Source organism: Heterodontus francisci, chromosome 27, assembly GCF_036365525.1.
Source record: "Heterodontus francisci isolate sHetFra1 chromosome 27, sHetFra1.hap1, whole genome shotgun sequence".
Lineage (NCBI taxonomy): Eukaryota > Metazoa > Chordata > Chondrichthyes > Heterodontiformes > Heterodontidae > Heterodontus > Heterodontus francisci.
The window spans coordinates 45,495,782-46,422,789 of NC_090397.1; the positions used below are offsets into that span (position 1 = coordinate 45,495,782).

The 927,008-nt window shown below is 42.4% G+C and overlaps 5 protein-coding genes across 8 annotated transcripts in view; 2 read left to right on the top strand and 3 right to left on the bottom strand.

Annotated features, from left to right (window-relative positions):
* Positions 1–40,670: 40,670 nt before the first annotated feature.
* On the bottom strand, positions 40,671–124,588 carry slc26a5 (solute carrier family 26 member 5). The gene is made up of 19 exons (XM_068059262.1): positions 124,482–124,588; positions 98,961–99,171; positions 94,870–95,009; positions 94,180–94,290; positions 90,351–90,526; positions 89,866–90,030; positions 89,321–89,473; positions 87,691–87,773; positions 81,696–81,843; positions 80,899–81,012; positions 76,591–76,668; positions 72,982–73,077; positions 62,561–62,667; positions 55,021–55,090; positions 54,803–54,895; positions 54,564–54,674; positions 52,901–53,176; positions 43,820–43,874; positions 40,671–41,731 (listed from the first exon to the last, which is right to left on the bottom strand). Exons 2-19 carry the CDS (start codon positions 99,095–99,097, stop codon positions 41,595–41,597), a joined length of 2,250 nt encoding a protein of 749 aa, XP_067915363.1. The 5' UTR covers positions 99,098–99,171; positions 124,482–124,588; the 3' UTR covers positions 40,671–41,594.
* A 4,935-nt stretch (positions 124,589–129,523) lies between these two features.
* Positions 129,524–172,215, top strand: LOC137384790 (kininogen-1-like). The gene is made up of 10 exons (XM_068059266.1): positions 129,524–129,901; positions 152,109–152,219; positions 155,255–155,357; positions 157,132–157,292; positions 159,399–159,509; positions 162,892–162,997; positions 164,795–164,952; positions 167,319–167,429; positions 167,590–167,703; positions 171,806–172,215. Exons 1-10 carry the CDS (start codon positions 129,689–129,691, stop codon positions 172,007–172,009), a joined length of 1,392 nt encoding a protein of 463 aa, XP_067915367.1. The 5' UTR covers positions 129,524–129,688; the 3' UTR covers positions 172,010–172,215.
* A 1,257-nt stretch (positions 172,216–173,472) lies between these two features.
* Positions 173,473–573,165, bottom strand: reln (reelin). 2 transcript variants are annotated; one of them, XM_068059265.1, is made up of 64 exons: positions 572,470–573,165; positions 525,660–525,770; positions 481,994–482,129; positions 459,114–459,184; positions 442,243–442,275; positions 437,145–437,223; positions 433,585–433,681; positions 420,892–420,943; positions 412,294–412,390; positions 409,101–409,341; positions 389,982–390,127; positions 387,078–387,229; positions 386,126–386,238; positions 382,651–382,859; positions 379,799–379,927; positions 376,609–376,718; positions 375,209–375,275; positions 371,820–372,053; positions 360,127–360,288; positions 343,517–343,753; positions 328,490–328,682; positions 326,514–326,626; positions 324,567–324,704; positions 323,878–324,064; positions 322,996–323,201; positions 317,052–317,223; positions 306,102–306,296; positions 301,188–301,423; positions 292,957–293,114; positions 290,146–290,353; positions 288,827–288,903; positions 286,190–286,348; positions 283,617–283,805; positions 283,063–283,336; positions 268,541–268,681; positions 262,613–262,790; positions 257,720–257,804; positions 255,088–255,270; positions 253,690–253,861; positions 252,652–252,754; positions 251,621–251,847; positions 249,069–249,289; positions 245,567–245,714; positions 242,916–243,174; positions 238,798–239,047; positions 233,417–233,585; positions 227,241–227,381; positions 221,540–221,717; positions 219,309–219,502; positions 215,096–215,349; positions 212,829–212,992; positions 210,337–210,551; positions 202,867–203,044; positions 200,774–200,949; positions 196,679–196,785; positions 194,552–194,794; positions 191,350–191,522; positions 188,427–188,500; positions 186,369–186,530; positions 183,154–183,311; positions 179,472–179,691; positions 178,307–178,504; positions 175,033–175,131; positions 173,473–174,793 (listed from the first exon to the last, which is right to left on the bottom strand). In XM_068059265.1, exons 1-64 carry the CDS (start codon positions 572,696–572,698, stop codon positions 174,697–174,699), a joined length of 10,377 nt encoding a protein of 3,458 aa, XP_067915366.1. In that variant the 5' UTR covers positions 572,699–573,165; the 3' UTR covers positions 173,473–174,696. The 2 variants fall into 2 exon arrangements, with proteins under 2 accessions (XP_067915366.1, XP_067915365.1); XM_068059264.1 differs by having other exon boundaries at positions 191,350–191,525.
* A 20,131-nt stretch (positions 573,166–593,296) lies between these two features.
* Positions 593,297–725,943, bottom strand: orc5 (origin recognition complex, subunit 5). 3 transcript variants are annotated; one of them, XM_068059740.1, is made up of 15 exons: positions 725,830–725,943; positions 716,116–716,255; positions 714,953–715,045; positions 709,930–710,133; positions 704,602–704,676; positions 678,612–678,723; positions 675,303–675,433; positions 669,167–669,215; positions 666,148–666,238; positions 660,765–660,817; positions 658,015–658,127; positions 646,693–646,740; positions 628,052–628,162; positions 596,969–597,081; positions 593,297–593,812 (listed from the first exon to the last, which is right to left on the bottom strand). In XM_068059740.1, the coding sequence occupies exons 2-15, from the start codon at positions 716,224–716,226 to the stop codon at positions 593,767–593,769; spliced, it is 1,350 nt and encodes a 449-aa protein (XP_067915841.1). In that variant the 5' UTR covers positions 716,227–716,255; positions 725,830–725,943; the 3' UTR covers positions 593,297–593,766. The 3 variants fall into 3 exon arrangements, with proteins under 3 accessions (XP_067915841.1, XP_067915842.1, XP_067915843.1); XM_068059741.1 differs by having other exon boundaries at positions 725,824–725,943; XM_068059742.1 differs by lacking the exons at positions 716,116–716,255; positions 725,830–725,943 and adding an exon at positions 715,465–715,595.
* Positions 725,944–753,494: 27,551 nt separating this feature from the next.
* lhfpl3 (LHFPL tetraspan subfamily member 3) overlaps positions 753,495–927,008 on the top strand; it is a 331,053-nt gene continuing 157,539 nt past the window's right edge. Inside the window, exon 1 of the mRNA XM_068059281.1 lies at positions 753,495–754,019. Coding sequence (XP_067915382.1) covers positions 753,617–754,019 — 403 coding nt within the window. The 5' untranslated portion in view covers positions 753,495–753,616. The remainder of the gene's footprint in view (positions 754,020–927,008) is intronic.

Here is a 927,008-nt window from a genome sequence, read left to right on the forward strand (position 1 = left end):
AGAACTGGCAAAGGCTAGAAAAGAATTTAGGTTTTAAGCAAGTGAAGGGTACTGAGGAAGAGAACAAAAGGGAAGGTGGGTGAGAGCATGAAGGCCAGGAGAGATTAAATAACAAAGCTGGCCTGGGACAAAAGCAAAGAGTGTGTTAATACTTGTGGTGAAAGACAAAGCATTAATCCAGAGAGTGTGTGAATAGCAGAATAATGAGTAGCTCTGTCTACATGAAAAACAGGCACGTGGTTAAAAAATAAAATAAAAAATGCAGAATATATTTTTAAAAAGGCCAGTCATGCTCTGAAGTTATTGAATTCAATATTCAGTCTGCAAGCCTGTAGAGTGCCTAAGTGAAAGATTAGGTGCTACTCCTTGAGCTTGCATTGATGTTCGCTGGAGCAGGCCAAAGACAGAACTGCTGGCATAAAACCGGGGTGGTGGTGGTTGTTGAAATGGCAAGCAACTGGCAGCTCGGGGTTATGCATTTGGACTGAGCAGAGGTGTTCCGCAAAGTGGTTACCTAATCTGCGTTAGGTCTCCCCAATATAGAGGCGACCACGTTGTGAGCAGCAAATATAGTATTCTAAATTGAAGGAAGTGCAGGTAAATCGCTGCTTCACCTGGAAGGAGTGTTTGGAGTCTTGGATGGTGAGGAGAGAGGAGGTAAAAGGGCAGGTATTACACCTCCAGCGATTGCATGTGAAGGGGACGAGGTGTCTGGATTGATGGAGGAGTGGACCAGGGTGTCACAGAGGGAACGATCCCTTTGGAATGCTGACATGGGGGGGAAGAGAAGATCTGTTTGGTGGTGGCGTCCTGCTGGAGATGGCAGAAATGGAGTAGGGTAAATCCTTTGGCTGTGGAGGCTGGTGGGTGAAAATGAGGACAAAGGGAGCCCTGTCACGGTTCTGGGAAGGGGTGAGGGCAGAAGTGCAGGAAATGTGTCGTACATAGTTGAGGACCCTGTTAACCGCAGTTGGGGGGGGATCCGTGGTTGAGGAAAAAGGAAGACATGTCAGAAGCGCTGTTGTGGAAGGTTGCAGCAGAACAGATGTGTCGGAGATGGAGAAACTGGGAGAATGGGATGGAGTCCTTACAGGAAACAGGGTGTGAGGAAATGCAGTCAAGGTAGCAGTGGGAGTCGATGGGCTTATAATGAACATAAGTAGGCAGCCGAGCCCCAGAGATGGAGACAGAGAAATCGAGGAAGGGAAGTGTCAGAAAAACACCATGCAAAGGTGAGAGAAGGGTGGAAACTGGAAACAAATTTGAAGATGTTTTCCTGTTTGGGGCAAGAGCAGAAAGTGACAACCAATACAGTCATCAATGAGGGAGGTGTTTAGTTTAGAGATACAGCACTGAAACAGGCCCTTCGGCCCACTGAGTCTGTGCCGACCATCCACCACCCATTTATACTAATCCTATATTCCTACCACATCCACACCTGTGCCTATATTTTCCTACCACCTACCTATACTGGGGGCAATTTATAATGGCCAATTTACCTATCAACCTGCAAGTCTTTTGGCATGTGGGAGGAAACCACAGCACCCGGAGGAAACCCACACAGACACAGGGAGAACTTGCAAACTCCACACAGGCAGTACCCAGAATCGAACCCGGGTTGCTGGAGCTGTGAGGCTGCGGTGCTAACCACTGTGCTGCCCATGGTGAAGTAAGGAAAAAGACGTGGGGGAGGGGGCCTAAGTAGAATTGGAACAAGGAATGTTCAACATAATCCACAAAAAGATGGGCATAACGAGGACTTTGCTCCAGGAGGGAGTCACGCCCCTTAGAGTAGGGAGAACATTCGAGATGGTCAGGGAAAGGAGGGTGTGACTGCAAGTGAGGCAGGTAGGGGGAATCAGCATGTAGTGATGGAGCCCCTGACCTTGTCCAAAAGATACGATGTCCTTGCTATCTGAGTGGATGAATAGAAGGAATGCAAGGTGGATGAGTGGACTGACCATGGCACCATGGTGACAGATGCCATTCCAGTGGGGGCAGTGAAGAGGAATGTGGTAGTAATAAGAGTATAGTCAGGGGGATAGATACTGTTCTCTGCAGCCGCGACCAGGAGCTCCGACGGCTGTGTTGCCTGCCTGGTGCCAGGATTAATGACATCTCCTCGTGGCTAGAGAGGAACCTGAAGTGGGAAAGGGAGGATCCAGTTGTCATCTTCCATGTGGGAACCAATGACATATGTAGAACCAGAAATGATGTTGTGCTTTGAGGAGTTAGGGTCCAAACTAAAACGCAGAACATCAAATGTGATCATCTACAGATTGTTACTTGAGCCACATGCAAATTGGCACAGGGTCAAACAGATTAGAGAACTAAACGTGTGGCTCAAAAGTGTGGTATGGGAAGAAGGGGGTTTAAATTCTTGGGGCACTGACATCAGTACTCAAGGAAGAGGGAGCTATTCTGTTGGGATGGGCTTCACTTGAACTGGGCAGGGGAGGAACCATGATTGGTGGCCTTTGATCCTGTTCCAGGTAGGTTTTTGAGTAAAATGGCTGTAACCAATTCTAAAGTTTCAGGCCAGGGAGAGTAAAATACTGTCCGGGAGGTGGTGAAGGATAATGAAGGAGATGCACCAGTTGACCGTACCTTCGTCATTAGGAAAATCCTTATTGTTTGCTGTGGATTCCATGCTGCGGACATCTTCTGCCTACAGGACGTCTCCAGCAGTGGGTATTTCGACGTGACTTTCAAGAATGTGGTGGATGCATCAAGTTCCTGAAGGTGTTCAAGGAGAAGGGAAACCAGGCGCTGCTGTCCATCCTCACAGTGGAGCTGCTCTTCACACTGTTGTCACAACATGACCGGGTGGTGATAATTCACCTCTATAACCCCCATGTTCCTGTCGTAGATGTACTCATCTTCCTCACCAGGTACGTCGAGGTGGCCGGCAGCAGCACTGATGTCAAGGACCCATTTGGGATTCGGACCAGCAAGCAGCAAGTCAAGGTGACCTTGAAGGTCGATGCCAACAGAGCCATCATCCCCCCCCCCCCCCCCCCCCCCGCTCCAGATTCGCTATCGGGGGGGGGAAGTCGAGGCTTCTTGGTAAATGCAGGGCAGCCCAGAGTTTGTTGCACCTGTGGCAAATCTGGTCACGTGGCAGCTAACTGCAGCACAATCGTCTGCAAGGACTGCAAGAAGGAAGGCCATCAGACCAAGGACTGTAAACAGAGTAAGTGCTACATCCTGTGCAGTGAGCCAGGCCACCTCTGCAAAACCTGCCCCAAACGCTGCCTCAGTTACGCTCTGGCGGCAAGTTCCAGGAAAAACCAGGAGAAGGAACCGTGAACGCGTCTGGTGCTGGAAAGGAGACAAGCAACCCTCTCCACAGCGCGGAAAGTCTACCTGAGAAGGAGGAGAAAGGGGAAGCAGCTGCACCCAGCAATCCAACACCTACCCTGTGCCTGAAAACCCCTCTACAGACAGAATCAATTTGGAGGAGGCAGCAGATGGATAAACTGGTCAGTAGCAAGTAGTACAAAGGAAAACCACAAAAAAACCTCCAAAAAAGGAACAGGCCACCACCCAAACCAGTGGCAAGAGGAGGCTACCATCTAAGACATACTACAGCAGCTCCTCCTCATTGGACGAGGAAGGGCCAGAACGATGGCACCTGAAAAAGAAGCGGCAGAACTCAAAGGAGCTGGAAGATAAAGCCCCCCAGCTCCGGGGCACTGGAAGCTGTGATGGGCCCAGCGCCCCCCAAACCCAAAGCGCCGAAACTAGCGACATGCCCAGCGCATCCCAGCTCCGGGACACCGAGAGCAACGAAGCGTCTGGCGCACTCCAGCTCTGGGAAGCCGGATCAGTGATGTTTTCGAGGAGGAAGAGACGGGAAAGACACAAACAGCAGAGGACAGCCCAAATCTTGCTGCCTTCAAGACCCCCCCCCCCCCCCCCCCACCAACCGATGTTACCCCAGCGGAACAAACCCCCCATGAGTAACCAGGAGGGGTTTCTGAGCCCAACAAATGTGAGACAGCTTGCGCACACTATGGGTATGCAGGAACATATCGAAGGACTGGGACTAGCAAGGACACCTGGTGTGGGAAGCAACACCCAACTTTAAAATGAGTTAAAGATTGCTTCGATTAATATGTGTAGCGTTATATCCACTACGCGATGTGTTTCGACCTTGGACTACCTTGCCAAGGTCAAAGCTGACCGTTCCTGCAGGAGTGTGGAATACCACACCTCAGCACCTACAGGCAATGGTCGCAGTGGTGGTCCCACAGGCCATCAATCTGGTCAGGGGGTAATGATTCCCATTCCTCCAGGCTGGGTATTCTGCTGCGGGGAGGTAACTTCTTCATCTCTGAAGTTAAGGAGTGGTGGGCGGTCGCCTCCTCGTAGCAGATGTAATGCCCCGCTCCAGTTGATCAACATGTACGCCCTGGTTCAATGCAGCGAGCGGCTGTCTGTTTTCCAGCAGCTCCCACTGCTGCTGGCAACATTCAGACCTGTCATTCTAGCCGGTGATTTCAACTGCATCATTAACACAGCTGGATGATCCGGCAGGGACAACAGCAACCTGGACGCTATGTCCAGAATTCTAATGGAAACAGTAAAAGATTTCAAGCTGCTTGACGTCTTCCTCAAACCTGAAGAAGGAGCGCAGCGTAGATACACATAGTCAAGACCGGACGGGTCTGCCTGTTCCAGGATTGACTTCCTGTTTGCGTCCCGTGCTTTCACAGTCAGATCCACCGACGTCAAGCCGGTGTTCTTCTCTGACCACTGCCTCTTACTGGCCGACTGACACTTACAGGATGACCAGCGGGTTGGCAGGAGAACATGGAAGCTCAATATTACACTGCTAACCCCAGAGAACGTTGAGGAACTCAAAAGAGATTACAAAGGTTGGAGAACCGTGAAACCCCTCTTTGAGTCTCCGGTGCACTGGTGGGGGGCGATCAAGGAGAACATCAAGAGGTTCTTTATCTTCCAAGGTGTTCAGAGGGTGAGAGAGTGACAGAGGGAAATGTCCCGACTCCAGAAAAGAATGCAAAATCTGCTCCGGTTGCAGTCGATGGAGGTCGAGGTCAAGAAGGATCTCCAAGAGGTTAAGAGCTAGCAGGCCTCGCTCTTTGCCACGGAGGCCTCCAAGATCATCTTCTGGTCCAGAGTCCGCTTCATTGAGCAGGATGAGATGTGCTCGCGTTTCTCCTTCCAAAAGGTACACACAGAGAGCTCTGTGATCAGTAGCCTGAAGAAAGAGGATCGCTCGGTAAAGTCTTCGCAGTCCGACATACTAAGGATTAGCAAATCATTTTATGCTGAGCTGTACGACGTGAAGCTCACGGACAGCATGGCTTCCCAGTCCGTCCTGTCATCTATCACAGCGGTCTTAGATGACAGCATGCGGGAGAGACTGGACAAACTGCTAATTCTGTATAAGCTGACAAAGGCCGTTAGGTCCTCCTAGACGAATAAAACTCCTGGAAGCAATGGCTTACTGGTTGAGTTGTATTCGGCTCTGTGGGACTGGGTCGGCCCAGACCTGTTGGAAGTATACGAGAGTATACTTCTGGCCGGCAGCATGTCAGAATCCATAAGGAAAGGCATCATCACCCTCATCTACAAGCGGAAGGGGGAGAGGGCGGAAATCAGAAATTGGTGGCCCATCTCACTGCTTAATGTTGACTACAAGATTCTGTCCAAAGTCATCGCCAGTCAGGTCAAGTCTGCTCTGGAGTTGGTGATTCACCCTGACCAGACCTATACTTTATCAGGCAGGAAGATCTCTGATAGTCTTGCGTACTCAGGGATACGATCGCTTATGTACGGGACAGGAGGGTGGACACCCGCCTCATCAACTTGGACCAGGAGAAGGCTTTTGACTGGATATCGCACACATACATGATGGATATGCTTTCCAAAATGGGGTTTGGGGAGGGAATCCGCAATTGGCTCAAACTGCTCTACACAAACATCAGTAGCGCAGTCTCAATAAATGGGTGGGAACCAGAAAGTTTCCCCATCCAATCTGGAGTCAGACAGGGCTTTCCTCTCTCCCCTGCCTTGTTTGTTTGCTGTATAGAACCTTTTGCTGAGTCCATTAGGAAGGATGCAGGCATTAGAGGAGTGACAATCCCAGGCAGTGGAGGCACTCAGGTCAAAGCTTCCCTGTACATGGACGATGTTGCCATCTTCTGCTCGGATCCACTGTCCATTCGCAGATTGATGAGCACCTGTGACCAGTTCAATCTGGCCTCGGACGCCAAAGTCAACCACGGCAAGAGTGAGGCCATGTTCTTTGGGAACTGGGCCAACTGATCCTTTGACCCCTTCACTGTCAGGTCAGACTACCTGAAGGTGCTGGGGATATGGTTCGGAAGGGCCGGGGCATGCGCCAAAACCTGGAAGGAGCAAGTTGCCAGGGTACACCATAAACTGAGCATGTGGGAGCAGCGATCTCTCTCCATTGTGGGCAAGAACCTGGTCATCAGGGGCGAGGCGCTCACGTTGTTGCTGTGTGTGGCTGTTTACCTACTACCTTCCCTCAGTTTCCCTCTTCCATGTGAGGGGTAGGTCTTGCCTCACAAGCCTGATTGAATTCTTTGAGCAGGTGACCAAGCAAGTGGATGAGGGTAAACCAGTGGATGTGGTGTACATGGATTTTAGTAAGGCATTTGATAAGGTCCCCCATGGTAGACTTATGGAGAAAGTCAGGAGGCATGGGATAGTGGGGAATGTGGCCAGTTGGATTAAGAATTGGCTAACTGATAGAAGGCAGAGAGTGGTCTTAGATGGTAAATACTCAGCCTGGAGCCCAGTTACCAGTGGCGTGCCGCAGGGATCAGTTCTGGGTCCTCTCCTGTTTGTGATTTTTATTAACGACTTGGATGAGGAAGTCGAAGGGTGGGTCAGTAAATTTGCAGATGATACAAAGGTTGGTGGAGTTGTGGATACCGAGGAGGGCTATTGTCGTCTGCAAAGGGACTTGGATAGGTTGCAGTGCTGGGCTGAAAAGTGGCAGATGGAGTTTAACCCTGAAAAGTGTGAGGTCGTCCATTTTGGAAGGACAAACATGAATGCAAAATACTGGGTTAACGGTAGGGTTCTTGGGCATGTGGAGGAGCAGAGAGACCTTGGGATCTATGTGCATAGATCATTGAAAGTTGCAACTCAAGTGGATAGGGCTGTGAAGAAGGCATATGGGGTGTTAGCGTTCATTAGCAGAGGGATTGAATTTAAGAGCCGTGAGGTGATGATGCAGCTGTACAGGACCTTGGTAAGGCCTCATTTGGAGTACTGTGTGCAGTTCTGGTCGCCTCATTTTAGGAAGGATGTGGAAGCCTTGGAGAGGGTGCAGAGGAGATTTACCAGGATGTTGCCTGGAATGGAGAATAAGTCTTACGAGGAAAGGCTGAACATTCTAGGCCTCTTCTCATTAGAAAGGAGAAGGATGAGGGGTGACATGATAGAGGTTTATAAGATGATCAGGGGAATAGATAGGGTAGACAGTCAGAAACTTTTTCCCCGGGTGGAGCAAAGCGTTACAAGGGGTCATAAATTTAAGGTGAAGGGTGGGAGATATAAGGGGGATGTCAGGGGAAGGTTCTTTACCCAGAGAGTGGTCGAGGCATGGAATGCCTTGCCCGGGGAAGTTGTTGAGTCAGAAACTTTAGGGACTTTCAAAAGGCTTTTGGATAGGTATATGGATAAAGGAGAATGATGGGGTATAGATTAAATTGTCCTTGACAGAGGACAAAGGATCGGCACAACATTGTGGGCCGAAGGGCCTGTTCTGTGCTGTATGTTCTATGTTCTATGTTGAACACCACTTGGAGGAAGCACTGAGGGTGGCAAGGGTGCAGAATGTACTCTGGGTGGGGGACTTCAATGTCCATCACCAAGAGTGGCTCGGTAGCACCACGACTGACCGAGTTGGCCTCATTGGGGGGGGGGGGGGGTTAATAGATGGTACAATTTGGTGGGTCTTTCTTTAATTTGGAAAATTTTAAATGCTATTTTAGCCAATCTGTGGAACGACGGGATTAAATTAACAGTGTGTTGGTCCCACCACAATCAGAATTGTATATTTTGACTGAGGGCTTTGACAGGAGTGGTCGGTCGTAACATATTTATTGGGGGCGCGTCCGGGATTTGAATAACGTATTAATTGGGGGCTCACTCAAGATTTGAATCACATATTAATTGGGTTTCTCATCTGTGGATTTGAATTACATCTTAACTTGGGGGTTCCCTCACAGTTGAATCATATTTAATTCGGTGGCTCGCATCTGGGATTAGAATCAGACTAATTTGGAGGGCTCACATTTGGAATCATAGTAATTACTTGTCTCTGAGATAATATATTTAAATTGGGGTCTTGCGTTTGGCATCAGATTAATTGCTCTCGAGTCTGGCATCTTATCAATTGGAAACTTGATTGTTAGGATCTAAATCTGACACCAATTACAAAGAAATTAAAGAACCAGGTCTCTTGTATAATAAGGTACAGTCTATACCATTGTTATGGCATTAGTGGTTGTAGCAGAGTTTTTGGGAAAGCAGAATGTTTCCCTGAGTGACTTGATAACTTTAGCTAAGAACAACTTAAAAGAATTGGCAGCAAAATTGGGGTAGGAATTGAAATCAGGTGCCAAAAAAGCAGAGATCATTGCCTAACATCTGGAATTAGTAGAAGATGATGAGGAGGATAATACAGATGAAGGGCAATACGAGGAACAAGAAAGGGAATATGAGAGACATGAAGGTAATAAGTCCAAGACTGACGCAGTGGAATTGGCTAGGATTCAGTTTGAAATGAAAAAACTAGAGCTTCAGCAGGAGTTAGAAATGAAAAGCTTGAGACAGAAAAAGAATTAAGAAAACTTGAATTGGAGGAAAGGGAGAAAGAGAGAGCATTTTGGACAGAAAGTGAAAGAGAAGAGAGGGAATTTAGGCTAAAAGAGATGGAACTAAGACAAAGGGGTAGTCTTAAATCCAGGGAAAATTCGGGTCAGGAAGAATCTGAATTTAGATCAGGACCCAGCGAGAAGTTGTTTAAATTTATATAGGCTCTTCCTAAGTTCAAGGAAAGGGATGTAGAGGCATTTTTCATATCTTTTGAAAAAATAGCCAAACAGATGAAATGGCCGAAAGAAAGCTGGACATTGCTCATGCAGGGCAGGCTAGTAGGCAGAGCTCATGAAGCTTATGCCATGCTTTCTGAAGAGGCTTCTGCAGATTATGAGATGGCAAAAATGGCTATTCTCTCTGCGTATGAGTTAGTCCCTGAAGCTTACCGTCAGAAGTTTAGGAACTTACGGAGATGGACTGGGCAGACATATTTAGAATTTGAGAGGGTGAAGCAAATGAATTTTGACCGTTGGATACGGACATTAAAGATAGAAACCACATATGAGAACCTTTGAGAATTAATTCTCTTAGAAGAGTTTAAAAATTTCATTCCTTCAGGAGTGAGGACTGATCAATAACCTGAAAGTTTTGAAAGCTAGACAAGCAGCAGAGATTGCTGATGATTTTGAGCTTGTGAATAAGCCAACCTATTTTGTCTGTCACCCCCATAAACCCAAGAAGGATAGAAAGTGGGAGAGTGAAAGGAAGGCAAAGTAGCCAGGGACAAGAAGAAACAGCTGGGAATGCCTCGGGTCAGAAAGGAAGGTACTGAGGATAGAAGTGAGGTTCACAAGCCAAAGTGTTATCATTGCAACAAAACAGGTCATCTTCGTTCAAAGTGCTGGAAATTGCAAGGTAAACAGATAGGACTTGTTGGGGTACACAAAGTTAGTGCAGAGGAAAAGACTCTGACTGAGATTATAGCAGACCAGGCTATAGCTTTAACGACAGCTGTGAATGTGAAGCAAGATACTAAAGCTAAGAGGAGTGTAGAGGTTAAGAATAAAATACCTGAGAGTTACAATGATTTTTTTGTCAAAGGGGGAGAGTAACTCTGTATCCTGTAAGTGAAGCAGGAAAATCTATCATTACACTCAGGGATGCAGGAGCGACCCAAACACTCTTGCTGGGGAAGGATATGAGGTTTCCACCAGAGAGCGCCTTGAACGATAAAGTTTTAGTTAATGTAATTGGCGGGGTGTGTATACCCATACCTTTGTATAAAGCACACCTAGAGAGTGACTTAATAACTGGGGTAGTAACTGTAGGTGTTGTTCCCAGTTTACCAGTAAAGGGAATTGATCTACTCCTAGGAAATGATTTGGCAGGATCAAAAATATCAGTTTCTGCTATGGTTACAGAGGAACCATGTGAAATTAAGGAAACAGAGCAATTACAGGAGCAAGTCCCGGGAATATTTTTTGCATGTGTAGTTACCCAAGCAATGGCTAAACAGGATCCATTGTTGGAGGTAAAAGTGGCACCACAAATAGATAATCAGGCATCTTATTCGGGGATTTAGATAATCCAAATGAGATGTTTAACAGATCGTCTATCATTGCAGCACAGCAAGCTGATCCAGAGATCTACCAAATAGCACAGATGGCTCTGTCAGAAGCTGAGGTGAAAGGAGTTCTGTAAAGGCTATTATATGGCAAACGGGGTTTTGAGGAGAAAATGGAGATCGCCTCATAGACCAACTGACGAAGATTGGACAGTTGTTGGTACCACCTAAATATCGCCAAGGATTATTAAGGTTAGCACACAACATTCCCTTTTCAGATCATAGGGGAATTCAGAAGACCAAATCACACATAAGCAAACATTATTACTGCCCAGGCCTTTAAAAGGATGAGAGACAATTTTGTAGGGCATGCCACACCTGTCAAATGGTGGGAAAACCACAACCTACCATAAAACCAGGGGATGAAGTATTAGTGTTGTTACCATCACAGGGAGAACCAGTGAAAGCATGGTTCAGTGGCCCATGTAGAGTGATCAAAAGAGTGGGTAAGGTAGATTACTTGATTGACATCCCTGATCACCGAATGAAGAACCGGTTGAGTCACATTAATTTGCTCAAACCATATTACCGCAGGGAGGAAGATAAGCCAGTGCAGGAGGTATGTCAGGTAATCAGGACAGTGGAGAAGGAAAAGGATAGTGAGGATGAGGCAGAATCAAGCCTAGGAAATTCTCAGATTGAACCTCCAACTATCCAATCAGCGAATGCAGAATGGCTAGGAAAATTAAACAATAGGCTTTTACACTTAGAGGCAGAACAGCGTGAAGTCCTAACCAGGGTTTTCACAATGTTTCAAAAAGTTTGTAGGGATAAGCCAGGATGTACAACCTTAGCCACACATGATGTGGGTATAGGGGGAGCCATTCCTTTAAAACAACATCCTTGTCGCTTAGGTCCAAGCAGACAGGCCCAAGTGGAAGCAGAAGTGCAATGCATGCTGAAGGGTAGCTTAGATGAACTTAGTCAGGACAGCTGGAATTCACAGATGGTCTTGATGACTAATTCTGGTGGGACGGCTCAAACTTGCATAGACTCTAGAAAAGTCACTGTGGTAAAGAAGGCAGACTCTTACCCAAATTCTCATTTAAAGAACTGTATGGACAGAGTGGGCAACACAATGTGTCTTAAAGAGACAGATGTGTTGGAAGGATACTGTCAAATTCATTTGACACTCAGGGTAAGAATAAATCAGCTTCTGTTACACCGGACAGGGTTTTCCAGTGTCAAGTGATGCTACATAGGTTAAGGGGTACTCAAGAAACTTCTCAGAGAATAGTGAACCCAGTAGTGGTCAGTGCTCCTAGCGGTGCAGTTCACCTGGCTGAGGTGATGGACAATAGGGACAACTTGGAAGGAAAACATGAAACAATTGGAAGACTATGCTTGTAAATTTGAAATGGGTTAATTGGAACAACCTTTTGAAAATTTAAAGCCGAAATCTTCTGTTGGAACTTGTTGCTGTAGTCTAAACATTTTTTTTGAAATGTGTATATCTGTAAATGCGTGGAAAAAAATGTGATAGCGTTTTTTTCCATTTGTGTTTTTTTACCCATTGTAATGAAACGCATTTCAGGAATGTTGTTTCATTCCACTAGGGGCAGAGGTGTCATGGTCCTGTAGTTTTTAATCGGAATACGCTGTTGGCCTTTAAGGCTTGCAAGGGATCAATATTGTTTTAAGAGCCGGCAAGCCTTAGGAGTTATAGGAAGGTGCATTTTCGTTGCCTTAGAAACAGCCATTTGGAGACTGCAATTCAAAGGGTGCATTCTCGATACCATGGGAGCAGCCACTGGGAGTGAGCCTGATGCAATACATTTGTTACAATTCAGTTTGGAAATGGCAGTTGAAGACAGTTTGTCCGAACAGAACACAGACAGAAGCCACAGACAGCTGTGGTGTCAGCGCTGTAAAAGAGCTCGCAATCATTTAAACTGAAGGAAATAGGATTTTTGTCTGTTTAACTATTATCTCTTGAAATTCTAAAAAGTCAAGCCAAGACAGAGATCTCTGGTAATTTAAATTGAAGAAAGGGAAGTGAGACTGTGACAATCTTTTATCGCTCAAAAACTCTAAAGTCAGATTGATTCTATCGAAAGTGTATGCAAGTTGTTAACTGTTGAAATTCGCTGGACTTCGAACAATATCCTGCGGGGATTTTGAACAACATTGGACTGTAAATTTGCAAGGACTCTAATTCTTTTATTTTTAAATGTTCATAGTGTTAATTTTTTGATTTAAGGCACCTGGTTTGGTTAGCCTCATTCGGGGGGTTCATACAATTTGGTGGGTCCTTCTTTAATTTGGAAAGTTTTAAATGATATGTTAGCCAATCTGTGGAACGACGGGATTGAATTAATAGTGCGTTGGTCCCACCACAATCAGAATCATATATTTTTATACAGGAGTGGTCCGTCATAACAATGGGAATCAGGGAGAAAACTCTCTGCTGGTTGGAGTCATACCTAACGCAAAGGAAGATGGTTGTGGTTGTTGGAGGGCAATCATCTGAGCTCCAGCACATCACTGCAGGAGTTCCTCAGGGTAGTGTCCTAGGCCCAACTATCTTCAGCTGCTTCATCAACGACCTTCCTTCCATCATAAGGTCAGAAGTGGGGATATACACTGATGATTGCACAATGTTCAGCACCATTCACGACCCCTTAGATACTGAAAAAGTCCATGTAGGAATGCAGCAAGACCTGGACAATATCCAGGCTTGGGCTGATAAGTGGCAGGTAACATTTGCGTCACACAAGTGTGCCAGGCTGACCATCTGCCACAAGAGAGAATCTAACCATCTCCCCTTGACATTCAATGGCATTACCATTGTTGAATCCCCCAGCATCAACATCCTAGGGACTACCATTGACCAGAAACTGAACTGGAGTAGCCATATAAATGTACTTTAGATGGGTCAGTTTTTGTCCAGTGTGTGCAGGAAGGTTTTCTGACACAGTATGTAGACAGGCCAACCAGGGGCGATGCCATATTGGATTTGGTACTGGGAAATGAACCCGGCCAGGTGTTAGATTTAGATGTAGGTGAGCACTTTGGTGATAGTGATCACAATTCGGTTAGGTTTACCTTAGCGATGGGAAGGGACAGGTATATACCGCAGGGCAAAAATTATAGCTGGGGGAAAGGAAATTATGATGCGGTTAGGCAAGATTTAGGATGCGTAGGATGGGGAAGGAAACTGCAGGGGATGGGAACAATCGAAATGTGGAGCTTATTCAAGGAGCAGCTACTGTGTTTCCTTGATAAGTATGTACCTGTGAGGCAGGGAGGAAGTTGTCGAGCGAGGGAGCCGTGGTTTACTAAAGAAGTTGAAGCGCTTGTCAAGAGGAAGAAGAAGGCTTATGTTAGAATGAGACGTGAAGGCTCAGTTAGGGCGCTTGAGAGTTACAAGCTAGCCAGGAAGGATCTAAAGGGAGAGCTAAGAAGAGCAAGGAGAGGACACGAGAAGTCATTGGCGGATAGGATCAGAGAAAACCCTAAGGCTTTCTATAGGTATATCAGGAATAAAAGAATGACTAGAGTTAGATTCGGGCCAATCAAGGATTGTAGTGGGAAGTTGTGTGTGGAATCAGAGGAGATAGGGGAAGTGTTAAATGAATATTTTGCGTCAGTATTTACAGTAGAGAAAGAAAATGTTGTCGAGGAGAATACTGAGATTGAGGCTACTAGGCTAGATGGGATTGAGGTTCACAAGGAGGAGGTGTTATCAATTTTGGAAAGTGTGAAAATAGATAAGTCCCCTGGGCCAGATGGGATTTATCCTAGGATTCTCTGGGAAGCTAGGGAGGAGATTGCAGAGCCTTTGTCCTTGATCTTTATGTCGTCATTGTCGACAGGAATAGTGCCGGAAGACTGGAGGATAGCAAATGTTGTCCCCTTGTTCAAGAAGGGGAGTAGAGACAGCCCTGGTAATTATAGACCTGTGAGCCTTACTTCGGTTGTGGGTAAAATGTTGGAAAAGGTTATAAGAGACAGGATTTATAATCATCTTGAAAAGAATAAGTTCATTAGAGATAGTCAGCAGGGTTTTGTGACGGGTAGGTCGTGCCTCACAAACCTTATTGAGTTTTTCGAGAAGGTGACCAAACAGGTGGATGAGGGTAAAGCAGTGGATGTGGTGTATATGGATTTCAGTAAGGCGTTTGATAAGGTTCCCCACGGTAGGCTATTGCAGAAAATATGGAAGTATGGGGTTGAAGGTGATTTAGAGCTTTGGATCAGAAATTGGCTAGCTGAAAGAAGACAGAGGGTGGTGGTTGATGGCAAATGTTCATCCTGGAGTTTAGTTACTAGTGGTGTACCGCAAGGATCTGTTTTGGGGCCACTGATATTTGTCATTTTTATAAATGACCTGGAAGAGGGTGTAGAAGGGTGGGTTAGTAAATTTGCAGATGACACTAAGGTCGGTGGAGTTGTGGATAGTGCCGAAGGATGTTGTAGGGTACAGAGGGACATAGATAGGCTGCAGAGCTGGGCTGAGAGATGGCAAATGGAGTTTAATGCGGAAAGGTGTGAGGTGATTCACTTTGGAAGGGGTAACAGGAATGCAGAGTACTGGGCTAATGGGAAGATTCTTGGTAGTGTAGATGAACAGAGAGATCTTGGTGTCCAGGTGCATAAATCCCTGAAAGTTGCTACCCAGGTTAATAGGGCTGTTAAGAAGGCATATGGTGTGTTAGCTTTTATTAGTAGGGGGATCGAGTTTCGGAGCCACGAGGTCATGCTGCAGCTGTACAAAACTCTGGTGAGACCGCACCTGGAGTATTGCGTGCAGTTCTGGTCACCGCATTATAGGAAGGATGTGGAAGCTATGGAAAGGGTGCAGAGGAGATTTACTAGGATGTTGCCTGGTATGGAGGGAAGGTCTTCCGAGGAAAGGCTGAGGGACTTGAGGTTGTTTTCGTTGGAGAGAAGGAGGAGGAGAGGTGACTTATTAGAGACATATAAGATAATCAGAGGGTTAGATAGGGTGGATAGTGAGCGTCTTTTTCCTCGGATGGTGATGGCAAACACGAGGGGACATAGCTTCAAGTTGAGGGGTGATAGATATAGGACAGATGTGAGAGGTAGTTTCTTTACTCAGAGAGTAGTAAGGGCGTGGAACGCCCTGCCTGCAGCAGTAGTAGATTCGCCAACTTTAAGGGCATTTAAGTGGTCATTGGATAGACATATGGATGAAAATGGAATAGTGTAGGTCAGATGGTTTCACAGGTCGGCGCAACATCGAGGGCTGAAGGGCCTGTACTGCGCTGTAATGTTCTAATTCTAAATACCATGGCTACAAGAGCAGGTCAGAGGCTAGGAATCCTGCGGCGATTAACTATCTCCTAACTCCCCAAAGCTTGTCTAATATCTACAAGGTACAAGTCAGGAGTGTGATGGAATACTCTCCACTTGCCTGGATGGGTGCAGCTCCAACAATACTCAAGAAGCTTGACATCATCCAGGACAAAGCAGCCCGCATGATTGGCACACCATCCACAAACATTCACTCCATCCACCACCGAAACACAGTGGCAGCAGTGGTACCATTGGGAGGTGGTGGCATAGTGGTAATGTCACTGGACTAGTAATCCAGAGGCCCCAGCTAATGCTCTGGGAACAAGGGTTCAAATCCCACCATGGCAGATGGTGAAATTTGAATTCAATTAATAAATCTGGAATTAAAAGCTAGTCTAATGGTGACCATGAAACCATTGTCAATTGTTGTAAAAACCCATCTGGTTCACTAATGTCCTTTAGGAAAGGAAATCTACCATCCTTATCTGGTCTGGCCTACCTGTGACTCCAGACCCACAGCAATGTGGTTACTCTTAACTGCCCTCTTAAATGGCCTAGCAAGCCACTCAGTTCAAGGGCAATTAGGGATGGGTAATAAGTGCTAGCCTAGCCAGCGACACCCACATCCCATGAACGAATTTTAAAAAAATCTACAAGATGCACTGCAGCAACGCACCAAGGCTCCATAGAAAGCACCTTCCAAACCCGCAACCTCTACCACCTAGAAGGGCAAGGGCAGCAAATGCATAGGAACACCACCACCTGCAAGTTCCCCTCCAAGACACACACCATTCTGACTTGGAACTATATCGCTGTTCCTTCACTGTCACTGGGTCAAAATCCTGGAACTCCCTTCCTAACAGCACTGTGGGTATACCTACCCCACATGGACTGAAGCAGTTCAAGGAGGCAGCTCACCACGACCTTCTTAAGGGCAATTAGGGATGGGCAATAAATGTTGGCCGAGCTAGAGACACCCACATCCCATGAATGAATAATTAAAATAAAGGTCTGGCCCATACCCAACTCCTGCGGTCACTTGAGCCATTTTCCGCTTTATCTGGAGATGCAAAATGAATTGGGTCCAGAGGGACACGATGTTCAAACCTCTGGAAAGGGGCGGATAAACATACCCAATGTCGCCCTCATCCTGATGACCACTTTCGTGTGCGGCTGCATCAAGCTGTGTTGAGAGCCCCAGTATGCAAAGACCAAGTGTCACTACGTGCTGAGGTTCTATCTGTCCCCGGTGTTACGAATGATGAGTCTGGTCACATTGCCATGGAACACTCCATCCAGTTGGACCGTGCCCTACCACCTATCCTTCGTGGAAAAGGTTTCACTGAAAAACACCTTTGACCACCAATCCATCAGGCAGTGGTCTGCACGGAATGTCCTCAAAACCCTACAAGATAAGGAGATGGTGGATCCTGTCGGATGGTTCCCCGAGCAGACTGCCAAAGTCATTTGGCAGAATGCCTCATCACCAGAACTTTCAAACAAGCACCAAGACATAGCTTGGCTGGTGGTGAGAAGGGCTCTCCCCAACAGATCCTTCCTGCATGCCCAGAGTCTCACCCCCTCCACATGCTGCCCTTGAGGTGACAGTGGTGGGGAAGAGACTGTTGCCCACCTCCTTCTGGAATGTGCCTTTGCAAAGCAGGTGTGGAAAGAGATGCAGTGGTATTTGTCGAGGTTCATCCCAAGCAGCTCTGTAACACAGGAGTCTGTGCTCTATGGGCTGTTCTGAGGGATGCACACCGAGATAAACATCAACTGCTGCTGGAGGACCATCAATTCGGTGAAAGATGCTTTTTGGTCTGCCTGAAACTTGCTGGTCTTCAAGCGCAAAGAGTTGTCCACGACTGAGTGTTGCAGACTGGCACATTCCAAGGTCCAGGACTACGTGCTGAGGGCCGCACTAAAGCTTGGGGCAGCCACCGCAAAGGCTCAATGGGGAAAGACCATTGTGTAAGGTCCTCCCGCCAAAGTGAACTGAGGGGATGTATACATCGAATATGGTTTAGCTGTAAAACGTACATGGCTTGGAAAATGGAATGGAAGGGTTGTGAGGCAACTCACATCTATATTGAAGAAAACTAATTTCCTTTGCACTTGTTGGAATGTCAACTTGGTGCTGTTTTGAACTCTTTTGTAATTTTTTTTTTTATACAGATTTTTATGAATAAAGGATATTTTTTTGGGGGGAAAAAATCACTTGCAGGTTGGAACCAGTGTCCTGGCCAATCGCATAACTAGGGCTGTAGACAGGGCTGTAAAATAACAGAGTGGGGAGGGTTTGTGTAAAGGGAAATTTAGAAATTCAAAGGGAGTATTCAAGGCATCGGAGCAGGATAATGATGTTGGTAACTCCCAACAGAATGGGACAGGAAGGGACAGAGAGTTTAACAAAAATTGTACATTGGCAAATAAGGTCATTGTAGGGAATAGAGATAAAAAAATTAAATTAAAGTTCCTTTATCTGAATGCACAAAGCATCTGTAATAAGATAGATAACTGGTGGCAAGAATAGAGGGAAATGATCTAGATCTAATTGCCATTACTGAGACATGGTTACAAGGTTGGGAAATAAATATTCCAGGGGACACAATATTTCAGACAGACAGAATGACTAAGAAGGAGGGGGAGTCCTGATAGTAAAGGATGACAATAAGGACATTAATATCTGGCCTCAGAAGATCATGAAGCAGAATCAGTTTGGGTGGAAATTAGGAATAGCAGGAATCAGAAAACACTGGGAGAGTAATTTACAGGCCCCCGAACAGTTATTATTGGACAGAACATTAAATGTGAAATTATTGGAGCATGTAAAAAATATAATGTATTAATTGCGGGGGAATTTATTCTGCATATAGACTGGGACAATCAAATTGGCAAGAGTGGTCCAGAAGATGAATTTGTAGAATGCTTTCATGAGATTTTCATGGAGCAATATGTTATAGAACTGACCTGGAATAAAGCTATCTTAGATCTCATATTGTGTAATGAAGCAGGGTTAATAAGCAATGTCATAGTAAAAGATCCACTGGGAAATTAGTCTTCTTAGTCTTTGGCCTCCTTGTCTCGAGAGACAATGGGTAAGCGCCTGGAGGTGGTCAGTGGTTTGTGGAGCAGCATCTGGAGTGGCTATAAAGGCCAATTCTAGAGTGACAGACTCTTCCACAGATGCTACAGATAAAATTGGTTGTCGGGGCTGTTACACAGTTGGCTCTCTCCTTGCGCTTCTGTCTTTTTTCCTGCCAACAGCTAAGTCTCTTCGACTCGCCACACTTTAGCCCCGTCTTTATGCCTGCCCGCCAGCTCTGGCGATCACTGGCAACTGACTCCCACGACTTGTGATCAATGTCACAGGACTTCATTTTGCGTTTGCAGACGTCTTTAAAGCGGAGACATGGACGGCCGGTGGGTCTGATACCAGTGACGAGCTCGCTGTACAATGTGTCCTTGGGGATCCTGCCATCTTCCATGCGGCTCACATGGCCAAGCCATCTCAGGCACCGCTGGCTCAGTAGGGTGTATATGCTGGGGATGTTGGCCACCTCGAGGACTTCTGTGTTGGAGATACGGTCCTGCCACCTGATGCCAAGGATTCTCCGGAGGCAGCGAAGATGGAATGAATTGAGACGTCGCTCTTGGCTGACGTACATTGTCCAGGCCTCACTGCCGTAGAGCAAGGTACTGAGGACACAGGCTTGATACACTTGGACTTTTGTGTTCTGTGTCAGTGTGCCATTTTCCCACACTCTCTTGGCCAGTCTGGACATAGCAGAGGAAGCCTTTCCGATGCGCTTGTTGAATTCTGCATCGAGAGACAGGTTACTGGTGATAGTTGAGCCTAGGTAGGTGAACTCTTGAACCACCTCCAGAGCGTGGTCGCCGATATTTATGGATGGGGCATTTCTGACATCCTGTCCCATGATGTTCGTTGTCTTCAGGCTGATGGTTAGACCAAATTCGGTGCAGGCAGCCGCAATCCTGTCGATGAGTCTCTGCAGACACTCTTCAGTGTGAGATGTTAATGCAGCATCGTCAGCAAAGAGGAGTTCCCTGATGAGGACTTTCCGTACTTTGGTCTTCGCTCTTAGACAGGCAAGGTTCAACAACCTGCCACCTGATCTTGTGTGGAAGAAAATTCCTTCTTCTGAAGACTTGAACGCATGTGAGAGCAGCAGGGAGAAGAAGATCCCAAACAGTGTAGGTGCGAGAACACAGCCCTGTTTCACGCCACTCAGGATAGGAAAGGGGTCTGATGAGGCGTCACTATGCTGAATTGTGCCTTTCATATTGTCATGGAATGAGGTGATGATACTTGGTAGCTTTGGTGGGCATCCAATCTTTTCTAGTAGTCTGAAGAGACCACATCTGCTGACGAGATCAAAGGCTTTGGTGAGATCAATGAAAGCAACGTAGAGGGGCATCTGTTGTTCACGGCATTTCTCCTGTAGCTGGCGAAGGGAGAACAGCATGTCAATGGTGGATCTCTCTGCTCGAAAGCCACACTGTGCCTCAGGGTAGACACACTCAGCCAGCTTCTGGAGCCTGTTTAAAGCGACTCAAGCGAAGACTTTCCCCACTATGCTGAGCAGGGAGATTCCACGGTAGTTGTGCAGTCACCGCGGTCACCCTTGTTCTTATAGAGGGTGATGATATTGGCATCACGCATGTCCTGTGGTACTGCTCCCTCGTCCCAGCACAAGCAAAGCAGTTCGTAGAGTGCTGAAAGTATAGCAGGCTTAGCACTCTTGATTTCAGGGGTAATGCCGTCCTTCCCAGGGACTTTTCCGCTGGCTAGAGAATCAATGGCATCACTGAGTTCCGATTTTGTTGGCTGTATGTCCAGCTCATCCATGACTGGCAGAGACTGGGCAGTATTGAGGGCGGTCTCAGTGACAACATTTTCCCTGGAGTACAGTTCTAGGTAGTGTTCCACCCAGCGGTCCATTTGCTTGCGTTGGTCAGTGATTGCCCCCCTCAAATCTAAATCAGGGGACACAATCTTCTTGATGGTTGGCCCAAAAGCTCTCTTAATGCCATCATACATTCCTCTGATATTTCCGGCGTCAGCGGCCAGCTGAATATGACTGCATAGGTTTTGCCAGTAGTCATTTGCGCAGCGCCTGGCTGTTCTTTGTGCAGCGCTTCTGGCTGCTTTAAGTGCTATGGATGTTAACTCGCTGGGGGCTTTCTTGTAGTTCAGCAGTGCAATGCGCTTAGCAGCTATGACAGGTTCCAGCTCTTCAATGTGAGATTGAAACCAGTCTGCATTCCGCTTCACACGTTTGCCATAGGTGGTCATTGCTGAGTCATAGATGGCGTCTCTGATGTGGACCCACTTGGTCTCTGCATCCCCTGTGGGAATGTTTTGAAGGGCTTTTTCAAGTGAATTTAGAAACTCACGTAACAGCTGTGGATGAGAAATTCTGCTAGCGTTGATGCGTGGGCGGCCCTTCTGCTTGGAGTGATGCAGCTTCTTTGGTTTGAGGCTAACCTTTCTGCACACCAGGGAGTGGTCGGTGTCGCAGTCCGCACTGTGGAAGCTGCGTGTGATTTGAATGCTGTTTAAAGAGGCTCGCCTTGTGACGATGAGGTCCAGCTGGTGCCAACGACTTGATCTTGGGTGCCTCCAAGAAACTTGGTGACAGGGTTTAGTGTGAAAGAATGAGTTGGTGATGCAGAGGTTATGATAGGTACACAACTCAAGCAGTCTCTGTTCATTCTCATTCATCCTACCAATGCCATAGCACCCAAGGCAGGAGGGCCATGAGTCATGGTCAGCCCCAACACTGGCATTATAATTCTTTTGGGCCTCCTTATCTCGAGAGACAATGGATACGCGCCTGGAGGTGGTCAGTGGTTTGTGAAGCAGCGCCTGGAGTGGCTATAAAGGCCAATTCTGGAGTGACAGGCTCTTCCACAGGTGCTGCAGAGAAATTTGTTTGTTGGGGCTGTTGCACAGTTGGCTCTCCCCTTGCGCCTCTGTCTTTTTTCCTGCCAACTACTAAGTCTCTTCGACTCGCCACAATTTAGCCCTGTCTTTATGGCTGCCCGCCAGCTCTGGCGAATGCTGGCAACTGACTCCCACGACTTGTGATCAATGTCACACGATTTCATGTCGCGTTTGCAGACGTCTTTATAACGGAGACATGGACGGCCGGTGGGTCTGATACCAGTGGCGAGCTCGCTGTACAATGTGTCTTTGGGGATCCTGCCATCTTCCATGCGGCTCACATGGCCAAGCCATCTCAAGCGCCGCTGACTCAGTAGTGTGTATAAGCTGGGGGTGTTGGCCGCTTCAAGGACTTCTGTGTTGGAGATATAGTCCTGCCACCTGATGCCAAGTATTCTCCGAAGGCAGCGAAGATGGAATGAATTGAGACGTCGCTCTTGGCTGGCATACGTTGTCCAGGCCTCGCTGCCGTAGAGCAAGGTACTGAGGACACAGGCCTGATACACTCGGACTTTTGTGTTCCGTGTCAGTGCGCCATTTTCCCACACTCTCTTGGCCAGTCTGGACATAGCAGTGGAAGCCTTACCCATGCGCTTGTTGATTTCTGCATCTAGAGACAGGTTACTGGTGATAGTTGAGCCTAGGTAGGTGAACTCTTGAACCACTTCCAGAGCGTGGTCGCCAATATTGATGGATGGAGCATTTCTGACATCCTGCCCCATGATGTTCGTTTTCTTGAGGCTGATGGTTAGGCCAAATTCATTGCAGGCAGACGCAAACCTGTCGATGAGACTCTGCAGGCATTCTTCAGTGTGAGATGTTAAAGCAGCATAGTCAGCAAAGAGGAGTTCTCTGATGAGGACTTTCCGTACTTTGGACTTCGCTCTTAGACGGGCAAGGTTGAACAACCTGCCCCCTGATCTTGTGTGGAGGAAAATTCCTTCTTCAGAGGATTTGAACGCATGTGAAAGCAGCAGGGAGAAGAAAATCCCAAAAAGTGTGGGTGCGAGAACACAGCCCTGTTTCACACCACTCAGGATAGGAAAGGGCTCTGATGAGGAGCCACCATGTTGAATTGTGCCTTTCATATTGTCATGGAATGAGGTGATGATACTTAGTAGCTTTGGTGGACATCCGATCTTTTCTAGTAGTCTGAAGAGACCACGTCTGCTGACGAGGTCAAAGGCTTTGGTGAGATCAATGAAAGCAATGTAGAGGGGCATCTGTTGTTCACGGCATTTCTCCTGTATCTGACGAAGGGAGAACAGCATGTCAATAGTCGATCTCTCTGCACGAAAGCCACACTGTGCCTCAGGGTAGACGCGCTCGGCCAGCTTCTGGAGCCTGTTCAGAGCGACTCGAGCAAAGACTTTCCCCACTATGCTGAGCAGGGAGATTCCACGGTAGTTGTTGCAGTCACCGCGGTCACCTTTGTTTTTATAGAGGGTGATGATGTTGGCATCGCGCATGTCCTGGGGTACTGCTCCCTCGTCCCAGCACAGGCATAGCAGTTCATGTAGTGCTGAGAGTATAGCAGGCTTGGCACTCTTGATTATTTCAGGGGTAATGTTGTCCTTCCCAGGGGCTTTTCCGCTGGCTAGGGAATCAATGGCATCACTGAGTTCCGATTTGGTTGGCTGTATGTCCAGCTCATCCATGACTGGTAGAGGCTGGGCTGCATTGAGGGCAGTCTCAGTGACAGCATTCTCCCTGGAGTACAGTTCTAGGTAGTGCTCAACCCAGCGGTCCATCTGTTTGCGTTGGTCAGTGATTATGTCCCCCGATTTAGATTTGAGGGGGGTGATCTTCTTGATGGTTGGCCCAAGAGCTCTCTTCATGCCATCATACATTCCTCTGATGTTTCCGGTGTCTGAGGCCAGCTGAATATGACTGCATAGGTGTTGCCAGTAGTCGTTTGCGCAACGCTTAGCTGTTCTTTGTGCAGTACTTCTGGCTGCTTTAAGTGCTGCGGATGTTAAATCGCTGGGGGCTTTCTTGTAGTTCAAAAGTGCAATGCGCTTAGCGGCTATGACAGGTTCCAGCTCTTCATTATGAGATTGAAACCAGTCTGCATTTCTCTTCGCACTTTTGCCGTAGGTGGTCAAAGCTGACTCATAGATGGCGTCTCTGATGTGGGCCCACTTGGTCTCAGCATCCCCTGTGGGAGTACCATCATGTTAAATTTGAAAGTGACATATTTCAACAAACAAGAATCTTAAACTTAAAACAAGTCCAATTATGAATGTATGAGGGGACAACTGGCTAAGGTTAATTGGGTAAATAGACTGGAAGGTATGGCGGTAAATGAACAGTGGGAAACATTTAAAGGAACAATTCAAAGGGTTCACCAAAAGTCCATTCTGTTCAAAAACAAAAACTCATCCAGAAAGACCCATCAGTGGCTCACTGAGGAAGTTAAGGAGAGTATTAGCCGAAAAGAAAAGATTTAGAATGTTGCAAAAAACAGTAGTAAGTCTGAGGATTGGGAGTGTTTTAGAAACCAGCAAAGGGCCACCAAAACGTTGATAAAAAGGGAAAAAATAGAATGAGAGTAAACTAGCCAGCAATATAAAAACAGATTGTAAGAGCTTTTATAAGTACATAAAAAGGAAGAGTATCTAAAGTAGACATTGGTCCTTTTTAAAAAATTCATTCATGGGACGTGGGCGTCGCTGGCCAGGCCAGCATTTATTGTCCATCCCTAATTGCCCTTGAGAAGGTGGTGGTGAGCTGCCTTCTTGAACCGCTGCAGTCCATTTGGGGTAGGTACACCCACAGTGCTGTTAGGAAGGGAGTTCCAGGATTTTGACCTAGCGACAGTGCAGGAACGGCGATATAGTTCCAAGTCAGGATGGTGTGTGACTTGGAGGGGAACTTGCAGGTGGTGGTGTTCTTATGTTTGTTTAGTTTAGAGATACAGCACTGAAACAGGCCCTTCGGCCCACCGAGTCTGTGCCGACCATCAACCAACAATTTATACTAATCCTACACGAATCCCATATTCCAATAACATCCCCACCGGTCCCTATATGTTTCCCGACCACCTACCTATACTAGGGGCAATTTATCATGGCCAATTAACCTACCAACCTGCAAGTCTTTGGCATGTGGGAGGAAACCGGAGCACCCGGAGGAAACCCACGCAGACACAGGGAGAACTTGCAAACTCCGCACAGGCAGTACCCAGAATCGAACCCGGGTCGCTGGAGCTGTGAGGCTGCAGTGCTAACCACTGTGCCGCCCTTGTCCTTCTAGTTGGTAGAGGTCGCGGGTTTGGTGCTGTCTAAGGAGCCTTGGTGCATTGCTGCAGTGCATCTTGTAGATAGTACACACTGCTACCACTGTGCGTCGGTGGTGGAGGGAGTGAATGTTTGTGGATGGGGTGCCAATCAAGTGGGCTGCTTTGTCCTGGATGGTGTTGAGCTTCTTGAGTGTTGTTGGGAGTTGCACCCATCCAGGCAAGTGGAGAGTATTCCATCACACTCCTGACTTGTGCCTTGTAGATGGTAGACAGGCTTTGGGGAGTCAGGTGGTGAGTTACTCCTAATATCTGACCTGCTCCTGTAGCCACGGTATTTATATAGCTACTCCAGTTCAGTTTCTGGTCAATGGTAGCCCCTCGGATGTCGATCGTGGGGGATTCGTCGATGGTAATGCCATTGAATGTCAAGGGGAGAGGGTTAGATTCTCTCTTGTTGGAGATGGTCATTGCCTGGCACTTGTGTGGCACGAATGGTACTTGCCACTTATCAGCCCAAGCCTGGATAGTGTTCAGGTCTTGCTGCATTTCTACACGGACTGCTTCAGTATCTGAGGAGTCACGACTGGTGCTGAACATTGTGCAAAATATATTAACATGGATAGAGGATTGGTGACAGGAAACAGAGAGTGAGCATAAATGGGGCATTTTCAAGTTGGCAGGCAGTGACTAGTGGGGTGCTGCAAGGATCAGTGCTGGGGTTTCAGCCATTTACACTCTATATTAAAGACATGGATGAAGAGACAGAGTAACGTATCTAAGTTTGCTAATGACACAAAGCTCGGTGGAAAAGTAAGCTGCGGGGAGGACATAGCGAGGCTGCAAAGAGATATAGACAGGTTAAGTGAGTGGGCAACAAGATGGCAAATGGAGTATAATGTAAGGAAGTGTGAAGTTGTTCACTTTGGTTGTAAAAATAGAAAAGCAGAATAGTTTTTAAAAGGTATGAAACTGGTAAATGTTGATGCTCAGAGACTTGGGTGCACTTGTACAAGGAAAGCACAAAGTTAACATGCAGGCACAGCAGGCTATTAGGAAGGCAAATGCCATGTTGGTTTTTATGGCAAGGGGATTGGAGTACAGGAATAAAGAAGTATTTCTAAAATTGTACAGGGCTTTGGTGAGACTATACTTGGAATACTGTGTGCGGTTTTGGTCTCCACATTTAAGAAAGGATATACTTTGTTACGACCAGGTGAGAAAGGTGTCTAGGCATCTTTTACTGTCTTCACCTGGTCTTATTGTAACAGGGTTTCATTTTTAAACACACTGTGTTTTGAGCTCCCCCTTTGTGAATCCTTGTTCACAGCTTTCCAATTATAAGGCAAAGAAATGAGCATAAACAGGCTTTCTTAGGTTTAAAGAAGAAAAGTGAAATTTATCAAACCTTAAACTCTAATACGGTTAACGCCTACAGATATATGACACGCCCACGCTAACATGCACACGTGATACACAAATGCAAATAGGGACAGAAAAGAGAAGAAAAATAAAATGGAGAGGTTTGAGGCAGTTTCTCAAGGGGGTTTCTCGTTACTCTTTCTGTGTTTCCAGCTCGCCATTGAGTCCTTGATTGTAGACAGCTCTTACCTTTCGTTGGGGCCCAGTATTCTTCTTTAGTCTTGTTCACTGTAGAAGACTTTTCTCTCTTGGGGTTCGTATGTTTTCAATGGTTTCCGAAGCTAATGAGAGCGAGATGAGAGCAGACAGGAAAGAGGTGTTCTCAGTCCAGGAGAAAACAGCCTTCTGATTTCAAAATCCCTGTTGGAAGTTCAAATTAAAAAAAAACTCCAACAGTCAGCCAGTCATGTGATCAAACTGGCCCAACCACATCTGTTTGTGTATTTGGCCATCTTAACAGTTAGCCTGGAATGCTAGACTGCCCACCTTCAATGTCTGGTAATCAAAAGTCCATTCCGGATTAAAGTGGAGCAGGGAAAAGCTTCTTTGTCCTTTGAAGTACTTGTCTGTTGTTATGCTAATGTCTCTCTCCAGCCAAAGTCTCCAATTGCTTTTTAAAGCAAGTTCTTTCTTCACCAACAATAGTTTAAAATCAATGTCCATGTGGCAAAATTAATTTTACCTCATTCTTGGCAGGTGGAGTCCTGTCTGACCACTTGCACTGGAGGTAATACAGCGAAGATTTACTAAATTGATCCCTGGGATGAGGGGGTTGTCGTATGATGAGAGGCTGTGTAAATTGGGTCTACATTCTCTGGAGTTTAGAAGAATGAGAGCTGATCTAATTGAGACATACAAGATTCTGAAAGGGCTTGATAGGGTAGACACAGAGATTGTTCCCACTGGTCAGGGAATCTAGAACACGGGGACACAGTCTCAGGATAAGGGGTCAATCATTCAGGGCTGAGATGACAAGAGATTACTACTCTCAACTTGCTGTGAATCTTTGGAATTCACTACCCCAGAAGGTTGTGGATGCTCCGGCATTGAATACATTTAAAGCTGGGATAGATAGATTTTTGGTCTCGCAGAGAATCAAGGGATTTGGGGAACAGGCAGGAAAGTGGAATTGAAGCCCAAGATCAGCCATGATTGTTTTGAATGGCAGAGAGGGCTCGATGGGTCATATGGCCTACTTCTGCTTCTATTTCATGTGGTCTTGTGCCCCATGCAGGTACCTATAACAACACCTTTTATTTGAAGAAAGTGAGTGGCATTGAAGGAGAAGTTGTTCAATGTAAGAACAAGTTCAGCCAGGCGGAGGAGAGTGGTGGTGGATGGGCACTGGTTGGGCCTCTGTTCAAGGAAGAATCGGAGTGCCCTCAGAACGTCCTGGTGGGGGATGGAGGTGTAGAGAGGTTGGACGTCCATAGTGAAGAGGAGGCGGTTATGGCCAGGAAACTGGAAATTGTCAAAATGACGCCGGATGTCTGAAGAGTCAAGAAGTGGGAAGAAACTGGACCGGGGAGAAATGATAGAGTCAAGATAGGAAGAAATAAGTTTAGTGGGGCAGGAACAGGCTGAAATGATGGGTCCACCAGGTCAGTCCTGTTAGTGGATTTTGGGAAGGTGGTAGAAGCAGGCTGTCCGGGGTTGTGAAACTAGGAGGTTGGAAGCTGTAGAGGGAAGATCTCTGGAAGAGATGAGGTCAGTGACAGTCCTGTAGACAGTAGCTTGATGTTCAGTGGTGCTATCATGCTCCAGCGTGAGGTAGGAAGAAGTGTCTGAGAGTTAGTGCTCAACCTCTGCAAGGTAGAGGTCAGTACACCAGACAACAACCACCCTTGTCAGCGGGTTTGATCACAATGTTGGGATTAGACCTGAGAGAAAAGAGTGTAGCAAGTTTGGAGGGAGACAGGTTAGAGCGAGCAAGGGGAGTGGAGAAATTGAGACGGCCCATGGCATGCCAACAGTTCTCAATGAAAAGATCAAGAGTGGGTAACAGAGCAGAGGGAGGTGTCCAGGTGGATGGAAAGTACTGGAGGTGGGTGAAAGGGTCCACTGGTCAGGGGGGCGGGGTGAGGGTGGAGGACTCCTGGTCAAAAAAGTGAGTTCGGAGGCGAAGATGACGGAAGAAGAGCTCAACGTCACGCAAAGAGCAAAATTCATTGAAGTGGGGACACAAGAGGATAAAATTGAGTCCTTTGTTAGGTACAGATTGTTCAGCATTAGAGGTGGGAAGGTCAGAGGGAAGATCTCTGGAAGAGATGAGGTCAGTGACATGGCAAGGGGTCACATTAGGAGAAGGGATGGGGGTCAGAGGCAGGTGAAGAAGGATCTGGAGGGGCATTGGTACCCATGAGCTGTGTTATGACCGACCGCTCCTGTCAAAGCTGCCAATCAAAATATACGATTCTGATTGTGGTGGGACCAACGCACTGTTAATTCAATCCCGTCGCTCCACAGATCACCTAACATTTGAGTTAAAACTTTCCAAATTAAAGAAAAACCCAGCCAAATTGTACCATCTATTAACCCCCGAATGAGGCTAACCAAACCAGGTGTCTTTAAATCAATAAATTAACTCTTTAATTAGAAGAACTAAATTCTTCAACACTCTTTTTTTTCTTTTTCTTTCTTTTGAAGATATAAACCACATTTAAAATAGAAAAAATTAGAGTCCTTGCAAATTTACAGTCCAATGTTGCTTGAAGCCCTCACAGACGTTGTTTGAAATCCTCACAGCCGTTGCTTGAAGTCCTCACAGCCGTTGCTTGAAGTCCTCACAGCCGTCCGATGTAAAAAAAAGTTCTTCCACAGTAGAACGGTTCATACTCTAGCAGTAGGTGATGCTTTCCTTCTTCCTCGATGGGCTTCAACAATTAACAACTTGTGAACCCTTTCCATAAAATCAATCTGACTTTAGAGTTTTTGAGGGATAAAAGATGGTTAGAGTTTAACTCCCTTCCTTCAGTTCAAATTACCAGAGATCTGTGTTTTTGGCTTGACTTTTTTTTTAGAATTTTGAGAGTTAATAATTAAACAAACTAAAATCCTATTCCTTCAGTTTAAATGGTTGAGAGCTCTTTTTCAGGTGCTAAACACCACAGCTGTCTGTCTGTGTCCTCTGCATCTGTGTTCAGTTAGAACAAACTGTCTTCAACTAAAAAGCCGTTTCAAAATTGAATTGTAACAAATATATCACTTGATACTCCCAGCGGCTGTATCTATGGTAACTAGAATGCACCCTTTGAATCGCAGTCTCCAAATGATTGTTTCTAAGGCGACGAAAGTGCACCTTCCTATAACTCCTGGTGCTTAAAGCAATATTGATCCTTTGCAAGCTTTAAAAACAACCCACATATTCCCGGAAAAAACTACACGACAACAGGACACCTACCGAAGGTTTTTGCTACACATTGTGAGGAAATTAAGTCTCAGATCAAACCTTGAGGCTTTTGGAATTATTTGTAATGAGTCCACCAATGAGCAAGACAACTATGTGCTGAATATTTTGTTTGATTTTATGTCCGGTAAGGCCGAAGTAGTTTAGTCAGGAAAGCTAACAGCTTGCATCCACTTAAGATATTGTTAATTACACCACAGTTTCCCAAGCAATAATCAGAACTGTACATGACAAAACATCAGGCCTCCAAGAAAAATGTCTTTATTGTTTTGCAGAATGATCTCAAGTTTCAAAATAAATGTTTCCACATCCGGAAATTAGTAATGATCAATTAGTAATACCATAAGTGGAAACAGACCCTTTGAAATCAAGAATTGTCCTGCAAAGCAATAAATGAGTACCTATTGAGCAAAAACATTTTAAACATACCCCACTGTTGGGTTGATATTTCTGACTTTAAATGTTTTAAAGAAAATACTAAATGTTTTGTGGCCGAGGTTTAGAAATGAAAACCTTAATTTTGTATGACTGATCATACACACTGATTTTTAAAATCCTCAAGCAAGCAGACTCTGGCGTTTCTCAGGTTATGGCTATTGAATAGGAAGAAAAAATTGAATAGGAATAGGAATTCTGTGCTAGGAATTAAAAAATTATGATTTGAAGGTCTTTAAAATGTTTTGGCAGTGTAGATAATAGTATTACTTATATTTAATCTGGGTTTATATGCCTAAATCTATTTTTTTTGGTTTATTTTAAGAAATCCACACTTGGGGCTAGATTTTGTAGTCCTATCACTGGGAGTGGCAGTGAGCACAGGACAAATGCCGCCGCTTTACATATCAACAGTGGCCGCCTCCCCAATCACATGGCAGCGGGGGTGGTCTTGGCAACGCCATTCACGGCGTCATCTGTTGAGGGAGCAGCTGCTGGCGTCATTTTTAAAAGGCTGCCAGGCCTGCAAACACCACGCCCTAACGCAGAGTTCACCCCTTCCCCACCTCAGTTCTGTATGTCATATGTGCTGAAGGTTCTCCAGATTTTGTATCCAATAGCTGTTGGGTTTATTTTATTACACACTGTTTCTTTGCTTCTGGGAATGCTGAAAGAGCTAGTTATTTAAATCTCTATATAATGGCTCTCGAAAGCACAGAGGTAGGCTTGCAGAAATTGGGCGTCTCTTTCCAGAAATTGATAATGCTTTCACCATCCCCTCAGATAGAATATTGCCATATTCCAAACACCTCTCCCCATCTGGGATTTCTCTGAAGTCTCTGAAGTTTAGTTTCTCAACATAGGAATTTGATTCGGATTGGATGGAATTTGGCACATATTTACATACCATGGACTTCAAGAGGACACTCAGGGTAATGGAATGGGCAGGCACATAGCAGATGAAATTTAATGCAGGGAAGTGTGAAATGATATATTTTAGTAAGAACGAGGAAAGGAGACATAAAATAAAGGATACATTTCTAAAGAAGGTGCAGGAGCAGAGGAACCTGTGGGTATACGTACCCAAATTGTTGAAGATGGCAGGACAAGTTGAGAAAGTGGTTAATAAGACATACGAGATCTTGGCTTTATAAATAGAGGCATAGAGCACAAAAGGAAAGAGGGTATGGTGAATCTTTAAAAGAAAAACTCTGATTCGGCCTCAATTGGAGTATTATATCCAATTCTCAGCACCATAAGTTTAGGAAGGATGTGACAGCATTGGAGAGTGCGCAGAAAAGATTTACAAGAATGATTCCAGGGATGGAGTACTTCAGTGACAAGAATAGACTGGAAAAGCTGGGGTTGTTCTCCTTAAAGAGCACATAGAGAAGAGATTTGATAGAGGTGTTCAAAATCATGAGGGTTCTGGACAGAGTAAAGAAGAAACCAGAGGACACCAATTTAAAGTGATTGGCGAAAGTACCAGAGGGGACATGAGGAAAAACTTTTTTTTAATGCAGTGAATGATTAGAATCTGGAATGCACTGCCTGAGAGCGTGGTGGAGATAGATTCAATTGCAGCTTTCAAAAGGGAAATGCATAATTATCTTGAGAAAAGATCTGCAGGGCTACAGGGAAAACGCAGAGGAGTGGGACTAGCAGAGTTGCTCTCGCAGACAGCTGGTATGAACATAATGCATCGAATGACTTCCTGTATTGCAACCATTCTATGATTCTATGGTATCAGCAATAAGTCAAAAGGAAAAAAAAGGAGAAAATAGGCAAGGAATAAAAGGTTAGTTCTCAAAATACTAATTTTAGTGGGAACTACTCCAGCTGTTTAGGACATTTTTGTGTTTTCGGTTGTAGTTTAAAGGTTTTTACATTGCTTGAGAAGTGCTTGTTTGTAAAATATGATAGAGCCCTTGGAGACGTTAGGACAGATTACCAAACACTTAGTCAAAGAGGGTAGGCTTAAAGACAAAAGTGAGATGGAGAAGTTCAGGTAATGCATTTGGGGAAGGCAAACAAAGCAAGGGAATACACAATAAACGGGAGGATATTGAGAGACCTTGAAGTGCACGTCCACAGGTCCCTGAAGGTGGCAGGACAGGTAAATAAAGTGAAGGCAGCATATGGATTGCTTTTCTTTATTGGCCGAGGTATAGAATACAAAAGTGGAGATGTAATGCTGTAACTATATAAAACGCTGGTTAGGGTACAGCTGAAGTCACTATATTACAGGAAGGACATAATTGCTCTGGAGATTTACAAGATGTTGCCAGAGCTTGAAAATTGCAGAAATGAGGAAAGATTGGATAGGCTAAGGTTGTTTTCCTTAGCCTCCTCTGCTCTGAGGGGTGACTTAATTGAGATGTACAAAATTATGAGGTACCGAGATGAGTACACAGGAAGCACCTGTTTCCCTTAGCAGAGAAGTCAATTACCAGAGGGCACAAATTTAAGGTGATTGGTAGAAGGATTAGATGGGACATGAGGAAAAACCTTTTCACTCAGGAGGGTGGTGAGTGTCTGGAATTCACTGCCCGGATTGTTGGAGGAGGCAGAAACCCTCAACTCATTGAAAAGGTACCTGGACCTGCACCCAAAGTGCTGTAACCTGCAAGGCTACTGACCAGGTGTTGGAAGGTGAGTTTAGATTGGGCAGCTAGTTTTTTTTTCAGCTGGTGTAAACATGATGAGTTGAATGGCATCTTTCTGTGCTGTAACATTTCTATGATTCTATGGAGGGAATTGCAGAGCTTAGGGCCCAGGCAGCTAAAGGTATGGCCACCAATAGTGGAGTAATTAAAATTGGGGATGCTTAAGAGACCAGAATTAGGGGAGTGCAGATATCTGAGGGTTGTGATGTTGCGGGAGATTTCAGAGATAGGGAAGAATGAGGCCAGGGAGGGATTTCAAAACAAGGATGAGAATTATAAAATCGAGACATTGCTGAACCAGGCGCCAGTGTAGGTCATAAGCACAGAATGGGATTTGGCGTCATTTAGAACACTGGTGTCAGTTTTGGATGGCCTCAGGTTTAGAGGGTAGAACGTGGGAGACTGGCCAGGAGTACATTAGAGTAGTCAAGTCTGGAGGTAACAAAGGCATGGATAAGGGTTACAGCAGATGAGCTGAGGTGGGTTGAGTCAGATGGCGTTAGAGTTGGAAATGGGTGCTCTTCGTGATGTCACAGATCTGTGGTTGGAAGTTGATAGAGGTCAAACGTGACACCAAGATTGTGAACACTCTGGTTCGGCCTCAGACAATTGCCACGGAAAGGGTTGGAGTTGGTGGCTAGGGATCAGAATTTGTAGCAGGGACCAAAGACAATGGCTTCAGTCTTCCCAATATGTAATTGGAGGAAATCTTTGCTCATCCCATACTGGACATTGGACAAACAGTCTGATAATTTAGAGATAGCAGAGGGGTCGAGAAAGATGATGGTAGGGTACAGCTGGGTATCATCAGTGTACATATGGAAACTAACATTATGGTTGGATCTTGTTCTCCTCCCAATGGCAGGTTTTGTGGTGGCAGGGAGGGGCCGGAGAATCAGAGTGGCAGTAGCCACCACAGAACCCGATGCTGGGATTGCCTGTTCCAATTTTCCCAGTTTTGTGTTTTCGGATAATGTCATCAAGGGGAATAGGAGAAATAGGTCAAGAATTTGATCCTTCGGGGAAACAAGAGGGTGATGTTCAGGAGTGGGAAGAGAAGCCATTGCAAGTGATTCTTTGGCTATGATTAGATAGACAAAAATGGAAACAGGCAAGTACAGTCCTCATCCAGCTGGATGAAGGAGAGGCACTGGAGGAGGATGGTGTGATCAACCATTTCAGAGGCTGCAAACAGGTTGAGAAGGATGAGGAAGGATAGATTATCTTTTGTCAGTCATGTCAAATGATTGACAGCCACTTTGGTACTATGAAAGGGGCAAAAACCTTCGAGGAGGGATTCAAATATGGAGTTCTGGAAAAACTGGTATGAATTTGGGCCTGGTTAAGTGCTTGAGGAAAGGAAGGTTGGAGATAGGACGGTAGCTTGCAAGGACCAAGGGGTCAAGGGTTGCTTCTTTTGAGGAGCAGGGTGATGACGGCAGATTTGAAATAGAGGACAGTACCCGAGGAGAAAGAACTGATGACTTGGGAGCAAAGGAAGGAAGCTGGGTGCTCAGTAGGTTAGGGGGAATGGGGCCTCATGGACAAGAATTCAGAGGCAGCATGAGGGTAGATGAAAGAGAAACATACAAGTTCAGGTGGAAGCCTTGAGGTTTGGCCTGGTGGGCTAGGGGAAGGGAGGCAAGTGAAGTTTTGCTTTAATTCAATTTAAATGCAGGATGAACTTTGCTCTTATTCTGAAGAAAAAGCAATGACAGTAATTACATCAAGGATAATAATGAACATAATAATGCTGGTAAAAGCAGTGAAGAATTTGATGAGCCAAGTATTGAAGTTAAATCAAAGGAAGAGAATCAAACAGTTGAATGTTTCCAGGGCATTAGAGTTATAAATGTTGAAGACAGTCCACAATACTGATAAAATTCATGAGAGGTACAGAAGGCTTTGCCAGCCTGCTTTATTGACAAAATGCATCAAATTGAACTCAACTACCACCCCCCATCCCCCAGAATGTCCCACTTTTTGGTCTGCATTGCATTCTGAGAACCTACATTCTAGCTTTCAGTGTTATTACACTATAACATCGAAAGTCTGAGGTTTGGCTTATAATAAGTGTCAAAACCACTTAATGGCAATAATTTTGAGGAATTTGTTTTATATATTTGTTATACTGTGTTGTAGGAGGCTACCACTATACTGTTGCCAGTTAGCCAGAACCTGCAAATTAATCTTAGCAAAGCATTATAAAGTGTTTTGAGGAAATATGCATGAACATTAATCAAAACTGGCAGTGGAAATGGATACTTAACTAAATTCTTACCAGCTGACACAGCATACACAATGAGTTTTTTTTTAAACTAAGCATTTTAAAAGAATAAAATATAATTCAGAAGCTTACAAATATAACTTAAAGCTAGAAATTTATACCAAAAAATTTGTGGCTCAGAATTTTAGGGTGGTACAGCTTTGACACAGAAGAATGTATCTTTTATAGGAAAGCATGAAGGAAAAAAACAAGGTAACAAGTCAATATAAAACGACTCCATTGGTTTGGCATTATTTTAAAAAACAGATCATGGTGTTCTCAGTCTCCTGGCCAATATTCTTCCCTTGTTCAAGATCACTATAAACAGATTAACTGGTTCTGCATTTTGTCTGTTTTGCATGGAATCGTGCTGGATGCAAATTGACTGTTGCAGTTGTTTGAATAATGTAACTGAGTAGAAATTAATTCACTGGTTGTTAGGCTGCTCAACATCCTAGTGCTGCTCCTGACTTTAAAGAGAAATAATTTCTAACACCCAGCAACTGCTCTCTGTTCATCCCATCCAAGGAGGAATTGATATTTTAGCCAAAAACCTGTATCAGCATTCTGAGCAGTCAAGAGTAATGCAAAGACTGGTATAATAGCCCTTCCCATGACTGGCTGCAGTGCAGCTGCCATTTGTTCCAAGGCCATGCATGGCCTAGAAAGTATACAGAGAACCATACACATGTAGATTATTGGACTCCAATTATTTCTTACCTTTAAAAAGCTGTGTCCCAAAGATCAGGATCCCTACCTTCATTGATTGGAGGGTACCTTCTAATTAGAAGCTTTCCACTCCCCTGGCCCACCTCCACCTGTTCACTTCTGTGCTATGAATCATTGAGAAACACCATTGCCTAACAATTGATAAGATACTGCATAGATTATGACGATTAGAATTCAGCTAAGCATCTGTGCGGAGTGCTTGAGATAAGAGGTTTGTTTGCTGAAAATGCAACCAGTAGGTGGCGCAGTAATGGCACATGCACAAATGCAGCCTCACGGACTGAAACATCAGAGTGTGACGTCTCCGGAAGCTGCCAGTATTAAAAATGGTGCTGCTCAATCTGACTAACGAATTAAACCCAAACCCCCTCAATGGCTGCAATCGCCGCCTCCATCCAACCCCCAAACAGTACCCCGCTCCCTCCCACCATCTCCACTTCTCTTCACCACTCCCTCTGGCAACAGTTTGCTCGCGCCTCGCCCAGAGAAGCGGTGGGGGCGGGAGCGAGGGGCTCCGGGTAGGGGGATGGGTGGTGGCAAGGCAGGGGAAGCGGCAAGGCGGGATGGAGCAGCAAATTGAAAACTGTGATTCTGGCAGGGATGGCAGGAGGGAGCAAGATACTGTTAGGGGAAATGGAGGGGGCGATCGCTGCCAATGAGGGGTGAGTACATCATTGCATGGTGATGTCAGCGCACGCATTCATACTGGCAAGCTGGCAAATGTTCACACACACTGATGACATCTGCAATCACTCTGTACATGCTCTACATTGTCAGGAGTCACTCTGTTTTTAAAAATATCCCAGTAAACATACATTTATTGGGGTTGGAATGCATAATCCATTTGGCTCAGAAGGAATTTGAGGTTGTTTGCTGGTTTGATTGGTAATTAGATTGGCCAAATCGCTGGTGAGTGAGCTGGAGAAAGATCATAAATTAATCCCCTTTGCCGCCTCTCCAGGTAGGACACAGAAGCAAATAGTCTGAGTGAGACTGGAAGATCAGCTAAGGTAGCCAGACACTGGCAATTAGTGCATTCTCACAGTTGTGTGGATCATGTTCAGAAGAATTACTGATCAGAAGTTTTATTCAGCACAACAGGAACACTGGATTAGGGTTTTCCATTACACAGACTGAGATATAATCAATAACAATAATATGCAGTTCTTGTCTGTCCGTACTTTTCTGATTGGTCATTAGGTTGGTTTGGTAGAGAGAGACTGGCGCACACCAGGAACAAAGATGAAATACAGTAATGTTTAAAAACCAAGATTATAATTTTATGTCAAACATTCACGTCAACTTTATTTATTTCTTTACCAGTTCAAGTATTTTTACATTAAGCTTTTGGATAGAGAGAACTTGATCCTCACTGGAACAATTAAATCTGATAAAGCGGATATGGTATCCAGGATTAGATTCATTCTTATAAAACTTGGCTGACAGTAACAAGGTGACATTGATATCTATGGGACAGAATCCAACCTTCCACCAGAAATAGGTTCCACAGGGGCAAGCATAGAATACTATAAATGTATATAATGAAAAGTATTTATTTTAAAAACAAAACTTACATTCTTTCTGTGCTGTGTATGAAAAGTCCTTTCCTTTCTAGTTCTGGCAATTGTTTTACCACTTGCTTTATTGCATAGAACAAATTGAGTCATTAAGTTATTGAAAATTGCTGGACTTGAAGTACAGTACGAAATGTGCTATGGTTTGTGTAGCTGCTGACAGGTGCCTACTTATTTGGTAAATCTACAAGGACTTTTCAACCAGGATTTTAGAAAAGTCTGCTAAGATCAGAAATAACCCTGAATGATTCAAATTGGTGTACAGGCGAAAATCTCAATGCAAGCTGCGAGCCTGGAGTCCAGTAATGGTTCAGGAAAATCAGTCTCCATTACTAATAACCTTCCCTGCATCAGAAAGCTTATTTTTAGAACTACATTGAATATTGAGCACAGAAATAGACCATCCAGCCCAACCAGTCCATGCAGGCCATTATGCTCCACTTGAGCCTCCTCCCATCCTTTCCTATCGATCAGCAAAACCCTCTATTCCCTTCTCCCTATGCTGGTGGCCATCTCTTAAATGCATCTACTATTTGCCTAAAGCTGGGTTAAGTCATGTTTTGTCATTCTCCACTCAGTCTGGTGCTTTCTTAAGGATTAGCTAGGAGGATGATTTAGAGGCACTAAGATATTACACATGTTAAAGTCTTCCCAGCAGTCTGGAAGAATAGAGAATTAGATTTTTTAATTAAAGAAACTAATTAAAGCTTAGCCAGATGTATGTATGTGTGGAGAACCGAAGCAGTTGCTACTTCTGGCAATCCTTAATTTAAAATTAATAATAGAAGTAGCAACTACAAAAATAAATTTAACCTTTATAAAAACTGCAGAAACAAAGTTACACAGAAGCACAGCTTGTGATACTAATCCCTTTCTTTATACTTAAGACAAAAATATCTTTCAAAAACATTACATTGCATGTTTAAACCATACAATTGCAAATTATATTACACATCCTTGAGGAATTTGTTTGAAACAATAAATAACCAATACAAATATAACTACAGAGTTTAATTAATACTCTTGTATGGCCATGTTTTGTATTTTATACTGTTCTATGTCCCGATGTCAGAACACATTAAGGCTACATACAGTTCCAGGATTGTTAAAATGGAGAATCAATTGATAACATGGAAGTCACCAACTCTCATAACTGAAGGAATTTGGACTTCAGTATGGATTTTGATACCAGCTTTTAAGACAGACTAAGATCGGACTTCATAAATGAGAATTTAGTTAAAAGTAGGATAGTAAATAAAGGATAACTTGCTCCAGTTAATACAATTGAGCCAAAATTACAGGTAGATTAACTTGTGTTCGATAGCCTACTGAAGAATACATTCATTGAATCAAACCAGTACTACAGCAAAGATTTATGCTAAACCTGGTCAAAAGTCAGAGTGTATGATAGTCTTTGCTTACTATCTAGGAATTGTTCCAGAGAAAGACTGTGCTTTTGAAGGAAACTTACATCTAACAATGATAGATAGACAAGGTTAAAGAACAAGACAACTGTCTGCTGGACCTTGGGAATTAGGAAAAACACCAAACTGTTCTGCCATGTAATACATTTGGAAAAGATATAAAAACACAGGCTTAATGATTTTTAAAAAATGAGAACAAGCAACATTGGAACAAGGCAATGGAGAGGAATCCTATCTCCCAAGAAAAGGAACTTAATCATTCCTTCATTCTTGAGTTGCGCTTGCTAGAAAGGTTGTAGAAACTACTACTTTCTTTTGGGTAAAAACTGTGCCTTAATGTCAAATCAATTTTTTTAAAGTTAGAAAATAACCAGTGTCTCGCTTGATCCTGGACATTTCCTAGACTGAGCAAGAGACACCGACATTACATTGGTTATATTTAAATACTAGTTTTGAACACTCAACATTTCTCAATTTGAGACATCTTCACAGTTACTTTAAGAAGGATATTGTTACTGAAAATAAACTTTTTTCTGTAATGCTTTCAAATCATCATCATCAAGGCAGTGCATCCAGTACAATTTATTCTCTGAAGAAAAAAGGAAGCCTTGCCAACCCTCAGACCATACTAGTATCCAGGATCAGTTGAATATATATTGTGTGCAAGAAAATGTTTTGCCCATTAAGGTGCAATAAGTGACAATAGAACAGAAACCAACAAAAAAAGTGTGAAGCAGTTTGCTCAAGATGTTTTTGCATCGTTTGCAGGTACTGACTACAAATCAGTTCGAGCAACATAACCGGTTTTGGATCACCTGCCCATCACTGCTGAAAATGTGAATATACAATTCTTTTCCACCACCATTCTTACTGATTCTTGGTTGTATCTGCATTTTATATAATTCCAGTGGTTTGTACCATTATACCAATAACCTTCAAATATTAAAAAACTATTGGCCAGTTCTGAAATCCTGAGGGACGAAAAATAACAATTGATTTAAACAAAAAGATCAAAGCACAATTCAGAGATTTGGATGAGGTTTCAAAGCTTTAAAAAGATCAACAAAATTCAGAACAAGACCAATTCTATTTACACTATTTCAATGAAAGCAAAAGCATTACTGCACTCAAGATGGCACCTAGGAAATGAGAAGTGCAGCACTGTTGCTTTTCATCACCTAAATGAAAAGCAGGATAGACATGAGCATAGGAACAAGGACTTTGCTTATTCTGATAGAGAAAGGGATGTAATATACAAAGCTGCCTAAAATATAACAAAAAAAAAAATCAGAATTAGGGGAGAGTAAATAATCCCATATTTTGATCAGTACCACAATTCCATGAATATAAACCATGACATATTACAATGTATTTGACATAAACACTGCAAAAAGGCGCAAACCAGCCAGAATTCTGTCTGTCAACTATTTTGCAGAATGCAGATTTCCTAGATAAAATTTAATTTTTACAGAATGTAGATAGTCATGTCTATGTGGGTGCAGCAGGGAGAGAGAATTAGTAGGACTACAAATCTGTATTGTGCATACATCATAATTACAAATGGGTTCTAATGGCATGTGACATTGAGTGGTGGAGGAAGTTGAGCTGAAGAGGCAGAGTCACCTATTCAAAGTCTACAAGACTAAGCTGATGACGTGTCTATTTAACAGCAAGAGCAGTAATATTTACTGGAATAAAAACAAGAAATGCTGGAAATACTCAGCAGGTCTGGCAGCATCTGTGGAGAGAAGCAGAGTTAACGTTTCAGGTCAGCGACCCTTCATCAGTTCTGATGAAGGGTCACTGACCTGAAACGTTAACTCTGCTTCTCTCTCCACAGATGCTGCCAGACCTGAGTATTTCCAGCATTTCTTATTTTTATTTCAGATTTCCAGCATCTGTAGTATTTTGCTTTTATGTTAATATTTACTGGACTTAATTTTGAAATACAAATGGCACTTCCAACTGGATTCTCACCAAGATATCAAAGAAAAACACACTAACCGTAACCAAATTCATCAATCAAATGCTTAAAATGTATACATTTATGTTTTTACTGTACTTTTGATGCTATATTTATGAAAAAGGGCAATCAGCATTAATAGGTTCAAACTACATTTCAAAAAGTAAAATCTGGCCATTGGTAGGCTATGTACAAGTGATAGAATGACAGTTCCACTTGAGTCTGCACATCAACAGAAGCAGGGATGGTGGTGGGAGCAGTACATTTGTTTTATAAGGCAAGGCTAGTTATCCATTCAGCTCAGATTCTATGAAGGTATTTCTCAAACAAAGGTAAAGACCTAGCAGCAGATTGGGCAGTGATGGGGAAGGCTTATGTATGAGAAAAACAAAAAAGCAGCAACAGAGAAAAGCATAATTTCAGTGAGACAAACTTTACACACATGGATACAAAGTTTATACAAATAGACACATGTGGAAGTAACTTTAGAAAACAGTTCAGAAAAAAATGGTTACTCACAGCTACCAGACACTATAGAAGTTTCTCAAGTCTCAATAAACTCTTATTCTGAATAAAAGTCAACATCCATAAATCTGGCACAAATGCTTACATTAGTCTGATGGATTAATTTTCCTCTGGCATAATATACTTGAAACAGCTACCATTCTTGAAAATACTGAGATATTTTCTGCAGTGACAATTTTTCTAGTTTTCAGATGTCTACTTCAATACCAAGTACTGCAATGAAATGATTTTATTTCAACAAGGCAGCCAGTTCAAGAGGAAGGCATTTATAAGGAGGAGCCTTCTCCAGCAGATGCTTTATTCTGACAATGAAGCACAGCATCATGTACAGAATGAAACAGAAGATCTATTGTAATCGACTTGTCAAAAAATTCCATTTTAATCAGATCTGCCACAACGGACTCTGCCAATAAAACAAAATACATTGGAACAGATATTTTTATAAAGCCTTATATTTTAGAGATTCTAGAGGGTTCTAAACATAAAAGACAATTTGTAAGCAGAATAAGATTGGTGACAGATAATATTCTATGATTCAAATTTCAAGTTGTTTGACATGGGCAACAACCTTGAACAGGCACGGCAGTTCCGTGGAAAACAAAGTTTTCGATGACATCAGATGCTGTTTTCATTAATACTCAAATTCTGCACAGAAACACCAGTCAATTTGCAGCCTAATTCTATCACCCATTTTATTGCTACATTAACTTGGAGATGAAAGTACATTGGGGGAGGGCATGGGGTGGGGGGGGGGGAAAGAGAAAGAGGAATGGGCAAAAAATGAAGTTATTGATTTAATTTGTCTCTTACCACAACATTTAGGTATTTGGATGTTAAAACTACAAAACCATGCAAATTCAACACAAACAGTATTACATTAAGTAATAAAACTTTAGTGATTTGGTAGTACAGAGTATTGCTGAAAATAGAGAGATGTTGTCGAAGCTTTTCGTCTTGCACTTGTTAGGACAACTCGCAAGAATACCAATGTAAAGGAAAACAACTTTATACTGTATGAGAAGACAGTGTTGATTGGTTGGCAAGTGGACTCTGATTGGTAGAGGTATTGCCATGGAGAATGCACCAGTTTATGGTGACTGACAGTTAACTGCTTTGCTTGAAATTTAAACCAAGCAGCTTGACTGATTCCTCAGGGCAATGCCTTGACCAATGAACCAGCGAATGGCTGTCACTTATTTTGTTTAGCTGAAACAGGTGCAATGCGTGTACATGTTCTTTCTGTCTGCAAAGAACAGGGCCCTGTGTATTAATGTATGTAGTTTCCAGTATGCACAAATGCACCAGACCCAGACTGACTATCTTCAATTGGTTGTCAACGTAATTCTTAGCACACTGAGGATTATTTAGCAAATGTTGTCCAATTGCGGAATCACATCTAATGTTGGACACTGTGTTTTGAATTTTGCAAGCACTGGCTGGCTGGGTGCGGCCTGTACCTTGCCCGTTGTGAACAGCGGAAGGGACATGTGTTTGATACGATCCGCCAGTCTTTGGGGTGTATGGCCTAGCATCACAATGGCATTGAAATTCATACATCACATTACTTATTTGTGTGATAGGCAGAACGTCTTTTTGGCTTGATGGCAGCATCCTGTTAGCGGCGAACACCATACGAGTTGCTACTGCATAGTAGCAGCGTGAAACAGCGAGCTTCACCTGTTGCTCAAATATTTGGGATACATTACCCTTCCAGGGTATTTGGAAGTAGACTGGGCACTTTTCAGGGCCGAATACGACGGCCTTAGGTCCGTTCACAAAGCTTGGCAGTTAACTTTCAGTCACCATAAACTGGTGCATTCTCCATGGCAATGCTTCTACCAATCAGAGTCCACTTGCCAACCAATCAGCACTCTCTTCTCATACAGTATAAATGTATTGCTTCCCTTACATTGGGGCAATTCACAAGAATACCAATGAGTGCAAGCTTCAACAAAATGTCTATTTTCAGCAATAGCAAAACCTTGTTGAAATTAGCTTGGATTCTTCCAATAAAAGGAAAAATAGTATATTTGTGATGTCTACATACTTTCCAAAGTGGTTGTTACAAATGCAAAATCTATTATTGGCCCTGTGGTGGAGTGGGTTATTTTCTGGAACATTATATCTTCTCCTCAGGATCTTCAGTTTGAATTTAACCTAGACTGATGGAATCAAAGTCTCCAACTCTCACCTAGACATTTAAGCCTAAACTGAAAGTTACTTTCAAGACCAATTCTCAACAGGAATGGTCCTGAACACAAAATATCTACAAGGTGTAGGAAATGTATGCATACAGGTGCAGTAGGGCACACTCATCTGGAGTAGGGATTAAGGAACATTGCTGAGGTTAAAGTAGCAATCTGAATCTGGCCACAGTACGCTTGATGTGAATGATTGCTACGCAAACCAAATTCCCAGAACGAAAATGTATTGCATATCCTAGCATAAGGATGACATTCCAACTTCTCTTTCTAGAGAGCATTTCACTTACCATTGCACCCAGCTATGATGACATTAATTCCAATTTCTTGATATTTCTTTATTAACTGAAAAAGAAACATTAAAATGAAAAAAAGTCAATCAAGGTCAAATATTTGCTTGAGTTTTAAGATCGGATCCATTAAACAGAATTTCAAAAACTCCAAGTCTGGGCTCTTACAGTGGCTCATTAAGTTTGTCTACTAAGCACCTTAGCAGACAGAACAAGATCCCAGGTCCTGTTCTTGGCCTTTGCACTTAATTCAACTCAACAATAGGTGCACCCTTAAATTAGAGGGACAAAAATGAGCAGGATTTTGATAACTGTGCACAACAGGAGTTACTGGACAATCAGCTCAACTGTGATGCTGCTTGTGGTAAAACAGCCATTCTCTATCAAGGTTCCCTCATGATAAATGGCCCTCTGAGCTAAATACTAGAGATCATCCAGTGCCTATGCAAACAATAAAAGAGATATATGGACTGTGCAAGAAGAAATGATGGGTACCATCTTTCAGGTTCTTGAAAATCCTGAAGATTTTGCTAAGTTGGAGAACATAAGAACAAACTACTGAAATATAGTGAACCATAAAGTTTCTCATAGCTTTCTCCAATGGCTTGTCAAGTAAATCCACTGCATCCACTTTATATCATGTTAAGCTTTACTGCATGGTAGCACGCTTGTATTTTAGTCTAAAGAATGTGGGTTTCAGCCCCATTGCTCTATCTGAGCACAGGATCAAAGAATTACTCTACAAATTACAGCATGGAAACAGGCCTTTCTGCCCACTTTGTATTGCTATTTATCCTTCACATGAGCAGTAACCTCAAATTTATGCAACAGTCCTGTTCCTATATCCCATTTCCTTCAACCATCTATCAAATCTATTCTTAAGTGCTGACATGGTCTCTTCGTTAACTCCAACAGTGCATTCATAGCCTCAGAACCCCATGTAAAAATTTGTTTGTAAAATCCACCAGCAATCTGCGCTGTTCCATCAAAAACAGACTATTTTTCAAGATATTCATATTCCATCACACAAGGCAGCATCCTAGTAAATATGCACTGTACCCTCTCTAATGCTTGGTATCCTATCTACAGTATGAGCCCAAAACTGCAGCTACACCCATTGTGGACTTAGTTTTTAAAAAAAGATTCCCCGTTACAATTCCACTTGTATATTTCACACCTCACCATAAGCCCAGTATTCCATTTTAGTATTGTCTACAAATCCAGGAGTGTACCACATGGGACAGGGATATCCACTTCCATTCATTTAAGTAACTGCTCTCAACTCTTACTGCTTCCTCCTTTGGCAGTTTCGAATCCAACTTGCTACACTTCCCCCAAGTTTCCTACATGGTATCTTATCAAAAAGCTTTCTGAAATTTCATGTAAAGCCCATCCGCAATAGCCCCCACCCACCATATTTGTCACCTCCTGTTATGAATGCTGGACTTTGTAGCATGGCTACTTTTTAAAAAAATGTGATCTTCAATGCAGTGTAAAATGGACATTTGGAGAAAACATGTGACATTGTACAAATTCAGCCCAGAAACAAGCCAGGTATCTTTGTTACTGTGAGAATAAGGAATCCAGATCAAACACCCTTTTGAAAGCAGGGTGCAAGGCTGCAACACCGAAAGGACAATGGGTTTCGCTCTCCCAGACACTCAGATTGTAAACGGAGCTAAAAACTCTAAAATGCAAATCTGAGTTGCAACTTTTAACACCTGGAAACAAAGACAGGCCCAGGTGGTTTTGCTATGGTCAGACTTTTGGTCTGAGAATTGTCAAAGGCAAACGACATTGACTTTTGATTGGATAAATTCAGGAGGCTTTCCTATGTCTGGAGGCTGAAAGGAAGAAACGAAGACCAGTAGAGTTTCGCATCCTAGAGAGGGAGGGGCCAGTGGGCTATTTCTGGGGAGACTGCTGCTTTCAGATCACCGATACAGCAAAAGACTTGTAAGATTTGAACTCAATTCAAAGTTTCAAGGTTTGCAGCAGAAAACAGACCAACAGCATCACCAGAGATTGCCTTATTAACAGAAGTCCAGTCAAATTTGCTCGGAAGAAGTGAGCGAAGAGAATGTTGGCTTTGAGAAGGGCACTGGGAGATCCAATCCATTGCAGCTGGGAGGTGTTTGGGACTGTTAACTGCAAGGATACCTTTTCAATGAGAACACTATGTAATGTATAAACATGTGGGGTTTGAGTGTATTAATAAGTTAATGGAAAATATCCATAATTTAGTGTAGCAGCTAGCTATTAATCACAGAATCGTTACAGCACAGAAGGCGGCCATTCGGTCCACCTTTTTTTGCACTGCTCTCCAAATGATCAGTTCACCTAGTGCTATTCCCTGTCTTCTCACCATAATCCTGCACATTCTTCCTTTACAGATAACAGTCTAGTTCCCTTTTGAATGCCTCGATTGGATCTGCTTGCATCACACTCTCAGGCAGTACATTCCAGACCTTAACCACTCGCTCCGTTAAGAAGTTTTTCCTCATGCCACTTTTGCTAATTACTTTAAATCTGTGCTCTCTTGTTCTCGATCCTTTCACGAGTTTCTCCCTATCTACTCTGTCCAGACCCATGATTTTGAATACCTCTATTAAATCTCCTCTCGGCCTTCTCTTGTCAAAGGAAAACAACCCTAACTTCTTCAAATCTATCTTCTTAACTGAAGTTCCTCATCCCGGAAACCATTCTCGTGAATCTTTTCTGTACTCTCTCCAATGCTTTCACATCTTTCCTAAAGTGTTGTGCCTACAACTGGATGCAATATTCCAGCTGAGGCCGAACTAGTGTCTTATACAAGTTCAACATAACTTCCTTGCCCTTGTATTCTATGTCTCTCTTAATGAGGCCTAAGATGTTGCACACTCTAAACTGCACTCTCAACCTGTCCTGCCAGCTTCAATGAATTATGCACATGTACACCTAGGTTCCTCTGCTCCTGCACTCCCTTTAGACTTGTACCCTTGATTTTATATTGTCTCTCCATGTTCTTCCTACCAAAATGAATGACTTCACATTTCTCCATATTGAACTTCATTTGCCACTTGTCTGCCTATTCCACCAACTTGTCCATGTCCTGAAATTAAGTATTGTTTAATTAATGTTGATTTTTAGTTTAGTTGTTACAGCAAGTCTTAAAATATGAAATCTTGTCTTTTTTTTTTAAATTGGCCTGGGAAGCTCATATCTCTTGTTTTAAAGTTAGCAATCTCTACTGAGGACATAACACCTCCTCAAAAATCTGTCTCGTTGAGCACTATCTTTCAAATTCCATGTTGCCTGTTTACAAATATTTTTTTTTCACCTAGACATTCAATAATTTCATTACTAGATATTTAGTAATTTCATTAGATTCCAAAATTTTCCCTACTGCATGGGCCCATAATTACCAAGGTTAGCTCCACCTCCCTCTCTGAAAATGGGCATTACATTGGTCACTCTCCATCCTACGACATGTCCACACTCAACAGATCCTGGAAATATAGTTTCTATTTAGCTGCAATTTTTTCCTGCCCTCAGGATTTTTGGATGTACCTGACAATTTGTCCTCCTTTAGCTTAACTAACTCTTTTGTGCTTGGGACATTGGCTACACTGGCAAGGCTGCACCGGTTCCCTATGCCTAGTTGCCAACAAGGTAGTGTTGGCCTTCCCTTTGAACTACTGCAGTAATTATGACGGAGCTCTCAATGGTTTTAGATAGGGAATGCCAACATACTGGCCTAGTAAAGAAGGAATTACTAAATGAGTCCAAATCAAGATAATATGCGACTTGGAAGGGCACTTGGAGATGGTGGTGTTCCCACATTACTGCTCCTCATCAGTCATTTATGGCACAGGAGGCGGCCCCGAGTCCATGCCAGTGCTCCAGGGAGCTATCCGGTTAGTCCCACTTCCCCCTCGATCCTCGTAGCCCTGCAAGTTTATTTCCTTCAAGTGGCCATCCAATTTCCTTTTGAAGTCATTGATTGTCTCCGCTTCCACCACCCTTGTGGGCAGCGAGTTCCAGGTCATTGCCACTCGCTGTGTAAAAAAGTTCTTCCTCATATTCCCCCTGCATCTGTTGCCCAAAACCTTTAATCTGTGTCCCCTATTCCTTGTACCATTAGTGAATGGGAACAGTTTTTCCTTATCTAATTTATCCAAGCCTGTCATAATCTTGAACTTCTGTCAAATCTCTCCTCAATCTCCTTTTCTCCAAGGAGAATATCCCTAGTTTTTCCAACCTAACCTTGTAACTAAAATCCCCCATCCCTGGAATGATTCTGGTAAATCTCTCTACTCCCTCGCAAGGGCCCTCACATCCTTCCTTAAAATGTGACGACCAGAACTGGACACAATAACCTAGTTGGGGTCTAACCAGAGCTATACAAGGTTCAGCATAACTTCCCTGCTTTTGCACACAATGCTTCTATTTACGAAGCCCAAGATCTCATATGCTTTACTAACCACTCTCCCAACATGTCCTGCCACCTTCAAAGATCGGTGCACATGCACCCCAAGGTCCCACTGTTCCTGTACACTCTTTAGACTGTGCAATTAAGTATATAATCGCCTCTCCCTATTCCTTCTGCCAAAATGCATCACCTCACACTTGTCAGTATTAAATTCAGAGGTAAAAGTCACAGGTGAAGGCGTTGCTGGCAAACTAATCTTAGTGAGTTGTAGTGTATCCTGTAGGTCAAACAGTGCAGCCACAGTGTGCCAATGAATATTGAACCTTGTGACATGGCTCTCTGGAGGGCATTAAGTTTCTTGAAAATAGTTGCAACTACATCCATCCAGACACATTGCAACATGGTACATCTTCCACTCCTACCAGTCGCAGTCAAGTTTCTGTTGGTACTATTAAATCTATATGTTGCTCTGACATAATTGCTTCTAATTTCCCCAGTTTATTTCCTACACTTAAAGCATTACAATACATGCACTTTTTCTCTCATTTTAACACTACTTTTCCCCCGATTCTCTTCAATTCAAGCCAATACACCGTGGTCATTTAGGTCTTTTTGCTGCTTATATTGGATTCATTTTTATGCTGTAATTATTTCTTCTGTATATTACTATTGCTAAAAAATTTTGATTTGAATATTAATCTCCTATTACTATCATCTGTATTTGGCTGATACTTCAGTGTAGGAAAATTAACAAAATTAACAAAAATTAGATGTAAATGAATTTACCTGCTGGCAGCAACCATCCCACACCAATTTTACGGCCGCCAATTGCACCTCACTCGCCTTTGGAACTCTATACAGAGTTCCGAGGCGAGAACCTGGTGGGGAGGGGGGGAGGAATAAAATTTTCAGGGCGGGAAGGGTGAGGGAGTGAGGAAAACAATTTTTATTGGCTGCGGGGATGGCGGGAAGGGGTTGAGGGTCAAAGGGAACAAATTTTGGGGGGGGGGGGGGGGGGAGGGGAGGGTGGAAGTTTGGGATACCAATAAAAGGTTGTTATGGGGGAAAGGGCAATTTATAAATTACCCATTGGGGTTGGGAGACGGGATTTAGAGTTGAAATAAAATGTTATTTTTATTTTCTGGAGATGGGACCTTGAAATATTAAAATGTTACTGAAGGGCTTGAAGCCCTTTAAAAATGGCACTGGCGCACCGGATGCCATTGCCGGGGATGCGGCGGCTGCCCCCTCTACGTCATCAGGGGCAGCTGCTCCACCCCCTCTATTTAAACGAGCCCACGTGGCTCGGCGGCGGCACTTGCGAGTCGGAAGGCGGAAGTTCAAAGTGCGCCGCCACACAGTGCTAATAAAATTCAGCCCATAGTCACTGTTGTAATGTAGGAATTAACCTGCAATATGCATCAGGCAAATGAAAATGGGTGGAAGTCATCATACTGGACAACTTACTATGGCCATTTTTCTTACTTTAAAATTTATAAATTATCAAATTATAATTTGATATAGGAACATCGGAAATAGGAGCAGGAATAGGCCACTCAGCCCCTCAAGCCTGCTCTGTCATTTAACTAGATCATCCTTTGATAGCTTTAACATCTCGAAATCTATCTCTGTCTTGAATATACTCAATGACTGAGCCTCCACAGCCCTCTGGGGTGGAAAATTCCAAAAGTTCACCACCCTCTGAATGAAGAAATTCCTCATTTCAGTCCTAAATGGCCTACCTCTTATTCTTAGATTGTGTCCCGATACAGGCTTTAACAAGATTTGAAAAATAAAGTCTAAAACCATGAGTAGTTAAAAGTTTAACATCGTGATAATTAAAAACTTTGTACAAACGGCAGTAAGTAAAGCATTCCAGTGTTGTCTGCCCCCCCTTCTGCGATTAACCCAACTTTAAATGAACTGAAAATTACTTTTTAAAAAACTATATAGAGCCAATTAGTTATATTGGTGTACAACAGTCAGTTTCAGTAAGTTTAAAAAATTATATTCAAAAGCTTTCAAAATGTCCCTATTAGTGTCCTTGCACCAAAAAGTTCAATTTTTAGAGTGTCCTACAAGGCCCACAAACAAGTGCAATTAGCAGAAACTTACAAGGTAATTAATTTTATCTGGGGGTATGGCCATTTTTGTGAGTGGGACTAGCTTCTAGCACAAAGTTTTTTTTAAAAACTAGTGCAAAAGACTGCAGTAACTTGATTTATATGATCATTTGTGCTTAAAATCCCATGATCTTCTGTGCAGGTTTGGGGCAAATTGCACCAAAAAAAACCAGTGCAACTTAGCAGAAATTCCTGCCCAAGATATGTAAATACTGTTCATTTGTAAGACCTTAAGATCTAAGACCTGAAACATCAACTTCTGAATTTCTCTCAGATGCTGTTTGACCAGCTGAATATTTCTAGTTTCTCAGTTTTCATTTCCAGCATCTGCAATACTTGGGAAAGGTTTGCTGTCCTAATGACTCACAGGGTAGCCTCAATGTTGAGACATAAAAATTATTTGAAGTTTAATTGTTGGTACATACTAAGTTAGCTGATCTTCACTGGAGCAGCAACAGCCACATTAACAGATTCCATGCAATGCACAATGATGTAAAATAGATATAGGTATCAGGGAATCTGATGCTGACTTTTACAAGAGCTAGAAACTGTCAGTCTGCAACAAATAGCATAGTATCTATTGAGAAAGGAAAAAGAGAAACAACTGAAAGACAATAGGAGGAGGTGTTAGCAATTTTGGAAAGTGTGAAAATAGATAAGTCCCCTGGGCCAGATGGGATTTATCCTAGGATTCTCTGGGAAGCTAGGGAGGAGATTGCAGAGCCTTTGTCCTTGATCTTTATGTCGTCATTGTAGACAGGAATAGTGCCGGAAGACTGGAGGATAGCAAATGTTGTCCCCTTGTTCAAGAAGGGGAGCAGAGACAGCCCTGGCAATTATAGACCTGTGAGCCTTACTTCAGTTGTGGGTAAAATGTTGGAAAAGGTTATAAGAGACAGGATTTATAATCATCTTGAAAAGAATAAGTTCATTTGCGATAGTCAGTGCCTCACAAACCTTATTGAGTTTTTCGAGAAGGTGACCAAACAGGTGGATGAGGGTAAAGCAGTGGATGTGGTGTATATGGATTTCAGTAAGGTGTTTGATAAGGTTCCCCATGGTAGGCTATTGCAGAAAATACGGAAGTATGGGGTTGAAGGTGATTTAGAGCTTTGGATCATAAATTGGCTAGCTGAAAGAAGACAGAGGGTGGTGGTTGATGGCAAATGTTCATCCTGGAGTTTAGTTACTAGTGGTGTACCGCAAGGATCTGTTTTGGGGCCGCTGCTGTTTGTCATTTTTATAAATGACCTGGAAGAGGGTGTAGAAGGGTGGGTTAGTAAATTTGCGGATGACACCAAGGTCGGTGGAGTTGTGGATAGTGCCGAAGGATGTTGTAGGGTACAGAGGGACATAGATAGGCTGCAGAGCTGGGCTGAGAGATGGCAAATGGAGTTTAATGCGGAAAAGTGCAAGGTGATTCACTTTGGAAGGAGTAACAGGAATGCAGAGTACCGGGCTAATGGGAAGATTCTTGGTAGTGTAGATGAACAGAGAGATCTTGGTGTCCAGGTGCATAAATCCCTGAAGGTTGCTACCCAGGTTAATAGGGCTGTTAAGAAGGCATATGGTGTGTTAGCTTTTATTAGTAGGGGGAATCGAGTTTCGGAGCCACGAGGTCATGCTGCAGCTGTACAAAACTCTGGTGAGACCGCACCTGGAGTATTGCGTGCAGCTCTGGTCACCGCATTATAGGAAGGATGTGGAAGCTATGGAAAGGGTGCAGAGGAGATTTACTAGGATGTTGCCTGGTATGGAGGGAAGGTCTTCCGAGGAAAGGCTGAGGGACTTGAGGTTGTTTTCGTTGGAGAGAAGGAGGAGGAGAGGTGACTTAATAGAGACATATAAGATAATCAGAGGGTTAGATAGGGTGGATAGTGAGAGTCTTTTTCCTCGGATGGTGATGGCAAACACGAGGGGACATAGCTTTAAGTTGAGGGGTGATAGATATAGGACAGATGTCAGAGGTAGTTTCTTTACTCAGAGAGTAGTAGGGGCGTGGAACGCCCTGCCTGCAACAGTAGTAGACTCACCAACTTTAAGGGCATTTAAGTGGTCATTGGATAGACATATGGATGAAAATGGAATAGTGTAGGTCAGATGGTTTCACAGGTCGGCGCAACATCGAGGGCCGAAGGGCCTGTACTGCGCTGTAATGTTCTAATTCTAATTCTTCCTCAGTCTAACGAAGAAAAGCTGCAGATGATTCACTAAAGGAAACATATATTTTCTGCATATCAGGATTTCCATTATATTTTATGTGCATATCGCACATATAGTTAGCAGAGATCACATGACATTTCTCACCTGTTATTAATGTCAGAGGTTACTAATGCACAATTTCAATGTTTAGGAAAATCTATGCTTAGTTTTAAGTATTGATTTTGAAGACAATGTGGACCAACTATTATTATTGATGATTTAATCACTGAAATGTATGTTGTGATATCCAGCTTATCACTGGAAAATATCAGATTCAGCATAAATTTTAAAATTCTTCAAAGTCAGGGACTAACAGCCACAAGTCCCATCAAAATTAACGCTTACCGTTTTAAGTGCTCTTGCTCCAACAGAGTCTACAAAATTGACTGGAGTGAAATCCAGAATTAAAGAATGCGTGCCAACTGCTGATTTGATAAGCACTGATATTTCTTCATTATTTGCAACATTTGCATCATTGTTTGCAACATTTGCATCATTTGCATCATCGTTTGCAACATTTTCCATAGGATCTGGAACACTCGAAACTGCATTCTGAATCTCTTCATTTGGAACTTCTTCAGACACAACCTCTTGTTTTGCAACTGCGCTTGTACCTTTTCTCTGCAGAGTAAACAAAAAAAATCCTGAGAAACTATGCCAATATAGAGTGTCTATTGACAGCCCTTGAAGTGCCGTAACCTACAAAGCTACAGACCAAGAGCTGGAAAGTGGGTTTAGGCTGGACGGTTACACGTCAGCCAGCATGGACATGAGCCAAATGGCCTCCTTCCTTGCTATAAACTTCTGTGAATTTATGCGATTCACTGTGTCAGCCAATGAGTTGTATACAAAATAGGGTTAATCACTTCCTGGAACTACTTACAATGCAGAAAAGGCTCAGCAAAATCAATTTTTTTTTTAAGGCTGGATGAATATCCGTTAAGAATTAAAGATTACAAGGATAATGGAATAAGGTGGTCATCCAGTCACACAGCCACTGCAGAGAGAGCAATGATTTGATCCCTGGTAGTAGACCAAAGAGTTATGAGGCACAACTGGATAGGCTAGGGGCCTTCAGTCTGAAAGACTCTTTAAAGTGGATCATTATAGAGGCAGTCAAGATATTTTACAGGAGGATGAATGTAAATGCAAATTATTATTTTAAATTACTATGTTTACATCAGGGTAGCATCAAGATGATATGTCCAGAAAGAATCTCTTTCCTGAGCAAGGCAATCAATAACTGGAAGTGTTGGAAATACGCAGCAGGTCTGGCAGCATCAGTGGAGAGAGAAACAGAGTTAACGTTTCAGGTCGATGACCTTTCATCTGATGTGTTTCATCAGAAACATCTCCATTACAACACACAATGCACTATTGCACAACTGGTAAAAGTAGCCCACTAAATGTACTCGCCAGAGCATGCATCAATCGACACAAGGTCCAGGATATTGTATACACCTGCAATCAAAATTACAGTTCAGCGATGCAAACAGAATACAAAACATTACCAATTCTCTCAAATTTCTTCAGCTCTCATCCATGCTCCCAAAAAATGTAAAGATCTCCTCAGTAGCAACCTCTTTAAAAGTAATACGATCAAGACAGATGCTCCAATAAATCATGACATGGCTGCAGATTTCCAAAGATCTAGATCTCAGCTGCACGATCAGATATGGCAGTAAATGGAAACAAACCACTTCTTCACAGAAGGGGAAACAAATTGTGCATGTCAGCTACAACTACTCCCCTTAGCAGCTACATTATGATTGAAAGAGAAACATAAATAGATCTTGAAAACAAAGATAAATGATAAATGCAACATGAATTCATACCCTGTCATGAGTGGAGCAAAATGGCATCCCCTTTCAAATACACTGGTCAGTAGGACTGGGCAGCATTTGGAACAGAGGCAAAGGTACTGCAAATTTATAGCTCTTACTTTCTTCCTTTCCAAATCTAACTAGTTGAAATAGATGAAAGGTCATAACTAGATATTTATATTTACCAATTTTAGCATAAAATTCTTTTTCTTTCCTCCCGTCAACCGAGCTGCTTTCTTTTGTTTGGCTTCAAGACTTTTCTTTGCTGATATTATTGCAGCTGGATCTATTTCAGTCTGCAAGAGTGCAGAAGAGTTTAGGATTTTTTTTCTTTTAAAGAAAAACATTAACCACTTGCAAAATATTGAAAGATACTCATTTATGATTCTCAGAACGACATCATTGTAAACTTCTCAATGCTCACCTTTTTCTTTAAAGCACTCACATACATGTCAATGTTTGCAAAGTAAAGAGAGGCATTTGATCGAAATATCTTTATTCCAGGGATTTCCTGTACCTAGAATATAAACATTTTCCACCACATTAAAGACCATTAAACAGCTGCTCGCTAATCAAATCCATAACTCAAATCTACTTTACAATTCACCCAAAAGCAAACTACCAGATGCACTGGATTCTCACCTCCTCATAATCCTCTACGTTGCTGTAGATATCTGTATTAGGTATCGGACCAAGAATTCCGGATTTAGCACTGCAAAAAAAAAAATGGATTTACTATTATATTAGTTTTAAAAAATTAACATGGTCAGGATAATTTAGAACTAAAAGATGTAGTTCAAACTTTTAATTTCTAAAACCTATAAGATACACAGAAAAATAAAATTTGTCACAACTTGCATTTACATAGTCCATTTGACATAGTAAAACCTCCCAAAGTGCATCACAGGAGCTACATAAGGAGACATTAGAACAGGTGACCAAAAGATAAGTCAGAGAGGTAGGTTTTAAGGATCCTTTTAAAGGAGGAGAGGGGTAGAGTGGTGGAGGAAATCCAGAGCTTAGGATCTAGGCAGCTGGAGGCATGGCTACCCAATAGTGGAGCGAAGAAAGTCAGAATGTGCCAAGAGTCCAAAATTGGAGGAGCACAAAGAAATAAGGCAAAAGAAAAAAAAAGCGCAATAAATGGCAGGATTCTGAAAAGCCTCGGTGTGTTGTCCTAGAAGGACAAGGGTAGGAGGTGTATGGGAACACCACCTGCAGGTTCCCCTCCAAGCCACACACCCTGAGGAACTACTTCAGTGATGTCCTGGGACTGAGATGGTTGACCTCCAACAACCGCAACCATCTTTCTTTGTGCTAGGTATTACTCCAACCAGTGGAAAGTTTCCCCCCCGATTCCCATTGACTCCAATGGGAATTAAACTTGGGGTTTAAATACTCTTTACAACACACTAAGATCTTCTGGCAGTTGTTTAGTCTCCTCCACAGACCTAACATCACAAATCTTTTGTGTCATCCACAAACTTGCAGATCATTTCCCCCAACACCTTAATCTAGATCATTAACATAGGTAGTAAAAGAGCAAAGGCCCTAACACCAATCCACATGGGATGCCACTAATGGGTTATTCACAAGTCCATCCATTACTAAACTGGGCAGTGCTGTAGTGGATGACAGCATAATTTGAGAACTGTTGTAATGTTCGAAAAAAAAGTGAACCAAATATTTTTTAAAATCACTTTCAACGCGAGCACTAAATTGTTATGGCCCTTTCAAGATACAGCTGTTTTAACAGTGGAAAAACTGTGAGATTCATTCACCCAACTTCTATTTCTGGCCTCCATATTTAGTTAATAGTGCCCTCTGGTAGAGTACAGCTCCCCTTCTATTCAGCTGTCTTCACCCTCTCCATTTAAAAAAAAATAAAAAATCACCCTTGATCCCTCTGTTCTTGCAAATTACCACTACATCTCCAACCTCCTTTGAAGGTTGCCTTCCAAATCCTGACTTGGAACTATATTGCCATTCTTTTACTGCTGCTGTGTCAAAATCCTGGAACTTTCTTCCCAACAGCATTACTGGTGTACCTACACCCTGCAACAGTTCAAGAAGGCAGTTCACCACCACCTTCAAGGGCAATTAGGGATAAGCAATAAATGCTGACCTAGCCAGTGACGCCCACATCCCATGAACGAATAAAAAAAAAAAGAGTGCGGTGTTGTGAATGTGGTCAGGACCAGTACTAAACACACTTAAACTGTACAAAGAACAGAACTGTGGTGAAAGAAAAGTTCTCATCATCGTTCATAACTCTAAAGGTTCACAATTACCAAAGAGAAGCTTTAGCTAAAGCTAAAAAAAAGGATACTGGGCTGGATTCACAGGACCATCCTTTACAAAACAAAACACAGCATTCTGTCTTTGTATAAGACCTTGGGTATGCCTTATTCACAAAAATGACTCAAAGTCTAAACACTTTAAGCTACCCAGATAGGCTTAAGGAGCTGGACCTACATACTTCATAGAAGACTAGGCTCAACTGTGATTTAATTTAAATTTATAAAATAATGGAGACTCAACTGTGTGCATTCTCAAATTTGGGGTAGTTTGGGAGGACCAGGGGTCATGTGTAGAAATTACACAATTGAAGAAATAGATTAGGTGTTAGGCAGTTCATCTTTTCCCACACAATAGTAGACCTGTGGAACAGGTTGTTGGCTTATGCTAAAATAAAAGCAAAATACTGCGGATGCTGGAAATCTGAAATAAAAACAAGAAATGCTGGAACCACTCAGCAGGTCTGGCAGCATCTGCGGAAAGAGAAGCAGAGTTAATGTTTCGGGTCAGTGACCCTTCTTCGGAACTAGTAAATATTAGAAATGTCAAAGGTTATAAGTAAGTGAGCCGGGGGTGGGGCAAGAGATAACAAAGGAGAAGGTGTAGATTGGACAAGGCCACATAGCTGACCAAGAAGTCATGGAGCAAAGGCAAACAATATGTTAATGGTGTGTTGTAAGACAAAGCATTAGTACAGATAGGGTGTTAACGGACTGAAGATTGAACAGCAGCAAGTACAAACATGAAAAAAAAGTGGGTAAGCAAACTGAACAAACTACGATGAAATGAAATAAACAAAAGAAAACAAAATTGTAAAAATGTAAGAAAAAAAAAAGAAAAATTAACTAAAAATAAAAGTAAAATGGGGGGCCCGTCATGCTCTGAAATTATTGAACTCAATGTTCAGTCCGGCAGGCTGTAGTGTGCCTAATCGGACAATGAGATGCTGTTCCTCGAGCTTGCGTTGATGTTCACTGGAACACTGCAGCAAGCCCAGGATAGAGATGTGAGCATGAGAGCAGGGGGGAAGAGTGTTGAAATGGCAAGCAACCGGAAGCTCAGGGTCCTGCTTGCGGACTGAGCGGAGGTGTTCCGCAAAGCGGTCACCCAGTCTGCGTTTGGTCTCCCCAATGTAGAGATGACCACATTGTGAGCAGCGAATACAGTACACTACATTGAAAGTACAAGTAAATCGCTGCTTCACCTGAAAGGATAATTTCATAATAATGGAACAACTTCTCCTTCAACTCCACTCACTTCCTTCAAGTAAAAGGTGTTGCTATCGGTACCCGCATGGGTCCTAGTTATGCCTGTCTTTTTGTGGGATATGTCGAGCATTCTTTGTTCCAGTGCTACTCAGGCCCCCTCCCCCAACTCTTTTTCCGATACATTGATGACTGTATCAGTGCCGTTTCCTGCTCCTGCCCCGAACTGGAAAACTATCAACTTTGCTTCCAATTTCCACCCTTCTCTCACCTTTACATGGTCCATCTCGGACACTTCCCTTCCCTTCCTCGACTTCTCTGTCTCCATCTCTGGGGATAGGTTGTCTACTAATATTCATTATAAGCCCACCGACTCCCACAGCTACCTGGACTACATTTCTTCACACCCTACCTCTTGTGAGGGCTCCATTCCATTCTCCCAGTTTCTCCGTCTCAGACGCATCTGCTCTGATGATGCTACCTTCCATGATGGTGCTTCTGATAGGACCTCCTTTTTCCTCAACCGAGGATTCCCCCCCACACTGTTGATGGCAGGACCCTCAACCATGTCAGGCCCATTTCCCGCATCTCTACCCTCACCCCTTCCCCTCCCTCCCAGAACCGTGATAGGGTTCCCCTTGTCCTCACTTTCCACCCCATCAGCCTCCATATCCAAAGGATCATCCTCCGCCATCTCCAGCGTGATGCCACTACCAAACGCATCTTCCCCTCCCTTAATTCCGAAGAGATCGTTCCCTCCGCGACACCTTGGTCTAATCCTCCATTACCCCCACCACCTCGTCCCCGTCCCATGGCACCTTCCCCTGCAATCGCAGGAGGTGTAATACCTGCCCATTTACCTCCTCTCTCCTCACTACCCCAGGCCCCAAACACTCCTTTCAGGTGAAGCAGCGATTTACTTGTACTTCTTTCAATGTAGTGTACTGTATTCGCTGCTCACAATGTGGTCGTCTCTACATTGGGGAGACCAAACGCAGACTGGGTGACCGCTTTGCGGAACACCTCCGCTCAGTCCGCAAGCAGGACCCTGAGCTTCCGGTTGCTTGCCATTTCAACACTCCCCCCTGCTCTCATGCTCACATCTCTATCCTGGGCTTGCTGCAGTGTTCCACTGAACATCAACGCAAGCTCGAGGAACAGCATCTCATTTTCCGATTAGGCACACTACAGCCTGCCGGACTGAACATTGAGTTCAATAATTTCAGAGAATGATGGGCCCCCCATTTTACTTTTAGTTATTTTTTCTTTTTTTCTTTTTTACATTTTTTACAATTTTTTTTTCTTTTGCTTATTTCATTTCATCGTAGTTTGTTCAGTTTGCTTACCCACTGTTTTTTTTTCATGTTTGTACTTGCTGCTGTTCAATCTTCAGTCCGTTAATACCCTATCTGTACTAATGCTTTGTCTTTCAACACACCATTAACATATTGTTTGCCTTTGCTCCCATGACTTCTTGGTCATCTATGTGGCCTTGTCCAATCTACAGTTTCTCCTTTGTTATCTCTTGCCCCATCCCTGGCTCACTTGCTTATAACCTTTAACATTTCTAATATTTGCTAGTTCCGAAGAAGGGCCACTGACCCGAAACGTTAACTCTGCTTCTCTTTCCACAGATGCTGCCAGACCTGAGTGGTTCCAGCATTTCTTGTTTTTATTGTTGGCTTTTGCGCTGAATTCTAATTCACTCTGTACTTTCAAGAGAACTTTGCCTTCGCCTCAGTGCTCAGTTCTTTGACCAGGGGTCCTCCCCTCAACCAGCAGACCTATTCACTCACCTCCAGTATTCTCCCTCTACCTGGACCCCTCCCTCTGGCCTCTTACCCGCTCTTGATCTTTTCAATGAAAACTGCAAGTGAGACATCGACCGTCTTAATTTCTCTGTCCCCCGCACTCACTCTAACCTGCGCCGCCCACCACCCCCCACCGAACTTGCCGCACTCTGTTCTCTCAGGTCTAACCCCGCCATAGTCATCAAACCTGCAGACAGGGATGGTGCTGTGGTTGTCTGGCATACCAACCTCTACCTTGCAGAGGCTCAGCGCCAAAGCTCAGACACTATTTTCTACTTCCCCCTGGACTGTGACCCCACCACCGAACATCAAGCTACTACCCACAGGACTGTCACTGACCTCATCTCCTCTAGAGATCTTCCCTCGACAGCTTCCAACCTCAGTCCCGCAACACTGGACAGCCCGCTTCTACCTCCTTCCCCTTTCCCAAAATCCACAAACAGGACAGTCCCGGCAGACCCATCGTTTCAGCCTGTTCCTGCCCCATTGAACTTATTTCTTCCTGTCTTGATTTTATTTTTTCTCATTTTGACAATTTCCAGCTTCCTGGCCCTAACTGCCTCCTCTTCACTATGGACGTGCAATCTCTCTGCACCTCCATCCCCCCACCAGGACGGTTTGAGAGCTCTCCTCTTCGTCCTTGAACAGAGGCCCAACCACATCCACCAGCCCCCTCCTCCGCCTTGCTGAACATGTTCTTACAATGAACAACTTCTCCTTCAACTCCACTCACTTCCTTCAAGTAAAAGGTATTCACATGGGTCCTAGTTATGCCTGCCTTTTTGTGGGATATGTTGACCATTCTTTGTTCCAGTGCTACTCAGGCCCCCTCCCCCAACTTTTCAAAGTTGGGTACATTGATGACTGCATCGGTGCTGTTTCCTGCTCCCACCCTGAACTAGAAAACTTTATTAACTTTGCTTCTAACTTCCACCCTTCTCACCTTCACATGGTCCATCGCTGACACTTCCCTTCCTTGACTTCTCTGTCTCCATCTCTGGGGATAGGCTGTCTACTAATATTCATTATAAGTCCACCGACTCCCACAGCTACCTCGACTACACTTCTTCACTGCCTCCTGTAAGGACTCCGTTCCATTCTCCCAGTTTCTCCATCTCCGACGCATCTGCTCTGATGATGCGACCTTCCACAACAGTGCTTCTGATAGGTCTTCCTTTTTCCTCAACTGAGGATTCCTCCCCATTGTAGTTGACAGGCCCTCAACTGTGTCTGGCCCATTTCTCGCACCTCTACCCTCACTCCTTCCCCTCCCTCCCAGAACCGCGACAGGCTTTCCCTTCTCCTCACTTTCCACCCCAGCAGCCTCCACATCCAAAAGATCATCCTTTGCCATTTCTGCATAATGCCACTATCAAACGCATCTTCCCTTTCCCTCCAGTCAGCATTTTGAAGGGATCGTTCCCTCCGTGACACCCTCGTCCACTTCACCATTACCCCCACCACCTCGTCTCCTTCCCATGGCACCTTCCCCTGCAATCACAGGAGGTGTAATCTTTGCCCATTTATCTCCTCTCTCCAAGGCCCCAATCACTCCTTACAGGTGAAGCAGCGATTTACTTGCACTCCTTTCAATTTAGTATACTGTATTTGCTGCTCACAATGTGGTCTCCTCTACATTGAGACGACCAAACGCAGATTGGGTGACCGCTTTGTGGAACGCCTCCACTCAGTCCGTAAGCATGACCCCGAGCTTCTGGTTGCTCGCCATTTCAACATCCCCGCACGCCCCCCGCTCTCATCTGTGTCCTGGGATTGCTGCAGTGTTCCAGCAAACATCAACGCAAACTCCAGGAACAGCACCTCGCTTACTGATCAGGCACACTACAGCCTGCCGGACTGAATATGCAGTTCAATAATTTCAGAGCATGACGCCCCCCCACCCCCACTTTTTATTTTGAGTTATTTTTTCTTTTTCTTTTTTTGTTTATTTTATTTTAGTTTGTTTCTACTGTGCCTACCCACTGTTTTTTTTAATGTTTGTGCTTGGAGCCAGGGCTGTTCATTTTACAGTCAACTGACACCCTATCTGTACTAATGCTTTGTCTTTTACCACACCATTAACATACCATTTGCCTTTGTTCCATGACCTTCTGGTCAGTTATTCTCTGTGACCTTGTCCTATCAACACCTTCTCTTTTGTCATCTCTTGCTCCACCCCCGCTTTACTTGCTTAAAATCTTTTACATTTCTAATATTTGTCAGTTCTGATGAAGGTCACTGACCTGAAACGTTAACTCTGCTTCTCTTTCTACAGATGTTACCAGACCTGCTGAATATTTCCAGCATCTGCAGTATTTTGCTTTTGTGAACCAGATCCTGGCTGGGGCAGAGATCACATCATACTAATGATAGGTACCAATTAAGAAGTCAGTGTCCGTATGGCCTCCTGGACTAGTTTGATCGCCAGATATGAGAGAGGAGTTTCCAGATCTGTTCCCCCTAATTAATAATCAGTTTATGATCTGGTTTCACACCATCAGGAGACTCAGTGGCACCTAGGGGGTATGCAGTCTTTTGATCTGATGCATAAGGAATCACAACTGAGAGCGACAGGCTTTATTGGACCACCCAGTCTTTTCCTATCCAACATTTTATGGTCGCAATGTACCTCTTGATGGATATTCCAGACACTCCTACTGCAAAAGCATTGTCAAAAATCCAGCTGAATTATCGCAATATGTTTGCTACAAAAATTTCAAGTAAGAAATTAAAACTGGGTTTTAATTAGATAACCATGCATTATCAAAAATGGAAACTGCACCAAAGGATGCACTACTAAAATTACACATTTCAAAATATTAACATTTATCAGCCATCAAGCGAAAAGAACATTTTTTTGTATCTAACCTTTGTGATCGGTAAACAACTGAAATAATTGCAAATACCACTGCAATCATTAATCCATAGTCCAATCCCAAAAGAAGAGAGGCTATAAATGCTGCAGTCCACGATGCCTATGTCAGGGAAAAAAAAGTAATCAGTATAAAAAAAACTTCATACCCTGAAAAAAGAAATGGAAAGGGGGCAAAGTACATTGGTGCACCAATATACTGCACCAGGCATGAAAGGTTTACATACACAATGCGACCCTAATGCCAACCATTTTGTTGGAGGAGTTGTACACTAACAGCTGGACATCATCCAGAAAGCAATGGACACCCAGGTTGTTTATAGACACCTGCTTGCAGTCAATACACAAGCACATTGACAGGCCTGGCAAAAGGGCATACGTAACGCTGACAAAGAACAAAACCAACATACCAGAATTACATGTTAAAAACATCCTAGAAGAGTTATCTAAACTGGCACACTAGAACATTTGGGTATGTTATTTTAATTGCTTTGCAAACTAAATTATACAAAATATACTTACAATATGCGTGATCATTGACTTATTGCTCTGTCTGAACTATCTGTGCAAGGTTTTAAAAAAATTCTACCCTAGCATTACAGCGTGAAAAGCACTTGTAATGATAAGCCATATGCCATACCAAGACATAATTTATATGCACGGTTTTGTTCAAAACACTATACTGTACATCAACCAATTGATTACACTCCTTGGTAGTCATGTCCACATGGAACTGAAAATTTCCCAGTACAGTAGATTCTTCAACAAAGTAACTCCTGACAACGCAGCGCCTGGCGTCATCAGAATGCTCCAAGCTGTGCAAGCGGTCTCCTGCGCTCAGTGAGATGCTGCGCATGCACAGCATAAGTCTTGCCAGGACTAATTGCTCCCCCCTACTCAGCTACTCTCCGGCTGCTCGTTCCCCGCTTTCCCCCACCCCGCTCTCCAGCCGCTCATTCCCTGCTTCCACCCACCCATCCTGCCCTCCAGCCGCTCGCTCCCCACTTCCCACCCCAATCCCGTTCTCCGGCCGCTCACTCCCCGCTTCCCCACCCCTCCTCCAGACGCTAGCTGTAGCCCACGCTGCTTCTCCCCTCTCAGCCACACACTCCCACGTTCGATCGTTCCTCACCGCGCTGCCCAAAGCAAGGCGGGCATGAGGGGTGACGGGGTGACATAGGAGCGAGAGGCCAAGTGGAGGGAAGCGTCGCGGCCTGGAGCTAGTGTCTGGAGGGAGGGCAGTGGGCAAGCGGGGAATGGGGAACAAACGGAGAGGCTGTAGCGAGTGCAGATTGGGAGAGTGTGGAATGGAGGGAGGGAGGTGGGGCAGAAATTCAGTTCTTTCCTCCATAAACTTCGCCATGTAAATGTCTAATTTCCAAACCATAGAAAGTTGATTTACATTCCAAATTTCAATGGTAGTGTCACACCGGAGTTGTCTTGTTTTTCTGTGATAAATTGAGCAGCGCCATCTTTAATCCTGGCAGCTGCCTGAACATCACAGTGATATTTCAGTGGAAGAGGCTGCATTTGCACATGTGCTAGTACTGCACCACCTAGTGGTTGTGTTGTCAGCAAACCCAGCCTAAAAAAAAAGCATATGGGATCTTCACCTTTATAGACAGAGGTACAAGAGTACAAAAACAAGGAAGTTATGCTAAACCTTTATAAATCACTGATTAGGCCTCAACTGGACTACTGCATCCAATTATGGATGCAGTAGTCCAGTTGAGGCCTAATCAGTGATTTATAAAGGTTTAGCATAACTTCCTTGTTTTTGGATGCACTTTAGGAAGGAAAAGATTATTACTGGGGTAAAGGACCTCAGTTATGTGGGAGGACTAGAGAACTTGGGATTGTTCTCTTTAGAGCAGAGAAAGTTAGAGAGAGATTTATGAGGGCTATTCAATAATGGTTTTGCTAAGAGTAGAGCGGGGTAAACTGTTGCTACTGGCAGGAGGGTCAATAACCAGAGGACACAGATTTATGATTGGCAAAAGAACCAGGGATGGAATGAGGAGAAATGTTTTTGCGCAACTAGTTATTATCTGGAATGTAGGGAATAGTAAGTTTTTAGGTGGGATCAGAGTAAGGGAGGAAGTAATAATCAGGGTTAATGTGCATGTATGTGAATGCACACAGTGTAGTTAATAAGACTGGTGAGTTACAGGTGCAGACTGACATGTGGAAATATGATGTGGCTATAACAGAGACCTGACTCAAAAGAAGGGCAGGACTGAGTATTAAATATTCCTGGATACAAGGTGTTCAGGAAAGGAAGAAAAGGAGGAGTGGCAGTATTGATTAAGGAGAGCATTAGAGTGCTGGAGAAGGGATATCCCAAAGGGGTCAAGGACAGAATTTATTTGGCTAGAGCAAAGGAACAAAAAAAGGTGCAATTACATTCCTCGGTGTAGTCTATAGTGGAAAGGATTCAGAGGTACAAACTTGCAAGGAAATTACAGAATGGTGCAAGAACTGTAGAGTAGTTAGAATGAGGGACTTTAATTATCCTAATATAGACTGGGATAGTAATAGTATAAAGGGCAGAGAGGGGCAAGAGTTCCTAGAGCGTGTTCAGGAAAATTTTCTACAGCAGTTATGTTTCTAGTCCAGAGAGGGGAGGCACCACTGCTGGACAAGGTTCTTGGGAATGAGGTAGGCCAAGTGGATCAAATATCAGTAGAACATTTAGGGGACAGTGATCATTGTATCATAAGGTTTAGGTTGGCTATGTAAAAAGACAAAGAACAATCCAGAGTAAGAATAATTAACTGGGGAAAGCCAACTTCAACGGGGTAAGAATGGAAATGGACCAAATAAATTGGCAAAGGTTGGCTGAGCAATGTGCTACCTTCAAAAAAAGAGATAGTTCGGCAGAGTCAAGATATATTCCCTCAAAGGGGAAAGGTCGGGCAAATACATCCAGATCTCCCTGGATGACAAGAGAGATAGAGATGAGGATGAAGAAAAAGTGTGCCTGTGACAGAAGTCAGGTGGATAATACAATGGAGAACCAGTTGAACATAGAAGGTTCAGAGGGGAAGTTAAAAAGCAAATAAAAGCAGAGGGCATATGAAAAGTGACTGGCAGCTAGCATAAAAGGGAATCACAAAGACTTCTATTGGCATGTAAATAGTAAAAAGACAATAGAAGGAGTAGGGCCGTTTAGGACCCGAAAAGGGGTTTTACACATGGAGACAAAGGGACTAGCTGAGGTGCTAAATGAATACTTTGCAACTGTCTATATTATGATGATGTTACCAGGCCACAGTGAAAAAGGTGGTAATTAATATGCTAGAAGGATTTAAAATTAATAGGAGGTATTAAATAGGCTGTTTGTACTTAAAATTGATAAGGCGCCATGACTGGATGAGATGCATCCAAGGATATGGAGGAAAGTGAGTGTGGAAATTGCAGAGGCACTGGCCCTAATTTTCCTGTCTTTAGACTCAGGGGTGGTGCCAGAGGACTGGAGAATTGCAAATGTTACACCCTTGTTCAAGCAAGGATGTAAAGATAAGCCCAGCAGCTACAGGCCAATCAGTAAATTCGGTGGTGGGAAAACTTCTAGAAACAGTAATTCGGAACAAAATTAAGTCACATGGACAAATGCAGGTTAATTAAGGAAAGCCAGCAGGAATTTATCAAAGAAAATAGTGGTTAACTAACTTGCTGGAATATTTGTTTTGTAGAAGTCACAGAGAGGTTTAATGAGGGCAATGCTGTTGCTGTGGTGCACATGGACATCCAGAAGGCATATGATACAGTGAATTAGAACATTACAGCGCAGTACAGGCCCTTCGGCCCTCGATGTTGCGCCGACCTGTGAAACCATCTGACCTACATTATTCCATTTTCATCCATATGTCTATCCAATGACCACTTAAATGCCCTTAAAGTTGGCGAGTCTACTACTGTTGCAGGCAGGGCATTCCACGCCCCTACTACTCTCTGAGTAAAGAAACTACCTCTGACATCTGTCCTATATCTATCACCCCTCAACTTAAAGCTATGTCCCCTCGTGTTTGCCATCACCATCCAAGGAAAAAGACTCTCACTATCCACCCTATCTAACCCACTGATTATCTTATATGTCTCTATTAAGTCACCTCTCCTCCTCCTTCTCTCCAACGAAAACAACCTCAAGTCCCTCAGCCTTTCCTCGGAAGACCTTCCCTCCATACCAGGCAACATCTTAGTAAATCTCCTCTGTACCCTTTCCAAAGCTTCCACATCCTTCCTATAATGCGGTGACCAGAACTGCACGCAATACTCCAGGTGCGGTCTCACCAGAGTTTTGTACAGCTGCATGACCTCGTGGCTCCGAAACTCGATCCCCCTACTAATAAAAGCTAACACACCAATATGCCTTCTTAACAGCCTTATTAACCTGGGTAGCAACTTTCAGGGATCAGCAACTTTCAGTGCCGCACAGACTTGTGAGCAAAGTTATTGCTCATGGAATAACAGGGACAGTAGCAACATGGATACGAAACTGGTACCAGTAGCAATGCTACCAGACCTACTGAGTATTTTCAGCACTTTCTTCAGATATCCAGCATTCGCAGTATTTTGCTTTTATTTTAGAGGTTATGCTGAACTTGTATTTGATAATAGTTCAGCTTCAACTGGAGTACGGTGTCCTGTTCTGGGTGCTGCACTTTAGAAAGATGTGAAAGCATTGGAGAGAGTACAGAAAAGACTCATGAGAATGGTTCTAGGGATGAGAAACTTCAGTTAGGAAGATAGATTGGAGAAGTTGGGACAGTTTTCCTTAGAGGAGAGAATGTTGAGAGGTGATTTGATAGAGGTAATCAAAATAATGATGGGTCTGGACAGAGTATATAGGGAGAAACTGTTCCTACTTGTCAAAGGATCGTGAACAAGGGGGCACAGATTTAAAGTAATTGGCAAAAGAAGCAAAAGTGGCATGAGGAAAAACGTCCTCACGCAGAGAGTGGTTAAGGTCTGGAATGCACTGTCTGAGAGTGTGGTGCAGGCAGGTTCAATCGATGCATTGAAAAGGGAAATAGACTGCTATCTGAAAAGGAAGAATGTGCAGGGTTACTAGGAAAAGGCAGAATGGCAGTAGGTGAATTGCTCATTCGGAGAGCGAGTGCAAACACGATGGGCTGAGTGGCCTCCTTATGTGCTCTAATAATTCTGTGATTCTCTGCCTGAAATAGTGGTGAAAGCAGATTCAATAGTAATTTCCCAAAGAGGATCCGAGATATGTTTCAGAAGGAATACATGAGCAGGGCTAAGGAGAAAGAGCAGGGGAGTGGGACTAACTATAGCTGTTTTATACAGCTAACACAGATACGATGGGTTGAATGGCCTCCTTCTGTACTGTAAAATTGTATGATCAATACTGTCATAGAATAATGAAATACACATATCAGCATGGGAGCAGGTTCAAAAGACAGGAAAAATTTTATTGGCCAGATGATGTCCTGATTAACAGGATGCTTCAACATTTTCACTGGCCAATGCTGCATTACAAAATACCCAGTTTCTGGAACAGACCATAATACCCCCAAAATACACATTATACCATTTGCTATATACATGCAGTTTTTAACATTTAAATGAATTCAATTAAAGTTGATATGAAATTTGTGCACTATGGGTGTTCTAAGCGAACAGCATTGCAAAGCATTGTGGAAGGACAAAAGGTGCAGCTTGAGTAGCATTGCAGTAGTGTGGAATCAGATAAGAGTTCATACTGGTATCTCTGAAATCACAAAGTAAGTCTGATGAATACTGTAGTCATAGGGGACAGTATAGTTCAGGGAATAGATACATTTTTCTGCAGCCAAGAGCGCAAGTCCCGAAGGCGGTGTTGCCTGCCTGGTACCAAGGACATCTCCTTGGAGATGGAGGGGAACTTGGAGTGGGAGGGAAGGATTCAGTTATTGTGGTCCACATAGGTGCCAACAACTTAGGTAGGACTAAGAAAGAGGATATGTGAAGGGAGTATGAGTGACTAGGGGCTAACTTTAAAAGCAAACCCACCAAGATAATAATCGTTGGATTACTATGTGAGCCACAAGCAAATTGGCATAGGTAAATAAGATTGGAGAGTTGAATGCGTGGCTGAAAGATTGGTGTGGGAGAAATGGGTTTAGAGTCTTGGGGCACTAGCATTAATACTGGGGAAAGAGGGAGCTGTACTTTTGGGACAGGCTTCATTTGAACAGCGCTGGGACCAGTGTCCTGGCAAAACATATAACTCGGGTTGCAGGAAGGACTTTGAGCAAAATAGTGGAGGGATGATTTAGAGTGTTAACAAGAAAGGATAAGGCAATAGTGCAGGGTAACAATATGGGTAATGATACCCATAGTTTGACAGGAAGGGACAGAGCGTACAAATATAACAGTGCACCAGCAAAAAGGATTAGACGAGGGAAAAATGGCAAAAAAAGAGAATTAAAGGCTTTGTTATGAACGCTGCATCCATTCAGACAAGATGAATGAATTGATAGCACAATAGAAATAAAAGGATAGGATATGATAGCCATTAGAGACATGGTTATGGACTTACCAAGGCTGGGACCTGAATATTCAAGGGTATTTGACATTACCGAAGGATAGGAAGAAAAAAAAAAAAGGTGGTGGGGTGGCTCTGTTAATCATGGATGAGATCTGTACAGTAGTGAGAAATGATCTTGCCTCGGAAGATCAAGATATAGAATCAGTTTGGGTGGCGATAAATAGCAAGGGAAAGTAGTCACTGGTGGGAGTAGTTTATAGACCACCTCACAGTAACCATACTGTAGGACAGAGTATAAATCAAGAAATAATGGGGACTATATATTAGCACGGAAAGAGGATTGGTGAATCAAAAGGAAACAGTTGTCATTTTCAGATTGGCAAACTAACTTGGAGTGTCACAGGGATCAGTGCTAGGGACTCAACTATTTATAATCTATATTAATGACTAGGATGGATAGACCAAGTGTATTATAGTCAAATTTGCTGACGATACAAAAGGTAGGTAGGAAAGCAAATTGTGAGGGGGAAAAGAAAAGGGAATAGATAGGTTAAGGGAGTGGGCAAAGATTTGGCAGATGGAGTATAATGTGGGAAAATGTGAGGTTGTCCACTTTGGTGGGAAGAATACAAAAGCAGATCATTTAAATGGAAAGAAACTGAAGAATGCAGCGGTACAGAGGGATCTGGGTGTCCTTGTGCATGAATCACAAAAGGTAGCATGCAGGTACGGCAAAAAATTAGGAAAGCAAATGGAATGGTGGCTTTTATTGCAATAGGATGCAATGTAAAAGTAGGGAAGTCTTGCTACAACTGTACAAAGCATTGGTCAGACCACACCTAGAGTAACTGTGTACAGTTCTGGTCTCCATATTTAAAGGAGGGATTATACTTGCATTGGAGGCAGATCAGAGAAGGTTCACTACATGATTCCTGCGATGAGGGGTTGTCTTAAGGGAAAAGGTTGAGCAGGTTGGGCCTATACTCACTGGAGTTTAGAAAAATGAGCGGTGATCTTATTGAAACACAAGATTCTGTGAGGGCTCGACAAGGTAGATGCTGAGAGGATGTTTCCCCTCATAGGGGAATCTACAGCCACGGGGCACAGTTTCAAAATAAAGGGTCTCCCATTTGAGAGAGACGAGGAGGAATTTCTTCTCAGTGGGTCGTTAATCTTTGGAATTCTCTACCCGAGCGAGCAATGGAGGCTGGGTCATTGAATATATTCAAGGCTGCGCTAGACAGATTTTTGATCTAATAAGGGATTAAAGCGTTATGGGGGCAGACAGGAAAGTGGAGCTGAGGCCACTTTCAGAGCAGCCGTGATCTTATTGAATGGTACAGCAGGCTCTAGGGGCATAATGGTCCACTCCTGCTCCTATTTATGTTCTTAACAGCATAAATAAGGTGATTGGAGGGTGGCAAATGTTGTGCCCCTGTTCAAGAAAGGGAATAGGAACAACCCTGGGAATTACAGGCCAGTTAGTCTTACTTCGGTGGTAGGCAAGTTGATGGAAAAGGTGCTGAGGGATAGGATTTCTGAGCATCTGGAAAGACACTGCTTGATTCGGGACAGTCAGCACGGTTTTGTGAGGGGTAGGTCTTGCCTCACAAGCCTGATTGAATTCTTTGAGCAGGTGACCAAGCAAGTGGATGAGGGTAAACCAGTGGATGTGGTGTACATGGATTTTAGTAAGGCATTTGATAAGGTCCCCCATGGTAGACTTATGGAGAAAGTCAGGAGGCATGGGATAGTGGGGAATGTGGCCAGTTGGATTAAGAATTGGCTAACTGATAGAAGGCAGAGAGTGGTCTTAGATGGTAAATACTCAGCCTGGAGCCCAGTTACCAGTGGCGTGCCGCAGGGATCAGTTCTGGGTCCTCTCCTGTTTGTGATTTTTATTAACGACTTGGATGAGGAAGTCGAAGGGTGGGTCAGTAAATTTGCAGATGATACAAAGGTTGGTGGAGTTGTGGATACCGAGGAGGGCTATTGTCGTCTGCAAAGGGACTTGGATAGGTTGCAGTGCTGGGCTGAAAAGTGGCAGATGGAGTTTAACCCTGAAAAGTGTGAGGTCGTCCATTTTGGAAGGACAAACATGAATGCAAAATACTGGGTTAACGGTAGGGTTCTTGGGCATGTGGAGGAGCAGAGAGACCTTGGGGTCTATGTGCATAGATCATTGAAAGTTGCAACTCAAGTGGATAGGGCTGTGAAGAAGGCATATGGGGTGTTAGCGTTCATTAGCAGAGGGATTGAATTTAAGAGCCGTGAGGTGATGATGCAGCTGTACAGGACCTTGGTAAGGCCTCATTTGGAGTACTGTGTGCAGTTCTGGTCGCCTCATTTTAGGAAGGATGTGGAAGCCTTGGAGAGGGTGCAGAGGAGATTTACCAGGATGTTGCCTGGAATGGAGAATAAGTCTTACGAGGAAAGGCTGAACATTCTAGGCCTCTTCTCATTAGAAAGGAGAAGGATGAGGGGTGACATGATAGAGGTTTATAAGATGATCAGGGGAATAGATAGGGTAGACAGTCAGAAACTTTTTCCCCGGGTGGAGCAAAGCGTTACAAGGGGTCATAAATTTAAGGTGAAGGGTGGGAGATATAAGGGGGATGTCAGGGGAAGGTTCTTTACCCAGAGAGTGGTCGAGGCATGGAATGCCTTGCCCGGGGAAGTTGTTGAGTCAGAAACTTTAGGGACTTTCAAAAGGCTTTTGGATAGGTATATGGATAAAGGAGAATGATGGGGTATAGATTAAATTGTCCTTGACAGAGGACAAAGGATCGGCACAACATTGTGGGCCGAAGGGCCTGTTCTGTGCTGTATGTTCTATGTTCTATGTTCTATGTTAACCTAGTTCTTATGCTTCAGGCAGTAATCTTTCAGGCTTATGGTGCATGGACAGAATGGATAGATTACTGTAATTGTTTTATGATCTTGCAGCATCCTGGAAATATGCAACTACAATTATTTCAATATTTTTCAAGATTAAAAAAAAAATCGAGGGCTACTTTTATGCCACATTATTCCCACATTCACAAAGTAGTTTTAGGGAAAAAAATCAGATTAGAAAATGTCCAAAAATAAATTAGAATTTACAGTATATGTCTATAAAATCAGTATCAAAAATATATTATTTTTTCAATAAAAGAATGAGTTATCTTTGGTTATAGGCTAGATTGCAATATTGGTCAGTAGGTGATACTGTGGATATATCCAGTCATCCAGTCCCAAGAAAATTACAATGAGAAATTTTACTGAGACATTATGTTGACAACCTTTCTTTCCTAAAATTCCACCAAGTATGGCAGTCAACAAATTCAAAGAAATAGGGTTTGCTGATTGGTATATATAATTTGTACATTCTCCTTCACCACATGTAACTCTGGTATATATAATTTGTATATTCTCCTTCACCACATGTAACTAGATAGGACAGTATCTCCTCTCTCGAAAGGTTGACCGAGTACTAAATTAAACTAGTTTGGGCACAAAACTAAACTGCCAATAACATAATACAAAATGGCAAGGTTGCTATAAGATGCTGTAGAACTTCTGGCATTGGAGCACTGTGTCTACACCATTTGTTCCTGGGTTTGGGAATTTACAGGCATTTATTTTGCTTCTATCCCCAGGCTAACTACAACTGGGAAAGGCTAATTGCAAGAGATGAAATAAAATTTCACTAACTCATTTGTTCAGGTCACCTCTGAACCACGCAATTTAATCATTGTTTCTTGATTTGCTAGATTGTCTTTACCCTTTTCAATATTGATGTCCTGCAGTGCAGGTCTTGGCCCTTCACCTATGTTCTTCAGCATCTTAAAACAAAACCCCCAATACTGACATCCCTCACTTTGTTAACAAAAAAAAAACACGACACACTTTCTACAGATTTTACATATTTGGAGTACTTACAAGTTCATACTTGCTGATTCGCCACAGAAAAGGTATATCCCGGAACTGCTTAAATATTCCCTTCAGGTTCACCATCACAATCGCAGCTAGCACAGTCTACAAGAAATTATTTTGAGTTCTGAATCAACAAGTTTAAGAATGCTACAAGTTGGTTTTATATTAAGCAAGAATCCACCATCTGCAATATCAAAGCTTTCTAAATAACTTTTCATACATTGAGACAATTTAGATTATATAAACCAATTATAAAATACTACAGTTTAGTAGCATGTTTAGCCAAAATTCAACAGAAACCTCGGTGTGTAAAATTATACTTTAAATTCATGTATAGCCAAAGCTTTGCTGCCCATATCCTAATTTGCACCAAGTCTTGCTCATCCACCATCCCTCTGCTCACTGACCTATAGTGGCTCCTGGTCCAGAATGCCTCGATTTTAAAATTCTCATTCTTGTTTTAAAAAATCCCTCCATGGCCTCACCCCTCACCATCTCTATAGCCTCCCACAGTCCTACAATCCATCAGGATCTCTACACTCCTCCAATTCTAGCCTCTTGTGCATCTCAGATTTTAAATCGGTCTGCAAGTGGCAGCCATGCCTTCAGCTGCCTAGGTCCCAAGGTCTGGTATTCCCTTCCTAAACTTCACATCTCTACCTCTCTCTCCTCCTTTAAGATGCTGCTTAAAACATAACGTTTTGGTCAATTTTTTTGTCAACTGTTGTAATATCTCCTCATGCAGCAGTGTTAAATTCTGTTTGATGTTCCTGTGAAGCACTTTGGAATGTTTTACTACATTAAAGGCACTATATAAATGCAAGTTGTTGTTGTTGACATTGTTAGTTGATCATGTTCCTCCTCTCCCCCTCTTCACCCCACTCCACACAAACATTTAGCAGCTATGTAGGTTTCCAGTACTCTTACTTGCCATAGAGGGAATGCAAAAGAGGTTCAGAAGCCTAATCCCTGGGGATTACGAGGAGAGATTGCAGAAACTGGGCCTGCATTCTCGAGTTTCGAAGAATGAGGTGATCTCATTGAAACTTACAAAATTCTTACAGGGCGTGACAGAGTAGATGTGGACAGGATACTTCCTCTGGCTGGTGATCTAGAACCAAAGGACACAGTCGCAGAATAAGGGGCACACCATTTAAGACCGAGATGAGGATCAATTTCTTTACTCAGAGGAGGGTGAATCTGTGGAATTCTCTACTCCAGAGGGCTGTGGAAGCTCAATCATCGAGCATGTTCAAGACAGAAATCGATAGATTTCTGGATACTAATGACATCAAAGGATATTGAGATCGTGGGGAAAAAATAGCATGGCGGTAGATGATCAGCCATGACCTCTGAATGGCGGAGCAGGCTCGACGGGCTGAATGGCCTACTCCTGTTCCTGTGTTCCTACCCCCACACGCAGTTTAATTTTTAATAAATCAACACATTTGCGCATGTAATGACATTTTTTGTTTACGATGGATCATTGAACTTTGCTAGCTGAGGATCACGGTACAAAATTACTAATTTTTTTTTTTGCCTGGTCCAGGATTTGCATTCCAAAACACAACTGACATTATGGGGTCAAATTTAATAGGAGGCGAAATTGGTGAATGGGAGAGCTGAAGTGGGTAATGCACCTGGAAGTTGGGGATAAAAGGTGCGGATATTAAAATGAGTTCATTTGCTTCCCCTCTGAATCCGCTACCTGACTGGCACGCAGAAGCAGGATTTCTGGCAGCAGGTCATCACTGCCAGGGACCCACGAGAACTGAACAGTCCAGTGGGGTGGCCAGGTCAGTGTAAGTCCAAGGTCTCTGTGTGCAGCATTCTTGCAGCCCCTAGTCCACAAAGGAAACAAAAATATTGAAAGCAAGTTATCTTGCTGGGTCTGTTCTGGCCCTTGATCAAGCTCCTACAGGGAAGACACCACCACCCCTCCATTCAGGCCATAGACTAATACTGCAGTCAGACCCAGATAATCCCACTGCAGCACAAGCTCCATGTTTAAAGGAGGACCTTGCCAGCTTTGGGTAAATGCCCTTGCTGCCTGCAATTTTAAACTACAGGCAGCCAGAAAGTCAATGGTTAGTGGGATGTGGGCGTCGCTGGCCAGGCCAGCATTTATTGCCCATCCCTAATTGCACTTGAGAAGGTGGTGGTGAGCTGCCTTCTTGAACCGCTGCAGTCCATGTGGGGTAGGTACACCCACAGTGCGGTTTTTATTGACTTCGTAGCGGTTAGATACAACTGAGTAGCTTGCTAGGCCATTTGAGAGGGCATGTAAGAGTCAACCACATTGCTGTGGGTCTGGAGTCACATGTAGACCAGACCAGGTAAGGACAGCAGATTTCCTTCCCTAAAGGACATTAGTGAACCAGATGGATTTTTACAACAATCGACAATGGTTTCATGGCCATCATTAGACTAACTTTTTTTAATTCCAGATTTATTAATTGAGTTCAAATTCCACCTTCTGCTGTGGTGGGATTTGAACCCATGTCCCCAGAGCAATACCCTGGGGTCTCTGGGTTACTAGTCCAGTGACAATACCACTACGCCACCGCCTCCCCATGTAGTTTCTGCCAGGTGGATAGGATTCAAATTCCCCCCAAATGTCATGTAGACGGTTATAAAATGCCATCACATCAAAGCATGCATTGGGATATCAAATAGATGTAGATCGAACATTGATGATTTAGCATTTTCAAGCTTCTGAACATCTGTCATGAACTGACATAAAAAGACAAATTTTAGCGAGACATCAGAAAGCTATTCCCAAATGGGATGCACTTCTGGGTAAAGAAATGGAAGGCAAAAATTCAGGCCATTTAACAATTGGATCCTGTGCTTAAGGGGAATGGGGTGGCAGGGAAAACACTGCGTTTTTCGAAGATGAAGCTATGATCAGCTACATGACCTCCTTTATTCTATCTTGTGATCTTTCAGTGAAGTGGAGTGCAGATTGGAATAGGCCAGATGGAATTAGAAAGATAAGGGAAAGCTATACAAACACATTTACTTGCGAGTCACTATGGGCTCCATTAAACTGGATACATGGATACTAGCACTACAGGACAGAATAATCCCTCAGTATGTCTAGCAAACGTTAATCTCATTTTCATTGTGATTACAGCTACTATAAGCAACAAAATGCTAGTCCTAAGAAAGTCCGGTAATGCCGCAAGTTGTTTTTGCTAAAAGGAAAGGAAACCTACATCTGCACATGTAAGTCCTTCTGAATTATTTGAAGTCAGCACCATTGGATTAAGGAGGAGGAAATTAGGCAAGGCTCCTGCTCCAGATCATTAAACCTCACCAAAGCTGCATATGAAAATATTGGGGAAACACAGGATCAGACTCAGCAGTGACGCTGGTAGCAGTCAAATAGCCTGCCAATATTCATTACTAAGGCTTACACATGAAGTGTGACTATGCAGGTAAGGTACTGGAGAGCAACAAGTACCTGTGCAGCCAAACTGTAAAATCAAGGCATTCAGGAGAGGGGAAGAACATTTGAAGGTGGGGAAAGGAGAAATGGATTTTTAAAAAATGGATATTTTAACAGTTACAAATTAAACAAGGATTTAAAAAAAACACTAATCTCAGACGTACCTGAGGTAAAGGTTCAAAGAGATAACCAAATGAAAGAATGACCAACAACACAAATATGGCAGATAATCCTCCAGCAATCTACAAAAACAAATAAAGCAAATTTACCAACAGCACAGAAAATAAAGGGTTTTTCCCCCCTCTTCCTTTACTCTCTCCCCTCCCATCACCAATTGGAGTTCACATGCAATCATATGATTAGCTTTTATGGCTCAATAATGACCCCACTGCAATGGCTACTACAAAGCATAAAAGAATAGTCTCAAGTAGCTCCCTTTCATAGGGTAATGAAGAAATCAGAAAAAGAAAATAAATAGAAAAGGTTATTGAGAAGTACAAACAGGTCAGGATTTCACTGTTCATATGTGAATTTACAAAGCATTTAAAATAAAATTGGAGATCAGAAGGACTAATTAGAATAAAGGGCCATAATGATATAGCCTAAATGAAATGTGCGTGACTGAGAACTAAATATTTCTGACTACAAAATTTCCAGGAGATAAAGAGGAGGGATATCCTTGTTATTAGACAGTGATGCTCAGACACAAGTCTGACAGGGTTAAGAAGACATATACTACCATAACGGAAGCACTGAATCTTGGGAAAGAATGAAGGAGGATAAGATTTGTAGCCAATTTTTTTTTTAATTCTTTCATGGGATCTGGGCATCACTGGCAAAGCCAGTATTTATTGCCCATCCCTAGTTGCTCTCAAAAAAGTGGTGATGAGTCGCCTACTTGAACCACTGCAGGCCATATGATGTAGGTACATCCACAATGCTGGTAGGGTGCAAATTCCGGGATTTTGACCCAGTGACAGTGAAAGAATTATGATATATTTCCAAGCCAGGATGGTATGTGACTTGGAGGGGAACTTGCAGATGTACCTGCTGCCCTTGTTCTTCTAGGTGGTAGAGGTCAATTCTGAAAGGTTTTGTCGAAGGAAACTTGACAAATTACTGCAGTGCATCTTCTAGATGGTACACACTGCAGCCATGGCGCATCTGTGGTGGTGGGAGCCCTGAACAAGTGGGCTGCTTTCTCTTGGATTGTGTCCAGCTTCTCGAGTGTTGTTGGAGTTCCACTCACCCAGGCAAGTGGAGAGTATTCCATCACACCCCTGGCTTGTGCCTTATAGATGGTGCACAGGATTTGGGCATCAGGAGGTGAGATACTCACCACAGAATTCCCAACCTCTGACCTGCTGGTCCAGTTAAGTTTCCAGTCAATGGTGACCACCCCCCACCCCAAGAATGGTGAGGGATTATGGTGATGCTGTTGGAAGTCGAAGGGAAATAGGTTCTTTTTTCTTGGAGATGGTCATTGCTCTGCACTTGTGTCGTGCCAGTTTAGAGGTTTGCAGTTATAATTGGAGTTTAACTATCTTAACAGTAGACTGGGATAAAATACAGAGTCAATATGAAGATCAATTCTTAGAATGCATGGGGGACTCTTATTGAAGAGTGTGTTGTATTTCCAACAAGGAAGGCAATAGTGCCAGCTCTGTATCTAGATTAACAAAGCAGGACAAATGAAGACTCTGAGGGTAGGAGAATATTTGGAAAAGTAGTGAGCATAGTGAACATAGGTGAGGCTGATTGAAAATAAAGAAAAATGGAAGTTGTTGATAAAGATCGTGGACTGGAAATTTCCATTTGGAGGAAGAGAGCCCGAACTCAGATTAAATGGTTGAACAATTTTTTTTTTTTTTTTAAATTTGTTTGTGCAACGGAAGCCTCGCTGGCAAGACCACCATTTATCACCTGTCCCTAATTGCCCTTGAAAAAGGTGGTGAGCTGCCTTCTTGAACCTCGCATTTCATATGGTGAAGGTGAGTCTATAGTGCTGGAGGCAGGGAGTTCCAGGATTTTGACCCAGTGACTATGGAGGAATAGTGATACATTTCCAAATGAGAATGGTGAGATTTGGAGGGGAACCTGCAGGTGGTGGCATTCCCATGCGTCTGCTGCCCTTGTTCTTCCAGGCAGCAGAGGTCACAGGTTTAGAAGATGCTGTTGAAGCCGTGGCGAATATGATTAAACTGTCAGATATATTTAAATAAAAGATGCAAGCGGTACAGCCTAAACACCAGGAGTTAAATATCAGGAGTTAAAATGGTTCGGTAATACTGGAGTTCTAGAAAAATTAGAGTGAAAACGAGGATTAAAGGAAGGGGAATAATGCAGACATATCAAAAGTAATGGAAACAGAAAAGATGAGGAAGGCAAATAAGCAGTCTGAAGGTGGTCAACCGTCAAGCAGGCCCCCACCTGCCAAAAATGAGGCACATTAATTTCACCACATGGACATTAAACTTCAAATTGTTGCTGGGAAGAGGAGAAGGCCTGATACAAGGAATTGCCAGGCCCCTGACCAGAAGGACATTTTTGCATAGTAACAGACACTGCTTGGAACAAAAGGACCAGTTCCTGCTCCCATTACACAGTACAGACGTGGTCAAACCAGTTTAGTCACATTACTAACTGGCTGTTGCAGAGTTTGAACTGAGTTTTAAATTGGAGAAACAGTGTTTGAAGACAGAAAGCTCTTGGCTCCTGGACTGAAGCAGATCTCCTCTCCTCCTGTCTGCTCCATCTCTCTCTCACCAGCTTCAGAATCCACTGAAGATACATGAACCCCAAGAGAGAAAAGTCTCCTACAGCAAACAAGGTTGAAGAATACTGGGCCCCAACAAAAAGCAAGCTCTACCTACAAGCAAGGACTCTACAGCGAGTGCGAAGAACCTTAACAACTCTTCAGATATTGCCTCAAAGCTTACCACTTTACTTTTTCTTCTGCTGTTTCCTGTCCCTATCTGCATGTGTGTATCATGTATGCGTGCCAGGGTGGGCGCGGCCTGTATCCGTAGGTGCTCACCAAATTAGAGTTTAAATTTAATAAATTTCACCTTCCTTCTTTAAACCCAAGAAAGCCTGTTTGTTCTCATTTTTTTACCTTATAATTGGAAAGCGGTGAACAAGGATTCACCAAGGGGGAGCTCAAAACATAGTGTGTTTGAAAATAAAACTCTGTTACAGTAAGACCAGGTGAAGGCTGAGAGAGACCCTTAGATACCTTTCTAACCTGGTCTTAACATCAACAAAAAGAATAATGGCTAGGGCACATGAGAGAATACTCAAAGTAGCGAAGGGATTATTGCCAATTAAGGAGGCATCTTGTAATTGAGTGGCATTGATACTTAGTATTTTCCTGCAGCTTTTAAGAGGATGAAAATGGGACTAAGAATACCTGAAGGAGATATGGAATAACTACTGGTAATATCTAAATTGGAATTATATATTCAAAAACAAACCTGTTAAAGTTATTGGGACTAAAAGTGGAAAGTCATTAGGCCCACATCAAATGCATCCCAGAGGAAAGTTGGGGAGCAGAGGCACTAACCATATTTTGAAAATAGCACGGAAATGGCAATTATGCCGAAGCACATTACACCCCTAACCAAGAGAAAAGGGATAACCCAGTAATTATTTGCCAGTTAATCGCACCTCATTTGTGGGTAATCTTTTACAGTATACTGGGACAATCAACAAAGATTTGTTAAGTGCAGGTTATGCTTAACTAGTTGAACTAAATTTGCAGTGGATACTGTACATATGGATTTTCAGGTGTTTGATAAGATACATGAAAAATATATATGAAAAATTCTTTACTAAAGTTAAAACTATGTTAAGAAAATTGGAACGTAGCCACATGGACAGCAAGATGGCTGGGGACTGAAAACAAAAGCAAAAGTAGTTAGGCTACTGGAGTGCGCATTAAGGTGACAGATGCAGTTCACAGAAATGTGCAGTAGTTTATCTTAACTTGTAACATTCTTAGAGTGGAGGAAGAGAGAGATATAGGAGTACAGTTACTTAGATCTTTAAAACTCCAACCTGAAGACCGCCTTTGGCTTAGTGGTTGCATTTCCACCTTTGAGTCAGAAGACACAGGGTATGAACTCCATTTCAGGCAATCTCGTCAAGTGAAGACCTGAGTGCAGACTATGAATTCTAAGTTGACATCCAGCAGGTTACTTGCATCCAGTGGGTGTTGGTGAACAACCATCATCACAAGGGTTGCAGAAGCCCATAAAACCCTCCCACCATATGGGAATAATCAATATCAGCTAGTATAAAGATGGTTACGACCATAAAAGCAGTATTCACATCGCATACCATCAGACTGTTAAACAACCTGCGAATCCTTCCACAATTCACATTATTCTGCAGTGTGTAAAGACAAGTAAAAAAAAGCAAACTAAAAATTACTTAAAGCTTGCCATAAAATAGAAGAGCCTACAAAGTTATACCTGAGTTTTGCCTCCTGTACTCTCTTGCACAAGACTTCGAGACATCGAGCAGGTGGCAGGAAATGTTTGGAAAAAGGATCCAACAGAATTGCAAATACCTAATGCAATAAATTCCTAGTGAGAGAGAAAAAGAATATATTTCTGTTCCAAATGGCTAGACAATAAGTTACAGTGCTTTCTGATGTACAAATGAACCAGAGATACTAAGAAACACACAATGGGAAAAAGTCTCACTCTTGCAATTTCACACAAAATTAAATTGAATCTATGTTTTAAGCAAAGTGAACAAACATTTCTATAGACTAAATGTACAAGACAACAACTTAACAAAAATGAAGTTCTAAGATCAGGATGATGGACTGGAATATATCTACTTCAATGCTAGGGTTAGAAAAGTACCCCAACTGTACAATTACCAATTCCTAGAACAGCACAAAAACAAAAGTATTTTTTCTCTTGTATCTTTTACCCCACTCATCATCCAACTGTACCTGTAAGAGGATGGATGCACAACCAGTAAACTATTGTCTTGTCATTATCAGTCAACTGACCTATGATGATTCAATCACAATAAATGTATGGAAAATACAAGTTTTTGCAATTCTGAAATTAGGATTTCTTCCCGCCGCCCCCCATATATAACATTTACAATACATGAAGATTTCCCCACCAATTTCTTTACACTGAGGTCTCAGATGTCATTACCAGCAAATCCTCTGAGAGTTAGGCTTGCCACAGCATTGGTTATAAAATGGGTGAGATCTATAAAATTGCAAACATAAAATTGCACTTGTTACCTGATTGCCATCCACACTGTAATCATGTTTCAGAGCAAATATTTTCGCCATTGATACACCTATTGAGAATCCAACTATTGCAATTGCAACAGAATCTGCAAATATTGCAGAAAGTAGACTGAAGTCAGGTAGAACTGGAGCACTCAATCTGAAATAGTGACAAAGATACTAAAATTAGCTGTTCAGCACTTAAAACTCTGGAAGCAATATGTTTTTGTAGTTACACATGCTAAAAACAAACTAATAATATGGTTTGTGGCCATGAAGACTGTCAACAGGCAGATACAGGAGGTAATTATGTAATTCCTAGATCTATGAAAATTAAAATATCTAGATGGATCAGGTTGCAAAAATGTGATAAAAAAAACTAATTTCAATAAAATCAGGAGAACATTCATTTAGTATGTCTGAGATGTGGAACAGATCTACCCAACTAGTCAGGAGTTGTTAGCTTGTTGAAGACAGTGTGTAATAACAGAATTATTGGCCAATGATTCAGCAAATAAAACTGCATGTTTCTTATTCCAATACATGCGTATCTATACAGAAAACTGTTACAAGTCTACAGGGAAGGGTCACAGTCTTTGATCACATATCAGGAAAACAAGCATTGGTGTTAGTAAAAGAGAAAAAGGACTGATTCCCAGTGTTAAATGTATGAGAAAGTACTGGAGAAGGGCAATCAAGATGACGGTATAGAAAAGGCAAATAAGTGTTAGCAGTGGCTCAGTTGATAGCATTCTCAACTCCAAGAAGGTTGTGGATTCAAATCCCACTCCTGAGACTTAAGCGCAAAAATCTAGGCTGGCACTCCAGTGCAGTACTAAGGGAGTGCTGCACTGTGGGAGGTGACATCTTTCTGATGAGACATTAAACCAAGGCCCTGCCTGTCTACTCAGATGGATATAAAAAATCCTATGGCATTATTTTGAAGAGCAGCAGGGAGTTTAGCCTGTGTCCTGGTCAGTATCTATCTCTCAAACAATACCACAAAAACAGATTATCTGCTCATTATCACATTGCTGTTTGAGAGCACTTGCTGGACACAAATTGGCACATTACAACCTACATTACAACAGTGACTATGCTTCAAAAGTACTTTAAATGGCTATAAAGTGCTTTGGGACATCCTAAGGTTTTAAATGGTTCTATATAAATGCAAGTTTTTAAAAGAACATTTATTGGTCATTCCTATACAACTGAATGGCGGTCAGTTAACAGTCAACCAAATTGCTGTGGGTCTGGAGTCGCAGGTAGGCCAGACTAGGTCAGGATAGCAGATTCATTCTACATAAAAGGACAATAGTGAACCAGAGGGGTTTTTTTTTTAAAACTACAATCTGGTAGTTTTGGTCTGAAACTAGTTTCCATTACTGAAACTAGCTCTATTTTAAAAAAAAATTCAGATTATATAATACAGTTTCTGTCTGTCCACACTTTTCTGATTGGTCAGTGGGTTGAATTGGTGGGCGAAGCCAGCACTCAGAAGTATTATCAGTCGCATTTTGCACTATGCAAGTAAAAACTTTTTTTTGGCATTAAGATTTGTCTCTAAATGAGATCAAGTCTACGGTGGATCTGTTCAAGGTTTTCACAGGTACATTGAGAGGCAAGTTTCATATGCACTTGATACTATAATTTAAAATTAAGGCTGACTGAAGTAAAGTAAACCAATGTGACATAGGGATAGCAGAAGGAAACCCGCTCTAAAAATAGGACAATTTCTGTTGGGTTTGTAGGTCTTGGTTTGTGGAATGTTTTGTAAGGCCCAACGAAGCTTTGTACCTGAGGGCTGACAGTTGATTAGATATTGTAACATTTTGTTGTAACATAAAAGTACATTATGTGTTGAGTTACAGTTTTTTGATCAATCTAATACAAGGCACTTGTGAATGGGGAGACGCACCTTTGTTGAGCAGCAGCTGGCGTGTGCAGGGAGGAGACTATGGAAAAAAAAAAGTAAAGGGAACTCTGAAATGAGAACACAAAGTGCTGGAGATACTCAGCAGGTCTGGCAGCTTCTGTGCGGAGAGAAACAGAGTTAACGTTTCAGGTCAGTGACCTTTCATCAGAATTGATGTTAACTCTGTTTCTCTCTACACAGAGCAGACTAAGATGATTGGTAACGGAGAGATTTGGAGACCGATTGCGGTGTGAGGGATGTGAGGTTTGACATTAGAGAATTGAAAGAAAAAAAAAGACTGAAGTAAAATATAATCAGTATCACAGGAAATTGAGACCAAGGTAAAATATAATTAATGTTTTCCAAAAGAGAGACTGAGGTAAAAATGTATACAATAATAGTTTCTATCTACCTGCATTTTCCAATTGGAGCCTGGTGCACATGCTTTGGTTACTGGCCCCCCAGCTCTTGCCGTTCCCTGGCCTCGGATCTGAATTGTATAGAACCCTTGACGCCGGGATCTGTGGCTTGGGGGAGGTGGGGGGGGGGTGCGGAGAGGCAGGGAAGAAATGAAGATTGGCCCGGATGAGGCCCGCCACAGACCTAAACGCTGGCAGAGCCTGTCCCAATCTTGCCAGCAGCAGCGAGGCCTCATGTTGGCTACCCCGCTGATCAGTGACGGGCCCGGATTTAAATATTCAAAAGGACACTTACCATCATTTAATACGCAGGTCACAGTGATTATGACATCAGATTGAGATGTTCATTCTGGCAGCCGGCAATGCCACGCCTTCGATGTGTAATGCCATTTGGGGAGGGCGGGGGGGGGGGGGGGGAAGCGGGGGAGAAGAGGACATGGAATGATTTCAATCATTTTAATAAACTTTACAGTCACTGTCTTTAAAAATTTAAATAGTCATTGAGGGCTATAAACCCTTTAAAAAATGGGACCAGCGCATTGGCGCCAGACACCATAGCCAGGGACGGCTCAACAGCCCCCTCCACATCATCGGGGGGCAGCCACCCCAGGCATGTTAAAGAGCTGCCGCATATAAGATAGCGGTGGCTCCGTGGCGTGAACTTGGTGCGTGGGGGCCACCATCTTTTACGGCCACTGCCGCCACACTCGGCGGCAGCCACATAGAATCCAGGCCTCAGTTACTGGGTTGACACCCTAAGAGGAAAGTTGAAGGAGTGAACTTCAAAGGGTTATAACGTATAAAATAGGTAAGGGGGGCCGAGAATGCTAATCTAATGTTAGTCAGGCAGAAGACGAGATGCAAATATTGGCCTCAGTTACTGGCTCTCACTGCTCCCCAGTCTCCCTTGCTGGCCCTGGCACAATCCCAGGAGAGAGGAGGGAAGTAGGAAAGTAGTCTGGGAGGGAGAGAGATGGCATGGGAGGGGAAATGGCATGGGAAGGAGGGGCAGAGGTGGGTTGGCATGAGAGGGGAGGGTCAGCATGAGGGTGGAGACAAAAATCAGCATGGCAGGGAGCCTGGGAGGTGCGGAATGGGGGATGGGGATGTTTATTAAAAGATACTAATTTCACCGCAAATGTTTTGCAGGTCTCTTCAGATTATTTAATTAACTGAATTTAAATTCCTCAGCTGCCATGTTGTAATTTGAACTCTTGTCTCCAGCTCATTAGTCTGGGCCTCTGGATTACTAATAACATAACTATTATGTTACCTACACCCTATGTTGGAGATACATCTTAGGGTACATTATACATCTGACAAAGAAAGACGGACCAAATTATGATTTTTGTTCGACAACCAAGTGGCCAAGATGCCCAGTGTGACAGAGATGGTCGGGTCTGGGAACAGGTATATTAGTGACTTCTGTTAGTACAGCTGAAGCTGCACAGGATCCTTTCTTTAAGAGATTCTTATTCCAAAGTACAAGAGTCATGGCCAAAAATGGCTACGCAGATATAGATAACAGATATAAGTAACTTCGGATGATTGGAAGTAATCATAGTGCTGAACACAGAGCTAATCATTTAATAGATTTGATTTTATCAGAATCAAAATGTTCCATTCCTCTTAACAGTGGCATTTACTAAGTGTGTCATGCAAGTTTGTAATTCATTGTAAAACACTACCACTACTAGATTATTTCATACAGCAGGGGAGGCAGCTATTTTAGCCTGTCACACCTGTTCACTTTGAAAGAACTATCCAGTTAGTCCCATTCCCCTGCTCTTTCCCCAGAATAGCTCTGCAAATTTTTCCAATTTCCTTTGAAAGTTACTACTGAGTCCACTTGCACCACCCTTTCAAGCAGTGCATTCTAGATCATAACTCAATGTGTAAAATAAAAACTTCACCTCCCCTCAGAGTATGAGGGGGGCTTTATTAAAAGATACATAGTCATTAGTGATACTTCATTTCTATACATATCTTAATATATTGAAAATGGTGAGTGGTTTTAAAATTTTAGTGGTAGTGCGCCTCTATAGAGCACTGAGTGTAACATTGTGATGGGCTGTTGTACTTCACTTTCTTTTTCTAGACATTTATAAATGGAATTCCCTTTATTATTTTCAGTAAACTCTGAAGCCCAGCCAAAGCTTCATTCAACTTGCAAAAAATTAAAGCCTCAGATATCCCCAAACCTTTTGGGTGAAAAGCAGCCTCAACAGACTACATTAAAATATTCACAAAATGAAACAAATTCATTGTAAAAAAGATTGTTTATGACCAAGATTCTTAAATGAACATGTCCCAATTTTATTTCCATAAATTACATTTTCTCCAAATAGCTGGTTCTGTCCTGCCAACCCACACACCCCCACAACTGACATTTGCCAAAAACATTAACTCATGACCCTACAGAGGAGGAGAGACAGCATAATTTATGGTGAGGTAAGCATGCATGTTCCAAATACCCTCAAGCACTCAGAAACCCATAAGCAGAACACGATACTAGCAACTTTCGCAATTGGGATCTACAACCATCAATGGATTCTATATCTGGAGCTAACCGCCAAACTGGGAATCAACTCTGCCCCACACACCCCAAGAAAAACAAACTACATCCTCTTCTGTCTCTTCCGTCACCATTAGGTAGCAACTTCGTCCACCCCACACCGAGAGAATTTTGTTCTGCCCTCGGAGGTGGGCATGGCAACAGGAGGAAATAAAATGGGAGGAAACGGTGTTCCCGACGTTGCCCGGGCCTGCTGCCATTTTGTTCAGGCTCCAGGCCAATTAAGTGGACAATTAATGGCCATTTAAGGGCCTCTTCCCACCTCCATCTCAATTTTGTGGCAGGCGGAGGGACCTGCCACCAGGTTAAACCTGGTAGCCTTCTAGTGGGGCTGGAGGGGGGTCCCTCCAGAGCCCCTGGAGGCAAACATCCACCCGCACCCTCACTAAGCCTGCATCCCCACTCCTGCACCTGCCTGACTGGACCCACAATCCTGACCCTACTCACCTGTGCTGAGGTCTTCTCCAGTCTTCGGTGCTGCAGAACCTCCTACAGTACTGAGTCGCCACTGCTCCCAATGGCACTGCTGGTACTGAAAAGCTGCTGGCCCTCCGATTGGCCAACCGCTCGACAGGTGGCAGCTGATCCTTTAAAGGGATGGCTTGGGGGAATCTGACATAGGGCAGAGGCTGAGTCTCTCTCCACCGGGACCCCTGTCGCCGGAGTAAAATGCATCCCTAAGATTCTCCCGACAACTTCACGTTGGGCAAAACCTTGAATAACCCCCTACTCCCAAAAGAAACCACTCTAACCTCTAATGTCCGAACTGAGAAGCAGCTCAGTGTGCCCCCATCCACTCAGGAAAGCCTCATATGGCGCCATTTTCACACCCTTTCTGCTACAAACCTTGTGTAGCACCAATGTCCCACTAGAGCCAAAAATCTAACCAATGCCACTTACCTGCACCCATCCACTTCCTCCTGCCCACTCCTGATCACCTCTCCCCATCAAGGTCCGGTTATTCCCATGCCTTCCAACACTGTTGGACAAAAGCTAGAAGTGGTGCTGACGGTGTATGAAACCTAATAGAATATTAGTATTATGGAATTCTAAAACTGATGAATAGTTTGGCTAATTAGCCCAGTGTGCTTTTCCTACCCAGTGGGTATGTGTCCAACAACAGCCACATTATAATTCGCAGTCAGGTTTATCCCAGCAGAAACAGCGGTGCTGACAGCCACCTAAGAAAAAAAACCAAGGTTACAGCCAATATTTTAATTGGAAAAGATTTAGCTTTTTTTTCTATGCAGTAAAAATAGAGTGACAACCACCATAACAACCATCTGCTAGAGAAACAGCTACTTATGCCAGAAAAACAAATCAAACATGGGTTGCTTCATTGATCTCCCATGTCAGAGCTTTTGATTGGACTCTTACAGAATGAAGAGGTGGGGCAGGGGGTGCAGAAGAAACCAGGAGTAAGTTATTGCTGTGCTGCACTAATGCACCGTTAACTAGGAAGTTCAGATTGCCATTACCGGTCACCTGAGGCTCAGAGGTACCACTCTCGTCTCAGAGTCAGAAGGTTATGGGTTGAAATCCCACTCTAAAGATTTCATACAGTTATAGAATGATACAGCACAGGAGCTCATTCAGTCCATTTTTCCTGCGCTGTCTCCTTTGAAAGAGCTGTCCAGTTAGTCCCATTCCTCCGTCCTTCCCCCCACAGCCCTGCAAAGTTTTCCTCTTCATAAACATATCCAATACCTTTCAGGAAGTTTGACTGAATGAGTCTGCTTCCACCACCCATTCAAGCAATGCCTCCCACATCATCACAACTCACTGCAAAAATAAAACTCTTCTCAACTCTGGTTCTTTTGGCAATTATCTGAAATCAATGTCCTCTGGATACTGACCCTTCTGCCACTGCTAACAGTTTCTCATTTATTCAATCAAAATCTTCATGATTTTGTACACCCTTATTAAATCCGCCTTAACCTTCTGTGCTCCAAGGAGAACAACCCAAACTTCTCCAGTTTCCCCACATAACTGAAGATTCATATCCCTAGCACAAAATCTATTCGGACACTCCTGTGAAGTACTGAGCAACGCCTGCACTGTCCAAGGTGCCATCTTTCAGCTGAGATGTTAAACCAAGGCCTCATCTGTCCTCGAAATTAACATAAAAGATCACATGGCACTATGATCTGTAACAACAGAGCAGGCGTTCTCCCCAGCATCCTGGTCAATATTTATCCCTCAGCCAATATCATTAAACAAATTATCTGCCCATTATCTCATTACTGTTTGTGGGACCTTGCTGTGTGCACAATGGTTACTGCATTTCTTACATTACAACAGTGACTGCATTTCAAAGTACTGCTTTTAGATGTCCTGAGGTCATGAAAGGTTCTATATAAATGCAAGTAATTTATTGGTAGAAAATTGCCCAATTCTACAGTTGAGTCACTTATTGGGGGATGGGTAGAGAACGGGGAAGAGTGAAAATGTATGCTGCGGGGTGGGGGGGTGGTAGCAGAGAAGGGAAAGAAATGCACACAGACAAGGCATAGCCCATCAAGAGGCAATATATCTTCCCTAATTTCAGCTAGTCAGATGATGGGGAAATATATTCAAGCAATCACATGCAAATAACTTGAATCAGGATATGAAAACTGGTGGGCTGCTGTCACAAAAATGAACCAATTTTTATACATTTGGCAGAGCTGCCAATGTGCAAGGTAAAAATCATCAGCTTCAGAAAGGAGAAAAAAAAACTTCTACTTACCACAATAAGTTCCACAGGAATGGGAGCAGGCAATTTACTTTTGAAACGGACATTTACTTCTTTCACTGCCAACAGGACGACAATACAAATTGCCCCAACAATTAGTGTTACAATATTAGTTTCTTGAATATTGTAACACACGGCTAAAAAAGACTAAAACAAAACAGAATTAGCCAACAAAAGTGCATGTGAAAAGCTGCAATGTGAAATTAACTAATTCCAATGACTTTTACCTTCAGTAGGCAAATGAATTACCAAGTCACTGCTTTACCACAGCCTCACAACTTTTTTCCAGAGAAAATGAATACCCAGGAAAAATAAGATTCGGCTTTGGCATAGTGAAAAAGCTGATTATTGGGGATTTGAAAAGCTGTAGCATAAGAAAATAACAAGAACTAAAGACAGATAAGTAAATAAGCAGACAAGTTAGTCCCATTTTTCCTCTTTGCCAAAATTGGATTTGAACAAACATGAAAAATCACATTCTTGAAGGTTTGTAAAATTATATCTGGATAACTGCATTTTTTTTTTAAAAAGCTACTTACCTTAACCACTGACAGTGGTCCACAGAATCTTTGAGTTTTGATTCCTAGAAGGTACTTTAACTGAGACACAAAGACGTGGAAAGCTGCAGCAGTGGTGAAACCTCGTACCAAAGGTTCTGCCAGGTAAACGACCACAAACCCAAAATGTAGAAGCCCAAGAGAAAACTGTTTAAGAAGAAATCAAATTAATCTGATAGAAATAAACTAGACATTATTGAAGTAGAATAGATTTTACTTTGTGTTCATCCCTCTGTCTGCAGGCATCTCTTACCTGCAGCAGTCTCCTTTAACCAGGAGAACGTGACAATCAGGGCCATGGATTCAAGAAAGAACTTTATCCATTGCAGCCACACAAGTTCTAGTCAATGTTTAGTGATCAAGGATAAGAGAATCTCAGTGCAGACAAGTACCAGCAATCCACAATAACGCATGGTAATAAAGTTTACATTGTGTTTCTCTTTTGACTTTTCTATGCTACCAATTACCTGCATAATTCCTGAAAAGAAAGCCGTAGCTGCTGCTACTTGAATTCTCACTGCATCTCTTTCCTCATACGAATGAGAGCTATTAGTTGCATTTGTGGAAGAACCATCATACATTTCATCAGGTGCATGTTTTATAACAACTCCACCAACCATCAAACTGACTACTGCAAAGGTACCTAGGATAAGGAACAAAAAACTTCAAATTGTCATCAAGACCATAAATGGCTCCTTCTATTTATGCTAGACATTGTACTCTAGTGGAGTGTTTTTTTTTGGCTTGTCTGTACTTGGATTAGAACTCTCAAAATATCAGTGCAACCATCCCCCACACACAATGCTCATGGGGAAAAAAGGTTTAGCTTTGAGTGTTGTGTTGAAAACAACCAATACTAAATGTCAAACTGAACTGATTATCTGATCTAGGTGTTAAAATTGGAACTTTTCAAGCAAGAGACTGAATAACTCAAGCACTGGCTATGCAACGCTTAAACCAAGGAACACAGATAGCATTTCAAAAAAAGTCAATTTTTCATACATTTGAAATGGGACTATTAATTCCACACTATGTGAGAGGTGACAATATAAAAATAGAACATTTTCAACATTACATTCTTGACAGCATTTCCCAAATTTAACAATTGCTGAGGCTGGCAAAGTTTTTGTATAATTACAGCCCCAATTAATTATGGAGTTGAAATTTTAAACTAAAGGTGATGCCACCCCAACTGGAATTTACAAGGTCTAATCTAAATGAGGCAGAAATTTGGCTCCCAGCCCACTTCTGCAAACATCCCAAGCCCCAGAAACTTTAGAGCTAGGGAGCCTCTAATAAGCTTTAGCATCTTGCACTGGTTAACTGAAGCAGCTCCATTACTGGCCTGAAGGAAGGCTGCACACTCTTCTTGAGGTAAGGGATCAACAACCCAAGATGCATTAGTAAGACGAGAAAACAAATAATACTGAATATAGAAACAAAATTCATGACTTGGAGAAAACTACAAAGGAAATCATAAAAAGAGAAATTTGTCTACAAATTAGAATTGAGTACAAGCACTTAGGAAGCTCACTAATGGATTCATTCACCCAATTTATTTATAAAGGTAGCCTCAACCATAACATCTCCCATGGCACCTCTATTCCCACAGTCTCCATTACAGACAAGACCATCTCAGACGACTTCCTTGTACCCTCATATCCACATCTCCCTACTCTGTCCCAACCCCACTTCCTACTGCATTCACCTCTGGAATGAACCTCCAAGTCACTTACAATACATTTTCAAACAGTTGAGCCTTTGGCCCCCAATTTGACAACTGCAGAATCATTATGACAATCTGCTCAACAACTCCCTCACCTCCATTTTTGATACCCCTTTCCTCCAGTACAATCCTTGCTCTATTCAACCCATTCTCAATCATAGGAACATAGAAGCAGGAGTAGGCCATTCAGCCCATTGAGCCTGCCCCACCATTCAATAGGAACATGGCTGATCATCCACTTCAACACCTTTTTCCCACACTACCCTCATATCCCCTCATGTCATTTGTATTTATAAATCTGTCAATCTTTGCTTTAACTGACTTAACTTCTACAGAACTCTGGGGTAGAGAGTTCCAAAGATTCACAACCCTCTGAGTCAAGAAATTTCTCCTGATCTCAGTCCTAAGTGGCTTCCCCCTTATTTTGAAATTGTGTCCCCTGGTTCTGGACTCCCCAACCAGGGGAAACATCTTAGCTGCATCTACCCTGTCTATCCCTTTAAATATTTTGTAGGTTTCAATGAGATCACTCATTCTTCGAAACTCTGGAGAATACAGGTCCAGTTTCCCCAACATCACTTCATAGGTCAGTCCCACCATCCTGGGAAAAAGTCTGGTGAACCTTTGTTGCACTCCCTCTGTGGCAATAATATCCTTCCTAAGGTAAGGGGACCAAAACTGCACACAGTACTCCAGGTGTGGTCTAACCAAGGTTCTATACACTCCCCTGGCATGGCCCATCCGTGCTTCAAGTTCAAGGGGCGCAGACATGAGTACTTTTAGCACACAAATGGTTGAACCATCCCTCACCATGTCTGGCTGGACCATGCTACTGGGACTCCCTTTTTACTCCAGGAGCATCCTGGAGAACAAAGATAAACCCCAGTTTCTTTTCTCCATGATCATGATGTTAAGTTCTTCTCCCTTGCCCCTTCCAACAAGTACAAGAACCTCATGGACTCTGTAACTAAGATTGCGACCATTCTACTGCCTCTGCCAAATCTCACCCTTACCCTTCCCACCAAGCCAAACCTCCATAAAGGCTTCCTTTTGCCTTCGTCCTGGAACCTGTCGTCTTGAGTTTCTTTATCACCCCCTCATGACCACTCAAGCTATTTTTAACTATCAATCCCACCATCCACCCCCTTGAACTCACCAAAATCACTTCTTGCCTTCATGAAGCCTGACATTGTAAAAGCATTCCAGTCCTTAGGTAGTGTCCTCCTCCCATTCAAAACCCCTGTTACTAGCCTCCTCAAAAAAAACTACCCTTAACCACTTATCTATGTAAGTGACTGCACTCTCACTACTTTTCCCCTCAAGTCTTTAACCATGTTATCACCTCTCAAATTCATGCCCATCTTTCCTGTAATCTTTCCAAACCAGATTTCCGTCCAGCCACACCACTGAAATAGCCCTAACCGAAGTTACAAACAACATCCTCAGATTGTGGTACGCTATTCCTCCTTGATTTCACTGCAGCCTTTGACATCTTTACACCAGCATCCAGATTAGTGGGACTGCCCTCAATCGATTCCAATCTTACCTATCCAATCATAGCCAGACAACCTCTAAAAATGGCTTCTTTTCCCACCACCAGTGGATTTATCCATGGCCTCCACCTTCTTGCATGGTGATATAACCCAAAGTACGAGATCAGGTTCACCATTTATGCTGATGACATCTAGCTATAACTTGCCACCAGCTCTATCACTTGGTGTTGTCAGACTGCTTGTCCAACATCCAGTCCAGGCACTAACTTCATACCTTCATCATTAATTCCACCCCACCCTTCTGGCCACTGCCTCCAGTTGAACCAGACTGTTCTATTTTACTCCAAGCTGAGGTCAGCTTTCCAACTCTATATCCTCTTCACTACAAAGACAGCCAGCTTCTATCTCTAACGTTTCCCATCTAGCTCATTATCTGCTACTGAAACCCTCATATAAAACTTTGCCACTTTGAAATTTGGCTATTCCAATGCTCTTCTGTTTGGTCTCCCATACGAACTTCAGCTCAGCCATATTCTATCCTGCACAAAGTCTCTATACTCACTGATCTACAATGGCTCCCTGTACCACAACCCACCCCCCCACACCCACAAGCTTCCAATTTATAATTCTCATCCTTGTGTTTAAATCCTTTCATGGTCTCCCCAACTACCCTCTGCCCCCATTGCCATCTTTAACTTCCACCAGCCCTACAACCCTCTAAGAACTCTACATTCCACTGACTGGCATCTTGTGCACCCTTTCACTCCTCTTGTACCACAACGGGTGGCCAAATCTTCAATGGTCTAGGCCCTGAAATCTCCCTCCTAAATCCACCCGCTTCTCCACCTCCTTAAAATCCACCTATAATGAACCCTTTAAGGCATATAATCTCATAACATTGCATTCTTTTGCTCAGCAAACATTTTTGATTGAATATACTTGTGAAGTACTTTGGCTTATTTTAATGTTCAAGGAGCCATATTTGTGTATTAAAACAAAGCAGAAGGAATTAGATGTGTCATTTTAGTCGTGAAATTGACTGAGTAGAAAAATTTATTAAACTGAAATACAGCATACCTATTGATATATGTCTTGACGTCCCAAAGAACATGTATAACAGGACAGGAAAAACTGAAGTATAGAGCCCAATCACAGGGGGCACAGCTGCCAATAAGGAATATGCTAAACCTAGAAAGAAAAAAAGGATACAAATACAGCTGGTTATTTAATAACAGAACAAAGAATACCACTAAATAATGGAGGAGCTAGGTGGAAAGCAAAATTAAGAAAATGTTGGTCATAATTCATGGGTCTGTCAATTTATTTACACACAAAATAAAAGATATTGCCCAGTCAACTTTAAAAGTGCCAAAATCAATTACTTTGATTTTCAGGTGAATTCTTCAACTTGATAACTAAATATTCTATGCAAGTCATTCCATAGATCTTTCCGAGAATCTGCTACAAGGAGTAAACTTTTTTGCAATATTGTGGGCTAGATTTTTTGAATGCAGTATCACATTCTTTGAAACAACTGACAAGAGGCCAGTGGGATTGGAACTTATTTGCTCCTATTAACACAAAATGCATGTTGCACAATATATCTTGGAGGGTGTGGGTAGAATAGAGAAAGTGAAGTAGGCCTTTTGTCATGCAATCCAACTGAGCAAGGGCAAGACCATTGATTATTCCTAAAATACCATCAAAAATAAAATATGATTCCCAAATATATTCTTCCTTGAAAGAAAAAATAATTTTCATACTTACTTTGAGGTAGCTGCATCACTCCAGTGCTCAAACCAGAAACTAGGTCTCCTAATAAATACTCCTTTACTGGATATTTGGGTAGCCATACCAGAATGGGAACAAAGTTGAAGAGTATTGACTTGGCCTTCTTGGTTGAGCAGCTACAGAAAACAAAATAAATAAGCAGTATTGCAGTTAAGTAAATAGAGCGCTCAGCGAAAATAAAAAATTGGCAGGGGTAGGAGGTAGGTGCTCCCACTCAATACCCTAAGCCTTGGACCAGCTGCTTGAAATTATTTCTAATGGATGATGAAATGGTGGATTTTGTTTTGAGTGTTGTCAGATTATGGTAGTTGGCAAGCAGATTGACTTTTGAAGGTGGGAAAGGTGGAAGGGAATTTCAGAGTGGGGGGCCACGTCGCTAAAGACTCTCGCACTGAAAGTGGCGCTAAGGGTGGGGTGCCACACCCAGCAAGAAAGAGTGAAATATCAGAGTAGAGTCTGGGACATGGGATTGAAAGAAAGTAGAAGTGAGGTCGGGGGTGGTGAGGCAATGGATGATTTGAGTCTACTTTGAAATTAACGCCCTGGAGATGGGGAGCTTATATCTCCTGTCAAAAGGTCAGGAGATAAAAGTAAGCAGCACTTTAGAATAAGATATGATGCATTTGGTGGAACTTTAGACAATGCCAATGAGGAGATAATTTAATAAGTCAAGCCGAGAGGTAATGAAGCCAAAGTTGACTATTTTAGTGGCAGTAGTTTGGCATTTAGGCAAAGACAACCAAATATGTTCAGAAACAGAAATAGGTGGCATTGGTAAGAGATAAAATTATGGGATTTGAAGCTCAGCTCAGCGTCAAGCAGATACAAATGTTTTACACTAGAGAGTTTAGCATAAGCAAGCAGCTATGGAGGACAACAGAATTAAGGGCTAAGGTGCAAAAACTCCACTAAAGGCCAAATAGGATGGCTTTGGTCTTACCAATGTTCAAGTTGGAGAAAATTGTGACTCATTTATAACTTGATGCGAGACAGTCAGACAGCAGGAATCAACCTGATGGCGTGCAATGTTCCCTTTAAGATGTGCACGCGTGCAACTGTGCATCAATCTTAAAGGGACCATGTAGTGCAAAAGCCAGCCACGCACAGCAAACAGAAGTCTAAGGGAATATTGGTGGAGAGGTAGAACTGAGTTTATGCACATTACGGGAAGCAGGCACCATGCTTTAAGATCAATATCCAAAGAGGGGCATAGAAAAGAGGAAAAAGGAGGGCAAGAATGGAACTCTGGGGTACCATGGGCATGATTGTGCAGACACAAGAAAAGAAGACATTGGAGAGGGTGTGTTGGTTATGTTGTGACAGGTAGGATTAGAACCATAAGAACACAATTCAAACAGGTTCTATGTATTCAAGGTTTCAAACCTGTTGGGAAGGATACAACCATGGCATATAACTTTAAAACTGAATTCATTGTTTATAAAGCAATAAAGAACTGCTCTACTTTGTACAGTACTAAGATATATCAGTCAGAAGGTCCAAGATTAGATTCCTTTTCTGCATTAAGTTAGTGCTCAGTTTTTACGTACAACCTACAGTGCTGCAGCTCAACTCAAAAAGAGCATATCATTGAGTAAAAGCACTGGAGGGTTAATAAATTGGAAGAAAAAACAAACATCCCCTAGACTTAATACTATGTAAAACTCAACAAATTTGTGTAACTTTTGCAAATAATCACAATAAATGCCAGAACTGATCCATCCTATAAAATGGGTGTTTCTACTCAAATGCAACTTGCTAAGAAAACAAGTAATGTTGTGACATGAACTGTAATTATTTCAAATATTTCATTCATGTTACATTCCATCTACTCATATTTGCACGTTTTGTGCTGCATTTCAGAATTATGCGTCAAACCCAATGAAATTCTGATCCAAGATTTTGCGTAAAGTCTGTACAGAGATTGAGGGCATCACAATACAATTATCTAGTATGAAAATGAGTCTAAACAGATTTAGAAAAGTTAGGTTTTTAAATTGTTTAAAAGCAGTTACTAAACTCTGCATTGCCATATGGTACTTAGCTGTTTACCAAAATATACGCCATTTGGCAGCAGTGTCTTACCTGAATTTTCATTTAACCAAGTGAGACAACTTACTGCAATATAGTAGCAGACATCAGGAGGACATATACTGGTGAAATGGACAGATGTAATTTAATGCTGATTAAGTGCGAAAATGATGCATGTTGGAAGGAACAATGTGGAGGCGCAGTATAACCTAAAGGTTATTCTGAAGTGGGGGGGGGGCGCGGTGGAGACCTGGGGGTACTTGTTCACAAATCTTTGAAGGTGGCAGGGAAAGTTAATAAGGCAGTAGAGAAAGTGTATGGGATACCTGGCTTTGTAAATAGGAGCATTGAATACAAAAACAAGGAAGCCATGCTGAACTTATACAAATCATTCAGCAGGCCTCAGTTGGAATAATGCATACCTTTCTAAAATGTGTCCAGAAATGATGTCAAAGTTTACCAGGATGATATCAGGGATGAGATTCTAGAAGCTGAGATTGCTCATCTTTCAGCAGAGAAGGTCAAGTAAGGGAAGACCTAACAGATATTCAATACGATGAGGAGTTTTGATAGTTTCTCCCTACTTTTGTTTCCTCTGGCAAGTGAGTTGGTAACCAGAGATGATAGGTTTAAAATAAATTGGTAGAACTAGAGGGAAAATGAGAATTTTTCCCCCCCCCACTGAGAGGGTTTTTTAAATCTGGAACACACGGGTGATGGAATCAAATTTCATAAGCTTTCAAAAGGCATCTGGACACATACTTAAAGAGGACTAATTTGCAAAGTTATGGGGACAAAGCTGGGGCATGCACCAAAAGGCCTCCTTCTGTGCTGTAAGATTCTACAATTCTATGCTAAGTTGTAGGTAACTTAATAGCCATACACAAATCCCTTCCTATAGGGATCACTGTAAAGTAATCAGGAGTTTCATTTATCCTCCGCACTAATCAGGGTTACTGAAACCAAATATAATGTCCTTGTGCTGGCCTGGCTGAAATCAATTCAACTCAGTGTAGTCAAACCTAGGATCTTCCTGTTTATGATTCATTATCACAAAACTAACCAATTAGCCATTAGGGGGAAGTGAAAGTGTGAGAACTTTTGAGCTCACTCCCAAAGAAAAAACATATTGCCATAAAAAGTCTAACTTTCCTTTTTTTTAAAAAAAAAAATTATGGAAAGTAAGCAGTCAGCAGATTCTCTTTCTGAAATGGCACTTGGTTAATTTAGGATGTCATGGATAGTGAAACTAGTTACTGGAGGCAACACCTGAACACAGTTGAGGGAAATGTACAACAGCTAAACAGGGGACATTAAGCATGCACAGAACCATTTCACCTTATTGCTTCACAATGGAAGAATTTGAACAAGTCTAATATTCCTGGAGCAGGAAGTTGAGGCACAGTGGCGCAGTGGTTAGCACCGCAGCCTCACAGTTCCAGTGACCCAGGTTCAATTCTGGGTACTGCCTGTGTGAAGTTTGCAAGTTCTCCCTGTGTCTGTGTGGGTTTCCTCCGGGTGCTCCGGTTTCCTCCCACAGCCAAAAGACTTGCAGGTTGATAGGTAAATTGGCAATTATAAATTGCCCCTAGTAGAGGTAGGTGGTAGGGGAATGTTGGGACAGGTGAGGATGTGATAGGAATATGGGATTAGTGTAGGATTAGTATAAATGGGTGGTTAATGGTCGGCACAGACTCGGTGGGCCGAAGGGCCTGTTTCAGTGCTGTATCTCTAAATCTAAAATCTAAATCTAATCATATCAGAGTACCCTAAACGGCAAGCTTCCGACTTACACTTCCCTCCTGTGGAAGGGTTGGGAGGAAGAAATAGAATAAAATAAAGGCAAATCAACTACTTTGGTTTCTAGTGGCTAATTACGAGGTCACTCGTTTCGACAGTGATGAGAGTGGCTTCAAGGAGGAGGGTTGGAGATTACTATTCTTCAAAAAGATTAAATGAAATCAGTAAGACAAACGACCATTTCAAGTAGTCTTGCTCCACTTCAGTTTATAACTCATTATAAATCTTACAAAACATACCGAAAATACTGCAGTAACTTCGCTCTTCTCGATGGCTCCTGTTTTTCTCTCCTATGTAGATGGGCTTGTAAAGATTCCTGATTAAAAACTGGACGGCTGATATTGTAGCTTGGCATATTTGCTTCAGAAACATCCATACCGGAAATGAAGTTTTCATCAAATGCTCAAAGTATTGTGGAAGCAATTTCAAGTGTATCTTTTAATTAATCCACTATAAGAGAACAGGCAATGGAATTAATTTATTTTTCTCTCATGTACTTGTTGCTGACAAAACAGAATTACATACTACAGCACCAATAAATTGCCGACACCGAGGATTTGACAAATTGAAATCAGTATATTAGCATTTTAACCAGCTCTAAATCGGACAGGTTTTCTCCATAACAGTGATAACCTATAATCCACATAAAACAGGAGAACGAAAACACTTCATTTACATTTTAATGCCAAATGCATATTATTTGTTTCAAAATTTTAGGTATCACAGAATAAGAGAAAATGCTAACCCATATACCATCTTATACATTTGTAAAGAAAGCTGTGACTGGCTCAGGATCTCCTGATCACAAAAAAAACTTTCAAAAGCCAGATTAGTGAAACTACATGTATTTACATAAAACGAAACAAAATGTTGCAAACACTTAGCAGGTCAGCCAGCACCTGTGGAGAGAGAAGAACAGGCAATGTTTCAACTGAACTGGAAAGAGAGATTTAACAGTTGATAAAACAAGTACAGAGCCAGGAAAAAAAGTATGAGTGGGAAAGAACAAAGGGAAAGGTTGAGATAGGGTGGAGGGCAGGAGTGATTAAATTACAAAATGGATAATGGAGAAAATTTTGGTTTCAATTTCCAACATTCACAATATTTTGCTTTTGTTTTGTGCATTTTCATAATGCCTTTAACATACAAAAATGTCCCACAGTATCCGAGGCACCAGGGGTAAAGAAACAGACATCAAGCAAAAGGGGCTGGTAACAGGAGGGCTAACTCCTGGATCATAACCCCGCACTTCTCCCCACTACAAACCATCTTAAAAATCCGTCACCTTGCCTCCTCAACTTTCAACTCCAACAAACGCAAGGAGCTCACAGAATTCTTTGTCACTAAGATTGAGATCATCTGTTCAGCTGTCTCTGCTGGTTCCCACAGCCCACTGAGCCAAGCTTCCACTAAAGTGCCCACCGCCTTAGCCCTGAATTCGCATCATTCTCTAGTTTCTCTCCTATCTCCCCACAATCCCTCTCCAAGCTCATCATCCATAAGACCCACCTGCTGCTCCACCAACCCTACTTCCATCATGTTGCTGACCATCCAAATTTCCTTCCTGGTCCCCACGTTAGCTGATATTGATAATAGTTTCCTTTTCTCAGGTATTGTCTCCCTCCTCAAAAAACCCACCTTTGATCACACCATCCTTGCAAATTATCACCCCATCGCCAACCTCCCTTTCTACTCCTGAGTCCTTCAACATGCTGTAGCCTTCCAAATCCCTGGTAATCTTCTCCAGAACTGCATTTGAATCCCTCCAATCTGCCCCTACCACAACATGGAAATGGTTCTCAAAGTCACAAACGATATCATACGTGACTATGACCAATGTAAAAGATTCCTCTGCATTCTTCTCAATCTTTCTGCAGCCTTTGACACTGCTGGCCACACTAAAGCCTGGCTCGGGTATAAAATTAAAGCCCGACCAGACAACAGCCAACCCGAACCTGACCCAGACCCGAATCCTTTAATTTCTTTTCATGCCTGACCCGAAATATATTACTGAAACAGAAAAAAATATAGATTAAAAAGAAAACAGTACCACCAGCTAATGGGAATAGCAATTAGTAGTGCAATTGGGAAATCTACATCAGTAGTACTGTGTTAGAGTTCCCAAACTCTGCTAGGGTGCCTAAGGTAGACAAGATAAGTCAACAAGTGTGAGTATGAGCCACCCACATTAATCTTGCATTAGCAGACAGTTCAGGAACCCAGACATGGTGCTGTCAGAGAGCATAACCAACTTTTGTCCGTTTTAGATCCTCTGCTACTCACCTCCTTTGTCTACAATATTGAGGAAGGAGGTACTTGTAGAATTTGTTGCATTCAGGTCCCTATACAATTTGAGTAGACATAGAGGGAAATTTTTAGCTTACAAACTTATGGAAATGACAGAGGAAGACTAGCTGATCTATCAAGACTGCCCCACACCAAGATAGCTGGACCATCATGGCTAAATATTTCTTCCCTCTCTCTAACTCGCATCTAAATCTACTAGGAGTGGCAAAAAAACAAAGAAACCAATGTGGGGGAAAAACTCAGTAACTTTCCTCTCCAATGCCCTGCTGCCCTGGCAGTCGAAAACCTGTCCAGGTGATTACAGAAGTCATGTGTTACCTATAAAGAAACCTACCTTCTATATGATATAATCTTTCTCAGTCAGGAACTGATCAAACTCCCTCTTGAAGCCACTGAGAAAGTCAGCACCCACCACACCAGCTGACAATGTATTCCAGAGGCTCTACATTCTCTGGGAAAAGAACCACCTAACATCATGTCCCATTTTCCAGCACTTGGCCCTTAGTCTTGTATGCTTTGGTGTTTCAAGTGCTCATCTAAATACTTCTTAAATGTTGTGATGATTCCTGCCTCTACCACCTCCCCAGGCAGTGTGTTCCAGAGTCCAACCACCCTCAGGGTGAAAAATATTGTCCTCAAAACCCCTCTAAACCTCCTGCCCCTTCCCTTAAATCTATGCCCCCGGTTATTGACCCCTCCGCTAAGGGAAAAAGTTTCTTCCTATCTAACCTATCAATGCCCCTCATAATTTTGTATACCTCAATCAGGTCCCCCATCAGCCTTCTCTGCATAGTTAGGTGCTTGATGGTCAGCTGGGCCTGTTTCTGTGCTGTATAACTCTATGCCTACGCATATGTAGTTTGATTATACTTTCTTTTTAAGTTCAGCTCATAGATGGTTTTCTCTCTGCAAGGTTATTTGTCTGCTACTGTGAAACAATCAGTTGGCAACTAATGGGGCAAAAGCCTGCTTTTGAAAAATCAACATTACTTCTACAGACATTATAGCTTGTTTGAAATTATCTACATTTGATGGGAAAATATTGCATTAATAATGCGACACTGTTTAATGTCTTCAAAATGGTTTTGATATGAACTGAAGTTTGTAGGGATAGCCAACTCTCTATTCACTCCCATGGAACAAAATATCAGCCCTTTGGGATCAGAGGAATACTTCATTCAAGGAACACAAGCTATTAGATTAATATAGACTGTAATGGCAGATTAATATGCCAGGGTGTTTTAATTCATTACTGTGAAAGATTTAGAATTTATACTTGGATGGCCAGTGGTGATTATTCAAACCCCCTCTCCCCCACCCCATATATGCGAAAAGTGCGCCCAATGCCAATTAACGTCTCGACTAGATACAATAAATATTGGTTCTATGCATTTTCATTTTTAATACTTGCATTTGAAACACTGGATTATCAAAACTAAGATAATTTGAATATAAGTTAGTCTCTCACCCATGCAGAAATGAGAATCAAGTACGTTGGATTCTGTGTTTTGACTCATCTCATAATTCCTAGTGGATTTTATCCACAAGATCCATTGATGTGGTCAATGGCACTCACTTTCAATCATAATATAGAAGCTTCCCAGATGTACATCACACAACATGACAGCTACAGCATGACTGTCTACATAAACAATCCCATCATGGAATTCCACGGTAAACATTTTTTGTCCTCTTTCAATGACCGGTAGACCTAATTCTTGAAAAATTTTTTTTTTGTTAAGACAAATCATCAACATGCTTACAGCCAGGGTTATCTGGGCAGGGCATTACAGCTATTTTTCCAAGTCTGCACTTGTAATGTTAAAACAAACAAGTTCATAAATTATATTTTAAGCAAGCGTTATGTATAAAATGAGACATTAGTATTCCTTTAGAGGCTAATTTCAACTCACATGACTGTTGCTCAAATTATCTAGTAAATTTCATACAATTTTGGCAGCCACTATAACTGAAAAATGAATGGACCTTAAAATCTACACTTGGGTTTCCTTTGGGTGGAGAAGGCAGCCTCTAATTTGTGTTATTGAATTTCATACTCTAAAGTCATTTTAAATACAATTGTCTTAGAAATGCAATTCACAGAAATTTCCAGACTTACAACCAGTCTGGAAAAATAAAACGTGTTCCCACATTTTTAAATGTTTTTTTAAAATCATAAAAATGAAAAGTTTGGTTTAAAAATGTCACACTTAAGTTTTGATACATGATATGTATTTATATTGGGGCTTTCACATAAGCGGACATGACTGCCAAAGCTAAATAGTACAATCCAGTCCGCCCTGACTTGAGCCCGAATGCTAGACACACAATATAGACCCGACCCTGACAAATGTAGTCGGGTTTGGTCAGGTTCGGGTCGGGTAGCCAGGTTTTAGGCCTCACCATCCTCCTACATTGCCTCTCCACTGTTGTCCAGGCTGGGTGGAACTGTACTCAGCTGGTTCCATTCTCATCTATCCAGTTATATCCAGAGAATCACCTTCAATGACTTCTCTTTCCACTCCTGTCTCTTTACTTCTGGAGTCCCTCAAGGATCTATCCTTGGTCCCTCCTACTTTGCATCTACATGCTGCCCTTTGGCAACATCATCTGAAGACACAAATGCCAAGTTCCACAAGCACACCAATGACACCCAGCTCTACCTCATCAGCACCTCTCTCAACTCCTATTCTCTCAGATTTGTCACACTGTCCCACATCCAGTACTGGATGAGCAGTAATTTCCCCCAAACTAAACATCGGGAAGACAGAAGTCACCGTCTTTGCTTCCCCACGACACTGACTCCATTCCTCTCCCTGGCCACCAAGGCTGAACCAGACCATTAGCAACTTTTGCATTATATTTGACCTTAAGCTAAGCTTCCAACCACATACGCGTACCATCAAGAGTGTCTACTTCCACCTCCATAATCAGACTCAGCCCCGCCCAATTCATCTGCTGCTGAAAACCTAATCCATGCTCTTTTTACCTTTTGTTACAAGAGTTTCCTTTTTTTCGGTTAAAACTTGAGTATCCATTTTTTTTTTAAACCGAAAAGGATTGCATGGACATTGAATCATCTGGAGATTGCTGAACGTTGTGGGTGTTTTTTTTAAAAAAGGAAGGTCAACAAAAGGGTTGACCAGTAAACAAGCACTGGAAAACATGTGATTTCAAGTAAACACAGTAGGTGTTCTAACCTGAAGGAACAGATGTTTATAAGAAAATGACAGACCACGATGTATAGCTGTCACAGGATTGTTGCTGAATTATTTTTAGTTTCATTTTGAAATGTTAAAAGCCAGCTGGTTGTTGGACTAAAAAAGGCAGTTGGTGATCTGCATATTGACCGGCCAGGAGGTCAGAAAAAAAATCCAGACCACTGCTACCTCTCTTTGAAGAATCCCCGCTCTTGAAAAGAATTTTGCATCGAAAATGTGAGAACTGAAACCGTTGTTGCTGCACACTTGATGGAAGACCTATGTGAAGCCTTCTGTAGTTGAATTTCTTTGAACGCCTACCCAAAACATCGCCTGGAAAGATTCCTAGTGGCAGCCACCTATTCGACTTTGTGACACCTCGCCAAAACAAAGGACTTCCATCTCCTCTTCAGTATAAGTTTTTTTTTAATTCCTTTTATTTCTTTGTAACAGTTGTAAACAAAAATCCATTTTTCCCCCCCCCGTTAACCGGTTGTGTATGTGAGTGCGTGTATGAGGGCTAGCATAGACAATAAGGGGCTTTAATATTTAAATTCACATATATATTTACTTCATTATTGGTTAAGACTTGCTTTATAATAAATGGATAGTTTCGTTGGTTGGTGCGCTTTATTCTAGGGACAAAGAGTATTCAACTGACTGTTTCAGTAAATGTGAAAATTTGATATGTTGTTACCTGCGGAGAAGGGGAACTAAATTGACAGTGCACTCCTCCCGCCTCGGTTGTAACACATTAAACTTGACTATTTGACTTGTCGATTTTATTGATACTCCTAGCTGACCTCCCATCTTCCACCCTCCATAAACCTGAGCTCATCATAAACTCTACAGCCCATAATTTAACGTACACCAAGTCCCATTCACCCATCATCCCTGTGCTCGCTGAACTACATTGGCTCCTGGTCCGGCAACATCTCACGTTTAACATTTTCATTCTCATTTTAAAATCCCTCCATGGCTTGGTCACACCCTATATCTCTAACCTCCTCCAACCCCACAATCCTTCCTCACAATCTCTGTACTCCTCCAATTTCAGTCTCTTGCACATTTCATATTTTAAAATTGCTCCACAATTGGCAGCTGTGCTTTCAGCTACCTAGACCCTAACCCCTCTGCCTCTCTCTCCTTTAAGATGCTCCTTAAAACCTACCTCTGACCAAACTTTTGGTCATATGTCCTAATATCTCCTTATGTGACTCAGCGTCAAATTTTGTTTTATAAAGCTGCTGCAAAGCACCTTAGGACATTTATCTACATTTAATGGTGCTATATAGATGCAAATTTTTGTTGTTAAAGCTTAATCAAAGAGGTGTGCTTTAAGAGGAGTTTTAAAGAAGGAAAGAGAAGTTGGCAGGCAGACTTATGAAGGGATGTTCATTGTATGACATCTAGGGGGCCAAAGATTCAGCTGCCAATGGTGAGGTGGAGGACAGGGAGTGCACAAGAGGCCAGAGTTACAGGAATATATCATAGGAAGATTTTAAATTTAAAATTCTCATCCTTGTTTTTAAGTGTTACTACCAAGTAATCGGACAGAAAAAAGACGCTGTGAAGTGGCGTAACTAAAAAAGTTAGACTGGAGATAGGTTTTGAGGACCATAAAAGGAGAAAAGGGAGGTAGAGGCAGAGGATTAGAGCATAGCACCTAGAAGGCTGAAGAGACAGCCAGCAACGAAAAAGAAAAAAATTGCTATAGTGCCTTTTCATAAACTCAGGATGGCCCAAATTGCTTTACAGCCAAATTGCACACAGCAAAGTTCTATAAACCACAGTGACATAATCAGATAACATATTTCAGTAGTGTTGATTGAGGGATAAATCATGGTCAAGACAATGATGGGTCCAAGGGAAGGGGAATACAAAGTAGATTAGAGTCAGAGGAAAGACAACGTTCTTGGCATAGGGAGTAGTGTGTTGCGCAGAAAAAGCATTGTAGAAGAGATAGGGAGGGACAAGGCCATGAAAAGAATTGAAGACAAGGACAAGAATTTTAATTTGGAGGCATTTGGAGACAAGTAAATTGAAGGAGAGGTGCTAGATGAATGGGACAGGTTAGAGGCCACGCAGTTTGGATAAGCTGATGTTTACTGAGGATGGCAGATGAAAGGCTGGTCAGGACAACATTCATTGTTAAGTATGGAGGGGACAAAGGTGAGGGTTTCAGAGGTAAATGGGCTAAGCAGGCGCGGGTGGGCAAATTTACAGCCAAAGGAATAGGTAGCCTTTACGACGAAGATGATTTAGGGTTTGGGGTGTAAGTTTGGCTCAGGGTTGAATGGGATATGCAAAAGACCCAAACAGTCAATTCAACCAGAGACCGTAGCTGGGGAGGGAGAGGAGATGAATTGGCAGTAATGGTTTGTGGGGGGAAATAAAGAAACAATGGCTTCATTCTCCCCAGTGTTCAACTGGAGGAAACTGCATCTTGTCTTGAATAATAGACAATTATGGATGCAATGGCAGTCAAGAAAGGTGGCAAAGTGATAGATCTGGCAGTCATCAACATATGTCTAGAAGTTTACCCCATGTCAGTGCATGATGTTGCCAAGGGGCAGCGTACAGTGCATGTAGAACAGATCCTTGGGGAATTTCAGAGATAACAGAGCAGGGCTGGGGAATAAAACATTGTTGGAGATGGCTCTGGATACCTCGGCTAGGCGAGAATGTAACCAAAGGCCATCCCAAAGTGCTTTACTGCCAATGAAGTACTTTCTTTTGACATGTAGTCACTATTGCGATTTAGAGAACACGACTGCCAATTTGCACAGAGCAAGGTCTCAGAAACAGTAATGAAATAAATGACTAGGCCACATTTTAGGTGTTGATTGAGAGATACTGGGAGAACTCCATAGCTTTCCTTAAAATACTGGCTTGCTATCTCTTCCATCCAGCCAAGAGGGCAGATGGGGTCTAAGTTTGTTGTCCCATCCAAAAGTATAATACTCCCTATATTCTGCACTGAAGAGCCAGCCTAGATCATGTACTCAAGGTTCTAGATTAGGGTTTGAACCCGCAAACTTCTGACTCAGAGATAAATATTAAAACCTGACCCAGGCCCGACCCAACAGCCAACCCAAACCCAACCTAGGCCAGAGTATTTTAATTTTTTTTAAATGCCCAACCCGACTCGAAAACAACATTATTGGAACAGAAAAAAAATCATAGATTGAAACAAAAATATGAAACAAAACAGTACAGTTCAGCCCGACCCGACCCCGAATGCTGGACGCAGAATACGGACCCGACCCTGACACGTAGTCGGGTTTGGGTCGGTTAACCAGTTTAAACTGAACTACCTTCCCACTCAGCAAAAATCAATTCTGCAGGATGACCACTCTGCAGCTCCCTATGGCTCAGAAGAGCAGCACATCTAGCAAATTTTGGAATCCAAAGGCCATCAAGCTCACAGAATAGCTACAGCACAGGAGGCCATTTGGCCCATTGCATCTGTGTCAGCTCTCTGCAAGAGCACCTCATCTTGTCCCACTCCCCAGCCTTTTCTCTGTAGCCCTGCAATTTTGTTCTCTTCAGATAGTTCTCTTTTGAAGGCCTTGATTCAATCCTCCTCCACCACACTAAGGCAATGCACTCCAGATCGTAAAAAAGTTTTCCCTCAGGTCACTGTTGCTTCTTTTGCTAATCACCTTAAATCGATGTCCTCCAGTTCAGATCCTTCAGCCAATGGGAACAGTTTCTCCTCACTACTCTGTCCAGACCAAAAAAGATTTTCAGTACCTCTATCAAATTTCCTCTTAATCTTCTCTTCTCCAAGGAGAAGAGACCCCAGATTCTCCAACCTATCTGCGTAACTGAAGTCCTTCATCCCTGGAACCATTCTCGTGAATCTTTTCTACACCCTCTCTAATGCCTTAATATTCTTTTTAAGGTGTGGTGCCAGAATTGGTCACAATTACAATACTCCAGCTGAATCCAAACCAGTGCTTTATACATATTTATCGTAATTCCTTGCTTTTACACTCAATGCCACTATTTATAAAGCCGAGGATTCCATGCTTTAACAAAAATTTTCTCAACCTGCCCTGCAATCTGGTTCCTCTGCTCCTGCACCCCCTTTAGAATTGTACCCTTTATATTGCCTCTCCTCGTTCTTCCTACCAAAATGAATGACTTCAGACTTTTCTGCATTAAATTTCATCTGCCACTTGTCTGTCCATTCCACCAGTCTATCCATGTCCTCTTGAAGTTTATCACTATCCTCACAGTTCACAATATTTCAAAGTTTTGAGTCATCCCCAAATTTTGAAATTGTGTCCTTTACACCCACGTCTAGGTCATGAATATACATCAGGAAAAGCAGGGGTCCCAACTGTAGTATAGGGTCTGAATGTAAGGAATATCGCCCACCATGATGATATGAGAGATCATATGAGAGACTTGACAACAGATACAGCGTGGCTTTTGAAGGAGTCACACAAACTAGTGTAGAGTGTATACAGTTATGAAATAAATATTCATGTTTAAATACTACTGTCTAAGAACCTCACTGGCTAGACTCAATACGGTGGCAGCATACAAAACCAAATATATAACACTAATACTGACCACTGGGGAACCCCACTATATACTTTCTTCCAGTCCAAAAAACCATGACGTTTAAGGAAAAAAAAGTAATTCCCTCTTCCATTTGCTACTGCAACATTTTCCTACAAATATGCAGTGATAGCTTTTTATATAGATCCTGTCTTTTTATGGGATACGCGGAACATTCTTTGTTCCTGTCCTACTCAGGTCCCCTCATCTTTTTTTTCCCCAGTACACTGATGACTAGATCGGTACCATTTTATTCGCCAGCCTCAAACTAGAAAATTTCATCAACTTTGCTTCAAACTTCCACCTCTCTATCACCTTCACATAGTCTAAGGATACGGGGTAAACCTTTCAGGACTGAGATGAGGAGAAATTTCTTCACCCAGAGTGTGGTGAGCCTGTGGAATTCACTACCACAGAAAGCAGTTGAGAGCAAAACATTGTATGTTTTCAAGAAGGAGTTAGATATATCTCTTGGGGCGAAAGGGATCAAAGGATATGGGGCGAAAGCGGGAACAGGTTACTGAGTTGGATGATCAGCCATGATCATAATGAATGGCGGAGCAGGCTCAAAGGGCTGAATGGCCTACTCCTGCTCTTATTTTCTATGTTTCTATCCATCTCCAACTCTTCCCTCCCTCAAATTCTCTATCTCCATTTCTGGAGATAGGCTGTCAACTAATTTCTACTGTAAGTCCATTAATTCCCACAGCTACTTTGATTACACTTCCATGTCCCACAAGGAGACGATTACATTCTCTCAGTTTCATATGTTCCCAATGTCAGCTTGCACACTAGTGCTTCAAATATGTCTTCCTTTGTCCTCAACCAAGGATTCCCACCCCCACAGCTGACAGGATGCTGATCTTCTCTGTTCCATTTCCCACACTTGTGTCCTCACTCCTTCCCCTCCCTCCCAGGACAATAGGATTTGCCCTGTCCTCAATTTCCACCTTCAGCAGATCATCCTCTGCCAGTTCTGTTACCTCCAGCGCAATGCCACCAAACACATCTGCCCCTCCTCTCCCAGCTTTCCGAAGCGACTGTTCCCTCAGTGACACCTGGTCCACTCTTCCACCTATCCAAAACCCTTCCCAAAAGAGACGCAAAACCTACCCTTTAACCTCCTCCCTTTCAAGGCCCATACTCCTTCCAGGTGATACAGCGATTTACTTGTGCTTTCAATTTAATATACTGTATTCATTGTTCATGATGCAGCATCCTCTACATTGTTGAGTCCAGAACACATTTGCACCATTGTTCTGTTAATCACCCCTGCCAACGACCCTATCACAGACCTTTCATTTGTTTGTTCTTTCTCTGCTCTCTCAACCCAAGCCACTGCTTTCCCAGCGTGTGAACTTGCTTAAAACTAACACCTGTAAACATTTCTAGTTCTTACAAACGGACACTGACCTGAAATGTTAATGTTTCTCTCTCCACAGAGACTGTCTCACTTGCTGAGTATCTTTAGCATTTTCTGTTCCTATTCTAATTTGCATCATTCACAGTTTGCCTTTGCACTATATAAATGCAAATATTTGTCTCAAGTACGACAGCTTGAAACACAAGCCACTAAGTAATAGTGATATTATCTGCCAGAATCGACCAAAGGAAACAATGTGTGCTTACTGCACCTTATAAACACAAAGCTTTTTACTGACAGCAATCACAAAAGCCTTACATAAGAAACTTCTCACTGGTGGAATAGAGCAGAGGTTCTCAAACTGGGTCCACGGGAAGGTTTCGGGGGATTGCCACCGCACCGTGGCTTCCCCCATCACTATCAATCTAGGCCCCTGGATCAGCTCAACTTTTAATGACTGATCAGCAGCCATCAAAGTTACCTTCATACCAGTCATGTGACCCACCTGACCTCTCACCTCATGTGCCAAGTTACTTACAAAGTTCAACATTAAAATTAAACTGCTGACAATATTGTGATAAATTTTCTCCATTTATATCCAATAATAAAATGCTAATTTTATGGCAGAGAGATGTTTGATTTATTACCATTGTCTCCCAATGCATCCCCACCACCCCACCCCATGCATCTGGATGGCATGGCCCGAACTTTCCATTTGAATTATCGACACGTGCGCAGATAGAAGCTTTGCTAGAGGTCAGATCGCTGAACACCAAAATCGCAAAGCAACAAACCCAGAGCCGGTAGCTGAACCACTCAGGTACCCAGTCAGAGACAACAGGTCGTCCTGGTGGTACCATGGAGCTGTAAGGCTATTTGAATAGTTACGCTGTAAGCATAGGTATGGGGATCTGCAGCTTATGGCGTTCCAACTGGTGATAGGTGACAGGTAGCTTCATAATGCCTGATGGGGTTGTGGAAACAGATTTCAAAATAGAATTGGATAAATATTTGAAAGAATAAATTGCATGGATGTGAGAAGAGAGTGGAGAAGTGGGACCAGCTGGATTGCTCTTCAAAAGAGCTGGCACATGGCTGAATGGCCTCCTTCTGTGCTGTACTATTCTATTGGAAACAGCAAGGGCCCCAGACACAAAGGGTCTGATGAATATAGCACTGCTCCTTCTGTAGCACTGAAAAGGGTTGGTCCTATTTAGTACAACCTACTTACGCAAAGCTGGATTTTCAGCACTGTCAGATGAACATGCACATGTGCTTGTTGATAATACCTCCACAGCTTGACAGAATTGTTGCTCAGCACCAGCAACAAGTTTTGCATTAATCAAAACTAAATGTTTAATTGTGTAATTATACAGAAAAAAATTAATGTTGCGTTACTGGGGGTCTGTAGAATTTTTATAACAAGGGAGGGGGGGGGGGGGGGGCATCAGAAGCAAAAAGGTTGAGAAATCCTGGAAGAGGACTGAAAGCAAATTTGATTATGATCCAGCATAGGCAGCTAGCAACCTGATCCATCTGACCAGCTGAATTCTCAATCATTGATTCATTGCCAAGTGCACTGGTTATTATCCAGCTACTGTTTAACAAACAACTGTTAATATCAAATCCCACTAGCATGAACTTAAGCGAAATTGGACTAAACATTTTTCCCCATTAGTAGTTAAGCAGAATACTGTGAAAATAACTTTAGCAAAAATGCAAAAGCACTTCTCCAATTAGTTCCTGTCCTGTTTTGAATTGAACTCAGACACTGAAATATTAAGAACCTTGCAAAGTTCAGGGCTACATAGAATCACTCATAGATCAGTCAGATGGAATGGCTAATGCTTTACATCCCACTAACTTAGATCTGAGCTGCATGCATCTTTCATTTAATAGACGAAAGTCACCACACAAGTACTTTAGCCAATATGGCATAAAATGTTTTCAGCATACAGAAAGGAGAAAATACTACCTATAAAATATGTACATTGTGTAAAGTCTGAAATGTTCAAACATTTGTGTTACAATCACATTTAGGATAATGTTCATGGTACACATTTGCTTTTAACTGGTACTGGTAATTTTCCCTGGCACTTTAAGTACAGTTCTACAGGCAATGCCATCTTCTGGTACCTAACAAATGGCCATGTTTATTTGCATTCCTAAGCAAGGTGATTAGTAGAATATTGTCCATGAGTAGATCACACTCTTATCATCACACTCTAGCAAAAGTGATTTGGAGCAGAACTAATTATCTTTTTCTTCCTAGCCCTAAGAGATCCAGGGATAAGATTGTGGCTTCCCTACTACTATCCAAGCTCAGATCAGCTAATTTAAGAATCATATCTAAGACTTTAATCTCCAAGGTTTAGTGCTACCAGACAGTACTTATTATCCAAGATTTTGTTTTAAAAAAAGGATAATTGGAAGAAAACTCAACAATGGAAAAAGATTTCAAAGTAGCTCATAATATGCATTTGGATTTTACAATGGCCAGCAAAAATTTTAATTTTAGGGGACAGCAGCATAGTGGTAATGCTACTGGATTACTAGTCCAGAGGCCTGAACTAATGCTCTGGAGACATGAGTTCAAATCCCACCTTGGTAGCAAGACGAATTTAAATTCAATAAATTAATAAATCTGGAATGAAATGCTAGTCTCATTAACAATGAACTTCAAACCACCAGATTGTTGTTAAAAACCCATCTGGTTCACTAATATCCTTCAGAGGAGGAAATCTGCTGTCCATACCCGGTCTGGCCTAAGTATGACTCCAGACTCAACAACGTAGTTGACTCATAACTGCCCTCTGAAATGGCCTAGTAAGCCACTCTGTTTCAAGGGCAATTAGGGATGGCAATAAATGCTGGCCTTGCTCACATCCTGAGAGCAATTTTTTTTAAAAATTCATTTAAGGCACAATAAATTAATCTTTACAAAGTGACACATTGCAGATACAGTGAAGATAAAGTTGGGGTGGGGCAAAAGAAAATACTACATCAGATCAGATAAAGAAAGGGAAAGAAACTATGCTAGAAGTTTATTCAAACCATTGCAACCCAAGTCCCAACATGTAACCCCATAAATCCTTTGCTCCTCCCATTAACTTGTCCTTGTTCTCTGCTCCTTCCACTTCAGGCACAATGTCCTTGCCCTATGGAACTCTCATCCCTAGCACTTCTGCCCCATCACCTCCTTCCCTTTCTTCAAATGTCTCCTCTAAACCATCAACACAGGAGATGCTAAAAATGCTCTACTTTACACACGTTTATCTGTGGAATACTAACCTCTTCATTAAACACTTGTAGATGCACATGTTAACTGACCAGTTACGCTTTTCAATACCAAACTGATTAAAAATAAGTAGGAATTGCTCTGCAGATTTTGTTTCTGCTATTTGTGTTAACTAAAGTTTGTAGTTGGCAGGAAAAAAGACAGAAGCGCAAGGGGAGAGCCAACTGCGAAACAGCCCTGACAACTAATTTTATCTGCAGCACCTGTGGAAGAGTCTGTCACTCTAGTATTGGCCTTTATAGCCACTCCAGGCGCTGCTCCACAAACCACTGACCACCTCCAGGCGCTTACCCATTGTCTCCCGAGACAAGGAGGCCAAAGAAGAAGAAGGTGGTTTGTATTGTTACATCTGGGGAACAGAACATATTTCAACTTTTAAAGAGAGAAACAAAGACAGAAGAAAAAAAAGACACACACAGTGAAAGAGAAAAACAAAAACTGGTTCACAATTTTGTGATGTGGATTTATGCTGAATAGTTTTCAAACCTTTCTGTGGGAGGACCCTTGCAAATATATTGTCAGCTACTCATAAGGAAACCAATGCAATCATTGAAGAATAAAGTATGTCGCAACAAAAGTAATTTTAGCAAGTGAACCAATACAGAAGCTTGATGACTCTAGACTTTCAAAGTAGGGCCCATGATACCAAGGAAACACACCACTTCAATGTGAGGTGGATTTAAACTCAATGTCTTGATCCATAAAACAAGCCAGTACATTTACTTTTTTTTGATAAACTGTATGACAAGTTGAATAGGAATAGGCACTCATCCAGACAGAGGAATGCAAAATTGACAAGAAATAAAAATGTACCTTTTTGCCAAAGGAACCCTGAGTCCCATCAGTGACCAGTTAAGATAGCCCTGCAGTTTGGTGTGTAATTATGGATAATATAAAGAGACCTGAAAATCAGAGACTTGTGCGACACATACATTTAGGCAATGTAATTCTGTAATATAGAGCATCCCAACAAGGGCACTTGAATTATGTAAATTATTGGATGCATTTTTTCTTCTTCATAATCAGCACTAAAAGTTCCCGAAAAACAATCTGACTCCTGCATAACCCACCACCACCACCACACCACCAGACAGAGAATTAACATGTTAAAGCTGGAAAGACTCACCAGTTAGGCTTAATTTCCCTTATTCTGCAGATTATTCACTCTTCGTTTCAAGACCAGTGTAAAGGTCAACAAAAAACAATGCACCAGTCTTGTCAATTTGCCTAATCATTATTCAAGGCAGTAGCAATTACACATCTTCAAGCTATTACCAATTTAATTAACCTACTGGATTCACTTTTTTTTTCTGTTCCCCAGCCAAAAGCTGTTTAATAAAGCTGCACAATGTTTCTTTTTAAGAGCACAAGCAAATTCTGGTGTTTTTAAAATCAAGATACTGTCTTAGGTTCCTGCTTCCAATAGAGTTGGAAAGCAGGAGGATTTTTTCTTTGCACTATTTTATAGATTCTGGAATTTGTGTTAATTAAAACACTTGGACTTTTGAAAACATAAAACAGTAAAAATGGGTATGAAATCAGATAAAGAGAATGAAAACCTTTTTCTCTACTTAGTCTTACCCAGCAAAAAGTATTTTCTACAAGTGGCACCTTTCTTCTTGTACAGTTGTCTCCAGTTTTTCTGGCTTGAAAATATAGACGCCAGATTCTAACTAAATGCTATCATTGATATAAAGCATCAGACATTTCACAACATACCATACAGCAATCAGGTAGATCACCTGGACAGAGGCGTTGACTGTATTCAACTTGAAATACCATAACTGATTGGTACATCACTGCACAGCACATTTGGCAGATTTACCAACTTAGATAGTTTCTTTACATTACCTTAGCTGACTTCATTCATTTTAAAACTATTGATACAGAAAGGGCTCTTCTAGATGGACTTCCTGGATTTAAAGGGAATTATCCACAATAGCCAGGAACCATATTACTGTTGTGAAAACTATGTAGCTATGACCTTTGACATACCTTTTTAAACAAATTATATAAATTAAAAAATTTACATATTAACCTGTTCCAGGATTCTCTGCAACTTGTGTGTAAATAGTAAATCATTCAATTTCTTTCTCACCTAAACAGTGACTCCTGCAAGAACCAACCTTTGTTTTAATCACTTCTGAGTGAAATAGTAGTCTATCCATTGAATACTGAAAGAGTATTAAACAAGCAGGGAATGGCACACAGTCCCTCAACCCCATCCAACGTCCACACACATGCATTTTACATAGGAAATGGGGGGCAGGAGTAGGCCATTCAGCCCTCGAGCCTGCTCCACCATTCAACTAGATCATGGCTGATCTTCTACCTCAACACCATTTTCCTGCACTATCCCTATATCCCTTGATATCTTTAATATCTAGAAATAGCTAGTTTCAAACTAGCTGATCTAGTACAATCTTAAACATAGTTTTAATGCTGACTGGGAAGCAAGCTTAAAATGCAGACCATCTGCTGGGAGCAACATATTATGATGATACACTGAAACACAGGGTTGTCTTGTTTTCATATTCCCAAGGTATACCAATCCTTTGACAATGCATTGTAAGTATCATATGCCAATGAATCCAGTTGACACCCGAAACTTCCTACTGCGTTTTCTCTAACACTTGTCAAATTGCAAAACTACCACAGCTAAGTTGCGAGTTCCTAACTTTTCCTTTTAGAAATATCTTGTGTAATTCTTGTTCTTTTACCCCTCAGACCTATTTAGACTTAAAGTACATATTTAACAGATCAAAAAACTACTGCTGTCACATCTTTCAAGTTTTATTAATGCCAGAGATTTTCCTCATCAACTAAAAGTGAATAATTTCAGAATCAACACATATAATTTTTATGCGGTGTGGCAATTAAAGGTTACAAAACCAAGGCTTGAGGGGCTGAATGGCAGCAGCAATCAGAAGCAGGAACATGACACAGACACACAGATACACCCCATCATCCCCACAACTGAGGAGTGCCAACCTCCCACAATCACTACATACCCACTAACCACCACTCATCCTCAAGATACTATTATGCATTTTCCTCGAAGTACTACACAGATTAGGGAAGTGTACACTTTCCACAGAGTTACTCATGCTAATCCATTGCAAAAATAGATTATAAGGGTGGGAAAAGAGAGGTATTTAATAAGATGCCACATAGGAGATGTGCTGAAATTAAAGAAAATTAAGTATAGTGGTAAAAGGAGTATGGAATCATGGATAGGTAGTTGGTTAAAGGACCGAAGACAGAGTATCAGTTAATTGATGCTTTTCAGATTGTAGGGATGTTAAACAATGAAGTCCCCTCAGGGGTAGTCAGAATCATTACAGGACAGAAGGAGGCTCAGTTCACCCATCGAGTCCATGGTGGCTCTCTGAACAGCAATCCAGTCAGTCCCATTGTTATGCAAGCGCTTCTAATTTTTTAATATTTGTGAGGACTTGTGTTTTAGAATTGTGGAGATGGATTCATTGGAGGACTGAAGTGATCCCATAGATGCTGGGATAAAAACAAGAAATACTGGAAATACTCAGCAAGTCTGGCAGCATCTGTGGAGAGAGAAGCAGAGTTAACGTTTCAGGTCAGTGACCCTTCATCAGAACTGATGTTGGGCTTTGTTTTATAAAAGGTCACTGGAAGGGCTGTTTAAAAACATTTACTGGATATCACATGTCTTCAGCTAAGTAAACAATGGAAAGGGCTTGATATGGTAGAATCTGAGAAATTGTTTCCGCTGGTCGGGGATTCTAGAATGCGGGGACACAGTCTCAGGATAAGGGGTCGATCATTCAGGACTGAGAGGAAGAAAAATTACTACACTCAGTCAGCCGTGAATCTTTGGAATTCTCGACCCCAGAGGGGTATGGAGGTGCTAAATTGGGGGAAGGCTAATTATAACAATATTAGGCAAGAACTGAAAAATTTAGATTGGGGGCGGCTGTTTGAGGGTAAATCGACATCTGACATGTGGGAGTCTTTCAAACGTCAGCTGATTAGAATCCAGGACCAGCATGTTCCTGTGAGGAAGAAAGACAAGTTTGGCAAGTTTCGGGAAGCTTGGATAACACGGGATATTGTGAGCCTAGTCAAAAAGAAAAAGGAAGCATTTGTAAGGGCTGGAAGGCTAGGAACAGATGAAGCACTTGAGGAATATAAAGACAGTAGGAAGGAACTTAAGCAAGGAGTTAGGAGGGCTGAAAGGGGTCATGAAAAGTCATTGGCAAACAGGATTAAGGAAAATCCCAAGGCCTTTTACACATATATAAAGAGCAAGAGGGTAACCAGGGAAAGGGTTGGCCCACTCAAGGACAGAGATGGGAATCTATGTGTGGAGCCAGAGGAAATGGGTGAGGTGCTAAATGAGTACTTTGCATCAGTATTCACCAAGGAGAAGGACGAGGTGGAAGATGAGCCTAGCGAAGGGAGTGCAGATAGTCTCAGTCATCTCGTTATCAAAAAGGAGGTGGTGTTGGGTGTCTTGCAAAGCATTAAGGTAGATAAGTCCCCAGGGCCTGATGGGATCTACCCTAGAATACTGAGGCAGGCAAGGGAAGAAATTGCTGGGGCCTTGACAGAAATCTTTGCATCCTCATTGGCTACAGGTGAGGTCCCAGAGGACTGGAGAATAGCCAATGTTGTTCCTTTGTTTAAGAAGGGTGGTAGGATAATCCAGGAAATTATAGGCCGGTGAGTCTTACGTCAGTGGTAGGGAAATTATTAGAGGATTCTTCGGGACAGGATTTATTCCCATTTGGAAACAAACAAACTTATTAGCGAGAGACAGCATGGTTTTGTGAAGGGGAGGTCGTGTCTTAGTGGAGCTAGAGAAACACAGTGCACTCCTCCCATCTTGGTGGTATCACCATACCCCACTCCATTCCTGTAACCCTGCAAGTTTATTTTCAAGTGCCAACCAATTTTCTTTTGCTCGTCTCCGCTTCCACCACCCTCGTAGGCATCGAGTTCCAAGCCATTACCACTCACTGCGTTAAAAAGTTCATCCTCACATCTCCCCTGAATCTCGTCTAAAACCTTAGATCTGTGCCCCCTAGACCTTGCACCATCAGCGAAAGGGAACAGCTTTTCATCTACCTTATCTGTCACCTCTATTAAATCTCCCCTCGATCGCCTTTGCTCCGAGAACAACCCCAGCTTCTCCAACCTAATCTTGCAGCTAAGATCCCTCATCCCTGGTAAATCTCCTCTCCACCTTCTCTAGGACCCTCACATCCTTCCTAAAGTGTGACCACCAGTCTGGCACAATGCTCTAGTACTGGCCTAACCAGTGCTTTATAAAGGTTCAGTACAACTTCCCTGCTGTTGAACTTAGTGCTTCTATTTATGAAACCAGAGATGCCATATGCTTTGCTAATTACTCTCTCAATACATCCTGCTGCTTTCAAAGATCTATCCAATGAACTCCCAGTTCCCTCTGTCCCTGCACACGCTTTAGAACTCTTGACTATGTCGAAGAAATAATCTGAAAACTTGGTATAGAACGCATGGTCAAAATATGCATTTAACAAAAATAGGAAGTGTGATTAATTGCAAAGAGGACTGCAAGCAACAATTGTAGGGCACAGACAAGTTTTTAGATTGGCAGATGGATGCCAAATTAAGTTTCATGTAGAAAAATGAGAAGCAATGCATATTGGGAGATTTTGAAAGGAGTAAAGATGCACAGAGACTGAGGGATTCAGATACAAAAGACAAGTTTATAAGTCTGTTTTAAAAAAAAAAAGCATATTGGATCCTATATTTTATAAATGGAAAGAGAGAATACAAAAGCAAAGACGTAATGCTAAACGTATGCAACAATTAGTCAGGCCAATTAGAATACTGTGCCCAGTTTTAGATGTTGCACTTTAGGAAGGATGAGGAAGAGATTTCCTATGATACTAAGGATGAGAGGATTTAGTAAGAGACTGAAGGAGAGAGGGGTTCTTTTCACTAAAACAAACTAGGTTAAAAGGAGATTTGACATAGGTCTTCAAAATTATGAGGGGTTTTAATATGTTTACTGTCCACATCAAGCCAAACAAGATGCGAAAGAAGAAGGAACGTACAATACAGGAATCTTAATTGCATCTTAAATGCAAAACTTATAATGTTAGATATAGAACCGATGGCTGGCAGTTGTTCTGCCAAATGGTTTGGGCCATATCGTCGAATACAGACTGAACTGCTCCCTTGTGAATCCATTGACAAATTTGCTTTTTAACCATTCTGTTGCGACACTGAAGTACAAAGTCATCATAAATGAAAAACTAATAAAGACTAACATTATAGCAAGGCTTTTTCCAGCAGATAATAAAGAAGCCAGCAAACAGCAATTGGAACAAATGCAAATACAAGAATAAAATTGAGGGACAGCAAACACGTGCTGTGTGCTTTATTTGTAACAGTGAGACATACGAACAATACCTTTGAACCATCAGTCAAGTATCCATAAATTGACAGTCCTAACTAGAAATCGATTTTTCTTACTGGAAGCACAGAAAGCATGCATCACTGGTAAACCTAATCAGAATAAAAATCCAAATCAGACCTGTGAAGAGATAGAATTAGTAACAGCTTAAATGTCTCTTGATGTACAAAGAACAGTACAGCACAGGAACAGGCCATTCGGCCCTCCAAGCCTGCGCCGATCTTGATGCCTGCCGAACCTAACACCTTCTGCACTTCCGGGGTCCATATCCCTCTATTCCCTTCCTATTCATATATTTGTCAAGATGTCTCTTAAACGTCGCTATCGTATCTGCTTCCACCACTTCCCCTGGCAGCAAGTTCCAGGCACTCACCACCCTCTGTGTAAAAAAAACTTGCCCCGCACATCCCCTCTAAACTTTGCCCCTCGCACCTTAAACCTATGTCCCCTAGTAACTGACTCTTCCACCCGGGGAAAAAGCTTCTGACTATCCACTCTGTCCATGCCGCTCATAACTTTGTAAACCTCTATCATGTCGCCCCTCCACCTCCGTCGTTCCAGTGAAAACAATACGAGTTTTTCCAACCTCTCCTCAAAGCTAATGCCCTCCAAACCTGGCAACATTCTGGTAAACCTCCTCTGTACCCTCTCCAAAGCCTCCACATCCTTCTGGTAGTGTGGCAACCAGAATTGCACGCAATATTCTAAATGTGGCCTAACTAAGGTTCTGTACAGCTGCAACATGACTTGCCAATTTCTATACTCTATGCCCCGACCGATGAAGGCAAGCATGCCAAATGCCTTCTTGACTACCTTATCCACCTGCGTTGCCACTTTCAGTGACCTGTGGACCTGTACGCCCAGATCTCTCTGCCTGTCAATACTCCTAAGGGTTCTGCCATTTACTGTATACTTCCCACCTGCATTAGACCTTCCAAAATGCATTACCTCACATTTGTCCGGATTAAACTCCATCTGCCATTTCTCCGCCCAAGTCTCCAACCGATCTATATCCTGCTGTATCCTCTGACAATCTTCATCATCATCCGCAACTCCACCAACCTTTGTGTCATCCGCAAACTTACTAATCAGACCAGCTACATTTTCCTCCAAATCATTTATATATGCTACAAACAGCAAAGGTCCCAGCACTGATCCCTGCGGAACACCACTAGTCACATCCCTCCATTCATTAAAACACCCATCCACTGTTACCCTCTGTCTTCTGTGACCGAGTCAGCTCTGTATCCATCTTGCCAGCTTACCTCTGATCCTGTGTGACTTCACCTTTTGCACCAGTCTGCCATGCGGGACCTTGTCAAAGGCTTTACCAAAGTCCATATAGACAACATCCACCGCCCTTCCCTCATCAATCATCTTCGTCACTTCCTCAAAAAACTCAATCAAATTAGTAAGACACGACCTCCCCTTCACAAAACCATGCTGTCTCTCGCTACTAAGTTCGTTTGTTTCCAAATGGGAGTAAATCCTGTCCCGAAGAATCCTCTCTAATAGTTTCCCTACCACTGAAGTAAGGCTCACCGGCCTATAATTACCTGGATTATCCTTGCTACCCTTCTTAAACAAAGGAACAACATTGGCTATTCTCCAATCCTCTGGGACCTCACCTGTAGCCAATGAGGATGCAAAGATTTCTGTCAAGGCCCCAGCAATTTCTTCCCTTGCCTCCCTCAGTATTCTAGGGTAGATCCCATCAGGCCCTGGGGACTTATCTACCTTAATGCTTTGCAAGACACCCAACACCTCCTCCTTTTTGATAATGAGATGACTGAGACTATCTGCACTCCCTTCCCTAGGCTCATCATCCACCAAGTCCTTCTCCTTGGTGAATACTGATGCAAAGTACTCATTTAGCACCTCGCCCATTTCCTCTGGCTCCACGCATAGATTCCCATCTCTGTCCTTGTGGGCCAACCCTTTCCCTAGTTACCCCCTTGCTCTTTATCTATGTATAAAAAGCCTTGGGATTTTCCTTAATCCTATTTGCCAATGACTTTTCATGACCCCTTTTAGCCCTCCTAAATCCTTGCTTAAGTTCCTTCCTACTGTCTTTATATTCCTCAAGTGCTTCATCTGTTCCCAGCCTTCCAGCCCTTACAAATGCTTCCTTTTTCTTTTTGACTAGGCTCGCAATATCCAGTGTTATCCAAGCTTCCCGAAACTTGCCTTTCTTCCTCACAAAACATGCTGGTCCTGGATTCTAATCAGCTGACTTTTGAAAGACTCCCACATGTCAGATGTTGATTTACCCTCAAACAGCCGGCCCCAATCTAAATTCTTCACTTCCTGCCTAATATTGTCATAATTAGCCTTCCCCCAATTTAGCACCTTCACCCGAGGACTACTCTTATCCTTATCCACAAGTACCTTAAAACTTATGGAATTATGGTCACTGTAGAGGGAATCTAGGTCAGCGGTACATAAACACCAATACACCAAAGGTACAAAATGATTACATTTACATCAGATCCTGAGAGTCAGCTCTTAGCTGGGATTCTATTTCAGAAACAATTCACATCTCAAAAACACATTCATTTAATCTCAAAAAACATTAACCAAAGTTCATTTATTTGACTAGCATAAATATCATAATACTTACTCAGCAGTTACCTATTTTGATCCAGATAATATCTCCTAGTCGGTAACCGTTCTGCCAGTGAGAAACTCCCTGTATTACATCTAAAATGGTTTTTATTACAAGTTATGGACTTTTATCTTCCTCTCCCCACAGATGCTGTCTGACCTGTGATATGTTTCCAGCATTTTCAGTTTTTATTTCAAATTTCCAGAATTTGCAAAATTCAGCTTTTTGTTCCCTGGATCAGAATGTAAATTCCCTTTGGGTGATCCAGTAGCTAGTGGCATCAGGCAGGTTACTACTTCCACTTCAGTCCAAAGTCACTCATTCATTGATTTCAGTTAGTTTCACACATTTCTTATGTCCCATGCACTGATAATCTTCTCATCCAGATAGGCATTATCTACTCTTCACTTTCCGTGAGATTTAGTTTCACCCAGCCATTTGAAAAGATTTGTCTCCCTTCCTTGTTACCTACTTAAAGGTTGCTTTATTTATATTTATGGTGTTTCAAGGTAAGCTGGATGTTTTCTTATAGGCTGTTTTGTAAAAGCAACTTCCTTTCCAGTTAGGGCTACCAATTTATAGCTCCTTGTCTGATCGTTGAATAACGTACTTTTTTTAAAAAAGCATGAAAAAGTCATCCTTGTAAGAATGATAAAGCACACAGCAAAAGTATTTGTTCTCATTTATTCTTGCAATTTGTAACTGAATATGATTAAGCAAACACCAAAGCAATTATATACTGGAAATAGGTCATCGAGCTGAAATATTACCCATTTCTCTTACTATAGATTTGCTGACTATTCCCAGCATTTTCTGTTTATGTTTCAAATTTCCAGCATCTGCAATATTTTGCTTTAACTGTACAGTTACACATCACCACAGTTTACTATGCACTACAATGGACCAAATATTGCATTCCATGCCCTTATATTACTTCATGCTTTAGGCTACATCGCATCTCTTCTAGGCAGCTCACAGCACATGCTTGTAATGGCCATTTTCTCGAGTCACATGATTGCCTTCCAATGTTCAGCATTATGTTGCAATGTGTTTGGAAAGTAGACATTTTCACATCTTTCAATACAGTTTCCCTTGCTTTTGATACACATAACAAAAGTCAGTTAAAATATTCCACATTGTAATTAAAAACTTTCAGTTGTCCAAGTACAGATAGGCAGCCAAGTTGCAAGTTGTCAAGAGTACTTTAGCAAAACACTTCCAAGATCTAAAAAAAAACTAAGTGTCCTTTCCAACTCCATTCCCAATCTGTAATTACAATAGATTGCTTGCTGTTGCCATTAAAGTCATTAATTGTGATCTTCCAGTAGTAGTAATCAGTACTTTATTTCAGCTTCAGTAAGGATTTTGCTCCCCAACCATCAAAAAGAAAAAGCTTTCTTCTCCATCTGCTTGAGTGCTTCTTGCTCTACTGGAGGCTCAAAAGTGAACAAACTTTCCATCCAAATTAGTTGCTAAATATAAAAGATAAAAAAACTATATGCACCCTTACAAATTAAGATAATATAAATTTTGATTTCCAAATAAGTATAGTACTGACTAATATTAAATCCCTATTTATAAGAGACTAAAAAAATGGCATCACCTCAGCTCCACTCTGAACAAATACTCAATGGTGTCCAGGTTGGGGGACAGGGGTTATTTACAGAGCTTTTAAAATGTTAAATTTGATATTCTCTTTTATCCACCCTGTCCCTTTTACCCAGCATAAGAGTTTATATTACCTAAAGGAGAGGAACTGTCTTACTCGTACAGCGTTATCTTTCCAATAACTGGGCAATAAATAGCGACAGCAATTAGGATAAAGCATATGATTGCTGTTAAAGTTCAGTGCTATCAGAAAGAGATAAGTAACCAATTCCGCCTGTAGTGATGTGAAGCAGCAATTACCGTGCGGTAACCATTCCATGATTCTATTTACTGCTCCTAGACACGACCCAGCAGCACCAACTCACCTGACCCCTTCGCTCTCTCTTCACCACACAACCAACGCAACGGTCAGACCTCCATCTTCTAAACAACAAACCGGCTCCCGCTCGAGACTTCCCTGTTTGGAAATCGTAGACGTCACTGACACGTACCGCCATCCCCCGCCGCCATCTTGCTAAAGGAACCACCCATTGCTGGTGTGCGCCTGCGCGAATCCTTCACTCACCCTGGTGGGGCCGAAGCTGGAAAGTCAATGACAGATCGACTGTTTTTGACAAGACCCTTGAGGGGTGGCACAGGGCAAGACCCAGTGCTCCCATAAAACTTACACCCCATCTGAATGGAGGAACCTGCTAATATAACGAAGTCTATATGTTCAAACTAAATCAGAGCCAAAGACGGTTGCTTAGGAAAGTGATGAAAGAAAGGCTTGTATTTACACATCACTTTTCACAACTTCGGGACCTCCCAAACTGCTTTGCAGGCAACAAAGTACTTTTTGAAGTGTAGTCACTGTTGGAATGTAGGAAACGCGGCAGACAAGTTGCACACAGCAATCTTCCACAAACATCAATGAGATAAATGACCAGATCATTTTTTTTAGTGATGTTGCTTGGGGGATAAATATTGGCCAGGACACTTGGGGAACTCCCCTGCTGTACTTTGCAGACTGCCATGGGATCTTTTACATTCACCTGAGAGGGCAGGTTGGTTTGGTTTAAGGGCTTACCTGTGAAAGAAAATCTGTCAAAGCAAACTTTAGCAGACAGGTAATCAAATATGAGAAGGGAAAGGAGGAATGAAGATTAAAAGAGAGAAACAGAAATCCCTTTGAGAGAAAAACTCTGCATGCTGGCAAATTGCTAGAGTTTATAATTAAGTATAGGGCGACTTGGAAATGTTCAGCTGATCAAAGAAAGCCAGCATGGATTTGTAAAGTGTAAATCATACCTGATGAAATGGATTGAATTTTATTAAAAAATGACTGGACAGTGGAATATCTAAGAATACTATTTATATGACTTCCAAAAGGCATTTGATAAAGTCCCTCATAACAGACTAATACAAAAACAAAATGCTGTAGATGCTGAAAATCGGAAATAAAAACAGAAAATAGTGGAAATACTGAGCAGGTCTGGCAGCACCTGTGGAGACAGAAACAGTTAACATTTCAGATTGATAACTTGGTGATGAAGGGCCTGATGCTGTTGCCCGTCTTAGTACTCCTATGCACAGTTATCCCAGAGGCTGCAACATGCCTAGTGGAAGGCTGCTGACTTTCACTGGATGAGTCTGCATGTGGCCTTGCAGGACACTTTCGAGCAGTTCTAGGTGTTGAAGGCCTGGCTTTGGGCTGCACCATCTCAGCATGGGTAGCAGCAGTCTGGGATGGCTGGCTAACAGGCAACAGCAGGGGCACTGGTGTAATGGCAGTGGTGGGAGGACAAATGCTGTCTTCCTGAGAGAGAGGACAGCAGATTCATGCTCCACGCAGCTACTGCTACTCCCATGGTGTGGCACGTCAGCAATCCGAGCAATATGTTGGAGACCCTTCATCAGCACGTCATTGATCTGAAACGTTTATTTTTTATTTATTTAGAGATACAGCACTGAAACAGGCCCTTCGGCCCACCGAGTCTGTGCCGACCATCAACTCATTTATGCTAATCCAACATTAATCCTATTACTCTCTCACATCCCCACCTTCCCCCTACCATCTACCAATATTAGGGGTAATTTATAATGGCCAATTTACCTATCAACCTGCAAGTCTTTGGCTGTGGGAGGAAACCGGAGCATCCGGCGAAAACCCACGCAGTTACAGGGAGAACTTGCAAACTCCGCACAGGCAGTACCCAGAATCGAACCTGGGTCGCTGGAGCTGTGAGACTGCGGTGCTAACCACATTAACTCTGTTTCTCACCCCACAGATGCTGCCAGACCTGCTGAGCATTTCCAGCATTTTCTGTTTTTATTTCAGATTTTCAGCATCTGCAGTATTTTGCTTTTTGTTCTAGTCTCTTATGAGGGACTTTATCAAAAGCCTTTTGGAAGATTGTCAGATTGCTGTGAGAAACTGCAAGCCCTTTGCACACTAGTATCTGCAATAATGACGGCAGCAGTCTGGGCTTGTGTGGCAGCAAGCTGAGCTTGCGTGACAAGTCTGAGCTTTCACTGCAGCAGCTAGAGGTTAGGTGGCTTCTGCTTGTGCTCCAATGGAAGCTGAGACATCTGCCATCAAATGTCACATCATGGTTGGGTCTGCGAGTGTTTTCATGGAGTTGGCTATCACTTCCATGCTAGAAAGGATGGCTCAAATCCCTATGCCATGTTGGTGCCAGACTCCTGCATGCTCCCGGACATTGACTGCAAGCTTTCTGGTAGGCCTGCCAATTGCCCCAAGTATTTCAATGTGCATAGCCGTTGATTTTTTTCTGTAGGCTGCCCCATCAAAGTCCTCATTTGAGTTCCCTCTAGCAGAACTTGTGTGTGACCTTGCCCTATGGCGAGCTGACATCTGCACTACCCTTGTCCCCAGCTCTGGCTGCAGGCCACTTGTGCCCAGTGCCTCACCTTGTACAGATCCCATCTCTAAGTTACCCTCTAAAGTACAAGCAGAGTCTGTATCTGAGCAGATGGCTGCGAGTGTGAGATCGAGTGACGGTGTTTTTTCATCATCAGTCTCTTGTTGCTCTTCCACCTCTTTTACACCACTCCCTGGCCAGGTGATAATTCTTGGGTATTTGAAAGGAGAAAGGCACAAGGGAATGGTTATGAAGGGAAGGGGGGGAATACAAGTGGTATATGTTTATACCAACTGCAGTTTACATATCAGAAGAGATGTTTTAGGATGTTGGGGAAGTAGGATGAGAGAAGGTTAATTAGGTATGACCATACCTCATCACTTTAATGGTTTCATAACATAGGAAAGCAGGGTGGGGGGCAGTGGGGTAAGGATGGCCATCCTTTTTTTATTCGTTCATGCGATGTGAGCATTGCTGGCTAGGCCAGCATTTGTTGCCCATCCCTAATTACCCTTAAACTGAGTGGCTTACTAGGCCATTTCAGAGGGCAGTTAAGAGTCAAGCACATGTAGGCGAGATCAGGTAAGGAGAGCAGATTTCCTTCCCTGAAGGACATTAATGGCATCATTACTGATGACTGGCTTTCAATTCAAGATTTTTTATTAATTGAATTGCTATGGTGGGATTTGAACCTGTGTCCCTAGGGCATTAGCCTGGGCCTCTAGATTCTAGTCCAATGACATTACCACGACACCACTGTCTCCCCATTCGTGCCAGTCCCCTGTAAATTATGCATCACTTGTCCTGCAAGAAAGAGGGAAGTGTGTTGAATGTAGTGCAATGTATTTGAGTGATGTGGCTGTGCAGGATGGTGTGTGACTTGGAGGGGAACTTGCAGGTGGTGGTGTTCCCATGCATTTGCTGCCCTTGGCCTTCCAGTTGGTAGAGATCGCGGGTTTGGAAGATGCTGTCTAAGGACCCTTGGTGCGTTGCTGCAGTGCATCTTGTAGATGGTACACACTGCTGCCACTGTGCATCGGTGGTAGAGGGAGTGAATGTTTGTGGATGGGGTGCCAATCAAGCCGGCTGCTTTGTCCTGGATGGCATCAAGCTTCTTAAGTGTTGTTCGAGCTGTACCCATCCAGGCAAGTGGACTGTCTTCCATCACACTCCTGACTTGTGCCTTGTAGATGGTGGACAGGCTTTAGGGAGTCAGGAGGTGAGTTACCCGCCGCAGGATTCCTAGCCTCTGACCTGCTCTTGTAGCCACGGTATTTATATGGCTACTCCAGTTCAGTTTTCGGTTAATGGTAGCCCCTAGGATGTTGATAGTGGGGGATTCAGCGATGGTAATGCCATTGAATGTCAAGGGGAGATGGTTAGATTTTCTCTTGTTGGAGATGGTCATTGCCTGGCACTTGTGTAGCGCGAATGTTACTTGCCACTTATCAGCCCAAGCCTGGATATTGTTCAGGTCTTGCTGCATTTCTACACGGACTGCTTCAATATCTGAGGAGTTGCGAATGGTGCTGAACATTGTGCAATCATCAGCGAACATCCCCACTCCTGACCTTATGATTGAAGGAAGGTCATTGATGAAGCAGCTGAAGGTGGCTGGGCCTAGGACAATTGAGCAGCATTTGAGGCTAATGGTACAGTTGTAAGGAAATTATATTTGAAGATGAATTCACTGACCTTGATCACTTCTGTGAGGTCATTAAACTTATGCAGCACTACATCCAGGTCCTTGGGGCCAGAATGCTTGCATCAACTATGATGGCTCTCTGGTCCCACTGCCTTCACAATGTCTTCTGGAGGGCCTCTTGGCTTTAAGTGGTGCTAGTCTTGCATGAGCTTGGGTCCCCTGCCAAGGCGTACAGCCTAATGCAGTTAGCTGCGGGCTGCATGCAGCTATCATGTGAATGAGCTGCCTGATCGGAAGGCTCGGAAACAGGTTAATCACACATCATGATCTTCCTGCCCATTTTCGGGAGTTATCCAATTTTGCCCCCAATGACTATCTTTCTGATTGTCTTTTTCCCTGCAACAAAGTGGAAAACACTGGTTCTTCAACCGATTTCACCCCGTCACCCCTCCAGCATCTCAAAATGGGGAAGGAGCAATTCTCCCTCTGATTCTGGGTAATGATCTTGATACTTTCTTTGAGTATCCGAAGATACAATCCCCCCTTCATTATTTTCTTTTCTAACTTTTTTTTTCTGTTCTAACTGTTCAAAAGTATTGTCTGATTCTTTCAGAAGATCTATTAATATGCAATAAAAAGATTGAATAAAATTTGTAATCGCGAGATTAATTGCAAATAATGTTTTTAATTGCTTGACAGCCCGAATAAAATTTTATTTTATTTTTGAAAAAGCAGGCAACTTCAGCTAAAGGCTGTGAACGTTTTTGATCCCATGTCAAATCTTGCAAAGTCAGCTTCCCTGCATGTCTTTCGATTTGACCCATTACCAAAGTGCCCTTGTATTGTCCTAGTAAACAGAGGCTATATACTTTTGTCGACCTAATGTCAGGATGTTAGTTTACGTACCAAAGAACATATGAACTCAACAAACCCATGTGCAAAAATCCCACAGAAAACGCAGTCCGAGACTCGATCTGGAGTTCCACATTGAAAGCGTTCTACATTGAAAATTTCTTTTAATGATTTTATAATTTCTTTCTATAAATAGAATTCATCCTTGGTAATGGCTCGTGACATTTTTGTATATGTCTTGTTTTGTTTTTGTCTTGTGCTTTCAGCCACAGTTTCTGTTAAGTCTGCAGAAGTGCTTATCCGGGTTCCAGTATCTGATCGGGAGGCGAATCTGGCTGTAGATTATGCAATGAATGCTTACAACAGAAAGTCGAACAATCCTTACCTTTTCAAGCAGAGCCATCTTAAAAGTGCCAAGTATAAGGTAAGTAATAATTACTCATGTAACTAATAGTTTCGCAGGTAATTGCTAATTATATGAACAAACAATTATTTGTGTAACTAATAATTACTGTTTAATATATTTTTGAACCACATGAAAGCGTAATTTAACAGAGTAACTATTAACTAAAGAGAGTAAATGGTCTAGAAGATTTCAGGTTGTGGAGAACAAAGCAATGTTTTTTTTCTTTGTTGTTTACATGTGTCCAGATTATTATTTAGGTATATTAAATTAGCAACCATTTAAATTTGAATGGAAATGCCTGATGAGTGACAATTTTTGATTCAATTTACTGGATTGGATCGAATTTATAGTAATGTTCTTAGAACAGCAGTCTGTTTTTACCACTGTGAAACCCATCCTGTCTATTATACTAAGTTATCCTGGGTGGGAAATTCATTTGCATACTGCCGCTTCGAGTGGTCCACGTGTCCTAACTCAACATGCAGGTGCGTCCCCTGAGTGTGTCTAAATGTGCACAATGTGTGCCACTGGCATCAATGGGTGAAAACACTGTGGTGAGTTGCTGCAGGAGTTTGGAGGTTTCTGCTGACAGAGAGAAAATAACATTGCTTTGCACAGGTATGGCAGCAGTGGTTGCAGTGCCACTTGCTCTGCAACAAGGATATGCAGAGGAGCAGACAGAGAGGGGAACCCCTACGAGGAGGGGACCTGAAGCCTCAAACCAGTTGAGGACGGCCTTCCCAGTGGCTGTGAAGAATACCGTCACCCTTTCTTTTGACTCAACGGGTTCTTTCCAGGCGGGAACAGGCAACATCAGGAACATGTTGCAGTTCACTGTGTACAGAAGCATCAGAGAGGTGACAGAGGCACTGTACACAGGAAGTGGGGACTTCATCCTCTTTTCCCTAAGGTGGGAACACCAAGATGAAAGGACACATGGGTTTGCCAGGTTAGTGGGCTTCCCGATGGTACAGGGCACCATCAACTGCAAGCACGCGGCTCTGCAGACCCGCCTCATAAATGGAGAGTGACATCGCAACCTTAAGGACTACCACTCAGTCAATATGCAGGTGGTATGCGACCACACCAAGAAGCTCATCTCAGTGAATGTCCGCTACCCTGGCAGCATCCATAGTGCTTTTATCCTGCATCAGTTAGCAATACCCACTATCTTTGGGCCTCCAAGACCCATCAGAGGCTGGCTGCTGGGTGACATGACCCCCTCTCCCATCCCACCACACGAGGTCAGAGGGCCTTCAATGAAAGCCATGGAGCCACCCCCAACATGGTGGAGCAAGCCATCGGTCTCCTGAAGCAAAGCTTTCACTGCTTAGTTTGCTCGGAGAATCTCTGCAGTACATGCCCAAGAAGGTCTCCATGTTTCTGATGGTGTGTTGCATCCTCCACAACCCAGTCATTATGCGGGCCCAGCCACTACCACCTGGGATCTGGAGGCCACCTCAGGAGGAGCAGGAGGAGGAAGAAGTGAAAAAGGATGAGGAAGATAGGACCCCTCATCCATGGACAGGAAGGACACATGCAACTGGATGAGCAACAGGGACCACATGATGAGGTTTTGCTTCAGTTGAAATGAATTTCTTCACCCCAATATGGACCCACCATTTCCTTAGAGTGCATTCATTTCAGATTCCCGACCACAAAGTCTCCTTGGCCTATATCATTCAATAAAGATCAACAACAAAACCTTCATTCAACAACTTCATTCAGCAAGATATCAATTATACGAAAAAACTAATCAGCCTTGTGCATTCCCTTAGTACCTGTCTTGCAGGTTCCCTTGCCTGTCCTAGTGTTCCTTCACAGTGCTAACCCAGTGGCTGCAGCATAGCTGTTGGAAGACTGATAACTTTCACTGGGGGGAGACTGCAGGTGGCCTTGTAGGACGCCCTTGAACAGCTCTGGACCTCGAGGGCCCAGCTTCAGACTGCACCACCTCAGCATGGGTGGGAGTAGTCTGAGCTGGCTGGCTGAGAGGCATCAGTAAGGGCACTGCTGGAGCGGCAGTGGTGGGAGCACGAAAGTAGGCATCCTGAGAGAGGACAGCATGTTCATGCTCCAAAATGCCTCTGCCACTCCCCAGGGCAGCGCCTCAGCAATCCTTGTAATCTGCTGGGGCACAGAATGCTGGACTGCTGTGAGAGCCTGCATGCCCTATCAAGCACTGAGATCTGATGGCAGCTGTCTGTGCCTGGATGGCGGCAGTCTGAGCCTGGGTGGCAACAGCCAGGGATCTCATGACGTCTGAGCTTCCACAGCACACTGAGACATCGGGAGGCCTCTGCTTGTGTTGCAATGGAAGCTGAGACAGCGACCATCAGATGGTCCATCAGGGGTCGGTCTGGCAGTGCTGCAATACAGGTACCCACCACTTCAACAGTGGAAAGGATGGGATCCAAGCACTGCACAATGCACTGTGGCACAGTAGAGGAAGACTTCTCCACGCTCCTAACCAGTGACTGGGAACTATCTGGCAGGCCTGCCAATGCACTAAGCATCTCAGTATGCACACTAATCAGCATTTTCCTATAGTCCGCCCAACGAGGTCCTCACCTAAGGTCTCTGCAGCAGAACTCGTCTGCAACTGCGGCCTCCAGGGTGTTCGCATACGAGCTGACCTATCCAACTGTCCTGGCCCACAATGCCCAGTGATTCGCCACATGCTGATCTCGACTCTAAACTAGTCCCTAAGGTACATGCCGAGCCAATATCTGAGCTGGTGGCTGCAAGTGTAAGGTTAAGTGATGGTGCTTCTTCCTTAGAGGTGTGCTCTTCCTCTCACCCACCTGAAGCTGCAGTGGCTGAGCAGCCAGGAGTTCCTGACTATCTGAAAGCACAAATGCATAAGGGGAGGGTAGTAGTGAGGAAAGTGGGGGTGGGGAAACAGGCAGAAGATCGTTTATTCATTCATTTTAATTTATTTACATATTCAAATGGGGGTCCATTGCTGAGCGGTGGGGACGGGCCGCCACAAGGCCTCGCTGCCGCCACTAATATTGGGCCGGGCCCTCCTGGCATCGGGGTGCGTGGCCGGCAACCATCCCCCCCAGCACCACCACCGCCACGGACCCCGATGCCTGGGGGAGAACAAAATCCAGTTCGAGGTGTGTAAACTGATCTTATGTGATGCCCATCTCATTTCCAACAAGGGTCAGCACATTGCAAATCATGGCCCATGCCCAAAAATTGGAGCAGATGAAGTTCATGTCCATTAAGTCTGTGAATCAGCCAAACCTAAAACAAAACATCATGTGACTTTTTCCACTTTCCAACAATAAGGAACTGTGATATTACAGGTTTATTGCAGGTATCTCATTTGAAGTGCATTTAATTTCTATAATGAAAATAAGAATGTAATGTAAAAATATTTAAATTTTTGTTTTACCTTTTGGGAGAATTTGTACATTTATCTTTCTAGTTCTGGTTTCGAAAGCTGAAGGGGTGGAGTTGCTCTGCTCTTTATGTGCAGTGCCAACATAAATGTCGTCAAAGGCAAGTTATTTATTGTGTTGGAATACATAGGGCTGAATTTTATGGAGAGGACAGGAGTCCTGCCGCCAAGGCCAAAAGCAGGAGGTGATCCTGCTTTGACAGGCGGCAGAACCTGGGTGGTATTTTGTCATTGGCAGCCAATTAAGTGGCTGACACGAGAGCCGCTGTCCAATTAAGGACAGCAGCCTACCCCCAGGAGCTGCCAGCCCAATCAAAGGACGACCAGTGCTGACACTGCAGCTGCAAGGTGAGGAGGTAAGTACTGTTGGGGAAGCCAGGGCCAAGCATGGAGGCTCTGGCAATTGGGGCAAGGGGGGGGGTGCAGAAACAGGCACAGTGGCGGCTATTTCTACCAGGGGTTCCACCCTGGGCCATGGAGTGCCCATAAAGAAGGGCATCCCCTGCCCCAGAGCCTGCTAGAAGGCCACCAGGTTTCACTGGACGGTCTCCCCACGTGACCCTCCCAATGCGAGCAAAATGCCCGAGGTGAGAACTGACCCTTTCCAACTTTTCCTGCCGCTGGCAATATGGTTCCCCTCCCAAAGCCTTCCCCATCATTTTGCCAATCCATCTTGCCTCCCAAAGCCTTCCCCATCATTTTGCCAATCCATCTTGCCTCCCAAAGCCTTCCCCATCATTTTGCCAATCCATCTCGCCTCCCAGCCCGTCCTCAAAGGGCCCAGAAAATTCCAGCCATAATGATCAGCGTAATTCTTTGCTCAAATCTGCCATTAAATAGAATGTTTTTGAATTCCACTGAAGAAGATCATTGTTGTAACATTATTTCTTGCACAAATACTGCCTGGATAACATTTTCTGAGTCATTGCAAGAACTGTAGGTACTTTAATGGTAATGGTACAGGGTGTGTAATCCAGAGACATGGACTAATAAACCAGAGAATCTTGAGTTCAAACCTTATCATGGCAGCTGGAGAATTTACATTCAGTTTCAAAACATCTGGTATCACTAAAAATGACCATGAAGCTATTCGATTTTTGCAAAACTCCACCTGGTTCAGTCGTATACTTTCAGGAAGAAATATGTGACCCATAACTCTGAAATGAATTAGTAAGCCATTCAACTGTATCAGACAACTGGGGAAGTAGAGGTGTAATAAAGACCAACCTTGACATACTGACAATAAAAATAAACAGGCTGTTGTAAAACATGTGAACCTTCTTCCGGAGAACTGAGTGATGATATGCTGTACATAAAAATTACACAGGATAATGCACATCTTTTGTCAGTAATACTGTAAAGCACAAGCGAGACAATGGAATTTTTTTTGGGAAGGTGCTTCCAAAGGTCAGTTGCAGTATCTCTACTGACAATCCAACTGAGATCAGCTAATTCAACATACAGTGGAATTGGACTCTGGGACCACTCTCGTCTCTATGGCTTAGTTACGCACTGGGTAAACTCACTGAAATATCAAGGACCTGCCAGAAACAAAATTCCAGAATAACTACACTGCTTTTGGCATTGCTGCAGACAGGTTGACTCCATCTATCATTCCTACTCTTTTACTTTAAACTTGTCGAATGAAATAAAATTGAAATGGGTCACAGGGTCAGGGCAGTTTGTTTTGCAGCTGTGCTGTGGGATAAATAATAGGACATGGTTCAGATCTGTATTTTCCGACACTGATAGGGACAATGTTTGGTCCTAGGCAGGAGCACAGTCTAACAGTGGTATCAAGCCTCAATAGCATGCCGCTTGCCAATTTCCCGTGCAAAATAGCCTTGAAATTGGCAGGAACTGGCTGCCCAGACCAAATCTGCCAGGGATCAGCAGGAATGGTCTTTGCCACAAGGTAAATGGATCAGAAGGGCTCGGCCAGTGGAAGGAGGAGAAATCTGACCCAGGAAGGACCAAGGTTTCCTTGTAGGTCTCGGAAGGACATTCCTGCTACTGATGACCCACAAGGAAACGACCCTGGTGGGGAATCCGCGCCACTGCCCTGCTCATGCCTCAGGTAAAAATAGTAGTCAGGTTTCCATGATGTAATTGGAGACCAATCCACATATTGAAAGAAGCAAAATAAAAACAGAAAGTGCTGGAAATACTCAGCAGGTCTGGCAGCACCTGTGGAGAGAGAGGCAGAGTTAACGTTTCAGGTCCGTGACCTTTCATCAGATTTACTGAAAGAAGCAGCCTGCTGGCAACCAACGGGCATCCTTATCACCTGCAATTTAAAATTGCAGTCGGCCAGATCGGGCTGGGATTGGAGTGGGTAACTTCCCAATCCACTTTAACAGCTCCCATGCCTGGTTTTCGCTGGGTTGTTTAAGGGGGTTGGGTGGGCGGGTAGCTCAAATTGTCCCCTGGATGATTTCTACTTTGGATTAGATCAAAGCTCTACAGTCCCACCACATCCAGGTGTAAATAGTGGTGGACAATTAAATAGCAGAAGGCTCCAAATATGTTCACATCCTCAATGACAGGGTAACCCAGCACGTCATTGCAAAAGACAAGGCTGAAACATTTGCAACTGCCTTCAGTAAGAAGTGTCGAGTGAATGATTCATCTCAGCCTCCTCCTGTGGTCTCCAGCATCACAGATGCTAGTCTTCAGCCAATTCCATGTGGTATCAAGAAATGGCTGAAGGTACTGGATACAGCAAAGGCTCTGGGTCCTGACAACATCCTGTATGGAGTATTGAAAACTTGTGCACCAGAACTAGCCATGCCGCTAACCAAGCTGTTCCAGTACAGCTACAACACTGACATCTACCCAACAATGTAGAAAATCACCTAGCGGAAGGGCTTGCCATAATCTTCTAATCTTCCCTAGATGTGGGGGAAATGCCAGAGGATTGGAGCATGGCAAATGTGGCATCCTTATTCAAGAAAGGATGTATGGACAGTCCTAGTAATTATGGACCAATCAGTTTAGTCAATTTAACATCAGTGGTGGGTAAGGTTTTAGAAACAATAATCAGGGAAAAAAATCAACAAGGCACTTGGAGAGGTTTGAGATAATTAAGGATAGTCAGCATGGATTTGTAAAGGCAGTTCATGCTTGACTAATCTAACTGAATTTTTTGATTAAAAAACAGAAAAGATTAATGAAGAGAATGCATTGGATATTGTTTATATGGATTTTAAGAAAGCGTTTGACAAAGTATCACATAAAAGGTTGATTAACAAAATTGAGGCTCACGGAATAGGAGGGTCAGTGTCAGCTTGGATAAAAATAGGCTTAAGGATAGAAAACAACTAGTTCACAGAATCACAGAATAATACAGTGCAGAAGAGGCCCTTTGGCCCATCGAGTCTGCACCGATGCATTAAAGACACCTGACCTGTCTACCTAATCCCATTTGTCAGCACTTGGCTCATCCAGGTACTTTTTAAAGGATGTGAGGCACAGTGGCACAGTGGTTAGCACCGCAGCCTCACAGCTCCAGCGACCCGGGTTCAATTCTGGGTACTGCCTGTGTGGAGTTTGCAAGTTCTCCCTGTGTCTGCGTGGGTTTCCTCCGGGTGCTCCGGTTTCCTCCCACATGCCAAAGACTTGCAGGTTGATAGGTTAATTGGCCATTATAAATTGCCCCTAGTATAGGTGGGAAATATAGGGACAGGTGGGGATGTGGTAGGAATGTGGAATTAGTGTAGGATTAGTATAAATGGGTGGTTGATGGTCAGCACAGACTCGGTGGGCCGAAGGGCCTGTTTCAGTGCTGTAACTCTAAACTAAACTAAACCTGCCTCTACCACCCTTCCAGGCAGGGCATTCCAGACCATCACCACCCTCTGGGTAAAAAGTTCTTCCTCAAATCCCCCTTAAACCTCCCACCCCTCACCTTAAACTTGTGACCCCTTGTAACTGACCCTTCAACTAAGGGGAACAGCTGCTCCCTATCCACCCTGTCCATACCCCTCATAATCTTGTAGTTGTTGTAAATGGTTATTTTTCAGACTGGAGGATGGTAGACAGTGGTGTTCCCCAAGAGTCGGTGGTGGACCACTGCCTTTTTGATATGTACAGATGACTTGGATATTGAAATACTAAGTAAAATTTCAAAATTTGCCAAAGATACCTAACTTGGAGGAGTGGCAAATAGTCAGAAGGATACACATTGACTGCAACAGGACATTAATAGGCTAACAGAATGAGCAGAAGGAATTTAATACAGAGAAGTGTAAGGTGATGCATTTTGGCTGAAGGGAAAAAGAAAGGCAATATAGACTAAATCACACAGTTCTAAAGAGTGTGCAGGAACAGAGGGACCTTGGGGGTGCATGTGCATAGATCTTTGAAGATGGCAGGACAGATTGGAGTGTAGTTAGCAGCATATGGGATCTTAGACTTCATACATAGAGGTATTGAGTACAAAAGCAGTAAGTTATGCTGAACCTTTATAAAGCTCTGGTGAGGCCACAACTAGAGTTTTGCATCCAGTTCTGGTCACCATACTTTAGGAAGGATGTGAAGGTCCTTGAGAGAGTGCAGAGGATGAAGGATTTTAGTTACAAGGTTAGATTAGAGAAGCTGGGGTTGTTTCCGTTGGAGCAAAGGAGATTGAGGGGAGATTTGATAAAGGTATACAAAATTCTGGCAAGTCTAGATAAGGTAGACAAGGAAAAACTGTTCCCATTAGCTGTTGGTACAAGGACTAGGGGATAGATTTAAGGTTTTGGGCAAGTGATGCAGGGGGGAATATGAGGAAGAACCTTTTTACGCAGTGAATAGTAATGACCTGGAACTCACTGTCTATGAGGGTGGTGGAAGTGGGGATGATGAATGATTTCAAAAGGAAACTGGATGGACACTTGAAGGAAATAAACTTGCAGGGCTACAGACATAGAGCGGGGGAATGGGACTGACTGGATTGCTCTATGGAGAGCCAGCATTGACTTGATGGACTGAATGGCCTCCCTCTGTGCCATAATGATTGTATGACTCTATGAAGTATGTCATGTCCATAGAAAGCCAGAGAAATCTGGTTTGGCCAATTACCACCCCATTAGTCCACTTTCAATCATCAGGACAGTGATGAAAGGTGCCGTTAAAAGTGTTATCAAGTGGCACTTACATAGCAATAACGTGCTCACTGTTGCTACATTTGAGTTCCGCCAGGGGCATTCGGCTCCAGACCTCATTACAGCCTTGGTCCAAACAGGAACAAAAGAGTTGAATTCCAGAGGTCAGGTGAGAGTGACTGCCCTTGACATCAAGGCAGCATTTGACTGAGTGTGGCATCAAGGAGTCCTAGCAAAATTGAAGTCAATGGGAATCAGGGGTAAACTCTCCATTAGTTGGAGTCATACCTATCACAAAGGAAGATGGTTATGGTTGTGGTTGTTGGAGGCCAATCATCTCAGGCCAAACATCGCTACATGAGTCTCTTGGGGTAATATAGAGTCATAGACTCATAGAGAGATACTGCACTGAAACAGGCCCTTCGGCCCACCGAGTCTGTGCCGACCATCAACCGCCCATTTATACTAATCCTCTTCATAAGAACATAAGAACATAAGAAATAGGAGCAGGAGTAGGCCATTCAGCCCCTCAAGCCTGCCCCGCCATTCAATAAGATCATGGTCCCAGTCCTCAACTTCTCTTTCAGGCCTGCTCTGTCTAACCCTTGACTCTTCAAGAGTTCAAAAATCTATCTACCTCCTCCTTAAATACGTTTAGTGTCCTAGCTTCCACAACTCTCTGAGGCAGAGAATTCCAGAGATTCACCACCCTCTGAGAGAAGAAATTCCTTTGCATCTCAGTTTTAAATGTGTGCTCCCTTATTCTGTAATTATGTCCTCTAGTTCGAGATTCCCCCACTAGTGGAAAGGGGTCATGAAAAGTCATTGGCAAACAGGATTAAGGATAATCCCAAGGCTTTTTATACGTATATAAAGAGCAAGAGGGTAACTAGGGAAAGGGTTGGCCCACTCAAGGACAGAGAAGGAATCTATGTGTGAAGCCTGAGGAAATGGACGAGGTACTAAATGAATAATTTGCATCAGTATTCACCAAAGAGAAGGACTTGGTGGATGATGAGCCTAGGGAAGGGAGTGTAGATAGTCTCAGTCATCTCATTATCAAAAAGGAGGTGGTGTTGGGTGTCTTGCAAAGCATTAAGGTAGATAAGTCCCCAGGGCCTGATGGGATCTACCCCAGAATACTGAGGGAGGCAAGGGAAGAAATTGCTGGGGCCTTGACAGAAATCTTTGCATCCTCATTGGCTACAGGTGAGGTCCCAGAGGACTGGAGAATAGCCAATGTTGTTCCTTTGTTTAAGAAGGGTAGCAAGGATAATCCAGGTAATTATAGGCCGGTGAGCCTTACGCCAGTGGTAGGGAAATTATTAGAGAGGATTCTTTGGGACAGGATTTACTCCCATTTGGAAACAAACAAACTTTTTAGCAAGAGGCAGCATGGTTTTGTGAAGGGGAGGTTGTGTCTCACTAATTTAGTTTAGTTTAGTTTAGAGATACAGCACTGAAACAGGCCCGTCGGCCCACCGAGTCTGTGCCGAACATCAACCACCCATTTATACTAATCCTACACTAATTCCATATTCCTACCACATCTCCACCTGTCCCTATATTCCCCTACCACCTACCTATACTGGGGGCAATTGCTAATGGCCAATTTACCTACCAACCTGCAAGTCTTTGGCATGTGGGAGGAAACCGGAGCACCCGGAGGAAACCCACGCAGACACTGTTCTTTGTTCTTTGTTGTCTTCTCAACATCTACCCTGTCGAGCCCCCTTAAAATCTTATATGTTTCTATAAGATCACCTCTCATTCTTCTAAACTCCAATGAATGAAGGTCTAACCTGTTTAGCTGTTCTTGATAAGACAGCCCCTTCATCCCAGGAATCAGCCTAGTGAACCTTTTCTGAACTGCCTCCAATGCTAGTATATCCTTCTTTAAATATGGGGACCAAAACTGTATCCAGTACTCCAGGAACAAAAACAAGAAATGCTGGATTCACTCAGCAGGTCTGGCAGCATCTGTGGAAAGAGAAGCAGAGTTAACGTTTCGGGTCAGTGACCCTTCTTCGGAACTGACAAATATTAGAAAAGTCACAGATTATAAACAAGTGAGGTGGGGGTTGGGCAAGAGATAACAAAGGAGAAGGTGCAGATTGGACCAGGCCACATAGCTGACCAAAAGGTCACGGAGCAAAGGCAAACAATATGTTAATGGTGTGTTGAAAGACAAAGCATTCCAGTACTCCAGGTGTGGCCTCACCAACACCCTGTACAGTTGTAATTAGACTTCCCTATTTTTAAACTCTAACCCCCTAGCAATAAAAGCCAAAATTCCATTTGCCTTCCTAATTACTTGCTGCACCTGCAAGATAACCTTTTGTGTTTCATGCACAAGAACACGCAGATCCCTCTGTACTGCAGTATTTTGTAGTCTTTCTCCATCTAAATAATAATCTGCCTTTTTATTCTTCCTACCAAAATGGATTATCTCACACTTTCCCACATTGAACACCATCTGCCAAATTTTTGCCCGCTCACTTAACCTATCTATATCCCTTTGCAGATTCTTTGTGTCCTCATCACAACATGCCTTCCCACCTATTTTTGTATCGTCAGCAAATTTGGATACTCTACACTCTGTCCCTTCCTCCAAGTCATTAATGTAGATAATAAATAGCTGAGGCTCTAGGACCGATCCTTGTGGCACCCCACTAGTTACAGCTTTCCAACCTGAAAAAGACCCATTGATCCTGACTCTCAGCCTTCTGTGTGTTAGCCAATCCTCAATCCATGCCAACATATTACGCCCAATACCCTGAACTCCTATTTTGTGCAATAACCTTTTATGTGGCACCTTATCAAACGCCTTCTGAAAATCCAAATACACTACATCTACCGGTTCCCCTTTATCCACTCTGTTTGTTATATCCTCAAAGAACTCTTTAACAAATTTGTCAAACATGATTTCCCTTTCATAAAACCATGTTGACTCTGTTTGATTGCATTATGTTTTTCTAAATGTCCTGCTATTTCTTCCTTAATAATCGACTCAAGCATTTTCCCAATGACTGATGTTAAGCTAACTGGTCTATAGTTTCCTGATTTCTGTCTCCCTCCTTTCTTGAATAAGGATGTCACATTAGCGGTTTTCCAATCCTCTGCTACCCTACCGAAATCCAGTGAGTTTTGGTATATTAGGACCAATGCCTCCACTATCTCTGCAGCCACTTCTTTTAAAACCCTTGGTTGCAGGCCATCAGGTCCTGGCGACTTGTCTGCCTTTAGTCCCATCAGTTTGTCCTTCATGATAGAGATTGTTACAAGTTCCTCCCTCCCATTTACACCTTGTTCATCTATTATTGTTGGGATGTTTATAATGTCCTCCACCGTGAAGACTGATGCAAAATATTGGTTTAAATTATCTGCCGTTTCCCCGTTCCCTGTTATTAATTCCCCATTCTCATCCTCTAAGGGCCCCACACTTACTTTAACTACTCTCTTCCTTTTAATATACCCATAGAAGCTCTTACTGTTTGTTTTTATATTTCTTGCCAATTTACTCTCATAATCAATTTTCTCCCTCTTTATTAATTTTTTAGTCATCTGCTGCTGGTTTCTAAAAAATTCCCAATTCTCTGGCCTACCACTCATTTTCACCGCATTGTATGCCTTTGATTTTGATTTGATACTCTCCTTAACTACCTTTGTTATCCACAAGTGGTTCATCGTTCTCTTAGAGTCCTTCCTTCTGACTGGAATAAATGTTTGCTGCATGTTATGAAATATCTGCTTAAAAGTCTGCCACTGCTCATTTACTGACTTCCCCTGTCGTCCATCTTCCTAACCCACTTTAGACAACTCTTTCTTCATACCTCTGTAATTGTCCTTGTTTAAGTTGAAGACACTGGTTTGAGACCCGAGTTGCTCACCCTCAAACTGAATTTGAAATTCTACCATGTTATGATCGCTTCCCCCTAAAGGATCATTAACTATGAGATCTCTTATTAATTCTACCTCATTACACATTACCAAATCTAAAATAACCTGTTCCCTGGTAGGTTCTGCAACATATTGCTCTAAGTAACAATCGCTGAGGCACTCTACGAATTCATCTTCCCTGCTACCCATGCCAATTTGATTTGTCCAGTCTACATGCAGATTAAAATCACCCATGATAATTGCAGTGCCCTTCTGACACGCCTCCATTATTTCCTGATTAATATCTTGTCCGTCAGTGAGGCAACTTTTCGGGGGCTTATCGACCACTCCCACCCGTGATTTGTTTCCCTTGCTATTCCTTATTTCCACCCAAACTGATTCTACATCATGATCTATTACACCTATATCATTACTCACAACTGCGCTGATCCCTTCCTTTAATAGCAAAACTACCCCACCTCCTTTTCCTTTCTGCCAATTCTTCTGGAACGAATATCCTTGAACATTTAGATTCCAGTCCTGGTCATCCTGCAACCACGTCTCTGTGATAGCTATCAAATCATATTTATTTATTTCTATCTGTGTTGTCAGCTCATCTATCTTGTTACAAATGCTATGTGCATTCAGATAAAGAGCCTTAAGCTTTGACTTTTTACCATTTTTACCTACTCTGGTTCGAATTTCTGCTGTACTCTTGTGCTTATATTCTCTGTCCCTTCCTGTCATTCTCTGATTAATGTATGTTCCTTCACTACCCTGCAACTCTGCTCTCTCGTTACTATTCGACTTTTTAAATTTCCCTTCAATTGAACCCTCCTCCCCACTATTTAGTTTAAAGCCTTATCTACAACCCTAGTTATACAATTCACCAGGACACTTGTCCCAGCATGGTTCAAGTGAAGCCCATTCCAATGGAACAGCTGTCTCTTTCTCCATTACAGGTGCCAGTGTCCCATGAATCGGAACCCATTTCTCCCACACCAATTTTTGAGCCACACATTAACCTCTGTAATCTTATTTACCCTCAGCCAATTTGCATGTGGCTCAGGTAGTAATCCGGAGATTATTACCTTTGTGGTTCTGCTTTTTAATTTGGCCCCGAGCTGCTCACAGTCCCTCAGCAGAACCTCTTTCCTAGTTCTACCTATGTTGTTGGTACCTACGTGGACCACGACAACTGTATCTTTTGCCTCCCACTCCAAGTTGCTTTCTAGCCCGGAAGAGATGTCCTTAACCTTGGCACCAGGTAGACAACGCAGCCTTCAGGACTCTCTATCTTTGCTGCAGAGTACAGTATCTATTCTCTTAACTATGCTATCCCCTATTACAACCACATTTCTCTTTTCTTTCCCCACTTGAATGGTGCTCTGAACCACAGTGCTGTCAGTTTGCTCACCCACCCTGCAGCCTGTGCCCTCGTCCACACTGGGAGCAAGAACCTTGTACCTATTGGATCAGGGCACTGGCTGAGGCTCCCCCAAAGCTAAATTCTGGATCCCCATACCTGCCTCACTCGCAGTCACACCCTCCTGTCCCTGACCACGGTCCAGATTGGATGTAATTAATCTAAGGGGTGTGACTGTCTCTTGAAACGCAGTGTCCAGGTAACTCTCCCCCTCCCTGATGTGTCGCAGTGTCCGCAGCTCAGACTCCAGCTCATCAACTCTGAGCCAAAGTTCCTCGAGCAGCCAACACGCTGCAGATGTGGTCACCGTGCATTGCACCGGCGTCCACCAGCTCCCACATACTACAGCTGGAACACATCGCCTGCCCAGCCATCACTATTCAAGTTAATTAATTAATTTGGATCACAGTATTTAAGAAAAATAACTATTTAAGTGTACTCTTAACCTGTAATGCCGTCGCCTGATTTAAATTACTTGGCCAAGACCAAAAAAAACCAAGAAAAAACAACACAAGAAGAAATAAAGAAATACCCACCAATCACTTACCAGCCCTCCTGTGATGTCACACTTTGATTTTTGCTGGTCAAGTAGTTCCACTGAACAGAACAAAGCTGCCGCCTCTGCTTCTGGTGTTGGGCCTCGCTCTCCGCTCCTTTTATACCCCGGCTCCTCTCACTGCCGCCGCCTCTGCTTCTGGTGTTGGGCCTCGCTCTCCGCTCCTTTTATACCCCGGCTCCTCTCACCGCTGCCGCCTCTGCTTCTGGTGTTGGGCCTCGCTCTCCGCTCCTTTTATACCCCGGCTCCTCTCACTACCGCCGCCTCTGCTTCTGGTGTTGGGCCTCGCTCTCCGCTCCTTTTATACCCCGGCTCCTCTCACCGCCGCCGCCTCTGCTTCTGGGTGTCGGGCCTCGCTCTCCGCTCCTTTTATACCCCGGCTCCTCTCACCGCCGCCGCCTCTGCTTCTGGGTGTCGGGCCTCGCTCTCCGCTCCTTTTATACCCCGGCTCCTCTCACCGCCGCCGCCTCTGCTTCTGGGTGTCGGGCCTCGCTCTCCGCTCCTTTTATACCCCGGCTCCTCTCACCGCCTCTGCTTCTGGGTGTTGGGCCTCGCTCTCCGCTCCTTTTATACCCTGGCTCCTCTCACCGCTGCCGCCTCTGCTTCTGGTGTTGGGCCTCGCTCTCCGCTCCTTTTATACCCCGGCTCCTCTCACCGCCGCCGCCTTTGCTTCTGGTGTTGGGCCTCGCTCTCCGCTCCTTTTATACCCCGGCTCCTCTCACCGCCGCCGCCGCTGCTTCTGGTGTCGGGCCTCGCTCTCTGCTACTTTTATACCCCGGCTCCTCTCACCACCGCCGCTGCTGCTTCTGGTCGCAACCATCTTCAGCTGCTTCATAATGACCTTCCCTCCTACATAAAGTGAGCAGTGGGGATATTCACTGATGATTGCACAGTGTTCAGCACTATTCACAACTTCTCAGACACTAAAGCATTTCATGCCCACATGCAGCAAGCCCAGGACAACATTCAGTCTTGGGCTGATAAGTAGCAAGTAACATTCATGCCACACAAGTACTAGGCAATGGCCATCTTCAACAAGGGAGAATTTAACCATCTCCTTTTGACATTCAATGGCATTACCATCTCTAAATCACCCACCATCAACCTTCTGGAGGTTACCAATGACCAGAAACTTGACTGGACCAGCCAGATAAATACTGTGACTCCAAGAGCAAGGCTGGGAATTCTGCGGCAAGTAACTCAGTTCCTGACTCCCCAAAGCCTGTCCACCATCTACAAGGCAGACGTCAGGAGTGTGATGGAATACACTCCACTTGTCTGGATGAGTACAGCTCCAACAACACTCAAGAAGCTCAACACCATCCAGGTCAAAGCAGCCCACATGATTGGCCCCTCATCTGCCACCTTAAGCATTCACTGCCTCCACCACTGACGCACAGTGGCAGCTGTGTGTACAATCTGCAAGATGCCCTGCAGCAACTTACCGAGGCTCCTTTGACAGCACCTTCCAAACCCATGATCTCTGCCACCTATAAGGACAAGGGCAGCAGATGCACAGGAACACCACCATCTGCAAGTTCCCTTCCAAGCCACACACCATCCTGACTTAGAACTATATCATCATTCCTTCATTGTTGCTGGGTCAAAAACCTGGAACTCCCTTCCTAACAGCACTTATACCAAACAGACTACAGCGGTTCAAGAAGGTATCTCACCACCACCTTCCTGAGGGCAAATAGGGATGGTGCCAGTGATGGTCACATCCCAAGAACGAATAAAGAAAAGCACTGTCAGGACCTAGCTCCCAGTATAAACCAGATATATCACCATACTAAGAGTGGGAAAACTGAAGGACCTGTCATCTCTTGGACCCTCACTGTAAACTGAGTGCGGAAACTGGACTGCCCATCCCTCTCAGCTCGGAAATGTTGCGGATTGATGAAGAAATCTAAATAAGTAGAGGAAGTAAAATATTGGCCGAGATTTTATCTGGGTGATGGGGGTCTCGACCTCTGGCAAAAGCGATGCCGAGAACCCCGCGTTGCCCCCTCTGTGAGAGGCCTGCTGAATCAAGTGCCAGTTAGGCACTTAACTGGACAGTGGCAGGCCTTCCACGGGATCAAGGACCCCCATGATGGAAGGCCTGCCCTCTGAGAGTTGTCAGCCAATCAGAGGCCGACAGTTCTTTAACTGAGCAGAACCACTGTGGAAGCAATGGCTGCTGTCAGTGGAGCACCCACCTGAGGTCTCGGAGTGGCGCTGGACCCAGGCCACAGATAGGTCAGCGTGGGAGGCATCTCACTGGACGGGGGACGCGGGGGATGGCAATGTAGGGGGATGGCGATGTAGGGGGATCAGCAGTAAGGGCAAGGAGGTGGCTGTCAGTGGCCACCCCCTTCCCGATGCCGGGTACCTCATTCAGGCACTAAGTGCCTTTTAACTAGTGAAACCTGCCTGACCCCAAGCCGGAGTCAGCAAGCAACCCACACAGTTTTTCTTGCCGTGCTTCCCGTACAACTACCCGCCCGCCCGCCACTGGGCTAATTGCCGGTGGCAGCGAGATGTGGCCCTTAATTGGGCATTAATTTTGGCGGAAGCGGGACAGTAGCGGGGTCCTGCCACCATCCCACTCAATTATATGCTCTCCCCACCTCTAAACCCGCCACAGGGGAGTGCATAAAATTCCCCCCATGGGGTAAAGAAAAAGAACAACAGATTAAATTAAAATAGCGAAGGTACTGTATAAACCTATAGTTTGTGAAATAGTTTCAATCCGATGGAAATCATGTTTTTCTTGGTGTTGGCTGTTTGTGTTTTTTTATACTTGGTCAGGTTCAAGCCTGCAGAACAAAGTAGGGCACTGAAATGGAAAGTCATTGCGCAACAAATAACATTGCAACATAAATTCTTTCTTTTATCTGTGGGACTGGTTTTGTAGGATAGCAGTAGTATTAGGTATGATGTTTATGGACTCAGAAATTTATCTGCACAGTGGAAATCTGTAGAGTGTAAAGTTAAGATTATTTTTGTAGGCCATTTGTGCTGTTTAAGATTTGGATGTATGCTATAACTATGGCTTGAATTCCTAAGCAGGAATTCTCCAATGAGGACTGGCATTTGCAAAGAAAGCTGGTCAAGAAATCGCATGGTTGTGGCGCATTCATTTTCAGTTGATTTAAAAGAATAGTTGGAAAATTAGGCAGTGTAGGTCCATGATTTCCCTCGAGCACCACTCCTAGCTGGGATTGCCTGATCGGTGAGTCAGTCCTCTAGTATGAGGCAACATAGTAGAGCAATGTGTTGGCGCTCATACAGAGTAGGTATACATGCTTTGATCTCAGGGTGTTGTTAAGCAAAAACCAAGTCATCCTCATAGGAATGGAAGGAAATTCTGAGATATGCGAGAAAGTCATTTATCATGCATGTACCTCGATGAGGTGTGATACAGTAATATTGACATGCCTGATACTCAGTCTTGAATCTATCTTTTTAGCAGGGGAAGGTCTACACAGGAACATTATAAGGAAAGATGATATTTTATCTAATCTCAGTATTACAGATCTTTGCTCTCCAGAACTACATCCAATTGTCTTTTATCATCTACATCAGTGGTCTTTTTTGATAATTTATTCCACAATCTATAGCCCCTAAAGCTAGCTTTGTTTATTGGAAAACATGCTGTTTGATGATCATTTGCTGAAAGTGTCACATGTCAAATGAATAAATCAGACCAGATTCACTTCACTTGCAGAAACAATGGAGACAGGCTGAGGAGGCAGGAAATCTCGTAAAATGACGGGATAAGGTGTCAGGAGGGGAGCACTGCCATGGGAAATTCCCAACGGAGGGAACGGCAGTGGCAGAGGCGTGTGGCCAATTTAACTATTAAGTGGCCAGTTTAATGGCCAGTTCCTGGCCCCGACACAGCAAAAAAATAAACGTACTTGGCTTTCAAGGGCGCCTCAATGTGGGGACACCCTCTTCTTTCTGCAGCCTCAGCAGCGGGCTCCTCCATTGGTGGTGTTGTTCAGTCTGCCAAGCTGCCGGTGGCCCTCTGATTGGGCCGGCAGTCTGAGAGGCGGGCTGCTGACCTCAATTGGATGGCAGTCCCAGCCAGGGTTCCACCGCCCATCTGCATGGGCTAGGGACCAGCTTTTGATCCCGGCAGCGGGACAACCTTGGATTTGAGAAAATTCCAGTCAGCATTCTTCTGACGCCCTATGTCATTTTGACAATTTGCACTTTCCTGGCCCCAACCGCCGCCTCTTCACTATGGACGTCCAATTTCTCTACACCTCCATCCCCCACCAGGACGGTCTGAGGGCTCTCCACTTCTTCCTTGAACAGAGGTCCAACCAGTCCCTGTCCACCACCACCCTCCTCCGCCTGGCTGAACTTGTTCTCACATTGAACAACTTCTCCTTCAACTCCACTCACTTCCTTCAAGTAAAAGGTGTTGCTATGGGTACCTGCATGGGTTCTAGTTATGCCTGTCTTTTTGTGGGATATGTTGAACATTCCTTGTTCCAGTCCTACTCAGGCCTCCTCCTCCAACTGTTTTTCTGGTACATTGATGACTGTATCGGTGCTGTTTGCTGCTCCCGCCCGGAACTAGAAAACTTTATTAACTTTGCTTCTAATTTTCACTCTTCTCTCACCTTTACATGGTCTATCTCCAACACTTCCCTTTCCTTCCTCAACTTCTCTGTCTCCATCTCTGGGCATAGACTGTCTACTAATATTCATTATAAACCCACCAACTCCCACAGCTACCTCGACTACACTTCTTCACACCCTGCCTCCTGTAAGGACTCCATTCCACTCTCCCAGCTTCTCCGTCTCCGACGCATCTGCTCTGATGATGCAACCTTCCATGACAGTGCTTTTGATATAGCTTCCCTTTTCCTCAACCAAGGATTCCTCCCCACTATGGTTGACAGGGCCCTCAACCGTGTCCGGCCCATTTCCCGCACCTCTACCTTCACCCCTTCCCCTCCCTCCCAGAACCACGACAGGATTCCCCTTGTCCTCACTTTCCACCCCACCAGCCTCCACATCCAAAGGATCATCCTCCGCCATTTCCGCCACATTCAGCATGATGCCACTAGCAAACGCATCTTCCCCTCCCCTCCTCTGTCAGCATTCCGAAGGGATTGTTCCCTCCGCGACATCCTGGTCCACTCCTTCATTACCTCCACCACCTTGCCCCCTTCCCACAGCACCTTCCCCTGCAATCGCAGGAGATGTAATACCTGCCCATTTACCTCCTCTCCTCACTATCCAAGGCCCCAAACACTCCTTTCAGGTGAAGCAGCAATTTACTTGTACTTCTTTCAATGTAGTATACTGTATTCGCTGCTCACAATGTGGTCTCCTCTACATTGGGGAGACCAAATGCAGATTGGGTGACCGCTTTGCGGAACACCTCTGCTCATTCCGAAGCATGACCCCGAGCTTCCGGTTGCTGGCAATTTCAACACCCCACCCCCTGCTCTCATGCTCACATCTCTGTCCTGGGATTGCTGCAGTGTTCCAGTGAACATCAACGCAAACTCGAGGAACAGCATCTCATTTACTGATTAGGCACGCTACAGCCTGCCGACTGAATATGCAGTTCAATAATTTCAGAGCATGACGCCCCCCCCACCCCCACTTTTTATTTTGAGTTATTTTTTCTTTTTCTTTTTTTGTTTATTTTATTTTAGTTTGTTTCTACTGTGCCTACAATAATTTCAGAGCATGATGGGTCCCCCTTTTTTATTTTTATTTTCCGTTCTTTTTTCTTTGTTTATTTTTATTTGTTTGTTTTATTTTAGTTTGTTTAGTTTGTTTTTACTGTGCCTACCCACTTTTTTCTTCATGTTTGTGCTTTGGGCTAGGGCTGTTCATTTTTTTGTCAATTAACACCATCTCTGTACTAACGCTTTGTCTTTCAACACACCATTAACATACCGTTTGCCTTTGCTCCATGATCTTCTGGTCAGTTATTCTCTGTGACCTTGTCCTATCAACACCTCTTTTGCATCTTTTGCCCCACCCCCACTATACTTGCTTAAAACCTATTACATTTCTAATATTTGCCAGTTCTGATGAAGGGTCACTGACCTGAAACGTTAACTCTGCTTCTCTCTCCACAGATGCTGCCAGACTGCTGAGTATTTCCAGAATTTCTTGTTTTTATTCCAGTCAGTACCTTGTTCAGTTACACATTATGTGGAAATCTGAAGCAAAGAATAGTGGTTCTAATATGTAAATGCACATCCAGCATTTTTAATCTTAGTATTGTCAGTAGTGTGGCAAGAAGAGGAGGCAGCAGTGCTTTTGTTGAACTATGGCTCCAAAAAAGGCTTAGAAGCAGCTTAGCTGCCTGTCCTCTCAGTACCAAGTGGTACATGGTGTATGAACCTAGATAGCAGGAAGGTAATATAAATTTGAAGGTGAAGATTTAATTTAAATAGGCATAAATGTTGATTATATATTAGATATACTTAACAACATGAATACAGCCTCACAAAAGTCTATTTTTAAATAGGTAATTCCCTAAAAATACAAATGCAGATAGAATAAGCCATATATAAGGCCAAATGTTTTGGGGATTTTAGATATGAGGTTTAGAATTTAAGTGTAAGTAAGTAACAATGAATTTATAAAATACATTGGACAGGCTACAATTAGAATAGTCTGTGCAGTTTATGGTGCTTATTATAGAAAGAACATGGGAGCCATAGAAACCATGCAACAATAGATCAACTGGGATAGTACCAGGTATGGGAAACTATAGTTATGAGGGGAGACAAGATCCTGTAACTATTTCTAGTGGAGTAGAGAAAGGCAAGAGAAGATTTCATTGAGCTTTATAAAATTATGGAGGGTTTTGATAGTGAACAGAGGAAAGCTATTTCTTTTGATTGGGAGGAAATTTCTTCATGTAGAGTATTATAGGAGCATGCAATGTCTTGCCACAGGGAATAGTTGAGGTAGAGAAATTGCTTCTTTTAGGGAGAACTTGGAAAGATATTTGAAGTAGAGGAAGCTGCAGGTTTCTAGGGAGAGCATGGCGCACTGGGTTCAGTTTTGAATTATTCTAGCAAAGATTGGGCATAGGTACAATGGGCTAAAAGGCCTCCTTTATGCTGTCAATTTGTATGGTTTATTAGAAATTGTGGAGGAAGCCTTTGGTTTAGTGATAGCTTTCACACCTCACAGCCAAAAAAGTGTAGAGTCTGAACCTTGCTCCAGGCAATCCGTGTGAATGGAGACCCAGACCTCCGGCTCTGTATTCTGGGTTGACGTTCAGAGGAATACTCACGCCCAGTAGGCGTGGGTGACCCACCCTCATAATATGGCTTGTCGAAGCTCGTACAACCCTCCTGTTATATAGGACCAACCATCCCTAATTAATGGTATGAAGATGGTTATGGTTACAAAAGGAGTTTTTCATGCCATGGCCTGTTAATCATCCTGTGAATCCTTCCATGACTATTCTCCAAGGGAAGAGTGACAGGAAGTTAATAAAAATACAAATTGTGAAAAATATGTATTGATTGTTTCATCTTCCCTTTCTATCATTCAATTGTTCAGGAACAGGTTCTTCATGAGGGAAAGAAGAACATGCTGAAGAAGAATTGCCTTGCATTTTGTTTTTATAATTGTTGCATGTTATACTACTTAGGTTGTTGTCTCCCATAAAAATAGAACATTGAGGATAGTAGACAATTGAATGTGTGTATGTGGTGATGTCAAAGATAGGGCAAATCTCTTGATTTACCCTTCATTTCTCAGTGATAATGAAAAATATGAAAACATTTGTGCACGGTGAAGCTATGTTCAATTTATTTCCATTACATAGATCCAGGTGAATGCTAAAGGAAGAAAAAAATTGTTTTGTGTTGTGTGTGTCTTAACAGATAACTTCTCCAGGAGTGAAGGCATACACAGTGATGTTTGACATCAAGGAAACCGCTTGCCGAGAGCAGGTGGAGCTGCGAGCCTGCCCATTCAAATCTGACAGTGATGCTGTAAGCGCTTTTATCTTCATCATTCCTTCAGGAAAAGTCCAAAACTAATTTAAAAATGATCTATAACTTCTGAATTTATAATTGACATACACAATAAAGGCTTGTCCTAGTACTAACTTTAAACATGGACAGTATTCAGCATAGAAATATCTGGAACGCAATTTTCTTTTGAAATGAACCACAACGGACATTAAACTGCTGCATAAGATCAGTGACGAGGGTCAGGTGACGTTTGTAATTTCGGCCCAGACTCAGAAGTATCTCAAGCATCCAGAAAGTTCCGAATTGAATGATCATGGGTGGACCCTTGAAAACCAAGACAAAACCATTTGTGGAATTCACACCTCCTATTGTCTGTGGTCTGACGCAAAATTCAATATCTATAGACTCTTAGACTCACTGTCTCCAAGCTTGAAACTTTACAAAGAGAGCTGTAAGAAAACAGTTAAATCATAAAAAAGTGCGACTGGCCACCATCCATCCCCCAATGTGTAGCAATGGCTTCAACCTTCAGATCATTCTGGGTGATAAATAGAAGTATTGATCAGGTGGCCACCTGACCAAAATTCATCACAGATAACTAATCTTATTACTCCAAGCACCAGGGAGAAACTTGTTAGTCTGCAAACAACAGCTGGAGAGACAGCAGAAAAGACAGAACACCTGTGCCTTAAAACTGGAGACTACAACATTGTAAGGTCTCCAAGCCTGTTCCTTTTCAAGTCCAGCAGTACAGAAAAGCGACCTCATAGTGCTAAGACTACGGGCAACTAACTTTGTGACTGGCTGAAAATCCACCTCTTCGATAGAATCCTGCAACGGCTTTGGTATACAACTCTGGCTATTGAACCCACCTAACTATCCTTCAGGAGTGAAAGCACTTTCTTCGCTGGGCCCACAAAACATGCCTTTTCCCCAGGATTAGCCAAATCATGTGATTTATGAACTAATACTTTGTTTGTAATTGGTAAAAGTGCACTATCCTCTTTAACGGTTTTCTTTCTTGAGTGTTTGTGTGTATGTGTGTGTCTGTCTGTGTGTATGTGAGAGTAGTGAGTGAATGTATGACGTAGCATCAGACTTTCAGGGTGAATGTGTGAATAAAAATAATCCTCTTTATTTCAACCCATGAAAAGTGTGCTGCTGGTTATTCAAATTGGCCACACATTCAGGGGTTAAGAAACACACACATCATCCTTTTCAAAAACTACATTGATTTTGGACAGAAACAAAGAGAACTGGAACAGAAAGTATCATCTAATTTAAACACAGTGAATAAGGGCCCAAATTTTAATCGTGCGCAGCATTCCTCGGCGGCACGATTTCAACTCAGCCGCCTTCCAACACAGAAGGGCCGCCGAGGAGCCGCCACGATATTTCGCCGGGGACTCATTTAAATAGCGGGGACGAAGTGCCCGCCCTCAATGACGTGTCGGGGTAGCCTCTGCATCCTCGATAATGGTGTCCGGTGCCACTGCACAGGTGCCGGCGCCATTTTTAAAGAGCTTTAAGCCCTTAGATTTTTAAACGGGCAGCAATGTTAAATTTTCATTAAACAATAAGAAATATGTGGATGGCCCTTCCCCAACCCCCCCCAATGGTCATTTCAATGCCTGAATGACCAATACATGCCTTTTTCCCTACCTGAACTTTGCACTCGAAACTTCTAACGTTTGGCCTATAACCCCTTCCCACCATCCCCACATCCAATAAAAATTGATTTCCCCACTCCTCCAGCCCTTCCACCCTGAAATTTTTATTACTCCCCCCTCCCCACCAGGTCCTCACCTCAGAACTTGGTGCAGAGTTCCAAAGGCGGGCGAAGGCCTTCAAAACCAATTTAAGGTTGCCAGTAGGTCTCGCAGTGTGGCGCATTTGCGTACTGGAAGCTACATATATTAATAAACAGGACCCTGTCCTTTGCAGACAGAAAGAATATGTACAAATATTACGCCTGTTTCAGCTGAACAAAATAAGTGACAGCCATTTGCTGGTTCATTCCTCAGGGCAATGCCTTGACCAATCAGAGTCAAGCTGCCTGGTTTAAATTTTAAACAAGCTTGGCGGCTAACTGTCAGTCACCGTAAACTGGTGCATTCTCCATGGCAGCGCCTCTATTAATCAGAGTTCACTTGCCAACCAATCAGCACTCTCTTCTCATGCCGGATAAGTTGTTTGTTTTCCCTTATATTGGTTATTCTTGCGATTGTCCTGATGAGTGCAAGACGAAAAGCACAGTGGCGCAGTGGTTAGCACCGCAGCCTCACAGCTCCAGGGACCCGGGTTCGATTCCGGGTACTGCCTGTGTGGAGTTTGCAAGTTCTCCCTGTGTCTGCGTGGGTTTTCTCCGGGTGCTCCGGTTTCCTCCCACAAGCCAAAAAGACTTGCAGGTTGATAGGTAAATTGGCCATTATAAATTGTCACTAGTATAGGTAGGTGGTAGGGAAATATAGGGACATGTGGGGATGTTTGTTGGGAATATGGGATTAGTATAGTAGTGTAGGATTAGTATAAAAAATGGGTGGTTGATGTTCGGCACAGACTCGGTGGGCCGAAGGGCCTGTTTCAGTGCTGTATCTCTAATCATAATCATAATCAACATGTCACTATTTTCAGCAATACTCAAGTATAGAATTCTTGGGAATTAGGTAAATACAAAGTTAACAGAATAAAAATTGGAGACAGAATGAATAAAATTGGAATACAAGTTGAGCAGGTGCAAAGTGATTAACATTTTTATATATTTGTTCATTGCTCAATTTGTATATATATGTTAATATTACAGTATTAAAGTCACAGCTTTATTACTGTAATATTCAGATATATTCCTACATTTATTCTAGCTGTAAACTTTAAAAAGGCCTTTGCAGGAGTCTGGAATTTCCTTAGACCTACTGGCAGATTATGGAAAATAACATCTTTCTAGATTGAGCCAGATCGACTGCTATAATAAAATATTAGCTTAATTTTTGAAACAGCAATATATCGATAATGAAACTGAGCAGTATTTAAATTAAATGATTTGTGTGCTCCAGGCCGTGGGTACGTGCGAAGCAGAAGTCCTCATTGAATTTGGGTTCCAAATTAAAGTACCTGAAGCACCTTCGTGTAATCTTCTAAAACCTGTGAAAAGAGTGGGTGAGTAAGAGATTTGTGAATATATTACTTTGGAAGTATAGCCAGCTTTGATGATATCATTGATTGCACACTGGGGAAAGTTGGAGAATTCTGTTGAAATCAATAGAATGAAAATTGGGTGAGTTCTACAACAGATGGGTGCTCCACTCTGCCAGATTACCACTCAGGTGGTGAACACAAAAATTTACCCCAGAACATTTTAGAAGAACAGTTTAGTGTACTCTAAATGGTAGAAGTACAGCTACATAGGTGTAAAATTTCTGTGACAGTTCTTCTAATTTCCCATGTACCCTCTAATTTTATTTTGTGGAGTGCGTGGGCGATTTATTTAAGTCCGTTGCTCCTTTATATTTCTTTGCACAGCTGAGTATGTGCCGTAACTTAAAGGGATCGACTTGCATGAGGCCTGTGTGGGGACTTATAGGTTGCTCAGAGGGAACATTGCTGGAAGCCCCAGGCAGATGGCGTATACAGTATACAATGCTGTATCTTAGGGCTTTCTGCCCCTCTTCTGCCAAAATTACAGCAGGAGATTGAGAGAACCCCCACAAGATTCTACCTTTTTTTATTCATTCATGGGAATGTGGGCGTTGCTGGCTAGGCCAGCATTTATTGCCCAGCCCTAATTGCCCTTGAGAAGGTGGTGGTGAGCTGCCTTCTTGAACTGCTGCAGTCCATGTGGGGTAGGTACACCAACAGTGCTTCTCTTTAAAGGTGGGAGCGCAGATAGAAGAGGCAATTTTGAGAGAGGCGAATGGTTTTGTATATGGCGGCATCAAGTACAAAATCAAAAAGTGATATTGAATTTATACAGTACATTGATTTGGCTACAGTTGAAGTATTATGTGCAGCTTTGAACACTCCATTATAGGAGGGCAATTAGGGCTGTAGAAAAGGTGCATTGAAAATTAAAAGAATGATTACAGGAATGAGTGAATGAATTGTTATAGTTCTGAAGATAGGTTAGAAGCCTGCAACAGTAGTAGACTCACCAACTTTAAGGGCATTTAAGTGGTCATTGGATAGACATATGGATGAAAATGGAATAGTGTAGGTCAGATGGTTTCACAGGTCGGCGCAACATCGAGGGCCGAAGGGCCTGTACTGTGCTGTAATATTCTAATTCTAATTCTAAAAAAATGCAGGGATTTCTCACTGGAAACAAGAAGGTTAAAAGGGGATTTAATCGAAATTTATAAATGGTTTTCAGAGGGTAAATAATGAAGGACTGTTGCTATTGGTTGGTGAATCAATAACAAAGGGGCATAAACTCAGGGTTATCATTGGAAAACAAAAGCAACGATAGAAGAAATCTGTTCATGCAATGTGTTATCGGAACATGGAATGCTTTATCACAGTGGCTATTGATGCAGAAACTATTCTGTTATTTGAAAAGGAAGAATATAAAGTGATGTGTATGATGGCCCAAATGGTACTTTATTGGGCTATATCTCTGATTCTATAATTGTATAATTTGTTTTGTGGATAAAATTCCAAACCTCTTTAAAAGGCTGCAGCTCTTTAATAACTACTGCTGCACAGGAGATCCCTGAAACCTACATGTGTATAAACCCCAAGTTCAATAAGGTTCAAAACAAGGTACATCCAAAAAAGATGCATGTGGTACAGATAATGTTTGCCCAGGTATCAATATAAATGTGATGTAACAATTCTGTCATTCAGTAAGGCTTCGATGGGAGATCTCTTTAATTTTGAACAATTCATGCAACTTGCCTTTCATATTTGTAATAAATTGTATCACTTGTTTTGCCAGTGGAGACTGTTGCTGTTCCTTGTGAAGGTTGCCCAGTATCTGTAAGCCTTGACGACCCCTTGGTGAAAGCATCTGTGGAATTAGCAGTTAAAGTCTTCAATGGTGAAAATAAAAAGAAGAGGACATTCACACTTAGCAAGATTATATATGCCATAAAAGAGGTACTGAATGATCCAACATGAAATAACCAATATATACTTGAAAAAGAAAAATTTGCGGTGTTATTGGGAAAGAGGAAGGAGTGGGACTAATTGGATAGCTTTTTCAAAGAGCTGGCACAGGCGTGCTGTCAGATTCTATAAGACAATAAATAAAGTGCAGGGATATAATGACATGACAGTGCCTTGATCTACAGAAGACTGTGCCATGCAATTGTAGGATCCAGATTTATGGCCATAATTTTCTACATCTTTGATAATTGGTCTGGATAAAATAATAAATGCAGACTTCACATTTCTCTACAGAGGGGTAGGAAAAACAGAAGGTGAGTTACCCTGCGATGCTTCCATGTTTTTCTTGATAATGAGTATGAGAGTAGCATTGGCAGATTCTTAACTGACTTCTCAACATGGAACAGCATGTGAGAAAAAAACCTTAGATTTCATGTATTTACTATTGTGATTATTTGCTTCGTCGAGCACAATATTTTGCCAGTTAACACAATGCATTTCAGATGATTCAATTTTTTTGCTGTACTTGCCCTGTCTTGGCTTGGCCATGTGAGCCGCATGGAAGATGGCAGGATCCCCAAAGACACATTGTACAGCGAGCTCGCCACTGGTATCAGACCGTCCATGTCTCCGTTATAAAGACGTCTGCAAACGTGACATGAAATCGTGTGACATTGATCACAAGTCGTGGGAGTCAGTTGCCAGCATTCGCCAGAGCTGGCGGGCAGCCATAAAGACAGGGCTAAATTGTGGCGAGTCGAAGAGACTTAGTAGTTGGCAGGAAAAAAGACAGAGGCGCAAGGGGAGAGCCAACTGTGCAACAGCCCCAACAAACAAATTTCTCTGCAGCACCTGTGGAAGAGCCTGTCACTCCAGAATTGGCCTTTATAGCCACTCCAGGCGCTGCTTCACAAACCACTGACCACCTCCAGGCGCATATCCATTGTCTCTCGAGATAAGGAGGCCCAAAAGAAAAAAAAAAGAAGAGAACTTGCCCTGTCTACTTGAAATGCACCAGTATACGGGAGTACTATTGAATAAACTGTCGAGACATTCCAGTGATTTTCTTTGGAAGGAATCTGAAATTATGTCAAATGTGAGATTATTTTTGTCCATAGTCTGGATGATAAATAATAATATTAAAAATATATGGGGAAATTTTCAGGTTGGTGATTTGCTTAATGGCCTGTTTTAAATAATCAAGCTCCTTGGCCCAATATTCACTCCATACCAGAGCTAGAAACTCACCAGCTACTCCAGAAATGTTAGTGCAATAGAGGGGAAAATCAGCTCGGGATTCCGCTATTATGCAGTGACTCCTGCTAGAACTCCTGCTTTGTAGTGATGTCACTCAACAAGAAGAACTTTCATATATATGTATATATATATATATATATATAGAGAGAGAGAGAGAGAGAGAGAGAGAGAGAGAGAGCCTTTAGCATAGAAGCATATCCCAAGGTGCTTCAGAAAAATGTAATCAGACAAAAATTGACATTTTAAGGAGAGTCTTAAAGGAGGAGAGAGAGGTGAAGAGGCAGAAAGGTTTAAGCAGGGAATTCTAAAGGCTAGGGCCTAGAAGACTGAAGGCACGACTGCCAATAGTACAACAAAGGGAGTGGGGGCTGCACAGGCCACCAAGGTTGGTGGAATGCAGACTTCTCAGAGGGTTTTGGAGCTAGAAGGTGGTTAGGGAGACAGGAAGAGGTGAGGCCACAAGTGCATGTGAAAATGAGGATGAGAATTTTAAATTGGGGGCCTTGGGGGAAGCCAGTGAAGGTCAGAGAGCACAGGGTGATGGGTGATCAGGGCTTGATGCAGGTAAGGATAGGGATAGCAGAGTTTTATTTTGATTTATGCATACTATCCAGCACAGCATGAAAATAGTTGAGCCTTGAGGTGATTCATGTTGAAACTAAATGCTGACGCTAAGGGCTAAACTTTTGTGATCCACCCAAAGGTGGGGTTTTTGATGCATTGTTTGCAATCCCTGCTGGTCGTGAGAGGGACCTCATGGTTGGTGCTCAAATTCAATTGCTTATTTTTGACTTCACAGGAGATAAAAGCAGCTGATGTCTCTTTCATTTGCTTCATCAGATGGTAATAGGAGAGAGATACTGGGTGCATTTTCAAATTCAGGAGACAGAGTGTCGAGGGGATAAAAACGAGCTTTGGTCTGATTGTCCACTTAAAGCCAAGGATGAAGCAGTAAGTTCACATGTATTTAACACACACAATGCTGCTGAAGATGAGTGGGAAATTATATTGAAACAGCTGTGAATAAGTAATAAGGGAGGAATTTTATGCTGTCGAGAAAAAACGATGCATGATCCCTGCGTCGCCTCTTTTCTGGAAGGCTCACTAAATTTATTGCCAATCAGGCATTTAAGTGGACAGCGGCGGGTCTCCCATAGGATTTAGGACCCAGTTGCCAGAAGTCCCACCCTTGGAGAGCTGCTGGCCAATCAGAGGCTGGCAGCTGCAGCACCATGGATGCTGCTGGAGGTGACTGCCCTGGAGGCCGAGGAGCATCGCTGGAGCCAGACCTCAGGTAGGTCAGGGCAGGAGGGGTCTCGCGGGGTGGGGTTCACAGGAGAGGGGGGAGGGGAGTTGGCAGCAAGGGCAGGGGGTGGCCCTCAGCGGATCCCTCATTCAGGCACAAAGTGCCTTTGGATGTGGATCCCCCTTGAACCCCCCACCCGTCTAGAGCTGGGAAGCAGCCCGCACAGTTTTTCCTACTGTGCTTCCTGTGCGCGACAGGGCTGCCCGCTGCATGGGTAATTGTGGCAGGAAGAAGCTTTTAATTGGGGTTAATTGCCCAGTTAAGAGCCTCAATTGGTGGCAGAACAGGAAGGCTGTTCTCAGGCCTTCCCGCCTGGACTAAATTTTAGAGGAGGTGGGATGGTGGCGGCAAACCCCACCCACCCGCCATCATCCCACCCGATTTTATGCTCTCCCCGCCTCCAAACCCGCTGCAGGGGAGAGCATAAAATTCCACCCAAGAAGTGCACCATGGAAGTAGAAATAAATTAGGCTGGGGTGGCCAGCATTATGGATGTCACCAGCAAACATGTGAATGCTGAATGATTCCTCAAATGTCACTGCAAGCATCAGAGAATTAAGAATGTGCCAGTCCAAATTTGATTCACCAGGAAGGCAAGGAAAGGGATTGCCTTTGACAACACAGTAGAAGTGTGCAGCATTCATGCAAATAATTACTAGGAACCAGTCAGTCCAGGTTTTCCCAGACTATTATCACTTTGAACTTTTCAACACACATACTGAAAGAAGTCCCATATTTCAGTAATGAAGCTGCTCAAGTATTGGGAGTAGCATTGTTACTAGAATATTAAACCAATACAAACATCTAAAATAACAATCATTGGCACTGAATATTAGATGCATGCTGAAACATGTCATGTAACACTGCACTCACAAGGAACCTCCAACATTGACTTTGGCAAACATTCTGGGATCAAAAGGGAGGTTCTCTAATTTGGGCGGCACAGTGGCACAGTGGTTAGCCCCACAGCCTCACAGCTCCAGCGACCCGGGTTCAGTTCTGGGTACTGCCTGTGCGGAGTTTGCAAGTTCTCCCTGTGACCGCGTGGGTTTTCGTCGGGTGCTCTGGTTTCCTCCCACAGCCAAAGACTTGCAGGTTGATAGGTAAATTGGCCATTGTAAATTTCCCCTAGTGTAGGTAGGTGTAGGAGAATGGTAGGGAATATGGGGTTCATGTAGGATTAGTATAAATGGGTGGTTGTTAGTCAGCACAGACTCGGTGGTCCGAAGGGCCTGTTTCAGTGCTGTATCTCTAAATAATAATAAATAAAATAATAATTACCCTTCCAATGACAGGTGTCAACAACACCAGGGGCATATTGAGGATGCCTGCCCACCATAGAGGCCATAAAGTCTGGCTGAAGCTGCCTTGGTCCAGTGGCAGTAACCCCAATAATCACACCCCCAAAAAGGAGATTTGTAAAGGATCCAAAATAAAACTAAAAAAAAAACTTCTTACCTTTGACTATTCATGGATCCAAACCATGATCACCACCCCAACCCTGATGTGGTCCTCACATGCGTCTTTTGGCATATAGGTACACTGGTATGAGCAGGCATACCTCCACTGGCTGTCAGTGATAGGGCAGGAATTCTCAGTGTAGGGAGACCACGTCCCCTCAGTCTTGGTCCTGCCCTCATCATGCCAAGAGGGCAGGTGGAGCTTCTGCCCCGAACAGGCTATTCCAACAACCCAATGCAACATGCTCCTGACCTAATTTCTGACCCTTCCACAGACTCCTGCCAAACTTCTGATGGAAGTACGCACATTCTTCTTACCCATTCTCTCTGTTCTATTTTTACCTCCACCTTAGTCTCAGTTTACTCCTAATGTACCTTGTTCTTTCTATTCAATACATTTTCCCTTAAACTAACTTCAGATAGTCTTATTTATCTGTTTCTTCTGTCTCCAATGCCCCCACCATCCACTTTGGATTAAAACAAAAAAATAACCTCTGACTGGCTGAAAGCTATCACCAAAGGTTTTCTCCAGCTGGACAGGAGTAACGTTTCCAAATTGTCATTGTTGTGCCATTTTTGAAGTGTGATTTAATTAGAAATGTTACTGATGGTTGAGTTAACTTGTCTGTTGTGCTGGCAGCTCATTCATGCCCATGCAAGAAAATTTGTCTTTGTACACTGTAGGTTAGGACACAATGAGGCTGATTTGGGTCATTTAAGCATAGAAAAAGAGACAGAGCCCTGTAATGTTTGGTCTCCATCTTTTTAACACAGGGTGCAGAGGCAGGGGCAGGAGGCACTCACCTGAAAAACTCAAATAACACTTCCCATCTCTTTTTCCAGCCTTTACGCCAGGCCCTGATGCTCCCAGAACACAGCTGTATAAATAGGTGTCCAGAGTTGCTACCTGTCATGTTGTAACTAGAAGTAAGTTCAAAGGATCAGTAAGAAGATTCCCTAAATATTTTTGGGGTTACAGTACTTCTGCTTCATTTTTCTTAATTATTTTTCTGCTGGCACAGAGGTTTTCATGAGCCTTTGTGTCAATTATTTTTATTTTTTTTGCCCCCTTCACCACTCCTGGAACCAGTTAGTTTGCCAGTGGGAATTCCCCTATCTGAGGAGCAAATCGATTGGATGCCTGGCAGGTTAGGCTGCACAAGAGTTGCTCTGTGCCCACTTGCTGATGCCTGTACAACCATAATCTGCAGAAGAGGTGAAAATACCTCACTTTCACAGATGATCGGCCTCTCAAGATAGGTTGTCATAACAGCTCCAACAACACAGATATACGTGAAGGGCTGACCAACCATTATATGACAGCTGGTTCTTCAGAAGCATCCCCATCACAGAATGGGGGTGGTAGATTTTCTATACAGTTTCACAAAATTTTGCCTACAGATGATTTTTTAAAAAGATATGTTATTTTTCTGACAAAATGAGTATGCTGCAGTTTCCAAAAAGGTACATTGCTTGTGCACAGGATAACTAACACAGTCTGGTTGAGATGAGCATCCTGTTTTCATGTTGTAATTTCCATGTATTCCTGTGTTCTGTACAACCCAAGGTGCTAGGACACTGCCTTGCAGAAGTTCTGTTTCCAATTGATGAAACTAAAGGCCAGATGAGAGGATTACCCAAATGTCAGCTATTCCAGCTGATTGTGGATGAAGGTAACACAGTTATAAAATATTTTGGACAGATAGTTTTACGTTTGCACAAACTTTGAAAATGTTTAAATCACTTAATTTATGATTAGAAAACTAGAAAATTCAGCCGTCATCACCCCTCCTCCCCCACAGCCTTCTCGCAGGTTCAGCTGTTCAAGGAGATTTCTGAGTGACAAAAATGGCACTGAAATCACTAGTAATGTTTGATGATACCTCATAAAGTAAATATAATCTGTGCCCTGGCACATCCATCACACCTCAAAGTATCTTATTTGCAAGCATCATATATACAAAATACATACCATACTTGCATCTGATTGGCTAACATCACATTAGTAAAATAGTAGCAAATTATAGTAACAAATGAAAATGACAGATAGAAAAGACCAACTGGCCTATCTAGCTTGTCCCATAATGTAGTGCTTCATGTGTCATGATACAGACTCTCCCCATACCCTCGGAGCCATGCAATCTCCTAGGAGAGATGAGAAACTAGATAAAAATCCAGGCAATTAGGTGAAAAAAATCTCAAATTCTTCTCCAATCTCTTTAGGCAATCAAAACTAGTCCAAGAGATCACAAAGACCCTGATTTATGTTACAGGATACCAACCTCCAGGCAAAACCCCAGCCAGACAGGTCTGTCTCTTGAAGGAAAATAGCGAATAGCATGAAATGCCGGGTTGACTATTCTCTGGGAAAGGAAGAACTACCTAATATCTAACAAGTTTTGCCCATTCATAACTTGTAAGCCTGCCCCCTGGTCCTACCAAACCTATTCAGTTGAAATAATTTGTTTACATAAACGTAATATAGTCTCTTCCTTATTTTAATAAATTTCCCTGGAGTCTACACTTTTCTAAAGTATACATACCCAGCTCTTTGAGGCTATTTGGGTAACTATGGTGTTTTAAACCAGTTATTAATCTTGTCATCCTCCACTGCACCTTTTCCAGGGGGAGACCAAAACGGAACATAAATCACAAATGAACAATGTTAAAAAGTATTTAAAAAAGAAATTCAGTTATTTCCTGCTGACTTTTGCTTATCTTAATAACCTCGCATCACCCCAAGGGGCTGACAAGTTAGCAATCGAGATTCAATGAAGTATTCCCTTTTATTTAGGCTCAGGTACAAATTTCCGTAGCAACAGTAGTTAACCTCCATTTGAATCCAGGTTGTGCCTATTTAGAGCACTTAAACATAGATAGTTGTTAAACAGGTTGAAGATTAGATTACTATTCTGGTCCAGTCACTCTTTGTGGCCTTAAAAGGACAGCATAGATTAAACAGAGCTGTGCTTTGAGCAACAGTCAACTTTCTTCAGAGTAGTCTATATCTGTTAAGGAAATGACCATCACAATGTGAACACCTTTTATATGAGACATGTATATAATTTGATATACAGCCATTGTTATTATTAAACAGCATATCCCTGACTTACCATGAGCAATGTCATGGGAGTTCTCGTAATATAACATAATAGTATGTAAACAGGTACTCAATCAAATGAATAAAACATTCGAATGGAAAGCATTCCTACATATAATTTAGTTTACTTTCATATGTCTGAGGAGAAATATAATGCACTTATCAGTTCATTTGCCCTCTTGATCTCTTAGAAAAATGGTATTCAAACAATGGATACAGTAAATCTGCCTGAGTACGGCTCTTTTTAGTATGAATGTAGGGACACCGACAAAGCTGAATTCTTAAAATCACTATTCTCCTTTAAGGAGTAAAGAATGATAACATTTTTTAAACATTATCGATAACCTTCTAATAAGAGTTTTTTTTCTAGATGTTGATGTGCTATCATGCGTTGGCTGCCTACTGCCGTTGAAGACTAATGACCCCAGAGTACACAGGACTGTACAGCATGCTATTTCTAAATTCAATGACAACAGCGGGCAGCTTTTCAAATTTGCTTTGGCTCGGATTCTTTCAGCAGAACATAAGGTAAAGCAGGTGGCTGTGTGTTTGAACTTAACTTTATCATTCGCTTACAAATCATTGAACCCAAATCTGACTGTGTAAATAAACTTCAAAATACGCAGTGCAGTTCCCCAACAAGATCATTCGATTAAAGCAAAACACTGCAGATGCTGGAAATCTGAAATAAAAACAGCGTTGGAAATACTCAGCAGGTCTGGCAGCATCTGTGGAGAAGCAGAGTTAACGTTTTCAGTTGTGATGAAAGGTCACAGACCTGAAACGTTAACTCTGTTTCTCTCTCCACAGTTGCTGCCAGACCTGCTGAGTATTTCCAACATCATTAGATTGATCTTTTAGCAATAAGGCCCTCTGATGTAAAGACACTTACTGTTTTACATTTTACTTGCTATCTACATGGTTTGTTTTATATAAAAATTCACAAATATTCAGAAAGCTTTAATAATCAGAGCGTACTAATTAACTAATCAATAGTTAATCACACTTTAAAGGAAGTTGTTCATATTACATAGGATTTATTGGGCTGGATTTTAAAGCCCCTCTGCCATCGGGAACAGTGGCGGGGGGACATGAAGATTGGTATTGCAGAGGCCCGCCACCGACCCCGAAGGAGGCAGGCCCCTGTACTGTTCTTGGCGGTGAGGCCTCGTGGCAGCTGCCCTGCTGCTCAGTGACAGGACCCCCATTTCAATATGTAAACTAATTTACATACCTGATTTAATGAGGGTCCGGTTGCCTCCTTAATCGCCGCACCGATCTTCATTCGGGCGGCTGACAATGCCGTGCCTTCGATTCCCCATTCAGGGAAATGTGGCGCGACACCTGTGGGGAGGGCGAGGAAGATTTTTTTGTCTGTGCGGAGGGGGGAGTGGGGTGACAACGCTGAATTTGGTCGGTGGAGGGGGGTGCGGGTGGTATGGGAAGGGGTAAAGGGCAAAGGTGCCGAACTTTGAGGTGGGGGGAGGTCAAATTTTCAATATACGAATTCCGGTGGTGGGGGAGGGGGAAAGGGCAGGAATGTTTTGAAATGCCATGGTGTGGGGGGAGGGGGGAATACATGGAAAGGTAATGTAATTGTTTTTTGCGAAACGTTTACTTACCTGGTCCTTTAAATATTAAATGTCCCACCAAGGGTTGTAAGCCCTTTAAAAATGGCGCCAGTGCCCGCGTATTGGTGCCGGATGCCGTTGCCTGCGGCAGCTCTCCTGCCCCCCTCCATGTCATCGCAGGGGGCAGGCGCCACGGCCATGCAAATGAGCTGCTGGGTTTGAAATCGCGGCAGTTCCATGACGTGGTGCCTGTGCGGGCGGGCCACATTTTTTTTACGTTCACCGCCTACTTTGGTGGCGGTCTGTTAAAATGCAGTCCATTGTCTTTATCGTTTTTAATGCTAATGGTTAGCTGTATCTATAAAAATGTTGTCTTTACATCTATTAGGGAATGGCCATCACAATGTAAACACACTTCTCATTATATAAAACATGTATATTATTTGATATATAGCACTTTTTATTAGTAAACAACATTTCCCTGACTTACCATGAGCAATGTCATGTGAGATCATGTAATATAACTTACACTAATCCACTTCATAGAATATCACAAGAACTTTAGGAACAGCAGTAAACATCTATAAAACTACAGAGTGGAACAGAAGCGGAGAAACAATTACAGGAAAAGAAAAAGAATTTATTTAGTGTTTCAGTAAAGTCATTGCACATCTCCTGAATGCATTACATGGATAAGGCTCCACAGACGTCAGATGTCCTCCCAGAATCTCACCACTATTCATCCATGAACCTTGTCTCTATGCATTGGTAGCCTCTTCAATCATGTGGCGCATCAAAGCTAAGCCTGCTCCTGTCTCCTGTCTCCATCAGATGTCCACCTGCAAACATTAGCATCAGCAGCTCTTCAATCAGGAACAAGAACCATAGCGATTTACCCCTTCACTATCACATGGTCGCACCCCAGCTGAGTTCTGTTAACACAGTGCAGAGTAAGGATTGACTCTGAACTTTCAGAGTTTGCATGGCTCAGTACTAAACCACACAGTGTATTTAATCACTAAAACAGAGGGCGCGGCTATCTAGTTTTATTTATACTGTCGAATTCAGAACTGTGTAGACAGTTGATTTCAAATAACAATATATTCAAATCTATAACTTCTTCTAACTAATTGCTTATCTGACAATATAATGCAACAATACAGTCTAATACTCAAACAAGAAGCAAACAAAATGTAAGGTACTTGTAAAATGTTCATGCAATAATGAGAAAACAATCACATGAAAAGGTATTAAACTACAGTGACTGATACCTCAATAATAATTTTTGAAACATTTTTCACTCCTGCACTCTTGTATTTATAGACTTTTGCAGGGGAGGAAATTACTCTGAATTTCAGCCTTATTGAAACCACCTGTCCCAACAATAATGACACAGCACCAGACACATGTGGACCAAAGATCCCTGCAACTGCAGTAAGTAGCTTACCCTGTAAGTTCTATTGCTGTTTACTGCATTTTGTATGAGATAACATGGATCGCTATTTTAAAGAGAATTTGGCCACACCTAGTAACAGTTTACTTTAAGACCTCCTTTCAGCAGAAAATTTTGATCTGACATATTTATTCTGTGTAGGGTTCTGCTGTCTGTTTAACCAAGCAAAACTATGACATCTTTGGAAATCTATTATACCACCGATTAAGATGCAATGTGACACAAGACTGGACAGTTCGTGCACTTGATGTCACGGTAAGTACCAATCTATTAAATGAAATACATAATTGTTATGTATTTACCTTAAGAAAGTTTCATCAATGGCTCAGCTGGTTAAGATGATCAAAACCGTGTGGACCTGGAGAATCCTAAGTTTGATACCCAGTTTGTGCTCAGTTAGCTGATCTCAACAGGGTGATGGTTGGGATTCTACGGTTGGATTTCGCAATCCTTGGTTTGAGAGGGCAGTTGGCTCGGGTTTCCTCTCCTGATCATTGTAAGAAATAGGATCAGGCTCGGCTATGATATACAGCACATCCCCTTGGCTAATCCTGAAGCCTCTTCTCCACTATATTCAGCAGCAAGCAATTTAGAAGAATTCAACTCAGAATCTTGTCAGTTATAGATAGAAATGAGATGCCCCAATAGTTTCTACAGTCAGATTTCTTTCTGTTATTCTAGTATATCTCAATAATGATTGAATCCTTCTCTCTGCAAATTAGGCAGGTGCAGGTGCTCAGCAAGACCTCTACATCCAGTCCTGTAAATCTTTCCAGGAATTCCATCAGGCCCCAGTGTGTTGCCATTCTTCTTAAACCTCATGGAGGTCTCTTTTTCCCCATCAGTCAGTAGATCATCCACGATGTTATAATTGGCCTCTTGCAGGATATGGTTCAACGCTTCATAATATAATAGAGAACCACTATTGCTGTCATACTACTTGGTGATTGATATTAAGTACTTTTAATAGCCGACATGGGCAGCACTGTGAAATGGTAATGGAAGAAATGAGCACGTTTGTGCCTTTACAAAGGTCAATAGTTGGCAAAGTTCTTTGCATTTTCTCTGTGTGGGGCTGTACCAAGTTTACAAGGAGCAGCAATGAAGAAGCATCGAAAGACAAACTATTAAGATGTTGTCACAATTTTTCACTTACTTTGGCAACCTTGTGCAGACTTAAAAACTTGATCCTCACCTGCTGCCAGGTTCAGAACAGGTTCCACCACCTCCAATTATATTCTTCTGGTCATTCTTTTTGTTAGAGTCATATTCACCACAGAACTTCTGAAGCTTGTTTATTGAATGGAGTTGTTTTGTCCCCAGCCATTTTTTGCAAGATAAAGTGCATCTTAATGGCCACCCAGAAGCTTTATAAGATATGCTGATGCTGAAACTCTCACTATTGTCACTCATCTAGTGAATCGGGCGCAATGCCAAAACATGCAACTGAGCGCAGGTGTGGCTAGCACCCAACGTACTGTGATACCAGTGCTGCTACACTGGCTGCCATGTAATTTACCATTGGGGTAGTTAGATGGAGAGGGGAGCAGGGAAAATATATAGGAGGAAGAATCATTTTCAAGTTGCTGTTGAATCTGCTGGCAGGAGCTTGGGAGTAACTGTTTGCATCTTTTAACATAGAGTCATACAGTTATACAGCACAGAAACAGGCCCTTCAGCCCATCGTGTCTGTGCCAGCCATCAAGCACCTATCTAAGCTCATGGACGTCTTTGTCACTAAGATTGATACCATCTATTTAGCTACCTTTGCTACTTCTCTGCCACCACCTCGCATTCCCTTGCTCACCAATCTAAACCTCCTTGCAGGTTCCTTCCTGCCCAAACTCTGAATCAGTATTTTTCTCTTCCTCCTCATGTATGTGAATTCTCATGATCTAGGTCAGGTATACAATAGCTCGATAATAGACGTGTTCAGTGAATAGTTTGCACCCTTACAGTGCAATTACCTCATATACTTAATCATCTCCAACTGGTGTTGGGTTACAACTTACACTACTCAGCATTGACTGCCATGACAAACTAAATAGCACTTTTTTAAAGTCCAAAGTACAGATTAGCTGGCAGATAATCTTTCTTCTCTTGTAGTATGCCTTCCACTGCCTATCCTTATAACTGTACTTCACTCATTTGGCATTGGTGGGATGCTAGGTATATAGGCCATATGCCCCAAAGACTGGCGGATCGTATCAAACAACATGTCCCTTCCGCTGTTTGCAATGGGCAAGGTACAGGCCGTACCCAACTGTGCTTGCAAAACTCAAAACACAGTGTCCAACATTAGATGTGATTCCACGATTGGACAACATTTGCTAAATAATCCTCATTGCACTAAGAATTACGTTGACAACCAATTTAAGATTGTTAGTCGGGCTCGCAGTGTGGCGCATTTGCGCGTACTAGAAGCTACATATATTAATACACGGGGATCTGTTCTTTGCAGACAGAAAGAACATGTACACACATAGTGCCTGTTTCAGCTAAACAAAATAAGTGACAGCCATTCACTGGTTCATTCCTCATGGCAATGCCTTGACTAATCAGATTCAAGCCGCCTGGTTTAAATTTCAAATAAAGCTTGACAGTTAACTGTCAGTCACCATAAATTGGTGCATTCTCCATAGCATTGCCTCTACCAGGGTCCACTTGCCAACAAATCAGCACTCTCTTCTCCTACAGTATAAAGTTGTTGCTTTCCCTTACATTGGTATTCTGGCGAATTGTCCTGATGAGTGCAAGACGAAAAGCTTCGTCAACATGTCTCTATTTTCAGCAATACTCAAGTTCTATACTACCAAATGATTAGTTGAATAGCTGAATCTTGATAAATAATTTTCTTTACACATATCTGTTGACATTTTAGCACTGAATCAATTTCAAAGGGACATTAGGAATAGGAATAGATTATTCAGTCCCTTGGGCCTGCTTTACCATTCAATTAGATCATGGCTGATCTGCACGTCAACTCTATTTTCTTGTCTTTGCTCTATATCGCTTGATATCAACGAAAATCTATCAATCTTAATCGTTAAAGCTTTAGTGACCCAGTATCCACAACTTCTTGGGGGACAGTGTTCCAAATTCCTACTACCTTTTGTGTGCAAAGTCCCTTCTGATGTCAATCCTGAACAGTCTAGCTCTATTTTTAAGATTGTGTCCTCTTGGTCTTGAGAAAATAATTTATCTGCATCTACCTATCAAATCCTTTTAACATTTAAAAAGAATCACAACATGTTTTGCAGCTGGTGAGGATAAACCACTCAACATGTTTAGCAGTCAAATTGGGTTTGCACAACACACAACTTGTATTTATATAGTGCTTTTACTGTAATAAAATGCCCCAAGAGACTTTACAGGAGCGTTATAAAGTAAAATTTGACACCAAGCCACATAGGTGACATTGGGGCAAATGGCCAAAAGCTTAGTCATAGAGGTAGGTTTTAGAGAGCGTTTTAAAGGAGGAAAGCGAGGTGGAGAGGTTTAGGGAGGGAATTCCAGAGCTAAGGGTCTAGACAGCTGAAGGTACACTATAAGTAGTGGAGATTATACTTATATTGTAAAAATATCATTTGTAACAATGTTTCATGATATTTACATGCTTGATAATTCAAGATTATCTGCTGGCTAATTTGTACTTTGGACCTTAAAGAGGTGCTATTTACTTTGTTATTGCAATCAGTGCTGAGTTATTTGCATTGTAATGGTGAAAACTATTCACTGAACACTTTTATTACCCAACAATAGTATTCCTGATCTAGATCATGAGCCTGTATCTATAATCAGTGTTCATCCTTCAAACATAATGCAAGGGATTCCATTTAAGTAGTAGATTGATAAAAATAGCAGTTCATTTCTTACTGGTTTCCACTGACCTGGAACTGGTAATTTACAAGCATCTGTCAGCTTTCAAGCTTTTCTCACTAACACCAATTAACCTCCAATTGACATCAGGACGTCCCATTTTAGCAATTTGACTTTCTGGCCTGAAAGGTCAGCCTGCTTAAATAAAGCTGGAGTATTTTAAAAAAGCAGAATAATACATTATGCATTAGATGGTATAGTGTACTTGTTGTTATGAAACAATGCATCATCTGCCTTAACATGAACAATGCCACAGGAGATCCAGTAGTTATTGTATAGCTAAACCAGCATTGTTATTAAATAAGTCAGGAATTTCACATTACACTTCATGGCTACTCCTCTAAAGTGTACATTTCTTTCTTGATATCAAGATGCAAGCTATTGAGCACCAGTACTGCACTCCAGTAAAAAAATCTTCCAAATTGTTATTTGTCTACATGCTATAGTTATAGAGAGCACTTAAATTTTGTGTCTTCAGGAAGTGTCCAGAAATGGAACAGATTCCTTAGAACTTGAGCCTGAGGAGCCAGTAACGTCTGAAACAACAACGAAATTCCCTGTTGAACCTACAACTGAACACCCAACTGAGCCTCCTGCTGAGCCTCAGAACTCAGAAGAACCAGTGACCTTGGTGGAAGAGGCTAAGCCCACTGTATCAATTGAAATTGATTCTGATCTGTAGATGAGTAAGAAAGGAAAAATTGATTGACAGTAGCTTCTGTTTCATGTATATTTTCCAAACAAATCTTTTAGTCTGATTGTGGAAATGGCCATATATACCAAAAAAATGATGAGAGACTGTGACCTGAATGCCATCGTGTACGCTTATAGTTTTCTGACCTGATAATGTACAAAGAATGAAATAAAATAAAAATTGCTGGAAATACACAGCAAGTCTTTAACATTTGAAAAGAGGAAAGATAGGTTAACATTTTCTATGTAGACCCTTTAAAAATCTAAAATCTCTTAGTAAAACCAGTAAATACAACGAGAAAACAACCTATTCGAAGTGTTTGTCTGTCCCTATAGTATGGAAATAAGCATTGCTAATGCAATCAACTATAATGTAACTGTGGATTGTAATACTGGAGAGTAAATGTATGTCGCATGCAATGACATAGTGACTGTTAAGCCTTACACCAGGAAACTGAAATGTTTAAAATCCGGTACAATGCCTCAGTTCAATTTTAAAACCAAAACACTGACTGATAACATCGGAAGATACTCTTCCTTAAACATACTGGGATAGAATTTGGGGTTCTGGGAGCTTCATACTGGGGGTTCTCCAAATCTTTTGCAGTAACTTTGGAAAAAGATTGGCGGAACCTGGCGAAATGGAGTAATTGGCCGTTATACCATTTCCTCGGGTTTCTGCTGAACCTTTGCCAAAGAGATGGTCGGAGCCAAGGGGTAACCTCTGCAGAAATTCGACCCTCTTATATTTCAATGTAGGTGCAACATAACATATACCAAACAACGCTTCATTGTAGAACAAATGGACATAGTGTGGAACAATAAACTGCCATATTTCAAGAGCCACGAAGAATCAGGTATATATACATTGAACTGAGAACTTATCAACACCTTCAACAAAGCCAGTACTTCTCAGCTAATTGCAAGTCACTAATTCCAATCTCTCCCCCACCCTGGCTCAATTACAATCAACCAAAAAATACCAATTTGCCAGATTTGTTTTGAGGATCCTTTTTCTATCTCTAAGACAGTTTTTTTTTAAAGAGTCAATAGGAGGTAGCACAGCAAAGGCAACATGGTAAACAGTGAGTGTCATTATACCTAATGAGACAGACACATGAGGGATAATTCTAACCTAACGTGTCTGGTAGGAAACTCATTCTGATTGCAATGACAGTGACAGTGATATTTTCATAATTCAGTGACCTGTTCTGACATGATTTACTGTTTTTCCCATACAAATAAATTAAAGACAGTGCCCTTTTAAATTGCCTACAAAAAATTACATAGAAAATCACAAAGAAGAAAAGAGCCTGCATTTACATAATACCTTTCACAACCTCACCACATCCCAAAGCACTTTACAACCAAAGAAGTACTTTTGAAGTATAGTCACTGTTGTAATGGTACGAAAAAAATTAACTGCAAGAAGATAATCTCAAAGCATTATAGTAATATTGTGATAGTTTATTGAAAGTAAGCCTGGATCTATCTCAGTAAATAACATTGTGATATATTAACCCACTCTATCTAGCTTTAGATAACATTACACTGCAGTTATAGCTATGCTGGACAAGTACAACACGCTTACTCAAAAGTTACAAACATGACCCAGCTTTTAATCAGTAGAAACAAATTCAAAATAAATCACAATTAACACCAACCTGTCATATCGAATAAGCATCATCACCAAAGAATTACTGCAAAAGGACACAAATGGCAGCTAGTGTAAGGATTTACATCAACATTAGTGTTTAACCAGAAAAATGCACATTTAAATTGTAACACAATGTTAGCTATAATGCTGTCAGCTGTTGAAGGTTTTAAATGGCAAACTATTAAGATTCACAAAAATCACCATCTACTGCATTCTCCAAACTCTGAAGCTGTCATTCTTTGTTGAACGTAAGAAATTAAATACAATTTTTTTTTTTTACTGACAATAGAAAGCAAAGACAACCATTGTTTGGCATTTAGGAATATACAGAGCATTCACCTCATGAAATTTGCTTTGCAATTTTGTTAACTATGTCAACTCTACCTCTTTAATACCAATTTCTTCAGATTCCCTAAGATCCTTACTTCTCTCAAGTAAAAACCCAATTTGGTTTTAAGCACTTCAATTGATTATGCGTCTATGGTCATCTGGAGCAGTGCATTCCACATTGTTACACCTTTTATGTGTAAACAACTTTTTCTCAGTTCACTTATAACTGGCTCAGTTTGAATTTTAAGATGATGTACCTTTGTTCTAGATTTTCCTATTAGAGGAATACATTATTCCCCATCTAACCTGTCAATTCCTTACTTATTTTAAACATATTTAACATACACACAGTTGTATGTGATGAGCACCGTTTGATATTGTTTGTGTTATTGTGTCACTAGCCTATAAGGACCGATACATCGCAAAGTAAATTGTGCTTTTACATTTACTTACAATACTCACAGTAAGTGACATTTCAACACATCACATAGTACATAGTCACATAAAGAATAAACAACAATACATTTCAGAATGTAAGCCACTTCATTTATTAATTCACAGTGTGTTAATAGATGCTGTATCCTTGTAGTCTTCATACTAATTTATTTCATTATATTCCTATATCTGATATTGGCCCCTTATTAGAAACAGTGCTTTGAGACTTGATGGAGACCTATGCTTGTAATTCTTTAAAGATTTCGTCTGAGGGACCTTCGTCTTCTGTTATAGTAATGCCTGAGCATATGTTGCCTCGAGAAGTTCATCATGTAGTTCTGCTTACGAGTCCTACAATTAAAGAATAAAAGAATGAAGCTGAATAAAACACAAAAAATACAAAAGGTGCTCAGATAAACCAACTTCCCATCTTTCATATGTAGTCTTTAAGTTTTTCAGTAAAATCTGTCTGATGCCTTTTCTTGAAGCTGCTCAGAATTTTCAGAAACAATCTTAGATTGTGACTATAGTAGGAGACAAATGAAAAACAATAAATAATCCCTTTCACTGCACGGCACTCAGATACTTACAGGACTACTTCTACGTGATCCAAAGCCCACTGGTCATGGCCTGTTCCATTATGACGTGGCTGCCACCACCGTAGCTGTACACCTTTAACTCGTGCCTCCCTGTAGTAACAAAGATTAAGATGTTAGCTGTTGATCAGAATAGTTTTCTAATATTTGAGGACATTTCATTTGTTAAGCTTTTAGGAAAAGTGATTTCCTTTGTAGCTAATATATATTCTGTAAAATGTACAACTGACTGTGATAGTTAGCTACTGTCTCCACTAAAGAAAATGAACATCTGTGGATAACTGTGAATATAAGGGCATTTATCCCTTTGTCTCAGGTGAGATGGCATCTAAGTGCAAGATTGGAGATCTCTATTTCATAAGGAAGCAAGTATTTTCCAGTAACATCAGACGGAGTGCCCATGAACGGCTTCCCAGGATTTATATAAATTGATGTTACTTTTTTAGTGTGATCACATCTTTTTTTTAAAATTTACTTGAAGCTGATTTTGTTGGATTTAGAAAAAGGTTTCTCCACAAATGCAAGTATTGTTACAGGTTATGCAGTACTATTTCTCTATCACTGGGTGGTGCAAATGCACTTTGTGCAGTTCCTGAGTTGATGATTGAACTACTTTTGATGGTATTTAGTCAAACGCAATTGTACATCAAAGCAGCAGGATCCACCTCATATGGACCCAAAAATGTTATCAGCACTAATCACATCAAATTCACATTACACATTGTTCCTGCACATTCAACATGCATGGAAAGTCCGGTTTCATCTCATTTTTATTTATGTACATAAATATATCTGTGCAAACCACAAAGATGGAGCAATACATAGCAGTAATTTCTCGTATTAACACATAATCAAACATAAATTCCAAAACAAATCAGGTGATATACATTAGATAGAAAGAGAGATTAGGGGATGATATGAAGACCTATTAATGATTCTGTAATTAGCAGTACAATCATTCTAATGTCTAGTTATTCATTCAATGGGCTGGATTTTATGGGCCCTCTTCAGGCAATGTCGAAGGTTGGGGGACCCATAGAATCATGACAGGTGGTGGAAGGCCCATCGCCAAGCGATCTTGCCGGGGCAGGATAGGCTGACGGCGGCCTACCTTCCTAGAGGCCCTTAAATGACTTGTTAACGGCCACTGAAGGGCCTCGTCCTGCTGCCTCTGGGATCTAACCAGCGGCGGGGGTGCCTCCGCAAGGTGGTGGTGGTGGGGGGGGGGGGGGGGGGGGTGGGGGGGGTGGGGTGCGGAGTGTGCTTTGTAAAATGAGGCGTCCTCACTGCGAGCTTGTGGGGGGAGGGGTCCCTCCTCTGTGGGCAATCTGAGGCCCACAGAGAGCCCCAGCCAGGAAACAATGTACCTCCCAGGACCCCACTTCCCCTGGGCTTTATAAACATCCCCCAACACCCCTCGCCGGGGCCTTCTGGACTGGACCCGGTGACCCTGCCTCACTTACCTGAGGTGCGGGGTCCTAGTGCTGGGCCTGGGTCCAAAGCCTCTGCAATACTGGCAGTGACCACTGCTGCCGAAACTGCTGAGCTGCCGGCCCTGTGATTGGCCAGCAGCTCTTGGAGACGTGATCCCCATCCCTCAAAACACCGGAAGGTTGCTCTGGGAGGTGGGCATGAAAAGGCCAAGGTGGGATTTTTCCCTGCCCTTTGGGCCTGGCACTGGGAGCCCTGCCTCCTCCACAAAATTCAGAGCAAAATGTCAATCAAAAAGCAAAGTTAGGATTAGATTAGATTAGATTAGAGATACAGCACTGAAACAGGCCCTTCGGCCCACCGAGTCTGTGCCGAACATCAACCACCCATTTATACTAATCCTACACCAATCCCACATTCCTACCAAACATCCCCACCCGTCCCTACACTTCCCTACCACCTACCTATACTAGTGACAATTTATAATGGCCAATTTACCTATCAACCTGCAAGTCTTTTGGCTTGTGGGAGGAAACCGGAGCACCCGGAGAAAACCCACGCAAACACAGGGAGAACTTGCAAACTCCACACAGGCAGTACCCGGAATCGTACCCGGGTCCCTGGAGCTGTGAGGCTGCGGTGCTAACCACTGATTCAATTAAGGAACAAAGAAGTTTTGTTCATTCGGATCTGACTGTAGAGATACCATGCCCTTTGTTATCTGTGGGCAGATTCTGGATGCTGATATAGCAGCACTTCTAGCAATGGGTGAAACCGATCGCAATTTTATATTAAATATTACTTTGATTAAAATAAATGGCTATCTCATCCATCCAAAAAGATTATTGTTAAAAGAGTGCAGTAAAGAGAAAAAGTTCAAGATGGAACAGAGTTGTGGAGTTTTAAACTAGATAAGGTCTCAGGGCTTCAAATGTACAGATGGTAGAAAATATAGATACCATTCTCTATTCTCGCCATTAACACAGCATGCCAATGAAGAACTCACCTCAATACATCTCTTTTCCAGCAGGACAGTAAATCAATGTAGTCTAGAGTTCTCTATAACTTCCCACCCCAACATTACTATGGCCATTATGTACAGGCAGGCCTGTAAATGGGAGAGCATCCCGTCTGTCTGAATCAGCTTGAATATGCAAGTCAGGATGGTATGCCAGTTATAGAAACCTGATTTCAATTTTCAGGTACAAAGGGGTGGAATGTGCACCCTGCCTGCCCTGTCTACTTCAACCAGGCATTGAGAGGCCCAATCAGAAGCTCTTGGTCATCCAGCATATTCCCTGATGTGTCAAATTTTGTTTAACGCTTCAGGGCAGCACCTTGGTACATTTTACTACCCTGAAGACACAAATACAAGTTATTGTTGTTGTTGGTACAGAGGAAGAGCCAATAGATTGAAAAGACTACAATTATATCTTTTCAATTGGACAAGATAAGCTTAATTTCCAGATCAGTGGCATTTTACTGTGGTATAACAATAAATTGTATATTGAGGTTTAAAATATATGATACACTGACATTTGTTAATGAAACAATTTCTTTTCACACAAAGGACATGCTTTAACTCAGTTCATAGCACCACCAACTCCCATTCGACTGATAGTTACAGTGTGGTAAGAGTTCTGTTGCTTATTTCTGAAAGAATACATTTATAACTTTGCTAGAAATACCTAACTAGGGATCTTCATAACTGCATTTATAATTTTGCCAATAGAGGAATTCTGAGTCCAGTATACCTGACATTACAGAAGTGGATCTTACCTTCTTACCGATGTTAGACTTGTGAGAGATTTCTGAGCTTTGAAGATTAGATACTTACAGCGGGACATTGTAAGATATCCTCTGGGCGTGTACGAAATCCTTTGGTTGGTGCTGAGCAATAACATGCCATGTAATTCCTGCATTCAGACTGTACTGTAGCAGGATGGCCTTGTCTGTGATGTCAGGGTCTGTGAGGTCGGTATTGCAGCTTGCTGTCTGTGATTTGCTGCCAATCTGCAGCACAAACATGATTTTGCTGAGGAGAAAAGAAAACATGTTTTTCTGTTAAGCCCTTACAGCGTTAAAAATATTCAATATAGAACCCAAAGCTCAGAAAAATAGCCAAGCACCAAGCAGTTAACATTCTCACTCAAGGGAATCTTAACAATCTCAGGAAATATTCAAGCAACTTTATATAAATGAAACTTTATAAAGAGGAAGGAAAGTCTGTAGGGATTACTTTTTATTAAGAGTTCTCCCATTGACTGTGTTAAAAGAGAAAGTTATACAGATTTTACATTGCGTTTTAAATAACATTTTTGAATCTCTTGCCCAGACATTTTGGGTCTCTTTCACATCAGGCTGTTCCGGTGATGTTGCTGCCTAAAAGATGCAAATTACTTCCTGGAGCAGTTCCCTTCACTTTAGTGGGATTTGCAAACTTGGACCAGCTTGGGAGATAATCTGGAGCCAGGTGACTGGGGAAAATACCTTCTGGACTGCAGTAGGATGATTTACCAAGGACAGGAATCCAGATCCCAGGCTGGTGTAATGTCATACCTCCAGTCAAAAATGAAAGGAGCCAGTCTGGGATGCAGATTATTGCTCCCTGTCAGTGAGTATCCTGGAGGAAATTAGATCTTACATTAGTTCTCTGCTGGGGCAGGAAATTTGCAGTGCATTTCCAACCAGTTCACTGTATCCTCATGTTGATCGATCTTAGGCATCCTAATTTAAAATTTCCATCTCACAATTTAGCATTCAGTGATTCAAAGTTTACTTTGCTCTATCATTTTGCAGTTTAGTTAAGCTTTATCTGGCACTATTCTTCCTCCCATATAATATGAAAGTATTTTTTTTTATTTTCTTAAACCATAGGCCATTAACCATCGGAAATGTAGTGTAGAAAGGTCTCAGTGGTATCTTCTGAAGAACACATAGGCTTTTACCCTTTCAGCAGCGCAAAGCTCAACTCTCATAGTAATTTCGTAAAGAAAGTATACCTGGCCCTGGTCAGATCCAGAAGTTTGGTTACAGCCTGCCTCATCTGACAGCCATTGAAGTACAGTGACTCCCCATGGGCATAGGGTGCTAGCTGACCACATCCACTGCCAATAGCTCCTCCTTGAATCACCTGCCAATTTATTTCTGTAACACGCGGTGACTCAAAGTTGTCTTTGATGTAACTGGGCAGGTCATTGATTGGAACAGAACAGTCATCTCCTGCATATTGAAGATAAACAGCTTTTAGGTAAAGTTGAAAAAAATTAAGGAATTATATTTTTCAAAGAGCATTTCTTTTAAAAGATTATTTTTAATTTTTAAGTTGGTAATTCATACATAGGCTATGATTCTAATTTTCCTATCTGTAGCAATGGCTAAAGTTCAAATGTTACTTGATCTTTGTGCCCTGGAAATTTTTGTAACTTTCAGGAACATAGGAATTTGTAGATGAAACTATACCAAGGTCCATCCTGGTAACTGCAAGATACAACAATAATGGAGTTTTTAACTAATTACAGCAATCTTTATAAATTTTTGCAGTAATTACCCAGACATGAGGTAAGGAAACCTCCAGTTATGAAAAACTTTGGAAACTGTGACCGGGATTTGGTTGAGGTCCCGGCATCGGGCTCCATGATGGCGGAGGGCCGGAAAATCGCACTGGCAGTGGCCCGCCACAGAGCCCAACGCTGGGATTGCTGGGCCTGATCTTCCTGGTGGCGGCAAGGCTCTGTGGCGGCCCACCTGCCACTCGGCATTGGGATCCAACTTTACATATTTGAACAAAGGAAATGCATATATTTACATACCTTTCACCGCACTCTTGCCAGCTGTCTGTGATCCTCCGTGTGACAGCCGCCACCTTCGCACCTTCACTTGCCCGTCCAGGGAAAGCTGGCGCTACTAAGGCGGGGAAGGGTGGAACTCTGCACTGTAGTAAAGTGAGGGAGGTGAGAAGGGGTCTTCTCTGCATTTTCAGTGTAGTGGGGTGGGGGGATTGAAGGGTTGAATTCTGTTCTTCAGTTGAGGGGAGGGGTGAAAGGGGTCAACTCTGCACTTAGTGCAGTTGGAATGGAAAAGGGTTAATCTGGGCTTTTCTGGTGTAGTTGGGGGGTGGGGGCGGGGGGGGTTGCTGGTAGGTGGGCAAATGTTATTTTTTGTTGCAGTTGAGGGTGGGGGAGAACGGGGACAACTTTCATCTGTCACCGCAGGCCTGGCGTCCCTCTAAAAATGGCGCCACAGCCTATGCAGAGGCAGCTGGCACTGTTGCCAGTGTCACAGAAACCACCCCCGTCATGTGATGGGGGTGGGGGGGCTGCCCAGCGTATGCAGATGGGCCACTGTGCGCTAGATCGCAGCAGCATGGCGGTGCCATTTTTTTTGCCTGCCGTCAGAATAAAATTCAGCCCTGTCTGTCCACAACACCTGTTGCTTCAAATCATGCTACGCTGACCACGTCATCCCTCAAATTACTCATATATTGTAACCCAAAATATTATTTTCTGAAAGATATCAATCTAATTTGCATTTGAATGCATCAGTACTATCTGCACCCACTGTTTCCCTAGGGACCCTGTTCCATAGACTTACCACTTGCTCACTGAAGTAATGGGGATAATTTTAACTTCCAAAAATGGGTGGGTTTGGGTCAGGTGGGAAATTAAAACGTTCAAAATATGAAACTGAGGGCTGCATTTTAAAAGCTCGCTGTTCAAAGATGGCGGCCTGCACGGGTGGGCTTTACTCTGCTGAGCCACATCGATATTAAATCACTAGTCAGAGATCGGAGGGCCTGGGAGTGCCGGCCACTGACCACAATATCGGAGCAGGATGGCCGGCGGGAACAGGTAAGTCATTAAGTCATTATTAATTTAATTTAATTTAATTAACATATTGAAATGACGGTCTTGCCGCCGCCAGCAATATGGGGCCGGGCCTTTCTGGCGTCGAGGCCTGTGGCGGGCCTCTCCTGGAGGTATTTCCCGGCCCCCCCCCCCACCGCGACCCCAACGTGGGGGGGGGGGGGGGGGGGCGGTAAAATACAGCCCTGAAAGTCAACCCACCTTGGGCCTGCCTACTGCCAGTTTTAACAGAGGCGGGACGAAGGACTGGTGACCAATCTGTTTTCAGGAGGCGGGTTGGTTGCTGAAACCTTTTAAGGAGGCTGCATGCTTTTACTTTAAAAAAGGGTTTCTATTTTTAATTGACCTTGCTGACCCAGTTACTTGGGCCTTGGGAAACTCAGCAGGTATAGGAAGCAAGCAGGGCTGGATTCATCTAGTAAGTGCCTTGACAGAACTGCTTATAGGTCAGGAGAAGCAGGACTATTTCCTCCAGGCCCAGCAAGTTAACCTGCATATACGCTCACGCCTCCATGCTCTCACCCTGGCACCACACCCCAGCAATCTGTTCAAACCCCCATCTCCACAATGTTCCCCCAAACAACATCCCCCGCCCCCCCCCAGCGATCTGTCTGATTCCCCCATCTTCACGATTTTCCCCGAAAGCCCCATCACCAACATCCGATCACCTCTCCCTCTACCCCATCTCTCCTCCTGATCTCTGACCTCCCCCATCCCACCCTGACATCCCAATCCTCCACAGACTTATTTCTTTTATTTAGAGATACAGCTCTGAAACAGGCCCTTCGGCCCACCAAGTCTGTGCTGACCAAGAACCACCCATTTATACTAACCCTACAGTAATCCCATATTCCCTACCACCTACCTACACTAGGGGCAATTTACAACAGCCAATTTACCTATCACCTGCAAGTCTTTGGCTGTGGGAGGAAACCGGAGCACCTGGCAAAAACCCACGCGGTCACAGGGAGAACTTGCAAACTCCGCACAGGCAGTACCCAGAATTGAACCCGGGTCCCTGGAGCTGTGAGGCTGCGGTGCTAACCACTGCGCCACTGTGCCGCCCCCTATAATCTTTCCCTGTCTCCCCAATCACCCTCTAATTTCTCCCTGACCCCTCCCAATCTCTAAACCACCTCAGTTTCTCCCTGATCCACCAATCTGACCCCTCTCTGATCTCTTCTCTCCCTCCAATCTCTCCCCAACCCCACCCCTGATCTCCGCCCACCCCCAATCTCTCCTCAACCTCTGATCACCCCAATTTCCAACACCTACCATCCCCGATCTCCCCATGATCCCCAAGTCCTCTGAACTACCTCCATTTTCTCCCAAACAACCCACCCTAATCACCCCTGATCCCCCAAAAACCATGCTTTACCCCCTCACCCCCGACTGTCTGCATCCCCAATAACCACAAAACCTGCCTGATCTTCAGCTGTGACCTTTTCTGGAGAAATCAGGCTAGCTTCCAGGTTGGGATACAATTAAAAAAAAAAAATGCCTGTTGTGGAAAACTCCACACTGTTCGATAACTCCTCCTCCCAACATGCTCCAAACCCCGCTCCAGCAAATATCAGGGCCAATGTTTCCTTTGACCTGCTGCCTCCCCATTTCCTATTGTGCAGCTCCTACATCTTCTCCAAGAACTTAGACTCTTTCACTGCCTCTGCCGCTAATTACAGAAGTCCTCAGTCTTCTTCCAGAGTCTTGTGGAGAACAGAGAATAGTAGTGAATTTGCCACCTAGCATGTCAGGTACTTCCTCCCTTTGCAGCAATATTTAATTGGTTTATTTTAAAAAGAAAAATTAGAGCTAGTACCATGATAACCTTCATCACAAATACAGATAGTTCCAGTTCTACAGTATCCATGTCCACTGCAGAGCTTGGCACAGGACTCCCCAATGTATACACTGTCAATTCCCCAGCTTTGTTTTTCTGTGATGCCCTCTTTCTGAATCCATCGGAACTGAGTCGCGCTGAAAACAGAATCACAAACTGGTTAAAAGGCTGCTGCTTCAACAAGGAACTACAATTGGATTTGGCTCTGGGGAATGAAGCAGAGCAAGTTGGAAAGTTAAATTTATGGAAATATTTGGGGACCAGTGTAAGAAACAGTAGAAGAAAAAGAAAACAAAAGTTTAGCAGAAGTATCAGATTGGAAAAAAAACAAATTACAGTGAAATAAAAAGGGATCTTTTCCAGATTAAATGGAAGGTTAAAAGCAGAGACAGGGATAAGCCAGGAAATCATAGGCAATCAATCTTATTTCAGTTGCTGGAAATATACTAGAATCTATAATGAAAGATTCAATTATTAAAGCACTAGGGAGAAAGATGAGTTAACCAGGACCATTCAGCGCATTCATACTTGACCTACCTTATAGAAGCCTTTGAAGAAACAATAGAAAGAGTAAGCAGGAGAAATGCAGTGGATGAAGTTTAAATGAATTTTTGAAACACATTTGATAAGTTGCCTTGTAACGGACTATTAACAAAGATGGAATTAAGGAAAATGTAGTCAAGTGGATTGAAGGGCAGAAAGCAAAGTATAGCATTAAATGGGTTCTGTGCTGGGACTTCTGTTACTTACAATATTCATAAATGATCTAAATATAGAAATTGGAGATAATATTGAAATTTGCTAATGACACTAAATTGGGGAATGTAACAAATTGTAATGAGGGTTGTAACATTGTAGGAGGATGCAGACAGGCTAGTGGGTTGAGCAGAAAGGTGGTGGGAAGAAAAGGAAGGGAAGGGGAAAGGGAAGGGGAAAGAGAGAGTAGAGAGAGGGAGAAGGGAAGGGGAGAGAGGGAGGGTTGAGTAGAATTAGCCTATATCCTCTAGAATTTAGGAGTATGAAAGGTGATCTCATTGAAAAATATAAAACTCTTAGAAAGTGCCTTGCTTTGACAGACAATTCTGATGGAAGCTTCTCTTCCCTAATGAGGTTGTGGTAGCAGGCCCCCAATGGCATCATGGAGACATATGAATGCCTAACTAGTGGTAATGTCTGATCTTTCCTCAGAGGCTCCTTAACCAAAGTATATCTGATATCAGTGGCACTGTATCAATGATGGCATACCAGTGTAACCTAATTGATTTGTCCCAGCATGATTCCATCAAGCATTTCTACAGGCTGTGGTCCACCTACCTGGTAATGACCATGGGGCACCATTTCTTAGAGGTTTGGATCAGCATGAAGCAGATTCGGTGCCATCTTCTGCAAGGATACCTGTAACTACTATGCAGTGTAGGACTGGCAGATGCAGTGATAGTAACGGTCAGCTGTGACCTGAAACCCTGCAGGAGTACTACAATGCTGATCTATGGGATGGTGCTAGGGTGTGACAGAGGGCAATCCTACTTGCAACTATCAGACAGAAATTTGAGTCACAAACAAGAAATGCTGGAAATACTCAGCAGGTCTGGCAGCATCTATGGAGAGAGAAGCAGAGTTAACATTTCAGGTCAGTGACCCTTCATCAGAACGGGCAGATATTAGAAATGTAAAAGGTTTTAAGCAAGTAAAGCAGGGGTGGGGCAAGAGATAACAAAAGAGAAGACAAGGTCACAGAGAATAACTGACCAGATCATGGAGCAAAGGCAAACAGTTTGTTAATGGTGTGCTGAAAGACAAAGCATTAGTTCAGAGAGGATGTTAATGGACAGAAAACTGAGCAGCCTGGCCCCAAGCACAAACTTGAAAAGAACGGTGGGTAGGCACAGTAGAAACAAACTAAACAAACGAAAATAAAATAAACACAAAAAAAGAAAAAAAGAAAAAATAACTAAAAATAAAAATTTGAGTGCTGGGCTGCTCCATCATTTGCCTGCAGACTCATGCTGGCAGTCTGGATTTCCTCTTGATTACTGCCTGACTCTTCTTAGCTTCCTGCCCTTTCAGCTTTGGAGAAGCCTACTAATGGGTGGAGATGCCTTTTGAGGCTTTCAGCACTTTTTGTTTCCCATTGTGACAGTCTCTTTTAATTATCTATATCCCTTTATATTAGTCAACACACACTTTTCCTTTCCCATTACTACTTTACTTATACCAACTACATGTATTTACAAGATTCTAAGCCACTTCACAGGAGCGTTATTAGACAAAAACTGACACTGATCCAACAAAGGAGGTATTAGGATATTAAGGTGGGTGATTAAAATCTTAGTCAAAGAGGCAGGTTTGAAGGAGGGTCTTTAAGAAGAAAGCGGTGGAGAGGCAGAGAGGTTTAGGGAGGGAATTCCGGAGCTTAGGGCCTAGATTACTGAAGGCACAGCTGCCAAATGAGGCAAAGGAAGTGGAAAATGCACAAGAGGCCAGACGCAGAGGAACATGGACGGTTGTGGAGCTGGCAAAAAGTTACAGATAGGGATGGTGAGGCCATGGAGGGATTTAAATACAAGATTATGAATTTTAAAATTGAGGCGATGGTGGACTGTGAATCAATGTAAGTCAGCGAGCATGGGGTGTTGGGTTTGGGATTTGGTGCAAGGTAGAATATGGGCAGCGGAGCTTTTGATGAGTTGAAGTTTATGGACTGTGGAAAATGATAGGCCAGCCAGGAGAGCATTGGAACAGTTGAGTCTGGAGGTAACAAATGCATGGTTGGGAAGCAAGAGGCCTGAGGATGTTGGGGATGGGCAATGTTTTTGAGGTTGAAGTAGACGGCCTTGGTGATGGAGAAGACATATTGTTGATAGATCAGCTCAGGGTTAAATAAGACCCGAAGGTCGAGAACAGTCTGGTTTATTCTGAGACAGTGGCCAGAGAGGAGGATGAAATTGCTGGCTTTGATCTTTCCAGTGTTTAATTTGGGGAAATTGCAGGGTTAGATGTCAGACAAGCAGTCTGACAACACAATGGAAGGGTCAAGAGTGATGGTAGTGAAAGTGAAATGTCTACGATTCCCCAGTGCTAACAGTTCTTATCTTTTTAGTATCTAAAAAATTAGAAGAAAAGTGAAAAGAAACTGTAACAAACAGTAAGTAACTAAAATGCTGAGGAGCAACCCGTCCCCTTCTGAACAGTACCTGGATGCAACGTATTCAGGTAGTTGGATGGTGACCCTGTTCCAGCTGGAGCAGTTGACGGAACTGTAAATACTGGCCTCATGGAACTGGAACGGTGAGCAGCCAACATTGCTGCTTGTTGAAGGAAGACACTCCGCTTGCACAAGTGACCAGGAGTCTTTCCTGCAAGGATAAAGAGAGTGCTTCACTGACAAAAGACTATGGTCACAAATTGATCAGAAATGCTTAGAATCCTGGTCTTTGATGTTAAGCTGTCAAATTAAAGGAGTGCTGCTGCCATGTTTTACAGGGAAATGATGGGATCCACCATCAAATGAAGCAAAAACAACTTGATTGATTATGCTTTAAAATAACTTTATATGTAGCAGCCCATAGTGCCTCAGTGTACAAATAAAAATGAGACATTTACAACGGGTCAGTGAGACCATTGATGGAGGCCAGGCTCTGGTAGTCATTTGGAGAATGGATTGGGGAACAAAGGAAGCTATCAACTTTCATCCTCTGTTCTCATGTCCTACCCATTTATCCCATCATTACAGGAAGTGTGTGCAATGCAAAACTTAATAATTCTATCCTGCCCTCCTAGAAGGAAGCCATGCTCAAAGGGAACATGGGGCAGAGATAGGGCTATAATATTGTAGCCTTAATTCTCTGATTTGCATGCCCTGTGATTGTGACTTGACTGTGGAAGCCTGGGATAGCTGAATTACCCTTTAATATAATTCACGTTTGAGATTCTCCACATCTGCTATTCCTAGCCCATGATTTTCTACCAATTAAAATGAATGGATGGAAAAACTGAGCTGAAAGCATAGAAATAGAAAATAATTGTTTGGTAGTACAGAACTTGAGTATTGCTAAAAATAGAGCCATGTTGTCCAAGCTTTTCATCTTGCACTCATCAGGACAATCACAAGAGTACCAATGTAAGGGAAAATAACAACTTTATACTGTATGAGAAGAGAGTGCTGATTGGTTGGCAATCCTCAATGTGCTAAGAATTACGCTGACAACCAATTTAAGATTGTCAGTAGGGCTCGCAGTGTGGCGCATTTGCACGTACTAGAAGCTACATATATTAATATGCAGAGCCCTGTTCTTTGCAGACAGAGAGAACATGTACAAACATTGCACTTGTTTCAGCTAAACAAAATTAATGACGGCCATAAGATACTGACAATCTTTTCCCTTACATTGGTATTCTTGCGGATTGTTCTGATGATTGCAAGACGAAAAGCTTTGATAACATGTCTCTAATTTCAGCAATACTCAAATAGAAAATCCTGGCCAATATGTCTATGGTGACTCTCTCATTCTGTTGCAAGGAGGATACACTGTTTTCTAACAGAAGTGTTAAACCATGCAACACACAATTTATTCATATATAATGTAATTGATCTACTGTGACTTGCTGATAGACGCAATGTACATGAAGGTGTATTTACTGTTTGAACTTTTAAACTTTATTGATGAAAAAAACTTAAACATCTTGCAACGTCTTGATGTTTATAAAGAAAAATGAAAGTTCTCATGCAGTTGAATATATTAGTGAAGATTTTGTGATAACTTTGCTTAAGCAGTTCTCTGAAGTTCTGCTATGAACTGTACAATAAAGGTGCAACAGAAGGAGCAGGTATGTTTTTTTTCCCCCAAGGGTGTGATTGGTTCCTTTTTTTTGGGAATCAGAGGATGGACATACAGTCACAATACATCATTCTGTAAGGCCAACATTGCAGGCACCATGCATCTTAGTATCACACACACTGCACACACAGTGAAGATACTATAAAATAAAATGTTGTTTAGTTTTTAAAGTAAAGAGGGAAGGAGTATCAGGTTACCGGAATAACACGCCTGTATTCTGAATACTTGAAATCACAGCATGCGATTTTGGCAGCAATATGGAGAGGCCTTATATCATAAGCTGCTGAGTTGGCAGGCCTGCTCCTGTTTACAAAGTTTATTATCAAATTGAATTCACAGAAGCTAATTATAAAGTTCTTTGTAGCAGACATATCCAGCTGTCAGTCACAAACCTTTCTTGGGATTACCACTTACCTCGGATTCTTACTGTACTCCAGCATTACAGGCTGGAGATCCCCACAGGAATCAGCTTCACAGCCAACTACAATCTGGAAACATATTACAGAAGATAAACTCCAAGAAAAGGTCCATTTAATAAATGTACAGGTATAACAAGGCACATTTCATGCTTCCTACCCACTTTAAAAATATGACAATATTGTTTATTTGTCTCTATAAGTTTTTTTTAAAAACATGCAGCAGTTTGATGATCTAGTTGATTGTTAGAATGAATAGGGTTCAGGATAGTGTTGAGAGAAGATGGGACTGATCCAGGGATGGGATAGATTCAATGTGGTGAAGAAGCTCCTTGTGCAACACACATTGTCAAATATGCAACAGTAGAAGAAAGATGAGAGACTTAAGAATTTCTAAATCACAAAAGAACATATAGTTCATCTAGCTGATTCTGTCATGTGTCAAAGCGCAGAGCAGACACAATTTGATGTGGAGAAATATTCAGTTCCAGCTCAGAGTGTTTTTCTATAACAGTAAAATGTTCACCAGTGGAACCCCCGGAGGAACGATCTAAGTAGCTAAAAATTGTTGTTGCTGCTGTTTCTCTGGGGGCTCCCCTGCTCTCCCGCCAAAGTTCTGGCAGGAAACTTGAAGAACCCTGTGCCAATGTAGGCTCTACTACTTTAAGATACCTGTGCTACAATGGCAAAATGGCAACTGAATACTGGCATACCATAAACATAAGGGAGTGCTGTGACCCAAATAATGCATTTCAAAGCCATCCTTTAAGCCCATTGCCCTACCTTCCAACAGTCTCCCACCAATTCTAGTCAAGGGTCTCACCTCTTGCAGATTCTCAGCTGTCTCCTCTCTTGTCTTCTTTAAGCTTACCTTGTTCATAAGATGCATTTCCTGTTCCCTTGATCTCCATCTCATTCAACTGCTTACTGCTCAACTCCCCCCCAGTTCCCATGCTAGCTGACATTGCATGTGGCTTCCTTTCCTCACGCACTGTTCTTTGAAGGCAGTTCCCTCTACAACTGTTGTGAATACCCCCACCCCACCCTCTCACTTCTCATTACCCTCCTTTTCAAAAATCCACCTTTGACCCACCTGTCATCTCCAATTACTGCCCCATTTCCAACCCGTCAAAGTGCATCCTTGTTCTGTATTCCCCCAAAACAGCCTCTGCTCTTCTCACAGCACCAAACCAACTGAAGCTAAAGTCATAAATGACAACTTCTGTGGCTGTGACAGTCTTGTAGTTTCCCTCTTCCTCAACCTATCTGCAATGTTTGACATGGCTGACCATACCACATGCTTCCTCTCATGCTTCACCTCCATTGTCCAGATCTAAGGGACTGCCCTTGCATGGTTCCATTCATACATATCTGAAGGGAACTACTGCATCTCCACCAATGGCTTCTCTTCCCTCCCATCCCTTGCACCATTTGTTCCAGGAAATCTGAAGATGCTACCTCAGTGGCAGCCAACTAATTCAAATCTACGTAGAAAAGCCAGTGTGTTCCAGATCCTTTCATCTGCTGCTTTCCTCCACATCACTTGCCACTTAGCTCTCCAGTCCAAGTGCCAAAACATCCTAAATCAAAATAGAAAAAGGAATTCTGCCTATGTATGCACACAGTTGTGTGCTCATTCATATACAACTGAAGGAACCAATACATGATCCCATCCATGGTTCTTTGGAGAAACTGCTGTCACAGTAGAAGAGCGGTTAGATGGTTATAAGAAGATTAGATGCTCGTAAAACAACTATACTGTCCAGACGATACGCACCCATCAATCTTGAAGAAAATGGCAATGACATTTAGTGCCTTTGCATGTTTGTGAGAATTGGAACAGAGTACTGAGGGTTGGAAAATGACTAACATAACTCTATTACTTAAAATTGTCAAAAGACAGACCTGGAAACCAAACACATGCAAGTTTAACAACAGTTGCAGGGAAAATCTTTTAAACACATTTTAAGGGATCTGGTGGGTGCTCATTTGGAAAAGCAAGTCTTGTTAAGGAGAATCACCATGGATTCAAATATGGAGGCTAGGTTTAACTAATCTGCTTGAGTTTCTAAGGTGCAAATTAAACATTAGAATTAAGTAGGGAAGTCAGACAGAACTTTTCTTTATACAAAGAGTAATAGACATCACTGATGATAAGGAATTATGACAGTAATTCCTCTGGCGTAAGTAATTCTCTGGTGTTTCAAAGAATGAGAGGAAGTCTCATTGAAACATGCAAAATTCTTAGAGGCCTTAACCCAGTGGATGGTGAGAGGTTATTTTCCTTGGTTGGAGAGTCTAGAACTAGGGGTCATAGTCTCAGGATAAGAGTTGGCTATTTACATTGAGATGAGGAGAAATGTCTTCACTCAGAGGGTTGTGAATCTTTGGAATTCTCTACAGAGGGCAGTGGTTACTCAGTTGTTGAGTGTATTCAAATCTGAAATCAATAGATTCTTGGATACAAAGAATTGGGTGGGAAAGCGGAGTTGATGAGAAAGTTCAGCTATGATATTGAATGGTGGAGCAGAATCAAGTGGCCTACTCCTGCGCCATATATTAAGTTATGTGAAGACTACATATAGTAAATGAATTCCATAGAAAATTACATGCGTTTCAAGAGAGAAAGACAGAGTTCAGAGGGGTGGGGGGGGGGGGGGGGGGGCGGGGGCGGTGGGTGTGGAGAGAGATTAAGAGGGATTCAAGGATAGAGTAGAAGATGGGCAGATAGGTTTGAGATCAATGGAAAAGGGATAGAGCAGAAGTGCTTAATGGTCTTTTCACGTCCCAAATAATATTTACATTCCAGATAAACAGGGCATAATTATTTTGTGTTGTTCTGATTACGGAGCCTGATTTACAGTGCTGCCTTAGTATAACTGAGATATAAGAAGTATTAAGTGACCCGAATAAAATCTTACTCTGAACTGCAGTATGTATCCTGGTGCTACAATAAGTTCCCGTGAAGCCAGGAAATTGTGCGTCTTATCTTTCTTCTTATTAGGCCAATACAGATGAAATGAGGGATTACCACAGAAGCCTGCTGTACGAACTGCATTAGGGTAGAAAATCCAGTTTTCATCATGGTTAACACCTTCTGTAGGGAAAAAAATGTTCTTTAGGGACAGAATAATAAAGTTGCTATCTATATTTTACAGTTTTATAGCACAACTATGGGGAAATTATGTGATCAAGGCTCAGTTTAAATTTTTTCTGCCAGCACAAAGGAAGCCCATGGTGCAGTGAGTTGATTGCCTGCAATTTTGCAGATTAGCTCACTTGAATAATTATTCATAGCTGTCTGTTCAACTTTGGCATTTTGCAGGATGCCAGCCTGATGGGAATGTGCAAAATCTTCTCAAATTTAAAGAGAAACTGGATATTTAAAGATAAGTGCTTACATAGGGATGAATATTGTTTTAGCTTTTATAAAGCATCAAAATACATTTTAAATATTTGTCAATCTTTGTTGAGGCTAGGTGGGTGGAAAAGTGGCAGGCAGAAATGGAGTTAAATGAAACCTAGCACTGAATTTTACTAGCCCCATGACGTCAGGGGTCGTGGTGGGGGGCCCGGAAAATGCCTCTGGGAGAGGCCTGCCATGGACCTCAATGCCAGGAAGGCCCTTCCCCATATTACTGCTGGTGATGAGGCTTCGTGGTGGTGCCCCGCTCCCCACCACCGCACCTCTCCCCACCACCACCCCCCCCCGCCGCTTGACAACAGGAGCCATATTTAAATATGTTAATGTATGTAAATAAAGAAATTAATTACTTATCTTGTTGCGCTGGCCATCCCGCTCTGATTTTACAGTTGGTGGCTGGCACTCCCGCACCGTACGATCTCCGACCAGTGAAGTATGGTGGAACACTGGTAGGGAAGGGGGAGGAAGTACGTATATCAGTGCGGGAGTAGGGGACTGGGGCCAAACTTACCTGATTCATCTCGGGGGTGATGGGAAGGGGTAAAGTTAAAAGTTTGTGAACTTTGGGGGGGTTGCAGTGGAAGGTCAGGTACACAAGGTAAGCATTTTGGGGGTGGCAGAGGGCAAGAAATGAGGGTATTGCTATTGTGGTGGGGGGGGGGGGGGTGCGAGAGGGGCTGGAAACATGAATGTAAAGTTTTTAAATAAATTTTATTTAACTTTCCCTTTAACACTTTAATTTGTAATGATGGGGCTTGAAGCCCTTTAAAATGGCGCTGGCACCGGACGCCACTGCCGGGGACGGAGTGCCCACCCCCTCCACCATCAGCAGGGGGGGGGGCCTGCCCGCCCTGACCACGTACATGAGCTGCCACATTTAATATCGTGGTGGCTCTGCGGAGCAAATCCCACGCGTGCACCCCGCCATCTTTGAAGCTTGCCGCCGAGATCAGCAGCAAGCTGGTAAAACTCAGCCCCTAATGTGAAGGGACAAAACAGTATCTGTGAGCAAGTATCAGAGTGATGCAACAACTTGACCCATGGCTAAGTGGATAGTACTGCTGTTTACATGGCCATAGGACTTGGGATACAATGCAGAAGATGATCACTTTGAAGAATCAGGCAAGGTAAAATTACCAATCAGTACAATGTAACAGATACATGGTCCAGGAATGCATGCTACAACCTGTTCCACATTTACTGCGCTCACCCATGTCAAGTCCTCACAAACTTATAGCTCATTCATTGTTTTAGTTTTAGTTTTAGAGATACAGCACTGAAACAGGCCCTTCGGCCCACCGAGTCTGTGCCGACCATCAACCACCCAATTATACTAATCCTATACTAATTTCATATTCCTACCACATCCCCACCTGTCCCTATATTTCCCTACCACCTACTGATACTAGGGGCAATTTATAATGGCCAATTAACCTATCAACCAGCAAGTCTTTGGCATGTGGGAGGAAACCGGAGCACCCGGAGGAAACCCATGCAGACACAGGGAGAACTTGCAAACTCCACACAGGCAGTACCCAGAATTGAACCCGGGTCGCTGGAGCTGTGAGGCTGCGGTGCTAACCACTGCGCCACTGTGCCGCCCTAATACATCTAATAATGTATCTAATACATATCCATACCTGAGGTAAGGCATACATTCATGATATAAAATACAATTAAAAGTCTTGCCACATTCACATCTTCCCAGGGTATCACACCTGAAGTCATTTTAATACAACCTAGTTGCATGATGCACTTATGACATCCAGGTTAGTTTGTAGGTTGAATGCATGTCTGTCATTGTGCTTTTGCTGCTTTAACTTCCAATATTTCAAGGCTACTTTTTTGCTTATGCAACAACATGGAATATCAAGGGCATGACTCTGACTTGGAGAAAGGTTTCCCTATTGAAGGATTGCCGGAGAAAACACATCTCTGACATGATCAAGTTGCTCGGCAGGATCTATGGACGCACACACTTGGCTACTGTCTGCTCAGGCTGGAGCACCTCAACTGCAGGTAGGCCCGCCTCTGCATATTCCTGTGGAACCCTCCCCTCATCCTCCTGCTCCCTGAGGGCAACAGGAGTTCCCAAGGAAATGCTGAAGTTTCGAGTTTCAGGTGGTGAATAGAAAGTTAATCTCCTTATAATGGTAGGAGGTATGAAAGGGAAGAAACCAAGAATAAAAAAGCCTGAAAAATAACAGCACTAGATTGACACGTAATGCAAAACATCAAAATCACTCCCAAAACAAATCAACGCACCTTTAGGAAAATTCTTTGTGTAAGTTCAGAAAGTGAGAATTGAAATCCTTTTAATTTACAAAATGATAATGCTGCTTGTCTGGGGCAAGCCATGTACAATAAAGGGTAGGGAAATCCTGCCCTCAGCTGCATAATGTTTGAGCCTGTAAGGAGCTTGTGCTCTGCCACCAGTTGGAGCATTGAGTGACAGCCATGCTCTCCCATTGTATACAGACACCTGTACTCTGCAATCCCAGTACTGAGGAGGCATAAAGGCTAATTCTGGGATTTTTCAACTGTCCTTTGCCAGGTTGCTCACATATGTGACTGGCATTGGGCACTGCAAAACTTTCCCTGCACAGTTTTGATCATCTATCAAGTCATAACCAAACACATCCTTTCACAATCCTTAACTGCCATCAGTGCCCTTCACCAGTCTAACATTTCCATCTTACCATCATCAAAAGAATCCATTAGCTGACTTGGGTTGATCTCAGATCCTGCAATCAGGATGTTGTCCAGCGCCCATTGAGCACGCTCTGTACTTGCTACCATCTGACCTTTCACAACAACAAAGGGCTGCCACCACCGCAGGCGAGTCGTATTGGTATGGGCCTCCTCTGGGAGCAGGACATAATCTTGGCGCACAGAGATGTATTTCTGGTAATCCATTTCATGCAGCAGGCGCCAGGTGATTCCTGTAATATGTTATGAGAAATTAGTTAGCATCAGAACTTATTTCAATAGAAATGTAATTGAAAGGTTTTTCAATAAAGTTCACTATGAGTAGCTTTAATCAATGTCTTTTCCGAATGATGACCAAGGTTGGAATCTTTACATAGAATCTTATAGCACAGGAACAGGCCATTTGGCCCAAAAGGTTATCCACTTTGGTTGTAAAAACAGAAAGGCAGATTATCTGAATGGTGATAGATTGGGAAAGGGGGAGGTGCAACGAGACCCGGGTGTCCTTGTACACCAGTCACTGAAAGCAAGCATTCAGGTGCAGCAAGCAGTTAGGAAGGCAAATGGTAAGTTGGCCTTCATTGCAAGAGGATTTGAGTACAGGAGCAAGGATGTCTTACTGCAGTTATACAGGGCCTTGGTGAGACCACATCTGTAGTATTGTGTGCAGTTTTGATCTCCTTATCTGAGGAAGGATGTTCTTGCCCTGGAGGGAGTGCAAAGAAGATTTACTCGGCTGATTCCTGGGATGGCAGGATTGACATATGAGGAGAGATTGGGTTGATTAGGCCTATATTCACTAGAGTTTAGAAGAATGAGAGGGGATCTCATGGAAACATATAAAATTCTAACAGGACTAGACAGGCTAGATGCAGGGAGAATGTTCCCAATGGCTGGGGAGTCCAGAACCAGGGGTCACAGTCTCAGGTTATGGGGTAAGCCATTTAGAACTGAGATGAGGAGAAATTTTCTTCACTCAGAGGGTGGCGAACCTGTGGAATTCTCTACCACAGAAGGCAGTGGAGGCCAGGTCATTAAATATATTCAAGAAGGAGATAGATATATTTCTGAATGCCAAAGGGATCAAGGGATTTGGGGAGAAAGCGGGAACATGGTACTGAATTAGACGATCAGCCATGATCCTTTTTGAATGGCGGAGCAGGCCCGAATGGCCTACTCCTGCTCCTATTTTCTATGTTCTATGTTTTCTAACAGCTCTATGCTGATGTTTATGCTCCACACGAGCCTCCTCCCATCTTACTTCATCTCAACCCATTGACAAATCTTTCTATTTCTTTCTCCCTCATGTACTTATCTAATGCAAAGGTATGAGTTGAGTCTCCGTAAATCCACATGCTGATAGATAATGACAGTCAAAAAACTCTCATTCCTGGTGTGTCCAAGTGCTTCAGAAAAATGTTACAAATTTGACAGTATTCAGCAGTTGTATCAGTGAGAAAGTCAGCAGTGATGTGTGAAGGAAATAACAGTTATTCAGGGAAGAGGGATAAAGGTTAAGATTGGGGACGATTCAGGGAAGATATTGCAAAGTGTTGAGATTGAAATGAACTGTGACACTTTTTAAATCTGGGATCAATTCATATTTTTGCGATTAAAAATAAGAAAAATACCTTGGGGTGTTTAAAAGATAGCTCCATTTTTTACAAATTCCCCAATAGATAGTTACAGTTTTCCAACCCGTGTTACAACTTTTACAGTCAGAATTTTCTCAGAATAAAGATCCAGCAGCCAGGTTGCTGACTGAACCTTTTCAGGACTCTTTAGACTAGTTAGAATAAATATTTTCTATGATATTTTGTCTTAAAGAAATTGATATGGAACATGATTGAAATAGAGTTCAATGTACAGGCCGTTGGTGACAGTGTAAAGTGGGAAGTAGCCAGAGGGGAAGGGAATGCCTCTGTCAAGGTCAACGCTCCCGAACCAGAATCCTAGCCATTAGTTACAGGGAAATTACTGAGTACCACACTCGGTCAGCCTCTCCCTCTCCTTCTAAAAGCTTTGTCTCTGCTTGTCATTAGTCTGATTCAAAATATCATTTTGACACAGTTAAGAAGCAGATAATTATAGTTATAAAAACAGAGAATAAGCCTTACCTCCATCAGTAGAGTAGTCCAACAAAACCCCTTCTTTCCTACAAGTAGGCTGATGACATGTGGTCATGTTATTCTCACTGCCTATTCTGGCCCAATATTGCACAAATCTAGATACAAAAGAGCAGCATTAATTTTGTATACCTGAAATTATTAAGCAACGCCTTGATTTTAAAATTCTCACCTTTGTTTTCAAATCCCTCTATGGCCTCACCCCTCCTATCTCTCTAATCTGCTCAGCCACACAACCTTCCAAGATATCTGTGGTCCTCTAATTCTGGCCTCTTGCGCCTCCCTGATTTTAATTGGTGTCATATTTTGTTTTATATTGCTCCTGTAAAGCACCTTGGGACATTTTATAACATTAAAGGTGCTGTATAAATATAAGTTGTTGTTGTAGTAATCACTAACATATTTTGAAATAGTAGTGAAATGTCTACTGGTACAAACCAGAAACTCTTTACGAGGTGAGAAGACTTTACAGCTGCTTATGTTATACAGATGAGGCACAAAGTTTTTCCAGGAATCGTCCAACCCAGCTCCTGGAGATTAATTGCTCACAATCACAGCACTACACCTCGAATAGCTCATTAACAGGATATTAATTTGACTTTTCGGAAATGCTCCACCCATTTGTGGCTTTGTCTGTCAGGGCCCAACATGTTGTAAGTGCAGCAGAGCTGGAAGGTTGTTTCACAGCTGATCTATAATCCCACTTTGCTGGTGACCCTCTCTCCTGCCTCTGATACAGTACATGGGATCAGGGTCGTCCAATTTACACATTTTTTGGCAGGTGTCTGTGCCAATGAAGGTGTCCATGGAGGGGGTGCAAAATGCACCATCAGATGGCTGCATGGAGATGCTTTTGGTGGGCTCCCCGTGTGAAGGTGTAGTTATACCAGTGATTGAACCCATTTGTAAGGGGATCATTAAAATAAATTGCCAGAGTCAGTTCTGGTGTCTTCTGATCTGCAACCCTACCCTGCAGGCCCCTGTGTGCTCAACTTCTGCCCGAGAAACGACCTGATCTCGTTGCCTGATTTTAAACTATGTTCTCTGCCCTGATGATTATTTCTTTCTGCTGTTCAAATTGCTGGGCAGAAAGGAGGTCAGAGCTTCAGAATTCTAGTGAGGGTAGCAGTCTCACCAGCCCTGCCTCCTTGTCATGACACAGGCTACATACGGGGCAGATGAAAGTTCCAATCCCTTCATGAACCATCGGAAACTCTCGCTGGTTCCTCCTTTGAGCAGACATTTGATCTTTCTGGGTCCTGCTCAAATTTCTGCCCTCACCAGGCCTTTTTGCACCTACTTTATCTCCCTCACACCCCTATTCTGCTTCAGGCAGGGGCAATCAATTCAAAGCAGATGTGTGGCACCTCTAAAGTGGTGCTTCTCTTCAGTATAAGGTTGATGAACTGCCTCCTCTCTTCTCTTTTGATTTGGTCATTCTTTTATTTCCATCTCTTAAATGGTTTATGACTTATTTTGTGCTCCAAGTGAGTGAAGTTCTTACTGAGAATTTGAACACCTGGACACAGAATTACAGAATTGTTACAGCACAGAAGGCGGTCATTCGGTCCATCGTGTCTGCACCAGCTCTCCTAATAAACATTTCACCTCGTGCCACTCCCCTGCCTTCTCCCGTAACCCTGCACATTCTTCCTTTTCAGATAACAGTCTAATTCCCTTTTGAATGTCTCTATTGAACCTGCCTCCACCACACTCTCAGGCAGTGCATTCCAGACCCTAACCACTTGCTGCATGAAAATGATTTTCCTCATATCACTTTTGCTTCTTTTACCAATCACTTTAAATCTGTGCCCTCTTGTCCTCAATTCTTTCACGAGTGGGAACAGTTTTTCCCTATTCACTCTCCAGACCCCTCATGATTTTGAATACCTCTATCAAATCTCCTCTCAGCCTTCTCTTCTCCAAGGAAAATAGTCCTAACTTCTCCAATCTATCTTCATAACTGAAGTTCCACATCCCTGGAATCACTCTCATGAATCTTTTTTGCACTCTCTCTAATGCCTTCACATCCTTCCTAAAGCACGGCGCCCAGAACTGGATGCAGTACTCCAGTTGACGCCGAACTAGTTTCTTATACAAGTTTAATATAACCCTCCTTGCTCTTGTACTCTATGTCCCTATTAATAAAGCCCAGGATACTGTCTGCTTTATTAACCACTTTCTCAACATGTCCTGCCTCTTCAATGATTTATGCACATATACACCCAGGTCCCTCTGCTCCTGCACCCCCTTTAGAATTATCCCCTTTGTTTTATATTGTCTCTCCATGTTCTTCCTACCAAAATGTATCACTTCACATTTCTCCGCATTGAACTTCATCTGCCACATATCCGCCCATTCCACCAACTTGTCTATGTCCTTTTGGAGTTCTACACTATCCTCCTCACAGTTCACAATGTTTCCAAGTTCTGTATCATCTGTAAACTTTGAAATTGTGCCCTGTACAGCTAGATCATTAATATATATCAGGAACAGAAAGAGTCCCAACACTGACCCCTTGATCTCCACTACTAACCCTCATCCAGCCCGAAAAACATCCACTAACCGCTACTCTTTGTTTCCTGTCACTCAGACAATTCTGTATCCATGTTGCTACTGTCCCATTTATTCCATGAGCTATAACTTTGCTCACCAGTTTGTTGTGCGGCACTGTATCAAATGCCTTTTGGAAGTCCATGTATACCATATCAACCGTATTGCCCTCATCAACCCTCTCTGTTACCTCTTCAAAAAACTGCAGCAAGTCAGTTAAACATGATTTCCCCTTAAGAAATCCATGCTGGCTTTCTTTAATTAACCTGCATTTGTCCATGTGACTATTAATTTTGTCCCAAGTTATTCTTTCTATACGTTTTCCCACCACCGAAGTTAAACTGACTGGCTTATAGTTGCTGGGCTTATCTTTAAACCCTTTTTTGAATAGGGTGTAATGTTTGCAATTCTCCAGTCCTTTGACACCACCCCCAAGTCTAAGGAAGACTGAAAAATTATGGCCAGTGCCTCTGCAATTTCTACTCTCACTTCCCTCAGTATCCTTGGATGCATCCCATCTGGTCCTGGTGCCTTATCCACTTTAAGTACAGGCTGCCTATCCAATACCTCCTCCTTATCAATTTTAAACACTTCTAGTGTCTGAATTACCTCCTCTTTCACCATTGCCTGGGTTGCATCTTCTTCCTTGGTAAAGACAGATGCGAAGTATTTATTTAATACCTCAGGTGCCCTCTGCTTCCATGCGCAAATCCCCTTTTTGGTCCCCAATCGGCCCCATTCCTCCTTTTACCATCCTTTTACTATTTATATGTCTATCGAAAACTTTGGGATTTCCTTTTATCTTAACTGCCAGTCTCTTTTAATACTCTGTCTTTGCTTCTGTTATTTGCTTTTTCACTTCCCCTCTGAACCTTCTATATTCAGCTTGGTTCTTAATAGTATTTTCTATCTGGCATCTGTCACAAGGACACCTTTTCTTCTTTACCTTAATCTCTATCTCTTTGGTCATCCAGGGGGCTCTGGATTTGTTTATCCTACCATTCCCCTTCAAGGGAACATACCTTGACTGTGCCTGAACCATCTCTTTCAGACACCTGAGGGTAGGTTTCCCTTATCTGTGCTTGGGTGTAAATAATCATCTGAACAGAGAGCATAGAAGAGAAACAGGCAGGCCCCCATCGTGGGCATGCAATCTTCCTCACCTGATTCTACACCAAGTACACTGCTCAGGTGTTCATTTATGCCCAAATGTAGGAGAGGAAAATCATTCATTGCCAGTGTCAAGTATTCCTAGGTCAGGAACAGTAAATATAAATGGAGAACAAACCTTCCTTTAACCTCTATCTAATCTCTAATACAGTAGTGGGACATTTTTCCATTTCTGAAACCATTTTGTGACCTCCTGAAACAAGATTGCTAGTTAAGTAGCAATTAGTGTCAAATTCGGGCCTGTTTTTGCTCCCATAGGTGAAAGCCGATGTCTAACTGATTGAACCAAAGAACTTAACACTTTTTTCTAGCTTGACCTATATGAAACAGAGCTTTACATAAAACTAGCTAAACAAAACTCACTTTGTACCCCGGAGATCAAGGTCCCCAGTTATTGCCTGCCTCATGCCTGCTCCACTGAAATAGAGGGGCAAATCTTCCACCAGGACACCACAGTCTGTACAAGCTTTTCCACCTTCCAGAGAAATCCACATGCCTGATTTCATGTCATCAGTCTCAAAACGTTCCTTCAATGAAGTCTGTAACACATTAGACTAACAATTACTAAATGGGTCAAAGGCAGTTGCCATTTTCCCATTTTCAACTGGGGCAAATATCCAACTAAGTAAAAAAAAACATTTAAGCTGTTTTTATTTCTCGAGATTTCATGCGCTATATAGCACTGTGAGATGAGAGAGGTGAACTGCTCTCAGGCCTTAGCCTATGCTGCTCTGTGACTGGCTGCTAGAAACTGTGTGACAGCAGTTACTGGTAACTCTCTCCTCTTTGGAAGTGTCTGGCTTTTGCTTGCCATCTCCCCACAATGATATGGTTCAGATTGGTAGCCTATTGTGGAGGACTCAAGGACACAAATCTCTGTTGAACTACTCACATTGCAGCATATTGGAGCACCATGTTCTGCCATTTTACTGTTTCTCTTCTGGTTACAGCTTTGCCTTCTATTCCTCAAATGTGACTATCCAAAAATGTATTACACTCAATTGTTTCATTGTGAATTTGATATTGGTGCACTAAGACCTTATAACGAAAGCCAACTTGAGAGAAAATACACTAAATGTATTTCAGGATTTGATATTTAAATAAATAGTCATTTGATAGTACAGAACTTGAGTATTGCTGAAAATAGAGACATGTTGTCGAAGCTTTTTGTCTTGCACTCATCAGGACAATCTGCAAGAGTACCAATGTAAGGGAAAACAACGACTTTATACCGTATGAGAAGAGAGTGCTGATTGGTTGGCAAGTGAACTCTGATTGCTAGAGGCGTTGCCATGGCGAAAGCACCAGTTTACGGTGACTGACAGTTAACTGCCAAGCTTTGTTTGAAATTTAAAGCAGGCAGCTTGACTCTGATTGGTCAAGGCATTGCCCTGAGGAATGAACCAGCAAATGGCTGTCACTTAATTTGTTTAGCTGAAACAGGCACAATGTTTGTACCTGTTCTTTCTGTCTGCAAAGAACAGGGCCCCGTGTATTAATATGTGTAGCTTCCAGTATGCACAAATGCACCACACTGTGAGCCCGACTGTCAATCCTAAATTGGTTGTCAACATAATTCTTAGCACACTTAGCACAAAATGTCTCTATTTGATATTTACTTGTACCTGAGTGACAAACTGATTGTGGCTATTATGCATTCATTACTGCTAAACAAACAACCAGCACGATAAACTGTGACAATAGATATCATGGTTTATTAGCCCAATTCCATTGAAGTTCCATGGGGATTGGCAGCACTCCAGTATCTTCACATTCCCCTTGTGTGAGCTTCAACAGTCAGTCCCTGACAGCCCTTCCTACACTTTTCAGCGGAGCTTAATGGTCAGTGATCAAGAGTGGGAAGGTTAAGCCAGGCATTACTGATGCCCATTACTTCAAATGCTGCCTTGATTGAGATCAGCTACTTCAGCAGAGATAAGAAATTTAACTTAAAACCTTCTGGTTTGTACAGCTTGATACTACACCAGTCAGTGCCTTTATCAATAATAAATCCTTTATCTATGAGTTCATTAAAGGAGTTATGTTGAAATATTTTTAGCAGATAATGTCCAAATCTTTCACTGCATTGTGGCCAAGGGTTAACATCTAGAAAAGGTCACAGTTATTAGATCCATTTTTGGGCAGGTGCAAAACTGAGCATTGTTCACTGAAAAAGTAATTGTTCTGTACATTTTTTGCTAACAGCCAAGAAGTTTTGTATGCTTAATTTATTGTGAATCTAAATAATAAGAATTACCCATAATGAGCTGCATTCATTATTAATAAAAAAACAAATGAAAATCATGTTTAGCTGGGCTGTGTGAGTGATCAGGTTATACAGCTCCACTGCGTTACTCATGACTCATGCAAGCCTGAATTCAAGATGCCTGTGAATTTTCAAATGAATACTCTTCACGTCTTGAAATTTTAGGAAATCTCTCATAATCCAATAATACCTTTAGAGGCCGACTCAAGTAACAATTTGACCCAGTGAAGCCAGGGTCACAGAAGCACTGTTTGTTCAGGCAGTCGCCATGTCCTCCACAATTATCTGGGCAAGCAGGCCCCACATAGAAATTATCAATCGCCCACTGGATATCTGAATACTTCTGATAGAATCGGAATCTCACAGGACTGGAATAAAACAATAAGTGTTAGTTTTAATTCACTTGGAATTTGCACAAGAGTCCCCACATCTCAGAATTTTGTGAAAACACCACACGTGAAGAAAACTGATCAAAGACTTGATACAAAGGTATCACGTCATCTAAGGAAGGATCTACTTGCCACAGAGGGAGTGCAACGGAGGTTCACCAGACTAATCCCTGGGATGGCGGCATTGTTTTATGAGGAGAGATTGAGGAAACTGGGCCTGTATTCTCTAGAGTTTCAAAGAATGAGAGGTGATCTCACTAAAACTTACAAAATTCTTGCAGGGCGTGATAGGGTGGATGTAGATAGGATGTTTCCCCCGGCTGGTGATTCTAGAACCAGGGGACATAGTGTCAGAATAAGGGGTAGGCCATTTAAAACTGAGATGAGGAAGAATTTTTTCAGAGGGTGGTGAATCTTTGAAAATCTCTACCCCAGAGAGGACTGTGGAAGCTCAATCATTGAGCATGTTCAAGACAGAAATCAATAGATATCTGGATACTAACGACATCGAGGATATGGGGATAGTGTGGGAAAATAGCATTGAGGTAGATGATCAGCCATGATCTAATTGAATAGCAGAGCAGGATCGATGGGCTGAATGGCCTACTCCTGTTCCTATGTTACTATGACACAAGGCCCTTGTCTTTCCAGTCAAATTGATAGTGTTTCTCCTTCTTCATTCTTTCTCAGCTGCACAAATGCTCTAGCCATTCTTCTTCTTTCTCTTCTTCTTCTTTGGCCTCCTTGTCTCGGGAGACAATGGGTAAGCGCCTGGAGGTGGTCAGTGGTTTGTGGAGCAGCGTCTGGAGTGGCTATAAAGGCCAATACTAGAGTGATAGACTCTTCCACAGGTGCTGCAGAAAACATTGGTTGTTGGGGCTGTTACACAGTTGGCTCTCCCCTTGCGCTTCTGTCTTTTTTCCTGCCAACTGCTAAGTTTCACCACACTTTAGCCCCGCCTTTATGGCTGCCCGCCAGCTCTGGCGATCGCTGGCAACTGACTCCCACGACTTGTGACCAATGTTACAGGACTTCATGTCGCGTTTGCAGACGTCTTCAAAAGGGGGGACATGGACTGTGGGTAGGTCTGATACCAGTGGCGAGCTCGCTGTACAATGTGTCCTTGGGGATCCTGCCATCTTTCATGTGGCTCACATGGCCAAGTCATCTCAAGCGCCGCTGACTCAGTAGTGTGTATAAGCTGAGGATGTTGACCGCCTCGAGGACTTCTGTGTTGGAGATGCGGTCCTGGCACCTGATGCCAAGGATTCTCCGGAGGCAGCGAAGATGGAATGAATTGAGACGTCGCTCTTGGCTGACATACCTTGTCCAGGGCTCGCTGCCGTAGAGCAAGGTACTGAGGACACAGGCTTGATACACTCGGACTTTTGTGTTCTGTGTCAGTGCTCCATTTTCCCACACTCTCTTGGCCAGTCTGGACATAGCAGTGGAAGCCTTTCCCATGCGCTTGTTGATTTCTGCATCGAGGGACAGGTTACTGGTGATAGTTGAGCCTAGGTAGGTGAACTCTTGAACCACCTCCAGAGCGTGGTCGCCGATATTTATGGATGGAGCATTTCTGACGTCCTGTCCCATGATGTTCGTTTTCTTGAGGCTGATGGTTAGGCCAAATTCGTTGCAGGCAGCCGCAAACCTGTCAATGAGACTCTGCAGACACTCTTCAGTGTGAGATGTTAATGCGGCATCATCAGCAAAGAGGAGTTCCCTGATGAGGACTTTCCGTACTTTAGTCTTCAACCTTGCCCGCCTAAGAGCGAACAACCTGCCCCCTGATCTTGTGTGGAGGGAAATTCCTTCTTCTGCAGACTTGAACGGCGTGTGAGAGCAGCAGGGAGAAGAAAATCCCAAACAGTGTAGGTGCGAGAACACAGCCCTGTTTCACGCCACTCAGGATAGGAAAGGGATCTGATGAGGCGCCGCTATGCTGAATTGTGCCTTTCATATTGTCATGGAATGAGGTGATGATACTTAGTAGCTTTGGTGGACATCCGATCTTTTCCAGTAGTCTGAAGAGACCACGTCTGCTGATGAGGTCAAAGGCTTTGGTGAGATCAATGAAAGCAATGTAGAGGGGCATCTGTTTTTTGCGGCATTTCTCCTGTAGCTGACGAAGGGAGAACAGCATGTCAATGGTGGATCTCTCTGCTCGAAAGCCACACTGTGCCTCAGGGTAGACACGCTCAGCCAGCTTCTGGAGCCTGTTTAAAGCGACTCGAGCGAAGACTTTCCCCACTATGCTGAGCAGGGAGATTCCACGGTAGTTGTTGCAGTCACCGCGGTCACCTTTGTTTTTATAGAGGGTGATGTTATTGGCATCGCGCATGTCCTGTGGTACTGCTCCCACGTCCCAGCACAGACAAAGCAGTTCGTAGAGTGCTGAGAGTATGGCAGGCTTAGCACTCTTGATGATTTCATGCGTAATGCCGTCCTTCCCTGGGGCTTTTCCGCTGGCTAGAGAATCAAAGGCATCACTGAGTTCCGATTTTGTTGGCTGTACGTCCAGCTCATCCATGACTGGCAGAGACTAGGCTGCATTGAGGGCAGTCTCAGTGACAACATTCTCCCTGGAGTACAGTTTTAGGTCGTGCTCAACCCAGCAGTCCATTTGCTTGCGTTGGTCAGTGATTGTGTCCCCTGATTTAGATTTGAGGGGGGCGATCTTCTTGATGGTTGGCCCAAAAGCTCTCTTAATGCCATCATACATTCCTCTGATGTTTCCGGTGTCTGAGGCCAGCTGAAGCGCATTGCACTGCTGAACTACAAAAAAGCCCCCAGCGAGTTAACATCCGTAGCACTTAAAACAGCCAGAAGCGCTGCACAAAGAACAGCCAGGCGCTGCGCAAATGACTACTGGCAACACCTATGCAGTCATATTCAGCTGGCCTCCGAATAATGATGACATTAAGAGAGCTTTTGGGCCAACCATCTAGCCATTAAGGAAATTAAAATATACAACAGGCCCTCCTCTCCTGCTTGCAGGGCCAATTTCTTTCTTGTTCAGATGGAAGTGACACTGTTCCATAGCTTAGAGCAATATGGAGTCAGTTTTACTGCTACAGAAACATTATTCACTCATTCACTTAGCTGAGGAATGATGAAAGGTGCCATACATTGGTAATTTCCAGCACTGCCTCAGGCCAGCGATGTTAAGCAACCACCTTAACTGAACCAAGGACTAAGTTCTGACCATTTCACACTGACTTCAAAAGCTATAGCGAATGCCACAACATGCAAGTTCCCCTCCAAGCCACACACCATCCTGATTTGAAACTACATCTCTGTTCCTTCACTGTCGAATGGTCAAAAATCTGGAAGTTCCACCATTGCCCACCCACCCTCCCCTCACCACATCCAGCAGCACTGTGGGTGTACCTACACCACATAGACCTACACCGCTGATTAATGCCATATCCATCTAATATTGTTTAGATTCATGTTGGAACAGTATGTTACTTCTAAGCATCCAACAGATATTGCAGATATTTAATGTCCTTCATGATGACTGAATAATAATATCAAAGATAGTTCATATTAAACTTTGACTTTTCATTTTTTCATTTCTATTTCTGGACTTTGGTTTCAAATAATGCTGTTTAGTCTCCTACAGGTACATGTTGGGTTTCGATCACACATAGAATCAAAAGAGGCACTGTATGTCTATAAGCTGACCTGCCATTGCATTGCAGAGGGAGTTAAGACCAACTGTCATCTTCAGGTTAAGCAGGGTCATTTGGACCAGGGCAGCAGACATAATTCAGCCCCCATTTTAAAGTCATACATTCAGCCTTTATGTTTGTATTTCCATTATAAATATCTATGTCCACATTTATAATGGAAATTGCTTATGTAAACTTGTCATGCTGTAATTAAACCATTCTGCTAGTGGTAACATTGCAGTGGTTCAAGTGGGGTGGTGGAGGATGTAATTACAATATTATAAACGTGGGCATAGGAATTTATAAAGGAAAATGTTGACAGGAAGTGCAGGCAGGTGAAAGCTTTTGAATTTTACTCATTGGTCTCCTGCCATGCAACACATAGGAGGGGGTCAAAACTACGTTTTTTCAAATTAATTCCTGGGACGTGAGCATCGCTGGGAGGCCATTGCCCATCTTTAATTGCCCTTGAGAAGGTGGTGGTGAGCCGCCTTCTTGAACCATTGCAGTCCATGTGGTGTAGGTTCGCCCACATTGCTGCTGGGTGGGGTGGGGTGGGGGGGTGGCAGTGGTGGAACCTCCAGATTTTTGATCATTCCACAGTGAAGGAACAGAGATGTAGTTTCAAATCAGGATGGTGCATGGCTTGGAGGGGAACTTGCATGTTGCGGTGCTCCCATGCATCTGCTGCCCTTGTCCTTCTAGGTGGTAGAGGTTGCAGGTTTGGAAGGTGCTGTCGAAGGTGGCTTGGCGAGTTGCTGCAGTGCATCTAGTAGATGCCACTGTGCGCCAGAGCTGGAGGGAATGAATGTTTAAGGATGTGGATGGGATGCCAATCAAGCGGGCTGCTTTGTCCTGGATGTTGTCAAGCTTTTTGAGTGTTGTTGGAGCTGCACCCATCCAGGCAAGTGGAGAGAATTCCATCACATTCCTGATTTGTGCCTTGTAGATGGTGGACAGGCATTGGGGAGTCAGGAGGTGAGTTACTTGCCACAGAATTCCCAGCCTCTGACCTGTTCTTGTAGCCACAGTACTTATATAGCTGGTCTAGTTAGGTTTCTGGTCAATGGTGACCCCGGAATGTTGATAGTGGGGGATTCAGCAATGTTAATGCCATTGAACGTTGAGGGGAGCTGGTTAGATACTTTTTTGTTGATGATCGTCATTGCCTGGAACTTGTGTGGCATGATTGTTACTTGCCATTTATCAGTCCCAGCCTGAATGTTGTCCAGTTCTTGCTGCATGCTGGCACAGACTGCTTTAGTACCTGAGGAGTTGAGAATGGTACTGAACATCGTACAATCATCAGTGAAGATCTCTACTTCTGACCTTATGATGGAGGGAAGGTCATTGATGAAGCAGCTGAAGACAGTTGGGCCTGGGACACTACACTGAGGAACTCCTGCAGTGATGTCCTGTGGCTGCGATGATTGACCTCCAACAACCACAACCATCTTCCTTCATGCTAAGTGTGAGTCCAACCAGTGGAGTGTGTTCCCCCAATTCCCACTGACTTCAATTTTGCTAGGACTCTTTGATGCCACACTCAGTCCAGAAGGCATTTGATAAGGTGCCATATCAAAGGTTATTGTGGAAAATAAAAACTCATGGTGTAGGGGGTAACATATTGGCATGGATAGAAGATTAGCAAGATATAACAAGTGGTATGCCCAAGGGATCCGTGGGGCCTCAACTTTTTACAATTTGTATAAATGACTTGGATGAAGGGACTGAAGGTATGGTTGCTAAATTTACAGTTGACACAAAGATATGTAGGAAAATAAGTTGTGAAGAGGACATAAGGAGGCTACAAAGGGTTATAGATGGGTTAAGTGAGTGGGCAAAGATCTGGCAAATGGAGTACAATGTGGGAAAATGTGAAATTGTCCAATTTGGCAGGAAGAATAAAAAAGCATATTAGCTAAGTGGTGAAAGATTGCAGGGCTCTGAGATGCTGAGGGATCTGGGTGTTCTAGTGCATGAATCGCAAAAGGTTAGTATGCAGGTACGGCATGTAATTAGGAAAGCGAATATAATGTTATTGTTTATTGCAAGGGGAATCAAATACCAAAGTATGGAGGGTATACTTCAGTTATACAGGACATTGGTGAGACCACATTTGGAGTACTGTGTACAGCATTGGTCTCCTTATTTAAGGAAGGATGTAAATGCATTGGAAGCAATTCAAAGAAGGTTTACTAGACTAATACCCAGAATGAGCAGGTTGTCTTATGAGGAAAGGTTGTACAGGCTATGCTTGTATCTGCTGGAGTTTAGAAGTGCAAGAGGCAACTTGATTGAAACATATAAGATTCTAAGGGGTCTTGACAGGGTGGATGTGGAAAGGCTGTTTCCCCTTATGGGGTCACTTTAAAAATAAGGGGTTTCCCATTTAAGACAGAGATGAGGAGAATTTTTTTTCTCTCAGAGGGTTATGAGTCTTTGGAACTCTCTTCCTCAAAAGGCAGTGGAAGCAGAGTCTTTGAATATTTTTAAGGTAGAGGTAGATAGATACTTGATAAGCAAGGGGGTGAAAGGTTATTGCGGGTAGGTGGGAAAGTGGAGTCGAGGTTACAATCAGATCAGTCATGATCTTATTGAATGGCGGAGCAGGCTCGAGTGGCCTACTCCTGCTCCTAATTCCTATGCTCATATGTTTGGTTAAATGCCGCCTTGATGTCAAGGGCAGTTACTCTCACCGCACCCCTGGACTTCAGCTCTTTTGCCCATGTTTGGACCAAGGCTCCAATGAGGTCTGGAGCCGTGTGGCCCTTGTGGAACCCAAATGCAGCATTCAGGACAATCAAGGTCAAAGGTGAGTTTGTCAATTGGAAGATAACTGACCCAGGTGAAGGAGGAGGAAGGGGGAGAGAGAGAGAGGGGGAGGAAGGGATGAGGAGATGAGTAGGGACCTGAGAAGGAAGAGGAGGATTGGGGTAAGCAGGATGAGGAACAGGAGAGGACAAGGGGAGCAGGTGGAGGGAGCTGTATTTCTGCCACTTGGCTGAGATTTTACCTGGAAAGGGGTTGGGAGGGCTGCACTACCTTTTGTCTCACCATTCACATAACAGGAGAGTTGGGAGATGCCCATGACTCCACACAGGCAGGGATTACTGCTGGGTTGGGGGTGGAGTGGGGTCAGAGACATGGGCTCTTGTGATTACCATGTCCAAACTGACCTCAGAGCTAGGCAGTTTCCCTTTGCTCCACTAAACTTACAATTTGGGTTCGGTGGGGGAGCAGTTATGTGAACAGATCAAGATAATACTCTCATTTGGGGACAGTGGTCAGGTGAGGGGGGTGGGAGGGGGCACCGAGGAGGTGGGTTGGGGCAATTTGGACCTTCAATCACCAAAGCTTAAATGGGAGGGAGTAGGGAGCGTTGCACTATCAGGTTTGAATTTGAATATTTAACAAAGGTAAGAGGACCCATTTGGGAAGAGCTGGAATTGCAGTTAACATTAGTGGTATTCAACAGGGAAGAAACATATCTTTGAAAACCCCAGATTTCCACTGAGTGCTTTGTAAGATAGAAAGCGTCAAAGAGAAGCCATTGAGCAGGGTCACTTCACTACAAAAGCTCCTTTTACTCACTTGCCCAGCAGATTTTCTGGCAGTGGATAAATGACTCTTTTCCACTCCTTGGCAGGGAAGAACACAGATGGCTGCGTGATGTCACCAGAGCACTGTGGGTCGGCTGGTAGACACTGTGGCACCAGGTAATGCCAGTTAACTCCGAAGTCTGTGGAATACTGAACATGAACTTGATTCTGAATGACTTTTTCTGTAGTTCTGCAGCCCACTGAAATCTGAAAAATATTGAATGAGTTCTTTCAGCAAGGATCATTGACCTTTTCCACTTATTACTATGTTTGCCATAATTGAAATGACATTTCAATTACTTTGTAAAGTGAAGAACCGGCTTTGGAAAGGTTCCAGACCATTGCTGGACATCGATTATCTTGATTCTGCAGGGACAATGACTCAATGTGAGTTGATGATTTAAAAAAGAAATTGGGCCCATCACTAATTTGAAAGGGCCTTGGGGCTCTTCAGCAGAACTGCTGTGGCCACTCTCCTTCCATGGTTATATCAGGACAGATGCTGTGGAAGAATCCTTGCAGGTCTGGAGCACTTGCCCCGGCATGCATCTAGGAGGAGTTCTGCTCCACCAAGCTCACACAGCAATTTTTCTTGTACAAGAAACTCTGGTTCATGAGTGGCAGCTTCCCTCAGTTGATTGCATTTGAGTCAGAAGATTGTGTTAAAGCCCCATGCTAGGATCCAAGGATTCAATCTAGACTGACACTTCAGTGCAATACTAAGGGACAGTAGAACCATCTTTCAGTTGAGATGTTAAACTGAGTGCCCAGCTTTTACTGATATAAAATATCTTATGTTACTCTTCAAAGAAGAGTTGGGTGTTCTCCCAGTGTGTTGGTCAATATTTCTCCCTCAATCAACACCATCAAAAAAAAATCATTGAACATTCATCTTGTTTGCTATGTGGCAAGTGATTGCTGCGTTTACCTACACAACAACGGTGACAGCATTTCAGATTAAAACAGTTTGGGATGTCCTGAGGACATGATAAGGTTTTACATAGGTGCAAGTCCTGCCTCCTGTCTATCACCCAAGGAAACAGTTTCATAACATTGTTTTTACAAGTAAAATGATTTTCAGCTGATAATGTTTTACACAGTGCATTTTTAAATTCTATTAAGTTACTGTTACTGAAAAGTTCAGGGTGGGCTCATGTTCCCTGTTTAAGTTTTTTAAAATTTTATTTAGAGATACAGCACTGAAACAGGCCCTTCAGCCCACCAAGTCTGTGCCAACCAACAACCACCCATTTATACTAATCCTACATTAATCCCATATTCCCTACCACATCCCTACAAATTTACAATGGCCAATTTACCTATCAACCTGCAAGTCTTTGGCTGTGGGAGGAAACCGGAGCACCCGACGGAAACCCACGCAGTCACAGGGAGAACTTGCAAACTCCCCACAGGCAGTAGCCAGAATCGAACCCGGGTCACTGGAGCTGTGAGGCAGCGGTGCTATCCACTGTGCCACCCAAGTTGTTCTAAGTTGCTACTGTAAACAAGATCATTTCTGACCTTTCCTGTGCTCAAGTGTATCCTTTAGCAATTTCCAAAACAAGGAAAAGGGAATAATTTAGATTTTGTTTCCAAATCCTTTAGTGTGGTTGTTTTGATCTTTTGGCTGAATTTCTCTAAATCCCAGAACTATCGTTATTTTTCACTGAATGAGGTTGGTCCTTTGTAATTACATTAACCTATTTGTTCATGTGAAGTTCAGCCTTTTCTAATGAAAAAAATTTAGCCCAAAAACCACAAAGACCACTATATCAGCAAAAAGATGAAAAATCAAAACTACATCAAAGCACTTGTCCCTTTTAAGCCTAATGCCATTGGAGCTATTTTCAACTGTAAAACAGAAAATCCCAAATAGTCCAATGTAATGATTACAACTAAATATCAATATTAATTTGTATGCATGTCAAGATGCCCAGCCTGTTAACAATTCTATGTTCATATTGAGACAGTTTCAGCTGTCCTTGACAGGAGAGTGGAAAAGAGAAACCACAAATGGCGGAAACCTGAAATAAAAAGAGAGGATGCTGGCAATACTTTACTGATCTGTCAACTTCTGAATGAGGAGTGCAAGTTAACAGTGGTCATGAGACTATCATTTGATGAAGGGCCCACCAAAAATACTAACTGCCAGGCATTGCCGAACAGCTGCTTTTGTTGCGTTTTGTTTTATTTTATTCCAAAATGTTGTGCAAACTGAAGGAGAATCACAAACATCCAAAAGACTGACAATTCAGCTCTCCCTTAGCATTGCACTGAAGTGTCAGCCTAGATTACATTAGTTGAGGAGCATAGTTTTACAGCTTTATCAACCAATCCTTCAAATTTATTTAGGTATTTGAACCTCTTCAGTCTTTGCTTCTCTATTCCTTTTAAAGTTTTACCATTTAGCCTATCCATATTTCTTTCAATGCATACAATAATTATATTCATTTTTATTTCATAAGATGCAATGAAAGGCTTCACCTTGAACTGGACAATCCAGTCATCGCTAGGTGTGAGGTCATGCGTTGTTGTATCAACTTCCCGACCATCATGGCTGCCGCAGAGCATCACTCCATCAGGGGAGTCACAGAATCTTTCCACAGAGCACTCATCATGGAACATCCAGTACATGTTTAGTTTGTAAGCTGCAAATATATTCTCACAGTTTCCATCAGTTTTCAAGATAAAATCACATTTTAGTGAAACATTACTAGTTGCAAACATTTTACACAGGAATACATCCTGCTTACATCCCAGTAATAAATCCTTAATTTGCTATCACATCTCAAATAACAATGGGATAACTTTTGTATACCAATGCACCTATAGATTCTTAATGTTAAATCTCTTCTTATTTACTAATGAGAGAATGGTAATTATACCATTTATCATTTTGGTTTAGTCAGATCTGCAGTGCCTTTGTAGTGTGATAGTAAAGATAAAATGTTGTATAGTTACTCAAGTATTTGAATATTTGGCTGTAATCCAGATACTATTGAGTCTGGGTCTCACAACTGTAATTAGAAGCTTGTGTCTGGGTTACAGGATTGTAATAAGAAGCTTGTGAAAGTGTGATAGGTCTGTAACTGGGAGCTTGTGTCTGGGTTACAGGACTGTAATTAGGAGCTCGTGTCTGGGTCACAGGACTGTAACTGAAGCTTGTGTCTAAATCAGGGGGTTGTCCAACATATGGCCCGTGGGCCAGGATCCGCCTCTCCAAAGGTTTCCAAACGGCCCGTGGATGTATTTCAGAGATTAGAAATTTTCCATTATCATCTTCTTCCAGAATGAAAAAATAATTGCAAGTCAGTTTCACAGCTGACAGGTCCTGGGAGCAGCAACAGTGGTTTTGCAACTTTGGACAGATTCGGGTTTTCTGGTGGGTTCCAGCTTTATTTTGAAAGGCCGCCGGAAAACGCTGAATCTGTGAAACTGACAGTGCAATTTTTAAAAAACCAAACCAACCACAAACCCGCTGTGCTGAGCGCTCCTGCTCTCTACAACTGTCAGAGAGAGAGAGAGAGAGCAAGAGAAGGGTGGGGGAGAGAGTGTGGGGGAACAGAGAAAGGGGGGGACAGAGACAGAAAGGGGGAGAGGGGGGGGAAAAGAGAGGGGGGAGAGAGAGATAGAGAGAAAGGGGGGACAGAGAGAGGGAGGATGACACAGAGGTGGGGAACAACAGAGAGGGGGGAACAACAGAGAGGGGGGGAAACAACAGAGAGAGAGAGAGCGAGAGGAGGAAAGAGGGTCAAGATCACTCCTGACAGATGGACATCTATCCGGAATACTCTGCATCGCTACAAATTTGTGAGCAAACATTGACTACTTGTGCAAGCAAAAAATTGCCAGGTATCTCACTAAATCAGTGTCCAACATAGTGATGAGAAAGTAAGTCAATAAATTAATCTTTTCATTTAAAGCTTCTTCAAAAAAAATACATATTTGTTGTTGTTTTGATTAATAGTAAGATTAATTTTTAATGCCTTTATCTTCCTGAAATTGTCTCATCGGCCCCCTAACTAAGACCAGAATTGTAATGTGCCCCTCCCCCCCACCACGTGAAAAGGTTGGACAACTCTGGTCTAAATCAAAGGACTGTAATTAGAAGCTTGTGTCTGGATCAGAGGACTGTAATTAGAACAGAAGCAAAATACTGCAGATGCTGGAAATCTGAAACAAAAATAGGAAATGCTGGAAATACTCAGCAGATCAGGCAGCATCTGTGGAGAGAAAAACAGAGTTAACATTACAGGTTGATGATCTTTCATCAGAACCAGCAAGGGTTAGAAATGTAACAGGTTTTGAGCAAGTGAAAGGGGAAGGGGGGGTGGAAAAAGAACAAAAGGGAAGCTTTGTGAGAAGGCGGAGGGCAAGAGAGATTAAATGACAAAAGATTTTGTGGTACAAATCCAAGTAAAGAAACAAAAGATGTGTCTGTAATTAGAAGTATGTGGCTGAATCAGAGGACTGTATTAGAAGCTTGCATATGGGCCACAGAACTGTAATTAGCTTGAGTCTATTTTGAGACTGTAACTGGAAGCTTAATTCTGCAAACAAGTGGTCTTTAAGGCCAGTTTCAATGTATTTCTGTTTCTAGTTGAATATGACCACATTGATTTAGGACCACGAGCAGGCATGCTGCCCCAGAGCAGAACATTCTGTGGAGCTTTCTAATTAAACACTGGACTCTAAGAGCAGACTGACATTTCAGCATTTCAGTGACTATTGGTGACTGGAATATCACTTACCTGTGGGTCTTTCTTCAAACAGGTCAAAGCTGATCCTGCCAACAGGTCCACTGTCAGCGGGGCTTCGGTCATGTGATGGGACAGGAGTACTGCTGAATGTATCTAGCATGAAGGTTCTCTCACCAGCCGTACCAGCTATCAATACATTGTCAATAGCCCAGTCACTCTGCTCATGTCCATCATGGGTGGGCTGCCACCAACGGAAACGAGTGCCAACTACTTTGGCCTCAGGTGGTAGAAGAATGCTCACAAAGCTACAATTGAACCACAAGTAGATTAATAATATTCAGTTTGAAATTGTTCAAAATTATATTGCACACACACCTAAGTTTAAAATTACTAATATTTATGAACCAGCAGCCGTGGACAAATTTGGTTAAATGTCAGTCAAAATCAGCCAAATGGATCACTATTCACTTTAAACCGGCTGCTAAGGAGTTAATTTCCCCTCTTTCACACTAAACACGTTTCCCCTTAACGGCTATTATCTGAGATTCACCAGACCATCAACTCTTAGGGGCAGATAAAGAGCAGTTAAGCAGAGGCCAGTTACTCCTTCCAGGGAGTGAGGGAAGGAGATCTGGAAGCTGTTTTACTCTCACATGCCCCTAACACATTGGTTTAATTGATGAATGGAAATGCTCTGGGAATTCAGAGAAAGTTATAACCAAAACATGGGACAAACAGTTGAATTTACCGATTATTTGGGGGGCTAGTTTTTTCGGCCGGCGCAGACACAATGGGCTGAATAGCCTCCTTCTGTGCCATAATTTGTCTATGGTTCTATTTGAAAAAAAGTGTACAGTATGAGCTAATGAGGGTGCTCTGCAAAAACTGCAGCAGAAAAGTTTATGCCTGGTGCATGTTACATTCAATACTGAACTGGGCCTCAAGAGCTAGCTGTAGTAGACACTGAGCTGGACTCCAAAATACTCAGAAGGTGCTGTACCCTTTGAACTACCTAAAATGAAACAGACTCAACAACATTGGCAGTCATATTACATTTAGAAATTTCTAAGAAAGTTGGTATTTCTTTTACGAATTTAAATAAAGGAGAATTATAACAAAAAACTTCCAGATTGTTCGCCTTAGAGCAGAGAAGGCTAAGAGAACATTTGATAGAGGTGTTTAAAATCGTGAAGGATTTAGACAGAGTAAATAAAGAGAAACTGTTTCCAATAGCTGAAGGATCAATAAATAACCAGAAGACACAGATTTAAGGTGATTGGCAAAAGAACCAGAGGGGACATGAGGAAAAACTTATTGACCTAATGAGTGGTTAGGATTTGGAATGCGGTGGTGAAAACAGATTCAATAGTAGCCTTCAAAAAGGAATTGGATAAATACTTGAAAGAGAAAAAATTGCAGGGACTTGGGGAAAGAGTAGGGGAGCGGGACTAACTAGATTGCTCTTTGCAAGAGCGGTGCAGACTTGATGGGCCAAATGACCTCCTGCTGAGCTGTACTGCTCTACGATTGCTGTTTGAAAAATTCTCACCTTGAAAAGTTACAAAATCTTAACATTAATTTGATATTTCTATTCTAGGTGCTGTAGTGTTTGACTGATCAGTTTGATTGCTTAAACCACCAGGTCGAGTTAGAGAGCAGAAGTGGAATTGTGGGAGATTTCTGGAAGCTTCCGAGAGACATTTTGAATCCGTCTCAAAGACACAGGCTGCTGTTAAGACATCAAATCCGATCTGTAAGCTCTTTTACAGTTAATGTTATTGTGCTTTAAATAAACCAATTGGTTATTTAACACCGTGTGATATCTGCATTGCTCAGAGTTAAATTGGATATCGAAATTAAACCCAGCGTAAACATAAAAACTTGGCATTGAGGATGGGTTTGTCATCATAGATTGGTTTCACTGCAACGCTGAAATATAGCTCGACATTCTTTTCAATCAGGCCAGTATCAAAAGGACACAGATGGCCTTTCCGATCATAAATTCTGAAAGAGGTAACTTTATGTTGAGTCAGGTCATCATAACTCTCAGACCCTTCATCATTTGTTCCTTCAAACAGTGACAAATGCTCATTAGTCAACATCTCGGGCTCTTCCAATGCATCGCCAGGATCGTCCTGGAAGTACTTGAGATCTGGGTCATCCAAGAACTGTTTGCAGTCTGTGCATATGGGAAGTTTGTTCAGCTTTGGGTTTGCAGTCAGATGTAGCCTCAGTCCCAACAGACAGCTTTTGTTCAGATTCCACTTTAATTCTCTTCTCATCCTGCTCCCCCTGCTCATCACATTCCTCTTCCTTAACATTTGTTGCTTCCAGTTCATTTAGGTCCTCCGACTTGTGTTTGTTTGCTACTTTAGCAAACATGGAAATGATTGTAGCTTGCTGCTTTGCCGAATTCCTGGTGACCTTTGGACTTCCTGCCAGCCATTTGTTACCTTCATTGCTTTTACTTAGCCACTTCCCTCAGCTCTTTGCTGTAGGAAAACCACTGCTTCAGTCTCCATATTGTTCTCGCTTGGCTGTTTGGCTCATCAGCCTCTCCATTGGTCTTATTTTTATCGTTGTCCGTAGCTCCATTTTCAGAGCTACCATTTGAGTTAACATCAAGCTCAGAATCTCCATCCCCTTTGGAAACCTCCGGACTTAGCAGCACTTTCACTTTCGCCAGGTAACCCTCCTTGGAGAGCTCTTCCTTTTGAAATTTCATTTCCAGCTCACTGAGGTCATTTTGGGCTTTTGCTTTTAAGAAGCCATACAGCAAACTTTGCTTTTCTTTTACACATTCCTTCTTTTTGAGACCAGGTTTATCCTCAAGTACTTGAAGTTTCTTTATCTGCTCGGGCAGGGACATGGAGGCGGCAGTGCTGCCAGTCCGGGCTGGCATGGTAGGCAGCCAGTGGCTTCACCAGCTCCGGGTCCAGGCAGGGTGATAAAGGAAAGCCTGAAAGCTAGTATGGTGGAGGGGAGAACATTGAAACAGTCTGTTCACATACTCCACACATGCAGATCCACCCCACACTCTCTGACCGGCAAGACTCCAGCCAAACTTATGATAGGTCGTAACTTTCGCATGCCACTGACCATTCTCAAGCCACCACTACCAGTTAACAAGGTCAGAGCAAAAGCAGATGAAATCGCATGACGACAAGAGAAAACAAAAACATACTTTTACAAACATACAGGCGCTAGGGAACCACAGTTTAAAGTTGGAGATTGGGTTCGAATCAAACAGCCAAATCACAACCACAAACTTGCTTCATCAGTATCAGGTCCAAAGCAGATTAAATGTTTGCTCGTTACAAATGCTTATCTGTAGGCTGACAACAGCAGGTGGAATGCAAAATGTTTAATCGGGAGCAGACCAGGATAATCTGAGGACAGTGGTTATGAGGATACATTTTCTTTTCCTCTGTATGATATTGATAATCCGTCTCATCAAGCCAGTCAAACAGATCAACAACCTCAAATTCATAGATCTAATCGAAGACCTAAGAAACCTGCCTATCTCAAAGACTATCTCTGTACCTAAAGCAAACCAAAAAGTTGAATGCTAAGAAATAACCTAATGTATATATGTTTGTTGTTTAGAATACATTAATGTAAAAATAATGTCTTTAGTTAAAAGGGGGAAAAATGTAGTGTTTGACTGATCAGTTTGATTGCTTAAACTACCGGGTGGAGTTAGAGAGCAGAAGTGGAATTGTTGGAGATTTCTGGAAGCTTCCGAGAGTCATTTTGAATCTGTCTCAGAGACACAGGCTGCTGTTAAGACGTGTGCTCCAATCTGTAAGATCTTTTATAGTTAATGTTATTGTGCTTTAAATAAACCAGTTGGCTATTTAACAGTGTGATATATGCATTGCTCAGAGTTAAATGGGATATCGAAATTAAACCCAATGTAAACACAACAGGTGCCTTAATCTTTTGAAAAGACTAACAAGAACTAATATGAACGAAGGCCAACTTCATCTTCATTGCTCTCTCTGCAACACTAAACTTGGAGTGTAAATCAGCTGTAAAGGCCCAAACTGATTCCAAAATGAAGCAGAGTGAGAGAGTCCATTCAAATGCCTCTGGTGTCAGGTGAATTCCCACTGCCAGATTCTGGCTCCATTTACACTGCTTGTGTAGCACAGCAGTTAAAAGTGTACATGCAGCCTCTGTTATTGTTGTTACTTTATAAAAGTTAACAATTATTTGGCCATTAAGGAAGTTAACCTGGTGTATGAGCACTTGAGTTACTCACCAAGGCTTATTGTACTGATCGAAGAATATTTCCATCAAGATGTTCCATGTGATGCCTCCATTAACAGAATAATCCAGGAAGACTCCCTGATTGCGGTTGTTAGGGGGAACAAGGCAGCCATACATGAAGTAAAACTGGATAAAATCAGCATCTGTCAGGTCCAGATCCACTGTCACCAACTGACGACTGCAACCCTAAAGCCAAGGAAAAATTCAATCAGAAGCAAATTTTACTGGTTTTTCGGGCATTTTGGATGCCAGTTTGTCTCAGCATCATATATGTTCAAAACTTAATGGAAAATAAAATGATTGTGTTGATTTGTCTAAGAGCCTGGAAACAAAGGTTAACTCTACAGCACTCTCATCCTTTGGAGAATTTATGGGTCATTTATGGTTTTCAAGTTCTCTTTTCTGGAACAACCAACATGATCTTATTAATATATATTAACTAGCGGTGTTTCGTGCCATACTGAATTGGTTGCGAGAGAGAGGCTGGTAAACTGATCATTCTGCATCAGACTTTGAGTTCCTAAGTATGGAACTCTGCCTTTCCATCTTCATCATGGATATGAGTGGGCCGTGTAATGGCCGTGGCTGAAGTACTGTTAAAATGGCATTGGCACAACTCCAATAGGAACAGCACAGTGGCGCAGTGGTTATCACCGCAGCCTCACAGCTCCAGCGACCTGGGTTCAATTCTGGGGACTGCCTGTGTGGAGTTTGCAAGTTCTCCCTGTGTCTGCGTGGGTTTTCTCCGGGTGCTCCGGTTTCCTCCCACATGCCAAAGACTTGCTGGTTAATAGGTTAATTGCCCCTAGTATAGGTAGGTGGTAGGGAAATATAGAGACAGGTGGGGATGTGGTAGTAATGTGGAATTAGTGTAGGATTAGTATAAAATGGGTGGTTGATGGTCGGCACAGACTCGGTGGGCCGAAGGGCCTGTTTCAGTGCTGTATCTCTAAACTAAACAGCACAAAGATAACAAAAACTAAATTAAAAAGAAAAGCCCACCATCTGTGCTTTATTGTCAGGATGCACTCATGCTTTAAGATGAGGTTTGGAACACATGTAAAGTACATGTGCACATTACATGCTGCTAACAGTGACTTGCACTGTGCAGGTGTCAGATGGAATTAGAATCGAGCAACGAATTATTCATTTACATGAGCTGAATTCCAAACTGGTACCAGGAACAGTCTTGGGTCAGAATCAAACTTGCAGTGCGATACAAATTTCCCATTGATCCACAACATATCCATTCATTTTAATTCTGAATAGCTGCTCATTTAGGCAACTTCTGAATTTATTTCACTGCTACACAAACAAGCTGAGGATGATAATTAAAGTACAAATTCACAATGGAAAGAAAAGCCAAAAGTCAGGTAATTAAATTCAGACCTCAGCCAATCCAGGAAACAACTTTGACTCTCATTCCTTCCTCTTTCAGTGTGACACAGAATTGTTCTGATAATATTTATTCGAATGACCCTGATACAAAAGCAGACTCACTATAATGTCATTTCTCTACATTTCATTCATCTCAGGCGGTTTCATAAAAAACCCTGAAAACAATAATACCCGAGTCTGTAAGTAGTGCTACACTGACAAAATATTGACTCTTAAATTACTGAGTTGTGAATAGAGGCTTGGAGGTAAATCAAACCTGTTTATGGGTGGTGAGGGGGAGGAGTTAGGCGAAGCATAATCCCAGCTATCAGTCTCTTATATCGAATTGGTGATGTGCCATGGAAAGATTCATGAGTAAGCAACAGAAGAGAACAAGAAAATCAATTCATCTTCTGTCCAACAAGCATCTGACTCCCGCACAGCCAAGATGGTATGTAAGCCGAGCATTACCTGAGCATGACCTGATGTCGAAAGGTGCCCATTTCCAGGAAGCATCATTGGATAGTGATAAAGAATGGGAACTTTGTCTGATGTTTTTTTCCCATTCCCTATCCCTGGGACTGAAGTAATTATAGTGCATCAGATAATTCAGCACCAAGCAGAGGCTGTGTAGTGTAGGTGAAAGGATATGCAGAGGATATGAAGTTAAAGTTGAAGGTATGTAACGACACATTATTGGGACTCCAGTAACACCAGGTCTTTTTCTCTAGCAGAATTGAAGCAAATCTCTCAGTATCACAGACCACTGATCTACTTACACCAAGTGAAAACACACTGACATAGTCAGTGGCTTGACAGCAATTGAATCTGAAACATCATACTTACTCCACTGAAGTGCAGAGCCATTCCAGAGGCCACAACTCCGCAGACGGTGCTGAGTTTGCCGCCGTTAACCATCAGCCAATTGTTGCTGGAGGGGGATCTGTTAAAATTGTCTTTTAGCTGCCGAGGTAGACTTGTCTCTGGTTCATCGCAGTATACCCCACCCCAGTGCTCGTCACAGCTGAATTCAAGGGAAAAGCATTAGATATAGCACAATCATAAAGACAGCGAGAGGGAATGCAGAAAGAATTACAGTCTTGCAGAAAAAAAGTTATACAAAGAAAGAGAAACTGTGTATCTTTTAAACTTTTTCTCTGAACAGGGGCATAAAAGGCCAACTAGCATATTCTGAAAGTGAATGCTGCTTGTATCCAGTAAAATGTCACTCACCAAAAATCAAGCCTCTTACTATCAGTAAACTCTGGAATAGTGAGAGTTAGTGAGAACTACTGGGTATATGGTGTTGGGTTACTGGCATCAGTAAGTCTTTTATTTTAGCTTTGACAGCAAATGATCATTACTTCTGGCACCAACTAAATGCCCTTTCCTGGTTTACCTTGTCTCCTCTCCTATGCTTTTCAACCTTGGTGGTTTGTGCACTATGGCCTAGGTTCTTCATTAATAGAAACATGAATACGTAAATGTATGAGTGGATATACAGCCTGTGGTGCAGTGTGGAGAAGGCAGAGCGAGTAAGAGCAAACTGGGACACGGCAATAAAAATACTTTCATACTTACTCTCCCTGCTTCCCCAAAATATGCTTAAACACGGAGTTCTATTATTCTGTATAAACTCCAGCCATGTCAGACATTACAGGTGGCTTAAAAATAATGTAGAACCTGACTAATTTTCAGATGGACTTATTTCTACCAGTGTGGACAAAATGAAATACTTTGTGCTGAGATGTGCAGCGGAAATCCCACTTACACACCTACACTGGATTCCAGTTTGCAAAGTACTGAACTCGAGTGGGATTAGTGTTGTCAATTCTTGTTGGACGTATTGCAGGAGGTTTCATCACATGACCTCTCACCTCCAACCTCCTCACCCTCACGTTGCCACTATATGGTTGCGCGATGTGTCCTTATTTATGGTGTACGTTCTTCCAAAGCCAATTGGAAAATGATTAAACGCTTCATTATCCAATCTGCTAAACGCTGACTATCAGTCAAACAGCCTTTATCCCCATCTCCAGTATTTTTATAACTAATAAACAAATGTGTTTAATGAAAGTTTAAAATAAAACTATTTATTTTAACGTCCCTATGAATTTTCTCCTGAGTGACTAGCAGCAGTGTCCTGGAGATTAAACTTTAATTCCTGGAAACTCCAGGACAATCCCTGAGGATTAGCAACCCTAAGTGGGACCAGCTCCATGGAAAATCCTGGCTATTGTTTTAGCACTCTATTTGGTACTTGCACTGATAGCCACATTACTTTTCAGGCACAGAGAGGCTTGGCACAATGATACTGCCTCCAGTCAGTTGGGAGAAAACAGTGCCATGACTTGTTAAGTTAAAAAAGTCCAAAAGTCCCTGACAAAGACACAATCTCTGTCATCATCTATTGAAAATTTTTAAAGACTCAAAATTGCTCTCACCCTACCGTTCCAGTGATTGCCAAATACGTTAATTAGGACCATAATATTTTATAGCACAGGAGGCTATTCATCCCATCGTCCCTGTGCTAGCTCTCTGATGGAGCTATCCATAGTGATATTCCCCTTTCTACAAACCTTTTTAAATGCTTTTATAATATCCCAGTGCCACCAGCTCTCAGTGCTTGGGTCTTACATTGCCAGCACCAAAATAAACAGAATAACATAGGAATTGCTTGACAGTGAAAGTCCAAGATCCACCTAGTTCATCTTCTGCAATCCTAGTTGTTGCATGATGCATTGCTAATGGAGTTTTTAACTAATCATAGCAAGCAATCTCTATCAATTGGTCTAGAAAGGACTCATCCTTGATGCGAGGAAGACCCAGTGGTGGAGATCTTTATGAACCACAAGTCCAAAGGCACCTGTTCCTCCCAGGCACGCTACACTTATCATACATCATTTCTCAAATACTGTATCTCAAAATAATAATTTCTGAGAGAAATCTATCTAATTTGCATGGATCAATATTAACTACTTGCACAGTCTCCCGAGACAGGCTAATCTATAGATTGACCACATTTTCACTGAAGTAATTTTTCTGCAGCCTAGTTTTGAATTTACTCCTCTTAAAGTGCAGGTTGTGTCCTCTGGTTCTCCTGTTCTGGACAAGAGCTGGTCATGGTCAACATTATCCAGTCCCTTTAGAATCCTAACAATGGCAATCATCACTTCTCAACCTTCACTTTATCAATGAGAAAATGCCTAATTTACATAGTGATTCCTCATAATTCAAATGCTCCATTCCCTCAATCACTGTGGTTGCTCTCTACATATCCTTTCGGTGGAAACCAGAACTGTACAGAAAGGATATTCTAAGTGTGGTTGTACCAATGGTTTATAAAAGTGACAGGAGATTACCTCACTTTTTTACCTCAATACTGACCTTTTAATACTTCTCAATACCTGATTTGCTTTACTCACTGCTGCTGAGCATTGTTACAATAGATTCAATTTACCATCAATCAGGATCCTCAGATCTCTTTTATTTTCTATACACATTATTTTCTTTCCATTTGAGCAGTGGTTCCTTTCCAGACTTTTTGTTCCCATATGAAGTACTTTGCACTTCTCTACATTAAATTTAATCTGCCACTTGTCTACCCAATTTCCAAGTATATTTATTTAAAGCATCCTGTAGCTTATCCTATTCAGCTTTGCAGTCTACCACCTTTCAATAGTATTGTATCATCTGTAAATTTAGCCACTGTGCTTGTGATTCCTACCTCCAGGTCATTTATGAAGATATTAAATAAAAGAGATCCCAAAACAGAGCCCTGGGAGATCCCACTGGTAGTGTCCTCGCAGGCTGATGACAATCCTGTACTACTACTATCTACCTCTACTGGTTAACCAATTACCGATCTGTTGTAAAATATTTCCACTGATTCCTGCTTTCTTTATTTTCAAGACAAGCTTTTTCAGAGGAACTGTATCAAAGGCCTTACTGAAATCCAAGTACAGCACATGGACTGCATTACCCCGATCAAACACTTTTCTTACACCACCAAAGTAAACCAACAAGTTGTATTGACAACATCTCCCCTTCATGAACCCATGTTGGATATCTTTTATGATTTTGTTTCCATCCAGAAGCTCCATGACCTTCAGGGTTTCCACAACTTTATGGATGTCACACTCACTGGTCTGTCGTTTCCTGGGCCACTTTTGCTACAAATAGGAGTAACATCAGCCTTTCTCCAATGCCCAGATACCTCTCAGGGATTTCTGGAAGATTTGTGCCAGAGTTCCTGCACCTTCCTCCCGGATTTCCTTCAGGATCTTCAGATGCATCTTATCCGGCCCCTGAGATTTATTTATTCTCAGGTTGTACATTTGTCTGGCAACCATGCTTCCAGACTACCACTCCAGCTAGCAGGATGTGGAGGACAATTCTGATTTGATCACATTCACCTTAAAAGAGTAATTAGGAGAGTGAAAAGGGGGTATGAAAAATCACTGGCAGACAAGATAAAGGAAAATCCCAAGGTGTTTTATAAGTATGTTAGGGGCAAGAGGATAACCAGGGAAAAAGTGGGGCCAATTAGGGATCAAAGAGGCAATGTGTGTGTGGAGCCGGAGGACATAGGTGAGGTTTTGAACGATTACTTTTTATCTGTGTTCACTATGGAGAGGAACGATGTAGGTGTAGAGATCAGGGAAGGGGATTGTGATATACTTGATCAAATTAGTATTGAAAGGGAGGAAGTATTAGCTGTATTAGCGGGCTTAAAAGTGGATAAATCCCCAGGCCCAGATGAGATGTATCCCAGGCTGCTATGTGAGGCAAGGGAGGAGATAGCGAGGGCTCTGACACAAATTTTCAAATCCTCTCTAGCCACAAGAGAGGTACCAGAGGATTGGAGGACAGCGAATGTGGTACCATTATTCAAGAAGGGTAGGAGGGATAAATCAGGTAATTACAGGCCGGTGAGTCGAACATCAGTGGTAGGGAAATAATTGGAAAAACTTCTGAGAGGCAGGATCAATCTCCACTTGGAGAGGCAGGGATTAATCAGGGATAGTCAGCATGGCTTTGTCAGGGAGAGATCGTGTCTAACAAATTTGATTGAATTTTTCGAGGAGGTGACTAGCTGTGTAGATGAGGGTCAAGCAGTTGATGTAGTCATGGACTTCAGTAAGACTTTTGATAAGGTCCCACATGGGAGATTGGTTAAGAAGGTAAAAGCCCATGGGATCCAGGGTAATTTGGCAAATTGGATTCAAAATTGGCTTAGTGGAAGGAGGCAGAGGGTGAAGGTAGAGGATTGTTTTTGTGAATGGAGGCCTATGACCAGTGGGGTACCGCAGGGATCGGCGCTGGGACCCTTACAGTTTGTAGTGTACATTGATGATTTAGATGTGAATATAGGAGATATGATCAGTAAGTTTGCAGACGACACGAAAATTGGTGGTGTCATAAATAGTGAGGAGGAAGGCCTTAGACTACAGGACGATATAGACGGGCTGGTAAGATGGACGGAGCAGTGGCAAATGGAGTTTAATCCTGAGAAGTATGAGTTGATGCACTTTGGGAGGTCTAACAAGGCAATGGAATATACAATGGATGGTAGCACTCTAGGGAGTACAGAGGGTCAGAGGGACCTTGGGGTGCTTGTCCATAGATCACTGAAGGCAGCAGCACAGATAGATAAGGTGGTTAGGAAGGCATATGGGATACTTGCCTTTATTAGCCCAGGCATAGAATATAAGAGCAGGGAGGTTATGATGGAGCTGTATAAAACACTAGTTAGGCCACAGCTGGAGTACTGTGTACAGTTCTGGACACCACACTATAGGAAGGATGTGATTGCAATGGAGAGGGTGCAGAAGAGATTCACCAGGATGTTGCCTGGGCTGGAGCATTTCAGTTATGAAGAGAGACTGAATAGGCTGGGGTTGTTTTCCTTGGAGCGGAGAAGGCTGAGGAGGGACATGATTGAGGTATACAAAATTATGAGGAGCATTGATAAGATAGTAAGGAAGAAACTTTTTCCCTTAGCGGAGAGGTCAATAACTAGGGGGCATAGATTTAAGGTAAGGGGCAGGAGGTTTAGAGGGGATTTGAGGAAGAATTTTTTCACCCAGAGGGTGGTTGGAATCTGGAACACACTGCCTGAAGGGGTGGTAGAGACAGGAACAGTCACGAAATTCAAGAAGTATTTAGATGAGCACTTGAAACGCCATAACATACAAGTCTACGGGCCAAGTGCGGGGATATGGGATTAGTTAGAACGGGTGCTTGATGGTCGGTGCAGGCGCGTTGGGCCGAAGGGCCTGTTTCTGTACTGTAAAACTCTATGACTCTATGACCTCATATCTTGTTACAATTATATGATGCAAGTTGTTCCCTACACTTAACCTTATTGGGCTTTCCCAGCGAACAGCCTTAGTGAATACAAGAAGTTTGCTTTGGTGATGCTGCTAATTACACAAGATACATGTATCAGAAGCCAGTGGTGTTAGTGATACACTAGAGCAACAGTAAAGCAGCTCCAGAGTAATGTTTCAGCACTGTTAGAAAAACATCAATATCCTTCACTTACATGCAGGAACTGCGTGAACACCTTCCATGGCCACTGCACATGTCCAAACAGCTGTCCCCGATGTAAAGATTGTCTATGGCCCATGTCTGCTGCTTCTCAAAGGGTGCTGGCTGATACCATCGGAAACGGGTAGTCTGGGACCTGTGGAATATGAATTGATTATCGGGTTAATCACAAGTATCATCATAGGTTCAGTAACTACTCAATAAAACTTCTCAATTGATGCTGTTACTGATACTGAATAATGGATACTATTTCTACTGTACTGAGAAACTGAAGACAGGCAGGCAAATCTGCGTGACAAATCCAAAAGTCAAGTCGTTCACTAGGCCTGCTAACCTCAGTTTCCCAACACGTTAGAGAGACGGAATGGTCTATTATTAACACTTAGGTTTTCTGCTGCTTTTTAAAAATTCTTTCACGGGCTGTGGGCGTTGCTGGCTAGGCCAGCATTTATTGTCCATCCCTAATTGCCCTTGAGAAGGTGGTGGTGAGCCGCCTCCTTGAACCACTGCAGCCCATGTGGTATAGGTACACCCAAAGTGCTGTTAGGAAGGGAGTTCCAGGATTTTGATCCAGTGACAGTAAAGAACAGCGATATAGTTCCAAGTCAGGATGGTGTGTGGCTTGGAGGGGAACTTGCAGGTGGCGGTGTTCCCATGCATCTGCTACACTTGTCCTTCTAGGTGGTAGAGGTAGCAGGTTTGGAAGGTACTGTTGAAGGAGCCTTAGTGCGTTGCTGCAGTGCATCTTGTAGATGGTACACACTGCTGCCACTGTGCGTCGGGGGTGAAGGGAGTGAATATTGAAAGTGGTGGATGGGGCGCCAATCAAGCAGGCTGCCTTGTCCAGGATGGCGTCTTGAGTGTTGTTCGAGCTGCATTTATCCAGGAAATTGGACAGTGTTGTATCACACTCCTAACTTGTGCCTTGTAGTTGGTGGACAGGCTTTGGGGAGTCAGGAAGTGAGTTACTCATCACAGAGTTCCCAGCCTCTGACCTGGTCTGAGGCCACCGTACTTATTTTTTAGTTTTAGAGATACAGCACCGAAACAGGCCCTTCAGCCCACTGAGTCTGTGCCAACCAACAACCACCCATTTATGTTAATCCTACATTAGTCCCATATTCCCTACCACGTCCCCACCATTCTCCTACCACCTACCTACACTAGGGGCAATTTACAATGGCCAATTTACCTATCAACCTTTGGCTGTCTTTGGCTGTGGGAGGAAACTGGAGCACCCGGCGGAAACCCACGCAGTCACAGGGAGAACTTGCGAACTCCGCACAGGCAGTACCCAGAACTGAACCCGGGTCGCTGGAGCTGTGAGGCTGCGGTGCTAACCACTGCACCACTGTGCCGCCCTTTATATGGCTGATCAATTCATTCTGGTCAATGGTAACCCCCAGGATGTTGATAGTGGGGGATTCAGCAATGGTAATGCCATTGAACGAAAAGGGGAGATGGTTGGATTCTCTCTTCTTGGAGTCACTAACTTGCTGTTCTGCACTTTGTAGCTGTCAAAGCTCTCTACACAGTAGCAGAAACAGTACTAGAGAACTCACCATTGCCCTAGGAAAGCTCATGGTGGGAACAAGTCATGAGAGGGGTGAATTGTAAATTATTAGAGATTGCAGTGATGGAATCCTCGATCAGATATTGAGTTAGTCAGAGCACTGCATTTTCCAAAATGTGAGAACAAATATCTACTAAAGTGAATTCTACATCCATAAAATAAACTGCTTTTAAATACTGCCTTTACCAATAAACATGATATAAATATCAGGAACTAGGTAGATTGACCAGTAAAAAACAAAGGTCATTTCCAAAATAAAGTAAATCTGAATCAGACATTGTCCTAAAATGAATGGCTTAGAAAAAGCAACTTAAGCTGCTTTGAAATAAATGATATCAAACCCTGTAAACATGAGAAAGATGCATGTACACGGGATACTGCATCATATACATTTTGTACAATAGGCTTCGATTTTAACTACTGGCAGGAGAGATAGCAATGTTACATGGGAGTGAGAGTCGGAGGCCCCAGGAGAAGAGGATCCCAGGGCATCAGAGGCCCCCATGAAGGAATGTTTCTCTTAACTCACCAAGGTAGATTTTGCTGGCTTCATGACAGGTTCACCTGGTGGAGTGACTGTGGCTGTCATCCTGCTCAGGGGCCAGTTAAAATTACATCAGGGCCCCATGTGCATCATGGGACCTAATTTACGATCATGGGTGATCTTGGGCTTCAATTCCACTTTCCTGCCCACTCCCCAAATCCCTTGATTCCCTGCGAGACCAAAAATCTATCTATCCCAGCCTTAAATGTATTCAATGATGGAACATCCACAACCCTTTGGGGTAGAGAATTCCAAAGATTCACAACCCTTTGAATGTAGTAATTTCTCCTCATCTCAGTCCTGAATGATTGGCCCCTTATCCTGAGACTGTGCCCCTGTGTTCTAGATTCCCTGATCAGTGAGAACAATCTCTCAGCTTCTCCCCTATCAAGCCCTTTCAGAATCTTGTATGTCTCAATTAGATTGCCTCTCATTTTCTAAACTCCAGAGAATATAGGGCCAATTTACTCAGCCTCTCATCATAGGACAACCCCTTCATTCAGGGACCAATTTAGTAAAGCTTTGCTGTACTGCCTCCAGTGCAAGTATATTCTTTCTTAAACGTGGAGACCAAAATTGCACAGAGTATTCCAGGTGAAGTCTCACCAAAGCCCTGTACAGGTTTAGTAAGACTTCTTTATTCCTGTACTCCAATCCCCTTGCAATAAAGGCCAACATGCCATTTGCCTTCCTAACAGCCTGCTGCACCTGCATGTTAACTTTGTGCTTTCCTTGTACAAGTACACCCAAGTCTCTCTGAACATCAACATTTACAAGTTTCACACCTTTTAAAAAATATTCTGCTTTTCTAGTTTTACGACCAAAATGAAAAACTTCACACTTCCCTACATTATACTCCTTTTGCCATCTTGTTGCCCACTCACTTAACCCGTCTATATCTCTTTGCAGCCTCTCTATGTCCTCCCCGCAGCTTACCTTTCCACCGAGTTTTGTATCATCAGCAAACTTAGATACATTGCTCTCTGTCTCTTCCTCCAAGTCAATAATATAGAGTGTAAATAGCTGCGGCCCCAGCACTGATCCTTGCGGCACCCCACTATTCACTGCCTGCCAACTTGAAAATGCCCCATTTATGCCCACTCTCTGCTTCCTGTCTGTTAACCAATCCTCTATCCACGCTAATATATTACCCCCAACACCATGAGCCTTTATCTTGCCTATTAATCTTTTATGTGGCATCTTATCAAATGCCTTTTGAAAATCCAGGTATACTACATCTACTGGTTCCCCTTTATCTACCCTAATAGTTACATCCTCAAAAAATTCTAATAAATTTATCAAACAGGATTTCCTTTTAGTAAAACCATACTGACTTGTTCTAATCATACTATGCTTTTCCAAGTGCATTGTTAAGACTTCTTTAATAATAGTTTCTAGCATCTTCCCGGTGACCGATGTTAGGTTAACTGGCCTGTAGTTTCCTGTTTTCTCTTTACCTCCTTTCTTGAAAAGCAATGTAACATTTGCCAACTTCCAATCTGTCGGAACCATTCCTGAATCTAAGGAGTTCTGGAAAATCATAGCAAGTGTATTCACTATCTCTCCAGCTATCTCTTTTAGAACCCTAGTGTGTAGGCCATCTGGTCCTGGGGACTTGTCAGATTTTAGTCCCTCAAGTTTGGCAGAGCAGTCTTGATGAGCCATATGGTCTACTTCTGCTCCTATTTCTTGTGTTCTTGTGTTCCTGCTGGGGTCCAGCAGGAGCCTCATCTGTTGCTAAAGAGAGTGGCATTAATATCACAGATTGGGGGAGCAGAGCGGGAAATGGAGCAGTTCCATTTTAACTGCTAACACACTCTGTTCCTTTGAATCAGGGAGAGTTACAGTCACCTGTGATGAGTCTAGATTGGGTCTAGAGATAAGAGGTGCAGATGTTTGGCAAAATTGAACTGAAAAGAGAATATAACATTAGGCACACAAATGTTTTAATTACTAGATTTCATTTAGAGCTCAAAACTTTGTTTGAAAATGGAAGAAATGAGACACCTGGTCAGAGACCGGATGAAGAATCACTAAGCACTGTTAAGCAAGTTTGGAAAATGGCAAGTCAGGGCTTTGCAGTACTCATGTCAATCACCAGGTGACACTGTTTTCCGCACCTTTTCAGATGCTTCACACACAACATAAGACAGGGGTCGTAACCTTTTGCACCCGAACAGCCTTTTTTAAAAAACTGCCTGAAATAAAAACTATTGGGAGCCGCAAGACAAAATCTTGCCATTTCTAAACCAAACACATGGCAAATTGTCAAGTGTCTCTGGTAGAATGCATAATTTGTATATATAATAAAATGCATGCATTGAATTTATGTATCAATAGAAAAAATCAAAATATGGGCGGCACAGTGGCGCAGTGGTTAGCACCGCAGCCTCACAGCTCCAGGGACCCGGGTTCGATTCCGGGTACTGCCTGTGTGAAGTTTGCAAGTTCTCCCTGTGTCTGCGTGGGTTTTCTCCGGGTGCTCCGGTTTCCTCCCACAAGCCAAAAGACTTGCAGGTTGATAGGTAAATTGGCCATTATAAATTGTCACTAGTATAGGTAGGTGGTAGGGAAATATAGGGACAGGTGGGGATGTTTGTTGGGAATATGGGATTAGTGTAGGATTAGTATAAAAAATGGGTGGTTGATGTTCGGTACAGACTCGGTGGACCAAAGGGCCTGTTTCAGTGCTGTATCTCTAATCTAATCTAATCTAATATAGACCTAACTCTGAATTATTGCTTTTTTTCTTTTTTTTCATCGTATCGCCAGTATTTGTACGTTCAGGTTTTATGCGTCAATTTGCATGAATTATGTATAAGCATGTTTGAAATGAAAATGTAAAAATGGTAAACCATATTAATTTACTGGAAAAACAGCACATTCCCACTTTGGATAAAAAGGTAATGAGACATTTACATATAAAACTGAAAGAATGCTTTCTGACTTTGTGTTTTTATAACAGATCTTATGATAAATGGAATTTTACTATAATTTTGTCAGTAAAGTCATCTTTAAAACAAACTTCAACATAAGATGCATAGAATTAAGATAATTTTTCGGCTATTGATTCTCATGATAAAAATAGCTTCTAAATAGCACATTCAGAATAATTTATCGTCTCAGCTACATCAGGAACAATAATGGTCGCAACCAGAAAAACCTGTTCTTTGAACTAAAAGCATTAGCTATAACCATGGTGTAGCTATATCACACGGACAGGTTTATTTAGAGCAGGAAGATGCTTTTCGTTAAAATAATCATTTGAAACTGTAAAGTGTAGCACAGTGTAGCCTTTTATTCTCACAATAAAAGCACTGCTCATCCTTTTCTTGACTTAATTTTTTTTAGGCTTTTTTCATAATAATGTAATCCAACTGGAAAAGGTTGGGAGCTGCTAATGAGATGTTAAAGAGCTGCATGCAGCTCTGGATGTGACCTCTGACATAGGGAATCCACAACTGATACAAAGGAATATGGGGGAGGGTAAAGGGTTAAGGCACTGCACAATTTGTGGTCATTACAGATGTCAGCATCTCTCTGATATCTTGCCCAGATGGGATTTCTTCATGCATGAGTCTGATTGTGGGCAGGCTATCTGACCTGTGGGTCACTACAACCAAGCCTGATTGTGTCCTGATGTACAGAACACATCACATTTACAGAAATGAAGTAAATGACTGTTTTCATTGTTTCTCTGGGGAATCTCAATTTTTCACTGAAACTACAGTAGGAGACCGGGATAACCCTCCCTGTGGGTTTTGTATATCAGAGGTCACTGGATGGTGTGGACTGGGGACCTTGGCTAATTTTGTCGTCTCCATTTGTTGAAATATGTGGAACCTTTTTTGAAACATTTACATCTGATTTTTTTTTTTGAATTTGAAACATGTTTGGACTCCAGAACATAAGCATTCCTGCTTTGATTCAATCTCAACCACACACTCTTTCATCCCCTCTCCCGGCAAGCAACAGTCATCTGAATTTGAAAAATTCACTTCTATTTTTATCCAGAACCGTTTGGAAGTTTTGTAAACTGCAGCTTTCAAATTACCTGGTGTAAGGTGGCAGTGGCAGCGTGAGTCTGGTCCACTTGTTGAAAATGTCTGACACCAGGATCCTCTGTAGATGGTACTTGCTACATTCCACATTGGTTGGAAGGCAGTCCGTCAACACAGGCTGCCAGGTCAGTCCTAGATCCACTGAGTACTGAAGCTCCACAGCTGAATGAATGGAAGAGACCCAAATATTCACATTGAACACCTTACCACAGAACCTTCTGTCCTATTTAAATCATTTGACCGCACCTAATCAATAACAGCTGTGAGGAGGGGTGATATGCTAAATGAATCATCAAATGAGGCCATATGGGTTGAGTTCAGAAATAAAAAAGGGGCAGCCACACTACTCGGAGTGTACTATAGACCCCCAAAATAGTGAGAGGGAGATAGAAAAACAAATATGTAGGCAAATTTCTGAGTGCAAAAACTATAGAGCAATAATAGTTGGGGATTTCAACTACCCTAATATCAACTGGGATACAAACAGTGTGAAGGGCACAGAGGGCACAAAATTCTTGAACTACATTCATGAGAACCTTTTTAGCCAGCACGTAACAAGTCCAACGAGAGTGGGTACAATTCTAGATTTAGTCTTCGTTAATGAAGCTGGGCAAGTGGATGAAATAGTAGTGGGTGACCATTTTGGAGACAGTGAACATAATACAGTTAGTTTTAGCATAATCATGGAAAAGGACAAAAATAAAACAGGAGTAAAGGTTCTAAATTGAGGGAAGGCAAATTTTATGAAACTGAGAGGTGATCTGGCGAAAGTGGACTGGATACAGCTACTTGAAGGAAAATCAGTGGCAAACCAGTGGGAGGCATTCAAAAGCAAGATTCTGCAGGCACAGCATAGGCATGTCCCCACAAAGATAAAGAGTGGTACGGCCAAATCTAGAGTCCCCTGGTCATCTAGAGGCTTACAGTGTATGTTGAAGAAGAAAAAAAAGCTTATGACGATCACTAAAAAGTTAATACTTTAGAAAGCGTAGGAGTATAGAAAGTGCAAGGGTGAAGTAAAAAAAGGAAATTAGAAAAGCAAAGAGAGGACATGAAAAATTATTGGCAGATAAAATCAAGGAAAACCCAAAGATGTTTTATCAGTATATTAAGAGCAAGAAGATAATTAAGGAAAGGGTAGGGCCTATCAGAGATGTACAAGGGAACTTAAGTGTGGATGCAGAAGATGTGGGCAGGGTTCTTAATGAGTTTTTTGTCTTTGTCTTCACAAAGGAGAGGGATGATGCAGACGTTCTAGTGCAAGAGGAGGAGTGTGAAATATTAGGTACAATAAGCATAATGAGAGAGGAAGTACTAGAGGGCTTGACATCCTTGAAAGTGGATAAATCACCAGGGCCGGATGGATTGCATCCCAGATTGTTAAAGGATGCCAGGGAGGAAACAGCGCATGCACTGAGGATCATCTTCAAATCCTCACTGGATATGGGCGAGGTGCCAGAGGATTGGAGGTCTATGAACGCTATACCATTCTTTAAAATGGGTGTGAAGGATAGGCCAAATAATTATAGGCCAGTCAGTCTGACCTCGGTGCTGGGTAAATTATTAGAATCAATTCTGAGAGACAGAATAAACTACCACTTAAAAAGGCACAGATTAATCAGTGATAGTCAGCATGGATTTATTAAGGAAAGGTCATGTCTTACTAACTTGATTGAGTTTTTTGAGGAAGTAACAAGGAGGATTGATGAGGGTAGTGCAATGGATGTGGTCTACATGTATTTTTGTAAGGCATTTGACAAGGTCCCGCATGGCAGACTGGTCAGAAAAATGAAAGCCCATGGGATATAGGGGAACGTGGCAGGTTAGATCCAGAATTGGCTCAGTGACAGGAAACAAAGGGTAGTAGTCGACGGATGTTTTTGTGAATGGAAAGCAGTTTCCAGTGGCGTTCCACAGGACTCAGTGTTGGGTTCCTTGTTGTTTGTGGTATATATTAATAATTTGGACTTAAATGTGGGAGCCATGATTGGGAAATTTGCTGATGACCCAAAAATTGACCATGTAGTTGATAGTGAAGAGGATAGCTGTGGACTCCAGAATTATATCAATGGTTTGGTTAAGTGGGCGGGAAAAGGGCAAATGAAATTCAATCCAGAGAAGTGTGAAGTAATGCATTTGGGGAGGGCAAACAAAGCGAGGGAATACACAATAAATGGGAGGATTCTGAGAGGGGTAGAAGAAGTGAGAGACCTTGGAGTGCATGTCGACAGCTCCTTGAAGATGGCAGGACAGGTAGATAGAGTGGTGAAGAAGGCACATAGACTGCTTTCTTTTATTGGCCGAAGTATAGAATACAAAAGCAAGGATGTAATGCTGGAACTGTATAAAACACTGGTTAGGCCACAGCTGCAGTACTGCGTACAGTTCTGGTCACCACGTTACAGGAAGGACATAATTGCTCTGGAGAGAGTACAGAGGAGACTTACAAGAATGTTGCCGGGGCTTGAAAGTTGCAGTTATGAAGAAAGGTTGGATCGGCTAGGGTTGTTTTCCTTAGAACAGAGGAGGCTGAGGGGTGACTTAATTGAGGTGTACAAAATTACGAGGGTCCTAGATAGAGTAGACAGGAAGGACCTGTTTCCCCTAGCGGCGAGGTCATTTACCAGTGGGCTCAGATTTAAGGTGATTGGTAGAAGGATTAGAGGGGACGTGAGGAGAAACTTTTTCACCCAGAGGGTGGTGGGTGTCTGGAATTCACTGCCAGGAATGGTGGTGGAGGCAGAAACCCTCAATTCATTCAAAAGGTAACTGGACATGCACCTGAAGTGCTGTAACCTGCAAGGCTATGGACCAGGTGCTGGAAGGTGGGATTAGATTGGGTGTCTAGTTTTTTCGGCTGGCGTAGACACGATGGGCTGAATTGCCTCCCTCTGTGCCGTAATTTTTCTATGGTCCTATGGCCAGGGTGTAGCTAACTAGCTATTTCAAGTTTGTACACACAGGTGCTGATCCTTCAAGCTTCTACATGGCCATTGTCCTCCACCTCCAGGCCTCGACTTGAAGATAGACACCAGTCTTGTAGAATTCACCGTTGTGTTGCTTACCCTTTCTGCCTGACTGATTTCCCCATGACAATCAAAATTAAATCAATAAACTTGTTTGCAGCTATTGCACAAACCTTCCTACACCCATGATAATATCAGCAGGAAGTGACTTTATCAATCATTTGTGGGAGGGAGTTTGAAATTAGCCAAATACCTTCTGTTGATTAGTTTTGTGTTGCCAAAAGACTTAGTAATGAATCTACACTTTAATTAGAATTTAAAGATGAGCAAAGAGTTTCCAGGAGCTGAAGGCACTGTGTAAAGTAAAACAACTGCTTGGTTGGCAGATTTGATGACTTGTTTTCTAGTTGGGAACAGATGAATACTCAGGAATTTTACTTGATTACCTTTGGAGATTGGGGAATAGTTCTACAGAACATTCCCTGAGAAAATATAAGGGCTGATTCTACACCCCAGCAGGCATGGCACTCGCAGGGGATACATTGTGTGAGTTTGCAGGAATATAACCCATGATGTTCCGCTCACTGATGTCAACAAATGACAAACCACCGTCTAGAAATTGTTCCCTGCAAGCACAGTTCCCTGCTGAAGGACTGTTGAATCAGCTCTCATATTGTGGGAAAGATTCTACAAGAGCAAAGACTGTACACGGTCTGGAGAAAGAGTAGAGTTGGTAAGCTGGATGGCCATTTCTTATTTAATGCCGTATATGCTTGCTATCATGTTCTCTACGTCACTATTAATTAATCTAATAAAGTAGCTGATAAAATAATCAATGGCTAATTATACACCATAAAACTCCATAAATAGAGGAAAAGTGAAACCTGTCTATAGCAACCAAGACAGATCTAACATATCAGTCAATGTGTTAAATGAATTTGTTCTAACTCACGTGTGGAACAAATATTGGGAAGTGTCTCTTGATACAGGTTAAAATTTTATTTACTATTCTATGGCTGGCATTAGTCTCACTAACTTGCTGATCCTTCAGATCTCAGGGTTGAATGCATATTGTCTGTACATCATAGGTGTAATTCCACGATCCTATGCTCCCAAACAAGCCATAGTCAGGCAGCATAGGACAGAGATAGGCTTATACTTTTATAGCCTGGATTCTGTGACCCATGACCCCTGTAAGGGTAGCACCACAATGGAAGGATGGTTTTGTGGAATCACCCTTTGTAACTGTATGATTGTATGGTAGATACTGAGGCCCTGAAATTCCTGGACTGAGAAAGGGTGGAAAGGAAAATTTCTGCTTAGGGACAGAGGCATTTGGGGCAGAACCTGAATATACCAGGATCACACCAGGTTTCCACTGGTTCTTTAAATTCCAGTGGTGCAGAGTTATGGCTCCTCCACCCACACTCCCCATCTCCCTGACATCAAAAGGCATCTTGGTGGGAGTTCCTGGGTTATCCTGGGAAATTATGGTCATTCTGCGCTTATAAAGTCTCAAAGGAACTCAAGCCACCTAAGATCTTTGAAGGTGGTAGGTCATATTGAAAGGGTGGTTAGTAAAGCGGATGGGATCTTGAGCTTCATAAATTGAGTAGAAAAGCAGGGAAGTTATGCTGAATCTTTATAAAACTCTGGTTAGGCCCCAACTGGAGTATTGCATTCAGTTCTGGTCACCACACTTCAGGAAAGATGTGAGAGTCCTCGAGAGGATGCAGAAGAGAGTTACCAGAATGGTTCCAGGGATGGAGGATTTTAGTTACAAGGTTAGGTTGGAAAAGCTGGGTTTGTTCTCATTAGAACAAAGGAGATTGAGGGGAGATTTAATAGAAGTGTACAAGATTATGACAGGCTTAGATAAGTTAGACAATGAAATACTGTTCCCATTAACAAATGGCACAAGGACTTGGGGACACAGATTGAAAGTTTTGGGCAAAAGACGAAGGGGAAAATGAGGAAGCACCCTTTTACACAGTGGGTGGTAATGAACTGGAACTCGCTGCCCACAAGGGTGGTGGAAGCGGAGATGATCAATGACTTCAAGTGGAGGTTGGACGGCCACCTGAGAGAAATGGACTTGCAGGGCTATGGGGATTGAGCAGGGGAATAGGACAGCATAGCTCCGTGGAGAGCCGGCGAGGCTTCGATGGGCTGAATGGCCTCCTTCTGTGCCATAAATGACTCTAAGGCTTCTAAGCCTTTTCTAGGGAAAGGTAATCAATCCTGTTTGGGACAGGCACCTTCGAGGTCTCTTTCCAGACGTGATATGCCCACTTCACTATTCAAACAATCCCATTCCTGAAATGTGAGATGGAGTTGGTGACCTCTGAGTAGAACCCCAAGAATTTCAGGGCCTGATTTGAAAGTTTACTCATCAAAGAGACATTTACCATAGCAAGAGTCTGTGACAGAGCAGGAAGCAGCAAAATCAAATTGCAAGAAAGAATCTTCGTTCACCACCACATCAGTGGAGATAACATAACGGGTGTAAGCCTTCTCAATGAATACCAAAGCATCCCCATTCGAGCCACAGACAGGCATCTTCGTGCCCCCTGGATGGAGCAGCCACTTTCTGTTATCCAACGTGCTGAAGTTATCTTCAATCACCGTGTTACCAGTAATGCTTCCCCCAATCACAATCTGTTTTATTCAGAGAGAGGTAATGGTAAGGGGGAAAAGAGTTACACAAAGAAGTCATATCATAGAAACTAAGACAATGAGCCAAAAATATTCATGCAAACTTACTGGAGACTGGGCACTCAGGGTTTATTTTCAAACTACCAGCCAGTTTCGAATGCTTGGCAATATGGGAACAAATAGATGGTTTGAAGTTTTGCTGATTATCTTTGGGGAACAAGGGAAAATTGTGCACAGCATTCACTCTTAGGTTAATGGGAAGGGATGATTGTCCAAGGATCAAACATCTTTTTCTCATTCCAAACTCTTTCTTCCAACCTGCTGCTCAGCCTCTGCTTTACTGATGAGATGACTATGCTGAGGTATAGTCCACAGGTGCTGATGGCCCTCTGCAGCTTTACCTAAATGGCCATTCTTTATCTGTGGGTCTAAACAGTGAGTATCTGCAGGCAGTTGAGTGTTGTGCATCGCAACGGAGCCTGGTCTTGTCCTCATCCCACTATTGACTTGCCCATTTTTTTTTATTTGTTCTTAGGATGTGAGCATTGCAGGCAAGGCCATCATTTATTGCCCATCCCTAATTGCCCCTGAGCAGCTAGTGGTGATCCGTCTTCTTGAACTGCTGCAGTCCATATGGTGTAGGTACACACACAATAGCGTTAGGAATTTGACCCAGTGACAATAAAGGAATGGCAATACAGTTCCAAATCAGGATAGTATGTGAGTTGGAAGGGAGCTTGCAGGTGGTGGTGTTCCCATGCATCTGCTGGCCTTGTCCTTCTAAATGGTAAAGGTCGTCGGTTTGGAAGATGCTGTCGAAGGAGGCTTGGCGAGTTGCTGCAGTGCATCTTCTAGATGGTACACACTGCTGCCACTGTGAGCCAGTGGTGAAGGGACTGAATGTTTAAGGTGGTGGTTGGGGTGCCGATCAAATGGGCTGCTTGTCCTTGATGGTGTCGAGCTTTTTGTAAGTCATCCAGGCAAGTGGAGAGTATTCCATTGCATTTCTGACTTGTGCCTTGTAGATGGTGGACAGGCATTGGGGAGTCAGGAGGTGGGTTACTCGCCACAGAATTCCCAGCCTCTGAGCTGCTCTTGTAGCCACAGTATTTATGTGGCTGGTCTGGTTAAGTTTATGGTCAATGGTAACCCCCCAGGATGTTGATGGCGGGTGATTCAGCAATGGTAATGCCATTGAATGTCAAGGGGAGATGATTAGGATTCTCTCTTGTTAGAGATGGTCATTGCCTGGCACTTGTGTGGCACGAATGTTACTTGCCACTTACCAACCTAAGTCTGAATATTGTGCAGGTCTTGCTGCATGCAGTCACAGACTGCTTCAGTATCTGAGGAGTTGCAAATGGTACTGAACACTGTGCAATCGTCAGTGAATATCCCCGCTTGTCACCTTATGATGGATGGAAGGTCATTGATAAAGCAGCTGAAGATGGTTGGGCCTAGGACACTACCCTGAGGAACTCCTGCAGCAATGTCCTGGGGCTGAGATGATTAGATTCCAACAACAAGATTCCTTTGTGCTAGGTATGACTCCAACCTGTGGAGGGTTTTCCTCTTGATTCCTATTGACTTCAATTTTGCTCAGGCTCCTTGATGCCACACTCGGTCAAATGCTGCCTTGATGTCAAGGGCAGTCACTCTCACCTCACCTCTGGTATTCAGCTCTTTTGTCCATGTTTGGACCAAGGCTGTAATGAGGTCTGGAGCCAAGTGGTCCTGGAAGAACCCAAATTGAGCATCGGTTATTGCTGAGTAAGTGCCATTTGATAGCACTGTCAATGACAACCTCCATCACTTTGTTGATGATCGAGAGTAAACCGATTGGGTGGTAATTGGCTGGATTGGATTTGTCCTGCTTTTTGTGGACAGGACATACCTGAGCAATTTTCAACATTGTCGGGTAGATGCCAGTGTTGTAGCTGTACTGGAACAGCTTGGCTAAGGACCCGGCTAGTTCTGGAGCATCAGTCTACAGTACTTACAGCAGGACATTGTCATGGCCCATAGCTTTTGTTGTATCCAGTGCCTTCAACTGTTTCTTGATATCATGTGGCGTGAATTGAATTATCTGAATATTGGCATCTGTGACGCTGCGGACCTCAGCAGATGGTTCATCTACTCAGCGCTTCTGGCTGAAGATGTTTCCAAGTGCTTCAGCCTTGCCTTTTGCACCACCATGCTGTGCTCCCCCATCATTGAGGGTGGGGGGTGTTCATGGAGCCTCCTTTGCCCGTTACTTGTTGAATTGTCTACCATCATTCACAACTGAATGTGGCAGGACTGCAGAGCTTTGATCTGATCCATTGGTTGTGAGATTGCTTAACTCTGACTGTAGCATGCTGCTTCTGCTGTTTAGCAAGCATGTAGTCCTGTGTTATAGCTTCACCAGGATGGTACCTCATTTTTAGGTATGCCTTGTGTTGCTCCTGCTATGCTCTCCTACACTCCCAATGAACCAGGGTTGGTCCCCTGGCTTATGGTAATGGTATAGCGAGGGATGTGCCAGGTCATGAGGTTACAGATTGTGCTTGAATACAATTCTGCTGCTCCTGATGGCCCACAGCACCTCAGGGATGCCCAGTTTTGAACTGCAAGATCTGCTCTGAATCTATCCCATACTGCACAGTGGTAGTGCCACACAACACGATGGAGAGTGTCCTCAGTGTAAATATAGGACTTTGCCTCCACAAGGACCTTGCAGTGGTCATTCCTACCAATACTATCATGGACAGATGCATCTGAGACAGGGAGATTTGTGAAGACGAAGTCAAATAGGTTTTTCCCCTTTGTTGGTTCTCTCACCATCTGTCACAGGCCCAGTTTGGCAGCTATGTCCTTCAGGACTTGGCCAGCTTGGTCAGTAGTGGTGCTACCAAGACACTTTTGGTGATGGACATTCAAGTCCCCCACCCAGAGTACATTCTGTGCCCTTGCTACTCTCAGTGCTTCCTCCAAATGATGTTCAACATGGAGGAGTACTGTCATCAGCTGAGGCAGGGTGGTAGGTGATAATCCTTGCCCTTGTTTGACCTGATGTCATGAGAATTCGTGGGGTCCAGAGTTAATGTTGAGCTCCTAAAGCCACATTCTTCTGACTGCATACCACTGTGCCACCACCTCCGAAGGGGCAGGACATATCCAAGGATGGTAATTGAGGAGTCTGGGAGATTGGCTGTTAAATACAATTCAGTATGACTGTCATGGGGCAGCTCTCCCAATTTTGGCACAAGTCCCCAGATGTTAGTCAGGAGGACTTTGCAGGATCGACTGTGCAGGGTGTGCCTTTGTCGTTTCCAGTGGGTGCCGGGTGGTCCCTCTGGTTTTATTCTTATTCAACTTTTCTGTAGTGGTTCAATAAAACTGAGTGGCTTGCTAGACCATTTCACACTGCTATAGATCTGGAGTCACACATAGGCTAGACCAGACCAGGTAAGGACAACAGATTTCCTCCCCTAAAGGAAATTAGTGAACCAGATGGGATTTTACGACAATCTGGTAGTTTCATGATCTTTATTAATGAGATTCGCATGTTATTCCAGATTTAGTAATTGAATTTAACTTCCCCCAGCTACCATGGTGAGAATTGAACTCACGTTCCTGAAGCATTAGTCCAGGCCTCTGTTTTACAAGTCCAGTAACATTACCACAATGCTACTGTCTCCCTAACAACAGCAGTCACCAAATTGTCATCAAAAGCAGAAATTCTGGCTCATGTTTATCCTCCTTACCCTTATGGACACGGAGCTCTTACCTAATTTCTTGTGGTGCTAGCCCTGGCTATGGACTAAAACCCTTGGCCACAGCTGTTTATCACAGCTCTTTTACCACACTGATTTTTAATGCAAGCTCTCACCTCGTCTATGGCCCAGGGGCTATAAAAATGCCCGTCTTCTGACGGCTGCCACCAACGCAGACGGGTGGAAGAGGACCGAGCCTTCAGTGGGATCTCGAGTGCAATGTATCGGCCCACATTACTGGAGTTGCTGAAGAGGAATTCCTGGAGAACACCCCAGCTGAGGCCTCCATTCAGGGAGTACTGTAAAAGCATAGGTTGGCTCCTGGGGTCCGGGGATGCTTTCCCACAACCTAGTCTTAAGAAGAACTGGACAAACCTGAATGTAGAGACAATAGAAAACAAAATACAGAATCGATAAAAAATATCAGTTGGTATTTCATAGAATGATAGGACAGCACAGGAGGAGGCCATTTGGCTGACTGAGTCTGCACCAGCACTTTTGGAGAGCAAGTCAGTCAGTCCCACTCCCTTGCTCTTTCCCCATACCCCTGCAACTTTTCTCCTTCAAGTATTTATCTAATTTCCTTTTGAAAGCTCCCTCTGAATCTGTTTCCACCATCTCGTCAGGCAGTGCATTCCTAACTACTCATTTTGTAAAAAAACTACTTCCGCACGTCAACGTCATACTACCACTGTTAAAATATCCTTTCTACAGGGTCTCTGCAGACTGTTGTGTAAAGAAATGGTTCATGTAGCGACCCTCCAGATATATGTTTAGAACGCTAACTTGTTCATTTATCCAGACATGGCAAGGTATGGCATATTGAGCCTGGTCATTTATTGTGGTGCTGTTTCCAACCCATAAAATACCCAAAAGCAGGCAGATGTTAAACACACACTGGAACTGTAGGTTACAATTTAAAACTAGGGCTTTTCTGAGGGGTGGGGGAAAAGTGGTTCCAACATGTTGATGTTGCAACACATTGTGAATAGGCTGTGGTTTTATATGGCAACTTTATACGATTTTAATTTTTCTAGCTGACCTGTGGCAGTTCTTACATGTACACTGTGATTTTTGGCTGTTAAGATTGTGATTGTGTTGAATGTGGCCTGTCCTGTCCTGTTAAGGCCATTGTTCAGGTCCTTCTCTGGGGACATGATCTACATAGTGATAGCCCAGGGTTAGTTGCAGGCTAGTTGCAGAGGGCAGTTTCTATAAATTGGCAGCTGTTTATAAATAACTGACTCCTGTTCTTGGGACAGACTTGTTTCTCAAGGTCAGAAAACCAGCAGAAAATGGCTCAATCTCTTTAATATTTCTGACAGTTTTAAATGTGGTGCATGGGCTCTGATGTCTGAAGTGTGATTGACATACACTAATGCAAAACTTTTTATATATTAAAGATGTTTTGAAAGAGGTTCTGTATACTCAGCAAAGTGGAACTGCCACTTTAATATTGAGTATTTGAAAATTCCGCTGTTTTATCTGAGAACTGTCCCTCGGTACTCCTATGTACTTTCTGATATTGAAGTACATTCCTTTAGTCACAGGCAGTTCTGACTTTCCAAAAGCTCCTCTGCTTTTGTAATGAGAACTCATTAAGGGCACATCCATAATCCCACAGGTCCGAGTCTTGGAAGGACTGAAGGTATCATGCATTGAAAAGCACTGGGAGGTACACGTGTACTCAGCATCTGTCTCTAATATTTGTATGTATCAACTCTCAGGTCTCAAATTTGCAGTCTCCCCAGCACCTCAGGGAGGGGATATTGGACTCTTAACAGACATGACATTAAAGAATGCTCTGGCACACAGCATGATGAAAATGCTTCTTTCTTAGCAATTGTTTTGAAAAAAGATGCATTGGAATTTCTCTTATCTTTTCAACATGATAACCCAACATGGTTACCTGGACTTACTGATCTGTGTGAAATAATTCATCACAATGCAATTCCTGCATTTGTGAAATGTGTATCTTGGAAAGTGGTGAGAGGGGGATTTTTTAAAAAACATTTGGTAATTGTCAAATTTTGTGTTGGAAAGGAAAAAATAACTATTATTTCTGCTCCTGATATGACGAAAGAGGAGAACAACAAACATTTCAAAATCTGCGCTTGAGGTCGAGGGAAAAAGATAAAGGAAGAAAAGAGAAATGGAGACATTGATATGTTAAGTTTAGGGGATCTTCATGTGAAGGGGACCTGAAGTTAAAGCTGATTAGGAAAGTAATTATTTCCACATTTAGAATAGACAGTCACTTGGTGCAATGAATATAGCTTCAATGGAAACATTAGTGGACCCATTCGTTTGAGGATACAACAGTCACATCTCAGGCTGAAATGAATCACACTTGAAATCACAACCTTAACTTTAACAAAGATTTAACAAATGCTTTATTAAAGACTTCTGTATTGTTCTTACTTACTGCTCTCACTGTGGCTACATAGGCTATTTGACCGTACAATAAATACCAGGTCAGATGTTTTCCCCAAAGCACAAAGCTACTTTCAGTTCCCTCCCAAGTACCATATATTCTCTAATACTCAAGCCCACACATGCAATCATGACAGGAGACATAAATTGTTTAGATATGTCTGTACAGAGACCTAAAGAACAGTGAGAGCTTGATTGCCTGAATGGACTTTTATCATTTACACCTTATTTCGTTTGAAATTATTTTTGAATAGAGCACTTTACAACATGGCCCTTTACAAAAGGCTTAACAAGCAAGGAAGAAAAGCCCAGCAGCTAAATGTGTTCCAAATACCTTGCATGTGACAAATCCATATCTACAGTCATCAACATACGCAGTCCCTCTTCACTGAAGAACAGGCTGTTTCCACTGGACATTAAGCCACATTTCCTGGATGGTTTCCCACCACTGACCACCAAAAATTTCTCTGGGTCTATGGGGCCTGAAAATTAAAATAAGTCAAGTTTAGCATCTGAAACACAAAAAATGATTTATAGTGGCTGCCTTGCCAGTAAATCTATTTTTAAGCCAATGTGCATTATAGTTAGAAAAGATTATTGAATAGGAGACAGAAAATTTATTATTTTCATATTTTAGAAGTTTTTAAACTTTTACCATTTGGATATCTTTTAAAAGAAACAATGCTAAATTTAATTTAAAATGGATCACACCTAACTTTCTCAATCACTCCTCACACTCTACTCCTCCAATACTCCTTGGCTGCTCAATCAGTAAAAAGAAAGGCTTGCATTTATATAGTGCCTTTCAGGACCACTGGAGGTCTCAAAGCGCTTAACTGCCAATGGAGTACTTTTGAGGTGTAGTATTATGACCAGGTGAGAAAGCGGTGTAGGGTTCCCTTAAAATGGTCTTACTGTAACAGGGTTTTATTTTTAACACGCCATGTTTTTCGCTCCCCCTTGGTGAATCCTTGTTCACCGCTTTCCAATTATAAGGCAGCACAAACGGGCTTTCTTAGGTTTAAAGAGAAAAGTCAAATTTTATTAAACTTAAAGTCTAATTCGGTTAACGCCTACATTACACGACGCACCATGCTAGCATGCATACGCGATACACACATGCAGATAGGGAAAGAAAAGAGCAGAAGAAATAAAATGGAAAAGTTTGAGGCAATATCTGAAGAGTACTTGTTTTGGGTCTTCGAGCTCACTTTAGGGTCCTTGCTTGTAGGTAGATCTTGCTTTTCGTTGGGGCCCAGTATTCTTCTTAAACTTTGCTCGCTGTAGGAAACTTTTCTCTCGTGGGGTTCATATGTCTTCAGTGGGTTTTTTGGAGTTCCGTGAGAAAGATATGGGAGCAGGCAGACAGGCAGGAGGTCTTCTTCAGTCCAGGAGCAAACAGCTTTCTGCCAATACAAACACTGTCTCTCCAATTTAAAACTCTCAGTTCAAACTCTGCAACAGCCAGTTAGTCATGTGACTAACTGGTCTGACCATGTCTGTTTGTGGATTGTATTGGAGCAGGGGATAGCTCCTTTGTCCCACGCACTGTCTGTTAATATGCAAAAAATGTCTTTCCAGCCAGGGGCCCGGCCACGTCTTGTCACAGGCCTTCTCTTCTTCCCAGCAACAATTTGAAAGTTAATGTCCATGTGGCGAAATTACTGTGCCTCATCCTTGGCAGGTGGGGGCCTGCATGACAGTAGTCACTGTTGTAATGCAGGAAATGTGGGAGCCAATTTGCTCACAGCAAATTCCCACAAACAGCAATGTGATAATGACCAGTTAATCTGTTTTTGTAATGTTGATTGAGGGATAAATATTGGCCAGGTCATCAGAATAACACACCAGCTCTTCTTCTAAATAATGCCAGGGATCTTTTACATCCACCTGACAGAGCAGACAGGGTCTTGGTTTAACTCACTCACACTCTGGGAGACCAATATTTCAAGCCAACCAATGATCATGGTCGAGTAGATGTTACAATAATCCTAGACATTTTTCATGCTAATTGACAGCGTTAGCTTGGTTCAGTTGGTGGCATTCTTGTCACTGGGTCAAGGTTTTGTGGGTTTAAGCCCCGAGTCCAACACTTGAGTACAATAGCAAAGTACTGGGGGATAGCTGAATTGTTGGAGATGTTGTGATTTGGGAAATAAGCTCAAGTGCAGGTTTAAGAGCCCTTGGCACAACTCAAAAGGCAGGGATTCCTGACCAACATTCCTCTCTCCAAAAAAAAAAACCAAAAAGCAGAATAACTGGTGTTATGACCAGGTGAGAATGAGGTCTAGGGTTCCCTTTCAGCCTTCACCTGGTCTTAATGTAACAGGGTCTAATTTTAAACACATCGTGTTTTTAGCTCCCCCTTGGTGAATCCTTGTTCACTGATTTCCAATTATAAGGCAAAGAAACCAGCACAAACAGGCTTTCTTAGCTTTAAAGAAGAAAAGCTGAAATTTATTATACTTAAACTCTAATTCGGTTAATGCCTATGGATACACGACACGCCCACGCTAGCATGCATACGCGATACACACATGCAAATAGAGACAGAAAAGAGCAGAAGAAAAATAAAGTGGAAACGTTTGAGGCAATATCTGAAGAGTTTTTGTTATGGGTCTTCGAGCTCACTGCAGAGTCCTTGATTGTAGGTAGATCTTGCTTTTCGTTGGGGCCCAGTATTCTTCTTAAACCTTATTCGCTGTAGGAGAGTTTTCTCTCTTGGGGTTCATGTGTCTTCAGTGGATTCAGAGGCTTGTGAGAGAGAGATGAGAGCAGACAGGAGAGATCTTCTCAGTTCAGGAGCAAACAGACTTTCTGAGTTCAAACTCTCTGTGGCCAGTTCAAAAGTAAATCCTGGAGCAGCCAGTTAGTCGTGCGACCAGTTGGTCTAACCAGCCCTGGCTTTTGTGGATGGTATCCTCCTTAGCAGACCCTGGAATGTGCTTCCTCACCTTCAATGTCTGTTAGTATGTAAAATTTTTTTCCAGTCACAGCTGATCTGTTTAACAAGTTCTCTCCTCACTCCAGTAACTGTTGAAAATCAGAGTTCATGACAAAATCAATGTGCCTCATTCTTGGCAGGTGGGGGCCTAGCATGACACTGGCCACTTGTTTATAGTCGTTTGTGGGCTGTTGCTGGTGAAAAATGGCTGCTACGTTTGCTTACATAACAGGCACCATACTGCCAACAGCAATTCACTGCATGAAACATTTTGAAGCATATTGATGTCACGATAAAGTGCTTTCTCAATACAAGTATTTCGTTCTTTCTATTGAATCACACAAGCATACAAAATTGACAGGAAAAGACAAATTGATCCATCAAGCCTGCCCCATACCATGATGTCCAGAAAGTCAGGATTAAACACTTCTTCCCTCCTCCCCGTAATTCTGATGATCCTATTGACTGGGACAGTGGAAGTTAATGTGGTGCAAAAATTCACATTCCATCGATGGGCCTAACTGCTGAAGCTCAAAATACTGTCTGGGGTTTTCCACTTCTCCATCCACCAGCCTGCAATTTTCTGCCCAGTTACGTTAATAGACAGAAGCCATGGGTGAGCAAAGAGGTGGAAAACCCTGGTGGATAATCTGAATGAACGTTCTAGATTGCTTGAGAGGTAACTTTAAGCAAATGAAGTAACTCATAACCTGATGTTTACCCTCATTTTAAACACCTTCATATTCCCCATTTAACATAAAATACACTGGAATGCTTATAATCAACATACCCATGAGAGGTGCCCTTCACTCTCCACACCCACTGTTACTGCTCTGTGCAACTTCATTTAACCCATGCCTCACTAAATTACAAATATATTTTTTCAACACACCTTTAAAGTCTCCCTTCAAGAAATCTGGGTTTTTGGAGCTGATTTTGCAGGTTGGTCCAGAATACCGAGAGTCGCAAATGCACTGGGTTCCACTGACACAGCTGCCATGTCCATTACACATCTCCTCACACTGTGGTCCAATGTAGACATTATCAATGGCCCAGGTCACTGGTTGAGAACCTGGCCTGTAGAACCCTTGGTACCATCGAAACCTCACAGATCTGAGAGCACAAGAAGCACATCTGTAAAACAAGCTATATGAAAATAAACTTAAAAGAATCAATAGAAGCTGCTCATCTGGGGAAGATTGTCTTGCGGGATGAGACTAAATAAAAAGGGCTTAGTACAAAAAAAACTAAATCGCTGCGTTGGACATAGGTCTCATTTGAATTGGATAATCAGTGGGCTGAATTTTTAGCACAGTGCATGCGTGAGATGTGCACTGCTCAGCCACCGCGATATTTAACCCAGTGGCTCATTTACATGGAGGGGGCAGAACGCTCACCCCCGAGGACGTAGAGGGGGCGGGCACTCCAAACCCGGCAATGGCGACCAGCGCCACTGCCATTTTTAAAGGGCTTCAAGCCCTTACAAATAATTTCAATTTTTAAAGAGAAATGGATGTTATAGTTACATTTAAAAATGTAATAAAAGATCACAGCCCCTCTCCCACCCTCCAATGACCAAACAATTTGTTTATTGCCCTCTCCCCGTAAAAAAAACTTTTCTTCCCAACTCAAACCTCCCCCGCCAAACTTTATTAACTTTACCCTTCAGCCCCTTTCCACCATTCCCTCAGCCAATAGTACGAGTTTTCCCTGTACCCCCCACCTCCCAACCTGAAAACTTCACTCCTCACCCCTCTCCACCAGTGTTCCGCCTCAGATCTCCGAACGGTGATCCAGAGGCATGGGACTTCCGGCAACCGGCTGGAATATCAGTGTGGGATGGCCGTTGTGAAAAAGTGAGTAATTTTTCAGTGATTAAAATTTATTTAATTATTTAAATTCAGCTTCTGTCGTCGGGTGGGGGGCAGCCACAAGGCCTTTCTACCGCCAGTAAAATGGGGCGGGGCCTTCTTGGTCTCGAGGCCCGCGGCAGGCCTCTCCTGGAAGTATTTTCCAGGCCTCCCCACCATGACCCCCGACGTCGAGGGGCTGGTAAAATCCAACCCAGTCTGTCAAATGAGCAATAGGTCAACAATCACTGCAAACTCAGTGCATCAGTTGTAAAGGTTTTTTTTACATATTGAAGTCCTGACTGAAATTGTATTGTCCCAAGGACGCAGGTGAATGACCTTTTGTTTTGGCATCATTGTGCCTGTCTGCACTTTTACCAACAGCATGGTACCACCTAATGAGTGAAAAATAAATTTAAAAAATGGATAGAGAAATAAATGCTAAGGATGGTAGAGTAATTATGATCAAGGAGACATTCCTGGTCTGAAAGCAGAAGCGGCTCACATCAAGAAATGAAAGCCAAAAGAGAAAAATACAAGAAAAACTGGCGCCGGGAATAGGTACAAACAAAAAGATTGGAATTGCTGGTAAACTTTCCCTTTGGCTTGGGACAAGTGCTAGTAGAGAATTTTTTTTTTAGTTTTGAACAATTTTCTTTTTCCAACCCTGGTGATATGGTGTTGAGGGGTTGGCGGGGCCGTTGGGGATGCAGGGGCTAGGGAAACTTCCCTGCTGACCCACTATAAGACCAGAACAGGATTGGCAGTAGTGGTGCGAGCAGTGGCAGAAAGAGTGCCAACTCATGTGATGGAGGGATATGACCTACTGTTGGCCATCTCCCCATCTCTCCTGCCTGCAGCAGCAATATTAGTCCATGTAGAGCCATTTTCATAAAATACCTTGTGTCCTCTTTAACAAATGTTCTTCCCACTTCGGGTATCTGGTGAAAGCACCATCCTTATGGTGCTTATCAGGAAAGATTGAACATTCTAGATTTTTTTTTTAATTTTGGGGATGATCTGATAAGGTCTTTAAGATGAAGAAAATGTTTGATAGGATAGATGTAGAGAAGATGTTTCCACTTGTCTTCTCCCGCTCTCCATTGCCAACCCCATTAACATATCCTTCTAATCTTTTCTTCCTCATGTGCTTATCTAGCTTCCCCTTAAATGCATCAACGCTATTCATCGCAACTACTTCTTGTGATAGCAAGTTCTATATTCTAACCACTGTCTGGGTAAAGATGTTTCTCCTGAATTCCCTCTCGATTTATTAGTTATAATTCTATACTTATGGGCCTCAGTTTTGGTCTCTCCCGCATGTGGAAACATCTTCTCTACATCTATCCTATCAAACACTTTCTTAATCTTAAAGACCTTATCAGGTCTCTACTCAGTTTAAAAAAGCCCCAGACTGTTCAATCTTTCCTGATAGGCATAACCTGGTATCGTTCTAGTTACTACGGGATATTGTGAGGAGTTGAGCTGGGGTTGAGATCAATTAATAAAAGATTGACACTTTTGAGTCCTAAAATGACTGTTCAAAGTGCATGTGGAAAGGAAGTTACATATATGTTCTGAAATAGGAACTCACCCACACAGATGGAGTCTGCCAAAGTGGATTACCTCTCTCTTCCAACCCTGGGTGGTACCAGCATAATATGTGCTGCTGGGATGGAGTTCAGTCGAACAGAGTGCACTGATGTGGCCACTACTATAACAGAGCGGCAGAAGCAAGTGCCATGTGGCTCCAAAATCACGCGAGAACTCCAACCTAATAGGATCTGAAGCTGAACTGTCGATATTGCATCCAACATTAATCTGAAATTATGAAAGGAAATATGCATCATTAATGGAAATAGTTTAAGTTTATATTTTCTTTCATTCATAATAAAGACCTTACATATTGCTGTAGAAGTATGGCCAACTTTGAACAACTGCTCTCACACTGTTTTCAGTGGGAGTGCAACAAGGGTTTGACTCAATAAACATGAATTGGAATTTCAAAATATTCCTAGAGGAACTTCTACCTGCCCCAGATTACTGCTCTTTTATCAGTAAATCTCTTCCAGCTGTGCTGTTACCAAGATAAAATATATGGTTATGCATTTTGCAGTATTCATCACTGATTATATCTAGTACTACAAACGTATCATTTTTGGCCTACAGATAACTATTGGTGATATGAGCTGAATGATGCCTTATTTGTTTGTTATTCCTTTTAATTCAGGAATTAACTGGCCTATTTTAAATGGGTTAACACTGGTAAAGTATCATAGTGAGTTCAGGATAATGAACAGAGAACCCATTTTAGATGACTTTAGCTGCTGGTTGTATTCTGTTCCTCCTTGGGATAACGCCATGTTGCGCTGTGCGAGTTCAGCACGAGGCGTGTGCAGTGCTGGGGTGTTCGTAAATTGGAAACAGTTTCTGCAAGACATGCAGGACCCGAACCTAAATAATGTGCTGCTTAGTGCCTACAAAACGGGCATTGCATGGCTGAATTTCTAGACTATGATTTCTCACCCTCCCTGTGTAGTTGTAGCCTGAAAGTTGTGTGATGTAAAAAGAACATGGTGAACTTAATAGCCTGAGGTGCAGGTAAATATCTCTAACTGTTGTTACCTCAAACTGAACAATGGTATTTTCGTTAACATCCAGATCACGTGTTGTGATGGAATGCTCCCCAACTACATTTGACACGAAGACTATGGCAGAATCTTCCTCCCTTGACAATGGAAAAACAAATCCAAAATATCAAATTTGCACAGTAACAAATCAATCAAATCTACACACTGAGAGAGGGCACAACCAGTGTAACACAGTGTTGCTTTAGAGTGTTCAGAGGAGTGGATAATGAATTAAGAAATGCTATGATAATCCTGCTTAGCACTAAAAACAATCTTTTTTTAAAAAAAAAGCAGTGGCCTGCAAATGTAATGTGGAGCTGGAAGGAGCACTCCTGCTCCTCATAGCTCCACAACATGGTAAGCAAAAAAATTACAACTTACCTTTTAGGAGGTCCCTTTAAGGACCACAGGTTTGGCTGCTAAATGCCCGAGAATACTCACTGCATTCTTGGCCAGTCACTAATGAATTTTGTAAAGGGAGCCTGAAACAGCTGTTTTATGCCCATAAAAAGGGTTTGGTGCTGATGTATTTCGAGACCTTAGTGTCTAGTGTAATGTAACAGTTCTTGGGTAGTCAACACACAGCTAGCTTTTCCTATTACTTAGTGAACCAACATACAGCAGATCATTTAGCAATTAGATATATTTTGCTGAAAAAAATATTTGTTTAGAAGGATGAAGGACAGTTTGAGAATAGTCACATTAAATAGATCAATTTTAACCATCTACAAGAGCAACAACTTGCATTTACATAGCGCCTTTAATATAGGAAAACATCCCAAGGCACTTCACAGGAGCGTAATCAGACAAAATCTGACAATTAGGAGATATTAGGGCAGTTAACCAAAAGCTTGGTCAAATAAGTAGGGTTAAAGACTATCTTAAAGGAGGAGAGGTGGAGAGGTGGAGAGATTTAGGAAGGGAATTCTAGAGTTTAGGACCGAGGCATCAGTTTAGGTTACTAGAATGTTGTTAATATTGTACACAGTTAAAGACCAATATCCTCATTCAAAGGAGAAGCTCTTATTCTTACGTGGCTCCTTTTGATATGTAGGGACAATAAAGGCCAATATTTCCACCAGGGTAGAAGAACCAGTTGTCTTCTTTGGGTCCAAAGTCAAACGTATCCAACAAAACACCAGGATTTTTCTGATTGTTCCCATCAATAATGAGGTCATCGATGATCCAGATTTCTTCCTTTTTCCCTTTGTTGTTGAATAGAAAATCAGAGTGAATTTGGCTTCAGTTTCTCAGCAGTCAAACAAACTGCTTATTGTGCGACTTAATTAGAAGTTCAATTTTAATTCTGTACTGTATGAGTTTAACGAGTTTGCTATTGTGTATTCGAGCTTAATTATCTCTATTTCTATTCATCAATCTTATGTCAGTTTAGATTTCTGTAAAAATAAAACAAGACCATTTCATTCAGTACCTTCTTAAAGATTCTTAAAAGATCTGTTTCTAGTCCAGCATTCATAAAGTTTATCACGGTACTTAATAGCCATTACAATCAAAGGATAAAGACAAAAAGATTAAAGAGTATAAACTGGTGCTGCTTTAAATAATCTTACTCCATTTTAATCAGTGGTCAAAATGAAAGTTTTTTCACACAAAAATCAAACTGCAATGTTGTACATCGAGCTTATCAATTTCAATGACAGCTGAAGAATCTGAAAATCAGATTGTTGTGTTCAGAAAAGAAACTTAACAAGACTCTTAGTTACTGAAATGAGAAGGTGGGTCATGTGCTTTCTAGAACTGGAAGGAATGAGGGGCTGATTAGGTGGGAAGTTACAATGCTGCTGAAATCACCATTCGTGGTTTTCTGTCTCTGAAGGTGGTATAATAGGGTTATGTTATAATCTGCCTATTTGTACAGGATCTTGATAATTTTATGCATAAATAGATAGGGAGTTGAGTTAAACCTGATGTGCAGTGTCTTCGTGCTCTACTGTGAAGCATGGCAAAGTTTGAACATTTGATTCCATACTACCCGTATTTCTGATTTTAATTGGGTCACTGGTGTGAGAAATGGAAATGTTATGGGATGGCTTTCTGAAGTCAGTGTTGACAACATTGGGGCAGAATCGAGCGAGCTTTTCTCTGCATCTGCCTGCACTGTTTCTAACCTCAGAGCATTTAATGATGACAGTGAGTACAAAGTTCATTAAAGGTTCCATTCATAGCATAAGATTGTCCGTGAACCTTCCATGTGTTCAACCTCAGTCATAAAACATACATCTTATGTAGTATAGTACAACAGAATGCCAAATGGAATATGTATTTGTATTCTGAAAATCAGCATTGATTCTGTAAGCTTTTAACACATAGATTGAATTAATTTACATTAAAAATGCAAGCTAAACACTCCAAAGGACCCCAGAAGCTATTCAATGACAACACACGTCTCAACATAATTCCAGCTTGTTACCTTCATTGTGAGGTTGCCAGAGGCGGAATCGTGTTGCATTGGTCTGGGCTGTGTGTGGTAAGGGAACATTAATAAAGAGGACCTCTGTTGTCTGAGGGAAGTAGAATTCATCCATCAAATGCCAGGTAATGCCACCATTGATGGAATACTGCAGCAGAACAGAATGTGACCGGTCAGGGGCACCTGAGCCAAAACACAGGATTGGGAACAATAAAATTGTCATCAAAACAATACAGTCAAAGGCACATATGGTAATAAGACCAGCTGCAATCTATCACAGAAATGGCAGGCACCACTAAATTAATTTCTCTTGAAGAAAATTATGCTTAATTTTTGTTTGCATGCTATGGAACGTCAATAGTTCCCCTATTGAGAAGTCCCACTGAGAGCTGAAGCAGCTCACCACATGTGTAATTAGTAAATGCAGGAGACTGGCTTTTGAAGGACTTCATGACATACTAAGCAATCCAACCACTTCACTCTCCACATCAAAGACTGTGCGTGACTGTCAATTATAAACTCAAGCAGTTTAATGAGGGCATGTTCCTCACACAGTAAGATGTCCCCTGACAAATTTTAGAATCCTACCACTTTGCATAGTCGGCAACCAGCTTTAGATACTTTGACGTGTATGTCACACTGAAACTCGTCATTGTGAAATGAAAGGAACTCCCCTGCCTCTCACCAGTATATATATTAACTCAACCAGGTGGAATAACCTGCTCATATATCACAATGGGTAGAGTAAGCACAATAAAGATGAATGTTCTTCCCTACCCCCTCTATCTACTAGAGATGTTGCCTGTCAAGGTACCAGCCGAACAATTCGGAGACCCAGACAGTCACATCTCCAAGTTAGTGTACTGCAATTCTCCACCTAGTGTCTCCCTGAACTAGACTGTATGGTAAAGAAGAAAGGTTGAGCCAAGGACAGGCACTGCCCCATAGGGAAATCATCCTGCTGCATCGTGCATAAAATGGGGGCTGGTGGGGGGGGGGGGGAGGGAAATCAAAAGAGGGTCAAAATACAATAAAAACGGGCAAAGAAAAGATTAAAGTCACATTATTAAGTACAAATGTAAACTGGAAACGCATTAGAATATTTCAAATTGTGAACGGGATTTAATATTCTGTGAAGTAATAGAAACAGACATAATAAATTTCTGGACTTTTGGATTCTGCATCTAGAAATAACACAAATCATAGAATTTCTGTTTGATCTTTATTTATATAAAAACTCAAAATAACAATAATCTACCGCTGATGAGACAGATCTGAAGCCCAAGCTGATACATTTAATTAGAATTTGTGAGCCTCATTCTAACAGTGAGCATTAGCCCAAACTCGACATAAAGATTGCATTAAATCGGTGGTAGCTCTTTGGAGTAACTGTGTGCAATCAACGAGATAGCACTCCTTCTAACCAGAGGAAAAACATCCATTAATTAACTTTTTTTAAAACATGCATTCAAGCAAGTGCTTCCTTTCTCTTAAGGATTAGTAATATGTACGGGTGGCTCTGTATTATAAATAAACCCTCTCAGTAGTTCAGTTGCTGAATATTTAACTTTTTAATAAGCTGAAATAATCCTTCTGTCATTTTAACTTGCTTGTCACCAGAACTGTTCCAATATTTACTCCTGATTTCACACAGATTTTCGTGGATACTCTCACATGTCTGCTATTTTTATTGCAGAGGAAGCTGTTGGGAATTTTCTTTTATTCATAGCCATAGGTGCTCAGTACACTCATGGAAACTTTTATTTTCTCTCCTCCCCCTCTTTGAGGTTACCTCAGTGCCTTAGTGAACAGTAATAGGAATCTGTTATCAATGCTTGTCTTGATCAAGTCACTAGGAGATGCAGAGGAGCAGTCTGGAGTGAGCCATCGTCATACCTTTTTCCTCTGCTTCAACTTCCCTATGAGGCTACACCTGATATTTGCTCGATGCCACCCTGACAGCCCAAGCTCAGAAATTCATCACATACGGGATCAGAAGTGCAAAACTGCATCTTGACCAGTGTGATACTACATAAACTCCAGCTGCCTGTGCCATTACATCATAGAATTAATATTATGGTCTGGGAGGAGGGGGGAGGTGAAATTGGCCAGTGTTGCTGTTCCTGATTTACCTATGGTGAGGTGCGTGAGTGGGGCTTTTGGATTTGTCTGCAATGCCCTCCACAAGTGATCAGTCTAATGTTGTATAGGGAAGATAGACACTTGAGTGAGGTACAGAAATGCAACTCGTGCCAGTGCCACAGTGCTCCTGCCAACAGTCAATGACTTCAGGACAGGACAGAAAATTGGGGAGGAAAATAGTTTTTAGTGGAACCTCCCCACATTCCCTTGAGTTATAACAACAACCAGAACTGGCAAAGAGTCCCATTTGAAGCATTAACCTGTCTTTCCCTTTCAGATGTTCACTGACCTATTGCGCATTTACCACATTTCTGCTCTATTTCATACTCCTGGCATTTATTATATATATTTAACAACATTTTCCATTGGCCTTGCTTTTATCTATGCAACATGAAGTGCAAGTGTTCCGAATGACATTGTCTACACTCTGTGGAATGACTACTTGGGATTCTTTTCAATAGTGCTTGCTGGGAAAAGAAAACAAACAGACCTTTTGCTATGAACTTGAATGAGAACTGAATGTACAAAGTATTTGTGCACTCCAGGTCCCTGGAAACCAGCATCCGCAGTCCCTCCTGCAGGAAATAAAGAGGTAAGTGAGTGGGTCGAACCAATGAGAATGTATGTTGTACAAAGAGCATGCAGATTACTACCGGCATTCTTGCAAAGTGTGATTCAGAAATGAGTTTGAGAAAGTGCTGTTATTTTCATAAATACTGCACAAATAATTGGACATGAACAGATATCTTAATTAACTCAGCTATATTTATATGTTGAAGGAAACAGACTCAAGTAAGTGTCTCTGACAACAAACCGTGCAGTGTGTTAAACTATTAACACAGTACATCTGCTCTGTGTCAATTAAACAAACAAAAAGAAAGTAATTTTTATTATCTTTTAAAATATAACTCTTGGCAGAAATTTTACTGCACCCCACAAAGGATTATACTTCATTTTCTTCATATTATTTTCATTGCCTTCTATTTATCGCCAAAAGGACTTATAGGTATTAATTACAGCAATATTAAAGCCACCACTCTTGAGAGTGTCGAGACGGTTAAATTATATCAGACCAGAAGTCTTTAAAAGAGTGATTGTGTCATATACCTTTTGGGGCAGATGCATGACATGGATTCGTACTTAAATGACACCACTGTTAAATTCGACCAAAAGTATATCAGAATAACCTGGATAATGGCTTTTTGTACTGGTAAGGAGCAAATGCTGTAAATGCAAAATGATCTATTGAGAGAGTCTTTTGTTAAGAGGAAATTAGGTGGAAACATAGCAGATAAAATAACAGCTCACATTTACATTCAAGAGGGAGCTGATATTACACAGACTGGTCGGCACCATGCGTGCACTGGAGGACAGTATATGTATAAAATTCAGTTTTCATTTCTCTGTAACTTTGGATTGTTTGTGAAAACTACAATGAAATTTAGACCGGTTTGGGTCTCTGGATGAAGTTAACAGGTCCAAGAGTGCAATGATGCATTAACAAAAGCTTCTTTGTGTCATGCTAGGCCCCCACCTGCCAAGAATGAGGCACATTAATTTTATCATGAACATTGATTTTAAACTGTTACTGGAGTGAGGGGAGGACTTGTTGAACAGATAGGCCATAGCTGGAAGGGCGTTTGCATATTGGCAGACGGTGTTTGGAAGGACAAAGCAGCCATTCCCTGACATTCAACCCACAATGGACTTTTGATCACCAGACATTGAAGATGGGGGAGCTCGCATTCCAGATTGACCGCTAAGATGGCCGAATACACAAATGGACATGGTCAAACCAGCTAGTCACATGACTAACCTGCTGGGTAACCTGAGTTTTGTGAATTTGTACAAACAGTTTGGGCAGAAAGCTGTTTGCTCCTGGACTGAGAAGACCTCTCTCCTGTCTGCTCCCATCTCTTTCTCACAAGCCTCTGAATCCACTGAAGACACATGAACCCCAAGAGAGAAAAGTCTCCTACAGCAAACAAGGTTTAAGAATACTGAGCCCCTAAGAAAAGCAAGATCTACCTACAATCAAGGACTCTACAGTGAGCTCAAAGAACCGTAACAACAACTCTTCAGATATTGCCTCAAACCTTTCCACTTTATTTTTCTTCTGCGCTTTTCTGTCTCTATTTGTATGTGTGTATCACGTATGCATGCTAGCATGGGGCACGGTGTGTATCCGTAGGCGTTAACCGAATTGGAATTTAAGTTTAACTTTAATAAATTCCAACTTTTCTCCTTTAAACTTAAGAAAGCCTGTTTGTGTTGATTTCTTTGTCTTCGCGGTGAACAAGGATTCACCAAGGGGAAGCTAAAAACATGGTGTTTTTAAAATTAAACCCCGTTACATTAAGACCAGGTGAAGGCTGAGAGGGAACCCTTGACCTCTTTCCCACCTGGTCGTAACATTTGCCATAAGGTGTACAGTGCAGATTTAGACAGCTGTCTAGTAAAGACTGCTGTTACCTCTGAGGCACCATGCTGATTAACAGAAATAAATATGGTTAAGGTTCAAACCAGTTCATAATGTATGAATATACAGTACTGCACAAGATATACATTTATTTAAAATTATGCAACATGTTGACAGGCAATTCTTGTTTATTCATGAGTGAGGAGGACAACTTTCTTTTGATACTTCCACAAGAATAACTTGCAGCTGTTTTGTGACATGTTGGCCCAGATTTTGCAATGGTCATGACGGTGAAATTGTCAGCATTTGCCATCATTACTCCATTGAAACTAACAGCAACATCTGGTGTCTGCACATGTGCAGAATAATGCGGAAATCCAGAAGTTGCTGGCAGTGATTCTACATTTTTCCAGAGGGTATGCTGTTGAGGTTCCCCTAGATAGCAATTTATGGGAAACGATGAATTGCTAAGAACATTCATTCTCACGCTGTTAGTCTCACTGTACAAACCCTTGAAAAAGTTACACCTTGTTGAATGAGTGTAACTGGGCTTTTAACAGCATTCTAACTTCATAATTACTGCTAAACTCCTCCTCAATGGCTCTGAGAAGCTAATTTTACATATGTGGAATGTCAAATTTCTCCATAATGATCAAAAAAATTCCACATGTTTGAAAAAAAATTTTTTAATGTTTGTTTATCTTTATTTTAGCTTCTACCTTAATCCAATCATAATCATTTATTTTACTATCTGAAAATGTAAATTCAAAATGAAGGGATTCAATGTTTTTAACTTCCTGGTTTGCTTAAAATGTGATTGCCTGCTTACTTGCTCACTGAATCACTGTTGCTGCACCCGCTTAACTTGGCACTGGATTTAAACAGCCATTAGGAATGGTGTAATCCACACCACAGAGATTGTTAGATCTTTGTGAACAGCTTTCTTCAAAGTCAGCGGCAAGCACCCTTGCTTCGCTGCTGGCTGCAAAATCCAGCCCATTGTTACAATGATTTGTGTGAAAATATATCTTAAGAAATTATAAAATCTGTAGATCTCCTTGATTTTTCATGGACTACAGTTAAAGAACATATTTCTTTATTAAGCAGAAATAATAAATATCTGTTTTATTGACTGAAATAAATTTTTTTCAGTCGCATTGAATCACAAAACAGGAACTCAGTGCTCAAGCATAACATGAGCGACTTTGCGAAATGCTGGTGGCAGCTGTAAGTGTGGCAGGAGAAGACTTGCATTGGTTTATGGCTCTGACACCGTCACCATTAGAATCCGGGGCACCAGTTCAACATAATATTCCTTAGACAAAGACGATTCCGTAAGAGCAGTGAGGAGAGTTTATCAAATATTTGTCACTTGAAACTGACTGAGGATTCTTTTCCAATGGGAGGGGGAAAAGATTGCAGGTAATTCTCAAGAATGACAGGGTATAGGAGAATAGGCAGCAGATATCTGTATCTTAATGCTGCAGGCCATGGCAGGATAAATGGAAATCCTGTGGCACTCACTCAGCTAATGCTGTTGGGGATGTAGACGTGGGAAGACCTGTGCCCACTGATGGTTTGTACTCACCAAGTGCTCATGATCAATGATTAGGAACGGCCTGTCCCTTTTGAGGCTCATACTTTGAGAACCCTAACAGGAAGGGATGATTGGACCATAAAAACTCACTGCTCTTCTCATTCTTACCATCTCCACAGAAGTTGGAAGCAGAAGAGAGAGAGAGGGAGAGAGAACAGGAGGGCAGAATCTTCTGCTGAAATTTTTTTTCAGGAGTCGGGTCCTGATCCTGCAGTGTCCCCTCTGGTGTGATTTTCTGGGAGGCAGCCTCCTAATTGACTGCCTCTGTGTCCACCATCCAATTAAAGACAGTGGGTGGGTTCAAGAGGCTGCAGGCCCAGTCAGAGGGGTTGCAGCTGTGGCCAGCCTGAGGTAGAAAGGTGAGCATGAGGGTGCCTCAAAATGGAGGCACCCTTGGAAGCATGATTAAAAATCCGGAAATGAAGAGGTCCATTGCTGGTAGGGCCATTGGAGCACAGGGAAGACCCCTCTGGAGGATTCATTTTGGTCGTGGGTGCAGCCTTCCATCCCTTTGGCCCCATCATTGGGACGTGGATCTTCCGGCTCCAATGGCACCCCTCACTCCTGACCTGCTGCCTCCATGGAGCTGCCTGAGTCTGCACTCAGCGGAGGTCTGCTCTGACGCTGGGAAGATGCTGATGAAGTCCTCACTGTCCTCCTCATTAGGCCTAAGTGGCAACCTACTGCTGCCAGGCCTAATCTCCAACTTTGCTCCCAGTCCTGCCTTCAAACCTGCCCCTGTGGGATCGGGAAGATTCCACCAGAGAAAGACCATGTCTGGGATGGCCAGCAGAAATTTCTGCACTCTGTCGTCACATTATCACTTGCACCCACCAGTCCAACTAGATTCATTGGGGTTAATACAGGCAGTCCAGATGAGCAGTTGACAGAGTGATACTGAACTAACACAAGGAATTGAGAGGATGATATATTAGATCCTTCGGTGCACAGAGGTTGATGCAGCACATTAATGGAAACACAGCTGTCTCAGCTCTCCCTGCCATCATGGTGCAGTGTAAAATTCAATGCTCCTAATAATGGGAGGGGTTTAAGCAGTAAATTACTTAGCATGATGTGCTATGATATAAATGGTATTTGGCAACAAGGCAAGAAGAAAATAATACTGGATCAAACCTATCACTGTAGGTTAAAAATAAAAACTATTGTACTTGCAGAATGTACACAGGCCAACATTACAAAGCTGTAAGGAGCCTTGCTCACCGGCAGTACATACTGTGAAATCGTGGCTGTGCTCTCCATGAGGTTCCACACATGACCCCACCATTAAAACACATTTGTAAAATGGGTCTGTGTCTTTGTTTAAGCACCTCCAATCAGAATGTATGTATCAATAACAAATTCCTAACCCCTTTAAAGACTAGTGCTGTTCCAGATTTGATGATTTCCCCATCCAAGTTCCCTCTCTCTGCTCCAAGAACTTCAGGCCAAAGGTCAGGGTGCGGTTTTTCATTAAAGTCATCTTTGAGAATTGATGGCAATGAAAGAATGGGCACACAGTTACGTCCTCCAAAGCCACTGTCACACCTGAAAGTAAAAGGAAAGGCCCGTCAGTAAATGCAGTGAAATACTGAAAGCGCATGACACAGCATCCAACCCAAAGTGAAAAAAAATCAATGTAGTAAATATATAAAACAGCCAAATATCGATCAATATTTGTTATATAATGTGGGAGATGATTTGATTTGAATACTAACATCCCAAAAATTAACGATGTTCTTTGGTACTCCAGTTTCTTTCCCAGACTAAATGCAGCCATCAGAAAAATGAAGTTTTTTTCCACACACCATTAAGTGATGAATAATTTAAATCAAAGCAGATTTTCAGAACAGCTGAAATCCTATTATCTCTGAAGTAAGCAAATCAAAGAGCCAGTCAGTCAGTTACCTTTCACAGTGACATTACATGCGTGAGCTACAGAATGTTGAAACTTAAGCCTAGCACCACTCAACCACTGTATTTCACTGATAAGTGGCAAGTAACATTCACACTACACAAGTGTCAGGCAATGACCATCTCTAACAAGAGAAAATCTAACCACCTCCCTGTGAATGGCACTACCATCACCGAATCCTTCAATATCCACATCCTGGGGGTCACCACTGGCCAGAAACTCAACTGGAACAGCCACATAAATACTTTTTTTTAATTTCCAAAATATACTTTATTCATAAAAATGTGTAAAAATTACATTGCCAAACAGTTTCCAAACAGCACCAAAAAATACAAACATTGCAAGGGAGATCAGTTTCCTTCAATACTGTCATGAGTTTCTTCCCAACCCTTCCGTTTCACAATTGTCATGTGAATTACAGTTTTACATTTACAGCAACTGAGAATATTAACGATACAGTTCGAGGGGTTTCCCATGGATCCAGCCCCTCAGTCCAGCTTGGTGGGGGAACCTTACACTGTGGTCTTTTCCCATTGAGCCTTTGCTGCGGCTGCCCCAAGCTTTAGTGCGTCCCTCAGCACGTAGTCCTGGACTTTGGAATGTGCCAGTCTGCAACATTCTGTGGTGGACAACTCTTTGCGCTGGAAGACCAGCAAGTTTCGGGCAGACCAAAGGGCGTCTTTCACCGAATTGATAGTCCTCCAGCAGCAGTTGATGTTTGTCTCGGTGTGCGTCCCTGGGAACAGCCCGTAGAGCACAGACTCCTGTGTTACAGAGCTGCTTGGGATGAACCTTGACAAAAACCACTGCATCTCTTTCCACACCTGCTTTGCAAAGGCACATTCCAGGAGGAGGTGGGCGACCGTCTCTCCCCCACCACAGCCAACGCGGGGGCACTGGGCGGATGGGGCGGGACTGCGGGTGTGCATGAAGGATCTGACGGGGAGGGCCCTTCTCACCACCAGCCAAGCTACGTCCAGCCACATAAATACTGTGGCTCCAACAGCCGGCCAGATGTTGAATATTCTATGGTGAGTGGCTTACTTCCTGACTCCCCAAAGCTTCTCCACCATCTACAAGGTAAATGTTAGGAATGTGATGAACACTTTCCACTTGTCTGGATGAGTGCAACTGCAACAACATGCAAGAAATTCAACAACATCCAGGACAAAGCAGTCCATTAGATTGACCACCTTAAATATCCACTGCCTCCACCACTGAAGCACTACGTACAATCCATAGGATTGTACCGAGGCTTCTGCGACAGTACCTTCCAATCCTGCAACCTCCACCATCCTGAAGGACAAAGGCAGCAGTGCATGGGAACACTATACCTCCAAGCCTCACACTATCCCAATTCAGTCTTATATTGCCATTCCTTGATTGCCATTGGGTCAAAATCCTGATTACCTTCACCACACGGAAAGCAGCAGTTCAGGAAGAAGGCCTATCCCCACCATCACCTTCTCAAGGCCAATGCCGTTGTGACGCCCAAATATCCTGAGATATAATTTTCTTTTTAAACTGATTTATCTTGTCTGCTCCTGTTCTTTTCCATCTTGGTGGTGTCCGGCAGTATAGCCTTTGGTCCTTCACTTAGAATCGAACAATTCATGAACAGGTCATTGAGATCATCATGTTGTCATCAGTGTTTTTCTGCACTTATCCACCGTCACTCTACTCATAGAATCATAGGTTAAATAGAATCATACTTCACAGGAGGCCATTCAGCCTAGCGCACCTGTACTACCTCTTTGAAAGAGCAATCCGATTAGTCCCACTCTCCTGCTTTTTCCCCATAGCCAAACAACAACTACTTGCATTTATATAGCACCTTTAAAGTAGCAAAACATCCCAAATTATATATTGAGTTCCGTTTTGAAAGTTACTATTGAATCTGCTTCCAACACCGGTTTGGGCAGTACATTCCAGATCATAACTCTTTAATATTGCTCTTTCCAAGCAGCAAATGAAGTCCTGGGAGCCAGCCTGCGAGGTGGCCCTTTAATTTTTAAATCTCCCAGCCGCCATAGCAATCCTGGTACCAAGAATGCACAGGTGTTTCCAGCATCCAGCACTGCTAGGGCACCAACAAAAGGGAACGTGTCAGATGAAATATTCCCATCATTTGGATGCCATTAAAGTACAGCCATCCATATTTGGGCAGATTCTTGTTCTGTTCCCACATTACTCCCAGCAGAAAATTGTACCATGGTGAAGGACGGTGAGGAGCTGGAGTAGTGACTCCTGAGGACTTTTCGCTGCATAACTCCAGTTGAAAATCCTGTTAAGGAGTTCAGTCTGCAGTCAGAATGATGTCTCCCCGTCTTACTTAATACAGCAGTTGCAAGGGAGGAGCTTAACCACGTTCAAACAATATATAGCCCCTGAAATTCCATACAGTGGGCTGGATTTTAAGAGCTCGCCACTGAGATAGGTGGTGAGCTCACAAAATGACCAAAGAGCCACTGCAATCTCCTGCGTGATGGCTCATTTAAATAGCCAGGGTGGCCTCGCCCATCCCCCCCCCCCCCCCCACCCCACACAATCACGTGGAGGGGGCGGGCCGTCCGTCGCCAGCAATGGCATCAGCTGCACGTGCGCAGGCACTGGCGCCCTTTTTAAAGGGCAGCCAGCCCTGTCAGCACATTTAAATTTTTAAAGAAGCAACCCCTGAAAATTAAATAAATACATTTATAAGGCCCCTTTCCCACCCTGCCCCATAACAATTACAGTAACTTTTTGCCATTCTGCCCCCAAAACACTTACCTTTTACAACTAACCTTCCACCACCCCCGCCCCCCAAACTGCACAATTGATTTTTTTTTTTGATTTTTTGATTTAGAGATACAGCACTGAAACAGGCCCTTCGGCCCACCGAGTCTGTGCCGACCATCAACCACCCATTTATACTAATCCTACACTAATTCCTTATTCCTACCACATCCCCACCTGTCCCTATATTTCCCTACCACCTACCTATACTAGGGGCAATTTATAGTGGCCAATTTACCTATCAACCTGCAAGTCTTTTGGTGGTGGGAGGAAACCAGAGCACCCGGAGGAAACCCACGCAGACACAGGGAGAACTTGCAAACTCCACACAGGCAATACCCAGAATTGAACCCGGGTCGCTGGAGCTGTGAGGCTGCGGTGCCAACCACTGCGCCACCACCACCCCCTATACCCATTAATTTGACCCCGTTCCCCCCTCCGCCTGCACTGAAAATCTTACCTCTCCCCCCTCCCTACCAGTGTGGCAGTATTTCCCCGCATGGGGATTTGAAGGTGCGGGAGTGCCAGCTGCCACGCCGAAGATTGCGGCAGGCCCACAAGATCGCAGGTAAGTCTATTTAAATGTACTCATTTTATTGATTTAAATATTTTAATTGCGGTCCCATTGTCCAGCAGTGGGGTAGCCACCACGGAACCTCGCCACCACTGGGAGCGTTGGGCCAGGCCTCATCCGGAGTCATCTTCAGGCACCCCCACCACAGAACCTGATGCCCGGGGGAGAACAAAATCCAGCCCAGTGAGTTGAGTTGGATTCACAGAGCATGAAGGAGCCAGAGGAATGGGCTGCTGGTAAGGAGGTGTCACCTTCATAGCGGAGGCTGAGGAGAACGCTGTCTTGACTTCAAACTGGTGGAACTCAGAACTCACAGGCTATTGCCTAAAAGTAAGGCACGCAGCTCTAAATCATTGTCTGTATACTACCTACACGATGCTCAGCCTTTATATAACTTTATGCCTGTGTGTGCATTTTCTATTCCTGGAACACCAGCCTACTTCTTGCTCTCTCTCTGTACCATCAAAAGCTACCCTTTCATTTCTGTTTATCAAGTTGAAAGATGCCACCCATTGCCTCACACAGTGTAAGATACAGCATGGGATATATACAGAATATAGCTTCTCCTCTACTCTCGCACCACACTCTAATTCCAACAGCATTTCCTGCAGACACATACATTTAGGAGCTTGAAAAACATTATTAAAAGCCAACAGAGAGGGGAAACATTCATTCTAATATTCTACTGGATTCATACCCAGGTTCAAGAAATTCACCGGGCTACCTAATCTGGAGAAGTTCATACACAAGTTTCCTTTGTTGGGTTTGGTCACCATTTTCATGAATATATTTCAAATAAGGTCTCCGAAATTAAATCTGAAAGAACTTCATCCAAACAATATCCTCCTGGGTTTGTAGAATGCAGTTTGTTATACCTGCTGTTGCCTCTCCTGACACTTGAACAAAGATGAAGTGAGCCTCGGTCCCAGAAAAGCATCAATTAAAAATCTGTCTTTTATCCATTCTGTTCTCAAAAGCATTCAATCATTCAGTAGCCATAAAGCCCTTAGAAACTGATGGCATTGTGCACCAGGGCAGCCACTGCTCCTAGCTTCTTTGAGCTTTGCAATATTGCTGTTCATCTAAGGAAGCAAGCTGGGTAAACGTAAAACGTCTTTAACATAGTATCCATTTTATTAACAGAAATAAAATCCCAAACTGACAGGATCTATTGAGGCAATTAAACCAAATGAACTTACTGAATAGAAAATCATATATATCAACTGTTAGTATTCACCCTTTTAACTGTGAAAGCCTCGTTGTCCCATCTTGTTGGGTTTTCTGTGCACAACACAACAATAAACTTGAACTTGTATAGCGAATCTCATGTACAAATCCACCCCCTGCCCCCAACTTAGGAAGAGATAAATAAACAGGTGGTCAATCCATTATCACCTGGTCAACAATACTGGCAAAAGTTAAACTTATCTTCAGTGTAACTAATGAGCAATTGCAATTCAAGAATTGAAAGAAGCTTCTAAAAATTAAGCAATAACAAGCAAAAAGTGAACTGTAACCAGACATCATTTCCCCTTACAAATCATAATCATAGTTCATTCCTATGTCATTCATTGTATTTCTAATTATTGGCTTGTGACAAATGCATTACTAAGAACCAACCTGCAGAATTTTCTAAAGGCAATGTAATTAAAATCTTTTGCTCAGAGACTAAAATCCTGTTTATACAGCTTTGATAAGCCAGCATTAAAGCAGATGGTCCCAAAATCTTGTCAACCGAAAACATGTCTTTATAATTGGGGCCGGATGCAACAAGTTGTTGTTCAAAAGTAGTAATGAACTGACAGGGTTACTTTAATTAGTGGCTGATGCCCTTTGGGATTAGTTTATCATGGGATACATTAGTTAATGTACACCGCTCCATTATCTGAAATGAATAATAATGACTTTTTTTTCGATCTGTTCAGACCTGATATTGTATCAGATTGGCTTGTAATAGGTTGCTGATAGCAGCAGAAAAGACCTTACTGGCTCACAATAGTGACAATATTATAGGATTAATGTTTTTATACTTACACACAATGACCCATGTCACAAATACCATGACCAGAACACATCCAGGGGCACGCTGAGGCAAGGATCACATTATCAATAGCCCAGTTAGCAGTTCCATAAGAGTATGCAGTTTGAATCCATCTGAATCGGGTCCTAGGCGAACTAATTGCAAAATAGAAGAGTAAATAAATTAGTATCAACAAGATAGGTACCAGGTTAAAAAATCATAATCAACATTTGGAAGTGGAAAGTTAACAATTTAATAAAACCTGAATAAAGTCTCACAATTTCTGATCACTTTTCTTGTTAAAGAACTATTAAGGCCACAATAAGAGAAGAATGAAGGCTAACATCAGTTGTAAATAAAATGTGCTGCTTGGCATTTACATCACCATCAAAACAGAAACAGAGCATCTGTGGGGGGATTTAGGACAGGTTCACCTGTGCAATACTTGTTCAAATGCGTATTTTCTGAGCTCCTAGAGATATAATTATGGAATTTAGTACCCAAGCCTTGGGCAGCGATTCAAACGATCTGGCAGTTAGTTTCTATGGTGATCCAGAGGCCATGCAGCTGAGGGATCCAGTCTTCAAACAGTCTAAAGATGTACCTAAAGTGCTCCACAATCTAAAGATGTACCTACCCTGCTCCACAATCTAAAGATGTACCTACCCTGCTCCAAAATCGAAAGATGTAGCTACCCTGCTCCAGAATCGAAAGATGTACCTACCCTGCTCCACAATCTAAAGATGTACCTACCCTGCTCCACAATCTAAAGATGCACCGACCCTGCTCCACAAACTAAAGATGGACCTACCCTGCTCCACAATCTAAAGATGTACCTACCCTGCTCCACAATCTAAAGATGCACCGACCCTGCTCCACAAACTAAAGATGGACCTACCCTGCTCCACAATCTAAAGATGCACCTACCCTGCTCCACAATCTAAAGATGTACCTACCCTGCTCCACAATCTAAAGATGTACCTACCCTGCTCCACAATCTAAAGATGTACCTACCCTGCTCCAAAATCGAAAGATGTAGCTACCCTGCTCCAGAATCGAAAGATGTACCTACCCTGCTCCACAATCTAAAGATGTACCTACCCTGCTCCACAATCTAAAGATGCACCGACCCTGCTCCACAAACTAAAGATGGACCTACCCTGCTCCACAATCTAAAGATGTACCTACCCTGCTCCACAATCTAAAGATGCACCTACCCTGCTCCACAATCTAAAGATGTACCTACCCTGCTCCACAAACTAAAGATGTACCTACCGTGCTCCACAATCTAAAGATGTACCTACCCTGCTCCACATCTAAAGATGCACCTACCCTGCTCCACAATCTAAAGATGGACCTACCCTGTTCCACAATCTAAAGATGTACCTACCCTGCTCCACAATCTAAAGATGCACCTACTCTGCTCCACAAACTAAAGATGCACCTACCCTGCTCCACAAACTAAAGATGTACCTACCCTGCTCCACAATCCAAAGATGTACTTACCCTGCTCCACAATCTAAAGATGCACCTACTCTGCTCCACAAACTAAAGATGCACCTACCCTGCTCCACAAACTAAAGATGTACCTACCCTGCTCCACAATCCAAAGATGTACCTACCCTGCTCCACAATCTAAAGATGCACCTACTCTGCTCCACAAACTAAAGATGTACCTACCCTGCTCCACAATCTAAAGATGTACCTACCCTGCTCCACAATCTAAAGATGTACCTACCCTGCTCCACAATCGAAAGATGTACCTACCCTGCTCCACAAACTAAAGATGCACCTACCCTACTCCACAATCTAAAGATGTACCTACCCTGCTCCACAATCGAAAGATGTACCTACCCTGCTCCACAAACTAAAGATGCACCTACCCTGCTCCACAATCTAAAGATGCACCTACCCTGCTCCACAAATTAAAGATGCACCTACCCTGCTCCACCATCTAAAGATGTACCTACCCTGCTCCACAATCTAAAGATGTACCTACCCTGCTCCACAATCTAAAGATGTACCTACCCTGCTCCACAATCTAAAGATGCACCTACCCTGCTCCACAAACTAAAGATGCACCTACCCTGCTCCACAAACTAAAGATGTACCTACCCTGCTCCACAATCTAAAGATGCACCTACCCTGCTCCACAATCTAAAGATGCACCTACCCTGCTCCACAAACTAAAGATGCACCTACCCTGCTCCACAATCTAAAGATGCACCTACCCTGCTCCACAAACTAAAGATGTACCTACCCTGCTCCACAAACTAAAGATGCACCTACCCTGCTCCACAAACTAAAGATGCACCTACCCTGCTCCACAATCTAAAGATGCACCTACTCTGCTCCACAAACTAAAGATGTACCTACCCTGCTCCACAATCTAAAGATGCACCTACCCTGCTCCACAATCTAAAGATGCACCTACCCTGCTCCACAAACTAAAGATGCACCTACCCTGCTCCACAATCTAAAGATGCACCTACCCTGCTCCACAAACTAAAGATGCACCTACCCTGCTCCACAATCTAAAGATGTACCTACCCTGCTCCACAATCTAAAGATGTACCTACCCTGCTCCACAAACTAAAGATGTACCTACCCTGTTCCACAATCTAAAGATGTACCTACCCTGCTCCACAAGCTAAAAATGCACCGACCCTGCTCCACAATCTAAAGATGCACCTACCCTGCTCCACAAACTAAAGATGCACCTACCCTGCTCCACAAACGAAAGATGTACCTACCCTGCTCCACAAACTAAAGATGTACCTACCCTGCTCCACAATCTAAAGATGTACCTACCCTGCTCCACAAACTAAAGATGTACCTATCCTGCTCCACAAACTAAAGTTGTACCTACCCTGTTCCACAATCTAAAGATGTACCTACCCTGCTCCACAATCTAAAGATGCACCGACCCTGCTCCACAATCTAAAGATGCACCTACCCTGCTCCACAAACTAAAGATGCACCTACCCTGCTCCACAAACTAAAGATGTACCTACCCTGCTCCACAAACTAAAGATGTACCTACCCTGCTCCACAATCTAAAGATGTACCTATCCTGCTCCACAATCTAAAGATGCACCGACCCTGCTCCACAATCTAAAGATGCACCTACCCTGCTCCACAAACTAAAGATGTACCTACCCTGCTCCACAAACTAAAGATGTACCTACCCTGCTCCACAAACTAAAGATGTACCTACCCTGCTCCACAATCTAAAGATGTACCTATCCTGCTCCACAATCTAAAGATGTACCTACCCTGCTCCACAAACTAAAGATGTACCTACCCTGCTCCACAAACTAAAGATGTACCTACCCTGCTCCACAATCTAAAGATGTACCTACCCTGCTCCACAAACTAAAGATGCACCGACCCTGCTCCACAATCTAAAGATGCACCTACCCTGCTCCACAAACTAAAGATGCACCTACCCTGCTCCACAAACTAAAGATGTACCTACCCTGCTCCACAATCTAAAGATGTACCTACCCTGCTCCACAATCTAAAGATGTACCTACCCTGCTCCACAAACTAAAGATGTACCTACCCTGCTCCACAATCTAAAGATGTACCTACCCTGCTCCACAAACTAAAGATGCACCGACCCTGCTCCACAATCTAAAGATGCACCTACCCTGCTCCACAAACTAAAGATGCACCTACCCTGCTCCACAAACTAAAGATGCACCTACCCTGCTCCACAAACTAAAGATGTACCTACCCTGCTCCACAATCTAAAGATGTACCTACCCTGCTCCACAATCTAAAGATGCACCGACCCTGCTCCACAATCTAAAGATGCACCTACCCTGCTCCACAAACTAAAGATGCACCTACCCTGCTCCACAAACTAAAGATGTACCTACCCTGCTCCACAAACTAAAGATGTACCTACCCTGCTCCACAATCTAAAGATGTACCTACTCTGCTCCACAATCTAAAGATGTACCTACCCTGCTCCACAATCTAAAGATGCACCTACTCTGCTCCACAATCTACAGATGTACCTACCCAGCTCCACAATCTAAAGATACACCTACTCTGCTCCACAATCTACAGATGTACCTACCCAGCTCCACAATCTAAAGATGCACCTACCCTGCTCCACAATCTACAGATGTACCTACCCAGCTCCACAATCTAAAGATGTACCTACCCTGCTCCACAAACTAAAGATGTACCTACCCTGCTCCACAATCTAAAGATGTACCTACTCTGCTCCACAATCTAAAGATGTACCTACCCTGCTCCACAATCTAAAGATGCACCTACTCTGCTCCACAATCTACAGATGTACCTACCCAGCTCCACAATCTAAAGATGCACCTACTCTGCTCCACAATCTACAGATGTACCTACCCAGCTCCACAATCTAAAGATGTACCTACCCTGCTCCACAATCTAAAGATGTACCTACCCTGCTCCACAAACTAACGATGCACCTACCCTGCTCCACAATCTAAAGATGCACCTACCCTGCTCCACAATCTCAAGATGCACCTACCCTGCTCCACAATCTACAGATGTACCTACCCTGCTCCACAATCTAAAGATGCACCTACCCTGCTCCACAATCTAAAGATGCACCTACCCTGCTCCACAATCTAAAGATGTACCTATCCTGCTCCACAAACTAACGATGCACCTACCCTGCTCCACAATCTAAAGATGCACCTACCCTGCTCCACAATCTAAAGATGCACCTACCCTGCTCCACAATCTAAAGATGTACCTACCCTGCTCCACAATCTAAAGATGCACCTACCCTGCTCCATAATCTAAAGATGCACCTACCCTGCTCCACAATCTAAAGATGTACCTACCCTGCTCCACAATCTAAAGATGCACCTACCCTGCTCCACAAACTAAAGATGTACCTACTCTGCTCCACAATCTAAAGATGTACCTACCCTGCTCCACAATCTAAAGATGTACCTACCCTGCTCCACAATCTAAAGATGCACCTACCCTGCTCCACAATCTAAAGATGCACCTACCCTGCTCCACAATCTAAAGATGTACCTATCCTGCTCCACAATCTAAAGATGCACCTACCCTGCTCCACAAACTAAAGATGTACCTATCCTGCTCCACAAACTAAAGATGCACCTACCCTGCTCCACAAACTAAAGATGCACCTACTCTGCTCCACAATCTAAAGATGTACCCACCCTGCTCCACAATCTAAAGATGCACCTACTCTGCTCCACAATCTAAAGATGTACCTACTCTGCTCCACAATCTAAAGATGCACCTACCCTGCTCCACAATCTAAAGATGCACCTACTCTGCTCCACAATCTAAAGATGTACCTACTCTGCTCCACAATCTAAAGATGTACCCACCCTGCTCCACAATCTAAAGATGCACCTACTCTGCTCCACAATCTAAAGATGTACCTACCCTGCTCCACAATCTAAAGATGCACCTACCCTGCTCCACAAACTAAAGATGTACCTACTCTGCTCCACAATCTAAAGATGTACCTACCCTGCTCCACAATCTAAAGATGTACCTACCCTGCTCCACAATCTAAAGATGCACCTACCCTGCTCCACAATCTAAAGATGCACCTACCCTGCTCCACAATCTAAAGATGTACCTATCCTGCTCCACAATCTAAAGATGCACCTACCCTGCTCCACAAACTAAAGATGTACCTATCCTGCTCCACAAACTAAAGATGCACCTACCCTGCTCCACAACCTAAAGATGCACCTACCCTGCTCCACAATCTAAAGATGCACCTACTCTGCTCCACAATCTAAAGATGTACCCACCCTGCTCCACAATCTAAAGATGCACCTACTCTGCTCCACAATCTAAAGATGTACCTACTCTGCTCCACAATCTAAAGATGCACCTACCCTGCTCCACAATCTAAAGATGCACCTACTCTGCTCCACAATCTAAAGATGCACCTACTCTGCTCCACAATCTAAAGATGTACCTACTCTGCTCCACAATCTAAAGATGTACCTACCCTGCTCCACAATCTAAAGATGCACCTACTCTGCTCCACAATCTAAAGATGTACCTACCCAGCTCCATCATCTAAAGATGCACCTACCCTGCTCCACAATCTAAAGATGTACCTACCCTGCTCCACAATCTAAAGATGTACCTACCCTGCTCCACAATCTAAAGATGCACCTACCCTGCTCCACAATCTAAAGATGCACCTACCCTGCTCCACAAACTAAAGATGTACCTACCCTGCTCCACAATCTAAAGATGCACCTACCCTGCTCCACAAACTAAAGATGTACCTACCCTGCTCCACAATCTAAAGATGTACCTACCCTGCTCCACAATCTAAAGATGTACCTACCCTGCTCCACAATCTAAAGATGCACCTACCCTGCTCCACAATCTAAAGATGCACCTACCCTGCTCCACAATCTAAAGATGCACCTACCCTGCTCCACAAACTAAAGATGTACCTACCCTGCTCCACAATCTAAAGATGTACCTACCCTGCTCCACAATCTAAAGATGAACTTACTTTGCTCCACATCTAAAGATGCACCTACCCTGCTCCACAATCTAAAGATGTACCTACCCTGCTCCACAATCTAAAGATGTACCTACCCTGCTCCACAAACTAAAGATGAACTTACTTTGCTCCACAATCTAAAGATGTACCTACCCTGCTCCACAATCTAAAGATGAACTTACTTTGCTCCACAATCTAAAGATGTACCTACCCTGCTCCACAATCTAAAGATGAACTTACTTTGCTCCACAATCTAAAGATGTACCTACCCTGCTCCACAATCTAAAGATGTACCTACCCTGCTCCACAATCTAAAGATGAACGTACTTTGCTCCACAATCTAAAGATGTACCTACCCTGCTCCACAATCTAAAGATGAACTTACTTTGCTCCACAATCTAAAGATGTACCTACCCTGCTCCACAATCTAAAGATGAACTTACTTTGCTCCACATCTAAAGATGCACCTACCCTGCTCCACAATCTAAAGATGTACCTACCCTGCTCCACAATCTAAAGATGTACCTACCCTGCTCCACAATCTAAAGATGTACCTACCCTGCTCCACAATCTGAAGATGAACTTACTTTGCTCCACAATCTAAAGATGTACCTACCCTGCTCCACAATCTAAAGATGTACCTACCCTGCTCCACAATCTAAAGATGTACCTACCCTGCTCCACAATCTGAAGATGAACTTACTTTGCTCCACAATCTAAAGATGTACCTACCCTGCTCCACAATCTAAAGATGAACTTACTTTGCTCCACATCTAAAGATGCACCTACCCTGCTCCACAATCTAAAGATGTACCTACCCTGCTCCACAATCTAAAGATGTACCTACCCTGCTCCACAATCTAAAGATGTACCTACCCTGCTCCACAATCTGAAGATGAACTTACTTTGCTCCACAATCTAAAGATGTACCTACCCTGCTCCACAATCTAAAGATGTACCTACCCTGCTCCACAATCTGAAGATGAACTTACTTTGCTCCACAATCTAAAGATGTACCTACCCTGCTCCACAATCTAAAGATGAACTTACTTTGCTCCACAATCTAAAGATGTACCTACCCTGCTCCACAATCTTTCCTTGTACAACATTATTTCCTCATTTCCAGTGTTTCTTTTTGTTTGACTTTAGCAAATCCAAGTTGAGCAGAGGGGATGCACTTAAATCTAAATCCAATGCCCACAATTCTTCTAATTGGAGCAGTCACTTAAGATCCTTGTCTTTTGCTATGGATTTCTAACCTTCTTCAGTATACTCTACCGTTATATGATTTGTAATTTGTGACATTTTCATAATATAAGTGATTTGTTTGCATTAAAGTATTCTTGGGTGATAGCTCTCACAAACTGTAGAAAGGACACAACTCTTGGCTAGAACTTGAAGATTAGCAGGTCATGCTGCAGATGTGGGAGACAGTTTCAGCATTAACTATCATTCTTTTGATATCTGATGCCCGCCCAGTACAAAATAGCAACTTAGAATTTCAAAAAATTGAATTGCTTGCTGTTACGCTCACGTGAAGTGCAGCCATTGAAACTACAGAACCCACACTGAAGAATTATGAATAATTGACTTTTCGTTTTATTAAAACTGGACAATGTGATGCAAATATGCTTCTGAAGGTCAAACTGTATATTCAAACTGTCTTACTGTGTGGTACGTCCAAAAGGATACATTCCAAGCTAAGAGGTGTCAATTACACCCTCCTGAACTTATCAAGAGACATTTTAGAATTGAATGAGTTCTTCTGAAACAATGAAGGTGTGAAGTAGCCACATCTGTGTCTCCCAACGGAGACAAGGGCCATGATTTAACCCTTGGTGGACAGGAGCCGGCCACCAACTGAGAAGTCGGTGGTGAACCCGCTTCCACCTTGCCTGGGGATCCAACCCATATTTTGCAGGTCCCCGACCTTTAAGTGTTCTGAGGCGGGACTTCCACCCGCTTGAAGCAGGTGCCATCGGGAGCGGTGGCCACTGCTGAGACTGCAGCCCAGCCTGCAGAAGATGGACTTAAGGTAAGTTTTTGTTGCCTGGCTGGTGTGACCGGTCAGGCTCCGACAAGGCAAGGGTGGTCGATTGGAGGGTCGCAGGGCGTGTTGGGTGTTGGGGGTGGTTGGGGCAGCGGGAGTGGCCCTCCATCGGGCACAAGGTGCCTGATCAGAAGGGCCAACCCCAGGCTGTCAGAAAGTCGCCTGTTTTTGTTAAATCCCCTTGGAAGCGGGCGAAGTGGCCACTTAAGGGCCTTGATTGGCCTGGGGCGGGCCATTTTCCGCCAATGCCGCTGCCCTACAATAAGTGGTAGCGGAGGCAGGAGCGGGTTGGGAAGGGCCCCCCGAGTCTCCCGTTCGATTTTACACCACCCCGCCACCATCCTGCCCTTTGGGGGGGATGTAAAATTCAGCCCAAGATGTGAGAGATTTTTGACCTTAAAAAGTAGCTCTCTGAAGAGAGAGAGAAAACCAGGACAACATCACGAAAACCCTTCCAGCTGAGAACTGGCAGAAATGCAGCAAAAGCCAAAGAAGGTGCCCTGCTGTAAGTTCTACACTTCAACTTGTGCAGCAGAGAACTGAATGTTTCAATCTCCAGATTGAAAACTCAACTACCAGAGAAATCTACAAAACCCAAGCCTGCAACTTTAAAAGAGGAACTGACCTCCAAGACGATTCAACAAGTTTACCGTGAATCCTGAAAACCTACCTCACTTTAAACTACTTACCCCTTTTCCTCTCTATCTATCTCTTCTTGTGTGTGCGTGTGCCCGCGCAAGCGATTGAATGCATTTGTGGGTGGAGTTGCGACCATTTCAGGAATGAATATTGCTCAATAAATAGTTAATCTTCTGTTTAAAACCTACAAGAAAACCTGTCGCTGTCTGTTTATTTGACAAATAAAACACAAAGGGGTTAAAACCCTAGTATCAAAAACACTTGCTGCTGTCAGTTGGGTGTCGAACAGTGGGAACCACCCACTCCTCTTACCACTTGCCATTACATTGCCCACAATTTTAAAATGCCTTGTGTTTTTTAAAAAAATTATTTGGTTTCAAATATTTCTCCCCCTTCCCCCCCACCATGCACCATTGAAGCTGAAAACCCTTGCTGTGTACAATTACACAGATATCCATTCTTCAGGTGCGAGGCTAGACAGAGAGATGGAATTTTTCCTCTGTTCACTATTTCCAGTGAAATTGTAAATAAGTCATAAAATGGATTTACAATTTTGCTGTAAAAGCAAAGAAAATATTTCCCTTGAGTGTCAACAGACCATTTAATTATTATGGCGATGGAGGGCATCACATTTTAGCCTGATCCTATATTTACCTGATATCCACACAGGCACGCTTAGCAGCAATTTTTGTTTGTTTCTCTACCTAAGGGATACCAATGACAATTATAGTGCTCACAATGGAAAATCAACGAACTCAACATACTGCAGGGATCAAACCCAAGAGCTTCCCGTGCAGCTCGGTTTTTATACCTATTGAGCATCATTAAAAATTGCTTCTTGATATAAAAATGTCCTTTTAAATATCTTGAATACACTTGGCTTACACTGTCGGAATTATGGGCTGGATTTTAAGCAGTCCTCGACTTCGAGATCCATGGCGGGAGGGGGGACCTGAAGATAGCTCTGGATGAGGCCTGCCATGGACCTCAACCTGGCATGGCCCAGCCTGATCCTCCTGGCAGCAGTGAGGCTCCATGGCGCCCCCACCCCCCACCCACTGCTGGACGACGGGATCACAATCAGCATATTCAAATTAATAAAATTAATACATTTACACATACTCACCCGCAATCTTGAGGGCCTGCTGCAATCTTCGGCATGTCAGCTGGCACTCCCACACCTTCAGATCCCCGTCTGGGGAAACGAGGCACGACACTGGTGGGGAGCGGGGTGGGGGGGTGGGGGGATATGTTTATCAGTGTGGAGGGGGGGAAACAGGGTCAAATAAATGTCATGGGTGTAGGGGATGGTGGGAACGGTTGTACTTAAAACTTTGTGCAGTTCATTGGTTGGGGTGGGGGGGGGGGGGGAGGTCAGATGTTAAAGCTAAGTGTTTTGGGAAGGAAGGGCAAATTGTCTTTGTTATTGGGGGGGTGGCAGAACAGCAAAACAAATGTATTCAGTAAATGTTATTGTATATGTCTTTAAATATTTAAATTTCCCAGCAGGGCTGACTGTCCTTTAAAAAAGGCGTCAGTGTCTGCGCACAGGCAGCTGATGCCATTGCTGGGCACAGACAGCCGCCCCCTCCATGTGATTGGTGGGGGGGGGGCAGGCCGCTCCGGCTATTTAAATGAGCCACCGTGCTTGAGATTGCAGTGGCTCTTTGGTGTGCGGCGAGCTCATAGAATCCAGCTCTATGTCTTCCAGTGGTTAAAAGGATGTTAGGAATCATTTCTTCACACAAAGGATAGTTAAAATTAGAATTAGAATTAGAACATTACAGCGCAGTACAGGCCCTTCGGCCCTCGATGTTGCGCCGACCTGTGAAACCATCTGACCTACACTATTCCATTTTCATCCATATGTCTATCCAATGACCACTTAAATGCCCTTAAAGTTGGCGAGTCTACTACTGTTGCAGGCAGGGCGTTCCACGCCCCTACTACTCTCTGTGTAAAGAAGCTACCTCTAACATCTGTCCTATATCTATCACCCCTCAACTTAAAGCTATGTCCCCTCGTGTTTGCCATCACCATCCGAGGAAAAGACTCTCACTATCCACCCTATCTAACCCTCTGATTATCTTATATGTCTCTATTAAGTCACCTCTCCTCCTCCTTCTCTCCAACGAAAACAACCTCAAGTCCCTCAGCCTTTCCTCGTAAGACCTTCCCTCCATACCAGGCAACATCCTAGTAAATCTCCTCTGCACCCTTTCCAAAGCTTCCACATCCTTCCTATAATGCGGTGACCAGAACTGCACGCAATACTCAAGGTGCGGCCTCACCAGAGTTTTGTACAGCTGCAGCATGACCTCATGGCTCCGAAACTCGATCCCCTACTAATAAAAGCTAACACACCATATGCCTTCTTAACAGCCCTATTAACCTGGGTAGCAACTTTCAGGGATTTATGTACCTGGACACCAAGATCTCTCTGTTCATCTACACTACCAAGAATCTTCCCATTAGCCCAGTACTCTGCATTCCTGTTACTCCTTCCAAAGAGAATCACCTCGCACTTTTCCGCATTAAACTCCATTTGCCATCTCTCAGCCCAGCTCTGCAGCCTATCTATGTCCCTCCAGGGCTGTCTCTACTCCCCTTCTTAAACAAGGGGACAACATTTGCTATCCTCCAGTCTTCCGGCACTATTCCTGTCGACAATGACGACATAAAGATCAAGGACAAAGGCTCTGCAATCTCCTCCCTGGCTTCCCAGAGAATCCTAGGATAAATCCCATCTGGCCCAGGGGACTTATCTATTTTCACACTTTCCAAAATTGCTAACACCTCCTCCTTGTGAACCTCAATCCCATCTAGCCTAGTAGTCTGAATCTCAGTATTCTCCTCGACAACATTTTCTTTCTCTACTGTAAATACTGACGAAAAATATTCATTTAACGCTTCCCCTACCTCCTCTGATTCCACACACAACTTCCCACTACTATCCTTGATTGGCCCTAATCTAACTCTAGTCATTCTTTTATTCCTGATATACCTATAGAAAGCCTTAGGGTTTTCCTTGATCCTATCCGCCAATGACTTCTCGTGTCCTCTCCTTGCTCTTCTTAGCTCTCCCTTTAGATCCTTCCTGGCTAGCTTGTAACTCTCAAGCGCCCTAACTGAGCCTTCATGTCTCATCCTAACAGAAGCCTTCTTCTTCCTTTTGACAAGCGCTTCAACTTCTTTAGTAAACCACGGCTCCCTCGCTCGACAACTTCCTCCCTGCCTGACAGGTCCATACTTATCAAGGACACGCAGTAGCTGCTCCTTGAATAAGCTCCACATTTCGATTGTGCCCATCCCCTGCAGTTTCCTTACCCATCCTACGCATCCTAAATCTTGCCTAATCGCATCATAATTTCCTTTACCCCAGCTATAATTCTTGCCCTGCGGTATATACCTGTCCCTGCCCATCGCTAAGGTAAACCTAACCGAATTGTGATCACTAACACCAAAGTGCTCACCTACATCTAAATCTAACACCTGGCCGGGTTCATTACCCAGTACCAAATCCAATGTGGCATCGCCCCTGGTTGGCCTGTCTACATACTGTGTCAGAAAACCCTCCTGCACACACTGGACAAAAACTGACCCATCTAAAGTACTCGAACTATAGTATTTCCAGTCAATATTTGGAAAGTTAAAGTCCCCCATAACAACTACCCTGTTACACTCGCCCCTGTCGAGAATCATCTTCGCTATCCTTTCCTCTACATCTCTGGAACTATTTGGAGGTCTATAGAAAACTCCCAACAGGGTGACCTCTCCTCTCCTGTTTCTAACCTCGGCCCATACTACCTCAGTAGACGAGTCCTCAAACGTCCTTTCTGCCGCTGTAATACTCTCCTTGATTAACAATGCCACACCCCCTCCTCTTTTACCATCTTCTCTGTTCTTACTGAAACATCTAAATCCCGGAACCTGCAACATCCATTCCTGCCCCTGCTCTACCCATGTCTCCGAAATGGCCACTACATCGAGATCCCAGGTACCAACCCATGCTGCAAGCTCACCCACCTTATTCCGGATGCTCCTGGCGTTGAAGTAGACACACTTTAAACCAGGTTCTTGCTTGCCAGTGCCCTCTTGCGTCCTTGTAACCTTATCCCTGACCTCACTACTCTCAACATCCTGTACACTGGAACTACAATTTAGGTTCCCATTCTCCTGCTGAATTAGTTTAAACCCCCCCGAAGAGCACTAACAAATCTCCCCCCCAGGATATTGGTACCCCTCTGGTTCAGGTGGAGACCATCCTGTTTGTAGAGGTCCCACCTACCCCAGAAAGAGCCCCAATTATCCAGGAAACCAAAACCCTCCCTCCTGCACCATCCCTGCAGCCACGTGTTCAACTCCTCTCTCTCCCTATTCCTCGCTTCGCTATCACGTGGCACGGGCAACAAACCAGAGATAACAACTCTGTTTGTTCTCGCTCTAAGCTTCCACCCTAGCTCCCTGAATTTCTGCCTTAAATCCCCATCTCTCTTTCTACCTATGTCGTTAGTGCCTATGTGGACCACGACTTGGGGCTGCTCCCCCTCCCCCTTAAGGATCCCAAAAACACGATCCGAGACATCACGAACCCTGGCACCTGGGAGGCAACACACCAACCGTGAGTCTCTCTCGTTCCCACAGAACGTCCTATCTGTTCCCCTAACTATGGAGTCCCCAATGACTAATGCTCTGCTCCTCTTCCCCCTTCCCTTCTGAGCAACAGGGACAGACTCTGTGCCAGAGACCTGTACCCCATTGCTTACCCCTGGTAAGTCGTCCCCCGCAACAGTATCCAAAACGGTATACCTGTTGTTGAGGGAAACGGCCACAGGGGATCCCTGCACTGCCTGCTGGTTCCCTCTCCTTCCCCTGATGGTAACCCATCTACCTACTTCTTTTACCTGAGGTGTGACTACCTCCTCATAACTCGTCTCAATAACCCCCTCCGCCTCCCGAATGATCCGAAGTTCATCCAGCTCCAGCTCCAGTTCCCTAACGCGGTTCTCGAGGAGCTGGAGTTGGGTGCACTTCCCGCAGATGCAGTCAGCAGGGACACTCTTGGCGACCCTTACCTCCCACATTCTGCAGGAGGAACATACAACTGCCTTAACCTCTGGAACTTACTCCCACAAAAAGCGGTTGAGGCTGGCAGTCAAATGAAAGTTTCAAAACTGAGATTGATAGATGTTTATTCGGCAAGGGTGTAAAAGGTTATAGAATCAAGGCAGGTAGACAAAGGTAAAATACAGATCTGCTATGATCTAACTACAGCAGAACAGACTTGAGGGGCTGAATGACCTATTCTTGTCTCTATGTTCCTAAAGACTTACATGGTTCCTGGAGATAGGTAGACAGTGACACGCTTCCAATTTTGGAACCTCTGTGAGGTGTAGACAGAGCTTTCTGTGTAGTGCAGACAGCCGATGCTGGGAGGAACGCACTCCTCTGTCACTAGGTGCCAGTTTTTGCCTGTATTGAGGGAGTATTGCAGCTGGATGCCATTGGAGTCTGGAGATTGACTGCCACAGCCTAGATTGAGCTCAAACTGTAACAATGTAGAGGCGGTCACATGAAAGTCCCAAGTTTCTGCAAACCGGGGCTTGCCTAGAAAACAGAAGAGACATAAGCATCAGAGATGAAAGGCAGTTTGTGTCTGGGTGGAGGGGATCTCAGGAAAACGTTTTATTATTTTAACACATCATGGAGCAAACATTCCTCTGTTGACTATAGGGCTAATGTTATTGATTTTTATTACAATTATTTACTGACTCTGTAATGTTATTGTTCATAATCCCTGTGAATGCAGATTAGTGGGGTGCTGTGCTCTGAAAAGTCCCGAGTACTTCTTAGTAATGAATGTTTGTATTTCGGTTCAATTACATACCTATATTAGCATTAAAAACTAGTGCTGTATCCTTTGAGAGGCAATACATATCTGCCTTGCCCCCTTGAATGCGATACCAGTTGGATTGCAAGTCAGAGGAATCCTCAAATGTATCCTGAAAATCAGTAAGGGAGCTATCGTTCATTCCAATCAGGACATCATCCAAGGCCCACTGTGCACTGAGCTTTCCTAAAAAGAAAGGAGATCAAAGTTATAGCACATGATAGGACACAAAATATATCATATGACATTCTTGCCAATCTTATCACAAATTAATCAAATCTTTAAAAATTGTTAATATGAAGGATAATTTCTTCACCCGAGCATGGATTGTGAAAAGACTCAAGGCTATAAATTAGTCAGTAGAAGTTTAAAGCATGGAAGAAGGCTATTTGCCTCCTGGTGCTTGTGCTGCTCTTTGCTCGAGCAATTCTAAACTAATCCCACTGTGCCACCTTTTCTCTGCTTTTAAAGTTTATCGAATCTTCACTTAAGAGTTTCTGCCTCAAATCTTTCCTGCAGCAAAGCCCGAAGAAATTTCTCCTCAACTCTCCATCCAGTTGACTAAAAATGTTAAAATAATGACCACCTCCCCACCCCCTCCCCACCCCCCGTCACTAAATCTGATACCAGTATCAAATTTCACTTGGCTGCTTTAACAGAGTCTTTGACCAATTTTAAATAACAAAAACAGGATTTGACGAGTGTACCAACTGCCCACACAATAATCTGTCCAACACTAATTCCTGATTTTTATATTCAATTGGTTTGTAATAGAACAACTATTTTCCAAAGTATTGCTGCACAAGATGGGAAAATGCAGAGCAATGGGTGCAAGGCAGTAACTTAATAAAGTTCAAAAGGGCCCTGATAGCAAGGCTTAATTAGTTTATAACTGTGATTTAATCTCCAAGATTAAATAATAACCTAATCACTATCTGTTCCATTTTACGTGAAGTGGAAGGGGAGGAATTAGTGCAGATGCTGACTTCCAGTGAGATGCAAGTTTTGGTGTTGCATTCTTACTTCAAGTTAATTGTAAAGAATTTACAGATGACCTATCAGGAAACTCCATGGCCAACGTGTATATGTATATACAGAACAATGTTATACCTCAGTAATTCTCAGTGGATTAAGGGGAGGCGGTGGCGTAGTGGTATTGTCACTGGACTAGTAACCCAGAGATGCAGGGTATTGCTCTGGGGACATGGGTTCAAATCCCACCACAGCAGAAGGTGGAATTTGAAAATTTGAATTCAATTAATAAATCTGGAATTAAAAGCTGGTCTAATGATCTAATCGCCCCTTGACATTCAACGGCATTACCATCGCTGAATCCCCCACTATCAACATCCTCGGGGCTACCAGTGACCAGAAACTGAACTGGAGTAGCCATCCAAATACCCTGGCTACAAGAACAGGTCAGCGGCTAGGAATCCTGAGGCGAGTAACTCACCTTCTGACTCCCCAAAGCCTGTCCACCATCTACAAGGCACAAGTCAGGAATGTGATGGAATACTCTCCACTTGCCTGGATGAGTGCAGCTCCAACAACACTCAAGAAGCTCGACACCATCCAGGACAAAGCAGCCTGCTTGATTGGCACCCCATCTACAAACATTCACTCCCTCCACCACCGATGCACAGTGACAGCAGTGTGTACCATCTACAAGATGCACTGCAGCAATGCACCAAGGCTCCTTAGACAGCACCTTCCAAACCCGCGACCTCTACCAACTAGAAGGACAAGGGCAGCAAATGCATGGGAACACCACCACCTGCAAGTTCCACTCCAAGTCACACACCATCCTGACTTGGAACTATATCACTGTTCCTTCACTGTCGCTGGGTCAAAATCCTGGAGCTCCCTTCCTAACAGCACTGTGGGTGTACCTACCCCAAATGGACTTCAGAGGTTCAAGAAGACAGCTCACCACCACCTTCTCAAGGGCAATTAGGGATGGGCAATAAATGCTGGCCTGACCAGCGACGCCCACACTCCATGATTGAATTAAAAAAAAATTAAAATCAAGTAATCTTGCAGTGTTTACGTCATTAATCTAATATTTCAGTCAAGTCATTATCAAGTATCATGAGAATGAAGTGTCACAGATGTCGATGTTAACTGTGATGCTCAAAACCAATAAAAGACCATTTTATATGGTAACAAGTCAGACTTAATGGGCGTTAATATTCAGATTTTTAGAATTGTCCTTTTTTTATTCTTTCATGGGAAGTGGGCGCCACTGGCACGGCCAGCATCATTGCCCATCTCTAATTGCCCCGTGACAACTGAGTGGCTTGCTCGGCTATTTCAGAGAGCAGTTAAGTGTCAACCACATTCTTTTTTGTTGCCTATGCTGATATCCAATATTTTTAATTGGTTTTGACTCCAGCTTGCATTCTATAGTATCTAGTTATTGCACAGCCTCCTTGCCTTCATTACGACATAACCTAAAATCATACCCTGAAATCAGGTAATGTCTTGTTGGCCAGAACTATCAGTGACAAGTCTGCTGCTTGAACGAAACAATACTCCAATGTTTGATTCTGAAGTGTAGCTTTCCAGCTTACCATGTTGCGGCTGCCACCAGCGAAATGCTGTAGATATGGTTTTGGCTTCTGGGAGTAGTTCTATTGTGATTATCTGAGGTTGCAGAAAAGACATGTAGTCTAGCTCACGCAGAACATTCCAGGTCACTCCGTTGTCATTGGTGTACTGCACAATAATTCCTATATTTGGAGAAAGAAATAGGATTAAGTGTGACCCTAGGATTTTGCTTTACACTGGCAGATCTCCCATGGCATTGCTCACAACAAGTCAAAGGTTACTTTGTTGTAAGAGGTTGGGGAAGAGCTAGAATGTAGAGTTGGTGGAGGGTGAAAGAATTTGGGACAGAAGATTGTAAGAGATTTTCCCAGGAACACTGATGCTTGTATTTTTTCATTGTTTACTTATAAGGATTCAAACAGATGAATAGATAGAGAAATTGTTTATCTATCTATCTGCATGTAGATAAATGTTTTGTTCCCCTGATATAACACACCTATATAAGTTAGTCTCTGCATGCAACATGGAGAAGTTAATTTTTAACTTTACTGGTGGTCTGATGGTTTTCATAGTCAAAGCAAAGAAGAAATATATATTTAACTCAATAACTTGTTCATCTAAATTTGTGTCTTTCCTTCTTTACCAAATATATCTGCAACAGTACTTAATGCTACCAAACATTTATGCTTCAAGAAACATAGATAAGTTACTGTCTACAAACCTCACACTGTCTTTCCAGAACTCCATGTTGTTTATATGGATCATTCTGGTTCCTGGTTGTTTGTGATAAACACGACAAGAATTTGTATTTAGATATAGCCTTTAACATAGTGAAACATCCCAAGGCACTTCACAGGAGCATTATCAGATAAAATCGGACACCAAGCCCCATTACGAGATATTAGAGCAGATGGCCAAAAACTTAGTCAAAGAGGTAGGTTTTAAGGAGTGTCTTAAAGGAGGAGAAAGAAGAGAGGTGGAGAGGTTTAGGGAAGGAATTCCGGAGCTTAGGGCCTAGGCAGCTGAAGGCGCAGCCAACAGTGGTGCAGGGATTAAAATCAGGGGACGCTCAAGAGGCCAGAATTGAAGGAGTGCAGAGGTCTTGGATAAATGAAATGTAGCTGGTGTAACCAGTAAACATCTATGACAAAATATAAAAAAATGCTGTGAGTTATTCCTGCTGAAGCCCCTGCCATTCACCAGTTTTCTCCTCAGTTATATCTGTTTAACTGTCCTATTAAATTTGTTACAAAAACAAGAAATGCCGGATTCACTCAGCAGGTCTGGCAGCATCTGTGGAAAGAGAAGCAGAGTTAACGTTTCGGGTCAGTGACCCTTCTTCGGAACCCTATTAAATGTGTTACTGTGAGAGATCAGTTAGTACACACTATACATGGTTTTTGTTTTTAGAGTTAACAGTGAAAGGTTGATGTTTCACTTTGCTTTTGACATGTTATAGAAAAACAGATCTGGTTATTTTATTTTCTCCTAAACATGGTATTTAAGGGTATTCCCTGGAATAATTTTTCAATTGATGCACAGGAATGGGGGAGAGAGGGGCTCTACAAATAGCAAGTCCTTGGGTACTCTGTGAATGACCAATCTTGCTTCGATCACAAATCAATTTCTGCAAGTTGTAAACATAAATTCATGTTGAGAACTATAATTTGCTACCTTGTGGAGTTCTTTTAGCTGAGACTAACGACTCTGTGACCCCACATGAATTTTAAACTTGGGTTTCTGAAAAAGTCGCATGCCTTTTGATGAAAAACATTGTTGGCAGCATTTTGGACAAAGAAGATGATTAATATAGGCAAGTTTCATAATTTCTTGTAAATGTTGCAATTTTTTAAGAAAGGTTTTAAGTTACAAATCTGATTCTAGTTGTGAGTCTTTAGCTTAGAGTAGAGATGACAATAGCAGACAAGACAATATATGGAGTGATTTCATTGGCTCGCCTTTCTTTTATTAATCTGTACCACTGACTCCTCATGCTGCATTCCTGTTTTCATCTTTTGCAGCTCCTCATTCATCATTTTTTTTGATTTTCCCTACCTCTTCAGCTCTGATTAATTTCTAGCTTATGAATACAAAATTTGAACCAATCCGCATCAGAAAGATTTGGCAAGATATATTATGGATGATTTTATTGGCTTGCTAGTTTTTGCTGACTGACCAATTTTATTTGCAGATATTTGAACTTTATAATTACTATTCTGATACCTGAACTCAAGTGCCTGTTCTTCATAGACGGAACTTGGAGCTGAATGTTGGCAGTACATTCAACTATGTGTGCTTCACAACTGAACCCAATCTTAACCACATGCGTGTGTCTTTTCCAACATTGGTCAGCAGGTAGCAATAAGGAGCAAGAATATTAGCTTATTTTTCTGCTCCCTGACTTAGGGTGGCTGGCATCAAATTAAAGCAAATTAGAGCCAATAAGATGAGGCTTAAATCTGGGTCTTCTTGGTCTGTATGGTGTGCTAGCACATGGACAGTGCAATCCAGCAGCTTTAAAACATACATGCAAACAAGAGTGATGATAACATTGCAGATACCTTCCTGGATAGAATTGAAAATACTATAATTCAGTTCCCTGTGCAAATAAATGAAAGCGAAATGACAAGGTTTTAACAAACACTTCAGACTCCAGTTACCTTCATTTCGAGCTCTTGGTTTGCTGCAGGAGGAACCAAGGGTTTTGCTTCCAATGCGGATATAAAATTGAACCAATCTATGCATAAAACACAAAGATTACAAGGTTCATAGGAAGAAGGTACTACCAGCACACTTAGTTAGAAACATCCTACGGCATCAGACAGGCCCACTGAAAAGGACTGTACTGTATTACGGCCAATATCAGAAACTCAGATATGATCAAAATTGGAAACCATTAGGCATTGTAGTGGGTATAGTACTGGATTACCAAATCCAACTGCGGCAAGCTCTGAAATTGAATTCTGGAATGAATGACTGTGGAACTGATACATTGTGAGGCTGGGGTCGGGTATGGATTTCAACCCTACTTGCTCAGTTGAAACTGGGATAGTGAGCAGTTAAAATGCCTTGAGTGATTTTCCTGCTGTTTTCCCACCTGGACCCAGGCAGGTGGCAAAGGGAGCACCTGAAGCTGACAGGCCCTTCTTTACATCTGCAGATTGCTATTGTAACTCAGGTTTGAGCGGGGAACCTGCTGCAGCTTAGGAACAAACACAGACATTTATCAGTCCTTAGCACAAGCTATCCAGAACTCAGCAAAAATTGATAACCTCTCTCTGATGGTGTGGGAACAGGGTAAATTCACACTGGGATACTATGCAGTGTTCTTCAGAAGTGGATATTAGGGCACGTTGATAGGACAGACCAGCAGGAACTTTTCATCTGCATATAGCTCAAGCTTCTGACTGACCTGCCCTTAATATGACATTGAATGATAAAACTATTGCATTTTACAGCCCTGACAATCCTGTTAATGAACACTAATCATTCACCAGTAAATGTAAACTTATTACCATCATTATAAGGGTATGGTATTCAGCACAATGGATTTTTGGTTAAATTTGAATATCTTAAGGGCAGTTCCTTGCAACTCTTCAGGTTCACACTTCGAACTCCAAATCTGACTGGATTAGTATTTCCTAATGGTGCAACCAAGCTTAGAGACAGCTTCAGCCACTACCGATCACAACATTTATGTTCATCTCGAATGAGCAGCGTGGTATCCATGCTTATCTGAATTGACCAGAACTGAGCAAATTCAGAGATTCAAGCTGGCTCAATTTGGATTTGCAGATAATCTGTACTCTGCTTCAAGAGATATAAATGTGGCTGAAATGTTATTGTTTAAAAAAATCAATATGCAGTTAACATTTGTACATTTTTTTCATGAAATAAGTGTGCTCACACAATGCTATCAGAGAACTGTTAATGTAAAATTGTTCTGCAACTCATATCAAATATACATTTTGCTTTTAACCTGATGTTTGTTGTGTCAAGACTGACAGTTCTGGCCTCTCTTCCCCCAGGGCCATTGAAGTAGAGAGATTTCCCATCATTCAGTATCCCGCAGCCTATACCAGCCTGCCCTCCTGTAACCTTGAACCAGAGTGGACTGAGTTTATCCTCGAAACGATCAGTCATTTCACTGGGATTTGATGTATTCGGCACACAGGTTCCTTCTTCAACTACAAGAGAATGGAATCATTCATCATCAACAGAAGTAGGTTTCTGCATTGAACATTTAGCATTAAAATGTGGAATCATTGCTATTAATTAAACTGAAAACAGAAGCACAAAGAGAAGCAAAGAATTGAGCAAGTTTGGAAAATGCACATCAGTAAAACAATTGCTAAAAGTCACATTTAAAATAATTTATAATTCTTGGATATTGTTTCTCCTTTATTATCCTATGCACAATATGCACATTAGAAATAAACAGCAGACATTTGTATTACTGTGTGATTTGCAAACACTACTAAATGTGCTCAGTGTATTGAAGGGGGCAGACAAAGATCTGGCTGTAGAAGTAGGTTATTTTAAGTAATTTAAGTCATGTGATGACTAGCACATTCTAGTAATGGTGGAAGTAACACCAGAACAATGCCACAGTCACTTTTTTTAAAAATCAAAAGGGCCCCAGTATTCTTTGTAAAAGAGAAATTTACAGATTTTTAATAATGTTCCATCCAACTTAACTAACATTATAATACACAGTTCATTATTAAGCCTTTACCTGTCAGTACTCAGGCCGTTACCTCCCTGACATGGCTGACAACATGGTGCCACTCCACATTCAAAAACTGAGCATCATTTTCATTAGACTCAGGTGCAGCTTCACACAACAGTATGAGGAAAATAAAATCTACATTCTTCCCCCCCATACCCAATCTTTGATCAGCCACTGGCCAGAAAAGACCACACCTGACTCTGAACCTTGGTTCCTCAATTGTTTCCTGGACATTTTACATTACGAATTATTTGTTATATTGCACGCCTTAATACAACACATGGGAGGTGAAATTCGGCTCGGGAGGAAGCACAAAATGGATGATTGTACAGTGGTGTCTCATTTTACACTCCGCCTGATGTTGAATGGAAAAGGATATCAGTTTGAGTGTAAAACACGAACCCAGTGTGTTATTGCCCATTACACACTACCGCCTAGTACACTGAATTCCTGCATCTCAGGCATCTTGTTACAATGAGAGGGGTATGATGTAAAGCTTAACCTTATCAGCCATATATACATCTGAATAATATTCTGCAATTTAAAAATGAGAACACTTTAAAGGTCAACAATTATACAACAGCATAATAATGCAGCTCAATGTTTTATTTACATTCTGGGTGATTTTATGGAATCAAATTGGCCTGATTTCCCACCGAGACTTGCTGTTCAGAGGATCCCAATCAAAGCAAAACTACTTTTTCTTTGTTGAGTATTTCAAAATATCCCTTCCCACCCAGATATTACAGGAATTTCTACTGCTTTCATTAGGAACTCACAAGTGTTTCTTTAAAACCTTAGGAAAATGCAATAGAAGCACAAAAATTGCGGCCAAAGTAAAAGGGTGGCTAATAGCGCTTGCTGTTATTTATGTGCAAATGTCCCAGCACCTTCAGACAAGGGCAGATGCATGATCAAACACTGCAATCCAAAAGTTGCTATCTGAGATTCACTGTTCAGCCATTAGCTTCTCGAAAACGTCATCTCAATGTCTGAATACAAATTCAAATGCATTGAGTGCTATGAAGTTCCTGGACTTGCACGATAGATACAAACTAAACTCACCAAAGGAAGTTAAGTTTTGTACATTTCAGTCCAAGGATCCTTCTAACAACATGGTAAGTGTTAATGACCACCAGTGAACCTCTCTAGCACTGAAAATTAACTATTACAAGTCTGAAGTCTCATTCCATCAAGTTTTCATTGTCCTTGTTGAAAAAATACATATTTTTAAAAAGCCTTTTCTTTGTCTTTTTTTCTCTCTCTTAATCCAGTCTTTCTTTCCCTCTCTCTATTTCTTTTCCTATATCTGATTTGACATTGAATTCACCCACTCTAAATAACCCTTCCTTGTTCAGACCATGTGCTGTTAATTTCACAATCCTTCAATCTGATTGGTTATGGAGATACACAGTTGCTTGCCCTGTTTGCTCAGATCCCAGATGTCCTATAGAGGGCACCGCTTCCATACCATAGTTCCAGCAACTTGCAGCCCAAAATACTGTCAACATTAAATAGGCAAGGGCTATTAACTAACAGTGGGCACTGTTCATTGCAATTTTTGGGCCATTATGTTTTGTGAACTTAAAATCACAACTACTTGTAATTGCTATGCAACTATCATTATATGGAATTGTATTTAGAACATATTAAATCTAACATAGGTGCCGAAATAAGTAAAAGGGAATAATTTTTCAAGGTAAAAATTCAGCTAAAATTCAATTTATTAATTTCTTACCTTCATCAGTCATTTTCCCCTCAAAAATAATTTAGATGAAATTTTTACATAAGTGAATGAGCTACTATGTTCCTCATTACTACAAGTTTTTCTGAACATTTTTCAGTCCTCTTTATGTTCCCTCATACTTGAAATAATTTCTCAGCAGAAAGAACCAACCTCTTCGCAATGCCATTGTTGGTTCTGACATTCCTGTCCTGCCCAAGCAGAAGTACCTACGTGTGGCAGCACCCCTAACATTTTGTAAAGATTAAAATCTTGATATCTTTGGCACAAACCCATTTGCACTTTAGTTAAATCAAACAGCTTTATGACAATCTTACCAGTGTAGCCAAGATCACAGAAGCAGACACCAGAGATGCAGTCACCATGTCCACTGCAGTAGTTAGGGCAGGGCTCGGAGATGTAAACTTCATCCAAACCAAATGCAGGTGCACTCCTGTGGGTGCTGGTCTCCTGAAACCAGCGGAACCGGGTCTTACTGCAATTCAACAAAAGAATGAAAGAAACTGAAATAGTACAATGCAGTTACAAATATTTATTTATTACTGCTGAAGTAGTAATAACGCTTTGGTGATTTATAGGTAATTTTGAATTTAACATTACCATTCCCAGTTCAGTGGAAAACACCATTGTAGCAAGCAGTTCATTTTGCAAAAAGAAAAGCCCTCTGCAGGCACTTCATTCTTACATGATATAACACATGGCATAATAGTTCCCAGGTGCAAATTCTTGGTAATGGGCTTACCAAGCAGCAGGCTGCACACATGACCTTGCCCAAGGCTTTCCTACATCCTATACGCTGCTGACTTCAGGGATGGAGAGAGAAATGGCAAAGCTCATCTTTTCTCCCAGCAGGTCCTAATCAAAGCAGAGGTTACTTTTCCTCCAGAGGCCTCAAGCCAGGCATGGCCAGGATGTTGACCTCACTTCCCAGCTGTCACTTGCAAGTTTCCATTAACCACCTAGTGTTCGCCTCTCTGGTTTTATTGACAACATTTAAATCATGACTTTGAAGCATTTTGCACTCATGAGTTCTGCTTACATTCCTTTTAGGACAGTTAGACTGTAATTTCAGATGAGATGTCAAACCCAAGGCTCTGGCTACTTGTTCAGGTGAACATACAAAATTCCATGACACAATTCACAGAAATTTTACATTTTGGGTCCTGAACCTGCACTCTGTCAGGAGCAGGCACCAAACAGTGATTTTGCCTGAATTGGTCAAATACTGGCCGGAGGGCACGCTTTTTTTTTTATTCGCTTGAGGGATGTGGGCATTGCTGGCTAGGCCACCATTTCTTGCCCAACCCTAATTGCCCTTCTCAGTAGCTTGCTGGGCCATTTCAAAGGGCATTTTTAAAAAAAGTGTCAACCATGGGTCTGGAGTCACATGTAGGCCAGACCAGGTAAGGATGGCAGATTTCCTTCCCCAAAGGACATTAGTGAACCAGATGGGTTTTTACGACAATCAACAATGGTTTCATGGTCACCATTAGACTAGCTTTTAATTCCAGATTTATTAATTGAATTCAAATTTCACTGTCTGCCATGGTGGGGTTCGAACTCATGTCCTCAGAGCATTAGCCTGGGCTCTCAATTACTAGTCCAGTGACATTACCACTACGTCACTGCCTCTCTCCATCGCTTACCATCCAATTAAGGATGGCGGGCAGCCTCTTGAAGCTGAGGGGCCAATAAGAGGCTCTCCAGCATGGAAGGAGCTGCAGCCTGTCGTTGCAGGTAAGGGTGAGAGAGGGGGTGCCTCCATCTTGAGGCCTGTGGCCACAGCTATGGCCAGGTAAGCTGGCGGGGGTGGGGGAGGGGGCACCTCAAAGGCATCCTGGAGTGCTGGCTCCCCAGGAGGCTGATCCAGGCAGCTGCCATGCTTCCGATGCCATGGGAGATCCACAGGCCGACTGGAAAATCCCAGTTAGCCTCTGATAATTGGCTTTAATTGACCTTTCAATTATCTGAAGCCACCCACCGCTTGCAGGCGGGTAGCTGTTCCTCCCCTGACCTGGCCTCCAGCAAAATGAGTCAGAGAGGGGTGCTGGAAAACTGGCATGTTACCCACCTCTGTTCTCGTCCCCATATCCTGCCCAGAGAGTTCATCCGATCTATATTCACAATTAAACCGGATTACATAAGAACTAGGAGCAGGAGTAGGCAATTCAATATGATCATGGCTGATCTCATCTCGGCCTCAATTCCACTTTCCTGCCCATTCTCCATAACCCTTCAACCCATTACTAATTAAAAACCTGTCTGTCTCCTCCTTAAATTTATTCAATGTCCCGGCATCCACCCCACTCTGGGGTAGTGAATTCCACAGACTCACGACCCTTTGAGAGAAGTAATTTCTCCTCATCTGTTTTAAATTTGTAACCCTTATCCTAAAACTATGACCTAGATTGCCCCACAAGAGGAAGCATTCTCTCTACGTTTACTTTGCCAATCCCCTTAATCCATCTTATATACCTCAATTAGATCTCCTCTCATTCTTCTAAACTCTAGAGAGTGAAGGCCTGAATCAATCTAGTGAACCTCCTCTGAACTGTCTCCAATGCAATTACATCCCTCCTCAAGTAAGGAGACCAAAACTGTACGCAATACTCCATGTGCGGTCTCACTAATGCCTTGTACAGTTGCAGCAACACTTCCCTACTTTTATACTCTATTCCTTCAGCAATAAATGCCAAAATTCCATTTGCCTTCCTTATTACCTGCATACTAGTTTTCTGCGATTCATGTACGAGGACACCCAGATCCCTCTGCACCAAAGCACTCTCAAGTTTCTCTCCATTTAGATAATAATTTGCCTTTCTATTCTTCTGACCAAAGTGGATAAATTCACACTTATCCACGTTAAACTCCATCTGCCATATTTTGGCCCATTCACTTAACCTATCCATATCTATTTGTAAAAAAACAAGAATTGCTGGGAATATTTGCAAATTTCTTATTTATTTATTGCTACTATCCCACCTATTTTAGTGTCATCTGCAAATTTGGCTATAGTACCTTCTATTCCTGCATCCAAGTCATTAATATAAATTGTAAATAGTTGGGGCCCCGAGGACCGAACCCTGTGGCACCACCATCTTGCCAGCCAGAAAAGGACCCATTTATCCCCACTCTGTGTTTTCTGTTGGTTAGCCAATCCTCTATCCAAGATAATAAATTGCCCCTAACCCCACGTGATTTTACCTTGTGTATTAACGTTTTGTGTGGCACCTTATCAAATGCCTTCTGGAAGTCCAGATATATTACATCTACAGGATCCCCTTTATGCACTTTGCTTATTACAGCTTCGAAGAACTCTAGCAAATTAGTCAAACATGATTTACCCTTCATAAAACCATGCTGACTCTGATGGATTGCGCTTTGACTTTCTAAATGTCCTGTTATTACTTCCTTAATAATGGATTCTAACAATTTCCCAACGACAGATGTTAAACTAACTGGTCTGTAGTTTCCTACTTTCTGCCTCCCTCCTTTTTTGAATAAGGGTGTTATATTAGCTTTTTTCCAATCCACTGGAACCTTTCCTGCATCCAGGGAATTTTGGAATATTATAACCAATGGATCCACTATCTCCACTGCCACTTCTTTAAGACCCTAGGATGTAGTCCATCAGGCCCTGGGGACTTGTCTGCCTTCAATCCCAATAGTTTGCTCAGTACTTTTTCCCTAGTGATGATGATTTTTCTAAGTTCCTCCCTTTCTATAACCTCTGCATTTCCTGTTACTATTGGGATGGTACTAGTGTCCTCCAACGTGAAAACTGAGGCAAAATACTGATTTAGTGTCTCTACCATTTCTGTGTTCCCCTCTATTAACTCCCCTGTCTCATCCTCCAAAGGACCAACTTTAGCTACTCTCTTCCCTTTTAAATACTTAAGGAAGCTTTTGTTATCGGTTTTTATATTTTGTGCTAGTTTTCTTTCATAATTTACCTTTGCTCTTATTACTTTTTTAGTAACCCTTTGTTGATCTTTAAAAGTTTCCCAATCTTCCAGCCTGCCACTGGCCTTTGCAATATGGTATGCCTTAGTTTTTGTCTTTATGTTATCCTTAACTTTCTTGCTTAGCCATGGATGTTTTTTCCCCCTCTTAGAATCTTTCTTCCTCTCTGGAATATATTTTAGTTGGGAGGAATTGAATATCTCCTTAAACATCTGCCACTGCTCATTAACTGTCCTACCTTTTAGTCTTCTTGCCCAGTCCACTAAGACCAAATCTGTCCTCATGCCTATGTAATTACCTTTGTTTAACTCCAAAATGCTAGTGTGGGACTCCAGTTTCTCGCCCTCAAACTGAATTTGAAATTCTAGCATGCTATGATCACTCTTCCCTAGAGGATCCTTAACTATGAGATCATTAATTAATCCCACCTCATTACACAATACCAAATCTAGAATAGCCTGCTCCCTGGTTGGTTCCACAACATATTGCTCCAAAAAACAATCTCCAACTCATTCAATGAACTCTCCCTCGAGGCTACCCTTGCCCATTTGATTAATCCAGTCTATATGCATATTAAAATCATCCATGATTATTGCCGTACCTTTCTAACAAGCTCCCAGTATTTCCTGATTTATACTGTGCCCCACTGTGGAACTACTGTTTCAGCACCTATAGATTACTCCCACCAGGGACTTCTTTCCCTTGCTATTTCTTATTTCTACCCAGACTGATTCTACGTCTTGATCTCCAGTGCCTATATCATTTCTCACTATAGCACTGATCTCTTCCTTTACTAACAAAGCTACACCACTTCCTTTTCCTTCCTGCCTATCCTTCCGAAATACTGAGTACCCTTGGATATTCAGTTCCAAAACCTGGTTTCCCTGCAACCACGTCTCAGTAATCGCCACTAAATCATACCCATTTGTCTCTATTTACGCTGTTAACTCATTTATTTTATTCCGAATGCTTTGTGCATTCAGATACAAAGCCTTTAAGTTTGTTCTATTACCAAATTTCCCTACACTTGTACGATTCCTTGGTGCAATATGACGTTCACACGTTCTGTCCCTTCCTTTTATTTTCTGGTAACAATCAACCTCATCACTAATCTGTACTCCTACCTTCTCCTTTAACTTTGACTTCCTAATTTTCCATGCAACTGAAACCTCCCCCCAACTATTTAGTTTAAAGCCCTATCTACAGCCCTAGTTATGTGATTCACCAGGACTCTGATCCCAGCATGATTCAGCTGGAGCCCGTCCCATCAGAACAGCTCCCTCCTTCCCCAGTACTGGTGCCAATGTCCCACAAATTCGAACCCATTTCTCCTACACCAAACTTTGAGCCACACAATTTACCTCTTTAATATTATTGACCCTGTGCCAATTTGCTTGTGGCTCAGGTAGTAATCCAGAGATTACCACCTTTTTGGTTCTGCTTTTTAACTTATCCCCTAGCTGCTCATATTCCCTCAGCAGAACCTCTATCCTCGTTCTACCTATATCGTTGGTACCTACGTGGACCACGACAACTGGATCTTTCCCCTCCCACTCTAAGTTCCTCTGCAGTCCAGATGAGATATCCTGAAATAAAAACAAGAAATGCTGGAACCACTCAGCAGGTCTGGCAGCATCTGTGGAAAGAGAAGCAGAGTTAACGTTTCGGGTCAGTGACCCTTCTTCGGAACTGACAAATATTTGCTAGTTCCAAAGAAGGGTCACTGACCCGAAATGTTAACTCTGCTTCTCTTTCCACAGATGCTGCCAGACCTGCTGAGTGGTTCCAGCATTTCTTGTTTTTATTTCAGATTTCCAGCATCCGCAGTATTTTGCTTTCATTTGAGATATCCTGAACCTTGGCACCAGTGAGGCAACACAGCCTTTGGGACTCTCGATCCTGGCTACAGAGAACAGTGTCTATGCCCCTAACTATACTATTACTGATTACAACTACATTTCTCTTTCCTCCCCCCACTTGAATGGCTCCCTGTACCACGGTGCTCTGGTCAGTTTGCTCATCCTCCCTACAGTCCCTGCTCTCGTCCACACAGGGAACAAGAATCTCGAACCTGCTGGACAAGGACCAAGGGCTGAGGCTCCTGCAACACTACCTCCTGGATCCCTCTACCTGCCTCATTCATAGTCACACCCTCCTGTCCCTGACCACTGGCCGAATTTAAGGTAGTTAATCTAAAGGGTGTGACTGTCTCCTGAAACACAGCGTCCAAGTAACTCTCCCTCTCCCTGATGTGTCACAGTGTCCGAAGCTCAGACTCCAGCTCATCAACTCTGAGCCCAAGTTCCTCGAGCAGCCAACACTTGCTACAGATGTGGTCACTCGGAACTACAATGGGGTCCACCAACTCCCACATCATGTAGGTACAACACATCGCCTGGCCCTGCATCTGTTTTATTTCATTAGATTTTAATTTGTTTTTTAAGTTTCCGACTGGTCTTTAGTTCTTTAATCCGCTTTAGTTTTTAGTTTACATACTGATAAATCTATCAAGTCTTACTCTATATTTGATTTCAATTTAAATTAAAAGTTTACCTGAATACTCACCCCGGCATCTCTCTCTCTCCAACAATAGTTTGGCTCGCTTTTTGAACCCACTGCTCCTTGGGCTGTGCTCCTGTCTCTCTGGTCATTTATCTCACTACTGTTTATGGGACCATGAGTGTGCAAACTGGCTGCCACCACATAAATATAAATCTACCTTCCTTTCCTCCCTCCTGCTTTTGGAGTGATGCGAGTGGACAGCAAGGTGTTATCTTGACCCCCTGCACTGTTCTGTAATCAGGGAAAACTAAACTGCATGCCTGTTCATTTAAACACATGAACAGAATTGTTCATTTGCTAGCAAATTATTTAAAGTTACAAAAGAGTTAAATATTCCTTCAATACTTTTCCAACACTAAAAATAATTAATTATTAAATGCAGTTCAGCAGACCACTTGAGAAGTTTGAAAGCTCAGCTTCATGCCAGTTGAACTTATGCTGAAATGGTTACAAAGCCAAAGTGTTGTTCGGAGAAAGTCTGCAGGTGGTCTCAGACCACCAAAATGTTTGATTCATTCCCTGTTCGGTACTGGATGCTTCAGTAAAACTGTCCTATTAGTTCCTGAAAATCAGCTCTCCACAACTTAATTGCTCTTTAATCAGACTGTACCGTCCATGACAAAGAAAAATTTCCAGTAGTGCACACAAGAAAAAGAAAAACTAGGAGGATATTCTGGGTTCTCTTTAGATTTTTTGGCAGAATCCATCTCATCTCCTCCATTTCTCTTGGAACCTGTATTCACTTGCTTAATCCATTTCTATCCAAACTGGATACCGATACCCAAGGTGAACATTTATTCACTTATAAAATAGGATTCCTTAATTAGCACAGAAGATTTTATTTAAAATGTAGTGAAAAGAGGTCATCAATTCACTTTGAATGGTCTTTTCTTGATTGATAAACAGCAAGTAAATTCCATTTGTGTTTGGCTGTTGATTATTACATAGTGTCATGCAGGCCCCCACCTGCCGAGAATGAGGCACATTAATTTCGCCATCTGGACATTAAATTTCAAATTCTTGCTGGGAAGATTGGAAGGCCTGTGACAAGGAGTTGCCAGGCCCCTGGCTGGAAAGACAGTTTTTGCATATTAACAGATAGTGTTTGGGAACAAAGGAGCTATCCCCTGCTCCAATACAATCCACAAACAGAGGTGGCCAAACCAGTTAGTCACATGACTAACCTGCTTGGCAGTCTGGGTTGTACAGTTGAAACTGAGAGCCTGCAGAAAGCTGTTTTTCTCCTGGATTGAAAAGACCTCTCCTGGCTGGCTCGCCAAGCCTCTCCTGTCTGCTCCCATCTCTTTTTCACGGAACTCCAAAACCCACTGAAGACACATGAACCCCACAAGAGAACAGTCTCCTACAGTGAACAAGGTTTAAGAAGAATACTGGGCCCCAACAAAAAGTAAGATCTACCGACAACTAAGGCCTCTACAGTGAGCTCGAAGAACTGTAACAACAACTCTTCAGATATTGCCTCAAACCTTTCCACTTTATTTTCTTTTGCTCTTTCTGTCCCCATCTGCATGTGTGTATCGCATATGCATCCTAGTGTGGGCGCATTGTGTATCCATAGGCATTAACCGGATTAGAGTTTAAGTTTAATAAATTTCAATCTTTCTTCTTTAAACCTGAGAAAACCTATGTGTGTGCTGGTTTCTTTGCCTTATAATTGGAAAACAGTGAACAAGGATTCACCAAGAGGGAGCTAAAAACACGGTGTGTTTAAAATTAAACTCTGTTATGGTAAGACCAGGTGAAGGCTGAAAGGGATGCCTAGACCTCTTTCTCACCTGGTCGTAACAATAGAATTACATAGAATGTCCAGCAAAAAACAGGCAATTTGGCCCAACGAGTCCACGCTCATCGCTATCCTCCACCTATCCAATTAACCATAATCAGCATAACACTAAATTCCTTTCTCTTTTATGCATTTATCTAGCTTCCCCTTAAATGCATCTATGCGATTCACCTCAATTATTCTTCATGTTAGCTTAAAAATAAAATTCCCCACACATACCTGGATGCGACAGATCTTGGGATAACTATTGTGATTCTTGTCCATGTTTCAAAGTCTCCTGTGTAGAAAATTGTTGACTCCCTCAGTTCTCTTGAGCTTCCCTCACAGCCTTTGATACCAGGAGATGCTGGGTAGCAACCTTCTTTTACCAATGACCAAGACCTACCAGCATTGTGAGAGTACTGAAGGAGGACAGGAGCGGCACTGCTGAACTGGCACTCACATCCGATGTTCAGCTGGAAAGATGCAGATATGACAAGTTAGAACAATTCTGAACAATAGATCTTAAGGTGCCACAGGGCAGGTATGTAAGTATAAGGAAGGGAGGAAGTGCAATTGCTGTAAAAGATTTGTCAATTGTTAGATAAAATTGAGCCAATTTTAGTGTCCAGTACACTCTGGCTATGGTCAATTTTGAAATGAGGCAGAATTCAGTTCCATTGAATTTTGGCCCAATCAACTTTCTGATTGGGCCTCAGGCAAGTTTAGGAAGCTCCTGTCTGAAGCAGGTGGGAGTTTCATTACCTTATTTAATAGGAGGTCGGGAAGAGCCTCTGCTCTTTTCTGTGGCCAGGAAGCATGCTGGGTGCTAGGTGAAAAGCACGCACAGGAAACCTGTGCTCTCCAACCACACCTGCATCTGCAGAGGGAGAGGCTCCGCTTCCCAAAGCAAGCTGTGCTAGCAGACCTCCATTGGCTCATTAAGATACCCACATGCCTGACTTATTGCTATGTTGGAGGCTTCTTCAGAAATGCTACAATTGCAGATGTGGTACTGCATGAAAAAACAGACTGCCAGATGTTCAACAGCGAGCGTTACCTGACTGATTGCAGCCCCCAAGATGTCACACACTATTTTTGCAGGCTCTGGCACAGCTCCCTGCCATTGACCATAGTAACGGGGGTGGGGGGGAGGGTACTATCCTCTTAGAATCTAGGTCAGCAAGGAGGCAAATGCAAAGGTGTGAATCTGCTGTAAGGATATCTATGGTTATCATGCAGTAAGGGAATGGCATGTGCAAGGGCAGCAACTGTCAGCTTTGTGTCACCCTTGACTGAGCAGTAGCACTCATACCTCGAAGTCAGAAGTTCTTGGCTTCAAATATCATTTCACAGACTACGTACTAGTGCAGCACTGGGGGAGTGCTGTACTATAGGCGGTGCCATAATTCGGATGAGACATTAAACCAAGGCCTCATTTACCCTCTCATGGAAAGATCCAGTAGTACCTTTCAGTGTCCTGCCAACATTGATCCTTCAACTAATTTTGTTTAAAAAAACACATTGGTTGTTCTTCTCATTGTTGTCTGTGGGACCTTGCTATGTACAAATTGGCTCCCAAGTTTCGCCAAATTACAACAGTGACAACACTTCAGTGGCTGTGAATTCTTTGTGGGACGTCCTGAGTTTGTGAAATGCAAGTCTTTCCCTGTGGCTTGAAATTTATGTCCCTCTTTTTTGAAGGTGTGCTACAATGCTGGCCTACAAATATGGTGCTATAAAATGACATAGAGGAAGAGTTCCCTCGGAAGCATCTCACGCAGCACAACCTTGACTTTAGCAGACATCAAAGAGGTGGTTAGGTGCAGGGCTGATGCTTTACTGGTCTGTAGACTTGTCTTGGCACTTAGCAGCCCCTTTCCTTTCATATTTGCCTGCCATTTTCCAATCCCTAGACCCTTCGGCCTTGGCGATTAGTTGAGATGCCTTTTAAAGGTTCTTTGAAAGCTTCCTGAATCCCTCCCCAATTTGTCAGTGTTTTGTTAGTTAGTGACTGATGAAGGCCTGGGAGCAGAAATTCTTCCTGCCCTCCCAGCAGGAGATCCATGGAGGCCAAAAGGGGACCAAAGACACAAAAAGAACTAAAGGCAATATAAAATAAAGAAGCTAACACCCTATATCTGTGGTGGCACAACACTAAAGACATTTTATATATTTAAAGTTAATTTTTTGAATCCTATGGTTGCACCTGAAACCGCTCAGTTTTCTGGTGGACTGAGAAGTAGGATATGCAAACAAGTAAGCAGAATTTGAATGATGGCAGGTGCGTTATCAGATATTTTCTAATCGTCAGTTCGCAAAAAACTACAGTGATCATGGAGGCATTTCCCTCCACCCTGACCTCTTGGCTGAGAGATTCAGAAAAGCAGAAAAATGAGCAAAAATAATACATTATTACAATGTGCGGTGCTTTGAGCCTCAGCTCCCAAAATATTTGAGGCCAGAAGTTGGTAATATTAACAGACAAACATTTAATGCATTTTTGTGACAGTCCTCTGGCACTGTATTAATGGACATGTTAACCTATTTAAAAATAAAAGGGTTAGAACATCTGTTCAAATACCTGACAGAGGAAAGTAAATGAAAGCATTAATCATTCATCTGTTAATATTTCCAGTCAATAAAGTGAAATAATTCATCCTTTTAATTTTTTTTTGACATGTACAATTTATTTTGGAATAAGCTGAATGTTGGCCATGTAAAGAATACATAATAATAAATTGTATGTGGAGGGGCTCCTGTGGCCTCATGTTAAAAACAATAGGAGGGGCAATGTAGACAGATAGACTGTCCTGCACAGGGTGAAATGTGTTTTCTATCCTCTTTGGTGTTTTCCTTGTTTGTTGATTGCAGGTCGCTCTGGGATGCATTGAAGAAATACTATCAGCATCTGTGAAGTGAAAATATTTTTCTCTCTCTTTCTTTTGTTCCATGGCTGTCAAACACAAGCCTAAAAGCATCAAGTGGTGGAAAAACAAGCAAGACTGAATAATCCAAAGGGTTTAACCTCACTGCTAGGAATCTCAGGCTATAATTCTGGACTGTGGGGGAAACTAATCTGTGCTAATAAATCAGTTGTTAACCTCTGAAACCTTTTATTTCACAAGCTTTCAATTATTCAGCTCTCACCTGTTATACATTGATCAGATGTTCTTGTATGGTTCATTAACTTTAAATTACAAGCACATGACCAATACAACCCACAACAGGGACTTCATTATGGTAGCAGTTAAAAAAAAGATCAGACTGAGGGTTGGAACCCATTCCACCAGTCTATCAAAGTGATAAGGGCAGTTGCACAGATCTTGAGCTGCTGTAACTCACTATCACAACCTTACAGTCAAAAATACTTGTGGTGCAAAAATAAAACATGTACTCTCCATGGGGTAATATAGAATCTACTGCACAGAAACAGGTCATTCAACCTAACTGGCTTCTGCTGTTTATGCTCCACATGAGCCTCCTCCCATTTTAATTACGTCTTCCCACCCTGCTCCAATAAACTTCTATTCCCTTCTATCTTATTTGTGCATCAAGCCTCTCCTTAATTGTATCAATGCTATCTGCTTTAACCACTCTACGTGGCAGTGAAATTTACCTTCTCTCTCCTCCTTGGATAAAGAGAGTCCTCCTAATTTCTTTCTTTGCTCTGTTAATGAATATCATATATTTATGCCCTCTTGTTCTGGATTCACCATACGTGGAAACAGCTCCTCTGCATTAAGCCTAGCAAACCCCTTCAGAATTTTAAAGATATCCATCAAGTTCCCTCTTAGTCTTCTCTTTTTCAGGGAAAAGTGCACAGCCCATTTAATCATTCTGGATAGTTGCATCCATTCAATTCTGGTAGCATCCTTGTAAACCTGTGCTGTACTTTCTCCAGTACTTCAATATCCTTGGTATAGTATGGAGACCAAAACTGCACACAACTCCAAGTGTGGTCTTACACTTAGCATGAAATTCCTTTGTCTACTATTTTAGCCCTTTTAAATAAACAGACTTTGTTAAAAGACTGGAGAAAAGAACTTCATACAAATGCACTGTGTTTGTGATGAATATCACAGAGTGATTCAACCCCTATTCAGTTTATCTCAGACCTAACACAACACTGATTAGATGACAGTTTCTCCTAACTTCAGCCGTACTGTCACTGTGGAAAACAATTCAGTCCAAAAATCTATTAGATTTACGACAGCTGAATGGTGAGAGAGTCTGAAAAATCTAATCCCTGTTCTTGGCGTAATGGTGATGTAAATGATCCCACAGTATTATTTTGAAGAACAGCCAAGAATTCCCTTCGTACTCCATCCAACATTACTTACACTACCAATACTACCAAAAAAGATGTATTGTTCGTTAATTTCATTTGTTGTTTGTGGGGTCTTACTGTGCACAAGCTGACTTTTGCACTTGTCTACATAAACTTGCACTTCAAAAATAATTCACTGGAAATGAACCACTTTAAGACATTATATATAGCCATTTGGTCCATTGTGCCTGTACCAACTCTTTGGTAGAACTAATCAACTAATCCTCCTCCCCTATTCTTTTCTAATAGCCCTACAAATGTTTTCCCTTCAAGTACTTATCCATGAAACATGCAATTTCTTTCTTTTTGTAGCCAACAACAGGCTAAAACCTCTACATCCCCATTGGAGCAACACGTGTCAATCTAGTTGATGGAGAAAGTCATAAAGTCCTGAAAGTTAAACCATAACAACATCTGCATTTCTGTTTTTCTCTCATTTCTTCCCTCTTTCTCTGTATGGCTCTAACACTCATCTTTTCATCATCAGCTGTGGCTGTCTATCTTTTTCTTCCACTCTTTCTCATCCTATTCTTTCTGCATGTCTATTCTTCCCTTCTTTCCCTTCCATTTGTTTCTCATGGTGTCTGGATGCAACTTACACATTTTCTTACAGATAGTGTGTGACTGAGCCTTTTTTGTTATAGTGAAGTTATGCAGAGATTACCAAAATGTAACTGGTTGGAGGTAAGAAGCCTCACTGGGCTGGTGGGAGAGTCAATCAGAGAGGTGTTGAAACATACATGGGTAATCGAAAAATTTGGGAGGGGTGGATGAAAGAGGCCCATGTGTTGAAGAATACAGAGCATTCTACGCAAAATAAATACCTTGAACTGAAGTAAATATCCAGGTTTGAGAGTCAGGTCCCGTGTCACAGCAACCCGATCGCCATCCGATTTCCCAAACACCATGGCTGAGTGGGTCATGGAGCAGAAAGTCTCATTGCTGCCCATTCCCTCGTTAGCCAGCATCAACCAAATGCTCAGCTGGTTCAGCGGGGTATCGTAGGAGGGTGTGTAGTCCTGCAATGCAAGGGAGAAACAAAAATGTATTAAATCTTACATATCAGCCCTTCATACTCTGCAAACGGCTTTACTGAAATGGGAAATTTTATGAGTAGGTGATTACTTTATTGTTACTACGCAAGATTTTTAAAAAAAAGCTTGCTTTAATGGTAAAGGAGAGCTGTCACGCATTGCAGTTTGTGGTGTAATGATATATGTGTTCGGAAATGAGAGTTTAGATGATCCTTTTAATGTTATTAATGCTGCAGAAATGTTGTAATTAAGCAACCAGTTAGGTTCAGGTTTCAGACAATCAGTCTGCAAGATGGAGCCTGTAAGCCAGCAGCGAGCTGCTCAATATAAAGATGCTTTCAAACACAATAAATCCAGTTGAGTTGCCATTTGATGCTGGATTATTAGAAACCCGAAATAAGATAACATCAGAATAACACATGTGGAATGAACAGATAAGCTACTTATAACCACACTGTTTATAACAGTTTCATACTTGATGTGCAATGGAACAGATGCATGAGTGTTCTAAGGACATCCAAGAAAGTCATCCCTGGAACACCCTTCTCCATAAAATAGACTCGGATATCACTACTTGCCTACGATGAAAAGCAGGATGCGATGTTAACTTTTAAAATGCGGGTTTTCACCTACCAAAAAATCTGTACTGAAAACAATCCACTAATGTGATCATGTCATTGAACACATCAGTATGCCTCTGCTCCTGCCTACAAATATTTTTGTCGTTGAGACATTCTCCCTTTTTGATAACCCTTTACATTTTTTTCCCCAAATGTGGCTGGTAGTTGAAATTTACATGTAGAGTTTCAAAAATTATGATTTAAATGACTTTTTCAGACTATCAGTGCTAAGTAGGGCTTTCTCGAAAGGTTTATGTTAAATTCCACAATCTCTGACATTTAAAACCGAGCTTGTTAAAGTTTAGGAAGGCTATAATATACAATATCACACCACAGAAAGGCAATAGCAGTATAAATAGGCAAACAGCAATACAGGAGATCCTGAATATCCACTTCCTTATCAAGATCTTTTCACCTGGACTTGAAAAACCACCAATTTACTGTGAATACAGTGTTATTGAATTATGTGACGAAACACCATAAACAACAGGATAATTGATCACATTGCTGGGCTGTTAGATATAACTCCATTTTGTTTTTGTGTAAATCTTTATATAAATCCAAGTTATTGTTGTTTGTCCTGGTCAAGGTAATGGGTGTCAGCGCTGTGGAATGGAACAGTTTTCCACTTTTTAACAGCCAACATCAGTACCCAGCACACTTGTATCATGAACAGCACGGACAGGATGGACAGTAAAACTCCCTCCTCTCTGCCGCAACCATCGCATGAAGCCCCCTGGTACATCATTATGGCATTTCCATTCCCCACACGAGCAGGGCCGTCATCATTGGATAAAACCAACGTGCGGGATGTTCAGTTATAAACTATGTGCCTAGTTCCAAAAGCAGCAAGCTGTGTACATCACCTGGCCGACAGTGGAAAGCTGCTCAGCGATATCAGTGATCGGGAAGCATCATGTAGCTACTTCATTAATTGAATGAGCTAACGAGGATCAGCTAACCTCAGCAAACCACACCATTGGCTGGTTATGCTGCATAACCTGGAGTATATTGGATCTCCATGAAAATCAAAGATCTGAGTCCTGATTTTCTGCTGGCATTTCTGCCTGGGGTTGGCAGGCTGGGAAATCAGTCAGGGAAACATTCCATTGGCTTCCGGTCAATCACCGTCTTGTCTATGATGTTCTGCCAGAAGTGATGACAAACATTAGATGTGCCCATCCAAATGTTGGTGAGTGTATTCAACATGGTTGGCAAAGATAGTTTGATGCAAGACATCATAATTCTTGATCACCATAGCAGTGCTGGACACAAGTATGTTACTGGTGCCCATGATGTTATGGTAGGCAGCACCGGAAATACATTTGAAACGCACGCAGGGAAGCAGCTGGCAATGCTCTGCTGCCGCTGACATCCTTTTTTTCCCCAAAAATATACTTTATTCACAAAAATCTGTAAAAAAATACATTAAAAACAGTTCAAAACAGCACCAAGTCGACATTCCAAAAAGTGCAAAGGAAATCAGTTTTCTTCAATATAGGTAAAATACTGCAGATGTTGTAAATCTGAAATAAAAACACTCTTGCCCCACCCCCCCACCGCTTTACTTGCTTAAAATCTTTTACATTTCTCATCTTTGTCAGTTCTGAAGAAGGGTCACTGACTTGAAACGTTAACTCTGCTTCTCTCTCCACAGATGCTGCCAGACCTGCTGGGTATTTCCAGCATTTCTTGTTCTAATTTCTTCAATATAGGAGTGAGTTGCCTCACAACCCTTCCATTCCATTTTACATGCCATGTACATTATACAGCAAAACAATATTTGGTGTGGAAAGCCTGAGGGGTTTTCTATGGGGCTGCGTTTGCTGACAACACTACCACTAGGTGGCACTGCAGTGGCACATGCACAAATGCAGCCTGTGCCACTAAAAACGTCACAGTCTGCGACTTCAGGCAGCTGCCAGGACTAAAGATGGCGCTGCTCAAATAATCACATGAAGGCAACCTGACCTAAACACATTGCAGCACACAATGGCGGGGGGGAGAGAGCGATCGAGCGAGCCAGGGACAGGAACGGGGGGATGGGGGGCGGAGCGGGCCGGTGACAGGGGGTGGGAAGAGAGGGGGAGGGGGAGGAGTGGAGCGGCCGAAAAGAGTGGAGCGGTGGGCTGAAAAGAGCGGAGTGGCCGAGAGAGCAGCGAGGGGGGGAGCAGAGCAGCCGAGAGAGCAGCAAGGGGGGGTGCGGAGCGGCCAAGAGAGCAGCGAGGGGGGGAGCGAGCGGCCGGAGAGAGCAGCGAGGGGGGGAGCGAGTGGCCGGAGAGAGCAGTGAGAGGGGGAGCGAGCGGCCGGAGAGAGCAGCGAGGGGGGGAGCAAGCGGCCGGAGAGAGCAGCGAGGGGGGGAGCGGAGCGGCCAGTGAGAGCAGAGGGGGGGAGCGAGCGGCCGGAGAGAGCAGTGAGAGGGGGAGCGAGCGGCCAGAGAGAGCAGTGAGGGGGGGAGCGGAGCGGCCGGAGAGAGCAGTGAGGGGGGGAGCGGAGCGGCTGAGAGAGCAGCGAGGGGGGGAGCGAAGCGGCCGGAGAGAGCAGTGAGGGGGGGAGCGGAGCGGCCGGAGAGAGCAGTGAGAGGGGGAGCGGAGCGGCTGAGAGAGCAGCGAGGGGGGGAGCGAAACGGCCGGAGAGAGCTGTGATGGGGGGAGCGGAGCAGCCGGAGAGAGCAGTGAGAGGGGGAGCGAGCGGCCGGAGAGAGCAGTGAGGGGGGGAGCGGAGCAGCCGGAGAGAGCAGTGAGGGGGGGAGCGGAGCGGCTGAGAGAGCAGCGAGAGGGGGAGCTAAACGGCCGGAGAGAGCAGTGATGGGGGGAGCGGAGCGGCTGAGAGAGCAGCGAGGGGGGGAGCGAAGCGGCCGGAGAGTGCAGTGAGGGGGCGAGCAGAGCGGCTGGAGAGAGCAGTGAGGGGGGGAGCGGAGCGGCCGGAGAGAGCAGTGAGAGGGGGAGCGGAGCGGCTGAGAGAGCAGCGAGGGGGGGAGCGAAGCAGCCGCAGAGAGCAGTGAGGGGGGGAGCGGAGCGGCCAGAGAGAGCAGTGGGGGGGGGAGCAGAGCGGCCGGAGAGAGCAGTGGGGGGGGAGCAGAGCGGCCGGAGAGCAGTGATGGGGGAGCGGAGTGGCCGGAGAGAGCAGTGGGGGGAGGGGGGGAGCGGAGCGGCCGGAGAGCAGTGAGGGGGTGAGCGAAGCAGCCGGAGAGAGCAGTGAGAGGGGGAGCGAGCGGCCGGAGAGAGCAGTGAGAGGGGGAGCGAGCGGCCGGAGAGAGCAGTGAGAGGGGGAGCGAGCGGCCAGAGAGAGCAGTGAGGGGGGGGAGCAAGCGGCCGGAGAGCAGCGAGGGGGGGGAGTGGAGCGGCCGGAGAGAGCAGAGGGGGGGAGCGAGCGGCCGGAGAGAGCAGCGAAGGGGGGGAGCGAGCGGCCGGAGAGCAGCGAGGGGGGGAGCGGAGCGGCCGCAGAGAGCAGCGAAGGGGGGAGCGGAGCGGCGGAGAAAGCAGCGAGGGGGGAACGGAGCGGCCGGAGAGAGCAGCGAGGGGGGAGTGGAGCGGCGGAGAGAGCAGCGAGGCGGGTAGCGGAGCTTGACGCATGGGTGAATATGTTAGCGTTGCACTATTGTACGCATAAAGCGCATGCGCAGAGGATGACCAGGTGCGTTGCACAAAGATGCACACATCACACGATGATGTCATCGGCGCATGTGCTAACCAGTCCTGGCAGTTCGGAACGCAGCACAGGTGCAAAGAGTCTGCACTTGTGCGCATCTTGGCGCAGTCTGATGACATCAGTGGCCGGCTGCGTTGTCAGGAATCACTTTGTTTCTATGGATCCAGCCCCTCAGTTCACTTTGGTGGAAGGACCGTACACAGTGGTCTTTCCCCAATGAGCCTTTGCGGCGGCTGCCCCAAGCTTTAGTGCGTCCCTCAGCACGTAGTCCTGGACCTTGGAATGTGCCAGTCTGCAACACTCGGTCGTGGAAACTCTTTGCGCTTGAAGACCAGCAGGTTTCAGGCAGACCAAAGAGCATCTTTCACTGAATTGGTGGTCCTCCAGCAGCAGTTGATGTATATCTCGGTGTGCGTCCCTGGGAACAGCCCGTGGAGCACAGACTCCTGTGTTACAGAGCTGCTTGGGATGAACCTCGACAAAAACCACTGCATCTGTTTCCACACCTACTTTGCAAAGGCACATTCCAGAATGAGGTGGGCAACAGTCTCTTCCCCACCACAGTCACCTCGAGGGCAGCGTGTGGAGGGGTGAGACTCTGGGCATGCAGGACATCCAATGGTGACAGCAACTGTATCCCTACCACCCCCTAGGCAGGTTCCTTGGTACAACTGGGAATCTTTCCAGCAGCTTGCCAAACATATTCTAGTGAAGTTGGTTCTGAGAGACTTCCCCCAGGTCAGTGATGAACAACTTCAAACAGGCCAACTTCACACCAATTTTTTTCCATAACATTTCCATTTCTAACTTAGCTTCTGTTGAGACTGAGTACAGCCTTCGTAGATTACTACTTCTGTATGTGAACTCTCCAATGATGGGATCTAAGCAAAATCAAATCTTCTCCAGTGCAGAGCAGCCTCTAATAGAGCCAGAGCCTGTTTAGTGTAACTCTGCAGTGTGAGACAGGACTGGGGTCCATGAGCCTCACACTGTGGAGACATTAGAGTCATAGAGTTATATAGCACAGAAACAGGCCCTTCGGCCCATCGTGTCTGTGCAGGCTGTCAAGCACCTAACTATTCGAATCCCATTTTCCAGCAGTTGGCCTGTAGCCTTGTATGCTATGGCGTTTCAAGTGCTCATCTAAATACTTCTTAAATGTTGTGAGGGTTCTTGCCTCCACCACCTCTTCAGGCAGTGTGTTCCAGATTCCAAACACCCTCTGGGTGAAATTTTTTTTCCTCAAATCCCCTCTAAACCTCCTGCCCCTTACCTTAAATCTATGCCCCCTGGTTATTGACCCCTCCGCTAAGGAAAAAAAGTTTCTTCCTATCTAACCTATCAATGCCCCTCATAATTTTGTATACCTCAATCATGTCCCCCCTCAGTCTTCTCTGCTCTAAGGAAAATAACCCTAGCCTTTTCAGTCTCTCTTCATAGCTGAAATGCTCCAGCCCAGGCAACATCCTGGTGAATCTCCTCTGCACCCTCTCCAGTGCAATCACATCCTTCCTATAGTGTGGTGCCCAGATGTGTACACAGTACTCCAGCTGTGGCCTAACTAGTGTTTTATACAGCTCCATCGTAACCTCCCTGCTCTTATATTCTATGCCTGGGTTAATAAAGGCAAGTATCCCATATGCCTTCCTAACCACCTTATCTACCTGTGCTGCTGCCTTCAGTGATCTATGAACAAGTACACCAAGGTCCCTCTGTACTTCCTAGGGTCCTACCATCCATTGTATATTCCCTTGCCTTGTTAGTCCTCCCAAAATGCATCACCTCACACTTCTCAGGATTAAATTCCATTTGCCACTGCCCCGCCCATTTTACCAGCCCATCTACATCGTCCTGTAATTACGACACCACCAATTTTCATGTCATGAGATTGTGAACTCATCAAGGATACTGAATACTGGCAGGCCTACACAGGAGCCTTTATTGTCGCCTCGTTAAGTGAGGTTGCCAATTTAATGCCCATTAGTGCACCTCTGTTCTACTGCACCTACACGCAGCAAAAGACAAACTAATCTGCTTGCTGAACTTGAACACAGCCTTATTTAACAACTGTTTTTGCTCCCTCAGTCAGAACAATAGCTACAATTATCTTTCACTTATACTCCATTTAAAATTGCTTCTGATCTAAGAAGTTTCACAATATAAGCCAGTTCCTATTATAAAAATTTCAGGATTTATTCTGGGATTGGCAGCAACACTATTTTAATATCACGCCTGTGCAAATTGCTACAAGGTTACTTCTGCAGCACTGTTATTCAGGATGTGGAGCTCTCCTGCTGTGCGGGGAATGTTTGTGCAGACCGGCAGTGTGAAAATCATATCGTTGACTATTATGTTGAGCTAAGACCTTATCCTGCGTGCGCAGATCAAGAATAAACTAGCAGCACCAATGCCAAGGCACTCGAGGCAGCCATTTTCCTTTCCCTCCAGCAGTGTTTTGCCTCTGAGTTGGTTTCCTCACTTCCAGACAGTGCACTGTAATATAATGGAGCTGTTAAGATAATGTTTTGCTGTAATTTTGGACTGAACAGTTTGGAAACACAGTTCTATTTCTGTGCTGCCTTTCCCATGCATCATCATGTAGATCAGTACAACTGTTCAATAGGCTGACACTCCGGGGGTAAACACTGACACCATGAGGCTTGAGGGAGATAAAGGTTCCTAAACTTGAATCTCATTAGAAGGAACCAGAGAATACACTGAGACAGTCATGTGACTGTCTGTCCACCTCTGTGAAAGCTGGGAGCTTCCCTTGGACAAGACAGACAAGCCAGAGACTCAATCTGTGCAGAAGCCAGACGGTGTGTGCGTGTCTCTCTCTCTCCAGAAGACCTTCTGCTGAGCATGAGAAGTCCAGCTGCTGGCTGCAAGATCCAAGACAAAGACCCTGGGAAGGAAACCTGCTCAACTGTCTCCAAGAACAATTATCAACCCTGAACTTCAGAACCACAAGTTCGACCAGAAGACCACTGAAGTTACTAGACACCACAGACTGTATATTCCTTTTTATTGATCCAAATTCTATCCCATCTACTATTCTTCTTCATTCTATAATCTATTGGTGTGTGTGATTCTCGAGTGAGTGAGTGAAAGTGTAGCATAGATTTATTATTTTATTTAGATCGGGTTTTTGGTTAAATACAATAAACTCACCTCTTTCTTCTTTAAACTCAAGAAAATCTGTCCGATTGGTTCTTTTACAATCACAACAAAGGTAAAAGGTAAAACACTCACTGAAGTGGTAAGCACATCCACTGTTTAAAAACAGTGGTCAAACAAGAGGAAGGACAAGATGCCTTACAACCCCTCCTCACCTGATCGCAAAACCTCAATTTACTGAGATATACTCCCTGCTCCTCATTGGGAGCATCAGATCAGAGAATCACCCCGATGCACTTCTGTCAGTGCAAGAGGTTGCCATTTTTATTTGCCACAGGTCGGCTTTACTTACAATATACAGTGTGTATGGGAGCAATTCCTCTACGGACATCAGTTTGCAGTGAATTTTGTTCTGTAAACACCTTGGCCCTGGGAGACAGAGGCATTCACATTTACATCAGAGCATCCCATGAAAACACCATCATGGAATGAGATCGAGTTCAGCTTTAATCTACAATACAGGTCCCTAGGCAACAAGAGTTGTCAGCTGGTGTCATCTCCAGAGGATCTTAGCTGGTTATACAAGCCATTTCTAAATCAATAGAAGTTCTCAAAGAAAACTGTCTTCCCCTCACATTCAGCAAAGAAACATGGTTTTTTATCAGTATTTCAAACTCTGTTGATTAATTAAATAGCAGGAACTTGAATGGGACTCTCCAAGTCCTTTTGCACTGGTACCTGTTTAGTTTGGATTACACAATGTCAACACCTGCGTTATGGCTCCCTGGGTCCATGTTGCTATAGTTTTGAAGCCAAATCATAGGGCAGGATTTTTCCCTTTGGGTCGGGACCCCCACATTGGGGTCAAATAGGGATCACAACTCTCCACTGTTTCACATGAATTGGCCAATTAGTGGCCAGAGGGGGGGGCTCGGCATCCAACTGAGGACAGCAGTAGAAGGAGGCTCTCCAGCATTGAAGAAGCAGCAGCTTGCAATTCACGTGTGAGAGGGCGCCTCCATTATGAGGCACCCTCTCTCCAACTTTTTAAACTTTTAAATTTAAAAATGTCATCAGCAGCCGGGCCACCTTTGTGGAGATGGAACCCCTCCACAGTGTGGCCTGTGGCCTCAAAGCCTGCCTGGAGCACTAGCCCCCTGGCCTACCCCGCAGCACCTAGGGGGCCCGGAGACCGACTGGAAAATTACAGTCGGCCTCTAATAATAGGCCTTTAAACACCCTTAATTGGCTACCCACTGCTTGTGGCCAGATAGCCCTGCGGCCCCCCCATCCTTCCTGTGGGAGAATGGCCTGGGGACGGGATGGTGCTGCCCAGCCCCGTCCTCGCCCCCATTAGGGTTTAAAAGGCCTGCCCATAGACTTGCTACTAAACAAGCATCAGCAATAAAAGTGCCTTTTATGCCCCTTTCTCTTTTTGTTTTGGGTGTGTAATACTGGAAACGGCTGATCCACATGAGCTAGAGAGAAACAGCTAGAGCTCACTTTGTTTGAGGCCTTAATCAGGATTCAAACAGTATCTCAAGAGTAAAGAGAACTATTGCTACATGTTAAAGGATACTGTCATCACATTATTTAGCTATTCAAACAAAGTCATTTGATGCATTAGCTAGGAGAGCTTACCTGAACACAGTTGAAATATTGTCAAATAATATCATGCGTTGCTCAAAACTGAAACTATAAAAACTAGAAAGCAAGTAATTCATTAACAGGTAAATGGTTGAATTTGATTAACCTTCTGTATCTCAATGATTACTAAATCTTACTGTTATTTCTCTGGCATTTTTTAAACATTGATAATAGTTCAATTAAGTCATTATAATTTGCCCAGCTCATCAGATATATCCCAGCTTTACAAGGGCTACAATCTTAATTAATTACAATCAGGATTTGTTATTAATGATATAAGAAATGCTCCATTTTGGCGATTAGATTTTATGGCAAGATATATATGTGTATAAAGTTCTAATCTGTTTCCTGAACCTATTACCATAAACCATTTCAGTCATGATAGATTATTTCCAGTGGATCAAGGACATCAGTCTATATTTTATATCAAACATTGCTGGCTCATATAAGTGTACTTAAAGTAGCTGGATTTACGAGTATCAGCACGTGACCAGCACTCTGTTAGCAACTCCAATACTTAACTCCCTGGCAGGGTTTCATTTGAATGAACTGGCAGGCCTGAGGTTTTGAATGGAATTCTTTCATCCTAGTCCCCAGAACTCCAACATTAAAGCAGATACAGCATCTCAGTGGGCCACTGAAGATGGAGATCTTCAAAATAAACATTTAACTTTATCGCAGCAAGAAAGTTGGTTACATAAAATTGCTGGTGCCAAAAGCTGCTGAACCTATTAAAGAGAAGTTTCACTCAATTTATTGATGCACCTTATCTGCCTAATGATAATATTAACCAACATTACATTTCCCATTACACTGGCTCTGAAGTAGAAAACGAGATTCATTTTTACAATTGTCTGCATCGTTTTACTATTTTAACTTTTAATTTACTATTTCACTTAAAAAGAAGTCCATCTCCATTGCTTTTACTGTTTTAAATTGGACAGCTAGCAGACTCAGGGAAACTCAGGTCTCCCTGAGCCAACCAGACTTTTTGTGTTCAGCTCATGTTCTGGGATGTGGAAATTAACATTAATATTACAGTGGTACAGCTACTCAAACATCAGGAATAACTATTAAAGGCACACCACAAAACGAAATGGCCTAAACAAAATTTGCATAAAAATAAAATCACTGTAAAAAATGTAAATGCATAATTCACATGGCTACATCGCAGATAACATCAGGCTACTATTTGCAGTGATAATTATGTTGAAACTTGTTTGTGCTATCTGCAACCCAATTGTGTCCGGCACAGTAAATGGCTGAAGCAAGGATTAATTTCCCAGCCAGCTGAATGAGCTTATCTTCCTTGTACTTTATGTTGTGTCTACGAATTGGTTGGCAGTATCATTGATGGAGTGCAAGAGGGATGTTTGATTTAGACTCTCAGAATCACACAATGGTTACAGCACAGAAGGCGGCCATTCAGCCCATTGTGTCCGTGCCAGCGCTCTGCAAGAGCAACTCACCTAGACCCACTCCCCTGCTAGATTTAGCTCAGTGATGTCAGCACTACTGAAATTGTAGTTCAATTGTCCACAAAATGCCAGATCTGGGGATGGAAAAGAATGTTTTCTTTTTAACATTAAACACACTAAAATATGGTTTACACACCTGGTGGCACAAGACTACATATTATCTGTAGCAATATTTCTTGTTAATTGGTTGACTGGAGTTCTATAATAAAAAAGGTCACATTTGTTACCTGTTGTATTGTTGGTGTGATGATGGGGATAATCTGTTTCTGGCGCTCTGATAAAATGATGATGTCATCAATAGCCCACTGATCATATCCCTCACCAGAGTGAACGGGCTGCCACCAGCGGAACTGTGTACAAGTGGTCTTAGCAGAAGCCGGAAGGTCAAAATAAACAAATCTGTTGAATGTAACACAAGGGATCAAAAGCAAAATAATATTTGTTTAATTGCATTGTTTAAATTCATTTCCCCATTGCTCTACAAGCTTGTACCATTCTCAGAGAAGAGGACAATGAAAAATCTATGAATCTGTGAATAGACCTGTCGGACCAGCTGCAGCAGAACCTTATTTTTTTCCCTCCTTCCTGTTGTGTGTGTACATATCCTTCACATGGTGCCTTCCTCTGATGGAACAGCTTGTTAATCTGTTAATTGTTTATCAATTGTTTGATTATATGTAGGTGGGGTGTATTAACTGGGGTCTTACTTGAGCACTTATAAGCAGACACTTACTGAGGCTGGTGGCGGGTTTGAGTGAGGAGCTACATGTTTATAATCCTTTTACTCGGTACAGTCAATGTGAAACTGAGTAAAGATAGGCTCCAGCACGATCCTTCCATAACGAGCTTTCTGGAGTCTAACATGGTATCAGAGGATGGTTGCTGAAAGCTGAAGGTTGGAAACTAGAATTTTTTTTTACATAGAAAACTAAAATTTCATGGGCTATTGTGGAAAATATGGCAGAAAGCAAGTGCAGATTGTCAGGGTATGATTACCCTCCGATGTTCTGAGTTTGAACCATATAACCAGTGGAAGAATGAAATAGATATTTGGACACGGGTTGCATCTCTACCAAAGAGGAAACAAGGTATGGCCTTGGCGTTGTCACTTCCTACCAAAAGTAAAATCAGAAGTAAAGTGTTTTCTGAACTGGATGCTCGTCACTTGGATACTGATGAAGGGTTGGATCCTCTGTTAGAATTCTTGGATGAAATTTACAAAAAGGATGACCTATTGAATGCGTATGAGGCATGGTCAGACTTTGATAGATTTTAGAAAACAGATGGTAATTCAATGGAGAATATATCATGGACTTTAACGGACTGTATAGAAGATTGAAGAAATTCAATTTGGAGATTCCTGGTTCAATGTTAGCATTTAAATTGCTAGATTGTGCTACGGTGTCCTGGTTCTAAATGGGATTTGTTCTTGGACAAAGACTCCCTGTTGGATCAAATGTCTGCTGTCTTAAAGAAATTCCTGGGGAAACAGTCATTTCTGGCAGCCCTGGTAGAACAAACAGAGCATTCTGCGGTGACACAAAGAATGGAGGACTCAATGTTTACTAGATTTCGAAATGGTCCAGATACTAGAAGCCGGGATAAGTACAATGGAAGAGTTAAAGACAGGAGGAATGAGGATGAAAGCATATTTAGCAGGTCTGACTATTACAGTGCACGACAGAATTGGAACAACAATCATAGGTGAATGAATCCCAGGAATGCCCAAGGAACAGTTAATAGGTGCTTCAGATGTGACTCAAAGTATTATGATGCAATGAACTGCCCTAATTGGAGGGGCAGAGTCCTCAAAATAACACACGGCACAGAGAATTCTGAGGCAGAAGAGGAAGATACTGATGACTGTGTTAACTGTAGATTCATTCAACTGTGCTGTATTGGATAGTGCTTGCACGTCAACAGTATGTGAAACTGATTGGTTACAATGCTGTCTGGATTCACTTAGTAGTGAGGTGACGCAAGGTTAAGGAGTATAAAAGTACTATCAGCTTTATGTTTGGTGATGACAACATATTGAAGTCACGAAAACGTATTAAAGTCACTGAAGAGAGTAGTAAATCCATATAAAATAGCTGAAGTAAGCCACTTTATCAGTCTCTAGTGAGATGCCTTCAATGAAAAAGGCACAAATGAAACTTGATATGGGGCATTAGACAATTGTTTTGGGAAAGTCAATGAATTTGCCGTTAACCCAGTCAGGGCATTATTGTCTACCCTTAACAAAACCTGATGTTTCTAGTCAGAGTATTAGAGAAGTATTGATGGCATCAAGTGTTAAGAATCAGATAAAAATCAAATTGTCTTAAAGTTACACCGACAATTTGCTCACCCTTGTCAGATTAAAGACCCTGCTAAAGGATGCAGGTGTGATTGATGAAGAATATACGAGGATAATAAAAGAGATTAGTGAAAAGTGTGAAATTTGTAAAAAGGATCGGAGAACACCATCAAGTCCTATTGTCAGTCTTCCATTGGTACATGCCTTTAACGAGGTAGTTGCCATGGATTTAAAGGTGTGGTACAAAGACAAAAATATTTTCATTCTACAATTTATAGACCTAGCAACTAGATTTAGTCTTTCTACAATAATAAATAGCAAGGACAAAAGGGTGATTATAGACAAAATTATGGAGAAATGGATAGGGACTGGACTTGGGGCACTAGCTAAGTTTCTGACTGATAATGGAGGGGAATTTGCCAATGATGAATTCAGAGACACGTCTGAAAACATGAACATTACAGTTATGAATACTGCAGCTGAAAGTCCTTTCAGCAGTGGGCTTTGTGAAAGGAATCATGCAGTGGTTGATGAAATGCTGCATAAAATCTTAGCTGACCAGCCAAACTGCAAATTGACAACTGCCCTGGCACGGGCAGTTCATGCGAAAAATTCATTTATGATGGTTGGAGGATATAGTCCTTATCAATTGGTCTATGGACAGAATCCCAACTTGCCTTCTTACTGTGCAACAATCCTCCTGCTCTAGAAGGTACTACACTTAGTTCCATTTTTTTTCTGCACATTTGAATGCTTTACATTCAGGGAGACGGGCTTTCATCAAGGCTGAGGTCACTGAGAAAATTCGCAGAGCTCTGAGGCATCATATAAGGCCGCCTGAGGCGGAATTTAATTCCGAAGATTTGGTGTATTATAAAAGACAGGGTCATAGGGAATAGAAGGGCCCTGGTAAGGTAATCGGTCATGATGGTAAAACAGTAGTTATCAAGCATGGAAACCAAATTGTTAAGGTTCATTCTTCACAATTGATCGGGGTTGATTAAAAAATCTCAGAATCCGAACAGTTGATAGAGGGAAACGCACCTTGTACTTCAAATACTCTTGTGTTTTGTGATGAAGGTCCTGAGAAACAGAATACGGTAGACCAAGAGTTAGACAGTAATGTGACTGATCATGATGCTCAGGAAAGAGCTATCACATCCAAAGGACAATTGCCCCGAGTAGGTACTCGGGTAACATATATTCCAAGGGGTCTAATAGATGGAGGGTTGCAACAATTGTGGGACATGCAAGAAAATCTACAGGCAAGTTTAAATATTGGTTAAATGTTCAAGATGATGGTCAAGAAGCAAGGTCCATGGACTGGCATAATGGGGTGAAAGAGTGGAGGGTAAGGAAGTACAATGCAAGTTCTAATAGTTGTTCTAGAAGTGACTGTTGCATAAGGAAGCGATCATGTGCTGGAGAAAGAGCCTCCGATAATGTGCGAGGGAGATCTTCTAGCAGTAGTCCTGAAAGATGAAGTGCTGATGGAGGCCATAGTTTGAGCAGATTCCACAATGAAACGAAGGCTAGAGGGCAGTATCGGAATAGAACCAGAAGCAGAAGTCCTCATGACCATGAAGTTTTAGTGGCTACCAATAAACTTGAGGATAAACAAATAAGAGAAGCAAAATGTAAGGAATTAGAGAGTTGGAGAGAGTTTGAAGTTTATTCTGAGATACCAGATAGGGGATAACTGGCTTTGTCACATAGATGGATTTGTACTGAAAAAGACCTTCCCAATGGAACTTAAGGCTAAAGTGAGGCTAATTGCGAGGGGCTTTAAAGAGCAACTGGGTGATACTGATGTTAGAGTGGACTCTCCTACAGCTGGAAAAGTAATCTTGAAAATCTTTTTAGTTCTTTTGGCCACATATTCATGGTAGTGTAGGTCCATTGACATAAAAGCCACATTTCTGTAAGATGATACTTTTCAAAGAGAAGTGTTTCTGAAACCACCTAAAGAGGCAGCAAATGCAGAAGGAAAACTATGGAAACTGAACAAATGCGTCTATGGCCTTAATGATACTTCCAAGGTGTGATATTTCTCAGTGAGATCTGTTTTGTTGAAAATTGGTTGTGTTCAACTAAAAGCAGATCCAGCAATATTTTATTGGTATCCTAAAGGAAACTTTCAGGCATCTTCATGATGCACATTGATGATTTCTTACGGGGTGATACTGGGTATTTTGAGAAATATGTTATTAATAGGATTAGGGCAGAATTTAAGATTGGGAGCAGGCTTGTGGGACCTTTAAATATATTGGTTTAAATATTAAGCAAAGTCTGAAATAGGTTTAAATCAACAATCCTATTTAGAGAGTGTTACTCCCATCCTGGTTAATCATGTCAGGTCATCACAGAAGGATGATGATCTATCTGAAGCAGAGACTGAGCAATTGCAAAGCTTGATTGGTCAATTAAACTGGTTGGGCTCTCAGACCAGGCCTGATGCTGGAGTTAAGCATAATGATGAAACATCCAAAAATTGAGAATGTTTTAAGGGCAAATAAAACATTGAATAAACTAAATCTGGAAAAATGTGTACTGAAGTGCCCATCCTTAAGTGAGCCAAAAAACATGAAGCTAATAATTTTTAGTGATTCTTCACATGATAATCTTGCTGATGGGTATTTGAGTGCAGCTGGCTTCATAATATTTCTGATGGGTGAAAATGGGAAATGTTGTCCTTTAGCTTGGGAGGCTAAGAAAATAAAACGGGTTGTTAAAAGCACGTTAGCTGTGGAAACACTGGGTCTTGTGGAGGGAGTGAACATGGGGTTCTATTTGTCAAATATTGTGGGTGAAATTCTGAACAAGGGACAGACTGAAGATAGGATAACCATTGAATGTTATGTGGATAGTTGTTTTTTGTGGGACAATGTACACTCTGCAAAAAGTGTGAGTGAGAAAAGACTACGTATTGACCTTGCTGGATTGAAACAAATGCTGGAGAGAAAGGAAATCTCCAAACTTAAATGGGTAGGTGCAAGTCATCAGCTATCCGATTGTTTCACGAATAAAATGCTAGTAGAAAGAAATTGTTAGGGGTGCTAGAGGAGGGGCGTCTCACAATGTAATACTTTGTACCCAATATAGAATTTATTTTGATTTATTTTAAAATGTTCTTTGAGTATGTTAATAATATGTACATTATATGGAATTTTTAAAATGATATTTGAGCACCTTAATCCATGTTGTATTATAAAAGAAAGAAGGGAATATGTTAATCTATCAATTGTGTATCAATTGTTTGATTATATGCAGGTATTAATTGGGGTCTTACTTGAGCACTTATAAGCAGACACTTACAGAGACTGGTGGAGGGTTTTGAGTGATGAGCTACATGTTTGTAATCCTTTCACTCTGTACAATAAATGTGAAACTGAGTAAATATAGGCTCCAGCCTTATCCTTCCATAACAAGCTTTCTGGAGTCTAACACAGCTGAATTCTTTAACTTACTTTGCAAGGGATCTTGGGCCCAAAATACACATGTTGGAGCAACGCAGCACAATTGTGCACACTGCCAGAAAAATGGTGGCCTGTGGGGCCTGCTGTGCTTATACCAGGTAGCTGGCATCTGCAGAGGAGGCAAGGAAAACCACTTCTGGAAGTTCCTCTAGATGAAGCAGTGGTACTTCATTTACTCTACAAAGCTGAAATGAGAGCTGGTACTGACAGCAGGACTTCAGTACAAAGTAATTAGTTGGTAATGTTTCTTTGATAAATCTGGTGAAAACACTTTTGAAGAGCAACTTTGTGCTGCCTGGTGCAACAGTACCCGAGTTCACCTTCAATGTGTGTTTAGATGGCTTAAATCTAATAAACAAGGCACTGGTATGTATGTGCTTCCTCCCCAAGTCATACCTGGGTTTACTGTAGTCAGAAAAGTACATTTCTGAAAGCAGGTGCCAGGTTATACCACCATTGTTGCTGTACTGCAATAAAACACCCTCCTCTCTGCTGTCTGGCGTGTTACAGGAGCCTGTGTTCCCTCCAATCCGAATGTAGAACTGGATAAAGTCTACCCATTGGGTGTCCAGGTCCCAGCTGACCAGCTGCCTCTTCCCATTCTGGATGAACAAGTAAATGTGACATGGCTTTAATGCTACAGTATCTGGTATGTCTATAGTTAACATTGTTATAGCAATCAACAACGTACAAAGGAACTTCTCGGAAAATGACTTACAAAATGTTGAGGGTGTAAATGATCAATGATGTTTGTTCTTTGCAAAACATTAAAAAAAACAAACTGTCATCTTGGACTGGAGCCGACAGCCAGATTGTCTGCTCCTGTCTCAAAGACACTGAGTGTAATTCCAGGGGCACCTGCTCACCTGCAACACCTTAGTCAAATGATTATCCTTCAGTTGAGAGCCTCAACAGTGGATATTGGGTACAAGCAGTGGTTGGTATCTTAATAGTCAAGCTTGATCATACCCTCACTTGCTTTCTTCACACCCACCCTTTACAGGAAGGGTTATGAGAGTGGATTTCCTGGGTGATTTTTCCTCTTGCTTAGCCCAGGTCTTTGATGCCCATTGTAACAATCTCAATGCAGCCTGACTGAGATTAAGTTAGGTCACTGCTTTAAACAACCAAGCAATTGGAGGACCCAGAGGTTGTTTATTTTCATTTATAAGTTTCAAAATGGCACACAAAAAGCACAAATCCTCACATGATGCTAAAACTACTTTTTCTTTTAGTGGACACTGGTTCAGGTTGTATTGGATGAAGAGTGGCTTGTACCTTGGAGAAGTAGAGCGATGAACCTGAGGAAATGACTCCGCAGCCTTGCTCCGGTTTAACAATTTGTCCACCAATGACTTCCTGCCAATCATTCTTCATCACAGCCTCATTCTCAAAGTCACACGTCACTGTTGAAGGCAACATGGCCTCTGGCTTACAGGTAGATCCATGATAACCTGGATCACATCTTTATGGAAAGAAATGACCATTCTCAGGGATTGTATTGTGATTGTGCAGTTCTGCAATGTGTCAATAAATTGTTAATTTACCTTAAAGGGATGATAAAACAGTTGCTTGCTGGGATTTTAAAGTCATAAATATAAATATGGTCTGTTCGGTTACAGAGGCAATCAAGCGTGTAACTACATGCAACAAAATATGGAATGAGATAAAGGCATTCAGTCCACCAAATGCATCTATCTCTGTGTACAATTTACCCCATCATGGACTTTACTTTGACTTTAAGTGCTTAAAAAATTCTTGATCATTTCTAGAATCCTGAGCTCAACACTTTTTTAGTTAACAGCATCAAGGGATATGATCAAAGGCCGGTAAACTGAGTTGAGGTACAGATCATCCATGCTTGAAATGAATGGCGAACAGGCTCAAGGGTTGAATGGTTTACTCCTGTTCCTACACATACACATTTGCTGACCAGTCAATATTTGTATATTAATTTATCCACATACTTGCATAGTCCATCATGACACCAGCCATGTCCATTACACATTTCAGGACACTGTTGACCAATATAAATATCATCTAATGCCCATTCATCCTGAGCCATATAGTAACTTTGGCTCCAGCGAAAACGTGTAGCACTTGACCTGAATAAATTTTAAAAAAGTATGTTAGTCTTAAGAATTAACTTATCCAAAATGAGGAGTGTGAAAAGACCTTTTATGATATTAAAACTAATAGGTCTGAGGAACCTGACTGTATCACTAGCCATCATTGTAAAGTATGCTGGCGATTTATAGAAAGTAATGTTTATAACTTCCTAAATAGTTCAGTTGGTAAAAGTAACTGAGCCATACAGGTCAGAGGTCCCGAGTTAATTTCCTTGCCTGTGTTGTTTCAGCTGATTGTATCCAGGATGGTAGTAAAGGTGCTTACAACTGGCCTGAGCCTCCTGAACTAAGAATCAGCGACAGTTCCTGGTCTTGATCATTATTTTGCAAAGTGCACGCATGTGGACAGAGTTGTGCTTGGCTGTAACAACATGATTGATGAACCTGCCAATACTCATTGTTCAGGTTTATACTTAAAGAATGGTCATCTGGGTGAAGTGCCAGAAGGCAGCCGTTGCCCTTGCAGTTGTACCCCCAAAATGAGTCAGCACCTCCCAGACAGAAGGGTACAAAGAAATGGTTAGGACCAAACACTCATTTTCAAAGAACATTGATGTTGCTCAGTGACTCTGTTTTACAGTGCAGTTAAAGTGGTGAGGTCAGTGCAGTGGGGAATCTAATCTGCATCCTATTAGGAATCTGTGTGCAAATATTTTGGGCACACTTCATTATAGTAAGCCTTGATTGTGACAATTTTTCCCTGCTCATAGTCAAGCCCTATACTATGATCAAGGAGGTCAACAAAATGAATCCCAAGCCTAGGTGCATTGGATGAACATGGAAAATGTTGTTTTATTGTATCAATGACTCCTGTGTTGGTCAAATAGTGCATTTAGTGTCTGTAGATTTATACTGCACTAGTAGAAAATGCCACTCTAAATACATTACTTAACCCATAAATCTGTTATATGGAAGTCTTGTCTTCACATATGATGTGAGCTGCTTCCAAGACTGTATTCTTTTTCTGGAGCTCTTGTGTTATTTTCTACACTCCTTCGTGGTGTGAATAGTAGAACATTTGAATTATTGACTTTAAGGCAGCTAGGATATGTTATACTCATGCATAATGTCAGACTGGTTTTCAAGGTCAACCACTTAGAAAGTTCAGATGATAAGTGAATGTAAGAACAAGCTCTTCCCTGTCAAGTAGCAGATAATGTAATAATATTTCATTTTTATATTCCAAAACGCAAATGTGATAATTACTCTGGGTTTGTAAAAAAAAAACTGTCCTCGACAGCTGCCTGCATCTTATCAGCAGTGCTGATATGCAAATATCTACTCATAAAAACAAATTCATTTTCACAAAGCAATAGCCAATGTAATTTGTCTAAGCTGCACTTGATACTTAATGTGATTGGAAGAGAAATGGCAGGCTCAGTGCAGCACTTTCCATCAAATGTCCTGCAAATGCTTTATGAAATTGGTGCTAAGATTAACAAATCACTTCTGACATACTTGAACATGTTTAAACACCAGTGTTTTTTGTGGTTTGAATGCATTCAACGAGGTACTGAAGAATTGTGCATATTCAATCAATGTTAAACAGAAACATTAATTTTTTATGGCTATTAGAGATTAAAAATTCAGTTAAGTCGATAACAGCTGTTAAGATAATTAAAACTGTAATCACAGGTTGGGGAGGAGCCAATTATAGTCCAGTTACCTGGAGTCTTTCATTTCACATTCTGCAGATTTATATGAAGAGACAGTTGGTGCGAAGACTATGATTCATCTTACCTTTGGCCCATTCCCAAGGATTAATGCCTGCAATGATTTTCTTACCATGTTTTCTGTTGCAGGGACACAGTTACTCTTTTCCACTGCGAGAACTCAGAGGAATGATAAACACTAGCAGAGGTGAACTCCTGGCAACTAGGCATGCTGGGAAAACATTCCTGCAGGGAAACATGTCAACCCAGAAAATAACAAGATTACCAAATTTTAAAAATTCCACAACCGCCTATTAAAAGGCTGTAAATGTACATTTCTGGAATGAACAGATTTATGTAGATTCAGAACTACAAAGTCAAAACTGAGTTTGGTCTGGCCCTAAGCAACCTCAGTCCCATCTCCTTTTCACAATTCAAATTTGTTTTTAAAGATGGGGTGGTAGATCATAAAATTCCTGTTTTGAGGTAATTTTTTTGAAAAAGCTGCATATCTAAGAATAAAGCATGCATAACTTTCAAAATAGCAATCCTGTAGGATTTTCAGCAAGATTGTAAGAACAGTCTCTGAGTCAATCATATTTGGGATATCTGCAGTGGTCAGCCTGACTTGAAATGTCAATATTATCAATTAATATTCTGAAAAAGCTACAGGGCAACATGAGGCAGAAACATCCTGGAATGCCTTTTATGTTTTTGCAGATTCGAAATCCAAATAAATAAACCTCGTTTTCTCCTTCCCTTACCACAATGCAGTCCAGTGGTACATGAAACTTTCAAATAGTCAGTTTTAAACACAATGAGCCAGAAACAACAAGTGAAGCGACTACAATCTTAGTTCTGCCATTGCTCGTGAGCCCATCAGAGCTGAAATATTATAAGGTCAGAGGGGAACAAGAGCAACCATCTCCACAAATCCTATCATATGCTGTGAAAGATTTGCTATGATGAAGGGAATGGTGCTGAAGGAATCCTTCAAAAAATCTCCATGTTTTGGAACACTGTTATCACCTCCAGGGAGAGCATTTGCATCAGTTTCAGTTGAAATTTGGACATGAAATAAAGTCCTTCACAGACTAAGATAGAATTGATAACTTTGAAAATCAAAAACTTTTGTTTAAAACAAAATAAAACTATACTAATGGCCATTAACCTTTTCAGTGAGGACCTAAGCAGAAGGTGTTAGTTTAAATAAAACCATAAGCCAGGTTCATATTCTTTAAAAACTCAAATTTGGTATTACAGTGAAGGTCATGCCATTAGTATGCAAGTTTAAATAATGACTGCACAAATTCATAACACCAAACATCCCACAGAACAAGGTGTGGGATTGACAGGAAAAATGTATGCAAGCTGTAAACTTCTTTCTGGCATCACTAAATGTGATTTGTGGCAAGCTGTGGCACAAGTTTCAGGATTGAAATGTCAATGAAATATCAACTAGGGCTTAACATTCATGACATTGCACAGGGTCAACTTTACTTTTACCATCGATAGGAAAGTGACCAGCTGTCTGCACATATTCTCAACCAATTTGCATAAAATTTGTCCAATAGCACAATTAAAAAAGTGAATGTCCATTTAATTTTTGCAATGTTTAACATTGAACCCACAAGATTATTTTGAAAAGATTTTTGAAAAAAATAAAATTAAACTGTGGTTAGCTTGAGCAATAATAGAAATGACCTTAGTTAAGAGTAGGGTAAATCCAGTGCTCCAAATAATGAACCACACTCAAAGGGAACAATGGCAGGAGAGAGAGTTATAACTGCAGCCTCAATTCTCTTCGAACACAGGAGTGCTGAATTTACTATTTAATGATTTCACTTTCCTTTGTAAAATTTAATATTTTTGACTTTAATTAAACAACTCAACACGACAAATCGTTGCATGATAGCAGAAGGATGGTAGGTGGGAGCATTAGGGTCATTATGCTTAATTGTAACATGACCATTTGGGACAGACTTTTTTGACCAGCTGGTCTTTACCTGCCCGTCATGTTCCCGTAAGTTATGAGTTTCAGGCTATATCCTTGTTCATACTTAGCACTAGGCAAATCCAAAAACTTAGATAAACTTGCTTTCATGTTACCTCCTGTACAAGGTGCCAGGTCAGGCCATGATTTGTGGAGTACTCCAGTCTGATTTGATTGTCCACATGTAGTGTAAAGGGCTTCCCACAGCCCATCACCAGGTTGAACTGCAGCATATATGAGGCCCCGATCTGCATGGACTGGGTTTCGACATAGCGCATACTCGAGCTTGTTTTGGAATCTCCAGTGAAACTGTAGCAATGGCAAAAAGAAGAAGTATTAAGTGGCCATAATTGTAAGGATGAAGATAAAAGCATAATTCTTTAATAAAGTAATGCAAGCGATTGGATTGTGTGTTGGTTAGTCGTGGCCTTTCACAAAGAGGCTTTAGGTTCAAATCCAAGTCAGACTAAAGTCTTCTTTTCCTGCTGGTTGCAAGCATCCTTTATGAAATGAATTTTGATATGCTTAAATCTAGTTCCTGCAGGACGTAAGCCTAAATGCATAAAGCTGTCCTATTTTTGGAGTAATTGGCAATCTTACTTAGAACGATCACGGGCTGAATTTTCACTTCAGAAACGGGAAACAGGAGTTGGAACTGTTTCCGGGTCCCAAGCCCGTTCTGGAGAGCCAATCAGAGGCCTTGCAGCTTGGGAGGAGCAGCAGGCTGCAGTAAAGGCTAAATAACTGAGAGGGTGCTTCAACATGGAGGCACCCTCTTACCAACTTGTTAAAATTTGAAGTAAAAATCATAAAAACAGCCAGGCCACAACTGTGGGGTTGAGGGGGATGGAGGTGAATCCTTCGACATGACTGCCTTTGGCTGCACCAGCACCAAGGTAGGGCCTGTAGGAGCCTGTCTGCCACTGTGTACATGCCTTCAAGCAGTTACACTGCTCCCCGTCATGTCAGGAAACTGGAGGCCAACTGTAAAATCTCAGTTGGCCTCCTTTCAGTGTCCTTAACAATGCTTTTAATGAGCCTAATTGGCTGCCCATCTCATGGGGGCGGGTAGTGCTGCCAGCCCCAAACTGACCTTGTCAAAAATGGCTGATACCAGGAACGAGGCTGGGAAACTGGCACACTGGTTGGTGTTGGTATTATCAGGCCACGTCCTCCTCTGTTTCCCACCTTGTTACGACTGAGACGGGAGGAGAGCACTGTCTTTCTCTAGTTCTACTCTCCACAGGTCACAACATATATTTAAATGTTTACCCAGTTACCAATATGGTCAATCATATACTCTGTTTTATTTCAGAATAAAATACACCAACCAGGTTTCTTTAATAAACATGAAGCAGTCCATGTAGAAATGCAGCAAGACCTGGACAATATCCAGGCTTGGGCTGATAAGTGGCAAGTAACATTTGTGCACATAAGTGCCAGGTAATGACCATCTCCAACAAGAGAGAATCTAATCATTTCCCCTTGATATTCAATGGCATTACGTTTGCTGAATCCCCCACTGTCAACATTCTGGGGGTTACCATTGACCAGAAACTGAGCTGGAGTAGCCATATAAATACCATGGCTACAAGAGCAGGTCAGAGGCGAGGAATCCTGCAGTGAGTAACTCACCTCCTGACTCCCCAAAGCCTGCCACCATCTACAAGGCACAAGTCAGGAGTGTGATGGAATACTCTCCACTTGCCTGGATGGGTGCGGCTCTAACAACACTCAAGAAGCTCGACACCATACAGGACAAAGCAGCCCACTTGATTGGCACCCCATCCACAAACATTCACTCCCTCCATCATCGACACACAGTGGCAGCTGTGTGTACCATCTACAAGATGCACTGCAGCAACGCACCAAGGCTCCTTAGACAGCACCTTCCAAACCCGCGACCTCTACCACATAGAAGGACAAGGGCAGCAGATGCATGGGAACACCACCATCTGCAAGTTCCCCTCCAAGTCACACATCATCTTTACTTGGAACTATATCGCTGTTCCTTCACTGTCGCTGGGTCAAAATCCTGGAACTCCTTTCCTAACAGCACTGTTGGTGTGTCTACACCCCAAGGACTGCAGTGGTTCAAGAAGGCAGCTCAGCACCACCTTCTCAAGGGCAATTAGGAATGGGCAATAAATGCTGGCCTAGCCAGCGACACCCACAGCCCATGACCAAATAAAAACAAAATTATCAGTTTATCATAAAACAAGAATTATCCAGCAAAGATGCAAAGCATTAACACACAGTTTGAAATATGAATGTAAATAGATATTCCCTTCTAGATACCCAACAGACAATAAAATAGATTTAAAAAAAAAATTTCTCTGCAGAGAGTCACTTTACAAAAAGACAAAAAAATACTTTGGCCAAATACTTGTTAATTCCTGAAGGAAAAGGAGAGGATATGGAAGGATTCAGTTGTCCTTTGGTCTGGACTCCAGGTATATGGAAATGCGTCACTGGGATCTTTTCAGAAGCAGTTCGTTCTAGAGATGTCAAGAATTAGTCTGGTAGGCTTTCTAAGAGAAATGCGGCATCAGGGGTTCCAGATATCACACTGGATATGCAGAGTTTCACAGAGACAGGGGGAAAGAGGCAAGCTGGGTGCTTCTCTCTTGACAGGCTGACCTCCAACTGCCTTCAAAACAGTCCACACCCCAAGGAGAAAATCAAAACCCCCTGACCACTATAAACTGAGACATGTGGCTTCTCTGTAAATATTTCCAATAGCCAGCAAGGCTTCTGATGTTTATTTAGCACTCTTTGACTCTTCTAGTAATTGTTTTTTCAAAAAATCTGAAGTGTCCTTTCAGTGACCCTTTTAAAAAACTACATCCATGGAATCCCTTCGGTCTCAAACGTATCCATCGCTACAATCTTCAACCATGAGTCCTCAAATAAATATGAAAATATAGAAGCACTATCGTAACAACCTCAATGAACCACGAAAAATCAGTCCCACAAGTTGGCAGTTGTGGGAAATGGAAAAATACCGTTCTGAGGCAACAGGTGCTTCTAAGATTGGGGTTGAAGCATATTGTTGAGGTTGAACTTTATTCTCTATCTAACAATGTAATATTTAACCTGGAAGTGTTTGACAACTGATGTCCGATTGGAAAATGTTGCATTCCCAGCATCATCATTCCTTATTTCAGTGAACACAAAAATTCATTTAAAAATTAAGTCATATGAAAGTAATTTCAAACAAAATATCCTCAAGGCTTCAGATTTTCATTTGCTCTGCACCAACTAGCTGGCATTGCATATATGTAGGCTGGGATCTCAGACATGTTTGTGATGTTTAGCTGCTCAGATTGAGAGATGTTTAATCTAGTCTGTCCCTTTCAGGCCACTCTTCATATACTCTCTTTGGGGAAGTGGTCTAATGGGGAGGTGGAGGCATAGTGGTATTGTCACTGGACTGGTAAGAGACCCAGGGTCGTGCTATGGGGACGTGGGTTCAAATCCCACCACGACAGGGGGTGGAATTGGAATTCAACTAATAAATCTGGAATTAAATGATGGCCATGAAACCATTGTGGTAAAAACCCATCTGGTTCCCCAATGTCCTTTAGGGAAGGAAATCTGCTGTCCTTACCTGGTCTGGCCTACATGTGACTCCAGACCAATAGCAATATGGTTGACTCTTAAATGTCCTCTGAAATGGTCTAGCAAGCCACTCAGTTGTATCTAACCAAAGTCAATAGCACTATGGGTGTACCTACCCCACATGGACTGCAGCGGTTCAAGAAGGCAGCTCACCACCTTCTCAAGTGCAATTAGGGATGGGCAATAAATGCTGGCCTAGCCAGCAACACACATCCCATGAATGAATTTTTAAAAATAGGCACATCCTACAATCAATTAGCAGCTAACTATTGAGGGATGTTTCCTTAGACTGGAAACTACTTGTGAATCTCCTGCTTCTACTCTTGGGAAAAGGCCAGCTTAAAAAAGAAATAGTGGGACATGAGTGGCTTTCTTTCTTTTTTTTTTAATACCTTTGACACTATAAATTGAATAAAATGAATTGTGACTTTGTCATGTAATGGATGTAGCTTTTTGTCCCTCTTTTTCTGAACAGTTGTATTATCCATGTGATCAATATATTTTACATTAGAGTACAAACAGGAAGTGATATACTTAGTTGATAAATTGAGGTTTAAGTATAAGCAATATGCAACTCTTCAATTCAGGTCTACAAGGTAATAATATCTCAATTTCCTTGGGTTATCATTGGTTATTGGGGTAGACTATATTCAGTGGGATAAGAGTGTGGCATTTCATTGTTCCCAATGATGAGAGGCTAACCCTCACAGTGCAAGCAAAATTAGACTGTGCCTTCATTTATGCTGTGTAAGGAAGTGCAGCCAAGTAGAGTTTCTTGCCGTACTGGAATTTTAATAAGAACCAAATAGTTCAGATCTGCCCCTCTCTCTTTGCAGCAAGAACATTGGTATTTCCAGAGGCCCACTGCATAGATGCTTTATCCACACTTCCACAGTGGAATGTCTAAAATGGTCTTTTTGGCTGCAACAGAAATATAGCCATGAAATCATTCTCTGTGACAATCTCTTTTATTGTAATCACTTTACAACATGTGCTAACAGAAACAACAACAAAGTTGACATGCATGGTCATAGCAAGGGACAGTGGAGCTTTCAATATTAAAGATTATAGTCTCTATTGGAAATGTTGGGTGCCCAACTACTTACCAAAAACTGTTTTCATGATCTTTATTTGTAAAGATGATTCCTTTGAGAATGCAAGCCATCTTCTTTCTTTTGCATATAAAGAAGCAATGAAATGGAAACTATGCTAACCCAGCCCATCATTCAGTTCAAGATAAATACTTACAATTTTGCTTTGTCCCAGGAGTAGAAGCATATATCTGTGATGCTTTGCACCATCAACACTGGCTATAGTCTGTGTCTCCCTCTGTATTATCAACAGGATCCACATAGCTCAACCCATTAGGAGAGAGCCTGGATTACATAACCACAAATAACTTCGTATTTATTACCTATGCCATTTGTATTAGTCACTCCCACCACTGAAGCACTATACTATATTGGTAATGTCACTAGACTAGAGCCCCAGGCTAATGTTCTGGGGACACGGGTTTAAATCCCACCACGACAGCTGGTGGAATTTAAACTCAATTAATTAATTTTAAAAATCTGCAATTGAAAGATAGTCTCAGTAATGGTGCCATGAAACTATCATCAATTGCCGTTAAAAACCCATCTGGTCACGAATGTCCTTTAGGGAAGGAAATCGGCTGTCCTTACCTGGTCTGGCCTACATGTGACTCAGAACCCAAAGCGATGTGATTGACTGTTAACTGCCCTCTGAAATGGCCTAGCAAGCCACTCAGTTTTCAAGGGCAATTAGGGATTGGCAGCGACGCCCACATCCGATGAAAGAATTAAAAAGAACTTAAAACACAGCCTCATATGTTTTATAAGTAACGAAAATAAAATTGCCATTTGCAAGAAAATAACTCCATTGTGGATTCTTCTGATACTTGACTGGCCCAGTTGATGAGATCTATAAAATTCTTCAACTCAGTTACCGCACCTATCTCACTGTCAGTCATTATCCTAATCCTATTTTCCCCATAATAATACAGCTGTCTTCTTTTTATGGATTGTTTAATTTGTCTTTTGAAGAAAGAGATGATATGATCGATGTATGTATATATTTCTTCTTGCATGCAGCCACAGCATCAAACCCACCTAAAGCCATGCATGCCTCAGAAGAGTTCCAAATCTAAGTTTTCTCCAAATTGGCCATAACGTAATTCAACTTCAATGTTAGAAGTACATCCTGATAAAGAATTTTTTTTCCTGCAGAAATCACTATTTGATTTCCAAATTCAGTACCATCTAATTCTGTGGATTGCAATCAACGAGGAAACATATTCAGACTAGCCATTGGATTTCCCTCCTCCTGCCAGAGATGTTAAGGCAGAACTTCCACCCACTGCCTTGACATACTTTTATGTGCTGGAGATGTTTATCTATGCAGGAAAGGCTAATATGATACCTAAATATGGGATTACCTTGAGGCCTAGGGAGAAAGGGACCCACTGCTACTTCTCTCTCTCCCAAAAGGAATTTGGCAGACCTTCCACTGATGTTCCGGGGACAATTGCACCTCTCTTCAGGCAGAAGACAGGTTGTGGTGAAGGTGCAACGATAGGTGTGCCACCGTGATTTCCTCTGTTAACAATTTAGGACATCATAGTGGAGGTAAATCCAGCCATGCATCTCATTTTCCTTAAGAACCTTTCACAAATTAAGATTTTCATTGATTTTGTCTGGTCGATTCATTGGGGGTGAAATACCACCCCTGGAGACGGCTTCTGTCATACTGTCCCATCCAGCACACATTGTCATTTTCAAAATAATCTATTTAAAATACTAAAATAAAATAAAATAAAATAAAATATTTTTATTTTAGTTCCGATGAAGGGTCACTGACCAGAAACGTTAACTCTGCTTCTCTTTCCACAGATGCTGCCAGACCTGCTGAGTGGTTCCAGCATTTCTTGTTTCTATTTAAAATACTGTTGAGTTTGCTGTAAAATAACTTCTTAATTCATTCATAAGCCTAGTTCAGTGTGATCTGAAAATGAATACATCTCAAAACAATTATTAACACTAATTTTAAAACAGCAAAGATGATTTTTGTTCCTGGCAATGCCAGATAACTGCAAACTTGACCTTGTGTGAGTTATCTGCTTGGCAGGAGAGCTTTGCACTGTAATTACTTTATTATGACTTTGTGCTTTAAAATAAGCCCATGATAATTTAATCATATTTGTTTAAAATTTAAATAATAATTTATGAGCATTTTAACTGACTCCAAATTTATGGCTTCTTATTTGGTAAAGCAAAGTGACTGATGGAAACATTACACATGATTAGACACATTTCACTTGCTGCAGAAATTGAGATAGGGAATAGTCTGCACTGAATGATAAATCATCCAACACAAGTTCACGCAATGAGGAAAACATTGTCAATCACTCCCCTGTGACCAACAGCAACATCGCACCTAACTCATTGCCGTGGAGTTGCCAAGAGCAAACCAAATGGAAGCCCAGCTGAGATCAGCTAACATTAATTAATTTAACCACTAATCAGTTAGATAGTGTGAATTGGTCTGGAGATTTCCCCTGAGATAATGGCTGGCAAGGGCTATGAAGGTCATCAGCCAAATTTAATGCATCTCCACCAGCTCCATCATCCTCCACATTAACCTCTTTATGTACCTGCTTTTCCTTGAGGCTATTTCTAAAAACAGGCTAAAAAGTCAATGTTGGAATGACAAAAATTCCTCCTAGCCACAAAATCTGAAATATTTCCTTGCTTCGTTAATTATACAGAATTTATGAGGATCATATTTCTATTTTATTGCACTATTAGAGTCTGCTAAGGCATGCCATCATTTGAAAATTAGTGATTAAAGAGTAAGTAAGTGTAGGAGGGAATAGATTTTATTCAAAATATAATCCCTTTTATAGGATCAATTAAAAATCTTTGCGTAAAATCCTTTGACTTGTTTTTAAGTAAAACTTATTGCCATTGTAGAGGTTCTTGAATACTGACTCCTGTTTTTAATAAGAAATATTCTTCCTAAACTTCCTTCCCCTTTAAATCTATTAAGATACGTATAAATCAATTTGAATAAGGTTGATTACTTCTTTAATGCTTAACAATGTTTCGCTGTATTCAGTTACTCATAAAATCTGGCCCTTTGACAACGGTTGCAATATTCTCATTTTCTCAGGGCAATATTTTTGGGCCCCACCAAAGTTGGGAACAGAGGCAGACAGGGCCCGCAAATATTGGCATCGGCCAGAGTGCCGGTTTCCCAACCCCGTTTCCAACATTAGCCATTCTGGCTGAGCCGATTTTGGGGCATGGCAGGGCTGCATCTCCCCACAATGCAAGCAGCCAATTAGACTCATTAAGAACAGATAAAGGAGACCGAATTGGGTTTTCCAGTTGGCCTCCAGTTTCCCGACGCGACAGGGGGCTGTTTAACTGCCTGGAGGTGTTCACCCAGCGGCAGGCTGGGATGCCAGTTCCTTCAGGCAGGCCTACAGGCCCCACCCTGCCTGCAGAGCAGTCAAAGGTCACCCTGTAGAGGGATTTCCATCTGCCCACAGCCCCCCACCCCCCAGAGGCTTTTTCTATTTTTTATTTGAATTTTTAAAAAGGTTGGTGAGAAGACATTTTTACTGCAGTCATGTAAATTTACAATACACGTCAAACATTTTTTGGTACATATAGCACGAGGGGTTTTACATGGTTTCCAGTCCTTCTGTATACTGTGACAGGAGGGCCTTACACAGTCGCCTTTTCCCATTGAGCCTTTGTGGCAGTGGCCCCAAGAGTTAGCATGTCCCTCAGCATGTAGTCCAGGACCTTGGAATGTGCTAGTCGGCAACACTCGGTCATGGGCAGCTCTTTCCACTGGAAGACTAGCAAGTTTCAGGCAGACCAAAGTGTGTTTCGGTTGTTGGTCCTCCAGTAGCAGTTTACCTCAGTGTCAGTGTGCGTCCCTGGAGACAGCTCGTAGAGCACTGAGTCCTGTGTTACAGAGCTGCTGTGGATGAATCTGAACAAAAACCACTGTATCTCTTCCCAGACTTGCTTTGCAAAGGCACATTCTTGAAGGAGATGGGCGATGGTCTCTTCTCCACCGCAGATGCCTCAAAGGCAGCATGTGGAGGCGGTAAGAATCTGGGCATGCAGGAAGGATCTGACGGGCAGGGCCCTTCTCACCACCAGCCAAGCTATGTATTGGTGCTTGTTTGAAAGTTCTGGCGATGAGGCATTCTGCCAAATAAATTTGACAGTCTGCTCAGGGAACCATCTGACAGGTTCCACCATCTCCTTTCCCCGTAGGGCCTCAAAGTTGTTTCGGGTGGATCACTAGCTGATGGACTTGTGGTCAAAGGTGTTTTTCTGTACAAACTTTTCCATGAGGAACAGCTGGTATGGCACAGTCCAACAGAATGGCAATGTGGAAGGGGTGCAGAGTTGGAGAGGTGCAGGATTATGCAGTATTGCCATAGAGCCAGAAGAAGCAGGAGTTCTCCTCCTGGCTACACATTAAAGTGGAAAAAACAAAAACCTACTTGTTCTTCAACAGCCTCCAGTGGTCTCATTTAGTATGACTCACTATGCCATGGTAGTCCTGGAAAAATTGTGTTGTGCATGCTGTGCCCAGTTTTTGTCAAATTTGGCATCATGGTCCTAAAACAGACATTAGGCCCTTTGAATATGCTAATCAGGAGCTGACCATCTTCTAGCCAGCTGCCCCAGTACTCTCCAGAAGTCCCTGGTTGCCACTTCCAGGGGAGATTGAGTCCAAGAGATCATGTTCGGAATTTGAGCCCAGATGTGAATTTAGCGCCCAGGCAAACAGGCACACTGGGAACCAATTTTGCTCCAAAGTGTTTAAACACCCTGAAATTACCATGTTGAATGAAGTAAGTAGAAAGAAGGGGGAGGGCAAACATGGGACATGAATTTCCAAAGGGCGGGGTTGCTCAGAAAAATAAATTGGGAACCTGTGGCATAGATGAATGCGGAATAATGTTCCTGATATTCTGTTTTAACAACCTACCTCAAAATCCTGGTTAAAATTTCCACTCCCCACACCTCATGATCTCTTTTTAACTTATGGCCAGTCTTGCCATGTCAGCCCGTGCTTGTCAGAAATCAGTTTGAAACACTCCAACCCCATTTCACACCAGGTGCCAGGAGAAAAAGGAGACTTTCATTCTAATGGACTCAGTTGGACTCAATCCCAGAACTGAATGACGAAAGGATAGTGCCAGCGCCTGACTGAAAACAGCCTTAAAAGAACCCAATCAGCCAAATACTGTCTTCTTAGCCATGACTCCAATATACTCATATTGTTAGGAGGATTTCCATGAAAAGAGTTTTGAATCTGTCATGTATCCAGAAGAATGATGTATAAATAGCGACTTTATCAACATACTTACCAACACAACTGGAAAATCACAGCCAATGTAAAATGTCTGTGAATAACCATAGAAAACTATAAGCCCCTTAGTTTCAAGCAGCCAGTTAAATCACACTCAAGAATTAGTCTAAAAGAAAGCTAACCGAAGTGTAACAATGGGTAAGTATGGCTGCCTGCTTAATATACCTATTGCAGAGGAAACGATAGGAACCAAGAAAGTCATTGTGATATTCAAACAGATCATAATTAATGTCTGGTACAGAAGGACTATTGTCTGCTTTGTATTCAACGGATGCATGAAATAGTCCTATACTTGTGGATACAATAACTCATTCAACATACTGCACAATCCTGGCTGAAAAAACCATACCACTTTTACCCTTTTGAAGAATAGCACCCACTCTTCCCGCTGCTCCTGAAGAGAATCCTTGAGGAGAACCACTATGTAACAGCATTCATGAAAAAATAAGTTACAAATTTATTCTTAATGTTGTTTTAAAATTATATTGGTGAGCTCTGCTGCTTAATTAATTTGTCATCCTTGCTTCTTACTGATGTAATCTTCCAAACTCTGATCAATTACAGCTAGCTCTGTTTCAGAGGGTCACTGAGCCAAATTGTGAAATGAAGGGAGATGTCTGTTGACTTGCCAAAGTAACTTCAGGCCATCTGATCTTGTTTATACTTGAAGGTAAGGACAATAATGTGGACAGTGAAGGGATCATACCATTACATCACCAATGTAGTGCTACTAATCAATATTTTAAATTAAACTTTAATAGAATCAAAATTCCAGCTAACAGCATAGGAAGAAGAAGAAAGATAAATGAGGAAGTAGCAAATCGGCACCAAATAAAGAATGACACTTCTGAACAATGACCTTGACTAAGCAATGCATGTTCTGTGCTTACTATGGGCTGTATTTTCCCAGCCCCGTGTTGGTGGACTTGAAGGTGGGGGAGCTGGGAAAATAGGGGGAGCTGCGTTGGAACAGCCACCCAAAGCAGTCCTGTTACCGGGGAACTTTCCCAAGGGCGGGCTGGGAATCAGATCGGCTGCCCCCGTCAATGAACAATGGTTAAGGCTCCGATTACGTGCCATTTTGCGGCCTCGCCAGAATTTTGCTGCCGTGGAGTGGCCCACCCCACCACATGCAGAGGCCGTTAGCTCAATGGAGGTGGGATCCTTGCGGCAAGCTGGGCTGGGGGGGCGTCATCAGAGCCAGAGGCTCCATGCCCAATTGGTGGAGTGCTGAGCATGAAAGGCCGCAATCACAGCCGAATCTGATCCAGCGGAGGGGTTTCCCCTCCATCCCTATGGACCTGCCTGCTTCAGTTCTGTTTATTTCTGCACTGCTGTGCATCCCAGCAAGGGTGCCTCCACATTGTGGCGCCCTTGCAGTCGCCGACCTGCCTCAGCAGGCCCACCTGGATCCAGAGCTGCCGGCCATCTAATTGGGCCTGCAGCACCGAGAGCCCTATTAAGGACGCCGAAAGCAGAGGCGGCCAATTAGGAAGCCGCCTCCGAGAAGATTGCTGAGCCGATCTCACTGCCAGCAAGTGCGGGCTCGGGACCCCCTATTTGATCCCAATATTGGGGTCCCAAAGCCCATGGGAAAATCCAGCCCTATGTGTCATCTGACCTCTTGCTTTGTAATAGCAACATTCTATTATTATCTCAGCAGGCAATTTACACAGACAGGACTTCAATTTCACATTTGCCATGCAATGAACCTGTCTGCTTACTACCATTAAATCCAGAACTGGGTAACATTTGGGTCTTTGTGAGCAGATCACAAATTGTCTAACTCATGTCATGTTAAGTTTGATTCTCAACTGAACTCACGCAAGCACATGAGACCAAACTGAAGTTGTCAGTTTAGCATGTACATAGGACTAATCATTTCAGCAAGTTAAACTCTCAATGAAGCCAATGGTGTACAATAGAGCTATTTACATCAAATCATTAACTTTAATTAGATTTAATCTAACCTAATCAATAAAACACACTATAGTTGCTTCCACCATGTCCTTTCTAGCCCTCACAAGACTAATTTCCTCTCTGAAACTCATTTGCTACCTTGATTTCCTCCCAATTCAGCTTTAAACGACCACTCCTTAGTCCAAAGTTCATTAATATTGTCAACTGCTCTCTTCCTTCAGGCAATCCTTATCCCATCAATGCTGCTATTATTACCTGCCTTTTTAGAAAGCCTACCTTTGATCACTTTGTCCTGTCAAAATTCCACTTCACCTCCCAGTCCTGTGTAAGGTATTCAAAAGTATCATTGCAACTCAATAACAACAACAACATGTATTTATACAGCAACTTTAACATCGTAAATTCTCCAAAGGCACTTCACAGGAGAGTTATCAAACAAAATTTAGCACTGAGCCACAATGGTGAGATTGGGAGAGGTGACCAAAAACTTGGTCAAAAAGGTAGGTTTTAAGGAGTGTTTTAAAAGGAGAGAGGTAGAGAAGCAGAGAGGTTTAGGGAGGGAATTCCAGAGCTTACGGCCTAGGCAGGTGAAGGCACAGCCACCAATGGCGGAGCAAAAAATCAGGGATACTCAAAAGGCCAGAATTGGATGAGCGCAGAGATTTCAGAAGGTTGTGGAGCTGGAGGAGGTGAGGGAGGGGCGAGGCCATAGATGGATTTGTAAACAAGGATGAAAATTTTAAAATTGATACATTGCCAGGCTGGGAGCCAATGTAAGTCAGCAAGCACAGAGGTGATGGATGAATGGTATTTGGTGCGAATTAGGATATGGGCCATAGAGCTTTGGATGAGCTCATGTTTATGGAGAATACAAAGCAGAAGCAAGCCAGGAGAACATTGGAATAGTTGACTCTAGGGGCAACAAAGGCATGGATGAGGGTTTCAGCAGCAGATAATTTGAGGCAGGTGCAAAGATGGGTGATGTCACCAAGACTATCCTCATCAATCATTCTCCCATTAATAGTGCTAGCATCACCCGTCTTCTTACAAGAGTCTATCTTTGACTCCTTTGTCATTTTGTCTGGCAATCTCTCCTTCAACTCTCTGTAGTCTTCAATACAGTCACCTCTATTGTATAACCCTCTTTTGATGTTATTCTCACCCACCTAACATACCCAAATCCTCTCCTCCCAGGCCCATATCATTATCCTGATGTGTTCCAAGACTTCATTATTTTCCTCATTCTACTCCTTATCTATAAAAGCCTCTTGGTACCATCACTGTGAACATGGAGCTAAGTTCCATATATATGCTGATAACATCCAACTCTATCACCACCCTTGATTCCATAACTGTTGCCATGCTGCCTGATTGCCTGTCACTCAAGTCCTGATTGTGAAATGTTATTCATTTCAACATCAGCCAAATAGAGACCACCTTGTTTTGCTTGTAGCAGAATCTTTGCATCTTAAGTGTCAATTCAAAAGGACATAGACACGTTGGTGGAATGGGCAGATTGGTGGCAGATGAAGTTCAATGCAGAGAAATGTGAAGTGATTCATTTTGGTAGCAAGAACATGGAGAGACAATATAGAAGAATGGGTACAATTCTAAAGGGGGTGCAGGAGCAGAGGGACCTAGGTGTATATGCGCATAAGTCATTAGAGGTGGCAGGACAGGTTGAGAGAGCGGTTAATAAAGCATACAGTATCCTAGGCTTTATTAATAGGGGCATAGAGTACAAGAGCAAGGAAGTTATATTGAACTTGTTTAAGACACTAGTTCAGCCTCAGCTGGAGTATTACGTCCAGTTCTGGATGCCGTACTTGAGGAAAAACGTGAGGGCATTGGAGAGAGTACAGAAAAGATTCACGAGAATGGTTCCAGGGATGAGGTATTTCAGATATGAAGATAGATTGAAGAAGTTAGGACTGTTTTCCTTGGAGAAGAGAAAGTTGAGAGGTGATTTGATAGAGGTATTCAAAATCATGAGGGGTCTGGAAAGAGTAGATAGAGTGAAACTGTTCCCACTCGTGAAAGGATTGAGAACAAGAAGGAACAAAAGCGACACAAGGAAAAACTTTTTCATGCAGTGAGTGGTTAAGGTTTGGATTTGCCTGAGAACATGGTGGAGGCAGGTTCAATTGAAGCATTCAAAAGGGAATTAGACAGTTATATGAAAAGGAATAATGTGCAGGGTTATGGGGAGAAGGTAGGAGAATGGAACTGAGGGAGTTACTCTTTCAGAGAGCCGGTGCGGACATGATGGGCCGAATGGCCTCCTTCTACACTAACAATTCTGTGATTTTGTGATTCTAATTCTTTAATTCCATCTTCCCCAGCAATTCTCATTCAGACTGAACATGCAGGCACACAGCATTATTATTCTATGCTGAGTTGAGCTTCAAATCCTACATTAGTGCATTGCCAAAACCATTTACTTTCACCTCTGGGAACATCAGCTCACTTCTACCATCAGTAGGGCTTTCTCCATAGCTTCATCAATGCAAGCCTCCACTTCTCTAGTGTTTCTCTTGCTAGTCTCACCATCTTCAGCCTACACAAAATCTAACTCATCCAAGACTGTGAACCTAACTCACATAAAATCCCACACATCAATTACCTTTATCCTATGCAACTTCCACTGGCTCCACCCTCCAGTGCATCAGTGTCAAAATCCTCATCCTTATCTTCAAATCTTTCTGTGAACTACCTGTAAAATCGTCTCCAACTATACACTACAGCATTAATGCTCCATTCATCTGACTTCGGTCTAGTGCACACTTTCCCCTCCTCCATTCCACAGTGGCAAAGCCTGAAGCCGCCTTGCACCTTGCACAGTGGAATTCTTTTATACAAATGTCTTTGCCTTGTGAGCTCTATTCTCATCTTTCATAAAAGCCTTCTACAAAAAGGTAGGCACCTTTTTGGTGATCTATCCAAAGTTTGTAATGATTCAAAGTGTAACAGAATCCCCAGCAATGTAATCTGTAAACAATGTGTGTGCTGGAGCTTTTAGTCTCCTATTGTGATAGGAGAGCAACTCAAACAGATCACATTATAACATGAGAACTTTTCAATTATCTCAATGAATCCACAGGGCACTGTAGCTTTTAAGAGGCAATCCTTTAAGGCAACATGTGAAATTAAACCAAGTGCAACAACTAGAGCATGCTTCCTACCTGAGAGTCCAGTCGTGGTTACAGTAAGGTTGGACATTTCCCAGGTAGAAGCCCAGGGACTGAGTGACATCCACAAGATTGGTGAAGTTAAGACTAATGCTGTTGTACAGGACTGACGTCATAGTAATTTCATCAATAGCCCACACGTCCTCATCCGGCCCAGAGTGATAAGGTTGCCACCATCGGAACTGGATGCCAAACTGCTGGGCATTCTCCGGGAGCTCCACGGAGATAATTCTAAGACCAAAAAACAGCAGTGTGTGAAAATTCCACGCACTATAGTCTGTGAATCATCCCTTTATATCTACAGTATTTTTAGCAGGTACAGAGTATAGTAAAATATAATGTCAAACAATGTTTACAAATATTGTCCTGTAGAGAGGAATGACTTGGTAAGATTTTAATAGCAGTGATATCAAGACAAGAAACAACACAGAAATGTGCAGACAACATGGTGATAAAACTCAGTGGATATTTATTCAAAGGATTTTTTGAAATGACACTGTTTCTGATCTGTAACAAAGGCAGATATGGGCCTGAATTTGCACGCCGTGCTCTGTGGCGGCACGCTTTGATCTTGGCGGCGTGCCCGCATTCAGTGGCCGCCGGCGAGTCCCCACGATATTATGTGGGGAGAGGCAGGGCATCCGGCGCAGTGAGGAACCTTTTGACAGCTGTGCAGAAGGTGCTGGGACCCTTTCTAAAGCACCCCAGCACCTGCTTCCTGACAGCTGTCAAAGAAATACTTACCTCACTGTTGAAGAGTGGGGCTGCAGTTAATCTGGCAGCAAAGCAGAAAGTGCTGGAGAAACTCAGAAGGTCAGGCAGCATCTGTGGAGAGAGAAGCAGAGTTAACTTGACCAAGTTCACAGACCTGAAAGTTAATTCTGCTTCTCTCTCCACAGTTGCTGCCTGACCTGCTGAGTGACCCCAGCACTTTCTGCTTTGCTGCCACACACTTACCCTGCTGTGTCCCAGTGTCCCGTGAAGTTGCGATCCTCTTTTTCCACTCAAGTGTGACATTCCTTCTTGTAAGCATGCCGCACCTGGATGAATAATCTTAATTTCGCACATTCCAGGATGTGAGAGTTAAAGGTACCATAAAAGGCAAATACACAACAGAAATAAAATCATAATTGAAGAATATCTACATACTATGGGCTTCTAATCATGAGTGTGAAAAGCTGCAGACTAATATGCATTTGGAATCTGTATTCATTTCTCTGCTAACTGCTATGTGAAAATAAAGTAACTGCAATTAAACAATCTTTGTAAACAAAACAGGAAAATATGTTCATATTCTAGCTGCATTGCCAATTAGAAATATTACACCCATAACGAAGATCAGTTGCTGCAGAAACAAAATGTTCGTGAACATGTGTCAATGTGTAATAGATGAAAAACTATGACAACAGCACAGATTTCATCATTAGTCCTGCATTGGTTTACAAATGTGTGTAAGACAAACATTGCAGCCAGAAGTTAGAGCAGTTACACGGTGGAGTCACCTTTGCATTTAAAGGACCACAATAAAAACCGAGGATGGCACAGGGGTGCTCTAGGGTGGCCCCAAAGTTCAGCGAAGCCTCCCTGCTCACTCTTCTCCAGGCTGTGCAGGCAAGGTGGGAGGTTCTTTTCCCCAGCGATGGTAAGAAGAGGCCCTCCTGCCTGAACAAAGCAGCCTGGCTGGAGATGGCAGAGGAGGTGAGTAACTGTGGGGCCATCCAGCGTCAAAGGGTCCAATGCCAGAGGAAGATAAACGAGCACTCCCCCAGTCAGCCAGGGCCCTCTAAGCCTCACGCGCACAGGGTACAAGCGCCAAAGCCATCCACAGCCAAAGGGCAATCAGATCAGTAGCCTTCCTCCAGTCAGGCTGCTAGTGCAGAAGTGGCATCGTGAAGGGGCACTCACAAGCGTTTACAGAGAACACACTGACGCAAATGGGAATGCCAGTGTCACAGCAATGTAAATACGTCTTTCACTAAATGTTCCTCACCAACATGTGTGTCCTTTTCTCTGTGTGAATGATGTGTGCCAGCATGTAGCACCAATGTCACATCCCTTCACACCATTGGCCCTTCAGGAGAGCCAACATATGCAATAACATCATTGCCATGCCACCATTATTCATGAGCGTCTCCATGGATGCAGTGACATGGACATTGGCTCAGTCAGCTGCTGCCTCTAATGGTTTAGACAGGGATGCTGCAGATGTGGACTGCTGCACAGCAAGTGAGTGAGGGTGATGTGTGGCTTGCAGAGCTCATGTTGGTTCCTATGGAGCAGACAGCCTTTGTCTGATAAGTCACTGCCGTACATCCCAAGCTCACTGCCAGCCCTACATGCAGAGCCTGGGTGTCATCTGCCCTCCCATGCGTCTTTCCTGTTGTAGGTCCTCAGAGTCCTCATAGTCGGTGAAGGAATCCTGTTGACGTCTCTCCGCATCATGCCAGACCTGCCCCCTATTGGGTGCGTAGCTGTGCACAGCACAGCGAGCAGCAAAGAAAGGAGCTGGCCTTTTCGGCTCGTAGTACAGGGCATCACCCTATCCATACAGGCATCGGAAGTACTTTTTCAGCATGCCGGTCGCCTGCTCAATGGTGTCTCTTGTAGCTCAGTGGCTGGCATTGTATCTCTCCTCTGCAGCAGTGGTGGGGTCTCTCACTGGTGTCAGGAGCCAGATCTGCAAAGGATAGCCCTTATCTCCAAGAAGCCACCCCTCCATCTGAGACAGTTCAGTGAACAGCGATGGCAGCCGGGACTGGCGCAAGACCCAGGTGTCATGGCAGCTGCCCGAGAAGCAGGCACAGATTTGCATGAAGCATCTTGGGTGATCATATGCCAGCTGCACCTAGATTGAGAGGATTCCTTTAATAGTAATGTCTGCAGATGCTGGCCTGGCGGGAGGCCTGATGTCCGTCCTGAAACGTACATATTCACTGGCCCTCCAGTGCAGGGCATCGGTGACCTCCCAGATGCAGAAGTGCACTGCTGCCTGTGTGACCCCACTAAGGTCTCTGGTGGGCCCCTGAAATACTGCACAAGCATTAAGCTTAATAGCCACTGCCACTATGAAGACCACAGGCATAGGAAGTCCACCGAAGCCCATGGGCTGCAGGTCATCGTTGAGCAGGGCACAGAGACGTGTCACTACATTCTCTACATGTGCAATCACCTCTGAAACTGGTGCTCGGACATCTGATGGCATGTCATGTGGGGCCTGTAGATGCACGGCGACCTTAATGGCGGGCTCCCCTTGGGGGCTGCTGCTCAAGGCCGGGGGCCTCTACGTGGATCACTCCTGCCTGTTGATTTTGCCTCCGGAGAAGTGGATCACACAATGTAGGATGAACCAGACCCATTTCCACGTGATAAATAAAGTTGTTTCCTTCATTTATTTGAAGATTTCTAACAGGGCAGGGATTGGTGTTGACTGGTACATCAGGTGCTTTCATGGATCAACTATGTGGCATGCCATGGCATTGCCCATCTTGGTCAACACTCAGTGGCACAGCTTGACCACATCAAGATCCTACCAGCTGCATCGAATGCCCCCACCATCCATATAACCTTAACGCTCCTACCCTTTCTGGCACCCTCCCCACACACAGGGTGAGCAGAGTGCCATTGCTTCTTCACACACACAAACAAACGTACAGCGTACATTGTTTACGAAGGGCGGGTACACAGTACCTCCCTTCATGCCTGCAGAGCTTTCCTCCAGTAATCCCAGACCTCCTCCCTCCTCCCTTCCAGAATGCAGAGTGAGACCCCTGTAAATCCTGACTTACCTTCACTGTCCAGTACTCCTGCTTCTGCTGTCCCGTCTGGTTTTCTGTTTGTGAACAGGACAGCACGTGATGGCCGCCCGTTCTATGTAAAATGAGGAAGTGCAGAGAGAGAGGCAGTGGGATGCATAATCTGCAGAGTTAAGTAGCGTTTTACATTTTCTAATTGGGGTGCCGCCGCCGAGTGGTGGGGAGGCCGCACTGAGGTTCCCCTGCTGCCGGTAATATGCAGCGGGCCCTTCTCGACGTCGCAGGTCGAGGTGGGCCTCTACCCGCAGAATTTCACCTGCCTCCGCGCTGCAACCTGCGGCCTCGAGGGGCTGTTCAAATTCAGTCCATGGTTTCCAACATGAAAGTGAACCAAAAATGTTTTTTTTAAAACAAGGCGCATTAAATAGTTTGGGGGAATTCTTGTAAAAAGTTGCAAAATTATTGAGCAAATAAAGTAGTCTTAAATGTAAGCTACAGGTCAAATGACCAGTGGTCCCAGCAACATTTACCATTAAAAGAAACCCAGAGAATGATGAGAAAAATGAATTGTCCAGATTAGTATTTCAGTTACTGAGGTGAGATCACTTCTTAAAGGCTCAACAGGAAACCAGGTGATTTAAACTTGGCTAAAATTTAAAAGACCATGTGATGGCTGCCACTACAGAAATCCCCTCACTTCCAGCACAAATAACAAGGGAGATTAAAAAGAGAACAGCATTAAGAAACCTACAAAGTTTTAAAGCTTTATTGTTTATTAACATAAAGTAGAGCCAGCACTTACACAAACCTTACTCTAAAAATAATGATGATGCTTGGATGCGAATTTGGAACTTAGAACTACCAATTGCTATTGGCAACATTAATGCAAGAAAACTTAAAACATTTATTTGATACTTCTTTGTCCAATATTTCACCAGAGCATTAACCCAAACAAATGGGTCAACACCTGCGTTTAAAGAGTGAACGGAGGGAGGAATGCCCGATGAATGCACCAAATCTTCCATTTACTACCATCACCAAAAATAATTTCTTGCCTTAAATATTAAATATATAGACGCAATTAGCAGGTCAACAACAAAGCTCTATTCCCAGCCAAACAACTATAAGACATTTCTGTTAGTGCTAGAGGTTTAAAAATGTAGTAAATAAATAAGTAAATATTGCCTCTTCTCCTAGTGAGTACACTGTATATGGACTGAAGCCACCAGTTTATCAGGGTTGCCAGCCATCATACTTAGGCATTAGTGAAAGTCATTTTTTTTGTCTTTGCTGCTTTTTCCTAATTGTTAGTACTAGTAATTAGTGCCCTCTGTCTAAATTTAGTACATTAATACCTTCTTACCCACTTATATAATAGAACAGTGCAAACCTTACAAAGCACAGTCCACAAATGAAGAATAATATCATGTTTTTAACAACTGTCGACATATGGAGCAGCAGGGAGGACATATTATCACAGGAAAAAATAATTCTACCTCCATGATTAGCTCCATAAATCAACAACACTGTTCCCACCCAGCTCTGCACCTGCCATGACCAGCAAGCAACTAGGTTTCTTGGCAAACTTGCTGATCACTGCGACTGAACAGCACCAACAATCATCCTCTCTAAAAGAACTTTCAGCAAGCAGAATGCTTTTAATTTATTAAAAATGTAATTCTTTTGTGTGAGACTGACTTATGCCTAGTCAGCAATTTCTATAGGACAACACTGTTATATCTAAGTTTTTTAAGATTATACTTTGAATATAAACTTTAGAAATATGAAATTAATTTAGAATGAATAATAGGCACCTGAAATATCAGTATATTGTCAGTCATGCGAAAGAGAATTTACAGAAAAATGTAAAAGATGAGCAGTAGATGTACTCTTGGATTCATGAATGACACTAGCAGTATTCATTGACCATTTAGAGTAAAGTGCTTCTTGTAATATTACTGACGTCATGCAGCTACAAGACCAGATGACAAGTATAAGAAAGATTAATGACATTCAAAGGTTTCTGGTTACCAAGTAAGCAGATGGACGAGGGAAAGGTAAATGGATTTGAGGGTAGGTAGATGCAAAGTAATGCATGTGTTAGAGGAGGCAGAGAATGTGCACACAATGAAAGCTTGTCTTTTACCAAAATTGGTAAAGGAAACAAAAATTGGGCAAAATTATGAGAAGTGCCCTGTGAATATAAAGCTGTTACTAACAATGCTAATCAAATACTAGTATGCATTTCAAGGGATTGTGATTATAGGGTAGATATACAGCATGCCATGGCATTGCATTCCAATAACACATATTAGAATTATATTAAGATTCCAGATTTAGGTAAAGCTGACTTCAATGGGATGAGACAGTAAACTGGGCAAATCTGTTAATGGGTAAAAAGATAGAAAATCAATGAGAGGTATTCAAAAAAACAATTTAATGTGATTTTAAAAATCAGTTTATACTCCAAAGGGAAAGAGCTCCAACTTGCTAAAAAAAAACCATGGATGACTAAAGAGGTAAGAGGCAACATAAAACTAAAAGCAAAGGTATACACAAATGCAAAAAATAGTGTAGATCCTGGCAAATGGGAAAGACACAGAGAAAAGCAAAGGGTGACAAAACAGTAAGAGTTACAAAAGGGAGTATGAAAAGAAACTTGCAAGGGATCAAAATCAACACAAAACAGTTTTACCATTAGGAAAAAGAAGGTGGTTCAGAGCAATGTGGGTCCCTTGAAAACTGATAATGATGATATTGACAATGAAAATAAGGAATGGTGGACATGTTGAATAATTACTTTGCATCAGTATTTAAGGTAGAGGAAGAGATCAACATGCTGGATATTACAAGGAAACTAACAGTGAATCAGGGACTGGGACTCACCAAAATTAACAAAAGCAAAATAACATAAATGAAGAAAATAATGGCACTAAAGACTGACAAATCCCCAGGACCAATGCCCTCCCTCAGTTTTTCTCAATGTGTGTGACCTTTTCATTTGAATACGTGGTACCATTAAATTTTTTTGCACGGTAACTTAAAGGGGACAACTTGTGAGCGGCCTGCACGGTACCTTCTGGGCTGCTGTGTGGCGTGCGCACAGATTACAGGCAACACTGCCCAGGACCACATGGTTTCCAGGTTTCCATCCCAGGATTTTAGAGGAAGTAGGTGAGAACATTGCAGATGCCCAATCTAAAATTTGCTCTTGATTTGGGAACTGTTACTTCAGATTGGAAAATTGTGCATGTCACTCTGATATCTAAGAAAGGTGAGGGAGGGAAACCGGGAAATTATAGATCAACTAGTCTAACATCAGTTGATGGGAAATGACCAGAGTATATAATTAGGGATAGGGTTACTGAACACCTTGAAACTTTTCAGCTGATCAGAGAGAACCAGCATGGATTTGTAAAAGGTAGGTCATACCTGACGAAACTGATTGAATATTTGAAGAGGTGACTAAAGTAGTGGACAGGGGAATGTCTATATATGCTATTTATATGGACTTCCAGAGTTCATTTGATGAAGTCCCTCATAAAGGTGAATCTCGTGGAATTAAAGGCAAATGATTGACCTGGTTAGGAAACTGGCTGAGTGGCAGGAGTCAGAGAGTAGGGATAATCAGTAGGTACTCTAATTAGCAGGTGATGACTAGTGGTGCCCCACAAGGATCTGTATTGGGGCCTTAACTATTCATTGTATTTATTAACGGCTTCGATGATGGGTTAGAAAGAGCCTCGTTTTGTAAATACCAAGTGTCATTAAGTGCTGAGATTCTATCTGTCCCCAGTGTTGTGAAGGATGGTCCTGGCTATGTTGCTGCAGAATACTCCATTCAGTTGGACCATGGCTGTGCTATCTGTACCTGGTGGAAAAGTTTGTGCAGAAAAACACCTTTGATCACAAGTCCATCAGGCAGTGGTCCGCATGTAACGTCCTCAAGGCTGTGCGGCAAAAGGAGATGGTGGACCTGTCAGGTGATTCCCTGAGCAGGCTGTCAGGCATTTGGCAGAATGTCTCATTGTCAGAACTTCCAATCAAGCACCAAAACGTAGCTCGGCTGGTGGTGAGAAGGGCCCTTCCTGCCAAATCCTTCATGCACACCCGGAGTCTCAGCATCACCACACGCTGTTCTCGAGATGGTTGCAGTGGGGAAGAGAACGTCACCCACCACCTTCTGGAGTGTGCCTTTGCAAAGAAGGTCTGGAAATAGATGCAGTGGGTTTTGTCAAGGTTCGTTCCAAGAAGCTCTGCAATGCAGGACTCAATATTCTACAGGCTATTCCCAGGGACGCATAAAGAGACAAACATCAACTGCTGCTGGAGGACCATCGACTCAGTGAAAGACGCACTTTGGTCTGCCCGAAACCTGTCAGTCTTCCAGTGCAAACAGCTGTCTGCAACTGAGTGTTACAGACTGGTACATTCCAAGGTCCTGGACTACGTGCTGTGGGACGCACTAAAGCTTGGGGCAGCCGCCACAAAGGCTCAATGGGGAAAGGCCACTAAGGCCCTCCCACCATTGTATACTGAGGGGCTGGAACCCATGTAAAACCCCTCAGGCTGTATGTTTGACATGAAATGTATATTGTAAATATAACCTGTAATTGTAAGTGTAGTGAGGTATGTCAGAGTGCCACAAACTGTACTGAAAGAAATTGAATTTTATTACACTTCATGTAATGTCAAATTTGAACTGTTAAGTAATTTACTTCTACAAATTTTATGAATAAAGTATATTTTTGGAAAAAAGCCTTATATCCAAGTTTGCTGATGACACAAAGATAGGCTGCATTGTAAGCAGTGTAGATGGAAACAAAATTACAAGGAGATATTAATAGATGAAGTGAATGGGCAGAACTGTGGCAAATGGATTTCAATGTCGCAAAATGAGGGGTCATCTACTTTGGGCACAACAAGGAAAGAACAGGGTACTTTCTAAATGGTGAAAAGCTAGAAAAAGTGGAAGTCCAAAGAGACTTGGGGTCCAGATACATCAATCATTAAAATGTCATGAACAGGTATTGAAAGTAATCAAAAAGACCAACAGAATGTGGTCCTTTATATCTAGAGAACCAGAATACAAGGGGGGGGAGAGTTAATGCTTCAGCTATACAGCTCTGGTTAGACCACACCTGGAGTATTGTGAGCAATTCTGGGCACCTCACGTTAGGAAAAATATACTGGCCTTGGAAGGTGTGCAATGTAGATTTACCAGAATGATAACTGGATTCCAAGAGTTAAATTACAAGGAGAGATTACACAAACTAGGGTAGTATAAATGGAGTTTGCAAGTTCTCCCTGTGACCGCGTGGGTTTCCGCTGGGTGCTCCGGTTTCCTCCCACAGCCAAAGACTTGCAGGTTTTTATTTTTATTTAGAGATACAGCACTGAAACAGGCCCTTCGGCCCACCGAGTCTGTGCCGACCAACAACCACCCATTTTATACTAACCCTACAGTAATCCCATATTCCCTACCACCTACCTACACTAGGGGCAATTTACAACAGCCAATTTACCTATCACCTGCAAGTCTTTGGCTGTGGGAGGAAACCGGAGCACCCGGCGAAAACCCACGTGGTCACAGGGAGAACTTGCAAACTCCGCACAGGCAGTACCCAGAATTGAACCCGGGTCCCTGGAGCTGTGAGGCTGCAGTGCTAACCACTGTGCCACTGTGCCGCCCTTAATGATCCTTCCACAGGTTGATAGGTAAATTGGCCATTGTAAATTGCCCATAGTGTAGGTAGGTGGTAGGAGAATGGTGGGGACATGGTAGGGAATTGGGATTAATGTAGGATTAGTATAAATGGGTGGTTGTTGGTCAGTACAGACTCGGTGGGCCGAAGGGCCTGTTTCAGTGCTGTATCTCTATGACTATGAGTATTCCCTGGAATTTAGAAGTTTAAGGGGTGATCTGATCAAAGTTTTCAAGATACTAAGGGCAACAGATAAGGTAGATAGAGAGAAACTATTTCCATTGGCTGGAGAGTCTAGGACTACGGGCATAGCCTAAAAATTAGAGCCAGACCTTTCAGGAGTGAAATCAGGAAACACTTCTACACGCAAAGGGTGGCAGAAGTTTGGAACTCTCTTCTGCAAATGTTAATTGATGCTAGATCAATTGTTAAGTTTAAATCTTAGATTGATAGATGTTTGTAAACCAGAGGTATTAAGGGATATGAAGCAAAGGCGGGTTTATGAAGTTAGGTCACAAATCAGCCATCATTTCATTTAATGGCAGAACAGGCTTGAGGGGCTAAATGGCCTACTCCTGTTTCAATTAAAATATTTATTACCGAGGATAGTGTATTCATTATGCAGTCTGCCTAGTTTTCTGCCAATAGAAAATCAGGTGGCTGCATAACAGGTGTACAATTCTCCACACCAATTATTCAATATGCAATCCCAGGATGCAATGCTCTGTGCCAGTAGTGCAAAATAGAAAATCAACCATTTGAAGTGAAATCACATTTGGAATGTTTTGGTTGCTCAACCTTCAAAAGAACATTAATGGTTTGAAGAAGAGTAACACGGATAATTCTGGAGCTTAGGGCCTCTAACTCAGTGTTATCCAAAATGTTAGCCACTATCTACATCTGGCTAATTAGGAATCCAGATGTGGCTAATTGCATTTCTGATTAATAAATGACCATGTCAATACTCATATTCACATGATATTTGCAAGGGTTCTTTAATTTTGTTGTGTGGTTGCTGATAAAATATTCGAACAAAAATCAGACTGTGTGAGTGTACTGTAATCATTATGAGTGCTTTAGTTCCTTGGTTACTGAATTATGGTAAATGTTTACGTAAATATACACGTGATGTACATTTACCTGTACTGTGATAGTATATGTAAGGTGTTTTTCACTAAAATTAGTGCGTGTGGCTAAAACTGTGTTGCCATAGTCACACTAGTCAGCAATTTCTATTGGACAACACTGTTAGAACTAATGAGGAGAGATTCAGAGTTGAATTTGTTTTCACTGGAAAACGGATTGAGGAGACATGATCCTGAATGTTGAAAATAAACAACATTGAAGTGATATTATGGATCAGAAGATCTTGTTTCGTACTGAATAAGGAAGAAAAACTTGCATTTATAAAGCGCTTTTCACTGCCTTAGGACATCGCAAAGTGCTTTACAGCCAATTATGTACTTTTTGAAGTGTTGTCACATTGTAAAGGAGGAAATGCGGCAGACAATTTGAGCACAGCAAGGTCCCACAAATAGCAATGAGGCCATGATCAGATATTCTGTTTTACTGATGTTGGTTGAGAGATAATTATTGCCCAGGACACTGGGGGAACTCTCTGGTCTTCTTTGAAAGATGCCATGGAATTTTTTATGTCCAGCTAAGAGGATAAACAATGCCTTGTTTTTAATCAGTCATCATCAGAAAGATGGCACCTCCAACAGTGCAGCATTTCCACAGTATTGCACTGAAGTATCAGACCAGATTATGTACTCAGGTCTTTGGAGTGAAACTTGAACCCATGACCCTGACAGGTGAAAGTGCTATCAATGAGCTGTTACAGACAGATGGAAGATGCTAGGGATGGTTTCCCCTTTTTTCACCTCACAACTGACCGAAGACAGAGTGTTTTTAAAAAGTGCTTTAACCCCTGAGTGTTTTAATGGTCAACCAATAGACAAATTACAGGTTTTCTCATAAGTTTAAAAGAAAGATAAATGCTTATTATACAATATCTGAAAATATACGCAACTTCACCCACTCTCACACACATACAGATACACACACACACAAGTAAAGATAGAGATTAAAAGATAACATGCATTTAGGTCTGATGGTTTGAAAAAGAGTTTGCTGTAAAACTTGCTTTTCCCCTGGGGCGAAGACTTGAAATGATGCAGGCCTGGTTTTCCTTCTTTTTGGTTCACTGAAGAAGAAAAAAACTCGGATGGTTCAGGAGGATGGATACATTGTTGCTGACTTCTCTTGTTATATATCTCAGTCAGAGATCAATGGCGAAAGCCTGGTTCGATTTTTCAGGTAGCGAGATCAAGGCCAACTCCAGACTGCCTACATGTAGTTTAATGATGGTGATCCTTCCTTCCTCTTTGCTGGAACTTTTGAACTAATAACTGAATTAAGCAACACTGATTCAGCTCCAATTGTTCCAGAACGTGCTGCCCTTTCTCCTAATTGGCCAGTTTGAATTGGGGACGCTTTGATGCGTCTCAAGTCTGTTTGGGTTTGTTTCATAAGTTCATTATATAGTTCATAATTTCTCCTTGCATGAGCATGACAGAGCCACGGCTGACATCTAGAGTAGTAGATATGTGGAACAAATTCTCAGAATAGGTCATTCCTGCTGGACTGATTAACTTCTTCAAAAAAAAACCTAGATAAATATTTAGATGTGAAAAAGATTGGAGGCTATAGAAGTATGTATAGACTAAGAAGACCAAATACAGTATATTCACCTACTATTCAAGATGCTTCAGGGTGTTTGAATAGTGGAGATGTGGGGATGGGTAGGGAAGTGTTGCATCATTAGCTTGTGGAAATTATGAAGTATTTGTACAGAACTTTTCACCATGAGATTAACTAGATGGAATGGCGCCCATAATAGGATAAATCGGACATGGTCAAGTCCAAGTACCAGTGTCAGTTGTGGCTCAGTTGGTAGCACACTTGCTTCTGAGTCAGGATTTGAGCACAAAAATAAAGGCTGACACTCCAGTGCATTACTGAGGGAGTGTTGCATTGTTAAAGGTGCTGTCTTTCAGCTGAGACGTTAAACCGAGGCCCTCTCTTCCCTCTTAGGTGGATGTAAAAGAACCCATGGCACTATTTCGAAGAATAGCAGGAGAGTTATCCCTGGTGCTCTGGCCAATATTTATCCCTCAACCAACATCACAAAAAAAACAGATTATCTGATCATTATCAGATTGTTGTTTGTGGGAGTTTTCGGTGCGCAAGTTGGCTGCCATGCTTCCCACATTACAACAGTGACTACACTTCAAAAGTACTTCATTGGCTGCAAAGCGCTTTTTTGTCTGAGGAAAGAGTGGTTGTCACCTTTTCTCATTCCATAGTTGCTTATGTCTTGCGATCCACTTTGATCACACTAATTCTTTATAATCAAACAAAATAATCACCTTAACAGAAATTTTGCCTTCACAGGAAACAAATTGATTTTAAAATGGAACACTAAGGCAGAAAAACACTGATCTTAAGGACGTTTGACCTAGGGACAGTTGATCTTAAGTGGAATGAGATTGATGCTATGCTATAAAATATATCCTTTAAAACTCCTTGTCTATCTTTTGCATGACCATCATCTTTTGTTGATGGAAGGATGTCAACCGTCTTTTGCTGCAGAAAGCCCGACATACAAAAACTTAGTAGGCAAGAATAGGGAGCATATGGTGGTCCTGCTCTTCCACGCTATCAGCTGTCTCTCGATTAGCAATAAATCTATCTCATGCAAGTGTACACGGGGTCACTTCTGCATAACCAGACACAGTGTGGTCATATATATATTATATCTCAGTTTAAATTCCAGGGAATGGTGTTAACATCCCAAAATGCCTCGATACTGACATATAAATCTATTGCACGTTCTATTTATTATCCCATTGGGTTATGTTCTATGTTTCTAATTAATTGAAGAAAACTACCATAATAAAATAAAATGACTTGAAAAACAATATTAAATCTAATCACATTAAGAAGGCAAATAGTTATTCAGGGGTTAATTGCAAATCAACGTAAAGGGATGGAATAAATGACAGCATCGTGCTCAGAGTATGTTTTATTCAACTGGCAGTGCTGCCACTAGGACAGGTGGCACACACCACAAAAATAGTGCTCTTGGCAAAATCATTGGGCCCAGAACAGCTGGGGAACAGTTATGAAACCTGGTACAGCTGCCATTCTAGTCACAATGGGCACTGCGGACAAAGCTCAAACAGTGGAGAGACTTGGCAAAGGCAGAAAGCTGGCCCAGCAGGCAGCCACAGCCTGCAAAGATCCTGCCTTGTTTGTCAACTCGAGGTTGTTCCAACTCGTCAATAACAAGTATGCATAATTAGAGAACAAAATTAGTGAAAGTAAGGTGGAGGTGGATAGGAAGCAGGATTTCTTGAGATATTTTAGAAGCCAAAGGTGAATACTTCAGACCTGTGTAATTCTGAACATTTAAAAGGATTACAAGTAGCTGAATATTGTGAGGCCCTGGAGAATTATTTGTAAAGTTCAGTGAGATAAAATCCTGTAACCCTGGCAGGATGGCTATGCTGGAGTCTATGACAAATAACTTTTAGTTCCACTGGAACTATGGCGACAAGGTAATTCATAACACCTGTTTGAAAAAAGTACTGTAATGCTGATCAACATCTGATAGTTATTGATTACTTTATATTGAAAAAGTAACAAATTGCTATAAGGTTTTTTTTATTTGCTGGAGCAGCTGAAGGTTGCCAAAAGATTACATAATTTCCCCGCTGCCCCCAGATCTCACATTTCTCCTCAGTGTGACACTTCATCCACTGACCATATGAGAACTCACACGCCAAGAGTTTGGAGAGGAAGGAGCTGCAAGTCTCGTTTTATTTAAGGCACACAAATCAGTCAGACACTTCAGTTTTTCTGAAGTGCACGTTGATTCCTTCTGTTTGAAAATTGTGTTGCAATACTGATTAACTTATCTGATAGGTACATTGATTATTTATTAACAAAATAACAAATTGTTTTGACGTTTCTTTCTGTAATTTCCGGTACCATCTGAAGATTGCCAAAGGATTACATAATTCCAGCCCCGATGACATATTTCACCTCAGTGTGACACTATCCACCAACCACAAGCTAAGTCGAGCGAGTCAGACTAAATAGGACTCTGCTTCCAGCCTTCATACCGAGTCAAATACTTCCATCTCCTGATTTATCCAAGCTGTCCAGTGATAGTATCAACATTTATCACAATAGTAATAAACTTAATTAATAGTAATTCTAGACAGTTACTGGATGGAAACTGTAGATGACCAGTTGGCTGTCATTTATAAAGGGGCATCTGGTAAAGCTCGTCAAGAGTTGTTTGTGTTTATGAACAAAATCATCCCTGGCACGATGATGCCACCGATACCAAGAATTACATCTCTATGAGGAAGCAAAATGTTGATAAAAAGGTATATTTAAAATATAACACTTCCCCACAAAAGTTGTTGTCAGTTGAAAATTACACTGCATGATTGCACTTCATAGATTTCAGTTTGCAATTGTCAGCCCTGTGAACACCTTTCAAATCCTGTAATCTCAAAGTGACAAATGACCATTATCGAGATGATTTGTGATCATGGCTATTTATTAGGCTGATGTGGCTCAGGTCTCTGCAGCTTTAACTGCTACAATTTGTTCTGTTACCTCAAAAATATTGAAAACATATTCGAATGTTGCTCTTGCTCAAATTCTGAATATTTCTGGGAACTTTGTGCAGATTGCAGAGTTTTAATTCATTGTGTGATCAAATTCAAGGGCATTTTCCTGTTATTATTTATATACAATAAGTAATAATCATCAAATCAGTAAAACAATAATTCTAACATTTGGGAAAATGCTAGAGATAATCGTGCAGAAATTGCACTTCTCATGTAAATGAGCAGTTCTTGGAGAATCTTGCAGAAATCACACTGCTGCCAAGCTACCCATACCCAGTCTAAGTAGCAGCAATAAGAAAACATGCGTCCATTCAGGGAAGTCTTGATCATTATTGATTTCAATAGGGAGAAGCTATGGAAATCAGTGAGGGTAATGGCAGAGCAGAACAAATGGCAGAAACTTTTGGTGTGGTGTAAGTAATGGTGTAAGTCACTTTTACCACGTCTTCCTGGAAAATCTGCACTCCAATAATGGGACACGACAAACATGGAGTCCAACAATTTCTGATTTTAACCACTGCTCCCATTTTTTTCTGACAGCTTCTGCTTGTAATGATTCTGCTGTTGCCATTTAGTGCTCCTCTCGACCCATCTTTTATTTCTTTACTTGTCCCATTGCCACATTCTTTTGCCTTGCACCATCATCCCTTTTGTCATTTAATCTCTCCTTCCACTCTAGCACAGACCTTCCCCTTTTGTTCTTCCACCCACCCTTTCTCTGACTCTGCACTTGCTTAAAACCTACTACATCTGTAACATTTTCAGTTCTGATGAAAAGTCATTGACCTGAAATGTTAACTGTTTCTCTCTCCACAGAGGCTGCCTGCCCTGCTGAATATTTCCAGCATTTTCTGTTTATACACCTAATACATTGTCCACATGAATGGATGTATAATTCACACTTTTCCATCAACCCAATCACCTTCATTACCTTCAAATGAAACCTTTCAAGACTCTGGTACTAGAAGATATCATTGAATAATGAAGCTCATGTCAAAGTGCTAATCAGGGTTTCACTTAGACAACTACAACCAAGTCCCTCAACCTCAACCCATTTATAGTTGTGTGCCCATTCTGGATTAGGCTATCCTACCCAGCCTTGCATTGAGAGCTGGCAGAGGACAATTGTCTGAACACAACAGCTATTTGTACGCTAATATCATCGACAATGATGGCTAGATTCTGATTCTGGCTGAAATTGACAAATTTGCCATCTGGGAAAGTGGAGATTGGTATGTCAACTAAAGAATGGTTCCAGAGTTTGGGTGCACGAAAGAAACTTGAAAAGTACTCATTGTCTTTTCAAAAAATCAGAGTTACAGGAGGATCACAGGTAAAATCCCAGACAAATTAACAAACAGCATGAAAAGTTGGTAAACCTTTTAATTTGTTAGCATTAAATAATAGAAGTGTTATACAGTGACGTGGATTTTCCTTACCGTGGTTCATGGTAATTCTGGTAGGAATAGTGTTGCAGCAAGTTCCATGTGATCCCATTGTCAGCAGAATAGTGCAGTAGAATCCCTTCTCCCGGCTGGTCAGGGGGCTTGCACGTGCTTAGTACATACTTGCTACCCAGGCGAAGAGTAAACTGGAGGAACCTGGGGAATAAGAAGTGAGAGGCAGGACACTTACTACCTTAAATAAACCCATCCTTAGTAGTCTGCATTAAAATATGGTTACATCAGCAGCGGGGAAGTGCTATTTACAGTGAAATTGTTTGGAAAGTGTAATGTTTCTGAATCTTGGATTTTCTTTATAGTGGCACAAGTGCGCTCAGCAGCTGCAAATGAAAACGTGAGGTTAAAATGAGTTCTAAATTCAGTGATTTACTAGGCTACGTAACTCAATGTCGCAATGGCAAACTGCATCCCTCTCATCTTAGCACATAAGTAGGCTCAACTTACAATTATGTGTTGGTGAATCCATGATAGTTCCCAGGGTACAACTTGGTGGAGCAGAATAGTTATAACCTATCTGCTTCTAGCCAGGGCATATCCAGAAATGGCTTCTCTTCCCACATGGTTACCTCTGGAGTCCCCAAGGATCTATCTTTGCCCAGCTCTCTCTCTTCACTCCCTCCTTTAACCCTTCCACTGCCTCTGTGTTGTCAGTCTGCTTGTCCAACATCCAGTCTTGGATGGGCTAAGATTTCCTCCAGTTAAACAATGGGAAGAGCAAAGCCATTGTCTTTGACTACCATCACAAACTCTGCATCTTTGCCATGGATTCCAAACTCTCCCCAGCCACTGCCTCAGGTTAATCCCGACCTCAGTAATATTCTACAATGTGCCTTACCTATACCATTTATTATTTCATAATACGTCCCCTTAACCTTAATTGCTTTCTTTCTAGACTACGTAGCTTCAGCTTCTCTAATCTGTTCTCATTGGGCATCCTCTTTTCATGGAGAACAGATTTGTTGCTCTTCCTTGTGCCCTCTCAAAATACATGTGTATTTTTTATGGCATGATGATTAGATTTAAGTAGTGTGGTATGATTAGTGCATTGTAAGAGCTGGGCATGAGATGCAGATACTTATCTGTGCTGGTTGTATGGGATTAGAGAAATAAGGATAAAATTGACAACAACAAAAGAGTTTCTAGCAGATGGGAAGCCATTTCTTCGTCCACTGGTATACTGGTTTTGGACTTGAATATCTGCTCAGGCTAGAGTTAAAACTTCAGTTGGGGCCTGTGGGTGTCATTAGATCGCAATCTACATATTTAAAGAAGGATTCAATGGCTTCAGTGGGTGTTTATGCCATCAGCTGAGAAGAGCAGGAAATTGACAGGTAAGTCACCTGGGGTATTTTAACTGCCCACCCACCTGGTTTCTGTCAGACAGGGAGGGTTAAAATTACCCCTGTTTACAAGGTGAAACTCGACCACAAACTCAAACTACCCAGACCCTTTGCTGCCTTTGGACTGTAGACCAACTAGTCATGCTCAAATAATGGCAGATAAAAGCCCAATCTGAGTCTTCTGGTCACAAAGCTGCCAATTATAGTGTTACCGCCTAGCATTGAAAACTGCAAGAAGGGGCAGGATTAATCAAAATCACAAGACCCTCCCAACGGCAGTTGGCTTTGCCTTTGATCTGTGCCAAGTGCTTAACCAACATGTTTCAGGGCATGAATAAAGTACATTTCTTATTAACATTCAAACTGTACTGTAAAAAGGTACACAGGATATTGGCCCTTCAATTGAATTACCGCTGTAATAATCTAGTTGCCAACAGGTTGATATCAATGACTACATTTAATCAACATTAGCTTAGAAATCTCTCCTTTGTCAGAAACCAAGGGCTGGATTTTCAGCTCCTGCTGAGGTTGGATTCAGAGGCAGACTGGAGCTAAAAATAGCCCCACCAGCTGATGTGCCAGTTCTCTGGCTCCATCCCGCCTCGGGGTCATTTTTGCAGAGGTGGGATCGGTGCCAGTAGGGCTGCCTGCAAAGGCGCAGCGGATAGCCGATTAGGCTCATTAAGGGCCTAATTGAGGCCAATTAAAGGAGGCCAACTGCAATTTTCCAGTCATCCTCCAGACTCCCATAGGTGGAGGGGCCCATTTTAGGTGGCTGGAGGTGGCATCATGGTGGCAGACTTTGGTGGGTGGCAGCGGGGGGGTGGGGGGTTTGCTCCAGACAGGCCTGGAGGCCTTCCCTACCTGCCTGGGGTGCAGGAGCAGCCACAGACTGCCTTTAAGAGGGCTCACCCCCCTGCCCCTGCACAGTGGTGGCCTGGCTGCAACACCCATTTTTCAATTAAAGATTTAAAAAGCTTGGCGAGAGGGTGTCTCCATCTTGAAGTGTCCTCTCCCTCACTTACCTTCCATTACAGCCTACTGCTCTTTTCAAGCTGGAAGGCCTCTGATTGGCCCTCCAGATTCGAGAGCCGGCCCACCATCCTTAATTGCATGATGAATCTGTCTTCAGCCAATTAAGGGGACGCCCCCTTGACAATCCCAATGAGTGACTGTGTTCCCCCAGGGGTGGGTTTAGAACCCATAAATAGTCATAAGTTCTGTTTCCCACCCACAGAGGGAAAATCCAGCCCCAAAACTCAAACATACATTAATTGAATTCTGTCCCGCCAGACCAAGACATACCATTGGATCTTTCAGAAAGAGCCAACAGAAATTAGCATTAACCCAGTGTATGCTATAGCCATCAAAGGTGAATTCAAAGTAATCTTAACAAAACAATAATATTTTATTTTTGTCACATCTCTTTAAACATCTATTATCCGTGGCAATGACAAGGTCAATGATTGACACCTCTTCAGCACTGTAGTGCTCAGACTGATTTTCAGTGCACAGCAATTTTGCAGCATTCAGAAGCGAGGTGGCAAGTAAGGGCTAAATTGCACTTGCTACTGAGGATCAGTAATTCTAAATATTTTTATTTGTAGTTCTTTTTTCTTTTTTATTTGTTTATTTTATTTTAGTTTGTTTAAACTGTGCCTACCCACTGGTTTTTTTCATGTTTGTGCTTGGGGCCAGGGCTGTTCATTTTTCTGTCAATTGACACCCTCTCTGTACTAACACTTTGTCTTTCACAATACGATTAACATACCATTTGCCTCTGCTCCATGACCTTCTGGTCAGTTATTCTCTGTGACTTTGTCCTATCAACACCTTCTCTTTTGTTATCTCTTGCCCCACCCCCGCTTTACTTCCTTAAGACCTTTTACATTTCTAATATTTGTCAGTTCTGATGAAGGGTCACTGACCTGAAACGTTAACTCTGCTTCTCTCTCTACAGATGCTGCCAGACCTGCTGAGTATTTCCAGCATTTCTTGTTTTCATTTCAGTAATTCTCTGGGCATTCGGCATGACGCCAAACAGCAATTCCTAGACTATGGGTCACTGTTATTATAATACAGATTTTACATTAGACCAATTCTTGGGATAATTCAGAGCAGAGTACTCCACAAACAACTGTTGAAACATTGTGCATGAAATTACAGTGTTCCATTGTCCAACACTAACTTCCATAAGCATGAAAATTCACTTTAAAAAAGTCTTTAAACTGAATAAGACAACCAAGGTTGCCTTAGCCATCTAATCAGGAAAAGCAATTTGTCCACTGACAATATTTCAGAGAGAGCTCATTCCTTCTAAACTGCTTTTTAAAATTTCAATTATGAGAATTTGACAAGTCATCACCATTATACATTATGGAGATGACCTGATGAGTCCGACACACCGTTCCTTCAAACTTCTTGCTACAATCTCTATGAATACATGTAGTGTTATCAGCTTCCAGAAAACTCAACAATAGCGATGACAATACTCAGTGCAAAAGAGAGACAGGGATGATAGACCTGAAATGGGCATCACACCATCAGTATAAGCATTATCAAGGAGAATTTCATCCATTGACAGACAGGGAGAGGATGGAAATTAGAAGGAAGCTCTTTCACAGTATACATGCCTGTGCTCTCTAAACATTGGTCTGAATTTCCTGGCCCGCTGAAGTCGGCGACGGAGGTTGGGGTCTCCGAAAATAGTGGCGCTAGCTGGCATGTCAATTTCAAGATGCTGTTCTCAGCACTGGCAATAATCACCAGGGTGGGGTGAGGGTGGGACAGGAATCCTGTTCTCCTCCCAATTGAGGCCAATTAAAGCTGTTTAAAAACTTGTTAAGAGCCTATCAAAGTTTGAAGTTTAAATTTTTAAAGGGGCACAAAGGTTACCCATGCCTTCAGAAATAGATCAGCTGAAGGGAGGCGGGTAAAGAGTGGAGCCAGTCATGACTGCCCCAGGGCAACACCCCAGCCTCATTGGACTGTCAGCAGGGTAAATGAGAACTTGATGCTTGGTAAGAGGATGCCCTTGGCACTGCTCAGGTGGCAGGGAGAGCGGGCACTCAGCGCCCAGGCTTTGAATGAGGTCAGCACCCTCTGGCATTGTGGGAGCAGCAGAGCAGGGGGCAAGGATTCCAAGGAAAATTGGGCAGCCAGCTTCCCAGAAGGAAGGCTCCAGCTGGGAATGGGGGCACGACTGTCAAATTTTGGGATCAGTGGCGATGAGGGGCAACAACCTCTGCAGGAAGGGTAGAATCCCAGGCATCAGAAGAGCATGGGAGAGGAAAGAAATACAGGAAGGTAATGGAGGCTAAACTCTCAAAACAGGATCTACTGCCGAGAATCAGTGCCGCAGCAGACTGCGACTCTCCAGGCTAATGGTCACAGGCAAAGGTTCGATTAAGGATAGGCAGCGTGGATTTGCAAAGGGCAAATCATGCTTGACTAATCTAACTGAATTTTTTGATGAAGTAACAGAGGAGGGATGAAGGGAATGCGATGGATGTTGTTTATATGGATTTTTAATAAGCATCTGATAAGGTCCACATAAAAGACTGATTAAGAAAATTGAGGCTCATGGAATAGGAGGGTCAGTATTCAATTGAAAAAAAAAATTGGCTTAAGGACAGAAAACAGCGAGTCGTAGTAAATGGTTGCTTTTCAGACTGGAGGATGGTAGACAGTGGTATTCCCCAAGGGTCAGTGCTAGGAACACTGCTTTTTTTGCTATATATAAATGACTTGGATCTTGGAATACAGAGTCAAATCTCAAAATTTGCTGACGACACCAAATTTGGAGGTGTGGAAAACAGTGAGGATGATCTGAACTGACTGCAACAGGACATCGATAGGCTAGCAGACTGGGCAGAGAGGTGACAGATGGAAAGTAATCCTGACAAGTGTGAGCAGATGCATTTTAGCAGAAGGAATAGGGGGAGGCAATATATACTTAATGGCAAAGTTCTAAAGAGTATGCAGGAACAGAGGGACCTGGAGTTCATGTGCATAGATCTTTGAACATGGCAGGACATATTGAGAGAGTGGCTATTAAAGCATATGGGATCTTGGGCTTCACAAATAGAGGCATTGACTACAAAAGCAGGGAGGTTATGCTGAACCTTTATAAAGCTCTGGTTCAGCCCCAACTGGAGTGTTGCGTCCAATTCTGGTCACTACACTTCAGGAAGGATGTGAGGGTTCTTGAGAGGGTGCAGAGGAGATTTACCAGAATAGTTCCAGGGATGGAAGATTTTAGTTACAAGGTTAGCTTGGAAAAACTGGGTTTGTTCTCCTCAGAACAAAGGAGATTGAGGAGAGATTTAATAGAAGTGTACAAGATTATGACAGGCTTAGATAAGTTAGACAAGGAAATACTGTTCCCAGTAACAAATACTACTCTGAGTAGGGGACACAGATTGAAAGTTTTGGGCAAAAGATGCAGGGGGAATGTGAGGAAGCACTTTTTTACGCAGTGGGTGGTAATGACCTGGAACTCGCTGCCCATAAATGTGGTGGAAGCAGAGACGATCAACGACTTCAAGAGGAAGTTGGATGGCCACCTGAGAAAAATAGACTTGCAGGGCTACGGGGATCGAGCCGAGGAGTGGGACTGACTGGATAGCTCTGTGGAGAGCCGCCATAGACTTGATGGGCTGAATGGCCTCCTTCTGTGCCGTAAATGACTCTATGACATCATTGCCCTTGTCACTGAAGACCTCATATCTCGCAGCACTGGTGGCCTTGCCCTGCTAGTGACCATCAAAGTCACTGTAGTCTTAAACCTTCATTGCTGGCTCCTTCCAAGGATCAGCTGCGGACCTTAGTGGCATCTCAAAAATGGCTGCGTACCACTGCATCTTACAGGTCAATGATGCTCTCTTTGCCAGAACTGGACAGAACATTCATTTAACAACAATCATGGCCTTGGCAGGACAGAGGGCATTGGATTTTGCCTCCATGGCTGGATTCCCCCAGGTGCAGGGCATCCTCTTTTGTACCCATGTGGTCTTCAAGGCACCCAGTGACTGCCCACTCAGATTTATCAACAGGAAGGGCTTCCACTCCCTCAATATCCAACTGGTCTGTGACCACAAAAAGAGCTTCCTCCATGTGTGCACTCGCTTTCTTGACAGCTGCCATGACTCCTTCATCCTCTGCAAGTCCATGCTGCCTCACATCTTCACTCCAACTCCCAAGGTGCATGGATGGATCCTAGGAGACAAGGAACAGATGGCTACTGACCCCTCTACAGGAGCCCCAGACAGAGGCACAGAGGCGATACAACCAATGCCACCTGCTCAGTAGGACAGCCAGTGAGCAGGTCATTGGGCTTCTTAAGATGCAATTCCAGTGCCTGGATGGGTCAGGTGATGCCCTCCAATACCCTCGGGCAAGGGCTCAGTCATTGTGGTAGTTTGCTGCACTCTCCATAACATGGCCCTCCAGAGTGGTGTGGACCTTGAGGACAGTGAGGACCTGGAAGGAGTCAGCTCATCTAGGGAGAAGCAGGAGGTGAGAGAGGAGGAGGAAGAAGCAGCATATTACCGTAAACCTAATTTCTGGTTTCCCATAGCCTAGGAGTGTGTCATGTGTGGGTGATATTAGTTCCGCTACATCGTCTCTAATGCTCCTTTTAGCTGAAATTACTTAGTATTTATGAGACTTTGGAAATAACCCATGCATTGGTTCCTCCAGATACATCACTCAGTTACTCAATAGATTTACTACAGCCGGGTACCACATCTTGTGGCAGAAAGATCAATATGATGCTACATCATCACAAATTACAAAATGTAGTTAGGTCAATTCATCTCAGATATGAGCATTCCGTGGCCTAATTCTCTGTGCTCATCTGCAGAAATGTCATTGCATTCTCCATCAGTGTGACACGCTGGGTTGGAAGTAATTGGTCGCTGCCAAATCCTTTCGTTCTTGAATGATTTTGCCACCCTTATGCAGCAATTCGTAGTTTATAACAGATAAGACTTTAAAGTAGCATGTTCAACTAGAAGCCCTAGGGCCTGCGGCTCTTTAACATCTCATCTCATTTATGGCTCCCATTTAATGGTGTTTATATTACCAATTTGTAACGGTGTGGTAACATTTAGTGATCAATGTTTCTGCTCCAATTGTGCTATTTTAAAACTGCATTTTGAAACGGAAAAAATGTGTTGTATTTTGGAGGACTCATTCTTTCTTACCGGCATGTGCAATTCAATCCACCCCAGCAGCTATAGGAAGACTTTCTAACAGTTAATGACATAATTGTATTAATTAATCCAAGATGTAATCCAGATGTGCGTATGTATTTATTTTATATATATTATATATATTATATACATACATCACCTTTCATGGACTTTATACCTTAATGAATTTTAAAATTTTAAAATTCAACATACTCAAATAATACAGTGCAGTTAAACTCATTGCAACGAATCATGGAAAGTGGAAATTACTGTATATTAAATTGGAAACATGCAAAAATATAGATCAACTGGGTAGATTTTGCCATCCAAATAGTGCCTTGTTTTAATCTCAGATGTTTAGAAATGTTTTAGGCTCCAGTCACATTAAGGTTTGTAAAAACCTTCACTTCGACACCTCCTATCGTGAATCAGATTGGCAATGAAATATATAATAAAGGGTTGTTAGCAATATTGATGGGTATCAATGCTGCAACCGAACTCCTCACAAGTGAGTTGCCCCGAGTAGATGGAAGGATTGAACTGAAGTTTAGTGTGTATCCAACTCACTAGCTCACTGAACACAAACCCTACTATCACAACATTAGATTGAGAATTGATTTTTGTTGGGTCACCAGAGAAGACACCGTTTCTGAATATAATTCTCTACAAGCACATAAAGGTTGAAAATTAAAATAATTAAATTTGGTGCCAATTATTTTTAATTTTTAAAATGCATTAAAATAAATTTGTTGTTAGAGTCGATGTCCTCATCTCCTCATAGTGTTTACAATGTGTTAAAATGTAATATAAAAATCTTTAAAATTGCAATGAAGAAAGCTCCAGAAAGGAAACCAAGGTTTTGACTATAAATGTTAACAAAAAATTAAATTCTGCCTGGCAATTGTTCGCAAAGCTCAAAACCTTTGCCAAAAAATATGCCCATAGAAGTGAAAGAAAACACGCTGTTATGATTCTACAGGAAAAGGTTGATAAAGCTGTAGCGAAATTTAAAATTTGGATAGCATCAAGATTCAACATTGAAAGGAAAAATAGTGGTTCTACCTATTCCTGGAACATAGAAACTATTTTTTGCCCGACCTATATAAAAGATTGAAATTACATGAAATTCAGTAGTAACTATGGTCATTCTTATAAGCGTGGGAGAGAAGTTAAAGCGAATGACGTTTTTACAGCATCAAATAAGTGCACAATGTTCCATAGATTCACGAAACACAATTTTTTGTTCTTCAGGTATAGGGCTGAATCTTTCCAACTCGCCGCCGATCTCTGCTGTGAGCTTCAAAAATGACACTGCGTGCGCTGGAGATGTGCACCGCTAAGCTGCAGCGATATTTGGCACGGTGGCTCATTTACATGGAGGGGGTAGAACGCCCACCCCCGATGACGTAGAGGGGTGGGCGCTCCATCCCCGACAACGGCGTCCAACGCCACTGCGCAGGCACAATTTTTAAAGGGCTTCAGACCCTTCCGTGGTATTTAGATTTTTAAAAGGACAGGTATTAAAATTAAAATTTTATTCAAAGTTCCAATCCCCTCTCCCACCCACCCCAAATGACTAATCAGTTTATTAATTGCCCTCTCGCCCCAAAACACCTTTATTCCAATCCCGAATACCCCCTGAACCTTAGTAACTTTGACCTTCAACCCCTTCCCACCATCCCCTCAACCAATAGCAAGAGTTTTCCTCGCGCTCCCCCACCCCCACCCTAAAAAGTCACTCCTTCCCCCTCCACACCAGAGTCTGGCCTCGGATCTCCGAACGGAGATCTGAAGGCGTGGGAGTTCTGGCAACCTTCTGGAATATCGGCGTGGGATGGCCGTTGCAACGAGGTAAATAATTATGCATTCATTAAATTAAGTTTAATATTTAAATTAAGTTGTCATCGGCGAGCGGTGGCTGGGGGGGGGGGAGCTGCCACGAGGCCTCGCCGCCGCCAGTAATGTGGGGTGGCGCCTTCCGTAATGGGCCTCGCCCGGAGGCATTTTCTGGGCCCCCCGCCACGACTCCCAACATTGGGGGGGCTGATAAAATCCAGCTCATAGAGTCATGGGGGGAATTTTATGCTGTCCCCTGTGGCAGCTTTGGAGGCAGGAAGAGCATAAAAATCGGGTGGGACCGTGGTTGGGGGTGGGGGAGGAGTTCCCACCACCATCCCGCCTCTGAAAACATTTAGTCTGGAGCGGAAAGTCCTGTGAATGGACAATTAACCCCCAATTAAGGGCCTCTTCCCGCCACAACAGCAATTAGCCGTGCAGCCACTGGCCCTGTCGCCGCACGGGAAGCATGGCACAGAAAACTGTGCGGGCTGCTTCCCAGCTCTTTTTTAAAAGGCACAGTGCCTGAACGAGGGACCCGACATTGGGAAGGGAGGAGTCCTTCCTGTCCTTGCTGCTGATCCCCTTCCCCCCCGACCCCGCAAGACCCCTCCCATCCTGACATACCTGAGGCCTGGTTCCAGCGACACTCCATGACCTATGGTAGGTCCACCTCTGCGGTGACACTGCAGCTGCCGTCCTCTGATTGGCTGGCAGCTCTGAGATGGGATCCTTGATCCTATGGAAGGCTTGCCACTGTCCATTTAAGTGCCTGATTGGCACTAAATTCGGCTGGCCTTCTATAGAAGTCGTAACACGGTGATCTTGGCATTGGTTTCTCAGGACGTTGAGACCCCCACCGCCAGGATAAAATTCCCCCCACAGAGTCAGAGTCATTTATGGCACAAAGGAGGCCATTCAGCCCATCGAGTGCATGGCAGCTCTCCATGAAGCTATTCAGTCAGTCCCACTCCCCTGCTCGATCCCCATAGTCCTGCAAGTCTATTTCTTTCAAGTGACCATCCAATTTCCAGTTGAAATCATTGTCTCCGTTTCCACCACCCTTGTGGGCAGCAAGTTCCAGGTCATTACCACCTGCTGCGTAAAAAAAGTTCTTCCTCATATTCCTCCTGCATCTCTTGCCCAAAACCTTCAATCTGTGTCCCCTAGTCCTTGTACTATTAGTCAACGGGAACACTTTTTCCTTGCCTAAACTTATCTAAGCCGGTCATAATCTTGTACATTTCTATTAAAACTCATGCTTATGCCTTTACTCCATTCTTTATTTTTTTCGTCTTGAGCTGGCAATAGTTCTTATTTTCAGCAATTTTTGTTTTTAAACAGGCTCTTCGGGTAAAAAAGGTGTCAACCCCTGCCCCAGGGCCATGTATCAGCTGTGAATTCTGCAGCCCAGCCTTCAAGGCCCAGCCACTCCAGGTCTATCTGTGCCAAAATATTCATTTGCTGATTTGTCTGCTTGGCCTTTGTGGTCCTGGGGATTTGGAAATAGCTGATTTCAGCTGTGCTCCTACTGGTGGATAAATCCTGAAGCAGGACACCAAGATCTGATAGTATTAGTAACTTGAGATGTATGCAGCTTAATGGGAACATCAAGTTAACCTTTATATCTGCCCCCCAAGGCTCCATGGTTTGTACCATTATGTTCCACAAAGAAAAAAGCTTGGAAACCCCTGCTTGAAAACAATATTTCACATATTCTATACTCATCTTTTTAACTTTAGCACAAACATTTTATTTTCTCAGCCACAAAACACCTGCGAAGAATAGGTTTGATCATAGGTAGAAATGTTGAGGTGAAAGGAGGTCACTGAACAGGAAACCCTTTTCCATTCTCATAGTAATATTAACTCAACTAAATTAAACCTACTTGCACATTACAGCACTTTAATCTGTCCTTTCTCTCTTAGTGAAATGAACATTTATTTGAACATTATATTGTCAGACTAAACAATGCTTGTGGCAAAATTCCAGATTAGACTGAACCAATTAGCTTGACCCACTATCTTCCAGATTTAAAGCAAGATAATAAAAATTGCGCAGTGTTTACCACCGTGTTGCTGTGCCTCTCAGCTGTTTGACAATAAATGGGGATTGTATCTCAAAGTAATTCAATGTCTGAAGAGATTGACCTCTGAGAACAATCTTTTTCTCTATAAAAGAATTCTGCGAACAGTGATATAAACAATAATTCTCTCACAGTAAAAGCATGGCATTTCTGTATGAACTCTAGCAGCCATTTTTATTCCTATTGTTTATTAAATATCTTCTTGCTACTTACCTGGCTAAAGTACTGTCAAGGAAAGAAGTAACGAGCTCTCGCCTTCCGTCTTTGTTAAATACTAGAGCCTTGCCACTCGAGAGGACACCACAACCAAAGCCAAGCTCTGCGCCACGGATTGAGTGGAAGTTGTGGTAGGAGGAGAGCCGAGAACTACTAAAACTTTCTGAAATGATGGTAGGAAAGGTTTGTGATGCCATGTCACATCCAGGCCCTGAAAATCCTGGGTCACATCTGAAAGCAAGTAGAAAAGCAGAAAGATTCACATCAAAAAGCTGGCAGAAAACATAACTAGCCATAAATCTTTCACAGTATACTGTTATTTAATGTAACTTTTGAAATAATTGACGATTGATGTATTTAATGAAGTCAGAGTAACAAACATTCCCAACATAACTGTCACACATTGGATTGTGCTTGGCTCTCTTTGAATTATTGCGGTCCCAACTTCAGATGCTGTGCTGAGAGTTGATTCAGGTCATAAGATATTCTAGGAAAAGCCATTTGACCTCATAGCTATGCCACTTTGTGGTAGATCTCATTTCCACTTTCCTGTCTTTTCTCCGTATCCCTGGGCCCCTTCTTTCTACAGAAACATATATACTTACACTCTTGAGCCTGCTTCAAACTCCCCTTCCATTCTAACTTATTCCAAATGATATTGCCCTTTCTGGGTAACGATTCTGCCTAAATTCCCTATTTGCTCCTATATTTTAAAAAAAAATTATGCCTCAGGCTTTGCCCTTCTGCAATCATCAGCCCAGGATTTGCCACCCATTAAAGTGAATGCGTATGTCTGTTAGTAATCTGAGACCTATACTAATAGGAAGAATTTATTCAGATCAACCTTGTCAGTACCTTTCATAATTTTGAAAACTTCTATTAGCTCACCTCAAAACCACTTCCTTTTTAATCAGAACAAACCCAGCTTACTTACTCTTTGCTTATGTTGTCCTGGGAACTTTGGACTTTTTTGGTTGTTGCTGCACCCTTTCAGGTGTAGTAATAGGGGGGATATTTTTCTCTGATTGGTGCAAATATAAATGGGGATTTGTTTTTTGCTGGTATGAGTGGTTTGTGGAAAGCATACCCAAAGATCCTTTCTATGAATAGGTGATCAGTGCTGCATACTAGGAATAGAGTCTAACTACCACCTTGATATTTATTTTATACCTCTTCAAATATAATTAGAATTAGAATATTACAGCGCAGTACAGGCCCTTCGGCCCTCGATGTTGCGCCGACCTGTGAAACCATCTGACCTACACTATTCCATTTTCATCCATATGTCTATCCAATGACCACTTAAATGCCCTTAAATAATCCAGTGCCTTTTTCCACTGCTGTTGTACAACATGCTGATAGCTGCAGTGAATTTTTGATAGTAACACTTAAAACCCCTTTCCTAATTAGTAAACAGTCTGATTGCCATTTTTCAAAAATTGGGGCCCAAATCCATGGGTCTGACATCACAGGGTAAATGCCAGAATGTGCCTGCTGGTAACCTCCATCACTTAACCTGCAAATTGTCCAGGGTCAGGGCAGAATCCCTAATCAGCATAGCATTGGAGGATGCCTGTGCTACCCTTGGTGCATCTCAGGTTCCTTCCAGAAAAAGCTAGCAGGAAATGAAGCACTTGCTAGTTGGTCACCAACCCATGAGCTCCACTGGCACAGAAGATGCAATTATCATTCCCCCATCACCTCTCTTTACAGTTGTCCAAAGTTTTCAAGGATACAGCCCAAGTCGCATGCCTGGAGCCTAAAGTGGGTTCTACATTGACAGACCAGTATGCCTCCTTCAATCCGGGCATACACCTTGGATCTTGGGCTCAGAGGCTCCTCCCTTCCATCCATGCCCCTTTGATGTGGGTGGCCTTTTTAGGGAAGATAGAGGTTCATCCTCAAACAAGGCCCCGTGAATAGTAGCATTGCAGGCCAGGATCCGTGTTTCCAGGATCAGACCTAATTTGTAGGCCTTCTGTCCAAATTACAAAGGGACTGTGTGGATGGCTCTATAGTCTCTATTTTTACTCCTTGCTCCCATACCAATTATTTCACATTTAATGAAAGATAATTCTTAAGATGTGAGCGTCACTGGCAAGGTTAGTATTTACAGCCTATCTTTACTTACTCTGAGGAGGTGGTCCAGGGCCGCCTTCTTGAATGGCTGATGGTTTAATACAACTAAGTGGCTTGCTAGGCTACTTCAGGGGTCAAGTAAGATTGAACCACATTGATTTTGGGACTGGAATCACATAGGCCAGACCGGTTAAGGATGACAGATTTTCTTCCCGATAGGACATTAGTGAACCAGTTGAGTTTTTAATGACAACATTCAAGATTTAATGGCAATTGCAAGATTCCTCATGATTTGTTCTACCTCTAATTTTAGTATCTGGATATTTGGGGATCTTGTTTTTGCTACCATATGCCAATCATATGTATCTATCCATATATATATATATATATTTAAGTAAAGAGCAATTTATGGTTACCCTCTGTTTCTTGTTTAGAACCCGACACAAGCATAAAATACTGACACTGGCTCTTAGTACCTGAATTTTGAAAATAATCATCAATAGGATTTTCCTTAGCTAACCTGGCCATAATAACTTTAGCAACAATTCAACATAAACCCATCTCTCTGAATTGGTTTAAATTAGTTTTGGCATCAGGAGCTGTGAATAGTGACTGAAATTAGGCAGTTATTTCTCGAGTTTATATTAGAAGTCAGTATGACCAATTTAATTGATTGCTATAACACTGTTATCATGACCTCCAGAGCTTACTAGCATTTTTCTGAACAGCAACTAACACCCACTACCATACAAAGGCAAGATTATAATGTCCTCTTTACAGACATCGTACAGGATGTATAGCACACACAGAAAATCTTCCCTCAATGTCTCCAAAGAAAATATCTAGGACAATTGTTTCATCAAACACTGTGGTTTACAATTATTACAATTATTGTGACGTCTTGCATCTTGATTTATCTGTGTGAGCAAATTACATGGTAAATGCATTGTCACATACTCCTATCACATACTCACTAGCGTAAATATAGCTCTGCCAGCGGTTTCCACAGTTGCCTTACTATTTAACCTTACTGACATGTGGGTTGCAAAATTATTCAAGAAGGTTGGTATTACACAGCATCAAAGAAGACATTACCTGCAGGAAGTTTACTTAAAGTTCACTGTGCTGGGTTGGTAGAAAGGTCCCAGTTAATAAACAAGTCATATGGGTGACAGACTGGGAAAACTGAAGCAAGATTAATTATCAAAGGAATTATGTCAGTATGAATGTTTTAAATTGTAGGCAATATCACAAAATGATGTTTAGACTTACATGAAATACTAGAGAATAAAGAGGTTTCATCTTACTTGCATCCGTTGGTGGTACATCGACCTCGACCAGAGCACAATTTGTAGCACGCAGGGCCAATGTAGACTGCAGGAGAAATAAAACACACCAAAGATCAGACTATTGTAATGTCAGCTTGGGCTAAAGTTAGTTTACAAGATTGGCAAAGTGAATGAACTTACTGACATTGGAAAAACATGTTATATTGAAGAAAGTTTGCCTTGAATAAATGAGATCATCTGTTTTGTCCTCAGACAGACAGTTTTGCTAAAATTATGAACAGGAGGAATTTATCAATGGAAGTGTGAACAGTGATATGGTTGATGCCAATCATATCTGCCACTATTAGTTTTTCCTTTGTCAATGAACTTTTCACTCCAATCTGTCGAACTTTGGTTTTCTCCAGTTACCCTTCCCCCCGCTGAATGGGGTAAACTAATTTGTGTTACAATTTCACAGGCTGCTTCACACTGGTGGCCACTGTTTGAGCCTGGACTGTGATTGTTGGTGGGCTGGTAGACCATGCGCAGAGTACGAAGACTGAGCCTAGTGCTGTCCAAATCCAGAGTCATGGGCTTCAGGCAGGGGCTGCTGGATCATAGCCAGGAATGAGAACCATGGCCATTCCCAGTCCAGACAAACTGAGACCAATTCTTGGACAATTCCTGTCACATACTCTTAATAATAACAACAAATCTGGAATTAAAAGCTAGTCTAATGGTGACCATGAAGCCATTGTCGATTGTTTAAAAACCCATCTGGTTCATTAATGTCCTTTAGGGAAGAAAATCGGCTGTCCTTACCTCGTCTGACCTACATGTGACTCCAGACCCACAGCAATGTGGTTGACTCTTAAATGCCCTCTGAGTGGCCTAGCAAGCCACTCAGTTGTATCAAACCACTATGGCGGTTCAAGAAGGCAGCTCACCATCACCTTCTCAAGAGCAATTAGGGATGGGCAATAAATGCTGGCCTAACCAGCGACACTTATCCCAATGACGCATAAAAGAAAAAACCTTGACTAAGTTTGGCTAAGGCCAAAATGTTGAACCTTCCCGGTATGTATGGCTGAGACACAAGAGGATGGATTTACCCTGTAAACCATCGGGAGATACTATTTTCTTTATTTTTTCTAAATCATAACTTTAATAAGACATGATACAGATTTTTTAAAAACACATTGTAAAAGCTTGCTGTGACATACAGCAGCATAGGAGTAGGACTTAAAGTGAGCTATCCACCTGCCAATAGTTATTGTCCGTAGTGATGGAGTTTTCCAAGTAACCCAATAAAATAGACAAGGAAATTCAAGTAAACCAAATTAAATATACAAGGAAATAAGTGGCTGAACACAACATGGTTACTTGCAATCCTGCCATTTTTTTTGCTGTTTCAATTCCAAAAACACGTTGGTACCAACCATTGTCAATTGCCCACATATTTCCTGCGACTGGGCCCATCTGGCTCCAGCGAAACCTGGTCCTGGTGGTGAGTGCTGCATATGGCAGAGGAATGGTTAAACGACTCCACCTTCAACACAGGACAACATACAAATTATCAAAAGAGAGCTTTAAAATTATCATATTTATCAGTTCAGTTATTACAGTCATTGCCACTTGTGGAAGTGTGGCAGGCTGGGATTCCCCCTACCTGACTGACCAGCCACTGCCCCACTAATTCCTGGGGTCAGCCTCGTTTAACTGTTTTTCGACAGGGTGCTGGCACTATTTCACCTGCTTTTTGGGATGGGGGAGATGGTGAAGAGAGGGAGGATAAGGTTGCCACTTAGAAGGTTAAAATGATGGATGCCTTCATCGATGGACCCATCATGAATTCATTTGGCTAGTTTGACCATTTAATGAAACGGAAGCTTTTGCTTCCTCGAACAAAACTGGATACCTGACTAACCATCCACTGTTGTTATGGTGATAATGACTGAAAACATGGTGAATGAGGTCATCCATCCTTATTGCCTCTCTTGAATGTGTCTTTCCTGTGGATGCTTTGGGTGTCTTACAGAAGTGATGACAGACATGAAAATGTGCAAGAATCTGGCTTTAGATTCTCTGCTTAATTCTCTGCCCCACCCATCCCAGTACCATTGCTAAACCATCAAAAAGACAGAGGAAAGTCCTGATCATCAAAATTAAGTTAACTGCAGAATGCCTTTCTTTACTTTTAATACTACATATACGTGAGATAAAGTCATGGACAACATGATTCTTTTAAAGAAAAGGTTCATGGGCTGAATTTTGTTCTGGTGATAGGGAACCTGGGAGCGGGACAGAGGGTAGGGGGAGACCCCGCCTCAGCCCTCCATCGGACCCCCATTGCTATTTCATGGCGGGCAATTAACTGCCTGCCATCAGTGCTCCATCCCTTTAAGAGACAAGAGCCCACCTCCAAAGTTGCCAGCCAATCAGAGGGTCAGCAGCTCTGCAGTACCAGCAGCACCACTGGAAGCAATGGCCACTGCCAGTACTGCATCATTGAGGAGGGAGAAGACCTCGGGAGAGATGAGTGATGTTGGGGGTTACTAGAGCCATTTAAGCATGTCCCAGCAACAGGGTAGGGGGTGTGGCTGGGGAGGGTGGTGATCACTGCCGGGGGGGTGGGGAGAGGGTGTCCAGGGGCCCTGGATTGCCCCCAAAGTAGGGACCCCACCCCCAACCCCCACTAGGAGGCCGCCCGGTATTACCTGGTGGCGTCTCCCTGCGTGGCGGGCCCCTTCGCCTACCAGAAAATTGAGGTGGAGGTGGGAAGAGGCGCTTAAGTGGCCATTAATTGGCTACATAAGGCCAAAATTGGCCTGGGGCGGGTTGACCTTCCCTACCTCGGACTAAATTGGAAGGCATCAGGAAAGTGACGGGCACTCCACCCCTCACCTTCTGACACAATTTTATATGCTTCCCCAGCAGGGATAGGCACCAACATGCTGCACCACAGATATCTAACAAAATTATTGACTCAGCCACAGACATGTGTGCAATGAATTTGTATATAAAATGTATAGCCAACCTAATGCTATCAAAACACAGTCCAATTTAAAACGCATTTCTCCCTATTTTGTGAGTACCTAGCATTGTTTTTGTTTGCACAAGTAGTTAATGTCTGCCCGCACACTTGATATAGCGATGCGGAAAATTTGGATAGATGTCCATCTGTCTGGTGTGATCGTGATCTCTTTCTCTCCCCTCTCGCTCTCTTTTCCGCTCTCTGTGTCCATCCATCTCCCCTCTTTCTCTCTCTCCCCTCTCCCCCCTCCTTCTCTTCTCTCTCCCTCCTGTCTCTCTCCCTCCTCTCTCTCTTTGACAGTTGCAGAGAGCAGGAACTCTCCCCAGAGCAGCTTTGTGATTGGTCAGTTTTAAAAAAAAATTCACAGCCATCAGTTTCACAGCTGACAGGCCCTGGGAGCAGAAACAGCAGCTTCCGAACTCGAGACAAGTTTGGGGTTTTCGGCAGGCTTTTAAAAAAAAAAATCGGAACCAGCTGGAAAACCCCGAACGTGTTCCGAATTCAGAAGCCGCTGTTTCTGCTCCCAGCATCTGTCAGCTGTGAAACTGACGGCTGTGATTTTTTAAAAGTCAGACTTGTCTGGAAAGAAGAAGTCAATGGGAAATTTCTCATTCCTGAAATTGCCAGTCATGGACCTCAAAATTTCTACCACGGACACTGGTGTCTGTGTATGGACACATTGCTGACTCCTGTCCCCCCCACCGTCTTTGTTCCTGTCCCTAGGGGGCCCATAACATTCAGCCCCATATTTCAATCAGTCGCATGACTGATATATTTTGCCCCAGTTTATATCACTTTTATAATTATTCTGCTTTCTTGTTCTATCATCTCCCTTTTTGATTTCCAATTGAGTGGTTAAAAGCCATCCCTCACCCCACCCCATCCCACCCCTCTGCACAAGTATGTGGACAACCCTAACTATGCCAATGTATTCTTCTTTATGGATCAAATCCACAATCCATTTGTTTCCAGTGCACGCACACAAAGTGAGTTGAGGAAAACTGCCCATTCATTTTTACAGGCAGAAAACTGGGGTTGTATGACAACCCTGAACTCCCTGTTAGAACAGAGGTGTCATGTGACTGATCTCGTGTGACTTCTTTTGGGCCTCCTTATCTCGAGAGACAATGGATACGCGCCTGGAGGTGGTCAGTGGTTTGTGAAGCAGCGCCTGGAGTGGCTATAAAGGCCAATTCTGGAGTGACAGGCTCTTCCACAGGTGCTGCAGAGAAATTTGTTTGTCGGGGCTGTTGCACAGTTGGCTCTCCCCTTGCGCCTCTGTCTTTTTTCCTGCCAACTACTAAGTCTCTTCGACTCGCCACAATTTAGCCCTGTCTTTATGGCTGCCCGCCAGCTCTGGCGAATGCTGGCAACTGACTCCCACGACTAAGTGGTACATTAACCCTCAAAAATATTTATGTATTCCATTAAAAAGTTCTTTCATAAAAAAGAAAAAATATATTTTGGTATTGGGTTCATTTTGTTTGACAAGTGGCACTTTTAAGTCTTTGAGTCATCCAACACAGGAAAGTAATTACTTAAAGATACAAACATTTGTGTCAACAATAATAATGGAATGTTAGTTAGATCCTTACCCACTATAGTTTTCAGAAGAATAGACAGAGTTGTGGGGGTGGTGCGGACCTGTACACAGATCAGGCAGACATTCCATGTGCAGCAGAGACCAGGATCGGCCATGATTAGTTGAAAACTCCAAGCTTATGCTGATGTCACAGAAACATTAAAAAAAAATGTTATTATCACTTTCCTTCACAAAGAACGATCTAGTAGTGATGAGTCGGGCTAAGGGACATTTGAATTCCGGTTATAAAATCTATGGGGTTTTCTGAGCCTCAGCAGAAATGAGAGCTGACATGAGTTCTGCAGAGACCTTCTGCAAAGTCCCAAACGCTTAGAAGGGAAGGGTAATTGATCCCGAAGGAGGTGAGTTATTTTTCTGATCAGGTAGAATGGTCAAAGGCTTCTTTTTCAGCCAACCCTATAGGTCTTGAGAAAGCAGATGTGGGTTGCTCTGGCTTACAAAGGGACAATTGGGGGTAGGGATCCTTATACATGCAGGCAGCCTGCCTCGCCCATGCAAATGATTTTGTCCCTGCAAAAGGGTCCCAGCTTTGGACTAGGGTGGATGGAGGTTCCACCTCATGCTGTGCTGGCAAAGCAGCTTCAGGTGAATTTCCAAGCCTGTGTATTTGGCAGTTCTAATCCTCACGTTTGGGTTCTGTCATGCTTTTCTGGTGACACCCCTGGATATTCTGAACTGAAACGGTGTGTTCATCAACTGCCTGAAGGTACACCTACTTGAAAAGGGGCAGCATTTCATTGAAAGCACAAACTGAATAGATTTTAATTAGTGCAGACAGCTTCAGAGCTCTTCACCAATACACAAACAAAGACTTTAAACATCTCAACATTGAATATTCAACAGTAATGAAACAAACAGTAACCAGTTGCAAAGCACTGCAGTAATGACCCTTTATTACTTGTATAAATGATAAAGAAGTTTGTTACTTCAATTGTGTGCAATTTCTTCATGAAAAATACTTTGCATCGGTATTCACCGAGGAGAGGGACATGACGGATGTTGAGGTTAGGGACAGATGTTTGATTACTCTAGGTCAAGTCGGCATAAGGAGGGAGGAAGTGTTGGGTATTCTAAAAGGCATTAAGGTGGACAAGTCCCCAGGTCCGGATGGAATCTATCCCAGGTTACTGTGGGAAGCGAGAGAGGAAATAGTTGGGGCCTTAACAGATATCTTTGCAACATCCGTAAACACGGGTGAGGTCCCGGAGGACTGGAGAATTGCTAATGCTGTCCCCTTGTTTAAGAAGGGTAGCAGGGATAATCCATGTAATTATAGACCGGTGAGCCTGACGTCAGTGGTAGGGAAGCTGCTGGAGAAGATCTATTCCCATTTGGAAGAAAATGGGCTTATCAGTGATAGGCAACATGGTTTTGTGCAGGGAAGGTCATGTCTTACCAACTTAATAGAATTCTTTGAGGAAGTGACAAAGTTGATTGATGAGGGAAGGGCTGTCGATGTCATATACATGGACTTCAGTAAAGCGTTTGATAAGGTTCCCCATGGCAGGCTGATGGAGAAAGTGAAGGCGCATGGGGTCCAAGGTGTACTAGCTAGATGGATAAAGAACTGGCTGGGCAACAGGAGACAGAGAGTAGCAGTGGAAGGGAGTTTCTCAAAATGGAGACGTGTGACCAGTGGTGTTCCACAGGGATCCGTGCTGGGACCACTGTTGATTGTGATATACATAAATGATTTGGAGGAAAGTATAGGTGGTCTGATTAGCAAGTTTGCAGATGACACTAAGATTGGTGGAGTAGCAGATACTGAAGGGGACTGTCAGAGAATACAGCAGAATATAGATAGACTGGAGAGTTGGGCAGAGAAATGGCAGATGGAGTTCAATCAGGGCAAATGCGAGGTGATGCATTTTGGAAGATCCAATTCAAGAGTGAACTATACAGTAAATGGAAAAGTCCTGGGGAAAATTGATGTACAGAGAGATTTGGGTGTTCAGGTCCATTGTTCCCTGAAGGTGGCAACGCAGGTCAATAGAGTGGTCAAGAAGGCATACGGCATGCTTTCCTTCATCGGACGGGGTATTGAGTACAAGGGTTGGCAGGTCATGTTACAGTTGTATAGGACTTTGGTTCGGCCACATTTGGAATACTGCGTGCAGTTCTGGTCGCCACATTACCAAAAGGATGTGGATGCTTTGGAGAGGGTGCAGAGGAGATTCACCAGGATGTTGCCTGGTATGGAGGGCGCTAGCTATGAAGAGAGGTTGAGTAGATTAGGATTATTTTCATTAGAAAGACGGAGGTTGAGGGGGGACCTGATTGAGGTGTACAAAATCATGAGAGGTATAGACAGAGTGAATAGCAAGAAGCTTTTTCCCAGAGTGGGAGATTCAATTACAAGGGAACACGAGTTCAAAGTGAAAGGGGAAAAGTTTAGGGGGGATATGCGGGGAAATTTCTTTCCGCAGTGAGTGGTGGGTGCATGGAACGCTTTGCCAGCGGAGGTGGTAGACGCGGGCACGATAGCGTCTTTTAAGATGTATCTAGACAGATACATGAATGGGCAGGAAGTAAAGAGATACAGACCCTTAGAAAATAGGCGACAGGTTCAGATAGAGGATTTGGATCGGCGTAGGCTTGGAGGGCCGAAGGGCCTGTTCCTGTGCTGTAATTTTCTTTGTTCTTTGTTATTTGTTAGCTCAAGAATGACGGAGAATACTCAATCCAGTCATCAAGGGATTAAATCAAGCACCTTTCTGGTCTGCAGAGCTCACAGCCACTATTGACAGCACATTTACCAACTGAGCCATCAGGGGAGCTATGCACCATTTTAGAAGTTGTTAAGCAAATTGTCCAAGACAAGAAACTTCACCAGGTGATCAATACCTGTTGCCTGGTTGATGAGATCCGCAGCCCATGTTAATGGAAAACTCTGCTAAGTGAGAAGGTGATGGTGGCATCACAGGTAGAATGTGGAAGAAGTCCACAGCCCACACATTCCTGTTCAGTCCTTGGTGACTCTTCTGTTTCAAGCAGAACCTCGTGGCTAATGTCTGCAGTTCTGGAGTAATAGCAACAGAAACCAGGGCTGGTTTCTGCAAATAATACCAACAGGTTAAAATGTAGTCCTCTTTTTATTCCTTTAAGTCCATAAGCGTGCAGTGAACATTGATTATGCTTCTAAATACACTGAAATCAGCCAAGAATTTTCACATCTCAGATATTCAGATATAACGTATTATGAAAAATATTGTTGACTATTGAGGATCTTGGTCCATTGCCGCTGGAACAAAGATAATTTCACACCTTACTCCCCTCTTGAGCTCAAAGATACCCTTGGAACAAGGAGAAATGTTATTACCACAATTAATGAGGATTTTAGAAGAAATTATTTTTATCAGATAACGTGTTACCAAACGTTTGAATCTTATTTTGTTATCTCCTTTCTGATCTCCCTGGCGGACACCTCCTGCAACAGAAGCCAGTTTTCTGCCTGCATGGAGAATCCTCCCAATCCCGTTCTTATGTGTCTGACAGGAGATAATGATATCAGGCAACTCTCTCTTTGAGTTTCCACTTTTCTTGGAAAGCTGACTGGCTTCTGACTTTATTTTTGCAAAAATATACCTTATTCACAAAATTTGTAAAAATATATTACAAAACAATTCAAAATGGGCATTTCATAAAGTGCAATACAAACCAGTTTCTTTCAATACAGTGCATGAGGTGCCTCACTACCCTTGTCATTTCAGGTTACAGTGTACATTTGCATTACATACCAAAAAATATTCTTTGGTGCACACAGTCCAAGGGGTTTTACACAGGTTCCAGCCTCTCAATATACTATAGCAGGAGGATCTTACACAGTGGCCTTTCCCCACTGAGCCTTTGCGGCAGCAGCCCCAAGCTTTAGTGTGTCCTCAGCAAGTAGTCCTGGACCTTGGAATGTGCCAATCTGCAAGACTTGATCGTCAACAGCTCTTTGCACTGGGAGACCAGCAAGTTTTGGGCAGACCAAAATGTGCCTTTCACCAAGTTGATGGTCCTCCAGCAGCCATTGATTTTTATCTGTGTGCATTCCTAGAAACAGCCTGTAGAGCACTGTGTCCTGTGTTATGGAGCTGCTCGGGATGGACCTGGACAAAAACAACTCCATCTCTTTCCACACTTACTTTGTAAAGGCACATTCCAGAAGGAAGTGGGCGACGGTCTCTTCCTCACCACAGCCACCTCAAAGGCAGCATATGGAGGCGGTGACACTCCAGGCGCGCATGAAGGATCTGACGGGGAGGGCCCTTCTCACCATCAGCCAAGCTACATCTTGTTTGAAAGTTCTGGCGATGAAGCATTCTGCCAAATGACTTTGACAGTCTGCTCGGGAAACCATCCGACAGGAGCCACCATCTCCTTTTCCCGCAGGGCCTTGAGAACATTACGTGCGGACCACTGCCTGATGGACTTGTGATCAAAGGTGCTTTTCTGTACAAACTTTTCCATGAGGGACAGATGGTATGACAAGGTCCAACTGAATGGAGTGTTCTGCGGCAATGTGGCCAGACCCATCCTTCGCAACACTGGGGACAGATAGAACATCAGCACGTAGTGACACTTGGTGTTTGCGTAGCGAGGGTCCACGAACAGCTTGATGTAGCCATAGACAAAGGTGGCTATAAGGTCAAAGTTGGGTACATTTTTCCCCCTTTATCTAGAGTTTTAAACATCATGTCCCTGCAGACAAGGTCCATTTTCAATCTCCAGAGAAAGCAGAGTTGACTTAGGTGACAGCCACGGTGCAGGAGTGGTGTATGGGCCAGACCTGCACCACGTACAGCAACACCAAGAGCACCCCTCACCTGATGACCAGGTTCTTACCCTGCAATGGAGAGGGAGCATCGCTCCCACATTCCCAGTTTCTGTTTTACCGTGGCTATTTACTCCTTCCTGGTTTTGGCGCATGCCCAGCCACTCCAAAGCATATCCCCATCACCTTCGGTAGCCTGACCTGACAGTGAAGGGGACAAAGGATCAGTTGGTCCAGTTCCCAAAGAACATGGCCTCATTCTTGCCGTAATTTACTTTGGCACCCAAGGCCAGTTCTAACTAGTCGCAGATGCTCATCAGTCTACGAACGGACAGCAGATCCAAGCGGCACAGTGGCGCAGTGGAGCTAGCACCGCAGCCTCACAGCTCCAGGGACCCGGGTTCAGTTCTAGGTACTGCCTGTGCGGAGTTTGCAAGTTCTCCCTGTGACCATGTGGGTTTTCGCCGGGTGCTCCGGTTTCCTCCCACAGCCAAAGACTTGCAGGTGATAAGTAAATTGGCCATTGTAAATTGCCCCTAGTGTAGGTAGGTGGTAGGGAATATGGGATTACTGTAGGGTTAGTATAAATGGGTGGTTCTTGGTCGGCACAGACTCGGTGGGCTGAAGGGCCTGTTTCAGTGCTGTATCTCTAAAAAAAAAAGAAGGCGGTGATGTCGGCCATGTACAGAGAAGCTTTGACCTCCGCTGCCTGGGATCATCACAGCAAAGAGTTCGATACAGCACACAAACAAGACAGGGGAGAGAGGACAGCCCTGCCTGACTCCAGTTTAGATCGGAAAACTTTCCGATTCCCACTCATTGATGGAAACTGCGCTACTGATGTTGGTGTAGAGCAGTTGGATCCAATTGCGGATTTGCTCCCCAAACCCCATTTTGGAGAGCTCGTCCATCATGTAGGTGTATGATATTCTGTCAAAGGCCTTCTCCTGGTCCAAGCTGATGGGACAGGTGTCCACCCCCCTGTCCCATACATAAGCAATCGTATCCTGAGCATATAGCAAGACTATCAGAGATCTTCCTGCTGGGTACAGTGCAGGTCTGATCGGGGTGAATCACCAACTCCAAAGCAGACTTGACCCGACTGGCGATGACCTTGGACAGAACTTTGTAGTCCACATTAAGCAGTGAAATGGGCCGCCAAATACTGATTTCCTCCCTCTCCTCCTTCCGCTTGTAGACGAAGGTGATGATGCCTTTCCCCATTGATTCTGACATGCTGCCTGCCAGAAGCATACTGACCTCTAACTGCCACAATACTGTGAGGGTGTGGTGGTGATTGGAAATTTAGCGAAGCAGAAGCTGGAGAGTGTCTTGCACCCCGCCCCACTATGTCACGCTACCATTCCTGTCCTTACTTGAATTGAATAAGCTGGAGAAAAAACTGTTAAATTAAGCAGTTTGCATCAAGGTTTGATGTAATAGGATGTAATTATCCATGCATACAGAAATGCACAGTGCATGTGTGTTTCCAGAATAACAATTTTAAAACACTGAGTAATAATGTTAGCCATTTCAATTAGATGCAGCAATTCGACCTACCCTATAGGATGAAAAAGGCAGCACATCCAAAACATGCTCTTTTCTACCCTCAACCATGGCATAGAGTGTGACATCGTTTTCATGTGAATCACCTGGATTACATGAACCACCCCCTGATAGAAAGAGATAGAATATTATTATTTCCTGTGTAAACATGGCTACTGGCAAACTATCTGATCACACAATTTCTGGGCATATAAAACTCAGTATAAACTAGCCAATGTTTAATTACATTTTTATTAGATTTTTTTATTTGGCCTGGTTCATAGATACATTAAAATCATATTGCTCCATCAATTTGGCATTATAAACATATACATTTATAACGTAAATAGGCTAATATTAAGGTCTGATTGCGAGGCTACTGGATGTCTATCTCCACACTGAAGTTGGAAGTTGTAGTTGGAACTGCAAATTAAATCAAAGCAAAATCTTGCGACATAGATGCAATTCTAAGAAGGAATTACAGGATCATGGCCTCAAAAAACCGTGGCCATTCCTATGAGCTCCTGATGGAGAAGGGAAAATTTTTCAGAAAAATAGGAGGAATTAAAAAGAAAATTGATCATTATTTTTGTGGCTGTTTACGGGTGTTATTAGTTTAGGGCCTTGTCTTAAATATTCTCTCTGTTAAAACAGTGCTGTTCATTCCCAAAAGTCATCTATCTATCTTATGTTTAGGGTATGCGTCTACTATCTAATATTCAATTACACAATAGTGTAATTCAGGGGTGTAATAATATATTTCACATAGCTTTAGATTGTTTCATTTACATGTGATCTGAACTGGATATTCATGGTTTTTGCATAATACGTGTTCAATCTTTTCGTAGGTTACCAAGAAAACACTTTTTAGATGAAGCCAGATGCAAAGTGTTAAGATATTTTATTTCACAGAGAAAACAAATATATTCGCTCTCCGCAATGTTTCCTATCTTTTCCAATCACTCACCCATGGTAAAGTAAAATCTAAGGTTTCCATTGTTAGTTGTGTCCAGAAACGGGGTGCAAATACTCCGGTCTCCATCTTTGAGGAAGACGAGAGATGAGCCTGACTCCACAACACCGCACTCGGTGCCAATGATCGCTCCTGATGTTTCCCAGCTGTAGAGAGAAAGAATGTGATAAACGGCCAGCACAGCCTGTTTCTACTTCACACTGTAATTACAGTCACGATAACGCTTAAATCCCACTTCACTTTATAAACATTAGCAGCAAACACACTATTGTTTTAAGAGCTGAAAATTGCAGAAGCTCAACTTTGAATAAAACTGTCCTGATATAGTCTGATAGTTATTTTTATCAAGCCTATCAGGAATGTTAATGTAAACACATTTTTATTAACGCCAGGGCAAGATATGAAATGTTAATCTGGGGTTTAAAGGATACAATTTGTGGAATGTGATTTTATTAACAGTCACTTGAGCGAACAAAGGAAATTTTTCTACAGAAAATGTTTACTACAAAGTGACATTGATGATGTTCAGAAATAAATACCTGTATTAGCAAGAGATTTTAAATGCTCTACCAGGGTAGGAAAGGATTAGGCTGATGATCTCCACTGTGAAACAAAGCACTAATTGGAGATCTGGTCAGTCCAGACTTAAAACAGGGATATCATTAACTGTATAGATTACGACAGGTCACTAGTTTAAAACAGCAAGATTTTCTTTTCACAGACCTATTTAAAACGCTAATGTCAGTGGAATCCCAGACTCTCAGCCCAGGGTCATGGTTTGTATACCAATGCCAGACTGAACTTTTATATTAACTTTTGGCATTGATAACAAAGGCAAGGTAGGGAAAGCTGGAGAAAAAAAGAACAACCTCAAATGCCAGACACCAGAAACAAAAACAGAAAATCTTAGAGGTTAGTAGGTTAGTTGGACAGATTCATGTATTTGATGGGATCATTAATCAGATACACATATAAAGAAACAAAGAACTGCATTTATTTAGCACCTTTCAGGTCCTTTATTGGTAGCCAGTGAATAAAAATAATGCTAATTCTGATTAAACAAATTGATTTAGAATTAATGATAAAATTCAAAATCCATTACCCATTTGTCAATATTGTTGAGTTTTGTTTTAAAATCTACAGGAATCTACTCAATCTTATGAGATAACACTGGAATCAGACAATATTTATCTCAATATTATCTAGTAAAGATAAATGCAAGTAATTGTAAAGAAAATCTACAACTGGAATGCTCACCAACTCTTTGTTGGGAGCAATAATCCTAATCTCTCCCTTCATAACTTCAGTAACAACTACATTTACATAACACCATAAATGTAGTTAATATCCCGAGAGGTGGAGGGTGGAGGATGGAGGCAGCCTCCTGCTGGCAGACCTGCGCTGCATCGGACAATTTAACCCCCACCCCCTCAGCCGTGATTGGCAGAGGGGCAAACCTGTGGCAGTAGGCTGTCCTGTGGAGGGGCTTTCCCTCCATGTTAATGGCCTGCCAGCTGTGGCCTCTTTGCAATTTTACCTGTTTAAAAAGTCTTTAGAGGGCACTTCCAACTTGAGGGGCTCTCTCCTCCACATTGGCAGTTCTACCTCTGAAGGTGGGATTGCCGATGTGTCAGTGCTGGAGGGCCTCCTATTGGCCTTTCAGCGTCAGGAGCCCGCCTGCTGTCCATAATTGGCCACTAATTGGCCTGCTCTTCAAAAATGGCATCAGGCGCGACGCAATGCAGGGTCAGGATCCAAAAATGCACCTAACGTCGGAGTCCCAAGCCCCAAACAAAAATCCAGCTGTGTGTCTCTGCTGCAATCAACAACTCCAGTAGTGCATTCCATAGTCTCACAGTGTTAAAAACATAAGAATCAGGGGAAGTAATTGAAGGCACAGTTGAAGAGCTAAATTTTGAGGAGTTTTTTTAAAAATTGGACAGAATTTCAGAGGTCAAGGCTGGGACAGCTGAAGGCTGCCGTCAATTGGAGAGCAGAGGGAGAAGGGGATGCACAGGGGGCTACAATCAGAAGGCCAGAACATGCAAACTGGGACATAGAGCTGGACGGGATCGTGGGGTAGGTGGAGCAAAAATATGGACAAAGTTGCGAATGAGGATGCTAACGTAGATGGGATACCAGAGAATGTAGGCTCTGTATGTCAGCTGAGCTGCACAGGTAGGTGACACTGGTCTGACCTCTCTGAGCATTAAGGTAATTATACATATTTTTAGTGCATTATGGTGGAAGAAAACAGAAAGTAACATTAATGGAAAGATCTCCTCAAATCTCTATTCGTAGGAAAAATCATAAATCCATAATTTATTCATGCAGTTACAATTTTGCTACAAATAGCAAAGAGACTAAATTTTTCCTTGCTACACAAGAACATTTGACAGTTACTTAGATTAAAATAGCTGATATCTTAAATATTATGGACTCTCAAGGGTTAACTGGAAATTAAACTCTCCAACGAGGGTGTTGCATGCATATCCTTGTGCAGTCAATTGAACGAGGGAATGCAGTGAGGATGGTTCAGGGAATTAAAATCCCTGTGCTGTCAAGTGCTTTTTCTATAAGCAAGTGTACAGAAAACCTTTCAGAGAAACTCTGCAGCAGTGAACCGAGAGATGATTTACTTTTCTAGCACTACGAAGTAAATAGCTATGTTTGTTTCCCTTTGAACTTAAAATGACAATAAAGAGTTAAAATATTATTTCCAGGGCATCCTTTACATCCCACTACAAATACTTAATTCTTTCTCTCAACAAATTTCTTTGACATGCAGCTGCAGTTTAAATATGTATGTGTGGGGCTAATGCAACTCTCCTTTGAATCTCACTTATCCCCTAGATAACTAAACACATATTCAGAATACTATAGATAACAAGCACTTACCCTGCAGGCTGATTTTCAAACTCTTCCACCCACTGTGTTACGACACCTTCAGTCCAAAGATCAACATCCCTGGTTGTTACAAAGTTAAAATCAGTGCCCTCAGTCCCATGGAAATACATGGAGTTACCATCAGATTGACAGCTATGCTGTGGAGAGAGATAGAGATAGAGTGCATTACAAGGGCTCAGGACACTAGTTTGTAACCACAGAAGACTCAGGCTTCAACAAAGAGAATTTTGAAGAGAAGTTTTCAATTATTTATTCTTTTTCGCCTTCAGCGTAAAGTCCAATTATGATGGCAGAATCACAGTTAAACAATACAGCAGCTGAATCCCTCAGTCGAAGCATCATTGTGAATAACCTAATATTTTCATGAGTCTTTTGTAGGCTGATTTTTTAAAGCAGTAATAACATGAAATGTTCCGGTTTCTATAATCCCAATTGTTTTAACAATAATTATTACGTTTGATTTGAGTAATCACAAGTTTCTCCTTATAACTATAGTTTCAAATTTGTGGTATCACCCACATTAATCAACATTAATCTATGGTTTTAATGGCTTTTTTTATAGCGGTCTACCCACAAGACTGCATACGCTAGTCTAACTACAGCCTATTGGCTTATTTAAAGTTACCATTGACTATTTGGTCTTGTACATTAGCCTTTATTTATAAAATCAACAATTCTATTGGCCTTTGTTATGGCTTTATCTAGCTGTTATGTACTTTCAAAGAATTATATTTTGGAATCCCTAGGTCTCTCTGTTCGTCCACACCCTTCAGTATCTTTCCATGTATACTTGATTTTCTTTCCAAAATACAATATCATATACTTCTCCATTAAATTCCCCTTCCACTTTTTTGTCCATTCTGCTAACCTGACTATGCCCTCCTGAAGCCTTTTATAGCTCTTCTCATTGTTTGCCAAATCCCTTAATTTACTATCTTAAATAAATTTTGACTTTGTGTTCCTGAGATCCAGATCCAAATCCAAATCATCCATCTATACTGGAAATAATATCGGTTCTAGCACTGATCCCTGGGAATGCCACTTTTAACTCTCCTCCAATCCGAGCAACATCCAATAACCCTAACTCTGCCCAGGAACCAAATTTCCATCCACTGTGCTACATTCTTCTTATATCACATAGCTGAATTTTTATAACAAGCCTCTTGTGAGACACCCTATTGAAAGCTATTTGGAAGTCAATGTACACTACAAGAAATGCATTCCCTTTATCTACATAATTAATCACATCTTCAAAAAAAACCACGCTTAAATTTGTCAAACATGAATGATCTCTAATAAATCCATCTTGATTTCTAAATGCCCACTAATTTCATCTCAAATTAAGGTTTGGCCACAGAAGACAATTGACTAACTGGTCTGCAATTACCCAATTTATCCCTCTCATCCTTCTTGAACAGAGGTGCTACATTAACTACTCTTCAGTCCCCTTACACAATGTGCATAGTAAGGAGAACTGACAAATTATGGACAGAGGCTCTGCTATCTCCTCTTTGACTTCCTTCAACTGCTTAACGTGCATGCCATCACAATCCAGTGACATCCATCTTGAATTCTGCTATTTTTTCAGAACCAATTCTTTTTTTTTACAATTACTTCTAACAATAATTCCATATCCTCCTCTGCACACTTACATTCCAGCATCATTTGTAAAATCTGAAGCAACATACTTAATATCACTGCCATACAATCATGTTCCACAACTAGACTTCCCCTGCATCCCTGACTAGTCCTCCCCTCTCTTTAACTACTTTCAAAAAACTATTAACATTATTATAAAAGCCCTCAATGGTAACAAAAGAATTAGGTGCCAGTACACTGTCATCACATGTGGTTCACTCATGTGTGATGCAGCAAAAACCATCAGGAAGGTTCTGATAAAATACCCTGCTTTAAGAACCCTTGAGAGGGGCGAAGGGAGACTTGACTGAGGGAAAGTTGTTAGAGGTATTGGAAGATGGAACTGATCAATTATAAATTCTGTGTCTTTCCAGTATTGTTGATTTATTTTTATAGGCTCATTATTCTGGGAATTTTATTTTTAGGGGCAAATAGTGGGAACCAATAAGGATTTTGAAAAATGTTTTCAGTGATATGATTGGGTCCTTTTTTTGCAAGGATTTTCTTGATAGATAATGATGTGTACTAGACGTAATTGTGAGCATTTAAATGTTTTTAATTGGTTGCTTTTTAGTGAATGAGAGATTTCAGCCAATAGTTTGTGCCATCTACTCTCCCCATCTCTTCAGAAACATTGTCCTATGGATAATGGGAAACCTTTAATCGACAAGATGGAATAACTCCAACACATTCTTTTGAAACTCATTTATCATATACCTGGTATTAGTTTTATAAAACAAGTGGAAATTCATCTCAATCAAAGGAATAGGAAAATGAAATTATGCAAAAACAGAAAATATTCTTCACTGGACTGTGGTAATTATCACCACTTAATATTTGCTCCTCCAGTTGCTAATGTGAGTGGAAAAGTGCGAGTATAAACTGGATTCCCTATTTTGCATGTGTATGCTCTTTGTAGGCTCACATTAGCGACCACAATATATCCAGACATGTTAGCGGGTAAGTGCGTTTTCCAACAAAAGTTCCAAATAAGTATTCCACATTGTTCTTCTGGAAAGATCATGAGATAATCCTATATTTTTCCATACAGATCATAGATGTATAGTTACTGTGTAAAATCTAAAGTAAAAGCAGAAAATGCTATCTGACCTTTCATCATTGACCTGAAACATTAACTCTGTTTCTCTCTCAACAGATGCTGCCAGACCTGCTGAGTATTGCCAGCACTTTCTGTTTTTATATCAGATTTCCAGCATCCACAGTATTTTGCTTTGGTATATAATCTAAAGGTTGCCTTAACTCATTTGAAGTTAGATGTGGAAGGTTGTTTTCACAATGGATTCCAGTTGGACTTTTTCTTATAATTATGACTTTATCAAATAAAAGGCAGGTGATCTGCTGCATCGTGCAGCCTTTGTACTAACTTATCTTGGAGCCTATTTTTCCACTCCAAGAACCTAAAACCCTTCTATAGATTCTAATAGAGCCACACTACAGATTAGTAAACCACCTCAGAAACTGAATTAAGATTTAAAAAAATTAAAGCAAACTCTATTTTTAGTGATTTTAATATTAAATCTGTACATTTCACATGAACTAACTTTTGAGAAAGCAACTTGATTAAAAGATAATTTTTTTGGACGTGTTGTCTAATGTTATATTAATAATTGGATCCTACAACAATGGAAAGTCAGTGAATCATCTTACTGTAACTGTTAAGGCAACAAAATTAATATGTAGGTTCAGTCAGTTTGCATTCTGTTCATTTCATATATCCAAAGAATGATACTTCTTACTAAAAAAATAAATCTGGTTAATTAGCATTTTGGCCAATGCATTAAGGTAAATCGGGACTGCTCCTATAGATCTTGTACCCAAAACTATGCATCAATGGAGTGGTTATTTCTTGCAGTGAACTAAAAATCTCACAGGGTACACACAATGATTGTGGAATAGCTGTAGTTGTGTCAGATGGTGCTTTCACCTCTGGAATGTTTCCCTTCAATCTATCCCAGAGATGTATGAATAATAGATCACTTCCGTCTGATGACTTTTAAGAACATGTCAGGGGTGAAATGAGTTCCAGCAGACTGAATTCAATGGTGAATGATCTAATATTTAAAATGCCAATAAAATAAATATATGGTTTAAGTTTCTGGCAGATTGGAAAGGGTTCGCTACTAACCCACACCTATCCATCTGCCGACGTAACGGCTTGTAATAATTTAAAATAACTTGCATATTAAAGTAAAATAACATGGCCATCTTGTGGTTGTGAAATGATCATTTCTAATATAATTCAAAGTTAAATCAAAAACTTATAGGTAAATTAGTGCTGCAACCACAGCGGGAGCTTCAGAGGATGATGTTGAAATACCACAATACTGACAGAAACAGGAATATATTTGTGTTGATGACCTCAACATTACAGGGACTGTGGATGCAGGAAGAGAAGCCACTGATGGAATAAACAGATCTGAAAGGTCACAGGTAAATGGCAGTAGGTGGAGGTTGGTGGTATGAAGAAAATCTTTAGGTTTCTTTTTAACCCACTTTAAAATATTTCACCCAAGAAATCGTCAAACCCTGGAGGTAATGCAGAGACCAGCCAAAACACGGATCCCTATTGCCATAATTCTAAGAAACAGGTAGAGAAACAGGCCTTTTTTAGCTTTGAAATGGAATGATTGTTCATTTCATATATCCAAAGAATTATATTTCTTACTAAAAAATAAATCTGGTTAATTAGCATTGACTGACGCATTAAGGTAAATCTGGACTGCTCCGATAGATCTTGTAGGCATCATCATAAGGTGTATTTAAGATAGTAGTGATATAGAGGAGGCAAATTCAGAATATTACTTCAAAATAAGCTGTAGGACAAGACAGCACAATATAGCTTATGAAATTTAGGACAGAGAATTTCTTCTTCATGCGAAAGAGATGAACACACAGGATGGACTCCCAAGTATGATAATGGAGGCAAAATCTTGGAATCATTTAAAAAGAGAGCTGGATGCTGCACTGGGGACTGTAGGTTATTTCTGGATGGATGAGCCAGGGTGAGCTTAATAAACATCCTCATCCATATCCATCTTGTGATCATAAAGATATAAGAGGTAGAACTAAGGTCACACAGAGAAAATAGGCATTAGTGATGGACGTAGCTGGGAGATCATTGTTTAAAAAGGATGCGAGGGATAGACCAAATAATTATAGGCCAGTCAGTCTGACCTCAGTGGTGGGTAAATTGTTAGACTCAATTCTGAGGGACAGGAAAAACTGCCACTTAGAAAGGCACAGATTAATCAGGGATAGTCAGCATGGATTTGTTAGGGGAAGGTTGTGTCTTACTAACTTGATTGAGTTTTTTGAGGAAGTGGCGGGTGGATTGCTGAGGGTGTGGTCTACATGGATTTTAGTAAGGCATTTGACAAGGTCCCATGTGGCAGACTGGTCCATAAAATGAAAGCCCATGAGATACAGGGGAATGTGACATCTTGGATCCAGAATTGGCTCAGGGTCCAGAGTAGTAGTCGACGAATGTTTTTGCGAATGGAAAACAGTTTCCAATGGCGTTCCCACAGGGCTCAGTGTTGGGTTGCTTGCTGTTTGTGGTATATATTAATGATTTGGACTTAAATGTGGGAGGCATGATTGGGAATTTGCTGATGACTCAAAAATTGGTCGTGTAGTTAATAGTGACGAGGATAGCCGTTGACTCCAGAATTATATCAATGGTTTGGTTGAGTGGGCGGGAAAGTGGCAAATGAAATTCAACCCAGAGATGTGTGAGGTAATGCATTTGGGGAGGGCAAATAAAGCGAGGGAATACATAATGGGAGGATATTGAGAGGGGTAGAAGAAGTGAGAGACCTTGGAGTGCATGTCCACAGGTCCCTGAAGGGATAGAGTGGTGAAGAAGGCATATGGATTGTTTTCCTTTATTGGCCGAGTTATAAAATACAAAAGCATGTGATGCTGGAACTGTATAAAACACTGGTTAGGCCACAGCTGGAGTATTGCGTACAGCTCTGGTCACCACATTACAGAAAGGACATAATTTCTCTGGAGAGAGTACAGAGGTATGAAGAAAGATTGGATAGGCTAGGGTTGTTTTCCCTGGAACTGAGGAGGCTGAGGGGAAACTTAATTGAGGTGTACAAAATTATGAGGAGCCTAATGGAGTGGACAGAATGGACCTGTTTCCCCCGGCGGGGAGGTCAGTTACCAGGGGGCACAGATTTAAGCTGATTGGTAGAAGGATTAGAGGGGACATGAGGGGGAACTTTTTCACCCAGAGGGTGGTGGGTGTCTGGAATTCGCTGCCAGGAGTGGTGGTGGAGGCAGAAACCCTCAATTCTTTTAAAAGGTACCTGGACATGGACCTGAAGTGTTGTAACCTGCAGGGCTATAGACCAGGTGCTGGAAGGTGGAATTAGATTGGGGGGCTAGTTTTTTCAGCCGACATGGACACGATGGGCTGAATGGCCTCCCTCTGTGCCGTAATAGTTATGTGGTTCTATCACGAGGATACATAATACAACAAAACCATTGCAAAATGACAAAAGAATTAACAAAAACAACACCAAAATATTACTTCACGTTATTTTTTTTGAGATAATCTATTTATTCCATCCTCAGCCAGTTGAAATAAAAGACTTGGAGACAGAGAAAGAAGCAGTGAGAAATTCTGAGGATAGCGTAGGCGATAAATGACAATGCTCACGGATAGAAGAAATGGATAAAGACAAGTATCACAGGGAACATGAAACGAAAGAAAACATTTTTAAAAAGTTAGAAAGGCGATGATGTAAGTATAACTAAGACAATACAAATAATGATAGAAAATTAACAGGCTTGGTGAAATCATAAAGGGCGAAGCAAAATAAGTAAAATGGAAAAAAGGAACAGGAAGGTAAAGCAAAGCAAGAATTCTTTATGATAAAGTAGTAAGAAAAGTAGATGAGTGAGAAAAAGACAAAGATTAGATTAGAGATACAGCACTGAAACAGGCCCTTCGGCCCACCGAGTCTGTGCCGACCATCAACCACCCATTTATACTAATCCTACACTAATCCCATATTCCTACCAAACATCCCCACCTGTCCCTATATTTCCCTACCACCTACCTATACTAGTGACAATTTATAATGGCCAATTTACCTATCAACCTGCAAGTCTTTTGGCTTGTGGGAGGAAACCGGAGCACCCGGAGAAAACCCACGCAGACACAGGGAGAACTTGCAAACTCCACACAGGCAGTACCCAGAATCGAACCCGGGTCCCAGGAGCTGTGAGGCTGCAGTGCTAACCACTGCGCCACTGTGCCGCCCAAAGGTGAATTAAACAAAACTTGAAAGAAATCACTGTTGGATAATAAGTAAAAACAAGCAATACAAATAATAGAATGTCCTTCCCTATTTTTACTAAAATTGCTCCTGGATGAGTGACTATGAGTGAAGACTTAAAAGTGACTTTGGCCAAATATTCCAGGGCAGGTGGGCACTCCAGACGTTCAACATGTTGGCATGTTGTTCACCAATAGAATTCAAAGTAGGGAAGTTGCCTACAGTCCAGAATGTCTGCTGAGGTCAGTGGTTTGAGGTTGCGGTGAGACACATCCATTATTCGTTGCCCTCTCCCCCATTCACCCCTGGATTTCCAGTATTCCTATAGGGATGAAAAACTGGAGAGATGGCTATTCAATAGAAGCAGGAGGCTTGCATTAAAAAAACATTGCTTCAGCATATATCTACATTCTGATTTTGATAGATTAATTCGATTAACTAGCCACGCCACAGTTTCTCAACTCTACTTCTAAAATTCCTATCAATGGTTGAATGGGGGTCAGCATGGAGTAGGAACTGAGCTGATCTTTTTGTTAACTTTCTCTGTAATTGTACCGCAGTGGGCACATCAGCTCTACATTTAGTTTTGTGCAGATGGCAGTCCTGGGGAATGGAACATGCCTCCACTTTTTTATATCCAGTGTCAGCATCAAGCTGCCCTTAGGAAGATCTTGTCCTGGTAAAATGTAAAGTGAGGTTCCCTCTATGATGCCTCATTCTCTGATTTGTTAAAATCTTAATGCTGATAGCTCTATGTTTATACTTTGATTGGAATCGAATATGACAATTATTTCAATTTCATTTTTTTTTTAAAAGGGGTTTTCAGCTACTTGGGAATGATACACGAGTTAAGTGACATGAAGTAAAGCCTCAACTCTCTGGAGTTTGTCTGAAGTACAGAAACCTAATTAATTATGGGCTGAATTTTACCAGCCCCTTGACACTGTGGGTCGTGGAGGGGAGGCCTGTAAAATGCTAGCGGGAGTGGTCCGCCTCGACCCGTGACGCCAAGAAGGCCCCGCTGGATATTAGCGGTGGCGGTGAGGCCTAACTAATGAAATTAGTTAAATTAAAATGCAAATTAACCTACCTGCCACCGGCAGCCGTCCTGCGCCGATTTGACGTCCAAGCGGCCGCAACACGTACACCTTTGAGACACAGGTGCGGAGGGGGAAGGAATAAAATGATCAGGGTGGGGGGCGAGCGGGGTAAACTACTCCTATTGGTTGGGGGATGGTGGGAAGGGGTTGAGGGTCAAAGATACTGAAGTTCGGGGGGGTGGGGGAGGGGAGTTCAGCATTTCATAAAGTGTATTTTTGGGGGGATAGGTCAATTTATGTGTTTAGGACTCAGTGGTGGGGTGGGTGAGGGGATTCAATGTTGAATTAAAATTTTATTAATTTTTTTAAGCTCACCGGCACTTGTGGGTTTGTAAATGATTTGGGAATAATATATCCTGAAGCGCTTGAATCCCTTTAAAAATGGCGGTGGCACCTGCGCTGTGGCGCCACACGCTGTCGCTAGGGACGCGGTGGCCGCCCCTCTATATCATCGGGGGCGGCCGCTTTGCTTCCTCCAGTTAAATCAGACCCCGTGTGCAGCACCCGCCCCTCACGTTGATGTGGAGGGGGCAGGCAAGCCATCGCCAGCAACGGCGTCCAATGCCAATGCACAGGCGCCAGCATCATTTTCAAAGAGCTTACAGCCCTCAACGGAGAGTTAAAATTTAAAAGGCCAGGTAAGTGAAAGTTTTGCAAACAAACAAGTAAATTACCTTTCCTTGCATTTTCCCACCCCTCCCCCGCTCCCCCAATGGCATTTCAAAACACTCCTACCCTTTCCCCCCACCCAAAGTTCAGCACCTTTGTCCTTTATCCCTTCCCATCACCCTCCCAACCAATCTACATCGTTGTTACCCTGCTCCCCCACTCCATCACAGAGAAAAAATCCTCCTCCTCCCCTCCCCCCAGGTGTTGCACCACGTTTCCCTGAATGGGGATTTGAAGGCACGGCATTGTCGGCTGCCCAAACGAAAATCGGTGCGGCGATTCAGGAGGCAATGGGACCTTCATTAAATCAGGTGTGTGAATTCGTTTACATATTGAAATGGGGGTCCCGTTGTCGAGCGGCGTGACGGCCGCCACGAGGCCTCGCTGCCACCGCCAAGATCGGTATGGGGCCTGCCACCGTCGGGGTTGGCGGCGGGCCTCCGCTGTACTAATCTTCATTGCTCCCCTGCCACTGTTCCCAACGGTGGAGGGGCTTTAAAATCCAGCCCTTTGAGTTATCAGCCTCATTTAACCCTTCTACCAATTACTTTAAATCTATGCTTCCTATCCACTCTATCTAGGACCTTCAAAATTCTACACGCCAATTAAATCTCCCCTTAGCCTTCTCTGTTCCAAAGAAAACAACTCTGGCCTATCCAATCTTTCCTCACAGCTAAAATTCTCCATTCCTGGCAACATCCTTGTAAATTTCTTCTGTACCCTCGCGAGTGCAATTACATCCTTCCTGTAATGCAGTGACCAGAACTGTATGCATACTCTAACTGTGGTCTAACTAGTTCTAGTATAACCTCCTAGCTCTTATAGTCTAGGCCCCAGCCAATAAAGGAATGTATTCCAGATGCCTTCTTGACCATTTTATCTACCAGTCTTACCATCTTCAAGGATCTATAGACATACAGTCCAAGGTCCCTCGGTTCCTCTACACTTCTCAGAATCGTACCATTTATTGTGTATTCCCTTACCTTACTTGCTGTATGCAAATACATTACCTCACACTTCTCTAGATTGAATTCCATTTGCCACTCTTCTGCCCACCCATTGATACCTTCCTGCAGTTTTTCTTTCCCACTATTCACCACAAAGCCAACGTTCATATCATCTGCAAACTTCTTAATCATGCAGGTTAAAATCACTGAAATATACCACGAACAGCAAGGGACTGAGCCCTGCGGAACCCCATTGGAAACAGCCTTCCAGTCACAAAAACACCTGTCAACCATAGCCTTTTGCTTCCTGCCACCAAGTCAATTTTGGATAACTTGCCACTTTCCCTTAAATCCCATAAGCTTTTAATTTCCTGACAAGTCTGCCATGTGGGAACTTGTCAAAAGCCTTGCTAAAATCCATATAGGCTACATCAAATGCACTACCCTCATCAACCCTCCTTACCTCCTTAAAAAATTCAATCAAGTTAGTCAGACATGAACTTCCCTTAACAAATCCATGCCAAATGTCCTTGAGTAATCTGTGCCTTTCTAAATGACAATTTATACTGTCTCTCAGAATTTTTTCCAATAATTTGTCCACCTCCAACATTAGACTGTCTGCCTGTAATTACCTATGCTATCCCTTTCTCCCTTTTTAAACAATAGTACAATATTAGCAGTCCTCCAGTCCTTCAGCACCATGCCTGCAGTCAGAGAGGATTGGAAGATGATGGTCGGAGTCTCTGCTATTTCTTCCCTTGAAAAGAGCACTCTCAGTGATTTGAAAAGTATAAAAATGTCTAAAGAGTTGTGATGGAAATGAGGATCTATCTTGTTTCAAATTATAAAATCTTTTTATTATATGCTAAACTTTATAAAACACTGGTTCGGCCCCAGCTGGAGTATCGTGTTCAACTCTGAGAACCTTGCTTTAGGAAGGATGTCAAGGCCTTGGAGAGAATGCAGAGGAGATTTGCAGATGAGGGACTTCAGTTATGTGGACCTTAAGAAGGTGGGATTATTATGCAGAGGCAATATTTTCCTTGAGGGGACCCATGCAAATGTTTGATCTGGAGCCCCTAGATTTTACTAACCAATTATACTAAATACGACCTACTTCACCTGGTGCCAAATCAGTTGTCCGAGCTTTGTCACTAGTTTATGCGCCAACTTAAAAGAGTAAAGCTGAAAGGAAAGAATAAATAGACTCAAAATGGAAATGAATGACACCCCAGTCAGAACCTGGGCAGGATTTTACCAGCCCCCTGACGTCGGGCAGGGGGGCCCGGAAAATACCACCAGGAGAGGCCCGCCATGGGCCTCAATGCCGGGAAGCCCTGCCCCATATTACTGGCAGTGGCAAAGCCTCCTGGTGCCACCCCGCCACTCGGCGATGGGAGCCTAATTAAAATATTTTAATTTATTTAAATAAATGAATACTTACCTCGTCGCGACAGCCATCCCACTGCAATATTCCGGTCGGTTGCAGGAATTCCCGTGCCTTCGGATCTCTGTTTGGAGATCCGAGGCAGAACACTGGTTGGGAGGGGGGAGCAGCAAAGTTTTCAGGCTGGGGTGGGGGTGAAATGGGGTAAACTAAAGCGATTGGTGGAGGGGATGGTGGGAAGGGGTTGGAGGTTAAAGATTTTAAACTTTGGGGGGTGAAGGTCATGATCGCAAGATTAGTTTTTTTGGGGGAGAGGGCAATTAATAAATTGATTAGTCATGGGGGGCTGAGACAGGCGATTGAAACTTTAAATAAATTTTTAACTTTAATTTTCTCTCCCCATAACAAAAAATTTAAATGATTCGGAAGGGCTTGAAGCCCTTTAGAAATGGTGCCTGCGCGGTAACGCCAGATGCCATTGCCGGGAATGGAGCGCCTGCCCTCTCTACATCATCGGAGGTGGGCCGACCAACCTGGCAATGTAAATGAACCACCGTGATACCGTGGTGCACTTCTCGCATGTGCGCCGCGCAGTTTTTGAAGCTCACGAGCTGGAAAAATGGAGCCTCCTGTCTCTGCAACAGAGTCAATTTAATTTTTAATTCCATGCATTGTTATCTTTCGTATTTATTAACTACCGTAAAACTTTAGGGACTTTGGTTCCACACTCTTACTCAGAACCTGGAAGTGTGACTGTCATTTCCCAGTATGTAGAATCATTTGCACATTGAGGCTCATGAAATAGCAGGGTCAGTGTCAGCTTGGATAAAAAAATTGACTTAAGGACAGAAAACAGAGTGTGGTGGTAAATGGTTGTTTTTCAGACTGGAGGATGGTAGACAGTGGTGTTCCCCAAGGGTTAGTGCTAAGTCTACTGCTTTTTTGATATATATATATATAAATTACATGGATATTGGAATACAGAGCAAAATTTCAAAATTTGCCAATGATACCAATCCTCGGGGTTTGGCAAATAGTGCGGATGATACAAATTGACTGCAACAAGACATAGATAGACCAACAGAATGGACAAACAAATGGCGGATGGAATTTAATACAGAGAAGCATGAGGCGATGCATTTTGGAAGAAGGGATAGGACAAGGCAATATAGACTTAATGGCACAGTTCTAAAGTTTGTGCAGGAACAGAGGGGCCTTGGGATTCATGTGCACAGATCCTTGGAGGTGGCAGGACATATTGAGAGAGTAGTTAGCAAAGCATATAGGATCTTGGCCTTCACTAATAGAGGTATTGAGTGCAAAAGCGGGGAGGTTATGCTGAAACTTTATAAAGCTCCGGTTAGGCCACAACTAGAGTATGAAGTCCAGTTCTGGTGACCACACTTTAGGAAGTATATGCGGGTCCTTGAGAGGGTGCAGAGGAGATTTACTAGAATAGTTCCAGAGCTGAGGGATTTTAGTTACAAGGTTAGATTAGAGAAGCTGGGGTTCCCCTTGGAGCAAAGGAGTTTGAGGGGAGATTTGTTTGAGGTGTACAAGATTATGACTGGTTTAGATAAGGTAGATAAAGGAAAGCTGTTCCATTAGCTGATGGTACAAGGACTAAGGGATTTAAGGTTTTGGGCAAGAGATGCAGTGGGGGATGTGAGGAAGAATTTTTTTACACAGCGAGTGTTAATGACTTGGAAATCACTGCCTATGAGGGTGGTGGAAGCGGAGAAGATTAATGATTTTTTAAAAGAAATTGGATAGACACTTGAGGGCAATAAACTTGCAGGGCTACAGGAATAGAGCAGGGGAATGAGATTGAATGGATTACTCTACAGAGAGCTGGCATAGATTCAATGGGCCGAATCACCTCCTTCTGCGCTGCCCAGAATTGAACCCAGGTCGCTGGAGCTGTGAGGCTGCGGTGCTAACCACTGCATCACTGTGCTGCCCCTAGTGTTTCCCTAGTGTTAGGGAAAAGGAGATGATTTGCATGTATTTAAATTGCAAACCCTTTATTCCTGAATGAGATAAAATTATTCATATTCATAGTCAAATAAGTATTTTATTAACATTAATGAAAGTATTTAGATCTGTGTATATTTTATTTCATATTTATGAATAAGCACACTGCTGCAATTTCAGGGTTGCACAATTCTAACCTCACTTCTGTCAATACGCATTCCTTGTATCTCTTGAGGTGTGTTTTTTAAAATCTCAGGCTAGAAATGAAAATGCCTTTTCATTTATACTTCATTTCCACAAATTAAAATGTATAGTATTTAGGCTGGGGAATGTAATCAGCAAATACTGGGGGGTGAATTAATAATACAGTCATATGACATGCTATTTCTCATGGTAGGTCATTTCATTTCAAATAGAATAAACTGCCAAGGGCTGTGTTAGCACTTTAGCAGCACTTCACAAAAATAAGGTACATTTGGGTCACTGCGGCTACTGGCACCTCTGGGACTGTACCCACCAAGAGTCATTGCCATTCGGAGACAAGGTAAAGGGTGAAAATAAGTGGGACAGTAGGAAGAGGAAAAATGAATTCAGTAAAGATGGGGCAATTTTATTCCACTTCTGTCCATACTTTCAGTTGCTGGTAGTGAATGGTGTAGAAAACAAATGTTCGACTGTGACAAGCACTTGGGCATAATTTGAAAAGTACTTTTATTTCTGTACTTTACAAAGGAGTCGAACGTCCCCTGTATAATTATACTTTGGGATCAGCTCCTTTCATATCAGGAGCTGTGTTGAAGAGACATGGCATTTGGGTGCCAGGATGGCTCATCCAGTTACAAAATATCCCAAAACTAGTCCAATGAGATTTGGATGACTGTATCAGATAGAACTGGGCACAGTGTAGATGTAAACACTGCAGCTAACGGCTAGAACGATATTAAAGAATTCAGAAGCTGTTTGTTTTATTTCTTTCTCTATTCTAACGTTCACCTGCCATTTTTTTGCAAGGTAACATTTCTTACAGTTATTCATAATAAAACTAATCATTGGTTCCACCTTCATGGAAAATAAATTTGGTGCCTATAGAACAAAATATTTCATTCTTCTGCATCTGTGTGGTGTTCAGATAAATCCAGGAAACCCAGTGGAGACGTTATGCCTTAAAATGAAAACCTGATTGTTCAACCAATGCATGAATGGCATTTATCTAGCTTACCAATACACTGATTTTTAGAATAACAAAGAACCATAGAAAAGTTACGGCACAGAAAGAAGCCATTCAGCTCTTCGTGTCTGCGCCAGCAGAAAAAACTAGCCGCCCATTCTAATCTCACCTTCCAGCACAGGTCCATAGCCTTGCTGGTCACAGCACTTCAGGTGCAGGTCCAGGTACCTTTTAAATGAGGTGAGGGTTTCTGCCTCCATCACCGATCCGGGCAGTGAATTCCAGACACCCACCACCCTCTGGGTGAAAAAGTTTTTCCTCATGTCCCCTCCAATCCTTCCACCAATCACCTTAAAACTATGCCCCCTGGTAATTAAGTGAATGAGTTAGGATCTGTGCATTAGTTGTAATGTAATTATTTGTAAACTACTCTAATTTTTTTGAAATGCTGATAAGGGTTTGGACTTTCTCGGAATTGCTTTTCCCTCTCTACCTCACTTTCCTCCTTTAAGACACTCCTCAAAACCCACCACTTTGACTGAGCTTTTCGTCACCTGACCTAATATCGCTTTATATGGCTCAGTGTCATATTTTGTTTAATAATGCTCCTGTGATGCGCCTTGGGATGTTTTACTACAATAAAAGCACTACATAAATGTAAGTTGTTCTTGGAAGAAATATATACAGTGCATTTATATTTTTGAATTTCGAGGAATGTTTTGTTCACTAAATGAGACACTAAGTGAGAAACTGCGCATGTTCATTCCTACAATCTATTTATTTTCTCTCGCAATCATCCTTTCCTTATCTTTTCAGAGGACCTCACTTGCTGCTGGTCTACTGTCAGAATACCTCCTATACTTTGCCTGAGTGTCCAATCCCCATGTGAGAATCTGAATAGTCAGTGTCAGCAGCCTATTCAACCATAAGAACCATCACAGCTGAGCCTAATCCTGTTAGCAACAGATGTTCACACATTTACTTCCAGCTGGTGGTCACTGGGTGCTGATCAAAAGCAGCGACACTGAATAAATTTTTTCCCCTTCCCTAATGAGGGAATGACGCAGCCAATTCTAGCATTCCTATCACTGCCCAGAGCTCATTTTTAATCTCTTAACTAGATATGAATCCAGCTTTTTCTTAACTGTTAAATCAACAGAACATTAAATGCTTTTGATTGCATAGTCTTGAGTTACTAGACAATGCTGTTTGAAGCAGATAACAATGTTATCATTCATTATTGATATTATTAATAAACACCATATAAAATGTAATGAAATAGCCAATTATTAGTATGCTTATATGTATTAAATACATTGTATTATAAATATGATTTAAACAATCTTGTTTTAAGTTACTCTGAGTTCCATGTGTGTGAGAATGAATGATATGCAGAGTGATTTTAACTCACTCCAATCTGTGGGGAAAGAGTGGTGGAGTGGTTAAAATAGAGTGGCTCCATTTCATGCTCTGACCCCTGCCCATTTGCAGTTTTAACACTGCTTATTTTGACAATGGATGAGGCTTCCGTTGAACCTCATTAATAAGTGCAGATCTGGGTCCTAATACGTACATGGGGCCCAGCTGGTATTATAACCAGCTCCTCAATGGAGTGCCTGCTGCAGCCACCATGCTAGTTGATCTTATTGGGAAGCCAGCAAAGCCTGCTAAAGTAAGTGAAAGAAAACTTCCTTAGTTCAGGAGTGCTCCAGAAAGAGTCCAGGCCTCTGCTGTCTAGGGCATGCACCCACTCCCACTCCAACTGTGAGACAATCACTACACCCATCCTAAAGGACTTACCTTGCTGCCGGAAGCCGTATTCTCATGCCTAGAGGTCACCCGAATATCGTCTTTCCCCACCAGCAAGCTTCTGCATCTGCCAGAAACAGCTGACTGGCAGCATTTAAACGGCCACTGATTCACCACTGCCCCTACCCCACCAAGCAGCCTATGCAGTATTGACGTTTGCTCCCGCTGGGAGTTAAAATCAGCCCGATGGCGTCAGTATCACATTAATGTGGTTATGTATATGCAATAAACATGATCACAAATGTTTCACTCTGTGTAAATAGGAAACTAGGAAAAGCTGTCATACACGGGATGAAATTCCACTTTTAATAAACAGGGGTGATGCCTGTTTTGCTCTGTAGCTAACTAGCCGCTCATTAAAATCACATTCTTAGAAACTGTATGTTGAAAAGCTGCTTGTTCCTAAAATTCATTAGTAGATGAATTGGGGAGATAAGGAGCCATTTATCTTATTTTTCCATTAAAGTTTTCCATAAATGTTTTGAGGGGTAATTGTGAGGCAGGGTGCCTGGCATGGTGCCTTAAGTACATAAGAATATAAGAAATAGGAGCAGGAGTATACCATTTGGCCCCTTGAGCTTGCTCTGCCATTCAATATGATCATGGTTGATCTACCTCAACTCCACTTTCCTTCCTGTCTGCCGCATATCCCTTGATTCCTATGAGATAAGGCTTTTCTTAGTTGTTCTGATACCTTTGTTTCTACTGCCCATGTGGGATCATTATAGTGAAGTATAGAGCATAATCCGATAAGTGACAATTGAATGCCATGAATTCAAGAACATCAGAAATAGGAGCAGGAGCAGGAGTAGGCTATATGGTCCCTTAAGCCTGCTCCATCATTCAATAAGATCATGGCTGAACTTCTAGAATTATAGAATTGTAGAATGGTTACAGCACAGGAGGCTATTTTGCTCATCATGTCCATGCTGGTTCTCTGCAAGAGCAACTTAGCTAGTCTCCCACCCTTTTCCCGTAGCCCTGCAATTTTTTTTCTCTTCAGGTGCTTATCCAATTCCCTTTGAAAGCCCCACTTGTATCTGCCTCCACCACACTCTCAGGTAAGTGCATTTTAGGTCCTAACCACTCGCAGCTTAAAAAGTTTTTCCTCATGTCACTGTTGGTTCCATTTTCCCACCCGATTTCCCATATTCTGATTCCCTTAGTGTTCAAAAATGTATTCATCTCTGACTTGAATAAACTCATGGACTGAACACCCATAACCCTCCAGGGAAAAGCATTGTAAAGAGTCACAATCCTCATCTTTCTCCTCATCTCAGTCCTAATTGCTGATCCCTTATCCTGAGGCTGTTATGAGTGCTTCCATTTTTTTGTTAAATTTTGAAGATTTGTGGTTTAAAACTGAAAAGGAGTTATTTTTTCCAAGGGTCACTGAGAGGTCTGGACTGTAAACAGTTACTGGAAGGCACCTTTCTTCAAATTATTACTCAGCAGGGGTTGTTTTCGACTTGGGGAAAGATGTTTACAGAGAAGTGACAGGTCACAATTTATAGGGGTCAGGAGGCTTGACTCCTGACAATGTTTATTGTTTTGCTTTGGACAGTGAGTTGGGATATGAACAATGGTTTGAAAAGACATTTGGAGAAAACTTGCCAAGAGAGCAACCCCCAGCTCAGTCTGTTCCGGCTCTTTGAAAAGCCTGCCAGTTTTCTATCACTAGAGAAGCTGAGAAGCAAATCTAAGAAACTGCCTGAAACCTCTGTTGCTGCATTTATTCCTGGAATGCCTGCCCAAACTGATCTCCAACATTGCCTGACAAGAACTGTTCTAGGAAGATCCCAGTGACAGCCGTCCATATGTATTTAGGACGCCAAACCAAAAAGGACTTCTAACATCTTTTCATATCTTTTTTCTTTCAAGAATTAGCAAGTATATTAGCGAACATATTATTTTTTGGTACTAGAGCTCTAAAGAGTAAATCTCTCTTTTTTTGGTTAACCTGTGTGTGTGTGTCTCTAAGGTAAAAAGGGAATTTTTATATTTTGATCTGTGTGTTTATGTTTTGCTTCATTACTGGTTAAGACTTGTTTTATAATAAACTGATAATTTTGTTGTTTATAAACAAACTTGGTTGGTGTGTTTTGTTCTGGGATAAAAATAGATTGACCATATCTGTAAGTGCGAAAAAAATTAAATATATGTTGTGACATGTGGAGAAGTGGAACTAGAATAAACAGCGCACTCCTCCCGCCTCAGTTGTAACACTATGAACCCTAGTTCTAAACTCTACAGCCAGAGGAAACATCTGCTCAACAGCTACCTTGTCAAGCCCTCCAAGAATTTTATACATTTCAATGAGATCACCTCTTATTCTTCTAAACTGCGTAGAATATAGACCCATTCTAATGTATTTCCCACAGTAAACAATGCCAACAATAGTGACAGAAAATAATCAAAATATAAAAGGAGCAAGGAACACAAGGCTTGTTTCCAATGCAAGCAGGTTGTTAGGTTGAGCTAAAAGGTTGTACCACTACATGCAAATCTAAATGACCTCACCTTCATGTCCTGAGAATGTTCCCTGTCACTTTTATTATCACGCAGCTAGATGCACATCAAAGACTAATATTAAAATAAATTCTTGATTTTCTCCCTAAGGCTTCACTGTTGTGATGATATTTCCTGACAGCTGGGCCTCACACTTTGTTAGGATTACGACGGTTGGATTGCATGCATTGGGTTTGGGAAATGGCAGATTGCAAATGGCTGGTGACAGATGGAGAGGAATCTGCCCTCAACACCTTCATTTCAGAAGAAGCGAATACCATAAATTTCCTAAATTAAGAAGATGTCATTCAACCCAGCCAAACGGAAGGACATATTTGATAGCCAGACGGACCAAGGCATAATTGCAATACAAATTCTGTATAAAGCGACAATAAATGTAATTTGTAAGCAGGTTTAAATTAATGTGCCCATCCAACAGAGAAAGCTTTTAATGACTGTCATATTTTAACTGATTAGTCGCTGGGTATGACTTCTCCACAGGGGTATAAAGCTTATCAATTAAAATTAAGACATAGCAAAGAGATGAGGTATGTACAAAACAGTATATGATTAAGATAAGGAAATAATCAGAGCAAACCTTCACTGTGGCTCCAGGGAAAAAAAGCCAGTGGCCTGTGTCGACTGGGTCTAGGTTATCTTCCAGAAGCATCTGTTTGTGGGCAGCATTGATGATCAGTATGTTATCCAGGGCCCAGCAGGCCTCATACATATCACTTGCATGGAGATACTCTTGCTGCCATTTAAATCTGATATTTTCATCTTTGGCATCTTGGGGAAGATAGATTATGTGGATAACGGTGCTGGTGTTAGATGGAGCCCTATTATTTAAAGAAAAATACATACAGGTCATTTATCTTTTTTTGTGATTTATTTCATTTTGCTCAATATCTTGTACCCTTGCAATCCACTTGCTATCACATATTGTCTTCTCACAGAAAAGGGGTGATTACACATTACTTAACTATTGCTATCCATCTGTAGAAGGTACAAATCAAGCAAACAGGACAATGCCAGCATTTCCCTCCCTTACTTGTGTGCAGTGTTCCTTTTCGGCGCAACTAAACTTACAAAGAACTCCCCCAACTGATGCAAGCCAACTATAGGATCAAATTCATAACCTTTTAGCTAGTGATCACATGTTTAACCTCTGCAAGGGCTCCCATATTATCCACTTTTGAAATGAAAATATGGGAACAAGAGTGTATTTTCAGAGCAGTGTGTTGACACCTATCCTCTACTTGATCAGCTCCTCATCACCCAGCTCTGCTTCCTGGCCATCTTGCTAGCAGACATAGCCAATGATTTACTCTCCTCAGGTACTGCCCCGTCCCCTTCCAAAGTGCTGTCATCAACCCCTCCTTATGCACAGATTGGCCAGCATGTTCAGGGGATAAAGAAACGTGCTGTGAGTTGCGAATCGCCAGAACATGATGCTCTATTTACACTGCTCCATTGATTGCTTCGCACTTAGCCCCTCCTTACTGGATTTGCATCTTAATTGTCCATTAAAAAGCCGCAGAAAGTTAAGGCATATGTACTTTACCATTGTGATAATTGTTATGCAATGCCAATCAACCTCTCTGGCCCAGAAAGGGAACAATTTAAACTATTCAATCGTATTCCTGTAATTGTTGATAGAGATCTTAAAAAAGTCAAACTTTAATTTTTTTAATTTTCCTATCGCTTTTTAAAATCTCTTTCTCTTAATCCAATCTTTCTTCCCCTCTCTTCCTTCTGTACCTGATTTGACACTAATTCCCCAACTCTTCGTTGTTCTTTCTCAATCCTTAAATCTCATTGTTTAAGATGATACACTATTGGTCCCACTGTTCACTGTGGTCCCAGATGTTTCATTGCCCTCACCACACTGCTTATCAGCTTGCACATGCAGCAAGTTATGGTGCAAAAAAATCATTGTAGCATTTGATACTGTCAATCACATCATACTTCTTTAATGTCCCTCTGCTGCCCAGTTTCAAGGAATAACTCTCATATAGTTCCACTCCTACCCATCTGAATATAACCAAAACATCTTCAGTAATGGATTCTCTTTCCTCCTCTATATTGTCATCTCTTAAATGCTCCAATGATCCATCCTTGACCCATTCTGTTTGCCATCTACAGGTTGCACCTTGGTGACATCATCCACAGAAACAGGACACCTTGATGACAGTCAGCTCCAACTCCAACACCTCTTTCGGTCTCTCCACTGTATCTGTGCCGTCAGACTAATTGTCTGATATCCGCTTTTGGAGAAGTCTTAACTTCCTCTGGGTCAACACTGGGGAAGACTGAAATTATTGTCTTCAACATCTGTTAAAAACTCCACTTCCTTATCATTGAATCCATCCCCATTTATGGTCATGCTCTCAAAACTAAAACAGACTGTTCACAACTTCAGAGTCCTATTTTACAATGAATTTCAGGTCACATATCCTCTCTATCTCAAAGACTTCCATTTCCACAATATTGCCTACCTCAGTCCCTGTTGAAACCCTGATAAATTACATCGCCACCCACTCTCCTTGCTGACCTCCATCCATCACCTTCATGAGCTCCAGCTTGTCATAAACTTTTCTGCATGTATTATCTTGCAGGTTATCCCGGTCCTTGTTGACATACACTGGTTTCCCATCCTCCAAAAACCTTAAATTTAAACTCTTCATCCTTGCCTGCAAATCCCTCCATAGACATGTCTCACCCTATATCTACTCCCAGCACCCTTCTCAAGAGCAGCATTGGCAGAGGACTGGAAACATGAAAGATGCAGAGCGAAAAGATAAAATAAATTAAAGATAAGATTTAGATAAAAGGAGACCTGATGTGTGTGAGAGATACATATTTATGATAGGAAGAACTTTGACTTGTTGATCAGAACCAATAACTTTGTACAGCAACATGGCAGAAAAACAATACAGATGTAGAATTCTGAAATTGAAACAGAAAATGCTAGAAATGGAAAGCAAGTCAGCTAGCATTTAAAAATGAAAAAAGGTTTCAGATGGGAGCCTGCATTAGAAGCCAAACATTACTCTACCATTCTCTTTCAAATGCTGGACTTAAGGGTCGCAAAAAGACAAGGCAGTCAGTCACAGTAAATAAAAACTAATTTTCTGGAACAATATCAATTCAAGACCATACAGTTAAAGCTCAATAATGTAGGTCTGTTTGAGAGACAGTGCACTGGTAGGCACTGCTGTTAGTGGTATAAGTGTAGATTCTTCTTTACAATTCTTCATGCTAAGTCCTGACATCTGTGGAGCAGTCTGCCACAGGTGGCCTACTTTCCCAGAGAGAGTGAGGGAAAACAAGACGGAGAACCAGCTTACTCACAAACCTCTCTCTCAATTCTCCTGGCAGCTGCTTCAATGGTATGACATTCAGAGGTATGGGCACAGGCCATCTGCACATACACTGACACAGAATAATATATGTGCAAAGAACCTAAATATGGAGAGAATTGGGTGTAGATTCATGTTAGCACAAAGCGCTGACACGCATCCCAAAGATGTAATATAAAACCTAGTAATGAAAAGGTGTTCAATCGCAGTATATATTATGAAGTCATAGTAAAGAAAGTGAAAACTGAAGAAGAATTTCATTGACAGGGCTGTCTTTTTTTAAAGACTATGAGGTGTGCCTATGTTCGACAAGTTTCTGCTTATCCTACAAAATGGTTCACATCAAAAAGTAGACTCCTCAATCCTGTTGAATAAGGAACTGATGATATTCTTTCTAGTCCCTTACAATTAATTTTCTTTTGTACAAACCTAATTTTCTCCAGAATAATCCAATCTGCTGAGGTGTTCTTGCTGTAGGAGACGACGATATTGGGATCAGTGTAGCTATAGCGACATGTACCAGACCCTATAAAGCAGATCAGAGGGGGAAAAAAGGTCATCAGGAAAAGATCTGACATCAGCAACCACAGCAGTGACCTTCCATTGCCCCCATGTTAGTCTTTAGCCTTTCATGCTTTTGATTTATGATGAAATTATTGGCTGATTTGTGGTTAAATGTAAATATGGAATTTTGCATGATTCATGTGACATGTATGATATATAGATGATAAATCACAATCCTGGAAAGTAATCTGTCACTTTCCCCAAGAGGGAAGACTGAATAAATTTGAAGAAACATTAGGAGCTGGTAATGCAAACGGGTTCACCTGCCACAAAAGTGCTTATTGCCATTTTAACAGCTTGGACGCAAATGCAGCTTTGGCACATCTATGGAGGAGTAATAAATAATATATAGTCAGGATAGAAACCTGATTTTCAGTTCATGACTGGGTAGAAAACCATAACATGTATCTCTTTGCTTTATCAGATGTAACACCTGGTTAGCAGCAGCAATATTTTACTGCTGTGTTGTTCAGCACAGCTCCAAACAATAGGTACATATTGTAGAAAGAACAGTAACAGTTTTCAAACACAGGTTAATCAGAAGCATTATTTAAATAACAGAATAGTGTCCTTGCGCTCATTGCAGCCTATAAATGGTCCATGAATTTTATCAATATAGAGGTGTAACAAAAATATTGCAGACTGGAAGTTAAGAACTACCGTCTGATCTGCTGATTATACATAGCTGAGTCCAATACTACAACTGCATTGCATTTTTTTTCTCTGAAAATCGTTTTTGTTCTATATTTAATGGGATTTTCTTCCTCCTCTTGAGGTCCTCTCATGCCATGCAACAATCCCCAACAAAGTGGTCAAGCAGAAAATCCCATCGCTGTCTTTCTGATGTGGGTCTTGGGTGAGGTCACAAGTGTGGCCCAGGGTGGCCCAACTGCTGATTCTCCCTCCCATTCTGTAAGGAAGCACCAGGCCTCGACCTGCTGTTTCTAGCTCAATCTCCTACAAAGGCCACAATTTATTTCTCTCTCTGTCCATTTTGTCCCGTTGGTCTTTTTTTCAGCTGTTGGCACGGAGCCTCTGCCTCCTCATGCTCAAACCAGTAGGGTATCATGGTCAGAGTTGTGGAGTTCTCCACAGCTACTCTCAACAGTTCCTCCATCATCTCTTAGTATAAAATGCAATTCAAGCAAGGACAGTTAAATGGTGCCTCCTTCTTCCTGCCTCACCCAATTCACCTTCATAGGGTAGATTACTTCTATGCAGTGCTCCATTTAACAGTCTAGCTGGGAATGGATAGCAGTTACATGTCAGAAAGCAGTCTGCCAATGTGAGCAAGGACAGCTGAGACTATAGTAATCCAGTGAGAACTATTTAGTCAACACACTGCGCTGTTTTTTTAAAACCAGTCTCATTATAAACAAGGTGTGACTGATGCTTGATGTTAAACTTTCAGCAGGCACTAATATCAAAAAGCATCAGAACAAAAGACATTTTGCTCGGTGATTTAATGCAGCTGGAATTAATGCTCCTTGATAAACTTGCTTGAAAGATTGAGTGGCTGCAAGTCTTATTAATATTAAGTGATGGTGGCCTGAAGGTCTAATTAAACACACATTCACCACAGCTTTCTGACAGGGACTGATTTCTGCATGAATTATCTAACTTTAGGTTTCAACAAATACTTTGAAAATACGATATTTTATTTTTTAAAAAAGCTCCTTCAATAAATCTCTCTGCTCTCATTTGGACACGGTTCCAGAGAGTCAGTTTTAGCAGTGTATTGATGATTTATAACCACTTGCTAAAATATAACACAAATAAATTGTGAACTTAGCCCAGCAACCATACCAAAAAGAACAGAATTTTTTTTTTCACTGTGCTTTATTATAAGATCCATTTTTTCTATGAGCAGATAGTGGAGCACTTAGGTGAAATTTGTACTCTGTCAGATATTTGGACTCGATCCCTTACTTTGGCTGCACTTCAATGTCTAATTGAGGATCTGACATTTGAAGGTATGATGTGCTGTTCCATGAACAATATTTTAGTTTTAGGCCTGAAATTCCTTTATACTTTGTTGGGCACTGAGCTCTGTTTCACCATGTAAAGTGACGCACATCAGCTGGAAGAGATAGGTTCATTCAGTTAATGGGGGAATAAATAACAAAGTGCTTTAATTAATATTCATAACTTCTTGATCTCAGTGTTGTAAGGGACCGATGAGTGATGGCTATATTACATCCCCAAAGGAAGTGGTGTTCCCCTAACCCTCTCTCACATAGCTCTGTGTAGCTGACTGAAGAGAGGCAAATCAATGGTGCATTTGGAGGCAGGGTGATGGTGGAGTAGTGGTAATGCAGAGGCCCAGGCTAATTCCCTGGGAACATGAGTTCAAATTCCATCATGGTAGCTGGTGGAATTTAAACAATTAATTTTAAAAAATCTGGAATTGAAAGCTAGTCTCAGTAATGGTGCCATGAAACTATCACGATTGTCATAAAAACCCATCTGGTTCACTAATGTCCTTTTGGGAAGGAAATCTGCCGTCCTGATCTGGTCTGACCTACATGTGACTTCAGACCCACAGCAATGTGGTTGACTCTTAACTGTCCTCTGAAATGACCAAGCAAGCCACTCAGTTCAAGGGCAAATAGGGGTGGGCAACAAATGCTGACCTTGCCAGTGTTGCCCACATCCCATGAAAAGCATTAAAAAAAGGCAGGATCAGGTCTGAACAGAAACAATGGGCTGAATTCTCGTTTGCGGGTCCTGATCCCAGCATCAGGAAGAAATGCGGGTTGGGAACCCACACATGGTAGGCGTCAAAACCCAGAGGGCAATTTTTTCGGAGGCAACCAATTAGGTGGCTTTCCCTGGGAGCCCCAACCAATTAAGGACGAGGTGGGGGGGGGGGGGGGGGGGGAAACGGGGAGGTGGTGGGGGAGTGGAGGTAGGCTCCCAAGTTTTGAGAGGAGGATCTCCAGCACTGGCACATCGGCAGCCCTACCGTCGGAGGTGGGAGCTACCGATATAGGTTGGAAAAAGATAGGGTGTCTCAAGATGGCAGGTGGTTCCCTAAATGGATGGAACACTGGCCCCACCGTCTCAAGTCGACCACCCCCATCCCTTGGCGATGTTTTGGCCTCAGTGGAAAATTCCAGTCAGCATGTGGAGCATGGCTTTACTAGGCCCTTTAATTGGCCACCTGCTGCTTGACCTGGCCTGCCTGATTCAAAATGGCCCAGAGGTAGGACCATCGCGGGAGACCGGCATGCTGGCCTGTAGCAAGAAATTAAGGGCCCGCCCGCCCACCTCCAGACCCACAATTGAAAATTCGGCCTGAGAAAATAGAGCAAAACAAATTTTTAAAAGTCAGATTTAAAAAATCAACGTAAAAGGCTAACGATTTGTAAAACAATTCCAAGGAGACTGGGTTAAAATATGTTTGGTGAGTTGCCCTGGTGATCAATCAAATCACCAGATGAAGAGCACTCCATCACTAGACAGAAAAAGAAACTTAGTGTTTTTCCTGTCTGCCACAGGCAATAGAATTCACCTTCCCATCTGAAGGAAATAAACACAAAGAAATGGGCAGATTTGGAAACCTCAAAAAGGAGTACTCCTTATTAAAGAAACATTCTCTACATTGGCATTCCATGAATTTTGTACATGGGATATATTTCAAATAATTGCATTTAAAATTATAGCTCATCAGAAATTTGAACTGCAGCTGGAATAAGAGACCAGGTCCAAATTCCATCTATTTTGCAATAGGATAAAGGGGGCTGGGGCTGCTCTACTGTCTGCTCTTCGGAAGAAAAAAAGTGATACAATTAAATATAATTCTATTCAATTGTCTCCTCCCCATTACTACATAAAAGGTAGCTATTCAGAATGTTTTATTTGGACATCGTCCCTAAATGCCATGAATGAATTAAGTTAAGGGGCCCTATATAACAGGTCCCAATTCATCCAATATCTTCATGAGGTACCCTTGTGCAGCACTCATCTTTCATTTACGAATATCATCTTTGACATTTTTACCAGAAAAAAAATTAATTTATGCTTTTACATCAATAGCATAGCAATATAAAACTAAATCCTACAGCTTCATGTGAATGAGTGATTGGTTTTTATTTTTTACATAGCCCCGTCTCAATTTTTACATCACGTGTGCTATGCATGCTTTAGACAACACTGTAAATGAACGACTGCTGTTAAGGTGAAATAGATCAACTGAGCATACAAATGTAAATGAAAGAGTAGAAAAAATGGAATGAAGAACATTTTTTATCATTCTTCAAAGGTTCTGCCCCTCACCACATCTCGAGCTGGAATCCAGCAAAACCCACAGGAAAATAGTTGGATCCCCATCACATCGATCCATTCCTGGTCAGCCTTGTAAGGAGCAGTGAACTCCCGCCCATCCCTTAAAACTCCAATAACACCACAGGGGTGGAGCCTCCCTCTACAAGGAGCTCCTGCTTTCCTAACTCAGGAAGAATCTGACAACAATTCCCAGGGTCTTTCTCTCTTGCACCTACTCGCAGCAGATTTAAGAGTTGCAGGTAATATGCCTGCTCTCTTGACAAGGAAATGCCATCTCTATGGGGGACACCCAATAGTAAAGTGGAAAGTAAAAATAAATTGAAAATGGAGGGGTTGGGGACATCAGAGTATCATGTTGGTGTTAGTTCCCTAACTCTCTTAGGTCTCCCTTGCATAGATCATTAAAATATCACGAACAGGCATAGAAAATAGTCAAAAAGGCTAATGGAATGCCGGCCTTTTATAGCTAGAGGACTACAGTACAAAGGGTTAGAAGTCATGCTTCAGCTATATAAAGTCCTGGCCAGACCACACCTGGAGTACTGTGAGCAGTTCTAAGCACCACACCTTAGGAAGGATATATTGGCCTTGGAGGGAGTGCAGTGTAGATTTACCAGAATGATATCTGGACCCCAAGAGTTCAATTACAAGCTCAAGGGTTAAATTACAAGGAGAGATTACACAAACTATGGCTGTATTCCCTGTAATTTAGAATATTAAGAGGTGATTTAATATTAAGGGGAACAGGTAGGGCAGATAGAGAGCAACTATTTCCACTGGTTGGGGAGTCCAGGACTGGGGCATAGTCTAAAAGTTAGAGCCAGACCTTTCAGGAGTGAAATTAGGAAACATTTTGAAGGGTGGTAGATGTTTGGAACTCTCTTCCACAAGTGACAATTGATGTTAGATCAATTATTAATTTTAAATATGAGTTGGAAGATTTGTGTTAACCAAAGATATTAAGGGATATGGGGCACAGGCAGGTATATGGAGTTAGATCGCAGATCAGCCATGCTCTCATTGAATGGCAGAACAGGTTCGAGGGGCTAAACAGCTTACTCTTGTTCCTATAACATTCAGAATTTTGTGGCCAAAATAGCAGACAGGCTCATGTTGCTGCTGCTGTTGGGACTGGTCAACAGGGTTGCACTTGAGGCTGATGTAGGATAACTTTATCTCTGATTTGTTGGTGGTTGGCCTGCGAGCATCTCAGGCCGATCGCTGAGGTCATCAAATTTCCATCCCTCCTTCATTAGATTCTGATTGTGGCAGCACATTAATAAGGAATCATTCTACACTGACAGGACTATTTTACTTTGGGTAGCAATCTTGCCTTCATCAACAGTCTTGGCTGAGATAAAAAATGTGCCATATGAGGTAATGTGGTGGAGACGTCTCTTCAAACTCCCTCATAGCACAGTGTTTATGTGCACCAACTTGTTGCTTCAACCGGTATCCTCCAAACATATTACTTTTTAAATTAAATATCACAGATGTAAAGTTAAAAATAACAGAAGTTTGAGTTCACTGCAATTATATTTTCATTAAATTCTATCATCCACAGCACACTAAAGTAAAAACTGTGAATTGAGAAAAAGCTTATTTGAACAAGCTTTGAGCAAAACACTTTTTAAAATACAAGAAATTTTCACAGTTAACATGCATTAATAGTTTACATTTGTCTGTCAGCTGTGGCTCAGTTGGTACCACTCTTGCCTTTAAGCCAGAAGATTGTGGGTTCAAGTCACACTCCAAAGGTTTGAGCACAAAAATCTAGGCTGTCACTCCAGTGCAGCACTGAAGGAAGTGCTGCACTGTTGAAGGTGCAATCTTTCTGGTGAGATATTAAACTGAGGCCCTGTCTCCTCTCTCTTGTGGCCGTAGAAGATACCATGGTGCTATTCTGAAGAATCTCCCTGGTGTCCTGTTCAATATTTATCCCTCAATCAACATCACAAAAACAAATATCTGGCCATTATCAAATTGCTGTTTGTGGGACCTTGCTGTGGGCAAATTGGCTGCTGTGTTTCCTGCATTACAACAGTGGCTACATTTCAAAAGTACTTCATTGGCTGTAAAGTGCTTTGAGATGTCCTGAGGTTATGAAAGATGCTGTATAAATGCAAGTTCTCTTTCTTTCCGTAAGATAATTAATACAACAGCTTAATTGAAAGAACAAAGAACAAAGAAAATTACAGCACAGGAACAGGCCCTTCAGCCCTCCAAGCCTGCGCCGATCCAGATCCTCTATCTAAACATGTCGCCTATTTTCTGAGGGTCTGTATCTCTTTGCTTCCTGCCCATTCATGTATCTGTCTAGATACATCTTAAAAGACGCTATCGTGCCCGTGTCTACCACCTCCGCTGGCAACGTGTTCCAGGCACCCACCACCCTCTGCGGAAAGAACTTTCCACGCATATCCCCCCTAAACTTTTCCCCTCTCACTTTGAACTCGTGACCCCTAGTAATTGAATCCCCCACTCTGGGAAAAAGCTTCTTGCTATCCACCCTGTCTATACCTCTCATGATTTTGTACACCTCAATCAGGTCCCCCCTCAACCTCCGTCTTTCTAATGAAAATAATCCTAATCTACTCAACCTCTCCTCATAGCTAGCGTCCTCCATACCAGGCAACATCCTGGTGAACCTCCTCTGCACCCTCTCCAAAGCATCTACATCTTTTGGTAATGTGGCGACCAGAACTGCACGCAGTATTCCAAATGTGGCCGAACCAAAGTCTTATACAACTGTAACATGACCTGCCAACCCTTGTACTCAATACCCCGTCCGATGAAGGAAAGCATGCCGTATGCCTTCTTGACCACTCTATTGATCTGCGTTGCCACCTTCAGGGAACAATGGACCTGAACACCCAAATCTCTCTGTACATCAATTTTCCCCAGGACTTTTCCATTTACTGTATAGTTCACTCTTGAATTGGATCTTCCAAAATGCATCACCTCGCATTTGCCCTGATTGAACTCCATCTGCCATTTCTCTGCCCAACTCTCCAATCTATCTATATTCTGCTGTATTCTCTGACAGTCCCCTTCACTATCTGCTACTCCACCAATCTTAGTGTCGTCTGCAAACTTGCTAATCAGACCACCAATACTTTCCTCCAAATCATTTATGTATATCACAAACAACAGTGGTCCCAGCACAGATCCCTGTGGAACACCACTGGTCACACGTCTCCATTTTGAGAAACTCCCTTCCACTGCTACTCTCTGTCTCCTGTTGCCCAGCCAGTTCTTTATCCATCTAGCTAGTACACCCTGGACCCCATGCGACTTCACTTTCTCCATCAGCCTACCATGGGGAACCTTATCAAATGCCTTACTGAAGTCCATGTATATGACATCTACAGCCCTTCCCTCATCAATCAACTTTGTCACTTCCTCAAAGAATTCTATTAAGTTGGTAAGACATGACCTTCCCTGCACAAAACCATGACCTCACCCGTGTTTAAGGATGCTGCAAAGATATCTGTTAAGGCCCCAGCTATTTCCTCTCTCGCTTCCCACAGTAACCTGGGATAGATCCCATCCGGACCTGGGGACTTGTCCACCTTAATGCCTTTTAGAATACCCAACACTTCCTCCCTCCTTATGCCAACTTGACCGAGAGTAATCAAACATCAGTCCCTAACCTCAACATCTGTCATGTCCCTCTCCTCGGTGAATACCGATGCAAAGTACTCATTTAGAATCTCACCCATTTTCTCTGACTCCACGCATAACTTTCCTCCTTTGTCCTTGAGTGGGCCAATCCTTTCTCTAGTTACCCTCTTGCTCCTTATATATGAATAAAAGGCTTTGGGATTTTCCTTAACCCTGTTTGCTAAAGATATTTCATGACCCCTTTTAGCCCTCTTAATTCCTCGTTTCAGATTGGTCCTACATTCCTGATATTCTTTCAAAGCTTCGTCTTTCTTCAGCCTCCTAGACCTTATATAAGAAAACATTATCCCTCTGGAGTATATCCTAAAAGAAATTAAACCCATTTTAAATTTGTGTTCAACAGGTTAAGAATATTGTAAATGCTTGCTTTATTAAAGTGAAAGTTACTTGAAGTGAAAGCTCCTAATTCATTCTAAAGATTTCAAAATGCTTCCATGTTTTTGCTTCAATGCCGATTAGACTGGATAACTGAAGAAAAAGCTAGTCACTTACCAATAGAGAACTGAAGAACAGACGCTGTGGTTGTATTAAGCACAACAGTGGTCTAGAAAAAGAAACAAGAGAATTACAAAAGGATAGATCCTGTCCTTAACTACTAAAATAATTGAATTAAAATGCTCTTTGGCTGATGTTTCTTCAGATTGAATCCTCTCTGATACCCCTTGAATGCAGTTAAGCTTTCATCGAGTCATTACGGCACAGAAGGAGGCGATTCGACACATCGCATTCATGCCAACTTTCAGTAGAGCAATCCACTCAGTCCTATTCCCCTGCTCGATCACCATTGCCCTGCACATTTATTGCCCTCAAGTGCCAATCCAATTTTCTTTTGAAATCATTGATTGTTTCCGTTGTCACCACACACATAGGCAGAAAGTTCCTCACATTCCTCCTACAACTTTTGCCCAAAACCCTAAATCTGCGTCCCTTAGTCCTTGTATCATCAGCTAATGGGAACAGCTTTTCTTTGTCTACCTTATCTAAACCTGTCATAATCTTGTACATCTCTATCAAATCTCCCCTCAATCTCATTTGCTCTAAGGAGAACACCAGGTTCTCCAACCTAACCTTGTAGCTAAAATTCCCCATCACTGGAACTATTCTGGTAAATCTCCTCTGCATCCTCTCAAGGAACCTCACATCCTTCCTAAGTGTGGTGACCACAACTGGACGCAATACTCTAGTTGTGGCCTAACCAGAGTTTTATAAAGGTTCAGCAAAATTCTCTGCTTTTGTACTCAATACCTCTATTTATGAAGCCTAAAATCCTATATGCTTTGCTAACTGCTCTCTCAGTATGTCCTGCCACCTTCAAGGATCTGTGCACATGAATCCCAAGGTCCCCCTGTCTTCGCTCTTTAGAACTATGCCATCAAGTCTATATTGCCTTACCTATACCTTCTTCCAAAATGCATCACCTCACACTTCTCTGCATTAAATGCCATCTGCCACTTGTCTGCCCGTTCTGCTAGCCCATGTCCTGGTCTATGCAGTGGATTTGTATCATCCTCACAGTTTGTCACACCTCCAGGTTTGGTATCATCAGCAAATGTTGAAATTTTACTCTGTATTCCAATAATTCTTTTGGGCCTCCTTATCTCGAGAGACAATGGATACGCGCCTGGAGGTGGTCAGTGGTTTGTGAATTTATTTATACATATCAAAAATGCATTGATCCTAGCACTGAACCTTGGGGAACACCACTATTTACCATCCTCCATTCTGAAAAACAACCATTTATTACAATTCACAGTTTTCTGTCCTTAAACAAATTTTTTATCCAAGCTGACACTGACCCTCCTATTCCATGAGCTTCAATTTTGTTAACCATTTGTGTTACTTTGTCAAATGCTTTCTTAAAATCCATATAGATAACATCCACTGCTTTCCTTTCATCAACCTTCCCTGTTATTTCATCAAAAAAATCAATTAGATTAGTCGAGCATGATCTGCCCTTTACAAATCTGTGCTGACTATCTTTAATTAACTCAAACCTCTCCAAGTGCCTGTTGATCTTTTTCCCGATTATTGTTTCTAAAACCTTACCTACCATTGACAACTGACCAGCCTGTAGTTACTAGGAATATCGTCACACTCTTTTTGAATAAGGACGTCACATTTGCAACTTTCCAATCCTCTAGCACCTTCCCCTTTCAGGCTAGGAATTTGTCTCTTAGTGGTTTGAGCAATCAGGCTAATTGAGAAAATCCTACGTGTGAACCAGAATTTCCTCTCAGAACACCAAAATTGCACTCAAAGCTGATAATGAATCTGCAATGAAATGTCAAGAGGAACGTAAGGATGAAGGAATATGAAAAGGGATTCAGCCCCTGTAGTGTACTCTGTCATCCAGATCCTATTTTCAGACCTGATCTGATTTTTCTCATCTTTTCCTTACCTCCAACCCATATTTTTCAACTTTCTGCCAAATCTGGAATTGATCCAATATGTACTGTACAAGGCAACAATCTCTTCTGCAAGATCACAGATTCAAACCCAAAATGTGTCAAGCTTACTTTGATGTTTCTTTAGGTTATAATGCAAGTAGCTTCTGTAAAATGCTGATCTATTAGATTTACAGTCACCGAGCTTAATTAGTTGAGAAATCCTCATTAACACTGGTCATGAACAAAACCAAATGAAGAATTTAAATACTTAAAGAGGAAACTAATGTATAATAGCATTTGTGAAAATAGTAACCTAAAGTTGATTGTGCCTTTAACAAAGAAGGCTGACTTGTTGCTGACAGCTGGGAGTACAAACTGTACATAACTGACAAATGAAGCCAGGCGTTAATAGTCAATTAATTAGCAATGTAATCAGTTTTGCATCCATCTATCCCACAGGCCCTGCAATTGCTTCATTTATCATTTGAAATGGCTGCTATTCACAAGATAAATTGGATGAATCCACAATCCAGATTGCACCTAAATGCTGATGACTGATTAATCATCAATATTTCACATGCTCTTTGTCTGTGCTGTAACAGTTGTGCTTTGTGAATCGTGAGAGCAATTTTGTGCACAAAATTCTGCGTCCATTTAGAATTGGGCTGCAGCTGCCCAAACCCATTTGACTTGAGATACTTAACAGCTGTTGGAGAGAGGAGATCTTTAGCAATGGACAAACTCGAGTCTTTGAGTATGCTTTCAACCTTATATGAAGCTGCCTCAGAGCTCTGTAGTACAAGCTGAATCTTAAAAAGGGTTAATACTCCAGCCCATTTAGCAGGAGTAAATAAGCTGAAGAGTTTCCATTTGAGCAGCTCATTAGAACCATCCTACTGCGGGATTAGAAAAAAGACATTGCTCTCTTCAGATCAATCTGTACAATTCCACATATGGATATTGTAAACCATTGAGGAGTTCACAATATGTTTGGCTTCTGCTTTTGCAATTTTCTTCTAGTTTTCTACCCTTTTCTCCTGAAGAGACTACTGGGCTGGGCTTTCTTCTGGGACAGGTTCACTGCTTAAGGAGGAATGGGGTGAGACTTCCTGTAACCACCAGACCTTGCTCTAGTTTCCTGGGCTGAGGCTCTTTTAATTTACTGGACAGGCTCCCAACTGGACCCCACTACACAGGGGGAGTTCATTGCTGCCAGTCAAGAAAATCCAGTGGCACTGCAACAAAACATCGACTGCAAAGAAAATAGGGAATCTCCTAGAGGGGGACAAAGCACACAAAGAATTTTGAGAGGTTCCTATTGACCTCTGGGAATTCTAGCTGCAGGTATGGAGCCTGAAGAAAGGGAGATGTTCCGGTTACTAGGTTCTGTCTCATACACTGTCAGTAGTTAGTTTACTGCCACTATCCCGTGGTGTTCTGTCATCCCTCTTCTGACAGTTCCTGGGCTTGGTGTTAGAAGAATTGGGAGACAGTGAAATCATCCAATTTCCCAGACTCCATACCCCTATTGTTTATTTAATTTCAGTGGGGTGATTAAGGGTCAGGCAGATGAGTTCCCTGCTAGGGCGAAAATGGAGGAGAGAGAGGATCATTTCCAGCAGTGTGGGCATCAAGTGGAAAGCATTTCCATCTCTAATACCTTTATTTCCCAATTTCAGGAGGTATAGTGACAAAAATCCACTCTATTGACTCTTCATGTGGTACAGTTTCACAGCCAAGTTCCTTACCAAGTGGCTACTCTTCATGTGGAAAGCCAGGGATTAAGAGTTGACAGACTCTTTGAAATCACAGTCAAGGCTGATCCTCAGGCCACTACAGCCAAATTCAACAACATCTTCAGCTCTTTCCACACTTTCAAGCAGTGGTCATTGGATAGCAGTCAGGAGTGGGATCCTTCACTGACTATTTCTCTATTTCTATGTCATGGCTATTGACACTAGGTGTGATCAGCTAAATCAGCACAGGCCAGGGATCAAACCTGGGATTTGCCTGATCTTTATGGCTCAGTATCACAAAGGTTAGCATATTTCCCATTGAGCTACTGGGGAAGTTCACAATGATGTGTGTGACCATGAAATATGCTCGAATTAGAGTCATTATGGCACAGAAGGATGCTATTCGGCCCATTGAGTCCATGCCATTACCTCTACCATCTCTGCTTTTACTGATATTTTGTCAGCATCCTCTTCCTTAGTAAACACCGATATAAAGTACTCATTACCTATTCTACTATTAGTGACAAATAACTATCCTAGTAGATGATAATGTAGTACTACTTAGTACCCGCTTACTATTGAGATGCTGGTAGTAGATTTTTGCGTTACTTTTTATGTTAACTGCCATTCTGTTCTCATATTCTCTCTTTGTCAGCCTTATTTGCCTCTTCACTTCCACTCTCAACCTATTGTATTTTGGCCTGGTTCTTGCTTAAAGAATTCATCTATCATACAAAATACACTCTCTTTTTTGTTTCATCACATCTCCCTTGTCATTTAAGGAGCCCTGGCTTTGGCTCCCCTCCCGTTCCCACTAGTTGGAATGTACCTAGCCTGTGCCTGAAACATCTCTTCCTCGAAGATCACCCATTGTTCTGTTAGTTTTTCCTGTCAAACTTTGGTTCCATTTTATCCTGGCTAGATCCCCTCATCCCATTAAAGTTAGCCCGCTTCCAATTTAGAAGTTTTATTTTAGATTGTTCTTTGCTCTTCTCCATTACTAATCTAAAGCTTATAATATGATGATCACTCTTAACCAAACGGTCTCCCGGAGTCATTGGGGCAGGATTTTCCCATGGGATCCTGAGCCTGCACTTGCCAAGAGTCAGACCAGAAAAGCTATTTTCCTCATTATTAGCTGCCTTCCCCATCGCCGTCCAATTAAGGATGGTGGGTGGATTCCTGATGCTGTCGATACAATCACAGGACCAGCAGCTGTAAAGCCTCGGCCGCCCCACCAAGAGACGTGTTGAGGCAGGTAGGAGAACATGACGGCAACTCAAAATGGAGATACCCTTGGAAGAGTGAAAATTAATTAATCTTTTAGAGGGGCCAAGAAGGCAGCTCCTTCGATCAGTCAGGAAACCCCTCCAACAGCAACGGCTGGGCTGCATGTGCAGCCTTACCTGACGCCAGTCCCCTCTATGGGGGATGGCATGTCCAGCTCCATGGCCCTCAGCCTGCCTCCATTAAGTGGCAGCCTCCACATGCAGTGGAGGGGCCAATACACTGCAGGCAAAATTCAGGCAGGTGTGAAAAATGGGCCCTAATTGGGACCTTAAATATGCAGATTGGTTGCCTGCTGTCTTGCTTGGTGACGAGAATACGTTGGGGAGCTGTCCTGATCCCCGTCATTTTCCTGGCCCCACTGCCTCCGATCCCACCACCCTGGGCCGGGGAAAATTCTGCCCTTGGTCCACTTAGCCCAACTCATTCCCTAGCACCAGATCCAGCAATGCCTCCTTCCTAGTTGGACCGTGGACATACTGATCAAGGAAGATCTCCTGAACACATTTCAGAAATTCCTCCCACTCTTTTCCCTTTTACTCTAACATTATCCCAATCATTATTTAGGTAATTAAAGTCCCCCAATATCACCACTCTTACATACTTACAAATCTTTGTGATTTCCCTGCAGATTTGCTCCTTTATCTCGGTCGCACTATTTGGAGGCCCATAGAATATCCCCAGTAGCGTGATCATACCCTTTTTGTTTCTCAACTCTAACCAAATGGATTCTGTCATTGTCCCATCAAGGGCATCCTCTCTTTCCAACACTACAATAGCTTCCCTAATTAGTACTGCCACCCTACCTTCTTTTTCTCAGAAACACAGAATTGTCGCAGTGCAGAAGGGGCCACTCGGCCCATCATGTCCGCACCGGCTCTCTGAAAGAGCAACTCCTTCAGTTCCATTCCCCTGCCTTCTCCCCGTAACCCTGCACATTCTTCTCCTTCCCTATATTTTCTGAACACCTTGTATCCTTGAATATTAAGCCCCCAGTCCTCACCATTTTTAAGCCACATTTCCGTTATTGCCACTACATCATATTCCCACACAGTTATTTGTGCTTGTCGCTCACCAACCCGATTCATTACACATTGCGTATTTACATACATGCTTTCTGAACCTGTCTTAGGTTCAGTAGTCCTTCTTAGTCTGCATCTATTTAATATGGTACTACTTCCTTCTCTAGTACTATCCAACATCCTCACTCCTTTATGCAGCTTATTCCTCTTTTCTACTTTTATATGCTGGTGACCATCCCCCTGTCAATTTAGTTTAAACTTTCCCCAACCACAATAGTGAATCTCCCTACAGGAACATTGGTCCCAGTCCTGTTGAGGTGCAACCCATTCCCTTTAAATAGGTGCCTCCCAGCCCAGAACTGGTCCCAGTGCCCAAGAATCTGATGCTCTCCCTCCTGCACCATGCCTCAAGCCATGCATTGATCCTACCTATCTTTCTATTTCTACTCTCGCTAGGCGTGGCACTGGGAGTAATCCAGAGATTACAGCCTTCGAGTTCCTACTTGTTAACTTCCTGCCTATCTCCTCAACACCTGACCACAGGACCTCAATAACTGATCTCTCTAAGTTGTTGGTATTGATGTGTACCACAATCTCTGGCTCACTCCCTTCCCACTGCAGAATATTCTGCACGCTCTCTGTGATATCCTTTACCCTGGCACTAGGGAGGCAGCACACCATGGGGGCTCACGATGACAGTCATAGAAATGCCGGTCTGTCCCCCTACTATGGTATTTCCTACACCTAATGCATTTCTATTCTTTGCTGTTCCCCCATGTGCAGTCCCTTGCCCATTGGTGTCATGGTCTGGATTGCACTTCAAGGTGTCGTCAAGCCCAGCAGTCTCCAATGCTGAGTACCAGTTTGAGATTGGCACACACCCTGAAGACTCCTGCACCTTCTGCCTCTTCCTACTTTTTCAGATGGCCACTGTTGTAACTAATCATCATGCTCCTAACAATACTCTCAGAATATGATGTGCCTTGGAAAACAAATTCAAGATCAGAATGAAAATCAGAATGAAGATCATTGCAGCAGTTCTAAACATATATCTAATTCTTCTCCATAACCTACGCATTGGAAATGAACAGAAAATTACCTTTTATTATTTTACAAATGTAATTCCACCAATTTGACAAGAATGTCAGTACTAAAATGGTTAAACACATGGTCATTAAGATTTAAGAATAAGAACATAAGAAGTAGGAGTAGACTATATGGCCCATCGAGCCTGCTCCGCCATTCAATTTGATTATGCCGGATCCTCGGCCTCAATTTCACTTTCCCACCTGTTCCCGATATCCCTTGATTATCTGACAGACCATAAATCTGTCTATCTCAGCCTTAAATATATTCAACAATGGAACATCCACAACCCTCTGGAGTAGAGAATTCCAAAGATTCAGAACCCTCTGAGTGAGGAAATTTCTCCTCATGTCAGTCTTAAATGATTGGCCCCTTATCCTGAGACTAGATTCCCCAGCCATGGGAAACAACCTCTCTGTGTTTACCCTGTCAAGCCCCTTCAGAATCTTCAGAATAGATGAGAACATAATTTTAAAGAATATGCAGTAAAGCTTTAACAATAAAGTGAAATCCAAACATTGGACCGTTACAAATTACCTGAATGATTATTTGTCAGTTGAAAGCCAGGTAAAGTATAATTAGAAAGATAAAGGAACAGCCACACACAGCAGTCTCATGGAATGGTAGTCCTTGGATATTACATTTTTCTTTAGGGAATGTGCCCCACAGGATTTTACTCTTTGTCAAAAGTTTTGAAGACTTGGGGCTGAGCAAGACTGCTTTTTTTTTGAAATAATTCAATCATGTGCAGACTTCCATTACTACTTTGTTCAAGAATAAACAGATTTATTAACTGTGGCATGTTTTTCTTACATGTCATATATTGCTATTGTTATACTGCTTTAAGGGTATTTGGAAGAAAGAGTCAGTCCTTTCAGGACTGAATACCCCATCAGCCAAACTTCTGAATGATTTCCCATTACTTCTGCTGCTTCACATTATAAGCACAATAAAAACAGCTCCGAAAGAAAAATAAGGTAAAAGTTGTTTGACACAAAGAAATTGCCCTTCGCACTTAGCCCAGACTGGAATAAAGTTGAGAAAAGAACGTTACCTTATAATATATTTTATATTACACTTGGAAGCAGAATTTTTGATAGAAGCCAAAATACAGAATATTACTCAAGAGTAGAATTGACACAATTAAAAAAATAAAATCCAAATAGATTAGACAATCAGTACATTAGTGAGGAGCACCTGTTCTGTGCATCACTCTGAAGAGCTCGCTAAGGATCAAACCCTGTGTACATCAGTGCACAGAGTTCCCTCAGGATCAAACCCTGTGTACATCAGTGCACAGAGTTCCCTGAGGATCAAACCCTGTGTACATCAGTGCACAGAGATCCCTGAGGATCAAACCCTGTGTACATCAGTGCACAGAGTTCCCTGAGGATCAAACCCTGTGTATATCAGCCTGACGGCTCCCTGAGGATCAAACCCTGTGTACATTGGTGCACAGAGTTCCCTGAGGATCAAACCCTGTGTACATCAGTGCACAGAGTTCCCTGAGGATCATTCCCTGTGTATATCAGCCTGACAGCTCCCTGAGGATCATTCCCTGTGTACATCAGTGTACAGAGTTCCCTGAGGATCATTCCCTGTGTACATCAATGCACAGAGTTCTCTGAGGATCAAACCCTGTGTACATCAATGCAAAGAGTTCCCTGAGGATCATTCCCTGTGTACATCAGTGCACAGATTTCCCTGAGGATCATTCCCTGTGTATATCAGCCTGAAGGCTCCCTGAGGATCATCCCCTGTGTACATCAGTGCACAGAGTTCACTGAGGATCATTCCCTGTGTACATCAGTGCACAGCGTTCCCTGAGGATCATTCCCTGTGTACATCAGTGTACAAGGTTCCCTGAGTATCATTCCCTGTGTACATCAGTGTACAGAGTTCCCTGAGGATCATTCCCTGTGTACATCAGTGTACAGAGTTCCCTGAGGATCATTCCCTGTGTACATCAGTGCACAGCGTTCCCTGAGGATCATTCCCTGTGTACATCAGTGTACAAGGTTCCCTGAGTATCATTCCCTGTGTACATCAGTGTACAGAGTTCCCTGAGGATCATTCCCTGTGTACATCAGTGTACAGAGTTCCCTGAGGATCATTCCCTGTGTACATCAGTGTACAGAGTTCCCTGAGGATCATTCCCTGTGTACAACAATCCGAAGAGCAACCTGAGGTTCACTGCCTGTGTCTGTTTGTCCAAAGAGCCTCTGGAGGTTCACTCTATGAGGATCATTCCCTGCGTATGTCAGTCCAAAGAGCACCCTGGTCTGCAAAAAACACCACGATTTGGAGGTACACTTGGAACAATTTATTGATGAGACTCCATAATAGGGAGCTCACCAAAACAAAGTACATTCTTGTTACATAAAACTGAAATAGCGAGCTTTCCTTTCTAATGCACTTTAAGTCACGTGATTTTACAGCCTTGTGTCAATCTTTCCCAGGATTATCTGTGCAGACTGGCATTTTATTAAATAGTATGAGACTTAAACTACTCCCTCCCCAGAGACTAGATAAAGTCCTTTATTCAAGAAAGGGTTAAAATATGTGTCTTTATGTCAGAATAGGATTACTGGTAATCTAAATAGACCTGTCCTAGCAGTAAATGGTCTGGGATCCAAATCATGGATTAAATGAGAAAAATCAGATTTTATCTATAAATTTTAAGCAGTACTCATATGCTCAAGAGTATAATATATGCTGAATTCAGAGCCCAATCCTGATTTCTTTTTGCATCATTTGCTGCTACCAATGGCAGGATTATAATACAGCCCCGACTGATCTCTACCACTCTGATCCTACAGTGGAGTTGGTTAGAATTTCAAACATGATACACTTTGAGTAGTAAATGACATTTTCAGTTTCTCAATCATCTCATCTTTACTTTCACAATATTTTTAAGAGGAATTCCTTTACATTTGTATGGTGACTAGTGTTAAGACCAGGTGAGGAAGGAGTCTCGGGCTCCCCTCTCTGCTTTTACCTGGTTTGGCCGTAACAAGGTTTAACTTTTAAAACAGTGTTTTTAGCTTCCCCTCAGTGAGTCCTTGCTCACTGCTCTCTAATTGTAATTGCAAAGAAATCAAACAGACAGGTTTTCTCAGGTTTAAGAAAGGTGTAAGTTTATTAATCTTAAAACTCGAACTTAGTTAAAACTACTAGAAATATGCGACATGGCCACGCTAGCATGCATATGCAATAAACATGCAAATAGAGACAGAAAGGAGAAAGAATTAAAGGGGAAAGGTTTGAAGTAATAGATGGAGTTCAGTTACTGGTTTTGGGTTGGATGTAAAGTCTTTGATTGAAGTTAAGTCTTACAGTTCTCGTTGGGGCCCAGTGCACACTTTCAAACTAGTTTCACTGGTCTTCTGTCTTGAGTCTTAAGTTACTTTCATGGGTCCCTGGAACTTTGCGAGAGAGAGAGAGAGACAGAGACAGAGAGGAAACCTTCCTCCTTGAAGTTCAATTGCAGTCTCTTCCAAAAACTGTTCTATCAGCACAATTCAATTAACTCCAGGTTGGCCAGCAGGTTAGTCATGTGACTAGCTTTTTACTTGAGACAACCTCACCTGCGAGGTTTGTGGATTCCTCACAGCTTACCAGACACACTCAGTGGGGAGGTGGAATGCTGGCTCTTACACATTTAATGACTCTCCACGTCTCTTGATTATCACCATTGACAAAACCCATCTGGCTAATTGAATCCGGGAATACTCCCATTGTCCCTCCATGCCACTGTCTTTTAGAATGAAAATGTGCAGCCATGTTTTCAGCTACTGTTCTGTGGTCTTTTTAAAACAAGTTATGTTCAATGTCCAGTAAGCATTCAAATAAGGTTCCATATGACAAAATTAATATATTTCCATCTGGCAGGTGTTGTTTCCGTCACACTAGTAATGGCCATGGGAAAATGGATTAAGGATTTGCAATTAAACAGCACTTTTGTCAAATTCCCTATATTTGGTTATTTTCTTCACTTATTTGGTTTCTCCTCCACCAAGTCATAAGCAAATCCCCAGAAAAGATGGCAATCAGGCAACCTGATTTCTGTCAATGCCTCCTGTAATTGGCCACTACCAGGTGTGGGATCTTCCGTTCCTTCCTGTAGGAATATGTCCAGCCTGTGGTCTGCATCACTTCCAATATCCTGGCAATGTCTGGGAACTCATGGGCCAGAATTTAACATTGGGCACGAGGCCCTGCCCAGTGGCTGAAAAGTCGGGGGAGAGCCTGCCTCCGCTGGGCCTGGGGAGCCAGGCCGGGATTTTTCACTCCCCAGGCCCTTAATTGGTTTTGGGTGGGACTTCTATCCCCTTGAGGCTGGAAGTCCCGCCTAATGGAGCTGCCGGCCAATCAGCGGGCCGGCAGCTCTTAGTCCTAGCAGCACCACTGGGAGCAGTGGCCACTGCTGAGACTACACCCAGCCAAAAGGGGCAAGAGGACAGATGGCCCCGGAACGAAGGTAAGGTTTTGGGGCCTTGTTGGGGACAATCGACTGGGCCCTGGCAAGGCAAGAGAGGGGTCGGTTGTTGGGGGGAGGGAAAAGAGTTGTGCGGTGGGGGCAGTTGGAGCTTTGGGGGTGGCCCTCCAAGAGGCACAGGGTGCCCAATCAGAAGGGTCCCCCCCACCCCCAAGCCTGCAAGAAGGCCGCCAGATTTTACCTGGCGGTGTTCTTGGTGCCTTTGCTGTCTGGCCACAGTGGATAAAAATAACCACGGTGGAGGGAGACGGCCCTTGTACCAGTTCATTGGCCACTTAAGGGCCTTGATTGGCCTGGGGCGGGCGGGCTGTTTCTCTCCGCCACTGCCCCCCGTAAAATTGCAGCAGGGGCGGGAATGGCCCCCTCCGCCTCCCACTCAATTTTACGGCCCCACCAGCCAACAGCCCGTTGGGGGGCTGTAAAATTCCAGCCATGGTGTGGAGACCACAGGTGGAAATGCACATCCAAACATGTGCTGAAGCAGCAACCTACTGCACACTCTGCAGTCAGCATGGTTCTCCTCAGAGGATCACTTACCACAGCTATTCATTAAAAATACACAATTTAAAAATGTTTTATCGGTAGTTGGAATACTGGCCATATTTTGCATAGATTTTAAGGTTATTGGGGTTGAAATTGGTCATCGTTATGCCCATTTTCCTAAATTGATATGGATCAGGAGAAGCAGGAGTGCTCCTCCCAGGTCTACATCACTGCTGACGGCCATGATCAACCCCCACTGCAATTCCTTGCTACCAACCAGCCGCCCAAGGTGCTCGGAGGGCTGCTGTCAATAAAACAACTGGACCAAAATTCATCTGCTGAAATGGGCGAACTGCCTGTGGAGACGTGGCAGGTGATAGCAGCTCATCTAAATGATTAAAGTGAGGCCTGAGGTCCGATTCCGAGCAGTCTTGGACCTCCTGGTTCGGGTGTGGCTTTCTGTGCAGGGCCGATTCTGGCTCTAAAGAGGCCCAGATGAATTTCTAATCTGTTGACTATATTGTAATACTTGAGGAATATGCACGCAATTAATGTGTTGTAAGCTCCTTTCATAATAATATCAAAAGTGCCTTGCTGCAGTTTTCTGTCATAGCTCATTGCAGAAAGTATAAATCAATCAGCTTTAATTTCATGAAGTAAATACTTCACATTTAAAAGCAATTTACCAGTTCTCGTGGACCATATGGCTCGCAGAATGTAATCGCATTGCCATGCATGATCATACCGCACTTATCCCCTACCAAACAGTGGCTGCATTCGAACCTTGGAGAAATCAGACAAAGAAAGATTGCTTTAACTCATACAGGCTATTTGGCTACACAGATCATACAAAACGATGAAAGAACATAAAGAAATAATTAGCATTCATACAGCATTGTTTCCACCCTCAGGATGTCCCAAAGCACTTCACAGCCAATGGATTATTTTTGAAGTACAGTCACTAGTTGTAGACAAATGTGGTAGTCAGATACACATAGAAAGATCCCACAAACAGCAAATTAACAAGATAATCTGCTTTTGCTGTATTTGGTTGAGGGAAGAATAGTACCATAGGATTATTATATGTCCAGCTAAACAGACAGACAGGGTTTTGGTTTAACATCTTATCAGAAAAATGGTACCTTTGACAGTGCAGCTGTACTGTAACTACTGCATTGAAGTGTCAGCCTAGATTGTGTATTGGGACTAGAATCCATTAACTTCAGACTCAAACTTAGAATGGTGCCAACTGAACCAAGCACAGGAAGTAAAAACAGTACAGAATCAAAATTAACAACAACCTGCATTTATGTAGCATCTTTAAGATAAAAAACATACTAAGGTGCGACACGACTCCCTACCTAACAGCACTGTGGATGTACCTACACCACACAGACTGCAGAGGTGCAAGGCAGTGGGTTCACCACCACCTTCTCAAGGGCAATTAGAGATGGACCATAAATGTTGGCCTAGCCAGTGACACCCACATCCCTGGAACATATAAAAAAATGAAGATAAATGGGGAAAGCAGATTCCTTCAAACAATTCTTTCAGAAAGAATACTTCTGACAAAGGGTTATATTTAAAAGATTCTGTCTTTCTCATCAGATGTTCACTGACCAGTTGTGTATTCCCAATATTTCTATTTCCAGTATTTGGAGTTTTAATTGTTCTCTTCTTCGGATAGGTTGAGCACCACATAACCCACAAACACTGAAACTGGTTTTCAAGTTAAAAGCATGTTCTAAGATACAGGAACACCCAAATTTTAGACAGGGCATTGGATTTTAAGGAGCCCTCCATGTCAGGAGCGGTGGCGGGATGTGCCTGAAGATGGCCCCGGGTGAGGCCCACCACGGACCCCAACTCTGTCAGGGCCCGGCCCGATAGTACCAGCGGCGGCAAGGCCTTGTGGCAGCTCTCCCGCTGCTCAGCAACAGGACCGCAATTTAAATAAATTTAAAAAGCTGAATTAATTAATTTCACATCGCCTCTTGATATCCTGCCATGATCTCACTCCGGCAGCTGGCACTGCTACTCCCTCGGATCCCCATCCGGGGAAATGAGGCACAACACTTTTGGGCAGGAGAGGTATGTTTATCAGAGCAGGGGGGGTGGGGGTGTGGGGAACGGAGTCAAATTAGCATCATGGGTGTAGGGGATGGTGGGAAGGGTTGTAGGTGAAGGTTTGTGCAGTTTGTTGGGGGGAGTGGGGGAGGTCAGATGGTAAAGGTAAGTATTGTGGGGGGGGGGGGAGAAGAGCAAATAATTAATTTAATTGTTTTGGAGGGGGGGGTTGGGAGAGGGGCAAAAGAGATGTATTTCTTTAAATTCCGTTAAACTTTAAATATTCAAATTTTGCGGTAGGGCTGACAGCCCTTTAAAAATGAGGTCAGCACCTGCGCACAGGCAGCTGACGCCATTGCTAGGGACGGACAGCCCACCCCCCTCCACGTGATCAGGGGTGTGGCCCACCCCGGTTATTTAAAGGAGTCGCCACGCTTGGAAACGCAGCGGCTCTTTGGCATGTGGCCTGCCCACTTTTTTGCCCGCCGCCAATTTCGGTGCAGGCTTATAAAATTCAGCCCAGAGAGTCTATAAAGGATCTTTATTAATGAGGGAGTCATTTAAAAATTATGTATATTGGAAACTCCATCAACATTAGGCAGGAAGTTACCATAATAAAAGGTTGAAGTGTGAGGCAAAGTGTCTCAGTGAGACACCACATTATGTACCAATGACTTGATTGATGACATAACGTTATATTTCAATTTTAGACTGTGCATTGCGGCTACAGATTTTCATCCTATTTTAGTTCAACTAAAGGATTAAAATTGTTATAAAAGTTGTTGAAGTTTTTTCTTCAGTGGACAGAACAGCTATGGTGGTGTGAACCTGCAGGGGTGAGACTGGAGATTCCAAGAGGACTTTCCTGACCATCTCCAGAATTGCACCAACATGTAAACTCCAAGGAGGCAGTTGTATTCCAGCTACCATTACGAATTGAGCATTGATGTGTCACCTACTATTTCCACCATCCCTCTTTTGACAGCCAGCTCTCCAGCTTTTAAGAATGGTTTGAACTGTTCAGGTTAGAAATCAGTCAATCTCAGCAAATCATGTTGGCATGTTACAAGCAGACTAAGAAACTGCAACGCTTCATGGTCAAACCTATAAATATATGCTGCATACAGCTTGCTGGATTTATCTGAACAAGAGCTGTCAGTATAGTCCTCAAGTATTTGATCTTTCCTGCTCAAATGCTTTTAATAAAATTCACAAGTGCCATACTTTGAGATTAATGAACTGCTACAGAAGCATTGACTGGTGTAAGAAACATACTTTGGAAACAGTTTATACCGTGCCAAATATATATGCAAACCATTAGCATTTCATGCTGACAGTCAGATCTTCTCCCCACAGCACAGAACTAAACAGGAGAGTAAAGCGAAAGGCCAAAAGGAGCAAAACAGAGAAACCGGAAAGTGGAGGGTAGAGAGAGAAAAAGGAGGAAAAATGTCTGTCACCTTATTTAGAAGGCATGAGAGGTGTTTTGTGGAGCTGATTGTTTACACAAAAAGTAAAACTTTGGGGAACTACTGAGTAAGATTGTTTAGGTTTTGTGTGGTGAACCATGAGCAAATGTGGGCATAAAAATATAGAAAAATAAAATATAATTTTGCTCCAAAGCTTGTCTCCAGGTCTGCCCACACCTGCAAGTGCTACAAATATTTCTAGGTGAGTCCGCAGATCTCTGCACATCCACAAAGGCTGAAAATCTGGCTGGCGCCTTTTCTGTCCACTTTGCACTATTACTGGTGGCATAAGCTTCAGCTATTTCGGCCTTACTCCCTGAAACATCCTCCCTTTACTTGTCCACGTTGCTATCTCTCATCCTTAAAAGCCTGATTAAAACTAACTTTTCAACTATGCATTGGATTGTTTCCCTTAACTCTTTTGCCAAGCACCTGGAGGATGTTTACTATAGCAAGTTCACTATATAAATGCAAGTTACTGTTGTTGTGCAAGATATACAAGCGAAGGGGATATGGCACACACTGAACAAATCTGCCAATTTCAAGAAGATTTGAATATTCTAGCTGCCTGTGTGCTGACTAGTATTCACAACAAAAATAAAACAGATGCAGTTTGTTTCATAACGAGTGTTAAAATAACTTCCTTGATAATACGACCTTTCCAAACTTCAGAGGTTATACACTTTGTTTATATTTGCAGGTATACCTACCAGACATCTGGATTCAGTTCCAGTTGTGGATATGAATCAAAGTCATCCCGAAGAATCACACTGGCACTGTGGATTTCAGCTAAGAAAGGAAATTAAGCCCAATTAATAAACAATCTATCACAAAGCAATTTGCTCTGAAAAATATATGCTGAGCTTGTCTAAAACTGTCTCAAGAGCTCCGTCATTTTGTTTTGTTAAGAGAAAGCATGAGTTATCATCACACAACTTATATTAAGCGCAATGCTCTGGAGAGTCAGCCTTGCCTCTGTTTGGCCTGTGTTCAAAGTCAGTTCTTTCAAGGACATGATGCATGCAAATCTTAGCAACAAAGGTTTATAGATTTTTCATCTCCATGGCAACATTAGTTTGATATGGTTTTATACCTTTTAAATTTAAATGAATGCTAATGGTAACTCCAAAGGATAATGCCACACAGGACATGGAAAATCTCTATGCTCCATTAAAAATTGCAGTCTGCCAAGGGATGCAGGTTGTATTTTAGTATCTTATTATGCATTGCTGCATGCCTACATTAGCATCCAATTGCGCTGTTTAGTTCCTCCCCTGATGCCTGTAAAACATTTATTGAGCATGGCACTGATTATAGTCTCTTAGAGAGTTACCAGAATAACCAAGCTAGTGATTCCTTTTTACGAGTCTGCCTATACAACACATGATTAGATCAGCAGAGCTTTACTTAAAGAATGCAAGCACCATTTAAAGTCTGCTCTATCCTTAAAACATAAAAAGTTAGAACATGAGCTGGGACCTCAGTTCTCTGCATTTGCTGGAATTCATACTAGCAAGAAAGTCAATGTCAAAAGAAATGATGTAGGAATTCAACTGCAGAATTAGGTCCAATTTTGGGCACCACACTCTAGGAAGGATGTGAAAGCATTGGAGAGGGTGCAGAAAAGATTGACAAGAATGGTTCCGGGGATGAGAGACTTCAGTTACGTGGATAGATTGGTGAAGCTGGGGCAGTTCTCCTCAGGGAAGGGTGAGAGGAGATTTGATAGGCGTGTTCAGAATCATGAGGGGTCTAGACAGAGTAGATGGGAAGAAACTGTTCTTATTGATGGAAGAGGCGAGAATCAGAGGACACCGATTTAAGGGATTTGACAAAAGAACCAGGCGAAACATGAGGGAAAACCTTTTTACACAGCGAGTGGTTAGGATCTGGAATGAACTGTCTGAAGGTGGTGACCACAGATTTTATCGTGGCTTTCTGAAGAGAAAGAAATTGCAGGGCTACAGGGAAAAAGCAGGGGAGTGGGACTAGTTGAGTTGCTCTTATAGAGAGCTACACAGACATGACGGGCTGAATGGCCTCTTTCTGTGCTGTAACCATTGTATGATTCTATGATAATGAAGTAATTGAAGTACTGAATAAATCCATTTTTGACTATTTATATTCAGGCAATATTATTTTCTTGAACTAATGTGATTTTATTGTTCCCAAGTGAAAGGAGTGTTAGTGTTGTGTTCTGGAACCTTTCCATTTCAGGCAATTAACTCTATTTCGCCACAGATGCTGCCAGACCTGCTGAGTATTTCCAGAATTTTTTTGTTTTTATACCTGCAACAACTGTGTTCTATCTGCAAGGCCAAGGCTGTGTATAATCACTGGAAATGGACCGCAACAAGCAGGAGCCCTGCAACCCTGAAAAACCTCACTCTTTTCCCGAGAGAAACTGTGCAAGCCACAGGTGAGGCTGTGTTAGATGGTGCAATGCCTTCAGATGCAAGGCACAAAGCATTAGGTTCAGTCTAGTGTGTGTCAGGAGCAGCACATATCAGTTGTCCATGAAGAGGCTGCTGTGCACCTCAGATATCACTGCAGCAATTTGTTCAAATGCAAAGTATGATGAAATGAGCGGCATTTTCACAGCCATCTACACAGGATGGCAAAAGCAGTAAGAGACCAAGGACAGAATAGTGTTCTTGCAGATTCTCTGTGACTGCTGCTATGGAGGTCTTTGATATCTACTGCTGCTATACTGAAAAGACTCAATGAAAGAGCAAAGATGGTGAATGGCCTTTATTCACTTTGAAGACACCCTATAAATTATGGTCACACAGACAGCTGGGCCTCCAGCTGTGGTGCCCAACACCAGTGGTGGAGTTGTTGAAGGGCTAAGCAGGAGGCTTCCTTTCAAGGTGGACACACATCCCCCCCCCCCCCCACCTGCAGCCAAATAGCACAAATGTTTGAGAAAGTATCCAAGAGTGGCAGATCCTGGCAGCTATTTTGTTGTTGCATATGGTTCCCATTGTTGCAGGGATATCTGGAGTCCCTGCACCCAAAGCATCAGAGCCTTGACCATTTCACGGGCTCAAAGCACTCCATATTTTCCTGCCAGCACTAATGCTCCTCTCACTAAAGGACCAGAAAAGTTAAGAAATAGGTAAAGGGAAGCATCGGTGTAGGAAATATTTAAGTTCAGTTTTGTGGAGGCAGGTCAGCACGTTATGAAACCATATTTTGCCTTTTGTTTAATGTTTCAAATCTCTTTGGTGGATGAAGACAAAAGGGTATGGAATGTTGGGCAAACTGTCAAATTAGCAAAACACCAAGGAATATGCTGTTTGTGGACCCTTCACTGTACGGGATATCATAGTTGGATAAAAGATGGTAGGTGGGTGTCAGTATCACTTACTTGAAGTAGTTCAGAATGACAAGATTTTGAGCCCACTTTCCTGCCTGAATATCATAATCCTCCACCTCTATTCCTACTGCTCCGCCAGCTGCATGTTTGCCCTCTTAGAATTGCAAAACCATGCAGCAGACAGTAATGATTGTGCACACCTCAAATTGACTGTACAGCAACAGCCTCGCTGATAGGTTAAGTACTGGAATCATTGTTCGAGCACACAAATGCTGTACTCCACAGTGACGTCATTGGTGTCGTTATAACTACGCTTTGCTACTCTGTGTGGGTTTCTAATTGGGGTCAGGAGCCACGGGTGCAAAGGGCAGCCCTGGTCCAAGAGCCATCTGGACATTCTTTTGGCATCTTTAAATAATACACGGTCTGTTGACTACTGCAAAATACAAAGCATTGCGGTTCCCCTTGGATAATGCTTATTATTATGTAGGATAACATTATTGTGCTCAGAAACCATATGAACATATGAATTAGGAGCAGGAGTAGGCCACTCGGCCACTCGAGCCAGCTCCGCCATTCAATAAGATCACGGCTGATCTGATTGTATCCTCAACACATTCCTGCCTACCTCAAATAATCTTTCACCCCTTTGCTTATTAAGAATCTATCTACCTCTGCCTCAAAAATATGTAAAGACTCTGCTTCCACTGCCTTTTGAGGAAGAGAATTCCAGACTCATGACCCTCAGAGAAAAAGTTTCTCCTTATCTCTGCCTTAAAGGGGTGGCCCCTTATTTTTAAGCAGTAACCCCTGGTTCTAGATTCTCCCACAAGGGGAAACATCCTTTCTACATCCACCCTATCAAGACCCCTCAGGATCTTATATGCTTCAATCAAGTCGCCTCTTACTCTCCTAAACTCCAGGAGATACATCCTAGCCTGTCCAACCTTTCCTCAGAAGGCAACCCACCCATTCCAGGTATTAGTCTCGTAAACCTTCTCTGAACTGCTTCCAATGCATTTATATCCTTCCTTAAATAAAGAGACCAATACTGTACACAGTACTCCAGATGTGGTCTCACCAATGCCCTGTATAACTGAAGCATAACCTCTCCACTTGCCACAGAAACCATTAATGGTCTGGTAACCCTTCCTGTTTACATATATACTGGGATTGTTCTGATGGGGTCATGAGGGCCTGATGGATTCCATCAATAATGCTCTGGGTTTTGGGAAGCCCGCCAGGTTGTTAAAGTTGTATCCTTTCCCTGAGAAAGTGATAAAGTTGTTTCCTCTGGTAAACATAACATTAGTTATCTGATATGTGTCCACTATAATGGCCTGGAAGGATCTGGTAACATAGAACATTAATTGTTGTGATAACTTTCACGTCAACAGGAAAAGCTGGCTTTAAGTCAGGCAAAGCTTTATCAGTGCATTTACAGTGAAATAAAGGCATGGAAGACTTTCATCTGACATGCTGAAGTAAGAGTGGCATGATCTGAACACAGTGGCTCCAGAGCAGTGGTGGGTGTGCAGATAGATTCAGAGATAGCTTTGCACCTGCAGATGATGTCCCATCTTGAATTGGTGCTTTTCTTCCAGCAGTATGGAAATAGATGCAGCAAGTCCTATCATCCCAACCATCCTACCTGCTACTCAATTGTTGCAACTATTTGTCGCTTTAAATACAAGAGCAGCAGAGAAAAAGTGTTAATTGTGCAAAACGACACTGGTGGAATGGGCCCTCAGAATTGGGGCTTACGTGACGGTATGTCACCACATCATCAAATATCACACGGATCGCAGATAATAACTTATAATGCTTCCAGACAGGATCTCAAGACTAAAGGATAAATGAAAGACAATCAGAAACAGCTCCAATTTAATATCCCAGTATATTGGCCTTGTTAAATATTAAATGAAAAGATACAGCATTAAAACATTTTATAACATCTCAGTACAGAGTTGCATTTCGCTCCATTTATTGTACTTGGAGATACCTCCTTCCATTTATAATGGATCCACAGATTGTTAAAATATAAAAGGAAGCCTCCTACCAGGAGACCCAGTCTATTTAATGTTATAGTAGTAATAATATTGTTTATTGAAAAGGTCTTCCTTTATCTAAGTGCAGTCATCAGGGTACAGTTACCTGCACATTTTGTGTGATTGTTTGAGCTCCCAGTACCATGAGAGATTTGATGAAATCTTCATACACTGGAAGAGATCCTTGCTGATTAGCCAGCTGTGATACAATGACATGCGATAATACTTTACATATAAATTTATGATCTTCTTGTTAAACATGACACAAGTTAAATTGACAAAAAGGACAACTTGGGCCAAAGCAGAAAAATACACACGGTATAACTTCTCAATAAAATGTTTAGGTATGTCTGGAAAGATGTCCAGAGCACATCTTATTAACAATGGTTTACTGAAGAATTTCAGACAGCATTCATGCATTGTTGAAATATCCTCACTTACCCAGCTTAGGCCGAAGGGGGGATTCTGTGGGAGCTGTGAGTTGAGAACAGAACAGAAAAGTTATGTTAATTGTTAGACAAATGCTAATTTCTCTCAACATAATGATCTTATGTGTAAATAATTTACAAGTGAAAAATTTTCATGTACAATATTCTCTAGATGGTAATTTTAGGATACGATGTGAATTCAAGATGAGTTTTATTTTGAAGAATTTGGCTATTTGACAAACCAAGTTAACTTTAAGAACAGCCGTCGATAATTAGGAAACTCTGGATAGTTTGCATTTTTATTTAAGCAAATCACTATTTGACTTAAGTACCGTATTAATGTTCCTCTACGGCATTTTAAAATGAAAGTTGGCCTAACATTGTCCCCTTTAGCCAGGATCAGGGATTTGCTAAGTGGGGAAATCACATTCTATTGACCCTATGGCAGAACGCGTTCGTAATCTACACAAATGCAGTACATCACCAGGCTGCCCTCATACAGCAGGATTTGACTATATCGTAGTTGTTTAGCAAAGTAAAATCCATCATTTATCTGTGCAATCAGGCTTAAGCTGTTAGTGTATAAATCATTATTAACACTCAATTGAAGAAAGTTGCAAAGGTGTTCAATTCTAACTACTTATGCAGACAATGCTGAAAGCTGTGGAAAAAAAATATATACACCAAGGCACTGTTTAATATAAACCCAACTTTGAAAATGCTGTCCGTGTGGACTCTTTGCTCTCACTTCTTTCCTCTCTTTTATAAAGCAGTCGCTTGTTGGAATTGACTTCCATCAGCATCAGCAGCTCTCTGGACCTCACTCAAATGGCCATTCTTCATGTGTCAGCCTGTACGCTGAAAGCTGCTAGGATATTTGACTGCGGACAGCATCACACCAGAGTCTGATCTTCATTTCATCTGATATCCAAAGCACCTTCCAACAAAGCTCACTGGGCAATGATCAGGAGCATAAATTCTTTCATCTGCCCTAGCCCAGTGATGGGAATGCTGATGGAGGCACCTCTGCTGCTGCCCTAGTTGACATCTATTATTACTTTTTAATAACAGGTAGCAAAGCATTCAGCTTAAGTCTGCCATACTGCCTTAAATCATTAGAAAGGGAGCATTCTAATATCTGTAGTAACTAGGAAATTCACTTTTAAAAATCATACAGAATTTTGTAACTGATCAAAGAGATGTAACATTGTTGACTATCAAGTACAGAATATATTGCAATAATAGTTAAGAAAAATGGCCTGCAGAAACTTTTTAAAAAATGACATAGGAACTGTGACTGAGAACATAAGAACATCGGAAAAGGAGCAGCAATAGGCAGTAATGAGGAAGATACAAGAAATCTCCCAGAATTAGAGATCCAAGGGATTAGGGAAATGAGGGCTTGAAGGAAATTAGTATTAGTCAGAAGGTTGTATTGGAGAAATTAAAGGAGCTAAACGTTTGTAAGTCTCCTGCACCTGATATTCTACATCCCAGAGTGTTGAAAGAGGTAGCCAAGGAGGTAGTGGATGTATTGGTGATCATATTCCAAAATTCTATAGATTCTGGAGTGTTTGGTGCAGATTGGAAGGTCGCAAATGTCACCCCACTATTTAAGAAGGGAGGGGGAGAGAAAATAGGGAATTACAGACCTGTTAGCCCGACATCAGATGTTGGGAAATGTTAGAATCTATTCTAAAAGATGTGATAAATGGACACTTGGATAACAATGATCTGATTAGGCATAGTCAACATGGATTTATGAATGGGAAATTATGTTTGATGAAGCTTTGGAGTTTTTGAGGATGTTACTAACAGAATTAATAAAGGGGAGTCAGTGGACATGGTATACTTGGATTTTCAGAAGGCTTTTGATAAAGTCCCCCACAGGAGGTTGGTTAGCAAAATTAAAGCACATGGGATAGGAGGTAATATACTGGCATGGATTAAGGATTGGTGAACAGGCAGAAAGCAGAGAGTAGGAATAAACGGGTCATTCTCAGGTTCGCAGGCTGTGACTAGTGGGGTACCGCAGGGATCAGTGCTTGGGCCTCAGTTGTCCACAATATATATCAATGATTTGGATGTGAGGACCAAATATCATATTTCTAAGTTCACGGATGACACAAAACTAGGTGGGAATGTGTGTTGTGAGGAAGATTCAAAGTGGCTTCAAAGGGATTTGGATAGACTTAGTGAGTGGGCAAGAATGTGGCAGATGGAATATAATGAGGAAAAGTGTGAGGTTATCCACTTTGGTAGGAGGAATAGATGTGCAGAGTATTTCTTAAATGGTAAGAGATTAGAAAGCGTAGATGTACAAAGGGACCTGGGTGTCCTTGTCAATAAGTCAATGAAAACAAACATGCAGGTGCAGCAAGCAATTAAGAAGGCTAATGGTTTGTTAGCCTTTATCGCGATAGGATTTGCATACAGGAGTAGTGAAGTCTTGTTCCAATTGTATAGAACCTTGGTTAGACTGCACCTGAAGAATTGTGTGCAGTTTTGGTCTCCTTACCTTAGAAAGGATATTATTGCCATAGAGGGAGTGCAACGAAGGTTCACCAGACTTATTCCCAGGTTTACGGGACTGTAATATGAAGAGAGATTGGGGAAACTGGGCCTGTATTCTCTAGAGTTTCGAAGAATGAGGGGTGATCTCATTGAAACCTACAAAATACTTAAAAGGGATACACAGGGTAGATGCAGCTAAGATGTTTCCCCTGGTCGGGGAGTCTAGAACCAGGGGACACATTTCAAAATAAGGAGGAAGCCACTTAGGACATAGATGAGGAAAGATTTCTTTACTCAAAGGGTTGTGAATCTTTGGAATTCTCTACCCCAGAGGGCTGTGGAAGCTCAAATCATTGAGTATGTTTAAAGCAGAGATCGACAGATTTCTAAATACAAATGACATTAGGAGATATGAGGATAGTGTGGGAAAAAGGCATTGAAGTGGAAGATCAGCCATGATCATGTTTAATGGCGGGGCGGGCTCAATGGGCTGAATGGCCTACTCCTGCTCTTATTTGATCCTTCTGCGCCATTCAATAAGATCATGGCTGATCTTTTAAGTCAACTCTACCTTCCTACACTATGCCCATATCCCTTGATTCCCTTAGTATCCAAAAATCTATGGATCGCTGTCTTGAATATGATCAACAACTGTGTATCCAATGCCCTCTGTGGTAGAAAATTCCAAAGATTCACAATCCTTTGAAAAAAATTCTCCTCATCTCAGTCCTAAATGACTAATTCCTTATTCTGGAGACTGTGACTTCTAGTTCTAGATTACCCAATCAGGGGAAACAGCCTCTCATCATCTAAAAGAAAAGCAAAATACTGCAGATGCTGGAAATCTGAAACAAAAACAAAAAGTGCTGGAAATACTCAGCAGGTCTGGCAGCATCTGTGGAGAGAGAAGCAAAGTTAACGTTTCAGGTCAGTGACCTTTCATCAGAACTGGCAAAGTTTAGAAAAGAATTAGGTTTTAAGCAAGTGAAGGGGAGGGGGTGGGGGAGAGAACAAAGGGGAAGGTGTTCGATAGGGCAGGAGAGATTAAATAACAAAGCTGTCCTGGGACAAAGGCAAAGTGTGTGTTAATGCTTGTGGTGAAAGACAAAGCATTAGTCCAGACAGACTGTTAATAGTGGAATAATGAGCAGTTCTGACTACATGAAAAGCAGGCACATGGTTAAAAAATAAAACATTAAAAAAAGGCCAGTCATTCTCTGAAGTTATTGAACTCAATGTTCAGTCTGCAAGGCTGTAGAGTGCCTAATCGAAAAATCAGGTGCTGCTCCTTGAGTTTGCATTGATGTTCACTGGAACACTAGAGCAGGCCAGAGACGGAAATGTTGGCATGCGAGCAGTGGAGTGTGTTGAAATGGTAAGCAACCGGAAGCTTGGGGTCATGCTTTTGGACTGAGCAGATGTGTTCAGCAAAGCGGTCACCCAATCTGCATTTGGTCTCCTCTACATTGTCAGTCTCATTCAGAGGTTAGTGATGTGGGAAATGGAAATGTGACAACTGGTGCAGCAAGTTTCAAATTGAAGCATGTTGGCTGGGGGAGCTTTACTCTGCATATGACTCATGCTTTATCTGTGTTGGATTGTTACACTGGATGGAAGAGTGTCCCATTCCCCAAGACTCACATCCCTCATCTTCAGAATCACAAAATAACCTAACACATTTTAGAAGAAAGAATTATTGAATTGAAAACAAATACAAATGCAGTCAGTCAACTGACAGTTACTGCTACCATATATTAAAAGTTAACTGTCAAGTTATTGACTGCCTTGGGAGAAATGAGAATTGATTTTTCTTGTTATGATTTGAATCATATTTAGTACAGAGGTAGAGCAGAATCTTCCATTCATGACTATCAGACACCTTTGATAAAAGAGGAGATTTTGGGGAAAAGCTTTGTTTACATCCAGTGTGATTAGATTAGATTAGATTAGAGATACAGCACTGAAACAGGCCCTTCGGCCCACCGAGTCTGTGCCGAACATCAACCACCCATTTATACTAATCCTACACTAGTCCCATATTACTACCAAACACCCCCACCTGTTCCTATATTTCCCTACCACCTACCTATACTAGTGACAATTTATAATAGCCAATTTACCTATCAACCTGCAAGTCTTTTGGCTTGTGGGAGGAAACCGGAGCACCCGGAGAAAACCCACGCAGACACAGGGAGAACTTGCAAACTCCACACAGGCAGTACCCGGAATCGAACCCGGGTCCTTGGAGCTGCGAGGCTGCGGTGCTAACCACTGCGCCACTGTGCCGCTTCTCTTTACAGTAATCTACAGGTGAAGCTAAAGTTTCTTCGAAAGCTTCCACCGCTTTCTAGGTGATGCAAAGATGACTGCTTCAAAAGCATAGGGCAATGTTTTTCAATTCATTTTATGCACTAACACCTTGCACTTGTGCTGCATGTAACCCAAAAGCTTCAAAATCTATGAACACATTCAGGGTAAGTAAAAGTGCGAGAGGCTGGGACCTCTCCTTGCTGCACTGGCCTTTACATGGCCCCATCCCAAATCCCAGCGAAAGGATCATTTAATTATTGGGATGGGCACCCCGCACCAGTGGAGGAATAGAGCACCTGCTCTGCTTTGTCACCAGAAACGTGGAGTGGCAACCTGTCCCATTGAGGGGGGAAAGAGTGTGCTGTGCAAGGCCCTTAAAAGTTCAAGGATAGAAGTTTGCCTGAAAGGGTAGTGGAAGCATATTCAACGGTAACTTTCAAAAGTGAATTGGAAAACTCCACTTAAAAAGGTAAAATTTGTAGGGCTGTAGGGAAAGAGCAGGGGAGTGGGAATAATTGAGAGAGTGGCATATTCACTACAGGCCAAATAGCCTCCTTCTGTTGCTGTATGATTCTAACCCATTATCAGTTCTAACGAATGGTTACATCTGAAAACATTAATTTGCTTGTTCTCTCCACAGGTGCCAATTGTCATGCTGAGTATTTCCCACATATTCTGCTTTTGTTTCATACTTATCAGACAACATCCCAGACTCCTCAATCACCATCCCTGGTTATGTCCTATCCCACCAGCAGGTCAGAGTCAAGAGAGGTGACAGTACTATGGTGTACAGTGGGAAAGCAGTGACCCTGGGAGTCTTCAACATTGGCTCTGGGCCCCATGAAGACCCATGGCGTCGGGTCAAAAATGGGCAGGGAAACCCCCCGATTAACTCCTTCAGCTGGTGAATCAGTTCATTAAGGGGGAGGTGATGGCGTTGTGGTAATGTTACTGGACTAATAATCCAGAGGCCAAGCTAATGCTCTGGGGACGTGGCTTTGAATCCCACCAAGGCAGATGGTGAAATTTGAATTCAATTAATAAATCTGGAATTAAAAGCTAGTCTAATGGTGAACATGAAACCATTGCCGATTGTTGTAAAAACCCATCTGGTTCATTGATGTCCTTTTGGGAAGGAAAACTGCAGTCTTTACCCGATCTGGCCTATATGTGACTCCAGACCCACAGCAATGTGGTTGACACTTAAATGCCCTCTGAAATGGCCAAGCAAGCCATTCAGTTCCAGGTCTATTAGGGATGGGCAATAAATGCTGGCCAAGACAGTGACGCCAACATCCCACAAATGAAAAAAAAACCCAGTATTGCTCCATGTTGAACACCACTTGGAAGAAGCGCAGAGGGTGGCAAGGGAACAGATTATACCCAGGGTGGGGGATTTCAATGTCCATCACCAAAGAGTGGCTCGGTAGCACTCCTGCTGACTGAACTGACCAAGTCTTGAAGAATATTGCTTCCAGATTGCGCATGCAGCAGGTGGTGAGACAGCCAACATGAGTGAAATACCTATGTGACCTCCTCCTCACCAAATTCTGCTGACACAGGTGCATCTGTCCATGACAGTATTGGTAGGAATGAGCACTGCACAGTCTGGGCTGTATCTCGTCACGATGGGCCAAAAAGGTGAGGGGAACCCCACCTCAGCCTTTTGGAGCCCTCCCCCTCCCCTCGCTGCCCGGCACGATTCAACAGCACTCAGGCACTTAAGTGCCCAGCATTGGGATCCCCGTCCCTTTTAAGATGGAGATCCCGCCTCCAAGAGCTGCCAGCCAATCAGAGAGATGGAAGCTCAGTAGTATCGGCAGCATCACCGAGAGAGGTGGCCACTGCTGGTACTACATCAGGACTGGGACCAGGCCAAGAGAGTGGTGATGGGGTCTTCGCTTGTGCCAGCCCGACAGGTCCCGGTGATGGGGTGAGGCAGTGTTAACAGGTGGTCGGCCTTTGCCGTCGGGGGCCCTCCATGGGCCACAGATTGCCCATGGAGGAGGCCCCCCCACCAGCCTGCAGGGAGGCCGCCTTGTTTCACTGGGCGACCTCCCTGCATGGGGGAAGGTCACAGCGGGAAGAGGCCCTTGTGGCTAATAATTGGCCACTTAGAAGACTCAATTGGTCTCTAGGCAGGAAGGCGACGGGCCCTCCACCCTCCCACTGCAATTATATGGGCCACCCTGCCTCCAGCCCATCTCCAGGGAACCAATTAAATACAGCCCTCTTTATGGAGAGAAAGTCCTATTTTCACACTGCAGGTACTCATCGTGTTGCATGCAGAACGGGATAGATTTAGAACAGATCTAGCAGTTTAAAACTAGGCATCCATGACAAGCTATGGACCATTAGCAGCAGCAGAATTATATTCCACTAGACTCTGTAACTTCAAAGTGCAGCATATCCCTCACTCTACCATTATCATCAAGCCGGTCTACCAACCCTGCTTCAATGCAAAGTATAGGAGAGCATGCCAGAAGCAGCATCAAAGGAGTACCTGAAAATGAGATACTGACCTGGTGAAACTATAACGTAGGACTACATGCTTGCTAAACAGCAGAAGCAGTATGCTATAGAACTAAGCCATCCCACAAACAATGGATCAGATCAAAGCTCTGCAGTCCTGCCACATCCAGTCATGAATGGTGGTGGACAATTAAACAACTAAGTAGAGGAGGAGGCTCCATGAACATCCGCACCCTCGATGATGGCAGAGCTCAGCAGGGGAGTGCAAAAGGCAAGGCTGAAGCTTTTGCAACCATCTTCAACCAGAAGTGCCAAGTGGATGATCCATCTCAGCCTCCTCCTGAGGTAAAGTGTGGCTACCTGACCTGAACCCGACCAGACCAGACGACATGTGTCAGGTTTGGGTCGAGTCGGGTCTCTCTTCTGGGTCCAGCATTCGGGCTTGGGTTGGGTCAGCCTCGACATGGACAGTGATGCCTTGCTCTGGGAAGTAATCTTCAAATGAACATTCAGGTCATCAAGGCAGGCAATGTGCAGTCCGGACTCTGAACTCTGCAGTAAAGCCTGGCTACCCAACCAAACGCGACTACATGTATCGGGTTTGGGTCAGGCATTTAAAAAAATTAAAGGACTCGGGCCTGGGTCAGCTGTTGTCAGGTCGGGCCTGGGTCGGGTTCTAATTTTATACCCGAGCCAGGCTTTATCCTGAGGTCCCCACCATCACAGATGTCAATCTTCAGCCAATCCAGTTTTATTCTCTCTACATGATATCAAGAAACAGCTGAGCACACTGGATACAGCAGAAGCTATGGGTCCCAACAACCCCTAGCTATAGTGCTGAAGGCCCGTACTCCAGAACTAACCATGCTTGAGTCAAACTGTTCCAGTATAGCTACAACTCTGGCATCTAATCAACAAAATGGACAATTGCCCAGGTGTGTCCTGCCCACAAAAAGCAGGAGAAATTCAATCTGGCCAATTATCACTCCATCAGCATACTCTCATTATTAGCCATATCAGCTGTGGCTCAGTTGGTAGCACTATTGCCTCTAAATCAGGCAGTTGTGGGTTCAAGTCACACTTCAACACAAACATCCAAGCTGATATTTCAGTGCATTACTCAGAGTGCTCTGTTGTCCTTCAGATGAGACTTTAAACTGACCCACCTGTCCTCTCAGGTCCCATGGTACTATTTGAAGAAGAGAAAGGGAGTCATCAGTGGTGTCCTGGCTGTTATTTATCACTCAATCAACATCAAAAACAGATAATCTGGTCATTATCATCACCTTGCTGTTTGTGAGAGCTTGCTGTGCATCAATTGACTGCCTTGTTTGCTATGTTACAACAGTGTTAATGTCATTCGGTTTCTTAACAAGCTCATATGTTACTTCAAAGCTCAGAGTTATCAAACATTTCAAACAAATGGTAACATCTTTACTCTTAACAAACAAAGGAGTGTGGTAGCAATGCAATAAAAATTCATACATTAATATTTTAAACAACAAATTTGAGGTGTGTTCCACTAGTAGGTCTGACAGGATCCTATTAAATGTTTCAAAAACTTTGCTGGATTTCATTAATTTTAAAGGCATGTTAACATTTTTTTTCATTCGCTATGAGTGATTCATTTTTCATAAGTTTCAAACTGTGTGGTAATTTGAAACATTCTTCAAGATTGAATTTCCTATTACAGGGCCCACCACTTACGCCATTCATACTTATCATGGGAAGCCCCCTATATTGGGCAAATGGCACCAAACATTTCCACTGAAGGCGTTGCTTGGAAGATCAGTGTCACTGTTTGTATCAGGAGTGTGGTGAAATACTAGCTGAGGAATGGGATTGCATGTATTTGTCGGCCATTATTCAGCCTGCTAGATTTCATTATCTTTCAAAGTACTGTCTCCCACTCCTCCTTAGTATGTTGAGGAGTCCCACATTAACAAGGTAGAGCTGGAAGCTGACAATGTTTTCATTCACCATTTTGCATTTTTATTGTCCACTGTGTATAGTGGGCAAATCACGATCAGTGGTGAGGACTGTACTTTGAAATCGAACATTCCCTTTTAGTATTCAAACATCCTGGCCCTGACACTCCACCTACTGACCCTGCCTCAGACAGTGTGCCCAACTCACCCTCAGCTGAACCCAGCCATATTTGTAAATTTCATTTAACTAGGCCTAGATGAGCAGAAGGTGGGACCACTATCCTTAAAGGCCTGCAGCTACGCAAAGGTATTGTGAAATCTGGCCTGCCAGCTCCTGTCTGAAACAGCTACTAAAGAGCACTACCCCCCACAAACCAATCCCCCCAACTCGACTCCGCAAAGCAGCTGCCCTGAAGGGGCTATCCAGTGAATGCTAATGCCTGACTTCCATATGCATTCCAATACCTAGGTATTCACTGGGTAGGATCCTTGAGCAATGGTTTAGAGGGCATTATGAAGTTCCCATTTCATTTACATACAATCCCATCTATTTCAGCTTCCCACTTACACCAGGGATGACTCTGGATATGTGACAATGCAAATGGGGCAGTGACCCAATATTTTAGGTTTCTGTCCCTGTTCCTATGTTTAGAGTTTCAGAAAATGCTGAATGTGGAATATTTAGCAAAGGAAAATTGGTCCTCTCTATATTAAACTACTTTCATGTGTATGCAAATAAAAACATTGTACTGAAATCCAAGAGTAAAATCCTGGGTCAGGAGGAAGAAATGAGAATCATGCTCGCTTCGTGCTTTTCTTTCCTCCATTGTCTTGTTAATTTTGCATATTGTTTTCTTCTCTTGTCCCAATCAAATACTACATAATAACAGTGGTCTCATGGTTTTCAGCAGTGTTTTGAATTACTTAGGGATCGTGAGGCAAGTCTGCAGAAAATTCCAATGTAATTGACAACTGATCCATAAAACATTAGGTGAAAGGAAGTGCCATTGGTCCCTGCAGGGATTTGAGCACCAATCAATCCTGTTGGAAAAACCTGTCTCTTGCGACAAACTCTCTCAGATGTAAAACATGCCTTTGTGCTGGAGATAGAATTCCAGGGACATAGTTTGTCATTTTCCTTAAATTTATTTGAGATCGCTTTCTCCATCAATATAACAATGGGGCGTACAGGTAATTGCTGAAAGCTGTATAACAGTTAAACATAAAAATTCCCCAAGTTTTGCACTTGCCGAGAGAATATTAATATGACGGACAAATGATTAATCTTTTATTAGATAGATTTAATAATCGTGTTCAGAGAATCTATAGCTCTGTTAAATAATTAACTTTTGAAATTAACTATTATAATCGGGGGAAAAAATGAAACATTTATGTCTGAAAAATTTTCATCGAAGTCTGAACACATTTATTAAAATGCCAAAATATGAGAGACAGTCCTTGGTATAAAAGTTTAATGCTTCTGGAATAAATTTTCTAAATCTTCCTTGTACTCAATAGACCTTCAGAAACTTGCCCTGGGTTCTCAGTCTGAATGAATTGTAATTCTGATTCAACTGCTTGCAAATAATTTAGAAAGTTATTAAGAGTCAATGGGTTGGTCTTTAATGAGCTATGGACTGAGGCACTCATATCCCTAGGTATACTTTGTTCTACACATTTCATTTTCACTAGCAATTGAAGAAAAATTATACCTGACCTTAATCATAATTCTGCTTCCAAATGCTATAAATCTAGGGAACATTCTTGGCCTTACCCAAGCTACAGATTAAAGCATACAAGAAGGAAATACTTTCTGTACACCTGGAAATGCTCAAAATTTCCCACAGACAGCTGTAAGTGTTTAAATTTTGCAACACGTTTGTTTATGAGCAAACAGGCAGCTATGGCAATGGACTTCTGCAGTAGTCCAGTTATTGTCCTCCACTAGCACACTTCATAACACTCTACAAATTAAAGATGTAAATATTATTGTAATTCTTCTGTTGGATAAATCTTGAACCATTGTTTCATTTTTCCTTTAAAACGTGCATATTCTTCAGTCAAATCTCAGCCTAGGAACCAACTGGGAAAATGCCTTGCTTCATTATTGAACCTCATGATCAATTAATAACATTCTTTGATTACAAGTATGATAATGTTAAAGTGGTTGTATCCATCGATTCTGCAGTGATGATGACACAGTAGTGAATAAAGCAATTTTAGCATCGACCATCTGCCAAACTTAAAAAAAAAACAGGCAAAGTAAATGTTACAGAAAATTATTGTTTTTAATCCATGGACTGCCAGTAGGTCCAGTTAAATTCGGCTCTCCCAGCTTTTTTTGAAAGCTCTCAGTTCTTATGTCGGGGCTGGTGGTTGGAACAATCATATGCCAGAACTGTGCAGATTGCCTGGCTCATGTCTTTCACATAAGCAGTTCAATCAATGACGCACTTTAAAACTTCAAATAGTGTTTTATTACTGTCGGATGAATTAACTCGGCTCTTGTGTCAGCAATCTACCCACACCCTCTCAGCACAAGAAAGGCTTTTTTTCTTTTTTTACCCAGTTACTTCCTTGAATATGAGTAGGCTGAGTATTCCTGTCCACCAACAACTCGACTTCCTTTCCTTGGCAGACACAAATCAGTATCACTCAATATCATGCATCATTCTGCTGGTCTTCAATTAACAAAATCTAAAGCTTCACAAGAGACACTGGGAACAGTATCCAAAAGATAATACAGACAATGCTAGTGGTAAAGCACAGTGACCTACCATTGCAATGTGATAGCAGAAGAACACAGTGCTATACCACTGCAACATGACAGCAGTATTTTAAACACAGTGGGCTAGATTTTTCCGTGGTTTTGGGACCCTGACGTTGGGACCAAATGGGGGTCCGAGCCCGCCTTGCCAGCAGCGAGTCTGGCTTAGCAATATTCCAGGATGCGTCCTATTCAGGACGATGGGTGGGCTTTAAATGCTGCCGGCCCAATCAGAGGGCTGTCAGCTCTGGAGCCTCGGCAGCCCCACTGGGAGAAGTGGGCGCTGCTGAGGCATGTCGGAGACCACGATGCACTTTAATATGGAGGCGCCCTCGTAAGTCTACATTTAAATAAATAATTCTGAGGGACAAAGCCAATAGGCACCTTGGAGCGCAGAGGAAATCCCTCCAGATGGATCGTTTGGACCATGGGTGTGGCCTTTCCTGCCCTCTGGCTCTGATAGCCACCAGGCCTGCCACAGGGTGGCCGCCTCTCTTGAGCTGGTGGCCTCGACATGCAACAGGGAGTCGTTCCACCTAAGGCCACATAATGGCCCCTAATTGGGGACTTAACAATGTTAATTGGCAGCCTGCTTCCGTGGAGTGGGCAGCCGATCCACTTCCCAGCCCAGCCTGGGAAAGATCCCCAATGGTATGAATGTGGCACAGGGCCAACCTGACACAGTTTCCCCCTATTTTACCAGCAGACCTCATCCCCCAAACCCACCACCATGGGACAGGGAAATTTCAGCCCATTGAGTTACCTGGAAATGATTACCAAGCACTAACACATATATTTGACTGTGTATATTTGTGGCTGCCTGCAATGAATTTGGCCTAACCATCAGCCTCAAGAAAACGAACATCATGGGGCAGGACGTCAGAAATGCTCCATCCATCAATATTGGCGACCACGCTCTGGAAGTGGTTCAAGAGTTCACCTACCTAGGCTCAACTATCACCAGTAACCTGTCTCTAGATGCAGAAATCAACAAGCGCATGGGAAAGGCTTCCACTGCTATGTCCAGACTGGCCAAGAGAGTGTGGGAAAATGGCGCACTGACACGGAACACAAAAGTCCGAGTGTATCAAGCCTGTGTCCTCAGTACCTTGCTCTATGGTAGCGAGGCCTGGACAACGTATGCCAGCCAAGAGCGACGTCTCAATTCATTCCATCTTCGCTGCCTCCGGAGAATACTTGGCATCAGGTGGCAGGACCGTATCTCCAACACAGAAGTCCTCGAGATGGCCAACATCCCCAGCTTATACACACTACTGAGTCAGCGGCGCTTGAGATGGCTTGGCCATGTGAGCCGCATGGAAGATGGCAGGATCCCCAAAGACACATTGTACAGCGAGCTCGTCACTGGTATCAGACCCACCGGCCGTCCATGTCTCCACTTTAAAGACGTCTGCAAACGCGACATGAAATCCTGTGACATTGATCATAAGTCGTGGGAGTCAGTTGCCAGCGTTCGCCAGAGCTGGCGAGCAGCCATAAAGGCGGGGCTAAAGTGTGGCGAGTCGAAGAGACTTAGTAGTTGGCAGGAAAAAAGACAGAAGAGCAAGGGGAGAGCCAACTGTGTAACCGCCCCAACAAACAAATTTTTCTGCAGCACCTGTGGAAGAGCCTGTCACTCCAGAATTGGCCTTTATAGCCACTCCAGGCGCCGCTCCACACACCACTGACCACCTCCAGGCACTTACCCATTGGCCTCCTTATCTCGAGAGACAAAGAGAATATTCTTCCATAATGTTCCTCACAATTCTTAGAAGTAAACAAAATGATGTGAAGTCATGTAGTGCACAATGTACCTTCATTGCCACTGATTGACAATACTGAATTGTTGAAATTCCAGTATTTTTTGTGATCTTTTGGAGATTACATTTGAAATTCTGTCTACTATTTTGTGAAAAATTATAAATATTAATGAACTATATATTCATGGATTAAATGATGGGTTCAATAGAGGTTGGAATGGGAAAAGCAACCTTACACAGAATCAGAATCAACAGAAAGGTAATAAATAAAGTGAAATGTAAATCTGAGAATTAATAATTTTACTGAACAAAAAAAAACAAAAGAAAGGGGCAGTTGAGAAGGGGAAGGGTGCGAGGGGGAAGGGAGAGATTAAAAGAGGGAGGGATTGAAAGAGGGAGGGATTGAAAGAGGGAGGGATTGAAAGAGGGAAACTGGTTGTTGAGAAAGAAAGGAGTCATGGGGGATGAGAGTAAAAGAAACATTTAGAGAGAAAGGTAGACAGTTTATTTCTTCATTTTATTTAATCTCTTTTTTAAAAATAAAATTAATTTTGAAAACAATGCCTCTGAGGGAAAACTGGAATGTGGGAGAAGGAAGTGGAGGGAAAATAGTTGAGAGTAGGGGGCCTCTAGCCTCTTGCTGCTTTCTTCCCTTGGGAGGAGTGAGGAATTTGGGAATGGAGTGATGCAGTAGTAGCTCCTTTCCCCACAAACCACACTATGCCACTTGCCACCTCCCATCCAAAAGGAAGAAAGACAGAAATAGAAACAGAAGATGACAGAGAGAAAAGCAAAAAGCGGGAGAGAGACAAAAGGGACAGTGAGAAACAGCAACAGGAATATTTCAGAGACGAGTAATAGAGATCATATTATCCAAATTACCTTGTGTAATGTCATGGAGATCGACTAGTAATATATGAAAATATTTACAGCTGGTGCACTTCTTGTCAACTTTTTCCATTACAAACTCTGATGTCCACATTTTATAACAAGCTGCCTACATACACATGCTCTCATTAAATCTTCCTTTTAGTGGAAATGCTGCAGTGCTAGGAAGATCTAAGTACAGTGTGACAAGTTTACATAGGCAGTTTCCATTGTAAATGAGGACATAGGAATTTATAATGGAAATATAAAAATGAGGACAGAAATGGAGACGGAATATCTCCTCCCCTCAAACCTCAATTCACCTAAAACTGTTTGGTCTGGACTCCTCCTGTGCAAAGCCACACGAGATTGATCAGTAGGTATAAATTAGTAATCCAGTCGTGGAATTCAGTTGATGCCATAAACAATAAGGATGAAATCTAAGCTGCTCACAAATACATTCTGAATGCAACAATTAAATAACAGAGTTGAAATCACTTGTTTGGAAGCTCTTATTACTTTAAGTCATATACTTTTTTAATGCAGTGGTTTTATTTAGTTATGGATCTGTTTTATGCTTACAGAACTGAATGCAGCAAGGCTGACAGCAAATTTGTTCTGGGTTGCTGAAAGATGATGACAGGCACACTGCATGATTAACAATTGTGATACATTTTCCTGAGCGGTTACCTAGAAATAATTTGCATTGATTGTTGGGAAATGTTTTTGCTAGGGTGCTATATATAGAATAAAACAATGGAGGGGAGCACACATCAACATTGAAAATCTGTAACCAAAGTCAACTCTGCTGGCTTGGGAAGGGAGCTCTGATATATTTACATTTCATGCAAATATAAAATAGCAATTTGGAACTGAGCCAAGTTTTCACTTTGCAGTGAGCTAAAGGAAGTAATAACACTTTAATTAGGTTGGATTAAACTATGAGTCACTAGAGGCCATTTACTGATCGTTGCAGCATATCACAAATTGTCTATAACTCTGCAGTTGATCAACACTAACATTTCAATAATCAGCAGAGTAATCAGGAGTTCCAAATGAGTTTGTCTCCTGCTCCATGAAAGATGAGAATGCTTTATCAGACTACTTTACTGCTCTGTCTACACCTTGACAAAGCCAAACTGAATTTATTTAAGATCAATGCATTTTCAGCCTAACCTTGGGGAAAAAGGCTTCAGGATCATCATTTCAGCTCCAGTACTTATATCATTTCCCCACCATCTTTCTGCCTTTTTCTCCTTAAGGAACTAAGCCCTGTTCAGATATAGCTCCATACCTGGAAGTTCTGTAGTACCTTACACAAGTAGCGATCCTTCATCAGATCCTTCATAGCTGATCTGACCTTTCATTAATTCTGTCTCTGAGTTGCCCAATATTAATTTTGTAATATTACAATGACATTTTTAGTGTGAAATTGGCCATTTGGAAAGAAAATTCACAGCTGGGCAAGCATTATAACATGCTGTATACAACAAGTACATGAAAAATACTGCTCTTCTTTAGTGTACAGTTGTCTAACATGTATAAACCAGACATAAGGGACACCAAACTTAACTATTTAGAAATACTTTTAAATAGAGTTTCTGCTTACCTCATATAGAGTACCTAGTCCCTCTCCCGATACTTAAGCAACAACCAAGGCTCTGAGACCCGCAGATGGGCATCGGGATAGCACTGGAGCTTAACTAGCTAGATCCATGCAGCATATTAGGATGGGGCTATGCTTCCCACTAATGTCCAGGTAGAATCACCCTAACTCTTAATGCAGTGTTTTAAGCATTATCTGAACCTAATTGGAATGAGTCCTATTCCTAATGATAGCTCTATCCTTGCAGGAATAATCAATGAACCAGTTAGTTGTTCAATGCCTTGTTCCATTATCTGATTACCAAATATGCCACATATAATGACTCAGGTCAAATCTCCCACCACCGAGCATGTCAACCTGGTGGCAGCTTAATGTTGAGGAGACCCAACATAGAGAAATACTGCTGGGTGACAGATGTTCTGAAATCAACCTGATCTGGATTAACATTCTAATTTAGAAAATCCAAATCCAGTGTCAAGGCTTTTGCTGTTTTTGTTTTCACCTCTAAAATGCTTGTGCTCAATTTGTAAAGGGTGGGCTGAGCTTTCAATTAGCATATATCCTACATTACAAAATTAGCACCTTTAATGCAAAAAAGCAATCAGGATTTCAACAGGATTAAGTCACATTTACTCGGATGTGAACAAGGTTTTCTCTTACCTCCTTGCTCACACAGCTGTTGAACCAGGGCATCCTTGAATATGATTTGACCCCTCTGTGTAGCCGTAGCCCTTGTAAAATAAGATGAAAGAAAATGTATAAAGTAACAATTTTTTACACTTCCTAAGCCAGTAAAGTAAATATATCAGTATATAACATATGCTTACCCCTCATGATTTTGAATACCTCTATCAAATCTCCTCTCAGCCTCTCTTCTCCAAGGAAAACAGTCCTAACTTCCCCAATTTATCTTCATAACTGAAGTTCCTCAACCCTAGAACCATGCCCATGAATCTTTTCTGTACTCTATCCAATGCCTTCACATCTTTCCTAAAATGCAGCGCCCAGAACTGGACGCAATACTCCAGCTGAGTCCGAACTAATATCTTATACAAGTTCAACATAATCTCTTTGCCCTTTATACACTTCTGGTTACTGGATTGAATCTCTACAGGGACCCACATTTTGTTGTGCCAAATTATTTGACTCCAGTCAATTCCCAGTTTACCAATTGGCAGTGTTCCAATCTAGAGAAGAAATGTATTATATCATTGCAGCCGTCTTGTTCAATAGTAGCATTGTTAGGTCACATTTGACTATGCTTTACATTGCTACTAGTTCTATCAATCACTCTCACTCTTGCCCCTCAATCGTCACAAACAGGTGTAAAGTCAGGTGCAAAAGAAATCAATTGCAAATCAAATTTCCCTCTCTATACTTCAAAGATGGATGGATTTTTCTTCAACTGACTACAAATGGGGAGATTGTGGGTGGGAGAGTGTGAAATCTTGGCCAATGAACCTTAAGCATAGCAGGGTTATGGGGAGAAGGCCGGGAAATGGCACATTCGGAGAGCTGGTGCAGATACGATGGGCCGAATGGCCTCCTTCTACGCTGTAACAATTCTGTGATATTGTTAAAGCCTAGCTGGCAAATGCTACTCAGATTTTGTGCATATGTGCATGTGTGTGAGATTTCCTGAACCACTTCACACTTTTCATTTGCACGTTCCGCACTTTTTCAGTTCTGATTTGCTGCTTTTTTTTAAACATTGAGCTAATTAACAAAGTATGATGATGAAAATGTGACATTAGAGGAAATAAAGAGTTAGACAGCAGGAAGTGTACACAGATACAGCTTTTAATCTACAAATAGATTATGGATTCTTTACTCCAAAAAGTTGTCATTTTTCTTCAAAGTTTTTCCCAATTAAATAAATTGACAATGCAATATTATTGAAAGAAGACACACAGCCTTTAGCTTATCTGAAAGTACATCATATTTTTCCCCTTCAAATAATGGATACGATTACATAGGCAGATTTCAGGGAAACTACTGATTTGAAATTACAGGTTTTTATGAATTTCAACATTTTATAACAAAACACAGACATACCACATCCCTAAAACTCTCTAAGTAACAGGCCCATGCACAGATACAAAGCATTTAAATAAACATTACCTGATACCCTTTTAAAGATTTGAGTTTAAAAGTAGCTAGTCTCTTAAATCATAGGCCGCGAATTTTCTTCTGGCTTCTTCCACTCACCATTGTGACTTTGGCTGGAGTTCAGTGGAAACCCTCTTTACACGCAAGAACAGGATTTTCACCGAACCTCTACCAAAGTTACAGCATCGAGAGGAAGAAGTCCTGAGGAAATTCCCAGCGTTGGGTTGCTGAAATCTGGGCACAAAAAAAGCTGGGCTGGGAGTGGGAGTGGGGGGCAGTGAAACGTTTAAAGCTCTGAATCCTGACCCCAACCCTCCTCCAAGCCACCCAGTTTTTTTTCTACAGAGGCAGGGCAAGGGGCAGGGAGCCAACCCGCTCTCAGAAGGCAGGAATACAATTTAAATATGTTAATGAGGCTTTCAATCTTTGATTTAACTTGCTCTGCAAATTTTATGGTTGGCAGCCAGGATTCCCAGGCCTCGGGAAATCCGACAGCTGAATGAGGCGAGGACAATTTCAGGGAGAAGGTAAATACCTTCATAGCAAAGCTCGTGGGCCAGGTGGAGCAAGGGTGTTCCCACCCCACTACACACCATGGCTTCACAAACTTCACCCCACCCCTCCCCAAGTCAGACCACCTCCCATTCAAAGGTCCGTGAGGTCGGGGATCAGACCTACTTGGTCTTGCAGCCTGCTCCGGAGTTCTCCCCAGCCGACTTGAAGCCTGTTAATCAGGCTGGGTTCCAGAGCAGAGAATCTATGAGGGCCAAAATGCCCACGCTGTGGAGTTAAAACTCCACAACATGTAGGGAGACCTAGACTTCTGAGTTTCCCATCTGATGCGCAGTATCCCCCGCCACTGGCCTCATAACCAGCCCTTGTTGTTATCTAGGTCCAGTGTTTCCATAGAGGTACATATTAAAAATGGCTACAGCATGAAGAGAATGTTCTTGTATACAATTATACAGAATGTTCAGTCATTTTTCAATGTAGGAACCCACTGTAAGCTCTCATTAATTAAATAGCTGCCAACCATTATTTCTAACCACTATTTATAAGAGAAGTCCACAAATAATAATTTCCAAATGAGTTGTTTTATAACTACAATAATACATTATAGTTTAGGATGGTAGGGCTGGTTATTTATGCTGGTTAGATTCTTGGGTATGAATAATGAACTGATTAACAGTGATAATTATCACAGTGGGCATATCAGCTGCAAAACTGAAAAGAATATGATCCTTATTTGTGTATTCAGTAAAACAGATCTCCATAGTGACAAGCAGTGGGAATTCTGAGCCTCAATCAAGCTCTCTCAAAATGCACCACGTTAAAAGTACATATTGTTATGACCAGGTGAGGACGGGGTCTAGGGCCCCCTCTCAGCCTATTCCTGGTTTGTCTGTAACAGGGTTTAATTTTTAAAACACCGTGTTTTTAGCTTTCCCTCAGTAAATCTTTGCTCACTGATCGCTAATTGCAATAGCAAAGAAATCAACCAGAAGGTTTTCTTAGATTTAAACAAGAAATGTGTAAGTTTATTAACCTTAAAACTCTAATTCAGTTTAAACTACTAAAAATACATGATGCGACCATGCTAGCATGCATACGCGATAAACACACATGCAAATAGAGACAGAAGAGGAGAAAGAATTAAAGAGGAGAGGTTTGAAGTAATATGGAGTTCAGTTACTCGTTTTGGGATTCAATGTGAAGGCTTTGATTGCAGTTAAGTCTTGCAGTTCTCGTTGGGACCCAGTGCACACTTTCACTTATTTAGCTGTTACCAGGAGGCTGCAGGAGTCTTCTCTCTTGAGGTTGGAGTTACTTCTACTTCCATGGGTCCCTGGAACTTTGTGTGAGAGAGGGGAGAGGGAGAGATAGGTGCTGTCTTCTTCGAGTTCAGTTGCAGTCTGTTCTCCAACTGTGTGGCACAATTCAAAAAACTCCAAGTTGTCCAGCAGGTTAGCCATATGACTAGCTCCTTATTTGGAACAACCTGCCCGCTGAGGTTTGTGGATTTTCTCCCACGATTGGCAGACACTCTCAGTGGGGTGTGGCGGGATTCTGGCCTTTTACACATTCAATGTCTCTTCAACAAAATCCATCTGGTTAACTGAATCAGGGATCAGTTCCATTGTTTCTCTTAGTCAACTGACTTTTAGAATGCAAATGTGCAGCCATGTTTTCAGCCACTGCTGTGGTCTCTTTAAACAAGTTCAGTAACAGTTCAAAATGTTCCATATGATGAAATTAATATGTCCCATTTTTTGTAGGTGTAGTTTTTGTCACCATATACAGAACAAATATGTACTTAACATATGTCTCATCCCTAGGGCCAGTCACATTATGAACAAGTGAATAAGTGTAGAATGTAAAATAAAAAGAAAAGTAAAAATATTACATTTTGGTAATTAAACTTCTGCTTTTAGTTTATTTCTGCAAATGGGAAGTGCTCTTTTAATTCCTGTTTTATTCATCTATTTTCTAATACTTGGCAACTGGTTTGAGTAGTACTCTAGTTTCTTCAAAACCAATTGTTAAAACATCGAATAAGAAGCATATGTTGCTGTGGAGGGTGACTGAGTTTACCCATGGAAATATAGTATCTCTTAATACATCTCACCTTCTCTCCTACTCTTTTTTTAAAATCAGAGATGGTGCCTTCATTAATGACCTACACCATTCAATAATAAAAGATAGATAGAATTGGAGAACTATTTGGTAAAAATATAGATTTCAGCATAACTTATATCAAGCAGCCATGCATCTCTAAATAAATGAAAAAAGATTTGTCAAACATTTTTTTCATGACAGCAATGCCCTTTTAATTCTGATAGCCTTTAAGAGCATTCTAAGATTACTTTTTTTTACCTGTGCTGTCATAACATTGATGGATTGTAACACAGTTGTCTACTAATGGCTGCAGTAACTGAATCTGCAGGCTTTTCTCTGTGATAGGTGTCTCTGAGCTGATTAAAGCCGTGGCCATCAATTCGTGCTTTAATCAGCTCAGTCCCCCTAATCCACTATAGAACCTGCATCTTTAGATATTATAGCTACATGTAGCAATATCATCACTCGAAGCATAGAACAGACCTCTCCTCAATAGGTGCTGATTATCTCTATCTCAAACTGTAAAACAAAGGCTGTAAAATTTCTGACTAACATTGCACTGCATTAATATTGTGTATGTTTTGTCAATCATGATTGTACCTTTTCATCAATCCTTATGCTAATACCCAATTTTACACTTGAATTGTGATAAGAATGCTAAAGGAATAACTTTATACAATGACTACATTGGTACTAGCCTAGTCTGGCATTGTAACACTGTGACATCAAATTAGTAAAGCACTTGTACCACACTGGTATTATACTACACTACGTGCAACATGATTGCAAAATACACACCAGTCTGATTAAGTTGTTGAAAGGTTTATGAAAAGGATAAACGTGCATTTACATAGTACCTTATCACAAACAGAAAGGAAATGAATGAACACTTAATTGGTTTTTGGAGGTGTTGATTGAGGACTTCAGGACAACTCCCTTCAAATAGTGCAATGGGATCTTTTACATCCACCTGTCCAACAGGAACAGGCAGATGGGGCCTCAGTTTAACATCACATCTCAAAGTTGGCTTCTCCAATACTGCAGCACACCCTCAGTACTGTAATGAAATGTCTGCCGAGATAATGTGCTTAAGTTTTGGAGTGGGAAATTTCAGACACTAGAGTACAATCAACTGAATTGACCTGATGCTACATAAAGAGAGAGAAACAGAGAGAACGTTTCAGGTCTGTGACCTTTCAGCAGAACCAGAAAACATTACAGGTTTTAAGCAAATACAGTGTGGGGGTGGGAAAGAACAAAAGGGAAGGTCTGTGGTAGGATCGAAGGCTGAAGAGATTAAAGGACAAAAAGGATGATGGTGCGAGGCAAAAAGGGGTGGTAATGGGACAAGTAAAGAAACAAAAGATGGGTCCAGAGGAGGTGTAAATGGCAACAGCAGAATCATTAAAACAGCTGCTGTCTGAAAAAAAGTGGGTGGTGGTTATGATCTCAAATGGTTGAGCTTAAGCTGATGTTATAGCTTGTTAAGGCTATTACTAGATGTTACGAAATCATGCTTTATGTCAAATGATGATTTTTAATCCACCAGCTGGAAATCTGAATTAAATTTTTAAAAAGAGACTAAAGGTGACTTGAGCTTACAGCTAAAGATGGCTATCCCAATTTGCATCAATTTACCTTCCACAATCCAGCCCAATGTCTGCAAAGACCCATCAAAGCCAATGACCTGGGGAATGTGAGTGAACCACCTATCTTGTCTCTATTAGCAAGGCATCAAGGAAATCACCTGAGGTATTCAACTGGTGGAGACAAGTCACTAAACCTAATCACATGGACAATCCTTGCTGAGAGGGGGTTCCCAGACATGAACTCATCAAGTTATAATGGGAATGTCTTAAACCCAATCAGTTGAATAATGGTACCCTAGCTGTGAGAAGGGGATTCCCAGACATGAACTGATTAAGTTGCAAGAGGAATACACTAGTTACAATCATGTTTGAATCACTGGGTGACAGTCATGTGACAGGCCCACCCTTCATGTGTTTAAGTTTCTGTTTTCTCTGCAGTAAAAGGGGAAAGCAGCTGAGATGTTGACGAAAGTAGACCCTAGTTGGGTCCCTCCTTCTTCCCTCTCTCTCCAACCCACCTTGCAAGCTTCAAACCCTGTTTGTTGACCAGGACCACCCAGGGATGCCCCTGCTGCAGAGACTCCTTGAAGAAAATCAACCCCGCACGACCGTCTCCAGGAGAACAGCCAAATCCACTGTCTACATCTTTAAGTTGGAAGCATCGGGACTACCGAGAGAAAGTCACAAGACCACCAAGTTCAGCCTGAACTCCATACGGAGTTCCAAGGCGAGAACCTGGGTGGGGGGGAGCAATAAAAGTTTCAGGGTGGGATGGGTGGGGTAGTGGGGAAAAGACTTTTGATTGGATATGGGGATGGTGGGAAGGGGTTGAAGGGCAAAAGTTAGAAGGTTGGGGGGTAAAATTTGGGTTGGGAAAAAGGCATGTTTTGATTATCTCAGGCTATGAAATGACCTTGGGGGGGTTGAGGCAGGGCCTCCATATCATTATTCTTTGCAATCATAAAATAAATGCTTACTTTACCTTTAAAAATTAAGATTACTTCTAAGGGCTTAAAGCCCTTTAAAAATGGCACCTGCGTGGTGGTGCCAGACACTGTTGCCGGGGACACAGCGGCCTCTCACTGTACATCATTGGGGGTGACCGCTCTGCCCCCCTATTTAAATCAGCCCCTGCGCATAATATCACGGGTCTGTGCGATGGCCCTTTCATGTCAGAAGGCCACAGAGCGAGGCACACGAATAAAACCCAGCCCAAGGAGAGGGAAAAGAGGGGAACCATTCCACCCCTTCTCACCTGATCATAACAAGACTTTTGCATAAGAAACTACCACTTAAAGAATGAATATTCCACTCCTGATATTATATGAATTGCACAGAACATTGCTAATACTGAAGAATTTATACCTTTATGTAAGGCATTAAAATAAACCTCAAATGCTGGAAATACTTAGCAGGTCTGGCTGCATCTGTGGAGAGAGAAGCAGAGTTAACGTTTCAGGTCAGTGTCCCTTCTTTCAGATTTCCAGCATCCGCAGTATATTGCTTTTATTAAAATAAACCTGTTGGCAGCACACTATTGGCTCAATACTTGACATTCAAGGAACTAGAGATATGAAGTTACACAAATCTGTTTTATATTTCAGATCTTATTCATTTAACAGATGCCAGACTTCTACTTGGCTTCTTGAATGTTGAACACTTGACTATATGAGAGAGATGGCAAACAGAGAGTATAAGAAGAGATTGGCAGCTAATATAAAAGGGAATTCAAAAGTCTACAATAGGCATATAAATAGTAAAAGTGTACTAAAAGGAAGGGTGAGGCCAATTAGGGACCAAAAAGCAGATTACCGTATGGAGGCAGAGACCATGGCTGAGGTACTAAATGAGTACTTTCCGTCTGTCTTTACCAAGGAAGAAGATGTTGCCAAAGTCATAGTGAAAGAGGAGGTAGTTGAAATACCAAATGGGCTAAAAATTGATAAAGAGATGTTAGAAAGAATGGCTGTACTTAAAGTTGATAAGTTACTAGGAACAGATGGGATGCATCCGAGGATGCTGAGGGAAGTAAGGGTGGAAATTGTGGAAATACTGACCATAATCGTCCAATCCTCCTTAATACAGGGGTGGTGTCAGAGGACTGGAGAATTGCAAATGTTACACCCTTGTCCAAATAAAAAGGTGTAAGCATAGACCCAGCAACTGCAGGCTAGTCAGTTTAACCTCAGTGGTGGGAAGGCTCTTAGAAATGATAATCCAGGACAAATTACCAGTCACTTGGACAAGTGTGTATTAATGAAGAAAAGCCAGCATGGGTTCGTCCAAGGCAAATCATGTTTAACTGAATTGATCGAGTTTTTTGATGAGGTAACAGAGGGTTAATGAGGACAATGCAGTTAAGAAGGTGTAAATGGACTCCCAAAAAGCTTTTGATAAAGTTGAAGCCGATGGAATAATAGGGAAAGTGGCAGCATGGATTGCTGTTGAGGCTGAACCAGTCGTTTTTAAAAGTTCATTGTAACTTCCTTGCTTTTGTACTCTGTGCCTCTATTTATGAAGTTCGGGATCCTGTATGCCTTATTAACCACTTTCTCAACCTGTCTCAACCTGTCCTGCCACCTTCCAAGTTTTGTGTCATCTGCAAATTTTGAAATCATGCTCTGCGCACCCAAGACTAGGCTATTAATATTTATCAAGAAAGTTGGTTGAGTGACAGCAAACAGACAGATGACACAAAACTTGGAAGTATTATGAACTGCGAGGAGGATAGTGTTAGACTTCAGGAGAACATAGACAGGCTGGTGGAACGGGCGGACACGCGGCAGATGAAATTTGATGCAGATCAGTGTGAAGTGATACATTTTGGCAGGAAGAGCAAGGAGAGGCAACATAAACAAAAGGGCCCAATTCTAAAGGGGGTGCAAGAGCAGAAAGACCCGGGGGCACATGTGCACAAATTGTTGAAGGTGGCAGGACAGGTTGAGAAAGTGGTTAATAAGGCATACAGGATCCCGAACTTCATAAATAGAGGCACAGAGTACAAAAACAAGGATGTTACAATGAACTTTTATAAACGACTGGTTCAGTCTCAACTGGAGTATTGTGCCCAATTTTGGGCACCACACTTTAGGGAGGATCCAAAGGCTTTCGAGAGAGTGCAGGAAAGATTTATGAGAATGGTTCCAAGGATAGGGACTTCAGTTATGTGCAGATGGGAGAAGTTGACGCTGTTCTCTTTAGAGAAGTTTGAGAGGGGATTCAAAATCATGAGGAGTCTAGACAGAGTAGACAGAGAGAAACTGTTCCCATTGGTGGAAGAGTCAAGAACCAGTGAACACCAATTTAAGGTGATTGGCAAGAGAACAAACTGTTAGCTAAGGAAAAACATTTTTACTCAGCGAGCGGCTAGGATCTCAAATGCACTGCCTAAGACAGATTCAATTGTGGCTTTCAAAAGGGAATTGGATAAGCACCTGAAGAGAAAAAAATTGCGGGGCTATGGAGAAATGGCAGGGGAGTGGGACTAGCTGAGTTGCTGTTGCAGAGAGTCAGCAGGGGCACTATGGGCTGAATGACCTCCTTCTGTGCTATAACCATTCTATGATTCTAATATTTCATGTCATACCACCACAAGGATATTCATTCATAACATAATCCAGACTCTGATCCTTGTCACTCTGCAACTCCAGTTCATTTCCATCTCTGTTACAACTTCCTATCATTCACATTTTGATTTATTTCCAACTCCAGGCCATATATCTGCCTCATCCTGCTGTATCTACTGCACTTATTATATCTAATAATAGCATTTTCTAATTTAAAAACAGGCCTACCGACTTAGACCAGAAAGGGACAACACTTACATACACATATACACACAGTTCTGCTTACCATTAAAGCAGTCCTTTATAATTGTTAATTTCCATTAAGGTAAAGTTGGGGCTAAAATTTTAATTAGTTTCAGAATGATGTTGAAACCTTAACATTTTACCTATTAAATAACATTGTCAGCTTTCAAAATAGACAATAGTTCCCCACCAAATTGTAGAAGTGGGCCCTGAGAAAAGCAACAAGGATGATTCTAGGATTTAGGCTCTACATTTTTCACAAGAGCTGGACTTGTTATTATCATGGATTCAGAGCACAGAACTGGAGGACGTGAGTATAAATTAACCAGCTTCAATTGAGCAGTGGTTACATGGAACAGAGTTCCAGCTAAAGCAATTTGTGCCGAGTTAGAAAATATCTGGTTGGGATCAAGGTTAGGGCGGCACAGTGGCGCAGTGGTTAGCACTGCAGCCTCACAGCTCCAGCGACCCAGGTTCAATTCTGGGTACTGCCTGTGTGGAGTTTGCAAGTTCTCCCTGTGTCTGCGTGGGTTTCCTCCGGGTGCTCCAGTTTCCTCCCACATGCCAAAGACTTGCAGGTTGATAGGTTAATTGGCCATTATAAATTGCCCCTAGTATAGGTAGGTGGTAGGGAAATATAGGGACAGGTGGGGATGTGGTAGGAATATGGGATTAGTGTAGGATTAGTATAAATGGGTGGTTGATGGTTGGCACAGACTCGGTGGGCCGAAGGGTCTGTTTCAGTGCTGTATCTCTAAAACTAAGGTTGTCGGCATAAATATAGAGTAAGATGATCAAATACTCCATTGGACACAATAGTTACTATACTACTGGGGGCAGCAAGCCAGAGATGAATAATGTAATTGGTTGAATATTCTAGTTTTGTGATAAGGGAGTATTTAGGTAGAATGTTTTGTTAAGAGATTAAATGGATAGGATAAGGTTGATGATAAGATAGAATACACACAGTCAGTGTGCAGGAGCAAGCTGAGGATCTTTGAGCAAGACCCTGAGCTTCCGGTCGCTTGCCATTTCAACATCACCCCTTCCCCCGCTCTCATTACAACATTTGTGCTTATGACCTGCTCCAGTGAACTTCAACATAAGCTTGAGGAGCAGCACCTGATCTTTCGATTAGGCACTCTACAGCCTTGCAGACTGAATATTGAGTTCAATAACTTCAGAGCCTGACTGGCCTTTTTTTAATGTTTTATTTTTTAACCATGTGCCTGTTTGTCATGTAGACAGAGCTACTCATTATTCCACTATTAACACTCTCTCTGGATTAATGCTTTGTCTTTCACCACAAGCATTAACACACTCTTTGTCTTTGTTCCAGGACAGTTTTGTTATTTAATCTCTCCTGCCCTCTGCCCTATCACACACCTCCCCTTTTGCTCTCTTCCCCACCATCCCCCTCTCCTTCACTTGCTTAAAACCTAATTCTTTTCTAACCTTTGCCAGTTCTGGTGTAAGGTCACAGACTTGAAACATTAACTCTGCTTCTCTTTCAACAGATGCTGCCTGACCTGCTGAGTATTTCCAGCACTATGTTTTTATTTCTGTTTTCCAGCATCTGCAGTATTTTGCTTTTATTATTATTGAGGATCCTTATCTCATTCCACGTTTTCTTATTTATAAGTGCTTACCTAATGGCTATGGGGTAAATGTAGTGGTGTAATACTGAGCCATACAGGCAGGAAGATCTCAAGTTTGATTCCTGGTCTATACCCAGTAGGGTTAGCCAAGTTGGCCACAAGGGTGTTACAATTAGCCTCAGCACCCCAGGTTACAAAGTGGAAAATCATCCCAATATACCACTCCTGTTGCTAACTAGGAACCCCTGCTGGATATGTTCGTGTATCAACATTTGGAAAGAATAGTGCTGGACTTGGCTGTGCTGCGCACATGATTAATCACCTTGCCAATAAGTCAAAGGTCATACGTGAACAACAGCCAATTGACCAAGGTACTAGACGGCAACCACTGTCTATGGAAGTATGAAACTATACTGAGCAAGGAATCCATGGAATCAAACTGAGCAAGAAATCCATGGCAGTGGCGATAGAAAACACATCAAATGCTTTAAATACCCAGTGTTACATGTGATCCATAGACTTTATCACGTAAGAGTTAAATGCAAGCAAGTGAGAATGGAGGGGTTCTCATATGTTCTGTGGATAGCAGTTAACAATGATGTTAATGTCAGTACCGAATAGTGTTAACAATTTGCTAGCAAGTGAAAATAGTTTATGTAGCTTTTTTATTTAAAGACTATCACACGCATTAGCTCCAGCTCAAGACCATAGGCCGACATAATGTTGGAAAGGGTCCTGGTACAGATCATTCTCAGCATCTGTGGGATCTGTGTTTATGACATTTTCCAACAAGAACGCAGTCACAAGCTGGTTATAAAGCATCATTAACTGTTTTAGATCAATTAGTTCTGTCATATTTGATGATGTGCATGTTTTCCCAGCAGACTCATTATAAATAGATTCACTAACTCCCCTTTCTTTGCCCTTTTTCAAAGATAGAAGAAACAAGCCATTACATAATGCAAGGGTTATAATGTTTTTGCAAAAATAGCTTGGAAAAATTAACTAAGCTTTTTCTCTAGTATTTGTGAATACCAAGCAACATGATCTGAGTTCAGAAACAGCAGAGAATGCAAAGAGCCAACATGTCTCGGTTTGTGCTATTTTTCCTGGTAGTGAAAAAAAAGTTAAAGGGACAACATTTTCACAGGAAAGTTTTGGCAACCCTCATTTTGTTTAAGAGGGGATGGGAACCAGAAGAAACATTTGTATTCTTATCATAATGATGTCAAATGTAAGTGACACAATAGTGTGTTTTGATGTGACTTGCATTATTGCATCATGTGTTTGTAAGAATAAAAAAAGAGACCTTTTTTGATGAAGATAACACTTCTTTACTGTGTCAGCTGTGATTCAGTTGACAGCACACTTGCCTCTGAGTCAGAAGGTTGTGGTCAAGTCCTACTCCAGAGACTTGAGCACAAAAACGTAGGCTGACACTCAAGTGCAATACTGAGGGAGTGCTGCACTGTCAGAGATGCTGTCTTTCAGATGAAACATTAAACTGAGGCTTGATCTGCGCTCTGAGGTGGACATAAAAAATCCCATGCCACTATTTTGAAAAAGAGCAGTGGAATTATCCTTGGTGTTCTGGTCAACATTTACCTCTTAACATTACAAAAATAGATTATCTGGTCATCATCACATTGCTGTTAGTGGGAGCTTGTACACAAAATTAGCTGTTTCCTACATTACACTTCGACATTTACACTTTTAAAAAAAACTTAATTTGATGTAAAATTTGATGCTTTGGGACATCATGAAAGGCACTCACTATATAAGTGCAAGTCTTATTATTTATTACTGATTAACAGTGACTAGAAGCTTTCAGTTGTTGTGTTCAAAGCTTATTCTGTTGTTGACAGGAATAGGTTTTATAAAGTAATGAGTAATTAAAGTTAATAGTGACCTACTAGGGGAAGCCCAATACCATGCCGTGTGCCATAATACTGTCATTTCATTAAGGACGTGCCCATTATTAAGGCCATTAAACGTTGCTTAATTGTCAGGGAAGGGAAGCAGAAAAACTGTAGTGCAGCAAGTGAATAACCTCCTGAGAAAATATGACAGGGTGCACCTATTAATCTTTTTCTAAACATTTCTGCTCTGTTTATGATTGCGAGCCAACATGTGGTCCACTGCTGAGACTTTTTACCAATTGACTGAGCATTCGATTCCAACAATTGAAAACACAGCAGTTCTGCCCGGCTGTGTCTTTAATGATTTTAATAGTTTGTCCTTTTCATTTTTTTTTGCACATGAATCATTATCAATCACAGCTGCAAAGAAGAGACTGGTGGCACCAGTAATCACTGGCAGTCACCACAAAACTTTTCACCTGCTCTGCTGCAGAGTTTAAGTGAGAACAGACATCAGTGACAGAGATAGTAAAGGACACAGTTAAACCCTTCTATCTTCTTAATTTCATTTTTATCTTTTGGAACAATAAAACAGTTTTAACAACTGACAATATTCCCCAAAAAAATGTTTGAACTATTCCTGAAAGGGTTGTACATAGATTTGAATAGATGTTCCCTTTACCTAGGCTTAGACCATAGTTGCTCCTTTCTACAATAAAAATCTGTGTAAAGTTCTACTATTTCAGAACTGCTACACACCACCTCCAAAAGGGTATAACCAACAGAACCAGAGCTGCTATAGAGAGTATTATTCATCAGACTGCGTTAAAGCTACTACTCTCCAAATCAGGCGCATCACAGCTGGATAAAATGAAAAGCTCCCTGAACTCTGCTCTAACAACAGGAGCAAATTTCTTCTTATCTCCACGTGTTAGCAACATTGTAAATATGTTTGTTAAAATAACAACATAGGAAATCTTCTGACCAGGTTTACAATGTCACTAACACATAGCAATCATACAATATTATGCATCAATGCAAAGCTGAAACCCCAGTGTAAAATTACACAATTCAAATTTGAGACCATTTCACAACGATTTGGTTTTAATAGGCTGTGTGCAAAATGAACTTTTTAAACATTAAACCTTTTCCCCTACTTCTTTTCATGAGAATGACAAATTAAATTCACATAGACTAAACAAAATGAAGGGGCGGGGGGGCCTAAATCTTATAGTATGAATGGGATGCTAAAGCTGATAGTTCTATTGCTAATCATTGCCAAATTGTAGAAAATCCTTTCAAAGTTATTATCATTGTCTAGTCAGAATCAAATGTGGCAATTGTTACCCATCATGTAGTGGATTAATAGTGTGCTCTGGTCAGGTCCATCTGGTGAACAAAAGCAGCTACATCTCAAATCTCACAAGATGTTTTTTGGGAAGAACATCTTACAAATTTTTGTCCTCTTTTAGTCAACATTTCCTTTTGGTTTATTTGGATTGAACTGGAGAATGTACGATCTTCTTTTGGGCCTCCTTATCTCGAGAGACAATGGATACGCGCCTGGAGGTGGTCAGTGGTTTGTGAAGCAGCGCCTGGAGTGGCTATAAAGGCCAATTCTAGAGTGACAGGCTCTTCCACAGGTGCTGCAGAGAAATCTGTTTGTCGGGGCTGTTGCACAGTTGGCTCTCCCCTTGCGCCTCTGTCATGATATATTTTTAAGAAAAATGGTAACTTGAGGTGGGAGAGGTTTGTTCATCTGTATATTTCAGCAGACCGTGAGTAACTGCCGAAGTGGTGTGATGCAGAGGGCCCATTATATAACTGATGGTTGCAATGCTGTTAGAATCTCCACAAAACTATGGGAAAAAATGACGAAACTAAAGAAATCAGCCAAAAATGGGCAAAAGGGAATAATTACTTTTATTTCAAAAGAAGAAAATGAAAAATGCAGACAGAATAATAACGGTGAGAGATTAAACTGGTAAGATTCTCAACTGAAAGAGATTATTTAGAAAAAAAATGTTCTCACAGAAACAGTGGAGATGGCACAGTTTCAACTAAATAAGTAAAAAAAAAATTCAATGTAGTGTCACCTTCTAGAAATGGTCCTGTTACAAATATGAATCCATTTTCCTCCACAATATTTTTTTTGTTTCTTATTCATATTTTTCCAACACCAGCAAATCTGTTACGACATTGCTCCTGAGTACTTTGGAATGTGGAGAATAGTTGCAATGCTAACTTGTCCTATCTCCTGAAGGTACTGCTCAATTATTCCCTATTGGGAACAGTTACTGTAAATGGGCAAATGCAGATATTTGTCACCATTTTTAAACCCTTGTTGGGGGTGGGGGGAGGGTGGCAGGTGGTGGTGTCAATCACAGAATTGTTACAGCGCAGAAGGAGGCCATTCAGCCCATCGTGTCCGCACTGGCTCTCTGAAAGAGCACCTCCCTCAGTTCCATTCCCCTGCCTTCTCCCTGCACATTCTTCCTTCTCATATAACTGTCTAATTCCCTTTTGAATGCTTCATTTGAACCTGCCTCTACTTCAACCTCAGGCAGCACATTCCAGACCTTAACTACTCGCTGTGTGAAAAAGTTTTTTCTCATGTCACTTTTGCTTCTCTTACCAAATACATTAAACTTGTGCCCTCTCGTTCTCGGTCCTTTCACAAGTGGGAACAGTTTCTCTCTATCAACTCTGTCCAGATCCCTCATGATTTTGAATACCTCTATCAAATCATCTCTCAGCCTTCTCTTTTCCAAGGAAAACAGTCCTAACTTTGCCAATCTATCTTCATAATTGAAATTCCTCATCCCTGGAACCATTCTCATGAATCCTTTCTGCCCTTTCTCCAAGGCCCTCACATCTTTCCTAAAGTGTGGTACCCAAAACTGGATGCAATACTCCAGCTGAGACCAAACTAGTGTCTTATACAAGTTCAACATAACTTCCTTGCTCTTGTACTCTATACCCCTATCAACAAAGCCCAGGATACTTTATTAAGTTCCGAAGAAGGGTCACTGACCCGAAACGTTAACTCTGCTTCTCTTTCCACAGATGCTGCCAGACCTGCTGAGTGAATCCAGCATTTCTTGTTTTTGTTTCAGATTTCCAGCATCCGCAGTATTTTGCTTTTACTTTATTAACTGTTCTCTCAACCTGTCCTGCCATCTTCAATGACTTATGCACATGTACACCTAGGTCCCTCTACTCCTGCACTCCCTTTAGAAGTGTACCCTTTATTCTATATTGTATCTCCATGTTCTTCCTACCAAATTGAATCACTTCACATTTCTCTGCATTGAACTTCATCTGCCACTTGTCTGCCCATTCTACCAACTTGTCTGTATCCTTTTGAAGTTCTACACTATCCTCCTCACAGTACACAATGCTTCAAGTTTCATATCATCTGCAAACTTTGAAATTGTGCCCTGCACACCAAGGTCTAGTTCATTAATATATATCAGGAAAAGCAAGGGTCCCAACATTGATCCCCGGGGAACTCAATGTCCCAGACTCTGTCTAAATGTTCTGAGTCCAGGCTGTGAAATGGTACCCTGTATGCAGCTGGCAAATATCTCGGCATCACAATGCACTGACCTTGACTTTCCATCTGTTTATTGGAGTCAATGGACGCAATATTGTGGACATTATACTTGCAATTCCAATGCATGATGGCAGTGGGTAATATAGCTTGCTGCCAACCTGAGCTTAGAAAATTTACCACTACATTTAAAACAATCCCACCGCTCATATATTTTATAATTCAGCGAGTTCCTCACTATAACAGTATTTTGGTCAAAATGTAATCATTTTTAATTTCATCTCTGTTATTATAAGCCCATCCATCTTCTCTGTGAGTAATGTCATGAGAGAGTAACTTAGTATATATAATTTATTTTATTTGAAAATTGCATTCTTCATCATTTTAACTTAACATTTTCTGCAACTTTTTAAATCTAACTTTTTCCTTTTCACACCTCCTCCCCCATCAGTTCTCCTGAATCCATACTATCCCCTCAATGGTCCAACCATTGAGTATCTCTATGGATCTCATCAATGCCAGATATTGGTTGACTGACCAGCAGGTGTTTCTACATAGCCTAGGAAGTGACTCTCAGAATAATGTTTTCCTACATGATTGGTAGTATCTTGTGCAATTCCTTGTGTCCCCCTTTCCGCTTGTCCCTATGTTGTATTGTCATGTAGGTCACTTTCCTCTATCCCGAGATTATGGAGAAAAGGTCATTGCTGCAGCACGCTCCCATGGTGTTTCTACAGTGATTGGGAAGCACAGTTTTAAAATCTAAGAATAAGATTGCAATAACATTCCTGGTATGTTACAGCCTCATTGCCAGGAAAATTAGGATAAGTCCATCTTTCATTTGAAAGACAGAAGCTTGTCAAATCCAGCTACTTGATTACTGGACAGCTTTTAGATTACACTACTATTTCTCTTCAGGAAAGGACAGTTAATTTTAAATAGAGATCTATGCTGCAGCCCAACAGAATGATTACTTCATACTGGAAGAATTGATATTGAAAGAGAACATTACAGTGGCTAGCACCGCAGCCTCACAGCTCCAGCGACCCGGGTTCAATTCTAGGTACTGCCTGTGTGGAGTTTGCAAGTTCTCCCTGTGTCTGCGTGGGTTTCCTCCGGGTGCTCCGGTTTTCTCCCACATGCCAAAGACTTGCAGGTTGATAGGTAAATTGGCCATTATAAATTGCCCCTAGTATAGGTAGGTGGTAGGAAAATATAGGGACAGGTGGGGATGTGGTAGGAATATGGAATTAGTGTTGGAATAGCATAAATGAGTGGTTGATGGTCGGCACAGACTCAGTGGGCCGAAGGGCCTGTTTCAGTGCTGTATCTCTAAATAAAAAAATAAATAAAATAAATAATATGACTGTTAGATCACAGCCCTGACTTTGGTGATGACACTGCAATGTAAATAAGGCCTGTGGTGACATGATGAGTGCACCAATGTCAGCAAATATCAATGCTGCCACAAACACTGACCACCATTTTTCTAGACCCAAGTGTTTCGAGTGCTGAAATGGCCAGCACAGACCAGGCCAGTGAGATTTTCCACTTGTTGACGTATATAGATCTTCCCTAAATATCAGAGCAGAGCCATATCCAGAAATATAGATACAAAAGCAAAATACAGCAAATACTGGAAATCTGAAACAAAAACAGAAAATGCTGGAAATACTCAGCAAGTCAGGCAGCAATGGAAAAACATTAACTAGTTTTTCTCTCCACAGATGCTGCCTGATCTGCTGAGTATTTCCAGCATTTTCTGTTTTTGTTCCAGAAATAGGGGTTGCATTTGCAAACTTTAAACAGCTGTACATCTGGGCAGCACAGTGGCGCACTGGTTAGCACCACAGCCTCACAGCTCCAGGGACCTGGGTTTGGTTCTGGGAACTGCCTGCGCGGAGTTTGCAAGTTCTCCGTGTGACCTGCGTGGGTTTCCTCCGGGTGCTCCAGTTTACTCCCACAAGCCAAAGACTTGCGGTTGATAGGTAAATTGGCTATTGTAAATTGCCCCTAGTGTAGGTAGGTGGTAGGAAAATTGAGGGAAGGTGGGGATGTGAGAGGGAAATGGGATTAATGTAGGATTGGTATAAAATGGGTGGTTGATGGTCGGCACAGACTCGGTGGGCTGAAGGGCCTGTTTCAGTGCTGTATGACGCTATGAACTTGTTTGTCTGTTGCCACAGGTGCTATTGATTCTGCTCCACAATGGGGTAAATGGGGAAGGTTCCACAGCAGTGGGAGCTCAAGCACATTAAAAAACACTGCTACTTGAAGCAGGCCTGCATGTGGTACTAGGGATAAAGGATGGTTCAACTTGCCTGTTTTAATTGTTAGACTGATAGTGGTTGTGGATGAGTCCCATAGACTCATCCATCTGCCACGTGGGAGAGCACAAACTGGAGATCAATTCTTGCCACTGGTGAAGAACTGGGCTGTGGAAAGCAAGCTTCAGCAGATTACTGCTAAAAAATAAAATGCAATCCCATACTGCAAAAGACAGGGATATAAGAGAAAGGTATGTGGATATTGTGGAAAACAAATTCACTTCTTAAAAGGGTCAAAAGGATACACATAATACTACACTTTTGCATGGGCCTCTTTACCTTTTTATGGGTATTGTATTATTGGCTTTTAGAGTATGACACTGTTTTATAGGTTGGTCGGTTTATTATTACATTCTCATGGTTTCCCATAATTGAAAACTGAAAAACAAGTAAGTAGTTATAGCAGTGTTTAAATTGGCGCAGTTATCATATAACAGAAAGGTGTCCCGAGGACGATAAAATGGGCAATAAATGCAAAAGACTAATAGCTATTTTGTTCTAATCTTCCACAAACCAGACTCTAAGTACAACATTGTTTGCCTGGATTTAGTCCAAATGACTCCTTGTGATGCCTGCAGAGCATTAAACAACAAGCAAAGATTTAAGGCACTATAAATGTCTGATCAGAATGCTGTAACTTATTCACATAATACAATGAGGAATGTCTGTAATAAATAATGGGGCTCTTTTCATTGTTATGTTTCCATGCTTTACTGTTTTCTCTCATTTGTTACACAAGTAGCCTGCTCGCCACCTGCTAGGAAGCTGAAGGGGTAAAGCTACCACGAGTATTGAATGTCCTCCCCAAGCTACAGGTGGTCTTAGATTTTTCTTCTGAGCAGGTGGTATGTGCCAGACTCCTCAATGCTTTGGCTCCTCCTTTTTTTCCTGTTGTGGAGTCCATTATTTTGCTGCTTTGCTGGGTTTCTTGGATGCTGTGATGCTCATCTCTCTGTGGTCCTTTGTTGGTCTCACATTACTGGTTGTTATTTTGTCTTCTTCAGAAATTGTTATTCACTTGTAGGCCCTTTTTAAATTGAGAAATCTAGTGGAAGAACCAAGGTTCATAGTGCAAGACACCAGGAAGGTTCAAAGGCTAGAAGAGAAGGTGAAGTATATCAGGAAGTAAAAATGAGGTAATGCCCAATTTGAGTTTTAAAGGGCTGAAATCTGTAGAAGGAAGGGAACATTGTTGGAGATAAGGGAATCAATTTCTTAATTGAAATACCCCACTAGCCTCTTTTTCCAGGACAACCCCACGAGGAAAAACAGCCCAAGACATGGATTCCAACTTTTGGAGGCAGGGGAAGGGTGCTGAAAGATCCTGCTTCAAGCAGGTGGGGGGGCTTTCCTACAATACAAGTGATGCAGAAGCACCATTTTGAGTCCTTACATGTCCTTGCCACATTTTACCCTGTTCCCATGTTCCATTGTAAATAATGTTCATTGTCACTGGCAGGGTTACCAGGCAACGAGTAGTGCAGGTAAGTAAATTTACAGAGCTGCAAACAAAAAGCAAACTTTTTGTCGTTTCGAGGCCATTTCTATCTCATTTTAAATGTTTCTGCTCATGCTGCATAGGTTCTTACGGGTGTTTGTTCCAATTGTTTATCTTTTTTTGCAATGCCATTACAACTATCAATGGGAATCCCCCAAAGTGAGGGGCGGGAGGAAAAGAAGAAGTCCTGAAAATATGGCAGGTGCACAAGCAAGACTCTGTGCCCATCCACTGGTATACTCAACACAGCAACATCTGCAGACAGTTGACTGAAGCTCACTTTGGCAGATGATTCATGCCTGCAGTTGATTCTAACTCTCAACATAGATTGCGGAAACAAATGTGAAAATCTGACTAAACTACTATGGTTCTTCAGAAGCAGCCCAATCACAGTGTGCTATGCTTTACGTGATACTGCATGGAGGAAGGCATATCAGGCCAGCAAAGCCTGATAGGCTGCATCTGCCAAAATGCCACCAACTTTTATTCCAGGTATTGTTGCCCTGGCAGTGGCTATGGAGATTTTTTTCACAGAGTCTGGGGCGGTAGACAACCAAATTCAGAGCTGTGCCATCTGCTAAGGACACTTACTGCTAGAATGCACCATAGGGCTGGCAGAGCAAATGACAGAACCAATCTGCCACAGTTTTAATCCTGCACAACGGACTTCTATTGCCTTCATTTTTGTCTGCCACATTTCTTAATCCTTTGCCTTTTTGCCTTGGCAAAGATGGTTAATGGGTTGAAATGGATCTTTCCGAAAGCTTTCAGAACTTTTGTCTTGCCGTTCTGGCAGTTCCTTTAAATGTCTCCATCACTTTAAATTTCACACACTCAAATTTCCTCTCCTACCACTAAAGTACCCCCTATATTTGCAGCTGGATCTATGAATAAAGATGTAAATGAACTGATCTATGAAGTTTGAGTGTCATCTAACACAATCTTTAAGATACGAATGGCAATAGATGAGGAAAACTGGTCCCAAAAAGTTCCACAGTATTGGATCTCCTGGAAAGTAATGCATTAGAAAAGAAGCAAACACTATCGGGCTGATATCACCCACCAGCAGGAAGCCAGTGGGAGCGGTTATCATTCCACCTGAGAATATGAGGTAGATGCCCGGCAGAGTTTACCTGCCTTATTTGAATGGTACCAGTCAACTCCTTGATCATTTCTGGTGCCTAGAGGCCTCATGCAGCCTCTGGGCTGCCCTTCGACACTGGGTAAAGACTGCCGACACAAGGTAAGTCTGGGGATGGGGGAGTGTTACAAATGCCTCATTCTGGAAGCAAAGGGCAGTAGAAGCCTAGACCTTTTTTGTGGGGCCATAAGGGGAACTCCTGCTGCTCGTGGCCTCATTAAGTAAAGTTTATATTAACTTGCCTTCCTTGCCTTGCCAACGGAATTACCTGGAGGAGCAGCCACAGCAGGCACCCCGCTCAGGAATGGGTTAAAATACCAGTGTGGTCCTTCATTTGCTGCTAAAGCCAACGGGAACATAGCAGAAGAGTTGTCCACCACCGAATGTTGCAGACTGGCACATTCCAAGGTCCAGGACTACGTGCTGAGGGACGCACTAAAGCTTGGGGCAGCCGCAGCAAAGGCTCAATGGGGAAAGACCACAGTGTAAGGTTCCCCCACCAAGCTGGACTGAGGGGCTGGAACCATGGGAAGCCCCTCGAACTGTATCGTTAATATTCTCAATTGCTGTAAATGTAAAACTGTAATTGACATGACAATTGTGAAACGGAAGGGTTGGGAAGAAACTCATGACATTATTGAAAGAAACTGATCTCTTTTGCAATGTTTGTATTTTTTGGTGCTGTTTGGAAACTGTTTGGCAATGTAATTTTTACAGATTTTTATGAATAAAGTATATTTTGGAAATAAAAAAAAAACATAGCAGAAAATAGATCTGCTCCACTTTAAATGTGCCCCCTGCTCCTTTCCAGTGATCATGGAGAGTTAAATCTGTAGTGTGCCAAAGTAAGTGAAACCTGAAACTGAACTAAACTCATTCCCGCATCTCATCAGAATAAATCAGCTGAGTTGCAGGCACCACTCAGGTGCCCTGATACAGCTTGATTGCTGGGGCCTTGCCAATTTTGCTCTGCACCGGGGCCAAGAGATAAGTCAAGTGTGGGGGTGGTGGGTGGGCGGGGGGATGATGGTGACGGAGTGTTAATCAAGAGGGGAGGGAATGAGGGTGGGCCACCAAGGCCATATAAATAAAGGCCCTGAGGAATTTAGTAGTGAACTGAACACCCATGCAGATTGGGCACAGGGCGCTCCCTGCTAAATTGGTTTTCATTGTGCCTGTTTTAGGCTCAGAGAATATGCACAAAAATGTTAAATTTAGATGCCAAAATTTTGTCTTATGAGTTTTGAATTCAACAGCCAATTGGTGTTAGTTTTTTTTTACAATTTTTTTTACATAAACAGAACATAAAGCTATGAAAGGCAACTAAATAAATTTGTGCTGGTAATAGAGTTTAAAATAGAGCAAGAGTCTTATATTGAATTCAGTATATGGAGCAGCCGACTGGATTCACTGCCTCTCTTTACAGCATGTGTTTACTCACATAAAATTCACGCAGCCTGTTCCTGCAGGTGGAGCGATCCAGACAAAGCTGAGATTTGTCTGTGGAAGGTGGCTGACGTGAGATGCTACAACACTGCACATGAACTGGGATCCAAAAGGTTGATCAGACATGAACCCTGCAACAACAAAAGAAGGGCATCAGATACTGTAAGTGAATAACATGGCTCATTTACATTAATGGTCTTTTGCGTGTTTGCTTGATAGCTCTTCAGAACAGATTTTCCACTGGTTTAACACTATGTAAAGATCAACTTCAGTCAACAATAACCAGGTACCATGAGACCACAACATCATATATGTCCCTCTACAAAATGTTGTCTTCATTTCAGGTAAGTGTGAGACTTATGAATAATAGGGAGCTTTCTGACTGGTTACAGCAAGTCCAGTAATGATGACAGGTGATTTTTGTATCATTGTACTAACCTCTTAATTTAGTGTTTAGTTTGGCAAAGTTGATCGGGGAGGCCATTAAGCAGGATTTGTAAAAATTGTCCCAAGTTCTGGACAGGATATTCTTTTGAGGTCATGGTGGAGCAGAGGCTACTGTGTGCTGCATTTGGCCTGGGCTACACCTGATCTGGGAGTGCTTGATACCATAATTGTGTCGTAAAACTGGTAAAGACATTCCACTGCTCAGCAATGACAGTTCTCCGCTGACAAAGAAAAACAGACCAAAAATGTCACTATTTTACTGATACTTGTTGCATGCCTCATACGGCACCTCACTTCAACATTTCAATCTGCTTGCCTCGGATACCAATCTCTTACAGAAAAGCTCTAGCTTGGGATCTGTTGTCTCGATGCAGCCAAAATATGCTTCCGTGTGCAGCAACACGTCACCATATGCTTTAGTGTCATTGTTGTTTGTGAATGAAGTGCAGTGTGAGGCTTCATGTTCCAGCAAAGTGTCTTAAGTAACACATTTTTAAATAAGCTTACTGATTTCTACAGTATGTCACCCATATGCTTAAGTGTCACTGTGGCTAATATATGCAGCGTAATTTGGGATACTGAATCAGATAGTGTTTCTAGATATATACAAATGAAAACAAAAACTACAACAGGTGTGTAATCAGAAGTTATTTCTCTCTCACACTCTCTCGCTATCACTCTCACACACACACATTTACATATCTTTTCCTCAACCCCATGCCAATTGCAGCCCACAGCATTCTGCATCACATCATGCCACATCACAAACCACTTTTCATCCAAAAGAAAAGCAAAAGATAGAGAAAGAAGCAAAACAGAAGTTACGTGGAAGAAACAGAAGAGAAAGAAATAGAAGCAGAGAGAAACAGCAACACAAAAACTTTCAATACCGATACGAAAATGTCTAAATTCTCTGAAGTACCGGGTACAATGTTAAATGACATCACCTTGTATTTATATATGTCTCTTTGTCTGTCACAGTTCAAGTGCAAACAATTGACATTCAAAGCATGGACCACACTTGTACCTGATTGGCTCAAACTTACTTACAAAAAAAAGTAACAAATCACAACTAAAGAGGCAGGCAACTGTTATGGAAGTAATTTTGTTTTTTGTTAAAAATATTTTTTTAAAGGAATTTATAGTTAAACTGAATAAATGTTGGACTGTTTTTTTTTTAAAGAGAGCTATCAAGGGGGCACTGAAGGAATTGGATTGGCAACAATGTTACTGGTTGTCACATGACTCAAGTTAAAGATAGAACAGAAACCCTGGTAACAGGGACAGAGAAGTGACAAGCGTCCCTTGATTGGACAAGCCCAGTAGCAGTTAAGCACACCTGAGATGGGCAGAAAACTCATAAGCTTTTTGGCTGTGAGTCAGTGTAAGTGTTTTACCTTCTAGAGTGATCAGCTGAAAAAGTTAGCCTGCTGTTAAAGAAGTGACGGAAAGAGAGAAGACCACAACCCAGCTTCGTTTTCCACCAAAACTCTAAAGACCCTGAGAAATCCATTGTGTCAATTCATCTTGCCTGTAGTCTTTGAAGAAAACATGCTAAAAATTATCAACACTGCATGAAAAGGACAGTTCTGGAAGATCCTAGTGACCTATCTACATGTATTCGGAAATTAGACTGTATGCCAGTTTTAGAACAACGTATCTCATCCGCTGTTTTCGTCAAAACTGAGCAAGTAATCAGCCCAAGTGCTTTTTGTCTGTAACAGAGCTCTGAATTTTTAAAAATCAATTTTTTCAGTTAACCAATGTACGCATGTGTATGCATGTGTGTGTGAGAGAGAAAGAGTGTGAGGGGCTAAGGTTAAAAAGGAAACTTTAAAATTTAATGTTGGGACTTTAAAATTTTAATCTGGGTGTTTATGCTTTACTTCATTACTAGTTAAGACTTGTTCTATAATAAACTGTTAATTTGGTTATTCATTAAAGGAACCTGGTTAGTGTGTTCTATTCTGGGAAAAATAGGGTATAAGACTGACCATATCAATAAGTGGAAAATTTAAAATAACATGTTGTGACCTCTGGAGAAGTGGGACTAGAATAAACAGTGCATTCCTCCCACCTTGGTCGTAACACAACATATCAACCAAACAGTGGGGGAATGGATAGATAGGTTAGTATAATAAAAGCAACATACTGCAGATGCTGGAAATCTGAAACAAAACAAAAAGTGCTGTCCCAGGACAGCTTTGTTATTTAATCTCCCCCTGCCCTGTCGAACACCTTCCCCTTTGTTCTCTCCCCCACTCCCCTTCCTTTCACTTGCTTAAAACCTAATTCTTTTCTAACCTTTGCCAGTTCTAATGAAAGGGCACAGACCTGAAACGTTAACTTTGTTTCTCTCTCCACAGATGCTGCCAGACCTGCTGAGTATTTCCACTACTTTTTGTTTAGATAGGTTAGTAGTTTTCCTACATTACAACAGTGACTACACTACAACACTATTTATTTGGCAATGAAGCACATTGGGGCTTCCTGATGTTGTGGAAGGTGCTAAACAAATGCATGTTTTTTTCTTTAGATTAACTTCCAATGAAAAGCTGAAAGCAGAATAAGCAGCCAGCAATAAAATAAAGAGGTGAACCAATGAAATTGCTCAAACTAAATTTTGAAATTCTTTTTGGCCACCATCTTTGTTTCCTATTTAGGGAAGAAACTTAGAACTAGTTTGTTAAATAGTAAAAACATAAAAACAAATTACAATATTTATAAGAAAAAAATGCTTACAACGTGTTCAGTTGAAGGCTTGAGTTCATGTGGCTTCCCAGTGGTATCACACTATCAGCTCCAGTTGTTACGTTCACTTTAATTAGAATATGTGAGGCCAACAAATGTAACTATCCATTTGCAACGGATAAGGAAAACACTACTGCCGCATTCCTCCCTCATATCTCTAGTGAACAAATAGTTCCCAAGTATATTTTTCGGATGAGATACTAAATCGAGTCTACCTTCTCAGGTGGATATAAAAGATCTCACTGCACTATTCGAAGAAGAGCCAGGGAGTTCTCCTGGTATTCTGACCAACAGCTATCCCTCAATCTACATCAGTAAAAATACAAATTATCTGGTCATTACCTCACTGCTATTTGTGGGAACTTGCTGTGTGCAAGTTGGTTATGGTGTTCCTACATTTATAAAAGTATCTACACTTCAAAAGGATTTAATTGGGTGTAAAGCACTTTGGGATGTCTAGATGTAGTGGAGGGTGTTGTGGAAATGCCAGCTCATTCTTTTCTTTCTTACTACTGCTTATTAATCCAGGACGAACATTTCACACGGCGTGATTAACATCTAATGCCCCACATGCCAAAGCATTTGGAAGTGGTGCACAGATCCTCTTAACCCAATTTAATATTCCAATTACAATGGCACTTGTTTAAGGGGGTAAGTTCCTATGGCTGCTGAAAATTACAGCAGAAAATGGGAAGGGTGCTAAAGTAGGTGGAGATCCAGCAGAACAGATCTCTGTCCCAGTAGCAGCATGAAGCTGGGCAGAAAATCTAGTCTTTGATATCCTGCTGGTTTCCATTGTGTATTCTGCTTATGCAACATGTAAAAACAAATATAAGGGAACAGCAATTCATGCCATCAGTTGTTCTACAAGAATGTTAGATCTGGCAATAACTAAACTCAGGAGACACACAATGGATAATTCCAATTGATATATTGTTTTGTGGTAATTAAATAACTTTTTTATTTTGTGGTGTTTCTGTCCTTACACTATAAATCACATCAATTTGTGGAAAAAATAAAATGGAAGAAACAAGCTTTACTAGAATTGGATCTGACTTAACATTTTGGGACCCTATCAAACATAAGAAAGTCCTAAAAAAGTAACCTCTGGAAACTCTCAGTTATGTACCTCATTCACTGGCACAGTGATAACGTAGGCTGAACACTTTCCTATCATCTTTGTAACCTATATTTGGAATTTTAGAGTTGAATTTAACCAATTATGAAGTTACCAAGCTAAACATTTTTATCATTGCATACAAAAATGATAAACACTTAGAAAATTTTGCTTCACTATCTAAACAAGTTCTGTTTTAAAAATCCTTTGTCATGCCTCCACAATCAACAAAAGATAGATTTTCTTGGACCTTGTGTGCTCTAAACTAGTGGAGTACTCTGAACTGTGGGAAAGAGCTGAAATACTCTGTAAATAATTAAACGTACGGGATTCATCACTTGGGAGGTCCTGTCAGTGTTGGGGAAGCACAATCATCTTAAGATTTATCTTCTTGTGTGACTGTAATAGATTATCAATACCATAATTTATACAAATATTCAATTTCTAATAACTAGATAGCTTCCCATTGTAAAAGTCACAAGAGATTTGGATTGTTCAGTTTAAAACCAACACCCATAATCCCTCAGATTTTCTGTACAGTACAGATGCAGATTACTTGCCCGTATTTTAAAAAAATTTGTTTTTCCAATTTTCTTCTTTCCTTTCCTGAAGGTGGTTACCTCATTTTAGGGTACAGTTTTATGGGCAGTGGGAGCCTCTTGTACTTCCTCAATTAATCATTTTTCAGACTTGAACCTAGAGTGTTGGGCAAGCTCTCACTAAGTGGCATCACATCCAAGACTAGGGCTCAATGGATTATGTTCTAGAGAGGTAACCCTTCTGATTTTACCCTAACTTGAGGACACCAAGCCCAATTATAACACTGCCCCCATTACCCTTACTAAGATCAGCTAATTTAGCAAATACCAGGGATCAAATCTGGAATCTTCCTGGTCCGTTGCCTTTGTACCACACACTACATTTGCGTGCTGAGTTTCCTACATTACAACAGTGACTCCACTTCAAAAATACTTCACTGGCTGTAAACTGCTTTGGGTTATCCTTTGATTGTGAAAGGCGCTTTATAAATTTAAGTTTTTCTTTTCTAACTCAAAGGTTTATTGCATTTATATAAAAGCTAATACTTTGATTCTGATGGTATTTATTGAGAAATTAGCCATCCAAAGTCCAGAAATGGATATATCAGTGAATCAGGTTGTATGTACTTGCTGGTCAGCCTGTTTAAAAATGTTTTCCACTCTCTGGAGCTGAAGTAATGTCCTTGGCCATTATTGGAACAGTTAATCCACTTGAGAGGGACGAAATGAATATTACTGCGTGTCAGTCTGGATTGTTTGGTTCTGCCAATAAGTCATTATGTTTCTCTGTTGTTAAAATAAGCAAGTAATGACAAGGTTGACACACAGTTTCTTAAAGCAGAAAACATATCTTTCCCCATCTCCTGTCCCACAGCCTGCATCAGTATTGAGAATGTAAGGTCATTGACTTGAAATGTTGGGCGGACTCTTCCCAGCCCCATGAGTACGGGTTTGGAGATGGGACCAGGAGGAAAATTTGAAACTTGCACATTGGGTTGGCTCCCTGATGTGTTCCCGCCTTCAAATAATCTAGCCTGAGGAAGGGTCAATGCGGCAGCATCTACCCACCCAGCAGTGGCTGGTAGCTAATTAGGCCAATTAGGGGGCCAATTCAGGGCAAATTGCTGAGTCAGGAGGGCAACAGCAGCTTAAAGATGGCCTTCTGGCAGCAGGGCCTCCTGTCACTGGCCCCATGAATGCATCGCAGAAGTGCAAAGGCCACAGCATCAGCCATAACCTCCCTATTTACCTTCCACATTGGCGGCCCTACAAGCTGTGGGCCTTCTGATTTTTTCAAACGTTAATCAGGCTCCCGAGGGAGCCTCCATTGTGAGGTGCTCACCCTATCTGGGTAGCATTGCCCACCTCGCTGATGGTGCTGCCGTCCGTTCAGTGCTGTGGGCCTTTCATTGTGCCTCCCAACTCGGGAACCCACCCACTGCCCTTAATGGGACACTGTCCTTAATTGGACAGCCAACATGGAGGAAGCCTCTTAATTGGCCTGCCCACCACCCCCTCCCCCAGAAGATTCCAACTGCCCATGCGACGCCTGAAAATATTTCAAAGGGCATAAGATTCTACCGTTACCTCTGTTGCTGCCCGACCTGCTGAATATTTCCAGCATTTTCTGGGTTTTTTTCAGGTTCCCAGCAACTGCAGTATTTTGCTTTTTGTATCAGTATTCAGGCTTCCAGTATTGCACAACTCGTCCCCCTGAAATCATCAGCACTTGATACTTAAACAGAAATATTCAAAAACTCTACAGAAAAAAGAAAAGGACATGAAAATAAACCATAATTCTCGGAGTTTCTAAAGGATGAAAAGTACTGCCTGAATTATTCAACGTGCTTAGGTTAAAGGCAATTTAAGATTTGCTGCAGTGATTGACCATTGGCATGAAAACGAGTTGTCTGCATCTCTGTTGTGAACTCCTAATCTCTTTCTGAACAACTATCACAGTGGTGCAGCTGCTGCATATGATAAGTGTGCACAGATCCTCTTATCAATGGAATGCAGATTCAATACAAGAACTGACTGGACTAGTGCTGAAAATTATAATAAAAGTTACTGGGTTTTATTTTTAGTGTATATTTTTAGTGAGGTGAATTTAGAGAGGAATGAGAGGAAGTGTTTGTGGTCAAAAGATATAAATCTCCAAACAATCTTGCTTGGTATTTCAGTTGCATTCATTGCTTCTCCCCGATGCAACCATTCTTGCTCTATTTAGAAACTCATTAACAAAGTTGGTTATCTTATGAGAAGGAATATAAGATAAATAATCGGATGTAAAAGATGAGATTGCACCACATAATTATCTGAGACATCCTGGAACAGAAAAGGAAACAGATCTCTTACTGACAGGGTGCATGACTTGTAAGCAGCAGTCAGGTCGTGCTGATTGCCAGGTCCAAACCAGACTTCCTGGCTTTTTATCACTGACCACCAAAAGTTTACATAAAGACTTTTGATAAGATTAATCTCACACTTTTCATTCACCTGCATTTTGTTTAGACAGCCTCAAGCGCTTGAATCACTTTGGTTTATAAATACTTTTATTGTTGGGAAAAGTACAGACATGTGGAATTTCCAGGGCAGTGGACTCTGCCAAAGTTTTTACAGTGTAAGCTCCCAATTGAAGAAAATATTCTCTAATTAAAATCAGACCTCCTGGAACAATATCAAGACACTAACCAGAAAGGGAAAACAGAACTTGAATTTATAAAGCAACTTTCACATGCTTCCCGACATAACTACACTTCAAAAATAATGCATTGGCTGTGAAGCACTTTGGGATGTTCCCAGAATGTAAAAGGCTTTATATAAATGCAATTTCTTTCTTTAGGAGTCCTAAAGTGCTTTACAACCAATGAATTACTCTTCTCAACACTAATCAGTGACTCCAACTGGAATGTACATGTGTGAATAGTGGTCAGGACAAGATTGGGATCAACTTTGATGCTCCCCCACAGATTAAGAGTCTGCTGCCATTGGCTTATAAAACATGAAGATGCATCAGCAGCTCCATAAAATAATTTTGGGGGGGGGGGGTGGTGGTGGTGGGGAGGGGTTGGGGAGGCCACTAGTTGATTCTTCAGCTTCTGTATGAGTGACCACACAGAAATGCACACTCACCCTTTTAACCAGAGGAGAACATACAGTGGTACTGTCTGCAAGAAAAGTAAAATGGGAGACATGGGACCACTTTACAGATTGATCAATAGATGTAGAGGCATGGGCTGCAGACATGTTGACAATTTACAGTTGCATTTTTCTGTCAGTGAAGCAAAGGATCAAATGGATTTGTGTAAATTAATCTTGAGTGCTTGTTCCTCAGCGGAATTTCTTTGAGAATTAAGTGTCTGCAAACTCCAACAGTTCCTGGAGATGGCCAAATGATAAAAACACAGCTCATATTTCAATTTTTTAATTCAGAGTAGCATATTTTTGCAGGTAAGTGTAATTACCACAGACTGATTTCTCCTGGCAAGCCTACATGGAATATTTGCCCGTGACAGGAGTTTGTAACAAATACATCAGCAATCCACAGGAGTGTTAGCAATCACAATGGTGGGGAAGTAGTTTGTTATAAAGAGATCATAAACCTTTAACAGAAAACAAATTGTGCCACAATGTAGTTAACATTTTTAAATGAAATGGCCAGCAATATAATACTCATTTCATTGTAGTACATTTAACTGGTAAGTAGTTGGTGGCTTCCTTCAATTGTGTTGCCTATCCTTGGTTCCACATCATGTTCTTCAGTTTAATTTAATTTAAGTTGTGTAAAATACAGTATTCTGACTGGCTGACTATTGCACATTAAAGTTAATACAGCGGCTGGCCCTAGCTCCTCTCTTGTCACGGGCTGCATCACATTCTAACTGATAGGATATTTTCTTCTTCTTCTTCTTTGGCCTCCTTGTCTCAAGAGACAATGGGTAAGCGGCTGGAGGTGGTCAGTGGCGTGTGGAGCAGCACCTGGAGTGGCTATAAAGGCCAATTCTAGAGTGACAGACTCTTCCATAGGTGCTGCAGATAAAATTGGTTGTCAGGGCTGTCACAGAGTTGGCTCCTCCTTGCGCTTCTGTCTTTTTTCCTGCCAACAGCTAAGTCTCTTCGACTTGCCACTCTTTAGCCCCGCCTTTATGGCTGTCCACCAGCTCTGGCGATCACTGGCAACTGATTCCCATGACTTGCGATCAATGTCACAGGACTTCATGTCGCGTTTGCAGATGTCTTTAAAGCGGAGACATGGACGACCGGTGGGTCTGATACCAGTGACGAGCTCGCTGTACAATGCGTCCTTGGGGATCCTGCCATTTTCCATGCGGCTCACATGGCCAAGCCATCTCAAGCGCCGCTGGCTCAGTAGGGTGTATATGCTGGGGATGTTGGCCGCCTCGAGGACTTCAGCGTTGGAGATATGGTCCTGCCACCTGATGTCAAGGATTCTCCGGAGGCAGCGAGGATGGAATGAGTTGAGATGTCGCTATTGGCTGACATACGTTGTTCAGACCTCGCTGCTGTATAGCAAGGTACTGAGGACACAGGCTTGAAACACTCGGACTTTTGTGTTCTGTGTCAGTGCGCCATTTTTCCACACACTCTTGGCCAGTCTGGACATAGTGGCGGACGCCTTTCCCATGCGCTTGTTGATTTCTGCATCGAGATGCAGGTTGCTGGTGATAGTTGAGCCTAGGTAGGTGAACTCTTGAACCACCTCCAGAGCATGGTCACCGATATTGATGGATGGAGCATTTCTGACCTCCTGTCCCATGATGTTCATCTTCTTGAGGCTGATGGTTAGGCCAAATTCGTTGCAGGCAGCCGCAATCCTGTTGATGAGTCTCTGCAGACACTCTTCTGTGTGGGATGTTAATGCAGCATCGTCAGCAAAGAGGAGTTCCCTAATGAGGACTTTCCATACTTTGGTCTTCACCCTTAGACGGGCAAGGTTGAACAACCTGCCATCTGATCTTGTATGAAGGAAAATTCCTTCTTCTGAAGACTTGAACGCGTGTGAGAGCAGCAGGGAGAAGAAGATCCCAAACTATGTAGGTGCGAGAACACAGCCCTGTTTCATGCCACTCAGGATAGGAAAGGGGTCTGATGGGGCACCACTATGCTGAATCGTGCCTTTCATATTGTCATGGCATGAGGTGATGATACTTAGTAGCTTTGGTGGACATCCGATCTTTGCTAGTAGTCTGAAGAGACCACGTCTGCTGACGAGGTCAAAGGCTTTGGTGAGATCTATGAAAGAGGGGCATTTATTGTTCGCAGCATTTCTCCTGCAGCTGGTGAAGGGAGAACAGCTTGTCAATGGTGGATCTCTCTGCTCGAAAGCCACACTGTGCCTCAGGGTAGACACGCTCAGCCAGCTTCTGGAGTCTGTTTAAAATGACTCGAGCAAAGACTTTCCCCACTATGCTGAGCAGGGCGATTCCACAGTAGTTGCTGCAGTCACCGCGGTCACCCTTGTTCTTATAGAGGGTGATGATATTGGCAACGCGCATGTCCTGTGGTTCTGCTCCCTCAACCCAGCACAGGCAAAGCAGTTCATAGAGTGCTGAGAGTATAGCAGGCTTGGCACTCTTGATTATTTCAGGGGTAATGCCATCCTTTGCAGGGGCTTTTCCACTGGCTAGAGAATCAATGGCATCACTGAGTTCCGATTTTGTTGGCTGTTCATCCAGCTCATCCATGACTGGCAGAGACTGGGCTGCATTGAGGGTAGTCTCAGTGACAACATTCTCCCTGGAGTACAGTTCTAGGTAGTGCTCCACCCAGCGGTCCATTTGCTTGCATTGGTCAGTGATTGTGTCCCCTGATTTAGATTTGAGGGGGGGCGATCTTCTTGATGGTTGGCCCAAAAGCTCTCTTAATGCCTTCATACATTCCTCTGATGTTTCCGGTGTCGGAGGCCAGCTGAATACGACTGCATAGGTATTGCCAGTAGTCATTTGCACAGCGTCTGGCTGTTCTTTGTGCAGTGCTTCTGGCTATTTTAAGTGCTGCAGATGTAAGCTTGCTGGGGGCTTTCTTGTATTTCAACAGTGCAGTGTGCTTAGTGGCTATGACACATTCCAGCTCTTCAAAGTGAGATTGAAACCAGTCTGCATTCTGCTTCTCACGTTTCCCAAAGGTGGTCATTGCTGAGTTATGGATGGCGTCTCTGATGTGGGCCCACTTCATCTCTGCATCCCCTGCAGGAGTGTTTTGAAGTGCTTTTTCAAGTGAATTTAGAAACTTATTTAACAGCTGTGGATAAGAAATTCAGTTAGTGTTGATGCGCGGGCGGCCCTTCTTCTTGGAGTGACGTAACTTCTTTGGTTTGAGTCTAACTTTGCTGCACACCAGGGAGTGGTCGGTGTCGCAGTCCGCACTGTGGAAGCTGCGTGCGATTTGGACACTGTTTATAGAGGCTCGCCTTGTGATGATGAGGTCTGTTGGGTGGAACTGAGGATAGGCAGATTTTTTGGCGCATTCATTCTAGACTTTCAAAAAGCTTTTAACACAATTCTGTATGAAAGATTGCTACTTAAGCTTAAAGTGATGGGGATACAAGGCAAAACCTGAAAATGGAGAGGAAATTGGCTGAAGGACAGGAAGCAGATCGTACTAGTTAGAGATGTAACATTGGGATGGGGATGGGAGTACTGACTGAAGTGACCAATAATTAATGCTGGGATTACTATTTTGAATGCCGTGGCTGACATTAATGATGTCTAAATACCTAAGGGTGAATTTGAAACAGATTTTGGGAGTATTAATTGACTTGCTGCATAACATGTCCAATGAGTGCAAAGCAGCATTGACTAAAATAAATTGAAAATTGTATTACATAGCCAAAACAGTACAGGTAAAACTGTATGATGTCCCTAATCAGACTATATCTTGTGTATTCTGTCCACTTCCGGTCACTGAGACACAAGAGAGACATTCAAGCACTGGAGGTGGTAAAAGCCACAAGTCTGATTCCCAAAATCAGAGTAAATAGGAGAATTTTCAATCTTGAAAGGAGGCTAATGAAAGGGGCCTCATAGAATATTTTAGGTAATAAACAGTATAGAAAAAGCCGAGCAAGATTTTCTGTTAGATTTACAGTAGTTCTCCAGAATGACTCCAGTGAAACGTGAAGGAAACTTTTTCAGGAACCAGTCCATCAGCTCCATGCTTGCATTCATCATTTTCCACTGGAAGTGACATCAGATATATTACAGACAATGTCCCAGACACTGCCATCACCATCCCCAGGTATGTCCTGTCCCACCAGCAGGACAGACCAGCAGAGGTGGCGGCACAGTGGTATACAGTTGGGAGGGAATTGCCCTGGGAGTCCTCAACATTGACTATGAACCCCAAGAAGTTTCATGGCATCAGGTCAAACATGGGCAAGGAAATCTCCTACTGATTACCACCTACCGCCACCCCCACCCCCACCCCCCACCCTCAGCTGATGAGCCAGTACTCCTCCATGTTGAACACCACTTGGAGGAAGCACTGAGGGTGGCAAGGGCGCAGAACGTACTCTGGGTGCGGGACCTCAATGTCCACCACCAAGAGTGGTGCGGTAGCACCACTACTGACCGAGCCCTAAAGGACATAGCTGCTAGACTGGGTATGTGGCAGGTGGTGAGGGAACCAACAAGAGGGAAAAACATACTTGACCTCGTCCTCACCAATCTGCCTGCCGCAGATGCATCTGTCCATGACAGTACTGGTAGGAGTGACCACCGCGCAGTCCTTGTGGAGACGAAGGATACCCTCCATCGTGTTGTGTGGCAGCTACCACCGTGTTAAATGGGACAGATTTTGAACAGATCTAGCAGTGCAAAACTGGGCATCCATGAGGCGCTGAGGGCCATCAGCAGCAGCAGAATTGTACTCAACCACAATATGTAACCTCATGGCCTGACATATCCCCCACTCGACCATTACCAATAAGCCAGGAGACCAACCCTGGTTCAATGAAGAGTGCAGGAGGGCATGCCAGGAGCAGCACCAAGCATACCTCAAAATGAGATGTCAACCTGGTGAAGCTACAACCCAGGACTACTTGCATGCTAAACTGCGTAAGCAGCATGCGATAGACAGAGCTAAGCGAGGGTGGTGTTCAAATGGTCAGATATAAGTTCTGCAGTCCTACCACATCCAGCCATGAATGGTGGTGGACAATTAAACAACTAACTGGAGGAGGTGGCTCCACAAAAATCCCCATCCTCAATGATGGGGGAACCCAGCACATCAGCGCGAAAGATAAGGCTGAAGCATTTGCATCCATCTTCAGCCAGAAGTGCCGAGTTGATGATCCATCTCAGCCTCTTGCTGAAGTCCCCAGCATCACAGATGCCAGACTTCAGCCAATTCGATTCACTCTGCATGATATCAAGGAATGACTGAAGACACTGGATACTGCAAAGGCTATGGGCCCTGACAATATTTCAGCAACAGTACTGAAGGCCTGTGCTCCAGAACTTGCCACGTCCCTCGCCAAGCTGTTCCAGTACAGCTACAACACTGGCATCTACCCAGCAATGTGGAAAATTGCCCAGGTATGCCCTGTACACAAAAAGCAGGACAAATCCAACCCGGCCAATTACCGCCCCATCAGTCTACTCTCAATCATCAGTAAAGTGATGGAAGGTGTCATCAACAGTGCCATCATGTGGCACTTGCTTAGCAATAACCTGCTCAGTAATGCTCAGTTTGGGTTCCGCCAGGGTCACTCAGCTCCTGACCTCATTACAGCCACGGTTCAAACATGGACAAAAGAGCTGAACTCAAGAGGTGAGGTGAGAGTGACTGCAATTGACATTAAGGCAGCATTTGACCGAGTATGGCATCAAGGAGCCCTCGCAAAGCTGAAGTCAATGGGAATCAGGGGGAAAACTCTCTGCTGGTTGGAGTCATACCTAGCGTAAAGGAAGATGGTTGTGGTTGTTGGAGGTCAATCATCTCAGCTGCAAGACATTACTGCAGGAGTTCCTCAGGGTAGTGTCCTAGGCCCAATCATCTTCAGCTTCTTCATCAATGACCTTCCTTCCATCATAAGGTCAGAAGTGGGGATGTTCGCTGATGATTGCACAATGTTCAGCACCATTCGTGACTCCTCAGATACTGAAGCAGTCCAAGTAGAAATACAGCAAGAACTGAAAAATTTCCAGGCTTGGGCTAATGTGTCAAGTAATATTCGCGCCACACAAGTGCCAGGCAATGACCATCTCCAACAAGACAGATCCTAACCATCTCCCCATGACATTCAATGGCATTACCATCGCTGAATCGCCAACTATCAACATCCTAGGGGCTACCATTGACCAGAAACTGAACTGGAGTAGCCATATAAATACCATGGCTACAAGAACAGGTCAGAGGCAAGGAATTCTGCGGTGAGTAACTTACCTCCTGACTCCCCAAAGCCTGTCCACCATCTAGAAGGCACGAGTCAGGAGTGTGATGGAATACTGTCCACTTGCCTGAATGAGTGCAGCTCCAACAACACTCAAGAAGCTCGACACTATCCAGGACAAAGCAGACCGCTTGATTGGCACACCATCCACAAACATTCACTCCCTCCACCACACAGTGGCAGCAGTGTGTACCGTCTGCAAGATGCACTGCAGTAACGCACCAAGGCTCCTTAGACAGCACCTTCCTAACCCACGACCTCTACCAACTAGAAGGACAAGGCAGCAAATGCATGGGAACACCACCACCTGCAAGTTCCCCTCCAAGTCACACACCATCCTGACTTGGAACTATATTGCCGTTCCTTCACTGTTGCTGGGTCAAAATCCAGGAATTCCCTTCCTACCAGCACTGTGGGTGTACCTACCCAACATGGACTGCAGCTGTTTAAGAAGGCAGCTCACCACGACCTTCTCAAGGGCAATTAGGGATGGGCAATAAATGCTGGCATAGCCAGCAACGCCCAAATCCCATGAATGAATAATTTAAAAAAGACACATCCGTTCATATACAACATATGACGTTTTTCTCATTATTTGCCTCTTAGCTAATTTGGTTTAAGGAACACCAATGTGTTCTGGCCTCTAAAGTTGATATGGATTGTGGGGATGGTTAAAAATTTAAAGTCCAGAAAGCCTATATGATCGATCATAGTCTACTTATTGCACAGGTTAACATGATATCCAAAAATATATACTTTTTAAATTTTATAATCTGTGCCCAGACCTGAGGCTATCAACCAAGTTACATTGCAACAGGTGCCCAGGGCCTGAAATAGCCATTCTCTGATAGCTCCTAGGCAAGCTTCTGAGTGGAAGTCAGGAAGACGACCAAAATTATGCAAAATAGCCCGAGCCTTGAATATTAATGGAGGTCAGAGGTGCAGCCACTGTAGTGGATGGATCTCAAACCATGGCCAAGATCTGCTCAGATTCTGCAATCCCTGCCAATAAATTCAGAACATTACTTCAAAAATAGGACAAGGGCTCCAGTTCAAACTACCAAAAACAAATTACACACATACAAATAATTAAGTTGAATTCTAAAGAAATGTCTTAAAGTGCTTCACACACCATTTGAAACACTGTCACTACTATGTTGGTAAATGTGGTAGCCACTTGGTGATGAGAGTCCCACAAATAATGAGATGAGTGACCAGATCTGATTTTTTGTTCTCTTGGTTTGAGAGAAAAGTGTTGGCTCGTAAACTGAGAGAACTCTCTGCTCTTCAAAAAGTGTCATGGGATCCTTAACGTCTACTTGAGCCAGGAAATAGATTGTGGTTTAATACGTTCTCTGAAAGCCAACAGCTCTGACAATGTAGCACTCCCCCAGTACTTTGTCTAAGTGTCACCCTAAATTATGTGCTCAAGTCCTGTCTTGCGAATTAAAACCACAAATTTTGTCTCAAAGGTGCTATGAACGAAGCCAACCTGACAGAATGAGTGGTCAACACAAAGGGCTGTGTTTTCGCATCGGGAGTGGGAAACAGGAGTTGGGACTATTTCCAGGTCCAGAACCTGTCCCCGAGAGGAAACAGTCACTCTTTGAGATATTGACCAGGTTTCCTGTCCAATTAAGGGTGGCGGGCGGGCTGTCAAAGCTGGAGGGCCAATCGGAGGCTTTCCAGCTTGAGAGGAGCAACAGCGTGCAACAGACGGTAAGTAACTTGAGAGGGCACTTCAAGATGGAGGTGACCTCTCACCAACCTTTTTCAAAGTTTAAATAAAAAACAGAAAAAGCATCCAGGCCACCAGTGGGAGTTGGTGGGGCAGAATTCCTCTACAAGGTGGCCTTTGACAGCACCAGCACCCAGGCAGGCAGGGAGGGCCCTTGGGCCTGCCGCTTGATACATGCCCCCAAACAGTTAAACTGCCCCCTGTCGCTTCAGCGAACTGGAGGCCGACTGGAAAATCCTAATTGGCCTCCTTTAACTACCCCTAACAAGGCTCTTAATGAGTCTAATTGGCTGCCCGCCTTGTGTGGGCAGGTAGCCACGTTGGTCCTGAAACCGCCTCGGCAAAAATGGCCGGCATTGGAAATTGGGTCATGAAACTGGCACACTGGCCGGCGCCAGTATTTTCGGACCCCCTCCACCTCCTTTCCCGACTTTAGCAGGGCCTGAAAATTCACTCAATTGAATGGGGTTCCAAATAGGATCCAACTGAAAGTTAGATGCTATGTTTTGTGGGGGGTGCAGGGGGGGGGGGGGGGCGGGTGTGTGGGTTCTCAGCTCTTTCTGGATACACAAGCTACAATGTGTCAAGTGGCCTTCCTGATCTGTGTCTATTTTGTAATCTTGTCCTGTTCCCCAGTAGATTACATGCACTCATCCGTTATTCTCTTAATGTGACACAGTTACGAAATTATAACCAGTAGAGCTTTCAATCCTCAACTTTTTTTTTTGTCTAACAATGATTAAATATTATTAGTCTAAATCACTAGAGCATGAGCAACATTTTGTTAATGGTAACAAATTTAATGAGTACAATTGAGTAATGGCTGCACTCCTACTTCATTGAAGAGCTGCTTTACTAAAGTTTCTAAGCTATTTTGTTCCCTGTTTCATGTCAAACTAATACAACAACTCCCAGAGATCAATAGTGATTATTCCTTCCTCTGATAAAGAAAATGCCTTCAGGATAGAAAACAGCCTAAAAAATATTATGCTGTCTCCCTCAAAAATGTAATAACATAATTCTTTTGACCATTAAGGATGTGCACTCAGGACAGGTAATGACGATAATCGCTTCACAAAACTGTGATGCGCTGTTAATCCATCTGAAGTGCCGCTAATTTTATCATTTTTAGTGCTTGTGTGTTGGCCACTGTTGGAGCTTTTTAGTATCAAGTTGATGGCCTTTTTGCACCCTCTTCCCACACATGTAATGTCGTCACTATTTCTTGCACCTCCATAAGCCAATATATCTGGCTGGATATGGTTCAGAAATGAATCAATACCACAGTAATCTTTAGTCAAAATCAGATCAAATTATTAGTCACAAGATTCAGTTCAGCATACTTTCAACCATTAGACCCATTACGCTATTGTTCCAGACTTAGTGACAGCAAATTCGATTGGATTTCAAGACGTAAGCTTGTGCTATAAAGATATGGTACTCCGATGTTAGTCAGTCCTGAAGATAATCTTTGCCTAAAGAACATAGCCCAAGTCTGTCAATGTCTCAAATTCTAGGTCTTTCTACTGCACTAAAGATCTGGTTTAGTTATCCATCACCAGATCTAGCTGGACAACATCAAATGTTTTAAAGGGACTGACTACCTAAACATGTGGACTATACTGGACAGCAAAGATAACACAGCTTCTTTTCTCCACTACAAACTGTCTCCTTAAACTCCTCTCCTCTGGCTCAACACTCCCATCCCCAACAAGTGTGAGAAGCTCATAGACTTCTGTCACCAAGGCTGAGATTATCTACCCCTGCTGCTTCCCCCTCTCTCCCCTTGCCCACCAAGTCAAATCTCCTCCAAGCCTACACTTGTCCTAGGGTTGAACTCACATCTTCCTGTAGTTTCTTTCTTCTCCAGACTTTGAACATGTGTTCACCTTAAATTAGTGCCTGAACCATTTCCTCTGGGGCCGTTCAAGGTCCCTCCTCTACATATTGTTTCCACCCATTCCATGTCTATTTCCACCTCCATAACATCGCTCAACTTCGCCCTGTCTCAGCTCACCTGCTGCTGAAACCCTCATTCATGCCTTTATTACCTCTGGACTAAATTATTCCAATGCACTCCTATCTGGTCTCCCACTCTACCCTCTGTAAACTTGAAGTCATCCAAAACTCTGCTTCCCATGTACTTACTCATACCAAGTCTCCTTCATCTATCGCCCCTCTGCTCACTGACCTACATTGGCACCCAGTCAAGAAAGGACTTAATTTAAAAAATTCTCACCCTTGTTTTCAAAGCCCACCATGGCCTCACCCTTCCCTATCTCTGTAATCTCCTCCAACCCCACACCTCTAATTCTAATCTAATTCTGGCCTCTTGAGCATCCCTGGTTTTAATTGTTTCACCATGCCTTCAGTTGCCTAGGCCCAAAGCTCTGGAATTCCTTCTCTAAAGTTCTCCAAGTCGCTACCTCTCTTTCTTCCTTTAAGATCTCCTTAAAACTTATCTCTTTGACCAAGCTTTTAGTCATCTGCCGCATATTGCTTTATGTGCCTTGGGCCGGAATTTTTCAGCTCTCAGCGACTCCTGGGCACCCGAAAGGGTGCGCACGGATGGCTTAGTCATCAGCTTTGGCAGCAGGGCAAAATCCGGGAATAGATACTGTAAGCCCTTTAAAAAGGCTTACAGCATTGAAATTGACCAGCTGCATAGGGGATTACATCGGAGCTTTGAGTGATACTGCTGGAAGTCGCAAGGTGAACATGAGTTTGTTAATTCAGGAAGTTAAGGAAGACTGGCAGTGCCCAGGGGTAGGAAAGGACAAAAAATTGTAACAGACTGCAGAACATATCGTGAGTGATGGAGGGGAGAAGTTTCAGAACAGCCCCCAGATTCTCGGAGGAATCTCTGCAGGTCCTCCTCCAGGCGGTGGAGGCAAGGCATGTTGTTATATTCAATGCTGATGGCAGAAGGCGGCCCTCACAAGTGACCAAGAGGGCCTGGCTGGAGGCCGCAGAGGAGGTCAGCAGCCGCGGTGTGGTACGGAGCACATGGCTCCAGTGCCGCAAGTGGGTCAATGACCTGCTTCGCTCTGCCCGGGTAAGGGGTACTCCTCATTAATCTCATCGTGAACGTGTCAGGGAAGGGTCTGTCTGTCCTAATAATACAAGGTTGAAGACAGCAATGAGCAGTCCTTGCCTCCTGCATTGTACTGGGATGCAAGATGGGCAAGTCTGGGATGCATGGTGACCCATAGGTGTAGGGGAGGGGCCAGTACTGGAAGCTATCCGTGATCACAGGGCGAGTGTAGCCTCCCTGGACCAGGCCATCAGAGCGCAATCTCAGATGCGCATGCAGCAGGATGAGGCTGCTCATCCCTCTGAGGTCAGCTTGGAGGACCAGCCAAGCCTCAGGAGGGCACAGGGGCAGCAGCTGATAGCACATGGGAGCTCTTCTCAGGGTGCTCCTGATGCATCATGCAGCTCCTTACTCCCACCAGTGACATGTGAACCACAAACTCCCAGGCTGTTAGAGGGTGCTCCTGGCATGCTGTGGCCTGCACTGCCGTGAGCAGGCAGAGGACGACCGCCAAAGTCATCCAGAGCAGGGCGGAAGCCTGATCAGCCACCTGCCTCTGGTGAGTCTGGTGGTGAGGGATCGTCCACACGCAAGAGCACTCGCAAATGTTTAAGAAATCACTGTAACATCACATCTGATTCACTGGGTTACCTTCCAATTATTTATTTGAATTGTACATGAGATAATTGTAAATAAATTTGTGATTTGATAATTTAATTTTGCATATGTCATCCATGAGGTTGCATCAGACATCGTTGAGTGACTCAATAGGTTATATATGCGATGTCACACACTTGGGTTGGTTTCATGGTGACACGATGTTGTTCTTAATCAGATCACCTCTTTCCACTGATGTGCATGTTTTTCCCCTCTCGGAATCCAACAATGACTCATTTCATACCACAATGTCAAATTCTCTCAAGAGAAATGCCTGCCTGTTGAGGCCTCCCGGGTCTCTCATGCACTTATTTCCAGAGAACATTCTGCTTCCGCTCCCCTTCCATCATGTGGGTGTTGTCCATCTTCCCCATCAGAAACTCCATCTTCATCTGATGACGCCTCACGATTACCTTGAACCTCCTCAGTGGCGTCTCCCTTTTTCATCGCTACGTTTTGCGAAACACAGCAAACGACAATAATCCTGGATGCCCGTGCTGACGCGTACTGCAGTGATTCACCTGAGCAGTCCAGACACCTAAGTCTCATCTTTAACAGGCCAATTGTTAGTTCGATTGTCACTCTGGTGGCCGCATGGCTCTCATTGAAGTGTTCCTCAGCATAACCCCTTGGGATTCTCATGGGTGTCATCAGCCATGTCTTCAGAGGATAACCCCTGTCGCCAAGTATCCAACCTTCCAGTCTGTCCGGGGAACTGAATAGAGCAGGCACCTGAGAGTTTCTGAGAATGTATGCATCGTGGCAACTCCCTGGGTACCGTGCACAAACCTGCATGATTCTGTTGCGATGATCACATACAAGCTGAACGTTCAATGAATGGAAGCCTTTTAGGTTAATGAATGCTCCTGAATGACCTGTTGGTGATCTAATTGCCACATGAGTACAGTCTATCACGCCTTGAACCATTGGGAACCCAGCTATGGTTGTCTTTCTATGTTAAAGGTGCTATATAAATGCTACATAAAGTTGTTATTGTTGTGTGCTTTTGTATTTTGGATTTTATGTTGTGGACATAGACCTGTAAAATTCTTTGAATACATTTTAAATATAACCTGTATTATTCTGTTAATTACTAATAAGAAAACAAGACCTGGTGTATTGAAATCACAAAGAAATTCCAGCACAAAAGTATCACACATATCTGCTTATACTGTTTTCCAGAAACCATAAGGGATACAAGTGCAACACATTTACACTAAATCTTACTATCCAGATTTGCAGAGCAAGAGAAAACCTAACTACATATGTTATCCAAACTATTGCTATTTAATTAAATAGCACTTTTGTATTCTGAACAACAGCACATCAGAAACAATTTCAAAAAAGCTTAATACATGAAGATTTTCTGTGTCTTTCTCAATATATACTTGGAAATTTCACAAATTTGAACTCAGCCTGTGATCTTTGTCAGCAGCACCTGGAGTTACTGATGTAGAACTACATATAATTAACTCAATAAAAATTATCTGAATAAAGTAGCCAAGTGGGGTGCTTAATGATGTCCTAAACAGGGTAGGGCATCATTCTCTTTGACGTGACATCAAGCACAAGCAATACAATTTCTGTTATCGCATGGTACTGTTTAGTGAACAAAGAAAATTCTGCATTTTGTGGAAACGGTGTCCCTCTAAATTATTAGTTTAAGAATGTTCTCACATCTTTATTGAAATAGATTTCTTTCAGAAAAGGCAGTTTAGAATAGCTCCATGGCTAAAATGATAGAATGCCAAACCAAAGACTATGAATTCATATACTAGCCTTTGCTTCATTGGATGTGATTTACTAGTTTTTGGCTGCAGCGCCAGACAGTAGCAAAACCATCCAGCTCAAGGGAAGGAAGAAATTGATAATATGCCATAAGACTGCACAATTTAGTAGCAGCACTGACAAGAGTTGTGGACACAGCCCCTGCTCAAAGCTTCCTACTTTCCTGGCTGAAGATGGATATGTAGAGGGGAAAGCCATTGGAAGGAATAGCATCTCAAAAGAGGGACAAGTGGGGTGAATTTATTTTTCCAAGACAGGTTCCAAGTCAAACATCTAATTTTTGTGAACTGCAGCTGCGTGTGTTGGTGCCTTAACTATTTACATGCAATAGCAATTTTTATAATAAATCTGCCACATTTAAGTAAGAATTTTATATTACAAACCATTGCTACAGGCTCTGTGGCATTTTAACATCATTCCATATTTCCCACTGATACATATCATTCAAATATTTATGACTAATTGCTATTTTGGCTGGACAAACTCCTTTATTTGAAGCTTAATTGAAGACATGCGCATGTTGTGCTAACAAATTACTGAGCTACGTTTCCAAGTACCTTATAACCATTAGTGCATTAGATTATGACCTTTGGCCATTGTTTTTATTTTCCCCTCTGACAACTTTTAGCATAATTGAAAATACTGTATTGCATCATACCACACTAATAATGCTAACTGTGAGACCCACACACCAAACATTTATTAGCACAATGCATCACGGCATGAGGGGCTCTAAACTCAAATCCAAATGATTGGAACAGGATAGAATCAGAGGGATGAAAATTCAAATCCCGATTATCCGATTGAAATTATTAGCTGTTTTTATTGAGGCTAAAGGGAAAGATCAAAATATTTGTCAAATATGAAAGTCAAGCTTGCACTTAGAAATCTGCAAAAGGTCTTTGTGGGACCACATCTGGAGTACTGCATACAGTTTTGGTCTCCTGATTTGAAAAAGGCTATAATTGTGTTAGCAGCAGTTCAGAGAAGGTTCATTCTGGGGATGAAGGGCTTATCTTATGAAGAAAGGTTGAACAGATTGGGTCTATACGCGTTGGAGTTTAGAAGAATGAGAGGTGATCTTATAGAACATATAAGATTCTGAGGGGACTTGATAGAGTGGAGACCGGGAAGATGCTTCCTCTTGTGGGGGAGACTAGAACTAGGGGACACAGTTTAAGAATAAGAGGTAATAAGGAGAAATTTTTTTCTCTCAGAGGGTCATTAGTCTATGGAATTCTTTTCCTCAGAAAATGGACGCTGGGTCATTGAATTTATTCAAGGCTGAATTAGACAGATTTTTGATAGACAAGGTAGACAAGCGTTATGGGGGGTAGACAGGAAAGTGGAGTTGAGACCACAACCAGATCAGCCATGATCTTATCGAATGGTGGAGCAGGCTCGAGGGGCCGAATGGCCAACTCCTGCTCCTAAGTCCTATGTTCTTAATGTTAATGAACAATGATAAGCTCTTTTAGCACAGTTTTGTCCAAACTTTCTGAATGCATTGAGTGGTGTGAGTCTGTAGTATTACACCAAGATTCTATTTGTATGTGGAAATTGAGTGAATGCGGAAGAATGTCTTTTTGCAAGATTGAAAAAGAGCAATAATTGGAGATGACTAACTTATTGCCAATACACATTGATTCCATAGTAGCATATTCTTCAGATGTGGCCTACAATTTTTATCAACTGAGAAGCTGATAATTCAATCCTGTATTACCTTTGGGTCGAATTTAATTTTTTTCTTTAAGCAAATAACTAAGAAACTGAAATTAAACATTTTGGGATGGATTCCTGGTGGCGGGCCGGAAGGTGGGGGGAGAACCTGCCTTGGCCTCTGTCGGACTCCTGTTGTAACTTAACGGTGGGCAGCCAATTAACTGCCCACCATTGAGGATGTGTCCCTTTAAGGGACGAGTTCCCACCTCCAGAGCTGCCAGCCAATCAGAGAGCTGGCAGCTCTGCAGTACCAGCAGCGCCACTGTGAGTGGTGGCCACTGCCGGTACTGGAAGAGGCCTGCAGAGGAGAAGACTTTGGAGACCCTGGGCAGGTGAGTAGGGTCGGGATCGCTGGGACTAATCAGGCAGGCCCTGATCACAGGGTGGGGGGTGGCAGGTGAGGGTTGAGGGGTGGGGGGGGAAGTCTTGCCGAGGGTGCCCTCCAGGGGCCATGGATTGTCGCAAAGGAGGGACCTTGCCCGAGCCCGCTGGGAGGCCGCCAGAACTCACTTGGGTGTCGGCAGGCCACACCATCCTCCACAAATTGGAGTGGAAGTGGGAAGAGGCCCTTAAGTGGCCATTAATTGGCCACTTAATGGCCTCAATTGGCCTACGACGGGAAGGCCATCCTCGGCCTTCCCCACCATGGACAAAATGGCAGGGGATCCAGACAGCATCAGGAATGGCATCCTTTGCCATTTTATTTGCCCCCCACCCCACCTCCTCAGATGAGAAGTTGCAAAGCCAAACTATACTAAAAACAAGTTACTACTGTTATATTAATAATATTGTGAAACATTCCATTAATCCCATGGTATTCTCATTCTTTGTTAAACTTCAAACATTTTGCAGAATTTCATTTTCATTTTCCTCCTATTAAAGTTAACTTGGTCCTACATTAAATCTATCCTTAATCAGAATTTGGGAAGCTCTCCATGGCTGACATGTTCAAAAGAGCCATTTATGCTGTCCCTTAACTGAGATCAGGTGTACTTGAAGTCTTCTTTGTGTTACGGGCAGGTGGTAAGCAGTGTGGGTAACTTCCACTCCTCACTTCCCAACTGATTGCAATCGTGTTTTGTTAAAAATGGTGTTAGTCCCTGAGTGTTTTAGGGTCAAATAAACAGACAAATGACAGGTTTCCTCACAGGTTTAAAAAAGCAACGTATTTAAACTGCAAAAACCCAAATTTCACAACACTCATGCATTCACACACACCTGCATACACAAGAATAGAGAGATAGAGAGAGAAAGGGTGGGATGCAATTAAAGTTCAAAGGGCACTCCTTTCAGGTGAAGCAGCGATTTGCTTGTGCTTCTTTCAATGTAGTGTACTGTGTTCGCTGCTCACGGTGTGGTCTCCTCTGCATTGGGGAGACCGGGCGCGAACTGGGTGGCCGCTTTGCGGAGCGGCTCCGCTCGGTCCGCGGGCAGGACCCTGGGCTTCCAGTTGCTTGCCGCTTCGGCACGCCCCCCTGCTCTCATGCTCACATCTTTGTCCTGGGCTTGCTGCAATGTTCTAGTGAACATCAACGCAATGCTTTGGAGAGGGTGCAGAGGAGGTTCACCAGGATGTTGCCTGGTATGGAGGGCGCTAGCTATGAAGAGAGGTTGAGTAGATTAGGATTATTTTCATTAGAAAGACCGAGGTTGAGGGGGGACCTGATTGAGGTGTACAAAATCATGAGAGGTATAGACAGAGTGGATAGCAAGAAGCTTTTTCCCAGAGTGGGGGATTCAATTACTAGGGGTCACGAGTTCAAAGTGAGAGGGGAAAAGTTTAGGGGGGATATGTGTGGAAAGTTCTTTACGCAGAGGGTGGTGGGTGCCTGGAATGCATTGCCAGTGGAGGTGGTAGACGTGGGCACAATAGCGTCTTTTAAGATGTATCTAGACAGATCCATGAATGGGCAGGAAGCAAAGAGATATAGACCCTTAGAAAATAGGCAACAGGTTTAGATAGAGGATCTGGATCGGCGCAGGCTTGGAGGGCCGAAGGGCCTGTTCCTGTGCTGTAATTTTCTTTGTTCTTTTCTTTGGAGGTAAGAGTTCGTAGTTCACAGAAACCCTGCTGTATCTTCTGAGGAGGAAAAGTCTTTTCAAAGGTGCAGGCCTGGGTGTTTGTAGTTGTGAACTTGTTGAGGTGTTGAAGATTTCTGGTGGTTAAAACTTCAGACTGGAGGTGGTGGTCACATTCAGTTCTCTCCTGCAGCAAGTTGAAGTGTAAAATTAGCAGCAGGGCTTCTCCCTTGTGCTGGTCTCATCTCACAGCCTTTAGCTGGACTGGCTTTTGTTGTTTTTTTCTTGATCTCCCCTCTCTCTCCAGAGGGCTACCTTTTAAGGTAAAACTCCATCACCTTTGATTTTCTGTTAGATGACACATGGCCCTCTCCCCTGGTGTGAGCATACAATGGACCAGGATATGGACACCATGGATATCTGTTGATGTTTGAATGGGAACCGTGAATGGTGCTACTCCACACCTATTCATTTTGTTTTGGGCGGTGAGTCAGCTTGTCTCCAGAACACTTTGTTAGTTTGTTCATGTAGATAGGAGTCATCAATATACAATGGTGCTCCTTTCAATTTCAGTGATTTCTCCCCAGAGCTATTCTGATGCAGTTAATGAGTTTCGTCTTTGCAGACAGGTTTGTCGATTTCCAGTACAGGAGGGGTCAGGAGACCGCTACTTCATTTTGACTTTGTACAAATGTCTTTGTTCTTGTTGTTTAATTTAACAGTTTATTTTTTATTTTCATAATTCCTCCAATTAATTGTTCATTTCAACACAGATTCTTCTGTGCATGACACCTGCTTCCTGACATTGACAAAATTAATCTCTAGGAGAAACCTACCTACAAACTCGATTCTGGTACGTGGACTTAGAAAAAAAAAGAAAAGAAAGACGTCCCAAAGTGCTTCACAAATGAAGCAACTTTGAAGCAACAGCAACAACTTATATTTATATAGGCAAGCACAACAGCCAATTTGCCCACAGCAAGATTTCACAAATCACAATTAACTAGACAGCCAATCATTTTTTTTTTTAAGTGTTATGTTGTTTGAGGGAAGAATTTTGGCCAAGACACAAATAACATCTTTGCTCTTCCTCAAGTATTACCATTGAATCTTTGTATTACATTCACCTGAAGAGGCAGATGAGGCCTTGGCTTAACATTTCATCCCAGCACTGCACTGAAGTGTCAACCTAGGTCATGTGCTCAAGTATCTGGAATGGGGGCTTGAACCCACCTCCGCCTGACTCAAAGGTGAGAGCGCTACCACTGAGCTAAGGATGATACCTCAGTTAGAACTACTCAGTCAGGAAGCTACATCTGTTATTTAGGTGTACTGTCTCAGTACCCTTCTTAGAAATGTATATCACACAAATGAAAGTTTTATAGATTAAAGTAGCAAATATCTTTAATTTTAGTAATACAAAATATATAGTACAAAAATCAGCAAATACTAGAGGACTACAGAAGACTGGAGGCATAAGATACTACATTCCTCCCCCATTTTAAAAAAAACCTCAGGCGGAGATTTACCAGAATGGTTCCAGGGAGGAGGGGTTTAGCCATAACATAAGATTGGAGAAGCTGGGGTTGTTCTCCTTGAAGCAAAGAAGATTGAGGGGAAATTTGATAGAGGTGTACAAGATTCTGACAGGTTTAGATAGGGTAGACAAAGAAAAGCTATTCCCATGAGCTGATTGTACAAGGATTAGGGGACACAGAAGTAAGGTTTTGGGCAAGATACAAGGGGGAATGTGAGGAAGAACTATTTTACAGAGCGCGTGGTAATGACTTGGAACTCGCTTCCTCAGAGGGTGGTGGAAACGAAGACGATGAATGATTTCAAAAGGATATTGGATTGGCAATTGAGGGAAATAAACTTACAGGGCTATGGGGATAGAGTTGGGGAATGGAACTGATTGGATTGCTCTGCAGAGAGCCAATAATGGATTTGATGGGTCAAAATGGCCTCTTTCTGTACTGTTATGACTCTATGGTTGGAATTTTACGCCGCCCCAGCGTGTCTAATGGTGGCGTGGGGGCAGCGTAAAATTGAGCGGCAGGCTTCGGGAGGCCTCACCGCCCCAATTCCGCCTCCAACCAACTTTACGTTGGTCGGCGGGGTCAGGGGTGGGGGGGGGGGGAGGGCGGGGGGTGAGAGATGGCCCAATCAAGACCCTTAAGTGGCCACTTAATAGCCACTTAAGGGCCCTCACCTACCTCCACGGGTATTTTATCCGTGGCAAGCGGGTGTGCCGGGGACGTGAAAGGCCGTCCAGCTACAGCTGCCGGCCTTTCCGCAGCCCGGGGTGTGGGGGGGTGGCCGGCAATTGGGCACAGAGTGCCCGATTGAGGGCCGCCCACACCTCCCACCCAACCCCAGGAACCAGGATGCCTCCCCCCCCACCGCCCCCCAAACGACCACCCCAGCCTCACCAGGGCACGACCGATTTCCCTGGTGAGGCAGCCCGAACTTACCTTCTGTCCCGGTTCCATTGCATCCTCCTTGGTCGGCTGGGCTGCAGTCTCAGCAGTGGCCACCGCTCCCGGTGGCGATGCTGAGACTAAGAGCTGCCAGCCTGCTGATTAGCCAGCAGCTCACTGAGGCGGGACCACCTCCCTCAAGTGGGTGGAAGTCCCGCCTCGGGTCAATTAAAGCTTGGGGATCCGTAAAATATGGGACGGATCCCCAGGCTGGGTGAGAGCGAGATCGGCAGCGACATTTACATCGAAGTCCGGCTCCCGTCCGCCCAGCGTGAAATTCGGGCCCATGACTCGAGGTGTAAGCAGTAAATAATGCATACTGATACAACTTTACAACATGATGCAACCATGTTAATGCACTGAACTGGTTTAGTGTGTTCAGAAGGCAAGGCAAAAGTTGAAGTGCTGGCTACAGATAGGGAGGCCCAACAAAAAGTCGATTTCAGTTACCATCAACTGAAGGGAGCAAGCTTCCATTTCATGGATTGCCAATGACTGCGGGGGATCTACACATCGGAAGTCAGCAGCACTACATTAATGTAAAAAGTGCCTCCATTTGGAATAAGCAACACATTTCAGAAGAACTGTTACCCTGTTTCAAACCCCTACTTTTAACTTCTAAAGTGTCAAAACCAACACTTCTGTTAAATCCTGTAATATAAAAATTCTCAGAGAAACTCAGAAATACTTTATACCTACAAGCAATTAAAAAGAAAACAGGCATTTACAATGCATATCTGGAAAATATGATCTGCTGTCGATTATAGAACGAAATAAAACAAGTTTCTTACCATCAAAGGAACGGCACGCAACATTAGTTAAAAACATTAGTTGCCCCACTAGGGCAAGAGACTGGAGGGCACCTGCAGAAATGTACAGGATCAACCAACCCCTCAGGAGAGAGGAGAAAACGGGTAAGTATTACTAGCCACTCATAATAATTTCATTTGCTCCGAGTGTTTATTATTAGTAATCTGAAGTGAACATAAAGTATAAATCCCATGTTAACTGATATATTTGCCAGTCAAAACACTAATGTTAAATTATCTTGAGTCAACAAAATTCAAGGAGATATTGAGAAAAATCTGAATATTTTGATGTGTTACATATCTTTACCTGTAATAACTGGTTATGTTTTAAGTTCAATTACTTCCACTGAACCCCAAAGACCATAAACTATCAGAACCTTCAAGCAGATCTCTGTCGCACATTGTTCCTAAAAGCAGCAGCAGTTTAAAGTGTACTAATTAACAGCGCATGATTCATGCATTATCAGGGTGAATTCTACATGATCATTCCTTTTTAAATATACATGCTGGTTGTGACTTGCAAAATAATGCATTGGTTCAAAGGGTATTTGATACAGACTACAAGGCAGAGAAGGGCCTATTAAAAACACACCAACTGTTATAATGAGGACGTAGAGAGCTAGGCCTTGAAAGATAACCATCTGTTTGGTTTCAGGCATGAATCTCTTGTGGGAATCATGAATTTCAGATACACCTCCCCCCACACCATCTTCACCACATTATCACCACCACTATCTAAAAATGTTTCAAAGCAAAACTGAGGAAACCGAGATTGTACAGAAACATCTAATATGGTTGGGAAATATTATTTAAATGTAGCGTTACAATTAAAGTCCAGAAAGGACAAATTTACCTCAAATGACTGGTTTTGAGAGTGAGTTACCAATTTCATTTCTGCAATAGTGTATAACATGAATCAGTACGGTTTCACTATTTTTGTGTAAAACTTTTGAAGAATGTGCTAATGCTACAGATCTTTTGCACACACAAAACAAATGTAGACCAGATTCCTGCCACAAAGCCTTGGCTCAAGTCCAAAACATTGTGGAGGGGGTATTTATTCCCAGGCAAGTGGAGGTGGGTTTGGGTGCGTGCGTGAGGGGAATTAAATACCCTAAAAGTGATGTCGGGTCCGGATTCTGACATCATCCGCCCTCTTCTGGGTTTCACCAGAGCAGGAGTGAAGGCTAATGGGGAACCCCCTTGGATTTGTCAGGAAACTAATGAAGATACTGCTTCTCACGCTTGCCTTGGGTGTTCATTGCTGAGTCATAGATGGCGTCTCTGATGTGGGCCCACTTGGTCTCTGCATCCCCTGTAGAAGTGTTCTGAAGGGCTTTTTCAAGTGAATTTAGAAACTTATGTAACAGCTGTGGATAAGAAATTCTGTTAGTATTGATGCGCGGGCAGCCCTTCTGCTTGGAGTGATGTAGCTTCTTTGGTTTGAGTCTAACTTTGCTGCACACCAGGGAGTGGTTGGTGTCGCAGTCCGTACTGTGGAAGCTGCGTGTGATTTGGTCGCTGTTTATAGAGGCTCGCCTTGTGATGGTGAGGTCCAGCTGGTGCCAACGACGTGATCTTGGGTGCCTCCATGAAACCTGGTGACAGGGATTAGTATGAAAGTTGTTGATGCAGAGGTTGTGATAGGTACACAACTCCAGCAGTCTCTGTCCATTCTCATTCATCCTTCCAATGCCATAGCGCCCAAGGCAGGAGGGCCATGAGTTATGGTCGGCCCCAACCCTGGCGTTAAGGTCCCCCAGCAGGAACAAATGTTCGGTATTAGGAATGCTACTAATGCTATTATGGAGTTCCTCGTAGAACTGGTCTTTAACTTCAGGTGGGGAGCAGAGTGTTGGAGCATAGATGCTGAGTAGGTCTACTGGACCAGAGGCAATGAGCAGTCGGATGGACAGTATGTGTTCTGAGCCATTTGAAGGTGGCTCTATCATGCTGAGCAAGGAGTTTCTGATGGTGAAGCCCATTCCATGCTGTTTTGGTTCTTCAGGATCCCTACCTTGCCAGAAGAAGGTGTAGTCTTGCTCTCTTAGAGATCAGCTCGCAGGGAGGCGTGTCTCCTGAAGTGCTGCAATGTCTACATTGAGTCTACTGAGCTCGTTGTTAATGATGGCGGTCTTCCGAGAATCGTTGATTTGTATAAGGTCTTCCGACAGTCCAGGACACATAGTTCTGACGTTCCAACTTGCAAAACGAAGGGCTGGTACCTTCTTTCCTTTTTTTGTTGTGCTGTTTGGTGCAGTGTTACAGTCCATTTGTCGGGCAATGACCCTGAGCTCCAAGCACCCATTGAAGCAGGTGGACTGTGGCGGGACAGAACCTTACTGACTGGGGGCTGCCCGGTTTGAGGCTGTCCAGTGAGATGCGATGACCTCTCCCACCGACAAAGGCAACCCATGGCGCCCAATCTTGATGCCAATTGAGCTGGACTTATAACCCGTAAGTGCTGCCTTCCGTGTTATTTTCGTCGCTGTGAGGCGACTATGGAGTGACCTCTCCATGGCACACACTAGGGCGGATGTATGGAGGTTGTGAGTTGCCCAAGCATCAAAACTCTCCTCTCGGCCTTCCTAGTGGGGTCCAAAGGAGTGCAGAGCACGATGTTTGGCACCGGTATGGCTGCAGGAACTGACAGAAACATACCAAAGGTGACACATGACCGCCTTCGGAGTTCTGTTCCGGATTTTCTGGTAGGGTTTACTCCCTTAGCCTTGGTCTCTCCCGAGATGCCCACAAGGCAGTGGGGTTGTTAGCTCCTATCCCTGAGCAGCGGCACTAACAAGTAAGCTGTGTGATTTCATGGAGGGAGAGGGAAGGGAGGGAATGGGGTGCGGGGGGGATGTAGGCGTGGGGGATGCCGGGGGGAGGTAGGGGGGAGGGGGTGCAGGGTAAGCGGGTTTGAGGGGAAGATGGTGCAAGGGGGAGGGTTGCAGGGGAAGGGGGTGCAAGGGGGGAGCTGGGAAAGGGATGCGAGGGGGTGAGGGGAAGTGGGTCCGAGGGGGGTGAGCTGCGAGGGGGGAGCTGGGAAGGGGGTGCGGGGTGGGAGGGGGTGGGGGGAAGGGGGTGTGGGGGGGAAGGGGGTGCGGGGGAAAGGGGTGCGGGGGGTGAGCTGGGAAGGGGGTGCGAGGGGGTGGGGGAAGGGGGTGCAGGGGGGAAGGGGGTGTGGGGGGTGAGCTGGGACGGGGGTGCGAGGGGGGAGGGGGTGGGGGAAGGGGGTGCAAGGGGGAAAGTGGGTGCAGGGGGGAGGGGGAAGGGGTGCAAGGGAGGAGGGGGTGGGGGAAGGGGGTGCTGGGGGGAAGGTGGTGTAGGAAGGGAATGGGCGAGGCGTCCTGTGGGGATCGTGACCCTGGCGCGCGGGCCAGCCCACAGCCTGCACGGCCTCTTCGATATCAGTGTCCTGCAGGATGACGCTGCGCTCGTGGTCGCCATCCAGCTCACGGTGGAGCTTCTTTCCCGGCTCCTAGCAGTGACGGCAGAAGGACGACTGAGGCTCAGCATAGTGCGGAAAGTCTTCGCTCGAGTCATTTTAAACAGGCTTCAGAAGCTGGCTGAGCATGTCTACCCTGTGGCACAGTGTGGCTTTCGAGCAGAGAGATCCACCATTGACATGCTGTTCTCCCTTCGCCAGCTACAGGAGAAATGTTGTGAACAACAGATGCCCCTCTACGTTGTTTTCATTGATCTCACCAAAGCCTTTGACCTCATCAGCAGACGTGGTCTCTTCCGACTACTAGCAAAGATCGGATGTCCACCAAAGCTACTAAGTATCATCACCTCATTCCACGAACAATATGAAAGGCACAATTCAGCATAGTGGTGCCTCATCAGACTCCTTTCCTATCCTGAGTGGCGTGAAACAGGGCTGTGTTCTCAAACCTACACTGTTTGGGATTTCCTGCTCCCTGCTGCTCTCACATGCGTTCAAGTTTTCAGAAGAAGGAATTTTCCTCCACACAAGATCAGATGGCAGGTTGTTGAACCTTGCCCATCTAAGAGCGAAGACCAAAGTACGGAAGGTCCTCATCAGGGAACTCCTCTTTGCTGACGATGCTGCATTAACATCCCACACAGAAGAGTGTCTGCAGAGACTCATCGACAGGATTGCGGCTGCCTGCAACGAATTTGGCCTAACCATCAGCCTCAAGAAAACAAACATCATGGGACAGGATGTCAGAAATGCTCCACCCATCAATATCGGCGAACACGCTCTGGAAGTGGTTCAAGAGTTCACCTACCTAGGCTCAACTATCACTAGAGACCTGTCACTCGATGCAGAAATCAACAAGCGCATGGGAAAGGCGTCCGCTGCTATGTCCAGAATGGCCAAGTGAGTGTGGGTAAATGGCGCGCTGACACGGAACACAAATGTCCGTGTGTATCAAGCCTGTGTCCTCAGTACCTTGCTCCACTGCAGCAAGGCCTGGACAATGTATGTCAGCCAAGAGTGACGTCTCAATTCATTCCATCTTCACTGCCTCCGGAGAATCCTTGGCATCAGGTGGCAGGACCGTATCTCCAACGCAGAAGTCCTCAAGGCGGCCAACATCCCCAGCATATACACCCTACTGAGCCAGCGGCGCTTGTGATGGCTTGGCCATGTGAGCCGCATGTAAGATGGCAGGATCCTCAAGGACACTTTGTACAGCGAACCTGTCACTGGTATCAGACCCACCGGCCGCCCATGTCTCTGCTTTAAAGATGCCTGCAAACGCAACATGAAGTCCTGTGACATTGATCAGAAGTCGTGGGAGTCAGTTGCCAGTGATCGCCAGAGCTGGCGGGCAGCCGTAAAGGCGGGGTTAAAGAGTGGCGAGTCGAAGAGACTTAGCTGTTGGCAGGAAAAAAGACAGAAGCGCAAGGAGAGAGCCAACTGTGTAACAGCCGCGACAACCAATTTTATCTGCAGTACCTGTGGAAGAGTCTGTCACTCAGAATTGGCCTTTATAGCCACTCCAGGCACTGCTCCACAAACCACTGACCACCTCCAGGCGCTTACCCATTGTCTCTCAAGACAAGGAGGCCAAAGAAGAGGAAGAAGAGAAGACAAAGAATGAAGATACTTAAAAGGACAATTAGTACTGTTTAACCCACAATTCTAGATTTCCTGGCCAAGATACTTGTTTCCCGATCTGTCAGCAACTCGCCAGCGTCATCGAGGCGAGTGCATAGCAAGAAGAACTTCTTCAGTAAAACTGACAAGCTGGGAAAGCTTTGATCTGTGAATCTGAAGAACTCCAGCCATGGCCATTGAGAGACTACTGTCCAAAGCATTTCTTCTCTCAGACCGTGCCATCACTGCTTTGACAGGCGATTGCCAACTTCTTGGAAGTCACTTCACCTGTCTAACACTTCACTTACCTTCAGCTGCACGTCTCTGCTGCCGGCCTTCACCAATGACATGGGAGAAGCTTATACCTCTGATCAGGGGTAAGAGCAGAAATAACACCACCGCCAACAACACCACCGCCAACAGCACCAGCACCAGCAGCAGCAACACCAGCAGCAGCACCAGCCGCATATCCTTCGACAGGCAGAGGGGATGGACACAGAGCTCCAGCTCAAAGGAGGCAAGACCCCCAACACAGTGTCTGCAGGCAGAGGATTAGCTCTCCTGACATGTCTGAGCACCATTGCCTCAGGAGGCTCATGTTTTCACGGCAAGTTGCTGGTGACATGGTGACATCTGTAGTCTCCTGGAACCAGATTTCTTTCCCTGTAGAGGAGGTGGGCATGCATTGCCAGTAGCCATTAATATGCCTGTCACTGGAGGGCCACCCACCCACCCCAGATCTTTGCCTCTGGCTGAGTTGTGTGCTCTCTTCTCCTGCAAGGAGAGCAAGCAGAGAGGTGATAGTGTTCGTAATGGCTTGTGCAGAGAGGAGGGAAGGACAAATTTTCTGCAGAGTGGCTGTGAGGCATGGGTGCAAGAGGGCAATAGAATGAGTGTGAGCGTTGGTGGATGTGGGACGTCTGGAGAGAAAGGAACGAGTTGAGCTGCAAGGTATGTTGTCCTGAAGAGTGCTGTGCAGGAGAATTCTGTGAAAGTCAGAGTTTGGGGCTTGGCACCTGAAAGTGTTATGCCACTCACCTGTCATGGCCTCCTGAGGTCCAGGATCTTCTTGGTGCACTGCCTCCAGGCTGGAGGGGTCAAACATCTGTTGTTAACTTCCTTGGTCACTTCCACCTACACTTGCTTGTCTTCTTCGTCCCATCCTTGTGAAAGCTCACCTCACTACAGCCCTCAAATCCGGCAGCAGGTAAGAGTGAGAGACCAGACAAGCAGCCTTCCCAGGTCTCCTCTCCTGTGGTTGCTGCAGCCTCAAAAATCCAAGTGCAGGTGAGCCCTTGCAACTCATGTTACAGTCCCTTTAATTAGAGATCCTTCCTTTGGCAGAATGGACATGTCATCCCACCTGCCCTCCCTGATTGTTCGGGGAACCCAGAGGCAGGATGCTAATACCATGGCTCAGTGAAAGAGCCTCGGCCAAACCTTCTCCCTTAACATTTGGGTTCCCAACCCGCAAATGGTCCTGCTGTTCTGGCTGGGACTAAGTCCGAAAGATTCCACCCATTAGTGGTAAAACATTAATTCAAAAAAATATTGGACCAGATTTCACGGTTAGCGGTGAAGCGACAGAGCTTGCTGCTGACCACAAAGAGAGCTGCCCACAAAGATCTAGTGATTTCTGTGGTGTGGATTTCCCCTTTCTCAATACCAGTTTGAATCCAGCACCAAGTGAAGGGGATCTCCAGGCGTCCACTGATGTTATCAAGCAGCCAATCACATTGATGTGTTCTCACAGACAGCAAATTAGGAAATAAATACCGCTGATTATCCTTCACCTTTAACTAAATTTACAGAGAGCAAAATAAACAATTGGAATATGCATATGACATTAAGGGAGATGGTGGCGTAGTGGTAATGTCACTGGACTAGTAATCCAGAGGCTCAGGCTAATGCCCCTGGGGACAAGGTTCAAATCCCACCATGGCAGCTGGTGGAATTTGTATTAAATTAATTAATAAATTCAATTAATTAATAAAAATCTGGAATTGAAAGCTAGTCAGTAATGGTGCCATGAAACCATCATCGATTATTGTAAAAACCCATCTGGTTCACTAAAGTCCTTTAGGGAAGGAAATCTGCTGTCCTTACCTGGTCTGGTCTACACGTGACTCCAGATCCACAGCAATATGGTTGACTCTTAACTGCCCTCTGAAATGGCCTAACAAGCCACTCAGTTCAAGGGCAGTTAGGGATGGGCAACAAATGCTGGCTTTGCCAGTGACATCCCACAGCCCATGAAAGAATAAAAAATGGAAGAAAATGAAATAGCAAACAATTTTTTTTATCATAATGGAGAGATTTGACATTCCACAGTAGAAAATTAGTTTTCCAAGGCCAGAGAGGTTGTTCAGCAGTAATTATGAACTTAGTGCGCTGTTAAAAATCCAGTTACTCCTCATTCAACAAGGAATAACTTTTCCAAGGGTTTTTACAACAAGACCAAGTAGAAGGGCAAGTTCTCGTCAGGTCAGTGATTTATAATTGATTGCGGTCTGGGAGGCCTTCAACAGAGCATCCCGTGGGGAAGCGTTGATTCACTGCCAGCAGCTCTAGATTTCCATGTTTAATTGCGCATGTCCAATCTCCAGAGGCTGCTGTCAGTTTCAGAGGATGAATGATGGCGAACGCTGATAGTTTTGTCATCATAACTATTGCAAAATCCAGGCCATTGAAAATGTGTTCATATTTCAGAAAGATAAAATAAAACTTAAAAACAATATGATAGTTAAATAGAACACAATTATTAAAACTTCAAGTGGTGAATATCCTGTCAATTTAAATATTTGACTCTGATACCTGCAAAAATTATTTTTATTGCTACGTAAGTTGTTAGAAATAAATATTTAATTAAATCAGAGAATGTGTGGAGCCAGTGAGTAATCCTTTTAAAAGCAGAATTCTCAAGAAGGAGAAAAGTGCTTTATTTACATATTTTGGTGTAAAATTCTCCAATAGTTTTCAAAGTGTTGTTTTAAAGTGCATACATTAACATTTAACAATTTGTCAGAGTGTCCTCAAATCATCTGTTTCACAAATACATTCAGCATAAACCAAAATCCCAAAGGAATAACAGATTAAACGATGCAGTTAAATAGATGAACACTTCTCTGCAAGTAAGATCAACTGTGCCATTACTCTTAGAACTGGATTTCAGGTTTTAAAAACTTTCAACTCTTATTTTAAATTTCTGATTTAAAATTGAATGAGAACTGGCATCAAAACTCCAGTGCAGCAAACCAATTCATTATATAGAATACTATCAAAGGCTACAGGCATAAAACATTTTCAGAAATATTACATCACTTAAACAATATGGATGGTGTGTACCAACGGTAAAACCAACAACCTGTAGTATCCAGATTCTGTTCATACATCATCTGTAGTCATCCATAGTCTATTCTGTCAGTTATGGCTGTGCTCAACCCTAATTTTCAAATCTACCCCTCTGAATTTCGTCAGTGGTGCTGGTTACAAGTTGTTACATTTCATTAATTTCTACAATGTATGTATGGTGCATTTAAGATGTGCAGTGTGTAATTATTTGAATTAAATACACATCTTTTACATTCTGACCACTAATGCTGAAAGAATGTCATCCTCTAAGAATGTAATTTCTAATGCCCTGCACCATCTCCCCAGGTTTTGTCCTTGGACATTGGTAACTGTTAGTCAGTGTAATTATATAGTGCTCTATTTACTGGTCGTGAATACTGACAGCTGATTTAAGTAAAGCGGGTTAGCAGTATATTTCAGTCAAACTTACAATTTTAAACTCTGCTAGTTAAAAAAAGCTAGGGTTGTTCCATGTGTAATGATTTGAGTTGGACTTTCACGAATTAAGGACTTTAAAGTATAATTATTCCTGTAATATTCGTGTTCTTGTATTTAGTTGTTGCTTCTGGCTTTAATCAGCTCTCTGTCCTCAGTTCCAGCATAGAACAGATGGAGATTACTTTATCACCATTATATATACAAGATAATGTTCTCACTGGAATAAAGTGCATGTGTAGCACCAGTATTATAAACAATACAACTAATTGTGTACATCACACAGGCTTGTAGTCTTTAATTACTGACATTATTCTGCAATATCCCAGGCCGCTCCTCATTCTTTTAATTCTGAATTTGCAACTTTTGCAAATGGCTTCAGAAGTTTTCTCTTCTCTGGTACACTTCTGGCCAAAAATAAATAGCCTCCAATATTCAATCAAGAACAAGAACATTTTTTTTTAACAGTCTTAGAGGTGCAATTCATTCTAGTTGAAATTTTGTCAGATTATACCTCTGTGACGCACCTTGGGATGTTTTTCTATATTAATCATCATTCTCTACTGCCCTCCTAAGTACAACATTTTTTTTATCACCGAGCTATCTTCACTGCTTTTGTCCATCAGCTTCTGTACCAAACGACTTCTCATCCTCAGTGATTTCAATCTCCATCTCAACTCATCATGTTCTCTCTCCTCTAAGTTCACTTCCTATTTCCCATTATCTTCCCTAAATCTCTCCCTGCATGTAAACTGCCCAACCAACATTCATAGTCACCCACCCCGCCCCCCCCCCAGAACTTGCCATCTCACACGGTCTTGCTAGTCCCATCGTATCAATTACAGGTAAGGCCATCTCTGATCACTCCCTTGTATCACTTTCCATCCACATTCCTCTTCCACGGCCCAACCCTACCTCATTCTATATCCTTCCCTAGAAAAAACACTTCAATTACACTTTCAACTGTCTAGCCTTTGGCCCTCTGTTAGCCACAACATTTCTCCAGCTACTGATTTGCTCAACCGTACCCTCAACTCCACCTTTGATGGTCTAGTCCCCAATAAAACTATTTATTTATTTAGAGCTACAGCACTGAAACAGGCCCTTTGGCCCACCGTGTCTGTGCCGACCAACAACCACCCATTTATACTAATCCTACATTAATCCCATTACCCTCTCACATCCCCACCTTCCCTCAATTCCCCTACCACCTACCTATACTAGGGGCAATTTATAATGGCCAATTTACCTATCAACCTGCAAGTCGTTGGTTCCCTCAGTACGGCTCTCATCTCCATTTCCCTAAGTCCAAGGGACACAGACTTGAAAGAATATGGTGGACAACTGATTTAGTCATCCACTGCCAGATCTGGCTGGACCACATAAGACACTATCGGGTCCTGCTCTCTTCTGCTAAAACTGCTCACTATTCCAGAATCATCCTGGAATGCAAAGATAATCCCTGGCTTCTTTTCTCTACTGCAAAATGCCTTCTTAAACCCCTGACCCGCCATCCTCACCTCCAACAATGCGCGAGGAGCTCATGGACTTCTTTGTCACTAAGTTTGAGACCATCTAATCAGCTGCCCCTGCTGAACCCCTCCCTTCCACTAGCCTATCTAGCCAAACTTCCTATTATGCTCCCCCCTGCCCTAACCCTGAACTTATATCATTCTCTAGTTTCTCTCCTATCTCCCCTCATGCCCTCTCGAGCTTATCTTGTCCCTGAGATCCACCTCCTGTTCCCTCAACCTTATTTGCATTAAACTGCTGACCACCCAACTTCCCCTCCTGGTCCCTATGTTAGCCAATATTGTTAAAGGTTCTCTCTCTTCAGGTGTTGCCCTCTCTCCTTTAAATCTGCCATCATCAACCATCTCCTCAAAAAATGCTTGACACCACTACCCTTGCAAACTACCGTCCCATCTCCAACCTCCTTTTCCTCTCCAAAGTCCTTGAACATGTTGTCGCCTCCCAAGTCCGTGCCCATCTTCCCTGGATCTCCATGTTCGAATCCCTCCAATCAGGTTTCCATCCCTGCCACAGAACCAAAACAGCTCTTAACAAAGTCACAAGTGACTTCCTCTGTGACTGTGACAAAGGTGAACTACTGCCCTTCCCCCCCCACTGACCATCAAGACCTGTCTGCAGCCTTTGACACGGTTGACCACATCATCCTCCTTCAATGCTTCTCCACTGTTGTCCAGCTGGGTGGGACTGCTCTCACCTGGTTCCATTCATATCTATCCAGTCGTATCCAGAGTATCACTTGCAATGGCTTCTCTTCCTGCTCCCTCACCAGTACCTCTGGTGTCCTCCAAGGATCTAACCTGGGCCCCCTCCTATTTCTCATCTATGTGCTGCCCCTCGGTGACATATCTGAAAGCAGAGTTAGTTTTCACATGTACGCTGGTGACACAGTTCTACCTCACCACCACCTCGCTTGACTCTTCCACTGTTGCTAAATTATCAGACTGCTTATCCAACATCCAGTACTGGAAAAGCAGAAATTTCCTCCTATTAAATATTGGGAAGACTCAAGCCATTGTTTTCAGTCCTCACTCTAAACTCCATTCCCTAGCTACTGTCTCCATTCCTCTCCTTGGCAACAGTTTAGATTAAGTCAGTCTGTTTGCAACCTTGGTGCCATACTTGATCCCAAGATGAGTTTCCACCACATATTTTCACCATTGCTAAGAACACCTATTTCCACCTCCATAACATCCCCAGTCTTCGCCCCTGTCTCAGCTCATCTGCTGCTGAAACCCTCTAGACTTGAATATCCCAACGCACTCCTGGCCGGTCTCCCACATTCTACTGTCTGTAAACTTAAGGTCATCCAAAACTCTGCTGCCCATGTCTTAACTTGCATCAAGTCCCATTCATCTATCACTATCGCAGGTGCTGATCTACATTGGCTCCCAGTCAAGCAACATCTTGATTTTAAAATTCTCACGCTTGTTTTCAAATCATTCCATGGCCTCGCCCCTCCTTATCTCTGTAATCTCCTGCAGCCCCACAACCCTTTGAGATATCTGTGTTCCTTTAATTCTGGCCTCTTGAGTATCTCTGATTTTAATCGCTCCACCACTGGTGGCCTTCAGTTGCCTAGGCCCTAAGCTCTGGAACACCCTCCCTACACCTCTCTGTCTCTCTACATCACTTTCCTCCTTTAACATTCCCCTTAAAACCTACCTCTTTGACCAAGCTTTTTGTCATCTGACCTAATATCGGCGGGGTGTCATATTTTGTTTTATAATGCTCCTGTCAAGTGCCTTGGGACGTTTTATTATGTCAAAAGCACTACATAAATATAAGTTACTGTTGTTAAAGGTGCTAAATAAATGCAAATTGTTGTTGAAATATACCATTCACCTCTTTTACTCCATCAGTTGTAAGCAATCAAAACATTATAACATCTTTTCTTTATACTGACCAACAATGTCATTTCAAAGAATGGCGGCAACTTAAACTGGGGGAGTTTGGCAGAGTAAATTATATATTAAATTATGGAAGGATCAAGCTTGATGCACTTTTTGTGTGTTTTCATTTCCAAGGTTTGGGAAGTTCAGGAAATCAAATAGACGAGGTGCATATTGATACAGTCCAGATGTTACATGTTGCTATGCTTAGTAGACACATATTTAAAAAAAACAAATAATAAAACCAAATCGCAGACATTTTGCAGCTAATCAACACTGGACCTTCTCGGGAGATTAAACCTACCACATGCTTGGGCTTTTTTACATTCCTTTTTATGAAAGTAATAGATTCATGCAAATCTGTCATTCTGCACTGCAGTGTGAGCAACAAGCAAACAAACGTTGCCAAGCCTGTGACTTTTCTGGAATCAACAACCACAGTTCAGTACTTGGATAGCCAAACAGACATCTTTGAAGTACACACTTAATTAAAAGGGGGTTGTCAGCTATGATTAATTTTAGTGCAGGAATGAATTGTGGTTCCCAAGCGCATCTGAAGACTGGTTGGGATATACGGCTAGCATATAATTACTGAAATACTAATGCACACAACCAAATTTAATCATCTATGAAATGGGGCTGATTTTATAGAATGTATACATACCTTTCCTTTCCTGAAGAGTCTGACAATAATTAATTAAAAAAAGCAAGTTGAGTATATATGTTAGCGGCTGGGATTTTTTTTATAGGTCACAGATTAAAGGAGCACGGTAATTATGATGCTTACATGTAGTGCAGGAATAGGAAACCTGCATCACTGTTGTACCACATACAGAGACTACATGCAAAATTGTTTCAAGCGTCACACTTGCATGGTTTGTAAACCTAATTTTTTTAATGAAACAACTACCCTTACTTGCACCGAAATTACATGACCATCTGTCTTTATGTATTCATTCAGTTGCCCTAGCCCATGGCTAGTAAATATCTAGCTGAGAGAATGAAGTTCGCAGCACGAGAGTCATGCTCCCTGCAGCAAGGTGTTTTCAAACATAGTAACTATGAAAATGAGGAACTGTAAATAAACAATCACTGGCTTTCAGATGGGAATTCCAGGCAGCCAGTATTTTCTCTTAGTAATTTTTCTTTTTACCTTGTCCTCTCGTTGGCCCCAAAATGTAATCAACATAAGATCTAATTTCCTATTTTAAAGGCGTATGTATTTAATTATCATGTCATGAATGGAATTGTCACCCTTCCTCCTTTCTCCCCCGACACATTATGCCACGTTAGGATTTAAACAATTTCAAATCAGCCCTCTTGAATAATATAATGGCTTTCAGTAAGCATGTGTCTTATGGGAACCTTTCATCACTGCAATGTGAGGAAGAAATTTCATTTCTCCAGCCATTATTTGGAATGGTAGCACAATGTCAGAGAAAAAGCAAGAATTCCGAATTAAATACCTTTAAAACAAGCAGCGAAACACTCACAAAGCAAAAACAAAAGTTTGGAAATATTGCACTCTCGTTATTTGACAATGAAAATGAAAAATCAACATTCCACTCTGCTATCATGCACAAATTTGAATAGCTTTATCTTTCCAAAGGAAAGGTTTTTAAAAAATTTTCCCTCCCACTTTTCCTTCTGCAGTCTCCCTACACTGTATACTATCTCTAACAGAAAAGCACCAAGCCACAGCAGGTCAGGGTGATTCACCCTCCAATTCATCCTCCCTCCCTCTCCACCCCCGCCCCAGTAGGAAGTTCTCCATCTCTATCATGCCATTTCCAAGATCAATAACTCCATCCATGGGAGGTCATGTTCCATTTATATCTATTCTTCTACCACAGGAATGGGCAATTTAACAAGCAATTTGCATAAAAAATATTTATGAAATAAATGTGAAAATATTTAAGATAGATGCTTGCAACTACAGACAACATATAAAATCGGCATAAAAACAAGAAATGCTGGAAATACTCGGCAGGTCTGGCAGCATCTGTGGAGAGAGAAGCAGAGTTAACGTTTCAGAACTGAAGAAGGGTCACTGACCTGAAACGTTAACTCTGCTTCTCTCTCCACAGATGCTGCCGGACCTGCTGAGTATTTCCAGCATTTCTTGTTTTTATTTCAGATTTCCAGCATCTGCAGTATTTTGCTTTTATAAAATCAGCATGCTTCACATCCAGGTTATTCTTTCTAGTCAGAAAAGTGGGGCAATGCAGATTATGGGTAGCTCAATAAACATGGTCAATGTCTTTGGTGGTTGACACTTGAGGAGGTAGAACAAAGTGCTGCTTTCTCTCTCATATGTATACAGCTGAGTCTGGTGCCATTCTGTAAGGAAGAACCCCGAGTGTGAATAACAGATGAGACTTCGCCTTCAAATTAACAGTCCCAATCTTTGGTATTGTAACTACTGGTCAGCACTGAGAAGAATGTGACATTACTGATTTATTTTAAGTTATGATATACACTTCTATGTGTGAGCTGGTCTGCTTCCAAGGAACATGGAGTCATATGCTCAATATCCCCTAATAGTAAAATAAGATTTCAGCAAAGACCATTGTGCAGTAGGTTGTAATGATGGCCTCACGTGTCGCACTTCAGTAAAGCAGCCTGTTCTTTTCTACAGCTCAGTGCTCTCTTGTGCAAAAGAAATAATCAAGTACTCTCTCATACTGTGGAGCGTAATTGTGTTGGGGAAAGAATCACTGTGATGTTAGATTGCAAGTACAGCTATAGATTGCAAACCATTTTCCAGTATGTTCCATTTCTTTGAATTTCCTGATTTATGAAAATTTCAATTAAAATTTATTTTTGGCATTCAAAGAGAAATAATTGAAGTTTAAGGGACAGTGAGACTTACCAAGACCAAATGAGCCAGGACCACTGACACTTTGCGGGGCTTGAATGCTTGTTGATGTGTAGAGACCAGTCACCAGTAAGCCATCGAAGTATGTGCTCGTAGAAATAGTCACTGAAATACATAAAAGTAAAGTAAGTTTGATCGATTAATGATTGTGAGATCAGACGACACACACACAATACAAAGCATTAGGAGCATATTTTGGGATCCATTGGTCGCCTCTAGGCCTACTGCAGGCACAATAGTTAACAAATATAACAGTTGATTGTATGTTCAACCTAATACGATGACAAGGCATATGATTATCATGGGTTGTAACATTACCTCTCACTCATTGGGCTGAATTTTATAAGCCTGCCGCCGAAAAGAATGGCAGTCTGCCTGCATAGATTGGAGCTGGAGCTGCCGCGATCCTAAGCACAGCTGCTCATTTAAATAGCTGGGGTGAACCGCCCCCTCGATCCTGTCTGCTCCCATCTCTTTCTCACGGAATATAAGACCCATTGAAGACACATGAACCCCAAGAGAGAAAAGTCTCCTACAGTGAACAAGGTTTAAGAAGAATACTGAGCCCCAACGAAAGGCAAGACCACCTATAAAAGGACTACAGTGAGCTCGAAGCACAGTAACAAGAAACTCTACTGATATTGCCTCAAACCTCTCTACTTTTTCTTCTGCTCTTTTCTGTCTCTATTTGCATGTGCGTATCGTGTATGCATGCTAGCGTGGGGCGTGGCGTGTATCCGTAAGCATTAACCGAATTAGAGTTTAAGTTTGAATAAATTTCACTTTCCTTCTTTAAACCTAAGAAGGCCTGTTTGTGCTCATTTCTTTGCCTTATAATTGGAAAGCGGTGAACCAAGGGGGAGCTAAAAAAAGTGTGTTTAAAATTAAACCCTGTTACAATAAGACCAGGTGAAGGCTGAGAAAGACCCCTAGACACCTTTCTCACCTGGTCATAACAAGCGCAAGGACATAAAATAAATAAAGACATTTCTTGTGCTCCTCTCCCACTCCCCAATAACAATTAAATTAATTACTTGCCCTCTCCCCTCCCCAAAAACATTTACCTTGTCTACCTGACCTTCCCCCCCGTAAAGTGCATAAACTTTAACCTCAAACCCTTCCCACCATCCCCTACACCAATGATGTTACTTTGTCCCCGTTCCCCGCCACTCCCGCATTGAGAAACCTACCTCCTGCTCACTCCCCACTCCCCCCTCCCCACAAGTGTTCCACCTCACTTGCCCGGACTGGGATCAACCACTGGGCTGAAGATCAGAGCAGGAACTCAGGCGGGGACATAAGTATAATTAATGCATTTGTTTACATTTATTTGAATCTGCAACTGGGGATCCTGTTGCCGAGCGGTGGAGTGGGGCCGTCACGTCTCCTCGCCGCTGCCGGCAATATCGGGCCGGGACCTCTAAGCTTTGGGATGCGTGGCGGCCCTCTCCCAGTGTCCCCCACCACAAAACCCCAATGTCGGGGGGGGGGGGGGGTCTGTAAAATCCAGCCTGCGATGTGTGCTGAACCATTATTACCAGATTAGCAAGACAGCAATCAGTGATGGTAATTGCTTGGTATAGAGATGCAATACTGTACTAAGGTGCCTCCTGGCTTGCCCTAATCATGTGACCTCTACCATGAGGCACTCACTGCAGGCAGCCATCACAAAGCAGTTCAATAAAGACACAGTACAAGCAAGACTGTTGTCCTGTGAGCTCGTAACAGTAACCATGCCGCCCTTTAGCATATTATGTACAGAATACTATAATGAACAAAGATGCATGCAAAAGATAAACCCAAAATCATATAAATACTGATGTTCATTTTAACAAAATCTACAACAGAAATCCTGTGAACAACTGCACCGAATAACAACTTATTTGAAATTAAGAGTGAAATTTTCATTAGATAGTACAATTTTTATGAAGAATAAATTAAAATCCAAATTTAAAGTGACTACTGGCAAGACCAAATTAGGCTGATTGAAATAATACTATGTAGTCTTTGCAGAGCACTTTTGTTACTTAACCAAGATCTGTTTCATCATTTCATTGATGCTTCTTTTGCTGTTTTAGTCTGTTTGTACTTTTCCCTCCTTTCCCGCCCCTTTTTCTGATTCTAGCAATATGTTTTCTTTCCCTTTTTAAAAAAAAAGTAAATTTTTTTCAGTTCTATGTAAAGGTACGAATCTGAATTGTCGACTGTCTTCTTTCCACAAATGTTGATTGATCTGTTCAGTGTTTCTTGCTTTTACTGTTTTAGTTTCAAACTCCTAGCATTTGTAATAGTTGCTTTTTAAAATTCTTGAGGAGGTGAAACACAGCATGTAGGTTTCTGGGGCTGGGAGGATCAGTAGTCATGGTGGCAAGTCCAGTGAAGAGTGAATGAGCCATGGCACTCATGTGAGAGTCCTAATGGAGAGGTAGGTAGGTCCTGTTTCTGTATTTTTTTCACCCTTTTTTCCACAGAAAGGATCCTTGTATTTAAGTTTTTCCATGGCCTCATCCCTCCCTATAACTCGAACCTTCTCCAACAGTACAATATCCCCTTCCCTCAATCTTTCTCTGCTTTGACTCCAGCCTCATGTGCATCTGCCATCCCTTCATCCCATTTGTAGCTTTGCCTACAAGCATTCTTTCTCTAACCCCCTTGACCTCTCAATCTCCCTCTCCTCTTTTAAGACCGTCCTTAAAACCTCTCTGACCAAACTTCCTAACTCCTCTTTCTATGGCTAGGTGCTGATTTTTCTTCATGCCTCTGTGAAGCATCTAATTTTTTTATTGTTAAAGGCAGTGTATAAATGCAAGTTGTTGTTGACTGTGAAAGATTGGAGAGGAACATAGCAAGATGGCTGATGCAGTTCAATGTCCAAAAGTTAATACATTTTGGAAATAACTGAGGAAAGAAGTATATCTTAAGCGGCAAGATTTTAAATTAAGTAGAGGAACAGAGGGACTTATGGAGTACAGATACAAATGTCATTAAAGATAGCAATAAAATTAAATAAGGTCATAAAAAAGCAAAATCCTTGGTTTTGTATCTGAACGCATACAATGAAACGGCAAGGAGGCAATGTTGAACATAGCTGAAGTCGAACTTTAAACAGCTTAACCAAAACTGCCCATATCTTATCTAACACCCAGTCCCATTCATCCATGACCTCCTGTCTTTGCTGATGTACAATTGAATCCTTATCTCCCAGCACCTGAAATTTAAAGTTCTCCTCATGCTTAAATCCCTTCATTGCTCACCTCTTCCTAACGCTGTAACCTCTATCAGCCTTATAAACCACCCACCCAGTTCCATGCTCCTTTGACCTCTTGTGCCTGCCCCTTTTCCCCTCCCCCCACCACTGACTGTGCCTTAAGATGCCTAGGCACCAATGGTCGGGAATTTCTTCCCCAAATCTTTCCATCGCGCTCTCCTCCTTAAAGCCTAGCTCTTAGACCAACGTCCTCCCAATATCTCCTCCTTTGCTAGGTGCCTATTTTTGATTATGCCTCTATAAAGTGCTCTGGGATGTTGTACTATGGTTAAGATGCCATATAAAATTTGTTATTTGTTGTCAGTGGCAGAGACAGGAAATTTATTTCAAGGCATGTTTGGATGACAGCTGGCAGACCAAAAGGTCTATTTCCAATCAAGGATTTCACAATACGATTCAAATAGAAAAATTAATAGATCTACCAATACAAATAAAGAAAATCAAAAGACTATCCTGTTGGACAAAACTCTAAAGCACAAAGACCTAGTGCTGGTTATGTGACGCTAGTCTATCAATAACATTGCTAATACTCAGTGCAATATCCTAGTGAACATTTAGAAACCCAAGACAGCTAATCAGTTTTCACTGGTCAAATTGTGGAACTGATTAGCTCTAGAAGAACATCCGTTATTTCTGTGTTCTACCAAATTAATTGGAGGCATGTTCTTTTGAAAAAGGGCATGGTCCAAGAGATTTGAGGATTACCTGAACACCCCGAACGCATCCCATACCTACACACAAAATTGTTGTAGTAGCAGATATCCTAGCATGTTACTGGGGTGATGGGCTATAATTATGAAGACTGAGTTGAGAGGTTAGGTCCTCTTTTTCCACTGATGGTAAGAAGGTTTAGGAATGGCTTGATAGAGATACTCCAGTTACAATGGGCTACAGTAGGGTAAATAGTTATAGATTGTTTTCATTGGTTGACAAGACATTAACAAGAGGGCATAAATCTAAGTAATTCCAAAAATAATTACAGACAAGGTTAGAAAACATTTACATAGAAGATAGTTAGAATGTGGAACTGTCTTCCACAAATCATTGTTAAAAGAGTTCAAAAAAAGTGATTTAGATAATCGCTTGACAAAGCAGAACATTAAAAGGTTTGAAGCGAGAGGAGAATGGGATTAGACTAGGCAGCTCAAGTGGAGAAAAACACCAGTGTAGACTTAATGGATGAAATGGCCTGTTATTGTGCTGAAATATTCTATGGGATAGATCTTGACTTTGTGTGATTGATATCAATAGGAATAAAAACCAGGAAGGTGTAAAACAGGCTGCCAACTTAGATCACTCATTTTACACTATTGCGCAAAGTCAAGATCCACCCCGTGCATCCACAAACACAGCAGATAATTTCATTGCTCAGTGTCACTTAATAACTAGCAAGAATAGTGTAATAGTGTGAATATAAAGTGAAGAATCGATAATATTCCAGGTATGGTGGGAAGTGATACTTCAGAAGTGTAAGCAGCATGGTTTGAGATTAACATAAATGCTGGAAATCTGTCTGCTATTCTTCATTTATTATGCATTTGATCGCACTAGAATGACAGAGCACTTTCAGACGTTTAGACTTTCACAATAACACCTACTGGGACTTGTTCCTGTAACCTGGGTGAAGCAGCAGAAAGTATAGGAGTACAGCGTTCTCACCCTTATGTTGCCAAACTAAAGCTACCAAATTAGATTGGAATTCAATTTCACTATTAACCAAGGTGATGATTCAGGTAACAGGTTTCACTGTATAGATTGATGAAATCGCTAAACAGATATTGGAAGAAGACATATGAAATGAACCATTTGTAATCAATTCAATAACCCTTAATATAACCTTAAACACCATTGATGTAAAGTTATAGGAGTAGTAATCAGAGATTATTCCTCATATTATGACGTTAGTCGCTTAATCAACTATGCTAATGAAATAATTCGCCATAACAGAACTTCTGCAAGTCATTTCACACAGAATTTTAAATTGCATAAATCCTATCTAGCTAACAATAGTAGCATGAGAATGGTGTGAAAATGTACCCTGCAGTTTGTCGTGTGTATCACCCGTTTGTGCCAATACCATGTCATTTTCAAACAGCATGTAACCAGTATTGCCATCATGAAAACTCGTGGTTTGCAAAAGATCACAGTCTGTATGCAGCTTTTGTATTATAAATCTTCATTCTATCCCCCAATTGCATTATTCCCCTTAGTTTTGGGCTCCTTTGCAGCATCAGAATATTGCCCTGGTTGAGATGCAAATCAGGTGCGCTATTCCTCATCAGCATTCTTCCATCTATGTGAGATGATGGACATGCAGCAAATCCACTGGCGATAGGATAGTTTCACATGGTGCACTTTTGCTGATGGCTGAAGAGACCAATCTTTGAGAGGCAGGCTCTGCCACAAGTGCCGCACATGAGGTGGTTATCAGGTGTCATTGTGGCATTGGTACCTTCTGTCAACCTGCTGTAGCCACTGATCATCACACCAGCCCGCAGCTAATATCGCCATTTCTCTCTGTTGTTGATTAGTGTCTCCCATGTGTGAAAATCAATGTTTATAGCCTTCATGTCATGCGTGCAAGTATCCTTGAAGCACAGCTTTGGGTGTCTGACTCCAGCTACCTCCCCATGCAGAATATCCTTGGGAATGCGTCAGTCTTCCATCCTGCAAACGTGCCCGAGCCAGCGAAGTCACCTCTCCTTGATGAGAGTTAGCATACTTGGGAGATTTGAGAGCCTTTGAGAGGACTGTCACATTTGTGATTTTGTCCTTCCATGAGATGCCGAGAATGCGCCACAGGCATCGAAGATGAAAATTGTTGGGCTTCCTTTCTTGATGGCTGCAAGTCATCCATGCTTCACAGCAGTTCAGAAAGGTGCTAAAAACACAGGCCTCATAAACCATAAATCTTGGTACTAAGGCCCAGCTTGTTGTTCTTCCATGCATGTTTCATGAGTCAGCCAAAGGTGGTAGCTGCTTTCCCTAAGCATATGTCGAGTTCAGATTGTCCGTGTCTGTGTACCTACAAATTTCTAACAGGACTGGGCAGACCAGATGCAGGAAGGATGTTCCCGATGATGGGGGAGTCCAGGACCAGGGGACACAATCTAAGGATAAGGGATAAGCCATTTAGGACTGAGATGAGGAGGGACTTCTTCACCCAGAGAGTGGTGAACCTGTGGAATTCTCTACCACAGAAAGCAGTTGAGGCCAAATCATTAAATATATTCAAGAGTTAGATATAGTTCTTAGAACTAAAGGGATCAAGGGATATGGAGAGAAAGTGGGAACAGGGTACTGAGTTTGGATGATCAGCCATGGTCGTATTGAATGGTGGTGCAGGCTCGAAGGGCCGAGTGGCCTATTCCTGCTATTTTTCTACGTTTCTATGTTACGACCTCAGTGAGACTGTTAATGTTAAAATACGAGATGTGACCTCCCCCCCAGACTAATTTAAAGAATTACACAAGATTTCACACTTTCAACCTTTTTTTTTAGAACATTACAGCGCAGTACAGGCCCTTTGGCCCTCGATGTTGCGCCGACCTGTGAAACCATCTGACCTACACTATTCCATTTTCATCCATATGTCTATCCAATGACCACTTAAATGCCCTTAAAGTTGGCGAGTCTACTACTGCTGCAGGCAGGGCGTTCCACGCCCCTACTACTCTCTGAGTAAAGAAACTACCTCTGACATCTGTCCTATATCTATCACCCCTCAACTTAAAGCTATGTCCCCTCGTGTTTGCCATCACCATCCGAGGAAAAAGACTCTCACTATCCACCCTATCTAACCCTCTGATTATCTTATATGTCTCTATTAAGTCACCTCTCCTCCTCCTTCTCTCCAACGAAAACAACCTCAAGTCCCTCAGCCTTTCCTCGTAAGACCTTCCCTCCATACCAGGCAACATCCTAGTAAATCTCCTCTGCACCCTTTCCAAAGCTTCCACATCCTTCCTATAATGCGGTGACCAGAACTGCATGCAATACTCCAGGTGCGGTCTCACCAGAGTTTTGTACAGCTGCAGCATGACCTTGTGGCTCCGAAACTCGATCCCCCTACTAATAAAAGCTAACACACCATATGCCTTCTTAACAGCCCTATTAACCTGGGTAGCAACCTTCAGGGATTTATGTACCTGGACACCAAGATCTCTCTGTTCATCTACACTACCAAGAATCTTCCCATTAGCCCAGTACTCTGCATTCCTGTTACTCCTTCCAAAGTGAATCACCTCGCACTTTTCCACATTAAACTCCATTTGCCATCTCTCAGCCCAGCTCTGCAGCCTATCTATGTCCCTCTGTACCCTACAACATCCTTCGGCACTATCCACAACTCCACCGACCTTAGTGTCATCCGCAAATTTACTAACCCACCCTTCTACACCCTCTTCCAGGTCATTTATAAAAATGACAAACAGCAGTGGCCCCAAAACAGATCCTTGCGGTACACCACTAGTAACTAAACTCCAGGATGAACATTTGCCATCAACCACCACCCTCTGTCTTCTTTCAGCTAGCCAATTTCTGATCCAAAGCTCTAAATCACCTTCAACCCCGTACTTCCGTATTTTCTGCAATAGCCTACCGTGGGGAACCTTATCAAACGCCTTACTGAAATCCATATACACCACATCCACTGCTTTACCCTCATCCACCTGTTTGGTCACCTTCTCAAAAAACTCAATAAGGTTTGTGAGGCACGACCTACTCGTCACAAAACCGTGCTGACTATCGCTAATGAACTTATTCTTTTCAAGATGATTATAAATCCTGTCTCTTATAACCTTTTCCAACATTTTACCCACAACCGAAGTAAGGCTCACGGGTCTAAAATTACCAGGGCTGTCTCTACTCCCCTTCTTGAACAAGGGGACAACATTTGCTATCCTCCAGTCTTCCGGCACTATTCCTGTCGACAATGACGACATAAAGATTAAGGACAAAGGCTCTGCAATCTCCTCCCTAGCTTCCCAGAGAATCCTAGGATAAATCTCATCTGGCCCAGGGGACTTATCTATTTTCACACTTTCCAAAATTGCTAACACCTCCTCCTTGTGAACCTCAATCCCATCTAGCCTAGTAGCCTCAATCTCAGTATTCTCCTCGACAACATTTTCTTTCTCTACTGTAAATACTGACGAAAAATATTCATTTAACGCTTCCCCTATCTCCTCTGATTCCACACACAACTTCCCACTACTATCCTTGATTGGCCCGAATCTAACTCTAGTCATTCTTTTATTCCTGATATACCTATAGAAAGCCTTAGGGTTTTCCTTGATCCTATCCGCCAATGACTTCTCGTGTCCTCTCCTTGCTCTTCTTAGCTCTCCCTTTAGATCCTTCCTGGCTAGCTTGTAACTCTCAAGCGCCCTAACTGAGCCTTCATGTCTCATCCTAACATAAGCCTTCTTCTTCCTTTTGACAAGCGCTTCAACTTCTTTAGTAAACCACGGCTCCCTCGCTCGACACCTTCCTCCCTGCCTGACAGGTACATACTTATCAAGGACACGCAGTAGCTGCTCCTTGAATAAGCTCCACATTTCGATTGTTCCCATCCCCTGCAGTTTCCTTCCCTATCCTACGCATCCTAAATCTTGCCTAATCGCATCATAATTTCCTTTCCCCCAGCTATAATTCTTGCCCTGCGGTATATACCTGTCCCTGCCCATCGCTAAGGTAAACCTAACCGAATTGTGATCACTATCACCAAAGTGCTCACCTACATCTAAATCTAACACCTGGCCGGGTTCATTACCCAGTACCAAATCCAATGTGGCATCGCCCCTGGTTGGCCTGTCTACATACTGTGTCAGAAGACCCTCCTGCACACACTGGACAAAAACTGACCCATCTAAAGTACTCGAACTATAGTATTTCCAGTCAATATTTGGAAAGTTAAAGTCCCCCATAACAACTACCCTGTTACTCTCGCCCCTGTCGAGAATCATCTTCGTTATCCTTTCCTCTACATCTCTGGAACTATTCGGAGGTCTATAAAAGACTCCCAATAGGGTGACCTCACCTCTCCTGTTTCTAACCTCGGCCCATACTACCTCAGTAGACGAGTCCTCAAACGTCCTTTCTCTCGCTGTAATACTCTCCTTGATTAACAATGCCACACCCCCCCCTCTTTTACCATCTTCTCTGTTCTTACTGAAACATCTAAATCCCGGAACCTGCAACATCCATTCCTGCCCCTGCTCTACCCATGTCTCCGAAATGGCCACTACATCGAGATCCCAGGTACGAACCCATGCTGCAAGCTCACCCACCTTATTCCGGATGCTCCTGGCGTTGAAGTAGACACACTCTAAACCAGGTTCTTGCTTGCCTCTCAACATCCTGTACACTGGCACTACAATTTAGGTTCCCATTCCCCTGCTGAATTAGTTTAAACTAAAAGAAATCTCTATTAACTAAATAGTACTTTGTAAGTAGTTGATACCACAAATTACAAAGAAAAGGTAAAAGCAAAATACTGCAGATGCTGGAAATCTGAAATAAAAACAAGAAATGCTGGAAATACTCAGCAGGTCTGGCAGCATCTGTGGAGAGAGAAGCAGAGTTAACGTTTCAGGTCAGTGATCCTTCATCAGAACTAGCAAATATTAGAAATGTAAAAGGTTATAAGCAAGTAAAGCAGGGGTGGGGCAAGAGATAACAAAGGAGAGGTGTAAATAGGACAAGGTCACAGAATAACTGACCAGAAGGTCGTGGAGCAAAGGCAAACAATATGTTAATGGCGTGTTGAAAGACAAAGGGCCACTGACCTAAAATGTTAACTCTGCTTCTCTCTCCACAGATACTGCCAGACTTGCTGAGTATTTCCAGCATTTCTTGTTTTTATTACAAAGAAAAGGTATTTTCTTTACTTAATAAAATACTTGGAAACCTCACACCACACTTATATGTTACACAGTCCTCTCTGATGGTGAAATCTTTGCATTTAAAGTCCAAAACTCCTCCCAGTTGCAATGGGTTGGATCTCCCAGACCTTTTCAAAATCAATGTCCTCTTTGCTCACTTCTCCGTGCACTTTCACCCTGGACGTCAGTGAATAAGGTGATTCTTGGAGATCCTGTGTTAAGGACAGGTGAGAAGTGATAGGGATGGTTCCTCTTTTTCCATCTCGACTGACCGAAGACCGTGTTTTTTTTTAAAGGGGATTTTTAAACCCCTGAGCGCTTTACTGGTCAAGAACAAGCAAATGACAGGTTTTCTCGTAAGTTTAAAAAAAAGATATACAACACCCAAAATATATGCAACAATACGCAATCTCACACTCATACAGATAGACACACACTCAAAATAGAGTAAAAGAGATAACATGCATTAGATCTGATGGTTTGTAAAGAGTTCTCTGTCAAACTTGCTTTTCCCCCCCGAGGTGAAGACTTGAAAAGGTCCGTAATCTTTTCCCTGGTTCACTGAAGAAAGACTTGGGAGGTTTAGGAAGATGGATGCGCTGCTGCAGGCTGCTTTTGTTATATTCCAGCCAAAGGTCACTGGCGAAGTCCTGGTACAATTTCTCAGGTAGGAGCTCAAGGCCAAACTCCAGTCACTGCCTACATGTAGCTGGTAATCTTAGGCAGGGTCCCTGCTCTTCAATGGCATAGATGGATCTCCATTATCTGCCCAGAATATACCTTGATTAAAGTTCCTTATCAGAAACCTAGTTTCTGTTATGTGACCATAGTTTCTCTTCCCATTGTTCCTCATAAATGGTTTCTGATGGTGAGGCCATTGTTAGAAAATGGAGTCTAGATGTCATTCATTCTCATGTCACCTTGATGAAGTAGGGCTTTTCACACCCATTCTTTGGATTTTGAGTTTGGAGTCAAAAAAGTCTGTGGCAGTATTGTTAATCCAATCAGCTGGAGAGAAGCAGCCATTTCCACAGAAAAGTTCAGGGTTTCCCCCCGACGTCGCGGCCCCCACCGCCAGCATTAAATTCCGCCCCTGGAGTAAGGGCTTGATTTGTGATTTGGCTTTAATCCAATCCCTAAATTCTGTAAACAAAATAGCATTTTGCAGTATCAGAGTGGGATCTTTTAGTTACTTGAGAGTATTCAATGGTCCCAGTGCTTGATTCCACTCTCTTGTTTGAGGAAGAGCACTAGTCAAGTCTTTATAACAGTATTGCATATTTCCACAAAATGCCCTGGCAGACATCTTGGTATAAGTTATGTTCCATTGCAGCACTGTGTATTAAGAGGCATTTTGCACCTCAACTAGAGACTGGCAAATATTCCGTAAATGAGATAAAATGTTCAAGTTACAATTCAGCAACCAGTTCTTTTTATAATCATAAGTACTCTAAATTGCTGAGTTTTTCCTTTAATGTTGAAGAAAAATGAACAAAACTCCATTTAATTACATTAGTAGATAGTTGAGCCCGATATATACATAACAAATGGAGCCAATCAGTTCCAGTTGCACAAGACAAGGCCAAACGTTAGAAAAATAAACTGCACACCAAATATAGACAGGGAGAGTATGTGCAAAAATATTTTACCTGAAGTTAGTTAAGAAAATGCAAAGTAGAAATAATATTGTTAACACTACACACACTCAACAAATCTGAAATCTCTATAGGAAAGCTGTAATTTCGTACTGTTTTTATACCTGGGGAAACCCTTCAATCTTCGCTCACACATCTGTGCAGGATAAAGAAAAACAAGCTTCTTCTCTGATCAGTGATTCGTCTCGTACCTCTATCTTTTAAACTTGCTCTATCATAATCTTTCTTTTGTCATTATTTCAGTTAACACTAGCATGGTCACTGTATCGCTGAACTTCCCCTCTCTTTTCACTCCTAAGTTCCAAACAAATTGTCCCACCTGTTCTTCCTTCCCCCTGCATTTCTGTTGAAACTTTGTTCTTCACCTGGGCCTCAAAAAGGTAGAAGTCATCATCCCTAGTCTTTCCTTCCTCCCACAGACTGCAGTCATTTAAAATCCAAACACAGGGCAGGATTTTATGGACGCAGTTGGAGTCCCACTGCCGGGCCTAAAACAGGAAGCAAACCCGCTTCAGCGATCATTGGGATCCGGGACTGCAACTTGTCAGTGACAACCAATTTAGTGGCTGCAGTGGGGTTGCCATCACTATGAAGGATGGCAGCCCACCCCCAAGAGCTGCTCGCCAACCAGAGGGCCGGCAGCTCAGCAATACCACTGCTACCAGTGGCCACTGCTTGATCTGCAACTGCAGGATGAGGGCGAATCGATGGCTGTGCGGCCTCAAAGGCAGGTAAATGGATTCTGGGGGGCGCCAGGGCCAGTCAGGCAGGCCCGACGAAAGAGGTGGGGTCGCTAAGGTAAAGGCCGGCTCAGGTCTGCAAATGAAACCCGACCCGAGCCCGACAGAAACACATCCGACCCCAAGCCCGAGCCGGCCCAAGTCCTTCCATTTTTTCCCGTGCCCGATCCGATCCGACCATCAGTTAGCCTACCTTCTGTTTTTCACTTTGTTGCTGATCTGCACAAGATTAAAATAACTGTAACAAAACCACCTTTCAAGTCCAAAAAGTAAATTAACATTGGAGTCATTTACCCGAGGTGCTGATAGAGTGTGTCCGATCCGGCCTGACCCGACCCAAGCCCTAATGCTGGACCCGAAGTGCGACCCGACCCGACCCAAACTCAACACGTCATTGGGTCCTGTCGGGTTCGGGTCAGGTAGCCGGCCTTTATGTTAAGGGCAGGAAGCGCTGTAGCTGCAGGGGGCCCCTCCGTGGTCCAAAGAGTGTCAGAAATGGAGGAATCCCCCACCCCACTCCCCACACAGGAACCCATCAGGGTTTACCTAGCGATCTCCCCATGTGGCGGAGGGCCCCCCCAAGCCCTGGTAAAATGCCAGCGGAGGTGGGACAAGGCATTAAATAGGCCACTTAAGCTCCAGGTGGGAAGGCTGTCTGCCAGCTTTCCCACCGCTGGCAAGATGGCATGGCGGTGGGAAAACAAAGGGCATGCCACCCACTGCCATCCCACGCCATTTTACCTGCCTCCCAGCCCATCCCCAAAGGACTGGTAAAATTCAGCCCATAGCATCATCTAAACACTGCTTGTTGATTTAGCTGGCCTTCTCTTCTACTTCTTAACCAGCATTGGTGATGTCCTGCACCATGGTATTCCCTTTTCTCTCTCTGTAGTGTGCTTGTTGTCCAAGGGTTGCTAATCATGACTTATGCCATGATATCACAATGGGGCAGGTGAGAAGGCAGGCCCCAAGAACAACCTCAGCTGGTATGGCAATGGGACCCACTCTGTTGGCATTCTTCTTCATCACACTCTAGCCATTAGGCCAACTGAGTTAACCAACCCCTGGGTATGCCCTTACTTTCTCAATAATATTGATTTTAAAATACAGAATGTAAAACTGCATAACTTTCTAAAAATCTGGAAGCTCTGAAACCCTTTTTTCACCGAGATTGAAGTTGCACAGGAGCAACATCTTATTATGCACTGTTTTATTTTAACTTTTCACATGTTTTTCAAAAAAACGCTTCCACCCCTCAAGTTCATGTTTAATGCTGGGTGACAGGGATGATGGAGAGGTGAGAGGAATTTTTGCCTCGCAGCGAAAGGAGATTGCATGTTTGTTCATGGATTATGATCAGAAATAAAGGAGAAAATCAGGAATAAAAGTGAAAAGCTTAACATTCAGGTTATGCTCCATAAATATCTAATAATAAGGTTGTTACTATAATAATGATCTTTATTATTTACCTGAGGGTTGCATAGTATTTTCCTTTAACTTTGTTGCAAAATTTTAATCGTTTCATTCTCTCAAGAGTAGCCTATATTAGGTGTCAGCCTTGGCTCAATGATAGCATTCAGTCAGAACATTGTAGGTACAAGCCCCATACTTGAACATCTAATCTCAGCTGGCACTTCATTGCAGTATTGAGGGAGTGCTGTATTGTTGCAGTTGCCGTCTTTCAGATGAGACGTTAAACTGAGGTGCCATCTGCCCATCATGGACATAAATGATCTAATGACCAATGTTCCCTGTAAGAAGCACTGCCGCACAGCAACTGAAAGTTCCCGCTTAGGCTGCGCACAAGTCGACCCCTTTAAATTACCACTAGTGCGTGATCATGCAAACAAATTTAAAGGGGCTGCACACTTAAATAAATCAACCATACACTACAAAAAAAAATTGGAGGGAATGTTGCCCATGACACTTTTCAAAGAAGAGCAGATGAGTTCTCCCAGTGTCCTGGCCAACATTTATCCTTCAATCAACATCCCTAAAATAGTTTAACTGGTCATTTCTCAAATTGTTGTTTGTGGGACCTTGCTGTGATCAAACTGCCTGCCACATTTACAATAGTGATCACACTTCAAAAGTACTTCATTGGCAGTGAAGTGCTCTGGGGGTCCTAGTGCATGAATCGCAAAAGGTTAGTATGCAGGTACAACACGTAATTAGGAAAGCGAATAGAATGTTATCGTTTATTGCAAGGGAAATTGAATACAAAAGAGGGATGTTATGCTTCAGTTATACAGGGCATTGGTAAGACCACATCTGGAGTACTGTGTACAATATTGGTTTCCTTCTTTAAGGAAGGATGTAAATGTGTTGGAAGCAGTTCAGAGAAGGTTTATTAGACGAATACCTGGAATGGGCGGGTTCTCTTATGAGGGAAGGTTGGACAGGCTAGGCATGTATCCACTGGAGTTTAGAAGAGTAAGAGGAAACTTGATTGAAACACATAAGTTCCTGAGGCGTCTTGACCAGGTGGATGTGGAAAGGATGTTTCCCCTTGTCAGAGAATCTAGAACTAGGGGTAAAAGCAAAATACTGCAGATGATAGAAATCTGAAATAAAAACAAGAAATGCTGGAAATACTCAGCAGGTCTGGCAGCATCTGTGGAGAGAGAAGCAGAGTTAACGTTTCAGGTCAGTGACCCTTCTTCAGAACTAGGGGTCACTGTTTATAAAAATAAGGGGTCGCCAATTTAAGACAGAGATGAGGAGAATTTTTTTCTCTCAAAGGGTCGTGAGCCTTTGGAACTCTCTTCCTCAAAAGGCAGTGGAAGCAGAGTCTTTGAATATTTTTAAGGCAGAGGTAAATAGATTCTTGATAAGCATCGGGGGTAGGCGGGAGATTAAAATCAGATCAGCCATGATCTTGTTGAATAGCGGAGCAGGCTCAAGGGGCCGAGTGGCCTACTCCTGTTCCTAATTTGTCATAGAACCATATAGTTATTTATAGCACTCAAGGAGGTAATTCAGCCCATCGAGTCCATGCCAGCTCTCCATGGAGCAATGCATCAAATCCTTTGACGTTTGAAAGCTAGGATGTTAACAGGTGGGAAAACTGTAAATCCCTTCACCAATGTGAGGTATCTGAATGGTCTCCAGTGTGACTGTGTTAGTGTATCAGTAAATGGGATGACTAAGTGAATCCATTTCCACATTCAAGCCGGTGAACACCCTCTCCCAGACGTGACTGGCAACAGAATCACTGCCCAGTCAACAATAATGTGCATTTATATAGCACCTTTAACATAGTAAAAATGTCACAGGAGCATTAACAGTCCCCACATTAAGACATTTGATTCCCGACACGTCTGTGCTTGTATCTCCAATTTAGTCTCTAAAACACTGCTATAATTTCTGTACAATAAATATGGTAAATGCACCTATTTTACCAACGTAAATCAGTGGTTCTGATAAATGGTCCATAACATTGTGTAACACTCCTATGGTTGTAAAACAGATCCTCTGCTTCAGTAAGAGGGTACAAACATACGAATTAGGACCAGGTGTAGGCCACACGGTCCCTCAAGCCTGCTCTGCCATTCAACAAGATCGTGGCTGATCTGATTGTATCCTCAACTCCACATTCTCGCCTACCCCCAATTACCTTTCACCACCTTGCTTATCAAGAATCTATCTAGCTCTGCCTTAAAAATATTCAGAGACGCTGCTTCCACTGCTTTTTAAGGAAGACAGTTCCAAAGACTCACGACGCTCAGAGAAAAAACTTCTCCTTATATCTGCTTTAAATGGGCAACCGCTTATTTTTAAGCAGTGACCCCTAGTTCTAGATTCTCCCACCAGGGAAAACATCCTTTCCACATCCACCTTGTCAAGACCCTCAGGATCTTATACGTCTCAATCAAGTCGCCTCTTACTCTTCTAAACTCCAGCAGATACAAGCATAGCCTGTCGAACCTTTCCTCATAAGACAACCCGCCCATTTCAGGTGTTACTTTAGTGAACTGCTTCCAATGCATTTACATCCTTCCTTAAATAAGGAGACCAATAATGTACACAGTGCTCCAGATGGGGTCTCGCCAATGCCCTGTATAACTGAAGCATAACCTCCTTACTTTTGTATTCAATTCCCCTCGCAATAAACAATAACATTCTATTAGCTTTCCTAATTACTTGCTGTACCTGCATACAAACCTTTTGTGATTCATGCACTAGGACACCCAAATCCCTCTGCATCTCAGAGCTCTGCAATCTCGCACCATTTAAATCATATGTTTCTTTTTTAGACTTACTGCCAAAATGGACAATTTCACATTTTCCCACATTATAGTCCATTTCCAGGTCTTTGCCCACTCACTTAACCGATCTATATCCCTTTGTAGCCTCTTTATGTCCTCTTCACAACTTACTTTCCTACCTATCTTCGTCTCATCAGCAAATTTAGCAACCATACCTTTGGCCCCTTCATCCAAGTCATTTATATAAATTGTAAAAGGTTGAGGCCCCAGCACTGATCCCTGTGGTACACCACTCGTTACATCTTGCCAAACAGAAAATGATCCATTTATGCCTACTCTCTGTTTCCTGTTAGCTAGCCAATCTTTTATCCATGTCAATATGTCATCCCCTACACCATGAACTTTTATTTTCCGCAATAACCTTTGATGTGGCACCTTATCAAGTGCCTTCTGGAAATCTAAGTACAGTACATCCACCGGTTCCCCTTTATCCACAGCACATGCTACTTCTTCAAAGAACTCTAAGAAAATGGTTAAGCATGATTTCACTTACACAAAACCATGTTGACTCTGCCTGATGAATTTTTCTAAATGCCCAGCTATAAAGTCTTTAATGATAGCTTCTAACATTTCCCCATGACAGAAGTTAAGCTAACTGGCCTGTAGTTTACTGCTTTCTGCCTCCCTCCCTTTTTGAATAAAGGAGTTACATTCGCTATTTTCTCATGGAACCTTCCCCGAATCAAGGGAATTTTGGAAAATTAAAACTAACACATCAACTATCTCACTAGCCACTTCTTTTAAGGCCCTAGGATGAAGTCCATCAGGACCCTGGGATTTGACAGCCTGCAACTCCAACAATTTCCTCAGTACCACTTCCCTGGTGATTGTTATTTTCTTGAGTTCCTCCCTCCCTTCCATTTCCTTGAGTTCCTCCCTCCCTTCCATTTCCTGATTGACAGCTATTTCTGGGATGTTATTTGTATCCTCTACAGTGAAGACCAATACCTGTTCAATTCATCTCCCATCTCCTCATTTTCCCTAATTAATTCCGCAAACTCTCTTTCTATAGGACCAGCACTCACTTTGTTAACTCTTTTCTTTTTAAAAATATCTATAGAAACTCTTACTATCTGTTTTTATATTTCGTGCTAGCTTTCTCTAGTTTTACTTTTTCCCTCCTTATTAATCTTTTAGTCATTCTTTGCTGTTCGTATGTTTGTATGTTCATATGTGCTATATAAATGCAAGTTCTTCCTTTTGCTTTAGAGAAAATTCACCAACTGAATTTGGCAGGAAATTGGCATTGCTATTGTAACCCTCAAATGTGTATCTGTGCTTTGATACTTTGAACAATCCGGTGTAGCTTGTTACAGTGATTGGGGAGATGGTTGGAGTCAGTGGCAAGGGCCAAAGATGATGGTTTTGGTCTGCCCAACTATTAGCTGGGGAAATTACAAATCATCCAAAACTGAATGTCAAACATGCAGTCTCATAGTTCAGAAGCAGTGGAGAGTTTAAGAGACACAATGGAGAGGTAGAGCTGAGGTCATGAGTGCACATGTGGGAGCTGACTTCATAGCTTTGAATGATGTCATCAAGGACTTGCTTGTAGATGAGGAAGCAGAGAGGAATAAGGATAGTTCCTTGGGGGACTCCAGATGTAACAATGTGGAGGTTGGAAGAGAAGCCATTGTTAAAAATATTCTGACTATGATCAGATAGGTAAGACTGGAATCAAGCAAGAGAAATCCCATGAAGTTGGACAATGGAGGAGAATGGTGCAAGGAGGCTGAGGAGGACAGTCACATTAGTGTTCTGCTGGCAACAGTGAGAATTTGTATTCACTCCTTATTCAACAAATGAACATCTTAGATCACATTTATTTAAATTAAACATTGCAGGTCCATCGTTAACAATGCAAATTAATTGCTTTGGGATTATACTGTTACTCATGAAACTGAAAATAAAACATTATGCAAAAAGAGAATGGGAGAAAATGCAATTTATTGCCTACTCACTGGAATGTTAAATATAATCAACATTTCACAATTTTGTTTTGTTGAATTCTGTGTAGATATCACTATAGTGCATATCTTTTGTCTAACAAATGCAATAAGCTCCAGGTTAATAAATTCAGGGTATGTTGTAGAATAACAGCAGCACTCAATCAGCTGAACAATATTAAACATTGCTGATTTTTTTATTACGTGAAATTGCCCTTGGCAGTTCCTTCCAAATGTTAATAAAACTCTTCGCAGAAAAGTTGTTCTGAACACACTAATATAAAGAGCTTGCAGTTAGTGTGGTAGACCTCATTGATTTGATGAAACCCAAATTTTTGTATGTCTTTCATAAATGTAATTAGTTGAAACCATAAAGGTTAATTATTCTTGAGGGAATCTAGCTTATTGGAATCCTTAAACAATAAAATGAATGAGTTATGTCATGAACAAATTAAAATTTGTCCAGGTTATTTTTAATTTAGATATGGTTCTGCTGGCCCTTGTAATCAAGATGGATAGAGAACTAACAAATTACTCTGATGTCAGTTTATAGAGCAGGGTTGTCCAACATACAGCCTGCGGGCCAGGATCCGGCCCACCAAACGTTTCCATCTGGCCCGCGGATGTAAACGGCCCCTGGGGCCGTTTCTCATCCTCATCGTGACTGGAGATGAGAAATTTCCCTTTGTCAGACCAGGTTTTAAACTATTGCGCTGTCAGTTTCCGCTGACGTCGGGAACAGTCTTTTCCCAACAGACTTGCGGTTTTCTGGCGAGCTCTGACTTTTTTTTAAAAAGCCCACCGGAAAACACCGAGTCTGTTGGGAAATGGCTGTTCTCAATGTCGGCAGCTGTCAGCTCTGAAACTGATAGCGATCTTTTTTAAAAGAACTGACCAACCATCTGCTGAGCGTTCCACTCTCTGCAACTGTATGAGAGAGAGAGAGAGGGGAACAGAGAGAGAGAGAGAGGGGGCAGAGACACAGAGAAGGGGGACAGAGAGAGAGAGAAACAGGGAGAAAGGGAGAGGGCGGATAGACAGAGAGAGAAGGGGAACAGAGAGAGAGAGGGAGGACAGAGAGAGCAGAGAACTGAGTGGGGATCAGGGAACATTACAGGTGGGGGGAGAGATACAGAGAGAGGGGTGGAGAGGGACGGAGAGAGAGGGGAGAAGGAGACAGAGAGAGGGAGGAAGAGGGAGACAGAGAGACAGACAGACATAAAGGGGGAGGGAGAGAGAGAGAGACAGACAGACAGACAGAGAGAGGGGAGAATGAGAGTCATTTATTTACGGCAAAGGAGGCCAATCTGTCCATCGAGCCCATGACAGCTCTCCATGGAGCTGTGCAGTCAGTCACACTCCTCAGCTCGATCCCCGTAGCCCTGCAAGTCTATTTCTCTCAGGTGGCCATCCAACTTCCTCTTGAAGTCATTGATTGTCGCCACTTACACCACCCTTGTGGGCAGCAAGTTCCAGGTCATTACCACCCGCTATGTAAAAAAGTGCTTCCTCACATTCCCCCTGCAACGTTTGTACAAAACTTTCAATCTGTGTCCCCTAGTCCTAGGGTGGGGTGGGGTGGGGTGGGGGGGGGGGGGTGGGTGGTGGAAGAGAGCAAGGCACACACACACACAGAGCACGGGGAGAGAGGGGAGAGAGATCAAGGTCTCTCCTGACAGGTGAACATCAATTCAAAATACCCTGCATCGCTACATCAAGTGTGCAGGCAGAGATTGACTACTTATGCAAACAAAAACAACGTCAGGTATGTCACTAAATCAGTTTTCAATGTAGTGACGCGAAAGTAAGTCAATAAATTAGTGTTCTCATTTAAAGCTTCACAAAAATGAACATCTGTTGTTGTTTTGATTTGTAAGATAAATTTTTAATGCCTTTCTCTTTCGAAATTTGTTCACCGGCCCCATGGGACGAGCAAAAATCGTAATGTGGCGCTCCGCCCCAAAAGGTCGGACAACCCTGTTATAGAAAGACCTTGTAACTGTGCAGAAATGTGTCACAAAAAGGTGATTGAAGGCATTGTACCTGTGCTTCTGCCCTTTTTCCACGAGACGTTTTGGAAATTAAATTTATCCTCACTGTCCTACAATGGATCTGATTTTCAAAGGTTTTGGGGGGGGAAAAGGGGGACACAATCACAACATCTATGTCTGTTGTGAATTTTTGGATCAATCCAAATCTGGGCAGTTTCAGAGCACATAAAAACTTTTGTTAACTTCTGCATCCCTGCAGATTTCTACTGAAATGATCACAATGAATTCTGAACTTCAAAACATTCACTTCATTAATACCAGGAGGCAGTATGGATGTTCTAGCATGTTGACCTAGAAATGTAACATTTTGCAATCTTCAAAATAATATGGAAGACTGATGGTATAATACATTGATTTACCAGCTTGCTGAGCCACAGTTTGAACGTAGTTTGTCTATGCACCTCTGGGTAACTGCTTGCCGAATGGCTTTGGCAGAGGCCTTGAGCTACCTGTCCTGTCAGGGGATTTGCACAGAACGGATAGGAGCTGGGCAAATCTTTCTAATGCCAATATTGTAAAAGCAAAGTTATTTGGAAGCAATAAGGTAAGCAGACTTTAAAAATAAATGAATTACAAACCTGTTAAAAATCAAACAAATCCATGGTGACATTTGCTACAGTTTAAACAAAAAGCTAAAAGGAGGGAAATATCACAGGGCAAAGGACTGCTGGATCATCAAGAGCATTGAAAACCTGCTAGTTTTATCGGCATTTCCCCATTTCATAAAAAGAAGAATAAATTTCCTGTAGACTCACACCTCAAATGCTTCAGATATGATGCAACACAAAGTTAATTTGTGGAACTATACTTTAAAAAGAATTTTGAGTTTGCAACCTGGGAATATTGAGACATCCATCAACAACCCATATAGATATTTAATAAAAAGGATGATTGATTCTTAACTAACTCAAAGGCATATTTTTCATAAAATCATAGGATTAACCACAACTATATGACTCTAATAGACTAAGACAATGAGTTGTACTCACTCTGTAACAATTAGAGTTTCGGCCCATTCCAGAAATGAAAGGAGAAAATTTCTAAATAAAAAGCATACTTATTTATTTATGGAGGTAGCCGTGTAAAATATTGTGAAAGAGATGAGTGTGATGTACACTGTTTGTCATAACTCAAAGATTCTGATGACATTTTGGAATATGAGAATAAAACTTGATTAGTTTAAATGCCAACTAGTCTCAGATTGTGTTACATTCTCCCAGACACCTTTTAATTTCTAATAAAATATACTGTTATTGGGGAGCTATCCTCTTTCAATCTGTTATTTTAATAAAAACACCACATAGACACCAGAAGTAATTTACACTATCAGCACTTGGGCGAAAAACTTGCCCATTACAGAATCCACCTGATTTCATTTCATATGTGACGGGAAGAGGTTATTTTACACCAAAATAAAATTGTTGTACTTATTACATGATAGAAAGTACCGTTCCAACAGGATGTGCTGGTCCTTGATAGATTATATCTATTCCCCTTCCCTGAACAGATCATATGATAATTTTATTTTTTTTAATGTTTATAATAATTTTCATTTATACAGTGTTCCTCATGTGGATGATAGATTCAATGTTTTACTGGAGTAGATGTGGACACTAAATTAGAAGGAATTTAAAAAAGAGAAAATGAAACAAAAGACACAGTTAAAAACTGTTGAAGTCTATCACAGCTCAAGACAGGGTATGAGGTTGGGAATTTGGTAGGTGAGGGAATTTTAAGGATTAATCTCTTTCTAAAAGCTATTCAAGTTTGCATTTAGCATTAAACTACAATTTACTGTTAAACTTAAGTTTCTTTCAGTCTTAGTCAGGGATAAACTAGCTCCCTGCTGCAGAGACAGCCACAGTTTGTTAATTAGGTAGCTAGTTAGAACTGGTTTCTCTAGCCAGCAGTGCATGACTCAGTTCCGTCGAATTTCAGCTAGCATAAAATACAGGCAGTCTTGCTAAGCGCATGAAATAAGTAGGCACAAAGGTAGCAGCTTGAGACAGAGTGGGAGCTTGGGAATTTGGTAAGTGAGAAAATTCGGTGCAGTGAGGAAGGAGGTGCTATTCTGATCTTTTACAAAAAAGGAGTGGTCTGAGAAAGGGAACCGAAGACCAGCAGCAAGATATGAGAGCTGAAGCCCGGAAGCATTAATTAGGTGAGCAGGCAGGTGAGTGGATGGTATATTTTAAGTTTTTTTTTCTCTAAACAGGGCAGTAGTTAAAACTGGTACAGGGGAGATAAAAGTATTGCATTCAATTTATAGATTAATTAGTTAAACCAATCGCTATAACTACAGATAATTGTTCAGTGATATTTCTAAACCTAGCTTGTTAAATAAAACATAAAAAGATGGCAGGGCAGGTAATGTGCAGCAGCTGTAGCATGTGGGACCTGGTAGATCCCTGTGTGATCCACAGCAGCTTATCTGCAGTAAGTGTTTGCAGCTTGAGGAATGTTGGCTCAGAGTTGATTAGCTGGAGTCTGAGTTTTGGACACTGCAATGCATCAGGGAGGGGGAAAGTTGCCTGGATACTTTGTTCCAGGAGGCAGTGAAATCCCTTAGGCTAGGCACTTCTGATTTAGTCCGTGGTCAAGGACAGGAGAGTGTGACTGTGAGAGGCAGGTATGGAGATCCAGAAGGTATCACAGGAGGAGCCTCAGCCCTTGCAACTGTCCAACAGGTTCGATGTTTTTGCAGCTTGTCTGGATGAGAGCAGGGAGTGCAGGAAGGATGAGCAAATTGATCATGGCACCATGGTGCAGGGGGCCACTCAAGTGGGGGGAGTTAGAAGAAATGTAGTTGTAGTAGGAGACAGTATAGTTAGGGGGATAGATATAATTCTCTGCAGCCGAAGGCTGTGTAGTCTGTCCAATGCCAGGGTTAAGGACATCTCCTTCGGGCTGAAGAGGAACTTTGAGTGGGAGGGAAGGATCCAGTTGTTATGGTCCACTTGGGTACTGTTTGAACTGTGGCAGGAGCTACGCACTGTCAATTCAGCCTTGTCACTCCACAGGTCGCAGCATATTATTTTACTTTCCACCCAACCAGAAAACAGCCAAATCAAACACTCTAGTAACCCCCGGAATAAATCAGACCAAACCAGGTATCTTTAGACAACAACAAATTAAATATTTATTAAAAACAAAATCTTAAACACTACTAAGAGAAACCAATGTCTAAAGATCTTATAACTTCTTATTTTAATTTAACTCCTCAATCACACACACACACTCCAAAAATAACAGTAGTTAACTGGTTTTAAAAGTGGTTTTTAAAAAAAAGTTGCTGCTTCTTAAGAATAAATAAATAAGTCTTTGTGGGTTATGTTCCTGATGGATGAGATATTCTAATGTGGAAATAGTTAAAGGTCACTCAAAGTCTTCACGTGGACTTGATTCAGTAGTATATTCTTAATGGGCATTTAACTCTTCGACTGCAGTAAGCATCAACAGTTCCTTCAGTCATACAAACGGTTTCTTGAAAAAAGAAGGCTTTTCTTCTTTAGGCAATTAACTCAATCCGTAGTTCCCTGTAGAACTTTTGCTGAGAGAACATAGACAGTTTTCTTCTCTTCAGTGGCACGTCTTGTTGGAGAGTCTCTCAGAACTAACTGGTTTCAGCCAGTTTTTGCCAGTTAAGTGGAAACATTATACCATATGACCACTCTCTCTCTCTCTCTCTCCTGCTGTCGCCTAGGTAACAAAAATGCAGCTGCTGGCACATTGTGCCTTAGAAATTCCAGAACTTTCTCTCCCTTAAAGATGCACTGTTTTTATCAGAGTCTTAAAGGCACACACTGTTTTTTAATCTGAGGAGAAAAATAATTACAAGTCCGTGACACCTCCGCCCCTGGCAAAATGAAACGCCATTCCCAAAATGTGTTTCATTACAATGGTAACAACACCAATACTTCATCCCTGGTTGAAAATTACCCACAAGTTTTTGCATTCTTGTCTGCCCATTTTTTCATATTGGCTTGGGATGCTTTAAGGTATTCCTGTGCCACACCACAAGCTTTCACGAACCTTTCCTAGAACAGATACATAATCCAATATTGAAGATTCATTCTTTTGTTCCAAGAATCTGTCTTTTATGAGTTTTAGAGGACCTTTTACTTCATGTCCACATACCAGTTTGAAAGGACTGAAGCCTGTAGACTCATTCAGTGAGTCTCTTGTGGCAAATAAAAGAAAGTATAGTCCTTTATCCCAGTCATGCGGATATTTGTAACAGTGTGTGCTAATCACTGTTTTGAGAGTTTGGTGGTTTCTCTCTAAAGCTCCGTGACAGTGGGTTATTTGCCTAACATTTCAACTGTCTAATCCCCAAATTGCCCATGACTTCTTGAAATATCTTCGACATGAAATTAGAACTTTGATCCGATTGAACTTCAAGTGGTAAACTATATCTCGTAAAGAATTGGGTTAACTTTTCTACTACTATTTTAGCAGTAATTGTCCTCAAAGGAATGGCCTTTGGAAATCGAGTAGCCATATCCATGATAGTAAGTATGTAATGATGTCCCACTTTTGATTTTGGAAAGGGTCCTACACAGTCTACCAATACCCTGCTAAATGGTTCCTCAATCACTGGTATGGGAACTATTCCTGCCGGTTTTATGGTAGGTTGTGGTTTTTCCACCATTTGACAGGTATGGCATGTCCTACAAAATAGTCTCACATCCTTTGTAAGACCTGTCCAGCAACAATGTTGGCTTATGCATGATTTGGTCTTTTGATTTCCCCCATGTCCTGCAAAAGGAATGTCATGTGCTAACCTTAATAATCCCTGGCAATATTTAGGTGGTATCACTATCTGTTCAACAATTGTCCAGTCTTCTTCTGCAGGTCTATGAGGAAGTCTCCATTTTCTCCTCCCTGTTTGCCACATAATAGCCTTCTGGAACTCCTTTTGCCTCAGCTTCTGTCAGAGCCGTCTGTGCTAGTCAGTATAACTCTGGATCAGCTTGCTGTGCTGCAATGATAGGAGATCTGTTAAACATCTCATTTGGATTATCTAAATCCCCAAATAAGGTTTCAGATACTTGGCTATCTGTTTGTGGTGCCACTTTTATCTCCGACAATGGATACTGTTTAGCCATTGTTCGGGTGACCACACATGCAGGAAATATTCTTGAAACTTGTTCCCATAATTATTCTGTTTCCCTAACTTTACTTGGTTTCTCTGTAATTACAGGAGAAACTGATACTTTTGATCCGGCCAAATAATTTCCGAGGAGTAGATCAATTCCCTCTACTGGCAAACTGAGGACAACTCCTACAGTTACCATCCCAGATATGAAGTCACTCTCTAGGCGTACTTTGTATAAATGTACGGGTATATACTCCCTGCCAATTCCATTAACTAAAACTTTTGTGTTCAAGGCGTTCTGTGGTGGAAACATTATATCTTTCCCCAGCAAGAGTGTTTGGGTTTGCTCCTGTATCCCTGAGTACAATGATAGGTTTTCCTGCCTCACTTACAGGATATGCAGTTACTTTCTCCTTTGGAAAAAATTCATTATAACTTTCGGGTATTTTGTTCTTAACCTCTACACTCACTTTAGTTTTTGTATCTGGTTTTACAGCTGCCGTTAAAGCTATAGCATGTTCTGCTAGACTCTCAGTCAAGACTCTTTTCCTCTGCTTTAGCTTCGCGTACCCCAACAAGTCCTCTAGGTTTACCCCGCAATTTCCAGCATTCTGAACGAAGATGACCCGTTTTCTGGCAATGATAACACTTTGGCTTGCGAACCTCACTTCTACCCTCAGCCCCTTCCTTTCTGGCCTGAGGAGGTGACCCTGAAGCATTCCCAGCTGTTTCTTTTTGTCCCCAGATACCTGCCTTCCTTTCTCTCCCACTTTCTATCCTTCTTGGGTTTATGGGGATGACGGACAAAAGGTTTTGGCTTATTCACAAGCTCGAAATCATCAGCAATTGCCGCTGTTTGGCTAGCTTTCAAAACTTTCAGGTTATCTACATGCATTCTCACTACTGAAGGAATGGAATTTTTAAATTCTTCAAGAAAATCAACTCTTGAAGATTCTCATATGTGGTTTCCATCTTTAATGCCCGTATCCAACAGTCAAAATTAATTTGCTTCACCCTCTCAAATTCTACAGACGTCTGTCCAGACAATCTCCGTAAGTTCCGAAACTTCTGACGGTAAGCTTCAGGGACTAACTCATATGCAGCGGAAATAGCCATTTTTGCCATTTCATAATCTGCAGAAGCCTCTTCAGGAAGTATGGCATAAACTTCATGAGCTTTGCCTATCAACCGGCAGTGTCCAGCTTTCCTTCAGCCATTTCATCTGTTCGACTATTTTTTCAAAATAAATGAAAAATGCCTCCACGTCCCTTTCCTCAAACTTAGGAAGAGCTTGTATAAATTTAAACAGATTTTCACTGGGTCATGGACTGAATTCAGATTCTTCCTGACCCGAAATCTCCCTGGATTCAAGACTACCCCTTTGTCTTAGTTCTATCTCTTTTAGCCTAAGTTCCCTCTCTTCTCTTTCACTTTCTCTCTGAAGTCCAAGTTTTCTTATTGCTATTGCTTTTTCTTTTCCCTTTCCTCTTTTTCCAATTCAAGTTTTTTCATTTCTAACTGTATCTTAGCCAATTCCACTGCATTATTCCCTGACTTACTACCTTCTTGTTCCCCGTCTTCTTCTTCTAATTCCAGATGTTGGGCTATTAGGTCAATTATTACTGCTTTTTGGGCACCTGGCTTCAATTCTAACCCCAATTTTGCCACCAATTCTTTTAGTTTATTCTTAGTTTAAGTTATCAAGTCACTGAGGGAAACATTTTCCTTTCCCAGAAACTCTGCTGCAACTGCTAATGCCATTCTGATGATATAGACTGTACCTTATTATACAAGAAACCTGGTTCCTTTTTTTGTAATTGGCATTAGATTTAAATCCCAACAATTGAGTTTCCAATTTATATGATCCCAGATACGAGAGCAATTGATATGATGCCAGACGCAAGACCCCAATTTATATGTTATCCCAGAGATGAGCAATTAATATGATTCCAAACGCGAGCCCCCCAATTAGTTTGATTCTGATCCTGGACAAGCCCTCAATTAAATATGTTATGACCACAGCGAGAGCTACATAATGTCAATTCAGTCCCGTCACTCCACAGGTCACAGCATATTATTCTGCTTACCACCCAACTGGAAAACAGCCAAATCAAACACTCTAGTAACCCCTGGAATAAAACAGACCAAACCTTCAGACAACAACAAATTAGCTATTTATTAAAAACTAAATCTTAATCACTATTAAGAGAAACCTATGTCTAAAGACCTTATAACTTCTTATTTTAATCTTATTCCCCATTCACACACATACACTCCAAAAATAACAGTAGTTAAAAGTGGTGTTTTTAAAAGTTAGCTGCTTAAGAATAAATAAATAAGACTTTGTGGGTTACGTTCCTGACGGATGAGGTATTCTAATGTGGAAATAGTCAAAGGCCACTCAAAGTCTTCATGTGGATTTGATGCAGCAGTCTATTCTTAATGGGCATTCAACTCTTTGGCTGTAGTAAGCATCAACAGTTCCTTCAGCAATAAATGGTTTCTTGAAAAAAGGCGGCTTTTCTTCTTTCGGCAATTAACTCGGCCCGTATCTCCCTGTAGAATTTTTGTTGAGCGAACATAGACTAGTTTTCTTCTCTTCAGTAGCACGCCTCATTGGAGAGTCTCTCAGAATGAACTGGTTTTAGCCGGTTTTTGCCAGTTCTACACACAGTTAAGTGGAAACATTACACCATGTGTCCTCTCTTTCTCTCCTGATATCGCCTAGGTAACAAAAATGCAGCTGCTGGCACACTGGCCTTAAAAATTCCAGAACTTTCTCTCCCTTAAAGATGCACTGTTTTTACCAGAGTCTTAAAGGCACACACTGTTTTTTAATCCAAGGAGAAAAATAATTACAAGTCCATGACAGTACCAATGACATAGGTAGGATTAAGAAAGAAGTTCTGCTGAGGGAGTATGAGTAGCTAGGAGCTAAATTAAAAAGCAGAATCACAAAGGCAATAATCTCTGGATTACTAGCTGAGCCATGAGCAAATTGCATTGGGTAAATAAGATTAGAGAGTTGAATGTGCAGCCCAAAGATTGGTGTGGGAGAAGTGGGTTTTGATTCATGGGGCACTGGTGCCAGTACTGGGGAAATAGGGAGCTGTACCGCTGGGACAGCCTTCACCTGAACTGCACAGGGACCAGTGTCCTGGCAAATCGTATAACTAGGATTGTAGAGAGAGCTTTAAACTAAATAGTGGGGGGGAGGGGGGGGGAGGCTCACATGAGGGGAGATTTGGCAAGTTAAAGGTAAAGGACAAGGAAATAGTGCAGGGTAATATACGGGTAATGAAAACCAGCGTGTTACAGGAAGGGACAGAGCATACAAACATAAGAGTGCATCAGCAAATAAGGTCAGAGTAGGCAAAAATGGTAAGATGACAGAATTAAAGGTTCTTTATCTGAATGTTTACAGCATTTATAACAAGATGGATGTATTGCTAGCACAAATAGAAATAAATGAGTATGATATGATAGCCATTACAGAGACATGGTTGCAAGGTGACGAAGGCTGGGACTTTAATATTCAAGGGCATTTAACATTTCAGAAGAGCAGGAAGAAAGGAAAAGGAGATGGGGTAGCTTTGTTAATAAAGGATGAGATAACTACAATAATGAGAAATGATACTGGTTCAGAAGATCAAGATGTAGAATCTGTATGGCTGGAGATAACTTGCAGGGCTAAAGGGATCAAACGGGGGAATGGGACTTACTGGATTGTTCCACGGAGAGCTGGCATGGACTTGATGAGCCGTATGGCCTCCTGTGCCATAAAAGACTCTATGACTCTAAATAGCAAAGGAATGAAGTCGCTGGTGGGAATGGTTTACAGGGCTCCTAACAGTAGTTACAAAGTAGGACAGAGAAATAATGGGGTCTTGCAAGAAAAGTATGGTAATAATCGTGGGTGATTTTAATCTTTACATCGATTGGACAAATCAAATTGGCAAAGGTAGCCCAGAGGATGAGTTCATAGAGTGTAATTGGGAGAGTCTCTTAAAACAATACATTCTAGAACCTACCAGGAACCAGGCTATTTTGGACCTGATACTATTAATGAGACAGGATTAATTAAAGACCTCATAGTAAAGGATCCTCTAGGCAAGAGTGATCATAACATAATATCATATTCAGTTTGAAGGTGAGAAATATGGGTCCATGACTAGTGTCTTATACTTAAATAAAGGCAATTACAGGGGAATGAATACAGAGTTGGCTAAAGTGAGCTGGGAAAGTAGGTTAAATGGTAAGACGGTAAAGAAGCAGTGGCAGACGTTTAAGGAGATATTTCAAACTCTCAATAAAGATATGTTCCATTGAGGAAAAAGCACTTTACAAGAAGGATGCACCATCCTGTGGCTAACTAAGGAAGTTAAGGATGGTATCAAATTGAAAGAAAAGACATAAAATGCTGTGAAAATTAGTGGTAGGCCAGAAGATTGGAAAAATTTTAAAATTTTCCCAAAGGATGACTAAAAACTAATAAAGAGAGAGAAATTGGAGTATGAGAGAAACAGCAAGAAATATAAAAAAAGACAGTAAAAGCTTCTACGAATATATACAAAGGAAAAGAGTATCTAAAGTGAGCACTGGTCCCTTAGAGGGTGAGACTGGGAAATTAATAATGGGAAATGAGGAAACGGCAGAGGTGTTGAACAAGTATTTTGCATCCATCTTCACAGCTGAAGATACAAAAAGCATCCCAAGAATAGTAGAAATCAGGAGGCAAAAGGGAGGGAGGAACTTAAAACAATCACTATCACTAGAGAAGAAGTAATGGGAATACTAATGGAACTAAAGGCTGACCAGTTCCCTGGACCTGATGGCCTGCATCCTAGGGTCTTAAAGAAAATGGCTGCGGAGATAGTGGATGCATTGGTTGTAATCTTCTAAAATTCCCTAGATTCTGTAAAGGTCCCAGCGGACTGGAAAACTACAAATGTAACACCTTTGTTCAAGAAAGGAGGGCAATAGAAGGCAGGAAACTATAGTTAGCCTATTGTCTGTCATTGGGAAAATACTAGAATCCATTATTAAATAGGTAGTAGCAGGACATTTAGAAAATCACTATACAATCAGGCAGAGACAACATGGTTTTGTGAAAGGGAAATTGTGCTTGACAAATTTATTAGAGATTTTTGAGGATGTAAAAAGCAAGGTGGATTAAGGGGAACCTGTAGATGTAGTGTATTTGGATATCCAAAAGATGCCACGCAAAAGGTTACTACACAGGATAAGAGCTCATGGTGTTGGGAGTGATATATTCACATGGATAGAGGACTGGCTAACTAACAGAAAACAGAGAGTCGGGATAAGTGGGGCGTTTTCAGGTTGGCAAACTGTAACTAGTGGAGTGCCACAGGGATCAGTGCTGGGGCCTCAACTATTTACGATCTGTGTTAATAACTTGGATGAAGGGACTAACTGTATTGTAGCTAAATATTTTAACGATACAAAGATAGCTAGGAAAGCAGTGAGCCTATAGTTATTGGAGTTTAGAAGAGGTGATCTTATTGAAATGTATAAGATTCTGAGGAGGTTTGACAGGGTAGATGCTGAGAGGATGTTTCCCCTTGTGGGGGAATGTAGAACTGGGGACATGGTTTCAAATTAAGAGGTTTCCCATTTAAGACAGAGATGAGAAATTTCTTCTCTCAGAGGGTCATTAGTGTTTGAAATTCTCTACCCCAGCAAGCAGTGGCGGCTGAATCATTGAATATATTTAAGGCTCAGTTTGACAGATTTTTGATTGACAAGTGAGTCAAGAATTATGGGGGGCCAACAGGAAAGTGGAGTTAAGGCCACAATCAGATCAACCATGATTTTATTGAATGGTGGAGCAGGCTGAAGGGGCCAAATGGCCTACTCCTGCTCCTATTTCTTATGTTCTTATGTAAAATGGCTTTGGAAGAGAATTCAGAACGTATGCATGATCTGCCTCCCAAAGTGGGAAACACAGTGGGGATGTAGGGTAGACAAAATTTCCCAGAAGGCTTTAGACAAAGATTAGGACCTTGAAATCAATTTGCTCGAGCACAGAGAACCAGTGGAGTTTGGCAAAAGCTGGGGAGATAACATCGGCTTGCAAGATTTTGTGCAGCAGAGGAACTGGGTGCAGAGTTTGGGATTAGTTGAACTTTGTGAAAGTAAGGATAGGGAGGCCGGAAAGAGAAAAGAAAAAAGAACTTGCAATTATATAGCTCCTTTCACAACCTCATGATGTCCCAAAGCACTTTGCAGCCAGTGAGGTACATCGAAGCATAGTCACTTGTAACGCAGGAAGCACAGCACCCAACTTGTACACAAGGTCCCACAAACTGCAATTGAATAGGTGACCAGATCATCTGTTATAGATGTATACTGAGGGATAACTATTGGTCAGGATACTGGGTGAACTCTCCAGCTCTGTTTTGAATAGTGCCATGGGATCTTTTACGTCCACTGGAAAGGGCATACAAGGCCTTAGTTTAACATCTCATCTAAAAGATGGAACCTCAGACAGTGCAGCAATTCCTCAGTACTGCATTGAAGTGTCAGCTTAGATTATGTGATCTAGTGTCTAGTGTGTGTTTTAAAACCATAAGCTTCTGATTTACAGGCAAGAGTGCTACCTATGAACTTGATGTGATAAAGGAAGGTGAAGCTTCTGGAGCTGTCAGTTAAGGAAAGGACAAAATGAGGCAATGTTCAGGAACATGAAAAAGGCAGCCTTTGCAATAAGCTAGGCTAGATGTGGTGCTTAAACCTGAGTTTAGAATTAAACACATTGCTGAGACTGTGCACCACTGGGCTCAGCCTGAGTGAGCAGCCAGGGAGATTGACAGTCAAAACCAATGGTGTTCAGGTAATAGTTGAATACAGTTTTGATGTTAAGAGAAAAATACTGCAGATGCTGGAAATCTGAAATAAAAACAAAAAATGCTGGAAATATTCAGCAGGTCTGGCAGCATCTGTGGAGAGAGAAGCGGAGTTAACGTTTCAGTTCAGCGACCTTTCATCAGAACTGGCAAAGGTTAGAAATGTAATAGGTTTTAAGCAAATAAAGCGGGGGTGGGGAAAGAGATAACAAAAGGGAAGGTGTTGATAAGACAGAGGGTTACAGAGAATAACTGACCAGCAGGTCATGGAGCAAAGGCAAATGGTGTGTTAATGGTGTGATGAAAGGCACCCTCTCTGCACTAATGCTTTGTCTTTCACCACACCATTTTTTGTTTTTATTACAGTTTTGATGTTGTTGACATTAAGCTGTAGGAAACCTGGTCTCACTCAAGACTGTTGGACAGACAAGTGAATATTACAGAAACAATGCCAGTCAGTAGTGATGGTAAGGAGGTAGAGGTAGCATTGGCAAACAAATGGGATCTGACTGTGCTTGTGGATGGTGTCAACATGGGGCAGCACATAAATGATACAGGAGACACCAGTGATGTAGCTTTGAGGCACACCAGAGGTGACCATATGCATAGAGATAGAAAAACGCTTGGAGATAAAGTGACTCCTTTGGGACAAATAAGAGTGAAGTTGAGAGTGATGCCAAAAATTAGGCATGGCAGCTGGAATTTCTACTTCTTTCACTTCTGTCCAAGGAAGTTATTCCAACCAAAGCCTGGCCACAACTACATCTGTAACCCCTAAAAAAAACCTATCTGATGAGCAATTCTGCTCTTCATATACTTGTTGCACCAGGCCAGATGCAACTACAACAAAGTAAAGAAGCCCCATGAGTCTCGTAACACCTTTGTCTGTCTACTTATTATGATTGGGTGCAGGAAATGTGACATATTTCCAAAAGAATTAAAGGGGAGGTTTGGAAAAAATTATTCACAAGAGGGTAGTTAGAATGTGAAATTCCCTGCCATAAAACCATTGTTGAAGTAGATAAGGGTATTGGGAGCAAGCAGGAGAGTGATATTAGACTAGGTGGCTCATGTGGAGGAAATCACTGGAGCAGACCTGGGTTGTATGGCTTGTTTTTGTTCTGTAACATTCTATAATTCTAAGTTTGCATCAACAGAAGGCTCATATCTTACAGCTGTACTTGATCTCCCAGCTGCACCACAGAGCCTTTTCAAGACCAGCAGTTATTGGCCTTGTGACCACTTGCCAGATTTGAAACACCTAAACTCTCTGTCCCTGTTCTTGTGTGTTCCCCTTGGTTGTGCCTATGCAGGCTCACAGTTGGTTCAGTAAGTATCTCACCACCTTCTCCTTTTATCTGCCTCAAATTTATGCTGGCATCCTTCTCACCAGCCTTAACTTGTAGCAATCTTTTTTCTCCTTGGGTTTGCATAGTTTCCTTTCCCTCAAGTTTTTCTTTTGCAGTCTCCAGTTACAGCACTATAAACTGGTAGATCTTTTCCTTGTTATTTACCGCCTCTGCCCGCAGATAACCTACTTCTGGCTCACTTTCCAAGTCCTTCTGATGCATTGTATTTATTGTTTAAAAATCTACCATTTCTACATTGGAAAGACAAAACGCAGACTGGGTGACCGCTTTGCGAAACACCTCTGTTTAGTCTGCAAGCATGCCCTGAGCATTCTGTCGCCTGTCATTTTAATTCTCTAGCTTGCTCCTACTCTGGCCTTTCTGTCCTTCGCCTGCTGCAGTGTTTCAATGAAGCTCAACGCAAGTTTGAAGAAAAACACTGTCTCTTTTGACTGGGCCCTTTATAGACTTCTGGACTCAACACTGAGTACAACAATTTTAGATCATAACCTCTGCCCCCATTTTGTTTCATTGCTTTTTGCTGGGTTTTTTTCTCGTTTCTTTCTTAATTCCTTTACTTTGTCTTCGGACAGCAGCTATCCTGCCATTCACACCTCCTCTAGACACATCTTTTGTTTCTTTATTTGTCTCATTACCACTCCCTTTGGCTTTGTACCATGAAACCTTTTATCATTTAATTTGTACTGCCCGCCACCCTATCACAGACCTTCCCTTTTGTTTTTCTTCCACCCTCTCCCTTTTCACTTGTTCAAAACCTACATTTCTAACTTTTCTCAGTTCTGATGAAAGGTCACAGGCCTGAATCATTAACTCTGTTTCTCTCTCTACAGATGCTGCCAGATCTGCTGAGTGTTTCCAGCATTTTCTGTTTTTATTTCATGCAGCCCATAGCCTTTCTGAGCAATCCATGTCTTGCCTTTTCCTAAGGTATAAAAATTAATTAGACTGTAATATATATTCTATGCAACTTGCAAAAATAGATAGCACTAATAGGCCTTAAGCTGTGTATTCTAAGGCCAACATGAAAGAATCTAACAGACAAAAATGCATCATTACTGTTAAACAGTGATGGAATTGGAATCCAATAGATGGATGATTTGCTTGAGCTCCTCACTGGGCAATGTGCTTACTAATGAAACCATGAGGGAAACTTTTTAAATTAGGACAGTATTAATACAAATGCATCAGGATAAGTGAACAATTGTAGTTAAATTAACTGAGCTGCTTGTTCAAGATATGTACAAGTTAAATTTAATTTTACTTTGGAAGTGAAACACATTTCTTTTTTGTACGAGCCCTCTCAGCATCAATTACAGTACTACTGGCAGTACAGAAACATTTCCAGGTACTACTTCTGCTCCCACTCTCCTGCCCAAAGAAAACCAAGGGATGTGCTAAAATTAAGAACCTGATAAAACATTATTTAAAAAAATTCAAACTCCTATGAGAGTAAAATGCTCCAACCAACTTCCAGAATTCCGATTCAGGATATAAATGACTCCTGTTTGGCTCACATGGTTTACACTGGCACGTAAACACCGTGACTGGATCTAACTTTTTTTTAATGATTCATTCATGAGATGTGGGCGTTGCTGGCTATGCCAGCATTTATTGCCCATCCCTAACTGCCCTTGAGAAGGTGGCGGTGAGCTGCCTTCTTGAACCGCTGCAGTCCATGTGGGGTAGGTACACCCACAGTGCTGTTAGGAAGGGAGTTCCAGGATTTTGACCCAGCGACAGTGAAGGAACGGTGATATCGTTCCAAGTCAGGATGGTGTGTGACCTGGAGGGGAACTTGGAACTCCCTCCCAAGCATGTGTGTTAAAAGTTTTTTCATTACAATGAAAGCTTAGGTAAACGAAGAAAAAAAGAATATATAGCTAGCATGATTTAAAAAAAAATCATAGCAATTGTTAAAAAAAGGAGGTAAAATATTTTCAATACCTTCCCTTGTGCAGAATTTGCTTTGTTATCCAGATTTTTTTTGGCACTTTATGTCTAAAGACACTTATTGAGCACAAATTCAGCCCGACAATTACACTGAATGTTCTTTGTTAAAAAGTAAAATGGAAACTTGAAATAAAGCAGTGCTGGCTTGTTCATAATGCTGCAGCAGCATTTCAAACATTCCTGTTTCCTCATCAGTTTACAAAAGCCTTGTATTTGAAGCAGTCCACTCTCCTGGAAGTAGCTTTGCATTTTTCTGACAAACTTGCTGGGATTTCCATTAATGCAAAGGGACATAAGACTGAATATTTATGACTCATGAAAACGACATCAGTTTGGTTCACAGAGACTTCTGGGGTTTGCATTCAATAAAACAGTAAAGTGAACTGACAAGCTTCGCAAATTACTGAAAATGTGAACATTGATCGAGTTGACAGTCACTGTGCACGTATGTCAGTATTTTAAAATAAAAGGGAGTTAATGCTGTTCCAGGATCACCAATCTACTGTTAGGAACTGACTGGAATAGTGTAATTGATGCATAACTGGCACCAAAACAAGCCACCCACTAGATAAGAGGCTGGTGACAGTGGATTGTTAAAAGCAAATTCATGCAGACACCTGGTTATTTAAAACAGATCTAAAAAATGTAGCAATGTAAAGTCTTTGTTTCAGACTTCCAGTTTTACCTTGTTTTTATATTTGTATAGCAATGTAAAGAAAAGTTGACCGTATTCTGCTTTCTATGAATTGAGTATAAAATTTCCAGTATTTATTCATTTGAACGGAAGACAGCATTAAATGTATGTTACCTCCACTAGCATCATACTAAACAATCCAATTGAGCTAGGATATGTTAACTTTAACAGAATGGCTGTCAAAAATAATTTCCATGAAAATGAGAAGGAAATTGAGAGGAAGATCGAAGTGGAGACCGAAATCTGCCTCAACCTGCAAATATTTTTGAAGATTTATCTAATTGGACCAGTGGATAGCCTGATGTGCAATTAAAAGTATAACTTTAACCTTACCTGAGGGGCTAAATTTAAAGAGACATTGGCCGGAATTTTTCATTGGGTGGGAGGTCCCATCCACAGGCTGAAAAGTCGGTGGTGAGCCCGCCTCTGCCAGGCCTGAGGAACCAGACCAGGATTTTTTGCTCCCCAGGCCTTTAATTGGTCTTGAGCGGGACTTCCTCGCCCTTGAGGCAGGAAATTCTGCCTAATGAAGCTGCAGACCAATCAGCGGGCCGACAGCACTTAGTCCAGGCAGCGCCACCGGAAGCAGTGGCTACTGCTGGGACTACACCCAGCCATCGCAAGCAAGATGAAGGACGGCCCCGGAAGACAGATGAGTTTTTAGGGCCTCGCAGACCTCGGGGGGTCGGTTAGGTGTGCAGGGGCGATTTTGTGCACTGGGGGCGGTTGGGGCTTCGGGGGCGGCCCTCCGTGGGGCACAGGGTGCCCGATCAAGAGGGTCCCCCACCAACCCGCAAGAAGGCCACCTGCTTTCACCAGGCAGGGTTTTTGAGGCTTCTGCCATCCGGCCGCCAAGGGTAAAATACCAGTGGTGGCAGGATGAGGCCCTTAAGTGCCAGTTAATTAAGGGCCTTGAATGGCCTGGGGCAGGTGGGCCATTTCTCGCTGCCGCTGCCTCACGTAAAATTGCAGCGGGGCGGGATTGCCCCCCCCCCCAACCACTGCCTCCACTCAATTTTATCCACCCCCCACCCCCCCCACACCCCACTAGCCTGCTCGTTTGGGGGGCCTAAAATTCTGGCCATTGTATTCATTAAAAAAGTACTGAGAAAACTATTTTGCGTTAGGATGGAGACGAATCAGAACACGAGTTTGCAGATTTTCATCATGATATCATGTATTAGTGATAGCTTTGAAGTGATTGGCATCATTTCATTTTGTTTATAAAGGAAAACAAACATTTTCCAACAACCTTGCAGAAGCACAGTACTGTTTCTGAAACAGAAACAAAGCACAAAAAACAAAAGGGCAGCACAGTGTGCAGTGGTTAGCACCACAGCCTCACAGCTCCAGTGACCTGGGTTCGGTTCTGGGTACTGCCTGTGCGGAGTTTGCAAATTCTCCCTGTGACCTCATGGGTTTCCGCCGGGTGCTCCAGTTTCCTCCCACAGCCAAAGACTTGCAGGTTGATAGGTAAATTGGCCATTTTAAATTGCCCGTAGTGTAGGTAGGTGGTAGGAGAATGGTGGGGGTGTGGTAGGGAATATGGGATTAATGTAGGATTAGTATAAACGGGTGGTTGTTGGCACAGACTCGGTGGGCCGAAGGGCCTGTTTCAGTGCTGTATCTCTCTATGACTCTAAAAGGCATTTTGGTCCATCACGTTCAGTTCTTTATCAAACCATGTACAATTCACTTTACCATTGACTCCACCCAACCTATCAAATTTCCTGAGCAAAGATTCTCCAAAGCTTCACTCTGTCCCTCACAAAAGGCAAACGTACCAAACTTCCAGAATATTGACATCCTAAGTTCCATCAGCTCAGGAACTATCATATTCCACACAGCATTCAACCACTTCTATCTAGCATCTAAGCTCCAAATATGTTATTGTTCACACCCTTCATTTTGCTTACATCTTCATTATATCAAAATATGTACTGAGTATCCCTCCTAGTTAATTATCTGATGTAAAATTATTCTAGCTGATCTACCAGACACAAGTTTTTGATTCTAAACGCATGCTCAATATTTCTTATGGTGTTCTCTATGGTGACTCATGGTGTTCTCTAGATAAACACTGATACTATTCCTAAAATTGTTCTCAAGTGATGGACTGATTAATTTTGCTGCAATTTGTCTATTTCTCTCTTGACTCTTCCAATATTCAATTTTTCCTCCAACTGAATTTTGTTTCATTCCCATTCTCAAAGTGTTTTTTGCTTGTATATTTTAAAATGGCCATCAGGTTACTTTTGACCTTCTTCTTCAGCTGTCGTTGAGGTCACTGAAATTTCTCAGATAAACTCCTATAATTCTATGCAAACCTTACAATCCCATGAAGACATTAAAATCTGAAGCTCTGATAAAAAAAAATTAAAGTCTTGTGCTTAACCTGAAAAGGGCACCACTACATTAAGGGTACAATCCAGTCAGTATCATAAGGGTCTTCTCTCATTTACCCACATTATTAAAATGCCATGTCTATAATACTGTATGTTTAATGTGACATTGATTGAGCCAGGAATGTTGTAGATTGGTCTATGCTAACCATAGGATATGACAGAACAATCGGATTCCCAGAAGAACACTTTATTTTCCATTTTTACTTTTTAAAAATTATTTCTAACTTTCTTCTTTTTGTGTTCTTTTTTCCCTACACAGTTCCAAGCTCTCAGCCTCTCTGCTCTTCCCCAACCCAAGCTCACCCACCATTCAAACCCAGATTATTGCGAGTCCAGCTCAATCTGCGACCTTTTTGGACTCTATGCTTGACTCAACTCTTCCAGTTTCTTCCTGACCTACCAACCAAACCTGGCACCTGTCTGCCCACCCAACCTTGAATGGCATCTGGTGTGGAATCCTACCTCCTCTCCATCACTCCCTGGCTGACAGCCTCCAGCTCAGCTTATGTTTCGTTCCCGACCATTTTTGTCTAGTGCTAGGAAATGAGAGACCTGGGGTAAGTGAATTTTTATTGTGTGTTCAATTAGTTGTCACAGCTGTGTTCCAACACAACAAAAAGGAGAGAAAGCCATATTTATAGAAAGAGACCCATTCAGAGAGGAGAAAAAAACTGGGAAAGACAGAAAGCGAAGACACGAGGTAAACTGAAAAGAGAACAAAAAGGGAAAGGGGCTGGATTTTTACAGAGGGAGACAGCTAAGGTAAAGAGGTTACCTTGTGCCTTTCTGAGACTCGGAACTATTGAGGGGATGATAATGATTGCATTTTAAACAGTAGATAAATTAAATACACTGTCAGTAATCATCTCATTCCCAGGAACCTGTTAATTACAATAAAGGATCAGTATTTTTCAGCTAACATTTTTAATCGCATCAAAACAAATTTTAAAAACTAGTTTTAGCATGTAGGAGATTGTGTGATTTCTGGTGTCCTTTCCATCTCCCTCCTGCTCCAAATTCAGCTATTTTGTCCCTCCACTATGGAACTCTTGTAAACATAGCTACCTCTCTCCCTACTAACAAAAGTCTGTTCAAAACCTACTTTCTCAACCACTTCCACTAAATCTTCTATTACAGCTCAGCATCTATTCTTGACAACATTAAAGGTGTTATATAAATGCTTCACCAATTCTTTTCTTTTCCTCAGTAAGATGCAAAGAAAGTGTATTTTTCTTCCTCCTCAAAAACTCAGTAAATATGATGGATCTTCTTTTATTTCTGGGACCAGCTTTGAATCCAGTCAGACTAATGGATTTAATGTCTCCACACTATGCCCTTATAACAGTCCTATGTGAAATGTGTCTGAACAGTCTCAAGACAGTTTCTAGCAGTTACCGTTGCCACAGCACAAAATTTTCAATTTTACTTAGACAGGCTACAAGAGTAACTGATGTGGAAGAGCATAGGTTCACATGGGTACAGTGAAGATACAAGCCACAATTTTCCAGTTGGCAGGGAATGTGGTTGGAAGTAAGGGAAGAGGTTGTGCTCAACAGATTGTCACCCTTAATGCAAGCGATCTGCTTTTCTTGAGGGGAGAAAGGCTCTCATCAAAAACTGGCAAGATGTTCATTTAAAGATAACAACATTTAAATATATGTTCATGACTGCATGCAAGATTCATGTAGGAAATGTGACATGCACTCATCTTGTCCATATAAAATTGGTGTTCAAGGTTGCATGTTGACAAAATGTCAGCATTTAAAGGGCAGCATTTGTTAGTTTGATATTTGGTGCCAATAGGAGAAAAGTATTGCAGATGTTTTTTGAACTCAGTTTATTTTCATAGTGTTTATGCTATGAGTTTTGGCATTGCAAGTTTCAGATGCTGCAATTTAAAATTAGGTCTATGGAGGAATACCTTTATACTTAGATTATTTGGAAAAAGAAGAGGAACAAAAGAGGGATGCCAGGCAAGTCAGGATACGTCAGAGGAAGACAGACCACACCCGATGTTAGCCTAGAACCCTAGCATAAAGGCAGAAGTTAATTTACTTGGATTTCAGTGAAATTCTGTCTTTGTAGATTGTGATTCACCGGGGAGGCTGTACAGACAGTGCCGCATGCTGAGAGCTTGACCTTTCACTACAAGATAATGATTTTCAAAGTCATCACAACCTCAGGCTCATTCCAGGGTGCCACAGCGGGTCTTATTAGCAGTGTCCTGTTCACAGTACATATATCAAGCAGGTCATGCCTTGTTTGGCAGAACAAGCAACTAAGTCACAGTTTTCATGGACAACTGATGGCACACTAGAAGACACAGGACCTTTTCCAAAAGGCAGAATTTCCCAAAGTGAAGGGTGCCATTAATGGTATCTATGTGGCCTTATGAGTTCAGTATGCAATAGCTGCAGATTTATGGACCACTATGGCAGCTTTTCTGTGACCATAGGTGTAGGATCATGTAGGTCAATGCCCATTCTCAGACTACAGTCATGATGTGTTTATTTTAAGGAAATTCATCATGCCCCCATTATTTAACTCAAGAAGGGTGCAATGTTGGATTTGTGGCGGCCAAGGCTATTCTGAAGTGCTGGTCATGACACCTTTATGACAGCTATGAAAAGCTGCAAAGTATAGATACAATGAGGTCCACATAACTACACAAATCATTATTGCACATATTATAGACATGTTGAAGTCGCAATTCGGATACCTTTGCAGATCCAGGGTGCCTGAGAATTTAGCTAAGCCAAAGTCTGGAGCAAAAACAGAGGGCGATCACTAGATTCATTTTTCCCACAGATGCTATTCGAACAATGAATGCCTTACCACAAGGGGCTATTAGGGTAGAGACTAAAGCATCATTTTAAATTAAATTGGATAATCATTTGAAAAATAATCTGAAAGGATATGGGAAAGGGCAGCAAATAGAGATAGAATGGAACTCAAGTTGAAGGGATAGCATCAGTGCAGAGGGCTGTATGGCTTCCTTTTGTAGTGCAATTTCTATGAATCAGGTGCAGATTCAGACATGCGTAGGGAACACACTAGTGGTTGGAGCAGAAAATTGCATCTAAAGTTAAAGGCAATTGAAGGGAGTGTGACCACCACCTAGCAACTCTTGGCAGAATGCCAGGAGGGAGTAAATTGTGTGCAGAACAGACGTGCCCCAAATTAGTATTAAAATAAAGCAGCAGCCTGTTTGAAGTAGGTGCTTCTGCCGTAGCTCGTCCTGCCTACTGGAAAATGCATTGGAATGCAAGCAGGCAGAGTTCCAGTGGAAATTATTTCTCTCTCACTTTCCAATACCAGCCACTCTTATGTTTTGTTTTGCTCCTGCTACCAAAGTAACTAATTTCTCCCCTGAACAAGTTTGAAAAGAACCATGAAAAACACTAGTACATCAACATAGCAAAACAAATCTAAGATTTATGAAGCACAAGACTAGCTATAAAATGCAGTTTTTTTTAGGTTTTTGGAAAGTGCTGTTCCTGAATCCACATTGATCCAGTGAGTAGCATACAAGGCCCCCATCATTAGATTTCAAAGCAAAGTTCAATTGGTAAATCTCAGTCTGAAAGCACCTGACTAGTTCATTGATATTTATAATCTAACACATTTATTTCTATACATATTTTAAATGAGAATAAAATAGGAACTTTTACAATTCTAATAGAACATGATTTGTGATTTATAACAACATGATCTCGGTACATACTCAAGTGGAACAGTTTGCTTTCAGGAGTAAGAAGCTGTCGACACAAAGACATTTCCACTTTCACTATGTCACACCTGTCAACCCTGTTCTAGAGCTGAAGCACTTTGCTGATACAGGAACATTATTATAGGACACATTAAATGATCAGAGATGAGAACCTTTTCCTCAGCAAATACATTAGACTTCAAGAGCTAATTTTTCTACTTAAAGAGCTTCCAGACAAGACAATACTAAGAAAACAGCATTTTTTTCTTCAATAAATTACACCAAGATTTTTGATGAATTTAAGCAGAAATATCCAAACCATATCATAAGATATCGGTGGCTCATAGCATCAAGGCTACATCACAGTAATTATTTGAAACCTACTGTTTTACCTTTTGATCTTTCCTTTTTAAAATCTAAATGGGTTTTAATTGTTTTATGCAATAAACAAATGGTATCATTCACGACTTTATTCTAAGCCCATCATACATATTTTCACTATTTAGGCAACAGATTAATGTATAACCAATGATAGTGAATGAGGGTTTAGCAACGTTTCCGTAAGTATGAACTTTAAACGAAAGCTGGAACACCATGTTTCTTATCTGTGAAACATCAATGTTAACTTTCGCAGAAAGTGTTTGTCCCACGGCCATTAAAATATTGATTACACTCACAAAACAAAATACCCAGCAATTAACATTAAGTTAAAAATGTTAAATAAGTGACGTGACCTCATGGGCTCTGAGAAACTGATCACAAAATGGCTATTACTCTATTTTGATAAGTAGTCATGTTTATACTATTATTTATAAAATAGCAATTTTTGTTGTTCCGTTGTTACTATTATATATCGTAGTTTTGTGCAGAGGCAAAGTGGTCAAAGTCAGCCAGTGGCCTGGAAGTTGCTAAATACAATGGGTTCTATGATCACTAACAGTAAAATATTTTGGTACTGTATGTGGCCAAGCCCCGGTAAAACAGTCAAGTCCAAACCAGGTGTCTGGTTTTGGTTTATGTAGGATGTGAGAAAGGCATTGCTGCTTCCTACTCACAAGAAGTTAGTAGTTCATGTTGTAAGGAATACAGAATATTTAGAAATTGAACATAGGATCTTTTATTTTATACCCTCAGTTATTTTCAATTTTTTGCTCCCCTTCAATGCCCATACAAAGCTGGAAGTACTGCGCTCCCAGACATCTACAACATCATTACTAGATGTAATAAATGCAAAATACTGCGGATGCTGGAAATCTGAAATAAAAACAAAAAGTGCTGGAAATACTCAGCAGGTCTGACAGCATCTGTGGAGAGAGAAGCAGAGTTAATGTTTCGGGTCAGTGACCCTTCTTCGGAACTAGCTGGAACCATCATTACTAGCTGATTGTCAATAGCCTTGACATAGTGTCTAGGAGTTGACTTTTCCTCCAATATCCCTCCCTCCCAACAAAATAACACCTGATCTCTGTTGCCACTCTATTTATGACATCATTCAGATCAGGAACTCAATGGAGTGGGGTCTCAAATCTGCACTCCACTATGCTGTATGCTAATGTTAAAACAAGCTATTTCTCAGACTACTTGAGATGGTCAGAATTTTGGTTAAAAAAAGTGGATGAAAAGCAGGCTGTTTGATTTAGCTCCTTTGTATTATATGTCAGGCACAAGACATAGCAAATTGAGATTTTGAAAGAGCATTTAGATAACACAATGAAATAAGTGTATTAATGAGCTATCTTGTTTTTCCTACCATTTCCCCAGATAGTTAGCTCTCTATCTCAGCCAGGCTGAGGAAGGCACTAAGTGAAATTAATTTGCTTCTGGTGAGAAATATGGAAAATCATTTGGTGAGTCCATTTCTTACACATGTCCAACTCAAGAGCCATTGATAGAAGTTTGTGAACAGGTCATGTTCCAGGGCTTTTCATTAGAGAATGTTATGTACACACAACTTTACTCCCAACCCCTTGTTCAAATTTTTGTGTGGCAATATGGTTAGAACATAACTGCCGATCCAGTGTGAAGAAAGAAAGTGGAAGTGATTTCCTTAAACATTTATTGCTATCTATTGAGTTCTGAAATAAAATGTCTGTTAAATCTGCTTTATTTCAGAATTTCTTTGGTTTAATCCCAGAATTATAAAAGTTACAAAGGCAAAAAGCTTAGACAATTATAGGCAGCAACCTTTTAAATCTAATTATTAAATTCAAGTCTTAATGGCTGCCTCCCCAGCACTTACAAAACAGTAGTCAACATAACTATTATATGTTTAGCTGAGTTCAGGTGTTAAGAAGCTAATTTGTACCTATTGCTATATTTGTACCCTTAACTGTGTAAAAGGTAACACAATGCCTTTTGCATTTTAATTCTGATTTGCAGAGCCAAGCTAGACACCTGACATGGCTGAATCATGAAAAGGTCTGGCTTCCTTGATGACATCAATATTGTGAAATAATCAGAAAATAATCATTAAAAAGTTTTCACAAAGCCACTCTCTCTGAACTTTACAACAGTACACATCCTGGATGCTAATAAACTGAATCTGGATTCATTTATTGACAAGAATGACCTTCACTACTTAGCTGCAGATTGGTTGATTTGTAAGTAATAGGACATTTACCCTCATTGACTATTCCCAAAAAAGGCAGTCCAGATATCATTATTATTTTGTTCTCTTAGGTGAGGATTGCACGATTGTCTGTAATGCTCTCGATACTTTGCATATCCTGCTATACTTCAATGATACTGAAACAGTAACTGAGTATGAAACTAAATATGCCTGCACGTTTTAAAATTAATTATTATAACCTTACAGGAAAAGTGCAGTGTATTCATTTTACAGCTGTTTCCCACTAATTAGTCCCAATGGATGAACAATTGCCAGTACTTGAACAGAATTGGTTAAATATCATGTTTGAATATAAACATATCATCTGATACCATCATATTAGGGCAACCAGTCTGGAATTAAAGGCACATTTTTTTGTAGGATTATACTTTAAAACTTAAAGCACTATACTTTCTACTTTCATTAAAATTATTTCAAAGTGCTTAGCATATTTTTTTTCAGTACAATTATTTTAATTTTGCCTTTTGGAGATTGTCGGAATCTCCTGTGCTGATACAAGATTGACAATTTTGCTTCCTACTGCTTAAGTCAAGCTGTTTTTTCCCATGTTAATTCAACCCCATGCACGGCTGACCTGAACTCTCACTTTTGGCTTACAGGGAACAGTCTGCTCTAGTTCACACATGTACAGTGGAGATACTGTGCTGGGCATTCCGCTATCATCTGCCTGACTGTGAACACAGTCCGCAGGATAGAAATGACCTGCGAGTGCACTGAATGTACTCACATCGGAAATGTACCTACTTTATTTTAAAACATAGACCGGCCTGGGACTGACAGCTGTCCCAGCAAAAGATTTGTACACTTGAGTTAAGCCCACACACAAAGCCTACTCAGGCCTGCCAGCTTAGTTTAATACACCCAAGCTCCAGCACAGACTCTTCGAAGGACAGAGATTTAGGAACAGAAAGGGAATGGTTCACAACAAAGGAGGAAACCCCAAAGGATCCATTTGTCTTCATAACTCATATCAGCAAGCATGCTGACGGTCAAATAAATCATGTTAATAAGGCTCTATTTTTAACCTTGTTCTTCTGCTAATGTAAACATTAAAATATTAAACACGCCAGTGTCTCTCAAAACAAAGAACCGCTTCTTTTAAATATGCAGACTTTAACCAGATGCATGTCAATAATAGATATGTATTTCACACGTTACATCATGTGAAATATCATACTTGTTTCACCCAGTAACAAACTGTTACACTGTTATGTTAAACTGGATACTAAAAACCATAAGCAACATCCATTTAAATACAGAAAGTGACCTACCATGATATTCTTGACCAGGCACATAATATCCTGGGTTTCCCGCAATATGAAGTGACATCAATACTTCTCCCTGTTCTCCATCGCCCTCCAACTCTCCATGGTGGGTACAAAGGAAAAAGAATGGGGCAAACCTTGGGTAAAACCCCACTGATCCATATACAAAATCTGGTAAGAATATTCCAACCAGAAAGAGCAAAGTCCAAGATTTAAAGCATCGCTTTTTATCCATATCTCAGTCCTCTTCGTATTCCGTTTTGCTGGGAACCAGGTTCTTGTGAATGAGAGGTTTTTTTGGCTGTATTAAAGAGATTACAAGTTTAATGTCAGGAAGCTTCTGTTGGAAAAGTCATAAGCCAGGAACTGTAGGAACTGCCAGCTGTCAGCTGTTTCTACTGCATTCTAATACATCAGCTTCATAAGCTGCAATACAGCTTTCGAACACGTCTTCCTCAGAGCATATTGTATTCCACTTTCCAGCCCCCTCCCACGCGCCTCAAGGCGCGTCTTTTTTTGTTAACTTTGTTTTAGGAGGGCAAACGCCTTCCCCTCAGTCAGAGCAGACTAAAACTGGGAGCTGATCAGGCATAAAATGCAGTGACTGGAATTAATTTATTTCCCCTGTCGGTTTTACTTGAGTGCTGAAAAACTCCACCTTCTTAGATTAACATCAGAGGAAGCCATCCCTCACTCATTCTCTCTGACTGTCCAAAGCTGGAAATCTCTTATTTACGCCTTGTCTTGTTACTAAATAGACAAATGACAAAATCTGCAGAGCAAACATTGTTAGTCCAATGGCATACGCTGAAAGGCAGCTTAAATGCTGTTTCAGTTCTAAAGTGCTGACCACCAAAGACCTTTATCAATGTAATTAATGGTTTCATTTCACTTTTGTAAAAAGTCTACAGTGTGCTTTACGAACAATTGTCAAAAGCTCTTGAAAGTCCTGGCTTTGCGTAGGGCACTGAAAACAGATTAAACTGTTATATGGTAGCAATTGTGGACATTTAAAAAAATTATTAACTTCTCTTGTTATTAGATCATTTTTAGATTAAATACTAAATTGGCAAAATAATCATAAAATGATGCAAATATTAACCCTTCTTGAACCATTACAACAGCAATACAGTTATATAAGATTGTGATCATTAGAGTTGTTTTATCACCTATATTGAAGGCCATGAATGCAAGTCCTATCTTCTGTCTCAACATCAGCTCAGAATATACAAAAAAGCCAGTGGACACCAAGCATTAGAAAAGGAATTCTTTGTTGATCTAACGGGCTTAATATTTTGGATGATAACACAAGGTAATGAATTAAAGCATTAATGCTCTATATTGGCTTATCCAGTGATCACAAGCCCCATGGCAGCTTGAATTAAACCACTTAATTAGTGGAGAATTTCTAAGTAAACATTTGATTCACCTCTTACTTAGTTTCGTCAGAGCTAGGTTTATGGTAAGTACCTGCAGAGGAAAAGTTTAAACTTTTGTAGTTAGTGAGCTCAAAACAACAGCCTAAAAGAAATTTGACAAATGGATTTTAAGTTCAGCTACTCGGAATGATTCCATGTTTTTTCTTTGGGGGGGGAGGGTCAATGTTATGATAATTATTAATACCATGTCAACAGAACTTTAACCTCACAGCAACTAAGTTTACACAAGTACCAGTGCACATAGTGAACTATTTAGCATAGTTGAATTACTCATATTAGCTACCTTAAACAAGATGTCTGATTTCTTGTATCTTGACTTCTAGGCTGGCCAGACAGCTCCTACATACAGGCTAGTTAACTTATTACCTGTAGAATAAACAGACATTTGAAAAAGCATCTTTAAAATTGTTTGTAATCTTACTTTTTGCAGCTAACCAATTAAAAAGCAGAGTGTCATTTGTTAGAATGCTTTCTCCAATCCACGTAACTGACATTTAACCATTTCATTGGCCTAACATTCCCCTGCTCCTACACACATTAGAAGATCCCAAAGGAGGCTCATCACTAATATACTGTATTCTGTTCATGAAAGTATCGCCATTTAACCAGTGTAAGACCAATTAGCTGAACATTTCTATTAACTGTTAGAAATGGCAGTAGAACTCAGTTCTATTTCATATTAGAAACTGATCGGATACAGGATCCATTTAAAGATCTCTCAGTAAAGGGGTAATTATTGCTTTGGGCAAAAACACTTGTTAATTCAATTGTCTAATTAAAATATCTTGTTTGTTTCCATTCATGTGTTCAAAGTTACAAACCAATTGACAACTCTTAGGCTAGATTTTATAACTGTGCACAAGTTAAAGAAAAACAATTTTACTGAACTATTATAAACGAATTACTTGAAAAAATTCTTTTAACTTTAACCAGAGAGGAAAGTAAACCACTTGATGTTTGCTAACTATACTTAAGAAATCTGTCTGAGGCAGACTGACTAATTCGTTTCTGCCAAGTGAGATTACATAAGTATTGTTCACTTTGAGGACAACTTATGGTATAATGATTGTGTGTCTGCAGAGCAATCTTACAAGCAAAGCACTTGGGATAACCAATTTGTTGGGACAAAAAATGGGCTGGTTTCAACCTCAGCATAAATACCAACAGGGATATAGAAGTTTCAGAAAATGAAAAATATGATTAGATAACAAAACTTGAAAATGTATGCTGCCTTCATGTATTTCTGCAATAATACTGCTCTTCTGGTTCAGACCACCAGTTTCAGCAGTAGATATTTCACACACTGCATATATATTCCTTCCAAGTCCCATACCAAATGTTATAAGTTTGGCTAGACATACTCACCACTACCAGAAAGTAATCTTAACACTGGTTGCCTTCCAAGGGGCTCTGACCCGAAATGTTAACTATGCTTCTCTCTACACAGATGCTGCCAGACCTGCTGAGTATTTCCAGCATTTCTTGTTTTTATTTTATCGTTATCTGTTTGGGCATCCTTTATTATCCTGCCCTACTTCTTGACCAACTCACTGCGTGCTTAGTCTGAGAATTTAAAAAAATTGTTTTAAAATCCTCACAACATTGTAAACAACTGGACTACAAACTATGTAAAAAATGAGGTAATGGCTTGGCAAAGCACTGCAAGAAACATTGTAGACGGGCATCCCATTTTACCTAGTAATAGTTATGAATAAGGCTTTGAGGAATAGCAGCTCACTATTTATGTTTCTTAAAACCCATTTGACATACAGCTGTGTCAAATAAACTCAGTACAAATAGAAACTATTCTTTATTGCCAGTGTGATTCCTGTCCATTATTATTAAGCCAAGCATTGCCAGGACTAAAACAAAGTTAGGAACAGCATTTATGCTTCTAACAAGCACTGCTCAAATTACATTACGTCTTAAGCAAGAATGATCAATATTTGTCACAAGGCAGTTGTAAAATTACAGGAAATTCAACTACGAGATTTATGATAGCTTAAAAATTATATTTAGGCACACACTTGGCTCAGCACTGAAGGGTGCTCTGGCTCACAGCAAACATGGGAATCTACAGAATTTGGAGAAAAAATGTAGTTCATTCAACCAAGCTTTACCCTTCGTCCCATGAGACAATTTCGACAACTGACCTTCATTAACTCTTACATTGCATGACTTGAAATGACACTCCCGGAGCTGAACATTTTTGACATATTGAAAAATGATTAAGTACCCAAAGAATACTGATGCTTCTCACTTTAATTCAATTATTTGAATGTGCTATTATCAGGTATTAAAGCAAAATGCCTACAATATACTGTAAATGGTGCAAGGTTTAAACTGGATTATGATCTAGAGTTGCTGCTGTTTTGTGAAAATAATGAAAATATAATAAATACACTGATAATATATTTGCTAACATTTACATTTAGTAAAGAGATATGGAACTTTCAATATCAGCAAAGGTAAATGATTATATTCATGTATAATCGCTTTCATTATTTTATGAAATATTTTATGTTTAAATCTTGTAATAGGCAGCCAACAATTCAAACAGGACAGAAATATCTTGCAGCACCTACCTCTTCCCTAGGGCACACTTATATTTGTGATTAAGAGATCTGCATGCATAATATTTCAGTGTGAACCAGGTTTTCAGGTCAAGAGTAAAAATCGACCAAATAAATAGGTTTCAATACCTCATATGATGTGTAATCAAGAACTCTAGTAGAGCACTTACCGCAGAAATGTTTAATGGGATATTTTACTGTATCCTACGTGGACCCACAATTATATATAGCTCACAACTGAAGGTCTATTTCACCATGTGCATCTATCCTTTAGTAGCACTAATTGGCTCATCGCCTCTTGTGTGAACGTAGAGTTTTCTTTGTGCAGTATTTACAAAATGCAGTACAACACAATAAATTTTCTCTGCTTTGGTTGATCCTTATCAGAGAAAAGAGAATTATTTTCTAAAGGATGAAAAGAAGTGAAATTAGCTATATATATTATTTATTTTAAAATACTCAAGATAAGGACATCGTTGGCAATACTGCCATTTCTTGCCCAACTCTAGTCATCCTGATACAACCAAGTGGCATCTTAGGGACAGTTAAGAGTCAATCATATTGGTGTGAAACTGAGGTCACAGAAAGGCCAGACCAGGTAGGCTGGTATATTTCCTTCCCTAAAGGACATTAGTGAACCAGTTGAGTTTTTATGACAATCTGACAGCTTCAAGGTCACATTTACTGATACCAGCTTTTATTTCCAGATTTATATACCAATCAGCATTTGTAGCCCATTTATACCCAATAACATTAGCAATGATGATTTATTCAAAAGATACTAATAAAAGGGCTACTGTCTTTATTTTTAACAATGCATCAAAATTTAAATTACTAATTAATGTAAGTGTTCACTTACTACATACTATAGAGCATTAGCACACCCTGTACTGAGAGCAGTTCAAAGACAAGTAGCTCACTCTCAGGTTGGACACAAGAACAAGCTGAAGTCCCAAAGGACATGTTGCTCAATTCAATCACAGCAACTTTTTTCTAATCTGCACAGTATGACTTACAGCATGCATTTGTTAATTTTTCATTGGCTATAAAACCAGCAAGCTCAGTGAAAAAGTAGTGATACAGAGCCATGTTTCCAAAATCATTAGAGCACAAGCCATGTAGAAATGAGTGCTCTGATCGGGGTCATATATTATGATAAGTTTGGGCACCAAGATGCAAGAGCAACATCCAAACTCTGTATGTGGTGCACAAGAGGACTATGAGTTGGCCAATATGTAAGAGGACTGAGTAATAAGGATAGACTAAAGAAAAATAATACTACAATCCAGAAGGCAGGCGAATGAGAGGGGATTTTATAGAGGTATATTCAGCAGAATAAGAAAGGTAGATTTGGAGCATTATTTTAAATTATACCTTGCCAACAGGACATAGGTAAAGACAAGTGTGTGATTGATGTCAGGAAGCACATCTCCACATAGAATGATCAATAACTGGAATGGTCTTCTGAGTCAGGTAATAGTGGTAAAAACTTTTGAAAGATTCAAGGGACAGTTAGTTATACTGTGATGGAGAGTATAAATTTCTAGGAAAGGAAAGGTAGATGGATTCAACTGCCTACCTTATTGCAATATTTTTGCAGTAGCACCAAGACAAAGTTTAAAAATTATAATGGTATTGTGTTGATTAACAGGTAGTTGTGAAGCCAAACCCACTCTCAAACCACCCATTAGCTTGTATCTCCTTCCATTCTCATCGGCCAAAGTAACCAGATGAAGAAATTAATAAATTAAATGTAAAGAGATACATACACTCTGTGTTTTTAGTAAAGGAGGGCAATCCTTATGTAAGGAAAGTACTTCCCCACGTAAAGCATTAAACCGTCTTTTAGGGAAGGAAATCTGCCATCCTTGTCTGGTCCAGCCTACATGTGACTCCAGATCCACAGCTATGTGGCTGATCCTTAACTGCCCTTTGAAATGGCTTAGCAAGCCACTCAGTTGTACCAAACTGCTTCAAAGTCAAAAAGGAATAAAACCAGATGGACCACCTGTCATCGACTAAGGCTCCGGAAAGAACAACGGCACACCCAATGCTGCAAAGTCTACCTTACTAACATATGGGGGCTTATCCCACAGATTAGTCAAACAATAGCCTGATGCAGTCATACTCAGAGAATCATAACTTACAGCCAATGTCCCAGACACCACCAGCACCATCACACCGGCAGGACAGACCCAGCAGAGGCAATGGCCCAGTGGTATACAGGCAGGAGGGAGTTGCCCTGGGAGTCCTCAAAATTGACTCCGGGCCCCATGAAGTCTCATGGCATCAGGTCAAACATGAGCAAGGAAACCCCTACTGATTACCACCTACTGCCTTCCCTCAGTTGATGAATCAGTACTCCTCTAAGTACTCCAGTCCTCTTCCAACACCACTTGGAGGAAGTACCAAGGGTGGCAGGTACACAGACTGTGCTCTGGATGGGGGTATTTCAATGTCCATCAACGTGTGGCTCAGTAGCACCACTGCTGACCAAGCTGGTCGAGTCCTGAAGGACATATCTGCCAGACTGGGCCTGCAGCAGGTGGTGAGGGAACCAACAAGGGGGAAAAACCTACCAGACCTTGTCCTCATGAATCTATCTGTTGAAGATGCATCTGCCCATGACAATATAGGTAGGAGTGACCCCCACACAGTCCTTGTGAAGTCAAAGTCTTCACACTGAGCATATCCTCCATTGTGTTGTGTAGCACTACCACCATGCTAAATGGCATAGATTCAGAACAGATAAAACCGGGCACCCACGAGGCGCTGTGGGCCATCAGCTGCAATAGAATTGTATTCAACCACAATCTCTAACTCATGGCCTGACATATCCCTCACTCTACCATTACCATCAAGCCAATGGATCAACCCTGGTTCAATGAAGAGTGCAGGAGAACATGCCCAGGAGCAGCAACAGGCATATCTAAAAATGAGGTGTCAACCTGGTGAAGCTACAACACAGGACTACTTGCATGCCAAACAGCAGAAGCAGCATGCAATAGCAAGAGCTATGAGATCCCACAACCAATGGATCAGATCTAAGCTCTGCAGTCCTGCCACATCCAGTCGTGAATGGTGGTGGACAATTAAACAACTAACAGGAGGAGGTGGCTCCACAAATATCCTCATCCTCAATGATGGGGGAGCCCAGCACATCAGTGCAAATGACAAGGTTGAAGCACTTGCAACAATCTTCAGCCAGAAGTGCTGAGTGGATGATCCATCTCGGTCTCCTCCTCAGGTCCCCAGCATCACAGATGCCAGACTTCAGCCAATTCGATTCACTCCGCGTGATATCATAAAACGGGTGAAGGCACTGGATACTGCAAAGGCTATGGGCCCTGACAACATCCCGACAGTAGTACTGAAGACCTGTGCTCCAGAACTAGCTGCGCCACTAGCCAAGCTGTTCCAGTACAACTACAACACTGGCATCTACCCGACTATGTGGAAAATTGTCCGGGTATGTCCTACCCACAAAAAGGACAAATCCAATCCAGCCAACTACCGTCCCATCAGCCTCCCCTCAATCATCAGCAAAGTGATGGAGGGTGTCGTCAACAGTGCTGTCAAGCAGCACTTGCACAGAAATAACCTGCGCACTGACGCTCAGTTTCGGCTCCACCAGGGCCACTCAGCTCCTGACCTCATTACACCTTGGTCCAAACAAGGACAAAAAAGCTGAACTCAAGAGTGGACATGAGAGTGACTGACCTTGTCATCAAGGCAGCGTTTGATCGAGTGTGGCATCAAGGAGCCCTTGTAAAATTGAAATCAATGGGAATCAGGGAAAAACTCTCCACTGGTTAGAGTCATACCTTACACAAAGGAAGATTGTTGTGGTTGTTGGAGGTCAATTATCTCAGTTCCAGGACATCACTGCAGGAGTTCATCAGGGTAGAATCCTCGGCCCAACCATCTTCAGCTGTTTCATCAATGGCCTTCCCTCCATCATAAGGTCAGAACTGGGGATGTTCACTGACGATTGCACAATGTTCAGTACCACTCACAATTCCTCAGATACTGAAGCAGACCGTGTCCATATGCAGCAAGACCTGGATAACATCTAGACTTGGGCTGGGTAAGTAACATTTGTGCCACAAAAGTGTTAGGCAATGTCCATCTTCAACAAGAGAGAATCTAAACATCCCCCCTTGACATTCAATGGCATTACCATCGCTGAATCCCCCAACATCAACATCCTGGGGGTTACCATTGACCAGAAACTGAACTGGAGTAGCCATATAAATACTGTGGCTACAAAAGCAGGTTAGAGACTGGGAATTCTGAGGTGAGTAACTCACCTCCTGACTCCCCAAAGCCTGTCCACCATTTACAAGACACAAGTCAGGAGTATGATGGAATACTCCCCATCTGCCCGGATGGGTGCAGCTCCAACAACACTCAAGAAGCTCGACACAATCCAGGACAAAGCAGTCTGCTTCACTGGCACCCCATCCACAATCTTAAACATTCACTCCCTCCACCACCGATGCAGAATGGCAGCAGTGTGTACCATATACAAGATGCACTGCAGTAACTCACCAAAGTTCCTTCAACAGCACCTTCCAAACCCGCGACCTCAACACCTAGAAGGGCAAGGGCAGCAGACACATGGGAACACCAACACCTGGAAGTTTCCCTCCAAGTCACACACCATCCTGTCTTGGATGCTGCTAGCTCAAAGTCCTGGAACACCCTTCCGAACAAAACTGTAGGAGTTCCCTCTCCAGATGGACTGTAGCGATTTAAGAAGACAGCTCACCACAAACTTCTCAAGGGCAATTAGGAATGGGCAACAAATGCTGGCCTTGACAGCAACACCCACATACCATGAAGAATTAAATAAAAGAATGCCCTAAGTTCACAGTTTGCATCAGCATATAGTTTGATTCCTCACAGCTTCTTGGGATGAGACATTTTATCAAAGATAATGAAATAAATGTACAGCATCACTGTATCTGTCAGGACACATTGTGTTTAAATTCCTTCATACTGATAGCAGCTTGCCTGTTGCATTTGAAATCATTAGGGCACAAGATGTTCTACTGGTAGCCAAGAACACAGGAAAAACCCTGGCAAGTAAACTGAAATACCAATGTTGTGATCAGTATGGTGAAATTTAACCACAGTGCTTTCTGATGGACATTCTCCATGATGATCCATAAGAACATAAGAAATAGCAGCAGGAGTTGGACACATCGCCCCTCGAGTCCACTCCATCTTTCAATACATTCATGGCTGATCCTCTGCCTCAACTCCACTTTCCTTACCAATCCCCATATTCTTTGATTTCCTGAGAGATCAAAATTCTATCTATCCCAGCCTTGAATACATTCAATGATGAAGCATCCACAACCCTCTGGGGTACAGGATTCCAAAGATTCCCAGATGTTTAACTGAAGAAATTTCATATTTCAGTCCTAAATGACGACAACTTGGATAATTACTCTCATTTTCTTTGTCTAAGTCATTAATATAGATTGTAAATAGTTGAAGCCCCAGCACTGATCCTGGCATTACTTGACTAGTTACATCTTGTCAACTTGAAAATGCCCCATTTATTCCCTACCTGCTGCTTCCTATCCATTAATTAATCCTTTATCCAAGTGAATATATTACCCCAAACACCATGAGCCCTTATCTTGCATATTAGCCTTTTGTGTGGCACTATATCAAATGCCTTTCCGAAATCCAAGTATACTGCATCTAATGGATGCCCTTTATCGATCCTACAAGTTACATCATCAAAAAACTCCAATGAATTTGTCAAACATGATTTCCCTTTCAACTGGCTCTGTTGTACAGCAGGGAAGGTCAAAGTGTAGGCGAGCGGTAGTGATAGGGGACTCTATAGTCAGGGGCACAGATAGGCGTTTCTGTGGCCGCGAGCGAGAATCCAGGATGGTGTGTTGTCTACCTGGTGCCAGGGTCAAGGATGTCTCTGAGCAGCACAGGGAATTCTGAAAGGGGAGGGTGAGCAGCCAGAGGTCGTGGTCCATATTGGTACTAACGACATAGGCAGGAAGAGAGATGAGGTGCTGAAAAGTGAATATAGGAAGTTAGGCAGAAGGTTAAAAAGCAGGGCCTCTAGAGTTGTAATCTCAGGATTACACCCTGTGCCACGTGCTAGTGAGGGTAGGAATAGGAGGATAAGGCAAATGAATGCGTAGCTGAAGGGCTGGTGTCGGCGGGAGTGCTTCAGCTACTTGGACCATTGGGATCCCTTCTGGGTGCAGAGGTGACCTGTACAAGAGGGATGGGTTGCATCTGAACTGGAAAGGGACCAATATTCTTGTGGGGAGCTTTGCTAGTACTACTCGGGAGGGTTTAAACTAGTCTTGCAGGGGGGTGGGACCCAAAGTAGTAGTCTCTCCAATGAGATAACTGAGGCAAATGTAGAGGTTAAAGCAAGCAAGTCCAGTAGGCAGGCTGGGCAGGGGCAGGACAGGGAGCATAGAAGGTCTGGTAGGCTAAACAACATTTACTTTAATGCAAGAAGCCTTACAGGTAAGGCAGATGAACTCAGAGCATGGATCGGTACATGGGATTGTGATATTATAGCTATGACGGAAAAGTGGTTGAGGGATGGGCAGGACTGGCAGCTCAATGTTCCGGGGTACCGATGCTTCCGGCGTGAAGAGAGGAGGGGGAGTTGCACTATTGATTAGGGAGGACATCACGGCAGTACTTAGAGAGGATATCCCGGGGGCAACGTCCAGCGAGACCATATGGATAGAACATAGAAATAAGAAAGGGGTGATCACTTTGATGGAATTATACTATAGGCCCCCCAATTGTCGGAGGGAATTGGAAGAACATATATGTAGGGAAATCACAGATAGGTGTAGGAATTATAGGGTTGTAATAGTCGGTGATTTTAAATTCCCTAATTAACTTCCCTAACATAGTAAATAAGGCCAGTAGGACTAAGAGGAAGAGCAGGCAGGGAGATGTTGCTGAGCACAGCGGGACTGGTGGTCTGAAGTGCATTTGTTTCAATGCGAGAAGTATAACAGGTAAGGCAGATGAACTTAGAGCTTGGATTAGTACTTGGAAATATGATGTTGTTGCTATTACAGAGACTTGGTTGAGGGAAGGGCAGGATTGGCAGCGAAATGTTCCAGGCTTTAGAAGCTTCAGGCGGGATAGAGGGGGATGTAAAAGGGGTGGGGGAGTTGCATTACTGGTTAAGGAGAATATCACAGCTGTACTGCGGGAGGACACCTCAGAGGGGTCATGCAGCGAGGCAATATGGGTGGAGCTCAGGAATAGGAAGGGTGCAGTCACGATGTTGGGGGTTTACTACAGGCCTCCCAACAGCCAGCGGGAGGTAGAGGAGCAGATATGTAGACAGATTTTGGAAAGATGTAAAGGTAACAGGGTTGTAGTGGTGGGTGATTTTAACTTCCCCAATATTGACTGGGACTCACTTAGTGCTAGGGGCTTGGATGGGGCAGAATTTGTGAGGAGCATCCAGGAGGGCTTCTTGAAACAGTATGTAGATAGTCCAACTAGGGATGGGGCCATTCTGGACCTGGTATTGGGGAATGAGCCCGGCCAGGTGGTCGAAGTTTCAGTGGGGGAGCAGTTCGGGAGCAGTGACCACAATTCCATAAGTTTTAAGGTACTTGTGGATAAGGATAAGAGTAGTCCTCGGGTGAAGGTGCTAAATTGGGGGAAGGCTAATTATAACAATATTAGGCAGGAACTGAAGAATTTAGATTGGGGGCAGCTGTTTGAGGATAAATCAACATCTGACATGTGGGAGTCTTTCAAACGTCAGCTGATTAGAATCCAGGACCAGCATGTTCCTGTGAGGAAGAAAGACAAGTTTGGCAAGTTTCGGGAAGCTTGGATAACACGGGATATTGTGAGCCTTGTCAAAAAGAAAAAGGAAGCATTTGTAAGGGCTGGAAGGCTAGGAACAGATGAAGCACTTGAGGAATATAAAGACAATAGGAAGGAACTTAAGCAAGGTTAAGTTAGGAGGGCTAAACTTAGGAGGGCTAAAAGGGATCATGAAAAGTCATTGGCAAATAGGATTAAGGAAAATCCCAAGTCTTTTTATGCATATATAAAGAGCAAGAGGGCAACCAGGGAAAGGGTTGGCCCACTCAAGGACAGAGATGGGAATCTATGTGTGGAGCCAGAGGAAATGAGCGAGGTGCTAAATGAGTACTTTGCATCAGTATTCACCAAAGAGAAGGACTTGGTGGATGATGAGCCTAGGGAAGGGAGTGCAGATAGTCTCAGTCATCTCATTATCAAAAAGGAGGAGGTGTTGGGTGTCTTGCAAAGCATTAAGGTAGATAAGTCCCCAGGGCCTGATGGGATCTACCCTAGAATACTGAGGGAGGCAAGGGAAGAAATTGCTGGGGCCTTGACAGAAATCTTTGCATCCTCATTGGATACAGGTGAGGTCCCAGAGGACTGGAGAATAGCCAATGTTGTTCCTTTGTTTAAGAAGGGTAGCAAGGATAATCCAGGAAATTATAGGCCGGTGAGCCTTACGTCAGTGGTAGGGAAATTATTAGAGAGGATTATTCGGGACAGGATTTACTCCCATTTGGAAACAAACGAACTTATTAGCGAGAGACAGCATGGTTTTGTGAAGGGGAGGTCATGTCTTACTAATTCGATTGAGTTTTTTGAGGAAGTGACGAAGATGATTGATGAAGGAAGGGCAGTGGATGTTATCTATATGGACTTCAGTAAAGCCTTTGACAAGGTCCCGCGTGGCAGACTGGTACAAAAGGTGAAGTCACACGGGATCAGAGATGAGCTGGCAAGATGGATACAGAACTGGCTCAGTCATAGAAGACAGAGGGTATCAGTGGATGGGTGCTTTTCTGAATGGAGGGATGTGACTCGTGGTGTTCCGCAGGGATCAGTGCTGGGACCTTTGCTGTTTGTAGTATATATAAATGATTTGGAGGAAAATATAGCTGGTCTGATTAGTAAGTTTGCGGACGACACAAAGGTTGGTGGAGTTGCGGATAATGATGAGGATTGTCAGAGGATACAGCAGGATATAGATCGGTTGGAGACTTGGGCGGAGAAATGGCAGATGGAGTTTAATCCGGACAAATGTGAGGTAATGCATTTTGGAAGGTCTAATGCAGGTGGGAGTTATACAGTAAATGGCAGAACCCTTAGGAGTATTGACAGGCAGAGAGATCTGGGCGTACGGGTCCACAGGTCACTGAAAGTGGCAACACAGGTGGATAAGGTAGTCAAGAAGGCATACGGCATGCTTGCCTTCATCGGTCGGAGAGTATAAAAATTGGCAAGTCATGTTGCAGCTGTACAGAACCTTAGTTAGGCCACATTTAGAATATTGCGTGCAATTCTGGTCGCCACACTACCAGAAGGATGTGGAGGCTTTGGAGAGGGTACAGAGGAGGTTTACCAGGATGTTGCCTGGTCTGGAGGGCATTAGCTATGAGGAGAGGTTGGAAAAACTCAGATTGTTTTCACTGGAATGACGGAGGTGGAGGGCCGACATGATAGAAGTTTACAAAGTTATGAGTGGCATGGACAGAGTGGATAGTCAGAAGCTTTTTCCCAGGGTGGAAGAGTCAGTTACTAGGGGACATAGGTTTAAGGTCCGAGGGGCAAAGTTTAGAGGGGATGTGCGGGGCAAGATTTTTACACAGAGGGTGGTAAGTGCCTGGAACTTGCTGCCAGGGGAGGTGGTGGAAGCAGATACGATAGCGACGTTTAAGAGACATCTTGACAAATACATGAATAGGAAGGGAATAGAGGGATATGGGCCCCGGAAGTGCAGAAGGTGTTAGTTTAGGCAGGCATCAAGATTGGCGCAGGCTTGGAGGGCCGAATGGCCTGTTCCTGTGGTGTACTATTCTTTGTTCTTTGTTTTGTTCTTTGACTGGGACTGCCTTAGTGCTAAGGGATCTGATGGGGAAGAATTTGTTAATTGTGTCCAGGATAGTTTTCTGAAGCAGTATGTGGATGGCCCTACTAGAGAAGGGGCTACACTCGACCTCCTCTTCGGAAATGAGGCTGGACAGGTGGGCTTGCACTTTGGGACCAGTGACCATAAGTCTATTAGCTTCAAGATAGTTATGGAAAAGGATAGGACTGGTCCTCAAGTTGAAGTCCTAAATTGGAGGAAGGCTAATTTCGATGGCATCAGACAGGAACTCTCAAAAGTTGATTGGGAGAGGCTGCTTACAGGTAAAGGGACGTCTGGCAAGTGGGAGGCTTTTAAAAGTGAGATAGGAAGAGTTCAGGGCCGGCATGTTCCTGTTAGATTGAAGGGCAAGGCTGGCAAGTTTAGGAAACCTTGGTTGACGAGGGATATTGAGGGTCTGGTCAGGACAAAGAAGGAGGCATATGTCAGGTATTGGCAGCTGGGATCAAGCAAGTCCCTCGAAGAGTATAAGGGATATAACAGTACACATAAGAAGGAAATTAGGAGGGCGGAAAGGGGCCATGAGATTTCCCTGGCAGATAAGATAAAGGAGAATCCTAAAAGATTCTATCAGTATATTAAGAGTAAAAGGGAGAGAGTAGGTCCCCTTAAGGATCAGTGTGGTAATCTATGTGTGGAAGCACGGGAAATGGGCGAGGTCTTAAATGAATATCTCTCTTCTCTATTTACCGTGGAGAAGGTCATGGAAGCTAATGAGTTCAAGGGAGGGATCAGCAATATCCTGGAGCATATCAACATTACAAAGGAGGATGTGTTGGATGTTTTGAAGCGCATTAAGATGGATAAATCACCAGGGCCTGATCAGGTGTATCTTAGGATGCTATGGGAAGCAAGGGAAGAGATTGCTGGGGCCCTGGCAGAGATTTTTGTATCATCGTTAGCCATGGGTGAGGTACCGGAAGACTGGAGGATACATAATGTTGTGCCTTTATTTAAGAAGGGCAGCAGGGATAAGCCAGGGAACTACAGGCGGGTGAGCCTTCCATCAGTGGTGGGAAAGTTATTGGAAGGGATTCTGAGAGACAGGATTAATATGCATTTGGAAAGGCAAGGTCTGATTAGGGATAGTCAGCATGCCTTTGTGCATGGGAAATCATGTCTCACAAATTTGATTGAGTTTTTTGAGGTGGTGACCAAGAGGATTGACGAGGGTAGGGCGATGGACGTTGTCTACATGGACTTTAGCAAGGCCTTTGACAAGGTCCCGCATGGCAGGCTGGTCCAGAAGGTTCAAACACATGGGATCCAGGGTGAGCTAGCCAATTGGATGCAAAATTGGCTTGGTGATGGAAGGCAGAGCATGGTGGTGGAGGGTTGTTTTTCAGATTGGAGGCCGGTGACCAGTGGTGTGCCGCAGGGATCGGTGCTGGGCCCTCTGTTGTTTGTCATATATATTAATGACTTGGATGAGAATGTAGGGGGCATGATTAGTAAGTTTGCAGAGGACACCAAAATTGGTGGTATAGTGGACAGTGAAGAAGGTTGTCTAAAGTTACAACAGGATATAGATCAACTGGGAAAGTGGGCAAGGGAGTGGCAAATGGAATTTAACACAGATAAGTGCAAAGTGATGCATTTTGGGAAGTTAAACCAGGGCAGGACATATACAGTGAATGGCAGGGCCCTGGGGAGTGTTCTTGAGCAGAGACACCTTGGGGTGCAAGTACATAGTTCCCTGAAAGTGGCAACACAGGTAGACAGGGTGGTGAAGAAGGCGTATGGCATGCTTGCCTTCATTGGCCGAGGCATTGAGTACAAGAGTTGGGACGTCATGTTACAGTTGTCCATAATGTTGGTTAGGCCGCACTTGGAGTACTGTGTGCAGTTCTGGTCGCCGCACTACAGGAAAGATGTGATTAAGCTCGAGAGGGTGCAGAAAAGATTCACAAGGATGTTACCTGGTTTGGAGGGTTGAGTTATAAAGAGAGATTGGATAGGCTGGGTCTGTTTTCCCTGGAGCGAAGGAGGCTGAGAGGGGACATGATAGAGGTATATAAAATTATGAGAGGCATAGATAGGGTAGATAGCCAGAGTCTGTTCCCCATGGTAGGGGTGACTAAAACTAGAGGGCATAGATTTAAGGTGAGAGGGAGGAGGTTTAAAGGGGATCAAAGGGGTAAATTTTTCACACAAAGAATAATGGTTATCTGGAATGAGCTGCCAGAGGAGGTGGTGGAGGCAGGAACAGTAGCAACAGTTAAGAGGCATCTGGACAGGTACTTGAATGAGCAAGGCATAGAAGGATATGGAATTAATGCAGGCAGCTGGGATTAGTACAGATCGGCATTATGGTCGGCGTGGACCAGTGGGCCGAAGGGCCTGTTTCTATGCTGTATGACTCTGTGACTCTGAAACCATGTTGACTCTGTCTGATCATACCATGATTTTCTAAGTATGTTGTCAAGACTGTCTTAATAATCGATTCCAGCATTTTCCTGACTCATGTCAAGCTCACTGGCCAGTAGTTCCCTGTTTTCTTTCTTCCTCCTTTCTTGAATAGTGGTGTTATATCTACTTATTTTCAATCCACTGGTACCATGCTAAAATCCAGGGAATTTTGGAAAATCATAACCAGTGCATCGACTATCTCTGCAGCTACCTCTTTTGGAACCGGAGGATGTAAACATCAGGTCCTGGGGATTTATCAGCTTTTAACTCCTTAATTTCTCTTAATACTTTTTCTCTGGTGATATTAATTACTTGAAGTTCCTGACTTTTAGTAGCCTCTAATACTAATGGTAGTTACCTACTATTTCTGGTACGTAATTTGCCTTTTCTACTTTGAAAACAGACAAAAGATATTTGTTCAACGTCTCTGCCGTTGCCTCATTCCCCATGATAATTTCTCCTGCCTCTAAAGGACTAATATTTATTTTAGCTGCACTCCTTTTTATACACATATAAAAGCGCTTACAATCTGTTTTATTTCCTGGCTAGTTTACTCTTATTCTACTTTTCCCTTTTTTCAACTTTTTGGTCGCTCTATGCTGGTTCCAAACTCTCCCAATCCTCAGGCTTACTAGTATTTCTTGCAACATTATAAGACTCTTCTTTTAATCTAATACTATCCTTAACTTCCATAGTAAGACATGGATGAATCTTTCTCACTAAGTGTCTGCTTTTTAATGAACATTGAATCTTTTCTTTAAATGTTTCCCACTGCTTATTTACCACCATACCTTTCAGTCTATTGACCCAATCAACCTTAGTCAACTCATCCCTCATACCTATATAATTGGCTTTGTTTCAGTTTTTGCTTTGGACTCAAGGAGGTCGCTCTCAAACTTCATATGGAATGCAACTGTAACATGATCTCTTTTTCCCAGAGGATTTTCTACTATGAGATTACTAATTAACCCCGCCTCATTACAGTAGATCTTTGTCCCTGGTTGGTTCCACAATGTGTTGTTCTAAGAAGCTGCAGCAAAAGCATTCTACTAGCCCATCTGCCAGACTACCCTTGCTCAATTGATTTGTCCAGTCTACATGAAGATTAAAGTCCCACATGATTATTACATTGCCTTTGTTACAAGCTCCAATTATTTCTTGCTTAATACTTTGTTCAATGGTATAACTACTGTTAGGGAGGCTACCAACTACTCCCACCAGTGTTTATTTTATTTTTTCATGGATTGTGAGCATCATTGACAAGACCAGCATTTGTTGCCCATCACTAATTACCCTTGAGAAGTTAGTGGTGAGCTGCCTTCTTGAACCGCTGCAGTCCATCTGGTGAAGATACACCAACAGTGCTGTTTGGAAGGGAGTTCCAGGATTTTGACCCAGATAAAGTAAAGGAACAGTGATATAATTCCAAATCAGGATGATGTGTGGCTTGGAAGGGAGCATTGTTATTGAAAGCACTTCCATTTTTAAATATTTTTGAGGACTCATGTTTTAAAATTGTAGAAATGGATTCCTTTGGAGGACTTGTGATATTTAGATGCAGAATGACGAGAAGACCTAACAAGGCTACTCACAGCATATAAAGGAGTCTATGGGGATAAACCAGCATGTACAACCTTAACCAAATATGATGTGGATGTAGGAGAATCCTCTCCTACAAAACAGCATTCTTATCGCTTAAGTCCAGAGAAAAAGGCCCAAGCGAAAGCATAAATCCAATATATGTTGGAAAACCACCTAATTGAACCCTGTCAAAGCAGCTGGAGTTCCCCAGTGGTGTTAATGCCGAAGCCTGACAGTTCAACTAGATTTTGCATAGACTACAGAAAGGTTAATACAGTAATAAAGGCAGACTCCTACCCATTCCTCGCTTGGAACACTGTATTGACAGTTGGCAGTGCCACGTTTCTTACCAAAATAGATTTGTTAAAGGGATACTGGCAGGCTCCTTTAACATCCTGAGCCAAAGAAACATTGGCCTTTGTCACACCAGATGGTGTTTTCCAATCGAATGATGCCATTCAGGCTAAAAAATGCCCCAGCAACTTTTCAGAGACTAATGAACCAAGTGGTAGCCAGTGTTCCTAACCTTGTGGTTTACCTTGATGATGTACTGGTATACCGTGTATAGTATACAGTACTTGGAAGGACCACTTGAAACAACTAGAAGCTCTATTGAGAAAATTCTAGTCGGCTGATTTAGTGGTAAACCTTGCAATAGTGAATTTGCAAAAGCGCAGGTAACCTACCTAGGGCATATAGTAGGGCAAGGACAAGTGTTGCCAAGAGCCCTGCCCCTAAGACTAAACAAGAAATCAAGAGGTTTTTGGGGATAATAACAGCAAAATACTGCAGATGTTGGAAACCTGAAGTAAAAACAAGGACAAAGTTTTTGGGGATGTGTGGTTTCTACCACAAGTTTGTAGCAAATTTTAGCACTATAACTCCTCCACTGACCGATTTGCTACAAAAAAGAAAGCCAAGGTAGTGTGGTCAGGAGAATGCCAAGCATCTTTTGAAAGGCTGAAAGCCATATTGATCAATGAACTAGTGTTGGCTGCCCCAAATTTCACTAAGCCCTTCAAAGTAGCAATTGATGCTAGTGACCTGGGGGTTGGCGCAGTCCTGTTACAAGATGATGATTCGAGCATAGAAAGGCCAATGGGATACCTTTCACAAAAAGCTAAATCGACACCAAAAGAGCTACTCAACAGTGGAAAAGGAAACCCTGGGCTTACTACTAGCTCTTAAGCATTCTGAAGTATAAATCTGCCATGACTACAGAGAGACACTGGTATATACTGATTATAGCCCCCTAGCCTTTGTGGAAAAAGTCAAAAAAACAGAATGCCAGACTATTTCAATGGAGTCTACTATTGCAGCCCTATCACTTAAAGATTATCCACATTGTGGGGAAAAATAATGTAATTGCTGATGCTTTGTCTAGAATTTAACTTTCCTTTGAGTTATCGGAGTACAAAGATGATACAAAGCAGAACTGTATTAGTTACAGGTAAAGAGTGAATGAGAATGAGTGTGTAAATGTGTTTTAATTACTTTTTCATCTTCTGTTTTTTTTCTATTCTTTGTAATGAAATGCATCTAAAAATGGTATTTCATTCCTCCAAGGTTGGAGGTGCTCTGAAAGTACTTCCATTTTTAAAATATTTTTGAGGACTCATGTTTTAAAATTGCGGAAATGTATTCCTTTGGAGAACTTAAGTGATTCCATAGATGCTGGACTTTGTTTTTTTTAAAAAAGGGTCACTGAAAGGACTTTGTTTAAAAACACTTCCTGGAAGTCACATGTCTTCAGCTAAGTAAACAGCAGGCGCCTTCTGACTATGGGAGTTGTTTACAGAGAAGTGACATGTCAAGATTTATGGTGGTCAAGAGTTGGTTTTGGTTTGGATATTGTTCTGAGTCAGTTGGGTTTGTAGCCTGCTGAGAAGCACCCAGCTCATCCTTTCTCCACCTCTCTGAGAAAACCTGACACAAATCCAGTGTGTGATAGCTGAAACCCCTGATGTTGAATTTCTCCTGTAAAGCCTGCCAGACTTATCCTTGACATTGCCTGAAGGGAACTGCTCCAAAAAGATCCCAGTGACAGCTGTCTACGTGTATTTGGGATGCCATAAAAAGGACAACTGATATCATTCCATATCTTTGCCCTTTCCTTCAAGAATTAACAAGTATTTGGGCATTATGAGGAGTTGAGAATGGAACTGAACACTTTGCAATCAGCAAACATCCCTACATCTGATCTTATGATAGAAGGAAGGTCATTGATGAAGCAGCTGAAAATGTTGGGCCAGGACATCACCTTAGGAACTCCTGCAGCGATGTCCTGGGGCTGAGATGATTTGCCTCCAACAACCACAACCATCTTCCTTTGTGCTAGGTATGACTCCAGCTTTCCTCTTCATTCACATTGACTTGAATTTTTCTAGGGCTCCTTGATGCTACAATCTGTCAAATGCTGCCATGATGTCATGGGCAGTCACTCTCACCTCGCCTCTAGAACTCAGCTCTTTTGTCCAAGTTTGGACTAAGGCTGTAATGAGCTCTGGAGCTGAGAGGTCCTGGCAGAATCCTAATTGTGCATCAGTGAGAAGGTTATTGATATCAGCACTGCCAACAAGACCTTCCATTACTTTGCTGATGATTGAGAGCAGATTGATGGGATAGTAATTGGCCTGATTGGATTTGTCTTGCTTTTTGATGGACAGGACATAACTGGGCAATTTTCCACCTTGTCAGGTAGATGCCAATATTGTGGCTGTACTGGAACAGCTTGGCATGGGACCCACCTAGTTCTGCAGCTTCAGCTCTATCGCCGCGATATCGACAGGGCCCATAGCCTTTGCTGTATCTTCAACATGCATTTACGTTACTGAAATGCAGACACGAATATTTCTCTTCAAAGCTTAACAAAATGAATACCAATAGGACACAATTATTGTATCATATTTATTTCAGTAGATTAAAAATAGAAGACAATAGTTTTGAGAATGTATTATGACCACAAAATCTCTCAAGGGATCTATATTACAGCAGATAACTCAAAAAAATGAAAGACCGGTCATAAATGGATGCCAAAGGAAAATAATTGTGAGTAAATACATTTCAGATAGCGTTGGTGCGAATACAATGTTATTATTTTGGAACAGATTGTGCTGAATTCCTGCTGCTAATAATTAACACTTAGCTCCAAAATACTGGTAATAGTTCAATCTAAAGATCCATTCTGACCAATCAAGATATTTTCATCAGATCCCATACTGTGCCAACACCTGCTTGGACAAATCCAATGGAGCCAAAATGCCTCTGCCACTTATCAGCAAAGTAGATGGATCAGTAATGAATTGGTGTAAAAGCATTGATCCTTGCTTGCAGTATCCATATGGTTGTGCATCTGGTCTCACAAAAAATCATACAAATACCTCACTATGTCAAAATTCACAGTCCTAGAAGAAATGAAACAATACGTTATTAATCACCTCATTGGGTTTGACCAATTAATTCTGCTTTGGTTACAATATTTAGATCTTACCCACATTAAAAATTCATCTTGTGCAAGGTATAAACCTACCGGTTATCACTTGTTCCAGTTACTTTGCACCTTCTTCTGTAGTTTTAACAATGGATGCATGTTATTTGTTGGTCATAAATATATATATATATATATATATATATTGTTGGGTATATATGGTTGAACAGAAAGTATTTAGACTTAAATATTTTAACCACTGAGCCGCATTCGCATGCTGCTGGTAAACTTCCTACAAAGAAAGGTATGTCGAAATTGGCCACCCACTGGCACTCAGTCAGGCAAGTGTGCGACAGATGTTCTGGGGACAAAGGGGTCTTGCAAAGGGAATCTGGGGAGAGCAGGATGAGAGTCCAGGGCAGAAGAGGCCTAAAAGTTCCTCGTGGGGCCTGGAGGAGCACTTAGTTTATACAAAGAATAGGCTGGCCTGGACTATATTCCTTTGCAGCTTTAGCATTTAGATAAACTGTGTAGTCTAACTATCAACACAAGCTACTCTGATATTTCTGTCATTTATGTCTGTCTGTGACCACAAGGATATGGAAAAGAGGCAAAGATGTCTGTTAAAAATACTTCATAGTTCAGCAAGGCTGCCACTTGAATTTGCCTCGAGTTGTTTAACTTCACTACCTTCACCATTAAATCTGCAAGATTTGAAGCACTTTGCAATTGTTTATTCAGTTTGCTGCATCCAGAACCACCACCAGTTATAAGGTATTTTCATCCTTGTCCATCTTAGTTAGAAAAATACTCAAATTACTGAGAACAATGTGGTGTGCTGGGAACATCTTGTATGGAGTGGTGATGGTGTCTGTGTTCACTGGAAGGTGTTTCACAGTGAAACATTTCAATGGCTACAGTTCTATCCTAGAATAAGTTATTTTTCATTGCCCCTCCTTCTCCAACCCCACCACTTCCATATGGAGAAGTGCCCAGCCACCATGAGAGTAAACCAAAGCAAAGAACTGAAACTTTCTCTAGTGTGAGACAACAGAGATCTGCTTTGGATAATGGCAAAAAAAAGTACAAGTAGTATGGCCCATACTCTGATTTTCTTAGGAGGCCATGTCCTAAAGTGTTACCCCTCATGAGGTGATGGTAATGATTTAATCAGGAAGTGGGGATTAAATCAATGAAACAAATATTACATTTTCCTCAATCATTAAGTTACTTTAAAAAAACTGTTCAAATGGAAGTTGCTACTTAGTATTGACAGAAAGAGTTAACATCTCAATGTTCAGAATTCCTCCCTGTATCTTAGCTAAAGTAGTTCAATTTAAAATTCTATTATAAGGATAGACAGAATCTCGTTTATCTTTTTTTAACGTGATAAAACAAGAAATTTAGCATATCTCTTCATGCCATGACTATCTAATGAGACTTAGCAGTAATATCATTACAGAGAATTTGAACTAAGCTCATAATTGGGTATTATGTAAATGCAATTTGCATTCCATCTGTTTGCAAGACAAGTCCAAGCAAATATTTAGAAGTTCTCTTGAGGCATGGTCTGTACCTGGTATCAGCCAACCAGCCTCCTACTTAGCACTTGAAATCTTTCACATAATGCTTACAAACATCAATGTGCCGGATCTAGCGGTCAGTGGTCAACGAACACCGCCAGCCTTTCGTTACACTTACCCACAGACTTTCTATGATATTCTGCACTGGAACTTGTGATTAGAGAGCCATTTCAGCACTGCATTTTCTACAGTTGATTTGGGACCAGTGAGAACAGGGCAAGCCAATGCATATCTCGTTAACCAATCAGATCAAACAACTGTTACTTAGCACAGAGTCTGAACTCGGAAGTGTAATTTAGAATAGTTAATTCAACATCAAATCATGTATAGAAAGCAAAATAAAGAGAGGGAAAGAAAGATGGTATTAAAATATAAAAGAGACAGAAAGAAAAGATTAAAAAAAATTCAATTGTTGCTTTTTAAAATCTGCAACAATAATTAAAATCTGAAGGAAAGAAGTTCCAAACACTTGCAAAATATTTTTTCCCATGCCAGAGGGGTTGTTTGGCAGCAAAAAAGACTTTTTATGCCATTAAAAATTTATGTACCTGAACTTTTTCTGCCCAGTTTAGTATGTATCTATCACGTGAGTATAGCAACATCATGCCAACGTACGTGCTTCAATGCAGAATCTCTCAGTGAGATACTGCTGCAGCACAGCTTCTGGAGAAGCAGGGCAACTTGACAGCAACTTCCTAATTTCCAGTTTAACTGTGCAGACGTGGTCATGGAAAGTTGTGGTCGGATTTACTCTTAGCAGTGAACGCTGATAGCCTCACTGCTATTTTTACTGCAAATTCCAGGTCTGTCCAGCTCCAGGCCTGAACTCTCAAAATCTTGTGGCTAGTCTTAATTTTATGCCAAAAAATAAGTTCTCAAAAGTATTATTTCAATTCAGCCACAGTTAATTTTCCAAATCCATCAGATATTTTAAGCTGTATAATTATAGGCAAACAAATTTGAGAGTAAACCAAAGCAAAGAACTGAAACTTTCTCTTCTGTGAGACAACAGAGAGCTACTTTGGATAATGGCAAAAAAAAAAGTACAAGTAGTATGGCCCATACTAAAATCTAAAATCACAACAGCTTTCCTGTTTTAACCCACAGTATTAAATTTCCCCTGAATCTTTCAAGCTACATACACAATTTCTACTTATTACCTAACACTGACAGAATGGATATTCAGTAAATTTTCATTATGAATATTGAATACAAAAATTAGACAGAGGTATGGCACCACAGTGCACTGTATCCCCCCTCTCACTTACAATATGCTCTGCATAAACTGAAATGTTACCTGAAGAATTAACATACAATTGTTTAGTATTGCATTAAAATACTGTCAACCGCTTGAAGCTTGTATATTATTTTTAAACAGTTTATGATTTGAAGTAAAATCAAATATCTACTAGCAGATAATCATTAAAGTTGGCATATAGAATATACTCATCATACCTAGTACCCACACAGTCCAAAAGGATAAGTTTATAATCTCACTCATCTACCCCCATTTAAATGTTTACAATTTAGCAGAAGACATGGCTATTTACCTGGCAATTGCTCTGATGAAATCCAAACTTGCTGTGCATTTATACTTTGGTCCATCCAGCTGATCATCATGGCCAACATGGGTTAATAGCTGAAGGGCAACCAGAGAAGTGATCTGGAGATGCAAATAAAAATAAAGGACAGTATCTTAATTACATACCATATTATTCCATAACTGTGAGGTTGGCTAATAAACAAAAAGAAATACACAAATTGTTGGACTGTGCAATTAAATTAAATATTTAGTAATAATTCAGAACTATTGTTACAACAATTATCCAAACTTTGGTTGTCAAGTTGAGCTGAGCAAGTCAAAACATGTCAAATGCATTAATACCAATGATGTGGCCAGTCTAGTCTGGAAGTTTCCACTTGCCAACTAGAATCATAGAATGGCTACAAGTACAGAAGGAGGCCATTCAGCCCATTGTGTCTATGCCAGCTCTCTGCAAGAGCAACTCAGCTAGTCCCATTCCCCTGCCTTTTTCCCATAGTCCTGCAAATGTTTTCTCTTCAGATAATTATCCAATTCCCTTTTGAAAGCCACAATTGAATCTGCCTCCACCACATTCAGGCAGTGCATTCCAGATCCTAACCGCTCGCTGCGTAAAAAAGTTTTCCCTCAGGTCGTCATTGGTTCTTTTGCCATTCATCTTAAATCGGTGTCCTCTGATTCTCGATCCTTCTGCCTATGGGAGCAGTTTCTCCCTATATACTCGGTCCAGACCCATGATTTATCAAAACTCCTCTCAACTTTCTCTTCTCTAAGGAGAACAGCCCCAACTTCTCCAATCTATCCATATAACTGAAGTTCCTCATCCCTGAAATCATTTTTGTAAATCTTTTCTGCATCCTTTCTAATGCCTTCACATCCTCCCTAAAGTGTGGTGCCCAGAATTGGACACAAAACTCTTGTTGAAGCTGAACCAGTGTTTTATAAAGGTTCACCTTAAACTAGTCAGAAATAAATTACATTCCACCTGTTATGGACTGAAAAGTCGTGACTCCCAGGTTGCAGGTTACAGCACTGCATTTATCCTTCCATTGTTAATCCTCTGTTTCTTGCTCCTTTTGATTCTCTGATCTGTTGTAACTCCACTATTTTATTGATCAGTTTCTCTCAAGCTAATTTTTAAAAAAAAATTCTTTATATAATTAACATTCTCTAGTAAGAATTCAAATAAAAGGTTTTTCTCAATGCAGAACTCATTGAAGGGGATAGAGAAGCTACCATTTTACAAAAGAACTTGTGCTTATATAGCACTTTTTACCACCTAAGAATGCACCAAATGAACATAGAGCGGCGCTTTGCTGCCAATAAAATACTTTAAGAGTTTAGTCACTGTTATAATGTGGGGGAAACACAATGGTCAATTTGTGCACTGCAAACAACGTGATACCGACCAGGTAATCTGTTTAGTGATGCTGGGTGAGTGATAAATATTGGCCAGGACACCCCGAAAACTCCCATGCTTTGCTTCAAATAGTGCCGAGGTATCGTTTACATCCATTTGAGAGGGTATATGGGACCTCGGTTTAATGCGTCATCCAAAAGACGGCACCTCCAACAGTGCAACACGTTGAAGCATCAGTCTAGATTATGTGTTCGTGGCTGTAGAGCCAGACTGGATCCATAACCTTCCAATACAGAGGCGAGAGGGTTACTCACTGAGTCACAGCTGACACCCAAGAGGTGAATACATTTCAAAACATCCCTCTAGCACTTGCTATACCCAACTGTTTTTCTATATACTTCACTGATGAATGAAAACATATCCATACACAGTTAACTACAACATTTAACTACATCAGGATAAATTCATGCTCACTGATAAGTATCTTTGAAACAGGCAGCTGTTTTTACACCAGAATATTATGGGCTTTAGGCTCTATTACTCAACAAAAAGCTATTTTTCCATAACAGTTCTATCAGCTTGACTTTGTTTTACTCAGTTCCATTAAGTATCTAGCCATTACAAACACATGAACGACGGGAACTTGGGAAGGGAAATAATTTGAGGTTATGACTATTTGGTTGTAAATGTGAACCAAACCAAGCATATCTTCAACTGATTTGGCTAATACAGTGTGAGATGCATCATCTGCTAGGCAGGAAAAACTACGGTGATGATCCAAGCATCAATACTTAGATACTGCTACAAAATTCTTGTTACAGTTATATAGTTAGAACTAAACCACTTTCTGGCAATCAAATAAAAAAGAGTAGCTACATGGTTTTCTTCCTGGGAATCAAATTTTAAAAAAAGTAGCTGCATGGATTTATTTAAAATCTACTAATTGAAGGATGAATCCCTTCAAAGGCTACATTCTACAGCATTTTATATTTATAAAAATATCATATCTTACTAAATTCAAAGAGTGATACAAAAGGATTTGTTAGATTTATACTGCACGGTTCAGCCTAGACTATTTAATGGCCATACTTTCCTTCATTATGTGGAAAAACTGGACAATAGCTATTAACACACTACTTGCAGACCACAGAATTAAATGCTCTCGACCAAATATTCCATTAACAACACCAATTTGTATATTTTTGGGATAATTTGTATAATAGCATGATCTTAGCAAGGATGTTTTATTTTTAAAAATTGAAAATATTTAATATTTACATCTGTGGCAAAACAGGAATTGCTGCAGGACATTACTGAATGTTGTGTCATTCCTATCTTATTTAGTCAGGTCCTCTGGTTGGCTAACCGTCATAACCAGTAACCATCTGTTATGTATTTCCATTTGATTCTGCAGCATTTTATATTCACTAAATTTTATTTCAAAACAAAATAAAATACTCATCCCTGAATTGATCTCAGTCTTGAAAATGTTGCTTCACCCAGCATCCACAAACTTTTGGGGGAGCCAAATTTCCACTACCTTGTGAAAGAGTGCTTCCCGATTTCATTCTTAAATGGCCTGGCTCTAATTTTAAAATGATGCTTTCATTTTCTGATTGTCCCACTAGAGGAAATAGTTTCTCCGTATCTAACCTATTAAATCCCTTTATTTTAAACATCTCAACTAGATTACCCCTCAATCTTCTAAATTCTAAAAACTCAAAAAAAAAGCAATCAAAATCTGGAACCTCTCTCCCAAAAGGCTGTGGCTGCTTGATCAATTGAAATTTTCAAGAGAATTCGATACATTTTTCATAGGTAAGTGTTCAAGGAATATAGATCAGCCAAGATCCGACTGAATAGTGAAGCAGGCTCGAGGGGCTGAATGGCCTACTCTTCTTCCTATATTCCCACATATTCGGAAAACAAGTTTTTTTCAATGTTGAAATAGTTCAAGTTAGATTTTAAAATTATTTGTGATTGTTTCAACAAAAATATTTCAAAGGAAACTTTCAAGCAACATAATTAAACTGAGCATTATACAGCATCAAAATGCTGAGGGGGTGCTGAGGGAAAGTAGACAAGTGAAACCAGTTCAAGTGTCTTTCGATTAGGCACTTTATCACCTTCTGGACTCAACACTGAACTCAACAATTTCAGATCATAACCTCTGCCCCCTTTGTTCAGACAGCAGTGATTGGTTCTGGCTTCCCATTTACACCTCCTTTAACCCCATCTTTTCTTTCTTTATTTGTCCCATTACCCTCTGCTTTTGCCTTGCATTATCATCCCTTTTGTTATTTAATCTCTCCTGCCGACAACCCCGTCACAAACCTTCCCTTCTGTTCTTTCCCCCCTCCCCCTGCTTCTGTACATGCTTAAAATCTGTTACATTAACATTTTCCAGTTGGCAAAAAGCAATCGACCTTAAACATTAACTGTTTCTCACTCCACAGATGCTGTCTGACCCGAGTATTTTTAACATTTTATTTTTAAGCCAGTTCAAGGTTTTCTTCTGAAAACCAGTGCCACAAAATATTTTTTAAAATAAGGTAAATCTAGAAATACTTTAAATGGCAGCAGCTCCCCTTTGAGTGTTCCAAGTGATTATTTTTACTTACCTTCCCAAAATAATTGATCGCAAAGTCTAAAAGGGCCCATCATTGAGCATTACACTAGCCATGCAGATAAGTGTAGGTTGACAGCTCTGTCCCTGTCAATTAGTCAGAAAATAAACCCCTCACCTCAGTATTGCATTCATAGCTTTCTATTCACTAAAGTTACCACCGTCCATTTCTCAATGGTTTTCACTACTGATTACCCAAGAAATGCAAATATTTAATAATCACCATTCAGATGTAAATGCTTTTCACTGAAAATATGTACAAAATGTACATAATGTACATGAATAATGTACAAAACAATGTACTATCTAGAAGCATACCAGCTACGTTGGATCACTTGGGAGTTTCATCCTTTAAAAACTGGTATTTCTATGAATAAAAGTTGCATCAATAACCATAATACAAGAACAAACTTGCATTGTATAATGTTGTTCATGATCTCAGGTCAAGCAAAGCACTTTTCAGCCAATGATTGCCTTTAAAATGTAGCCATCGTTGCAATGTAGGCAAACGTAGCAACCAATTCACTCACCAACTCCCACAAACAACAATGAGATAAATGATCAGATGACAGGAAGAACTTCCCTGGGAGTATTCTTTGAATGCCATCTTTTGCATTCAAAGAGAGCAGACTGGGCCTCAGTTTAATATCTCACCCAAAAGACAGCACCTCCAACGATGGAGCACTTGTCAGTACTGTACTGTAGTGTTGGTCTAGATTATGTGCTCATGTCCCTGGAGTTGAGCTTGAACCCATGGGCTCTGACCCAGATGAGAATGCTATCATTGAGCTAAGGCTGACACTTGTATTAAAAAAAAGTTTTAAAAATCCAGTAGTCACCAATGATATGTATTGTAAGCAACAACAGAGTGTGATAGGTGAAGGCATGGGCCAGCAGTAAATATGTGACACAGTGAAGGGCAACACTGTGGCATGTATGCTAGAGTCAAACCTAGCGCAAAGGAAGATGGCTGTGGTTGTTGGAAATCAATCATCTGAGCTCCAGGACATCACTGCAGGAATTCCTCAGGGTAGTGTCCTAGGCCCAAGAATCTTCAGCTGCTTCATCAATGACCTGCCTTCAATCATTAGGTCAGAAGTGGGGATGTTCACTGATGATTGCACAATGTTCAGCACCATTCGCGACTCCTCAAATACTGAAGCAGTCCGTGTAGAAATGCAGCAAGACCTGGACAATATCCAGGCTTGGTCTGATAAATGGCAAGTAACATTTGCGGCACACAAGTGCCAGGCAATGACCATCTCCAACAAGAGAAAATCTAAATATCTCCCCTTGACATTACTAATGGCATTACCATTGCTGAATCCCCCACTATCAACATCCTAGGGGCTACCATTGACCAGAAACTGAACTGGAGTAGCCAGATAAATACCGTGGCTACAAGAGCAGGTCAGAGGCTAGGAATCCTGCAGCAAGTAACTCACCTCCTGACTCCCCAAAGCCTGTCCACCATCTACAAGGCACAAGTCAGGAGTGTATTCTCCACTTGCCTGGATGGGTACAGAACCAACAACACTCAAGAAGCTCGACGCCATCCAGGACAAAGCAGCCCACTTGATTGGCACACCATCCACCACCGACGCACAGTGGCAGCAGTGTGTAACCATCTCCAAGATGCACTGCAGCAACACACCAAGGCTCCTTAGACAGCACCTTCCAAACCCGCGACCTCTACCACCTTGAAGGACAAGAGCAGCAGATGCATGGGAACATCACCACCTGCAAGTTCCCATCCAAGTCACACACCATCCTGACTTGGAACTATATCGCAGTTCCTTCACTGTCGCTGGGTCAAAATCCTGGAACTCCCTTCCTAACAGCACTGTGGGTGTACCTACCTCACATGGACTGCAGCAGTTCAAGAAGGAAGATCACCACCACCTTCTCAAGGGCAATTAGGGATGGGCAATAAATACTGGCATAGCCAGTGACGCCCACAGCCCATGAATGAATAAAACAAAATCTACCTGGTAAATGGCACTGTTGAGTAGTCTTACTTTAATAGGGGCCTTGGTGTACTATCTTTTTCTGTAACTGTCCCCAACTAAGGATAGCATACTCATTTTGACCCTGGTCATCAATTTTTGACCCTGGTCATCAATATTTGCACTGCTGCCCTCTTGGTAATTGCCCTGGACCACCAAGCACGGAAAGTGTAATCACATTCCATCCTGTGCAGCAACATCCCCAACTTTACCAGCCAAATATTTATCCTGGTGCCATATTTATTTTGGTACTCCGTCAGCATTCTGCAGCCACCTTGTGCTCCATTCAGCCTTTGAAAAGGTTGAATAATAGGCAGACACTATTTACGACAATTGCTTGAAAGCTGAAACAATTTTTGACCCATACAACCCCTTACATTCAAGTAGAACCTTGGTTAGACTGTACCTGGAGTACGGTGTACAGTTTTGGACCAGTTACCTCAGGAAGGATATTATTGCCATAGAGGGAGTCAACGAAGGTTCATCAGACTTGTTCCCGGGATGGCAAGACTGTCCTGTGAACAGAGATTGGGGAAACTGAGCCTGTATTCTCTAGAGTTTCGAAGAATGAGAGGTGATCTCACTGAAACCTACAAAATACTTAAAGGGATGCACAGGGTAGAGGCAACTAAGCTGTTTTCCCCAGTTGGGGAGTCCAGAACCAGGGGACACAATTTCAAAATAAGGCGGAAGCCACTTAGGACAGAGATGAGGAGAAATTTCTTTACTCAGAGGGCTGTGAATCTTTGGAATTCTCTACCCCAGAGGGCTGTGGAAGCTCAGTCATTGAGTATGTTTAAAGCAGAGATTGACAGATTTTTAAATACAAATGACATTGGGGGATATGAGGATAGTGTGGGATATAGGCATTGAAGTGGAAGATCAGCCATGATCATACTGAATGGCAGGGCATGCTCGATGGGCTGAATGGCCTACTCCTGCTCTTATGTTCCTAAATCACATCCTTTTAAAACTTTCCCAGCCTTTCATGATTTGTTGCCTCATGCAACTTCTATATTACCCCCATTTGGTGAACTCCCAGCAGTAGGCACAATATGGTCTGGGAGTTCATACAAATATTTAATTAAGGCCAATCACTGAAATTCCCAGGAGATTGGCTCACTTCCAAATTAGCAAATGCTATGTTCGCTGCTTTGTTTCAATTCTGACTTTTTTTTTGTGTATACTGGAAAATATATCCTATAGTGGAAGCATTCCAAAGACCCACTTTCTCATTCAAAGTCTTGAAATTGATAACTGTCACACCTCTATTCTGACATTGAGCATGCTACTGGAAGGACAGCAGAGAGGTATACAGCAACCACCTTCCCTCTTCTGGTATCCCCTGTCTCACTGAAAGAAAGCCTCTATGTATGTTTATGAAAGTAATGAAGAGTGTTAATGAGGATACAAACTCAGTTCGTTAGCTACCAACTTCATTCTTCTTCCTGGCAACTGTCCGGGGCTGAACCTGACCATTAGCAACCTTGGTGTTGTATATGATCCCAAGATGACCACTCCATTATCAAAACCATCTACTTCCACCTCTGAAGCATTGCCCAACTCTGCTCCTACTTCAGCTCATCTGCTGCTGAAACCCTTACTCATGCCTTTGTTACATTTAGGCTTGATGATTCTAATGCTGTCCTGGCCAGCCTTCCATCTTCCATCCTACATAAACTTGAGCTCATCCTAAACTCTGCTGCCCTTGCCCTAATTTGCATCAGGTCCCTTTCACCCTAAACTAAATTGGGTCCTGGTCCAACAACACAGTTTTTAAAATCTCATCTTCATTTTAAAATCCCGCCATGGCCTCACCACTTCTGTATTTACAACCTCCTACATCTCTACAATCCTCCAAGAACTCTGTTCTCTTGTGTGTCTCCCAATTTTAGTTTCTCCACTATTGGCAACGGTGGCTTTAGTTGCCTAGGCCCTAGACTCTAGAACTCCCTTCCTAAATCTCTACATCTATTTCCTCCTATAAGATTCTCCTGAAGACCTACCTTTCATCTGTCCTAATATCTCCTCAGTGACAAATTTTGTTTGTTAATGCATCTGAGAAGCATCTGGAGGTATTTTACTCCATTAAAGGTGCTATATAAATTCAAGTTGTTGTTGTAGGGTGGTTGATGATGAGTATATATAGACTTTCAAAAGGTGTGGTAAAAGTACACAAGAGACTTGTTAGCAAAATTTAAGCCAATGGGACTAAAGGGGCAGGGGCAGTGGGGATTTGAAATTGACTAAGGAGCAGAAAACAGTAGTGGTGAATGGTTGTTTTAAACACTGAATGGCCTACTCCTGTTTCTATGTTCCTAACAAGGAGCTGGCACAGGCCTAAAAACCAAAAGATCCCCTTCTGCATTGTATTATTCGTTGATTCTATATACCAAAAGATGAAACAAAGAAATCTTAAACGTAAAAGACCTCCATTTCCCAGTTGAGACCATAAGGCATTACACCATTTAATTTGTCCTCATTTTATCCTTTGCTTTCTCTTTTTTGCAAAATGTATTCATCAGGTTAACTGAACACATTTTCCAGACAGTCTCTATTTACAGAATGTTGTTTTAAACTGATTAATAACACAGGTTGAAAACATTTTAAGAAGAAATGTTTCAGCAAAGACATTTCATCACAACTACCCTGAATGGAAGAGAGAAAATTTTCTTTACAATGTCTAGACCAACAGCACAAAACATCAAGCACTACAAACACGACATTCTCATAACTATCTGAAATACCAAATACCAAGAGACAAAACTCCGACAGTTATCAGCAAACCCCAAGATACAAAGCATTCTTTCAAGCCTACATTCCAACATGTTTCTACAACAGCAAATTTTAAAAAAGACATTTCTTTAGAAGGAACAAGTCAGCACTGTGCTGCATTACCCCAGTTCACAACACGACGAAATACAAGATTAAGATAATCGAAGAATAAACTGCCATGTTCGAAGTATGAAATTAAGACAAAATACAGGGAATAATAGAAAGAAAACTGGCATTTATATAGCGCCTTTCATGACCGCAGGATGTCCCAAAGCACATTACTGTCAATTCAGCACTTTTGAAGTATCGTCACTATTGTGATGTAGGGAAACAGGGAAGTTAATTTGCACAGAAAGATCCCACAAACAGAACTGAGATAACGTCGAAATAATCTGTCTTGCTATCTCTTAACCAACAGGAGTGTAAATAGTATCCAGAAAATACAGTATTACCTTTAGTACATGAGAAAAGATAGGTTAACATTTCATGTAGGCATCTTGGTGGTTCTTTGACTGTTGTTCCTCGCTACAAGGCACCAGGCCTTGCCATGAAGTGAATCTTCCCTGAGATGTTGGCGATGTGCATTCAATGGGGAAATACAAGTGATCCCAGCCCATCATATTCAGGTATATTGAGGTCAGGACAAGTGCCATGCACTGCATCACACCCAATACCTAGTCAAAGAGGGCACATGAAAATTGGCTTCTTCATTTCAGAATTCTGTCAGCCATCAGCTCTGTCAATTGGCAAGAGTGTCAATTAACTAATGAAGATATTACCAACCATGATGGACACATTTGATTAAGAATATTTGTTGCATGAGTTACGAATATAATGCAATTGTTAGCCTTTTTCTTCCCCTCTGGTTTTGTTGGTCATAGTTGAAGGTCTATGTCACTTAGTTAAGGCTCGGCAGTGACATCTACTCCCACGTTGTCATAAAACTTTTGTCATATAATTTTCTTCCTCATTAAAACTCTCCTCCTCCCTCTAGGGGTAGCTGGTATTTCTACCCAATGGCAATTATTTGAGTTGAGCCTCGACAGCAAATGTCAGTAGGCTATTCATGCATGGGAAATCATACCCTTGCCATTGATAATACACTGTTTTCTGGCTGAAATTACCTAGCTCAGGATAGAATACGGATTCAACAAGGGCTCTTCTTGGCTTGTATGGATCAGTACTTTCTAGAAAATTTACTGATCCATTAGGGAGTCCATAGGGATACCCCACTCCTGGTATCTGTACTTACCAAATGTTGCTTGTTGTTTCCCTGAATTTAGGGCGGCACAGTGGAGCAGTGGTTAGCACTGCAGCCTCACAGCTCCAGTGACCCGGGTTCAATTCTGGGTACTGCCTGTGTGGAGTTTGCAAGTTCTCCCTGTGTCTGCGTGGGTTTCCTCCCACAGCCAAAAAGACTTGCAGGTTGATAGGTAAATTGGCCATTATAAATTGCCCCTAGTATAGGTAGGTGGTAGGGGGATATAGGGACAGGTGAGGGTGTGGTAGGAATATGGGATTAGTGTAGGATTAGTATAAATAGGTGGTTAATGGTCGGCACAGACTCGGTGGGCCGAAGGGCCTGTTTCAGTGCTGTATCTCTAAATCTAAATCTAAAATCTAAATGTCTCCATATGTCCAACTGAGAATCTGGTGCCGTTTCTTCTCTTATTCTGTTTGACTTATGACTGATTGCAAAATAATAAAATCCGCTTAAATTAAAGAAAAGGACCACTGAATAGACATTTTTCAAACAGCAAACCCAAACTTCAGAGATTCTGTATGTGCTCAAGTGATGAAACAACTGGAGTAACTTCACAAAAATCATGTTCAGAAATCATTGTGAATCATCATCTCAACAACAGCAGGTGGAACTGCAAACATGACCTACCACAACTAAGTCACTTTAATTGAATGACAGATGAATGATGGTGCTAGATAGGTCACAAATGGAGACAATGTCACTGGTGCATTATCAGTTTTTTTTTTAACCTGCACTTTATGTATAAATCCAAAACATTTGCTTCTATTGAATTTGGAATTTTTAAATCAGCATGTATATTCCTAAAAAATGTAAGGCTAAAAATTAATTAGGAAATGGAATGCATGATTATATTATTTTCCCTTTCTATTGGCTCTTCATTTTGTAAGTGAGACGTTAAGTTAAATGCTATTCTAATCATGTTCCTGCATACTTTGATGACATCTATATACGATGTTGAAAGAACTTTTTTCATCAAATTATATAAACATTCCACCTCACCTGGAGACTCAGTGCCATTTAGCCAAGGATTATCCACACTCTCCCAATTCTACATTTGATCGTAGTTCACAGGCACAATGTGCTTGGCTGTTGCACAGTGTCCTGGTGATCAGGTTATTAAAAGGCTGCCAAAAAGTTAGAGATTATGCTAAATCTGAAGTCTGTGACAATCCAGTTTGAAGATGAATGCGGGGAGGAAAGCGGCACAGTGGAGCAGTGGAGCAGTGGTTAGCACCGCAGCCTCACAGCTGCAGCGACCCGGGTTCGATTCTGGGTACTGCCTGTGTGGAGTTTGCAAGTTCTCCCTGTGGCTGCGTGGGTTTTCTCCGGGTGCTCCGGTTTCCTCCCACAAGCCAAAAAGACTCGCAGGTGGGTAGGTAAATTGGCCATTATAAATTGCCACTAGTATAGGTAGGTGGTAGGGAAATATAGGGACAGGTGGGGATGTGGTAGGAATATGGGATCAGTGTAGGATTAGTATAAATGGGTGGTTGATGGTCGGCACAGACTCGGTGGGCCGAAGGGCCTGTTTCGGTGCTGTATCTCTAAACTAAACTAAGAGCTGATATTTGGAAATTGTAACGAAGGCATTATACTTAGAAGGAAGACATTTTACTTCCAATTATAATTAAAATGAAAGCCTATAAATGCTGAACCTTGCTGCCTGCAGCATAAGTGATTACCAGAAATGTACAAATGCTGAAATAAGCATAAATCTCTAGTAAAGGCATATACTTTGACCATAATTAAAAGTATAATGTGGTATTTCAATAACATGACAACACCTACCAGTTAGTAACCAGTTAAGTAACCAGTTAAACAATCATCCTTCAAATTCTTCCTCTCTGTGGCCTCTGAACTAGTAACACAGATGGTAGCAGTTGGATTTCCTGACTAATACATACTTCAAAAATACAGAACTAAAAATATTTTTAATACACAACTCTACCTCAATATAATTCCAGTCTTGAGGGACACGGGGAAATAACATTGCACTACTGACAGCCCTGTACAGTATATAATGAAGAATAGCAGTGTATTACAAGGGACCACTGTACATGATATACTTAAACCAGTCTGGGAATCACCTCCTGTTTCTGTAACTCAGAACTGAGAACGAAAAACAGATTGGTTTTTTTTCAGTCACAGCTCGATTAATGTTCTGCAAAATCTGCTTTCTCTTTAGAACCTCCATAATGCTTTCGCAGTATAAGCTTTGATTGTTTAGTATCAGTACAATACGAATGATAGGCACTGTTAGTACTACTATTATAGGTGTAAAGTTTGGACAAAGTGAAGTTATAACAAAATATTTAAATATCAGGAAGTGACCAATCCTTTCAAACTATAGATTGCAGTTTTTAAAAAACAAATATAGCCTAAATTGCATGCAGCAAGCTGCCAGTGAACACAAACTAGCATCAATTGCTTACGAAAAGTTCAGTAGCATCAATGGTACTTTACAGATGAATATCTGAATGTTTTGATAAGCATTGTTGATTAACTGCTGCTCAACTACAGGAACAGAACACAGTAAAAATATATACTTGAGTTTTGGGAACCAAGCAAAAATAGAACTATATAAAAAAATCTGTTGTACAAGGGTATCTAGAACTTACACTACAGATGTATTCAGAATCTGCAAGCAGTTCACAAAATTCAACAGCTTTTAGAAAACAATTTTTATTGACTGTGCTATACAGAAGATGCTACTTAGTTTGATTATTCTTGTGAGCTCCTTACTTGATCACACTGTTTGAGCACAAATCAAAATGGCCATGTTTATGAAAAAGGAACCAATTTAAAGTTGGACCCCAAATATTCTCAATTACCTGGGTAATCTCTCTATGTGCCATCTCAGCTTCAACAATTTGAAACTAGGGCACTCCATATCGTAGAGAAGTGCATTTCATCAGCCCAATGTTACATAGTATCTACTTTCCATGTACAAATGACTGCTTGAGAAAAAAAACAAATGCTAACCAGCATTTTCAACTCATTATGGGGACTAACATGTTATAATAAATACATGTCACCATTTTTAAATACATTTAATTATCAAATTACTACACCAAAAAGCATCAGTAGGGTCATAGCAGAAGAGTAAGGAATCAATTTTACCCCATCTGGTATCACAATATCAAGGGGATGACAACTGGACACGTTCTAAAATGGGCGTGCGATCCTCAGTCAGATTACACCCAAGTGATGAATTTGAAATTTACCCCCATTATGCCAAAGGAGTGCTGCATGTGATCATTTACTACCAATTATCCTTGGATGCATTGCTCACAGTCTGTGATTTTAAATAGCTTTTCAATAAACTATTTTGGTTTTAATATATTAAGTAGCAAAATAATTTATATATATATTTCAAAGGATTTTCAATACAGTACATCATTGAAAAGCATAGATTCAGCTTCTGACTTGTATATTGTACAAACTGTCAGCCAACAGGAGCAAGGATGCCTTGGTGCAATTACACAAGGCCTTGGTGAGACCACATTTGGAGTACTGTGTGCAGTTTTGGTCTCCTTATCTGAGGAAGGATGTTCTTGCTATGGAGGGAGTGCAGCAAAGGTTCAACAGACTGATTCTTGGGATGGCAGGACTGACGTATGAAGAAAAATTGGGTCGATTAGGCTTGCATTCGCTAGAGTTTGGGAGAATGAGAGGGGATCTCATAGAAACCTACAAAATTCTAACAGGACTGGACAGACCAGATGCAGGACGGATGTTCCTGATGGTGGGGGAGTCCAAGACCAGGGGTCACAGTCTCAGCATACGGGGTAAGCCGCTTAGGACTGAGATGAGGAGAGATTTCTTCACCCAGAGAGTGGTTAACCTGTGGCATTCTCTACCACGGAAAGCAGTTGAGGCCAAATCATTAAATATATTCAAGAAAGAGTTAGATATAGTTCTTAGGGCTAATGGGATCAAGGGATAAGGGGAGAAAGCAGGAACAGGTTACTGCGTTTGGATGATCAGCTGTGATCGTATTAAATGGTGGAGGAGGCTCGAAGGGCCGAATGGCCTACTCCTGCTCCTATTTTTCTATGTTCTAACATGCGTCATGTGGGCAGTATCCTTTCTGCTCGTTAAAAGCATCCTATGTTCCGTGACATTGTTCTCTATTATGGGTATTTTAAATATCGAACTGCTGCAATATAGCCTGACCAAGCGACTACATTTTATGCATAAGAAAAACATACACTGCCTCTGTGTGCATCAAATTCAGTGCTTTGTTGCAGGTATATGAAGGGCAGCTTTTCAAAAAAAGAAACTAGATTCCAATCTTTCTCCTCATCCCTTCATCATCCATGATAACTGACTTATTCCAATTTTGTGCAGAATACCCAACAGCTAATGTAGTTTTATGAAGTCATAGTTCTGATGAAGGGTCACTGACTTAAAACATTAACTCTGCTTCTCTCTCCACAGATGCTGCCAGACCTGCTGAGTATTTCCAGCATTTCTTGTTTTTATTTTATTATAGTCTTATGTTGTACAGTCTTGCTTTTTCATCTTTTTTTGGTCAATCACCTGACTACACATTCAGAATCGATTGAGCAATATCAAAATAATATAATCCGTGTACAAAAAACAGTGAAACTACATGAGATTTTTATGCATTATAGTCACACTGTCCCTGACATTTCAACTTTCCTGAATTCCAATGTTCCATACTATGTGACTAAGAATCTGAAGTTGATGTAAACTTTAAACTATTCACTGTTCCTTCCCTCAGTAAACAATCTATGCTTACTTAAATCTGGTAAACCACACTTCACTTGTAATAAATTATTTTCCTTGTTGTAATTTTCTCTTCTTGCTCATTGATTATTGCATTCACCTGCATGAAAGATTGTGCAATGACCTTTACGTCCCCTGCCCATAACATATTTTTCCAGTATAAAGTGGGGAAATCTTAACCCTCAAGGATGGGTAGGTGCAAAGTAAAATTTTTAAACCTCAAACCCGACCACTTCTGGTTTTAAAGGAAAAAACTCTCCATTGGTTGGAGTCAAAGGACGATGGTTATGTCTGTTGGAGGCCAAGCATTTCAGCCCCAAAAATATCGCTGTAGGAGTTACACAGGATAGTGTTCTAGGCCCAACTACCTTTAGCTGCTTCATCAGTGACCTTCCTTTTATCATGAGGTCAGAAGTCGGGATGTTCACTGATGATTACACAGTATTCAGTACCATTTATAACTGTTCAGATACTGAAGCAGTCCATACCCATATGCAGCAAACTTGTACAACATTCAGGCTTGGGCTGATAAGTAGCAAGCAACATTTGTGCCACACAAATGCCAGGCAATGACCGGGAGAATCTAACCATCTCTCCATGACATTCAATGGCAGTACCATTGCCGAATAACCAACCATCAACATCCCAAGGGGTTACCATTGACCAGAAACTTAATTAGAGCAGTCAAATAAATACTGTGATTACAAGAACAGGTCAGAGCCTGGGAATTCTGCAGTGAGTAACTCACCTCCTGACTCCCAAAGCCTATACACTAAACTACAATCAAATTATGTCTTGTTGATAATCATCATAGAATGCTAAACCCAATGGCCACAAAGTTGGGCTCAGTATCACCAGCTGTTTGAGCACTATCGGTGTTATCCGGGGAGCAAAATGGTGCCCATTGTGCATGCACACACTTCTGCCACAAATCAGGCCAGGTGCCATCTTGGTGAGTACCTGTGCAGCCAACATCTGCCAGAAGTATGTAGAGCAGGCTGATCATAACATCAATGAATTGACACCAGCGATGTTATTTTGGACCTCAATGCTCTAGCTGACGCTGTCTCAACCTTGCACATTAAGCAGTAGAAGGACCCTCACCAGCACTATTTAAAAGGGATCATCAATACTTACACATTAATTGCTGGCTGATTTCTTCTGGCTGTCGCTATGATTCCACAAGTGTTTGATGTTTTCCATCATTGTTTCAAGTTAGGGTGTGGCAGGTGTTGAAGGACTTTTTGCTGATTTCAAAGATTCTGCACAAACCAGCTGCTTGCAAACATGGGTACACTAGTAGGCACTCCTCTTGGAACACAGCATGACTGTGTGAATGAACAGAATCCACCCAGAGTGGAAGGAGGGAGGAGGAGGAGAATGGGTCTCAGCAGGAAGCCATATTCACCCAGGGTGTTCAGGAAGCAATTCTCTTACCACAACCTCAGCAAGGAACAATATGTGAGACATCTGCACTTCAATAAGGGCATCCTCACTGAAATCTGCCACCTGCTACAGCCACAACTGCAAGCTTAGAACAGGGCAAGGACCGCATTGCCAGTAGCTGTGAAGTGATGAGCTTTTATGCATCTGGCTGCTTCCAGGCTGGACCTTGAGATGTTTGCAACAGCTTGCTGTCCACTGTTGTGAAAAGGGAGGTCACTGAGGCCCTCCATTCAAAGACAGCTAACTAAATTTCCTTTTCACTTGCCAGAGATCAGCAGGCAAAGCGAACACACGACATTGCTAGGATTGCAGGCCTGCCCATGGTATAGGGTGCCACTGACTGCATACACATCGTTTTGCAGGTGCCACATGCCACCTCTGCCATAAACTGAAATTGAAAAGGATTCCACTCCCTCAATGTTGAGCTGATGTGTGACCACAGGCAGCAAATCATGCAGATCAATGTACTGTATACTGGCAGCGATCATGATGCCTTCATTTTGCAGCAATCTGCTGTGCCATATGCATTTGAGTCACCATGGCAAACCAAAGGGTGGCTACTGGACAAGGGCTAGCCACCAACATGACTCGTGACTCCGGAGCACAATTCATGCACACAAGGGAAGCCATGTTGCTATATGGAATTTCCACTATCTGGACCTCTCTGAAGACCTGCAGTACTTGTCACATCAAGTGTCCAAATATGAGGCAGTCTGCTGCATGCTGCAAATGTAGCAAATGTAACCCCACTATTTAAGAAGGGAGTGAGAGACAAAAGAGAATTGCAGACCTGTTAGTTTGACGTCAGCAGTGGGTAACATGTTAGAATCTATTATAAAGGATGTGATAACTGGACACTTGGAAAATAATGATATGATTGGGGAGAGTCAATATGGATTTATGAAAGGGAAATCATGTTTGAAAACCTGTTGGGAGTTTTTTTTTTGAGGATGTTACTGGTAGCACAGATAAAGGAGAACCACTGGATGTGGTGTACTTGGATTTTCAGAAGGCTTTTGATAAGGTTCCACACAGGAGGTTAGTAAACAAAATTAGAGCACATAGGATTGGAGGTAACATACTATAATGAATCGAGAATTGGTTGACAGACAGAAAACAGAGAGTAGGAATAAACGGTCATTCGCAGGATGGCAGGCTGTTACTAGTGGGGTACTGCAAGGATCAGTGCTTGGGCCACAGCTGTTCACAATATATATATATATGTGTCAGTATCAGAGCTGGTGGCTGAGAGTATAAAATCAAGTGACAGTGCTGTCACTTCATCATCACTCCCTTCTTGGTGTTCCTCCACTGCCTGGTCAGGGTGCACCTCTTTGGTATTTGAAAGATAAAAGGCAAACGGGTAAGGCTGTGGTGAAGGGAGTGAGTGGGGGGAGGGAGTGGGCATGTAAATCAGAAGATTGTGGGGTTAGAAGGAAGTGGAATGCAAGGAGGATAAGGTATGAACATATTCTAATGTTCAACAGTTCCAGCCCTGCCACTAGGCATGGCCTCAGCAATGGCCGTTCCAATAATGGCCAGCACCGACTCCTACATGGGGGTTAGGACAAACAGGCTTGCCTATCCCCCTCCAGTTAGTTCCTGCTGCCTCCAGTTGTGTGCTACCTTGTCCTACAAAAGAGATGGGAGTGTATCAGTGAATGTCATTCAATTTGTTTGGGTGATGTAGCTGTTATGGTTGAATAACTAGCATTGTGTGCAATCTGTGAGGTGCAGGCATGTGGCTTGCAGCATTGCTAAGTGTGAGAGGGTGAGGTGAAACATATGAACTGTAGGTATGAGTTCCAAGTGATAAGACATTGCTGGTAGATGAGCGATGGGGGTTTGGCCATTCCCAAAGCCTTCCCGCCCCCGCTGCAATTTTATTTGGGGCGGCGAGAAATGGCCCGCCCGCTCCAGCCCAATCAAGGCCCTTAAGTGGCAAATTAACTGCCACTTAAGAGCCTCCTCCCACTACTGCAGGTATTTTACCCTTGGCAGCCAGAGGACAAAGGCCCCAGGAACCCCACCTGGTAACACCAGGTGGCCTTCTTGCAGCTGGGTGGGGAGGGGTGCTCCTGATCAGGCACCCTGTGCCTATGGAGGGCCACCCCCGAAGCCCCAACCATCCCCAACGCACAACACCCCCTTGCCTTGCTGGACCCGGCCGATTGTGCCCAGCGAGACCCCAAAATCATACCCGAGTTCTGGGGCCGTGCTTCCTCTTGCCTCCGATGGCTGGGTGTAGTCCCAGCAGTGGCCACCGGGAGCTGATCAGCAGGCCATCGGCTCCATTAGGCGGAACTTCCTACCTCTAGAAGGTGTAAGTCCCACCCAAGACCAATTAAGGGCCTGGGGGTGGAAACATCCCAGCGCGGCTCCCCAGTCCCGGTCAAGGCAGGCTCGCCACCGACTTTTTGGCCAGTGGTGGGGCCTCCGCCCAATGTAAAATTCTGGCCATGAGCTATCTCAGGCAACATTACATGAATGCATGGAAGTCAGGTTCCAGGTATGCACTGATGGCACCCAACTTTATGGGTCCTCCACCACCCTCGATTCCATGACTGCCACAGTGTTATCCAACAGCAAATCATGAAAGAAACAGGACTTCCTGGAGCCCAACACTGACAGGACTGAAGCCATTCTATTTGGCTTGGAAGCTTTGTGCCTTAGGTACCATTTCTAGTCCTCTGAATTTCTATGTACTGTTCAATTCTGAACTGAGTTTCCAACCAGACATCTGACCAGGGCTAAGACTGTCTACTGTCAATTTTGATGTCTGAAGTTCACCCTATATACACCACAACTTACGTCAAAATTTAACATTTAGATTCTAAGTCCCGCATACCTGTCACACCTATGCCCACCAACCTCCACCAATTCCTGTCCCCCACATTTTAAAGACACTTTAACAACAAGATTTCTTTGTCAATACAGACTGATCTAAATACATTCTTTAGAAGTAAAGCTACTTTTGGAGCATTCTGCGGCAAGTAAGCCTGCCACTTGGCTTGTGGGGTTCTTTGGAAGAGTGTTATCCCACAATTGGCTTTCAGCTATAGCTGATGCTTCCTAAAATATACCAGTATATTCAACATGTTCAGCAAAGGGGAACTCTCCTGCACAAGAAAGCTCATCAGATTCACCTGAAAATCCACAGTAAGATATTTGACAAAAACTAAACTCTACCGTGTTGTGAGTTGCTTGGAATAAAAGAGCACTTCAACTTCATAACTTAAGTGCTTTACAATATGCAAATTATCTACCAGTAGAAATGTATTTCTTTTCATAAAGACTTCGGGTCTCCTGCAAATAGACTAAATCTAAAGCACTATATACATCAGCCAAAGCACAGGTGTCTACTTAAGCTGTAATGTCAGAGGTTCTTGTACAAAAACTCATTTCTCTGACAAAGGTATCATCAGTACAAGTTTGGAAGTAGTCTGGGACAACATCTGCACTTTTGCCCCACAGGACTTTGAAACAGATGGTCTGCATTTCCACAGATCACTGACATTGCATAGCCAATGCCTAATTCACCTGCATACTAGGGATGAACTTTAGGTTGATTGCCTATCCTTTCAGCTAAATACAGAGAGATTTAATGCATTAAAATGGCCAAAAGAGATTTGCTCGGGGAAATTATAATTTATCCTTTCCCTTCTTTACTAGAACTCCAGTTGGTTATCTTAAATCTCCAGGTGTATCAAAGAAAGTATACTGAATAAGCATATGTCTATTGGGGCTGCCATGGGACGGTGGGCTCTTAGATACCGGATTAAATCTAAGAGATTTAGGACAAAGAGCAGGACTTATTTTTTTAAATATAAACAGAGGGTTGTGAGGCTGTGGAATGCACTGCTGGAATTAGTGATTAAAGAAAAATCATAACTTCTAAAATAGGTTAGATAGGTGGTTGAAGAAAAGGGCGTTAAAAAGAGGGAACGGGGCAGGCAAATGTGGACGACTATTCAGGTGGTGGATAAACAAACTGGTTGGGATGAATGTTTTCGTGCTGTAATTTCTATGTTTCTAATTTTAGCTCTGCGTTGTTAAGACAGTTGACAGGGCATTTTCATATGAGATTAAGGCAAAAAGAATAAATGCTTATATAAATTTAACTAAGTTGAGATCAACCTTTAAAGCAATTAGTCTTAAAGAAATTGCATATATCTGGTTATTCTGAAACTGCATGTCTGTATCTACGGAAACATTTAGAACAATCATTCCAGATGGTAGGTTATTTGCCATCAGAAAGCTGGATCTTTTCCCAGCTAAAAGAATTTATGAATTATAATATTCTAAATATAGCAGGGAAATGCATAATCTTTCATACAAGTTCACAGTTCATTTTTGCAGCAGAAAGTAAACGAGTGATCAAAAGTTTCCTTAAGCCAGGAAATAATTTCAAGTAAAAATGCAAAGATGCATTTGATGGTCTGGGATTAAAAAGTCAAAAACCAGGGAGATTATTTAATGCCTAATTTGAATAAATTTCATGCATCTAAAAGGACGTGTGAGTGATATGCAAGGTGATCATGGCTGATTTCCAGAGGTGACCACAAACAAATCTGTAAAGTCACCCTCGGTCATTCAAGAACTACAATATAAAAGGTACACCCCAAGTAGGAAGAAAGCAAACTAATACCTGTTCATGCACCAAGAAGGCATTTTGCAAAATTGCTTTAGATCTTAGAATTCATTAAATTTATTGTGCGGATGGAATATATCGCACTGAAACCATGTTTTTTTTTTAGTGAGTGTAGCTAACTGAAGGAGGAAAAGCAGAAGGAAGAAACTTCTCCAGTTGATATTAAAATCTTGTTTACTTTAAAACAATGCCAAAAGAATTTGCAGCACACACTCTTGTCAATTCACCTGAGAGTATTTTGGGAGTAGCAATAATAGTAACCTTGCTAAATATGAAACTGTCAATTTCTCAGCTGAAAGTGACAATGTTGTTTAGAAAATAAAATGGGGGGAAAAGATAGGAAATAATTTTTTTTTTAATCTGAGTAATTTATTTTTCTCCACAACTACCACACTAACGTATGGAAAACAATTTCCATGAAGTTTCCAACAACGTAACAGGAAAATAGTGCATGATGCAGAAATATTTCTATGTCCAATTATCAAATTTGGTTTCAAAAAATTAATCCACAGAAGCTGTAATATTGTCTTAACCTAAATCTGCTAACCTTGCTTTCAAAATATGCTTAATGATGCCAAAGTAACCTTAAAAAAAAAGTCATCTCTCTGTCATGTAGATTTTAATAAACCAAATCATTTGGCTCCTGCTGCATGGACTGCATTCTAAACAAAGAAATTATTTAATCTCTTACCCCAGTGACTATGGTGATAATGCTGCATTAATAATCAATAGTAAGGAGCGCTACAATTTTATTTATTCAATGTATTTAACCATGGGAGGGGAGGGGACGGGAGGCAGAAGTCAGTTTCCAATTAAATTTTTGCCCAAACTTAAAGTATTTGCCAACACGGATAAAGCAACACCATCCTTTCAGTAGTTTGACTTAAAGATATAGGACACCAGTACTTGAACACTTTTTATTCATTTGTTGGATGTGGGCGTCGCTGGCTAGGACAGCATTTATTGCCCATCCCTAACTGCCCTCGAGAAGGTGGTGGTGAGCTACCTTCTTGAACCGCTGCAATCCTTGGGGTGTAGGTACACCAAAGTGCTATTAGGAAGGATTTTGACCCAGTGACAGTGAAGGAACGGTGATATAGTTCCAAGTCAGGATGGTGTGTGGCTTGGAGGGGAACTTGCAGGTGGTGGTGTTCCCACGCATCTGCTGTCCAACCTTTTCAGGTGGAGGGCCACATTATAATTTTTGCTTGCCTCGGGGCACCGACGAGCAAATTTCGAAAGATAAAGGCATTAAAAATTTATCCTACAATCAAAACAACAAATGTGCATTTTTGCGAAGATGCTTTCAATGAGAAGGCTAATTTATTGACTTACTTTCTCATCACTACATTGAATACTGATTTAGTGACATACCTGGCATTGTTTTTCTTGCAAAAGTAGTCAATCTCTGCCCGCAATTGATGTAGCGATGCACAGTATTCTGGATAGATTTCCATCTGTCAGGAGACCTTGATATCTCAGTCGGTGTCTGTCTCGCTTTCCCCCTCTCTCCCTCTCGGATCAGTAAGACTAGGGGACACAGATTGAAAGTTTGGGGCAAAAGATGCAGGGGGATTATGAGGAGGCACCTTTTTCTTTTAAACAAAGCAAGTGGTAATGACCTGGAATACTCTGCCCACAGGGTGGTGGAAGCTGAGACAATCAATGACGTCAAGAGGAAGTTTGATGGCCACCTGAGAGAAATGGACTTGCAGGGATATGGGGATCAAGCCAGGGAGTGGGACTGAATGCATAGCTCCATGGAGATGTGGAATGGACTCAAGGGGAAGAATGGCCTCCTTCTGTGCCATAAATGACACTATGACTCTCTCTTCCACCCTCCCTCTCTGTCTCTCTCCACCCCCCCCACCATGTCTCCCGTGTTTCCCGCTCCACGCTCACTGATCCCTGCAGCAGCCATTCCTACAAACGGATACTTGCCATGCCTGTATGATTTAAGTTGGGGCGAGTAGAGGTGGGAACCTGCCCAGTGTGCAGGATATTTACTGAACTGCATGAAAGCAGCAGGGGTGGTGGATCCCAGGACGCCTGCGCTGCATTCCATCAATCAGCGCTAACGTTGCCTGGGCAGCTCCCGTCAGTCAGAGTGACCAATCACAGACAGGGATCCTCCTGCCTGTCAGACACAGGTTCCGCCTACACCCTCGGCCTGATATACCTGGGAGCAGTCAATCAGAGCTGAGCCACAGGCAGATTGGCAGGCCGGATGGAAACCTTTGGTGGGCCGGATTCTAGCCCGCAGGCCGGATGTTGGACAACCCTGTTCTAGGTGGTAGAGGTAGTGGGTTTGGAGAAAGTGAATGTTGAAGGTGGTGGCTGGGGTACTAATCAAACGGGCTGCTTTGTCCTGGATGATGTCGAACTTCTTGAGTGTTGTTGGAGCTGCACCCATACAGGCAAGTGGAGAGTATTCCATCACACTCCTGACTTGTGCCTTGTAGATAGTGGACAGGCATTGGTGAAACAGGAGGTGAGTTACTCACCATAGAATTCCCAGCCTCTAACCTGCTCTTATAGCCACAGCATTTATGTGGCTGGTCCACTTCAGTTTCTGGTCAATGGTAACCACCAGGATGTTGACAGTGGGGGATTCAGCGATGGTAATGCCATTGAATGTCATGGGAAGATGGTTAGATTCTCTCCTGTTTGAGATGGTCATCGTCTGGCACTTGTATGGTGCGAATGTTACCTGCCACTTATCAGCCCAAGCTTCGATGCTGTCCAGGTCTTGCTGCATACAGACACGGGCTGCTTCAGTATCTGAGGAGTGGCGAACATCCACACTTCTGACCTTATGATGGAGGGAAGGCCACTGATGAAGCAGCTGAAGATGGTTGGACCTAGGACACTACCCTGAGGAACTCCTGCAGTAATGCCACACTCGGTCATAAGCTGCCTTGATGTCCAGGGCAGTCACTCTCACCTCACCTCTGGAGTCCAGCTCTTTTGTCCATGTATGGACCAAGGCTGTAATGAGGTCAGGAGCTGAGTGGCCCTGGCAGAACCCAAACTGAGCGTCAGTGAGCAGGTTACTGCTTGATAGCACTGTTGATAACTCCTTCCATCACAACACTGCACTATTTAGGGCGTTACTTACATCAACTAGGCTGCAGCAGCAATAGTTTTTAGTAATCTAGCATTAAAATATATATATATATTTTAAAAAATCAATCTAAATTGAGCCTGTCATGGTGACTAACTCAAGCAATTTTCTACATGCTCATTGGGCCTTACAATGGTCATAGTCAGAGAGACACAGCACTGAAACAGGCTCTTCGGCCCACCGAGTCTGTGCCGACCAACCACCCATTTATACTGCTCCTACATTAATCCCATATTCCCTACCACATCCCCACCTTCCCTCAATTCTTCTACCACCTACCTACACTAGGGGCAATTTACAATGGCCAATTTACCGATCAACCTGCAAATCTTTGGCTGTGGGAGGAAACCGGAGCACCCGGCGGAAATGCACGCGGTCACAGGGAGAACTTGCAAACTCCGCACAGGCAGTACCCGGAACCAAACCCGGGTCGCTGGAGCTGTGAGGCTGTGGTGCTGACCACTGCGCCACTGTGCATAGTGTTGAAACTTCAAGTGTTTGACGGGGTGAGTTACTTTTGTTTACAAATTAAGTGTTAAGTATATGTGTGTTTCTTCGTCTCTTCTTTCTTGCTGGGGCACATGGCAACCTCCACCTCCAGTAATTATTTCAATTGCACTTATAAACCGCCTTTTTAGGGGTGCTCATTTAGGTCGGATTCCAGCCGACTCCAAATATTTACACTACTAGAACTGACTTCTTATCCAGCCCCAGGCTCAAACTCACAAGAACAGGATTCTGTCTCTGGGAAGAAACCAATTGCTGACCTAAAAACCACAATAAAGGGGTTTTAAAGAGCAAGTCACAAAAATAATGCATAGACGTTGGGTGCCACATAGTGGTGTGAAGGAATATAACATGTTTTGTAACAAACAGGAACTGTGAATTTGAAAATTCACAATGATTATTAACGCTGCAAGCTGAAAATTGAACATACAGCACAAAATAAAGCAACCAGCACAAACCAAAGCATTAAGGAAGTATTGTAGCATTAGAGCTGGTGAAAATGGGAAGTAGTGACTAAGGAAATCAGATTTTTACATTACTATACAAAGACATACTAATCAATATTACATTTCAAAATGTAACCTAACTCAAAAATATTCATTTAATGTTTACTGAAGGAAATGAGATATATTGGGATACGTAATGGACTGATTACTAAATAGTATGGATGAAAAATGAATTGTACTCTGCATTAGGTGATCCATATGCATTAACTAGACAAAGAGCTGAACTTCTGCACCCATTCATCAATGAGCAGGAAATCCAGTCCATGTGCATATCTCCTCACATAAAACCAATAACCACACTATAGCTCCTATGAGGCAATGAGCAGCCCAACCTCCACTACAATGCATGTGCAGAGGGTACAAATGTCCTGTGAGGCTGATGGAGAGAAAACCAAGCAACTAGATTTCAGCTCCTACAAACCACAACACAGCCCCAAGCTCTGGACGTGCTTCTTCCCTCCCTTTGATGCTGTAGCAAACACAAGACCCACACTTTGCCGTTCACTTCCTCTACCAACCACAACTTGTCTCCCTAGCTCACTCTCCTGATTTTCAGTCCATGCTTAATCTTGTCCTGCTTTCCAGATGGACCACACTCCAGCTCTCTCCATACATCTGGTTCAATCCATATGTCGTTTCAACCCTGCACCCATTCCGGCCCTGGACTTCACTGCTCTCCACCCTGCTGTATTTCCCAGCTTGCTCTTTCCATCCTCTTCTAAAGGAAAGCACAGTAGACATGTGGGTGTTTTAACTGAAAAAAACAAAGGTTTGGGGCAGTTAAACTGTGGAAAAACTGTTACCAGACCCAAACTTGCCTACTTCTGGTTTTAATCAAGTATGGCTGCAAGCCTCATTCTCATTTTCAGCTTTAGCTCTGGTTGGCTGGGTTTCCCAAGCGTTGAGAAACCCAGCAGCTTCACTGAGGTGAGGACTTGTGGCTTCAGGAGGTAAGCGCCCTTACACCAACCTTCTAGAACCAGGTACCAGCCTGCGGAGCCTCCTTAATCGGGCACCACCACCCCGCATTCCTCCCCCAGGCCCCCGTTATGTTCTCTCCCCACCCCCACACCCCAACCAACACCAGGCCTCTTATCTCCCCGTCCCCCCCCCAGAGATTGGCAGCCCACTCAACTGACTCCCTCCCTTCCCCCACAACACCGACACGGACTTACCTGGTCCTGTGGCCGTCAGTGACCTGTTCCTGTCTCTATTTCACTGCAGTCTTTCCCTACTTTGCTCAATTAACTTAAAGGGGAAATGCTGCACAACAAATTTGTTTCTTCACGACATAAACTGTAAATCTTCAGTGAGAAGAGCGACACTCAAAATTCGATTGCACTTATAAACAAAATTCGATGCATGGATAGAAATTCTGGTTACTAAACAAGTTCCCTGAAGAAGGTCGTTTAAAGACTAATTAGCAGTATGCATCAAAAGATTGTGAAGTTCAACTGCGTGCATTGTATCTTAAATAATGAGATAGGACTTCGAAATTGTTTTCAATTTAATCATCTTCACTTAAAATGTACTTAATTTACTAACTGAAGTTGAATGTGTTAAAAGATGCATAATTAATTGTATTAGTGCTTAATATTTATTACACAGAAACATTGGGATTTTTCACTTTTCATATCACATTATTCCAGTAAAGTTAGAGAAAGAGGCAATTAAACCTCAGCAGTTCTTCCAAACCTTGTGGCAGTGGCACAAATTCTGATCTGGGGCAAGATTAATAAGGCTTTGCTGATGTTTCCATCAGGGTAAATTTATTGTAATGTGAACTAGATTGAACTTACTTTAACCTCCATTCCGTGTTCACATTGTATTTGTCATGAAATGGTATAAACTTTTTTACAAACTGGAATAAGGAAAATGGTGTGTCATTGTGACTAATGAGAGTGAGCTGGGGTCAGACACACGTTGCTGAAGTGTGACTGTTCGCTGCTGAAGGAGGAAAGAGATGAGGAAAAAGATGTGAGGGAGGGAAAAGAAAAAAATTCATCAAATTCAACAGTATAAAAATCGAACAGGGACTCTACAGAGCTCGAATGGCTCAACTATTAAATGGAATGCCTCACTGGGCCACGAGGGGAGACCTGAGCAGGGAAGCAGCTGAAGTAAACCATCATCCCATGGTTTTAAGGTTTTAAACTATTCAAGTAATCCCCATACCCCGGATGCTTCCTGAGAAAAGAAGGAGCAAAGTAGAGAGAGGGATAAGTGGGGCATTTTCAAGTTGACAGGCTGTAACTTGTAGAGTGCCATATAGATCAGTGGTGGGGCCCCAGCAATTTACAATAATTAATGACTTAGATGAAGAGACAGAGTAATGAATCCAAGTTTGCTAGCAATACAAAGCTAGGAGGGAATGTTAGCTTTGAGAAGGACACAAAGAGGCTGCAAAGAGATATGGGCGGGTTAAGTGAGTGGGCAACAAGGCGGCAGATGGATTATAATGTGGGGAAGTGGGAGGTTGTAAGAAGAGAAAAGCAGAACATGCTCAGAGAGATTTGTACACTCGTACAAGGAACACAAAAGGTTAGCGTGCAGGTATAGCAAGCAATTAGGAAAGCAAATAGCAAGTTGTCTTTTATTGCAAACTGACTGGAGTAGAAGAGGGAAGTCTTGCAATAATTGTATAGGACTTTGGGGATACCACAACTGGAGTACTATGTGCAGTTTTGGTCTCCATATCTAATGAAGGATATACTTTCCTTGGAGGGGGTACAGCAAAGGTTCACTAGATAGATTCCTGGAATGACAGGGTTGTCCTAGGATGAGAAGCTGAGTAAACTGCCTTATACTTTTTGGGGTTTAGAAGAATGAGGAGATGATCAAATTGACTCATACAATATTCTGAAGAGGTTTAACAAGGTAGAGAGGTTGTTTCCACTGGCTAGGGAATTTTTTTAAAATTTGTTCATGAATGTGAGCATTGCTGGCAATGGTGCCCATCCCTAAAACATGGTGGCTGAGTCTCAGGATAAGGGGTCGATCATTTTGGACTGAAATGAGGAGAAATTTCTTCAGTCAGAGAGTTTGGAATCTTTGGAATTCTCTACCCCAGAGGGTTGCAGATGCTTCACTTTTGAGTATATTTAAGGCTGGGATAGACTCTCAGGGAATAAAGGAATATGGGGTGCAGGCAGGAAAGTGGAGTTGAAGTAGATGATCAGCCATGATTGTACTGAATGGTGAATCACGCTCGAGGGACCAAATGGTCTACTCCTATTTATGTTCTCGCTTCACCACTATTTTAAAGTTCTTTATTTAAAGAGCTTTTGTCACCACACACTTTCAATTTGAGGTCCGAACAATCAATTTGTGAAACACAGAATTGCACACTCAGGTGCAGATCATAATTGTGCCAGTCCTCTCTAATTGGTCAGGAAACTCAAAAGAGTAATGCTAATGCCATGGCTGGGTTAAAAAGCCACTGCAAAACACACTCCACAAACTTTCGCTACAGACCTCCCCACTGTGAGCGAGTTCGAAAGTTAAAATTCTGCCTAATGTTTTACAAACAGAGTGGGGGGCGGGGGGGAGACAGTAAGGGAGAAGCTGGGAGGAGGAGGAGTGGGGGGGGGGGGGAGGAAAAGAGAGAGGGGGGGGAAAAGAGAGAGAGGGGGGGGAAAAGAGAGAGAGGGGGGGGAAAAGAGAGAGAGGGGGGGGAAAAGAGAGAGAGGGGGGGGAAAAGAGAGAGAGGGGGGGGAAAAGAGAGAGAGGGGGGGGAAAAGAGAGAGAGGGGGGGGAAAAGAGAGAGAGGGGGGGGAAAAGAGAGAGAGGGGGGGGAAAAGAGAGAGAGGGGGGGGAAAAGAGAGAGAGGGGGGGGAAAAGAGAGAGAGGGGGGAAAAGAGAGAGAGGGGGGAAAAGAGAGAGAGGGGGGAAAAGAGAGAGAGGGGGGAAAAGAGAGAGAGGGGGGAAAAGAGAGAGAGGGGGGAAAAGAGAGAGAGGGGGGAAAAGAGAGAGGGGGGAAAAGAGAGAGGGGGGAAAAGAGAGAGGGGGGGAAAAGAGAGAGGGGGGGAAAAGAGAGAGGGGGGGAAAAGAGAGAGGGGGGGAAAAGAGAGAGGGGGGGAAAGAGAGAGGGGGGGAAAAGAGAGAGGGGGGGAAAAGAGAGAGAGGGGGGGAAAGAGAGAGGGGGGGGGAAAGAGAGAGGGGGGGAAAGAGAGAGGGGGGGAAAGAGAGAGGGGGGAAAGGAGGAGTGGACACGGGAGAGGAGTGGGGGATGGGGTGGGTGATAGGTGTTGGGTTGGAGGCGCTCTGTTGGATTTTATATGGCAGTTGCCCCAGATGGCAGGCTAAGTATGGAGCTGCCAGCTGATTTTGGAAAATTCACAAATGTCTGTAGTGTCGGCTCCATGGGCACAATGTGAAAGGAATTGCCTGGATTGCCGGCCCACAAATTTCCTATCCACCTGCTGTCTGTTTGGAGAGTATTAGTTTGCAAATCTTAGCACAATGCTGCCACCCAGTGTTATAGTTATTTAATGCACCAGTATAAAATTAGCAAACAAACAATAATATTTAGTTACATAAATCAAACATAGCCAACTCTAGGCCCAAATCCAGTCTGCTTCCCAGTTTCAAACAGCCTAAAGAATGCATGATTTTAAAAAACAGAAGAGAGCTGTTAGAAACTGCTTATTTTCCATTCAGGAAAGAAATAGACCAAAAGCCCTGCAACCATTTCAATGGGAATACAGGGAGTTGACAATCACAGTCAGCCGTGACGTTCCACACTCTGCACTGCTCTCCCAGGCAAGATTTCCACAGAAGGCAACTTTGTACTAGAATGGTTCTGTCAGGTGAGGGGTATCTGTTATGGTAAGATATGATTTACGATGCCAGCCAGCTGTGCTGTCTGTTTTTTGCCCAAGCCCTAAATTACTAGATTCCTTTTGCTGGGGGGGGCGGGGTGGGGAGGGGGCGAATGATTTTCATTAATAGCTATCATCTCACTCATTGTGGCTCTGCGATGAGATGATGAAGAAAAGATCAAGCCTCATCATACAGCACCTTAGAACAGCCCTCAACAAAAGGCAAAGAATGTCAGTACCCCTATTGCCAACAGATTATGGAAAGCCAACAACCACTCAGACTACTCCCAGCTCCAGAATAGATCTGAGAGTTTGCAGGCTTTGCGTGGCATCCCTAGACTTGGAATTCCCTGGAGCTGTTAGCAGTCTAAAAGGTTAGTACAGTGCAATTACAAGCTAATTGTACCAGTAATCATGATCCCACTGTGCCCTCTTCACTGAAAATACAGCAGTTTTTTTTCCCCATAGGATACTGTGTGCCAGGGAAACGTTGAAAACTTTTTCAATTCAAGCACTCCCTTTATTGAGTGAATGTACCGGAGACTTCCAACTAGTCTCTATAAAATAGTTTAGAAAAGTTGTCCATTAATTTTGAACCTATAATTATTGTACTTTAAACACAAATTGAAAATGTAAGTGGTCAGAAATGTGGGAGTAATCAGACACAAATTTATTAAAACATTAGGTTCCCTGTACCATTAGGTACCAATACGGTTTAACTCTAATCTTAAATACATTAATACACAATTTGCAATTTCTGAAGCGTGAGAAGACAAGTTTCCATTTGCTCTACTGATAAAAGTACATCTATTATTGATACACTGAGGAAGGAGTAACAATTGAATCCAGAAAACTTTCTATTTGTCAAAAAATGATTCCATTAATATGCACCCAAACATCTTCAATGTAAACTAGTACACTGTATTAGCATAATAACTCTGTAGATTGCAGAGATAATTACTCAGTTATAAGAGAAAGAATATGCAATATAAGTACTACTTCTTTGGATTCAACAGATATGGAGCATGAAATTGTGTAGGCCACAAAAAAGGTTTCATTGCCAGATTAAACATTACAGTACCAAGTTTTCATAACATTAGTATTACATACTCTAAGTCAACTTTCAACATGCTTTCAAAAATTGTCCCAATTGGTTTCACATTCTTGGAGTGGTGCAACCTTTTCATCTGAAAGTGTAACATTTTCAAGCTTTTCCCATGGAACCAGTTAACATTGATATATTCCAAACTCACCTGAGAGAAAATATTTGCAGTGGGAGTCACTCTGCTGTCGACAATGCTGTAGAAAATTGCCAACAACCTATCCAGTGGGAATGGTTTGGGGCCAAGGAGGTGATTGCTGGTCTGTAAGAAACAAGGATAATTAGACTGATCTGTCTTCGTAATAATGCATCAAGGGACATTATGTGCCTGCAAGCCAATTAAGAGAACAGCCACTCGTTTATGTAATTCATTTTCTTAAGCTGTCGTGCATCATGCTTTCAAAACATAATTGACATCAGAAAGAGACGGATGTTACAATATTTGAGAACAGTATGGTCACAGTGTGGTCTCCTCTATACTGGGGAGACCAAACGCAGACTGGGTGACCGCTTTGCGGAACACCTCCGCTCAGTCCAAAAGCATGACCCCGAGCTTCTGGTTGCTTGCCATTTCAACACTCCCCCCTGCTCTCATGCTCGTATCTCTGCCCTGGGATTGCTGCAGTGTTCCAGTGAACATCAACGCAAGCTCGAGGAACAGCATCTCATTTACCGATTAGGCACACTGCAGCCTGCCAGACTGAACATTGAGTTCAATAATTTCAGAGCATGATGGGCCCCCCATTTTACTTTTATTTTTTAGCTATTTTTTTCTTTTTTATATTTTTTTGTGTTTATTTTATTTTATCTTACTTTGTTCAGTTTGCCTACCCACTGTTTTTTTCATGTTTGTTCTTGTGGCTGTTCAGTTTTCAATCCATTAACACCCTATCTGTACTAATACTTTGTCTTTCAACACACCATTAACATATTGTTTGCCTTTGCTCCATGACCTTCTGGTCAGTTATTCTCAGTGACTTTATCCTATCAACACCTTCTCTTTTGTTATCTCTTGTCCCACTCCCGCTTTACTTGCTTAAAACCTTTCACATTTCTAATATCTGCTAGTTCTGAAGGAGGGGGGTCGCTGACCTGAAACGTTAACTTTGTTTCTCTCTCCACAGATACTGCCAGACCTGCTGAGTATTTCCAACATTTCTTGTTTTTATTTCAGATTTCCAGCATCCGCAGTATTTTGCTTTTATTTGAGAACAGTAGTTTTTTTGGTTCGTTATTGGGATGTGAGCGAGGCTGGCAAGGCCAGCATTTATTGTCCATCCCAAATTGCCCTCGAGAAGATGCAGTAAGCCACCTTCTTGAACGTCTGCAGTCCATGTGGTGTAGGTACACCCATAGTGCTGTTAAGGAGGCAATTCCAGGATTCTGACCCAGCGACAGTGAAGGAACAGCAATATAATTGCAAGTTGGGATTATGTGGGATTTGGAAGGGAATGTATCGGCTGCCCTTGTTCTCCTAGGTGGTGGAGGTCAGGGGTTTGGAAGATGTTATCAAAGGAGCCTTGGTGAGTTGCTGCAGTGCATGTTGTATATGTTACACACTGCTGCCACTGTGTGCCAGTGGTGGAGCGAGTGAACGTTTAAGGTGATGAATGAGGTGTTGATCAAGCAGGCTGCTTTGTCTTGGATGGTGTCGAGCTTCTTAAGTGTAGTCGGAGCTGCATTCATCCAGGCAAGTGGACAGTATTCTATCACACTCCTGACTTGCGCCTTGTAGATAGTGGTCAGGCATTGGGGAATCAGGTCGTGAGTTACTCACCTCAAAATTCGCAGCCTCTGACCTGATCTTGTAGCCACAGTATTTATATGGCTGGTCCAGTTAAGTTTCTAATCAATGGTAACCCCCCCGATGTTGATGGTGGGGGATTCATTGATGGCAATGCTGTTGAACGTCAAAGGGAGATAGTTAGATTCTCTATTGTTGGAGATGGTCATTGTCTGGCACTCAATTGGCACAAATGTTACTTGACATTTATCACCCCGAGGCCTGAATATTGTCCAGGTCTTGCTGCATGTGGACACGGACTGCTTCAGTATCCAAGGAGTTTTGAATGGTACAGTACACTGCAACCATCGGCAAACATACCTACTTCTGACCTTATGATGGAGGGAAGGTCATTGATGAAGCAGCTGAAGATGGTTGGGCCTACCCTGAGGAACTCCTGCAGCGCAGTCCTGGAGCGGAGATGATTGGCCTTCAACAGCCACAACCATCTTCCTATGTGCTAGGTCTGACTCTTCCTCCGGTTAGTTGTTTAATTGTGCACCACCACTCAAGGATGCGGCAGGACTGCAGAGCTTTGATCGGATCCATTGGTTGTGGTGTTGCCTAGCTCTGTCTATAGCTGCTTCCTCTGTTTAACAGGTATGTAGTCGTGTTGTAGTTTCATTAGGTTGACATCTTTGTTTTTAAGGTATGCCTGATGCTTCTCCTGGCATGCTCTCCTACACTTATTGAACCAGGGTTGGTCCCCTGGCTTTTTGGTAATAATAGAATGAGGGAAATGCCAGGTAATGAGGTTAGACTGTGGTTGAATGCAATTCTGCTGCTCCTGATGGCCCACTGTGTTTCATGGACACTCAGATCTGAGCTGCTAGGTCTGTTCTGAGTCTATCCCATTTAGCACAGTGATGCGTGTAGTGCCACACAACACAATGTGTGAAGATGGGACTTCGCCTTCTCAAGGACTGTGTGGTGGTCACCCTTACCAATACTGTCATGGACTGACGCACCTGGGACTGGTAGATTGGTGAGGATGAGGTCAAGTAGGTTTTTCCCTCTTGTTGGTTCTCTCACCACCCGCTGCAGACCCAGTCTGGCAGATATGTCCTTCAGGACTCAGTCAGCTTGGTCAGTACTGGTGCTACCCAGTCACTCTTGAAATACCCGACCTGGAATACATTCTGTACCTTGCTACCCTTAGTGCTTCTTCCAAGTGGTGCTCAACATGGAGGAGCACTGGTTCATCAGCTGAAGGAGGATGGTAGATGGTAATCAGCAGGAGGTTTCCTTGCTCGTGTTTGATGTGATGCCATGAAACTTCATGGGGTTCAGCATCAACGTTGAAGATCCCCAGGGCCACTCCGTCCCCACTGTATACCACCGTGCCACCAGCTCTTGTGAGTCTGTCCTGCCGGTGGGACAGGACATACCCAGGAATGGTGATGGTGGAGTCTGGACATTGGCTGCAAGATATGATATGGTGAGTATGACTATGTCAGGTTGTTGCTTGACTAGTTTGTGGGACAGCTCTCCTAATTTTACACAAGTCCCCAGATGTTAGGAGGACTTTGCAGGGTTGACTGTTGTTTCCGGGGCCTAGGTCGATGCCGGGTGGTCTGTCCATTTTTTTCCTTATTTAACTTTTCTGCAACAGCTCGATAGAACTAGGTGGCCTGCTAGGCCATTTCAGAGGGGAAATAAGAGTCAACTACATTGCTGTGGGTCTGGATCACACAGATGCCAGATCGGGTAGATGGCAGATTTCCTCCCCGGAAGAATATTTGTGAACCAGATGGGTTTTTACAACAATCTGGTAGTTTCAAGATTATTAATGAGACTAGCTTTTTATTCCAGATTTATTAATTAATTGAATTAAAATTCCCCCAGCTGCCATGGTAGGATTTAAACTCATGTCTCCGGAACATTAGCCTGTGCTTCTGGATTTCTAATCCAGTAATGTATGTTACCAAAATGCTAACGTCCACTTGAGGTCTGTGACAACACTACAAGACAACAAAATATCAATCACTGTTCCTCTCGACACTGATTTCATAAACTTAAAACCGTATCAATGAAAACCCAGGCATAAAAGGGAAAAAAAAAAAACAGGTTTCCCACTTTCCAGTGACTGGATCCATCTTTACTATTCTAATTAGTCATCTGAATCTTTGGCCATCTAAATCTGCCTACAATTCCACACCAGCCACCAGATGTTATCTCCTCTCCATTCTGACTCACCCTACAGGGCTGTTGTTTAGCTTAACCCTTCAATATACATTTCATATTTTCATTTATCCCAGAATTCTTATTTTTAAAATCTTCCTCAAGACAACTCACCCCAAGCATCTTACCTACTCGTCACCTAACATAAAATCCCTGACACTTGGGGCTGAATTTTCCTGCGGGCTTCAGGACCGACGCAAAGACCAAATGGGGGTCCTAAACCCACGCTTGCCGGCAATAGGACCTGCTTGGTGATAGGAGGCTTCCTCCGAGACTAATTGGCTGCCTCTGAGCTTGCCATCCAATTAAAGACAGTGGGCAGTCTCCCAATGCTGCTGGCCCAATCTCAGGGCCGGCACCTCTGAAGCCTCAGCAGCCCCACCAGGAGAAGTAGGTGCAGGGATCAAGATGGCGCCTCAAAATGGGGGTGCTGCCAGAAAGGTAATTTTAAAATGAAAATTCAGGGGAGCCAAGCAGGCAGTTGAATGGAAGTTGACTCTGTTGAATATTGTCAGGTATTTTTAGGCCTTTCTACTTCATAATGGAACAAAACATGCATGAGAGTTAAATACACAACAATTTTTTAAAAACACTTACCTATGGAGTCACACATGAACAGTTCTCACCATATTGTTGTGTACTCAACCAATAAAATTACTGTACACAAATTCCAATAACAAACCTGCACATTGACCATTTAACCTGACATTCCCTGAAATAAACCAGAAAAACCTGCAGCTTAAATTTTAAACAGCTGGTTACCACGTAGAGGAAAATTAGCTCTCACCATTGTCAGGTTTACAGCTGTCTAAGCTGACTGATTGATTGCAGTACTTGTAGATTTGTGCAGAAGGCATATAAAAACAACTAGACTTATTTGGTAATTTTATGACCCATCTGGTCTTACTCCAATTATGTGGACAAAAACCATGCTATATCTCTTTTGTCACCATTCACTTCATTTCTCGCAGAATTCATAATATAAAACTCATTTTACAGTGCAAATATTCTGCTTCAGAAACAGCCAAATAGATTACAATGAAGAATGATTTATTAGCAGAGTCGAAGATGACATCTACAAACATATTATACTGAAAAATATCCATCACACAGGTGTAGCTATCAGTCAACTCTGCTTTAAAAATTTTGATTTCAACAAGCTTTGAAAAAAAGATATTCAAAATGTTCAGTGATACAAAAAAAAAAGGCCCACCAGAACTGAGGCAGATCAGGACTTTCAGCCACTATAAATAGTGGGATCAGCTAATAAATTATGCAGGAGTTAGGCTGCAAATGAGCCCTAAAGGCCTTGGGGACACATGGTTGGGAGAGGGGCTAGTGGAGGGAAGAAAAATATCTGGTGCAGCAGTACTATAGGAAGCAAGCAACCTGGGAAACAAGGATTACATAAAAGAAACAAGCAGCAAATGTCACAGAGCCAGACCTGTATGCTCTCGTAACAGATACACAGATGGAGCAGACAGGACAGGTCATTGGAGTCAGGGATTAGAGATGTGCCAAGAATGTGGTATGCACTTTGGGGAAGGTGGTGACTGGCAGTGAATGCCAGGGGCTCCTTTACGGTGCAGGAGGAAGAGGAAGTACAAGAACCTCAGAGCAGCCAGGATAAGACTCCTGTTACTCAGGATTGTTCTTTGCTACCTCTTTATATGTGTGGCTCTTCTTCATTCATTGGCCTCATTGCCAGTGGGGTCAGAGATGAAGGTGGGATCTGACAGTGGAGAGATTTGGCAGAAGTCAGCTGCTGGCTCCTGGGCCTGCAGACTCCAATCTTTAGGGCCTTTCTGTAAAGAAGAGGATGCTAGGTGAGCCTCATTCTCAGGTGAAGGCACTGAAGACTGGAGACAGCTGGTAGGGGGCACAACACAGTCCATTGCCATCCTCAGCATCAATATCAAAGGATGCGACACAATGCAGCACCATCCGGAGTAGTTGCTGGTACCAGGAACATCTGCATTGGTCCCTCCCCGAGAAAGGTCTCCAGGCTAGTCACTGCGTCCAATATTGTTCCATTGCTGGAAAATGATACAAGGACATCGGGAGAGAACAGGATCAGGCTCAGCAGTGACAACATACAAAGACAAACAGCTTGCTGACAAATCACTACCTAGACTCTCACACAGGCAGATCACTAGCTAGTTGCTGTTGTATGTGGAACTGTACCCCAGCAAGAGTATATAGTTTGAGAGCAGTGGCAAAAATACAAGAGAACTGATGGGTGATGGGGAAATTATTTGCTTCTCAGCGAGAAATTGTTGATTCCACAAATAGAATGTATAAATTTTTAAAAAGTAACCAAAGCAAAGATTGAATTTTTTGTGTGCAAAATCCTAAAGTTGGCAATTAAAAACATGATAATTTTGAGACTCAAGTACAGATACATCTTGCAGCCACATTGCATTGGTTATTATTGTGATGTATCAGTGAAGGGTAAGTTGTGGATTCTGGTACATAATTGGTCATACTAATAGGGGAGGGACAAAATGGAGCTAAGGCACTACAACACAAGACATCCAGTCAATTTCAGTGATTTGCTCAAAAGTGAAATAGATGAAAAGTATGAACATTACCTTTCTGATTGTGAAATAATGAAGGACATGAGCAGATTTATGATTGTGGAAAGAGAAAGGGAGACATAAATACCAATATGTTCTGAATAGTAACATTCATGAGTTCTGAAGTTTGCTCCTTGTGTCTGACAAAAAGAAATATTACTATTTTACTATGACTATATAGTCACATTCTACCTTTTATTATTTGGTATGTCAGGAATTTTACCAGTGTTTTGGGAACTAATTCTGTTATGGGAATCCATTGAGTTTGACAAGCAAAGAACACTTCAATAACCTACAGTTTTTTTTTTAAACAAGTTGATCATTTAACTATTTCCAGCCCCATTAACTACGTATGTTCAAAAGTGGTCAAAAATCCAAAGCAACCACAAAGAACATTAATTGTATTGAGTTTTGGCTACATGGAATATAAAAATAATTTGCAAACATATCAGAACATAACTTAATTAAAATTAAAAGGAGTGCTGAAAAACGTTCTCTGTTCTGGTCAGTCTTGATTGTGCCTAGCCATGCAATGCTCCAATACAGATTACAGCAAGAACATTGAGCAGTCTTCTTGGAGACTGAATAAATCAAAACAGCATAGTTTGTAGGTTTTTAATTGGAGACACAGATGCTGTTACGGCCACACGGTGAGGGGTTTGGGTGGTTCCCAATGTTCAACTCCCACCTGACTGCAGCAAGTGTCTTTTTTGTTATTAGGGTTTAACCCCCTTGTGTTTTATTTGTCAAATAAACAGATAGCGACTGGTTTACTTGTAGGTTTAAAAACATTTATTGATCAATATGCCTTAACCCGAAATTGTCGCAACTGCATCCCCTCACTCACACACATGCACAAAGAGACAGATAGAGAGGAAAAGGGGTAAGCGGTTGTAAGTGGGGCTGGTTTCAGAGATCATAATAAACTTGTTGAATTCTCTCGGAAGTAGAGTTCTCGTTGGTTGCAGGCCTGAGGTGTTTGTAGGTTTCTTCTTGGTTGAAAGTTCAGTTGAAGACAGTGGAGCACTTTTAATTCACTGTGTATAAGTAGTGATGTAGAATTCTACAGAAGGGCGAATCCCTTCTGCATACTGGATTTCACCCAGCCCCTTAGCTGGAAAAGTTGTTTGGTGATGCTTCTTTCTGGGAGCCTCTCTCTCTCTCTCTAGGACTGCCTGTTGAGGTTAAAATGTGTTACGTCTCGTCTCTGCTGGGAGATGAGGATTTTCTTCCCTGTAGTGATCAACAATGGCCCAGGATGTGGCTACTTCATACCTTCTTTGTTTCAAAAGAACCCATTCAATTCAAAATTGTCTCTTGATGGGTTCAGAACTAGAATAAACCGGTTATGATGTTTCCATTCCACACCTCCTTTGTTTAAGAACCCTTTCAATTCAGGAATATTTCAGGATGGGTGTAGGATGGGTGCAATTGACACCTCTTAGTTTTGAAGGTATCCCTTTGTCCCTGTCAGGCAGTTTAAATATACAAAAGACAAGCCTTTTACCTTCGGTGGCCATTTTGAAGCATATTGCTTACTTTTTCAAAGAAAGGTCCATTTTTTCACAATACAAAGTCAATATTTATAACTTCAGTTTTAGTCTTCACACTTCTTGTACATGTGGCAATGCACACATGCAAATAATCCAAGAAATCATAAAAATCCTGTACTTGTTAATTATGATGCAGTAAATACTACATGCAAACTTCTCACAGTTCATTAGGTGAATGTACCATTTGGTGTAGCACTGAGCTCCAGAGACAGGTTTGAGACTGAATCTATGCTGAGTTAACCATTCTAACTCAAGGCAGCAATATGTGCTTCTATTAACTTCAACATCTTCAGGCTGGCAGCGGCAGGGGAAATCATACAGGGTTCCTTCTTTGGATTGTTATTCAGCAGCCCATGCTGGAAAATGTGCATGTGTGGACATCAAGTGAGTCATAGGGATGGATCGATGATCGTTGATATAAATTCTGAAACCAGAAGCTGGCATCAGAGGAAAACCTATTCCCTAAACCTATTATTCAATTAGGTATACTGTATTCGTTGCTCACAATGTGGTGCCTCTACAATGGGGAGACCAAACGCTGATCGGGTGACTGCTTTACAGAACACCTCCACTCAGTCCGAAAGCATGACACCGAGCTTCCAGCTGCTTGTTATTTCAACACATCCCCCCCTGCTCTCATGCCCACATTTCTGCCCATGGCCTGCTGCAATGTTCCAGTGAACATCAACACAAGCTTGAGCAGCAGCACATGATCTTTCAATTAGGAACTCTCCAGCCCTCAGACTCAACCTTGAGTACAACTATTTCAGAGCATGACTGGCCTTTTTGTTTATTTTTCTTTTTTTATTATTTTGTTTTTTAACCATGTGCCTGTTTTTTCATGTGGACAGAGCTGCTCATTATTCTGCCATCAACACTTTCTCTGGACTAAAGCTTTGTCTTTCACTACAAACATTAACATGCTCTTTGTCTTATGACAGCTTTGTTATTTAATCTCTCCTGTCACACACCAAACCACCAACGCACCCGCCCCCACCCCTTCACTTGCTTAAAACTTAATTCTTTTCTAACCTTTGCCAGTTCTGATGAAAGGTCACAGACCTGAAACGTTAACTCTGCTTCTCTCCCCACAGATGCTGCTTGACATGCTTTGAATAAAGTTTGCCCTCATGTTGTCAACTTGCAAACTACATGAAAAACATTGTAACATACAATAATTTAAATTCATCTATTGCCATTCAGATAATAAACTTCCTAAAGTGCATTTTGAGGATTGCAGGATACCAAACATGAAATGGTAGAACATTAAGGTCTCCAAAAGACTGGTTGAAGAGGCAGAGCTTGAGGTAGCTTTTCCAAGGTGGAGGTGTTTAGAAAGAGAATTTCAGAATATAGGGCACAGTATCTGAAGGTTTGACTAGTAATGGAGAAAGGAGAGCCAGTGGGAGAGTGTTGGGAGAATGGCAGGTGTTATGTGGAACGTTGGGTTGGAGAAGATTGAGGAAGTACAGTAGAGAAATATCATGGAAGGATTTGCAAACAACAATGAGAATTATGAAGTTGAAACACTGAAGCCCCACGGAGTTTGATGAGGACAGGGACACTATACATAAAGGGCCTGTTAATGGAGCGGAAATAGAGTTGTTAGATATATCTACAGTTCAGACACTGTTAATGTAGTCAGTATTTTAAAAATCTATTTCTATCAGCTACTTAAGGAGAATGAAGAAAACCTAAAATGCTGACTGGGAGATACTTAGGAGTGTCCATTACCATATCAGCTTTGGCTCCTTGTTCTGTATCTATAACGTGAATTCTTCCCGATATTTGCTTTGTCTGCACTGGTGAATCTTTACCATGTTATGGAAACAGTCATCACATGTCTAAGCACTAAAACAATCTAGTTATCTAATTCAACATTTCTTTCATACCCCACCTACAATAATTGCAAATGTTTTGCTTCAGAATTGAGGTATTTGGAGACGTTGAAAAAATTACTTCTGAAGGAGCTTGCCGGGTAAATGTCGTCTTCTGGCCAGCCAACCAGCGAAGCATGCTGGCTGGTTATCCGCTGCTCAGTCAGCAAAGAGGCCAATGAGATTTTGAAACTGGGTGTCGTTTGAATCCGACCGACAAACTGCTGACGCTATAATGGGCAATTTGCCAAGCATAAAGTGCGTTGCAGGCCTGATATTGTTAAAAACGGCAGAGCATTTAACAAGGTCGAAAAATGTGGGAAGGTCACAGAAATATCTTCAAAAACTTTAAAGGAAACTAACTTGATTGTAAGCCTTAAAATGTTTTAAATACGAACATTGTAAAACAAGCACATCATAACTAGTAAAAGTTCATTACTTGTACTTTAACTCATTGTACCAATAAAGCTTGTTATTTTGGTTTGTCTTAAATTCTGACACAGCCTGCGCCTGTGGTTGTTTAATATGAAGCATGTTAGGAACTTCAAGGTAGTTGTAGAGTTAATCCTGGTAATGTTCTTGCTGGCAGACTTCGTCCTAGTCATTCTATTGAATATCATTCGTATCTATAATCACCGACTGAAACATCAGGAAACATAATCCAATGCATTCTGCTGCATTGCCAATGTCAGTTCATCAAGTTCTTCAATTGACAGGCAGTTCTGAATTTCCTACTACTCCAGCACTTTTTGTTAGGTACAGGTTGAAAAGACAGCTTTTGAAAAACATTCCTTTATAGTTTTATAGTTGCAGTTTTCAGTGCACTCCAGGCAAGAATCACCATGTAAACTGAGCATTCTGTTTTGCCATTGCAATCCTATGCAGTCACTTCCATCATCAATTGCATGCAAAATCTGATTTACTATTCTACTTTCGACATGCTAATTCAAGGTTTCAATTAATCCAGGATTGATTTGCTGCATCAATGACACATTGGAAATAGAGAAGTTAGTTTGGCATTTGATGGTTGAGCAATTGATTGCGACTCTAACACCTGCAGGTACAATGATTCACCACAATCAACTAATTGTAAAGTATGATTTAAGCTGTCCAAGCAATGGAATTTGCAGACTTTTATTTGCATTGATTAAGATCAACAGGAAAATAATGTGATCCGTTGCCCTTGCCAAAAATCATCAACATTGTTCATCTGTACCTGCCATAATGGCACTAAGCAAGACAGAAGTGTTTCCATTTCTGTTCCTTGTACCTGCAGTGTTAGCTCAAGAGGGGAGACTGCCAGATGATTTTTTCTTTTGAAGAAAAGGTAAAAGTGCCATGCAGCTGCATATGTTTTTTTTTATTCATTCATGGAATTTGGGCGCCGCTGGCCAGGCCAGCATTTATTGCCCATCCCTAATTGCCCTTGAGAAGGTGGTGGTGAGCTGCCTTCTTGAACTGCTGCAGTCCATGTGGGGTAGGTACACCCACAGTGCTGTTAGGAAGGGAGTTCCAGGATTTTGACCCAACGACAGTGAAGGAACGGCGATATAGTTCCAAGTCAGGATGGTGTGTGACTTGGAGGGGAACTTGCAGGTTGTGGTGTTCCCATATATTTGCTGCCCTTGTCCTTCGAGTTGGTAGAAGTCGCGGGTTTGGAAGGTGCTGTCTAAGGAGCCTTGGTGCATTGCTACAGTACATCTTGTAGATGGTATACACTGCTACCACTGTGCGTCGGTGGTGGAGGGAGTGAATGTTTGTAGATGGCGAGCCAACCAAGCGGGCTGCTTTGTCCTGGATGTTGTCGAGCTTCTTGAGTGTTGTTGGAGCTGCACCCATCCAGGCAAGTGGACAGTATTCCATCACACTCCTGACTTGTGCCTTGTAGATGGCGGATAGGCTTTGGGGAGTCAGGTGGTGAGTTTCTCGCCGCAGGATTCCTAGCCTCTGACCTGCTCTAGTAGCCACAGTATTTATATGGCTACTCCAGTTCAGTTTCTGGTCAATGGTAGCCCCTAGGATGTTGATAGTGCGGGATTCAGCGATGGTAATGCCATTGAATGTCAAGGGGAGATGATTAGATTCTCTCTTGTTGGAGATGGCCATTGCCTGGCACTTGTGTGGCGCAAATGTTACTTGCCACTTATCAGACCAAGCCTGGATATTGTCCAGGTCTTGCTGCATTTCTACACGGACTGCTTCAGTATCTGAGGAGTCATGAATAGTGCTGAACATTGTGCAATCATCAGCGAACATCCCCACTTCTGACCTTATGATTGAAGGAAGGTCATTGATGAAGCAGCTGAAGATGGTTGGGCCCAGGACACTACCCTGAGGAACTCCTGCAGTGATGTCTTGGAGCTCAGATGATTGACCTCCAACAACCACAACCATCTTCCTTTGTGCTAGGTATGACTCCAGCCAGTGGAAGGTTTTCCCCGATTCCCATTGACCTTAGTTTTGCTAGAGCTCCTTGATGCCATACTCGGTCAAATGCTGCCTTGATGTCAAGGGCAGTCACTCTCACCTCACCTCTTGAGTTCAGCTCTTTTGTCCATGTTTGAACCAAGACTGTAATGAGGTCAGGAGCTGAGTGGCCGTGGCGGAACCCAAACTGAGTGTCACTGAGCAGGTTATTGCTAAGCAAGTGCCGCTTGATGGCACTGTTGATGACACCTTCCATCACTTTATTGATGATTGAGAGTAGGCTGATGGGGCGGTAATTGGCTGGGTTGGACTTGTCCTGTTTTTTTGCGTACAGGACATACCTGGGCAATTTTCCACATTGCAGGGTAGATGCCAGTGTTATAGCTGTACTGGAACAGCTTGGGTAGAGCCGCGGCAAGTTCTGGAGCACAGGTCTTCAGTACTATTGCCGGAATATTGTCAGGGCCCATAGCCTTCGCAGTATCCAGTGCCTTCAGTCGTTTCTTCATATCACACAGAGTGAATCGAATTGGCTGAAGTCTGGCATCTGTGATGCTGGGGACTTCAGGAGGCCGAGAGGAATCATCAACTCAGCACTTCTGGCTGAAGATTGTTGCAAATGCTTCAGCCTTATCTTTCGCACTGATGTGCTGGGCTCCCCCATCATTGAGGATGGGGATATTTGTGGAGCCACCTCCTCCAGTTAGTTGTTTAATTGTCCACCACCATTCACGACTGGATGTGGTAGGGCTGCAGAACTTAAATCTGGTCTGTTGGTTATGGGATCGCTTAGCTCTATCGCATGCTGCTTACGCAGTTTGGCACGCAGATAGTCCTGTGTTGTAGCTTCACCAGGTTGAAACCTCACTTTGAGGTATGCCTGGTGCTGCTCCTGGCACGCCCTCTTGCACTCTTCATTGAACCAGGGTTGGTCTCCTGGCTTGATGGTAATGTGGGGGATATGCCAGGCCATGAGGTTAAAGATTGTGGTTGAGTACAATTCTGATACTGCTGATGGCCCACAGCGCTTCATGGATGCCCAAGTTTTGCATTGCTAGATCTGTTCGAAATCTATCCCATTTCGCACGGTGGTAGCGCCACACAACACGATGGAGGGTATCCTCAAAGTGAAGGCAGGACTTCGTCTCCACAAGGACTGTGCAGTGTTCACTCCTACCAATACTGTCATGGACAGAAGCATCTGCAGCAGGCAGATTGGTGAGGACGAGGTCAAGTATGTTTTCCCCTCTTGTTGGTTCCCTCACCACCTGCCGCATGCCCAGTCTAGCAGATATGTCCTTTAGGACTCGGCCAGCTCAGTCAGTAATGCTGCTACCAAGCCACACTTGGTGATGGACATTGAAGTCCCCCACCCAGAGTACATTCTGTGCCCTCACCACCCTCAGTTCTTCCTCCAAGTGCTGTTCAACATGGAGGAGTACTGACTCATCAGCTGAGGGAGGGCAGCAGGTGGTAATCAGCAGGAGGTTTCCTTGTCCATGTTTGATCTGATGCCATGAGACTTCATGGGGTCCAGAGTCAATGTTGAGGACTCCCAGGGCAACTCCCTCCCTACTGTATACCACTGTGCCACCACCTCTGCTGGGTCTATCCTGCCAGTGGGACAGGACATACCTGGGGATGGTGATGGCAGACTCTGGGACATTGTCTGTCAGGTATGATTCTGTGAGTATGACTATATCAGGCTGTTGCTTGACTAGTCTGTGGGACAGCTCTCCCAACTTTGGCACCAGCCCCCAAATGTTAGTAAGGAGGACTTTGCAGGGTCGTAAGGGTTGGGTTCGCCGTAATCGTTTCTGGTGCCTAGATCGATGCCGGGTGGTCCACATGTAGGCCAGACCAGGTAAGGATAGCAGATTTCCTTCCCGAGAGGACATTAGTGAACCAGATGGGTTTTAACAACAATCGACAATGGTTTCATGACCATCATTAGACTAGCTTTTTAATTCCAGATTTATTAATTAAATTCAAATTCCACCTTCTGTTGTGATGAGATTTGAACCCATGTCCAATACCCTGGGTCTCTGGGTTACTAGTCCAGTGACAATACCACTATGCCACCACCTCCCCTGTCCTCCACTGTATATACACATCCAGAAAGGTAGGCAGAATATTAGTTGACCTAGATACCATATCACTATCTGACTTGAGCCAGACTCTCTATATGCAGGTGTTATGCAATACACCCAACTGTTTGAGGGTTCAAATGAAATGCTAATTTTTCCAGCCAGTACTGTTAACATCTGGCCAGTTCATATCCATTCCTTTTCTTTGCCAGCTTGCAATTACATCCACCTCGAGTCTTATCCTCATTTTATTTTTGATTGGTGTCACTGCACGGCTCCCACCACTCAAGATTTGTTTTTAAGTAATCATTCACCTTATCGATGGAGGTAGCTTAAATTCTATCATAATTAGGGCCCTACCAAATTCATGGTCAAATTTTACAGATTTCACTGCCACGGCATTTTAATAATTTTGAATTTCACATACTTAAATTGTAAATCTCATGCAACAAACCATGAAAATGATCTACTTAAAACAAGACAAAAGGTCAGCTTTCAAATGGCATTTATTGTATACTGAAAAACTACTGTAAGTAACTGACTATAGACAGATCAAATTCATTACTCATTGAAGTCAGTGGTTGAATGTGCGCATGGAGCAACCTGCAACTTTCTCTTTCTTTATTCCCTGTCTCTGCGCTGTGAACACCTGCCTGTGTTTATCCTTGCAAGGTGGGGATTCTGTATTCCAGAGTTCCAAAACTGCAGCACAGGCAAAGTACAATCCGCTTCTTTTATGCTGCTTTTATAAGCAGGAATCTCCAGCCTACATTTAATGTACACCTGCAGCTTTGAGTGATCAAGTTTTTCCAATGGCATGGTGGCACTTGCAAAAGCATCCATAAGTTCCACTGTAACCAACAAATGATTTTCTGAGCTCTATCGAATTCTTAGAGAGATGAAATTGTTGCTTTTTGTGTCGTGTGTTTGTTTTCCAGCACTGCGGCATCGGATGCTCTCTTTCTACTGCAATGGCTTTTGGACTCTAAGTGGCACTGAACCGTTGCCCGCTGTGTGTGATCCAACAAAACATTGCAGCTTGTACAAAAGAGTATACCACTATCCAGATGCAGAATTGGACATCCAAATTCTTTCACTCGATGAGACTGTTTTGATTCTGGCATACTCTCTAGTCTGCTACTCTCAAAACTGCACTGGAGGCCTTCCCTCATCTACCAGTGAGTTGAGCCTTGTGTCAATCAGTAAAATGCGCGATATTCGAAACACTCCAAATCAGCGAGTTCAGCCTTGTGGCAATCAGTAAAACGCGTGAAGTTCGCAAAATGGCTGAATTCACGAAGGAACAGAGATTTCACAGTCTGTGACACATTTTTCATGGCCATGAATTTGGTTGGGCCCTAATCATAATGTTACATTTAGGTCAGAAAATTCTGTGTTTTTATTTTTGCTTCTACAGACCATTTGTTTAACCACTATCATGTGGACTGATGAATATGGAATCATTGGGCAGATGCTGCACTGACTTTAGCAAAGTGGTAAACTAATGCTTAAAAATTCATTTTTGGAATAAGGGTGGCACTAGCATTTATCGCCCATCCCCAACTGCTTCGATAAGGTGACGGTGAGTTTTCTTCTTGAACTGCTGCAGTTCATGTGGAATTTTTGCAGTGACTTGACACTACTGAGAGGCTTGCAAGGCCACTTGAGTGAGCAGCTAAAAATCAATAAGTTTGAAGTAGGATTAGAGTTACATATAGGCCAGACAGGTTAAGGATGGCAGGTTTCTTTCCCTAAACGACATCAGTCAACCAGCTGGAGTTTTACGCTTTTAATGATATCTGCTTTTTTTTTCTTTATTTCTAGCTTATTTTATAATCAAATCAAATTTCTATAGGTGGGACTTGAACTTATTCTCTGGATTACTAGTCCAATAACCACGACACTACCTTACTTCTAAATATCAACTGTAAGCTTTGGTGAAAACATTTAATTTGGTCAAGGAGTAGAGTACGAGTTGCAACACTCCTAAGGATCACAGCACAGAATAGAATGTGTAAGAAATAAATGTTAAATATAGCAAATGGATTTCACTAACTGATTGCTCTATTTTCTATATGGGTCATAGGTACTGAAATTGGGACATGAGATTTACCAACCATAAATGGGAATGTTAAAAACACTTTGCTACTAACTGGCTACTATTGTATTTTGAAAGATATGCTGCAGATCAAAACACTGGGGTAGAAATAATCTCTCACTGGTTGCAGACTGTCTATGGAATCTTATTGGAACTGCAGTGTAACAAACACATGAAACGGTCATAGTAGCAAGGTGAGCAGATCATAGAATGGTTACAGCACAGGAGACGACCATTCGGCCTATGGTGTCTGTGCCGACTCTCTGCAAGAGCAACTCAGCTAGTCCCACTTCCCCGCCCTTCCCTCATAAAACCTGCAAACTTATTCTCTGGCTGTGCTTATCCAATTCCCTTTTTAAAGCCACAATTGAATCTGTCTCCGTGTTCTAGTTAACATATGAATTAGGAGGCGGCGGCCATTCAGCCCCTCGAGCCTGCTCTGCCATTTGATAAGATCATGGCAGATCTGAATGTGGCCTCAACTCCATTTTCCTGTCTGCCTTCCATAACGCTTGACTCCCTTGTCTATCAAAAATCTATCTAACTCAGCCTTGAATATGTTCAATGACCCAGCCTCTACTGCTCGCAGGAAGCAAATTCTACAGACTATCGACCCTGAGAAAAAAATTCTCCTCATCCCCATCTTAAATGGAAGACCCCTTATTTTTAAATTGTGTCCCCTAGTTCTAGTCTCACCCATAAGTGGAAACATCCAGCATCCACTCTGTCAAGACCCCTCACGATCTTATTTGTTTCAATAAGATCACCTCTCATTCTTTTAAATGCTAATGCATATAGACCCAACCTTTCCTCATAAGATAACCCCTTCACCTCAGGAATCAGTGAAGTGAACCTTCTCTGAACTGCTTCTAATGCAATTCTATCCTTTCTTCGGTAAGGAGACCAAAACTGTACACAGTACTCCAGATGACTGACTGAAAAGGCATTATTTAGCTGTCTCCACTAGGTATGAAAAAGAGAACAAGTATCATGAAAGTAAAATGTACATCAAGCCGTTGAACAATTTTGCATGTCTTCTGACAATTACGATTTGATTACAAGACATTCAATTTCTACTGTACTGACAAATTCCTCAGGACCCAAGATATCTCAATATTTGCAAAATGCTGCCTGTAGATTGGTATTTCCTTCAATAAAAGGCTATGGTCATGTAGTAAAAATGTCACTCCCTGCTCATAATTCAATTAAAACAATGCAATGCAGTATAAAATGTGATAATGTAAGCCTTTTCTGTCTTCTGTTTCTTCACAGACCAACTAGCAGTGGGATTTAAAGAGGTCCCACCAATAAATATGTAGTTAAAGCAACTATATTGGACATATGCAGAATGTTGATGTGCACCATCATTTCAAGGCTAGAAATGTGCTACAGTCAGGACCCCTTCTCAGAAGCCTACATGAAATTTGACACCAAAAGTATCACAGTATATCTCCTTTGAAGGGGGATGTCAGAGAAACTTCCAAGCCTGTTTGTGAAGACAACACTGAGACTAGGATGCTTTGGTGGAGACTGTTTATTGCTTGCCACAGAACTTACTTCTCCACTCCTAACAATCTCCAACCAGTGCTGGCTGGCTCTTCTTTATATATACTTCTGAGTACAATTAACTAATCAATACCCAACACCTGTTCACCCTACTACAACTACTCGGTATTTAATGTCCATCAACAGAACTAACAGGGGACAGGTCAATATGAAAGGGAAGATAGGAAAAACAGGTCCTTATCACAAGCACAGAAAAGAATGGCAATGAAACATTATCTCAAAAGCAAAGTATGGAAAGATTCAACTATACCTTTAATTCTACTGCAAACAAAATACCTTGATGCTAAAATCTGTACTACTGTCTATATAGAACCACGCTGAGACTTAATAAATGGTCCTGCAGAGATCATAGAAGCAAAACATGAAACAATTCAAACAGTATAAAAACCAATGTAAAATTTAAAGAGGAACAATGTGCGGTTTCATCGCGGGAGAACTGATCAGTTTTCTTGAAATGTTTTGCCAGCAATTTTATGATCCTGTACAGAGTATATCGTTTAAATTATTTCTAAATTTGAAATAACCATATTAGTTAATATATTTCAGCATCAATAAAACTAGTGATATTTGAGTAGTAATAAAAGTTGCAGCACAGACATTGGTTCAATCCAACTTAAAATATAACATTGACTATCAATTGTTACCTTTTCGTGTTTCTTCAAAAATGAGGTTTTCTTAATTTTCCCATGATGCTGGAAATAAAACATGAAGAAAGAAAAATTAAAACATTGTGTTGATCTGCACAAAGTATTCAAAGCAATTATATATCTACAATAAAAAAAAATGATTTAATGTTTCTCAAATTCTAAATCTATTTTACACCTGAACGCAAGTTTGTGTTTTATAACTACTCTGGAGCTAATCCAAAATAGTTGTTTAATTCAACAGCTACCCTTAGGCTAAAGAAAATTTCCAATTAAAGCAAGAGATTTCATTGCTAAGTACTAATTGCCCACCAATACAAATTCTGTCCAATAAATTAAAGGGTCAAAATGTACACATATCATCCTCCTTCACAAATAAAAAAGTACTACTTTGATCTGAAACACCAACAAAATACTAAGTTTAAGCCAAAATACAAAAGTTCAGCCTTGGCTCAGGTGATATCATTCTCACTTCCAAGTCAGAAGTTGTGGGTTCAAGTCCTACTCCACTTCATGAACACATAATCTAGACCGATGAGAGGGAGATATTAAACCACGGTCCCATCTGCCCTCTCAGAAAAACATAAAACATCTCAAAGCACTTAGAGTAGATAAGCTTTCCTGGTCTCCTGGCCTATATTGAACTCTTAACCAATGTCACTCCAAAAAAAAAAACAGATTATAGGGCCATTTATCTAATTATTGTTTGCAAGACCTTCCTGTGTGCAAATTGGCTGCTGCAGTACCCCATATTTCAAGAATGCCTGGACTTTGAAAGTAATTAATTCACTATTAAAATTATTTAAATTACGATAAAATATTTTCTTGGATTAGATCCTTTTTATTTTACTAACACGTTTGATTTGCTAACATAGAATTTAGCAAACGTGTCCTTACAGTTCTGCATTATTAAAATAGTTTTCAGGCTATCACACCCAATGGAAAAAAAAGATATTAAAAGCAAGCTCATTTATCTGACAGATTAAAAGAAGTGTTGGAAAAATTGTGCCTGAGTGAGATGCTAACAGTAATTGTATCTTTAACAAGAAAACAGGAGATTGTCTTTGTACCTACATTGGCTTCCCGTTAAGAAACGCCTCCCCATTAAGAAATGCCTCAATTTTAAAATTCTCATCTGTGTTTTCAAATCCCTCCACAGCCTCACCCCTAACCTCATCCAGTCCCACAAGCCTCCAAGACACCTGCATCCTCCATTTCTGGCCTCTTAACATCCACAATTTTAATCACTTCACCATTGGGGTGCTCGTGCCTTTAGCTGCCAAGGCTGTAAGCTCTGGAATTCCCTCCCTAAACCTCTCTGCATCTCTTCCTTTCTTTCCTCATTTAAGATGCTCCTTAAAACCTACCTCTTTAACCAAGCTTCTGGTCAACTGCCCTCATCGCATGTAATTGTCAAACTTTGTTTTATAATAATCCTGTGAAGTGCCTTGGGTATTTTACTTTGCTAATGGTGCTATAGAAAAACAAATAGTTGTTGTTATATATCATTACAACCAACCCTGCATTTACCAGAAATCAAATCTGGGCTTCTGCAGGCCAGCATGACTCACCTGCTAACTGAATCCACACTATAACAATGAATACACTATTGCCATCTCCAAGTGCAACTTTTAAATTCATACTTAGCAAAAAGTAACCATACAATGAATCAACCAATTTAAACATCTTATGTTGCTTAGGTAGACCAAGAACTAGTATTTTGAAACTATTAAAATGAACTAATTTGCAGTTTCAGATTAGAAATCTGCACTGAAATTAAACACATTCATACACTGTCAGCACTGTTAGGACACTTAGCAAATTAATTAAACTTAGATGATGTTGTTCTTGCTTATTTCACCAGTATCTCATTATCACCTTATGTGGTACAAGATAGGTGGGTTTGAGTTTTGAAAAAAATGGCTGGAAAGTGAAAATTATTTAGGGATCTTGAGCAACTTACCTATACTATCGCTACCTACAACGTCTGTCACTACTGAAACCAAAACTCTATTTTGCCTATGAGTTTATGATGATTTTTCTCAATATTGATGGTGACTGGTAGGGCAATATCTACCAGAATCATTGGCCCATAATTTATAGTCAGCGGTAAAACACTAATCAACCCACTTTTTAAATATTTTACAGAGTGAAACAAAGATTAGGACATACACATGGGTTCAGATAGAAGCTGAAATATCATGAACAAACTTTAAAAACAAAAACAATTGCAATTATTTAAAAAATTTAGTAATGACTCATAATGGAGAAATTTAACAACACTCCACTATTTTTTCAGGCCCAGATTGGTTGTTTAGCAATAGTTATTACTCAAATTGCCATTAAAACCCATGTTCTACCGCACTGAACAAGGCTTAGTTTTCTAATGGCATTTCTAATGTGGGACAAGGGCAAAGAAGTGTAAGTTCTAACCAGATCAATTTATTCGGGGCGGTGGGGGGAGGTCCATAGCGCAGTCTATGGCAGAGCAATCGACAACAGACTGCAACTTCAGGATTTAATCTGTGCTTGCGTTAAATCCTGAAATTGCAGACAGATTTAGAGGGGTAATTACAGCAAATGTTAACAGTTCTCCATCAAAAGCCCTGCAAATTCTGGGCTAGTGTTCAGACCCATTCGTAACTCCTCAGATAACAAAGCTGTCCGTGCCTGCATGTGGCAAGATCTGGACAACACTCAGGTTTGGGCTGATGTGTGGCGCGAATGTTGCTACCACTTAAGTGCCAGCCAACGACCATCTCCAACAAGACAGAGTCTAACCACCTCCCCATGACATTTAACGGCATTAACATCACTGAATCCCCCATCATCAACTTCCTGAGGATTACCACTGACGAAACCTTAATTGGACCAGCCATGTAAATACTGTGGCGAAAAGGTCAAAGGTAAGACTGACAGCCTGCGCCAGGTATTCCTTGACCGAGAGTAATGGTTCCATATTTTCCTGTGACAAAACTCATAATAGGATAAAATGGATGTGATCTTGATCTACGAAACCTACATCACTCCAATCCCTCATTGGTGGTGAACCACTCCTGGATGCTGCTCTCTGCCCAGTCTTTCCTCCCTCTCCTACAGTCAACTACGTCTTTCATAGCATGTATTTTAGCTCTAGAATATCCAATGAAGACTCAATATTGTTATACAGGTATAGCCCAAATTTTACTCCTTTGTCCAAACACATTGTCACGGTCCTGCAGTTTTTTTTTCGGAATATGCGGTTTGCCTTTAAGGCTTGCAAGGGATCAGTATTGCTTTAACAGCCAGCAAGCCTTAGGAGTAATAGGAAGGTGCATTTTCGTTGCCTTAGAAACAGCCATTTGGAGACTGCAATTCAAAGGGTGCATTCTCTTTACCATAGAAACAGCCACTGGGAGTGAGCCTGATGCAATACATTTGTTACAATTCAGTTTTGAACTGGCTTATGAGTTGAAGACAGTTTGTCCTAACAGAACACAGACAGAAGACACAGACACAGACAGCTGTGATGAGCACATCTGAAAAAGAACTCTCAACCATTTAAAATGAAGGAAGAGGATTTTAGTCTGTTTAATTATTATCTCTCAAAATTCTAAAACATCAAGCCAAGACAGAGATCTCTGGTAATTTAAATTGAAGAAAGGAAAGTTAGACTGGGAGAATCTTTTATCCCTCAAAAACTCTAAAGTCAGATTGATTCCGTTGAAAGTGTTTGCAAGTCGTTAATTGTTGAAATTCACTGGAGAAGGAAAGCAATATCCTATGAGGACTTAGCGCAACATTGGACTGTAAATTTTCAAGGACTCTAATTTTTTCTATTTTAAATGTTGTTTTTATCTTTATAGTATTTTAAGAATTTAGTTAGTCTCTTTAAAGAGTTAATTTGTTGATTTAAAGACACCTGGTTTGGTTAGCCTCATTCGAGGGGCTAATAGATGGTACAATTTGGCTGGGTCTTTCTTTAATGGAAAGTTTTAAAATGATATGTTAGCCGATCTGTGGAACGATGGGACTGAGTTAACAGTGCGTTGGTCCCACCACAATCAGAATTGTATATTTTGAACTGAAAAATGCTAAAATAAAAAATTTGAAGGAAAAAATATTTAAGCATGTCGTTTAAAATATATAATTGTCAGCAATATCCTATGTTATCTCCATTTGAGGTTGACTATAATTCACCATATTTCCTTGAGTACATATTCAAACCCACTTGCAAAGATTTTAATTCCATCTCACTGCTGGCATGAAATTTCTGCCTGAGCAGGAGACATATCGGTACCATCTAGGTATTACTTCCATTTATAATGTATGGATACTGAAAGGATTAGAATTTTCGACCCTTCCTTTATCTGGAAGGATATTAAAACTTAGTGTAAAAGGATATTTACAATGAAACGGGTAGTACAATATTGTGGTCAAATACACATTCCAGCAAGAACAATTTTTTTTATATGGCTTACATTAACAAAATGCCAGGAGTGACACTGGCCTTTATATGCATAGCAAGATGATAAAAATATTCTCACTTGGGCACAATACCATTTCTATAGTCAAATAAGTAATGCAAATCCTAAAAAGCATTTTAATTTCTTAATTTGTAGGAGAGATTATCTTTGGCCTCCTTATCTCGAAAGACAATGGGTAAGCGCCTGGAGGTGGTTAGTGGTGTGTGGAGCAGCACCTGGAGTGGCTATAAAGGCCAATTCTAGAGTGACAGGCCCTTCCACAGGTGCTGCAGAAAAATTTGTTTGTCGGGGCTGTTACACAGTTGGCTCTCCACTTGCGCCTCTGTCGTTTTTCCTGCCAACTACCAAGTCTCTTCGACTCGCCACACTTTAGCCCCGCCTTTATGGCTGCCTGCCAGCTCTGGCGAACACTGGCAACTGACTCCCACGACTGGTGATCAATGTCACAGGATTATAGTTACAGACAAAGCCTGCAATAAAACATGGTCAGTACACAAGAACAAAAGAAATACGAGCTGAAGTAGACCATATGGCCCATTGAGCCTGTTCCACCATTCAATACAATCATGGGTGATCTTGGGCTTCAATTCCACTTTCCTGCCCGCTCTCCATATTCCATGATTCCGAGAGACCAAAAATCTATCTATCTCAGCCTTAAATGTATTCAACGCTGGAGCATCCACAACCCTCTGGGGTAGAGAATTCCAAAGATTCACAACCCTTTCAGCATAGTAATTTCTCCTCATCTCAGTCCCGAATGATCGGCCCCTTATCCCGAAACTGTGCCCCCGCATTCTAGATTCCCCAACCAGTGGAAACAAACTCTCTACACTATCATGCCCTTTCAGAATCTTGTATGTGTCAATTAGATTGCCTCTCATTCTTCTACACTCCAGATAATACAGGCCCAATTTACTCATCCTATCATAGGACAACCCCCTCATCCCAGGGACCAATTTATTAAATCTTTGCTCCACTGCCTCCAGTGCAAGTACATCCTTCCTTAAATGTGGAGTCCAAAACTGCACCCAGTATTCCAGGTGCAGTCTCACCAAAGCCCTGTACAGGTTTAGTAAGACGTCATTATTCCTGTACTCCAATCCCCTTGCAATAAAGGCCAACATGCCATTTGCCTTCCTAATAGTCTGCGGCACCTGTATGTTACCTTTGTGCGTTCCTTGTACGAGTACCCCCAAGTCTTTCTGATCAACACTTACAAGTTTCACACCTTCTAAAAAAAATTATGCTTTTCTATTTTTACAACCAAAGTGAACAACTTCACACTTCCCTACATTATACTCCATTTGCCATCCTGTTGCCCACTCACTTAACCTGTCTATATCTCTTTGCAGCCTCTCTACATCCTCCCTGCAGCTTACCTTTCCACTGAGCTTTGTATCATCAGCAAACTTAGATACATTACTCTCTGTCTCTTCATCCAAGTCATTAATAGAGTGTAAATAGCTGAGGGCCCAGCACTGATCTTTGTGGCACGCCGCTATTCATTGCCTGCCAACTTGAAAATGCTCCATTTATGCCCACTCTCTGCTTCCTGTCTCTTAACCAATCCTCTATCCATGCTAATATATTATCCCCAACACCATGAGCCCTTATCTTGCCTATTAACCTTTTATGTGGCACCTTATCAAATGCCTTTTGGAAATCCAGGTTTACTATATCTACTGGTTCCCCTTTGTCTACCTTACTAGTTACATCCTCAAAAAACTCTGCTAAATTTGTCAAACAAGATTTCCCTTTAGTAAAACCATGCTGACTTGTGGATGGATTACTCACTTTTGGAAAAGTACTCCCTATTCTCCATTTATATTCCCAGCATATCACTAGGATAAGCAAGTCACAAAAGCCATTTTTGCCCTTTCGCATCAGTTACACCATATTTTTCAGTACACTTCAGAGCAAGGGCCAAAGAGGGGTAGAGGGGGAGGAACGATTTCTAGACCAAGTTGGCTGCATAAGCACTAAGTTCACGCCTTAAGTTAGCTAAAGCAGTTACTGCTTGAGTGGTGCCCTGAAGCACCTTCTTAACTATTTTCCATATAACTAATTATGCAGCAGTAAAATGCATCACTTTGGTCCTTAGTGGGTTAACTTTGAGAAGTTAAGGAATTATAACAAGATATTTTGATTATGTTTAGGGTCAGTCATAGATCTGAGCTAATGAAGTGGTCCTCACACTTTATTCTTCTATTCCATCTCTTTCGCCATCACAGTTTAAGTCAACCTAGCCACTTACCTCCCCCTCCTTAGATCTGTGTAATATATCCTTGGGAGAGGGAAAGAGCTTGAGCCTCATTCATTGATTATGGGTAAAGACTATATAAAGGTGTTGTTCCAGGTGAGGAAGTGCTATGCTTAGAGGTCACAAAAAGAGCCCTTGAATTCTGCCCTAAAAAGATTACTATTACTGTTGAGCACTTTTTTGCAGGGGAGAGGGAGGGGGGGGGGGCGGGTGCATGGATTGGAAAAGACCCAGACAAGTTTCAAACCTGAACAGATTCTGACATTAAGTCTGTATCTTGAGCTTCCAGGATGGAAAGTTGGCGCAAGTACAACAAATACAAGAAAAGGCAATGGAATGCCATAAATGTACGGGGACATCCAGCAATTTCCACAGTGCTATTCAGATACAGACATTACAACAGTGCTTTCCTCACATGAAGAGTATGCTCAATCCCCTTGAAATGATGCTGAGTCAGCAGGTCACTAGAATTTGGAATTGGGTCTTTATTTTTGCCGATCACAACAGCACAGTTTACATCAGCAAAATTGCCTTAATAATGTTAAGGTGCCTCTATTCCTTTATCCTTTCTCAAGATGTTTGGAAAAGTTCACTAGCTATACAATCGAATACAATGATAAAAAAATGTAAATACCCTAAGACTGAAATTTCTAGCTGTAAAACTACATTTCTATAACTATTCAACTTAAATCACATACACAAATAAATAGAAGCAGCACAGTATGCAATATGACTGCACATAATACTTCAGCACACTTGTACCTGTAATTTTACAGTAGATAAGCAGTGCAATGTTGAAAAACAATGCAGCTGCACTGTTACTGTCCTCCATTTATCCACTACTACTTAGTCAACAAATCAATCAATAATCCTATAATAGCCAAAGGCAATAAGTTATGAAAGGGAAAATTAAAAATAAAAATGCCCTTTGGCCAATACTGAGCACTGTTGGGGCATTGCCACAGAGCCCAAAGTACGCTTACTTCAAATAGTCAGAGTCATTACAGCACAGGAAGTGGCCATTCGGCCAATAGAGTCCATGTCAGCTCTATGTACAGCAATCAAGTCAGTCCCATTCCCCCACTCTATCTGTGTAGCCTGCAAGTTTAGCTCCCTCAAGTGCCCATCCAATTTCCTTTTGAAATCATTGATCGTCTCCGCTTCCACCACCCTCATTGGGATCATGTTCCAGGTCATTAACATTTGCTGCGCAAACAGTTCTTCTTCACATCCTCCCACATCTTTTGCCCAAAATCTTAAATCTGTGTCCCCTGGTCCTTGTGCCATCAGCTAATGGGAAAAGAATTTCTTTATCTATCTTGCCTAAACCTGTCATAATCTTGTACACCTCTATCAAATCTCCCCTCAATTTTTGTTCCAAGGAGAACAATCCCAACTTCCCCAACCTAATCTTGTAACTGAATTCCCTGATCCACTGAACAATTCTGGTAAATCTCCTCTGCACCCTCTCAAGGACCTTCACATCTTTCCTAAAATGAGGTGATCAGGACTGGATGCAATACTCTAGTTGTGGCCTAACTAGAGCTTCATATAGGTTCAGCATAACTTCCCTGCTTTTGTACTCAATACTTCTATTTATGAAGGCCAAGATCCCATATGCTTTGCCAACTACTCTCTCAATATGTCCTGCCACATTCAAAGATCTATGCACACGTAGCCTCAAGTCCCTCTGTCTCTGCATACTCTTTAGAACTGTGCCATTAAGTCCATTTTGCCTATACATGTCTATATTAATTACCACTAATAAGTGGGCAGAAAATGACTTAAGTATTCAATTAATATTTTATAGATCCAAGGAAAAATAAAGAGAAAATGTATTCATTATAACAAATTAGAAGACTACTAACCGTGCACATCAATAGATGTGCATCAAGATGAGGAATATATACTGTATGAAATAAACACAGAAAATGCTGGAAATTCTTAGGTCTGGCAACATCTATGGAGAGAAAAAGAGATTTAACATTTCAGGTCTTTGACCTTTCATCAGCAGTATTTTGCTTTTATATTAGTATATATTACATGGGATTATTTCTCTCCTGAGCACTATTGGAATTAATTATTCATTTCACAAAATGTTTTGAAATGGCTTATGACAACCATTGTTTTTAGTGTTACAAGTAGTTTAAGGAGGGGATCATAAAGTCCTCAATTCACTTAATTCTCAGGAGTAACAGGGTTGCTAAAACATAAATGAACAATTTTGCTTTGCTCCATTATGCTTTGAGTATTAGATTTTACAATTCAATCTATAAAGATTACCCTGTCTCAGTCGGACATTGAGCAATACCTTTATGATGCAGCTTACACATTATCTGACAAAAATGAAAGCAAGCACCGATATTTGTAAAAGTTTTCTTGTTCCATCTTACACAAAAAAAACTTCAAAATGTGTATATTGGTGACTTTTGAAGAACCTGTAGTAAAGTACTTTCCTAAAGTAGAATTTCTTAAAATTCTGTAGCTAAGAAATATCTAAAATCCATTTCGTTATATATTCATTAAGGTGTAAAATACAATGCATAAAGAATAGAATACATGTCTACAATCATAATGGAATACTGGAAAAAAATTATTTGTGCCACATTAAATTAAAAAAATTATTTGGTTGCATCTTGGGTCATGAAATTATATTTCACACCTTATTTATTATTAGTGCAAAAAATAATACTGACTTTCTTATGGATTAATATAAACGCAACAACTTTTGGACTTAGACCAAATTGGAAATTTCTGAGCAGTTATTCCAGCAATGTAGAATGCAGCTTGAAACCAAAGTGAGAAGGATTAGTACTTGACAATCCACCGAACAAAGAGGGGATATCTCCCCTGTAAGGCAGTCGGATCCTGTCTCCATAAACTGCCATGTCTGAGGGGAAAGATTTGAAAGCCAGAAAGTGGTTGCTAGTATAATTTTCACTATCTACTCATATACTTTGACCTACTTGCAAGATCAGGGGACAACAGAACAGAAGAACTGTATACAAAAACCTTCAGGTTTAGGGAAGCTGGAGACCACCGAGCCTCCAGATTGCGATCAGAGGCAGTACCAATCAGGAACACAGGAGCTAATGGCTTTTAAGAGATGCAAACAATTCAAACTGTGGATTTTCATAAATCCTGAAAGTGTCCCAGTGGATCTTCTGCTCATCGGGTGAAATGTGTGGACTAAGACTGTCACCATGATGTCTACCCAGTTAAATGCAGAACTGAGTAATCCTATGACCAAGGCATCAACATAATATATTAGCGGGATCAACTTTTGACAAAAGGATTAAGAACAAGGGTACTCCACTTGCTTGTTGATGTAGCAGACCACTGTAGTGCTGCCCGACACAAACATATCTGTTTTTCCTGTATTATGTTGTAGGAGTGTGCTGGATCTTACTACACTTAGTTCTAATCAATTGATGTCAAGTAATCTTCTCTGTTGACCACATGCCATATCCTTGCAGATAGGTACTCATCCCATCAAGGGGCACTTTTTTTTTTACCAACCACTGTAGCAAGGCTGACACAGGGAGCAGCCCCAAAGGGTAGGCAGGATGTAATATGGACGATAAATACCAGCATAGACCAGTTGAGTTGAATGGCTTGTTTTTGTGCTGCAAATTCTTTGTAATTCAATTTATTACAGCAGATTTTTTTTGCTAAATTCCAAGATAATGAATGCATCAACTTGCAAAAGGACAAGCATCAAATGGAAAGTCATCTCCTTTCAGATTGGGAATAGCCCAATTTTTAAACCTGGAGCTTCATTGCTTCATTAATAAATCTAAATAATTCAACAACCCACGGAAATGTATAATCTTTACAATTTCATTAACTATTGCGCTCTGTTTTAGGATCATGGGAAATAAAAATGGGTACAACTCAATTCCTACTTGAAGCTATTCAAAAGCATTAGCATATCTAAAAGGGAAAAGAGGGAATTTCCAGTGTATTGCATGCTGGCAATTCACCTTTTTTCATAAATATGCAATATGATTCATTTGTTTAAATGGACACTTAAAAAAATGCATTGGTATCTTCAAAGGAGATCCCAGCAGTTACTCCTGGTGTTTTGATTTATCATGTTACTATGAAACTTTAACTTTAACTAATTCCTGGAACAGTCAAATATGCAACAAACAGGGCCACCATTTATGGTGTTGCTAAAATATAATGCACTCTGAACATACAATTGGTAGGACACAATAGTAAAGCAGATACCTTCCAATCGATACCAATAATCTTCCACCTCAAATGCCAACCTGACATATTTCAGAATGTATATCTTGCAGAACAGCTTAAGTTTATTAAAGCACTGCGTTTCTGATTTATTGCAATCACATTGCTCCCTTGAAATCCTGTTAATCACACCATCAGAATCTGTACATTTTATCACCCACAGCATGAAACATAAAATTCCATTCTACACTAATCAATGAGTTCTGCTGATAGGTCAGACCTGAAACGTTAACTGTTTCTCTCCCCACAGATGCAGCCAGACCTGCATTTTCTGTATTTATTCCATTCTACATGCTTTCACAAAAACAATTAAGGGTCAAAAATTAAGAAAATAAATTGAATTACCTTCAAGAAAAACCTTTTGTCTGTTCTAGCAGGATTGTAGGAGGAGAGGTAAGCAGCAATCAGCAGGAATTTGGAGTAATACGGAAGTTCAACATGTGCATGAGCTGAAAGTCCTGAGCATCAAAACAAAAAAAAAATTAAGACTTAAAAATCTGCAAAGTTCTAGAAATAAAGACCTTGAGCTAAAAGCATGCTGTGGACAGAGATAGGCTTGTGCTGAAGTATAACATTTGCAGTAGTTGATGTGCAATAAATATTCTTGACAGATGAAGTGCTTCACACAAACATAAATTTATTTATTTAGAGATACAACACTGAAACAGGCCCTTCGGCCCACCAAGTCTGTACCAACCAACAACCACCCATTTATACTAATTCTACATTAATCCCATATTCCCTACCACATCCCCACCTTCCCTCAATTCTCCTACCACCTACCTACCCTAGGGGCAATTTACCATGGCCAATTTACCTCATCAACCTGCTGTGGAAGGAAACCGGAGCACCCGGCGGAAACCCACGTAGTCACAGGGAGAACTTGCAAACTCCGCACAGGCAGTACCCAGAACTGAACCCGGGTCACTGGAGCTGTTGGCATTTTTTTTTTTAAATTGAAATTTCACTCTTTTTATATTCCATTCCAGGTAATACTCCCTATTAATATGGTAGTTAACTTCATTACAATGCTCTTCTTGATAAAGCTGTAGGAAAATGCAAGGCACTGTATGCATATTAACTGCTGTTGTAAGGAAGTGATTAGCATCTGCTTCCCAGTTCCTTCTAGGGTGTAAGCAGAAGCTGGAAAGCTCATTCAAAAGAACTACTTTCACCCATGGTAAAACAGTATGACAATTCACTAATTCATTGCATTAATCTGAATATGGTAAACATGTTAATGAGTAGGCACAAATTTAAAATGAACATAAAATGAAAATGGAGACTAGAATCCCCAGCCCTGCAAAGATTAGAATATGAATTCGCTGCAACAAACATCGTTGAAACAGAGTCCATAAACATTTTTAAAAAGGGAATTAGATAGCTGCTTTAAAAATATTTAGGATATTGTGAACAAGTTGGGGGGGGGGAATTAATCACATAGTTCACCACTATATGCATGGTGGGCCACCAACCAATCTGTTACTGTGCTGTTAAATTCCATAATCAGCATGGAGCTCATGCAAATAAGGCCCCACACAAAGTTATCATAAATCTATTGTTTTAAGATACAGAAAATGAAAAATGTAATATTTATTATAAAAATAGCAAATCTAATTCAAATTCAAGAAGCATGAACAGATAGAGCAAGATCGGTTCAAAAGATTTGCAAGTTACCAGACATAGTGATTTCAGTAAACTGCTGTTTTTTTTAAAAACGACAATTACTAAAATGATCATTTGGCAGGTCTTTTTCCCTGTTTGTTAATGAAAAGCACCAAACTGAAATAACAAAATCAACCCAAGCGATCCATACCACAAATTTACAAGACCCTAATTAAATTGACATGTCACTTCACTATATTGCAACTGAAATGAAGTTGATTATACACTCCCATTGCCTTGTGCCTAGAAGTATAACATCTCCATAGCTACATTTAACTGTCAAACCACTTTCAACCTAAAATTCTGAACTTTCATCTAAAAAGCTGTTTGTTATCTTATGAGTGGATCACCTGTGGCATTGCTACTGGTAAATCTGAAGATACGTAATTTTACAATGACAGGAGTACAATATCTCTGTTCCCATGCTAATTCTTTGTTTTCCAATCTTTTACTTTCTGTACAATGATCAAACGCTGTTCACTGCAGCCTGTCTAGCTCTCACGTTTCTTTACTAGTACTCTTGATCGTTATACCTTTAAAGGACTATGCTACGTAGTAAGATGGCATACACGGAGTTTAAGATACAAAAAAAAGGTTGTCAAGAGATGTTGCAGTATGTCCAATTGAGAAAGAGTGAGCTAAGGCCAAGCTAAGAGGACAGGGAAGGACTTGTGTGCCTGTGGCTATGATGAAACAATGAGTTGAGGGTCAAGGTGAGATGAGAGGAAGTGGACATAGCATAGATGCTCGTGAGGGGGTAGGATGGGCTTTGGAGCAACTGTGGGGTGAACTGAGTGCGGAATCACTAGAGGCTGAACATTTTGTGAGATCCTGGTTACGGTATTTGTGGCAGCTCGCATTCAGGACAGCTAAGGAAGCAGGTGGATCAAAAAAAACACTGGGGATAGACCAGCAGGAGAGCACTCCAAGCATGCCAGTGAGAAGGCCAGCTGGGAAGCAGTCAGGCTGAACGAGCATTTATGCAGACTAGCATGTGATCAAGATGGGCAAGTAAGTCAGTGCGCCGAAAATGATCTCAGGTGGGAAGGATTTCTCCACAGTACAGTCCTTTCTGACCCAAGTCATCCTTGTTCCCTTGTCTCAAGTAGTTTCTGCCCAAAATCGTCTGCAATCACCGTTTTTCCCTCAATTGTATCAGGATTATTTAACTGCATGATTCCTTTGTCCAGTAGAATAACTTAACAATTGGGTATAAAGTGGCAATGTATTTAATTGCTAATTATGGTTAGTAAAAGTGTGAGGGAGTGGATGATATATATCATACCGTAATCCTAATATGTAGGATTATTCATAATTTAAAAAAATTAAATTTTATGGTTACAACCCACACTCATCTAAAATTTATCATCTGATCAGCAGCAAGTAAAGGGCAAAGATTCCTCTGGTCAACTCAACCAGGGCTGGTTCACCTTTCAGATGTCCACCTTCTTTATCATCTTGCTGCAGCCTGTCCCACTGAGAACTGAAACAAACATATAGGATACTGTAATTAGAACATTTTTTAAAGCACAGAACTATGGAAATCAATCAAGCCAATAGTTTTATTCTCCAGTCTCGAGTTTTTTTTTTAAGAATAAAAGCTTTACTTCAATTCTCGAAACAATGAAACTATTTCCCATAATTGAAACTTGGAGAATATCCCCCTTTAAAGAAACCATTTGAGTCAAATTGGGAAAGATAACTGGAATGAATATAGATCTTTTAGATAGTTTTGAAGCTTTGTTCAAGACACCAAACTCACAAAGTGCAAACAGAACAAATCCTCAAGTAAGAAGTAAGTGCAAATGGGGCAGGTTGCCTGGGTTTTACTAATAGAGCTTGAAGGCCAGCACTCTACACTTGGTACTGAAGTTAACTTCAAATACTTCATTCCAATGAGTTTTCATTTGCAGGTATCAATAAGTTAAAACATCTAATAGAATCACAGAAGAATCTACTGCTCTGAGGAGCTTAAATATGCAGTTTGATATGCTCAAATGAGTCCAGCTTATAGCGCTTTTTATGTTCCAACTTTTTACTGGCAGCAAAGTCACAAAGTAGATTATTTTTCTCTAAAATGCAAACATGTTTTTCTCACAAGGAAGAAGAAAATTGCTCAGGATAATGGGGCGCCAAAAGTCCTGGCAAATCATTTTCAACATAGCCTTAAAGTGGATTCCAAACCATAGCCCCTAGTTCGCATATAATTCAAAAACTCTGGAAATCCAGCCCATGAAGCCAAGGCAACTCAGTCCTCTTTACAACTGAACCACATGTGCCACGTTGTACTCTTTGCAGTTTGTGGGTTTAGATTAGATTAGATTAGATTAGAGATACAGCACTGAAATTGGGAGCTTGGAAAAGGCTGCTGTTAGAGCTATTGACTCATTCATAAATAAATGAGAAAACTATCAGTTTTATTCGCAATTTGAGACCTATGAAAATAACAGGAACATATATTAAACTTTATTTGTGGCCTTGAAGATCCATGGAACACACCTAGGTAACCCATGGAAACAAGTTTACGCACCTCTGCTTTGAGAGAGGCAGGCCAAGCTACCGGCTAAACATCAGCATCATGCTCCAGACTGCAGACTATCCACGAGTAATGCCATGGATGGTCCCTACTATTTACTAAAATTTTACATCAGCTTTGTTCAGTTGGTTTAACAGTTCCACATCTGGTTCAGAAGATGTCAGATTCAAGCCATATATCAAGAGTGCAAATCAATCTAAAGGTGACACTCAACTGCAGTAAGGAGGGAGTGCTGCATGACCAGCAATGTCATCCTTCAGGTGAGACATTAAACCAAGGCTCCTTCTGCCAGTTCCAATGGTCTACATGGACATTAGAGATTCCATGGCCCTATGCATGGTCTCCCAAAGTCTAAGCCAACATTCCTTCTTCAATCAACACTGAAAAACAGATCAACTGGTTATCTGTGCTACTGCTGTAATGGCACTGTGCTGTGTGCAAGATGTTGCTTTGTTTGTCTACTTAAATCACAGCACTTCAAAGTAATTCCAGGTTTTGCGAAGGGCTTTGAAACATTAGTGAAGACTACAGAGAGCTATTTAAATACATCTCATAAAAATCTTGAACAAAGTAAATTATACATTTCACATAATACAAAGTTGGAAGCCTGGAAGCATTGTGAACTGTGAAGAAGATAGTGTAGAACTTCAAAAGGACATGGACAAGCTGGTAGAATGGACAGACCAGCAGAAGATGAAGTTCAATGTGGAGAGAAGTGAAGCGATTCGTTTTGGTAGAAAGAACATGGAGACACAATATAAAATAAAGGGTACAACTCTAAATGGGGTGCAGGAGCAGAGGGACCTGGGTGTATATGTGCACAAGTCATTGAAGGTGGCAGGACAAGTTGAGAGTATGGTCAATAAAGCATACAGTATCCTAGGCTTTATTAATAGGGGCACAGAGTACAAGAGCAAGGAGGCTATGGTGAACTCATATAAGACACTAGTTCAGCCTCAGCTGGAGTACTGCACTGCATTTAAGGAAAGATGTGAAGGCATTGGAGAGGATGCAGAAAAAGATTCACGAGAATAGGTCCAGGGATTAGGAACTTCATGTACAAAGATAGATTGGAGAAGTTAGGACTGTTTTCCTTGGAGAAGAGAAGACTGAGAGGAAATTTAATAGAGGTATTCAAAATCATGAGGTGTCTGGACAGAGCAGATAGGGAGAAACCATTCCCATATGTGAAAGGATCAAGAACAAGAGGACAGAGATTTAAGGTAATTGGAAAAAGAAGCAATGGCGACATGAGGAAAAACATTTTCATGCAGGGAGTGGTTGGGATCTGGACTGCACGGCCACAGAGTGCAGTGGACGCAGGTTCAATCGAAGCATTCAAAAGGGAATTAGATAGTTACCTGAAAAGGAAGAATGTACAAGGGTAATGGGGAGAAGGCGGGGGAATGGCACTAAGTGAATTGCTCGCTTGGAGAGCCAGTGCAGACATGATGGGCCGAATGGCCTCCTTCTGTGCTGTAACAATTCTGTGATTGTGAAAATCAACTTTTTCTTTTATTCACTCATGATATGTGGGCATCGTTAGCAAGCATTTATTGCCCATGCCTAATTGCCCTCAAGAATGTAGCAGTGAACCACCCTCTTGAACTGCTGCAATCCGTGTAGTGAAAGTCCTTCCACATCGCTGTCAGGTAAGGAATTCCAGGATTTTGGCCCAGTGATGACTGAATGGTGATATAGTTCCAAGTCAGGATGGTGTGTGACTTGGAGAACTTGCAGGTGGTGGTGTTCTCATGTGCTTGCTGCCCTTGTCTTTCTAAGTGATAGAGGTTACAGATTTGGGAAATGCTGCTGAAGACGACTTGGCAAGTTGCTGCAGTGCATCTTGTAGATGGTACACAGTGCAGCCACTGTGCGCCAGTGGTGGAGGGAGTAAATGTTTAAGGTGGATGGGCTGGTAATCATGAAAATATTTCACGTAAATATGTTCTTTCTGCAACTAGTTCCTCAGTCTCACCAACAGTCCACTGTTACCACAGTGAAAAAGAAAGATAATGGGACATCTATCAAGAAAAATCTTTTAACTGTTCTGACACACTGTGAGGAAACATAAATAGTGATCTAGGAGTTGAAGTACAGAAATGGAACATTTGCTTTGAATGGGGACAGGTTCAGCACATCACATACCCTAAAGAAACCGAATTAAATGTCCAAGTATTATATTGCACTAAGCTGGGGGGGATTTAATACGTGACGCTAGATCCTCTATAGGGCTATCTCTGTGCAGTCCAGAAATCCAGAGAGAGTTTGGTGGTTTGGTGATGGCATTTGTTTCTCCATCCAGTGAAAACTAGTGGCTTCACAGAAGGAAGTTTAATTAAGATAACTGGAACTGCACATGTGTGATGTATCATTAGCCAAGGTCTGTGACTAGGTGACATTCAATTCTTGTTGCAATTTAATGCTACCAGCTTAATAAGTCAAGTGAATGAGAATTGCTGAAAATAGAGACATGTTGTCAAAGATTTTCGTCTTGCACTCATCAGGACAATACACAAGAATAACCAATGTAATGAAAACAACAAATCTACTGCATGGTAGGCAAGTAAACTCCGATTGGTAGAGGCATTGCCATAGAGACTGTACCAGCTTATGGTGACTGACAGTTAACTGCCAAGCTCTGTTTGAAATTTAAACCAGGCAGTTTGACTGATTGGTCAAGACATTGCCCTGAGGAATGAACCAGCAAATGGCTGTCACTTATTTTGTTCAGCTGAAACAGGCACAATGTGTAGATATGTTCTTTCTGTCTGCAAAAAATAGGGCCCTGTGTACTAATATATGCAGCTTCCAGTATGTGCAAATGTGCCATACTGCGAGCCTGACTGGCAATCTTAAATTGGTTGTCAGTGTAATTCTTAGCACACTGAGGATTATTTAGCAAATGTTGTCCAACTGTGGAATCACATCTAATGTTGGACACTATGTTATGAGCTTTGCAAGCACGGGCTGGTTGGGTACGGCCTGTACCTTGCCCGTTGCGAACAGCGGAGGTGACATGTTGCTTGATACAATCTGCCAGTATTTGGGACGTACGGCCTATATATCTAGCATCACACTGGCAATGAAATTCATATATCACATTACTCATTTGTGTGATAGGCAGGACGTCTTTTTGGCTTGACAGTAGCATCCTGTTAATGGCGAACACCACACGTGTTGCTACTGCATAGTAGCAGCGTGAAACAGCCAGCTTTACCTGTTGCTCAAATTTTTTGGGATACATTACCCTTCCAGGGTAATTTGAGGTAGACTGGGCACTTTTCAGGGCCGAAAATGACGGCCTTAGGCCCATTCATAAGTTTGCACAATATACAGCGAGAAATGATCTGATCAGAGTAGTCATTGTCACACAGGATATCTCCGATTCACCCTATTTCAGCATCAAGCTTGCATGGTGAGCAAATGGTTCGGGCCCTATTTACGAGGTTGCCGATAAGGCCAATCTTATAGCCTGTGGAACTGCAAGAATCCCAAAGCGTGTATTGACCAGTGAAGGTAGGTTTGCAGTAGACCATGGTAGAGAACCCTTTAACAGATTTCTCAACTAGCACATCAAGGAAAGGGAGCTCATTTGACTGCTCCATTTCAAAGGTGAATTTCAGCGCAGGATGGAACCCATTAAGACATGCAAGGAAATTATTACATGCAGCTGCAGATTCGCTGGTTGATTCCTCAGGACAATTCCTTGACCAGAGTCAAGCTGCCTGGTTTAAATTTCAAACAAAGCTCGGCAGTTAACTGTCAGTCACCGCAAACTGGTGCATTGTCCATGGCAACGCTTCTACCAATCAGAGTTCACTTGCCAACCAATCAGCACTCTCTTCTCATGCAGTATAAGTTGTTGTTGTTTGCCCTTACACTGGTTATTCTTGCATATCGTCCTGATGAGTGCAAGACGAAAAGCTTCGACAACATGCTTCTATTTTCAGCAATTCTCAAGTTCTGTACTATCAAGTGAATTTTTTAGCCAACATTGCAGCCACTAGCAAACTGCTCCTAGCAAGGTCTGAGTTTTAGTAGTTGGTCTTCATCTTTGTCACCCTGGTAATGTCTCACTTGGGCTGAGATCACATGTAAAACCAATAGTAAAGTATTTGCAGGCAGAGAAGAATAATTAGAGTCATGCTGCTTACCTATTCAAGAGCCACATTTTTGACTCTGGCAATATTCTGGGATGCTCATCATCATTTCTCCAATTTTAGATAAACAAAATACTATTGAATGGGTACACTTTTTATTCATAAGATGATTACCTTGAGATTTCTCGTAGATAAACTGTTTGCATTGCTTTTTTTAGATGTGGTTCAATGTTTCTCCAAAGCCGATGAGTATCCTCTTCTTTGGCTTGAACAAAAACATTGAAGAAGCTGATCATTGTGTCTGCATTTCCTTTCTGCCCTCTATATCTTGCTAATTTAGCTCCCCAATGTCTAATATTCCACTCAATCAGGAGGGAAGGGCAGTCTCAGATGACATCTTTCTAACCTGTTACTAGACATTCTTAACCACCAAGAAGGAGCCCTGATACAAGTTAATGTTATCTTCTTCAAATAACGTGCTAGAGATTGATTTTATTTTCCCTCCTTGCTCCCAAACCCCGGGGAAAGCCCAACAGTAAACTAAATTTGAAATCACATCTTCTACATTAATCCATTCCATGATGTCTCTAGAAAATTGCACTTTTAAAAACCAGTTTATTAAGCTTCATCACAATATTAGAATACTATTCATAGACAATGCCTTCTTTAATAAGTGCAATACAGTTTCACCATTAGAGGGATAAAACCAACTTTGGGTATTTTCGTTAAATATCACTTTATAATAAAAGTGAAGTTTTCAGAATGAGAATAATACTAGACAAGGCAACAAAGACAGTACGTTCAAACAAGGGAGACTAAACATCAAGTATGATGCAGAACAGAGGGACAAAACATTTTCAACTGGGAAAGCTCAATGACACTCAAGCAGCAAGGAAAATCAAAATTAAGTTAAGACGTCTAACATTCTTCTTCATTCCTTCAGTGCCCACACGCCAATAGATTATGCCAAAACTGGGAAACTCTACAACGTTAAGTTTAAGCAGAATTTCAGGGCAACAACAAATCATTTTTCAGGTTGAATTGTTAAACTAAAGACAACAGGATGGTGAGATACCTTGGCGTTGCATGTACAGATTGTATTTAGTCGAAGGCCACAAACCTAGTGTAGAAAATTGCTTAAGGGCTGTGCTGATAAATACTCTATAAAGCAACTCAAGCAAGACTTCACTTATATGCCTTCTTATCTCATCCTTTTTAAAAGTTGCTTACAGATGTACTACTTACAAGAAGTCCTGACCTCCAATTCGCACAAGGAGAAAAAACAAAAACGATATTACGTTGGTATTTAGCTGCAAGGTCACAAATCAGTGTTGCAGAGCAGAACTGCAAAATATGCTCTAGACTTGCTATGTTTGGCATCCTTGAAATGAAGGAGGCAAAAAAATTCCACATCTGAACTTGTGATTCAAAAATCCCATCTCCGTGAGGGAGAATTGAAAGATAGAATAAGCAGCATTTTTACAAATAATAGTGAGTTTATGGTGAGCACAGACTTGGCAATAATATAGCAAAATTCATTTTGTATCTATGCAGCAGTCAAATAATGACACTGTTCAATGAAGTAGATTTAGCATAGAGGGTATTCTGCCTAATACAGTTGTAGCAAATCTTCTCTTCTGACTCATTTTATAGCTCCAGATAAGATGGAAAATGCAGAATAAAAAAGTAAAATTGAGGAAAATTATTTAACACTATGACAAGCGATAATACCCATCTACAGTTAATTTTTCTTTTAAAAAAAACTTATTTGAATCTGTCAAGCAATGTAGACATGTATACAGTCCTTCACCATGATCAGATGATGGAGGGATTAGCTACAGAAACAAAAGGCACTGTATTTCTCATTATTGACAACTGTGCATGGCAGAAATGAAACAAGAAGTTATTTAATTGATGCATCATTCATGTGACTGATCAGACAACACATTACAATTCATTGCCCCTCATTAATTATTGCCTAGATGTACACTGAGCAGCTCTAGTGGCACAACTTGGGATTTAATTTTAGCCAACAGTCAAATTCAGAAATGATCCTAACTAAGCAACAGGAGCCACTGAATCTGAGATAGCGCCAGGGACCATGACTTAGAAAACAAATATCTAAGCAGGCAGAACAATGATCAACTAAATATGTAATGACCAGGTCTAAGCAGTGTACATAGGATAATCATTGCAACTGAAATTTGACCTATGAAAGGTGTTGAAATATATTTGCATGAAATTGATCTAGGGATATAGTGCATTTGAGACTTACATGCCAAATTGCAGCAGCAACAAAGCAAATATAATGCTTTGTTCACAATATCATATTGCAGATCTGGTCACTAAGATACAAGGGACATATGCAAGCCCCTGAAGGAATGCAAAGATCCCTAGCATCAAAGGACTCAGTTACAAGAAAAAAACTGGAAAAGCTTTGAATCTTGGTGCCTGAGAAGGGACTCTCATGCGAGGAATACAGGGTAGTAAGCTCATACAAAAGTTAAATCAAGAATATTAAACAAAGAGTCACAGATAACGCACAAATGTCAAATATGGAACAGAGCGATTAACACTTTAAAATGGACTTACAGATACAGCACTGCAGTAAAATGCCAGGAATCATTTAATAAAACAGCCGGGGGAAGGGAAAAGCAAGATATTTTTCCTGCAAAATTCAACTAGGATGAGGTTAATGGTCTTCATTATCCTGATCCATCTTGTGATTCTGAGTATAATCTCGAACAATTTTCCTCAGTTTGCTCTTATCTGAACCTTTAGATAGCAATCTGTGTAGCTGCAGATTGTTGCACCTCAACTTTATTTTGCAGAGTAGCACTTCTCATCAGCTAGTCATCGAATGGCCCCATGTACAGTCTGCCATGGCCTCTTAGTTTGAGAGGAAGCAGAATGATGGATAGCAGCCCAAAGGGAATTGTAACCACCAGTATTTTTTTTTTAAATTAAGCCGCAAGAATTATTAAATGTTCTTTTGGTTCTTCTACATCACTGCAGCACAACTTCAATTATGGAGAAAGGTTTATATTTATATATGCCCTTTACTTTTACCAATTATCAGATAACCCTACAATGGCAAGGACCAATTTAATAATTACTAATTTTTAAAATGGGAAGTTTTTCCTCAATGCAGTTATTTAAAAACAGAAGCTAAATCCTCTTCTCTAAGGCTTACCGTCTCCTCTTTGTACAGGCTCACAGAACTTTGGAAAATTTAGTGCAGCCTAAAATAGAACAAATGAGCACTTCAGTAAAAATGTTAATTCATTTCATTGCCACTAATTGTTAAATCAAACCTTATTATCTGCTAGCGTGCAAAACAAAACGATAACATTTTTAATTTTAAATGAATCACCTTCAGGCAGTGTTAACCCAGTCTCTTCAATTCACTGATAAATTAACCATGTCACTTGGGAGAGATGAGCGGAGAACTGGTGTGAGTAATTGAAATATTTCACAAATGGTGTAGTAGAGGTTGCTCTAAGATGGAGAAAGGCACACTGTTGCGGCAGAGAATTGGGAGCTATAATCCACATCAAAACATGCTATACCTCCTCTGGGAGTGCTTGATGCTAACAGTGGGGTTTCTAAAATGGATAGCATTCCATTCAACTTTGATAAATTCAAAACAACATTAAAATGAATAAACTATCACATTGATGGCTCAATTGAAAATACCTAAGCGGGAGACCTCAAGTCAATTCCAAGGCAATACATAAGTGATTAAGTGGTTCACATTTTAACAGTACTAAAACTGTTTTGAAATCACAATTTTTAATTCAAGATTTCATTCAATCTCAAAATAGTCTAAATGCAGACACTATGAGGTTTTAAAGATAGCCACTAAATATGACCAATTTAGCCCCAATTGTGCATGCCATTTTTGACTGCTGCTCCTCAGGCACTGCCTGCACCTATGTTCCACTGAGGCGACCTTGTAGTTCTGACGAAAGGGCACGGACCTGAAAACGTTGGGTGGAATCTTGTGCTGATGGAATATTTTCAGGAATCGGGACCATTTCTAGGAACAGACCTAGCACGGACCCAAAATGAGAACAGAAAGTGCCCGAAATACTCAGCAGGTTTGACAGCATCTGTGGAGACTGAAAGCTCCAGAGCGATCTTCCGTAAAGAGACCTCCTAATTGGCCGCCCCCACCATCTAATTAAGGACTGCCACTGGGAGGCCACCTCCATGGAGCTGCCTGCCTCCGTGCTCAGCGGGAGTCCACTCCGATGCCAAAAAGATCCCAGTGGAGTCCTCCCCATCCCCCTTATTGGTGCCTTAACTGATTATTGGCTATCCGCCGTCAGATGGGAATGCGTTGGGGAACCGACCTGATGCCCTTGTCTCCGATCTTGCTCCCGGTCCTTCCTTCAAATCTGCCTCAGCAGGGCCTCTACAAATGCTGCCTAACCTGCTGAGTGTTTTCCAGAATTTTCTATTTTTATTTCAGATTTCCAACATCCACAGTATTTTACTTTTCTTTGAGAAAATATTGTAAGGTCAGCTGATTGAACCATTACTGTGGCCTTCCTGACACTTTAGCAAAATTTACATGCCATTATTATTGAAAATAAAAAGCCCAAGTGAAAACAAATGTGACCTTGTGTGAGACATGATACAAAGATCACTGGAATACAAAACACATAATCTAAACACTAATGTAACCTCTGGCAGCAGACTACATTTACCTGCCTTTGTCATCCAGATGAAATAAACTGTTCTGGCATAACTCTGATTTTGCATTTAGAAGCCTGCCAGGCTCGTGTGCCAGTGATGAAGGCGGTAAACACAATGAGACATAACCCATTAATATCAAACTCCTCTTCTGCTTTTAATGCCAGAATGCTTAATGTTTGCTGACACATCTTTCAATTTCTGCCACATTTTATTTCAGAGACGAATAACTCTTTAAGATGCTATAATCTTTGCATATAACTGCTTTCAAATAGTTGTCTCCTTTTACATATATACCTTCTGTTTGCCATTAAATTTTTTACAGCTGATGAAGGAAGTGCCAGCTAATTGACTACAACTATCAGTCTCTACAGTAATGATCACAATTTAATAATTAAACATTGCTCCCAGTGCAGAAACAGTTATGGTGAATATGATTATCCAACCTATCTATGTGAAAAAATCATTGGCGCACACTTCCAATCCACAAAAACTTAGTTTCAATGATCATGCTTTTGTTACACTTTGTGTCAACTTTGTCTACACATTATGAACTGAATTTTATGAGCCCCTCTACGTTGGGGTTCGTGGTGGAGGGGCCCGTAAAATTATGCCGGGAGAGGCCCGCCTCGACTCCCAATGTCGAGAAGGCCCTGCCAGATATCAGCGGTGGCGAGGCCTCAGTGAGGCCCCCCCGCCGCTTGGCAGCGGGGCCTTCATCTAAATATTTAAATGAACATTAATTAGATGAAAATGATCTTATCTGCCAACGGCAGCCATCCCACTCCGATTTTACAGCGAACCAGCCACAACTCCGTTGGAGTCCCGAGGCGTGACACTGGTGGGCAGGGGGGGGGGGGGGGGGGAGGAATAAAATATCAGGGCGGGAGGGATGGGGGAGCGGGGAAACGTACACCTATTGGATGTGGGGATGGTGGGAAGGAGTTGAAGGGCAAAAGTGGAGAGGCTGTGGGGGGGGGGAGGGAGGGGATGGAAAAGAGTTCATGCTGGGAATAAAATACATTACAAAGACAACAGACAGTAAACACACCATTGTGGGGGTTGGGAAAGGGCCTGCATGTTTTAATTTTTTTTTTATTTGAAATAAAAATTTTCCTACACCACTTTAAATATTAAAATTTACCTGAAGAGCTTGAAGCCCTTTAAAAATGGTGCTGGCGCCTGTGCAGTGGCGCAGGACGCCTTGGCCGGGGACATGGCAGCTGCCCCCCTACATCATCGGGGGCAGACGCTCTGCCCCCCCCCATTTAAATCAGCCCCCCCCCCATAATATCACGGGGGCAGTGCGGCGACACTTCCGTGTCAGAAGGCCACCACTTTCACAGCGCACCACCGCGGTGCACTGATAAAATTCAGCCCTATATTTGGTCTTGATGGTCGGTGTACAAAGCAACAACAAATCAACTGGTATATTATTAAATATTGTTGCCGCTGGTGTGCACTTCCTGTCCACAAACCCTTCCACTATCAACATTTCGGTAATACTTTTGTCTACATTTACCATGTAAACTTATATGAATACTTTTTTTGGAATTCCAATGACAAAAATTACCTGTTAAGATTACCTTTCATAACACTGGTGACTCTGTACAGCCTCCTCATTCACTGGCACTACTGTACCTCTACTTCTGAAGCCCACATTATTTTGCATTTCTGCTTTAAGAAAGTATTTGTTCCCTGCAGACCCAGAATTAAGTTACTTTTCCTTCCTGCCACTTCTTGACCTGTTGACACACAGGAATTCCAGCCTGTTGAAGAATCTTGTCTCAAGTTCTTTCGACTTTATACCTCTGACACCCAACTGCTTTTCCCTGGTCTCCCTACTCTTTGGCTTTATGTCCCACTCACTGATTAGTTTTCTCCCAGTCCCTCTTTCTCTCAGGAAAAAAAGTTCCTTTTAACCTCTTCCCAACCCCATACTTCAATTTCAAGCACGTTATTGTCTGCTTGTGGCTGAACACATTTAAAATAAAATTGCAGGTCCCACTCCCACAATAACTTTTTTTTAAATTATTTCATGAGATGTGCGCATCGCTGGCAAGGCCAGCATTTGTTGCCCATCCCTGATTTCCCTTGAAAAGGTTGCGGTGAGCTGCCTTCTTGAACCACTGCAATCCATCTGATGCAGGTAATCCCAAAGTGCTGTAAGGAAGGGAGTTCCAGGATTTTGATCCAGCGACAGCGAAGGAACAGTGATATACTCTGGATGGTGTGTGGCTTGGAGGGGAACGTGAAGGTGGCGGTGTTCCCATGCATCTGCTGCCCTTGTCCTTCTAGGTGGTAGAGGTCACGGGTTTGGAAGGTGCTGTCGAAGGAGCCTTGGTGAGTTGCTGCAATGCATCTTGTATATGGAACACACCACTGCTACTGTGCATTGGTGGTGGAGGGACTGAACGTTTAAGGTAATGGATGGGATACTGATCAAGCGAATTGCTTTGCCCTGGACGGTGTCGAACTTCTTGAGTGTTGTTGGAGCCACACTCATCCAGACAAGTGGAGGGTATTCCATCATGCTCCTGGCTTATGCCTTGTAGATGGTGGACAGGCTTTGGGGGAGGCAGGAGGTAAATTACTCGCCTCAGAATTGCTGTCTTTGACCTGCTCTTGTAGCCACAGTATTTATATGGCTGGTTCAGTTCAGTTTCTGGTCAATGGTAATCCCTAGGATGTTGATGGTGGGGGATTCAATGATGGTAATGCCATTGAACATCAAGGGGAGATGGTTAAATACCCTCATGTTGGAAATGGTCATTGCCTGACACTTTTGTGGTGCAAATGTTACTTGCCACTTATCAGCCCAAGCCTGAATATTGACCAGGCCTTGCTTCACATGGGCACGGACTGCTTCAGGAGCTGAGGCGCTGCAAATGGTACTGAACACACTGCAACCATCTGCGTATAACCCTAACCTTATGATGGAAGGAAGGTCATGAAGCAGCTGAAGATGGTTGACTCTAGAACACTGAGGAACTCCTGCAGCAATGCCCTTGGACTAAGATGACTGGCCTCCAACAAGTACAACCATCTTCCTTTGTGTGAGGTACGACTCCAACCAGTGGAGAGTTTTCCCTGATTCCCAGAATTGTTACAGTGCAGAAGGAGGCCATTCAGCCGATCGTGTCTGCACCGGCTCTCCTATGAGCATTTCACCTATTGCCACTTCCCAGCCTTCTCATAACCCTGCACATTCTTCCTTTTCATATAACTGTCTAATTCCCTTCTGAATGCTTCAATTGAACCTGCCTCCACCACACTCTCAGGTAGTGCATTCTGCTGCGTGAAAAAGTTTTTCCTCATGTCGCTTTTGCTTCTTTTACCAATTACTTTATGTTTGCGCCATCTCGTTCTCGATCCTTTCACGAGTGGGAACAGTTTCTCCCTATCTACTCTGTCTTGCTCCTCATGATTTTGTCCTCGAGCCCTCTGGGACATCCTTTTTCTCCAGCACTGCAATGCTCTCCTTAATCAATACTACCACTCCTCCCCCTTTTTCTCCCTATCCTTTCTTTCCTGAACACTTTGTATCCAGGAATACTTAACATCCAGTCCTGCCCCTCTTTGAGCCAGGTCTCTGTTATAGCCCCATTGACTTCAATTTTGCCAGGGCTCCTTGATGCCACACGTGGTCAAATGCTGCCTTGATGTCAAGGGCAGTCATTCTCACCTCATCTCCGGAATTCAGCTCTTTTGTCCACGCTTGGACTGGCTGTAACGAGGTCAGGTGCTGAGTGGCCCTGGTGGAACCCAAACTGAGCATCTGTGAGGAGGCTATTGCTGTGTAAGTACCACTTGAAAGCACTGTCAACGACACCATCCATCAGTTTGCTGATGATCGAGAGGAAGCTGATGGGACGGTAATTGGCCGGATTGGATTTGTCATGTTTTTTTGTGGATACGACATACCTGGGCAATTTTTCACATTGTCGAGTAGATGCCAGTGTTGTAGCTGTACTGCAACAGCATGGCGAGGAGCACGACTAGTTCTGGAGCACAAGACTTCAGTACTACTGCAGGATGCTGTCAGCCTTTGCAGTATCCAGTGCCTTCAGCCATTTCTTGATATCATGTCAAGTGAACTGAGTTGGCTAAAGATTGGCATGCAATGCTGGGGACCTCAGGAGGAGGAAGAGATGGATCATCCACTCGTCAGTACCTTCGGCTTTATTACTCTCCCGATCTGCTGCTCTGTCTTTGGTCCGAACACCAACCTCAACAATCCCATTACAGGCACGGGGGACTGGCAAGTTTGAAGCTGTGTGTCTAGCCAGAACTGCTCTACCTGTTCAGGCAATCAATTATGGAGTTATCTGTAACAAAGTGGGAAGAATCCAAGCCTCCAGTGATTAATAAAATCTTGGAATAGTTGACCAATGAGCCAGACTTGCTGGTCAATCAAACGTACACCTACTTCACAGGCTTCCCAATCTCAGCAACACTGCAGTGAGGATGGAAAACACAGGTAAAGTTCTCTCAACCACCATCTAGGTGACCACCTCACAGCAACACTGGCAGATATCTGACTCTCTCAGAATGCAGCTCATACAGAAGGGGGGGGGTGGGGGAATGAGGAGAAAAAACATTCACTTCCATACATATCATTAAAAACTTACCAGATGTCGCAACTCTTTTAAATCTCGGCAGACAGCGTAGAACACTCCAAGTAGAATGTTAACGTAAGAAGCATAAAAATCTGCAGAGAACTCTGGAGGATGATCATGTGAAAGAATTTTCTGGAGGTCAACTGAAGTTAGAAATAAGCAGTTTCAGTGATGGTAACTGTCACATTACAATATATTAATTTAGTTCATGTCTTATTTGATATTAGTCATATACCTAGATCATTTAGAAATCTCCACGTAACCAAAATTAAATATTTAGAAATGAACAGAAATTGTTGGAAGAACACAACAGCAAAAATTCAGATAGAACAGTTGGAACAAGTTCCCACTGCAAGAGTCCAAAATGAAATTAATTTAAATGGACTAAAATAAAACAACCTTTTCCCACCCAACCCCCATGACCCCACAAATTCATTAGCTGAGCTTAATACATGCTAGTGAATCTCCTAGCCTCTTTCCAGATTCAAAACCTTTAGTTGAAGGTCCAGGGAGAGAATTCCAGAGCATAGGGCCTTGGTAGCTGTGGGCACAGCCACTAATGGTGGAGCGATGAAAATCTGGGATACGCAAGAGGTCAGAAGTGGAGGAGCACAGACATCTGAGGGCTCTAAGAAGTTAAAGAGACCGGGAGGGAAGAGGCCATGGAGGGACTTGAAAACAAGGATGAGAATTTTTTTTTTTTTAAAGTAACAAGGTGGTACCAACCCAGGAGTTAATTTAGGTCACCGGCCCTGAGGATTGATTCCACTGTGTCAAAGAAGCTGCTCCAGGATTTTACACTAAAACAGAACACCCTTGCTGATTTTTCAAAAATGTCCATCAGGCCAAAATGTAACTATTTTTGAAACATGAATAGATGCTGTCATGCCACGCAATAAACACACAAGCAAATAGAGACAGGAGGAGCAATAGCTGGAGTTCATTTACTGTTTGTGGATTAGATGTACAGTTTTTGACTGCAGTTAAATCTTGCAGTTTTCGTTAGGGCCCAGTGCACACTTTCACTTGTTTAGCTGCAGGAGTCTTCTTTCTTGAGGTTTAAGTGGCTTCCGTGGGTGCCTGGAAATTCGAGAGAAAGTGGTGCTCTCTTCAAGTTCAGTTGCAGTCTTTCTTCAAGCTGTTCTGTGAGCACAATTCAAAACTCCAAGTTGACCAGCAGGTTAATCATGTGACCTACTCCCTACCTGGGACATCCTTTCCTGCACTTTGTGGATTTCAAAGCTCTCAGTGGTGGGGGGGGTTTGCATGGTGTAGTGCTGTCTCTTACACAGACAAGATGTGCATCACGGTTGCCCAGACCAATCTCTCGTTAATTAAATCAGTGAGCAGTTCCCCTTGTCTCCTTTTTTTTCATGTCTTTTAGAATGCAAAACAAGCAGTCATGTTTCGGTGGTCTTTTGAACCAAACTATTTTTTTTCAGTCCAGTAACAGTTTAAAATTAATGTTCCATATGACGAAATTAATATTTCTCATTTTGGCAGGTGTGGTTTTCCTGACAACATATATTTAAATGTTTACCCAGTTACCGATACGGTCAATCACAGACTCTACTTTTATCCCAGAATAAAATACATCAACCAGGTTTCTTTAATAAACAACAAAATTATCAGTTTATTATAAAGCAAGACATAACCACTAACAAAGCAAAGCATTAGCATGCAGAGTAAAATATGAAAGTTCCCTTTTTCCTTAGCCCCTCAAACACACACACACCGGTTAACCAAAAGACTTTTTTTTTGTAACAGCTCTAAAAAGAGACAAAAAAAAATACTTTGGCCAAATATTTGCTAATTCTTGAAGAAAAAAAATGGGAAGTTGTCAGTTGTCGCTTTTTTGGTTTTGCGTCCCAAATACACGTAGACGGCTATCGCTGGGACCTTTCTAGAAGAGTTCTTTTCAGGCAATGTTGAAGATCAGTTTGGCAGGTTTTCCAGGCGAAATGCGGCATCAGGGGTTTCTGGCAGGACTTTCAGGAGGAATGCAGCATCAATTTCTCTATTTCTTACACTCTCTTCAAAGAGCTTCTCAAAGAAATGGAAAAGGCTGAGCTGGGGTGACTGCTCTCTTGGCTGTTTTTTTTTTAAAAACTTTCAAAACACGCCACACCACAATTCACTGTCCAAAGCAAAACCGAAAACATCTCAAGAGTCAAGCACCCTGACCCTTATGAATTTTGACCTGTCACTTCTCTGTAAACATCTTCCCCAGGTCAAAAAGCCCCTGCTGGCTATTTAACTAAAGACAGGTGACTTCCAGCAAATGTTGTTTTCTCAGTGTCCCTTCAATGACTCCAGTGAAAAAAAAATCCATGGATTCCTTTTCAGTTTTCCCAAATAAAACAATGTTCATAATTCTAAAATATATGAGTCCTCAAAAAATACTTTAAAAATATAGAAGCACAGTCATAACATCTGCCACAAGCTGCATAACTGCCAATCCCTCATTGCTAAAAAAACCCTTTTGTTGTTAAAAAACCCTAAAAAAACAACAATTACTAGTCAAGTTCCACAGTTGCTCATCATTTCTAAAGTGCTGTTACTACTCAGTCAAGGTATGTTGAGGATTGGGCTTCTCAACTGTTTTGAGTGGAGCTGATGTTAAAAGTACAAATCCTACCCATTCGCTCATCATCTTTTATTACGTGGACCAAAATAGCAGATGTTTGACCCAATTTGTAAGGCTAAGAACAGAAGAAATATCAGGGTGAAAAAAGTGCAGCAGGACTCAGCAATCAAGTTTTGAAAGAAAATGAATGCAGAATTTCAATTTATTAAACTGCAGTGATCGTAAACAAATAAAAGTTTGTTTCATGCAATATTATATGTAAGTGTGTCTCATGTGCGTCAGCTGTGGTTCAGTTGGTAGCACTCCCACCTCAGAGTCAGAAGGTTGTGGGTTCATGTCCCACTCCAGAGACTTCAGTAAAAAAAAAATCAAGGTTGACACTCCAGTGCAGTACTGAGGGAGTGCTACACTGTCAGAAGTGCCATTTTTCAGATGGGACGTTAAACCGAAGCCCCATTTGCCCTCTCAGGTGGACGTAAAAGATTCCATGGCACTATATTGAAGAGCCGGTGTACTATCCCTCAATCAACATCACAGAAACAGATTATCTGGTCATTATCATTTTGTTGCTTGTGGAAGTTTGTTGTGTGAAAATTAGCAAATTTCTTACATTACAACAGTGACCACACTTCGAAAGAACCTCATTTACTGTAATGTGCCTTTTTAAGAATCTTTTCTCTATAGTGTTACTGTGTATTACCAAAGAATGAAAGCTATAAATAGTTGCATTTTACCTTTGCTGTAGTCAGGGAAATACAAGGTTAAAGGCTCAAAGCAGCCTGTATTTGGCCGAAATTTTTCCCAAACAATCTCACTGAGGAAAATAACAGTTACATTTTCTTCAGCCTGTGAACGAGACAAAAGTTGACATTTTGTTTAAAAAAAAATTTTAAGTCATTGCACAACTTATTCCCAAAGAGGAAGGAAGCATCATACCAGTTTATCATCAGCTTTAACACCAACCTACAGATCTTATAGTAAAGAGTTGCAAATAATTAGATGTATGACTTTAGACAATCTGGAGGGCTACTACGAGGCAGTATGACTCCCAGGAAAGGAAACTATGAGCTAAGGAGACCTTGGCTGATCCTGGAAAACCAGGCTACAAGGATCTGAGCAGTCTTTAAGCTGATCTGCAGCTTTATCCACAGTTTGCAATGAAGCCACTCCATGGAATACGGGTGGTTCCTCATACTATTGATCACCAGAGCATCGTAGAAGGGGGAGATACCCTACTTTAACATGTTCATACCAGTGCCACAGTTGACGTTTTTTTTTTAAAAGAATGCACTTTCGAAGAAAAAAAATCCTTACAGTTTCCTTCCACTTTGTCGAAAAAATTCTTAAGACAGTTATTCCAATGTCATAATTAAATTGAATGCAATAACCAAGTTAAAAATCTATTTGCAATGGATATCAACTTTTGTTGTCGCCACTGAAGTGGAAATAATCTTAACTGAATTCCTTGGAGGTTACGAACTTGGCACATATATAGGTCTTAACTTCACATTTATGGTTTCTCTATAGACTTGTGCCTCGACTTACCCAGAATCAATCCAGTGCAATGGAAACCCCTAAAATGTGAGAGATTTTAACACTTTTGGCATTGCATATATTGTAGTAGTATATACTTAAAGACTCCACCTTATGCCCCTCCTTTTAGACATTTTGCCCACCTCATCCTTTCTTTGATCTTCCTACATTGCAGACCTCCTCTGAATGAGAAAGAGCACGAACTAATTACTCTCATCCTCCTACAATAATGAAGTTCCTCACATTAGGTTTGTGGAAAAAGCTAAAAACTGCAGATGCTGGAAATCTGAAATAAAAACAGACAGTGCTGGAAATACTCAGCATCTGTAAAGGACTGATAACTTTTCCTGCATGGTCTTATCAGAACTGGAAGAAATTACAGAACAACATTTCAAGGAACAAAGGGGGAAAAAAACACACAAAAACATGAGAAGCAGAATTACCTCTAAAGTCCTTAATTGGAAAACAGGAGATGGTTGAATAGTTAAAGTGACGTTAATAGGAGTTACAAGGGGCTATAATGAACAAAATTAAAAATATGAGACACAAAACATAGAAATAAGTGAGGTGAAGGAGAGGTAGGGGATTTTGGAGCGGGTGGTGCAGATAGAAATGGAAGTAGAGGAAAAGGTGGTCCAAGAGCCAAGGAGACCCATTTTCTTTTCTGGCAGTAAACTAGGAGTTTCATTTCTGCTTTTTCTTCTCGCTGCTCTTAGCAAATATAAAAAGTGACAGCTTCCAATAGCATGAGCTACTGTAAACTGCTATTTCGTTCTGCCTTGCGGCTGAAGCCTCAAGCTGCAGACCAGCAACTTTTTTCCAGGATAAGACTACCAGGCAAACAAGAAAAAAAAGTCATCTGATTAGTTTCAGAAATATACCTGGGTGAGAGTCAGAGACACATGGAGTGAGTTAAATTGGTTTTAAAAGTGTATTACATACAAACATACGAATTCGGAGAAGTAGGCTATTCGGCCCCTCACACCTGCTCCGCCGTTCAATAAGATCATGGCTCATCTGTTTGTGTCTCTAATTCCGCACTCCCATCTACCCCCAATAACCTTTGATTCCCTTGCCTAACAAGAATCTATCCACCACAACCTTAAAAATATTCAATGACCCCCACCTCCACCACCTTCTGAGACAGAGAGTTCCAAAGTCGCACAACCCTCAGAAAATATTTCTCCTCGTCTCTGTCCTAAAAGGGCAACCCCTAATTTTTAAACAGTGCCCCCTAGTTCTGGACTCACCCACAATGTCCTTTCTACATCCACCTTGTCAAGACCGTTCAGGATCTTATATACTTGAATCAAGTCTCCCCTCGTTCTTCTAAACTACAGTGCAAACAAGCCCAATCTGCCCAGCCTTTCCTCATAAGACAACCAGGTATCAATCTAGTAAACCTCCTCTGAACTGCCTCAATGCATTTATATCCTTCCTTAAACAAGGAGACCAAAAGTGCACACAGTATTCAAGATGTGGCCTCACCAATGCCCTGTATAACTGAAGCATAACACCCACTTTCCTACCTATCTTTGTGTCTTCTGCAAATTTAGCTACCATGCCAACGCTCCCCTCATCTAAGTCATTGATATATATTGTAAAAAGTTGAGGGCCCAGCACAGACCCCTGCGGGACGCCACTCGTCACATCCTGCCAATCAGAAAAGGACCCATTTATGCATACTCTGTTTTCTGCCAGCCAGCCAATTTTCTATCCATGCTAATAAGTTACCCCCTACACCATGAGCTCCTACTTTGCACAATAACCTTTAATGTGGAACCTAGTCAAATGCCTTCTGGAAATCCAAGAACAGTACGTCAACAGGCTCCCCTTTATCCACAGCGCATGTTACTCCTTCAAAGAACTCCAATAAATTTGTTAAACATGATTTCCCTTTCACAAAACCATGCTGACTATTCTCGATTACCTTGAGTTTTTCTAAGTGCCCAGACTGTAAAAGCTTCTGTAAGTACGTAAAAAGGAAATGTTTGGCTGAGACAAATGTGGGTCCATTACAGGCAGAGTCAGGAGAATTTATAATGGGGAATACAGAAATGGCAGAGAAGTTAAATGATTACTTTGTGACTGTCTTCAGAGGAAGATGCAAGAAATCTCCCAGAATTCGAGATCCAAGGGACTAGGGAGAATGAGGAATTGAAGGAAATTATTAGTAAGAAGGCTGTATTGGAGAAATTAGTGGGGCTGAAGGTTGATTAGTCCCCAGGACCTGATATTCTACAACCCAGAGTGTTGAAAGAGGCAGCTATGGAGATAGTGGATGCATTGGTGATCATCTTCCATAGATTCTGGAGTGGTTTCTGCAGATTGGAAGGTTGCAAATGTCACCCCACTATTTAAGGGAGGGGGGAGAGAAAACAGGGAACTACAGACCTGTTAGCCTTACATCAGTAGTAGGAAAAATGTTAGAATCTATTTTAAAGGATGTGGTAAATGGACACTTGGATAATAATGATCCGATTGGGCATAGTCAACATGGATTTATGAATGGGAAATCATGTTTAACAAACCTGTTGGAGTTTTCTGAGGATGGTATGAACAGATTTGATCAAGGGGAGTTGGTGGACGTGGTATACTTGGATTTTCAGAAGGCTTTTGATTAAGTTCCCAACAGGAGGTTGGTTATGGATTAATGGTTGGTTAACAGGCAGAAAGCAGAGAGTAGGAATAAACGGGTCATTCTCACATTGGCAGGCTGTGACTAGTGGGGTACCAGAAGAATCAGTACTTGGACCCCAGCTGTTCACAATATATATCAATGATTTGGATGTTCAGTCCAAATGTAATATTTCCAAGTTCGCAGATGACACAAAACTAGGTGGGAATGTGTGTTGTGAGGAAGATGCAAAAGTGGTTGCAAGAGGATTTGGAAAGACTTAGTGTGTGGGCAAGAACATGGTAGATGGAATATAATGTGGAAAAATGTGAGGTTATCCATTTTAGTAGGAGGAACAGATGTGCAGAGTATTTCTTAAATGGTAAGAGATTAGAAAGTGTAGATGTACAAAGGGACCTGGGTATCCTCGTCAATAAATCACTGAAAGCTAACGTGCAGGTGCAGCAAGCAATTAAGACAGCTAATGGTATGTTAGCCTTTATCACAAGAGGATTTAAGTACAGGAGTAGCGAAGTCTTGCTTCAATTGTATAGAACCGTGGTTAGACAGCACCTGGAGTACTGTGTCCTATGAAGAGAGAGATTGGGGAAACTGGGCCTGTATTCTCTAGAGTTTCAAAGCATGACAGGTGATCTCATTGAAACCTACAATACTTAAATGGATAGACAGGGTAGATGCAGCTAAGATGTTTCCCCTGTTTGGGGAGTCTAGAACCAGGGGACACAATTTCAAAATAAAGGGAGAAGCCACCTAGGACAGAGATGAGGAGAAATTTCTTTACTCAGAGGGTTGTGAATCTTTGGAATTCTCTACCCCAGAGGGCTGAGGAAGCTCAGTCATTGCGTATGTTTAGAGATCGACAGATTTCTAAATACCAATGACATAAAGGGATATGGGAACAGTGCGGGGAAAAGGCATTGAAGTGGATGACCAGCCATGATCGTATTGAATGGCGGAGCAGGCTCAATGGGCTGAAATGGCCTACTCCTGCTCCTTTGCTCCAATGGCCTCCTTAATGATCAGTTCTAATACCTTCCAAATGACAGATGTTAAGCTAACTGGCCTATAGTTAACTGTTTTCTGCCTCCCCCCCTTTTTGAGTAGAGGTGTTATATTTGCTACTTTCCAGTCTGATGGAACCTTTCCAGAATCTAGCGAATTTTGAAAAATTAACAACACAAAAACTACCTCATCAGCCACCTCTTTTAACACCCGAGGATGAAGTCCATCAGGACCCGGGGACTTATCAGCCCGCAGCTCCATCAGTTTGCTCAGTATTATTTCCTTCCTTGTATTGCTTCCTTGTATTATTTCTTTATTGGTTGCATTTAAATCAGGTTGCCATTATAAATTTGGTTGATCAATGCAGTTGCTACTACCAGTGGAAAATTCCTTATTTTGAAGATTTTCCACTTTAAAAAAAAAAGTTGCTCTCTTCTATTAAGGTAACTTGGCTTGTTAGAAACACACACAGGTTGATATGACAGTAAGATATTTTATTAACTACACTTTTCATTCATTAACCAGCCATTCTGAAAACCTGTATATTCAAATCTTCCTGTAGCTTATCCTACTCAGCTCTGGAGTCTACTGCCTTCATTAACTTTGTACCATTCACACATTTAATACATCTGCACTGTGCTTGTGACTTCAAGTTCCAGATCATTTATAAGTAGGGCCCTCCCAAATTCATGGTCAAATTCTACAAATTTTACAGTCACAGCATTTTAAGAATCATGAATTTCATGATTTCACGTATTTAAAGCGCAAATTTCACTGTCACAACAAACCATGAAAATAATTTACTTAAAACAAAAATACAGACAAGGGAGGTTTCAGGTTTCAAGTGGCATTTATTGTACACTCAAAAAGCTATCGTAAAGAGCTGACTATAGACAGGTCACATTCTTGACTCATTGAAGTCAGTGGTTCAATGTGAGCATGGAACAACCTGCAACCATCTCTTTCTTCATTCCTTGTCTCTCTGCTGTGGACAGCTGACCATGTTTAGACTCAGCTCTCTTCGCGTCCACAGAGTTTGTTGGAATTGCCTTGCAAAGTGGAGGATTCTGCAGTCCACTGAGTTCCAAAACTGCAGCACAGGCAAAGTACAATCTGTTTCTTTTGCAATGCTTTTATAAGCAGGTACCTCCAGCCTACAGTTCTTGTCAAAGCGAGGAATCACATCAAACAAATTTAAATCCATCAACAGGTGCATTTGTGCAGGATCACAGACACACAGAGTTTTCAGAGCACTGCAGAAAGTTGTAGAAACCTCCAAGCTGCTTTTTCTTCACTGCTTGACCCTTCCCCATAGCAGTAATATTGTTTGAGCTTCTTTGCCATGCAAGAAAACACCTCTTGAGCACAGGCATTTAACTCAGCATCACAGTGTTGATCGTTTGACTGTGCTTCTGCCCAGAGCAGTACATACATTTCTTTATTGTAAGCTTTGTAGATTATGACAAGTCGAGATTCAAACCAAATGATTAAATTCGTCAGTCGTGTAGCATTCTTGGCAACAAACTGAACCTCATTAAGCTGAGCAGGGTTACAATGGCTGTTAAAGCCTGTGTTTTCGATGTCCGTGTGAGCTCTTCTGAGACAAAGCCGGAGTAGGATTTCAGGTGACCTGCAAGGTGCTGTACTGCCCAAAACCAAGAATTTCAACGTGTAATTACTGGATCTGGAGGAAGGGCAATGTTTTGTTCCTCAATTTCAGTATTTGCCTGTATCGAAGCTTGCAGCTAGGGCAATGTTTGAAGATCTTTTTAATGTAGCTGACAAGTTTGTCGACTTTACAAAACTTGCTTTTCCACAGCTCACTGACGAGAAATTATATATTACATGTAATATGGACAGCATTAAGCATTACATCTTGGAGCACAGCTTTGAAAGATTTTGTCATCTAAGTTGCATTGTCATGAATGAAAGCAGATACTTTGTTGAAATCTGCTCTGTATTTTGAAAGAGTTTTGATTATTGTTTGGGAAACTGTGGCATAATTAACAAGTTACAATTGGATGCAGTCTGCGAGTACTGTTAGCTTTCCTGACTGTACATCTTCGGCCTTACTGGACATAAAATCAAACAAAACATGCAGCACATAGCTGTCTTGCTCATCGAAGAACTCATCACAAATAATTGCAAAGGACTCACATGCATTCAGGTCACCAGGGAGCGGAGGTAGAGTGGACCCGGAGGGGCGGAGAATCGGAGCTGTGAGTATAAATAACTTACCTCGGGGATTTTGCGGCCTAGTCACCGGGGAGCGGAGGTAGAGCGGACCCAGAGGGGTGGAGCTGCTTTCACTGCTTCAGTGTTCCAACTGAAACCAAGAAAAATCTGAAAAAAGTGATGTCACGGGAAAACTGGTAGGGAATCTGCACTAAATTTGAAAAACTAATTAACTGAAGTAAAGTAGATCTGGCAGGGCAGGCGATGTGCCATAGCTACATGATGTGGGTACTGATAGATCCCATTGCGAGCCACAGTGACCATATCTGCAGCAAGTGCTTGCAGTTCGAAGAACATCGGCTCAGAGTTGATGGGCTGGAGTCTGAGCTTCAGTCACTGCGGCACATCAGGGATGAGGAGAGGTTCCTGGACACTGTGCTCAAGGCAGTCACACCCCGTAGATTAAGTATCTCAAATTCGGCCAGTGGTCAGGAACAGGAGGGTGTGACTGCAAGTGAATTCAGCAATGGAGCAGCCTCAGCCCTTAACCTTGTCTAACAGGTACGGGATACTTGCTCCCTGTGTGGATGAGGAAAAGGACTGTAGGGAGGATGAGCAAACTGACCACTGCACCGTGGTACAGGAGGCCATTCAAACAGGGGGGGAAAAAAGTGGTAGGGGATTCCATAATTAGAGGTACTGATAGCATCCTTTGTAAACAGGACCGAGAGTCCCACATGGTATGTTGCCTACTCGGTGCCAGGGTGAGGGATATCTCTAACCAGCCTGAAAGGATATTGGAGAGGGAGGGGGAGGATCCAGTTGTTGTGGTCCACGTTAGGACAAACAACATAGGCAAGACTAGGCAAGAGGACCTGTTTGGGGATTATCAGGAACTAGGAACAAAATTTAATAACAGGTCCTCAAGGGTTATATCTCTGGATTATTACCCGAACCATATGCAAATTGGCATAGGGATAAGAAAATTAGGGAAGTAAACACGAGGCTAAAGGAGTGGTGTGGGAAAGAGAGGTTCCATTGCATGGAGCACTGGCATCAGTACTGGGACAGGAGGGAACTGTACCGTTGGGACGGGCTCCACCTGAACCGATCTGGAATCAGTGTACTAGCGGAAAGGATAAATAGGGTGGTCACAAGGACTTTAAATTGTGGGGTGGGGGGAGGGAGTCAAGACAGTTTCAAAAACAAGTAGCAGGGCAGAGTAAAGAAACAGTCAGGAACCCTACTTCAGGAACTGCAGATAATGGCAAAACCACAAGAAGTACACTGGTTAAACCAGAAGAAAGAAATAATAAACAGGCGAATAAAGCATCAGTGCTGAGGGACAGGTTAGGGGCTATGGCCCAAATAGGAGTTCTATATATAAGTGTAAGGAATAAACTAGATGAGCTGCAGGTGCAAATGCAAATGGAAGATTATGATGTGGTGGCCATTGCGGAGACGTGGCTGCAGGATGGTCGGGACTGGAGCTAAATATACCTGGTTATAAAGTTTACAGGAGGGACAGGAAAAATGGCAGAGGGATTAGAAATAATATCACCTCATTGGAGAGGGAGGATATAATGAGAGGAAAGCATCCAGTGGAGACCTTATGGGTGGAACTGAGGAACAGAAAAGGATCTAAAACTGTAATAGCTGTTGTATATAGACCCCCTGGTAGCAGTTCTGAGGTGTTAGATTGTATAAATACACAAATTAGGCAAGTGTGTAACAAAGGCAGAGTAGTATTAATGGGGGATTTTAACTTACACATAGATTGGGAGAGGCAGACTAGCATCCATCAGAAAGGTAGTGAATTTCTGGAATGTGTCCGGGATAGTTTCCTACAACAATATGTCTTTGATGTAACAAGGGGACAGGCAATGTTAGATTTACTTATGAGTAATGAGCCAAATTTAATTAGTAGCCTAACTATGCGTGAACATTTATCAAATAGTGATCACAACATGATCGAATTCAAGGTAGTGTTTGAAAGTGAAAAGCACGAATCAGCTACTCAAATTTTAGACTTGGGTACGGCTGACTTTAACAGGATGAGACAGAGACTGTCCACGGTAAACTGGGAAGATCTGTTAATGGGTCAAATGACTGAAGAACAGTGGAGAATATTTAAAGAAACATTTAACAAAATACAGTGAGAGTATATACCCGAGAAGAAAAAGCTCCACTTCACAGACAAAACAGCCATGGTCAACTAAAGAGATTAGGGATAGCATAAAACTAAAAGAGCTTACAAAAATGCAAAACGCAGCACAGATCCGGCCGAATGGGATAGATACAAAGACCAGCAAAGGGTCACAAAGCAGCTTATAAGAACTACTAAAAGGGATTATGAAAGGAAACTTGCAAGCGACATCAAAATCAATAAGAAAAAATTTTATAGTTACATAAAGGGAAAGCGGGTGGTCAAGAGCAATGTAGGCCCACTAAAAGCTGAAAAATGGAGATATTGTCATTGATAGTGGGGAAATGGCAGACATGTTGAACAATTATTTGACGTCAGTATTTACAGTTGAAAAGGAGGATAACTTGCCAGAAGTCCCGAAAAAATTAATAGCCAATAGGGGACAGAATACAATTAACGGAAGGAAGACATCAGTAACAAGGAAATTAATGGAACTAAAGAGTGAGAAATCCCCAGAACCTGACGGTTTCCATCCGAGGGTGTTAAAGGAAGTAGGGGAGCACATTGTAGATGCCCTAACTATAGTCTTTCAGAGCTCCCTGGATTCAGGAGTGGTCCCTCTAGATTGGAAAGTTGCACATGTCACTCCACTTTTTAAAGAAGGGTGAAAGGGGGAAACCAAGGAAATTACAGACCAGTTAGCCTGACATCTGTGGTGGGGAAGTTGCTGGAGGCTATAATCAAGGATAGGGTGACTGAACACCTAGAAAAATTTCAGTTAATCAGGGACAGCCAGCATGGATTCATGACGGGAAGGTCATGCCTGACAAATCTCATTGTATTTTTTGAAGAGGTGACTAAGGTAGTGGACAGGGGAATGTCTATGGATGTTATTTATATGGACTTCCAGAAAGCATTTGATAAGTCCCACGTAAGAGACTGTTAACTAAGGTAGAAGCCCATGGAGTTGAAGGCAAATTATTGACATGGTTAGGAAACTGGTTGAGTGCTTGGCGACAGAGTGGGGATAATGGGCAAGTACTCTGATTGGCAGGATGTGACTAGTGGTGTCCCACAGGGATCTGTGTTGGGGCCTCAATTATTCACATTATTCATTAACGACTTGGATGATGGCATAGTAAGTCATATATCCAAATTTGCTGATGATACAAAGTTAGGCGGCACTGTAGACAGTCTAGATGATAGCATAAAATTGCAAGGAGACATTGACAGACTAGGTGAATGGGTAAAACTGGGACAGATGGATTTGAATGTGGGCAAGTGTGAGGTTATCCATTTTGGACCAAAAAAGGATAGAGCAGGGTACTTTCTAAATGGGAAGAGGTTAAGTACAGTGGATGTCCAGAGACTTGGGGGTCCAGATGCATAGATCTTTAAAATGCCACGAGCAAGTGCAGAAAATAATCAAAAAGGCCAATGGAATGCGAGCCTTTATAGCTAGAGGACTGGAGTATAAAGACACAGAGGTTATGCTGTAGCTGTACAAAACCCTGGTTAGACCCCACTTGGAGTACTGTGAGCAGTTCTGGGCACCACACCTTAGGAAGGATATATTAGCCTTGATAGGTGTGCAACATAGGTTTACAATAATGATACCTGGACTACACGGCACAGTGGCGCAGTGGTTAGCACCGCAGCCTCACAGCTCCAGCGACCTGGGTTCAATTCTGGGTACTGCCTGTGTGGAGTCTGCAAGTTCTCCGCGTCTGTGTGGGTTTTCTCCGGGTGCTCCGGTTTCCTCCCACAAGCCAAAGACTTGCAGGTTGATAGGTAAATTGGCCATTAGCAATTGCCCCTAGGATAGGTAGGTGGTAGGGAAATATAGGGACAGGTGGGGACGTGGTAGGAATATGGAATTAGTGTAGAATTTGTATAAATGGGTGGTTGATGGTCGGCACAGATCCGGTGGGCCGAAGGGCCTGTTTCAGTGCTGTATGTCTAAACTAAACTAAACTAAATTAGGCCTGTTTTCGCTAGAATTTAGAAGATTAAAGGGTGATCTGATTGAAGTCTTCAAGATATGAACAGGAAAAGACAGGCTATATAAGATAAACTATTTCCACTGGCTGGAGATTCTAAAACTAGAGGGCATAGTATAAAAATTAGGGCCAGACCGACCGTTCAGGAGAGATGTCAGGAAGCACTTCTTCACGCAAAGGGTGGTAGAGGTTTGAAACTCTCTCCCACAAACAGCAGTTGAAGCAGTTAGAACAGTTGTTAAATTTAAATCTGAGATAGATTTTTGTTAAGCAAAGATTTTAAGGGATATGGGCCAAAGGCAGGTATATGGAGTTAGGCCGCAGATCAGCCATGATCTCATTGGATGGTGGGACAGGCTCGATGGGCTGAATGGCCTACTCCTGTTCCTATCTTCCTATGTTCCTATCTGAGACTTCATCTCCTCACAATGTGTAGCAAAAACCTTCAGTAAGTAGTCCTGTCACAATTTACTTGCACTTGGCAAGCAACTACCATTTTGCACATTACGTTGAACGAATACCCGCAGCTTTGGGTGATCAAGTTTTTCCAATAGTTTGTTGGTGCTTGCAAAAGCATTCATAAGTTTCACTGTAACCAACTGACGATTTTCTGAACTTTCTGTCGACTTCTTAAAGAGAGATGAAATCGTTGCTTGTTTGTTTTGTGTGTTCGTTTTCCAGCAGTGCAGTGTCGGATGCTCTCTTTCTGCTGCGATGGCTTTCAGACTCTAAGTGATGCTGAACCGCTGCCGGTGTGATCCAATGAAACATTGCAGCTTGTGCAAAACAGTATTCCACCATCGGCATGCAAATTTTGGCTTCCATATTCTTTCACTCGATGTGCTGCTGTAATGGTTGTGACTGTTTTGATTTGCTCATTCTGGCATTCTCACTTATCTGCTAATACTTGAGACTGTTAATCTCAAAACTACACTGGAATCCCTCCCTCATCTACAAATCAGCAAGATGACCCTTGTGTCAATCACTAAAACACGTGATATTCGCAACATGCCCAGTGAGCTCAGCCTTGTGTCACTCACTAAAACGCGTGGTGTTCACAACATGCCCAATCAGCAAGGTGACCTTGTGTCAATGAATAAAATACGCAATGTTTGCAAAATGGCCGATTTCACAGAGGACCCAAGATTTCACAGTCCTTACGCATTTTTCACGGCCATGAATTTTGTAGGACCCTATTTATAAAGGTATTAAACAAAAGAGATCCTAAAAGAGAGAGCCCACTGAAGCCCCACATAACATTTTTCCAGGCTGATGAAAATGCCTGCATCACTACCCTCTGGGTTCTACTAATAAACCAATTATGTATTCATTGTAGAATATTTCCACCAATTCAGGCTTTATTTTCAGAACCAGACTTTGCGGAGGTATATCAAAGACCTTACTGAAATCCAAGCACATTTACTGCTTTAGCCTTATCAAACTCACAAAGAAAACCAGCAAGTTAGATTGGCAAGATCCCCCCTTCATTTACTCATATAGAACATAGAACAGTACAGCAGTGTAGGCCCTTTGGCCCACGATGTTGTACCGACCCTTTAAGATCAAACTACCTACATACCCTTCATTCTACTATCATCCATGTACCCATCCAAGAGTCGCTTAAATGTCCCTAATGTACCTGCTTCTACTACCTCCGCTAGCAGTGCATTGCACGCACCCACCACTCTCTGTGTAAAGAACCTACCTCTGACATCTCCCCTAAACCTTCCTCCAATCACCTTAAAATTATGCCCCCTGGTGATAGCCCTTTCCGCCCTGGGAAAAAGTCTCTGGCTATCCACTCTAACTATGCCTCTCATCATCTTGTACACCTCTATCAAGTCACCTCTCATCCTTCTTCGCTCCAATGAGAAAAGCCCTAGCTCCCTCAACCTTTCTTCATAAGACATGCCCTCCAGTCCAGGCAGCATCCTGGTAAATCTCCTCTGCACCCTCTCTAAAGCTTCCACATCCTTCCGATAATGAGGCGACCAGAACTGAACACAATATTCCAAGTGTGGTCTAACCAGGGCTTTATAGAGCTGCAGCATAACCTCGCGGCTCTTAAACTCAATCCCCCTGTTAATGAAAGCCAACACACCATACGCCTTCTTAACAACCCTATCAACTTGGGTGGCAACTTTGAGGGATCTATGGACGTGGACCCCAAGATCCCTCTGTTCCTCCACACTGCCAAGAATCCTGTCTTTAAGCCTGTATTCTGCATTCAAATTCGACCTTCCAAAATGAATCACTTCACACTTTTCCAGGTTGAACTCCATCTGTCACTTCTCAGCCCAGCTCTGCATCCTGTCAATGTCCCGTTGCAACCTACAGCAGCCCTCCACACCTCCAGCAACCTTTGTGTCATCGGCAAACTTACTAACCCAGCCTTCCACTTCCTCATCCAAGTCATTTATAAAAATCACAAAGAGCAGAGGTCCCAGAACAGATCCCTGCGGAACACCACTGGTCACCGAGCTCCAGATTGAATATTTTCCATCTACTACCACCCTCTGTCTTCTATGGGCCAGCCAATTCTGTATCCAGACAGCCAAATTTCCCTGTAAACCACGCCTCCTTACTTTCTGAATGAGCCTACCATGGGGAACCTTATCAAACGCCTTGCTAAAATCCATATACACCACATCCACAGCTCTTCCTTCATCAATGTGTTTTGTCACATCCTCAAAGAATTCAATAAGATCTTACCTTTAATAAGGGCTTCCATAACTTTTACCACAATGGACATCAAACTCACTGGTCTGTAGTTTCCTGGGTCACTTTTGATATCTTTTTTAAAAAAGTAGCATCAGCCTTTCTTTGATCCCTACACACCTCTTCAGTATTCAATGGTTTTTGGAAGATTTGCGCCAGAGTTTCTGCATTTTCCTCCCTGAAGATTCCTCGCATGCATTTCATCAAGCCTGAAATTTATTCAACTTAATTTTGCACAGCTGTCCAAAAACTAAGCCGGTAGTAATCTGAATAGTGTCACAGCTTAACGGTGCATCATGCTCTAGTTCCCTTTCACGATCAAATAAGTTACCAGTCACCTCCTTGGTAAAAGCTGAGGTAAGACACATTTAACACTTTTGCTATTATGTGTAACATCAGTTGTTATGCCTTCACCCGACTTCACTTTCTGGCCCCTCATCTTTCTTTTTCTCCTTCATTATCCTTCATTTCTCTTGCCATTTTCAATTCAAAAAATGTCGGCCATTTTGATGCCCTTTTTTATTCTCGCTTGTGGCATTGTATCAGTCTTAATTCTGTGTCATTGTCCTTCATGGCCTTAAACACTACCAATGCTGCTGTGGATATTGTCATACTATAAAGCAGATGACATTCAGATTAGACAGTTCAGATAGTGAAATTATATTAAATACCAACACATGACATTAAGTACCAATTAATCTGCTCAGTTCATTGCTATACGATAGGAAGGCATTTATCCAACTACTGTATTATCAGTCATCTAGGTCCTACACTCTGAGATTCTATATTAGAGATGGACAATAAATGCTGACTTTACCAGTGATGCCCACATCCCGTGAATGATTAAATTAAAAAACATATTACAGGCAGCTGCCTGAGACGTCACTGACAGTGATGTTTCATTCAATGATAGTGCATTTGCGCATGCATGAGTAGTACACCATCTAGTGGTTGCATTGTCAACAAGCGTGGCCTTAGAAAAAACCCTTAGGTCCTTCCATAAAATCTACTTCTTTGACCACCTTTCCTAATACCTCCATCTTTGGCTTGCCACCCACTTTTCACTGATTTAAACCTCTGTGAAGTGCCTTGGAATGTTTTTCTACATTAAAGGTACTAATACATGCTGTGCATCTCATTATGCCCTGTATATCAAACAGTTTCACTAATTTTTAAAATTTCTTCAGGCAAGATAATATTCTTCAATCTAAAAAAAAATTCATAGAACCTTACAACACATAAAGGCCATTCACACCATTGTGCCTGTGCCAGCACTTTGAAAGGACCCAAACATTCCCCACTCATCCCTTTCCCCAAAACCCTGTAAAGTTTTCCTTTTCAAGTATATATCGAATTCCCCTTTAAAAATTATTGAGACTCCTTCCATCACCCTTTCAATTAATACATGATCAGTTACTTTAATCATTAAGTTATTCAAACAATGGTATTTCTTGAACTGTTTAGATTATCAGCATTGTAGGATTAGAATTTTTGCACTACCTATAGTGGTATAAATACTGAGCAAAGAACGAAATATAAGCATACAAGGTTCAAAATAACTCCTACTACACTAATTCTGATATCCATTTAAAGTACTGGTTTGATAGCAATGTCAAGTTGGTTCCTAGTCTAAAATCCATATAATCCAATACACATGACAGCTTGACACAATGGAATTATTTATATCTATTACCTCAAATTTGTTGACAAAAACAAAAAAATAGGTAGATGTAACAGGTTTACATGCAGGTTATATTGACCACACATATTGAACATTCCCAGTCACTCTGAAATCCAATGTACCACTACACATGCGCAGTACTTAAATAGTGGTGCTCTGAGCTTCAGAGGAAGTCAAAGCATTTTGTGTCTAGGACTCAAAACATTATTCAAATATACTAACTTGTACCATCAGGGTAGCAGTTACATCTTATATTTATACAGTACCCTGAATTCAGTAACACGTACCAAGATGTTTTACAAGAGTGCTTAGTTTAGTTTAGTTCAGTTTAGTTTAGAGATACAGCACTGAAACAGGCCCTTCAGCCCACCGAGTCTGTGCCGACCATCAACCACCCATTTATACTAATCCTACAGTAATCCCATATTCCTACCAAACATCCCCACCTGTCCCTATATTTCCCTACCACCTACCTATACAAGTGGCAAATTATAATGGCCAATTTACCTACCAACCTGCAAGTCTTTTGGCTTGTGGGAGGAAAAGTGTTATCAAACATAATTCGACACCGAGCTACACAAGGAGATATTAGGACAGGTGATTGAACAAAAGGCTGGTCAAAGTGGTAGGTTTTAAGGAGAGTCTTAAAAGGAGGAGAGGTAAAGAGCTTTAGGGAGGAAAGTCCAGAGCTCAGGGTATGGGCAAGTGAAGGCACAGCCACCAACAGTGGAGCGAAGAAAATTGATGATGTGCACAAGGCTAGAATTCAAGAGTGCTGAGTTCTTGGAGGGTTGAGGGGCTGGAGGAGGAGGGATTTAAAAAAAGGACGGAAATTTTTTAACTGAGGAGGAACCAATGTAGGTCAGCTAACACAGGGGTACTTGATGCAAATTAGGATACAGGCAGCTGGGTTTTGGATGAGCTTAAGTATATAGTATTCCACTTACTAAAAATGTGCTTTTTTAATTCATTCCTGGGATGAGGGTTTCACTGGCAAGGCCAGCATTTGTTGCCCGTCACTAATTGCCCTTGAGAAGGTGGCAGTGAGCCGCCATCTTGAATTGCTGCAGTCCATCTGGTGTAGGTATATCCACAATGCTGTTAGGAAGGGAGTTCCAGGTTTTTGACCCAGCAACAGTGAAGGAATGGCAATATAATTCCAAGTCAGGATGGCGAGTGGCTTAGAGGGGAACTTGCAGCTGGTGGTGTTACCACGTGTCTGTTGCCTTTGTCCTTCTAGGTGGTAGAAGTTGTGGGTTTGGAAGGTGCTGTCAAAGGAGGCTTGGCGAGTTGCTGCAGTGCTTCTTACAGATGCTGTCACTGTGCGCTAGTGGTGGAGGGAATGAATGTTTAAAATGGTGGATGGGGGGGCCAATCAAGCGGGCTGCTTTGTCCTGGATGGTGTCAAGTTTCTTGAGTGTTGTTGGAGCTGCACTCATCGAGGCAAGTGCAGAGTATTCCATCACACCCCTGACTTGTGCCTTGTAGATGATGAACAGGCTTTGGGGAGTCAGGAGGGGAGTTACTCACCGCAGAACTCCCAGCCTCTGACCTGCTCTTGTAGCCATACAGTATTTACATGGCTGGTCCAGTTATGTTTCTAGTCCATGGTAACCTCCCAGGATGTTGATGGTGGGGGATTCAATGATGATAATGCTGTTGATCATCAACGGAAGATAGTTAGATTCTCTTGTTGGAGATGGTCATTGTCTGGCACAAATGTTACTTGCCACTTATCAGCCCAAGCCTGAACGTCATCCAGGTCTTGCTGCACACGGGCACAGACTGTTTCAGTATGAGTCATCGCAAATAGTACTGAACACAGTTGTACGAACTGTGAACATCCCCACTTCTGACCTTACGATGGAGGGAAGGTCATTGATAAAGCGGCTGAAGGTCGTTGGGCCTAGGACACTACCTGAGGAACTCCTGATGGTTGTCCTGGGGCTGAGATGACTGATCTCCAACAACCACAACCATCTTCCTTTGTGCTAGGTACGAATCCAACCAATGGAGAGCTTTCCCGCGATTCCCATTGATGTCATCTTTACCAGGGCTCCTTGATGCAACACTCGGTCAAATGCTGCCTTGATGTCAAGGGCAGTCATTCTCAGCTTCCCTCTTTTGTCCACGCTTGGACCAAAGTTGTAACGAGGTCAGGAGCCAAGTGGTCTGGGCAGAACCCAAAAGAACACTGGTGAGCAGATTATTGCTGAGTAAGTACCACTAGATAGCACTGTCAATGACACCTTCCATCACTTTGCTGATGATTGAGAGAAGACTGATGGGGCAGTAATTGGCCAGATTGATTTGTCCTTTTTGTAGGCAGGCCATTCATGGGCAATTTTCCACATTGTTGGGTAGATTCCAGTTGTAACTCTACGGCTAGTTCTGGAGCACGAGTCTTCAATACCAAAGCTGGGATGTTGTCAGGGCCATCCCCTTTGCTGTATCCAGTTCCTTCAGGAGTTTCTTGATATCACATGGAGTGAATCGAATTGGCTGAAGACTGGCATCTGTGATACCGGAGACCTCAGGAGAAGGCAGAGATGGATTATCCACTCAGCACTTCTGGCTGAAGGTGGCTGCAAATGTTTCAGCCTAGTCTTTTGTACTGACATGCTGGGCTCCCCCGTTGAGGATGGGGTGGTTTGTAGAGCTTCCTCCTCCAGTTAGTTGTTTAATTGTCCACCACCATTCATGACTGGAAATGGCAGGACTGCAGAGCTTTGATCTGATCCATTGGTCGTGGGATCGCTTAGCTCTGTCTATTTCATGCTGCTTCTGCTTAGCATGCACTATTCAAGAAAGGAGGGAGAGAGAAAACAGGGAACTACAGACCTGATAGGTTGATGTCAGTAGTAGGGAAAATATTAATCTATTTATAAAGGATGTGATAATGAGACACTTAAAAAATAATATAATTGGGCAGAGTCAACATGGATTTTTGAGAGGGAACTCATGTTTGGCAAACCTGTTGGGAGTTTTTTTTGAGGATGTTACTTGTAGCATAGATAAAGGAGAACCACTGGATGTGGTGTATTTGGATTTTCGGAAGGCTTTTGATAAGGTCTCACACAGGAGGTAAGTAAACAAAATTAGAGCACATGGGATTGGGGGTAATATACTGCTATGGATTGACAATTGATTAACAGACAGAAAACAGAGAGTAAGAATAAACGGGTAATTTTCAGGATGGCAGGCTATTAGTGGGGTACCGTAAGGATCAGTGTTGGGGCCATAGCTGTTCACAATCTATATAAATTATTTGGATGAGGGGACCAAATATAATATTTCCAAATTTGCTGATGATACAAAACTAGATGGGAATGTCAGTTATCAGGAGGATGCAAGTAGGCTTCAAGGGGACTTGGACAAGCTAAGTCAATGGGCAAGAACATGGCAGATGAAATGTGAATAAGTGTGAAGTTATCCACTTCAGTAGAAAAAACAAAGACAGATTATTTCTTAAATGGAGAGGGGTTGGGAAGTGTTGATGTTCAAAGTAACCTGGATTTCCTTGTTCATGAGTCACTAAAAGCTAGCAGGCAGGTGCAGCAAGAAATTAGGAAGGCAAATGGTATGTTGGCCTTCATCGCAAGGGGTTTTTGACAGTAGGAGTAAAGAAGTTTTGCTGCAATTATATAAAGCCTTGGTCAGACTGCACCTGGAGTACTGTGTACAGCTTTGGTCTCCTTATCTAAGGAAGGACGTACTTGCCATAGAGTGCAACGGCAGTTCACCAGACTCATCCCTAGATGGCGGGATTGTCTTACGAGGAGAGATTGAGGAAACAGGACCTGTATTCTCTAGAGTTTCGAAGAATGAGAGGTGATCTCATTGAAACTTATAAAATTCTTACAGGGCATGACAGGGTGGAGGTAGATAGCATGTTTCCCCTGGCTGGTGAATCTAGAACCAGGGGACATAGTCCCAGAATAAGGGGTAGGCCATTTAAGACTGAGATGAGGAGGAATTTCTTCACTCAGAGGGTGGTGAATCTTTGGAATTCTCTACCCTAGAGTGCTGTAGAAGCTCAATCATTGAGCATGTTCAAGATCCAAATCGATAGATACCTGGATACTAATGACATCAAGGGATATGGGGATAGCACGGGAAAGTGGTGCTGAGGTAGGTGATCAGCCACGATCTAATTAAATGGTGGAGCAGGCTCGGCGGGCTGAATGGCCTACTCCTACTCCTATGTTCCTACGCATGTAGTCCTGTGCTGCAGCTTCACTAGGTTGGCACCTCATTTTTAGGTATGCCTGGTGCTGCTCCTGGCACGCTCTTTGACACTCATCGAACTCGGGTAATTGGTAAGCCTGTTAAAAAGACAACCTGTACCACAATATTCTGAATATATGTTGGTAATTATATAAATTTAAAAAATGCAAACTGTAAAGGTTAGAAATGAATTCCCCTTTAAAAGTGGTAATTTTGAAATTCTTCATCTGACAGTCTTACTGAAAAATCCAGTGTAATATCTTAAATCCATAAAACAACTAAGTATTATCCAGTACTTTCTTGCCATCTCAGGTTCAGGCCCCTGCATTCTAAAAAATATTTTTCAAATGTCATAGTTAACTTTGATTACCCCATAATTTCCTTTTTTTAAAAATGATATTGCTCCATGATGGTTGGAAAATCATCCTGTTGGACCATGTAATCTATCAAGTTTTTCCAAGGCACTGGCTGCTATGCAGTAAAATAACTTAGACTACTATTCCACTTTCGCCATACATGCTAACCGAAACTGCAAACAGGAGAGAGAGGTCATACATCATAAACAGCACAAAGGTACCATCAATGTCTACTGAAATGAAAAATATTCAGCAATTTTTCAAAAGTTATTAAAAATTAGATTTAAGGGATGTCAGTGATAAACACTTCTGAATGCTGAGTAATCTTATCAAGATATTTTCAGACTATTTGAAGAGCCTAACCATCAGTGCACAAAACAGCTGTGAGGTCCTAAATAACAGAGTGCGCAGTGCTACATTTACTCACTTTAATGGAAATCTGACAGCTCGATTACAGGGGTCACATACAACAATTAGTTGTATGTGACACTCTGGATCAGGTACCAATTAACTACAGAATAGAGCAATTTATCAATTCTGAGCCATACATTTCTTGTATACCTTGTAGCATAATGCATGCTAGCCTTTTGTTAACGCTCTAAAGTTCAAGAGCCCAATTTGAGAAACAAACTTTAAAGAAAGCACATACCATACTTAAAGAAAAACAGTCAAGCTACTTTAATGAAAAGCATTTTTCCCTTATCTTGAAAACATAGGATGTTTATGCTTAGTTTCTACATAAATAGGTAGCACATTATCTTGAATTGACTGGGATAGATTCACTATCTTAGTAATGCTGTTAAACCCAAGAAGTGTATTTCACTTTCCCAACCAAATTCTGGACCCCACATTAAAAAAAAGCACTCTTCTCAATACTAGTTGCTTCTCTTGTGACCCTCATCCTCCTCTCATAATTTAATGTAATTTTTCCATACTATTGATATACAAGATCACCTCTTAGACATCTCCTTTCATGGCTGAAAAGTCCAAGTTCTTCATCCTCCCTCACACCCCAGACCTCCGACACAAGGAACCAGCCTGGTGATTCTACAATGCACTGCCTCCAGTGTTTAAATATCTCCCTTGTGCCTCAAATGACAGAAATGGACACAGTACTTAAATACGGTCTTATCAGAGCACTGTATACTGTTTAATCGTGTCTCCCTCACGTGTATTCTACTGTTCTGGTTTTAGCACTCAACATTCTATTATTTTTGCAGAGTGTTGCTCTGCAATAGTTGAACATATTGAATGTCAAGTCCACTAAGACTCCTAGGTCTCTTTCAATTTCATTCTTGGCTATTTCAACATTTCATGGAGAACATACAAACATACGAATTAGGAGCAGGAGTAGGCCACTTGGCCCTTCGAGCCTGCTGCGCCATTTAACAAGCTCATGGCTGAATGAATTACTCCACATTTTCACCTACCCGCGATAACCTTCCACCCCCTTGCTTAACAAGAATCTATCGACCCCTGCCTTAAAAATATTCAGACTCTGCTTCCACTGCCTTTTGAGGAAGAGAATTCCAAAGACTCACGACCCTCAGAGACAAAATTTCTCCTCATCTCTGTCTTAAATGGGCAACCCCTTATTTTTAAAGAGTGACCCTTAGGACTAGCTTCTCCCGCAAGGGGAAATATCCTTTCCACATCCACCCTGTCAAGACCCCTCAGGATCTTAGGTTTCAATCAAGTCTCCTTTTACTCTTCTAAATTCCAGTGGATACAAGCCTAGCCTGTCGAATCTTTCCATAAGACAGCCTGCCTACTCCAAGTATTAGTCTAGTAAACCTTCTCTGTATTGCCTCCAACGCATTTACATCCTTCCTTAAATGAGGAGACCAGTACTGTACACAGTACTCCAGATGTGGTCTCGCCAATGCCCTGTATAACTGAAGCATAACATCCCTACTTTTATTATTTATTTAAATAATATTTTTGTATTCAATACCCCTCGCAATAAACGATAACATTCTATTAGCTTTTATAATTACATGCTGTACCTGCATACTAGCCTTTTGTGATTCATGCACTAGGACACCCAGATCCCTCTGCATCTCAGAACTCTGTAATCTCTCACCATTTAGATATGCTTCTTTTTTTTTATTCCTCCTGCCAAAGTGGACAATTTCACACTTTCCCACATTATACTTCATTTGCCAGGTCTTTGCCCAATCACTTAACCTATCTCTATCCCTTTGTAGCCCCCTTATGTCCTCTTCACAAGTTACTTTCCTACCTATCTTTGTGTCATCAGCAAATTTAGCGACCATACCTTTGGTCTCTTCATCTAAGTCATTTATATGAAATATAAAAAGTTGAGGCCCCAGCACAGATCCCTGTGGCACACCACTCGTTACATCTTGCCAACCAGAAAATGACCCATTTATATCTACTCTCTGTTTCCTGTTAGCTAGCCAATCTTCTATCCATGCCAATGTGTTACCCTCCACACCATGAGCTTTTATTTTCTGCAATAACCTTTGGTGAGGCACCTTATCAAATGTCTTCTGGAAATCAAAGTACAATACATCCACCGGTTCGGTTCCCCTTTATCCACAGCACGTGTACCTCCCTCAAAGAACTCCAACAAATTGGTTAAACATGATTTCCCTTTCACAAATCCATGTTGACTCTGCCTGATTACCTTGAATTTTTCTAAATGCCCTGCTATATCGTCTTTAATAATAGTTTCTAACATTTTCCCTAAGACAGATGTTAGACTAACTGGCCTGCAGTTTCCTGCTTTGTCTCCCTCCCTTTTTGAATAAAGGAGTTATATTTGCTATTTTCTATTCTAACAGAACCTACCCCGAATCTAGGGAATTTTGGAAAATTAAAACTAACACATCAACTATCTCACTAGCCGCTTCTTTTAACACCCTAGGATGAAGTTCATCAGGGGACTTGTCAGCCCGCAGCTCCAACAATTTGTTCAGTACCACTTCCCTGGTGATTGTCATTTTCTTGAGTTCCTCCCTCCCTTCCATTTCCTGACTTACAGCTAACACCGATATGTTACTTGTATCCTCAATAGTGAAGACCGATGCAAAATATCTGTTCAATTCATCCGCCATCTCCTTATTATCCATTATTAAGTCCCCAGACTCACTTTCTAAAGAACCAACACTCACTTTATTAACTTTTCTTTTTTAAATATCTATAGAAACTCTTACAATCTGTCTTTATATTTCTAGCTAGCTTTCTCTTGTATTCTAATTTTATCTTCCTTATCAATCTTTAGTCATTCTTTGCTGTTTTTTTATATTCTGCCCAATCTTCTGACCTGTCTCCCATCTTTGCACAATTATAGGCTTTTTCTTTAAATTTGATACTACCTTTAACTGTTGTACTTAACCACGGATGGCAGGTCCCACCCTTGGAATTTTTCTTTCTCATTAAAATGTATCTATTCTATGTATTCTGAAATATCCCCTTAAATGTCTGCCACTGCATCTCTATTGACCTATCCCTTAACTTGATTTGCCAGTTCACTTTAGCTAGCTCTGCTTTCATGCCCTCATAATTGCCCTTATTTAAGTTTAAAATACTAGTCTTGGATCCACACTTCTCTCCCTCAAACTGAATGTAAAATTCAATCATATTATGATCGTCGCTACCTAGGGGCGCCTTAACTATGAGGTTGTTAATTAATCCTATCTCATTGCACAATACCAGGTCTAGTATAGACTACTCTCTGGTTGGCATCAGAATTTATTGTTCCAAGAAATCATCCCGAAAACATTCCATGTACTCCTCATCTAGGCTACTTCTGTCCCTCCGATTTTTTCAGTCTATATGTAGGTAAAAATCCCCCATAATTATTGATGCACCTTTATGACAAGCTGCCATTATTTCTTCCTTTATACCCCATCCTACAGTATGGTTAATGTTAGGTGGGCTGTACACCATTCCCATAAGTGACTTCTTGCCTTTATGATTTCTCATCTCTACCCAAACTGCTTCTACATCTTGGTTTCCTGAACTTAGGTCATCCCTCTCTATTGTGCTAATACCATCATTAATTAACAGAGACACCCCTCCACCTTTTCCTAGCTTCCTGTCCTTCCTAAATGTTATATACCCTTCAACATTCAGGTCCCAATCTATATCGTCCTGCAGCCATGTCTCTGTAATGGCTATCAGATCATACTTATTTGCACCTTCAGTTCATCTGTTTTGTTTCGAATGCTAAGTGCATTCAGATACACAGCCTTTAGTTTTGTCCTTTTATTATTTTTGTAACCTCTAGCCTTATCTGTTGATTTACTCTTAATGTGTTTTAATTAACTACTTAATTCTTTTATTCAATTATTTATTTTTTTAATATATATTTTATTAAGCTTACCACAAGTTCCTTTACTAATTTAAACATTAGGATTAGAATGGACCTTAATCACTCACCAGATACTCACCAAACAGGTGGCTTCTTCCCAAACCAATCATCTACCTGCTTGCCTGTGATATTCGATGTTATGTTCGATTTAAATTAAATTAAAAGATTACCTGTATACTCATCCCAGCGGCTCGGTTTCTCTGCTCTCACTGTTGATTGTGACGTCACTCTGATGTCACTTTTCGATTTTTCCCTGCTCTGCTCCCGCCATGCTCCTCTCTCCCTCGGTCTCCAGTTTCCGACTCTGGGCGTTTTAAACCTCCGCTCCCACCATGCTCCTCTCTCTCTCTCTCTCGCTCTCTGTCTGTCTCCGGTCTCCGACTCTGGGCTTTTGGTGCACTTTTTAAACCTCTGCTCCTGCCGTAAATGTCTCATCTATTTTTCTATGTGCAGTGCCTTACATTTCTCTGCATGAAATCACATCCCATTGTTCTTCCCACTTACATATTTTAATCCAACTTCATAGAATCTTATAAGGATACAGCACAGGAGGCAGCCATTTGGCCCATTGTGCCTGGCAGCTGTTTGAAAAAGCTCTCCAACTAGTCCCACTCGCATGCTCTTTCCCCATGGCCTATGTAAATTTTTCCCCTTCAATTATTTATTCAATTTTCTTTTAGAAGTTATTAAATCTGCTTCCACTACCCTTTCAGGCAGTGCAATCCAGATCGTAACTCACCGTGTAAATTTTTTTTCCCCACTTGCATCTCTCATTCTTTTGCCAATTACCTTAAATCTGTCCCCTCTGGCTACCACAGGAAACAGTTTCTCCTTACTTACTCTTATCAAGACCCTTTGAACATGTCTATCAAATCTCCCCACAAACACTCTGCTCCATGGAGAACAGCCAGAGTTCCTCTCGTCTCCCATGTAACTTAAGCCTTTGAGAAGGTGGAAGGCCAGAAAGGAGGGCATTGGAATAGTCAAATTTAGGGGCTAAAAAAGGCCTGGATGAGGGCTTCAGCAGCAGTTGAGATAGGGGCAGAGACGGGCCATGTTACAGAGGTGGGAATAGGCTGCCTTGTTGATGGAGAGGATTTGGGGTTGTAAGTTCAGCTTGGGATCAAACAGGATGCCAAGGCTGTGAACAGTCTGATTCAGCCGCAGACAACTGCCAGGGAGAGGGACGGAGTCATTGGCTAGGGAATGGAGCTTGTGATGGGGGACCAAAGACAACAGTCTTCTCAATAGACTATAATATAATTTACTCAATCGTGGATTCTGTTCAATTAACCTAATTTCCTGCTCTCTATTCCTCAAAAGTAATTAAGTAAATTACCAGAATATCTGGCAATCTCCACTAATAAGTTTCAGCACCACAGCAATTATTCTTCCACTGCCTGTCCAAAGCTGAAGTAACTCTGAAGCAATTATTCTTTATCACAGTAGTTGTTTCCTGGTCCCAAACTGCACAAATCTTCAGTCGTACTTGAGCAAATAAGACAAAGATAAAAGTATGTAGCTTTTTTAAAAAAAAAAATTTAGCTTTGAAAATGCTACGGGTGCAACGATTTACAAGTAGGAAGAATTTACTATCACCATTATAGCAATCCATTAATAGATGCATGCCAGCTGAGTAGTTTTCTTCTGGTCTTCAGCAGGCTGCTGGTATACAGAAACAGAGATATCTCCTCACAGAAAGGGAATGTGCTTTGCTCAGCAGCAAAATTAGCAAATTTCCATCTAACATAGCCCACTGCAAAACATTCATCCTTATCTTAAATTGTACTTATTTTTACTGGCAAGATAAAAACATTATTTCAAAGCCTTAAAATTTAAGAAATTAAAAATAGTACAGTGGTGATTGTTTCAAGAAGTTACAATAACCATTAAGAGGCTAGCTACATACCAATTCTTGGAACCTGAGAAATCCTGGCAGAAGGTTTGCATCCATTTCCCTTAACTGTTCTGCTTTATCCAACACCTTGAATAAAATATTTAATTATTTCATATAGTATTTACAGACACTTCCTTTATGTCAGTTCTAATCCTTTATATGTATCTTCCATCCTGCCATTTTATTCTCAAGTATACAACTTTCAAAATATATTTTATAAAAATGCAATGCTCTACCTATTGCTAAGCTGAAAATAATTGTAACATAGTAAATAACTGGGAGTAGCTACTGACTTGCCACCAAAGGTTCACTTCTGAGGTCATTAGGGAAAGCAAGTAGGCTTCTTGCAAATATGGAAGGTCACAGACCTGAAACATTAACTCTGCTTCTCTCTTCAGATGCTGCCAGACCTGCTGAGTATTTCCAGCACTTTCTGTTTTTATTTCTTGCAAGCATTGCTGGTTTAATAAAGTACATGACTAAGAGGACCAAACAAGATTACATAAAGTTTGAATTATTTGACTTTGATCCCTACCTCTACTGATCATATTAAAGCTATGGAGAGGGTGTAAAGGCAGGCAACGTGTGTAAAACCTAGTATTATGTCTTTTAATAATGAGAACAGACTTAGAACATAGAACATAGAAAAATACAGCACAGAACAGGCCCTTCGGCCCACGATGTTGTGCCGATCCTTTGTCCTCTGTCAAGGACAATTTAATCTATACCCCATCATTCTCCTTTATCCGTATACCTATCTAAAAGCCGTTTGAAAGTCCCTAAAGTTTCTGACTCAACAACTTCCCCAGGCAAGGCATTCCATGCCCCGACCACTCTCTGGGTAAAGAACCTTCCCCTGACATCCCCCTTATATCTCCCACCCTTCACTTTAAATTTATGACCCCTTGTAACGCTTTGCTCCACCCGGGGAAAAAGTTTCTGACTGTCTACCCTATCTATTCCCCTGATCATCTTATAAACCTCTATCATGTCACCCCTCATCCTTCTCCGTTCTAATGAGAAGAGGCCTAGAATGTTCAGCCTTTCCTCGTAAGACTTATTCTCCATTCCAGGCAACATCCTGGTAAATCTCCTCTGCACCCTCTCCAAGGCTTCCACATCCTTCCTAAAATGAGGCGACCAGAACTGCACACAGTACTCCAAATGAGGCCTTACCAAGGTCCTGTACAGCTGCATCATCACCTCACGGCTCTTAAATTCAATCCCTCTGCTAATGAACGCTAACACCCCATATGCCTTCTTCACAGCCCTATCCACTTGAGTTGCAACTTTCAACGATCTATGCACATAGACCCCAAGGTCTCTCTGCTCCTCCACATGCCCAAGAACCCTACCGTTAACCCAGTATTTTGCATTCGTGTTTGTCCTTCCAAAATGGACGACCTCACACTTTTCAGGGTTAAACTCCATCTGCCACTTTTCAGCCCAGCACTGCAACCTATCCAAGTCCCTTTGCAGACGACAATAGCCCTCCTCGGTATCCACAACTCCACCAACCTTTGTATCATCTGCAAATTTACTGACCCACCCTTCGACTTCCTCATCCAAGTCGTTAATAAAAATCACAAACAGGAGAGGACCCAGAACTGATCCCTGTGGCACGCCACTGGTAACTGGGCTCCAGGCTGAGTATTTACCATCTAAGACCACTCTCTGCCTTCTATCAGTTAGCCAATTCTTAATCCAACTGGCCACATTCCCCACTATCCCATGCCTCCTGACTTTCTCCATAAGTCTACCATGGGGGACCTTATCAAATGCCTTACTAAAATCCATGTACACCACATCCACTGGTTTACCCTCATCCACTTGCTTGGTCACCTGCTCAAAGAATTCAATCAGGCTTGTGAGGCAAGACCTACCCCTCACAAAACCGTGCTGACTGTCCCGAATCAAGCAGTGTCTTTCCAGATGCTCAGAAATCCTATCCCTCAGCACCTTTTCCATCAACTTGCCTACCACCGAAGTAAGACTAACTGGCCTGTAATTCCCAGGGTTGTTCCTATTCCCTTTCTTGAACAGGGGCACAACATTTGCCACCCTCCAATCACCTGGTACCACCCCCGTCAACAGAGAAGATGAAAAGATCATTGCCAGCGGCTCTGCAATTTCATCCCTTGCTTCCCATAACATCCTTGGATATACTCCGTCAGGCCCGGGAGACTTGTCTATCTTCAAGTTATTCAAAAACCCCAACACATCTTCCCTCCTAACGAGCACTTCCTCGAGCTTACCAGTCTGTTTCACACCGTCCTCTTCAGTAATACACCCCTTCTCATTCGTAAATACCGAAGAGAAGTACTCATTCAAAACCTCACTTATCTCTTCCGGCTCAACACACAGTCTCCCGCTATTGTCCTTGACCGGACCTACGGTCCCCCTAGTCATCCTCATATTTCTGACATACGCGTAAAAGGCCTTGGGGTTTTCTTTTATCCTACCCGCCAAGCATTTTTCATGCCCTCTCTTAGCTCTCCTAATCCCTTTCTTCAGATCCTTCCTGGCCATCTTGTATCCCTCCAGAGCTATGCCTGTGCCCTTTTTCCTCAACCTTATATACGCATCCTTCTTCTTCCTAACAAGACTCTCAACCTCTCTTGTCAACCACGGTTCCCTCACATGACCATCCCTTCCCTGTCTGACAGGGACATGCTTATCAATGGCCCCTACTATCTGCTCCTTGAAAAAGTTCCACATTTCGACCGTGCCCTTCCCTGCCAGCATATGCTCCCAACTTATGCTCCTCAGTTCCTGCCTGACAGCATCATATCTACCCTTCCCCCAATTGTAAACCTTGCCCTGTTGCACATACCTATCCCTCTCCATTACCACAGTGAATGCTACAGAATTGTGATCACTATCTCCAAAGTGCTCGCCCACCAACAGCTCTATCACTTGCCCTGGTTCATTACCTAGTACCAAATCCAATATTGCCTCCCCTCTGGTCGGGCAGTCTACATACTGAGTCAGAAAAGCTTCCTGGACATACTGCACAAACACTACCCCATCCAAACTATTCGATCTAAAGAGTTGCCAATCAATATTTGGGAAGTTGAAATCCCCCATAATTACTACCCTGTGACTTCTGCTCCTTTCCAAAATCTGTTTCCCAATCTGCTCTTCCACCTCCCTGCTGCTATTGGGGGGCCGATAGAAAACTCCCATCAAGGTGACTGCTCCTTTCCTGTTCCTGACCTCAACCCACAGTGCCTCAGTCGGCAGATCCTCCTCGAAAATTCTTTCAGCAGTTGTTACACTATTTCTAACTAACAATGCCACCCCCCCACCTCTTTTACCACCATTCCTAATCTTATGAAAACATCTATAACCAGGTACCTCCAAGAACCATTCCTCCCCCTCACCTATCCACGTTTCAGTGATGGCCACAACATCGTAGTCCCAAGTGCCCATCCACGCCTTCAATTCACTCACCTTATTCCTGATGCTTCTTGCGTTGAAGTATACGCACTTTAACCCTTCTCCGTGCCCATCTGTCCTCTGCGACAGTGCTACCTTCCCCAATACCTCACTACACTCTTTGTCTTTCTGAGTGGACCCACTGGTCCCTGGACTACAAGTCCGGTTCCCATCCCCCTCCCAAACTAGTTTAAACCCTCCCGAACAGTACTAGCAAACCTCCCTCCCAGGATATTGGTGCCCCTCTGGTTCAGATGCAGCCCGTCCTGTTTGAACAGGTCCCATCTTCCCCAGAATGCAGTCCAATTATCCAAGAACTGGAAGCCCTCTCTTCTACACCATTCCTGCAGCCACGTGTTCAGCTGTGCTCTCTCCCTATTCCTAGCCTCACTATCACGTGGCGCCGGCAACAAACCAGAGATAACAACTCTGTCCGTCCGAGCTTTCAGCTTCCAGCCTAACTCCCTAAACTCACTTCTAACATCTGTGCCACCCTTCCTTCCTACGTCGTTGGTGCCAATGTGCACCACGACCTCTGGCTGCTCCCCCTCCCCTTTAAGGATCCTGAAGACGCGATCACAAACATCACGGACCCTGGCACCAGGTAGGCAACAAACCATCCGTGCGTCTCGCTTGCGCCCACAGAACCGCCTGTCGGTACTCCTCACCATCGAGTCCCCGATGACTAGTGCTCTCCCATTCTCCCTCCTTCCCTTCTGAGCCACAGTGCAGGACCCCGTGCCAGAGGCCCGTTCACTGCAGCCTGCCCCCGATAGGCCGTCCCCCCCAACAGTATCTAAAACTGTATACTTGTCGCTGAGGGGAACTTACAGTTAGCAATATTTATTTTGGAGAAATGTAGGCTTAGAAGGAGATAACTAAGGTTGATTTCTAGATATGGATGTTACTGACATGGATAGTAACAATTAGAACTACGGAGCATGCTACATGTAGGCATATATTCAGGTTAAATACCAGGAAGCGTTTCCTTCCTCAGGGTCAGTTAACAGAGGAGGTATAGATACCTACAGCCATAGAAGAAGAATTGACTGAAGTTTCTGAGGGAGAAGGATATTGGGATGCATCAGGGTCAGTAGGCAAGTTAAGTGTTGTTTAGTGACAAGTCATGGTAACCATGTGATCCTGTACTTCGAGTATTTCATGGAATTTGGAAAATTCTTCCCCAGTTTTTCTTGAAATTTGCTAGCAATTAGGGAGGGTATTGAGCACAGATAGTCTTTTTTCACCCTTTTTCCATATGTTCAATCACTCTTGGAATAGCAATTCAGTATTATGTGATGTGAAAACAAGGGCTACCCAAAGGGTCAGCTGCCAAAGACAGTAATTATGGAACTTCTCATTGGTTCAGTAATTAGCTGAGTCGTACAGATGAAAAAAATCCCCAGTTCAGTTCCAGGAATCTGCACTGAGTTCGCTCTCTGGAAGACAGCTGGAATATCAGCAAAAATGATTAGGAACGGAAGAAAAAGGTTATCTAGGGTTTTTACTTCTCATCACATTTCACAATCCTTGTTACAAAAGTGTGGTCATCGAGAGAGAGCAAATTTGAACCCGGTTGCGATGAATTCCATGACATAATCGCCTGCAACACTAGAACACAAGGAACCCAGACACTAGGAGGGCATCCATGAAACTACATGCTGCTGGAGGGGGGAAATGGGTAGAAAAGGAAACTGTCTTTCAATTAGATTAGTAGTCTTAATTCACAAACAAACCAACCTCATAGAACAATACAGCACAGAAGCAGGCCATTCAGCCCACTCTGCCAGTGCCAGCTCTATGATACAGTTGTCCAATTAATCCCACTCCCTTGCCCTTTTCCTGGAAGTCTTAGATGCTAATTTCAAAAAAGCCAGTGTAATTTTATAACCATTTACTTACAAGGTAGACAGTTTGATTGTGTAAATTCTGCTCATGGATCACTTGTTTAAACAGTAAAACAAATTCATTGAGTGTGTTACACTGCCAATATGAAGTGTATTCATTCTCAGGGGACAGCGAATGACCCTGCAGTTGGTTAAGTATTTGTTCAAAAAGCATCCTTGAGGAAAAGCATTCCACACAGTTCACAATCACGTGGGGAAACTGCAAAGAGATAAAGTACATTAACAGTATATTAGCCACAATACCAACAGAATGCACAAAACTGCAAGTACTCCTAATGTATTATCACAACACAGTAGAATATACCGCACAGTAATTACTTATAGACTAATTTCTCCTTTCAACACTTGGGGCTGGATTTCCCTTTTCTTGCCTTTACAACATCAGATGCAACCAACCTGCAGCCCGAACCCAATTTCCTGGGTCAAGGGTCATTATGAGACCAAAGCCTTCAGCAGGTAAGCAATCTAGGCAAAAAGGGAGGGAGTGGGTCTCTACTAGGCTCTTTCTCTCCCCTTACAACATTTGGGTCTATTATCACTGCTATTTCGAGTCCACTGCCAACTTTTAACAGGCAGATACCCAGGGAATGATTGCAAGAGAGGTGCGTGAAAGAGAAATGGAACCTCGGTCCCATCCCCACTACCAACTGGCATTAGCAATGCAGTGACCAGCTGCAGTTCAGGGCAACAGGACAACTGAGGCTGGGGCAGGGAGGCAGCAGTAGGTCTTGCTATTCAATTTACCCATCATCACACCATTTGCAGCAGAATACCAGGCCTTGGTATATAATATGTTTAGTGGTCTAATCCTCTTGTAGTGGTATCCCTTGATTTCCAAAAGTAAAAAATCTGCAGCTCGACTCCCAATTAATCACTAATAGTTTATTTTTCTTAAACTTTTAAGAGATATATTTGTTGAAAACAGCAAGTAATTTCAGTATAATACTGTAAGCCAAAAAATATTTCATTTGAAAGTAACTTTTCTTTACCAAAATTCACTTTGGTGCCGACCTTACTTCAACTGCTCATTTTGCAGGAGTTCGCAGACTTCTATTAAAATTGTTTCAAAGGAAATCAATTCATTTGAAAGATGGTTTGGCTCATTTTCTTCATGCAAGTGATTTCCCCTCTTGCAAAGAAATGTTGAACTTACAGGAAAATGGCTGAGGTAAGAAAGTCAGAACACTGGGGTTGTCATAAAAGCTCCATCTAGCCCCAGGAAAATACACCTTTTAAAATTACACAATATCTTAATTTTGTTTTCTTTTGTGCAAAGAAAACAAAATTGTTAGACAAATGAATGTTATCACTGAGCATCATCACCACTAATACCTTCCACAGTAATTGCTAAAAGTCTATAACAGGGTAAGAAGATATTAATCAGTTTTAGCACAAAAAACATTCTTTAGTAACCTTGCTTTGACTAAATGTGCAAAAAGGAAATTGCTGCAGATTTCACAGTAAATGACAATGGGTCTAATTTAATATTTCTACCTTGTGAGTAATAATTAAGATATGAATAATCATATCTCAAAGGCTGATGTAGAAAGGATTCAATTTTGAAATCAAACATTTCTTAAAGAATTAGCATTCCTAATTATCTTTGAAATATAAATTTGAAAATTTGTCTTATTTATGCTGTCGGTACAAACATACATAAGTGATAGAGGGAGCTGCTGTTTAATGCAGTCTCACTCTCTCTCACCCCCCACCCCCAAAGTAGTCACATTGGCCAGATTTGTTGCCACCCACTGTGTAATTAGTTAATATAGTTAAATTCAATAGTGGATCTCCAAATAGGTCAGAGGATATGTTACCACTTCTATTTCTATCACCAGTGTTTTGCTGCTTTGCTATTGCCATCCCTCTTTTCTGCTTCTCTCTCTCTCACTCTTGTCATTTCAGGCAAGAGGTGATGGGTGGCTGGTTTGTTAAGGATAGGAGCTGCCAAAGACCTCACCTTCCAGTGAAGGATGCTGATTGCAGGCAACTTTTGGACTCTGGGTGCATGGGAAATGAATTATGAAAACACATTTATACAGCAAATATGCCTTTCCAAAACAAAAAAAGTTGTAGGAATATGCCGGCCACTGCACTTCATTGTCTGTTAGTAGTGGCTCAGTTGGTAGCACACTTGCCTCAGAAGGTTGTAGATTCAAGTCCCACCCAAGAATTAAGCACAAAAATCAAAGCCAACACTCCAGTGCAGCTGTACAGAAGTTATGTACTATCAGAGGTGCTGCCTTGCGGAATGGTCTACTCCTGCTCCTATTTCTTATGTTCTTATAGTTGAGGGCTATGAGGAGCTGGCACGAAAGAGGAGTTGAGGTCTGCAGCAAATCAGCCATGATCTTATTGAACGGCAGGGCAGGCTTGAGGAGCCGAATGGCCTACTCCTATTTCTTATGTTTTTATGTTCTAAACCAAGAACCAATCTGCCCTCAGGTGGACATAAAACATCCCACAGCACTATTCTGAAGAAGAGCAGCAAAGTTATCTCCAGTGTCCTAATCAATATTTATCCCTCAATCAACATCACAAACAGATTATCTGGTCATTATCACATTGCTGTTGTGGGAGCTTCCTGTGTGCAATTGGCTGCCACATTTCCTATATTACAACAGTAACTATACTTCAAAAGTACTTCATTGGCTGTAAAGCACTTTGGGATGTCCTGTGAACATGAAAAGTGCTATACAAATCCAAGTCTTTCTTTACTCCTCTGATCACGCAGGACCTCAAGTTGGCACTTACTGCTTCACCTCCTACCCATTGCATGATCCTGTGTACCCACCAGGCACTGTAACTCAGGCTACCCAACTGGCCACTACAACTCCATCCATTCAAATGGCAGTGTTCAAGCTTCAACCAACCTCTGCACTGGTGTGATGTGATATTCAACATATTGCATGATTTTGTGACTTAACTAAACTAAATTCAACTCTACTAAGGAAATGAGAGTTGTTTCTTTCTGTGCCTTACAAACAGCGAATCTGGCAATTTTTTAAAAACTTTGTAGTGTCATGTAACTAAATATACACACTAGCTCCAAGATTGACAAAAGAAATACAATATGGCATGTAAATACATACTCTCCGTCTCTTTGTCCAAGTCATTAATATAGATTGTAAATAGCTGAGGCCCCAGCACTGATCCTTGCAGCACTCCACTATTCACAGCCTGCCAACTTGAAAGTAGAGTGATACAGCACTGAAACAGGCCCGTCAGCCCACCGAGTCTGTGCCAACTAACAACCACCCATTTATACGAATCCTACATTAATCCCATATTCCCTACCACATCCCCACAATTTTCCTACCACCTACCTACACTAGGGACAATTTACAATGGCCAATTTACCTATCAACCTGCAAGTCTTTGGCTGTGGGAGCAAACCGGAGCACCCAGCGGAAAGCTACGCGGTCTCAGGGAGAACTTGCAAACTCCACACAGGCAGTACCTAGAACTTAACCCGGGTCGCTGGAGCTGTGTGAGGCTGCGGTGCTAACCACTGCACCACTGTGCCGCCCATGGAATACTCCATGCTACAATGGGATAATGGAAAGCTCAATATAATGACCATTAAATCTAAATAAAACTATTTTAAACAAAAACTTTCCCCACCTCTTATAACAAAACACACAAAAGGGAAACACATGGGAGAACTAGTCTATTCCAGTCAAACATCTATAACTGACTTTTGTAGCCCCTTAGGTCTTTATCAAATAAATTGGTGTCATTGTACACCAATGCAGCACTTCACCTTCCTTCAGCTTTCAACAATTGCTTCTAACTCATCGCCCTTTCAGCTGGGAAAATTGGGTGATATAGGCCAGACCTCTCAAGTGTTGTCAGTTCATCCCATGTTCAGTCAGTAGGAACTGGGTTTTGGGGGATAGGACAGAACCAGAGAAACTTGCAAAGATTCTTTTTGCTCACCTATCAAATTACAAGTACTGTACTACCAAAGTGACCAATGGTCAAATCTTTTACACTAGGAAAGCAGTAACCTCAGTTTTGTTAGCAACAACATGTTAAAAATTATGATTTGAAATTTGTAGTTATATCAAAAACTCCTCATGGCAATTCCCATATGAGAAAATGCATTGGTCTCCTGACCTTAGAATGCAGAGAGTATGCTTTTTTTTTTTACAGTAGATTTCTTAAATCACTTTATGAAGGCCCTGCAGTTGTGTTACAATTGTGCTCATTTTTCAAATATCTCACACTTACTTTTCTGTATTAGATGAATTGCAACTAATTACTTTTGTGACTTCAATAATTGTAACGTATTAAACCCTCTAAACAGTCAGAAATAGTGATCAACCTGAGATCAGCATCAGAACTCTACACTAAAACACAACCACAGAAATTTGCAATAATGTCAAATTTTAAATGTGAAGTAAGTAAAATGTAAAGAAATATCAAGCAAACTTGCATCATTGAAGATAACCCAGCCTCAGTCATATCTTCAGTTAATAGCTTATTTCTGTCAGGTACAAAGTTCTCTCATTTTCTGAAAATACACTGTACTAACAATAAATATCACTTTTCACCTCATCACCTCAATAAATCCCAAGTATACCCAATACTTTAATGCTGCTTGGGGAAGGCAAGGCTTTTGTCATCCTCTTGCACCACTTGACAGAGTACAAGGGAAAGATCATCATCTGACAAGTGATCCTTCTATCATTTCCAGCTTTCGACCTTTCTCTAGCCATTGCAACCTTTCATATCTCAATTTTCCTTTCTCGTTCCTCCCAAGCTCAAATTACATTACTATGTGCAAATGGAGACTCATCATACTGCCTCCTACTTCTATTGATTTTTGAGGACCTGGAAAATACTTGGTAAAACATCTTGGGAACTTAATGTCAATGGCACTATCTAAATGCAAGTTGTTGTTGGAAATCCAGATCATTGATGTGGCAAGTCAATACTATAAAGCTGGTCTGCTCCCATGTTACTGCTCTCAGTAATAATCTTGAGTGACAAATGGGATTCTCTTTTCATCTTACCTTCAATGTCTTCAACAATGTTTGCGTCACATAGGTTTTCCCTGTGGCAGTATGCCCGTACAAAAAAATGGATGGGTAACCATAATGATGAGGCTGGAAAGACGAATAAAATTTCAAAACTATTAAAATATTTAGAGGAATGCATTTCTCAAAACATCTAAACGTGTTGGAGAATCTGCTTTAACTCTTCTGATTTTTCATATGTTAACAGTGAGTTAACAGACAGGTATTCTAGCAAATTTACATTGCAGGCAAACAAAGTAAAGAGAATGTCCACCAGAAAAGGAACTGCTTTGTACCCTCTACCTCAAATCAGATAGGATCATAGTTCAACTGATGTGAAATACAGGCTGCATCACTTTTAGGCAAAAACCAGCAGGAAATATTCTAAAGTACAATAAACTACAAATCAATATAGATTGAGAGGAAGTGAGATTTTTCAATACTGAGTACAAATTTAAAGAAATAGAAAGCTTGAGAAAACTAAAAGAGTTTAAAAAAGAAAAACTTGCATTTTACAGCGTCTTTCATGACCGCAGGTCGTCCCAAAGCACTTTTCTGACGTGCAATCACTGTTGTAGTGTAGGAAAGGCAGCAGCCAATTTGCATACAGCAAGGTCCCACAAACAGCAGTGATAAAAACACGTCATCTGTTTTTGGTGCTTTAGGTGAGGAATAAATATTTGCCAAGACACTGGACAGAAAGGAATCAAAAAATAAAATAGAATTAAAAAGATTAAAACGGAAAAAGGGCAATATATATACATAACCTTCAAGGAACAATGGATGAATTGGTGTGTCCAGCAGCAATCTAACTGCCAATTGACTCTAGTTGCATTATTATCATATCAATCTTCAGATCACAGGGCCTCATCAGAGGCCACATTTTCCAATGTGAATCCCCACCCTTCCCAAAACAGGCAGTGGCACGCAAGAAAGAATAAAAAGTTTTAGGCAGATAGAACAGAACAAAAGTTAAAGTTAAAATAATAATAGGAAAAAGATAAAGGGAAAGGAAGAAAAACAAATAGGAGATATTTAAAAACTTTTTCTTCAGTTAAACTCTGATATACTAATGATTTAAATCTTTAAATACAATAGAATGCTACATAAAATTATCCTCAACTTTAATTACATGCTAATTTATTTAAAATAAAAATTACCTCTCCCAGAATTGATAGCAGAGTAAAAATCTGAGTGTCCCGACAAATTAGTTTCTCTTTCAGTAAAAGGATTGTGTCTTTGGGATAGTCACCATAATTGAGGATAGACATCTTTAAACACTACATGCAACAAAGTCCTCCTGCAGGCCATAAAATAAGAGCCAATTAAACGAACACGTGTGAAACTTGATCATCTTTAACAAACTATGTATCAACTGAATTAAGCAATTAATAATCCCTTGAAAACAATATTTCATTTGCCTACACAACCTATGTTCAAAATAATTTCTACAGCTTAATATCAATTAAAGGAAATGGACCTAGCCCTTTTGGAACAAATGGATAATGGAACCTCCACTATCTACCATAATGGAAGATCCCTTTTTGGATAACAGAAAATTGCAGGGGGAGGTGGGAGAATAACTGACTCTTCAAATTTTGGTCTTATACGTATGGTACAGGAATGAAGACAATCATAATACCAATGGCATAAATACACTTGAATCTTTCTTGGGCTATGAGACCCAATCAGGAGATTGCTGTCCATTGCCTGTGAATGCATGCAAAACATCTATACCATTCAATTAATCATGCTACCTAGTTTTACATGGCACCATTTAATTTCTAGATTTTTTTCTTCTGCAGTCCAGTTACCCTTATCTTCATATACTACAACTATTGGCATTCATATAGCACCTTTAACAAAGAATAACATCCTACGGTGGCCCCTCACAGAAGCATAAATCAGTTTTTAAAAAAACACTATGTCAAAGAGGAGATTGGGGGGTGCCTAAAAGGTTAATCAAAGTGGTAGGTTTTAAGAAGCGCCTTAAAAGGAGTGCAGAGTTTTAAGACGGGCTTGGGGCACATACAGCTGAAGTCAATCCACCAATATTTGGGCTAAGAGAGGGGAGGCTGCACAAGAGTCCAGAGTGGGAAAAACACAGAGGGTGCAGCAAGAGCATTAAGGGATTTAAACACTAGGATGAGAATTCTAAATTGAAAGTGCTGGGGACTGGAAGCAAATTTAAGTCAGCTGTGATGAATGACCGGAACTTGGCATTGATTAGGAAATGGACAGCAGAATTTTGTATAGTTGAAGTTTATAGACAGTACAAGAGGAAGGCAAGGATAACATTGGAATAGTCGAGTCTGGAGGTGACTAAGGCATGGAGAAGACTTTCAGTAGCAGGCTGAGGCAGACGAGTTACAGAGGTGGAAGTAGTCTGTCGTTGTGTTAGAGAGGATTTGGAGTCAGAAGCTTGGTCCAGACTCAAACAGCATACCAAGATTGCAAATAGACGGCTTCAACTGTATATGGTGCAGGGGATGATGGAATTAGTGGTGCGGGTATAGAATTTGCAGCAGAGTTTAACTGGAAGAAATTGCAGAAGGACTGGATGTCAGACATGCAGTCTGACAACACAGTGGCAATGGAAGGGTCAAGGGAATGGCGGGGTAGAGCTGGGTGTCATCAACATACATGTGGCACAGGACACCAATACTTCATTTGATGTGATCAAGGGACAGTATGTAGATGAGGAACAGCGAGATAGATTGTTATGGGATTCCAGAGATAATGATGCATTCAAGACTAATGGAACACTGAAGTTAGAAATTCATAGAACGTTTACGGTACAGAAAGAGGTCACTTGGCCCATCGTGTCTGCGCCAGCTGAAAAAAATAAAGAGCCACCCGGCCTAATCCCACTTTCCAGCATTTGGTCTGTAGACCTGCAGGTTACGGCACTTCAGGCACCTTTTAAATGAGATGAGATTTTCTGCCTCTACCACTTTCAGGCAGAGTTCTGGACTCCCATCATCCACTGGGTGAAAAAGATTTTCCTCATCTCTCCTCTCATCCTTCCACCAATCACTTTAAACCTATGCCCATAGTCACTGACACCTCTGCAAAGGTAAAGAGGCCCTTCCCACCCATTTATCCAGGCCCCTCACAATTTTGTACATCTCAATCAAATCTCCCCTCAGTCTCCTCTGTTCCAAGGAGAACAACCCCAGCCTAACCAATCTTTCCTCATAGCTGCAATTTCCAGTCCTGGCAAAATCCTCGTAAATCTCCTCTGTACCCGCTCTAGTGCAATCACATAATTTCTGTAATGAGGAGACCCAGAACTACACACAGTACTTAGGTTGTGGCCCATGTAATGTTTCATAACGTCCCTACCCTTATATTCTATGCCTCAGCTCATAAAAGAAAGGATTCCACATGCCTTATTAACCACCTTATTGACCCATCCCATCTTCAGGGATGCATGGACATACCCTCCAAGGTCCCTCACTTCTTCTATACCTCTCAATATGCTCCCATGTATTTTGTAATATTTTGCCTTTTTTGACCTCCCCAAATGCAACACCTCACACTTCTCTGGGTTAAATTCCAGTCCATTGATATCTTCCTGCAATCTACAGCTATCCTCACTATTAACCACAGAGCCAAATTTTGTGTCGTCCGCAAACTTCTTCACCATTCCCCCTACATTTACATCCAAATTGTTCATATATACTACAAAAAGCAGGGAACCCAGTACTGAGCCCTGCGGAACTCCAATGCAAACATCCTTCCAGTCTCAAAAACACCCATCAATAATTATCCTTTGTTTCCTGCCACTGAGCCAACTTTATATCCAGCTTGCTACAATCCCCTGGATCTCATGGGCTTTTTTTTTTTTTAAAACCAGTCTGCCATGTGAGACCTTGTCAAAAGCCTTGCTAAAATCCATGTAGACCACATCAACTCCACTAACCTCATCAATCCTCCTCGTCGCTTCCTCAAAAAATTAAATCAAGTTAGTCAGACACAACCTTCCCTTAACAAATCCATGCTGACTATCCTTGATTAATCCGTGCCTTTCTAAGTGACAGTTTATCCTGTCTCTCAGAATTGATTCCAATAATTTGCCCATTGCCAAGGTTAGACTAACTGGCCTGTAATTATTCAGTCTATTGCTTGTCCCTGTTTAAACCAAGGTACAATGTTACCAGACCTTCAGTCGTCCGGCACCACGCCTGCATCCAGTGAGGACTGGAAAATGATCAGACCTTCCGCTATTTCCTCCCTGGCTTCTTTTAACAGCCTGGGGTACATTTCATTCAGCCTTGGTAATTATTCACTTTCAAGGATGCTAAACCCCTCAATATTTCCTCTCTCTCTGTATTTGTCACATCCAATACTTCACACTCCTCAATTACAATGTCTGTATCATCCCCCTCTTTTGTGAAGACAGACGCAAAGTATTCATTAAGAACCATACCCACGCCTCCACACATAGGTTACATTTCTGGTCTTTTAGGGCCCTACTCTTTCCTTAGTTATCCTCTTACACTTGATGTATTGATAAAACATCTTTGGGTTCTCCCTGATTTTACTTGCCAATATTCTTTCATGCCCCCTGTTTGCTTTCTCAATTTCCTTTTTAATGTCACCCCTCCACTTTCTATACTCCTCTCAGTTTTCCGTAGTATTGAGTTCTCGGTGTCTAACATAAGCTTTCCTTTTCTGCCTTATACCCTGTAAGCTCCTTGACATCCAGGGAGCTCTAGATTTAGCCATCCCACCCTTTTTCTTTGTGGGAACAGGTTTACTCTGAATCCCCTGAATCTCCTCTTTGAATGCCTTCCATTGCTCTGACACTGATTTACTTTCAAGTAACTGTTTCCAGTCCACTTTTACTAAATCACTTCTCAGCTTAGTAAAATTGACCTTACCCAAATTTAGATCTTTCACTCTGGTTCTATCTCTGTCCTTTTCCGTAATTATGTTAAAACTAATGAATTATGATCACTCAATCTTAAACAGTATTTATCCTGACAATACAGCAAACTTGAAACAGAAGCAACTGTAGGCTATCCTGTTCTGATTTTCTTTTTATCCTTTTAAATCATGTGAGCATCACTGTCAAGGCCAGCATTTATTGCCCATATATAATTGCCCTTGAGAAGATGGTGATGAACCACATTCTTGAACTGCTGCAATGCATCTGGTGTAGGTACACTCACAGTGCTGTTAGGAAGGGAGTTCCAGGTTTTTGACCCAGCGACAGGGAAGGAATGGCGATACAGGTCCAAGTCAGGATGGTGTGTAACTTGGAGTGGCACTTGCTGATGATGGTGTTCCCATGTGCCAGCTGCCTTGTGCTAGGTATGACTCCAACCAGTGGAGAGATTCCACCCCCTCCCCCCAAAACCCAGTGATTTCAATTTTGCTAGGGCTGCTTGATGCCACACTCAATCAAATGCCGTCTTGATGTCAAGGGCAGCCACTCTCACCTCATCTACTGAATTAGCTCTTTTGTCCATGTTTGGACCAAAGCTGTAGAGGTCTGGAGCCCAGTGGCCTTGATAGAACCCAACGGAGCATCGGTGGGCAGGTTATTGCTGTGTAAGTGCCTCTTAATAGCACTGTGACGACACTTTTTATCACTTTGCTGATGATCAAGAGTAGACTGATGCGGCAGTAACTGGCCGGATTTTATTGCAAATTCTTTGGCACTGCAAGTTTCTGCAATATGGTTAGCCAAGATCAGAATTCCAAACACTAGTAGGCAATACAAACAGATGCATACCCAAGAAAGTATTACAGAAAGCAACCACCCAGACATCAAGAGTGGAGAAGCACGTGTACAAACATTTTGCTCAACTTTTCTGGGGTCAGAGTTAATTTGCCAAATTTCCATTGAAATTTAAATCACAATATGGTTAATGCTTGATCATCTGTAGAAGAAATGGGCTTCGTTGACCAAATTACTTTATTCATTCAAACAGAAAAATACTGCAGATGCCTCAAATAAAACCAGAAAATGCTGGAAATGCTCAGGTCTGGCAGCATCTTTGAAAAGAGAAACACGTGTTAACGTTTCAGGTCTATGGCCTTTCATCAGAACAAAAGTTAGAAATGTAATAAATTTTGAACAAATTAAGGGGGAGGTGAACAACAAAAGGGAAGGTGTGTGATAGGGTAGAGGGCAGGAGACAAGAAGGGAAATAATAAGCAACGAAGGTGAACAAGATAGAAGAGACAAATGGAAATCCCAGAGAGAAGAGCAGAATTTCTGCAAGGGGGGAATTCCTGGAAGAACCCTAGATTTCCCCGTGTGAAAACTGAAATAATGAAGTTTTATAAGAAACTACCTTATTGAATCCATGCAAGATATCAAATAATGTTTTGCTGAATGTATATGATTTAAAAGATTGAAGAGGTAACACACAGAAAACAAAAAGGCGGTGGCATCAACTCAAATTATCAAATGCAACACCGCAATTCAAGAAAGGGGACAGACAGAAAGGAGGAAACTATAGGCCAGTTAGCCTAACATCTGCCATTGGGAAAATGCTGGAATCCATCATTAAGGAACTAGTAGCAGGACATTTCAAAAATCATAATACAATCAAGCAGAGCCAACATGGTTTTGTGAGAAGAAAATTGCATTTGACAAATTCAACAAATGTAACAAGTAGGGTGGATAAAGGGGAACCTCTAAATGTAGTGTATTTGGATTTCCAGAAGACATTCAATAAGGTGCCATATTAAAAGGTTACAAGATAAGAGCTCATGGTGTTGGAGATAATATATTAGCATGGACAGAGGACTGGCTAACTAATAGGAAACAGAGAGTCAGGATAAATGGGTTATTTTCAGGTTGGCAAACTGTAACTAGTGGGGTGCTACAGGGATCAGTGCTGGGGCCTCAACTATTTACAATCTATATTAATGACTTGGATGGAAGGACAGAGTGTATTGTAGCCAAATCTGCTTACAATATAAAAATAGGTAGGAAATCAAGTCGTGAGGAGGACACAGAGTCTGCAAAGAAATATAGATAAGTTAATAGTGAACATTTGGCAGATGGAGTACAATGAGGGAAAATGTGAAATTCACTTTGATGGGAAAAATAGAAAAGCAGAATGTTATTTAAATTGAGAGAGACTGCAGAATGCTGTGGTACAGATGGATCTAGGCGGCCTCGTACATGAACCACAAAATGTTAGCATGCAGGTACAGCACGCAATTGGGAAGGCAAATGGAACGTTGGCGTTTATTGCAAGGGGCATGCAGCATAAAAGTAGGGAAGTCTTGCTACAATTGTACAGGACATTGATGAGACCATATCTAAAGTACTGCATACAGTTTTGGTCTCCTTACTTAAGGAGCCATAGGAAGCAGTTCAGAGAAGGTTCACTAAGCTGATTCCTGGGATGAAGGGGTTACCGTTTGAGGAAAGATTAAGCAGGTTGATTGTAAAGAAGAATAGGAGGCTAGGTAAAGGTGGAGGGGTAGCACTGTTAATCAGGGATGGCATTAGTGCAATAGTTAGAGATGACCTTGGTTCAGGAGATCAGGATGTAGAATCGAATGAGGTGGAGATGAGGAACAGTACGAAAAGAAGTCACGATTGGAAGTGGTCGACAGGCCCCCTAACAAGTAACCACAATGTAGGACAAAGTATCCAAGAATAAATATTGGGTGCTTGTCATAAAGAAACGGCAATAATCATGGGTGATTTTAACCTACATAGAAACTGGAAAAATCAGATTGGCAATAGTAGCCTGGATGAGGAGTTCATAGAAGGCTTTCGAGATAGTTTCTTAGAGCAGCACGTTCTGGAACCAACCAGAGAGCAGGTTACATTAGACTTGGTATTGTGCAACATAGCAGGATTAATTAATGACCTCAGAGTAAAGGCACCTCTAGGTAGCAGCGACCACAATATGATTGAAGTTTACATCCAGTTTGAAAGAGAGAGGAGTGGGTCTAAGACTAGTATTTTAAACTTACATAAGGTCAACTATGTGGGTATGAAAGCTGAGCTAGCTGCAGTGTAGTGGTTACTAGGCTAGGAGATAGATCAATAGAGAAGCAGTAGCAGACATTTAAGGGGACATTTCAGAATAAGTATATTCCTACTATAAAGAAAAATTCTAAGGGGGAGGACCCACCATCAGTGGTTAATTAAAGTTAAGGAAAGCATCATACTTAAGGAAAAAGCATATAATTGTGCAAAGATGAGTGGCAGGTCAGATGATTGGTCAGAATATCAAGAACAGCAAAGAATGACTAAAAGGTTAATCAGGAGAAAGAAACTAGAGTATGAGAGGAAGTGAGCTAGAAATGTAAAAACAGATAGCAACAGTTTCTAGAGTCTGTGCTCTACGGGCCGTTCCCAGGGACGCACACCGAGACAAACATCAACTGCTGCTGAAGGACTATCAATTCGGTGAAAGACGCCCTTTGGTCTGCCCGAAACTTGCTGTTCTTCCAGCACAAAGAGTTGTCCACGACCGAATGTTGCAGACTGGCACATTCCAAGGTCCAGGACTACGTGCTGAGGGACGCACTAAAGCTTGGGGCAGCCGCAGCAAAGGCTCAATGGGGAAAGACCACAGTGTAAGGTCCCCCCACCAAGCTGAACTGGGGGGGCTGGATTCATGGGAAACCCCTCGAACTGTATCAGAAAAATTTTTATATTTGCTGTAAAATGTAAAAGTGTTAATGACATGACAAATGAAATGGAACTTATGATTGTGTTGAAGGGAACTGATCACCAATGCACTGTTTGTATTTTTTGACTTGGTGCTGTTTGAAACTGGTAATGTCATTTTTACAGATTTTTATGAATAAAGTATATTTTGGAAATTAAAAAAAAATTAAAAGGGAAAAGTAAAGTGAGTGTTGGTCCTCTGGAGAGTGAGAATGGGGAGTTAATAGTAAATAGTAAGGAAATGGCTGATGAATTGAACAAATATTTTGCTTCTGTCTTCACTATAGACAATACTAAAAACATTCCAGTAATAGCTGTAAATCAGGAGGTGGAGGGAAGGGAGGAACTTCGTGAAATTACAATACCAACGAAGCGATACCGACCAAACTTGTGGAGCTGCGGACTGACAAGTCCCCGGGTCCTGATAGGCTTTATTCTGGGTCTAACAGAGGTGGCTAATGAGGTAATAGATGCATTGATAATTTTTCAAAATTTGCTAGATTCTGGAAAGGTTCCATCAGACTGGAAAGTAGCAAATATAACCCCAATATTCAAGAATGGGGTGCGGGGGGGGGAGAAAACAGGTAACTATAGGCCAGTTAGCTTGACGTCTGTCATGGGGAAGGTAGTAGCAATAATCATTAATGAGGCTATAGCTGGGCACTTAGAAAAACTCAAGGTAATCGGGAATAGACAGCATGGTTTTGTGAAAGGGAAATCATGTTTAACCAATTTGTTGGAGTTCTTTGAAAGAGTAACATGCGCTGTGGATAACGAGCAACCCGCTGACGTACTTTACTTGGATTTCCAGAAGGCATTTGACAAGGTGACATAAAAGATTAGTGCGCAAAGTAGGAGCTCATGGTGTAGAGGGTAACATATTAGCATGGATTTAAGATTGGCTGGCTGACAGACAACACAGTATACATAAATGGGTCCTTTTCTGATTGGCAGGCTGTGACAAGTGGAGTCCCGCAGGAGTCTGTTTTGGGGCCTCAACTTTTTACAATTTATTTCAATGACTTAGATGAGGGGAGCGATGGCATGGTAGCTAAATTTGCAAATGACACAAAGATAGATAGGAAAGTATGTTGTGAAGACGACATAAAGAGGTTGCAGACCAATATAGATAGGTTGAATGAGTGGGCAAAAATCTGGCAGATGGAGTATAACGTGGGAAAATGTGAAGTTGTTCACTTTGGCAGGAAGAATAAAAAAAAGCAGAATATTACTTAAACGGGGAACGACTGCAGAATTCCGACGTGCATGGCATCTAGGTGTTCCAGTACAGGAGTCACAAAAAGTTAGTATGCTGGTACAGCAGGTAATAAAGAAGGCTAATGGAATGCTTTCCTTTATTACGTGAGGACTTGAAAATAAAAGGATTTTATTCTTCAGTTATCCAGGGCATTGGTGAGACCACATCTCAAATACTGGGTGCAGTTTTGGGCTCCTTATTTAAGAAAGGATGTGAATGCATTGGAGGCGATTCAGAGGAAGTTTACTAGATTGATACCTGGAATGAGTGGGTTGTCTTATGAGGAAAGGTTGGACAGACTGGGCTTGTTTTCACTGGAGTTTAGAAGTGAGAGGAGACTTGATTGAAGTAGTTAAGATCCTGAACGGTCTTGACAGGGCAAATGTGGAAGGGATGTTACCTCTTGTGGGCGAGTCCAGAATTAGTGGTCACCCTTTTAGGACAGAGGGGAGAATTTTTTTCTGAGGGTTGTGTGATTTTGGAATTCTCTGCCTCAGAAGGTGGTGGAGGCAGGGTCATTAAAATATTTTTACTGCAAAGGTAGATTGATTCCCTCGACTAACAAGAATCTAAGATTATCAGGGATAGATGGGAATGTGGAATTCGAGACAAAAACAGATCAGCCATGATTTTATTGAATGGCAGTGCAGGCTCGAGGGACCGAATGGCCGACTTCTGCCCCCATTTCTTATCTTTTTATCTGCCCAGCAGCCACTACCTTGGCTTTACTTGCTGTTTTCCTCACTTACACAAAGTTTTTTAGCTTAAATGTTATTTTTAATGCAAAAGCACCTCACACTTAAAAATAATCATAGCCCCTTTGGTTCCAACGGATTTGCAATCATTGTCACACTTTTAATCATAAACATCACTCCTGAACCAGGTGTCCCATCATCTGCCTCTCTCCATAAGCAAAAGCAGACACAACCAGCTAGTTAGCTCCATCTCACTAACGTTTACCGTTATCCGTCCTCTACGTCCGTTAACGCCTTCGCCCGCACTCCGGGCCGCTCGTAAACCAACCGCCAGCCACTTACGCGCCAAATCCTCCCTCAGTGAACTTTAACCCCACAGCGAGGAGTCCCACTGCGCAGGCGTTTGAGCGCGGTGCATACTGGGAACTTGTAGCTTCCGCGATGGGGAAATTTCTTGAAGAGACAAGTTCATACACTTTTAAAATGTCAAAATTAATCAATTTAAAATACATCTCACTGGTGTTGGAATTTTCTCACGATGTGCATCAAGAACATTTTTTAAATTGATAAACTATTGTTTAATTTTATGCTTCCGTATACACTTTCACTTAGCCTTTCACCTGTTCTAAACTTATTAAATTTCTAACATTTCCTTGTTCTGATAAAAGGTCACAGACCTGAAACTTTAACTCTGTTTCTCTTGATTTCAAAAATGCTCATATTTGTTTTCAAATCCCTCCATGGCCTCACCCCTCTCTATCCCTCATCTCCTGCAATCGACAATCCATTGAGATACCTGCACTCCTCTAATTCTGGCCTCTTGTGCATCTTGGACTTTAATTGTTCCACTTTTAGTACCCCACCCCCACTTTACTTGCTTATAACCTTTTACATTTCTAATATTTGCCAGTTCTGAAGAAGGGTCACTGACCTGAAACGTTAACTCTGCTTCTCTCTCCACAGATGCTGCCAGACCTGCTGAGTATTTCCAGCATTTCTTGTTTTTATTTCAGATTTGCAGCATCCGCAGTATTTTGTTTTTATAGTAGTGGTCGTACCTTCAGTTGCCTTTGTCCCCAGCTCTGGAATACCCTCCCTACGCCTCTCCATGTCTCCACTTAGCTTTCCTCCTTTAAGACACTCCTTAAAACTTACCTCTGACCAAGCTTTTGGTCATCTGACCTAGGATCTCCTTTTGTGGCTTGGTGTCATACTTTGTTTTGTAATGCTCCTATGAAGCGCCTTGGGATATTTTACTACCTTAAAGATGCTATATAAACATATGTTGTTACAACTTCAGTAAATTGCTGCATTTTTGCTCATTAGGAGTGAAACCCACTGGCTTAGCCACGTCCAACCTTTGGTTTAGCATCATCAATTAGCACTGACACTACATCAAATGTTGCATTATCCAGACTTTGCAACAGCACTGGATATTTTTGCAGTGTTGTAATACAAGAGCAAATGTTACTTTTTAGAAAAGATCTTTAAGTATACAACCAAAATCTGAAATATATCCTGTACTTTAATGACTGTAATTCAGTCCACAGGGTTAGGAGCGTACGGCTGGCTATCAGCACTCACTATATTAAATCAAACACTGCCTGAAACTGCACACTTACCATAGTGAGTCATTAGTCAGTAGCAATATAAAAGGAAAATAGAGATTTGCATTTATATAGCACCTTTCATGACCTCAGGCCATCCCAAAGCACTTTACAGCCAATTAAGTACTTTTGAAGTGTAGTAACTATTGTAATGTAAGAAACCAAATTTTGCACAGCAAGGTCCCACAAATAGCAATGACTAGATATTTTGGGTGTTTTGATGTTGATTGAGGGATAAATATTAAGAAAAGTACTTATTTCCCTGACAGACACCAATCTTTTTCCTTTAACTTGGAAGGGAAATCTTTTATTTCATTTACCCTTTCATTGTTTCGCTTCATTTGTACTCTATTTGTGCAGTGATTTTTATTTCCACTTTCACCAACTTAAAATCCTCCTTGGAAGTTGCAAGCATAGTTGTAGTACCTGATCTTTGCCACTGAATGGCACTGTAACTGCTTCCATATTACTGCAGCAGAGAATGTTACAGTTCCCAGTATTTCTGTAACATCACTTGCTGACTATAATCCATTACAGTATCACAACAAAACAAAATAATATATCCCTTTGGCCTTCTGTAGAGGATTTCTGCTGTTTTGGACCAAAATAAGAAAGGACAGATCTAGCATCTTAATGGAATTCTTTAAACTTATTCAGTTTCATAAAAATAGTATGTAAAGTTTTTGAATTATCGTCAACAAAATTGTTTCATGTATTCTAATTAGATCCAAGTAGCATCATTTGTTTAACATGGCATATTGGCAGGCATTTTAATTTTAACCTCAAAGTATGACAACGGCACATATTTTAAATGACGGCTACAACCTAGGACCTATATCTACTAGCTGCAATGTGATAATGCACTCCCACCTGTGTGTGACTGAGTCCCAAGTACAGTAAAATTATAGCTTTACAAATCCACCTACCCTGTCAACGAATTTTTAACGTAAGAAGAAAGGGGCATTCTCCTAACATTAAAAACATTTCATTCAAAGTTTTAAAAGGAGGTCTGCTGACCTGCTTCCAATCAATAAAATAAGGCTCGCTCCAGGCTGGAATTACACTGCAGTGAACTCAAAGTCCTGTAAAATGTCCCCGTGAAAAAATAAGTCACAGCTCTTGACTTTGGTGCTGTGAGATCAGAACCATACTTATATTGCTGAAGTAAGAAGATTTTTTTGTTTGTGTACATTGGCACCAGCTAGCAACTATATTATGTAATATATTGTATGTTGCTTGGATGTTGCTGGAAAGGTCAGCATTTAGTGACTATTCCTCATTGCCCAGAGAAGGTGGTGGTTGGCTTTCTTCTTGAACCAGCTCAAAACTGGACATCCAAGAGGCACTGTGGGACATCAGAAGCAGCAGAACCTGTAAACACATAGTCCAGGATATTCCTCACTCTACCATTACCAACAAACCAGGGGTTCAATGAGGAATACATGAAAGCATGTCAAGAGCAGCACCAGGCATACCTATAAAATGAGGTGGCTACCTGGTGAAGCTACAGTACAGGACTACATGCATGCTAAGGAGAAGCAGCATGCAATAGAGAAAGTTAAGCGATCCAACAACCAATGGATTAGATCAAAGATCTGCAGTCCTGCTACATCCAGTCATGAATGGTGGTGGACAATTAAGTCACGTACCATCCTGACTTGGAACTAGATCGCTATTCCTTCACTGTTGCTCAGTCAAAAATCCGTTGCTAAAAGCACTGTGGGTGTACCTAAACCAGATGGACTGCAGCAGTTCACCACCACGTTCTCAAGAGAAATTAGGGATGGGCAACAAATGCTGGCCTTGCCAACAGTGTTCATATCCCAAGAATGAATTTTTTAAAATCTCTGCACTCTGTGTGGTGAAGAACCTGTTGGATAGGAGTTTCAGGATTTTCATCAAATGATGAAGAAGGAATGGAGATATATGTCCAAATCAGCATGGTGTTTTACTTGGAGAGGAACTTGGAGGTGATGATGTTCTCATGCACCTGCTGCCCTCCAACTTTTAGATGGTGAAGATGAATGGTAGATCAGGACTTAGATGCTTCTTTTATTGACAAAAGATTGTTGTCGCACTTACAAATTACCATCTGAGCTCAAGACCTGGATCAGCCAAACCTTCCCCCAGCTGAATGTTGATAAGATAGTGTCCATCCTCTTTGATTCCTAGCAGCAATACTTGTCTTTGACCTTGATCCCATCAACCTTTCCCACTGTTATTAGAAACCATAAGAAAATATGTAACTTTGGCATCCTGCTGACATCAATTCCATTTTCTCCCCCACGTCCGCTCTTTTTATCTAAACAACCTTCTCCCGCCTTCACATAATGCCCACCTCTACCCTTACCTGGGCCCTTTTGCTGCTAAAGCCCAAGACCATATCTTCATCACTTTTAGGCTTGAATTTCCAACACCCTGATTTCTACAACAAGTTTTGATTCATCCAAAATGCTACTGCCTGTATCTTCACCTGCACTATATCCCACTCTCCCATCCTCTCCAAGTTCCACTGGTTTTCCATGCTCCCACATGTTGAATTCAAAATTATCATCCTTATTTTCAAATCACAGGGGCATAGTGTAGTGATTCTAATCTTTCAATGAGGTTCAACTGAAACCAGTATGGTGGGTATGTTGAGTTTAATCAGAGTTAATCACATTAGTTATACAGTAAAAACATACAACCATGACAAGTAGCGAGTACTGGTCCAGTTTGGCTGGCATGCGCGAACAGCTCTTTCTTTCTTCTTCTTTCACTTCTCTTCTCGGTGCCCAAGTCTTTTCAACTTCTCAAACCACTCAGGCGGGTTGGACCAGAGTGTTCCTTGAGAGACCTTCTCCATCGCCTAACTACACTGAGGTCACCCAAATTCTCTTACTTTATATCTTTTTTTACTGTTGGACACCTGGATGGATTATTGACAAGGTCTTTTTGCCTTATAAGGATATACCTTATTTTGAAGTACCCTATAAAACATCAAATTGTCTGTCTAACCTACGGGTTGAAAACACCACCTTTAATGTCATTCACCTGCCATCAGCTTCTTGAGTCTTTGCATGTAGCTTCTGTTCTTGATCAATCACTTTTACCCCATCCTTTCCTTATCGCATCTCAAGCTGTTCTCTTTTATTAGTTCCATCCTCCACAGAAATATTCCATCTCCAGTGTCAAACAATCTCCCAAAATTTTCATTATCCTTATTTGTCTTCTTACCATTTATTTATGTCTAAAGCTGTTCATAAAGTCTGTTAACAAGCTGTTCATAACAGCCTTTCAGTTCAGCTGTTCTTATTTCTTATCAAACTGTTGAACCATGGAGTGATTCTCTAAAATAAGTTCTATTCTACTTCCACTAATTAACTTACATTCCAGCAGAGACCTAATTAAGCAAGGTTGAATGAAAATCCCAAAAGAGTTTTCTAGTATGGTTTCTTGTTTTAAGTATCTACCAGTTGCACTCCCACTCGGCCTCATATAACGGTAAAGGTTCTGGGTGGTTCTAAACTTTATTTGGGTTTTTGGAACAAGACAAAACAATTGCAAACAATAGTTTCAATGTAACAAATTATAAGATTTATTAAGTAACAAAATTATACTTAACAGCTAAGTGATAGTTTATAAATTGCGCACAGTCTTTACTTCTCACAGCGCTTCAACATAAAGCCACACTAGTTCTGGCCTTTTCTTCTTTTTTCTTTCTCTTTTCTTCTCCAGTAAATCTGTGTGCCAAAGGCTACCACACACAGATTTTTAACCCTTTCTTGGAGGTTTACACCCCTAACCAAATGACCCTCCCCAGTTCTTTTCATTGGTCTCAGGTACAGTGATCTCTTTCTTATTGGTTTCTTAAAGTGACAGACACCTCGGGCAGTACCATCCACTACACTGTCCCTTTGTTCTTTAGAGATAAGGGACCTCACGTTTTATAGGAATTAGGGTCATGTGGTTTCTAGGAATCTTGCCTTATCACTGAAACTCAAGGAGACCACATGGTTTCCAAGAATCCTAACTGTGGATGAGCCATATGGTTTCCAGAAAAGGGTCTAGACTTCTTATATTGTCTTATAAATGAAATTGTTAGGGATGAATAATGTTTTCAACCATGACAAAAAGTACAAGGGTACATAATGTATAAAAATATGGTGATAACATATGGCAGCAAGATTTCAAAATACACTTGATTGATACATGTGTATGGATAAATGAATCATATGCTTACATGACCATGGCCCCTTTCCGGGCTAGGTACAGCTGTCATCATCTAAGAATAATCATTCCAGTGATTTGTTTCTAGAAAAACAAAACCTTGAGCAGTTTCCAGTAAAACGAGCCTTACAGCATTAATCTATCTCTTTACCTATTTCAAGCTGATTATATTTCTACATATATATTATAAATTAGGCACATTGCTAATTTCTAACTACAGTCTTAGGATAAGGGGTTGATCATTTATGGTTGTGATGTGGAGAAATTTATTTACTCAGGGAGTTGTAAATCTTTGGAATTCTCTACCCCATCGTTGAGTATATTTAAGGCTGAGATAGACAAACTTTTGGTCTCTCAGGGAATCAAGGGATATGGGGAGCAGGTAGGAAAGTGGAGTTAAGGCAAAAGATTAGCATGATTGTATTGAGGGGCCATATGGTCTACGCCTGCTCCTATTTCTTATCTTCTTATGTTCTTATTCAGCCCATCCTGCCATGGTAATCACCTCTCCCTGTGTGCACCTTCTGCTCCTCTAACACTGGGCTTTTTCTTAATTTGTGCTTGCTTTGTCCCACCACTAGTGGTCACACAATCAGCCACTACTGTACTGCTCTCTGTACTACTGTACTACTCCGCCCTCTTAACCTCCCTCTCTGGGTTCAAAGCCCCCCTCAAAATCCTCCCTTTTGTCTCTTCAGTCCCCATAGTAGCCTTTCTATTCCTCTCCTTTTTTCCCCATGCTTTATAACCTCTATATCTTTTTTCTCCTTGTTATGAAATACTTCCTTGTATATCAGAAGCAATATAAAATTAAATTGTTGCTGCTGTCTACTCAGAATATTATTTCTCCAAAAAAAATCAAGGGCATTGGTCAAGCAGGTTCACCTCCCTCTCAACTCATTTTTACTAGGTTAATTCTAGTTTCTGACTGTAGGGCAATAGCCAGCAGTTTAATCAGATCATTAACTAGAGCTGTGCTACTATGTTTTTCTCCTTTGCGCAGATTGAAGTTGCAGGTCACCTAGGTGACATATTCCTTGACTCTGATGAAGAGCAATGATTTCCAATTTTCCTCAATGCTTTTGTTTTTTATTATTTATAATCTGTACAGCATCATATAGAAGGAACATTAATAATTATATGATGCTGGGTAATATGTGACAACTTTTTTTCTGGTTATACGTAAAACAGGAGTGAGTGAGCTCCTAGACAATCATTAAATCAAGAATTCAAATTTGAACATAATTTCTGAAAGTGCGATATGGAATACAGCTATTTCACTTAATCACTAAATTATTACAGCGCAGAAGGAAGCCATTCAGCCAATCATGTCCACGCTGGCTCTCTGAAAGAGCAATTCCCTCAGTCCCATTCCCCTGCCTTTTCCCCATAACCCTGCACATTCTTCCTTTCTGAAATTAACCTTATTTTATGAAACATGAAGATGATAATACCGACAGCAAAGGTTAGACACGTACCAGCTGGGTCACTAAGATCACCAAGGAACACAGAGGCATTCTTACTTACTCACTGTTTGAAGAAAATGAATGCAACCATGAGGTTCTGCAAAATATCTGTGAAGGCATTGGCCATAATGAGGGTTTATAAGCTCAAAATAATTATTTTGCTATTGTTACAACCAGGTGAGAAAGGGGTCTAGGGTTCTCTCTCAGCCTTCACCTGGTCTTGCCATAACAGCATTTAATTTTAATCACACTGTTTTCTTTTAGCTCCCCCTTAGTGAATCCTTGTTCACTAACTTCCAACTATAAGGCAAAGAAACTAGCCAAACAGGTTTTCTTAGGTTTAAAGAAAAAAGGTTGAACTTTATTAAACTTAAACTCTAATTCAGTTAACATCTACGGATATGTGACGCACCCACGCTAGCATGCATACGCGATACACATATGCATATAGAGACAGAAAAGAGCAGAAGAAATAAAGTGGAAACGTTTGAGGCAATATCTGAAGATGGTTTTGGTTATTGTTCTTCGAGCTCGCTGTAAAGTCCTTAATTGTAGGTATGTCTTGCTTTTCGTTGGGGCCCAGTATCCTTCTTCAATCTTGTTTGATGTAGGATACTTTTCTCTCTTGAAGTTCAAGTGTCCTCAGTGGGTCCAGAGACTTGTGAGAAAGAGATAGGAGAGGTCTTCTCACTCCAGGAGCAAACAGGCTTGCTCTGAGTTCAAAAACCCTGTGGCTAGTTCAAAAAACTCTGGATCAGCCAGCTAGTCATGTGACCAGCTGGTTTAACCAGTCCTGGCTTTTGTGGATTGTATCACCTTAACAGTCATAGAAACATAGAAAATAGGAGCATGAGGAGGCCATTTGGCCCTTCGTGCCTGCTCCGTCATTCATTATGATCATGGCTGATCATCCAACTCAGCAACCTGTTCCCGCTTTCGCCCCATACATTTTGATCCCTTTAGACCCAAGAGCTATATCTAACTCCTTCTTGAAAACATTCTCTGGAATGCTCTTCCTTACATCTTCAATGTCTGGTGATCAAAATCCATTGTGGGTTGAATGTGTCAGGGAATGGTCCTTTTGTCTCCACAAGCACTGTCTGTTAGTATGCAAATGTTTTTTCAGCTAAATATCTGGCAGCCACTGTAACAGGCCTTCTCTTCTTCCCAGCAAGTTTAAAATCAATGTTCATATGACAAAATTAATATGCCTCATTCTTGGCCGGTGGGGGCCTGCATGACACTACGAATTAGGGATTAAATATTTTTTAAAGGGTTCATCTTAAAGAAGTTCATGGATATGCCACTGTGTTGAAGGGCTTGCCTCATCTTAGAATATAGAGGCAGCTTCTGATAAGGAGGATTCACTCCCTAACGCCACAAACCCCACCACACGGTAAAACATTGATAACAGTTTTACAAACGGTCATGAAAGCTACCACAGTGTAATAGTTGATAAGATTCTTTCATATCGACGGCCCTAAACCGCAGTCAATTGAATTTTTGATAAAACTGACCAAACCCAAAAAACTGAATTATAACCTTGAAACACAATTAGATGACGAATCAAAAATTGACCATCCCTAGAGACTCACAGCTTGTTGCTAGCCTAGCCTTTTTTAGGAATCAAAGAAGGTGACTCTTAACTATAAATTAACAGTAATACAGCCTTATCTGGGAAGTAAAGAGGGACAAACTTACTTGCAGTAGGGTGGCACCCCATACATAAGAAATTAGTTATGCAACTTGAAACACAGTATAAATATTGGAAGCACACATTGGATTTTTAGAATCATTTGACATGCTCCAATGTCTCCCATGGTAAAGGTATAGCTGCTATTGGGGTGAGGTGATAATAGTTGTCTCTTTAATTGGGACAGAGGTATCTCGCTAAACTCTGTAGCCTTCTACTCGGGGATTTAAGATAAATGTTACTTTAAGAATTAATTGATATTTTACTTAAATATTTAACTGTAACAATACTTAGACATAAAAATCGGATTCTCTACTCGAAACAAGATTATATTTTCTTCTTTTCCTAGAACTATTTACATTGCAATTGACTTTTTTTTTATTCGTTCATGGGATGTGAGCGTTGCTGCCTAGGACAGCATTTATTGGCCGTCCCTAATTGCCTTTGAGAAGGTGGTGGTGAGATGCCTTCTTGAAACACTGCAGTCGATGTGGGGTAGGTAAACCCACAGTGCTGTTAGGAAGGGAGTTTCAGGATTTTGACCCAGCGACAATGAAGGAATGGCGATATAGTTCCATGTCAGGATGGTGTGTGGTCTGGAGGGGAACTTGCAGGTGGTGATGTTCCCATGCATCTGCTGCCCTTGTCCTTCTAGGTGGTGGAGCATGGGTTTGGAAGGTGCTGTCTAAGGAGCCTTGGTGCATTGCTGAGGTGCATCTTGTAGATGGTACACACAGCTGCCACTGTACATCAGTGGTGGAAGGAGTGAATGTTTGTGGATGGGGTGCCAATCAAGCGGGTTGCTTTGTCCTGGATGGTGTCGAGCTTCTTGAGTGTTGTTGGAGCTGCACTCATCCAGGCAAGTGGAGAGTATTCCATCACACTCCTTATTTGTGCCTTGTAGATGGTGGACAGGCCTCCAACAACCACAATCATCTTCCATTGTGCTCGGAAACTCCAACCAGTGGAGAGTTTTCCCCCTGATTCCCACTGACTCCAGTTTTGCTAGGGCTCCTTGATGCTATACTCAGTCAAATGCTGCCTTGATGTCACTCTCACCTCACCTCTTGTGTTCAGCTCTTTGTCCATGTTGGAACTAAGATTGTAATGAGGTCAGGAGCTGAGTGGCCCTGACGGAACCCAAACTGAACACCAATGTGCAGGTGATTGCTAAGCAAGTGCTGCTTGATAGTGCTTTGGATGACACCTTCCATCACTTTTAACTGATGATCGAGAGTAGACTGATGGGGTGGTAATTGGCTGGGTTAGATTTGTCCTACTTTTTGTGTACTGGACATACCTGGGAATTTTCCACACTGCCGGATAGATGCCAGTGTTGTAGCTGTACTGGAACATCTTGGCTAGGGATGCGGCAAGTTCTGGAGCACAAGTCTGCAGTACTATTGCTGGAATGTTGTCAGGGCCTGTAGCCTTTGCAGTATCCAGTGCCTTCAGTTGTTCCTTAATATTATGTAAAGTGAATCGAATTGGCTGAAGATTGGCATCTGTAATTCTGGGGACTTCGGGAGGAGGCCAAGATGGATCATCCATTTGGCAGTTCTGGCTGAAGATTGTTGCAAATGCTTCAGCCTTATCTTTTTTATTGATGTGCTGGTCTCCCCCATCTTTAAGGATGGGGATATTTGAGGAGTCACCTCCTCCAGTTAGTACTTAATTGTCCACCATCATTCACAACTGAATGTGGCAGGACTGCAGAGCTTAGATCTGATCCGTTGGTTGTGGGATTGCTTAGCTCTATCTATCACATGCTGCTTACACTGTTTGGCAGGCAAGTAGTCCTGGGTTGTAACTTCACCAGATTGAAACCTCATTTTGAGGTATGCCTGGTGCTGCTCCTGGCTTGCCCTCCTGCACTCTTCATTGAACCAGGAGTAATCCCCCCAGGTTGATGGTAATGGCCCGGATTTGCCGGGCCATGAGGTTACAAATTGTGGTTGAGTACAATTCTGCTGCTGTTGATGGCTCACAGCGCCTCATGGATGCCCAGTTTTGAGTTGCTAGATCCGTTCCAAATCTATCCCATTTCGCACGGTGATAGTGCCACACAACACGATGGAGGGTATGCTCAAGACTTCGTCTCCACAAGGACTGTGCAGTGGTCACTCCTACCAATACTGTCATGGACAGATGCATCTGTGACAGGCAGATTGGTGAGGACGAGGTCAAGTATGTTTTTCCCTCTTGTTGGTTCCCTCACCACCTGTCGCAGATCCAGTCTAGCAGATATGTCCTTTAGGACTTGGCCAGCTCGGTCAGTAGTGGTCCTACCAAGCCACTCTTGGTGATGGACATTGAAGGCCCCCACCAGAGTACATTCTGCACCCTTGCCTGATCCAAGATAGCCCCAAAAAGGGGCTAGGATTATAATCTCCCACATATCAACCTGCTCAAAAGTAGACAAGCTACAATCAGGTATCATCACCAGGGATTAAATTAGATAACTGAAAATGTAATACTGCTCACTAGGCTATTAGTTTTTTAAAATCTCCCAGCTGGCCAACAGAACCTTGGCCGGAATTTTACGCCACCCCAGTGAGGTGGATGGTGGCGGGGGGTGGCGTAAAATTGAGCCCAGTGAGCCGGATGGTGGCAGGGGGGTGGCGTAAAATTGAGCGGGAGGCTCCGGGAGGTCTTTCCAACCCGCTCCCGCCTCCGCCCCACTTTACGTGGACTGGGGTGGGCGAGAAACGGGCCGCCCGCCCCAGGCCAAACAAGGCCCTAAGTGGCCACCTAACGGCCACTTAAGGGCCTTCGCCCACCTCCACACGGATTTTACCCATGGCAAGCAGGCGTCTGGGTGACATGAAAGGCCGCCCAGTGAAACCTGGGGGGGTGGACCCAGACAAACGGGCATAAGGTGCCCGATTGGGGGCTGCCCCCACTTCCCCAATCAGTCCCAAGACCCAAGACACCCCGGCTTCCCCCCCACACAAGCACCCTTGCCTCGCTGGGATGCAAGTGATCACACCGGCGAGGCAAATCAAACTTACCTGTGGTCCTGGCTCCATGGCCTCGGCTGGGCTGCAGACCCAGCAGTGGCCACCGCTCCCGGTGGTGCTGCTGGGACTAAGAGCTGCTGGCCCGATGATTGGCCGGCAGCTCAATGAGGCGGGACTTCCTCCCTCAAGTGGGTAGAAGTCCCACCTCGGAACAATTAAAGCCCAGGGACCTGTAAAATGCGGGTCAGATCCCCAGGCCGGACAGAAGCGGATTCACCACCAACCTTTATGTCGGTGGCCAGCTCCTGTCTGCCCGCTGTAAAATCCAGTCCCTTGGGTCTGTGTGATGCAAAGGGTTAGACAATTGTGTAGAAATAGTGTCCCATAAATTACCCAAAAGATGTCTTTTGAGGTTCATGGAAGAAATTACCTAAATTGTGCTTAGAATGGAAATTTAACTTGAAAGCTGACCACACAAAATGGAGTTCAGCTACTCAATTAAATGCTGAGAAAAAGCTTTTAGCTAACACAACTAAAGCTAACTATAATACAAGCTTTTGGTGTTTCCTAGATCATTTTGCCATAAAAATCTTATAAGCTAAAGGCCATAAAGGAATAAAGTCATAAAAAATCCTAGGTAATGATCCCAGAAAGGACCGTGTTTATACTACAGGAACCCATTACTATGAGATGCCATTATCACTAATACAAACCACCAAGTTCACATTTAATGGGACATAAAGATATCATGTCTTCACTTCTGTATAAAAAAGCTTGAGAAATTCAAGATCGATAAGGTGAGGTGTAGGGGGGAGGGGGGGGGTGGCAGGGGGAAGGGGTTGTAAAAATTGTAAACACAAGGTCTGTCTTGCTGGGAGAAAAGCCATGCCCCAGTGATTCAAAGACAACCAGAGGAATCCACATTTATCAGTTTGACTGGCAGAAGTAGGGTTGAGGGGGTGAGGGTAGGGGGGCAAGACATCTCCTGGTACTGGTGTCATCCTGATTGCTTAAGTGAATTTGGAGTGGCTTCCCTAATGAAGATATAAAAATAGAAGGTTCTGCACCCTTCAGGTTGATCTGTAGTTGTAGCAATTGCAGACAGTCTGTTGTAATCTTTTTCCATAGAGAGCAAGCTGTCAGCCTCTTTGTCTTTGCAGAAGTATCTGCCTCTCTGTTGGTTCACTTGAGTATTCTTTGATCTGTTCCTGCAGATGGAGAAAGGTGCCTTTACATGATACGGAGTAAAATACTGAGCCAGCTTGTGAGGCTCTACAGTCAGTTGCAGGCAAAGGAAAGTATCTGTTAACTTTATAAGAAATCCATATCAGAAAAAGGTGAGAGTGTAGCCAGCTCAGATATCGTCACTTGTGCATAAAGTGAGTTCAACCCGAACCAAAGATCCAACTAAAACAGATAAACTCACTGCAAATAGGTTCATCAACTCAACATTCCAGAAGCTAACATGTCCATCCCAGGGAAGAAAATAAATTGACTTAGCCATGCCGCTCATGAGGATTCAGCCATGTAAGCTCTTTACGTTGTTAATAACATGTAGTCTTGAGTTATTAGATAGACTGGTAATTCAAAGACGTTGTTATCAGCTATCTAAGGAATTACTATTAAAGTGATCTCACCAATTTATAACCTCAGACTCTGGTCACTGCTACAGTTAATGCACAGCATCCATTAGTACTGACTTACAGTGATACACTGAATTGTCTCTGTACCCTTTGCTACTTGGTTTCAGTAACTGTTTATTAGAGATTTGCTTCTCAACTGAGTCTATTAAACATTCAAATACCCTAAGTTGTGATTTGTTACCAATAATTATTGTGCAGTGCTTGACTTATGGTCTGACTTCTTCCTTGGTGATTTGACAAGAAAGAGTTAATTCACTCATTCAGCAGCTTGGGGGTATCACAATCAAGGGTTAGTAATTTTGATTCAAACTGGGTTAAATGTAAGAGATCAGTGAGCCATGTCAGGCATCATTTATCTCTAAATCTGTTTAAGAAGGTTTTTTGGTGATGGGTTAAAGGAGTGAATTAAGGATTTGTCTGGTCCCTCGGTATATATTTGTGCTTCACTGTGTCTGCCTTTACATATTGCTACATAAATGCAAAACTATTTTTATGCAATTAAGTGGTATAGCTACAGGTGCAACTGAAGACAATTCTGATAAGAATAGATGTCTCATGAAATTAACCTAAGCAGTTAACAAGGGCACAAAATACCTGGAAATTTGTGCTCTGGTGTTAATAAACAAACCAGAGCCCTGTCATACTTTAATACATATTCCAAGACTTGTTCAGCAGTTAATAGTGCAATATTGCATTTAAACTTCTGAATAAGGTGACAAGAGTATATGGTGATCTGTAGTTATTCGCTCTAACTTTGATTCCATCTAGTAGGGATTTACTACTTCCTACTAAAATGACAGTTAAAATATATGAACCTGGACAGCAGCAATTTCCCACATAAGAACATAAGAAATAGGAGCAGGAGTAGGCCATTCATCCCTTCAAGCCTTCTCCGCCATTCAATAAGATCATGGCTAATCTTCCAGCTCAAAGTCACTTTCTTGCCCTATCCTCCTACCTGTTGATTCCCTTAGTATCCAAAATCTCTATCTTGAATATACTCAAACGAGCATCCACAGCTCTCTGGGGTAGAGAAAGATTCACAACCCTTTGAGTGAAGAAATTTCTCCTCATCTCAGTCCTGAATGATCAATCACAAGGGGAAATTTCCTGCTAGCATCTACCCTAAGAATTTTATGTTTCAGTGCGATCACCTCTCAACTCTTCTAATCTTTACAAATATAGGCCTAGTTTACTCAATCTCTCCTCATAGAACAATCCCCTCAGCGCAGGAATCAGTTTAAGGAACCTTCATTGTGCTTCCTCTAAGGTAAGTACAGTACTCCTGGTCTGGTACTCCAGTACTCCTCTGAGCACCCCAGGAGCTATGTTGTTACTGACTCCATGAAAAATCTTAGCCTGAAAGAGCTCTTTGAACTGCTAGATGGTACATATTTCAGTGGCTTATCTTTTTTTTACCTTTTGGGACTTACTTTACTGAAATGTATTTTCTACTGACAAGCATGTCTGTAGACACTACCTTCAGATATTTATTTCTTGCTGCTAAGATTTTATTCAGTAGAGGAACATGGTAACACAATTTTCCTGCTATAGCTGATACAATTGTTGCCAAAGCAGTTAATGCTAAAGCTGTAAATGTTATTAACTACATATTCACAGAGGAGCTTCTACCAGATTCCCTCTGCCCCAAATGCACACCTTCAATCTCATTGCTCCAGTAGGTGGCAGGTGCTGTGCGTAGGATTATAATAAATTAACACTTAAATGACAGTCTTTTTTGCTTTGGCAAAACAATCCTCCTGGAAATGAGTCATGCAATGTTTAGCTACTCTTCATACTGTTACTAATGATCATTGAGATTGGGTTTGGTCAGAGGGTTCATTATTATTCAATCGGAGCTAAGGCTGCTAGAATCAATAAGCTTTAAAATATTGCTATTTAAACTAGATTCCTTGTTGCTTAAACTCAGAATAATTAATTTAAAATAAGCTGCTGTCAGTTTACTCTCAGAGCTAGCTGAGGCATATTGTATGCACCATATTGCCCCTTCTTTATGAGGCAGCCAATGTAGCAGTAAAATGATAGGCCAGCGAATTGCTCAAGCTGCACCCACTCAGCCATCATTACCTTGCAGGAAGTGTGGCAGAAACCCTGTTTACATGAATAAATGGGGATTCTGGAGCACTTCTGGAAAAGTAATAGTAGTGGGAGCAACTTTGAGGAACTTCCCAGCCATAGTGTGAAATTGTTTTTTTGCAAAACCAACTTAACATTTTCTGAAAGGCAGCTTATTGCTTAATGGTTGAACATGAAAATCTCCAAATTGTAGTATGATGAATACAACCATTAAAATTGAATATGGTAATAATTGTCATTTCCAACAATCTGGTGATGCTGCTTTAAGAATTTACCAAAATTATTACTTCCTGCTACACAGCTAACTTTGATGCTTTGCTTAAATGCATACTCATACAGAACAGGTTGAAACCAGCTGTATAGTCAATAAAAAAGCACAGGTCCTAAATTTTACATCTGTGACTTCCTCCCAGCATGAGCATACTCCCCTGACCTAAGTTGAAGTTCTAACCTCACAGTCATTAGTGTATAGCAAGTGGGCTCTCTGGCCTCCATACGAGAGTCTCTCTGAGCTTGGGATGCAACATCGGGCCTCAGAGTCCAGGAAGGGGGGAGGAGGCATACCGTCACAGAGGCAATATCATACAGTCATAGAGTTTTACAGAGCAGAAACAGGCCCTTCGCCCCAACATGCCTGCGCTGACCATCAAGCACCTGTCCAAAACTAATCCCATTTCCCCGCAGTTGGCCTGTAGTCTTGTATGTTATGGTGTTTCAAGTACTCATCTAAATACTTCTTAAATGTCATGAGTGTTCCTGCATCCACCACCCCTTCAGGCAGTGTGTTCCAGATTCCAACCACCCTCTGGGTGAAAACATTTTCCTCAACTCCCCTCTAAACCTCCTGCCCCTTAGCTTAAACCTATGCCCTCTAGTTATTGATCTCTCCGCTAAGGGAACAAGTTTCTTCCTATCTATCCTATCAATGCCCTTCATAATTTTGTATACCTCAATCAGGTCCCCCCTCAGCCTTCTCCACTCCAAGGAAACCAACCCCAGCCTATCCAGTCTGTCTTCATAACTAAAATGCTCCAACCCAGGCAACATCCTGGCGAATCTCCTCTGCACTCTCTCCATTGCAATCACATCCTTCCTATAGTGTGGTGACCAGAACTGTACACAGTACTCCAGCTGTGGCCTAACTAGCATTTTATACTGCTCCATCATAACCTCCCTGCTCTTATATTCTATGCCTTGGCTAATAAAGGCAAGTATCCCATATGCCTTCCTAACCACCTTATCTACCTGTGCTGCTGCCTTCAGTGATCTATGGACAAGCACCCCAAGGTCCCTCTGACCCTCTGCACTCCCTAGGGTCCTACCATCCATTGTATATTCCCTTTCCTTGTTAGTCCTCCTAAAGTGCATCACCTCACACTTCTCAGGACTAAACTCCATTTCCCACTGCTCCATCCATCTTACCAGCCCATCTATATCGTCCTGTAATCTAAGGTCTTCCTCCTCACTATTTATGACACCACCAATTTTGTGTCATCTGCGAACTTACTGATCATACCTCCTATATTCACATCTAAAACATTAATGTACACTACAAACAGAAAGGGTCGCAGCACCGATCCCTGCGGTACCCCACTGGGCACAGGCCTCCATTTGCAAAAACAATCCTCGACTATCACCCTCTGTCTCCTTCCACTAAGCCAATTTTGAATCCAATTTGCCAAATTACCCTGGATCCCATGGGCTCTTATTTTCTTAACCAATCTCCCATGCAGGACCTTATCAAAAGCCTTACTGAAGTCCATGTAGACTACATCAACTGCTTTACCCTCATCGACACATCTAGTCACCTCTTCAAAAAATTCAATCAAATTTGTTAGACATGATTTCCCCCGGACAAAGCCATGCTGACTATCCTTGATTAATCCCTGCCTCTCCAAGTGGAGATTAATCCTGTCTCTCAGAACTTTTTCCAATAATTTCCCTACCACTGACATTAGACTCACAGACCTATAATTACCTGGTTTATCCCTGCTAACCTTCTTGAATAAGGTCATAGAGTCATAGAGTTATGCAGCACAGATTTAGGCCCTTTGGTCCACCGTGTCCACACCGGCCATCAAGCCTATCTATTCTAATCCCATTTTCCAGCACTTGGCCTGTTGCCTTGTATGCTATGGTGTTTCAAGTGCTCATCTAAATACTTCTTAAATGTTGTGAGGGTTCCTGCCTCTACCACCCCTTCAGGCAGTGCGTTCCAGATTCCAACCACCCTCTGGGTGAAAACAATTTTCCTCAAATCCCCTCTAAACCTCCTGCCCCTTACCTTAAATCTATGCCCTCTCGTTATTGACACCTCCACTAAGGGAAAAAGTTTCTTCCAAACTATGCCCTTCACAATTTTGTATACCTCAATCAGGTTCCCCCCTCAGCCTTCTCTGCTCTAAGCAAAACAACCCTAGCCTATCCAGTCTCTCTTCATAGCTGAAATGCTACAGCCCAGGAAACATCCTGGTGAATCTCCTCTGCACCGTCTCCAGTGCAATCACATCCTTCCTATAGTGTGGTGACCAGAACTGTACACAGTACTCCAGCTGTGGCCTAACTAGTGTTTTATACAGCTCCATCATAACCTCCCTGCTCTTATATTCTATGCCTTGGCTAATAAAGGCAAGTATCCCATATGCCTTCCTAACCACCCTATCTACCTGTGTTGCTGCCTTCAGTGATCTATGGACAAGTACACCAAGGTCCCTCTGTACTCCCTCGGGTCCTACCATCCATTGTATATTCCCTTGCCTTGTTAGTCCTCCCAAAATGCATCACCTCACACTTCTCAGGATTAAATTCCATTTGCCACTGCTCTGCCCATCTTAGCCCATCTATATTGTCCTGTAATCCAAGGCTTTCCTCCTCACTATTTACGACACCACCAATTTTTGTGTCATCTGCGAACTTACTGATCATACCTCCTATATTCACGTCAAAATCATTAATGTACACTACAAACAGCAAGGGTCCCAGCACCGATCCCTGCGGTACACCACTGGTCACAGGCTTCCAATCGCAAAAACAACCCTCGGCCATCACCCTCTGCCTCTTGTCATTAAGCTAATTTTGGATCCAATTTGCCAAATTTCCCTGGATCCCACGGGCTCTTACCTTCTTGACCAATCTCCCATGTGGGACCTTATCAAAAGCCTTACTTAAGTCCATGTAGACTACATCAACTGCTTAACCCTCATCTACGCACCTATTCACCTCCTCAAAAAATTCAATCAAATTTGTTAGACACGATCTCCCCCTGACAAAGCCATGCTGACTATTCTTGATTAATCCCTGCCTCTCCAAGTGGATATTAATCCTGTCCCTCAGAATTTTTTCCAGTAGTTTCCCTACCACTGATGTTAGACTCACTGGCCTGTAATTACCTGGTTTATCAGTGGAGCCATCCCCAAACATTCTTCTGGTCCGTCCTGCTCTAGATCTAATGAAAATTTAACAGGTTAACTTTTTGCAGCATAGGCTCATGCTGAAGTCAAATGCAGACTGCTGCCGCCACTTTATCAGGGCCATGGTATGGGAGATGAACATGTCATTCAAACTATCTTCCCAGGAAGTCCACTGATAATAAATTCAGCAGGAGGAGGTTAGAAATTTGCACCTAACCTCTACAACTAGCAGCCTCATATAGATTAAACTTGTCAGGTTGAAATGGTCTTGGATACTTAGGCCAGCCTCTATTGCACGTCACCGCTGATCTTGCCCTTCCTCCTCCAGAACCAGTTAGTGAAACCAGTGAAATATATAGGTTATATTTAAACATTTATAATTACCTCAGCTCACACAGATAACAGATGTATTGCTGCTTTCAGAAGGTGTGTCTAGCTGTAATATTGAAACTCAATGACACCTTGAAATAAGCAATGAAATTGCTGCATTAGTAATAATGCATCCGCCATTAAGTCTCTCCTTTAAGGAATAGGAAGGAATATGGCTGAATGGATCAAGCATTCAGCAGCCATTTTATATGGGGGGATGGTGGTGGTGTTGTTTCAGTGCTGAGGCTGCATCGTGGGTCTAAAACCTGATTAACCTTTCTTTGAACACAATGCTTGTCTGTGCCAGTCCTCAGGAGGAGTATACTAGCCAGCTGGGGCGAGTAGAATGCTGTGGATAGGAATTGCAAACAGGCCACAATCACATTCAAATCACAGCCCTGGCATTCTTTTTTTTAATGTGATGGGTGCAGTCAGAGGTTACAGAAGTTGTGACTCCTGTGTTAAATGACTGCTATTGTTTCTTTATACTTTTTTTTTAAAGTGTGACACAGAATATTATGAGTGACTCTTGAAGCATGATGGAGAGGAGTGACAGACAGGAAAGAAGCATAATAGATAGGAAATGCAAGCTAAATGTATTATTCTTATATTCCTATCCTTAGTAAGGAGCCGTCTTCTGGCCATTTCACCATATTAGAAGTGATAAATATTCTGTATTCGGATTGACACTATGGCAAATTTTCCATAGTGCTATTGAGAGAATCCCAGAAGCTGTGCTTGTTACGGAGGATAGAAACATTTTACCATATTAAAGACAATAACCAAAATTTCCTGTTCTCCCTCTGCCAACCTCTTGGAATAAATCAAATGGGCAAAAGTGAAAAATGGGTTGGGGCTATGAAAGAGTGCAGGCCCAATCACTTTTACATCCCTCTGACTTCCTATCAGAAGGAACAAGCAGTGAACAATGCAACTTCCTATTTAGCATGGTTATTTGCAAGTGATGGAAATACCCAGAGTCTCAGCATTAAATGGGTGGTCAACCATCCATTGTTTCTGAGCGGTAGAAAGAGAAAACTACCAAATAAAAATAATAGAAAATAATTCCACCCTGGAAAGCAGTAACATCCCTTTATGGGTCTGTCTCCTTGTTCACAGTTCAAATATATATGTATGTGCATGCGAAGGAACGCTGTATGAAAACAAAATACCAGTGCCAGAATGTCTGCAGTTTCTTCATTAACCTCGAAAGGAACTCAGTCAATGTTTACATGACAGGTTAGATTTTATAGTGTTAAAGGGGCAGATGCCTAAATTTTAGCAGAAGTATACATTGATCCAGATGTTTCACTTTCACAACCCTACACATCTGCAGCTTTTAAAAGTTGCACCACTTGTACACCACACTCAGACCACAATTGTAAAAGTGGCACGTCAAATGGACATGGAAGATGTCAAACATTCAACAATGGCTTTGTACTTATGTGTTACATAGGATTACATGGGATATACAGAACAGAAATGATCTTTCTGATGTTTATTGGGCTGAAATGTCAGCTCATCTAGGATTGGATGTTGGACAAGCATTTAACACAGGCAGTGGAGGGGTCGAGATAGATGGTGGTAGAGCTGGGTGTCACCAACATACACGTGAAACCTTACATTGTTTCTTCATATATTGTCACCAACAGACAACGTGTATATGAGAAATAAAAAAACTTTATTGCATTCCATATGTTCATCTTGGGTACATTTTTATTACTTCTAATATGTACCTCTTGTACAAGCTCAATTTATGATTTTATCCTTGTGGTTTTGAAAAATTACTGATCTATTGCTTGAGACAGTGCATAGGTATTTTTTAACTAGTAGTAATCCATCTGAAAAGGACAGCAAAGAGCAGATCAATAAATAAAACAATTACTTTCGTATGTCCAGATAAGCTTATTGTGGGATGTCTAGTTTGGCTATCCAATCCATAGCTTCCTGAGATGCCGAGCGGAGAAATGAGGTGCCTCCTGTAACCAACAGTAGTTGTTCCATGGTCTGGGGCTCATGGCCACAATCGCATTTAGAGTCATCCCTCATCTTCCACTTATGGAGCAGGTGGCCACATTGTCCATGTCATGTGCAGATTCGATTGAGCACTGTCCATTGTCTTCAAGGGTGGTCGAAGCCAAGGACCCCTGCTGTTGGGTCAATGATGAGATGTTAGTTCTTTATGCTGCATGCTTTCCACAATTCCATCCATCTGGATTGTGGGTTGATACCAGCTGCATGAATATTAGCTGCTGATTCCCAAAATGGCCAGCATGATTTGAAGCACTCAACAATAGTCTGCCACAGGGACTGGCCTTTTTCAACATCTATATGGTGGACATGCCCTGCATCAAATCCCGGAAGTTCATCTTTGCTGATGAGATAGCACTTCTAAGGCAGGCAACAACACTAGAGGAAGCAAGTAGGATGTTCACCAGTGACCTGGATCTTCTGGAATGCTAACTCTGGAGCTGGCACCTCCTGGCTCTTTATTGCGTGACCACCCTATAGGCTTCTCAGTTGTTCTTCAGTTGTGATGGGTTTGGTTTACAGAATTTGCAATGAGTAAAGGAGCTCACATCTGCCAGTGTGCTACAAATAGGGGTAAAAAAATCATTCTCATTTAATGCAGCCTCACTGCATGAAGAGTAATTCCACTCCCTATTTTTTTTAACCTCCACATTGACACCAAGTCAACAATAAAGCAAAAGGCTCATGAAAACGCTACAGAAAACATTTGTACTGCAATAGTGAAGGGAAAGCAGTAAACCAAGAACTGTACAAGTTTCTTCGAAACTAATAAGCAGCTACACCAACAGTGGAGGCTTTTAATATACATTATGAATTAAACTTGATGCTCTGCCCAAGAAAAAGAAAGAGAGAGATCTTGAAATCTGTCAGAGAGACAGAGCTGCTAAGGAGATGACAAAAGGATGTGCCAATAGATCCAGGAATGTCAAAGAATCTTCTCTGAAAGTAGAAGATGTTGCACATTATCTAAAGCTGTACAAGTTCTCAAATTCCTGTCAGGACAAGAGAGCAAATGTGTTCCAAATTAAAATATAGCAATTACCTTTCCATGACCTCAAGAAAAATTAGAGCTTCCTCATTGTAGCTTGAGAATGATCAAGCCCTCCAAGTGACCAGGTGGATGCAGCTCAATAAAGCTCTGAATCAAGATATTCCAGAAGGAAAGGAAGGATGCCTCCTGTCCACATAAAGGATTACATGCCATAAATGTCTATTTTATAAAGTCAATCTGATATTTAAAGTTAACAGAGCTTCTAGGGTTACTTGACCTTAGTTTAAGGCATTTAAAGTAAACACAATCTATTTAAATTTGGTTTAAAAGATTTCCAGTTTTAAAATAATTCCTGGAAGGATGTAATATTCAACATTTTTATGATGTTGCTCCAAGAACCTTTGGGGATTATTACATCTTGTCTATCTGCTACATAGGTAATCTGCATATTTTACTGAAATAGATCATCAGTTGTCCATGTCACAGTGACTGCAACTTCAAAAAGTTCATTATGGAAAGCACTTTTCAACAAAAATTATATGAAATATAATACAATCAAGATATATACTTTTTTAATTATAATCAAAAATGTGTTTACAGATATAAATGACAATGTAGGTCTGGCATATACTGTATACACATACATATATATTCTTTAGCTATAAATTGGATTTCTCTTTTATCTTTGCCTTCAATGACATGTAATTGTATTTTCAGGAGGTCTCTCCACTTTCTAATAAAAATATACTAGTTTCAGATCACTATTTAATGGTCTTCAACTTCACATTAGATTCCTGTTTTTGCAAGGATGGCAAACTCCTGGTTATGTTTGCCATAGTACAGACTTGCCCATGCTGGTACTGGAAGCCTTTACATTGCTAAACCTCTCCTTCTGAGTTCTTCTGGCCAGTAGCATAATTGACAGCACCCATGAAATGCAATAAGTTTTTAAAGGGCTGGTGCTCACCATTAAAAGGGAAGGGATTATTTGTTACTGTAAAATGACTGCATTGGGATGAGGAAAGGGCATACAAAATATGTTCAATGAGGGCTTTGAAGAAGATTCATCGTTATCAAAGGAATCTTCGAAGAGCCTGCTGCAGAGGTATCACTGAAGGAAGTAGTCTCCTTTGGAGCACAAGGCCAGCCTCCTAAATTGGGAGAAAATGGAAAATAAATGTCGTGGTATCTGGAAAAGTGCCAAGGTAAGTATCCCTACCTTTGCATACATTATTATTACATAGAAGGTGTGGACAGAAGTAAATGGTGAGCTATGAGACTCTCAGGTAGATAGCATGAAAAGCACGAAGATAACCTTTTCTCTTTTGTTGCACTAAAGCAGTCGGGCACAATTCTCATGGGGCAAACTGCAGCCTGGCTATAGTTCAAAGTTGTGTTCTAAAAGAGCACTGGCACTATAAATAGCATGCATTCTGTTTTGCTGTACCCTCACAATGCAAACTGGCTTATCTGATGGATGCCAAAGTTTAGTCAAGTTTTCAAGCTGAGCTGCTCTAAACATGCACAGCAAGTAGTGGCACATGGTATAACTATGGCTCTTTGGGTTTTAACTTGAGTATGCATACACCCTGATGTGTCATCGTACTGTAAGATTTTGGCTGTCATGAAATCATCCTCCTTAACTAATTTGTGCCTTACAGTAGGAATACCTAAAGAGCATCCTACCCTTACAACTTGGTTAGCTGAATTTGGAATGCAGCAACAATTGAAAGACCTGCAGGAAACTCTTTCTTAGAAAAGTGATTGGCTTTGTAATGATGCACAAATACAAACAAGAAAAAAGCTGTGTGAAATGCTGAATGCAGAAGTAGATTAATTCTCACTGCCAAAACAAATTCACTCTAATAATAACAAACTTGCTTTAAGAATTGTACAAAAGCAGACTAAGCCAATGGAGCATTCATGGACTAATTTTATATTGGTGGGCTGTTCACTGGAGGCAGAGCACAGGTGAAACTTATGAAATTCACAAGAGATCATATTTAATTATTTTCACATAAATGCATGAAGCACTGCCTGATCTCATACAGCAAATTTGCAGATTGTAAAATTCAGCATGATATAAATTGGCCATATGGCATAAAGCACCTAGGAACCTCTTAGCAGTTTGCAGCAGTATCCCCTATCCACCCAACCCATAGTCTTGATTTCAGTTTAGAGCCATAGCTTATCCATTTACCACCCACACTGTATGGTCTGATCTTCAGCATAGCACTTGGACTTACCAGCTGCTGGATTGACTTTGCCACCTGTTTAATATTCTCAGCGATAATGTATTATCCTTGAAGATACCATTTCATGTCTTGCATTCTTATATCATGGCTTGACTTTGTGGCCTTGACCATTCCACGGTATACCCCTTAATCCACCCACAAACCTCATCCTTCCTCAGAGTGCTAAGCCACCACTGAAGTGTAAAAGAATAAGAATACTTTAGAAGCACTTAAATTCACTATATTATGCAATCATGAGAACTTAAAGCCTAATTTTTAGAGCTAATGTTAGAAGGATTATCTGGCTGCAAGTTACTCTGCAAGAGCCATAATGCTTTCACCTTGCATTAGCCAATGGTACTACAACTCTTTGGGGAGCAGGATGTATGGACGAGTGGCTGCTAGGGGACCAAGGGTATCTCTTGCTGCCCTAGCTATTGATACCAGCCTGGAACTGCTATTCCAACATGGAAAGAGAATATTATGAGACTCGCGCCACCACTTGAATTCTCACAGAAAATATCAACATGTTGAACCTTCTAATGTCTGTAGAGGTCAGGTAGGATTCTATTCTGCTGCTCCGGAAAGAATTAAAAATCATTTACACCTTTTGCATTCTGCATAATTTTGCCATTAGAAGGGGGAATCTATGCAGCCACAAAACCTAGAAGGCTAGACTACACATCACCCAGAGATGAAGATGAAGAAGAGAGGTAGAGTAGGACAAAGAAACAGTGGATCCAGCTGATGCATGGCCAGGCAGATTGTTGTGACAAGGACAGATTGGCCAGACATTAAACTAAAATCAGCCCTGCAGCCCCAACATTAACAGCTTTTCTGTCCTCCACTTGCTCTGTACCAGCATACTGGGTCAAATCCTGCATTCACGACCATCCCTACACTAACTATCATGGGTTTCTCTGGCCAACAAATCATCAGCAAACATTCTAAAGAAGGATCAATCAATATTTCCACTCCACATATGTGTCCCTGCAGCGATGTTTGCTTCTTCAGGGTTTCTCTTGATGGAAGTCTGTGTTGTTTACTTCCTGAACTGCTTTTTCTAAGTGTCACTTTAGTTGGAAGATCAAGTGTTATACTGCTGCTCCTCAGTGGGAATCCATGACTCACTTACCCGTCGGATGGGTGCTCATGTGATGGGAATGCTTCCTGCTCCGTCCATGGTTCCAGCTTCCTCTTGCGAGATCTGTACACATAAAGAAGGGGAACTGTTTGGATGCGTTGTGCAGCCAATGGCTATGCACACAACAACAATAACTTGTATTTATATAGCACCTTTAATGTAGTAAAATATTCCAAGGTACTGCACAGGAGCATATCAAGCAACATTTGACACCGAATCACATAAGGAGATATTGGGGCTGAAGACCAAAAGCTTCTCAAAGAGGTAGCTTTTAAGGAGTATCTTAAAGCAAAAAACAGAGGCGGAGAGGTTTAGAAAGGGAATTCCAGAGCTTCAGGCCTTGGCAGCTGAAGGCACGTCGGCCAGTGGTGGAGTGATCAAAATCGGGGATGGTCAAGAGGCCAAAATTGGAGAGGTACAGATATCTCAGAGGGTTGTAAAGCTGGAGGAGATACAGAGATATGGAGGCCATGGAAAGATTTGAAAACAAAGATGAGAATTTGAAAATGTAAGTGTTGCTTAACCCGGGGCCTGTGTAGGTCAGTGAGCACAGGGGCGATGGGTGAATGGGACTTGGTGTGAATTAAGACAGTGCAAGGTTGGAGTATTAAAGATCTATATTGACGATATTATATAATTGTAAGTTGTTGTTGAGGTAGTTGCATTTTTCTTTACTATACATGCCATTATCCTATTATCCCCACTGCTATTTCATAACATTACTTCCAGACTCAACTATTTCAATGCTTTCCTGTTTGGCCTCAGACCTTTCGCCCTCTATAAACTTGAGCTCATCAAAAGCTCTCATTCCCATATTCTAACTTGCACCATATCCTGTTCACCTATCACCCTGTCCTTGTTGATCTACACTGGCCACCATTCAGCCACCCCCCCCCCCACCCCCCCCCCCCAACCCCACACACACACACCCCGCCCCACTATCTCTGTAACTTCTTCCAGCCCTACAACCCCAAATTGTACTTCTCCAATTCTAGCCTCTTCCATACTCTAAATTTTCTTTGGTTCACCTTTGGCGGCGCAGCTTCAGCTGCCTAGGCCTTAGAATTCCCTCCCTCACCCTCTCTGTCCTCCTCTACTCTCCACCTTTAAGCCATTCCATAAAACTTAGCTCTTTGAGTAAGCTTTTGGTCACCTGTCCTAATACCTCTTCGTGTGGCTTGGTGTGGAATTTTGTGTGACACAATGACAACAACAACTTGCATTTATGTAGTGCCTTTTATGTAGAAATACCTCCCAAGCCATTTCACAGGAGTGTTATCAAACAATGCTTCTGTGAAACTCCTTGGGACCTTTTAACTATATTAAAGGCGCTATATAAATACAAGTTGTTGTTATCTTCCAGTGAAATGTGGTGTTGTGACTTGTTTGAAGCAGCTGATTAACAGTGTTTGTCACCTATTTGTTAACCTATTTGTTTTGCAGATGCTATGACGCATCTATAGAGTAGATGTTACGGATGTGGCTAAGTATAGATAGATGCATATTCAGAAAACTGTTAATGAATAAATTAACATTTGGAACTGAATTGGATATGAGAAACGTGACCGAAGAGGCTGCACTCTGATGCCTCTGGGTAACTGTCTATTTTTGTAGTAAATGTGGATATATTCATTTGCAGTGGCTGGTGACCCTTTTATTTTAGTTTTGCAAGAACTACATGTCCCAACATACAGCGCGCTTGGCAATCGGTGCTTGTGGGTTGTGGTGTATTCGAGGGACCGTCTCAGACCGTCCTTGGTGGAAGGGGCTTCGCAGCTCGCAAACCAGTCATTGCTCTGCCATCCTCCAATAATTCTCCAGCACCGGGGCATGAAGTGAGGAGCTTCCAGCGTGAGCTGTGCGTCGCTGATGAACGCACTTTGTACATAGACTGTACCTTGTGGGAGGGGAAGAAAATCAGTCTGATGGAAAGGAAAACGGACCCAAAAGCTCAGAGTCACAGCTCGGAATCATAACTCCAGAAATAAAGGAACAATGTCAGATTGGGAACAAGACCAGGCGATTTATTTTTGCATCAGAAGGTAAATCTTTCTTTTGAAGAATACTGAAGATCATCTCTGGCGAGTTTGGTGACAATTTCTCGCAAGGTCCAGTGTGACCCACAAAATCAAACACCTTCTGGCACCAGAGACAATTTTTTCCCCCCTGCGGATCGGGTAAGGTTTTTAACCCCGGCAATGTTGCCAGCTCAGGAGGCAGCTAAGATTTATCACACCAATTACGTGAGGAACTCAAGAGCGATCGGTGTACTCTGGGCTATTTTCACCATTTGTTTTGCTATAGTGAACGTGGTGTGCTTCATCCAGCCTTACTGGATCGGGGATGGGGTGGACACCCCCCAAGCCGGTTACTTCGGGCTCTTCCATTACTGCATCGGGAACGGCCTCTCCCGGGAGCTGACCTGTCGCGGCAGCTTCACCGACTTCTCCACCATTGCGTCCGGGGCTTTCAAAGCCGCCTCTTTCTTCATCGCGATGTCCATGGCGCTCATCATGGGCTGCATCGCCTGCTTCGTGCTCTTCTTCTTCTGTAACACGGCCACCGTCTACAAAATCTGCGGCTGGGTGCAACTTACATCTGGTGAGTCCACAGGGAGAGGAATCAGCACTTGTCCTCTCCCCAATCCTCCCAACACACAACACACACACTTAAAAATACAAACATAGCTTTCGATCCAATGCATTTTTTTTAAAGATCAACTTTTTCCAGGAACTGCACGCCTCTGCAGAGATAAGAAAATGTGTGTCTAATAGGATCCAGTTGATTTCAGCAGGTCTTTTGACTGTGTGGTCAAACTTTGATGGTATCTGGTTCAAAGGTAGGTGCGGAGAGGAAAGTGATCTTATACCAAGCTGTGCATCTTCAACACAAAAAAATAGCGTTGCTGTTAATAGGCAAGGGTGTCATCTCAGGGATCACAATAATACATCCGATTTCTTAAAGATTGGTCTTATTCTGAAGTAAAGACGCATTTTATACACTTAATACACATTTCCCCGCGGTTCTGTGTCTCCATTAGTTAACCATCGCTGAAGCAACCAGTTAGAAACTGACCGAGGTTTTTCTCCGCATTATTCATCTTGGGTTACTGCACATTTGCAACTGAAATAATGGACCGGTTATAATTTCCAAACATTGTGTTATTGCGCATTTATAATTTTCAGGATAAAATTTGAACGACTTCATGTGACACTTGTGTAGTGGGAACCCACGGATGATATACTTTGGATGAGAGCGTATTTTTATACATCAGAAGTTCTGGCAGCTTTAAAAACGCGGGCGCCGTGTACTCATGTGTGGAAGCTTTAGCAGCGGAGGTGACTTTGAATCTGTTACAGGTCAAGCCGTTCCAGGAGCAGGTTTCCGAGCTAGTTTAACAATGTGTTAGAGCGGCAAATGGAACTCAAACCACAGTTTTCAAGCCTTTCGCCTTTGCTTTATAAAATGTGTTCATATTACACAATTGTAACCATCGAAAAATAACGTAATCCTAATGGAAAGCTACATTTATATTACATGGCATTTATTTGTCACTGTTATCTTAAATGGAACGATTGGTATTTTTGTTGAAACTTGGTTGTGTCCTAATTCCCTATCATATATTTTCACATGCTCCAGTTTATTTTTGTGTCAGAGATTGGAAATAAATAGTCCACTTTCAGATTTAATTAACAGGTTTTTCTGTAATGAAAGTGCAGTCTAGCACATGAAAAGAGGCGAGCAGCTGCTGCACTAATACCATCTACAGTGGTGACTCTGGTGAAATAAAAACAGAATAAAAAACAGGCAATACTCGGCGGGTCTGGCAGCATCTGTTGATAGAGAAAACAGTTTAATGTTTAAGATCGATGACCTTTGGTCAGAACTTATGCCAGAAACGTTAACTTCGTTTCTCTCTCCTTGGCTGCTGCCAAACCGACTGAGTATTCCCACCATTTTCCATTTTTATTTCAGATTTCCAGCATCCACAGTATTTTACTTTTGTATTAGTGACCTTTGTCTACTGATTACTGAATTTAGTCCATGAATTATATGTGTTCACAATGGGATGCTTTACTCTGGAATCCACACAAACATTTATTAAAAGCATCTCATTTAAAACGCTGGAGAATACAGAGGCTCATCTCATGTTTCTATGAGGAAAATAAGTAAAGATTCATAGATATTAATGATGACTGTGTTAGGAGGTCTCCAACATGGGATTGTGGCTGCTCCATGGTGGTGTCTATGTAATTGTTTTAATTTTTAAATTACATTAATGAAGATTAACTGTTGTCAAGAAAGTGTGTACTGTAAATAATTTAACAAAAATAATTTAATAATTAATCATTCTAAAACAATTTAAAAATCTAACATATTTAGATATAGAGTATTGGTATATTTATTAACATAACAGATGTTATTCTGTATGAGTGCATAAGAAATGTTTTATTTTATTCTTTAGTATCCCAGAATAATTAACGAGTGCTTGATCTATGTAGTATCATCAGCATTCTTGTGACAAATGAAGTTATAATCATTGTCATATGCACTAAAACAATGTACGTGTTATTATAGACCATTTCTGTTTTTGTTACCTTTAAGGAAGATGCCTTTTAACCTAATTTGATCTTCAGAGTTCTGTCTCTTTCTAACTTTATTGTGGTTAACTTTACCTACATGAAGTAGTTACATTTAGAAAAATGTACACTACAAAAAAGGATTATGAAAGGATTACATTGCATAGCAAATGAAAAGTAAGGATAAATTCCCAAAGTTTCTGTGTCACTGTTATCTTGAAAGGGCAGTTTGTAGATACAAACTGAAAGTCCAACTATGCATGTCTCTTGGAAAAATATGGGGTAATGTAATCAGTTTGCTCCATCTTTATATCATATACCATGCAATATTATCTTGCGTATCAGTGGGACTAAAAATTGGTTGATTCCCCCCTATTTCAGATGTGCTGTCTGATTGATCCTCCTTACAGGCTGCAGACGACTTATGCTAAATGTCTAAAGAGATTGAAGATGGCATCTGGGTCAGATTATTACCGAAGGGAATGAGATCACTTTAACAGCATTCAGTAACTAAAAGGAAGTCTTTCAAAACAATATCTTGCTGAAAATTAAGGTTAAGCTGCAGTTTGGAATTTAGAGAAGGATAATGCAAGGTAATTCAACTCCTTTAATATGTTTCATTTGCAATTTGGCAATGACACATAATTTTCTATATTAATATAAACCTTACTCTCTTTTGGGGCACAAATATTCAGACAAATTCTCCATTAAGGTAAAAATACAAGGCATTGGGCTTGAATGTCTAGGATTTTTAGAACATCCAAGTGGCTGGCATCTTGCAAGCCATCTTGTATAGATACTTTCATAACACTGAAGGCAAATGTTCTTCATGTATCTTACATACAAACTTGGAGGATGGGATGGCAGCTGCTGGAATGGTTTATGAATACACACCCATACATCCAAGGTTATCAGGAGTCAAGAGGCAGGTTTACCCCTTCAGGTCTCATCAATGGCCAGGCTGGCTAGTCAATCATCAGTAATGCCTGAAGTATTATGAGTCTGCCTGGCTCTGACACCAGATTACCAAATCTATCACAGAGTGAGTTCTAATTTCTCACTTATATGAGTGGGTGCTCAAAGTTGCAAAAATGTCAGTCACATAATTTATGAGAGTAAGTTAGTCGGTGCTTGTTCCCTCCATTCTTTGAGCTTCCTTGCAGATGACCCTGAAAATACCATTTATTTCATGGTGCTATATATTTGATTAAATCATTCATATGTGACTGCATAGAGGTGCACTGTTGCACATTTTCCAGCAACTGCCGCAGGCTACTAATGACAGCCTCAAAGGATATCATAAAGGTCTTCCACTCCTGTGTTATCTCTCGTCTGAGGCATGCCAATAACCAGTTAGATATACAACACAAAAGATAACAGAAATATGAAATAAGCGCACGGACACAGCCTGTTGCTGCTGGATTTGACAGACTTGGAAATAACAGTGATGACAGGCTTCAGCCACGTGGAAGACAGCATGTGGACTGTTCTCATACAGATCACTAGTCATCCAGCTGGGATTTCCTATACCTATACCGTGGCAGGAAAAGGGGGCAGCAGAGGCAGTTTCCTCTCAGTTTGTTGTCATCTCTACCAATCTACCAAGACTTTAGAAGCAAATAATATAAATAGATTTAAGGGATAATTATGTTTCTGGAGAAAGAGGCGATTGCAGTCTATGGCAGTGACACCATGATTAAGCTTAAATGTTGGCTTCCGATGCAGGTAGGAGTGAGGACAACAAAGATTCTCAGCTTAAGGAGGCTGAATTTTGAGGGGATAAGGAAAAAAACTAAGAGAGCCAGACTATACTGGAATATTACAAGAAGAATGTTAAAAGAAGAATGTTTATATGGATATGTTACTGAGATTACAAAGTCACCATATTCCACTGGGAAATAAATACAGTAGAGGAAGAAGGAAACTGATTTGAGCAACAAATTAAATAATATGGCAAAGGGATAAAAAGAGACTTTCTCAAATGTAAAACCTCAGGCAGATTACAGTACAAAGATGAACATGATGGCTCGAAGAGGACGGCCTTCACTGAGCCGAGACTTAAATCATCTGGCAATGCGCTTTGGAAATCATTTGTCATTTTCGTTAAAGTTGGGGATGTTGCGGTTTTGGGCATTATGTCAGGTTTGAAGAGAATAACAACTCTCTGGAAAAGGCCTGGATAGAAAAAAATGACCAACACAAACACCTTGGGCCCCTGATTAAGGAGATGACCAAACATTTTGACATAATATCACACACAGATTAGTCCACAGGATTACCAGGTGCAGAATAGCCAAGAAGCTTCTGGAGTGAACAGAAATTGGCTCAAATCAGCGGAAGCAAAATGGTGCTGCACCAGAATAGAAGGAAGGGATTAGCAAGGTGTTTCAGAGGTCAGTGGATCTATTTTTTTGGCTAAAAGCTGTGGAATAAAATATTTTTTTTTTTGAACTTTGACACCAGACAGATGGGCTGCAATGGTCTTCCCACTCCTGTACATTCTTCTGGAGAGAAACTGGGGTTAAGATCGGCCAGAAGAGGCTTGATTTTTGGGCCAATCAGCCTTTTAGTTTTCCTAAAATTTCCTATGTGTTCTTAATAAGTCCAATTTTATCAGAATAATAATAAGTAGTTGCTGAATTAAAAGGAGAACTACTGGAAATATACAGAATCTTTGAAGAGGGAATAGAAGTTAATGTTTTGGATGTAAAGCCTCATCAGAAGAGTTCTGACAAAGGACCTATACCTGAAAGAGTAACATTTCAGAAGCTGGCTCACATGTGTATTTCCAACATTTTCTTTTTTTATTTCAGACTTCAGCATTTTCCAGGAGTATAAATAGTCTGCCATACATCAGTTTTATTTAAGACAAGATCAAACATTGCTTCAGAGGATGCCTCTTCCCCATAAGCTGCCCTGAATATCTGCACTTTTATTAGTCTATTCCTGGCATGATATAGTGTCTTTCCAATCTGCTTAAGCATCAGCAAAATTTTCCAGAATATAAATAATCATGCTGTTTAAAATGCATGTTGTAATTAATTTTCCCAGAGCTTTTGTCATAAAAAGCTCTCGACATTAGCTTTTCTTTTCTTTTAACAAAGGTTAAAACTGAAAGAATTAGCTAGTCATTATCTCTTTGCATAATAACCAATGGTTCAGAGATATAAGAAGTATTAAATCTAGTTGTATTGGACCAATTATGTCTATGTTACCACATGAGTGAAGTGTGCTGTGTGAGGCTTAAAAAAGGGAGGAGGATCTCAGTTATCACTTTCTATTACAGGATGGAACAAAAAATCCTTTTCTCATGAGAAAACCAAATGGAGAAATTGCTGCACGGGGTCAACTGCTAGTGTGTTTGGTATCATGTACTCTTGATATTATAGAGCGTAAAGATTGACTCCCACTTGAAATTCACCTGTTTAAAATATTAGCACTGCTGTGACCCCATTGCTTGGACAATTTATCAATTACTTACTTACAAGCATTTGGAAGAGCTCAGGCAGAAAACCCTTGGATACAGTCTGTAGTTGGTGTAGATTACTCACAGTGGGCTGGATTTTGAGAGCCTGCTGTCGCTCCCGAAGAGCCGCTGCGATCTCCCACGCGGTGGCTCACTTAAATAGCCGGGGTGGCCCACCCTCCCCAATCAGGTGGAGGGAGCGGACTGTCCGTCCCCAGCAATGGAGTCAGCTGCCTTTACGCAGGCGCTGGTGCCATTTTTAAAGAGCAGCCCAACCGGCTGGCATATTTTAATTTTTAAAGATACACCCTCCTAAAATTTATCAAATAAAATTCTAACGCCCCTTTCCCACACCCCAATAACAATTACATTAACTATTTGCCCTTCCCTCCCCCCCCCGCAAAACACTTGCCTTTTAAGTCTGACTGTTCCTGCCTCCCCCCCATCAGACTGCACAAAGATTAAAGCTCACCCCTTCCCACCATTCCCTACACTCGTAACGTTTATTTGACCCCATCCTCCCCTCCCCTCCCCCCCCCCCCCCCACCACCAAACTGGAAATTATCATTCCTCCCTCCTCCCCACCAGTGTCAAGCCGGCGTTCCCCAGACGGGGAATTGAAGATGCGGTAGTGCTGGCCGCCGCACTGAGGATCACGGTGGGAGCTGAAGATTGCGGGTAAGTTCATTTAAATTTATTCATTTAATTGATTTAAATATGTAGATTCAGGTCCCGTCGCCCAGCGGTGGGGAGGCCGCCACAGAGCCCCACCGTGGCAAGGATCGGCCCTGGCTCTTCCTGGCATTGAGCTCTGTGGCGGACCTCTGCCGTAACCATCTTCCGACTCCCCCCGCCCCACGCCGGCCATGGAGCCCAGCGTCATGGGCTTGGTGAAATCCAGCCCAGTGTTGGCATGTATTGAAATAGGTGACCAAATAGAACAGATACAAAAATGATATACATGTGGTTCGTGATGGCTGTTATGGTAAGTGTACAGAGAAGATTACGTAGTTATCAAATTCATTACTCCTGATCAATTAGAAACATCTCTTATATCATTGTGTCATGCATGATCATATGTGCAACATTTAAAACTGGCGCACCATCAAACTGGAGTATGAGGGTTATATTTCAGGAATTAGATATTTATATGCTATTCATTTTAAGCAAAAAAACTTCTATTTCCAGAATACTATGTTCATACTTATAAAAACCATAGATATTTGTTCAATTGTCAAAAACTTGCTTTCAAACTTTCCTTCATTGTTTACTTGATAATCTGTAGTTTTAAATACAAGTGGGACTTCTTGATGAATTATTTACTTTTCGATTTGGTTTTATCATTGCTACTCTTTCCATAGATCATCCTTTGAAGTGAAAAAGGGCAAAAATGAGTTAAATCAAGAAGTAGCCGTTGGGCGACTCCAAGTTTAGGTTTTTGTGGATTGTATGAAGAAATCTGAGATTTTTGCTCACCAAAGGCTGAGGCTGATTTTGCCTCTTTTTCCTGAGGATAGGTGACTCAACTAACTGTTTGGCCTATGATTCTCAGCACACCAGTATACATGTTGCATTTAGGGTAAGTCTGTATGGCAGTTTATAGCAACTATTCATCTAATTGTAAACACTAGTCACAATCTACTGCTAAAACCCTTCAGTATTTAGCATCACTACTTAGGACATTTCTAAAGTAAGTCCATGCAAGTCATTCACAATGGGGACACAATACAAGAAGATACTTTTTTTATATAATGGGAAATAGAAGAAGAAGGAAAAGCAGAACTTTTTTGCAGAAAAATACTTGAGAAATAAATTGCAAGGGGAGGCCATTGAAGTAGAGAATATAATTGGGTTCAAGAGACTGAAGCATTTCTGAAGAGAGAGGAGCTGGAAGGGTTTGTAAGAAAGTATGTAGGTAGAGATGAGATCTATCAAAATTGTGCAGTCAAAAGGCATTTTATGATTTATAATAAATGTTAATATTTATGCTCTGGTCCTTTTAAGTCTGTACAGAAAGAAGCGTTTGCTAGAACATGGAACTGCTTAAAAAGAAAAGCAGAAGTTTCTTTGAAGGAGCAAAAATAAAAGACTTGAACCTAGAATTCTGAAGCTAAGAGTAATTTTCATCTTTTGCAGAAATTTAATTTTGAACCCTGTATGCAATGGAGCTTATCAGGGAGCTCATTTAACATTGTCTCATTTCCTATTTTTTTTCTTGGCATGTTTGATTTACTATTGAAAAGACCTGTGTACCAGAACTTGAAATTTAAATGCCCAGTTCATTCCCAGAACAAGACTGTTAGATACGGGCATCAGAAAGTAATTGTCCTCCAATGAAGTTGTCAATAGATTAAAGATTAATCAATGGCTTATCTTGGTCCTATCTCTCTAGCATTTTAAAGAAACACAGATTTGTGGAAGCATCAATAATGGTCATTGCTCAAATCAACCGTTAAAATATCTATCTATTTATTGCCTCTGTCAGTTATATTCTGGCTTCACGCATTCTAACCATTTCCTCCTGACATTCAATGATATAGCCATCATCAAATTCCCACTATCAACATCCTGGGGGCCAGTATTCACCAGAAACTTAACAGGAGCAGCACATAAAATCTGTGGCTATGAGAACAGGTCAGAGGTTGGGTATTCTGTGGTGAGCTACTTAACTCTTGGCTCCCCAGAGCCTTTCCACCATCTACAAGGCACAAGTGACATGAGGAAAAACGTTTTTACACGGTGAGTGGTTAGAATTTGGAATCCACTGCCTGGGAGCATGCTGGAGGCAGATTCAATCAGGGCTTCCAAAGGGGAATTGGATAAGTACCTGAAGGGAAAATATTTTCAGGGCTACAGGGAAACGGCAGGGGAGTGGGACTCGGTGAGTTGCTCTTGCCGAGAGCTGACACAGATGGGCCAAATGGCCTCCTCTTTGCATTCTCTGATTCTAAGTCAGGAGTGTGATGGAGTACTCTCCACTTGTCTGGATGAATGCAGCTTCAACAACGCTCATGAAGCTCAAACATCTGGGACAAAGCATCCCGCTTGATCACAACCCCATCCACCACCTTAAACATTCATTCCCTTCACCAACACACAGTGGCAGCAGTGTGTACCATATACAAGATGCACTGCAGCAACTCGCCCAGCCTCCTTCAACAGCAATTCCTAAACTGACAACCAATACCATCTAGAATGACAAGGGAAGCAGGTGCATGGGACCACCACTATCTTCAAGCTTCCCTCTCAGTCACACACCATCCTGACTTGGAAATACATCACCGTTCCTTCATCGCTGCTGGTTCAAAATCCTGGAACTCCATACCTGACAGTGCTGTGGGACTAACGTCACCACACGAAATGTAGCAGTTTAAAAAGACAGCTCACCATCACCTTCTCAAGGCCCATTAGGGATCGGCAAGAAACTTTGGTCTTGCCATGCGACACCCACACCCTGTGAATAAATAAATAATAATACACTCTTTTTCTAATGCTGTTTTCTTGCTTACATTAACCTTACTGAGTTCCAGGCCCTGATTCATTATTAGTTTCCCTGGAATGTCAGTTATATTGTTTTCTTCCTCTACTGTGAAGACTGACACAAAGTAATTATTCAACAGGTCTGCCATTTCCTTATTTTTATTTGCAATATTACCCCATCTCTCTTTAAAGTGCCCATACATCCCTTTTCCTTCCAATATAATAAATGTGTTAATCTTGATATCCTGGGCAAGTTTCTTTTTGTATTCTTCTTTGCAGTTCTCACTAGCTTTTTTTCTGTCTTCTTTTGCTGTTCTTTATATCTCTCCTAGTCTACTGGAACTACATTATTCGTTAGACCTTTTTATGCTCTGCTAGTTTTATGTTTGCTCTTTTATTGGACAAGGATGTTTTACTTGGTAAATGGAGCTTCTTTCCCCTTAGCGATATATGCTGGTCCTGCTACATGCTTCTTTGAACACCTCCAACTGTTCACCTTTAGTCTTACCCAATAGTAGTTTTAACCAGTTGGCTGTTTTCAGTCTTTTGTCTCATCCAGTCAGAGTTAGCCTTACCAAAACCTAGAATCTTAGTAACTGTCTTATGTTCAAACCTAACATTGAATTTGATCATATTACAATCACTGTCAGATAAACGTTCATTTACTCTTACAGCATTAAGTAACTGTGGCTGATTACTAAATCTAGTATGGCATGGCCCCTTGTTGGTTCTTAAGCATATTGCTCCAGAAAAGTATCTTGAATGCATTTAAGAAATTCACCACCTTTCTGACTTGAGCTACTCTGCTCTTCTCAATCTATATGAAAATTAAAGTTTACCATTAAAACCACTCTGCTTTTGCTACAAACCTTTCTAATCTCTGAATTAATATATTCTGTCACTTCAATTACTCTACAGATGAAAACATTTCCTGTTTTTGTCCATTCTGCTGAAATTTTTCTTTATCCACACGTGACTTCCTTCTGAGATTGATCAGTTGATCAAAGACATGGTTTTTGAAAGTGGTTTCATATTTCAGATTTCTGCTTTTAACCTGTTAGGTGTTCAAACCATTGGTTTTGGGAAATGTTTATCATTGTTTTCTCAGCCCAAATTAAATAATAGCTAATGTAATATTCTGATTAATCATAAGAGGGGGCTTATGGATGGTTTCTTGAACAAACAATTTTGAATGCTTAAATTTAATTAAATATAGCAGAATGATCTACACACAAAAATATTGCTGAGCATTTGCTTGGTTTGAGATGTTCACAATGAAAGAAAAATAGTTGCAGTTTAAAGCTATTAGTATTGAGGCCCCCATTGATTAGTAAAAACAAGAAAAAGAGCAATTTGATCTCATGATGAATAGATACAATTTGTTGTCCAGTAAGGTACCTTGCCCCCAACCTTAAAAGAGCAACCATTACTTCACCAAGGAGAATTTTTTTCATTTCCCACAGCAGCCATACTGTGGCTGCCTAGTTTGAAAATGCTAGTTCATGACCAAATTGCAGAACTGGGTTCAAACTGCACAAATAATGTCTCATGCAATTTTCTGATTAATCACAGGAGATTGCTGGTAAATGCTTTCTCAAACAGTAAGACTGGCCATTCACAGAATGTGCAGGCTAAAGCTCATTTCACTTAAGCCCCTAATAGTTTGTGGAATGACTTTCATGCTTTCAGGCTTGTTGAATTGAAACTCAGGTTTCAGAGGTGAGAGAATGAATTAACACACTATGTCATACTGCTTCCATAACATTACGTTTAAGAGAAGTTTAATAGGATAAAAATTAACTTACTACAGGTTTATTTTGAATGTGTGTCTTTACTGAACAATTCTATGGCAGTAACGTGAGAATAGCTGATAATTCCACTTTAAAACACATTTTATTCTTTAAGTGAGGTATTACGTGACTAAACATGTTTTAGTACTGAGTATTGAAAAAGCAGCATAATAAACATTGCTCAACAGGTCTGGCAGCATCTGTGGAGAGAGAAACAGAGTTAACAGTCTGTGACCTTTCATCAAAACTGGAAAAAGTTAGAAATGTAACAGTCTTTGAGCAAGCGGAAGGGAGGAGGGGGGGAAGAGAAGAACAAAAAGGAAGGTCTGTGATAGGACGGAAGACAGGAGAGATTAAATGACAGATGTCATGGAACAGAATGCAAATGGAGTGCTAAATAGTTGTAGCGAAAGACAAAGCATGAGTCCAGAGAGAGTCAATGGCAGAATAATGAACAGCTTTGTACGAAAGCAAAAACATGAAAAACAAGTTTAAGACTAGCACATGGTTAAAAATAAATTTTTAAAAACCATGGGGCTCATGGTCTAAAATTATTGAATTATGAAGTGCACTCTACAGCCTTCTGGACTCAATATTGAGTTCAATAATTTCAGACCATGAGCCCCATTATTTATTTTTTATTATTTTTATTTTCATATATTTCTATTTTTTAAATTTACTGTTACATTTCTAACTTTTTCCAGTTTTGATGAAAGGTCACAGACCTGAAACGTTAACTCTGTTTCTCTCTCTACAGATGCTGCCAGACCTACTGAGTATGTCTGGCACTTTCTGTTCTCATTTCAGAGTTCCAGCATCAGCAGTATTTTGCTCTTATAATAAAAAATGCCTTTTTTAAATGTACTGCACCATGTTCTATAGGTTGCTGTTCAAAGTAGAAAGGCTAAATGTTTTTTTAAAATATGTTCTTGGGATGTGAGTGTCATTAGCAAGACCAGCATTTATGCCCTTCCCTAATTGCCCTTGAGAAGGTGGTAGTGAGCTGCCTTTTTGAACTTCTGCAGTACATGTGATGTAGGTACACCTAGAATGCTTTTTTCTGTAGCAGTTTGATGCAGCTAAGTGGCTTGCTAGGCTATTTCGGAAGGCAGTTAAGAGTCAACCACATCGGTGTGGATTTGGAGTCACATGTAGGCCAGACCAAGGAAGGATGGCAGATTTCCACCCCTGAAAGGACATCAGTGAACCAGATGGGTTTTTACAATAATCTGGTAGTTTCATTCTTAATGAGACTAGCATTTTATTCCAGATTTATTCATTGAATTTAAATATCCCGTTGTTTGAGTCTCACTCCTAACCCTTGTCCCGACAAAACTATAACCAATATGGTAACAAGATACTTGGTGTATCAATTCAGGAAAACTTTATGAAGAAATAATGATCTATACTTAACAAAATTCAGGTATTGACTTTACAGATCTCACTTTTCCGCTTTCGGATCGAGTTTCGGTTACAGCCGATGCAAAGACCCTCTCAATCTATCTGGTCTAATAGTTCTTTTGTTCTTTCCATGGCTCTGCTGGAGTTCTTCTACTTCTGTGGTTTCACTTCTGGGAATCTTCTTGTTCTCTGTGCGTTGAGGCATTGTGCACCCTGACTTTTCACCCTTTCTAACAATCAGGCCAACTTGTGTTTGGCTTGATGGTTGGGTTGGACTTTATGATGTCAGTTGCTAGTCTATTATAATTGGAACTTGAGGTGATAGGATACCTGCCAGTAGCTGTATTCACATTATCCTCCCTTTAAACTGTCACAGAGACGATGGGCTACATTTCAAGAGCCTGCCGCCAAAATAGATGGCGGCTGTAAGAAAATGCAGCCCGTACGCATGGGTCCCAGGTTATGGAGCCGCTCATTAGCATGGGCATGGAATCCGCCCTCCATGATGATGTGGAGGGGGCGGCTGAGCCGCCACCGGCAACAGCGTCCAGCACCAATGCGCAAACGCCAGTGCCATTTTTAAAGGGCTTACAGCCGTCAATGTGCATTTAAAAGTGAAATTGGATGTGAAGTTTTAAAAAATGAATAAAATAAGTTTTCCAAGCCCTCTCCCACCTTCCCCCACTCCCCCCCACAATGGCATACTACAATATTCTTGTCCTTTCCCCCCCGGAATACCTACCTTGAAAATTTGACCTTCCCCCCACCCTCCCCAAAGTTCGAAACCTTTGTACTTTACCCCTTCCCATCACCCCCCCAACCAATCCGAGACATGCTAAACCCGTTCCCCCACTCCCGCAAAGAGAAAAGTACTTCCTCCCCCCTCCCCACAAGTGTCGCCCCTAGTTTCCCCGAATGGGGATTCGAAGGCGCAGCATTGCCAGCTGCCAGGATAAAGATTGCAATGTGCTGGCTGAATTGCTGCGGCCTACATGGTAAGTAGTTATTCACATATTTTAATGCGGGTCCCGTTGCCGAGCGGTGGGGAAGCCGCCCCAAGGCGTCATAGAGAGATACAGCACCGAAACAGGCCCTTTGGCCCACTGAGTCTATGCCGACCAGCAACCACCCATTTATACTAATCCTATATTAATCCCATTTTTCCCTCTCACATCCCCACCTTCCCTCAATTCTCCTACCACCTACCTACACTAGGGGCAATTTTTTTTTTTACAATGGCCAATTTACCTATCAACCCGCAAGTCTTTGGCATTGTTAAAGCTACATTCAGACTACATAATCAAGGCATACACAATTTAATACATATAGAATTCATATAGAATTCATATAACTCAATCCCGGTTTTTGGATTAATTGTGACTGTGGTATAAAACTGACTCCTTTAACTAATGTGTTAGTATTAGATTAAAGTAAAGCTAATTTTAACCACACAAAAACTACATACAACTAGCTGTCGTGGTGGGATTTGAACTTATGTCACTGGAGCATTAGCCTAGGGCTCTAATCAATTAGTCCAGTAACATTGCCACTATGCTACCATCCCCACAGGGCTGATAGCTGGACCCTGAAGATCCCAGGCTCAATGCCTGGTCTCTACAGAGTCACAGAATTCGCAGAATTGTTACTGCACAGAAGGAGGCCATTTGTCCCGTGCTGTCTATAATGGCTGTCCGAAAGAGCAATTTACCCAGTGCTACTCCCTGCCTTCTCCCCATAGCCTTGCATATTCTTCCTTTTCGGATAACAATCCAATTCCCTCTTGAATGCCTCAATTGAACATGATTCCACCAAACTCTCAGGCAGTGCATTCCAGATCCCAATCACTTGCTGTGTGAAAAAGTCTTTCCTCTTGTCGCCATTGCTTCTTTTGCCAATTACCTTAAATCTGTGCCTTCTTGTTCTCGATCCTTCCACCAATGGGAACTGTTTTCCCCTTTCTACTCTGTCCAGACCCCTCATGATTTTGAATACCTCTATCAAATCTCCTCTCAACCTTTTCTTCTCCAAGAAAACACACCAACTTCTCCAATCTATCCACAAAACTGAAGTTCCTCATCCTTGGAACCATTCTCATGAATCTTTTCTGCACTGTCTCCAATGCCTTGACATCTTTCCTAAAGTGTGGTGCCCAGAACTGGACAGGATACTGCAGTTGAGGCCAAACCAGTGTCCTATACAAGTTTAACATAACTTCCTTGCTTTTGTACCCCCTATTAATGAATCCTAGGATGCTGCATGCTCTATTAACCACTCTCTCAACCTGTCCTGCCACCTTCAATGATTTATGCACATATACACTCGGGTCCCGCTGCTCCTGCACCCCCTTTAGAATTACACCCTTTATTTTATATTACCTCTCCATGTTCTTCCTACCAAAACGAATCACTTCATACTTCTCTGCATTAAATTAAATTTCATCTGTCACTTGTCCGCCCATTCCACCAACCAACTTGTTTTAGTGGGGGGTTGGGGACAAAAGATAATTGACCTCAGCCCTCCTGGGTAAGATAGGAGGAAATGAGGTAGGTTACTGTTTTTGGTGATGCATGCTGTAGGTGAGCATGTCTAGATGGTGGCTGAGGCAGGATCTGGCTTGAGTGCGATGCCTCTTTTAGTTTGTCAACCCTTATTGCCAAGGCTCACATATGAATCATTGCTAATTGTTCAAAGTACCAGAAGATAATTAGTGCCAGGGATGGAACAATTCCTCAGAGGTGTGCTAACTCCTTCAGGACAGAATTGAAGGACAGAAAATTGATAAGAAAGATAATTATTATGATACTATTTGACCTCTCATGATATTGCTCATGGTCATGAACTTAAACTTGTACATTTAAGCAGAACCTTTCAGTAACATTAAACACTATTGTAGATACATTTGTTCAGAAAGAAAGCAACAATGCAAATCAGTTTAGTTTTTTATCAAGTTCTTCAGCCTGGATTTTGTGGTAGTAATGATGGTGAAATTGTCAGCATTCGCCACCATTACTTCTCTGATACTGACAGCAACTTTGGAGTCCACTGATTCACAGTTAAATGCAGAAATCCGAAAGTTGCTGTCAGTGATCATACACTTCTTCAGAGGGTGCACTGTTGAGGTCTCCCCAGAATGTAATCAATTAGAAATCATTGGCTGGTATTTTACGTCAAGGCGATGGCCCCACCCACCAGCCAAAAAGTTGGGGACAAGCCCGCCTCTGCCGGGCCTGGAAGTCATGCTGTGGTTTTATGTGGCGCAGGCCCTTAGTTGGCTCCAGGCGGGACTTCCACCCCTCTGAGGCAGGAGATCCTGCAGGCCGGCAGCTCCTCAGTCCCAGCAGCGCCACTGGGAGCACCACAACTGGGACTGAAGCCAGCCAGAAGAGGACCATGGATGTCGGCTTTCCTAAAGGTGAGTGGGGTTTTGGGCCTTGCTGGGGACAATCAGCTGGGATCTGGCGAGGGGGTGGTGGGGGGGTTTGGGGTTGTTCAGGAGGGGGCGGGGGAGGGGCTCCAGCAGGGGCATCGTGCTGCTGGGTCCATCTGTGGGACACAGGGTGCCCGATCAGGAGGGGGCCCCCCGGGCCTGCAAGGAGGCCGCCAGATAAAACCTATCAGCCTCCACAGGAGCTGAAGTTCCCACCCACCACTGGCAATATACCAGTGGTGGCAGGAGGAGGCCCTTAAGTGGCTTCCACACAGTTTTATGTGCACCCCCTTTGCCCTTGCAGGGAGGCGTTAAATTTCAGCTATTGAATAGACAAGAACTTCCACTGTTACTACTTAATCTCACTGTAAAAACCCATGAAAAAAAGTTTCAACCCCACTGGCCCTAAAGAATGCCACATTTCTCCATTATGATAAAAATTCCACAGATTTTTAAAATATTTTGTTTTAAAGTTTGTTTATGATATTTTAGCTTTTACCTTAATCCCATGTGTATGTCCCAATTATTTATTTCGCTGTCAGTAAAATGTTAATTAAAAGTGAAGGGATTCAGTGGTTTTTGCTTCTTGGTTTGCTGTCTGTGAGAATTCTTCAGTGTGATTGGCTGCTTACCCTGCTTGATGACAACATTGTTGCTGGATGCCTGCAGATCCCCTTGAACTGCTGCCAGACTCAAATTGGCAGTGGGAAAGAGGAAATCATTGCCACAGAGATTGCTAGGTCTCTGTGGGCAGCTTTGTTCAAGGTTAACGGTGAGCTCTGTTGCATCATCACTGACTGCGAAATCCATCCCTTTGTATAGAAACCTGCATCCTAAAAATATGAGATGTTACCTGAGAGATCAAGTTGGTATAAAAAACTGCTACTTCCTGTAAGAAATGTAGATATTTATTCAAGTTCATAACTGAGTAGTTGAGGGAAACATAGGGCTGGATTTTGTTCTCCCCCAGGTGTTGGGTTCCGTGGAGGGGGTGCCTGGATGCCCCTGGGAGAGGGCCGCCATGCACCCCGAAGCCGGGAGGGCCTGGCCCAATATTACCAGTGGCAACGAGGCCTTGTGGTGGCCGCCCATCACTCGGTGAGGGGACACCAATTTGAATATTTAAATAAATTAAAATGAATGAATTAAAGAAACTCATGTCGCCGCCTGATGTCCCGGGGAAATGAGGTGCCACACTGGTGGGGAGGGGGGAGGACACAAGTTTATCAGTGTGGGGTTGTGGGGGGTGGGGGGAGAACGGGGTCAAATTACCATCATGGGTGGGGGGGATGGTGGGAAGGGATCGAATTGAAAGTTTGTGCAGTTTTGGTGGGGTGGTGGTGGAGGAAGGCCAGACTGTAAAGGTAAGTGTTTTGTGGGGGGAAATGGCAAATAATTAATTTATTTGTCACTGGCAGTGTTGGGATAGGGGCAAAAGAAATGTATTTATTTTTATTCACTTCACTTTTTAAATATTTAAATTTCCCAGTAGGGCTGACAGCCCTTGTAAAATGGCATCAGCGCCTGCACACAGGCAGCTAACGCCATTGCCGGGGACAGACAGCCTGCCCCCTCCACATGATCGGTTGCGGGGGAGGGGTGCGGACGGCCAGCTATTTAAATGAGTCATCGCACGGAAGATTGTGGTGGCTCCGTGACATGTGGGCCGCCGTTTTTATTGGCGGCGGGCACATAAAATTCAACCCATCTTTATTTAATTTTGTAGCTGGAATAGATACAATATTTATTTTTGAGGAACTTTATTCTTTCTGAGGAGCTCTTGTACCAACTTTCTGAATCCTTTCAGTGGAAACGTGCATCACATTTTTTGTTTCTGCTTCAATTCCTGAAGGCAGCAAGTACATGTACAGATCATTACTTTAATCCAGAGAGAATAAGTGCCAAAAACAACCATGTCAGCAGTCCTGACAAAAACAAAATCCATCAGTAAATGATTCCTATCAAAACTCAAGCAGTGTCAGGCGACAGCTTCAGACACATTCTCATCTTTTATTTCCTGCTGACTGTTCAGTATAGCAACAACAATTCAGACACCATTTCTCTTTTGTGACATTGTTAAATAATGCTGTCAAAAGGTCAAGGGGACCCTTATCAAGATTTTCCTGCCTACATTTACAAGAAATTCTAATTAATTTAAATAAATATTATTTTATTTCTGCAGTGTTTAAATCATTCTAAATTCTCTAATGCTTCATTGCAGATGTTGGATACATTACACTGCTCAACAATTGGATGTTGTTGGTTTACTGTTAAATGGAATATTGTAATGCATTTTAGAGCACTGCGCTAGTTTCAGAATCATATCATTAGGGAGTTTTTGTTCGGATATCAAAGGTGAGCTTTTCAGGATGTTTACTTAGCTTCTAATCTTTGTTCTGCTCTCACCAGTTTACTACTTCAGAGTGAATATTGATACCACTGTGTCACCCAGTGACTTGGAGTTGGTGTGGGACTTGTAGTGTTTATTTATAGAATCTCTGAACTCATGATCGAAATTACTGCAGTCTCCTGCATAAAACAGGATTGTTTCTCCAACAAAATGCAGTGAATGGAGGATAATCACCGAACAATAACTTGCATTTATATAGCACCTTTGACATAGTAAAATGTCCCAAGGTGCTTCACAAAGCGTCATCAAACAAAATTTTGATAGGTGATATTAGAGAGATATTAAAGAGATAGGTTTAAGGAGTATTTTACATGAGGAGAGAGAGATAGACAGATGGAGAGGTTTAGGAAGGGAATTCCTGAGCTTAGAGATTAGGCAGTTGAAAACACGGCTGCCAATTGTGGAACAATTCAAATCAGGAATGCGCAAGAGGCCAGAATTGGCAGAGATCTTGGAGGATTGTGGGCTGGAGGTTACAGAAATAGGGAGGGGCAAGGCGATGGAGGGATTTGAAAACAAGGATGACAATTTTTAAATTGAGGCATTGTGGACCAAATAAACCAAATAATTATAGGCCGGTTAGTCTGACCTCGGTGGTGGGCAAAATATTAGAATTAATTCTGAGAGATAGGATAAACTGTCACTTAGAAACGCACAGATGAATCAGGGATAGTCAACATGGATTTGTTAAGGGAAGGTCGTGTCTTACTAACTTAATTGAATTTGTTGAGGAAGTAACAAGGAAGATTGATTAGGCTAGTTCAGTGGATGTGGGCTACATGGATTTTAGTAAGACATTTGACTAGGTCCCACATGACAGATTGGTCAGAAAAGTGAAAGCCCATGGGGAATGTGGTGAGTTGGATCCAAAATTGGCTCAGTGACAGGAAACAAAGGGCACTGGTCAATGGATGTTTTTGCAAATGGAAAGCACTTTCCAGTGGCATTCTGTAGGGCTCAGTGTTGGGTCCCTTGCTGTTTGTGGTACATATTAAAGATTTGAACTTAAATGTGGGAGGCATGATTGGGAGATTTGCAGATGACACAAAAATTGGCCGTATAGTTGATAGTGAAGAGGATAGCTGTAGACTCCAAAATGATATCAGTAGTTTGGTTGAGTGGGTGGAAAAGTGGCAAATGGAATTCAATCCAGAGAAGTGTGAGTTAATGCATTTGGGAAGGACAAACAAAGCAAGGGAATACACAATAAACGGGAGGATATTGAGAGGGGTAGAGGAAGTGAGAGACCACAGGTCTCTGAAGGTGGCAGGACTGGTAAATAAAGTAGTGAAGAAGGCATATGGAATGCTTTCCTTTATTGGCCAAGGTATGAATACAAAAGCAGGATGTAATGCAGGAACTCTATAAAACGCCACAGCTGGAGTATTGCGACAATTCACGTCACCACATTACAGGAAGGACATAATTGCTCTGTAGAGAGTACAGAGGAGATTTACAAGAATGTTGCCAGGGCTTAAAAATTGCAGCTATGAGGAAAGATTGGATAGGCTATGGTTGTTTTCCTTAGAACAGAGGAGGCTGAGGGGTGACTTATTTGATGTGTACAAAATTATGAGAGGCCTAGATAGAGTAGATAGATAGGACCTGTTTCCCCTAGTGGAGATGTCATTTACCAGCAGGCGCAGATTTAAGGCAATTGGTAGAAGGATTAAGGGGACTGAGGAAAAACTTTTTCATCCAGAGGATGGTGGGTTTCTGGAATTCGCTGCCCAGATTGGTGGTGGTGGAAGCAGAAACCCTCAACTCATTTAAAAGGTAGCTGAACCTGCATCTGAAGTGCTGTAACCTGCAACACTACAAACAAGGTGCTGGAAGGTGGGATTAGATTGGGCAGCTTGTTTTTTCAGCCGGCACAGACACGAAGCGTTGAATGGCCTCTTTCTATGTCGTAACTTTTCTATGGTTCTATGGTTCTAGGACTGGGAGTCAATGTCGGTCAGAGAGCAGGCGTGATACATAATACAAATTGTCTATGTAAAATCAATCACAGTTAATTACAGCAGTGTGGACTCCAGGCATGAATGATAGAGAAATTACCCAATCATTTCCATACGGCCCGGGACTTACAATGTCACGATATGCAGCTTTATTTATTTTGAATCTCAATCTGGATGCTTTTGACTTTATTGATGTTCCTGATCCCCCGTGGCTGCTCTCTATCTGACTTTTGTTGGTATTCCTAATTTCATGGCCACATTTCATGCAATTCTGTTAATTTTTGCTGCTTTTTCTTGGGATTTGCTCTCTTCAGATGCTGAGTAATAAACTGACTTTGGGTCTTTGTTTATGTTGCTCTGTAATCTGCTGAAATATGGGTTCAAGGGCAAAGATCAAATGGAGATTTTTCTGTGTTTTCTGCTTCCTCTCCAATGAATTATCATCCTGCTCAGAGCTGCATTCTACTCAGTAAGTCAGAGATTAGCTCTGATAATTGCCAGCAAGATAGCAGATTCTATTAATGACATTCTTTCCTCCCTGGCTAATGAATTTATGGCTAGTTTGAGAAACCCAAGAAGAGAGTATACCAAGCTGTAAAGCAAACTTCATTAATGTGAATTTGCTCAAAATTATACAGGTGCAAAAATAGCCATGGGGAACTGACAAAAACAATTTCTTCCACGCCAAAGAAATAGCATTTGCTATATTGAAACGTGATATAGAAATTTTACATTTGCGTGAGGGGTGCCTGACACCTATTTGCTTTTCACTGAGGCACTCGAGCAGTTATAGAGAAACAGAAAGGCCCACATGGTGAAGGAGTTTGACCCACTATGTTGGAATGTGTTATTTGGCTCTCTTTAGGTGGGAAATGAACCCTGGAAGTGGAACTCAAACAATTATCATTCATCTCTAGGACTGAAATTAATACTCCTGCCACTGACATTGGTGGTGGGTGAAATGGGCGGGCCGCACATTGTGGAACTGCCGACATATTAAGCGCAGCGGCTCATTTAAATAGCCGGGGTGGACCGCTCACCCTGATGACATGGATGGGGCAGGCTGTCCATCCCTGGCAATTGCGTCAACAGGCGCTGACACCATTTTTAAAGGAATTTGAGCCCTACCATTCAATTTAAATATTTAAAGATACACGGATTTAAAAAAGTTAAATATATTTATTTTGCCCATCTCCCACCCCGCTATAACCATTGAACTAATTACTTGCCCTCTTTCCCCCAAAACACTTACCTTGTCCGCCTGACCTTCCCCCCACCCCTGCAAAGTGCATAAACTTTACACTATAACCCTTCCCACCATCCCCTACACCAGTGATATTACTTTGAGCCCGTTCCCTCCTGCCACACTGAGAAACTTACCCCCTTGCCCCCACCCACCCTCACCAGTGTTTTGCCTTGGTTCCCCGAACGAGGATCCGAAGGCACGAGAGTGCCGGCCAGCAGCACGAAGATCCCAGCGAGATGGAAGGCAGAGGCGCAGGTCTGATTAATTCCTTAACTTTAATTGGTTGAGATATGTTAATGGGTGTCCTGTCACCGAGTGGTGGCGGGAGGGGGGTGGTGCCGCCACTAGGCCTCGCCGCCGCCGGCAATATTGGACCAGGTCCTCCCGGCACGGGGTGCGTGGCGGCCCTCTCCTGGAGGCAATTTCCGCCCCTCCCCCACCCCCCTCCGACCCCCAACTTCGGAGGGTCTATAAAATTCAGCCCTTAGTGTGGGACATAATCTGAATAGTGATTCCATGGAAACGAGGCTTTTGCTTGCCAGGAGTGCAGCCTCCTTTTGCCCACCAAAGAGATTATTTCTGGGCAAGTTATTTCGCATGAAACAAGAATTTACTGTCTTGATAGTAACTGTGCAAGAAGAAAAAAGGTAATCGTCGTCTTGTTTCAAAGGCTCACTGGCACAGCAGCAGCTTTTTAGATTTTGTGATGTGGATAGCCTTGATTAATAGTAGTAGTGTTGAAATCTTTGAAGAATTGCCTGGGAATTGGGCAGACGCATGGCAGATGAAATTCGATGTAGAGAAATGCAAAGTGCTTCACATGAGGACAAAAAAAGAATCCAGGGAGAGACTATTACGTTAATGGAAAGAAAATAATGTGCAAGGGAAATGAAAACGATCTGGGAGCCCTGATTGACAATAAATTGATGCTATCACAACAATGCTGGGCGGCTGTGAGTAAAGCAAATCAGATGTTGGAATGCATTAGGTGGTCAATATTGAGCTGAAATAATGAGGTAATCTCCTGCCACTTTATAAATCACTGGTGTGAGTGGACTTAGAATACTGTGTACAGTTCTGGTTACCACAGTATCAAAAGAACATTTTAGCTATTGAAAGGCTACAGAAGAGAGCAACCACAATGTTTGAGGGGATGGAGGGATTGAATTTATAAGGAGTGATATGCAATGCATTATCTTCTTGCCTTTCTTTTGAATTTAAAATATTTTTGCTTGAAATCCATAATTCAAAAATTCCAGTCTGTGAACTTTTAAACACCACTTTGTAACATTCATCGTTCCTTTCTTGTTTGTTAATGCATTTTTATTTTATGCATTATTTTAATGCAATAGTACATAGTATTTTGAAAGTTTATAACTTATTTTTCAGAATACCTGTCAACCACAGTGACAGTGGTGCCCCTGCAGTCAAATATAAGCCAACTTGGTTTGTGGGTATGTGACAATATGACCTTCGTTTTTACTGTCTCATTAATAAATGATTATTTAAATACACAAGATCACAAGAAATAGGAGCAGAAGTAGACCATATGGCCCATTGAGCCCGCTCCCCTATTCAATACCATCATGGGTGATCTTGGACTTTCCTGCCAACTCCCATATCCCTTGATCCCCTGCAAGACCAAAAATCTATCTATCCCAGCCTTAAATGCATTCAATGATGGAGTATCCACGACCCTCTGGGGTAGAGAATTCCAAAGATTCACAACCCTTTGAGTGAAGTGATTTCTCCTCATCTCACTCCTGAATGATTGATCCCTTATCCTGAGACTGTGTCCCCATGTTCTAGATTCCCTGACCAGTGGGAACAATCTCTCAGCTTCTACCCTATCAAGCCCTTTCAGAATGTTGTATGTAAATGTAAGTATTGTAAAAACAAATGTAGTTAGTTTCAGCATAGATAGATTCCAGAGGTTCTGAAGTTGAACTTCAGTTTCCACTATCATTTGTACTTGCCCTACCATCCTTGAGATGGTGACATGAGTGATGAGCCTCCATCTGTGGAAGTACTTCCCATTCCTCTTGAATCCTCTCCTCCTGTTTAATTCTCCTTTCATGCTGGTAGCAGTCGCTGAACTAGCTCACTTAATTCTCACATCCCTCAATCTCATTTGATAAATCTGCTTGCAATTTTAATTTTTACAGCCATTCTGTGCCAAAGATAAAAGGCTGGATTTTACCAGCCCTCTAGGGATGGGCTGAGAGGCGGGGGGTAGGGGGGTGTGATGTAAAATAGCAAGGGAAGGTGAGGCGTGGAGTGCCCGTCACCTTTCTGACACAATGGAATTTTACCAGTGTGGGAAGGTCGAGGACGGCCCTCTCACCCAGAGGCCAATTGAGGCCCTTAAGTGGCACTTTACCTGACAGCCTCCCTTTGGGCTTGGGATGGGGGGCCCTCCAGATCGGGCTGTCTGTGGCCCATGGCAGCAAGGCCCACCCCCACAGATACTCCCCCCTGCCCTCACTGAGGTCTGATTGTCCCCAGCAACCCCTGACCTCACTTAACCTTGGCAGGCCGACGTCCATGTTGACAGCTGCCGTCCCAGCAGTGGCTACTGCTCTCGGTATGGCCCTCTGATTCGCTGGCAGTTCTTGGAGGCGGGCACCCATCTTTTAAAGGGATGTAACCCCTGTCGCAGGCAGTTAATTGCCTGAGTGCTGAAAAACACGGCCGGGGTGGGGGGTGAGGGTCCTTCAAACGGCCGAGGCAGGGTTGCCCCCGGCTTTCTGCCCGGTATCAGGACCCTGCCACCCCAACAAAATCCAGCCCACACTTTCTGATTTTCCAGAGACGCCCTTCGACATGTACTGGACAAGGAATACGAAAAGAACTAGAACGAAACTAAGGATTGAAGACTGAGAACTGAGACTGAACATTAGTATCAAAAGCACTGAGGGTAATTTTCACTTTCACTGCCTAGGCGGTGATCTGTAGGAAGTGACCACATGCCCATTGTAAAGACCACCTGGTCTGCCTGATTATCATCTCATTGAAATCAATGGAATAAAAATTGGCTAATTCCACAACAGGCGGGTTGTTCTGTCAGACTACGACCCAGGAGGTAAAGGTGAAAATCTTATATATCCTTAATTTCTGAAGAGCCTTCCTCAATTCTGTTGGAACAATTTGAGTGACACATGTGTTTGAAGGATTCAACCCTTCCAATGCCAATCACATCATCAACCCTTGTATGTAACTTTGATCACCTCTGAATCAATGAAGCACAGGCACATAAATATGCCAGATCACTAGTTTACTGCCTACCTTCAATTCTTTGCTAACAAGAGACCTCAGATAGATCCAGAAAGGCAGGACATATTTATGTCTCTCTCAATGAACCATCTGCTGGGCTTTGGTTTTGAAAGGTTTTCTTTTGTCCCTGGTAATGAATGTTTTATTTGTATAAATCTTCACTGTTAAATTACCCCTTTCCTATCCTCACATTCAGTCTGACTATTAACCTTATTTTGAAAACACATTTAGGGCAATTCTTACGGAATTTCTCCTGCAGTATATCATGTTAGTGATTGTTTTCTGCACTTTCTCCATGGCCGTGACATCCCAAAATAAGGCATTCCTGCTCTTCTTGGCCCATAATGAAACTACAAGAACAAATATAGAAAAAAAACTTAGTTTTCCAGCCTCTTCTGGCCCTGCTTGATGTCCCTGGCAGGTTTTACTCGGCAGGGAAGCCATCACTGCTTCCACGCTCAGATTAAAGTGGTAGGGGAGGCCATATAAGCTAACAGATTTTCTGTGGCCTTGTGTATTTTAAGTCAAAGGAAACACTGTCGTACAAGGACAGGAACAATATAATATAATGCAGGAAATACTCAGCAGGTCTGGCAGCATCTGTGGAGAGAGAAGCAGAGTTAACGTTTCAGGTCAGATTCAGATTTCCAGCATCTGCAGTATTTTGCTTTTATTATAATATAATGCAGTTTTGATAAAGTGTATATATGTTTTAATGTTATATGGTGCTACTGTTCTGCATTCTTGAAATGAATGCTTGGATCAGATCAGAACCCTAGATTCATTTATGGGAAGGTCAATATTAGAAGCAACGGACATTTTGGCTGCAGTATTAAGTATGGTACAGAAGTTTGCATTAGACAGTGTATGGCATTTGGACTGTTGACAAGTGACACGTGACTTTTTTTTAGTAAGTATTATTGAATCTGCATGAATAGGTACAGGATAAAGTAATGCCAGACTAAAGAAGGCCTTCTTTGTCCTGATTCTGCTGATTCCATCAGATGCATCTTCCTTTCTAATTACTGAGCTCGCGGTGTGGAGCATTTGCACGTACTGGAAGCTACATATATTAATACACAGGGCCCTGTTCTTTGCAGACAGAAAGAACATGTACAACCATTGCGCCTGTTTCAGCTAAACAAAATAAGTGACAGCCATTTGCTGGCTCATTCCTCAGGGCAATGCCTTGACCAGTCAGAGTCAAGCTGCCTGGTTTAAATTTCAAAGCTTGGCAGTTAACTGTCAGTCACCATAATCTGGTGCATTCTCCTTGGCAACGCCTCTACCAATCAGCACTCTCTTCTCATACAGTATAAAGTTTTTATTTTCCCTTACATTGGTATTCTTGTGGATTGTCCTGATGGTTGCAAGACGAAAAGCTTCGATAACATGTCTCTATTTTTAGCAATACTCAAGTTTTATACTACTAAATGACTAAATTTATTAATATTGCCAACCACTAGGTTTTAATAGCTGACTTGTTCATTATATCTATATTTCTGTATTTTGTATTTATGCATAGTTTACAACATTTTGCATTTAACTTTACTATTCCCAACATTGTTTTTAAATCCCTCCATCACTTCACCTCTCCCTATCTCTATAACCGCCTCCATCCCTACAATCCTCCGAGATCTCTGCGATCCACCAATTCTGGCCTCTTGCACATCTCCGATTTTCATCACTCAACTATTGGCGGCTGTGCCTTTAGTTGCCTCAACCCTAAGCTCTGGAATTTTCTCCTTAAGTCTCTTACCTTTTTACCTGTCTCTCTTTCATTAAAACACTCCTGAGAACCTATGTCTTTGACCAAGCTTTTTGTCACCTGTCCTAATATCTCCTAATGTGGCTCATTGTCCAATTTTGTTTCATAACACTCCTATGAAGTGCCTTGGAGCATTTTACGATGTTAAAGGTGCATATATAAATGGTTGTTATTGTTGTAGCTTGATTGTAATGTGAAACTTAGTTCATGGTGTCACACCAGCTCTCATACTACTGACCAACTTGGCAATCAAGCTTCTAGTTCAATACACTTGCAAAATTAAATCTTTCAGTCCATTCTCAAAGGATTATTATTTGATTGTAGCCCATTTTCTTCTTTAGGTACGTCCCGAGTACTTCACTCTATCAGCTTATATATGTGTGTAGTGTATATATAAAATATATAGAGTGAGACAGAGAGCGAGAGATAAGATACAAAACAAAGTAGTCATGTGGCTACAAGTATACTTACTATGGGGTTAACTATTGGCACAAAAGTGCACTTCATTGTGAAAGTGCTATAAAGGTTCTTGTTAATAACCTTATTACATGCACAGTCAACTGTGACATTATTCTCCACTTAAAAGAATAATAGTGGAGTAAGTATGGGTTATGCAAAAGCTTTAAAGAAAAAAACAGTAATTACAAAATACAGTAGGTGTAGTAAAATGGGTGAGCAATTATATTAAGAGATGCTGGCAGGATATAATTTATTTCAATTTTCATATAAATGCCATCGAGAAAGAGTTTTCAAGCAATTCTTTGGAGAGTATTTCATTGAGCATGTTTAAATTATGTGCTCTCAAATGGAAATTGAGTAACTTGTAAATTATTGGGTAAATAAAAAAGATAGCATTGCACAGAAATCCCTGAAATATTACCTATTAAACCTGTACATGATTTTTAATACAAGTTTAATGTAATGTTTGTTTGAAAAGGCAGATAGAGCTAATGCATGGAAGGTGCTTGCCTCAGTCATGCACAGTTAATAATAAACTATTCTTTCGTCATTAATTTTATTTAAAATGAACAATTAGACTTGCTCAAAATGGATTTACTGAACTATTTAAGCTGTAAGTTTAGAATTCTCATTCTTTAGTTTTGCAAATAAAAGGACTAATCACTAAGGCGACCCAGCCAACTGTTTGTAAATCAATAAATCATGATTTGGTCCTTTTCCAAAAATAAATTGTAATTACTCCATCAACTAGATAAGAAGATCCTAATCATTACATATAAAGTAGAAATGTCTAAATTGTCACGCACACCGAAAGTGTGAAGATGCAACAACCATGGACTAACTCTGAAGAATTATGGAAAGTGGACTTTGTCTTCAAAAAATGAACCTTTATTTTAAAAAGTGAACAATGGTCCAAAATGGCCACTGTGTATTCAAACTGTCTGACAAAGACAAAGGACAAATCTTCAAAGCTAAGAGGTATCAATTGAACTCATCCGACACCTATCCTAAAGCATTGCAGAATTAAATGTCTTCATCTGAAACAAAGAAGGTGTGAAGTAGCCACCTCCTGGGCCATTGTGTGATCACCATGAGCAGGAAACCAGGGCATCTCCTAACAGGAGGCGAGAGATAACAGCTTTACCTTAAAAATAGACAGTGTGAGAGTGAGAGAGAGAGAGAGAGAAAGAGAAAGAAGCAATATCCCAATAGCTTGTGTTACGGCCAAGCCATAAAGCACGCCAGCCCTTCTGCAGAATCCTACATCTACATTATACAACAGTGAAAGCTAGACATAACCCACTGTCTTGATGTCAAGGGCAGTCACTCTCAACTCATCTCTTGAGTTCTGCTGTTTTATCCATGTTTGAACCAAGGCTGGAATGAGGTCAGGAGCTGAGTGGCCCTGGCGAAACCCAAACCGAGCATCACTGAGCAGGTTATTGCTAAGCAAGTGCCGCTTGATGGCACTGTTGATGACACCTTCCATCACTTTACTGATGATTGAGAGTAGGCTGATGGGGCGGTAATTGGCCAGGTTGGACTTGTCCTGCTTTTTGTGTATAGGACATACCTGGGCAATTTTCCACATTGCAGGGTTGATGCCTATGTTGTAGCTGTACTGGAACAGCTTGGTTAGGGGCGCGGCAAGTTCTGGAGCACAGGTCTTCAGTACTATTGCTGGAATATTGTCAGGACCCATAGCCTTTGCAGTATCCAGTGCCTTCAGCCGTTTCTTGATATCACGCGGAGTGAATCGAATTGGCTGAAGTCTGGCATCTGTGATGCTGGGGACTTCAGGAGGAGGCCGAGATGGATCATCAACTTGGCACTTCTGGCTGAAGATTGTTGCAAATGCTTCAGCCTTTTCTTTCGCACTGATGTGCTGGGCTCCCCCATCATTGAGGATGGGGATATTTGTGGAGCCACCTCCTCCAGTTAGTTGTTTAATTGTCCACCACCATCCTCGACTGGATGTGGCAGGAGTGCAGAGCTTAGATCTGATCCGTTGGTTATGGGATCGCTTAGCTCTGTCTATTGCATGCTGCTTACGCAGTTTGGCATGCAGATAGTCCTGTGTTGTAGCTTCACCAGGTTGACACCTCATTTTGAGGTATGCCTGGTGCTGCTCCTGGCATGCCCTCCTGCAGTCTTCATTGAACCAGGGTTGGTCTCCTGGCTTGATGGTAATGGTAGAGTGGGGGATATGCCGGGCCATGAGGTTACAGATTATGGTTGAGTACAGTTCTGCTGCTGCTGATGGCCCGCAGTGCCTCATGGATGCCCAGTTTTGCATTGCTAGATCTGTTCGAAATCTATCCCATTTAGCACGGTGGTAGTGCCACACAACACAAAGGAGGGTATCCTCAATGTGAAGGCGGGACTTCGTCTCCACAATGACTGTGCGGTGGTCACTCCTACCAATACTGTCATGGACAGATGCATCTGCGGCAGGCAGATTGGTGAGGACGAGGTCAAGTATGTTTTCCCCTCTTGTTGGTTCCCTCACCACCTGCCGCATACCCAGTCTAGCAGATATGTCCTTTAGGACTCGGCCAGCTCGGTCAGTAGTGGTGCTACCAAGCCACTCTTGGTGATGGACATTGAAGTCCCCCACCCAGACTACATTCTGTGCCCTTGCCACCCTCAGTGCTTCTTCCCAAGTGCTGTTCAACATGGAGGAGTACTGACTCTTCAGTTGAGGGAGGGCAGTGGGTGGTAATCAGTAGGAGGTTTCCATGTCCATGTTTGACCTGATGCCATGAGACTTCATGGGGTCCAGAGTCGATGTTGAGGACTCCCAGGGCAACTCCCTCCCTACTGTATACCACTGTACCGCCACCTCTTCTGGGTCTGTCCTGCCGGTGGGACAGGACATACCCGGGGGATGGTGATGGCAGAGTCTGGGACATTGTCTGTCAGGTATGATTCCGTGAGTATGACTGTGTCGGGCTGTTGCTTGACTAGTCTGTGGGACAGCTCTCCCAACTTTGGCAGAAGCCCCCATATGTTAGTAAGGAGAACTTTGCAGGGTCGACAGGGCTGGGTTTGCCGTTGTTGTTTCCGGTGCCTAGGTCGATGCCGGGTGGTTGGTCCGGTTTCATTCCTTTTTATTGACTTCGTAGCAGTTAGATACAACTGAGTGGCTTGCTAGGCCATTTCAGAGGGCATTTAAGAGCCAACCACATTGTTGTGGGTCTGGAGTCACATGTAGGCCAGACTAGGTAAGGGCAGCAGATTTCCTTCCCTAAAGGACATTAGTGAACCAGATGGGTTTTTTACAACAATCGACAATGGTTTCATGGCCATCATTAGACTAGCTTTTTAATTCCAGATTTATTAATTGAATTCAAAGTCCACCTTCTTCTGTGGTGGGATTTGAACCCATGTCCGCAGAGCAATACCCCGGGTCTCTGGGTTACTAGTCCAGTGACAATACCACTATGCCACCGCCTCCCCTTAAGTAAACCTACAAGTAAACCTATCGCCGTCTGTTTATTTGAAAAATAAAACACCAAGCTGCTAAACTCTAATACAAATACACTTGCTGCGGTAAGGTGGGGAGTTGAACAGTGGGAACCACCCACATCGCACCATATGGTTGTAACGTACTGGGGGCTCGAGCCAGGATCTGAACTGCCGGACAAATGAGAGATTTGGAAAAAGGGAGGAAAATTGACCTCAAAATGTGGAAACTTTTTTTCTCTATGGTGCAACATAGAAACAATAAGGATGGCCATATTTAATGCTAAGGAGTTTGTAGACCAGGGAGAGATATCCCATAATAAGTTAAACAAGTTAAGTGTTGAAGATTTAGACAGTTTAGCTACAGAAGTTGGAGTCACTTTCAGACAAAAAGGAAAGAAACCTGAACTGGTGAAAAGTCTAGCCAATAATTGTAAACTTTCCCCTGAACTAAAAGAAGACTGACTGGAATCAGAGTCTGGAAAAAAATAACTCATGCTAGAATCTGGTTACAGATGAAAAAAGAAGAAATGGAGTTTCAGAAGGAAAAAGAGGAAAGTGAGATGCAACGAGAGGAAGCAGCAAGAACGTTTGAGTTACAGAGACTGCAAACCCAAAATGAAAATGCTGCTAGCCACTCAAACCTCATCCTCAATTCAGAGCAAAACTTTGATATGCCATGACACTCAAGACTAGTGCCAAAACTTAATGAGGAGGAGGTTGAGTCATATTTTATCTTATTTGAGAAAATAGCTACTAGGCTAAAATGGCTGAAAGAATTTTGGACTCTCCTCTTATGACGCAAGTTCGTGGGCAGGGCTCATGAAGCCCTGTTATCAGAAGAAAGTTCCTCAGATTATGAACAAACTAAAACTGCAATTCTAAATGCATATGAACTGGTTGCAGAAACATAAAGACAGAAATTCCGACACACCCAGAAAAGACCGACACAGACTTACATTGAATTCGAAAGAATTAAACATATGGCTTTTGATCGCTGGATACGATTTCTCAAGCTAGAACCCTTAAATGAAAATTTGAGAGAAGTGATGTTGCTGGAAGAGATTAAAAATAGCATCCCAAATAGTATAAGAATCCACATCAAAGAACAAAGAGTCACAAGAGTAAGGGAAGCAGCTAAAATGGCAGACGACTATGAATTCATACACAAATCCCTAACACTGAATAAATTTGAGTCTAGTATCTCGTACAAGCTCGGGAGAGATAGCAGGGATGCAGAGGTAGCAGAAATGAACTAAAGAGGAAAGGAGAGCAGGGAAAGAAAGCCCAATCAGTCTCCAACTTCTAAAAGAAGGAACCCAGGGATAAAACAGTCGGGGTCTGCCCGACATGTTTCCCGTGTGGAAAATCTGGGCATGTCCAGGCCAATGATTGGTATGTCAATAAACCAGCAGGAGGCACTGCAGTGTGTCTGTGTCTGTGACTTTGAAAGTGCTAATCCTGTGTTCTAATATCACTCAAGAGCAAAGCACATATCAGAACTTTTTGCATAAAGGAAATATGACTCCTTTTGTGTCCCAGACACCAGGCAAGGAGATAACTTTCCTCAGGGATGCTGTTTGTTTTCAAATCCTACTAGCAACCAAACTGACTGAAATGCCACTGGAAAGCAGAGTATTAGTAAAAGGGCTTACTGGCAAATGCTTGAAGTTTAACATTTACCTACAGAGTAAGTTGGTCACTGGGGTAGTAATAATCATTCCGAGCTTACCCATACAGGGGTAGACCTATTGCTGGACAATGACTTGACAGGAAGCACAGTATTGTACTCAGAGGGTCTAATACAGTCCATGGAGACTGGAGAAATTGAGGGGAGAAAACAAAACTCGGGACAGCTGCAGAAGGCTGGAGGAGTCCCAAAAATCCCACAGGGGGCGATAGAGCTAGAAGAACGTAAAAGGGCCTAGATAGAGCCAAAAAGATTCAAAGCAGCTAAGATAAAAGCTGCAAAAGTTGAAGGAAAAGCAAGTGAGAAATGATTAGCTAAAACCTTGTTTAAAAGATTTAAGGGAAGAGGATAGTTCCCAAACAGGAAAGCCAAGAGTGAGGAAGATTTCTCGCCAAATTGAAGTGCCACAGGGGAATGCAGTGGAAGCTGAACAACCACCTGTGAGCAGTAGTGTCCCAGAGGACATGGGGCAGATTAGGGAAACACTTATCTCTGAAGTAAAAGGGAAATGGAAGGTAACATATCATAAAGTGAACCACACTTGTGAAAATCTCAAGAAAAGTAAAAGTGAAGTCAGCATGGATCTACCCACTGAAGAATCACACGAACAAGTTCCAAATCCAAAACTAATCAAACCCAACAGTTTAGAGTCTGAACACAGCAAGAACAAGGGTCAGGAAGAAATCCCAGACACCTTGCAGAGGCTAAAAAACAATGCATCAGCCACTATCAGCCTTGAAATAAGAACTATCAATGTGCCAGAACCTGAATGGTTAACACCGTGTATTATTGAAGCAGTAGTTAAGGGATTAAAGTTTGTACAAACATGGGAACCTGCCACAAGCAGTAACACATATTTACATACTACAAGCTTCACCAACAATCACATGGACCTGGAGATTACCATTCCTAAAGTAGTACAAACTCGTGCGAGAGAAACTACAACCCCATTTGACAACACTTAACCAAAAGAAATGCAATTTTTTGATGGTACCTCATCATAGGAAGGATGTTGAAAAAACTTAAACTCGAATCTCAAATGGCTGCTACAAACAGTGTCAACTGCAGCAGTTGTAAGATGGAGGAGTGAATGAAATGAATGTGTACATTGGTGTGACCCTAAACTTTCTTACTGTTTCTTTTTCCCTCTTTCTGAACCCCAAAAGAAAACAAACAACATAAAAATTAAAGTCCAAGGGATTTCATTTTTTCCCGTGTGGGGGAGATGTCATGCACATCGGAAATGCGATGATACAATAACCATGGACTAACTCTGAAGAGTTATGAAAAACGGACTTTGTCTTTAACAAATGAACCATAATTTTAAAAAATGAACAATGATCCAAAATGGCCACGAAGAAAAAGGGATTGGCCTTTTGTGTCTTCAAACTGACAAAGTCAAAGGACAAATCTTCAAATCTAAATGGTGTCAACTGAACCCATCCTACACCTATCCTAAAACATTCCAGAGTGAATATCTTCTGAAACAAAGAAGTAGCCACATCCTGGACTATTGTGCAATCATCATGGAGAAGAGACCTAACAGGAAGTGACAGATAACAGCTTTCCCTTAAAAAATAAGAGCCAAAGGGAGAGAAAGAAGCAATATCCTAACAGCTTGTGTTCTGGCCAAGCCAGAAAGCACACTAGCCCTCTGCAGAATTCTACATCGACATTATACAACAGTGAAAGCTAGATGTAACTCACTATCTTCAACTGAACTTTCAATCAAGAGAGAAATCTACAATCATCTCAGGCCTGCATCCATTGAGAACTTGATTTCCAAGAGAATTCAACAAGTTTATCGTAACCTCCCTCCCCCCCCCACCCCACTAAAGTTACCTTCCTTTTTCCCTTCTCTGTCAGTCTCCTCTTTGTGTGTGTGTGTGTGCGTGCGTGCATGCGTGTGTGTGTGTGGACTCAGTTGCCACAATTTTGGGATAAGGTACATTGATCAATAAACAATTGACTTTTTGTTTTTAAAACTTACAAGAAAACCTGTCACTGTTGATTTGAATAATAAAACACAAGGGGCTAAACTCTAATACAAATACACTTGCTGCGGCCAGGAGGGGAGTTCAACAGTGGGAACTACCCACGTTGTACCATGTGGTCATAACACAATGCACTCCAAATTAAGAGATAGCCAGGAATTGAGAAGTGGGAACAAACTTCATTGAGATTAGTTAATAAACCAATATTGTTGAAAGGTTCCATACTGGACATTGTGGTGGCAGCAAATATTGGATTGGGGAGATAACACAAGTGTACTGATTCATTTTTTATTTGTTCTTGAGATGTGAGCATCGCTAGCAAGGCCAGCATTTATTGCCCATCCCTAACTGCCACTAGAGCAGGTGGTGGTGAGTCGCCTTCTTGAGGCGCTGCAATCTATGACATGTTAGTACATCCTCGATGCTATTAGGGAGGAAGTTCCAGGATTTTGACCCAGTGACAGTGAAGGAACGGAGATATAGTTCAAGTCAGGAAGATGTGTGACTTAGAGGGGAACTTACAGGTGGTGGTGTTCCAAAGACTCCTGTCGTTCTAGGTGATAGAGGTAGCAGGTTTGGAAGGTGCTGTCGAAGGAGCCTTGGCAAGTCGCTGCAGTGCATCTTGTGTATTTTACACACTGCTGCGTCTATGTACCGGTGGTGAAGGGAGTGAAATTGGTGGATGGGGTGTTGATCAAGTGGGCTGTTTTGTCCTGGATGGTGTCGAGCTTCTTGAGTGTTGTTGGAGCTGCACTTATTCAGGCAAGTGGATAGTATTCCATCACTGTCCTGACTTGTGCCTTGTCGATGGCGAACAGGCTTTGCAGTGTCTTATTGGTGCTGTTTCCAATGGTGGCCAGTTCTTCTAGGTCTCCAGTAATTTCTCCTGGCATTTTTCCTCTCTCGTGTCTGTTTCCAATGTAAGATATGTTTGAGGACATCCTGAGAATATGGTCTAAACTCCTCTACCTGATAGAAGATTAGAACCACTTTCTGCCTTGCTTCAGTGTTTGCTGTTTCACACTAAAAGTACTGCATTATCAACTAAATCTAATGTTTTCTTCAGAGCCTAAGTGAAATTCTAAGTCTCCATGTGGCTTTGTTGAAATTACTACTGCTCATTTAAATTCTGGTCTTACTGATAATGGATGAATTGTGCCTTATCACTTTCATTAGAAAGGTTGATTCCTTTGGCTATTACATAACCCAGCCCTACCTTCAATAGACCATCAAATATTACAAATAATTGAATTGGTAGGTAATAATTGAAGACCTCGAAAGTGCTCTGATCAGTAAGGTTGATTTTATTCCCCAAAAGACTTCTTGGCATTACTTTGATTTTTGTTCTACTGATCCCGTAATTTACCACTGTTTTGACAAGAGATTGTCCATTACATCCACGTAACCTGCTTAATATCTGACTCAAAAATTATTGGCTAGAAATTCATGTGCCCTGATTTCTGGGTGTGGGGGGCCATGATTCACTGCGTGCCCTTGCCCATTCAGATCAAGAAGGGTAAGGCACAAAGTTGGTCTACCCAGTTCATCTGCATGATTTTAGCACCATTTAGTCTCCAGCTCTAGTCTCCTCTTCTCAATGCTATCAGACCCAATGGGTCAAATGGTCTTCTTCTGTGCTGTACTATTCTATGATTCTAGCACAGGGCATTGGCAACATTGTTTGACAGTCACATGGTACAGGCAGCTTGCTTTTTCTTTAAGGTGGGTTACTTCTTAAAGGGAAGGTAGAAAAATAGATTGCTGCAATGGAAATTCTTGCAAAGTGAACACTAGGGCACACAGAAGGATCCAGGCTGCTGGATATGGTATTGGAGGCATTAGTGGTATAAGTGGGCAGGAGGAGAGATGCCATGGTCCTGCAGGAGGCCAGGAGACCCTCAAGGACCATCCTCAGAAGAGAATGGGAGCAGTTGCCCAGGAAGGTCAACTCCTGGAATCTGGATCTGAGGACCTGGCAATAGTACCACAAAAGTGGGTGGTCAAGGTCAGTGAATGTATCTTCACATGATATCTCCCAACCATCACGGCATCAACCTCTCATGCTGCTCAATGCACCACACCCCCATCACTCACCCAGCAGCACTCCCTGACATTCAGGAATTATCCTTAACATGCAGATACTCCACTTCATCTTCACACACTTTCCAGTGCTGCCAGCCTCACACCCACCTCCCACTGCCTCCACATAAATCCAACTATTTAACTATGGCAAGAACAGCACCCAAACACAGTGATACACTACCACTGACATTCTTCTTTCTCTATTGAAGGACAAGGTGGCACACAATAGAAGGAAGCAGAGGAGAGCCTACAGGGGACAAGAACACCTGCATCTCCAGAGCCTTACAGAGAGATGGTTCTCTGTAACCATGGGCGGCACAGTGGCGCAGTGGTTAGCACCGCAGCCTCACAGCTCCAGGGACCCGGGTTCGATTCTGGGTACTGCCTGTGCGGAGTTTGCAAGTTCTCCCTGTGTCTACGTGGGTTTCCTCTGGGTGCTCCGGTTTCCTCCCACATGCCAAAGACTTGCACACACTTATCCTGTTGTCTGGTAAGCTGCTGACGGTGTGACCATAGACCTCTTGCTTTCCACCCCACCCCACTTCCCTCACACCAACCTTCCCCTTCTGAATTCTTGCTTTCAGACACCCAAGAACTGCCACCTTTTCTGCCACAGGAGCCCAAGGAGGAAGGGAGAGAGCAACAGCAAAGCACTGATGAAGAGGCTCTTCACCTGATGTGACACTTACGGCCACCAGCTCAGACAATGGCAATGCACTTAGCTTGGAGGCTAACACTTGGAATCAGCACACATGGTGAGTGGGCATGAGTGGACTGCAAGCAGGCCAGGGTGAAAGGATGGTTCATTTGTCAGTTCAATGGCGAGCAAGGCATCAGGTAAGTACTGCTCCAGAGGATTCAGATGAGCACCTCAACAGGACAGGGCAGCATGCAGGAGAGTACTGAATGGGCATGCACACTGAGATTCTGGTGCATTGACGGGCCTGCCACACAGCCTCCTGTCACTGTCAAAGAGCATGGAGGAGCCCAACTTGGCAGAGGGCATGGAGCAGAGCTTGTCCTCTCTGCAGCCTCTGCTCCTTCTTGCTGCCGTGCTGCCGACCCAGAGGCACTGTCACTGCTGTCCCAATACGTGTTGCAGCCTTTGTGTGGCCAGGTTACCTACTGCTTTGCCATCCCTGTGAGGATGTGGCAACACCCTTGGAGAAATGCTCCAAAGCACCTCCAAAAACATTCCAGATTACCTTCAGAAACCTTGCAATGAATAAAGTGCCATAAATGTTACTTACCTGCAATTGGGGTGCCTGGCCCTTTAAAAACACCATTGCAGGGCCCATCTTGCTGTTTCACTTTTCTCCTTTTAAGAGTGGACAGTGCAGGTGTTGTCAGGACCTACATTGTCTAATATTGATACCTTGGCCTTACATCAGCCACATGGGTGGTGTGACACCAGGATAGTGCCATTTCCATGAGTTTGGGCACACGTAGTGGACGCAGCTGCATGTGCCCAAATCAAAGATGAACACTGCGCGGGAACACACAGGTAGCGGCCCACGGCACTGCCTGCCCCGGGCGAATTAAGTTAAGCCTGCATGAAATAACTAAAGTTTAGTAGTAGCTGTTTCGTTCTGACACCTAGTCACAATATATTGATGTGAAAACTCAAGATATTTCCAAAAGAAAAACTGTTGCTTACTGACAGTGTAAATTTTAGAGAGGGCATCTGATAGGCCTTTTCATCTACGGGAGTAGAGCTTCGTTGGCACCACCAAGATTATGCCAGAACCCAAATTAGGAAAATTGGTGATTTGGCCCTCTTTCCTAAATCTCCTGATGCAGCTCAGTGCCTGTTCTTTATTTGTGAAGCACCTTGAGACATTTTTAAAAATTCTTTCATGGGATGTGGGTGTCATTGGCATTTCTTGCCCGTCCCTAATTTCCCTTGAGAAGGTGGTTGTGAGCTGTCTTCTTGAACCGCTGGAGTCCATCTGGCGCTGGTACACCCACAGTGCTGTTAGGGAGGGAGTTCCAAGATTTTGACCAGCGACAGTGAAGGAACAGTGATCTAGTTGCAAGTCAGGATGGTATGTGACTTGGAGGGGAACTTGCAGGTGATGGTGTTCCCATGCATCTGCTGCCCTTGTCCTTCTAGGTGGAAGTACTCGCGGGTTTTGAAGGTGCCTTCGAAGGAGGCATGGTAAGTTGCTGCAGTGCATCTTGTATAAGGTACACACTGCTGCCACTGTGCATTGGTGGTGGAGGGTGTGAATGTTGAAGGTGGTGGATGGGGTGCCGGTCAAGAAGGCTGCTTTATCCTGGATGATGTCAAGCTTCCTGAGTGTTGTTAAGCCACACTCATCCAGGCAAGTGGAGAGTATTCCATCACATTCCTGTCTTGTGGCTTGTAGATGATGGACAGGCTTTGGGAAGTCAGGAGGTGGGTTACCCACCGCAGAATTCACAGTCTCTGACCTACTCTTGTAGCCACAGTATTTATGTGGCTGGTCCAGTTCAGTTTCTGGTCAATGGTAACCCCCAGGATGTTCATGGTGAGGGATTCAGTAATGGCAATGCCATTGAATGTCAAGGGTAAAGGGTTAGATTCTTTCTTATTGGAGATCGTCATTGCCTGGCACTTGTATGTCATGAATTTTACTTGCCACTTATTGGCCCAAACCTGAATATTGGTCATTCTACTATGTTAAAGAAGCTTTATAAGTAGAAGTTATTGTTTATATTATTGCTTGCCTTTGGGGGAGAAAGTGAGTGAGTGAGAAGGAGAAAACTTAAGTGCCTTCACCTTCTGCTAACACATCCATGCTTTTATATGCAGGAATATTCATGAGGGCCACCTCTGAGACAATCAAAGGCTTGTAATTATTGAGTTCTGCTTCATTTCCAGGTCAGTTCCCTTGTACATATGCCATCTTATGCATTATATTGTCTTAAAGGAATACATATATAGTCACAGAAAATTGCCCAACCTGCAGCCATCAGTAACTGCCCACGCATCATGCAGCTATATTGTGCTACAATGATTTAAAGTGTGGAGCTCTTTGAAGGTGGCAGTGTGTGCAAAGGCTTTCAGTTGTAAATTGCAGTGTGAAAGCCCCCAGAACCAGCAGGTAGGGTACACAACCTGGATGCTGACTGCTTTCACCTACCAGGCATGCTGCTCTGCTGTTCCCTGGAGAGGGTGCTCTGAAGTACCAAACAGAGTGACTCACCTTACACCTGACTCATGCAGCACTACCACCAATTTACCAACCATGAACAAGGTGCTTTAGATCTTGTGAAACATTATCAGTTGCCTGTTGACTTTGTTTCCTGTCTCCACGTTTGATTTCCTATTTACTAGTTTTTGTCAGCTACATCTTTGTCCCATTAATTATCATCAAACGTGGCCATGCAAAGATAATTCTGACCTTCAGTCCATTAAGTCCTGATGATGTGCCAGATTTTCTCCACTTCTCCACTCAGCGTGCTTTCTGCAACAGGACCAACCCAGGCCCTGAGCCCACCTTGCTAAGGCGATGAAATCAGAAAATGTTCTCTGCACCGTATATCAGTCAAGGAGGAAAGTATTGGAAAGGAAAAAGAATATTATTCAGACGATCCACCAGACATTAATTGCTTGACTTTCACTGAGCAGCAGTTAATGCATGTGGCACATACTGCCAGAGATGCCCTCATTGACATGTACCACACGCTCATTGAATACAATAAATCACCATCCCTAATTGCTACAGTCTCGCCAATTACAGTCAAGGTTACAGATGCAATCAACGTTAATGCCAGATTTTCTTTCCTGTCAACAAGAAGGGATTTTGTACTGTAGTCCATTATATTAACATTTTTTACAACATCTGTGGATTTTGTATTGTTCTTGGAGTGGTAGACTGCATGCCGATGAAAATCAATGCCCGTGACACAATTCTGTAGCCTACATTATCTGAAAGGGACACTTCTCTCAACATCTAGGTTATCAGCAGTGCAAAATGTGATACCTTGCAAGATAACTGTTAATGCTTTGTCACAAACTGTGACACCTTTTTCTTGGATCAGTTGGTCTAGTAGAAGCCCTTTCAATAAGGGGACTGAGTGAATCAGTGTGTTTTTGGAGACCACAGCTTCAGTCTGAAGTCAAGACTTTTGACACCTCCTCATCACTTCAAAGGTATGAAAGGACTTTATGCATAATGAAGTGTACATCATGCTACACAAAATATAATTGAAATAAACTTTAGCAACCTGAAACAAAAGTTCAGTTGTTCAGCTTACTCCAGAGGTGCCCTCACAACATATTTATTGTGTGCTATATGCTTTCACAGTCTGACTGTGTAGCGGGGCAAAAAAATCTAAGTCTCTGAGGAAAGGATGTACTTTTGATATAAAACTTGGAATTTCAACAACCACAGAAAGGAGGTGATGCCCTGGAAGCAACAAGGGAAACTAAGGCTTTCCATGAATTTATCAACTGAAAATCAAAGGGAAAAATCTTAAAGCGTTGAACCGGAGATCCTTCTAACATGGTTCAAAACAATTGTATTAAAATATGTGGCTAATTTTCATAAGGAGTACATATTGGACAGGCGGTGGGAGGAGTGATCACATTGCTTGCCCAATGACTCTAGCAAGAGGCCCGAATCGTTTTCATGGTCAGGTCTTTTAACAGCTGACACTGCTCACCAGAATTGGGGTGGGGATGGGGTGTTGAGGAGGAAGAGCAGAAAATCTCATCACTCCTCTGCAGAATGGAGCTAGAAGTAAGTGTTAGGGTGGGCAAGCCCAGGGTGGAGAGTTGAGAAGATTTTCATGGTGCCTGGAGGAACATTCTCCTCCATGCCTCACACAATTCAGTGCCATGCGTTTGATTTTGGGTATATGGAGACCACTGGTTAAGCTATGCTATGTTTATTACCAGTAGATGGAGTGTGCAAAGCAGGCCCTTCACCCATTGGTACTTGAAAATTGACACGTTGTCATCGATGCTGATCCTGTTGCAATCTCAGATTGCTATCCCTAAAAGAGCAGGCTGTTTGTTCTTCAAAGAACAAAGACTCAATGGCGTAGATTACAGCTCTAACTAGTCAACTTTAACCTAATTTTAAATAGTAATCTAGAGATAAATTTTGCTGCCCATACATAGACAATGGGTGGAACTGGTGGACAAGAATTCATCATCCTGATACATATTGCATTGTGACAATCTGTGAAAAACTGTTGCAATCAAATGGAATGTGCAAGAAAGGAATATTTGAATCCCTTGTGAACTGATTCTGTCTTTATTGTTTAACACATTGTAGTTTTAGTTTCTTGCTGTGTCTTGCTGCTTTTAAAAAAAATAATACTTCACTTGCAAATAAATCGCAATTTTAGCTCAAACACATGGGTCCACCATCATGGTATTAACCACATTTCTGAGAGAAAAGGCACTCCATCTGATTTTTGGTGGCCAATATCACAGGATGAAAGGATGGTCGTTAATCCTGGGCACTCTACCTCAGATGATCACAGCCTTAACAGCAAATTTTTGGCAGAAAACGGAATCATAACACTAAGCATCATTACTCTTTTCACCAAACTACCCATTTCCTGCAGTTTCCAGCTGGTAGTATTAGTCAGTGATAATTTTAGATAAGTCAATTGAAATATGTTCTGATTTGTTGCCTTAATTTACCATGTGGGAATGTGAATAACACTGTATTTAAGGGGCAGCAGTAAAAAAAAAGACTGTACATGATGGAGAATATTAGACCTAACAAAAGCTATGAAAATACCGATAAAGATGAATTTATGATCATCCTAAGTGTGTTGCAAGCTTTCAGCTTTGTTATTTAGTTTTCTGTTCCATCATGCTATTTAAGAGTGGTTGAACAATCCGCTATAAGTTCATTCACTGCATAATTAACAGCAAATTAAATCAGTTTTGTCTTCTCATAAAACATTGTTGATTAGTTTATTGTATCCTTCAAGTAGGAAGTAAAAACTGATTCATTATGTGCTAAAAACACTTGTATCTGTAAACTGCCTTATTACTTCTCATAATTATCTCAAGCTCTTTGCATACAATTTCTGAAATACTGAGACTATTGTTATTTAGGCAACTGTGGCGGCCATTTTGCACACAGAAGGACCCCAGAAAGAGCAATGAGCTGAACAACTGAACATCAGTTGTTTAGATGTTTTCAAGTACAAACTTTGGTGAGGAGACTTGGCTTTCTTGGACTAATGTTATGGATTTTAACACCTCCATAAACAGAGGGAAGAAACTTTGGGCTTTTTAGCTCCCACTGGGGCCGGGAATGGAGGTGGGCAGGCGTGGAATTTCATGTGGCCAGCCTGCGAGCTGGATGCCTGACTCCATCCCGCCCTCGGGCCATCTTCCTGGAGGTTGGAGTGGTGGGGGGGCAGCAGTGGTGGACGGCTACCTGCCCACAAGCAGCGGGTAGCTAGTTGAACCACTTAAAGCCCTATTAAGGCCCATTAACAGAGGCCGATTGATTTTCCAGTGGGCCTGCAGGAGCTCACAGGCAGCGAGGGGACTGTAGAGCTGCCTGGAGGAGGCATCCAGCTGGCAGACCAGACGGCTAACACTCCAAGCAGTCTTACAGGCCCCACCCACCTGCCCGGCCTCAGCAGCAGCCACAGGCCACCCTGTGGAGGTGCTCCCCCTGGCCACAGTGGTGGCTCGGCTGCAAAGGCCATTTTTTTTATTTTAAATGTCAAAATGTTGGAGAGAGGGCACCTCCATTTTTGGGGCACTCTCTCCCTCACTTACCTGCAAGAGATTCGAGCTGCTGCTTCCAATCTGTAGGACCTCTTACTGGCCCTCTTGCTTCGAGAGTCCTCCTGCCATCTTTCATTGGATGGCGAGCACACCCTCTGGCCTTTAATTGGCCTCATCGGGGAAAGTTGGTCACAAGTGAGTGACAGTTTCCCACACAGTACACTTTGACCCCTATTTGGACCTGATGGCAGGATTCAGAAACCTGCAGGAGAATCCCGTCCTTTGTCTCAGAACAGCACTTCTCACAAGACTGCACACTCTCTGTACTCAGAATTCAAAAATACTTCTATTTCAATCTCTTTAGCCTCTTGAGCAAAGTCAGCTCATGCAACCTCCATTGATTTAAAAATTCTTAGGCAATTGTATCAATATTTCGTGAATATGTAGAGTTGATAATGGTAAACAGATGTCAGAAATACAGTGAAACATACTCCAGGTAGAAATGACCACTTTATAAATCTGCATCGATAATTCAAAATTGACAAACTCTTCCATGTCACTGGAATGATGCTGTTAATTAAATAGGGAAATAAAGCCACTTTGATTTTTTAAACGGATGAAACCATTGATACCGGTGTTTTACACACAGATGTTGGGCAAAAGTTGATAAATGTTATTGAATCAACTGGAAGAGTTTGGTAACATTTACTGCATCTGAAAGTACAGGAAATGTGAATATGATGTAATGAATAGCATAGCCTTAGCTTAAGTTACATAATAATAATTGCACTAAGGCAGCATGGGAAGATAAACATGCAATGATTCTGCATGACATTGGATTATTTTTAACTTGTGAATGATTGGATACTGGATAAGATCATTGAGTTTCTCCTGATTGTCATTCAACTAACACTGTGAAGGAGTATGGGGAGAGTTTTAACCCCAAAACAACAGGTGGGTTTGGTTTGGGTGGGAGTTTAAAAAACCAGAAATCTGAAACAGCAACGCAACCCTCCTACTTCAGGATTAAATGGTGAGATGAGTGGTGAGTGACCAATCAGCTCACAGGAGGCGGGTCGGTTATTTAAATATTTTAGTGAGGCTGTGTGTTTTCAATCCACCAGTGATTCTACTTTTAACCACAGTTGGCCAGGTTTTCCCAGGCCTCTGGAAATCCGGCAGCTGAAAGGAGTCGAGAAAGGCTGAATCTATAAGGTAAGTGTGTTTACAGCACTGCTTGTGGGCCAGGAGGAGCATAAGTGTTTTGTCCTGGCCCAATAAGCTCCCTAGATACCCCCCACATGCAACATATCTGCTCCGCTCCTCCTGATAAATTCAAGAAAGCTTGTTATGGAAAGATAATGCTGGAGCTTGTATTTACTTAGTTTCACATTTATTGTGCAGTGTAAAAGGATTACAAACGTGTAGCTCCTCACTCAAACCCTCCACCAGTCTCAGTGAGTGTCTGCTTATAAGTGCTGAACTAAAACCCCGATTAACACCCTTCACTTGCATATAATCAAACCTTTGACACACAATTAACAGATTCCCTTCTTTTACAATACAACTTAGATTAACAAGCTCAAACAATATTTCAAAATAAATTCTATATTAAGCACTAAGTATTAACATGCTCAAAGAATATTTCAAAATAAATTACATATTGGGTACAAAGTATTACATTGTGAGACGCCCCTCCCCCAGCACCCCTAACAATTTCTTTGTACTCGCATTTCTTTTTGTGAAACAATCGGATAGCTGATGACTTGCATCTATACATTTAAGTTTGGAGATTTCCTTTCTCTCCAGTGTTTGTTTCAATCCAACAAGGTCAATACATAGTCTTTGCTCACTGACACTTTTTGTAGAGTGTACATTGTCCCACAAAGAACGATTATCCACATAACATTCAATGGGTATTTTATCTTCAGGATGTCCCTTGTTCAGAATTTCACCCAAAATATTTGTTAAATAGAACCCCATGTCCACTCCCTCCACAAGACCCAGTGTTTCCGCAGCCCGCAGCTAATGTGCTTTTAACAACCTGTTTTATTAGCCTCCTAAACTAAAATACAACATTTCCCATTTTCACCCATCAGAAATATTATGAAGCCAGCTGCACTCAAATACCCATCAGCAAGATTATCATGTGAAGAATTACTAAAAATTATTAGCTTCATGTTTTTTGGGTCACCTAAGGATGGGAACTTCAGTACACATTTCTCCAGATTTAGTTTATTCAATGTTTTATTTGCCCTTAAAACATTCTCAACTTTTGGATGTTTCATCATTTTGCTTAACTCCAGCATCAGGCCTGGTCTGAGAGCCCAACCAGTTTAATTGACCCAACAGGCTTCGCAGTTGCTCAATCTCTGCTTTAGATAGATCATCATCTTTCTGTGATGACCTAACGCGATTAACCGGGTTGGGAGTAACGCTCTCTAAATAGGATTGTTTATTCAAACTTATTTCAGACTTAGACTGCTTAATATTTAAACCAATATATTTAACGGCCCCACAATCCTGACTCCCAATCCTAAATTCAGCCTTAATCTTATCAATAGCATATTTCTCAAAATACACAGGACCACCCCATAAGAAATCATCAATGTGCATCATGAAGGTGCCTGAAAGTTTTCCTTTTTGATACCAATAAAACATTGCAGGATCTGCTTTTAGTTGAACACAACCAATTTTCAACAAAACAGATCACACCGAGAAATACCACACCCTGGAAGCATCATTAAAGGCCATAGACGCATTTGTTCAGTTTCCATAATTTTCCCTCTGTATCTGCTGCCTCTTTAGGTGGTTTTAGATACACTTCTCTCTGAAAAGTACCACCTTGCAGAAATTCAGCTTTTATGTCAATGGATCTACACTCCCATGAATATGTGGTCAAAACAGCCAAAAAGATTTTCAAGATTACTTTTCCAGCTGAGGGAGAGTCCACTCGAACATCAGTATCACTCAGTCGCTCTTCAAAACCCCTTGCAACTAACCTCGCTTTAGCCTTATAAGTTCCATTGGGAAGGACTTTTCAGTACAAATCCATCTATGTGACAGGGCCTGCTGTCCCCTATCTGGTACCTCAGAATCGACTCCAAACTCTTTCCAACTCTCTAATTCCTTACGTTTTGCTTCTCTTATTAGTTTACCCTCAAGTTTATTGGCAGCCACTAAAACTTCACGATCGTGAGGACTTCTGCTTCAAGTTCTATTTCGAGACTGCTCTCTAGCCTTCGTTTCATTGTGGAATCTGTTCATACTATGGCCTCCATTAGCACTTTGATGTCTTTTGGACCTACTGTTCGCAGATCTTTATTGAAGACTCTTCGGTACGTGATCGCATCCTTACGCAAGAGTCACTACCAGACCCACTATCAAAACTTGCACTGCGCTTTCTTACCCTCCACTCTTTCACCCCACTCATCATCTTGAACATCTAACCAATATTTAAACTTGCCTGTAGATTTTTCTGCACGTCCCACAATTGTCACATCCCTCCATTTACCAGACCCCTCTGGAATATATCACCCGAGTACCTACTCAAGGCAATTGGTCTTTGGATGCGATAGCTCCTTCCTGAGCATCACGTTGGGTTACATTACTATCCGACTCTTGATCTACCTGTGCCTCAGGACCTTCATCACAAAACACATGAGTATTTGAGGTACAAGGTGCCTCTCTTCCCTCTATCAGCTACTCAGATTCTGAGATTTCATAATCAACCCCGATTAATCGTGAAGAATGAACCTTAACTGTTTGCTTTCCATGCTTGATAACTACTGTCTTACCATCCCGACCGATTACCTTCCAGGGCCGTTCCATTCCCTATGGCCCTCTCTTTTATAATAGACCAAATCTTTTTTTTTTATTCGTTCATGGGATGTGGGCGTTGCTGGCTAGGCTAACATTTATTGCCCATCCCTAATTGCCCTTGAGAAGGTGGTGGTGAGCTGCCTTCTTGTACCACTGCAGTCCATGTAGGGTAGGTACACCTACAGTGCTGTTAGGAAGGGAGTTTCAGGATTTTGACCCAGCGACAGTGAAGGAATGGCGATGTAGTTCCAAGTCAGGATGATGTGTGGCTGGGAGGGGAAATTACAGGTGGTGGTGTTCCCATGCAACTGCTGCCCTTGGCCTTCTAGGTGGTAGAGGTAATGGGTTTGGAAGATTCTGTCTAAGGAGCCTTGGTGCATTGCTGCAGTGCATCTTGTCGATGGTACACACTGCTGCCACTGTGCATCGATGGTGGAGGGAGTGAATGTTTGTGGATGGGGTGCCAATCAAGTGAGCTGCTTTGTCCTGGATGGTGTCAAGCTTCTTGAGTGTTGTTGGAGCAAAAAAAATCTCCTGAACGAAATTCCACCTAAGATGACCTTATACGATGCCTCACAGCTCTGCGAATTTTCTCAGAGACCTCAGCCTTGATGAAAGCCCGTCTAACTACATGTAAAGTATTGAAATGTGTAGAAAAGAATGGAACTAATTGTAGTACCTTCTAGAGTAGGAGGACTGTCGCACAGTCTTTTTCTTCTTTTTTCTTTTGGGCCTCCTTATCTCGAGAGACAATGGATACGCGCCTGGAGGTGGTCAGTGGTTTGTGAAGCAGCGCCTGGAGTGGCTATAAAGGCCAATTCTGGAGTGACAGGCTCTTCCACAGGTGCTGCAGAGAAATTTGTTTGTTGGGGCTGTTGCACAGTTGGCTCTCCCCTTGCGCCTCTGTCTTTTTTCCTGCCAACTACTAAGTCTCTTCGACTCGCCACAATTTAGCCCTGTCTTTATGGCTGCCCGCCAGCTCTGGCGATCGCTGGCAACTGACTCCCACGACTTGTGATCAATGTCACACGATTTCATGTCGCGTTTGCAGACGTCTTTATAACGGAGACATGGACGGCCGGTGGGTCTGATACCAGTGGCGAGCTCGCTGTACAATGTGTCTTTGGGGATCCTGCCATCTTCCATGCGGCTCACATGGCCAAGCCATCTCAAGCGCCGCTGACTCAGTAGTGTGTATAAGCTGGGGATGTTGGCCGCTTCAAGGACTTCTGTGTTGGAGATATAGTCCTGCCACCTGATGCCAAGTATTCTCCGAAGGCAGCGAAGATGGAATGAATTGAGACGTCGCTCTTGGCTGGCATACGTTGTCCAGGCCTCGCTGCCGTAGAGCAAGGTACTGAGGACACAGGCCTGATACACTCGGACTTTTGCGTTCCGTGTCAGTGCGCCATTTTCCCACACTCTCTTGGCCAGTCTGAACATAGCAGTGGAAGCCTTACCCATGCGCTTGTTGATTTCTGCATCTAGAGACAGGTTACTGGTGATAGTTGAGCCTAGGTAGGTGAACTCTTGAACCACTTCCAGAGCGTGGTCGCCAATATTGATGGATGGAGCATTTCTGACATCCTGCCCCATGATGTTCGTTTTCTTGAGGCTGATGGTTAGGCCAAATTCATTGCAAGCAGACGCAAACCTGTCGATGAGACTCTGCAGGCATTCTTCAGTGTGAGATGTTAAAGCAGCATCGTCAGCAAAGAGGAGTTCTCTGATGAGGACTTTCCGTACTTTGGACTTCGCTCTTAGACGGGCAAGGTTGAACAACCTGCCCCCTGATCTTGTGTGGAGGAAAATTCCTTCTTCAGAGGATTTGAACGCATGTGAAAGCAGCAGGGAGAAGAAAATCCCAAAAAGTGTGGGTGCGAGAACACAGCCCTGTTTCACACCACTCAGGATAGGAAAGGGCTCTGATGAGGAGCCACCATGTTGAATTGTGCCTTTCATATTGTCATGGAATGAGGTGATGATACTTAGTAGCTTTGGTGGACATCCGATCTTTTCTAGTAGTCTGAAGAGACCACGTCTGCTGACGAGGTCAAAGGCTTTGGTGAGATCAATGAAAGCAATGTAGAACATCTGTTGTTCACGGCATTTCTCCTGTATCTGACGAAGGGAGAACAGCATGTCAATAGTCGATCTCTCTGCACGAAAGCCACACTGTGCCTCAGGGTAGACGCGCTCGGCCAGCTTCTGGAGCCTGTTCAGAGCGACTCGAGCAAAGACTTTCCCCACTATGCTGAGCAGGGAGATTCCACGGTAGTTGTTGCAGTCACCGCGGTCACCTTTGTTTTTATAGAGGGTGATGATGTTGGCATCGCGCATGTCCTGGGGTACTGCTCCCTCGTCCCAGCACAGGCATAGCAGTTCATGTAGTGCTGAGAGTATAGCAGGCTTGGCACTCTTGATTATTTCAGGGGTAATGCTGTCCTTCCCAGGGGCTTTTCCGCTGGCTAGGGAATCAATGGCATCACTGAGTTCCGATTTGGTTGGCTGTATGTCCAGCTCATCCATGACTGGTAGAGGCTGGGCTGCATTGAGGGCAGTCTCAGTGACAGCATTCTCCCTGGAGTACAGTTCTAGGTAGTGCTCAACCCAGCGGTCCATCTGTTTGCGTTGGTCAGTGATTATGTCCCCCGATTTAGATTTGAGGGGGGTGATCTTCTTGATGGTTGGCCCAAGAGCTCTCTTCATGCCATCATACATTCCTCTGATGTTTCCGGTGTCTGAGGCCAGCTGAATATGGCTGCATAGGTGTTGCCAGTAGTCGTTTGCGCAACGCCTAGCTGTTCTTTGTGCAGTACTTCTGGCTGCTTTAAGTGCTGCGGATGTTAAATCGCTGGGGGCTTTCTTGTAGTTCAAAAGTGCAATGCGCTTAGCGGCTATGACAGGTTCCAGCTCTTCATTATGAGATTGAAACCAGTCTGCATTTCTCTTCGCACTTTTGCCGTAGGTGGTCAAAGCTGACTCATAGATGGCGTCTCTGATGTGGGCCCACTTGGTCTCAGCATCCCCTGTGGGAGTGTTTTGAAGGGCTGTTACAAGTGAATTTAGAAATTTTTGTAACAGCTGTGGGTGAGAAATTCTGCTCGTGTTGATGCGCGGGTGGCCCTTCTGCTTGGAATGATGCAACTTCTTTGGTCTGAGTCTAACCTTGCTGCACACCAGGGAGTGGTCGGTGTCGCAGTCCGCACTGTGGAAGCTGCGTGTGATTTGAACACTGTTTAAGGCGGCTCGCCTTGTGACAATGAGGTCTAGCTGGTGCCAACGACGTGATCTTGGGTGCCTCCATGAAACCTGGTGACAGGGTTTAGTGTGAAAGAACGAGTTGGTGATGCAGAGGTTATGATAGGTACACAACTCAAGCAGTCTCTGCCCGTTCTCATTCATCCTTCCAACGCCATAGCGCCCAAGGCAGGAGGGCCATGAGTCATGGTCGGCCCCAACCCTGGCATTAAAGTCCCCCAGCAGGAATAGGTGTTCGGTGTTGGGGATGCTGCTAATGATGTTATGGAGTTGTTCATAGAACTGGTCTTTAGCTTCAGGTGCGGAACAGAGTGTTGGAGCATAGATGCTGAGTAGGTGTACTGGACCAGAGGTGGTGAGCAGTCGGATGGACAGTATGCGTTCCGAGCCATTTGAGGGAGGCTCTATCATGCTGAGCAAGGAGTTTCTGATGGCGAAGCCCACTCCATGCTGTCTTGGTTCTTCAGGATCCCTGCCCTGCCAGAAGAAGGTGTAGTCTTGCTCTGCTAGAGAGCCACTCGCGGGGAGGCGAGTCTCCTGAAGTGCTGCAATGTCCACATTGAGTCTACTGAGCTCGTTGTTAATGATGGCGGTCTTCCGAGAATCGTTGATTTGTGTAAGGTCTTCCGACAGGCCAGGACACATAGTTCTGACGTTCCAGCTTGCAAAGCGAAGGGCTGGTACCTTCTTTCCTTTTTTCATGTTGTTTGGTGCGGTGTATCAGTCCACCTTTCGGGCAATGACCCTGAGCTCCAAGCACCCATTGAAGCAGGCAGACTGTGGCGGGACAGAACCTTATTGACCGGGGGCTGCCCGGTTTGAGGCGGGCGGTAGCTGTCCAGTGAGGTGCAATGACCTCTCCCACCGACAAAGGCAACCCGTGGCGCCCAGTTTCTACGCCAATTTATCTGGACTTATAACCCATAACTGCTGCCTTCCGTGTTGTTTCAGTCGCTGTGAGGCAACTATGGAGTGACCTCTCCATGGCGCATGCCTGGGCAAATTTATGGAGGTTGAGAGTTGCCTAGTCGTCAAAACCCCCCTCTCGGCCTTTCTGGTGGGGTCCAAAGGAGTGCAGGACACGACGTTTGGCACCAGTATGGCTGCAGGAACTGCCGGAAACATGCCAAAGGTGACACATGACCGCCTACGGGGTTCCGCTCCGGATTTTCTGTTAGGGTTTACTCCCTTAGCCTTGGTCTCTCCCGAGACGCCCACAAGGCAGTGGGGTTGTTGGGGCCCCTACACAGGTGTAGGATGGTGCCGGTGGGAGGAGGGGATGCAAGGGGGAGGGGTAGAGGGAGGGGGTGGGGGGGGGGGTGCAGGGGAAGGGGGTGCGGGGTGAAGATGGTGCGGGGGGGGCGGGCTGGGACGGGGTTGTGAGGGGGTGAGCTGAGAGGGTGGAGCAGGGAAGGGGACGGGGGTGGGGGGGGTGGAAGGGGGGTAGGGGGGGTGGAATCTGGTGCAGGTAATAAGCCATTTCCTCAGTGCCCACCATCGACGTCCGGAAAGCTCATCTACGTCCTTCGGGAGGTGAAGCATCATTTGGCAGACTTAGAGGTGATTACATTTGCTAAGGGTTTTTTTTTTGCAGTGGTTTAAATAAAGGCATGCAGCATTGCCGACAGTGCGCTGCAGATGCTCTCCGAGCCATCTCCCGCGGGCGTTTTGAAGTTGCGGCCGGGGGGGCCGTTCGTGGATGTTTTGGGTGTTCGGGGCACCTTTTCACAGGACTTCTCTCGGGTCCCGCAGCTCCTTCTTCACCTCAATGGACTTACCGCATGCCGTGGCTGCAGACACTCTGGACTGTGAAGACAGCAGGATCGGAGATTGAAGTATCGGCAGCTGTGCTCGTCAGTTTCATCCGGATCAATTTCATTGAGAAAACAAAGAGCAGGTGTGGCTGGGGGAGGGCAGTGGGCCCAGGTAACATACACTAAACTAACTGTTAACTTTTAGATAGGGCTAAAATGAACTGATTTAAAGAGCCAGGGGAATTTAAACAGTTTAAGAGGGCAGATTGGGGGAGAAAACGTTAGGGATGGGAGCAGATGGCCATGGATAGAGTTGAACAGCTAGGGAGCTTCCAGCCCAGGAGCCATCTTGAAAGCAATTTATATTGGTCGCACAGTACAGAAGTCAATTTGGGATTCTTCCCATAGACCAATTGATAGGGACTATATCCTCCAACCATCTGAAGCAAATTCCTTGCATGAACTGCCCATGCCAGGGCAGTTGTCAACTTACAGTTTGACTGGTCAGCTAAGATTTTATGTAACATTTCATCAACCACTGTATGATTCCTTTCACAGAGCCCATTGCTGAAAGGGCTTCCAGCTGCAGTATTCATAACGGTAATGTTCATGTTTTCACACATATCTCTGAACTCGCATTGGCAAATTCCCCTCCATTATCAGTCAGAAACTTAGCTGGTGCCCCAAGCCCAGTCCCTATCCATTTCTCCATAATTTTGTCTATAATCACCCTTTTGTCCTTGCTATTATTGTAGAAAGACTAAATCTAGTTGCTATGTCTATAAAATGTAAAATGAAAATATTCTTGTTTTGGTTTCACACCTTTAAATCCATGGCAACTAACTCGTTAAAGTCACGTACCAATGGAAGGCTGACGATAGGATGGGATGGTGTCCTCTGATACTTTTCACAGATCTCACACCTTTCACTAATCCCTTCTATTATCTTCGTATACGCTTCATCAATCACACCTGCATCTTTTAGTAGGGTTTCTAATCTCTGACAAGAAGGGTGAGCAAATTGTCTGTGTAATTTTAAGACAATTTGCCTTTTATCTCTTTGATTCGTAACACCTGATGCCATCAATACCTCTCTAACACTGACTAGAAATATCAGGTTTTAAGGGTATACAATAATGCCCTGACTGGGTAAACTGCAAATTCACTGGCTTCCCAAAAACAATTGCCTTATCACGCTCCATATCAAGTTTCATCTGTGCCTTTTTCATTGAAGGCTTACTCAACTGTAAAGGTATCTCACTGGAGACTACATAAGTACTAATAAAGTGGCTTACCCCAGCTATTTTACATGGGATTATGACTCTCTTCAGTGACTTCAATGTGTCGACATCACCAAACCTAAAGCTGGTAGTACTGTAATACTCCTTAACGTGCTACTGATTCTCACTACTGAGTGAATCCAGATAGCACTGTAACCAAACAGTTCCACATATCGTCAACGTACAAGCACTATCCAGTACCACACAGTTGAACGAATCCGCAACCAACACATTCATCACAGGATTAAAACTCCTTGTACAATTCGTTCAGATCCATCAGTATCTTCCTCTTGTGCCTCAGAATTCTCTGTGTCGTTTGTTATTTTGAAGACTCTGCCCCTCCGCTTAGGGCAGTTCATTGCATAATGATACTTTGAGTCACATCTGAAGCACCTATTAACTGTTCCTTGGGCATTCCTGGGATACATTTGCCTATGATTGCTGTTCCAATTCTGTCTTCCACTGTAATATTCAGACCTGCTAAAGGCGCTTTCATCCTCATTCCTCCTGTCTTTAACTCTTCCATTGTACTTAGGCCTAATTCAGTATCTGGATTATTTCAAAATCTTGTAAGCATTGAGTCCTACATTCTTTGTGTCACTGCAGAATGCCTCGCTTGTTCTACCAGGAAATGACTGTTTCCCCAGGAATTTATTTTTTAAGGCCGCAGCCATTTGGTCCAACAGGGAATCTTTGTCCAAGAACCGAACCCCAGTTTGAACCAGCAGCCTGTCCATATGTGACACACTAGCACAATCTAGCAATTTAAAAGCTAGCACTGCACCAGGAATCTCCAAATTGAATTTCCTCAATCTTCTATACAGTCTATTAAAGTCCATGATAGATTCCTCCATTGAACAACCATCTGGTTTCTGAAATCTATCAAAGTCTGACCATGCCTCAGACGCATTCAATAGGTCATCTTTCTTGTAAATGTCATCCAAGAATTCTAACAGAAGATTCAATCCTGGTTCAGACTCCGTGAACACTGGAGGATAATCATACCCTGACAATTTGCACTTTTTTTCTGCCATATTTTTCATGATAGCCCTTGAGATTTTAGTTTTCTATCCAAAAAAAAAATTCCTGTTTTCCAACCTTCGGCTTAGGCAACCATCCTCTGATACCATGATAAATTCCAGAAAGCTTGTTTCGGAAAGATAATGCTGGAGCATTTATTTACTCATTTTCACATTTATTGATTACAAACATGTAGCTCCTCACTCAAAAACCTCCCCCAGTCCCAGTTAGTGTCTGCTTATAAGTGCTCAACTAAAACCCCAATTAACACCCTTCCCCTGCATATAATCAAACCATTGACACACAATTAACACCCCCACCCTGCTATCGGACACTTGCTGACACTATCCGCTCCTCCCAATCACCACCTGCCCCCCTGCGATTGGACCCCTCTGTGATCATACCTCCCTCACAATCGCACTCTCTCCCCTGACCACCACCCATCTCCCACGATCTTTCTTACCACCTCTTCCCCCTACCCCACCACTAGGCCTGCCTGCTCTTAGCCCAGCTCAGTTTACAACTGCAGTACGTTCAGGAAACCTTCAATTCTGGATTTCCTGACTTCAAAACAGCAACCACTCCCCTCCCCCACCCAACGAACTAATAACCAGCCCTTTGCCACAGTACTAGTCTAATATTAATGTAGCTCCAAACCAATTACATAATTTAACCAAGGCTACAAAGGATATTATGGTGTGCTGCAAAGTAGATTTTCAATTCAATTGGATATTAAAAAGGACAAATGATGTCTGCATTTAGTTAACTGGAAAATAGGTTATTAGTTTACCTGAGCTGTTTCCCTGTGATCCTTTAGTGCAGCAATTTTAGAATGTAGCATTTACAGAGCTCTGGAAATTGTTGTATGAGCACAGTGAGTGGACTACAAAGTTTCTTGGATATCATAATGAACCATTTTTGTTAAAATACACTTTTAGTACAGCAGCTAGCTAAAGCTGCTACAATGTGATGTGCATCATCATTTCTGTAGAAAAACAAGACCTATTTGTCTACAGCAAAACTGTCAGATGGTCTTTGGTTTAGTGGTCGAATTGATTATTGTTTGATACTCATTAATAAATGATGTGAAGAACAAATAGGATACATTTACATATATCAGCATTGAATGGGCCACAAGTCATTTGTCTTTGAGATTTAAAAAAACTGTAAATGCTGGAAATCTAAAACTAAGCAAAAAATGCTGGAAAAACAGAACAAGCCCATCAGCATCTGCAAACAGAATGTTTTGGGTGCAGAACCTTACCCTTTCATTGCCCTTTACAGATGATTACTTGCTATTGTTTGGTTTTATTCCAGTCATTTGTCTATGCTTCTCACATTTTGGTACATCCTGAATTTTTGCCTCAGCTTCAAAAACTGTTTCTGTTCAGTGATTATTACTGATTAATATCTTTTAATAGTGTTAAAACTTACAAATGGTTGCGTGCAACTGACATTGAATGTAAGAAAATACAAGACTGGAAAAGACAGGCAAAAAGACAATGTCCTGGACTAATGATCCAGAGACATGAATTCAAATCCCACCCTGGAAGCTGGGGAATTTAAATTCAATGAAATAAATCTGGATTAAAAAACTAGTGTCAGTGACGGTGACCATGAAACTGCCGGATTGTTGTTAAAAACCCATCTGATTCACCAATGTGCTTTTGGAAAGAAAATCTCTCTTCCTTACTTGGTCTGGCCGACATGTGACTCCAGATTCACAGCAGTGTGGTTGACTTTCAAGTGCCCTCTGAAATGGCCTAGCAAACCACTCAGTTGTATTCAAGAAGGCGACTCACCACCACCTTCTCAAGAGCAATTAGGGATGGGCAACAACACCCACATCCCAAGAATGAGCAAATAAAACTTGAAAAGACATGGAAGTACATTGACACAGACCAGTTGGGCCAAATGGCCTGTTTCTGTGCGGTAAATGTTAAGTAAATCTTGCTGTAATTACGGTGAGTAGAAAAATTTACACAATGCTCAAGGCCATACCAGTATCTTTGACAGACATATTAACACCTCTGGGATTTATGCTTGATTTTTCTGGCTGTACTTCCAAGAACCAGTTAGCTTATTGCAAGCGCTCACTGTGTTGTTGGTTTTAGTGAGCTACCAATCAATTCTACTCCTGTGTTGTGTCCTGTCTCCTAGAGCTATTTATTTTCACTGTTTATTTCCCTTCTCGAGTCTCATTACCTTGCACTTGGTTACTTTAATTGCCATTTGCCAATCATTAGACCATCTATGAAATCTGTTCAGATGCCTTTCTATCTGGTTTGCTTCTTCCCTATAATTTGAGCCCTGATGCAATTTGCATCGCCTGCAAACTTAAAGAGGTGTTCTCGCCTGCTTGGAACCTTTGCATTTGACCCCAGAGAACTTTCGAGGACCTGCACAACAAGGACCACATGTGGTTTTCCTGCCACCAAAGGAAGACACAAACTGTGATGCTAGATTGGGAGGAGAATTCGTGGTTCCTCATGTCCCAGAAAGAGAGAGAAAATCCCTTAGCCCCCTTTGTAAAGTGTCCAAAATGTCTAAGAGAATTTGCCTTTTCTTTGAGAGTCCAGCCCATAGCCCAGACCTGGTTCCTCAGGTAGATCCCACATTCACTATTTGCTGGGCTGGTGCACCTGTTTTCACTCAGCGTACAGGCATGATTTGTCCGACGACTGGTCTTGGTGGCATCCGCAGGTAAATCCTTGCCATGTTGCTGCAGCTCCCTAGCCTACAGTTTCAAATAGGCAAGTTATCACATCCGTTCAGAGTTTTTATAGTTATACTCTAGAAATATTAACCTGGAGAAGATTAAACTAATTTACATAATTCCTTCTTTCTGATATATGTCTTTCATAGAACTTAGTGCTGCTATCTAGTTTTGCTTTATTTATTTATTTATTTTATTTTTATTTAGAGATACAGCACTGAAGCAGGCCCTTCGGCCCACCGAGTCTGTGCCGACCAACAACCACCCATTTATACAAACCCTACAGTAATCCCATATTCCCTGTCACCTCCCTACACTAGGGGCAATTTACAACAGCCAATTTACCTATCACCTGCAAGTCTTTTGGATGTGGGAGGAAACCGGAGCACCCGGCGAAAACCCACGCGGTCACAGGGAGAACTTGCAAACTCCGCACAGGCAGAACCCAGCATCGAACCCGGGTCCCTGGAGCTGTGAGGCTGCGGTGCTAACCACTGCACCACTGTGCTGCCCTTAAAAATGCTTACATCTAGAGCTTCAGTTCAGGGCATCCCTGCAAACTTGAAAGATAATGTACTCCTTCTAGAACTTTCTGCTCTTATATTAACTCTTTTACTGCTGATTATTGTCGAGCTTTTTCTCAGATTCGCATTTCGAAATGAGCTACAAGTCTTCTAACCATTTAGAATACAAGGTGAAATATGCATAAAATGAAACAATGGCACAACTTTTACAATTTGGGTTACCTGCCACTAAATATAATAACTTGTGTTGTTTTTCCTGGTAAAGTTCACTATGTTAAAGTTCCCTTTGATAAAGTTCAAGAGTGGATGTCTTACTTTGTTTTGATGCTTTACAGAGAATGAGAAAACAAATTTCAATTACCTCCAATGCTACTGACAATGATTTCTTGGCAGTTGATGCCACTAGTTCTCAGTACTTTCTGAAATTACTTTCTTAATGTTGAACAAGAAAGTAGGGGCAGGGCTTACAAACAGCAAGTCCTGGAATGTTCTGTAAAAGGCCAGCCTTATTATAGTCAAAATGCAAATCTTGGATTTGTAGGCACTGATTGTTTGCAGACAGTGTCTTTATGAACCAGGTTTCCAGAATTCACCAGAGTACATACACACAGTGAGAGTATTGCATTCTGAAAGTTGTCTGCCAATTTGTTGAGTCTCTTCATTGAGCTGATGTAGTGATAGCTTTGGAATGCCCAAGAGAGGTACAGGTCTCCAACAGAAAACCTTTTTAAAGATTTTTCAAAGACACAAAATATGTTCTTTTAATATCTTGAGGTGGTTACAAGGCTTTATTTCCCACAATATTAACTGCTCAGCTTGGTGAGAAACCAACATGGCAACAGAAAAGCTTTTCAAATAGTATTTGCGGCATTTTCTGTGGTAGCTCATTTGCTTCCTGAATGTTTCATTTGGCAGCTGTGTTGCCCAGTTTACATGGCCTATTTGCCATTATATAGAGCTATAATTAGTGGCAAACATAGAAAAGTAAATATAGCATTAAGTGGAATTTGAGACCAGTAAAGGAGCAAATAAGAGAAAAAGTAAGAATGTCACATTCTGCACAGCAAGTGGAAACAAAACACCCCAAAGAATTCTCAGTTAGGACACAGATGGCTGAGGTTATTTAGATTCTTTTGATCATCAAGATCAAAGCATCTAAAATTTATAATTTTTACTGAAGAAATTCTTGTATTCTCTTAAAAGTATTTGGAATAGATCTTAATGCATCTTTGCCTTTGATCCTACAACTAGGCTGCAGGCACTGTGATAGTAGGAACTTAGGCTCCAAAAAAGCATATTTTGTTGCATCTACTGAAGGATTTGGAGCAAACAGTGTTTTGTAAGGAATAGACTTGTTTTGTATTCTAGTGTTCACCTCTCTCCCAGCTCTCCTGAAGTATTGCTGTCAATATTGGCAGTCTTCCAGGATCATGTCCAAGTGGCTGTTCTTGGGTGTGAGTGTCAGTAGTGTTATGGCCAGGTAGGTGATGGTGTGGCTTGTTCCCACTGTTCACCTTCCCAGCTGACCACAGCAAGTGTTTTATTACTAGTGCTTTAACCCCTTGTGTTTTATTTGTCAAATAAGCAGACAGTGACAGGTTTTCGTGTAGGCTAATACAGATAACTATTTGAACACAATTCCCGAAATGGTCGCAGCTGCACCCATACATGCATTTACACACAAACATGCACACAAGAATAGACAGACAGAGAGGAAAAGGGTAAGTGGCTTGATGTGAGATATGTGTTCAAGGTTCACGGTAAACCTATTGAATCATCTCTGAGGACAGTTTCTTTTAAAGTTGTAGGCCTGGGTGTTTGTAGTTTTCTGGTGGTTGAGACTTCAGACTAGAGGCGGTAGTCACTTTTAGTTCTCTGTTGCACCAAGTTGAAGTGTCGAATTCGCAGCAGGGCTCCTTCTTTGTTTTGGCTGGACTGCTTTTTTATGATGTTCTCATGATCTTTCCCCGCCCCCTCCCCCCTCTCCAGAGAGCTACCTTTTAAGGTGAAAATCTCTCACATTAGCCTCTGTTAGGAGACACATGGCCCCCTCCCCAGTTGTGACCACACAATGGACCAGGATGTGGCTAATTCACACCTTCTTTGTTTTCATTCAACCCATTCAATTCAGGAATGTCTCGATGGCTTCAGGATGGGTGTAATTGATACCTCTTAGCCTGGAATGTATCCTTTTGTCCTTAACAGACAGTGAAACAGTTTGAGTATACAGGCCAAGGCAGCTGACCTTCTGTGCCATTTTGCAGCACATTGTCCACTTTTCAAAGGAAAAATCAATGGTTTATATAGCTCTTCAGTGATGTCCACAACACAGTCTCCAACAAGAGAGAATCTAACCATCTCCCCTTGACATTCAATGGCATTACCATCGCTGAATCCCCCACTATCAACATCCTAGGGGCTACCATTGACCAGAAATTGAACTGGAGTAGCCATATAAATACCGTGGCTACAAGAGCAGTTCAGAGGCTGGAATCCTGCAGCGAGTAATTCATCTCCTGACTCCCCAAAGCCTGTCCACCATCTACAAGGCACAAGTCAGGAGTGTCATGGAATACTCTCCACTTGCCTGGATGGGTGCAGCTCCAACAACACTCAAGAAGCTTGACACCATCCAGGACAGAGCAGCCCACTTGATTGGCACCCCATCCACAAACATTCACTCCCTCCACCACTGACGCACAGTGGCAGCAGTGTGTACCATCTACAAGATGCACTGCAGCAATGCACCAAGGCTCCTTAGAGAGCACCTTCCAAATCCGTGACCTCCAGCAACTAGAAGGACAAGGGCAGCAAATGCATGGGAACACCACCACCTGCAAGTTCCCCTCCAAGTCACACACCATCCTGACTGTCGCTGGGTTAAAACCCTGGAACTCCCTTCCTAACAGCACTGTGGGTGTACCTACCCCACATGGACTGCAGTGGTTCAAGAAGGCAGCTCACCACCACCTTCTCAAGGGCAATTAAGGATGGCAATAAATGCTGTTTAGCCAGCGACGCCCACATCCCATGAATGAATGAAAAAAAAACAAACATGCAGAGAACTTGCACAGGAATTCTCTTGATTACTGCATTAACTTTGGTGGCTTAGTGAAATCTCAAACAAAATGGTGTACAAAGCTAAGACTGGCCATTTCTCCAGGATTTCTTCTGAGCCACATTGGCTCCCAGTTCATCAACACCTCAATTTTAAAATTCTCATCCTTGCTTTCAAATCCTGCCATGGCCTTGCCACTATCTCTGTACTCTCCTTCAACCCTACAACCCTCTGAGATAACTGCGCTCCTCCAATTCTGGCCTCTTGAGTATTCCTGATTTTAAGCTCTCTATCTTTGATGGCCGTGTCTTCAGTTACCTCGGCCCTTAACACTGGAATTCCTTCCCTAAATCTCTCTGCATCTCTACCTCTCTTTCCTCCTTAATACCTACCTCTTTGACCAAGCTTTTGGTCATCTGCCCGAATATTGCCAGAGGCAGCTTAGTGTCAAATTTTATCTGTTTACGCTCCTTTGAAGTGCCTTTATGATATTTTACTATATTAAAGGTGCTATGTAAATGCAAGTTGTAGCTGAAGCAGGAGATTGGAAAAACTCGATGGAAATGCTTCCCCAATGTATATTTAGCAGGGAAATCATTGGATCACAATCAGGAATGGCAATGCCGAAGGGAATTTTAACATCCCAATCACTATCTTGGCTGAGATAACAAATCAGCTCAAATCAGGGATCAAAGCTGAATCCTTCCTGGTCTGTCTGGCCCAGTACTATATTGATTGATGCACTTGCCTACTGAGGCATCAGGAGATCTAGAAAGATTCTTTAATTGAGAAAAATGAACATCTAGGTTATCCCATGTTGACGTTATCCAAAAGCATTGGTGCAACTTTCATATTTGTATGTCAGCAAGATCCAGATTTAACTGCCCACCACCATTGTTCATTCTATGACTATCACTATGTGTTGTCCAACTGGAAGTCATTAAGGGCAAACTTAGGAATCATCTCTGTATCCTTTTTATATTACAAGGACACTATAAAATGTTTTAAAACTATTGTTTAATTATTTTGGATATCATTTTAATAGGGATGTTAAAAATGGGGAATATATTTCAAAGCTTTCATCACATGGCAGTCTACGTCTAGATTTAAATAGTTTAATGATCCCTTGAGCGTAAGATGATTACTGGCACTGCTGAACCTGGATCCAGACACTAATTCTTCTCTGAGCTTTAAAATTAGAATTTTTGGCATGTGGGAGGAAACCGGAGCACCCAGAGGAAACCCACACAGTTAAAGGGAAAACTTGCAAACTCCGCACAGGCAGTACCCAGAACCAAACCTGGGTCGCTGGAGTTGTGAGGCTGCAGTGCTAACCACTGCACCACTCTCAGAATTTACTTTTATAGGTTTTATCATTTGTCATAGCTTTTTGCCTACTAGGCACAAATGGTATCCACTTCATGCTTCTATGTAACTTGCCTTGCAACCGTTTCTGGTGGCAATGGCAGAGATTGCAAAGAATTGTTTCAGTTTGTCAGCATCTAACAGTGCAGTACACAAGCATGATCAGAAGAGAAGGCACTTACATTGAAGGTATTGTGCATTGTCCATTTTGGCAGAAAGAATAATAAAGAAGCATATTATCTAAATGGTGAGAGATTGCAGAGCTCTGAGATGCATGAGTCACAGAAGGTTAGTATGCAGGTACAGCAAGTAATTAGGAAAGCTAACAGAATGTTATCATTTATTGCGAGGGGAATTGAATACAAAAGTAGGGAGGTTATGCTTCAGTTATACAGGGCGCTGGTGAGATCACATCTGGAGTACTGTGTACAGTATTGGTCTCCTTATTTAAGGAAGGATGTAAATGCATTGGAAGCAGTTCAGAGAAGGTTTACTCGACTAATATGTGGAATGGGAGGGTTGTCTTATGAGGAAAGGTTGGACAGGCTTGGCTTGTATCCACTGGAGTTCAGAAGAGTAAGAGGCGACTTGATTGAAACATACAAGATTCTGAGGGGTCTTAACAGGGTGGATGTGGAAAGAAAGGATGTTTCCTCGGGTGGGTGAATCTAGAACTAGGTGTCACTGTTTAAAAATAAGGGGTCGCCCATTTAAGACAGAGATGAGGAGAAATTTTTTCTCTTAGAGAGTCTTGAGTCTTTGGAACTCTGTTCCTCAAAAGGCAGTGGAAGCAGAGTCTATGAATATTTTTAAGGCAGAGGTAGATAGATTCTTGCTAAGCAAGGGAGTGAAAGGTTATTGCGGGTAGGTGGGAATGTGGAGTTGAGGTTACAATCAGATCAGCCATGATCTTGTTGAATGGCATAGCAGGCTCAAGGGGCTGAATGGCCTACTCCTGCTCCTAATTCATATGTTTGCATGTTCGTAAGGTCTAACTTTCAGTTATCTTCTTTAGTTCTTCGGATAGGTAAACCATTGATTAATGTTAAACTATTTTTCAGCAACCCTCACATCAGTTTTTCAGACTGACATGTTTTGCTGGTACGGTTGTGTACCCTCTCTGTAATATTGTCAGTGTGCAAGTAAAAGTACAATATGCAATCATTAACATAATAGAAATATGTGGCTTTTTAATGTAACTTATGTGCAAGCATAAAGTTCTAATTCTGTACTTATTTTAAGGTCCATTGTGATCCAAGATTGAACAAAAAGCAGTAACTATAAAGTTTATAAACATAAGGCGTGAATTTCTGTGGGGCTCTCCTGATCTGCTGTAACTGCAGTGAGAGATTGGTGGAACCCCCTGGAGAAATGGCCATTTATGACATTTCTCTGGGGGTTCCACTAATCTCTTGCTGGAGGATCCTTATGGAAATTTCAGGCAACAATAAATAGCAACTCAGTCTCTGTTAACAGAACTCCATCTCAATCCTGCTTGGTGTAGTCTGCCAACAGGCTGATCAATTGGTAGGTAGATAGATATTGATTGTTCAGGGGGCGTCTCCAAATTACATACTTAACCTGATATAAAAAAACACTGAAGTAAAAGTACATTCATAAGTGCTCATAATATATCATTGTACAAGAGTTAAAAGCCCTAACGAACATTGCAACAAATATCCAAGCTAATTTGCATTGAAATCAATGCAGTTTGAATAGTTCAGTCAGTGTCTTGATGGACCAGTTTTCAGCCCTGTTTTTAGCTGACGGTCTGATCGCATGCAAAGTAGCCTGTAAATCTTTAACAGAATGATGATAGAAAAGAATAAAAAGAGTTTAAGATTGAAACTGAAACCAGGATAAATGAAACACTTCATTTATAAAGAGCAGGCTCTGTAGATGTTTTTTTTGTCTTTTTGACCTTGCTAAGTCCACTGCCACGAGGCCTAACCTCAATCATCCAGACCTTGGTCTCACATTTGACCCCAGGATGAGCTTCCAACCTCATTCATGCTATCACTAAGACTGCCTATTCCCACCTCCATAACATGCCCGACTTCGCCCCTGTCTCAACTCATCTGCTGCTGAAACCCTCATGCCTTTGTTACCTCTAGACTTGACTATTTTAACGCACTCTTGGTTAGTCCCCACCTTCTACTCCCTATAAACCTGAGGTCATCCAAAACTCTGCTGCCCGTGTCTTAAATCGCACCAAGTCCCGTTGCTCTATTACCCCTGTGCTCGCTGACCTATATTGGTTCCTGGTCAAGCATTTAAAAATTTTCATCCTTGTTTACAAATCCCTCCATGGCCTCATCCCTCCCTATGTTTGTAATCTCCTCCAACCCCACAACCCTCCAATATACTGCACTGCTCTAATTCTGGCCTCTTGTGCATCCCTGCTTTTAAATCACTCCACCATTGGTGGCAGAGTCTTCAGTTGCCTAGGCCCCAAGATTTGGAATACCTCCCTACACCTCTCCACCTCGTTTTCCTCCTTTAAGACACTCCTCGAGCTTTTGGTCATCTAACCTAATATCTCCTTTTGTGACTCGGTGTCATACTTTGTTTAATAATGCTCCTGTAAAGCACCTTGGGATGTTTTATTATGTTAAAGGTCCAATATAAATATAAGTTGTTATTGTTTGTACTGATCAATACTCTATTATTGTAATTCTGCCCCAGCAGCTTCTCTATATCTAGTAGCAGAGCTCCAAACTAAACACACATTCTGGCAGTTTGCAAACACCATTTTAGAAAAAAGCTTCTGCCAATGTTAAGAATAATTGAATAAAAGATGAGATTGTGATCTGTAAAATGACACCTTTGCTGTAATGTTTTGTAAACATATTTTACTGACTGTTTGGATGTTATGTATCTCAGCCAAATGCTTGTGTTTAATTTTTCACAGAGGATATTTTCTGAAATTTTGATAATTCAGTGTAGGAAGGAGTCTGTAGGAGTTTTTATTTAATCACATTGTAATTTAAAATATCAAATGGGATTTATAGATTTGAAATAGATTTATAGCATCGAAACTATAGGTCATATTTTGAATGAAACCCATTGTTGATTAAAACAAATTAAAGCCCTGACTCCATGTGACAAAAATCGTGTCACATGAAGCATCAGAAATTGACAAGTGCCACCTGTTGCAGTCTTTACAATTTTTCATTAATGCTGAAGAGGCACTTATATGGGGTCTCATTCCAAATATATCAAAGAACAATTCTGTAAAGCTATACAAAAATGCATTGTAGCACTGTGCCTGTAGCATGCATGGGAAATAATGTATAAGGTGCTGCATCATTTTGCAGGATAAGGGAGATATTAGAATTTCAGAAACAACTCAGAACTCCCTGATAGCAACCCCTAAGTGCCATACAATGAAGAATGGGAGTCCACCATGTTTATCCAAAATCCAATGTCCTGGTAAGCTATGATAGGGATCAGTGCTGGGACCACTGTTGTTCACCATTACATAAACAATTTGGACTTGGGAATTGGAAGTACAATTTAAATATTTGCGGAAGACACCAAATTGGGAGGTGTAGTTAATACAGAGGAGGACTGCAACAAAATGCAGGAAGACATTAATAAATTTGTAGAATGGGCATCTAATTGGCAAATTATCTTCAATATACACTGGGGCCCCACTATCACGTGGTCCACGAGGATTATATCTGGAGACCGTGTTACAGGAGAGACCGCGTTAGGTGAGAACCCACAGTGACCTAAATAGTGGTCCTTTGGGGGAGGGGGCGTGGGGAGGGGCGTGGGTGGGTCACTAGAAGCTGCCAAATAACAGATTAGTTTTTTAAAAAATTTACCTCAATGCAGAGCTGGAGTTCACAGAGGGTAAGGATCAAGACCCTGAAATTCTTTGGGTAAAATAGAAACCAGCCCTGTTCCGCCTTTGGGGGGGTGTCGCTCAGGTCCTCAATACCCTGGTGTTGTTTACCTTGGCTCCCTGAGTAAGGGAGAGAACACATTTGACCTGTTTGGGTGTACAGGCTACTTGCTTGGACTGGATACCATCAAAGGGGCCCACATACACCATTATAGAGGACAATATGCCTCACCTCATTGTGTGTACTGGCTGCCATACAAATGCCTGACTTGTAAGCCACCGAGAAAACTCTTGGAAATGTTGGCGACCTAGTATATCCTTTGTGGATTAGCTTCTTATATAATGAGCTTCTTACATAATTTTCTGATAAAGCTTTAAGCTGAGAATACACTCAGGGCATCGCTCCACTTCAGCTTGCTCCTCCCCCAGCAGTTAATAAAGAACACAGTTTTGTGACGATTAAATATATTTATTTAAATTGATATTTCCATCTAAAGTTGGACCAGAAATTAAAAGTTTGCCAGAGTTTCATTTTATTGAATTGCTTGTTATGTGGCGATAAATTCAAATGAAAATTTTGGTATCCAAGATGGAGCTATGTTATACCAAGTTCCGTGCTATAGCTGGGCCCCACTGTAGATGAGTGTGCAGGGGTACATTTTTGTGGGACGAATAGGGAGATCACATACTCCTTGGAACATAGGAGTCTAAATAGGATAGAGAAACAGAGGGATCTGGGTACAGATACACAAACACAGCTTAATAAGGCCATAAAAAAGCGAACAATGCACTGGGGTTCATTTCTAGAGGAATAGATATGAAAAGAGGTGAAGTTGTATTAAACTTGTATCAAACCTTGGTTAGATCACACCTGGGGTACTGTGAACAGTTCTGGTCTCCATATTATAAAAAGGATACAGAGGCATTGGACTAGGTGTAAAAAAGATTTACTATAATGATAGCAGAACTGAGAGGTGATATCTGTAGAAAAGGAATGACTGAGGGGTAGCCTGACAGAGGTCTTTAAGATTACGAAAGGGTTTGATAGGGTAGATGTAGTAAAGATGTTTCCAGTTCCAGGGGAGACCAGAACTAGGGGCCATAAATATAAGGTAGTGACTAATTAATCCAATAGGCAATTCAGGAGAAATGTCTTTACCCACTTTACGTTATTTATCCACCATTTGTTATTTTCTGCGACATAACTGATTCTCAGGCCACTAATGATGTGACACTTGAAGCAAAGGCATTGAAAATGTAGTGGATAGCCCCCAAAAATGGGCATAATTAACTCCTGCCCATTGATTGCACTACAGGCAGGATGGCAAATTTGTGCTACCACTCATTTCCATGCTTTCTGTGTATGGCTAGTGTTCTGTACATTGTTCATTGGCTGCACGCATCAGCAGGGGAGATAATATCATTCATGTCGGGATGTGGTCACCCCTTAGCTTAAGGATATGCAGGCAGAGAGGGAATGGTTAACTACCAGTTAGTCAAGGAGGATGAGACAGGTAGTGCAGGGATCCCCTGAGTGCATCTCGCTCTCCAACCGGTATTCAGTTCTGAACACTGGTCAGAGTGATGGTACCTCTGGGGTGTGCAGCCAGAGCCAAGTCCACGGCAACACAGCTGGTTCAGCTGTACAGGGGGGCAGGAAGATTAGGAAAGCAATAGTGATAGGGAATTCAATAGTTAGGGGACCAAACAGGCGCTTTTGTAGCTGCAGACATGAATCTAGAATGGTATGTTTCCTCCCTGGTGCCAGGATCCAGGATGTCACTGAGTGGCTGCAGAGCACTCTGAGGGGGGAGTGTGAACAGCCAGTGCTCGTGGTCTATATTGGTACATAGGTAGGTTAGAGTTGAGAAGGAGGGGAATGGCACTAGTTGAATTGCACATTTGGAGAGCTGGTACAGACGCGATGGGCTGAATGGCCTTCTTCTGTGCTTTAATAATTCTGTGAAAGTGGTTAGAATGCAGAACACTCTACCACAAGAAGTTGACTAGTAACTGCACCTGTACTTGAAGAGGATTAATTTGCAGTATTATGGGGGAAAAGCTGGGGGTGTGGGAATAAATAGGACAGCTCTTTCAAAGAGATAGTGCATGCATGATGGGTCGAATGGCTTCTTTCTGTGCTGTAACATTTGATAATTCTATGATTCTGTCCCATACACCAGTTGTTATTATACACATTCTATTCAGTATACCAGTTATAAGTATATGTATTAAAGTCTATATAGTAATTATACACATTCTAATTGTATATCAGTTATTAACCTACATATGCTGTTCTATATACTTAACAGTGTTTGTAGTTTTGTACGGAGGAATTTAAAACCCCGTTACCTGGGGCTTATGCAAATTCCACAATATGATGATAAAAAGTATTTAACTGAATTTTCATATAACTTTTCTCACTATATGCACACAAAGTTGTGTATTGTATTGTATTGAATTCACATTCTTGCAATTGACTGAGTTGCTATGGATTTAACTTCCCTGCTTAAATTAATCTTGTATTATTAATGCTTCTATTTACCTATACAGATCTATTGCTACAAAATGGACATAGCACTTGAATACTTGTGAACTAGAGACACAAACCGAAATAAGAAATGAAAGGCTGCCATTTATTGCTTGCGGCACAGCACCAGGGTTACATCAATTTACCAAATATATAAATGAATGGAGCAAGAGAAGGGCAAATCAGTGGAAGGGTCATCAGTTAAGTTCTGCTATTTTGTTGATGAAGAAATATGATTGAATCCATTAGTAACATTAAGAACGAATACTGTAAGGCAGAGAATTAAAGTGGTAACAATGGAGTTCTGATTAGAAAGTCAGCACTTTGGAGAGTGGGTTTACAATTTTAAACATTTCTGAACAGACAATTCAAAACACTGTTTCGCCTTCAGCTGGAGTATTGTGCCCAGTTATGGGCAACGCACTTTAGGAAGGATGTGAAGGCTTTAGAAAGGTGCAGAAAAGATTTATGAGAATGGTTCCAGGGATGAGGAACTTCAGTTATGTGGATAGATTGGAGAAGCTGGGGCAGTTTTCTTTAGAGAAGAGCAGGTTGAGAGGGGATTTGATCGAGCTGTTCAAAATCCTGAGAGCCTAGACAGAGTAGATTGAGAGAAACTGTTCCCGTTGACAGAGGACACAGGTTTAAAGTGTCACGACTGAGGCGGGAGGAGTGCACTGTTTTTTCCCAGTTCCGCTTCTCCACAGGTCACAACATATATTTAAATGTTTACCTGGTTAGCGATATGCTGAATCATAGACTCTATTTTTAACCCAGAATAAAATACACCAACCAGGTTTCTTTAATAAACAACAAAATGATCAGTTTATTATAAAACAAGACTTAACCAGTTATGAAGCAAAGCATTGACAAACAGGTTGAAATATGAAAGTTCCCTTTTTACCATAGACACACACACACACACCGGTTAACTGAAAAATGGAGAGATTTTCTCTTTAGAGCTCTGTTACAAAAAAAGACAAAAAAAAAACTTTGGCCAAATATTTGCTAATTCTTGAAGAAAAAAAAGATATCGAAAGATGTCAGTTGTCCCTTTTTGGTTTGGCATCCCAAATACACATAGATGGCTGTCACTGGGATCTTTCTAGAGCAGTTCTTTTCAGGCGACGTTGAGGATCAGTTTGGCAGGATTTCCTGGAGAAATGCGACAACAGGGGTTTCTGGCAGGCTTTTCAGGAGAAATGCTGCATCAGTTTCTCTATTTCTTACACTTGATTCTCAGGAACTTCTCAAAGAGATGGAAGAGGGTGAGCTGATGGTGACTGCTCTCTTGGCTGGTTTTCTCCAACTGCCTTCAAAACAGTTTACAACCGAACACAATGTACAAAGGGAAATCAAAAACAATATCTCAAGAGTCAAGCCTCCTGACCCGTCACTTCTCTATAAATATCCTCCCCAGGTCAAAAAGCACCTGCTGGGTACTTAACTGAAGACAGGTGACTTCCAATAAGGGTTGTTTACAAACCAAGTCCAAAAAACCTTCCGATGACCTTTTTTTTAAAAAAACACAGGGCTGGGGTTCACAGTCCCCGACACCAGGGGTCGTGGTGAGGGGGTGGGGTGGAAAATGTCTCCAGGAGAGGCCCGCCATGGATCCCGACACCAGGAAGGCCCGGCCCAATATTGCCGGCGGCAGTGAGGCCTTGTCACAGCACCCCTCCCTCCCGCCGCTCAGCGACGGGAGCAGCATTTACATGATCAAAAAAATGCAAATTAATAAATTAAATACTTACCCACTCCCGCCGCCCGTTCCGGTGCAATATTGCTGGGAGCAGCTGGCACTGCCGCGCCTTCGGAGCTCTGTTTGGAGAGCCGATGTGGGACACAAGTGGGGAGGGGGCAGCAGGCAAGTATTTCAGTGCAGGAGGTGGGGGGAGCGGGGTCAAACTAATCTTATTGGTGGAGAGGATGGTGAGAAGGGGTTGAAGTTAAAAGTTTGTGAACTTTGGGGGAGGAGGAAAGGTCAAGTACATAATATAAGTATTTTGAGGTGGGGGGGAAGAGGCCAAGGAATGAGTGTATGGTTATTGGTGTGGGAGATGGGCTGGAAACATGTGTTTAATTAAAAAAAAAAAAATCTTAGTGCACTATTGCTTTAAAACTTTAAATGGTAATGTAGGGCTTGAAGCCCTTTGAAAACGGCATCAACGCCAGCGCAGTGGTGCCTGATGCTATTGCCAGGGAGGCACCGCCCATTCCCTCCACATCATCGGGGGGGGTGGTCCGCCCCTGCTGTTTAAATGAACCGCCATGCTGACTATCGCGGCAGCTCCGTGATGTCTGGTCTGCACGGGTGGACCGCCATTTTTGAAGGTCGCTGCCGAGATCGGCGGAAGGCTTATAAAGTCCAGCCCACAAAGTCCAGCATCTATGGAATCCTTTTCAGTTTTAAAACCCAAGTCCTCAAAAAAATTTAACAACAAATGGAAACACTTTTGTAACAAAAGCGATTGGCAAAAGAATCAAAGGTGAGATGAGGAAAAGTGAGTGGTTACAAGATGCAATGCACTGCTCAAAAAGAGCAGTGGAGGCAGATTCAATCATGGCTTTCTGAAGGGGAAGAAACTGCAGAGCTATGCAGGAAAGAACAAGGGAGTGGGACTAGCTAAACTGCTCTTGCAGTGAGCCAGCATGTGCTCGATAGGCCAAATGGCCTCCTGTGCTGTAACCATTCTATAATCCTATGAAAATTGGACTGTTAGGTCAAAACTAGATGAATGAAACTGTACTGAGAAGGAAGCATGTTCCTCTGCAACAAAAAATTGAGGCCAACACAACCTCATTAAAAACAAGTGCAGTGCACAATGTTTGTTGCCAAGCCTATATATTACAATAGGGCTGATTTAATTAAAGTTTTATTCACTGAATTATTATTGTTGACAGGAAATAGAACACCACAAACGAAACAAGCAAGGTTTGGCGTGAGCAATTCAGGACTACAATACAGTTCAGCAGTTCCAATAAATTTCTTCATAAGTGCCGATACGATTAACTGCAACATCTTTGGGAGGCCATTGACTTCCTACTTTGTCAGCGCTTTCTATTTATAATATCTCTGTTGTAACTCAAATGTTTATTCTAGCTAACCTCTCCCTTGATAACAATAAAAAGCTTTCTGTACAATTACCATCTTCCACCATTTCAATATTAAATTGCACAGCTGAATAAATTTGTACCCATCTGTGCCTACAGCCACAGCAATCAATAAAGCTCAATTAAACTTTGCAGTAAGGTCGATTGTGGCCATCTTCCCTGTTGTTTGGTAGCACTAAGGAAGCTGGATGGAGCACAGTTTAAGACAATTTAAATCTAGCATTGATTGAGCATATGCCATACATGTTTGCGTATTAATTCAGATGCAACAAAGGGTGAAAAAACGTTAGAATCTGAACCTTATTGAATTAATGAGATATTAAGTACTTTTGCATGAGATTTTTGCTGCTTGTATCTTTTTTTTGTCACTTAATGGCCCAAAAGTTCTAATGATGGATGCAGGGTAATAAACCTATGCATGATGCTGCAATTATTAGCGCTCTGAGGGTAATGTAGCTCAGCAACTGCATTAAATGGGAGTTAATAGAAAAGCATTTTTAACAATGGAATAGGTGAAGTGGTCTGCTACCTTTAAAAAAAAAAGAAAATGCTGGAAATACACAGCAGTTCTGGCAGCATCTGTGGAGAGGGTAAACTTTTCAGGTCGATGACCTTTTGTAGTAGTCTGCTATCTTGTTTTCTACACCCATCCTTTATTATATGGTTTGTGCAATTTTTATGATGCACAAAGTGGGTAAAAATTTAAACATTGCTATTCTTGGAAAACTGGAACTGAGGTTCATGCCACAAATATTTTAAGTCGCAGTGCAATGCTGAAGGAACTGCTGTACAATTTTGTACAAATTATAGTGCACACTATTATATAACAATAGCTAGATTCTGTGGAAATAATGTTGCAAAGACAAGAGCCCTAATCCTTAGTAATGGATAGAGGATGTGATTGGGTGTGACCAATTATGGAGGACATATGATTTTGGCATCAGATGGGATTGAGGAGTTGTCCAGGCATCTGTGCTTGGATGAAATATTCTGTTTTTTCACCAGGTGAGTGAGAGAGAGGACAGCCCAAGATGGAGGCATCCTTTCCCAAACTTTCTTAATTTTAATTTAAAAAATGGCCTCAGCAGCTGGCCCACCGTTGTGGGGGAACCCCTCCACAGGGTGGCCTGCGGCTGCAGCTGAAACCTGCAGCTGAGGACCTTGAAGCCTGCCTGGAGCAACTGGCTCTCCTGCCTGCTGCTATGGGAGGCCACCTCCAGGCAACTACACTGTGCCCTGACACCTCCGGGACCTGGAGGCCGACTGGAAAATTCTTTAATAGGCCTTTAGTGGGGTCACTTGGATACCAGCTGCTTGCGAGCTTGCTGCCCTGCTGCAACCCCCCACCCCCCCAACTCCAGCAAAATGGCCCGGGGGCGGGATGAAACTGGCAAATCAGCATGCCGGCTGGCGGTGTGAATTTAGGCGCCTGTCCACCTCCATGCTGCCCCCATTGGGGCCTAAAAATTCAGCCTGACGTCTTATACATTAAAACAGCAAGAAATGGCAGGCAGGATGGACACACCAGAATTCATACCTCAGTGAAGTACCTTTCTGTTTGATGGGGATATTTCTAATGCTGCTAGTTTTGTACCCTAGGGTGCAGAGTGAGTGGAGTCCCAACAGCATTGATCTCTTGCACATTTTTTGTTCCTGACTGCCTAAGTAATATCACTACATTAGTGGCTGCCTTTGGAAAACACAACCTAAACTGTCTATTGTTTAATCACAGTCTTATTTGTTAATCTATTGTTAAATTCCTGCTGATTATTTTATTGAATCAGTTTCCTTCTATGATATATAGTTAATTTGTTTCCTAACTTGAAAATATGCATGTAATTCACCCTCTTCATTGGTCCTATTTTATGTTGCTTTAATATTTCTAAAAAAAACTTATATAATTGCATTAAAATGAAATCTGTGCTTTTGTCACTCATGAAAAACACAACCTATGCAAAGATTCTTCAGTCACGTGATGTTTGGTGACAAATTGCACTTCAAATTAGCATCCCACTCTTGAGAAATAGCCTATAAATCAGAGCATATCTATCTCTTTGGGATGCATATTATTATGACTCTGTGCCTATCATACAGCTTAACCATGGATAAACCTACAGGACAAAGCTTTTGACAACATAAAAAGGTAATTTTAAACCCATCGATATCTACTGAGCATGTGTTATTCCTCTTTGCAGTGCAGTGGAATCTGGATAAATGCAAACGTGTACTAAGCTTAGATTTCCAAGATAAAAACAAGAAATGCTGGAATCACTCAGCAGGTCTGGCAGCATCTGTGGAAAGAGAAGTAGAGTTAACGTTTCGGGTGTTTCAGAGTTAACTCTGCTTCTCTTTCCACAGATGCTGCCAGACCTGCTGAGTGATTCCAGCATTTCTTGTTTTTATTTCAGATTTCCAGCATCCGCAGTATTTTGCTTTTATTTTAGATTTCCAAGGTTCCATTTGTTAGTTACATATTCTATACAGAACCATTCAGTATAAATCAAAGAACTCCACTTTGATCAATATACAGGTTGCTGGTCAGACCACTTCTGGAGTACTATACCTAGTTTTGGTCCCCTCACATGGTAGTTGCCTTTTGAAAATGATTCTTAGCTTAAAGAATCTCAGCTGCTTGGATAGGCTTAAGGACCTTGGTCTATTTACTTCAGAGCAGTGCAGACTTAGAGATGCTGAAAGGGCTGGATAATGATAGATAATGATATTGATAGATTATTCCACTCTAACAGATTGGGAAGGACAAGGGGATGTGTTTAAACTATGTAAGAATAGGAATAGACTGGATGTTGGGTAGTTCTTCTTTTCCCAGAGAATAGTGAGCCTCTGGAATAGGTAGCCAGCTGGTATCATCGGTGCTGACTCTTGGCGTGCCTTCAATAGGGAACTGGGTAAATGTCTTTAATGAAATATGGTCCATGTGATCTCCTAGACTTGTTTTAATCACCCGGGAAAGTCAGAGACAAATATTCCAGAGGATTTTCCCCCTTATTATCCTGAGGTTTTTTCTTCTGATTTTTTTTTTGCCTCACCCAGGCGTTTATGTAGCTGCAGTTGGTGAAGTGGTGCAGGGCTTGTGAGGGGGGGGGGGGGGCGGGGGGAGGGGGGAGTTTAAGGGGGACGGGAAGAAGGGCAAGTAAGGAAGTGCCCAGTCATGATGCTCCAGACATCATGGTGTAGGGGAGGCTTGATGGAGCAGCTGGCCTTTGTCTGTATGTCAGTTTTGTATGTTCGTTTATCTGAATTCAACTGGAGATTTTAAAATTTGTTCTATTCCTATTTTGCTCGTAGTGACTAATAACAATAACATGGCTAGCGTTGAGCTTCATTTCATGTCAGTTTTCTGAATTCAGTTTCTGTGCTGATGGGTCAGTGGTATTGTAGCTTCACAGTGTTGCAGCTGCCACTGAAGATAAGATAGGGTCTAAAGCTGTGCACAAACAAATTTTAGAATTTTGACCATAGCAGGAGGGCTTTGTCAATAACTATGGGCATGTGTTCACCAAACTGGCAATCTCAATTATTGAGACCATGGTATGGTTCGTGTCACAAATGGAAAAGTGGTTGACTGGTATAACTGTGCTCATTTGTGTACATTGTTGGGATAGAGCGGAGGGGGGTTTACTGTGCCTTTAACTATGCTACACCCAAGACGGAGCCATTTAATTTTGAAGCTGCAACCTGTTTTTTATCTACTATTGGCATAGGTTAGACTTGAATTGTTAGATGCAAATTTTAGACAGGCCTAAATAGAAATGGATTCATCGTCTCCAATTTTTCAATGTCAGCTCACTAACTTAGCTACAAGGAACAGATTTAGATGGGCACAGATAACGCAGCATCACTGACAGCAGAAATGTATGCACAAGTGAATAATGTATTTGGAATTTTTTGACCTTTTTACAATTGAAAGATTCTGGTATAATTCATGTTGAAGTGTTAAGCAAAATTTAAGGAAAACCACAAAGGTTTAAATCCAGCTTATAACCAGAGTTGGAAGGGGCTGAGGGAAGAAATTTGTTGTCAAGCTAGATGGCCCAGCTATTAGAATATTACCTGCCTTCTAACCAAACAAGGAAGTGTTACGGGGTGAGGGTGGGGGTGGGGGGGGGGTGGTGGTGGTAGGATTGAGGGTGGTTAAACCTTTCCTTTGAACCATCCAAACTCGTGTTGAGAGAACATTATTCATTTTGAAAACATCAGATGTAAGTTTCAAAGCATCATATCAAGAAGGGATGGGTAGGGAAATGATAAATGGGTTATTCGGAATCTCTCCTATCCAATCCTTGAACATCTTGTCTATGACATAGCAAAAGAAGAGTGTAATATTCAAGGTCAGCTGGTATGCCGTGCTGAGAAAGACAGAGGCCTGTCTACCTTAAGATGAAAGTCAATCAGGCACCAAGCAAGCTTTGATCTGATTCAGTGATGGAGCTGACCAAAAGAACGTGTTACTTAATCTAGTAATTGGGACAGTGTGACGTTGTTTATTATTTTTCTTGTTTACAAGGAGAATCTTAAGTAAGGTGGAGTTTGCTGTAGCTGTCACTCTGCAAACTCATTTATTGGTTGTAAAATAGTTTAACAATCCAAATCAGATCTCAGCTCACTAAATGTTGATGTTCACTTGTCGGAAGATTAGAAGAGCACACAGAAGACACGTTTTGAGGATCAGCCATGAACTAATTGAATGGGGGAAGTGACTTGAGGTGCTCAATGGCCTACTCCTGTTCCTGTATTGCTATAATTACGATTTCTAGTCCAGTGTTACATCCCCAGGTCATGCTATTGTGTATCTCGATACTGGGTAGTGAAATTAAACACCTGATTGTAAGCGACGTGGTCCACTTATAGAAGAGACCAGTGATGCTTAATTTTAATGAATATCTAGATTTGATAATTATAATGGTGAAATCTAAAGGGATTGGGACAGTTAAATGAAACTGACAAAAGTTCTGAAAGCTTCAAAAGGCATCTGTATGGTATTTACAGAACTGAAGCAGGCCATTCAGCCCAACAGGTCCATGCTGCTGTTTATACTCCACACAAACCCCCTCCCAAAATTTTTCATCTAATCTCATCAACATATTCTTCTATCCCTTTCTCCCTCATGTGCTTATCTTAGCCCATTTGTAACAGGTGAGCACAGAAGACTACTCACACAGCCTGACCTGCCTTATTGGTTCTCCTCTTCTAAATACTGCAAAAAAGATTTTTGAGGGGAAATCCATTGATAGAATCCTTTTTTCAAAAATATACTTTATTCATAAAATTTGAAAAAATACATTACATAATTGGGGAGTGGGACTGACTGGATAACTCTGTGGAGAGCTGGCATAGACCTGATGGATTGAATGGCCTCCTTCTGTGCTGTATATGACTATGACTCTATAACAGTGCAAATTTGACATGACAAAGAAACTGATCTGAATTGCACTTTCAGTACAGTACATGAGGTGCCTCACTACACTTGCCTTTACGGGTTAGTTACAAAGTACATTTACATTCCCTGCAAACATTCTATGGTGCACACAGCCTGAGGGGTTTTTCACAGTTTCCAGCCCCTTGGTATACTATGGCATGAGGGCCTTATATAGTAGCCTTTCCCCATTGAGCCTTTGCGACGGCTGCCCCAAACTTTAGTGCGTCCTTCAGCATGTAGTCCTGGACTTTGGAATGTGCCAGTCTGCAAAACTGTCATCGGCAGCCCTTTGCACTGGAAGTCTAGCAAGTTTTGGGCAGACTAAGGTGTGTCCGTCAATGAATTGATGGTCCTCCAGCAGCAGTTGATGCTTATCTCAGTGTGCGTCCCTGGGAACCCGTAGAGCATTGAGTCCTATAGAATCTTACAGTACAAAAGGAGGACATTGAACCTAATGTGCTGTATCTTTGAAACAGCTATCCAATTACTCCAACATTTACGTAAAGTGATCACCTGATTGAGCTGGATCCTTTCAACACTGGTGTTCGCTGCCCACAGGGAAGTCAATGAGGTCAATGATTGAAGTCAAAAAATTGGGAGGGATGTAAAATGAGCTGCTGATTTTCTACCATCCATTTTCTACTATCTTCTTCTTTGGCCTCCTTGTCTTGAGAGACAATGGGTAAGCGCCTGGAGGTGGTCAGTGGTTTGTGAAGCAGCGCCTGGAGTGGCTATAAAGGCCAATTCTGGAGTGACAGGCTCTTCCACAAGTGTTACAGATAAAATTGGTTGTCGGGGCTGTTACACAGTTGGCTCTCCCCTTGCACTTCTGTCTTTTTTCCTGCCAACTGCTAAGTCTCTTCGACTCACCACACTTTAGCCCCGCCTTTATGGCTGTCCGCCAGCTCTGGCGATCGCTGGCAACTGACTCCCACGACTTGTGATCAATGTCACAGGATTTCATGTCACGTTTGCAGACATCTTTAAAGCGGAGACATGGACGGCCGGTGGGTCTGATACCAGTGACGACCTCGCTGTACAATGCGTCCTTGGGGATCCTGCCATCTTCCATGCGGCTCACATGGCCAAGCCATCTCAAGCGCCGCTGGCTCAGTAGGGTGTATAAGCTGGGGATGTTGGCTGCCTCGAGGACTTCTGTGTTGGAGATATGGTCCTGCCACCTCATGCCAAGGATTCTCCGGAAGTAGCGAAGATGGAATGAATTGAGACGTCGCTCTTGGCTGACATACGTTGTCCAGGCCTCGCTGCCGTAGAGCAAGGTACTGAGGACACAGGCTTGATACACTCGGACTTTTGTGTTCCATGTCAGTGCGCCATTTTCCCACACTCTCTTGGCCAGTCTGGACATAGCAGTGGAAGCCTTTCCCATGCACTTGTTGACTTCTGCATCGAGAGACAGGTTACTGGTGATAGTTGAGCCTAGGTAGGTGAACTCTTGAACCACTTCCAGAGCGTGATCGCCGATATTGATGGATGGAGCATTTCTGACGTCCTGTCCCATGATGTTCGTTTTCTTGAGGCTGATGGTTAGGCCAAATTCGTTGCAGGCAGCCGCAATCCTGTCACACAGTCAAAATCTACCCCAGTCTTGCAGGATGGTGCTACTGATAAACCCAGCCCCATAAACTTGGAACAGGAAATCACTCCCATAGTCTCATAAACCCGGAAGAAGAAACCACTCTAACCTCAGAACAGGAAATCACTCCACAACCTCACTAAACACCATCAGGAAATCGTTCCACAGCCCCATAAATTAAACCAGGAATTAACTCTATAACCTCACTAAACGCAGAACAGGAAATCCTCTACAACCTCACTAAACACTGAACACAGGAAATCATTCCACAGCCCCATAGACCCAGAACAGGAAATCCTCTACAACCTCACTAAACGCAGAACTGAAAAGTGCTCAAGGCCAGTGGACTACCTAAAAATGAAGAAAAATGAGAAATGATTGTGGAATGCAGTAAATCCTCTTAGAGTTAAATCTAAACAGAGACCAAATGCTGATCCAGTTTGAATCACTCCAGCCTCCCAGAGATTGCATGTCATGCCATGCTTGAGAAAAGGTGATGGATGATCTGAGACTGGTTCAGAGAATACAGAGAACGGTTCTGAATTCAAAAGGATAGGAAACAGTCAGACTTTTCACATGAAGTGGCAATCAGATTAATTATTAAAATCCTAATTAATTCTAAATATAATTATAACCCTTTGAGCAGTATTATTTTCACCCACTAAAATAAAGTACAAATATGTAACCAGAGCTCCTAATAGGTTGAAGTGACAGCATCTAACAATGCTCCCAATTTTTGATATAGTATTTCACACAGCTCCATGGAATAACCTATTAGCTGATTTAGTGCAGTGCAAGAATGTGCTTTGGCAATGTAAAACTCTCAGAAAATCTTTCTGTTTTGAACAGTTCTTTTACAAACTACAAGAAAATTATTTTACTGAAAAATTATCCATTGTCCCAGTCCTCTCTTATACTTGATCTAAAACTGAAGGATTTTATCTTGTTGGAGTCAGCTAATCTTAGCCAGGGCAGGAATTGGTCCCTACAATTATTTCAGGTACCCCGATTTACAAAAGGTCAGCTATGATTTTCCTCCTCAGTGAAATCACTTGGTACAACAATCACTGTCTAGGCTTGGAGATAGAGAATGATGACTTGGATTTCAGAGTTCATGGCACCATACATCTACAAACATCCTGGTATAAGTCTTTCAGAATGACATGAATATAGCACAGACCGTTCATCATTAACATTTACTGACTTATACTGAAAACTCTTTGGCACACTTAAACCGTGGTGCCAAAATTCAGGCATGTGCTTTTTGGACATGTTCCCTGGACCTTAATGGTGAGACCCGAGGCTCCCCAGAAGCCTGACCCCTGGCAAGGAGGTTGCCAGGTTTTATTGGGCAGCCTCCTCTGGTGCTGGTGCCCGTCTGCAGCTGGTAATGTACCAGCGGCAGCAGGAGGAGGCTTATGTGGCAATTAATTGGTTACTAAAGGCCTCAATTGGCCTGGGGTGGGCGGGCTGTTTGCCACCTCCCCCGCCACTGGTAAAATAGGAGTGGAGGTGGGTAGGCGATGGAACTTGCACTGCCCACCTCCCACTCGATTTAATGTCTACCCCCAAACTCCCAGCCCGCTAATGGGGGGTGTAAAATTTCGGCCATTTTATCATTGGTAAAGAACAGTACATAATAGAAACATTGCAGGGAAGGCAGGCAGAGCAGCCAAGAGTCATGGTCCATGTTGAAAGCAATGACATGGGTAGAATTACATTTAAGGTCTTGAAGTGGGGATTTGAGAGTGCAGGAGGGCATGCCAGGAGCAGCACCAGGCATACCTAAAAAGGAGGTGTCAGCTTGGTGAAGGATTACTTGCATGCCAAACAGCGGGAGCAGCATGCGATAGACAGGTCTAAGTGATCCCACAACCAACGGATCAGATCTAAGCTCGGCAGACCTGCCATATCCAGTTGTGAATGGTGGCGGACAATTAAACAACTAACTGGAGGAGGAGGCTCCACAAATATCCCCATCCTCAGCGATGGGGGAGCCCAGCACATTAGTGCAAGAGACAAGACTGAAGCATTTGCATCCATCTTCAGCCAGAAGTGCCGAGTGGATGATCCATCTTGGCCTCCTCCTGAGGTCCCCAGCACCACAGATGCCAGTCTTCAGCCAATCCGAGTCACTCCACATGATATCAAGAAATGGCTGAAGGCACTGGTTACGGCAAAGGCCCCTTGACATCAAGGCACCATTTGACCGAGTATGGTATCAAGGAGCCCTAGCAAAACTGGAATCAATGGGAATCAGGGGGAAAACTCTCCGCTGGTTATAGTCATACCTACCCCAAAGGAAGATGGTTGTGGTTGTTGGAGGTCAAATATCTCAGTGCCAGGACATCACTGCAGGAGTTCCTCAGGGTACTGTCCTTGGCTCAACCATCTTCAGCTGCTTCATTAATGACGTACCCTCCATCATAAGTCAGAAGTGGGGATGTTCGCTGATGATTGCATGATGTTCAGCACCATTCACGACTCCTCAGATACTGAAGCAGCCATGCCCAGATGCAGCAAGATCTGGACAACATCCAGGCTTGGGCTGATAAGTGGCAAATAACATTGGTGCCACACAAGTGCCAGGCAATGACCATCTCAAACAAGAGAGAATCTAACGATCTCCCCTTGATGTTCAATGGCATTACCACCGCTAAATCCCCCACTATCAACATCCTAGGGGTTACCATTGACCAGAAACTGAATTAGACCAGCCACATAAACATCGTGGATACCGAGCAGGTCAGAGGCTGGAATTCTGCGGCGAGTAACCAACCCCCTAATGCCTGTCCGCCATCTACAAGGCACATGTCAGGAGTGTGATGAACTACTCTCCACTTGCCTGGATGGGTGCAGCTGCAACAACACTCAAGAAGCTCGACACCATCCAAAACAAAGCAGCCCACTTGATTGGTACCCCATGCAGCACCTTCAACATTTACTCCCTTCACCACCGACAGCTGTGTGTACCATCTGCAAGATGCACTGCAGCAACTCAACAAGACTCCTTCGACAGCACCTTCCAAACACACGACTTCTACCACATAGAAGGACCAGGGCAGCAGATGCATGGGAACACCATCACCTGCAAGTTCCCCTCCAATCCACACACCATCCTGACTTGGAACTATATCGCTGTTCCATCAGTGTCGCTGGGTCAAAATCCTGGAACTCCCTTCCTAACAGCGCTGTGGGTGTACCTACACCCCAAGGATGTCAGCAGTTCAAGAAGACACTCACCACCACCTCAAGGGCAATTAGGGATTGGCAATAAATGCTGGCCTAGCCAGCGATGGCCAGATCCCATGAACAAATTTTTTAAAAAGTGAAGTCTTATCCCTTCAGATTTTAATTATTGGAGATATAATTTTTAAACACTTTTTCTTTCAGTCTCATCTCTCTCTCTTATAGAGTCATAGAGTCATTTTGCTTTCTGTACCTGATTTCACATTGTATTTAATATTCTAACTGACACTTCCTGGTTCAGACTACACTGCTCAATAACGATTCTTCAATCTGATTGTTTAAGGAGACACATAGTTGCTTTCCCTGCTCACACAGATTCCAGATACTCCGTAGAGGGCCTGGACTTTTTGGATAATTGGCTAACAGTATCTTCCAGCCGTTTCTTTACCACAAAACTTGCCCCTATATGCGGGTCACAATGTAGCTGTTTTTTGTTAAATTGACAAGAATGGAATCCATAGACTGGGTCAATAAAGGATTGGCCATCTGTAGGTTGCATTCGGCAGGATAATTAAAGACTTGCTGTTGAAATGCACAAGTACCTCAGTATAAATCCCATTCTTGTCAATTTTACTGGTGGCAAATCTGGGGCAGGATTTTCCTTCTGGGGTGGGAAACGGATGACGGGATCGTTTCCAGGTCCCAACCCCACTCCCGGGGGAAACAATCACCAGCCCCAACTTTCATTTGGCTTGGTGATGTTTAAGCAGACCACAGCAGCTATTACTGCCGTTTCATTGCATTACCTGATGTTGGAAAGATGGCTTAGGACAGGCAGAGGCCTAGCTACCGTCCTTCTGCTCCAAGTGACCCCTAATTGTACTTGGCAGCCTTACCCCCTCTTATGGCCCAGCGATGCTGGCAGGGTGACTGCCCGGGTACTTACTGACCACACTACATGCAACCTGTATTGATTGACCCAATGGCACCTGAATGCCAATGGCTGAGTGCCCCTCTGTGCTGTTCACCCTTTCATGGTGTCCACCGAGGTCCCTGGGCCAACCACGACTGGCTCCCTGCTCTGCGTCTGCCTCCAAGCACCTGGTTTGCCCCAGACAGCACATGCAGCCCGTGCTCCCCGTCAAAATCTGAACATGCCCCTCAACAAACTCTCAATGAGATCTTTAACAATCTTAATTGTTGAGATTAATCAATCAAGGGGATCACGGGGCCTACCTCCCCCAGCCCTGGTGAAACTCACCGGCACCGGGAACAGCATTGGAAAACCAGTACGCCAGCTGGTGTTGGTAATTTTGCCCCCCTGCTCGTCTCTGTTCCCACCCTGAAAATTCAGCCCCAGATTTCAGCTACATTGTGATTTGAGTGTGCACCTTTCCTATCAGATCAGAAAGTATTTAGGGCTGACGACTGATGGCTAAACTGTGAGTGGGGCTATCTCTCGACCCTGATTAGAATAGAAATTGGTGATACAGCTGCTTGCAAAATCCACTCTCCTGGCATCAAGTTAAGATTGCACTGTGACAGCTAATCCATCAACATGCTGGTTCACTGCTCCCCCACCAAACCACCCACCCCCAGAGAAACTCAAACACTTTTCTGCTAGACTCATTCATAGATCACTTATCATTGGGAAATAGCTATAATTTCTGTGATTCTATGATTAGGACTGAAGAACTTGACAGAACGATTGTTCAGTGGATCTTGTTTATCTGAATCCCATTTGTGGATTTTGTGTCCACAATTTGTTTGATTAAAATACATAGAAAAAAATATATACATACACCCATATACATAAACCAGCCTTGGTGTGCTCTATTAGTCATAGATTTATTTTTTGGATACTACAATCTAATTTTATAATAACTGGCACCTTTTATTTATCATTGATGTTTCTGCTGGTATTGTGTATAATGAGTAATTTGTAATTAGGTATACTGCTTAATGTATTAAAATGAAGAGTAATTAAAAAATGAATACAACATAATCTCTAAACTCTGATTTCACATGCTAAATTGGGGAATTAATTGGAATATTACTGTAGTAAAAAACACCTGAGCAACGAAAAAGTGCTTCCTATTCAGCAGGGCTAAAAGGTGTGTGGGATGGATTATGAATCCAGAAGCAATGTGCAACATGAGGAAGTAAAGCAATGATCCTTTTATGATGCAGTGACATTTTTACTTTGCAATGTGAATTATGTTGCTTCTTAAGAAAAAGGAAAATCTGTCCTTAGTAGAGAGTAGTAAAATAATAGACTCAAAATAACAAATCATGAAACTGGAAAAGGTGGAGGCCAGATGTTGATAGATAAAGGAAAGAAAGGAAAGACAGATTTGTATTTATATAACACTATCATGTCTCTCACAGACATCTCAATCTGCTTCTCATCAAATTAATACTTTTGTTTCCCTTATCGTCCTTACAGCCAAAAGTGCAGGCAAAGTTGGGCAGCCAATTTTGTAAAGCAAGATCCTACAAGAAATAATGCGACAGAAGGCCACTTGATTCATTTTTGGTGGTGGTGTTTTGGGAAAATTCCCTGAATAATGCTATTAGATATTTTATTACCCATCTGAATTAGTAGAAGCTGCAGTCATGGACTTGTTTTAACAGCTGATGTAAAGAACAGGACCTTTGGCAATGCACTGCGCTAGTATGCCTGGGGCTTGAATCCACAATATTGCAATTCAAAAGACTAGAAGTTACCAACTGAGCCAAACTGACTGACAGGAGCTGACCCAAGGTGACATGAGTAGATGATAGCAGGCAGTATGAGTCTAGAATTTGATAGAATAATTAAGTTAAGTGGGATACAAGGATACAATCACAGCGGATAATAACAATATGTGGAGTTTGCAAGTTCTCCCTGTGTCTGCGTGGGTTTCCTCCGGGTGCTCCGGTTTCCTCCCACATGCCAAAGACTTGCTGGTTGATAGGTTACTTGGCCATTATAAATTGCCCCTAGTATAGGTAGGTGGTAGGGGAATATAGGGACAGGTGGGGATGTGGTAGGAATATGGAATTAGTGTAGGATTAGTATAAAATGGGTGGTTGATGGTCGGCACAGACTCGGTGGGCCGAAGGGCCTGTTTCAGTTCTGTATCTCTAAACTAAACTAAACTAATATGAAAGAGAAGGTAAAGTTAAGCAATGATGGTAATGAATACCTCAGAACTTTCTGCATTTGCAGGTGATTGGAATATAGTCAGACAGCCATTTGAAATTAATGAACAAAATATAGTTGAGAATAAAGTTAGGTTTACACTGGAATAGAGGAAGAATGCAACAGAAACTAACAATTTTAAGAAAAATGATATTACATATTTAGATTTTAGCAAAGCTATTAATAGTACCATAGGAAAGATTGTCTACAAAGGTGTGAGCGCACAGAATTTGGAGTGAGAGAAACTTGAAAAAGGATTGGAAATTGGTTGAATCAGATAAAACAAAGGGCTGTTTTATATGGAACTGCCTTGATATGCAAGGAGATGCCCAGTAGGCATCTTAGTGATCATTGCTAGGACCCTTGTTGTTTACAACAGATATAACTTGTTTTTGGAAGTGGGGATAAAAACATACAAGAAACAAGCGGCAGCTATAGAAACTGAGGATGTTTACACTGGAGAAAACATGGCTCAGGAAAAATCTTACTCAAGTGTTCAAGATCTGAAGTAATATAGTCAACAAGAGGTACTGACCCACACTTTGAAGGGGAAAGATGAAGTTATAGTTCTGATTTAATTACTTTACACAGAGGGTAGAGAACTGACTTCCAAGGAGGGCGGTGGGGGTAAATCTACTTAGTTGGTAATTTGCCACTAAGTTGGCAGTCTAACTGAGAGGACCATTGGGTGACTGGTAGGGACAATGTAAAAATGTCACATTGTTGATGTGGGTATGCTCCTTTTAGATTGAGGTTGAAAGCATCTTATTAAGATAGAAAACGAGCCATCTACTGGCTCTAAGAGAAGGCCAGCATCACCTTGAAATAGTTGGAAATTAATGGGAACATATGTTTAAACTCTCTATGCAACCCACAAAGACAAAATCTTGGACACCCTTGTATTGCAAATGTAAAGTTTTAGTAGATGTTATAATATTTATGCTGCTGTGTTACAAACATTATTTGCAGTAATACCTTCCTCACTTTAGTGAGACCAGGAAACAGCTATCAGAAAAAAAATTTGGAAAAATATTATGGTATAGGTTCATTGGTTTACCTGCACTAGTGACTGACCACCCCCGCCCCAGGCAGAGTTTCTACTATTAGTAACTACTTTTGTATCTATGTGATTGCAGGTTAATATTTCCCTATTAATATCACAAGACACAACCTTAAATAACAGCCTTTTGTGCAGTACTTTATTAAAAACTTTTGAAAGTCCAGATGTCCAAATTCTTCCCTCATCCACCAACTTCATGATTTCTTCAACAAAAGATCAAATGATGTCCTGATGTTTTAAAGAAGATAAAATATAAAACTGAAACAAATCAGTAACGGATTAAGTCTACAGTAGAGTGGGGACTTAACAGGAGTGAGAGAAGAACAAAGGACAGAAGAGCTTTACAGAGAGGAGAGAGCAGTGCATCTCCATGATTATGGGATGGTTACTGCTCTGCTGCAATAGTGCTGAAGATTGATTTATGCTAAGATCCAATTTTAATATTTTCATCTAGAATTATTACACCTTACTGTAGGCTGATCAGTTTTGACTTTATAGATCAAATTGCTGAAATATGGGACATTTGATTTTATAACTAAAGATGTGAAATATAGATCCCAGTTGTGAGATTCTGATAATAATTTTAATATTTGAAGCCTAAGCTTCTGCCAGTAAACTCACAGCAATGCAGATAAATAAATCATAATTGTCAAAGGACTGTGACACCACTGCAGTATTATTAGATTGGCTAAATTATTTTACTGTGAACAGTTTTGTGTTTTTTTGAAGAAAACTATACATAATTATCAGATATTAGAAGTGCATTAAAATGTTAAGGATTACTTAAAGTAAAATAAATCCCTTCCTGATCCAACATTACAATAATGAGCAGTTATGTGTTGGTTACCTAATCACTGGCTCATGTTTCCGACCTGGAGTAAAATAAATTAGGAGCTGTTAGTCGCCCAAGTGATTTCAAAAAATAGGCTGACTCTGTCTATTGTGAGAATCAGAGTGGATTGTCAAGAGTCAGCTTTACAGCTTCCCAAATTTAGGATCTCTGCAGCTGAATACAAAATTACATGAAATTTCCAGCACTAATTTAAACATTGCACTGTTCCAATAGTTCTCATAAACTTATGAAATACGGACCAAAAAAGTGACAGTCAAGGACAGGAGAACATATTTGCACAGACAGGGACAGAGTAATAAATAGCAGGTGCAAATCTCTGGCAGCACTACCTGCATCATTAAGCTTCACAATCACAAATCATAGGCCCAAGCTGCTAAACTGCAGAGTATGTATTGTAAATCTTCAGAGTATTTGCCACTACTTCTTTCAATGCAGCCCAATTCCATAATAACCTATAACACAGATTATGATGAAGAGGATTGTTAATCTTGTTAAGTGCATTCCTGCATTTTTTTGGCTAAAATTTAAATGATTACAAATACTGGACAGTACATTTCCTTAAACCTTCAAAGTGATAACTTTACTTACATAGTGACTTAAAATACTCTTGCTTTCATGTCTAGGACCTTTATCCAAGTGCAGCCAAGAAGATAGTTTCCTTTCTCCGGAAGGAATGAAGTTCGTGAGTGAAAAGAATGTGGACAATATTAGTCCAATTCCCAGTAAGCACTAATCTGCACTACAAAACTACCCCAGGTTTGCAGTGATTTGTCAGTGTACCTTAAAGGAGACAAAAAAGTTGGTACAGGAATAGAATGACTCACTATCTCAGTAGGGATTCTCTTTGTTTAACAGAGCTCTACATTGCATCTGACTAGAGAGAGTGCTTGAGGCGTTAGGGAGCATGTAAAAGATAAAACTAGTCTCTTCACTTCAGGAACAAATACAATAAAGGAAATAAACATATTTTAAAACTGATGACGTTATTAAGTTGCAAGAGCAAAATTTTATTAATACAAAAAGAAAACTTTAAACTTTTTACTTCTAAGTATTTTTCTTTCCTTTACAGGTGACTTCCCAAAATGATCAAGGATGGCAATGGATCTTCATAATTAATGCTACTTAAAAATTTACCATCAAGCTTATTAATTTCTCTTCACTCACTTTTCAGTTATATTTTTGGTAGGATTCTGTGCTCAACAAGGTAAGGGTCGGCAGTACTGGAAAACAGTATGTCCGGTCTGGGTATCACATAGTCAGCTGCAAAGTACAGCAACTTCTCCTTTGCCGCTAGAATGGGCCACAACACCATCCTCAGAAGAGGATGCATCAATGCAAACTTTTCCACTTCACACACAAACCATCCTTAAAGTTTCTGTGATGGCTAGTTTAGTTCCAATTTTTGGACAGTTTTGTGCCTCGACAGGCTGGAGACTGCGACGTGGATTAAACTGACTTAAACTCGTTTCACCTCTTAACCTCCCAACTGGCAGAAAGAGGAAACTTTCATCCCATTAATCTGGGCTAGATTGAAATTCAGGTCTTACGGATGAAAGGACATCTGGTTAACCCATGGCATCACCTTGCCCTAGCTTCTTGCTCACCCTGTTTTTCATGTATTTACTGTTTATCAGCTGTTTTTCATGTCTCAGTTCAGGGCTTCTTGCTCCGTTATTTAGGCAGGCTGATATAAATTGGCCTTTGAGGAACTGCAGGAAAGTGATGTTACTGCAGACTTAAAGATAAGAGAATCATGGTAGCTGCGAGGAAAGTGGGCACAGAGCTGCATGTTATACTTCTGGTGAACACATCAAATATGCATAAATGAAGGGAAGCAATTATGATTCCTAGGATCTAGGGTGCCAGATGTCCAGGATTTCCCTGGAGTCTGTTAGGAATTTAAGATTAATCTTGAGGGCATTGCTTGGAGCAACCCAGGAGAAAAATCATAGGGGATTGAAACAAAAATAACTTGTTATTTAATCACTTGTTTATTACTTATAAAAACGTTGGTTATATAATAGAAAAGGCAGTTAGACTGACTGTCAAGAATCATCCAGTCTGTTCACTTTCCAGGTGGAAAGTGGGGTTATGCCATGAGAATGGACATGCTGGGCAACCAATGGAGGGAGTCGGGAAGGGGGGGAGCAGGGCAGTTGGAGGGAGAAGGTCATGGGATGGAACCTAGAGGGACAAATCCAGCCTGAGTTGGCAAACTGTCTGAAAGAGTACACAGGTTGATATGGGAGAAGCCAATGACACCCTGGAACTGGGGAAGTCCTGCAATCTGTGAAAATCCCAGAGCCCTATTCTGCTGCTTCCAGCTGTCCATGGGAAAAGCAATGAAAGTGCAACCATGGTAACAGTCACCTCCTTAATGAGCTGCAGACTGACTGATGGTACTGATATCCTCTCTGGCAGCGCTGACGGAGCTGGAAGTAATGGAGCTGAGGACTGCTGTGACCTTGACTACAGCAGGCAATGCTATGCTAGCTGTGGCAGTTGGTTACTGTTCTTACTGCAGGAGGCATTACAGTCACTCAAGAGAAGTAAAGCCTCCTTATGCGCTGCTCCTCAAAAACTGTGGGTATGATGTTCTGGGCCTATAAACTCTGTTGGGACCTCTTTCTATTTGATTTCACTGCAGCTACAGCTCCATTTGCTCCTTCCTCCTGATGCTGCTGCTCCTCCACCTCTTTCCAGAAGGACCCTCATAAAAAAAAATGTACATTGCCAGTAGTCTCTTAGAACAGGCCACAGCACATACAAGCACTTTGGAATTGTCTAAAGAGCAAAAAAAAACACTTGCCTAGAAATTCAGGCCTGCTGATTTCTGGACGCCTAGGGGCTCAAGTACAATCCCTGCATGTGAATGTGGAGGCCCAAGACATTCCCGATAATGGGCCTTGGGCCTCATACTCAAGAAATGGATGAGTTTGTACAAAGCTCTGATTAGAGTGCATACAGAATACTGCAATCGGTATTAGACAACACACCTCAGGAAGTATATATTGGTCTTGGGATGTAGTGCAGATTCATCAGAACAATACCAGGGCTTGAAGGGTTAAATTATGAGGGCAGGCTGCATAGACTAGGCTTGTATTCCCTTGAATATAGGAGATTAAAGGGTGATCGAATTGAGGAGGTTAAGATAATTAAAGGAGTCGGTAGGGTAGATAGAGAGAAACTATTTCCTCTGATGGGCGAGTCCAGAACAAGGGGAATTAAAATTAGCACTAGGCCATTCAGGGCTGAAATCAGGAACTAATTCTTTGCACAAAAAGCTATTGAGGCTAGGTCAATTTCAAACGAAGATTTTTAGAATTTTTTTTGATAGGTTTTTGTTAGACATGGATATCAAGGAAATGAAAGCTAAGCTGGGTAAATGGAGTTGAGGTACAGCTCCAGCCTGATCTGATTTAATGGCAGAACTGGCTCGACTCCTGTTCCTATGAGGAGTGTAAAAAGGAAGCTTGTCTGGCAAAGTGTTGTTGAAATTCAGGCTTCTGTGACACTGGATTGAGGAAATCAATGGCCGGGCGGGGGCTGAGGGAGAAAGGGGGGCAGCAGTGATCAGGGAAGGAGTCTGCTGGCAGCTGGTACTTTTTTATGGAGGGTGGGGAGAAGCACCCTTGCTCCTCACTGTTCTACATTCAGGCAAGTATTTTTTTTTAAATCTTACATGGTTGGTTTCAGCAGACCAGTCTTGCAATGTGGGCCTCAAACAGGTGGTGGGGGCCTTATTTGCATTTGTAAAAGGCCTAACTCCTATTTCAGGCATAGACACTACACATGGATTGTTAGACTTTTACCAATATGGCAGGCTGTGCACATCTGGTCCTTAATGAGCTTGTGCTACCTGCTAACAACATAGGAGGCCATGTAACACCCACGTGCTGCTGAATTTCTAGGCCACTATGTCACACAAGCAAAATGCCACAGCATTTTACCTGAGAGCAGCTGAGAATCACTTTAAATATCACTGGAAATGGCCGACTCCTAAATCCAACTTTGATATATTCAATGACACTGGTTGTCATCTAGGCAGCCATTTGATTACAGTTCTCAGTTTTTAAAAAAATGTAGCCATATTAGCGAACACAAAAACAGTTAGTAAATACTGACTATTCTGACAAAAAGAATAAGTAGAACTGTACAATGCAGTAGATTCAAATGGTGTCCATTCATTTCTATTACCGCAACTTGAATTTGACACTGGTTGCTAGCTTAGTAGAGTTTGAAAACAAAATTGTTTTGGATGTCATACCAAGTCCCACTCATCCATAAATCCTGCCCTTGCTGATGTACATTAGTGTCTGGTCCCCCAACTCCTCCAATTTGAAATTGTCAGCCCCTGTTCAAATCCCTTCATGGCCTCACCATTATAGGATATACGTTAGGATAGGGGTAGCAACGTTTTGGGGATCTGAGGTTTACAGAGAGTGGAGAATAGGAAGTCAGCCAGAAGAACATTGGAATAATGGAGTCTGGAGGTGACAAATGCATGGATGAAAGTTTCAGCAGCAGATGGGCTGAGCAGGGATGGAGATAGGGGATGTTATGGAGGTGATGTGGGTTGACCGTGCCACCTATTCATGTACCTTCTGGCTTTACAAAAATTCCCCCAGAATAACATTCTGGGCCTTTTGTGGAGGGTCCACCAGCGGCCCCTTTAAGGAGTGCCAGTTCAGCTGCTCACCCCTGATATAAATGGACAGAAGGTACACAGTGCTTGTAGCTTGCTCGACCCATTTATACAGGATCCTACAGACAGCACCAGGTTGATGATCTTTCGTCTGACAGAAAATGTTAACTATGTTTCTGTCCCCCAGGTACTGCTAGACCTGCTGAGTATTTCCAGCATTTTCTGCTGATAATCTCTCTCCTGGTCTATTTTGTAATCTAATTAATTTAAATCTAAAAACATATCTAATTAGTGGTACTTACTTTAAATGTTACCTTTTTTAAGCATAACATGTTTTGTAGTTTCAAAGTCTAGTTGCTAATTAATCCAATTCATGCGTGCATATTTAGTTTAATTAGCTTAATTGACTTTCAGAGTTAAGAATTTAGCTTCAGCTTTTATAAAACAAGAAGTTATGTTTACCTGAGGGCTTGTCCCCTCGATGATTCTCCTCTTCTCTTGTGAAGACGTTGAACTAGTAAGGCTAAGGTCAATAAAATCAGTATAATCTGGGAAGGAATTCTGCAATCTTCAAACTGTGTGTGTCAGTTCCAACCTAGGTCATGAATTTATCAACTGCGCTTTATTGAACGTAGATATAGAAAAGAAAGTCATTGTGGAAAATATAATGGTTTTTATGTCAGTCTTATTGGCTTCTGCTAAAGGGGCTTTTCTAAGTTTTATTGATGTCGGTATCACTATGAATTTGGCTGGTTTCAATTCATATTCAGCATTGTGTCTTTGCATTTTTAAAATGCAACGACTGTCTTCTCCTCTCTCTCTATCTGTCAATCTCAATTAAATGTGGGAGTTTGCTGGGCACAGTTAAGAAAACAGCTTTTATTTGCTGTAGATGGGGCTCTATCAAGGCCAAGCCACAATACAATTATCGAATAAACAGACTGTTTGAATGTAGGCATTTGTCAGTCGACCAAAAATCACAAGATATTAAATTATTTGATTTATAATTGCTATAAGATTCCTATAAGGCTAGGGATAGATAGCTATATAAAGTTTTGAACAGAATTAATAGAAATTCTAACACAGTAAAAATGATTTATCCCCTTCCACGTAATTAGCAAATGAACAGACAGTTCCATCAAGGTCACGGGCACATGTTTATTCAAAGAAACAAAAACTCAAGTGCAAGGAGACATGAACCTACCTTACATTTTTCCTTCTTCAATAAACATCAAAACAATAATACTAATTAACATCAAAGAGCTCCTGCTTATTGGTCATGTCTAATACTTTTTTACTCAGACCTCTTATTTGAATGATGGCTCAATCCTCCTAGATTTCCTTTCTTTAAGTTAACGTTTAGTCTCCTGTCCAGGTTTTTGTGTTGGCAGATACACATAAATAAGAGCTTCAAACACTCTGAACATTCTACAAAAAAGATTGCACTTGTCATATCAGCAATAATCTGCCACATACTTCACCAGTAATAGTGATTTTTTTGATGCATGGCTAAACTTGCTGATCTACCTTCTATCACAGATGTTGAAAAGAATCTACAAGAGTTGACCTATAAACTATTGCATTTAGTTTACTTCCATCACATTTCAAAGTGTCACATGTGCACCTGATTGACTCAACAAAATATTCCTAAAACAGCAGCAAAACACAAAAGCGACAGATGGGAATTTGTGAACAAATAACATCTTAAAAATATATTTAAAAAGGAAAGTTACTTTTTTCCTGTTGGCTTCTGCTAGCCTGGAGTTAGAGATTTACAAGATGCCAATTTTACAACGATCTTCAGCAACAGCAATTAACCTTTAAATGACCCCAGAATGTGCATATTTGCCATTAGATTTTGTGGCCTTGAAGAAACAGGCAAGGATATCTACACAGCTCCACCTCAGCACCAGGGGAATTCATTGTGTTCGGCATACAATAATGCTCATTATAAAATAGCATATCCTGTAACATATTGGGCATAATCTTCCTGGTCTTGCCGAGGTGTGTTTGAATGTGGGACCAGGAGCAAACTTGGACATGAGGGTGTTGGGTTGAAGGCCCAACTCATTCCCACCTCCAGGCATTCTTGCCATAGGCAAGGTCATACCAGCAATGGTTAACCCCACCCCTGGCAGTGAAGAGTAGCCAATTAGTGGCAATTAAGTGGGCATGTGGGCAGACTGGGGCTGCCAAGATTTTACCAGTGGTGGATGTGCCCCCACTAAAGCCAAATCTTGGCAGATGGCTGGAGGCATCCTCCCAGCAGCAGGCTGGGAGGCCAGCCAGGCCACATCTGCCGGAGGGCCACAGCTGCGGCCTCCACAATGATCGCCTGGCAGCTGAGGCCACACTTATTTTAAAATATTTTTAATGTCTTCAGAGAGCACCTCCACCTTGAGGCGCCCCCTGTCTCCTTCTACATTAGCAACGCTCACCTCTCCAGTTGGGCTGCCGGCCACCCTGAACCTCAGGCACTCTCATTAACCCTCCTACCTGTGAAACCTGCCCACTGTCCCCAATTGGACAGGACACCTGGAGGTGGCCAATTTAGAACCCGTCTCTGGGAAGATCACACAGGCAGGCGGACCCACAGACCACTGGGGTCATGACCCGCATTTGTCCCCGATGGAAGATTATTTTCAAAAACGGTTAGATTCTGCGCATGATGAGCAACACTGCAAGACTTACTGCTAATGCAATAAAAAATTAAATTACATTTGAACAGGTAAGGAATTCTGAAATGATCAATTATCAAACACATGAATGTTACACTAAAACATCATGATGTTATGTTGGGGACCTCAGGAGGAGATGGAGTTGGATCATTCACTGTGCATTTCTTGCTAAAAATGGTTGCAAATGCTTCAGCCTTGTCTTTTGCATTCACGTGGTGGCTGCACCATCATTGAGGATGGGGAAGTTCATGGAGTCTCTTCCTCCTGTAAGTTGTTTATTTGTTCACTGTTCCATTCACAATTTAACATGGCAGGACTGCAGAATCATAGAGTCATACAGCAGAGAAACAGGCCCTTTGGCCCACCGCGTCCATGCCGACCATAATGCCTATCTATACTAATCCCACTTGCCTGCATTAATTCCATATCCCTCTATGCCTTGCTCATTCAAGTACCTGTCCAGATGCCTCTTAAATGTTGCTACTGTTCCTGCCTCCACCACCTCCTCTGGCAGCTCATTCCAGATACCCACTATTCTTTGTATGAAAAATTTACCCCTTTGATCCCCTTTAAACCTCCTCCCTCTCACCTTAAATCTATGCCCTCTAGTTTTAGTCACCCCTACCGTGGGAAACAGACTCTGGCTATCTACCCTGTCCATGCCTCATAATTTTATATACTTCTATCAGGCCCTCTCTCAGCCTCCTTCGCTTCAGGGAAAACAGACCCAGCCTATCCAATCTCTCTTTATAACTCAAGCCTTCCAAACCAGGTAACATCCTTGTGAATCTTTTCTGCACCCTCTCGAGCTTAATCACATCTTTCCTGTAGTGCGGCGACTAGAACTGCACACAGTACTCCAAATGCGGCCTAACCAACGTTATGTACAACTGTAACGTGACGTCCCAACTCTTGTACTCAACGCCTCGGCCGATGAAGGCAAGCATGCCATACGCCTTCTTCACCGCCCTGTCTACCTGTGTTGCCACTTTCAGGGAACTATGTACTTGCACCCCAAGATCTCTCTGCTCAAGAATACTCCCCAGGGCCCTGCCATTCACTGTATATGTCCTGCCCTGGTTTAACTTCCCAAAATGCATCACTTCGCACTTATCTGCATTAAATTCCATTTGCCAATCCCTTGCCCACTTTCCCAGTTGATCTATATCTTGTTGTAACCTTAGACACCTTCTTCACTGTCCGCTATACCACCAATTTTGGTGTCATCTGCAAACTTACTAATCATGCCCCCTACATTCACATCCAAGTCATTAATATATATGACAAACAACAGAGGGCCCAGCACCGATCCCTGCGGCATACCACTGGTCACCGGCCTCCAATCTGAGAAACAACCCTCCACTACCACCCTCTGCCTCCTATCACCAAGCCAATTTTGTGTCCAATTGGCTAGCTCACCCTGGATCCCATGTGTTTGAACCTTCTGGACCAGCCTACCATGCGGGACCTTGTCAAAGGCCTTGCTAAAGTCCATGTAGACAACGTCCACTGCCCTGCCCTCGTCAATCCTCTTGGTCACTTCCTCAAAAAACTCAATCAAATTCGTGAGACATGATTTCCCACACATAAAGCCATGCTGACTATCCCTAATCAGACCTTGCCTTTCCAAAAGCATATAAATCCTATCTCTCAGAATCCCTTCCAATAACTTTCCCACCACTGATGTAAGCCTCACAGGCCTGTAGTTCCTTGGCTTATCCCTGCTGCCCTTCTTAAATAAAGGCACAACATTATGTATCCTCCAGTCTTCCGGTACCTCACCCGTGGCTAACGATGGTACAAAAATCTCTGCCAGGGCCCCAGAATCTCCTCCCTTGCTTCCCATAGCATCCTAGGATACACCTGGTCAGGCCCTGGGGATTTATCCACCTTAATGCGCTTCAAAACCTCCAACACCTCCTCCTTTGTAATGTTGATGTGCTCCAGGATATCGGTGTTCCCTCCCTTGAACTCACTAGCTTCCATGACCTTCTCCACGGTAATTAGAGAAGAGAAGTATTAATTTGAGACCTCGCCCATTTCCCGTGCTTCCGCACATAGATTACCACACTGATCCTTAAGGGGACCTACTCTCTCCCTAGCTGCCCTTTTACTCTTAATATATTTATGGAATCTTTTAGGATTCTCCTTTCTCTTATCTGCCGGCTAAATCTCATGGCCCCTTTTTGCCCTCCTAATTTCCTTCTTACGTGTACTCCTACATCCCTTATACTCCTCGAGGGACTCGCTTGATCCCAGCTGCCTATACCTGACATATGCCTCCTTCTTTGTCCTGACTAGACCCTCAATATCCCTCGTCAACCAAGGTTCCCTAAACTTGCCAGCCTTGCCCTTCAATCTAACAGGAACATGCCGGCAATGAACTCTTCCTATCTCACTTTTAAAAGCCTCCCACTTGCCAGACGTCCCTTTATCTGTAAGCAGCCTCTCCCATTCAACTTTTGAGAGTTCCTGTCTGATGCCATCGAAATTAGCCTTCCCCCAATTTAGGACTTAGGACCAGTCCTATCCTTTTCCATAACTATCTTGAAGCTAATAGAGTTATGGTCACTGGTCCCAAAGTGCTCCCCCACTGACACATCAACCACCTGCCCATCCTCATTTCCTAAGAGGAGGTCGAGTGTAGCCCCTTCTCTAGCAGGGCCATCCACATACTGCTTCAGAAAACTATCCAGGACACACTTAACAAATTCATCCCCATCTGATCCCTTAGCACTAAGGCAGTCCCAGTCAATATTAGGGAAGTTAAAATCACCTACTATTACAACCCTATAATTCCTACACCTATCTGTGATTTCCCTACATATATGCTCCTCCAATTCCCTCTGACTATTGGGGGGCCTATAGTATAATCCCATCAAAGTGATCACCCCTTTCTTATTTCTAAGTTCTACCCATATGGCCTCGCTGGACGTTGCCCCCGGGATATCCTCTCTAAGTACTGCCGTGATGTCCTCCCTAATCAATAGTGCAACTCCCTCTCCTCTCTTACCTCCACCTCTGTCATGCCGGAAGCATCGGTACCCCGGAACATTGAGCTGCCAGTCCTACCCATCCCTCAACCACATTTCCGTAATAGCTATAATATCACAGTCCCATGTACTGATCCATGCTCTGAGTTCATCTGCCTTACCTGTAAGGCTTCGTGCATTAAAGTAAATGCAGTTTATCCTACCAGACCTTCCACGCTCCCTGTCCTGCCCCTGCCCAGCCTGCCTACTGGACTTGCTTGCTTTAATGTTTACATTTGCCTCAACTATCTCATCGGAGAGACTACTACTTTGGGTCCCACCCCGCTGCCAGACTAGTTTAAACCCTCCCGAGTAGTACTAGCAAACCTCCCCGCAAGGATATTGGTCCCTTTCAAGTTTAGATGCAACCCGTCCTTCTTGTACAGGTCACCTCTGCACCAGAAGAGATTCCAATGGTCTAAGTAGCTGAAGCCCTCCCGCCTACACTAGCTCTTCAGCCACGCACTCATTTGCCTTATCCTCCTATTCCTACCCTCACTAGCACGTGGCACAGGGAGTAATCCTGAGATTACAACTCTAGAGGTCCTGCTTTTTAACCTTCTGCCTAACTCCCTATATTCACTTTGCAGGACCTCATCTGTCTTCCTGCCTATGTCGTCAGATCTGTTGGTTGTTGGATCGCATAGCTCTGACTACAACATATTGCTTCCACTGTTTCGCATACACATAGTCCTGTGTTGTAGCTTCACCAGGTTTGCATCTCATTTTTAGGTACTCCTGGTGCTGCTCCTGCCAAGCTCTTCTACACTCCTCATTGAACCAGGGCTGGTCCCCTGACTTAATGGTAGAGTGAGGGAAATGCCGGACCATGAGGTTACAGATTGTAGTTGAATACAATTCTCTGCTGCTGATGGCCCACGGCACATCATGGATGCCCAGGTTTGAGCTACTAGATTGGTTCTGAATTTATCCCATTTAACATGGTGGTAGTGCCAAACAACATGATGGAGGGTGTCCTCAGTTGAAGACAGGACTTTGTCTCCACAAGGGCTGTGTGGCGATCACTCCTCCAATACTGTTATTGGCAGATTCATCTGCTACAGGCAGGATTGGTGAGGACAAGGACAAATAGGTTTTTTTCCTCATATAGGTTCACTCACCACCTGCTGTAGGCCCAGTCTGGCCAATATATCCTTCAGGGCTTGATGCACTCGGTCAGTACTGGTGCTCCTGAGCCACTCTTGATGTTGAACGTTGAAGTTTCCCACTCAGAATACATTCTGTGCCCATACTACCCTCAGTGCTTCTTTCAAGTGGTGTTCAATATGAAGGAGCACTGATTCATCAGCTGAGGGATGATGGTGGGTGGTAAACATCCCATGTTTGACCTGATGCCATGAGACTTCCTGGGGTGTGGAGTCAATGTTGACTCCCTCCTGACTGTATACCACTGTGCCACCATCTCTGGTGATGGGCAAGTCTGGGACATTGGCTGTAACATATGATTCGGTGAGCATAACTGTATCAGGATGGGTTGACTAGTTTGTGGAATAGCTCTCCCAATTTTGGCACAAGTCTCCAGCAGTTTGTGAGGAGGGATATGCAGGCTTAGCTGTATTGGGTGTGCCTTTGTCTTGTCTGGTGCCTAGGTCAGTGCTGGGTGGTCCATCTGGTTTTATTTTTTTTTTGTAGCAGTTTGATGGTCTTGCAAGGTCATTTCAGAGAGTCGTTAAGAGTCAACTCATTGGTGTGGGTCTGGAGTCACATGTAGGCCACACTGGGCAAGCACGGCAGATTTCCTTCCCTAAAGGACATTAGTGAACCAGATGGGTTTTTACAACAATCTGGTAGTTTCATGGTCACCGTTACTGAGACTAGCTTTTTATTGCAAATTTATTTAACTAACTGAATTTAAATCCGCCAGCTGCCATGGTGGAGATTTGGACTCATGTCTCCTGATTATTCATCCAGGCCTCTCGAAGGTTAGTCCAGTAACATAACCATTCTGCTACCATACCCACAATTGCACACTGTGGATCTGTCTGAGTTTTATTAAGCCCAAAGGTTAGATGTCCTATGAATGTGAATGAGCTGAAACCTTCATTGGAATTTCTAGAGGTATTCTCAGTGCAGAACAATCTGCTGATGAAGTCAGTCGGCACAGACATTAAAATAAAACCAATATGGCTTTATAGAGAAACACATGTTATACATAAACAAACAAATGTGCTGCTTTTCTTATTTCATTATGTGCGTGGTCCATCATCTTCAAGTATTACAATTATACAGAATCATATAATTTGCATGGCATCAATAGCCTGCTTTCTTATTTATTCCATGACATTGCTACGTGGAGCTTTGAGTATAGATTATGATTAATTGCTTCGTTCACTTGTAGTCTGCTTTCATATTTGCCGTGGCATCTTGTGGTTATCAGTGAACGTATTAGCTATATAACAGCCTGCAGTAGCCATTAACTGTGAAAATTTCAGAGTATTTTCCACTTTGAGGCATAGAATGCAAAGTTACCCTGCTGTCTGTGCCCTCACTCCAAGTTGAATACCGTGCTTTTAAGTTCTGGATTTACAATAAAGGTTATTGTCATTGGAAATCAATCCAGTGGTTCCTGAAATAAATATTAAACATGGTGTTGATTTTGCTGCAGTCCAACAGCAATATTTCATGAAGAGTATTTCAATAAGGGGGTAATTTTTTGAGTATGGATAATTGTTGGAAAGTAATGGGCACTGTGCCTGTGACTTTCAGATTTCTGCTTGTGGCTGGAGAGTTTCCCTATAGTGCCAACTTGGGGTATTTTCTTATACGTCAAATAATATGGGTTAAAAGCCGATCTCTGCACATGTTCCAGCTGGACAGTACCCTTTGAAAATTAGCATTACTGTCACAGAATTGAATACTATGTGGCCTAGTTGTGTAGATGTTTAAACACCAACTCCTTAGAATAATCATGCAACCAATGACAGCAAATTTTCACTCAGAAGATTTTTATTGCTTCATTTCCTCTTAACATCACAAAACATACAATTTATATTTTTATTGTGCCTTTAACATGTTAAGTATTCCAAGGTGCTTCATAATGATGAAAACTGATGCTGAGAAGCAGTAGGATTAGAGTTAGGGTCGGTGACCAAAGGTAGGGTCAAACAGAGGAAGCTTTTAAAGTTTAATACAAGAGCAAAATACTGCGGATGCTGGAAATCTGAATTAAAAATAGAAAATGCTGGAAATACTTGGCAGGTCTGGCAGCCAACGTCCAGGCTAATGTTTTTTTGTGTGTGGCCTATTCATTTCAGAGCACCAGACCTTTTAAGTTTTTTTGTGCAGCTGCACACACATAGCGCTAGATCTACGTGGGAACATCCAGGTTGCGGTGCTACCATGCAGCTTACAGGCAACATTATTGGCAGTATCTGTGGAGAGAGAAAAACAGAGTTAACATTTCAGGTCGATGACCTTTCATCAGATCTGAAACGTTAACTCTGTTTCTCTCTCCATTGATGCTGCCTGACCTGCTGAGTATTTCCAGCATTTTCTGTTTTTATTTAAACTTTTAAAGTTGCAGAGTGAGGTTTCAAGGTACAGGTGTTTAGAGAGAATGTATAGCCAATAGAATAGAAGACTTTACCAGCAAAGTTGGGAGTTTGGAGGGGAGGGGTTGGTGGGGTGGCTTGGGTGTTGGTGGTGGAAGGTGCACCATGCAGAGAAGGCCAGTATCGGAGGAGTATAGGCATGTTCTGGCATAGATGGTTCTGGCAGAAGTGGTTGGAGGAGATTGCAGAGGTGGGCTGTGAACAGATCTGTAAACAAAGATGAAGGTTTTGAATTATATTGCAGGCATGGAACCAATGGATGTGTGTGATAAAGGAAGTGGGACTTCATGTGGGCTAATATCTAGGCAGCAGAGTTTGGTATGAGTTATTGTTCTATATTGTGTAACTTGGGAAGCCTGGAAAGAGGCTCAAATTTCATATCGTGATCTCCCTTACCCAACCTCGTCCAGAGATGTGCCGGCCACCATATTGTGTTCAACGACTTTTAGTTATTCAAGGCAGCCAGCCATCCGTAAGCAGTGGGGCCCCTTAAAACATTAAAATAAGGGTTATTTGCTGGTTTAAAGGCTCTTTTCCAAAGGTGAACTGTGGGAGCATTGGATTTGCGGAATCACAATCGCGCCAAGTAATTCCTGGCACCACAGACTGTATGAATGATATTTAAAGGAATCCCAAGCTGCAGTCAATTACATTTCTGCTCTGTTTTTCTGACTGCCTATGGACCTATGAGGCCTATTTCTGTTTGTTTGCAGAACTTGAGAGAAGCTGAATTTTAGGCACTTCAGTCCTATTTCAGCGCAGGCTGGTGAAAAAGGGGTGTGTTGTTCAGGCTGCCATTGGGGCTGAATGATCAGGAGGAGGAGCACTAGTAGCAAATAAGAGAGCAGAGACCTACAACTGCAGGCTGAAGAGAGCCAGGTAGAGGAGGACACAGAAGGCTTTACACCACCTGTGTCTTCCACAACAGAATGTCCTCCTTCAACTTCAAAAAAAGAACACTGTGTCTGGTGGCTCTGCTTCACTAAGGAGGCTGTGCCTGAACCATGTCACCTGTTGGAGCAATAACTGCTCCAGCACCAGGTTATGCACATCACTGCCTATTACAGCAAAAGTCACTGCAGCCCTCAGTTTCTACACTTCTGGGGTAATTCAGAATGCAAGATGTGACATTAGCAATATTATTCAATTTGCTGTGCACTGCCACAGCAGCCAAATCACAGGTGCCCTCTTTGAAAAGCGCAAACAATTTATCACCTTTTCAACAGATGCAGTTAAACAAATGGAATGGGCTCCAGGCTTTGCCAGAATTGCAAGCTTCCCACAGGTCCAGGGTATCATTGCTTGCGCATACGTTCCCGTGCAATTTCCATAAGAAGACCCAGGCTATTCATGAACAGAAAGGCTACCACTCGCTGAATGTTCAGTTGGAGTGCAATCACAGGCAGCAAGTGGATCATGCAGGTCTGTGCCCAGTTTCCTGACAGAAGTCCTGATGCATTTATCCTGCACCAATCTTTAATCTCCCCCTCCATCTCTTTCACCCAGACTATCAGGTGTCAGGCTGGCTGCATGGGGACAAAGATGTGCCCTGACCACCTGGCTCAGGACTCTTGTCAGAAACCCGAGCACTGATGTTGAGTACAACAATCAATAACCAGAGCTCTGATAGAGTAGCCTATTGGCATTCTAAAGCAGAGGTTCAAATGCCTGGATAGATCTGTGGGCTCGCTTCAGTAGAGCCCTGAGAAAATCTCTGGATTCGTCATGCTAAGCTGCATGTTCCACAACTTGTCCCTGAAAAGAGAACAACCCCTGGAAGCCCCTCAGGAGGAAGAAGTGGAAGAGCAAGACAAAGAGGATGGCTAGTAAGCCAAGGGTGAACAGGAAGAGCATAGAAACATAGAAAATAGGAGCAGAAGTAGGCCGTTGGACCCTTCGAGCCTGCTCCGCCATTCATTATGATCATGGCTGATCATCCAACTCAGTAGCCTGTAACGGCTTTCGCCCCAAACCCTTTGATCCCTTTAGACCCAAGAGCTAGATCTAACTCCTTTTTGAAAACATACAATGTTTTGGCCTCAACTGCTTTCTGTGGTAGCAAATTCCATAGGTTCACCCCTCTCTGGGTGAAGAAATTTCTCCTCCTCTCGGTCCTGAAAGGTTTACCCCGTATCCTGAGACTATGACCCCTGGTTCTGGACTCTCCCACCATCGGGAACATCCTTCCTATATCTACCCTGTCAAGTCCTGTTAGAATTTTATAGGTTTCAGCATCAGTGCTTCCAGCTGGCAGAACTCTGTGGCAGCAAATCATTACCCTTTTCCTTTAATCTACCAGTAGTCCATCCTACCATCACATCCTCACAACCAGCTGATGAATGCCCTCATATTCAATGCCAAGACCACTGCAATAGGACTGCTCATTTCAATATTCATTACTGTCATCAGAAAATTAAAAATCTAGATGAGAGTAAACAAGGAATTTTCAACACAGAAAATGCTATTTTACAGGTATGTTTACTCGTGTTCCTGCAAATTTTGTAGCTTTTTTAGACATTAATTGTTCCTTTCAAAAAGAGCACTTTATTTACAATATCAAATAAACACGTTATCCTGGGTGTGTGTATTTCTTGGATGGATCAATAAATAAACTTTTTATTAAGTTACAAACCTCATTTCCAGTAGTACGTCCTCAGCTTAGTAGAAAGGTTCATGGCTGAAAGGCTTTCAAAAAATAACTAGAATAGTCTGATTGGTTCCTTCTGTCCTTTTTTTAATTGGTAGAGGGTATCAAGGGATAAGGAGCTGCAGCAGGTAAATGAATGAGGCACAGATTAGCCATGTTCCAATTGAATGGCAGAGCAGGCTCGGGGGAATGAATAGCCCATGTTCCTAGATTAACTTCACATAAACAGCCTAGTTTTAGATAGGATTGATAATATGTTAGAAGGGAGATAAACTTGTCCTGTGCAGGTTTAAATTCAATTAGATGAGCTAGATATGCTTGTATTATATCTAGACTCAGATCACTTCCGAACCCTGTGAAGCACTCAATATCTGTGAAAAGGTTTTTTTGTACAAAGGACTCTCTGTACAAAAAAGATAATCCCTTCCTTTAGCCCTAAAGCAGTCTCACAGCATGCATGTCAGAACGCTGTAGGCAGCAGTGCACTCAGGACAGACCATTTTTCCCCAGGTGGACCAATAGCCATTTGAAGCCTCTTATGTACGCTATGAGGCTAGGTATAGATGCTGTCAAAATAAACACATCTGACAAGCTTAAAATGAAAGGTTCCAAGACCTAGTGGCGCAGTGGCGCGCACCGCAGCCTCACAGCTCCAGCGACCCGGGTTCAATTCTGGGTACTGCCTGTGTGGAGTTTGCAAGTTCTCCCTGTGTCTGCGTGGGTTTTCTCCGGGTGCTCCGGTTTCCTCCCACAAGCCAAAAGACTTGCAGGTTGGTAGGTAAATTGGCCATTATAAATTGCCCCTAGTATAGATAGGTGGTAGGGAAATATAGAGATAGGTGGGGATGTGTTAGGAATATGGGAAAGTTTAGGATTAGTATATATGGGTGGTTGATGGTCGGCACAGACTCAGTGGGCCGAAGGGCCTGTTTCAGTGCTGTATCACTAAACTAAACTAGTCTCCATAAATAATCCATTGTCGCTTTACACCAGGATTCAGTCCTACCCATTTTCCATGCTACTTGAAATAACTCATATCAAAATGCCTTTGGTTAGATCTTTATGGTTCCTGAAAATGTGCATTCTTGAAGGATTCGTGTCAACCAAATTGAAGCATTACTTTGTACCTTTTGCAGTATAGACTTGACACCAGCAATGTCAAAACTGACAGCATTTTAGTGAAAATAGTAATTAAGAGAAAGATGGTTTCAATGAGGACTATGACGTGGGATTGTCCTGTAAATCACCTTATATATTAGAGCAGTTAAAGCATGACTGGGAGTGTCAACATTCCCTGAAAATAAGTGCCATTTTTAAAATTTAATATTCCTGAAAGCCAGACAAGTGCCGTTTGTCTCTGACAGTAATATTAACACAGACTACTTAAGGACTAATTTCTCTGGATTTTAAGGCAGGTTTTCACAGAGACCCAAGAACAACATTACAGAAGCAGAATACAATGGGGACGATATTTAACTGGTGCCCGCCCAATTCTCACTTAAAAAATCAAATGGCAGGCAGTGGCAAATCAGTGGAAAATGATGATTCTGCATGAACTGCAGCTACTGCTTGAGACCAGAAACTCCACTATTACAGCACCCTAAGTGAACCAACTAGGGAACATTGCTTTGCTATATTGGTCATCTACAATTGAGTTGCTATACTTCTACTTGGTTGTGTGCACAGAGCCAGTTTATTTGAGGCATGTCTAAATTGTTGTAATTGATCACTGGCAGTTTCCAGATTTACAAATGGATATATTTTTACTCTGCTTCTCATATAGCAATTCTTAACAACATTCCAGAAAGGCCCTTATTAAAATTGTATCACTGCATTTTAGACAACCTCACTCACGATTTATTATCACAGTTGAAGTCTTGATTCTCACAATGGTTCAGTTATGTTCTGCTAAGATTGTTCAAGTTTACCTGTACTCTTCTGTATTGCTAAATGTTTTACCAGCAGCAATCCATAAATTTTAATATCAATCGCTTAGATGCTCACATCTCAGAATGATATTGTTGCAGTGAGGTTTCTGTTCCAAATTCAGAGAAAATTAGTTTCATGTGAGGTCTGATTGCATGGTTATAACTTTACCCTTAACACAGTAGGGCTGCTATTTTGGAATTCTTTTAAGAAACATTGCATTGCAATGCTTCATGTCTTGATAGTTTCCTTTAAAGCATTCTAAAAGGTTACCTTTTTTGCAATAAAATCTCAAATGTGCAATAGACAATAATTGTGTGGCACAGTATTCCAGAATTCAGCAGAGCTAATGTTTCAACTTTACAGCAGGGGAGATATCTGGAATCAGCACTCCATCATGAATGGTACAATGGAGTCCAATTGGCAGCTAAAATAATGCTCTATTTAATAGATTTTTCACAGTTGTTCTCTTCAGGTTTCCTTGTTCTACCATAGGCACAGATAATATTGTGATTTTATTTTCATTATAACAGATAGGTTCATAAGCGAGCCATTTTTTTATGAATAAAGCAGCACATTAAAATGCTTGACTGCGGTAAACTGGCCTACTGTCCATTATTAGTAAGAGGTTTTGTAGAAAATGAGAGCCTGCTTTGAAGGTTTTTGGAGTTAAATTTTTTTTGTAAAAGTCTATTAGAAGATGAATGTAGGTTTCTGTAGTATAACAGAATAGGCGGAGAGCACAGAATAAAAACTGTGACAGAGGCAAACTGGAGAAATGTAACGGGAGTCTCATAACCAACTCTCTCAGAGCAGGCCCGGACGCCATTTTTATTACTTGGTTAGGATGGAATGCTGGCCCCAGCTGGATAAAAAATACAGATATTAAGTTATTAAGTTATTCAGTCCACCTGCTACACTTGAATGGTGCATACAGAATTAAAAGACTCTATTTTGTATGTAACTAAGTCAGGTGATGAATACTTTCACAAATAGAAACATCTGAAGTTCCTTAAGTAGGCAAATAAACCACTGGTTACAAAACCTACACATCACTGAACCTGGATTCAATACATACCTTCAGTTAGTCTGGCTTACCCAGCAGCTAAAGAACCATGGAGGGTTTGAACAACTTGAGTTTTCAGTGGGATATTGCAAAGTCTACTTATAGTGGGTTTGCTGTCCTGCAAGTTACCAATCAAATCAGCACCCTGCAAAAATGGTTTCATTTTTGTGGGTGAGACAGGATTCTGAATCAAAGTGAAGAGAAACCATCTACAATCTACAAGATAACGGAATGTGCTTTAATTCTTATTATTTAGCAGCATATAGCTGATAGATTGCTGACTGATATTTTAGTCAAAAGCTTATCAAATGATAATGGCATTACAACTATAAGTAGCTGTTCCTGATGGACACAAAAGCAATTACATAATATGGTCTTAAATACTACACTCATATGCCCTTCCTATAAAGTTCATCATCAAGGGTTTGTGAATAAACAGCCCTCACACATCAAGGTGCCACTAACAGTAGAACTTGAATTGGTTTCTAAGCTTGCCTTTGTGTTGGCCACCTGCTTAACAGACTGTTGGACATTTTTATTCACTTCAGGCGCAAATGGATTATTCAACTTATCTGTGATCTCTATGGAAACACCTGGAGCTTCTTTTCCCCTGAACGGTTTTGAAATATTCTTTCTTAAAATTACTTACCTTTGTTCTAAGCCATTAGAAGTACCAAACCATATGGAAAGCTCCAGGTTGGTTTTATCAGTGCAATCATAATCATAAATGCAGTGTTTGATAAGTCTTTTCATATGCATGTTAACTTGCTTATCTCTGCTGATAATTATATGGTTGTAGTATTAGAGAAAAGTAGTCCTCTAAGTATAACATTGTTATCAATCTTTGATCCTTCAGTACTTTCTCACAGGCTGCCAGGAACCATTTTCAGTGGTACTTCCTGAAGCTAAAAAGACCAAAGTAATTGTTTCACTTTTCTCTGTAGTACTGTGTAGACTCTCAGGTGTAGATTTGGTTGACTGCCATTCCACTGTGCCACCAATTGCTAAATGACATGGTACTTAGTCAACATAAACCATGAAAGTCCCAGGTTCAATCATTGAGCCAGACTCTGCTGTGTAGCTGATCACAACCATGACCATAATGTGAGTGCTAGAATTAGTTTCAGAGTCCCTTATCACTATCCACTGCCCTTCTCTGGAAAGTGCAAGTATGTGAATATTGAAATGACTGTGATACCTCCCACACTCAAATCGTCTGCTGATGCTCAGTCCAGGCTCACACTAGCAAGGGATCTGCTGCCTGCCATGGAATTATATCCCCAAACAAGTCAGCATCAGAAGACGATGGGAAGAGAGAACACTGTAACACAAAAGTGCAATTCTACTTGGCAAGTCACAGCATTAAAGGAAAATCTGGCAGAAAATTTCAGATTTATTACATCAACAGCTTCAAAAGTGAACTGAAACTGTAAGTTTACAGGAATTGGAAAGCAGCTGTCTCCACACACTGTTACTGGAGTCTTCTGCTGGTTTCTCCCATTGCATTTGTCATTTTCTCTGCATATTTATTCTCTGCACAGTGAGTGGACCAAAAATGACAGCATCATAAGAAATAATATTTGGAACCTTTAAGAAGGTATAAGAACAGGGGGTATCTGTAACCATTTTCCTACAGTAAATTGGACAATACAAAGCAATGTGACATTTCCTACAGCTCTTCAGAATCAGCTTTTAGCTTGCAGTGTGCAAATTAATCCATGTGGCATGTCCTCTGAGGAACAGAACTATAATTTTAATTGAAAGGGCACATGTGGTATCCCAATGACCCAGTCCCTATAGTGTTCAATCATTCAGTTAAACATTTCTGTGCCTCTCATGACTGGAGGGTGTCTGTGGTCTCCATTATTTTTAAACTGAATAAAATAATTGCAGAACAGCCTGTTGTTCCAGTTTGTTATGATTATGAGACGTAAACTGTAAGGTACAAATGGTGCACTGTGCCATATTCAAAACTAAACTTCATTCCAAATAAATAATTTCTCAACTTTATCAGCAATAACCAGTTGCATTTACTATAGTACCTTTTAGGGTGTAATTAGATAAAAATGGTCACCGAGACACAGAAGGAAATATTAAGGGGGTGGTCAAATTCTTAGTTTCAAAGAGATGGGTTTGAACGGAGGGCTTTAAAGTAGGATAGGGAGGTTGAGGCATTTAGGCAAGAAATTTCAGAGTGTACCTCTGAGAGAGCTGGGTGGAGCAAAGGAAGAGAGGGATGTACAAGAGAGGCCAGAGTCAGGAGTTGGGGGAGGGATTTATTTGGATTACTTGGTGTATCTTTGGGAACTAATCTACACTGTTATAGCTCTAACTTCTGCTTACAGAAGCACTGTAATAACCTGAGGAGTACCTGACTTTCAAATGTCAGTCCGTTACGGATGCAAAATGCTTTCCCTCTCACTGATGCATTCCATTTCATCCTATTACTTATATCCTTTACTCCCACAGATTTTGTCGGATATATCAGACATGCTTCAGTCGTAAGGAAGTTAATGTTGCTCTTATGAGTACATCTGAGATGTTATATTATGCAGGCCTAAAAATATAAACTATAGAAATAGAAAAATTGGGCATTGCTTCATAACTTAATATTGAAACAACACAGCCATCAATTATGTTAGCTGTAGGCTATGGAGGCTTGGGTGCAGACAGGTATTCTGCTGGCCCCAAAATCTTATATTACAATGCTCTATTTTTATGAGATGTTTAGATTTTCAGTTGGCAGACCTATTTTAACCCAAAATCTATTTAATTTAAATTCCCTTTATATCGGAAGCTATTCTGTTCCGGTGATAGCATTTCTACTGGTTTCACTTAGTCCTTGAAGGAAGAATTCACAATGCACAAGTCAGCATCCAATTTACTGGTTGACTGGCAAAGGGTTGTGTTTATTTGGATACAAATCCTGAAGTGCTTGCTGCTCACTGCCTAGCACCGGTTGTTTATCCAAGAAATAATAATTTCAGCTTTCATCTCGTGTTCTGAATGTTTTACTGATGAGAATTTGGAGTTCAATTTATTTTCCTATGTTGAATCGCTGGGGAAACAGCACAAAAAGATTGCACATAGCTGCACCAATGAAATGACCCTTCGGGCAGTTCTAAAATATATTACTGAGGAGGTCACATTATTTATGGGAATATATTTACTTGTACTCTTAATATTCTTCCTAAAGATATTAAGCTGCTCACTGCTAACAGCCCACCTGAATCATGAATCTGCTGCTGACTCCTAGCTAATATGGCAAGGCTGCTTTCAACTTTTGGGAGATCCACCCATAGGGCTGGTCTCAAGGCATCGGAACCAGAGAGTGGGGGCTGAATTTTCAGGGCCCCCGAGGTTGGGAACAGGAGGCGGGCTACGGTCCCTAAAATACCAGAAAATGTCAGTTTCAAGAAGCCGTTCCTAGAGCCGGCAATAATCACCAGGGCAGGGCAGGGGGATGGCCAGACAGGAATCTTACTCTTCCCCCCATCCCCCCCAATTGAGGTTAATTAAAACTGTTTCAAAGCTTGTTAAGAGCTTGTCAGGGTTTGAAGAAATTTTTAAAGGTGTGCACAGGTTACCCGCACCTTCAGAAACAGATCAGCTGAAGGGAGGCGGATAAAAAATGGAGCCAGTCATGGCTGCTCAGGATATCACTCCAGGCCCATAAGAGGGTCAGCAGGGCAAATGGGGACTTGGAGCTTGGTAAGGGAGTGCCCTTGACACTGCACAGATGGCAGGGAGAATGGGCATTCCATGCCTGGACTTTGAATGGGATCAGCAACCCTTGGCATCACGGGGGCAGAAGAGCTGAGGGCAAGGCTACCAAGGAAAATTGGGCAGCCAGCTGCCCAGAAGGAAGTTTCCAGCTGGCAATGGGGGCACGACTGTCAGATTTTGGGCCCATTGGCGGGGAGTGGCAACACCGTCTGCAGGATGGGCAGAACCCCAGACATAAGGAGGGCACAGAAGAGGAAAGAGGGGCAGGAAGGCCACAGAGGCTAAAACCTCAACACAGGATCTACTGCTGAAGACAGAACTACCTGGAGATGACCGAGAACCAATGCTGCAGAAGACTGCGACTTTCCAGGTAGATGGTCACAGAAATGGGTGCCCTCATCGCCGAAGACCTCGCACCTTGCAGCACTGCTCACCATGTCCTGCCAGTGGCCGCTAAAGTCATTGTGGTCTTAAACATCTTCGCTTCTGACTCCTTCCAAGGATCAGCTGCAGACCACAGTGGCATCTTTAAAAATGGCTGCACACCGATGCATCTCACTGGTCACTGATGCCCTCTTTGCCAGAGCTGGACAGCACATACATTTAATGACAGACACAGCCTCGCAGGCACAGAGGGCATTGGGTTTCGCGTCCATCGCTGGATTCTCCAGGTGCAGGGAATCATCCATTGCACGTGGTCATCAAGGAACCCAACGACTGGTCAGTGAGATCTAGCAACAGGAAGGGCTTCCACTTCCTCAACATCCAACTGGTCTGTAACCACAACAGGAGCTTCCTCCATGTGTGTGCTCACTTTCCTGACAGCTGCCATGATTCCTTCATCCTCCGTCAGTGCAGGCTGCCTCACATCTTCACTCCAACCCCCACAGTGTGTGTCTGGATCCTACGGGACAAGGTAACAGATTGCTACTTGCCCCTCTACAGAAACCCAGACAGAGGCACAGAGGTGATACAACCAGTGCCACCTGCTCAGTAGGACAACCATTGAGCAGGTCATTGAGCTTCTGAACATGCAATTCCGGTGCCTGGAGTGGTTGAGTGGTGCCTTCCAATACCCACCTGCAAGGGTCTCTGTCATTTTGGTGGTGTGCTGCGCTCTACGTTACATGGCTCTCCAGAAAGGTTTGAACATTGGGAACAATGAACCCTGGGAAGGGAACGCTCTTTGGGGGGAGAAGCAGGAGGTGAGAGAGGAGGAGAAAGAGGAGGTGGAGAGAGATGATGCTGAGCAAAAAGGATGCCCCTGCTGCACAATGAGGTGGCCTCCTCCTGCCACTCTCTGGGAAAAAAACCTCTCTCCTCTCCCTTACGGCCTCCAGCATTAGATCCAGGCTGGTATTGATGAAGTGAGGGGCTGTCCTGCCCCAGGTGCCAGAGCTGTGGCACTCCTGTGACATCTCTCTTCCCTCTGGTGCTGTGGGAATCTCTGGCAAAAACTGCAGATCTCTCCCTCAGGACAACCAACTGCCTCTGTGATGGCTGCCATGGGAGTCAAAATATATCCCACGCTTCATCTGAGCTACCTTTGTTCCCGCCCCCATTGGCTGTAAGTGGACAGGAAACCCGTCTCCATACCAATTAAGGGCTTCCCCACGCGAAAATCTTAACTTTAATCAGTTTCTCACCAGAAGCGGTTCTCTGACTGCAAAACAATCCTGTTTCTGTGGCGGATTCAGCCCTGGAGTTCTGACTGCAATGTCTGACTCCTGTTAAAAGCAGGAGGGGTACTGAAATCAAAGGGGCAGCAAAAAAGCAGCATGGCAGCCTGGCCCACTTCTCCCTTTGTAAAGGCAGTGGTCATGGCCAGAATTTTATCAAAGCCCAGCTTGTCCCGCTGCCAGGAACGAAAGCAGGTCCTGAGCCCATGCAGACAGACAATGGGATCCTGGGTGGGATTTTACCGGTGGTGGCCAATTAAGAGGATACCGCCAGGATTGCCGTCCTCTTCTCAGAGCTGCCGGCTCAATCAGAGGGCCAGCAGCTCGACTGCACCACTGATACAAGTGGCCGCTGCTGAGACTGCAGGGAGAAGCGGGCGCCTCTTTGTTGAGGCACCCTCGAAGGCCAGGTAAGTTTTTAAATTTAATGTGCTGGGACCAGGTAGGGACGCCCCAGCAATTGGCATGGTACACCCTCTAGCGGCACCACTATTGCTGCGGGGCAGCCAGTTGCCACAAGGTGACCTCACCATTGGCCCCGCAGCTACAGTGCCGCTGCTAGAGGGTGTACCATGCTGATCGCTGGTAAAATCCCACCCAGGGTCCCGTTGTCTGTCCAGCCCATTGTTTCACCACCAACCAATGGCTTGCTCAGCAATTTAAGGCATTAGAGGAGCCAGATAATAGTTTCAAACCTTTTTCAATCTAATTGTGTGTACACAAGAACCTTCTATTTGTACATCTGCATTTTCATGTAAAATCTTTACTTAAATGACAATTTTTTAGCCACCCATTCCACCCACCCTCACACCCCACACTGCGAACAGGATGATTTTAATGTGGGGTGAAGGGAAAGAGGCGGACATGGAATGTACAGAACTGCTTCTTGATTGGGTTGGAAGGGTCCATTATCCATAAAAGTATTTGGTCTGCCCGAAACTTGCTGGTCTTGCTGAGTGTTGCAGAGTGGCACATTCCAAGGTCCAGGCCTACATGCTGAGGGACGCACTAAAGCTTGGGGCAGCTATTGCAAAGGCTCAATGGGGAAAGACCACTGTGTAAGGTCCCCCCACCAAGCTGAACTGAGGGGCTGGACCCATGGAAAACCCCTCGAACTGTATCCGGAGAATATTTGTTTGCTGTAAAATATACATGGCATGAAAAATGAAATGGAAGGGTTGTGAGGCAACTCACTCCTGTATTGAAGGAAACTGATCTCCTTTGCATTCTTTGTATTTTTTGACTTGGTGCTGTTTAGAACTGTTTTGTAATGTATTTTTTACAGATTTTTATGAATAAAGTATATTTTGGAAATAAATTTTTTTTTCCCAAAAATATACTTTATTCATAAAAATGTGTGAAAAATACATTACAAAACAGTTCTAAACAGCACCAAGTCAAAAAATACAAAGAATGCAAAGGAGATCAGTTTCCTTCAATACAGGAGTGAGTTGCCTCACTACCCTTCCATTACATTTTATTTACCTTCCGGGAACCGAGCAGAGTGGACCTACGGGGATGATAAATAGAGGCCGAGGATAGCGGTCTGGTTACTTACCTTCCAGGAGCCAAGTGGAGTGGAGCAGACCTGCGGGGAGAATCACCGACCAAGGAGAGGATAAATAGAGGCCGAGGATAGCGGTTGGTTACTTACCTTCCGGGAGCCGAGTGGACCTGCGGGGATGATAAATAGAGGCCGAGGATAGCGGTCTGGTTACTTACCTTCCAGGAGCCAAGTGGAGTGGAACGGACCTGCGGGGAGAATCACCGACCGAGGAGAGGATAAATAGAGGCCGAGGATAGCGGTCGGTTACTTACCTTCCGGGAGCCAAGTGGACCTGCGGGGAGAATCACCGACCGAGGAGAGGATAAACACACAGTCCAGGCGCACTGGAGTGTTTGAAAAAAAACATCAACAGTGATATCATAGGAAAGCTGTAAGGTGATTGGTTGGTGAGTAACTGCTGTTAGGGAATAGCTCTAAATAGCTGGCTTAGTAACTAAGGTAAGAAAGGTCTACAGTTTATTTTCATATATAGTAAGGAGTGTTTTTTAGGAAGTTCCGTAGTAACGAGGACCAGGCAAGAAGGGCCCCAGAGTAATTGATATTATTTGATATTAAGCATCTTCCAAAAGGTTTAATTTAAAGGGTTAAGTCATGGCAGGAGAGCTCATAGCCGTGGTGGGCTCCTCGTGCTCAATGTGGGAAGCCGGGAACAATTACAGTGCCCGGGACCAGGATGTGTGCAGGAAGTGTCTCCAGCTGCAGCTCCTGGAAGCCCAGGTTTCAGAGCTGGAGCGGCGGTTGGGGACACTGTGGAGCATCCGCGAGGCAGAGAGTATCGTGGATACCACGTATAGAGAGGTGATCACACCGCAGGCTCAGACTCCACAGGCAGGAAGGGAATGGGTGACCGCTAGACAGAGCAAGAGGACTAGGCAGGCAGTTCAGGAATCTCCTGTGGCTGTTCCCCTGCAAAACAGATATACTGCTTTGGATACTGTTGGGGGGAATGGCCTCTCAGGGGAAAGCAGTAACAGCCCAATTTGTTGCACCACGGTTGGCTCTGCTGCACAGGGAGGAGTAAAAAGTGTGGGAATGCAATAGTTATAGGAGATACAATTGTAAGGGGAATAGATAGGCGTTTCTGTGGCCGCAAACAAGACTCCGGGATGGTATGTTGCCTCCCTGATGCTAGGGTCAAGGACGTCTCAGAGCGGTTACAGGACATTCTGAAGGGGGAGGGTGAACAGCCAGTGGTCGAGGTACACATTGGTACAAATGACGTAGGTAAAAAAAGGGATGAGGTCCTAAAAGCAGAATATAGGGAGTTAGGAAGTAAGTTGAAAAGTAGGACCTCAAAAGGTAGTGATTTCAGGATTACTACCAATGCCACGTGCTAGTCAGAGTAGAAATAGCAGTATATATTGGATGAATATGTGGCTGAAGAGATGGTGTGAGGGGGAGGGTTTTAGATTCCTGGAACATTGGGACCGGTTCTGGGGGAGGTGGGACCAGTACAAACTGGATGGGTTACACCCGGGCAGGACAGGGACTGATGTCCTAGGGGGAGAATTTGCTAGAGTGGTTGGGGAGGGTTTAAACTAAAATGGCAGTGGGATGGGAACCTTTGCAAGGAGTCAGAGGAGTGGGGATCAAAGACAAGAACAAAAAAGACAGTAAGGGGAATAAAAAAAGTGATAGGCAGAGAAATCAAGGGCCAGAATCAAACAGGGCCACAGTGAAAAGTAGTGGTAAGGGGACAGGTAATGTTAAAAAGACAAGCCCTAAGGTTTTGTGCCTTAATCCGCAGAGCATTCGCAATAAAGTGGATGAATTAATCATGCAAATAGATGTAAACGGGTATGATATAGTCGGGATTACGAAGACATGGCTGCAGGGTGACCAGGGATGGGAAATGAACATCCAGGGGTATTCAGTATTTAGGAAGGACAGACAAAAAGTAAAAGGCAGTGGAGTTGCATTGCTGGTTAAAGAGGAAATTAACACAATAGTGAGGAAGGATATTAGCTCTGACGATGTGGAATCTGTATGGGTAGAGCTGAGAAACACCAAGGGGCAAAAAACGTTAGTGGGGGTTGCATATAACTCACAACTCACCCTCCCACCCAGTTTTGTGTCATCTGCAAATTTGGAGATATTACATTTAGTTCCCTCATCTAAATCATTAATATATATTGTGAATAGCTGGGGTCCTAGCACCGATCCCTGCGATACCCCACTAGTCACTGCCTGCCATTCAGAAAAAGACCCATTTATTCATACTCTTAAACTGATGTTGGGAATGGCATTAAACAGGAAATTAGAGATGCATGCGATAAAGGAACATCTGTAATTATGGGTGACTTTCATCTGCATATAGTTTGGGCAAATCAAATTAGTTACAGTACCGTAGAGGAAGAATTCATGATGTGTATACGGGATGGTTTTCTGGACCAATGTGTTGAGGAACCAACTAGAGAACAGGCCATCCTAGACTGGGTATTGTGTAATAAGAGAGGAATAATTGACACTCTAGTTGTGCGAGACCCCTTGGGGATGAACGACCATAATATGATAAAATTCTTCATTAAGATGGAGAGTGACGTAGTTGATTCTGAGCCCAGGGTCCTGAATCTTAATAAAGGAAACTACAAAGGTATGAGGTGCGAGTTGGCTATGATGGATTGGGAAAGGGATGACGGTGGATAGGCAATGGCAAACATTCAAAGAGTGCATGGCTGAACTGCAACAACTGTTTATTCCTGTCTGGTGCAAAAGTGAAATGGGAAAGGTAGCAAAACCATGGCTTACAAGAGAAATTAGACATAGCATTAGATCCAAGGAAGATCCAACAAATTCACCAGAAAAAACAATAGACCTGAGGATTGGGAACAGTTTAGATTCAGCAAAGGAGGACCAAGGGATTGATTAAGAAGGGGAAAATAGGGTACAAGAGTAAGCTTGCGGGGAACATAAAAACTGACTGTTAAAATTTCTTTAGGTATGTGAAGAGAAAAAGATTGGTGAAGACAAATGTAGGTCCCTTACAGTCAGAAACAGGGGAATTTATTATGGGGAACAAAGAAATGGCTGACCAACTAAATGTATACTTTGGTTCTGTCTTCACAAAGGAGGAGACAAATAACATACCAGAAATGATGATGATGATGAAATGTTGGGGAACACAGGGCTTAGTGAGAGAGAGGAACTGAAAGAAATCAGTATTAGTAGAGAAATGGTGTTGGGGAAATTGATGGGATTGAAGGCCGATAAATCCCCAGGACCTGATAATCTACATCCCAGAGTACTTAAGGAAGTGGCCCTAGAAATAGTGGATGCATTGGTGGCCATCTTTCAAGATTCTATCGACTCTAGAACAGTTCCGACAGATTGGAGGGTAGCTAATGTAACCCCACTATTTAAGAAGGGAGGGTAGAGAGAAAACAGGGAATTATAGACCAGTCAGCCTGACGTCGGTAGTGTGGAAAATTCTAGAGTCCATTATCAAAGATTTTATAGCAGAGCAATTGGAGAACAGTGGTAGAATTGGACAGAGTTTGCATGGATTTACGAAAGGGAAATCATGCTTGGCAAATCTACTAGAATTCTTCGAGGATGTAACTAGTAGAGTTGATGAGGGGGAGCCAGTGGATGTGGTTTATTTGGACTTTCAGAAAGCTTTCAACAAAGTCCCACATAAGAGGTTAGCGTGTAAAATTAAAGCGCATGGGATTGGGGGTAGTGATTTGCGATGGATAGAAAATTGTTTGGCAGACAGGAAACAAAGAGTAGGAGTAAATGGGTCTTTTTCCGAATGGCAGGCAGTGACTAGTAGGGTACCGCAGGGATCGGTGCTAGGACCCCAGCTATTCACAATATATATTAATGATTTAGATGAGGAAACTAAATATAATATCTCCAAATTTGCAGATGACACAAAACTGGGTGGGAGGGTGAGTTGACAGGAGGATGCAGAAAGGCTTCTGGGTGATTTGGACAAGTTGAGTGAGTGGGCAAATGCATGGCAGTATAATGTGATAAATGTGAGGTTATCCACTTTGGTAGAAAAAACAGGAAGGCAGATTATTATCTGAACGGTTATAAACTAAGAGGGGAATATACAACGAGGCCTGGGTGTTCTCGTACACCAGTCGCTGAAGGTAAGCATGCAGGTGCAACAGGTGGTAAAAAAGGCAAATGGTATGTTGGTCTTCATCGCGAGAGGATTCGAGTACAATAGCAGAGATGTCTTGCTGCAATTATACAGGGCCTTGGAAATATTGTGCAGTTTTGGTCTCCTTATCTGAGGAAGGATGTTCTTGCTATAGAGGGAGTGCAGCGAAGGTTTACCAGACTGATTCCTGGGATGGAGGGACTGCCGTATGAGGAGAGGTTGAGTCGGTTAGGATTGTATTTGCTGGAGTTCAGAAGAGTGAACGGGGGATCTCATAGAAACCTATAAAATTCTAACAGGACTTGACAGGTTAGGTGCAGGAAAGATGTTTCCGATGGTGGGGGAGTCCAGAACCAGGGGTCATAGTCTAAGGATACGGGGTAAACCTTTCAGGACTGAGATGAGGAGAAATTTCTTCACCCAGAGAATGGTGAGCCTGTGGAATTCGCTGCCACAGAAAGCAGTTGCGGTCAAAACATTGTATGTTTTCAAGAAGGAGTTAGATATAGTTCTTGGGGAGAAAGGGATCAAAGGATTTGGGGGGAAAGTGGGAACAGGTTACTGAGTTGGATGATCAGCCATGATCATAATGAAAGGCGGAGGAGGCTCGAAGGGCCTACTCCTGCACCTATTTTCTATGTTTCTATGTTTCTATTTTACATGTCATGTAAATTTTACAGCTAAACCATATTCGGTGTATACAGCCGGAGGGGTTTTCCATGGGTTCAGCCCCTCAGTTCATGATGGTGGGAGAAGACCTTACACAGTGGTCTTTCTCCATTGAGCCGTTGCAGTGGCTGCCCCAAGCTTTAAAGCATCCCTCAGCACGTAGTCCTGGACCTTGGAATTTGCCAGTCTGCAACATTCGGTTGTGGACAACACTTCGCGCTGCAAGACCAGCAGGTTTTGGGCAGGCCAAAGAGTGTCTTTCACCGAATTGATGGTCCTCCAGCAGCAGTTGATGTATATCTTGGTGTGCATCCCTGGGAACATCCCGTCGAGCACAGACTCCTGTCTTACAGAGCTGCATGGGATTAACCTCGACAAAAAACACTGCATCTTTTTCCATACCTGCTTTGCAAAAGCACATTCCAGAAGGAGGTGGGCAACAGTCTCTTCCACACCACAGCCACCTCGAGGGCAGCATGTGGAGAGGGTGAGACTCCGGGCGTTCAGGAAGGATCTAATGGGGAGGGCCCCTCTCACCACGAACCAAGCTACGTCTTGGTCCTTGTTTGAAAGTTCTGCTGATGAGATATTCTGCCAAATGACATTGGCAATCTGCTCGGGGAACCATCCGACAGGGTCCACCATCTCCTTATCCTGTAGGGCCTTGAGGACATTCCGTGCAGCCCACTGCCTAATGGATTGGTGGTCAAAGGTGTTTTTCTGCAAAAACTTTTCCACGAAGGATAGGTGGTAGGGCACCGTCCAACGGGATGGAGCGTTCTGCGGCAATGTGACCAGACTCATCCTTCGCAACACTGGGGACAGATAGAACTTCAGTACGTAGTGACACTTGGTGTTTGCATACTGGGGCTTCACACACAGCTTGATGCAGCCGCACACAAAGGTGGTCATCAAGATGAGGGCGATGTTGGGTATGTTTTTTCTGCCCTTATCCAGAGGTTTGAACATCGTGTCCCTCCAGACATGGTCCATTTTGCATCTCCAGTTAAAGCAGAAAATACCACCACGGCACAGGAGAGGGGTACGGGCCAGACCTGTGCCACATAGAGCAACGTGAGTGCCTCGCACCTGTTGACCAGATTCTTACCCACAATAGAGAGAGATCGCTGCTCCCACATGCTCAGTTTATGGTGTACCCTGGCTACTCTCTCCTTCCAGGTTTTGGTGCACGCCCCGGCCCTTCTGAACCATATCCCCAGCACCTTCAGGTAGTCTGACCTAACGGTGAAGGGAACAAAGAATCAGTCAGCCCAGTTCCCAAAGAACATGTCTTCACTCTTGCCGCAGTTTACTTTGGCTCCCAAGGCCAGTTTGAACTGGTCACAGATGCTCATCAATCTGCGAATGGACAGTAGATCCGAGCAGAAGACGGCAACATCGTCCATGTACAGGGAGGCTTTGACCTGAATGCCTCTGCTGCCTGGGATTGTTACCCCTCTTATGCTCGCATCCTTCCTAATAGACTCAGCAAAAGGTTCAATACAGCAAACAAACAAGACAGGGGAGAGAGCACAGCACTGTCTGACTCCAGATTGGATCGGGAAACCTTCTGATTCCCACCATTGATTGAGACTGCACTACTGATGTTTGTGTAGAGCAGTTTGATCCAATTGCGGATTCCCTCCCCAAACCCCATTTTGGAGAGCATATCCATCGTGTATGTGTGCGATATCCTGTCAAAAGCCTTCTCCTGGTCCAAGTTGATGAGGCAGGTGTCCACCCTCCTGTCCCGTACATAGGCAATCGTATCCCTGAGTAACGCGAGACTATCAGAGATCTTACTGCCGGGTACAGTATAGGTCTGGTCAAGGTGAATCACCAACTCCAGAGCAGACCTGACCCGACTGGTGATGACTTTGGACAGAATCTTGTAGTCAACATTAAGCAGTGAGATGGGCCACCAATTTCTGATTTCTGCCCTCTCCCCCTTCCACTTGTAGATGAGGGTGATGATGCCTTTCCTCATGAATTCTGACATGCTGCCAGCCAGAAGCATACTCTTGTATACTTCCAGCAGGTCTGGGCCGACCCAGTCCCACAGAGCCGAATACAACTCAACCGGTAAGCAGTTGCTTCCGGGAGTTTTACTCGTCTCAAAGGACCTGACAGCCTTTCTCAGCTCATCCAGAGTTAGTGGCTTGTTCATTCTCTCCCGCATGCTGTCATCTAAGACCTCCGTGATAGATGACAGGAAGGACTGGGATTTGCTGATCCTTAGTATGTCGGACTGCGAAGACTTTACCGAGCGATCCTCTTTCTTCAGGCTACTGATAACAGAGCTCTCTCTGTGTACCTTTTGGAAGAAGAAATGCGAGCACATCTTATCCTGCTCAACGGAGCGGACTTTGGACCGGAAGATGATCTTGGAGGCTTCTATGGCAAAGAGTGAGGCCTGCTGGCTCTTCACCTCTTGGAGATCCTCCTTGACCTCGACCCCCATCGACTGTAGCCGGAGCAGATTCTGCATTCTTTTCTGGAGTCGGGACATTTCCCTCTGTCTCTCTCTTGCCCTCTGAATCCCTTTGAAGATAAAGAACCTCTTGATGTTCTCCTTGATCGCCTCCCAAGTAGTAATATACCAACACAACAAAAACAAGAAATGCTGGATTCACTCAGCAGGTCTGGCAGCATCTGTGGAAAGAGAAGCAGAGTTAACGTTTCGGGTCAGTGACCCTTCTTCGGAGAAGAAGTTCCGAAGAAGGGTCACTGACCCGAAACGTTAAATCTGCTTCTCTTTCCACAGATGCTGCCAGACCTGCTGAGTGAATCCAGCATTTCTTGTTTTTGTTTCAGATTTCCAGCATCCGCAGTATTTTGCTTTTATTATAGTAATATACCAAAACAGAAATTGCACACTCCACCCAGAATCCTTAGAATGGTGGGAAAATGCTAGGGGATTACTGAGTTTAACATATTTTGGTGCATATAAGCCAGCGTTTTATTCAAATATTTGAATTAAATATTCAGAATTTACTTTGCAGGATGCTGTTGTGGTGTTAATAAGGCTTACTTAATTAGACTGCTTGTTAGGGAAGAAGAAAAGTCTCTTTACAAACGACCTTGATGAGCATGGACTATGGGAGAGACACTAAATGTACTGCAGCAACTTCATTCTGTAAAATAGACCAAGCCAAAGAAAACTATGTAATTACAAGCTCTTTATATAAGAAATATAATGAAGAAACATCTTATTCCAAATGTTACACGTTTGTGAAAGTGCAATTTGTATTGCTTCTAGAGCCTGCATTTAAATGTAAATTGATTCCAGCTTGCTGGTCTATTATTTTGTAAGGTAACTTGCCTCATTAAATAATTCAGATTGTTTAGTTTTGTTATCGCATGAATACCTTGTGGACTACAATGAAACATGTAGAGGCAAACTTTAGTGTCAGAGCAATTAGAGGTGCCTATGTCTCAGTATCGGCCCCATGGTATCAGGATCAATACCAAGAATGGGAGGGTTGATTCATTGCGAGGCTTCAAAAACCAGCAAGGCATCCACACAGCGAGCACAATCTTTGCCAGTTTGCAGCCAGCTGGTCCTAGTCCTGGAAGCTTGCCAAAGCGGCAGCATGGAAAATTAAGGGGTTGTAGTCATTTAAAGATAAGTGGCCACATACGGGAGCGGAAATACTTTTTAATCTGCATAAAAGCTGTAAGTATTTCCTCTGCACATTTCAACCTTTCCCAAAAATGTCTGGGGCACAAAAGTGCCTGCCAAAGACAATAGCTGACAAAAGGTAATGGATGACAAAATAAATGAAGAGGCAGGAAATGAAATCTGTAGGAAAGTGATGGACTGGCTCAGCAAACAAATACCCTTTCTGATGGCTGGCGAAGTAGAGATGCTGCTGCAGCAGGTCAGTGCAAGCCTTGTTTGTTGTTGCAGAGCACGCTCTGCAGAGTACAGCAATGCAGCATTCCCAGTGAACTGCCAAATGTGCACTGGAATTGTTGCTTAATTATTTAAATGAGTGGACCTTGCAACCTCTCTAAACTTCTGATGCAAGCTGCACTTACATACTGCCAGGCACACTGTAGCCCAATTGTAATATTAGCCTTAAAGTGAGCACTGATAACCGAGCAATGCCAATTCCAAATATCACCATAATAACAACAAGGTTGCAGGTAACACCAGTATGTAACTGCTGTTCAGTGTCATTAAGGTGGGGTTGGGGGCGGGGCACAACTTTTAAAAGGCCGGGTGATTGATTTCATTTGTGGTGCACCAAAATATTTTTATGAACCTGCCCCTATGCCTTATAGTCAGTTGACCTCACTCCACTGCTTTGGGTCCCTAAGGCTTCCCACCATCACTCCCCCTCCCTCCCACCAGAGAGATCAGATAAATAGCAGCTGGGAATTGAGGGAGCATTTTTATTCTACGGAGAGTTTTTGGAGATGGAACACAAGCATTGTTGAAATAGACCCATAATTCATGAATGCTTGGTGGTTCATTAAATCAGACTCCATTTATGACCTGGCAAAGGTCTATTCCTGGGAACAGCAGGTTTAATATTTTAAACAACCTCTGGAATCAAGCTGCAAACTCTTTGCGGTTAATATCAATTTTGGATTTCACTGGAGGGGATTACCACATCACAGGATAGTTCAACTGTCATCAGGCATAACATAAATTATTTTATCATGCGAGAATGCTAAACCTAGGGAATATGGTGGCGGTGGTAATGTCATTCGAGTAGTAACCCAATGGTCCAGGCTAGTGCTCTGGGGACATAGGTTCAAATCCCACCATGGCATATTTTTTATTTTTATTCATTCATGGGATGTGGGTGTCGCTGGCCAGGCCAACATTTATTGCCCATCCCTAATTGCCCGTGAGAAGGTGGTGGTGAGCCGCTGCAGTCCATTTGGGGTAGGTATACCCACAGTGCTGTTAGGAAGGGAGTTCCAGGATTTTGACCCAGCGATAGTGAAGGAATGGCGATATAGTTCCAAGTCAGGATGGTGTGTGACTTGGAGGGGAACTTGCAGGTGGTGGTGTTCCCATGTATTTGCTGCCCTTGTCCTTCTAGTTGGTAGAGGTCGCAGGTTTGGAAGGTGCTGTCTAAGGAGCCTTGGTGCATTTCTGCAGTGCATCTTGGAGATGGTACACACTGCTGCCAATGTGCGTCGGTGGTGGAGGGAGTGAATGTTTGTAGATGGGGTGCCAATCAAGCGGGCTGCTTTGTCCTGGATAGTGTCGAGCTTCTTGAATGTTGTTGGAGCTGCACCCTTCCAGGCAAGTGGAGTGTATTCCATCACACTCTTGACTTGTGCCTTGTAGATGGTGGACAGGCTTTGTGGAGTCAGGAGGTGAGTTACTCGCCTCAGGATTGCAAGCCTCTGACCTGCTCTTGTAGCCACGGTATTTATTTGGCTACTCCAGTTCAATTTCTGGTCAATGGTAGCCCCTAGGATGTTGATAGTGGGCGATTCAGCGATGGTAATGCCATTGAATGTCAAGGGGAGATAGTTAGATTCTCTCTTGTTGGAGATGGTCATTGCCTGGCACTTGTGTGGCGTGAATGTTACTTGCCACTTTTCAGCCCAAGCCTGGATATTGTCCAAGTCTTGCTGCATTTCTACACGGGCTGCTTCAGTATCTGAGGAGTCACGAATGGTGCTGAACATTGTGCAATCATCAGCGAACATCTGACCTTATGATTGAAGGAAGGTCATTGATGAAGCAGCTGAAGATGGTTGGGCCCAGGACACTACCCTGAGAAACTCCTGCAGTGATGTCCTGAAGCTCAGATGATTGACCTCCCTCAACCACAACCATCTTCCTTTGCGCTAGGTATGACTCCAGCCAGCGGAGGGTTTTCCCCCTGATTCCCATTGACCTCAGTTTTGCTAGGGCTCCTTGATGCCATACTCGGTCAAATGCTGCCTTGATGTCAAGGGCAGTCACTCTCACTTCACCTCTTGAGTTCAGCTCTTTTGTCCATGTTTGAACCAAGGCTGTAATGAGGTCAGGAGCTGAGTGGCCATGGCGGAACCCAAACTGAGCGTCACTGAGCAGGTTATTGCTAAGCAACTGCCGCTTGATGGCACTGTTGATGACACCTTCCATCACTTTACTGATGATTGAGAGTAGGCTGATGGGGCGGTAGTTGGCCGGGTTGGATTTGTCCTGCTTTTTGTGTACAGGACATACCTGGGCAGTTTTCCACATTGCAGGGTAGATGCCAGTGATGTAGCTGTACTGGCTAGGGGTGCGGCAAGTTCTGGAGCACAGGTCTTCAGTACTATTGCCGGAATATTGTCAGGGCCCATAGCTTTTGCAGTATCCAGTGCCTTCAGTTGTTTCTTGATATCACGCGGAGTGAATCGAATTGGCTGAAGTCTGGCATCTGTGATGCTGGGGACTTCAGGAGGAGGCCGAGATGGATCATCAACTCGGCACTTCTGGCTGAAGATTGTTGCAAATGCTTCAGCCTTATCTTTCGCACCGATGTGCTGGGCTCCCCCATCATTGAGGATGGGGATATTTGTGGAGCCACCTCCTCCAGTTAGTTGTTTCATTGTCCACCACCATTCACGGCTGGATGTGGCAGGACTGCAGAGCTTAGATCTGATCCGTTGGTTATGGGATCGCTTAGCTTTGTCTATCGCATGCTGCTTACGCAGTTTGGCATGCAGATAGTCCTGTGTTGTAGCTTCAACAGGTTGGCACCTCATTTTGAGGTCTGCCTGGTGCTGCTCCTGGCATGCCCTCCTGCAGTCTTCATTGAACCAGGGTTGGTCTCCTGGCTTGATGGTAATGGTAGAGTGGGGGATATGCCGGGCCATGTGGTTACAGATTGCGGTTGAGTACAATTCTGCTGCTGCTGATGGCCCACAGCGCCTCATGGATGCCCAGTTTTGCATTGCTAGATCTGTTCGAAATCTATCCCATTTAGCACAGTGATAGTGCCACACAACACGACGGACGGTATCCTCAATGTGAAGGCGGGACTTCGTCTCCACAAGGACAGTGCGGTGGTCACTCCTACCAATACTGTCATGGACAGAAGCATCTGCAGCAGGCAGATTGGTGAGGACGAGGTCAAGTATGTTTTTCCCTCGTGTTGGTTCCCTCACCACCTGCCACAGACCCATTATGTGCTTTAGGACTCGGCCAGCTCGGTCAGTAGTGGTGCTACCGAGCCACTCTTGGTGATGGACATTGAAGTCCCCCACCCAGAGTACATTTTGTGCCCTTGCCACCCTCAGTGCTTCCTCCAAGTGGTGTTCAACATGGTGGAGTACTGAGTCATCAGCTGAGGGAGGGCGGTAGGTGGCAATCAGTCGGAGGTTACCTTGCCCATGTTTGACCTGATGCCATGAGACTTCATGGGGTCCGGAGTCAATGTTGAGAACTCCTAGGGCAACTCCCTCCCTATTGTATACCACTGTGCCACCACCTCGGGTGGGTCTGTCTTGCCGGTGGGACAGGACATACCCAGGGATGGTGATGGCCGTGTCTGGGACATTGTCTGTAAGGTATGATTCCGTGAGTATGACTATGTCAGGCTGTTGCTTGACTAGTCTGTGGGACAGCTCTCCCAACTTTGGCACAAGCCCCCAGATGTTAGTAAGGAGGACTTTGCAGGGTCGACGGGGCTGGGTTTGCCGTTGTCGTTTCCGGTGCCTGGGTCGATGCCGGGTGGTCCGTCCGGTTTCATTCCTTTTTATTGACTTTGTAGCGGTTAGGTACAACTGAGTGGCTTGCCAGGCCATTTCAGAGAACATGTAAGAGTTAACTACATTACTGTGGGTCTGGAGTCACATGTAGGCCAGACCAGGTAAGGACAGCAGATTTCCTTCCCGAAAGGACATTAGTGAACCAGATGGGGTTTTACAACAATCGACAATGGTTTCATGGCCATCATTAGACTAGCTTTTAATTCCAGATTTTTTATTAATTAAATTCAAATTCCACCTTCTGCTGTGGTGGGATTCGAACCCATGTTCCCAGAGAAATACCCTGGGTCTCTGGGTTACTAATCCAGTGATAATACCACTACGCCACCGCCTACCCTGGTGAATTTTGAATTCAATTAATAAATCTGGAATTAAAAGGCTAGTATAATGTTGACCGTGAAACCATGGTCGATTGTTGTAAAAACCCATCTGGTTCACTAATGTCCTTTAGGGAAGGAAATCTGCTGTCCTTACCTGATCTAGCCTACATGTGACTTCAAAGTGGCCCATAGAAAAATGGTTGACTCTTAAATGCTCTCTGAAATGGCCTAGCAAGCCACTCAGTTTAAGGGCAATTAGGGATGGGCAATAAATGCTGGCTGAGCCAGTGACACCCCATATCTCATGAATAAATAAAAAAAAACCTCTATCCTCTTTTCCCCTATAATATGTTCTCTCATCAATTTTAATGAAGCACCCTTAGATGGCCCCACACACTATTATGGCATTTCCATACCAGTGCCAAATCTGTAATGTGAACTCAGTCAGTAGGAACTGGATTGAAACGAAGGACTCTCTTGGTGGTCAAAAGAGGAAACATATAACTTATCAATTTCACCTGGACTCAAAGTCAATTTCTCTAGGTAAAAGGCAGTGTGGAGTAACATCATGGGCACAGTCATACAGTGTAATGTCTTCTTCTCTTCTTCTTCTTTGGCCTCCTTATCTAGAGAGACAATGGGTAAGCGCCTGGAGGTGGTCAGTGGTTTGTGGAGCAGCGCCTGGAGTGGCTATGAAGACCAATTCTAGAGTGACAGGCTCTTCCACAGGTGCTGCAGAAAAATTTGTTTGTCGGGGCTGTTTCCCAGTTGGCTCTCCCCTTGCGCTTCTGTCTTTTTTCCTGCCAACTGCTAAGTTTCTTCGACTCGCCACACTTTAGCCCCGCCTTTATGGCTGCCCGTCAGTTCTGGCGATCGCTGGCAACTGACTCCCACGACTTGTGATCAATGTCACAGGACTTCATGTCGCGTTTGCAGACATTGAAGCGGAGACATGGACGGCCGGTGGGTCTGATACCAGTGGCGAGCTCGCTGTACAATGTGTCTTTGGGGATCCTGCCATCTTCCATGCGGCTCACATGGCCAAGCCATCACAAGTGCCGCTGACTCAGTAGTGTGTATAAGCTGGGGATGTTGGCCGCCTCGAGGACTTCTGTGTTGGAGATACGGTCCTGCCACCTGATGCCAAGGATTCTCCGGAGGCAGCGAAGGTGGAATGTAATGTAGATTTCTATAAAGTAGAAAGCTTTGAGAAAGCCTTTTAAATGAACTATTCAACTATATTTATATAATATTTACAGGCAGATGCAAATAAATTAGCAATAATGTTTGGGAAGAACTTACGTTTTGCATACTTAATATCATTAACACTATTATGCCCTTGTGAAATAATACTTTTTTTAAACCTCACATTATCATCGTTCTGTTTAACTGGACTGAAGCTTATGATGAAGTGGGAAACATCTTGGGCTGCTCACTGCAGGATGAAAGATTAGTTAGAATCCAGTTGACATGCTTTATAATAAATAAACACTAATACTTGTATTTATAAAGAATTTTATTATGTTGAAATGCAGATGCAAAAATATAAATCAGTCCAAGTAGGTGCTGACAGTTGAGAACCTTCCCAGTAGCACATAACAGAACATTGCAGGCAAGGTTTCCCAGAAAATCAACTGATAGGCTGGGAGCAGGTCATCTCTGCTGTCACCCACTCTCAGATTCAGGTGATGTCACTTCAGGGAAAGAAAAGATGGATTTACCCCCTCACAAAAATGTACAAGTTAAAATTTGAAAATGACACAATTAATCAGACTTGATTGTTGTGAAGGTGGTCAGGGGTTATTGCTTTGTAACTTATGCAATCTCACTAATGTCAGAAGATATTTTTAATTGATTTTAACCAGTAAATATGCATGCAAAATGTCACCACCATGCAAGACAATTATATAAAACATTGTGGCATTTCTTTCTAATCGCTGGCTTAAGCTGAAGTGTCTGAGAGATGCTGGTTGAAAGACAACACTTCAGCTCAAGGGTAGCTGCTAGCTAGCAGATTGGAGCAAAAATGTGTCTGATTAAGTAAAAGAAAAACGTAATTATACTGAACTGTTTTCCTTTACTCTTAAGTAACAAACAAATCTGAAAAAAAGTTTGTAAGAAAGTCAGAGGTTGGTATTGTTAATCTTTTAGTTGTGTATCAATTGTTTGATTATATACAGGTGGAGGGTGTTAATTGGGGTCCTACTTATCAGCAGACACTTACTGAGACTTTTGAGTGAGGAGCTATTTAATCCTTTTATTCTCCACTAGAAATGTGAAACTGAGTAAAGATAGGCTCCAGCATTATCCTTCCATAACAAGCTTTCTGGAGTTTAAGAAGTATTAACACCATATAAAATGGTTTTCTGATATCAAAACAAAGATAGCCCACTGATTGGATGCAGAAATAAAACCTGTGGAATTCCAGACTACATGAAGAATAATAAGATGCAAAACAATAGATGCAGCCAATGCAAACTGTGATAAAAATCTGAATCCAAAATTATTGCAATTTTTGTGAACACTTTTTGTTCCTCCATTCTGCTGTTCATGTGTTCTAACTGCACACACCAAAGGTTTCTGGGCAATTTCTATTAGTCTATCTTACTGATTTAAAAAAAAATCTTTTCTAGATTAAAGCACTATCTGTAAGCAATACCTGTTACCATTGGGAATTTCTGCAGCACATCAAGCTCAGCTTCACTTATGTTACCAATAAAATGGGTCAAAAGTTCACAGATATGTCATTTATTTTATTCTTTTGGTAAAACGTACTTCATTTATAATTATAAACTAACAGCATACCAGCAAAATATTAAATAAAATAAAATCTGCAACTGTAAGTCTTATTATAATAAGTACATTTTTCTGCAATACTACACCAAGCTTATAATGTTGTGTCGGATAACTCCAGGAATCTCAAAGCCTTTTCACTGCTCTGTCGTGATTGCAATAATTGTGTAGCATTGCAGTACGAGGGGTTTATGTGGTATGCAAAAATAATCGCCCCACAGTACCAGTATAAGATACGTAGTGCAGAATAACAGCATGCCCCTGCCTTAAAATGCTTACTGCATTGTCATGGTATTGCCTGCTTATATACAAAAAGCAGCACTGGTGGTATATACACAACAGAGTCCAGACACACCCTAGAACCAGTGTTCCATGATGGAATATCAGGTAGGTATTACAACAATTTTGCATTATAAATTCTGCAAATGTGCCACCATGTAGTAATATTATGAATACTGAAATGATAATAAAATACTACTGCATAAAAATTCTGTGGTCATTTTGCATTACTTCCTTGCTTAACCGTAAGTTGGTTTCTGCTTACCACGTGTTTTTAATACTTTACTATTGTAATGCCTCCCATATATTGAAGTGAAACAGAGATATGTAAAGGCATACTCCAAGGAGTAGCTTGTACCTGTACATATTCTAGTCACAAATTGCATAAATTGGTACTGCTGTGATACAGCGTGGTGTGTGTCTGAACAATCTTTCTTGAGATTTGTAATACTTGTGTCCTCCTGTCTTGTGATAAACTATTTGTATTCATGTTAACTGTGTCTCAAAGGCCATGCTCCAGCCCTTACGGAATCATTTTTGCTCCAGTAAGACCAAGCGCAACTCAGTCCTCAAAACTTGGAGGTTTAAGTGACAGAATCATCACTGTTGCTTTTCCCTGAACTTCTGCCAATACATCAAAATCCTTTTTTGGATAGTGTGCCCAATATAAGAACATAAGATAAGAAATAGGAGCAGGAGTAGACCAGACGACCTGTTGAGCCTGTTCCACCATTCAATATGATCATGGCTGATCTTCAGCTTCAACTCTAGTTCCCTGCCCGCTCCCCATTTCCCTTGATTCCCTGAGATACCAACAATCTGTCTATCTCAGCCTTAATTATATTCAACTATGGCACATCCACATCCCTCCAGTGTAGAGAATTCCAAAGATCCACAACCCTTTGGAGAAATTTCTCCTCATCTCAGCCCCTTATCTGTGTCCGTGTGTTCTAGATTCCCCAGGCGGGAAACAACCTCTCCGTGTCTACCCAGTCAAGCCCCTTCAGAATCTTGTATCTTTCAATGAGATCATCTCTAATTTTTCTAAACTTCAGAGAATATAAACCCAATTTGCTCTACCTCTCATAATAGGACAACCCTTTTATCCCAGGGACCAATCTAGTGAACCTTCGCTATACTACCTCCAATGCAGGATATCTTTCCTTAAATATGAAGACCAAAACTACATACAGTACCCCAGGTGTGGTCTGACCAAAGCCCTGTATAATTGTAGCAAGACCTCTTTATTCTTGTACTCCAGTAACCTTGCAATAAAGGCCAACATGCTATTTACCTTCCTAATTGCTTGTGGACTTTGTGTTCCTTGTACAAGTACACACAAGTCCCTCTGAACATCAACATTTACAAGTTTCATGCCTTTTAAAAAATATTCTGCTTTTCTAATCTAATTACCAAAGTGAGTAACGTCACACTTCCCCACATTATACTTCATCTTCCACCTTATTGCCCACTCACTTAACCCGTCTATATTTCTTTACACAGAATATTCCAATTCTAACCTTATCAATGAGAAATACAGCATTGGATAACCTGCTTTGATTAACAATCTCATATTAAGATTCCTGTATTTGATCAGACTAAAGGATGCCCACATTAAATGTATAATCACACTTAAGTTCCATTTCCACTAATGCCAATGGAAACCCAACCATAGTCTGCACAGGTTTCATTTAACTTATCAGCACATGTTACTTAACATTCTTACATTTCCTACGTTACAATAGAGACTACACTTCAAAAGTACTTTACTGGCTGTCCTGAGCTCATGGAAGGCACTATATAAATGCAAGTTCTTTCTTTGTGTTCATTCACATTCATGTTGATCTGCCGTCCTTTAATCGAGACACTTGCATTAATGGAACAAACTTAGGTTTTACTTGGCTGCAGTAACATGAATCAGCATTTATATCTAAAAAAGCAATTCATTTTCCATGATAGCTATCTGAACATTAATTTCTATTATTTAGCACATAGAACTATATACAAAGCATTTATCTACATACAGGCATAAACTCCTAATTATATTTGTTAAAAGCATTCTTCCAATGCAGGTAAAGGGAACATTCAATTGTGGATTGTTATCTTTTGTAGCATAGAATTTTCAAAATAGGCCAAAGTGTAAAACCAGCTACCGATTCCCTATTACTCCGTTTCTGCCTGGCAATGAAAGCTAAAATGGCCCCCTCTTGTATGAAATGCTTTGACACATTTCAACATAATAAAATTCTTTATAAATACAAGTATTAGTGTTTATTTATTATAAAGCATGTCAACTGGATTCTAACTAATCTTTCATCCTGCAGTGAGCAGCCCAAGATGTTTCCCACTTCATCATAAGCTTCAGTCCAGTTAAACAGAACGATGATAATGTGAGGTTTAAAAAAAGTATTATTTCACAAGGGCATAATAGTGTTAATGATATTAAGTATGCAAAACGTAAGTTCTTCCCAAACATTATTGCTAATTTATTTTCCCCATCAATTTTCTTTCCTGCTCTTAGAATGCTGACTCATGCTAGGGTATTGGTACCTTACAGTACCTACCCAAGTGGGCAGTCTTCATATCGGAATCTAAATATTAAGAGTCAGCATGACCATGCATAACCTAGCTTGATCCTGTACCAACCCAACATGCACACTGTCCATTAGAGGTCACTGCACAGTGATTGCGAATAAAAGTCATGACTGAATTTTTTTCCCTTGTAACTCAATTAGCTCAGGAGAGGTCTAATCAAGGTCTTTGAAATGATAAGTGGATTTTATAGGGTAGGTATGGGGAAATTATTTCCTCTAATGGGTGTATCCAGAAAATGGGGGCATTATCTTAAAATTGGAGCTAGGCCATTTAGGAGTGAAATCAGGAAGCACTTGTTCCACACAAAGCATTGTGGAAATATGGAACAATCTCCCCAAAAGGTTGTGGATGACAGGTCAATTGAATTTTTCATGACTCAGATTGCTAAGAGTTTTATTAAGTAAGGGTATCAAGGGATATTCAGTAAAGGCAGGTAAATGGAGTTGAGGTGCAGATCTGTCATGATCTAATTGAATGGTGGAAAAGGCTCCTGTTCCTAAATTCCTATGAAGTCAATTATTGCTACCTCAGTTGAGATAACAAACATGCACTGATCAGGGAATGAACTGCAACATCCTGGTCTATGTGGCTTAGTATCATATCTGACAATATATTTATCCACTCAACTATTGGGCAAACCATATTATTTCTGACACACCTACATTGCTTCATCTCCTAGCTCACACTATATTAACAATTTTATCAGGATTGACCTGGAAATAAACTATGCACAATGGGCCAGATTTTGCTGTATAAATAATGGTGAGATTATCAGTGTTCACCATTTTTAACATGTAAATTAGACAGCAACTTCTGGCAGCCATTAATGCACAGTTAAACATGGAAATCTTGAAGTTACTGTCCAAGTTTCCCTGCTCCTCCTGAAGCTGCACTTTACTGATAGCACACCAAGAGATCCGGTATTAAAATATATGTAACGGTGTGTAATTGCTGTACTCACATGATAGACAAGCACTAAATTCACCAGAAAAAGTTAGGGATTGCCCATTTCGGTCAAAGTACTCTTGTAACAGTGTGATAAGTCTTAACTATTGGCAAACAACCTCTCTGGCATTGAAAATTAACTTTTCTATGTATAAAGTCTCATTCCTTCAGATTTTAATTATCATTGGAGATATTATTTTAAAAAGCATTTAAATAAAACAGTATTTAACTTTTTCTTGCTGTCTTATCTCTCTATCTCTCTCTCAATTCAATCCCATCTTTTCCATTCTTCATTTTGCTTTCTGTACCTGATTTAACATTGATTTCAATATTCTAACTGACATTTCCTGGTTAAGACGCCGCACTGCTTATTAAGGATTCTTCAGCCTGATTGGTTAAGGAGATACACAGTTGCTTGCCCTGTAGAGGGTGCCGTGCTTTGCCATTTTGGATTTCTAATTTACAGTAAATTCCAGAGTCTCTGGACAAATGCAAGAGCAGTGAAGAGCTGGCGTCATTTGTCACTGACAGCAAAATCTGTCTGACAAACTGATGCAATATTTTGTAACATATTATAGCTAAGTAGTTACACAGTAGGAAATCAGGTTTCTCTAAGAAACGTTGGATTACACATATGATTGTATATCGTTGGTACTGCTTAGAAAGGAACCCTGTTCTGTTCAAGTAATGTTGTCAACAGGAACCTGTGATAAATGACATTAATCAAAGAACTGGCTGAGAGGAGTTAGTGAGCCAACTTAACAATTACAAACTGTGCTTCAGTTTCAACTGTGCATGTTAATTCAGATTCTTCACACTTTCAGAATCAATTATCCATTCAAGCAGATTTCCCCAATTAATGTCATTTGTTTTAGAAGACCAATTATAATAATGATGTCATCAAGATTCACCAGTTACACAAAAAATTATTTATAAAGCGAGAGGGATAAAATTACAAGAAATGCAATCATACTTTATTATTTGATTTGTAAAAAAGGAGCAACATTGATGAAGCTGCCTCTGAAAAGAGATTACAGATATCCAGATTACAGTAGATTTCTGTACATTTTTCAAGCTTTATGATTGCTTTCAGAATTTCATTCAGATTCATATATTGCAGTCAATTTTGTAAATCTCACTCTCCTATTCCAACTGGCATTAAGATGATCCTTTTATGAACAATGACTGGATTATCACATTGCACGAAAGCAGTCACAAGAGTATGTCTAAACCATGGATTTGAAGCCCTGTTATACAGGTACTATTTATAAACACCATGTGGACTATGCCTCTGCAAATCATTATAATAGGAAAGGGAAGACAAATGGCTCCCAACAACCTACCAAGTTAATGCTAAAAATGCATTTAATTTGGTCAAAAATGCTGTTCTAATTTGAATCAAAAAAGGTTGTCTCACCATGAGCATCACTTTTAAAATCAGAAAGATTAAAATAGCAGTGATTAGAACAAAGATAATTACAGCACAGGAACAGGCCCTTCGGCCCTCCAAGCCTGCGCCGATCCAGATCCTCTCTCTAAACATGTCGCCTATTTTCTAAGGTTCTGTATCTCTTTTCTTCCTGCCCATTCATGTATCTGTCTAGATACATCTTAAAAGACGCCATCGTGCCCGCATCTACCACCTCCGCTGGCAACGCGTTCCAGGCACCCACCACCCTCTGCGTAAAGAACTTTCCACGCATATCCCCCTTAAACTTTTCCCCTTTCACTTTGAACTCGTGTCCTCTAGTAATTGAATCCCCCACTCTGGGAAAAAGCCTCTTGCTATCCACCCTGTCAATACCTCTCATGATTTTGTACACCTCAATCAGGTCCCCCCTCAACCTCCGTCTTTCTAATGAAAATAATCCTAATCTACTCAACCTCTCTTCATAGCTAGCGCCCTCCATACCAGGCAACATCCTGGTGAACCTCCTCTGCACCCTCTCCAAAGCATCCACATCCTTTTGGTAATGTGGCGACCAGAACTGTACGCAGTATTCCAAATGTGGCCGAACCAAAGTCCTATACAACTGTAACATGACCTGCCAACTCTTGTACTCAATACCCCGTCCGATGAAGGAAAGCATGCCGTATGCCTTCTTGACCACTCTATTGACCTGCGTTGCCACCTTCAGGGAACAGTGGACCTGAACACCCAAATCTCTCTGTACATCAATTTTCCCCAGGACTTTTCCATTTACTGTATAGTTCACTCTTGAATTGGATCTTCCAAAATGCATCACCTCGCATTTGCCCTGATTGAACTCCATCTGCCATTTCTCTGCCCAACTCTCCAATCTATCTATATTCTGCTGTATTCTCTGACAGTCCCCTTCACTATCTGCTACTCCACCAATCTTAGTGTCGTCTGCAAACTTGCTAATCAGTCCACCTATACTTTCCTCCAAATCATTAATGTATATCACAAACAACAGTGGTCCCAGCACGGATCCCTGTGGAACACCACTGGTCACACGTCTCCATTTTGAGAAACTCCCTTCCACTGCTACTCTCTGTCTCCTGTTGCCCAGCCAGTTCTTTATCCATCTAGCTAGTACACCTTGGACCCCATGCGCCTTCACTTTCTCCATCAGCCTGCCATGGGGAACCTTATCAAACGCTTTACTGAAGTCCATGTATATGACATCGACAGCCCTTCCCTCATCAATCAACTTTGTCACTTCCTCAAAGAATTCTATTAAGTTGGTAAGACATGACCTTCCCTGCACAAAACCATGTTGCCTATCACTGATAAGCCCATTTTCTTCCAAATGAGAATAGATCCTATCCCTCAGTATCTTCTCCAGCAGCTTCCCTACCACTGACGTCAGGCTCACCGGTCTATAATTACATGGATTATCCCTGCTACCCTTCTTAAACAAGGGGACAACATTAGCAATTCTCCAGTCCTCCGGGACCTCACCCGTGTTTAAGGATGCTGCAAAGATATCTGTTAAGGCCCCAGCTATTTCCTCTCTCGCTTCCCTCAGTAACCTGGGATAGATCCCATCCGGACCTGGGGACTTGTCCACCTTAATGCCCTTGAGAATACCCAACACTTCCTCCCTCCTTATGCCGACTTGACCTAGTGTAATCGAACATCTGTTCCTAACCTCAACATCCGTCATGTCCCTCTCCTCGGTGAACACCGATGCAAAGTACTCGTTTAGAATCTCACCCATTTTCTCTGAGTCCAAGCATAACATTCCTCCTTTGTCCTTTAGTGGGCCAATCCTTTCTCTAGTTACCCTCTTTCTCCTTATATATGAATAAAAGGCTTTGGGATTTTCTTTAACCCTGTTTGCTAAAGATATTTCATGCTAAAGATTAGCCTGAATATTCTTTTGCTTTCATCTTAGGGTTCATGTCAACACTATTTGGGGATCTGACTTGATGGAGTCACTGAATCTGAATGTAAAGGAAAAGAATTATCATCAGTATCATTGCGACTTAACATTAACATTAACTCCTGTTCTTAATCATAAATTAAATGTAAACATTCAGGAAGTAAAAGTGACATACAATATTCAAACACAATGCTTAAGAGAGAAATAAACTGCAAATAGAAAGGGAGAATTGGTGATAAGTTAAAGCACAGATGTAATAAATTTTTCATTCACCTGTAATGCCTTATGTATTTTCTACTGGAAAGCAAGTGGCTGAATGCAGTTAGAATTAAATGTTAAATCTCTGATACAAATAATACAATTTCAATTCAATCTCATTTGGATTTATTTCTACATAAACAAGCAGCCAATGTTTTCCATTGCACATCCATTAAGGATTTACAGTGGTGATAAGTCTGTTTTGTTAATTTCCAATTGCTGGTAGTAATTGTATGATCTGAGCATGTTAATGTATACTGAGCAGTTAATCCTATGGTAGAAACATGCATACTGCAGGCAGAAAGGCATTGTTGTGAATTCAAGCCCATCAATCAATTGCATGTGGGTGGTGCTTAAAGAAATCTGGGATAACATTTACAAGTTACTGCCCTGGTGCAGCATCCTGCTTGACAGAAGGACAGATCAGATAATTGGGTGTAGATATAGTTATATAAAAGCAAAATACTGCGGATGCTGGAAATCTGAAACAAAAACAAGAAATGCTGGAATCACTCAGCAGGTCTGGCAGCATCTGTGGAAAGAGAAGCAGAGTTAACGTTTCGGGTGAGTAGATATAGTTATGTCTGATTTGCAGCTGTCTCAACTTTCCATTTGTTCATTTTATTTACTGGAAAATCATGTAAGCCACCAATTATGTAGACTGGATTCCAGTGAGTGAGGCTCCATGCCAAGAATGCTAACATGTAAAATTTACCCTTATAACATTTAGTGTTCTTTATCAACACAGTATTGAAAGAAGTGAGATGGGCAGTGTCTTGCCCAGTAATGATGTATCATATTCCTAACTTTTAAGATACAAACTTTATTCAATGTGGATTCCTTGAAATTGACTTTTTTCCTTTAAAGAAAGTGGGCAAAGTGCTGCAAAGATGGCTACTGAAGATCAGATGACCTGGCCGGTGTATTGAAAAACTGCCTCACTGTCTCGAAAGGACAAAAGGATACATTCAGGATGTTAACTACACCCATCCTGAAACCATCAAGAGACATTCCTGAATTGAAAGCGTTCTTCTGTGACAAAAGATGTGAAGTAGCCACATCAATACAGAATGGTAACCATCCAGACATCAATAGATAACCATGGATTCCACATGCTGGTCCATTGTGTGGTCACACCACGGGAGAAGGCCACGTGTCAACTTACAGAAATACTAATGTGATGTATTTTGACCTTAAAAGCTAGCCCTCTGGAAAGAGAGGGGAGATCACAACATCACAGAAAGTAGTCCAGCCAGGGGCTGTGGAAGGATGCAGCCTAAATAAGGAAGAAGTTCTGCTGCTAATTCTATACTCCAACTTGCTGCAGCAGAGAACTGAAAGTGACCACCACCTCCAGTTTGAAGTCTTAATCTACAACACCTCAACAAGTTCAAGACAACAGACCTGTATTTTTAGAAGAGATTGCCCGCCTGAGAAAATTCAACACCTACCTCACTTTGAACTACATCCTACCCTTTTCTCTCTATCCAACTGTTCTTGTGTGCACGTGTGCGTGAGAGAGTAAATGCATGTGCGGGTGAGGTTGTGACCATTGCAGAAATTTTGTAAAAATAAGTAGTTATCTTTTGTTTAACCTACAAGAAAACCTGACGTTTGTCTGTTTATTTGACCCTAAAAATTATTCAGGAGCTAACTTATAAGTTTAAACAAAACACGATTGCGGTCAGTTAGGAGGTGAACATTGGGAACTACCCACATCCCTTACCAACTGTCCGTAACAGCAGTAATTCTGTCAGTCCATCTCAAATTGTCCTATTCCACTCTCAGTGGCTTTAGCTGTTATTTGGCATAATGCTAGTGCCAATTTTGACCCAACTTGCCCAACGGCTACTTAAAATAGCCATTTTAACTGCTGGAATTCCAACAGCATGGTGACCACTTGTCCTAGGCACGTGGGGGTCCTAACTAAAATGGGAAGGTCACAGACAATGATGCCATCAGCACCAAAATACAATTTTAACTCCTGGGATTGGGATACCTACACAGCACCAAACCCATCAACAAAAGCTGGAAGCAATCAGCATTAACCCAGAAAAGGCCGAGTAGGTAAGTTGTTTCTTTAACATTTCTGAAGATTCCTTATAGTCGAGGAGCAGCAGGAGTTCTCCTCTTGGCCTAACAAGGAACATGGGCCTCTTCTATCCTAGGCTGCGATTCTGGAGGATATTTCAGCCATGTGTATCAATACTCCATATTAATAGTTCCAAAAATGCCTTTTATCTCAAAATATTTAAACTGGATTTGAAAACTATTGGTGCTGTAAACAAAGTAATAGAGCATCCTCCAAACTTAGGTTGAATAGAAACTTTTTTTTTTACAACAACGAACTTAAGAAAGATTGGAGCAGATTTTCCTCTTATTGCACTTGGCCTAACGGGAAGTTCATAGAGGAAACTCAGGCAGAGAGAATTACATGCCCATAAAGGAACCAGTCCAATTATCTATCCATTGATTTAAATGGACCAAAAGCAGGCGTGCAATCTTCTCTGCCCAATTTGTCTTATTGTGCTGAGCCCAAGTGACCCTTCCCTTTATACCAAGCATGATATAAAAAATCTGCCCCATTAATTTTTCTCAGCTCCTAGTTACAGATGTTAAAACTTCTACTCCCTCTTTCAGCTTTTATTTTTCTTTGTTTAGTATGCCAGTACTGTGCGAAACAATGGTGTATTTTTAATAAGTGGGGTTAATCCAAGCTCAGACTAAATTCAACAAATGGATCAAGCACCCAATCCTGTGTGTTTAAGAACTGGCACAATGTTTTATGTCTTTTTGTAACTTTGTCACCTGTGCTATTGTCGGCACATGTGGAGTAGCCTAGTAACAGAGCAATGGCTGTGGGAAGCACTCAATCTCTTTCACTCTGTTTTTTGGTTTTTACAGAAAACACATCTGTGAAGAAATGCTTGTCATAGGTATCAAAAGTAACATTAAAATATTAATGAAAAACCAATATTTCAATTCCACAAGCAAGTGCCCCTAAGACCAATATTCCTTTTTAGCACAGGATAGCTCGTGGACTCTTTTGTAAAAAAAGAAAATCATAATGAAAGGCCAATGCCTACATAATGGGATACCATTTAGTTTGAAAGAGTAGTCATGAAGATGAAATAATGTAGTGGTTAATTGCCATTAAGATTTGAATTCAAAACCATTGCTTGTAGTAGGAAAGGCAGACTGTGGGGGTTAAGAATTCCACAGATTTCACATCCTGGAAAAGTATAAGTTAGAGTAGGAGATTAATGCAATGAAGGGTCATTGGACAAGGAAATCTGAAGCATTTTGATCAGGTAAGTCATTAAAGAGGGCAGGTGAAGACAGAGAGGGGAGAGTCATGGCCAGCAGTTACCCAAAGTATTTTTGTCAAGCCAGGAAGCACACATTTGCTCGTGAGTTAAGGAGCTGATTAAGCCTCTTACTGTTAAAACACACTGGCAGATCATGCACAGTGCATGCTCTGTCCATCTTTCCCTGAAAATTGTGCCTCAGGGTCTGAGCTACATCGGAGGACCTTGATTTGCTTAATGAAGAGATCTACCATCTGATACAGGTAGGCACTTCAATCGCCCAGGAGAAGGTCCCTTTAAAAGTGGCAGCAGTCGGAGGACCACTGTTTATGGTGCGGTCAGTCCACTGAACCTATTTTGAGTCTTTTAATGCCCATTTGGCCAGGTAAAAATCGTCCATTAGTTTACCATGAATTTTCTAGTGATAGCAGATGGATTCTGGTGTGGCACTACATTTATGCAATGATGTACTCAACTAGATAATACACAAGCAATAAAATCACAAGTGGGTGGTCCAGTGGAACCCAACCACGAGATAAATGTCACTTCACACCAGGACCTATTCTTGCACTACCTAACTAATGTGAATTGTTAAATTACCAAACAAATGTACAAATGAATCGAGATGAAATAAATACAGGAATACCGTTAGTCCTATGAGAGTAGTAAATTCTAATTTTACAGTGATTTGTAGTTCAGTCAATAAAACTTTTAAAAATGCAGTAAATAGCCACCTTATTTAGGTTAATTTGAAAAGTTCCTTAATATTTAGCTAAATTGATATTTTCAGTGGTTATCAGTTACATTTTACCATAGCAGAAGTATGGTAGTCTTTCAATACTGCAAAAAATGCTGACTCTTTTGCGAAGTTATCAGCTAAAGGCGTTTCATTTCTTAGTACCATAATAGTTATCAACACAATAGAGAGATTCTGATGTCCAGGTACTACCTGAACAATCAGTGTTAAAAAGAGTTATTTGTTAGTGTTTTATTGTACCAACCAGAGTTCTGAAGAAGAGTCCCTGACCTGAAATGTTAACTCTGCTTCTCGCTCCACAGATGCTGCCAGACCTGCTGAGTATTTCCAGCATTTCTTGTTTTTATTTCAGATTTCCAGCATCTGCAGTATTTTGCTTTTAATTTATTTGTCAAGCTGTTTCCAACAACGTTGGGATTGATATTTTCATATCTAGTCTGCTAGCAACAAACTATCCCAGCAGGAACTTTATTTATAAGGCTGCATGATTGTAGCCTCATAAATAAAGCTGCTTAAAAGTAAATCCTTCTGGAAGCATTCTAGCAATTCATCTTTCTGTTAAATATAAGCTAAAAACTAAAAATGCTGAAATGAATAAAACAAATAAAGTCAAGCCTTACCAATGAGAAGCCAGTAAGGACTTATGAAAACAATCAATCTCGAAGAACCAGTTAGAAGAACTTGCTCAAAATGCTTTTTGAAAAAGTTTCCCTCTGCCATTTTTCCCTGCAGTCTTCTCTCCAAAAGTCAAAATACGAGCTGAAACCTATTAAAAAACAGAAATCCGCAAATTTCACAATTAAGTGATCAAATTTACTTAGAAACCTGTTATCTGTGCCTTTGAGTGTCTTAATTAATGGGAAATGACTGTTAGCAGTTTCGTTCAAGTATAGGTTTTCTTATGAGCCATTATGTTAATTCAGAAAGAAAGCTTTGTTGAATGAGACACACAAGCAGCAAAATAATGAGACAGATGACTGATATAAGTACCTGTGCTTTCTGACATTTACATTTAAATTTGAAACAAGCTTTGGGCGCGATTTTTCCAAAATGGCTGAGGTGACGTTGTTGTGGTGGTTTGCGGGTTGGAGGTCGGTACAGGTATGAGACAGGACATCACCTGTGATATTGTCAACAGAAGGCATTTAAGAGTCAGCAGGTGGAGGAGGCCTTTGATCCTGTTCCAGGTAGGTTTTTGAGTAAAATGGCTATAACCAATTCTAAAGTTTCAGGCCCGGGAGTGTGTAATACTGTATGGGTGGTGGTGAAGGATAATGAAGGAGATGCACCAGTTGACCGTACCTTCGTCATTAGAAAAATCCTTATTGTTTGCTGTGGATTCCATGCTGCGGACGTCTCCAGCAGTGGGTATTTCGACGTGACTTTCAAGAATGTGGTGGATGCATCAAGTTCCTGAAGGTGTTCAAGGAGAAGGGAAACCAGGCGCTGCTGTCCATCCTCACAGTGGAGCCACTCTTCACACTGTTGTCACAACATGACCGGGTGGTGATAATTCACCTCTATAACCCCCATGTTCCTGTCGTAGATGTACTCATCTTCCTCGCCAGGTACGTCGAGGTGGCCGGCAGCAGCACTGATGTCAAGGACCCATTTGGGATTCGGACCAGCAAGCGGCAGGTCAAGGTGACCTTGAAGGTCGATGCCAACAGAGCCATCATCCATCCCCCCCTTGCTCCAGCTTCGCTATCGGGGGGGGGAAGTCGAGGCTTCTTGGTAAATGCAGGGCAGCCCAGAGTTTGTCGCACCTGTGGAAAATCTGGTCATGTGGCAGCTAACTGCAGCACAGTCGTCTGCAAGGACTGCAAGAAGGAAGGCCATCAGACCAAGGACTGTAAGCAGAGTAAGTGTTGCTACCTGTGCGGTGGGGCAGGCCACCTCTGCAAAACCTACCCCAAATGCTGCCTCAGTTATGCTCAGGCGGCAAGGTCCAAGGAAAAACCAGGAGAAGGAACGGCAAATGCGTCTGGTGCTGGGAAGGAGACAAGCAACCGCAGTGAGGAAAGTATACCTGAGAAGGAGGAGAAAGGGGAGGCAGCTGCAACCAGTGACCCAACACCTACCCCGTGCTCAGAAACCCCTCCTCTACAGATAGAATCAATGGAGGAGGAGGCAGCAGATGGAAGAACTAGTCAGTGGCAAGTGGTACAAAGGAAAACCACAAAGAAATAAACCTCCAAAAACGGAACAGGCCACCACCCAAACCAGTGGCAAGAGGAGGCTACCGTCTGAGACAGACTACGGCAGCTCCTCCTCATTGGATGAGGAAGGGCCGGAACGACGGCACCTGCAAAAGAAGCGGCAGAACTCAAAGGAGCTGGAAGATAAAACCCCCCAGCTCTGGGGCACTGGAAGCTGTGATGGGCCCAGCGCGCCCCAAACCCAAAGCACCGAACCTAGCGACATGCCCAGCGCATCCCAGCTCCGGGACACCGAGAACAAAGAAGCGTTGGGCGGACTCCAGCTCCGGGAAGCTGGGAGCAGTGAAGTTTTTGAGGAGGAACAGAGGGGTAAGATACCAACGGCAGAGGACAGCCCAAGCCTTGCTGCCTACAAGACCCCCCCCCCCTCCGATGTCACCTCGGTGGAACAAACCCTGCATGAGAAACCAGGAGGGGTTTCTGAGCCCAATGAACGTGAAACAGCTTGCATACACGATGGGTATGCAGGAACATCCCGAAGGACTGGGACTAGCAAGGACAAATGGTGCGGGAAGCAACAACTAACTTAAAAATGGGTATAAAGATTGCTTCAATTAACATGCATAGCATTAAATCCACTACGCGATGTGTTTCGACCTTGGACTACCTCGCCAAGGTCAAAGCCCTCCTACTGTTTCTGCAGGAGTGTGGAATACCACACCTCAGCACCTACAGGCAATGGTTGCGACGGTGGTCCCAAGGGCCATCGATCTGGTCAGGGGGTAATGATTCCCGTTCCTCTGGCCTGGGTATTCTGCTGTGAGGAGGTAACTTCACCATCTCCAAAGTTAAGGAGGTAGTGGGCAGTCGCCTCCTCGTAGCAGATGTAATATACAACAATGCTGTGCTCCGGTTGATCAACGTATACGCCCCAGTTCAATGCAGCGAGCGGCTGACTGTCTTCCAGCAGCTCCCACTGCTGCTGGCAACGTCCAGGCCGGTCATTCTAGGCGGTGACTCCAACTGCATCATCGATGCAGCTGGACAATCCGGTAGTGATGACAGCAACTGGACGCTACGTCCAGATTCCTAATGGAAATAGTAAAAGATGCCAAGCTGCACGACGTCTTCAGCAAACCTGCAGACAGAGCGCGGCATAGATACACATGGTCAAGATCGGACGGGTCTGCCCGTTCCAGGATTGTCTTCCTGCTTGTGTCCCATGCTGTCACAGTCCGATCCACCAACGTCAAGCCGGTGTTCTTCTCCGACAATTGCCTCTTACTGGCCGACTGTCACTTGCAGGATGACCAGCGGGTTGGCAGGGGGTCATTGAAGCTCGATGCTACACTGTGAACCCCAAAGTACGTTGAGGAACTCAAAAGGGATTACAAAGGTTGGAGAACTGTGAAACCCCTCTTTGAGTCTCCAGTTCACTGGTGGGAGGCGATCAAGGAGAACATCAAGAGGTTCTTTATCTCCAAAGGAGTTCAGAGGGCAAGAGAGACAGCGGGAAATGTCCCAACTCCAGAAAAGAATGCAAAATCTGCTCCGGCTGCAGTTGATGGGGGTCGAGGTCAAGAAGGATCTCCACGAGGTGAAGAGCCAGCATGCCTCGCTTTTTGCCAAGGAGGTCTCCAAGATCATCTTCCGGTCCAGAGTCAGTACCGTTGAGCAGGATGAGATGTGCTCGTGTTTCTTCTTCCAAAAGGAACACAGAGAGAGCTCTGTGATCAGCAGCCTGAAGGAAGAGGATGGCTCGGTACCATCTTCGCAGTCCGATATACTAAGGATCAGCAAATCCTTTAATGCTGGGCTGTATGACGTGAAGCCCAAGGACAACACTGCTTCCCAGTCCTTCCTGTCATCTATCACAGAAGTATTAGATGACAACATGAGGGAGAGACTGGACAAGCCGCTAACTCTGGATGAGCTGACAAATGCTGTCAGGTCCTTTGAGACGAGTAAAACTCCCGGAAGCGACGGCTTACTGGTTGAGTTGTATTCGGCTCTGTGGGACTGGATCGGCCCGGACCTGCTGAAAGTATACGAGAGTATGCTTCTGGCCAGCAGCCTGTCAGAATCCATGAGGAAAGGCATCACCACCCTCATCTACAAGCGGAAGGGGGAGAGGGCAGAAATCAGAAATTGGCGGCCCATCTCACTGCTTAATGTTGACTACAAGATTCTGTCCAAAGTCATCGCCATTTGGGTCAGGTCTGCTCTGGAGTTGGTGATCCACCCTGACCAGACCTGTACTGTACCCGGCAGGAAGATCTCTGATAGTCTCGCGCTACTCAGGGATACGATCGCCTATGTATGGGATAGGAGGTTGGACCTGCCTCATCAGCTTGGACCAGGAGAAGGCTTTTGACAGGATATCGCACACCTACATGATGGACGTACTGTCCAAAATGGGACTTGGGGAGGGAATCTGCAATTGGATCAAACTGCTCTACACAAACATCAGTAGCACAGTCTCAATCAATGGGTGGGAATCAGAAAGTTTCCCGATCCAATCTGGAGTCAGACAGGGCTGTGCTCTCTCCCCTGTCTTTATTGTTTGCTGTATTGAACCTTTTGTTGAGTCCATTAGGAAGGATGCGAGCATAAGAGGGGTGACAATCCCAGGCAGTGGAGGCACTCAGGTCAAAATCTCCCTGTACATGGACACGACATTGACGTCTTCTGCTCGGATCCGCTGTCTGTGCGCAGGCTGATGAGCATCTGCAACCAGTTCGAACTGGCCTCGGGTGCCAAAGTCAACCACGGCAAGAGTGAGGCCATGTTCTTTGGGAACTGGGCCAACTGATCCTTTGTCCCCTTCACCGTCAGGTCATACTACCTGAAGGTGCTGGGGATATGGAAGGAGCTGGTAACCAGGGTACACCATAAACTGAGCATGTGGGAGCAGCGATCTCTCTCTATTGTGGGTGAGAACCTGGTCATCAGGTGTGAGACACTCATGTTGTTGCTGTATGTGGCGCCAGTCTGGCCCATACCCCCCTCCTGCGCTGTGGCGGTCACTCGAGCCATTTTCTGCTTCATCTGGAGATCGAAAATGGACCGGGTCCGGAGGGACACGATGTTCAAACCTCTGGATAAGGGCAGGAAAAATGTATCCAACGTCGCCCTCATCCTGATGACCACTTTCGTGTGCGGCTGCATCAAGCTGTGCGTAGAGCCCCAGTACGCAAACACCAAGTGTCACTACGTTCCGAGGTTTTATCTGTCCCCGGTGTTACGAAGGATGGGCCTGGTCACATTGCCGCGGAACGCTCCATCCAGTTGGACCGTGTCATACCACCTATCCTTCCTGGGAAAGTTTCTGCGGGAAAACACCTTTGACCACCAATCCATCAGGCAGTGGTCTGCACGGAATGTCCTCAAGGCCCTACGGGAAAAGGAGATGGTGGATCCGGTTGGATGGTTCCCTGAGCAGAATGCCAAAGTCATTTGGCAGAATGCCTCACCACCAGAACTTTCAAACAAGCACCAAGATGTAGCTTGGCTGGTGGTGAGAAGGGCCCTCTCCAACAGATCCTTCCTGCACACCCGGAGTCTCGCCCCCTCCACACGCTGCCCTCGAGGTGGCTGCGGTGGGGAAGAGATAGTCGCCCACCTCCTTCTGGAATGTGTCTTTGCAAAGCAGGTATGGAAAGAGATGCAGTGGTTTTTGTCAAGGTTCATCCCAGGCAGCTCAGTAACACAGGAGTCTATGCTCCACGGACTGTTCCCAGGCCGCACACCGAGATAAACATCAACTGCTGCTGGAGGACCATCAATTCGGTGAAAGACGCTCTTTGGTCTGCCTGTGGAGGTGGGTGAGGGCCCTTAAGTGGCCGTTAAGTTGCCACTTAAGGGTCTTGATTGGCCTCAGGCGGGCGGGCTGCTTCTCACCCCCCGCGCCCCCCACCAGATCTCCGTAAATTTGGTCGGAGGCGGAATCGGGGCAGTTAGGCCTCCCAGAGCCTGCCACTCAATTTTACGCCACCCCCATGCCACCATCCGACCCGCTGGGGCGGTGTAAAATTCCGGCCATTGTTTCCAAAAACCTATTTTTCATTGGAAACATTGAAATGTGTCATTGCTTCCCATGTAAGAATATTTATTTGTTTTTCTGAATGATTTGAAAATAGTCTGGAAGAGGAACTTCAGAAATGTTTTGAGCCAAAGTTTCACACAGAAAACATTAACGTATTTCAAATAAACGCTGGAAACATTGAGCTAGTCTAGCAGCATCTGTGAAGAAAGAATCAAACGTTAACGCTTCAGGTCTATGATCTTTCATCAGAACTGAGAAAAGTTAGAAATGTAATGGGTTTGGAGCGAGTGAAAGGGAGGAGGTTGTGAAGAAGAACAAAAGGGAAGGTTGGTGATAGGGTGGAGGGCAGGAGAGATTAAATGACAAAAGGTTTCATGATGCAAGACCAAAGGGAGTGGTAATGGGACAAGTAAAGAAACAAAAGACGCATCTAGAGGAGGTGTGAATGGCAGGAGAATGGCTACCATCTGAACACAAAATAAAGGAAATAGAGAAAAGAGAGAAAAAAACAGCAAAGAAACCCAAAACAAAATGGGTGCAGAGGTCATGATCTAAAATTGTTGACTTCAGTGTTGAATCCAGAAGTCTGTAAAGTGCCCAGTTGAAAGATGAGGTGCTTTTTTAAATATTCGTTTGCGGGGGGATGTGAGCGTGCTGGCAAGGTCAGCATGTTCCTCAAACTTTCATTGAGCTTTGTTGAAACACAGTACCAGGCCAAGGACAGAAAGGACAAATGGAGAATTAAAATGACAGGCAACTGGAAGCTTGAGGTCACCGAGTTTCTTCACTCAAGTTGAACAGTAAACACATAGAGCCGCTCTTCCACAATACATACAGAGATCTTTTTACTGTAAGTGTGGTATTTATTTATTGCAGTAAGCTGAACCTTATTTATTTTCCAAGAACTTTATGTCAAGGTCTCTGGGGAAATCTGTTCAAAATTTATTTCATTGGAAATATATACACCACCTCTAGTTTTATATCCCATCAATCCTCCCCACCCCTCAATTATTGACTTACACTGAACAGTGCCATTTTTTAAAATGAGGAAACTCATGTTGAATAATGTAATTCATTTTTTGGAGACTCACCATTCTGAGTTTCACATTTAGAACTGATTGATGGTTTATGTTACAGGGCCATGCAATACAAGAGGTTTCCTACCCCTTTGCTGCTAATAACATGCCATGGTTCAGATGGCTGCTTCACTGTGAGGTCACACTCCTCATATTAGACATAGCGAATTTCAGTTCCATAACACTGATTGCCATGGAAGCCCAAAACGTTTCCAGGCACATCTGGTGCGGCCCGCTCTGACTTTTTATTCATTGATGGAATGTGATTACTGCTGGCAAGGCCAGCATTTATTACCCATCCCCAAGTTCCCTTGAGAAGGTGATGGTGAGCTGCCTTCTTGAACCGCTGCAGTTCATATGTGGTAGGTACAGCCACAGTGATATTAGGGAGGGAGTTCCAGGTTTTTGACTCAGCGATAGTGAAGAAACGGCAATCTAGTTCCCGGTCAGGATGGTGTGTGGCTTGGAGGGGAACTTGCAGGTGGTGGTGTTCCCATGCATCTGCTGCCCTTGTCCTTCTAGGTGGTACAGGTCACGGGTTTGGAAGGTGCTGTCGAAGGAGGCTTGGTAAGTTGCAGCAGTGCATCTTTTAGATGGTACACACTGCTGCCACTGTGTGCCACTGGTGAAGGAATGAATGTTGAAGGTGGCAAATGGGGTGCCAATCAAGTGGGCTACTTTGTCCTGGATGGTGTTGAGCTTCGTGAATGTTGTTGAAGCTGCACTCATCCAAGCACGTGGAGAGCATTCCATCACCAGACTTGTTCCCAGGATGGTGGGACTGACCTATGAGGAGAGATTGGGGTAACTGGGCCTGTATTCTCTAGAGTTTTGAAAAATGAGAGGTGATCTCATTGAAACCTACAAAATACTTAATGGAATTGACAGGGTAGATGCAGCGAAGATGTTTCCCCTGTTTAGGGAGTCTAGAACCAGGAGACACAATTTCAAAATAATGGGGAAGCCACTTAAGACAAAATGAGGAGAAATTTCTTTACTCAGAGGGTTTTATCTTTGAAATTCTCTACCCCAGAGGGCTGTGGAAGTTCAATCATTGAGTACGTTTAGAGATTGACAGATTTTTAAATACAAATGACATAAAGGAATATGAGGATAGTGTGGGAAAAAGGCATTGAAGTGGAAAATCAGCCATTATCATATTGAATGGTGGGGCAGACTCAATGGGCTGAATGGCCTACTCCAGCTCCTATGTTCCTGTCACACTCCTGACTTGTGCCTTGTAGATGGTGGACAGGCTGTGAGAAGTCAGGAGGTGAGTTTTTTACTGCAGGATTCCTAGCCTCTGACTGCTCTTGTAGCCATAGTATTTATATGGCTACTCCAGTTCAGTTTCTGGTCAATGGTAACCCCCCCAGGATGTTGATGGTGGGGGATTCAGCAATCATAATGCCATTGAATGTCAAGGGGAGATGGTTAGATGACCTGTTGTTGGAGATGACCATTGCCTGGCACTTGTGTGGGGCACATATTACTTGTAAGGGCATTAGCGCAAATGTGTCATGCGTGCACAAGAACCATGCAGAGTGGACAGATTCTGACGTCAAATAGCATCTAACACTGAAATAAAAGCAAAATACTGCAGATGCTGGAAATCTGAAATAAAAACAGAAAGTGCTGGAAATACTCAGCAGGTCAGGCAGCATCTGTGGAGAGAGAAGCAGAGTTAACGTTTCAGGTCTGTGACCTTTCATCAGAACTGGCAAAGGTTAGAAAAGAATTAGGCTTTAAGCAAGTGGGTGGGGGGGGGGGGGTGGTGGGAGGGGGAATGGTGGGGAAGAGAACAAAAGGGGAGGTGTGTGATAGGACAGAGGGTAGGAGAGATTAAATAACAAAGCTGTCCTGGACAAAGGCAAAGAGTGTGTTAATGCTTGTGGTGAAAGACAAAGCAGTAATCCAGAGAGAGTGTTAATAGTGGAATAATCATTTGCTTAAAGCCTAATTCTTTTCTAACCTTTGCCAGTTCTGATGAAAGGTCACAGACCTGAAACGTTAACTCTGCTTCTCTCTCCACAGATGCTGCCAGACCTGCTGAGTATTTCCAGCGTTTTCTGTTTTTATTCTAGCATCTAACACTGATTTGATGTGTGAACTGCCACTTTGGACCTTGCAGGTCCTGTTAATGCCCTCACTTAATCCCTCCCAGCTGAACTTGTGAGAGACGCAGGTGTCTCTGCAGGCACCACATATTGATGGGGAGATGTACCACAACCACAAGGGCTACCACTCCATCAATGTGCTGTTGGTGTGCAACCATGCCCAGAATGCCCTGTCAATGAATGCTCACTATCCTGGCAGCAGCTACGATACATTCATCCTGTGCCAGTCAGCTGTACCCACCATCTTTGGGCCACCGCATTGAACCAGAGGCTGGCTGCTCAGTGACAAGTGATACCCACTCTACACCTGGCTCATGACTCCCTTCCACCACCGACCACACACACAGACCCATGGTGCCACCAGGAAGATCGTGGAGCAAACCTGAAACAAAGGTTCTGCTGCCTGGACTGCCCGAGGAGAGTCCACCAGTACTTGCTGGAGCGTGTCTCCTGATTTGAGGTGGTCTGCTGCGTTTTCCACAGCACTCGTGAGGGTGCTGCCCTTGCTTCCAGGCCTTCGGAGAGCATCTCGGGAGGAGGAGGAAGAATCCGGGACCCCTTTTCTCTGGACAGGTTGTCTGAGAGCAGCTACTAAGACTCTGTTTCCGCTGAAATCTCATTCCCACATCACATTACTCCATATTTCCCTGCCTTTCAATCCCTCCACCATGTACCATCATAGCATCCTCTTAACCAAAATCCTGAAATAAAAGCCACCACCAAAAAACCATTCCATAACAGCCTTAACCAACAACACTTACAATAATATATACAATACTGAACTATTCACTTTTGTGCATTCCCTTAATGCTGTCTTGTGGTTGCTTTTGCATGTCCTGCTGCTCCTACGTAGTGCTACCTTAATGGCTGGTAGAAGGCTGCTGACTTTTTGAGGACCCAGCATCAGACTGTACCACCTTGGAATGGGCAGCAGCAGTCTGGGCTGGCTGGCTGAGAGGCCTGAGCAGGGGCACTGGGAGAGTGGCAGTGCTGGGAGCATGAATGCTGTCATCCTGAGAGAGGATTTCTGATGGTATAGGAAGCCGTTGACCACATGCAGGTGTCTCTGCAGGCACCACATATTAATGGGGAGATGTACCACAAGCACAAGGGCTACCACTCCATCAATGTGCTGTTGGTGTGCAACCATGCCCAGAACATCCTGTCAGTGAATGCCCACTATCCTGGCAGCAGCTACGATACATTCATCCTGTGCCAATCAGCTGTACCCGCCATCTTTGGGCCACCACAATGAACCAGAGGCTGGCTGCTCAGTGACAAGGGATACCCACTCTACACCTGGCTCATGACTCCCTTCCACCACCGACCACACATGGTGCTGGTTCATGCTCTATGGAACCACTGCCACTCCCCTGGCGGAGCACCTCAGTAATCCCAGTAATCTGCTGGAGCAAAGATTTCTGGACTGCTGTGAGAGCCTGAAAGCCTCTCTGAGCACTGAGATCCACAGCCATGATGGCAGCAGTCTGAGCCTGCATTTGGCCAAGCTGGACTTACATGGCAACAAGCATGGATTTCATGACCTCAGTCAGAACGTCCACTGCAGCACTCAAATGTTGGGTGGTTTCCGCCTATGCTGCAGTGAAAACTGAGACATCGGCCACCAGACACTGCATCACAGCTGGGTCTGCAAGTGCTGCCATGGAGTTGTTGCCACTTCCATGCTGGAAAGGATGGGCTCCAAGGTCTGACTGAAGCCCTGTGCCAAGTTGAAGCTGGACTCCTCCATGCTCCTTGACGGGGATAAGAGGCTCCTTGGCAGGTCTGCTAATGCAACAAGCATCTCTGTGTACATGCTCATCAGCATTCTTCTGTACGTTGCCTCATGAAGTCCTCATATGAGTTGTCTGCAGCAGAACTGTGCGACCTTGCCCTCTGGGTACAAGCACTATCCTTGCCCCCAGCCTCGCTACAACCCACGTGCCCAGTGACTCACCATATGCTGATCCCAACTCTACACCAAGCTCTAAAGTACACACAGTGCCGATATCTGAGCTGGTGGCTGCAAGTAACAGATCACGTGATGGTGCTTCTTCATCAGAGGTCTGCTGTTGCCTGCGTCCTTCACGGTGAGACTGCTCTGGCTGGCCAGGCGGCAAATTTTGGCCATCTGAAAGCAAAAATGCAGACATGGAGGGTTCGGGTGAGGGAAGGGGGTTGGGGTGAAAAACAAAAAGTCCATGCCACACCATCTGCATCGTGCATTTCATGTCAGATGTCAGGATGAGGGTGAAGTGGGATTTGAGAATTGGCTTAAGGCAGGAACGTCCTGTCATCTGGAAGGTCCTTGGTGAATGTTCTCAGCTTTCTTTGTATCTAATTCTGGTGTGCAAGATGATTATTAGAGGTGTTTCTTCAAATATATTAGCAGTATTCAAATCTTGGGTCGACTTGGGCTTTATAGAGAGCTAAGAAGTATTTCACTTGAAAGAGGAAACTCAACACCTTCGGGGCAATTAGAAGCCAGTGAACCAATTTCTACATCCAGATGACAGGGTTAGATATGACTACAATGACTCTGTTATTCCTCCCCTCTTTTTTTGACAGTGCCAACATATGATAGGGTACAGTTCCATGCCTCCTCTGGTATCATAGCCATTTCTCATGTGTAAAACTAGATAGTGAATATTACAGACTATTTAATTGGAAACATCAGAGTGAAGCCTGATTCAGCCTTCACCCTGGTGTCCACACAAAAAACATTTTCTAGCAAGAACCACTAACTTTTTTTCTAGGCCGTTACACAGTAATGCTTAGGAACAACGGTAGTTCCATTTTTTGGCTAAGATCAGGGGCTGGATTTTTGGCCCCAGTCCGGGACTGGGATCAGAGGCGGGTGGGAGCTAAAAATAGCCCCACCAGACTGTGTGCCGGTTTCCTGGCTCCATCCTGTCTCTGGGCCATTTTTGTGGAGGTGGGATCAGGGTCCAGCAGGCTACCCGCCTGTATGCGGTGGGTAGCCAATCAGGCTTGTTAAGAGCATAATTGAGGCCAAGTAAAGGAGGCTGAATTTTCCAGTTGGCCTCCAGTTTCCCGCAGGCGGTGGTAGTGGGGGCGGGGAGGGGGGGAGTTTAAGGCAGCCTCCCAGTGGCAGACTTTGGGGGGGGGCAGCACTCCAAGCAGGCCCAATGGCCCTCCCTGCCTGCTTGGGTGCAAGAGCAGGCACAGGCTGCCCTGTGGAGGGGCTTCATCCTGACAGTGGTGGCCTGGCTGCAAAGGCCATTTTTTAATTAAGGATTTAAAAAGCTTAGAGAGTGGATGCCTACATCTTGAAGTGCCCTTTCTCTCACTGTCCATTGCAGCCTGCTGCTCCTTTTAAGCTGAAAGGCCTCCGATTGGTCCTCCAGATTTGAGAGCCCAAACGCCATCCTTAATTAGAAGGCGAACCAGCCTCCACCTTCTCCAAGACAATTCAGGAGGCTTCCCCATGAAAATCACAAAGAGTGACTGATCCCCCCCCCCCCACCCCCGAGGGAAAATCCAGCCCCAGCTATCAGCACAGAGCAGGGAAGCAGGAGCTAGAACGCTCTTCGTATGGTACAGTTTCCTCACTCGGCACCTGTCCTTACCAAATGGGCCATCGATGGAATGCTGGAGTTATTTCTGATTGTCATCCAAAACCTGAAGCTAGATTCCAGTCCAGTAATAATTTTCAGTAATTTTATTTTAATTTTATATACTCAGTGAGCTGTACATGCTGGTATTATTTAATCTTCTGTTGATGTTTGTGCTAGCACCATCTCTGAAGAATCAGTGATTGCGATGCAACTACTGTAATTTTTCAGGAAACAATTTGCTCTGAATTCTGTGGTCAAATTGATTAGAAGCTGGCATTGTAGCTGTTTCATGCTGTTTTCCTTGCTTTCTTCAGGTTGTCCTTTCTAAAATGCCAGCATTTTGTTTGTAATAATACTGCTCTGCTACACCCTGGTTTGATTCTCCCTGTGATATTTGCAAAGATTCACACTCTCCAAAGGTGATAATTAAAGTATCAGGCTCCTGTGAATACATTTTCAGATGTATTAGACGGATGGTGAAAACTGTGGCTCCCCCCAAGACAGAACAGCAGAAGATCTAAATTGACATGATTCAAAGCAGCGTGTACAAGTAGCTTTTCTTGTCTAGCTCATTAACACTTGGTAAGATGTATATTCTCAGAAGAACATGATAAGAATCATTCCAGCTTTTTATTTGTAAGATTTTAACACTTTATATTAAATTGCAGCAATGCTAATTTAACTTGCGTTTGATCCATTAGCTGCATGTTGTCTTACTGGCTTATTACACTATTTAATACAACATTTTATTTCAGTATGTTTGTAAACTATCCCACTGTAATAGGCACAGTAATAAGTCTCACCTTGACATATGACAAAGTACCACCAAAGCATGGCTTTGCAAGTTATGATTATGTACCTTTCTCTGACACAGAAGCAAAAGAAGATAATTTGAGAAAATATGAAAGCAGGAAAGAGAGATAGGCTATTTGACAATCAAATACCAACCCTCCAGACTGAAATACAATTCCGACAATTATGAAATACCCAACCCCCATCCTGTCTCTCAAAGGGCTGGTATACTCCTTAAATAATAAAGCTTTGTGAAATTATTCCCCAACCTTAAGGGAAATGAAACAAAACTCAAGAATATTAATCTTACGTCTCACACTTATAGTTGCAATGCACAGATGACTCATTCATCATTCCAGCAGTATGGAAACTATCCTGGTCCACAGAGGGTTTGATCATCTGTGCTTATTCCATCCTGTTTTTGAACAGACATTTATCCAACTTTCTTAAAGCATTCAATCAATACAAGCTTAATTGCTTTTGTAGATAGTATATTACACCTATACAGAACTATGGTGGATTTTTTTTCCCGATCTCTAGTCTCACTTTAAGTTTGTTAATCGTGTGCTATGTGATCTATTTCTGTGTAAATAACTTGCTTACATCATTAATGCCTCTCAGCATTTTAAAGATTTAGATCATATCTCCCCTCAGACTTCTTTTCTTCATTAAGACAAGTTCAGTTCAACAAATTTCCCACAACAATTTGCACAATTAGAATTTTTGTTAAGTCAAACGCTTCATTATATTTTTTTCCTCTGCTATTTTTAGATGATAGAATGGAGATATTAACCACGTTTGTAGAAGCTATCTCTGGTCACTGACCATCTGATTGAATGTCTCTGACTGAGTAACCCTGGGATAATGGATTGATGAAGCACAAAAGCAGTGTGGCAGTTTCACAGATAACATTCATTCCCATGAAGCGTAGCATAGCTTGTATAACACACCGGCTAGACACTGAGTGACTCAAACACTTTAAAAACATTCTTTCATGGGATGTGGGTGTTGCTGGCAAGACCATTAGTTGCTGCCCATCCCTAACTTTGCTTGACAACTGAGTGGCTTGCAAGGCCATTTCAGAAGGCAGTTAAGAGTCACCCACATTGTTGTGGGTCTGCAGTCACATATAGGCCAGACCAGGTAAGGGCAGCAGATTTCCTTCCCTAAAGGACATTCGTGAACTAGATGGGTTGTTCATGACAATCAATGATAGTTTCATGGCACCATTACTGAGACGAGCTTTCAATTCCATATTGTTATTAATTAATTGAATTTATTAGCTGAATTTAAATTGCACCAGCTGCCATGGTGAGATTTGAACCTGTGTTCCCAGAGCATTAGCCTGGGCCTCTGGAGTATTAGTTCAGTGACATTACAACCACATTGCCATTGATACAGTTCTTTGGATGCTTGTACTGAGCCGTTATTACCATGTGGGTCCCATTGATGTAAGCCTACAACTGGGGAAATCTAACCACTCAGTAAAACTGCAAGCATTCCCCACTCTGCTGGGGCATTGGGAAACAAAACTGCAACACCCTCCTGAACACAACATCTGTCTCTGGCTTGGTCAGTACACTCTGCTACTCTGGGTATTTCACCTAGGGGCCAGATGGCTTCTATGATGCTGATTTTTTAAAAATTCATTTTGTGGGATGTGGGTTGTCGCTGGCTCAGTTGGCATACTTGTTGGCATTTACTGGCCATCCCAAATTTGCCCTTGTGAGTGGCTTACCAGGCCTAGCTCAGACATCAGCCCCTCCCCATTTATGATATTCATCCTCTTCCTCCTAGTTGCAGAGGAACAAGGAAATCCCCTGTGGAAGCCAGTTCTTTAATAACTGCAGTGTTTTTTTTTAAATTTGACACTAGAATGTTTCTGGTTTAATTTCCAGGAAAAGTTTTTACTCATTCTCAAGTACAAAAAATTATAAAATACAAAATGTACTTGCAATTTTTCAAAATTCTATAGTTATGAATTGTAAAATATCCTCCGACATCCAGGAGAGGCAGTAAAATTGACCAGCTACTAGTGTCTGACAAGTGGCAGTCTTAAAAGGAAATGGACGGCAAAGGAAGACCCATGTACTTGTTGGCATTTACCTGCAGCAGTGCAGGCAGTTTTCATCTGATGCAGAAGAAAATCTTTGCAGACAATTTCAGGAGTAACGTTTTGACAGAGACTTGTCTTCCTGCCCCATTTTCCGTCAAGGTACTGGGCGGTCATTTGGAGGAATATTGCCCCCTCACATTTAACTGTAAGCATATCATGCAGGAAATTTTGAAACCTAGATCATCAAATGCCGATTGTGTGCCAACTCTTCCTTGCAGGAGGATTGGGAGAAGATTAGTGTATGACCTGTGAAAGAGTTGTGAAGAGCTGTGAGGCAGCACAGTACAGATCTCTGCACTCCGCCAAAGTGAGCCTGTTAGGCATCCACGATTTTAATCGCTCCATCACTGGTGGCCATGCCTTTGGATGCCTGGGTCCAATTTTTTCCTATATCGCTTTGCCTCCCTTCCTCGCCTTCCTCCTTTAAGACTCTCCTTATAACATACCTCTTTGATCAAGCATCTGGCCAATATCATTTTAAAAGTAAAAGAATTTTTAAAACATGGTTTTAAAACATTATGCCGATAGCACATAAAGCCTTGCTTTTTTTCGTAGTTTAAATTACAGTCTGTGACCTCAGAAGATTAACTCCACACAAATTCTCAAAAAGATAAAACATGAAGAGAACAGAAACATCCGAAAGCTTGCCTGTCTGTATATGTAATTATGATTGTATATTTGTAGCAGTACCCCAGGACATGCGCGATGCCAATATCATCACCCTCTATAAAAACAAAGGTGACCGTGGTGACTGCAACAACTACCGTGGAATCTCCCTGCTCAGCATAGTGGGGAAAGTCTTTGCTCGAGTCGCTCTGAACAGGCTCCAGAAGCTGGCCGAGCGCGTCTACCCTGAGGCACAGTGTGGCTTTCGTGCAGAGAGATCGACCATTGACATGCTGTTCTCCCTTCGTCAGATACAGGAGAAATGCCGTGAACAACAGATGCCCCTCTACATTGCTTTCATTGATCTCACCAAAGCCTTTGACCTCGTCAGCAGACGTGGTCTCTTCAGACTACTAGAAAAGATCGGATGTCCACCAAAGCTACTAAGTATCATCACCTCATTCCATGACAATATGAAAGGCACAATTCAACATGGTGGCTCCTCATCAGAGCCCTTTCCTATCCTGAGTGGTGTGAAACAGGGCTGTGTTCTCGCACCCACACTTTTTGGGATTTTCTTCTCCCTGTTGCTTTCACATGCGTTCAAATCCTCTGAAGAAGGAATTTTCCTCCACACAAGATCAGGGGGCAGGTTGTTCAACCTTGCCCGTCTAAGAGCGAAGTCCAAAGTACGAAAAGTCCTCATCAGAGAACTCCTCTTTGCTGACGATGCTGCTTTAACATCTCACACTGAAGAGTGCCTGCAGAGTCTCATCGACAGGTTTGCGGCTGCCTGCAATGAATTTGGCCTAACCATCAGCCTCAAGAAAACGAACATCATGGGGCAGGACGTCAGAAATGCTCCATCCGTCAATATTGGCGACCACGCTCTGGAAGTGGTTCAAGGGTTCACCTACCTAGGCTCAACTATCACCAGTAACCTGTCTCTAGATGCAGAAATCAACAAGCGCATGGGTAAGGCTTCCACTGCTATGTCCAGACTGGCCAAGAGAGTGTGGGAAAATGGCGCACTGACACGGAACACAAAAGTCCGAGTGTATCAGGCCTGTGTCCTCAGTACCTTGCTCTACGGCAGCGAGGCCTGGACAACGTATGCCAGCCAAGAGCGACGTCTCAATTCATTCCATCCTCGCTGCCTTCGGAGAATATTTGGCATCAGGTGGCAGGACTATATCTCCAACACAGAAGTCCTTGAAGCGGCCAACACCCCCAGCTTATACACACTACTGAGTCAGCGGCACTTGAGATGGCTTGGCCATGTGAGCCGCATGGAAGATGGCAGGATCCCCAAAGACACATTGTACAGCGAGCTCGCCACTGGTATCAGACCCACCGGCCGTCCATGTCTCCGCTATAAAGACGTCTGCAAACGCGACATGAAATCGTGTGACATTGATCACAAGTCGTGTGAGTCAGTTGCCAGCATTTGCCAGAGCTGGCGGGCAGCCATAAAGACAGGGCTAAATTGTGGCGAGTCGAAGAGACTTAGTAGTTGGCAGGAAAAAAGACAGAGGCGCAAGGGGAGAGCCAACTGTGCAACAGCCCCGACAAACAAATTTCTCTGCAGCACCTGTGGAAGAGCCTGTCACTCCAGAATTGGCCTTTATAGCCACTCCAGGCGCTGCTTCACAAACCACTGACCACCTCCAGGCGCGTATCCATTGTCTCTCGAGATAAGGAGGCTCAAAAGAAAGAAAAAGAAGAATTTGTGTATACTGATATGAGTCTTTATATAATTAAAGATGTGCATGGATACGTGTCTGTAATGATATATATGTGTTTTATTATCTAAATATTTCTATGTACGTTCATGCAATTGTGTGTGTGCGGGTTTGTGACAGTGTATGGTAATTATGTGTGTTTGTATATGAATGTGTGTCTATATCCAAAAGGGGAATTTTAATTCTCTCTCTCCCTGCCAGAAACCAGGCAGAAAAGAGTTAAAATCGAAGTGGTGAACTTCTTCCTCTATTTCTGACCCACGGCCATTTTAACGCCACTGCTTTGCTGGGCAGGTGAGGTGTATGTCTGACTTAAGTGGGAGTTCATTAATATACTGGAGTCCTGTGATGTCATTCGGAGCATCCACTATAGATGCTGTGCTCAATAAAATCTGGCAGATGCTGAGCGGATGTCCTTCTAGGTTACAAGAGGTATACAAAATTATGAGGGGCATAGATAGGGTAGATAGGAAGAAACTTTTTCCCTTAGCAGAGGTGTCAATAACTAGGGAGCATAGATTTAAGGTCAGGGGAAGGAGGTTTAGAGGGGATTTGAGGAAAGATTTTTGCACCCAAAGGGTGATTGAAATCTGGAATGCACTGCCTGAGGAGGTGGTAGAGGCTGGAACCCTCACAACATTTAAGAAGTATTTAGATGAGCACTTGAAACGCCAGAGCATACAAGACTGCAGGCCAAGTGCTGGAAAATGGGATTAGAATAGATAGGTGCTTGATGGCCGGCGTGGACACAGTGGGCCAAAGGGCCTGTTTCTGTGCTGTATGACTATGATTAATGCTTCTCTTTTTGGTGCCAGGTACCAGAATGAATTTGTCAGCTTCCAATTCTGTGGCATTCCCCCACCTTCCATCCCTCAAATCCCATCCTAACCCCACCGGTCATGACATGCCTGACTGCTGATCCCCATGCAGTCAATCATTTCAGGCCACAGCCCATCAAGTTGCCGCTGCATGTCTTTTTCAGGCAGCTGAGGAGTGCGATTCAATGAGGCCTAGTTGTTTAAATGGACCAGGCTTCTTAGTGCAGCTCCCAGGCAGGCGGCTCGAGCATCTCACTGGCTTTCCGGCCAGGATATAAAGTTCTGCCTTATATGTGACCATCTGTAAATGTAATTATCTGTGTGTCTATGTAATTTATAGAATGGTTACAGCATAGACGAAGACCACTTGGCCTGTCATGTCCATGTTGGCCCTCTGTAAGAGCTGCTCGGTCAGTCCCAATCCCCTGCCCTTTCCCCTTAGACCCACAGTTTTTTTCTCTTTAGATAATTATCTACTTCCATTTTGAAAGCCACAATTGAATTTGCCTCCACCACACTCTCAGTCAGTGTGTTCCACATGCTAACCACACACAGCATAAAAAAGTTTTTCCTCATGTCGCCTTTGGTTCTTTTGCTGCTGCTGCGTGTAGCTACCCTACCAGCAGATCTGCTGTCATGGTATGTCACGCTTGTCTATCTTGCTCCATCCTCACACATCCACTGTAGCTTGCCTGCAGCTGCTTTGTGACGTCCTTCATCCAACTACACCTAGGTCGACCCCTCTGTCTACTGTCCTTTAGAAGAGATCTCTGTAGCTTTTCAGCTCTGATCAAATGGCCAAAATGCTGACATTTTCTTTTCTGGATGTCACTTTTTAGAGTTTTTTTGCTCTTTCAATTTCAAGCACCTGTTCATTTGCCTAACGGCTGTATAAGGAATTTTAAGCATATGTCTTAGCATCCACATTTCAAAGGACTCTTATTTTCTTCCACAGATCTTTACTTATTGTCCAGGTTTCTGAGGCATACAGGAATGTGGATAGAATGTAGCATCTTATGAGTTTTTCCTTGTTAAAATCTTGAGCTTTCTTGTTAACACATCCTTGATCTTCACAAAATTACTTCTGGCTATCTCTATCCTTCTTCTGACTTTGGCATCGCATCTACCATCTTCTGTTATCATTTGTCCTAAATAGACAAACCTCTCCACTTGTTCCAGTGTGACACAGTGGTGCAGTGGTTAGCACTGCAGCCTCACAGCTCCAGCGACCTGGGTTCAGTTCTGGGTACTGCCTGTGTGGAGTTTGCAAGTTCTCCCTGTGACCGTGTAGGTTTCTGCCGGGTGCTCTGGTTTCCTCCCACAGCCAAAGACTTGCAGGTTGATAAGTAAATTGGCCATTATAAATTGCCCCTAGTGTAGGTAGGTGGTAGGGAATATGGGATTAATGTAGGATTAGTATAAATGGGTGGTCGTTGGTTGGCCAGACTCAGTGGGCTGAAGGGCCTGTTTCAGTGCTGTATCTCTAAAACTAAAAATAGACACCATCCTCTTCAATTTTCACTCTGGTTTCTTCTAACTACCATTGTTTTTGTCTTTTTGGTGTTCATACTTAATCCATATTCTAAACTTCTAGATTTTACCTGATCTACGATATGTTGTAGTGCCTGTTCTGATTCTGCAATTAGTGCTGTCGTCAGCGTACCGCAGGTTTGTTATGTTCTGATCTCCAATTCTGACCTCCAGACCCACAATAATATGGTTGACTCCTAACTGCCCTTTGAAATGGCCTAGCAAGCCACTCAGTTGTCAAGGGCAATTAAGGATGGGCAACAGTTGCTGGCCTTGCCAGCGCCTCCCACATCCCATGAAACAATAAGAAAAAATCCCTCTCATTCCTTTCTTTTGGGCCTCCTTATCTCGAGAGACAATGGATACGCGCCTGGAGGTGGTCAGTGGTTTGTGAAGCTCATTCCTACTCCAGGTCTAAATCCACACTGTCTTTCACCAAATTCTGCTTCAAATATTATTATTTCTGTTATGATTTTCAAGATTACTTTAATGAGATGACTCATTAAGCTTATAGTTCTAAACTGATTGCAGTCCATTACTTTAGGTTTCTTAGGTATCTTAACGAATAATGAATGTCTCAAGTCACTTGCAGTGTATTGTTTGGTACATATTTGATCACAAATTTCTGTTATCCCTTCTAATTCTGTTTCTCCAAGGGTTTTAGATGTTCTGTTGTTACTTCATCTATGCCTGGAGCTTTTCCTCTACTCATCAATTTCAAAGCATGCTTTACCTCTGATATCATAATGTTTGGTCCTTCCTTTGCCTCTATATCTTGAGGACTCCCTCGATTTGGATCATCATATAATTCACTTATATATTCTGTCCATCTTTTTATTACTGCATCCCTTTCAAACAATATTTTACTATCTTTGTCTTTTATGCACCCACCATCTGTTGTTATCTCTTTCTTTCACACTTAGAGGCTTTCACACTTAAAGTAAAAAACAAGTATGAATGTCTCAGGATGGAGAATACAGAACAAACAGGTCTCAGAACAAGAAATAGAAAACATATGGAAAAACATTAAAGAGACTATACAACATACTGCAAAGGAGGTACTACCAAAACAGAAAAGAAAAAGAGACAAAGGGCTGGATTTTATGTTCCATTAGAAGCCAGGTTTTTTGGCAGGGGAGCCGGAGAATCGGTGCGGAGTCATCTGCCATGGAATCTAACGCCATAACGCCGGTTTCCGATTTTCTCAGAGGCGTCAAAGTTCTGTGGCGGCACCTCCGCTGTGACACGAAGGGATTGTAATTTAAATCTGTTACATACTGTTTTGCATGAATTTGTATCTAATTCGCCACGATCCTACCAGGCGATCGTGATCTTATGCATGACGTGCTGCACTCACGTGCTTTCACTTTCTCATCTTTGAAAAGCTGGCGTCACTGAGACGAGAGTCACTGGTGCCTGCAAAGGTTAGGTAAGTTATCCACTGCTATCGTGTGGAATTTATTTTCCACATTGGACATTGCCGTGGAGCTCAATCTGCAGATGTAAGGGAAGGAGGGACCTCTGCAAGTGGATACTGTTGTGGGGGGTGGGTGAAGGAGGGAACTCTGCAATCCAACATCAGGAGACGCCATTAATGTCGTCGCCAGTGCAGTCTCCGCCAATTGATTGTGGGGGGTGGGGGAGGGGGGGTGCGGAAGACAGTTGCTGTCATTATGCTAAATGGCCGCCCACCACGTAATTTTGTGAACCCAGCACTGCTTTCTGTGGCAGGATAATAAAATTCAGCCCTGTATTGTAGTTGAAGTAGTCTATATGGATTTTCAAAGGGAATTTGATAAGGAGACTTGTTATAAAAAATTCAGGTGTATGGTATAAGAAAAATTAGACTCAACACTCAATTCCTCTCCAATCTGAGTCCAGTTTTGTACTGACATTTATAGATGGCTTGGACTTGGGTATAGGGAGTACAGTATTTACATTTGCTGACAACACAAAAAGTAGGAAGTTTGGCAGACAGCAGATAGGACTGCTAACAAGTTCAGGAGGATACATACAGGTTAATATAATGGGTAGATAAGTGGCAGATATAACTTCATGTAGAGTACTGGGAGCTAATGTATTATTGGGGGATAAACAAAGAATGGAAATATAAACATGCTGGAGGAACAGAGAGATAGACAGGTTCAAATGCATTGCTCATTGAATGTGCTAATGCAGGTAGGTAAGCAACAAAAAAGGCCAGTGACATTTTGGGTTTTCAAAATAGGGGCATAGCATACAAGAACAAAGTGAACACGATAACCTTGTTTATGGCAATGGATAGGCCACAGAATACTTGGGCATCCCATTGTCGAAAGGACATTAAAGTTATAGAAGGCATACAGCATTAAATTGCCAGGAGGATACAGGGATGATAAACTGTAGTTACGAGGAGAGAGTTTTGAGAGCCTAGGCCTACTTCTACTGGAGCAGAAACGCCTAAGGGAAGAATTGATGGAGGATGTAATTTACAAAGGGCTTTGGTAGAGTCACTAGGGAAAGACTCTATCCTCTAGTTGAGGGTCATGATGAGTGGTCATCAATTTAAAATTGCCACCTAGAGGGTGAGAAGATAGGTTAAGAGGAATTTTTTTAAGCAGAGAGCTGTTGGAGCATAGAATGTCTTGTCACAGGAAGTAGGTGAGGCAGACACCATTACATCATGTAAGGGAAGCGAAATGTAATGAACAGAAGATACAAACCTGTGGGGAGACAGCAGGACAGTAGGATTAGTTTGGTGTTGCACTAGCACAGTATAGATACAAAGAGCCTAATGGTCTCACTTTGTGCTCTAACCCTCCAAAGTTCTTAGCTGTTAATGTATCCATCTATCTATCCATAATATATTAAAAATACTGCATATGGGCCATACATCCTGTCTCAACATATTTGGGTCATGCCTTTTATATCAATATTCAGAATAGAAAACTCTATCATACATGTTAACATTTTATAACAGCAGGAACTTAAGTAAACATTTGCTTGTCACACTGTAATAGCAGTCCTCCCCACCACCCAATTAACAGACCGCCTCTGGGAGCCCCGTCCAATTAGGGATGGTGGGTGGGTTGCATAGGCGGGAGGACTAATCGGAGCGCCCGAGGCTGTGGGTGCCTGGCAGCCCCACCGGGAGAGGCGAGTGCAGCCGATGGAGGTAGGAGACTGCAAGGGCACCTCAAGATGTAGGTACCCTCTGAGGATTTCTAAAATTGTTAAAAGTAGGGTGTGGCCACAGTTGCCAGGCCATGATTGTGGAAGGGGAATCACTCTGTATGATGGCCTGCAGCTGCTGTTGTGGCCCAATGATCACTGCAGTTTCTTGGGGGGAAGGCGGGGGAGGTGGGGTGGGGTGGGGTGGGAGGGTGATTTAAAGGAGGTGTCAATGGCCCTCCTATGATCTAATTGAATGATGGAACAGATTCAAGGGGCTGAATCGCATGAGAAGACGACAAAATATATTCAAAGCACCATCTGAGTTTCTGTCTCCTCTGTTACATATATTTCTGAATATGTACAGGACAATGTTTACAGAATGGGAATAGTTGCTGGTGTGACAAATGGTGAAAGACAGGCTTATGGCTGATGATTAATTATATCCCTGCTGTTATAATGTACAAGTCGTTGTAAGATTCCTACAGGTGCTAGCTTGTTATAATAGATGAGCAATGTGGGATTTGCTATCAGCCAGACCAGTAAAAAAATGTTACTCATCTCAGTTTGTGAGAGGAAGGATTTTAGATTAGGAAGAGAAAAGCACATAAACCGTTAAGCAAACATACTGTCTTCACACTGATACTAAAAATATTACTGATAAAATAGAGGAAATAGAAGCAGGAATACAGTTAGAATTGTATGATGTGACAGCAATTATCGAGATCTGGCTGCATCCTGGGGAAGATTAGAGACTCAAATAGCAGGATATAGGAATTTTAGAAAAGAAAGTGAAACTAAGAAAGGTGAAGTGAGAGTAGAGGTATTATTAAAATTTACCATTGCATCAGTAGGAAGGAAAAATCTAAATAAGTGACATTGTGCTTTTGGATGATGTCGCCGAGAGGCAGCATATAGATGAGAAATAGGAGGGGGCTAAGGATAGACCCTTGAGGGACACCAGAGGTAACAGTTTGGGAATGGGAAGAGAAGCCATTGCTGGTGATACTCTGACTACGACTGGATAGATAAGAATGGAACTAGGTGAGTGCAGTCCCATACAGTTGGACATCGTAGGAGAGGTATTGGAGGAGGATGGTATGTTCAGCTGTGTCGAAGGCAGCAGGCAGATTGAGAAGGATGAGAAGGGATCGTTTACCATTGTCACAGTCACATAGGATGTTATTTGTGACTTTGATAAGGGCTGTTTCCTGAATGGAGGGGTTCAAACATGGAAGTGCAGAAAAGGTGGACATGGATTTGGGAGGTGACAACATGTACCAGGATTTTGGAGAGGAAAACGGAGGTTGGAGATGGGACATTAGTTTGCAAGGACAGAGGGGACAAGGGTGTGGTTTTTTTTGAGGAGAGAGGGTGATGACTGCAGATTTGAAGGGCTGGTGGGTGGGGGGGGCGGGGGGGTGGGGGGGGGTGGGGGTGGGGGTGGCGGGGTGGAGACAGTACCAGAGGACACTGTTAATAATAACAGCTAACCTGGGGACCAGGAAGGAAAGTTGGGTGGTCAGCAGTTTGGTGAAATAGGATCAAGGAAGCAGGAGGTGGGTCTCATTGACAAGATGAGCTTGGAGAGGGCATGAGGGGAGATAGAGAAACTAGGGAAAGATTTGAATTCAGGGCTGGGGCAGTGGGGGAATATTAGGGGAAGGGTTGGAAGTGGCTGAGGCAGTTGAATGGATGCTCTCAATCTTAATGACAAAGAATTCCATGAGCTCCTTGCACTTCTTGTTGGAGGTGAGGGTAGGGGAGACGGGGAGAAATTTCAGAAGATGTTTTATAGTGAAGAAAAGAAGCCTGGGGTTATCATTGCATTCCAGAATGATACTGGAATAGTGAGCAATTTTAGCCAAGGAGAGCAGGACCCAATAGTATTTTATGTGGTTCAGCTAAATCTGGTGATGAAGGCTAAACCAGTTGTCTGTCATAAATGTTGACGTGTGGTTACGACCGAGGTGGGAGGAGTGCACTGTTAATTCAGTCCCACTTCTCCACAGGTCACAACATATCAATACATTTTCACACTTACCGAAATAGCAAGGTAGATACTCTATTTGTCCCCAGAGTAAAGCACACCAACCAGGTTTCTTTATTAAACAACAAAATTATCCATTTATTATAAACCAAGTTTTAACCAATAATGAAGTAAATATATGTAAGCAAATTGAAATGTTAAAGCCCTGTATTTTTATCTTAGCCCTCAAGCACACGCACATACATCCAAAAACCGGTTAACTGGGAACAAAATGGGATTTTTGTTTACAGCTGTTACAAAGAAATAGAAGGAATAAAAAAAAACATATTGAATATGGAAGTTCTTGGTTTTGACGAAGTGTCCCAAAGTCGAATAGTTGGCTGCCACTAGGAATTTTCCAGTCGTGGTTGATGAACAGGCTGTTTGGCTAGGCATTCAAAGAAATTCAACTGCAGAAGGCCTCACATAGGTCTTCAATCAGGTGTGCAGCATCAGAGGTTTCAGTACTCACACATTCGATGCAAAGTTTAATTGAAGATGCAAGGTTTCTGCAAATATTCAAGGTTTCTTAAAAATACAGGAGACAAGAGAACCACTTCATACAGACTTTTGCTTTTCAATAGCAGGGATTCTTCAAAGAGAGGTAACAGTTATCTGGTTTTCCTTCTGATCTCCTGGCAGGTCCATTTGCAGATTCCAACTGCCTCTTTTAGTCCAAAAACCAGCATCTTTTGACAGTTCAAAGTGAAACCAAAACTTTTTTCCAGGCAAGTCCCATCCTAATCATACATTCTCTCTTGTTACAACACAAAATAGCTCTGAAGTCAAACCTCCTGTGGTGTTTACTTGAAATCACCTTGTTTACTGATCAACGTTTGCTGAACTTCCTTTCAAAAAAACACCCAAAGGTCAGCGTCTTCAGTTTAAAAATATAGATTTCAAGTTCTAACAAACATATATGGAAACTCTGGTAACAGTGTGTCTCTTGGACTTCAGGGAATGAAAATGAGGGCTGTACTGGAGGAATGGCCAGGGTGAGAGAGTACAATAGTTTTAATAGGGATTAATGCATCAAAGGTGGAGGTGAAGGTGTGATTGAGCAGATATGTAACAGCAGAAAGGTCATAGCAATGGAGGGCTAAAGGCTAAACAGTTGGGAATTTGTAGGCTCCATTGTCAGCAACTCAGGGGAGAGTTTTTTTCCAGGGGCCGACACAGAAGGAAGTAAGGTTGGAAAGGGAGAAGTGGGGTATAAATGGAGAAGGATACAAGGAAGTGATCAAGGATTGCCTAATGGGAATAGAAAGGCCATGTGAGAAGGTAAAGTTGAGCGGGTGGTCGTCAATATGGGTAGCGGAGTTAATATGAAGGGCAAGATTTAGGGAGGATAGGAAGGCTGTGAACTCAGAGGGGAAAGTGCATGATGGAGATGGAGGTTGAAATCACTGAGGTTAAAAAGTCGCTCAGTGAAGATATCTCAGTGTAAAACACAGGCTGAGTATGGCTGTATTAGGATTGCCAGCTCAAACTGGACCTATTCCTGATGATTTCATCACATGACCTCGCGCTCCCAACCGTAGAGCCTAGCCAGCCTTTTTTACAAAGCACCTCCAACATTTTCTAAACTAATAAATAGAAACGCTTTTCTATTGTCCCAACGAATTTCTCCACAGTTTCTCAGTGTTGGACAGTTGGACAACAGTGTCCAGGAGATTAATCTTTAATTCCTGAAGACTCCTGGAGAGTTGGCACCATTTGCAGATTTGTTTGTTTGTCATTGAAATTTTCAACATGAAAGGAATTCACTCAGAAAAGGTCTGTGGAAATGTGCAAGGCAGAAATAGCTCTGAATATTTCAGCTCGTGTGACATCTGTCCTTGTACACACTTTCATCTTTCTTACCTCTCTGAAGAAAGGCTTGCGAGGAAACACCCTTGAGGCTTTTCCATTTAATTGAAACTTTAGCCCGAGCGTGAATCTTTGTATCTTTCATCATCCTGAGGAGACTTCATCCAATTACTTTTCCTTCAGGACACACGTTGGTTCTTCACAGCAGAGTGTGACCAGCACCACACACAATACTCAAGGAATGAATATTAATACAATTAGTCATGAATTATAAATAGGATGAATAGATCATAGAGACAGTCCTGGCCCGATGCAGGTTCCAGTAGTGCAGGCTGCAGGGTTATTTTGTTGTTGACGTAAACATTATTCAATCCAAACATACAGACAATCTGCATCAATACAAAACAACTTTAAATAAAAGATTCATAACTGATATAAACTTATAACAAGGGCGGCGCAGTGGCTAGCACCGCAGCCTCACAGCTCCAGCAACCCAGGTTCGGTTTTGGGTACTGCCTGTGCGGAGTTTTATTTATTTTTAATTTTTTATTTATTTAGAGATACAGCACTGAAACAGGCCCTTCGGCCCACCGAGTCTGTGCCGACCAAGAACCACCCATTTATACTAACCCTACAGTAATCCCATATTCCCTGCCACCTACCTACACTAGGGGCAATTTACAATGGCCAATTTACCTATCACCTGCAAGTCTTTGGCTGTGGGAGGAAACCGGAGCACCCGACGAAAACCCACACGGTCACAGGGAGAACTTGCAAACTCCGCACAGGCAGTACCCAGAATTGAACCCGGGTCCCTGGAGATGTGAGGCTGTGGATTTGCAAGTTCTCCCTGTGACCTTAAGTCCTCCAGCTGCTCCGGTTTCCTCCCACATGCCAAAGACTTGTGGGTTGATAGGTAAATTGGATGTTGTGAAAAAAAATTGCCCCTAGTGTAGGTAGGTGGTAGGAGAATTGAAGGAAGGTGGGGATATGAGAGGGGAAATGGATTAATGTAGGATTAGTATAAATGGGTGGTTGATGGTCAGCACAGACTCGTTGGGCCGAAGGGTCTGTTTCAGTGCTGTCTCTATGACTATGTCTATGACTTATGTAAAATAGAAACATGTTTATGAACAGTATTTAAACAGCTGACAATTACTGCTATGGCAACAGTCCCAGAATCAAAGCCATTGTTTAATTTTCATGTTGGTGACACTTTGGGTTTTTAGTTAGCTGGTTTTCTCTGTCTTTTTTAAAAAATCAAGTTCTCACATCATTCGGCCCCTACCTGTCAAATGCGTTATGCTATTAATGCAGCTGCAGTATGGAACAGTCTAAATATCAATGAAATCTGACTCAGCGGATTGGGAGGTCATTTGATGGTGCTTCTAAAACCAATGAAAATGGGAAGGTTTAAGCTATGGTAGAGTTCCTGCAGTCTCAGGCTGCAGCAGGACAACCAGATCCGGTGGGGGTGGTGGAGTGGGTGCTGCACGGACAGGTTGGTTGCTAATCAGAAAGAAGCTGTAATTTTGCTGGGCTATCAAAAGCGGAGCACCAGAATTATATTTATTTCCCTCTCAGAATTATAAAGCAATTACACCTGGCATTCCCAGCTGGCTGGGTTGATTGAATAACCTTTCTTGTTTTAGTGGTGGCTCATGAGTTTCCAAATACAGTAATGACGTCACTTCACCTGGAAAAGGAAAGCATTGGGCTGAGGGAGAAGAAGGAGGTTTTGAAATGATAAGGCATGAAAAGAAACCACCTGGAAAATTAATTTCACAGAGGCACGTAAAAAAACCTCTGAATGACTTCAGTGATGTTGAAATATTAGATAGAAAATGTTATTAACTTTGTTAGGGTGCTTCAGCTTCGCTGTTGCAGTCCAGAGTGTTTCATTTATATTCTGTTAACATAAGTTAATTATTTGTCAGATAATAAAATAGTATCTTAAAACTCGATGGCCCCACTATCTAATTCTGAAGTACTTCTTGAATTAGCTCATACTTGGGGGAAAATCAATTTCCAATTATTTTGAATTACTAAAGTGTAGCAAGGTAAACTGTCTCTTAATATTCTCCAATGATTTGCTTATTAAGTACAGCGTCAGATTGGATACTTTCCAATGTAGGTGATACACAATTGTATTTTTGGTATTGATTTTAGTGATTCTCAGTCAGTTTTAACATGGTTAAAATAAATAATAGCATTTAATATCAGTGGTGTGATGTCATTATCAGCTGCAACATGAATTCCCAAGAGATAGAGCCAGAGAGTGGAAAACAACAGACTGGAAGAGTACGACTGAGAAAAATAACTAAAAGGAGGGACTGTACTACTTACCAGTATACATGGAAGGATAAATGGAGCCCACAAGCTTCGACAGATAGCCACAAGCCCAGTCACCTTTTAATGCTATCATTTAACTTGTGGGTGTGACTAGGACCATGGTAACTAGAGTGCTGCAGCAGCCAGTTTCAGAGTGATTGTTGGCACAGTGCCTGGGGGCCAGACCTGGACACCATCCCACTTGCTCCCCGTTGGTACTGCACCCGTTATTGCAGCCTTGCATGCGTGGGTGCTGTGTGTGCCCCTCACCCAGGAATGTGAGGCCTGTCTATTCTCTGAAAGCAGTAGTGTTAGCACTGTGACCTCTGCAGCCTGTCTGTCAATGGCTGGATCAAATTACACATTGCAGACCAATTGTTGGGTGTGTCTTCTCCTTCAAGGGGACCGATCAGAAATTTGGTCCAACCCACTTGCGCGAATGAAAGCCTAGAAGTTTGTTGTTCTTGTTTGAGATAATTTGGTTGTCAAAGCTTCAGGGAGCAGCCAATAGGATGCAAACTCAGTTCTACTTCTGTGTAATTTGGATTATATATTTTTACTCTAACTTGCCTTATTCAATGAAGTCCAGCATAAAAAATCAGACCATGAAACCATCAGTCTTTAAATGGATTGATCCCACAGACCTGTTAGAGAATGGATGAGATCCAAGGAGAGCACCTAGGCTGACACCACCTCTATCATGTCAACTCAGAGTGAAATAGAAGTTATATGTGACTCCAGGGAGGGGTAAATATGAATGCTTGAAAAAAAACTAGGCACTGCAGGTGTTCTATTTACCAGAAATAATTAAGAACATAAGAAAAATCAAGGATAAAAAGCCATTTGGTCCATCAAAACTTGCCCCAATAATATCCCAGCTCTCTCATTTTAGCATCCAATTGTATTTTGAATGTTCCTCTCTCTCTCTTTGGCCTCCTTGTCTCGTGAGACAATGGGTAAGCTCCTGGAGGTGGTCAGTGGTTTGTGAAGCAGCGCCTGGAGTGGCTATAAAGGCCAATTCTAGAGTGACAGACTCTTCCACAGGTGCTACAGATAACATTGGTTGTCGGGGCTGTTACACAGTTGGCTCTCCCCTTGCTCTTCTGTCTTTTTTCCTGCCAACTGCTAAGTCTCTTCGACTCGCCACACTTTAGCCCCGCCTTTATGGCTGTCTGCCAGCTCTGGCGAACGCTGGCAACTGACTCCCACGACTTGTGATCAATGTCACAGGACTTCATGTCACGTTTGCAGACGTCTTTAAAGCGGAGACATGGACGGCCGGTGGGTCTGATACCAGTGACGGGTTCGCTGTACAATGTGTCCTTGGGGATCCTGCCACCTTCCATGTGGCTGACATGGCCAAGCCATCTCAAGCGCCACTGGCTCAGTAGGGTGTATATGCTGGGGATGTTGGCCGCCTCGAGGACTTCTGTGTTGGAGATATGGCCCTGCCACCTGATGCCAAGGATTCTCCGGAGGCAGCGAAGATGGAATGAATTGAGACGTCGCTCTTGTCGTTGTCCAGGCTTCACTGCCGTAGAGCAAGGTACTGAGGACACAGGCTTGACACACTCGGACTTTTGTGTTCCGTGTCAGTGCGCCATTTTCCCACACCCTCTTGGCCAGTCTGGACATAGCAGTGGAAGCCTTTCCCATGTGCTTGTTGATTTCTGCATCGAGAGACAGGTTACTGGTGATAGTTGAGCCGAGGTAGGTGAACTCTTGAACCACTTCCAGAGCGTGGTCGCCGATATTGATGGATTGTGCATTTCTGAGGTCCTGTCCCATGATGTTCGTTTTCTTGAGGCTGATGGTTAGGCCAAATTTGTTGCAGGCAGCCACAAACCTGTTCCTAATGCTTATATATCCATTGTTCGGCTATGCAGATTAATTCAAATGTTTATCACTGATTATTGAGTGAATAGGTTATTCCTTTATGTTCACATTTACATTTCATTAATTTATATTACGCCTTCCTGAATGTAGTGACACGGAGATACCCTTTCATTAGCATCGACAATAATTTTTAAAAATATAATCTGCAGTTCTGTGCCTCATTTATTTTGCAATGGATTTGCTGTGAGGACAGCTGATTGGTTCAGCACATAGTTTGCCAACATAACAATAGGCAAAAAACTTAAAAGTGATTTATTGTCTGAATTAGTTTGAAATAGTGAAACTATTTGCACTGGAGCAGAGAAAGCTAAGAGAAGATTTAATAGATTTAAAAATTATGAAGGGATTTAGTGAGATGAATAGGAAAAAAAACTATTTCTTCTGGTTGGGGAGTCAGTTATCAGTGGTCATCAATTTTAAATTGTCACTAATAGAAGGAAGAGAGAGATTAGGGGAAATTTCATTATACAGAGGGTTGTAGGAGTATGGAATGATGTTCCACTGTGAGAGGTTGAGTCAGAGACCATTGCATATTTAAAGGAAAAGTGAACAAACGTTTGAAGCAGATGATGATATAGGACAATGGGGAGAGAGCAGAGTCGTGGATTCATTTTGGATTACACTAGCAAAAAGCTGGCATGAACATGATGGGCTGAATGGTCTCCAGTGCTGTAAACTTCTGTGGTTCGCTGAACTGATGCTGTAGAATGTCACAATGTGAGTTTGTACTTGTAATGCTTGATCAGCAGGTTAAGATAGTCTGAAACTGGGAATGAGTTTGCCAATGGAATTAAATTTTAAATTTCAAAGTAGCTCTGATTGTTGTTTGTACCCTTACAGGTTCAACATTAAGTTTAGTAGACTAAGCGCTGAGGATTTAACGAGTATATATTCATTTATTTATTTATTTGATCTTTATTCCTTGCCAGTTTTAAAGCTGAGAATACACATCAAGAATATCGGCAAAGTAAACAGTTGGAGTTCGATATCTGGTATGCAGTAGTCCTGGGGAGGGGAAGTGGTGTTTAGCTGCACTTTGGGTAATGTTGCATTTCGGCTGCACTGAGAGATGATGCTGTGTTTTGGTTTTGGGACTCGGTGATGGTCCAGGGTTCTGGTAGAACTGGGATGGGGCTGCAAGAGTTTATCAGCATGGAGATTTCTTTGGTCTGATATGACTATGAAAGATGAACCTAGGGTTAGCAGAACTTTGGGAATTATACACGCCTGAAAATTGGATAATTCGGGACTTTTGTTTGATTTCAAAATGTAACAGTTTTCTTATAAAGAATTCAAATTGGGATGAGAAAACAAGCTCTGTCCCCAAAATTGTCTCTCTCTCTCTCCCACACACACACACCCTCCCTCTA

Coding starts and splice junctions, on each gene's coding strand:
- slc26a5 (XM_068059262.1), bottom strand. CDS start 99,097: ATGGATGTTTCTGAAGCAAATATGCCAAGCTACAATATCAGCCGTCCA. Junction 95,010..98,960: donor AAGTTACTGCAGTATTTTCG/GTATGTTTTGTA, acceptor TGTTTTCTGTAG/CTGCTCAACCAAGAAGGCCA. Junction 54,896..55,020: donor ACGTAGAGGATTATGAGGAG/GTGAGAATCCAG, acceptor TTTATATTCTAG/GTACAGGAAATCCCTGGAAT.
- LOC137384790 (XM_068059266.1), top strand. CDS start 129,689: ATGGCTCGTGACATTTTTGTATATGTCTTGTTTTGTTTTTGTCTTGTG. Junction 164,953..167,318: donor TTCTTTCAGCAGAACATAAG/GTAAAGCAGGTG, acceptor TTGTATTTATAG/ACTTTTGCAGGGGAGGAAAT. Junction 167,704..171,805: donor TTCGTGCACTTGATGTCACG/GTAAGTACCAAT, acceptor TTGTGTCTTCAG/GAAGTGTCCAGAAATGGAAC.
- reln (XM_068059264.1), bottom strand. CDS start 572,698: ATGGATAAAAAGCGATGCTTTAAATCTTGGACTTTGCTCTTTCTGGTT. Junction 283,337..283,616: donor AGTTTTTAATGCTAATATAG/GTATGTAATTGA, acceptor TCTGTTTTCTAG/GCAAGCCCCGGTTTGCAGAA. Junction 257,805..262,612: donor CAGCACTAGTCTTTAAAGGG/GTTAGGAATTTG, acceptor TATTTCCTGCAG/GAGGGACTGCGGATGCTGGT.
- orc5 (XM_068059740.1), bottom strand. CDS start 716,226: ATGTCTATCCTCAATTATGGTGACTATCCCAAAGACACAATCCTTTTA. Junction 704,677..709,929: donor ACAATCAAACTGTCTACCTT/GTAAGTAAATGG, acceptor ATTTTATTCAAG/GTGTTGGATAAAGCAGAACA. Junction 666,239..669,166: donor GCCTGTACAAAGAGGAGACG/GTAAGCCTTAGA, acceptor TTTTTGTTCAAG/CCAAAGAAGAGGATACTCAT.